This window comes from Eschrichtius robustus, chromosome 5 (genome assembly GCF_028021215.1).
Source record: "Eschrichtius robustus isolate mEscRob2 chromosome 5, mEscRob2.pri, whole genome shotgun sequence".
Lineage (NCBI taxonomy): Eukaryota > Metazoa > Chordata > Mammalia > Artiodactyla > Eschrichtiidae > Eschrichtius > Eschrichtius robustus.
Window position 1 is genome coordinate 127,200,560 of NC_090828.1, and position 1,153,433 is coordinate 128,353,992.

Here is a 1,153,433-nt window from a genome sequence, read left to right on the forward strand (position 1 = left end):
TCTAAGAAATATAAATATAAATACATAAAAATCTCTGGCTCACATGTTATTTTCTTGAATATCTTAAGTATGTAACTTTATTTTCCCCCCTAAGATAAAGTGTTGTTGTGGAAAAATCTAATGATAATATAATATTATTTACTTTTTAAGTGTTTTTTTGCCTAGATGCCCAAATAAATTTGTTTTTTCCTTTAAGATCCCTTAATTTTACTTGGTATTGACTGCGCTGTGTTAATAATCTCAGGCATACTATATGATTTTTGAATAAGTAGTTTAAATTGTTTTTTCAATATCCGGATCACTTTCTTAAATTATTGTTTTTAGTATTTCTTCCCCCCTACCCGCCCCTTGATTTGTTCTCCCACTCAGGAACTCCCATAATCTGTATGTTGGATCTTCCTTTCCATGTACAATATTTGTTGCTTTCTCTTGAACATCTTTCTTTTTGTCACTTCTCTTTGGTTTTTATCATTTTTTCCTTCCCACCTGATTTTCCTTAGAGTATCATTTGCTGTGCTTAGTTGCTCTTATATTACTCCTAGAGTAGTCTTTATTTCTAATGACTTTTAAACAATTTCTAATTCTTTCTTGAGTTCTTCCCTTTATTTCAGAGTTTTTAAAATTCTGATTGTTATTTTTCATATATTGTATGATTTTCTTAATCTCTTTTAGCTCATTTTGCAATGGTGTGTTATAGTTTTGAAAATTTTTTGAGCATGACTTTTTCGCCAAACTTTCTTTGTCAATAGCAGAAGTTGGTGAAATTCCTGTAAAGTGCTAGAAAGTAAATATTTTATGCTTTGTAGGTCATTTGTTCTCTGCTGCAATGCTTAACACTGTCATTGCAGCTTAAAAACAATCATAGGCTATGTATAAATGAATAAGCATGGCTATATTCCAATAAAACTTTATTTATAAAAATAGGAAGTGGGCTGGATTTGGTCAGAGGGCTATAGTTTGCCAATCCTTGATCTGTTGGGATATTATTCCCTTTCTTTCTTGTAGGAAGTTTGTTTTTAAGGCTAATCTTTAAATGGAATTTGACTGTGATAGTTTTTCATCTACTCATTTTTATATTTGAATTTAGTTTTCTTGAACTTTTAGATAGTTAAAAGTTCAGACAGGTTTTCTAACTTCAAATTAAATCTTTTTTGTTTTCAGGTAGTGCTAAAAAAATATATATGTATATAATGGCTTGTGCTCTTAGATTTCCTGGATCTGTTCACCTTTTGTCTGTATTTTCTCTTTCCTTCACCTGTATTATTTTTATTCTGCTCAATTTTGATTCCACTTCTAGTAATTTTTCCTTATCATGGGGTCCTGTATTGGAAAGAAGCCCTGGCAGGTCAACTTTAAAAGTTCAAAGGATCTAGGCTGCTCTAGCCACCTTAGACTTTGACCCTGGCTTGTTAAGAGCTATGAAGTGTCTGAGATTTTACAAGGCTTACAAGCTAACAAGTTAACCTACCAGTTTTATGCATATTTTCAAAAAATATGAGACTCTTGGGTCAGAGGCAAAGAATTTTACTACTTTAGTACAGCAAAGGGCATAAACATCATCATATTTGTGTGAGCTCTCTTTGTCCCCAAGTCCCATGGAGGTGAGTGATTGGACCCAGATGGATGTTGGCTCACACAGCGGGTTATAGAAGAGGAATCCTAAGCTTAAGAAAATCAAATCTCTTACAATGGGAAGAAAATATGCTTTCCCTTTGTTCCAGAGGGAGACACTGTTCCCTCTTTCCAGGATAATTGCTATACAAGTATTCTTTAAAAGAGACTCTAGAACAAAAGACCATTTCTTGCTAGTGAGACCTGCAGAAAGGGGAGAGATCGATGGGAAATCGACTCCCAGCAGAGCCCCTTTCACTCACTATCGGAATGCACAAAACCGCTCCTAGTTATTTTTATATTGACACACTGTGCTTTCTGGTGAATATCCACTGACTATTTTGGGGCTCTCTCCTTGAATATTTTGGGATTGTAGGTATGTCATTTGCCCTACTGCTTCCCTCTGCTTTCTCCCATATAGATACCAAGGGCACTCAGGCTGTGCGGTTTTGGGTATTTAGGGATTAGTAGAGGTGTTTTCTGATCTGGATTTGTTGTAAATGTTGTGCTTTTGGTTTTGATGTCTAGTTCTCATCCAGCCTAAACGCATGCGGGCATCACCACAGTCCATCTTCCTAAAGTAACCTTGTCTTTTAAAGAAAGTATGCCAAGCCAATTTTCCTTTTTTTTTTTTTTTTTTTGAATCCTCATTTTGACCATCAACTTTACTATGCTATAATATGGTTATACTCTATGATCCTACTGAGTTGCAGAGGGATGCTTGCTCCTTTTCTCCTCCCCCCACAACACTAAATGGTACTAAGTTGTTCTGTCATTTTAAGTGAAGGTCCAAATCTTTTCTTTTCTATTTATAAAGTTATATATTTTCCCTTCTTGCTATTATTTGTGTATCTCACTCTATGGTAATTCCTATTACCCTCTTTTTGAATATGTGGTCCAAAGACTATTAAATCAGACAAACAACCTTGTTTAAAATATGTGCAGAGGATGCAAAACAAAAATAAAAATGCTCTGAGATTGAGCATAATTCTAGAAGATTCTACCGACCTTGTGGTAGTTTTGGCATTATATGGAACAGGCTATAGAAATTCAAGCTATATTAAGATGACAAAACATTGTATTCAATGTCAACATTTCCTCATAATTTTACCCAGTATAGCTCCTCCTTCCTCAAATTCAGTATAAGATTTATATCCTAGGGGGAAGATAGAATACCTTAAGAGCGGCATTGCCAATATAATGCTTATCTCCAAATTCATTTTTCCCTGTGAGTTCTCGGCACTGGAGGCTCAGCACTGTAAAATACTATGTATTTTACAACACATAATATCCGCTCATAAGCAGTGGAAAATTCCAAGCTTATTTGGTTTTCACTTAATGTTTTGAAACACAGCAATATCTGGTGAGCCTTTACCCATATCCAGACTCAGCAGATCAGAGGATTATCAAGATTATATAATTCCTACATGTTAAATAGAAAAAGGTAAAATATTCTGAGACAACAGGGAGACAGAGAAAAGATATTTTCCCTGGGTGACACTGTTCAATAAATTAAATAAAAAATAGGTTCATAGGAGATTCTGAGAGGGCTTAATATTGAAGTGGTGAGGAGAAGAATTATTTTTTTCAAAGTATATTTCCTCCAAGACCTCTTTTACTTAAGCAACGAGACTGATGTAGACTCCTACCCACAATCCCTGCACACACAGAAACTGTACCTCTGCCCCCAACAGGATTTCTCCCCCCACCCCCGCAAATTACAGCGTAGTAGAAAGATAAAATGTCTCTTGTGACAATTAGAATGCTGAGCAAGCTGGTACAGAATAAAGGCATAAATTGTGCAGTGAGGTATACACTAGAAGAAGTGTTAACGAGGAGTGTCTCTGTGAAGTTGAGTTAGGAAAGGATGTGAGAGGAGCTGAGTCCTAATACATCAACTTCATTTGGGAAGATGGACAAGTGAGTGGATGGCTTCTCCATAAGGAGGGGTAGGAGACCACAAGAGAGACTGCCATCCATCCTGTGAGGCTATTTTGATGTCATCAAGTAGGATTAAACACTCATATGAACACTGCTGACTCAATAAACTAGCTAATTAAATGGTATTTCTCTAGTCATTGATTTGTATAAACTGTGATATTTGGTATAGATTCTCTCCACCTCCTCCACTGATGCGTGTAGTCAATTGTTAAGTGCAAAAATGATAAACATTACAAGAAAATAGGCTTGATATTGATTGAAAAATATCAAATATAAATCAACTAGAGAGGATAAGGAAATTAAAATTTGGACTATGCTTTCTAAAATTGTATGAATACATAAAATAAAACCAGTGGCAGGAGCTATACTTAAGACCTAACCAAAAGGAATTCAGGTATTTCACAATCCTTCTGAAAACATTTACAAAAATACAAAAGACTTAATATACCCAAATATCCCTAATAGCTTTAGAAATCATTCTTTTGTCTTTTTCCCCTCTTTTTCTCTTCCCACTTTTCGTTGATCTCTTCTTCCTCTTTCTCCTTTTTAGATTTGAATAAAAATACATGGAGTTAATAAATACTTAAATTGATAAGATAGATATTAAGTGACTCAATTATCTTCCCAAATATTGATAGATATAGGTGACAGATAAATAGATGAGTATAAGGATATATGAAGTGATCTACAAAAATAGCAGGCAACGCATCTAGGCTAATAGGTTAAACAGAGTTAAATAGTGGTTAGTAATGAGAGATGTATTTTATGTGCCTCATTTCCATAGAGGTCACACCCCAAGATATCCTGGAACTATATTTGTAAAATCTAAACAGATGACTCTGGGGTGAAAGGACTGGCTGGGTATCCAAGGACTTGGCCTCAATTTCCTTTGGAGATGATAGAAGAAGAATTTCTAGCGGTAGAAACTCTAGTGGTAGTAGTGGGAGAAGAATGCCAGGGGCCCTTAAATGTTAGTGGATCGTCTGGAGCCTTTTCACCTAAATCTTAAACTAGACTATCTTTTGTTTTCAGGAGGAAAATTCATAAGGGAGTTTGAATCTAGTGCTAAATTCTTAAAAATACATTGAGCATGGTGAAATTGGCACAAAAGATGGGAATTCTCTCTTCTCTCCAAAATTAGTCAAGATCTCACTGTAAAAGTTTTCTCTTTCAATTTACAAAATATTTCTCTGAATGGGAAATGTGCTTTGTGCTATTCTGGGAATTATATAAGGAAAGAAGTTAGGTAACCATTATGAAGTCTGAGTGTAGGAGAAGTCTCAGGAACAATGTACTTTCCAAGGACAAAAGATAAAGAGGTAATTTTGAATCATTAGAAAATCAAGCCTTGGTTAGAAAGTGAGAAATAACAGGTTCAGAGAAATTTATCTATCACAGACACATTATCTGAAAAGAACAAATGTTATGCCAATGCTTCTAAGTACTCTTCCACATCTGACAATCTTTCGGTCATTTGTGGACAACATCTGATTCAGGAAAGTTGATTTCATTTCTAAAGAAATAGGAAGATCAGGAAAAAAATTATCAACAAAAAGAAAGAGAAGGTATTTTTTTACAATGCTAACAACCAATTCATTAAATAATTACTCTTTAAAAAATCAAATAAATAAACACAGATCCCTTGTAAAGCATCTAGTAGGTAAAAATAATCATGATAACAGGTAAGTTCCCCACATTCTAGATGTTTTGGTGTTGTGACTCAGCTATACATTGGAGAGAAAATATTACATGGGAAAAGTCATGTTCATTGTTTTCCTGTCTTAATACCCTTATATATGATATGTCACAGAAGGGCTGTTGGGGGTAAAGGAAGATTCGAGGTGTGTTAATGTAACAACCAAGGGGACTGTACAGCGCTGGGTCTCAGTGCGAATGAGCAGTTTGTCAGTATCTTCCGGTCTCCAGTGAGCAACAAGAATGGCTCTCAGGATATTGCAACTCTGTCTGCTTCCACCAGAGATCATAATTGGGCTATGAATTTTTACAACAGGAAAGTTCCTATCATAGACAGAGACTGACAACAAGTTTAGTTAAATTAATGCCAAGAGCATCTTAGAACAGGATGAGCAGTGGGCATGGATATCACTCAAATATGTAGTGACGCTGCTTCTTTTTCTTTCTTTTTTATTAATATATTTTTGTGATAGTTTACTGGTTAAAGCTTCTAATATATATCTTATTTCTGAGGATTGCTCAGCATACTGGTTTTCTGCCCAATGACATGATACGCACTTTGGGGAATTCAAGAAGCCGACTGAGATGAGTAGAGATGATTTATAAATCGAAAGCAAATGATAGCGGAAGATGTGAACTCAAGCTATTTCTTGATCTCCGAAAAGCTAATTGGGCACGTTTCAGGCCAGGTCTCTGAAGGCACAGCTCATGAACTGTCTTTCTGATGCTGTGCTCATTATGGGCACTCAATAGAGGACCGGCTAATGCTAGAGAAATCCCCATCAAACTGGCCTTTATGTGACATTGCAGATTTACTTCAGGAAAGAGAGAGAAGGAGAAAGAAGGGAGAGATTTCAGGCAATCAGCCCTTACCGAGTCCTATTGGCCTTAAGTAATTGATCTGAAACCGAAGAGTTTGTCTGTGAAAGCTACCTGGCTTCATAAATTCTCAAGGGACTTTGTCTTCTTCTAACATATCAGGGTTTAGCCAGGCTTTATTTGTTACTGGTTGTTGGAGGACATGTGGGATTTTATGGTCCTGGGTCTACTCTTTGAAATGGAGGACTGAATACAGCACACGTGACCTAAGTATTCTGGAACAACCCATGTTTGCCACTGATGCTTAAGCGTTTTAGCGGTAATCTTCAATGAATTTAATTATTATCTAAATCTCATAACCTATCCTCAATTATTCATATTAATAATTCTAGGTAAAATGAAATGTACTGCATTGGCATCACACTTTTAAAGAATCAAATATCAAGGAAAGAAAGACATCACAAATGTTCACAATGCTGTATATGGAGAAAGTTTTTGAGCAACTTGGGAAATTTAAATCAATATGTTGAGGAAGCAACATAGTGGGTTATGTCTACATGGGAACCTGAAACTAGGATTTGAGGCAGTAAAAATTTTCAGAAGGGAATAGTGGAGTCTGAACCCTAGAAATCTTCCTGAATAATATGGCCGCATGTTGCAAGGTTTGGATATTTATAAAACAAAATAGAGGGGATTTTGCCGAGCAATCTCTTCAGGTTTTTGTAGTTATAAGAGTCTGATTCCATTCCACGAAATCTGCAGGAAAACCTCCTTTATCATTGCCTGAGTGTTATAAAATGAGTGGTTGTCCATGAGCTAGCTCATCAAAGATATAATATATGGAAAAACTACTCAAAAATTTATAAATCTGGGACTTCCCTGGAGGTCCAGTGGTTAAGACTCCGCCTTCCAATGAAGGGGGTGCGGATTCGATCCCTGGTCGGGGAGCCAAGATCCCACATGCTTTGTGGCCAAAAAACCAAAAACATTAAAACAGCAGCAATATTGTAACAAATTCAATAAAGACTTTAAAAGTGGTCCACATCAAAAATATTTTGTAAATCTCTATAAAACTCTCCTTTAACAGATCTTTACTTTTCAGAAATGATAATCTGTAAATAAATTACTTTTAATTTTCAGATTTCTAAAAATATTATCAAGACAAGAATTGTTACTATACACTTATGTGTAACTAGAGAGCAGGGGAAAGTTTGGCGGATATTAATGATCCTTTGTGAAGTAATTTACTTATCGACTGATTTTTTTTTTGGTATTTGTATAAGTACTTAATTGTCTCACTAAGTTTTAAACATATATAATTTATCATTCAGATGATAGTCTTTTGCTCCATAAAATTAATATATAGTCAAAGAAATTTAGAGAAAGAAGACATTTTAATGGTCACCTAGTCTAAAGTTTTGAATTTTATCATATAAGGAAGCAGAGGCAGGACATAAGTGACTTTACCCTGGCCCATACCTCTATGTGTGATGGGGCTAGGGTGCAACTGCCAATCTGATAACATCTAATCTGGTACAGGTCCTCTTCCCTACACTGCACTAGAATTATATCTCTCTGAGTAGTTTTAAAACTGTAGATGTTTGATTGTAAATTAGTGTTTTATTTTTTTAGATGATAATCTATAATCAGAAATCATACAAAACTCAGCAGGAGACATTCTCAGAATGTAAGGTATTTTTTTTTTTTCTTCTTGAACAGTAGACTTTTTTCTTCAATAAGAAATGAAGTAGAAAATCCTACATTGTAATTCAAGGGCATCACATTTCAAAAAATAGAGTATTTAAGTTGGGGACATCAGTTTATCTGTGATTAAGTTTTAATTAATGCCCTTAACTTAGATCCCAATAGCTACAAAATAATGTTCTTATCTTAGACAAAATAAGAACCTACCAAAAAGATACAGACTCAAATCAAAGAAGCTTTCCTTCAAAAAAAATGATACATGTACACAAATACACATTATACATGAAACATACAACTAATATCTTGAATTGTGACCCAAGTGAATTTTATCTGAATACTGAAAATGGATGCAAGTTGAACATCTTAATTCAATCAAATAAGTAATCTTAAATAGAACGAGGATAATTCCCTCTGGTCTATACTTGTCCCATGTGGACAGAAATCTTTGCAGGTAACTAAATTCCTGCAAGTCAAGTCAATTGTCCAAAATAGAAACACATTCAGAGGATGAATACCCTGAAATAATAAACAGAAGAGCAAAATATAAAGACAGAAATACTTTTAATGTAGCTCCCTTTCTCTCAAAATATTACGTGAGGGAAAATCTGGATTGTCAGATTTAATGGATGAATTGCCCAATAGCTATTTTACTATTGTTTCATTTGAAAATTTTGTTTTGTACTTTTACAACTAGCAGAGTTATTCCTATCACAAAGTTATTTCTATCAAAATGGACCAACACACTATTACAGGTCACTAGTAATATGCACTTCACTATCTGTTTTTGAAAAGCAAGCTCTCTTTGCATTCAAATACTACCTTTTTTGTAGAGAAAGTCATTTTATTTTTATTCTCTAATCTACTCAAATCTGGTGAACATTGCTTTCTTCAAGAAAAAAAAACATCTTAAAGGCTTAGGACAGTTCATGCTTAGGACAAGTGTGACAATGCATATTTCAGGAATTAACAGGGCAGGAGCTCAATTCCTTTTATCCTACAACATTCCCTCAGCTAGGAGGTGGCTAGTTCTTGGACTTAAGTGACTCGGACAAGGATGGGGTTGGTCCTTAGCCAATAAAACATGACTCAAGTTTACTCCGTTCCCCTCCCCACCACATATGCTAGGTCCCTTCTGCTGAAAACTCCTCACGACCCATGTTCTAAGTCCAGCCATACCGGATATTTAACTCCTCCCGCCTTGTCTCTGGTCAGCCTGTGCCTGAGACTCAGAGAATGCTTTCTGTCCATCTGCTTTGGGCGGGTCTTTTCTAGCAGCCCGGGAAAGCCACGTGCTAGCGCATATGGATGAAACTGATGGACATTGTCTATTACACCCACAGGAATTCAGCCTCCAAAGAGCTACATTGACTCATTGATTTGTATCCATGCTCCGGGGTCCTGGTACCCACACCATGACGTAAACTCCCTGCTGGCGGGGAATTTGGAGAGTGTGTTTGGCACAGGATAGGTGCTCAATAAACAAACTTTGAAAGGGAGAGAGTTGTGTTGAGCGAAGGGAAGGCTGCAAAGGAACTTAAAATTTGAAGGGTTTTCTACGCGTCCAAAGAAAGAGGAAAAAAAAAAGAAAAAAGTGTGAGTACAGAGTATCATCATTATTGTTTTTATTCAGCCTTTAGGAATTCCACTGGCATTATTCACCAGAGAGCTAGCAGGGGAATCCAGGCTGGAGGCTAAAGGACCCCTGTCCATTGACCCAAATCAGGAGGCGCAAAGCCTCGGGTCATAAGCTATGACACCCTCTTGGGTCCCGACAGGTGCTGGTGGCCCGGATGGGGCTCTGGACCCCCCAGTACCCCGCTGCCCCCTGCCTTCTCGGAGCGCTAGAGCATGCCCAGTGGCAGCGCTGGAGCCACCGAGGGCTTTGCACGCTGGCACTCCGCTTCTCCGGGTTTTAGCAGGAGCCTGCGGGGAGATGGGGGGGTGAGGGGACCCGTGGAGCCCGGCAGCCTTGGTCGCGCGCGTGGGGAGCTGGCGCGTGGCGCAGGGCTCTCTCCTGCGTTGCGGTTACTGGGGAGATGCTGGAGCGCGGCGCCCGGCTGCTCCACCTGGCGGGCTGAGGGCGGCGCGGGGAGCCCCGGGGGGCGGGCGGGGGGCGCGGACTGCGGTAGAATGCGAGCCGGGCTCCTCCGGGACTGCGAGACAAAGCTCGAGCGCGGTCAGGGGCCGCTCGCCCGCCGCTCGCCGCTCCACTAACTTGTCTCTTGGTGGTGTCCGGTCTCCAAGGTTCTCAACGCTTTGGGGTGGTCAGGGGCGGGGCGGGGCGGGGGGTGGGGGGGTGGGGAGTTAGAGGGTCTGCGGCAGTCGGAGGAGGGATCCTGCAAGGGGGGAGCCTGCCTGGTGCCGCTCTTCCTCCCTTCCCTGTCGCTCCCTTCCCCCCACTCCGTCGCCGCCGCTTTCCCTTCCGCCAATTCGGAGAGCGTCGGGCGCCTGTGACATGCGATCGCTGCCAAGTGACGGACCCCGAGTCTGAAGTGCCCGCGAGGAAGTGAGCGCCTACGCGGGCCGCCGGCGAGATGACAGCCATGAAGCCGCAGCAGCAGCCCACCCCGGGGGCCAGGGCGAGCCAGGCTCAGTCGGCGGACCAGGTGAGGGTTGGCAGCTGCGGCCAGGCCCGCCAGCGGAGGGAGGCTGCCAGCCGCGCTCCCCCCGCCCCTCCTCCCGGGCTCGGCTCCCACGCCTCCCTCTCCCCACCCTCCGCCCGCCCCAGTTCCAAGGCTCTCCTCAGCTCACGCATGGACTCCGCAGGAAGTTAGAGCCTCTGAGCGCGCTCCGGGGCCGGGCGAGAGGATGCGCAAGGTGGAGAGCCGCGGGGAAGGGGGGAGAGAGGTAAAGGCTGGGGTGGCCCAGGGAACCCCAGCGGGAGGGCCCCCGGGGGAGGGAGGGGGAGGTGGCCGGGGCCAAGGAATGGGGGCCTGTTGGCTCCTAGTAACGCACGTTGGAGGAATTGCTGCGCGCCTGGAGGCGTCCACTTGCTGGGTTCGAGCCCTGTCTTCACGTGGCTCGTGAGACGAGCGCTGGCCAAAGCTACGCCAGTAGGCAAATGACCTTTAGGCCGGCAGAGTTTTTCCTTTCCTTTTTTTTTTTTTTTTTTTTTTTCCTTTGAGGAGACGGGGACGGGGGCGCACAATGGGGGAAGAGGGTATACCACTCATCTGTGGTCTGCTTGGAACGGAGCTTGGAGCAAAAAGGCATTAATTAGGGAGAACTGGGAAGATCCTGGCTTTAGTGATTTGTTGGGTCCAGATGTGTTGTGTCTGCAGAGATGAGGTGCCCTGTGCTGGCTGAGAGTTATTTTAATCGCTTTTTCCGTCTTTCCGCTCCGGCCACCCCCTTTTTGTTTCGGTCTTTAGGGATCTGTAGCATAACCATATGGTGACTCTCCATCTCGTTTCTGCCCCTGGATTGGGGTGACTCGGGAGTTCGGTGTCGCTTTTTCCCAAAGTTGGAGGGTCGGGAGCGCCGAGGTGCCCTGGCAAAGAAGAGGGCGGCTGTGATAAGCCGGGTCGAGGTGCTGTCACGTTTACCTGAATTAGAGAGTCTGAACCTAGAGGGTTACACTGAGGTCAGCGGATAACTGCGGAGCTGGAGAACGGAGGCGCCGGGGTACAGAGATGGTCCCTTTGCCCCGAGTGCACTGTTGAAGGCCGCCCGACGCATTTCTGTCAGAGACACTCCTAGCTCATTGCTAGACATGGGTGAAGGGGGTGCAAACAGCGAGGCTCCAGTAGCGTCTCGGCTCTTCGCATATCCTAAGCATTGAGGAGCTAGGGAAGGGGAGCTGTCCAAATCGTCCTGAGTGTCGGGGAGGCAGAGGAGGCGACGCCAGGGCTGCTGTGATTAATATTCTAGTCCTGGTCATCGCTCCTGGCTAGTGGCCTCTCTCTTCTCCTTTTCCCTCCCCTTCTCATTTCCCTCACATATGTTTCACACAGGTGGTGAGGATTACTCAATGCCTTAAAGCTCCCCATCCCTTTACTGGGATGAATGTTGCAGTTTTTACAAAGCAGTTGTTTTCTTAAACATCCTCTTTGCTCCCTACCCTGAGATAAATATGAAAATATTAAAACATTTGTATTACATTATATGTCCCTTCCCCTCTCAATACCTCTTTTCCCTGCTCCCTCCTGCACACACCACAAAGTAACAACTGGCTAGCAGATTATAAAAATAATTTCAGGAGAGGAACATGGATTTAATCTCCTCTTTCAGACGGACAGCCCTTAAATTTCATTAACAAGCCACTGAGCCTCTCTACTGCTCTTGGAATGATGCTACCACTAAGAACGATTAGTCAGGCGAGAGTCCCCACGTGAAATCTTTGCTCACTAACCTGTGACACCAGCTGGTTACTTGAGGTGCCGCAAACAGTTCAGTGATGGTGGAGGTGGGGAAGAAGAAGCAAAGCAGAGCGCACAGAAGCTGAAAATGTATATGTAAATGGTGGGCAAGCAGTATATGAACAGCAAAGGCTTTTGTCAGAACGAATCTGGTACTTAAAATTCATATAAAGACAGAGATTCAAGTTTGAATCCGTTGTTTCTCTTGTTAGTGTGCATTTTTGTTTATGGTCACTTCGAATAGTCAGGGAGTGGCCATTTGCAGAACTCTTGTTTTAATTGAGGTTTTTAAAGTGCCTTTCTGATACTGACATGTTTTTAAAATGTCAATGGTTTGCATATTACGCTTGAGTTAAAGTGAAAGGGATTGATTTCTCAAGGGAAAAGAAAGACTGAAATATACATGGCAGCATCCCATTGGGGGTTTTCCAAGCACTCCCAGAAAATACCTATATGTAGTCTATTCTTTGTCTAAAGCTTGACATGTGAAACGATCACCAGATGATGTGGACAATTGCTGTTGAGTGCTTAAGCTATTTCTTCTAAGATTACTAAATTTTTATTAACAGTATTAGTCATTGTGATCTAATTCTGCGGTTGTCAGACCACTCTCATGTGGTCCTAGATATAATACCTCCATATAGACATGACTGATTGTTCAAGTTTCTGTGATATTTCTGCAAAGAAAAAGATTCACAAATTAATCTAAAACTGTAGCTTTATGAAGTTCTACTTAATGGTTAAATAGGGGGCGTGTTCCAGCTAGTCACTTAGTAGGTATTGATTTTCAGTGATTTAAGCTTTTGAATGTTGTCAGAAAGGTCCTTGACTTCCTGTGGTAGAGATGTTTATGAAACCTCAAAGATGCCTTGTCCTGATGCCATCAAACGCCCATTTCCACTTACAGCGCCGTGGAAGACCGTAGTCTTTCCTCTGGGTGAAATGGCTATGAACCACATAATTTGGTTGTTGTTATGGTCCTTTAGAGAGCCGGACATCCCTGTTTCATCTTATCGGCTCTGGTACAGGGTGCCATGACCAGAGGCAGCCCTTCCTCTGGGAGCAGCTGCAGCAAGAATAACAGGAACTGAGTATTTTTATTAATGTTCTGAATCATTGGAGATATTTTTATCATCTCAGTAGTCTTGCCTTTAAAGCGTCATTGATTAAATAAATGTTTATAACAGTTACTTCTGTTGTTTTTATAACACTCCATATTTACAAAATGTCTAAAAATAAATGCTTTGCTATTGGTAGAAACGGTCATTCCCACTTAGCGTATAATCAATATCCATTTTACATCAAGGGATACAAAATCTTGAGTGGCTAGTTGTAACTTATTATTAGGTTTGGAAATCACTTCCTGAATGCTTGCCAAGTGCCCAGTACTGTCCTCTGGGTTGATAAGGTAACATTCATTGAATGCATTTCTCTGTTTGATCCTCAAAGCAACTTTTTGAGTTAGGTCTTGTTGTTATTCCTGTTTTAGAGATGAGAACACAGAGGATTAAAGAAACTAAGCAACTTGATCAACCTTGACTTCCTAAGTGGTAGAGATGAGACATAGCCCTAGTCTATGGCATTTAAGAAAAATAAGCTCATTTAAGTCAAAGCTCCACCTTCTGGACTTCCCTGGTGGCAGAGTGGTTAAGAATCCACCTGCCAATGCAGGGGACATGGGTTCGAGCCCTGGCCCGGGAAGATCCCACATGCCACGGTGCAGCTAAGCCCATGCGCCACAACTACTGAGCCTGCGCTCTAGAGCCCATGAGCCACAACTGCTGAAGCCTGTGCACCTAGAGCCCATGCTCCTCAATAAGAGAAGCCACCGCAATGAGAAGCCCGCGCACCATAACAAAGAGTAGCCCCCGCTTGCTACAACTAGAGAAAGCCCACGAGCAGCAACAAAGACCCAATGCAGCCAAAGATAAAAAATATAAATTAAAAAAAAAAAAAAAAAAGCTACACCTTCTAATCTCTACACAGTTATAGTTCAACACACTCTGATTAGCATAATGCAGAAGAATTGCAAATATTATGTATGTGTGTGTACAAATTTACTGTGATTACAGTAAAGAATTTGTTTAAAGCTTTAACTATAAATGTAAATAATATCTCTTGAAATTTAAAAGTTAACTTAATGTCTCTTCTATTGATTAAAATAATATAAAAAGAACCAGATATACCCTGAGAAGTACATAGGAACTTAAAAAAAAATTTTGTATCATTTGCCCTTGGTAGTGATGAGACTTCCAAGGCTTCTTAACCAAGTACATTTTTATAGTTAGACCTGGTTTAGAATTTGCCCACGTTGCCACCAGGTGGCACCCTTTTGCTGAGTCCAATGGGGAAAAGTATTTCCTAAAATGTTTGACAGTCCTCAGCTCCAAAAAAACGAAATCAAACAAAAACAAAAACAAACAAACAAAAAAACAAACAAGGAAAAAACCCATAACCTCACTTTCTGAAGTATGACTAAAAAGTGTATTTTTATAAACAACTCTTTGGCTGTAGAGGCAGCATTAGTTATGCATAAAAAAATAAACAAACAACAACAACAATCAAACTCATTCTGGTAGAAATCCAGTCACTTACAGTTCAGCACATAGCAGCCTCTTGATGAAATAATTCATGGTCAAAATTGCGACTAAATATGTAATGTATAAAATGCCTTTTGTAAAATACCTATGGTACTTTTGACTTTTATGTACTATTAACCTAAAATGTTTTCCTAAAGAAATTAGGATTCACTATTTTTATTTCAACTTTGGTCTAGCAAACCTGATTAAAATTTTCAAATGTATGCTTAATGAACTCATAAAAAAGTTATTCTTCCTTTTTTCCCTTACTAATACATAAACATGTTATAATTTATAAAGTATTGTTTTTAATGCAGAACCTCAAAAATAGCTTTTAGAAACCATGTTGAAAAACTTTATTTAATAGAAGGTTTATGACTTCTAAGTGTTCAACATAAAATATATAGTATCTTATTGGTGGAAGAATTCTATATGATTTGGTTATGAAAGACATTTGATGCAGGTGCTATGTAGAAGTCTTTATAACTTAGGAGATATTATACGTTTCCTACCATCCCTCAATTTCTTGTTATATATATTTTACGTATATCTTATTGCATATATATGACATTGTATCTACTGAGTTTAGAACATACCACAAAACATTCCTTGCTTATAAGCTTCTAATCTCTCTGTTTATTTCAAAGACTGAGCAAAATGCACATTTAAGAAAGATTAAACTATATTAAAGACAAGTTAAAGAAAATTGTATTATTAAATATTAATGCTGCATTATCTTATGAAGTGCATTCCATTGGAAACAAAACACTGAAACCAAATTTCTCCCAGTTTGAGTAAAAATAAAGCTATTTCCCAGTTTTCGTTCCTTGAATCATTTATGATTACATAATGTTTTAAGCTTCTAGTGCTTATAGGCATATTTTAGATTTATTTACAGATTAGCAAAATACACAAAACTAGAATGTTGCAACTAAGACTGTGAGCTTTTGTGCCATCAACCCGGAGTATTTCTTTTTTTTTTAAATTTACTTATTTATTTATGGCTGTGTTGGGTCTTCGTTTCTGTGTGAGGGCTTTCTCTAGTTGTGGCAAGCGGGGGCCACTCCTCATCGCGGTGCGTGGGCCTCTCACTATCGCAGCCTCTCCCGTTGCGGAGCACAGGCTCCAGACGCCCAGGCTCAGTAATTGTGGCTCACGGGCTTGGTTGCCCCGCGGCATGTGGGAGCCTCCCAGACCAGGGCTCGAACCCACGTCCCCTGCATTGGCAGGCAGATTCTCAACCACTGCGCCACCAGGGAAGCCCAACCAGGAGTATTTCTTTACTACTGTCTATAGGTTATGCACTGGAAAGCACAGATTCAAGTTCGTATCTCAGCTTGGCCAGTCATTGCTGTGTTTTGGGGGGCAGGATAACTCATTTTCTGTATTTCATCTGTGACTGGAGGTGACTACAGATCCTTTACGTGCTTGTGGTAAGGATTGAATGAAATAATATGTAAAAGCTTTTGAATAATGTTTGTCTCATACCAATGCTCTCATTAAATGTATAGTCTAGGAACAGGAGCCTAGGGGAAAACAAAGCTTAGAGGATCACTGAATCACCTACAGCTGGTATATTACTTTAACATTTTACTGAGTATTGCATTGTTTAGTACACATATGTGTATGATTACATATGAGTTTGCACATGCATAAAAATATTTTAATAATGTAATATATATTATTGGGTTAGGCATCGAGCCTGATTTGGCAGAAATGCAGACTTCAAAATATTCTGTAACATCCTTATTTCCAGTCAATCAAAACTCACTTTTTACTGTCCTACTCTGTAAGGGACCAGGCTGAAAGTAAACGTTGGCTAATTCTCACTAACAGGGGAATTAGCTGCTGAATACGCATATTGTTTTCAATGTAATGCACTCATATTGGTAATTAGCATGGAGAAAGAGGAAGTTTGAAGAAAAGAGGGGTGTGACTTATAGAAATATCTCAGGAGGTGAGATTTCAGTCATTTCAGTCATTCAGGAGAATGTGCATCGTAGTGGAACCCCCTGCAAGGAGCCCAGTGTGGGTGCGCCTACAGTCACTGGGGGTGAGACTGAGTGACCCAATATTGGGCTTAGCATAATTCGAAAGATTTTTTTATACACATTTTTCTACAGTTATTCCTATGCAATATTTAAATACACAGAACATTTTTTTTTATTTTTTAAAATTAATTTATTTATATTTATTTTTGACTGTGTTGGGTCTTCGTTTCTGTGCGAGGGCTTTCTCCAGTTGTCGCAAGCGGGGGCCACTCTTCATCGCGGTGCACGGGCCTCTCACTGTCACGGCCTCTCTTGTTGCAGAGCACAGGCTTCAGACGCGCAGGCTCAGCAGCTGTGGCTCACGGGCTCAGTTGCTCCGCGGCATGTGGGATCTTCCCAGACCAAGGCTCGAACCCGTGTCCCCTGCATTGGCAGGCATGTTCTTAACCACTGCGCCACCAGGGAAGCCCCCACACAACATTTTTGATGTTGCGACTATTAAAATTATCTGCATATATCTTCATACTTGCTGAGTGACTTCGTGTGTTCTAATCAAGTCCACGTCTTACTGAAATGTTATAACGGGGGTATGTACTAAGACATACGTCAACTAGCAAAGGGTGGAGCTCTTCCCATCTGAAGACCTGTAAAGCCTCCAAAAAAGGGCAAATTAATAATGGAGGGGATATAAACTTCTTCATAAACACGTCTTCATGTAAAGTTAGAAATGTTTCCACCCTCGTGTATGCTTCCTTGCTTTGAGAAGTCCTACAGCTAGCTCAGTGTTGATTATTCCCAGCACACTCTTGTGTTAAAGTTTATGCTTGACCTGATCCACAAGCTTTTTGGCAATAACTAATCTCCTTTTACTTTTCTCCATCTAGACAACACCTGTTTTCCAAGGCTTTTAAATTGTGCACCTATCACCCCCCCTCCCCGACCTGGTAGACATCCTTATCATTTGTTACGTATTAACTAAAGGAAGGCTTGTCATTTCCAGGATGGTAGAGAAAGCTGGGAAGTCGGCTCAGTGGAAAGAATGGGACACTTAAGAGAGAGCTCCTCTACTGTAGATTCATTTTAGTTAAGCTGTCCTAAATCTCCAAGGTTTCAAACATACCCATATGTGATGGTAAATATAACACCCACTGCCAGGCCAAATACAGAAAACTGACTTGTATCCAAAGCTGATTAAAATAAACATTTTATTTTAAACTGTAATTGATGTTAACAGCACTCTTGGTAGTATCTTCTACAGAATAAAAAATGATTTTCATTTTCTTTTCAAGTTTGTCATCCCGTGATTTATTTGAAAATTGTTAAAGCACTAATAATTTTTAAACCAACTTTCAGATAACATGCTTATTCCATTAACCAGAACAGTATATTTTATTGTACAATATATTTTGGAATTGCCAAATGATTTTCAGATTTAATCATATTCTGGGGAAGAAGGCAACATGATGTAAGGTTGAAAACAGAGTCCAACAGATTGCAGGTTGAATCCTTCTTCTTCCCTTTATCTTGCAATGTAGGGCACATGCTTTAACCCCTCTAAAACCTTTTCCTCACCTTTAGAGGAAGCAGATGGGGAGAGTGCAGCAAGGGTGAGAGATAGTCTGTATGAAGGGTTTGTACAATATCTGGCCCAAGGCAGCACTTAGTATTTTTATTCTTATCGCTACTATGCTTCTCAATCATCTGAGAAGATTATTTCATTCTTTTGCAAGGGTAATTTTGCATTTACCTTGATGAAAATGCTGAATATATATGTATGTGTGTGTGTGTACATTACCATATGTACACACACCATGTACACGTACATACTTATGATCTAAATATACTGGGTGTTTTACAGTTGGTTTATTGTAAGGCATTAGGTAAAAATTTTTAACAACCTGACTGATTTCTACTGTTTTTAGCTGCTCACCTGTTTAGGATCTTCTTTGAAGTGCTCATGGTTTAATATTCTCTTTGCAAAAGTTTGGTTTCCAGAAACGATTGAATTTCCTTAGAAATTCTTTGCATATGGGAACCGATGATATGTTGAGTTGAAATTTAAGAAAAGTGCATAATCAAAACTGACTTCAGATCTGGAAGAGCCAAGTCAAGCTGCCTGTGTATTCTCTAGCCAAGGTGTATGTTATCTGACTTGAATATTCTTGTAATTTATCATACTTATCAATTTTTCACAGGTCAATGCAAAAACCTATGTATCAGGTTACAAGAGAGCAAATGAAGAAAAGTGAGGAAACAAGCCATGTTGATTACCTTTATCCCCAGCCCCCTTTTGAGATCTAAATGAAGATTTGATTTCTTCTTCCATTTGAAAGTCTCTGCTCTGAAAACATAAATATGACAAATCTGAATTATATCACTGAGAACCTGAATGGCAGGCCCTCCTGTGATTTATTTTCAAATAATGGACCAGAGAGACCACTCGAAGTTGCATTAATAATGCTTGTACAGGGTAGAAGCAGGCCTTTCCTGGTATTGGTACATGAGTTTACTTTTTGCAAGAGGAATGGAGTAAGTGAAAATTCTGATACTCATGCTTCCATTAATCACATCTCACCTTCAGGAAAGGTTTTAATATGAGTTAATTAATGCAAGACATGGACTTCCTTTTTTTTCATTTCACATACTTTGAAACAAGTGCTAGAAAGTCTTTGTTTTAAAATAAAGCAACCCTTTCAATCAATGTTTCATAAACTTGCATAATGATTCTTCTCACCTAGACACAGAATCCAGGATTAGGAATCAAGACACCTTTTGAATAGAGGTCAAAAATCTCTAGAAAAATCTGAAATTCATGTAGAATTTCTAAAATGTAGAAATAGGTCATTTGGTTTGCGAGGTTAGCATATAATTTACATTTCCTGGGATCTATGAACTTATGAATAGATTTTCCTATCTACTCCATTAGCTTTTAGTGATTTTTAAGGAAAAAGACCATGCATTTCACTGGTTTGTTTCTTTTTAGAATACTACAAAACGTGTTTTAAGATATAAAGAAAATATAGTTTGAAGGTATAGTCATCATCTTCATAGTTATTCTTTTTCTCTGATCCTATGAATTAAACGTATTCTGTTTCTTGACAGTCATGTTGGCAGTGATAGGTAGGTGTGAATTGAACCTGGAGTTGGAATGGAAGAGACTCACCCTTATTCACATCTGTGGAGGTTGTTTATAATTATTCTAAATGAGGTTTACCGAACATTAGTGCCACAGTGGCATTAGGGGTGTTTTCTTTTGCATCTGCCACTCCTTACAAATGTCTGTTTGCTGGCAGAATCAGTGCTTCTTATGTTACAGGGTTGTCATTTTGATTCCTTTGTCTCCCTTTGCATCTGTGTCATCTCCAAATCCAAATCCAGTTTTTTCTACCTTTCTATATTTCTGAGATCCAGTTTCTGTCCAAGACTGATTCCCTGATGTCTAAACTACTGTGATGTCCATAGTGGCCTTGCTCTTCCAAATTCTTCCTTCAAATAGCCATAAAGTCATAAATGGTGATAACATTTTGAGAAACTGTTCTGATTGCTGAATCTAATGCCTTTGTTTTCAAATCAGGAGACAGTCAGTGCAGAGGTGAGTGGCCTGTCTCAGATTACACAGTTGGTTAGAATCAGAAGCAATAATTGATTTTGGGTCTTTTCAGCGATGGCCATTTTTCATGTGTCATGCTGCCAGAGTCAGCTCTTGATACAGAGCCTTTGACAGTTTCTTGGTGGCACTTTCACCTTCCTTAGCATTTGATGTCAGAGTAAAATTTGTTTTTTAAATTAATGTTCTTAAAAGCTTTGAATCTGTAGGCAAAACTCACTTGACATTTCTTGGTTTCTCCAGTGTGATGTGTTGGTTCTAGGCCAGTGGTCCTTAGACTTTTGGCACTTGGCGGCAAAACTTCACAGAACCACATATGCATCTTCTCCAACTTGCCATGGCAAGAAGTCACCCCAATGTCCTAAAGCCATCCTGAGAGTAAACTGTGAGATGCAGTCTTCCAAGGAAATGACAGCATCTCTCACTGTACATGAAGACACAGGCATTCTTAAACCTCTTCTCTTCCCCTCAGCATGAAAGAGGATCCATTGATCCTCTTTCAGCAGCTGAAATTGCAATTCAGTGATGAATAGACGAGTGATTGGACGAATCCCTTTTTAAAGAAGGAGGGATGCACTTGGCACTCTAGAAAACACGAAGGTGAAATTTAGAGCTTTCTTGATAAGTTAATAGCAACAACAAGCCTCTGATTCGCTGGAGTTCTTGGAAGACAGGGCTGCTTCTAGAAGCTGTGGTAATTTTGTCAGACTCCCAAGTTCTAATACCAGACCAGAGAAACTTTTATCTGCTAAATAAATAAACAAGAAGTAGTTTTGAGTCACACAGAATTCTTTTTAGTGGAAAGAACTACGGCTTTCTATTAATTTAACCTCAGTTTAAACTCTATTTACTAGTTTGAGCAAGTCACCCAGCCTCTCTCTGAATTTAATACTCCATCTGGAAATGGGATGGTGCTTACCATGCAGAATTGTTCTGAGGACTGGCAATGAGATAGGTTTATTCAGCAGGGGATGCTGAAAATGGCTGTGCTTTTTGTTGTTGTTGTTATTGATGTGTATTGTGTTGCTCTGCCAGACAGAGGCAAAGGGATGGGCAATCAAGCTTCACTGGATTGGAGGTTCCAGCTTTCAAGCTTTTTTCTCTGTTACTTTGATTAAACTTCAGAGCAACTTTAATACTGAGCTCTTGTTTTATTTTGACATGGAGATTATATGGATTCATCCTGGCTCCAAAGCAAACATGGATTAGGAGTTGGTCAGTAAAATGTATGGCATCCGTTTATTTTTATATTCCTTATAAGTGCAGAAAAATCAACAAAGTTTGCATTCTGAAGCTGGAGAACTGAATGTGGATTTGCCTTTCCTGATTTCTTCCCTCCATTGCATGGTTAAAATCCTTCTCATGCTTCTGGTACATTCTACATTTGGAGTACTGTTTCATTCTTATTCAGAGCTAGTCCTTGAGCTGTAATGGTGAATCCAAAAAAACTAATATAGAATCACAGACGGTGCAAATATTTGAAAGTAGGTAAATACAATCTAGGATTAGCTGCTTGGGCTCAGAAATGTCAGCTTCGTATTGCTTATTCGTCACACAAGGCAATTTTAGTTAAGGGGAAATCCAGGACAAAAGCATCATGATATAAAATTGCTGGTTTGAAGCTATGCAGCCCATAATTGTTATATAAACTCCACAATGAGTCACTCTGTAACAAGAAAAGGTGTTTCAGAGAGGTCACAAAGTTCCAAGAGGCTATGTAGGTGACAAAAAAATTAAGTAAATATGATAACATGGAACTGCTATCGTTACCGTCTGCTGAATTATATTTAAAGCCAATTTTTGAGGAGAAAATATCCATTCTTATGAGTATGCTGCAGTTTCATATTAAATGACCTGAGCATGGGAACCAATAGATTGCCAGCATAAAATCCGTACATGGTAATTATTAGTAACAAGCGCTATGTGTCCCTGTTTCTGACTCTGAGCGTTTTAAGCAATATAATCTAATTTTCCTTTAGTTCTGCCCCTATAAGAGATGTGATTCTTTGAGAAGAATCTTAGAACTAACTATGGTGATTAAGTCACCTGGTCTACTGATAAGACAACTGAGAATGATAAAGGCTAACTTGTTCAAGGTCATACCCACTGATGAATTTAGAAACCGGAGTAGATTAGAAACCAGAGCTCCTCACTTCTAGGTTGGGAGTCGGTAGAAGGAGACTCACTCAATCATGGGATCATGGAAGTAAGTCATTTCTGGTTGTCTGTGTTCTTGTCAGAGAGGTAAAGGTGGATGAGAATTAACATGGGAAGGCTCCAGCTTGTTTAAAAGTTCTTCTTTTAATTTAAAAATTTTTTCTAGGCAGTAGGTTTAATAAGATTAGATCTATTATATATCAATCCTATCAGGAAGCATCAAAGAGCAGGTAGTCATGTGTGTAAAGATTGTGTGAAGCCTCGATTTTCTGCGGTTTCTCATTTCTCAGATGAAGTGGCAGAGAATGAGAAGAGATGCTGTAGATTATATACGACCTGTAAAGCAGCACTGATCCCTATCAAGTAAGAAATCCTGGATCTCATATAAATATACAGGGAACATTATGTCAAGGACTTAACTTATTAATAAAGGAACCATCAAGATGGTAAAGCTGGTTTACAAAGCATTTGAGGAAGAGAGATTTATATAGTCAGGAAAACAATAGCATACAAAGTTTGCAAAATTAGATAAAAAACTATTCCGTATTGGATATTAACCAAAACTGGTTAATATCCAATAGGGAATTTAAATGATAACCTTTGTGGTTATCTTTTATAGCAGACAGAAATTTTTTGTAACTTATCTATCTTCTACAATTAACATCTAACTTTACAGACTTTGGATCTATGTCAAAAGTAAATGGTAAGTCTAAGAAAGAGACATTCTCCTTAAATTGTATAATTCTTGTGTGGGCTGATTAGAAATTCCTCAGTCTTGACATTAGAAGGATGGACACGCAATCATAATTATGTTTCATTTCCAAGTTCTCAAAAATTTTCTTAACATCCTGACCTTACAAAAATGGTGCAGTCTGGGTCTACACTTGATGTTGCAACCAACTTCTTAAGCAATTTTATCACAGCTTTCTACAAGCCCTGTGGAGCTTCGAATGTCAGACCCGATTCACCAGCAACGAAGTTGCCAGTCAGCCAACATTGCTTGTCAGATTTGTCCCAACAAATTGGTCCAGGTGTTTTTGAAGGATGGAAGAGAACAGTTTGATAATTTCAAATAGCTCTCTGGGGAGAAGATGAAGTAGAATAATTGCACACAGGGAGGTGGAAAGCCATTCTCGACAATTTAGCAAAATAAAGTTCTGATCAAGTTGCATTGTGGTAGTGGTTCCTGGGAATGGCGGCTTTCAGAGCTGCCCTTTGTTTGTTTTTCTGTTTTTATGATGACTATGGTTATACTGCAGTGTATATTTGAAAGTTGAAAATTGCTGAAAATCTTAAAAGTTCTCATTACAAGAAAAAAATTTGTAGCTATATAAGGTGATGGATGTTAACTAAACTTGCTGTGGGAATCATTTTGCAATACATTTATCAAGTCATTATGTTGGACATACACCTTAAACTCGTGCAATGTTATGTTGATTATATCTCACTAAAGCTAGAAAAAATTAATTTAAAAATGATACATTCTGGGTTTAATTTCAAGTTTGAAAATTCCTAGCCATGTGAAGTCTATTCAAATATTTTATTCTGAGCCTTTGTTTGCTTATCTGCAAAACCTGAGGCTCTAACTAAAAACAAATAAGCAAGCAAACAGACACAACCGAGCTGCCCTTTGGAGGCGAGAGATACTGTAGCCCCCGACACAGTCTGATTTAAGATGTATCCTAAGTGTTCCTTCTCTTGTCACTCACTTTCCTGCCAGTCAAGAGAAAGCTCTTCTCATCTGTCTGAATATATCTGAATTCCACCATGACTCCCTTTGGTCTTTTAACTTTAAGGCTGAGCAGGGGGTGGTCATGATTTAGGTCTAACTGTATTTATTTGATATGCCATGGTGACTTGGTAGGCTGTGTCTTGAGAACTGATATTCAGGGCAAGAGGAAATGAGGGCTTTATGAATGTGAGGGGGTGGTGACAGGAGGAAATAAACATAGAAATAGGGCTGGGAATCTCTGGAGAGAATGATCACCTGCACGTGGGGCAAGCCACTTCCCTTAACTGACCCTCAGTTTTCTAATCTGAGTGAAAAAAAAACAAAAGGTAAGTTCAGATGAGTATTTCTGTGCTATGGATAAAGGCGTTTGGTGAAAAGTTAGGGGTTTAAACAATCTTATTGGATTACTAAGACTTATTTTCCCAAAATATCTTTTACTACCTACAGAAAAGTGTCCTACCAAGTATTAAGAAAGATGCTCTAGATCAGTATTGTCCAGTAGTACATTCTGGAATGGTAGAAAAGCTTGTATATGTGTGTTTTCCAATATCGTAGACACCAGCCACATGTGGTTATTGAACACTTGAATTGTGTCTAGTGTCACTGAGGAGCTGATTTTCAGTTTCATTTTAATTTTAATTAAACTGAAATAACCATATGTGACTAGGAGCTACTGTATTAGACAGTTATTTCTAGACCTTTGTTTTTTAAACATTAACATGCATATGAATCATTTGGAGATACTGTTATAAAGTCTAACCTGGTGAACCTGGAATGGGGTCCAAATTTTGCATTTATAACATGATTCTAGTCTTTGGACCACGCTCTATGTAAAACTTTATTTCCCAGCATCAGTGATTCTTGAATTCTAATTTATGGCTTTGCCCAGGCTGACATCTGTCATAGAAGATAAGTCTGATGGGCCTGTAGCAAAGTTACAAAGTAACTTTAGAATTATAAAAGGAAAATAATTTTAGTGATAAAATTATTGCATTTTTTTAATCACTGACAGTGGCTAAAGTTTTGAGTACTATTCATATATACCATGCGGTGGTCAAGTGCCTATATCTCATTTAATCCTCACCATAATTCTATGTAATATATATTACTTTTATTCCAGCTTTGCAAATGAGAAGCTGCGGTTTGGAGGGTTAAGAGAGTTCCAAGGTAGCACAGATAGTAATTAGAGAAGCTATCTGTGGTCACATACAATCATATATATTATAATAAGTATCAGTTGCTTTCCTTTATCAAAATGAGGCCGTGATTTGCTGTGTGTGGGCGATCAGTAAATCATATTTGATTCTTCTTCACAGATAATAGTAGTAGTAGTAGTAGCAGTAGTAGTAGTAGTTGTTTTACTCGTAGTTTCAGTAATAATCCCCTTTAGAACTCTGCAAGTTAGTACTGTCATTCTTATTTTAAAAATGAGGAAATTGCGAGACAGAGAGGTAAAGTAGTTTGACTAGGGCCACACACCATAATTCTAGGTAATAGATTACTTTTATTCCAGTTTTGCAAATGAGAAGCTGCAGTTTGGAGGGTTAAGAGGTTTCCAAGAACCAGAGCGGCAGAACCAGAGTCTGAACCTCTGGAGCCCATGCTCTTGCGTGCTCTACTAGACGGTTTCTCAGGTGTTTAGTGAGTACCTATTGTGTGTCAGGCAGTGTGCTAAGAGCATGGCTCCTGTCTTCTATATGTTCCATGACTTTGAAATTATTAACCTGGAATAATTTCATGTTTACTCAGAATGTTTTAAAACAGAAAAATGACTCTTCCATATCCAAAATGTATACTTCAATTTGTGTGGTATGGGAAGCCAACGCTAAAATTAGGCATAGCTAATTTTAGTGTCTTTTACATGGTAAGTATCTTATGTCTACTATTTTATTAGTGAAAAAATGATGAGAACTGTAGGATATGGGGTGTGTGTGTAAACTTCACAATTTAGAAAAACTTAAGATTGTCTCTCCTGTCTCTCACAGTAACCTTGAGCAACACATGGGCTTCATTATTTTAATGAATGAAAAGGTGAATGTTTTCACCCTGGTTATTCAGCAGCTGAAGTGTCAGATCTAAGCCTTATTTTGCAGAGTTCTCTTGTCATTTTGTTTAGTTCAATGACCAATGTTAACTGAGTCTAGTTTTGTATTTCCTGATTTTAAACAGGCCACACAATCCTCTTCATTAATTTCTGAATAACATATTCAGTTAGTTCAAACATCAAAATCAGTACATATACAGTGAGATGTCTCCCTCCTACAGTTGTTCCCCAGCTGCTCAATTTCTCATTCTATCATTTTCTTAATAGATCATCACTATTAATGTTTTCACTTTTTTCTTTTCTTTGCTCCAGAGACATTTGTGGTATATAAAAGCTATTCCAACTCTTTCGCCACCTCCCTTTTTACATAAATGCTGGCATACATGTTTGTTTTAAAATGCATGATATTTTTGTTATTTACGGGTATTATCAAAACAGATTCTTTAACAGTTGGCTTCTTTAACATATTTTCCTCTTTTATTCATGATGAATTAGAGCCCTTTGTGTCCCATAAACTGATAAGCAGTCTTGGTGCATGTGTGTGCCTGTGCACTTGTGTGCATATAGACGGCAAGAACCATGCTCTTGGAACTGCCTGAAATACAATACGTACTCACTAAACACCTGAGAAATTGTCTAGTGGAGCACATAAGAGCATGAACTCTAAAAGCAAATAGCCAACATGCTTTCCCAATCAACCACATGAAGTAAATTATTTAATATCATATCACTTAATATTGTTTAAATATTTAATAAATCATTTAACCTCAGTTTAATAAAGGTGAGCAGTTGATTGTTATTGTGATATGTATGATTGTATGTGACCAAAAAGACATTTTCTCTATTTACTAGCTGTGATACCTTGGGAATCTCTTAACCTCTCTGAATCTCTTAATCTCTTAACCTTAGCTCCTCATTTGCAAAATTGGAATTAAAGTATTTAATTTGTTGGCATTCACTTCGGTGCTGTACATCTATGTATATGTACATTTTTATCTCTATAACCTTGGTCTATATATGTTAACTAGATTCTTGTAACACATTGAAAAGAGAATAGTGTCCTCCCCACCTTCAAGTATTAGACTCAGGAATAAGTGCCAGCAGTTGCATGTTCTAAAAATTTGCAGATAATTGTTGAGCATTTCCCAGTGGATAGATAAAAGGAAAGGGACATTTATTGTCATATGATCACAGACAGATTTATATCCAGTGAGTTACTCATGTTAAGGAAATAAGACAATATTTAGAAATTTTAATATAGCATTTTTAAAGTACCCTGGGTTTTCTGTAACAATAAGGAAGATTTTCTATTACTAGATGAATGAATGGTACTGTAAAGCATAAAGTCTGCCAGTGGACAGGACCCAGTGCTGTGAAAATATTGTTTCCTGTAATTTTATTAAGTAATATGGAAACTTTCAATACGTGATGATGAATACATGTCATGCTTGCATTTTCTTGCATGCTGGGGGGTTAACCTAATTTGTAAAATGGGAGACATCTCTTTAAGGAGTGTACTATACTTCATTTTCATCTCTTATTTAGCCTAAAAACGCTATATGTTGCTGTCAGCCGCCGTTAACTTGTTCTCCTAGTGAAGAGGAAAGAGAATAATCATAGTTGAGGGAGAGATGGAAGACCTTAGCCTTTGCAGAATCCTTTTTTATTTTCAAGAAAAAATTACTTCAATAAATTATAAATTCATGACTTCTTATGTCCTTACAACCTCATATAATGAAGAAGCTGAGAACCATTTCAAACTCAGAAATTATCTATTCGGTCAAAATATTCCCCTGTGTTCCACCAAGTAGTATTGAAAATTATTAAGAAACACACCAGGAAGAAAAATGGCAGTGAGGAAATGTTTTATTGATCCATTTAGGATGACCAGGTCTTCCAAGGCTCCATCACTTTCACAGAGGGAAGTTTTAGTTAAACGATTTTTAACAATAGGGAAAACAAAGTTTTAAAATTTCTTTTAAGATTCCATAAAGATTACAGAGCTGTTTAAAATCAAATAACTCCTTTTCTCTGAAAAATTTTAAAGAAAAATCCATTCTTTACAATGCACTTCCTGAATTATGGCAGGTCATACTTGGTGGCAGGTAATCTTTAAACACTAGGAAAAAGCATTTCGTTTCTAGTGGTTTTGGAAAGTCAAGCTACTAAACGGGAGGCAGTTATTAGAGTTCAAAACAGGCACTAATTCTTGATGTCCTGCTTGGGATATTAGGAGAATGGGGGCACTGTTTAGGGGGTACATTGATAGAAATCAAGTAGAGCTTTCATAATTCATTTTTCTTGATCTCTAAATAACCTAGTCAGAAAAGGTATATGAAGCAATGTCAGAAGAATTCCTGATTTCATACCAAGTGAATGAATATGACTTAAAATAAATCTTAATGAGTTAATTATTACATATTCATACATGAAGACTGGGTAGTAGTACTGTTTGCTTTTATCACGAGGAATAAACCCTTCTGTGCATTTTAATCCAGCATCTTTTAAGGTAGATCTATTGCTTTTCCAAATTAACTTGGAAATCTTAGGTCAGATAATATGATAACAGTGAGACAGAGCAGTTTATCAGGAAGTCAGGGTTCTCCTGGTCCCCAGGATGTCACTGTGTTCGGTGGCACACCTAACCCTCTGTTTCCCTAGCTACCATGAGAATCTCATGACATAGCCAATGGATGAATTTTAAGTTTTGCCCCTGGCAAAATCTAACTTTATCATCTCGTCAATAGAAATACGTATGTATGTAGACATCCAGGATTATGCTCCAAAAAAAGCTCTTCTGAATGGGGGAATGTTTCTGCCCATTCACCTCAGTGTCTGTGGAGTTAAGTGTCTACTTTGGAAACTCTGAGGGTAACCCCAGGCACACTTTCTTACGCTAACCTACCTTCCTCCTTCCCTTTCTCCTTCCTTCTTTTCATCTTTTTTAAGTAAAGAGGAGGGAGTACAGAAGTAAATAAAAATGGTTCTCTTCTTGAACTTAACAGAAACTCCTCACCTTTGTTTTGATTTGTTAATATGGAACATTTCAACGCCATTTGCTAACATGAAACTGTTTTACATCAAGACCTTGCAAGGCACATCTGTTCTTTTTATCCTGGACCTTGAAAAATAATTTTCGGACAGACATTCTGCTACAAAAATATTTAAGTTAGCAAGTTTTATTTTTTTAAGTCACAAAGGAGAGTCTGGTGAATTATAGTGCTAACCTGGTGGTATTCAGAATGTATCATAGGTAGGTTCTGTTTTAATTGTCTATGATTTCATAACCCATCCCTCCATCACTTGGTGACTTAAAACAACGACTACTTTATTTCTCATGATTCTGCTGGTTAGGTATCCTGGCAGGGCTGGGTGGCAGCTCTCCTGTTCCCTGCGGTGTCACTAACTTGACTAGTAGCTAGGCTAGGCAGAAGGGCCAAGAAGGTGTCACTCATGTGCCTGGTACCTTGGGACTCGTTCACACGTCATTTTTCTCTCTCCACACAGATAGCTTGGCCTTCTTGCCAGTCAGTTGTCTTCCAAAAGGGAACATTTCAAGCAGTGAAGGCAGCAATTAAGATCTCATAATGATCGACCTTAGAAGTTATAGAGCATCTCTTCTGCCACATTTTATTGGTTAAAGCAAGACACAGGGTCCACCCAAATAACAAAGGGAGAAAAAATCCTTATCTCCATTAGAGGTGTGTAAAGAATTTGCAATCATCTCAAAACTACCACATAATAATAATGTTGGTAAAACATAAAAATAATGTTGGTAAAAACTATAGACATATATCTGAGTATAAATATTCACTATATGACCATGGGGAGAATTTAAAGGTGTTTAAATGATGAAAAATATTATAAGAATAAAAGCGATACCATGAGATACAGAGAACAAGCTGGTGGTTGCCAGAGAGGAGGGGGAAGATGAGTGAAATAGGTGAGTGAGATTAAGAGGTACAAACTTCCAGTAGCAAAATAAATGAGTCATGGGTATGAAAAGTAAAGTGTGGGGAAAATAGTCAAAAACCATGTACTGTCTTTGTATGGTGACAGATGGTAATTAGATTTATCATGGTGATCATTTTGTAATGCATGAAAATATCAAATCACTGTTATATACCTGAACCTAATATAATATAAGTTGATTATACTTCAGTTAAAAAATTCATAATACCTCTTAATTTTTAGGGGATGAGGATCAAACTAGGAATTTGAAGAGAAGCTTCAGTGTCAATCAAAGTAAAAAAATAGTGATGCCATGGTGTCAATGCTGTATTTGGCCATAGTCCATCAATGTATGCCCCTTTAGAATGTGAAGGCAAGTTATAATCAATAGAAAACAGTGCTTCAAATGCAATGATACTTAAAAGGATAAGAATTTATTACTTTCATTTTAAAATAGAAATAGATGTTAAACAATCACCTTTATCGAGGTATAGTTATGAAATATATTTATTGGGGAATAAACTTAGTGGACTGTTTGTTTGAAAATGTGGTATGTTCCAAATAAACTTTTAACTCCAGGGAAATTGTGACCATCTAGAGTAATTTGGTGCCATAAAGTAAAATATATATCTAGAGGTCTGAGAAGGTGCACATTATAGAGAGACAACATCGTGCACAGAAGTTGGTTATGATGGCTATAAAGGTACTTTAATTCTGAGATATCTAATAATTACTTTTAATGAATTCTGCCACCGTGAAATAGTTTATATTGCCACATTTCCTGCTGGAAGAAGCAGCTAAGCTGGGATTGGTGGGGTTCGAAAGATTTCACCTAAAGTGAGCTTTTTCAGATGCATAGGACATGATCCAGGAACAAAAGCTTTGGGGCTCTCAGGAATGCAATATCATCCTCTATGGAGTATTTAAAAAAACTGTTCCTGTCTCTCCTTAGACCTTAAATGTACATGGAAAACCCCCTCTTCTCAGTGGTGTAACTTCTAAAAATGTACTTCAGTGCAAGTGTAGATACGCCTGTCCATGGTGTATGTCCCTACTTATGATACATTTCTCCTTTATTTACCCATGGATCAAGCAAGAGTAACTTAATTAAGGGAGAAGGTGGGGAGGCCATCGCAGAAGACCCCTATTCAACCTGAGTGATGGAAAGTTCTTTCTCGTGCTCTCCACTCCTCCATACTACCTGTTCTGCTTTAAATACTGCTTTACATATCCACCTTCCTTCATTTTTCAGGGAGATGTGAATGTAGAAACCAAGATGACCTTAGTGGTAGACTGTACCACCCCAGAAGAGTAAGTAGTGTGGCTTATACCACATGGAAAAATTTACACACACACACACACACACACACACACACAGAGACTAGCGAAGGAAAAATAATAACTTACTTGAAGATTTCTCTTGGCAGCATAACCTAAGTCCTGCAGAACTTGCTCTGATCACAATGTAAGCCACTCACTCTTTCTCACTCAGAGCAGAAAAGAAATAGAGGAAATTATCCACTGCTATACTATAATGTTGTTCTACCCCCAAAATGCCATGTAAGAATTCCTTCATCTCTTAGAGATAGGTTCTTCCATTAGCACTCCAAACGCTGTGGGAAAAAAAAAACAACAAAACGTATTCTTTTAAATTGATGCTGACTTGCGGTTCTTGGGAATAAAGCTATATGTGGCATTTTAAGCATTCCTGTCTTGTTGGTTTCTGCTAAGTGGCCTCCAGTTATAATGCTGGAACCCTTTTCTCGACTCCATCATACTTTGAATTTACCTGTTTACTGGTCTCTCTCCAAATAGCTACCTCTCTTAAGGGCAAGAACTGGGCTAATTTCGAATCATCAATGAGGAAGTTTCAAAAAACCTTTGTGAATTTGCATTTGTGGTAGAAATGCTTTGAAGAGAACAGAGTCTGGCATTTAGAAGAGGGCCCGGGGTAATCTTTATTAAGATGATTAGTATCTATAATAGCTCCCAGTTTGTGGGTACTAGGCAAGGTGGGCTAATGAAGCCTAGGAGAACTCACTTTGACAGGTGGAATGAACATTCAGCCTTTTGTTATATAATCTCACAGGGAAAAGTCTAGAGTGAGACGATGCACAGCAGAAGGGCAAGAGCTCCAAAAGCTTGATCAAAAGAGTGTTAAAGAAACTTGGAAGAACAAGTCTGGAAGAAACAGAATCCAGAGGGTACCGGGCCGGGAGGGGGTTGTGCTGGAGACTTCCTGTGCAGCCAGGTGGCCTAGAGCATGAGCTAAACTGACAGGTGAGTGAATTACATTAGTTTGAACTTCAAATCCAATCAGTAGCTTTGGACTTGAGGTTCAGATAGGGGGAGAGAATAGGCAACTCAATGACTTTTCTGAATAAGCAAATGAAAGAAAGTCTATAAAACCTATTAAGAAGAATAGTGGCCCCAAGGGTAAGGCCTATCCTGAGGGACCTCAAGAGTCAAAATGGAAGCAGTACTTTAAACTCATGTCCAGTCATCAGAATGATGTAGTCTTTGGCCATTATTATTATTATTATTAGTTTTCACCATAATATCGTTTATCAGGAGGAATCCTTATGTTGCCTGATGAAGATTAACTGTGCAGCTGAGCTGACTAGGCTGCATTGCATTGAATAGGGCAGAAGAAGAGGAAATTTCAAAAAGGAGAAGGAGAGAAAAGTGTGAACATCTGTGGACGATGTGTGACGTCAGGTTTCTTCCGTTTCTTGGACTTTATAAAATGATGGCGGCAGCAACCAGGAACTTGATAAGAGTAACATCCTCTTTGGAGGCTGCCCTCCAGGGATGCTCCTTATCACAACTGTACAGAAGTCACATATGGGAGAGCTATAACAGGCAAAGCCAAGCCAGCTGTAATTAATGGCTCAGGCCAATATTGGTCTTTGAAGTACTTGGATATTAATAAATGTTAGATAAGAAAGGCAGCTATTTATCTCTTCACCCAGTACAGTTTCAAACATTTGTACAAGAGATAGATATCCTAATGTAAACATTTGCAGCTTCTCATATTTTCAGAATCTCTGAATTGCAACAGGCGACAGCAGGTTACCTGAAGTATTGCAATGAAACAGAATAATCTAGTAGAAGCTATTATCCTAAGTAATATATTTTCTGCAAAACGAAGTTAAGAAAAATGAATAACGGTTTTTAGTAATGCACGCTATGAAGTCAAAGAAGATATTGAAAACCTTAAAGGATGTTTTATTGCCAAGTTTCATCATTGCTTGAGAAAAATTAAATTTCATATAGTAGTCTTTTGCTGTATGTTAGTCAAATATTGAAATAAGTTATAGTAGGAAAATAAAATTGCTTGATATTTTTATTTTTAGAATTAGATCAGGATTATAAAATGAGGTACCTCACAGCTGGTTTATAACTTTTGAGTTCTGAACTCTTATAAACACTATAACATTGTTGTAAAAGTATCCCATGCTTAGAATTCACAGCAAGTTAACTGGCTTGTTCCAATGGCTTGCTTTTATATATAGGTTTTGTTGTTTGTTTGTTTGTTTTTTAACTTTTAGACTATAAGCATGCAGTGAATGACAGGAGCCTCTGACCTGCTTGAAAAACTTTGGAGCCTGAACTGCATTGTATTAATGGGAGAGAAGTTAAAGTCAAGAATTTAAATTTGCAACACTCATTAACATATGTGTAGAGCATTTCAACAAAGAAATAAATGAAATGACAAAAGTTTTAAAGTATTATGAGAGCCTGAACTAAAAAAGAACTCATTAAATATTAACTCACCATTTTATGAAATTCATTATGCAGAAAAATTATTGCTAGAGTCCTAAAAAATGATGGATATTTTCAAAAATAAAAAGTATGTAAAATTTAAGTTCTTAGCAAGAAATATTTTAAATTTATGTCAATTTATACTAAAGCTGCAAGTTTATAAATTTCTGAAGAAAATTGCATTAAGAATGCATGAAATATTTTAGAGTTATGATTAACAAACCAAGAGGAAAATAACATAAATATAGATATTTATTATTATCTAATTGGGCATAGATGGATGTGACTCTCAGTGTAGCAGGAACTCTAGGAAGCTAATTTTAACAAAAGGTTATAATCTGGATGATATTACATATGCAGGTCACCGTATTTAGAGGTAATTAATGTAATTATAAACCTATTAGTATAGATTGTAATGCAAGGGTGTTCTACTGGAGTTCTCCAGGAACTGTCTACTCTTCTCTGGTGAAAAATATTAGAATTACTTTCAAGAATAAAGCTGACTACAGTATAAGAGAGCAACTCCACAACACCTCTACCTCACAGATTTTAAATACACCCCACGATATTGTATTGGTTATGAATTTCACAAAATTCATTAATTGGTTGAATTTCTTAAAAGTCTATTGTATTAACTTAATTCTTTCTAACTCTTTTGCAAGTGAATAGAAAGTTTCTTTTATTTCTTCCCCTATTCTCTCTCTCTTACCACTCAGTAATTCCATTGTTTTTATTTTCTTCTTCATTCCTGGTCTTAGTTCTCCTTGCTTGGTTCTATTTCACTTGTGAACTCAGTTTTACATGAATATATTTCTACGTAGAGAAAATATAGTGTATTTTATATGCTTGGGGCAACAAATACACACAGATAGAACCTTATGCACCAGGAACTGTGCTAATTACTGGATTTACCGTTTTTACATGATAGAGCTCTCAGAGCCTGAAGTGAAAAAAAGGCAGAAACAGACCAGTGCAATAGTTTGGTGAATGTAACAAAGTGTGCAGTGAATGCTACAGGCCTCTTGTAAGAGTTTTGCTCAGCCCATCCTTTGGTGTGGTAGGTGGAAGGGAGTCAAGCAGAAAATATGCCCTTTGACTTGAGACTTGAAACAGGAGCAGAGAGAGGATAAGAAGGGGGGATGGTAATCATTTCAAGAAGAAGGCAGCGTGATGCACAAATTGTATAGGTCCCGATTGGTACCTATGGGGGAATTACAAGCAATTGTATGTGATTGTCATGTAAATTTCAAGGAAGTGGTATGTGAGAGGTTGGAGGATGGAGGAACCATGTCCTAGAAATAATTGTCTTTACAGGATGCTCACAGCAACTTGGGCTACTCTCTAGAAGATGCGGAGACTATTGGAGGGCTTTAAGCAGGTGACTCTCATGGTCTGTTTTAGATGTTTCATTTGGCAGCAGTATGTAGGATGGGCTTACACTAGTAATACCCTAAGGTGAAGAGTCTAGCCAGGGGCCACCAACAAAGTTTAGATGAGTTAACAAAGCACCTGGGCTAAAATCAGGGTTGTAAGGAACCAACAGAGTAAAGAGTTTGAAAATACACATAGTTTCAATTTATCAGGGCTTGGGAGTCAAGTAGGATGATACATCTTCAGGACTGGATATTTGAGTATGGAGCTATTTTGAGGGAGTAGCATGAGTCCAGAATGCCTCCCAGGTTTTTCACTTTATTGACTCAGGGACGTGGTAGGAAGACTCTTAGAATACACGAAGAGAAACAAGTGCATCTGAGAAGTTCGTTTTTGATATATGAAGTTTGAGGTACTTTTGGGCATTGCTGAGCTGAGACTAAGTCTTGAAAAAGACAGGAAAGAAGACATAAATTTGGGAACTACCAGTATAGATATATATATTTGTGAAAATTATGAAAGTAGATGGAGAATTTTAGGTTTAGTGGATATAGTGGGCAAGTTGTGGTTAGTGAAAGACCCATAGGGAAAAAAATCTAGTGGGCAGATAGAATTAAAGAAGTCCACAAGGGCCGACAACAGCAACTGGCCAGAGAAGTAGGAGGAGAATTAGGATACTGGCATCATGGAACCCAAGTAAACATGAGATTTCAATAACAAGGGAGGAATTTCCGTGTTAAAGGCAGCAGTGAGGTCTGGAATTAGAATCAATGCATTTATGTAGCCTTTTGGGAAGTAAGGGTGGAAATGCAATGGGTTGAAGCAGGTGGGAAGTAAAACTTCAAAAGAATTTTGCTGAGCAAGGAAGGAAAAATACTAATATGAGTGGCGGAGGCATGAAATTCAGCAGTTTTTCTTGTTTTTTAAATTTTGTTCTCTATTGTTTGTGTGAATTCTCATCTTATTTTTTAGGTTAGGGAGAATTAAAAATGTTTATAGGCTGCAGGCAAAGAGTCAGTTGAGACTAAGATTGGAGCTATGGGAGAAAAGGGATTATTAAGGAAGCAGGGTCTTGGGAGAATGTCAGGTAACTGGATCTTTCTGTGGCTGATATCTAGAGACTAATATCTCTAGAGACTACATTATGGCTGTTAAAATTTCATTGAATTTAACTAAAAAGAACCATGACTCAAGTAATTTTAAGCCTACAGAAATGTATTAAGGAAACAGGCAGCACTTTAGTATCTCTTCAGAAAATTCATGGACCAAATCATAAAACACAGGAAATCCAAGATAGGTCGATGACAAAAAATGGGTAGAAAACAGAAATGCGAAAGCTTCCTAACTGTACATAAAGATGCTCATATTTTCTCATAAAAAAGAAACAAAAATTTAAATTACACTGTGATACCAATTATCACCTTTCAGATTGGCAAAAATCCAAAAGTTTGGTAATACAAACTGTTGATGAGGCTTTGGGACTTGCTGGTGGAAATGCAAAATGGTATAGTTTTATATGGAGAAGAATTTGGCAGGATCTAGTAAAATTATGTGTACTTTTGCCTGTTGACTCAGCAATCACACTTTTGGAAATCTGTTTCAAAATACGTTGGCAAAATATAAAAAAACAAACAGTACACCCAAGGCTATTCACCATAAGTCTATTTATAATAGCAAAAGACTGGAAACAATCCAAATTTCCTTTAATAGTATTGTGATACATCTATACAGATGCAGTATTTTACAGTTATAAAGATGATTAAGAGGTATTTCTATTTAGTATCATCATTATATATATTATATATATATATACACGTTAGAGAAAAACATTACACACACACACACACACACAAAGTAGAGAGAAGTGTGTATTGTATACTACCATTTTTTCAAGAGGGGCAATATGTAACAGGAAGAGGGCAATGATGTGAAAGGTGACAGGAAAAGAAGTATATTTTTCTTTGAATATACGTTATCTTGTAGAAGTGATTTTGGAGCTCTATAAATAATTTACACAATTTACATAATGACAAACTAAATTAATCAAGGAATCCTAAATATTAAAAATAAAAGCTACTAACATATCTAAATATGTATCCAGTAGATCACATAGTCGCACAGGAAAGAGCTATTCCAAGTGACTTTAAAAAACAGTAATTTGAATATTATATGCCTAGTGGAATATCCTTGGGTTAAAAAAATTGTCAGAAAAATAATTCTTTGAGTTATCATATTTTTGGAGTATTGCTATTGTTATTCTGAGACTGTGTGCGTAATGTGAGCAAGATATTATGATTCCTGATGTGTGGATGACGAAACTGAGGTTTGGAGAAGTTTGTAAACTTGTCAAATGTTACACATTGGCTGAGCTGACCTTCAGAAGGAGGTCTGATTTCCGACTAGGACATTCTAGGCTCTTCCACGCTGCTCTTGTAAGAGCCTGAAGTGATTTTCAAGCCATTGCTACCTGCTCCCTTTACAGCAGGCTGTGAACACTTGCTGTAATCTGGATGGCAGGGGATCAGAACGGTCATTTATGTGTGACGTTGAATACACTTATCTAAGATGTTCAGTGCAATAGGAAATTCTCAGTGTTGCGTATTCTTGTCAGTCTCAGCAGATGCAGTATCCCAGGTCCCCTCAGGAAGGCAGCACTTCCTGAAGAGCTTTCACTGTGTTATGCACAGAAGGAGAATTGCGTTGGTCAGCTTCCTAGTGTTGTTTTCGCCTGTCTGATAAATCTAAATTGGGACAGTGTCTGATGTAGATTTGGGGGTATGTTTTGGGCATTCAACACATGTTAGTCACTATCACTGACTGGGCAGACTTACCTGAAGAAGCAACATGTAATTAGAAGATGAGGGGCGCTCTGTAATTCAAAAGCCTATTTCACACTCGTGAGACATAGTCGGGGATTCTAATTCTGACTCTTGGTGGCTTTCAAGAAAGATGTGTCTTTAAGATCATGTGATCATTGTCCTGCTCATATTTTATCATCGCTGTGTACTCTTAAAGATGTTAGGAGTAAATGTGTTTTTATGTTCTAATATGCTGAAAAAGACTCCCCCCTCCATACACACGTACCTGTAGACATGAATATTTTGTTGGGCTTGCAACTCCGGAAGGGAGAGGCTTATTTTGCATATTTTTCTCTTAAAACTGTGAATATATTTCTAGGTATTACTTTGAGCTTGTGCTTTAAAATCTACCTAGTTATTTACTTTTGCCCCCAAGGAGTCTGCACACGTTCACGCTCTCATGTCTGCTTGCGTTAATGTGTTTATGCCATTGTTCTGTCATCATAAATATTGCTTTGGCTACATGTACCCAGAAATTATTATTACATTTTTTTTGATACTGAAAGTTGGATAACAGTTCAAACTTGTGGGACCTCGCTTGTTCGTTTAGAAGTGGTAGAAGCTTTTAACGCTTTGTCAGAATTCTTAACAGCTGCTTCTCCCTTGGTTTTGCGGCACAGTAATCCTTCCTTTAATGGTCCTTGCGGGGTATTTTGTGGCATTCCATCCTTAATAAACAAGCAGCTCTTCAGTGGGCACTGTAATTTTCTCTCACTTCTCTTCCACATTTACTGGTGTACCAACATACAGTACATGACTTATTTTATTACTTCCAGTTTGGTGAAAAAGTGGGTTTGACATGACAACCAAGTATTGAATGGAACAGAAGTGTAGATAAAGAACACGTCTTAAAAGAAATACAAGAAGCAGTACTTCATGTCAATCTGAGGTGTTTTCAGCATTGAGGGGAAAAATATGTGCCATCGAAGTGCCATTTTTTCAGGGACCAGAGTTCATTATATTTATTAATTGTGAACAATCCATAAAGCACAGCAGTATTTTCCCAGAGATTTCCTCCTGTGGTTTTCTAATTTATTTGAAATGTAGAAAAGAAAAATTTCAGCTGGTGCAGAAGAATTAGAGTTCAACTTAAATGCATTTGATCATTGGAACATATTCTTCCCTCAGATGACAAATGTTTAACAGAATATATTAACATCTGCCTTGCTTGAATCTCGGATCTGTGTGCTTCTCCTACTGGGGTTTGTTATGTTGACAGTGACCTACTAGATCAGTTATTCTTCTCCTCTATTCTATGAAAGCATATTTAAAACTTATTACTATAAGATTATATTTATAGTAAACACTCTCCAGTTAATTGGGGTTTCAAAGTTTTCTGTTTCAAAATATATTTATAATTTTGTTTTAGTTGTGCTGGTCCACAATAGCTGAAACTGAAGCTACATTTAAAAAAAAATATATACTAATATTTCCCTTCCTTTTAGTGGGTAGCTATCCCCATGAAAGATGACTTTTTTTAAAAGATTGACTTTTACTTTTCTTATACTGTAAGTAGAATCATGGTCAAGACCTCTGACAATGTCTTCCTAGTAAAGATTCATGTATCTTTGCTGAGCTCTCTGCACCTCTCACTTTGCTAGAACATAAGAAGGTGTGAGTATGGTGTATGCAAAGTAACTGTCCTAAAGGAGCTTATCAGAGAACATGTAGAGGACAAAGCACAATAAAACTGAAGCATGAAGTTAAATATAATTACAAACTATGATGAAATATGTGGAGCTGAAAAGAGAAGGGCTTCCTATTGGGAGTTGCTTTATCGTAAACTTGGAACTTAAGTCACATCTTAAAATATGGATGGATAGACTTAGCCTGGTAGAAGTGAAATGATGGATAGTACTGGTAAATAAATACGATATGGGCAAAGGTTTAATCACAGAGTCTTGGGGAAACAGAGAGGAGACTGGGATAAATGGAGTTGGGAATATGGACTCATAAACTTACCTTCAGGAGTTGTCAAGATACCACTACTGGAAGCTGGGAAACTTCAACCATTTTCATCGCTGTAATTTAGCTCAGAATTCAAATTGTAGGGTAAGAGATCTTATTGGCTGTATCTTCAAATCTTTGGAGGCTAACGTCTTATTTTATCTACTGCATTTAAAGTACACCATAAACCCTAATAGATGACTTGATTCATAGCCAGGATTTGGGATGTTGGTAAATCTTGGCCATAACATTTGAGAGTTGGCTTATTTCACATACTGTTTGAATGAAGCAGCAGGACATTGGGGTCTTGAATTATGCTTAAGAAAATGAATATACTGTGGCATTTGTAGTTGGTGCGATTCAGAATTCAGCTGGGTAAACTGCATGTGTCTGTGTTCTTTAGGATCTCATTACCAACTTTTGTAGCACCCTTCAAAGGGTAATTTTAGTAATTTGTGATGTACCTATGGTCATGATAAATGTTATTACTTCCCCATGACATGTACTAGCTCATCTACTCAGTGCTTTTCACTGTGAAATATTTACTGAGATTTGCTCATTGATTTAGTGCATTTTCTCTAAAACTTTTTCTGCATTCCTCATTCACTGTAATATCTCATTACAATTTAGTGATTATATCAACCCTATTTTCTTGGAAATGATTCGTATAACTGCATCAAGACTAATTAAAATAGATATGTCTGTCCTAAATGATTGGGCTAAGACTTAAATGAGCACTCCTCAGCTTAAAATCTTCCAATTTTTCCTCATCTTGCTCAGAGTAAAAGCCAAAGTTCTTTTAATGGTTTACGAGAACCCAGGTAATTGAACACCCTGATACTTGTCGGAACTCATCTTCTCCAACTCTCTCTTATGGCATTCACCTTGATGTACTGCTCTGGATTGTGGTGAAGGTACCAAATGAAATTGTGTGTGTGTGTGTGTGTGTGTGTGTGTAACTGTGTACTCTCACAGATGGAGGTTCTATCCCTTAGTATAACTGCATGTTGCTCCACATGTATACCCTGGATTTTTTGCTGTCCCTCAGTCATGCCTTTCCCCATGCTGTTCCATTAGTCTGGAATTTTCTCTCATATGTCTTCATGGAATACTCCTTCCACTGCTCAAAGACTGATCAAATTACTTCCTAATGAGTCTTTCCCTAGAAAGGTTTATTAAAAATTGCACCACTTTTTCTTCCAAGCACTCTTTTCCCGCACAACGGTTGCCACTTTCTAATATACTATATTTTTACTTATTTATTCTCTTTGTGGTCGGTATCCCCTCCCCATCCACAGAACATAAGTTCAGAGAGGATAAGGCGTTTCTTTGCTCCTTTTCACTAGTGAATCTCCAGCACCTAATTCAGTCTTGCGTGGAGTAAGCATTTAATAAATACACATTAAATAAATGACTGGAAGCTTCATCTAAATACGAGTCTACCATTATTATCACCTCTCAAGAAGTAGATCTTGTGGTCGAAAAGGATGGAAAAGTTCTTCTTACTTTTTCTTCTAGTCAGAAGACTTTGTCATGCTTGAAACATTAAATGGAACTAAATTTCTAGATTTATTTCTATTTATATCTCCAGGTGACATTGGCAATCCATCTAAAAACATGCCAGAGACTAATTATGATGACATGGATAATAATGTTAGAGTAGTAGTAACAATAATTATAGCTAATGTTTAATAAGAATTTATTAAATCTCAAGCACTATTTTTGTTCAATTTTTCCTGCCAATTTTATTAGGATATTATTGACATAGAGCACTGTGTAAGTTTCAGGTATACAGCATAATGATTTGACTTGCATACATCATGAAGTGATGACCACAATAAGTTTATTTATTATTTATTTATTTATTGTTTTGGCTGTGCTGTGTGGCATGTGGGTCTTAGTTTCCCAACCAGGGGTTGAACCCACACCCCCTGCAGTGAAAGCATGGAGTCTTAACCACTGCAAGGAAGTCCCACACGATAAGTTTATTGAACTTCCATCATCTTGTATAGATATGAGATTAAAGAAATAGAAAAGAATTTTTACTTGTAATGGAACCCTTAGAATTTACCCTCTGAACAACTTTAATATACAACATACTGCAGTATCAATTATATTTATCACGTTATACGTTACATCCCTAGTGCTTATTTATCTCATAACTGGAAGTTTGTACCTTCTGATATCTTTTTCTATGAGTTTGTTTCTTTGTTTTTGAAGTCTAATTGACCTGCAACACTATGTTAATTTCTTTTAAACAACAGAGTGATTTAATATTTCTATATATTTCAAAATAATCACCATGATAAGTCTAGTTATCTGTCACCAAAGATGTTACAAAATTATTGACTATATTCCTCACACTGTACATTTTATACTCATGACTCACTTATTTTTCAACTGGAAGTTTGTACCCCTTAATTCCCCTTACCTATTTCCTCCCTCCACCCCCGCCCCTCTGGCAACCATTTGTTTCTTCTCTGTATCTATGACTCTGTTTCTGTGTTGTTATGTGTGTTCACTTGTTATGTTTTTTAGTTTCCACATGAAGTGAAATCTTACAGAATTTGTTTTTCTCTGTCTGACCTATTTCATTTAACATAATACCCTCTAGGTCCATATCCATGTTCTCCCAAATGGGAAGATGTCATTAATTTTTATGACTGAATAATATTTCATTGTATGTATATATACCACATCTTCTTTATCTGTTCATCTATTGATAGGCACTTAGGTTGCTTCCGTGTCTTGGCTGTCGTAAATAATGCTGCAATGAACATATGAGTGAATATATCTTTTTGAATGAGTGTTTTCATTTTCTTTGATAAATACCCAGGTGTGGAATTGCTGGATTATATGGTAGTTCTGTTTTTAATTTTTTAAGGAATCTCCACACTGTTTTCCATAGTGGCTGTACCAATATACATTCCCATCAATAGTGCATGAGGGTTTCCTTTTCTCCACATCCTTGCCAACACTTGTTATTTGTTGTCTTGTGAATAATAGCCATTCTCACAGGGGTGAGGTGATATCTTTTTTGTGGTTTTGAGTTGCATTTGCCCGATGATCAGTGATTTTGAGCATCTTTTCATGTGCCTCTTGGCCTTCTGTATGTCTTCTTTGGAAAAATGTCGATTCAGATCCTCTGCCCATTTTAAAATCAGGTTGTCTGTTTTTTTGATGTTGACTTGTATGAGTTCTTTGTATATTTTGGCTATTAACCCTTGTCAGACATATCGTTTGCTTTTCCCATTCAGTAGGTGACCTTTTCATTTTGCTGATCATTTCCTTTGCTGTGCAAAAAGATTTTAGTTTGATGTAGTCCCATTTGCTCATTTTTGCTTTTGTTTCCCTTACCTGAGGAGACATATCCAAAAAATATCACTAATACTGATGTCAAAGAGTGTACTTCCTATGTTTTCTCCTAGAAGTTTTATGGTTTCAGGTCTTACATTTAAGTCTTTAATCCATTTTGAATTTATTTTTGTGCATGGTATGAGAAAGTAGTCCAGTTTGACTTTTTTGGATGTAGCTGTCCAGTTTCCCCATTGTGTATTCTTGCCTCCTTTGTTGTAGGTTAATTGCCCATACAAGTGTGGGTTCATGTCTAGGTATTAAATTTTCATTACATTTTGTTATTTTATTAAATTTTATAGAGATTTTATTAAATTATTCAATAAAAGTCTTAAATTTTTAACAAACATTTTGATAAGCAGTGTAGGGCAATATTATGCCTGTTTTAAATATGATGGAAACCAACCATAGAAACTTAGAGTAACTTGCCCAGGGTTAGACCGCTGGTAAAGAATAGATTTCTCATACCAAACAAGGACCTGCCTCAGAGCCCATGCTTTTTTTTTTTTTTTTTTTTAAACATCTTTATTGAAGTATAATTGCCTTACAATAGTGTGTTAGCTTCTGCTTTATAACAAAGTGAATCAGTTATACATATACAATATGTTCCCATTTCTCTTCCCTCTTGCATCTCCCTCCCTCCCACCCTCCCCATCCCACCCCTCTAGGTGGTCACAAAGCACCGAGCTGATCTCCCTGTGCTATGCGGCTGCTTCCCACTAGCTATCTATTTTACATTTGGTAGTGTATATATGTCCATGACACTCTCTTACCCTGTCACATCTCACCCCACCCCCTCCCCATATCCTCAAGTCCATTCTCTAGTAGGTCTGTGTCTTTATTCCCGTCTTGCCACTAGGTTCTTCATGGCTTTTTTTTTTTTTTTTTTTCCTTAGATTCCGTATATATGTGTTAGCATACTGTATTTGTTTTTCTCTTTCTGACTTACTTCACTCTGTATGACAGACTCTAACTCCATCCACCTCATTACAAATACCTCCATTTCATTTCTTTTTATGGCTGAGTAATATTCCATTGTATATATGTGCCACATTTTCTTTATCCATTCATCTGTCGATGGACATTTAGGTTGCTTCCATGTCCTGGCTATTGTAAATAGAGCTGCAATGAACATTTTGGTACATGACTCTTTTTGACCTATGGTTTTCTCAGGGTATATGCCCAGTAGTGGGATTGCTGGGTCGTATGGTAGTTCTATTTGTAGTTTTTTCAGGAACCTCCATACTGTTCTCCATAGTGGCTGTATCAATTTACATTCCCACCAACAGTGCAAGAGTGTTCCCTTTCCTCCACACCCTCTCCAGCATTTATTGTTTCTAGATTTTTTGATGATGGCCATTCTGACCGGTGTGAGATGATATCTCATTGTAGTTTTGATTTGCATTTCTCTAATGATTAATGATGTTGAGCATTCTTTCATGTGTCTGTAGGCCATCTGTATATCTTCTTTGGAGAAATGTCTATTTAGGTCTTCTGCCCATTTTTGGATTGGGTTGTTGGTTTTTTTGTTATTGAGCTGCATGAGCTGCTTGTAAATCTTGGAGATTAATCCTTTGTCAGTTGCTTCATTTGCAAATATTTTCTCCCATTCTGATGGTTGTCTTTTGGTCTTGTTTATGGTTTCCTTTGCTGTGCAAAAGCTTTTAAGTTTCATTAGGTCCCATTTGTTTATTTGTGTTCTTATTTCCATTTCTCTGGGAGCTGGGTCAAAAAGAATCTTGCTGTGATGTATGTCATAGAGTGTTCTGCCTATGTTTTCCTCTAAGAGTTTGATAGTGTCTGCCCTTACACTTAGGTCTTTAATCCATTTTGAGTTTATTTTTGTGCATGGTGTAAGGGAGTGTTCTAATTTCATACTTTTACATGTACCTGTCCAATTTTCCCAGCACCACTTATTGAAGAGGCTGTCTTTTCTCCACTGTATATTCTTGCCTCCTTTATCAAAGATAAGGTGACCATATGTGTGTGGGTTTATCTCTGGGCTTTCTATCCTGTTCCATTGATCTATATTTCTGTTTTTGTGCCAGTACCAAACTGTCTTGATTACTGAAGCTTTGTAATATAGTCTGAAGTCAGGGAGCCTGATTCCCCCAGCTCCATTTTTCGTTCTCAAGATTGCTTTGGCTATTCGGGGTCTTTTGTGTTTCCATACAAACTGTGAAATTTTTTGTTCTAGTTCTGTGAAAAATGCCAGTGGTAGTTTGATAGGGATTGCATTGAATCTGTAGATTGCTTTGGGTAGTAGAGTCATTTTCACAATGTTGATTCTTCCAATCCAGGAACATGGTATATCTCTCCATCTATTTGTATCATCTTTAATTTCTTTCATCAGTGTCTTATAATTTTCTGCATACAGGTCTTTTGTCTCCCTAGGTAGGTTTATTCCTAGATATTTTATTCTTTTTGTTGCAATGGTAAATGGGAGTGTTTTCTTAATTTCACTTTCAGATTTTTCGTCATTAGTGTATAGAAATGCAAGAGATTTCTGTGCATTAATTTTGTATCCTGCTACTTTACCAAATTCATTGATTAGCTCTAGGAGTTTTCTGGTAGCATCTTTAGGATTCTCTATGTATAGTATCATGTCATCTGCAAATAGTGACAGCTTTACTTCTTCTTTTCCGATTTGGATTCCTTTTATTTCTTTGTCTTCTCTGATTGCTGTGGCTAACACTTCCAAAACTATGTTGAATAATAGTGGTGAGAGTGGGCAACCTTGTCTTGTTCCTGATCTTAGTGGAAATGGTTTCAGTTTTTCACCATTGAGGACGATGTTGGCTGTGGGTTTGTCATATATGGCCTTTATTATGTTGAGGAAAGTTCCCTCTATGCCTACTTTCTGCAGGGCTTTTATCGTAAATGGGTGTTGAATTTTGTCGAAAGCTTTCTCTGCATCTATTGAGATGATCATATGGTTTTTCTCCTTCAATTTGTTAATATGGTGTATCAAGTTGATTGATTTGCGTATATTGAAGAATCCTTGCATTCCTGGGATAAACCCCACTTGATCATGGTGTATGGTCCTTTTAATGTGCTGTTGGATTCTGTTTGCTAGTATTTTGTTGAGGATTTTTGCATCTATGTTCATCAGTGATATTGGCCTGTAGTTTTCTTTCTTTGTGACATCTTTGTCTGGTTTTGGTATCAGGGTGATGGTGGCCTCGTAGAATGAGTTTGGGAGTGTTTCTCCCTCTGCAATATTTTGGAAGAGTTTGAGAAGGATAGGTGTTAGCTCGTCTCTAAATGTTTGATAGAATTCACCTGTGAAGCCATCTGGTCCTGGGCTTTTGTTTGTTGGAAGGTTTTTAATCACAGTTTCAATTTCAGTGCTTGTGATTGGTCTGTTCATATTTTCTATTTCTTCCTGGTTCAGTCTCGGCAGTTTGTGCGTTTCTAAGAATCTGTCCATTTCTTCCAGGTTGTCCATTTTATTGGCATAGAGTTGCTTGTAGTAATCTCTCACGATCGTTTGTATTTCTGCAGTGTCAGTGGTTACTTCTCCTTTTTCATTTCTAATTCTATTGATCTGAGTCTTCTCCCTTTTTCTCTTGATGAGTCTGGCTAATGGTTTATCAATTTTGTTTATCTTCTCAAAGAACCAGCTTTTAGTTTCATTGATTTTTGCTATTGTTTCCTTCATTTCTTTTTCATTTATTTCTGACCTGATCTTTTAATTTCTTTCCTTCTGCTGGCTTTGGGGTTTTTTTGTTCTTCTTTCTCTAATTGCTTCAGGTGCAAGGTTAGGTTGTTTATTCGAGATGTTTCCTGTTTCTTGAGGTAGGCTTGTATTGCTATAAACTTCCCTCTTAGCACTGCTTTTGCTGCGTCCCATAGGTTTTGGGTCGTCGTATCTCCATTGTCATTTGTTTCTAGGTATTTTTTGATTTCCCCTTTGATTTCTTCAGTAATCACTTCGTTATTAAGTAGTGTATTGTGTAGCCTCCATGTGTTTGTATTTTTTACAGATCTTTTCCTGTAATTGATATCTAGTCTCATAGCGTTGTGGTCGGAAAAGATACTTGATACGATTTCAATTTTCTTAAATTTACCAAGGCTTGATTTATGACCCAAGATATGATCTATCCTGGAGAATGTTCCATGAGCACTTGAGAAAAATGTGTATTCTGTTGTTTTTGGGTGGAATGTCCTATAAATATCAATTAAGTCCATCTTGTTTAATGTATCATTTAAAGCTTGTGTTTCCTTATTTATTTTCATTTTGGATGATCTGTCCATTGGTGAAAGTGGGGTGTTAAAGTCCCCTACTATGATTGTGTTGCTGTCGATTTCCCCTTTTATGGCTGTTAGTATTTGCCTTATGTATTGAGGTGCTCCTATGTTGGGTGCATAAATATTTACAATTGTTATAGCTTCCTCTTGGATCGATCCCTTGATCATTAGATAGTGTCCTTCTTTGTCTCTTGTAATAGTCTTTATTTTAAAGTCTATTTTGTCTGATATGAGAATTGCTACTCCAGCTTTCTTTTGATTTCCATTTGCATGGAATATCTTTTTCCATCCCCTCACTTTCAGTCTGTATGTGTCTCTAGGTCTGAAGTGGGTCTCTTGTAGACAGCATACATATGGGTCTTGTTTTTGTATCCATTCAGCCAGCCTGTGTCTTTTGGTGGGAGCATTTAATCCATTTACATTCAAGGTAATTATCGATATGTATGTTCCTATTCCCATTTTCTTAAATGTTTTGGGTTTGTTATTGTAGGTGTTTTCCTTCTCTTGTGTTTCTTGCCTAGAGAAGTTCCTTTAGCATTTGTTGTAAAGCTGGTTTGGTGGTGCTGAACTCTCTCAGCTTTTGCTTGTCTGTAAAAGTTTTAATTTCTCCATCGAATCTGAATGAGATCCTTGCTGGGTAGAGTAATCTTGGTTGTAGGTTTTTCTCCTTCATCACTTTAAGTATATCCTGCCACTCCCTTCTGGCTTGCAGAGTTTCTGCTGAAAGATCAGATGTTAACCTTATGGGGATTCCCTTGTGTGTTATTTGTTTTTTTTCCCTTGCTGCCTTTAATATGTTTTCCTTGTATTTAATTTTTGACAGTTTGATTAATATGTGTCTTGGCGTGTTTCTCCTTGGGTTCATCCTGTATGGGACTCTCTGTGCTTCCAGGACTTGATTAACTATTTCCTTTCCCATATTAGGGAAGTTTTCAACTATAATCTCTTCAAATATTTTCTCAGTCCCTTTCTTTTTCTCTTCTTCTTCTGGGACCCCTATAATTCGAATGTTGGTGCGTTTAATGTTGTCCCAGAGGTCTCTGAGACTGTCCTCAGTTCTTTTCATTCTTTTTTCTTTATCCTGCTCTGCAGTAGTTATTTCCACCATTTTATCTTCCAGGTCACTTATCCTTTCTTCTGCCTCAGTTATTCTGCTATTGATCCCATCTAGAGTATTTTTAATTTCATTTATTGTGTTTTTCATCATTGCTTGGTTCCTCTTTAGTTCTTCTACGTCCTTGTTAAATGTTTCTTGCATTTTGTCTATTCTATTTCCAAGATTTTGGATCATCCTTACTATCATTATTCTGAATTCTTTTTCAGGTAGACTACCTATTTCCTCTTCATTTGTTAAATCTGGAGTGTTTTGACCCTGCTCCTTCATCTGCTGTGTGTTTTTCTGTCTTCTCATTTTGCTTATCTTACTGTGTTTGGGGTCTCCTTTTCACAGGCTGCAGGTTTGTAGTTCCCGTTGTTTTTGGTATCTGTCCCCAGTGGCTAAGGTTGGTTCAGTGGGTTGTGTAGGCTTCCTGGTGTAGGGAACTAGTGCCTGAGCTCTGGTGGATGAGGCTGGATCTTGTCTTTCTGGTGGGCACGTCCACGTCTGGTGGTGTATTTTGGGGTGTCTGTGGCCTTACTATGATTTTAGGCAGCCTCTCTGCTAATGGATGGGGCTGTGTTCCTCTCTTGCTAGTTGTTTGGCATAGGGTGTTCAGCACTGTAGCTTGCTGGTCATTGAGTGATGCTGGGTCTTGATGTTGAGATGGAGATCTCTGAGAGATTTTTACCGTTTGGTATTACGTGGAGCTGGGAGGTCTCTTGTGGACCAGTGTCCTGAAGTTGGCTCTCCCACCTCAGAGGCACGGCCCTGATGCCTGGCTGGAGCACCAAGAGCCTTTCGTCCACACGGCTCAGAGTAAAAGGGAGAAAAAATAGAAAGAAAGAAAGAAAGAAAGAAAGAGGCTATAATATAGTGAAGTAAAATAAAGCTATTGTAAAGCAAAGCTATACAGACAAAATCTCACCCAGAAGCATATACATATACACTCACAAAAAAAAAAAGGAACAGGGGAAAAATTAATATATCCTGCTCCCAAAGTCCACCTCCTGAATTTGGGATGATTCGTTGTCTATTCAGGTATTTAACAGATGCAGGCACGTCAAGTTGTTTGTGGAGTTTTAATCCGCTGCTTCTGAGGCTGCTGGGAGAGATTTCCCCTTCTCTTCCCTGTTCACACAGCTCCTGGGGTTCAGCTTTGGATTTGGACCCACCTCTGCGTGTAGGTCGCCTGAGGGCGTCTGTTCCCCGCCCAGACAGAACGGGGTTAAAGGAGCCGCTGCTTCGGGGGCGCTGGCTCACTCAGGCCGCGGGGAGGGAGGGGTACGGAGGAGGCGGGGCGAGCCTGCGGCGTCAGAGGCGTCGTGACGTTGCAGCAGCCTGAGGCGCGCAGTGCGTTCTCTCGGGGAATTTGTCCGGGGATCACGGGACCCTGGCAGTGGCGGGCTGCACCGGCTCCCGGGAGGGGCGGTGTGGAGAGTGACCTGTGCTCACACACAGGCTTTTTGGAGGCGGCAGCAGCAGCCCCAGCGTCTCACGCCTGTCTCTGGGGTCCGCGCTGATCGCCGCGGCTCGCGCCTTTCTCTGGAGTTCGTTTAGGCGGCGCTCTGAATCCCCTCTCCTTGCGCGCAGCGAAACAAAGAGGCAAGAAAAAGTCTCTTGCCTCTTCGGCAGCTGCAGACTTTTTCCCGGTCTCCCTCCCAGCCAGCTGTGGTGCGCCAACCCCTTCAGGCTGTGTTCACGCCGCCAGGCCCAGTCCTCTCCCTGCGATCCGACCGAAGCCCGAGCCTCAGCTCCCAGCCCCGCCTGCCCTGGCGGGGGAGCAGACAAGCCTCTCGGGCTGGTGAGCGCTGCTCGGCGCCGAGCCTCTGTGCGGGAGTCTCTCCGCTTTTTCCTCTGCGCCCCTGTTGCTGTGGGATCTGCGCTGTTAGCTGCGGCTCGCGCCCGTCTCTGAAGTTCGTTTAGGCGGCGCTCTGAATCCCCTCTCCTCGCGCACCAGGAAACAAAGAGGGAAGAAAAAGTCTCTTGCCTCTTCGGCAGCTGCAGACTTTTTCTCGGACTCCCTCCCGGCTAGCTGTGGTGCGCTAACCCCTTCAGGCTGTGTTCACGCCGCCAACCCCAGTCCTCTCCCTGCGATCCGACCGAAGCCCGAGCCTCAGCTCCCAGCCCCGCGCGCCCCGGCGGGGGAGCAGACAAGCCTCTCGGGCTGGTGAGTGCCGGTCGGCACCGCTCCTCCGTGCGGGAGCCTCTCCGCTTTGCCCTCCGCACCCCTGTGGCTGCGCTCTCCTCCGTGGCTCCGAAGCTTCCCCCCTCTGCCACCCACAGTCTCTGCCCGCGAAGGGGCTTCCTAGTGCGTGGAAATCTTTCCTCCTTCACAGCTCCCTCCCACTGGTGCAGGTGCCGTCCCTATTCTTTTGTCTCTGTTATTTCTTTTTTCTTTTGCCCTACCCAAGTACGGGGGGAGTTTCTTGCCTTTTTGGAGGTCGGACGTTTTCTGCCAGCGTTCAGTGGGTGTTCTGTAGGAGCAGTTCCACGTGTAGATGTATTTCTACTGTATCTGTGGGAAGGAAGGTGTTCTCCGCGTCTTACTCTTCCGCCATCTTCTCTCCTCCCCCAGAGCCCATGCTTTAACCAGTGTGCTACAGAACACTATTAACCACTACTCTGTTTCCTGGAGTCTAGCTGTGTGGGTATACAGGAGTCTTTAATCACTTTTCTATTTTAATTATTTGTTCATTTATGTATTTATTTATTAGTTGGTAATTCGTGTATATGTAGGTATATATTTTTTCTACTTGGGATTCATTGGATAGTTGTATGTGGGTTTTATGATAGCCATATCTAGTTTGGAGAATATCAGGGTCAGGTGAATTCTGTGTTTTTGTTCTTATTTTTTGAAATCCATTGGTTTTTAAGCACTAGGAATCAAAAACTAATATAAATAACTATTAAGTTGTTTTTATCTGACTCTTCTGTTTTGGCTTGTTATACTAAGGGAATCATCCTTTATTAGTCGTTTGAACTTTTAGATCTTAGGTTTGAATGTAACAAATACTCGAGAGAAACGTTTTGTCCACACAGAGCCATGTAACTCTATATTTTAATATCATACTAACTTCCCAAAAGTATTTGAGAGGAAATTTGTGATTCGTTTAGGTTTTGACATTTTTTTGGTTCTGGCGTTTGTTCTTTTCACCTTTTGTGTCCATACCCTCTTTTTATTCTTTATCTTTTGTTCATAGCACTGTGTACATTTAAATTTGTATTTAGACTGAAAGATGATTTAAAGAAGATAGTCTTTGTGTCATGATTTCCTTTCCATTCATTTTCTTCATGAGATGTTTTAAAATACCTGGATTTTACAAGACATAGTTTATAGGCTGTAGATCTGTATGAATATATGTCAAATAGCATACGAAACTCTCTGCTTGACACTTTTGAGATCAAACACTGTCCTAACACCCACAGTGGTTTAAAAGAAGGCAGGTGTCTGGCCTCCAGCATAGCTGACCTTTAATCAACAGGAAGTATATAAAATGTCTCTAGAGTGGAATGATGGTATTCCAAACTTAGATTATACAGAAATGACACCAACTCTGGGTCCCCTCACTATTTCACTATTTCTGTGCATCAGTTATTACATCCAAGAAGCAGAGTATTTTCTGTTTGCCTATAGTTCATCTAGTTTGAAGCAAGAAAATTTAAGAGTGCAGCAAAACAAACTGCCTTTTCCAGCTGAACTCTATCTTCTCTGACAGATGGTTTGGTTGGGCATCTTTTCCATCCAGAGAAGTGCTGTATTTGAAGAATGAAAGCATTGAGAGAGATCATTTGTTTTATAGAAGCAGAGTTTCAAATAACCATTACTACTGCCAATCTCGGCTGTTAATTCTTGGTTTTTCACATAGGTGCACAAGAAGCCCTGGGGTGAGATTAAACTTTCAGGAAATGTGTTTTTTTTTCCCAAAGTCATTAAGCACCTAGCATTTAATCTTTTCTATATGCAGATTAAAAATGAAGGTTGATTAACAACAAAGGAAGATTCATTCAGAAAAAAAACTGCAGCATATTTGTTGGTTTCTTTGGTGCCAGTGACTAATTTATTATGCAGAAGAATAATTAAGACTTTGTAAGAATATTATTTCCCCAAGCAGGTATAGCCCTTGTGAAGGTTATGGAGTATCTGTTTACTCTGCTAACCTAATTCTCTGCCCATTTCTCTTGTCAATGCTTTTTTCCATCCTGGCATAGAACAATCCACTTACGACTATCCTGCTGAATATGCTTCAGGCGCTAGACCCTTCCTAATCTTGTTCTCATGTATCATGACTTGATCATTCCTTATACTTGTCTACTTGAGTCATTCCACGTAATGGGAACTTGCCTTTTATAACAATTTAGACGAAGATGCTATTGACTGACTTGCCGAATATATTTGCATTTTCCGAATGACTACAAAGCTTTATCCCAAAGAAAAATAACCCAAATAGAGGGGAAGCAAACGTGCTTGTCATTCATTAAGAAGGGGAGAAGCAGAAAATTAATATTTGGAAACAAGAGAGGCTTGTTTGTTCCTCAGTTCATAGCACTTACCTAGTCCTATTTTAGGATATCCTATGAGTGCTTTTAAGAACGTAAATGGGAACTCAGCCCACTATATAATCTAAAAGATTAAAAAAGCCCACTTACTTTGAAACCATATCGAATTTATCTCCACCTGAACACACCTCACAGTTTTCAGAATACGGAGCCATTTTGGTGGCCACTTTGGAGAAAGTTCAGATTTTTCACATCACTTTTTTTTTTTTAAAATATGTTCAGTCTCATATATTGAATGAAAAAATTGAAACTGGTAATATAATATCATGTCTTACATATCAGATTGATCCAAATGAAAAATTTGGCAATATACGATGTTGTTAAGATATGGGGAAACATGAGTTATTAAGAGGTATACAAATTTATAGAAATTTTAGAAAGCAATTCAGCAGTATGTATCAAATTTAAAATAGGCATACTCTTTGAGACAACATTCACATTTAATACTATTCTACAAAAATTCTAGTACAAATGAACAAAAGAACAAAATATTTATTGTTTGTAATAATAAAATATTAAATATATTCATCCCACTAGTAATAATTAAATCATATATATTTGAATTATTAAAAAATAAGGGAACAAACAGGGTAAGATTCACATCACTTTTAAGCTAATTCAGTCTTACACAAGGATCTACTGGTTGTGTGTATGTGTAAACAGCAGAGGAGGTGAGTCCAAGAAAAGGAATCAAGAATGATTCCCTTGTAAGTAGACTATTTCTTTTGAAGAGCCCATGTTTTCCTTGAGGTGTATGGAGATCTTATTTTTTAATAGCTCCCCCTCTGCTCTGGACCCAGTTCCAGCCTTGCCTCCCCACCATGAAGCAGCAAGAGGAGAGTGATGCCTTGTTCAGGAGCAATATTTCTGTGTATTCAGAATTGCTACCCCATTAGGAAATCTTGAGGTTAAAAATCCTTATTTAAAGAGGCAAAATGTTGGGAAATTATAGACAGTGAATGTCTTTCACTTCCTCATGTTAGTGTCTTTTTTTAAAATGCAGTGCTCTTATGTCTTGGGATGTCCTGTCTTACGAAGGATTCTAAGTTTTATGTTAAATTAGTGCTTGTGCTTTCTCAAAATGCTAATCACCAAGATTATTTTACATTTGATCAAAACTCAGCTGCAGAGTCATAATTCATTTCCATTATTTAATTAATTACAAATTCAAGAAATAAGCGCTGCTGATTTGAAAGTCAAGAAGTTTGCTATGACCTAGCAACTTAAAGCACAACCTCCTCTGGTTTATCACTAAATGAAAAATACCTGTTAATTAAGAATGGGAAAATTGTGGTTTGGTGGAATTGAACTTATCTCAGTTTCCTGACTAAATGCCCTTGGAATTTTAAACTCATCTAATTCAGCTTCTTAAGGATGTTTTTTTAATTGCATAGCTTTGGTTTAAATACTTCCAGTGGACCTGTTTCCCTCTACTTATTTCCGGGAAAGTCTCTACATCTGAAAGTTGTGTTTATTTGAGAGATTATTTTAAGTCTAAATTGGATTCCTTATAATTTTACTTGCTTCTCAGAGCAATATTTTTTTTAATGTTAGAATAGCACTCTCTAATAGTGCTTTCTGTGATGATGAAATGTTCTATATATGTCCAATATGACTATGTGGCTATAGCCCTTGAAATGTGGCTAATATGATGGAAAAACTGAATTTTTAATCAAATTTTAACTAAATTAAATTAAAATACCCACCCATGGCTAGTGGCTGCAGTACTGGATATCTAGAAATATTGCTGTTATCGGGGCAGAGAGAAGAAAATAATCTCTTATATACTGCCTCACAGGTAATACACCACTCACACAATTTTCTTTCACAAACGTTTGAGAAAAGAACTTTTGGTGTTAATGCTATTTTTGCATAGAAATGAAGCCATAAGGAAAATGCAATATATGGTCAACTCAAGTTTAGAAAATAGCTCTACATGATAATCAATCAAGGGAGAGATGGGTAGGGAAGGCATAGAAGGGGGGATAGAAAGGGCAGTAGGACAACCAAACAGTGGCAATAATTCAACTGCATTGTCCAAGTTCATGTTTCCTGCAAGAATGGATGGGTCTTCAGTACAAGAAATAGGGTTAGCTTGCAGTCTATTGTTTTGTTTTGTTTTGTTTTTCCTAAGTAATATGGTTTACTGAATATTTCAAGCCCACTCTGGAGAACTACTGCTCAGAAAAAAAAGATTCTTTCAAAATATTACTGCTCATTGACAATGCACCTTGTTTCCCAACAGCTCTTATGGAGATGTATGAGTTTAAAGTTGTTTTTATGCCCTAACACAACACCCATTCTGCAACCCATGGATCAAGGAGTAATTTCAACTTTCAAGTCTTATTATTGAAGAAATACACTTTCATAAGGCTGTAGCTGCCATAGATGATGATTTCTCTGATGGATCTAGGCAAAGTCAATTGAAAGCCTTCTGGAAAGGATTAACCATTCTAGATGCCTTTAAGAACATTTGTAATTCATGGAAAGAGGTCCAAATATCAACACGAACAGCAGTTGGGGGGCAGTTGAGTCCAATGCTCACAGATGACTTTGAGGGTTTCAAGACTTCAGTTGAGGAAGTGGTGGAGCAGATGTGGTAGAAATAGAAAAAGAACTAGAATGAGAAGTGAAGTCCATTGCCAGGGTCTGGGGCGGTGGGGTAATCAGAAATTATTTTTTAATGGGCATAGATTTTCAGTGTTGCAAGATGAAGCATCTGTTGGAAATGGATAGTGGTGATAGTTTCACAGCAATATGAATGTGTTTAATACCAATGAATTCTACATTTAAAAATGGTTAAAGGTAATAAATTTTATGTTATGTATATTTTAGCACAATTAAAAAGTTGAAAAACAATAAATTCTAAATAAAAACATTAACAGATAAAAAAAAGAAGTGAAGTCTGAATATGTGACTGAATTGCCGTAATCTCATGGTAAAATTTTAACAGATGGGGAGTTGCTTCTTACGGATGAGCAAAGAAAGTAGTTTCTTGAGGTGGAATCCATTCCTGGTGAAGATTCTGTGAAGACAGTTGAAATGACAACAAAGGATTTAGAATATTACATAAACTTACTTGATAAAGCAGCATCGAGATTTGAGAGGATTGACTCCAGTCTTGAAAGAAGTTCTACCATGGGTAAAATGCTATCAAATAGCACTGCATTCGACAGAAAAATTGTTCAGGAAAGGAAGAGTCAATGACGTGGCAAACTCCATTGTTGTCTTATTTTAAGAAATTGCTGCAGCGACCCTACCTTCAGCAATCACCACCCTGATCAGTCAGCAGCCATCCACATCGAGGCAAGACCCTCCACCAGCACAAAGATTCCAACTTGCTGAAGCTCAAATGATGGTTAGCATTTTTTAGCAGTAAAGTATTTTTTAAATTGAGGTGTGTACATTTTTTTTGACATAGTGCTAGCACTCTTAATAGACTACAGTATAGTGTAAACATAACTTTCATATGCACTGGGAAACCAAAAAAATTGTGTGACTCACTTTACTGCAATATTCACTTTATTGTGGTGGTCTGGAGCCAAACCCACAATATCTCCAAGGTATTCCTGGGTTTTCATATAGCATATCTTCCTCCTACTAGTGTTCATGTGTCTTTGTTTCTTACCAAGATTGTTTCTTACCAAGATGCCGATGTCTGGTGGCCAGGAAAGGAAGTAGAAATAGATCCTGAAGGAGAGAACGCTAGGCGTTAATAGAAAGTGGTAGGCCACTTCTGCAGGCCCAGATGACTCAGGGGTATTGGGATTTCAAGGTTTTCTAGTGCACTGACCCAGATGTCCCATCTGAAGCCTTAGGACCCCACTCCTTCTCCACCAGCGTTCTGACCTTTGTGCAGAAGTCTTGCTAAGCCTGGGAATTCAACCATCCCTAGAGCACTGTATGCTACCCTTGTAGTTAAATACCGGGCTCAATCCGCACCTTTTCTACTCTCCAGCTTCAGGAGAGTCTTTTTAAATGCTACCGTGTACATGCTCTAACTTTTCACGCTTTGTTTTAAATTGATGATTAATCATCTCTGTCTTTCACTGCCCTTCTCAGCTTCTTAACTCCACTCAGCAACAGCCTTCCAATTTCATTGTCCTTTTAATTATCAGTTCCTCTGAACCTCTCAAGTGCCTGAGGATACTGAGCCCACCAGGGCATTTCCTTATATCCATATCCCATCTCAGTTCACCGCTAGTGAAAGCTTTAATATTTGTACTACTACTGCATGCCAGCGCTCCCCGGGCTCCATCAGTGACTAGCGATGGGTTCTCATTGCCAGTCAACCAATATGTGATCCAGCCCCCAAGTCCCATTTTAGAATCCGCCTCCTTAGACAAATCTTCACACCAATTCTCTTAGTTCACGTTCCCTGGAAAACAAACTCTCAGCGAAGGAGGTTTGCACACAGGAAATGCATGCTCTCAGGAACAGCACCTGTGAGAAAATAAGAATTAGACAGAGGGAGATGCTGAACTGTAGTACAGCACAACAGAGACCGCAAGCAATGCCAAGGGGTACTCTGAAGCTGGGATGGCCCTTCACAGGCCGTCTTCCAGTATGGGACAAGGTAGGCAGGCTGTTGTACTTCCACAAGGAGCAGTCATTCAATATGGGCTATTTCCAGGGAGGAGGCGTGAACAGTGCACAGACAGGAGCTCAGCTGTTAGGTTGTTAGCAGGCAACCTGGAAACTGGTGAAATGGGCGCCTCAGTTGTTTTTTGTTAAGCTTTTAATTTTTGGCTGTGTTGGGTCTTCATTGCTGTGCGTGGTCTTTCTCTAGTTGTGGCGAGCGGGGGCTACTTTTTGTTGTGGTGCGTGGGTTTCTCATTGGGATGGCTTGTCTTGTTGCAGAGCCACGGGCTCTAGGTGTGTGGGCTTCAGTAGTTGTGGCACGTGGGCTCAGTATCTGTGGCTTGCGGGCTCTAGAGTGCAGGCACAGTAATTGTGGCACACGGGCTTAGTTGCTCCGTAAAATGTGGGAACTTCCCAGACCAGGGCTCGAACCCGCGTCCCCTGTGCCACAAGGAGAGCACAATGCCAGTTGTTGTTGTTTTTAACAACTTTATTGGAGTATAATTGCGTTACAATGGTGTGTTAGTTTTTGCTTTATAACAAAGTGAATCAGCTCTACATATACATATATCCCTGTACCTCCTCCCTCTTTCATCTCCCTCCCATCCTCCCTATCCCACCCTTCTAGGTGGTCACAGAGCACAGAGCTGATCTCCCTGTGCTTTGAGGCTGCTTCCCACTAGCTATCTATTTTACACTTGGTTGTGTATGTATGTCCATGCCACTCTCTCACTTCGTCCTAGCTTACCCTTCCCCCCCTCTGTGTCCTCAAGTCTATTCTCTACATCTGCGTCTTATTCCTGTCCTGCCCCTAACTTCTTCAGAACCATTTTTTTTTTAGATTCCATATATATGTATTAGCATACGGTATTTGTTTTTCTCTTTCTGACTTACTTCACTCTGTATGACAGACTCTAGGTCCATGCACCTCACTACAAATAACTCAGTTTCATTTCATTATATGCCCGAGTAATATTCTGTTGTACATCTGTGCCACATCTTCTTTATCCATTCATCTGTAGGTGGACATTTAGGTTGCTTCCACATCCTGGCTATTGTAAATAGTGCTGCAATGAACATTGTGGTACATGATTCTTTTTGAATTATGGTTTTCTCAGGGTATATGCCCAGTAGTGGGATTGCTGGGTTGTATGGTAGTTCTATTTTTATTTTTTATTTTTATTTTTAATTAATTATTTATTTATTTATTTATTTATTTTTGGCTGTTTCGGGTCTTCGTTTCTGTGCAAGGGCTTTCTCCAGTTGCGGCAAGCGGGGGCCACTCTTCATCGTGGTGCGCGGGCCTCTCACTATCGTGGACTCTCTTGTTGCAGAGCACAGGCTCCATACGCGCAAGCTCAGTGGTTGTGGCTCACGGGTCTAGTTGCTCCGTGGCATGTGGGATCTTCCCAGGCCAGGACTCGAACCCGTGTCCCCTGCATCGGCAGGCAGATTCTCAACCACTGCGCCACCAGGGAAGCCCTATTTTTAGTTTTTTAAGGAGCCTCCATACTGTTCTCCATAGTGGCTATGTCAATTTACATTCCCACCAACAGTGCAAGAGGGTTCCCTTTTCTCCACACCCTCTCCAGCATTTATTGTTTGTAGATTTTTTGATGATGGCCATTCTGACGGGTGTGAGGTGATACCTCATTGTAGTTTTGATTTGCATTTCTCTAATGATTAGTGATGTTGAGCATCCTTTTATGTATTTGTTGGCAATCTGTATATCTTCTTTGCAGAAATGTCTATTTAGGTCTTCTGCCCATTTTTGGATTGGGTTGTTTGTTCTTTTGATACTGAGCTGCATGAACTGCTTGTAAATGTTGGAGATAATGCTTTGTCAGTTGCTTCATTTGCAAACATTTTCTCCCATTCTGAGGGTTGTCTTTTCATCTTGTTTATTGTTTCCTTTGCTAGGCAAAAGCATTTAAGTTTCATTAGGTTCCATTTGTTTATTTCCGGTTTTATTTCCGTTTCTCTAGGAGGTGGGTCAAAAAGGATCTTGCTGTGATTTATGTCATAGAGTGTCCCGCCTATGTTTTTCTCTAAGAGTTTTACAGTGTCTGGCCTTACATTTAGGTCTTTAATCCATTTTGAGTTTATTTCTGTGTATGGTGTTAGGGAGTGTTCTAATTTCATTCTTTTACAGGTAGCTGTTCAGTTTTCCCAACACCATTTATTGAAGAGGCTGCCTTTTCTCCAATGTATATTCTTGCCTCCTTTATGAAAGATAAGGTGATCATATGTGCGTGGGTTTATCTCTGGGCTTTCTAGCCTGTTCCATTGATCTATATTTCTGTTTGTGTGCCAGTACCATAGTGTCTTGAATACTGTAGCTTTGTAATATAGTCTGAAGTCCGGGAACCTGATTCCTCCACCTCCGTTTTTCTTTCTCAAGATTGCTTTGGCTATTCGGGGTCTTTTGTGTTTCCATACTAATTGTGAAATTTTTTGTTCTAGTTCTGTGAAAAATGTCATTGGTAATTTGATAGGGATTGCATTGAATCTGTAGATTGCTTTGGGTAATATAGTCATTTTCACAATGTTGATTCTTCCAATCGAAGAACATGGTATATATCTCTCCATCTGTTGGTATCATCTTTAATTTCTTTCATCAGTGTCTTATAGTTTTCTGCATACAAGTGTTTTGTCTCCTTAGGTAGGTTTATTCCTAGGTATTTCATTCTTTTTGTTGCAGTGGTAAATGGGAGTGTTTCCTTAATTTCTCTTTCAGATGTTTCATCATTTGTGTATATGAATGCAGGAGATTTCTGTGCATTAATTTTGTATCCTGCTGCTTTACCAAATTAATTGATTGGCTCTAGTAGTTTTCTGGTGGCATCTTTAGGATTCTCTATGTATAGTATCATGTCATCTGCAAACAGTGACAGCTTTACTTCTTCTTTTCTGATTTGGATTCCTTTTATTTCTTTTCCTTCTCCGATTGCTGTGGCTAAAACTTCCAAAACTATGTTAAATAATAGTGGTGAGAGAGGACAACCTTCTCTTGTTCCTGATCTTAGTGGAAATGGTTTCAGTTTTTCACCAATGAGAACGATGTTGGCTGTGGGTTTGGCATAAATGGCCTTTATTATGTTGAGGTACATAGTAAAGGCCATATATGCCTCTATGCCTTAAAGGCCATATATACCCAGAAAGGTCTACTTTCTGGGGAGTTTTTATCATAAGTAGGTGTTGAATTTTGTCGAAAGCTTTTTCTGCATCTATTGAGATGATCATATGGTTTTTCTCCTGCAGTTTGTTAATATGGTTTATCACATTGATTGATTTGCGTATGTTGAAGAATCCTTGCTTTCCTAGGATAAACCCCACTTGATCATGGTGTATGGTCCTTTTAATGTGCTGTTGGATTCTGTTTGCTAGGATTTTGTTGAGGATTTTTGCAACAATATTCATCAGTGATATTGGCCTGTAGTTTTCTTCTTTTGTGACATCTTTGTCTGGTTTTGGTATCAGGCTGATGGTGGCCTCATAGAATGAGTTTGGGAGTGTTTCTCCCTCTGCTATATTTTGGAAGAGTTTGAGAAGGATAGGTGTTAACTTTTCTCTAAATGTTTGGTAGAATTCGCCTGTGAAGCCATCTGGTCCTGGGCTTCTGTTTGTTGGAAGATTTTTAATCACAGTCTCAATTTCAGTGCTTGTGATTGGTCTGTTTATATTTTCTATTTCTTCCTGGTTCAGTCTCAGAAGGTTGTGCTTTTCTAAGAGTCTGTCCATTTCTTCCAGGTTGTCCATTTTATTGGCATACAGTTACTTGTAGTAGTCTCTCATGATCCTTTGTATTTTTGCAGTGTCAGTTGTCACGTCTCCTTTTTAATTTCTAATTCTATTGACCTGAGTCTTCTCCCTTTTCTTCTTGATGAGTCTGGCTAATGGTTTATCAATTTTGTTTATCTTCTCAAAGAACCATCTTTTAGTTTTATTGATCTTTGCTATTATTTCCTTCATTTGTTTTTCATTTCTTTCTGATCTGATCTTTCTGATTTCTTTCCTTCTGCTAACTTGAAGGTTTTTTTTTTCTTCTTTCTCTAATTGCTTTAGGTGTAAGGTTAGGTTGTTTATTTGAGATGTTTCTTGTTTCTTGAGGTAGGATTGTATTGCTGTAAACTTCCCTCTTAGAACTGCTTTTGCTGCATCTAATAGGTTTTGGGCTGTCGTGTTTTCATTGTCATTTGTTTCTAGGTAGTTTTTGATTTCCTCTTTGATTTCTTCAGTGATCTCTTGGTTATTTAGTAGTGTATTGTTTAGCCTCCATGTGTTTGTATTTTTTACAGATTTTTCCCTGTAATTGATATCTAGTCTCATAGCGTTGTGGTCGGAAAAGTTACTTGATACGATTTCAGTTTTCTTAAATTTACCACGGCTTGATTTGTGACCCAAGATATCATCTATCCTGGAGAATGTTCCATGAGCACTTGAGAAGAAAGTGTATTCTGTTGTTTTTGGATGGAATGCCCTATAAATATCGATTAAGTCCATATTGTTTAATGTATCATTTACAGCTTGTGTTTCCTTATTTATTTTCTTTTTGGATGATCTGTCCATTGTTGAAAGTGAGGTGTTAAAGTCCCCTACTATGATTGTGCTACTGTCGATTTCCCCTTTTATGGCTGTTAGCATTTGCCTTATGTATTGAGGTGCTCCTATGTTGGGTGCATAAATATTTACAATTGTTATATCTTCTTCTTGGATTGATCCCTTGATCATTATGTAGTGTCCTTCTTTGCCTCTTGTAATAGTCTTTACTTTAAAGTCTATTTTTTCTGATATGAACATTGCTACTCTAGCTTCCTTTTGATTTCCATTTGCATGGAATATCTTTTTCCATCCCCCCACTTTCAGTCTGTATGTGTCCCTAGGTCTGAAGTGGGTCTCTTGTAGACAGCAATATATGGGTCTTGTTTTTGTATACATTCAGCCAGTCTCTGTCTTTTGGTTGGAGCATTTAATCCATTTACATTTCAGGTAGTTATCGATAAGTATGTTTCTAATACCATTATCTTAATTTTTTTGGATTTGTTTTTGTAGGTCTTTTCTTTCTCTTGTGTTTCCTGCTTAGAGAAGTTCCTTTATCATTTGTTGTAAAGCTGGTTTGGTGGTGCTAAATTCTCTTAGCTTTTGCTTGTCTGCAAAGGTTTTAATTTCTCTGTGGAATCTGAATGAGATCCTTTCTGGGTAGAGTAATCTTGGTTGTAGGTTTTTCCCTTTCATCACTTTAAATATGTCTTGCCACTCCCTTCTGGCTTGCAGAGTTTCTGCTGAAAGATTAGCTGTTAATCTTATGGGGATTCCCTTGTATGTTATTGGGGTTTTTTTCCCTTGCTGCTTTTAATATTTTTTCTTTGTATTTAATTTTTGATAGTTTGATTAATATGTGTCTTGGCGTGTTTCTCCTTAGATTTATCCTCTGTGGGACTCTCTGTGCTTCCTAGACCTGATTGACTATTTCCTTTCCCATACTAAGGAAGTTTTCAACTATAATCTCTTCAAATATTTTCTCAGTCCCTTTCTTTTTCTCTTCTTCTGGGACTCCAATAATTCGAATGTTGACACGTTTAATGTTGTCCCAGAGGTCTCTGAGACGGTCCTCAATTTTTTTCATTCTTTTTTCTATATTCTGCTCTGCGGTAGTTATTTCCTCTATTTTATCTTCCAGGTCACTTATCCGTTCTTCTGCCTCAGTTATTCTGCTATTAATTCCTTCTAGAGAATTTTAATTTCATTCATTGTGTTGTTCATCATTTTTTGTTTGCTCTTTAGTTCTTCTAGTTTCTTGTTAAACTCTTCTTGTATTTTCTCCATTCTATTTCCAAGATTTTGGTTCATCTTTACTGCCATTACTCTGAATTCTTTTTCAGGTAGACTGCCTGTTTCCTCTTTATTTGTTTGGTCTGGTGGGTTTTTAACCTTGCTCCTTTATCTGCTGTGTGTTTCTCTGTCTTCTCATTTTGCTTAACTTACTGTGTTTGTGGCCTCCTTTTTTCAGGGTGTAGGTTTGTAGTTCCTGTTGTTTTTGGTGTCTGCCCCCAGTAGCTGAGGTTGGGTCAGTGGGTTATGTAGGTTTCCTGGTGGAGCAGATTGGTGCCTGTGTTCTGGTGGATGAGGCTGGATCTTGTCTTTCTGGTGGGCAGGACTGCATCCAGTGGTGTGTTTTGGGGTTTCTGTGACCGTGTTATGATTTTAGGCAGCCTCTCTGCTAATGGGTGGGGTTGTGTTCCTGTCTTGCTACTTTTTTGACATAGGGTGTCCAGCACTGTAGCCTGCTGGTCGTTAAGTGCAGCTGGGTCTTCGCATTGAGATGGAGATCTCTGGGAGAGCTTTTGCCTTTTGATATTACGTGCAGGTGGGAGGTCGCTGGTGACCAATGTCCTGAACTCTGCTCTCCCGCCTCACAGGCAGAGGCCTGTCACCCAGCTGGAGCATGAAGACCTTGTGAGCCACACGGCTCAGGAGCAAAGGGAGAAAAAAAGAAAGAAGGAAAGAAAAAACTATATAATAAAGTTATTAAAATAAAAAAGTTATTAAAAATAAAAAGAGATTAAAAAGTAATAAAAAAAAGGAAAAATAAGAAAGGAAAGAAAGAAGAGAACAACCAAACCAGAAAACAAATCCACCAGTGATAATAAGCGCTAAAAACTATACTAAAAACAAAGAAACAAACAAAGTAAAAAATGGACAGACAGAACCCTAGGACAAATGGTAAAAACAAAGCTATACAGAGGAAATCACGCAAAGAAGCATACACATACACACTCACAAAAAGGAAAAAAATATATATATCTATGTATTGGAAAAAAAGAGGAAGAGAACAACCAAATCAATAAACCAATCTACCAATGATAATAAACTGTAAATACTAAACTAAGATAAACATAAAACCAGAAACAAATTAGATGCCGAAAGCAAACCCCAAGTCTACGGTTGCTCCCAAAGTCCACCTCCTCAATTTGGGATGATTCGTTGTCTATTCAGGTATTCCACAGATGCAGGTACATCAAGTTGATTGTGGGGATTTAATCCGCTGCCCCTGAGGCTGCTGGGAGAGATTTCCCTTTCTCTTCTTTGTTCGCACAGCTCCTGGGGTGCAGCTTTGGGTTTGGCCCCATCTCTGCATTTAGGTCACCTGAGGGCGTCTGTTCTTCGCTCAGACAGGACGGGGTTAATGTAGCAGCTAATTAGGGGACTCTGGCTCACTCAGGCCGTGGGGAGGGAGGGGTACGGAATGCGGGGCGAGCCTGTGGCGGGAGAGGACTGCGTGACGTTGCACCAGCCTGAGGCGCCGTGCGTTCTCCCGGGGAAGTTGTCCCTGGATCACCGGACCCTGGCAGTGGCGGGCTGCACAGGCTCCCGGGAGCGGAGGTGTGGACAGTGACCTGTGCTCGCACACAGGCTTCTTGGTGGCGGCAGTAGCAGCCTTAGCACTTCATGCCCATCTCTGGGGTCCGCACTGATAGCTGCAGCTCGCACCCATCTCTGGAGCTCATTTAGGAGGTGCTCGGAATCCGCTCTCCTCACGCACCCCGAAACAATGGTCTCTTGCCTCTTAGGCAGGTCCAGACTTTTTCCCAGACTCCCTCCTGTCTAGCTGTGGTGCACTAGCCCCCTTCGGGCTGTGTTCACGCAGCCAGCCCCAGTCCTCTCTCTGGGATCTGACCTCCGAAGCCCGAGCCTCAGCTCCCAGCCCCCGCACACCCCGGCGGGTGAGCAGACAAGCCTCTCGGGCTGGTGAGTGCTGCTCGGCACCGATCCTCTGTGCGGGAATCTCTCCGCTTTGCCCTCCGCACCCCTGTGGCTGCGCTCTCCTCCATGGCTCCGAAGCTTCCCCCCTCCGCCACCCGCAGTCTCCGCCCACAAAGGTGCTTCCGAGTGTGTGGAAACCTTTCCTCCTTCACGGCTCCCTCCCACTGGTGCAGGTCCTGTCCCTATTCTTTGTCTCTGTTTTTTCTTTTTTCTTTTGCCCTACCCAGGTACGTGGGGGAGTTTCTTACCTTTTGGGAAGTCTGAGGTCTTCTGCCAGCGTTCAGTAGGTGTTCTGTAGGAGTTGTTCCACATGTAGATGTATTTCTGATGTATTTGTGGGGAGGAAGGTGATCTCCATGTTTTACTCCTCTGCCATCTTGAAGGTCTCCTCTAAATGCCTCAGTTTTGAAGGAGGGATCTGAGCAGACACTACAGCACCCCGGAGGACATCCAAACTCCTTGAAATGCTCCAGGCACAGAGTCATAGGTATAAGAACTTAATTCTCAAGAGCAAAGCTGCAAGCTGGGCAGGCCTGCCTCTGAGTTGGGATCCAGATACCAAATCTTGTTTACCCCAAGTTGTTGAAGTTTTTTCAATTTTATCACATTTCCTGTTGGTCTTGGAGGGTCTCCTAGAGAGGTGAGGGGGCGGGGGTGACTGTTGCAGTCTATTCTTAAGGGTTTTTTTCTATTTATCCTTATTTTTTTCCCAAAGTTGTTTTCCTTGTGTATAAATCTTTGGCATTTCTCAAATCTTTACTGAAGGGTCAACTCTGTTATTTAGGTGAAGAGACGGAGGGTCATGCACATATATGCTTGTCTTTTATGCTTTGTATGATTGTCCTCCATTCTTAATTCCAGGGTGAACAGATTAGAGAGGGTGGTGTTAAGTTGCATCACATTGGGCAGAGCTGAATTGATCAGAGCTAAGGGTGGTAGCCTTCCAAATTATTACAATATTTTACTTTCAGACTCATCCAACTAGTGTAGTCATTTTCCTGCTCTGGAAAAATAAAAAAAGACAAACACACACACATACGCATGCGTGCACACACACACACACACCACCACCACCATGCAGTTGGCACTTTATCTTTGTTGGCCTCTTATTTCTCTTTTTGAATGTCTCTGTGACTTACCTCAATCTCCCTGTCCAATCACAGTATTCTTTATATCATACAGTATATTTTCTTATGTTCATCTCTTGTTAAACTTTTCCCTCCTCCCTGTCCAACCAAAACTCTTTCCCTGCCTATGGAAGTTTACCTAATTATCATACTAAAGCAATTCATACTCAGTTGTGAAGCAGTTCTCTAGGCTAGGAGTAAATATAGAGAAAGTCTATTATTCAAATGAATCTAAGTGATGGAATCCTGCAGGGGTGGGGGACTGAGCAGAAAAGATTTCCCTTGCCTACTCTGAGTCGTCTTCAGTCATCCTGATCTGAGCTGATTTTAGGGTTTTTTGTAAAGAAAAAGAAAGCTAATTAGTGAAATTGTCTTCTGCAGTTAAAATTCCATTATGCCTTGTCTCCCTGTCTCTGCTATAAAGCTATGCATACACTGGTGGCCTCTGAAAACACTAAGTGACCGCTTCTCATTAGGCAAGGTATAAAAACACAAGTAGAGAAGAGAGTGATTTAACTCTCTCCAGGGGAGTCATTCTCTACACAAGCATCAGGAACTGGCCACGTGTCACACATTGGCCTCAGCATTTGTGGAATAAAAAGACAAAGCCTCTAGCCCCTTGCATCGGACAGGAGTGATAGGTACCGTGCAGACCGGGTAGATCCAGCGTGCAATTGTGATGAATTCTATGATAGTAACCGAGAAAAATCTCTTGAGCCTTTAGACGACGTCAGGACTTTACTAAGCAGTTTACTCACATAAACTCTAATCTGCCAACAACCCACAAAGCCAGCGTTACCACCTACATATTACAAATGAGAGTCCTGAGGCTCAGGGAAGTGGCCTCTGGATGAAACCTTGGGCCCCCGTCTGGGCTGCATCCATGCTCTCAGGGCAAACAGGTCATCAGAGAACGAGGAAGCAGCTCAGTTTCTTTTCCCAGCCTCCCCTCTCAGATAGAGACAGCTTCTTCTCTGGGGATCAGTGACTCAGTCAGTGACAGGAATCCAAAAAGGGAAGAAGCAGCTTCTTACTCCTGGAGGTTAGTGTACACGTTTTCTCACGGGAACATGAAGATGCGGAAATGTTTCCCTCTCACGGGTGACTGGCTGCTTTCTGCCTGTATTCGTGAGGTGAATATGGTTGTGTGAGGTAATGTAGTAGATGCCTTAGGAAACCAATTTCATTTTTTAAAGAATCTACAACACCTTAAATGAGCATTTTCTGGTATGCCTTCCACATCTGTTAATTACCATTCTCTGAACAAGAGTTTCATGAACAAAGAGGTAAATGTGGTCCATATTTATGGTTACATGTGGGAGAAACTTCCTACTAGATTCTTGATTTTGTTTAAAACATTCCTTCCCACATCTGACACTGGAACCATGTTGGGTTTTTTCCCTCTTCCAAAGTCAACCTACTAACATATTTCTGCAGAACACATTTGAAAAACGTTTCATTAAACTAAAGGAATAAATGATGTGGCAAATTCAGGCATACCAGTGGGACTATGGAAACATTTTTGGCAGGGGGTGGGTTGTGGACAACCATTTTGTTACCCTATTCAGCTAGGTTTACACCTCCGTTTGGCGGCATCTGGTACTAAGAGGGTATACTTAAGAGTTTTCCAGGGTAATAGAACCCATTGGTTTTGCTTGGATTCTGTAAATTCTAACCAATGTTAAATAATAATGCTAAGCCTGAGCATGTATATGCTCGATCCAGATGCAGGCTAGGCTCAAAGAATGATGTGACAGGGGGGTGCTATCTCTTAAACAGTCTTCAAAGATGTGATCATAAGATTTATAGAACTAGAAAGAGACCATGACTAAACAAATATTGGAGATTCTTTTCCAACTGCCACCAAGTGTTTTGTTGACTGTTCCAGACTTTTAAAAGTGCTGTAACTTCAATATTCGAACCTCCTTTTTGTGTGCATAATAAACATTTCTGCTCTGTGTAATTTTAACTAGACTGAATGATGCTTGCACTTTCCAGATACCAGCTGTTGAAGCAGCAACTTTCAAATGATTTTGCAGATTGGCAAACACATTATATCATTGTGTGTTTTGCAGCTGTCTCTTCAGTTAGCCTTGCTTTGCTTTTTGCAGAGTAACTCGTGTACAGTGACAGAAGAGTATTTGTTTCCCTCCAACCGTCTTAGCAATTAGTGCTTTCCTAGCTCCAGTTTTTCTTCAGTGCAACAGGTGCCCTGTACTGTGAACCATTTACAAACCAAGGTAATGACCTGTAGGATTTTTTAAGAGCAATTACCATACAAAAATAAAGGAGAAAAAGGGAATACGCTTTGTCCTGACTTGAGTCACTTTAAGATTGTTTACTCAACAAATATTTGTGTGCCCGTTGTGTTGAAGGCACTCTGCTAAGTATTTTACAGCCATTGAACAGGAAATAGTATAAATTAGTTGGGTAAAGAGCAGAGGGGAAATTTGTTCTAAGGAACACCAGAATTTTCGAAGTGATAGCATATCACTTTAGTGCAACAGAAGGAAACCCAGTGAGGCTAGAGCAAAGAGTCCAAAATCAGAATATCTTAAAGTAAAACTTGGAAAGCAGCATGTAGATTGTGGAAGGCCATGTTATAGAGCTTGGAATTGTGCCTGAGCTAATGGAAAGCCTTTGGAGGATTTTCAGTAGGGAGATACCAAGGTCGGATTTGTGTTTCTAGGCAAAGATGACTCAGTATCATATAGAGAATAAATTGGAAAGAGTCAGACTGGATGCAGGGAAACCCTAAGGATGTTATCACCTAGTTATTTAACAGTAGGATCAGCAAGAAGTGGGCAGTGGAAATGGAGGGTCCCAGTAGTTTTCTTATACATATCTGTTACCTGATGTATACAGTTATGAGCTAATGGATGATAGAATTTTATGTTTTTTTTTTTAATTGAAGTATAGTTGATTTACAATATTATATTAGTTTCAGGGGTACAGCATAGTAATTCAGTATTTTTGCAGATTATAATCCATTAAAAGTTATTAGAAGATAATGGCTATCATTCTCTGTGCTATAAAAATGTAGTCTTGCTGCTTACTTATTTTATGCATTGTAGGTTGTATCTCTTAATTCCACATCCCTAATTTCCCTCTCCCCTTTGGTAACCATAAGTTGGTTTTCTATATCTGTGAGTCTGTTTCTGTTTCGCACTGACATTTACTTGTATTATTTTTTAGATTCTACATAATAGTGATATCATACAGTATTTGTCTTTCTCTCTCTGACTTATTTCACTAAGAGGATGATAGAATTTTAGAGCTGAAAGAGCCACTAATCCAAGCCCTCGGTTTAAGATGTGGAGACCAAGTCTCAGGGCAATTAAATCACCTTGCTAAAACTTTTAAAGCTGGTTAGTAGCAAAGCTAGGATCAGAACCTATGTCTATCTCTAGGGAATCTTGCTTTATATCACCTCTCCATTCTGATTTTATTTTGTATTTTATTACCTTCATTTAGCCTTAACGGCATAGCACTGAGTAAAAGAGTAATTTCTTTTAATATTATAAATTGCTAAAATGAGGTCTTGTAGCAGAGGGGGACTGTTTAATGGCAGCTGCCTCTGCCTCTGCCTCTTGCTACTTGACTTGGAGCAATGCATTCATTTGGGTCCAATATCTACTTTATAATTTTTGACTCTACCGGTCTCACTTGTCTCCATCACTCAGTGAACAAGTATTGGTTGCCACCCATGCTCCAGGGACCACAATAGGTGCTGGGTGTACATTTTGAGTAAAGCTCTGTCCTTGAGGCTTTGCAGCATAGGGCAAATACACAGGGCAACAGGACATCCAGCCCTTTCTGAGGAGTTCAGAATGGCTTCCTGGGCGTGAAACTTATTTGAGGGCAGGGCCAACGTCAGAGTTTCAAATTGCCTGAAGTGTACATTTAAGAGCAAATCTACAGAGCTGAAAAAATACTCTGCATATTTTGTTTTTGTACCTGACTCTTGTGATTGGTTGTGACATGTTTTTTATTCTGAAACCCTTTCTGGAATTGGCCTTGTGGACAACAGATCAATTCTAAAACAAGAGTTGAGTCATTATAAACCGGTGCCATATTGAATTACTTGGGCCAGCCCTCACTCTAGTGGTAATGGAAACAATACTTACCTCAAAGGCATCCCTTTCCTAACTTAGACTACACCATCTTGATCCTGAGGAGATATCCTTGGTTTTGAACACTTTCCCCAACTTCAAGCTGTGACTGAGTTATAAAAGTTAAACATTTTCATCTTAAGGAAAATGTCACTGCCCTCATAAAACCCACATTCTTTCCAAAAGGCCAAATATGCCTCTGTATGGAACAGGAGCATCTTGAGAAAATGAAGCTGTTTACAAAGCTTGTATTCTGTACTCACTCACTCCTTAATTGTTTTTAGCAGATAGATTTGCTTAGCAAAATTTAAGATATGCACACTTGTTTTAATATACGTTGTACACACACACACACATTTGCAATAGTCTCTAGCTAGGTTTAGTCATGAAACGTTTCAGCATATGCAATTGCTATCATCTCATTCAGTTGCATTCTTGCTAAAGGAGACTTCTTTCTGTGGGTTTTGTTTCCCTAGTATTGCTTGTCTACCAGTGTCCAGTCTCACTTTCTTCTTTTATGCCTTGCTCTACTCATTTTGCTTTCGCTGATTGCTCATCTCCAGAGCAGGCAAAGAAACCTCTGGGAAATGTGGCCTTGCAGCTCAGAACAGCAAAGAAAAAATAACACAGTAACTATAAGGAAAGAACTGCGTTTCCTGAAGATGAATTTGTGCCAAAGCAGATGCAAGAAGCAACAGCTCTGGCAGAGACAGGGAAGAACTACAGATGTCTCAAGGTTGTAATTCCCAGATTTACTGCCACCGATAGTAATGCAGATAGAAAGCACTGCATTTCCACAATATAGTCATCATGGATGCTAAAGATACATAGAGGGAGATTGAATATAAATCCAAGCAGTACAAATAAGAAACACTCAAGGCATTTACATTTTAATGCAATTTGTTTATTTTGCAAACAGAAATCCACAACTGTTTGAGCAGTGGTATGAATCTGATTCCATTTTTGTATTGTACTGTAAAGATTAATATGTAACTTGTCTTGAATAGTGCTATTTATTAATTTTAGCATTATTTTGCTAAATTTATGGGTGCTTTTCGGAAGATGGGTTGCTTAGTTTTTTTTTTGTTAATCTTATTTGTATTTTACTGTCCTTTTGTTTTTGTTTTAGACTATAAATTTTCCTATGAAACTATATTTTTGAAATGATAATTTATCAGTGGGTCACAAAACGCCTCGATTTGCCAACATATTAAGAAAGTTTGACTAATAAAATCAATGCCCTTTTCTTATTTATTTGACCTGGAAAATTTGACATTATATTTGACTTTTCCTAAAGCAATCTTTTTATTACCTCCTTTTTTTTTTTAGAATTCATCATTCTTCTTTTTTACATTCGAGTAACCATATCTGCAGTTGAATAATCTAAACCAAACCACAGTCGAATAATTAGAGCCCATAAATTGTTTTCTTTAAGTGTTCTTATTTATTCTAAACTCTGGATGAATGTGATATGTCAGCCAGAAAGATTCAGTTTGAATAAGAAAAATAACTAAATATTTTTTATGGCTTTGTTCTGAAATTTGCTAGAACACAGAACCGCCTGGTGTGGTGAGTGAAAGGATGGGCTCTGAAATGTGCCAGCCAAGAGGCCTGCCTGCTCCTTGCTGTGTGACGTTAGATAAGTAAGGATAATAATCCTAGACAAGTTGGCCTCAGGCTTCTTATTTGTAAAATGGCACAAATACCAGTGCCCACGTGAGAAGACAGTTGTGAGACAACACAAGAAAATCATTTAGCAGAGCTAAGCCGTAGGAAGGACTGACTAAATTGCCCTGGGTTAATAGTATCATTACCATTTCTATAAATTCTACTGGTTCTGTTTATGAGATTAGTCATACATCATCCATCGTCAATGCAGACAAATTTTGGATTTAATAACGTTGGTTCATTTAGCCCATTGAATTATATTCAATATATATATATTAATTACATATATATTATATATATATAATATATTTTATATTTATAATTCAAAGAATTCCTCCTTATGTTTTTTTTTTTTTTCACCTTCAACTTAGATTATTGACTCTTGGGGGACTTTCACACTATGTTCTTTCATTTAATATGGCAGTAATATACCAACTATCAGTCAGTTATGTATATCATCAGAGGTAATAAAACCAATTATCACTTCAGTGCATTCTTATTTTGAAATATATTTTTCATATATTGCTTGGAATCTCTTCAAGAAACAAATGATATCAATAATCACGTTAAACAGAGTGGGAAATGAACTGTTAGGTATTTACTTTTTTTTTTTTTTTGGTGTGTGAGAGGCAGCAACTGCTTTATTTGAGACGTTGAAATGTTTTCCTATTCAATTTATTATCCTTTTCTTGATTAACGAGTGCTAGTTAAAGCTATTTGATGCTATGGTTGTTTAGCTTTCTACCAAAAACGGGTCAAAATCATTTGATCTGTTAAGTGTGCATGCGGCATTATGCAAGAGTAAAAACCCAGGATGCATGGCTTAGCTCTGACCTTCACCTGCAATTACTTCTCAATGAAGCTCTGCTGATGCCTTTGTCAAGTACTTGTACGTTATCCACAAATTAGCTAATTTTCAAGTTGCAAGGTTAATCTTTATCTATGTTACCTTTAAACTAAATACTTATTGTTTCCTTAAGCATGTTAGTACTTTAGAAAACAAGGAGTGAACCTTCTTGCCTGAATCTGTTAGGTCATGACCCTTCATTGTGGGCTTTTTTGAAGATGTGAGGAAGTTTTATATTAAGCCGAGATGATCAGAGCAGCCTGCTTTATCATTGGAAAGAATCGATCCAATATGCAATGACATGTACTAATGTTTACCCTCACCAAAGGGCATCCTCTAATTATTCAGATCAGAGACTACCTTTCATTGCTGTGGCCAAAATACTCCACTTTGATCTGCATCTACTCAGATTCAACATAAACTTCTGTGGCGCATACCTTTGAAAAGTCCTTGCTGGCACTCAGGGGGTCACTGCGTAGTGACCTTTTAACATATGAGACAAAACAGTATTTTTGTGTTTGGTGGAATGATAACCTGTGTAACAGTATTGTGAAAACCAGCTTTCATTAATTGCTACCTATCTGAAGCACACACACATATGCTAAACTGTCTTTTACCTTGATATATTCTTTTTTTTAATAAATTTATTTATTTATTTTTGGCTGCATTGGGCCTTCGTTGCTGTGTGTGGGCTTTCTCTAGTTACGGTGAGCAGGGGCTACTCTTCGTTGTGGTGTGAGGGCTTCTCATTGCGGTGGCTTCTCTTGTTGTAGGGCACGGGCTCTAGGCTCACGGGCTTCAGTAGTTGTGGCGCATGGGCTCCATAGTTGTGGCTCGCAGGCTGTAGAGCGCAGGCTCAGTAGTTGTGGCGCACAGCTTAGTTGCTCCGTGGCATGTGGCGTCTTCCCGGACCAGGGCTCGAACCAGCGTCCCCTGCATTGGCAGGTGGATTCCTAACCACTGTGCCACCAGGGAAGCCCCAATATAGTCAATGTGTAGATACATATTTGGATATATTTGCCCATAAATTCTTAAAGTGACATGTTTATACATGTTCTGTTTGAAATGAGTTCAATGAGTTCAGTATTTCAATTTGAGAAATGCATAAGTTATTCACATTGGGTTTATTATATATGGAATTGAAAGAGTCTATTTTACTTCTCTTTCAAAACCATGTAAGCAATTCATTTATCTAAGTACAAAACTGAGACATTTACATGACTAACCATGTCCGTTAATTGTTAGTATTCACCACTCTGTTATCCTTTAAATGAGTGCTTACATAGTTCTATTTAACTGTAGGCCTTGTAAAGCCTATAGAATATAGGTGAAGGGGCGATCAGCAGTTATAGTGAGGAGAATTTCCAAGAGGATATTGGGAAAGTCTTCACTAAGGACTCGTTTTAGATAGCTGGGGTATATATATACACTCCTGGACTTGGCAGGATGCAGTGCCTTTTTATTTCACATATTTTGTTTCAGAATCAGTAAGAGATACCTTGGAGTAGGAAGCTGTGTTCCTGACAAGCATTAATTTAGAAAAGACTGGGATTGTAAACTCAAATATACTAAAGACCCATTTTGCCAATCTCTTGCTTATAAGAAACTCTTCGTGCTTTTACCACGCTTCACTTACCCACAGTGTGAAGGGATAATAAGAGTAATCAATACTCATCCTTAAGGCTTCAGGGCTTGTTTTATATCAGGTCTCCATGGATGTATTTGTGTTTACTTTATCTATCTTCATCCTGACTGAGCATATACCACTTACCTTTCCTCTTTTCAGACTAAGAACTTATCATTTTTCTTATTTTCTTTACTTGTTACTCAAAGCAGTTCCTCTGACATTCTTGTTCTGATGTTGTTGGTTGATGATTTTTAGTAGGAAAGAGTAAGGTCTACGTTTTTTGTTTGTGAACTCTTCCTGATTATTCCTTGATTTTGTTTTTAGTTATATTGCTGCAATTAATATTTATTTGCTAACGTCCGTGTGTTTAATCTTAAATGAATAATAATGTGGTGCATCACAGTGTACAATATTTCAAGATGATTGGCATATACCTGTGTCCTAAGTACTGTAATAGTAAGTTTAGGTCTAAAGCACCTAGACTACTATTATTTCAGTACTTACTATAATCAGTAGATTTTTAGGCATATTTAAGAGCTTAATAAGCTTACTCAGGTCCCTAAAATACTGTTTGCTATACTGAGGTAAGGGCAGGATTTATAGATGGAAAAATATCAGCAAAAATTTTTTTAAAACAAAATAATTAGAGTAAAATGTATGTATCTTTAAAACAGCATTTAGCATTTGGAGAGAAATTCTGTGTTTGAGAAGCAAGCCTTCCATGAACAGGAGTTGGAAAGCAGACTTGAGACTGTAACATAATTTTCTGGCAAGTGTGGCCAGTGGGTTGGACAGTGCCATGCAAATTGAGAAAAGTTGTGGCTGTGGAATGAATGGAGGTTTGGTCTGGGTGCCAAGTCAATGTTAGGAGCGCAAGCTACATCCCATGAAGATGGTTTAGTGACAACCCTGGCTTTCAGCAAGTTGATGAAAAGCTTTATTATTCCAATTCTGCTTCACTTGCAGGCATCGTTTTGGGAGTTACGCTTACCCAAGAGTATTACCTCATATCCAAGTCTAAGCATCAGGTCCTGATAGATGGTATGAAATTGTTCAACCCTGTGGATTTTGAATGGCCTTTTGAAATCATCTGTATCAACAAAAGTGATGTTAAGATACACTGAGTTCATTTTTGATTAATTTCTACTTCAGCCTACTTTGAGAAGGAGCAGATAGGGAAATATTAATCAGTATTGCCGTGTGATGGGCATTTTCTATATGAAATAATTAATGTGTCACTGAACATGTGTTTGTCTGGAAGTCGTATGAGTGTCCCAATCCATCCTTCCTTCTGACTTCCCCCCCTCCTTTTTTTTTTTTTTTTTTTGACCATGCAGCCCGGCATGTGGAATCTTAGTTCCCCGACCAGGGGTTGAACCTGTGCCCCCTACAGTGGAAGCACGGAGTTCTAACCATTGGACCGCCAGGAAATTGCCCTGACTTCCCTCTTTATTCAGTAACACTCAGTGGACCTACATTGGCCATAATTTGAGCTTGTCTTCTGGCTCTGGAGAAATGTCAGAGGTTTGCCGGGTTTTCTGTATCAACTCATCACTGGCACTATTATCCATTCCCATACCTCCCTCCTGACCTCCTGACTGCGTTGTTGCTTGCCTCACGGAATTGTGACTCCTTGCTTCCCTGTACCCTCAGGTTTCCAATCCACTCAGTCTGACTGTTCCCATATCTGGCCCTCATTTGTTTTCCCCACTCTCATCTTGTCTTACTGAGATCGCTGTCCTATTGTTAGCTAAACTACTACCTGTGTTGTGGACATGACACAATTCGAAAGAGGCTGGGGCAAAAATTTTAACCCATTCCATTACCCAGTAGGTTTGGTTTTTAAAATCTGTTTTTATTCCAGACGAGACAATTTGTGTTATGATATACCTATATGGTAAGAATTTTGTGGATAATTTCAATGTCGATTATCCAGAATTGCCTCAAAACAAAGGTGTTGGTATAATTCTCTAGGTCGGTCAATATATTATGCTAGTATTAATGTGATGTCAAAGAGTGACTTGTTATACTATTGTACCAAATAAAGAAGCATCTTGTTTTGTGCTAATCTCAGCCTAGCGATAACCGATGTTGTGGTTGGGTTGACCCTTGTGGTTCTTGTGATTGCAAGGCACTCTTCAGCAGTAAGCATCAGGGAGCTATGAAAAAATAAAAGCCTATGACTTAAAGGACCTGGAAATTACACAGCACACCCAGGGCTACACAGTGAGGTTGTGGGTAAAGAAAGAGAGGATGTGTGCCTGCAGTTCTACTTTTATTGGTGTCGAAGGTGGGGACTTAGGATTTCCAGAGGCTCACTCTTTCTTGGTGAATTTAAAACACAAGAGTGGAAATTTACAGCCGGAAGAGAAAAAACAAGTGGCCCAAATGGTCACTTATCGAAATCAACCAAGATCTCTAAAGCAAAGGAGACTCAATGAGGGGAGGTAGTCTGACTCTTTACCCAGTGTAGCTGGCAGTGTGTTTTTCTGAGATAGCCCTCTTTGAACTGGATGCCTCAGCAATCCAAGTCAGGCACTTGCACTGAACAAAAGGAGAAAACCCGACTTTCAGGGCTTATACTATACATCTTTATTCTCATCTAACAAGAAATCGCGAGATTTCTTTTGATAGTAAAATTTTTAAATTATTTGACCAATGTGATGAACATTTTAAGTTGCAATTTTAACTCTGAAAAGAGAAGGCTTTATAAAAGATGCTATATGATTTTATAAATCTGCAAAGTTTAGGAAATAAAACCTTAAATTTTAAAGTAGGCCACATGTTGTTGTAGCTGATATATACAGGCAAAAATGTAAATCCTCCAAGGTCTATGGAGAGACCACGAAACTTTAAAAATTTCAGTGATTGATTTTATACATATACATGTGTCTGATTTAACATAATCAAAAACATGCATTAAAATATTTGAGTTTTACTGCAGTATACCTTTATACCTACCATCTGTTTGGATTTATTCCTTTATCTGTTCAATAAGCTTCTATTCATCCTCAAGTCCTAATTCACTTATTAATTTCCCATCTTCTCCCAGATGAACTGTTTTTACTTCGGGGTTCTACCAAGATACTTCATAATTAGGAGCAAGGAAGAAGCATCAAACAACTTAGTTTTGAATCCTAGATCTGCTCATTTGACCTTGGAAAAATTATTTAATGACTTTAAATCTTAATTTCTTCATCTGTAATATGATACAAGGGTAGCTATTTAATAATAGTAACTGGCCCTCTTTTGTGAATTATAAATGACATAATGACATGGTAAACACATGTAGAGTGCTTGTCACATAAGGCTCATTTAATGTTAGTTCTGTTTCTGTGAGTGATGGTTATTATTATTTATTTAGGACTTTGACTTTTTCGTTTAACTTTTTGCATGTCTGGCTACTTCCCCTATTATACTGGGACTTTTTCCAGACAGTAATAACTTGGTATGTATTGGGTTTTCCTCAGTAGCTCGTGTGTCCTAAACATAATAAGTATTTCATTAATTTAGGGTGAATAAAGAAAGAATACTTTACAAAATGCTGCCAGCGGAACTTCAGATACACCGTTGATCTTATTTTAATTCAGTGCCACCCATTACCCATCTTAAAGCATCTGATCTCCTACACATGAAAACCAAAGTCTTTTGAGAACTACTGAGGTTAGCTCTTGTCACTTTGCCCAACACTCTTTATCCTGAACTATTTTGTCTCCTAAAACACATGATTGATTCACAAATCTTTTTGCCTTTGCCTTTGGTTACTTATGACTAGAATTGTCCTTGCCTTATTTACTTGTCTAACCTACTTATTCCATGACGCAACTCAGGCATCAACTTCTCTCAAATCTCTACTAGGTTTAGGTGTACTCCCACACCGACCCTATGCTCTGCTTTGCGTACTTGTCATATGTCACTTAACCCTTATTTTTATTGTTTTTGTCTCTCACCCATGTGATTTTAGTCTTTTGTAAGGGCAGGCAAAGTTCCAGTGTCTTAATTAATTATGAATGTTTTGTCTGAGAGTTAGTTCTTAGTTTCTTAAAAGGACTCAGTAGACATGTGTTGAGCTGAACTGAATATGTTATATAGAGTTATACTTTGAGGATACAGCTTCTTGACTTGGATTCAAAAGGACACCCTTTCTATTTTTGCACTTGCTGGTGTAAAATGTTTTGAGGCCCTTGTATCTTAGCTGTCAAATATACATTAAAAAATTGAACTCAAGAGATAAGTAGCTTTGAGGTTTTGGGAAAGGAGAGAAAAAAGGATTTGCTTGTTCTTGAAGCGTGATGTCTAGCCTTACATATCTTTCCTGTGACTTTAATCAGTGTGTAGCAAGAAAGTTCTGCTGGATCCTTACATTTTCTTGAAAAACTTTATTCCCTTACATGTACTTATACCTAACTTCCTTAGAGCGTGACATTCGAATGAAATGTGTACCTTAGTAAAATGTATTTCTTTTACCCTGTATGGTTTCCAGCTATTGTACTGGCATAAAATTCAAAACAGTGGTCATGTCTAATTTTTGTTAAGAAAGAAAATATCCTATAATAAACCAGGAAATGCATTGATTTCTTAGAAGGTTTTCTGAAGCTCCTCCAAACAAAGAGCACAGAATAATGTAAGTAATTCTGATACTATAAAAATTCTGGTCTGCTTTTAATATTTTAATTGGAGACAGCAAGATCTTGTTCCCTTTCACTCCATTTGAACCGGACTGTATGTTCCATCTAAACTTTTTCTTTGAGAATGCTGTCAGTAAAATCTTTGGCTTACTTTCCATGCCAAGGAAATTCTCTACAGAGTAGTATCTACTGGAAATAATTATAATAAAATGTGCTTCCAATTTCCCATGTCTAACACTTGGGTCTCTAATGTTTATGAACTACATATCAGTTTTGTGATGATTGTTTTTCTGACCATAATTTAAAGAGAAAATACTACTGAATTAAATTGTGTTTTAATTAAGAGAAACACAATGTAGATTTAAATTTTTTTCTCTCTCTCTCTTTTTTCTTGATAGATCTTTATTGGAGTATAATTGCTTCACAATACCATGTTAGTTTCTGTCGCACAACAAAGCAGATCACCAATATGCATACACATGTCCCCATATTCCCTCCCTCTTGAGCCTCCCTCCCATCCTCTCTATCCCATCCCTCTAGGTCATCGCAAAGCACCAAGCCGATCTCTCTGCTGTGCTGCTGCTTCCCACCAGCCAACTACTTTACATGCGGTAGTGTATATATGTCGATGCTCCTCTCACTTCACCTCAGCTTCCCCCTCCCACCCCATGTCCTCACGTCCATTCTCTGTGTCTACCTCTTTATTCCTGCCCTGCAACTAGGTTCATTACTACCATTTTTTTTTTTTTTTTTAGATTCCATATATATTACATTTTTTTTTTTTTTTACTAAAGAAGGCCAATATTGTATGTTCAAATTGAAGTCAATTTACTTATTGGTCTTAGAAGCACATTACACATTCTGATATCCATGATCATTGCCCACCAAAACACATTGAGTGCTTACTATACACTAGGATCTGTGATTAGTGATAATATGCATTATCTTATTTATCAAACTAAGATAACTGTTATTATCCCCATTTTATGGATGATAAACAAGGGCACAGAGAGTTCAAAGTAACATAGCTTTAAAAAGTGGAAGCAGGCCTTAATTCTTTAGCTAAGACAATAAACATTCATAACATAGGCTTGCATTTACCCATTCTTTTTTTTTTTTTTTTTTTTTTATTTGGCTGCTGTGGATCTTCGTTGCTGTGCACGGGCTTTCTCTAGTTGTGGCGAGCAGGGGCTACTCTTTGTTGTGGTGCGCAGGCTTCTCATTGCGGTGGCTTCTCTTGTTGTGGAGCACGGGCTCTAGGCGCATGGGCTTCAGTAGTTGCAGCATGCGGGCTCAGTAGTTGTGGTGCACGGGCTCAGTTGCTCCGCGGCATGTGGGATCTTCCTGGACCAGGGATCGAACCCGTGTCCTCTGCATTGGCAGGCAGATTCTTAACCACTGCGCCACCAGGGAAGTCCTGCATTTACATGTTTGTACTGGTAAAAGTTTGGGTAATTTTGGTTTCTAGACTGTGAAGTGAAATCCTTGAAAATGAGCAACATTATATTGTATTTATTTCCCCACTATTTATTACATAATAGGGATGCAGTTAATTTTTGTATCCAAGTCTTGAATATATGTTCATATTTATATGGTTCAATATTTCCAGCTCTAGTTCTGAGTACTTTCCCATATTTAGTTTACTTCTGTTTCAGACCACAAATACCAATACATACTTCCATTCTTATTACAGATCTTTCTCTGTCCATGGTCCTGAAGCCAGTGAGCTATCCATAAAGAATAATAACAGGGAATTCCCTGGCAGTCCAGTGTTTAGGTTAGGACTTGGCACTCTCACTGCTGGGCCCCCGTGGTCGGGGGACTAAAATCTCATAAGTCCCACGGTGTGGCAAAAAAAAGAATAATAACCATAAAAAGTTGCTGTATTCATCAACCATCAGATGATTGATGTTTATCATATGTATTACTGAGACATAACACAGGGAAGTTTGTATTTCTTGAAATACTACCCTAAATTCTTAATTTAGTAGTCCTGAAAACTTAGTAATAGGAAAATAAAATGACCTTAAATGTCATTAGCCAAACTCTGAGGAACAGAAACTTAAAGAAACTGACCAGAGTCTCACACTTAGCTTGGAATTGAGCTTGGAAGAAAACATAACTATACTGTTTTGTTCTTATGCCCTTTAATGATGCTACCTTGCCTTGGCTCTTATGTCAATAAAGAGAAAATCTGTCATAGAAGAATGTGAATTGTTGGACTTTTTCTCAGAATTTATCATCTGCGATCAACAACTAGAAATGTGTGAGCCAGTGAGCCCACTTAACTGTGGTAGAGTGATGGCAGAGATTATAATAAATGCCACCAATGATTAGCATTTATTGAGTGTTTGCTGTGATCTTTATAAGCATCATCCAGTTTAATCTTCACTTCAACCCCGTAGGAATTAAAATTTCTATTCTGAAGATGGAGATCCTGATCCTCAGGGAGATTTAATTGCTCATTTCCCTTGGCATTTTTGCAGGGTAAATGTTTGAAGCCAGGTTTTCTAACATCAAAGTCTATATTCTTAATCACTATTTATATTGCCTACTTTGTTTCATATACCATTGTATCTACCGGTTGCTATCAACATTGCAGACATTACCACTGCCAAAGACTGTCTTTATGAACTTGTTTGTGACAGTAAGAAAAAAAATAGTATGTTTCCAGTTAGTTACCTTTGTGTAGACTTCCCATGTGATCTTATGAAGGACACCTTGGATTTAATATTATTCTAAGAAAGATGCATTCAGGAAGAATTGTGTTACAAAGTCATCTGTTGGCAGAAGATTATGTATAGTCTAGACATAACCAATCCTTGATAGGGGAGCAATATCTCACCAACATAAATGAACTTGAGAAATTATTAGACCTGCCCTAACTTGGAGTTCATTTAATTATTATTTCTGAAAACAAAACACACTGTGCCTCTGATGAATCTTGAGAAGTTCAAAAGGGAATATAACAATAGTTCACTACTACTATACCACACACTGTACTATGTATTTTACATAATTACTTCTAATTATCATATCTATTCTTCAAAATATTGATCTATTTAATTATCTATCTGTTTCTTGAAGAGGGATATGATAATTAGAAGTAAATGTGAAATACTACATAGTGCAGTACCTGATAGATAGGTAGATAGATAGATAGATAATGTGCCTAGATATATACATATAGATGTACATGGCAGTATCGCTTCCATCAAATCTCTAGTTATCAAGTATATCATCTGGCAGCATTGTAAGCTGTTATCAGAAAATGTCAGCAAAGCTTAAATTCAGTTTCACATACTCTTCAAGAAACAGAGCATATATGGTAAATATCTTGTCACTTAGAATGCTGCTGTCATTTGTCTGGTTTGCAGATTTTGTTGTTATGATGCATTGAGCAAATTCTGGTAGTGGGTGGGTTAGACTGTCTAAGTATTATTTTCTATCACAATATGTTTATCGTGCTCTTTTTTGGTGCATTCTTTATTAAGAAACTTAATTACTTAGAGCTCTAACTACATATGCCTTGAGTTGTACATATGTGTGAATGTGTGCCCAACTGTTTTGTTGAATCTGACACATTTCTACAAAGACACTGTGAGAAAAAGAAGTCAATAAGATCTTCTACTTCCATTTTGAGTTAGAAAAGTTTCCATTTAGTCATCATGTGGTTATATTCTGCATTTTCATGAAAATCATTTGAAACATAGTAAACCCGTAGTTTTGAATTTGATACTTATAAACATACTGTCAGTTATCCACATGGAAAAATTAAACTTAACAAGCATGAACAAAATCTTTTAACTGTCATGTATTATTGTGTTAGGTAATCTTATTAAGCTATGAAATACTTAATACTTTTGAAATGACACTTTACTGAACTCTTCTATCTATAACAAAGTTTATTAAAATGCTCATTTTGACTACTTAATAACTGTTGGATCTATTCAATATTTCCCATAGTAGTTAAAGAAAGCATAATTTAGTTAAATATCTGCAAGGAGGAAATTGAAATCAGAACAAAAGTCATTATTTCAAATTACTTATTTGGACTTCACGTTTTTCTTGTTAATGGAGTTTACCTTTGTATAACCAGTTGTAATAGGTTAAGCTTTCCGTTTGACATAATGTGTGTGTTCCTGTCTGAAGAACTACAAATTTCAAGTAAATCAAAACAAAACAAGAAATCACCAAACCACAGCACCAAAGCATTGACCGTAGACATCAAGGCACATTTCAAGTTTATACTAAACGCTGGAAACTCCATGTAAATTGCCATGTCCCTAGGACATTCTTACAGTCTCTGAATGCAGGCAGACACTACATCTTGCATTATTTTGACATCAAGACATTTGGATGGGATTGAGCTTCTCAAGATTTAATTTTAAGTTGTTGTCTAGAGTTTCTAAGTACCCATATGCTTCCCTCTTCTTAGGTTACATAAAATAAAATGTTCTGTTCTGAATAGTCTGAATTATGTGAATATGTCAGATTCTAGGGACTTAATGAAATATAGAAATAGTATTTTCATTTCAGTGCAGACTGCTATTTTTAGCAAGAAATTATTTGTCAGAGTGAGGTCAGTTTTCAGAGTACCAGAAATCATTTAGAGATATTTACCTTGCAGTACAGGAATATACTGAATCTTCCGGTTGGAATCATGCTGTTTTGTTCTCTTTTTCTTTTGTCAGTTTTTTTTTGAGGTGTAATTTGCATACAGTATAATTCACTCTTTTTTAGTGAACAGTTTGGAGTTTTGACAGCCGCGTAGAGTCATTTAACTATTAGCACAACTAAGATACAGAAGTGTTCCCCCAAACTCCCTCTTGCCCCTCTTTAGTCACCCATCCTTGACTGTCAGCCCTTGGTAGGCACTGATATGTTTTTGGTCCCTATAGTTTTGCATATTCCAGATTTTCATATAAATAAAATTATACAATCTGTAGTCTTTAGGGACTGACTTCTTTAACTTAATGCATTTGAGATTCATTCCTGCTATTGTGTGCCTCAGTACTCCATTTCTTTTTATTGCTGAAGACCATCCCATTGTATGGATCTACCACAGCGTGTTCAGCCCTTTTACGCTTTCTTTTTATTTTCTAGGTAGGGTTTCTGCCATGAACACTTAGCATCTATTAGCACTTTGACTAATTATCATTTTATGTACATTTGGGTACATTTATTTTCTTTTAGGATTTTTCAAATGAGCTCTCATGATTTTAGTCTTTGAAAACAGGGAGCTTTTTTAATGTATTATATTATTTGTAAACATTTACATTTAAATAAGTATTGCATTTAATAAAAAATGAATCATATGATAAAAGATTCTTTTAAGACCTCAAGATTTGATAATGATTTATTTTTGTACTTTTTTGGGGTGCTTTTTTGGTATCAAATTAATTGTGAAAAAAATTGAACTAAAGATACTTATAAAAGAATAAAAGCAGAAAAATCTATAGTATTCTAACATTGTTTATAGTTTGCTGGAAAAGAAATACAATCAATATTTTTTTTTTAATCTCTAATGTCTGTAACCTTAATCTCAAAAATTGAGAACTATTGATTTACATTCAAGTTGGAAGGTTTTGCAGTGAAACCAAAATTAGGTAATTTAGTTAACTTAGGGGCAGCAAGCTGAGTCTATGGAGTGTGGATGGGGGAAAATGCTTCAGTGTTAAAAACATGAAAAAAAAGAAGAGAAAGAAAACTGTAATTTATTGTTTGAACTAACCCATATTCTTCCAGGGAGTTCTCTACTTTTATGAGCCCACGTATTTGAAGTAGAGTCAAAGCTCAGTTATTTAAAGTTCTGTAGTAGAAAACTAGTAGTATTGATTTACAGACTGAAAAAAAAAATTGCTTGCACATAATTACCAATCTAAGGTTATGAAGTATGGAAGAATAAGTCTAACTTTAATGTATTGAGACAAGAATGTGCGTATTCCTTTACCTTTATCTCATTCTACGTGAAAATAGAATAACATGCATTCTGTTTATAAGCATGTATGCTTATCCTATGGTACATATATTTGTAATCTTTTTTTTTTGTTATTATAGTCCTCACATTTTCCCATGAAAAATTAAAAAAAATTTTTAATTGAGATATAGTTGATTTACAATATTGTGTTAATTACTGCTATACAGCAAAGTGACTCAGTTATACACACATATATATATACATTCTTTTTCATATTCTTTTCCATTATGGTTTATCACAGGATATTGAATATAGTTTCATGTGCTATACATTAAGATCTTGTTGTTTATCCATTCTATATATAATAGCTTGCATTTGCTAATCCCAAATTCCCAATCCATCCCTCTCCCACCCACCTCCCCCTTGGCAAACACCAGTCTATCCATGAAAAATTTTAAGTACCCACTTTACACTATGATTCATATTAATACTTAAGTTTTTTGTGTGTTATACCTAACATTTAGAGTTGGAAGGGACTTAAGTCGTCTTAGTCGAGGCACATCATTTTTCTAGAGAAGATACTCATCTCCTGAATGGTTAGTGAATAGAAAAGTTCCAAAAGAGATGAGAGCCCCAAGTGTCAATTCAGGAGAATCTCCCATATTTTTCATTTCATAGCTAATAGGAAGTGAATCCTACCAGAAATAATTTTTTAATTAATTTATTTTTATTTATTTATTTATTTTGGCTGTGTTGGGTCTTCGTTTCTGTGCGAGGGCTTTCTCTAGTTGCGGCGAGCAGGGGCCACTCTTCATCGCGGTGCGCGGGCCTCTCACTACCGCGGCCTCTCTTGTTGCGGAGCACAGGCTCCAGACGCGCAGGCTCAGTAGTTGTGGCTCACGGGCCCAGTTGCCCCGCGGCATGTGGGATCTTCCCAGACCAGGGCTCGAACCCGTGTCCCCTGCATTGGCAGGCAGATTCTCAACCACTGCGCCACCAGGGAAGCCCAGAAATAATTCTTTATACTTCTGTTTGGAACAAACTCCAGCCCCCAAATCTTTCATTCAAGAAGCAGAGACATAAAATCAGTCTAGTCTCGTAGGTCATTCTTTTTTGTGACTCCTCCCATGCTCCCTCCTCGTCCTCCTATGGCCTTGACTCCAGATCAGTCTCACATTACCTCTTGTCAGACCAACGTTTCTCAAACTTTGGTAGGTATGAAAATCATCTGGAGAGTTAACAGTGCACACAGCTGCCTAGGCTTGTTCAAACTGGGCCCTTAGATTTTTATCAAATTTTACATTTGACAATTGACATTGTCAGTTGACCTTGGTGCCCGCTAGAGTTTAGAATCACGGGTGTAGAGTCCTGCTTAGGTTTCCGCTGGAGCCCTCCCAGCCTTTCTCACTCTGCTGTAATCCAGAGAACAGACATTGGCTGGCACAAGTCTTCTTAATGCCTAGTCCATTTTTTTGTTCTAAGTCTATATCATTGGCATAAAAATATATTTTCTGCTCTCAGAGTCTTGAGTTAAACTCAGAGTTATTCCCCATAGAACTTTTCTGGGCCTCATCGTTTTTCTGGAAAATAAAAAACACAGAGCTTTTTTTATGAGCTTTGAATATAATGCCCATAAAACACTGTGCATAGGGAAGAAGGCATTGGCCTTGCTAATGGGACAGGCCACGTTCTCCCCTTCCTCCTTTAATTATTTTGCTACAGTGTTTCACCTGACCCTCTCTCTTAAACTTGCACATCAATATTCAGGTGTGATTTCACAGCCTCCCAGAAGCCTACTATGATTTTGCCAGGGTTTTGTGCTTTCTTCGTCCTCTGAACATGTGTACAATTGTCATGTAGCCACTGTTATGAAAGATATTCAGACGTATGAGTGTCAGCGTGCATTCTGATTATCTTCACACAAGACAAGGGAGCTAATTTGATTCCTTTTCATAATCACTGCACATGACAAGCTCCCTAAAATGTGTATTGAATGGAGTGAATACACTCAGTTTGAGCTCTTAATCTTATGGCATTAATATTTCCTAGTAATCATAATAACAGCTGCTGTTTATTCCGCAGTTAATACGTACCAGCCTTGCTAAGTGTTTTATGCATGTGATTATCATTAGCTGTCATTACCACAACCAAGCTGAGAGGTAGCTTTGTTAACTCCATTTCACATCTGGAGCAAGGTGAGGCTCAGGAAAATTAAGTAATATGTTGCAATAGCTAGTAGGGACCAGAGCTGCCTCAAACATATAAACTGTTAGCAACTTTATTGACAGTGTCCATAATCATCTAGTCCTGACTGTAAATTGTCTTTTTTTTTTTAAAAAAATGAATTTAAAGTGACAAAGCAAAATAGGTGACTATCTTGTATTTTAAAGGCTTACAGTGACAGCATTTATTCTGTTTTACAGAATCAAAGGTGATCTTTCAAACAACTTAAAGAAGGTTGTAATTGTGTTGGAAGCATAGGTGCATGTGTGTGTGTGTGTGTGTGTGTGTGTGTGTGATATTTGTTTTCATGCAGTTCAAATGAAGCTAGATGAGTGGTATTATGTTCTCTAGTAACTGCTCCCACTGTGCTTTCTGAAAGAAAACAGCCTGATTGCATATTTGAGGTACTTTTTGTTATTTAAAGATTTTCATCTATTTTTTTAAAAACGTGGTTCTGGAATGTAGTCTGAAGATACAGTCCCATGTGTGATTGTCCAACCTTGTCCCCAGTATAGACCAGACTTGATTCCATAGGCATCTTCTGGGTTGGAGAAGTCTATTGTTTCCCCACCCCTTCCTCTGCTCTCTAATTTTCCTCCTGGTGTTTCGCTTTATCAGGAACATTACAGTGTGAGTTCTTTCTGAGGATGCATTTGATAGTTCTTCTTAGAGACTTTGGTTTTCCTGGCATGGAGGCTCAGTTTCTGCAGAGAACAATCCACAGCAGAGCCTGTCACGGATGGGAACTCGTCTCCTGGTTTGCAGTCAACTTGTGGGTGTGCACAGGATGCTAATCCCCAGGTAACTTCTACAGCATCCTCTGACTCATACACCACTCACGTATCTTTGCCATATCAAATGCTAGGGGAGAGGCTCTGCTGCTCCCTCCCCCATCTCTGTTCTCCTGTCTCCCTCCTGACCTTTCTGTTGCCCCAACTGTATCAGGTCGCTTTAAAACAGAACATTCCAGATATGAGATATAAACTGGTCCTCACATCGGTAGGAAGATTAGTGAAGGGAGTGGGGGAAATGCTTTTCAGCACTTCAATCTTAAAGAAAAGGGGAGGATTCTCTCGAGTATTAGGATGAAGTTGAAGTTGTTTTCTCTCAGATTCAGTTGTCCCCCAGTTTTATTATGAGGATCAGTACTTATCATTTTTACCTCCAGCTCACAATAAGAAATACATTTTGCTCTCCCTCTCTCCCTCTCTCCCTCTCATACCTAAACACACACAGAAACACACACACCTGAAATATATTTTTAAATCCAATACTTATCTATGCTACATGCCCTGCACTATAATTTCCTCTATTCAGTCCTATCAGTTTTCAGGACACTTGTTACATGGCCCGCTAAACTGATTAGACAACCTTTGAATGGGTCAATCCCACAGTTTATAAAACACTGCTGTAGAAGGTAAAGACTAATAAACATGTTGGCCTTTCTCTCCCTGATACTTTGGACTCTCAGATCAATAGCTGGACTTTCCTAAAATTGGCCCTGAAATTTTAGAATCTTAATTCTCAACAGGAGTTTTCTCTGCTGTAATCCGTGCACTACTGGGGAACATTTGGAGGCAAGAAAAAAGTACTCAGTATGTCATGGCAACTGCTCGTTGCATACACTTTGACTAGAGGATAGCTGTGTGTGTGTGTGTGTGTATGAGCGTTTATATTTATTAGACCAATTTTACTGTTTTCCCTGAATATGACAATAATACATGTAATACATGCTTGTTGTTTAAAAGATATTTTGAAATATGTAAGTAAAAAATTACCTGTTCTTTCTCACTCCTGCGGAGTAACGATTACTCCAGATCTTTTTCAGGCCCTACACAGTACACATATACACTCATTCACACTTATATTTTAGTAGTCTTGCATTTCTGCCAGGGCTTTACTTGTTCTAAAAGTTGATCATCATAGACAATGTGACCTTGGCATGGGAGTCAGCTCTTGCTCTAAAGTTTAAACTGGCACCTCCCTGTTGCCTGGAAGGGTGAATTTATGATCTCCCTGGGATGAGGACATGATCTTTAGACTCTGTTAGCTTTTCTTCAGCTTGTCTCTCATTTCCCATGAAAATGCTTAGGTTTTTCTTTTTAACTTTTAGCTTTTATTGTACAATTGCTAAGTTTATTCTCAGTGTGACCTCTCAGATATCTACAGGGAAAGGCAAATTGCCCTAGAAAACCTCCATGCAAGGAAGTTCAGGAAATAGACTTCTCTTTGTAAGAATAATATGGGCTGGGAATGGTTTACTCGGGCACAGAAACTCTTCCACATACCAAGAGAGCAGGAGAGTAGAAATAAAGATCTGGATGGTAAAAACAATAATGAAGAATTTTCCTCAATTACTTTTTAAAGTATTTGTCGTCTAAGGTATTGACGTATTGGTCTCTGGTTTCGAATTTATGGAAAAAAAGAACTGTGGATAGAAGGATACAATTTGTGGTACAGACTCATTTAAAACAATATAATTCTATTTTAAAATCACGTTGCCTTGGACTTTCCTGGTGGTGCAGTGGTTAAGAATCTGCCTGCCAATACAGGGGACATGGGTTCGAGCCCTGGTCCGGGAAGATCCCACATGCCGCGGAGCAACTAAGCCTGTGCACCACAACTACTGAGCCTGCGCTCTAGAGCCCACAAGCCACAACTACTGAGCCCACATGCCACAACTACTGAAGCCTGTGTGCCTAGAGCCCGTGCTTCGCAGCAAGAGAAGCCACTGCAATGAGAAGCATGCGCACCACAAAGAAGAGTAGCCCCCGATCACCACAACTAAAGAAAGCCCGCGTGTAGCAAAGAAGACCCAATGCAGCCAAAAATAAATAAACAAATTTATTAAAAAAAAAAAATCACATTGCCTTACTTGGTTATTTCAAAGCTGAGCGTGTGATGCCATTTCCTGAAGTGCTCCAAATTATCCTAAAGTTGAAATTTGAGGCTGTGACCCTAAGAAGTGCATTTTGTGGTTATGGGCTTTGTGCTCGAGTCTGCAGCATGGGCAATTTCTCAGTGAAATGTTTATAAATTGTTCTCTAAGCCCCAACCCTAGTTCCTCATCTCATGAGGAAAATCAAAGCTTTTTTCTTGAAAAAGGAGTGCAGGAAACAAACCAGAACAAAGCTTATATACACTCCCACACACACACACTCAAAGTTCTGTTTCATTGTATGATTGTAACCATCTACAGAGTGCTTCTTGGGTGTGTGCCTGACACTCTCCTAAACATTGTTAAATCCTCAGAACAAAACTCTGAGGTAAATACTATCCCCTTTTGGTAAAATAAAAAAAGCTCAAGAACTTTCTTACTGATGTAACATCATGGTGGTAGAGCTTTTAACCCAAGTCCTTAAGAATATACTCTGGGGCTTCCCTGGTGGCGCAGCGGTTGGGAGTCTGCCTGCCAATGCAGGGGACGCGGGTTCGGGCCCTGGTCTGGGAAGATCCCACATGCCGCGGAGCGACTGGGCCCGTGGGCCACAATTACTGAGCCTGCGCGTCTGGAGCCTGTGCTCCGCAACGAGAGAGGCCGCGACGGTGAGAGGCCCGCGCACCGCGATGAGGAGGGGCCCCCGCTTGCCGCGGCTGGAGAGAGCCCTCGCACAGAAACGGAGACCCAACACAGCAGAAATAAATAAATTAATTAATTAATTTAAAAAAAAAAAAAAAAGCTAAGATGTGTGGTGTGATCACATGCCTCAGTTATTCATATTTAAAAAAAAAAAAAAAAAAAAAAAGAATATACTCTGGACATGGGTGTCAGTCAAATGTGCTTACGTAGAGTTGCCCTTTGTTATTTAATGATATAGGTACCCTAGGTACCCTTTCAGACATCTAGTGGGAATCCAGTAGCTGTCTTGTCTATTAATAGTGAAAATCAAGATGAAGAAATGTGTTCTCTTTGGTCCTCTTATTTCCAAGCAATATTTTTATGTTAGTAATAACTTCCCTAATCAAACACCAGGGATTCTCATTTGCTTTCTTTTTCTATGGCAGACATTATTAACTGATCAGAGCATTCTCTCTGGTGGAACAAAGTCTGTCAGCACAATCATTCGCAAACAGCATTCTAGCCAACCACCACCAATCAATTGTTGAGGGCATCAAAATTGACACCGTTGTGGCCTTCTTCCTTCCTATGACCCTCCTGTTCTGATGATTGGAAAGACAATTTTGAATTTTTAACTCAAATCCATAAGAGATAGGTTGATTTGTAAGAAGCACTTATTAGGTACTATGCAGGGTGAGCTAGACTCCCAGCATACTCTCTGTCATGGAGTTAACTTGGCTTTCCTTATTCACGAAAACAACTGTAACATCTTAGTGTTCCAGTGAGTTCAGAATTTTAAGGAAGGGCATTACATGTATACCCTAGATATTGGAATTTGACTTGAATAACATGAATTCAAGATAAGGATCTTAAAAATCCTTGTTTTTTCTGCAGCCCCTTAATGTATAACAGCAACAACAATCACCACAATAAAAATAAACTTTTTTGCTTTCCTACTGTGAAGCTAAGCTTTATACCAGGTGAACCTTCTATGTTAAAATGCAGTTTCTACAAAAAGTCTTGCAAACTAGTGCCATTTAAAAATTTTTTTAACTTTTAGATTTTTTTTCTCTCGTTTTCTTTTTTTTTTAAATTGAGGCATAGTAGATTTACAGTATTATATTTTTGTGTGTACAACATAGTGATTCACAATTTTTAAAGGTTAGACTCCATTTATAAATAGTTTTCTTTTAAATCAGGGAACATAAAACCTGAATCTGCCTTATAAAAACCTCATCTATATCAGAAGTTGAGTATTCTAAAATTCTGTGCTTTATGAAATGCTTGAATGGCATTTCATAATGCCATTCTGTTAGCTTCTCTAGTAGATTAAATATATAATTCTCATTAAAACAATTTGATTCACAAGCAACATTCTAGAAACACATCCATTGTATAATGTGATATGAGGTACTACCTCTCATTACTTTATTTTTATAATTTTTGTATATAATAATAGACAGTTTTTATTCTGTCTATACACCTTATTATCTATTTTATTTTTGTTAACATCTTTATTGGAGTATAATTGCTTTACAATGTTGTGTTAGTTTCAGCTATATAACAAAGTGAATCAGCTATATGCATACGTATATCCCTATATCCACTCCCTCTTGCGTCTCCCTCCCACCCTCCCTATCCCACCCCTCTAGGTGGTCACAAAGCACCAAGCCGATCTCCCTGTGCTATGCAGCTGCTTCCCACTAGCTATCTATTTTACATTTGGTAGTGTATATATGTCCTTGCTACTCTCTCACTTCGTCCCAGCTTACCCTTCCCACTCCCCACGTCCTCAAGTCCATTCTCTACATATGCGTCTTTATTCCTGTCTTGCCCCTAGGTTCATCAGAACCTTTTTTTTTTTTTTTTTTTTTTTAAGATTCCATATATATGTGTTAGCATGCGGTATTTGTTTTTCTCTTTCTGACTTACTTCACTCTGTGTGACAGACTCTAGGTCCATCCTCCTCATGACAACTCAATTTTGTTTCTTTTTATGGCTGAGTGATATTCCATTGTCTATATGTGCCACATTTTCTTTATCCTTTCATCTGTCGATGGACACTTAGGTTGCTTCCATGTCCTGGCTATTGTAAATAGTGCTGCAATGAACATTGTGGTACATGACTCTTTTTGAATTATGGTTTTCTCAGGGTACGTGCCCAGTAGTGGGATTGCTGTGTCATATGGTAATTCTATTTTTAGTTCTTTAAGGAACCTCCATACTGTTCTCCATAGTGGCTGTATCAATTGACATTCCCACAAACAGAGCAAGAGGGTACCCTTTTCTCCACACCCTCTCTAGCGTTTATTGTTTGTAGATTTTTGGATGATGGCCATTCTGACCCGTGTGAGGTTTTACCTCATTGTAGTTTTGGTTTGCACTTCTCTAATGATTAATGATGTTGAGCATTCTTTCATGTGTTTGGTGGCAATCTGTATATCTTCTTTGGAGAAATGTCTATTTAGGTCTTCTGCCCATTTTTGGATTGGGTTGTTTGTTTTTTTGATATTTAGCTGCATGAGCTGCTTGTAACTTTTGGAGATCAATCCTTTGTCAGTTGCTTCATTTGCAAATATTTTCTCCCATTCTGAGGGTTGTCTTTTCATCTTGTTTATGGTTTCCTTTGCTGTGCAAAGGCTTTTTTCATAAGTCCGATTTGTTTATTTTTGTTTTTATTTCCCTTTCTCTAGGAGATGGGTGAAAATGGCTCTTGCTGTGATTTATGTCATAGAGCATTCTGCCTAAGTTTTCTTCCAAGAGTTTTATAGTGTCTCGCCTTATATTTAGGTCTTTAATCCATTTTGAGTTTATTTTTGTGTATGGTGTTAGGGAGTGTTCTAATTTCATTCTTTTACATGTAGCTGTCCAGTTTTCCCAGCACCATTTATTGAAGAGGCTGCCTTTTCTCCAATGTATATTCTTGCCTCCTTTATCAAAGATAAGGTGACGATATGTGCGTGGGCTTATCTCTGGGCTTTCTATCCTGTTCCATTGATCTATATTTCTGTTTATGTGCCAGTACCATACTGCCTTGATTACTGTAGCTTTGTAGTATAGTCTGAAGTCCAGGAACCTGATTCCTCCACCTCCGTTTTTCTTTCTCAAGATTGCTTTGGCTATTTGGGGTCTTTTGTGTTTCCATACAAATTGTGAAATTTTTTGTTCTAGTTCTGTGAAAAATGCCATTGGTAGTTTGATAGGGATTGCATTGAATCTGTAGATTGCTTTGGGTAGTATAGTCATTTTCACAATGTTGACTCCTCCAATCAAAGAACATGGTATATCTCTTCATCTGTTTGTATCGTCTTTAATTTCTTTCATCAGTGTCTTATAGTTTTCTGCATATAGGTCTTTTGTCTCCTTAGGAAGGTTTATTCCTAGGTATTTTATTCTTTTTGCTGCAATGGTAAATGAGATTGTTTCCTTAATTTCTCTTTCAGATTTTTTTGTCGTTAGTGTATAGGAATGCAGGAGATTTCTGTGCATTAATTTTGTATCCTGTTACTTTACAAATTCATTGAAGAGCTCTAGTAGTTTTCTGGTAGCATCTTTAGGATTATCAATATATAGTATCATGTCATCTGCACATAGTGACAGTTTTACTTCTTCTTTTCCGATTTGCATTCCTTTTATTTCTTCTTCTTCTCTGATTGCTGAGGCTAAAACTTCCAAAACTATGTTGAATAATAGTGGTGAGAGTGGGCAACCTTGTCTTATTCCTGATCTTAATGGAAATGGTTTCAGTTTTTCACCATTGAGAATGATGTTGGCTGTGGGTTTGTCATATATGGTCTTTATTGTGTTGAGGTAAGTTCCCTCTATGCCCACTTTCTGGAGAGTTTTTATCATAAATGGGTGTTGAATTTTGTCGAAGCTTTTTCTGCATCTGTTGAGATTATCATATGAATTTTCTCCTTTAGTTTGTCAATGTGGTATATCACATTGATTGATTTGCATATATTGAAGAATCCTTACATTCCTGGGATAAATCCCCCTTTATCATGGTGTATGATCCTTTAAATGTGCTGTTGGATTCTGTTTGCTAGTATCTTGTTAGGATTTTTGCATCTATGTTCATCAGTGATATTGGTCTGTAGTTTTCTTTTTTTTGTGACATCTTTGCCTGGTTTTGGTATCAGGGTTATGGTGACCTTGTAGAATGAGTTTGGGAGTGTTCCTCCCTCTGCTTTATTTTGGAAGAGTTTGAGAAGGATAGGTGTTAACTCTTTTCTAAATGTTTGATAGAATTCACCTGTGAGGCCATCTGGTCTTGGGCTTTTGTTTGTTGGAAGATTTTTAATCACAGTCTCAATTTCAGTGCTTGTGATTGGTCTGTTCATATTTTCTATTTCTTCCCAGGTCAGTCTTGGAATGTTGTACTTTCCTAAGAATTCATCCATTTCTTCCAGGTTGTCCCTTTTATTGCCATAGAGTTGCTTGTAGTAGTTGCTCATGATCCTTTGTATTTCTGCAGTGTCAGTTGTTAACTTCTTTTCCATTTCTAATTCTGGGGATTTGAGTCTTCTCCTCTGTTTTCTTGATGAGTCTTGCTAATGGTTTATCAATTTTGTTTATCTTCTCAAAGAACCAGCTTTTAGTTTTATTGATCTTTGCTATTGTTTCATTCATTTCTTTTTCATTTATTTCTGATCTGATCTTTATGATTTCTTTCCCTCTGCTAACTTTGGGGTTTTTTTGTTCTTCTTTCTCTAATTGCTTTAAGTATAAGGTCAGGTTGTTTAATTGAGATTTTTCTTTTTTCTTGAGGTAGGATTGTGTTGCTATAAACTTCCCTCCTAGAACTGCTTTTGCTGCATCCCATAGGTTTTGGGCTGTCGTGTTTTCATTGTCATTTGTTTCTAGATATTTTTTGATTTCCTCTTTGATTTCTTCAGTGATCTCTTCGTTATTTGGTAGCATATTGTTCAGCCTCTATGTGTTTGTATTTTTTACACTGTTTTTTCCGGTAATTGATATCTAGTCTCATAGCGCTGTGGTCAGAAAAGATACTTGGTACGATTTCAGTTTCCTTAAGTTTACCAAGGCTTGATTTGTGACTCAAGATATGATCTATCCTGAAGAATGTTCCATGAGCACTGGAGAATAAAGTGTGCTCTGTTGTTTTTGGATGGAAAATACCAATTAAATATCAATTAAGTCCATCTTTTTTAATGTGTCATTTAAAGCTTGTGTTTGCTTATTTATTTTCATTTTAGATGAACTGTCCATTGGTGAAAGTGAGGTGTTAAAGTCCCCTACTATGATTGTGTTACTGTCGATTTCCCTTTTTATGGCTGTTAGGATTTGCCTTATGTATTTAGGTGCGCCTGTGTTGGGTGCGTAAATATTTACAATCATTATATCTTCTTCTTGGATTGATCCCTTGATCATTATGTAGTGTCCTTCTTTGTGTCTTGTAATAGTCTTTATTTTAAAGTCCATTTTTGTCTGATAATAAGAATTGCTACTCCAGCTTTCTTTTGATTTCCATTTGCATGGAATATCTTTTTCCATTACCTCACTTTCAGTCTGTATGTGTCCCCAGGTCTGAAGTGGATCTCTTGTAGACAGCATATATACGGGTCTTGTTTTTGTATCCATTCAGCCAGTCTGTGTCTTTTGGTTGGAGGATTTAATCCTTTTACATTTAAGGTAATTTTCGATATGTATGTTCCTATTACAATTTTCTTAATTGTTTTTTGTTTGTTATTGTAGGTCTTTTCTTTCTCTTGTGTTTTCTGCCTAGAGAAGTTCCTTTAGCATTTGTTGTAAAGCTGGTTTTGTGGTGCTGAGTTCTCTTAACTTTTGGTTATCGCTAAAGGTTTTAATTTCTCCATCAAATCTGAATGAGAATCTTGCTGGGTAGAGTAATCTTGGTTGTAAGTTTTTCCCTTTCATCACTTTAAATATGTCCTGTCACTCCCTTCTAGCTTGCAAAGTTTCTGCTGAAAGATCAGCTGTTAACCTTATGGGGTTTCCCTTGTATGTTATTTTTTGCTTTCCCCTGCTCTTTTAATAATTTTTCTTTGAATTTATTTTTTGAATGTTTGATTAATATGTGTCTTGGCATGTTTCTTCTTGGATTTATCCTGTATGGGGCTCTCTGCCCTTCCTGGACTTGATTGACTATTTCCTTTCCCATGTTAGGGAAGTTTTCAACTATAATCTCTTCAAATATTTTCTCAGACCCTTTCTTTTTCTCTTCTTCTTCTGGGACCCCTATAATTTGAATGTTGGTGCATTTAATGTTGTCTCAGAGGTTTCTGAGACTGTTCTCAATTCTTTTCATTCTTTTTTCTTTATTCTGCTCTGTGGTAGTTATTTCCACTATTTTATCTTCCAGCTCACTTACCTGATCTTCTGCCTCAGTCATTTTGCTATTGATTCCTTCTAGAGTATTTTTAATTTCATTTTTTGTGTTGTTCTTCATCGTTTCTTTGGTCTTTAGTTTTTCTAGGTCCATGTTCAACCTGTCTTGTATTTTCTCCATTCTATTACCACGATTTTGGATCATCTTACTATCATTACTCTAAATTCTTTTTCAGGTAGACTTCCTATTTCTTCTTCATTTATTTGGTCTGGTGGGTTTTTACCTTGCTCCTTCATCTGCTGCATATTTCTGTGTTTTCTCATTTTGTTTAACTTACTGCGTTTGGGGTCTCCTTTTCGCAGGCTGCAGGTTCGTAGTTCCCGTTGTTTTTGGTGTCTGCCCCCAGTGGGTGAGGTTGGTTCAGTGGGTTGTGTAGGCTTCCTGCTGGAGGGGACTGGTGCCTGTGTTCTGGTGGGTGGGGCTGTATCTTGTCCTTGTGTTAGGCAGGGCCGTGTCCGGTAGTGTGTTTTGGAATGTCTGTGAACTTAGTATGACTTTAGGCAGCCTCTCTGCTAATGGGTGGGGTTGTGTTCCTGTCTTGCTAGTTGTTTGGCATGGGGTGTCCAGCACTGGAACTTGCTGGTCGTTGGGTGGAGCTGGGTCTTAGTGTTGAGACAAAGATTTCCGGGAGAGCTCTCGCCGATTGATATTACGTGGGGCCACGAAGTTTCTGGTGGTCCAATGTCGTGAGCTTGGCCCTCCCACCTCAGAGGCTCAGGCCCGACACCCGGCTGGAGCACCGAGACCCTGCCAGCCACACGGCTCAGAGGAAAAGGAAGAAAGAAAACAAAACAAAGCAAAATGAAACAAAAAAATTAACAGAGAGAACCCTAGGACAAATAGTAAAAGCAAACCTATACAGACAAACTCACACAAAGAAGTATACACATACACACTCACAAAAAGAGAAAAAAAAATTTTTTTATATATATATAAAAAAAGGAAGAGAGCAACCAAACCAATATACAAGTCCACCAATGATAATAAACACTGAATACTAAACTAAGATAAACATAATCCCAGATACAAATTAGCTGCAGAAAGCAAACCCCAAGTCCACAGTTGCTCCCAAAGTCCACTGCCTCAATTTTGGGAACACTCATCGTCTATTTATGTATTCTTCAGATCCAGCGTTTATCAAGTTGATTGTGGGGATTTAATCTGCTGCTCCTGAGGCTGCACAGAGAAATTTCCCTTTCTCTTCTTTGTTCACACAGCTCCTGGGGTTCAGCTTTGGTTTTGGCCCCGCCTCTGTGTGTAGGCTGCCCTCAGGAGTCTGTTACCCGCCCAGACAGGAGGGGGTTAAAGCAGCAGCTGATTAGGGCTCTCTTGCTCACTCAGGCTGGGGGGAGGGAGGGGTACTGTAGTCATAACTGGAGTGTGGGGTGAGCATGCAGCGGCAGAGGCCAGTGTGACGTTGCAACAGCCTGAGGCACACCGTGTGTTCACCTGGGGAACTTGTCCCTGTATCACGGGACCCTGGCAGTGGCGGGCTGCACAGGCTCCCGGGAGGGGAGGTGTGGATAGTGACCTGTGCTTGCACACAGGCTTCTTGATGGCAGTGGTCGCAGCGTTAGCAGTTCATGCCCACCTCTTGGGTCCAAGCTGATAGCCACAGCTCGTGCCCGTCTCTGGAGATCGTTTAGGCAGTGCTATGCCTTCTGTGGGCACACTGGGAAGGAATCCCTTCTCCTCGCGCACCCCGAAAGAAAGGTCTCTTGCCCCACTGGCAGGTCCAGACTTTTTCCCGGACTCCCTCCCGGCTAGCTGTGGTGCACTAGCCCCCTTCAGGCTGTGTTCACGCCGCCAACCCCAGTCCTCTCCCTGGGGTCTGACCTCTGAAGCCCGAGCCTCAGCTCCCAGCCCCGCCCGCCCCGGTGGGTGAGCAGACAAGCCTCTTGGGCTGGTGAGTGCTGGTCGGCACCGGTCCTCTGTGCAGGAATCTCTCCGCTTTGCCCTCTGCACCGCTGTGGCTGCGCTCTCCTCCATGGCTCCGAAGCTTACCCCCCACCCCCCCATCTCCACCAGTGAAGGGACTTCCTAGTGTGTGGAAACTTCTCCTCCTTCACACCTCCCTCCCACTGGTGCAGGTCCCGTCCCTATTCTTTGTCTCCGTTTTTTCTTTTTTCGTTTGCCCTACCCAGGTACGTGGGGAGTTTCTTGCCTTTTGGGAAGTTTGAGGTCTTCTGCCAGCGTTCAGTAGGTGTTCTGTAGGAGTTGTTCCACATGTAGATGTATTTTTGATGTACTTGTGGGGAGGAAGGGGATCTCCACGTTTTACTCCTCTGCCATCTTGAAGGTCTCCCCTCCTTTTTTTAAAATAAAACAAAACCAAAAATAACTCTGATTCAGCCTTCAGTGACTTGCTCTTCAACAACACAGCCAATAACTGGAAAATCCACTGAATACCGGGTCTGCTTCTCTGTCTCTAAAGCTTGTTATCCAGCAATTGAATGATAGCAGTGACTCTTCATGGCAAATGTAAAAAATAAGTAATGTTTCTCTAAGACTAATTACAAACTTCATGTTTAGACATTTTGCTAAACTCAAATATTTTGATTGTCCTTGGTAGCTGTAAGTTTCCTATATTTTCTTTCTTTCTCCAAAATGACACAATCCATGCCATTTCCAACATCATCAGACTCTTGCCTGAGCACAGATTACTGATATAAACCAGTAATGGTATTATTCATAAAATACAATATATCCTTAGATATTTTGATTTAAAATGAATCAGTAATAGTACATTGGTCTCCCTCCCCTCTACACTGGCTTTAGTGATGTTTTGCTAGGAATTCTACAGCCATGGCATCATAATGAAAGAAACATACAAGCTAGACTAGTGCTGTCAGTCAAGCCACTTCCAGTTATCCTAGACTTTTCATTTAGCTTATTTTGGCTTTGTATAAGACAAGTGTGAAGAAACACCTCATACTTTGGAGTAGAACTATACTGACTTGGGTTTAGTCTTCATCTTTGTTAATTGTTTGACTTTGGTCAAATAAGCCAATCCTTCTGTACCTAAGAATTTTATGTTGAAAATGGGGATACATCTAAATCATAGTGTTGTCAAAAAGATTGTAATACACTCATGAGACAGTCCGTTGAAATTGTGAGTGCTCTTGGATGGTTATTACTGCCACAGGGGTTACTTTGAAGTAGATGACCCTTGGATGTATCATTTTTAAATAGTGGTTTAAAAAATAAGCCAAGATACAGTTCCATATTGTGAAAACAAGCTGAAAGGGAAAATATTTACTAGAAAAATGAATATTAATATTTATAATGTAAATTCTTAATGTTATTTGGTAACGTTTCTATTACCTCACATGAACTTTCCTTACTCCTCAAATAAATTCAAATCGTGGTTATATATAGGCATATATATGTACATATATGCGTATACATATGTGGGTGTGCATAATATTTCTTGTATTTTACTAAGTACTGGCCATATATTTTTGCCATCCAATTTATTGTAAGTAAGAGTTTTACCAAAAGTTTTATCTTGGCATAATATGGAAAATCATCTTGCTAGCCTCCAATACTAGTTTCTTGGTACCAGCTGCCTGACCGCTAGGCAATGACAACTATTCATATTTTAATCGTGGCAGCATCCCACTTTTGGTACCAGTTTTGGTACAGGGTCGATTATGGTAGGCACATTAACCCTAGTGACAACATCTCAGTGACTGAACACATAAGGCTGGAAGTACTCTTAATGTCCGAAAAGCAAACCATGCTTAGGTTAAGTAAACATATAAGCAAAAAATCTAATATTTATTTTTCTGTCTTTTCATTTCCTCACATTCTTATCAAATTATATATTATTTTGTAAGTATTAATTATAAAAGCTATAAAACTAGTTACTTGCTAAAGAGTTGTATTTTGATAACACAGAGCAGCAGAGCAGAACATCTCACCATGATCTTAGTTAATGTTAGGTATGGAAAACAATTTATATACATCAAAAGGCCATAAGTCAAGCAACCACCAAGTATTTTATCTATCCAAATCTGTATCATAATTTCCATTGGCTCAAGATGTTAACTCCTCTTCTTTTTCCCCTTCATACTGTTTTTCTTTTAACCATTTCTCTCCTCATAGCCACCAGAGAATGCTTATGGACAGTTAAGAGACATATTAGGTAGTGTTTTCAAACTATACCTATGCTTGTTTGAATGAGGGTTTATGCAAAAAGTGGTTAGACATATTGGGTAAAATGAATATTCTGCAGATCAAAATAATATTACAGTTCGGTAGATTACTTAGAGAATCTGTCTTATCATTATTTTGAAACCCAAAATTATTATTATTTTGTGTCATCTATCATCTTTTAGATCTAAGTCTTTTTGTGTGTTAGACATTTACTGATTAGAGAAAGTGGCAACTTAAAGTAAGAATCTAAATGCCCATAACAATAAGTAGATCAAAAAAATTTTTGACATTAAAAGGAAATTCTGTGACATTTATTTTTGTGTAAATTAATATCATAATTGACAATAAAGCCCTGACAGTCTATTAATATGTAAGTAACTTTTTTTATATATATACAGTAGGATTTATATATATATATGATAGTGACCTTTTAAAATTATACAATTGCTGTAATTAAGCCATAGTCTTAGCAGAATATTTCTCCAAGATGAAAGGAATATAAAAATGTTCTGGCATTATAAAAATTGCAATGGAGAAGTTAGAAATCAAAGCCAAAATAAATAGCTTACATAATTACAACAGTGCTTTGTGTGTGGTAAATTTTTTGGCCGGGTAATGTAAAATATCTCTTAATTCTTGAAAGTAATAATTGTGAACACTTCGGAAAATGATAGGGTGAGAGAGAATGCATTTTGTTTAAAAGCTGAAGAAATAAATAGAAACATATTGCATAGTAGAGTATCTTAAATTTTTATAACAATTCTGAATACATATTAGTGGTAATAAAATAAATTAAAAATAAAGAATTAGAATAAATTATATGTATGCTATTTTCTCTAGTCTGTATCCCAAGACTACTTCTATCTTTAACATTGCTTTCAGATTTATTTTGCAGAGTTGTAAACATTATGTGAAGCAATAGGAATAGCTGTTGTATTAAAACATGATAGGTTTTCTCTTCTAAAACCAATATCACAAAAGGAATGATTCTTATAAGTATCTTAGTGAGACCAACAATGAAGTCACAGTATCAATTAACTGAATCTTAGGTCTGAAACTATATGAATTATTTCAGATATAGTTTACAAGTTTTTTTTTAAATTGAATTTTGTAGTGATGTAAGTTTCTATTAAAAAAACATAGTCAATGAAATCTGAAAGTTATGCTCATGTGTTGTGAGAAAAATCTGGATATTGACAGAGAAAATTGAAATGAAAGATGCACACCAAAAGAAAACTACTTTTGGAATAAAGAGATCCAATTTGTTGAACATGTTATAACCCTCAAAACCCACATCTCACTACATATGTTTTTGAGGCGAATGGCTGTGTGGGTCACTATTCCCAGTTATCCAGAATTGGTAAGGTTTATTTCAATTCATTGCACAGTTATAAAGCTTTCACTATTGCATAGATATTATGCTGCATGTTAGCTATACACAGATAATACATTTCATTCACAGTATAGTTGGGGACACAGATAATTTGCTGAACAATCTGCCAGTGGAATTACCAACATGTTGTGGTAGCGGAGAGAAAGACTTCCTTATTCCTGGAGAGATCAATAGGGTTTTCCAGAAGAGGTGACTAACTCTTGGCTTAAGCCTTAGAAGAGTTGGTGGATCTTTCCAAGTATATATTTTGCTGAAAGCACTCTAGACTGAATGATTAAACAAATGCACGGGGAATAGGTAGCCTGGCAGAAAAAGGGGAAATGACCAGCAGCTAGAAGCTTATAGCAATAGTCCGGGTAAAGGATGAAAAGAAAGAGAACCAGAAGAGTGGCAAGGAGGACAAAAAGAGACAATAGAAGAGATTTAAGACCTGGGATAGAGCTAATTTGATGCAGGGCATACACACAGATATTGCTGAATTGATGGACATGTTGTTGGATCTGGATTTGAAGTCTTAATTTTTTGTAAGAGTATAATATATACTGTATATTGTACTTTAAATATATGTACTAAATACGTACTACATTTATAGTTATTTCATTTATTATTATGTAATACTGTATAATCTGTTAGTGAAATGAGTATAACCACATCTATCATGTTTGTATCAGGAAGACAGTTGAAGAGATCACATGACCTCCTAAGAGTTTCCTCTGAAACATGATGTAAACTAAGGCAGGTCGACTTTGCTCAGTGAGGGAGGCTGCACGTGTCCAGGTGTGCACGTGAATGAATGGGTGAGACAAGAGCATTAGAAAGCCTGCTACTGCCAAAGACCTAAGCCAGTGTGACCAAACAGTTTTATCAGGAATAAAACTAATATCTGAATTCAAAAATGATAAAATGAGGGAAAACGTACACAGTTGTCATTATTATTAAGAATGGGTGAGTAGAAGTAGGAAAAGGAGAGGGAGACATACAGACTTGCCCCAGTTCTTCATTTACATTGTTCGTTCATGGTAATGCTATGAACGAGATAAAAAAATGGAGGAAGAAAATGAAGAGAAGGAGGGGAGTGATTTCAGATAGTTTTCGCAGTTTGAGTGTGGAGTGTCTGCATGCCCTCACCATAGAGCTAACTTGTTTGGTTTGAAGTCACCATAGACACATAAACTAGGTCTATGATTTGGGGAATCATCAATGTACAGGAAACAATTACACTTATGGGAGGGGAAGTGATGTCCGAGACGGTGTGCTGACATATCATGTGTTAGAACTTTGAATACTGAAAGCAGAAGGCAAATAGGTGATGTTAGGTAAATTCACGAACAGTGTCTACCGAAGGGAACGATAAGACACTGAATGAGCTAAAAGAAGTTGATGGGCAAGTAAAGGGAACTATAGAAGAAAGGATGTGAAAAAAAATTTTAAAGGTGCAATAAGGTGAACGCCAGGTAGGAAATCAATAGGATGAGAACTGAAAAGAGGTGATTGATCTTGCTGCAAAAGAGCCAGTGGGGATTTGCTTTGAGTAGTGGAGTGGGAAGAGATGAAATCAGGTTGCAGGAGGTTAAAGAGTGCATGGAGGTAAGGGTAAAGAAACATAGTTTACTCTTTCAAGAAGGTTCTTGATGAAGGAAAGAAGGGAGATAGTGTTTGAGAAGAACACATAGTCCATGTAAGGTTTGCATGCAAAGACAACAAGCAAAAGTGTCTGAATTTTTCCTTGGGTCCTATTCCAACTAACTAATGGGGGCTCTGCAGTCTCCTTATATGACTCACTATTTAGTTCAAATTGTTCCCAAGAAGGGAATTACATGGGAAATCACTGTGGATACCACGGCTCCTTTGCCAGTTTTCTTTATTCCAGTTCAGGGGGTTGTAATGATGTTCCATGACATTGCCTGCAACAAAGGCACCAAAGATGTAAATGTGCCTTCCCCAGAGGTACTGATGCCTGCTGAATGGGTGATGCCATTTCCACAAGGAGACATTTCTGTAAAATCCCACTTCAGGCAGTATTTAGATTTGCCTTGTGCTTTCAGTCTCTGACATATTTCTGTAAAGCAGCTTCCCAGTTATTTTTGTTTTTTTTGTTTTTTTTAACATCTTTATTGGAGTATAATTGCTTTACAATGGTGTGTTAGTTTCTGCTTTGTAACAAAGTGAATCAGTTATACATATACATATGTTCCCATATCTCTTCCCTCTTGCATCTCCCTCCCTCCCACCCTCCCTATCCCACCCCTCTAGGTGGTCACAAAGCACCGAGCTGATCTCCCTGTGCTATGCGGCTGCTTCCCACTAGCTATCTATTTTACATTTGGTAGTGTATATATGTCCATGCCACTCTCTCACCCTGTCACATCTTACCCCTCCCCCTCCCCATATCCTCAAGTCCATTCTCTAGTAGGTCTGTGTCTTTATTCCCGTCTTGCCACTAGGTTCTTCATGACCTTTTTTTTTTTCCTTAGATTCCATATTTATGTGTTAGCATACTGTATTTGTTTTTCTCTTTCTGACTTACTTCACTCTGTATGACACACTCTAACTCCATCCACCTCACTACAAATACCTCCATTTCGTTTCTTTTTATGGCTGAGTAATATTCCATTGTATATATGTGCCACATCTTCTTTATCCATTCATCCGATGATGGACACTTAGGTTGCTTCCATGTCCTGGCTATTGTAAATAGAGCTGCAATGAACATTTTGGTACATGACTCTTTTTAAATTATGGTTTTCTCAGGGTATATGCCCAGTAGTGGGATTGCTGGGTCGTATGGTAGTTCTATTTGTAGTTTTTTAAGGAACCTCCTCACTGTTCTCCATAGTGGCTGTATCAATTTACATTCCCACCAACAGTGCAAGAGGGTTCCCTTTTCTCCACACCCTCTCCAGCATTTATTGTTTCTAGATTTTTTGATGATGGCCATTCTGACCTGTGTGAGATGATATCTCATTGTAGTTTTGACTTGCATTTCTCTAATGATTAATGATGTTGAGCATTCTTTCATGTGTCTGTTGGCAATCTGTATATCTTCTTTGGAGAAATGTCTATTTATATACTCTTTTATGCTTGAATGCAATCCCCTCTCTCTAGGACTCAGGTATGAGTCCCACAGGAGAAGTGCTGGCACATGCGTTAAATGCCAGACCATGAGGTATGGTCCATCATTCCTCTAGTCAGACCTGACTCATTGTTTTGAACTACACTTGTGTACGCTCCCCCTCTTCTCCCTTATGATTAGATTTTTTCAGTAGGGGCTTCTCTGACTCCACTTGCAGACTTCTCCTTTGTGGGTCAATTCCACTTGTCCATCATGACTATGCAGGCATGAATGAATTAGCATGTACACAGATTAGGCTGGCAACTGGGGTAAACTACTACATTAGTTATTACAGAGTGGATGGTGAAGTGGGTAAATTTGAGGTTGTTGTTACTCTCGTTTGACAGTGATTAAGAGTGGGAAGTAGAATAAGAAGGGAACAAAGCCTAATGATAATGAAAAGAAAGGGCAGTACTACTCTTATGTAGTTAAAGAGGAAAAGCATATACAGTTTTCTTTGTGCCGAAAGCAAATGGGTAGATAATATGACGACTATTAATACTATAAGGCACAAGAGTACAAATCATGCTTCTGTTCCTGAACCGTGATCTGAGAGGATGAAAAAAAATATCAGATATACGATTAAATTAGTTAGAAGACCCAGTAAAAATCATGATGGTGGTTTGGGTGAGATTTGGTGGGGGGGAACTTTAAAATATGTGCGTACGTTTTTTTTTGCTGCACATGAACATCATAAAAGACATAAATTTGAAAATGGAAATTCTTACAAATCATACTGAAGTTTCGATAATATATTTTACTGGGAATAGATCAATAATTTTTGATGCCTTTATATGCTGGGGATTAAACCTAGTTGTTCATAAGTTCATTTTTTTTCATGGAATAGATAGGTTTTCAACATTTAATATGTAAAATAAATGTCACTACAAATAGTACACAGATGAATCTGACCATGTGTCTTTCCTGTTTATCAAATGTCTGAATATAAAATACACTGTGAGAAACATGTAAGTATTATAAGAAGTAAATTATTAAGGGAGTTCAAACAGATTATGTCTATATGAAATGATTGGAAAATGTCTTGTAAAAGATAACATTTTAGCTGGACCTTAATAGTAAGTATCACTTAGAAATACAGGGGGAAATATGGTGCATTCCAAGTAAAGGAAACTGCACAGACAAAATGAGAGAAGGCAGTGAGCAGTGAGCCTAGGAAGTGGCTTATTTTTAAAAATTTTTATTTTATATTGGAGTATAGTTGGTTTACAATGTTGTGTTAGTTTCAGATATACAGCAAAGTGATTTAGTTATACATGTACATATATCCATTCTTTTTCAAATTCTTTTCCCATTTAGGTTATTACAGAATATTGAGTAGAGTTCCCTGTGCTATGTGGTAGGTCCTTGCTGGTTATCTATTTTAAATATAGTAGTGTGTATATGTCAATCCCAAACTTCCAATTTATCCCTCCTCCTAAACCTTTCCCCTTTGGTAACCGTAAGTTTGTTTTCTATGTCTGTGCGTTGGTTTCTGTTTTGTAAATAAGTTCATTTGTATCCTTTTTTTTTTAGATTCCACATATAAGCGATATCATATGATATTTGTCTTTCTCTGACTGACTTACTTCACTTAGTATGATAATCTAATGGGTCAAGTGGTTTATGAGAAATGAGATTGAAAGCGTAGTTAGAGGCCAAGTCATTGTGTACCATGTTGAGAAGTTTGAGTTTTATCTTAGGGTATTTGAAGCCCAGTTGTTACATGATCTGATTTGGAACTTTAGAAATAAGTTCCTGAAGATATCAAGACTTTTGAGTTATATATTTTTTTAAAACAACTTTTATAGAAGAAGGAGAATTCCAGTCCATGGACAAACCATCAAAGAGAAAGGAACTTTGCTTTTCTTCCTTGAAGAGCTAGTGGAAGTGAAAAAGGTCAACCTGGTTCCAAGAGAGGAACAATAAATCTCTGAGGTCAGGAAGGCTGCTGTGGTGAATGAATAGGTTCATAAAAAAGATCAAACAGTCCTTAGCGATGGTGGGATTATAGCTATTGTGTGTTACTATAATTATCTTGTTATTTATTGAATTTTTGCAATGAGTGAGTTACCAGACAGTAAAGAAATCTGTACAGTAGTAGATCAAACACTGAAAGGGCAACAGAAATGTGATGCTTTTGGCTTTTGAATTTACCATTTAAGTATTTCCAAAGGCACTAGGTTTTATTTTTTTGTTTGTTTGTTTTTCTTCTTCTTACTGTCTCCTCACTGCCTTTGAATGGGATAGTTGCTTATGTTAGAATATATCACATGACCCACATCTTTTTTTATATACCTTCTCAGAAAGGTCTGAGTCTACAAGCAATGTCCCTTGTTTTATTCTTTTGTAAAATAAGATATATAGTGAGTGACTGCAGGGTGACAGACCTCATACCCCAAATCAGTGAATCCACTGCATGGCAACTGAGGAGGCAGCCTCTCTACCGTGGATTCACCCAGACACAGATCGTGCCTTTTGTGGTAGAGGTTAAAATAGAAAGTGAGTAAGGAGAGAAAGTCATTGAAGGATACACTGGACTATGTACAAGGTATGAGCAGAAGAATCTAGAAGAAAGGGAGAGAATGGACCAGAGGTGGGTGGGTGGGACATGTAGGGAAGAGGGAATCGAAGAGTTTGAGCAGTGGGGGAAATTATGAGGCCATGGTATATGGTAGTGATAGCCTCAGCTCACAGGACGTCTATATTACACATTTGTCTTAGATTCCTGGAGAAGTTTCCCAGAAAAAAAATACTGTTGCTACGGAAGCCAACCAAATAACAGCTTATGTTCAAAATTGTGTTTGTATAGATAGTTATCAGAAGGTAAAAAAATCTTTACTTCTGAAAGACTACTATGTGGTATCGAGGTTTCCACACTGGCCTAGCAAAGTCTTCTCTTATAACTTACTTCTAGAATTATATTAATGAGTGGTGATAACTTACTATTTCAAAATGGTTTCTATGGGGAAATGTGTATTGAACTCCAGTGACATGCCAACATCCTATATGCCCAAATTGTGACAATCTTGTACGCTATTGGAAATGTTCCACAAGCTGGGGCTGCCTTCCATCAGCAGTGGAGAGGAGAAAGAAGGTGAGAGAGAGTCAGGCAGGGATCTGGTCTGAAAAAATGTTTCATGGCTTTTTCCCCCTGTGGCTTTGGAGGGATGTGCCACTGCAGTTATTGTGAGAAGTACAATTGGAAATAAGCAACAGCGGCAGCTACCCAGGGGCAGGTCCGTGTACTTCGGAAATTGAAGTACTTGTATCTGCTCCTTTATCTCGCTTGGAATCTACAACAACTTGAAATACTTTCCCCCCATTTCCAACAGCTTCACTAAGAAAGGCTCCACAGCTTTCTCTGCAAACAATTTTGAGAAGTAGCTGTGATTGGCCTAATTTTATTAATGATGGTTTTAAGGCATAGTGAGATTGAGGCTGTCTCTGCTAAACACAACACCTCTGTTCCCTAAACACAGTTCCTCGCACATACACACACGTCTCACTCTTCTGCTGCCTTTCTAGCTGCCTCCAATGTCTCTATCTATAAATTCAGTCACTAGGGAAGAGTGAGCCTAATGTAATATTCTTATTAGGAAGCTTTTACTTGAACCCCCAATCCCTGAAGTCTTAGCTCTAAGTCTCTTCAACAAATATCTACAGAGGCTAATTGAAGTGCAAAAGTATGAAAGAAAACAAAAACAAAAACAAACGAGAAATGACAGCAAAATGGCAGCATAGGTATTTCTAGTGCTTGCAACCACCGTCCTCCTCCAGACAAAAAAAAAATACCTTCGCAAGAGCTAAGGGTTGCAAGTGAGGGATTACGGCACCTGGGTGAAGCAGAGAAATAAGAAAAGATGCATTCAGGAGGGTAGGGAAGATAGATTTGCTTTGCCCCCATCACTCCTTCCCCAGGTGTGAGCAGCCCAGCATAGACAGAGACAGGTCCCTGGCTCACCTGGGTGCCAGCTAGTTCCTGTGGCCCCAGTCAGCTCCCAAGGCATCAGTAATCAGTGGACTCCTGTGAATGCAGGCTTCTGGCACATCCCAGTTGCAGCTGGCTGCCACAGCCCCAGGTGGCTCCTGTGGCCACAGGCTCCCAGTCAACCCCGAGGAGTTCAGGTTCCCCTCCATGCCAACTACCACAGACCTAGGCTTTCAACCCATCCCAGCACCAAGCCAGGTCCCATACACCCAGCACCTCGACCCAACCCAACAAGAGGCTAGCCCTCGTGATTCCTATAAATCAGACTGGATCCTACAGACTCACCCTTCTGGCCTACCGCATTGCCAGGCCAGTCTCCATGGCCCCAGCCTCATGTCTGGTTCCCATAGACTCAGGCTGTGAGCCTGACCCTGAGCTAGACTGGCCTCTGTAACCTACAGGCCAGGCTTCCAGGCCCCAGTTAACAGGCTTACTCCCATGACCTCAGGCTCTAGTCTCACCCTAGTGTCAGACAAGTCTTTGTTGCCCCAGTCTCCTGGCCAGCTCCCATGAAACCAGGCTCCCATCCCATCCTAGTACCAGGCTGGCCCCTGCAGACCCAGACATCAAGTCCACCCCAGTAGTCTCTCATGCATAGATGGCCTCTCCAGACCCAGGATCTACGTTTTCCCACATAGACATAGGTCCCAGACACATCACCATGTTTTCAAGTGTCTGGCCTGCCCCTGTAAACCCAGGCTCCAAGACACAGCTCCAAGCTGAAGGACTGTAAGGACTGGAAGAGGTGCTTACTTTCTCAAATGCACAGACGCCAACAAAAGGCCACAAGGATTATGAATGATTAAGGAAACATGACACAAGTAAAGGAAACTGATAAAACATTTTCTTAAAGAAATGCAGTGAACTACGAGAAGACACACAGCTGGACAACTAAATGAAATTAGGAAAACAACACATGAACAAAATGAGAAGTTTAATGAAGAAATAGCAACATTTTGAAGAAAAATCCTAGAGTTATGAATGCAGTGACTGAAGTGAAGAATTTAATAGAGATCTTCAACAGGCTCAGAATCAGAAGAAAGAATTAGTGAACTAAAAGATAGGTCATTTAAAATCATCTAATCAGAGGAGTAAAAAAAGGAAAAAGAATGAAATGTATAACAAACTAGTAAAGGCAAGCAGATAGTCAGATTCAGAATACTCTAATACTCTAACGTGGTGGGAATCAAAACATACCAGAAAAAATGAATAATGTGACATTAGTAAGTCTTTACCTGTTGATAATTACTTTAAATGTAAATGGATTAAATGATCAAGTCAAAAGACATAGAGTGGCTGAATGGATTAAAAGACACCCCAACTATATGCTGCCAACAAGAGACTCACTTCAGCTTTAAGGACAAGCATAGACTCAAAGTAAAGGGATGAAAAAAATATTTCATGCATGTGTAAACCAAATAGAATAGGGTAGCTATATTTAGACATAAGAGACTTTAAGTCAAAACTGTAACAAGACACAAAAAAGGTCCCCATATGATGATAAAAGGATCAATATATAAAGAGGATAACATAATTGTAAATAAATATGCACCCAACATCAGAGCATCTAGAAATACGAAACAAATAATAACAGATCCAAAGGGAAAAATAGACAGTAATACATTAATAGCAGGTGATTTCAATACACCACTTTCAACAATGTATAGATTATTCAGTCAGAAAAATCAATAAGGAAATAATGAGCTTGAATTATATTTTAGACCAAATGAACTTAATAGGCATACACAGAATATTCTACCAAACAGCAGCAGAATACACATTCTTCCAAAGCACACATAGAACATTTTCTAGGACAGTCGTATGTCAGGTCACAAAAACAAGCTGCAGCAAATTTAAGATTCAAATCATAGCAGGTATCTTTTCTGACCACAGTGATATGAAATTAGAAATCAATAACAGGAAGGAAACTGGAAAATTCATAAATGTGTGGAAATTAAATAACATACTCCTGAATGACTGATGGGTCAAATAAAAAATTAAAAGGGAAATAAAAATGTATCTCTAAATAAATGAAAATGGAAATTACAACATAACAAAATTATAGGATACAGCAAAAGTGGTGCTAAGAGAGAAGTTTATAGCCATAAACACCTACATTAAGAAAAAAGAAAGATCACAAATAAGCAATCAAACTTTATACCTTAAGGAAAAAGAAAAAGAAGAACAAAGTGTGAAGTTAGAAGATGAAAGACAAAAAACAAAGGTCAGAGCAGAAATAAATGAAATAGAGACCAGGGAACTTTAGAAAAGATGAACAAAACTAAGAGATGATTTTTTGAAAAGATAAGCAAATTTGACAACCATTAGTTAGACTAAGAAAAAAGAGAGAAGTCTCAAATAAATACAATCAGAAAGAGGGGATGTTGCAGCTGACACCACAGAAACACAAAGGATCATAAGAGACTACAAGGAACAATTATATACCAACAAACTGGATAACCTAGAAGTAATGGATAAATTCCTAGAAACATACAACCTACCAACACTGAATCATGAAGAAATAAAAAGTCTGAACAGACCAGTAATCAAAAACCTTACAACAATGAAAAGTCCAGGACCAGATGGTTTCACTAGTGAGTTCTACCAAACATTTAAAGAAAATTAACATCAATCCTTCTCAGACTCTCCCACAAAATTGAAGTGGAGGGAACACCACCAATCTCATTCTATGAGGGCAGGATTATGCTGCTACCAAAGCCAGATAAAGATACTAAAAGAAAAGAAAATTCCAGGCTCATATCCTTGATAAACACAAATGCAACAATTTTCAAGAAAATGTAAGTAAACCAAATTTAACAGCACAGTGAAAGGATCATACACCATGATAAAGTGGGATTTGTCCCTGGAGTGCAAGAGTGGTTCAACATATGAAAATCAATAAATATGATACACCCCATTCATAGAATAAAAGATTAAAATTACATGATCATCTCAATACATGCAGAAAAAGTATTTGATACAATTCAATATCACTTCATGATAAAAACTCTCAAAAAATTGGGTATGGTACCTAAACACAATAAAGGCCATATATGATAAGCCTACAGTTAACACTAAATGGTAAAAGTTTGAAAGCTTTTCCACTAAGTTCAGGAACAGGATAAGGTTGCCCACTCTTACCGCTCCTATTCAATATAGAACTGGAAGTACTTGTCAGAGCAATTGGGAAAAATAGAAGGCATCCAAAATGGAAAAGAAGAAGTAAAATTCTCTCTGTTTACAGATGATGATCTCATATATAGAAAGGCCTAAAGATTCCACCAAAAAACTGTTAGAACTAATATATGAATTGATTTAAGGGGCAGGATTCAAAATCTATACAGTCGTCCCTAGGTGTACATAGGAGATTGGTTCCGGGACCTACTGTGGATACCAAAATCTGCAGATGCTCAAGTCCCATAGCTGGCCCTCAGCAGTACCACGTCCATGGATTCAATTAAGTGTAGGTCATGTAGTGCTGTGCTATTTCTTGAAAAAAAATCCACTTGTAATTGGACCCATGCAGTTCAAACCCTTGTTGTTCAAGGGTCAACTGTATCCAAAATGTAACTGCATTTCTATATGCTAACAATGACCCATTGGAAACAAAAATTAAGAAAACAATCCCATTTACAATAGCATCAAAAATAATAAAATACTTGGAATAATTTTATGCAAGAAGGTGAAAGATCTGTACACTCAAAAGTTATAAGATATTGAAGAAATAGAAAATACAAGATATTCCATGTTCATCTATCAGAAGAATTAATATTGTTGAAATGTCCATACTACTCAAAGTCATTTATATATTCAATACAATTCCTATCAAAATTCCGATGATATTTTTCTCAAAAAAATAGAAAAAAATTCTAAAATTCATATGGAACCACAGAAGATGCTCAAATAGCCAAGTCAATCCTAAAGAAGAAAATTAAAGCTGCAGATATCACACATTTGTAATAATGATTTCAAACATTATTGCAAGTTTATAGTAATTAAAACAGTGTAGTCCTAGAATAAAACAGACATATGGATCAATGGAATATCATCAAGAGCCCAGAAATAAACCTGCATTTGTATAGTCAGCTAATATTTGACAAGGGAGCCAAGAATAGGGAAAGAATAGCCTGTTCAATACATGGGGTTGGGAAAACTAGACATTCATATGCAAAAGACTGAAATGGGACCTCTGTCTTAACTCCACTCACAAAATGTAACTTAAAATGAATTAAAGACCTTAATGTACAACCTGAAAGTGTAAAACTGCTAGAAGAAAACATGGGGGAAAAAGCTTCTGGACATTGTTCTTGACAGTGATTTTTTAGATATGACCCCAAAAGCCCAAGCAACAAAAGCAAAAATAAACAAGTGGGACTATATCAAACTGAAAAGCTTCTGCATAAAAATAGGAACATTGAGCAAAATGAAAAGACAAGGTATGGAATGAGAGAACATATTTGCAAATCATCTATATGAAGAGGGGTTAGTATCCAAAATACATAAGAAAACAAATAATTCAATTTTTTAAAAATAGGCAGAGGACTTGAATGGACATTTCCCCCCTCCAAAAAAAAAAAAGCATACAGATAGTGAACAGGTACATGAAGAAATGCCCAGCATCACTTCATCAGGGACATGAAAATCAAAACTGCAATGAGATACCACCTCCCACCTGGCTATTATTAAACAAAGAAGAGATAAGTAGTTTTGGGGAGGATGTGGAGAAAAGGGAACTCTTCTGCACTGTTGGTGGGAATGTAAATTGTACAGCCACTATGGAAAACAGCATGGAGGTTTTTCAGAAGTTAAATATAGAACTACCATATGATGCAACAATCCCACTTCTGAGTTTATATTTGAAAAAAAAAATGAAATCACTATCTTGCAGGATATCTTAATCTCCATGTTCATTGTAGCATTATTTATGATAGCCAAGACATAGAAATAACCAAAATGTCCATCTACAATTGAAAGGATAAAGAAAACGTGGAAAAGTGTGCATATACAATGTAATGTTATTCTGCCATGGGAAAGAAGGAAAAACTTTTGGACAACGTGGATTGACCTTGAGGGCTTCAATCTAAGTGAATGAATCTACACAGAAAGACAAGTACTTATGTTTGCACTTATATGTGCAATCGAAACATAGTAACTCATACAAGTAAAGAGCAGAATGGTAGTTACTAGGGGCTGGAGAGTAGAGGAAATGGGGAAATATTGGTCAAAGGGTACAAACTTCTAGCTATAAGATGAATAAATTCTGGGGATCTAATAAGTATAGCATAGTAACTATAAATTAACAATACTTTATTATATACCTGACATTTGTTAAGAGAGTAGATCTTAAATGTTATCACCACAAAAAGAAATAATAATTATGTGATATCACATAAGAGTTAATTAACTTATTGTGGTAATAATTTCATAGTTTACATGAGTACAAAGTCAATGTTGTATGCCTTAAACTTTTATATGCTGTGTGTCAATAATACCCCTGTAAAGATGGGTTAAAAAAGAAAGGAAAAAATATTTGAGGAATTAATGGATGAATACTTGCCAAGATGTTGAACAAAATAGAAATCCATGAGTTTGTACTGAGAGAAAGAAAGGAAGGAAGGAGGGAAAGAAGGAAGGAAGGAAGGGAGGGCGGGGAGGAAGGAAGGGAGAAAGAAAAAAAAGAAAAGGAAGGAAGGACAGAAAGAAAAAAAGGAAGGAAGGAAGAAAGAAGGAAAGAAAGAAAGAGAAAGAAAAGAAAGAAAAGAAAAAAGAAAAAAGCTTTTCTTTGCTGTGGAAGGCAAAATACTATAAGTAGAAGGAATGATGGTTTTCAAAAATCAAGGGCTCAGACTATTAGGAGAAAGCTTAATGAGGAACGGTTACTTAGATAATCTCAAAGTATCTCCTCACATGATACTTTTTTTTTTAACATCTTTATTGGAGTGTAATTGCTTTACAATGTTGTATTAGTTTCTGCTGTATAACAAAGTGAATCAGCTATACATATACATATATCCCCATATCCCCTCCCTCTTGCGTCTCCCTTCCACCCTCCCCATCCCACCCCTCTAGGTGGTCACAGAGCACGGAGCTGATCTCCCTGCTATGCGGTTGCTTCCCACTAGCTATCTATTTTACATTTGGTAGTGTATATATGTTCTTGCTACTATCTCACTTCGTCCCAGCTTACCCTTCCCGCTCCCCACGTCCTCAAGTCCATTCTCTACATTTGCATCTTTATTCCTGTCTTGCCACTAGGTTCATCAGAACCATTTTTTTTTTTTTTTTTAAGATTCCATATATATGTGTTAGCATATGGTATTTGTTTTTCTCTTTCTGACTTACTTCACTCTTTGTGACAGACCCTAGGTCCATCCTCCTCATGACAACTCAGTTTTGTTTCTTTTTATGGCTGAGTGATATTCCATTGTCTATATGTGCCGCATCTTCTCTATCAATTCATCTGTCGATGGACACCTAGGTTGTTTCCATGTCCTGGTTATTGTAAATAGTGCTGCAGTGAACATTGTGGTACATGACTCTTTTTGAATTATGGTTTTCTCAGGGTACAAAACATAATACTTTTTTAATTACAAAGGAAACAATGCCAACTTTACGGAGGAGAAATCTGTTGATAGGCATCACTTTAACCAAGTGATTCATGTTAACATCACCATAATTAGCATAAACTGATACAGTCTGCGTCCTGATATAATGTACCAAGAATGATATAGCATCATGCATGTGGCATTCCTACCAATTATATTTAACATGAATCTAAACATGAGAAAATATCACATCAATGTAGATTGAGAACATTTTACAAAATAGTTGACCTGTGCTCTTCAAAAATGTCAAGTTGAAGAAAGACAAAGAAAGGTTGTGGAACTGTTTCAGAATAAAAAAGACAAAGGAGATATGACAATTAAGTGCAATGTACAATATAGTATTGCATCTTGGCCTGAACAAAAGTGAAAATCATAAAGGATGTTATTGGAAAATTGAGGAAATCTGAATTTTTTACTGTGGATTAGGTGATAATGTTTTATCTTTGATATGTTTTCTGAATTTTACAATATCTTGTGGCTTTTACTTATACTTCAGAAATATGAAGTATTTAGAGATGAAAAATGAGGATGGTGGAAAATAATTAGTTACTAGGAAAAGGAATAGAATGTGAAAAATAATTATTTAATCTGTGAAGATTTACATACTTCTTGAAGTCCAGTTTTTTTCAGTATCATTATTTGTTGAATATAAACCCCATGCAGAACCCATGTGAGGTAGTGAGGGGTCATAAATATAATAGAAATGATTCTTACCTTCAAGATGGTTAAAAAGTGATGGACAAATATATATTTGTAAAATGTTCTAAGCTATTTATAAAGAGTTAGAATTGAGACTGTGGCAAAAGAACAGCCTTTGAAAAAAGTTTTTAGATATATTGTCTTTGGGCAGTCCCATCCTCCCAGTATCAGTAAAGAAACCTATATGGAAAATTGGTACAAGATGATACACTTTCTTAACCATATCTAAAAAAATGCCCATGCCTATGAACTTTGCATTGTATCACATATTAATATGATACCCTGAAGCAGACTCCAGTAGAATCCCTTCAGACACACCACATCACCTTATAAATGAAAGAATTAAATGTGTCTTAGGAAGGCAACTTTCTATTTGATCCAGAATTATTTTTTTCTAAAAATGTACTTAGACTAACAGATAGCTGTGGTCTGAACTTTGCCTCTAATATTAATTTGTTTGATAAAAGGTTGATTAAAACATATAAAGCGTTTGGACATAATAGGGAACAGTTACAGAAAACTCATTTTTGCTTCCTGCAAGGGTCACTCCTCTTAATTATCTAAATAATTCCAATGAATAACTTTTATTTATTTTTTGGGTAATTGCTTCTGTTCAAACTTGACCCTCCATGGGCTGTCGACCTGTAAGCCCTGAGGATTACAGCTGAAATAATTGTTGAGGTTATTGTTTAGTTTAACGCTAGTTTAACTCAGAGATACTCATGCCTCATTATGTTTGTTAACTGTATTCTGATCCTTCTCATCTGATTAATCATGATTTATTGGGAGCAGCCTTTTTCCTCTCTGTGTTTACTTCAGTCCACAGAGCGTAAAGGAGGGGGGCTCTGATGGATTTGATGCTTACTGTAATTGTTGGTCTCATACTTAATCAAGATTTTATTTTAAATTTGGTCCAAAGAATAAAGAGTTGTCAGATTTTTCTTTATGTACTCGAGTGAACTTTGCCTAAATTCTTCAAATCAGTAAAATCTCAGATTAACTGGTTTCTCAGATGGATGTAATGCTTCTCTTTCCCAGTTGCCTTCCTTGAAATGAAAATATGTTTTCTAACCTCCTAGCTGTAGGGAGTTTGCCAAAGTTGTTAACAAAGATTTTAATTTCTGACCTATGAGTCCAACTTTCCTTTCATCTTAATATAGTTAATATGAATGCAGTATGTCTCAATATGGCATTTTATATGTAAAGGGTGAAAAAAGTAGAAACCCTATTGTTTTCAAATAGGTGTTTTTTTCTAACTTAGATAAAATTACATAAAACTTTTTTTCTAAATTACATTAATCTATTCATATACACATGTTTGCTTTGATGATATAACCTGTGTCCTACTCAAGTTTAAAATTACTTAATAGGATGTTTTCAAGATAATAATGTCAATGGAATTGAATTTAAAGTTATAGAGAGTTCTAGAAGAGGTTTCTGTTCAGGGGAGTCAAAATGTGAAAAGAGAGAACCACATGGAATCTCAGCTGGAACTGAAAAACGTGTAGCCTGGCTTTTCTTTTTCTCTCTACTCTTCTTATTAATTCTAATCCTGTCAAAACAGGATTAGCTGTCATTAAAACTCAGACAGGAAACAGGTGTCATTAAAACTCAGCCCTATTTCTTTTTAAAAAGCAAATACGATTTATTGATGCTAGAAACGTCAATAAAACAAAAGTACATTTGACCCTTGGGCAACATGGGTTTGAACTGCATGGTTCCACTTATACGTGGATTTTTTTCAATAAATACATACTCCACGATCTGAGGTTGGTTGAATCTGCAGATGCAGACCCACTGGTACAGACTGTAAAGTTATACACAGACTTACAACTGTACTGGGGAGTTAGAGCCCCTACCCCCAGGTTGTTCAAGGGTCAAATGTACTTCTAAATTAATTTTGTTATTGTCATGGTACACTGAAATTGGATTTATTCTAGTTTATGTATCTGAAATTACTGTATTATACAAAAGGATTAGAAATGAAAGACTTAAGCAAGACGATGAAGATGCTGACGGTAGCTGATGTTATTTGAATACTCACTGGGTGCCAGCTACATGCATTTTTATCTCTTAATTTTCATGGCAACCCATTGATGGCAAAACTAGGGTTTAAATAACTGATTCAAAAACAAGAGAATAAAGACAAGACTCCAGGAATAACTCAAATTTGAAAAATGTCTAAATTAAACCTCAAAATTCAATTTGGCAAATTAAACCTCCATAATATTTAGTTAAATAAATTATAATTAGATTAAAGATGAAATTAAATTCAATATAGAATAATATTTAATAATAAATAAACACGTACTCAGCATTTTAAAGAAGAAACAGAGATTTCATACTGCGGATAGAATTAGTCTACTTTTAAACATGTATATCACCACTGAAGTTTGCTTTCAGCCGCATTTATCAGAACACCACAAATAGCAGTGGCTTAGGCAAAGTTGGTCCTTATTTCTCTCTTTTACAAAAGAAATCCTGAGATTGGCAGTCCGGGGCAGGTATGGGCAGCGGTCATCTATTTCCTGCACCCTGCTTATCTTATTTCCTGCACTTAATACTTACCTTCCAACTTGCTGCTGGAGTTCCAGTAACTGTGCCTGCGTTCCAGGTAGCAGAAGGGAGGAAAGACAGCAAAGGAAGTATGCTTCAGCTCCCTGTAACCTTTTAAAGAGTCTACTTGGAATCATCCTCAAAAAACTTTTGTTTACTGTTCATTGGCCAAGCACTTTATCACATGGCCACACTTAGTTACAAGAGATTCTAGGAAATACATAGTCTGTACCTGGACATATTTCTACCCTAAGTATAATTCTTTTTTCTTTTTCTCCTTTTTTACATTTTAAATATATGCAGTTTATTGACCGTCAAATATGTTTCAGTAAGTATGTTTAAAAGAAAATAAAAAAGGGGGAAATAATCAAGCAAATATTAACAAGAGCAATAATGAAAAGATCACTTTCGGCTATATTACATGAGACAAAACAGACTCTAAGGTAAAAATAGTCATTAGTATCACTAAGGTAAATGTGTAATGATGAAAGTTCAATACCTGTTAGACATTGTATGCCTAATAATATAAACTTGCAAATACATATTGTAAGATATAAAAATATGAAGTTATACACACAGATAGTCTCAGAATATCTTTTAGCTCAAATTCCAAGGGATATTGGCAAATTTCCCATTATAGTGGAATTTTTCAATATATCTCTCTCAATTATTGGCATGTTAAGTAGACATAAAATTAGTGAGGAATAGTGCAATTCATATGGTTGATTTAATGGATGTAAATAGACTTACCTGCTCTAAGTATAATTTTTGGGTGTCCAAATAGCAGTCTCGGTCCTGGCATTGAATGTACAATGATGTTAAAAATACACATACACATATACACAAAAATGTATGTATTGTAATACATATGTAATAACTGTATATGTATGTGCATATTTCTATAGTTAGAATTGTTTAATTTAGTTACACTTTCTTTAGTATATTCAGTAATGGTTATTTATCAGTGGAACATATGGTTTATTTTCTTTTTTTAGCGTATAATTTAAAAACATTTGATCTTATATAAGTATACATTTAAAAATAACAAGTAAGTTTTTTAAAATAATAATTTTGAAATTTATAATGTTTTTTTAAAATTAATTAATTAGTTTTTTTTTTTTTTTTTTGGCTGTGTTGGATCTTCGTTTCTGTGCGAGGGCTTTCTCTAGTTGCGGCGAGTGGGGGCCACTCTTCATTGCGGTGCGCGGGCCTCTCGCTGTCGCCACCTCTCTTGTTGCGGAGCACAGGCTCCAGACGCGCAGGCTCAGTAGTTGTGGCTCACGGGCCCAGTTGCTCCGCGGCATGTGGGATCTTCCCAGACCAGGGCCCGAACCCGTGTCCCCTGCATTGGCAGGCAGACTCTCAACCACTGCGCCACCAGGGAAGCCCTGAAATTTATAATGTTTATTCACTGTTTTTCCCTAGATTAACCCTTGCAGCATCAGTCACTATTTTTTGTAAACCATACATGTTAAACGTTAAGGTATTATTTTCAGGTCTTTTGTCAATATCAGAATATCTTTAATGGCACTAAGAAGCTGGAAATATGTTCAAATCATTCTGTCAGTGTTACTTGGACTGACTTTCTCTTTTATGGTATGATAAGAATTGTTTCTTTGTTTGTTTTTATTATTCCTGAACCAAGAAACTTGGAGATCATATGAATGTACTCGCTTTTCAGTTGAGAGTCAGATGTCCAACTTTAGGGATGAGATAAATCGATGTGTTCTAAAATGACCCCAAAACCCCAAGACACATGCCAGGAATAAGAGAGTAAATTTATGTTTCTCAAAATCTCAATAACAATCGCTGTTGTTTCTTTGAGTATAAGGTACTCTTGTTCATGTTTTGTAGTTTATAGAACTGTACCTCGAATGTCTATCCTAACTAGTAATAGTGAGTGGTTACTGAGTCGAAAGGGGTAGATACATAATTTTTAAAGCCCTTTTGTACAGCTGTTCTTTAGAATTTTAAATTTTCTTAGTGTGTTCTTCATAATATACCTTAATTGTAAATGTTCTTTTGAAAAATGAAACTAAAATTTGGGGAAGGGAAAGTGCTTTTAAAGTCAGAGCCTCTTCCCGAGTTCACTAGTTTATTAAATTAGAAATTAAAAGTAGAGGAAACGGACAAGGGAATTGGGTCATACTATGGAATTACTTTCAGAGCTAAACACAAAAGTAAAACTGTGTCAAAATCATAATTAGTGTTTGCCCTTGAATTGTCCTTGTTAATAGAAGTGGAACAGTACTGCATAGAAGCATTGGCTGGAAATAGTGCATTTCATAGCCTGTAAATCCCAACCACATTAGCAGAATATAATTAAGAGGAGGGTCTATAATCTCTGTGGTTTGAAAAAAAGAAAAGCACATCTTTTTCTGCATTTCTAAATTGCGTCTTGGAATCAACTGAACCTATGTCATCCAGGATTTCATTGCTAGTAGTTAAAAGCTGTATAGGAATTATTTTATTTTTTGAGTCTTCTAGATAGCCCAATTTTGTTGCGCATAAAAGGCAGTGGGTCATACTGTTACTTTGGTGGGTCATTTCCACTTTGGATATTTCTAGTGGGTACTTAGGAGCATTATAGGGAACCCTTGGTGAAGAAGTAGGGCTAAGTGGACCTAGAAGTTCAGAGATTTGCCTTGGAGTCATGGCAAATTCCTATTCAGCCTTGAGCATTTTTAAATATGATGGTTTTTCTGTCCCAACACTTTCTATAATCCAATTTATTTCTTGCCTTTTTTGTTGTTAAAAGAAAATAAATTTGCCACATATTTCTTTTTTTTTAAACATCTTTATTGGAGTATAATTGCTTTACAACGTTGTGTTAGTTTCTGCTGTATAACAAAGTGAATCAGCTATATGCATATGTATATCCACATATCCCCTCCCTCTTGTGTCTCCCTTCCACCCTCCCTATCTCACCCCTCTAGGTGGTCACAAAGCACCGAGCTGATCTCCCTGTGCTGTGCGGCTGCTTCCCACTAGCTATCTACTTTACATTTAGTAGTGTATATATGTCAGTGCCACTCTCTCACTTCATCCCAGCTTACCCTTCCTCCTCCCCGTATCCTCAAGCCCTTTCTCTACATCTGCGTCTTTATTCCTTGTCCTGCCCCTAGGCTCATGAGAACCATTTTTTTTTTTTAGATTCTATATATATGTGTTAGCATACGGTATTTGTTTTTCTCTTTCTGACTTACTTCACTCTGTATGGCAGACTCTAGTTCCATCCACCTCACTACAAATAACTCGATTTCATTTCTTTTTATGGCCAAGTAATATTCCATTTTATATATGCACCACATCTTCTTTATCCATTCATCTGTTGGTGGACAGTTAGGTTGCTTCCACGTCCTGGCTATTGTAAATAGAGCTGCAATGAACATTGTGGTACATGACTCTTTTTGAATTATGATTTTCTCAGGGTACATGCCCAGTAGTGGGATTGCTTGGTCATATGGTAGTTCTATTTTTAGTTTTTTAAGGAATGTCCGTACTGTTCTCCATAGTGGCTGTATCAGTTTACATTCCCACCAACAGTGCAAGAGGGTTCCCTTTTCTCCACACCCTCTCCAGCATTTATTGTTTGTAGATTTTTTGATGATGGCCATTCTGACTGGTGTGAGGTGCCACATATTTCTTGAATGCATGTCTTGGAAAGGACTGGGGGGAGAGTTTATCGGTATGGAAGCCAACATTTTGTGTCTGTTGTAAAACCAGCAGCAAGTGTTTAAAGGTTTGGAAGGTAGGTGATTCTCTTGTATTACAGCCAGTGATTATATAATGTTTGTCTCATTCTCTTTTTAACCTTTCCCATATTCTACTCATGATAAGGCAGAAGTATTTTACTTATCTCTGTATTGTCATACATTTTGCAACATTTAGTTATATTATTGTAACTCTTCTCAGAAGACCCAGGCATCCTCCCAAAACATGTTCTAATCGGGTTCTACTATATAGGTAGTGGCTGTCTTAACTTGACCCTGGATAAGCAGTGTATTGGAGTGTCTTATCAGTTTGGGATTTCAGCTATAGGCAATTGACAAAGGATTAGAGAGGACCTGGCAAGCAGCCTGCAGAACTAATGCTTGGGGAAATCTTTAGGAGAGCTTAAGTGATGAAGCTGAAATACAACTGTCTTATTGAAACATTGATCTGAACATGCTGAGCAGTAAGGTAGAAACCAGGTGTGAGACAAAGAAACCAAGACAGAACAAGTGGGTTTGGAATATAGATTTAGAAGCTGGAGCTAGGATGCCTTCCTTTTGGTGCCTAAATAACATGCATATATTTTCTCAGATGTAGAAAATAGACCTTAGGGTCACTGAGTTGATTTCAGTCATTTTTAGGGGAGATTGTAACCTCGGGAGTATAATTGCATTCTCCCATTTGACTTTGCTTGGAAACTAAATACCCAGAGCAAATCTAAATTTATGAACCACTGTAGTGAGGGAGTAGATCACACTGATCTTCAGTAGAGAGAACTCACAGAACTCCACTGAATTTAGAAAGAGTTCAAAGCCAGCAAGATATAAAGAGCTGATATTTTCCCCTTTATATTGGGAAAACGATGACCTATTTGGTCAGAGTTTCAGAGAAAATTGGTAATGCTGCATTCTTTTTTAATTTTAAATGAAACTCAGTTATAAGTACCTTTCAAACCCTTCATACCCCTTCCATCCCCTTATTGGAAAATGTTGAAATAATGAAATCAGCCAAACAGTACCCAGTAGAGTCATATTATCAGTTTTCTTTATTTTATAAAATTAAATTGTACTTAAGTAATTTTCTTTATCATTAAAACATGTATTTGGGAGTAAAAGTTCAGGCAAGAGAAGGAGTTGTGTCGGAGGTCTTTACCTTAGTCTTAAAGCAGATTGAAGGCAATAGTCTCCAAGTTTACTATGCGGTACTACATTTTGTTTAATAATTTGTCTAAACCGTTTTGGATATCTCATTGAACTAATGTGTGATGTTTTTATAGCAGAGCATTTGTGAATAGACAAGATTTATTTTACTGGTACTATGATACAAGAAAAAGTATTCCCTATCTTTATTTTCTTTCTTCCCCTCTGCCACCTAACTTTTTGAATTGACGGCTTACTTGCTAATTTTAAATTTTATCATTTCTAAAATATGCATTTAAGTAACTAAATTTACCTCTGAGTACCCCTTTAGCTGTGTTCTGAATGTTTGAAATGTGGTACTTTTGTTCTCCCTTAATTCTAAGTATTTCTAAATTTCCACTATTATTTCTTTCTTTGCCTACATATATTTCTAATGATTTTTAAAAAAATTCTGAATCAAGTTTTTTTTCTCCAGTTTTGTTTACTGGTTACTCACTTTAAGCAGCACAAGCAGAAATTGTTTTTTTGTTAATTATTTACATTTGATTAGAGTGAATATAAAATTAACCATATATTAGTTATTTTTATAAATTTTAAAGTCTATAATGTGTATATTTTAATAAATTTGGTGAAGATTATATGTATATATTGAATAAATAAGCTGTTTAAGGATGCTGCTCATATATTAAACATTTTTATTCTTTTATTTGAGCCCTTCACTCTTGCATTTTGAGTAAATAATTACCTTGCTTTCCTTTAGCTCACCACATACAGATATACCCCTAAAACTAATCACATTCATTTCCATATTTTTAACACCTTCACATATATATTCAGTCTTTGTAACTTGCTTTTCAACATTATGTTCCTCAGATTTATTCATGTTGGTATGCAGCTGTAGTTTAATTTTTCTTGCAATGGAGTATCCCATTGTATGAATGAATATACTACAATTTATTTTTCTATTGTCCTTTTTTTGGACATTTAGATTATTTCCAGGTAATGCCAAACTATTTCATGAAAAGAATAAGAATTCCAATTGCCCTAATTTTTTGTCGACATTTGATAATGTCATACTCCTTCCCCCTAATCAGAAAGATGTGTGCAATGTGTCTGGGATTTTGGTTCATATTTTTTTGTTGCTAATGAGGATGAATATATATATGTGTGTGTGTGTGTGTATATATATAGAATTGATTTTATTTTTATTTTAAATTCAATTATTTGCTTGTTGCTGATTTATAGAAATTGTTTTGTTTGTGGCTACAAACCCTGGAGCTGGTTAGAGATTCTCATAGATTCTAAAATTTCTGCTTCGTGTTTTTCTAAATATGAAGAATGTCATTTATGGATAGTGACAGTTTTGTTTTTTCCTTTCTAATCCCCTTACATTTTGTATGCATGTGTCTTATTATACAGAAGTGTCAATGGCTCTCATTCTTATGTATTTCCTGGTCTTAAAGGGAATTATTTAAGCATTTTCCAGTTAGGTGTGATGTTTGCTGTAGGTATGTGATAGAAACCATCTATCATATTAAAGTTCCATTCTATTTATATGTGTACATATACACACACACCTATATATATGTATGTATGTATATATATATATGTGTATATATATATATATATATATATATATAATTTTACCAAATGCTTTCATTTATTTCCTGGAATGATTATTTTAAGAAAACATAATTAACAGAATGGAGTATTTAATTGAATTTCTGATGTTAATCATGTTTACTTAGATTGAACACTACATTTATTTTACTAATATTTTGTTTAGGTTTTTGCATCTATGTTCATGTGTGAAATTGGCCTTTAATTTTTTTCTACTGTCATGAATTTTCGGGATCAAGGTTATACTATTTTCATCAAATGAGTTGCAGTTTTGTCTCATTTATTGACTGATTGATTGACTGATTGCATTTTCTGAAAGAGTAATATTGGAATTACCTATCCTATTCGTTGAAAGTTTTGTTGAATTTATCTGTAAAACTGCGTGGAGATTTTTAATTACTTACTTATTATTACTTATTTCGCTTATTTAATTGCTATAGGATTAGTCAGCTCTTGTGTTATTAAGTGAAGCCCCATCTGCATATCTAGAATTATTTATTGCCTATAGGTCTTTTTTGTCCCATAATAATATGTCTCCATCAACTTTGTTTGGGTTGTTTTCTTCATTTTGCTGTTTCTGTCGTTTTCTAAGATTTTACTTTTTTTTTTTTTTTAATTTTATTAATTTATTTATTTACTTATTTCTTTTTGGCTGTGTTGGGTCTTCATTTCTGTGCGAGGGCTTTCTCTAGTTGCAGCAAGCGGGGGGGCCACTCTTCATCGCGGTGCGCGGGCCTCTCACGATCGTGGCCTCTCTTGTTGCGGAGCACAGGCTCCAGACGCGCAGGCTCAGTAGTTGTTGCTCATGGCATGTGGGATCTTCCCAGACCAGGGCTCGAAGCCGTGTGCCCTGCATTAGCAGGCAGATTCTCAACCACTGCGCCACCAGGGAAGCCCTAAGATTTTACTTTTGATTGTTCTCTTTTTTGTTCTTATGTTTTAGGTATGCCTTTTGTAAACAATACTGGTAATAAAAGTAATATTAAAACCTCAGTTTCTAGCATATTTATGTAGTTTCCACACCCCACCTTAATCCCCTCCAAAAAAAATCTTTAACTCCTGTTAAGAGTTAAAGATTCTCATTTTGAAGTTCCATTTTCATTTCCAGAATATGTAAATTTTCTTTCTTTGTAACCCAATTAGTTATTTCTAAAATATCTGATAAAAGATGCAGCTCACATTTCTATGCTTTTTTGCAGGAAAAGGGCACATATTATTTCAGTGTGTCAATTTGCCACAAATTGAAAACCCTAAGCTATTATTTCTTTAAATCATTGGTCATGATAAATGGAATATTTATAAATCTAATGGAATATTTATAAATTGAATATTTTCTGCCATATGTGTAAACAAAGGATGTCACAGTCACCAATGATTGCAGCCCTCCAACGTGAGCTGGTGAGCCCTGAGGAAACTCAGGGCTGAAAAGAATACCTGCCATCTAGCAGCCATCAGACTGCAGCCACTCCCTGCAGTGAGCCCTGAGGAAACTCAGGGTGTGAAAATACAGACCCCAGATAGCTAAGGTGCATATCAAAGGAATGACTTCAGTGAGCCCAGACTTCTGCATCTTCCCATACATAGAGAAGCGCTAAATTCCTTAACTTGAGATATCTGGTTTTCTTTATTTAACAGTAATCTTTTGATGGTCCCAATTACCTGCTCTTTGTTGCAAAACTATTTATCTTGGCTCGTCCCATCGTCTCTTCAGGAGCAGTTTCTCAGAGTTACCTGAAACGCTGTCTCCCGGGCTGCAGTCCTCATTTTGCCCCCAATAAAACTTAACTCGCAACTCTCACGTTGTGCATTATTTTAAGTCAACAGTCATTGTAGATCTGTTTGGTTTAGCCCCTCATCTTTTGTCACCAGTCTCTCTCATTTTCTTCTAGTCTTCTTTCTCCAGATATCATTCATGTCACAACAGTTATTTTGTATTATCATTTTCCTTTACTCACCATTATTTTACTTTTGTTTTTTAAAAATGTTCTTGGAAACCTAAAAACGTCAGTGGATATAGCTCAATATTTATTCATTTTGAGTATATGTTCAGAAAGTAACATAGTTTAGTTCAACTATTGATTATGATATGTACATCTTATGTTCTAACATAACATTGAAAAAAAATACGTATGCTTCCTTCTGTCTCAAATATATGTCTTGGTCAGTAATTGATATATTGAAAAATTCAATTTAAAAATTGCACTTATTAAAAGTTCGATAAAGTAATCTTAAAATTGAAAGCACTGATGGTTCTTGGATAAATTGTGTGCAGAGAAATTCACTTTAATAGAAGTGCCATATGTCATTCATCTTCTTTTTTCTGTACTAGCATATCCATATTCATGGCTCTCATTAATTACGTTTTCCCCAGGCCCCTGTAAAGAAGATAAACTCATTATAATACATTGCACATTAATCCCCAAATTCCATGTATTTCCACAAGGGGGAAAATACAAGCCAAAATCATGGTGCATTTCTTTGGATGTAGCAGAATCATCCTACATTTATTCCTCATTCCCCTTTAAGTCACAGAGTGTGGCTTGTGCCTTCCACAGTAATGTTTAAATGGGTCAATAAAATATTAGCATTTGTTGTCCTGTCTCTGGAAATAATAGTTGTATCCTAGAGCAAATCATTTTATTTCCCTGGATGTAGTTTTTCATTCTACAAAATATTATATAGAGCTTACCTATAGCAGAAGTCACACACATCTCTTGTCTTACTAAAATGCCCATTTCAATAAGTAGCCCCGCCTTGGGCCCTGGGCCCAGAAGGATCTTTAAGGGTACATTTAGCCATGATATCTTTATTTAATGAATGCTTAGGGCTGCCTTTGTCCTGACTTTTTCACCCGAGCTTACGTAATCAAGAGTTGTCCTTTTTAAATACTTGATAGTTATTCGTGATGTTCTGTATTTTGAAGATCTTCCCAGGGACAGACTTGGAATCTTCTGGACTTGAGGACACAGGGTGGGGAGGGGGTGGTGGTAGGGAAAGGGTAAGGTGGGACGAAGTGAGAGAGTGTCATGGACATATATACACTACCAAATGTAAAACAGATAGCTAGTGGGAAGCAGCCGCATAGCACAGGGAGATCAGCTTGGTGCTTTGTGACCACCTAGAGGGGTGGGATAGGAAGGGTGGGAGTGAGACGCAAGAGGGAGGAGATATGGGGATATATGTATGCATATAGCTGATTCACTTTGTTATACAGCAGAAACTAACACAACATTGTAAAGCAATTATACTCCAATAAAGATGTTAAAAAAATAATTGGTTGTGCTACTTCAACAGCTTTATCCTCTTAACAACTGCAAATCCGTAAAAATCCTATTCTTGTTTAAAAAAGGACATTCCAAAGAATCATTAATAAAGAGTACAGTTATTCATTAATAAGTTAGGAATTGCTTCATTGGTTTAGTATTTACTGCCACATTCTTTTCTCATATAATTTTTATATAGGTTTTTGTCTCTGAGACGAGATTCAAAACTTTATCTTTCCTTTGAAAAATGGTAGTGCAAAAATTCTAAAGGTGTTCAACATACACCCATGTGTACATACACACACACATACACACAAGCCCATTATTAAATACATTAGCTGGAAGCCAATAAGTCTATATCTATTTCAATCTTTTACTGGTTGTTATATGTCCAAATTCAAGTAATTGTGAATTGCAACAGGTTTCATTTGAGATGACCAGGAGGGTGGGTTTTAATTCATAATGAGAATGGAAAGTAGTTAAAATGATCTCCATACTAAAGATTCAATGGGATTTTAAACAAAGAATAGTATATATACCAAGAAAATTATGCTGGAAAACTTAAACTATTGAGGTAATTCAAGAGTGCTAATGGATTTTTCTGATATATTTTTAGGAATTTATGTTATATTAAGGTATTCTGAATTATGAAATGTATTAATCAGGTTTAATTAAGATAATGCTGCAAAACAAGCTATCAAAAATCTCAATGACTAACAACAACAAAATTTGTTTTTCACTGAAATGACTGAATGTTGGCTGGTGTGGTTCTGCTTCTGTGGTTAGGTTCACGTCTCTTTCAAGTGTCTCATATTCTGGGATTGATGCTTACCTGAGGAGTAATATTTGTAAGGTTTAAGGCAGGATTACGTATACAAACCAAGCCATACATGCACATCTAAAGCCTGGTTGGGTATGATAAATTATATCAGCTCACGTGGCAATTGTTCAGGCAAGGCACGTGGTCAAGCTCCAAGTCAGTGAAGAGGACAGGTATACACACATTGTATATACACCACAATGAAGCCATTTCAAGATGGAGAAGGAAGAAAGAATTGTGAACAAACAATACTATTGCCACATGAAATATGCTTAGTAATATTCTGTAACATTTTGTACACTTCACATAAGTTCAAACTATACTTTGAGAAATATAGCAGTAAAGATCCCATGTATTTTGGAATGATACTATTTAGACAGATGATGCTATTTCAGTTCTGTCAGCTGTTTAATGTCTATTTATGTGTCATCTTTGTATCAAAATATAAAGATTTAATTTCATAGTGTATGTGAAAAGTAGATACCAAATTCTGGGCTGTGTAACAGAACAATAAAGGAAATGGTCGTAAGAAAATCATGAATCTAGAAAACCACTATTTATGGATTTTATTAAGGGTGCCAAATGTTCCACCTTACACATTGACGAGAAATGAGCTTTTCTTTTATATTGCTCAGTAGTACAACTTTCTGGTATTACAACCTGCTGTAGATGACCCTTGAGTTTTAGGATGATTCAGTGATGTCCTCATTGGAGCATGGTAGTCAAAGTGTCACATAGTCTTGTGCCAAATCTGAGACAACTACAGGCAGTACTGAAAATCAAATTTAACCATAGCAATTTCACATTCCCCATTTTTTTCATTCAGTATGTATTCATTGGTGCTCCCACTGTATCCATTCTGTCCCTTAGTTTTGGCTTCCCCTTGTGTGTATCTGATTTTCTCTTAATTTCATTCAGTCTCCTGTCCTAAGGATACAAATGCTCCCATTGTAAGCATTTATTTAATATAGAGTTCTTTATTAGACACTCTATATGTAAATAAGTAGGGGACATGGTCTTCTAGGACAGTGGTTTTCAAGCTTAAAAAAGAAAAATGCAGTACTGTAAGAAATATTCATTGCAACCCGCTAAACACATAAATCCACACACATACAAAAGACAAAAATTTTATAGATAATAGTTACCCTTACTACATGTGATATGTTCTGATCTATTCTATTTCATTGGGGGTAAGGTCTGGTAGCAACTCACTAAATAGGTGTCAGTCCCATTGATATGTCTCATTTCACTGTAAAATGCTACTTTAAAATTTTTAGGTCCAACTGATGGTCAGACTTAAGGACAGTGGAAGAGACATCTATACACATCACACATTCTCTGGTATTATTAACTGCTAAATAAATGGTGCAGATCATAAGTACTAAACAAGTTTGGAAAAGGAGGAAGCTAATCTTGATTATAGTAGTGATACCAGACCTCATTAACGATGAAGAGGTGACACTTGGATTTCATATAGGTGTTTCAAAAGGATTAACATGAAAAAGTATTTTACTTGTTACATTGCCATGGCCATCAGCAGTATGAATTAGATGAGACGGATTAGGTGTAGGGGTTCATTTTGAGAATCAATGTGAAATAAACATGAAATGAAAGATTGATTCCAAATTATGTCTAAATATGAATTCCAGGCCAAGGATCTTAAAATTTATCCTTTGGGCAATGGGAAGTTTCTTTGAGTTTCTGATTTGGAGGCTGGAATGATGTAAAAAGTGTTTAAGAAGGTGAATTTGATGGGTGACATATAGCATGGTCGCTTAACTGCTATTGTCTTTTTGCAGGTTTTTTTAGATTTTCTGATAAACTCTTCGGTGTTGAGGTTGTTAATTGCTGAACAAGGTTAATCTATCACACTTTTCTGGGACTTGTTGGCATTTTGACAGGAGTTAAATTGGGTAGTGCTTTAACACTGGTGAAGACTTACTATTGAGAAAGTGTCCATGGGGATCTAATGCATTCATCTCTCATATTATATATTGTATCCTGAGAATTTTACATGTTCTTAAAAGCATTATCTCAAGTATCTGATATATGCTGAATCTGCTCAGTACTATCCAGAATGGTTTTATCTTTATCTGTGGTCTTAATTTTTTTTAAGGACTGTGCAAAATAAGCTTCATATTTGAGAATGATAATAATTTGACCAACCTTTATGTTCTAAGAAATTAATTATCAAGAGTACTTAGAAAGACTAAATAGCATGAAATATTAGTGGAAAATAGTGAGACAGATGTTTCTATCCTCATAAGCTATTTTGCAGAGGGTACAAACAAAGCCCTTATGATTTTGTTTGTTTATTTGGAGGGGGAGAATTAGAGTTGTAATTATGTTTTAAGGTCCTGTTTTTTCTTTTATTATGGGCAGAAACGTGTTCCTCCTTCAAATTGCTGGTCACTGTCGATGCCAGAGGGCTGCTGAGTTTGACTGCATATCAACCCTATTGGGCTTTTCCTGGTTAAAAACATCTTAGCTGCCATATAAGTTAGTTTGAAAAACTTTGCTCTATAGTCTAAAAAGATGCCAATGTTTACACCATAGGAAAATCAAGGGATGTTTAGAGGAAGGATTCCTATATATTTTAGATGATCATGTTGGAAGCAAATCATGTTTTCAGTGAGATGTCCGTCAGTACCTGTATCAGAGACAGACTATAAGGCTATGCTCTCATGGGGCTGACTACGTAGGAGAATTTAGTTCAACTCATTTCTAACATGTAAACATATATGTAGTATATTAAATAATAATTGCAGAAAGGCATGCCTCTGTGCCTTGAGAGATAATTATTGAGGACATTTCTAATTTCACAAATAGGAATACTTTGCAATAGCAGAGAATTGTCTTTAGGGAGGAAATCTGATACACATTAGAGAGCACTATTATATCTAAAAGTGATTTCTCCAGACCTATAATGGATCAAATTCTTGAAAAGTTTGGGCACCTTCATTATCATGTAACTGAATTTCCACAGTGTTTTTCACCCATCTGTGATGTACGCCCAGGAAACTTTCTTTTCTTTGTCTCTGTGCTCTTTCCTCCCTTCCTCTTTCTCTCACCACCTCTGTCTGTCTTTTAATCTTGTCACAATTGCTCTTCCAGCACTTTCCATCCTCAGGACATTTGCTCATATAGTTTCCTCTGCCTTGCATACCTCTTTTCTTCCTATTGGTAAATATAATTCCTAGCCATTAAAATCTATCTCAAATCACAGAATCTTCAAGAAGTTTCCCAAAACTTTCATCATATTTAATCTTATGTCCCCATTTTCACTGTGGCTTGTTTTTTTAAAATTATAGCTAGCCTTCTTGTCCTTATTTAACAGTAATTTATGTTATGTCCACTTAATTCTTTTCATAATATTCTACTCTAGGTCAAGGGCTATGTCTTGTTCACACACATCATAGGCATTGACATAGAAATTTGCAGAGAGTTGGCAATCAATAGGTATTTAAACTGAATTTTGATTCTGAATCACCTTTCAATTATCTGTGTGGGTTTAACCATACTTTATTGATGTTTTCATTTAATCAGAAGTCTCTCAAAAATGGTGTAACTTGTGCTGGTATTATGTCTCACTCATCTTTGTACCCCCGTGTATCTAACTATAATTTATTGAGTTCTCATTTTGTCCCAGACTCACTACTAGGTTCTTTGCGCTTTGACTCATCTTATTTAGTCTTCAGAATTAATAACTGATATAGTTGGCACTGATATCTCCAATTTATAGGGGAAACAAATTATGGGTCAGGGGTTAATTTCTTAAGGTCTAGGTAACAGAACCAATAAGCCATAGAACGAAGATTAAAACTCAGAGAGTTCTGGTTGGAAAGCTTTATTGCCTTCTGCAAACCCTGAACAATGTAATGAATAAACAAACATGACTTCACAGTTATGATACATGTCCAGCAGGAGAGAGAAACCACCGTGTTGCTTCCTAAAATAGGATGCAGTAATTCTATCCAACAAGCATCTGAGGAAGTGCACCATGCTTAGTAGTTCTGTGAAGCATGATCTTGGGCTGTGTGAATTGTAGAGCCGCAGCCCCTGGAAAGAAAGACGCTGGTACTCTGTTCAGGAATCAATGAGAGACGAAGAAGTTGGTGGAAAAATGGAGTGTGAGAGAGGCAATGGGTCTGTTATTATATATTCAGGTGATTTAACATTATTTCTACGCTATAGATACTTAAAATTGTATTCTTCTGTTAATCTTTCAGTTTCCATGCTATTGTGACTTCATTCGTTATAATCATAAGGGCAAGACAGTTTATTCATCTTCATACCTGGTAGACTTGTACACATTGTCTTATATGACATGGATACTTACTAAATGTTATTTGGGAGAAAGCATTAGTTGGCTTAAAGCTCAGTATCTTAAACTCAAGGTTGTGATTTAAAGAGTAACAGAAGGTACCATTTATTGAGTTCCTATTAAGGAATTGTAGGATACCAGTAGTAAGAATACAGAGCACCTGTATTAGTTATTTATTGTTACATAACAAATTACCCCCAAATTTCTGGCTTAAAACAGCTAACGTTTATTATCTCACTATTTCTTTGATTAGAAATCCAGTGCCTCTGATTTAAGGTTTCTAGTGAGGTTGCAGTAAAGCTATCGGCAAGGGCTGCAGTCTCATCAGAAGACTAGGGGACAAGTACTTCCAAGTTCACTCTTCTGAGTCTCAGTTTCTTGCTGGCTATGGCCCAGAGCCCTCTCTCAGTTGTTTGGTTGTTTGCCCTATAGATTGCTCCACGGTGCTTTCTCATGACATGACGCGGTTTCCCCAGGCTGAGCAGTGAGAGAGAGAGAGAGAGAGAGAGAGAGAGAGAGAGAGAGACAGGAGAGACAGACAGACAGAGAGACAGACAGGGGGAGAGAGAGAGAGAGAGAGAGAGAGAGACACCAAGATGGAAGACCAGGTCTTTTTATAATCTAAATTGGAAGCGACATTCCATTATTTCTGCTATGTTCTATTGGTTTGAAGTAAGTCATAAAGTCCCGCCTACATTCAGGAAAGAAGGTTATAGACGGGCATAAATATAGGAGGGGGATTATGGGGTCCCATTTTACAGGCTATCTACCGCAGTACTTAGCCTGCCATCCTCTCTTCTCAAACCCAGTTCAACGTACTGAAAATGCCTAAGCCCTTTCCACTACATTATAGTGCTTTCATATCACTTTATTGCTGCTTAAAGGGGATTTGCATTTTGTTATGCGTAAAGTATCAACAAATTGGTGTTACAGGTACAGCCAAATTTTTTATTCCTTAGAGGAAACTGATTTGCACAACATTAAGAGAGATATTAACCATGTTCCATATTTGTGGACTGTTGCTGACAGTTTTAATACAGCAGGGTATTTTTTAGCTGATAAGGTTTTAGAATAAGGAAATCGTGACAGAAGTTTTGAGTAGTGTATTCTTTTTGCTTTCAAACTGTGAAAACTATGCATTTTCCTAAGCGTAGATTTTAAAGTCACACAGGGGATCAGGCTGGAAATTGACTTCTAGAGTCTTTGCTCTTCAGGTTGTTGCATTTTTTTCTTTACTACTGAACACTCCCTTTTTCATGCTGCTGCTGCTTTTTTTTTTTTAACTGCTTTTAGAAATGTAGTGACAAGCTCTAAATTTTCACAGAAAGAGTAGGCAGTAAAGATATTAGGTACCTTTGAACAGCCATGATGTCTTTTGAAAATATTTATCCAGGTGAACTAGAAACTTCAAAAGCTACCTGAAAGCTAAAATATAAGTTGTAAAACAAAAACAGGTTTAAATAAGTCATAGGTGAAAAACATTTGAGTAGGAAAATATGAAAAAAAAAATGGTAAAAACTTTGGATGATAATTTGATGGCTTCAGTAGAAAAATTAATAGTGTAGGTTCTTTTTATTAAAATTTGACAACTATTAACAAAAATCTAAAAATGAAAATTAAAGATTGGTATTTAATTGAGAAAGATGAAGTTGAAATAATTTTTTTAAATTTCCATGAGTTCCATTTGTGGTGAGAACAATATTTTTATTTTTATTTAATCAAATATATGTTCAAAATGTTATCTTGATCGTCCTTTTAGAGTTTTAATAAAAGATTCAATCAATGTAAGCATATATGTTCAACCAACTAGTTATGTTCATATGCTCTGGAAATAATCTGATAATAATGAAACATGAAAATACTAACATAATAAAATTGAACAGAAAATCTTCTCAAGTAAATTGATATTACTGTTGCACAGACATTTGGTATTGTTATAAATCATTCTTATTATATTATCTTGTTGTAAGTGTTTTCTGTGAAATGAATCAACTTCAGCATCTAGAACATATAGTAGAAGATTGATAACAGGTTGTTAGATGAAGAAGTGAACATCGGATTGCCATAGTAATTGGAATTGTTAGACTGACAGACATTTTAGTGCCTAAATGGGATATTCCAGTTTCTTCTTAGAAAAATAATCCTATTTGTAAGGCTTGTAGAAATATTACAAATGGACAGAAAAACTTTACTTTGATCTAGAATGCATGAGTTCATTAAAGAATAAGTGTGTCAAGTCTGTGCTAATTTCAACTGCCCTTTACCTTGAGCCACTGAAGGGTAAAGAGCTTAGAGTCAAGATTATTATGGATGTGAAACGCTTCATGATCCAAATATTTCTTATCTCAGATATGTACCCAAATGGTAATAGGAAATAAAAATAGCTGTCAGATTGGCACTGTGATATTGAAGTATCTGAAAGAGTGGGCTTGCTTTGCTCTAATTTATTGTTTCTACTTAGGTTTATTTGGTAAAAATGAAAAAACCTTTTATTTCAAAAAATTGTTTTCTTTTATATAAGATGGCATGTTTATAATAGATAGATAAATAGATATGGAGAGACAGAGAGAAAACTACCTTGTATGAAATTTAGCCTTTCCCTTGATTCTTTAGAAATGTTCTTCTTTCCCCCTTTCGTGTAAATTGTTTGGATATCCAAGAGTGGAGTATATTTGTTTTCTAAAAGCAAATTTTTTCCACTTTTACTTTTTTATTTATTCACCCTAAAGAGCCACTTGAATTTACTCTTAGTACTTTTCTGTCTGACCAAGATTATCTGTACTTTTTTTTCACATTTAGTTTGGACAGTCTGCTTTTAAAGAGGTCTCACAAACAACTGACGTTTATGACTGCCTTCTGATTTCCAATGAGATATTTCAGAACATATTACTAGAGATTTGAAATCATGTTTTTAAAAATCATTAAAGTTATTGGTGTTTTTTTCTGAAGCTCAGTAGCAAACCTTTATTTTAAAGATTGCATTTGGAACCTGAGGCCAATTTGGTAGTTTCCCAAAACTGCTTTGAGTAGAAAACTAGTGCAGTGTTCTTTTATTAGGATTTCGTGGCCAAATAAATTTGGAGATTACAAAGTTAAAGCCTTGTAGCTGTCCTGTGGAGGACTTCAGAGTCTTTACTAGGCTCAAGTATTTGCCAGTGTCTCGGAAAGGTAGCGTAATAAGGTGTGTCAGTTGATTGCATGGGCCAAGAACTCCTGCTTCCCTCTGTGTAACATCCCAAGGAACCTGTTTTCTTGCATATACACTTGGGATCCCCAGCTAGTTAAGATAGTTATTATCTTAGTCGGTCTTACCTTTGAATGATTACCTAATTTATTATACGTAACTGTATAACTCTACTTCAAAATACAGTCTGACTGCTTTATCTAACCGTTTTATTTTTAAAGGTGATTTTAAAACTTGACTGTTATGAACACTGCTACTTCATGTGGAAGTTTTTAAACACTAGAACCTGCAGAATTAAGCCAACTCTGATAGGAAAACTGTTACATGGCTGTCACTTCTTTCTTTTTTCCTAAGTCTTAGGTGAAATTTGAGATCGGGTTTGTTATTGCTCTAGTGGTATGGCCAGAGTACTTTTTATTTCTTTTTTTTCTTCTTTTCAGTTTTGTTTAATCTACAGAGAAGTTCTCAGACCCTCTGGAGCTCTGATGGGAAGAACTGTAGAGTGTATCCACTGCCAAAAGATCTAATAAAAAATTTACACACTGGAGGCCTTAGTTAAATGAATTATTCATTGACAGCTATCCATCAGGGCATTAGAAGTTTATGGCAATCTGAGCTGTGGAAAACAGAAAGAAAAGTTACCAATCACCAACTTTTTAAAATGGGAAAGTCAGAAATTCAGATAGAATCTGAATTTTAACCTATGCACATAGAAAGACACAATGCAAAATATTGAGAGAGCTTGCTAACTGTTAACCTCATTGTCTGATAAACTTATAATTGGCTACCAATGAACAATTGTAGAAAGTTTCTTCTTATCTTTCTGTCTCTTCATCAAGCATAATAATATGTGGAGAGAAAGCTTTTTCTGGTTTCTAGTGTTAACCTTCCCTCTAAGATTCCTCAGCACTTCAGGCAGGCAAAGCTGTATTCCCAAAATAGAATCCCATTTTATTTTCTTTTATATTAGAAACAGTCCATTGCATCTTGACAAGGTGTTTTGAATCAAAGAGGAAAGGTCAGTGATTTAAACAAGCTTCAGTAAAAGCGTAGATATAGAAAGTTGTTTCTTGGCTTTCTGAAATGAATTTTAACAGCCACCTGTAATTGAAAGCACTTCATGCAGGACCCTTCACAAAACAGACATGCAGAAATTGCAAGTTGACCCATGACTGCAGTAGAGTTGTTTTGTGCCTTTGAAAAGTTCTCTGGGATAAATCATGCACGGTCTATATTGAGTTCTCTGATTAATAATAATCCCTGTCTCTTTTATCCCTCTCTAGCTAGCCATCCATCTATATATGTATCTATATATACACACACACTCAAATGTATTTTACATAATTTATCTATTGATGTATATTAACAAGTAACTCTTATGTATCCGGAAGTTGTTTAGGGCATGTGACTTCATGTACACTTGCAAAAATTTATGAGGAAAATAGTGTTGTTAATATTTCATATCTTCCAAACCAAGGTTCAAAGAGTTTAAGGAATTTTTCCATGTTGACCTAGTAAGGGAAAAAATTACTGTATATGTCACTTTAATAACAAATGCCACCCTTTCTTTTTTTTTCTGGATATTATATGAAAATTATGTAGACAAGTTTCTTTATAAACCCTTACCATAAGAACAACTCCTTGATTTCTCTCATATTCTTGGGGACAGAAACACCTTTCTTAAATCTCACCCAGAAGTGAATTGTATGCTCATTCCTTTCTCTTCGTGGACATGTGGAGACAGCAATTACAGTTCACCTTTTCTCTTGGCTTTTAGCATAGTTACTGATAATGAGAAAATACTCAAATGGCAAGTTGCCAGTTGGAGAAGAGGGAATAAAGATACAGAGAACCTGGCCAATCCAAATTGGAGACAATCACCTTTTAAGAAATGGAGAGTTCGCTGAGGTTGGTAATGAGTGTTGTTACTTGTATCACTCAAGAGGATAATTTGTAAATGGCTGGTGGAGAATCACAGGCCAGAACATACTCTCTTCTCTGAAAAGCACCAAACACATTGTATTGAGCTAATTTTCCCTGCATTTTTGTCTAAGAAAAAGATGCTTTCATAATTTCACACATGATTTTTTTTTTCTTCTGAATATGGGCTACATCCAAGAATCTGAAGCCACTCATACTAGGAACAGAACAATCCTGAGCCGAGCGTCCATGGGGGGACTGTCACAGGAGTTGGCACATTAGTGAGAAAGAAGACATTACTTCAGAGGAACTTAATGGTGCCACTTATTTCCTGGTGTTCTGAGGCACGGCCCCCATTTAGAGGGATGACTCTGAGAATTCTGAAAGATACTCAGTGAGGTACAGTCACCTTTATTGGTGGCACTATAAAGCATGAGAGATTTTGGCAAGATCATCTTTCTTTCAGAGACATTTTTCTTTGTTTCTCTTTTATTAAGTCAGTGCTAATAATGTTTCTGATTCCCTGCTGTTATACCCCCAGGATTGCACTAAAGGATCATTTTCATAAAGCTTGTGACTTAGATGTCCTGCTTTTGACCTATGCCCCTCTATTTCTAGGGTGATCCAAGAGATATTTCAGCACAGAAGTACATGCCAACAGAAGTTTAAAGTTGACGTTTTTAAAAAGTCCTGTTTCTTTCTTGCTTTCCCAAAATAAATTCTAAAATGAATTTCTTGAAACATTTCCGTAAGATGACAAAAAATAAAACCAGTAATATTAAGAAATACAAATTCTACTTTGTATAATTTTCCTAATACTTATAACTTAGATATTTAAAAACTCAAGAAGTAAATTCCTAAAGAAATAATATTTTTCCTGTCTCAGAATTGGGATAACATAACCACCGTAAACTAAAATAGCTGATGCGTTCTCCATCCTCCACTAATAGGGAATCTTGGAGAATCTGACTGTCTGTTTCTTAGAGACCAGTGGAAGCTGTGAACGAGGCAGATAATCAAGTGCAATGTAATGAATAACCTTATAAAAGTTCTAGCCTTTAAGGGCAGTCAGTTTGGAATACTATGCTATCTTTTAGCGCAATGTACTTTTAGATGTTACCAGGGATCTGAGAGAATGAGAGTGATACTTAAGTCCTGCCAGGTTTTTGTTTTTTTTTTTTTTTTTTTTTCCTGTACTTAATAGCACTTTCCCTATACTCTATACATGACATTATCTTATAGGAGAAAATGTTTTATAGCAAAGTCATGTGGGCACTTCAGTCACTATGTACCCTTGGATACTTGTAAAGAATAACTAGTTTTGTGATAAAGACCATTCTAGTCACATATGTATACTTTGTTGGATTCCTCCAGTTTTTCTCTTTCAGCAGTTGAAAGTTAACGAAAATGTACCTTAAATTGAGAACAACTTCTGCAACAGTATTTCTTTTTAAATAAATTTAATTTTTTTATTATTCACCATACCACATAAACCAAATGCTACGTATTATGTTTGTGGCCATTTTGAAATACTGACTTTTAACTTTCATAAAGTGTGTGTAATTGACATTGTAAGTTGCTACAACTTCTTTTGTGAACATTGTCGTAAAAAATTAGGGTTGGCAGAGAAACAGGACAATATTGACTTTGCAGTCAGCCTCCGCTAGTGTTGTTGACCCGCATTTACAAACAGATGTTTTGTTGCTGTACAGTTGGATGAAGTGGTTAAGACCATAGCTTGGGAGACAGACATGGATTCGAATCCAGGTTCAAGCATCTCTATTTATGTACAACTTTGGGCATGCCACTCTTTCTTTCTGAGGCTCACTTCCTTACTCTGTCAACGTAGAAATAATTCTTTCCTCATATTGTAAGGTTGCTGTGAGAATTTAGTGCGATCATACATGTGCAAAATAAAGTATTCCGCATAACTAGATGTCATGATTGCTCCTTATGATAATGTCATTCAGAGCACAGGCTGCTTACTGCTTATGGTGTGAAGCTGTCCTTGTGTGCTGTGTCTAGAGGCCGAGCTCTTCATTTCTGGAACAATTATTGATTACACCACTTATGTGTCTATTAAATTCATTGTTACAGATGCCTTTTGAGTAAGGCTAATCAGAAGACATTCTTTTTTTCTTAAACAACTTTAAAGATAATTTGTATACCACATAGTTAACTAGTTTAAAGTATGTAATCCAGTGTGTTTTACAGTCATGCTGCCGTCACCATAATGAAACTATAAAACCCTTAGAAGAAAACACAAGAGTAAATCTTTGTTACCTTGGGTTATACAGTGGTTTAGATTTGACACCAAAAGCACCAGCAATGAAATTAAAAAAAAAAAAACAAGTAGGTGGGATTTCATCAAAATTAAGAACTTTGTGCTTCAGTGAACCCTACCAGATCAGAAGCCATTCTTACATGTGACCGATCCACAGATTTACTTGATTAGTCTGGAAATGGACATTTAACCCATGGTATGGTAGGTTGACACAGATCTTCTCATGTAAGACTTTGAGACAGACACAAGGAAATACCATGAAGGGAATCTCAATGAATCTATAACTTGTAAACTTTAGAAAACTTCATTTACCATATTTCGCTCACTATGTGGAAAGAGAAGCCAGAAAGTCAGTGAAGAAAGAGAAGAAGGAAGAAGAGGAAGAGGTGAGGTGAGTTTGGTCTAGAAGAATGCTGCTCAAAGCGTTGCCTGTGAATCAGTACCAGGCCATGAATTGCTTGTAACTGGTTTCTACGTGATAAAGAGCTTGCGCTGGAATGTAATAGTCCAGTAGGCATTTCCATTTGGTAGCAAGAATTGCCCAATTAAAAAAAATTCACTTGATTACATTTTATGTAGTCTTATCAGGGACCAGCTTTTTGTGTGACAATCAACATAAAGCTTTTTGAAAGTATTGCTTGTATCCTTCCTACAATTTTATGTCCTGTGGTAGCAGGTTGCTTGCCCTAATCATGTTCGATGGGTATTGATTGAATTAATAGTGGAAGAGTGAATACAGTCGCAAGATCTTGAATTTGAGATTACATAATGTTTGAGAGAAAATAAAAGTGACATGGTGAAAGATGATGTGTTTTTAGGATCGGCAAGCCTGTGTGGAAATGGACATTTTTATTAGTCTTAGAAATAGTGACTAGTAATGAAGTCTTCATTGCTATTTTACTAAGATACGGACAAAAACTTAAAATCTATGTCTTCTACTTTTACGCATTGGTAAAAAGGCAGAAAGACAATTTTATCTATTTAAAAATATATATATTCCGGAAGTCTTGAGTCTGAGGCTTAGGAATTCAGGCTCTTCCCAGGAAAACTGTGACTTCATGAAACATTTTATAAACAGGTCTCATGATTCATGTGTCACCTTTTAAGATTTTTCACATATGACCAACATTATGCTGATTAGACACTCATGAAACAATTGGGAAACGATTTCAATGTAAAGCAAGATGTCATATTTGTTATTATGTATTCCACGTGTTGAGAAATTATCTCTTGACGATTTCTTTAGTTAACCTTGGACAATTAATCTTTGTTTCTAATGATGTTGAGGTATGTTCTCTCTGTGCCCACTTTCTGGAGAGTTTTTATCATAAATGGATGCTGAATTTTATCAAAAGCTTTTTCTGCATCTATTGAGATGATCATATGGTTTTTATTCATCAATTTGTTAATGTGGTGTATCACACTGGTTGATTTGCAGATATTGAAAAATCCTTGCATCCCTGGGACAAATCCCACTTGATCATGGTGTATGATTCTTTTAATGTACTGCTGTATTCAGTTTGCTAGGATTTTGTTGAGGTTTTCTGCATCTATGTTCATCAGTGATATTGGCCAGTAATTTTCTGTTTTTGTGGTATCTTTTTCTGGTTTTGGTATCAGGGTGATGGTGGCTTCATAGAATGAGTTCAGAAGTGCTTCTTCCTCTGCAATTTTTTGGAATAGTTTCAGAAGGATAGGTGTTAACTCTTCTCTACATGTTTCATAGAATTCGCCTGTGAAGTCGTCTGGTCCTGGACTTGTGTTTGTTGGGAGTTTTTAAAACTTAGATTCAATTTCATTACTTGTAATTGGTCTGTTCATATTTCCTATTTCTTCCTGGTTCAGTCTTAGGAGATTGTACCTTTCTAAGACTTTGTCCATTTCTTCTAGGTTGGCCACTTTATTGGCATATGCCTACTTGTAGTATTCAAGGTTTGAAAAACTATTTCCTCCATTTAATGTGTTCTGTTACAGATATCCTGCCTCCCTCTTGGATTTGTGAGAGAGAATTGCTATTTTCCTCCTGCTTTTTTCTAGGAAAGGTCATATGAAGGAGTGCCTTGAATATCCTAAATCTATGGCTAACATTATATTTTTTTCTCATCTGATTTCTTTCATACTCATTTAAATATGAGAATTCTATTCTATCTCCCACAAAAGCTATCATTGAAATAGCTATGCCCATAAAAAGTGGAAAGGTTAATCATATGGAGATGAAACTGGAACTCAGCCCCTATAAACAGTATTATGCACACTTTTTCTGTTTGCATTTTTTTTTTTTTCTCAGCTAGACTATGAACAAGAGTTTTAAGTTTTTATCTGGTTGCTTCTAAACAGATTTTCATTACATCCCTTAAACTTCAGTTTTCTCTTACTGTTTTCACTCTTAGAATAAAGTGAAGTTCTTGCATTATTTCAATAGGAATGAGAAATAGATGCCTTAATGAGACAACTTCTGATTCCATTTCAGAACTGGGTAAAATTTTGGTTTTCCACTTCAGAAGCAAAGATAATCCCCTGTGCTTGCTGGTATGTGTTTCAGAGACTTTTTTTTTTTTTTCTGTTCCTACTAGTTAGAAATGAGACAGAATTCCCATAGAGTAATTGTTTCTGAGACACCACAAACATGAAAACTTCACAGAAAAGTATTCTTCTTCCTCAGTGGAGCTCATTCACTAATAGATGATATGCTACATGATTGATGCTGGTTTGAAACGGAATAGCCAGTGTATCTGTGCCTCTTGGTAAAATCACATGAGCCCACCAGAAAAAGAATATGCCTGAAGGAGAAAACAGAACTTCTTATTTTTAAAAAGTACCTATGATCTTACAACTTCTGTTGTTTTAATTGTTATTGAAACTAATGATATTTTGTCTCTATCAGTGCCTAGCAAGAGAAGATATTCAACAAATATTATTTAAATTAACAAATACTTTAGTCCACATAGTATAAACAATAATATATAAATATACGTCATCATTATTCCACAGCAAAAAACACTGGATATCTTAAAATATCAGAAAGTTAAATGTGGAAAATTTTTCCTGCACTTTATTATTATTTTTTTTTTTCCTGCACTTTATTATTATAAAAGTAGGGTCTGGGACTTCCCTGGTGGCTCAGTGGTTAAGAATCCGCCTGCCAATGCAGGGGACACGGGTTCGGGCCCTGGTCTGGGAAGATCCCACGTGCTGCGGAGCAACTAAGCCCGTGTGCCACAACTACTGAGCCTGCGCTCTAGGGCCCACGAGCCACAACTACTGAAGCCCGCGTGCCCAGAGCCCGTGCTCCGCAGCAAAGAGTAGCCCCCGCTCACCGCAACTGAAGAACGCTCGCACGCAGCAACAAAGACCCAATGCAGCCAAAAATAAATAAATAAATAAATAAATAAATAAATAAAAAGTAGGGTCTGTTCACAATAAAATATTCAAAAATACCAAAATATTTATAGGGTAAGATGACATTTTAGGAATTCTAGAATTCGAACCCAGGAATATCTTTAAGTTGATTGTTGATTTTATATATGTGTTTAAAATTTAATGTTGTTGTTATCATTATATTATAAAGTGATTATTTGCAGTATGTTCTTCACTTTCAGTTGGGGGTGGGGAGATTCTTTCAAGGAAGAAGAGAATCCATTTTTGTACTTTCCTGCTAAAAAGTTTGTATAAACAAGTGATAACCTGAATAACCTTAGTACTTGTTAAAAAAGAGATAGGAGCCCTGCCAACTTGTAACATATACTTTAATAAGTGAGTTTAAAAAGATAAACACACATCAAACAGAATTGCATGATACATTTGTGGTTAGCTTTATTGATGTATTTCTGTACAATAAAATTCACCCATTTAAATACACAATTTGATTAGTTTTGACAAACGTGTAGAATCATATAACCATGATAATATCATTTATAAAGCATTTCCACCATTCAAGGATTTCATGTTTTCTTCTAAAAGCTTTATCGTTTAGGTCTTTTATTTAAATCTATAATGCTTCCAAGTTAATATTTTTACATGGTATAAGGTCATGATGATGGATTATTGTTTTGCATATGGATAGCCAATTATTTCAGCATCATTTGTTGAAAAGATGATCCTTTTTTTTCCATTGAATTACTTTGGCACTTCTGTTGAAAATCAGTTTGCCATGTATGTGTGGATTTATTTTTGCATTACATTCTGTTCCATTCAGTAACGTATCTATCTTGACCCCAGTGCCATATTGTCTTGATTACTCTAGTTTTATAGCAAGTCTTGAAATCAGGTAGTGCAAATCCTCCAACTTTGTTCTCGATTTTTAACATTGGTTTGACTATTTAGGTCCTTTGCATTTAAATATCAATTTTAGAACCAGCTTGCCAGTTTCCATAAAAAAAGCCTTCTGGTAATTTAACAGAGATTGCATTGAATCTATTGATCAGTATGGGAAGAAATGATATGTTAGTAATACTGTCTTCCCAATTGATAAACATGGCATATATCTCATTATATATCTCATTTATTTTGACACTCATTAATTTCTCTCTGAAAGGTAGTTGTCAGCTAACAAGTCTTGCATAAATTTCATTAAATCTATCCCTAAGTACTTCATATTTTTGATGCTATTGTAAATGGCAATATTTTTTAAGCATTTATATGTTGTATATATACATACACATATACACACATTACACAAACATACACACAACTGATTTTTATATAGTAATTGAATATCCTTTGACTTTGCTAAACCTACTTACTAGTTCTAGGATTTTTCTCTATATTCACTGGAATTGTTTTTCTATGTAGAGAGTCATGTCATCTATAAATAAAGAGCTTTATATTTTCCTGTCTAATATCTGAATGGCTAGCATTAAAAATTGTTCCCTCAGTGGGTCATATTTGCTTTTGGTTTCTGAGAGTAGAATTAAAAACTCATGAAATCTTTTTTTCCCTGAATCCCACTCCAACTAATATTACAAAGCTATATTTATTATTTTATATTTATAGTGTCTTGCCTAAAAAAATTTTATAGGCTAGGGCCCAGTTCTTTCATTTGGCATTTAGAGCCATGAGGGTTTGCTTCTCAGAGGATCTAATCTAGGAGGTAACCCTCATAGGCATAGGTGTAGTATTTCACCAGCTAACTTTCCTTGAAATATACCAGAACCTAGTTAAATATCAAAGAAGAGGCTGGATATCCTCTGTTTGGAGATAGAAGATAACATCCACATTTAAGCTCTTTTTTTAAACCAACAGCACTTGTAGATTTTGAGATATTTTTTGGTTTAAGAAGTCTCTTCAGCAAAATACCATTCCTGTCTTGTGTCTTATTCCCCTCTTTGACAGCAGAGCCTTGACTCAATCTTTAACTATGGACAGACTTTTTGTCCCTCCTCATGTTGGGATAAGGATTATATCTATATGTGCATTTACAATATGATATTGGCATTTGAATATTTTCTAACTTCTAATGAACCCCATTCACGTGCCTTTCTTGGATTGGATCCTGTAATCTGGCCATGTTTCTTCTCTTAGTCCTGTTACTAGCTCACTTCTTAATTCTAATCTCACTTCTGGTCTTGGCTTCTTTTCTAAGTGCAAAGTTAGTATAGCTTTCTATATCGTAGATAATATAGCTTTCTACTATCGTAGTCTGCTCAGAGCTGATGCAGACTCAATTACAGTATTATAATAATCGTTTTGAAGCATGCAATAGTAATATCACCACCTTAATAACTTAAACTTTAATTTATAATCAGACTGAAATAAGTGAATGAAAAATTTACAGAGCATTACATTTTTGGATGGACAGTTTTATTGAAATTCTAGCAGCTAGGAAGCGATATCTGCTTAAGGTATATGTTCGCTGACTCTCCTCATGCTAACTCTTTTAACTGTGTTTATTATTTACTGTTTTATATTGGTCACTTTTTTTAAGTTTGAATAATAAGTAGTCACTCTTGGTAACTATTGCTTATTTATCTTACGTATGAAGTATATGATACAATTCTAGTAGAGGTTTTGTTGATTGATTAATCAATCTAATTAAATACTAATCTAAGTTCAGTGTTTAGTCTGAAGGTGACATTACTGGGTTGGGGAAGGTGCCATTACTGGGTTGGGACCAAATAACCAGCATTGACTTCTTCTTCTTCTTTTTTTTAACTTTTATTTTTATTTTGGAGTATAGCCAGTTAACAATGTTGTGACAGTTTCAGGTGCACAGGGAAGTGACTCAGCCATACATATACATGTATCCATTCTCCTCCAGACTCCCGTCCCATCCAGGCTGCCACGTAACATTGAGCAGAGTTCCCTGTAACCAGCATTGATTTCTGATCAGTCTGACCATCGCTAGAAATGTGGTTCCCTGAGTGTGTGTACACATGATATTGGATTGTGATTGTTTTTTAATTATAAGCAAAATAACTGTCAGTTTTCACCTCAATATCAAAGTCTTTAGCAATTCTAAGTAAAGAATTCACAGAAAGAAGGAGAATCTATATCAATGTGCTGAAAATTTTTGCGTAGCTTCTATGTAATCATGGCTGTTAACGACATACCCTATTCATTTTTGGTGACAAATGCAAATTACTTTCACAATAAGCCTGTTCTCTGTAACACCCTGATTTGTTTAACCTGGTCATGTTGTTATTAAAACAATTGAACAGAGAGGACCCATCAGCTTATACATAATGCATTATCTCTCAAAAGCCCTATTCATTTTTTGTTTATAACCTCTGAGTGGCCTCAGTAAGTCAAAACATGACCTCGTATTTTAACCTGTCAGACCTTTAGGCACCAAGTAATTTTTCCTGCACTTTTAATTAAGGGTACATGGTATTATCTGTGAAGGGACTATGTTAATCAGTTATGATAGAACAGCACAAAACTAGCTTTTGGCTCAGTGAGAAACAGAAAAGTAAATGTATTTTTGTTGCTGTTGTTGTTAGAATATAAACTATGTTACAATGTTGCTGTAGGAAAATAGATGCTTCTGAAATAGGTGTCAAGGAAAAGGAAACCTACAAGTTAAAATGTATGATTATAAACCTGTACATCTAAGGTGTGTTGACTGAAGAAAATCGTACAACCTAAAAGCTGAGAGTTCAGTTTTATTTGGGGATTATACTGAGAACTATATCTGGGAGATATCCTCTCAGATGGCTCTGAAGAGCTACTCTGAAGAGGTAACGGATGAGCCAGGATATATAGGAGTTTTTTGCTGGAAAAAAAAATGTAATTGGGCATCAAAAGATTACTGCTAATCACAAAGGACAGACATCTCAGGTTAATGATTTTAATACTTTTCTGTGTATGAGAAGATGCATGATTCTGGGCTCATTGAAATTATTCCTTAGATGTTCATCTCAACTCTCTAGAGCAAGTATCCAAAGCACAGAATACTTCTTGTTTTTCTCCACGCTGAATTGCCCGAGGAGGCACCTTTTGTGGGCAGCGCAGTGGCTGACGACTTGATCCTTGTAGAACGGGGATGGCAGGCAGCGTTCGTATTTACTGGAATGGCAGGCAACATTCCCTGTCCACAGGTACCACACAGAGGAAGAGGCTTCAATTAGGACCAATGGGATCAATGGATTTAAGTCGATATCAGATTAATTTCTACTTTATTCTTTACATCATTTCTCTTTATACTTATTTCTTTTAAAATGTAGCATTCACTAAAACTGCAACAATTGCTCATTTATATCAAATTCTCAGCTTCTCGGTGGTGTTTCCTATCCATTGTGTTTTAACATCTGAAGTGTGGGTTTGTAACTAATTATCATAATAGCTAGTTAGCATTAACTGTATGGCCATAACATGCTTGGCTCTGTGCTAGGGGCTTGAAACTCCTTATCTCATTTAAACCCCATAGCAACACTCTGAAGTTGGTCCTCTTATGAACCCTGTGAATGAGGAAGCCAAGCTTCAGGAATTTAGTCATAAGTTTAGGCAAATGGCAGAGCAGGTCCAGGGCATGTGTCTTTTCACAGTGCCACCAGGTTCTTAACTCCTGCTCTTTCACACATCACCTACTATATCTTTATTGTGTTGTTTTTAAAAAGGTAATTAACACCTACTATTTAATAAGCTGAAAGATACATTGTCTATAATATTAGAACTGTGATATCCAAATGCAGATATTAAAGAACATACAATAGGCAGTAAAAGTGAGGGTATAGTAGGAGGGATAATTATATATGTGTTGATTAATTTAAAAATTCTTTTAGTATATATTAACACTTTGGAATGTGTGCAAGTTACACTAGTGACCTTTCTACATAGAAATCCAATGAGGAAAGGCATGCCATTGTTAGATGAAACACTTTTCATTTCAAGCAGGTAAGCAGCACCACACTTGGTGGATTAAAGATCAGTTGATCTCAGCAAGCAAAGAACATTGTTAAATTGGTCAGTCCTCCTTTCTGGCTTTCTCTTTTTGCTAGGAATGGAAAAAGAGGGGGCCTTGCTCTGCACTGCTGTCTCAGAGTCTTGTACCTAGAGCTACAACTGCTGCAAATAAAACCCAAGAACAATTTGTGTTGTGGTTTCCACACATTATAGCTGCTTCTCTTTGCGCTATGGTCACATTTGCAATTTGTGATTAAAATATTAGTGGAAATAAAGTAATGACCCATTGTAGTTAATGAACATTTTCCTTATCTGTTGTTTCTTCATTGCCTTTATTTCTTTCTCACAGGTTAACATGCGTATGTTAATTTTTATGCATGCTCTATGCTGTACTTACGTTTCCATATATTATTTAGGGAAATTTTTACATTAGCTCTAATAAATGAACTGTTAAATTTTAAATCATTGTCTTTGCTCTACTTAATTTATTTGTGTTTGCTCTTTTTTCATTCCTCCAGGAGGAAACAGCTCCACTGTTTTATTTTTATAATAAAATACTCTGAGAAAGAGTTATTATGGGTTCTAACACTGGTCTGCAAACATCATTAAAGTTTACAAAGCAATGGCTTTTAATAACATTTGGAGAGATTTTTGGCTGATGCAGTTTTTGTGTTAATATTTTTGCCTCAATATAAGAGAAACTGGATTTAATTCTTCCTAGGATCCTGTGTAGATTTAGACACATTTAACTAAATTTCTTTTTATAGTATACATGTAGAGCCACATCATTTTCACTTTGCAATTTTTTTTCTTCTTCTGGCTTTTATTATTTATTTATTTATTTGGCTGTGTTGGGTCCTTGTTTCTGTGCGAGGGCTTTCTCTAGTTGTGGCGAGCGGAGGTCGCTCTTCATCGTGGTGCGCGGGCCTCTCACTGTCGTGGCCTCTCTTGTTGCGGAGCACAGGCTCCAGACGTGCAGGCTCAGTAGTTGTGGCTCATGGGCCTAGTTGCTCCGCGGCATGTGGGATCTTCCCAGACCAGGGCTCAAACCCGTGTCCCCTGCATTGGCAGGCAGATTCTCAACCACTGCGCCACCAGGGAAGCCCTGCAATTTTTAAATATGAGTTATTTTCCTGTGTTACATGGCCTGTAAGGTTTAAAGTGAAAAAATATATAAGTATTGAAAATTGAACTAGTATTGACGCATTCTTGACAATGGCAATTGGAATAGGATTTGAGGAAAGGAACAGAGCGTGTGTGTGGAGGCGAGAGGTAAGGCTGTGGACCAGGGGTGGTGAGAGTGAGGTGACAGAGGAGAAGAAAGTGAAGCTTATTGTTAAGCTCTATAGAAATGCTCATTATTTTGAATGGTCACTTTGTTGGTGTTTTTACTGTCCATTAAAAATGAATAAGATCACTGAGAAAGTAGCCAGTGTGGATGTGCTTCTGTTAGCGAAGAAATGATAACGCGCAAATCCTTTTGAGGAAATTTCCTTACGTCACATGACATTGATATATTACAAACCAGATGTGCAGTAGCAGCTTATCAAATTTACATTTCCTGCCTCTTCTGCGTGTGCAAGACCTCTATTTGAGAGTTTGCTAAAACCTTACTGAAATATTCGAGTACAAATTCAAGTGTGTATTTGTGAACTAGAAGAATTGATGAGATTTTAATAATTGGATTTCTTCACTCTGGAAAGGCAGAAAATGTAGGATTGTAAAGTCAGCATTCATGAAATGATTAAGGGTGTGTATACAGAGAGCAAGGATTAGCCAAGTCCCAGGGTAGCAGAAAATGGGAGTAAGGTTGTGATCCATGAAGGTTTCACTGAAATTTGAGAGAGACAGATATCAAGACAAATGGAAAATAATGATACCTGATTAATTTGAGATTTGTACATTTTACTCTATGTAAATTTTACCTAAAAAACGTTACATATGTAACAAAATAATAATTCTGGAATCTGGCTGCTGGGTAGATAGATGTTCACTGTGCATTTTCCCCCACTTTTCTGTATGTTTAAAATTTTTCATGATAAAATATTGGGTGAGAAAGTAAAACTGCTGAGACAATGGTGAGAAAATTCATAATGCCTGTTCAGGTAACGATAGTTGAAAAGTAAGTTATTTAAAAAAAAGCATTTTGTTAATCATGAATATTATAAACAATGCTCACCTCTGAAGTCCCCCGTGTTATTCTGACCTTGTTGGAATCCTGGACTAGATAACTGTGTGTTTGATCAAGAGTATCCTGTTTCAATATACTTTTTATACAAAAGGAATTGTAATTTGCAAATATTTGGCAGAGAATTTCCTGAAGTCACATGATCTACTGCGAATCAGTTGTGGAGTAGAAGTATTTAGTATTTAAGTTTCCTGCTTCTGGGCATACAGGACCTCTGTGTGAAGATTGGCTCAAATCTTACTAAACCATTCAAGATTACAGATTGATGCATGTATTTGGGACCTAACCTAAAGCAGAGATGAGAACAAAGTTGAAAATAGCCTGTAAGACCATTGTCTTAAACCAAAAGATATCACTTATACAGGATTAGTCAGCATATCTCTAAGGTGATACAGTATATGTTTGGGGAAAGACATTTTTTTTCCCCTAAATCATGACATATCAATGATTAGGCACATGCAATATGTTTGTCTCTGATTTCTTTAACACTCTCATATTACTTGTGGTGGAGACACTTCTTTCAGGCCAACAAAGAGAGCTCCTTTTTCCCCTTAAAGGAGATGAAGATAAGACAAATCATCATTTCAGTCTCTGAGGCAGGCTAATCACTGCTAATCTGCCCATCTTTCCACCTCTAATACACAAAGGAGAGACCAATGTTTGTTATCTAACCATAGATCTGGGTTTGCCCCTTTATCACGTATCACTTCTTCAATCTACCCCAGACTAAATATTCAAGGCTATTAATAAAATGGTATTAAATATAGATACATAAAAATTCTTGCCGTTAAGCTTTATTAACCAACATTGCATGTTGCATTTTACTCACCACAAATTTCCAATAGCCGGTAAATTAATGGTGTGTTTTGTTTTTCCTCTATAAATATTGGGTAAAGCACAGTCTAGCTCTATACTGCTATCATAATACTTATGTTCCAGAACAACTTATATGCCCACTGTATCAATATATTTTATTTATTCATATATTTTTTCCACTACTACCTTTATATGAACGACGGATGTATGGACTCTTAAACCCATTTATCAGTAAGAATGAAATTACTACTATTTGGACACTTTTGTGAGTTATATAAGCATGAAAATTTCAGAACTGATCTTTTATGAGGATGAAATGGTCACTGATCAGATCTTCATTGCAGGCTCATTACTTTTCAACACATTCAGCAATACCAAGACCTTCATATGACTGGACTTTATGATCTATAGCACTGTGTCACTGTACAGTCCCCCAAATCCATTACATAGTATAGACTTTTTCTCATTCTTAAAACTAGGGAAATTGATTGCCTTTCCTGTAAGTTTATATAACTGGAACAATCTAGAACTGGAAAGTGTTTTAAGTGGTCATTCAGGTCAAACATTGCTTCCTTATAGAATTTTTCTTTAACTATCCAAGACAGGCAGCATCAGGTCCTGTTGTAAAATATTTCTAGAGAGAATCTTTATTCCATTTAAATAATGCCATGTGTGTATCCCATTCTTCATTATGATCAGTTACTGGTCTAATTTCCCTTAGTGCTGTTTAAGCCTTTTTTTTAAACTTTTTATTTTATATTGGAGTATAGTTGACTAACAATGTTGTGATAGTTTCAGGTATACAGCAAAGTGATTCAGTTATACATATACATGTATCTATCCTTTTTCAAATTCTTTTCCCATTTAGGTTGTTACATAATATTGAGCAGAGTTCCCTGTGCTTGCAGCCTGTAGGACTTAGGTCAGTCTGGTCAAGCCTTTCTGTCCTTATTGGCAGGCATTTCAAGGAAACTAAATGAACATCTAGAAGTTGCTTGATGAACATGGAATCAAAGTAAGGAAAATAAGTTTTACAATTAAGATATTTAATAGTCTTAGCCCTATGTTTCCTTATACGTTCATTTCTTCAATAGGAATTTGTGTGTATTGGGAATCAGAGTTGTTACGAACCAAAAGGCCACTGCTGACATTTACCTCCTTCTGATTGCTGAACAGTTTTTCTGCATATAAGACTGTAGTCAGGATATAGTCAGTGACTTTCTCTGTAAATTGAGACCAGTTCTGTTTCTTACGATTCAACTCGGAGAAAGCGGTGTTTCCTTTTATTCCCCAAATTTACTGTGGTACCATCATGTAGTACGACAATCTTCTGGTAAAAAAAGAATAAAGGGTAATGTTGAATTGTTCAGAAACTGTGGGACTTAATAACACAGGCATCATTAGAGTAATGCATCTAGTAAATGGAGAGAGTTACAATGGAGATTCAGAGATGATCTTTTGAAACGAGAGAAAAAGAAGGAGAGAAGAAGGACAGTTATGTTGGATTCATATATCCTGGGTGATCTTCTGAAAGTTCATATTTGATCACTGAAATCTGAATCAACACAGACATCTGTAAATCTCTGTTTGTGTTGAAGGAGCAAACCAAGACTTTCAGGAAGCACTTTGTTTTGATATGCTTTGTCTTCCCCTAACAGCCAAATCAAAGGAAAGAGATAAGCAATTTTTTAACATGGAAAACCACAACAAAAGAAACGTATTTTTCCTTGGGAGAAAATATTGGCAAATCCTAAATTTGATTAGGAATTAATACCCAAATTATGTGAGAAACTCATACAACTCTATAGCAAGCAAAACAAAGAAAACAAAACAAAAATCTGATTGAAAAATGGACAGAGGCCCTGAATAGACATTTTTTCAAAGAAAACATACAAATAGCCAACAGGTACATTAAAAAGTGCTCAACAACCCTAGTCATTAGGGGAACACAAGTCAAAACCAGATTGAGATATTATCTCACACACGTCAGAATGGCTATCATCAAAAAGACAAAGAATAATGAGTGTTGACGACGTAGAGAAATGGGAACCCTTGCACACTGTCGGTGGGAATGTAAATCGGTATAGCCACTATGCAAAACAGTATGGAATTTCATCAAAAAGTGTAAAACAGAACTACTGCATGATGCAACAATCCCACTTCTGGGAATATATGAAGGGACATGAAATCAGGATCTCAAAGAGATGTTAATTGAAGCATTATTCACATTAGCCAAGATATGGAAACAACCGAAGTGTCCATCTGTGGATGAATGGATAAGGAAGATGAGGTATATTTACGTGTATACAATGGAATATTTTTCAGCCAGGAGAAAGAAGGAAATCCCGCCATTTGCGACAATGTGGATGGACCTTGAGGGCATTATGCTAAGTGAGGTAAGTCAGAAAGAGAAAGGCAAATACTGTATGATATCACTTATATGTGGAATCTAAACAAGCCAAACTCATAGAAACAGAGAGGTTGCCAGGGGCAAGGGGGTGAGGAAATGGGGAGATGACTGTCAAAGAGTACAAACTTCCAGTTACAAGATGAGTAAGTCGTAGTTAACAATACTGTATTGTATACTTGAAAGTTGCTAGGAGAGTAGATATTAAATGTTCTCACAAAAAATAAATGCTCCTTTTATGAGGTGATAGAGGTGTTAACTGATTCTACTGTGGTAATTATTTCACAGTACCTAAGTGTATCAAATTATTGCTTTGTATACCTAAATCTTACACAATATTATGTCAATTATATTTAAATAAAGTTAGAGGAAGAAAGAAATATATATTTCCTGAGAAGGAAGACCCTCAATCGCACTAGTAGTGTATATTCTAAGCCAGTCATCCCCCCTCATTCAATAAATATTTATTGATTAAAGTGATAGTCTAGTGGAAGAGACACAAAACTGGGCCATCAGATGCAGTTTAATAAGTGCTACCATGGGGGTAAGCCAAGGTGCCATGAACAGACTAGGAAAGGGGCCTCATGCAAACATGGGGGCATCAATGGATCATTCTAGAGAGGCCCACAAAGCCATCACATTGTACATTAACCAGGAGGTTGACCTATGAAAAAAATATACTTCTGGTTTTCGAGATTTACATATTTATTTACCAAATATACATTGAGATTCTACTGTGCATCAGGCTCTGGTAGTACTATGGATAGAGTGAAAAAAGAAACAAGATTCATGGAGTTTGTATGCTAGTAGGTAGATTTTGTTTAGTTTGGATTAGGTTTTGTAAATTTAAATCTGGGAGAATTATTGTTTAGTTTTGTTCTCTCTCTCTCTGCCCCTCCCCCCTTTGTTTGTTGCTTTTTTGAGGAAGGGAGCCTGCAGTATAGTATTTACAGTTTTTCTTCTTTGAAGAACTGTTCTTAAATTTATCTTCACAAATCTCTTCTAAAAGACTTAACAAAATGAAAAAGGACATGGGTCTCTATGGTAAGCTTATTACTTGTAACTATAAACGTGGGATCTTTACATCAATGTATTTTATGAGGAGAGAGCTTATGATTGGTTTGAGATAGCTATTAAACATACCCAAATTCTCAGAATGCTTTTATTATGCTAGTAAATATCACCAGAAACTGAGCTGTTGATATCTGTCATGTGGCCAAAGCAGTGATGATTTTCGGGAGGGACAGACAGGAAGTTGGTTATCTCTTCCTGGCAGGTGGTTTGTCACTCCCCGTCTCCTCCTCCTCCACGCAGACATAAAGTTGATTGAATTTTATTTGTCTCTTGGAGAATGAAAATATAAGACATGCAAAAATTTTTAAAAAATTAGATTTAAACTCTCTAATAATTCCAACAAAATGAACATTTAGAGCAAACCTCTTTTGAAAGATTGGGGGATGGTCAGTTTTTAACCAGCAGTTCTGAGGGGACAGTCTTCCGAGGGCTGCAGATACTGGCTACTGTATTCACAGACGGGAAAAAAAGACTCTCTCAGCAGATGAATAGAAACATTGACTGGCTTTGAGGCGAGTAATTGCCTTACTCATCCACACAAAAATTTCAGCCTGAGAAGTCCTCTTTTAAGCAGAGCACAAATGATGCATGATGCATACTTATGCAGGTGATGTGCAATTTACCTTGGGTTCATTTAATTATTCTTGGTCCATGGGGTTTCTGAAAAATAGCCAGGATACTATGTTACTGCAGATTTAAATAAAAGGTCCACATCTCTGTTAATTTCTTTTTTCTTCACTGCAGGGTGTGTATGTATAGCATATATGTGTTAGAATTGGTTATAACCATTACAGAGCAATAGAGAAGTTAACATATTCTTTACATCTCCAATTAAAAGGAGCACAGGAATATTGATTAGCACAGTGAAAATATAAATTATTTCTTTCCTTTTTAAATACCTGTATGATACTTATTAACATTTTTAATGGCAAAAGTGATAAAAATAATTAAAAGCCCATTTAGTTCCTGTTCTGCTCCATTTCATTGTCTGCTTTTTTTTTTTTTTGAAGAAAAAGTTGTAAAATTGATGTCCTGGCTATAGGTGCCCTTTTATGATATTAAATTTCTGCATGTGGAGGAGGAATTAGAAAGATTTTCTCCTACACACATGCTGTGTTTTAATTTGAAAAAAAGAAAAGTGGCATACCTCCATTCCTGCTATTTAAAGGGCATTGTTGAAAATTTTAACAAAGAAATGCTTAATTTTCAAAGTTTATTACATTTTTTCTGGGTTAAAAATAATAGATGCTCAATAAATAAATGTGTGAAAAAAATCAAGTTTTGAGCTATGTCAGATGTGTCTATTTCTATTTCAATATTAGTGTCTACTCCTGAGAACCCCAAAGGCTTTTCTACTGAAAGAGAATTCTTTCTAGCCACCGACTTTTCCTCTGGTGAGCGCAACTGAAAAATGGCACTTCTTCCTGAGGAGGAGAGGGATTTCCAGATCCGACCCAGTGCTGACTTACTGGGAAGGTTTTTGGCTTAGGAGTTGGTAGTAGTGATGTAGAAAATAAGGAGATCTGGAGAATTGCCAAATTTGTCCCCAGATGCTCAGTATCATCTAAAGGTCAGTTGTATTATGAAGAGCAAATTAATAATGCTGGCTTTGAACTTGGCTTATAGCTATAGCACCACTTGTTCCTTTCAACCAGTCCTGCTTTGCCAATGGCTCTACTATTTTCTTAACCTTTGTTTGGAATCTTATTTGACTCCTGGGCAATGGCAACCTTTAACTAACCACTAGAAAAGGAAGCAAATTAAACACACCTTGTTCAACTTGAGTTAACAAGGAATGGGGTTTCCCTCAGCCTGGGGTGAACTTCTTCTGTCTTTCACATATAAGCTCTTCCTGATCCAAGTCTTCTCTAACTAGGAAAGGGTCAATATAGATTTGGTCTTTAGCATAACTGAAATTTAACACCACCGGGGTTCTCTTCTCTTCTCTGGATTCCTATCACATTCAGCTTCTTACACTACAATGTTAACTTTTTAAGAATATTTTTTCTGTTTCTTTTTTCTTCTATTCTTTAATGATCTATTGATCTCTCCAACTAGACTGCTAGGATTGTCACTTATCTAATGGCAGTAAACTCATCTGGAGTCCTTCCCAATCTTTCCTTCCTTCCTTCCTCCTTCCACCCTTCCTCCTTCCATCCATCATCCAGTATAAGCTGACATCTATCTTTGCAACAGGCTGAGACTTCAAAAATGTATATGTTCATTAAGAGTTTACAAAAGTCTTATAAACCTGTCTGTTTCAAAGGAACTACTTTTCCTGACTCAATGACAGTTAATACTCATGAACAATTATATACATTTTTTTTATTCTTCAAATTTGAGAGAGATGGTTACAAAATTTAAATTAATACAGACTAAATAGTTTATGAACAGTTTTCACTTGCATTATTTCTTTCAAGGCTCACAGATATCATATGCAAATTGGTAATATCACTTCTATTGTGTACGTGAGCAAAGCAAAGCTGTTTTATCTAGGAGACAGAAAAGTGGGGGTGGGTTTTGTGACATGCTGACTGCATCAGACAAGGTCCGATGGCATTATTTGGGCATATGCTGCTATTTCTGTTTGATGCCTAAGAAAATGAAAGCCTTATCTTAAGACACACAGGGAATGTATGTAAACCAGGTTGCTTGTAAGCAACTCATGCTGGCTAATGAACCCCAGAAATTTAGGCCTGTTGATCCAGTTTGTAGATCACTGAGATACTTTTAGTGCTCTTTAAACAACAAACATACAGCTCCTGAGATGAGTCAACAACTACTCTCCTGGGATGTCTTTTCTCTTTAGATTTCAAAGGCAGAGAGCTAGTTCATCTCCTTGTCCTCAAATGGCTGAGATGTATCCCTCAAGATTAAAGACGCTATTCTTTACTCTTCAAGCATAAAGCTGAGCATAGTGTGTCAGTCCAGATATTTTGTGAACACTTACTATGTGCTATACTAGGTGTCGGGGATGCAAAGATGAGTGTGAAATGGTCTCACATGCAATTGAGGTGGAACTCAATTGAGATTAAAGCTTGATTTGGTAAATAGCAAATACAGAGGAAGAGAATAAAAGTGACCACTGTGTCTCAGGCACTATCAGTTGGATTCATAATTTTAAAATATTAGGTCAACTGTATATGTAATAGACCTAGTAAGTATGTAATTGGAATTTAAAATCCAGATGTACTGACTCCAAAGCTGCTAAGCCATAATGTGTTCACCAAATTTCACTGAAGCTGAATTGCATCATTTTAACAGTTCCAGAACTGTAGGAATTAATCTCTGCAATTGAGATTCTCAACTTTCAGTGTGCACAGGAATCATCTGGAAGCTTGTTAAAACAAAGACTGTTCAGGACCCAGAAACTCAGTAGGTCTGTGATGGTGCTGAATTATTTGCATTTATACTATCTCAGAGGTGACACTGACCATTCTTTGAGTAGCACTGACCTCGGGAAAGTTTGTGAAACTTTAGCATACAGCAGAATCATCTGGACAGCTTGTTAAAAGACACTGTTGGGCCTGGCCTGACCATGGAGATTCGGAAGGTCTGGAATGAGGCTAAATAATTTTTATCTCAAGCATGCTTTCAGAAGACATTCAACAGCATCTAAAGGTCAGCTTTAGACTCTGCTGGTTCATGGACTGCACTGAGATCTAAGGAACTGTCTAACTAGGTGGACGGAAACAACCTAATAAGAAACCCAATTGTGAGAAACGTAAAACCTTTGGTCAAAATACGTACTCTACTTAAGATGGAATTGTCATCCAAGAAGAGAAAAAAATATGGGAAACTGTGAATGGCATGCATCTGAGAAGCTATAAGTACTACAAGTAACAAGTGATGGTACATTAAAAAAAAGGTGTTACACATATAGAGGGAGAGGGTAGGCTGCTCGAAGGATATAGTGATACCTTTAGCTATCTGTTTACTTAGAGATCAGTTTGTTTTGATTTTTTAATATCTTGTCCATGCATTCATTTTAAACATTTAACATATAAAACTGATTAAAATGTTTTGAGTGATATAAAATGAGATTAAACGCTATCCCTAGAAATAGTGTTCCTGTAGAGAAAAAGGGTGGGCCCGAGCCAAGCCTGGGGGAACTCCGTAGTTTAGAGGTAAGCCTAAGAAGAAACCAGTAAAGAAAATGGAGAAGTGGTTAGCACTGCAGGATAAAAAACAGGAGAGTGTGGTGTCACAGGAAAGAGTTTCCTGGGAGGATGTATTGGTTAATGGATTAGAATGCTGCTGAGAATTCCTGTAAAATAATGGAAAAATTGGCTCTCTGATTTGGCACCATAGAGACGATGAAATCACCTCATTGGAGTGTTGTGTGAAACCCCAATTGGCTTTCTTACAGAAAGAAGGTATAATGAGAAGTTGGGATCAAAATATAAACAATTTGTCGATATATGTGTGCATGGCATTTTTTTGAAATATGGTTTTATTAATGTTTCCTTTCTTATTAATATTCCACAATTTTCTTTAGCACAGATTTATATTAAATTTTAGTATCTGGCATCCATCATTATTTTTCTTTTTTCAAAGTCATTCTATCTTCATATGATTATTTTTCCAGATGAATTTCAAGATAATTTTATCAGTTCAAGGAAAAAGATGTTCTGTTAGGATTTTTATTGGAATTACTTAAAATTTTTAGATTAATCTAGGAAAATGACCATTTTTTTTCCATATTGAATCGTGCTTAACAGGAATGCAGTGATTCCCTATTTCCTTCAAGTGGTCTTAGAAATCCTCTGGTAAAGCTTTGTGGTTTTCTTCCTTTGGACACTAAAACTTTCTAAAGTCACTTAATATATCTGTTCCTATGATGAATGTTGCTATTATTTACATTTTTAAAATTGTGGCAAAATATGCATAACATAAAACTTACCATTTTAATAATTTTTAAGTGTACTCTCAGTGGTGTTAAGTACAGTCATACTGCTGTGCAACTATCATCACCATCCATCTCCAGAACCTTTTTCATCTTCTCAAACTGAAACTCCACACTCATTAAACAGTAACTCCCCACAAAGAGATGGATACAAAAACTGGACTCTTTTTTTAGCTCCGTCCTTCCTACTTTATGTAAATGATGTTATAAATTACATCTTTATATTGTATACCCATTAACACAGACTTATAATTAATTTTTATGTTTTTGTTTCTTAAATTCTGTAGAAGAGTAAAATGTGGAGTTAGGAGCCAAAATTAAAGTAATGCTAATTTTTGTATTCGTCCTCATATTTATCCTTATGGAATACTTTGCATTTTCATATGACTTCATGTTATATCTAGCAATCTTTTCATTTCAACTTGAAGGACTCCCTTTAGCATTTCTTGTAGGGCAAGTCTAGGGGCAATGAGGTCTTTTATCTTTTATTTCTCTGGGGATGTCTTAATTTCTCCCTCGTTTTCAAAGAACATTTTTGCTGGACATAGATTTTTTTGGTTGACAGTTTTTTCTTTCAGTACCTTAAATATATTACCCCACTGCTTCTGGCCTGCAAAGTTTCTGCTGAGAAATCCATTGCTAATCTTATTGCAGATACTTGTAGGTGATGAGTCACTTTTCTTTCAAGATTCTCTTTTTGTCTTTGACTTTTAATATATTGATTAAAATATGTCTCAGTGTGGATCTCTTTGGGTTGATCTTACTTGGAGTTCATCTTACTTGGAGTTCACTGAGCTTTTGGTGCTTTCATATAACCATATCTTTCTTCAGATTTGAAGTTTCCATCATTATTTCTTCAAATAAACTCTCGGACCCTTTCTCTCTCTTTTTCTTCTCCTTCTGAGATTCTCATGATCTGTACATTGCTCTATTTGGTGCTACGCAATAAGTCCCATAGGTTCTGTTTACTTTTCTTTATTCTTTTTTTCCCTTTTGCTCCTCAAACTTGATAATTTTAAAGGACCTGTCTTCCAGTTCACTGATTCTTTTTTCTACTGTTTGAGTCTGCTGTTAGGTTTTTAAATTCAGTTATTGTATTTTCCCACTCCAGAAATTCTGTGTGTGTGTTTTTTTTTTAATAATTTCTGTATTTTGGTTGATCATCTTTTGTTCATATATCATTTTCCTGATTTTCTTTAGTTCTTTGTCCATTTTTCCTTTTGCTCTTAGAGCATATTTCTGATAGCTGTTTTAAAGTCTCTCTCTAGTAGTCCAGAACCTTTGTTACTTTACAGTTAGTTTCTAGAGATATATTTTGTTCTCTGACTGGACCGTGTTTCCCTGTTTCTTTGTAAGCATGTGATCTTTTGTTGAAAATAAGGCATTTGAAAAAATAGCCACTTCTTCCAGTTTTTGGAGACTGGCTCTGTTTACAGAAAGATGTTCTCTAATAAGTCCAGCAGGGAGCCTCAAGGTATTCTCAGGATTTTTGCATTTGTCATCCCTTGGCCTGTGTGTACATGTTCTCCCCTCCCTTACCCCCAGTTCCCCTGTATACATGGCTGTTTTAAAATGTCTTGATTTCTTTAAGAGTATCACCCTGATTTTTCTTAAGGTCTTAAGTGTTCCACTGTGTTTCTAAGCAGGTGATCTCTGTCCTCAAATTCTGCTTGTTTACAGTCCAGCAGTTTTCATGCACCGTAGAAGACTCCACTGCTTTCCATGCCTTCTAACCTGAGATCTGAACTATGCTGCTATTTCTGTCAGGCAAGACAGAAACCCGTCCCTCAGGTAGCCCACAGATAGGCCAAAACATGCAAACAAGTTCCACTCATTTCTTCCATCTGAAGGAAGGAACTGGGAATTGAGTCACTTCCTTCTGAGCATGCTAAACTGTGCCAGGGAGGGAATGAGGGCATTCAAACATGCCATGAAATCTCCTGCCTTTTTTTTTTTTTTAACATCTTTATTGGAGTATAATTGCTTTACAATGGTGTGTTAGTTTCTGCTTTATAACAAAGTGAATCAGTTATACATATACATATGTTCCCATATCTCTTCCCTCTTGCATCTCTCTCCCTCCCACCCTCCCTATCCCACCCCCCTAGGTGGTCACAAAGCACCGAGCTGATCTCCCTGTGCTATGCGGTTGCTTCCCACTAGCTATCTATTTTACGTTTGGTAGTGTATATATGGCCATGCCACTCTCTCACTTTGTCACATCTTACCCTTCCCCCTCCCCATATCCTCAAGTCCATTCTCTAGTAGGGCTGTGTCTTTATTCCCGTCTTGCCAATAGGTTCTTCATGACCTTTTTTTTTTTCCCTTTGATTCAATATATATGTGTTAGCATACTGTATTTGTTTTTCTCTTTCTGACTTACTTCACTCTGTATGACAGACTCTAATTCCATCCACCTCACTACAAATAACTCCATTTCGTTTCTTTTTATGGCTGAGTAATATTCCATTGTATATATGTGCCACATCTTCTTTATCCATTCATCCGATGATGGACATTTAGGTTGCTTCCATGTCCTGGCTATTGTAAATAGAGCTGCAATGAACATTTTGGTACATGACTCTTTTTGAATTATGGTTTTCTCAGGGTATATGCCCAGTAGTGGGATTGCTGGGTCATATGCTAGTTCTATTTGTAGTTTTTTAAGGAACCTCCATACTGTTCTCCATAGTGGCTGTATCAATTTACATTCCCACCAACAGTGCAAGAGGTTTCTCTTTTCTCCACACCCTCTCCACAATTTATTGTTTCTACATTTTTTGATGATGGCCATTCTGACCGGTGTGAGATGATATCTCATTGTAGTTTTGATTTGCATTTCTCTAATGATTAATGATGTTGAGCATTCTTTCATGTGTTTATTGGCCATCTGTATATCTTCTTTGGAGAAATGTCTATTTAGGTCTTCTGCCCATTTTTGGATTGGGTTGTTTGTTTTTTTGTTATTTAGCTGCGTGAGCTGCTTGTAAATCTTGGAGATTAATCCTTTGTCAGTTGTTTCGTTTGCAAATATTTTCTCCCATTCTGAGGGTTTCTTTTGGTCTTGTTTATGGTTTCCTTTGCTGTGCAAAAGCTTTTAAGTTTCATTAGGTCCCATTTGTTTATTTTAGTTTTTATTTCCATTTCTCTAGGAGCTGGGTCAAAAAGGATCTTGCTGTGATTTATGTCATAGAGTGTTCTGCCTATGTTTTCCTCTAAGAGTTTGATAGTGTCTGGCCTTACATTTAGGTCTTTAATCCATTTGGAGTTTATTTTTGTGTATGGTGTCAGGGAGTGTTCTAATTTCATACTTTTACATGTACCTGTCCAGTTTTCAAGCACCACTTATTGAAGAGGCTTTCTTTTCTCCACTGTATATGCTTGCCTCCTTTATCAAAGATAAGGTGACCATATATGCTTGGGTTTATCTCTGGGCTTTCTATCCTGTTCCATTGATCTATGTTTCTGTTTTTGTGCCAGTACCATACTGTCTTGATTACTGTAGCTTTGTAGTAGAGTCTGAAGTCAGGGAGGCTGATTCCTCCAGCTCCATTTTTTGTTCTCAAGATTGTTTTGGCTATTCGGGATCTTTTGTGTTTCCATATAAATTGTGAAATTTTTTGTTCTAGTTCTGTGAAAAATGCCAGTGGTAGTTTGATAGGGATTGCATTGAATCTGTAGATTGCTTTGGGTAGTAGAGCCATTTTCATAATGTTGATTCTTCCAATCCAAGAACATGGTATATCTCTCCATCTATTTGTATCATCCTTAATTTCTTTTATCAGTGTCTTATAATTTTCTGCATACAGGTCTTTTGTCTCCTTAGGTAGGTTTATTCCTAGATATTTTATTCTTTTTGTTGCAATGGTAAACGGGAGTGTTTTCTTAATTTCACTTTCAGATTTTTCATCACTAGTGTATAGGAATGCAAGAGATTTCTGTGCATTAATTTTGTATCCTGCTACTTTACCAAATTCATTGATTAGCTCTAGTAGTTTTCTGGTAGCAGCTTTAGGATTCTCTATGTGTAGTATCATGTCATCTGCAAACAGTGACAGCTTTACTTCTTCTTTTCTGATTTGGATTCCCTTTATTTCTTTTTCTCCTCTGATTGCTGTGGCTAAAACTTCCCAAACTATGTTGAGTAATAGTGGTGAGAGTGGGCAACCTTGTCTTGTTCCTGATCTTAGTGGAAATGGTTTCAGTTTTTCACCATTGAGGACGATGTTGGCTGTGGGTTTGTCATATATGGCCTTTATTATGTTGAGGAAAGTTTCCTCTATGCTACTTTCTGCAGAGCTTTTATCATAAATGGGTGTTGAATTTTGTCGAAAGCTTTCTCTGCATCTATTGGGATGATCATATGGTTTTTCTCCTTCAATTTGTTAATATGGTGTATCAAGTTGATTGATTTGCGTATATTGAAGAATCCTTGCATTCCTGGAATAAACCCCACTTGATCATCGTGTATGATCCTTTTAATGTGCTGTTGGATTCTGTTTGCTAGTATTTTGTTGAGGATTTTTGCATCTATGTTCATCAGTGATATTGGCCTGTAGTTTTCTTTCTTTGTGACATCTTTGTCTGGTTTTGGTACCAGGGTGATGGTGGCCTCGTAGAATGAGTTGGGGAGTGTTCCTCCCTCTGCAATATTTTGGAAGAGTTTGAGAAGGATAGGTGTTAGCTCTTCTCTAAATGTTTGATAGAATTCGCCTGTGAAGCCATCTGGTCCTGGGCTTTTGTTTGTTGGAAGATTTTTAATCACAGTTTCAATTTTAGTGCTTGTGATTGGTCTGTTCGTATTTTCTATTTCTTCCTGGTTCAGTCTCGGCAGGTTGTGCATTTCTAAGAATTTGTCCATTTCTTCCAGATTGTCTTTTTAATTGGCATAGAGTTGCTTATAGTAACCTCTCATGATTGTTTGTATTTCTGCAGTGCCAGTTGTTAATTCTCCTTTTTCATTTCTAATTCTATTGATTTGAGTCTTCTCCCTTTTTTTCTTGATGAGTCTGGCTAATGGTTTATCAATTTTGTTTATCTTCTCAAAGAATCAGCTTTTAGTTTTATTGATGTTTGCTATTGTTTCCTTCATTTCTTTTTCATTTATTTCTCATCTGATCTTTATGATTTCTTTCCTTCTGCTAACTTTGGGGTTTTTTTGTTCTTCTTTCTCTAATTGCTTTCGGTGCAAGGTTAGGTTGTTTATTCGAGATGTTTCCTGTTTCTTGAGGTAGGCTTGTAGTGCTATAAACTTCCCTCTTAGAACCGCTTTTGCTGCATCCTATAGGTTTTGGGTCGTCGTGTCTCCATTGTCATTTGTTTGTAGGTATTTTTTGATTTCTTCAGTGATCACTTCATTATTAAGTAGTGTATTGTTTAACCTCCACGTGTTCGTATTTTTTACAGATGTTTTCCTGTAATTCATATCTAGTCTCATAGCGTTGTGGTCGGAAAAGATACTTGATACGATTTCAATATTCTTAAATTTACCGAGGCTTGATTTGTGACCCAAGATATGATCTATCCTGGAGAATGTTCCATGAGCACTTGAGAAAAATGTGTATTCCGTTGTTTTTGGGTGGAATGTCCTATAAATATCAATTAAGTCCATCTTGTTTAATGTATCATTTAAAACTTGTGTTTCCTTATTTATTTTCATTTTGGATGATCTGTCCATTGATGAAAGTGGGGTGTTAAAGTCCCCTACTATGATTGTGTTACTGTCGATTTCCCCTTTTATGGCTGTTAGTATTTGCCTTATGTATTGAGGTGCTCCTATGTTGGGTGCATAAATATTTACAATTGTTATATCTTCTTCTTGAATCGATCCCTTGATCATTATATAGTGTCCTTCTTTGTCTCATGTAATAGTCTTTATTTTAAAGTCTATTTTGTCTGATATGAGAATTGCTACTCCAGCTTTCTTTTGATTTCCATTTGCATGGAATATCTTTTTCCATCCCCTCACTTTCAGTCTGTATGTGTCCCTAGGTCTGAAATGGGTCTCTTGTAGACAGCATATATACGGGTCTTGTTTTTGTATCCATTCAGCCAGTCTGTGTCTCTTGGTGGGAGCATTTAATCCATTTACATTTAAGGTAATTATTGATATGTATGTTCCTATTCCCATTTTCTTAAATGTTTTGGGTTGGTTATTGTAGGTGTTTTCCTTCTCTTGTGTTTCTTGCCTAGAGAAATTCCTTTAGTATTTGTTGTAAAGCTGGTTTGGTGGTGCTGAACTCTCTCAGCTTTTGCTTGTCTGTAAAGGTTTTAATTTCTCCATCAAATCTGAATGAGATCCTTGCTGGGTAGAGTAACCTTGGTTGTAGGTTTTTCTCCTTCATCACTTTAAGTATATCCTGCCCCTCCCTTCTGGCTTGCAGAGTTTCTGCTGAAAGATCAGCTGTGAACCTTATGGGGATTCCCTTGTGTGTTATTTGTTTTTTTTTCCCTTGCTGCCTTTAATATGTTTTCCTTATATTTAATTTTTGACAGTTTGATTAATATGTGTCTTGGCGTGTTTCTCCTTGGGTTTATCCTGTATGGGACTCTCTGTGCTTCCAGGACTTGGTTAACTATTTCCTTTCCCATATTAGGGAAGTTTTCAACTATAATCTCTTCAAATATTTTCTCAGTCCCTTTCTTTTTCTCTTCTTCTTCTGGGACCCCTATAATTCGAATGTTGGTGCGTTTAATGTTGTCCCAGAGGTCTCTGAGACTGTCCTCAGTTCTTTTCATTCTTTTTTCTTTATTCTGCTCTGCAGTAGTTATTTCCTCTATTTTATCTTCCAGGTCACTTATCCGTTCTTCTGCCTCAGTTATTCTGCTATTGATCCCTTCTAGAGTATTTTTAATTTCATTTATTGTGTTTTTCATCATTGCTTGTTCCTCTTTAGTTCCTCTAAGTCCTTGTTAAATGTGTCTTGCATTTTGTCTATTCTATTTCCAAGATTTTGGATCATCTTTACTATCATTGTTCTGAATTCTTTTTCAGGTAGACTGCCTATTTCCTCTTCATTTGTTAGGTCTGGTGGGTTTTTACCTTGCTCCTTCATCTGCTGTGTCTTTTTCTGTCTTCTCATTTTGCTTATCTTACTGTGTTTGGGGTCTCCTTTTCGCAGGCTGCAGGTTCGTAGTTCCTGTTGTTTTTGGTGTCTGCTCCCAGTGGCTAAGTTTGGTTCAGTGGGTTGTGTAGGCTTCCTGGTGGAGGGGACTAGTGACTGTGTTCTGGTGGATGAGGCTGGATCTTGTCTTTCTGGTGGGCAGGTCCACGTCTGGTGGTGTGTTTTGGGGTGTCTGTGGCCTTATTATGATTTTAGGCAGCCTCTCTGCTAATGGATGGGGCTGTGTTCCTGTTTTGCTAGTTGTTTGGCATAGGATGTCCAGCACTACAGCTTGCTGGTCGTTGAGTGAAGCTGGGTCTTGGTGTTGAGATGGAGATCTCTGGGAGATCTTCGTCGTTTGGTATTACGTGGAGCTGGGAGGTCTCTTGTGGACCAGTGTCCTGAATTTGGCTCTCCCACCTCAGAGGCACAGCCCTGATGCCTGGCTGTAGCACCAAGAGCCTTTCATCCACATGGCTCAGAATAAAAGGGAGAAAAAATAGAACGAAAAAAAGAAAGAGGATAAAATAAAATAAAGGAAGATAAAATAAAATAAAGTTATTAAAATAAAAAATAAAAAACAATTATTAAAAAAAAGAAAAATAATTTTTAAAGAAATAAAAAAAATGGACAGACAGAACCCTAGGACAAATGGTGAAAGCAAAGGTATACAGACAAAATCTCACACAGAAGCATACACATACACACTCACAAGAAAAGGAAAAGGGGAAAAAATAATATATCATTGCTCCCAAAGTCCACCTCCTCAATTTGGGATGATTCATTGTCTATTCAGGTATTCCACAGATGCAGGTACATCAAGGTGACTGTGGAGATTTAATCCGCTGCTTCTGAGGCTGCTGGGAGAGATTTCCCTTTATCTTCTTTGTTCGCACAGCTCCCGGGGTTCAGCTTTGGATTTGGACCCTCCTCTGTGTGTAGGTCGCCTGAGGGCGTCTGTTCTTCGATCAGACAGGACAGGGTTAAAGGAGCAGCTGCTTTGGGGGCTCTGGCTCACTCAGGCCGGGGGGAGGGAGCGGTACGGAGGAGGCGGGGCGAGCCTGTGGCGGCAGAGGCGTCGTGACGTTGCAGCAGCGCGAGGCGCGCCGTGCGTTCTCCCGGGGAAGTTGTCCCCGGATCACGGGAGCCTGGCAGTGGCGGGCTGCACCGGCTCCTGGGAGGGGCGGTGTGGATAGTGACCTGTGCTCGCACACAGGCTTCTTGGTGGCAGCAGCAGCCTTAGCGTCTCATGCCCGTCTCTGGGACCTGCGCTGATCGCCGTGGCTCGCGCCCGTCTCTGGAGTTCGTTTAGGCGGCGCTCTGAATCCCCTCTCCTCGCGCACCAGGAAACAAAGAGGCAAGAAAAAGTCTCTTGCCTCTTCGGCAGCTGCAGACTTTTTCCTGGACTCCCTCCCGGCTAGCCGTGGCGCACTAACCCCTTCAGGCTGTGATCACGCCGCCAACCCCAGTCCTCTCCCTGCAATCCGACCGAAGCCCGAGCCTCAGCTCCCAGCCCCCACCCGCCCCGGCGGGTGAGCAGACAAGCCTCTCGGGCTGGTGAGTGCTGTTCGGCGCCGAGCCTCTGTGCGGGAATCTCTCCGCTTTGCCCTCCGCACCCCTGTGGCTGCGCTCTCCTCTGTGGCTCCGAAGCTTCCCCCTCTGCCACCCGCAGTCTCCGCCCGTGAAGGGGCTCCTAGTGTGTGGAAACCTTTCCTCCTTCCCGGCTCCCTCCCACTGGTGCAGGTCCCGTCCCTATTCTTTGTCTCTGTTATTTCTTTTTTCTTTTGCCCTACCCAGGTACATGGGGAGTTTCTTGCCTTTTGGGAGGTCTGAGGTCTTCTGCCAGCGTTCAGTAGGTGTTCTATAGGAGCAGTTCCACGTGTAGATGTATTTCTGATGTATCTGTGGGAAGGAAGGTGATCTCCGCGTCTTACTCTTCCGCCATCTTCTCCTCTCATTCTCCTGCCTTTTTAAGTGTGACTTTTTCTTGATTGGCGTTTTCTTGGTGGCTGCATATCCTTCACTGGTTTTTGGAGCTCCCATACTGCTATTTTAATCACTCTATAGTTGTTTACTTGATGTTTTCATGAGGGAATGAGGGCCTGGAGCATCCTAGTCTGCCATCTTCCTGATATCAGATCTGTTCAGTTGCTTTTTTAATTGCTTCTTTTACAGTTTTAGTTGTGGGTTTTTTTTTGTTTTTTTTTTTTTTAGTAGCTTCCCATATGAAGAAGCTTTGCTTTTATTCAACTTTTTCTTAATTCAACTTTTCCTTTTATTCAGGTACCTCGACAGGAATTCTCTTTGACTAATGTTATGGTAATTGAGAACATTAAATTTTCAGCTCTACTAGAATGCCACCCAGTACCCTAACAAATACTTTATCATTCCTTCCTCTAGTCTGCAGCTTCTTAAGCAAGGGGAATTTTCTCAATCATTGTTCCATTAGTCAAAATGACTAGAACCATACACAATAAATTTTCTTATTCGATTGGCCAAGTTCTTTACAACGCATTGAAATTCTTTTAAAATATGAGAAAATGTGGTTTATATCTAGTCTGTAATTGTTTGTTAGTCTTTCAAAGATGTTTAGAAGCTAGGAAAAAGGAGCTATACAATTTTTTTTCCTACTTTCTTTCTTAAGAAAGATACTATATGATTTCAAATATTTAATTTTATAGATTATTTGATCTCAACGAATATATGAAACCAACTTTGAATTATGGATAAGAATTTTTAAATCCAATGAAAAATATTTTTTAAATTAAAATTTTTTCTCTAATTATGAAAATAAGATATGCTCATTATAAAAAGTCTAAATTGTACAGAAAATATAAAAGAAGCTAGAAAAATATGTCACTCAGAATGACAATACCTGGAGGCAATCACTGTTGACATATTTTTTTCTTTCTTTTTTTTTTCCCATGGGTTTTTAAAAGTAATTTATTTTTATAATGGGGTTTAGCTGCTTTTCACTGCTGTGTTTATGCCACTTTACACGCACTTGACACACTTACAGAGAGATATCAATACATAGGTTTGAAGATTCTTACTAGTCAGATATATTCTGTGCGGTGAATAGGGGGTGTTGAGTCCAGTTCACTGAGCAAGGAGTAGGTCTTGTCTATTACATATTGGGTTTATGGAACGGTATCTGAGCTAATTTGAAACCCTTGTTTTATGCATCACCCCACCTCACCTTTCCCGTTAAGCAGCCATAGTGTGTTTTCAAAATGTGTGACTCTGTTCTGTTTTGTAATTCAGTTCAAGTGTAACGGTTTTTACATTCCCTCTATAAGTGATATCTTATGATAAGTGTCTTTTTCTGTGTGACTTATTTCACTTAGAATCGTACCTAAATCCACTCATCATGCTGCTACTAGCCTTAGGACATTGATTTCATGGCTGAGTGATATTCCATTGTACATAAGGACCACAACTTCTTTATCCATTTTTCTCTTTCCTGGGATATTTAAGGTGGAATGAAGTGGAGGTTCTTGTCAACAAAGCAGCCCTAAACTTTGGGGCGCCTGTGTCTTGCTGATTTTTAGTTTTCCCAATTTATACACCCATGAGTGGAAGTGCCCTATGCTCTCTAAGCTGTGTTTTTTAGATGTTTCAGGACACACCGTACACTTCTCCAGAGTGGCAGTTGGCAATTTACATCCCGCCCATCAGCGTAGCAAGGCTCCCATTTCTCCATGGCCTGTCCTGCCTTTATGTTTTTTTTTTTTGTTTGTTTGTTTGTTTTGTTTTTGTTTTTTGTTTTTGTTTTTTCACACACACACACTGTATTTTATTTTTACAAGAGATAAATAGACTGACACCAAGCATTGTACATGGATGACCACAACAAAAGCAACAATGATTGCAATTACCAAACATGAAACACACTCATACTATGTCATAATATTGACATTCAGTCCAGTAATCCTCCACTGTAACAGCTCCTTTACTTTGCAGTGAAAATTGATTTGTATATTCTTTGCCTCTGAGTCCTTGTGGGATTTTTTTTTTTTTAAATTCAGACAGAAAGTCACAAAAATTATACTCATCCTCATCAGTTCACTCAGTCCCATGTAATTAATTTTTTTTTTATCTTGATCTTTTGTTAGCACTTTTATGAGTTCATCAGTTTTTCATTAGCGTTCTGAAAATGCTTATTCATTCAGTTCAGCAGTACAGTCAGTTACCAGAAACCTGTACTTGTCAGAGTCTTTTCCATGAATTTCTTGAAGATGAAACCCTTTTATAGGAACATATTTGCAAAAGCATCAGAGTACACCCAGAACTGTCTGTAAATGACAAAAGACTTAAAAATGACCACGGTTAAAGATTTGATGAGAGTTCATAATAATGCAGTTGACAAGAAAATTAGTTATTTCTGAGATATACATTTTAAAGTAATAACTAGGATTATTACTTATAACATTATACCACAACATATAAGATTTTTAGAAATTTCATGTAATGTCTGAAACATTTATATTAACATATTTCCATACAAATACAAATATAAGATTTTTAGAAATTTCATGTAATGTCTGAAACATTTATATTAACATATTTCCATACAAATACAAATATAAAATTTTTAGAAATTTCATGTAATGTCTGAAACATTTATATTAACATATTTCCATACAAATAACCCAATGAAAGTTTAGTATTAGTTGTTTTGTTTGTTTGTTTTTATATACTGCAGGTTCTTATTAGGCATCAGTTTTATACACATCAGTGTATACATGTCAATCCCAATCGCCCAATTCAGCACACCACCATCCCCACCCCACCGCAGTTTTCCCCCCTTGGTGTCCATATGTCCATTCTCTACATCTGTGTCTCAACTTCTGCCCTGCAAACCGGCTCATCTGTACCATTTTTCTAGGTTCCACATACATGCATTAATATACGATATTTGTTTTTCTCTTTCTGACTTACTTCACTCTGTATGACAGTCTCTAGATCCATCCACTTCTCAACAAATGACTCAATTTCGTTCCTTTTTATGGCTGAGTAATATTCCATTGTATATATGTACCACAACTTCTTTATCCATTCGTCTGCTGATGGGCATTTAGGTTGCTTCCATGACCTGGCTATTGTAAATAGTGCTGCAATGAACATTCGGGTGCATGTGTCTTTTGGAATTACGGTTTTCTCTGGGTATATGCCCAGTAGTGGGATTGCTGGGTCATATGGTAATTCTATTTTTAGTTTTTTAAGGAACCTCCATATTGTTCTCCATAGTGGCTGTATCAATTTACATTCCCACCAACAGTGCAAGAGGGTTCCCTTTTCTGCACACCCTCTCCAGCATTTGTTGTTTGTAGATTTTCTGATGATGCCCATTCTAACAGGAGTGAGGTGATACCTCATTGTAGTTTTGATTTGCATTTCTCTAATAATTAGTGATGTTGAGCATCTTTTCATGTGCTTCGTGGCCGTCTGTATGTCTTCTTTGGAGAAATGTCTATTTAGGTCTTCTGCCCATTTTTGGATTGGGGTGTTTGTTTCTTTGATATTGAGCTGAATGAGCTGTTTATATATTTTGGAGGTTAATCCTTTGTCCGTTGATTCATTTGCAAATATTTTCTCCCATTCTGAGGGTTGTCTTTTCGTCTTGTTTATGGTTTCCTTTGCTGTGCAAAAGCTTTGAAGTTTCATTAGGTCCCACTTGTTTATTTTTGTTTTTATTTCCATTACTCTAGGAGGTGGATCAAAAAAGATCTTGCTGTGATTTATGTCAAAGAGTGTTCTTCCTATGTTTTCCTCTAAGAGTTTTATAGTGTCCAGTCTTATATTTAGGTCTCTAATCCATTTTGAGTTTATTTTTGTGTATGGTGTTAGGGAGTATTCTAATTTCATTCTTTTACATGTAGCTGTCCAGTTTTCCCAGCACCACTTATTGAAGAGACTGTCTTTTCTCCATTGCATATCTTTGCCTCCTTTGTCATAGATTAGTTGACCATAGGTGCGTGGGTTAATCTCTGGGCTTTCTATCTTGTTCCATTGATCTATGTTTCTGTTTTTGTGCCAGTACCATATTGTCTTGATTACTGTAGCTTTGTAGTAGAGTCTGATGTCAGGGAGTCTGATTCCTCCAGCTCCATTTTTTTGCCTCAAGACTGCTTTGGCTATTTGGGGTCTTTTCTGTCTCCATACAAATTTTAAGATGATTTGTTCTAGCTCCGTAAAAAATGCCATTGGTAATTTGATAGGGATTGCATTGAATCTGTAGATTGCTTTGGGTAGTATACTCATTTTCACAATGTTGATTCTTCCAATCCAAGAACATGGTATATCTCTCCATCTGTTGGTATCATCTTTAATTTCTTTCATCAGTGTCTTATAGTTTTCTGCATACAGGTCTTTTGTCTCCCTAGGTAGGTTTATTCCTAGGTATTTTATTCTTTTTGTCGCAATGGTAAATGGGAGTGTTTCCATAATTTCTCTTTCAGATTTTTCATCATTAGTGTATAGGAATGCAAGAGATTTCTGTGCATTAATTTTGTATCCTGCAACTTTACCATATTCATTAATTAGCTCTAGCAGTTTTCTGGTGGCAGTTTTAGGATTCTCTATGTATAGTATCATGTCATCCGCAAACAGTGACAGTTTTACTTTTTCTTTTCCAATTTGTATTCCTTTTATTTCTTTTTCTTCTCTGATTGCCGTGGCTAGGACTTCCAGAACTATGTTGAATAATAGTGGTGAGAGTGGACATCCTTGTCTCGTTCCTGATCTTAGAGGAAATGCTTTCAGTTTTTCACCATTGAGAATGATGTTTGCTGTGGGTTTGTCATATATGGCCTTTATTATGTTGAGGTAGGTTCCCTCTATGCCCACTTTCTGGAGAGTTTTTATCAGAAATGGGTGTTGAATTTTGTCAAAAGCTTTTTCTGCATCTACTGAGATGATCATATGGTTTTTATTCTTCAATTTGTTAATATGGTGTATCACATTGATTGATTTGTGTATATTGAAGAATCCTTGCATCCCTGGGATAAATCCCACTTGATCGTGGTGTATGATCCTTTTAATGTGTTGTTGGATTCTGTTTGCTAGTATTTTGTTGAGGATTTTTGCATCTATATTCATCAGTGATATTGGTCTGTAATTTTCTTTTTTTGTAGTGTCTTTGTCTGGTTTTGGTATCAGGGTGATGGTGGCCTCATAGAATGAGTTTGGGAGTGTTCCTTCCTCTGCAATTTTTTGGAAGAGTTTGAGAAGGATGGGTGTTAGCTCTTCTCTAAATGTTTGATAGAATTCACCTGTGAAGCCATCTGGTCCTGGACTTTTGTTTGTTGGAAGATTTTTAATCACAGTTTCAATTTCATTACTTGTGATTGGTCTCTTCATATTTTCTGTTTCTTCCTAATTCAGTCTTGGAAGGTTATACCTTTCTAAGAATTTGTCCATTTCTTCCAGGTTGTCCATTTTATTGGCATAAAGTTGCTTGTAGTAGTCTCTTAGGATGCTTTGTATTTCTGCGGTGTCTGTTGTAACTTCTCCTTTTTCATTTCTGATTTTATTGATTTGAGTCCTCTCCCTCTTTTTCTTGATGAGTCTGGCTAATGGCTTATCAATTTTGTTTATCTTCTCAAAGAACCAACTTTTAGTTTTATTGATCTTTGCTATTGTTTTCTTTGTTTCTATTTCATTTATTTCTGCTCTGATCTTTATGATTTCTTTCCTTCTGCTAACTTTGGGTTTTGTTTGTTCTTCTTTCTCTAGTTTCTTTAGGTGTAAGGTTAGATTGTTTACTTGAGATTTTTCTTGTTTCTTTACGTAGGCTTGTATAGCTATAAACTTCCCTCTTAGAACTGCTTTTGCTGCATCCCATAGGTTTTGGGTCGTCGTGTTTTCAATGTCATTTGTCTCTAGGTATTTTTTTATTTCCTCTCTGATTTCTTCAGTGATCTCTTGGTTATTTAGTAACGTATTGTTTAGCCTCCATGTGTTTGTCTTTTTTACGTTTTTTTCCCTGTAATTCATTTCTAATCTCATAGCGTTGTGGTCAGAAAAGATGCTTGATATTATTTCAGTTTTCTCAAATTTACTGAGGCTTGATTTGTGACCCAAGATGTGATCTATCGTGGAGAATGTTCCATGCGCAATTGAGAAGAACGTGTAATCTGCTGTTTTTGGATGGAATGTCCTATATATATCAACTAAATCTATCTGGTCTATTGTGTCATTTAAAGCTTCTGTTTCCTTATTTATTTTCATTTTGGATGATCTGTCCATTGGTGTAAGTGAGGTGTTAAAGTCCCCCACTATTATTGTGTTACTGTCGATTTCCTCTTTTATAGGTGTTAGCAGTTGCCTTATGTATTGAGGTGCTCCTATGTTGGGTGCATATATATTTATAATTGTTATATCTTCTTCTTGGATTGATCCCTGGATCATTATGTAGTGCCCTTCCTTGTCTCTTGTAACATTCTTTATTTTAAAGTCTATTTTATCTGATATGAGTATAGCTACTCCAGCTTTCTTTTGATTTCCATTTGCATGGAATATCTTTTTCCATCCCCTCACTTTCAGTCTGTATGTTCCCTAGGTCTAAAGTGGGTCTCTTGTAGACAGCATATATATGGGTCTTGTTTTTGTATCCATTCAGCCAGTCTATGTCTTTTGGTTGGGGCATTTAATCCATTCACGTTTAAGGTAATTATCGATATGTATGTTCCTATGACCATTTTGTCAATTGTTTTGGGTTTGTTTTTGTAGGTCCTTTTCTTCTCTTGTGTTTCCCACTTAGAGAAGTTCCTTTAGCATTTGTTGTAGAGCTGGTTTGGTGGTGCTGAATTCTCTTAGCTTTTGCTTGTCTGTAAAGCTTTTGATTTCTCCATCAAATCTAAATGAGATCCTTGCCGGGTAGAGTAATCTTGGTTGTAGGTTCTTCCCTTTCATCACTTTAAGTATATCATGCCACTCCCTTCTGGCTTGCAGAGTTTCTGCTGAGAAATCAGCTGTTAACCTTATGGGAGTTCCCTTGTATGTTATTTGTCATTTTTCCCTTGCTGCTTTCAATAATTTTTCTTTGTCTTTAATTTTTGCCACTTTGATTACTATGTGTCTCGGTGTTTTTCTCCTTGGGTTTATTCTGTATGGGACTCTCTGCGCTTCCTGGACTTGGGTGGCTATTTCCTTTCCCATGTTAGGGAAGTTTTCGACTATAATCTCTTCAAATATTTTCTCTGGTCCTTTATCTCTCTCTTCTCCTTCTGGGACCCCTATAATGCGAATGTTGTTGCGTTTAATGTTGTCCCAGAGGTCTCTTAGGCTGTCTTCATTTCTTTTCATTCTTTTTTCTTTAGTCTGTTCCGCAGCAGTGAATTCCACCATTCTGTCTTCCAGGTCACTTATCCGTTCTTCTGCCTCAGTTATTCTGCTATTGATTCCTTCTAGTGTAGTTTTCATTTCAGTTATTGTATTGGTCATCTCTGTTTGTTTGTTCTTTAATTCTTCTAGGTCTTTGTTAATCATTTCTTGCATCTTCTCAATCTTTGCCTCCATTCTTATTCCGAGGTCCTGGATCATCTTCACTATCATTATTCTGAATTCTTTTTCTGGAAGGTTGCCTATCTCCACTTCATTTAGTTGTTTTTCTGGGGTTTTTTCTTGTTCCTTCATCTGGTACATAGCCCTCTGCCTTTTCATCTTGTCTATCTTTCTGTAACTGTGGTTTTTGGTCCACAGGCTGCAGGATTGTAGTTTTTCTTGCTTCTGCTGTCTGCCCTCTGGTGGTTGAGGCTATCTAAGAGGCTTGATGGGAGGCTCTGGTGGTGGGTAGAGCTGACTGTTGCTGTGGCGGTCAGAGCTCAGTAAAACCTTAATCCACTTGACTGTTGATGAGTGGGGCTGGGTTCCCTCCCTGTTGCTGTGGCGGTCAGAGCTCAGTAAAACCTTAATCTACTTGACTGTTGATGGGTGGGCCTGGGTTCCCTCCCTGTTGGTTGTTTTGCCTGAGGCAACCCAACACTGGAGCCTACCCATGCTCTTTGGTGGTGTTAATGGCAGACTCTGGGAGGGCTCACGCCAAGGAGAACTTCCCAGAACCTCTGCTGCCAGTGTCCTTATCCCCACGGTGAAACAGAGCCACCACTCGCCTCTGCAGGAGACCCCCCAACACCAGCAGGTAGGTCTGGTTCAGTCTCCCCAGGGTCACTGCTCCTTCCCTTGGGTCCCGATGCACACATTACTTTGTGTGTGCCCTCCAAGAGTGGGGTCTCTGTTTCCCCCAGTCCTGTCAAAGTCCTGCAATCAATTCCCACTAGGCTTCAAAGTCTGATTCTCTAGGAATTCTTCCTCCCATTGCCGGACCCCCAGGTTGGGAAGCCTGACGTGGGGTCAGAACCTTCACTCCAGTGGGTGGACTTCTGTGGTATAAGTGTTCGCCAGTCTGTGAGTCACCCACCCAGCAGTTATGGGATTTGATTTTACTCTGATTGCGCCCCTCCTACCCTCTCACTGTGGCTTCTCCTCTATCCTTGGACGTGGGGTATCCTCCTTGGTGAAGTCCAGGGTCTTCCTGTCAATGATTGTCCAGAAGCCAATTGTGATTCTGGTGCTCTCGCAAGAGGGAGTGAGAGCACGTCCTTCTACTCCGCCATCTTGGTTAATCCTCTTAGTTGTGGTTTTGAAGCCTAAACAGGTTCAGAATCATAGATGATCAGCCAAACCTCTAAATCATGATAATAGAAATGTGAAACTATTACTGAAAAATATATTGTTGATAGCTGTCATCTTTGTTTTGTTTCTAATTTAATGGTGATCCATCTAGCAGTGTGTCACAAACAAATAGAATTATCAGGGAGTTATAAATGACAAATTACAATTGAGATAATTGCTAGTTCTTTTATAAACAAATTAATGTTGACAGATAAAACCAAATCAGAATTTTTTTAAAAAAAGAATAGAGTAAATTGCAATAAAAGACTCTTGTCTTGCATTTCTTTTTTTATTTTTTTTATTTTTTTTTGTCTTGCATTTCTAATAAGCTCCCAGGTGATGTTGATGATGCTGTCTATAGTTCATACTATAAGTAGCACTTATTCAGCACTGCCTCATGTACACTGATAACACGAAACTATAATAGATGTAATTTTGAAAAAATGTATAACTTTCTGTATGAAATATGATCATTTACCAAAACTATGCACTTTATTTAGCATAGAGTCTTCTAATGATAAATGAGGAACTTGTGAGTGTCCACAAGTATGGGCAATTTTAAGAAGTGGTAGGTATTACAAGTATTAAACTGCAAATGAAATATGAAAAACAATCTCTATGATTATATTTTCTTTACTGATATCAGTAAATGTTGTAAGGAACTATGACTATATCTCCTAGTGGTGGAAATATCTCACAGTATTTAATTATTATTTATATTGAGCTCCTGCATTGAATTCATTAAAATTTTATTTAGTACTTTTGCATTTCTTTCTTTTTTTTAAATTGAGCTTAAATTTTTTTTTTATGTGCTTTCTTTTTTTTTTTTTTAATGTTTTTTTTTTTTTTAGCAATGGGTTTATAGCTAGTTTATTTATTTATTTATTTATTTTGGCTGTGTTGGGTCTTCGTTTCGTGCGAGGGCTTTCTCTAGTTGTGGCAAGCGGGGGCCACTCTTAATCGCGGTGCGGGGGGTCACTCTTCATCGCGGTGCGTGGGCCTTTCACTATCGCGGCCCCTCCCGTTGCGGGGCATAGGCTCCAGACACGCAGGCTCAGTAGTTGTGGCTCACGGGCCCAGTTGCTCCGCGGCATGTGGGATCTTCCCAGATCAGGGCTCGAACCCATGTGCCCTGCATTAGCAGGCAGATTCTCAACCACTGCGCCACCAGGGAAGCCCTACGTGCTTTCTATTTCAGACAATCAAGACAAGGTAAACATTAAAATTTTGGAATTTTCCTTCTTTCAGTATACTCTAAAATGTTTCAAATGGCACAGGAATTATTTGTGTCTTAGAGGCAAAATCTGTGACCTTGTAATTTTGTGGAGCTATATAAAAAATTGTCTCAATTTCTTTTATGTTTACTGGTCTATTCCAGGTTGTAAATATTGTCAATTATTATTTTTGCTAGAAAGAAAAAAATGCACACTTTGTTCCATTTTCCAGTACCTAAGTGTGTATTTTTATACACACTTTCCACCTATTTAAAAAAGAAAAAAATCCTCTGATTCCTTTTGTCTTTCCAGATTTTGTATATGTAATTCTATAATCCCACCACATCTAGCATCTTATTTCTTAGGAAATGCTGTATGAATGCTCAAAGAAAAAAAATTATATCAGTACAAGGAAGTTAATAACTTCTCCCCTCTTTCCCATAGAAAAATTCTGTGATTTGCTGGGTTACCTTTATTTATTCAACTTTGTACTATACTGGTGGTAAACAAAATCTTCATTAGTGTTTAAACTCACTGGGGACAGTTCTTATTTTAATTTGTATTCCCAGTTGCATGTAGTGTAATATTCTATATTCTAAAAGACTCTAGTGCATTTTGTTACATAGAATTATTTAAAGAGAATTGGCCAACTGCTGAATACCCATATCTCAAGGTCTTTCAAGTCAGTGCTGGCTAAACATTTCTAAGAATGATGTAAAAGGATTTTTTTAAATCAATTTTTTAATCATTATTTTACAGATGGCTTTAAAAGTCTTAACTTAATGCTATGCTTTTCTAATATCATGAGACAATATACAACATTTAAAAGTACCTTAAGTTCCTTTAAGATATTTTCCAATTATTAAGTGTAAATGCTTTGGACTGTTTCTTGACCTATTCACAGTTGAGACTATTCACATTTGTGAATTTGAACACCATGTGATGGAAAAAAATCTATTTTTATTAAAACACACCCTCATCCAGTCTACAGACATAATTTCAATATCTCGATGATTTTTCCTCCTTGTATCTTCCTGTAAATGTTATTACTTTTTGATACAATTTTAATATGGAGGGATCATATTTCTTTTCATGATGCATATGGCAGATGAACATGGAGTTTTTTAAGGGGAACTACAAGTGGAATATATATTTATATTTATTATATACATTTATATTCCTTTTCTTATTTTTAAGAAAATTGAATTTGTTGGTTCAGCTTTTTTCCTTATTTTGCCCAAGGAAATGATATAAATCTTGGATGTTTTCTGCTTATGATTTCTAGCATTTCTTTCCTTTGTATTTGAACAAATTAAAAATGCATTTGGATTTAGGTAAACTACGTGTGTCGTGAACATCCGTCTTATAAACTAAACTGTTTTCTAAAGGGTGATGAGTAATTTGATTGGCAGTAAACACAACATACATAACTAGGTTGCAGATTGAGTTTAGTTTGGCCTGCAGCACCAAAACGTCTCTAGACAATCACAACACTGAACATCAGCTGCAATTGGACACAAGTGTTTTAACCTATGCATCTATCCACTGGAGGACTGACTTTAAAAACAACTGGATATATGGATTCTTAAACATTTGTTCTTATACCTTCAAACCTCTCCAGGGAATTTAATATCCCAACATTGACTCTGTGCTGCCTCCAAAGCATTCAGATGATGACATTGCAAGGTCAGGCTGCTGCCCAGCACAAACCTGTCCTGTGGGCCTGGCGTGTATGTTTTCAGGTGTTGGCTAGGAGGAAGTCATGGAAAAGCAGAGCCAATTAGAACCACTTCCAGCAACAATAGAAATTATTGAGGTTGTCGAAGAAGAAGATAAACTGAAGAATGGCAACGGTATTTTGGGATCCAAGCATCAGATAAATGAAGCTAAAAATAATTGCAATCATATTTATCTATAGCAAGTAGTTCCTTTTTTTAAAATTACTATTAATGTGTATTTAACTAATGACACTGTAGCTCTATACCATTTCAGGTACCATTTATACCACTTAATTAACTGGGCAACTATTTTCTAAGCATCTATTAAAAGGACTAGAATTTGTTCAGTGGTCTGAGGAATATAAAGTTATCTAAGATGTGCTCCTTACTTTAAGGAGATAACTTTGATAGGGATATGATGGCTGTTTATACATGGCTTTAAGCATTACCATCACCACCATCATCATCACTATCATCAGAACTGCTATCATTCATTCATGCATTCATTTGTTTACTATCTATAGCATACCTAGTATGTGCCAAACACTGTTCAAAATGCTAGGGATCTAGCAGAGAACAGGATGATCTAGGTTACTGACATCACGAAGCTTCTATTCTGGAGAGCTGAGACTGATAAAATGAACATTTAAACAACTTAATTTATATTATTATAGATATATGATTTAATATGACATAATATACTCAAAAATGATAATGATATGAAGAAAAATAAAGCTAATTGAAGGAATAGGAGTGGATATAGAATGTTATTTTGTAGAAGGTGGCCAGGCAAGTCTTCTCAAAGGAAGGAACATTTGAGATTGAGACCTGAAATGATGAGAGAGAGAGAAAGAGTGACATGTGCAAGTGTACTGAGGAAGAACATTCCAAGCAGTTCACTTAGTGTGAACTGTCTTATTGTACATTTAAGTAAGAGCTTTGTTTGAATAATTTGTTTTAATCCTTGTTACATTTAAAAATAATTATTGTTATTATTCCAGTTGTTCAGCTAAAAAAAAAAAGCCTGAGGCTTAGGAAATTGCAGAGGCATGTTGTTTGCAATCTCATAGCTATTAAGTAGCAGAGTTGGTCTCAAACCTATTGGTACAATGCATTTTAGGCATTTTTTTTTCAGAAGGAAAATTATATCTGGCTTGCATAATTGGGGGAAATTTTCAAGAGAAGAGACATTTGAGCAGGATGTTGAATGATTGACAATGTCTGTAATTGGATGCATATGAAAGGAATTGGAGAAAAAACTGGGAGTGGAATGGTTAGGTGAAGTTTGAAGCATCTGAGGCGTATGTTGGAAATGGTAATCAGAGCAGTATAGGGTAGTGTTCTTTCTCAAAAAAAAAAAAAAAGATCAAGTTGGATGAGAAGACTGGAGCTTGGCTATAGACCATTGTTATTCTAGACTCACACATTTGCACTTAATTCTTTAGATAATGTAGAGACATTAAAGGACTTTGTGGAATAAAGTGATGTAAGTAAAACTGTGCTTTAGAAATATTATAATGGTGATGGAGTTTAAGATGGATGGAAAGGAGGGAATTATAGTAAGAGTTCATTAAGTCTGCAGTTCCTAAAACAGGGACTTGTAGATGCTTTTGGTATTGATGGGTCATTTTTAGAGGAGCCAGACATTCTCATGTGCATCACTTTATGAACAGAAAAGTATTTTGTACTCAAACGTGTTTTACCATTTTTTAAAATGGTGTATTTTTCCTAGTCTGCCATTCCTGGGAAAATATGAGTTTATTTGAAAGCATTACAGACTTCAGAAGAGCTTTTATAAAATTGTGAATTTTCTCAGATCAAAGGTATTAAAGTACAACTATTATTATGTAGGGGTTCAAATCATTCCTTGATTCATTGGCTTATTGATTGACTCAAGAAATAGCTCCTTTTAGAATAGCATATTATAGTGTGTGAGTGTGGTTTCTGAGGCTAGACTTTTATGGATTGGACCTTGAGACGTCCCACTTATTAGCAGTAAGTGGTTTGGTATTTATCTCTCTAAATCCCATGTTTCTCATCTGCAGATTTGTCAAAATAATAGTAATCTCACCTAATTCTCATGAGGATTTTGTGAGATTGTGAATATAAAGTACTCAGTACAATTCGAGACACATAATAAGATATCTGTTATTGCTGTTAGACAATGCTTGGTAGGCATTGCATAGTTACATCATATTCAAAAACTGAAAAACACACTCTGAACACATTTGTCTAATAATTTGCCTTGCGTTCCAGTGACAGTGAATCAAGATCAGAGTCAGTAGATTTAAAATTATCATTGCCCCTTGATTCCTTTACTGGACTGAGAAGTCAGTTATACTTGCTTACAGTTATTCTTTTTCCTTTTTCTTACGTCCCTTTGAGTTAATAAATATGGAAGGGTTTATGATTCTTGGTCCAGATGCTCACTTCCTATTGTTTGGTGCCCTTCTTTCATTATCTCTTAGCTCTTGAGATGGGTGTTTCACAACTTTTTGCCCAGCATAGGCATCTACGTATAGCATTGCCTCTCTAATCTACCATTCTGGCTTCCGAGTAGTCTTAAATAGAGCCTTAATATGGAGAATAACTGGTCATCACACCACACAGATTCTGACAAAGAAATTGCCCAAGAAACCTGCAGTCACGTTGCATTCCAGAAAAGGGTTTATGGTCTTAAGACAACTATTGCTTTTCTTGATGTTGTTACTTAAACGCTGATGATTTGCTAATCTACTGTTTCGATTTATGTGGAATAAGTTTATGAATGGAAATTCTAACCAAAATGCAGAAGAGATAGAGGTATTGGACAGTAAGCATTAATAAGCATGAAAATGAGGTATGAAGTGAGCCATTTTAGAAAAAAGATTGGAATTGATTTCTGCCGGATTTGGTTCATCAGAGTGAAAAACCTAAAGCTACTGATCTGAGAAGGGGAAAAACAAACAACAACAAAATACCTCCTATGCATGGTTTCTTCTTGCATTTATTTAGGACCTAGTTCTTTAAGTCCAAAGAGTTTATTGCAGAACCGAATGCCACTATCCCTATATGAAAATTGGCTTCAGTGCTTTAAACTGTGAGTCACAATAAGACATTTGTAGTTTATCAAATGTTTGCTATTTTACTTATCTTTGTTTAAAGGAAGACTGTGGCTTCTTGGGTGATTTGTGCAAATACAGTGAACTGGAAACCTTTACGTTTTGTTTCATTTGTCCCCAAATCATTTGACTATTTCTGAATAAAGAAGGCTCTATTAGGACTGGAGGAAAAGAGGCTGGGGATTGGGGTAGGAAGAAAGAAACAAGAAGCTTAGTGTTTTATAAACTTTATTACAAAGAAAATCTGGCATTTATTTCAAACTAGTGTGGTCTGTGCTTTACTTTGGTGAATGATGCTCATATATTTCTAGTCAGCAGAATAGAACACAGATCATCTGAAAAATGAAAAGCTTTACTATATGTATTGTAAGAGATGCTCAAGTTTGTCCTACCCCATCAATCTTACCTCCTTGCCAATATCATGCATGCTGCCCAGGGAGAGGATGTCGTAAACCATTGCTATAGAAGCACTCATTTAATTTAGTTACTACATCCTGTTGATATTTATGAGTGGTAGGGGAACTGTTTAAAAAAAGGACCTTTTGAGTTGACAAATGTGCACTGCTCTGCAGTGAGGGGGCATTTTGAATGATTTTCTCATCACTAATCTTTTTTCCCCTTACCGGTTGGAAAAGTAGTCTATAGTGCTTCAGGAATATTAATATTTAAATCTTTATTGTAGGTTCCAATGTAAATGGGCACACTTTATTTACATAATTATTTTGCAGAGTATTTTGGCTATCATCCTAGTGTTTATATTCAATGTATTTTAATGCCATCCACATTTTAGACAGCAGGCAGAAACCTTTGCTGCTTTATCTCTTGGAGAAATAAGATTGCCCCCCAAAAGATAGCCATTTATAATATATGCACCTTTGAATAATTAAATGAGCTACCGAAGAGGAAGAGGATTCTAGTCAGCCTTTAAACTGTGATTCTTCCATGCACTGAATCATTCCTTTATGAATACATTTCTCTTGGAGCATGTATAATTATGAAACTTGTTTTTTTTTTTCTATCTCGATAGGAACTGGGAAGTAACAGCCCTCCACAGAGAAACTGGAAGGGAATTGCTATTGCCCTGCTGGTGATTTTAGTTGTATGCTCACTCATCACTATGTCAGTCATCCTCTTAACCCCAGGTAATCTGTCTTTATTACTCTCTTATGATGGTATTGTGGATGATAATTTCACATTCAAATGCCTTAAGAGGGTAGTTATATGTGGTATCTTAGGACACATTAGCATTGGTTGGAATAAAAAAATGAATAACCAGACATTTCGCAAATGGCACAGTCATTTTGTGGTTTAAATACCATGCAAGATATTTGGGGGAAGCTGAAATGTAAAATATATATATTGAGAATGCCAAGGAAATCTTTGGTCTCCAATGCTGTTTAGAGACTTGTTATGTTTGTCAATTTAATAAATGCGGGACACATTTGACTTTTATTGTGGGTGGAGATGAGGGAGTGGAGTCTGGAAGTTTCCATATATAGGAGACAGCCCAACTATAATGACAGTGGTAAGGGAGGATTTGACAGACAAAAGGATTAGATCAAAAGAAAATGAGCTAAGCCTCTAAATGAGACACTTCCACTTTCTTTCTCTCGTCTTTCTCTGTAGTTTATACATTCCCAGTTTCTCTCTGTCCAAAGACCCTCTCCAGTTTGCCCTTGCACTATTCTTTAAATTGTGTTCTTTATGTTAAATAGTTGAAAACTACTATATAAATTATCAGTAAGTTTAATTGTTCTCTGGGGTTTATTTCAGTACTCAGAAGTTTTACTACTCTTTGGTAGGTGATAACACAGAAGGCAGAGAAAGGCTGCTCACATTTTAAACTCCCAAACTGCCTGCCAGGAACAAAAAAGTTTGTCATGCTACTACAACCCACCCAACTAGCTTGCTCAAAAACTGATCACCATGTATGGCGGTGAGAAAAATGGTCATTTCTATGATAGGATTGAGCCAGTCCCCAAATCAACTCGTATGCCTGTTGTTAAAGGCTATAAATTTATAACCAATTCCTGCCCCAGTTTTGTTATTTACAAGCCCCTTAAACACGTTGAATTTATTTCCTCATGTACAACATTTGATTAACAAAAGCTCTCTTTCAGAGTCATTTAGTCAACTAATTATGGTGGCTAATTATACAAATTGCAATATCAGGTGTTCCAATATGGTACTTTGTGACATATACCATCTTGGTAAAAACATTGGCTTTGAAATGTACAGATTTCCAAAGATATAGTTTGTAGTTGTTATTTAACATATGAAGAGATTGAGAAAGAAATTAAGGGAGTCGGGAGAGAGGAAACGGAAGAGAAAGAGACTTTAAAAAAAAAGAAAGGAAAAAATTTCTCTTCTAAGAGGTGGATCATCCATCATTCTCTCAGGAACCGTCTCTTAACAGCCTCATTTGTACACCTGCAGTACAGTGTAATTGAGCAATGTGATGGCTGTGAGTTGCTGCCAATTGCCAAGAATCTTTGTTAAAGGAAAATGAGCTTATGTTCAGCATAGTGTTTCACTTAAACATAGGAATTTTGACATAATTCTTAAAAAAATGAATGACGTGGCTTCATTGCTTCTATTGATGACTATCAACCAGATGGAAGAGATTAGTATCAGAGAATACCTATGTGTTTCTCTTGAACTTTCTTCCATCTGATTCTAGTATCCTTTTCCCAGTGATTCAGTTTCTCAAGTTTTCTTGTGAACTCTCTGAGGCCATAGTGATACCTTGGTGTCTTTGGGAGCTTGGTATAACAAAGATCTTGGTCACTCAGTAAATTAAACCTCCTCTACCCAACCCTTACCAAGTTGCCCCAGTAATAAAAACACAGGATAGTTGCATTCATTTTGTCATGCACTTATTCATTTATTAAAGCAAGGGTTTAAGCAAGATACACCTTGGTTTGAGTTATGGCTCTCACAGAACTAGTTTTGTGAAGTTGGCTAATAATTTAACCTTGCCTTCACTCATGTGTATTATGGATGCAACTCATAGTGCCAACTTTACAGTGTCGTTACCGACCCTCTTTAATCAATAGAAATTGATGAGGCCAGACAAGAAATTCAGGCAAGGCTTTATTGGGGCCCCTGCTGTAGCAGGGAGGGGCAAAAACAAGCAACAGGGTTGGGGGAGGACGAGCTGGATCCTTATATGGGGTGAGGGTATGGGCAGGTCCAGGGGTCAGGCTGGAGGGGGGCCTTAGGTGGTTTGCCCACCCCTTTGGTGGTGGTGTGTGCAAGAGGCATGCGCAGTGACCTCCTTTTGCTCCTGGCTCTTCAGAAGTGGCAGTTGGGATTTTTTTGGGCTTTTTGTATCTTGTTGTCCATAATTTGCCCCAACTGGGAATGCATGCAGTTATTTTTAGTCCTTTATAGTTTCTTTGTATTTTGTTGCTCAAGAAGACGTTTGTCCAGGTGCAAGCACTGCAGCAAAGTGTCCCAGGTCCCAGCCTGTCTCAGTGTTACTATGAGGGATAAATGAGATAATAAAATTGAGGTGTTTAGTACAGTCTGTAGAACTGCTGCTGGCATTCCTCCTATTATTTTTATTATTAAGTACTTATTGACCGCCAGACACGATGCCAAACACTGTGTTGCATGAGGGAGATTTCTAAGAAAAAGTATAAAGTCTTTCAGGAATATAGATCTTCTGTGATTTCAATTTTAAATTATGGCAGGTGGAAAAATACTAAATATTTAATCTGGCGTCAGTCTTTCAGTGGTCTGTTCATTCATTTATTCATACATCAATAGATAATTATGGAGTACAACTTTCTAGGTACTATCATAGTTGGCCTTACTATCTCCTGCTTTATATCTATCACTTCCAATCTCCTTCTTCCCCAGCTACACAAGCACACAACAACCACATATCCCGACCCAAAGAGTTAATTTCATATGAAAGTAATCACACAAATGGAAGTGCAATTATTATTTAGATTTATAATTTAGTGTTTGTTTTACATACCACATGTTCAGATGTCTTTAGATTTCACTGTTATTTTTGGCAGGGATGTTATGAGATGAAAAATAAAAGTCAGTATGCTGGAGTGGAAAAAGTATTGTTACAGAAAACAAACAACTTGTGTTCTACACTGTTTGTAAACTCAATGTCACCAGGGGTTGGAAGATGATATAAATTGATGAAGTGGACATAGGTAATGATGGTGGTTTAGGAATTTGCTTGAGTTATGAACGAGCAAATACCAGCCTGGCTACATGGCCTCCATGGTGGGCTCAAACCAAACAGCAGAGTAAAGTATAAGCTCAGAAGACTTACAGTTTGTGGCCTGAGTCCTAAGCCTAGAAGTACTCTTAGAAGTTATCTAGTCTTGCCTCCCTCGTTAGACAGGAAAAAAAAAAAAACAGAACTGAGTTTGTTTAACCTCTGGTTCTGAGGGCTAGAATGTGCATCGAGACCATTAGTGTGGCCTTTTGATTTAGCACATGTGTGCCTGTGCACGTCTGTGGTCAGACGCTAGTGCTCTGATTACACGGAGCCTTCCTCTCCTTACCCTCAGCAGTGCTAGGATAGACCCGCAAGGGAAAACCTCCAACTGAGGGAATAACATGCAACAACCCCCTCTAATCTTTCCTTTGTTCACAAGTATGTCCCCAAGTCCAGGCTTTCTAGGTAAAGCCAGTCAGACAGATGGAAACTTTCAACCAGGAAGGGGAATCCGTGACAGGAAGGGAAACTTCTGATTCTGAAATTACTCAGCAAGATACTTGACCTTTTAGGATAAAGAGCTGACTCTAGAACAATCCTTCCAGTAAGTGTTGTGGTCAGAAATTCGACACCTTTATAGCTACAGTAAGTCCCCTACATACGGACCTTCAAGTTGCAAACTTTCAAAGATTCGAATAGGCATGCATTCACCTGTCTGATCACGTAAGTTAGTTCACATGTCCGGCATACATTGCCACGTGCAGCTTGCCTTCCGTCTCCTATTGCTGACGATCGTTCAGCTCTACCATCTCCCACCTCCTCTCCCTCCTCCTGTCAGTAACTCTTCATGCCTGTTCACGCGATGCCAGCCCCTGGATGCCAGCTGTTGTACTGTACTACTGTACTTTTCAAGGTACTGTACTGTAAGATTGAAAATGTTTTCTTTATTTTTTGTGTCTGTTTTTTATGTATTATTAGTGTGAAAAGTATTATAAACCTATTACACTATAGTACTATATAGCCGATTTGTTTAGTTGGGTACCTGGGCTAACTTTGTGGGACTTACAAACAAATTGGACTTATGAATGCGCTCTTGGAACGAAACTCGTTTGTATGTAGGGGACTTACAGTATACGACCTTGGGCAAATCACTTACCTCCTTTGATCCCAAGTGTTTTCTTGAAGAAAAGGGCATCTTTGGTTTGCCAGAAACTGAAGTGATTTCTTGAAGTTCATTACAGCTCTAATATCTGTGATCTAATAAAACAACAACAACAATAATGGTGGCTTGCTTAGTAACAAGTATAGCAACAGACTAAATCTGGTGAGCTCTCTCACTAAGCCCCTTCTACCTTTAAAATATATTTAATTTTTTGGAGGGGGGGTGAGGGAGAAAGCATACAAGGAATTAGCTAGTCTAAGAAATGATTTAGAAACTGTTTTGCTCAAAATAGCATCACATTTTGCAGGTAAGTGCTAAGGAATACAAGCCTATAACCAGAGAAACACATGTTCATTGTAATTTTGGTTTGATTGCAAATTTTATTACAGAAGTAATTTGACACAGGTGTCTTAATTTCCAAGGTTGTCAGCAACTTCCATGCCTTGTGAAAAGAAGTCCTAATTATTTTTGAAGAGAAGGTTAACAATTCAAGTATTTCTTTAATAAGTATTTCTGAAAGAAAATTTTTTTTCGAATTAAAGGCCACTTATTCGGATGTATTGGTCCAGCCCACATATTTGTTGTTGTTGTTTGTATTTAAGTCATTTAAAGAAAAAAGAGTATCCACATTTATTTTCAGAATAGGTAACAATAAGATCAGTAATTATACTCCACAAATATATGGGTGTACATTCACGCTTAAAGTTCTGGAAGCCAGTTTTAGGTAGCTATGCATTTACTCTGCAGTCTCATATTTATATTTAATATGCAGAATGACGGTGATGGTTAGGAAACATTTCACACAGAATACAGTTACCCATTTTGACCTGTTTGGAAAATAGAGAAGCGTATTTTATGAGTTAGAATGTATTTGGTAGAAGATATTCATCAAGCTCTTAAGTCTGATTGCCATGTTGAAATAACCACCTATGGACTGCGTATATTCCACCAGTTCTTCAGCAGCAGTGGCCTGTTGCCCTTTGATTAATGTCTGTAATCAGTCAGTGTCAAAACAAAGTCATCAGGTTAATTTACTCTCATGGTTGACTAAAGACAACATTGTAAGGCACTGAAATTGTGTCTTCATCGTTAGCTCTAGCTCTTGCTTTTAGGCAATTTTTTATTCCTTTAGTGCCTTCTCTAGGTGAGCATTTGGGTTCATTGTCACAGTTCTATCAGAGTATAAAAGAAGTCAAGCACTCAGGTATAAGATACCAGAACTCTGCTTGATCTCAGTTAAACAATAATTTAATAAGGATTGTCCACTTCCACTATATAAATGTCTGTATTTTCCCTTAGAGATGTATCTCGAATAGTAAGACTTTTACAGTAGATTCAGATTCCATTTTGGAAAATAATTTACCGAGGTTGAGATTGCCACTGTGATGTTAATGATTAGTTAAATCTTTAATGTCAGATGAGGATTTGATCCATGAAATTAGGTTCACATAGTTCATTTGAGCCAAAATTTAGAACCAAGAAAGTAGAGAGAACCTGAGAAATTTGTGCAATCCTATCCTGAAAAATAAACAAAACAAAAACTGGAAGGTAACATTTAAGGATGTGTGCCTTCCTTTGAAGAAATACCAATTTACAGATATTTTCCAAAGGGAGTGAACAATCATCTCATTCATTCCTCATAACACACCAATTTAAAGAAAGTAGAGTAGTTTTCTAGATAATACGTCTAAGGCCAGCAGAATTGGGATGAGTTTAGGTACCTAGTTTGTGGACAGTATACAGAAGACAGAGTGATTAAATTGACCTTTGTATCAGACTGACTTGAATTCATCACTTTGCCTTGATATGTGCCTGCAAATATGACTTTGAGGCAAAGAATTCTCTCTTACTATTGTCTTAGACACCAGATTTATTATTTATTTAACATCTTTATTGGAGTATAATTGCTTTACAATGTTGTTAGTTTCTGCTGTATAACAAAGTGAATCAGCTATAGGCATACGTATATCATCCCCATATCCCCTCACTCTTGTGTCTCCCTCCCAGCCTCCTTATCCCACCCCTCTAGGTGGTAGCAAAGCACCAAGCTGATCTCCCTGTGCTATGCAGCTGCTTCCCACTAGCTATCTAGTTTACATTTGGTAGTGTATATATGTCAGTGTTACTCTCTCACTTCGTGCCAGCTTACCCTTCCCCCTCTCCATGTCCTCAAGACCATTCTCTACGTCTGTGTCTTTATTCCTGTCCTGCCCCTAGGTTCATCAGAACCTTTTTTTTTTTTTTTTGGATTCCATATATATGTGTTAGCATACGGTATTTGTTTTTCTCTTTCAGACTTACTTCACTCTGTATGACGGACTCTAGGTCCATCCACTTCACGACAAATAACTCAATTTCGTTTCTTTTTATGGCTGAGTAATATTCCACTGTATACATGTGACACATCTTCTTTATCCATCCATCTGTTGATGGATACTTAGGTTGCTTCCATGTCCTGGCTATTGTAAATAGTGCTGCCATGAACATTGTGGTACATGACTCATTGAATTATGGTTTTCTCAGGGGATATGCCCAGTAGTGGGATTGCTGAGTCATATGGTAGTTCTATTTTTAGTTTTTTAAGGAACCTCCATACTGTTCTCCATAGTGGCTGTATCAATTTACATTCCCACCAAAAGTGCAAGAGGGTTCCCTTTTCTCCACACCCTCCCCAACATTTATTGTTTGTAGATTTTTTCATGATGGCCATTCTGACCGGTGTGAGGTGATAACTCATTGTAGTTTTGGTTTGCATTTCTCTAACGATTAGTGATGTTGAGCATCCTTTCATGTGTTTGTTGGCAATCTGTATCTCTTCTTTGGAGAAATGTCCATTTAGGTCTTCTGCCCATTTTTGGAGTGGGTTGTTTGTGTTTTTGATATTGAGCTGCATGAGTTGCTTGTATATTTTGGAGATTAATCCTTTGTCAGTTGTTTCGTTTGCAAATATTTTCTCCCATTCTGAGGGTTATATACTCTTGCCTCCTTTATCAAAAATGAGGTGACCATATGTGTGTGGGTTTATCTCTGGGCTTTCTATCCTGCTCCATTGATCTGTTTTTGTGCCAGTACCATACTGTCTTGTTTACTGTAGCTTTGTAGTATAGTCTGAAGTCCAGGAGCCTGATTACTATAGCTCCGTTTCTCTTTCTCAAGATTGCTTTGGCTATTTGGGGTCTTTTGTGTTTCCATCTAAATTGTGAGATTTTTTGTTCTAGTTCTGTGAAAAATGCCAGTGGTAGTTTGATAGGGAGGGCATTGAATCTGTAGATTGCTTTGGGTAGTATAGTCATTTTCACAATGTTGATTCTTCCAATCCAAGAACATGGTATATCTCTCCATCTGTTGGTATCATCTTTAATTTCTTTCATCAGTGTCTTATAGTTTTCTGCATACAGGTCTTTTGTCTCCTTAGGTAGGTTTATTCCTCGGTATTTAATTCTTTTTGTTGCAATGGTAAATGGGAGTGTTTCCTTAATTTCTCTTTCAGATTTTTCATCATTAGTATATAGGAATGCAAGAGATTTCTGTGCATTAATTTTGCATCCTGCTACTCTACCAAATTCATTGATTAGCTCTAGTAGTTTTCTTGGAGCATCTTTAGGATTTTCTATGTATAGTATCATGTCATTTGTAAACAGTGACAGCTTTACTTCTTCTTTTCCGATTTGGATTCCTTTTATTTCTTTTTCTTCTCTGATTGCTATGGTTGAAACTTCCAAAACTATGTTGAATAATAGCAGTGAGAGTGGGAAACCTTGTCTTGTTCCTGATCTTAGTGGAAATGGTTTCACTTTTTCACCATTGAGAACGATGTTGGCTGTGAGTTTGTCATACATGGCCTTTATTATGTTGAGGTAAGTTCCCTCTATGCCTACATTCTGGAGAGTTTTTATCATAAATGGATGTTGAATTTTGTTGAAAGCTTTTTCTGCATCTATTGAGATGATCGTATGGTTTTTATACTTCAGTTTGTTAATATGGTGTATCACATTGATTGATTTGCATATATTGAAGAATCCTTACATTCCTTGGATAAACCCCACTTGAACATGGTATATGATCCTTTTAATGTGCTGTTGGATTCTGTTTACTAGTATTTTGTTGAGGATTTTTGCATCTATGTTCATCAGAGATATTAACCTGTATTTTCTTTTTCTGTGACATCTTTGTCTGCTTTTGGTATCAGGGTGATGGTGGCCTCGTAGAATGAGTTTGGGAGTGTTCCTTCCTCTGCTATATTTTGGAAGAGTTTGAGAAGGACAGGTGTTAGCTCTTCTCTAAATGTTTGATAGAATTCTTCTGTGAAGCCATCTGGTCCTGGGCTGTTGTTTGTTGGAAGATTTTAAATCACACTTTCAATTTCAATGCTTGTGATTGGTTTGTTTATATTTTCTATTTCTTCCTGGTTCATTCTTTGAAGGTTGTGCTTTTCTAAGAATTTGTCCATTTCTTCCAGGTTGTCCATTTTGTTGGCATATAGTTGCCTGTAGTAATCTCTATGATCCTTTCTTCTTCTGCAGTGTCAGTTGTTACTTCTCCTTTTTCATTTCTAATTCTATAGATTTGAGTCTTCTCTCTTTTTTTCTTGATGAGTCTGGCTAATGGTTATCAATTTTGTTTGTCTTCTCAAAGAGTCAGCTTTTAATTTTATTGATCCTTGCTATCATTTCGTTCATTTCTTTTTCATTTATTTCTGATCTGATCTCTATGTTTTCTTTCCTTCTGCGAACTTTGGGGTATTTTTGGTTCTTCTTTCTCTAATTGCTTTAGGTGTAATGTTGAGTTGTTTAGTTGAGATTTTTCTTGGTTCTTGATGTAGGATTGTATTGCTATAAACTCCCCTGTTAGAACTGCTTTTGCTGCATGCCATAGGTTTGTTTCTAGGTATTTTTTGGTTTCCTCTTTGATTTCTTCAGTGATCTCTTGGTTATTTAGTAGTGTATTGTTTAGCCTCCATGTGTTTGTAATTACAGAAATTTTTTTCCTGTAATTGATATCTAGTCTCATAGCATTGTGGTCGGAAAAGACACTTGATACAATTTCAGTTTTCTTAAATTAACCAAGTCTTGATTTGTGACCAAGGTATGGTCTATCCTGGGGAATGTTCTTTGAGTTCTTGAGAAGAAAGTGTATTCTGTAGTTTTGGGATGGAATGTCCTGTAAATATCAATTAAGTCCATCTTGTTTAATGCATCATTTAAAGTTTATGTTTGCTTATTTATTTTCATTTTGGATGATGTGTCCATTGGTGAAAGTGGGGTGTTAAAGTCCCCTACTATGATTGTGTTGCTGTCGCTTTCCCCTTTTATGGCTGTTAGTATTTGCCTTATGTATTGAGGTACTCCTATGTTGGGTGCATAAATATTTACAATTGTTATATCTTCTTCTTGGATTGATCCCTTAATCATTATGTAGTGTCCTTCTTTGTCTCTTGTAATAGTCTTTATTTTAAAGTCTAGTTTTCTGATATAAGCATTGCTACTCCAGCTTTCTTTTGATTTCCATTTGCATGGAATATCTTTTTCCATCCCCTCACTTTCAGTCTGTATGTGTCCCTAGGGTGAAATGGGTCTCTTGTAGACAGCATATGTATAGGTCCTGTTTTTGTGTTCATTCAGCCAGTCTATGTCTTTTGGTTGGAGCATTTAATCCATTTATATTTTTGGTAATTATCAATATGTATCAATATGTATGTTCCTATACCATTTTCTTAATTGTTTTGTTTTTTTTTGTTTGTCTTTTCCTTCTCTTGTGTTTCCTGCCTATAGAAGTTCCTTTAGCATTTGTTGTAAAGCTGGTTTCGTGGTGCTGAATTCTCTTAACTTTTGCTTATCTCTAAAGGTTTTAATTTCTCCATCAAATCTGAATGAGAATCTTGCTGGGTAGAGTAATCTTGGTTGTAGGTTTTTCCCTTTCATCACTTTAAATATGTCCTGTCACTCCCTTCTGGCTTGCAGAGTTTCTGCTGAAAAATGAGCTATTAACCTTATGCGGATTCCCTTGTATGTTATTTGTTGCTTTTCCCTTGCTGCTTTTAATATTTTTTCTTTGTATGTAAATTTTGATAGTTTGATTAATATGTGACTCGGCGTGTTTCTCTTTGGGTTTTTCTTGTATTAAACTCTCTGGGCTTCCTGGACTTGATTGACTATTTCCTTTCCCATGTTAGGGAAGTTTTCAACTATAATCTCTCCAAATATTTTTTTGGACCCTTTCTTTTTCTCTTCTTCTTCTGGGACCCTTATAATTCAAATGTTGGTGCTTTTATGTTGTCCCAGAGGTCTCTGAGACTCTCCTCAATTCTTTTCATTCTTTTTTGTTTATTCTGCTCCCTGGCAGTTATTTCTACCATTTTATATTCCACCTCACTTATCCGTTCTTCTGCCTCTGTTATTCTGCTATTGATTCCTTCTAGAGTATTTTTAATTTCAGTAATTGTGTTTTTCATCACTGTTTGTTTGCTCTTTAGTTCTTCTAGATCCCTGTTAACTGTTTCTTGTATTTTCTCCTTTTTGTTTCCGAGATTTTGGATCATCTTTACTGTCATTACTCTGAATTCTTTTTCAGGTAGGTTGCCTATTTCTTCTTCATTTATTTGGTCTTGTAGGTTTTTACCTTGCATCTTTACTATCATTACTCTGAATTCTTTTTCAGGTAGGTTGCCTATTTCTTCTTCATTTATTTGGTCTTGTAGGTTTTTACCTTGCTGTTTATTCTATAACATATCTTTTGTCATTTAATTTTTTAATTTTTGATGGGTGGTGCTTTATTCCTGTCTTCCCGGTTGTTTGGCCTGAGACATCCAGCACTGGAGTTCGCAGGCAGTTCGATAGAGCTGGGTCTTGGTGCTGAGATGAGGACCTCCAGGAGGCCGCACTGTGATTAATCTTGACTGGTGTCTCAGGTTCTCTGTTATTCCACCGGTTTGGACTCAGAGCTCCCATCACAGGAGCTTGGGCCCGACCTCTGGCCTGGGAACCAAGATGTTGTGAGCTTCATGGCACGGTTAAAAAAAAACAAAAAACAAAAAACAAAACGAAAGAAAGAAAAACAGCAGCAGTACAATATCAAAGAATAAAAAACAAAATGAAATTAGAAAGATAAAAATTATATTAGAAAAAATAAAACTATAATTGAAACAACCGGTCACTGGGGGTACCTGCCGTCCCGTTAGGTGTCCGTGGTCCCCCACCGTTGCCTGGTAGGTGCCCTAGTTTTGAGGAGACGCAAATTCCGCATCCTCCTAATACGCCATATTGACTCCCCCCCCCCCACATTTTTTAAAGGAATGTTTTGACCCTTTCAAATTAGGCTTTAAAAATATTAATCTGTCCCTATTTATAAAAAAGATAATTTTCTAGAAAACAGTTGATAAAATTAAGTGCTTTATTGGACAGGTGACATCTGATTTGTTATTGTCATGTAAAAACTCAAAATGAATTTATTCTGGTTACTATTATATTCTGAGAAAATAATAGCTCCTGGTTATAGTTAGTTAAAATGTCATGTTATATTATGTTTCAAGCAATCTCTTGGCAGCTCTAATTTAAAAGGTGTCATTTAAGCATCTGACCTGTTTTTTAAAATGTCAAAGCAACGATTAAAATATCCCATTATGCTTTTATGAGGGGGAAATAATGTTTTACATATTTTGAAATTTGCATTACTCACTTGTAAACATCAACATCCACCAACATGCAAATCGTTTATTTTATTTCGTTGAATTAAAAAGAGAGATATGTTGTATTGATAGGCATAAGCTAAATTGTCTCTGCTTGTTGTTCCAAGAACAGCACAGATGAACACATTTTAATGTGGTATTACCCAGGCATAATCAGGCTGCCAAAGAGAAAACAGTGACAGATTCTAACAGTTTCCCCCCAGATAACATGGACTGTGGTTGCTTTTCTAATAGATTTATCTCTTATGTTAAATGAAAAATAATTTTCTCTGTCACTAATAAAGTCAGAGTAGTTATATTTTTTGTCTTTGCTTTATAGTTGCATTTCTATTTTTAAGTCAGATTTGATTTCCTTATTTATTTTCATCTTTTTGTATTGTCCAATCAGATAAATAAGGGATTTAGTTTACATTATAATGTGTTCATTTTTATTAGAGTCAGAAGAGAATCTGTTTTAATAAGTAACATTTATTTATCATCTGCTTGTTACATTCCAGGTATTGTACTGAGTGCTTTAAATGTACTACTTTATTTATCATCGCACCCCTAACATGAAATAGATACTATTAATTTATTCATATTCTACATTATTTGGCTGAGTGTTACAAGTTACAGTAAATTGCCTGTCACACAGTTAGAATATGGGGAAGCTGGGTCCCTATCCCAGGCCATTTTGGTTCTAGCACCTGTCTTAACCTTTGAAATAAAAGTTAAGTTAAGCTCTATATTGTACCTATGCAAAGTATGGGCAAGAAACATTTGAGGAAAAAAAAAAAAGAGAGCAAAATGAACTGTGCTTTTATTCTGAGCCTCGATTGTTTTTTTAAATGAGTTAATTAATTCTGTATATTTCCAAAAGGGAATGCAAAGCAAAGAAGGAATTAAGCTGGGGTGGCCAAGGGGTAGTTAGGGAAGAAGTGACAGAAGTAGGTGACTGGAAAGTATACATGTAAATTCTTTCAGCTATCATATTTTTTTCTAAAACTTCAAACACTCATGATAAAATGTAAGTGAACCTTTTCTTTCATAAACCACAGTGTATCAAAACTATTTACATGTCACTGTACAACTTTAAATATGTTGTCATATTTTTTGTTTGCCTTCTTTTAAAAGAAATACTTGCTTTAGGAATATGATAGCCTGGGGAAAAATGGGGGATCAAAATAGCCTGGTCTTTGAGAAGGAAAGTTTTCTTAAGTGAGGGTGTTGTATCCAATTGCCCCTCCTCATGGAAAAAAAATTAGCATACATTAGCCCCCTGTATTTTTGAAAGGGGATATTTTAATATGCAATTATTTGCCAGGGACTTTTAATATCCAGTTCCTTGGCTTTGAAGTGGCTTTGAAGTGTAACTGAAGCCATCTCATTCCAGAATTCATTTATTAGGTATGAGAAGATACAATATCTGTAAAAAGAAATTACCCTTAAGTTAAACAGTATTTTAAACTAAATAATATCCCACTCTCTGCCTTTGCTCTGCAAAATGAAAATTTATCTTGGAACAATTTCAGTGTTCATTGTTTTGGGTTATTTTTTCACACTCTTTTCTCTTGGTCTAAGATTGTTCAATTGAATGTAAGTTCCAACTGAGAAAACTCTCTAGAAAAACTGGAATCAGTGAAGCTAGACTTGGGAAACATCCTTACTTAAATGGAAAATTGTGCCTTAAATCTGTGCATAATAATTTGACTTTTGCATGGGGTGTAGAAGACCTCTGATCCGAGACTCACAGCCTACCCTGTTTTTTTCTGGAGAAACACCAGCAATTATACAATATTAGGGAAACAAGACCAATGAACTTACTTTTTTATATGGGTTATACCATATGGGTAATGCCATGTACCATAAAATTATCCACTTTGAAGTGAACAGTTCAGTGGCATTTAGTATTTTCACAATGTGTGTAACCACCAACTCTATATATAGTTCCAAAATATGTTATCACTCCAAAAGGAAACCCTGTGCCCATTAAGAAGTTACTCCCCATTTTCCACTTGCCCCAGCTCCTGAGAGTCACCAGTCTAGCTCTGTCTCTACCAGTTTACCTATTCTGATTATTTCATACAAATGGGATCAAACAATATGTGACCTTTTTAGTTTGACTTCTTTCACTTAACATAATGTTTTAGAAGTTCATCCACGTTTTCACATATCAGCACTTCATTCCCTTTTATGGCTGAATAGTAGTCCATTGTATGTATGTATCACAATTTGTTTATCCATTCATTTATTCATCCATCCATCCATCCATCCATCCATCCATCTATCCATCCATCCAATCACTGATGGAAATTTGGAATGTTTTCACCTTTTGGCTATTGGGCATAGAGCTTCTATGTACATGTGTGTACATGCATTGGGTTTTTTTTGAGTTCTTGTTTTCAATTTTTTGGTGAGTAGATGTCCAGGAATGGAATTGCGGGGCTATGTGCTAATTCATGTTTAACTTTCTGAGAAACTACCAGACTATTTTCCACAGCAACTACACCATCTTACATTTCCAACAGCAATATATACATTTTCAAGTTTCTCCACATCCTCATCAACACTTACTATTTTCCATTTATTTTATGATTGTCATCCAAGAGGTTTGAAGTGACATCTCATTTGGTTTTAGTATGCATTTCCCGAATGATTAGTGTTGTTGAGCATCTCCTCATATGCTTATTGGCCGTTTGTGTATCTTTGTTTAAGAACGGTCTATTCAAGTCTTTTGCACATGTTTTAATTGGGTTGTTTGATTTATTGTTGTTGAGTTGTAGTTCTATATTCTGGATATTAATCTCTTGCTAGATATATGATTTGCAAATATTTTCTTCTGTTCTGTAGGTTGTCTTCACTTTTTTGACACTGTCCTTTGAAGCACAAAACTTCTTAATTTTTATGAAGCCCAGCTTATCTTTTTTGGTATTGTATCTAAGAATCCATTGCTAAATCCAGAGGCATGAAGATTTACCTGTATGTTTTATAAAGAGGTTTATGGTTTTAGCTCATAGCATTAGGACAGTGAATGATTTTGAGTTAATTTTTGTGTACGGTGTAAGGTGGGGAGTCCAACTTCATTTTTTGCATACGTTTCACCTAGAAACATTTGTTGAAGAGACTGTTCTTTACCCATTGAATTTTTTTTTTCCTCCCTTGTTGATTATCATTTATCATAGATAATATTGGCTTATTTGAGGACTTGCAATTGTAATCCATCAGTCTGTGTCTAACCTTATGCCAGTATCATGCCACTGTTTTGATTACTGTAGCTTTGTAGTAAATTTTGAAATTAGAAAATGTGAGTGCTCCAATTTTGTTTTCTATTTTAGTTTTTTATTTTTTCCTATTCAGGGCCTTTTACAATTCCATATGAATTTGAGGATTGTCTTTTCCATTTCTGCAAAAAAAAAAAAAAAGGCAGTTGGGATTTTGATATTGATTGTATTGAATCTGTGGATCACTTTGGGTAATATTGCCATCTTAGAAATATTCTTTCAATCATTAAACACTAGTTGTCTTTCCATTTATTTATGTCTTTAATTTCTTTCAGCAATGTTTTATAGTTTTAAATGTAAATTCTTTACCTCCTTGGTTAAATTTATTCCTAAGTATTTCATTCTTTCGAATGTGATTGTAGCCTGAATTAATTCCTTAATATCTTTTTTTGATTGCTTATTGCTGGCGTATAGAAATACAACTAATTTTTGAGTGTTGATAAACACTCGAAACCCTTTATTCTAAATTTACTTATTAGCTGTAGAAGATTGTTGTAGATTCTTTGGGTTTTCTCTATATAGAAGACAATGGCATGTGTAAATAAAGATAGTTTTACATCTTCATTTCCAAATTGGCTGTCTTTTATTTATTTTTCTTCCCTGGCTAGAATTCTGGTTAGAATTTCCAGTATAATTTTGTATAGCAATGGTGAAAGTGGACATCATTGTCTTGTTCTTGATCACAGAACAACATCTTTCAGTCTTTCATCACTGACTACCACCTTTGCTGTGGGTTTTTCATAAAGACCTTATTTCGTGTTGAGGAAGTTTCTTTTCATTCCTAGTTTTTAAAATGTTTCTAAAAGAAAGAGTGATGGATTTGTCAAATGCATTTTATCATGAATTGAGATGATCATGTGTTTTTCCTCTTTTTTTCTATGAATGTGGTGTATTACATTGGTTACCTCTTTTTGTTTTTTGTTTTTTTGGTCAGGTTACCCTTAAATTCCTGGAATAATCCTCTTTGTTAATAGTTCATAATCCTCTTGATATGCTGGAGAATTTGGTTGGCCAATTAAAAGAAGTCATTCTGCCATTTGCTACTTGTATTCCACTGAGGGTTTTTGCATATATATTCATAAGGAATGTTAACATTTTTTTCATGTGTTCTGTTTGGATTTGGATCAGAATAGTCTAACCTTATAAAATGAGTTATTAAGTATTCCTTCCTCTTCTAGCTTTTGGAAGAGTTTGAGAAGAATTGGAGCTAATTCTTCTTTAAATGTTTGGTAGAATTTACAAGTGAAGTCATCTGTTCCTGCATTTTTCATTGTTGTGAGGTTTTTGTTTATGGATTCAATCTTCTTACTAATAATTGGTCTGTTCAGATTTTTTATTTCTTCTTGAGTCAGTTTGGTAGTTTACGTGTTTCTAGAAATGTGTCCATTTTATCTAAGTTATCTAATATGTTAGCATACAATTGTTCAAAGTATTCTCTCATGATCCTTTTAATCTCTATAAAATTTTAGCAATGCTCCCAGTTTCATAACTGACTTATTATCTGCATCTTCTTTCTTTTTTATCTTAGTCAACTTAAGTAAAATTTGGTCAATTGTGTTGATCTTTTCAAAGAAAAAACTTTTGATTCTATTGATTCTTTCTACTGGTTTTCTATTCTCTAATTTCATTTATCATCACTCTAATATTTATTACTTTCTTCTACTAGATTTCAGTTAATTTCCTCTTCTTTTTTCTACTTATTTACATGTAAAGTTAGGTTATTGATTTGAGATCTTTCTTTTTTAAGGGAGGTATTTATCTCTGTGAGTAATGCCTTCACTGAATCCTATCCGTTTTGGTATGTTGTATTTTCATTTTCATTTGTCCCAAGGTATTTCCTAATTTCCTTTGTGATTTCTTCTCTGAAATACTGCTTGTTAAAAGTGTCTTGTTTAACATCCTCATACAGGTGAATTTTCCAGTTTTCTTTCTGTTATTGATTTTTACTTTCATTCCATCTCATTCAGAGAGCATATTTTGAATAATTTCAATATTTTTAAATTTATTGAAACTTGTTTGGTGGCCTAACATATGGTCTATCCTGGAGAATGTTCCATGTAGTTGAAAAGAAATGTATCCTGGTGTTGTTGGATGTAGTGATATATGGATAAATAGATAGATAGAGATATTGATATTGATATTGATGTATTGATTAGTTGATCAATATTGATATATCGATTTTGGAAAGTCAGTATCCTGTGTGATGTGTAGTCTCTGAAGTCTCTGTTCCTTTAGTTTATGTACAGCTCACGTTTTTACAAAGCTTTCCTTGAATGTTAGGATTCAAGAGGTGGGGAGGGGCAGGGAGGAAAAAAAAGCAGAATTTTTTAAAAAGAGGGGACCAGAAAACCCTCTCATTCTTTTCAAATTAGTTCTGTGCTGGGACACTTATTCACATCATCTGCAATTCTGTCTTAGCCTTCACTTCCTGCTTGTACTGTGTCTAAAGTTTAGCCAGAGGTGAAAACTTAGGGTCTTTTCAGACCTTTTTTGAACATGCATCCTGCTCTGGGCATGCATGTGGCTTTCCAAATATTCCAATATATGTAGGCATTTTGAATGCCTAATTTCCCAAAGAAACTCTTTTCCAGCTTTGCCTCCCAGCTTTGGGTTCCCTATATTATATCTTAACTGTGTCTTTTTCCCCATGTAGCTGTGGCTCATTCATTTGCTTTATGATGTTTTTGAGGAATACCCATTGCTTTTCTGCCCTGATTGTTCTGGATCAGGTGTAACAAAAATAAGTGCCTTGTGTCAGTTGAGACAGTTTAGAGCAGGCAAACACAACTCTTTGAGAATAAGATCTACTTTGCTCCCTCTAGAACCAGAACCATACTCCAAATGCAGGCTGCTGACTCAAAGATTGCCACCAAGACAGTGAGAGGATGGGGGTAATGGCAAATAAAAATTCCACAAGCCTTCCTATTATTTTTAAATTGCCTTTTTCTTGATTCAGTGTTTGCTTGTCTTTTGTAAACATTTGACTGTTTTCCAGAATTCTGACAGTTTATTCTGACAATTTTGCTTTTTTTTTTTTTTTTTTTGATGTTACTGTGGGAAAAGTCTCTTGGAGCAGTCTACTCCTTTATGTTCATTGATATCACTCTAATAACAGACTTTGCTGATCCAATTTATATGCAACTGGCTTCTGTCATTTGTGATTAACCTGAGTTCCTTGTTATATTTGAAACCATCAAGCATAGATTTTATATCTTTACCATTTACATTGTTTCCTCCATTCATTGTATGATGCATAATAGTTTACACTGTCAGTACAAACTGAGTTTTCACTAAATATTGACCAGTGACAAATTTATCTACTTATTCACTCTTGTATTAAAAATAAGAGAATGTCAGAGAAATATTTCATGAAGTTCTTGATGATGAACATAACAAATAATAACATAATGTAGTATGATCATTAAATCTGATGTTATTACCAAATTGAGAAGAGAGTCCACATCTGTAGAGTCTTAGAGTAATACTTACTATAACCTTAGCAGTTTGAAATGAGGGTAAAATAAACTTAATAAAATACACAATAAAGTATACACAGGAGAGCTTAGTGTGGGGACCTCTAACAAGTAATTGAGGACACAAAAGTGCTTTTGGGCATTTGAATTATACCTATAAATATTTTCTGGATTAGAAATTAAAAATTACTTTCTCGGACTTTTTATAAAATATCTGTTAATTCATTTAAAATGGCAAAATAAAACTATTACATGTAAATATACATAATATATAATGAAAAATAGTTACCTTTTCAAAAATTGGTGAGAAGAATGTCATTATTATATGTTTTTGCAAATATTTAGTGTCTGCTCAATAGAAGACTGCAGGATTCTCATATGTACTCCTGTGTCAATTCTTTTGGAATTAGTTGCTTTGGTTGAAGCATATGAAAGAATTCTGGCCTCATAAAGATATGTAGTTAGAAATGGAGAGAGTTTTCTAATAGCTTTTTCACATAATTGTAGATGCTCTTCCTTGATACTTCTTGAGAACTTGATAAATGGTAGATCCTCAATGGTTAGTTGCATTGTGAAACCTGAACCCATATCCATAAAATATCAGTACTCTGCTTTTAAAATCTATTGGTCCATCTAGCACTTTAAAAGGATCTTTTACCTATGCACGATTCTGTAACATTATGTATTGGTCATTTGGAAAATATTAGTTCACTGAGTTATACAGATCTTGCAAATGTTGGTAGAGTTTATTACACAATATTTAAGAAAACAGTTAATATCACTGATGGTATAACTAGAAAAATCTCACTAGAAGAGTACTGGGAAGTAGTCAAACTCAAGATAGAGAACACAAGTTTTGCAAAATTCAATTTTTGTTTGAAAGCTTGAATTTTATAGTTTGTAACAAACAGTTGTGTTTTTTAAATTTTTTATGTATTATTTTTTAACAGTTATGATTTTTAAGTGAGAGGCTCATTTTATTTATTTTGAAGAAAACATTTGCCAAATCCTTAAATCTAAATAATCATAGTTTGTTATTCATTTTTTCCACTAAAAATGGTGTTCCAGGAAAAAAGCTGTTAGTTCAGTACATAACTCAAGCAATTGCCCACATACATTTCTTTGGAACAAGTACCATGTCGATATGCAGGGGAAGTGATTTTTGGGCGGCAGAGGGGAGGAGGTATAACTCCCTTTTCACCACACAAATATTGAAAAGATCTCAAGGGTGGAGACTGAATACAATGAACAATTTTTAGAACTGTGTTGAGGAAATTCTTAACTGGAATAGGATTTTTCAAGCATTTTTTGAGCATTTATAAGACTAAAGAACAGAATGACTATCGTATAGTTTTATGCCACAGTATTGACTCTCAGTGAGGTGCCTGTAGTTGCATCCACCTTTGGTTTTGCTTCCAGGAGTGAGAATTTCAACCCAGTGTAAAAGGAAGATGTGCCTTAGTATTACTATGAATATTATTTTGACTTTTAGGACTGCTGTCCACAGTTGCCCACAGATTATGCTCCGCAATGCTCTCCTGTAGGGTAGTAGAGATATGGAACAAAAATTTGCTAACGGTAATGTGATTGAAATAAAAAGTATGCCTGAGGGAGGAACTCAAACTTGGTTATATAAGAGCTCATAGGCCCAAAGTAGAGCTATAACACATTAGGGTATAAAGAAGACATCATTCTAGCATGTGTGTGTGTGTGTGTGTGTGTGTGTGTGTGTGTGTGTGTGTGTAAGGTGTGTGTTATGTGTATATGTGTATCAGTCTGTAATTTGCCTTTTCTTCTCACAATGTGAAAGGCCTTTGTGCAAGTACATTTCTCACATTTAGGTTTTCTATTCAAATTCAGGAGATTTAATTTGGAAAAAGTCTCAGAAAGAAGATTGAGTATGATTAGCACTTTGAAAAATTGACTAATTTGACTAATTAAACCTATGAGTAAATCCTAAAGCTCTTGATTTATTTATTCAAGAGATGACAAGTTTGAGGTAAAATTTAATAAGTCCTTCAGAACCTGAAAGTACATTCCTTATTTTGATGAACACTTAAGAGTCTCTGCTGAAAATAAGGAGAACTAGTACAGAATATAACAGAAATTAGGGCATCTTACAGATGCAAGCTACTTTATGGGCCTTTGTGTGTGTTTGGGGAGGGGTACATCCAATAAAATTCTATATGAAGAAATCAAACATGTCAACAGCAGAGCTGTTCTGGTTGAAGAGTTTTAACCACATAATCCCCATCTACCCCTCCTTTCTCTGTCCTAAGAGAGCTTTAGAGTCTCTAGAACACAGCCAGCCACAGTGTAATTTAGTCCAACCCTTTCTCTTTACAAATGAGGAAACTTACTCCTGAATAGATGGAGTGAACTAGCCAAGTGCCTATGCACTAGTTAAGGGTTTAACTAGGATTAAAATATGAACTCCTAGCTCTGATTACTGTTATTTCAGCATTAATGCTTGTCCCTGTTCGAGTATAGGGAGTGGGAGTATAAGTTCATAACTGTCTGTGGGGAAACTTTGAGAAGATGAATGGATCGTAGAAGGCAAACTTCTTGTAATCTGCATTTCAGTATTTTGTATTCAGTGTACATTCCCTAGAAATTCTCCCCATGTATGGTGAAAAAAAAGGGCAGAGTTGAAAGAGGGAAGAAAGTGACAGTTAAATAAATATATAATACCTTATTTGCCAGCTGTCTTCATTCCATTCAGTACAGGCCCAGCTTTAGTTACAATTTAGTAACTTTCCACATAGCTGAATTTTTAAATGACTTTTTATAATTAAAATGTGGCTTTCTATATGAAAGCTACCTGCTGGAAAGATACTCGAGAAAGAAAGAACATTCATTGGAAGATAATCTGATTTAGGAAGTAAATTCAATTTGAAGGGTATATATAATTTAGACTTTATAAGATACAGGGTTAATCTGAGTCAAAAGTGGTTCTAGGTGATAGAATTGATGAAGATAAGGAATTGACTGGCCTTTTATTCAAGAAACTTAGCTGTTGCCACAACAAGATATTAGAGTAGGAAAAGGCAAAAGAAAGAGATAGAGGAAGGAAACTCCTGGCATACCAAGAGGAACAAAGGTAATTTTCTGGGACTATAAAACAGATGGTATACAGTGCACTAATTCCCTTTGTGCTTTTGCTTGAGTGGATGAACTGGTGTTCAGAATACTAAGTGACAAGCTGCTTTACTGACAAGACTGATTTATAATTTATATGTGTGATCCATATATTTGACCTTACAAATTTAAAATAGCCAAATACTCTTCTTTCAAAAAGAGACTTCTGAGTGAATTTTACATTTCACTAACTTTTTCTACTAAAACATGCAACTCAATACTGTACTTCTGGTAGGGTACATCCAAGAACATAATGGAAATATTTGGGCTGAAGGGAACTATGAAAGAAACAAAAACTCCAAAGGAAGGGAAAACATTTTGTTTTGTGACTTTGAAATTTTAAAATTCAAATTTGCTTTATATTGACCTATACATTTTAACATTTTAATAATAATAATGACAATGACAGACATTAAATAAGCTGAGTACTTTGCCTAATGATTTCCATATATGTCTTCATTTATAAATAAAAAAGAAGAGTGTAACTTGTACCAGGGCATACCTTGTAATTTTCTTCTGTTTCAATGATATGTATTTTTATTCCTCAATTTTACATTCCAAACTATGTATAGCTCCTTAACTGTAAATAGTAACCCTTTGTTCATTTTCTTGGTGCTAAATCAGGAAACATTAAAAAGAACTTGGTATATTATATCTGATCTCAAATGACATAAATTTTGACAATATTCAGTCTGCTGTACTGTATTTCAGCATCCTAGTGAAAGAAAAGAATGGGAAAATGATGGAAAAAAGAAAAGAATTAGTGCTTTAGCTGTTAAGTAGTAAAACAAAACTTTAAAGTCTGACTAGGAAATGTACAATCAGCAAATATTTTGAAAAGGTTTGGAATTTGGCTGTGACTGCTATGATTTGCATTCTGTATTTTCATATATACAGTTATATAAGACGGGGTGGTGGGGGTGTTACCCTTTCTATGAACTTTGAACAATCAATAATGTTTTAAAATGGAAATGCACTAGAAGACTAGCCTGTAGTGACACTAAATATGGGAAATGAGAATAACCTTTAAGAATAGAGATTTAAATGTAGCTGTGGGAAATAAAGGTGGTGGTACATTGGACATCCAGAGAAAAGAGAGAATCAAATGAGCAGAAAGAGGAAATAGCCTTGTTCTTCTTGTGGGAATTCTGAATAACTACCTGATTAGATTTTTCTTTTCATTACTGTTTTAACAGGAAATTATTTCAAATAAGATTTAAATTAAAAGAAATATTTCTGAACCTCTGATGTCAAGAGTAAACCAGGTAAAAAGTAACACAGTTTCAGTAAAGAGAAACCAAGTACTGAAAGTCACAGATTAGTTTTCCTTCAGTTCATTACTGAAGAACTTTCTTTTCTCTTCTAAGATTATGTGGCCAACTTATTTCAAAAGGCCATTTAAAAGCAAGATTGGATTTTTGGAAGAAAGCACAGAAATGCCAATAGAAGTCTATGATCTTAAATGATAGACTAGAACAGAGAAAAGAACATGGAGAGAATTATTTAATGTCAATTCTATTTCTACACTCCTGTTGCCAAAGCTGAATGTTTTAGCTAAGATTCTATATCTTGTACAATTAAAAAAATAATTACTCTGTTTCCAGTTCTTTAAATACTTCAGGTCATTGTTATACTGTGCATCTCATTGGATCCTTGTGCTGTTATTCATAATTATAACCATAATCATAGGATCCTATTTGGTTAACAAATATTTAGCCTTTTAATAGAAACTATCGATAAGCCTCTTAGATAGCCTCATCCACCAAAGGGCAGACAGCAGAAGCAAGAAGAACTACAATCCTCACAGAAAGATAGACAAGATGAAAAGGCAGAAGGCTATGTACTAGATGAAGGAACAAGATAAAACCCCAGAAAAACAACTAAATGAAGTGGAGATAGGAAACATTCCAGAAAAAGAATGATAGTGAAGATGATCCAGGACCTCGGAAAAAGAATGGAGGCAAAGATCGAGAAGATGCAAGAAATGTTTAACAAAGACCTAGAAATTTAAAAACAAACACCTAGAAAAATTAAAGAACAAACAAATAGAGATGAACAATACAATAACGGAAATGAAAAATACCTAGAATGAATCAATAGCAGAATAACTGAGGCAGAAGAACGGATAAGTGACCTGGAAGACAGAATGGTGGAATTCACTGCTGCGGAACAGAATAAAGAAAAAAGAATGAAAAGAAATGAAGACAGCCTAAGAGACCTCCGGGACAACATTAAACGCAACAACATTCACATTATAGGGGTCCCAGAAGGAGAAGAGAGAGAGAAAGGACCAGAGAAAATATCTGAAGAGATTATAGTCGAAAACTTCCCTAACATGGGAAAGGAAATAGCCACCCAAGTCCAGGAAGTGCAGAGAGTCCCAGGCAGGATAAACCCAAGGAGAAACACGCCAAGACACATAGTAATCAAACTGACAAAAATTAAAGACAAAGAAAAATTATTGAGAGCAACAATGGAAAAACGACAAATAATATACAAGGGAACTCCCAGGAGGTTAACAGCTTATTTCTCAGCAGAAACTCTACAAGCCAGAAGGGAGTGGCATGATATATTTAAAGTGATGAAAGGGAAGAACCTACAATCAAGATTACTCTACCTGGCAAGGATCTCATTCAGATTCATCAGAGAAATCAAAAGCTTTACAGACAAGCAAAAGCTAAGAGAATTCAGCACCACCAAACCAGCTCTACAACAAATGCTAAAGGAACTTCTCTAAGTGGGAAATGCAAGAGAAGAAAAGGACCTACAAAAGCAAACCCATAACAATTAAGAAAATGGTAATAGGAACATACATATCGATAATTACCTTAAACAGGAATGGATTAAATGCTCCAACCAAAAGACACAGGCTCGCTGAATGGATACAAAAACAAGACCCATCTGTATGCTGTCTACAAGAGACCCACTTCAGACCTAGGGACACATACAGACTGAAAGTGAGGGGATGGAAAAAGATATTCCATGCAAATGAAAATCAAAAGAAAGCTGGAGTAGCTATACTCATATCAGATAAGATAGACTTTAAAATAAAGAATGTTACAAGACACAAGGAAAGACACTACATAATGATCAAGGGATCAATCCAAGAAGAAGATATAATAATTATAAATATATATGCATCCAACATAGGAGCACTTCAATACATAAGGCAACTGCTAACAGCTCTAAAAGAGGAAATCGACAGTAACACAATAATAGTGGGGGACGTTAACACCTCACTTACACCAATGGACAGATCATCCAAACAGAAAATTAATAAGGAAACACAAGCTTTAAATGACACAATAGACCAGATAGATTTAATTGATATTTATAGGACATTCCATCCAAAAACAGCAGATTACACTTTCTTCTCAAGTTCACACAGAACATTCTCCAGGATAGATCACATCTTGGGTCACAAATCAAGCCTCAGTAAATTTAAGAAAATTGAAATCATATCAAGCATCTTTTCTGACCACAATGCTATGAGATTAGAAGTCAATTACAGGGAAAAAAACTTAAAAAACACAGACACATGGAGGCTAAACAACGCATTACTAAATAACCAAGAGATCACTGAAGAAATCAAAGAGGAAATCAAAAAGTACCTAGAGACAAATTACAATGAAAACATGGTGATTCAAAACCTATGGGATGCAGCAAAAGCAGTTCTGAGAGGGAAATTTATAGCAATACAAGCCTACCTCAAGAAATAATGAAAATCTCAAATAAACAATCTAACCTTCCACCTAAAAAACTAGAGAAAGAAGAACAAACAAAACCCAAAGTTAGTAGAAGGAAAGAAATCATAAAGATCAGAGCAGAAATAAATGAAATAGAAACAAAGAAAACAATAGCAAAGATCAATAAAACTAAAAGCTGGTTCTTTGAGAAGATAAACAAAATTGATAATCCATTAGCCAGGCTCATCAAGAAAAAGAGGGAGAGGACTCAAATCAATAAAATTAGAATTGAAAAAGGAGAAGTTACAACAGACACCGCAGAAATACAAAGCATCCTAAGAGACTACTACAAGCAACTCTATGCCAATAAAGTGGACAACCTGGAAGAAATGGACAAATTCTTAGAAAGGCGTAACCTTCCAAGACTGAACCAGGAAGAAATAAAAAATATGAACAGACCAATCACAAGTAGTTAAATTGAAACTGTGATTAAAAATCTTCCCACAAACAAAAGTCCAGGACCAGATGTCTTCACAGGTGAATTCTATCATACATTTAGAGAAAAGCTAACACCCATCCTTCCCAAACTCTTCCAAAAAATTGCAGAGGAAGGAACACTCCCAAACTAATTCTATGAGGCCACCATCACCCTGATACCAAAACCAGACAAAGATACTACAAAAAAAAAAAAATTACAGACCAATATCACTGATGAATATAGATGCAAAAATCCTCAACAAAATACTAGCAAACAGAATCGAACAACACATTAAAAGGATCATACACCATGATCAAGTGGGATTTATCCCAGGGATGCAAGGATTCTTCAATATATGCAAATGAATCAATGTGATACACCATATTAACAAATTGAAGAATGAAAACCATATGGTCATCTCAATAGATGCAGAAAAAGCTTTTGACAAAATTCAACACCCATTTACGATAAAAACTCTCCAGAAAGTGGGCATAGAGGGAACCTACCTCAATATAATAAAGGTCATATATGACAAACCCACAGCAAACATTAAAGAAAAAGAAATCGCAACTATCAACATATATTAGGTTTTCAGACTTTCACACATGTATCCACACTTATATATATATGTACGTATGCACACACATCAAAAAGTATCTCATATTTATTTACAAAATAACTAGAGATGATATGTTACCCAGTACCTTACTTGAGAAGGATAAAGTCTATGAGACGCAGTCCAGTGTTTGAGACTCAGTGCTTCCACTTCTGGGGGCACAGGTTGATCCCTGATCAGGGAACTAAGATCCCACAGGCCGTGAGGTGTGGCCAAAAAAAAAAAAAAAAAAAAAAAGTTAAGTAATATTTTGTTGATATTAGGAAATAGGTATTGATTGCAGAATTTCTTCCTCTGAAGATTCGTAAGAAAGGAGCTTTACATGAGGAATCATCTCTTAAAATTATTTACAATCTAATACCAATTTCCTTCTTAAGCTACCTTCTCAGTGTTCGATGTGAGTGATTGGGATGAAGAAATGGTGCCCAGGATTCTCTGTTTGCTAAGTGGGGCCGTAGAGTCAAAATAGAGAGAACATTATTAAAATGTATCAAATATAAGATTTCTTCAGATGGTTCTAACATAAATTAAGTTCCTGAGAAATCAGGTTGCAGCTGGGTTATAAATGTTTGCTGATGAGGTGTGATAGGTGATGCTACTAATGTTAATAGTAAATAGAGTGCAACAATGAGCAGAGGGTAAATTTGGAGTTTGAGGCTGACATTTTATAGACAATTTCTTGAAGAAAACAAACAAAAAGCTCCACTTTTTCATGAATGCTGTGACACTGCTCTATGTGAGAAAATAGAAAGACTGTGGCAATGGTACCTTCATGAGCAGGTTGGAGCAGAATGGGATGCTAATAAAGTCTGGAGAGGGTACAGGAGGAATTTCAATTAGGAGAAGGATTCTTGTGGCTAAAAGGAAATACGAATATTCTTAAAATATCACTTATAAAATTGTACATTTAAAAAAAAACTAATTAACACAATATTATAGAGAACGAGAAAAGACTTATTTTGAGAGACAGTAGAGCTTAATAAGTTAGAGAGATGTAGGTTCCAATTTCAGTCCTGCCTCTTACTAACCATGTGAACTTTGTCAAAATCTTTAAGTTTGCTGAGCCTTAGTTTCCCCTCCAAATGGATATCCCATTAGGGCTTGGGGAGGGGCATTTGGAAAAGGGATGATTGATTACAAAGGATGAACACTCCAAAAGACTATGATGAAATGTGGAGATAAAAGGAGCTAGGGGATAAACAACCAACCTCCAAGGCTATTGAAACAGAAGCTTAATTATTCATTATATGTAGAAGGAAGAAGTCTCTTTTCTAGGACTGAAAAATTCAAGAGACCTCAGGGATAGTGCCTAGCAGCTAAGAAAAATTTAAAGAAATGAACAAAGAAATAAGGAAAAAAGAAACAACCAGAAAAAGGAATGAAGTCATGAAGTATATACAGTTCATTCAGTAATGAATGAAGACAAATAAATTAAACCTTAAGTTTTATCTGATTATTGTTTAAATTTAAAATTTAATCACAATAGTTTGAATTACTTTGATGAGTTGATTTTATAATAAATTCTAGGGGCAATTGGAGTTAAAAAAAATCCTTACTATTAAAATTATTGAATTATTTCAGATTATAGAAAATAAATGGAGTTCAGAATATTTAATAAAATTATTAAAATGTTAACTGATCAGTATAATACAAAATGAAAAAAAAATGGACCATTAGTTTAATTCATTAAAAAATTAAACATTTAAATAAACATTTAACGTATTAATCTAGCAGTAGAAAAGTAATAATAGTTTGCCATGACCAGTTGGATTTTGTTATAGAAATAGAGGGTGGTTGGAAATAGGAAATTTCATTTATACAATTTTTATATCAACACATTAAAGGAGAAAATTATGTTTATATCAAAGGTTGGAAGCGTATCATGACAGTTATAATTTCAAATAAAAATTTGAAGTGACATAGGAATATAAACAAATTACTTAAGCATGATACAGATTCCTTTCCAAAAATCAAGAAAAAATATCTTATTAAGTAATGAAATATTAAAGATGCTGCCATAATAAAAGAAGACAGCAGGATTGTTATTTCATCATTATTATTCAACATTGTTTTGACACTCGAGCTAATGAAATAATTCACTAAAATGAAATAAATGCTTTTTAATGGTGCTGGAGCAATTGGTCATCCAATATGCAAAAAAACAAAAATAAAATATGAACCTCTAATTAATCCTCACATGATAGACAAAAAGTAACTCAAGATGATTCCGGGACTTATATGTAAAATATAAAACTATTACTCTTTTAGGAAAAAAGATAGGAGAAAATCTTCAGGATTAGTTGAAGCATTCTTAGTCTTGACAATAAAAGTGTGATTTATAAAAGGAAAAAATGATAAACTGGATCTCATCAAAATTAAAAAACTTTTCCTCTGCAGAAGTCCTTTTTAAAAGGATGAAAAGACAAGGTAGAGGGCTGGAGGAAATCTGAAGTTGACATATCAACAAATGATTTGCATTTAGAATAGAAGACTCTAAACTCAACAGTCACACAAACAAAACAATCCAATTAGAAAATGGGCAAATGACATGAACAGACATTTCGCTTAAGAGGATATAAACATCACAAATAAGCACATTAAATGATGTTCATTAGCTATTAGGGTAATGCAAATTAAAACCACAACGACATATCATTACACATATATCAGAATGGCTTATTTTTTTTTAAAAAACCACCAAATTCTTGCAAGAACACAGAAAAACTAGGTCATTTCTACATTGCTGGTGAGAATGTAAAATGGTACAACTACTCTAGAAAAGCATCCGATATTTTCTTACAAAACTAAATGTGCACCATGTGACCCAGCAATTGCATATTTTGGCATTTATCCCGAAGAAAGGAACATTTATGTTCACATAAAAACCTATAATTAATGTTCATAGCAGCTTTATTCATAATAACCCCAAGCTACAAATGATAACCCAGATTTCCTTCAACAGATGGATAGTTTAACAAACTGATACATTCATGCCCTGGAATAGTACCAAGCAACAAAAAGGAACGGAGTATTGATACACTCAACAACTAAGATGGATCTCTGCCAATCTCAAAATATTATATAATGCATGATTCCATTTACATAGCACTCTGGAAATTACAAAATCTTTAAGGTGGAAAATAGATTAGTGGTTGCCAAAGGTTGCAGAGGAAGGTTATGGCAATAAAAGGGCAACACAGGAGATTCTGGTGATGGAACTGTTCTCTGCCTTACTGGTGCTCATCATATTTGATACAATTGCATAGAACTAAAGACAGCCACATATACTCATATGTACACAACTGAATACATGCAGAACTGGTGAAGTCTGAATAGAGTTGGTGGAGGGTATCAATGTCAATTTCTTTTTGAGATATTGTTTATGCAAGATATCATATGTTATTGATGGAAACTGGAGGAAGTGTATAAAGGATTTGTCTTTCTGTATTATTTCTTACAACTGCATGTGAATCTGCAATACCTGAAAATTTTATATATATATTATGTGTGTGTGTATATACACATATAAATGTATATATACACACATATATACATATAAATGCATATATATACACACACAGATATACATATAAATATATATACATATAAATTTAAACTTTAGGAAAAGGAGAAAATGTATTTTCAGATGATAGAATTGAATATGTAGAAAAATAAAAGATTTAATTTCCATTGGCATTTTAAAGAAAATGTGATATGGTGAATAATATAATTATTAACTCTGTGTGTGTGTATAAACTCATTTAGAATAACAATGGGAAATATTCTGTTCACAATAACAAACCATATATACTTACTAGTAAATATAATAGGAAATGTGAAGGATCTATATGAAAAATAGAAGATGAAACACAATTAATGTACCTAAAGTTTAAAGTTTTCCAATTCGCTGTGTATATATAATGCTATTTTAATAAGATTCCCATTCTGGTGGATTTTAATATGATTTTTAAGCTCATATGAAAGAACAGACGTTTGAGAATTGCCAAAATAATATTTGAAAAAAGTATTTGAAAATAAGATTGTATGGTGTGCTGCATTTGCCTTACAAGGTGGTTTTTTGTTTGTTTGTTTTACATATGCTCAAAAGATACAGTAAACAAAATATGTGGAATTTACCTAGGAGCAAAAATATAGTTAATTTTTCAATTCAGTTGATAAGGATCATTTATTTAATAGATTGTGCTATCATAATCTACTTTCCCACTGAAAGTTAGACTCCTACCTCCTACCTTTACCTATATAAATTTCATTGAATCAACTAAATAAATGCATATCAAAGAGAGATGGTAAAATATAATCATCTAAGAATTAAAGGGATTGTATTGGACACATTAGGGTGCATTTATATAATCTGAGGAAACTTTAAATTGTGAAACATGTCTATACCAAAATCTGGTCTTATTGAGATATTTCACAGAATAAATATATTTCTGAAATCCTGATAAAGTTAGCTCATCTGATTAAAATCCTAAACTCCTATGACAGAAAATTAATTCTAGCATCAAAGCTTTTTTGCTGTGTCAAACAAAAAGCAGTCATTCTTTTTTCTAAAATGCTCTCAGCCCTTCACTTGTCCATGCCATTCCCTTTCTCTGTCTTTTGAAACCTGTAAGGCCCAGGTCATTTAACTTTTAAAAATAAAAATGAATAGATTTTACTTTCAAGAGAAATGTTATGTTCACAGAAAAATTGAACAGAAGGTACAGGGATTTTCCATTTACCCTTACCTTCACATGGGTAAAACCTCCCCCATTGTCAACATCCCACACATGATATGTTTACTACAACTGATGAACCTACGTTGACACATGATTATCACCCAAAGTCCATATTTTACTTTAGGGTTCACTCTTGCTGTTGTACATCCTATGGATTTCGACAACAGTATAATGACATGTATCTACCATTCTAACTACTAGTATCTTTAGAGTCTCCATAGTTTACATTTTTCAGCATGTTACATAGTTGGAATTATACAGTCTGGAGTCTTTTCAAACTGGCTTCTTTCAATTAATAATTTAAGGTTCCTCCATGTCTTTTCATGGTTGATAGCTCGTTTCTTTTTATCACTTCATAGTATCACAATGTCTGGACCACAGTTTATCCATTCACGTACTGAAGGACATCTTGGTTGCTTCCAAATTTTGGCAGTTATGGATAAAGCTACTATAAACATCCATGTGCAGATTTTTGTGTGGCTGTAAGTTTTCAGCTCATTTGGGTAAATACCAGGGAGCACAATTGTTAGATTATATGTTTAGTTTTTAAAGAAACCACTAACCTGTCTTCCAAGTATCTGTACCATTTTTCATTCCCACCAGCAATGGATGATAGTTGGCCATTATATTTTTCACTGAAGCCTTTTCTGATTGTTTTTGTAAGACATTTTCCTTCCTTTCTCTGAGCTCATACAGTACTCTGTATCCTCATTCTGACATCCATCATATTCTTTCTTGCTTTGTGTGAACCCCTCGGGGCAGGGCATAGATATGTCTCCTGCACCTAGAGCCCTACTATTCGTTGAATGAATAAGGTAAATTTAAATTTTGTTGTGTCAGACTGTCAAATGGGGCATTTTGTTTTGCAAATCTGTATATAATCACGTCTTATGCTAGGCTTGGGTCAAACAATTCTCACTAGTTCCACTTGTTATATTTTTTTCAGTTGTTTCTGAACAGTTATTTTGTGGGTTAACTACATGGTTGACTCATGTTGGAAGAAACTGCATTTGAAGTTATTGATTCTTTGCCCCAGCTTTTCAGCTGGAAGAAACAAAGCTCTTGCTGCAATAAGTACCGAACTTTTAAAAAAACAATATCTAATGAGGTTAGCATATATTGTTGACGTTTTATTTTCAGCCAGAGTTAAGGTCACAGCTGAGAGGTCACAAAGATGATTTTATACAGTAAATAAACAATGATATTATTTTGCAAAGAAAATGAAATATCACAAACTTATCTGTAGCCTCTTTTCGTCTAAAAGTATGCTTGCTATGCTTAATTTTGGTACTTAAACTGTGTTGTCCTTCCATTTCTTAGATTTTGGGATTTAAAAGGGAAGTGCACCTAGTTTATGTGTCAGGGACTAATATAAGCATGTGCTTTTCATTCATATTCTGGCATTATATTGAGTTTTTACATTTAACTCCTAAGTCCACTTAGTATTTGTTGGGTGGTAATTATTTGTGGAATTTTGGTATTTATTCTGTTTATTTGGTGAACTTCGTTTCAAGTTGGGAAGTTTTATTGACCATATTTGTTTGGAACCTTTACCTCTTCATCTTTGGTGTTTACAACAAAACTGTAAATTTATCACTAGAGAGAATATGTTGAAGTGATTTTGGAAAGTATTGGGCTGGATTATGGTTAAACAGTGAAAAATGTATGCTTTGGGGCACAATGCACAATAGAAATTATTAACTGCTTTCATATTATATATCACTACATAACAAGGGATTGATCTCTTAAATTTGTGGTTGCTCAAGACAATTTTAATATTGAAAAAAATTTAATGTATTGAAAAGTATCATGGAACAGACAAACTTCTAATGCCAAAAACCATTAAAATTTCCACTTTATATTGTCATCTAGTTAACATATTTTTAAAGCAAAGTAGTCCAAATAGTATAATTCATTAGTTTTTTTTTAAGACTTTTTAAAACTTTTTATTTTATGTTGGAGTATAGCCAATTAACAATGTTGATGATAGTTTCAGGTGCACACTAGAGGAACTCAGCCATACATATACATGTATCCATTCTCCCCCAAACTCTGCTCCCATCCAGGCTGCCACATAACATTGAGCAGAGTTCCCTGTGCTATACAGTAGGTCCTTCTTGGTTATCCATTTAAAATATAGCAGTGTGTACATGTCAATCCCAAACTCCCTAATTATCCCTTCCCCCCATCCTTCCCTCCTGGTAACCATAAGTTCATTCTCTAAGTCTGTGAGTCTGTTTCTGTTTTGTAAATAAATTCATTTGTATCATTTCTTTTTAGTTTCCACATATAAGGGATATCATACAATATTTCTCTTTCTCTGTCTGACTTACTTCACTCAGTATGACAATCTCTAGGTCCTTCCATATTGCTGCAAATGGCATTATTTCATTCTTTTTAATGGCTGAGTAATATTCCATTGTATATATGTACCACATCTCCTTTATCTGTTCCTCTGTCGATGGACACTTAGGTTGCTATTGTAAACAGTGCTGCAACGAACATTGGGCTGCATGTATTCTTTCAGACTATGTTTTTCTCCAGATATATGCCCAAGAGTGGGATTGCAGAGTCATATGGTAGCTCTATTTTTAGTTTTTTAAGGAACCTCCACACTGTTCTCCATAGTGGCTGTACCAATTTACATTCCCACCAACAGTGTAGCTGGGTTCCCTTCTCTTCACACAATCTCCAGCATTTATTGTTTGTGGATTTTTTGATGATAGCCATTTTGACTGGTGTGAGGTGATATCTCACTGTAGTTTTGATTTGTATTTCTCTAATAATTAGCGGTGTTGAACATCTTTTCATATGCCTCTTGGCCATCTGTATGTCTTCTTTGGAGAATGTGTCTAACCTAAAATTTACTTTATTTTAGATGAACTCACAAATTCATCAGAAACCAGATTGTCTTTAGAAGACCTCTTCAGGAAAGAATTTGTGCTCCATGATCCAGAAGCTCGATGGATCAATGGTATGTGTATACGTTCTTATACGTTATATTTATTTCAAGTTCTGTATAATTAAAATTAAATAGTGGTTTTGTTGACCACTGGTTGACCACCAGTGGTTATTTTAATTGACGTTATGCTTCAATGATTACAGATACCATTTAATCAGAAATTTATACCTTGGCTCATGTGAGAGAAAACTAATTCCTAAGGTAGGTCATCAATAAAATTATCCCCCAAACATTAGATTGACTGCTCTGTATCTGCTCTTCCCTCATGAATCATTAGTTATGTGACTGCAAACACGTGTTACATCTCTAGCATTTCTCTGGCTAATTCTCCTTGGTGTAGAAGTATAGATTTTGGGAGCGTACATATAAGTGATTCAGATTTGGCAATCAGATTAATTTTCTTCTCTCTCTTTGTGGCTTTTCTTTTTAAGTTTAAGTGCCACAAACTAGGGAGACTCTCCAGTCTGAGAGTCTACAAAGTTGATTCTACAAAGTTGAAATGACAGAAAGGGCATGGGAACACATTGCATTTTTGCTTTTTGTGGCTTGGCAAAGAAATCACCTCAGCTTTCCTTAGGTTATTTCTGATTTTGCTATTTTCAAAAAGTTTTAAAAAGAATTTAGATTACAAATACAATCAGTCAATCAATCAATCAATCAAAACCACTGAGTGGCTCCATGGACTTTGGCTTGTCTTTGTGGGAGGTGGTAGGGGGAGTTATTGGGTAATCCAGTTATAAGAAATGTGTTGGTGAAAAGGAAGTCAGGTTTTCATTTCTGGAATATTACAATTTGCCTGACCATACTAATCACCATGGTTAGATAGCTGTTAATCTTTGCCCTTCATTTTATTTAGACATAATATCTTTGCTTGTTTTCAAGGCCTAGAGTAGGTTACATGTATGACAGCTAAAAAGAGCTTTGCCTTTGTATCTAATGAATAACGTCTCACTTACAGTCCATCCTTTCTTCTCTAATATCCTAATTAAATACATTTATGCCTGCAAATTAAATGTTTATTTATGGAAGCTATAAAAAGAATGTAACTTAATTCATGAGGGCAGGAGCCAAATCATACTTGTTTGCCTAGCACTGATACAGTTTCTGGAGAGCAGCAAGCACTTAAGATTTTTTTTTTTTTGAATAAATGAATGAAATCATTTAACAGAAGTTCAGTTTTATTTTTCTGTAAACTTAGGTTTCAGTTGAAATTGGTTGCAAGGTAAGTATTATCATGCTGATGATGTTACAAATAGAGAAAACAAGATATCAGTATTATTCCTTTATTTGTATATTTTCATTTTGAATTGTTCATAAATTTGGGTCTTGCCTTATTGTTGCCTTTGCACTATGATTATTTCAGAGGTACACTATGATTTATTTCAGATGAGTACTATTACTAAATTTAAGAAAAGGTACGGAATTACCTAGCATTGCTCTAATACGTGGATCTCCCACAAATCATTCTCCTCATGTGCCATTGTAATTTTGTAAGTCATCTTTTTACTTGCTAGGCAAGTATTTTCTGTTGAAGGAGATGAGCAAAAAAATTTGAGTCATTAGATTTGAAATGCTGAATAATATTCTGTTTTATTCATCATGATTTTGACCAAACTATAGAAATTTGTGCAGTTTTTGACTTTGGGAAGCAAGAAAAAATTCACGGGTCGCGTCCCCCTTCTCAGGTTAGCTTGAACTATTTAAAGAGGCATTTACTCCCGTGTGTAACTGACACTTTGATATCGAAGTACCAAAGGTCTGGAGCGGTGTTTAAGCAGTGAACTGCATACTAAATTAAGTCACATTTCAATATCTAGGGCGCGCGTTCTACTCTAATGCTTCACAAGATATCAAAATAAAATTATTTGGAGTTAATTGTTTTAATCATTTTTTTTCATAATTTCTTTACCAATCATTGGTAAAGCTGAATTTGAAAATATATCCTGGGACAAAGCTGCAGTGTTATTATCATACTATAAATAAAACCTAAGATCAAACATATTTATAAAAGAACTTGACATAAAACAACCTTTTAAACAGAATTAAACAAAATCTAAGCTCTTAGAGCCATGTGGTCTTTATAAATACCACTGAAAGAATTGACTCACTGTCAGTAGATTGTGTGCACTGGGTTGCTTTTCGAGCAGGGGGATAGATTTGTGCTCATTTTTTCCTCTATCCAATCCAGATCTCCTTTCTGGCAATCACTAGGTACTTGGCCTATTTACGTATTCCTCACGAAGCCAGATAATACAGTGGGGACTATACATACAATGTGTAACCCTGGCTTCATTGTCACAGATTATATCTAAATGTAAAATGTGAGCTTCTTATTTATTCTCATGACATGTCTCACCAGCTTTCTATAGTATGTAAGTGGCTTGAAGGAGTCTAACTTAAGCTCATTTGGAAGCTTCATTTAGTTCTTGGAGGTCACTGTAGGAGCATTTAATGCATTACTGGTCAAGGAGAAGGAGGGCGTCTAGGTGGCCCTGACGTGTGTAGGCTGAAGTGTAGCAATGTCATTCATTATGCTGCTTCTCAAATAATATGTCTGTGAATGTCAGTGCAGCCTTGGATGGGTGCTCGTGTTCATGGTTAGCGTAACAACTGCCTTCCACCAAATCTGCTCAGATCCTTGAAATCTCCATTTTTATAGCATCTTCTTCGTAGTTATGTCACCTTGAAACTCAGAAATCCATCTTCTTTAACATTATTCATCTCCCCACGTACATTTGAGGACCTATCAATCATCAAAGAAAAATCTAATATTAATTGAGTGCCTTCTACGCTAGGCTGTGTGCTGGATGCTTTATAGACATATTTCATAGATAGCATGTAAGTTATAACGATGAACCCCAGAAAACTGAGGCTAAAGCAAAACACTTATCCAAAAACACAGCTGATAAGAGGTGGAGCCTGCTTTAATCACCATGTTGAAGTATAAAACCTACCTTCTCCCAGTGTTTCACTCTGAGATGCCATTCCACATCTTTAACACATGCATTAACTACCTCTTTGACAATCTCATGGGTACAGCTCTCACAGTGACTAATCCTTTCATGTTGAATATTGCAATCATGTCATCTCCCCCAAGGACATCCATATAATGGTAACTTATGCAGTCACTAAAAAAAAATATAAGCATATTTACATGTTTATGGTATAAAAAGTAAACAAAGGTGTCTTTAAACAGAGTTGATAGTATGTGATTCACACTGTCTCTACTGTATACCAGTGAGTGTTTCCAGATGGCTGGATTTTGACCTGATATATTTTTTTTTCTTTTTGCTTATTCATTTTTTCCTGAATTTTTTCTGATAAATATGTATGTTTATGTGATTTTATAACTATTTTTTCTTTTTTTAATTTAATTTTTATTTTATATTGGAGTATAGTTGATTTAAAATGTTGTGTTAGTTTCAGGTATACAGCAAAGTGATTTAGTTATACATATACATATATCCATTCTTTTTCAGATTCTTTTCCCATAGAGGTTATAACAGAATATTGGGTAGAGTTCCCTGTGCTATACAGTAGGTCCTTGTTGATTATCTGTTTTATATATAGCAGCATATATATGTTAATACCAAACTCCTTATTTAGTTTCATGGGTCTCCAATCCTCCAGCAGTCTCCTGCCAAATACAACTTTATAAGGCCCAGCTAAAAACTGTAAACACACTTCTCAACAACCATCAGAGGAACCCCTTTGCCAATTGAAAAAATCCCAAACTCCTCCCTTTGATTTCCAGACCTCTCAGCATCAAGCTTGGCCTCTATCCTACTATTCTACTTTACGTTATGTTTCAGGGGTATTGAACTGCTTGATATTCTTCATAAGCCTCAAAAGCTCTTTTGACTCTGTGCCTTTGCCAACACTACTTTCTCTACCGGGCACCCCCTCCCCAATCTGACAGCCCCAATTTTGTCCCACTGGAAACTTCATTCCCAGGTGCAAAGTTCTTTTTCCTGCCAGCAGTGAGGATCACCTTCTTCCTCTAAACCCCAGAGGTTGATTCTCTCATACAGAAATTTCTTCCTTGATTATAATTATAACATGTCTAATCTCCTCTAAGACAGTGCTTCTAAAACTATTGTGAAAGACCACTGTTTTAAAATTTAATACTTTGTATTTCCTATTTGGCATGAATCAATGTTTTTGAAAAATACAATAAAATCAATTATTAGAAAAATAAAATAAGTAAATATTACAAATACAGCCCCTAAATTTAGCTCATTATAATTGTTTTAAAATTACATTGCAAAAATATATAATAAGTACCAACATAACATTGGAATAAAAGAGGAATTTCATATATTACTTTGAGAGAGGATATACAGGCGACTAATAGGATTGCTATTATATTCATAACTTTTTGTTATTGCTAAAAGAGAATTAAACAGATATTGAGAGAAATAGTGATTATTCACATTAAATGCCAATTCTCAGGTTTTGAACAGGAACTGGCATATCAATATTCAGAGGTTTTAATGTAGGAAATGAACTTGCTTCCTTCTTGTTAACTAATCTAGGTTAGATTGACAATGGCACCACTCTTAGGGGATAACGTATGTGTAGACTGTCTCTATTTTTGTTTTAATAATATTATTGGAGAGAAGAAATCAGTCTCCAAAATAAGGATGATGGTAATGCAGGGAGATTTTAAAGCAATTTTAACAATCTCGGGATGTTCATTTTAAGCTTTTATACAAAATGAATAAAGTGATACTGTATTTTTAAACGTTATCTTCAACTCTTTACCACTGGCTAATTTCAAAATTTATTCTGTAGATTATAAATCATGTATCTTTTCATCAAAAAACATATTTTGGATTTTAAGTACATCTGGGGTATACTGGAAAGACTAAGGTTGAATCACAACATCATGTAATGAGGTTCTTCTGCGTATAGTGAGTCTGTTGCTGGCTCACCCATGGGTGCATCTGCTCAGTTAAATTAGGCCACTTACCATGCATTTGGATCTGGCGGCACTGTCAAATTGCTACGAAAGCATCTAAATGCTTACCCTCAGCTCAGCTTATCGCACTGTGGACCAGTGGCCATCACTTCCCAACTGGCTGTAGTCTCCCAACATGACTCTTAGAGCAGCTCGGTTCCAAGAGACAGTAAACCCTGAGGAATAGGACTTGTGTCATATTTATGTTTGAGTCACCCCAGCAATTAGCACACTGTCTGGATCCAATTAAAACTCAAAATCGTTCGGTTAGCATAATGAGATGAACTATTATATTTCTTTGATATATTAAGGAGGGCCCACTTGATCCACGATCAGTAGAGGTTTCATTTCAGTTCTTTTCCTCAGGGTGTGCACAGATTTTTCTCTGATCTATACAAACTTGTCCTTCCCAATGTCCATCACGCATGTGAGTTGTTGCACGGTTTTTTTTTTTTTGGAAAATGTCTAGCTGGGATGAATGATCACATGTGAGGCCCTGGATATAATTTTTTTTTTTTAACATCTTTATTGGAGTATATTTGCTTTACAATGGTGTGTTAGTTTCTGCTGTATCACAAAGTAAATCAGCTATACGTATACATATATCCCCATATCCCCTCCCTCTTGCATCTCCCTCCCACCCTCCCTATCTAGGTGGTCACAAAGCACTGAGCTGATCTCCCTGTGCTATGTGGCTGCTTCCCACTAGCTAGCTAGTTTACATTTGGTAGTGAATATATGCCCATGCCACTCTCTCACTTCATCCCAGCTTACCCTTCCCCCTCCCCGTGTCCTCAAGTCCATTCTCTATGTCTGCGTCTGTACTCCTGTCCTGCCCCTAGGTTCTTCAGAACCACTTCTTTAATTTATTATTTTTTTTAGATTCTATATATACGTGTTAGCATACGGTATTTGTTTTTCTCTTTCTGACTTACTTCACTCTGTATGACAGTCTCTAGGTCCACCCACCTCACTACAAATAACTCAATTTCGTTTCTTTGCATGGCTGAGTAATATTCCATTGTATACATGTGCCACTTCTTCTTTATCCATTCGTCTATCGATGGACATTTAGGTTGCTTCCATATCCTGGCTACTGTAAATAGTGTTGCAGTAAACATTGTGGTACATGACTCTTTTTGAATTATGGTTTTCTCAGGGTATATGCCCAGTAGTGGGATTGCTGGGTCATATGGTAGTTCTATTTTTAGTTTTTTAAGGAATCTCTGTACTATTCTCCATAGTGGCTGTATCAATTTACATTCCCACCAACAGTGCAAGAGTGTTCCCTTTTCGCCACACCCTCTCCAGCATTTATTGTTTGTAGACTTTTTGATGATGGCCATTCTGACCGGTGTGTGGGGATACCTCATTTTAGTTTTGATTTGTATTTCTCTAATGATTAGTGATGTTGAGCATCCTTTCATGTATTTGTTGGCAGTCTGTATATCTTCTTTGGAGAAATGTCTATCTAGGTCTTCTGCCCATTTTTGGATTGGGTTGTTTGTTTTTTTGATATTGAGCTGCATGAGCTGCTTGTAACTTTTGGAGATTAATCCTTTGTCAGTTGCTTCATTTGCAAATATTTTCTCTCATTCTGAGGGTTGTCTTTTGGTCTTGTTTATGGTTTGCTTTGCTGTGCAAAAGCTTTTAAGTTTCATTAGGTCCCATTTGTTTATTTTTGTTTTTATTTCCATTTCTCTAGGAGGTGGGTCCTAAAGGATCTTGCTGTGATTTATGTCATAGAGTGTTCTGCATATTTTTTTCTCTAAGTTTTATAATGTCTGGCCTTACATTTAGGTCTTTAATCCATTTTGAGTTTATTTTTGAGTATGGTGTTAGGGAGTGTTCTAATTTCATTCTTTTACATGTAGCTGTCCAGTTTTCCCAGCACCACTTATTGAAGAGGCTGTCTTTTCTCCATTGTATATTCTTGCCTCCTTTATCAAAGATAAGGTGACCATATGTGTGTGGGTTTATCTCTGGGGTTTCTGTCCTGTTCCACTGGTCTATATTTCTGTTTCTGTGCCAGTACCATACTGTCTTGATTACTATAGCTTTGTAGTATAGTCTGAAGTCAGGGAGCCTGATTCCCCCAGCTCCGTTTCTCTTTCTCAAGATTGCTTTGCCTATTCGGGGTCGTTTGTGTTTCCATACAAATTGTGAAATTTTTTGTTCTAGTTCTGTGAAAAATGCCATTGGTATTTTGATAGGGATTGCATTAAATCTGTAGATTGCTTTGGGTAGTAGAGTCATTTTCACAATGTTGATTCTTCCAATCCAAGAACATGGTATATCTCTCCATCTGTTTGTATCATCTTTCTTTCATCAGTGTCTTATAATTTTCTGCATACAGGTCTTTTGTCTCCTTAGGTAGGTTTATTCCTAGGTATTTTATTCTTTTTGTTTCAGTGGTGAATGGGAGTGCTTTCCTAATTTCACTTTCAGGTTTTCATCATTAGTGTATAGGAATGCAAGAGATTTCTGTGCATCAATTTTGTATCCTGCTACTTTACCAAATTCATTGATTAGCTCTAGTAGTTTTCTGGTAGCATCTTTAGGATTCTCTATGTATAGTATCATGTCATCTGCAAACAGTGACAGCTTTACTTCTTCTTTTCCGATTTGGATTCCTTTTATTTCTCCAACTGCTGTGGCTAAAACTTCGAAAATTATGTTGAATAATAGGGGTGAGAGTGGGCAACCTTGTCTTGTTCCTGATCTTAGTGGAAATGGTTTCAGTTTTTCACCATTGAGGACGATGTTGGCTGTGGGTTTGTCATATATGGCCTTTATTACATTGAGGTAAGTTCCCTCCATGCCTACTTTCTTGAGGGTCTTTATCGTAAATGGGTGTTGAATTTTGTCGAAAGCTTTCTCTGCATCTGTTGAGATGATCATATGGTTTTTATCCTTCAATTTGTGAATATGGTATATCACATTGATTGATTCACATATATTGAAGAATCCTTGCATTCCTGGGATAAATCCCACTTGATCATGTTGTATGATCCTTTTAATGTGCTGTTGGATTCTGTTTGCTAGTATTTTGTTGAGGATTTTTGCATCTATGTTCATCAGTGATGTTTGCCTGTAGTTTTCTGTCTTTGTGACAGTAGATGTATTTTTTTTTAAATTTTATTTATTTATTTATTTGTTTGTTTGTTTATTTATGGCTGTGTTTGGTCTTCGTTTCTGTGCGAGGGCTTTCTCTAGTTGTGGCAAGCGGGGGCCACTCTTCATCGCGGTGCGCGGGCCTCTCACTATCGCGGCCTCTCTTGTTGCGGGGCACAGGCTCCAGACGCGCAGGCTCAGTAATTGTGGCTCACGGGCCTAGCCGCTCTGTGGCATGTGGGATCTTCCCAGACCAGGGCTCGAACCCGTGTCCCCTGCATTAGCAGGCAGATACTCAACCCCTGCGCCACCAGGGAAGCCCAGTAGATGTATTTTTGATGTATTTATGGGGAGGAAGGTGATCTTCACTTCTTCCTCCTCTGCCATCTTGAAGGTTCTCCCCCTTGGATATAATCTTAATTTTTTCGGACAATGTTGGAGACAACTGAACTCATCTACCATATGATATTCAAAAATAGATATTTAAACCTGTTATCTTTCAAACAGTGTGTTACAGTATGACATATTGAAATAGGAAAAGTCCTTAAACAGAGACAAACCAGAGTCTTGCAGCAATTTTTTAAAGTCTTCTGAGGCTTGGTTTCTTCATCTAAAGTGGGGATAATCGTTCCTGTAGGCAAAAGCACAGTGAAAATTAAATAAGCAAAAATGTTCAAAAAGTAAAGGAAAAAGGTAAAGGCAAAAAATAAAAGTTAAGAAAACATAAATAAAAAGCAAAAATCTTGAGCTGAATAGATCTTAGAATGGTTATTAGAATGTTATTCTGACAACAGCTTTTAGAGATGCTCTGGGCACCTGATAATTCTATATAAATGCCCTGGGAGCCTCATCCTGATGAATTATATCCAGGATATTGAATAGAAAGTGAAAAGCCATTGTTGTAATCTTCATGAAAAATAAAACAAATTACTGAAATAATATCAATAATATTTACTCATAATTAGGGAAATGGGACAAATGAATCTAGTTTGTTATTTTTTGGTTTGGCACTGTTTTATCATGCAAAGGCTTCCGTCCATCAGTTCAGTTTGGTTGTGTTGCAGAAACTGTTGGATTTCTTTGTGTGCAGGGAGCTACACTTCTGACAGCATTATCACTCCCAGCTCTGGGTCAGAATTTTAACTCTTTTAACTTATTTTTAATTTTTCCCTAATTTTTTATAACCATCAACCAAGCTGATAGTTTAAAAAAGTTGAATTGAATTCATGACTATGAGGTATTGAGGGTAGTTTATATTTTAATTGAAACATAATTTATAAGGACAAAATATTGAGTAGAGAGTAAATGTGCAAAAGTAGGTATGTGGTTAGATAAATTATTTACATCCATTTAATGGAATATTATACAGCCATTGAAACTGATCTTTTGAAAAAAAATAATGACATTAGAACATGCTTGGAATAAAATATTAAGTGGAAAGGGTAGAATACAGAATAATATGCATAGTACATTCCCAATTGTATCACACACTTGTAGATGCAGCAAAAGTGATATCAGAATTAAATATACTAACATATTAAATAATTTTCTATGATTGATTTAATGTTTTAAATTTTTTATCTTTTTGTTTATGTTGTTATCTTTATAACATGTAAAGATCTACTAAATTCTCCTTAAAATAAAAATGTTCTCAGAGCAGTTCTGGACTATCTTAAGAGGCACAGATTCTTATAATAGCACTCTTACTCCTTGTTTGTTGAGACAGAATATTCCCTGTAGTTTACTGTTTTTTTCCCCCCCTCCGAGTAATGTAAACACATAGAAGGTTATTGAAATTATGACATCTGTATTTCCTGACTCACAGCTCAAAGAATTGAAAATTAGGTTAAAATATAATTAATTGTTATCATGGCTGATCTTCTTTTTTAAAGTAATGTATGTCAAAGTATCTTACTATCAAGAGTAGATCATTTCCTGCCGAAACTAGAGAAGTGCTTACAGAAGTATATCATTAAAGCATATTTACTTTTCTGCAGATTACCAAAAATGTTCTCTTTATTGCTAAATGATTTACATGCTCCATATATTTTAACCAAAGTTTAAATTAATCTATATTAAAAGCACTTGAAATCAGAAACAAAATAAAAATATTTAGTATAAAAAAATCAAACTATGGTAACCTTACATACCACTGCAAATATTCATACTTTTGTTTGAAATTTAAATCTAAATAGTTTTTTAAGAAAATATTTTTAAGATTCCAGCTTATGTTAAAATGACTATATTTATACTAAATGCAAAGAGGGAGTAGGGAAAAGGATTTACTCATAAAATCCAGTGTTAGTATTTCGGGGGAAAAATTTAGGAAAATAATATTTCTATTTTAGGAATACAATGATTACTTAAGAGTATTTAAAGGGAGTTGGAAATATAAACCAAATTTTAGATTACGAGAGCTAAACTTTTATGTTACAACCTACTTTTTTTTTTATAAATTTATTTGTTTTAATTTATTTATTTTTGGCTGCGTTGGGTCTTCATTGCTGCACACGGGCTTTCTCTAGTTGTGGCGAGCGGGGGCTACTTTTCGTTGTGGTGCGCGGGCTTATCATTGCGGTGGCTTCTCTTGTTGCGGCACACAGGCTTCAGTGGTTGTGGCACGTGGGCTCAGTAGTTGTGGCTCGTGGGCTCTAGAGTGCAGGCTCAGTAGTTGTGGTGCACAGGCTTAGTTGCTCTGTGGCATGTGGGATCGTCCCAGACCGGGGCTCGAACCCATGTCCCCTGCATTGGCAGGTGGATTCTTAACCACTGCGCCACCAGGGAAGCCCACAACCGACTTTTTAAAGTAGAAAACTATAGTTTGATTTTTAAAAGGAAAAAATGTCTGCGTGAGTGGTATGAAACAGTTATGCTTAGATTCGTCAGCAAGCATTATTGAATTCCAGTTACATGCCCTGCACAGAGTTTTGTATATTCCAGGTAGGATCCGTTGACATTTAAAAGGTTTGCAGTAAAACAGACTGTGTACTTACAGTGCATTCCACACAATCATGGTTGGTGTTGGCTTTGTTGGCCCAGGAACTGAAATAATCAGACAACAATTCAGTGATACACTCCTGGGTTATTACTGAAGAAAAGACAAAAAAAAAGACAGAGATCAGTTTGAGCTAAGAATAACTGGAGTCATCTTTATGGAAAAGATGGAGTTCAGTCTCAGTGTAGAGGTCAGATGAGCCCAGGAGAAGAAAGAGGACATCACTGGGAGAGCAAGGAAGTATTATGACAGAGTCACAGGAATTAGCATAGTATGTAAGAGTATCTGTAATATTCTGTGTGTGCCTGTGTGTGTGTGTTTAAAATTAATGGTGAAAAAAGTCAATCAAGTCAGATTAGTATATACTTAGAATATTAATACTATTACTTTACTGTACTTGTTATACTTTGATCTCCTTTAGCAGAGTCATATTATTAGATTATGATTTTAAAACAGAAGAATTTGAAGTTGCTCTGATGGTTAGCAGCTGTGTTATTTTCCTTAGAATGGGAGATGTCGGTAACAGGAATTTCACTTAATATGTTTATAATAATTCATGTTTACATTTACTTTTCTACTTTTCTAGGATGTTTCAACATATGTTACTTATTTGCATTTCTTTGAAAAACCTTGTTTTGCAGGTAGGGTGGACATTAATTTTGTGTCATAGATGAGTAAGTTGAGACACTAAGAGCTTTTCTGCACTTGTTCCCAATTCGACGTCAGTACTTAGCTCTGGCCAGAATCCAGGTTTTCCATGTTCAGTGTTGGGTAGGATACATCAGAGTAGAGAAAATATCTTCAGTGAGTTTTTTGTGTTGTCCTTAAACTAACATTTAATAATGTTTATAAACCAATAAAAGCACATCTATGGCTTAAGGAAAGACATATTATGGGGAAGATAGATAATAATAAGGGAAGATTTCCTTTGACTCATCTCCGACTATATGAATTTGACTAGAATTTTTAGGTGATGTTGAGAAAATGTAAACATTTTTGTGTCATTGATTGTAACTGTTTCAAAAAAAAGTCTTGCAGCAAACCATAATAATAAAGTCACATTTTACACTACACATTAAGCTTTTAATTCACCTTGCTTTGCTTGAGTCATGTTTTCTGCTTGTGTGTGTTTGTGTGTGTGTGTGTGTGTGTGTTGGGGGGTGGTGTGCATTTCTTTCTAAGGCTAATTTTACTTAATCATGTTGGTCATGAAGTCAGTTTGTATGGGCCATTGGGACCTTTAGATGACACACAATCAACTATTCCACTATTTTATATTGGGTAAACAAATATTAAGCACATAAGTACATTTCAGAAAGTCTTTAGTTAGAAGAATTGCTCAAGATAATTCTGTTTATCATTAAATGGCTAAGATTCTCTATAGTAAGTTATTTCATGCACAAGCATCTAGTTCCATCCTGTTCACAGTGGTCTGGTTTCATGTGTGCTCATAGAGGTATACACAATAGTATATCTAGCAGTTTAATTCTACTTCTTCTCTATATTTATCTTTTATTTTTGTTCTTGATAAAAATTAAATACTATTTTTATATAGTACTGCAGGGATGCAAAAAAAAGTTGTAATATCTGCTTTCATTAATTTATTATTAATGCCAATAATAAAAGTTATGTTCTTTGGAGGTTATCTAATAGTAGCTAGGAACTGTGCTTGCATTTTTAATTTATCATACAAATGTTTCTAGTTCTCTAATTTAAGTAGAGATATATTCATTTTATAAGTTAACCAACGGAGCTTTCAAGTACATAGGTGAATTGTTCAAGTCCACACAGCTAGAAGGAGGCAGATTCAGATGTTAAGTTCACATATTCTACTGTTAACCTCAGTCAACAATGAACATAGTAACTGTAAACAAATATAAGTTTAAGGAATACAATATCAAGAAAAGACACATAACACAGAGAAAATAGTTTTCAGATATAAGATTAAGCATAAGCTATATAATTAATGTAGGAAAAAGTGAAACTTCTCTAATCAATTTATACAAGAACTCTGAAATAAGATGCACACAGAACTTAATGTGGAATTTAAAATTTAATGTGGAATAGAAAACAGAGTTTACACTGGGATTCAGGAGCCCTGGCTCAGTAACTGAATATTCACCTTGGGAAAACCTCACCACCATCAGTCTGCTGGACCCCGGGTTCTTAATCAGTGGGTTTGACTGAATGACACATGAGGTCTCCCCAGTTTTCTTACTTGGAATTAACCAAATTTATGTGTGGTAGCACAACTGGCCCTAAAGCAATTGGCAATGTGGCTAGAATGCATACTTCTAAACTTCATATTACCTGGTTTAAGTGGAAGTTTTACTATTATTATTATTTGTAATAGTAGTAGTAGAATTTTAAAGTTCTCTGCTATCACTTTCAAAACTTGATTCTCCTTTTCAATTTCTAACAGACTTGCTAAATGACACGAGTTAAGCTGATAATCCAATTTATGCTGTCATGTAAGATGCCAACATTTTTATCATCAATAATGATAATGACTTAATGCCCTATGCATCTATTTATGAGTTAAAATATTAGTTGTGTCTTGTTTCAAGTGAGAATTGGGACTTTTGGGCAGTGTGGAAGGTCTGAGTAGAGGATATTCTGACTGTGCCATTTTTTATACATTAAGCCCCCTACATACAAACCTTCAAGTTGTGAACTTTCAAAGATGTGAATGTGCGTTTGCATGTCCAATCATGTAAGTTAGTTCACGTGTCTGGCATACATTGTCACGTGCATGCTACAAGTGGTTGTGGTTTTGTGTACTTTACTGTACAGTACTGTATAGAGTACAGTAGTACAGTATCTTTATTTCAAGCCCAGGATGTCCAGAAGCAAGTGTAAAAGCAATAGTGATGTAGCTGTTACTGTACTGTACTTTTCAAGGTGCTATACTGTAAGATTAAAAATGTTTTCTTTATTTTTGTGTTTGTTTTTATGTATCATTTGTGTGAAAAGTATTATAAACCTATTAAAGTACAGTACTATATAGCTGATTGTGTTAGTTGAGTGCCTAGGCTAACTCTGTTGGACCTAACGAACAAATTGGACTTACAAATGCGCTCTCGAACAGAACACGTTCATATGTAGGGGACTTACTGTACAACTTTCATAATTTAACTTTTTCCGTTATACATAAAAGTGAAAAGAATAGTATAATGAACCTCTAAGTAATTATGATCAATATGTGAATGATTACCAACATGTTATGGTAATTCTTCATCCAAGGATACAAATATGAGTGTGAAATACTAAAGGTTGGAAAAGTGAAAGGAATAAATCTAAATGAAGCAGAGAGAAAAAGGAGAGCAGTTGTTGGAGAGGTGCTGGAGGGGAGTATTCCATGCTGATCATAGCTGGTTTCTGGAATTGTGCTAATTCTGAATGATATAGCTTACCTTTAAGAGTAAATGCAAGGAGGTTAAAACCCAGAATTATGAGCTGGTATTCCTGAAATATGGTTGAAGAAAGTCAGACCTAGAGAAACAAGGAATTGGAGGTGTTATCCGAACCATCACTGGATATGAAAGGCCATCCTGTGAGTAAGGGGTTCGATTTTTCATGTAGACTTTAGAGTTACCTAAAATGAAAGTCCTCAGGGATGGATGTCTGCTCAACTGCAATATGTCACATGTAACAAGTGTAGTTTTCCATCTTTTGGCTAGGCTGGTTTAAGTAAAAAATAGTGATTTTTCCATTCCTTGCTAATAATATAGAGAGGTTGGGTGATCATGTGATAAGGATACCTTAGTGGGATTCATATAATTGATAGAAAATTGTAAAAGATGATCCCTGAGTGCGACTTTAGTTCTAAGATTTTGTCATTTTGTCTCCAAGTCAACAGAAAACCATGGTTTAACCCACTGTTTGAATAGTTCTTTGGTTTAGTTAGAAACCAGTTGGTACTCTGGTCTAAAACAGTTCCTAAGGAACGGTGTCAGCTTTCACAGAAATTCCTCTGCTTCTCCTTTCCACACAAGGAACCTCCAGTACATGACATAACACTCTTTTGTCTTTGTTTTGACTGGCCATATGGAGTTTCTGAAACATAATTTAAAAGCTGATCTCATTTTGCACTTTCAGTTGATAACACCTTGGCATAGTCCTTTGTGCTGTCAATACCTGTGCCAGTTTTAATGAGCTTGAACATTCATCACTGGGGCTATGTACCCAAGCCATTAGCCTGTCACTGCCATGTGCTTGCAAATAGCATCTTAAAGCAGGTAGCTTGCACCTACCTAGTCTCTGATGATATTCAATTTGTAAGTGAAAAAGATACACATATTAATTAGTTGTATGTGTTTCCCCCTCTTTCCTAGGAGTGTGAATGCTCACTTGATTTTCTGCCATGACCAGTTTTGCTAATTGTTTAATTTTCCTTTTGTCACCCCATGACAAAATATTTTTTATATTGCCCTCCTTAGGTTTTAATTTCACAAAGATGCTATTGTATTCAAAAATTATTAAAAAAATATAAAGTCTCGTAATTAGAAAAGTGAGTAAGGCCTTGTGTAGCATAAGTACTCCATAGTCTTTTCTGGCTGATGATTAATTGACTTTGCTGCTCTGTACTGTTCAGATGTGATGCTCTCTGAGGCCCTACCAACCATCAAGGTGGAGAAGCGTCCTGTCAGTATGTCAGACGGAGTGTCTGACAAGGGAGGGGTTAGGCCTTCAGAAATCAGAGCTTTAGTTCTGTCTCTGGTTGAGATGGTGGGCAAGTCACTTGACTTCTCTAAGTGGCCATGTCATTACCCATAAGACTGAGAGGGTAATTCCTCTTACGCCTTCTTCCTAAAGTCATTGTGAGCATCACAAGGGATATAAATGCTCTAAAAGTGTTAAACCACTTAAAAAGTTTTGTCTCTATTCTTATTGAAGGAGAATTGATACTCACTAGACTGTATGGCCTTGCCCAAGTCAACCAATATGTTTGGCATTACTTTTGTCAAAGCCCCCTAATGAGAATCACAATACCTAATTACTGATTGGGTGTTGAATGTTTGCCCATTGGGCTGTTTGCAATGTTCAACTTTATTTAATCTTCACAACAAATCTCTGAATTGTTTTTATGATCTCCACTTTACCACTGGAAAAACTAAACCCAGAGACCTTAGTAACTATCCCAGGCTCCCATAGCTAATAAGTAGCAGACCTGGAGGGAGATTCCTTAGGTTATTGGAGGAGGAGGGATTCAGGGTACAAAGATTCAGTTATGCAAGATGAATAAATTCTGAGGATCTAACATACAGCAATGTGACTATAGTTAACAATACTGTATTGTTATTCTTGAAATTTGCTAAGATGGTAGGCCAACCACACAAAAGAAAAAAAAGAAAATGGTAACTATGTGAGGTGATGGATATGTTAATTACTTTGATTGTGGTGCTTACTTCATAATGTATATGCGTATCTAAACATCAAGTTGGGGACTTCCCTGGTGGCACAGTGGTTGAGAATCCACCTGCCAATGCAGGGGACACAGGTTCGATCCCTGGTATGGGAAGATCCCACATGCCGCGGAGCAACTAAGCCCGTGCGCCACAACTACTGAGCCTGCGCTCTAGAGCCCGCGTGCCACAACTACTGAGCCCATGCACCACAACTACTGAAGCCCTCGAACCTAGAGCCCGTGCTCCATAACAAGAGAACCCACCGCAATGAGAAGCCCACACACCGCAACGAAGAGTAGCCCCTGCTCGCTCCAACTAGAGAAAGCCCGCACGCAGCAACGAAGGCCCAACGCAGCCAAAAATAAATAAATAAATGAATAAATAGACATCAAGTTGTATACCTTAAATATATACAGTTTATATTAGTCAATCATACCTTAATAAGGTTGCAAGAAAAAAGAAAACTTTTAAAAATTACTTAAAATTTAGTCCATAAAACTTTGCTTCGGTACAGGTTAGAAGAAAGTAAAAGGTAGAGAACAGAAAATCTGCTACTTTATTTTTGTGTTTTGCTTTGTTTTTGTTTTGGCCAAATTTGCCTAATAGCCTGCTTGCACAGTCCTTACCTGCTTTGAAATTCCAAATGCTGCTCTCACATTTGGGGACAATTTTGTCCGTTCTTATCGTTTAAAGATCCCGTAAACTCAGTGAATGAGCTGGATAGCGCTGGTTACACACGTCTGGCATTTTGCTCTCACCAAACTACCCCTTTCTACTCTCCAAGGTTTGTCAAACAAAAGAGTAGTGTTCAAACCATGGAAAAAGAACACACTGTTGCATGTACATAAGTTTATGTCCTCAAACCTAGTTTCCTTTCTATACCAAAAGCAGAAACCTCAGTTCTGCTTTAGATTCAACCATGACTTTCCTAGGTTAATCTATTTTTAAAAAATCTCCCTGGACTAATTTATGCTCAGCCATGTTTGAGACCCACACTGGTAAACTCGGTTTCCTCACAGCAGGAATGTTACATTTTGTCTATATTTTCAGATTCAAAAAAAATGTCCTGCATGTAGTTATTTCCGCAAATGAATTAGTACTTTGATGCCACAGACTCTCATTTTAATTTGAAAACAGACGTAATTGTGAGGGTAGACTTGATGTTTCCTTATAGTTTTAGATGAAATATATATAGTAGAGGACATTATTTCTTCTTTCAACAATTCAAAGAAAGAAAATCATTCAATTTGTTTAAAACTTACCAAAGGAACTAAATTATTATGTTCCTTTGTGGGGTGTTATTACTGATGGGCAAACTCCTATATCAAGTTACACGTATATAAGAAGACTAATATTTTTTCTCTACAATTGCTGAGACAAGTTGTAAGGAGTAGACTTATTTGTTTCTGTGGGATCCCTGAAATATTCATTTTCATCATGGAACTACACTTGAGTAAACTAAATCTCTGGAACTACAGAAACTATGCTAGAATTCAATACATTGTTGGAGTATTGCATGCCAGTGGGGCAACAGATTTTGCTGAAGCCCGTCATTATCTAATTCCAGTTATGCCATAAAAGACAAATATGAGCATGGAGACTTGTACCCTTAAAGAGAGTAGTTTTGGGTTACTGGGTAGGTTGGCTCCTTAGAGCCATCCTGGATACCAAGAGCTGGAAGAGTCTGCAGACATCAGATGGGGATGATTCAAGTAATCAGGCGAAAATAGGTGAATTATTCAAAACAGATATCTTCATAAGCATCTATAGAGTGTTCACGTTCAGAAATGTCTTTTTTTTTTATACTGGGTTTCTATGTATCAAGTTACCTTTTTCTCATTGACTTTTCAAATGTTTCAATACAATGGCAATTAATCCTAGATAGCCAAAACTGGAAGAGGTTTTAGAAGGTTGTTCCTCAGTTTACCATAAGATACTTGAGAGTGAGAGCAATGTCGAGTTTATTGTAATCCTGTGGTGCCCAGGTCAGTGCCTGACACCTTTTAGGTGTTTAATAATTTTTAGTTGAACTGAACTGGATTCATATACATTACCTGACACCATCCACAGTCATCATACCAAGCCCTGTTTTAGACTTCAGTGAAGTGAATCCTATGATGACTATGGGTTTTCTCAAGGTCATAAAGGACAGACAGTCGTATTTAAGATCAACCAAGTCATCTTTCTTTCTGCTATAAATCAGTATTAATATATGACTGCCTTTTCTGACCTCTGTAGTGAAAATTTCTGATTATAGATTTATTGATTTCATGCCATCTAAAGGTCAGTTTTAAAGGAAGAGGACACAGTGATTGGGAGTCAGTGCCTGCGGTTTTGCCGAGAAGTGACATTTTGATAATAGAATTATCTGGTTTCTGCCCAAAGAGACTTATCATGCTTAAGATGACTCTTTACTCTTAGTCTTTTTTACCTATTATCATACCTGTTATTACTTTCATCTCTTGACTAAGCTGCATATTCTAAGAGCTTCCCAAATTTACTTTCTACATTACTTTTTCTTCTTCTTTTAGGCTTCAGTACTACTCATGAATACTTCCAGTGCTGCTACTGAAATTTTGGCTCCTTAAAGACAATTATATTTCTCCTTAGTATCATTATATACTCTTTTAATTTCCATTTTATTCTTTACAGTTTTATTCTATGATTATATACAAAACACACTGTCATATTTCCTTTGAAGTTACTAAACAGATTTTTAAACTATTTTCATTTTCTTTTTAGAAAAATATCTAGGCTTCCACAAACAGGGATCAGTCATTATCTCTCCCTCTGAATCCTCAGGATGTTGTTCTGTAAGTTCGTATTCATATACATTGTTTTCCTGCTTATCTTTGGAGGAAGGACTGTCGGTTCCTATTGACTCTGCTGGGGCTTCCCTGATCCGCAGACATAGGACACATGGGGGCTGCATCCGCCTGGGTTTCTTCTCGGCATCTAAGCAGACTCCATCTTAGTGACATCCTATGGGAACTGATATTGTATCTTTTCCCGTCTCTTCAATTCTTGCCTCTCTGACACTTTAAACAGCGCTAATGAAAAAAAAATCACATTACATTCCCAAGAATACCCTAGGTTCTTCTTACCTATACTCAGGCCTACAACACTTTCAGATTACAAACTATATGGGCTCCATCACTATCTTCCCCAACACATCCTATATATCAAAGTATTGGTATAATATTTGCTAGAAGTTGACATTTCTAATGGATATTGTAAGAATGATACCGTAGGGAGAAGAGAGAAAGTAAAGCAAAGCATGTGAGATACTTCTAAGTTGCACCTAAGCAGCAGACAGATGGCTGGCCTAATTATCTGGTTAATACACTTACTTGAATTTTAGATCCAAGACAGACAATGGTAGCAAATGTAGACCCGTGTGTGTGTGTGTGTGTGTGTGTGTGTGTGTGTATGTGTGTTTTAACCTATTTTTTGACAACATAGTTTGGTGATCCAAATATTGTAGTTTTTAATCCAACTCCAGTGACATTATAGGTGATGGAAATTTTCCCAGTTTCTCAGAGGCGGGCAGTTCTACTTTTTAGTATACTATGATATTTACTAAATACAACTATATTTGTTACCATGCATAATTTGGTAGAAATTTGGGAGAGCATGTGGAAAGTACTGGTAACAAGGTACCATTTAATATTAATAAACTTTTGACATTTTTTACTTTTTAAGTTCTGAATGCCGTTTTTTCTGACTGATTTTAAAGTTGTTCGAATCACCAAAACACTTCTAATAATTAAAAGGGAATTTAGGATCAATAAATCACTGAAACTTTGATGAGGTGCAGTATCAAAGCAGCCTTTTTCACCAGAAAGGAATTACAATTACTAATTAATAAGCACTAATGAGCCTCTACATCTTTATATGAATATATGCTTCATATTTCTTTGTTTTGAAGTTATGATAAAATTGAAATTCTATACAATAGCTAATAAAACTAGATTTTGATATTTGATAGAAGTTTTAATAGAAAACTTGAAATTATTCCATGTCTTGGATTGGACTTTAAGATTTCTAGTTGACTCCAGTTTAGAAATTAAAGAAACCTTGCCCTAGCTCTGCCTCCATCTGATATGTAAATTTGGGAAATTTCTTAATCTCAGGGATCTCACTTAGTCAGAGGTCATCCATGAGTTCAACATACTGTTTTTTGGGCCTCACAGTATATTCAGGTCTGTGATCATTATTCAAGAAGTCCCTGAACTCCTTACAGCCTTGGTTTTCCATCTCTTTTTGTCATGAGACTTTGCTCTAACAAAAACATACATGAAAGGAGAGAGATAACTCCTCTGAATAAAGTTTAATTCTGGCAGGAGGTCTGGAATGTGCCAAATGTCTCCCCTTTCTTCCTGGCAGCCCCAGGAGGCCTTTGTGAAACCTTGAGGGCTTCAAGGAGCACAGGATGAACACCACAACACACAGTGTGGTTTTGAGATCAAAGGATATATTGAAACACTTGTAGTGATATGCAAAGCCTACATATATAATGTTGATTATTATTTTATTCTTCTAGTGATTCATTTCTTTATAAAGTATCCATCATTTTTTCCAATTCATTATTTCTTTTAAACATTTGAATCAGAATATGATATCATACTTATTCTTAATTTTCTCTCTTTTTTGCAATGTTTAAATTAAGCCACTAATTTGAATTGAATTTGATCAAGAAGGATGAGAAGAAACACTAATTTTTAAAAATGTAATTGTCACAAGGTGAAAGTTTGGCAATTCCAGTCTTTTTATGGTCAAGTGGATATGATTTAATGCTATATGGTGTTTTTACTGAAGGTCTGCATGTTATGCATTTGTGCAGATGTGTGATGGTGCAAAGGTTGTTTCTCTTTTTGACTTGAAGTAGTCAAAGTATTTTCTTTGAGTAAAATTAGAAACTATTATGGAAATTTACATGATTTTTACAAACTGCCTTTATATGGTAATATTACTGTATGGTTAGTTCATATCTCATTATTTCTGTGATTGCCAACTGGTCAAATAGATGCTTTTATTTGTTTTACTTGCTGATGAAAATGGACTGTTTTCACTAATTACAGAGGTTACTTTGAAAAAGCATAGGATCTGCATATATTTATTAACAGAGAGTTGTTTGAGTTTGAACTTTCATTGAAATGGTTTCCTAAGAGTTGATTGCATAGCAGAGGGCGATTTTTTTTCTGAAGTAGCTGGATATTCACATTTCAGTATATCTGTAACTAACAGAAAATGATCAGACTACTATCCAGACAGTGTAATTTATCTCTAGCCTTGTTAGACTACAAGTATAATCAGATAAGTCAAGGACAAAATTGATGAAAAGGAAATGTTCTCAAAAGTATTTCAAAAATCAAGATTATTTTATAAACTGATCTATATTATCACAATAAGGCAGAAAATTGAACTTTGGATTATTATGAACAACAAAAACAAAAATTTGCCTCTTGTATAATTTCACAGTTCTTTTTCTGTCTTTAAAAAATTTTACATGAATAATTGCCTTAATTTTCCTCTGCAGTTTTTTATTTTTTTCCCCTCTGCAGTTTTTTTTTTTTTTTTTACTCTGAGTTAACAGAATCATGTTCTTTTTTTGTTGTGGAGCATGGGCTCTAGAGCGCGGGCTCAGCAGTTGTGGCGCACGGGCCCAGTCGCTCCGCGGCATGTGGGATCCTCCCGGACCAGGGATCGAACCCATGTCCCCTGCACTGGCAGGCAGACTCCCAACCACTGCACCGCCAGGGAAGTCCCCCCTCTGCAGTTTTGATTAGTTAAATATACATTTATTGAGTGCCTGTCATGTGCCAGCCACATCTAAATATGGTGTTGGAAATACAAAGACGAATGAGGGATTATATCTTAATTCAAGGGTGAAGTAGAGATGTAGGCAAATAATTCCAGTAAAATGTTTGGGTATCATGTAGTGTTATAAATTTTATTCAAGATTAAAATTATAGCAGAAGAAAGACTGACTTTTTGTGGTACAGCCTTTACAAAAGAAATAGAGCTTGTGTAGGGTTTTCAAGAATAAATGGAAGTTGCTAAATGAACAAAAATGGGTTAGAGAGCATTACCGGTTGAGGAAACAGTGATGTCTTTAACATGTAGAGATGCAGCCCAAATGCTTTTCTACTCAATATGTGAGAAATTTCTTGTTTCTCTCTTTTATTGTCTAGTCTATTGGCTGATTAGTTTACCCAAGCCAAAAAAAAAAAAACTTTCTGTTAGTGGTAATCTTTGTAAATCTATCTGTAATACACACAAAGGTATCCAGAGAAGAAAATGTTTTAGATAAAAGTTTTCAGACTTGACAATGCAAAAACCTGGGTTCCAGAGACCTATCTCTGGAGCTATAGAAGGAGCAACTGCATGAAAAGCTTTTCTGATTCTCTGCTTTAACCAGAAGAGTCTTGCATTTTATCACCAAAAGTAAATGCAAAAGCAAGATACATTTAACTAAAATTGTAGACTTAGATGATTTTTTCTTGTTGAATCTGTTTTAGGTGACAGGATAATTGAGAGCTTGTTTATAGACTTGGAAATACTCATCCTTTGAAATCTATATTTACTTACTTGCAGGTCACTCATTTTTGCCCCTTGATAATTTTAGAAAATGTCAGGGAAAAAGACACAGAAATTGATCATATTAGGATGGAGTTAATCCATGAAAAATTGAAAGCTTGATCTTGAAAACTGTAACGTAGGACAGTTTTCAGGGAAAGAAAAATAAGCACAGAGCAAAAGCTGTATAGTGTCAAGAACTGTATGCTGGTCCCAGTTCTACCCTGTGTAAACAAAGTAAACAATGGAAAGTTAAGTTTTAATTCCTGGATCATGTGACTTGTAAAATGAGAAGGTATATTCAAACAAGAAGATAAATTTAAACAACCAGTATGTGTCCTGGAGCCCTTCATCTGTTTGTATCACATACTATAAACATATATGCTCAGGAAATACAAGATAAACCAAATATTAAGAGTGTGTCAGAATCATCTGGAGGCCTTGTTAGAACGCAAATTGCTGGTCCTCATCCTCAGAGTTTCTGATTCAGTGGGTCTGGGTTAGGCCTGAGAATCTGCATCTCTAACAAGTGCCCTGTGATGCTGCTAGTTCCAGCACTACACTTAGAGAACCTCTAAGATAAACAGATCATCTGAGCTGGAACTCCTGAAATTCTACCTTCTTCAAATAAGAAAACAAAATAACGACCATGTTTTTGCCTATAGAGTTGTGGAGGTCTTTTTATTAATCAAATTTAATTAATTTTGTTTTGGAAATTAAAAAGTTTGCCTAAATGACTATGACAATATCCATTACTCCTATTTTAACTCGATTTTTGGTTTCACTTTCTATTAATATTTTCCCCCAAATTTGAGCTATTTTAATCAAGACATAAGGTTAACTTATTCTATATTTTTTGCTTTCACAGTATACATATCATATGCATCTAAAATTTTACATTTAGATTTTCAGGATGAACTCAATTGAACTCTTTATGTCCCTCAAATATTTTTTCCTGTAATTTGAGTATCTTGCTACCAGATGGTGGAAGTGATCTCTTAAATAAACATATGAAAATATTTGCAAACTCATCTTTTTAAAAACAGCAAGCCAAGACTTTTCATTAAAAGACATGAACCTGAACTCTTTAAGAAATACCATTTAAAGATTATTGGTTTTCAAACAAAGTTTACCTTATCACATCTCTTTTCCTTTCCCTAAAGATTTCCACTGCTATAGGTTGTTTTACCCTTTTCAATATCATTATGTTTTTCTTGTGTTTTTTTTTACGAGTGTTCTTTTTCTGAGAATTATTATTTTGGCACAAACCCAAACTTACTCAGTTGTGTTATTTTTCTGAATATTATTATTTGAGCACAAACCCAAAATCACTAATAATTCTGTGATCTTCACAGTGGAAGAGAAATGTACTAAAGGGAGAATAATCTTGATACTCAGATATTTGAAGAAGTAACATTTGAAAAGGATATAGATTTTGATGTAGCCTAGTGTCAAAGAGGGGAAGTTATAGGAAAACATATTTTATCTTAATGTAAGAGAAAACATCTAAACAAACAGAGCGGTAGAGCAGTTACATAATGTGCTGATGCTTTCCATAAATGTCTTCAAATTATGAGTGTATGCTTATAAGAAATATTGTACAGGAGTTTCTCAAATAGTATGAGTGTTAGTATGAATGTTGTTCTGATTTCTTTATGCTCTAACAATGACCTTATTATAATTTAAGCTAGATTTTTTCCCCGTAATGCTTGTTTTCTGTGTTAGTTTACTAACTTTTTAAGTCTTTTTAATATTAGTGTAGGTAAGAGTATAAAATTCCTTGGGGTCTTGCATTCTAAAGATTTTTTTAATTAATAGATGCAATTTTGTTGATCATATTGTTTAAACCATGAGCTATAAGTTGAAGAAATGCTATTCTCAACATGAATTATGGGAGAAAGACAACTGAAAAAAAGATCTTAGAAAGAAAGAAGAAAAGAGTGCATGTAAGATCTTTTGGGTTTAAAAATATGAACGACTGATTTCTGGTGGTAGTTTTCGAAAACTGCAATTCTTGTTTGGTTATTTCTTTAGCTTCTAGGTATCAGTTAAGATGGTGAATGAAGAGATAATCATTACCCTTCAGAGGTAAAAAAAAACCTCTGCAGGTTTTATAGAACTAACTTGATTTCAATAAGCATTAAAAGGTTTTGTAATTTTTGCACTGTCCCACATTCAGTGTAAGGCCAAGATTGATTCTGCTCTGAGCTCAGCAGGATGAAACTCTTAGCAAGTATGAAACTCTCTTAATAGGCCCATATCCTTTCAGTAATACTATTACACAGCCAGAGGCCATTATTTGTGATAACCCGCTATTGACTTCGCAACTGGACCAGGGAAAAAGGTTGTTAATGAACGCTGATCAGAGACCAGATTAGTTGACCAGCCCTGGAGTTTATAATCCAGTATATGGAATAAACATATAACCATCATTGAAGTCAGAGTAATTTGAGTTACTCTGAGTGTAGAACTGGGGTCAGGCTTGTTTTGGAATCCTAGCCTAGAGTTTTTCTTTGACATTATGCTAATTATTTAGCTTATCCTGGGCACTAGAAATATAAACACAATCAAGACATAGTATCTGCCTGCCTTCAAGAAATTTATTACTAGCATAGTTGTTAGTGCAGTCAAGTTATTGACATTACAATATATAATATACACTATGTATAATTATAATGGAGTAAGACAATGCTATGATAAGAGTGCTACAGTCAGCCCTTGGAAGCCACAGAAGGGTGCCTGACTACTTAAGGAGATCAGGGCAAGTTTCCTGGAGGAAGGAACAACTTGGCTAAAACCAGTAGGAAAAGTCGAAGTAATAGTGCTTCAGAAAATATTCATTGTGTGTCTATTTGACTAAAGCTCTGCTTAACAGTGAAATATTCCTACCTGTACTTCATACCTCTTCTCCATTGAAAGCTAATTCAGATGGGAGAGGAGACCTAATAATACGAACTAAATACAGACACAGCATTGGAAAGAAACCATTAGAACCAATGAGGGCTCATTAGTGAAGCTCAGGTTTGGAATGCCAGTCTGGAAGAGCAGAGGTAAAGAAAAAAAAAAGTGATAGACTGCTTCCTTGATAATATTCTAAATGCCAGTCTCTCTAATCTTTGAAAGGAATTCTGTGAAATCACACCTTCTCCTAACACTGAGGACAAAACTCAAAATACTTAAAGATGTTCACACCTAGAATTCACACATTATATTTATAACGCAACTTACCCCCATTCCCGTCAGAATTCACAAAATTTAGAACAAAATGGTGTAACAGTAACAAGTGATTTCTTTTAAAAGTCTCTAGTCTGCACACAAGCATTTGTTTGTAAAAAAAAAAAAAAAAAAAAAATATATATATATATATATATATATACACAGACACACACACATATATATTTTATATCTGTTTTAAATGTTCATCACATGTCCATGGCTCCTTCTACAGTTCCACCAATAAGTTTCTAGCAAGGGTGGGCTTCACTCCCTTCATCTTCTCCCTGTCTCAGCATTCGCCCACCTATGCCTTTTCAGGCTTTCACCCTCAACAGTCTAATGAATTTCTTTAATCAAACACTATTAGTAAATTACAAACTGCTGAATCCATAATAATTTTGTTATCTTTCTAACTATACTCTTTTTTTTTTTTTTAATTTTATTTATTTATTTATGGCTGTGTTGGGTCTTCGTTTCTGTGCTAGGGCTTTCTCTAGTTGCGGCGAGCGGGGGCCACTCTTCATCGCGGTGCGCGGGCCTCTCACTGTCGCGGCCTCTCTCGTCGCGGAGCGCAGGTTCCAGACGCGCAGGCTCAGTAGTTGTGGCTCACGGGCTTAGTCGCTCCGCGGCATGTGGGATCTTCCCAGACCAGGGCTCGAACCCGTGTCCCCTGCATTAGCAGGCAGATTCCCAACCACTGCGCCACCAGGGAAGCCCCCTAACTATACTCTTTTGAAACATTCTTCCCATTTCTAGTTTCCCCAGTTATTTTTCTACAGGAGGGAGTTCCCCTGGTATAATGTTCAGATCTTTCACCCTCGTTCTACTATCAGTTAGCATTCTAATCAGTTTCCATAGCTTCCATATAATCTTTATAGAGAAGACTTGCAATTCTATTTGTCTAACACTGCACAATATTGCAAATGGATTGATAACATTAACTTCGTTTGGACTCCAAGCTCAGCTGCAACACGCTGTATGTAAACAATGATAATAATAAACTATAATCTCTCTACACATCTATGTTCTCATGTGGAGGAACAGGAATAAGATTTCACATATCACTGGGTTGTCCTACTAAACTAGTTAATTATTATGGATATTATGTGAGTGTCTGACTAATTTGCCATCTGGAAGAATTAAGGTCTACCATACAGGCAGGATTGAATATTAGGATTTATTAAATTTGTTTTTTTAATTTATTTTTAAATGTTTGTCATACTATAGAATAATTAGTGGTTAGACAAATGTATATACCTTATATTCATTACTTAAAATCTCCTAGGAAGTAAATTGTATTAGGCAAACTTTATAAAGGAGGCAAGGATCACTGAAATATTATTAATTAAAAGGATCAAATGAACATGATAAGCAGACTTCTTTGTTTCTTCTGCTCCAAGTAAAAGTAGAAAATTCTGTGTTACAGGATAAATTCCTTTTTAATATGTTTTTACCAATCAATAAATATTTATTGATTACATGTTAAGTTCTCAAAAAAAAAAATCTATGGGAAAATATTAAAACGTGAAGGGCACAGTATAGCCCCTTAAAAAGTTTTAAATTCAACTGTGGAGTATATATATACACTTTACATATCTACATATATATCTTTATTTTATTTTATTATTAAAAATTTCAAACATACGAAAAAGTAGACAGAAGAGTATACCGGAACTTCAGCAGTTCTGGGGTCTGTTGCTTTTACATGCATTCCACGCCTTTGCCTGCTCACCTCTGAGCTCTTTGCAGCAGCGGAAGGCAGACCCAGTGAGCTAGGGTTTTCAGCATTGTCCGCCCCTCTCTTGACTCTAGCAGTGGGAGACATAAGGAATGGGACCAGAGAACCCCCAGGAGGTTTCTTCCCCTCCTCTCACACTTACTAGCTTCAAAGAACACTAACATGTTGCCTTATTAGCTCCATCATTGGTTTTCTTAATTTAAAATAAACAAGAAACATCATGCTATTTTACCTGTAAATACCTCAATGTGCATCTGCAAAAATAAAGACATTGTCTTCATAAGCAAACCATCATTATCACATCTAACTATAATTAGCAATTCATAGTGCCATTTTTTCTTTAGTTTGTTAATAGTCTTAATTGTCCTTTATAATTGATTTGTTTGAAACATGCTCCAGTGAAGATCCCCATGTTTTAGTATATCTCATGCAATACTTGCGGCATATTTGTGCCAAAATAGTATTTTTCGTTTATCTGAATTTCAAATTTAACTAGATGTTCTGTGTTTTTATTTGGTAAATTTAGCAGTCATACTCACATTTCATTTGGTTATTATGTTTTTATAGGTCACACGTATTTGCCAAGCCCTGGTTCAGTTGCCAGTAGTAAATATGATGAGATAGTCAAGGTCTTACAGCACTTACATTATATAATTAAGAATGCTAATCAGGCAATAAACAATTGGAGGAACAAGATCTTGACAACCATCATGCAGAAAGAAAACAGAAAAGTGGTAGAATGTGATTGGAAGATGGGACTAATGCACACTCAGGGAAAATTTATCTGAGGGAATGACACTGACCTGACAGTGAAATTACAGAAAGCATCCACGCATGTGCAAATACTAAGAAATTGTGTTTTTAGAAAAGAGGATTGACGATGTAAACTTTCTGATGTGGGAAAAAAATGATTTTTTTCCTGAAGACTACAATAAGGTATTTGTTTCTGGAGTGTCTTGAATAAACTAAGAAGGTATTTTGAGATAAGTATCAAAGAAAAGGTGGAAAGGTGCCGCGTTATTTCAGAAGCTTTTGTGCCATGGGATAGCATTTTGGATTTTATGCTTAAGTATGATGGGGAGCTTTAAAGTAGGAGAGGAGAACAACAAGAAATTATTTCCTGTGGAAGGAGGTCATTCTGGCTGCGGAGAACTGTCAGAGGGCAAGGGTGGATCTTGTACTGGTTAGCAGGGGGTAAATGTGGTAGGTCAGTAGGAGGTGGAAGTGGTTCAGAGGAGATTTGTAGCCGTGGAGACAGAGAACAGAGGATGTATTCTGAAAACCGCTTGGACAAATATTTCATGGCCCTGCAGGATGATTCAACTAGCTCTGCTTACCTCTTTCCTTACATTTCTAACAGGCTCATGAGTAAAACACCGTCACTGCATCTAAAATGCTGTATTCTCCTCTCCCAGACTATACACCTCCTGAGGATAGAATAAATGGTCTTTTTAATAGCTTCTTGCTCATATTCAGTGCTCGAATCATATTGCGGAGAGGAAATTATTTAATGGGAATTTGCTTCATATTCCATAAATGCTTTTTAATGAATGTGGCTCCTGCAATTCAGTGAATTAAAAAACCCATATATATGATATAGACTATGGCTGTCATATAGGATAATTATTGTTATGTATGATATATGTTATACATAACATTTATATAAAATATATTGCTATATACATATATATGATATATAATTATAGCATTATAGAAACTTGAAAGCCTATTTCTTTTTTAACCCTTGAAAGCTAAACTTGGGAAAATGTGTTTGTAAGCCTGTGGTCACAGCAAAAGTAATCAGACACACAAGTTTTTAGTCTCTTGAGAAAAACCAGATGTAATTTCCTCAATTTTCCATGACCAAATTGTATGACTGATATCTGAACCCATCTTTTCTCCTTTGTTCCTTCTGCATTGAAGGCCACTCCCAGTTATCTTGGTTAAAAAATATAATCTGTGATACCTTCACTCCTGTCAACTTAATGAAATCAGTTTTCAAAATGTTGCCACAATGAACAAAATGCACCCAGCTGCAACATTCCCCCTGCCTGCAGCTAGGTGCCCTTACAATATCTCACACACACACATGCACACACACACATTCATTCTACTGCATTTCAACTACATGAAGTTTACTACATCTCAGTTATGGCAAAGAACATAACTTCTTGGCTCTTTTACAGTTATGATTAATAATTAATCATTTGCGTAATAACTTTAATTTTTATTTGCCTTTAACACTCTGGCAAGGAATCATTTCTATTTTGTTAAATTTTTTATCCACTTTGTCTCACATGAGCTTGAAGCTTGGAATTCAACGAGTTTATCATGAATGAGTAACTGACGGAAGGAACTAAATAATAGCCTTACTGAACCTAATGATATGAAGGCAAGTGTGGTTATCTCCCTAAGGATGTTGAGGAGGTAGGAGGGTAAGAAGAGTCCTGGTGAGGAAGTACCCATGAATTACAACACCCACTGCTAACAAAACAGCCCTCACCACGTTCCAGGGAAGCTCAACATAATGCATGAGGATTTTGGGAAATTCCTGACAACATTATTCAGAAACGAGTAGTATTCAATATATAATTATTTATCTTAGGGCCTCTGTGTGAATACTTATTTGGTAAACATGGGAAATTTATAGAATTACCCAAGAAGGCTTCTCTATAATTAATTAGTATTTCATTATTTAGCTCAACCCGTTTGTTGTAAAACAACCTCTAATCTATCCTGCAACTAAGTTCTTATCACATCAAAGCTAATTTATACCTTATTCCCCATGGGCAGAATCTTGAGGGCATTAGGGAGAACTTGAGAATTCCTTTGTTAGTAATGGATAAAGTCCTTCTACATTCAGCAAGATTCTTTTCTAAACCCAGTTTCTCATTTTGTTATATATTTTTGCCTTTCTAGTTCTTATTTCAGTGACTGGAAACTTATAGGTACCGAAGTACTATATGTCATATAAGTTGAATGAAGAGAACAGAACTTGAGTTGAAACTAGGACAAATGCAACTTTTAAGAGGTTGTGTTTATGTCCCCATGGATGCTTGTTGACTACACACAAACACCATGCTGAAGTATATTCATCCAAGGAAATAAAGCTAAGCGGGGACAATTCCCACAAAGACTATTTTTAGTACGTAATTATTATATGTTAACCACCTGGTACTTTCTGCCAAAGGGGAGATGACATTTCTGTTGATGATAAGTTGCATGTTCTACTGCTGCATCTTCATGGCACAACAGCCTTTCACTAAATTTCTCTGCAGTAGGGATTGACTATCAGATGATCTTGCTCTTTTTGTCACTGCTTTGTCTTTACGCTCTGCTTGATGTAAGTAGAGGTACTGGACATTTCTCAAATGATCTTTTTTCTGTCTTTGCTTCAGCACACCAATTGTTCCCTTTAACACTCAGATTTAATGTTGAGAGAGAAATGAACTGTCTCCACCCCACCCCTGCCAGTAAAAAAAAAAAAAAAGAGTTTTGATGGTTGTATTTAATGAGATTAACACCTTTTCCTTCTGAAGACTTTATATAATCCACATGCTAAAATTTCACACAGTGTATCATGTGTATAGAAACATATTAAACTGAATGCCAAAATTATCTAGACCTCAGTAAAAACTGGAATCTAAGTGCCTCCTTTTAGTAAAGAAATTTGAATTAGGAGAGATTAGATCATGTGTCTGAGGTCCAGAGCTGAGTCCCAGGATTACTGACTGCATCCCAGAGTTTTTCTCCTATCCTCATAGTTAATGTCATCTTATACTAGTTACCTTTCTTCTCACATATAACCCACACGTAAAGTATTACGCTTCCTATCATTGCTTGAAATCCCAGTATTGATTTCATGAGGACATTAGACAAAAACCCTTGTGTTGTTAGAAGGAAAAGCAGAGAAGGCTATGGAAAAGGGAGCGCTTCCCAGGAGGGCTGGTTATGTGAGTTTTAGGAACCACATGAGGGTATTAGATTCTTTTGGAACTCAGAGTGGAAGTCAACATTTACTTAACATGTGACTTATACCACTATTATTTTTGATTAGCGTGCAGTATTTGGAAATATTTTACTAATCCAGAGTCTTTCAAAGCATGAATATACAATCGTGGAATAATGATTATCTACAAGGACCTCTCCATGCTTATATCAAAGTTTGTTATGAATCCAACAAATATAAAGGTCTTGCCATTGGATATAGATCAGGTGACCAGTGTAACATCCTTACATGATCGTATTGATCATGGAGAGTGATTACATTCTGAAATAATTCTGCTTCATGACAGCTAAAATAGGGTGCATTCAAGGTGCTGTGAGAACATTCAGGGTGAATACTGGCATCCAGAAAGAAGGTATTTTTGAAATGGTATATGAAATGGCTAAGTTTTGATGTCGGACAGATCTACGTTTGAGACTTGAATCTTCATCTTAATAACTTTAGGAGCTTTATCAACTAACCTCTCTAAACTAGTTTCCAGATCTATACATCTGGGATACCAATACATAAACTATGATGATGCAATGAAATATGTGTAAAACAATGTGATTTCAGCACATATAAATAGTAAATAATCCTTTATCATAATTCTAAATATATATCTCTAAATAATCAGTCCAACATTTATTTTATTAAACTGAGGCCAAAAGGAAAATACTAAAAAAATTTTTTTCTCCTCCAAATGAATGGGAGAAAAGTACAAGGTGAATTGTGGAGGTGATATATGAGGAAATCAAAATGTCTTCACAGTTATACCAGTTCACTACTTCATTTCTCTTCTTTAATGTAAATGGATCTTACTGAATTAAAGAGCTACATAATAAGATTATCTCTTAGGAGAAACTTAAGTGTCACAACAGAAATGGTATTGACCTAGAACACTGGGGACCCTGAGTTCTCCCAGTACGTTCTCCCTATGTGACCCAGGACCACTCAGCTATTTGTGTGTCCATCTTCTCATCTGTATAATAGAGAGTGGGTCCTGGAGGTCATTAAGGTCACTTCTAGACATAAATTTCCACGGTCCTGTGAAAATCCATATTCTCTACTTGCATATAAAAAATGCCCCCTCCAATTTATTTATTCTTTTGTTGTCAAATGGGAAATAAACTCAAAGCCTCACAGTTTAATGCCATTTTGGATTATTTTTGTTTTCTTTCCCCTCAAGCCTAGAACTACTGGCAAGCTGTAGAAACACTGAAACATACTGAGTCTCTAATCTTCAGTGACCTTTTGTTTTATAAGCTGTGCTCGGTTTTATTGTCAGTAACTGGTTTCTTTTAAGGAGAGGGGGTCACTTTGATATCATGTTAGTAAAAAGGTGAAATAAGTGTTAGCCTTAAAGAAATATATATATAAATTGTTGAGCTGTGTTTTGTTATTTTTAGTTTCCCATTTTCAATTTTTATACTTCACATATAAAGCTGTGTGCTTTCAATGAAAAAATACACAATTGCCCTCATAACTTCAGAATATTCTATATATCATATGTATAATATGTATATAATTTACTTCAGGGTATGGGTGAAAAAATGCTATACTAGTGATTTTAATCATATGGGATATTATTTTCTGGACAGTCTATTAGATGAGCAAGATAGTTACAGATCAGCCTACATTTAATATCATTTGTTTTTAATTTTAGTGGTCATGATTTAAACTATAATGAATCCTAACATTACCATACAGATACATTGTTTTATAGAGGTTCATTCTTTATATTCGTAATCACCATTAAATGAGATTTTTGGTATAATGAAATCAACATTTATAACCCTTGAATTCCAGTTGCTGCTATAGAAGGCCCATCACAGGGTAAATTGGGGCATGTGGAAAAAGGATCACATTGAATTCATTAATGGTCAATTCAGTTTCTGGGCCTTTGTGCATCTTCAGTCAAAGAGAGAGACAGAGCTTTGGAACTTGTTATTTTTTTCAGGTCATGGGAGGCAGGCCTTTCTTTGGTCTGGCTTGGTTAAAGAACTTAATTTAGAGGCAGATCAACCTCCCAGACCTGATCTGTCTGGCATCGTTTTTGAAGACAGCAAAATCCAAGCTGTGAAGCATGAATTGGAATTGTCCAGGCCAACTAAGTGAAGATGATATATCAATAGTATGGCACTTAAGCCAATGAAATAGCGCATACCATATGTAGGGCCATAGATGAGCGTATACGGTGTATTCTAGGACCTGAAAGAAGTTTGTAGTTAATGGTATATAGACATAAAGTTTATTAGATGTAAGGGTTTGGGACTGACAGAGGGAAGTGGGATGAGGTTGGACCATTATACAGAGATTGACTCAGAATTTCATCAAACGTGTAAAGAAATTCGGAATTTATTCTAAAAGCCATGAGGAGACAACAAAGTGTTTTAAGTGAAAAGCGACATGATCAAATTCCCATTTTAAAAATTGGAATTTAAAATGATTAGAGTCTTCATATCTCAGAACTTCTGAAGCTAGAGGACAAAATATGGATTGCAGACATTTCAAGTAAGGATACAGTCCTTGCCTCAGAATCATAGAGCTCTTGAAATTAAGTGGAAGGACTGATGAAACCCACCCCACTGCTCTTGAAGATACTCTCTTGGGAATGTGGAAGATGTTAAAATTATTTTTTAATAAATAAAAAAATAACACTTTATTATAGGCTGCTGTGAGTAATTCATACTCATGAAAGAAAAAAAAAGCCCCATTAAATGTTACTTCTCCATAAAACTAATGAAATGGTTGAATAATTTATTTGTGAAGCATTTATTCTAGCATGATACAATTTTCTACTATGAGAGCAAGTTAAAGATTTAAAACAACTGTCAAAATCGTTCATATCAGGTGAAATTACTTTTCCTGAATTACAAGATTATTATAAGATATGGGTCTAATCAAAGGGGTCTCTGAAGGTTAACCCTTGTTACCAACCCAGGCTCTTGGACTCTTTAACCAATGAAATTGATAAGCAGCCAGAAGAGAATTTCAGACAAGGATTTTTTTTTAATTGAAGTATAGTTGATTTACAATGTTGTGTTAATTACTGCTATACAGCAAGGTGATTCAGATATATATATATATATTCTTTTTTCTAATATTCTTTTCCATTATGGTTTATCATAGGATATTGAATATAGTTCTCTATGCTATACAGTAGGACCTTTATCGGCGCTCCTGGTGCAGCATAGGGGAGTAAAAGCAAGAAACAAGTACCCTTGACTAGTCTCCCAGCAGAGCAGATTGGGGCCTTAAATGGAGTAAGGGTTGGTCAGGTCTGATGGGTTGCGCCAGAGGTGTGGCCTGGGCGGTCTGTTCCGCCCCTTCCCCTTCCAGGGTGCCCTGGGCAAGGGTCAGGGGTCTCACTTATAACACGGTGACCGAGCTCACTACCACCACGCCAGGAAGATGGAAGAGAGGTCAAAATTGCCCTTGTTGAGCATGCGCACTGCCGGGGTGTCCCTAGCCACAGTGGTGGTCTCGTCTTTCAGTTTCACCTGCCGGTCAGAAGCCTCCTGGTCTGCCTGTGGTGAGTCAGCTTCCTGTCTGTGAACAAACAGGAGGCATTCTCCAGATTCTACTGTTCTGGCAGGGTCCAGCCTCTCTGCTGTATTAGGTGCAGCAAAACTCTACCGGAGCAGGCAGCACGGTGAAGTGGGCTGTACCCTGAAGCACCGTTTTTGCTTTTACTTGATACCCCAAATTGAAGTCGACTAAGCACCAAATATTTCTACATTAACCTTACACCCCATTTTCTCTAAGAGCCTCACCCGGGAAAACCTTCTGGCCCATAACCGGGGCCAGCTCCTCTGCGGCCCCTGGTCACTGACCCACGGGGAAGGCCACGTGGAGAGCCTGGGTTTGGGGGACAGTCACCGACCAAGGGGTGAAAAGGCCTGGCTCCTTCCTTCCCTGGCGTGCGGCAGGCAAAGGACCACCTAACCCCATCGTCCAGGAGCTCGCCTCCTATTCCATCCACGGAGACCGCCTCTCGAGACCCTGTCCCGGGCGTGACCCTGCACCGCCTGCCCGCCATGCTCACCTTCAACCATGTGCGCCTCCGGGCCTCCGCCCGCCCCGCACCTGCAGACCAGCGGGCGGTGCCAAGGGACCCTCCCACGTTCCCTTCACCTCACAGCCCCAGCCCCTCCGCCTTCCGCCTACCTCGGTCTGGGGTCCAGCCCACCCTCCGGGAGGACACGCTCCGCACGCTCACCTTCTTGCCCTCCTGTGTTGCCAGGAGCGGCCCCCGCAGCATGGTCGGCCCTGGGAGCGCCGCGCCGCCCGCGGCAGCTACCTGCCCTCCCGCCTCCTCGTCCCGGGTTCCTGCGCCGCCCGCCTGGCCGCAGTCTCTGCTCGCGGCCGCTAGGGGCGCCCGCGTCTCTCAACCCGCACCCCGGACCCGCCTCCAGACCTGCCATCTTTAGGGCAGTCAACTTCCCAGCGTATCTCAACCTAATATATTTAACTTGACTGTGGGTCCGTACATAATAATGGTGTTAGAATTCCCTGCTAAGAGTAATGATCTCAGTGTTATCCAAAGATGAGAGTGTCTCAAGAGAGTTGAAGATCAAGAATGATTCTTTTGTCCAGGGAAAAATAATTTCATCCTTCGATCCAATTGCTTGCCTTCTATTTGTGTAGAAAAAAGTGCTCTCATGTTCTCAAAACTTCATGGAATAGACTCTTCACATCTGAATTAATTTGCTAGGGCTGCCATAATCAAATACTACAGACTGGGTGGCTTAAACGAGAGAAATTTATTTTCTCATAGTTCTGGAGGCTGAAAGTGTAAGATCAGAGTGCTAGCTGACTTGGTTCCTTGAGGCCTCTCTCCTAGGCTTATAGACGGCTGCCCTCTTCCCTCTTCCTGTCTCGTTGTGGGGTTGTCCCTCTATGCATATGCTCCCTAGGGTCTATTCTTGTGTGTCCACATTTCCCCTTCTTGTAAAAACACCAGTCAGACTAGGTTAAATCTTACTCTAACAGCCTCATTTTAACTTCCTCTTTAAAGACCCTATCCCCAAATATAGTCACATTCTGAAATACTGGGGGTTAACACCTCAATGCATGAATTATGGGGGGACATAATTCAGCCCATGACAACTACCAAAGGTTTCAGTGACACCTCATTACCAATTCAGAAATACCTCGGGTTTTCTACCTATTGCTTTATTTTACTAATTAAAGTGTGCCCATCCTTGACATGAGATTCTTTACCCAATAAAGGTCTATACCTTTAGTTTCCATTTCTCTAGATCCTACCTAGTACTGGCTTTTCAACTCAGCTCAGAATCTTCACAGATTCTTTTGTCGGTAAAAATCTTTGCTGTAGATAGAACTCATAGGTAGCTAATACACAATTTTCCTCTTAATTGTGCATTCCTTTACATTGGATTCTCATTGTTCCATACATTTCCATGTCTCCCTGTCTAGATTTTAGTTGATGAGGATGGAGATGACACTTTATATTCACTTTATATCTTAATAATGTCAAGTAGAGTGTTGTGTCCATATCATATTCTCAGATAATCCTATTTGATTGAATTTCTGGTTAGTGAAGTATACAGTTACTTGAATCTGTTTGTTTTCAATGTTACCTTAATAGTCTTTGTGAATTCCCAGCACTTTCATTCACCGTATTACTTTCTAATCATCTACAATGCTTGAGCGGGCTAACTGTTGAATGCTTTGGATAGCACTCTAGGCATACAGTGCACTCAGTGCACTGGAATACAGTGTGTCTCTCAATGCACATCTATTACCTCATAGATTGTCAAGCTTGATTTTATTGACATGGATGAATGGCTATCTAGATGTACTCATCATGTCTCACTTTTCTTTGTGTGTCCTTTCAAGAAAATGACCCTCCTTGATAGACAGCTATTTCTTTTTAACCAAGGTTATATAGGCATCTGTGGATTTTTGTGATAATCTTAAAAGTCATGGACCCATTTGAACTATGTTAGGTGAAAGATTCATATTGACCTCCATGAATTACCAGTGTTTGTTTTCAGAACACTTGTGGAATAATGTTTGGGAATAAGTTGATACCTGAACCAAGTATCCAGTAACTCAAGCCAGTTCCCCATGTGATTTCTTAAAATGGAAATTCTAGCTCCTTCAACTTGGATGGAATAATATACAAAACATCAATATGCATAAAGGGCTCTTGGAAATCATTGTTTATTTATTGTTTATTCTTTATTTTTGTATAGTCATTCACCTAAAGAGAGAGAAATAGTGTGCAATGTCAACAGCTCCCACTGTGTTAGTCTTTTTACTGTCCCAACATATGTCCTAATATTTAAAAAGCAATAAAAGTTTGCTGCTTCCGCAGTCATTAGCTTTGGCTATTGCAGTCAATCACCCATAGAAGTCAGAGCCATATTAGTTTTTTTTCTTCCTCATTGCACAATCTAGCCATTGTCCTCATTTATCGTTAAAGGAAAAATGAACTTAGGAAACTTCCCAGACGTTAAAGTGCATTTGCAATGTGAGAAAACTCTCATCAGTTTACTTGAGGAAAAGGACCTCCATCATATTGAATAAACAGTAAAAACATATGAGATTAACATTATTGACAGAAGTATTATCCCATCTTCTTTTAAGTGGATTGATAGTTTCTAGTTTTAAAATATGTGTTTATTCAAGAAAAAATGATATGAATATTTGACAGAAATACTTAGATAATTTTAGATGAAATTTACTCTTGTCTCAGTGACTTGATTACTTCTGCTTAGATCATAGTTAGGAATGCCAATAGGATTATTTCAACAGAACCTGATCTATCTATGAAATCAAGAAGTAAAATAAAAATATAAGTTGGTCATGTGTGAATGAATGTCCTTGGTGGGTTATGTAACCTTGAAACAATTTTGACTAGGTTAAGGACAGTAATTTAATTTTTTTCAATAAGCTCATTATGAAAAAATAAATTAGAAACATAGGCAATTTTACATTTACTTTTATCTTATTCTCTAAGTAAGATAAAAGTAAATATTATCTTTACTTCTGTTTCATTTGAACTCGAGCACATTCACTGATAATAAATTGTGATTATTCCAGAGGCATATAATTATAAGCAACTTGAGTTAAATTTCAACTCTTCTGACATTCAGTTCAAATTATTATAATTGGGTTAAATATATATAAATTACAAAATATGGGTTTGGAAGTGAGCATCCAAACATGATCATGAAAACAATATATTGTATACAAGTACTCTTACTAACTATAAGTTGAAGCACTGCATGATTCATTGGTGAGAAAGGGAGGTGATGTGTTACTCAAGTTCAGCTTCCTCTTTAGTTTCTGACCAGTGCTGTCCCAGAGTATTTTTCCTGTGCTTTTGGCCAGAACTTTTTGATTATTCAAATAACTGGTCTTCCTCCTTTGAGATATGATTTTCAGGGTTAGTGTTTGTTAGGTTTGTATTTCTCTCACAAGTTTATTTGTTTCTTAACCAATGGTCCTTGCTCTTATCCACATACCTCTGTTCAATCTCGGCTTTGTCACCTCAGCAAATTGCTTGGTTATTAGTGTGAGAGTTGATCTGGCAATACATAGAGCAAATGTTCATGGCTGTTTTGTAATCTGATAAAGTGATGAAATTTATGGATACTTCCCTCACAGAGATGTTCATCACGCAAACAATTGCATATAATTTCAAGACTCCTTTATGAACCTGATCTTAGAAGTCCTGGCTTAGAGGTCCCTCTGAATGCATTTCCTTGGATATTTTCATTATATGTGAATTTTTTTTCTTGTTCTTTTTTCCCTTGGTTATATTAAGCTGCTTATTAATAGTAAGGAAAGCAGTACTTAAGAAACAAGAATATCTTTTTCTGTATGAATATGTGGCAAAATTTATTGCAACTATATATGATTTATTAAACTGAGCCAACCCTGAAGCAAATGCATTACTAAGTAGTTAAAAAATTCATGACATGTCCTTAACACAGTGAGTTTGCCTTAGAGGAGCTCATTCATCCAATAAATATGTGTTTAACAAAATTGCTTGAAATGAATCTCTTTTATGGGCTTTTGTAATTATTGTTCTTATTTAAGACTTAGATATATATATATATAGCATAAATAACGGAATCTGTTTTTCACATAGGGTTGTGGTTTGTTTTTGAGTGCAAATAGCCACAGTCCTTTGTGAGTATGTAATAAAATGCTTTGTTGTATCATTAAAACTACTCAATAGGCCGTGGTGTGTGGTGTCCTAGAACATATTCTCTACATTGTATGTAGCCGCCTTTCTATTTTGAGATTTAAAGGAAGATTGCAATGGAAACCTTCTATGATTTCTTATTGTGGATGTTGGACTCTAAGCTCAATCATTTAGTTGCAGAATGAAGATCTTAAATTTTAACTTTTCTGAGTTTTCAGCCAATATGTTCAAAACTAAAGGGCTATGCAAAAATGTTGTCTCCTGTGTCATCTGAAATAGAGGTAGTTCTACTTATGTCACATTTTGAGGTATATCAAACAAGTGCAAGCCTCTTCAGTACCCCAGTGTAATTTCCCTATGGCTGCCATCACATAGAGAGTACAACTCTCTAAGAACTGCAGCTCTCCATTCTTTTAGCAATTATTTTATTTTATTTTTTTTAAAGGAATTCCTTTATTTTTATTTTATTTATTTATTTATTTATTTTTGGCTGTGTTGGGTCTTTGTTTCTGTGTGAGGGCTTTCTCTAGTTGCGGCAAGCGGGGGCCACTCTTCATCGCGGTGCGCGGGCCTCTCACTATCACGGCCTCTCTTGTTGCGGAGCACAGGCTCCAGACGCGCAGGCTCAGTAGTTGTGGCTCACGGGCCTAGTTGCTCCGTGGCATGTGGGATCCTCCCAGACCAGGGCTCGAACCCGTGTCCCCTGCATTGGCAGGCAGATTCTCAACCACTGCGCCACCAGGGAAGCCCCCTCTTTTAGCAATTATTTATGTTTAGATTTGTGTTATTGCTAAAGCACTACATACTTTGACTCTATATTCTGAGTCAGTGTTCATGACCTTTTTATTGGTACCACCCCTACCTCATTACTGCTATTACTACTAGTACCATCATCACTAAAAATGACAATTTACTGAGTACTTACACTGTGACTGACATCAAGAAAAACACTTTATTTAAACCATGTTGCAGATAAAGAAACAGGGATCCAGTGATTTTTAAATAACATGCACAAACGCACACACACAAAAATGTATTTGGAAGATAATTTTTTTTTTTTTTTTTTTTTTAGTAATCCACATATGTAAACCAAAGATACACAATGATAGTATTATAATCTACTACCCATGTAAGGTAACTATTCCCAAACTTGTGAAGTTAATGTGATTTTAAAAAAGAATGTAAATATTTAAATAATTCCTTACTCAGTGCTACAATAGAATAGCCCAATATCTATGTTCACTTTGGCTGATCTGGTAACTCTCAAGAGAAATTCACCATTATACATATACATGGATTTCTCAGGGTCCCTATTTTTGGCATTCTCTATATAAGAGATAATCAAAGATGAAAATTAAGGAAAAAAAACAAACTACTACCCAGACTCTTATTAATGGATGCTTATAATGCAATAGAACACATTATTTAGTTTTATAATTTATAACCTACCTAAACTGTTGGAATAATCTTAAAATTATTCTCTGCTTTCCAGCTACATTATTTGCCTCTGAAAGAATCTTGAAATTTTGCCTGAGAATCAATCCACATATTATTTGCTGCAGTTTTATGGATTTATTTATTTTTTATTTTAGAGTTTGTAGTATACTAATTTATATGCTTAAAGGACTGTTTATGTATAGTCTTATATTTGAGTAAAAATATAACTTGAAGACAGGAAAGAAAATATTTGTTTCATCACAATTTCATCCAACTCCTTTACAAAAATTCTCAGATAATTCTCTTGACTGACTGAATTTACCAGATCAACCATGAATGGAAAGAAGTGAATGAATCCCATCCAATAAAGGGATTTCAGATTAATTATTTTAAGAAATTAGAAGTAAATACTCTTATTTAAATTACAATGGACTTTTGGTTATGGCAGCATGAAGATGTTGTCAAATTCTCCCACCTCTCCCACCCCCCAAATAAGTATAATATTAGAAAAAAATTGTCAAAAACAGCATTTCAGGGTACTGGATACCAACCAAAAGTGGACAAAAGGTTAGTAAGAATTTACTCTTGTAATTAACTCAAGAGCTGTAAGTTAGAAGACAGAGTTATCTATGGCTTCTTTGCCTAGGTTACTTCCCTCTTTACTTCACACCCCAATAGGGTTAGCAAAAACTGTTGTTTTAACAGTTGACGTTGAAAACCAACAGCTCTGAGGCTATAGGGAGCTGATTTAGTTTGGAGTTGTCAGTGAAAACCTATGGTTTTGGCAGCTAAAGTGGGAAATTAGATGGGAACAAATGGAAAAAAAAAAAAAGCTCCCATCTTTGTTAGTCCAGGGTCATCATCCTGATTGTGTGAGCAATAAACCAGCCAGAAATTTAATTGAGAGATCCTAGAAATGAGAGCCATAGAATGTCTGAGATAAGCTCTTTGCATATCACTGGCAGATGGAAAAGTTTGCACATTTGTCAGGGAAACCTGAGAGGGCTTTGAGAAATATAAATGATGATGGAGACTTGAGAACTAGCTGCAATTTTAAATGTGTTTCCCAAACCACTCACTAATCAAATTGAAGAGGGTACGCACCTTATGGGAACAAGGATTTAGAGCACATCCTTTGTCCAAATAATTAGATAACCACTAAACTATAAAGACACAGGGGAGATTACTAGAAAACTAAGCATAAACATTATGAGAATAATAATAATAAGGAAAATAAGTAGAGAATCACAGGCTGCTCATCATGGGGGAGACAGATTCTACAATAAGATTAAGGAAGTTAACTTAAAAAATACAGAAACAACAACTCACAGAAATATAAAACATATTTCAGAGTTGATATGATATGTTCTCTAAAATGTTAAGTTTTCAGCTGAAAATTATGAGACATTCAAAGAAACATGAAAGTGTGACCAATACTCAAAAGAGTACTGAATCAATAAAAACTGACTCTACATAGGACCAGGTGTAAAATTTAACAGGAAAAAAAAATTCAAAGCAGCTATTATAAATATTTTCAAAGAATTAAAGAAAACTGTGTTCAAAAAATAAAGGAGATATAATGGCAATGAATCAACAAATAGGAAATCTATACAAAGAGAAATATAATTAAAGTTTTAAAATGAACATAAAAATTGTATATTTGAAAAGTGCAGTGACTGAAATGAATAATTCATCAGATGGATGCAATAGCAGATCTGAAGTTGCAGGATAAATATTCAGAAATTTGAAGATAAATAAATATAAAAATTTTAAATCTGAAGAACAAAGTGAGAAACAATTGAAGAAAAATAAAAAGAGACGCTGAAACAAGTGAGACAACATCAAATATCCCTAACGTAACATATAATGGAAGTGCCAGTGGGAAAGAGGAAAGAGAAAGGGGAAGAAACATTATTTGAAGAAATAATTCCTTAAAAGTTCCCAAATTAGATGAGGAAACAATAATCTGAAGGGCCAAAAACTCAATAATCACCAAGTATGATAAACACAGAAATCCACACCTGGAAGCATCATAATCAAGCTGCTGAAAGATAAAGAAAAAGAGGAAATGTTGAAAGCAATAAGAAAAATGCAATTTTTTTCACATCAGTGGTAGTCATTTCCTTAAGGAAGGACTGAAGAGCACTGTCAATGATAGCTATGTTGGTAAATATAAAAGACTCTGTGTGTGCGTGTATGTGTGTGTATGTTTATAAAATTCTTCTTTTATATCTTAAAAATAAGATCATTTAAAGCAAGGATTATGACACTTTATTTTCAGAGTCAGATATTTGACTCTCTCTTTCTCTCCATATGTATATATATATATTCATAACACAGGGCACTCTCAAAAATAGACCATCTAGGGAGTGACACAACTTTCAGTATTTTTAAAAGTGATGGAAATCATACAAAGTATGTTCTCTGGCCACAACAGAATTCAGTTAGGAATCCACAACAAAAGAATGTTTGGAAAACCTTAAAAGTTTGAAAATTAAATTGTAATTTCCAAACTCATTGATCAAAAGAGATCTCATGAGGGATATTAGAAAAAATATTGATATGAATGAAAATGAAAACAAAATAACAAAATTGATCGAATGCAGCTAAAGCAGTGCTTAGACAGGGATGGACTGCTTTAAACATATATATTAGAAAAGAAACAATATACAACATGATTATAAGCTTCCACCTTGAGAAACTAAAAGAAAACAAATCAAATACAAAGCAATTAGAGGTAAATAAACCATAAATGTCACAGTAGATATTAACAGAAATGAAAGTAGATAAATGGAGAAAATCAATAATCAAAAAAATTTTTTAAAGGAAGAAAAAAGATAAATATTTAATTAGACTGATTAAAAAATAAAGAGAGAAAATCAAACTACCATATTTGGGAATAAAAAAGAGAACTCAGTATAAACTCTTCAGAAATTAAAAAAAGCGCTATAAGAATATTATTCCAACAATTGTGAAAATGTAGGTGAAATGGATAAATTTGTGAAAGACTCAAACTACCAAAAGTAACTCCAAGGAAAAAAAAAAATCTGGAGATCTAAGTCAAGTCAAGAAATAGAATCATTAAGTAATACTCTTTCCACAAAGAAAACCTTTATGTACATATGGATAAATTCTATCAAACATCTACAGAAGAGTACATATTAATGCTTCACAAGCTATTTCAGAAAATAAAGGAGAAGGAACACTTCTCAACTTACATTTTGAGACCATTATTACCCTGACACCAAAACTTGACAAAGATATCAAGATTTCAAGAGAATAAAACTACAGGCAAATATCCTTCGGGTACATAGACAGCAAAATTCTTAACAACGAGCTGGTAAACTGAATTTCACAACACATAAAAAAGATTATACAACTTGACCAAATGGGGTTTATCCCAGGAATTCAAGATTAGTTTATCATCCAAAAATCAACTATTATAGTCTTGATAGAACAAATGACAATCATATAAATTTTTCTCAGTTGATGCAGAAAAAAAATTGATTAAATCTAACACTTATTCATGGTAAAAACTATCAACAAAGTGGGATAGAAGAGAATATCCTCAAATTAATAATGAGCATTTATGAGAAAGTTACACCTAGTATAAAAGGTGAAAGAATGAATAATTTCACCATATGATTGGAAACAATGTAAGGATAGCTACAGTCATCACTTCTACTCAACATTGTTAGGGAGTTGTAGCCAATGCAATAAAACAAGAAACAAATTAAATACATAAAGATTAGAAAGGAGAAAGTAAAACGGTCTTTATTTTTAGATGACATGACATTGTATGTAGAAAATTCTAAAGAATGTACAAAACAATCAGTAAGATATAATAAGTTAATTCAGAAAAGTTGCAGAATTCAAGGTCAGTATACAAAAATAAATTGTTTTTTTTACTAGCAATATCTGGCAATCTAAAACATGAAACAAAGAAAATTCCATCCACAGTTTTATAAAGAAGAAAATATTTATGAGTACATTTTGAGAAGTGTATGTTCTGTAGAATAAAAATTGCAAAGTGTTATTGAAGGAAATTAAAGAAGACCTAAATAAGTGAAGATATATGCCACGTTATTGAATTAGAAGACTCAATATGTTTCAGATGATGATTATCAACAAGTTAACTTGTAGATTAAATACAAATCTTGTCAAAATCCCAGGCATTTTGTTGTAGAAATTGATTTACATGATAATGCAAAGGACCTAGAATTAAACGGTTTTGAAAACAGGAGAACAAATTTAGAGGACTTACACAACTGATTTTAAAAAATATTATAAAGCTACATAATCAAGACATTGAGATACTGGCATAAGGATAGACATATAGGTCAATGAAAAATTAAATGGACAATCTAGAAAAAAACCTGGACATTTATGGTCAATTTAATTTTTTTAATTAATTAATTAATTAATTTATGGCTGTGTTGGGTCTTCGTTTCTGTGCGAGGGCTTTCTCCAGTTGTGGCAAGCGGGGGCCACTCTTCATCGCGGTGCGCGGGCCTCTCACTATCGCGGCCTCTCATTGCAGAGCACAGGCTCCAGACGCGCAGGCTCAGTAATTGTGGCTCACAGGCCCAGTTGCTCCACGGCATGTGGGATCTTCCCAGACCAGGGCTCGAACCCGTGTCCCCTGCATTGGCAGGCAGATTCTCAACCACTGCGCCACCAGGGAAGCCCCTCAATTTAATTTTGACAAAGTTGCCAAGGTAATTCGGTGGGGAAAGGATAGTGTTTTCAGCGTATGGTGCTGGAATAATTTTATGTCCTCACTTTGCAGAAAAATTAACTTGAAATGGATTATAGACCTAAATGTAAGAGCTAGAATTACAAAATTTCTTGAAAATGTCATAGAAGAAACTCTTTGTGATCTTGGGAAGAGTAAGTTTCTTTTTTTTAGAAATGTCATCAAAAGCACAATCAATAAATTATAAAAATGAAAAACTGGACTTCATAAAATTAAAAACATTTGCATTTTAAAATACATAAAGAATATGAAAAGGCAAGCAAGTTACTGGAAAAATATTTGCAAATCATATATCTAAAAAATCCTTTTATTTATAATACCTAAGGAATTTTTACAAATTAATGATTAGAAGCCAAAATGTTAAAAATGGACCAAACTTTTGAAGTCACTTCATTAAAGATGATATATGAAAAACAAACACATAGGCTTCCCTGGTGGCGCAGCGGTTGGGAGTCTGCCTGCTAATGCAGGGGACACGAGTTCGCGCCCTGGTCTGGGAGGATCCCACATGCCGCGGAGCAACTGGGCCCGTGAGCCACAATTACTGAGCCTGCGCATCTGGAGCCTGTGCTCCGCAGCGGGAGAGGCCGCGATAGTGAGAGGCCCGCGCACCGCGATGAAGAGTGGCCCCCGCTTGCCGCAACTAGAGAGAGCCCTCGCACAGAAACGAAGACCCAACATAGCCATCAATCCATCAATCAATCAATCAATAAAAAAATAAATCTTTAAAAAAAAAAAACAAAACAAACACATAAAATATGCTCAACTTTCTTAGTTATTAAACAAATAGAAGTTCTCATCCACATTAGATTTCACTTACCACTTAATGGAATGGTAATAAACAACCAGATTGACAATGTGAAGAGTTGGTGAAGATATGGAGAAACTGGAACCCTCACACATCTTTGGTGAGAATATAAAAACAAGGAAACCACTTAGGAAAACAGTGTAACAGTTTCTTAAAAAGTTAGGCATTTACTAACCACATGGCCCAGCATTTCCACTCCTAAGCATCTACCTAACAAAATAGAAACAAATGTCCATACAAAGACCAGTACACGAACGCTCATACAGTAATATTCATAATAGCCCCAAACTAGAAGCCAAATGTTCATCAATTGGTGAATGGTTAAACAAACCATTACATCATACAACGGAATACTAATCATTAATAAAAAGAAATTAGCTATTGCATTATGCAACACCATGGATGGACTAAAAAACATTACGTTAAGTGAAGGAAGCCAGATAAAAAAGCCTACGTATTGTATGATTTAATTTGTATTAAATTTATTTATAAGGGAAAGTTATAGAAACAAAAATCAGTGTTTTCCAGAGGCTGTCTGTAGGATTGACTGAAAATTGATGCAAGGTAATATTTTGTAGTAATGGAAGTGTTTTAAAACTGGGTTGGGATGATGGTGAGAAAACAATATAAATTTACTAAAACTCCTCAAACTGCACAATTAAAATTAGTCAATTTTATGTTTTATAATTTATACCTCAGAAAAGGTCTTAAAAAATTTCAACTCATTTTCTTAAGATTTGTGCATGGCATGTTTGTTATACCTTAATATATTCTGAGTGAAAAAGTAAATCATAGCTAGTCAGTTATTCATAAATAAAAATAAGTTTTTATATTTTGTTAACTTGTTTCGGTTGGGTGTCATTTTTCCATGAGAATAAAATGATAAATGTTGGCTAATTTTTCAAATAGCCTAACAGTTTTATTTTAGGTCATGATGCCTTTTACGCTGAGTTTCCTTGCTTCCTGTAGGTTATCGTTTTTACTAGTTTCTGCATTATCCTTCAAGTGTTTATTTTTGAAAAAAAAAAGCAATTGCAGAAATAGGATTACTTTTCAGACATTTGTTAAATCTCATCACACATTTACATGACAATCTACTAGGAACCATGTGTGGTGCTGTGCTTTAGAGATAAAACTGATTTAAGAAAAAAAACACAGCATTTTGTTCCATATAAAACCTCATTTTAAGATCCAAATTAGATTGCTAAAAGCACATGAACTGACTGAAAGAAGTTCTCAGGGACTGGTAAGGATCTGGGAGGAGAGAGAAGGTCCTTTCTACTATGTTCTCATTTAATTGACTATTTTAATTTTTTTTATTTTTAATTTTTTTTAACATCTTTATTGGAGTGTAATTGCTTTACAATGGTGTGTTAGTTTCTGCTTTATAACAAAGTGAGTCAGTTATTCATATACATATGTCCCCGTATCTCTTCCCTCTTGCATCTCCCTCCCTCCCACCCCTCTAGGTGGTCACAAAGCACCAAGCTGATCTCCCTGTGCTATGCGGCTGCTTCCCATTAGCTATCTATTTTACGTTTGGTAGTATATATATGTCCATGCCACTCTCTCACTTTGTCCCAGCTTACCCTTCCCCCTCCCCGTATCCTCAAGTCCATTCTCTAGTAGGTCTGCATCTTTATTCCCCTCTTGCCCCTAGGTTCTCTTCTGACCATTTTATTTTTCTTTCTTTCTTTTTTTTAGATTCCATATATATGTGTTAGCATACGGTATTGGTTTTTCTCTTTTTGACTTACTTCACTCTGTATGACAGTCTCTACGTCCATCCACCTCACTACAAATAACTCAGTTTTGTTCCTTTTCATGGCTGAGTAATATTCCATTGTATATATGTGCCACATCTTCTTTATATGTGCCATTCATCTGTCAATGGACACTTAGGTTGCTTCCATGTCCTGGCTATTGTAAATAGAGCTGCAGTGAACATTTTGGTAGATGACTCTTTTTGAATTATGGTTTTCTCAGGGTATATGCCCAGTAGTGGGATTGCTGGGTCATATGGTAGTTCTATTTTTAGTTTTTTAAGGAACCTCCATACTGTTCTCCATAGTGGCTGTATCAATTTACATTCCTACCAACAGTGCAAGAGGGTTCCCTTTTCTCCACAACTTCTCCAGCATTTATTGTTTGTAGACTTTTTGATGATGGCCATTCTGACCGGTGTGAGGGGATACCTCATTGTAGTTTTGATTTGCATTTCTCTAATTATTAGTGATGTTGAGCATTCTTTCATGTGTCTGTTGGCAATCTGTATGTCTTCTTTGGAGAAATGTCTATTTAGGTCTTCTGCCCATTTTTGGATTGGGTTGTTTGTTTTTTTGATATTGAGCTGCATGAGTTGTTTGTATGTTTTGGAGATTAATCCTTTGTCAGTTGCTTCATTTGCAAATATTTTCTCCCATTCTGAGGGTTGTCTTTTCGTCTTGTGTATGGTTTCCTTTGCTGTGCAAAAGCTTTGAAGTTTCATTAGGTCCCATTTGTTTTTTTTTTTGTTTTTATTTCCATTTCTGTAGAAGGTGGGTCCAAAAGGATCTTGCTGTGATTTATGTAATTGACTATTTTTAAACAGCTGCAGCCTGCTTGATCAAATGACTATCTGTAAAGATTTTATTATTACATTGGAAAAAAATAAAAAGGATCATGATATAATATTTGCATCACTTTAAATCACCCATGAATTAAAATATAAATTCTAGATTTATGGAGAATAGATCATCTTTAGACTATTTGACTGAAAAGAGTAGACTTTGAGGAACAACAGCAAAAACAAAACACCCTGTACATACAGGTGTGTACCTGGAGAGTCATTGAAATTTAAATTTCTTCTGAATTCTTCAAAATGAGTGTTGAATTAACATTTTCATCTGAATAATTAAAGCGTTAATGGTCTGTCCAGGGTTGACAGCAGTTGATTTTGTGATGATATGATGATCCTTTGTAGTGACTCTGGGTGACTGTATGAGTTTTCCTTGACACAAGACTAAGCTCTTCTGATCTATTCACTGAAGTTCAAATACCTGAAATTATTCATGCTTTCCTACCCAATGTGTTATTAGGTTTTTCCTCTCACTTTTTTTTTTTTAACATGTTGTTTGGGAGAAATAAAGATCTTTAACTTTTATTGAGAGGGGAGATGAATTTTCTAATACTAGTATATGACCACTTGATGCCAATAAAATGGGTGCTTTCACTGTATTATTTAGGGGGATTCAGAGGGTCCCTGTCCTACCAGGGCACAATAGAGTATTCATGATTATTGGATTTTTTTTTTTAATATGAATACCTTGAGTAATTGCCCATAGAGTACTAATGCCATCAGGCCTTCTGCCACATGTAATTTCTCTTTTCTGGCATGTGTCCCTGTGTATGCCACGACCACACCCCATTTTCTGAGGGGTGGTTCCCTACAAATGGGCCTCCGCCTGCTTTGTGCCATGGAGCTCTCGCATTTGAAACACCGCTAAATGGAACAGTGAAGGGCATCTGAGGAAGAGGCGGCTTTCAGTGGAGCAGCTAGGAGTTTGCAAAGCGGCCTGGTCCACAAGCTCTGTGCCACAACATTATTCTGCTGAATAGTAATTGGCAGTTATTCAGCTACTTTTTCTTTTGGCATCTGAATGTATAGCATACGGAAAACAGATGAAAGGAGAGACAGAAACAGGAAAAGTCAGTAAACAGAGACCATGAATCAGTAAAGTTCATAAATTAGAGTTACGTGATTGTCAGAAGCAGAAAATACTGGCAGAGCCGCCACGGTGGTGGGACACTAGACTAGGTTATCTCTTCATAGTGAGGTTTGAGTGCATTGGATCTCTTTCTTTAGATTTTCTCGGTTCTTTAGATAGCCTGCAGTAAAGGAGTGCTACTTTCATGATCACGGCAATATATGCAAATAGCATAAATGTACCTAAAGTTTTGAAAAGAATTACTAGCTTGATTTAACTAGATTTTCCTTTGTTTATCATCATGACTCTGCCAAAGCTACTGCATCTGTTGCTTTATGAATGGAATCCTGATTGGGTGAACTAAAATACAGTTTTTTAGATCTCATATTTAGGCTGCTGTAAAAAGCCTAGTGTCTGAGTAAAAGCCAGACATAGCTTTCTACCACGTGTTTTCAGCTCAGGGACAGTTGGTGGACGATGAGGGGTTTCAGCATGGTAGTGATCAAGTTTAATTCTCCAGCTGTCCCTTTAACCATCTGGCTTTGTCTGAGGAATGTAATTCTACACCTCTCAGTTATTTTTTTTCCACTTAGGTTTCTCTGTCATAATGGATGTCTTTGACATTGTGACTGGAGCCGAAGGGATTCCATATATGCTTCTGATTCAGTGGTCCAAGGTGTTAGAGATACACATTTTTTTCTGAGGAAGAGCTGTGAGCTTTTTTCTCTCATTAGTATAAACTAGGTTTATGCCAGGTTTATCCAAATGCTACCAGATGATTAACAAGAATGTATAATCACCATGCTCAAAAATCTGCCAATGTGGGATGAGATTTCAGAATCTTACTTCAAACCTGGACTTTAAAAATAATTTTATCCAACTCTATTATTATAGAGATGAGTAAATGTTGTTCAAGACAAGTAAAGCCACTTGCCAAGATTATAGGAAAGTCGTGACACAGCAGATTCCAGATCTATATTCTCCTCTTTCTAGCCAGATGCTAGTTCTGCCATGATGTAAGAGAGACACATCCCATTCGTCTTTTATCCCAACATTTAATGTAGTTCCTGACACATAGTGGGGGCTTAATTAATGTCATTTATATGCATCATTGAATACTGAGTACATTCTGTATCACATATCAGAGACATGTACAATTTTTCTTTGGAGAAGCTTTTATTTCCACAGTATACATTGTTATGGCAATTTTTGAGGCTGATACACGTTTAACATCAAATAGCATTCATTAATATACACAAAATTGTGCCTGGCACTCTGCCAGGATCTGTCCAAAGAAAATAATATAAAATTAACCTTGTCTTTCTAAATATTTAATCTCTCACACAGTCCAGAAAGAGAGAGAGAGAGAGACTTCAAGAAAGTGCTGAACGCTTGAATACCTCAGGCAAAGCACGTATCAAAGACCAAAATGCAGAGCCACTATTTCCCAAGTCAGTGTCGAGAAATAACGCTGTCTTCAGGAAGACTCTGGGAAGAAACGCACTGCTACTGACCCGAAATTTCCACTCACTGATAAGCCATGTTAGTTAAGATGGGGACAGATTTCTTTAAAGTGCTATTGCCAGTATCAACTTTGAGTCTTCCTGTGTCATCTGAAGGCTTCATCATTATCTAAGATGTTGGCTTTCTTGGTGCCCTTTGCTATTCTTGAACTCTCATTTGTGCCTGTGATCTATGATCCTGTTGTTGATTTATCTTTATTATTAGCCTGTTTTCCTAGTAAGAGAGATGTTTAATTCTGCTCAAATATCTCCTCTTGCATTCCTAACAGACCTTACACTATCTTTCTGTTTATCATTATTCTCTTGGCCTCTGTTTGTCTACCTGTACTTTGGCCAATTAAATATACAGGGGCACAGATGCCAAAGATAGATAAAGAAGCAGCTGTTAGTGTAAATGTCTGGTTTATGATGGGGTCATGGAATTGTCCAGTAAGGCTAGGTCTTGAACAATTCCATGACCCCATCATAAACCAGACATTTACATTAACAGCTGCTTCTGTAACTACCTTTGAAATCTGTGCCCCTGTACATTATTATTCTTTCAGCAGTTGTTTCTAAGGGGTTAACCTCTAAAGTCCATCCTTGTATATATGATCTCTGGTTAAAATGAAAATAGAAAGTAGTATGGTCTGTATTAATTAAAAGGTCCTTTAAGGGATCAATGCCAAAAGCTGGATAGATGAAAGCTTGCCAAATGCACAGGACCAGAAACTTAATTGCACCTTTCTATAGCAAGACTTCTATGGACTATCACACTCAAATGTATGACCTTCCCTTAATTTTGTGCTAATGCATAAAATGAGGGTCCTGTTTGTCTTTGTACTTACCATTTGCATGGTATATATGCATGTGCCATAAGTGGAGTTTGTGTATGTATATGTGAAAATAGGGCTCCTAACCTGATGTCATTGGGAAATAAATCAGATGGTGTAGATGAGGCTGTCTGTATACTTGATATGTTTATGTAAATATATATGCATTCAAATTTATTTTAATGACCAGAATATTTGAGAATTACAATGAGTTTTTAACATAGTAGTATTCTAATTCTAGGATTGTTGCTATTTCTTTGTACAGCTTCAAAAGGAACCATTACACCAATCTGAAAACAAAACAGTCAAGTTGAAGTCATTTGTGTTTACTCTATCTTCTGAGACTATCAAGCTAATTAGACTGCTAGGTATCCTTCCAAAATTGAAATTGTATTTTGCTGCTTGCAAATGCAGTGTACTACAAAATATGTGGCCATGGAATGACCATTCCAATGGCTACTGAACAGACATTTTTCTTTGCCAAGTCACAGAGAGAAATAACAAGGTGGATATAATGTTTATAAAGTGCAAAAGTCAATCAGTTTACAGTTCCTGGTTCCCTGGTATGCAGTGGAGTGCACACTGAGATTTTGAAAAAGAGCTAATTAGGGTTTCCTCCCTATCTTCTCATAATTTGCCAATATTGGTTTCATGACTATTTCAAGTAGAAAACAAATCAGCTTTAAACTGGTAGCTTTTTCAGTAAGTAGCTAATACAGGTAGATAGGCAAAATTGAAATCATGGCTTAATCTAGCCAAAAGAGGTACATGGAAAATTGATAGTACATTCTGGAAGATCTTGAGCCATACTACTCTGAAGGATTTTCTTGCACTTACCCTTCCTTGTATCAAGTACTTAACTACTAACTTAGGTGTACAATGAAGAAAAGGAGCTTAGGAAATCTCTCCCAGACATGCATAGACTCACAATGCCATTAATTGATTAATCAATTAATCAATTAAGTAAATCACAGTTTATTTGTGTGCCTTCCATGTGGCAAACATTTCAGTAGTTCTGGTTTTATAAGAGATAAACATGAGAAACCATTTATGTATGTCCACTGAGAGCTCAAAGGCTACTGTGAGAATGAGACCAATAAATGGACAATTATAAGGCTGTGTTCCAGTTTCATGAATAGCATTTTACACAAGGAGACTGAAATCTGTGAGAAGATTTATAGAATTTAGATCTAGAAAGGGTTGTTCAAAGCAAGGGACTGCACCGGGGTGGGGGGGGGGGTGCGTTACTTGCTGTGTAACTGCTGCCTGGTGACATCTTACTGGTCTTTTTAATCTAATAACCCTTCAGAGGCTTGTTCTGTACTTTATATATAGGGAGCAAATTCTGTCATTTCCACTCATGCTTGCTGTATAAGACTGATATAATCTTGTGTCACCCTTTTCTATGAAGAATAGATATTGGACAACAGGGTATGTGTGTGAGTTTAAGTGGTCTTCGGTACAAATGTTTCAGAGCTCCCCAACATAGATCCAAGTCTTTCAATAATAATTTCTTGGTAGCGTATATTGTAGGTTGTCCAGGGGCCACTAAATAAAAGATAAAATCAGTGGATTGAAACTCCCAAATAATGTGAAAATATCACCACTTCTGTCTCTCAGGTAGTGTTGTCAACTTCTTTCTAATGGATATGCTTATCATCGTGATGGGAGAGGAGACAGTTTGGAAGGGATTGGGAAAGGATTCACAGTTTGGAAAAGGGGTAACCTCGTGTAAATTTTGGTAATAGTTTACTTCAATATTAATAATAAATATCCTAACAATATACTTAGTATAGCAAACTCTTCTATATCTAACCAGTATTCCTAGTGCTTAATGTATATTAATTCTTTTGCTCATTTTAACAACACTGTGATGTACTTTTTATATCACTCCATTTTATATGTAAGAAAATAGAAGCAAAAGGAGGTCAAGGTTATCTAGGACCACAGCGTCAGAGTCTGGTTCTAGGTATCAACTCTTCAACATTATACTTACTGCCTCTGAATTTATGATGCCCTGCTCTTTCTCCCATTCTGTGCTTGGTGTTTGTTGTAGTTATGTTAATTTTTCAGTAGAATCATCTGTTTTCCAGGTGTTCAGTCATGCCACCAATGTATTTTTATACCATTAATTTTTATTTTTCGCTCTCTAATTTATTGTTTTTATCTAATTATGTTGGCCAGTACCTCCAGAATAATAGTTGTGATAGTAGGCATTTTGCCAAAGTGAAATGCTTCAATTGTTTCTCCCAGTATGTGTGATGTTGGCTTTGAGGTCTAGCCAGCCAGACTGTAGAAAATTAAGGTTCATATGGGAAAACAACTTCAGTAATCCAGGTGACAGTGTGAAGAGAAGTATTGAGAGTTTGACTCATTGTGAAGGTAGAGTTGATAGAACTTCCTGCTGAATTGGGTTTGGATTTGGTGTGCAAGAGAAAGAGAGGATTCAAGATTCAAGGATGACTCCTGTTTTGTTTTGTTTTGTTTTTTGTTTTGTCTGAACAACAGAAAAGAAAAAAATGTATACTACCTACCAAGATGTGCAAAGTGTGGGAGGAGCAGGTTTGGTGGAAAGAACAGGAACTTTTTCTTTAACATATGCAGTAGTCAGGGTTCTCCAGAGAAACAGAATCAATAGGAGATGATAGATAGATGATAGATAGATAGATAGATAGGTAGATAGATAGATAGATAGATAGATAGATGATAGATAGATATATGATAGATAGATACATAGATACATAGATAGATAGATACATAGATTTTAAGAAATTGGCTCAAGGAATTGTAGGGCTGGCAAATCTAAAATTTTCAGGGCAGGCCAGTAGGCTGGAAGTTTCGGCAAGAGTTGATATTGCAGTGTTGAGTCTGAAGGCAGTCTAGAGGCAGAATTCCTTCCTTTTTGGAGAACCTCAGTCTTTCCTTTAAGTCTTCAACTGACTGGATGAGGCCTATGCACTATATGAAGGATAATTTGCTTTCCTTAAAGTTTATTGATTTAAATACTAATCACTTCTAAAAAACATACCTTAACAACAACATCTAGACTGGTGTTTGACCAAACAAGTGGGCATTATAACCTAGCCAAGTTGACACGTATCTTTAACCATCACAACATATTAAGTTTTAGATGCCTATTAGACATCCAAGTAGAAATGTCAAATAGCCAGTGAATGTGACCATCTAGTTATCAAGAGAGAAATCTAAGCAGTAGACATAAATTCCCCATTCATTACAACGTAGAAATCAATAAAGCCTTGCCACTGGATAAGAAAATCTTGTCCCAGAGTTCAAGTGGAGAAAGTGTTAATGCAGCTGATGTGTCTAGTAAAAGTTTGAAAATTAAACTGTTGGTTACAGTGTTATACAGATCATCATTGTCCTTGATAAGAGCAGTTTCCATGGGGAAGTAAAGGTATAAGCTTGACTGAAGTGAAACCAAGGAAGAATGAGAGAAGACAAATTAGAAACAGCCCTTCCAAGCAATTTTGTTGTAAGGAAGAACATCCGGAAGAGACAGTAGCTATGGATGAAGGGAGACGTGGGATCAAATGATTTTTTTTAAATAAAATACATTGTAGCATGCTGTATATTGATGGGAATGATCTAGGAAAGAGGGAAAGATTGATGCAAGGAAAAGAAATGCAGTTAATAGAGATTTGCCCTGCAGCTGAAAAGGATAGAATTTAGGTCTCAAAAGGAGGTATGATCAGAGAGTAGAACAAGGTAGTTGATCCACAGTCACAGGGAAGACAGAGCACATAGGAACAGACAGGTACATAGACAGGGCTCTGGGAGAATGAGATAGCACTATTCTGATGGCTGATTTTCTCTGTGAAGGAATGCCATCTGGTGAAAGTAAAGACGAGGGAGGAGGTATTGCATATTTGAGGAAAGAGGAAAAAATATGAATTGTCTTAAGAGAGTGGTACATTTGTACAATCTAGAAACAGCTATTCCTTGAAAATGATGCTTTTCTGTCATCTGCCAGAAAATTGCTAAAATAAATAAACAAATCTACAATGACTCTGAATGTAAATGGCACCCTCTATAGTTGGGCAGTGCCCCACAAATACATGTTGATGCTAGTTTTAGGAAAATATAGTAGGAGATCCTAGTATTCTTTTGTTGAGTGAATGAATATAAAACATAATAATTGCCTTAAAAGGAAACTAATGAGATCTATTTAAGATGGATGATGAAGGTTGTATGTATATTTTGGTCTTTGAGATATACCAAAACTCGGAATAGAATTGAGATAAAGCCCACCATTAGCTTCGTGATATAATGCTTTGCCCCATTTATCACAGTATCCAAATTATTAAAGTAAGCTTTCAAACGTCTATTTTAAAATAGGCCATCCTTTTCTATTCTTTATGACTTAAATAAGGTGAGTCCATTTTCCCCCAAAATGTATGTGCAGCTTATAGAAAAGAAAGAACTAAAATACATTTTAAAAGTATCTAAAGCCATTAAAATGTCCCCTGGTGATATTTAAAATGAGAAATAGGGCACTACTTATTTAAGTAGTGTATTAATAATGTGGAAATGGGTTCAACCTTCTCTTGGGGTTCTGGAACTTTCCTCTCGCAATTGTATATATCCCTAGATGACATATATTGTTGTTAACTGAGAGCTAAAGAATGTCTTATGGAAGTACTTTTGAGTCAGGTTAACATATTTTATGTAAAATGCCAAGTGCAAGTTATCAGAGGGAACGGTGAGGTTTTGGTGGTTTTCCAGATGATTTTGGTCCAGTACTTAGTAAACCCAGATCCTGTCCTGCTAATCATGACTCCTCCCCATGTAGGATCCTGTACCCCAATCCTGTACATGGAGAATCTGTACATTTAGGTATGAAAGTATCACTCGTACAATAGCCTTGTACATGTTTTATCCAACAGTGCGTGTATCTGGACTAACAATGAGTTGGCACAACTGACCTAGACTCAAGGCTTGAGGATAACTTTCTATCTTATCTTTAATATGTGTATACACAAGCATGCTTGCAAGAAAGAGAATATGACTGAGTTAAAAAGAATCCACTCATATAGATGCCACAGAATAGAGTTGAAGTGGAAATGCAAGGGCAGGGAGGGAATGAATCATGGACAATTGATTATAAAGGCACTATTTTATCTCAATAAATGCCTTATATTCTCACCAATGAGATTTGCAACTCATCCTTCACAGAAAGATCTGGAATAGACTGTGTAAGAGCCAGGACTAGTTTGAGACGTATGCCAGAAGCCAAATGTAATGTCTTGAAGATCTTGGACCTCTTCACATTTTGACCTCAGTTGGTATTATTCGGAGAATGGCAATTACTTTGGAGGACATCTACTTTAACTCACTGATAGTATCAGTGAGGTAATGGAAATCCAGAGGGCTTAAATGTCTTGTCCAGAGTTTCAGAGAAATTTAATATAACCTGCACCAGAATTTGACTCTTCACTTGCGAATTTTTCTTATTGATACATTTCACATATGAAATCCCTGACTGCTTTCATAGGATTCAGAAATGTCTGGCCAATTGGTGGGAATATACCACTAAGAGTCTATTTCACAGGAAATACTGAAATGTGTCCTGGGGGATAACTATACCAAAGGTGAGTTCTTTTATGGTTTCATCCAATAACTAATACTGAGTTTGATAGAATCTTTTATAAAAGGGGGTGAGGTGAGGTCGAGAAGTGAATTATCCAAGCAGCTGAACATCTGTGATTCCCCTTTGTTGCTCTGACACAGCCCACATGTACTAGAGATCAAAGAACTAGAAATTACGTGTAAAAGAGTGAAAAAACTGTTTTCACGAAAGATAGTTTAAGACATAGGGCTCCAAAGCTGTATTACTGGGTCTCTGTCAAACAGTTTAATGAAAACAGTAGGATTCTTTTCTTTTTGGCAATGAGACACCATGTTGCTTGGCCATGTTGAGGGCTCCCCAAAATATAGTACAGTCATAACTTTGGCTTATCAAAGACAAGGGAATTAGAAGCTCTTGAAAGCAAGGCTGGGTGAACTCCTCTGAAATAGAAACCTCATCTGTGATCCAAAAGAAAGATGGTTCTCTCTCCTTTCCAGGCAACAGCGGTGATCAAGAGGAATCATCAGGGAACTCTGTGGCAGCGGGAGTCTTGTGGGCAGACACCAGTAGGAAGATCAGGCTAGAATACGGGGGAAAATATCAGATGACTAAGAAATGACTCAGAGAATACTAGGATATCAAAACAGTGTGTGGAAATATAAGTAATTAATTTTACTGTTAGTATGACCCAATTTGTCACCTTTCTCTCTGGGCTCATCTGAAATTGGAACTGGTGGCAAAAACACGGGTCTGTAGCTACCCCAACTCCAGGGGTCAGTATTCACACTTTTGTTCTATAATGCGGTGGCCATACTTAAATTTGTTACTTCTTTTCTCAATCTCTCTCTCTCAATTGCATTTAATTCACCAATTATTTATTCAATCCTTACCATGTTCTTATCATTAAGAACTTTTATATCTGTATATATTCATAGAATGTCAAACCTGAAAATAATCTTCAGCAACGTCAGCTTATTTATATTAATCTGATTTAATTAGACTTAGGCAAATAGTGAATAACATAGGAGGGAATTCCATGAGGGAGTAAATTAAATATACATTTACAAACTTTTTACACCTATTAAAATGTAAGGATATCAAGTTCAAGGGCTGCTTTCTATTTCAAAACTCCCTTCCATCTGTAAACAGGTTTATAGCACTCTCCCTCCAAAACCCTATATAGATTAGGTGATATAAATAGGTCCTTCAACTCACTAGGTTTTATTCCTGGAACAGTTGAGAAGTGACTGCTCTGTAGTGAGACTCTATTGGGAGATTCCTTATTAAACTCAAATGGATTCCAGGGAGAAAATTGTCGATGCAAAGCTATTTAATGAGTTGTGTTACTTTGACATGAGATCAGTCCTCCGAAGAATCATTCACTTTGAGAGGCAGAATGAAAATTTCCTTAATATTATAAATTGTTATATTGATATTTTATAGCACAGGCAACATAGAGTTCCCAAGTTTGAGGTTTTTTTTTTTTTTTTTTTGTCCTAATGAATGCATTTTGGTATTATTTACTTCAACGAGGGGTCTTTGAGAAAGCTATTTCATTTTAGGGAATTTTCTTAGCTTGACAGTCTAGGTTAAGAAGTCTGTATGACTGTGCCAGTGGCTTATTTCTTTGTGGTAAGAATGTGCATTATTCTGCTAAGCAAATGACAAAATTAGTTACTCTAGATAAGTCAAACTTGCTGGAAGATTGAAACTGCAGATGATGAAAGTTATACTAACCGTAGATCTTAAATTCCCATGACTTTCATTCTGTCCCTACATATTAGAGAGTGACTTGATATATTTTTAGTAAATAATCACAATTCATATTCCTAACCTTCATTTTTTTAAATGCTATGTTAACTTGGGTTGATAATAAGAATAAATCATTTCCAATGATGTCAGTTCTGATAGTGAGTTAGTTCAACTAAGGAGAATGAAATTAGAACTATAAAAATGTGTTTGTGTCCCTATGACTTTCTCAGTGTTGGGACCATTTGCTCAGATTCATTTACATATATGGAAAACTTTTTAATCATTTAGTGTTGAAAGGGACAATGAAATTCCTGGAAATGCCATTTCCCAGCCATGTGTGGCCACTGTTCTGAAAATGTCCTAGCTGAGTTCTCCCTAGAATCTTGCTATCCAATTGAACTATAACAAGAGCTACAAATACAAACAAGAAGTTTAAATTGTCTAGTAACACACTGGATTAAATAAAACAAAACAAACTAATTTTAATAAAAGATGCCACTCAATGCAATATAAATGTAAGCATTTACATCATGTAATCAGTATAAGAATTATTCATGATATATTTTACATTTCTTTAAAATTGGGTTGTAATTTTTACTTACAGAACATTTCAACTCAGGCTAGCCATATATGAAGCACTTGGTAGTGAAATATGGCTAGGATGACTACTCTATTTGGAAAGAGAAGCTCTAGGGTATGTTTTCTTACGGATATATAAAACTATTATTTTGAGGAAGCATCTTAAGATATATGATTTTTTAAAATGTTAATTAAAAGTTCAGCTGATACGTGCCATCTTTTGTATAATGTTATGTGAACAAAACAAAGTTATGTTTTTTATAGGGATATTTTGTTTGTATAGATAGCTGCCCCTGTCTGTGCAAAGTTTCTGCAGAAGAAAGAACTGAAATGTGAGGAAAAAGATGGCTTTGCCTAGGACAGTAGCAGAGAAAACTGTGGAAGGAAAAGGATGTCCCAATGCTAGCTAAAGCAAATTTTAGCTTAGACATTAGACATCATAACTTACATAAAGAACGTTTACTGATAGAAGTACTGTAATGTTACATTGTACAACAAAGTGGCAGTACCTTGTACAAATGCTGAGACTAATTGATAAACAGTATTTGAGAAGTATGATTGCTTTATTTTATGATAACTATATTCATGTGCTAGGACACTTTATATAGTGCCTGTTATATTTGCTTAGCCTTGTTTCATATTCAACTCATATGAATTAATCCTTAACAAATAAAGATGGAAGACTAGGAGGTCCCAAAGCTTGTCTCTGCCACAAAAACAACAAAAAATAAACAACTTAAAACTGATGATAATAACTCAGGGAAACTCTAGACTACAACAAAGTAGCAACAAGAACCCTGTGAACTCAAATACTGAAGATGATGGCATAGAAAAGTATAGGAAGCAGTTTATCTACACCACTCCATCCTCCAGTCCAGAGCAGCTTGATGCCAGGAGGGATACTTTTAGAGCAATTTCACCCCAAGGGGAAAAAGAAGAGCAGGAGAACACCAGCAAACCACTGTGGACGATTGCAGTCTTGGCTACTGAGGACTCCCACAAGCCCTGGGCTGGAGTTGTCTCTGCAGTGAGACCTTCCCCCAGGTACCCAAGTGCCAAGCTCTCTAGAGTTGCGATGCCATGGTGCCTTGCCATATATGGGACCAGAGCTACCACTGCTCTATGCCCCGTGCCAGGTTCCAGGTTCTGGCTTTGTCCTACCAATACTGGGGCAGCCACTGCTGCTCTGACCTCCCCTGCTTCCTGGCGTCCAGGTCACAGATTGTTGTGCTGACCCACCCTACTGATTTTCCAGTGTTCAGCAACAGGGCCCCTGGGTCCCAACACATGGCTTTACCAGGCAGCTGCAAGGGACATGCTACTGCTGTTCTTTAGCTGCCCTCTAGGGCAAGAGTTGGGACTTGGACTCACCATATCAGGCTGTGCTACTTTGCACCCTGTACCCTAGGCCCAAGCTGCTAATGTACCCTGTCATCCCAGAACTTCAGTCTGCACTGATGTTGACCTCAGCTGATGAAGATGCATGACTATTATGCTGTTGTGTGCTCCTGGGGAACAAAGACACTACACCCTTCCCAGCTGGCACCCTTCCAGCCACCTTCAGGTGAAAGTCTGTCCACACTGAAGCCAGTCTGAAAAGGCTGGAAGAGGTGACTCCTTCAGATGTACAGATATCCATGCAAAATCATCAGAAACATGAAAAAGCAAGGAAACATGACACCACAAAAGGAATGCAATCATTTCCTACTTACAAACCCCAAGGAAATGGTGATATGTGAGTTACCTAAAAAAAAAAAGAAAAAAAACCCTCAAAGTGATTATTTTAAGGAAGCTCAGTGAGATTCAAGGGAATGGGATAGACAACTCAATGAACTTGGAAAAACAATACATGAAAAAAACAAGTTCAGGAAAGAGAGATAAATCATAAAAAAAAAGAATGAAACAAATTCTGGAGCTGACTAATACAATGAATGAAATGAAAAAATACAATAGAGAGTTTCAACAACAAGCTTAAACAAGCAGAAGAGAATCTGTGAACTTGAAGACAGATACCTTGATATTATCCAGACAGAGGAGAAAAAAATATATTAGAATGAAAAACAGTGAGGAAAGCCTATGCAAATTATGGGACACCATTAGACAAAATAATATTCACATTATGGGAGTCCCAGAAGGAGAAGAGAGACAGAAAGGGACAAAAAACTTCTTTAAAGAAATAATAACTGAAAACTTACCAAATAAGGGAGAGACATGTCCCCAAAGAGAACTTAACCAAACTGATTCAACCAAAAAGAACTTAACATGTTATAATCAAGCTCTCAACCATCAAAGACAAAGAATTTTGAAAGCAGCAAGAAAGAAAAGACTCATCACATAGAAGGGAATTCTGTTAAGAGTATTTTATTGATTTCTCAGCAGAAACCTTTCGGTCCAGGAGAGAGTGGAATGACGTATTCAAAGAACCCAAAGGAAAACAAAAACAAAAAACCCAAACTGGAATACTTTACTCAGCAAAGTTAACTTTCAGAAATGAATAGATAAAGACTCTCCCAGACAAACAAAGCTGTTGGAATTGATCATAACTAGAGCTCCCTGACAAGAAATTCCAGAAGGATATATTCAATCTGAAATGAAAGGACAATAATTAGTACCATGAAAACATATGGAAGTATAAAAGTTACTTCTAAAAGGAAATATATAATCAAATTCAATATACTCAAATATTGCAACAATAATGTTTAAATCACTTTGAACTCTAGCATATAGATTAAAAGACAACAGTGTTAAAAGTAACTGTAGCTATAATATTTTGTTAATGGATGTAAAAAAGATGTAAATTGGGGCATTAACAATATAAATTGTTGGAAGAAATGTAAATATACAGAACTTTTTTATGCAATTGAGGTTAAGTTATTACAAGTTTAAAATAGATTACTATAACTATAAGATGTATTATGAAACTTCATGGTAAACACAAAGCTAAAATCTATAATAGAAACACAGATGATAAAAGGAAAAGAATCAAAGCATATCACTGTAAAAAATTATCAATTCATAAAGAAAGACAGCAAGAGAGGGGGAAAGGACAAAGTAACTACAAAATAATTGGAAAATAATGAACAAAATGGTGATTTAAATCCTTACTTATGAGTAATTAATCTAAATGTATATGATTTAAATTATCTAATTAAAAGACAGAATGGCTGAATGGATACAGAAATAATACCCAACTATTTGTTGCCTACAAGAGACTCACTTAAGCTTTAAGGACACTCTTAGTCTGAAAATCAAGGGATTGAAAAATATATTTCACACAAATGGAAATGAAAAGAAAACAGGGGACCTACATTATATCAGCAAAATAGACTTTAAGTCAAAAGCTGTCACGATAGGCAAAGAAGGTTATTCTATAAGGATAAAGGGGTCAATCCATCAAAGGAATAGAACAATTTATAAATATATACACACCCAATATTGGATCACCTAAATATATTAAACAACTTTTAACAGATCCAAAAGCAAAAATAGACAGCAGTGCAATAATAATAGGGCACTTCAGTAGTTACTTTCAACCATGGATAGATCATTCAGACAGGAAACAAATAAGGGAATAATAGACTGAACTATACTTTAGACTAAGTGACCTAACAGATGTATCCAAACGTTCCATCCAGCTTCAGCAAAATACACATTCTTCTCAAGTGTACATGGAACATTCTCCAGGATAGATCATATGATAGGACAGAAAATAAGTCTTATCAAATTTAAGTAGAGTGAAATCATATCAAGTATCTTTGTGACTACAATGGTATAAAACTAATAATGAAGGAGAAAAGCTTAAAAATTCACAAATATATGAAAATTAAATGGCACATTTTTGAACAATCAATGAGTCAAAAAATAAATAAAAAAGGAAGTAAAAATACCCTAAGATGAACAAAAATTGAAAAACAACATACCAAAATTATGGAATACAGCAAAAGTAGTTCTAAGAGGAAAAGTTATAGCAGTACACACCCTTATTAAGAAAAAAGAAAGGTTTGAAATAAACAACCTAACTTTATACCTTAAGGAACTAGAAAAGGAAGAAAAAACTAAGTCAAGTGTTAGCAAAAGGAAGGAAATAATAAAGATTAAAAAAGAAATGAATGAAATAGAGGCTAGAAAGACAATACAAAAGATAAACAAAATTAAGATTTGGTTTTTTTTTGAAAAATTAAACAAAATTGGCAGACCTTAGCTAGACTAAGAAAAAAAGAGAGATGGCTCAAATTAATAAAATTATAAATTAAAGAGGAGACATTACGACTGATACCGTAGAAATATGAAGGATCATAAGAACTACTATGAACAATTATATGCCATCAAAGTAGATAACTTAGAAGAAATGGCTAAATTCCTAGAAACATACAACTTACCAAGACAGAATCATGAAGTAACAGAAAATCTGAACAGACAAATAAGGAGCAAAGATATTGAATCAGTAATCAAAAATCTCCCAACAAATAAAACACAAGACCATATGGCTTCATAGGTGAATTCTACCAAACATTTAAAGAAGAATTGACATCTATCTTTCTCAAATTCTTCCAAAAAAAAGAAGAGGATACAACACTTCCAAACTCATTTTATGAGGCCATTTTATCACCCTGATACTGAAGCCAGACAAGGACATTACCAGACAAGAACATTACAAGCCAATATCCCTAATGAACATAGATGTAAAATTCTCAACAAGATACTAGAAAACCATCGAAGAGCACATTAAGAGGATCATACAGCATGATCAAATGAGATTCATCCCTAGGATGCAAGGATGTTTCAGTGTATAAAAATAAGTTAATGTGGACTTCCCTGGTGGTGCAGTGGTTAGGAGTCCGCCTGCCAATGCAGGGGACATGGGTTTGAGCCCTGGTCTGGGAAGATCCCACATGCCACGGAGCAACTAAGCCCGTTTGCCGCAACTACTGAGCCTGTGCTCTAGAGCCTGTGAGCCACAACTGCTGAGCCCATGTGCCACAACTACTGAAGGCTGCGTGCCTAGAGCCTGTGCTCCACAACAAGGGAAGCCACCGCAATAAGAAGCCTGTGCACCACGACAAAGAGTAGCCCCCGCTTGCCGCAACTAGAGAAAGCCCGCACACAGCAACAAAGACCCAACACAGCCAAAAATAAATTAATAAAATAAATAAATAAATAATAAAAATAAATTTCTAAAAAAAATATATATATATAAGTTAATGTGATATACTACATTAACCAAATAAAAGACAAATATAGATCGTTTCAATAGATGCAGGAAAAAGCAGTTGGTAAAATTCAACATCTTTTCATGATAAAAACTCTCAACAGATTTGGTATAGAAGGAATGTTCTTCAACATAATGAAGACCATATATGACAAGCCCACAGGTAACATAATACTCAGTGGTGAAAAATTAACAGCCTTCCCTCTAAAATCAGGAACAAGACAAGGATACCCACTCATGCAATTTCTATTCCACCAAGCACTGGAAGTCCTACCCATAGCAGTTAGGCAAGAAAAAGGAAAAAAATGCATCCAGATCAAAAAGAAAGGAGTAAAATTATTTCCATTTGCAGATGACATGATCTACTTAGAGACCCCTAAAGACTACACACACACACACACACACACACACACACGCACACCCACACACTCTTAGTAGATTCAATATATGAATTTAGTAAAGTTACAGAATACAAGATCAACATACAGAAATCAGTTGTATTTCTATACACTAACCACAAACTATCTGAAAGAGAAATTAAGAAAACAGTCCCATTTACAGTAACATCAAATAGGTGAAAGACCTGTATACTGAAACTGTAAGATACTGACAAAAGAAATTAAAGAAGACACAAATAAATGGAAAGATATTCTATGTTCTTGGATTGGAAGAATAAATATTGTTAAAGTGTTCATCCTACCCAAATCATTCTACAGATTCAGAATAATCCCTATCAATATTCAAATGACATTTTTTTACAGTAATAGAAAAAAAATCTATCCTAATATTTGTATGGAACACCAAAGACCTCAAATAGCCAAAACAATCTTGAGAAAGAACAAAGCTAGAGAATTCACATTTCCTGATTTCAAATTATAAGGTTATAGTAATCAAGACTGTATAGTATTGGCATAAAACCATACACATAGATCAATGGAACAGAATAAAGAGCCCAGCCATAAGCTCACACATATATAGTAAACATATTTGACAAGGGCACCAAGAACACACAATGGAAAAAAGTTAGCCTCTTTAATAAATGACATTGGGAAAGCTGGATATCCACATGCAAAATAATGACACTGGATCCCTATCTTGTACCCTTCACAAAAATTAACTTGAAATGGATCAGAGACTTAAATGTAAGGCCTGAAACCATAAAACTCCTAAAAGAAGACAAGGAAAAAGATGCATGACATTGGTCTTGGCATTGATTTCTTGAATAAGACGTCAAAAACAGAGGCAACAGAACTTTAAATAATAAGTGGGATTACATAAAACTAAAGAGCTTCTGCACAGCAAAGGAAATGATCAAAAAATTGAAAAGGCAGCCTACAGAATGTAAGAAAATATACCTAATAAGAGGTTAATATCTAAAATATGTAAAACACTCATACAACTCAATAGCAAAAAATAAATAATACAATTTAAAACTGGGCAAAGACTTGAATATTCATTTTCCAAAAAAGATATATAAATGTCTAATAGGTACATGAAAAGGTGCTTGACATCACTAATCATCAGGGAAATGCAAATCAAAACCAAGATGAAGTATCATCTCATACCTATTAGGATAGCAATTATTAAAAAGACAAGAGATAAAAAATATTGTTGAGAATGTGGAGAAAAAGGAACCTTTTAACACTGTTGGTGGAAATGTAAATTGGTACAGCCATTATGGAAAACAGTATGGTGGTTCCTCAAAAACATAAAAAATAGAACTACCTTATGATCTAGAAATTGCACTACTGGTTATATATTGGAAGAATTGAAATTAGTATCTTGAAGAGATTATCTGCACCTCCATGGCCATTGCAGCATTATTCACAATATCCAAGATATGGAAACAACCTAAATGTCTTTCAGTGGATGAATGGATAAAGAAAATGTGATACACATACACACACACACACACACACACACACACACACACACACAAAATGGAATATTATTCAGCCACAAAAAAGAAGGAAACCTGGCATGCATAAAACTGGAGGGCATTATGCTAAGTGAAATAAGCCAGACAGAGAAAGACACATATTTTATGGTATCACTTATATGTATTATCTTTTAAAAATAAAAGGCAATTTCAGAGAAGCAAAGGGTAGAATTGTGGTTGCCAGAGGCTGGGGTGAGGGGGAAAATGGGTGAAGTAGATCAAAGGGTGTAAATTTTCAGTTATAAGAAAAATAAGTTCTGAAGGTCTAATAGCATAGTGACTCTAGTTAATAACATGGTATCGTGTACTTAAAAGTTGCTGAGAGTAGATCTTAAGCATTCTCACACACAAAAGAAAAGAGTTAACTATGTGAGTTGATGGATGTTTTAATTATACTGTTCTTGGTAATCATTCCACAGTGTATATGTGTATCAAATCATCACATCATACAGTTTAAAAATGTACATTTATATTTGTCACTTAGTCCTCAAAAAGTTTAAAATAAGAAAAAATAACTATTGACATGTCTCCTAGAAGTCTGTTTCTTCAAATTATTCTTTTCTAGTCACTTTGTTACCTTTGCCTCAATATTATATATTCTTTTTTTCTAGTAGGATACGTTTTTAAAATGCAAATGAATAAACAATAAATATATATTAAAATTTAAAATAGCTCAAAAGAATATATATAATCTCCAATAATATATACATATATATGTTAGAGATTCAAAAAATGTATTTTAATGACAAAAGTGCGTGGGTGATAACTAATTTGTATAGTAATTAAGACCTTGTCCTTGTCATCAGTCTCAAAGAAAGGGACATTAAGTATTGCTAAGGTCAATTTAAGTGATTTGAAGTTTTGACTAACAGGTTATAATCAGTTATTTGTCGAAGGGGATTGTGTTGAGTCTGCACCAATGGGCTATTTACCAAGGGCACTCTACCTTGCCTAATGTGTCTGAAAGGCAAAATATGTGCATATTCACCTGACTGGAAAAGAGAAGTGGGTTAGATGGGAATGAATGGAGGAGGAAGTACTGTACTTTTCAAAATGCAGAGAACGCTTTGCAGGGAAGCAATTCCATGACTCAGTTCTAAGGAGAGCAGAGGCACAGCTGGAAGAAGGGCTCTAGAAGAAACTGCAGCTTGACAGGAGGTGCTGGCCCCTAAGAGTTTTATTCCAGTATCTATTTGACTGCTTTCAGAAGAGGAGTAATGAGTTCGCCAAATTGAATGAGATGACCAGTGACATATGGAAAGGGTTTTTAGATAAATATATGTTGGACAATTAGAGAAACTGATCCAGGTATTAAAAGTGACTTTGAATTCAAATTCTTAAGATAATAAATGCCTAACATGGTGACTGTCATTAAAGAACATCTTTCTTTCCCTGCTGAAACCTCTGTGGAAACTACATATTTGCTCAAGATTATTTACTCTTGCCTCTTAAAATATTGTTGCCTAAAACTGAACTAAAGATTCTCTGTCTTGCATCAGTGCTAGTTTTATTCTTCCTTAAGTGTTTGAGAGAGAGGAATGGTGATGAAGGAGAGGGGGAATCATTTCATCACCAGGGGCTTGCTGCAGGCCACATTTTTCCTGTGAGACTTTGACTAGGCTAAGCAATAAACATGGGAGGGACCTGAATATTTTCATCCATACAATGAGTTGTAGGAGAAGCTGAGGTGATACAAATTGTCTAGAAAGGGGAGCAGTGTAAGACTGATTTAGAATCCATAGTGGAGTGTGTATGATAAAAGATACTATTGTATACTCTTTGTGAAATTATAATTTTCACGTTTTTTTGGGGGGAGAGTGGATGATGTAATATTGCAGTTTCTAACAATTTTAACATGCAGGCTTTTAACTAGCAATACCACTTCTAGGAACTTTCAAAATCATATTTCTTACAACATTGTTTATAACAATGAAACAAAACTAAAGTTCTACAAATAAGGAAGTCGCTAAAAAATTTAAGTAGTTCCTTAGAATATTTTGCCACTTTTAAAAAAGTGAACTACGTGTATATAACAAGGTAAAAAGTAGTTCAGTCCATTTGTTTTTAAAAGATAGATGATTGATTGCTTGAAAGATAGGTAGAAGAACTAAAGGGAAAGGCAGAAAGGATTGATGAATGTATAGAAGGAAGAAAGGAAAGATGCATAAAAAAGAAATCGAAATGATATATGTTAAATTTTAACTGTGGTTATTTTTGTGAATAAAATTAGAGTGAATAAAGGAGGAATTTTCTTCTTTATACATTTAAGGTTTGTTTTCCTCTAAACTCCTCATATGACTTTTGAAGTATGTTAGATAAGAAAAGCATCTGAATATGCTTTTCTTATTTGGGGCCTACTATTGTATTTAAATGGAATTATATTTATTAATATACCCCTCACTTTATTTGAAAAAACAACTTAAGGTTTACAAGGATACATAAAATTCAACAAGCTAACATAAATATAGTGTTTGGGAAAAATAAATGATAAGATGGGGTATGATCATAAAATAGAGTAGTAATGAGGCCTAAAAATGTATATAGCATACTGTCTAAAATGTGGTTCCACGCTGGCATATAAGAAGAGCTCAGAAGAGGAGAGATTTACTTTATGTGCATAATAATAAAAGCCAAATGCACTTCCCAGACACAATATCTGTAGTGTCTCCAGGACTTTAAAAAACGTATGCATATTTTGCAAATAGAATCAGCATTAAGTAAGAGACTGACTTATATGCCCACTTCCCTAGCATCAGATCTTGCCTGGAACCTTCACTTGGTCTACTTTGTCTTAATACATATAGAAACATAACCTTTTCCTCAGAAAAACAAACAGGTTGAGAGCATTAACAGTGTAAGGAAGGTAATGGAACACACATTTATTAAGAGACATTTAGAATCTTGAATGACTCATGATTACCACACTCTACACTGTTGAAAAAGACATGCCCGTTAGTACTGGGTTCAGTTTTTGTTTTCATTTTTTGAATATGTATATGAACAACCTAGGCTGTGTTCAGAGGCGTGTGTGTGACCAGAAGGGTAAAAGCAGTATATCTGACAAAGAGTTGAAGGAAGTGTTCTGTTGCAGAGGTCTTAAAAAAAGAGGGGGGACACAAGGACTGTGTGATATCTATTTTCAAATGCTTAAAAGGAAAGTGCCAAGAGGAAAATGAATGAAATGGATGAATAAACCAGGACCTGCAGTTGGAGGTTAGAAGGCAGTAGATTTGGGTTTGATCTAAGAAAAGATTTTCTAAAGAGCAGATCTGCTCACTGGTGACATTAATTGCTTTAAAAAGCGATGTTTGCTATTTAGCTTTAACTGAATGGCTACAAGACCAGGTCTCAAATATTGGAAAAGTTCTGGAACTAGACAATTCTAAGATCTCTAAAATGTTGCCAGATCTATGGTCAGTTCTTTCTTTTTCTTATTTAGTAATTGAAGGATATGAAACTAATGTGAGACATTGTGAAACATTATGAAACAAACGCACCTAAGACACAGCATAATATTTTTATCACTTAATGTAGCACAGGGAAAATGAGATTATTTAACACTGAAAAAATGGATAACAGTAACATTGTGATTTCTCTTCATCTACATAGATTTTTAAAGTCTTTGTCAATCAGAATTTTCAAGTACTTGTGGAATTCAGCTATTTACCAGAAATAGGGTAGACTGAGTAATACAGCAATAACAACAAACAAAGAAAAATTAATACATTCTAGGAGAAACAAATTAGAAAATAGCGCTCCTTTTACAGCGTGTATGAAGAGAAAGCTAAATTGATAATCCCACGTTTTTGCTTTCTACTGAATTTTCTAACTGAAAAGCCTCAGGCGGTCCTTTTTCAAGAATGGGTTTTAATAAAGACAACACACTGCCAAGGTCCATGAAATGGTAGATAAGCAAATTGCTCTGTGTTTTACTGCTCACTCCACTGCTGCATTCCTAGTATTTGACAAGTAGGGCTTAAATGGGAGCACTTTTTCTTATCCTTTTTTTTTTTTTTTCCTTAGGGAGGGCAGTTACTCTGAAAACTTAAATGAAACATTGGAGTAAGGTGGCATAAATTTCCCTCCCCATTTATTAAGATCCAATCTGTTTGCAAACTCTGCCAGGCACATTATATTAGGTTGGTTAAACAGATATTATACTAGCTCTTTAAGAGAATGAAAATCAGACAATATCAAAGTAGAGACACAAAGCTACTATTCATGCCAATGCACTGTAATTCTTCATGAACTAATATCTTGCAAAAGAAAAGGAATCCAGGGATGCTGTAATCAATATTAGACAGTCTGTTCTGACCAGAGATCTAAGGGATCAAGCTAGGCATGATAGACTTTCAGGAGCTTAGAGTACAAATCCATGAATCTCACTAGGTCAATGAGAAACAGACAAATACTAGCCACCTAGGTGTGGGTTCAGGCAACAAGAATAAAGGATGGAGTGGAGGGACCCAGGGTCAGTGATTATAATAGAGTCAGTGACCCTATCACCACATCATGGAATCAGAGGACCAACAAAAAATTCCCTGTATTAGGAGGTCAGGATCTAGATTAGGTAACAGAATACAAGTGGACTGCAAAAATGAAGTTTGATTCTGAAGTTAGGTAGGGATGGTGCTACCAAAACCTTTCTGCCTGAGGCCATTGCTCCTTCAGTGGGAATCACAAAAAGCAAATGGCTCTTTACAGCTTTAGGACTGAGATTCTAAAATGATAGAGAAAAATCACAAGACATTCCTCACTCCTGCACGGGGCTTGGCCTCGCTGTTGGGCTAATCATATTCACTTCTGATCTCTAACACTTTGGTGGTCTAACCAGTTCACTTTCCTGTGTCTGTGACCCAACTTGTCTAAATGCACATACCTCCATTCTACACCCCAGCATTTTCTCTTCACTTCTTGGAGACCTGAGTATAAAAATAGGACAAGAGGGCACTTGTATCTGCCTAAAAATTCACGTGAACTACATTTTGAACACTAGCATCCAGAATCTCCATTACTGCAGGATGTCTATAAAGTTGGATTTGGAATTTGATTAGAGTAATGGCAGAATTATTGCTAATAAGGCAAATAAGCTGTTTTCAAAGCTGAGCAGGAAACCCATCTACTTTATTCTGAGAAAAATCATGTCAGTAAGCATACTAATCAAAGCTGTATAAATTACCCATACCCCAAACAGAAAAACAGACAAGACACCATTAATAAAAAAAGGGATTTCAGACAATATAGTCAACACTTATTCTCAGGTTTCTACCCTGAGATTCATTGTTATCTATCAGTTGCCTTTCCTCAGCCAACGTCAAGTCTATGGACAAGTACACTTAATTATGTTAGCTGGAATATTCAGCTCCATGGCAGCCCTCATCAGTCCCCTGCTCTTTTATTTAAGCTACTACAGACTTTGCTAAAATCTGAATGAAAGCAGAGGCAGTTTATTCTACGAAATAAGGTTTGATTTCCAACAAGAATGGTATACATAAGTAGAAAGGGTTAGTCTTGCTGGTTTTGCTACTGCCCATCTGAGGGGCTTTAGGCCAGCCTTCACCTCTAATATGGGTCTTAGCTTCCTCATCTGTGACATGAGAGGATTAGACTTGGTAATGTAGAGGACCATTCCTTTATGTTAGACTAGAGAATTACTGATGACTAAACAAAATGATTGGCTGACTGAAGTTCAATTTCGTATGTTGGTCATCATTTGAATTACTTTTGAGGGGTCCATGTTTAAAAGGCATATACAAGTGGGCGTGTGTGTGTGTGTGTGTGTGTGTGTGTGTGTGTCTGTGTATTTTTGTCAGTGTTTATCAACTGGGGGCAGTTTTGCCCCTCAGTGGACTTTGAACAATGTCTGGTGACAATTTCAGAGGCACAAGATGGGCGTATTACCGTCTTCCAGTTGGAGAAGCCACAAATGCTGCTAAGTATTTTAATGTGCACAGTACAACCCTCCCAAACCAAATGGTAATTCAGTTAAAAATATTAATAGCGTCAAGGTTGAAAAATCTTGCAACTAGTTATGGCCTCGGTTGACAGCATACCCCATATTTCTGGATATTGTGACCAGTCTGGTTGTGGCTTATCATCTAAATTAGACGTAGCAGGATCTTTCCCTGCCCTCACTGAGAAAGGATTTCTCGGTCTTGTCTCAAGTACTAAGGGTTGGAGGCTAAGTTTGTTCCTGTGGTTGAGATTCCACCTTATTATGAGGTTGACAGTCATAATTAGCGAATTCTATCTGTGTATTTCTTTTTATTATTAATTAATATATTCTTTGTGACCTTCCTAATGTGCAATTTTTTAAAGGTTTCAAGGTCTATGAAAGAAATGTGTTCTTCATTTTCACGTTATGGCGTTAAATGTATTAATACAATTGATATTATGGATTGCCATTTAGGTTTTCTATACTGTTATAGCCAACTGAAAACCAATAAAGAGATTTTCATTGATTTCTGTAATTTTAATGATTTTCTATATGTAGGCAGAATTGATCTGGCTATTTGTGTGTATGTTGAAAGTTATATATATGCAAAAAACACATCTATAAATAAAAAACCTAAATTTTCTATTTCTACATCATTAATTCCATTAGCAAGATACTGTTTATGTGTAACACACATTTCTTTTTTCCTAATTAAGATTGACATTTACTAAATGTTTTATATCCTCTTGATTTTACTTTAAAAATAGAACTTCAGGCTAACATATGGCTGTACTTCACACTAGATATACCTGCAGGGCCTCAGAAAATGAATACAGCCAGCATTTTGCTCCTGTTTCCTTTATTAACTCCATTTATTTCTTTATTCCCCTTAAACAAAAGAACTGGTATTTTCAAAGGTGAAAGTGAGCTTCTCACTTAACTTTAATAAAGATTTGTCCTTCATGTATCATTCATATATCATGACTAATGTGTTCCTACCCAAATTCAAATTTTTGCCTTATGCGATTTCATAGGTTTCTGGTGACACGAATTCCAGCCTGGCTCTAATAGTCATTTTACATATCTTTAGATAAACAGCATCTATATACTGTGGCCCACTTTCTTCTTTAATAACCTGGTCATAGTTTTCTGCTCAATTTGCCTCAGAAATGGTGGGTTAATAAATATTAAGGCACTTTGAAAAATATTAATGGCTATATACATGGGTAATGGTGGTAATATAATTTATACATTAGACAGCAGTAGCAAGAGCAACAAAAACATAAAATCGACTAGGAAAAATTTTAAAAAAAGCTATGATATACAAAAGTTCCTGGGTAGTTTTACATTTAGATCATGATTCGTCCGTAATTGGAAATTTGAATAATTACTTCCAAAATCTCTATCACCAAAACCTCTGAAATATAGGCTCACTTCAAGGCCACGTAAATTATGTCCTTTTTTTGTTAAACAAAGTTGAGGGAACACCTACGACATACCACATATTGAATTATGTCCTGGGAGATACCCGGCTTAATCAAATTGGTTCCTTGTCCTCAAGAAGCACCTTGACAGATGCAATAATAGAATCATATGTTGCGGGAGTGGAACACGAGGAAGCATGGATAAGCTCTTCCCGGTAGGAGGGCTCAAGACAAGCTTCACGGTGGAGGGAATGTTTGAACTGGTACTTTATGTGTTTGTACTTGTCTTGGAGAAGGTATGAATATTCGGGGGCAATTTTTACTTTGAAGCTCTGGCCTGTTTTAAAGCAACGGTCTTTGGTAAGCGCTGTAGAAACTATTCATGGAGCAGGACTGGTTTTGCTAGTGCTGACTCTGGAAGAGTGGCATCTGCCAATGCTTTGTGGGCTGCGTGTTTACCTGTATCATCATTATGATCATGCACAATTTGAATAGCTGTACAAAAAGTCTTTAAGAGTTTTCTTGGGATTAGAGATTATGCATATTTAAAACAATTTAAATATTCTCTTTATGTTCAATGGTAAATGAATTATTTTTGTTTCCTAAAGGACTATTTTATTCACCAAGAAAAGATGTTTTATTGTTATACACACACACACACACACACTTTAGTAAATGTATATTCTGTATTTCCCGAAAAGATGTAGGAAATTTCAACTATTGTTTCCTTTTCCTTTTTTTTTTTTAGAGATACATTATTTTTTTTATTTTTTTTTATTTTTATGGCTGTGTTGGGTCCTCGTTTCTGTGCGAGGGCTTTCTCTAGTTGTGGCAAGTTGGGGCCACTCTTCATCGCGGTGCGCGGGCCTCTCATTATCGCGGCCTCTCTTGTTGCGGAGCACAGGCTCCAGACGCGCAGGCTCAGTAATTGTGGCTCACGGGCCCAGTTGCTCCGCGGCATGTGGGATCTTCCCAGACCAGGGCTCGAACCCGCGTTCCCTGCATTGGCAGGCAGATTCTCAACCACTGCGCCACCAGGGAAGCCCCTCCTTTTCCTTTTAAGGTTATCAATAATATGAATAGAAATGTGACACATTTTGCCAATTTATGTTTTTTCCTTGTGTTTACTTCTGAACTGTTACACTGTTTGGAAATGTGTACCTTTTATAATTGCATGTTAAAATTCTTTTCCAAGTGCCTGAGTAAATCTGCTATCAACTTCAAAAGTGCAAAGTAATTCTTTTTACTTTATCATAAAAAAATAGAGTGCATAAAATGATATTTTTAGCAGATAAAAGCTCTTTGAAGATAATTTAAAATAAGGAAACATACTCTGCAAGTATAATATGAAATATCTGGGGCACTTTCTTGTTCAGAGTCAAGAATATTGATTGGATTTCAGATCGCAGTCTATCTCTATGGCAGTGCAGCAGAGTGTTTACGAGCTCAGATTCTGACAGTGGATGGACCTACGTTTGAATTCCTGCCATGTCTGTGATTAACTGTGTGCTGGCCTGGTGCTTAACTTGCTCATCTTTAGCAGGTCCCTCAATATTGTCAGACTAAAAATAATACCTTTTAAAAGGGTTGTTGAGACAATCCAACAAGATTGTGTGTGTGTGTGTGTGTGTGCGTGTGCACACTTAGCAGAGTGGCTGGTAAATAAGAAGCACTTGATTAGGATCAACTCTTATTATTGTATTATTGTTTCATTTTTATTATTATGGATTTGGGCTGAAATAATACATTGTAAAGGTTTCTCATTCTCTTCTCCAGATGTGTACAGATATCCCTTGTTGGAAATGAATATCCAGGATATTCCTGAAGGGAAGGATATAACAAGATAAAGATGAAATGATGTCCAAGAAGTGTGCAAGGAGGAAGGAGAGTAGTTGCTGCTATTTGAAAAAGCAGAGCCAAATCTTCGTTCACGTGGCTTTCTCTCCCTGAAATGGCCTGCTTCTCTTTATCTATTGCTAGGTGCTAATTCGTTTTTCATGACTCTTCTCAGGGCCTTTTTCTTGATCAAACCTCTTTTTAACCTTTCATGCTCCTGCACCCTTCCTTCTAGCCCCAGCCTTGTAGAGCTGACCAATCCTCCTCAACCCCACACACTCTGCTATCTCTCTAGTGCATGCCTGGCATGTGCTAGATGGTGACTCGTAACTGGGGGCTTTAGTATATGTATATATTCTCTTAATAGGCTGTAAATCCTTCAGATTTTATTTCTAGATCTCCAGAGCCTAGTAGTTTATAGGAGTTTCATACAATTTTGATGTGTGAATGAATATGATAGATTCTGTGTGTCATGAGAGACGGACAGAAGCTGTCTGATTGCTGTAGCATATCAAGTATCCTTGGGTTAGGAGAGTGGCCTCTATTGGCTGTACTACTGAGATATCTCTGCAATTGGAATCAACTATCAGAAAGTATGTCATGATCACCTGATATGAGCCCAGCGGTCTATTCTGTGGTCTTCAAAACCCAGTGGTATAAATTCATGTGAACGAACTAAAGTGAAACATTCTTCTGAAGGAAATAAATGGACCCTTCTGGGGATGCATCCCTGACTGTAATTTCAGGACCACAGACAGACAGCAATTCAGGGTCGCTTGCTCCATGGGCTTAGAGAGAGAATGGACATTTGTGTGCTATGTTCAGCTACAGACATTGTCACTGCAGCATTTACCTGGGCCCTATGGGAAAGGGATGTGAGTGGGGACAGGGAAAGTAATTTGCTCAGTGAAAGCCTTAGGAGTTCTCATGAATTTGAAACTTACAAATGGGTCAAGAAACCTAAGGATAGTTTCACAAAAGACAAATGTGTAGAGCAGGTTGATTGAGTCATGTTGAGCATCAATAATAGAAAGTTTGTTTTCGTCTTATTTCTCTTCTGTTCCTCTATTACCTCCCTGCCCGCAACAGTCTTCTATCATCACTCCCATCTATGTAGAAGTATGGTTCTTTCTTCTTTCTAAAGCTTACTCATATCTGTTATCAATTTTTTGTTCTTTAATTCCTCTAAATATCCATCCTCACTGTTATCAATAAGCTTTACTCTTCTTAATCCCCTCTCCTTACTCCTTCTACACACTTGGAATGTCCTGCTATTCTTTGACCCTTCTCTCAAGTTTTGCCGTTTTTCTATTTCTTTACTAAAACAGTACTTAGCGAGTTATTTTAGTATTTCAGTCCTATTGATTGTCAAAACTTGTGTACAAGCTATCCAGCCTATCCAAGTGATTTCCAAATCCCACTGATCATCGAAAGCATTTAATCCTACAAAGTTTTAGACTACATTCGTGGAGATTAGATTTTGATAGCTCTAAGTTTGTTTCCAAGAATGTCTAACTAGATAAAACACTAACTTGTGTACAAGCTATCCAGCCTATCCAAGTGATTTCCAAATCCCACTGATCATCAGAAGCATTTAATCCTACAAAGTTTTAGACTACATTCGTAGAGATTAGATTTTGATAGCTCTAAGTTTGTTTCCAAGAATGTCTAACTAGATAAAACACTCCCAGTAATTTTGATGGTCGGCTGGGTTGATGATTAGAAAATACATATATTATATATTTTCTAGTTAACCACTGGCCTCATATCTAATACAGTTTAATTATATTTTGGCTCAATTATTTATTTATTTATTATTTTTTTTAACATCTTTATTGGAGTATAATTGCTTTACAACGGTGTGTTAGTTTCTGCTTTATAACGAAGTGAATCAGTTATACATATACATATGTTCCATAAATCTCTTCCCTCTTGCGTCTCTCTCCCTCCCACCCTCCCTATCCCACCCCTCTAGGTGGTCACAAAGCACCGTGACTCAATTATTTAATGTTAATTGGTCATTCCTTCTAAGATCTATTAGAAATTCCTTGAGTATTAAGGCTGTGTATTACATTCTCTCTAACAATAGGTAATAATTAAAGCATTTTTAATTTAGCTAATTTTAAGGAAATAACTCTCAGGGTTTTATTGTTTTACTGTTTATATCTTTAGTGGAAGAAAAAGTGAAATTTCCTAGGGCGAGGCACCTGTTTAATGACAGGGGTTTTTGGATGGCGTGAATAAGAGGAAAGCAGCCTCACTGATGGTGTTTTGCATGAGTTAAGGAACATGAGGCTGGGGCAGAAAGTCTCTGAAGTTTTACTTCCAAAAATAATACTTGCTAAGTAATTATCGTAGTACAAAACACAAAAAAATGTTAGAATGCATACACACATACAAATACACGCACACAAACACTCATACAGAGTTAGACCTCTTTTTGCACAGTTCTGCTATGTATGAATTCACTTTCCATGGTTTAGCTAAATAGCATCAGTCCTCCAACACTACGGTTCAAGTTTCAATTACTATGGTGTATTAGCTGTGTGTAATTTGCAAAACATACATTTTACTATGAGCTCATTGGTCCACAAATCACTATGTAAATAAAAGATGTGAATCATGACCAGTTATGTCCCTTCTTAAAAGCTTGTTTGTGATTAGTCAATAAGCATCTCTTATTTAGTTCACAGACAGCAAAGCATATAGTTGCATTGCTCCTTGTCTCAAATTAAGTCCATGTGACATTTTACAAAAAGGAGTGACCAGAATAAGAAACTGCCAGCAAAGATAAAAGTGCATCCAACAAATGAAAAGTGATAATGCTGGAAGTGAAATTTGAGTAGAATGTAAATGAAATAGGAATTAACGTGGGAATGTTAATACTGCTGCCATTCAAGAGTCTACATAGGCAGCCAGAAGAACTTAGTGAAGGGGAAACCTATGAACATAAGTGAGGATAGTGCTTTTGACAAAATGGATGAAGATGTCACTCAGGAAGCGATGTGCCCTAAAAAGCTTCACATTAAAGGAACTCTCAGAGATATTTCACGACATTTAAGGCACAAAAGAGAAAATGTTAGAAGCAAATCTAAACATAAAAAGGAGTGTGACAATTCTCGAAGGCATAGAAAAGATGCTTTATATCATTAAGTTATATGATGAGAAAAAAAGACAGGCATAGTTTAAAACACTCAATAAATTTCTTACAAGAAACAAAATGTAAGCACTTTAAATTTCAATATTCCTAATGTTTTAGATTACATCATACTAAGTAAATATTAGTTTTACTACTTTTTTTCATTTCCCTATACATTTATAGCCAATGATAAGAGAGTTTTTTTTAACATTTTGAAAACATTTTTCAAGTGCCATGGAACAATCATAATTTTTCCCATTGATTAAGACCACTTTGCACAATCAATCAAAGCTTTCATGAACATTTTTGCAGTCCCACATACTGTATGAAGAAAGGATTGCCTGGATATTCTTTACATGAAGTGATAGAACTTGCCAGAAAGTAAAGGTAATCCTTTGGGCCAGCGAAAAACACATGTGCCAGACTATGTGTGTTAGTAATGATCCTAAACTTTGAGTTTTTATGGGGCAAGGGCATTCTAGACAAATGGACAAATATGAGAAAGGTATCACACCATTGTGGCTTGAGCAAAGGGATTGTTGGTGGTTAGAAAATAGAGGTAAAATTTTAAAAGGGATGAGATTCTAGGGCTCCTTTTATCTAGCAGATGAATCTAATTTTTCTTTAAGTAAAAGCATTTGGACAGATGTTATTGTGAGTGACAGTATCTTTTCGTGTTGTTTTTTGAAACAACTTCAGTAATAGATTAAGGCAGAAAGAATTTTTTCGGACCTATCAACAAAAAGTCTATTGCAGTGCAAAATAACATGAATATACTGGGTGTGGAATGGTGATAAAAATCTGGAATCTCAGTTAATAAGTGATCACCCTAAAATGACATGTTGAACATATTCTACCTGCCTACCTCTGTGTTCAATGCTGCATATAAACTAGGTGCAGTGGACAAAATTGATGGTATTTGGTTTAAATTCCTGTCTACAAATTTTGCTGTAAAAGCTTCAGGGTTTGATGTGATTAAATGTTCTTGATCTTGAGACAATATATTGTAAACTGATTATTTTAATTTATTGTTCCAAGATGTAATACAACTTACATAACTTACATAAGCATTGTTTCAGAATGCTTGGGTGATATAAAGATTAAAACATTGAGATAAGTGCTAGATTGTTGTTCTTATTTAGAAAACACCTGATGTCAGATAATTAATGGATTCTCCACACAGTCATCAGTGCTTGAATATTAAATGTAGTCTATCAACCGCTTTTAAACACCATTTATTGATGCCCATTTAGAGCCTTGGTGAGGTATTGATGTTTGGATACAGCAGAGGACAGATGAGTAGTAAAAAAAGACAATTATGACAAATGGAAAAGACATAAACTAAGACTTGGAAAGTTTTAAAAACATGGAAACCTAATTTGTCTGATTAGAAATTGTCTTGTTCTAGTTCTGAAACTTCATTCAGTTTGTGTGTACAACTATGTTTTGAAGTAAGGATTGAGGTTTTATTTCAAAATGACCCGTATTCAATTCAGTTAGTACTTTTGCTACCAAAATAATAATTAGTAATACATTCTATTAACAGTCAATGCAAAATTTAGGTTTAATGATCTGTAAACTACAGCAGTTTTATAAAGTACAAGATACAATATTTCTCTAAAGGAAGCATAGAGTCTCATTGGTGATTAATCACATGACTGCATGAAGGTAACTCAGAATATAATTTATTGATAATTATGTATCCTAAAATGCAGAATTTTTAGAATCATAAGAGACTTCTAATGTCATTTAATCCAGCCCCCTACATAATTTCATCTGATGAGTGATTTCCATGGAGAAGATGGTGTTTGAATTGACCCAAAATGATGTCAAGATATTCTCTAACATTGATTGAGATTCTTTGTGAATTCTTTTTATCTGTTGTGAAGACCAAGCAGCAAACTGAACTCTCTGATTCAGCTGTGTAGCTCCTTTACAAATATAAACCACCCTTTGATTTGACCACTTAGAGAGGTTTTCAGCTTTAAAGAAGAAATATGTTTTACCAATATCTACACTCTTTAGGGCAGATTGAAGCTGTGACCCAGTGCTCTACCCACCTATATTTCATGCCCACTTTCTTCTGGAGCTGCTACTTATTTGTGTTTTTTTTTCTTAATTAATTAATTAATTTTTGGCTGCATTGGGTCTTTGTTGTGCATGGGCTTTCTCTAGTTGCGGCGAGCGGGGGCTACTCTTCGTTGCGGTGCGCGGGCTTCTCATTGCGGTGGCTTCTCTTGTTGCAGAGCACGGGCTCTAGGCGCGTGGGCTTCAGTAGTTGTGGCTCGTGGGCTCTAGAGTGCAGGCTCAGTAGTTGTGGCACACTGGCTTAGTTGCTCCGCGGCATGTGTGATCTTCCCGGACCAGGGCTCGAACCCGTGTCCCCTGCATTGGCAGGTGGATTCTTAACCACTGCACCACCAGTGAAGTCCCTATTTGTAATACACTGTTTATTGGTCTAAGTAGCTGGAATCCATCTCAGTTCTTCCCTGGAGACTTCAATTCATAATATAGATTTTTAAAAAAAAGGTGTCTGTGGAGTCAAAGTGATTAAAAGAGGCACTTCCTCAGTCACATTAATTGTATAAGGGAAGTGTGTTAATAGATGATCCAGGTCGAATCTGAGAGAGCAGAGTGTCATTCCCCAAGTGTTCAGGTTGATAAGCGCAGCTTTAGCATTAAGTTACTGATGACTGCAGTAATCTCAGATAAATGTCTCCATGGTGCTTTTAAAAATGGAAAGTGATGCAGGATAGGAAAGCAGATGGCAACTTAAATATTCATAATTCAGTGTTCCTCTACCTTAATTATGTAGTAAGCAACGGCTTGCACCACAGTGTATGAAACATATTAAGAATATAACTAATATGTTTAAGTTCACTCAGTAGGAAATAGGTGTGAATTTTGAAGGTGATAAATGACTCTCTTGGTGGTATTGTAAAAGCTGTTACTAAAAGATGAACAAGAATGATAGAGCATTTTTGTTGTGTCTAAATTTTCATTCAAACACAATTTATTTTATAACATGTCTTTTATTTTATTAAATGTATTTTATGCAGTTCGTAGTGCCAAACAGGAGATATTCATGGACCTCAAGACTAAAAGCCATATTTGTTTTATAGTCTATATTAAAAATAATAAGTCCCTTTATATGACTAGGGGTTCAAATTGAAAAAAAGAAGAGATAGGCCACATTAACGGATGGGATTTCAAATTAAATAAGAACCATGATAAAAAATAGTGGGAATAAGCACATGAAAAGATGCTAAACAACACTAATCAATAGAGAAATGCAAACCAAAACCACAGTGAAATGTCACTTCTCACTCATAAGGATGGCTATTATAAAAAATAAACAAACAAAAAATGGAAAATAACAAATGTTGTCAAGGATGTGGAGAAATTGGAACCTTTATACATTGCTGGTGGGAATGTAAACTGGCATAGCCACTATGGTAGACAGTATGGTGGTTCCTCAAAATATTAAACATAGAATTACCGTATGATCCAGAAATTCCGCTTCTAGTATATACCCAAAAGAATAGAAAGCAGGGCCTTGAGATACTTGTATACCAATATTCATAGCGGCATTATTCACAGTAGCCAAAATATAGAAACAACTCAAATGTCCATCAGTAGATGAATGGATAAACAAAATGTGGTATACACATGCCATGGAATATTATTTAGCCTTAAAAAGGAATAAAATTCTGATACGTGTAACAAGATGAATAAAATTTGAAAATATTATGCTCACATTAAGCCAGACACAAAATGACACATATTGTATGATTTCACTTATAAGAGATATCTAAATCAGTCAAATTCAGAAAGTAGAATAGTAGTTACCAAGTCCTGGGGTATAGGGAGGAATGACGAACTATTGTTTAATGGGTACAGAGTTTCAGTTTGGGATGACGAAAAACTTCTAGAGATGGATAGTGGTCACGGTTGCCAACAGTGTGAAGGTACTTAGTGCCATTGGACTGTACACTTAAAAATGGTTAAAATGGGGAAATTGATGTTATGTATATTTTACCACAATAAAAATGATGAAAATATTTTTATTTTGGAAACTATACTCTTCGAAACACAGCTAACAAAAGAATTTGAGAAACTTTTACTACATATGAATAAATGTTTTATTTGGAGTTTAAGGAGTGGAATTCAATTTCTTTGACTCCAGATACCTTTGTCCTTCACCTAGGTGGCAGTTATCAGAAACAAATGAAATTTTTATTAAAATATTATCTGGCTTTCCATAGAGTCGGGAAGAATGATTTTACTAACTTTAAATAAAATATGAATCACAATGCATATATTGAACTGACATTGTTTTTCTCTTACACTGGTTTTCAGAAAGTTCAACAGTACAATATATTCAGCTATATGAGCTCTATAGAGCTTCATTTATCTGTTTTATTCCTTTCTTCCTTTATAAAAAGGTGTTCCTCTTTAATCTGTATTTTTCTTCTTTTTAATTTAGTGTTAGGAATATTTTATTATTTCACAGTACAATTTCTTATTTTAACTCCAGCAAGAATTTGAGGGAACTGGTAAACCCAAATCCAATAAAGTAAAATGATAAAGCTAGTCACAAGATAAAATTGGAAAGATAATGTAGTGTTAAGAGCCAAAAGTGTAGTTGAATAATTGTGCTGTATGAATCCAGAGACAGGAGCACACACTTCCGGCTGGGCTCTTCAGCATGCTGTGATTTATATGACTTAGATTTAGCTGCTTGATGTGGGACTTGAGAGTAGGTAAAGATTTTATTACATGAAGTTGTGAGGGATGAGTTGGAAAAGAATTTTGTATGTGACCAATATATGTCTATTTGCAATTTGAAGTCAGATGAACTATTATCTCCTTTAGGAAACTTTTCTACTTCTGCCTGTTCATGCTTAGGATAAATGAGTACTACGTTTTTTGAGGATGACCTATAGTTATGTTAGCAGGGTCACTTACCTATGTCATACTCCAGACCTGCAGCGTTCAATACAGTAGCCACTAGCCACATGTGGCTACTGAGCACTTGAAACATGGCTATTTCTTGGCTTTGAATTTCTGAAATCACACATAGTTAGTATAAATTTAGACTCGAAATTTGTTCAGGAACACAGACCTATTAATTTGATTTATCATGGGGCACTTGTGGATTTTTTTTTTTTTTTTAAATCCCTCTTAGACCCAGGTCAAGAAAAGCTTCTTAGTTTCTTCTTGCTCTGGTAAGTGGAGATTTTTTTTCCACTAAGCTTGCACTCCTGTGAAGTCATAGATTTAATGCAGTAGTCTCAGTTCTGCCCTGCATGGACATCAAAATCCAATTCCTTTATCGTAACTAAGCCCAAAGATCCTGCCCCTACTCATCAGGGCTGTCACCAGTCAGACTGGCTGCCAACTACTCTAGATTTCTTTTTTTTCTTTCAATCTTATATGCATAGCTGTACTATGGCTGTGACTCTGTGTGTGTGTATGAGTGTGTGTGTGTGTGTGTGTGTGTGTGTGTGTACATTTCATCCAGTATTTCTTGGTGTTATTGTGCAAGTGTTTCTGAGTTACCCTAATTCTTGATATTTTTAATAGTATTCAGTGTTCAGTGGAGCATTGCTTAAGATTTGTAAGAGAGAAAGGAGATCAAACTGGTGTTTTAGCAAGATTATTCTGGTTACTCACATGTGAGTATGTGAGTAGGTTATAAAAGACAGTAACTCAAGAAACCATTTATTTAATGCCTTTGATAATTACTGAGATATATCAGGTTTTAAATGGAACACAAATCTAAAAGAAACAAATTGATAAATGAAGTCTGTCTTTTTTGAATATATATAGAGTGGTTCCCCCTTGCGACTATATTAAAAACTATTATCACAGACATATTTTTCCTCAAGAGGGTTTCATAAGCGAAAGAAACGTAAGGTGAAAAGAATGAGCATTTTAACACTTGCCAGAATTATCAATGTTTTGTCCCTCATCTATAGAAGAACGGCTGTCTTTAACAGTTATTTAAACCGTGTGCCTTTAGTTTTATCTGAGAATGCATGGTTAGAAAGCTAGGGACAGGGACAGCCGTGTCTGGCGAAGAAGGAAGGGTTTAACAAAGATCAAGCCTATCCATCTGGATTGTAAACTATTTTATTTATTTATCTATTTTTTATTTGCCTTTTTTATTTTATATTCATGCTGATAAAAAGCCTTTTTAAAAAATTTAACATTATGTTCTAGTAAGTCCTTTCTTTGATTTGGGTCTAAGTTATGAGACACATGACTTTCATTAGTACCAATGCCTTGTATAATATTTTGTATAATATTGTATAATATTTTACATTCTTTAATATTTTGAATTCTTCAAGGCTTAAAACTCTTCGAGCAGTTTTGTCAGTACTTTCAACCTTCAAGGCAGAAAATAGGTGAGCAGTAGTAAATGCTCCCTCCCAGACTTTTATCTCTTAATGTTAAAAATCTATGCTTAACAAACATTTTGTTGTTGTTGCTCTATAAAGAAAATGGGGTTCAAACTCTTAGACTTTGAAATTTTATAGCAATAATCTAAACACTTAAATTCAAGACTTTTTTATTCACTGGAAATTTAAGTGCCTATTTCGTGAATAAGCAGTAATGAGCTGAACAGACACTGCCCTTGATCTAATTGAGCTTAAAATCTAGAAGCGAAGATGGATATTACATTTGTGATTAGAGATATGCTATATCTTATGGAAGGAGAAGTGTAAGATTTTATGAGTGGTAAGGTCAAAATGATTTAAGTCAAGATGGTGGTTCTCAGGATGCGGTTCCCAGACAAGCAGTATTAGCAACACCAAGTCATTTCTAAGAAATGTAAGTTCTACGGCCCCAACCAAGACCTACTGAGTCAGAAACATTAGGGATCAATCTAGCAATCTGTGTTTTTTTTTTTTTTTTTTTTTTAAAGCAAGCATCTGCCTTTTTTTTTTTTTTAAATTAATTTACTTATTTTTGGCTGTGTTGGGTCTTCGTTTCTGTGCGAGGGCTTTCTCTAGTTGCGGCGAGCGGGGGCCCCTCTTCATCGCGGTGCGCGGGCCTCTCACTATCGCGGCCTCTCTTGTTGCGGAGCACAGGCTCCAGACGCGCAGGCTCAGCAGTTGTGGCTCACGGGCCCAGTTGCTCCGCGGCATGTGGGATCTTCCCAGACCGGGGCTCGAACCCGTGTCCCCTGCATTGGCAGGCAGACTCCCAACCACTGCGCCACCAGGGAAGCCCCCTAGCAATCTGTGTTTTTAACAAGTCCTCCAGGTGGTTCTAATAGCTAAAGTTTGAGAACAACTGATCTAGGTCAGGATTTCTCAACGTGGGCGCGATTGGTATCTAGGACAGATAATCCTCTGTTGTGTGGGCCTACCTTGTGCACTGTAGTCTGTTTAGCAGCACTCCTGGCCTCTAACTGCTAGATGCCAGTAGCGTCTCCCAGTCCTGTCAACCAGAAATGTCACCAGATGTTGTCAAATGTCCCCAAGGGACAAATTCTTGTTGCCAGCTCCCTTCCCCGCATCTCTCCTTCCACACACACCAGATAAGGTTCAAATAACATGCTCAACCCTTTATCCTGTAATCGTATAGTGTGTGGTGAAATGCTCTGAAACAAGTAAAAGGGACTCTACCATGTTTATTCAACATAGGAGTCCTAAATTAATTTGACCTCAAGTCTAAACAGAGAATCTAAGTTCTAGTCACTTGGGTCTCTCAGTTTTTTCTTGCTTTCAGCTTCTTTCTTTTTCTTCACAGTTTTTCCCTCTTCTGCCATCTGTATTTTTCTTCTCCCTCTCTTTTTTAAAGTGGGGAGTTAATAAACACTCTTATAGATTAGTCCTGTTTTGACCTTAAATAGTAACTCTTTCTGTTTATGTTCTAAAGTTAGCAATATGATGAATCTCATGTAATTAAAATGGGGTTTATTTTCACATAAATTAGACTGAAGCACCTGCTCTTTCCTAAGGCTTTGAACATAAAAAAGCAAAGAAAGTGAAGCGTGCGATTTTCATTTTGTCCTGTATTAATAAAAAACTCAAAATATTCTCACTGATGAATTGTGTTATATAGAATCCTCTGCCAATCATAGATTACTTGGGAATTCATTTATTTTCAAGTCCCTTTTTTTTTTTTTGTCTTTACTCATCCATTGTATTTCAAAATTTTTCCTAAGCCCTGGTTATGGAATAGGAAGATGTTTCAGTTTCTTACGTCTTTGAAGCAAACTCCAAAGTGTTTTAGTTTTCTGGTTTTCAGATCATAGGAAGTCCTATTTGAGGACAGGTTGCTAGGAGCCAAATAGATAAAAGTAGTTGCAGTGAAAAAGCAGAGATGTCTGCCAGTATAGCAGTAATGCATTTTGATAGGTTCACAAACATGTGTACACTTTCTGAAATAGTTAACAGACCCAGACTGATGGCATGTTTCCACAGGTTAGTTATGCTAGGAGGCCCATAACAGGAGTTAATTCTCAGTAACGTTTGGCTGATACTAATTGATAAGGGTCAGAGAGGGTCAAGGATATTTTATCTCCACTAGTAACATTCTTGAGCAGGATGGTAGTAATAAGTTGTATACCAAAAGATGTTGGAAATAATGATGATGATGGTGATCATAAATAATATATAGTTGGAAGAAGTTCAGACAGGTGTGGATCAAACAGCATCATCTGGATTTTTTTTTCATTTTTAAGAGCTATTTGTTGATGGCAATGCAAAACCATGAAGGGAGGGCAGTGGCCGAGTACCAGCCAGCCCTAACCCCCTGGGGGTCAGGTATAAATTACAAAAATAGAATCACAAATAGAGATGGGGTGGGAGTTGGGAATTTAATAAATTGTGGTCGGCAGGGGTAGGCCCTGCTCACAGTCACACTAGCACCCTGAATTCTCAAAGATGCAGCTTGTAACCATCAGTGATCCCTCAGGCTTACACACAAAAAGAAAATCTCATGTCCCTAGCTAGTGAATCCAGAGTCAGAAGACAGCTGGAGGGTCAGGGACAGTCAGAAAGGAGACAGAAGGAAATGGTCAGATTAAAAATCGGCAGGGCTTCCCTGGTGGCGCAGTGGTTGAGAGTCTGCCTGCCGATGCAGGGGACACGGGTTCGAGCCCTGGTCCGGGAAGATCCCGCATGCCGCGGAGCAACTAAGCCCGTGCGTCACAACTACTGAGCCTGCGCGTCTGGAGCCTGTGCTCTGCAACGAGAGGCCGCGACAGTGAGAGGCCCGCGCAATGCGATGAGGAGTGGCCCCCGCTTGCCACAACTGGAGAAAGCCCTCGCACAGAAACGAAGAACCAACACAGCCAAAAATAAATAAATAAATAAAATTAAATTAAAAAAAAAAAATCGGCAGAGAAAAGACAGAGGGGGAGAGGCACTCGGGAAAGAGACAGCCAGAGATGGTTGGAAGCAATCAGGAAAAAGAGCTGGAGACAGTCAGATAGAGACAGTCAGAGAAAAGAGAGCCTGAGACAGGCGAACTGAAGTTTCCAGAAGCAGTGCTACCAATTCAACAGCATGCTTGGAGGGCCAGCGTAGCCCAGGCTGAGGTTGGAGAAGCTCTCACACACTCGCACACACCCACATGTAATATAGTTATTCATGCATAATGGATGCAAGTGCCTCTCCGGAACCAGGAAAGGGATCAATAACTGTAACAGGGGTCTGGGTTCAGGGGGGAGCCTTGGCACCGGGCAGGTAAAATGTTTTCCGTGCAGCAGGGGGGCAGGGTAGCCCCCCCGCCCCCATGTTAAAGACATCAATTTGCCTTGTAATAAAATTCTCAGGAGGTGAAACACAAGGAAAGGCGGGGTGGGGAAGCCAAAGCCCAGATTCGGGGCTGGGGGAGATGGAGGAGGAGAAGCTGGGATAGTGGAAGCCGAGCCCCTTCGAGTTTGCCAGTCCAAAAATATCAGGGGTTGGGGGTCAAAGCCTCAGCCCTTAAATCTTCTCCACAAGAACGTCAAGCCCCCAGTAACCTCTTCTTGCGCTATTTTTAGAAAGGATGTGGGAGTACCAATGGGAGGGAGAAATTGGCGTCCTGGGCTGGGGAATGGTGACAGACCTTAAAGAAAAAGGCCAGGGCTTGGGGCTGGGAGTCCTGAGGAGAGAGGTCATGCAGATAGATAATTGTCATCTCCTTCCTTGAGTCTGTCACTCCCTTGAGTCTAACTTACGTCGAGGGGAAGAAGGAGGCAGATGGTGGGGAGGCGAGACCAAGGAAAGGCTTTGGGAGGGATTCTGGAAGGATTCTGTCCCACTGGCCTCCACCCACAGCCTGACCAGCTCCTTTCACAGATATTGTGCCTTTGGTTCCAGACCAGCGCTATTGCAAATGTCACAATACAGTTCACCCCTTAATTCAAAAATACTTTATTGCTAAACAATGCTAACCATCATCTGAGATTTCAGCAAGTCTTAGTAGTAACAGCAAAGGTTAATGATCACATATCACCATAAAAAATACAGTAATAATGAACAATAATCTGAAATACTGGATTACCAAAATGTGACACGGGACACAACGTGAGAAAATGCTCTTGGAAAAATGGCACCGATAGACTTGATCGACACAGGCTTGACACAAAGCTTCAGTTTGTGAAAAACTCAGCATCTGGGAATCACAATAAGGCAATAAAAGAAGGACATCACAGCGCCCCCTGCTGCCTGGATGGGAGAGGCCCAACAAGGAAGGCCTGGAGGGGAGGCTGAAGGAGGGGCAGGAGTAACACTGAATCAGGAGGGAGGGCAGGGGCTGAATTTGGAGGGATCCTGAGGAGGTGAAACATTCAAATCGGGGCCGGTTTTGCTGGGAGGGAGCATCTGGACAGTCAGAGAAGTTCACATATCAGAATAAGCCTGGGTGGGGGGAATGAGATTATTTTAGGGGGCATCAACTGGCTTCCAAAGAGGGGCTCATTTCATAGGAGGATGTAACCACATGGAAATATTGGATAGATAAGCCAAGGTCAGGGCAGCAAGGAGAACTAGCCTAGTTGCCCACCTGAAGGGCGGCCGTGGCAGACTCGGTGGAGGGCTCTGGGGCATTTCCTCGTTGGGCTCTCCGGAGAGGACTCCAGCCCACCTTTTCCTCCAGCCCAAAGGTGGGCATCACCCCTACCCACCCATCCCCCAGAGGTTGGATTGAAGTGAGAGAGTCAACAGGCAGCTGGGGGCTCTCCATCTCTTCCCCACCTCCTGCCCCCAGTGTCCTCCCCGGGCCACAGAAACAGGAGACGGCACAGAACACGAGGAGGTCCTTCTGGGAGGGAGGCCACAAGCCCACCTTGTCTCTCCCCCTTTCTCCCTTCCTCTTCCTCCTCTTCTTCCAAATCTTTCTCCTCTGTGCTGTTGTTGTTTTGTGCCTAAAGAGTTTACAGAGCAAGGAGGGAGAGTGAGTTCTGGGAGTCTGAAGGCTGGTTGCTGCCGCAGCATTGGGCTCTGTGGAGCACAGAGACCTCCACCTCCAGGCAGGGGAGGACAGATGAAGGCAAGCAAGGCGTTATCAGCAAAGACGGAGTCCCCGAGGACTTGAAGTTGACTGTGTGTCAAGGGTGAAGCTGTCAGGTTGTGGGGAAGGCTGCGTCTTGGCTGGTCTGGAAGAGCAGCGGTGGTGGCAGGAGCAGTGGCAGCCATCTGAAGCCATCTTCCTTAGTGGATTCCGTCCCCCCCAAATCTCTCACTGTTCACTCCAGGTAACCCTTCGCTTCTCCTTCTCCTCCTGAGCAAGAGTCTCCTCTTGGGGTCTCCTAGGCGGGGCTTGGGCTGGGCAGGCAGGCCCAAGTCCACTGGTATGTTTCAAAGAGTTGTAAGATGCGGCTGGTAGTGGAAGAGGCATAACATCATCTAGACTTTGGGCAGAAGAGATAATTCATCCTGAGTGGGAACACCGCGAACAGGTCTGCCACATGGTCTGCCATCAAATAACTGGCTACTGGGAAGGCAGAGGGTGATGACCTGGAAAATGCACAGGACAAGGAGTGGCAGACTTGAAAGATTCCATTCTAGGGGAGAAGGAAGCACATGGAAAGTAAAGATGCCCCTTAGAGGCTTGGTGGGGTAAGGAAAGAAAAAAAATGACCTAAGAAGAATAGGCCCTCTTTGAATAAAATGCCATCAAAGAATAAGAAGATGTCAGATAAAAACAGGCCAGTGGCAACAACAACAAAACAATAACAGAGAAAGTGGACCTGTATTAAAGAAACTGTGCAGCTAAACTTCAGTGTAGCACAAAGTACACGCACCTTTGCACTAAGATGCCTAACGAGCCACCCCATCCTTCAAATATTATCTGCTGTTGTTAGAGCAAAGCTAATTCAAGACATAATCCTGATCATAAAGAAGCTAGAACCCAACATTCGTAAAACTTACTGTGTGAAGAAAAGTATCACCTACTATTTCAGGACAAGGAAAGTTCAAGATAAGAAATCCTCATCATTAAAAAGGAACCCAATATTCACAAAAATTACTACATGAAGAAAAGGCACTCAATGAATATTTCTTGAATGGATTCCTCAGTTTTTCTTTCAGTTCAGAAATGCTCGTGAAAATACATGGGTAAATTAAAAAATGCGAACTTCATTTCATTCAAGCTCTGCTGAACTGAGCCATCCACAGACATGCTTTCTCAGACAACACTTTCTCACATAATTCTCCCCCATTACCCTCTTCATGGCAAATATCACTACCTGAGGTTTTACTGTATAGTTTTCATTGGTTTATTTTCTGTCTCTGCCGCTAGAATGAAAACACCATGTGGTCAGCAAATTCATTTGCTTTAATTTATCTCTCATACCTAAAATAGTGCTGGCCGAACAGAAGGCACTCAGTAAATACCTGTTGAATGGTTAAATGAATGAGTGAATCCATTAAATATTTTTGAAGGGATTTGTATACAAAAGAAAAATGAAAGGGTGGAATTTTCAGCAAATTCAATCATATATTTGAGATGGGGCTAATTCCTTTGCTTTAAGTTTGACTTATAAAAATATTGTGAATTTGTTTTAATAGCATAATTATAACAGGAGAAAAATATTCCTAAATGAGTCAGCTAGTACATTTTGGAAAACAGTTGGTACAAGAAGTACTGGGAGAGAGCCATGAGATCAGGCCAATTGAACATTCATTTTACTGTTGGAAATTTTAATAAAACAGTAAGATTGTTGATGTTGCTTCGTATTAGGAAGAATTATCAGAGCAACATATGCCGAGGGGATAAACAAGGACGAGGAGTATAAAGTCTAGTTGATCTTAGTAATTGAGGTAGTTCTCTTAACATTAGGAAAAGAAAAACAGTGCTCTGGTTTTAGCACTCACTGTACTCTGATCATTGATGCTGAACCTGGCACTTCTTATATTTGACATGGAGTGAGAGTGGTTTATCTTCATTTTCTCTCTTGGCTAGGGCCAGTTGAACGTTCTTCCTGCATCTGACACATGAATGCATAACACAGTAAAGTGTTATTGACTTTATTACATTGGACATCAGATTTGAGGGGTCCTGTGATGAACACATGTCAGCTTCTGTCCTAAATGTTGAAATCAGAGTCATGTCTTTAATGGCCACTTGGCATTAAGCTCCACACCAATGGAGTCAAAATCATTCCCGAACTGCTGCAAAGGTGTAAGTCATAGACCCTCCATCAGATCCCCTGCACGCATGTAATACAGATTTGTGACAGTAAATCATGAGGCAGTCACAGAAGTTACATGAAAATTAATCTATATTATAGTCAAGAAATATGTATGGTAAAAATGATGATTAAATTCAGGGCACTTTAGGTCTGGAATTATCCTTTCATTATTCAGGAACAAATAAAATTAAAACCCAGAGGAGTGAATTTATTTTTCTGAAGCCCAAGGATTGTTCATTAGCAGAATAAAGGCATAAACTGGGGCCTCTCGAATTCCAATTCTTTGGTACTTTCTAATATATGGCATTTAACATGCAGAAAGTCGTCTGGAATCTGATTAAATAAAGCTTTCAGCTAAGATTTTTTTTAAAAACATAAAACTTTGATTTGAAAAAGCAATACAAAACAAAGAAACATTGAAATATAAGATACGAAGATATAAGCCAATACTTAAGATATAATAAAAAGAAAACTACCAATTAGACTCCAAGGCCAGGATATAGTCAACATTACTCTTCTCTCTCTCTAGCACCTTGTTACTGAGATAATCAAGACAGGCAAGAAGGAGATCAAATATGACATTCACTTGTTCTTCTTCATAGCTCAGAATATCTGCTTTTTGCTTAATGCATGTCTTTTAGCTGGGAGAGGCTGCTAAGCCATTTAGACTATGTGTTCAGGCAATTGTGCTGAGTTCTGATGACACAGTCCTTCCCAAGTCATCCACCTCTGTTTGTCTGTCTTTCTTAACTATATATCTGTGCACATTTTTTGATTTTATTTGTTGTAATTTTCAAAATGCAAGATAATAAAGATATAGAATTTTCTAGTATATAAAATGTTGTTTCTCACTTAGTATCAAATCCTGTGCAATAGGGACCAGTGTTCTATGGTTGTCTTACTCATGAAGAATCTGAGGCTCATAGATTGTGGTTTGACACAAATGACAAACCCACTAAATGACAAAGCACGTAACAGGGATTTCTGACTCAGAAACCAGTGGTTTTCCTAGTGGAGCCCTCATACATTGCTGGTGGGAAAATTAAACAGTGCAGCACAATTTGACAGTTTTTTTAAAAGTTAAATATGTGTTTATTAGATGACATAGTATGTGCCCAAGCAAAATGAGACATATATTCACACAAAAACCTGTGTGAAAATGTTCATGAGATCATTGTTTGTATGGGCAAACACTGTAACCAACCCAAAAGTTTATCAACTTGGTAAATGGATAAACAAAATATGTATATTTGTGCAGTAGAATACAAATCAACGATAAAACAGCCAAATTCTGATGTATGCTACAAAATGAATGAACCCCAAAAACATTATTGTATGAGTCCACTTATATGAAATGTCCAGAACAGACAAATTTATATATACAAACTGAAGATTATGTGGTGCTGAGGATGGGGTGAAATTACACCAAATGGGCTCCAGAAAATTTTTAGGGGATGATGGAAATGATCTAAAACTGAATTATGGTGATTATTGTCCAACTCTGCAAATTCATTACAAATCTTTGAATTTTGTACTTATAATAGGTATATTTTAAGAATATACATTATACCCCCCCAAAATAAGAGGGGGACAGAGAGAGAGGGAGGGAGGGAAAAAGGGAGGGAAAGAGAAACAGAGACATAGATAGACACTCAGAGGGTATCACCAACCCGAGGAACCATGGGAGCCATTTCTAGATGTAATCTAATCCTCTTCACTTTACTGTACTAAGGATGATGTTGATTGGTTCATTGGAAGAAAGTTTTAGGAACATGATTATTTTACTGGTGACAGAAACAAGGGAATTTTAAAGAATTGAAAAAACATTTAACCCGTGATTCCATTTATGTGTTAAATTCATAGATAATTGTTCAGAAACTCTTTTGCTTGAAACAATGCATCTCGACTGTCTTTTTTTAAAAAATAAATAAATTTATTTATTTATCTATCTATCTATCTATTTATTTATTTTTGGCTGTGTTGGGTCTTTGTTGCTGCGCGCGGGCTTTCTCCAGTTGTGGTGAGCGGGGGCTACTCTTCATTGCGGTGCGCGGGCTTCTCATTGCGGTGGCTTCTCTTGTTGCGAAGCACGGGCTGTAGGCACGCGGGCTTCAGTAGTTGTGGCTCGTAGGCTCTAGAGCGCAGGCTCAGTAGTTGTGACCCACAGGCTTAGTTGCTCCGCAGCATGTGGGATCTTCCTGGACCAGGGATCGAACCCGTGTCCCTTTCATTGGCAGGTGGATTCTTAACCACTGCACTACCAGGGAAGTCCTCGGTTGTCTTTTTGGACTGAAAAAAAAAATGTAGAAAGCTTCATATAGTTGAATATAACCTTCAACCACTTCTTATATGCCTATCTCAACACTTGAAATGAAGGAAAGTGAAAAGGAAAATATGATGAGAGAAGAGATTTCATTCAACTAATTATTTTCACCTGGTACATTTTGGGTTCAGTAAAAGTCAAGATTTGATCAATATTTTGTATGTATATACATATTTATATATATTATGTATAATATAATATACATATGGTCCTATATAATGATAATTAATATTCAACATGGTAATTTTGAAGTATCATAGGAAATATATCGATGCTTACTTTTACTCAAGTCAAAACTGCAGTCTAATATTTATTTTAGAGAAATGCTTACCTTATATGTTTGAAATAGATTATGAGTTAATCAGAAAACTCAATCAGTATCTAATGTCACTCCACTTTCCTCCCTAGTTAAATAGTTAAATTGGAAAATTTGGTATATTTGGTGATTTCTAGGGCAAAATAGTGCATTTTAACTTAATGACCAGTGGGGACCTACTGACTCACTGAGGAGTCCACATGTTTTTCTGAATTTTAGCCTTGCCATGGATGTCCTCACGGCAGTTGTGTTCATTCCAGCACTAAGACTACATTCCTATATTGATAATGTTGTTAAATATTTAACTTCTCTCTCATTAATTTCAACATCTAAATTTTAAAACTACCTAGGAAAATAAAATTTTACGACCTCAACACTATGATTTATTTAGGCTTGTTTTCTTTTGTCTTGGAGAGTGGAAACTGAGATGTCCTCAAAGAGACAAACCACAATCAAAGTGTATTGATTGAGCATCGTGGCTTCAGTGTGTGTGTGTGTGTGTGTGTGTGTGTGTGTGTGTGTAATCAAGCTCTAATGATTAATTACATGCCAGTTTTGAGCATTTCTAGAATGTTGAGACTTGTGGAATTATCAGTCATATTGAAATAAACTATGATATAGAGGACTAGTAAAAAGAAAAATAACTTTCTAAAATGAAAAGAGATGAGGTGTATTTGTACTATGCTTACTTTACATATATGTAGCCTGTCTACAAATCTATTACTTGTGTGCCTATTTTAATCGAATATATGAACCCTCTAATAATGTTAAACATAAAATATACATGCTAACAATGTATGCTTGGTTTATATTTTGCTGGGTTCTCCTCTAACCACAAGGAATTTTAACCTAATTGAGCCACAACCCTTTCCTTTTTGCCTTCATTCTGAAAGCAGAGACAGATAGAGACAACCTCTGTGACCCGTGTGTGCTATGGTAGAGGTAGAGGCTCACAATTGACAACTGCTGTTGCAAACAGTTAGCGTTGATGGGCACCTGTGTTAAATTCCTCTGAGGCCCCATTGGTGACTTGGGTGGGTATATGGCAGTCAGTTATCAAAGTTTGGGATAAGTCAGTTTTCATTTTGCAAGTTTGATTTTAAAGATTTCTAACCACATGAGAGGCAGTTTTCATGATTTCATCATCACTTTTATAATTGCTCTTTTTATTCCACACAGGCAGTGTTAACTTTATGAAATATAAAACGTGTACTAAACTTAATTATCCTGGAGTGTCCACCAGCTCTTCCATTAACCGACTACCCTCTAGGGATGAAAAAGGCAATTTGAGGAAAGGTGGGCCTCAAAGAACTCTGTAAAGAGATCAACAAAAATAAAAATTCTGAGGAACAAAAACTGAATACAATATGAATCCAAATCAGAGAGTATATTTCTATGTAAATGTTACCCAACTTACAACAATTGAATAAGTGGGATTATTTTTAACTTCTTAGATTTTAATTTTAGTCTCACAACTGGAGTTTAAAGAAAAAATTGGAAAGATATCCATATCATAAGTCCACCCTTAGGCATTATTACTTACAAGGCTTATATAAGGACATATATATACTGAACATCTTTGTTCAAATCGCTGTGCTAGATGATGTGGATATAAAACAGAATAGAATATGGAATTTGTCCTCAAGGATAGAAAATGACATTAAATTTTGTTCTTTCTTCTCAGCATATAGCAATAAATGCAGTAATTTCCCTTCTTAAAATTAGTAACCACGGTATTCATTTGAATATTCAATGGTGATTAAGAGTTTCAAATTTTAGCCTTATAAGGACTTCCTAGTGACTGATATAATAGGTTTCAGAGGCTCATTAACTCTACCTGGTGTCCACATAAGTAATCACACACTCTGTTGTGTGAATGGATTACATTTTTCATAACGACCTGAAAATATAAAACCTGTCTTTCTCTCCCTATTAGTTATTCTCTTTTGGCACATAAGTAGAAGAGACATAATGCAGTACCAGGAGTTTTATCTATTTGAGCTCAAGTAATATCTCCCAAGGTGACATTCCATAGCTAAAGAGGCAGTCTTCTTGGTTTTGTGTTTGAAAGCACACTTATTTAGATCGAGATTTAAGATGGTGCTTTTTTTTGCAGGAGTTTTAAAATGCTTAACATACATACATTTAATCATTTCTTTTTTACAAGTATATTCAGGCTTCTGAAGTTCTCTAACGAGCTCTTCTTTTTGGCCAGTTGCCTGTACATTTCTCTAGAAAATTTGCATCATCGTGACAAAGTGGTAGTTACCTAACTGTGTCCTTACTGTTAGATTCTGGGTCTCTCTCATGGCACCCTCTCAGAATCCTGGGAAGTGACAAAAGAAAGTCACTGCAAGGTTGCAGTGAACATAAATTTGACGTGGCCACTGCTAGGTTTTGTGAACGGGAAGAAAGAGTTGTGTACCGTGAGCAATTGCAGTGGTGTCACGTGGATTTGATCAGGAGATATTCCCTGGCCCAACCAAAGTCTGCTTATACATGGGATTAACCCCACATGACAGTGGGAACCTCTCACATAATGAGGTAGGGAAGTGACCATTTCAGATCAAATTTCAGAGCTATGGGGGATTAACTGTAGAGTACATTCTGACTACAGATCCAAAGGAAATATGAAATTAAATCCAATAGAGATGTACTCATGAATGCAAATTTCATTATTTAACCAATCTTTATTGATTAGCCCCTCTCTGCCTTCTGTATCAGGAGGATGAAAAGGTGAACAAAATGCATGTGTCCTTATGTCTTGTCATCTCAAAAGCCCCAAATACCCTGAAACATTGTAGTAATTATTTGTTTGTTTGTTTTGTTTTTCAGTAAAATTTACAACCCAGTGACTAAAAGGGAACTTCTTGGAGTAGTTGAGATGTCTCACTCCCTCCTTCCCTTTATCTCTCCCTCCCTCTTCCTTTCTTTCAACTACACAAGCAAAAAGCATTCTTTGGTAAAGAAATGCTCTTTCCTGTTGGCCTCTCATACCCCATGTTACTTCAAAGTTTCTTTTATTCATTTATATCTTTCAGGAATTGAATAGTATTTTGAGAATTTAACACCTTGCTTTACTTTACTGCTTTTCTACTAAAGAACTGAGATTTTAGTTATCCACAGAGACACCTCAATCTCAACATGTTCAAAGTTGATTCACTATTATTCCTCGCTAACTCTTTCTGCTGTTTTCCAAACTATAAGAATGATAGCATCACCTGTCAATCATGTAGAACTCCTCCTTGACTCCCTTTCCTGATCCCTTACATCCAGATGGCACCCAATTTCAATCAGCTCTACCTCCTTACCACTTCCTCATCTCGTTCCCTTGTAGTCATCCTCTTGTTTCCACCTTAATTCAGACTTCATTCATCTTTTGCCTAGCCTACTTCTTCTTCTATGTGTTCTCCTTAAAATCTTGTCTCTCTTCAACCCATATACCTTGCAGGAGTAAGTTGATCATGAACATATCAAATCAGTTGTATCAGTTCCTGATTTAATCTTCTTTTCCTGACTTCTCATTGCCTACTAGATTATAATCCAAATGCCTTGGTATGACATACAAGGTCCCCCATTATAGGGAGTCTGCCCACCACTTCAACAATTACAAAACCTTACCATATTTAATAGTTTGGTCCCTGATACAGACTGAATGTTTGTGTTCCTCCAGAATTCACCTATCCTAACCCTCCAATGTGATGGCATTAGGAGGTGGGACCTTTGGGAGTTAATTAAGTCATGAGGGTGGGGCCTCATGAATGGGATTAGTGCCCTTATAAAAAGAGACAAGAGAACTGCTCTCTCTATCTCTCTGCTCTTTGCCATGTAAGGAGAGACTAAGACAGTCATCTGCAAACCAGGAAGTGGGCTCTCACTTGATGCCAGTTGTGATGGTACCTTGATCTTGGACCTCCCAACCTCCAGCACTGTGAGAAATAAATGTTTGTTGTTTAAGCCACCCAGCCTATGGTAATTTGTTATAGCAGCTTGAACTGACTAAGATGATCTCTAAACTATGATAAGTTGTCTAACTCCTTTGTATTGTTGTTCAAGCTATTCCTCTACCTTGATTGGCCTTCAAGGTAGATTAGTTCCAGACAGGTGTAATAGCTCCACTATAAACCACATTTGGAAATTATTCATATTCCTCTGAGAGAGAATTGAATGCTTTCTTATGCCTCCAACAGCATCCCATTTCTATCTATCTTTTCTTGTAATTTCTTTGAGGACAACATCTGTAACTGATTCATCCTTGAGATTCTTATACCCAGCTTTGCATCTGACACATGGTAAACGCCAAGCCTTGGCAAGGTACTGATAGCTATTTGTATTTTATGTGATTCATTTAGGCTGAAAGAATTAGGATGCTTCGAGTGTTTCAATACCAAGCTTTCAAGATCAATGAAATCCAAAAGAGATACTTGAAGAATCAGTTTCTGAGTTTTTTAGAATGGAAAGAACAATTAAGGCCATCTTGTTTAATGTATCATTAAAACTTGTGTTTCCTTATTTATTTTCATTTCGGATGATCTGTCCATTGGTGCGAGTGGGGTGTTAAAGTCCCCTACTACGATTGTGTTACTGTCGATTTCCCCGTTTATGGCTGTTAGTATTTGCCTTATGTATTGAGGTGCTCCTATGTTGGGTGCATAAATATTTACAATTGTTATATCTTCTTCTTGGATTGATCCCTTGATCATTATGTAGTGTCCTTCTTTGTCTCTTGTAAGAGTCTTTGTTTTAAAGTCTATTTTGTCTGATATGAGAATTGCTATTCCAGCTTTCTTTTGATTTCCATTTGCATGGAACATCTTTTTCCATCCCCTCACTTTCAGTCAGTATGTGTCCCTAGGTCTGAAGTGGGTCTCTTGTTGACAGCATATATACGGGTCTTGTTTTTGTATCCATTCAGCCAGTCTGTGTCTTTTGGTGGGAGCATTTAATCCATTTACATTTAAGGTAATTATCGATATGTATGTTCCTATTACCATTTTCTTAATTGTTTTGGGCTTGTTATTGTAGGTCTTTTCCTTCTCTTGTGTTTCCTGCCTAGAGAAGTTCCTTTAGCATCTGTTGTAAAGCTGGTTTGGTTGTGCTGAATTCTCTTAGCTGTTGCTTGTCTGTAAAGGTTTTAATTTCTCTTTCAAATCTGAATGAGATCCTGGATAGAGTAATCTTCGTTGTAGGTTTTTCCCTTTCATCACTTTAAATATGTCCTGCCACTCACTTCTGGCTTGCAGAGTTTCTGATGAAAGATCTGCTGTTAACCTTATGGGGATTCCTTTGTATGTTATTTGTTGTTTTTCCCTTGCTGCTTTTAATATTTGTTCTTTGTGTTTAATTTTTGATAGTTTGACTAATATGTGTCTTGGTGTGTTTCTCCTTGGATTTTTCCTATATGGGACTCTCTGTGCTTCCTGGACTTAATTAGCTATTTCCTTACCCATATTAGGGAAGTTTTCAACTATAATCTCTTCAAATATTTTCTCAGTCCCTTTCTTTTTCTCTTCTTCTTCTGGAACCCCTATAATTTGAATGTTGGTGCATTTAATATTGTCCCAGAGGTCTCTGAGACTGTCCTCAATTCTCTTCATTCTTTTTTCTTTATTCTGCTCTGCAGTAGTTATTTCCACTGTTTTATCTTCCAGGTCACTTATCCGTTCTTCTGCCTCAGTTATTCTGCTATTGATCCCTTCTAGAGAATTTTTAATTTCATATATTGTGTTGTTCATGATTGCTTGTTTGCTCTTTAGTTCTTCTAGGTCCTTGTTAAACGTTTCCTGTATTTTCTCCATTCTATTTCCAAGATTTTGGATCATCTCTACTATCATTATCCTGAATTCTTTTTCAGGTAGACTGCCTATTTCCTCTTCATTTGTTAGGTCTGGTGGGTTTTTACCTTGCTCCTTCACCTGCTGTGTGTTTCTCTGTCTTCTCATTTTGCTTAACTTACTGTGTTTGGGGTCTCCTTTTCGCAGTCTGCAGGTTCATAGTTCCCATTGTTTTTGGTGTCTGCCCCCAGTGGCTAAGTTTGTTTCAGTGGGTTGTGTAGGCTTCCTGGTGGAGGGGGCTAGTGCCTGTGTTCTGGTGGATGAGGCTGGATCTTGTCTTTCTGGTGGGCAGGTCCATGTCTGGTGGTGTGTTTTCGGGTGTCTGTGACCTTATTATTATTTTAGGCAGCCTCTCTGCTAATGGGTGGGGTTTTGTTACTGTCTTGCTAGTTGTTTGGAATAGGGTGTCCAGCACTGTAGCTTGCTGGTCGTTGAGTGGAGCTGGATCTTGGCGTTGAGATGGAGATCTCTGGGAGAGCTTTCACTGTTTGATATTATGTGGTGCTGGGAGGTGTCTGGTGGACCAATGCCCTGAACTCAGCTCTCCCACCTTAGAGGCACAGCCCTGATGCCTGGCTGGAGCACCAAGAGCCTGTCATGCACACGGCTCAGAATAAAAGGGAGAAAAAAAGAAAGAAAGAAAGAAAAAGATAAAGTAAAATAAAATAAAATAAAATAAAAGTTATTAAAATAAAAAACAAAAAATAATCATTAAAAAAATTTTTTTAAGTAATTTAAAAAAAAAGAAAGAAGGGAACAACCAAACCAAAAAACAAATCCATCAGTGATAACAAGTGCTGAAAACTATACTAAAAAAAAACAAAAACGGACAGACAGAACCATAGGACAAATGGTACAAGCAAAGCTATACAGACAAAATCACACACAGAAGCATACACATACACACTCACAAAAGGAGAGAAAGGGGAAAAAAAATATATATCTTTGCTCCCAAAGTCCACCTCCTCAATTTGGGATGATTCGTTGTCTATTCAGGTATTCCACAGATGCAGGTACATCAAGTTGTTTGTGGAGCTTTAATCCGCTGCTCCTGAGGCTGCTGGGAGAGATTTCCCTTTCTCTTCTTTGTTCGCACAGCTCCTGGGGTTCAGCTTTGGATTTGGCCCCGCCTCTGCGTGTAGGTCGCCTGAGGGCGTCTGTTCCCCGCCCAGACAGGACAGGGTTAAAGGAGCAGCTGCTTCGGGGGCTCTGGCTCACTCAGGCGGGGGGAGGGAGCGGTACGGAGGAGGCGGGGCGAGCCTGCGGCGGCAGAGGCCGGCGTGACGTTGCAGCAGCCTGAGGCGCGCCGTGCGTTCTCCCGGGGAAGTTGTCCCCGGATCACGGGACCCTGGCAGTGGCGGGCTGCACAGGCTCCCGGGAGGGGCGGTGTGGATGTGACCTGGGCTCGCACACAGGCTTCTTGGTGGCGGCAGCAGCAGCCTTAGCGTCTCATGCCCGTCTCTGGGGTCCGCGCTGTTAGCCGCAGCTCGCGCCCGTCTCTGGAGCTCGTTTAGGCGGCGCTCTGAATCCCCTCTCCTCGCGCACCAGGAAACAAAGAGGTAAGAAAAAGTCTCTTGCCTCTTCGGCATCTGCAGACTTTTTTCCGGACTCCCTCCCGGCTAGCTGTGGCGCATTAACCCCTTCAGGCTGTGTTCACGCCGCCAACCCCAGTCCTCTCCCTGCGATCCGACCGAAGCCCGAGCCTCAGCTCCCAGCCCCGCCCGCCCCGGCGGCTGAGCAGACAAGCCTCTCGGGCTGGTGAGTGCTGCTCGGCGCCGAGCCTCCGTGCGGGAGTCTCTCCGCTTTGCCCTCCGCACCCCTGTGGCTGCGCTCTCCTCCGTGGCTCCGAAGCTCCCCCCTCCGCCACCTGCAGTCTCCACCCGCAAAGGGGCTCCTAGTGTGTGGACACCTTTCCTCCTTCACAGCTCCCTCCCACTGGGGCAGGTCCCGTCCCTATTCTTTGTCTCTGTTTTTTCTTTTTTCTTTTGCCCTACCCAGGTACGTGGGGAGTTTCTTGCCTTTTGGGAGGTCTGAGGTCTTCTGCCAGCGTTCATTAGGTGTTCTGTAGGAGGTGTTCCACATGTAGATGTATTTCTGGTGTATTTGTGGGGAGGAAGGTGATCTCTGCGTCTTACTCTTCCGCCATCTAGAAGCTCCTTCAGTGTAAGAGTGATTTCTAAACAAATATTTATCCATGAGCAGTGATATCACAAAATTGTTAATACTTCTCTTTAAATATACAGAGAAAACGTAATTTTTTTTTCCTTTAACTGATTTGGTCTTCCTCGTGAGTCATCACCTCTGTGTAGTGGGAAAACATACTTTATTTTGGTCTATTTGTGTCTAAACTACTGCATTAACCTATAATGCACTAGATTCAGCTTCCCTTTAGGTAATGCTGACTCCCATCGTCAAACATGCTCAGTCTCATAGCTAGCCCCCATCTGTTGAGTCTCACCATAAAATGGCATCTGGGGAAGAGTTGATTTCCTAACCTCATGCTGCTAAGATAATATTCACGCATTGTAATGCCCTCTGGCATCTCTGGACTCAGACGTTTTTATGCTATTTCCTTGTGGTTGCTGCTCTCTCTGTTGATCTTAATGGCTGAGTTCCTAAACTGGTAGAACCCAGATTGACCTCACTCAACTGCATTGAATAGAAACTTGTGGTGTTCTCTTTTTTCTGCTCAGCCTGCCCTTGACTAATGATGATTCTACAGAGTTCCTGAGTCATGACTTCAGCTTCCATCAGGTCCTCACTGTTAAACCTCCAGACCACTTTGCCTGTCCAGTTCTACTCACATTCCTCTCCAATGAGTCACGTGATACAATGTGGCTCTTCTCATTAACCAGAGTGCTGTGATCCTATTGCTGAATCCTGGCCTCTGTACACCAGCACTGAATTGAATCTTGGAGACAGAGTTTTGGGCGAAGCAGAAAAGGATAGCTTTATTACTTTGCCAGGCAGAGGGGGCCACAGTGGCCTAATGCCCTCAAGAATGTGTGTCCTGCCCTGGAGGGGGTAGTGAGGAGTATCATAGTAATGGTTCAAGGAGCAGGGCATGATCAGCTCGTGGACATTCTCCTGATTGGTTGGTGGTGAGGTAATTGGGAGACAGCATCATGAACCTTCAGCTTTCAACCAGTCTAGGGTCTATGTGCTTGTGGTCAGCAGTTTTCATCTGGTGGGGATCTACTTCCTATAAAAACAACTTAGGAATCTGTGTCAGGCCTTTATCTATACCTTTCAGGGAACTGTGAGTTTGGTGATTCTGCTATGTGGTGGATTTATAGTCTAAGTTGTTAGCAGTTCCCCAGCCCAACAGCTATTCTTTGTTTCTCCATCTTCACGTTTCCCTCATGAACTCTTGAGTCAGCCTTTTACTTCAAAAGACAAGGACACAGAGGCTTGTACATGGTTTCAATCAGAACAGGACCAGTCATAATGTCTTTGGGATCAGACTAAGAATAGAAAGAGAGATGCTGATGGACTGTTAAATAAAATACAGTCCAACCTGCTACCTGGGCAAAGATATCTCCCTAACCATCTGGAAAGTCAGGCTTGAATTGAGAATTTTCTGACTCTAGATTTCTGCACCAAATCTCCGTGGCACAGGAGAACCAGCACCTGGCATCTGGCCCTGTGTCCAACCTGTTTCCTTAGTGCCTTGAGGAACATCAAACAAATATTTGTGGATCCCCCTGCCTGTATGTGGAGAATGTTTACGTGCTCCTACAAACAGTTATCCCCTGCTATTTGTCAGTCCCAGAGATGTCCACACAGGTAGTTCAATCAATCCTAAGGAGGAAAGACCCAAGGAATGAACTCTCGCAGGCTCTGGAATAGGGATTAGGTAAAAATTTCTGGAGTCCTGAGCAAGTATAGAACTCCAGATGTGTATATTACCAATAGATAACTATGGCATCCCCTTGGCCATATGGATTCCTTGCCCCATGAGTGGGAGTGTGGCTTGAAGAGGGATAGAGAAGTCCTACAAAGTGCAGGGGTTAAAGTGGCCTTTGTCTAAAGGCAGTGTTGATCAGTGCAGAGGTGTTATTTTTCACAATCTCAAGGGGAAAAGGTATGTATGTGCTCCTACCCACCACCTTACTAAGCACTCTGTGGTCTTCTCTTGAACCATCCCGTGCTCTAGTTATCCTTTTATACTTCTCAAGAGGACAAGTCACCAATGCAGTACACCTGGGAACAATGTTTTTGGCCCCATCTTAGAGGAGAAAAGATCCAAGGAAAAAATATACATATAAATGTAATAGATATTGCTTAATATTTGCTGTACCTTTTCCCTGTCATGTATAAAAGAAATTGCACTTGACTCTTTCTAGGTTGCAGTAACATGCATTCATAAATTCAGCAGTTAACTCCTTTAGCTCTGCAAATAATGCTGTTGATTATTTCTTTAAAGAATATGGTTATCTTCTTGAGCAATGTGAACTTTGCAATAAAACTATATATTAAAATATGACTAAAAATGAGAACAGATAAAGGAAGTGGAAATGCCACATTTTAAAAGATCTAGTAAATTTTCCACACTGAGGGGAACAAAAGCTATTGAAATCAATTGTCCTGTGTCAAAATGTTACTATATAATGTAAGGGTTAATGACAATAGTTGAATATTCTTGCTCAACTATGGGAAATTATGTTTTAAGATTTGAGGAAATGCTAAATGTATTGAAATGGGAAGTGTGAAACAATGAGCAGAACATTTTGGTTATTTAGTTGATATATTCATAGGTTTTGAGTTTGCCATGAATCAAACACTATGGTTTCCCCAATTAGTTTATTTCATATTTAATTTGCTCCTTAAGAGACTTGATGCAAAATTCCATTATTGGTAACTATGGTTAACCTTATTTTAAAAAAATTCACCTTTACTAACTATTTAAATAACTTCTAATTTAAAAGTATGAAAAACATTGTTTGGGATGAATATCACCAAGATGTTCATCTGCAACTCCCAGATTGAATTATTTTCTTCCTCTAAAAAAATAATAGACCTATGCATTACAAGCTAATGTGGAAATAGCAATGCCATACAAGTCTTTGTCTATCAGGAAATTTTCAGTTTCTTTAAAATGCATTTTGAAATGTCTAAGATTGGAATTATCATGCAGTGATCCTGAACTTTTATGATCATGAAACCCATCATTTGGAGCACCAAGTTACATTTTGCAGAGCTAGTATTCTTCAGAACAGAGATTGATAAATATTTAATGGAAACATTTTTTTCTAAATAAAATATGTCTAGGAATATTAATATTTCCCAAATGATACTAAACATCCACTCTTATTTGATGTATCAATAATAAAGAAATTTAAGTTATTTCAGTTTTGAAGATTGTTGCCAAAGTTCCTTTCTATAATAGACTTTTTAATTTAGAATTTATTGTTATTATTTTTTAGGTGTGATTGTTTTCTTTTTATTTTTTTGGCTGCCCTGCGGCACGTGGGATCTTAGTTCCCTGACCAGGGATTGAACCCATGCCCCCTGTAATGAAAGCATGGAGTCTTAACTACTGGACCACCAGGGAAGTCCCTCCTGTAATAAACTTAAAGTAGTCCCATCTATAGTGCTAATAATTTTTAGAGTGAAATTAACATTTGAGATGATAGAATAATATAAATAGTATTATATTTGTGAAAAATTGAAAAGGGTATATACTAAAACCTTAGTTTTCTAAAATTTGGCTTTCTAACTATTTATATAATTACTAATTTATACAGAAGCTTGAAACATTATAATGCAACACTAAAGCATAGATATTCTTGTCAGAAATCTAGTTCAATGTTGGTTTCTTCATTAATTATCAGTATAACTAAGGGCAGGTTACTAGATCTCTGTAGGTTTGTTTCCTGATCAATAGAATGGTGATAATATTATCTTCCTAAGAAAGGTTGTGATGTTAAAGAGATGACCTATATATGGAAAGTACCTGGCCCATAGGGGGAATGTTGATTACAGTTTACTTCTCTTCACCATCCATTTTCTTAAATTTCAATTATTATCCTGAGGAGGTATCTACCTTTGTTATAAAAGGTTGAAATTTCCTCAGAAACTTGGAAAGCCTAGGGAAAATTTAAGTTGGCTAAAGAAGAAAAGTAGAAGTATAAGAGCATTGGTGGCAATGAAGATAAAGTATAAATACACACACGCTCAGGCACACATTCATAATATGCCCACAAAACGCAAACCTAATCACAGATGAAATAAATCATTAAAAAATCAGGAGAGACTAGACTCTTTTTATTTTATTTAATTTATCTATTTTTTAGATGGAAGCCACTGAATTTTTTAATCTTAGTCTCAGAAATAATATCACTTTTGCCATATTTTGCCATATTTTAGTGCCCTGTTCTTGAGTGTGAACTAGACCTAGAGACTCACAATCTCTAGGTCTAGTTCACACTCAAGAACAGGGTGTTACATGATGTCATGAACACCGGGAGGTGGGAATCATTGAGAGCATTTGTTGAAGTGCCTACCGCGCTGTGCTTTGTTGATTTTGACATCTGTTCTTCAACTGGCATTCAAATCTATATATTTTATAATTGGCCTAAGGATTTTTATTTTATTTTTGATTTGACATTTTTAAATTTAATTTTTATGCAGCAGGTTCTTATTAGTTATCTATTTTATACATATTAGTGTATATATGTCAATCCCAATCTCCCAATTCATCCCACCACCCACCCCCTGCTTTCCCCACTTGGTGTCCATATGTTTGTTCTCTACATCTGTGTGTCTATTTCTACCTTACAAAGCTGTTCATCTGTAGCATTTTTCTAGATTCCACATATATGTGTTAATGTACGGTATTTGTTTTTCTCTTTCTGACTTACTTCACTCTGTATGACAGTCTCTAGGTCCATCCATGTCTCTACAAATGACCCAATTTCGTTCCTTTTAATGACTGAGTAGTATTCCATTGTATATATGTACCACACCTTCTTTATCCATTTGTCTGTCGATGGGTATTTAGTTTGCTTCCATGACCTGCCTATTGTAAATAGTGCTGCAATGAACATGGGGGTGCATGTGTCTTTTTGGATTATGGTTTTCTCTGGGTATATGCCCAGTAGTGGGATTGCTGGGTCATATGGTAATTCTATTTTTAGTTTTTTAAGGAACCTCCATACTGTTCTCCATAGTGGCTGTATCAATTTACATTCCCACTGACAGTGCAAGAGGGTTCCATTTTCTCCACACCCTCTCCAGCATTTGTTGTTTGTAGATTTTCTGATGATGCCCGTTCTAACCGGGTGAGGTGATACCTCATCGTAGTTTTGATTTTCATTTCTCTAATAATTAGTGATGTTGAGCAGCCTTTCATGTGGCTCTTGGCCATCTGTATGTCTTCTTTGGAGAAATGTCTGTTTAGGTCTCCTGCCCATTTTTGGATGGGGTTGTTTGTTTTTTTAATATTGAGCTGAATGAGCTGTTTATATATTTTGGAGATTAATGCTTTGTCCGTTGATTCGTTTACAACTATTTTCTCCCATTCTGAGGGTTGTCTTTTCATCTTGTTTATAGTTTCCATTGCTGTGCAAAAGCTTTTAAGTTTCATTAGGTCCCATTTGTTTATTTTTGTTTTTATTTCCATTATTCTAGGAGGTGGGTCCAAAAATCTTGCTGTGATTTATGTCAAAGAGTGTTCTTCCTATGTTTTCCTCTAAGAGTTTTATAGTGTCCAGTCTTACATTTAGGTCTTTAATCCATTTTGAGTTTATTTTTGTGTATGGTGTTAGGAAGTGTTCTAATTTCATTCTTTTACATGTAGCTGTCCAGTTTTCCCAGCACCACTTATTGAAGAGACTGTCTTTTCTCCTTTGTATATCCTTGCCTCCTTTGTCGTAGATTAGTTGACCATATGTGCGTGGGTTTATCTCTGGCCTTTCTATCCTGTTCCATTGATCTGTATGTCTGTTTTTGTGCCAGTACCATATTGTCTTGATTACTGTAGCTTTGTAGTATAGTCTGAAGTCAGGGAGTCTGATTCCTCCAGCTCCGTTTTTTTCCCTCAAGATTGCTTTGGCTATTCGGGGTCTTTTGTGTCTCCACACAGATTTTAAGATTTTTTGTTCTAGTTCTGTAAAAAATGCCATTGGTAATTTGATAGGGCTTGCATTGAATCTGTAGATTGTTTTGGGTAATATAGTCATTTTCACAATATTGATTCTTCCAATCCAAGAACATGGTATATCTCTCCATCTGTTTTTTCATGTTTGATTTCTTTCATCAGTGTCTTATACTTTTCTGAGTATAGGTCTTTTACCTCCTTAGGTAGGTTTATTCCTAGGTATATTATTTTTGTTGCAGTGGTAAATGAGATTGTTTTCTTAATTTCCCCTCTGATCTTTCATTGTTAGTGTATAGGAATGCAAGAGATTTCTGTGCATTCATTTTGTATCCTGTAACTTTACCAAATTCATTGATTAGCTCTAGTAGTTTTCTGGTGGCATCTTTAGGATTCTCTATGTATAGTATCATGTCATCTGCAAACAGTGACAGTTGTAATTCTTCTTTTCCAATTTGTATTCCTTTTATTTCTCTTACTTCTCTGATTGCTGTGGTTAGGACTTCCAAAACTATGTTGCATAGTAGTGGTGAGATTGGACATCCTTCTCTTATTCCTGATATTAGAAGAAATGCTTTCAGTTTTTCACCATTGAAAATGATGTTTGCTGTGGGTTTGTCGTATATGGCCTTTAGTATATTGAGGTAGGTTCCCTCTATGCCCACTTTCTGGAGAGTTTTTATCATAAATCAGTGTTGAATTTTGTCAAAAGCTTTTTCTGCATCTGTTGAGATGATTATATGGTTTTTATTTTCCAGTTTGTTAATATGGTGTATCACATTGATGGATTTGCATATATTGAAGAATCCTTGCATCCCTCGGATAAATCCCACTTGATCGTGGTGTATGATCCTTTTAATGTGTTGTTGGATTCTGTTTGCTAGTATTTTATTGAGGATTTTTGTATCTATGTTCATCAGTAATATTGGTCTGTAATTTTCTCTTTTTTAGTATCTTTGTCTGGTTTTGGTATCAGGGTGATGGTGGCCTCATAGAATGAGTTTGGGAGTGTTCCTTCCTCTGCAATTTTTTGGAAGAGTTTGAGAAGGATGGGTGTCAGCTCTTCTCTAAATGTTTGACAGAAGTCACCTGTGAAGCTATCTGGTCCTGGACTTTTGTTTGTTTGAAGATTTTTATTCACAGTTTCATTACTTGTGATTGGTCAGTTCATATTTTCTATTTCTTCCTGGTTCAGTCTTGGAAGGTTACACCTTTCTAAGAATTTGTCCATTTCTTCCATGTTGTTCATTTTATTGGCATAGAGTTGCTTGTAGTATTCTCTTATGATGCTTTGTATTTGTGCAATGTCCGTAGTAACTTCTCCTTTATCATTTCCAATTTTATTGATTTGAGTCCTCTCCCTCTTTTCCTTGATGAGTCTGGCTAAAGGTTTATCAATTTTGTTTATCTTATTAAAGAATCAGCTTTTAGTTTTTTGGATCTTTGCTATTCTTTCTTTCTATTTCTTTTATTTCTGCTGTGATCTTTATGATTTCTTTCCTTCTACTAACTTTGGGTTTTGTTTGTTCTTCTTTCTCTAGTTCCTTTAAGTGTAAGGTTAGATTGCTTATTTGAGATTTTTCTTGTTTCTTAAGGTAGGATGGTATTGCTATAAACTTCCCTCTTAGAACTGCTTTTGCTGCCTCCCATAGGTTTTGGATCATCGTGTTTTTGTTGTCATTTGTCTCTAGGTATTTTTTGATTTCGTCTTTTATTTCTTCCGTGATCTCTTGGTTATTTTGTAACGCATTGTTTATCCACCATGTGTTTGTGTTTTTTACATTTTTTTCCCTGTAATTTATTTCTAATCTCATAGTGTTGTGGTCGGAAAAGATGCTTGATATGATTTCAATTTTCTTAAATTTACTGAGGCTTGATTTGTGACCCAAGGTGTTATCTATCCTGGAGAATGTTCCATGCACACTTGAGAAGAAGGTGTAATCTGCTGTTTCTGGATGGAATGTCCTATAAATATCAGTTAAATCTATCTGGTCTATTGTGTCATTTAAAGCTTGTGTTTCTTTATTAATTTTCTGTCATTTAAAGCTTCTGTCATTTAAAGCTTGTGTTTCTTTATTAATTTTCTGTCTGGATGATCTGTCCATTGGTGTAAGTGAGGTGTTAAAGTCCCCCACTATTATTGTGTTACTGTCAATTTCCTCTTTTATAGTTGTTAGCATTTGCCTTATGCATTGAAGTGCTCCAATGTTGGGTGGATGTATATTTATAATTGTTATATCTTCTTCTTGGATTGATCCCTTGATCATTACATAGTGTCCGTCCTTGTCTCTTGTAACATTCTTTATTTCAAAGTCTATTTTATCTGGTATGAGTATTGCTACTCCAGCTTTCTTTTGATTTCCATTTGCATGGAATATCTTTTTCCATCCCCTCACTTTCAGTCTGCATGTGTCCCTAGGTCTGAAGTGGGTCTCTTGTAGACAGCATAAATATGGGTCCTGTTTTTGTATCCGTTCAGCCAGCCTGTGTCTTTTGGTTGGAGCATTTAATCCATTCACATTTAAGGTAATTATCGATATGTATGTTCCTATTACCATTTTCTTAATTGTTTTGGGTTTGTTTTTGTAGGCCTTATTCTTCTCTTGTGTTTCCCACTTAGAGAAGTTCTTTTAGCATTTGTTGTAGAGCTGGTTTGGTGGTACTGAATTCTCTTAGCTTTCACTTCTTTGTAAAGCTTTTGATTTCTCTGTCGAATCTGAATGAGATCCTTGCCCGCTAGAGTAATATTGGTTGTAGTTTCTTCCCTTTCATCACTTTAAATATGTCATGCCACTCCCTTCTGGCTTGTAGAGATTCTGCTGAGAAATAAGCTGTTAACCTTATGGGACATCTCTTGTATGTTATTTGTCATTTTTCCCTTGTTGCTTTTAATAATTTTTCTTTGTCTTTAATTTTTGTCAATTTGATTACTATGTGTCTTGGCGTGTTTCTCCTTGGGTTTGTCCTGCCTGGGACTTTCTGTGCTTCCTGGACTTGGGTGGCTATTTCCTTTCCCATGTTAGAGAAGTTTTCAACTATAATCTGTTCAAATATTTTCTTGGGTCCTTTCTCTCTCTTCTCCTTCTGGGTCCCCTGTAATGTGAATGTGGGTGCATTTAATGTTGTCCCAGAGGTCTCTTAGGCTGTTTTCATTTCTTTTCATTCTTTTTTCTTTATTCTGTTCCACAGCAGTGATTTCCACCATTCTGTCTTCCAGGTCACTTATCCGTTCTTCTGCCTCAGTTATTCTGCTATTGATTCCATCTAGTGTATTTTTCATTGCAGTTATTGTACTGTTCATCTCTGTTTATTTGTTCTTTAAGTCTTCTAGGTCTTTGTTAAACATATCTTGCATCTTCTCGATCTTGGCCTCCATTCTTTTTCCGAGGTCCTGGATCACCTTCACTATCATTATTCTGAATTCTTTTTCTGGAATGTTGCCTATCTCCACTTCTTTTAGTTGTTTTTCTGGGGTTTTTATCTTGCTCTTTCACCTGGTACATATTCCTTTGACTTTTCATTTTGTCTCTCTTTCTGTGAATGTGGTTTTCGTTCCACAGGCTGCAGGATTGTAGTTCTTCTTTCTTCTGCTGCCTGCCCTCTGGTGGATGAGGCTATATAAGAGGCTTGTGCAAGCTTCCTGATGTGAGGGACTGGTGGTGGGTAGAGCTGGCTGTTGCTCTGGTGGGCAGAGCTCAGTAAAACTTTAATGTGTTTGTCTGCTGGGTGAGGCTGAGTTCCCTTCCTACTGGTTGTTTGGCATGAGTGTACAGGCTCTTTGCTGGGGCTAATGGTGGACTCAGGAGGGCTCATGCCAAGGAGTACTTCCCAGAACTTCTGCTGCCAGTGTCCTTGTCCCCACAGTGAGTCACATCTGCCCCCCACCTCTGCAGGAGACCCTTCAACACCAGCAGGTACATCTGGTTCAGTCTTCTAGGGGGTCACTGCTCCTTCCCTTGGGTCCTGATGTGCACACTACTTTGTGTGTGCCTTCCAAGCATGGAATCTCTGTTTCCCCCTCTCCTGTCAAAGTCCTGCAATCAAATCCCACTAGCCTTCAAAGTCTGATTCTCTGGTAACTCCTTCTCCCATTGCTGGACCCCCAGGTTGGGAAGCCTGACGTGGGGCTCAGAACCTTCACTCCAGTGGGTGGACTTCTGTGGTATACTTGTTCTTCAGTTTGTGAGTCACCCACCCAGCGGTTATGGGATTTGATTTTATTGTGACTGCGCCCCTCCTACCATCTCATTGTGGCTTCTCCTTTGTCTTTGGATGTGGGGTATCTTTTTTGGTGAGTTCCAGTGTCTTCCTGTCAGTGATTGTTCAGCAGTTAGTTGTGATTCTGCTGCTCTCGCAAGAGGGAGTGAGTGCACGTTCCTCTACCGAGACTAGATTCTGATACTCACTATTCTTCTGGGATTTATTGAACTGGACTGCCTGCATTTTAATGTGGCAAACTGAAGAACACAAGACATTTTTAATGCAATTTTAAAAATGATTATTGAATAATGGCACTTGAGTGTTTACTTTTGACTTCTGTAGTTGTCATTTTGTAGAACAATTTGTACCCAGGCAGAGCCTTGTGAAACAAAGATTGTAACCCTTAGCAATCAGGAGAGATTATAAACATACACTGAGACAGCAGAATCAGGGCCTTATCTGAATGCTGTGTTCCAGTTCTGCTCAGTGGATGTTGGAAGAATTTAAAGGAGGAGGAGAATCAAGAAAATTATCTAAAGAAAAAAGAAATATAAACTTATTTTGTTTTAAATTAGAAGGGCGTAAGGAAAGACTAAATCTATTTTCAAATTAAAATTATTCTAAAGTAAGTTTGTTTGTTTGTTTGTTTTTTAAAGAGCAATGTCCAGGAGTTTTTTTTATTGTTTGACTAACAGAAGAAAACCAGGCAGTGGAGTCCACAAGGAAATGATGGTCATGCTTCATTGCTGCTTGCCATTAGGTCCTTCATCTTCCTAGCACTTATTGTGTTTCCTTTGAAAGATTTTAGACATTTATTTCATCACAAATGCAATCCAAGTATGAATAAATAAATGTATTATCTTTTAGGAACCCCCACCCCCATGTTCCTTTAAATAGAAGAAGATGCTAAATGTCTCTTCATAGTCTGTTTGGCCATAGTTGTCCCACCTATGGTTTGAAAAACAGTCTGAAATCCTTTCCTCATTCCGTTAAAGAAATCCTGGGAAAGAAGTCCTATTGATATTGTCCATAGTCTCCAAAAGGTGAGGGTGGTAACTGGGCCGAAGGCCACTGCAAGGGGTCTTCAGCAAATGGAAGATAATTGGGAAATTGCGCAGAGGCAAATCTTGTCAAGGAGACACCAGCTCCTTCAATTAAAGCCCAGAGAATGCCACCCATCGCAGCTGACCCAACCATGGCCACTGGTCTGTTTCTTGCCAGTATGGCTCCTGTTAAGGCACCGCTCATGATGGAGTTCCAGGGATCTTCTTTCCCTCTGACTTGAACCATACTGCAGTCAGTCATGGAAAACAGACCTTCCCGAAACAGCGAAGCTACCTCTCAACTGCAGAGCCCTGGTTTTAATAGCTGTCAAACTCCTTCCTAGTCTGTGGTTTACTCCCACTGGAGAACTGCAAACACCTTTGATTACCATCACCTATGGTTCTCATCTTAAAGGCCCCACCGCAGTCATCCACAATTCGCACACATACTCTTGTACCTTGACTCCATGGTCAAAATAATTTTTCAAATTCAGTTTAATCTAAGGACATTGTTGATTAAATTTTAGATGACAATTTGGTATCTGACTAAGATGAAGAAACCACATGACAGATTTACTGGTTGCTGTTTTGTACTTTGTGATTTTAGCCCATAGTCAGTTTTAAAGGTCTGCTAGTTAGAAGGTGCTGCCTCTCTACTACTGTGACTAAAATCTTTTTGACTTTAATTTTATCTCTGTTCAGAGAATTAACATCCTTTCAAAAGTTCTACAATCGCATTGAAATTACTTTTAAAGAAAAGTTAGCTCTAGGTTTTACTTAAAAGACAGATGCTTAAACTTTTAGATATCAGTTAAGGTCTGTACATTTTATTGCATTTTATATGCATTGGATAAATTCAATTTTAAAATGTGACAAATCTTGTTTGAAGGGAAAGAACCCTCACTGAACAGAATTGTTGCACACTAATGTGTACTTTAATTTGGAATTTTCAGAATATGAATTTGTTTAGCATTGCAACAAACAAACAGAATCTTTGTCTATCCAAGTCCCCCATCCTAAAGAAGAACTTTGAATTTGGGTATCTATGCACAAACAAAAAGAGAGGATTTGCCTGTTAGTCCTTTGATATAATGTGGTTATTAGCTGCTTGATTTTATTTTATTAAGTTTTTAAATTTTTCGGCCGCACTGTGCAGTTAGCAGGATCTTAGTTCCCCAACCAGGGATTGAACCCGTGCCCTCAGTAGTGAAAGCCCAGAGTCTTAACCACTGGACTGCCAGAGAATTCCCTTAGCTGCTTGATTTTAAAACTTTATAGAAGAATGTGTTTTGGGGCAGACGTGTTGGTAAATCTGTTTCTGTTGCCAAGAATACAAGAGGACAACCCAACCTTTCATCGTGGTGAACCTCATTTATCATCCTGTCACTGCACCATCTTTTTCCAGTTTCATCCTGGACCAGGATTTCATGGCACAGAAAGAAACCTGGGCATCAAACCATAGCATATGAACAAGTGGATGGCCCAAATGTTTGAGAGCATAAACATGCCTCTCTCACTGGGCACCAGTTGAGAGGGTTGAAGCCCATTCATTGTAATTGAAGTTCAGAGTAGAAGAAGAAGCTGCGTCCAGATGAGAAACAATTCGTATGTTTGTGTGGATTTGGATTTTAATAGCTCTGTCACGTTCCATCACTGTTTGCTTGAGCATTTCCCCGATATGTTCTCCCAACACTGAGGCCATTTCTGCTTCCTTCTTGATATCACTCATTGTTTTCAAAATGTGGTTTTCCATGCTCTCTTCTCCAGTCTCAGTTAGGTTTGCAATTTAATAAATGGTCAGTAAAAATATAGCCCCCTAGGAGCTTAAGTCCTGAAATAATATTAGAGATGATTTAGTGTAATATTTACTTACTGTAACATTTTTCTTTCCTTTTTAGTTCTCACTCATCTGAAGATGCATCTCAGTCTTAGCTTAAGTTTTATTCTTTTCAAAATTAATATTGATAGTGTCATTAATTTCTAAACCTGAAGGACGCTAAGTACCATTTTTTTACATAAAGAAAACACATACGTGGAAGGAGTTTGTAATGTTGAGCCATGAACGACTGATAAATATAGTCTGTTAATGAGACTGTACAGGACGACAGTACTGTCATGAGAGACAGAGTGTGCCTTACGTAAGGGCAGAACTGCTGGTCTTCCAGTGACACATTCAACACTGTGATGGGGTGTGACAAAGAGGTGGACATAGCAAACTTTGAGACATATGCTAATAACACACTACCTAGAGATATTTAGGGTGGGTACCTACTGTGATATCATCAACTGGAAATGTGCACTTTGGTACTGTCGTAGAATGTTGGCATAGCCCTGTTGTTTGTATCTAGCTGTTTAAGACATTGAGGACGAAGCAGTGAATCTTACTAAGGGAGAAAACAAAGTGATGCAATCAAAATTAAAAGCTATTTCAGATACTATTGCTGGTTGCTAATTGTTATAGGTTATCCCATCACAAATTTAGTATATAGTATATATACATATGTTTGTTCATTTCACTTTTTGATAATGTTACCTTATTCAACATATTTAAAATTTAATCCACCATAATTCCTTCCAGAAGAGTCTCCTTTCTTATTATTTTAATGCCCTTATGATATATCATTGTAACTACAATAAAATTAATTAAACAAGGAGGCTGTTAGCCTGAGGTGGCTCTAATGCCTCGGCAGCCTACTAAGCAAACCAAAACCTAAGCCAGAATCAGTGCACCAGAATCCGGAAAAAAACCCAAAAGAACAACCGATCACAAGCAGCCCTCTTTTCCAAACAGGGCAACTGCTTAAGTATAGCCAATTGAATAACGTATTTGTTTTTCTTCTGCACCTTCTCTATGAAAACCTTTTCCCTAGCTTCTGTCATCAGGGAGCTCCTAACCATTTTTGGTTTGGTGCTGTCCAGTTTGCATCGGCTTGCGTAAATAAACCTTTGAAAAAACTTTATGTGCCTCAGTTTACCTTTTAACACTACCTATACCTCTAATACAAAAGGAACCTTTCCCTGACAGCTTTCAGCTTTTTCTCTTTCACCTGGGAGGTAGCTCTCTCTGACTCTGTTTTGTCCTTATAAGTTATAAAGAACCTATGAGTGCTGGTGTCTATCCATTACCGTAATAGAATCTGAGCATTAATATTTATTTTGGTGGGCATGCCCAATTTACAAAATCCAAAATTTATTTTCATAACCTAGCTTACAGCGGGTGTAGTAAATGAGTACAAGATTTAGAGGCTTGTTGGCTTAATAGGCTCAATTAGTAGAAAAGGATAGCTATCAAAAGCATCCTGCCTTAAGGGTTAGAATGGGGAAGTAATATGCCTTACTACTCAGAAATTCTTTTATTTATATCTTAGTAATCTCCTTCACGACATCACTTATTCCCATTTCATTTCTTCTCTTTGTGTATCTCCTTTGACTCTCCTAAAACAATATGGTTAATTTTATAGAGGGAATTCCTAATTTCATAAATTCTTTAAAATAGTATTGGGCAGTGTAGTTACCTGGCTTTTCTCACCTCTTCAGTCTCTCTTCCCACCATTGCTTCAAAGAAGTCTGCAGTCCTACACGTTGAAAACCACTTTCAGTTCCTGGAATGGACCTTGGTTCTTTCAAGTTTTTTGACTTTATTTATGTTGTCCCTATTCTTGGAAATACTCCTATCCTCCTATTACAATGGAATAGCTTTCTGACATTCTTTGAAGGTTTAGTGAAACCATTATTATTATTTTTTTCTTTTTGGAATTCTTCTTTGAGTTTACTTCTTCTGGCCTGAGATAGGTACTCTTTCTATGTGCCTACTTAATGCTTACATATTTAATAATAGTCACCTTTTAGATGTTTTGATTCACTTACTATCCCAACAACCCTATTGAGTAAACAACTATAATTGTTATCAGCCTCTTCTTATACATGAGGAAACTGAAGCAAAAAACAGGGAAACAAACTAGTACTTGCCTAAGGTCTTACAGCTAGTACGTGATAGAATGAGTTTTGAAGACAAAAGGTCTAGCATCAGTATACAAACCAGCGCTGTCCAATAGAAATCTGAGTTACAAATGTGACGTAAATTCATAAATTTTCTAAAGAATACATTGAAAGAGTAAAAAGAAACTGGTGAGATTAGTTGTGTTAATACATTTTGTTTAATACAATATATCCCAAATAACATTTCAAGTATAATCAGTACAGTATTAAAAATTAGTATTAAAAATGAGGTATTTTATATTTTTTATACGAAGTCTTCAAAATGCGGTGTGTATTTTATACTTACAGAATATCTCAATTTGGGCTAGTGTTTTAAAGTACATGTGGCTAATTTCTACCTTTAGTTGATAACACAAGTCTTTACTCTTAATCACAGTACTGTACTCTTTGTATGGAAATAGTTTTATTTGCCTGTATCCCCCATTGAACTCTGAACTCCTTAATGAGTGAGGATGTTTTGTATCTCTAGCACATAGAATAGGTATTTCCTGATATATAGTACAAACTTAATGAATATTTATTGAATTTTGTTGCTGAAGTACATTGTTAAGTTGAAATTTCAAGAGATTCAAAATAAACGACCATATGCATACATTTGCCACTCTTGAGCAGATCATGAGAGAAAATTGAGATGACATCCAGGAAGACAGTTGTATCTTTCAGGACAACAGGATATACATAAGTTTCCATTTTAAGAATGTATGTAAATGCTGAATTTCACTAAAATCGTATTATAAAATAATAAATGAAAACATGGTCTAAAAGTGTCACAATTTTTAAATTATTATAGAATACTGTGTTTTGTTACATTTGTTTAGTGAAAAAGGGGTGTCAGAATTAACATTGTATCATCATGTTTGGTAAAATCATGAGTGGAATCATGCCTCATGCATTGTAGATACCTAATAAATACTTTCTAATCTGATTTTTTTGAGCCAGGGGTAGTAACCTCAACTCCTACAGATATTTATTTATTTATTTGAAATCCGATCCAACTTGCCATCAGTTTGGACAAGCTGGGACAGTTTCTCAAAATGAACTCTACTATAGTCAAATCGTTCCATCTGTTCTCCCCAAATGAAAGAATCTTCCCTTGATGCTAGTCAAAGAGTGAGGGCTCCTTGACTCAGAACCAGATACAAGCTTAATACCAGCCTTCCATTTCAGCTCAATTACATTCTTGACAGCCTATGAGGCTCATGGGGTAAACTTTTTTTATAACAGTTATCAATATCAGCTAATTTTTCAGAATGGGCAAGAGTAAACTTCAATAGCTCCAGGATGAGTTTTCAGTCTTCCAAAGGTTGTCTCTGGCTAACTGCCATGGAGAATATTGTAGGAGCATAAAAAGTGCAGTTTTAGGCAACACTCTAGAAATCAGTTAACTTTATGTTTACTTAGATTGCGAAGATTTTATCAAGCTGAATTAACTATTTAATGCTGTTTCAGGGTACAGTTTCTTTTTGTGAGATATGGAAAATGGTCATTTTCCCCTGATACTTTATATACAGGACTGCAGCTGTGTGTGTGTGTGTGTGTCTGTGTGTCTGTGTGTCTGTGTATATGAATATTATCTAGCAATGTTTAGAGGTTGGCCTATCATTGACTCTGTCATGAAACTATCATGGGCAAAAGAGAGAGAGCATCCTACTGATGGGCTACAGGCTCAGTAAGAACCCGGGACTTTTGGATGTGTCTATAGGGGTTGAAATTTTTGTTAGGAGTAGAATTGATATTCAGGGTGATTTGAAATGATATTAAGTCCTTGAACCCAGGAATGGCTAAATCCTGTCATTATCCAGCATTCTTTATATTTTGTAACATCAGGTACATCATTATACAAGGAACTATTAATTACAAACACACACTACTCTATTATTCACTGAATGTCCATAACCACAAAAGTGAAATTCTTTCTTCAATTGTAATAGGGCATTTAGATTTCTTTCAAAGTTTAAGTGAAAACTTTCCTTTCCTTAAAAGTGTAAATTTTAACACCATGCTGCTCTAAAAACTAAAGCAAATATTTTATATAAAAGAGAAGAGGGTGAGAAGCCATAAGTATCCTCTTGCCTCTCAGCCAGGCTCTAATGTGTTCAACCCATGGAGGCAGGAATTAAAAAAAGGCACCAGAGACCACATGGATTTGGCTTCTTAGGAATTCAACCACAGAGATTCTGGAAGCATAAGAAACAGCAATACCTCAACCATGACCTTTGAACATAGTGACCCCTCACATTAGTAATTGTTTAATTTGGTTTATACAAATATAGTTATTAAATATGGAGTGTCTTCAAGGAGCTAACACACCTCTTTCAATAAATACAAATTATAGTTCACAATATGCCCCAAGAGTAGTGCACCATCATTTTTATAAAATGTTAGTATATCCCCCCATTACTAGAAAAAAAGAAAAAATATGGTGGAAATAATCACAATTGAGGTTTTGTGAAATATTTCATCATAGTAAAATATCTGAATATCACTACAGTAAATGTAAACAGTCAAATATGTTTAGCTTTGTTTAACAATCTCATAACTTTTTGCTGATGGATCAGTTTTAGTGAAATTTGTGTTAGAGTCTTTGAAGCATATTTTGAAATACAGCATATCTTTTAATCTTTCTGTGAATTGGTTTCATTTACTAACATTTGGAGGAGATCTCTTATTCTGAGGGAATCTGATGGGAATTCTGATGAGTGTTTGAAAAGTGGTAATTGTGGCACTTTGGGAAATGCTGGGAGAGGGCCAACCTGAGGGCCACAGGTGCTTTTCCCAGCCAGCAAGGAGGCTTAAGCAAGAAAGCTTTCTAGCACTGTGCCAGGAGTTGAGCTAGGGCCCTCAATAAAAGGGAATTGGATTTATCTGTAGATAAATATAACATTTCTTTGTTCTTTTCTATTTAAAAGATATACACGTTGTGATATATACCTCTAAAAAAACTCTATCAATCCTACAGAAAACGGGGTCCAGGGAACTCTTTCCACCTCCAGTTTATTAATACTGCATTAAAAATGTGTATTACTTTTAAGAAATTTAAACATGACGATTAAAATACAGACATTAAACTTATAAACAATCAAAAATTATGCAAAAGAAATACAAATACTATGAAATTCTATTTCTGAAAAATCTTGGGTAACAATCTGAAGGTGGAAATCTTGATGATATACAACATTTAATGAAGTTTCAGAATCTATTTCTGCTACTGCAAAGAAATGTCATCATCAACAGTACAGAAATAAAAATTTAATAATGCAATGCATGTTGCATAAAGGAATATTTTGCAGCCATTAAAAAAATGAAAAATAATATGAAAGAATCTAGCATAACCTTTTCTATCATTAGGGTTAAAACTGGTATACAAAAGTTTATCCAGTCTGATTTAAAATGCTTAATATAAAAAAAAAAAGCTAATTGTATTATCTTTGTCAGGGTTTTCTAGAGATACAAGACCAATTTTCTTCCTATCTATCTATCTATCTATCTATCTATCTATCTATCTCTCTCTCTCTCTCTCTCTCTCTAACATCTGTCTCTCTATCTATCTATGTATCTATCTAGAGGGAGAAGGAGAGAGAGGGAGGGAGGGAAGGAGGGGGAGGGAGAGAGAAAGAGAGAGAGGGAGGTTAATTTATTATAGAAATTGGCTCATACAGTGATGGAAGTCAAGAAGGCCCACAATCTTTCATCTGCAAGCTGGAGAACCAGGAAAACTAATGGGTTTCATTCAGTCTGAGTCCAAAGTGCCACAGGACCACTGATGTCTGAGGGTAGGAAAAGAATTGCCCCAACTCAAGCAAAAGGAGCAAATTCACTCTTCTCTTGCCTTTTTGTTCTATTCAGACCCCCATTTGAATGGATACTACCACCTACATTAGTGAGCTTCTTTACTCAGTCTTTCTCAAATGCTAATCTCTTCCGGAAACATCCTCACAGCCACACCAAGAAAAAATGTTCTACCACCTATTTGGGAATCCCTTTGCCCAGTCAAGGTGACACATAAAGCAAACGATCACAAGAACTCATAGAATTTTAATTTCCTTTTTAATATTTTCATTAATTTCTAAAGTAAGTTGTGTTACCATTTAAGTCATAAATACAGGGGAAGGATTCTTCAAAGATGGGTCTAGGTAGGAATTTATCTCCCTACCTAGACAACAATTGTACTGGCAGAATCTGTCTGATATAACTCTTTTGAAACTCTGGAGTCTGTTGAAGGTTTATAACTTCCAAGGGGAGGGTTTGGATAGCAAATTGCAGATAACAGTCAATTTCAACTCTTAGTACAGTACCAGTTACCCCTCCCTCACCCCTCAACCTGGGAAAGGAGGCAGTGCACATGTTCCAGGAGAAGCTTGCAGGAGCCAGAGTGGACAAAATGCACCCTATCTTCCTTTGGAGACCAGTGTTCTATTTGCTGATTGTTGCTTCTGATCACAGAGGTGCAGAGAAAGAGGTGGTGGTCATTGTTGTTATACCTAGCCCCACTGTTGTAAGGTCCTCTCCTTTTGGCTGAAGTGACTTCTAGTGATATTTAAAGGGCCAGCACCTTCCACCCCTGCCCTCTCCCTCTTTTTATTCTTTTTCTCCTTTCGGGAGCCAGACTTTGAAGACTGATACATTTAAAATCAACTGCATATATAGGGCAATTAGAAAGTCACTACACATGCCTAGGGAAAAGCACAGGATCAAAAAAGACCTGAAAACCCATAAGCTTATACCTCAGTGATCTTCAGCACAGAAACAGCCTACAGCAATCAAAAACAAAAAATAAAAAATAAAAAAACAGAAAACCCTGAGGAAGGAGGAGAATCTGGTTTCCAGAGTTACCACACTACTACATTTAAATGAACAATTTTCAACAAAAACTAAAAAGGCTTAAAAAGTATGGCCTATTCAAAGAGAACAAACGTAAATTTGTTAGGTCACAAATTAGGTCTCAGTGGATTTTAAAATGTAGATATCATACAAAGTATCTTCTCTGATCACAATGGGATAAAGTTAAAAATCAATAACAGAAGAAACACTGGAAAATTCACAAATTTGTGGAAATGAGACAACACACTGTTTAAAAATTAATGGATCAAGGCAGAAATCACAAGGGAAAGTAAAATACACTTAGATATAAATGAAAATGAGAACACAGCATGCCTCTAAATATATTGGATGCAGTGAAAGCAGTGCTAGGGGAGAAGTTTATAAATATCAGCAGTTACATTAAGAAAAAAGAAAGCTTTCAGATCAACAACCTAATTTTATAACTTAATGAACTAGAAAAAGAAGAAAAAACTAAACCCAAAGCTAGAAGAAGGAAGGAAATCATAAAAGAGCAGAGAAAAACAAAATAAATAATAGAAAAAAAGTAGAAAAAACCCCAGTGAAACCAAAAGTTTATTCTTCAAAAAGATCAACAAAATGGACAAAGTTTTAGGGATTTCCCTGGCGGTCCAGCAGTTAAGACTTCATGCTTCCACTGCAGGGGGCACGGGTTCGATCCCTGGTTGGGGAAACAAGATCCCTCATGCCACGAGGCACAGTCAGAATAAAAAAAAGGACAAACCTTTAAATAGATGGACTATTTAGAAAGAAATAGAGAGAAAGATAGAGAAAATATTCAAATCACTAAAATCAAAATGAAAGTGGGGACATTACTAGTGGTTCTACAGAAATAAAAAAGGATTTAAGAGAGTACTATGAACTAGTGTACATCAACAAATTCGATAACCTAGATGAAATGTATAAATTCCTAGAAACATAAAATCTACCATTAATAAATGATGAAGAAATTAAAAATCTGAATAGAGCTATAACTAGTAAGAAGATTGAACCAGTAATCAAAAATCTCCTAACAAAGAAAAGCCCTGGATCTAAATGCTTCAATGGTCAATTCTACCAAACTTTAAAGAAGAAATAGCATGAATCCTTAAAGAAAATATGAATAAATGGAAAGATGTACCATATTTATGGATTGGAAGACTTATTAAGATGTAAGTACTACTCAAAGTAATCTATAGATTCAATGAAATCCTTACTAAAATCCCAACAATGTTTTTTGCAGAAGAGAAAAAACCATCCTAAATTTCATACGGAATCAAAAGGGACCATGAATAGCCAAGAGAGTCCAGGACAAGGGAACAAATTTGGAAGACTCAAATTTCCTGATTTCAAAACTTACTACAAAGCTACAGTAATCAAAACAGTGTAGTACTGGCATAAAGACAGACATATATAACAATGGAATAGAATAGAGAATCCATAAATAAACCTTAACATGTATGATCAAATGATTTTTGGCAAGAGTGCAGAAATATTCATTGGAGAAAGGACAATTTTTTTGACAAATGATGCTGGGAAAACTGGATATCAACATGCAAAATATTGAAGTTGGACATTTACCTAACACCATATACAAAAATTGTATATGGTGTTAGGTAAATGTATATGTTGATGTACACTAGTTCATAACTCAGAATGGAACCATGACCTAAATTGAAAACTTAACACTATAAAAGTCTTAGAAGAAAACAGTACAAAATCTTCACAACATTGGATTTGGCAATGATTTTTTGTGTATGATACCAAAATCACAGATGAACAAAAGGAAAACTAGACAAATTGGGCTTCATGAAAAAAATTTTAAATGTACATCAAAAGACACTATCAACTGAGTAATAGGCAGCCCACAGAATTGGAGAAAATATTTGAAAATCGTATATCTGATAAGGGATATCCAGAATGTTTAAAGAACTCCTAAATCAAGCACAAAAACACCAAACAACCAGATTCAAAAATGGGCAAAGAACTTGAGTAGACACTTTTCTAAGGTATACAAATTGTCAATAAGCACATGAAAAGATGAACAAAATCACTAAACACTAAGGACGTGGACATGCAAGTCAAAACCACAATGGGATATCATCTCACATGCATTAGGATGGTTTCTGTACAAAACAAAACAAAACAAAACAAAACAAGCAAGCAAACAAACTCAAAATAATGAGAGTTGGCAAAGATGTGGAGAAATTGGAATCCTTGTGCACTAGTAGTGGGAATGTGAAATTGTACAGTCACTGTGGAAAACAGTATGGAGGTTCCTTAAAAAATTAAACATAGAATTACCGTATGATCCAGAAATTCCACTTCTGGGTATATCACCAAAAGAATTGCAAGCAGAGTCTTGAAAAGATATTTGTACATCTGTGTTCATAGCAGTATTATTAACAAATGCTAAAACATGGAAACATTTCAAGTTCCCACCGATGAATGCTATGTACATGCAATGAAGTATTATTTATCTAAAAAGGAAGGAGACTCTGGCATTAGCTAGAACTTGAATGAATCTTGAAGTCATTATGCTAAGTAAAATAAACCAGTCACAAAAAGACCAATACTGTATGATCCCCCTTATATGAGTAGTGGAAATCATAGAGACAGAAAGTAGAATGGTGATTGCCAGGGACTGAAGAAAGAGGGATTAGTGAGTTACTGCTTAATGGATATAGGATTTCAGTTTTGCAAGATGAAAACAGGGTTCTGGAGATGGATAGTGGTAATGATTGCACACTGATATGAATGTACTTAATACTTCTGACTGTACACTTATAAAGGTGGTAAATTTTATGAGTATTTTAACATAATAAAAAATTGAAAAAAGAACATAATTACTTTTTAAGTAAAAACACGCATGTATTAATCTTTGATATGATGACATGGGGTCTAGTGTAAGAGTAGGAGGACTCGGTTAAGCTTCCTCCATTATCATGGTCTCCTTTCGACCCTTTAGAGGTTACCACTCCATCCTTGCTGAGCTTCAGAGGTGGGTCTGCCTGCATCAGTCAAGCTGGGACTAGCTCCACTGTTAGCCAGACGCTCCCTTGGTTTCTGACCACATTCTGATAGCTGACACTGATAAAGCTGAGAGAAGCACCCTACAGAACAGACATGGAGGCATCTGCTCCTGATTTTGCCATGTTCAGATCTCAGTTACTTCCCATAATGGGACATCGCAAGGGCTTTCAGGAGTTACCCCTTCAACTCCTGCTTCTGTGTTCAGGACACCAGCCAGCACTGGGCAGGTTGTGTGCGGAAGGGGTTGGAGATCAGGTAGTAGCATCTTCTGGAGCAGGTATTTCAACTCTCATTGACAAATTGTACTTAAAATCTGTCCCCCATCAGAATTCTGACCCCACCATTCTCTTAATCATCTAATGTTAGGTCCCGTTAACTAAGTTCCCTGAGGCTCAATTTTCTCTAATGTAACAAGAGCCATTACTGTGAGAATTAAATAAGTATAAATGCCTAATAAAATTCCTTTCTTATTGTGGAAGTTAATAAGTGTTGTGTTTTAATATGCCACATAACTTTATTTTATTTTACTGACTAAATTTTAGTTGCCATTTTCTCCCCTTCATATTTCCAAGGAACATGGTAAACACTTAAGTAGTTGTTTGATTATTCTAACAATACATTGAAAAATTGTGTGTATTATTTTGTTAATTGTTTATCAGAATACTTGATAAGGACAAAAAATAGTGCGTGTTTTCTATATTATATCTCATCTGTAGACAAATTACATACTAGTTTGTCGTATTTTTTGCTTCCAGCTGTGCCCCAGAGCAAATGTTATGAGGGTGAAATGCAAGTGAAGTGGGGTAGGATTTACAGATGTGGCTCTTATCTGCTTAATGATGTCTATAATGTCATATTAGGAAGAGGGACAGGCAGTTTCATCTTTTTGAAGCAGAAACATAATTTTCAATGCAAGGTATATCATGTTTTCTAAAAGATCATGGGAGACAAAAAAGGTGAAATAAAATGCTTAAGGAGAGACATCTGTTCTCTCTGATTCTTTAACTCACTTTAAACTTGGAGAAACAAAGCAAAGTGACAGTTGACTCTTGTGTTTTGTCAGGCCTAGATCTTTAGCTCTTGTATAAAAGTAAGCAAGCAAGCTGCCATCTGTGCAAACAGGTGGCTTGAATGATGTGGAGTATTAAAAAAATCATATTTGGAGGAATGGCAAGGAATAGAGAATTTAAGAAAACTCAAGAGTTTCTTTAGTAAGATGAGAAATGTGACCCATTGATTGTGTCAGTGTTAGAAGACAAAATGTGGAAATATTTGTCCAAAAGGCTCTTCATGATCCACATATTCCCATAGTAATTCTATCATCAGTGCACTTACCCCAAGCAGCAGATGTAGCACTATTACCCTTGTGGCCCCCTCAACAGACTAACTGAGGCCATCTCGGAAACAGTAGTAGGGAAGATGCCTTATGCCACAGCATAACTAAGGTATTGCTCACCCTTGACTTATTTATGACTTAGTAGTCACTCTCCTAGCTTCATAAAGGAGGTTCTTGAAGCCTGGAGGCTGAGTGGAAAGAAAAGAATACACAGACTGGAGGGTCAACTTAAGGAACCAGTATAAGCATCAGTTATTAGTTAACAGCCAGCCAGTGTTGCAGAAATTGGACTGGATTTGGAATCCTCATCCAGGAATTTAATTGCTAATTTCTCAGTGTTTTCCCCTAACTTCCTGTGGCTTTATTTTTGAGAAAATGAAGGGATTAGACAAGATGACCTCCTTGGTTCCTTCCAGCTCTTCAAAATATTTTAGAGCCAATTTGATTGGCAACATTATTTTTAGGACTCCTTTTATAGAAACAATCTGTGAAAATTACTGATAAAGCAATTAGGTACTCATATATCTGTATGACTAATGTTAAGTATTCATAGTTTACTCACGATCTACTGTGTGTAGATCCCTGCATTAACAGAAGTGAGGTTGAGAAGGTTCAAAGTAAAGGAGAAGATGAATTATAGATAGCAACCATAACGCAGAAACAAACCATTTTTGTTTCAAAGACGCTGAAGAATTTAGCTTTATTTCAAATAGTGGGAACAAATACCAGGTAAAACATAGCACGCATATCTTTTTTTTCTATTCTACCAACAGTTTTGTTTTTAAAGCCAAAATAAATCTAAAAATGTATATTTTAAACTTTTGGCATCTCAGCCGTCCCTTCTTTGGTCTTTACATTTTTTCTGATCCATTTCTCTTTTAGTAACAGCTTTATTGAGATAAAGTTCATGTACCATAAAATGCACCCCTTTAAAGTATACAATTAGTGTTTTTTAATATATTCATAGAATTGTCCAACCATCGCCCCTATCTATTTACAAAATAGTTTCACTGCCCCCCATACTCATTAGCAGTCATTTCCCCTTTCCCTTTCCCCTTCTCCCCTGGCAACCACTAATCTACTTTCTATTTCTATGCGTTTTCCTACTTGGACATTTCCTATACATTGAATTATATAACATCTGGCTCTTTTAGATTTGCCTTTTTCAGTTCGATTGTTTCCAGGCTTCATGCCTCTTGTAGCGTGTATCATCAGCTCCTTTATTGACAAATAATGTTCTGCTGTATGAGTATATCACATTTTCTAATCTATTTATTAGTTTATGATATTAGTTGGTTTCCTTTATCATTGGCTTTAGATCTTAATATTATTTTATTTCTTATATTATTGAGTGAATAATTAACCCTTGGAACTTCCTTCTATTCTTCTTGCCTAGCTCTCCTCAAACGTATGTGGTGATTTTACAATGCACAAAATGGAAAGATTTAGAAATTAATTCAATGAGACACATAAACACCAACTGTATACTCAGTTCTATTCTAAGTAATGTGGTAAATAAGGAAATTTGAATATTTCCTTTTAGAAAGAGTATGTGCACTTTTTAATGATTAATGACAGTATCTGATAAGGATGGAATATAGGTCAAGTGAAGAATTATTTTTTAAAATGCTAGTTAAATCATCATAATCAGCTTTGCTACCTCCATCATCAACAAAGCCAGGATCACTCATTGGGCACATACGCTGTATAAGATATTGCATTTTTTTGCATACATTGGAGTGTTTTATATTCAGACAACTTAATTGGGACATGTTTTTTTTCTTATTTCAAATTAGAAGAGTAAATTACAGATAGCTAATGTAACCAGACCCAAAATTAAATGCTTAGGAATAAGAAGAGTCAGATTTTATCCTAAATCTCTAAAACATGCTCCATATATATGTGTCTGTGTGTGTATATATATATATATTACATAGTATTATACTATGTAATATATATTACACTATATATACTTATATATTGTACTATATAATATATATTACACTACGTATACTTATACACGTACATGTACTATAAATATACAATATATACGTGTATTTTATATATTTATATCAATTATATACTTGAAAAGGAATCATGGTGGAGGGACGGACTTTGAACTTACCCATGATGTTTAGTTTCAAGATTTGGTTGATCAGAGTTGGGGCTGAGATCAGTGGTTTGAGGAAAAGAATCACAGTAATAAAAAGCATCCTTTCCACCGCAATGCTGTGGTACCACTAAATGATTTTAAATCGTATGTTTAGAGTTTATTCTTATTGGCAAGACTCATTTGTAATTTCAGGCCATTCCTTGGCAAATCTGGTCTCTCTTAACAACTCAACAAGAGAGTTGAAACTTTGATGGAGATTTGTGATTCTTCCAGGACATACATGTGCATCTCCTCAGCAGTCTCAGATTGATCTGTTGCCAACATGTTTTCTCCCCTCTCAGGAGAATGAATCTCTGACTACACATCCTGGCAAACCCACGCATTCCTTCTGGCAGGCTTCCCCAGTGGGCCACAAAAAGTCTTATGCTTTCAGACAAAATCATTTTTCTCTAAGGGAAGTGTGACTTGGGAATACGGCAAGGCCCCAAATAACCTGGAAAGTTTCCTCAGAATTTTAACAATTACTAAAATATAGTTCCTTTTATGGACCCATTCTTCTGCTACAAAGTACCCATTAGACACACACACATACACACACACACATAATCAATTGTGCTGCACCTTCCTGCATGATAAAATGCCATTTTATGGTAAGTTTGGAGAGGCATTGTTTTTGTTGTAAATAACACCCTTCATAAATAAAATCAGTCTTCATTAATGCACATACACTGTATAATAGATCTGTTACCTATTTCACTTATCCAAACTTGACCTTTATCTGGCATCCACAGAATGATTTCTTTTTTTAAAATCAACACATACCCAACACTCAGCAGGCGTGGACATGAGATTTAATCCTGTGCCTGTTAGTACATCACATACCCCTAACACGCAGAGCAAGAATGTTTACCTGGCCCAATCAGGACCAGAGACAGCAGCGAATCTCTGATTGAGTATCCTAGGAAAAGAATCTTAATTTTTCCTGTTGGGCTTGAAAGTGAGAGGCCATGAGGTTTTAGTGATATTTGGATCATGAAGGGAAAGCCTGTCTGAATAGAGCCATCTGAAAGAAAACTATAAGATAGTACATTTGCCCTGATGACATTTGAGCCCTTGCATCAACTGGTACCTTGAAGCCAGACATACAATACAATACTTTTTAGACTTAATTCCATTTGGGTCAGTTCTTCCAATACTTGAAACAGAAATAATCCTTTACTTTTCTCCCAATTCCTACCCTTATATATAAAATAGTAACAACTTATCCATGTGTTCTTATTTGATCAATCTTCTCCTAAGAACATGAATTAGTATAATAGCTGTTTACAGTTAGGTAAATTTCATCTTAAGCATATGACAGAATATGATTAAGTCCATTATACAACTTGGACTCATCAGCATTTTTCTTTAATCAACTGAGTTTTTCTAATGAACTTTAACAGTGTTTAAAAAAGAAAAAAAAAAAAACAAAAAACTAAATATGCTTGAGAAGTGATTTAATCCAAACTCAAAAACCAAAATTATTGCCCAAAGTTATAGCCTCTGTCCACTAAACTTAGCCATAGAACTAACTAGAGTTTTCTTATATTGATAAATATCCTATAAGTGTTTTAATATATTTTATATTTCTGTTATAATCCCCAGAGTCTGATTGTCTTTCAGTATGTGAATTTTTAAGCAGTACTTTTGTCACTTATTTCAATATTTTTTCTGTTTAAATCAATGCAATACTTCCATTTTATTCAACTAAGTCAATTTCCTATTCAATTAAGTCTTACCTTATGGTTCAGTTATATACTACTTGGAGTGTAGTGATCAATTTTAATCTCTAGAGATTTAATTGAAAATGCAGAAATTGATAAAGGTATGCCATTATGCACTTGAAAAGTCACAGCATCTGTTGTTTAGATGTATGAATTAGTTGTACAACAAAAAAATTCCTCAGTGCTACTTTGTAAAAACTATGTTCAGGGCTAAAATATCTATATTTACTTTATTCTATTTTTAAATGTTGTCACTTTTTCTTTTCTTTATTTCCAACTATCAGGTTTTAATTTATTTTTCTTTATATAATGTCAGTTTGAGCTGAAAGTGTTAGGCATTTGAAATAGCCAATGGAGAATTTTTAATGATAAGGTATAATGCCTAATTTATAATTTTAAGAGAGGAAAAAGGGATACAAAACATGATGTAATTTGAGATCTCAACTGCATGTTTGTAAGGAAACACATTAAAATTTTCATAGTTATTTTTCCTTGTTATGTTGGCATTATACAAATTTTCTATGTTGCACGTATATTACTTTAAAATCAGAAAAGAAACAAAAGTTACTGCCTTTGATAACATATGTCTTTTTCTTTTGTTATCTTGAATGTTCTAATATTAAACATGACTAGAAAAACATTTTCATAGGATGAGACTCTGCCTAAGATAAGCTGGCACTAGATAGGGAAAGGTAACAGATTCATCTGTCCATTCAACTGGAAGACCAATTTCAAGACATTGCATCTTGATAAGAAGGAATAGCCTTATCAAATATATTGGAGAGTAAACATGTTTGTCAGTGGAACAATGTCAGTTGTTAATGGAAATTGACTGAAGTGTATGGACTGGCCAGAAAGGATCCAAGTAGCTAAATCTGCACAGATATAAGTATTATAGATAGATAATTTTATATATATATATATATGTATATATATATATATATATATATATATATATATATATATATATATAAAATATTCTTTATATATTATAGATAGATAACAGATAGATATCTAAATAGTGGATTTCAGAACTTTAAATAGTGGATTTCAGAACTTTAAACACTTAAACAAGCGTTGCAAGATTAAAGCACAAATTGGATGTGTAGAGTTAATGTTAATTTTGAGTCTCTAATTTACAAGTTTGGTGCAAGATTATTTGATTTATGATTAAGTTAATGAAATGTCACTATGCAATTTGAGACCGTATTATTAATGATGTAGAAATTAATATTAAAATTAAAACCTTGAGAGAAAAAGGGGAGGTGTTTAGAACTGAGGAAGGATAACTTGTAAATGAGTAACTGTGAATGATCTGAGATTTTACTCTCCTTGTCAACTAACATATATATATATATATATAAATAAAAACATGAAGCCTTTGGATCAGAGACAAAGAGAGTTTATTACTCATAGCAACAGACAATCATCACAGGGCAATGTGGTGAGGGCCAGATGGTACCTTCTCATATAGTGTGAGGTGCCTTACAGGAATGGAACTCCATAATAAGAAAACACTTACCTTGCATAGGATTGCTGGTGATCTGCCCATCCTCCAAATCTTCGTTTGGAAGCTGAGATCAGCCCAGATTAATCTTTCCAGAATAAGGAAACATGGAGACAAGTTAGTGGCTAAAACAAAAACAAAATTAGAGAAGAGAGGAGTGATTTAGATATTTTCCTAGGCTCTTATTTTTTCTTTATATTTTGCAGTTTACATGTTACCTTAAAATAAGATCTATTCGTTGTATGTGTCACTACCATGTAGACTTCTAGACTTTTAAGATCATAGAAACACAACCAACATTTATGTTCATTTCACATGAGCTGCTCAGTGAAGAGAAGGCATGAATCTGTTTGTCTTCTTTTTGCCTGCTGACTACAGTAGACTGGGCCACTCAAGCAGAGATAGTTGAGTATATGAGTCTGGAGTTAAGAAAGCTTTGGTAAAGCCCTAGTGATTTCTGATGCTTTTAACTGAAGAAAGTTAAGAACCAGTTACAAGTGGTATTTATGCTACTGCTGTGCAAACAAATCTTCTGGTGGTAGAGGTATTTGAAATTCTACAGAGTGGTGTTTAATTTTTCTCTTATGTGATTTTTTGCAAATAATCTAAAGAATGAAATGATCCTATGAAAACTGCTGGTATTCACATTTTAGCTACAGATCAAAAAAACATCATTTAGTTGAGTGGCCATCAAGTGGAAAGGGCTGTTTATTTATCACAGGAAGTTCCATTCATAGGATTGACATTTCCATATGAATTAATGATGATGACTTAGAATTATGACAACTTTTAAATGAAGATGGCCTTTATTCTGGTTATTTTTTAGAAAAATGCATTTATTTTGTACATCTATCTTTATCCTAAATATTTACCAGGAATGCAAATCATTTTAAGGTAAATATATCTCTCATGCCAGATTGGAAAGCAAAAATTCTTTCAAGTAAATAGATATTTTGGGGATCCAAAAGTAATTCTTCTAGTGACATTGCAGTGATTGGTGACTAAACTAACATTTCTAAATATGGTAAGTAAAAAATATGATCTTTGAATGAAGCAAACAACCAACACAGAAGTCAACAGATTTTTCTTTAAAGGATCAGAGAGTAAACGTTTTAGGTTTTATGAGCTATATACTCTGTGTTGCAGCTACTAAAATCTGCCATTGTAGTGCAAAAGCAGCTACAATATGTAAATGAATAAATGAATAAACATGACTGTGGGCCAAATTTGGTGCACCTAAACTTAGGTTTGTAAGTTTGGGTTAAAGAAAAATTATTTTGCCACATGTTAAAATAGTAAGGAAGACCTCATTCAAGACTATTACAATAGAGGGTAGACTATTGCAATAGAGGGAAGACAACTAAACTCAACTCTAAATACAGCAAAGATACCTGGGGATTTATAGCCAAGAAGCAGAGTGTGAGGCAGAGTAGATGCGAAATTTCTAAGAGGACAAATCAAGGGTAGTCACTAAGCTGACTTAGCAGGATTCTTGCTAGCAGTGAACAGTCAAGGTCTAGTGAAGAAGAGGGGTCAGAGGTGCCTGACTAAATTTTGGTCAAGAAGGGAGTCTTTGTCAATAGTGCTAAATGCATTTCTAAATAAAGTTATAAATGGAAAAATAAAATATAATTGATAAATGTAGTGAAAAGACTTAATCTTGTACCAGAGAAAAATATTTGTTAAGGTCTCTCAATGGGATAGGTGCCATATTGTGTACTATAGAAGTTATAAACTGCTGAATACTAGTTCCCCCAGATTACCACTGAGATAACCTGTTGAAACATGATGAAGCACAGCTGAATTTGTTGCTTACTTTTGTAAAGAAGATCACTTTCTTCACCAAGAGTAAGCAGCATATTACCCAAAGGGAATGGTGAAAGAGAGATGCTTATGAGGTTTGGGGGGGATCTGGTTTGACAGGTGTTTCAAGAAGTAGTATTGATTAGGATTGGTTGAAATTTGAGTTGTAAAAAGTTGAGGATTGGTGAATTTAGGGAGGGGAGGGTTCGGGAGAGACTCTTGAATATTAAACAGTCATTTGGTTGAGTTATGTATTGTTCTGAGAAAGAGATGTTTACTTCAGTGAGCATTAGTTGAGTAGCCTATTTTTCAAATAAATGGGTTTTCAGAAAGTTCCTGAAAAAAAAAAAAAAGGGATGAAGTTATTTGCAACCTCATCTTACCGGCAAGAATTTTCTGAAATATTAAAGCCGTATTAATGCAGACACTTGAATAGTAAATTCATGTTAATGTAGATTGTGGGATGTGTGGGTGTGGATAGTTTCAATTCTGAAAGGAACAAGAAATAGGGCCTTTCTAGAATTTCTAAAGTAACTGAAAACACAAAACAAACGCATGAAAACTAAATAAAAATAGACAGTAAAATTATTTGAAAGAAATTATACAATTAAATATTAAATGACTGGTAGAAGAGCTCAGAAAAGAGAGACACTGAGTGAGGACTTTAGAAGTGTCGGGAATCTAACAATGCTTTGGGAAAGATGGAAATTCTGGACAGGACCTGGCCATTGGTTACTGGGCATCATAAGCAAAATAGAGTGGGAGTGAAGTATGAGTTGTGTGGACAACTGTAAACAACAGATGATCAGAACTTTTTATAGGGTATCAGGAGATAATAAGTAGGGAAATACGTGTTGAAGCCATGGAGTGAGTAACCTGAGTGTTATGATTGTTTTCAGAGCAAATGAGAGCATTCAAAGTGTTGTTCAGGATGTGTTAGACTATGTGATGGGAATAAACTAGAGGCATAGAGAACACTGAAAAAACGAAAACAATCTTCCAAATGAGAGGCTTTATAGCCTCTATATAGGAGATCTATATATATGTATATATATATCTCCATCTATATAGGAGATGAGATAGGAAGATGTAGTGAACTTAAGCGTATATATATATAAAACTCTGAGGGAGAGTGTAGCCAAAAATATAATGAGTTTAATTTTAGTCTACTGAGTTTTATGTATCTGCAAGTCATTTATGTCATCTAGCATAGAACTGGAAATATAAAACCAGCATACGGGAGAGGTCAGGGCACAAAAGTTTAAGAATCAATATAGGTTCATTCTCTAAGTCTGTGAGTTTGTTCTGTTTTGCAAATAAGTTCATTTGTATCATTTTTTTAGATTCTGCAGATAAGCGATTATCATAGGATATTTGTCTTTGTCTGACTTACTTCACTTAATATGATCATCTCCGGGTCCATCCATATAGCTGCAAATGGCATTATTTCATTCTGTTTAATGGCTGAGTAATATTCCATTGTATACGTACCACATCTTCTTTATCCATTCATCTGTCCATGGACATTTAGAGAATGAACTCCTGGTTACCAGGGCGGGGGGAGGGTGGGGGAGGGATAGATAGGGAGTTTGGGATTGACGTGTACACACTGCTATATTTAAAATAGATAACCAACAATGACCTACTGTAAAAATAAATAAATAAATAATTGTTTTTAAAGTTAAAAAAAAAAAAGAATCAATATAGGTAGGTCTGAGTAGAAATGACTAGTTAGAGAATAGCAGTTGGAAAAAAAAATCTCAGAATTGAGCTTTGGAGGATGCCTTTGTTTAGATAGCAATTGGATGCGTAGAACGTATAGAAATTTTTGAAGAAAGGATTCCAGGACAAGGTAATGCTTCAAAAGCAAGAAAAGATTTCAGAATTCTTCTGCACATTGTAATTGTCACAGACTGCAAAGTTGAGTGTGGTGGGGATTAAGCATGTAGAAAGAGCACATTGGATTTGGTTATCACAGGTCAGTGTTGATGTTGGCAGTTTGCTATTTCAGGAGAGTGAGGACTACACCTGTGCTTCAGGGAGATATGGAGAATTACATGTATGGTGGACACACAGGATAAGGCTGAAACCCCTTGTACAAAAGGTTTCCTGAGGCTTATTGTGAAAGGACAAAAGCCTGGGACAGAGCAAAAGAGCTGAATGAGGGTGATTATTATTAGTTTTTTTTAATATAGAGAAGAAATATACAACATAAAAAGTACAAGTAAATGGCAAGAGGTAGATATTTAAGAAATATCAGAAATCAAAGATATTTAAAAGCACGGAACATACTGATTTGGTTACAAAACACCTTTTTTGCCTTTCAAGAGAGAAAGATCGCCTCTTTCCAGAAGGCTGGGGGAAAGGAAGAGTGTACATGGAATGAGATTTTGAGGTAGACAAAAAGGACAGCTAAGCCATTTCAGATGGCCTCAATTTTCTCGGGTAAATATATGGAGGCTGGGGTTCCTTAAAAAGTGAGGAAAATTTCTATATAGTTGTGAGCAGTGTTTTAGGAGAGATGGGTAAAGGCCTGCTGTGTTTCAACTATGATTAGCTCATAGTCTAGATTTGCCACTGATATCTTTAAATAATGATTAAATCTTAACTTGATATTTAACAAATCCTTCCTAAATATATTTGAACATTTTCAGTGATTATCATTTCATTATTTTGTTTTACTGTTTGTTCTAATATTTTCAGTTTGAGTGTGAATTTTAAAAAATGGATGCTATAGAATTTTTATTTTAGATATGTTAAAATAGATTTTTCAGGCAAAAATCATATTTGTATTAAAATGTTTCAAACAACCAATTTGCCAAGATTTTTCCCACTTTTTGAAAATTCTCTCCACAGATAGATGATAGAGGGATAGATTTAATTTTGAAACATTAAAAGCAAATGTCTAAATTATGCATCATTACATTATCAATAATAACATTAAAAAATAAGGTGACTTTATACTGATATTCATGGAAGGTGAATGTTGTCAGCTGTCAACACCCAGAATAACCTGTTACGCAAAGCTGAATTTATTACCTATTGCAGTCAGGGAGGACAACATTTTGATAGTCTTAGTATGTCCAGAAGGAGGGGTTGGTGGGGTGGCTTGGGGGTTGTGTATAGGGCTGGAAATCTAGATGTGAATTGTTAAGACAGGTGTTTCAGTGTGAGGGTCTGATCGAAGATGGGTGCATTTCATGAGGTAATGGCCTAGGAGGGGTGCACACAGAGAGGCAAGCATCTTGAGGTGACCCTTAAGTTAACAGTTGTTTGATAATTTACAAATTTGCTCAGTTGTAGGAGCTTATGGTTCAGATAAATTACTTTTCAGCAAGTTTATGAAAAACAAATTAAGTTTTGTACTGATTTATAGTCTCGTCTTCATGGGCAAGAACTAAAAGTAAAATCTTATGGATGTAGGTCCTGACAGTTGGGGTGGATGCAGAGGCCTCAGTTCTCAATTTCAACAGCAAACTGGAACGTGAAGTGCATTACTACCTGCTTTGAGTGGACTAGGTATAAAATAAAAGGTTGCCTTTACTGGAAAGAACTTAAACTAGGATATAGTACTGTTTTTCCTTTTGCTAGACAAATTATGGAAAAAAGAATTGGACAGAAATGTCAGGAGTTTGGATGGTGGGGGAGCAGACACTAAAAGTATCATTACATTCTTACAGCTCAGGATGGAGGGGCACGACAGTAATTCTACCTTGTCACATCTTTTCATTTAAAAAAAAAAAAACTGACTGAATATGTGTTCAGGATAATTGACTCTTAACGTTCAATGAGCTGAAAAGGAAGAAAGATTATTTAATCAAAGTACTGTATAGACATGCATAATACAGTGTTTTAAGAATGTTTCAAGTACACCTACCTTAATCTTCCTGTGTTAATGCACTTCACTCATTGATCTGATTCACTCATATTTCATTACCTAATATTAAACAAAATATGAGGTGACAGTTTTGAAATATATTTCCAGAAAGTAATTTATTAATGCAATATTAGGAGTTTCAAAACTGGGAGATTCCACTAGTGATTATAAATCAAACAGTAAAGTAGGATAAATATGACACACAGAAGACCAGATTTTAAAGACCATAAAAAATTAAAGAGAATTAATAAAGGCAGATATTAGATGCTTTTAAAATAATTCATGCAGAAATCTGTACTAAATATTAACCTGGAGAGTTACAGCTGAATTAAAACAAAAAAAAAGGTTTTTCCCACTAATGGAACATTGAAAGTCTAACAGTAAACTTTGCAGGAGTACAGATCCAAAGGGATTTATAAATCTCAAATCTCTATAGATGTTTTTCAAGTCTAAATAATTATCCAATGAAATTTACTTTAAAAATATTAAATGTAAAGAGTTGAAGGAAAAACCTACAACCAAGATTACTCTACCCAGCAAGGATCTTATTCAGATCTGATGGAGAAATTAAAACCTTTACAGAAAACCAAAACCTAAGAGAATTCAGCACCAGCAAACCAGATTTACAACAAATGCTAAAGGAACTTCTCTAGGCAGGAAACACAAGAGAAGGAAAAGACCTACAATAACAAACCCAAAATATTTAAGAAAATGGTAATAGGAACATACATATCGATAATTACCTTAAATGTAAATGGATAAAATGCTCCCACCAAAAGACATAGACTGGCTGAATGGATACAAAAACAAGACCCGTATATATGCTGTCTACAAGAGACCCACTTCAGAACTAGGGACACATACAGACTGAAAGTGAAGGGGTGGAAAAGGATATTCCATGCAAATGGAAATCAAAAGAAAGCTGGAGTAGCAATTCTCATATCAGACAAAATAGACTCTAAAATAAAGACTATTACAAGACACAAAGAAGGACAGTACAAAATGATAAAGGGACCAATCCAAGACGAAGATATAACAATTGTATATATTTATGCACCCAAAATAGGAGCACATCAATACATAAGGCAAATGCTAACAGCCATAAAAGGGGAAATTGACAGTAGCACAATCATTGTACGGGACTTTAACACCCCACTTTCACCAATGGACAGATCATCCAAAATGAAAATAAATAAGGAAACACAAGCTTTAAATGATACATTAAACAAGGTGGACTTAATTGATATTTATAGGACATTCCATCCAAAAACAACAGATTACACTTTCTTCTCAAGTGCTCATGGAACATTCTCCAGGATAGATCATATCTTGGGTCACAAATCAAGACTTGGTAAATTTTAAAAAATTGAAATTATGTCAAGTATCTTTTCAAACTACAATGCTATGAGACTAGATATCAATTACAGCAAAAATCTGTAAAAAATACAAACACATGGAGGGTAAACAATACACTACTAAATAACCAAGAGATCACTGAAGAAATCAAAGAGGAAATCAAAAAATACCTAGAAAGAAATGACAATGAAAACACAGCAACCCAAAACCTATGGGATGCAGCAAAAGCAGTTCTAAGAGGGCAGTTTATAGCAATACAATCCTACCTCAAGAAAAAAAAAAACTCAAATAAACAACCTAACCTTACACCTAAAGCAATTAGAAGAAGAAGAACAAAAGAACCCCAAAATTAGCAGAAGGAAAGAAATCATAAAGATCAGATCAGAAATAAATGAAAAAGAAATGTAGGGAACATTAGCAAAGATCAATAAAACTAAAAGCTGGTTCTTTGACAAGGTAAACAAAATGATGAACCATTAGCCAGACTCATCAAGAAAAAAAGTGAGAAGTCTCAAATCAACAGAATTAGAAATGAAAAAGGAGAAGTAACAACTACAAGGGATTATGAGAGATTACTACAAGCAACTATATGCCAATCAAATGGACAACCTGGAAGACATGGACAACTTCTTAGAAGAGCACAACCTTCCAACACTGAACCAGGAAGAAATAGAAAATATGAACCAACCAATCACAAGCACTGAAATTGAAACTGTGATTAAAAACCTTCCAACAAACAAAAGCTCAGGACCAGATGGCTTCACAGGTGAATTCTATCAAACATTTAGAGAAGAGCTAACACCTATCTTTCTCAAACTCTTCCAAAATATAGCAGAGGGACGAACACTCCCAAAGTCATTCTACGAGGCCACCATCACCCTGATACCAAAACCAGACAAAGATGTCACAAAGAAAGAAAACTACAGACCAATATCAGTGATGAACATAGATGCAAAAATCCTCAACAAAATATTAGCAAACAGAATCCAACAGCTCATTAATAGGATCAAACACCATGATCAAGTGGGGTTTATCCCAGGAATGCAAGGATTCTTCAATATACGCAAATCAAACAAATTTGATAAACCATATTAACAAATTGAAGGAGAAAAATCATATGATCATCTCAATAGATGCAGAAAAAGCTTTTGACAAAATTCAACATCCATTTATAATAAAAACCCTCCAGAAAGTAGGCATAGAGGGAACTTAACATGATAAAGGCCATATATGACAAACCCACAGCCAACATTGTTCTCAATGGTGAAAAACTGAAACCATTTCCTCTAAGATCATGAACAAGACACGGTTGCCCACTCTCACCACTATTATTCAACATAACTTTGGAAGTTTTAGCCACAGCAATCAGAGAAGAAAAAGAAATAAAAGGAATCCAAATCGGAGAAGAAAAAGTAAAGCTGCCATTGTTTGCAGATGACATGATACTATGCATAGAGAATCCTAAAGATGCTACCAGAATACTGCTAGAGCTAATCAATGAATTTGGTAAAGTAACAGAATACAAAATTAATGCACAGAAATCTCTTGCATTCGTATACATTAATGATGAAAAATATGAAAGAGAAATTAAGGAAACACTCCCATTTACCATTGCAACAAAAAGAATGAAATACCTAGGCATAAACCTGCCTAAGGAGACAAAAGACCTGTATGCAGAAAACTATAAGACACTGATGAAAGAAATTAAAGATGATACAAACAGATGGAGAGATATACAATGTTCTTGGAGTGGAAGAATCAATGTGTGAAAATGACTATACTACCCAAAGCAATCTACAGATTCAATACAATCCCTATCAAACTACCAATGGCATTTCTCACAGAACTAGAACAAAAAATTTCACAATTTGTATGGAAACGCAGAAGACCCCAAATAGCCAAAGCAATCTTGAGAAAGAAAAATGGAGCTGGAGGTATCAGGCTCCCTGACTTCAGACTATACTACAAAGCAACAGTAATCAAGACAGTATGGTACTGGCACAAAAACAGAAACATAGCTCAATGGAACAGAATAGAAAGCCCAGAGATAAACCCATGCACATATGGTCACCTTATTTTTGACAAAGGAGGCAAGAATATACAATGGAGAAAGGACAGCCTCTTCAATAAGTGGTGTTGGGAAAACTGGGCAGCTCCCTGTAAAAGAATGAAATTAGAACACTCCCTAACACCATACACAAAAATAAACTCAAAATGAATTAAAGTCCTAAATGTAAGGCCAGACACTATCAAACTCTTAGAGGAAAACATAGGCAGAACACTCTTTAATAAAAATCACAGCAAGATCCTTTTTGACCCACCTCCTAGAGAAATGGAAATAAAAACAAAAATAAACAAATGGGACCTAATGAAACATAAAACCTTTTGCACAGCAAAGGAAACCATAAACAAGACCAAAAGACAACCCTCAACATGGGAGAAAATATTTGCAAATGAAGCAACTGACAAAGGATTAATCTCCAAAATTTACAAGCAGCTCATGCAGCTCAATGTAAAAAAACCGAATAACCCCATCCAAAAATGGGCAGGAGACCTAAATAGACACTTCTCCAAAGAAGATATACAGTTTGCCAACAAACACATGAACGGATGCTCAACATCACTAATCATTAGAGAAATACAAATCAAAACTACAATGAGGTATCCCCTCACACCGGTCAGAATGGCCATCATCAAAAAATCTACAAACAATAAATGCTGGAGAGTGTGTGGAGAAAAGGGAACCCTCTTGCACTGTTGGTGAGAATGTAAATTGATACAGCCACTATGGAGAACAATATGGAGATTCCTTAAAAAACTAAAAGTGGAACTACCATATGACCCAGCAATCCCACTACTTGGCATATACCCTGAGAAAACCATAATTCAAAAAGAGTCATGTACCACAGTGTTCATTGCTGCTCTATTTACAATAGCCAGGAAATGGAAGCAACCTAAGTGTCCAGCGACAGATGAATGGATAAAGAAGGTGTGGCACATATATACAATGGAATATTACTCAGCCATAAAAAGAAACGAAACTGAGTTATTTGCAGTGAGGTGGACGGACCTAGAGTCTGTCATACACGGTGAAGTAAGTCAGAAAGAGAAAAACAAATACCATATGCTAACATATATGGAATCTAAAAAAAAAAAAAAAGTTCATGAAGAACCTATGGCCAGGATGGGAATAAAGACGCTGACCTACTAGAGAATGAACTTGACGACATGGGGAGGGGGAAGGGTAAGCTGGGACAAAGTGAGACAGTGGCATGTACATATATACACTATCAAATGTAAAACTGATAGCTAGTGGGAAGCAGTCACATAGCACAGGGAGATCAGCTCGGTGCTTTGTGACCACCTAGAGCAGTGAGATAGGGAGGGTGGGAGGGAGGGAGACACAAGAGGGAAGAGATATGGGGATATATGTATATGTATAGCTGATTCACTTTGTTATAAAGTAGAAACTAACACACCATTGTAAAGCAATTATACTCCTGTAAAGATGTTAAAAAAATAAAGAGTATTTTACTGGAACTATTTTCTATGTTAAAAAATATTCAACAACAAGTGAGTGATAAAGGAATTATGTCATGTTCATGAATAGAACACTGTGCAACTGTTAAAAGAATGAGGTAGACACGTGTACTGACATGAAACATTCTTTAAGATTATTAAATTTAAAAAGAAGTGCATCATCAAAAAACAGACATCAGTGGAACAGAATAGAGAGCCCAGAAATAAATCCACATACTTATGGTCAATTAATCTATGACAAAGGAGGCAAGAATATACAATGGAGAAAAGACAATCTCTTCAATAAGTGGTGCTGGGAAAACTGGACAGCTATATGTAAAACAGTGAATTTAGAACATTTTCCCTCACTATATACAAAAATAAACTCAAGTGGATTACAGACCTAAACATAAACATGACACCATAAAACTACTAGGAAAGTACATAGGAGAACACTCTTTGACGTAAATCACAGCAATATTTTTTGGATCTGTCTCCTAATGCAAAGAAAACAAAAGCAAAAATAAACAAATGGGACCTAATTAAACCTAGAAGCTTTAGCACAGCATAGGAAACCATTGACAAAACAAAATGACAACCTACTGAATGGGATAAAACTTTTGCAAATGATATGACTGATAAGGGGTTAATATCCAAAACATATAAAGAACTCATACAACTCAATATTAAAAAAACAAATGACCCAATTAAAAAATAGGCAGAAGACCTGAATAAACATTTTTCCAAAGAAGACATACAGATGGCCAACGGGCACATGAAAAAATGCTCAACATCATTAATCATCAGAGAAATGCAAATTAAAACCACAGTGATATATCACCTCACACCTGTCAGAATGGCTATCATCAAAAAATCAATAAATAACAAATGCTGGTGAGGACGTGGAGAAAAGGGAACCCTTGTACACTGTTGGTGCGTATGTAAATTGGTGCAGACATTGTGGAAAACAGTATGGAAGTTTCTCAAAAAAACTGAAAGTAGAACTGCCATATGATTCAGCAATTCCACTACTGGGTATATATCTGAATAAACCAAAAACATCAATTTGAAAAGATACATGTACCCCAATGTTCATAGGAACATTATTTACAATTGCCAAGATATGGAAGGAACCTATATGTCCATCAACAGATGAAGGGATAAAGAAGATGTGGTATATACATGGATATACAGTATGTGGATATACAATGGAATACTACTTAGCCATGAAAAAAGAATGAAATTTTGCCATTTGCTGCAACGTGGATGGACTTGGAGAGCATTGTGCTAAGTGAAATAAGTCAGACAGAGAAAGAAAAATACTGTATGATACCACTTATATGTGGAATCTAAAAAATACAACAAACTAGTGAATATAACAAAAAATAAACAGACTCACAAATATAGAGAACAAACCAGGGGTTACCAGTGAGGAGAGGGAAGGAAGGAGGGGCAAGATAGGGGTAGGGGATTAAGAGGTGCAAACTACTATCTATAAAATAAGCTACAAGAATATATTGTACAATACAGGGAATATAGCCAATATTTTATAGTAATTATGAAGAGAATATAACCTTTAAAACTGTGAATCACTATGTTGTATACCTGAAGCTTATATAATATTGTACATTATACCTCAATTTTAAAAAAACATTAAAAAAAGTGCATCATAAAAAAATTACGTGGCACACATATACCATGGAATATTACTCAGCCATAAAAAGAAATGAAATTGAGTTATTTGTATTGAGATGGATGGACCTAGAGTCTGTCATACAGAGTGAAGTAAGTCAGAAAGAGAAAAACAAATACCATATGCTAACACATATATATGGAATCTAAAAAAAAAAAAAAAAAGATTCTGAAGAACCTAGGGGCAGGACAGGAATAAAGACGCAGACATAGAGAATGGACTTGAGGACGTGGGGCGGGGAAAAGGTAAGCTGGGACGAAGTGAGAGAGTGGCATGGACATATACACACTACCAAATGTAAAATAGCTAGTGGGAAGCAGCCACACAGCACAGGGAGATCAGCTCGGTGCTTTGTGACCACCTAGAGGGGTGGGATAGGGAGGGTGGGAGGGAGAAGCAAGAGGGAGGGGATATGGGGATATATGTATATGTATAGCTGATTCACTTTGTTATAAAGCAGAAACTAACACACAATTGTAAAGCAATTATACTCCAATAAAGATGTTTAAAAAAAATTAAGTGTAGTCTTTATCTTCTCAAACAAACTCCACTTCCTTCTATTTTGATTCTAAGGGAAATAAAAATTAATTTTCCTTCATCTATCCCAATATAATCCATCATCGGCTGCGGGTTTCCTCTTACTATGGGAGACAGTAAGGCCATATGTTACTTTATCTCTTCTGTTGAAGAAGAATCACTGTTCATGCTCTCTGGGCTCCTCTTTCTCCCTAAGCCCTTAGATCCTCATCCCTATTTAGAATTCCGCAGTGTGCTGGTCCCCTGGGAGAAGAACCAGTCACTGATTGGCTTTTTGCTATATTTATTACCATGGTGCAGTAGAAGGGGAAAACCCTCCTTCTCTTAATTTATTGTGAAAATATGTTAAGGATGTTTGTTAAGACACGTTATTTATGCTAATCTGTGATGGCAGTGTCTAGCCACATCAAGAGGTGGTCCAGAATTGAGAAGATGAAGAAAAATAACAGAGGCGTCGGTTGAGCTTGGACTATAGATTAAAGCAAGCGTTGATGGAGAGCAGGAAGACAGGAGACCAGAGTCAGCTGGCAAGGCTGAACTGAGCAACACAGGGGACCAGTATTGCTGTTGAGCCTGTGATCATATATTTGGGATAGAAAGGGAAGGGAAGAGAGGTAAAGAATAGAAATCAAAATAAATATTTATTATGCGCGTAACCCTGTTACTTGTCTTACATCACTAGAAAGGTCAGCAGGTAAAGTTAATGATAAAAAGAACCTAACTTATCTATAGGTGATGAAAGAAATTCAGTAGGTGATACAAGGCCTTATTTTTAAGTTCACATAGGACCATCTTTCAGTACACCTAAGTACAACTCAGATAGTAACTCGAAATCTTTGTTTCTTTTTCTCCTTTCTTAAAACGCTTTTTGTCTTTTCTTGTGGCCCATGTCTTTCCAACATGTCACTGTCCCCATGTGACTAAGGTCAAAAAGAACCATTGCATTGGCCTTCTGTGCCATCCCTGACTCTAGTAGGGAGTCATATTGGACTCTCAGTCTTCTGAATGAAACATGGAAGAAAGACAAACTTCATTTTTGCTAGTATTGATTGCTTCTCATCATAACTTCTGGGTGTTACTATTTATAATATTGAAATAACTAGAGAACGAGTCAGAAAACCTTGCTCTGCCAAAACTGTCAGACATTTCCACATAGTTTTCACAACCCACCATGCAGTATTTGTTTACCACTATTATGCAGATGAAGACAGGTTCTGAGAATTGTAAATTATATAACTTCATTTACTGTGAATAGTAGGTCCAATCCCTCTCAATATTTCTTCCAAGAATGGGCAGGCGGTTAGGGGGGGTGCAATACCATGGAGAAGTTTAGAATTGGGTAAAACTGAAAAGGACATTATCAAAAAAAAAAAGAAAGAAAGAAAGCACTCAAGACTGCTTTTATTTGGGTGTCTTCCCTTTTATCTAATCACATAAATATATGTATAATATGTCTATTATTTATATAGCTTTTATGTAGATACAGATATCTTTCTTTTTTTAACTTCTGAATATCCTTTCTGGCAGTTTGGTCTCAGGTTGGTATTTTCATTCTATGGTATTCTTAATAAGAGTTAATTTCCTGATAAATGTGGCTGAATTTAACTCAAAAATATTTAAAATCAACAGCTGTCCAGACGAAATGCAATTATTTACACTGAAAACATCATTCTCTTTAAAGTTGAAAAAGTGGATACAATGGTACACATATAGTCTCAGAGATTTTGACCAGTGGTCACACAATCCAGACAAAATACCAGAGGCACAATTCCAAACCCAAGGGAGAAAGAGGTTGAGTGGCAATTGAGCGGTGGTAGGACTGGGTATGTGAAAAAGTCCGCATGAACGTGGTTCATATGATAGTCTCAGAATTGTGTCGAGTTATGTTTAACTGGCAGCCTCGTTGAAAGTTTACCTAGATCACTAATTAGCAACAGCTTCGGAAACGGGAGGCATTTCTCTTTGTCCCTTCTTTCTCATCTTAGCATGCGCAGCAGTTGCCCATGTTTTACTTACTTTTCATTTGTTCAACCAAGAATCTGAGTGACCCTCTCACTAACACTGTTTTCATTGCACAATAGACCATGTGCCGGGTGGGCTTCCTGAAGAGGATTAATGAGAGCCAAGTACAGAAATCTGCTCAGGTTATTAAAGGCTAACAGTGATTGTTCTAATGTGTCTGTTTATTATGCACATTATCTCCTCTACACTCATTATATTACCTAGTCAATGTGTTTGTCAATCGTTAATATCTTTCTGTTGCAGATACAGATGTGGTGTATAAAAGCGAGAATGGACATGTCATTAAACTGAATATAGAAACAAATACTACTACATTATTATTGGAAAACACAACTTTTGTAAGTAATGAATAATTAATTACTTTAATCATTTCAGTGTTGTTTAGAATGCTCTCTTGGTATACATAATGGTCATTTTCTTCAGCTTCAGCACTTGCAAAGCTTTTCAGGTGAAAAGTTAAGGCTGGGATATTATTAGAATCAGTAGATCTATTGATAGAAAATACCCATGTAACCATCCGCTCTGTTTTCTCCCCATTTATCCTTTTTAGTAAATGAATAAGTGTTTCTAAGAATAATATTTTTTTAGAGTGAATATTTATTCCAATATTTTCTATGTAAGTTTAGCCATACAAAGGCCAAAATTAAAAAAAAAAAAAGGTTAATTTAACCCAAGTCATCATAACTTTTTCTCCCCCTTTACTTTTCATTCTTCCTGACTTGTTTCTAATTGTGGTTTTCGAAGTCAAGTAGAAGGCAGGCTTTGTAAAACTGGCCTTTAGTTGGAGTTGATATGCTTTACTTTTATAATTAAGCATTCTATCAGTATCATTTCTCTTCTCCAGAATCATTGTTTGGCCTAACAATGATCCAAATAACTGAATGTATTTATTTTGCTCTCATAAATGTACATGAACTTTGGGGTAAATTCAGTCCTCTTAAGGTTAGATTTAGCTATGATTACCTATTGAGTAAGTGATAATGAATTAACTGCTTCAAATGTTCAAAATCTAGGATCAAACACCACTGAAAAATAGTTTAAAGTTATTCGCTCCTTGTCTTATACAAAGGTTCAATGTATTGCCTATTAGATGAGTTCTTATGTTATAACACATGAACTTAGGCCTCAGAAGACCTCCTATACAAATTAAAGGAATAAGCAAACCATCAGATACTTTTTGTACTTATTGCTACTTGTACATTTGGAATAAACATTTGGTCTTCATGTTTGTAAGAGGGTGGCCAGGTGGAAGAGATGAAGTGAAAACTTCTGTTGTTAGTGTTTTTATTTAATAAGAGAAAAGTGGTTATTGAAATCATGCAGTGATGATATATGTATACATTTGTTAGACTAAATTAAACCAACCAGCTGAGGTACTTTAGCAATTAGGTTATTAACTAACTAATAATGGCATTTCTATTTTTAAATGAATCAGTTAATTCACAGATATTAGAAGAGCAGATACTCTGAATGCAACGATTTATAGTACTTGTGGAATGCCAAGGAAATATAAGCCATATTGCTCACTTTCTTAGAATATGGATTTCCTTGGGGGAGATAATGCTTACCTTCCTGAAAAAGTTTAACAAACAGCATAGAGCAGTATCTATTATTTCTTAATTGATTGGTCCTCAGGGATACTAGAGAAGAGGCTAAGGAATCATCGAGAGATGCTGAAATCAATGGGAAAGAAGCTCTCCATATGAGATAGGACAGGAGGTAGAAAGCAGGAATCAGTAATTATGACAGCTAATGATTGGCTGATTAAAGTCAATGCGAATTAATTTCAATAAAACTAGTTTGGAGAACAAAATTAAATGAGTTTTTGTATTTGTTTCCTTTATTATAAAGTACCATTTTTGATGGGGGGTATAGACCTTTAGTGGTCAAGTATTTAAGTTAAGAATAGACACGTAGTATGTGAATATCTGGTTATGTGACTGTTCCACACTGATGATCCTCTTACACAGGTTAATGAGGTCTTCTACTGGTCACTAATTATCTTTTTTTTTTTTTTCCCAGCATTTATTCCTTGCTTTCTTAGTCTCTTTGGTACATCAGAAAAGGAACAGAACAAACCTTTTCGGTTATTATTTCATTCTATTGTTGGTACTTCATACTTTACACCAACCCCATCTCATTGTAGTTCTCTCCATGTGTTTATTAATGCCATTTTATCTTTATGCTTGTATGTTTAATCTTTTAAAAATCCTTTTGAGGTCTATTTCTGCTCTTTTCTATGTTGGCCATGACTCTTAATTACCACTGAGTCATATTTAACAAATATTCTAATTTACTGATCTTTTAAGATTCGTAGGCTCCCTGAAGACATTTATCTCACAACACAGATAATTAAGCAGTTTATAAGTCCTAGAGGCATCAGAATTCAGTGGAGGAGGGTGAGGATAAAGATTGGAATGCGACTTATGTTTCCAACTAGTTAACTCAGAACTGCAAACAAAAAATACAAATTAACACGAATCCAGATGAATTCAAAGGAACTTATTTAATCATTTTCTCCTTCTAACTCCAAAATAGCATTATTAAACACACTTGTGTTTTAAAGATCATGCTAAGCTAAAGTCTGGATATGCTTTCTCTCTCAGGCCATACTCTTGGGAAAAAAATCTCTTATCAGAGCATAAAATTTTTATTTATAGCGCAGTTTTTTTTCATTGAGCAATTAGCAGTACTTTAATGACAATTATAATTAATTGGATTAGATCACTATAAGAAGCTTTGTAGTAAAGTGTACCAAGGCAATTGAGAAAAAAAATTATTACTTAAAATGTGATAACAGAATAGCCTATTGTATAATAAGACATATTTTGCAAAAAAAGTGACTGCCAATTTATTTTAAAACTTAATATAACATCACATTGTCATTTCTCTGCTTACATACATTTTAAATGTGAATGGTGGGCACTTTTAGCTATGTAATCATGGTTAGCAGACACTATGAGTAATGATAATATTGGCTGTGACTGTCAAAAATAAAACAAAAGTAAATAATTTTCCTGAAATAATTGGCTTATGTCTTAAGGCATTCTTTTGGAGTGAAGATAGGTGGACTTCTAATGAAGGAGAAAATTAAAGCGTATATAACTTTTTGAAGAGGAGTTACATGAAAGGAGTGATTTAGCCCCAAAACTGCTCTTCATCATTTTTAAGTGTTTGGAAAAGTTATCTCATAAAGCCACAGCTATTTCAGACAAAAGCTCATTCACAGTGTCATAATGAGGAAACTGTTTCTAAGTATTAGCTGTATTCTTTCTACTGGAAATAATTTGAATATCACCAGTAGTCTTGGCAAAAAACACCAGCATTCATAAATAGTTCTATCAAATCTCTGAGATTACAAAGGAATTGGAAACATGATTCTAAGCTATATGCTTAGACATTACTAAGATTTAAAAAAAAAAAAAGCTCGTGTACTAATATGGAAAGGGAAACTAAATATCTGCAAGCTTTTAAAACTATGCTATAAAAATAGCCTAAAGCAGAGAAAGGAAATTCAAGGTAACATTCAAGGGAAATGTTACCTGCACATGTTTTGGTCCAACTCTTTATTTATAGGTCATTACAAAATAGTAGGTTTGACTAGAACCAAGGAATATTTATGGACTTATCATGCGTAGAGATATTATCAGTTGATTTGCATACCACTGCAGTATTTTTTTTTTTAACATCTTTATTGGAGTATAGTTGCTTTACAATATTGTGTTAGTTTTTGCTGTATAACAAAGTGAATCAGCTATATGTATACATATATCCCCATATCCCCTCCCTCTTGCATCTCCCTCCCACCCTCCCTATCCCACCCCTCTAGGTGGTCACAAAGCACGGAGCTGATCTCCCTGTGCTGTGCAGCTGCTTCCCACTAGCTATCTGTTTTACATTTGGTAGTGTATATATGTCAATGCCACTCTCTAACTTCATCCTAGCTTACCCTTCCCCCTCCATGTGTCCTCAAGTCCATTCTCTACATTTGCGTCTTTATTCCTGTCTTGCCCCTAGGTTCTTCAGGACTTTTTTTTTTTTTTTTACATTCCATATATATATGTTACCATACGGTATTTGTTTTTCTTTTTCTGACTTACTTCACTCTGTATGACAGACTCTGGGTCCATCCACCTCACTACAGATAACTGAATTTCATTTCTTTTTATGGCTGAGTAATATTCCATTGTATATATGTGCCACATCATCTTTATCCATTCATCTGTTGATGAACGCTTAGGTTGCTTCCATGTCCTGGCTATTATAAATAGTGCTGCAATGAACATTGTGGTACATGACTCTTTTTGAATTATGGTTTTCTCAGGGTATATGCCCAGTAGTGGGATTGCTGGGTCATATGGTAGTTCTATTTTTACTTTTTTAAGGAACCTCCGTACTGTTCTCCATAGTGGCTGTATCAATTAACATTCCCACCAACAGTGCAAGAGGGTTCCCTTTTCTCCACACCCTCTCCAGCATTTATTATTTGTAGATTTTTTGATGATGGCCATTCTGACTGGTGTCAGGTAATACCTAATTGTAGTTTTGATTTGCATTTCTGTAATGATTAGTGATTTTGAGCATCCTTTCATGTGTTTGTTGGCAATCTGTATATCTTCTTTGGAGAAATGACTATTTAGGTCTTCTGCACATTTTTGGATTAGGTTGTTTGTTGTTTTTATTATTGAGCTGCATGAGCTGCTTTAATATTTTGGAGATTAATCCTTTGTCAGTTGCTTCATTTGCAAATATTTTCTCCCATGTTGAGGGTTGTCTTTTCATCTTGTTTATGGTTTCTTTTGCTTTGCAAAACTTTTAAGTTTCATTAGGTCCCATTTGTTTATTTTTGTTTTAATTTCCATTTCTCTAGGAGTTGGGTCAAAAAGGATCTTGCTGTGATTTATGTCATAGAGTGTGCTGCCTATGTTTTCCTCTAGGAGTTTTATATGTCTGGCCTGACATTTAGGTCTTTAATCCATTTGGAGTTTATTTTTGTGTATGGTGTTAGGGACTGTTCTAATTTCATTCTTTTACATGTAGCTGTCCAGTTTTCCCAACACCACCTATTGAAGAGACTATCTTTTCTCCATTGTATATTCTGATCTCCTTTATCAAAGATAAGGTGACCATATGTGCGTGGGTTTATCTCTAGGCTTTCTATCCTGTTCCATTGATCTATGTTTCTGTTTTTGTGCCAGTACCATACTCTCTTGATTTCTGTAGCTTTGTAGTATAGTCTTAAGTCCAGGAGCCTGATTCCTCCAGCCTCGTTTTTCTTTCTCATGATTGCTTTGGCTATTTGGGGTCCTTTGTGTTTCCATACAAATTGTGAATTTTTTTGTTCTAGTTCTGTGAAAAATGCCATTGGTAGTTTGATAGGGATTGCAATGAATCTTTAGATTGCTTTGGGTAGTATGGTCATTTTCACAACGTTGAATCTTCCAATCTGAGAATATGGTATATCTCTCCATCTGTTTGTATCATCTTTAATTTCTTTCATCAGTGTCTTATAGTTTTCTGCATACAGGTCTTTTGTCTCCTCAGGTAGGTTTATTCCTAGGTATTTTATTCTTTTTGTTGCAATGGTAATTGGGAGTGTTTCCTTAATTTCTCTTTCAGAGTTTTCATCATTAATGTACAGGAATGCAAGAGATTTCTGTGCATTAATTTTGTATCCTGCCACTTTCCCAAATTAATTGATTAGCTCTAGTAGTTTTCTGGTAGCATCTTTAGGGTTCTCTATGTATAGTATCATGTCGTCTGCAAACAGTGACCGTTTAACTTCTTCTCCGATTTGGATTCCTTTTATTTCTTTTTCTTCTCTGATTGCTGTGGCTAAAACTTCCAAAAGTGTGTTGAATAATAGCGGTGAGAGCAGGCAACCTTGTCTTGTTCCTGATCTTAGTAGAAATGGTTTCAGTTTTTCACCATTGAGAACAATGTTGGCTGTGGGTTTCGCATATATGGCCTTCATTATGTTGAGGTAAGTTCCCTCTATGCTTACTTTCTGGAAGGTTTTTATCATAAATGGGTGTTGAATATTGTCAAAAGCTTTTTCTGCATCTATTGAAATTAACATATGTTTTTTCTCCTTCAGTTTGTTAATATGGTTTATCACATTGATTGATTTGCATATATTGAAGAATCCTTGCATTCCTGTGATAAACTCCACTTGATCATGGTGTATGGTCCTTTTAATGTGCTGTTGGATTCTGTTTGCTAGTATTTTGTTGAGGATTTTTGCATCTATGTTCATCAGTGATATTGGTCTGTAGTTTTCTTTCTTTGTGACATCTTTGTCTGGTTTTGGTACCAGGATGATGGTGGCCTCGTAGAATGAGTATGGGCATGTTCCTTCCTCTGCTTTATTTTGGAAGCGTTTGAGAAGGATAGTTGTTAGCTCTTCTCTAAATGTTTGATAGAATTCGCCTGTGAAGCCATCTGGTTCTGGGCTTTCGTTTGTTGGAAGATTTTTAATCACAGTTTCAATTTCAGTGCTTGTGATTGGTTGTTTCATATTTTCTATTTCTTCCTGGTTCAGTGTCAGAAGGTGGTGCTCTTCTAAGAATCTGTCCATTCCTTCCAGGTTGTCCATTTGATTGGCATATAGTTGCTTGTAGTAATCTCTCATGATCCTTTTGTATTTCTGCAGTGTCACTTGTTACTTCTCCTTTTTCATTTCTAATTCTGTTGATTTGAGTCTTCTCCCTTTTTATCTTGATGAGGCTGACTAATGGTTTATCAATTTTGTTTATCTTCTCAAAGAACCAGATTTTAGTTTTATTGTTCTTTGCTATCGTTTCCTTCATTTCTTTTTCATTTATTTCTTATCTGATCTTTACAATTTCTTTCCTTCTGCTCACTTTGGGGTTTTTTTTTGTTCTTCTTTCTCTAATTGCTTTAGGTGTAAGGTTAGGTTGTTTATTTGAGATGTTTCTTGTTTCTTGAAATAGGATGTATTGCTATAAACTTCCCTCTTAGAACTACTTTCGCTGCATCCCATAGGTTTTGGCTCGTCCTGTTTTCATTGTCATTTCTTCCTATGTATTTTTTGATTTCCTCTTTGATTTCTTCAGTGATCTTTTGGTTATTTAGTAGTGTATTGTTTAGGTTCCATGTGTTTGTATTTTTTACAGTGTTTTTCCTGTAATTGATATCTAGTCTCATAGCATTGTGGTTGGAAAAGATACTTGATACGATTTCAATTTTCTTAAATTTACCAAGGCTTGATTTGTGACCCACAATATCGTCTATCCTGGAGAATGTTCCTTGAGCTCTTAAGAAGAAAGTGTATTCTGTAGTTTTTGGATGGAATGTCCTATAAATATCAATTGAGTCCATCTTGTTTAATGTGTCATTTAAAGCTTATGTTTGCTTATTTATTTTCATTTTGGATGATCTGTCCGTTGGTGAAAGTGGAGTGTTAAAGTCCCCTAGTATGATTGTGTTACTGTCGATTTCCCCTTTTATGGCTGTTAGCATTTGCCTTATGTATTGAGGTGCTCCTCTGTTGGGTGCATAAATATTTACAAGTGTTGTATCTTCTTCTTGGATTGATCCCTTGATCATTATGTAGTGTCCTTCTTTTTCTCTTGTAAGTTTTTATTTTAAAATCTATTTTTTCTGATACGAGAATTGCTACTCCAGCTTTCTTTTGATTTCCATTTGCATGGAATATCTTTTTCCATCCCCTCACTTTCAGTTTGTATGTGTTCCTAGGTCTGAAGTGGGTCCCTTGTAGACAGCATATATATAGGTCTTTTTTTTTTTTTTTAAATATTATTCCTCCCCATATTTATTTATTTATTTATTTATTTATAAGCAGATATTCATTTTAATTATTTATTTATTTATTTTTGGCTGTGTTGGGTCTTCGTTTCTGTGTGAGGGCTTTCTCCAGTTGCGGCAAGCGGGGGCCACTCTTCATCACGGTGCGCGGGCCTCTCACTACCGCAGCCTCTCTTGTTGCGGAGAACAGGCTCCAGATGCGCAGGCTCAGTAGTTGTGGCTCACGGGCCTAGTTGCTCCGCGGCATGTGGGATCTTCCCAGACCAGGGCTCGAACCTGTGTCCCCTGCACTGGCAGGCAGATTCTCAACCACTGCACCACCAGGGAAACCCAGGTCTTGTTTTTTTAATCCATTCAGCCTTTCTATGTCTTTTAGTTGGAGCATTTAATCCATTTACATTTAAGGTAATTATCGATATCTGTGTTCCTATTACCATTTTCTTAATAGTTTTGGGTTTGTTACTGTAGGTCTTTTCCTTCTTTTGTGTTTCCTGCCTAGAGAAGTTCCCTTAGCATTTGTTGTAAACTTGTGGTGCTGAATTCTCTTAGCTTTTGGTTGTCTGTAAAGGTTTTAATTTCTCTGTCAAATCTGAATAAGATCCTTGCTGGGTTGAGTAATCTTGGTTGTAGGTTTTTCCCTTTCATCATTTTAAATAGGTCCTGCCACTCCCTCTGGCTTGCAGGGTTTCTGCTGCTAGATCAGCTGTTAACCTTATGGGGATTCCCTTTTATGTTATTTGTTGCTTTTCCCTTGCTGCTTTTAATATTTTTTCTTAGTATTTAATTTTTGATAGCTTGATTAATATGTGTCTTGGCATGTTTCTCCTTGGTTTTATCCTGTATGGGACTCTCTGTGCTTCCTGGACTTGATTGACCTATCCTTTCCCATATTAGGGAAGTTTTCAACTATAATCTCTTCCAATATTTTCTCAATCCCTTTCTTTTTCTCTTCTTCTTCTGGGACCCCTATATTTCGAATGTTGGTGTGTTTAATGTTGTTCCAGAGGTCTCTGAGCCTGTCCTCAATTCTTTTCATTCTTTTTTCTTTATTGTGCTCTGTGGTAATTATTTCTACTATTTTATCTTCCAGGTCACTTATCCATTCTTCTGCCTCAGTTATTCTGCTATTGATTCCTTCTAGAGAATTTTTAATTTCATTGTGTTGTTCATCATTATTTGTTTGCTCTTTAGTTCTTCTAGGTCATTGTTAAACGTGTCTTGTATTTTCTCCATTCTATTTCCACGATTTTGGATCATGTTTACCATCGTTACTCTGAATTGTTTTTCAGGTAGACTGCCTATTTCCTCTTCATTTGTTAGGTGTGGTGGGTTTTTACTTTGCTCCTTCATCTGCTGTGTATTTCTCTGTCTTCTCATTTTGCTGAACTTACTGTTTTTTTTTTTTAATTTTTTTTTAATAGCTACATTATTTATTTATGTATTTATTTATTTTATTTTTTTAGCTGTGTTGGGTCTTCGTTTCGTGCGAGGGCTTTCTCTAGTTGTGGCAAGTGGGGGTCACTCTTCATCGTGGTGCAGGGACCACTCTTCATCGCGGTGCACGGGCCTCTCACCATCGTGGCCCCCCCCCCCCCGTTGCGGGGCACAGGCTCCAGACGCGCAGGCTCAGCAGCTGTGGCTCACGGGCCCAGTTGCTCCGTGGCATGTGGGATCTTCCCAGACCAGGACTCGAACCCGTGTCCCCTGCATTAGCAGGCAGATTCTCAACCACTGCGCCACCAGGGAGGCCCGAACTTACTGTTTTTGTGGCCTCCTTTTCACAGGCTGCAGGTTCGTAGTTCCCGTTGTTTTTGGTGTCTGTCCCCAGTGGGTAAGGTTGGCTCAGTGCGTTGTGTAGACTTCCTGATGGAGGGGAGTGGTACCTGTGTTCTGGTGAATGAGACTGGATCTTGTCTTTCTGGTGGGCAGGTCCACGTCTGTTGGTGTGTTTTGGGGTGTCTGTGAACTTAGTATGATTTTAGGCAGCCTCTCTGCTAATGCCTGGGGTTGTGTTCCAGTCTTGCTAGTTGTTCAGCATGGGGTGTCCAGCACTGGAGCTTGCTTGTCGTTGAGTGGAGCTGGGCCTTAGCCTTGAGACGGAGATCTCTGGGAGGGCTCTCGCCAATTGATATTGGCCTCTGGTGGTCCAATGTCCAGAACTCGGCTCTCCCACCTCATAGTCTCAGCCCTGACTCCTGGCCAGAGCACCAAGACCCTGTCAACCACACGGCTCAATAGAGCTGAAATTTAGGGACTTCCCTGGTGGTCGAATGGTTAAGACTCCATGCTTCAACTGCAGGGGGCACAGGTTCGATCTCTGATTGGGGTGTTAAGATCCTCGGGCGTGTCGTGGGTTTTACTGTCTTTTTTAGTAAGAATGCACAGATAGGTAGAAAACTTGGGGCCAGTCGTGGCAGGCTGCCATTGCAGTATTTTTATTTGTTTAAATTTCACTTATTCTGCCACTGAATATTTGGGCTGGGGGATAGATAAAAATCTTTTTACCACCAAGATATCAAGGAGCTTATTTTCTCATTTATGTTTGAGGAAAGAGCTGCGTGTTGAAAAAAAAATAGAATGGCACAAGCAATTATTTTTTGGATAAAGACAACCAAAATTTCACCTCTTAAAATTTGAAATAAAGAAAGGTTATCAGGGTTTTCTGACCACCCAGGTGTTTCACATGCTGGCTATAATCATGGAGGATTTATATGTTAAAAATCTGGCCTCAGACAGGGCATACAACGATGGCAGAGTAGGAAGACCCTGAACTCACCTCCTCTCATGGGCATACCAAAATTACAACTATTTACAGAACAACTATTGATAAGAAAGATCGGAATCTACCAGAAAAGATCTTCCACAACTAAAGATATAATAAAGAACGAATCACAACAAGACAGCTGGGGATGTGGGCAGAGTTATGGTACATTCAAGACCCATACCTCTGGGAGAGTGATCCACAAATGAGAACATAATTACAACTGCAGAGGTTCTCCCCAAGGAGCAAGGGGTCTGAGTCCCATATTGGGCTCCCCAGCCGGGGTACCAGAGCAAGAAGTGGAGCCCCCAAAATGTATGGCTTTGAAGGCCAGAGGGGCTTACTTTCACGTGATCCAGAGGACTGTGGGAAATAGAGACTCCACTGTTAAAGGGTGCACACACAATCTCACACACTGTGGGACCCAGGGCAGAAGCAGTAGCTTGAAAGAACTCTGGGTCAGACCTACCTGCCGATCTTGGAGAAGCTCCTGGAGAGGCAGGAGGTAACTGGAGCTCGCCCTGAGGATATAAATACTGGCAGCAGCCATTTTGGGGAGCTCCTTCTCCCATGTGGAAACTGATGCTGTCAAGGAATATTTTGGAATCCTCCCTCCTGCTTATTAAAGTCAGGACCCAGCCCTGCCACCCACCCCCCCCCTTCCAGCCTGTAGGCACCAGTACTGGAATCAGGCCAAGCAACCAGCTGGGCAGGGACACAGCCCCACATACCAGCAGACAGGCTGCCTTAAGACCCCCTGAGCCCATACCTTCCCCTGGACATGGCCGTGTCCACCAGAGGGTCCAGGACCGAGACCCACACACCAGTACACAGGCACTAGACCCAGGACCTCCAGAGCCCTGCAGCAAGAGACCCTGGGAACCGCCTTCATCCACCAGTGGGCAGGAATGATCCCCAGAACCCCCTGGGCCCTGGCCACACCCACCAGCCAGCCAGCTCTAGCCTTGGGACCAGTCTCATCCACCAGCAGTCCAACACCAACTCTGGGATTCCTGGACCTAGGACCCAGCTCTGCCTGCCAGCAGGATGGCACTAGCCCCAGGACCTAACTTTACCCACTGGTGGGTGAGCACCTTGTACTCCTCTGCCTCGTTATATATCCCCACTCTCCAGTGAGCCAGCACCAGCTTTGGTATACCCTAGAACCTGCAGCCAGCCATGTAAGGCACCGGCCTAACCCACCAGCAGGCCAACACTAAATCCAAGAACCGAACCCCAAAACCATCCACCCCAGAACCTAGCTCTGCCCCAGAGTGTGCCAGCACTAGCGCTGGGGCCCCCAGGGGTTCCACAGCCAGCTGCCTTGTGACCTGGCCCCACCAACCAGTGGCTGGCAATCTCCGCACAAGGCAGGGCCTGACAACCAACCAAACCAGGAGCCAGCCACACTTACCAGACTCTGTCCACAGTAGTTAGCCCTCCACAGCAGAAGAACCCACACAGCCCACATAGGGGCATCCCTAGAGCGTATAGCTCTGGTGACCAGAGGGGAATATGGTGCTGAGATGCACGGGATGTCTCCTACAAAAGACCACTTCTCCAAGGTTGAGAAACCTAACCAACATACAAGAAACAGAAACAGCAAATTAAGCAAAGTAAGGTAACAGAGGAACATGTTCCAAACAAAGGAACAAGATAAAACCCCATAAGAACTAAATGAAGTGGATAGAGATAAGTGATCTAACAGATAGAGTTCAAGGTAATAACAATAAAGATAATCACTGAACTTGAGAGAAGAATTGATGAGCAGAGTGAGAAGTTATAAGTTTTTAACAAAGAGTTAGAAAATATAAAGAAGAACCAAATAGAGATGAAGAATGCAGTACTGAAACAAAACAAAAGAAACAAACAAACAAAAAAACACTAGAAAGAATAAACAGTAGCTTAAATGATGCAGAGGAATGGATCAGTGAGTTGGAAGACAGAGTAGTGGAAATCACGAATGATGAACAGAAAAAAGAAAAAAAGAATAAAGAGAAATAACGACAGCTTAAGAGGCCTCTGGGGCAATATCAAGCATAGTAATATTGATATCATAGAGGTTCTAGAAGGAGAAGAGATAGAGAAAGGGGTAAAGAACGTATTTGAGGACATAATAGCTTAAAACTTCCCTAACCTGGGAAGGGAAGCAGACACTCAGGTCCAGGAAGCAGAGAGAGTCTCAAACAGGATCAACCCAAAGAGAACCACACCAAGACACATTGAAATTAAAATGGCAGAAGTTAAAGACAGAGGAATATTAAAAGCAGCAAGGGAAAAGAGCAAGTTACCTACCAGACAACTCCCATTAGGCTATTAGCTAACTTTTCAACAGAAACTCTTCAGGCCAGATGGGTGGCACAGTATCTTTAAAGTAATGAAAGTGAAAAGCCTACAACCAAGGAAACTACCCAGCAACACTTTCACTCGGATTTGAAGGAGAGATCAAAATTTTACAGACAAGCAAAAGTTAAGAGTTCAGCACCACCAAACCAGCTTTACAAGAGGTGTTAATGGGACTACTCTAAGTGAAAAAGAAAAGGCCACAACCAGAAACTTGAATATTATGAAAGGAAAAAACTCATTGGTAAAGGCAAAGACACAGTAAATATATTTTGGATATTAACCCGTTATCAGTCATATAATTTGCAAATATTTTCTCCCATTCAGTAGGTTGCCTTTTCATTTTGTCAATGGTTTCATTTGCTGAGCAAAAGCTTTTAAGTTTAATTACGTCCCATTTGTTTACTTTTGCTTTTGTTTCTTTTGTCTGAGGAGACAGATCCCCCAAAAATATTGCTACAATTTCTATCAAAGAGTGTTCTGCCTGTGTTGTCTTCTAGGAAGTTTTAGGTCTTACATTTAGGTCTTTAATTCATTTTGAGTTAATTTTTGTATATGGTGTGAGAAAATGTTCTAATTTCATTCTTTCACATGTAACTGTTCAGTTTTCCCAGCACCACTTATTGAAGAGACTGTTTGTTCTCCATTGCATATTCTTAGCTCCTTTGTTGTAGATTAATTGACCATAAGTGTGTGGGTTTATTTCTGGTCTCTGTATTCTGTTTCATGGATGTGTGCATCTGCTTTTGTGCCAGTACCATGTTATTTTGATTACTGTAGTTTTGTAGTATAGTCTGAAATCAGGGCACCTGATTCCTCCAGCTTTGTTCTTTTTTCTTTTTTTTTCCCAAGAATTATTATTTTATTCATAAACTAAAAGTACATTGAACATATAAATTATTATTATTATTTTTTTAAAACATCTTTATTGAAGTATAATTGCCTTACAATGGTGTGTTAGCTTCTGCTTTATAACAAAGTGAATCAGTTATACACATACAATGTGTTCCCATATCTCTTCCCTCTTGCATCTCCCTCCCTCCCACCCTCCCCATCCCACCCCTCTAGGTGGTCACAAAGCACCGAGCTGATCTCCCTGTGCTATGCGGCTGCTTCCCACTAGCTATCTATTTTACATTTGGTAGTGTATATATGTCCATGACACTCTCTTACCCTGTCACATCTCACCCCACCCCCTCCTCAAGTCCATTCTCTAGTAGGTCTGTGTCTTTATTCCCGTCTTGCCACTAGGTTCTTCATGGCCTTTTTTTTTTTTTTTTTTTCCTTAGATTCCGTATATATGTGTTAGCATACTGTATTTGTTTTTCTCTTTCTGACTTACTTCACTCTGTATGACAGACTCTAACTCCATCCACCTCATTACAAATACCTCCATTTCATTTCTTTTTATGGCTGAGTAATATTCCATTGTATATATGTGCCACATCTTCTTTATCCATTCATCTGTCGATGGACATTTAGGTTGCTTCCATGTCCTGGCTATTGTAAATAGAGCTGCAATGAACATTTTGGTACATGACTCTTTTTGAACTATGGTTTTCTCAGGGTATACACCCAGTAGTGGGATTGCTGGGTCGTATGGTAGTTCTATTTGTAGTTTTTTAAGGAACCTCCATACTGTTCTCCATAGTGGCTGTATCAATTTACATTCCCACCAACAGTGCAAGAGTGTTCCCTTTCCTCCACACCCTCTCCAGCATTTATTGTTTCTAGATTTTTTGATGATGGCCATTCTGACTGGTGTGAGATGATATCTCATTGTAGTTTTGATTTGCATTTCTCTAATGATTAATGATGTTGAGCATTCTTTCATGTGTCTGTTGGCAATCTGTATATCTTCTTTGGAGAAATGTCTATTTAGGTCTTCTGCCCATTTTTGGATTGGGTTGTTGGTTTTTTTGTTATTGAGCTGCATGAGCTGCTTGTAAATCTTGGAGGTTACTCCTTTGTCAGTTGCTTCATTTGCAAATATTTTCTCCCACTCTGAGGGTTGTCTTTTGGTCTTGTTGATGGTTTCCTTTGCTGTGCAAAAGCTTTTAAGTTTCATTAGGTCCCATTTGTTTATTTGTGTTCTTATTTCCATTTCTCTGGGAGCTGGGTCAAAAAGAATCTTGCTGTGATGTATGTCATAGAGTGTTCTGCCTATGTTTTCCTCTAAGAGTTTGATAGTGTCTGGCCTTACACTTAGGGCTTTAATCCATTTTGAGTTTATTTTTGTGCATGGTGTCAGGGAGTGTTCTAATTTCATACTTTTACATGTATCTGTCCAATTTTCCCAGCAACACTTATTGAAGAGGCTGTCTTTTCTCCACTGTATGTGCTTGCCTCCTTTATCAAAGATAAGGTGACCATATGTGTGTGGGTTTATCTCTGGGCTTTCTATCCTGTTCCATTGATCTATATTTCTGTTTTTGTGCCAGTACCAAACTGTCTTGATTACTGTAGCTTTGTAATATAGTCTGAAGTCAGGGAGCCTGATTCCCCCAGCTCCATTTTTCGTTCTCAAGATTGCTTTGGCTATTCGGGGTCTTTTGTGTTTCCATACAAATTGTGTAATTTTTTGTTCTAGTTCTGTGGAAAATGCCAGTGGTAGTTTGATAGGGATTGCATTGAATCTGTAGATTGCTTTGGGTAGTAGAGTCATTTTCACAATGTTGATTCTTCCAATCCAGGAACATGGTATATCTCTCCATCTATTTGTATCATCTTTAATTTCTTTCATCAGTGTCTTATAGTTTTCTGCAGACAGGTCTTTTGTCTCCTTAGGTAGGTTTATTCCTAGATATTTTATTCTTTTTGTTGCAAATGGTAACAAATGGGAGTGTTTTCTTAATTTCACTTTCAGATTTTTCGTCATTAGTGTATAGAAATGCAAGAGATTTCTGTGCATTAATTTTGTATCCTGCTACTTTACCAAATTCATTGATTAGCTCTAGGAGTTTTCTGGTAGCATCTTTAGGATTCTCTATGTATAGTATCATGTCATCTGCAAATAGTGACAGCTTTACTTCTTCTTTTCCGATTTGGATTCCTTTTATTTCTTTGTCTTCTCTGATTGCTGTGGCTAACACTTCCAAAACCATGTTGAATAATAGTGGTGAGAGTGGGCAACCTTGTCTTGTTCGTGATCTTAGTGGAAATGGTTTCAGTTTTTCACCATTGAGGACAATGTTGGCTGTGGGTTTGTCATATATGGCCTTTATTATGTTGAGGAAAGTTCCCTCTATGCCTACTTTCTGCAGGGCTTTTATCGTAAATGGGTGTTGAATTTTGTCGAAAGCTTTCTCTGCATCTATTGAGATGATCATATGGTTTTTCTCCTTCAATTTGTTAATATGGTGTATCAAGTTGATTGATTTGCGTATATTGAAGAATCCTTGCATTCCTGGGATAAACCACACTTGATCATGGTGTATGATCCTTTTAATGTGCTGTTGGATTCTGTTTGCTAGTATTTTGTTGAGGATTTTTGCATCTATGTTCATCAGTGATATTGGCCTGTAGTTTTCTTTCTTTGTGACATCTTTGTCTGGTTTTGGTATCAGGGTGATGGTGGCCTCGTAGAATGAGTTGGGGAGTGTTCCTCCCTCTGCAATATTTTGGAAGAGTTTGAGAAGGATAGGTGTTAGCTCTTCTCTAAATGTTTGATAGAATTCACCTGTGAAGCCATCTGGTCCTGAGCTTTTGTTTGTTGGAAGGTTTTTAATCACAGTTTCAATTTCAGTGCTTGTGATTGGTCTGTTCATATTTTCTATTTCTTCCTGGTTCAGTCTCGGCAGTTTGTGCATTTCTAAGAATCTGTCCATTCCTTCCAGGTTGTCCATTTTATTGGCATAGAGTTGCTTGTAGTAATCTCTCATGATCTTTTGTATTTCTGCAGTGTCAGTGGTTACTTCTCCTTTTTCATTTCTAATTCTATTGATCTGAGTCTTCTCCCTTTTTCTCTTGATGAGTCTGGCTAATGGTTTATCAATTTTGTTTATCTTCTCAAAGAACCAGCTTTTAGTTTCATTGATTTTTGCTATTGTTTCCTTCATTTCTTTTTCATTTATTTCTGACCTGATCTTTATAATTTCTTTCCTTCTGCTGGCTTTGGGGTTTTTTTGTTCTTCTTTCTCTAATTGCTTTAGGTGCAAGGTTAGGTTGTTTATTCGAGATGTTTCCTGTTTCTTGAGGTAGGCTTGTAGTGCTATAAACTTCCCTCTTAGCACTGCTTTTGCTGCGTCCCATAGGTTTTGGGTCGTCGTATCTCCATTGTCATTTGTTTCTAGGTATTTTTTGATTTCCCCTTTGATTTCTTCAGTGATCACTTCGTTATTAAGTAGTGTATTGTGTAGCCTCCATGTGTTTGTATTTTTTACAGATCTTTTCCTGTAATTGACATCTAGTCTCATAGCGTTGTGGTCGGAAAAGATACTTGATACGATTTCAATTTTCTTAAATTTACCAAGGCTTGATTTGTGACCCAAGATATGATCTATCCTGGAGAATGTTCCATGAGCACTTGAGAAAAATGTGTATTCTGTTGTTTTTGGGTGGAATGTCCTATAAATATCAATTAAGTCCATCTTGTTTAATGTATCATTTAAAGCTTGTGTTTCCTTATTTATTTTCATTTTGGATGATCTGTGCATTGGTGAAAGTGGGGTGTTAAAGTCCTCTACTATGATTGTGTTGCTGTCGATTTCCCCTTTTATGGCTGTTAGTATTTGCCTTATGTATTGAGGTGCTCCTATGTTGGGTGCATAAATATTTACAATTGTTATACCTTCCTCTTGGATCGATCCCTTGATCATTATATAGTGTCCTTCTTTGTCTCTTGTAATAGTCTTTATTTTAAAGTCTATTTTGTCTGATATGAGAATTGCTACTCCAGCTTTCTTTTGATTTCCATTTGCATGGAATATCTTTTTCCATCCCCTCACTTTCAGTCTGTATGTGTCTCTAGGTCTGAAGTGGGTCTCTTGTAGACAGCATATATATGGGTCTTGTTTTTGTATCCATTCAGCCAGCCTGTGTCTTTTGGTGGGAGCATTTAATCCATTCACATTGAAGGTAATTATCGATATGTATGTTCCTATTCCCATTTTCTTAAATGTTTTGGGTTTGTTATTGTAGGTGTTTTCCTTCTCTTGTGTTTCTTGCCTAGAGAAGTTCCTTTAGCATTTGTTGTAAAGCTGGCTTGGTGGTGCTGAACTCTCTCAGCTTTTGCTTGTCTGTAAAGGTCTTAATTTCTCCATCACATCTGAATGAGATCCTTGCTGGGTAGAGTAATCTTGGTTGTAGGTTTTTCTCCTTCATCACTTTAAGTATATCCTGCCACTCCCTTCTGGCTTGCAGAGTTTCTGCTGAACGATCAGATGTTAACCTTATGGGGATTCCCTTGTGTGTTATTTGTTGTTTTTCCCTTGCTGCTTTTAATATGTTTTCCTTATATTTAATTTTTGACAGTTTGATTAATATGTGTCTTGGCGTGTTTCTCCTTGGGTTTATCCTGTATGGAACTCTCTGTGCTTCCAGGACTTGGTTAACTATTTCCTTTCCCATATTAGGGAAGTTTTCAACTATAATCTCTTCAAATATTTTCTCAGTCCCTTTCTTTTTCTCTTCTTCTTCTGGGACCCTTATAATTCGAATGTTGGTGCGTTTAATGTTGTCCCAGAGGTCTCTGAGACTGTCCTCAGTTCTTTTCATTCTTTTTTCTTTATCCTGCTCTGCAGTAGTTATTTCCACCATTTTATCTTCCAGGTCACTTATCCTTTCTTCTGCCTCAGTTATTCTGCTATTGATCCCATCTAGAGTATTTTTAATTTTATTTATTGTGTTTTTCATCATTGCTTGGTTCCTCTTTAGTTCTTCTACGTCCTTGTTAAATGTTTCTTGCATTTTGTCTATTCTATTTCCAAGATTTTGGATCATCCTTATTATCATTATTCTGAATTCTTTTTCAGGTAGACTACCTATTTCCTCTTCATTTGTTAAGTCTGGTGTGTTTTGACCCTGCTCCTTCATCTGCTGTGTGTTTTTCTGTCATCTCATTTTGCTTATCTTACTGTGTTTGGGGTCTCCTTTTCACAGGCTGCAGGTTCGTAGTTCCCGTTGTTTTTGGTATCTGTCCCCAGTGGCTAAGGTTGGTTCAGTGGGTTGTGTAGGCTTCCTGGTGGAGGGAACTAGTGCCTGAGTTCTGATGGGTGAGGCTGGATCTTGTCTTTCTGGTGGGCACGTCCACGTCTGTTGGTGTATTTTGGGGTGTCTGTGGCCTTATTATGATTTTAGGCAGCCTCTGTGCTAATGGATGGGGCTGTGTTCTTGTCTTGCTAGTTGTTTGGCATAGGGTGTCCAGCACTGTAGCTTGCTGGTCGTTGAGTGAAGCTGGGTCTTGATGTTGAGATGGAGATCTCTGAGAGATTTTCGTCGTTTGGTATTACGTGGAGCTGGGAGGTTTCTTGTGGACCAGTGTCCTGAAGTTGGCTCTCCCACCTCAGAGGCACGGCCCTGATGCCTGGCTGGAGCACCAAGAGCCTTTTGTCCACACGGCTCAGAGTAAAAGGGAGAAAACATAGAAAGAAAGAAAGAAAGAGGCTATAATATAGTGAAGTAAAATAAAGCTATTATAAAGCAGTGCTATACAGACAAAATCTCACCCAGAAGCACATACATATACACTCACCAAAAAAAGGAAAAGGGGAAAAATTAATATATCCTGCTCCGAAAGTCCACCTCCTGAATTTGGGATGATTCGTTGTCTATTCAGGTATTCAACAGATGCAGGCACATCAAATTGTTTGTGGAGTTTTAATCCGCTGCTTCTGAGGCTGCTGGGAGAGATTTCCCCTTCTCTTCTCTGTTCGCACAGCTCCTGGGGTTCAGCTTTGGATTTGGACCCGCCTCTGCGTGTAGGTCGCCTGAGGGCGTCGCCCAGACAGAACGGGGTTAAAGGAGCAGCCGCTTCGGGGGCTCTGGCTCACTCAGGCCGCGGGGCGGGAACGGTTCGGAGGAGGCGGGGCGAGCCTGCGGCGTCAGAGGCGTTGTGACTTTGCAGCAGCCTGAGGCGCGCAGTGCGTTCTCCCGGGGAAGTTGTCCCCGGATCACGGGACCCTGGCAGTGGCGGGCTGCACAGGCTCCCGGGAGGGGCGGTGTGGATGTGACCTGTGCTCGCACACAGGCTTTTTGGAGGCGGCAGCAGCAGCCCCAGCGTCTCACGCCCGTCTCTGGGGTCCGCGCTGATCGCCGCGGCTCGCGCCCCTCTCTGGAGCTCGTTTAGGCGGCGCTCTGAATCCCCTCTCGTCGCGCACCAGGAAACAAAGAGGGAAGAAAAAGTCTCTTGCCTCTTCGGCAGCTGCAGACTTTTTCCCGGACTCCCTCCCGGCTAGCTGTGGTGCACTAACCCCTTCAGGCTGTGTTCACGCCGCCAGCCCCAGTCCTCTCCCTGCGATCCGACCGAAGCTGAGCCTCAGCTCCCAGCCCCGCCCGCCCCGGCGGGGGAGCAGACAAGCCTCTCGGGCTGGTGAATGCTGGTCGGCGCCGAGCCTCCGTGCGGGAATCTCTCCGCTTTGCCCTCCGCACCCCTGTGGCTGCGCTCTCCTCCGTGGCTCCGAAGCTTCCCCCCTCTGCCACCCGCAGTCTCTGCCTGCGAAGGGGCTTCCTAGGGCGTGGAAATCTTTCCTCCTTCACGGCTCCCTCCCACTGGTGCAGGTTCCGTCCCTATTCTTTTGTCTCTGTTATTTCTTTTTTCTCTTTTGCCCTACCCAAGTACGGGGGGAGTTTCTTGCCTTTTTGGAGGTCGGACGTTTTCTGCCAGCGTTCAGTGGGTGTTCTGTAGGAGCAGTTCCACGTGTAGATGTATTTCTACTGTATCTGTGGGAAGGAAGGTGATCTCTGCGTCTTACTCTTCCGCCATCTTCTCTCTGAATCTGTTCTTTTTTCTTAAGATTGCTTTGGCAATTTGTTGTCTTTGTGGTTCCATATAAATTTTACAATTATATGTTTTGTTCTGTGAAAAATGTCATGGGTATTCCGATAGGGATTCCATTAAATCTGTAGATTGCTTTGGATAATATGGGAATTTTAATGATATTAATTCTTCTGATCCACGAACATTGGATATCTTTCCATTTCTTTGTATCAGCTTCAGTTTTCTTCATCAATGTTTTATTGTTTTCACAGTATAGGTCTTTCACCTCCTTGGCTAAGTTTATTCCTAGGTATTATATTCATTTTGATGTGATTTTAAATGGGATTGTTTTCTTGCTTTCTCTTTCTGATAGTTCATAAGTAGTGTATAGAAAAGCAACAGATTTCTGTATATTATTCTTATATCCTGCAACCTTACTGAATTCATTTATTAGCGCTAAACTTTTTTGGTGGATACTTTAGGGTTTTCTATATATAGGCTCATGTCATCTGCAAATAGTGAGTTTTATTCCTTCCTTTCCAGTTTGGATGCCTTTTATTGCTTTTTCTTGTCTGATTGTTGTGGCTAGGACTTTCAATACTATGTTAAATATAAATGGTGAGTGTGGGCATCCTTGTCTTGTTCCTGATTTCAGATGAAGAGCTTTCAGCTTTTCACTGTTGAGCATGATGTTGGCTGTGGGTTTGTCATAAATAGCCTTGTTTAATGTTGAGATATGTTCCATCTACACATTCTATTCTTTATAAAAGAAATAGTAATTAAAGATTCATTTCATAGAGATAATCTTACATCTTTATACTATGTATACACTTACATATTAAGTAAAAAAAAAAAACAAATTCACATTGTAAGTTCTCTTTATTTGGAACAAAGCATTTATGTTTATAATCTCTCCTTCAGTTTAATACTAGTTTTACAATTCTGTGGCTTTCTTCTTTCTTATCATTTGTTATGTCCCATGATTTTTATATGTCCCTTATATATTAACATTTGAGATTTTATAAAATACAGTATAATTACAAATAGAAATATTACTTTTTTTTTTTTAACTTTTGGGTTTATTTATTTATTTATTTATTTATGGCTGTGTTGGGTCTTTGTTTCTGTGCGAGAGCTTTCTCTAGTTGCGGCAAGAGGGGGCCACTCCTCATCGCGGTGCACGGGCCTCTCATTATCGCGGCCTCTCTTGCTGCGGAGCACAGGCTCCAGATACGCAGGCTCAGTAATTGTGGCTCACGGGCCTAGTTGCTCCGCGGCATGTGGGATCTTCCCAGACCAGGGCTCGAACCCATGTCCCCTGCATTGGCAGGCAGATTCTCAACCACTGCACCACCAGGGAAGCCCCAGAAATATTATTCTTAATCTCCCTCATTGACATGTTTAAGAACAATATAGTGAAAACATGGTTGGAAAAAATATGTATAGTATATTGAGCTATCCGATATGACAGTCACTAGCCACATATAGCTATTTAAATTTATTTTAAATTAATTAAAATCATGTAAAATTAAAAACTCCATCTTTTAGTGACAACAGCCACATTTTAAACATTCAATATCCAAGTGTAACCAGTGGCTGCCACACCAGATGATGTTCATACAAAGCCTTTCCATTACCATAGGAAGTTCTTTTGCACAGTGCTGATATACATGTATATATAATAAAAATGAAAGTTTTCCTCCATATCACTCTGTACTCCTTTTTGAGGGTAACCATGTACATATTTCTGCTCATCAAAAATGACTCCAGAAATATGTCTGTGGGTCTTCTTACATCTGTACATAAACGATATATTTCAAAATATATGCACTCATGTGTGTGTGGGTATTTAATTTCAACAGCATGGATGGTCTCCCCTTTTCATCTACTTAATAATATGACCTGAAGGTCTTTTTATATGAATGCTTTTGTTTTTCTCTAATATCATTTAATGAGTACATAGAATTCCCTTGCATAATGCACTACCATATATTCATTTCTATTATATTCCTGTAAATACACTTGGCAACCATTTTTGAAATATATTTGTAGGCTAAATTCATAGCAGTACTATTGCTGGGTCAAAAGAAATGTCAATTTGAAATTTAATAGTATCAAATTGCATTAATCAGATCCACCAATAGTATATGATATTGCCTGTTAACCTACTCTGGCCATCACTAGTATTGCCAACATATTAACTAATATCAATTTGGCTGATGAAAAAATAATGAAATAATTGTTATATTGATAATTATTGTTATATTATAATTTTTATATTGTTTTATATATATATATAACAATATATATTGTTATATATAATATATATTGTTATAATAATAATTGTTATATTGATTTGCAATTATTTAATTATGAAGAGATTGAGCATTATCTTGTCATATGTACCTTGACAATTGGTTCATTTTTTTCTATGAATTCCTTTGCATAAACTTTTATAATTGGGACTTTGGAAGTGAGACCCATGTGCAGCAGCATTTCATCTTTACATATTTCTACTTAGCTTGAATCTCACTGGAATCATTCATTCACCACCATCTGCAAAGTCCAGTGAAAGATTTTTTTTGTATTTCAAATGTCTTATTAGACCTGTATCTATTATAAACTGGTGGAAGAAGGAACGAATAATGAGCGTTAGTGAAGGAGGAACAATGGGAGGATTTGTGAGTAAATGTCTGTAATGAACTCATTTAGCTTTAAATACCTATTTAATATAAGAAGAACCATCTGCCCTATAAAGTGTTGGAAATGTACCCCTTAATTTTTCCCTCAGTTTTCGAAGTGAAATAAAATTAATACTGAAAAAAAAAAAGAAGCGGGCAAACTAAAAACATTCTTCATGTCTTGGGCTTAATCTGACCTTTATCTGCCCATTTGAAAATGTGCAGAAAAAGGATTGATCTTAGCCTTCTATATATTTCATTAAAAAATATTGAAATCTTAACATTTCTGAGAAAGGGACAATGCAAGAAACAACTTTTGGCTTTGGGACACTAAAATGTAAAGATTAGTAAATGACAACTCAACTGAAACTAATTTGCCCTGGAAATGATTTTTATATCTATCCTTACATTTTTGGTGAACGTCTAACAGAGCTCCTAAGTGCAGCTGAAGAGACCCAGAAGTGTTTTCAACTGTGACTGTTAGATAAGAATAGAAGAACTGTTTTCTTACTTTAGAGCTGGAGATTTGGGCTCAAGACATTGGATCTGGAGGCAGCCCCTGATTGTTCCTTATTGTCATCCATTGGATTTGACGTGATTTTACAGGGCCTCTTTCTTTCCCTAGTTAAGCAGAAAGTTCTGTGCCACCAGGGAAGTAAATCTGAAGTTACTATTTTCTTTTACTATTGCCCTTTGCTTTGGCAGATAAGGGTCAGTTATAATATATCTGCTTATTAAATGGATAATGACAAATGAGAAGGAAATGGAGAATCAACTTCTTTATGAGTCCTGAGCAGGAGGAATAATAGTCTACCTGTTAATATACTCAAGAAACATTGATGTTCAGAGCTGAAAACCTGAGTCTTGTTATTCTTTGGTTTGGTTCAGATTCTTCCTCTGAATTGTCACATCCTATAATTTTTTTGTTTGTATCTTGTATCTATTATAATCTCATGTTAAAATTAGAGTACACAGACAGATATTTTAGCATAGTAAAGAATGCCAAGTGGTAAATGATAAAGGCATGGTGAAAAGCATTAGTTAACTGAAAAATATTAGTGTGTAATTAATATAAAAAAACTCCAATTTTATTGAAAAATAAGCAGAAGATTTAAATACACTGTTCACAAAAGAAACACATCATTGATAAACAAATAAACAAATGCTTCACATAATTTACAAACAGAAAAATGATAGTCAACAAAGAGATAGTATTTTGCACCTATCCCACTGGCAAAGTTTAACTCTGACATTACCAAGAACTGGAAAGAATGTGGAGAACAGGACTTCTTACACATTGCTAGCAGGAATGAAATTTGTGTTTTTACTTTGGGTAACAGTTTGTCATTTTGTGTGAAGTAGAACATTCACACACCCTACAACCCACAAATTTCTCCCTAGATATATACACCTTATGAAAATGGTTGCACATGTGCATCAGGAAAGAAGAACACAAAAGTTTATTCAGTCATAGTTGCAAACAACTGCTGTTCTCCTCAACTGAGCTTAGGATCTATTAATAGACATTTCTGATAAAGTGAACAATAAAGAATGACCTTTAGCTTTGGACCATTAAAATGCAAGTTTAGTAAATGACAACTCAACATTTAAACTAATTTGCTCTGGAAATTATTTTTTTATATCCTTGGGTTTCTGGTGAATGTCTAACTCAGTTTGGTTAGGTATATGTTCGCCTAAATGACATATTTAGTTGGTTTGAACTTTTAATAGAGGAACTGGGTTGTCCATGATCTTCATATATGTCCTTTTATCACAGCATTCTGTTACTGATTCATGCATATTTACATTTAGTTGTAGCTCACTAATTTTTGTAGGATATTCCATACTTTTATGTTATTTTCACATTATTGTATGGTTTGTCATTATTTTCATAGATTACAGCATATTTGTTGTTTATCTGATATTCAAGTTTAACTGGGCATGTTATATTTTTATTGGCTAAATTTATTACAAATGACACTCTGTCAAGAGACAAAATTTATTATTAATCTAATTCTGTGCATCCAAGGTCCATTAAGATGAAAACAACAAATAAATATTATACTTTTTATATAAATAGTTTTATCAAAGATAAAAATAAGAGAGAAGAAAGTAGATATCTAACCTGATATTATTGAAGAATATACCAGAATTTATTAAATATCAACAAATAAGTTTCTTTTTAGTTACTAACCTATGTTCTCTCTTGTTCTTTGGGATTATCAATGGTAATGCTAAACTAATGATGTCATACCAACTTTAAATGGGTCTTTGATCCATAAGAAAAATCGATCACCTGTCAACCAAAATTTATTCTTTACAGCACTAGTATTTTCCTATTTTCCCCTCATTTTTAAAGAAGATTCAGCCAGGTTAAATTTTTTTATGAAGCAATATTGGTCATTATATTTTCTCTTCTTTTTAAAAATATGAAAATTTCAAAGTTCTTGGTAGCCGATTCCTGGCCTATGAGAGATATAAAATCACATTACTGACACAAATTCTTGAAATGTCCATATCATGTTTTAAAATAGTAACTCTATTAATTAGGTTTTCTCTCTAATATTTATCTGATGGAATATCATTGCAAAAATGTACTTAAGTAATTTGCTACTGGAAAAATCCAGTCAACCTATCTGATAAGCATTGTATTGACCAAATTATATTAGGCCATGATTAGGAAAACTACCCAGAAATTCTAATGTGATATTTTTTGGACTTTCATAACTTTTAATTTCTTTCTATATGCTGTATTTTTTAGCATATTACATTTAGTGCATTACATTCTTTACCTGAATGTAATAACACCATTTAAGATAAATTATGTTTGAAATATTGTGATTAGAAAACATTAAGACAATTTGAAGAATCAGAGTAGCGTAACTGAACTTCAAAGGAATAATTTGTGTAAGTATGCAGTTTACAATATTCCTTAACTTCCTTCTCCAGCCTAAGCTTTCCTAATTTGTTGTATTTTTGAGTGCAGAAATACTGACATTCTTCTCAAAGTCATCTTGTTGGCCCTTTTTTTAAAGTTATTAATAGAATTCAGAGACCATTAGTTTTACCTTCTATTAAAAATAAAAATTGTTTTTTAAATGTTTTAGTGTATGGACTATGATCCAAATCAATAAAATATTAATTTGACCATTCACATTTATTGAGCAATAAAGATATATGTGAGGCATTCTACATGAGTTAGTAAGTACTGATTTAATAGTCTTAAAAACTACCTACTTGCACCATGGCATTTTCTGCCTTGAGTTTTTTAATAAAATATTCTAGAATCAATAAAATACATGGTGCCAAGAAAAAAAAAATAGAGACGATCTATTATGTTTATACAACATGAATGTCCTAGGTATCACGAAGTAATATAATATAAACACTATACTAATTAATTGGGTAGCTACAAAAAGAGAACATTAAAAAAAATACAATAAAAGGTCTGATATTAAAAAAATCTTTGCATATAAACACAGTTATGGCTATAACAAACAAACATGGCTTTATTTAGAGCTGCAAGATAAAAATAAAACAATCTCAAACATGGCTTTATTTAGAGCTGCAAGATAAAAAAAAAACAGTCTCTCTGCCTCTTCCTTGTTTCTTTCATTTGAAGCCAGATAGAGAAAGAGAGTGCATCTTTGGTATTACTTAATAGACTGCAATTTGGTTTGCCTTCTTTTCTGCCTTCTTTCGACCTTCTTTTCCTTTTTTATCAATTGTGTAGTAACCATTTCCCTCCTGCCATCCACTTAAGGTCAACTGGCTTTTTAAAATCTTTCCTCATGCTTATTTCATGATTATTTATAGACTGCATTGTAAAAGAAGCTTATTGACAATATATACTTAATCACATACTTGAAAAAATAATATTTTATTTTTCTAGAATAATAGATGACTTTTCTAAACATTTTTTGTCAGTTATCAATAAGCTAAAAATTAGATTAGGTAATGAGGGAAATTATAGCCAAATAAATTAAACATAAGGTGTGTGTGTGTGTGTGTGTGTGTGTGTGTGTGTGTGTGTGTGTGTGTGTAGGATTTTGGTTGGGTGAGGTGGAGAGAGCAGGAAAAAAAGACCATAGTGTCCTCAAAGACCTACTTTCTTGTTTTCGTCATTCTATCTCTGTTGAAAATGTACCCACCTACACTTTAAGACTTAGCGGATTCTCCAACTCAAGTTCTTGGACCAGTAATTTTTTTTTTTTTTTGTAATAGAGGTGCCTATACATATTTTTATCACCAGCATGTTACAAGATCTAGAATAATACTCACCTGAATTGTACTGTTCTTATGCATCTGTCATTTCTCAATCTGAAGGCAACCAAGTCTTCCACCAGCTTTTGTTTATTTTAATCCAATCTCTTGTTCTTCTCCTCTTGCTCATTCTTTTTTCAGCCTTAAGTCATACAAATGCATATTTTATATGTTCTGGCACTTCTGAAATTTACGTTTGTGTTTAATGATTTCTTGCTATGATATTCAATATCAGACATCTTGGAATACCATCATTATCTAGTTTTACCTCTAGTTATAATATTTCTGAGAAGAATGAATCATTGCAATGGAGCCTCTTAATAGGGGCATTACTGTGGCAATAGATGTAAATTGAAGTTCCAAACAACCCAGAAGAGCAATAATGGAAGTGATCAGTGGTTAAATGAACTGCACGTATAATTGTATACATATGACTCAGACGAATCACTTGCACTGAAAAGGACAGAGAAGGCTTAAAGAGGGAGAATTAGAATGGTATTTGAGAGAAATACAGCTTGAATAAAGAGCAGGGAGAGGTGAAGTTATTATGGCAGGTGGAGCACGTTTACTTATAAAAGTAATCGTAAACATTACTCATAATAACTGCATTGTTACTGATCCACTCATAGTAGAACATGTTGTTTGAGAGGTTTGTTTTTTTTTAATTAATTTATTTAGTTATTTATTTTTGGCTGTGTTGGGTCTTCGTTTCTGTGCGAGGGCTTTCTCTAGTTGTGGCAAGTGGGGGCCACTCTTCATCGCGGTGCGCGGGCCTCTCACTATCGCGGCCTCTCTTGTTGCGGAGCACAGGCTCCAGACGCGCAGGCTCAGTAGTTGTGGCTCACGGGCCCAGTTGCTCCGCGGCATGTGGGATCTTCCTAGACCAGGGCTCGAACCCGTGTCCCCTGCATTGGCAGGCAGATTCTCAACCACTGCGCCACCAGGGAAGACCGGTTTGAGAGGTTTTGCTCCTTTTATCTGATGAGAATGAATTTACATTGAATGTAAACTTTCATCTAATACTCCATAAAATCCCAGATATCTCTCTTAAACTCCAGGCTTATGTACAAAAAGCTTGAATATCCCCTATTGGATATATCCCACTAGGATTAAAACCATAGCATATCTAAAATTGGTATGTCTAAAATTTTCCTCAAAATATGCCTGTTTTTTGCTTTTTCCCAAGTTTGGTTGCAGTAGCAACATTTACCCAGTGATAAAAACGTGAAAACCCAAAATTGTTTTGTACACTTTCTTCTTTCTCAGTCTTCAGATCTAATCAATAAATTCTTTTGTTTTTATCAGCAATCTCCCTTGCAGATGTACCCTCCTGCCTATGCCCTTGCATCTTTCTTAACTTCTTGACATTGCTTGTCTAGATTGTCATGAGAGCTTCTTACCAGATCTCATTGACCTCAGGATGTCATCAGATCCAACTCACCCAACTGCCAGAGGAATCATTCTAAATTCACATCTGATTCTGTTGCTTCCTTGGCTTTAAATTTCACCATTCATGAAAACAGTGATTAGCTCTGCCATATTCATGTTGGTAATAATACACCTATAATGTTAATGCTAAGCCATGGGGCTAGCCCCACCTCTCTGGGAATCTTTTAAAACTACATGTACATTTTTAAAGGTTGTTCTCATAATGCAGTCTATAATTTCATTTAATTGGAAAACGTGGGATCATGAAGTTTTCACATTACCACCAAGTATATGAAAAATATACCACCTGTTTTTTAAATCTCATAGCATTGTTTCCGCCCCCCCCCCAACCCTTAACCTTATGGCAATTTTTGCTTTACCAAAATTAAGCAAACTAGCAGCCCCTAGGCAGAATCTGGTACACATATATGTTTCAAAGTATCTGGCTATAATTTAAGAATCATGAGATTGTAAATTAACAGCTTGATTTCCAGCTTATCTTGAAAAAAATTGGAGAGTTAGAAATACTGTATATAATTTCCTATAAGATAATGATTATTTGAAGGTGAGGGGCTACTGCCCCCTTTTGACAGCCTGAGAAAGGCAGAGAAACACAGTGCCTGTCTTATCCTGCCGAATATGAGATGGGAAAGATTCTAGTGACTTTGTTTTTCGACTTCGTAGCACCTTCAGTGTTTACCATGGTGTTCATCTTATTTTGAATGTTCAATAAGTTAGTTTTGGTATAGTTGAATGATACATACAAATGAGGTGCTACAAAATCTTGCCAAGCTGCCTGAAAGCATGCATTTGTTTCTCAACTTGATCAAATGTCTTGTCTCCCTTGTTAATTTGTTTAGTTAACCACCTGCATGTTTGTTTCCTGTTTATCCCACCTTACTTGGCTTTAATCGAATGTTCCTACCTGGCAGAGTTCATGCATTTTAATGCCCTTTGTTCAAAAATGCATTAGTAAGCATCATTGCTGAATAATACCGATAAACACATGTAGAAAATATTTCTGCATCCTTTTATTACAATAGTAATTAAGTGATTAAATATGTAGGTAACATAATAGCATTATTGGCAATAATAGACTTCCCAAAACAATAATTTGAGGCCATATCAAGTTGAGACTCAACTGGAACTATATTAATGTCTGTAATTAGGGTCAATGTAGACCAAGGGGTCTCCGGTGGCTGCTAGGAAGGATTAATCACCCAGATGCAACAGATTAATGACTTAGGTTAAGAGGGATTTGCCTGAGACTTCCCACGCCCCTTGACTAAGCGGCAAGGATGTGTTTCTTATACGTGTATCATTAGCAAGTCTCTTTGCAGCACAACTCTAAGTTCGAAGTTTCAGCAGCTTGGGCCTCTGAAAAGGTATTTGGAAAGTTTCCCAGGTTGTATGCTGCAGAAGCTGAAGGCAGTATAGTGATAATGAATAAAGTGCCAGACTGGATAACTGTAGGAACTGTAAAAGATACTAAAAGGTCGTTACCAGAGGCTCAGATGCACCTGTGAACTTGTGAAGTTAATTTGCGTGAGCTACATTCCATGAGAGCGGATGGGGACAAGGAGGGTGAGATTTTCGTTAAATAATTCGGACTTCAGACAGGGTAGCTCTCTAAAAAAAGAGAGAGAGAGAGAAAGAGAGAAAGAGAGAGGAAAGAGGAAGGGAGGAAGGAAAGAAGGAGGGAAGGAAGGGAGGAAGGGAGGAAGAGAGGAAGGGAGAAAAGAATCTCCTGTTGGCATAGGGCTTATGAAAGGAGTTCCTCCTGCATTCTTTCATTATGTATACTTCTCTGTGACTTTGACAAAAGTTTAAGAACTGTATTATTAGAGTTTTCTTATTTCCATAGGACTGGAATGATGGCATTGCCCTTTTAACCAATTTTTAAATAACAATAAACCTCCTCTTGTGTAACAATATACCTCCTGATACTGCAATGTGCAATGCTGAGAGAGAGGACCTTGTGTTCTATATGTCACCCTAAATCCCACACAGGCTAATACCTATCAAGTTTCAATATACAATAAGTTAATGAGAAAAAAAGAAAGGATTAGAATGAAGATACCTCCCTCACAGCTTTGTCACGGGGCGGGAGGTGGGGGAATTATTGAGAACCACAGAATTCTAAGCAAGTTCAGAGCTTATGACAGATGATAGATCAATGGTAGCCCTACTGCTGTGATTGTTGTTTGTTGTTGTTATTTTCATTATTATTGAAGTGGCTTTTCGAAAAAATGAAAAACAAATTCCTTGAGGTGAATTATTGCCAGTGATTATTCTTATCGTCTTCTAAGTGGATGGTACAAGATGGATGTATGCAGGCAACACCTCTTCTAAATCAACGTTACCATGTACAAGTATTTTCTCCCAGAGTACTCCATTCTCTTGCATATCTGGCTCAGAAATGAACAGACTGTGCTATTTCAACAACAGTTCTCTGGGTGACTTAACAATTCAATTCATTCTGATACTAACTACTCAGAGTTTAGTGAAGACGCCACGGGTTAAGGACTCAGTGCCTGCCCTCATTTCAGATACCAGCTTCAAGTCCTGAGACCCCAGGCTACTTGCATTTTTATCGGACTTGGTTTACAGATTTGGTGGTTCTCACAATCTCCCTTCAGGTTTGATAATTTGCTAGAATGACACAGAAAGAACTATACTTACGATTACTGGTTTATTATAAAGAATACAGATGAAAAGCCAGATGAAGAGGTAAATAGGGTGAATGGAGAAGGGTGCTAAGTACAGTCTCTGTCTCGGTGGAGTTGGGATATGTCCCCTCCAGCTACACTGATATGTTTACTAACAAGGAAGTTTCTGCAAATCTCATGGTTCAGAGGTTTTCTACTGAGGTTTTGTTACCTAGGCCTGATTGATTAAATCATCGGCCACGAGCTTGAACTTCAGCTTCAGTCCCACCACCCTCCCTGACCTCCAGGTAGGGTTCAAAGTTCTTGCTCTCTAATCAGGTGGCTGGTTCTTCTCCAGAAGCTATCTTGCCACTCTCCCCCCACCCCCAATCCTGGAGTCATCTCATTAACATAAACTGTGTGTGGTCAAAGAGGGCTAGTTATTAATTAACAAAAGACCCTTCTATCTATCGCTCAGGAAATTCCAAGCATTTTAGAAGCTCTGTGCCAGGAACCAGGGAAAAAGACCAAATATATTTTTTATTATACCATGCAAACTTTGCCAGATATTGGTTCTTCTGAGTTTCCTATCCTTTCCATGGTCTTTGGGAATTTCTAAGTACTAAAACCTTGACTTCACCCTTTTCTGTTTTTCTTGGAGACCAGTGTTGTTGAAACTGCCCAGACATAAAATGTATACAATTATTTATACCTGTATTTCTCTGCAAAAACCATACAAATTAGTTTGCTTAAAATCCATGTACAGTTTATTTTATTTTTTTGTTTGCGTTTTGTAGGCTTTTGATGCAGCAACTCAATTTGCTTGCCTTCTCTTTAGATATGAAATTACATGTAATCTCTATCCCAAATAAACCCATTTTCCCACTCTCAATGTATTTATCCTTCACTTTATGTTCAAGTCTTTCTAACATTGGATTTATTCAGTGGTAAAATAAAAAGCTCAAAATTAAACATGTATAGTGCATTTGTTTAATTTCTATACCATATATATATATTGAGTATAATCAATTATGTATTTGTGTTTTAATCTGCCTCACTCTGGGAGTTTCCTTTAAGGAGATTTTGTCTTTAACATATGCCTTTTTAAAAATATAAATATACAACCTGTGAAAAAACAAAAGTGCAGAGACAGGAAATCATGACACCACAGAATGCCACTATTTCTTTTCCTTTTGATTAATCCAACATGCAAATATAAAAGCATTTTGGTTACTTAAGAAGTTCAATGATGTTTTGCTTTTTTATTCTTATAAATGAAAATATTAACTTAGTCTTTAAGTGATAACATGTAGGGGAGATACGTTAGCAAAATTTTTCTTAATGAAGTGTCTAATATAGCCTCTCCAAGTTTCTATATCCATCTGTAAGGTCATACATATGAACATGCCTGTGAATACTTATAATCCGAATGAGAAAGCCTATTTTACAATGTTATGAGGAGAATGGACATCTTTTTTTATACTTACATATCCAAATGCATGTTAATCTTTCTGTTATTAAGCTCTTTAAAATAATTGTTTCTTTTTATTTCTAGGTAACCTTCAAAGCATCAAGACATTCAGTTTCACCAGATTTAAAATATGTTCTTCTGGCATATGATGTCAAACAGGTAAAGGAGTGATCTTTGAAAAAAATTTTTTCGTTGTGTTGCATTCAAGTGACAGTTTATAGTTTTCCTTGGTCATCATCTACTCAACTAGAGAAAATTTGACATATCCAGTAGGTGCAGGTGAATACTGATAACCGATATTGCGCAAGAGAGTTTTGGCAACAATGTCCTTTCTTCCACACCCAGCTAGCAAATAACTGGAACAATCTGCTAGGTGCCTGTGCTGGTCCAAGTCCATCTCTTTTAGAGGAGAGTGTGGCAGAGCTTAGCAAATCCAAAAAATGGGGGCTTTTGACAATTCCAGGATAAGCCTTAATATCTGCTTGTGTTGTGTGTATATGTAGATTAAGGGGTTTCCTAATGGCTGTGCCTGAGCTGCAGTGTGTATTGTGGGAAGAGCTGGTGAAAACATTGATTCAGTTTATGGTCAATGGATTCTTTGTTGGTTTTTGAGCATAAGCCTTGTGGTTGTAGAAATTTCTAAAAGTGGGGCAAGGCAAAGAATCAATTCTGAACAAATAAAGTGTTCTAATTGCAATTAGTGTTTCATTATTCCATGTCAGCTCTATAGCACAGTTAGAGCAATATGTATGGTTGTGGAGTATTTTTACTCAGATATAATTTGCACTGTTAAAAAGCAAAGTAAATGTTGAAAAGGCAGTTCAGCAGATTAACTTCTGTAGAAAATAAATGATTTTGGAAATTATTCAAGAATGTTTTGTGTGCTTTAAGGCAGACAATAAAAATTTATAGACTTAAAGCAGGAAGCCTCATATAATGCGTTGAAACCCTTCGAGCACATGAAATTTTACTGTTCAAAGAACCTTCTACTTGATGGTTTTAGTCTTTTGAAATCTACATGTGTTATATTTTTAGACAGGTTTATATTTCTTATTTAAAATAATTAATTTACACTACAAAAGGCGGGGGAGACTGTAATCAAAGACATCTTTTTCCTGTTATAAATTTTGGCCCTTTTCCTTTACCTTTGTTCTGTGTTCTCTCTACTCATTGAGATTTTGAAAAACATGTAATAGTAGGAAAAGTGCTTGAGCTTTATAACCAAACTATTACGCATCCTCTAGTTTTTAAAACAATATTTATCTAAAGAGTTTTAACTTAAAATGACTGCTACATTAAAATGATAATAAACTTTTAAAAAAATCAGGTTTCAGTAGCTACAATTTGTTTTATTCTGTTTCATTGATCTATGTGTCTGTTCTTCTGCTAGTTCCACATAGTCTTCGCTTATTTTGGATATTTTACATAAGTGGAATCATCCAGTATATGACTGTTGTCTGGCTTCTTTCACTTAGTGTAATGCTTTTTAGATTTATCCACATTATAATATGTATCAGTACTTCGTTCCTTTTTTATGGTTGAATACTATTTCATTGTATGTATGTACTACATTTATTCATTTATCCATTGAAGGATACTTGGGTTTTTTCCACCTTTTGGCTGTTATGAATAGTGTTGTTGTAAACATTTGTGCACAAGCATTTTTTTGAGTACCTGTTTTCAACTTTGGAGATAAATATCGAGGTGTGGAATTGCTGGGTAATATGATAATTCTATGTTTATCTTTTTGAGAAACCACCAAACCACTTTCTAAAATGGCTGCACCATTTTACATTCCCACAGGCAATGTGCAAGTGTTTCAGTTTCTCTGTATCCTCACCAACAGTTGTTATTTTCCATTCTTCTTATTGTAGCTATCCTAATGTATATGAATTGATATCTCATTGTGGTTTTGGTGTATACCTCCCTAATTAGACTAATGATGTTAAGCATATTTTCATATGTTTGTTGGCCTTCTGTGTTTCTTCTTTGGAGAAATGTCTATTCAAGTCCATTGTGTTTGTTTTCTTTTTCTTTTTGTAGTTGAGTTTGAGAGCTGTTTAGATATTCTGGATAGAAGACCCTTATCAAATATATGATTTACAAATATTTTTTTCCACTCAGTAGATTGTCTTTTCACTTTTTTGATAATGTCCTTTGGTGCATAAATTTTTAAAATTCTGATGAAGTATGATTTATCTATTTTTGTCTCTTGTTACTCATGCTTTTGGTACCATATCTAAGAATACATTGCCAAATTCAAGGTCATGAAGTTGTACCCTTATGATTTCTTCTAAGAGTTTTATAGTTTCAGTTCTTATATTTAGGTTGTTGATATATTTTGAATTATTACTTTTTATTGTTTGAGATAGCCTTAAAAATGTTTTAAGGCTCCTGTTATATATTGAAAAACTGTTCCAAAATGGTTTTGTTGGTTTATACTGCCCTTAGGCAATGCATAGCCTGTTATATTGACATATATACACTACCATGTGTAAAATAGATAGCTAGTGGGAAGCAGCCGCATAGCACAGGGAGATCAGCTTGGCACTTTGTGACCACCTAGAGGGGTGGGATGGGGAGGGTGGGAGGGAGGCTCAAGAGGGAGGAGATATGGGGATATATGTATATGTATAGCTGATTCACTTTGTTGTACAGCAGAAACTAACACACCATTGTAAAGCAATTATAGTCCAATAAAGATAAAAAAACAGTAATTATTAAATTGTTAGATTATATATAGCCTAACTACTAATTGAATGCATACACAACCCCCCACACACACATCACACACATACACACAAGTATTAGTTTTATATTACTATGTAATAAATTACCCCAAACTTAGTGACTTAAAAAAAAAAAAATTACTGTTGTTCACAGTTTGTGTGTATCAGGAATTTGGGATTGGCTTAAGTGAGAGGTTCTGGCTTTAATGGTGTTGCAATCAGGTATCAGCTGGGGCTGCAGTCATCTGACAGCTTGACTGAGGCTGGAGGATAGACTTCCAAGGTAGATCTCTCACATGGATGGGTAATTGGTGCTTGCTGATGTCATGAGGCCTCAGGTTTCTCCACATGAAACTCTCTACAGTGCTACTTGAGTGTCCTCATAACATGGTACTTGGATTATCCCAGAGTGAGTAACGCAGAGGATAAAGATGGAGGTTTCAGTGCCTTGCCTGATCTCTCTTTGGAAGTAACCTGTTATTTTCACCATGTATGTATATATTTTTGTCACACAAGTCAGCTCTAATTCAGTGTTGGAGGGGGCTACCAGAGGGTGAGGATTTGGGGAGACCATCTTAGAGGCTGACTAACATAGTCCCCAAATGTTTCATATTCATCCTATGTGAAGTATACTCAAGGCCCCCCAAATTTTTATCCATTACAGTCCAGCATTTTAATCAAGCAGATCAATCTCCTAAGGCATGGTTTCTTGACTATAGTCCCTTAAGTATATTTATATATTCATATATAAAATTAAATATGCTCAATACATATCCATATGTTTGTATCCATATAAATACTATAAAGATACATATATATTTTAATATGCATTTAAATACCAATTTGTTATTCTCAGGGGTTTTTTTTTAGTTTGATTGTAACATTTATTTACTCCATTCATTTATCTTTTGTAGTCTTAGTATTTTTTTAAACATTTATGTGTATAATTCAGTCATTAGTTTTATTGTCCTTTCTTTAAACATATCACTAATTTTTTGGTTTTAATTATTTTTTGACTTGGAGAAATTTTGAATTTTGTGAATTTTTATCTTTCACTTTGTTGTGTTTATTTTTGTTTTAGGCTTAGAGAAATGCCCACCAATATGACAAATATAAACTTGTATTTTTTTTAATTTTTATATATTTTATGCATAAACATTCATTCTATTTTAGTTGCAATTGTTTATGGTGATAAGTGATCAAAACCTCTCTTTCTAATGATCGTCGTAATAAAAAGACCTATCTTTCATATGAGTGAATGTAATCATGCGCAGTCTTTGGAGGGGCAAGACTCCAAAGGGACATTTTTGATGTATTATTGGAAAACGACCCAACACAATAAACTGTTTCATGAATGCCATACCTGTCCTCAGTTTTCCCATGACTATAATGAAGAGGGAAGAAATATGAATGCTTCTCAAACTTACTCAGATTTACTGTCCTGAAAAATTTCCTGGTCATGTGATAATAATCCTGCCTCTGAGATCCTGTGCAAGAGCCACTATACAGGATCTAGCACTGTTATTTTGGAGTCAGAGGAGCTTGCTGGGGAGAGCTAATTTAGTTTTATTTCCCTACTGATGTTCTCAATTTGAATCAAATATCAATAATTTAGTGTAGGCCAAATTTAGAAAGTGTCTTTTAGGTCAACAACTGAGTTCTCCTGTGTGTAACCTGTGGGCTACCAATGTTGAATCACGGTAATCTGTGGGCTACCAATGTTGAATCACGCTAATCTGTGGGCTACCAATGTTGAATCACGCTAATCTGTGGGCTACCAATGTTGAATCACGCTAATCTGTGGGCTACCAATGTTGAATCACGCTAATCTGTGGGCTACCAATGTTGAATCACGCTAATCTGTGGGTTACCAATGTTGAAATGCTTTATTCAGAGCTTAAGTTGGCATCATCATCGTGTCTAAGCTATGAAGAGTATGATTCTGACTTTTTTCTTAGCTTTATTTTTATTTTTTTCTTAGCTTATACTATTTTTTTCTTAGCTTATACTATTTTAACAAACACTACAATGATCTGCAATTATAGTACAGTAAGTTCCCTACAGTAAGTTCCATTCCGAGAGTCCAATTTGTTCATAAGTCCAACAAATTTAGCCTAGGTACTCAACTAACACAATCGGCTATATGGTACTGTACTGTAATATGTTTATAATACTTTTCACACAAATAATACATAAAAAACAAACACAAAAAATAAAGAAAACATTTTTAATCTTACAGCACAGTACCTTGAAAAGTACAATAGTACAGTACAACAGCTGGCATCCAGGGGCTGGCATCGAGTGAACAGGCAAGAAGAGTTACTGACTGGAGGAGGGAGAGGAGGTGGGAGATGGTAGAGCTGAAGGATCATCAGCAATAGGAGATGGAGGGCAAGCTGCAATGTCACTCACGCCTGACGTGGATGGCACAGGTTCTGGTTCCTTGCTGGATTCAATTCTATCTACCCTCTTGAAAAAACAATCCAGTGATATCTGGGTAGTAGCTCTTTTTTTCTCGTCATAGATGACAGGGTAGCACTGGATTGTATTCTCAACAGCTGCTGCAACCTTCATGTACCGTTCTACATTTGGGTATGGCTCAAAAACTCACAGTGCTTCCTCAAATAAAGAAAATCCCCTTGCCATTTCCTGCGTCCTGAATCTCTTCGGTTCTTCAGTTACTTCTTCCTCTTGTCCCTCTTTGTCTTTTCTCTGGGCCTCCAATTCCTGCTGCTTCTTTGCAGTACCAGCTACATCACCACTGCTTTTATGCCTGCTTCCAGACATCCTGGGCTTCAAATAAAGATACTGTTCTACTGTACTCTATACAGTACTATAAGTACACAAAAGCACAACCACTTGTAGAGGATGCATGCACACGACAATGTACACCAGACACATGAACTAACTTAACGTGATTGGACATGGAAATGCATGTTAGCATCTTTGAAAGTTCACAGCTTGAAGGTTCTTATGTAGGGTACTAACTGTATCCATAGTCATAAAGCAATTATGATTACTAATATAGGGTTATGGACAGTTTTTGAAGATTCTGTATCAGGAGTTGCAAGGCAAGTAAATCATGGAAACTATAAGCCAATAATTTTTTAGTCCTCTGCAAAGAAGCCAAAAGAATATTCATTTTTGTATCCATGTCAATTTTATTGAACTTAGGCTGAATCTTTTCTGTTGAGATGTACAACTATTAATTAATTCTAATATGATTAATATGAAGACTATTTCCCCCATGCAAATTATTTGTGTTCTACAGCATCAAAAAGGTAATCTGAACAAAGTGAGAAGTTGCTTTTCTTTTTCTGTCCAGATTAATGTTTCTCATATTTTGAGCCTATAGCATGGTTCCTAGGTTGTTGGCTCCGCAGAATTTGAGAATGTTTTGTGCTTGTTGTCTGCAGGAATCTGTGGACAGATCAAGGTAAATGATATTCTCCTGTAAGACTCTTACAGTGTGGTAAAGGCTCTGGGATACATATTCCGCCAACTTATTACAAGGGAAAAAGAGGTAGATAAGTGGGGGAAAGAGGAAGAAAAGATCGTTTATGATTGGAAGGAAAGATGAGTCTTCCTGTAGGGAGGTAGAGACTGCTGCAGGGGCACTTTGGGGATGATCTTGTGATCCTTAAGACTGTAAGAGTGATATTTATTCTGTTTGCTGCAAAAGGAGAAGTCTGCTGGCAATGGTAGAGCTTAAGCCTGGCTGCCCCTGCTGAAGTGCTTTGCTTGCGGCTGGGAAGCTTCCTGATAGTTTGTTTTTTTATGCCCAGACTACTTGTCACAATTGCAGGAACTGTCAGACCCTTGTAGGCATATCACTTGGTGACCCTGTTTACACAGAAGCTGACACCAAAGCAAAGCAAACTTCAAAACCTCCAGGTGATGTCCCAGAAATGCTGGAGAAAGGAGCAGGAAATAAGAGAATCTTTACCATTTTTCTCTTTTTTTAAAAGAAGATATTAAACTTGCATAATCAAAGGGAAAATAAATAAACAAAACCAAAATAAATCTCACCTCATATATCCAGATTGTTGAGTTTATCCAACTATTTTTTAGGATGTAACAATATTTGAGAGAAGTATTTCTAAAATAAATGGCATATTTTCTGCATTATTAGACCAAGGAAAGAGAACTCACTAAATGCTTTTCTCCTTGGCTCATGGCTATCATTACGAACACTGATTACTCTGCAATAACTCAGCAGGCGTTTTCCTGCCTGGTTTCTTGCATCTATGTCCTTGTCCGAAGGATGGGGTACAGAAGAATGAAGAGCCTGGAGAGAAAGGCAAGTACTGTATGGTATCACATATATGTAGAATTTAAAAAATACAAACTTGTTAAAACAGAATAAAATGGTGGTTACCAGGGGATGGCGGGTAGGGGAACAGGACAGATGTTATTTTAGGGGACAAACTTACAAGGAGTAGTAAACAAGCGCTAGAAATTATAATGCACAGTACAGTGAATATAGACAACAGTACTGTATGATAATCATCAAACTTGCTGAGACTAAAAATTATTGCAGATACCTAAAAAGAAAGTGTAATTACGTAACGTGATAGAGATGCTAATTATTGCTAGAGTGGCAGTCATATTACAATATATAAATGAACATGTACACATTAAACTTATACAATGTTATAGATCAAAATATATTTCAATTTATAAAAATGGGGGAATAATGTGCTTGAGTCATCTCTTGTTGGAAGGAATGTCATAGCCCAGGTTCCCTTCAATCACTCCTCTTCCTTTTAATCAGTTTCCCACACTCAAGCTAAGCTGATCTTAAAAAAAAAAAATCTGATTGTCATCCTCTGTTTAAAATCTTCCTAAGGCTTCTTGGGATAAAGAAATCATAACAGCCTACAAGGCCCTGCCTGCCATTTTACCCTCACCTTCCACAAACCACCCCCCAATTGTTCTCAGCACTTCTGGGATTTCCTTCAGTTCTTCGAAACACCATGCCCCTCCCATCATCGGGCTTTCACTACTCTTTTGCCTGGAAAAAGTTCCTACCCCTTTTCTTCATATTGATAATTTTTAATTATTCTTTAGATGCCAACTCAAGCATACATGCCTTAAACATCAAGGCTGTTCCAGAGCTTCTCTGATTTGGTCAAATTTCCCTATTATAAGTTTCATGGTACTCTCTCTCCCCACCGTAGAATTTATCACAACTATAATTGTGTCTAACACAATGCCTGACACAGTGCTACTCAAAAAAAAAAAAAAAAGAATAAATAGAAACATAATTTATGAATTAATAAACAAGAACCTCCACCAAACTTTTCCTTAAAGTGCCAGGCAAGGGTCAGTTGCCCTTCTCTATGCCTTTATGGCATCTGGTACATACTTAACATCTCAATATTTCTGTCATTGCATTGAACACGACCATTTATGTGTACATCTCCTTGACTAAACTATAAGACCCTTAAAGTCAAGAACTTTGCTTCATTCATTTTAATGCCCACAGGGTTTTCTGCAGTGAATGGCGCATAGTAAACACTTAGTCAATGTTTGTGAAACTAAAACAGTGATTATCAATCTTGGCTGCACATCAGAATCACCTGGAGAGTTTTAAAAATTATTGATGGTTAAGTTCCACCCTGCAGAAATCCTGATTTAATTGTTTTGGGATATAGCCCAAACACTGGAGTTTTACAAATTCCTCAGGAGACTGTAATGTCAGCCAGGTTTACAGTTCAGTGAATTTAAGTGAACTGCTCTCTTCCACCTATTGAAGACTTTTCAGACTTCAGACAAAAGAAAGACAAGAAATAAAATACCTGCTTTTTAATACTGCACCTACTTGGTGCCAAAGACTGTACCTGTACATCTTCATTCCTTCCCATTTCTCTTCAGAGTAGTTGATGTTATTTTATTAATGAAAATATAGAGACAAAGGAGATTCCTTTGCATGATAAATTTGCATAATATGACTCAAGATTGAAACTTTTTTTTTTTCTGGAACAATAGTTCTCAATATATGGTCCCAGAATATCAGCACCAGGATCTCCTGAGAATTATTAGCAATGTAAATTCTTGGGCTCTGCCCAGACCCAATGAAACAGGAACTCTGGAGATGGGACCCAAGATCTGTGGGTAACAAGCCCTCCAAGGTGATTCTGATATAGCTCAAGATTGAGGGCCACCTATTCAGAGGAAATGATTCCTTCAAATTCAAGAGCTCTACTTGGGAAAAGACCTAAGTAGCCACAACTTAACCATGTATATGGCAGTGATTTAGAGAAAATATCATTTACAAAAGAGAGTCTACCATTTTCTCTTTAGTATTTCAAAATAATTTAATCCTGGATTTAATGTTCAGCTGTTCCTTTCTGACCTTGGCCATTGGTCTGGCCTCATTTACTCTTCAAGGTTGATGCTTAATCTGTCATATTATAATTAGATGTGACCTAGTGAGGAATGCATGGAATATGGAGAAAATAGGTGAGTTTATATTCAGATTATCATACTTAAATTTTTTGTTGAAGTGTAGCACGCATACAGGAGCACACACATACTGTGAGGATAGTCTGATGAAGTTTTACAGCTGAGCATATCTCTGTAACTATCACCCAGATCAAGAAGCAAAACATTACTGTGCTCCTTTCCAGTCACTACCCACCTCAAGGGAGACCGCTATTCAAGCTTTTAACAGCTTAGATTATTTTTTTCTATTTTTCTACATTCATACAGTATGTGCTGTTTTGTGTATGTCTTCTTTTACTCAACGATGTTTGTGAAATATATCCATATTGTTCAATAGTTGGATAGTACCTTGTTCATTTTCCCTACTATTATAGCATTCCACTGCAAATATCATTGTTTATCCATTTTACTGCCAATTGGACTATAAAAAATATATATCTGAACAATAGCTTTTTTGTGATGGATTATTTTCTCTGATCACTCCCTTTTCTATCTATTACCCTGCTGCTTTTTTGGCACCTGTTTCAAAAATGGATTTTAGTAGAGGGAACAAACTTTTGTTGAGTACTCAAATAGTGCCTCTTATATGGGAAGTCTGTCAATTTAAACGTGCCAAAATCCTTGCTCCTGAGTCACTGATAACATACTTTACAAAGGTGGGAAGCTTAGAGATGCTAACTTACTTACTTAGGGTCCCACTTCCCAGTTGCAGAGCTCGGACTCAATCCCATCTTTCTAGCTCCAAAGCCCCTGCCATTTTTTGAAAGTTATTACGTATCTCCATAGATTTATTCTGTAATCTGGCATAATTATTTTCCCATTCATTTGCAATTATATCAACTGTATTCTAATTAAGTAATTAGAAGACAAATGGAACTTGTATTGCATATAATTATTTGCAGTACTCAGGTAGCATTTATTATATTCATCCAGACTTACTGGTTATGCATTTTAATTTTCTGTTCGCTTCTTAGAAGTTGTTTCTCAAAAATAGCCAACTAAATAACTGTGGGTTGCAGTTTGATACCATTAATTTGAAAATATTCCTGAGGAAGAAAAAAGTATTCCAAAATATAATGCAGTCTAGATTTTATAAAATCTTGATTATCAGAATATTTGTGCTTAAGAATTGTCATCTAGTATTTGATATTTCCAATATCAAAGTTATTTTTTCCTTTATTCTGAGTTATGTTAAATCATAAATAGTTTTAACCATTTAAATCAAGTTTATTTTATATATTATTTCAATATGCTTAAAATTATTAGTCCATTTGAATTATTTAACAATTGCATTTTAAGCCATCTTTGAGAAGTCAATAGTGTAATATATGTATTAATATATACTTAAGACAAACGAAATAAGTAGACACAAGTATTTAAAAAAAACCTCTTTAAACTAATATTTATAGTTTCCTTACTGTTTGGGTTAACAATGCACATTAGATAGACTAATAAATAGCTAAATTAACTATTTACATTGCTGACATCCTTATTATGGCTTATGTTTGGGGTCAGAAACTTTAATTGCATTTACTGTTGCTTACGAATAATTAGAGCATAAATCTTCATGAGAATAAGCTCTTTCTAAAAAGAAAAGCAAAACCGAATGAATCTTTTAAACCGTGTCTAACAGAAGGAACAAATCAGTTATACATGTGCTACAGTTACTGTGTTGATGTCTGTCCTCCAAAGTTGATACTCCGCAGAAGAGTGGTCTTGTTATTCTCTAGAGTTACATGCATTCACTTCAGTTTACGTTTCTACTAGTCTGTAGCTCTGTAGACAAGACCTTCCTTATGATATTTTAACCAAGATGTAATTCACTGTACCATGAATCCTGCATGCACTACTGCCTAAAAAAGTAACTCTTCTCTAGTGAATTATCTAATTAAATTCTGAGCCTTAATACTTCAGTGCTTTACAATTACAGACAAATATTTAAGAAGTCTGTGGGAGTACATGATCTGGTCATGGGATTATCTAAGCTATTAAGATTCATGCACTTGGGGAGCACTAATATTTCAAATAATCCTATTAATAATAAACTCAGAAAATCACAGCCTAGGAAAGTGACTGTACTCAAATACATGGGACTTGGAGTTCACCTTGAGAGCCTCCTGCCTTCCAGTGCCCATAGAACACACCTTCTTGGTCCCATTGTAGCTGCTGCTGCTAAACGACCTTCCTAGTTAACCTCCTCCTTTCTAAAGAGAGATAATAAGGCATGAAAAAAATATTAACATCAATTTTGGATTTTTTTCCTTGGTTAAAGCAGAAGAATCCTAGGAGGAAAAAAAAGAAAGAAAGGAAGGAAGGAAGGGAGGGACCCTAAGTTTTGGCAGATAGAATTTACAACTTTTCCTTTTTGTAGTAGCTATTATTGTATTTATCAGTGTATCATTAATTCAACCACATAGCATTTGTTTTATTTTGATTTTGAAAATAATACGTTTAGTATAGAGAATTTGAAAACACTGAAAAACATGAAAGAGATGATTATAATGCTTGTATTTTTACCTCTTTTAGAGAACACCACTAGCAATACGTTGATTTATCTCATCCAAGTCTTGTCTTTGTCATAGATACATATATCTTGTTTCCATTTATAGACAAAATTATTAGAATACTTTGAGAAATAATGTATTAGCAAAATATTGTCATACTAGGCATTCCGATCTTGTTCAAGTAATCTAATGTTGTATAATTACTACAAACCTTTGTGGCATAAAACAGTAATTTATTATCATCGTGGATTTTGTGCGTTCTGAAAGGGCTCTGCTATGCCATTCCCACTTGCATTCTCGTTTGTGATTGCTGTCAGATGTTGTTTGGGGCTCCAGTCATCGGAAGACCTGATGGGATGGAAGATCTGCTTCCAAGGTGGCTCATTCACGTGGCTGGAAGTTAATACTAGCTGTTGACTGACAGCTCAGTATTTCTCCATGTGGACCTCTCCACGGGGTTACTTGATGTCCTCATGGCACGGTAGCTGGCCTCTCCCAGAATGGGTGATCCAAGGGAGCAAGGTGGAGTCTGCAATGCCTTTTTGGATCTAGTTTGGACCACATAAGCCTCCATTACCACTATATTCTATTGGCCACACAGGGTCAGCTGTGATTCCAAGTAGGAGGGGAGTATACTAGGGCATGAAAATAAGGAGATGAGAATAATTATGTGTCACAGATCCCGATAGGAAGAAATCAAATTGCATGAAGGTTTTGGACAGTTCATCATGAAATCACTGTAGCATTAGTGGAGATTACATGCTGAATGCTGGTGAAGTCAGGTGCCTTTGAAGCTGGCTAACTACCAAGAGAGTTATGATTAATTGATATTATATGTGAGCATCTCTATCAATGTATCACAGGCCTGTATTATTGTGATTGTTCTTTCCTATTCAATATGATTAAACCAGATTTAAATAGATAAAAAATGCTGATAAAAGTTTATAATGAGAGTTGATTTAGTGGACTACAAAATCAAGATTACGGATAATCTAGAGGCGGGAATGCTAGCCCATGTCAACACCGTTAAATTTATTAATGGTTAGAATGAATTTAAGCATGTGTTTTATTTTAAAATCTGGTTCTTAAAATATAGGATGAAGAATAGTAACCGGTATCCCAACTTAGGTACTTTTATTGATCGTAAACTCAGTATGGATTTAGACTCTCACATGAACTTTAAAAACATCAATATATTTTCCAAGATGAGTTAATAAAATTATAGTACCTAGAACTGTGCTGTCCAATACTGTAGCCACTGGCCACCCGGGCTGAATGAGCACTTGAAATGCAATTAGTCTAAGTTGAGGTGTGCTGTAAATGTAAAATACACACTCCAGATTATGAAGGCTTAGTAAAAAAAAAAAAAAAAAAAAAAAGTAAAACATTAATAATAGGTCATATTCAAGATAGGATAAAACAACATTTTTGTATATATTGGACTAAATACAATGTATTAGTAATTTTTAAACTTTTTTCTCTTTTTGTTATTAATAGGGCTATAAAAATTAAACTTACTTATGTAGTACTTGCATTATATTTCTCTTGCTCAGCGCTGCTCTAGAACACAGGAGGTAAATACCCCAATGTTTTAAGTGCCAGTTGGAAAGCACCTGGGATTCTGTACCCAACTGGAGACCATATGGAAGGAGACAATCATAATTCTCAAAGACCTAGAAACTGTAATGAAGGAATTAGATATGTAGCTATGAACACAGAAAACTTGGCAAAATACAGGGATAATAATAGATATCTTGAGTGCTGCAGGGCTGTCAAAGAGAATAGAAGTCAGATGTATTTCTTAGTGTAGAACCAAGGCCAATAAAAACAAATGGCAACAGGAAGGCATATTTGGCTCAGCATAAAGACGGCCTCTCTAACAGTTACTTGTTCAATGATACAGGGGCCTACTTTCTTTAGAAATTTACAAATGGTGGATGGATAGCTCTCCATTATAGGCACTGTGTAAAGGAAACTTGCACAGGTGAACTGTGTTGGAATAGTTAAATTTCAGTCTTTCATTAATCCAAGGAAGACAACAGTTTCCCCTCTAAAATACATCATAGCATAAACACAGGAAGAAAGAGTTGTGTGACTCTCCTACTAATATGTCAAGTTTGAAGTCTTGCAGAATATGTAGTCCTGAAATTTTCTTTCTATAAATGTCAACCAAAAGCAGTCTACTTTGCTTTATTTACTCATATCTAGTTTGAAAAAGATCAAACATAGGACAACTTTTCAGAAAAAAATAACAGTAATAATTCTTACTAGAAATAGCAAACTTCAAGTACAAAAAAAAATGTACACATGGAAAGAAATTCAGATGTAGTGTTGTTGATTATACCAAGAGACGACAATGTTATGATTCCTAATTGGAGTTTACACTAATTAACTTGTAATTGCTTTTATGTTGCCTATTTAAAAAAGAAAAAAATGGTAAAGATTGTGTGTTAGAAAATTAACCAGCTCAAAGATAGTGTGTGGTATAAGGAGCCTCTTAATTTAGCCAAATGATAAGGACCCAAACATTTCTGAATAGAGGGAGCAGAGAATGTAACTAGAGTAATGAGGCCATGCATTTTTAAAAGAACTCAGCCAGAAAATGACAAGAGTCACTGTCAAAAAATTGAGACTTCATTTTTAAGAGCACATTTTTTGTTTATATAGAAGATTTAATCTAGTGTACCTGAAACATAACTAAATGTTGCATAATCATACTTAATTTTACTTATCTGTACTTAATTATGTCCAATTTACATTTTTACACATTTTTCTCCTCTTGTGCCTTTGAGATCATTTAAGGCTCTAACAAGGCCTTAATTGATATGACACCCCCAACACCAAGTTCCATGCAACTGTGCACTATTGTCATTTGTTTCTTGAATAAGAGAATGACTCCACAAGGAGCGGGACAAAGATTCGCCACTCGGGGAGAGAGGACCTATTCCCTGCTTCTTCTGCTTAACAGCCTTTCAAGACCCTGTCTCAAAAAATAAGAGATACTTTACAGAGATGATGAAAAGCTAGTGGTATTGATATGAAATTTGATCTTCATAAAAGAGATAAATTCAATAATCAAAGCTTTTCACATTAATTTTTCACCTTAAACTAGTTTTTGTACCTATAATTTTGCACTCACATTCATGAATATTGGCTGATTGACAATGATTTAATCGCTTTTCTTTTCAAATAGAAAAATATTTCTGCCTATAATATCTCAAATGCAAAAACATTAACAGTTTTCAATATAGGGCATCACTTTGTCGTTATTTCTTTTCCCTCTAAATGGAATTGAGGAGCAGATTTTTATTTTTTGCAGTTGAATTTCACTTAATACGTATGCCTATCATGCATAATAACACATTCTGGGAGGAGGGCATTTTATTAATAACTTTATTTGCAAATTCAATATCATGAGACCAAAATAGTGATATGCATGCTCACTTACTCTTCCTTATAATTGACAAACAAAACTATTTGTGTATTTACTGGTGTAATGCAAAATACAGGTATATTTGATGCTCTAGCTAGTCATGATGTTAATAAAGAATAGACATTTAAAACTGACTATAATTAAGTTATTGCAGATTAGATTTGTACTTAATTATTCATTCATAAAAGAAAATGTCTTTGTTTTTAGAAAAATACTCCAAATTACTGGACAATTCACCAAAAACACAAAGCCCTTCTTCCTGTTGTTGGATATTTAGGTTATTTCAAATTTTCTCTCTATTTAAATAATGTTGTGATGATCATCCTTACACTTAAAACTGTGTTCACATTTCTAATAAATCACTGAGTTGAATATTAATTTTGTAAGGGTTATTGAAACATATTACTGTACTTATTTCCAAGAAGGTTATCTCAAATAGCACTTCTACCATCTCTGAATTATTGTGTGTTCTTTTAATTTAACCTTTTAAGCATTATTAATATTTTTGATGAGAAAACTGAATAAAAAGTTAAAGAGATTTGATGAAGACCTACTAGCTAGATAACAGCAGAGTTGGGATCAGAATCAAAGGTCATGATATTAATCACAATGTTAAGATGGTTTTCCTTAATGTAAAATAGTGTAGTCATCCAACATAAATTTATTCAATACCTATTCATGGAGCGCTTACTCTGTGCCTAGCATTGTTTTATGCGTCATGGATACAGCCCTGAACAAAAATGAGAATTTCTTGTCAACATGGAGTTTTCATACCAAGTGAAAGAGAATAATGAAATAAAAGAGTAATTTATACAGCATGTTAGATGGTGCTAAGTTCTAGGGGATTTTTTTAATTTTACTTTTTATTTTTACTTTTATTTACTTTTAAACATAGATTCACAAGAAGTTTCAGCACAGCATGGAGATGTGTCTGTACCCATCACCAAGCTTCCTCCCGTGGTGACATCTTTCATAACAGTTGTGCATTATTAAAACCAGGGAGAGTGTATTTATCAAAAATTGTACAATAAAATTAAGTAGACTATAGATCTTTCTCACATATTACCATGTTTTGCATACACTCATTTTTTGGCATGTCCTGTGTATATTTCTGTTGCATTTTCTTACATATAACCAACATCACCACCATAATTGAGATACACATCTGTTCTGTCACCACGAAGGAAATCTCTTATGCTTCTCCTTTGTAGTCACACCCTCCCTCCCCTTCTCTAATCTCTGGCAACAACTGTTCTCCATCTCTACAATTTTGTTATCTCCGGCATGGTATATAAATTGAATTATACAATATGTAACCTTTTGAGATTGACTTCTAGGTTTTTTATTTTTTCATTCAGTATAATGCTCTTAAGATCCATATAAATTGCCATGTGTATCAATAGTTTGTTCCCTTTTATTGCTGAGTAGTACAGAGAGATCTATAAAGCGGAAAAGAAAATGCCATTAATAAGGGTACAGTTGGCACAGCCTGCCGCCATCTTGAGTTGGGTGTCCTGTGAGGAGCTTCAGCGCACATCCCAAGCTGAGGTGTTGGCTCAGCCGTTTCACAAGGAACTCTGGTCTGAAGGGCCGGGGGCAAGGCCTCTGCTTGGGGCCAGTTATGAGCAAGTGAAACAGACTAAGCACACAGGGAAAAAAGGTGGATGGGCTAGGCCTGAAGTGAGATGGCCAGATTTATGTCCTTTCCAGATGAAATGTGGATCCTCTAGCAACAGGAGCCGTGTGGCTGACAGGGTCTTGGTGCTCCAGCCGGGTGTCAGGCCTCTGAGGTGGGAGAGCCAAGTTCAGGACATTGGACCACCAGAGACCTCCCAGACCCATGTAATATCAATCAGCAAGAGCTCTCACAGAGATCTCCGTCTCAATGCTAAGACCCAGCGCCACTCAATGACAGTGCTGGACACCCTATGCCAAACAACTAGCAAGACAGGAACACAACCCCACCCATTAGCAAAGAAGCTGCCTAAAATCATAATAAGTACACAGACACCCCAAAACACACTACCGGACATGGCCCTGCCCAACAGAAAGACAAGATCCAGCCTCATCCACCAGAACACAGGCACCAGTCCCCTCTACCAGGAAGCCTACACAACCCACTGAACCAACCTTAGCCACTGGGGGCAGACACCAAAAACAACAGGAACTATGAATCTGCAGCCTGCGAAAAGGAGACCCCAAACACAGTAAGTTCAGCAAAATGAGAAGACAGCGAAATACGCAGCAGATGAAGGAGCAAAGTAAAAACCCACCAGACCAAACAAATGAGGAGGAAATAGGCAGTATACCTGAAAATGAATTCAGAGTAATGATGGTAAAGATGATCCAAAATCTTGGAAATACAATGGAGAAAATACAAGAAACGTTTAACAAGGACCTAGAAGAACTAAAGAGCATACAAACACTGATGAACAACACAATAAATGAAATTAAAAATTCTCTAGAAGGAATCAATAGCAGAATAATGGAGGCAGAAGAACGGATAAGTGACCTGGAAGATAAAATAGTGGAAATAACTACTGCAGAGCAGAATAAAGAAAAAAGAATGAAAAGAATTGAGGACAGTCTCAGAGACCTCTGGGCCAACATTAAACACGTCAACATTCGAATTATAGGGGTCGCAGAAGAAGGGAAAAAGAAAGGGACTGAGAAAATATTTGAAGCGATGATAGTTGAAAACTTCCCTAATATGGGAAAGGAAATAATCAATCAAGTCCAGGAAGTGCAGAGAGTCCCATACAGGATAAATCCAAGGAGAAACAACATGTCAAGACACATATTAATCAAACTATCAAAAATTAAATACAAGGAAAAAATATTAAAAGCAGCAAGGGAAAAGCAACAAATAACATACGGGGGAATCCCCATAAGGTTAACAGCTGATCTTTCAGCAGAAACTCTGCAAGCCAGAAGGGAGTAGCAGGACATAGTTAAAGTGATGAAAGGGGAAAAAAAAAAAGTGATGAAAGGGAAAAACCTACAACCAAGGTTACTCTACCCAGCAAGGATCTCATTAGGATTCGATGGAGAAAGTAAAACCTTTACCGACAAGCAACAACTAAGAGAATTCAACACCAGCAAACCAACTTTACAACAAATGCTAAAGGAACTTCTCTAGGCAGGAAGCATAAGAGAAGTAAAAGACCTACAATAACAAACCCAAAACAATTAAGAAAATGGTAGCAGGAACATACATATCGATAATTAACTTAAATGTAAATGGATTAAATGCTCCAACCAAAAGACATAGACTGGCTGAATGGATACAAAAACAAGACCTGTGTACATGCTGTCTACAAGAGTCCCACTTCAGACCTAGGGACACATACAGACTGAAAGAGAGGGGATGGAAAAAGATATTCCATGCAAATGGAAATCAAAAGAAAGCTGGAGTAGCAATTCTCATATCAGACAAAATAGACTTTAAAATAAAGACTATTACAAGAGACAAAGAAGGACACTACGTAATGATCAAGGGATCAATCCAAGAAGAAGATATAACAATTGTAAATATTTATGCACCCAACAGAGGAGCACCTCAATACATAAGGCAAATGCTAACAGCCATAAAAGGGGAATTTTATGGCTTGATTGGAATTTTATCTTTAAGAGGATTAAGTGAACTTTATTTTATTTTATTTTATTTATTTTTTTATACAGCAGGTTCTTATTAGTCATCAATTTTATACACATCAGTGTATACATGTCAATCCCAATCACCCAATTCATCACACCACCACCCCCACCACCACCCCCCACCGCTTTCCCCCCTTCGTGTCCATATGTTTGTTCTCTACATCTGTGTCTCAATTTCTGCCCTGCAAACCGGTTCATCTGTACCATTTTTCTAGGTTCCACATATATGCGTTAATATACGATATTTGTTTTTCTCTTTTCTGACTTACTTCACTTTCTATGACAGTGTCTAGATCCATCCTCGTCTCAACAAATGACCCAATTTTGTTCCTTTTTATGGCTGAGTAATATTCCATTGTATATATGTACCACATCTTCTTTATTCATTCGTCTGTCGGTGGGCATTTATGTTGCTTCCATGACCTGGCTATTGTAAATAGTGCTGCAATGAGCATTGGGGTGCATGTGTCTTTTTGAATTATGGTTTTCTCTGGGTATATGCCCAGTAGTGGGATTGCTGGATCATATGGTAATTCTATTTTTAGTTTTTTAAGGAACCTCCATACTGTTCTCCATAGTGGCTGTATCAATTTACATTCCCACCAGCAGTGCAAGAGGGTTCCCTGTTCTCCACACCCTCTCCAGCATTTGTTGTTTGTAGATTTTCTGATGATGCCCATTCTAACTGGTGTGAGGTGATACCTCATTGTAGTTTTGATTTGCATTTCTCTAATAATTAGTGATGTTGAGCAGCTTTTCATGGGCTTCTTGGCCATCTGTATGTCTTCTTTGGAGAAATGTCTATTTAGGTCTTCTGCCCACTTTTGGATTGCGTTGTTTGTTTTTTTGATATGGAGCTGCATGAGCTGCTTGTAAATTTTGGAGATTAATCCTTTGTCAGTTGCTTCATTTGCAAATACTTTCTCACATTATGAGGGTTGTCTTTTCGTCTTGTTTATGGTTTCCTTTGCTGTGCAAAAGCTTTGAAGTTTCATTAGGTCCCATTTGTTTATTTTTGTTTTTATTTCCATTACTCTAGGAGATGGATCAAAAAAGATCTTGCTGTGATTTATGTCAAAGAATGTTCTTCCTATGTTTTCCTCTAAGAGTTTTATAGTGTCTGGACTTACATTTAGGTCTCTAATCCATTTTGAGTTTATTTTTGTGTATGGTGTTAGGGACTGTTCTAACTTCATTCTTTTACATGTAGCTGTCTAGTTTTCCCAGCACCACTTATTGAAGAGACTGTATTTTCTCCATTGTATATCTTGCCTCCTTTGTCATAGATTAGTTGACCATAGGTGCGTGGGTTTATCTCTGGGCTTTCTATCCTGTTCCATTGATCTATGTTTCTGTTTTTGTGCCAGTACCATATTGTCTTGATTACTGTAGACTTGTAGTATATCTGCAGTCAGGGAGTCTGATTCCTCCAGCTCTGTTTTTTTCCCTCAAGACTGCTTTGGCTATTCAGGGTCTTTTGTGTCTCCATACAAATTTTAAGATTTTTTGTTCTAGTTCCATAGAAAATGCCACTGGTAATTTGATACAGATTGCATTGAATCTGTAGATTGCTTTGGGTTGTATAGTCAGTTTCACAATATTGATTCTTTAAAAGGATTAAGTGAACTTTATATTCCCTTTATGAAATGTTTGTGCCAGTTTTATCAAATTGTTTAAGTGACTTTGGCATGAAGTGGTAGGCACACATATTCTATTCCTTTGCATTGTTCATGACCCACTGGTGCTTTTAGACCTCACTCAGAGGGCAGAAAAGTCTTAAGAATTTACTGGAAGAACAGAGATGACATCTCCTGTGACTCAAGGGGCATTGAATCAGAGTGTGGTCTTGATCCCAGCAAAATCTCATGGAAGGAGAAATGAAGGTGAAGTCTTACCAGACAGTATCTGTGGTTTTTGTGGTCATGTCAGGTAGCAAACACTAAGTGGACCCACCCGAAAATCCAGTCCATTTGAAAAATTATACGAGCTGAGCCAAATCTTAGCCTTTCACCCTGTCAAAGAATAAGGGGACCACTTTGTCCCTTTGACAGGTCTTAGAAGCAGCTCAGTAAATGAACAAAGCTCAGGAAGCCAAAGCTGTGGATATTCATGAAAATTCTGAATTGAACTGGTGTTGGGGAGAGCTGGCCATCATAATTTTGTTCACAAACATGCTGACAATAAACAATAAACTCTCAGGTAAAAACAGGCAGACACATAGAAGTTCACTCATTTCAGATAAGTACAACTTCTCTAGGAAAACTTTCTCTCCTGTCTTCTGGACTATGCAATTGGAAACTTACCCCCGCAGTATTAGACGCTGTATTTCCACCATCAAATATAAGCTCCCTGAAGACAGATACTATTTTTTTCTTTCATTTATTTTTCCTGCCATACTTAGAATGTAGTAGAAAGCAGTAGGCACTCTGTAAAAAGGATACATTTCTCTTACATCAAGGAACACAAGCTATGACTTGCAGGTGCACTTGGAAATGTGACTACTGCTGTAAACAGTTCTCGACATCCCTTCAGGGAGCATCAGTATCTGATTAATATCCTTTCTACTTAAAGAATTAAGAGATGAAACCTAACTGCCAAGAACCAGTAGGGGAAAGTAGTCACTGTGTTTATTTGAATGCCTGCTGTGCAAGTGACATATTAATATTAAATGGGTTTTTATTTAACAGTTGCATCGTCAAAGGGGAAAAAATTAATTATTTGAAAAAATCCAAAGCATTTACCCCCCACTGTGTAGGTAAAGAGAAACAAAAAAAAGTGAAGAAACAGTAACTCTCACATGCTTATTTTTTTCCTGAAAGTGTGAAATGGTGAAAACTGAGAAAGAAAGTATAATGTGCCTTTAAGTATTTATAATATTATGTCACAGAAACAATAATAAAAATAAAAATTCTTTTATGGGGTTCATTTACAGAATATTAAATAATCCTTAGGAAGTTATCAATATAGTCAGCTTTCTGGAATTACAGGTATTTGTTGTCATTGTTTTAATTTCTTATTTTTATATTTAAACTTCCTGGGCTACCTGACACACAGGTGTTGATGATGAAGAACAACTGATGAAGATAAGAAATTGCTTATCTTTATTGCTTAAGATTGTTGTTCATCTTCAACAAAAGATGAAGATAAACAATTGCTATTTCTATAGGTTCTTTAATGCTGACACCAAGTTTCCCATTTACTTCATATTAATTCCTAAGCACTCACATCTTTAAAATTTAGGTATGAGAGTGTAATCTCAAAAGAAGCAATAGGAAATACAAGACAACTTGGTCAAGCTTGTAAACCTCACATAGGGGATTATTTTGTACTTGTCCCAGAATTCATTCTAGTGCAAAATTTAACCATACATCCAAAAACTATTTATTAAGACCTTTTCTCAAATCAAGTGTAGAACTCTGCTTAGAAGTTTTCAGTCTGGATCAGTTTAGGTCTGGTTTATTTTCTGGATCAGAGCCAAATTAGGCCAAATGTATTCAGACCAGTTCCTACTTAAGGGCAATGTAATGTGTGATATCCAAGCATATGACACCTTAAAGTTGGGGTTCCACATTTAAAGAGGTACAAAATGTTCTTCACCTGCTGCCAGAGGTGAATTGAATGGCGAAAATGGGAAGAGTTATCAAGAAGTCACAGCGTTTTTATGTTACAAAGGACTTAGAACACCCTGATTTATTGCTGGGAAATTGAGGCCCAGACAGTCAAATGACATAAAGCTATGTAGTAGCAGAGTTTGACCTAGATATTAGGTCTCTGAATTCTCAAGGACTTTTTTACATTATTCTTTAAAATATTCCATATCATTAGGAGAGGAAAAAATTATATTCCCTCCAAAAAATTTAAAAAGGACACATGTATCTTAGGCCCTTTCAAATACTAGTTATATTGCATTTTTCCCATACATCTACTCATTCATTTTCAAATAATTGAATATCAAGAAATGTGCTAGGGATTAAGAATAAAAATAGTTGCACATAATTCCTGCTTTTCATTTGAAGTGTTCATACTCTAGAGGGGAAATTTGTATAATTAGAAGAATTATAATAAATGGAACAAGGATTGATCTTCAAGAGCCAAGATAGCTCAGAATTCCCAGAAAAGAACATCAAAACTGTACCTTGAAGGAATTTTCTAGGGTTTAAAAACTAAAGTGGGGAGATGCCTTAAGGCACATACAGAACGAGAGTCATGAAATTTCCCAGCATGTGTACAGAGCAGTGAGATACTTGGTGTGGCAAGAATGTTGGAAAGTGGAGTGTGGAAGAGGTTCAGAAGGACTTAATCTGCTTGCTGATTATTTTCAGTCTCTGAAGTTTGTTGTGTTGAAATAGAAGCATGAGTCCCCAAATCCTCAATCACTTGCAGGCTCACAAAGAGCACATGAGTTTTCGATATCAGGCAAAGCTGCCTATCTGTTACTGCAGAGTGTTTGCCTCTGTGTGGCACCTCTGGGACTAATGAGCTGGGCAAGATCACAGGAAACTACAGGGTCTCCTTTTCCCCCTCTAACCCAGGACTAGCCGTGAAAGTTGGTGTCTTGATCCCCTATCTTCCATGTTCTCATACTTGGTACTCAGGGCTTTTCCAATCCATCTTGACCTTGCTAATACCCTTTTTATTTGCGAATGGAAAAAGGGGCAAAAAGAAGCTCTGAGTAATCCCTAACTTTAGGAATGACCTCTTAGACCTGCACTGGGGCTTGGTTTCATGTTTTTTCTTTAGGTTTTTTGCCACTTCTGAGAGGCAGTGGCACTGATGGGTTCCATCCCCTCCCTTCCCAACTGATCGCTGAAACATATCAAAGGTAAAACAGCCAGTACCTATCTGACTGGCTGTTTCCAATCAGATGAACATTTCTTTAGTTAAAATTGAAATAAGTAAATTGATTATCAAGCTCTGTTCTAAACCAATATTAAGTATGCATATTTTGTGTATATGTGTATGTTTATATGTATTTTCATTCATGTAGGTAGAGCATCCTGAATTTGTATTTGTTAGGTGTCCTCAATCTGGATAAACTATTATAAAACCTTTAATGCATCCATGGTTCCCTTGCGATGGGATAGGAGATGTATTTCCTTCCCTCCCATTCATTTGGGGGTTATCCACATCATTATTTTTTTTTTTTCTTTTCTCTTCAGCATTCTTACTCCTCATTTATCTTGCATCCTGGCAGTGGTATAACTAAGAGGATTATCTACTCTCATTAAAATGAATGAAATAATCATGGTTCTGATAAAATATAGGTGGAGTGGTAGGATAAAAAGGAAGACACTGATAATTGAACCTCTTAAAGACTAGCAGAGTATCACTTGCATTCAACTCCTTTCTTTGCAGATAGTAAAGGGCTTGGAGAATGTTGTCTGAGGAACTAAAGGTCTAAATCTTTTGCAAGACCTGTCAAAGCGGGATGGTATAGCAGAGAGCATGAAAATTTCGGGGAAGACAGATGTTTTACCTGTTCCACTATTACAAGACTACAGGTCTTTCCCAGCTCTTCCTGTTCTGTTTGCAATGTTGCTGCTTCATCACATCTACATGCAATTTAATTTGAACATGAATGATTAGCTCTTACTAATATCTGCTAAGCCTTATGGGAAATGATTATAAAGTCCTTGGCAAGTTTGACCCTAGCCTTTGAGAACCTTGTAATTTGATATTCTTTCCTTGACTCATTTTTAGTTCTGCATTCTACCCTTTATCCCTGACACCAAATGTCACCTCATAGCCATTTCCATCCCAGTATTGCCTTACAGAAAAACTCTAAGGAAGACATGAATGATAACATTCCCAGTGAGGTCATTCTTCATCTTTCATTTTGTTAAATAATTGGAGAACTATTTTAAAAGCTGTCTGGCTGTAACATATAAAGCCATTTTGGAAGGATGCTTTTGCAGAGTTACAGCACTGAAATCATTTTTATTAGAACTTAAAGATCTTTGAAAAAGTCCCTTTGTACATGAGAATATTTAAGGCTTCCATGATATATTAGTAGCTTATATTGAAAAGAAAACACAATGCCTTATCTCATTTGTCGTTTCTAAATTTGTTTTGTAAGTCCACATCAGATATGCTTTTCTAAAAATGGCTTATAAATGATTTTATTAGGGAAAAATGTTAGGGGAGCAGGCATATTTTATATTTCTTTACATGTAAGAAAAGCACTCCCGTAATAGTCTTGAGTAGAAATGGCATCTTTACTTATTAGAATAAAATCTATTTCTTTTATGTTTCATTGTTCAAATGCATTTTACTTAATAACCCAATAAGTCTTGAAAACAGTACTTGAGTAAATAAGTCATTTTAACTTTTACACAATAAAATCTTGATTAGCTAGAACAAAACTAACAAGAAATATCAATTTACCAGAGTGAATAAATTATAAGGAAACTCAAAAGTACCTGGAATTTAGAAATCCATATTAGAAAATTTGGGGGGAAATGTGCTGAAGGTTATAATCATCTAATCTAATTCTTTTGCTCTTTATGGTTTTAAAATCACAATTTAGATATTTAGGTCTTCTTGGGTCCTTAAAGCAAGTTTTCTTCTGTACACTAGATTCTTCTTACAAACTAGGAAAGTGGAATAAAGTTATGATAATATAATCAACAAAGAATGAAAGAACAGCTTCCAATGATTCCTCAGGTAACTGGGGTCGACATAACTTCTTCTTTTGCTGGCATTGTGTTGAAAATACATACATGGAGGAGCTGAAAAAAGAGTTAGTCAAATAGACAAATTAGGACACAAAAGTACAGAGAGAAAGACAACATTCTGGGGATATTCTTCAAACCTCAGTGTCAAAAAGTCAGTGATGCCATGAGGAGCTTTAGCTACTTCCTCAACAAATCTCAAGACCTTTTTTATTACCAACATTAGTGACTCTAAAGAAGACACAATTCCTGTCCTCTAGGCATTTACCATCTAATGACGGAAAGTGGAGGGAGGTCAGTAATTAGACACATTTAAAATACTCACCATAAATGACATAACCATGGTGGATGTGTCCACAATATAAACACATGTGCACTTTAAAGTAACTATTATTCATTTAAAAACAGTGTTTGTTCCCATCTCAGTTACAATTAGTGTTGCTTGATTCTATGGAAACAAGGCAGTGACATCATATAACAAATTTATAATAGTTTTACAATTATCCTTTTCTTTTACCAGAATATTCTCTTAATTTTTCTGTTTCTGTTAACAGTATTATTACCCATCTAACTAACAAACCTTGAGGTTTCAGTTATATTTGTATTCCTATCACCATCACTCATCCAGTTGTTTTGATATCAGCAAATCAACCTAATGCTTCCTCTGCATTTCCACTGCAAAGACTTACTAAGGCCCTTTTAATCCTTTCCTTAGCTGGGACTCGAGAAATTATTTCCCTACTACAGCCAGTTACATACTATTAAAGCATAGCTTTGTTTGGATAAATTGATTTCCTGAAAACCTTAAATGGTCCAATGCCTTCTGTTGAATAATGTACAAACAAGTCAACCAGGCATCAAGGCCAACACAATAAACCCAGATCTGACTTTCCGACACTGTTTTCTATGTCTGCATTAAATGTTCCCTTTGTGCGTAATTACTCTTCGACCTGCCCCAAACTGTTAGTCTTTTCCTTTCTTACTAACTGTGCTCGCAGATGTTGCTTCTCTGATCTCCATCTCTTTTTATCAGACTTTTCTATCCTTCATTGTTTAGTTCAAAGATCTTATCTTCCATACATTCTTTCCTTATCCCTTCACTTCAAGATGACCTTTTCTGTTACTGAGATCTTACAAACTTATCCACCAGTCCTGTGATACGTTATAAATATTGACTTCTATGTGCCGCTGGACCACATCTATTAATTATATCCCTCCAATACCACACTCCTCAGAATCTCTATCATCTTTCACCTGTATTGCTACAGTAGGCTCCTGATTGGTCTTTCTGCTGCCAAGGCCTGCCAATTCCTCTCTTGTTCATTCTCCACACAGGAACTAAGATGATTTTTTTTAAAAACCATAAATATGACCATTCCAATCATTAAAATCAATCAATGACACCACATTAGGACAAAGTCCAATCTTTTTCAAGATTTACGGTGATTCAAAAGCTCTGTATTATGCCTCCATCTGTGGCTTTGTCTTTCTCCGATGTCTTTCTTCGCTATCTATGCCCCAGGGACATTTGATGAAATGTACCTTTGAGTACATCATACTCCTTCTTGCTGCAATCTTTACATATACTCGTCTCCCAACTGTAATGTTCTTTCCTACAACACACCATCCCTGAGCCAGGCACTGTGGTGATGTTCAGTATAACATCCTCTGCATGTCCTCTGTATGATGCACATAGAAATCAAGTCCATTCATGCAGCTTTGGTGGAATCAATCCCACTCAAATCATTTTAGTCATACAAAAAGTGGGAGAGAAAATTTTCTTGGGAAAGTCCAAATGCTATCAAGAAAATGAATGAAAGAGAATAGATGCTAGTTAGGCAACAGTGAAACTCCACTGCAGTAAGTAATGGCATGTGTATATAATAATACATAATTACAGAGGCTTTTTACACAGTTGTGAATTACAGTTCATTAAATAGTGAGCTATGTGTAAAAATTAAAGAAAACCCATCATTGTATATAGTATGCATATCAATCCAATGGCTAAAGTTAGCTGACTTTATCCTTTGGCCCAGTTAGAAGTTTTCATTCTCATCACATCAATTTCTTTAACATCATTATTGTCATTGCACCTCTGAAACATTTTTCAGATCTGACAGCTATAATGAAATATATGATACACACAAAACGTGCTTAAAACCGTGCTTAGCGGAATATGCATAGCGCATTACCGAAACAGATGAAGAGAGTCCCTACTGCACTTTACATCACAGAAATATCTGCTTCATTTTCTAACTGCTTTTCATGCAGAAACTGACCCCTATTTTTGCTTTTTATCCGTGAAGTTCTCACTAGCCGTCTGCTTAGCCTATGACCTATTTTATTTCTCAACTTTTCAGTTGAAATGAGAATCAACTCTAAAGCTTATTTAAAGGAATGTGAAAAAGCTAAATATGGGGTTGCAGCTGGTTCAGACTTTCTGTTGAACTTATTATGGCCTGGTATAATTTAAGATCTATTTATGTAGTTGTCTTGAACCAGGAAAAACGATCAAAGAAAGCTGCATGTTACATCACTTTGCCAAAGTGAGATATATCAAAAGTGACGTTGTCTTTGTCTTCTTGTTTAAAGAATTTAACTCCAAAATAGTAATCTGGCCCACCCACAGATGTGTTAGGTTGACCCTCATGGTGTCGGTTCAAATATTGGCTAAAAAATTCAAAAACAAATTAGTTGTCACCATTTAACATACAAGTGTTAAATGGTGACATACAAACCCAAATTTTACATACAAATCCATATATTTTTCTCTTGAAAACTTGGAAGATCTGTCAATATTGGCATATTGAGATGGCACTTCCTCAGGCAAACAATAACTGGCTTTCATAGATATGTTATTCTCTCTTCAGTTAACCTTGGTACTTGTCATTTTTAATATTTTTTTTATTCTTGCATACTTCACTTATTTATACTACCTGTCAAACTTTTGTAGACCTTTCAGAATGTAACGATTACTTATCACAGTGAGAACCTCTGAAAGGATTTGACCAAAATGAACAGTACAAGGAGCTCAAGATGCAATATCAAGATCAATTTCAAGCTTAAGGACAAATCACTCAAGTGATGAACAAATTACAAAGTGAATAAACTAGAAATGCTTGCAGCTGCAAGTGAAAGAAAATCCAAATACAGTTGGTTAAAAAAATTGAGTTATTAGTTTCACATAAGAAGAGGTCCTAAAGGTAGGCAGCTAATGTTATTTGTTCTACAATGGCTGGACTGGTATCTCTAAATGCTCTTAACTTTTTCCTTATGTTTGTACCTCTTTATCAATAAAGCAACATATTTCCATGAAATCCCACCTAGCTGACTTTAATTAAGGCAAAATCTCTGTTCAAGAGGAAAGAAATTATAATGATTCATTCAGAAAAATCATAATTTACCCCTTTAGGATAACATAGGGTTTGCTCTCCCTGAGATTGTTACCTCCTAGAATTTTCTTAGCACAGAATATGAAAATGAGGAGGAGACAGTTGTGTAGGCGTTGATCAAAATCTATCACACAAGACTTCGATGCCCCCAGTCAATTTCAAAGGACTTCACTATAAATTTTGCCTTGTACTTTAGGAAAGCTCCTTCCAAAATAACCATTGTCTCACACTAACAGAATTATTATCAAACCAATCAATATTTTCTGATAGATGAGGCCACTGAGTCTTTCATTCTGGAGGCTTCATACTTTTCATCTTTTATCTTGGGGCAAAAAATCGTTTTAAAAAGCTTTGTAGATTTAAAGAGCACCATGTAATAAGCATATTGAATAATCATTGATTTAAAAAATATTATTAGTTCACAAACTTCAAGATCATGTTTTCCAGTCCAGGAAGGTGTTAAAAGAATGGATTAACCAGAAAGACAAGGCAGGGAAGAAACCAAAATTTCTTTATGACTTCTATCTTTTTAAAACATTCTTTCTCCTTTGATTTTAGGCAAGATGAGGTTACACAGTTTATGCAAAAATTTACTTATACTTTAAATTCCTAGATTTGATGTTCTGAAATTTAAAACTAGGTCAACCCAGATAAAGAGAGTAGAAGACTCAGACCAAAACCTTCATAGAGTTGTTGTTGCCTGGCCTAAGGAATGAAAGGATTTAAAGGGCATTCACTATGGCAAAGGCAATTCAGATAAATTTAATGTGAACATTTCCACGTACACTCTTGCATTATTCATGTTATCAGATATTATCATTTTATATGTAAGTCTATAGTCATTTGACTTTCAAAGCATATCCTGTAGATATCATAGGCCTGATATACTTGGTATAAATTATGAGATTACAGGATAATATTACCATGAATCTTTATATTCAAAAGCAGATTATGTCTTTCTTCATAGCTATTCTTCTTGCTCATCTAAAAAATATGAAGCCAATATAAATTATATTTGTAAGTGGGAATTATCACTATTTTCATGATTAAAAAGTATATAAACATATATTAATAAATTATTTTCAAATCTGTAATTGTACACATTTATAGTTCTCCCTCAAAAAATGTATAACTTTTTCATTTTAACTTTGAATGGATAAATATGATGGCATATTAAATTACCGTAAAATATTTTGATTATTGAGTGTCATACATTTGCATGGGCTTCCTACAGGAAGAAATAAAACGATACTAATTGGATTGGGACATTGATTAAATACATTATTGAGTAAATTGAAGCTGGTATTTACTAAACAAATGGTGTATTTCACTTTGTACTATGATCTTTACAGCAAAATAATCTATTCTAATTCTTTTGTATAGACTACCCCATAAGCACGTGATTTAGATTCATACTGTGCTGGGAAGTTGCTCTTACACATGCTATTTTGGCTCAAAATATTATGCTGGGGTGTGCTTTTCCTTAGATGATTTTTATTATACCATTCAAGCAACTTCCTAAATAAGCCACTACAAACTGAATTGTTCAGTGTTTCAGGTGGAGTGAGTAGTAGAGAGATCCAGATCCAGGTTAGTTTCTCAGCTCTGACACCTCTTTCTTTTTCTCTTTCTCACACATACACACACACACACACACACACGTGTGCACACGGCAGAGGAACAGCTTTCTCCATCCACATCCATAAACATATTAACTGAAAAACTTTATTTTGGTTTAATGCCAGTGGTTATTTGTATTGTTCTCAAGCCTACTATGCTATCTACCTAGAATTTTGGCATGATATTTGCCAAAACTTGGGGAGTTAAAATTGATCATAATTGCTGAAATTTTATCACACGTGAGAAAATAGGATTTAAATCACAGATGTGCCCTCACATGAGTTTACTATAAAGAAAAGCAAATGGTGACAAGAGAATCAAGTTTCTGTTTTCAGTTGCATTATCGTTTTTCACCACTAAGCCAGTCATTTATCATTTTTGAAAAGGACAGCATCAGAGATGTTATTCCCTAGGTTTACAAGTAGAGAAAAGACTAATATTTGTTCTTGGGCAACAGCAATTTGAGTACCTACTGTGTGATGGGGAGATGAAATAAATACATCATATACATATGTTCCCAGCCCTCAATTACTACATGCATTTGTCAGAGTAGACTCCGTCTGTACTGATCTCAGGGGCTTAACATAATCTCATACCCCAGAGATAACAGTTGCTAATGGTTCCTCATGAGTCCTTTCAGAATCTTCTTTCTTCATAACAACATACATATTCAAGCACATACAGTCTTTTATACAAAGGAACTAGTATACTGCATGCTGTTTTGCAGGGGGCCTTATTTATATTTAACCATTTTTATAAAATATCTTTACATGAAAACCCACAAATACAGGCCTCTTCTTTTGCAGCAAATCATTTAAAAAGAATCATTTCCTTGGCTTGTATTATAATCTTTGCCTCTTGTGCAAATCCTGCCTATTTTTCTATATATATCACCCACTACCCATTGAATTGAACTCTTTGTTGATGTTCTTTCCAGAAACATTCCCCTCTAATACAGAGGCATCTCTGTATCTTCAGCTCCTGTTTGGTGCTGGGAGAAAATGTCTAATTCCTGTGCAAATACTCAGATTTTCACGCCTCTGAAACAGAGAGGAGAAGGCGACTGCGGCGGGACGTCAGTATCTCAATCCTGCTGCCCTTTCTTTGGTAACTGATGTTTGATATGGACATTGATGAGAGAATTTATTCCCCGTCTAAAAATCAGAGGCAGAAATAAGTCTTCTCAAAGGCATTGCTTCCTGTCTTATGTACTATTCCCTGGAAGTTGGGAACGCACGATTATGTTCCTTTTTCTTATCTAAAAACTATACCCCCTAACTCATCCTTGACCTTTTCCTACCTTCTTACATATTAGCACTTGAGGAAATAGTGAAAATGCTGAGGTTTGGAAGCCTGATATGTTGAAATGTGTACGTCCTTTTTGTTGTGAGTGTGTGTGTTTGCAGAGGGTGTGGGGAGAGGATGGGTTACCTGTGGGAGTTACCTCTGTAACTTCTAGTTTCTTCAAATATATTGCCAAAGTATATACTTCTTTCTGTATGTGTTCCCAAGTCATCATCAGTAGCATGTGCTAACTCTTGAATGGCCACTTGAGAACCTTCACAATCTTTTATATCTTTGAAATAGGAAGAATTTTTCTGAGTATTAAAAGCATAACCTAAGGTTAACTTCCAGGTTATTTCTTTAGTATAACTTTAACTCAGGTGTACAAAAGAGGAGCAAACTTTGATTAATAGACCGATACTCTTTATAACATTAATGTGATTCTGGGAAAAATAAGAAAAGAAAATTAGCTAGAAGGTGAGAAAAAAGTTGCCATTACATTTAAAAGTGTGCCTTGCTTACACATGACCCCAATATCAGAATACCAGTTGTTCATTAAATAAAAGTATGATCAGAATCTTTCTGCTCTTAAAAATGGGTTTAGTTAGTGCTCACTTTCAAGTATTCATTCTATACATTACACATTCTCATATTGTTGTTTTAACCAATAAAAAAGTGTAATGTATCCCATATCCATTTTTACAAGGACATTCTGGCTAAATTAGTTTAATCAAGGTGCTGAAATCTAATGTTTTCTCCTGCAAGGTAACAAAAGCATTTTAGAGCTACTTTCACTGCTTGGAATGGGTCAAAAATTGATACAACAGCTTTCTGTTTACCTATGATGAAGTTATAAAATGTAAAGCTTACACAGTCTTGTAATATAAACATTTTTATACCATTTTTATATTGTATTGTATTAAAAGTTAAATTTCACCACATTAAGAACGTGTGTGTGTGTGGGGGGGTGTGTATGTGTGTGTGTGCTTAATTGCTTGATGTAATAAAATGTTGTCAAAAGAGTTCTAGATGCATCACAGTTTTTTTCAGCATGTCAATCCTGAAGAGAAAAAAAATGAGAGGTTTCTGTATAGCAGCAGGAAAGAAGTTGAAGCACCTTTTACAACATGTTACCAAACCAGCTGCCATTTTGACTCTACATAAGACAATCATAGAATTATCCATCATTGAGGGTTTTGCCATCAAGCACTCTGCCCGTCACCTCTATAGAGATTGCAGATTGAAGGACTGCCTCTGTCAGAATCTTCCCTATTGCTCTAAACCTGACTTCTTGCAATTACCCTTCTAAGTTCCATAAGAACCTCCTTTTCTCAGAGTATAATTTTCTATAATCTGTTAAACTGGACTTAAGATTTGTGGACATACTGTAGAAATACTCAGAGATACCCAGAATATTTTTTCCAGATGTTTCAGAGGGCATAGATCCGTCATGGAGGCCTTTGGTGAAGAAAAATGGATCAAGGTCAGACAGAAAGCAGAATGTCCTGCTCCCATTTGTCACTGATTCTGAAATGCAGAGGCTTATGCTTAGGAAGGCATTTTTTCAGGGGCTGAGAGGACTCTTGTGATTTTATTTACTGTGAAGTTTTCAATTGTCAACTTAAATGCAGGATTAATGCTCAAAAAGAGGAAGTAACATTGTCTAGTGAAAAAAGCATGGACTTGGAGACTTAGAAGTCAGATGTTACTGGGCTTGTTCTTCATCTCCATCACTTAGTACCTGTGGGACATTGGACAAGTTGCGTAAATGAAGATGATGATATATGTACTTTATAAGACATTATATTGTATACATTGTAGATACACTATATTCTGTGTGTGCGTACGTGTGTGTGTGTTCCTCCGTGAAGCAGACCCAAGATGCAATTAGACATGCAAGAGATTTATTCAAGAAAAGCTTGAAAAAGATAGACATGAAAGAGCAGAAGTACAGACCTCAAATTTGACACTTATAGAAGTAAAGGGGCAATGAAGGAAGTTAGGAATTGTCTCAGACTACAGGGAGGACATAAGAAATTTTCAGGCAGGATTGTCTTAGGGACCCCCTATGCCAAAGTTGTCCTTCAGGAAATTCTGTCTCCTGCAGGAATGGGCTTGCCTTTGTACCCTCCTGAGAGCAGCCCTCAGGGAGCATGGCCTCAATGCAAACTTGATGGTGAATCCAGCGGGGCAGCAGATGGAAATACGAATCAACCCTGCTCCCTCAGCAGGGTCTCTTACGGGAGATCTTAGTGGATCATGGTGTGTGAACTAGAAGTTGCACAGATAACTTAGGACAGTGAGAGACAGTAGCTTTGTACATTATAAGAATTACTGTCTTTATTGAATAAATTGTAGGGGCAGATTTTAATGAGGATCATCAGTCAGAGGTTTTCAACTTTTAGGTTGTGTTAAGAGTACATTTCAGGGTTTAGCTAAAAACTGTGGTCCTCGTCTCAGAAATTATGATTCAATGGATAGGTATGAGGAAGAACAATGTGCATTTTGTGTGTGTGTGTGTGTGCGTGTTTGTTTTCTAACTTTATTTTATTTTGTATTTTTTCACAGCCTTTTTATTTTTTTTCAATATTATTGACTATATTCCCCATGCTGCATATTTCATTCCTATGACACATTTATTTTGTAACTGGAAGTTTCTACCACTTAATCTTCCTCCCCTATTTCACTCATCCCTCTATCCCCCTCCTAACTGGCAACCACCAGTTTGTTTTCTGTATATTTGAGTCTGTTATTGTTTGTTATGTTTGTTCATTTGTTTTGTTTTAGATTTCACATATAAGTGAAATCATATAGTATTTGTCTATCTCTGTCTGACTTATTTCACTTAGCATAATTAAGTCCATACATGTTGCTGCAAACTGCAAGATTTTATTCTTTCATATGACTGATATTCCATTACATATATACTATGTTATTATATATGTATATGTGTATATATATACATATAACACATCTTCATCATTCATCTATCAATAGACACTTAGGTTGTTTCCATATCTTGGCTACTGTAAACAATGCTGCAGTGGACATAAGGGTGCATATATCATTTCCAATTAATGTTTTGTTTTTTTTTTGGATAATTACCCAGAAGTAGAATTGCTAAAGCTTAGGTATTTCTTTTTAATGAAATATTTTGAGGAAATTTGGTACTGTTTTCCATATTGGCTGTAGCAATTTATGTTTCACCTGCAGTGTAAAAATGATCCCCTCCTCATGGACATTTGTTATTTGTTGTCTTTTTTTTTTTTTTTTTTTGATAATAACAATTCTGACAGGTGTGAGGTGGTATCGCATTGTGGTTTCAATTTGCATTTTCCTAATAATTAGATATGTTGAAGATTTTTTCATGTATCTATTGGCCATCTGTATATCTTACTTGGAAAAATGTCTGTTAAAGTCCTCTGTTCATTTTTTAATCTGATTTTTTTTTGATGTTGAGTTACACGAGTTCTTTGTATATTTTGTATTGTATATTAACCTCTTATCAGATATATTGTTTGTTAATATATTTTCTGATTCAGTAGGCTGCCTTTTCATTTTGTGATAGTTTTTCTTCCTGTGCAAAAGCTTTTTAATTAGATATAGTCCCATTTATTTACTTTTGCTTTTGTTTCCCTTGCCTGAAGAGAGATGTCTAAAGAAATATCGCTAAGACTGATGACAGAGAGTGTACTGCCTGGTTTTCTTCTAGAAGTTTTACAGTTTCAGATTTACATTTAAATTTTTAATCCATTTGAGTTTATTTTTGTATATGGTATGAAAAAGTAGTCCAATTTGATTTTTTGGTATGTAACTGTCCAGTTTTCCCAGCACCATCTATTAAAGAAGCTGTCTTTTCCCCATTCTATATTTGTGACTCTTTTGTTGTAGATTAATGGACAAATAAGTGGGGGTTTATTTCTGAGCTCTATTCTATTCCATTGATACCTATGTCAGTTTTTATGCCAGTACCATGTTGTTTTGATTACTGTAGCTTTGTAGTATAGTTTTAAATCTGGAAATGTGATACGTTCAGTTTTGTTTTTCTTTCTCAAAATTGTTTTGATTATTAGGGGTCTTTTGTGTTTCCATACTAATTTTAGAATATTTGTTCTAGTTCTGTGAAAAATGTCATTGTTATCTTGATAGGGATTGTGCTAAATATGTAGATTGGTGTGGGTAGTATGGTCATTTTAACAATTATACTTCTAAATCACAAGAACAGTATATCTTTCCATTTGTTTGTGTCATCTTCAATTTCTTTTTTCAGTATTTTATAGTTTCCAGAGTATAGGTCTTTTTCTTCTTTGGTTAGAATTATTCCTAGGTATTTTATTATTTTTGATGGATTTGTAAATGGGATTGTTTTCTTAATTTCTCTTTCTGGTAGTTCATTGTTAGTATATAGAAACACAACAGATTTCAGAGATTAATTTTATATTCTGTGACTTTACTGAGTTCATTTATTAGCTATAATAGTTTTTTGATGACATCTTTAGAATTTTCTGTATATAGTATCATGTCATCTGCAAACAGTGACAGTTTTACTTCTTCCTTTCTAATTTGGATTTCTTTTATTTCTTTTTATTATCTGATTGCTGTACCTAGAATTTCCAATACTATGTTACATAGACTTGTCATACATGGCCTTTATTATGTTGAAGTAGGGTCCCTCTATACCCACTTTGTTGAGAGTTTTTATCATAAATGAATGCTGAATTTTGTCAAAGGATTTTTCTGCTTCTATTTAAATCATCATATGATTTTTATTCTTCAGTTTGGTAATGTTGTATATCACACTGAATGATTTGCAGATAATGAAAAACCCTTGCATCCTTGAGATAAATCCCACTTGATCATGATGTATGATTCTCTTCATGTATTGTTAAATTCAGTTTGCTAGTATTTTGTTGAGGACTTTTGCACCTATGTTCATCAGTTATATTGGGCTGCAATTTCCTTTTTTTGTGGTGTCTTTGTCTAATTTGGGGCAGGGTGATGTTGGCTTCATAAAACGAGTTCAGAAATGTTCTAACAACCCTGAATTTTTACTCTCCCCTGACATTTAATGTTTTCGATATTATATTTTATACCTTTCTGTTTTGTGTATCCCTTAACTACTTATTGTGGATATATTACTTTTCCTACTTTTTTTTTTAAACTTTCCTACTAGCTTTATAAGTGGTTTATATACTGCCTTTGCTGTATACTTGCCCTTACCATTGTGATTTTTTTCTTTTATAATTTTTATATTTCTAGTTGTGGTCTTTTCTTTCCCACTTATAGAAGTCCCTTTAATATTTCTTGTAAAGCTGGTTTAGTGGTTCTGTACTCTTAGCTTTTGCTTATCTGTAAAACATTTATCTCTCCTTCAAATATGAATGGTACCCTTGCCTATTAGAGTATTCTTGGTTATAGTTTTTTTTTTTTCCTTTCAACAATTTAAATATATCTTGCCACTCCATTTTGGCATAGTTTCTTCTGAAAAGTCAGTTGTTTGTCTTATGGGAGTTCCCTTGTACTTAACTAGTTGCTTTTCCCTTGCTGCTTTTAAGATTCTATCTTCATCGTTAATTTTTGCTATTCTAATTACAGTGTGTCTTTGTGGTGACCTCTTTGGGTTGATCTTGTTTGGGACTTTTTGTGATTCCCAAATCTGGATGTCAATTTCCTTTCCCAAGTTAGGGAAGTTTTCAGCTACTAGTTCTTCAAATAAGTTTTCTGCCCCTTTCTCTCCCCTTTTGCCTTCCAGGAGCCTATAATGCAAATGTTAGTATGCTTGATGTTGTACCAGAGGTCTCTTAAACTATGCTAATTTTAATTTTTTTTTTCTTTTTTCTGTTCAGTTTGAGTGATTTCCATAACTCTGTCTTCAAGTTCACGGATCCATCCCTCTGTATCATCTAGTCTACTGTTGATTCCTTCTAGTATTCTTTATTTCTAGTATTCTTTATTTCAGTTATTATATTATTCAGCTTCTGTTTGGTTCCTCTTTATATTTTCTAATTTTTTGTTAAAATTCTCACTGTGTTCATCCATTCTTCCCTAGATTTGTTGAGTATCTTTATGATCATTACCATGAACTCTTTATTGGGTAAATTGCTTAACTTTACATCACTTAGTTCTTCTTGTGATTCATATTGTTCCTTCATTTGTTCCTTCACATATTCCTCTGATGCCTCATTTTGCCTGAACTCTCTGTTTTTATTTGTATGTATTAGGTTTGGTGCTTCCTGATCTTGGAGAAGTGGCCTTATGTAGGATATGTCCTATGGGTCCCAGCAGCACACTCGCATCTGGTCACCAGAGCTATATGCTCTAGGGGTGGCCCCTAAATGGGTTGTGTGGTCCCTTCTGTTGTGGCAGGGCCAACTAATGTAGGTGACCTGGTAGGCAGGGCTTGACCCTGGTCTGGTTGACTGCCAGGTCCTACTTCATACAGTGGCTGCTAGCCCACTGGAGGGTGGGACTAGGTCCCAGCACAGCTAGTCTCCTAGTCCAGAGAGTCCCAGCACTGTTGCTTGCCTACTGATGGGTGGCAATGTATCCTGTGACAGCTGGCTATGGAGCTCTGGGGTTTCTGGGGCTGGTTCTTACTGGTTGGTGGGCACATAAGCCCCCAGCACTAATAGGCTAGTGGGAGGACTACAAAATGGCCTTTGCCAGCACCAGTGTCCTTGTGTTAGAACAAGCTCCCAAAAATGGCTGCCAACAGCATCTATTTTTGCAGGGGTATGCCATTTACCTCTTTCCTCTCTGGGAGACTCTCCAAAAGCAGTGAGTGGGTGTGATCCAGGATCCTTTCAAGTTACTCTCTCTATGCTGGGTCTTGGAGAGTGTGAGGTTTTGCATTAGTTAAGGTTAGAGCCTCTGTTTCCTACAACCTTCTGGCTCTCCTGTGTGCAAACCCCTCTGACTTTCAAAGCCAGAAATTCTGGGGACTTGTATTCCTGGTGTAGGACTCCAGGTTGGAGAGCCTGATTTGGAGCTCAGACCCCTCACTCCTTAAGGAGCACCTCTGCAATTATGATTATCATCCTGTTTGTGGGTTGTCCACCCAGGGGTGTGGTTCTTGACTATACTGTGTCTCCACTCCTCTTACCTATCTCATTGTGGTTCCTTCTTTATATCTTTAGTTGTAAAAATTTTTTTCTACTATCTTTAGGTAATTCTCATCAAGAGTTGCTCTATAAAAAGTTGTAATTTTGGTACGTTCATGGGAAGGTGTGAATGCAGGGTCTTCTGACTCTGCCATCTTGGCCACTTCAATGATGTGTATTTTAAACAAACAACCAAGGGAGTCTGATGGTTGTATAGCACAGCCTGAAAAACACTGGCCTACCTAAGTCATATAGACTGTATAAACTACACTGATTATTGTATACCCTATTTAAAATTAGATACATTAGGTTTTTATATTTTAAAAATCTATGCTGGGGAATTGAGTTATTTTCATTTATTCAAAAAATTGTATTTGGTGTATGATATCATACAACTGAGGCATCAACAGATTAGTAATTTTTATGGAGTTCACAAAGGCAGTATAGACTGGCAGCCATTTGGAGGACTTCAGTTTCCTTTCTCAGCTGCTATCTCTCTGCTACTCCAAGTACCATTATCTACTTTAATCGTAATGAATCACTGCATTTGTGAGTGACAGGTACTTACTTATGCAAATGAATTGGCCATACTGAGCTACTTTAGTTGATCAAGCTTTCCGGGTCAAGTAGGGCATTTCCCTAGATAAGACTAAGAAACAAGATAAATCTCTTGGGAGATAAAGAGAAAATCATTAGAGCATATCATCTATTTGGAATTTCAAGTAGTATTTTTGTCCTTAAATTGTTCCCCAATTATTGGTCAGATTCACTATAGACACTGTTTCTTGGAATATTCATTACCTTATTGAACTCTATCATTTTTCTGTTGTTCAACCTCACAAAAATGTACTCAAATGGGATAAGTATTCCAGTGGAAATATGAACATTATATGAAAGGCAGGTTCAGTATAAATGCAAATTGCTTCATAAAAGTATTGGAAAATACTCTGAAAGGGAGTAATTTAATGTGAACAAAACATTTTAAAGTGACTTTTAATGTTAATGTCCCTATAATTTTTCAATATCCTGAAAATAGTAATTAGTGACAAAATTATAATTTTATGACAATACCCTGCCTAGTGTGAGATCATTGAATGAGGTCATTCTTATTTGTTTTACAGTTTCATTTCCAATTTACAAACTTGAATAAGACTGCCTTCTTGGTGCTTAAGTTAATCTAGAATAATATAAATGATGCTAAACTGATACAATGGTACATTAGACTTCACTTTATTTTCCATTAAAAATTAAAATTATTAGTTTGTGGCTGGTGTTTTTGTTTATATAACTGCATGAAAATAATTACACTTTTATTTTCCAAATAATGTACAACCTAGTAGAGGACCTCTGTCAACTTTATAACTGCAGTGCTCAGAGAGTACCTTGAAATTTATTTTACATATAACAAGATCAAATGAGCAGGATGGGCAGGCCATTTAACAAATGTTACAGTTTGTTAAAACATTTTAATTTCTTGTGCAAAACCTTATATCAGATTATTTCTAATATAATTATATGAGTTTGTGGTGATTCTCTGTTAGACATGGCATCTGCAAAGGGTGCATTGTTCCATGGTTTTAGAATACTGACTTTGATCTACCTATGAGCACATATTCATGAATCTAAAAAGAAAAGTTGTTTCTTCTGGATGAACTGGTCACAACTGTCCGCTTTGAATTTTCTCTCTTAGGCTTGAGGTCTCTGTTCAAAGAACTCATCGCTGCAAAAGGGTCCACAGTGTCTTCCTGCTTTTTAAAATAGTAAGGCAAGCTACCAATTGTCTTGTTGGAAATGTATTTACAGTCTTCAAGATTGTGTTGTTGTTGCCAATTACCTAACCAAAGAGCTCACAGAAATCTAGCCCCCCAGATAGTTCTGTTTAGAGTAATATATTACCTAACCTCATCCCAAATATGGAGGTGGTTCGACCTGCTGAGACCTAGGATTATACAGAAAAAGATCAACCAAAATGACACCTGAGCATTTAAAGGAAAAAACAAATAAGAAATGAATATTTTAATGTTCATTGTTAAATTTGTCCTGCCATGGCCATTATGACCGTTTACACTTCCATTCTAAAATGACTGGAATGTTTTTAAATGGATTACCAGGCCCTCTTTGAGTCAGTGATCTTGGTGTCTCATGATATGGACAACTCTGTTCATTTAGGTATCACCCCTACTCCACACCTCCCAGTGAAGTGAACAGAAGAAAGAGCAGACCATCAATGGAGGTAGTTCTTTCTACACAAAGAGTATACATGTTTCAGCATTTTGTTCCTTTATAACAGGAGCCTTAAGGAAACTAGCCCATTACCCACACTGAGCTGATAGAATTTGCCTGCTAAAATCTCAGTGGTGGAAGGACTGATCCACTGCCAAGTTAGCATGTCCAAAAACAGTGGGCATATTTACACATTGCTTTGAGGGAATTTAGGTCATTTTATAAAAAAGTCATTGTAACATGTATAAGAAGTATTTTTTTAACGTTTTTATTGGAGTATAATTGCTTTACAATGGTGTGTTAGTTTCTGCTTTATAACTAAGTGAATCAGTTATACATATACATATATCCCCATATCTCTTCCCCCTTGCATCTCCCTCCCTCCCACCATCCCTATCCCACCATTCTAGCTGGTCACAAAGCACCGAGCTGATCTCCCTGTGCTACGTGACTGCTTCCCACTAGCTATCTATTTTACATTTGGTAATGTATATATGTCCATATATACTCTACCACCCCCTCACTTTGTCCCAGCTTACCCTTCCCCCTCCCCATGTCCTCAAGTACATTTTCTAGTAGGTCTACATCTTTATTCCCGTCTTGCCCCTAGGTTCTTCATGACCTTTTTTTTTTTTTTTTTTTTTTAGATTCCATATATATGTGTTAGCATACGGTATTTGTTTTTCTCTTTCTGACTTACTTCACTCTGTATGACAGACCCTAGGTCCATCCATCTCACTACAAATAACTCAATTTTGTTCCTTTTTATGGCTGAGTAATATTCCATTGAATATATGTGCCACATCTTCTTTATCCATTCATCTGTCGATGGGCACTTAGGTTGCTTCCATGTCCTGGCTACTGTAAATAGAGCTGCAGTGAACATTGTGGTACATGACTCTTTTTGAATTATGGTTTTCTCAGGGTATATGCCCAGTAGTGGGATTGCTGGGTCATATGGTAGTTCTATTTTTAGTTTTTTAAGGAACCTCCATACTGTTCTCCATAGTGGCTGTATCAATTGACATTCCCACCAACAGTGTGTGAGGGTTCCCTTTTCTCCACACCCTCTCCAGGATTTATTGTTTGTAGATTTTTTGATGATTGCCATTCTGACCGGTGTGAGATGATATTGCATTGTAGTTTTGATTTGCATTTCTCTAATGATTAATGATGTTGAGCATTCTTTCATGTGTTTGTTGGCAATCTGTATATCTTCTTTGGAGAAATGTCTATTTAGGTCGTCTGCCCATTTTTGGATTGGGTTGTTTGTTTTTATGATATTGAGCTGCATGAGCTGCTTGTAAATTTTGGAGATTAATCCTTTGTCAGTTGCTTCATTTGCAAATATTTTCTCCCATTCTGAGGGTTGTCTTTTTTGTCTTGTTTATGGTTTCCTTTGCTGTGCAAAAGCTTTTAAGTTTCATTAGGTCCTATTTGTTTACTTTTGTTTTTATTTCCATTCCTCTAGGAGGTGGGTCAAAAAGGATCTTGCTGTGATTTATATCATAGAGTGTTCTGCCTATGTTTTCCTCTGAGTTTGATAGTGTCTGGCCTTACATTTAGGTCTTTAATCCATTTTGAGTTTATTTTTGTGCATGGTGTTAGGGAGTGTTCTAATTTCATTCTTTTACATGTAGCTGTCCAGTTTTCCCAGCACCACTTATTGAAGAGACTACCTTTTCTCCATTGTATATTCTTGCCTCCTTTATCAAAGATAAGGTGACCATATGTGCGTGGGTTTATCTCTGGGCTTTCTACCCTGTTCCATTGAACTATATTTGTGTGTTTGTGCCAGTACCATACTGTCTTGATTACTGTAGCTTTGTAGTAGAGTCTGAAGTCCGGGAGCCTGATTCCTCCAGCTCCGTTTTTCTTTCTCAGGATTGCTTTGGCTATTCGGGGTCTTTTGTGTTTCCATACAAATTGTGAATTTTTTTGTTCTAGTTCTGTGAAAAATGCCGGTGGTAGTTTGATGGGGATTGCATTGAATCTGTAGATTGCTTTGGGTAGTATAGTCATTTTCACAATGTTGATTCTTCCAATCCAAGAACATGGTATATTTCTCCATCTATTTGTATCATCTTTAATTTCTTTCATCAGTGTCTTATAATTTTCTGCATACAGGTTTTTTGTCTCCTTAGGTAGGTTTATTCCTAGGTATTTTATTCTTTTTGTTTCAATGGTAAATGGGAGTGTTTTCTGAATTTCACTTTCAGATTTTTCATCATTAGTGTATAGGAATGCAAGAGATTTCTGTGCATTAATTTTAGAAGTAAGTATTCAAATGGAGGAATAAATTAGACAAATAATTATTTTATGTAAAATAAAGCCTTTTTAGAAATAAAATAATTAAACTACTTTAGATAATAAAGAATAACTACTTAAAATTTGGGTATTAAATTTCCCTTATGGAAAGAGAATATATAAACACACACTATTGATCTCTTTCTCAATCTTTTGAAGTTTTGGAGGTAATAATTTAGAAAAAAATAAATGTTTATATGAGGATTTCTTACATTAGGGTATTTAAATATAGGTTCTGAATCAATATGGAACTCTCAATCTTCCCCAAAACAAAACAAAACAAAAACCACTTCTGTGGTGTCTTTTAGAGTTACCTTTCTCTGATCCCCAAAACTGTCCTATATCTTTAAGTGCTTCTCTGAATATATTATTCCTTCTCTTCCTTTCTAAAATCTGACAATTGTTTGTTGAAATCACAATCTCTAAAGCCTCTGCAGGGAACAACACATTTTTTTCTTCCATTCCTCCATGGGTTACAGAGCCAAGATATAGCGTAGATATTTTATCAGCTCCTCGTTACCACCTCAAAATGATTTCTCACCTTTCCTCTTTTGAGAACCCAGATTCTGTAAAAAACTCAAGTCACCTAACTACACAGATCTCTCCCTTTCTCACAGTCATTATCAATAACATATTTGCGTATCAGTGCCATTTATCCATGGCTTTAGATTCGGGTTCACTCTTTCTCTTCATCTCTGCTCTAATCTACTTGACCTCAACATCAGAATGCTTCTAAAACCTTGGGCTTTTAATCCCTTGATTTGCCTGCTTCCAGAACCTTTTACTCTACCCTAAATCAATTTATCAGTTCAAGGCTCAAACTACATTTTTTCATCACCATTAAGCAGCACCCCTCTGTCATCCATCACGATTCAAAAAATTCCACACTCTAACATTTTTACCCCACTAGATTATCCCCCATTGTTAATTATTTCTATCCCATTTCACTCTCCATCATCTCCTTCTGTTTTCACCTCTCTTTTTAAATTAGCATATATTCCAAAGTCCATAATAATATCCACTTCCTTGCCAACAACCTCAATTATTTTGTCTCTTGCTGAATCATAGTCATCTGTCAGATCTGGGTTCTACTGAATCATTTGCTTAATTTCACCTTAAAAAACATCTCCCCAAATACACACCAATCTCACACAGATCTAATTCAATTTCCCACTTTCTAAGATGATTTCATATCTTCTATTTTCTATAAAGTTCTAAATTGTCTTTCTTAGATCAGAACTTGTGATCTGAATAGTCAAATAAGTTTCATAGCTGTCAATTTCAACTCATTAGTACTCAATCACCATCAGGAAGCTGAGTGATCAGAAATAAGTTAATAAAATCATGCCAGTCATTAATGTATGAAGTCAATTGACTATCTCTTTTCCTTTATGACATATATTTATGCAAAAGGGCATGAAATATTCAACTACCTTTTCTTAAATATAATATGTGAGTATATATCAAGAGTAACATTTCTCCTCTAATAAACACTGTAAGCAAAACATGAAAACATAGAACAATCTTCTCTTAAACATATCAATCAGCTATCATACTCATTTGAACTTTGGCATTATGACTGTTTCTGGAGCAGGTACTATTTGTATTTCATCATTATGCCTCTCAACATTATTCCTAACAAAATAATATATCATATATGTCTTCTGATAGGAAAAAGCAAAATCCCTCTCAAACCCAAGACAGCAGCTACAATCAAATGAGAATGAGTAAAGGCAAATAAAAAGAGAAGAGACTCATTTAACCTTTAAGAACATTCATAAACTGAAAGTGAAGGGATGGAAAAGATATTTCTTGCAAATCTAAACCAAGAGAGAATGGGGCTAGCTATACTTATACCATACAAAATAGACTTTAAGTAAAAAGCTGTAATGAGAGATAAAATAGGTCATTATATAGTGATAAAAGTGTCAATTCATCAAGAGTATATAACAATTATAAATCTATATGCACCCAATATTGGAGGAGCTAAATACCTTAAATAATTATTAGCAGATATGTAAACAAAAATAGACAGCAAACAATGAAATAATCGTAGGAGACGTCAATATCCCACTTTCAATAATGAATAGATCATTCAGACGGAAAATCAATAAGGAAATAATGGACTTGAACTATACTTTAGACCAAGTAGACCTAACACACATATACAGAACATTCCGTCAAAAAACAATGGAATACACATTCTTCTCAAATGCACATGGAACATTCTCCAGTACAGTTGACATATTAGGCTACAAAACAAGTGTTAACAAATTTAAGCAGATTGAAATCATACCAGGTATCTCTTCTGACCACAATGGTATGACACTAGAAATTAATAGGAGGAAAGATGAAAACTTCCCAAATATGTGGAAATTAAGCAACAATATATGTGAACATCAAATTGGTTAAAAAAAAGATGTCAAAAGAGAAATAAAAAAACAATATTGTGAGACAAATGGAAATGGAAACACAACTTACCAAAACTTATGGGATGAAACAAACTTAGTTCTAAGAAAGAAGTCTATAGGATAAATGCCTACATTAAGAAAAAAGAAAGACTGCAAATAAACAAATTAACCTTATCCCTCAAGGGACTAGAAAAAGAACAAACTAAGCCCAAGGTTAGAAGAAGGAAAGAAATAACAAAAGATCAGAGCAGAAATAAACAAAATAAAGATTAAGAAAACAATAGAAAATATCAATGAAACTAAGAGCTGTTCTTATTTTTTAAAGATAAACAAAATAGGCAAACCTTTAGCTAGATTAACTAAAAAAAGAAGAGAGATGTCTCAATAAAATTATAAATTAAATAAATATTACAACTGATATCACAGAAACACAAAGGATCATAAGCGACTACTATGAACAACTATACACCAACAAATTTGATAATTTAGAAGAAATGGATAAATTGCTAGAAACAAACAACTAACCAAGACTGAATCATGAAGTAATAATAAAATATAAACAGACCAATAACAAGTAAGGAGATTAAATCAGTAGTCAAAAATCTCTCAACAAATAAAATCACAGGACCAGATAGCTTCACTGGTGAATTCTACCAAATATTTAAAGAAGAATTAATATCAGTCCTTCTCAACACTTCCAAAAAATTGAAGAGGAAAGGAACCCTTCCAAATTCATTTTACAAGACCATTATTATCCTGATACTGGATACTACAAGAAAATTGCAAGCCAGTATCCCTGATGAACATAGATGCAGATGTCCTCAACAAAATACTAGCAAACTGAATTTAAGAGAAAATTAAAAGGATCATTAACCATGATTAGTTGAGATTAATCCCTGTAATACAAGGATGTTTCAGCATATGCAAACTAATAGATGTGACACACCATATTAACAGAATGAAGGACAAATAGCATATGATCATTTTAATAGATGCAGAAAAATTATTTGACAAAATTTAATATTTTTCATGATAAAAACTCTCGGCAAATTAGGTATAAAAGAAATATGCCACACATAATAGAAGCCATATATGATAAGGCCACAGTTAACATTATATCCAATGGTGAAAAGTTAAAAAACTTTCTTCTAATAACAGGAACAAGGCAAGGATGCCCACTCACCATTTCTAGTCAACATAACACTGGAAGTTCTAGCCAGGGCAATTAGGCAAGAAAAAGAAATAAAAGACATCAAATAAGAAGGAAGAAGTAAAACTGTCTCTATTTGCAGATGGCAAGATATTATATATGGAAAACTGTAAAAATTTCAACAAAAAAACTTCAAATTAATAAATGAATTCAGTAAATTTGTAGGATACAAAATCAACATAAAAATATCAGTTGCGTTTTTTATACATTAGCAACAAACCATCTGAAAGAGAAATTAAGAAAGCAAATTCATTTACAATAACATCAAAAATAATAACAGACTTTGGAATACATTTGAACTGAACACCAAAAACTATAAGACATTGATGAAAGAAATTGGAGACACAAATAAATGTAGACTTCCTGTGTTCTTGGATTGGAAGGCAGAATATTGTGAAAATGTCCATACTATCTAAAGTGATCTACAAATTCAATGTAATCCCTTTCAAAATTCCAATGACATTTTTCATAGAAGTAGAAAAAACCTAAAATTTATATAGTACCACAAAAGACTGAATAGCCATAACAATCTTGAGAAAGAAGAGCAAAGCTGGAGGCATCATACTTTCTGGTTTCAAGCTAAATTATAAAGTTGTAGTAATCAAACAGTATGGTACTGGCATAAAAACAGGCACATAGACCAGTGGAAAAGAATGGAGAGCCCAGATATAAGCCCACACGTATATGGTAAACTAATTTTTTGACAAAGATGCCAAAAACAAACATTGGGGAAAGGATAGTTTCTTCAACAAATGTTTTTGGAAAAATTGGATATCCACACGCAAAAGGATAAATCAAGATCCCTGTCTTACACTACTCACAAAAATGAACTAGAAATGGATCAAAGAATTAAATATAAGACGTGAAACCATAAACTCCTAGAAGAAGACATTGGGAAAAAGACTTTGACAAAGGTCTTGGCAATAATTTCTTAGCTAAGACACCAAAAGCCCGGCAACAAGAAGCTAAAATAAACAATTGGGACAACAACACACTAAAGAACTTCTGCACAGCAATGAAAACAACAGTAAAATGAAAAGTCAAACTACCGAATAGGAGAAAATATTCACAAACCTTATACTTAATAAGGGGTTAATCTCCATATTATATAGAAACCTCATGCAATTCCATAGCAAAAAATCAAATTATTGTTTTTATGTAAAAATGGGCAAAGGACCTGAATGGACATTTTTCCAAAGAAGACATTCAGATGGCCAGTAGGCATTGATAAGTTGCTCAACATCATTAATCAACAGGGAAATGCTAATCAAAACCACAATGAGATGTCACCTCACACCTGTTATGATGGGTAATATCAAAAAGACAAGAGATGAGTGTTGGCAAGGATATGGAAAAAAGGGAACCCTTTTACACTGTTGGTGGGAATGTAAATTGATACAGACATTATGGCAAATTATATGTCGTTTCCTCAAAAAAAAAATAGATCTACCCTATGATCCAGCAATACCACTTCTGAGCATATAAGAATCCCCCACTTTTTGAAAGTTTACGCTACTTCGCTTTTACAAAAGACCAACATTAGTACTTGCTTTTGCTAACCTAAAGAAATCCAAAGAGGATTTTTCGCTTTTATGAAAGAAGGTGAAATTTAACTCCCAATTTAAATAACATTTTTGTTTTTTTGTTTTTGTTTTTACTGATAGAAAAATTGTCTTAGTTGTGTTAGAGTGGGAAGAGCTGGAGTTCTAGAGGCAGATTCTGGACTTAGACTGGGTCTGTGATGCTTGATTTTGAGAAACTACGTGTATTTCCCTGTCTTCATTCAGACAGAATGGGTGGTAATCTGAATTTCCTTACTTTGATACCAAATGACCTACTTATTTTCTATGATACTGTGAGGACAACCATGAAAATGCATTATAACAGAAGCAGAAAGCACAGAACTTTTTCCTACTCCCTGAAAAGCAGGAGGTAGCAAGCTCTGAACTTTGTGATTATGTGTGTGTGTGTGTGTGTGTGTGTGCTTGCCTGCCTGCATGCAGCTGACCCTGAAAATACTTTATTTTTTTATATTTGAAAGCTGTTGAATTTGAAATAATTTCATATTTTTTAAAAGTTACAAGATTATTTAAAGAAATATTGTAACCCCTTCACCCAGATTCTTTCTTTCACTATGTGTGTATGTACATATACACTTTACACACAAACAGAGGCATTTTTTTCTGAACCATTTGAGAGTGATAATGTTCCTAAATACTTTAATTTTTATTTCTACAAAAAATGACATTCTCTTAGAAAACCCTAACATGATGATCAAATCAGGAAATTCATATAGATACAATATTATCAAATTTACAGACCATATTCAAATTTTGCCAATTGTTCTACTAATGATTTTTAGGGTGGGGAAAAAAATCCTGGTCCAAAATCCCATCTGGGAATCACAGATTACTTTTACTTGTCTGTTTTGTCTTCTTTTATCTGGAATATTTCCTCAATCTTTTTGTCTCTTATGTACTTGACATTTTTAAGGAGTACAGGTCAGTTATTTTATAGATATTCCTTCATTTGGGTTTGTCTGATATTTTCTCATGATTAAGTTCAGGTGATGTATTTTGGGCAGTGGCAGTATGGAAGTGATTTTGTGTCCTTCACAGTGCAGCAAATCAGGAACTACATACTGTCTATTTGTCATTTTAATGGCAGTAGTTACTTTGATGATTGGGTTAAGATAATGTCACTTTGTAATTTATAAGTATCAATAATTTTCCATAAGAGAATACTATGACTCTGTATCAATGGCATATTCTCTGTCAAACTTTTCTAATGCTTTAGCGTCCATGGAGTTTTCTTGCCTGAAACAATTATTACTGTGATATTTCTAAACTTTTTTTTAGTGATTTTTTTCTTCCCTATATTTCTTCTACATTTATTAATTTGAATTCTACTGTAAGGAAACACTTTCCATTCATCCCCATTTGTCTATTTTATCCTATGGGTTATAACACTTTGCCATTATGATTTATTTTGGTGATCCAATTTTCCAGATTTTGCAATGCGATCCACTTCAAGCTGGCCCTTTGCAAAATTTGAATATGGTCAGTAGATTTAATGATAATATTGTATCTATATTAATTTCCTGTATTGGTTCAAAATATTTCCATCATTCTATAAACATTTCCTTACTTTTTGGTAGGGCATATTACTCTAGGCTCATCTTGAATGTTTCCTGCTCCAATTTAAGAATCAATCGTTTGTCCAGTTTATCTCTTTTTATTAAAGAATGATATTTAGGAACCAAGACCTGGGCTTTAGGTATGTTCATTATTACTGTAATGACAAATAAACACATGTATGTAATATGATTATAGACACTTTCCTATATCTATTTCTAGTTTTATATTAAAACTCATTAATTTATACTGATATTCCAATTCCAGTTAACATTGCAGGGTTCATTTTAGCCTTGCCTTTTTCTATGTTCTTATATTCTTACTTAGACAGAGAGAAATTAGGATTCCATAAGTCATGCCATTGTGGAATGCAAAACTACTCACTACAGCCTCTCTCTCTCTCTCTCTCTCTCACTCAACTCCAGATTTAAATAACATGTTTTTGGATTTTTTTTTTTTAATTTAAAAATTAAAAAAGTTGAGTCTTAGTTGCATTAGTGTGGGAAGAGCTGGAATTCTAGAGACAGATTCTGGACTTGTTCTATGAGGCTTGATTTTGAGAAATTATATTTCCCTGTCTTCATTCAGACTGATTATTATAAAAAATACTTTAATCTGAGGATATATGTCAAAATATCAATTTCAAATACTATTTGAATTATTTTTTTTCAGCATATCTATATTATTAATTTGAAATATGTCTTCCCCCACACTTGTAGAGTTTATGTATCTTTTTTGTATGTCCAACATTAAAATAATTGTGAAAGTTAAAATTGTACAAATATATATACTTAAGGTATTCTTACTGCCCTTGTTCCTTTCTATCATTTTCTAAACCACCAACCTGCCTACCAGTTCGCACTCACCCCTTATACATAACCAACGTCATTAGTTTGTGGATTATCTCTCCAGTGCTTCTTTTTTTAACAAATAAATGCACAGATACAAACAAATAAATGCCTTACCTCTTCTCTTTTACATGAAGCAGAGCATACCTTAGATAAACTTTTGTACTTTGCTTTTTTTTCACTTAACACTGTATCCTGGATATCACTCCATAGCACATCTCTTAAGATCATCTCATTTTTTTACAACTAAATAGTGTGGATGTATACAAGTTTACCCACCTTCTCTCACCTATTGATGTTTGGCTTGTTTTCAATTTTATGTATAGGCATTTGGCTTGATTCCAAATTTTAGCAGTTAAAAAGACTGCTTCAAGGAGAATTTCTAGATGCTGACTTTCCGGGACAAAGATAAATGCATATGCAGTTCCATTAATTAAATGTTGCCAAATTCTCCCCTACAAAGTCAGCACCAATTTGCATTCACAGTAGCAATGTTTGAGAGCGCCTGTTTCCCTTGAACTTTCTTCCCATTCTCACCCAGAGAATGTTAACAGTATTTTAATTTTTTCCAATATGATTGGTAAGAAATGGTATCTTAGTGTATTTGCATTTTCATTTCTCTAATTACACTTGAGGCTGAATACTTTCCTTATGTTTAAAGGCTATTTTGTATTTTTTTGTGAACTGATTTTGTCTTTTGCTCATTTTTCTACAATGTAGTTTATCATTATTCCAAACCCAATCAAGTGGTAAGAGTGTGTGTGTGTATATGTATATATGTATATGTAGAATACCATATGTATGCTATATATTTATAATATATATAAGTATATAATATGTATTAATATATATTAAATATATTATATGTTATATTATATGTCATAATATGTTATAAATATATTATTTATATTATATATTTTATATTGTACATTATATAATATAAAATATATATAATTATACTTAGTATATAATATATATGATAAATAAAATATATAATATATTTATATATTTATATTTTTATATGATATATACATATTAATAAATATATAATATAAATATTTATTATTTATATATGTTATACAATATATAATATACCTTTCATATATTTATATGTAATAATATATAATACATTATATATGATATATATGCATAACATATTATATATTATATAATATATAATAAATAAAATATAAGATATGATATATTTATATTATATATTTATGAATATTATAAATATTTATAATATTCATATATATATTATATTGGAATATATTATATGTTATATAATATATTATACATAATATATACTTGTATATAATATATTATATATTATATAAATATATTAAACATATTTAAAATATCATGTATATGATATGCACTCTTTATCTGTAACATAGTTTAAAAATATTTGCACTCAGTTTGTCAGTTGTCTTTTGAGTTTGTTTATGACACTTAATTTATTTTCAAATGTAGTCACACTTCCTAGTGTTTTATTGTATCTGAACTTTGAACTATTTTCTCAAAACCTTTCTGTACAAACAGTACAAATAGGTGATAGAAGAATTCACATGTTTTCTTGTAATATGGTTTCATATTTTACATTTAAACCTCTGATTCATTTGAAGTTTATCCTCGTGTATATTGTGAGATACGGATAAAATTTGATCCTTTTTGACAATTGGCCATTGTCAATTTATTTATTAAACTATTTATTAAAAAGTTCATCTTTGCTCGTATACCAAATTTGAGATGTCCCCCTTACCATATACCAATTTCCTATTTAGTATATATTTTGTTGCATGAAGGTTTTTTTATTTGTTTATTTGTTTTAATTCTCCTCCATTGTTGCCTTACTTTGCATGTTTTAGAGAAGTATAATGCCTGGTTAATTTCTTTGACCTTTTAAGTTATGGGATATAAAAAGCCACGAAGGCATCAAGGATATTTTCTTTGTCACAGATCAGTACATTTATACACATATGTCTTGCAGTTGCTCATTCTCAGGCAGTTTTTCCAGATATCCAGTGGCCCCTTCCAGTATGCAAATTCAGATCTACAGTTTTCTAAAACTTGAATTTCAGTTTTAAATATTAATAATGTTCCATATTATGTGTCTTTGCCTATGTTCAATTTCAGCCACTTTCTCTTGATCTTTTAAAATTTATTTCGTCATCTAATTTGCATTTTTCTTGGCTTTTCTTTGACTCCTTATTAGACTTTCATTTAAGTCTGTTACCCCTTGACATTTATTAAATTAAATCTTCAGGCTGGGATGATTTTTATCTTTTTTTTCTATTTTTTTTCAGGCAAATATGTTTAATTTTTTAAAATAACTATTGGCAAAGTAAAATATTTCCATCACATCATTTATTTTTGAGTTTAATCAACTATCTCTCTTTTTAAAAACTTCTTCCTACTCACTGATTTTTTCTGTTTTTTTTTTTACATTTTAATTTCTGAGTTAAGGTGTATTTTCATATCCTCAGATATTTACCTCATTTTGAGGTGTTTGAGGTGTTCAATTTTCTTTTGCTTTGTGGTTGATTTTTGTAGTTATAGATGAGGAAGTGGGATTTCTTCAGCCTGGGTGCCTTAGTTCTCATTTTCTATTTTAATTGTGTTGTGTAGTGTTATGTAGTTTTCATGTAATCATTTGAAATATTTTTGGTGTAGTAAAAGATTCAGTGCTTAACGGTATTCTCTTGTATTTATTTTTGTTTTTGTTTTTATTTTTTGGAGAGGGAGGGGGATTGAATGACCTCTAATTTGTTGCTTCTCTTTTTTACAGCAGGACCCTCAATTTCCCATTTGCTCATTTTTTTAAATCAACAATTTCTAAAAACACCTCATCCCTCCTCTTTATCTTCTTTCCCAGACATATTATTGCTTTTGGACTGCAACCTCAAATGGCATGTGCTTTCCTGTAGGAAGTATTCTCAACCAACAAGTCTCTTTTCTAGGCTTTGTACACTTAGAGTGAACTTTCTTTCTCCTTCTGGCAGCAATTTTAGCTCAGTTATATACCTACCACTGCCTTCCCTCTTCTCTCTTTCTCGCCATCTTTACTCCTGGCAAAGATTTTCTGTAAGAGCATAAGTGATAGCTCACCATGGTTGGTCCTTTTCTTCCTTTTCTTTTCTTCTTCTGCTTTTTCTTTATTTTTACCTAGAGGTAATTCGGGGTTTTTTCCCCCTATTTTTTAATCATGAGCAGTTTGGTGTATTTCTGTGGTTTCGCTTTTCTTGTTGTTATTTATTATTTTTGGAGAACATGTCATTATTGTCCACTATTTGAAAGTCTTAAAAAATACACACACACACACACACACACATACATATATTTAGCTGTCGTTTAATTTATTTTTCCTGGAACTCATGAAACCATGACTTTGCAAAACTGCTTAGAATAACATTTTTAACTGATATGCCTGGCTATAATCTCTTACTTTCTCCCTGTTCATTCTTACCAGAGGAAGCTTGGAGGCTCATTTTACTAATGTCACTTCCCTACTCAGACGTCCTCAGTGGTATCACTATTCATCTTCAAATCAACTTGAAATTCTACACGAGTTGTGTGGGATCCCAGGTTGCCTACTTTTCTTCTGTGTCTCTGCTTATTCCCATGAAGCTAACCTGGGTTTGTTCTCCACTTAAACTTCACCCAGACCAAGCTGTCCGTCAGTTCATTCCATTCTGCTACCTTTTGGCTATCACCATTTCCTTTTCACCTAGAAAACAGTTTTCAAGAATAACCTTGAGTGAGCATTACCAGAACAAACTGGCTCTGCACTGGCCACACTGGTTAATGAAAAGTCCCATTAATGCTTTGTGGCATTTTAATCCTTTCTCATGCTGTGTTTCTCTTTCCTTGGTATAAATATTTTAATATGGATACTTAGCAGTCTTCCTTAAGTCTTTCTACTGTCCATGCCATAAACAAAGGTCCTTCTTTTGGTAGATGTGCTCAAGAAATATCCTAAGTCCTTACGTACTATATCACTTATACTCTACAACAGCTATATGAGGTATGTACTTTCACTAACCTTAGTTTACAGATAAAAAAAAGAAATCAAGTTACAGAGAGATGAAGTAACTGAGTTAATATAACTAGCAATTTGTACAACCAGGTTTTGGACTCAGGTAGCCTGTTTTCAGAGCCTGAACTCAAAACCAGTAATCTGTATGTTGCATAGAATGAATGGATATCTTATTAATTTTGAAAATTTCAAGAAATATAATCCAGTATCCTAAGCTTTAAAATCAGAAAGTTTGCCTGACAATACAGTAGATAAATGAGGTATCTGATTTTGATGAAAAGAGCAATAGTATGCTGTAGTTCAGCTATTAGATAATTATAATTCTGTAATATCAGTGGTTTTGAAAATTAATTTATACTTAATGAGATATACCAAATATTAATTATACTTCAGGAAGGAGAGGGATTAATACAGAATTCATTAATAAGAGATTGCAATGATTTATTTTAAAATATACTTAGATTGTATCTACATAATTGAGGGATATTTTTGGTTTTTTTGGTGTAAGAGTTGTATGATTCAACAAGAAGTGATCAGTAGGAAAGTACGCCTGATGAATTTACTTAACAGAAGTAATTATATTTAGCACGGACTACTATTAAAATGTATTCAAAGCCACACCCTTGCACAGACTGCAGAGTACATGAACACCTACCCAGGCTGGGAACACTGCAAAGTCATCTGAGTCAGAAATCAGGGAGAACCTAAAAGATTCAGTTGACACTGGTGGGTCATGATCACAACTCTATTTATTATTAACTAATTTTATCACAAATATGAACTAAAATTAATTTAAAATAAAGTGGTAATATACTATGTATAAGTACAAATTATTCAAAATTGAATGACTTAAAAGTAAGATAATCAGAAAACACATTTTCATATCAGCCGTTTTTGTTTAAATGAAGTTCATTGCAATTGAAATTACCTTACAATGATCTGTGTGAAAAGAGACTGAGGTCTGTGGTCTGAGGAAAAAATTTTATGTAATGTATATCTTCTAGCATTGAAGTGTTGCTTTCTGAAGAGTCTTTATTTCTGCAGAGAAATCAAGACAATTGGAAAACTCATCTTTCATGCCTGCTGTTTTCTTATTTTATGGAAGGGACATTCGTCATAGGTTAGTTGATAGAAACTGAGCAGTAAATGACGTTCTGAGACCTCATCTGCAGAAGCAAAATAAGCAGCAGACCTTAAAATAATCCCATGTACTCAATATAGTCAAAACAGAATAAAGGAGGAAAATTCTAAATCCACATTTACCTAAAATGGCCCAACAGTTTCAATGACACACTTGTAAAAAGTCATTCTTTTCTGTGCTATATATTTTCCTTATATTTCATCAGGAGCAAAATACTTGATTGGAACGTCTAGTATTAAATGCTTTGGTATTTCAGATGGAGTCTGCACTTCAGATCACCCATAGAATCTATACCTACACTTCTCCCTCTATGCCCACATGTTTCACGAGAACTTAAGAATCCGTTGTCAGAATTTCCTTGTAAAGAAATCACTCCTCTATCTGCCATCTTCTTACTTTGTCATCTTCAAATGCATGCCAAATATTTGTTCTGAGTTAGTGCTATGGTATAATTATTTTAACTTGTGGACAGGAAAGTGCCAATTAAAGGAGATAAAGGCCTGGAAATAAAGTTCTTTTGTTAAAAACATAGCTTTAGAAATGCTTTTAAGTATATTTATTAATCAATCTTCTGAAATGGATACAGTAATTATGCATGACCAAAGACTATATAATTTGAGCAGTAATATTAGTGTAAGTGTAATAATATAATAAAAGACAAAATTGTCCCTCAGGCTATCCGTGTCTCACATACCGCCTTGTGTCATTCTTTTGCTCTTTGTTGACTCACTGACTCTCACCGGATGAGGGGAGCTGGTGGGTGTCGGCCACAGTGTGAATCAGGATTCGGGGATTCACTCCGTCACTTGCCCCAGGCACTCACACACCCACTTAACGTTCCAGGAAGCCAGGACTAATTCCCCTGTCACTACACTCTCAGCCTAGTTCCTTTTACTTGACTCACTAAAAAAGCCAAATAATTAGATCCTTTGAGACATAAAGTGTGAGTTTTTGCAATGAAATGCAAAAACTATCAAAGCATTCAGTTACTTATATCATCTTGAATGTTGGCAGTATCCTTAATCAAATATGCAATGTGTAGAAATATGTCAGGAAAGGCAGTGGACTGAAGATGGGCACTGATACCATGTCACTCCGCTCTCCCTTAATCACGAGGACCCTGCCTAAGGAGGTTTAGCCTTCTTTTGTTTCAAAACAACGTGTATAGTGGAAATCAAAAACCACTCATACCCAAAAAGAACCTCCTGAACAATTTTTGATATATTTTTTCTCCAAAATCTTTGTGTGCATCTGCCTGTGTGCACATGTGTGTATGTATGTATCTTTTATAGAGATAAATGTGCACTCCCAAATGGGATATAAAGTAAATCATTTTTACCTTTCCAAACTAAACTGTTAAGGGCCATCCTTTTACTGAAAAATCATGTCACTCAATTTAAATAGAAAGTATTTTACCCAACTATTGTCTAAACAAACCAAAGTTGTATAATTACAGTATTATATATTATATTCTTTAAAAAGCCTGATATACTTACAGATCAAAGCATGTAGTGCAACACCTGGGTTGCTATAGAGATATTTAATTTTATCAAGATTAAAAAAATTTAACAAATCCATTTGTTTTATAAGTATTCTAAAGGCTTACCATGAACACCCACAAACATTTCTTTCATCAGTTTTATAGGACAATACAGGAATAAGATATTATGTGCCTTTTAATTAGCTACATTTTCCAATCTCATGTCTTTTATTTTTCTAATACATCCTCTCTACTGATATATTTCCTCAGTTTAGAATGATCAGTGAAAAAGTTATATTCTTCAAACTTTTTAAACCTGGACTGCCAAACTGATAATGTGAGTATGTATTATACATATATGCATACATACATACATATATCATATCTCTTTTTTTTCTCTATATGTGAACATAGCACTAGCATGGAGGTTCTTCTTTTTTTTTTTGTTAGCATGAAGATTCTTAAAGTATTCGTGGGGCAGAATCAAGGTCATCTGATTACATAAGAGTCATCAGTCAGATTTATTTTTTTGAAATTGCCTGAGAGTTTAAGGAGGATATTTCTCTAGGGATTAGAACTTTAGCATTGCGGTTGTTGATTTAACAGGGTCTTTAAGAAATCATTCAGTTATTAATGAGACCAAAACTTACTATTATTATTCTGTTATTTTTGAACTATCTTTGAAATACTTTGGGGTAACGTTGGGTCTTATGGGAAGTAACTGACTTGTGTTAACCATGACTATTTCATGTTGCCACCTGAAGGAAAAAGAGTGAAGAGGAGACTGGATCTAGAATTCCATCTGTAAAAAGAGCACAGAGAAGGTATATTGACTGTTGCTTAAGCTATGTCTAAATGCTGTGTTAGAGTCCTGAAAAAAAGCTGTCATCATCCTTTGTAGGTACTCACAGCAGAATTTGTTAGCCAGATTCCCAAGAAAGCAGAAATGTTAGAATGCTGAGATGAAATTCAGGGTAGAGAGTGAGAAGACCTATTTGTAGCGAATAGGAAATAGACCAGTCGTCAGTGCATGGTAGAGTCATCTCAGTGGGCAGAGCTATAAAGTGAGGAGCTATAAATTCTTACAGCTGAAGTGCTAGCCCTGCCTGACATAGAGCCTGCATGAAACCCATGTCTCCTGGGATTTCTGAGCTCCTAAATTTCCAGTGTGATTTTTATTTTCTTACTGCTCTGTACATATCTTATAATAACCCCTCCCTTCACTTGAGCTAGCCTGTGTCTCTCTGTACACCTTGAACCATTGAAGCTTAACTAAAACTATGTCTTTACTAACCACAATTTATGCTAAGCATCATACTTTTCTTGAGTTATTGTAAGCTAATTCAGTCACCAGCCATCCATTCATCCACAAAATCCAAGAACCTGGTAGTCATACTTCACTTTCCTCTCCACTTCACCAATGCCCTCTCTTCCCCCATCTACACTCCACACCTTGTCCTGCCACCTAATTCCCAGGATTAATTAACCTTCTTCCTCCTTAATACTACTGTCTCACCAGAGTAATATCTCTTCCCTGAACTATTGTTGAGAGTGTGGTAACTATTTCCCTCCCATCAATTTTGCTTCCCTATCATCCTCCACATTTTACTTAGGAAAATCCATATGGGACATGATTAGAGCCTTAGCACAGGCTTCTTGCCCTCTTGTACTAAGTTTTCTAATGACTTGGTTCTCTCTACCTCACCAGACTTTACCCCCTCCAGCACTTCCTGCTCTGTTGCCTCTGATTCAAATGCCTGCCCCATCTCTGTTTGCTCATCATCTCCACTTGCCCTTCAACACTTAACTCAACCATCATTTTCTCCAGGAAGATTTTCTTAAACACAAAGATTAGACTCTCCGCTGAGCTTCCATAGCTGTGCTACCTCCAGCTGAGCACACAGCATTGTCCGCTGAGTAAATATCTTAGTTGTCTGTGTTTTCACAAAGCTGTAAGTTTATTGATGCTGAGGACTGCCGTTATTACACCCCAAACCTGCAATAGGGCCTGGAATATGCCAGTGGCCAATACACCTTTTTATGAATGTACTTACCCTTGGCCTTGCAATCGGTTGGATTTACATGACCTCCAGGGCCCTCTCCCAGCCCACGTGATCCCAGTTTTCTCTGCAGCATGATTGGCAATGGCAGCTTGTTTACCTGCTGTGCCAAACCCAGTCTGTGGCTGGCACTGGGGCTTACAGGGGCTTAGAAGGAAGCCCCTGTAGAATGATTAGAACTGCTTAATGGTTTCCCTGAGAGCTGGGTTTACTGAAATCATCTCCCCCACCCCAGTTTTATTTTAAAGTACCTTCAACTTTACCTTCCTCGATTAACCATACATCTAGAAGACACTCTCAGTTTCTTCTTGCTTTCTTTGCACTGCGATAAAAAGAAGAATCTTCCCTTTTAGAAAGATATGTTTCGATACTAACAGAAGGGGCTGTACAGCCAGGGCACAGTGCAGAGAAACAAGAGTCCCATCAGGCATCAGACTGCATAGTTGGCTTTGGGGTAAACATAAATAATAACAATAATAAACCCTTGCTCTTACTTCACCATATTTAGTTTTGATTTTTTTGGATAAAATATATCTTGTAACATGATCATAAGGAAATGAGAGTTTGGTACTGTTCTAGAGCTTCCACTTGGAAAAGATTTCAAGAGTGAGGAGTCCGTGTCCTCTGGAGACATTTCATGGGCACCATCATTAGTGTTAAGTGGGGCAGCCCTGTGGGCTTCTTTACGTTTATAGTCCTTGTTCCTAAAGGATCAAAAGTAGTTTTTCCTTGTACATACAGTAGCTAAGAGCTTGCCACTTCTTCAGAAAGTGCCAGCTCTGTGGCTGAATGCAATTCGTGTTCAGAATTGCCTAAAGCGGAATTTTAGACCCCAGTAGCAACACAGGATCTCATCCTTGTAATTACCCACAGTTGATGATTGTGGTGAGCAGAAAAATGGCCCCCCAAAATGTCCACATCCTAATCCCTGGGACTTGTGAATACATTGCATTATAAGGCAAAAGGGAATTAAGGTTGTGAATCAGTTGATCTCAAAGCAGGAAGATTATACTGGATTATGCAGGTGGGTCTAATGTAATCACACGAGCCCTTAAAAAAACAGAAGAAGAAGGAAGAAAAGTCACTCAAAGAAATGCCACAAAGATGGAGGGAGGGCATGAGCCAGAGAATTCAAGAAACCTAGAAGCCACTAGAAACTGGTAAATACCCTCAGCTGACAGCCAGCAACATGGACTATAGCCCTACAGCTGCAAAGAACTAAATTCTGCCAACAACGTGAATAAACAAGGAAAGGGATTCATCCCTAGAGCATCTAGAAACCTCCCTGCTCACACTTTGGTTCGATTCTACTAAACCTGTGTCAGACATTTGACCTACCAAACTATAAGATAATAAATCTGTGTTGTTTTAAGCTACTATGTTTGTGACAATTTGATATTACAACACAGAAAAGTAATACAGTGATCTATCAAACACTTACCCTTGGCAGGGACAAAATGCCTACAAGAAGATTGCAATTTAATTGTCAGGAAAGACATAAATACATGGAAATTTCAACAGTAATTGGTTTAGTGGCATAAAACAGTGCTTGATAAATTGCCACATGAGTTCTGCTGAGTTTTGAGTAGAGTCTTAATGAAGAGGTCAAAAGAAATGAGTCTCAGGTTCATGGTCGCAAGTATATATTAAGAGGCTGAGCACAGCGTTGATAGATGACCTCACAAACATTGCTTTATTTAATGTAAATTGGCATTATATAATTAAGTTGAACATTTTATGACACTGAATGTAGGAATTCACAGTATTTGAAATTTTCAGGAAAATACTGAGAAAGAGACTGAACGGGAATCAAGCATGAGTGTCTAAGTAGGATTCATTTGGAAAAGGAGGTGAGAGAGAGGCTTTCCAGAAGAGAACACATTGATCAGTGTTTCACAGTGGACGATGTCTGCATTACCTCATGGGACAATTGAGGACAATGCACATTTGCTGCAAAACACCCACAAAATCTGAGTGGAACCCCCCGCTCTAGGTACACAAACAATCACAAACACATACCTGCCTCACCTGAGAAGTTGGCAATACACAGTTTCTGAAAATGAGACAGAATAAAGAGTAATCTCTCAGGCATTCTCCATTAACCCAACAGAGACAGAGCCTCAGTTGTAAGAAAATTTAGATAAAGAAGCCACCAGTATTTTGGTTTCTAATCCCTTTCAAGTTGGGACTCAAAAAGTCATTGAAAGTCAGGAGACGGGACTTCCCTGGTGGCACAGTGGTTAAGACCCCACCTGCCAATGCAGGGGACACGGGGTTGAGCCCTGGTCTGGGAAGATCCCACACGCCATGGAGCAACTAAGCCTGTGAGCCATAGCTACTGAGCCTGCACTCTAGAGCCCGTGAGCCACAACTACTGAAGCCCGCGTGCTACAACTACTGAAGCCCGCGCACCTAGAGCCCATGATCCGCAACAAGAGAAGCCACCGCAATGAGAAGGCCGTGCACTGCAACAAAGAGTAGCCCCCGCTCGCCACAACTAGAGAAAGCCCGCTTGCAGCAATGAAGACCCAATGCAGCCAAAAATAAATAAATAAATTTATTTTTAAAAAAAGATAAGAAAAAGCAGGAGAAATCCTCAGTTAATGCCACCCTTTCAGCCAAAGGTGAAAGTACTAAAGGAACAGGGAGTTTATTTTTATGATGAGCACAGCTCTTGGGTAAGCCCCTAATGCTTCCTCTGTCCCAACAGGGTTGGTGACCAAGGCAGCGAGGGCCCCTAATTGTCAGAAATTGTCCCTGCAGTTGCCCCAGCTGCTCACTGACTTCCAGACCTAAAGGGGTCAGTCTAGAGGTAGACACTGCATCTACTGTCTCCTCCTATCCGGAGACACATAGAGCCAAGATCCTGGGGAGCATGTGACCCTGGAAGGCCAAGTAGAGAGTGTGATCCTTTTAGTAAGAAGACCTAGATGTAATTTGTGTCTTCCTTGCTAAGGAATAGTGGAACTTCATGCCAATCACCAAGCCTCTCTAGGCTTTAGTTTCTTCATTTGTAAAATGGCACTGATGATTGATGATATTAATGTGCCTCTCTCAGAGTAGGCATTCACATCCTTTTGTGTGTGTGTGTGTGTGTGTGTGTGTGTGAATTTTAATGAGATCATACAAATCTTTGGTAAAATATAAAGTGCTATGAAATGTTAGTACTGTTGTAGTTATTATTGTGTTAGTTCTCTAAGGCTGCCATGACAAAGTACCACATACTGGGGACTTAAACCACAGAAATTTATTTCCACACAGTTGTGAAGGCTGGACAGCCAAGATCAAAGTGTCGGCAGGGTTGGTTTCTTCTGAAACTTCTTTCCTTGGCTTGTAGATGGCCATCTTCTCCCTTCATCTTCACATGGTCTGCCCTCTGTGACTATATGTATCCAAATTTCCTCTCTGTTATAAGGACACCAGTCACTGGATTGGGATCTCCTCTAATGACCTCATTTACTTCTTCAAAGAATCTATTACCAAATACGGTCACATTCTGAGATACTGGGTGTTAGGACCTCAACATAGGGAATTTGGGGAAACACAATTCAGCCCATAATAATTATTATTTGATGATGATGGTGATGATGATGATGATGATGATTAATGCCAGTTTAGTGGTTAAAATAATATTTTTTTTGTACTATGTCAGTTATGAACTTCATCTATAAAAATAGTGAATACCTATGTTGGGTCCCTTTGAGGCCTTAAGGTCACAAAGTCACTGCTTCTCAGGGGCAACAGAAGCTGGCAGTGTGGCCCCAGTGCCTCCTCTGGGCTCAAATACAGCAAGTCCCCTACATACGAACCTTCAAGTTGCAAACTTTCGAAGTGCGAACGTGCTACTACTCAGACATCACTGGATCGTTTTTTCAAGAGGGTGGATAGAATTGGATCCAGCAAGGAACCAGAACCTGTGCCATCCACGTCAAGCATGAGTGAAATTGCAGCTTGCCCTCCGTCTCCTACTGCTGACGATCGTTCAGCTCTACCATCTCCCACCTCCTCTCCCTCCTCCAGTCAGTAACTCTTCTTGCCTGTTCATTCGATGCCAGCCCCTGGATGCCAGCTGTTGTACTGTACTATTGTACTTTTCAAGGTACTGTACTGTAAGATTGAAAATGTTTTCTTTATTTTTTGTGTTTGTTTTTTATGTATTATTTGTGTGAAAAGTATTATAAACCTATTGCAGTACAGTACTAGGTAGCTGATTGTGTTAGTTGGATACCTAGGCTAAATTTGTTGGACTTACGAACAAATTGGACTTACAAATGCACTCTCAGAATGGAACTCGTTAGTATGTAAGGGACTTACTGTAGACATGCCTTGAAGCCGGTGCCTAGGCCTCTGGGGGTTTTGTTACCTTTAACGGGACAAACTGTCCTCAAATTATAGTCTCATCTTTTGTGCTGCATAAAAGCATTCAGTTTAACTGTAGAAACTGACTTCAATAAATGTGGAAGCTAACTGCTTTTCTGCAGCAGCTCTAAATTCCCTTCTGGCAAAAAAAAATTGCTAAAATTATCATGCTTCATTGGCATTTCCTATTAGAGCATTTCTCCACCACGCACAGAGACTAGACTGGGTAATTTAGGGAGAAGGGCTGTATCCCAAAGTACTCCAAACTCCCAGGAGGCCCATTTATATCCATTCCTCAGACAAGCAAAGATATGGGCAGTGAGCAACATTTATCCTGGGGAAACTGATCAAGGAAGAGAAGCCACCTGGAAAAAACAAGTCAAGGAAACTGGCAGACTTAGAACCGTAATTTGAGATGCTAATCATTCCAGAAACATGTTTTATTGGTTCACTTAATTTGATTTGGGGAGAAATTTCCCACATGGATTAGGGGATTTTTTAGACCTAAGATACTGACATAAAAAGTAAAGTTTGATTTACTGTATTAGCTGCCCCGGTGGAATCAGCTCCTCACGCCTCCTAATAACTAAAGCAGTGGCTTTCAACCTTCAATGTTTCTAAGAATTATCTGCAGAGCATGTTAAAATGCTACAGGCTCAAGAGATTCTTATTCATCCAGTCATGAGTGGGACCCAGAAATTTGCATTGTATCAAGCCTTCCTTCCTGGAGGCAATTTTAATTTTTCTGACAAACACTTATATAATGTTTATTACATACCAGACACTGTTTTAAGCATTTTATAAATGTTAACTTCTTACAAGTCAAGCTACTACATTTTGTTATCTGTATTTTACAAGAGAGGAATGGGGGCAGAGTTGTTTGCCCAAGGACATAGTGCTAATAAGTGGCAGGCCTGGGATTTGAACGCAGGCGGTTTTGTTCTGGAGTCCATGCTCTTGGCTACTATGTTGTGCTACCATCTCATTTTAATGCAAATTTTCCAGCAGTCACGTTATAAGAAACACCACAGTAAAGACCATTCACACAGACATAAGAACTGATCCCATAAGGCAAATGATGTCCATCATTCATGTGTACCTGTTTGGGGAAAAGAAAAACATAAGCATTTAGGTAATACCTATTCTGTGCCAGAAGTTCTGAGAGCCATGCAAACATTACTAGAGAAATGATTTTAAAAATTCTAAATGGAAAAATTGTTCAACCGCACTGAGTTTCTCTGTGGTCCTAATGAATGATCAGGAAGCAACATAAAAGCCAGAGTTTGTTTCCAGATGCTCAAACTGCTGTTGGATGCAGGCTCTGGCTCCGTGCAACACATGACTTAGGAATTTGCCCCTGTTTTTTGTCTTTTTCTTTTAAAAACAAGTATTATTTGGAAACAATTTCAAATTTACAGAGATGTTACAAGAATAAGAATCCTACAAAAGATCATCCCTCATATATCCTTCACCCTGGATATCCCGTTATTAAAAAATTACCTCATTATTTCCTACATTTGTGCAGCCACTTCCTCCCTTCTTTCCCTCTTTCCCTTGGTGCATTCCTGTCTTCCAGCTCTGGAAAGTGTGCCTGAATCTGGAAGTCCTCAAGAAATATTTGTTAAACAAATATCCATTGGGCAGATAAGGAAAAGGAGGCCCAAAGAGGTTAAATCACTTGACCAAAGTCAAACTTCTGGAAGGTGACAAAGCAAAGATGTGTTGTGGAGCCCACATTCTTATATACTGTACATCTAATCATCTGAGAGAAATAAAAGGAGCAAGGCTGAGGCTCATATTTTCGAGTTTTCGGTGGTGGAGCTTCTATCTTCTTAGTGGAAGAGCTGAATATTCTCACATAAATGTCCCTCTCTTCCTGTGATCACTGTGCTCAGCTCAACTGCAGAAAATAATTTGACTCAAAAATAATAAGTACTCTTAGTAGTAGTGTTATAGAAGTGCTTTTCATTTGCAAATCTCTTCAGTATTTTCCTAGTGCTGTTATATGCATTATGCCATTTTACATCATAACGCGCCAATGAATCAGGGCTTATTATCAACTTTCTGTGAATGAAGAAGTTGAAACTCAAGGAGTTAATGATCTCCTCAAGGCCATATAGCAAAAATGTGATTGAGACCTGGGGCCCAGGTTCCCAGTTTCTGACCTGATCGTTTTAGTACCAAACTTGTTGCTCAGCCACATATGCTACTGAGCTCTGTTATACAAAACAACCCCGCTAAGCAGAACTCACAAACCACTGACCCATACAAAATTGTAGGTATGATAACAACAAGATTCTCAGTGGTACCTGCAAATGACCATATTATGTGGAATAAATGTTACTCAGAAGTGCTAAAAGGCTCTAGGAAGTTGTGCAAGGCCATCTGGTCATTTGACGATAGATATTTAGTGGTAAATTGGACCTGAATCTTATTGTGACCCCAGAAGCTGGCTTCCTAAATGACTAGGGGAGGTGGAATTCAAGGAACAAAACATCTTTTCTGTAGATACCACCGTTGTGATCACCACAGATCCCAAGGACTTGAGCCTGAAACATGGATCTAGAGGTTTTCAGTCCAGGGAAATAATAGACTCCTTGTCATCGTCAGCGACCATCACCAAAATTGCGTACTTCCTAGTCGTTTTTAACTTCATAAACTTTGTTAATAGCAATTGACATATTTGAATCTCAATATAAATGACCAACTTAGGTTATTAGACAATGTAACAATCTCCCTCACTGTCAAATTCCAACAGAATTTCTTAGAGATATTAATGATTCATCTAATATCTCACTGTTCACATTACACAGTCTCCTGTTGCTGAGTCTGTCCTCTTGTCACCAGTCTGCAAAGGGGAAGGAGAATAAGTGGTACAGGCCTGCCATATGCTACTCAGTCAACATTCCTTTTCTCTTTCTCATTCTCCCTGCTCTGTAAGTGAAGTATTTTATCATCTTGCATCTCTGTGAGATGATCAGGTATTGTTACCTCCATTTTTTATCAATGAGAAACTGAACCTCAGAAAGCTTTTGCAATTGTTCCTAAATAGAAGAGAGATTTAAGTCCAAAAAGCAAAGAATGGGGAAATAGTACACTGAATGTTTTCATTAGGTTTTATATGTCCCAGGTCACGTTCTAAACAAAGTGACCTCCCTCTTAGATTTCTCTGTTGTCAGGACTACGAAGAAGTTAGTTCCTTTGTAGCCTCTTTAGAATCATTTGTACCCAGAATTATTTCATTCTGTCCCAGTTATGTATCATTGTGTTGTGTAGTACCAGCTCCAAGGTTACTAGAATAAAATAACAGAATTGCATTATATGTTATGGTTTTATGGGTCAGGAATTTGAGTAAGGAGTTTATTCTCTTCCATTGGACATCAACAGGGATTACTTGATGGTATTCAGTTTACTTAATGGTATTCAGTTGTAAATGCGCTGGCATCAAAGGTCCAAGAAGGCTTCTCCTTGGTGTCTTAGAGGAGATGATCTCTTGGAGTGGAAGGTGCCTTGGAGGAGATGGCTGGGAGGCTGGGTGCAGCTGAAACTATTGACCAAAGGCCACATGGTCACATATTGACACATGGCTTCTACAACATGATGGTCTCAGAGTAGTTGGATTTCTTACCTGCTTGCTCAGGACTTCCATAAGGAGTGTTCCAAGAGGCAGAAATCTGACAGTGCCTTAGGGCCTGAGGGCAAATGTAGCAAATGTAGCATCAATTCTACTGTATTCTACTACTCAGAGCAGTCATAGGGCCTGTCCAGATTCAAGGGATAGGAGTATAGACACGATGCTTCAATAGAAAAAATGGTACAGACTTTGTGACCCTCTTTAATCTTTATATCTTGTATATTTCTACATCATGATGGTGAGCATGCTGGCATCTGAACTGGTCAGGCTGTGCAGCATAAGAAAGGGGGTAGGTGAAATGTGCAAAGTGAAAAGCATTAGAAGATGGTTCCTGCCTCTGAGGAGAAAGATTTCCCTAGGCAAAAACTGGAAAGGAGTTCAAGTTGGTCTTTGCGAGTCTCCTAACATTTTTGCTGTTAATCTTGTCGGTGGGGTGAATGTTTTGACAAGTATATTAAATACTGATTTTTTTTTTTTCCCATCAACCAATCCCTGCCAGAGCCATATCTATGTGGTTCCTAAGTCAATGGTTCCAAATTGCTGTAATTCTGTATCTTGCTGACCATTTTTTAAACCATATCAGACTTCTTGCAGTATTTTTTAACTTTAATTTAATCTATGAGACACACGCACACACACACGAACACACTGTTTACTATTACAGACATCTGACTTCGAGCCTGGAATTGGGCCAGAACATATATGAGTTGCAAGAATTACCTTTGTTCCTCTAGTATAAGACCAAGAACAGCATTCTCAAGTTGCAGCTTATGAAGAATTAGTATTCAGCAAGATGTTAATAAGTATTCTGGAAACAAACACAAAATGCAAAGTCTCCCAATATTTTGGGGAGTGCTTTGATTAACAACTCATTTCGAAAATTCACAATGTTCATATTACTATATAAAATATTATCATATAAAATTTTATAAATATTTATATAAATATTGTTATTTATATAAATATTTATATAAATATTGTTTATAAATATTTATAAATTTATAAATTGTTATGAATATTGTTTATAAATGTTTATAAATTTATTGTTTATAAATATAAATTTATAAATATTTATATAAATATTGTTATTTATATATTATAGAAATAATATAAAGTTAAAAAATACTGCAAGAAGTCTGATATGGTTTAAAAAATGGTCAGCAAGATACAGAATTACAGCAATTTGGAACCATTGACTTAGGAACCCCATAGATATGGCTCTGGCAGGGATTGGTTGATGGAAAAAAAATCAGCATTTAAAAAATCTGTATTTATATAAAATTATATAAATATTTTATATTAATATAGTATAAAATATTATATTAATATATAAAAGTCATTGAGAAAATCAATTTAACTCAGTGTTTCCCAGACTGTTTGACCATAGGAGCCTTTTACCACGGACTTCCCAAGTTTCATTCAACAAATATTTATTACATGCCTACCTTGTACCAAGTCTTGTGCTAGACTTTGGGACTAGAGCGGTGACCAAGCAAATGTCAGCCCTTCTCTTAAAGATTATACGGTATAGTGGGAGAGCCAAATATTACCCAGATGGCATACAACCAAAATAAATGTGCTAAGAATGAAAATCTTAAGAAGAAAATATACTGAGTATGATATATACATATGATATTTGGAGATCAAATTTAGTCAGGAGCAACCAACTAGATGAGAAACCACTTACTGGTGTAACCCACAGGCTATATGTAGTTTCAAAAACAAGATGGGAACATTATTTTGGAAAATGTTGGGCTTCTAATAGAACAGCTGCTAGCCATATGTGGCTAAATAAATGAATTAAAATTAAATAAATGTAAAAATTCAGTGCCTCCTTTGTACTCATCACATTTCAAGTGCTCAATAGCCACATGTCCCTGTGGCTACTGTAAAGGAGAGTGCAGAATAAAACCCTTCTATTTTCAGAGAAATTTCCATTAGACGGCCTTGATCTAGAGCAAGTGTCAGGAAATTATGGCCCACTGGCCAAATCAGGCTGTGGCCTGTTTTTGCATGACTCCTGAACTAGGAATATTGTTAACATTTGTAAAGGGTTTTAGAAATAAAGAGGGGGGAGGGAGAGAGAGAAAGAAGAAAAAGAGGGATAAAGAGAAGAAGGGGAAGGAGGAGGAGAGGAGGGAAGGAAGAGGGAGAAAGGGCAAGAAAGAGAGGAATGAGGAAAGAAACAGAACTTATATTGCCTGCAGAACCTAAAATATTTATTGCTACTATCTGGCCCCTTACAGAGAAAGTTTGCTACCCCGATCTAGAGCCCACAACTTCTAAATTTGTCCTTCTAATGCAGTATTATAAGCCTGTGTTTGCCACCTGCTTAAAAAGCTACATTTGACACTGCTTGGTGACCAGCAAAAAACCATGGCCCCATCCCATGGTGTCAAGTTGTAACTAACCAGCAGGTGTCCAGGCCATAGATTACAATTCTGAGCCTTGCCTCATACCCTGACCTCTAGTGAGGCTATTAGAATAATTCTCACTAATGGAAGATAAGCGAAACTGATGGATGTTCATTTTGGGTTCAAGATGCTTAAATACTGGTTGTGTGATCCTCCACAATCTTTTTCATCTCTTGCCTTTGTCTGCCAGTTGGAATATTCTATGTTTAAAGAAATAAGAGATTTTTCAGCCTATACTATGGGATCTGATCAACAGTTGTCAGCCTTATAGACTAAACATAGTCATTAATTTGTATTGTGTCCCCTTGGCCATAATTATACCAAAATATCCACACTGATAGAGACATAGTAGCAATAGCCTTGTTACAGAGTAACTATTATATGGGCTTCTATGCCATAGAAGTCAGCAGTTAAGAAAAAATACTGCTTTGAAGGCTACAGTGGCAACATATTGGTTATCAAATTCATTCAGGGAATATTTCCTAAATCCCTGAAGCAGGTGTGAGATGAAAAGTAAATTAATCAGTTAAGATTACTATTAAGTGAAATTCCAATGATTTTAATTTTAATAAATTTCAATGATTAACCCAGACATTAATTTCAGTTGCAGGCATAGGTAATCCAGATAAATGACATCCTGAAGAGTTATAACAGAAAATAACCCACACAGTACTGAAAAAATATATATGTATATATGAATATGTTTCATTACTTAGCCAATCCATCAAGATTCTTGTTTACTATTGCTAATTGCAGTGCCTTCCATGTGCAAAACAATGCAGTTTCTCATGTGTGATATCACTTGAGCCTCAAGGTAAACAAATCAAATTTTATCTAGTTTTCTCTCCCTCCTTTCCCTCTCCTTTTCTTCTTCCTCTCTCTCTCTCTTTCCTCCCTCCCTCCTTCCTTCCTCCCTCCCTCCCTCTCTTTCTTTCTTTCTTTGTTCAAAGCAACAAAGATGCATAGTGTAAAGCAGTTTGCCCACAGTCAAGTGAGAAATCCTAGCTTCCACTGCTGTCTTCCCCATCCTTTTCCTTCTCTCCTCCAATTGGTTAACCATTTAATTCATTTTTGCTTTATATATCTAGTTTAGTTTGTTTTTAGTGTAAGCAAATATATGTGTGTAATCCGCCCATCTATCCATGTCCTCACTTCTTTACACGAAAGGTAGCACCCTAAACATGGTTCTGCATTTCGGTTTTGCTTGTTTCTTTAATACTTAACTATATATCCTCCAGATCACTGCATAGCAATATACAAAAAAATTAAAAATAGAACTATCATATGATCCAGAAATCCCACTTTGGGGTATATATCCAAAGGAAACAAAATCAGTGTCTTGAAGCGATACCTGGGCTCCCATATTCATTGCAGCATTATCCACAGTAGCCAAGATATGGAAACAACATATCCAACGCCTGTCAACAAATGAATGGATAAAGAAAATGTGGTACACATATACAATGGAATATGATTCACCTGCCATCTGCAACAACATGGATGGACCCAGAAGACATTATGTCAAGTGAAATAAGAAAGACAAATACTGTGTTATCACACTTGTATGGGGAGTCTAAAAACACTGAACTCATAGAACTAGAGAGTTGAATGGTGATTACTAGGGGACGAGGGTGGAGGATATTGGGAGATGTTCACCGATACAAACTCAGTTATAAGATGAATAAGTTTTACGGATTTAACATACAGCATGGTGATTATAGCTAATAATACTACATGGTATATTTGGACTTTTCTAAAGGAGTAGATCTTAATTGTTCTCACCACACACACACACACACACACAAATGGTAACTGTGTGAAGTGATAGATTTGTTAATTAACTTGATTGTGGTAATTAGTTTATGATATATTAAATCATCACATTGTAAACCTTAAAAATTATGTTGTACAACATAAATATATACAATTTGTATTTGTTAATCATATCTCAGTGAAGCCTGGAGGAATATTTTTTGAATACACTGTCTTGACTACTACTGCTTTACGGTAAATATTGGAACCAGTAGTGGTTACTCTTCAAACTCTGCTTTTTTAAAGATCACTTTAGCTATTCTTGATAATTTACATTTTCATAAAATTTTTGAATCACTTCTCAAAAACTAAAAAAAAAATCTATTTGAATTTTTATTTTGTTTGCATTAAACTTAAAGATCAATTTGAAGGAATTGACATCCTGAGTATTGAGTTTTCCATCCTGTGAACATGATATATCTCTTTATTTCGTTTATGTTTAATCTTTCAGCAATTTTCTGTAGATTTCAGTGTACAGATCTTGCACATCTTTTGTTTAATTTATTCATATATATTATTTTTGATGCTCTTGTAAACAATGATTTTTTTAATTTTATTTTTTATACTACTAGTATATAAAACTAGATTTTTTACTTTAACCTTATATCCACTGACTTTGCTAAGTTTACTGTCAAAGTTGTTTTGCAGATTCCTGAGGATTTTCTATGTAAATAATCATGTCATCTGAAAAAGGAAATTTACTTCTTTCTTTGTTATGACTTTTTCCCCTTGCTTCATTGCAATGGCTAGAATTTTTAATATAATAATGAACAGCAATTGCAAGAATAGACATCCATGCCTTGTTTCTGATCTGAGGAGAAAAGTCTTTAACATTTTATTATTAAATATGATTTTAGCAATAGAGATATTCTTTTATAGATGCTATTTATCAGCTTGAAGATGTTTTCTATTATTTATAGTTTGCTGAAAGTTTTCATCATGATGTTAAATGTTTTCAAATGTTTCTTCTACATCTTTTGAAAGATCACATGGATATTCTCCTTTGTTTTATAAACATGATGGATTATAATGATTAATTTTTAGATATTAAATCAATCTTGCATTCTTGAGAAAATTTTCCAGGAATGATTTTTTAATAATCTGTTAAGAATATTTATGTACATGTTAATGTGCACTATTAGCTTGTGTTTGTGTGTGCTATTGCTTTTTGTTTGTTGTTATGTCTCTGTTTTTGGTAACTAGATAATGTCAAAGTCACAAAATGAGTTAAGAAGTGTTCTCTATTTTATGCCAGAGTTTGTGTATAATTGATTTTTTTCTTTCTTAAATGTTTGGCAGAATTTACCCAGAAAGCCATCTGAATGTGTAATTTTTCTTTTAAGAAGGCGTTTAACTAATAAAAAGTTCAACTGATATAATTAATACAGGACTATCCAGGTTATCTATGTTTCCTTGAGTGGGCTTTCACAGTGCTTATCTTTAAAGAAATTTTTCATTACATCTAAAATGTCGTTTTCGGCAGAAAGCTGTTTGTAATATAACCTCATTATTTTTTTTTAATATCTGAAGGACCTTTCATTTCTGATACTGGTGATTTATAGCTTCTCTATTATTTGTTGAATATTTTGACCTTAATTTTTTTCAATGAACAAGCTTTGGCATTAATTATTTTCTATAGTGTTTGCATCTTTTCTATTTTGTTAATTTTTCTTTTAGCATTAATATGTCCTTTCTCTATTTACTTTGTGTTTACATTGATCTTTTTCTATACCCTTTAGATGGCATTTAAAACTAGAAATTACCCCCAAGTTCCCTCAGGCTCAGTCCATTTATTTTCATCTTTTTTTTTTCCCTCTCATATTTTGACTTAATGAAATCTATTGGTAGGTCTTCAAGTGCACTGGCCCTTTTCACTGTCATCTTCTTCTACTGTTAAGCTCATCTAGTGACTTTATTTCGGATGTTTATTTCAATTCTAACATTTCCTTTTATTTCTTTTTGTGTTGTCTAATCTTTGTGGAGGTTTACTATTTTCATTCATTATGAAGGCATATTCATTTACCTTACACAATATAATAGCTGTTTAACATCCCCATCTGATAATTCTAACCTCTGAGCCATCTGGTTGTCATCTGTTGATGATCTTTTACCTTAGAATTGAGTCACATTCTTGACCTTCATATACCTAGTCATTTTGGATTGTATCCTGGACATCGTGAGTGTTATGCTGTATAGACTCTGGATTCCATTTTATTTTTTCCCAAAGATTGTCTATATTTTTTTATTTTAGCAGGCAATTTACTTGTTAAGACCCAAATTGCAGACCATCACACCTGCAGTGCGTAATGACTCACATTTTCCTTGTTTGGTAATTCTTATTTGTAAGTTGCTTTAATTCTGCTCACCACCTCCGCTCCCCAGGAGTGATTCAGTGATCAACCAGAAACTTGGGCCGAGTTTGTGTATGAATTAATGTTTCCCCTCTCCAGCTTGCTCCTTTTTGCCCCTTACTCTTTGGCAGCCCTTGTTACCCCGGAGTTTCTTCTCCTCGTTTCTCTGACCAGAAATCATTTTAGCTTATCTCCACTGAAACTGCATCTACTCTAAGGGTAAAGCACCAATAAAATGGGGATCTACTATATGCTGGTCACTTTCTCCAAGTTTTAACTTCTGTCTTAGAAACTCCCTGTTTTGTTCAGCTTCCAAAGCTCTCAGCTAGTTGCTTTTTGTATTTTATCCAGAATTTAAAGCTCTTATTTATGTGAGAGAAGGTTTGTTAGGAGCTTACTTCTCCAACTCAAAAGTATAAACTTCATATTCAATAAATTTTAATAACTAAAAGAATAATGAAATTAAATTTCCCTCAAATGAAAGATACAGATTTTAATACATTTTGTCAGATTCATTAACATATATTTTGAAAAAGAACAATAACAATGGTGATTTTCTTAAATTTGTATTTATATATCAATCCTATTAAATGCGTTAGTTGATTTCAATATATGTATTGAAATGCACAGGACTAAAGTGTTCAGGTTATCTATTCTTGCACATCATTGGTGAAATGATTTCTGCTTGATTGCCTCTAAAGCATGGTTCATTCACATTTAATTAGCATAAGAATAGGCCACTTATAACATTAATCCACAAAGCTGAATTTATAATTGTAAGAGGTGGCAACTTTGAAATTGGCATTTCTTTTATATCAGTGAGATTGCAGCTGCAGATGAAGTGCAAATGGCATATTATGCAAAATAAAAGTTTATTTATGAGAGAAAACTTCAGTTGAATATTCCTGTTTGATTAATAATCTATAAGCAGATACCATCTAATTTAAATTTACACAAAAGCATAACTGCTGTTGAAAAACTGCTACAATTTAACAGTGACATCAATCCGAGTCTCTTTCCCCCATTTTTTTTGTGTATAGGCAAAGCTAGTAGTCACTTGGATGTAAACTGGCCATTTTAGAATTAATGTCTAGGGAATACAAAAACAATAAAGTTTTATTTTAAGCAGTTCTATTTCATGCTCATTCACTTATTTATCTTGTAAATGTCCTTTTTTGGTGCTTATGAGACTGGAATATTTTTCAATTTGTCCCAGTTGCCTACTCTTAAAAGAGAAAAAACATTCATTCATTTAAACTCTTTGAGCTGATATTCATGGGAATTGTTGTAGTTTGCCAGAGACCCTCTAAACCTGCTGACTAGAATTGAACACAGAACTTATTCACATAAAATATGATATATTTCACTTCCATCATTATCTGGACTTCAAAATGATATTAACTTATTGTAAGATTTAATTAGTTTTTGGTTTGTTTTTGTTTTTGTTTTATTTTAGCAGCCTTGCTCTTGTAACAGCAGAAATACAAACTACAAACACCAACTACCCAAGTATAAATTGATGACTAAAGGCTAAAGCTTTTCCACATTAAATGCTATTAAGTCTGATATTTGTAATACAAATACCTGAAATCTGTAATGCAGATAAATAACTTAAGTGTATTCCTATTAAAATTGATTTTACATATATATATATATATATATATATATATATATATATATTTACCTTTTGGTAGTTCTATCTCATTAAATAGGAATCTATCCAGGCAAAAGAAAGAACTATTACTTGGGTTAATGAGCATTACACAGGGAGATAGAAAGTCTTATTCTTTACTAGTTGAACAACACTAATTGTATAACTTTGAAACCAGTCTGCCTAAAACTGAGTTCCTTTGCAGAATTTATGATGAATCTCTATATCCAAAATTTTATTCCCTTTCTTGTCCCACCCCTATTGTCCTCAGGATTGAGGAGTATCCAAGAAAAGGAGGGGGGGGGGCAAGAAGTAAGACCTTGTCAGGCCCTCCAAGGTAAAAAAGCTCCTCTGTGTCTCCTGTTTCCTGTTTGTAGAAAAAAAGGTTTTAGTCTCCTAGGCCTTCTCCGAGCTCCAAAGAGCAGATTCAAGCAGCTAATGTTTAACTAAAGAGTAACAGGACTCCTAGTTCCTCTTGAAGGTTATAAATAACAATCTGGTGCATGTATCTGAGTTGTTCTGCAGAAACTAAGACCCCCAGCCAGTGGAGGATGCTAACTACATGATGACCACAAGCATGTAAACTCAGACTGGTTGGAACCAGAAGGTTGATGATTGAGATTCCCAAAACATCACCCTGTCATCTCACCACCAATCAATCGGAAGAAGGTCCATGAGCTGAACAGGCATCCTGCGACCCTCTCTCCTAACACTGTTGTTAAACACCCTTGCCTTATAAGCCATCGAAGAGCTTGGGTCTTTTGAGCATGAGCTGCCCATTCTCCTTGCTTGGTGCCCTGCAAGTAAAGACTGTACTTTCCTTCACCACAACCCAATGTCAGTAGATTGGCTTTGCTGCAAGCTGGGTGAGCAGACCCAGGCTTAGTTTGGTAACAACTTTAGGCAAATCATTTGACCTCCCAAGATCTCTGTTTCTTTAACTATGAAATTAGATATATTTTGTATTAAATCATCTTTTAGTTTTGTTTTTCCCCCAAATTAACATTTCTATGAATAACAACCCTGAATGCACAAGGAATTTAACAGTCTTTAGGTAAAAGTCTGTCTGTCAAAAGGATGGAAGGCTCAAAGCAATGTTGCTTCTCATAATCTTACTCACTTGTGTACTTTTTGAGGACTCAAAGGTCTATTAGACATGGTCTCTGTCTGAAGGAGCTGCCTATTTTATGGAGCGACAGGGTTATACATAAGAAAACATAACGAATGTTTCAAAAAGTGCTACAGAAATGTATGTTTCCAAAGTCAATGTGTGTTTTTAACACAGAATCTTATAAAGACCTTTTAATCAGACTTACATGAGATTGAATAGTTAATTTCAACCCCTTATTTTCTGTTTATCTTTACTTCTGTGTCTAGTGAAAGAGATTATCTCATTCAATATTTAAAAGCATCTCTTCAAAAATACTTTCTGTATTTTGAGCCATATAAATTTTGCTTTTATTTTTTTTTTTTCTACTTTTTCATGTGACATTGCAGATCTTATGAGACTGAGATTTTTATGAAAGAAAAGGGAGGTCTTCCTTGCAGGCAAATGATCTATGTGAGAAGAAAAGCATGTGTTTGCAAGGTGACAGCTCTTTGAGGGGGTCACTCACTGAGCAGCCAGGGTCCACAGAGATCATATAACAATGGCTGTGGGGAAGTCAGAGCTTTGCAAATTGCTTTAATTGTATTTGCCAGGGATTCATTCAGTGCTCTGAAAAAGCCACTTAGTCACTGGCTATTTTAAATAATAGTGCAATGAATACACCTATACATAAATTCTTATGTCTCTTCTTATTTCCTTGAAGTAATTTCTGTGAAGTATAATTATTAATAAAAGCTTAAATGTAAGTAATTTAAGAGAAATGATTACTATTAAGATTCTTGATATACATTGATATATTATCCCCCAGAAAGTTGGTACATTGTCTATTTTACCTGGCGTGTTTTTTGTTTTTTTGTTTTGTTTTGTTTTCTTTTTATTGAAATATAGTTGACTTACAATGTTTTTTTTTTTGTTTTTTTTTTAATTAATTTATTTATTTTTGGCTGTGTTGGGTCTTAGTTTCTGTGCGAGGGCTTCCTCCAGTTGTGGCAAGCAGGGGCCACTCTTCATCGCGGTGCGCGGGCCTCTCACCATCGCGCCCTCTCTCGTTGGGAGCACAGGGTCCAGACGCGCAGGCTCAGTAATTGTGGCTCACGGGCCCAGCTGCTCCGCGGCATATGGGATCTTCCCAGACCAGGGCTCGAACCCGTGTCCCCTGCATTGGCAGGCAGACTATCAACCACTGCGCCACCAGGGAAGCCCGATTTACAATGTTTTGATTACCTGGAATGTTTGAGTCATATCTGCTTTCATCCCTTTCAACATTCTAGATATTATCCCTTAAGAAGTAAAATAATTCATATATAAATTTTCCCAGACTTCCCTGGTGGCGCAGTGATTAAGAATATGCCTGCCAATGCAGGGAACATGGGTTCGAGCCCTGGTCAGGGAAGGTCCCACATGCCGTGGAGCAACTAAGCCCATGCGCCACAACTACTGAGCCTGCGCTCTAAAGCCTGCGAGCCACAACTACTGAGCCCATGTGCCACAACTACTGAAGCCCACATGCCTAGAGCCCATGCTCTGCAACAAGAGAAGCCACCGCAATGAGAAGCCTGCATACTGCAACAAAGAGTAGCCCCCACTCGCCGCAACTAGAGAAAGCCCACGTGCAGCAACGAAGACCCAATGCAGCCAAAAATAAATAAATAAATAAATAAATTAATTAATTAAAAAAATTTTCCCATATGATAATTGAATATATTCTATGGGAAAATAAAAGGCTAGATTTGCATCAAAATTTCCTGGTCAAAATACAGCCTGTCATTTTCTTATACTTTCTTCGGTTGGTGACAAGGGTACCATATTGTCCGTGAATTGTGATTTGGAAAAGGCACAAAAAGGAGTCCAGTCTCAACTCCGAGAGTGGCAGTGACCAGGAAAACAGAACAGATCTATTTTCTCAGCTTTCTCTGCTCTCCCCAGTGTTTGAAGAAGCAGGTAAGCTAGGGTGTAGGCTCATGCTCCTGTGTAACATTTGGGCATAACGAAGCTCAGCTGGAAGAACTTGACCTCCCTTCAGCTCTGTTTTTCTTTGGTTTCCTGACAACTATTACCATGTCAGCCAAGCAGCAGAGAAAAGGAGAAAGAGCCATCAGTCCTGCTATGTGCAGTGCTGGAATATTTTTAAAGTTGCACTTTGTGCAGAATAAATCTCAACCATTTCAGAGCAGTGATATTTCTTCATCAGAATTTGGATCTATGAACCAATTCTATCCACTGTCCAAGAGGTGCGATAAACACAAGGTTGATTTTTTTCTGAAAGATAAAGTATTTATGAAGTGATTTTTTTTTTTAATCAGGAGGCACTTATTAAGCAACACTCTTTTCAGACTATGCTTGGTGCAGACTGTCTATGCAAACTTAAACTAAGGTAAACACCTAGGAGTTTACTTCTTAAGAAAGACGTAAGGTGCGATAACAACTGAATGCTGAATAAGAACATGCATTTATAAAGACTTGGTTTACAAAAGCAAAGAGGGAAATGTATCTTAGGTTGATGGAGGAAACATCAAGAGAGAGACAGCCACAATTTGAAAAAACCTTCCTTCAAGCTATTTTATTTGACAATAGCAGCTTTAGAAATAGTGCAAACTTTCAAGATATAGAGATGCCCTTTCAAACACATTGATATTGTGTGACAAGACTGCTTCTTTTTGTAAAACGGGCTGAGGACAGCTGATTCTCAAGATTGTCCTCCTGAGAGGTTAGCCTGGGACCCTATTTTCAGATTTGTCAACTTTCTAGTCTTCCCTGTATATATCTCAGAAACTTCAGTCTCCTGGCATCCATCTTAAAACCATATATCTTATATAAGGAGTTATCTAACTTCTGATTTAAAATCAGCCCACCTAAGTGTAATCCTCATACCTGTCATTTTTTTCTAACCCCAGAGGAACTCTCTCAACCTAGACCACTCACCCACTCATTGCAACATAACAACACTCTCTGAGCCTGAACTGGTCACCCACAGTTGTTCTGTTCTGTCAAGGTAATTGCTATCATGATTCACAACCACTGTCTCTTTCCCTCAAGGAAATGCCACTCAGATTTATCCTACCTCCTTCACCTTGAATACCATCACCTAAATCCAAGCCTTTTTCATATCATGACCCTACATCTGCAAGAATCTCTTAACTATTATCTCACTTTCTTCCAATGTGCCAATAGCAATATTATTGCCCATTATACTTTTTCATTAGGTCATTTATTTTTTGAAAACATTAAGTAACTGTTGCAGGAAGGGGGACCCCTTCCAGGGCCCGAGAGTGGACTCTTGTCTAATACTCGGAAATGAATTGTCCTAGGAGACACATGTGCTGACAAAGCAAAAGACTTTATTGGGAAGGGGCACCCAGGCAGAGAGCAGCAGGGTAAGGGAACACAGGAGAACTGCTCTGCCACGTGGCTCGCAGTCTTGGGTTTTATGGTAATGGGGTTGGTTTCTGGGTTGTCTCTGGCCAATCACTCTGACTCAGGGTCCTTCCTGGTGGTGTGTGCATCACTCAGCCAAGATGGATTCCAGCGAGAAGGATTCTGGGAGGTTGGTGAGACATATGGACTGGCGTCTCCTCTCTCTTTTTGACCTTTCCCGAATTCTTCTGGTTCCGCGTTACTTACCAGGACCTCCTGTTGTAACATAACTCATGCAAGTGGTTACTATGGTGCCTGGCCAGGGCAGGTGGTTTCGGTCAGTGGTTCCCTTAGCATAACCACATTGTCAAAACCCCTTTATGAGACTGTTAAGGTCATTCATATCTGAAAGTTTCCAATTTCATCTCTCATTCTTTTTTTTATATATATCTTTATTGGAGTATAATTGCTTTACAATGTTGTGTTAGTTTCTGCTGTATAACAAAGTGAATCAGCTATACGTATACATATAGCTCCATATCCCCTCCCTCATCTCTCATTCTTATCACAAAAATTTGGGCAAACATTTATTACGCAGTGAATTATGCTATTTTTTCTTGCATTTTATTCTAATCTTTCAAATGCTTATTGTAATTTAATAAATGACTTCATAACCCACTACTAGTTTTTTTATTGCTTAAAGATGAATTCTCTAAAGGTTTCCATGATCTTACAACAGAGTATGAGGATGAGTAGATGATAATGTGACAGAGAAAATTAATCACCAGTATTCACCTGCTTTACAGGACTGGGTCGTGGCTGTACTTTTGGAAACTAAAGGAATTTTGAGATTGTATTCTTGGGCAGATGATAATTAACAGGCATTTATTAGGTGTAATCTGTGTCTGGGACACCACATATGTTATGTCATTAAATCTGATAAGAAACATACTAGTTACATTGTTTGCCCAATTTTGAAGTTGGGAAGACTATGAGTTAGAGACTATGTACTGTCAACTAAAAATATTCATCACCTAAAAGTGGAGAGTTATGTTTTATTCGGTGGACATACTGAGGACTTCAAGCCCGGGAGGCAGCGTCTCAAGTAACACTGAGAAAACTGCTCTGAGGAGGTGAGGGAGGAGCTAGGATATATAGGAGTTTTGCAGCAAAGGGCAAGTAGTAGGAACGAAAGATTACTGTTAATAAAAGAAAACTATATATCTCAAGTTAAGGAATTTAGTGCTTTTCTATGTACAGGGAGATGCCAGAGTCTGGGCTGACTGAAATCGTTCCTTTGATATGCCCCTCAGCTATCTGGGGCCAGTATCCTGTGTTTTCACATCCTGAGTTCCCTCAGAGCTCACCAGCTCACTGTCTGTGGTGGCTGCAATCACTGTTGACTGTGGCATCCTTTGTTTACTGATATGGCAGGCAATATTTTATTTCTCGGTATCATAATTTTTCTAAGATGACACAATTTGTGAGCTAGGGGGTCAAAAATTTAAACTTTTCTATCACCCTATGCTATCTCCCTAAATGTTGAAGATAAATATTTTAAATACTGCCCTTGCTTCTCTAATAAACTCAATTTCTACTTCCTAATCTGTCCAAATTCTCATTAACTCCCAATTCCTAGGATCTAAGACATTTCTACTTTTGTCTCAATATAGCATTTAACTGTATAGTATATATTTCAGTATTTACAAACTTATTAAGACATGGGAAATAGAATCTATTAGCACCTGGATAATTTTCTGTTGAACTTCTACTGTAATGTTTCCAAACCAGAAAGGGTCAGTTCTTTCTTGCATTTAAATTTTGTAATCTGAGAGAAAAAACAAAGATGGAGGAAGAATTAGGAGGGGGAAAAACAAGAGGAAGAAAGGAGGGAAGAAAGAGAAAAGAAGGCAGTGGGGAAGAAAAGAAGAAAGAAACATGTTTTAATGTCATCACACAAGTAAAATCTTGGACTCTCCAATATTAACATTATTCCACTCTCAAATAGCCAGAGGTAAGCATGCTGAGTCCTGACAAGTTGTGTAGGGTATTGGTGAAAGTAGACAAAACAAACCAGTAAACAACAACAAAACTGCACACAGTGTTAGCGACTCCAAGCTCACTCTGCTCGTTGCACGACAGGCCAATAAATCAGTGATGAGGTGGTGAGGCAAGGAATACGACTTTATTTGGAAAGCTGGACATCTGAGAAGATGGCGGACTAGCATCCTAGAGTACTGTTTTATCAGGGTCAGGATGCTAGTTTCTTTTATAGGACAGAGAGAGGGAGGAGGTGAGGAAGTAAAGTAAAAAGGCCATAAGTCTTACAAAATATCTCCTGGTTTTGGCCAGCCTCAGGGAGGGAATGTGTTTATTTCTTCTTTTCTGCAGCCATTCACAGGTGGGCAGGGTCAGGGTGTTTCCCTGTGAGCTGAACAAAGGCACTTTAGTTTAACATTAAGGCAGAGGGGCAGGGTTCCCCAAGGCAGGGCATTATGTATGCCTATAGCTATAGACTGAACAAAAGCAATGGAAAACAAAGGTTAAAGTAAAAGAAACAGATCTAACATGGAGTCAGATTTTGTTCTTCCCTGTTACAATAGCATCCTCTCTCACATGCTCCATACTCTCAGAAAAAAGTCCCACATTTCATTTATTTTCTAAATATCTAAATAGAAACTGAAGTTGGCAGATATGTAGTTGAAAATTATGGAAAAATACCTAATTTGGGATTTATCATTTTCTAAACATTTTTTCTTGCCAAGAATCTTCTTAAATGTTATAGAATTTATAATAGATTTGTGTCTCTCGCCTGTGTCTGGGTCTTTCTCTTAATATTCTTTGCTTGTAGAAAATAGGTTGTATGTTACTTGATTTTGGTAATTGTGTCTATGAAGTCCTACAAAATCCAATGACTTAATCACACCACATAGTAATGGAATAACCTTCCAAATTGTTAGTTAAGCTTTTTGTTTTAACCAAGAGCTTCAAACTCCAGTTTTCTTAGTTTCCTTTTATTTAATTTTTAGGTAAGTGTTTTCTCAATTTTGCATGATTTCTATCTTTTTTCATATCATGATTCTGTTCATACTAAGGATAAATGTATTTTCCTTTCAAATTTAAGTGATGTACTTGGCATTTTCCTTAGTTTTCATTTTCCTCAGTATAGAGTAAATTGCAGATGAGAGAAATGTTGAGTGAAGAGGGAGAGAAAGCCAACAGATGAGCAAAGTTTTTACCAACTGTCAAATAATGACATTGTCCAGCCAAGAATATTCCCATCTTGTGATCAAAGGAACTAAAATTCACCCAAGTAAATCATTTCAAAAACAGAAACATTTGCCTTGCATTTTTTTAAAAATTAATTAATTAATTAATTTATTTATTTTTGGCTGTTTTGGGTCTTCGTTTCTGTGCGAGGGCTTTCTCCAGTTGTGGCGAGCGGGGGCCACTCTTCATCGCCATGGGCGGGTCTCTCACGGTCGCGGCCTCTCCCGTTGCAGAGCACAGGCTCCAGATGCGCAGGCTCAGTACTTGTGGCACACGGGCTTAGTTGCTCCGTGGCATGTGGGATCTTCCCAGACCAGGGCTCGAACCCATGTTCCCTGCATTGGCAGGCAGATTCTTAACCACTGCGCCACCAGGGAAGCCCTGCCTTGCATTTTAAACTCAAATTAAATCAACATTTATGGAGTACCTACTATGTGATACGACCATCTTCTCTTTCATCCTCCCAACTATTCTCTCTATGGCAGTTAGTATGTTTACTATGCAGAATTAGCAACTAAGCTCTGAAGGTTAAGTATCTGATTAAAAGTCACACAGCGATTCAAACCCAGATCTCATGATTTAAAAGTTCAATGCCTTTGTTTTTTTAATATATATATCTTTAGATGATATTGCACCTGTCAAATTCATGGCATATAGAGTTGGCAATATGAAGATCTCTAGCTAAAATTTAAATTGACATACAAGTTAATACACATGATTCTTAATGCAGAATTTTATTAGGCATTTTAATTAACATATATCTATTGATATTAGCTCACAAAATTAAATTTTTATTGTCTAAGAAATAATTGTTCAATAAGGGTATTTCTTTTTGTTTGTTTTGTTTTGTTTGTTTTTTTATACTGCAGGTTCTTATTAGGCATCAATTTTATACACATCACTGTATACATGTCAATCCCAATCGCCCAATTCAGCACACCACCATCCCCACCTCACCGCAGTTTTCCCCCCTTGGTGTCCATATGTCCATTCTCTACATCTGTGTCTCAACTTCTGCCCTGCAAACTGGCTCATCTGTACCATTTTTCTAGGTTCCACATACATGCATTAATATACGATATTTGTTTTTCTCTTTCTGACTTACTTCACTCTGTATGACAGTCTCTAGATCCATCCACGTCTCAACAAATGACTCAATTTCGTTCCTTTTTATGGCTGAGTAATATTCCATTGTATATATGTACCACAACTTCTTTATCCATTCCTCTGCTGATGGGCATTTAGGTTGCTTCCATGACCTGGCTATTGTAAATAGTGCTGCAATGAACATTCGGGTGCATGTGTCTTTTGGAATTACGGTTTTCTCTGGGTATATGCCCAGTAGTGGGATTGCTGGGTCATATGGTAATTCTATTTTTAGTTTTTTAAGGAACCTCCATATTGTTCTCCATAGTGGCTGTATCAATTTACATTCCCACCAACAGTGCAAGAGGGTTCCCTTTTCTCCACACCCTCTCCAGCATTTGTTGTTTGTAGATTTTCTGATGATGCCCATTCTACCAGGAGTGAGGTGATACCTCATTGTAGTTTTGATTTGCATTTCTCTAATAATTAGTGATGTTGAGCATCTTTTCATGTGCTTCGTGGCCGTCTGTATGTCTTCTTTGGAGAAATGTCTATTTAGGTCTTCTGCCCATTTTTGGATTGGGGTGTTTGTTTCTTTGATATTGAGCTGAATGAGCTGTTTATATATTTTGGAGATTAATCCTTTGTCCGTTGATTCATTTGCAAATATTTTCTCCCATTCTGAGGGTTGTCTTTTCGTCTTGTTTATGGTTTCCTTTGCTGTGCAAAAGCTTTGAAGTTTCATTAGGTCCCACTTGTTTATTTTTGTTTTTATTTCCATTACTCGAGGAGGTGGATCAAAAAAGATCTTGCTGTGATTTATGTCAAAGAGTGTTCTTCCTATGTTTTCCTCTAAGAGTTTTATAGTGTCCAGTCTTATATTTAGGTCTCTAATCCATTTTGAGTTTATTTTTGTGTATGGTGTTAGGGAGTATTCTAATTTCATTCTTTTACATGTAGCTGTCCAGTTTTCCCAGCACCACTTATTGAAGAGACTGTCTTTTCTCCATTGTATATCTTTGCCTCCTTTGTCATAGATTAGTTGACCATAGGTGCGTGGGTTAATCTCTGGGCTTTCTATCTTGTTCCATTGATCTATGTTTCTGTTTTTGTGCCAGTACCATATTGTCTTGATTACTGTAGCTTTGTAGTAGAGTCTGATGTCAGGGAGTCTGATTCCTCCAGCTCCATTTTTTTGCCTCAAGACTGCTTTGGCTATTCGGGGTCTTTTGTGTCTCCATACAAATTTTAAGATGATTTGTTCTAGCTCCGTAAAAAATGCCATTGGTAATTTGATAGGGATTGCATTGAATCTGTAGATTGCTTTGGGTAGTATACTCATTTTCATAATGTTGATTCTTCCAATCCAAGAACATGGTATATCTCTCCATCTGTTGGTATCATCTTTAATTTCTTTCATCAGTGTCTTATAGTTTTTTGCATACAGGTCTTTTGTCTCCCTAGGTAGGTTTATTCCTAGGTATTTTATTCTTTTTGTTGCAATGGTAAATGGGAGTGTTTCCATAATTTCTCTTTCAGATTTTTCATCATTAGTGTATAGGAATGCAAGAGATTTCTGTGCATTAATTTTGTATCCTGCAACTTTACCATATTCATTAATTAGCTCTAGCAGTTTTCTGGTGGCAGTTTTAGGATTCTCTATGTATAGTATCATGTCATCTGCAAACAGTGACAGTTTTACTTCTTCTTTTCCAATTTGTATTCCTTTTATTTCTTTTTCTTCTCTGATTGCCGTGGCTAGGACTTCCAGAACTATGTTGAATAATAGTGGTGAGAGTGGACATCCTTGTCTCGTTCCTGATCTTAGAGGAAATGCTTTCAGTTTTTCACCATTGAGAATGATGTTTGCTGTGGGTTTGTCATATATGGCCTTTATTATGTTGAGGTAGGTTCCCTCTATGCCCACTTTCTGGAGAGTTTTTATCAGAAATGGGTGTTGAATTTTGTCAAAAGCTTTTTCTGCATCTATTGAGATGATCATATGGTTTTTATTCTTCAATTTGTTAATATGGTGTATCACATTGATTGATTTGCGTATATTGAAGAATCCTTGCATCCCTGGGATAAATCCCACTTGATCGTGGTGTATGATCCTTTTAATGTGTTGTTGGATTCTGTTTGCTAGTATTTTGTTGAGGATTTTTGCATCTATATTCATCAGTGATATTGGTCTGTAATTTTCTTTTTTTGTAGTGTCTTTGTCTGGTTTTGGTATCAGGGTGATGGTGGCCTCATAGAATGAGTTTGGGAGTGTTCCTTCCTCTGCAATTTTTTGGAAGAGTTTGAGAAGGATGGGTGTTAGCTCTTCTCTAAATGTTTGATAGAATTCACCTGTGAAGCCATCTGGTCCTGGACTTTTGTTTGTTGGAAGATTTTTAATCACAGTTTCAATTTCATTACTTGTGATTGGTCTGTTCATATTTTCTATTTCTTCCTGATTCAGTCTTGGAAGGTTATACCTTTCTAAGAATTTGTCCATTTCTTCCAGGTTGTCCATTTTGTTGGCATAAAGTTGCTTGTAGTAGTCTCTTAGGATGCTTTGTATTTCTGCGGTGTCTGTTGTAACTTCTCCTTTTTCATTTCTGATTTTATTGATTTGAGTCCTCTCCCTCTTTTTCTTGATGAGTCTGGCTAATGGCTTATCAATTTTGTTTATCTTCTCAAAGAACCAGCTTTTAGTTTTATTGATCTTTGCTATTGTTTTCTTTGTTTCTATTTCATTTATTTCTGCTCTGATCTTTATGATTTCTTTCCTTCTGCTAACTTTGGGTTTTGTTTGTTCTTCTTTCTCTAGTTTCTTTAGGTGTAAGGTTAGATTGTTTACTTGAGATTTTTCTTGTTTCTTTAGGTAGGCTTGTATAGCTATAAACTTCCCTCTTAGAACCGCTTTTGCTGCATCCCATAGGTTTTGGGTCGTCGTGTTTTCATTGTCATTTGTCTCTAGGTATTTTTTTATTTCCTCTCTGATTTCTTCAGTCATCTCTTGGTTATTTAGTAACGTATTGTTTAGCCTCCATGTGTTTGTCTTTTTTACGTTTTTTTCCCTGTAATTCATTTCTAATCTCATAGCGTTGTGGTCAGAAAAGATGCTTGATATGATTTCAGTTTTCTTAAATTTACTGAGGCTTGATTTGTGACCCAAGATGTGATCTATCCTGGAGAATGTTCCGTGCGCACTTGAGAAGAACGTGTAATCTGCTGTTTTTGGATGGAATGTCCTATATATATCAATTAAATCTATCTGGTCTATTGTGTCATTTAAAGCTTCTGTTTCCTTATTTATTTTCATTTTGGATGATCTGCCCATTGGTGTAAGTGAGGTGCTAAAGTCCCCCACTATGATTGTGTTACTGTCGATTTCCTCTTTTATAGCTGTTAGCAGTTGCCTTATGTATTGAGGTGCTCCTATGTTGGGTGCATATATATTTATAATTGTTATATCTTCTTCTTGGATTGATCCCTGGATCATTATGTAGTGTCCTTCCTTGTCTCTTGTAACATTCTTTATTTTAAAGTCTATTTTATCTGATATGAGTATAGCTACTCCAGCTTTCTTTTGATTTCCATTTGCATGGAATATCTTTTTCCATCCCCTCACCTTCAGTCTGTATGTGTCCCTAGGTCTAAAGTGGGTCTCTTGTAGACAGCATATATATGGGTCTTGTTTTTGTATCCATTCAGCCAGTCTATGTCTTTTGGTTGGGGCATTTAATCCATTCACGTTTAAGGTAATTATCGATATGTATGTTCCTATGACCATTTTCTTAATTGTTTTGGGTTTGTTTTTGTAGGTCCTTTTCTTCTCTTGTGTTTCCCACTTAGAGAAGTTCCTTTAGCATTTGTTGTAGAGCTGGTTTGGTGGTGCTGAATTCTCGTAGCTTTTGCTTGTCTGTAAAGCTTTTGATTTCTCCATCAAATCTAAATGAGATCCTTGCCGGGTAGAGTAATCTTGGTTGTAGGTTCTTCCCTTTCATCACTTTAAGTATATCATGCCACTCCCTTCTGGCTTGCAGAGTTTCTGCTGAGAAATCAGCTGTTAACCTTATGGGAGTTCCCTTGTATGTTATTTGTCGTTTTTCCCTTGCTGCTTTCAATAATTTTTCTTTGTCTGTAATTTTTGCCACTTTGATTACTATGTGTCTCGGCGTGTTTCTCCTTGGGTTTATTCTGTATGGGACTCTCTGCGCTTCCTGGACTTGGGTGGCTATTTCCTTTCCCATGTTAGGGAAGTTTTCGACTATAATCTCTTCAAATATTTTCTCTGGTCCTTTCTCTCTCTCTTCTCCTTCTGGGACCCCTATAATGCGAATGTTGTTGCGTTTAATGTTGTCCCAGAGGTCTCTTAGGCTGTCTTCATTTCTTTTCATTCTTTTTTCTTTAGTCTGTTCCGCAGCAGTGAATTCCACCATTCTGTCTTCCAGGTCACTTATCCGTTCTTCTGCCTCAGTTATTCTGCTATTGATTCCTTCTAGTGTAGTTTTCATTTCAGTTATTGTATTGGTCATCTCTGTTTGTTTGTTCTTTAATTCTTCTAGGTCTTTGTTAATCATTTCTTGCATCTTCTCAATCTTTGCCTCCATTCTTATTCCGAGGTCCTGGATCATCTTCACTATCATTATTCTGAATTCTTTTTCTGGAAGGTTGCCTATCTCCACTTCATTTAGTTGTTTTTCTGGGGTTTTTTCTTGTTCCTTCATCTGGTACATAGCCCTCTGCCTTTTCATCTTCTCTATCTTTCTGTAACTGTGGTTTTTGGTCCACAGCTTGCAGGATTGTAGTTTTTCTTGCTTCTGTTGTCTGCCCTCTGGTGGTTGAGGCTATCTAAGAGGCTTGATGGGAGGCTCTGGTGGTGGGTAGAGCTGACTGTTGCTGTGGCGGTCAGAGCTCAGTAAAACCTTAATCCACTTGACTGTTGATGGGTGGGGCTGGGTTCCCTCCCTGTTGCTGTGGCGGTCAGAGCTCAGTAAAACCTTAATCCACTTGACTGTTGATGGGTGGGGCTGGGTTCCCTCCCTGTTGGTTGTTTTGCCTGAGGCAACCCAACACTGGAGCCTACCTGGGCTCTTTGGTGGGGTTAATGGCAGACTCTGGGAGGGCTCACGCCAAGGAGAACTTCTCAGAACCTCTGCTGCCAGTGTCCTTATCCCCACGGTGAAACAGAGCCACCACTCGCCTCTGCAGGAGACCCCCCAACACCAGCAGGTAGGTCTGGTTCAGTCTCCCCCAGGGTCACTGCTCCTTCCCCTGGGTCCCGATGCACACATTACTTTGTGTGTGCCCTCCAAGAGTGGGGTCTCTGTTTCCCCCAGTCCTGTCAAATTCTTGCAAGCAATTCCCACTAGGCTTCAAGGTCTGATTCTCTAGGAATTCGTCCTCCCGTAGCCGGACCCCCAGGTTGGGAAGCCTGACGTGGGGCTCAGAACCTTCACTCCAGTGGGTGGACTTCTGTGGTATAAGTGTTCGCCAGTCTGTGAGCCACCCACCCAGCAGTTACGGGATTTGATTTTACTCTGATTGCGCCCCTCCTACCGTCTCACTGTGGCTTCTCCTCTGTCCTTGGACGTGGGGTATCCTCCTTGGTGAAGTCCAGGGTCTTCCTGTCAATGATTGTCCAGCAGCCAGTTGTGATTCTGGTGCTCTCGCAAGAGGGAGTGAGAGCACGTCCTTCTACTCCGCCATCTTGGTTAATCCTGAATAAGGGTATTTTTAAGCATTAGTAACAATTTGAGATGCAATCTTAATTCCTGAAAGAAAAAATACTTTTTAATATTCTACAGGGGAAACTCAAACATTAGACATTTATTTCTCAATGTGTACTTTCACACATTTTTTTAAATTTTTGATAACTGCAAAGAAAATAATATAATTAAAAGAAGTTTTATCAACCATTTTATTTTAGCTAAAGGAATAGATTCAAACTGAAAGTGTAAGTCTAGAAGACAAAACCAAGCTAAACCAAGTAGCACTACTTAAAAATATAAGTAAGTCAAATGTGTTCTTATCTTTTCTCGTCTACTTCATCCTGTGTAACCTGTCACTGGGTACTGATTAATTTCCTTTGAATTGTTTCTCTCACTTTCCTCTTGAGAGCTGGATTGTTGGATCTGGCAGCAGATCACAGCTACTCAAACACTTGGCTGACGGACTCTCAACCTGATAGTGGAGACTTTGAGTTCAAATGAGCCTAGGATTTCTGAAGGAATATCCTCAAGCAGTGAGGGAAGAAGGTTCATCTCTGTTCATTAGACTCAATCCTGCTGTAAAGATATCACAAAAGGTCAAAGTTAAAAACACAGGATGTGAATGCCAGTGTTGATTTCCTGGGCTGGGCCTCAAGGAGGTTTCTGCTTGCCCAGTAAGAGGCTGATATAAGTGTTCCTGCAATAAAAATAGGGCCTGTGTACCTATTTTTTTTAAGTTCATAAAAACGCATGTCCTCTACCACTTTGAGAGATAAGTGATGAATAGCATATCAGGCAAAAAGAAGAGAAAGAATGAAAGCTTATAATTTTCCGTTTCTGCCTCAATTAGAACTGTTCAAATGCAGTCCAGCCCTTGACCAGCTCAGGTTGGGATGGCTCTTGAGTAGTCTGTGACTCCTCTGTCTAAAAGTGAGGGAGAAAGGAGTTCTAAGAAGGAAAACCAAAGGTTCACAGAAAATTAAAAAACAACAACAACAAAGCTAAAGTCTAAAGTTGATTAATGCAGTTATATTAGCCCAGATGGGTACTCATGGCTTTGCCCACCATCATGTCAATGACTTGAATACTAATGTCAGAGAAGGTATAATGTATGCAGGTGTGGTAGACTTGGCCATTATACTTGAAGAGAAAAATGATACAAATTAATTCAAATATATTTCAATAGTGTAAGAAATTAGATGTTTCTTCACAACAGGAAATTTAACATTAATGGGTACAAAAACTCACATTTAGTAAAAACAAATGAAAGCAAACATATTTACACAAATATACAGGGAGAGATTCTATTTAATGACTGTTTATATGAAAAAAATATACATGAGAATTTTAGTTGATTACCTTTAGCACAACATGAGTCAGTAGCATGTTGTGGCTGTTAAAAACATTCTCAAATCATTTTCAGTAGCATGTTTAGAAGCAACGTGCAAAAATAAAAGCAGATAATCCTTCCATTGCATTGTCCCTTTCCTTTGTCCTTTAGTATTTGTTATAACCTAATATTATCAATTCAGTTTTTTACATGTTTAATGTGTATCTTTTTCACTAGATTGTTAGCTCCACATCACACCTGTTTATAGCACATGGCCCAACGCATATATTCAGTGTCTCACATATGGTAAATGAGGACACTTCAGTGGGTGGAATATAGAAAAGTTGGGTCCTGGGTAGATATATCTTATATTGCAACCCAGGAATCAGGCTCAGACTCAAAATGTAGAAATCATGGAGAGATTAATTTAAATTCAAAATCGATATATTTTATTTTAGCTATTCTAAAACTTAGAGATATTCCAAAATGGAGTAGTCTAGACTTCTAATTAAAGATGGTAGAATAAAAACACAGTTGTGTATCTGGCCTTGGAGATGCCAAGTCAGCTGAAGGAACAAGTGCTTATTAAACAGCAGAAAGTGATACTTAGTCTATATCCTGAATGATGACACATCTCCCACTCCTCTCCCCAGCTGAAGCTCTGGGGAGAGGCAAAAACTCTGCCTGCTAACTGTACTGTCTCATAAAACAATTTGGAAGACTCTCATCTGAAAGTGGAGAAGTCTAAGAGAAAAGATGCACAATATTGCCACATAGTTTGTCGCAAATAAAATGACTCTGTCTGGTCACTCTACAGTAAGAATCACCATTCCTCAAACTGTGTCTGTGATAAGAATTTCCAATCATCCTTTAGTGTCTTTTTATTAAATGTGAATGATTCTGTGGTGACCAGATAATGTGAGTAAGCTTCTACCACGAAAGAAACAATAGTAAGCAAACTAGATATATAAAACGTGAAAGTAATGGAGACATTGTGGGAAGCAGAAAAAATGAACAACTATCAATATCTGAAGAGAAATTTTCTAAAATTTTTTGTTATTGGGAAGATGCAGTGTTAAAGAACATTTGGAAAAGGAAAAACAAGTGTTGGAAATTTAAAAGAAATATGGATACAGTATTTTAAAAAATAATACAAATTTTATTAAAGTTAAAGATGTTGAAAAATAATGTATATTATAATATATATAATATAAAAGGGAAAATTAAAACACATAGAAGACCAATCCATAAAGGTCAATATGAATTCCAGAAAGACAGAAGAGAGAAAATGAAAAAGAAACTATTTTCAAAATAATTTTTAAAATTTTCTACATTTTAAAGATATGTATTTCTAGCCTGAGTACCAATAACAATGGATGGGGTTAAAAAGATTCAGACAAAGGCACATAATTATGAAATTATGGAATGTGGAAGAAAAAGAGAAGACCCTAAAGTTTTACAGAGGAGAAAATAGATTTGGCAATACAGAGGATGAAATATCAGACAGATTCTTCTCAGTGGCAAAATTACATGTTAGAAGACATTGGGAAGTACTGAATACCTTCAAAATACTGAGGGAAAATTATTCCCAAGCTGGAACTTCATACCTATTCAGTAGAGCATGATGTTAGAACGAAGGCACTTTCAGATCTACAAATCTCAAAAAACAATGACTTTCTCAGGAAACTACTAGACAATATGTTTCAGAAAAAAAAAATATGAAAATCACAAAGAAAGAAGGCATGAGATTGGTTTTCAGGAGTCATAGGATCTCTCATGGGAGACATGAAAAGTGAATTATCTGGGTGGTAGTGAAAAGGTACCCCAGGATGCCATTTTAAAATCAAGAGAATGGTAAGCTCTCACATGATGAGTCCAAGTTGAAAATAAGTAAAAATAAATAAAAGCAAACACTCTGGTAGAATACTAGAGCCTATTGTGTGGAACATTTACTATCTATTTGGAGAGTTTGGGGATAATTTAGTTTTTGTTACACAGAATACTTTAAAGAATGTTTTAAAGAATGAATTATTTACTTTAGTGAAACCAAAATTGTTTTGAGTAAAAAAAAAATGTAGTTAATGGCTCAGCTCTGGAGAATATTGATGCGGTCATTAATAGTGAAACTACTGAATATTTACTTATTATAATGATAGTATACCTATATTGGATGGAGAGATGGATGGATGGGGAATAATAAGTGGTTCATAGTGAGGTTGAGGGTGAATATATGAGAGCTACATCCTCGTCTTTTTTAGTGGGAAGTCAATAGAGAATATTTACTTTTTTTTTAATCAAGAAAATGCTGTGTATTAGCCATCAATTGCTGCAAAGCCCATTATCCACCAATTTAGTAGCTTAAACATTAAAGAGTTACTATCTCACCTAGTTTCTGTGGATCAGGAATATGGGGGTAGCTTAACTGTGTGGGTCTCTAATAAGGTTAGAGTTAAGATGTTAGCCAGGGCTGCAGTCATAAGGCTTAACTGGTGCTCAAGGCTCTGCTTCCAAAATGACTCACTCCCATGGACGTCAGGTAGACCACTGGTGGGAGGTTTTCCTACATGGGCCTCTCTCATAGGGCTGTTTAAGGCTCAGGAATGGCAGCTGCCTTTCCCCAGAGTGAGTGCTTCAAGATAGAGCCTGCAGTAGAGGAAATGTCTTCTATGACTAGTCTCTTCAGTCACAAATTATTTCCACAATATGCTATTAGTTACTGAGATCAACTCCAAATTCATGGTTGGAGAGGACCTGATGTAAGAATACCAGGGGAGAAGCTCTTGGGGGCCGTCTTGGAGGCCAGCTACCACAAGCAGTATAAGTGTGTGTGTGTGTTCAAGATGAGGTAAATTGTAGAACCAATCCCAACACAACTAACTAAGAGCTGCATGGGTAGAGACCCCAGTATTTGAAAAATAACAAGTTTTTTAATTACCCATGTAAATAAAACAACACACCTTGAATCTTCTCTTCTTAAAATGCTTGTAAATGTTCAGCAGCTTAATTATTGAAAGAGCTCTTCAGTTACCTGAGGATAAGCTATACGCATCTTTTAAATTCTATCTGCTCCCCTGCACCACTACCCTGGTGTAAGCAGGATATGTGTATTTGGAATTGGCTGATTTGTATTGTCTTTAAGAGAACTGAAAAACTGCAAGTACTTTGTATGATGGTAGAAAAAAGCTAAAAAAAGAAAAAAAGAAAAAGAGAGAGAGAAAGAAAAAAAAAAGGGAACCAATATTGGCCAAAATAAATATCTTTAGAAAGCATACTTCTTAATAGAACATTGACATTCCTAGGCATGTCAGTAAATTAATCCACCCACTTGATAATGGTTGCAAATTAGTATCTTAAGACATAAGTCTTTTCCCCTACATATCTATATTATATCAGGTCAATGTAGCTTGCATTCTCACAGCAAAAAGGAAATAGAATTTTAATAAAAGCTGGATTGTGTGACTAATATTCTTGAATTTTAGTGCATAAAAAACCTTCATGCAGGAAATGAAAGAGAAAAAAAAAAATAACCAAGATCCTAACTTTTCAGTAGGGGAGTGAAATGTAAAATGATTATATAAAATAGATCATTTTCAAATTAGTGTAGAATACCAATTTGCTAACATTAATATGCTCGAGAAAAGAGCCTAGTTTTCTCCTGCATAAATTATGTGAGAACACATTTCAAAAACCCAATCTTAATCTAAGCAATGAACATTTCAAAAAGTAAACTAATATCTTCCAGGAAATGAAATATAGGATGTTAGGGAGGCGACTCCAGTGCCACAGAAATTACGGTTTTCCCAACATTTCTGTGAGAAGCCTGATTCTGAAACTTTATTTTTCCTACTCTCCCGGCCTTGTTGATGACAGAATTTAGTGTTGATCCCAGGCTCTGAATACAAAGCTGACCTATTTTTTTCTTCTTCAAGTGAAACTCCTTTATAGCAATATGACTTTCTAACTTCTTCCAAAAAAAAATGTGTGGTTTCAGATTTCTCTCATTTCATCTATTGTAGCTTACAGATATGAGAATATCTCTTCATATCATAAAATGATTGAATTTTAGAGCTTTGGGATCATGTTGCTGAAGCCATATCATAAAGGCAAAGGAAACAGCCCATAAAATGTTTTTAAAAAGCACTAATCTTGGAGTCAGCAGCCCTAACCCCTGTGTTAGCTTAGCTTTTTTTTAGTAGGGTTACCTTCAGTCAGTCACTTCATTTTCAGGAGTTTCTGGGTTTTGTTTTGTTTTTTTTTTTTATATCTGTAAGATGAGAGCACTGAACTTGATGGCCTCTAAGATCTCTCTGGGCTCTAATACTACTCAAGGTTGAATAGAGAATGAAGGTTTGAACCAAATGTAGAATACAAGTATCTTGACTCTCAGTTTGGTATCTTCACAGATAATAGATTTATGACTTTTTTTTCTTTTTTTTCCTTTATTTGTTTCACTTGATTATTTTTATTTTAATATGGGAAGAACACTTACCGTGAGATCTACCCTCTTAAATGTTTAAGGGTACAATACGTTATTGTTGACTATAAGTAAAATGTTATACAGCAAATTCCTAAAACTTATTCATCTTTCTCATGCTTGTTGACGAGTAACTCCCCATTTCCCCCTCCCCCTATGAATCTGACTACGTTAGATGCTACACATAAGTGAAATCATACAGTATTTGTCTTTCTGTGACAGGGCTTTTTCACTTGGCATACTGTCCTCAAGGTTCATTTATGCTGTCACATACTGCAGAGTTTCCTTCCTTTTTTAAGGCTGAAAAATATTCCACTGTATGTATACTACATTTTCTTTTTTTTTATTTGCCCATCAGTGGACATTTAGGTTTTCCACACCTTGGCTCTTGTGAACAATGAACGTGGGAGTGCAGATAGCTCTTTGGGATCCCGATTTCAATTATTTTAGACAAATATTCAGAAGTGGGATTGCTGGATCATATGGTAGGGAAAATGTAACTATTCAGAATACATTTCTAGGTATATGAGATATATTACAATATGGAAGGAAAACGATGCCCACTTGTGACACTTTTATGGCCCTAATCAGACAACTGTAGAAAAGTAGTGAAACATGCATCTGACCAAAATTTGTATTTTTATATCCCCATCAGCTTCTCCCTATGTCCTTGACTTCTTTTTAATATGATCAAATTAACATCTTTGTGAAACATAAAATATCCCAAACAGAATCTAATTTACAAAAACAAGACCCAGTATTAAAAACATTTGGTGATATTTGCCATGATTTTTTCCGCTGGACCAAAGATGGAAAGCCATTCTGGAAACCAAGAACATTTGATTAGAATATACCAGTGCTTCAGCTTAGTGTGATGATTATTCTTATGAGTTTCTAGTTGGGAGTATTTGCAGGGTTATTTTACAAATATAGATTGACTAAATGACTTCAAGTCTCAAGTTATATATTTCTGTGAAATCCACTAGAAAATGCATTATAATTTCATAACTATAATTTCAGTTACTCATATCTTCCATATGTATAGTGAAGTAGAATGTATCTCTCTAGTTCCCACCAGTAAGCTTCTCATATGCTGATATCTTCTGCCCAAATGTAGCAAGTGGGAAGTATGTTTTGCAGGCAGAAAGACCTGGGTTGTAATCTCATGCTGCAATACATAGTTATAGTGATCCTGGGAAAGTTACTTAATGTCTCTGAGCCTCAATTTTCTCCTTTGCAAAATGGGATTAATAGCACTTCTCTTATAAGGCTATGTATTGATATAATGATACATTCTAACTATATATACAAAATTATATGAAATTATAAAACAGAGATATTGATACACCTAACACAGTTAGATGCATTAAAAATGCTGAACACGTATTTTTTTTACCCCTTTTATAACTTTCCGTTTAATCACAATAACAGTATCACAACTGGTAATATTAGGAGGAATCTTAACCACTAGGCAGGGTTGATAAATCAACTGTATAGAATGGGACATAAAACAAAGAATGTGTTTCTTTGTTTAATGATTGTAACTATGGCTGCTAGATGACTTTCATACTTTGCTGCTGGGAGGATGCATATTTATACAAGACCTCAAGCAATTACATTCTCAGAGTATTTAGTGGTTTGTTTCTGCGACTTGATGCTGAAGAGATTTCTAGGAGAGCCAGATATTTGGATGCTATTTTATATAGATTGGAAGTGAATCTTTCCTTTTTTGGGGAAGTTCTTGGCATGGTACTCTCTCTTTTGGTAGTTGGCCAGATAAGAGTCTCATTCATGAGTGAAGTTCAAGAAATCCCAATGCTTAGTCCAGTGTTCAATAAGCACTTAGAAAGTATGTGAAGGGTAACATTGCAATAATGTGTCTGTGGTTTCTCATTTATATATGCTGATAGAATATCTTTTGGTCCTTGTGTATAGAAACTCTTGTGTTATTCTATCATCAGAGCAGTTCTGTGTCTCAATGTCCATGAGTTCTTTATGGCTAAGTGCTTCTACTTGCTTATCTAATGTAGCTACTGCCCCTCCGTGGTGTAAAATCTGCACTGTGATTCAAAGTCATAGTCTGCATAGAGATGACTCAATATTTCATTGTTCTCCTCTCCTTTTTCCACTTCAGATCCCTAACATAAGCCTCCATTTTCAGCGAATCCATTCCTGACAGTTTGAACAAATACTGCTAAGACACATCCCTTCTCTGAGCCTCTTTAATACGTACAGCTAATACATAATTGTCTCAGTTTGGACTCCCACAAAAGCAGACATAGGCATGGATTTCAGTAGAAGTAGATTACTGGGAGGTGATCTTAAGAAATCCCAGTGAGAAAGTAGGACTGGGAAGGAAAGGTACCAATAAAGGATATACAGTCAAGCATCTTAGACTCCGGGCACATGGAGTTTAATCCTCTGAGGAGCTCTGGGAAATGATATTAGAACAACACACTTCAGAGACATCACCATGCCTGCCCACAGGAGGGAGAAGTGTGGATTCAATCCTTGATTTAAAGGCTATCCCAGAGACATTCATTACCAACCACTTCTGTGGACTGCTGAAGGGGAGGCCCAAAAGATACCTGGAGCAGAGTAACAAAGGTATTATCAGATGGAATTCAGGGCATGTACTGAAATGGTCAGGGCCAAAGGGGATGAGCAGAAAACTGAAAAGTCTACCATCATCACTGTAAAAACTTATCCCTTATGCAATTTTAGAATTGAATATAACTTTAGAGATCAGTTCTCAGCTTACGTCTCTTAAAAAAGTTGCCGAGAGAGTTTAGATGGGATAGTTCTTCATTGGGTGGAGCTGTGTATGCACATGGTCGGACCCGCTGTCTAGTGTCATTCAGGCACCCAGTTACTCAGACTGTGTAAATCAATCCTGCACATTTCCAGGTACCTCCTGACAGTAGCCTGACTGTTGATTGAAAATTTCTCTGAACTCCACAATTCTATAGGGAAAGGAATTCTCTCTTGGAGAGGTTAAGTGACTTGCTTTAAAGGCACTAGGCAACCAGAGTGCAAGTCTCACGTGGTGAGGACAGAGATCATCTTTTGAGGGAGATATCAGGTAGGAGATTATTTTGGTACCTGGGTAGCAGTTATATAAGTATAAAATAATATTTGAGTGGATAATAAATATTAAATTATTATGTGGACTAGTCAGATAGCTTTACAATTCCCTATATAAAATTTTCTACCCCCTTTATTTATTTATTTTTAATTTTTATTTATTTATTTATTTATTTATGGCTGTGTTGTGTCTTCGTTTCTGTGCGAGGGCTTCCTCTAGTTGCGGCAAGCGGGGGCCACTCTTCATCGCGGTGCGTGGGCCTCTCACTATCGCGGCCTCTTGTTGCGGAGCACAGGCTCCAGATGCGCAGGCTCAGTAATTGTGGCTCACGGGCCCAGTTGCTTCGTGGCATGTGGGATCTTCCCAGACCAGGGCTCGAACCCGTGTCCCCTGCACCGGCAGGCAGATTCTCAACCACTGCGCCACCAGGGAAGCCCCTCTACCCCCTTTCTTAAGTATAAATATTATATATGCACAAAGGCAAAGGCAGAGTAAAGAGATAATCTATTGAAAATTATTGCAATTCAGAACAAATATATGCACATTAAAAACAGATATTTTGCTGGATTGTGACCAGTGAAGCTTACATGATACCTGCTGTAATTCCAGGATGTCATCACAAATAAGATGGTTGTTCACCTGAGTTGCTTCATCTCTAGCCAAACACTCTCCAAGTGCTCAGTGTTGCCCAGCTAATGAGCGGGTAATCTTTTTGTCCACAGATTCTTAAGCAAATGGAATCTAGTTGAGAAGAAAAAAGTGAGATAATGAGAATGTTTCCCTCCTCCTGGGGGCTTGTATTATCTATCTCTATTAGAGAAGTGCTTTCCGACTCATCAGTGGTTCTGAGAAGAAGTGATAAACTATTGGGTGTGTACATTTTTTTTCTTTTTTTTCTTTTAATTGAAGTACAGTTGTTATACAGTGTTGTGCTAGTTTCTTGTGTACCGCAAAGTGATTCAGTTATACATATATATATATATATATATATATATATATATATATATATATGTATACATATTCTTTTTCATATTCTTTTCCATTATGGTTTATTACAGGATATTGAATATAGTTCCATGTGTTATACAGTAGGACCTTGCTGCTTATCTGTTTTATATATAGTAGTTTGTTTCTGCTGATCCCAAACTCCTAATTTATCCCTCCCCTACCCCACTTCCCCTTGTAAAAATTTTAAAAAATGGCTAAGAGCCATCAGGGTGGAGAATAACCCCAAAAATGGCTGGGGAAAATCAGGAATAAATAAAATTTTAAAGGAGGAATTAAGAACATGTCAGGATCAGAAAATTTTAAAGTAAAATTAAATAACTCTGATGTTAAGCAAATGAGGAAAAATGAGAGCAAAAATTTCCAATTTTTTCTTTCCTCTGTGAAAAGGAACAAACCAAATTTGAAAAAAAGTTAACAGATACTGAAATTTATAAAAACTACCAAGAAAGCAATACGAAAGTAAACAAATATTTAGTAGTAAGATTATAGTTATAGAACTGGTTATATTTGTATTACATCTGAAAATTTGCTGGCCAATTACTATATTAATTCAGTCCATTTTAAACATGTACATGTACATACACACATACATATGAATGCACATTTCTTTTTTCATTTCAGACTGTTTTACTTCTATAAAATAAAAGCACATATTTTGGGAAAAAAACATTATTTATCTTATCTGATTGACTGATTATAAATTCTAGAATGGCATGGAGTTATAAGTTGAATCACATGTGACTCCATAGACTAGGCGAATACAAATTCCACTTATGTGATCACAGCATTACAAAGTAAATGTATTCTCAAATTGTTGTACTTATTTATGAAAATATAAACTCAAGCAGAAGAGTAATTGTTAAAGGAAAGGGCGGAGCAACATATATAACATTAAACAAAAATCTGGAAACCACTGCTTCTCCTTGGGAAAGCATATCTCTCTAAGGTTACTGCAATTATTTACGGGGATTAAGAAAATTAATGCCAAACCTAATGATCTGGAAAAATGGAGTCAATTATTTAACATGGAATTAGAAATTTCATCCTGAATTTCTATTCCTTTCTCTTTCCAGAGAGAATCTAAATGGAGATTATACTAGAGAATTGTTTGTACAATTAGAAGAAAGTAGCAAGTGTTAATTAAATAGAGGTGAGAGATATATGGAATTAATATTCTTGTTTGGGGGTGTACTTTTTCCTACAGTTCTATTTCTCACAGTTTTCTACCACTACGTTTATGCTATATCATAAAATTTCATGTTTCTGTTCCTCTAATATTCTTCCTTCTCTCTGTAATGACTTTTTTTGTCTGATTAGCTCCTGTTCATTCTTTGAACTTTAGCTCATATATCACCTACATTAGGTAGCCTTCCCAAGACTAGATTAAATACCTGTACCGCAGCCCTGCTCACTTGTCTTTCAATCACTCCTACCATTTATCATTCTAAAATTCAGGTCTGGACATATTAGCTCCCTGCTTAGAATACTTCATGTGCCCCCATTCTCTATAATAAAAAGTCTAATGTTCTTAGCATGGCATTGCCTGTACTTCATATCTTCCTACAGTGCTCTCATCCTTTTCATAAAAGGTCGATACGCAGGTACAGAGCACTGCTAGTTTTCTGAACAGGTCCAGCAGTTTCTAACACTCTTGCTGTTACCCCTGCTGACTCCTCTGTGATCCTCTGCTATTCTAGTCGCCTGCTCTCCTCTGGAGTCTCAGTCAAGTGTCACACTGTGAGCCTTTTGTTAACCCAGGCATAGAACCGACTTTCTCAGTGCCCCTGTGTTACTGACCTTCCCGAGTCTGTCCCCAAAAAGGGTCCTTGTGCCCTGTGTCGCTCGTACCAATAGAAGGAGACCAGATTCGGTTCATAAGCAAAGGAAAGCTTTATCCTTCGATCAAAGAAAGGAGAGGTGCGAGCTCGCTCTCCGGAGTTCATGCGTTCTCCCCGAGGGACTGTGGGTGGGGCTGCTTTGTGATGTTCTATCAGTGGGGAGGGGCCGGGGCAGAGTTCTCGCGTGATGGGCACGTGCGTGTTCTCGCGCTCCAGATCGCAGCATCTCTGCGCACGGCCTGCCCCCGCCATCTTGAATGGCAGTGTCGTGTGTAGCGCTTCCGCGCACGGTCCGGGAGCTGAGGTGTCGTTTCGTACCCGGAACTCTGCTGAGTGTGAGGCGTCTGCACGTGACACCTTATGAGCAAGTGAAACTAGACTAAGCACAAGGGGAAAAAAGGTTAGACTTTATTTTATCACCCAGATTCTATTTTTATTCCCCAGGAATTGTGAATGGGCTTTGCTAGTGACACCTGCTTTATTCTGTGTGAATGTCTATCAAAACACCTGTTGTCATTTGAGTTGAGTCATTTCCGTTTCCGTTTTCTTCAATAAACTCACTGAAGATAGGACTTTGTTCTAACTTTGTTTTCCAACGACAGAGAGAATGGATACCTGAGAGTTGGTTACTATTTGATGGAGTAGATAAATGCGTAAATTGTAAAATTTGTAAAAGATATTGAAATGGGCTCCAGAGTTGAAAGTATATTCTTAATAAACATAAATTAAGAAAGGTTTATTCCATCTGTTCAGTTTTGCCCTCCAAGTGAAGGAGCTTTGCATTTCATAAAGAGCATATTGGAATGTTATGCCACTGCTGCTTTACTGATGGGCGTTCTCATCTCCTGAAATCTTTGCTCACTGCCACTGATTTACATCAGCTGTCCTCCAGGAGAATGGCAGTACTACCTGAAAATCAAGTCCTTGCTTCCCAAACAGAGCACAGGGCCAGGTTCGAACTTGGAATCTCGTCACCCATCATGTGCTGAACTAGCCTCCTTTCCACTTTATCTCTTTGCTTTCTGCGTGCAAACCCACACATATTTTATATTCAAAAGAACAATGTTATGTTTAAGTCTTAGCATACATAACGATGTTTTAAAGAGGTATGACGGTCCATCAGAAGCTTGGAGCTACCAGCTTTTAGTTCCCCTACTGGAAGTGTGGAGTAGGATTTATAGAACATTAGCCTGTAACTCTTTTCAGATTAAAATATCTTACATGGTCACCCAGAAGAATAAAATAAACCAAAGGTAAAATGTTATGGTTAGAAAACAAACCTGCAAAACACTGTCAACTAGACAGAAAGTTTGTCATTTTATGGAGAAACCATAATTTTTACCTGTCTGTTTTAGCAATTCTGGTTGAGTTGATACTTTTGGACTGCTGAGAGAGTCATAATTTTCTATCCATTTGCTTAAGAGTATGCATTTTTAATTTTTTTATTTCTTCATATACAGTAATGATCAATAATGTCTTCTTTTCCAGAAACTTATAGTGTAATCAGAGCTCTGCCCAGTTATTTAGATAATTTCTATGGAAAATATGGTATTAGGGTAGAGTGGCCATATAATTTATTGTCCAAGTCAAGTCACTTTTTCAGAATAAGGAAAGTTCTATTAATAATTGCACCAGTAGAGCAGGCAAAAATTGGAAAGTATGGTCAACTGATTCTATAAGGGTCATTACTTTTTTTTTTAATTAATTAATTTATTTTATTTATCTTTGGCTTCGTTGGGTCTTCGTTGCTGCGTGCGGGCTTTCTCTAGTTGCGGCGAGCAGGGGCTACTCTTCATTGCAGTGCGCAGGCTTCACATTGTGGTGGCTTCTCATTGCAGAGCACGGGCTCTAGGCGCACGGGCTTCGGTAGGTGTGCCACGCAGGCTCAGTAGTTGTGGCTCGCAGGCTGTAGAGCGCAGGCTCAGTAGTTGTGGTGCACGGGCTTAGTTGCTCCGCGGCATGTGGGATCTTCCCGGACCAGGGCTTGAACCCATGTCCCCTGCATTGGCAGGCGGGTTCTTAGCCACTGCGCCACCAGGGAAGCCCGTCATTTCTTATAAGAGGAAATTTTTCCAAATAATACAAATCATAAACACCTCCAGAGATATAAAGCCCATTCTGAAAACATAATTTGCCCTTTATATTTCAAAATGACATGGTTAGCATTTAGTGTAAAGAGATGGCAACAACACTGATATATGACATGAAATCCTTTCTTGTATTTAATCCCAATCTTTGAGTCCAAACACCAAATGCAGGGAAAAAAAAAAAAAAAAAAAGAGATGCACAGAACTATAGTGCTCAAGCATCTCTTTTTGGACTATAGAGTAACAATTAACTTTTACACTATTTTAGATACAATTTCCAACACTTTTTCAAAAAAATTTGGGCCTTTTTTTAAAACTTAAATGTCAGTGTTCAAAAGAAATGGAAATAAGCATAAATACTGCAACTAGCCTTCTATTATAAAATATTACATTTTTAATAATAGTAATTATTTCTAGCTATAAATCTTCAAATGCATGATGTTTTACTTGTCTTTGATAATAAATAGGCAATGCTTATTGATATACAGTTGACATGGGACATTTTTAAGTAGGAAAAAAGGGAAGATGAGCCCCATTCATTTTAGAGATACATTATTTTTTCATTGACTTGCCTTTCTATTTCTGAAGGTTGTAAGCTTCATGGATGGTAAAACAGGGATTTTAAACGTGTAAGGAACATTTCTATAATGGAATTCTATAATATACAATCTAAAATGTAAATGGCAGGATGGAAAAAATAATTCTGAGGGTATATTCCCAATCTCAACATGATTCCTTAAGTGAACTTAGCACCATATGGAGTGCCATCTACTTGTAGTGGCTTGGTAAACACTAGAGATCAACTGACTCATATTTTTTCCCTGAATTGGCTCTTGAGCACGCATAGATATTTTTTTTTTTTTTTTTTTTTAAAGAAATTCACGTTCTTTTATTTATTTATTTATTTATTTATGACTGTGTTGAGTCTTCGTTTCTGTGCGAGGGCTTTCTCTAGTTGCGGCAAGCGGTGACCACTCTTCATCGCGGTGCGCGGGCCTCTCACCATCGCGGCCTCTCTTGTTGCGGAGCACAGGCTCCAGACGCGCAGGCTCAGTAGTTGTGGCTCACGGGCCCAGTTGCTCCGTGGCATGTGGGATCTTCCCAGACCAGGGCTCGAACCCGTGTCCCCTGCATTGGCAGGCAGACTCTCAACCACTGCGCCACCAGGGAAGCCCCGATATTTTTTTCCTCATATTCCTTTACACCCCTAGTATTTATGGCATTGGCCTTCTTTAGAAGAAAAGAGAATATATTCTATTTGTTTTGAGATATTTTCCTTTATACTCTATAAAGCTTATTCTAAAGAAACAAAGATCATTGCCAAAGATAATGAATACCTCTAAGACAGAGTGGCTTCTTTTACTGTCAGAATTTTTTTGTTTGTTATTTTGTTCCGTTTTGGCACTAAGAAGACTTTCATTACATTTCTTACCTCTGTTAAGGGCAAATTAATTTTAACTTTCTTGGATGACGAATAAATGATTTTGCGTTCCTCACCTTTGAGTTAAAGCAGTGCTTTCAAAGTATAATACAAAAATAACTGACTCTCAAGGATTCCAAGGACAATCACGTTTAGGAAATGTTAAATGTGTTTTCATAATACCTATTAACGTTGCCTGGAACTGGTGTAACACAGAACACTTTTTGAGAAATACTGATTTAAAGGGACTGGGATCATTTTCAAAAATATCTCACAAAGGAAACCCTAATAAAGGAACCAAACAATTACTCCTACCATTAAATGAGTGCATGGGGCTTTTAAAAAGCGGGTTATAGTCAAATGTCATTGTGTTGTAGGAACATGAATTCATTCCTCTCCTGAATCCTTTGTCTGAGTCATTCCAGACTAGCTGCCTGCAAATATATCCCGTTGATCATCAAGTCAACTGAAGAAAAATCCATTTCCACTGCAGGAAAAAAAATTTCCCAGTAGGTGTTGAATATAAGAGCTTCTTCTTTATATGTGGAGTATAGCATGACCTATTATCATTCAGTCAGTGTGTAGTGATTACTTTTCATGCATTTAGTCTTTATGTTGTAATTGGCATCAGAAAAGGGTAAGATGAATTCCCTAAACTGCAAGCACGTTGTATTTTTAATCTTGATGTTGAAGGAGTTACAGTAGTTCGGTAAAATGATTCTTAATACTGCGGGTCGCCATAGGCCACTTTGGGAATCTGGTCAAACCATGGACCCAGCAAAATGCAAATAAGCACATAAACACAGATATTTGCATATAATTTCAGGGCTAACAACCCCTGTAGCTTATCCTGGGGTCCATGGTTTCCAGATTAAAACCCTTGCTACTATGAGGCTTGAGTCTCTTCTTCCAAGAATTCTTACTTGAATAATGCTTTTTAATACACTTGTTTTAATAATATAAGTGGGCAGATTGTTCAGGAAATGTTTATGAAACACCAACCAAATGCCAAGCATCATTCTAGCAATGTGATTACAAAGATTATAGAACACCTGCCTTTAGCAGCTCACAATCTAGATACAATTATAATCTAAATGTGACTGAATATTTCCCTATAATTGGATTTCCCAGCCACATTCAGATGAGTCTATAATTACCCTTAAGTTTATTTATTTTATTTATATATGTGTAAACACATACATCTCACTTAAGCTAAAAGATACAAAGACAAATGAACAAAGGCACATCTATGCAAAATAGTCACAGCAATCATTATGCTGGGTATTTATACGGCACTTTTTTTTAGAGTTCACACAGATCTTTCGCATGTATTTTGTGAGTTGGGTAGAAACATTTTTTATCATTCCATTTCATTTTGCTGACTGAGGCTCAGATGGCACCAGCCACATGTCAAAGGTCAGGATCCTAGACGTTTTAAACTGCATTAGAATCTTTCTAGTTTTAAACGCTCTGCACCTTTTACTTCCCTGGTTTCAATGTACGTTTATTAAGAACAAAAGTTTTGAAAGGTACAGTGCCAAGTCCTGGAGACTGCCTCAATGAACCAATCAATCAGAGTCTTTCATGCTTAGAATCTAGAGGCCAATCCAGAAAATCACAAGAAAGACCCAAACAAGGAAGTATACAATGACCAAACAAGGAAGTATACAATGAGAATGAGGGGAAATGGCTAATTGAGGTTAACAGTTAAACCAATTGCTTCATTGTCAAAGGTCAGGAGTGTCACCGACCAGGGTTCTTGGCCTTCCCCAATCAATAGAAATTGACTAGAGGCCAGACAAGAAATTCAGGCAAGGCTTTACTGGGGCCCCTGCTGCAGCAGGGGAGAGTGAGAACAAACAACAGATTCCCTTGCTTGCTTGCTCCCTGAGTGGGGGGCAAGCTTGTTCCCTATACGGGGTAGGGGTGTGTCCAGGGGTCCGGACGGAGTGGCGGCTTAGGTGTTTTGCCCACCCCTTATGTGGTGTTGTGTGCAGGGGGCATGCTCAGTACCCTGCTTTTGCTCCAGGCTCTTCAAAAGTGGCAGTTGGGTTTTTTTGGTCGCTTTTTTTTTTTTTTTTTTGTCCAGAATTTGTCTCAACTGCGCATGCAGGCGGTTATTGTTAGTCCCATACAGTTTCTTTGTATTTTGTTGCTCAAGGAGAGGTGTGTCCAGGTGCAAGCAGCACTGCAGCAAAGGGTCCCAGGTCCCAGCTTGTCTCAGGGGGGTGTATTTTATTTGCATCCAGATAGTTTCCTGAATTCATGCTTGTGGTTTGCCTGAAAAGTAGACCAAAAGCTTTTCATTGACTTTCATGTTCATGCAAGTATGCATTCTCATTAAATACATGGGTATTTTACTGAAATACTGAAACATCATGCATAACCCAGATTTTGGCAAATTGAATTATTTCTCTTGTAGAAGGAAGCATTATGAATCAATTAGAAAAGGGGTTGGAAATACTCTGCCACTTTTTAAAAAGTGTGTTTTTAACAGCTTTATTTAGGTATGATTTACATGCCATAAAGTTGACTCATTTAAAATATACAATTCAATAGGTTTTAGTCTATTTACAGTCCTGGGTGTCCATCTCCATAATCTAATTTTAGAACATTTTCATCATCCCCCGAAAAGAAACCTTGAATACATGAGTAATCATCCCCCATTCCTTCCACTGTCCACTGCCTCAGCCAGGCCCCGTCCATAGACAACTACTCACCTACTTTATGTCTCCATATAGTTGACTATTCTGCATATTTCATATAAATGGCATTTTATAATATGTGGTCATTTGTGTCTTCTTCTTTCACTTGGTATAATGTTTTTGAGGTCCATATGTGTTGTAGCATGTATAAAGACTTCATTCCTTCTTATCGCCTAATAATATTCCATTGCATGGGTATACCACATTTTATTTATTCATTCATCTGTTCATGGAAATTTGAGTTGTTTTCACTTTTGACCATTAATGCTGCTATTTATGCACACATTTTTGTTTGTTTATTTTGGATCTACATTTTCATTTCTCTTTTTAGAATTCTACCTAAGAGTGTAATTGCTGAGTCATATGTTAACTCTCTGTTTCACCTTTTGAGAAACTGTCAGACTGTTTTCCAAAGTGGCTGTACCATTCTACATTCCCACCAGCAATGTCTGAGGGTTCCAATTTCTCCATATCCCTGCCAAGACTTGTCCAACTTTTTGGTTTTTTTTTTTAACATCTTTATTGGAGTATAATTGCTTTACAATGGTGTGTTAGTTTCTGCTTTATAACAAGGTGAATCAGTTATACATATACATATGTTCCCATTGTCCAACTTTTTCTTAATGTATTTTTAATGTATTTTAGTGTTTGGTTCTCAAAAGTTAGGAATATCTTTTATGCCTTTTTTTTCTTTCTAATGTTTTCCTACCTTGGACAATTCATGGCTGTATAAAAGTCTCAAAAATACTTTCATAATCTCTTTGAGAGATTTTGTCAAATCTCTCAGAAACAACCCCCCAAAAGGCATTTTAGTGGGTGACTAGTGATATTGAGTATCTCTGCCTGTTTGGATAAATAAAAATTTCTTGGAACACAGCCTCACCCATTCATTTATTCTTACTTCCTATGGCTGTTTCTGCAGTATAATGGCAAAGTTGAGTAGTTGCAGCAGAATATATAATCTGCAAGGTTTAAAACATTTACTCTCTGGACCTTTACAGAAGAAGTTTGCCAACCCCTACTTTATCAAATAAAAAATTCACATCCTTAACTATGTTTCATTTACAAGTGAATTTCCATACATCAGGGTGCTTAATGCCATATAGAGATACAAGTGTATCTAATTGTATATGGAGAGGAAGATTGAAATGACTTTGGATATACTTGTGAACTTGTGGTTGATGTTAAGTTTCTATGTATTCATTCACATATATTCATTAAAATATTCATTTATTTCATATACTTATTAAAGTTTTACTATATGCCTGTAGCTGTGTTAGATTCTGGAGATATTGCAGGAAGGATGGACAATACCTCTGCCCTAACGGAGCTCGCAATTTATGTAAAGACTGCCTTTTACAGGGTGGAAGTGATGAGGTACAGTGGTGACAAGGGTGTGAGGGAAGATGGGAAATGAAAGTGGAAAAGGATTAGTGGAAGGAACTGTTAGAACAGTGTTCTCCAAAGTGTGAAAATATTTCTCAGTGTTGTGAGAGGAAAAAAAAAATCTCTGGTGCAATATCTTTGTGTCTGAAGAACAGATTTCTTTTTCTATATAATATCTCAGAAACTTTAATATGTAAATTGCAGATCTCTAGCAGGATTTCTCAATTTCCCAAGATCACCTTTGAGTTTGACAGAGCATTTTACAGGAGGTATGGCTCCCTGAAACATTTTCTCAGAAAAAAAGATTAGAACTTTGCTGTTCAGGAATTGAGTTGAAGATGGAAAAGATTCATACAAGCTCCAGGAAGCGAAATGAGATCACACACTCAACTTTGGTTTCCTAGTACGAGGTGACCTTTTTAGATCCCGAAACTTTCCCTTGTGTAGATACTAGGCCTGTAAATTAGTTATGGTAATGCCTCCTTCAAAGGGTCTTTGAAGTTAAGTTTTTCCTTTATTAAATACCTGTCTTTCATATGGGTTTTTCTAAAACACCTTGAAATCATAGAGAAGAAAGTTCAAGGAAAGATAATATAATAGACTATTCTTCCTTGAGCCCTAACACTTTTAAAAGAGTTATTTCTTACCTTTTCATTAAATTGACTTAGATAAATTTTTCAAAGTAAAGTGTTTGGTTCTCAAAAGCTAAGAATATCTTTTCATCCCTTTTTATTCTTTCTAATATTTTCCTTCTTTGACCAATTCATGGCTGGATAAGTCTCAAAAATACTGTCAAAATTCCCTTGCCAATTTTTTTGTCAAATCCTTTAGAAACAAGCTTCCAGAAAGCAAAAGCAAGCACTGTCAAGAAGCCTCAGTTGATCAGGATTAGAAGTGCAGATAGCAAGTAACCTATGAGAGCACCTAAACTTCTGCTGTGTGCAGCCAATTATAATTCTGGACTGTGTGGAACTCAAGCTCAATTACTCACACTGCCATTTAGCACCTGTGTGCTTGGAACAAATAACTGCCTTCCTTTGTAACTCAGTTTCCTCTTTTGTATAATCAGGAGAGTTAATGATACTTATCTCAGTTTATTGTGAGATACCAAGTAGATAGTTGGCATGCAGTATATATAACTACCAATACAAAAATTGGTCTAACAAATGAAGAAACATCCGTTAGAACAACTTTTTTTTAATTTGGTGAAAACATTATTAGTGCCTTGAAGCAAAATTCATCTGCCGTATTGTGTCAGAGTTTGTGTAAAAGTTGTGTCACGTTGTCACTACCTTAGGCTGGAGGGGATTGATAGTATGTTGGATAACCGAATGATGACCATATCATATTGACAGAGGTATGATGCATCTAATTTATTAGATAATATTAAAAATTAATAAATGGGAAAAAGACCTTTATTTGGATCAAACCTACAATGTTACAAAAAGTCTATGAAATGGAAAGGGTGAGGGTAGAAAATACTTAGGGGTTTAAAACGACTGTAAAATTATGTGATCAATATAATTATAATTACCTCAAATAGATTAAAAAGTATCTGTAACAATGGAGATGGTTACCCTACTCAAATTTGGACTTGATTCTTAGAGTGTTAGATTCAGTTGTAGTCACTCCACACTGAGGGATAAAGATAAATGCTAATATATTCAAGAAAAGTTAAGTGGTTGGTGGCAGCTGTTGATAAAAGGATTAAGATATTAGGGGCAGTCATGTAGGCTGGAGAATCTAATACAGAATTATATAACTGAAAATAACTAACAAAACCACTTCACTCCAACAACCGCAAGTCTGTGAATTTACCATGAAGACAGTCTTCCACATGTGAAAGCAATGTATGTTCAAGATTCTGAATCTGAGCATTAGTTGTAACTTCAAAAGACTGGAAACAACCTAAGGTGCTGGTTGAATAATTTATGTACAACCACTCAATGGAATAATATTTTTCCATAAAAAAGAATGAAGTCGTTTTCTATGAACTGATGTGATTTCTAGGGTATATAGTATAAAGAATGATTATAAGTTTCATTAGGTCCCGTTTGTTTATTTTTGGTTTTATTTCCATTTCTCTAGGAGGTAGGTCCAAAAGGATCTTGCTGTGATTTATGTCATAGAGTGTTCTGCCTATGTTTTCCTCTAAGGGTTTTATAGTGTCTGGCCTTACATTTAGGTCTTTAATCCATTTTGAGTTTATTTTTGTGTATGATGTTAAGGAGTGTTCTAATTTCATTCTTTTACATGTAGCTGTCCAGTTTTCCCAGCACCACTTATTGAAGAGGCTGTCTTTTCTCCATTGTATACTCTTGCCTCCATTATCAAAGATAAGGTGACCATATGTGTGTGGGTTTATCTCTGGGCTTTCTACCCTGTTCCATTGATCTATATTTCTGTTTTTGTTCCAGTACCATACTCTCTTGATTACCGTAGCATTGTAGTATAGTCTGAAATCAGGGAGGCAGATTCCTCCAGCTCTGCTTTTCTTTCTCAAGACTGCTTTGGCTATTTAGGGTCTTTTGTGTTTCTATACAAATTGTGAAATATTTTGTTCTAGTTCTGTGAAAAATGCCATTGGTAGTTTGATAAGGATTGCATTGAATCTGTAGATTGCTTTGGGTAGTAGACTCATTTTCAGTGTTGATTCTTCCAATCCAAGAACATGGTATATCTCTCCGTCTGTTTGTATCATCTTTAATTTCTTTCATCAGTGTCTTATAATTTTCTGCATACAGGTCTTTTGTCTCCTTAGGCAGGTTTATTCCTAGGTATTTTATTCTTTTTGTTGCAGTAGTAAATGGGAGTGTTTCCTTACTTTCTCTTTCAGATTTTTCATCATTAGTGTACAGGAATGCAAGAGATTTCTGTGCATTAATTTTGTATCCTGCTACTTTACCAAATTCATTGATTAGCTCTAATAGTTTTCTGGTAGCATCTTTAGGATTCTCTATGTATAGTACCATGTCATCTGCAAACAGTGACAGTTTTACTTCTTCTTTTCCAATTTGGATTCCTTCTATTTCTTTTTCTTCTCTAATTGCTGTGGCTGAACCTTCCAAACCTATGTTGAATAATAGTGGTGAGAGTGGGGGACCTTGTCTTGTTCCTGATATTATTAGTGGAAATGGTTTCAGTTTTTCACCATTGAGAATGATGTTGGCTGTGGGTTTGTCACATATGGCCTTTATTATGTTGAGGTAAGTTCCCTCTATGCCTACCTCTGGAGGGTTTTTATCATAAATGGGTGTTGAATTTTGTCAGAAGCTTCTTCTGCATCTATTGAGATTATCATATGGTTTTTCTCCTTCAGTTTGTTAATATGGTGTATCACATTGATTGATTTCCGTATATTGAAGAATCCTTGCATTCCCGGGATAAACCCCACTTGGTCATGTTGTATGATCCTTTTAATGTGCTGTTGGATTCTGTTTGCTAGTATTTTGTTGAGGATTTTTGCATCTATGTTCATCACTGATATTGGCCTGTAGTTTTCTTTCTTTGTGACATCTTTGCCTGGTTTTGATATCAGGGTGATGGTGGCCTTGTAGAATGAGTTTGGGAGTGTTCCTCCCTCTGCTATATTTTGGAAGAGTTTGAGAGAGATAGGTGTTAGCTCTTCTCTAAATGTTTGATAGAATTCGCCTGTGAAGCCATCTGGTCCTGGGCTTTTGTTTGTTGGAAGATTTTTAATCACAGTTTCAATTTCAGTGCTTGTGATTGGTCTGTTTATATTTTCTATTTCTTCCTGGTTCAGTCTCGGAAGGTTGTGCTCTTCTAAGAATTTGTCCGTTTCTTCCAGGTTGTCCATTTTATTGGCATATAGTTGCTTGTAGTAATCTTTCATGATCCTTTGTATTTCTGCAGTGTCAGTTGTTACTTCTCCTTTTTCATTTCTAATTCTATTGATTTGAGTCTTCTCCCTTTGCACAGCAAAGGAAACCATAAACAAGATGAAAAGACAGCCCTCAGAATGGGAGAAAATATTTGAAAATGAAGCAACTGACAAAGGATTAATCTCCAAAATATACAAGCAGCTCATGAAGCTCAATATCAAAAAAACAAGCAACCCAATCCAGAAATGGGCAGAAGATCTAAATAGACATTTCTCCAAAGAAGATATACAGATTGCCTACAAACACATGGAAAGATGCTCAACATCACTAATCATTAGAGAAATGCAAATCAAAACTATAATGAGGTATCCCCTCACACCGGTCAGAATGGCCATCATCAAAAAAATCTACAAACAATAAATGCTGGAGAGGGTGTGGAGAAAAGTAAAACCTCTTGCACTGTTGGTGGGAATGTAAATTGATACAGCCACTATGGAGAACAGTATGGAGGTTCCTTAAAAAACTAAAAATAGAACTACCATACAACCCAGCAATCCCACTACTGGGCATGTACCCTGAGAACACCATAATTCAAAAAGAGTCATGTACCACAATGTTCATTGCAGCAGTATTTACAATAGCCAGGATATGGAAGCAACCTAAGTGTCCATCAACAGATGAATGGATAAAGAAGATGTGGCACATATATACAATGTAATATTACTCAGCCATAAAAAGAAATGAAATGGAGATATTTGTAGTGAGGTGGATGGAGTTAGAGTCTGTCATACAGAGTGAAGTAAGTCAGAAAGAGAAAAACAAATACAGTATGCTAACACATATATATGGAATCTAAGGGAAAATAAAGGTCATGAAGAACCTAGCGGCAAGACGGGAATAAAGACACAGACCTACTAGAGAGTGGACTTGAGGATATGGGGAGGGGGAGGGCTAAGATGTGACAGGGTGAGAGAGTGGCATAGACATATATACACTACCAAATGTAAAATAGATAGCTAGTGGGAAGCAGCCGCATAGTACAGGGAGATCAGCTCGGTGCTTTGTGACCACCTAGAGGGGTGGGATAGGGAGGGTGGGAGGGAAGGAGATGCAAGAGGGAAGAGATAGGGGAACATATGTATATGTATAACTGATTCACTTTGTTATAAAGCAGAAACTAACACACCATTGTAAAGCAATTATACTCCAATAAAGATGTTTAAAAAAAAAAATGATGTGGCACATATATACAATAGAATATTACTCAGCCATAAAAAGAAACGATACTGAGTTATTTGTAGAGAGGTGGATGGACCTAGAGACTGTCATACAGAGTGAAGTAAGTCAGAAAGAGAAAAACAAATACCTTATGCTAACACATATATATATGGAATCTAAAAAAAAATGGTTCTGAAGAACCTAGGGGCCAGACAGGAATAAAGACTCAGATGTAGAGAATGGACTTGAGGACACAGGGAGCGGGAAGGGTAAGCTGGGACGAAGTGAGAGAGTGGCATGGACATATATGCACTACCAAATGTAAAATAGATAGCTAGTGGGAAGCAGCCACATGGCACAGGGAGATCAGCTCGGTGCTTTGTGACCACCTAGAAGGGTGGGATAGGGAGGGAGGGAGGGAGACACAAGAGGGAGGAGAAATGGGGATATATGTATGTGTATAGCTGGTTCATTTTGTTATAAAGCAGTAACTAACACACCATTGTAAAGTAATTATACTCTAATAAGTATGTTTAAAAAAAGAATGATTATAGAATATTAACTTTTATATAACAAATAAGGGGAAGTAAGAACAATTGATTCTCTCTTTCTTGAGATATCTATCTGTTTATACTTTTTTGACAAAAAGAAGCAAAGGAACACTAAATAGAAACTAATGAAAATAGTTATCTATAAGGAGTAGATGAAAATGAGAGAGAGGAAATAGGAATGGCAGTGTGACTGCTCTGCAGTTCCCTCTTAATAGAGTTTGATGTTTGAATTATAAACATATTTTGTATATTCAAAAAATGAAATTAAATATAAAATAATGAAAAAATTAATTTAACCAAATAGAAATAAATGAGCCTAACTGACTATCCAATTAATAACTACCACACTAAGAAAATAATTAATTAAATTAACTTTTTCTTAAATATTTAATTAATTTACTAATGAATATAGTAACTACTTAAAATATTTATTTGTCATAATGTTATTCATAAAACACATGCTTAGAAAGATGTATTATGAAGTCCAAAACCATTGCACAAGTATGAACTTTTTTGGTAAGTTTGTTGTTGGTATTTGCCTTGGTGTGGTCATTCTGAAACTATACTGTGTCTGTAATGTAGGAAAAAAACAAATGGGTAAATATATAGATATTGTTGGGAGATAGGAGGTATAAACATGGAACAGGATAGTGTAGAAAAACACTGTAGTATTGCGTTTTATTAAGAAGTCTTGGTTATAACCACATTACACACACACACACACGCACACACACATACCCCACACACATATACTTGATATGTCCTTCAAGCACAAGCACATATTCATCCATCTTGAATCAATCTAACTGTTCTATGTTCTAATAATATATTCTTCTCTTGGTTAAAGGACATGATGATATCTTTTTGTACATCTAATGCCCAGATCATAATTTCTAAATACTGTTCACCACATGCATATTAAAAACTGGGAAACTTAAACAAATGGCTGGTTTCAGGTCTGAACAGGAAAGAACAAGGTGAGTCTGATGCTCAAAGATTAATAGGGTAAGAGAGGGTACAGATATTGTGTATAGGGAATTTATTGACCTAGTTAGTAATATATAGCATCAATAAGAAAAATATAGAATAGCATGTAAAAAAAAAAACCCATGCATGTGCCCATAGTGATACAAGAGACACAGAAGAAAGAATAAAGGTGGGGGAGGGCTCTTTTTCAATAGAGTAATGTGTTTTGCAGGACAACTGGTTTGGACTTTCCAAAGGATTCAGTATGAGAAGAATAGGGGAAATCAGATCAGTCATTCTAAATTAGAGAAGACTAAAATGGCATAACAGTCTAATATAATATATGAACTTGTATCATGTATTAAATTATATATATATACATATATAATGTTTATATGACTACTGGTGAAATTTAAATATAGGTTCTGTGTTGGATAATGTTAAGCTTGATTTTTCTTGGGCATGGTATGGTGTTGTGGTCATATGTTCTTGACAGAGACATGCTGAAATATCATGATGTATGCAATCTACTTTACATCGCTTGACAAAACAGCTGTGTGTGTGTGTGTGTGTGTGTGTGTGTGTGTAGAAATAGAGATGAAGCAGATATAGCAACATCTTGTGAGTTTGTGAATCTGAGTTAGTAGTATTCAGGTCTTTATTATAGTGTTCTTTCAATTTTCCTTCAAGGTTGAAAAATCTGAAAATAAAAAATCATAATTAACTTACATTATACCTAAATGTGAAAGACAGATCGATCATTATCAAGAAATAACATAAGGAGGGAGACAGATTTCTATTTCCATGTCATATATATCATAAAAAAACTGCAAAATTCAAAAGAAAATGGGATCTTACAGGATTCCGGAGGAATGAAAGACTACAGTAGATGGGTAATTAATTAAACAGACCTCTCACCAACAACCAAGAGAAACCCCAAAATAGTGGAATAATATTTTCAGTGAGCTTACAGTTCTATACCCAGTAATACATCTTTCACGAGTATGGGTGAAAAAAAGATATTTTTAAGCATACAAGCTGAGATAAGCCAAAAGAAAAGTCTCTTTAATAAAAGAGAAGTCTCTTTAATAAAAGAACTTCTAAAGGTATAATTTAGTCAGACGGAAAATTGTACAATATGGAAAGGTAGAGATGCAAGAAGAAATTATGAGCAATTATGTTGGTAAATATGTGGTTAAAGCTAAACAAATGATGACTGTATAAGACAATAATAATTTGAAATCATGTGAAGAGAAAAAAATCTTCTTAGAACATAAAAAAAAAAAAAAAACTGATGACAAAATCGCCTACAGGAACATGAGTAAAGTATATGATAGTCCTTGCATGGTGTGGAAAGTGGGTAAGTTAATTACCCTTTTTAAGTTAAATTAGGATAACTACTGCAAGGATAAACATAAGGTACAAACACTCAAAACTAGAGGAGAAAAACAGAATAAAACCTCGAGAAACATGAAAAATGCAATGCAAGTGACAGAGGAAGACTGGGCAACAATGACATCATAAACATTGGGGAGTTTAGAAAACCAATGCAGTATATTACTGGGAGAGGATTTCTAACAGGTGAAGAAACTCAGCAGCTCCAAATATGAATAAATGTTACTTTGTGAGAACTAAGACTGAAAATATTGAGTATACTAGACCAGAAATAGAACATGTTTTGTAGGCCTAAGACTGATTAAATTTCCCTTTCTCAAGGGAGGGGTGTTACTTACCTAAGCCAGGTCTAGACATAGCTCTCACCAGTTGACAGGAATGGTGATGATGCCAGTCAAACCAAACTTGTGTGAAGTCCAGTTAAGCCTGAATAGAGTGTGTGATCTCTAGTATAATTCGTATGACCACTGCATATATGGCATTCAACTGGTATAATTCAAAAATGTAATTTAAGAGTGGAGGCTTCAAATTGTGTAAAGTAAGAGGATGGCGTGTAGAATAATATCCAGAAATCTGATTCCATGTTATATTTAAGTGTAAGATACAGAAGTGAATCTGAAAGTTAATAAAATCTTTGGAATTCAAAGATGACTCTTCCACTGAATAAGCCTTGTGAAAATCTCTGATATATGCAGTTTCATATGCATCTGTGGTTCTGCCTAATTTTAATGGGTGCTGCTTTGCGATTCTTTGGAAAGAAAAGTATCATGAGACTGAAGTCTATCAGTTGATTGCACATTTCTTGTTCAGTCAAAACTTACTCAGAATTCTAAGTGTACATTTCCTAAGACTGTGCTTGAAGGGTTGGTAATGGGTGATTTAATTCTGGTGATGTTATATGTGATTGTAGTCTGGAAGGCTGAACTCTTTCGGTGATGGCCAACCATGCAGAAAGAAGGTTAACACGTCAGCCTTGGCATTTATCTCTAAGGGCAGATACAAGTGCATGTAAAGCAGAAGTCCAGGAGAGAGAATTCGGCTTTTCCTCTTTTAATTCTTGAATTCTAGGCCAAAGTGTCAGGTAAAAGTTCTGTGACTAAAATATCAATATTGATTTCTAGGAATACAATAGGAATGACTGAAGGATTCTATGTATTTTTCCCTGTAGGTCACTCAAAATGACCTGGTATGCTACTTTGAAAAATATGTTAGGTTTCAGTTGTCCTGTGGAGTTTTCCTTTGATGTCCCCCCTCTGGACTGTAAAACGTGAAGGGTCTGGACTTAGTGTTGAGCTGGTTTAGTGTGTGTGTTCATCTGATTTCCGTCAACAAATCAGTGCTGCTTAAATCATTGTGCGCATAGGGGTTTATTGTAAGAATTACACTCCACATAAACGTGGGAGCAGCGGATGAGGTGGAAGTCTTTCATGGGGAATAAGAGGATTACAAAGAGAATCGCTAACAGATTTGTCTATAGCACTGGCCCAGGTACATAGGTAAGAGCTTGCAGACAAATGGAAGAAACCAAACATGTCTACCACCAAAGTGGAACTCTAAAGAGGGCACTTAAGGCAAAATCTATACGAAAATGTTTCTTTGGGGCGCTACCACCTCTGTGGGTCCACAGCCATGTGCTCAGTGATAGGTCTGAGGCTGCCATTGGTCAGCAGGACCAGCACCTGGAAAGAGGCTCTGGCTTCAAAGAGGAGAATGAGAATAAGCTGGGATATGCCATGTACCCCTATGTCTATCCATCAATGTGTCTTTCCTAAGGTGACCTTCTGAAAGTGGTGGCTTCTGTTTCTCTTCTACCTGCCATATCTAACAAATGTTTCTCTTCCGTCATCTCTTACTGGAGCCATAAGGAAAAGGGTATTTTACAGACGCAGTACCCAGTATTAACGTGATAAAACAACTCTAGTGAGAAGCTGATGATGCCCATGTAATTTAGGATGATTAGGAGTCTAAAACAGTAGGCAAACTATCAAGAAAGAGACCAATAATAGTTACAGGGAAATAAGTCAGGTGCTATATACAAAGAATCTGTCACCCAAAAGAGAGCAGACAGGAAAGAAAAGCGTCCAGACAGACAACTTCTGTCCTTATGCTTTATGTCATGCTTGCATGTAAAAGGTCAAGGATGAGATGATTTGTGCTAGGAGCCAAAGGAGAGTGAGACTTACCTCTGAGCTGATAAGAGGTCATAGATGAATGAAGGTCACATTTGCTGCAGTTTTCTTTTTTTTCTCCAAATATAATTAGCAGGAAATTAATTTCAGAAATTTTGTGGTATTTGTTAAAAATGTAGATTTCTAGAACTTCCTGATAGACCTAGGAATCAGAATTCTCTGGGGTTTGGATTCAAGAATTTGTCTTTTTAGCAAGATTCTTAGATGGTTCTTCTGGGCAGTGTAGTTTGGAAACTTACAGTTGCAGAGTGGCTAATTCATCCCAGACATGTGCCAGGTCCTTTAGAGGCACTGCTGTATTTCTTCTTTGAGACCAGTGACTTAAATAGAGACATAGAAAAATATATTAAATTTTTAAAAAGCTAACTAATAAAAGAGATACTGCTGTTTTTTAGGGAAGAGAAAAATTGAGGCAAGAGATGGCAAATAAATTATTTGTGTCACATATCTAGTAAGTGATCGAGTCCATATTCTAATTTAGATCTATTTGGCTCCAAAGAGTATCCTTGAGCTGTTAAATGTGGTAAAAAGGTCAGGCTGGCTGAATTATGTACCTTCTTGCTAAACAAACATGAGTGAGACCCCTCCAGGAAGAACGAGTGATATTGTTCTCCAATTAAGCTAAGTCTATGTGGATTTCTAAGAAAAGTCCTAGAGGCTCAGATGCCTCAACCGCTCCCAAAACAAGCAAACAAGTAATAGACAAACGAAGGGTCTGAAAAAAGGCCTCCCAAGGAAAGAACCTCACACTTGCCCTGTTTCCTGTTCCATCTTCTCCTCCCTGTCTGTGAACCCACCACATACAATGAAAAAGTCCTGCGTATGACTTATGCCCTATCTGTGTGTCCTTAGCACATGGAGCATTCACATTTCTTCTTCTAAAAAAATTCTGGCTTGTTTAAATGATATTAATTGTACAGTTAATATACAAAACCTAACTTTCTTTACCTATCTTTTTGAGAGCAGTACTGTGGCCTCACTTTGGCTGAATTATTTGTATTGATATTTTTGAAGGAATAGGTGAGTGTGAGCGAGAAACCTGTGGAATCAGATTGCAGCCTTAGAGGTGAGCCTGGCTGTGGCAGCTGAAATGTGACCTGGAATCCCTGTATTCTAATTTAGACTCTGCTGCGAAGCTTTACAAGAACTACTAGTTTGCTGGGTAGCTTTCTAACAATCAGAGCTCGTCCGATTGTTTGAGTTGCCTTGGGAATTAGATAATTCTTCTACGTGAAAGATGCTTTTGCAGGGGTTTGTCTTTACATGGAGATGTTATATACTGTTAATTTATAAACTACAAAGTTCAAGTCCCTCAACCTTAATTTTGTTCCATTACTATCCATTCACCAAATGATGGTAAAACTATCTTTCTTCTGCATCTTGCAGAATTCCTGCTAAGAATAACAAGATAAAAAATGTAGAATATCTTTGAAAATACGTAAAGTCATATATATTTTATGATGTACATACAGCATATAGGAAAGCACGCTTACATCAGCAACGATTTCATTGGTTCCAAATCTGGATGCTTTTTACTAGCTCTACTAGCCCAAGCATCATGGCTCATCGGCTCACTAATAGTATCCTAAATGATCTCCTTTTGTCCTGTCTGCTTCCTCAAGACTCCATTATCTATTCAGAGTAATTTAGAACCTGTCATCCCCTTGCAATGACAATGTATCAGTACAAGTTTTGCCATGGCTTCAAGGCCATACGTGATTTGTCCTCACCTGTTTTTCCAGGTCACATCTCCTACCAGTGTCCCTTTAGTTCTCTACATTCCAGCATCACGAACTTGCTTTCCTAACGTCAAATGTGCCCAGCTCATTCCTACCTTCATCTTTGCTCTTCCCATTTTGTTAAAGTATTACCTTTTCAGAGAAACCTTAAGCCACCCTAAATCAATTAGCCTAAACTCCTTCTGTCTCCCATTGTCCTCTTTTATTTTCTTCATAGTACTTACCACTATCTAAATTTATTTGCTTACTAGTTTATAGGCTCATTATTAGTTTCCTGCTACTAAAGTGTAAGCTCAATAATGCTGATGCCTTTGTCATGTATCCCTAATTCCTAGAAGAGTGTCTGTCATATAAATGTGTCCATCATTATAAAAAAATGAATAAACAAATGGGAGGGACTCACTTATATGTGATAGCTCAGTAACTGGCCAGATTCAGGGAAATTATGGGATATAAGTGGCTCCAATGAAAACCTTTTTTTTATGCCATTCTATATATCATAGTCTCATGAAACATTATGCATTTCAGCCACAGGGTCTGAAATAATGAAATAGAGCATACTAGTTGTCCTTGGAACCAACTTCTCCCTTAGGCACCTGGAGTAATGAGCAGAAAGCCCATGCAGAATTTAAGCTGATCACTTAAAAATAATCCTCTGCAGCACACAGAGAAAGGATGAATAGGGCATTAGTTTCCAAGTCATTGGCTTTTTGGTTGTTAGATAAAATAATTATAAATATGGTATTTGCATGTTATATTATTATAACTCTAATCAAAATATAGTTTTTGTTCTCAAGATGGGCACAAATTTAAATAGAAATGAGGCAATGCCTCATAAATACAATTTGATGATGTTTAACAGATAAGACACTGTGATGTTTAATTTTACAGGTTAACTTGGCTGGGCCATTGTGCCCAGATATTTGGTCAAACATTATTCCGGATGTTTTTCTGAAGGTGATTTTTTGGATGAGATTAATCAGTGGACTTTGAAAAGGTAGAGTGCTTGCCATGATGTAGGTGGGCCTCAAAGGCCTGATAGAACCAAGACTGACCTCCTCTGAGCAGGAAGAAATTCTGCCAGCTGACTGCCTTTGGACTCCAACGGCATCTCTTCTTTGAGTCCCCAGACGGCCAGCCTACCCCATCAGATTTTGGACTTGGCAAGCTTCTACAATCATGTGAGCCAATTCCTTAAAATAAATATGTCATCAACAGGATGTTGATAAAACCAACGTGTTTTTTATCAACATCTGGCTGGTTCTGTTTTTCTGGAGAACACTGGCTAATACAGACATATTTCTGTTATGGGTTTAAAATATACTGTTGAGAAAAGTTTACATAACCTGTCCAAATATTTATTTGGTTATTCATTCAGTTATTGTATTGGCTGTATCTGTCACTTCAGAAAGCCTATTCATAGGTTGCTATTAAGAATCAAAAGATGGTATGTAATATCCCGTGAAATATGAAGTCATTTAAATTATTTAACATACATTAAGGAAAAAGTGAACGAATAAACTCAACTTACTTCATTTCCTCTGACTTAGCAGTTAATGTCAGTCTTGGCCCTAGCATCAAAATTATCTGAAAAAAAGGTAGGAAGAGCAAGTGTGCCATTGGTATGCAGTGAAATTGACGGCCATAGTGGGCTAGTCTCACATAAGCTGTTACAATACGTACAACTCGTCACTGTAGTTCAAAGTTACGGTCAGCGTAATTTTTCTTCTTAATTGCTCAAGACACTCCACTGTGACACTGGCTACTTTGGCTGCATAGAGAATTTAAAGAATCAATTCATTGTATTTTATAGTTAACATGATTGCTAATAAAGAACAGTAGTAGCATGAACATTTGCAGAGAGACAGTAAAATGGAAGCCTCAAAGGGTCTACCTGTGCAGATTGTAAAATACATATTTTGCCCAAAGATTTAAAAAGGGGAATAAAGATGAAACCATGATATCGTAGCTTAATACAAAAGGTAAGGTGTCTGACTTAGAATATAGGACAGTATTAGGTGCATAGGGCACGTATGAAATTATATCAATAGAATTATTCTCCAAGGTCCTTTTAATTTTTATTTATTTATTTATTTATTTATATTTTTGGCTGCGTTGTGTCTTCATTGCTGCATGTGGGCTTTCTCTGGTTGTGGCGAGCAGGGGCTACTCTTCGCTGTGGTGTGCGGGCTTCTCACTTCAGTGGCTTCTATTGTTGCAGTGCACAGGCTCTAGGCATGTGGGCTTCAGTAGCTGTGGCACATGGACTCAGTAGTTGTGGCTCGTGGGTTCTAGAGCACAGGCCCAGTAGTTGTGGCTCACGGGCTTAGTTGCTCTGAGGCACGTGGAATCTTCCCGGACCAGGGCTTGAACCTGTGTCCCCTACATTGGCAGGCGGGTTCTTAACCACTGCGCCACCAGGGAAGTCTCCTTTCTTCTTTTTAAGTTACAAGAATTACTTGTACTCTTCATAGCATATCTATATTCAGTACACTTTTAGAAATACTTATGAGTTCCTACTATGTACCAGACACTGATGGGCTTTCGGACTTGGTCATAGTTAGCTTTGGACAAGGCGGATCATCTTCTGAACACTCCAGTTTGGAATATTTGGTGAAAAAATGCATTAGAAGTCTATTTAAAGCTTCTTCACATAGTTCTTGTGCTCTTCTTTGCTGATGTTCTCCTGTCCGTGTCATAGTCGCAAATCATCAGCACCTAACTGGCCAACCAGGTCAGTTGATTCTGGTGCTCTGCAATACACTCAACATTTCTAAATCCAGTTCCACACTGTAAACCAACTGTGGTTAACCATCACATAAATTACAAAAACTTTACTGTGTCTAACCTACAGGAAAGAAACATATTCTTGGTTTAGCTATTTATTGACTAGGAGTGGTTATGTGGGGTTGAGTTTGGCAGCAAGTATAAGTCCTCATAATTTAATGCAGTTTGTGTAAATAATACTCAGCAAAGGTGTAATTATTTATGTTGAAACACAAACATATCCAACAACATAATTGGGTTCTACGTTTCTTTACAATGGTGAACAAGTCAGGCTCCAAAGGCAAACTGCACACGAACTTGCCTTTTGGGCTTACAGCATTGCCCCTGTTACTTTAGGTGTTCACCCTGGTGATGCTGTGAAAATATCCTGTAATGGAGTCAGATAGGAAGCCGAGACACAGGTTATTTGAGCTAAAAGGGTCCTGAAGATTGATAGTGCTTTGAAGTATTAAACTCTTCTGAAGGGCCAAGTCCAATCCCCAGATGTGTTTTGCCGACTAATTAGTTACCAAATAAAATGAAAATGGTGAGTTTTGACACAAAGATGGTAATTTTCAATTTATTTGGAAAATTTAGTAGATCTGATGCACATTCTTCATGATCTTAATCAGGTGGAGCTGAGAAGTTACTTCCCCTTTCAGGTGCATCCTTGATCCCCAGGGTTTCACAATCCCTCTCACCACTTTCTTTTTACATCATCTGTCTGGACTCTGTAATCATATGGGTTTACAATCCTTTGTTTAGTCTAAACTCTTCATTTTCATCATGTAAAAATTTGAGTTATGAAGGAGAAACAATTTACCTGAAATTGTGGAAAATGAAACTCACCTATACATAAAACATGTCATATGCCCTTATTCCTTACTATGAAAAACTTCATATAGTTCAGAGTGGCTATATGTCTAATTTTAAAAATAAAATAAAATAAAATCTTTTAAGTTTCCAGTCTCCCTTGCAAAAGGGTTCACCATATGACAGACTATGTTCCTACATTATATAAGCAGAAATCTATTGGGGATTTCTAGGAAAGATTTGCCAACTCTTTCTACCTCCTTTTTTCTTTTTCCTACATAAAATATTAAGGTAAAACTGGAGCATCCATGTCATGATCATGAGGCAATAATTACTGGGACAAAAGGCACAGTATAGCTTTCAGAGTCAGGAAAGATAGAAGAACCTGACTATGTTAAGCCACAATGGCTGGCTTTTGTTAAATGGACCAAATATATAACCTATAACCCTGCCTAATAACTGAGAAGCATATATATTTCCTTTCCCACCACACACACAAACACACACACACACACACACACACACACACACACACACACACACACTCTGCTCTCTTTCCGTCTTCCTATTTATGATTTTATTTAGTACTTATTATAAGTCAGTTACTATACTGGTCCTGCTTCTGTCTGAAAGTAATGGAGACCAGACTGTGGCACACTGCTCCCTGGTCTAAAATGCTCGTGAAAACCAAGAAAGTCAGACAAAATAGCACAGTCTATTTAGATCCTTAAACATCATTAAAATGGGGCTATTAGCACTGTGAATGGGAACACAGCCTACTCTTGGTAAGAAAAGGATTGAGGACTTAACCAATGGGAGATTTATAATACATCAGTAAAATTAACAGATAAAGGAACGAAAATCTACAAACAAAAAATAAAATTGATTCTCAGGAGATCTGTGATAATTCAGTGAATTCCATCTGCAATGTTACTTGTGCTGAAACACGAGTGTCCTATGCATGGGATGTAAGATGCAGTACCACTAAGACACAGGGTGAGAATGTGTCTGCGTGTGGTTTTTATGTGTGCGTGTATTTAACATACATTTAGATATTTCCTTTGCCCACCTCAGCTAATATCGTGGTAAGAGAATATCATGTAGGTGGCTATAATGAAAGATTTTGTTTGACATCACTTTAAAATATTCTTAGGTCTTCTGAGTGAATCTTATTATCAAAATATTTCACTTTGGCAATTTAGAAATTGTTTTCAAGCAAGTTTTGAGAAAGCTGAAACACTTTAACCTCAATTTCCTCCTCTCTGAATTGAAGATGTTGAATTGTACCATTACTAAGTTCCTTTCAGATCTAGCGTTTTCAGAATTCTGTAAAATCTCTTCCTAATGCAGTTTTTTTTCTGCCACTGTGTGCACACTGCTTGCTCCTGGATCAGTCTCAACGGATGAGGGAGATCACTGTGTATAAACTAATCAAAAGCGGTAGGTCATGAATAGGAAGTAAGATACATTCCTTTTATAGTAGCCATGAAAAGTTATTCCCATCAAATTGAGATAAAGGAAAACCATTCACTTCACTCTGGAGACTAGAGATGTATTTATATATTTACAGTCTCTATGGGCTTCAGAAGTATGGACAGAAAGAAGAAAGAAGGCAACACAGAATTTGAAGGCACATCAGGACCTTTTCTTTCTTTGGTGTGGAGCAGTCAGAGGAGGAAGACCGCCCCTCTCATGGGTAGAACTGATTTGACATGCATTACTCATAGAAATGCACTTCTAATTCTAGAATTTAAGGTGCGGAAGTAACCAGTTGAGGATGAAATACTGGCACATGGGGGCAAGTTTTCTAAACCACTCTGAGCAGCTGTACAATTATTACACTCATTCATTAGTTCTTATAACAGATAATAATTTAGGGGCCAGGTACTGTGGTAGGGACTTCAGATATAGTATTATACAAAGCAAGATCTTTGCTAGAGGGAGTGCAAATAATTAAAATGTAACAGGATAAATGCTGTGTTAGAAATAATACATGATAAAAATTTAATAAACACAGGACTGTGATAATTTGGATGAGGACGTGCCTAAATATACCCAGTGAAAACTCTCATCACTTCTGTCCTATGCTAAGAAGGAAGAACTTACTTTATGCTGTTACTTTGTATGGCCAGAGTGATAGCAAGGGACCTCCCTCCCCCAGTCTAGCTTACCAAGATAAACAAAAGCAATATCCCACTAAGGGATCGTAAGAAGGATCCAGCAGAGCGGGAAGTATGGTGAGCATTTATGATTCCTTTATTTAAAAGTAATCCAGTAGAACTTGGTGAAGCCTAGGATGTCCTAACTAATTTACATCAGTTTTACCAAGGGAGGGGAGAACCTCTATGAGAACTTATAAAAGCAAAGGTAGAGTGAGGTGAGAGTTCACAGATTAATGGAGTAGAGATTCCAACCCACTTGGAAAGCAAAGAATAATTGAAATCACACGGATAGTCCTTACTATTCATCTTTGTTTTCTTAGTGCCTAGCAAAGGTAGAATGAGCCAAATTTAATAGATTAATGGGGTAGACACACCAACCCAGCTGGATAGCAAAGCAGGAATTAAGACCAGGCAGAGGTACTGGCATAGGTGAGCCCATGTTATTATGATTATTCTCCTAAAAATGTATCTTTCCAACATTAGTGGGAAGAAAACAGTAAAACCTAGAGAGAATTCAACAGCATGGGGAGAAAGAGAGGAAGCAGTGCAACAGTAAGAATAAGAATATTAATGTATCTTTCCTTGGAAGACTTAGTGAATTAATGCTTATAAATGGCCAGAGTGTTTGGGTCAAACGTTCAGTATAAGTGAGAGGAGCTCTTCTTATGTTACTTTTTCAGAGTTCATTAACAATCAAAGGGATTATAATGGACTTTGACAGAATTAAGTGACGATCAACAAAGTAAGGGAGCTTATTATTGAGAATATTATATTTCCTGCATAATATTAATTTCACAAAAGGCATTTTAGAAACTACAGCTTAAAATTTGCTATATTCATATTTTTGTATTTAAATCTTTATTCCTCCTTCAAAATACTCCTTATATAGGAACATGATTTTTTTGGGAAGTCATTGATCAGTATCTTCTTAATTTTCTCATTTTTTTATATTACCTTGTAAAATAAGATGTTGCTTTTAGACTGCTTTAAAATAAACTTTGGTGTCAACAGTGTTCTGCTTTCAATGGTAAAAGAGGAGAGAACTCAATTAAACTTTACATTCTCTCACCATATGGATTTTTAATTACCATGTGCTATGTTTTATGCCCTATACTATTTAATTTGAATGGAAATGTGCCTCAAATTTTCAGAGTACATATTCTTTAGTCATGCATATTAGTTCAAATAGTGAGAACATAAATATACTTCCATTCTTTTTCCTACACATTGGCTTCTAACCAGCCAGAGACTTTGTTTCCACCTTTAATACCTGACAAAAAATGCTGGCTGCTGCTAATGTCATCTGTCAAATATCACATTTCCTCCATTATGGGAGAACTAAAACATATCTTTGTTTATAGCATGTCAAATATATAAATTCAACGAACTTCTGATTTGTTGGCAGAAAGCAAAGACTAAAAAGCAGTGTATGATATTTTCATGTGGCATGTACTCATTTGTTGGCACAAATAATTTCTATATTATAAATGATACTCAACTTCCTCTTTGATGGCCTCACTTTAAGAGTAGATTTTGAACCAAAGATTTTAACCAGTTAGAATTTCTGTCACTGGGCTGTTTTATTCAGAAGTATTTGATACTCGAAAGTGCCTTTTATTCACTTCAGCTTGAATCCATGTGCTGCCAAAAGCTTTCCTATTAATGTGATTATTTCAGGGAACATCTTAAAGTTTTCCCTGAGTAACTTTTTTTGACATGACAACTTTTATCTCCTCGATCTTGAAAGATATGTGTCATGACAAAGGTGCATGCTGGTGAAGGGTGGTGAGGGAGTAAGGCATTTGGCATTCAATAAGGATAATGGTATTTTTACTGATTTTTTAAATAATCGAAGTGTTTATTTATCAACCTGATTATGACTATAGTTTCTCTTTTTAATCCATTCTACATATTGCTGCCAAAGCGATTGCTCTGTCTCATATGTGTATATATATTTTAACATCTTTATTGGAGTAAAATTGTTCTACAATGCTGTGATAGTTTCTGCTTTATAACAAAGTGAATCAGCTATACATATACATATATCCCCATATCTCCTCCCTCTTGCTGTCTCATATATTTTGGCTTATGACCCATCTGCTGAAAAAATATAGGGTATCTTTGTATTGTTTTCAGAATTATTTTTTTCTTAGACTAGCACACTGATCCTTTGCATCATTGCCCCTACTTGGCCCCCAGCCTCATCTCTCTCTTCTTCTGATGGTGACTCCTGCTCTAGCAATGCTGATCTAGAGTCATCCTCACACACTCCCTGCTCCCCTGGGTGTCCTGCTTTTGACCATGGACTTCTACTTCTAGCAGCGCTTAAAAAAGAAGAAGAAAAAGAAGAAGGAAAGAAAGAACTCCTACTCATTTTATGAGACTCACCTCAAGTATCCCCTCCTCCTCAAACCTTCCCAGAGCCCCCTGACAGTGAGCCCTATTCCACCATCCATTGTACTGTGTCACCACCGAGCAAATTCATCCAGTTTTGTAAAGTATTTTCATGGTTTTCTTTTTCTTTTTATCTTACAGATGATGCAAAAGTTGAGAGAAGGGTCTGAGTCTTGTCTATCTCTGTGTCCCTCCATCACCTAGTAGTAAACAGGGATAAAACTGTTTTATTTGAAAGAAGGAATGAATGGAAACCACAAGTTTATATAAAAAAGAGAACAAAACAAACAAGCCAACAAAACAGTACTGGTTCACTCATCCCTATTTGTATAATAAAGTTGACATCTAAATGAGTCTTTCTAGTTGGTAAATTGGGAGAAAATTAACCATCCTGAAAATGAAAGGTAGGGTGTCCCATTATAAGCTTTCCTAGAATATAACTGGGAACTTTCATTCCTTCTGTTGGCCTCTTTTCCCTTTCCGCTCTGAATTATCTTCTAAATGGTTCACCCAAATAAAAAGTTAATTAATTTTTATTAAGCAATTAGAGGAAGAAAAGTAATTTTCATTTTCTAGTCGAAGAATTGGAAAGAGAGAGAGAAACTGACCGATTTTTTTAGCAATGGCTATCCTAGAGACCAAAATGTTGCCCACATATAGCAAGATACGAAGGACGAATATGACGGGGATGATCCATGGGTAATGTAATACCGTCTTCCAGTGTGGAGAGAGATATATCCCTACATCAACTTTGATCACACTGTGTAGGGATTAGTAAAAGAGAGAGATGGCATATTCCTTGAAACATATTCTCTAGCCTCCATTTATACTGAAAATTTTGCTGTAAAGAGGATGAACAGATAACTTCCATGGTTGAACAGCTTTTTCAAATTTCACAAATTTTCAAACTTTCTATCAACAAATAGTGGCATACTCAATTCTTCAAGCTAACAGTGTTAAACTGAATCAGAGTTTAGGGTTTCTCTAGCTATAAAAGGTAATGATCCTTTCTCAAAGCCTCTCTGGAGTGCATCACTTCCGTGACATCTATAGGTTAAGAGCATGGCCTAACTCTCAGACACGTGAATGCAAATCTAGACCCTGTAACTGACTTTGTGATGTTGGACAATTTAATTTTCATCTTTGAAGGCTGATTTTCTCAGCTATAATATAAAGGGGGAGTATTGTGAGGATATAATGAATAACAAAAATAGCTAATATTAATTGAGTAGGCAGTATATGCCAGTCACTCTTGCAGGTGCTTTATACAAATTAATGCTTTTAAACAATCCCAGTAAATTTATTATTTATGTACAATTATTGTACCCCTTTTACAGAAGAAGAAACTGAGAACCAAGTAAATTATCAATTATTTGGTAAATGAAATATATAGCAGAGGGCCTGACATACAGTAAGCAAGCAATAGCTAGAAACAGATATTGCTTTTTTCTGTTATTCATGTGTTAGTCATATTCATACATGTGAATATATGTATGTGTATATCATATAAATATATGAGAGAGAGGAGAGATAGAGAGAGAGAAAAAGAGATTCATTATAAGGAAATTGTATGGACACTGAGAAGTCCAACAACTGCAGTCTCCAAGCTCAAGATCCAAGGGAGCCTATGGGATAGTTCTAGTCCGAGTCCAAAGGTCTGAGCACTGGGAAAGCCAGTGGTTTAAGTTCTAGTCCTAGCCTGAATCAAAAGGCAGGAGAAGAGCAATGTCCCTGTTTGAGAGCAGTCAGGCAGAGATATCAAATTCTTTCTTATTCTGCCTTTTGTTCTATTCAGGCCTTCGATGGATTGGATGAGGTTCACCCACGTTGAGGTGGGCAATCTGCTTTACTCAGTCTGTTGATTCAAACGCGAATCTCTTCTGGAAACACCCTCACAGACACAGTCAAACTAATGTTTAACAAAAGGTCTGAGCACCCATGGCCCAGTCAAGTTGATACACAAAATTGACCATCACAGTAAATTTCAAGGGAGGCAGATGTTTGTAGAATCACTTAAAAATGAATTCTCAAAATGAAGGTTATAATTATGTTTTACAAATGGAAGCACGAATGAGAATGGAGGCTGGTCCATACTTCACACACAGTAAATGCTTATTCAGTGATTAATTAAAATCATCCCTTGGAGGGGGGTATGCTAAATTTGGAGCATTGTAACAGGTAATTAAAAGGACAAAGTACAAAAGGAGGTCCAAAGAGAAGACAATTTAGGAAGAGCAGAGCAAGTGAAATGATGGCAAAGGGTATATCCACATATCTCAAATAATTGAGATATCTATATATCTATATCTATATATAGATATATATATATGGGTTTTAGGAATCAGACAGTTGGACAAAAACATGAAGTAGAATTTGTCTAATTCAAGTTGAAAAAATAATTTAAAAATATTCTTGGATTAACAAATGATGACTACACAGAAGAAATATCATACTGTAGCTTCTCTGGTTGTACCCTATTTCAATCTGTCCTCATTAGTGCCAGTAGTTTGCTTTTAAAACTATGAATCTAATTGCCATCCACATGCTTAAAAATGTCTTAGGGAATCCCCACTGTCTAAATGGAATTCAAACTCCTTTGTATACCATAGATTTTCCTAACATTTGCCTTACTTTTCATTTCCAGACTCGTTTCTTACCACTGTTCCCTCTGTATACATTGAATTCTGTCCATAATTAGCTACTTATATCCTTCTCTTGCCTAAATGACTCTATCTTCCCTTTTTCAACTGATGAGCCCTATTCCTTGAAAAGAGAGTTTATGATGGTAATGACAATAATGGGAATGACAATATAATGGGGAAGAAGAGGAAGGTGGTGGTGATTATAGGTCTCTTTTACTGATTATTTCTGGCCAAGCCCTTTAAAGAATGTCTTAACTACCTTATTTCATTTAATGCTTACAACAAACCTTGGTTCTGTTATTCAGTTTGTTGTGGAAATTATAGCTTAAAGACATTGAGTGACTTGCTCAAGGTCACCCACTTAATAAGAACAATTTTAATTTTGTCTGAATACCAAATCCACTCAGCAAAATATCAAAATGGCTTTTCTAAAAATCCTTTTATTAATAATAAAATTTTAAAACTCATTAAGCTCTCCAGTATGTTGCTTTTATATTGTATCTAATTATATAAGAATTATTTACATATCAGACTACTCAATTGATTTGATTTCCTTAAGTCTAAGAATGAGTTCCGTCAGTCTGCTTGCCCCATACCCTGCACAGTGTTAGGTTCATCATAAGCAGTTTATAATCTTTTATTAATAAAAGCAAATATAAAAAATAAATTCTAAATATACCCAAATGAAGACCTACAACCCCAATAGTAAAAATAAAAAATCAAAGCAAATTGCCTTTGCTGCTTTAAATGTGAGGGGAGATAGAAACCTTATTAAAATTCCCCTCTACTAGAATGTCAATAGATAAACACACTGGGTGAAAATAAGCACAAAGCTTAATTCTTTTTCTTAATTATTATCTGGGGAAAGTCTTTGAAAAGAGAAGTATCAAAGGATACAAAAACAGGAAGAACAAGAAATGTACCAAATTGGCACTGATTTCCTAAGCAAACGGAATAGTCTATAAAATTATTGTTTGGGGCTAGGGGTTGTTGCTTCAGTCACAAAAAGCATGAAAATTAAATTATTTGCTTTAAATAATCTTGTCATAAGGAAACTCAATATGCTTCTTCCTACATTAAATAAAAATTAATCCCTTCTGTGGTTGCCCATTATGAAGCAGGATAATGACTTTATTGTTGATAGACCAATCAATATCTTTCAATCCCAATGTGCAACCTGTCACCATCAGTACAGCAGAAGGCAAAAGAGGTGCAATAAATGTTAGCATAGACAAGATGACTTAGCAGATAGACTCATTAGAGTAATTATCAGGGATAGAGAATTCTGTCTCCCGACATTAATGCCCACAACTTTAACCTTTTGATTGGATTTCTTCATAGAATTCAGCCTGACTTTTATAATTTTTAAAAAATCTACATTTATTCTCTAGTTTCTCTCGTGCTTTTCAGGATTTCTTTGTAAATATTCTCTATGAGTAAATATTTGGAGGGCAATTAATGTTTTTGTACAACTGTGTGGTGGTTTTGTAAATGCATTCAACTGGAGATAAATGCCCTCAATTTGAAATTTGGATCTCATTATCCCTTTTACTAAATTATATATTGCCGTTTTGTAATAGTTACAGTGTCCCAAATACATAACTTCTGTAGGCATCTTTAATTAGAAGTATTTGGCCAAATAAGCACAGTTGAAAGTTCTCACTGAGGTTCTGGGACTCAAGTTTGCAGCAACACCAACTCAGTACACCCATAACATGTACTCTTTGTGTGCTACATGTTAAAAAGCACTTGCAAATAGTGTATGTGTATCAGAATAAAACATTTTTTGTTTTAATCAGACTATACCAAGTCCTTTAGAAAACGTTTTCCAACAAATGATGTAAACATTAAATCATACTATATAAATTTTGAATCTGTGAAAGTCACAATTTGTGCTTGCTCATCCACGATATTTATTTATCTTGTCTACTCCATCGTGTGTTTCCTTCTAGATGCCTCTATTGAGTGAGTGGTTCAGGTACATAGCAAGTCATATGGATCCTTGTTTTCTTCTTCCTTTGGTTATTTTCTTTCAAATCCTAATCCCTTACTTAAATCAATAACAGAATAAATAAATGTACAAACTATTAAGAGGTTGGTCATGTAATTGCTCAACACTTTCCTACTGAGTTGATTCTAGTTTTCAGATAATTAGTTCTTTATTCAAGACAAGTTTCTAGGGGAAGACTGGGAGAGAAGACTGAAAGATGAAGAGTTGGTGATGGGTATTAACTGCTATGGGAGAGTCAGTAAGACTGTGATGCATTGCAAGATACTGTTCATATTTGTATTGCTTTTTATTAAGTCTTAAGTTTAAAATTTGGAGCTTACTCTTTTTAAAAAAAAAAAAATTCTGGGGGAGTAATAAACCGGAAGCTGCAGCTGCTTTGAAATACTACTAATATTAGACATATGGCTCTGAAGATATGAAAGAACTTTGTTTCCCTTTTTCTTGTATCTTTGCATAAAAAAGAAGAAAGATAAATCTGTGGGTATGAGAGAGGAAAATTATAAATTCTAGTTAGGGATTTATTCTTCAGTAAGTTTTCATCTCAATATTGCAAAAAATTACTTTTTACAGTTAGAGGTGTTCATATTTAAAGTTCAGATAATATAGAATATGATAAAGAAGAAATTAAAAATTAACTGAAATGCCATGAGTTGAAGAAAATCACCATTATATTTGGCATATATTCCTCAAGAACATACATAAAATATATAAAAACACAGCTAAAATGTTTACATGCTTATTTATTTATCTTATAGAAATGTAATCATTCTATAAAAAAATTTATGAAATTTTTTTCACATAATTTATCATGACCATATTTCCATGATAATAATGGCAGAACCATGTTAAATTATAAATTTGCCTATCCTAAAATTAAATTAACATTATTTGCTCCTATTGGCTTCCTATTATGTATCAGAAATAAATTTAAGGTAAACCTCTTTTGTTTATTAAAAAAGATTGTATAAACCTAAAAGTAGATAAAGAGGGAATAATGGCAGCAATAGATTTTCCCAAAAGGCTTACATGCAAACCTGATTAATAGATGGTGACAATAATGGTGAAACAAACTTCTCATGACTTTAAAACCAACCATTTCAAAATCATACATCAAATTCAGTGTGTGTTGTAGTATGTGAATCTCAACAAGGGTATATTTCTTTTAATTTATGAAATGTTAAATATGGTTATTTTCTGTAGCTTTTTTCAAGACATTATTTAATCTGTATCTTTGCTTTTATTGAGTTTTTTTCTCCTTTCAGTCTTCATTACTCTCTCCTTTCTCTCAATCTGGTCCATTTGCTCTGCTTTTTTTCTCCATTATTTTCTGCCTTGAATTCTCAACCACCATTTCTAAAAGGCTTCTTTTGAACTTCAATTAATGATGTAGGTGTACATTAATTATTACTTTTAGAAGTTCTTGTGTTTTTAAAAATGTTTTTGAGCAACCTAAATGCATGGAAGTTATATGATCACAAGATTTTTAAAAAGATAGGAATGTTTTCATTTACATTAGGTGCTTTATGTTCTTCCCACATTAATGGTTACTAGAAATAAATAGTATTAAATTCTCCTGGAGACTTTAAATATTTACGTCTAGTGTGTTTGAAGAGAACTCTCTTCAGTAGATCTCAACAGAGCATATGTTCAGGCTGCTCTTTTCTCTTTCAATATTTAAGGCATTATGTGTGGTATCTAAATTGTATTATACCAAGACAATAAAACTAATGACTCTTTTTTTCCAGCAACTTAAAACAACACACATTTATTATCTCACAGTTTACATGCATCAGGGATCTAGGCATGGCTTAGCTGGGTCATCTGCTCAGGGTCTCACCAGGGTGCAATCAAGGTGTCAGCCAGAGCTGCAGTCTCATTTGACACTTGGGGTCATCTTCCAAGTTTGTTGGTTATTGGCAGAATTGAGTTTCTTGAGGCTGTAGAACTGCAGCCCTCAGCCCCAGTCAGCCTGCTTTTTAGAGTCTGCCTGCCGTTCCCTCTCACATGACTCTCTACATAACATGACATTTTGCTTCTTCAAGGTCAATGGGAGAACTGAGTATCTGCTGCTCCCACTCCTGTCTCTGAATTCCAGTCCCAGTTTTATTTAAAGGGCTCACCTGATTAAGTCAAGCCCACCCAGGGAAGCCTCCCTTTTAATTAACTTAAAGGCAACTTAATAGGGACTTAATAACATCTGCAAAATCCCTTCCCCTTTGCCATGTACGTAGCGTACTCTTGTACTCATGTGAGTGAAATCCCGTTATATGGGTGAATACGTTGTTATATTGGGTTGGCCAAAATGTTCGTTCGGTTTTTTCTGTAAGCTGGCTCTAGTAGCACTTAGCTGTCTTTAACTGCATTTGAAACAATTGCGTTAGAGTGTACGTGACAGCTGTCATATTAGAGTGCATTTAAAAAAAAAAGACATCAAAATCGGTGAATTTTTATGTAGCCATTTTAATATTGAGATGGAAGAAAAAAACATTTTCAGCTTTGTATTTCAAGAAAGGTAAAAACGCAACTGAAACGCAAAAAAAGATTTGTGCAGTGTATGGAGAAGATGGCTGTGACTGATCGAACACGTCAAAAGTGGTTTGCAAAGTTTCGTGCTGGAGATTTCTCGCTGGACAATGCTCCACGGTCCGGTAGAGCAGTTGAAGTTGACAGCGATCAAATCGAGAACAGTCAACGATATACCACGCAGGAGATAGCCGACATATTCAGAATATCCAAATCAAACGTTGAAAACCATTTGCACCAGCTTGGTTATGTTCATCGCTTTGATGTTTGGGTTCCACGTAAGTTAAGCAAAAAAAAACCTCCTTGACCATATTTCCACATGTGATTCTCTACTGAAACGTAATGAAAACGTTCCGTTTTTATAACAAATTGTGATGGCTGATGAAAAGTGGATACTGTACAATAATGTGGAACGGAAGAGATCGTGGGGCAAGTGAAATGAACCACCACCAACCACACCAAGGGCCTGTCTTCATCCAAAGAAGGTGATGTCGCATATATGGTGGGATTGGAAGGCTATTTTGAGCTCCTTCTGGAAAACCAAACTATTCATTCCAACAAGTGCTGCTCCCGATTAGACCAACTGAAAGCAGCACTCGACGAAAAGCATCCAGAATTAGTCAACAGAAAATGCATAATCTGCCATCAGGGTAACGCCAGACCGCACGTTTCTTTGATGACCAGGCAAAACCTGTTACAGCTTGGCTGGGAAGTTCTGATTCATCCGCTGTATTCACCAGACATTGCACCTTCAGATTTCCATTTATTTCTGTCTTTACAAAATTTTCTTAATGGAAAAAATTTCAGCTCCCTGGAAGACTGTAAAAGGCATCTGGAACAGTTCTTTGCTCAAAAAGATAAAAAGTTTTGGGAAGATGGAATTATGAAGCTGCCTGAAAAATGGTAGAAGGTAGTGGAACAAAAGGGTGAATGTGTTGTTCAATAAAGTTCTTGGTGAAAAGGAAAAATGTGTCTTTTAGTTTTACCTAAAAACCGAAGGCACTTTTTGGCCAGCCCAATATTTGCAAGTCCCGACCACACTCAAGGTGAAAGGATTCTACAGGGTTTATAGGGCATAATTGATGCTGATTGAATCAAATAAATGTGATGTTTGCAAAGTTATGACCTTGTCAGTTAACTTGGATGCAACACATCTTTTAGATCTGTAGGAACTGAATCTAAAAGATAACTGAAGAAGGTAAATTTCCATTTATCAAAAAAAAAGGCTTTTGTCTTTGAATACTCCTTTATTTATAACATGGGATAGTCGAAAAGCTCTGCAAAAACAAACAGACAAAACAAACAAAAAAAATTACTAATCTCCCTCATGTGGAGTCACAGAGTAAATGAAAGTTGCTGGGAATATTAAACGTGAAAGTAAGCTTGCCCAACCTCCCATTTTATAAATAAACTACGTAAGCGTTAAGAACCAGGTAGGAGGAATTGTCCTAGGTCATATAGTGAGCCTTTAGCAAACTTGGGACCAGAACTCTGTTTTCCTCACTGACTCCACATTTCATCTCTCACAAAGTGCTTTTTCTTTTTTTCTACACTGAAAGTGATTTACAAAACATAATTTAGGATTAAATCTATTTCCAATTAGCTTCAAAATGCAAACAGAGTCCACTTTAATATGTATCTCTAAAAAGCTGCAGTTCAGCCAGGGCCCTAAGGCTGCGTTATGAGAGGAAATAAAATTAGCATTAGTTTTGTTGATTTAGTCACAAGTTGGTGGTTTGTTTTAACCACTTTTTTTTTTTCCAAAATGCCTATGAACTTGATATTGAGACGGTATTTCCATAGCATGCACATAAGTTCAAGGCTATGGCCTTAATAATAATATAATACTTATAATAGTAATAAGATAAATTGTTTATGCGTACTACACAGAGAAATATCCAAGGATATTGAGTCTGTCTGCTTGACATAAGAAATTCAGTCAGTAACTGTTGCAAGAAAGAATTCATCAGTGTTCATTTCATTTGTCAGTTGTACCAGCCCCAGGCAAATTTCTTTCCGTTTTGGCTCTTTATTAATTAACCATATCCTAAGTGCTAAAAGCAATGAGTCATTTCAAGAATTTATTTATTTTTTGTATGTCTTCATTTCTAGTTCTGCCACTTTGTACTCACAAACAAGTCACAGATGGATTAGTCATTATATCATCTAAGGTTATAAATCCATGGCATGGAGGTTAATTTAAGAAAGAGGTTGTCCTAGCATTTTACAATAGCCTTCGTTTATTGAAGCCCTGCTAGGGGACAGTCCTTGGGCTGGGCTTTGTCTGTATATCACTGCCAATTTGTAACTGGCAACTACTTAAGGATTGTCTCTTTGAAATCTTTCCCTTTACACAATTGGGGCTCAACAAATTTGAGCATATTGCCAAAGGTTAAATGATTGGTGAATGAAAGAACAATCATTAGTTCTTGGCCTCTGAGTTCCGAATCTTATATTTTCACCTCTTCACCAGTCTGATTTTGTAGATCTGAGAATTCAGAGAGAGTGATTTTGGCTTTTGAAGTCATCAACCGCTGGACCAAAGTAATTGGACATATGAAAAATCATTTCAGTAGATATTGTGATCATTCCTGAATATCAGGTTTCTTTATTGTTGCAAGTATTTTGACATCAAAGCTGATTTCCTCTTCCCGTGGTTTGAAATGGAACTTAATTAAATAAATGACTGAAGAAAATACAATGAGATAAATACACCAGAGTAAATAATGCCAACAAAATCTAACTCTCAGGGTGGTAGTCAGACCAGCTACATAAATTGTGAGGCCCAGGGCAGGATGAAAAGGTGAGAGCCATCATTTAAGAAGCAGGAAGAAAGTACTATTAAAGATACCAAAACTTTTTTTTTCTTTACTCCATGGTCTCTTTCTCTCAACTTGTCAAGGTGTTGGGGGTTTTATTATTATTGTTTGCAATTTAATGTCATTCTAAATAAAGAAAAATTAAAATTTAATTATCAGCATGGATTTTAGCATTTGTCCTTATATTGTGCAATGCCGATTGTAAATGAAAATATTAGTTCTTATCTTATATGTAGGACAGAAGCTACACAATTCATATTTCTTAGCTTGTATATGCAAAAGCATTTCTTTCTTACTTGACAGTGGAAACAAACTGAACAAACTGAATTTAGCTGTTTTTATTTCACTTTCTGACAAGCATATATTCTGCTAGCAATCTCCACCTTTGGCTTAAAGATGTGTAAGACAGAACATCAAAGGGAAAGGAATTATGGCTTTTCCTCCTGCTTCCTTCAGTGATATCATTTTCAGCTTAAGCAGTTGACTGACGTGGGGAAGTAACACACGTAAAAATAATACCATATGGTTCCTTGGTCATTTCATGTTTCTTTATTCAGCTAAGCTCTGGTTCAAACAGAGAGCGTGGCCTCTTGGGGCTCTTAGCATCCCTGCCTACTCAGTTGTAGACATGACACACACTCAATTTGAGTCTCGCCGAACTACCACACGTTGTGAGTTTACCAGAATTTTGTGCCTATGGGACGTCATAGATACTGTATACGAATGCGATGGCAAGCAATGGCAGGCATTTCTATTGTGCATGTCTCCTTTGCTCACATGCATGCTCTGCTGTCCCAAAGTACTTCCATTATAAAACACAAATTCAAAGATCTAACTGCTAAAATTTCAAGATGTTGAAAACCAAGCACAGGGCCTTTGTGTGTATGGGGTCCAGGCCACAGACTCTACCTGCAGAGGTAAGAATATGCTGTGTTGAAAGAACACTCATTATGTAAAGGGGAATTAAAGAAGGATTTTTTTTATTCAGAAGTGTTTTTAGTTTTTTAAACATAGTATTGGAAGTCTTAGCCACAGCGATCAGACAGAAGTTTGTTTGTTTGTTTCTTCCCTGCAAGAATGCCCCTTTGAAGTTGGAGAAATTTCAAGAAGTCAGGAAAACCGTTAAGAGAATACTTGGGAAACAAGACAATGTGCAAATTTTAACATCATTTTGTTGGGTGGCTCCGATGCTTCTAAGCTAGATCGAAATTTATGCTGTATTGGTCTTAGGAAAAAACACAAGGATTTTAGAATCAGAACACTTATGCTTCTACTCACTAGATAGATCAACATAAGTAAATCATATAACCTGACCTGTAAAATGGGAATGATTGTGCTCATCTCTTGGAGTTTTGTGAGAACCAACTCTGATAATACAGAGAGGCTTCTCATAAAAGTTCCAAGATGAATATGGAATTTGACATAATAGACATTTTATAGATTATAGTTATTTTTTAAAAAATTTTGGAGATATCATATGACACTTAAGGAAAAATCTCCTTATTAATATGCTCTGAGGGTCAAAAAATAATTTTGGAAGATAAATCAAAACTGGAACAGTATATATTGGAATTTTTGAAAGTACCACCAAAGATAAAAACAGAAAGTGAGAAAAAAAATAAAACAAAACTGAAATTTCATGATGAGTTGTTCAAAACTGCAAGGAAAGAATCAGACCAAAGAGAAAGCTACCCCAGAAAGAGAAAACTGTTCAAGGAGAAATGAGGAGTTTATTTTAGCAGTCTATTTGGAGGATGGTCCTGGGGCAGTAGTTCTGTGAGGCCCTCTCTGCTTTCTGTAGCCTATATTAATCTTGTTTTTCTCAGAATCAGCACCTTTCACTATATCACTTAATTCTGTGTTTCTTACATCATTCTATACTCCAGATGTCTGCTTCTCATGTTCGTTACTACGTTACAGATTTCTTGGTCATGAAAACCAGCTGTAGTAATTGTATATTTTTTTCTCTTTCACCTCCTCAGTGTATAGCACCATCAAGGTGAATTGTTTTTCAAGTGCTTGCCTTATTTTTCACATTTCTGTGACCATTTCTGTAGTCATTACAGAATAATAATAATTCAAATATTTGGATATAAAATGAGTTGCTTAGACTAAATAAATTATAAAGTCCTTTCTGGGTCCAAAATTTTATTATACAAACGCCTCTGGAAAATGGGGACTTCTTTAGTGATAATAGAGTATTTGAGGCCTAACAATTCAGATTGCTTGTTTATATAACCTAATTTCCTTGGAAAGCAACTCTTCAATCTATTTAAAGTCCAAGAGCCAAATTACCATCTTACGCCAGGTCCTACTATAATTCTTGTTCTTATGTCTTCGTTTCATTTTCTTCATTTTCTCTGTCTGCTTGTTTGTATCTTGTTTCCATATTTTATTTTTATGGTTGCATTGCGTGGAGGTGTATGTTTTGTTCTGTTCTGCTTTGCTTTGTTTTAACTATGAGAGTCTTTATATCTATTTGGAATTAATAAAATGTACCCTATAAATAATAATATTATTTTTGTACCACATTTATAGACCAATTTCTTGACTAATTATTGGGCCAACAAGAGTTCTGAGACAGTTATTTAAAAACATGAGTTTTCTGTGTCATCGTATGAAAGTCAAGAATAATCATAACAAGAAATGTGTGCAATCAGTTGATGATTCATTTGCTATAGACTCTAATTTTGTTTTATTTTTTTACATGAAACGTTGTATTTCTAATTGGCTTTGTACTAGGTAACATAATTCAGTTGGTTTTCCAACATCTTTTGATCAGCCTTTCTTTAGTTACCATATTTCTGTGTTCTCAACATGGAAATCTCCTAGAGTCAGGATCTAGGCATGTAACCTAGACTGCCAACCAACTGAACTTTAATTTGGAATTGATCAGTATGAGGAAGAAGGCTCTCTTTGGTGTTTCTAAGTTTTGCAAGGTTGGTGGTCACAGAAGTGTTTGGCTTTCATTTGTGTCAGTTGTTACAAGTCACGTTCCTAGCACTGAAGTGGCTTTTGTGGGGTGAAGAGGTGGAAGTTTTCCCTAGGCTCCATGCAACATCAGTGTTTCTTTCTTTATCACTAGTCAGTTTCTTTTTTTTTTTATGGTTAAAATGCCAAATTTTATTTATTTATTTTTCAATTTTATTTTATTTTTTTATACAGCAGGTTCTTAATAGTTATCTATTTTATACATATTAGTGTATACATGTCAATCCCAATCTCCCAATTCATCCCACCACCACCCCCAGTCAGTTTCATTGTGTAGTTTCACCTAACATTCCTAGAAACTTAGCCTCCACCCTGTTTTTTTTAAGTCCTCCCAACTATTCTGTGAGATCCGTAATACATTTCTACTATATGCATTTTCCTTTACTTAGCTAAAATGCAATTCTGTTACTTGTAATCAAGAATTCTGGTAAAGCCTTCCTTAAGCCTTTATTCAGACAATGGAGACCTAAAGATATGTGACATAGCGTGATACCTGGAACATGCCTAGGAACACGTCAGGACTACTGCATCTTTGTGTTTAACAATGTGCTCTCTCTCCAGGTAGACAAGTTGTGAAAAGTTGTCCCTTCTGAGCACTTGCATCCATGAGCACACTGTTTGGCTAGGGCTGAGCAAGTTGTGTGGTGAAAAAGGTGCCTTTTCCTCTGGTAGCACACAGCTCTGACCAAGAAGATAACCAGAATTTAGGTTGGGTTTCAGTCCCCTCTTGTCTCTTCAGCTGGGTTGTTTTGTGTTGAGAACAAGCTACATAATCATATGAAATAGCCCTGATATATCTCATATAACACTTCCATGTACGCGTTTATATACATGCACACATTATGCTGGTGATGGTGTGTACATAAGACGTTTCAGTTAAGCTTGGTAAGTCCTTACGTTTTACTGGGATTCAAATTAATATCTACTTCTTACATTTTAAACATGTGAAGACACTTTGGAAATAATCTGAATTTACCGATTATTTTATACTGGAAAACATTTTTATTTGTAAAACTTGTATAGCACAGTATATAATATATAAAAGCACCAAAATATACTGGAAAATGACAAAGTAGAATAATCAAAAGTGATATAAAATATTGTTGAATACTGATGACAAATTTTTGTTTTATCAGCAAGAAAGACTTTAACCTATGTTTAATCTTAGTATGGATCTGGGTTATCATCGCAAATCTTATTCTCATCATTAGTTATTATGTATTTAAGAAATATAACTAATGATAAAGCTTAATCTGTATCTCACAATTTTATTTATACCAGCACATTGAGAAAAAATAAATAAATAAAATCGACGTTAGTAGAGATTTCTCTGCTAGGAAAGTAAATGCTTAATTTCACGAAAAATCAGGAAGCTTGTAAGATGTGAGAAAGGAGAAGTGGTCGGTATTCTTACTGCTGGGCTGTCTCCTGTGCTTATCACCTTCTTAATTGTTTCTCTCTTATCCCAACTAGGTTGATGAGGTAGGAGGCCATGGAGACCAAAGCAGCACTTTTACTTTCAGAGCTGTGTAGCAGGGCCACCAACTGCTTGGTCCGTCTATCCTAATCTAAAAAATGCTCCAACCCAATGGCTAAGCCTGCACTGTGCACTACAAGGCTACTAGTTACATGTGGACATTTAAATTTAAATTAACGTTATAAAGTTACATGTTTAATTCCTCAGTTGCACTAGCCACATTTCGAGTACTCTATATTCACATGTGGTTTGTGGCCTGTGCAGACTGAACACGTCCATCATTTCAGAAGGTTCTATTGACCATGCTGACCTAAGCACTTACTTACAAATTAGTTTTCATGTTTAACTTACAATTCCTTGGAATCTTGCTTTAAATACTCCAGTGTTATACTAAGTGTCTCAATCTCATACTGATTGTGTTCTTCCATTTAGCAGTTGCCGTGAAGTAATTAGTAGTGTCTTGTGGGATGAAGGTCAGCAAAGCATAGCAGTCACGGCATTTTAGCCTTTAACCCTTTTGACAAAGATATACTTCCCTTAACAAAACTTGTTTGCTAAAGGAGAATAATTACTGAATTTCATTGAATCTGAGATATCAACAATTGAAAGATGTAGCATTATTTTGTGTTCCAGCAAGCTATTCAATTATGATGTTCCCTTTATATCAGAGTCATCTTAATTTCAAGGATGTTAAAATGTGAAAAAAATGCACATCTTGGATTTGTTGAAATATGGTAAAATAAAAAGCCAAATCTTCCTTCCTTTACAAAATCATATCTTGCAACGTAGAAAGAATAAGACAATTTAATCACAGAAAATTATACTTGATAGTGTATTAATGGATTGAGAGCTTTCTTAAAATACCCTTTTCTTTTATTCATCTTGTGTATCTGGCTTTATCTCTAATGACAAATAGCTCACTATACATTAAAATACAAGAAAATTCAATCTTTTTACTGTTCAGATCTGCAAGTTTTAACAACTGCCTATAGTCATGGAACCACCACCACAATCAAGATACAGAGTAGTGCCATCACACTAAAAATTATCCCACATCACTCTGTATTCAATCCTTCTCTTTAATTCCAGCCCATGGCAACTATTGATTTGTTTTTTTATCTCCATAGTTTTACATTTTCTAGAATGTCATATAAATGGATTCATACAGTATGTAGCCTTTTAAATCTGGTTACTTTTAATTTGCATTATGCATTTGCGCTTCATGCATGCTGCTGTGTGTGTCAGGAGTTTGTTCCTTTTTTTATTGCTAAATAGTATTTGACTATATTGATATACCACAATTTATTCATTCCACAGTTGAAGGACATTTGTGTGGTTTCAAGTTGTTGATAATTATCTCAGAAAGGAGTATAAACATCGAGACTCAAGTTTTTGTGTGAACATAGGTTTAAATTTCACTTTGATAAATACTTAAGAGTAGGAATTGCTGACGTATGGTAAACATACATCTACCTTTATAAGAGACTGTGAAACTATTTTCTGAACTACCACTTGACAGTCCCATCGGAAATGTTTGAAACTTCCAGTGGCTTCATATAATCACCAATTTGTACCTTCAGTACTGTTATTATATTGCCATTCTAATTAAGTGTGTAGTGGTATTTGAATTTCCCTAATGACTTATCGTCTTGAAAATTTTTTCATGTCCTTAATTGCTATCCATACATCTTCTTTAGATATATACTTGTTGAGATCTTTCCTCATTATTGGTGGGGGAGGGGATTGTTATTGTTTAATTTTAAGTTCTTTATTTCTTTTGGATGCAGGTCTTTTTTTTTTTCAGGAATTCCTTTTATTTTTATTTATTTTTATTTATTTATTTATTTTTGGCTGTGTTGGTTCTTCGTTTCTGTGCGAGGGCTTTCTCTAGTTGCGGCAAGCGGGGGGCCACTCTTCATCGCGGTGCGCGGGCCTCTCACTATCGCGGCCTCTCTTATTGCGGAGCGCAGGCTCCAGGCGCGCAGGCTCAGTAGTTGTGGCTCACGGGCCTAGTTGCTCCGCGGCATGTGAGATCTTCCCAGACCAGGGCTCGAACCCGTGTCCCCTGCATTGGCAGGCAGATTCTCAACCACTGCGCCACCAGGGAAGCCCCTGGATGCAGGTCCTTTATCATAAGTGATTTGCAAATATTTTCTTCAAGTCTGTGGTTAACCATTTCATTTTGATATAAGTGATTTTTTTGAAAATCATTCTTAATTTTTATGAAATCCAATTTAGCTTTTTTTCATTTATGCTTGGTGCTTTTGGTTTTGTCTGTAGGAAATTTTGCCTAACCAAAACTCACAATGATTTTTCTTCAGTGTTATTTCCTTCTGGAAATTCTAGGTTATACATTGATGTCTATGATTCATTTCTGGTCAATTCTAATATATAATGCAAAATATGGATAAAGGTTTATTGTTTTGCATATGGATATTCAATTATTTCAGCACCGTTTGTTAAAAGTTTGATTTTCCTTTCTGTGTTGAATGGAGAGAAGGCTTGGTTAGAAAAGCAATGAATATATATGTATATTTATATCTATGTCTATTTCTGAACTTTATCTTATTTTGTGAGTTATATGTCTATCCTTTATTTAACATCACATTGTTTTGATTACTGTAGCTTTATAAGAAAATAATTGTGAGTCCTCCAATTTTGTTCTTTTTAAAAATTGTTTTGGATTTCCTCTTTTGTCTTGTTTCGTTAGCCCTTCTGTGTACATTTTAGAATCAGTCTGTCAGTATATTTTTTGCTGGAATTTGAAGTGGAATAGTGTTAGATGCAGAAATCAGTTTGGGGAGACTTGACATCTTAAGTGTACAGAGTGTTCCAATCCATGAATACCATGTACGGCCATATACTTAGGTCTTCTTCTCTTTTCTCTTCAGTGTTTGGTAGTTTTGATCCTGCACGTATTTTAAAAATATTTATATTTAAGTATTTAATCATTTTTGACACTATTACAAACGGCACTCCTTTTTGGAATTTAATTCCTATTTGTTCATTGCTAGTGTATTACTTTTGGACTCATTTTTCTATGCTGACATTGTATTCTTTGGCATTACTATACTCATTTATCAATTCTAAAAATTACTGTAGATTTCTTGGATTTTCTACACACACAATTATGTCAGTTGAGGATAGAAACAGTTTTTTTCCTTTCCAATACATATGTATTTTATTTCATTTTCCTGCACTGAGTAGGAATTCCAGTAGGATGTTCAATAAGAGTGGTGAGAATGGAAATCCTTGCCTTGTTTCCAAGGGTTGTGTGTTTAACCTTTTACCATAAAGTGTGACATTAGCTGTATGTTTTTGTTAATGCTATTTATCCCATTGAGGTTGTTTCCTTCTAGTTATGCTTGCTCAGAGTTTTTAATCATGACTGGATATTAAATGTCAAAAGATTTTTCTGCATCTATTAATATATAATGCAATTCTTACTTGGTCATTGGTAATGTGAAGTACTATAATAATTTATTTTCAAATATTGACTCAGTCTGGCATCTAGAATAAATTCCAATTGGTCATAATATATTCTCCTTTTATCTGGTATTGGATTTCCTAGAAATTTTTGAGGAGTTTTGCATCTGTGTTCACAAGTAATATTGATCAATTATATATATATATATAAATATATATTAATATATATAATATATATATTAATATATATATATTAATACATATACTAATGATTTCATCTGGTTTTGATATTAGGATAATACTGGCCTTATAAAATGAGTAAGGAAGTATTCTTTCTTCTGCTATAGTCTGGTAAAGTGTGTGTTGATTTAATATTCATCCTTCACTACATGCTTAATAAAGTACCAATGAAGCCATCTGGACCTATAGTTTTCTTTGCTTCAAATGTTGATTGGCTATTAATTTAATTTCTTTAACACATGAGGGACTATTTCAGTTACCTATTTAATATTTAGCAAAAGTCTGCGGTGTTGTATCTTTCAAGGAATTATTTCTAATATTTCTAATTTTGTCATTTTTTTATTTTTTGATCTGATTATAGCTTTATTGACGTTATTGATCATAGTTCATTGGTGTTTTAAGTGATTATTGATAGGTATCTACTTATTGCCATTTTGTTACTTATTTTTTGTTTTTGTTTGTTTTTTGTAATTCTTCTCTGTTCTGTTTTTCTTCTTTTAGTGTCTTTCCATGTGGTTTAGTGACTTTGTAGTGGTATGCTTCTGTTCCTTTATCTTTGTTTTGGTATATCTGTTGCAGGTTTTAGATTTGTGGTTACCATGGGGTTTATATATGTTAACCTATAACTATATCTACTTGTTTTAAACTGTTAGTCATTTAAGTTCAGGCACAGTCTAAAAGATCAAGATTTTTTACTTCCTTCCCCCGCATTATGTGTTTTTGATGTCATACTTTACATCTTCATGTTTATCCCAATACTATTTATTATAGTTTTATTGATTTTACAATTTTTTTGTTTTTAAATTTTCAATTAAAAAATTAAATTAAAAAAATTTTAATACTAGCTTATTTAAGTGGTTGATCCTCAACCTTTACTATGCATTTGCCTTTGCTAGAGGGATTTTCCTTTACTTTAGATACTTACTTCTTGTTGCCTTTTCCGTTCCACTTAGAGAAGACCCTTTAACATTTATTTTAGGGTGGGTTTAGTATTGATGAACTCTTTTAGTTTTTGCTTGTCTAAGAAGTTATTTATCTCTCCTTCAATTCTAAATGAAAATCTTGCTGGGTAAAGTACCTAGGTTGCAGGGTTCTCCCTTTCATTGTTTTAAATATATCATGTCACTCTCTTCAAAGTTTCTGCAGAAAAATCAGCTGCTAGCCTTAATGCGGGTCCCCCTGTATGTGACTCTTTTTTTCTCTTGCTGCCTTTAGAATTCTCTCTTTAACTTTTTTCATTTTAATTATGACGTGTCTTGGTGTGGGTCTGTTTGGGTTCATTTTGTTTGTTAACCTCTATGCTTCGTGTACCTTGATATCTGTTTCCTTCTTCACGTTCAGGAAGTTTTCAGCCATAATTTCATCAACCCCTTTCTCTCTTCTCCTTGTGGGACCCTTATAATGCAAATGTTGGTACATTTGATGTTATTTGATGTTTATAACTGTTTATAAACAGTTATAAACTATTCTCATTTCTTTTTTAATTTGTTTTTCTTTTTGTTGTTTTGATTGGGTGATTTCCATTATTACATCTTCCAGATTATTTATGTTTTCTTCTGTATCACCAAGTCTGCTATTAATTCCTTCTAGTGTGTTTTTCCTTTTAGTTATTGTATTCTTCAGTTCCAATTGGTTCTTTATATATTTTCTAGTTCCTTGTTAAAATTCTCACTGTGTCCATCTATTATTTTCCCTGATTTAGTTCGCATTTTTATTACTAATGCTTTGAACTATTTATCTGATAAATTATTTATTTCTGTTTCACAGTTGTTTTTTCTGGGGTTTTCTCTTTTTCTTTCTATTGAAACAAATCCCTCTGTCATCTCATTTTGTTTAACTTTCTCTGTCTCTATTAAATTTGGTGAAAGAGTTAGCTTTTGCGATCTTGAAGGGGTGTCCATGCATGGGAGCCTTCTCATACAGTCTGTGTGTGCCTGGTGACTTTGGTGGGAGAGAGAGATATAACCTGAGCACAAGTTATGTTTTAACCCCAGGTGTGCTATCACCTTGGTAGGAGGTGGGGCCTGAGATGGAGGAGCTAGATCCAGAGCCAGGTGTGAGTTGGGGCCTCCCCTATGCTCCATGGCCATCACTGCTCTATCAGGGGCAGGGTTGGGTCCCAGGTTGCTGGAGCAGAAGCCCTGAGGGGCAGGTCAATCTGGTTCTGTTCCCTCTAAGTGTGTGCTCTCCCCTCTTCCAGCACTGACACATTTGCCCCGGAGGGGATTAGTGCTGTACCAAGAGGGCCTGGAGCAGACCCTTGGCATGGGTGTGGGCATGGGCTGTAGCAGTCCTGCTCCTAGTCAAAGTTCCCTGCTGCTTCTGATGTGCTGCTTCAGTAAGTGCTAGTAATGGCTGCCCACACCCTATTCAGATGCTGTTCTGTTTCTGAGCTGGCTCTGTCCCTCACAACTGAGCAGTCCCCTTACCCTTGCAGCCCTCACCCTAGTGTGGAGCTGCATTGTGAAGCAACCAGGACCAGAGTGGTACTTTACTCAGGCTGGGGTGTGCACCAGGGTAGTTGCAGGAAGCCTGCCAGTGTCCTGTACTATTTCAATCTGCTTTCTCTCCCCTGTTTTGGGAGTAAGCAAGTGTGCACTTGCTCTTCACGAGTGAAGTCTAGATTTTTTACAGCCCTCCTGCTCGTGTAATCCCCCTCCTCTTCTGTGTCCCCTTGCAGGAGCACAGGTCCCACCCTGATTGCTCCTCTTCCCTTCCTCCCAGACTGTGTGTGGATCTTTCTTACAACCTTGGTGTATAGGAGTCTTTCTGCCAGTCTCCAGTTAGTTTTCATTGAGAATGGTCCCATAGGTAGATGTATATTTGATGCGTTCGTGGTGGGAGGTGAGCTCCACATCGTCCCACTCCATCATTCTGATCTCTTCCAACTACCATAATATTGTAAGAGTTTAAGGAGTCAAAATGTGTCTAAGACTATCTAGAAAATTGACTTACCTGAAAACTGTATAATTAAAAAACAATGTATGGACTCCTGGTGCAGTGTTTAAGAATCTACCTGCCAATGCAGGGGACATAGGTTTGAGCCCTGGTCCGGGAAGATCCCACATGCCGCAGAACAGCTAAGTCCGTGTGCCACAACTACTGCGCCTGCACTCTAGAGCCCGTGAGCCGCAACTACTGAAGCCTGCACACCTAGAGCCCGTGCTCCACAACAAGAGAAGCCACTGCAATGAGAAGCCCACACACCACAATGAAGAGCAGCCCCCGCTCTCCACAACTAGAGAGAGCCCACGCACAGCAGCGAAGACCCAATGCAGCCAAAAATAAATAAGTAAATAAAAATAAATTTATAAAAAAAAAATGTAGTTTACAATGACTAAGTTAATTGGCAATGTGTAATAAAGGCTCTAAATAATTAATCATATAATTATTTCAAGCATGATATCCTAATAATAACAACAACAGCAACAGCAACAACAATAATAATAATGGTTATTGAATACTTAAGATATACTAAGGACTTCACAACCATTATCTCAGTTAATCTACACAACAAGCCTACGAGGTAGGTCACATTATCGTTCTTATTTTCCAGATATGGGACCTAAAACTCCCCCTGTCCAAAATGCAGCTCACTGGAATTTAAATGTAGTAGGCTACTGAGCATAAATTCCAATAGCACATCAGTTCCCTTAACCACGTCATTGAGAAAATTATATTTCTTTTGTCCAATTTTTTGTCATCTACTTGTCCAATATCTTCTGATACTTTCTTGAATTCCCCGTGCTATATTCTCATAATGCTAGTCAAAACTGTGATTGTTTTCTCACATGTGGGCTCTTATGTCTAATTCAGAAGTGCAAAGCCTCAATTAGGAATAATTCTTAAGTTAAGGAAAATACAGCACCTTCCTCAATGTTACTTAAAGGGGTCATTTTCCTTACACAGCTCAGTGTGTAATACCTGCTGTCAAGTATTTATTACCCTGAGCCTGGCTTCTTCTCTCTTTGAACCAGGAATGGTATTTAATACCTGTGTACTTCTATCAATAGATTCTGCTCACGATACAGCATTGGGAGGTGATTTTAATACTTTCTACATTTGCTTATAAGAATAACTTCTTTAATGTAGTCTAAAGTGAACAGGATGATTAATTTCACATTAGGGAAGAACATTGACTCTGAAGCCCTTTTGTCATATTTTATAATGAAACTTCTACAGCCTCTAGTTTTTCTATTCAGTCACCTTGGCTGTAAACAGTGGGAATTTTCATAGAGCAGAACAGCATTTCCCAAACCTTCCTGACAAAAAGGATGACTGGAGGCACACGGTAAAATGCAGATTTCAAGGTTTCTCCTAGGTGATTTCCTGGAATTCATAATTTTATAAAATTCTTCTAATGATTTTTATGATTCAGACAATTTAAAGAACATCAGAATACTTTTTTTTTTTAAAGGGGAGGAAAGAAGGATAATTTGGATTATTAAGATACTAATTAGTCAAAGTGCAACACCGGGCTTCTGGAATCAAGCAAAAGTGCGCACAGAAGTGAAGAAAACAGACCCACATAGTTCATTTTTTTACAATTTGCCCTGATCTTCTGATTTTTGGTATAAATCATATGTACTATCTCCCCTTTGCAAGTATTACATACTTACAGCATGTAGCTTTCTAAGAGGGAGAAAAGGTCTGTTCTTGAACCTTAGGCTCCAGTACGTACTCTACCTGATGGTTTCTGGATGATCTGTGTGGCATTTTCAAGGCTCAGTTGGTTTGGTTGACCTTCAGGGCTAAAGATTTGGCCCCTTCAGGAAGAAAGTTCTGCTTTTAGTAGTAATCAGATTGGCATGGGCCACTTGCCAGTCCAGATGAATACACATGAAGTGATTGAGATTGAAAGTCAATTCTTTATATATTTGATTGTCATGATATCAGAAATCTTACAAATGGAGGGGTCAGAGGGATTTTATGTTGAAAGTCAGTGGAGCATTACCTTTGCTATGTGGGATGACAACTTTCCTCAGATATTATTGTCACCATTAGAGTAATTGTTCTGTAAAGTTTTGTCTCAATTTCTGTTTCCTTTGAAAAATAAATATTTCCTATCAGCTTAGAGTTCAGGTCATTTTTCATAAGCAGCATATAAAAGCACATTAATTTTTTATGGATGTCTGCCTATATTTTTATCCCAGGGTTAGTTATTCTCAAATATTTTCAACCTACAACCTTTACCCTTAATAAGAGTTCTTCTCCATTAACACCTTCAGTAACTTCCCATCCTTTATTTTTTTAAAAATTTTATTGGAGTATAGTTGATTTACAGTGTTTTGCTAGTTTCAGGTGTACAGCAAAGTGATTCAGTTATAGATAGACATATATTCATTCTTTTTCAGATTCTTTACCCATATAGGTTATTACAGAATATTGAGTAGAGTTCCCTGTGCTATACAGTCGGTCCTTGTTGGTTATCTTTTTATCTGTAGTAGTATATATACGTTAATCCCCAGCTCCTAATTTATCTCTCCCTGCCATGTTTCCTCTTTGGTAACCATAAATTTGTTTTTGAAATCTGTGAGTCTGTTTCTGTTTTGTAAATAAGTTAATTTGTATCATTTTTCAAAATCAGATTCCACATATGAGTGATATCATGTGATATTTGTCTTTCTTTATCTATCTGACTTACTTCACTTAGTATGATAATCTCTAGGTCCATCCATGTTGCTGCAGATGGCATCATTTCATTCTTTATTTATGGCTGAGTAGTATTCCATTGTAGAAATGTACCACATCTTCTTTATCCATTCCTCTGTCAATGGACATTAAGTTGCTTCTGTGTCTTGGCTATTGTAAATAGTGCTGCAATGAACACTGGGGTGCATGTATCTTTTTGGATGGTGGTTTTCTCTGGATATATGCCCAGGAGTGGGATTGCTGGATCATATGGTAGTTCTGTTTTTAGTTTTTTAAGGAACCTCCATACTGTTCTCCATAGTGGTTGTATCAATTTACATTCCCACCAACAGTATAGGAGGGTTCCCTTTTCTCCACACCCTCTCCAGCATTTATTGTTTGTAGACTTTTAATGATGGCCATTCTGACTGGTGTGAGGTGATACCTTGGGGTTTTGATTTGCATTTTTCTGATAATTAGTGATGTTGAACATCTTTTCATGTGTTTTTTGGCCATCTGTATGTCTTCTTTGGAGAAATGTCTATTTATTTAGATCTTCCACCTATTTTTTTGATTGGATTGTTTCTTTGACATTGATCTGCATGAGCTGTTTGTATATTTTGGAGATTAAACCTTTGTCGGTCACTTTGTTGGCAAATATTTCCTCCCATTCTGTGGGTTGTCTTTTTGTGTTGTTTATGGTTTCCTTTACTGTGCAAAAGCTTTTAAGTTTAATTAGGTCCCATTTGTTTATTTTTGTTTTTATTTTCATTACTCTAGGAGAAAGATCCAAAAAGATATTGCTGCGATTTATGTCAAAGAGTGTTCTGCTTATATTTTCCTCTAAGAGTTTTATAGTGTCCGGCCTTACATTTAGGTCTTTGATTCATTTTGAGTTTATTTTTGTGTATGGTGTTAGAGAATGTTGTAATTTCATTCTTTTACATGTAGCTGTCCAGTTTTCCCAGCACCACTTATTGAAGAGACTGTCTTTTCTCCATTGTATATTCTTGCCTCTTTTGTCATAGATTAAATGACCATTGGTGCATGGGTTTATTTCTGGGCTTTCTTTCCTATAACTTCCCATCCTTTGAAAGAAAATCATTGATTTTTCTTGAAGATGTTTCCGTCATTAGGAAACAGGCAAAGTTATGTCACTTACTCAAGTTTGCACAGTAAATGTTGAGCCAAACAAACAATTCACAGAGACACTTTAACACCCAACCCGCAGTCTTCACTATTTCACTACTCTGCATGCTTATGATGATAGAAGACATTAAATGAAAACATTAACAAGTAAATTATGTTCATGACCAATAAAAATATCTTTTAAGAAATGGACTCAAGAGTTTTTTTAAACTAATAAACAGTAAAATATTTTTTGACAATAATTAATTCTCCTCTTGGTTTAACTAGAATTTAATCAAAAGACTAAACCTGCACTTAAATAGGCAGGATTTAGAGTGTGTATATGTCATAAAAGAGATGAAAGGAGCTAACCTTCTTGGATGTTAAAATGTACTTTAAAGTTGTATTACAGTGATTGTAGTCAGAAAAAAAGATCAAAGCTATATAAGGAATTTAGGAGGTACATTAAATAAAAAGATAAATTACAAATCAATTATATTGGAGAACTACCTGGTTATTTGGGGAAGAAAAAAACAAAACTGAATTTATACTTCACCCCTTAAACAAAAAATAATTTTAGGTGGATTGAAGAGATCATAGACTTGAGAAGTACTAGAAAGAATATTGTTTAAAGTTTAAAATGTTGAGTTAGTGAAGCTTCTCTTGGCACCCTTCTAGGGTCTGAAATAGTAAATAGCTTTTAGAAATAATCACATAAAGATCTAAAATTTCTCTGTAGAAAACACACACAGGGAAAGGAAAGGCAAACTTTAGTTGGGTAAAATAATTATTGCATTCATGCAAATACATTTGCATTTTGTAATATAAAAAGAGCTTTTAGCTATCAACAAGGAAAAGACAAACAATGCCATAGAAAAGACATTGATAGATAAGTAACAAATGAAGAAGTACAGAGCATTAAGAGCTTATGACAAAATATTCAGGCTTAATCATAATTAGACTGCAAGTCTAAATAATGATGTTTGTTTTCGTTTATGCCACTCAAACAATCCAAATCAGCACAATGGGTAACATTATTTTATTGTGGCATTAAAGAAAAAATAAGATACTTGTGTAGCACATAGCACTATGAATTGTTTATAATCTTTCTAGAAAATGATTCGGTAATATGAAGCAAAATGTAAAATGTGCATATCTTCTGATCTACAAATTTTACTTCTGGGAATGTATCCTAAGGATATGTGTAAATATGCAATGAAAATAATCTCAGTATTTTGCATATGTGAAAAATCTCAACCTAAGTAGCTATTAATATGTAAATAATTACATAAATTATCATATATTCTTGAAAATTATATTTTTATAATTTTTGAAAAGAAAACTTGAAAATTTGAAAAAAGAAATTTGAAAATTTGAAAAGAATATTTTCTCTAATATTTTTAAATTATTCAACACAAATGATTCTTAATTACTTATGGGGGATAGTGTTGCAAAAAGTAACTAATAAAACTGCATACAATTAATTTTATGGTTGTTTTCCTTTCCTGCTTGATAGTAAGACTTTTATTAAAGAAATTTTAAATTTTCAATTACAATAGATTTGAGTTTTCCTGGTTTTGATTTGAGTTTCGGCTTAGCCTCATGTGATAACTGAGTAATTTCCTTATGGTTTGTCTTATAATCTTTATTAGGAAACAGTTGGATATGTCTTGCTTTCTCCATTTTCCTGATGAGTAAAGTAAAATTTTTAAGTAACCTGCTCAAGAAAACAGAAGCTAGGACTTGATCCCATTGAAATAAAGAAGGAACCTTTTCATCAAAGTTGTTGGGGAATGAAATGACGACTTTCCTGAGTTACATACTTGGTTCAATCAACAAGGGCCTGCAAATACCTTCAAGTATTGTTGAATCAATAATTTTAATCCTTGTCTTTCAAGTTCTAGTACTCAGTAGAAGCAGTTTGAGATTTTTGTCTCTCACACTGTCCTATTGGAATAATATATTTATTTCTTCATTGACATGCTATAGCGAAATCTACTGTATGGGTAGTTAGATGATATTTAAATTTATTGCAGTGCAAATTGAAAACCTACTTGCACTACTGTCAGCAGTTGACCCTTAAGTGCTATTCACGTTATCAAACCAGATATTTTTAATATTGGGACATAGGAAATAGTTTAATGCCAGTTGGTGTGAAAGTAGCTTATTTGCATTAATTAATACAGAATGGTCTGGTATGGGAAAATATTTTATTACAAAGGATGGCACTGTCAATGAGGTTGGTACTTTAGTCAGCAGTATATTATGGTGAAAATTACATGTTAAATATGGGTAATTGAAAAACTGATGCCAGGGAGCTTCTTTGGAATGAAATTTTGTATTATAGACAACATCTCGTGAACTAAATTCTGAGAGCAATTCCAGGAGGTTTTTCTATGATGATCAGTTAATGTATTTAACAGGAAATATATCAGAAAATGATTTAGTCCTCTCACTCAAAGATCTCTTGTATAATAAAGTATATTCTTCTCATGCTGGCTGCTTTTACTTTGCAAGTCATTGGGTTATATCCTGGACACAATAATCCTACACAAAATTGAAAAATGATGCCCAGGTAATTTTTGTCATCTGCTTTTAAGACTTGAGTCATTAGCCATCCATTTTCTTAAATAAAATAAATGTTTTAAATGAAACCATGTTTACCTTATATAATTTCTTATTAGGTTGTTCACTTTCATAGTATGCTGACAGTATCGTATTTCAACTCAGAGTGAATACACTATGAATACTAAAAACAAACAAAACAATATCCTATCTTTTCCAAATGGGAAGCCTGCTAGACTCAAATAAAGTAAGAAAAAGTCAAAATATTACTGTATATCCTGTGTGATGATGGCATCATGATGCCTATAGGCTAACAGAATGCCAAAATTGGGTTTGTGGCAGATAGTCTGTTTTTTTTTTTTTAATTAGCAAATTTATTTTTATTTGTTTTATATAGATTTTGCCAAAATTAGAGCTGAATTAAACAACATCTAAACTTTATCTTCCCTAGCATCATTTATATTTAGTCTCACCATCTTGAGTATTTTACTATGTCTGCCACTTACCATAATGGTGATACAATGAAAGAATCTTACATGGTTCTTCCATGTGGTAACACATTAAAACAATGCTTGCATGTTTGGAATGTGTAAGATCTTGGTTCCAATCATGGTTTTACCAATTGTGTATCCTGCATGGATAGTGTTTTTTTTTTTTTTTTTTTTTGTAGACAGGGTCCTTTATTTAACTTCTTCTTTTTTTTTTTTTTTTTTTTTACACACACACACACACACACACACACACACTGTATTTTATTTTTACAAGAGGTAAATAGACTGACACCAAGCATTGTACTATTTAACTTCTTAAAGAAGAAAACATAGAAAACATTTTTATCCACTTTCAAATTGAGGATCAAGGGGAATGACATCAGTGAAAATGTCAGAGTAGGAAACTCTGGGGTGTGTCCATCCCCAGAAACACTGACATAGATGGTAAAACCTGTCAGTAATGATCTTATCAACATATGTAAGTTTTTAAAATTAATTTTTATTGGAGTATCGTTGATTTACAATGTTGTGTCAGTTTCTGCTGTACAGCAAAGTAAATCAGTTATACATATATCCACTGTTTTTTAGATTCTTTTCCCATATAGGTCACTACAGAATATTGAGTAGAGTTCCCTGTGCTATACGGTAGGTTCTTATTTGTTATCTATATTATATATATAGTAGTGTGTATATGTCAATCTTAAAAGATTAAAGAAAGTAGAGTAAAATATTGACAAATATTACTTATACCTTAAATTCCCTCTCATATTTATTTTCCCTTTCTACCAATACTTGTTGTTCACAATGTTCACAAAACCTTTTTTAATACAATGTCTTAGAAGGATTTTTGTAGAGCTGCATCTTGTAATTTTTTGAACCGTATTTACTACATTAGAGTATCCTACCTGATGGTCTAGTTTTTCACTGCATAATAAAGATAAAAACTTCCAACAACAGAACCACTACTTACTCATCGTGAAAGGTATTCCATTATCCTAGAACAAACTTGGCATCATTATACCACTTACTTCCAAGAGAAACACCCTTTTGTCTACATTATCTTTTCTCTCACTGCCATTTTTTCATAAATACTATTTATTCAGAGACCTGCTTCCTCATAGTTTAGTTTTCCTAACTGTTTGAGTCAATGGCAAATCCATAATCCTATTTTAAATATTCTCAAGGCCATGAAAAAGTATGCTATTTATTCCAATTCGGCAATTTAACTGCAGTGCAGAAAAGTTCGGCACCCAGAGATTTAAGCCTCTGTTTTAAGCATAAATTACTAAAGCACCCTGTTCTTTTTTCTTGTAAGTGTAACTCTCTTTGACATGAATCCCCATAGATGTCTTAGGCAATAAATGATATTCCAAGAAAATAATGTGAAAAAGCTAAAGGAGAAGGGGATTTACATTTTTAATTTGATATATTAGATCATCTTTCAATGAAATCTCTTAACTGTGATAATCACAATTAATTCATGCCTACTCGTGTCCATAAATCTTTGGGTGGTACCTTAAAAGGTCTTCCAGAAATAAATCTTTTGCAAAGCTGGAGTCATGCTTCCTGTCCCAGCTCCCTGACAGAGAGAGTACAGAGAGATTAAGTCATAATATGGGTTGTAATCAGACAGACGTAGGCTCAGATTGTGGCTCTGTCTCCTACTTAAACTTTCACTGCTTCCAGAGCCTATCACATGAATTATGAATTACAGTTTCTACTTCCTGAGGTCGATTTAAACATCAGTGATATATGTTGAGCACTCAGCAGAGTCCAGTATATAGTAAATACTCAATTCAATAATTATATTAGTTCCTTCAATGCCAAAGTCAACTGTTATCTTCCCTATGATTGCAGGCTTGAAACAGATTACTAATTGCTTCTTGGAAAGCTTATGGTTTATAATCTGCAAGTTCTAATTTAACCAAGACCTGCAACTGGAGCCCTTTATACTAATAAAATATTTCCTAACTTTGTCACCCCAAATGGATCAAGAGCTCTTCGGGGGCAGGGGTCATGTTTATTACAGTCTTTGCATTTGGCAAGGTACTTAACTTACAAGCTTGCATATAATTAGTATTCAACACATGTTTATAAACTGACAGATAGACAACATACAGGAGTAAATAAAAATTATCAATTGATACTCTTTTGTATTTTACTCTATTTTAGAAATGAGTTTTATCCCCATAATAATTTTTTTTTGGAATGGTACCTAGTGTAGTGCCTGTGTCAAAAAGATTGCTTAACAGACATTTGATAACTGAATGGATGTAGCTAGTTTTCATTTGCAGAACATGAGCACCACCACTATGGGTAACTGCTATATGTTTCTCGTGTTTAAGTTCTGGCAGGCCTTTCTTAAATATGCCTGTTTTTTTTTTTTTCTTTCTTCCAGTAATATCTCATGCTGTCTATGTTATGTGTACAGGTAGTCTTCATTTTTTAAGGATTCTGGAATTGCAAACATGCCTATTTTTTAAATTGTATTTGTAACTTCAAGATCCATACTTGCTGCATGTTCTCAGTCATTCACAAACATGTTCAGAACAGCAGAACATCTGCGTTGCCTGATGCACACTTTCCCAGCTGAGATCAAAGAAGGTGATGCAAGGCCTTCTTGTTCCAGCTTTCATACTGTAAATTAGTGTCCTTTTCATGGTCTTTTAGTGCTATTTTTTCAAAAATGTTTGTGCTTTTTGCTGATGATTTTGCTGTTTAAAATGTTCCCAAGCATAGTGCTGAAGTGCTGTCCAGTGTTATTAGGTGCAGGAAGGCTGTGATGTGCTTTACAGAGAAAGAACATGTGTTAGGTAAGCTTCATTCAGGCATGAGTTACAGTACTGTTGGCCATGAGCTCAATGCTAATGAATCAACAATATTTAGTGTTAGATACAGTGTCTTCGCATAAAAAAACACGTGAAAAGATGGTATGTATTGATTGGTCGATGAAAATGTAACCAGAGACCCACAGGAACCTAACCCTATATTTCTCCCAGGAGCAATCATTCAGTATTTGCTAATTCAGTGTTTAAGATGACTTATAGAGCATAACTATAGCAAATAACGATAATCAGTTATACCACTCATGGTGATTAGCATTTAGTAATCAGGCTCTTATTAGGGTCCTAAAGTAAGGTAGAGGTGGTGGGGATCAGATTGGTTTGCAGGATCTTATGATGCTTTCTGTACCTCCCAATACATTTTGGCATCATGAGACTGAATGTCATCTCAAGTCCAGCTTCCAGGAGTAAGCACTGATCAAGTTTTTACATAGTATATCTCAATTTTGCCCCACACCCACTACCTTTGCCATAACTATTCACGCTCTGTAACAAGCAGTGGAACATCATTTGCAGAGATGGGATGAATATGTAACTTTTGACTGTGAAATGTCTTTGTGCCCAAGGATCTCATCAGATGTTCAGTTCATTATGCAACAGCCAATCATTATAGGAAAAAGACTGTTTCTAACATTAGGGACTCTAATTTTATCCTCTCATCGTAAAACAAGACCTACCTAGCCAATGTAGAAGAGGAACATAGGATAAAAGGAAATGAGGAGTGTTAAAAAAGAATAGAAATGCTATTCAAGGAAGGAAAGAGAGAGAGATGCAGATTAACACAGACTGAATTTAGCCCAATGTGCCTCAATACAGATGTTCAGTAAAGCTAAGTCTAATTCTCCTTGAAAACTCCCCCTTTCAAAATCTCTGCAACACTTTGCAAACAAACATAAAGAACTGTCTACCTCTAACCCTGTTGAAAATCTCTCCTACCTTATACTCTTTACATTCTGTGGTGGACATACAATGGAATTTTAATTATGGAAAATTACAAAGTATTTGAGATCTTCTGGGAGTACACACACTCACACACACACACACACACACACACACACACACACACACGCGCCAAGGGACAGTGGATTTAGTGGAAAGAGTTCTAAGCTAAGAAAAAAGGGCTAGGTTCTAATTACCTGTAAATGGCAAGCTGCTGGCTTTGTAGGGAACCTATAGTTGAGGCTAAATCTCTGCAACTTGTTTGCTATGTGTTTGCAGGTTAGGCAGGATTAACTTTTTTTTAAATTAAAGTATAGTTGACTTGCAATATTATATTAGTTTCAGGTATACAACATAGTGATTCAATATTTTTATAGTTTATGCACATACAGTATTATTAACTATATTCTCTGTGCTGTACATTACGTCCCTGTGACTTATTTTATAACTGGTAGTTTATACCTCTTAATCCCTTTCACCTGTTTTGTTCATCTCTGACCCTCCTCCCTCTGGCAACCACTAGTTTGTTCTCTGTATCTGTGAGGTTAAATTCTTTATTGTGATCTTCCATCTCAGCATACCAGCTGAGAGAAACAAATGCTGTATTAGGCTAAGAACTACAAAGCAGAAAGTGGATTTATATATCCCTCTCTCTAAATCCCATCATTGGGAGACCGTCTAAGTTCTTTGGATTCATACATTGAGAAGAGCCAGCAACCTCTATAATTCTATATTATATAAATATGATAGAGACCAAAATTCAATGGTTATATCCATCCAGTTTTGTCTCAGTGGTTATTTTGGCTTGCTTTGACTAAAACAGTAGTGCACAGGAACTCTCTCTCAAGATGGATGTGAGCCTAGAATTCAGGTACAGTGTGTTAGGTGATTAACAGATGGGATGAATAGTTTCTTTTTACCCATAACATCATTGACACGTTTGTCTGCTTTGAAGACCAAGTGCTCACTTGGCAGTTTGCTTTGGCAGCAGAACTTTCTGAGTTGAAAAAAAATGTTTATAGAGGTGGTCACATTTCTCACCTCTTTGTCAGCTATAGTAGTAAATTCAAGATTTAAAATTTGTAGTCAAATATGGAATTTTATAGAACACAATATGAAAGCCAAAATAGACACCAGGAAAAATTATTTTCACTTCTTTGACTCTATAGTGAAGGCAATCTCAGATTTAATAGTTATTCCAAAAGAAATGTGGGAATAAAGCTTCATTGTAAAACACAATATTATAACAAATGGGGGAAGGATTGTAATTTCAATGCAAAGAGAGAACACTAGTATTGCTTTACAGAATATGTGGCCAATCATGTTTAATTGAAGCTATTGCAGTGAGAAGTAACAATTTGACTTCTAGGGAGTTTCAATTGACAGTATTATATTTGTGCAACGTACATCCACTACAGGAATAAAAGAAACTTTTATAATTGCATGCTGAAAAATGGAAGTATCAACATAAGTTCTGTAAATCTTGCAAATAATAACTGAACATAGCTAGATGGAAAACATTTTCTTCACTAGATCCACATAGCTTAGAGAAAAATAATTTCATTGAAATGTCACATACTTATCATCTCTTTCCCTAACCCGTCTTTTGCAATTTTCCTCATTCCTCTGTATTCTACTATTCCACCATCTTTAATTAGTAAGAACCAAAATATAGGGATATCTTTGCATCATCCACTATGTTCCTTAATGTCACTCCATCATGGACGCGGTGATCCTAGGGAAGATGCCTTTTAAAAAGAAACAAGTCTCTTTATAAGATGGCACTGAAGTCTCTTGAAGATACATACTTGCAACCAACTATTTAACATATAATTTTCAACTATTTCTATGAAGTGATTGGGGTGTTACCCCATTTTGTCTCCACAAACACTTTAAGCTGCAAGAGTTTTTCCCCATCAGAATCATTACTCAACAAATATTGATTGCATGTTGCATGCAAACGTGACGCCATATAAGGTAATGTGGAGGATGCAAAGGTAATACCCACCTGGGCCTGACAACATTTTAGTGGGAAAAAGAAACAAGTACTTAAAATATTTATCTAACTTACGTTACAGGGTGAGAACTGTCCTAAGAGTCGAAAGTAAACTGTGAGAGAGACAGATTTCTATTGAAGGCTATGCAGAGGCTATAATGGAAGGAGGGGAAATTTTCACCTGAGTGAGGGTAGGATGTCCTAAAAAAAAGAAAAAAAGAGAGAGAGAGAGAGATGCTCAGGATACTCAGGATATACAGAAGGAATTTGTCTAATGTAATTGAAGTGTAGACTAGGTGAAAGGAAGTAGTGGGTGATAAGGGTGGGAAAACGTGTAGGACCCAAAATACCAAAACCCTTGAATATCATTGAAGTGGTTTGAACTTTATTTTATAGGCAGTGAGGAATCACTGAATATTTTAAACAAGTTAGCAAAATATTCAGAATCATACTAAATATAGAGTGGATTGAATAAGGAATGGGATTGATGGTAGAAAGAAGGATTAGGAGGTTATTACAGTAAGGCTCAGAAAGGGTAATAAACTCCAGAACTAGAATATTTCACATTCTGAATTCTCTCTAAAACCAATTTTAGATTTCCTGGATTTTATCAAAAACGTATATACCCATTAAGATGGAGCTTTTATTCCAAACTGGGGTCTATAACGTTTCTTTTTTTTTTTCAGATTTTTCATTATTCGTATACTGCTTCATATGTGATTTACAATATACACACTAGGTAAGTTCTTTGATTTTCTGGTTTCCATGAGCAACTCTCCAACTCAATTGTTGGTGTAGGTGTCAATTTGTTCATGTAAAAATATTTACCTTTTTTCAAGGGAAGTTTGGGAGTTAAATCCTCCAGAAGTAGAGGACTCCATCTTGCAGTACGCGGCCTGGGGCGTCCAAGGGCAGCAGCTGGTAAGCACAGGCATTGGTATGCACTGAGTACTGTCAGCCAGGGCCCTATGGGAAATGCTTACAGAAGCCGCTCTCCTAAAAATTGTCCTATTATACTGGATGATTTTCATTTACCTTAATATCTTTTATCTAGTATTTTAATTTAAGAATATATCAAATAGTACCAGTATAATGTTATCAATTAATTAAAAAGAAAAAAGTTTATAATGTGTGATTAAACTGCTAGTTAATAATGAAACCCAGAAGAGATCCAAGAATACTAAGGCCTAGTTCTGTAAAATTTCTGTTACATAATGTTTTATTTATTCTTAAAGCACTGTTCATGGCAAAAATTTAAGACGGAAGTCGACACTTGACAATGTTCTCTTAAGACTTTTTTCTCATATATTTTGGAATTATCACAAACTCAAAAAGGGAATGATTGATGTATAAAAGCAGTTTGAGCTTCACGATATTCTTGTGTCTCATGGGTGCCTGGATATAGACTTTAAGGGAAAATTGCTCAGGAAGTGGTATTGCTTGCTTGTATGGCTTGAGCGTGCTCAAAAGTACTACACATGGCCAAACTGATTTCTAAATTGTTTGTGTGTTTATATGCCTACTAACAACAATGTGAGAATCCCCTTTGTTCCGTATCCTCACGAACACCTAGTTTTTCCAGACTATTATTTGTTAATAATGACATTATTGCTTCTTCTATTCCAATTTTTATGCTTTCTAATTTATTAAATTCTTCTTGCACTAGCTACCCTATGAATGTGCCTTTTTATGGTGAGGTAGTTTCTTTTCTTGTGGGAAGATTTTTAAAAATGTATTCTATTATGATTGTAACAGTAAGGTTTAGATTTATTTTTGAATACGTTTTGGTCATTTATGCATTTCTCAAAGTTCATTTCACCTAAATTTTCAAATTTTTAGCATAATATTTTTATAACTTCTTAGTGTTCTTTTAATCTTAGCATTTGTTGCTGTATTTTTTCTTGTTTCCTAATATTATTTATAAGTATTTTATTTTCATGATCAACTTTGGTTGATATTTATAAATTTCACATTTGTCTTCACAAAAAGCCAAATTTTAAATTTATTTGATCCTTTCTAGTATAATGTTAGTGTTCTCTTTTTCTTTTCCAATAAAACATGGAAGACTATAGAATTTTCTCTAAATGTTGCTTAATCTTGATCCAACAATTTGATAGTAATATTTTTAATAGTATTTAGTTAGAATATTTTTTTAAATTTATTGCATATTCTTATTTCAGGTGGGTTATTTTGATGTTTGTTTTTAAATTTACAAAAATGTGAAATTGGTTTTGAAACTAATTTATAAAGTTCAAAAGCAGATCTTTGTAATAGTCACTTAGAAAATGATAAGACTTGATTAATGGCTTAATGTAAACTTTTATAAATGTTTTCCCTGTGATAGGTACAGTGTTTTATATGTGCCTATTAGGTCTATCTTAATACATAATTATGTTTTACATAATACATAAGTTAAAGTTAAATAAGTTAAAGTACATAAGACATTAACTCCTTAGTAGTGATGGTGGATATATGGTCTTTTTAGTGTTCTGTAGGTTTTACATTATATAATTTGAACTATGCTTTTAAGAATGAAGGGGGTTAAATGTTAAATACGTCTTTTAGTAAATTGAAATTCTTCATATTCTTATCAATATGTTCATCTTATTTGCCTTTAATAATTCTGATCAACCAACCCTAACCCTAACCTTTAACAGAAGTTAGAATCCTCTAGTTTTGTTTGTTTGCTTATATTTACTTAGAATTGCTGCTTCAGTAACAGCTGAGTGGGTTGAGGTATGTTTTTTAGTTTCCCATGACCATCATCTCATTACGATAATTTAGGAAATATAAATATTTTCCTTAACAAAGTGCATATTATTAGTTTTATTCCATTTTATAAATCTAAGAAATACTTTCTTAAACTAATTGGTGAAACAGATATTTCACATCACAATAAGGCTGTGGAATAATGTACTATAACTAAACAGTGCATCTTTTCATTAAAAAACTTCTGGACCCCGAAATATTCTGGACGTGAATATACCTGAGATGGAGTCTCGGCCAGTGGTTGGTTATGTGACTTTGGCCAAATCATTTTTCCTCTCGGCACCTCATTTTCATCAGTAGTAAAATGAAAGCATTCGACTGTGCTTTCTGACCTCCTTTATATTACATTCTATATAACTCTAAATATTATATTCTATATTTAACTGGGATTATTTAAACCTTAAAGGTTTACCAATAACATTGAGAGAAACATATACAAAGTTGCCAGACATTAGACCTGAAGCTTCTTGAGCATTTTATGGTTACATTTTATAAAGAAATCCTATATAACACAGTGTATTCACTGCCTTAACCACACTAAATGGTTGAAGAATTGATTAAATTATTATGAAGAAAACAAGCCAGTAATTTAAAATGAAAAAATATTGCAATGGTTCAAATCCCATAGATTATAGACAGTATGTTTGCATTTATCCTGTGTCTATTTTAGACATTTAAAACAATGTGTTTAATATACCTATGTAGGGCTGTCTCTAGATCCATTCCATTATGATATTCCTGAAGAGTGGCAGCAGAAGCTGCATAAGATATGCTAGATATGAAGATGCAGGTCTGATTCAGAGAAGTCAAGGATCAGTGTATTGATGGACAGTGCTGGGTGGGCACCAGGAAGTGGGCAGGCGCTGTAGTCCTACTGCTTCACTCTGCTGCTGTCAACAAGAGAGCTGGTCCATTAGGCCAGAGGCAAATTCTAAACACACAAAATGTTAGAACACAGAAACCCAAAATAACTTCATGTTCGTGTCACTGGAGTCCTTAGGAAAAATCTATAAAACTTTGATTAGTTTTAAATGGCTCTTTTTCTCCAAGCCTGAGAGCAACCTACACCTGTGCCAAAATAAGTTTTATACCCTAAAGGAAGTAGTATTAGTTGTATGCATTTTCTTTAATGATTCCTATTTGTTATTGATTCCTTATTCTTTAATATATTTGAGAAAATCATAAAAATACTAAAAATTTACAAAAATCATAGATCCTCTCATGGGGGTCATTTTGCAGGTGATTGAATCCTCATCTATTACTTACTAGCTGTTGATTTTGAGACTATTACTTAATCTCTACATGCCTTAGTTTCCTTATCTTTGAAATGGTGACAATAGCAGTGCTTTACTAATAATGCTATTCTGGTATTTAATGTATAAATACAAAGCACTTTGAAAAGTGTCTAGCATATAGTATTTTAGAGGTGTTAATTTTTATTGTTTTAAAAAGATTAAAAAAAAATGTGTCATTTGAATTTTAACTTCTTCAGGAATTTTGGTGTTACTAGTTTTTTTTGAGAAATAAGCCTAAGTTCTTTGTAATGGCATTTTCCCAGGTCATTTGGGAAAATTTTGGGATAAGTTCCATTCTTGTTGAGGTTATTTTTTGTGCAAGTAGACATAAACTCAATATAATTAAAGGGCATATCTCTGCAAATGGCTAACGGTCCATTTCATGTGAATATGACAGGCTTTGTCACTATTTGAAGCCATCAGCAAAAGTCAGCAATATGATTATACCAGAGATGAGCCACTGCAGTACTTTAGTTTTGCATTAAATTAATGAGTCCTGTAGTGTTTATAAACTAAGGACAATTGATTTTTTCATCCTTAATTCTCACTCCCTAATTTTATTTGCTGTAAAATAAATCCCTGTCTATAGAGAAGAAAGGTAAGAGATTGGGCATAGTTTATAAAGAGGGTCTGAGTTAGAATTCAAAGGATGGAGAATTTTTTAGTAACACTAGGTGTAGGGGAAAACAGTTTGGTTGTGGCCAACTTTGTGGGAAAAAAACCTGACACAATACAGCATGTATTATTTAGAGAAGGCAGTGAGTAGACCACTTCAGCTGTACCAAATGTTTTATAAAAAGAAATGGTGGATACTGAAGCAGGAAGAAATATGTTAGTCATTCAATTGAAAAGAATTCTGGTTTAAGAGGGCATAGCCTTTTTCTTTCCAAAATAACTTCATCTTACAAAAGTTAAAATCACTCAATGTAGAACATTTGAAAAGTCATATAATTATATGAATTCATGTAAATTCATATATAAAAATTAAATATACCTTATCTATAATTTTACCATAAGAATTGAAAGCTTCTGAAAATCAGATGAAGTCTGAGCATAAGAAGGAAGAAACATTTCACTGATTAAAATACACTCTCTAGAATCAGAAAAAACTCGATTCAGGCTCAGATTCTGTTTTTTGTTTTGTGACTTATGGAAGGTTGAAAGCTTTAAGCTTAAACTTGCTCATTTTAAAAATGAAAGAAATAACTACTCCCAGTTTTGCTTGAGGTTTAAATGAGATAGGTAATGTGCACAAGTCAAGATTTTCCAGTAAACAGTATTAATAGTGTATATAGCTATATATGTATATGTGTATTCAGAGAGAGAGAGATTGAGAACCTGCCTCAAACAATTATGGGGGCAGTCCGGCTGTCTGGAAACTCTGATAAGATTTAATATCACAATCTTGAGCTGCAGTCCTGAGGCCTTCAACTCATTGGGTAAAGACCAACCACATTATTCCTTACTTAAAATGAACTGATTGTAAATGTTAATCATATTTGCAAACTGCTTTCACAGCCAGACTAGTATTTGACCAAACAGTCAGGCACCATAACTCAGCCAAATTTACACAAAAAATTAGCCATCACAGCATAGTAAGCACTCAATAAATGATAGCTATTAATTTGATTCCCACTTGTCCTTTCATGTAATAACATAATTAATTCAGAATTTCATCATCGTTCCCCAAATAATTTTTGCAGCTTATTTTCTAATGTCCCTTCTTCAATTGCTAGCCATTCTAATTCACACCTGCAGAGGTATGGTTAACAATGCAGATCCTTAGCAACTCCCACAAGGTTATGAAATGTCACTGAGATGACACACAATGTCATTGATGTGACACACAAGATGTGACTAAGGTGTCACATCATCTGACTCCTCACACTTCATCACAGAACACAGCACAGGTTTTTTTCTACCTGAACCTAACTCTGTAATTTTCAGAGGGTGACACAGGGCTGCTTTGTGCTCCGAGTGATTCCCCTTCTATACCCATTGTTTTCTTTTCGTCAGAACTCTTTGTCAAATGCTTTCCCTCCTCTTCTCTGGTAATTTTTCCCCAACATTTCTACATCTAAGTGAATTGCTTACTTCTCAAGAGTCTAATATTGGTCTATTTTATTTCAAATTTTTACAGTATTTTATATTATTTATTTACATTGCTATCTTCCACCACTGACCTATAGTCCTTTCCAGAGCAGACAGAACAAAGAATATGGTAAATGGCCCTCTCCTCTCTCTCTCTTTCTCTCTGTCTCCTTTTATCTCTCTCTCTCTCCCTGCCTCTGTCTTCCCCTCATCTTCCTCCCCCCTTCCTTCTTCATAAAATTCATCTTAGCACAAGGCAAAATGTAGATTTAATAAGAAATTAATGAAAGGCTAACTGTTGTTTGCATGGATAATGGAATGCCAAAGAAGGTTTTGAGGATGGCATAATATGAAAAGAAATCATTCCTGAAAATACAGGTCTGGCAGGAAAGTTTAAAGTAGAGTGTAGGTAACTGAGTCTAAAGGCAGAGAGCTAGGTTTAGAGGCCATTAGATAATCTAGAACTGATTTGATAAATAACAATATATTTGAGATGAACACATCAAGTTTTAAACTGAGATCTAAAATTTGTTTGCAGCCCAACAATAAAAATTGTCTTATAAATACTTATTCAAGTAAATTAAATTATGCATATATTATATGTATATTTTTACATATTTTTGCAAATAATCTCATTTTTGACTCTGAATTTATTTAAACCACTTTATTGAGTCCAAATAAAAGATTGACACATACAAAAGGCTGTACTTTGCATTGAATACATACAAAAGACTGTACCTATTTAATGTATAAAACTTGAGATGAAAATAAGTATACACCCATGAAACCATCAGCACCTTCAATGGCATAAACACATCCATCAGCTCCAAAAGATGTTTACTGCCCTCTTTAATTTTTTGTGTGATAAGAACACTTAACATAAATAGACTCCTTCTTTGATATTGCTAGTATTTTTTCAGTCTATTCAGGATAAAATAAAATCACCATACCCATTCTTCCAATGGCATAAAGCTTTAAAAATATCCAGTGTGCTACTTAATTTATCACAATTTAGGTGTTTAGAGAAATCACTTTTCTACATTCTATTATCTATATTTTTGAAGAGCGTAATGTTTAGGTAATTCTCCAAATACAAATAAAAATTATCAAACTTTCCTATCATCACCTACATTTTTACTTACTAGAGATTTACCTTAAAATTGTATTAAAATCTTAAGTGATTAGCAACGGTTCATTGCCTCTAGGAGAGTTTCAGTTTCTTTGGTGTAACTGCTTAAGTTTTCATTAAGATTTAATGAAAATTTAATTAATTAATTAATTTCATTAATTAAGGTAAGCACTTTGAACAATTTTATTGACTTTTCCAGGGTGACTTTAATCCTCCTTCGTTTAAAAGCAGATGTTTAAGGTAGCATTTTTCAAACATGTTGTTGAAATCTCATGTCCCCTACTAAAAGTCAATATGATTTTGCTTCATATGCCATTAAGTATGTTTTTCTCCAGTATAAAAGTAATCATTTTAATCGTCATTAAGATGTATTCAAGAAATACGTGATAAGCATTTGCAAATATAAGATATACATGTGCATACTCATACACACACTACACACACACATAGTCACACACACACACATTCACTCCCTGCTGCTGGTGTCATGCACGTTTGGAACGAAAGTCTGGGGTTTAGAGTCCTAGCATACCAACATACCAGAGGTGACATAGAAGTAAATAAAGAAAAGCAGCCATTGAGAGTCAAGGTCTATTTCCAGTCAGTTCTTCACTGTGGTGTGTGTGGTGTGGTACTCATTCCTAGGTAGTACATTGGTGCAGGAAAACTGCCAGAAAATTTATAGCTTAACATCCTCAAGTGTTTGTCATGATGACCTTTTCTCGTATAAATGAATTTGCACCTTTTTTAAAACTCCATTTATTTTCATTCGTGGTGATAAATGCAAACAAGGTTACTTTTTCATTTTACCCAGGACAAAATCTAATGATTGTATTTTTAGTTCCAGGAAATAATAAAAGCAATCCTTCTTACTATATTCTAGTATTAGACGCACCTAAGGTCTAATGGGTCTCACTTCAAGTTTGGAATCAGGAAAATCAATATCAAGAAGTTAATATGTCTTCTGTAATCAATATTTTGACTGGAGATAACTGATGAACCATAATAGGATAACTATGTTTGGGTTTAACAAAAATACCCTTAAAATATCTCAACCATTTTGACTGATACATTTGCATTGTATTCAGGTGTATATTTACATTAGTATATCATGTAGGCAAATGTGACAGGAAATACATTCTCATATAAGTAAAATGTGGTAACAGTATAAGTGTACATGTGTAAAGAAAAAATGTGCAATTACAATGTACAATTTCAAAGAAAATTAATTTGCCTTGCTGTGCAATATAAATCTCTTAGTGTCTTGTAATGATTTAAACAGCATATTTATGACTTTTCTACCAAATTCAGATTTCCAGAAGAAATGGAAAATGAAATTACTATCCTTTATAAGCACACATTTCAGATTATTTCCCTCCAATTAAGTGTTGCTTATTTAAATGTAAGAAGAAAACTGAGCAACTTGCATACTGTTAGCTATACTCGTATTGCTTTTAAAGGCTTTGCACAGGCCTTATCAGAAGTCACTTGATAAGTATGTGTTGACTTGACTTTGATGACTGCCTTGGACTGTAGACAAACTCTCTGAAGGCAGGAGCTCAAATTCTGTAATTCTGATAGCATGTATAACTGCATATTGAACTATGGAGTTAGCAGGCGTGGGTTTCCATTGAAAATTACAAAAGAGAAGCTGCTTAGAGAAGATGTTGTAACCTGTGCCAGCATATGCAAATGGAAGATACTTAGATGCTGACAGTTTCTAAGTGAGGCCAGCCCTGACCTAGATTTAGATCTAGACGAGTGATTAGAAATATTGCCAAGCTTTTATCCAGTAATAATAATAATATTAATAATTAAAAAGCAAGAGAAGAAAATCATCAATTCACTGTATGCTATTTGAGAATGCCTGTTCCCTAATGCTATGTTTGTAATGTTTTATTCAACAGTTAGAAAAATCAGATGGAAACCAATACTGTCATATAAAGTACCAGTTTCAATGCTGGAATGTCAGAAGTGTACTTATCTCTTCTGGGGGGAGGTGGTAGTCTTTATCCTGATTTAAAGTGCTTCATTTGGTTTAATCCAGCATGAAATATAAAATTTTATAGAGCCTCTAACTAGGTCTTATGAACTTGTTACTTGTTACGGGTATAAAAGGCACAATGTCTATTCCAGGAGTTCACAGAAAATAGACTTACAGGTGAGAATACTCACCTTTGGGAACACCTACCACATGGACCTCACCTTGCAGGGGGAATCCTCTCTGAGGTGATGGAACAGTTTCCTAGAGGGAGTAACCAGCAAGTTGAGTTTTGGAGTTACATACTGGTGCAAGGTTTGGACCTTTATTTAAAGGCATCCCTCTGAGTATAAGGAAGCTCTCAATATGAAAAGAAATAGAGTAGACTTGTATGCAATCACTTGCTTTAATTCTTTTGTTTATACTTTTAATAACGGAAAACTATAACTTACTATAATTTCCAAATGTGAAAAGATAATAAACAAGCTAGAAATGTAAAATGTGTTAGCAGACTTGTACTAGAAAGAATAACCATAAGAACTCACTGTAATAAAACTCCCTATATTTCCCTTAACTTATATTGAAGCAATTTTGAGTTATTTAGTAATAATGAGGTAAATGCAACAGCCATATCTTTTTCCCTATTTTTTGTTTTCCAACATAAATAGCAATTTCTGCAGCTCTTCTTGTCTCATGCTGTTCCTAACATTGAATTAAATACTATACTGTGGCGTAAGAGCCAGAGAGATTCTAGGATTGCACATTTTTAAACTATAAATCTGGAACATACATAATCCAATGTACTGAATACTTTGGACAGTTCCTGCTAAGCAAACCATTTGAATGGAGTAACAGCATAGGTGATGATCAGTGAAGGTTTCTAAATATTAGACTCTTTCTGTTTCATTGCAGCTAAGCTTTTGCGTATCTGTTATTCTTACTTTTAACCAAACAGGGTTATCCTACAGTGCTGTCAAGTCATAGTCCTTCAACGGTCTAAAGAAAAACTTTAAAAATAAGGTTATAATAGTGCTTATTGTAAGATGTGAACCATGCTACACAACCCCTGAGTTATAAAGATTCCAATTAGGAAAAGATTAGTATTCTAGTGATTTACTGTTTTTTAGTAAACGGCATGAAGAGAACTCTCTGAGAGAAACTGTGCTCTGCATTAATGTCAAGATTCCTCATGTCAGAAATAACTCCAGGCCTCCTTTACATGGTGTGGTAGAGGAGCTCTCCCTGTGCTCTCCGTCTTAAGAACAACAAAGAAACTGAACATGTGAAAAGAAACTCTATATTTTATGATATTTTGAATCGACCACAGCCTAAACTGTAGTCTCTAAGAAACATGAAGTAATAATTCTCCAGAGCCAGGAAAAGATTGAACGCAAATATATACTTTAGTAGATTTCAGAAACTCAGAGAAATAGACAAATTGACAATTTTAGCTGGTAATTTCAACACTTGTCTTCCAGTTAAAGAGAGAACAACTATACAGAAAATCAGTGAGGATATAAAAGATTTGATCGACACAATCAATCAACATGACATAATTGACATTTACAGAACATTATACCCAAAAATTACAGAATACAGGGCATTTTTAAGTGCTCACACTGGGTCATAAAACAAGCCTCAATACGTATAGAAGAATGGGCATCAAACAGAATATGTTCTTGGACCACAAAGGTATTAAATTAGAAATCAAAAATAAACATAAACTACACACACACATTCTTACTGGGCTACAAATATATCCAATAAGAAATATAGTACTATATAGCTAGCAATTCTAAATATAGAATTTATCCTGTGGATATATTGCACATAGATCCAAAGACATAAAAAGAAAATTCACTTGAATGTTATTTACAATTTAAAAAGCAGAATAAAAGAATAGAAACAACTTAAGTCATCATTATGAGACTAATAAAATATATTAGGGTGCATAAAATAATAAAATATTAAAAAGCCATTAAAATTAGTATGATTCTTCTACATGTGCAGATATGCAATGCCATCCACTAATAAAAGTCAGTATAATTAATCAGTATGCTCTCATTGTTGTAATAAGCAAAACAACAACTATATATATGTGTGTGTGTGTGTGTATATATATATATATATATATATATATATATATATATATAAAATAATATTTACAGAATTCACAAGACATTAAGAGTAGTTGTCCTCTGGGAGAGAACTGGGTTTTGAGAGAGATTTTTCATATTATTTGATTTAATATTTTTTCTTGAGCATGTCTTATATTTTAAATAAAATAAATTTTAAAAATTATTATGAATAACAAAACAAAGTTTAAAGAACAAACGTGATTGCTTTTAACACAGCATATAGAAAGTAAAGCACATCAGAAACTTCCAAAGTAGAGAAAAAAATGACAAAATACACACACACACACACACACACACACACACACGTATATATGAACTGTATATCAGCAATGGTCATATAAAATGAGATTTCACCTGTGCTACAATATGAAACCTCATCAGGGACAAAGGTATCAAGGAGATATACTAAAGTAAAAAATAACTCCTTGTTTAGAGTAGCAGTATAATAGGTAATTTCATCTTTAAAAAAAATTTGATGTTATTATATTGTTTTAATGGTTAGAAGAGAAATAAATGTTTGAGAAGGAATGAAGGACGTAAAAGAATTACATATTTATAGCCAAGTAAAAAACAACCACGGCATGAATCTTCAATTATACTTGTTAGAAAAAAGTTGCTGATATTGAAGATGAATGTTAAAAGATTTTGGTCACTGCAAGCTTCCCCTACTATCCGAAAGTAGAGTGTTCTTATGAAACTCCTATTTAGGATCCGAATTGGCATAAATGAAGAAGCAGTTACCAGAGGACACATCTTTGTAATGGATTCACAAAATAAACCGAGATAAAGCACAGATGCTCACAGACCGTTCAGAGCTATGGTGGCTTGATTCTCACATGCTAGGTGTAGTTCCCGGGGAAGGAGCTTGGTGGTGCTACTCTCACTGATCACAGCATGCACTGCCTTTGTAATGCCCTTGCTGCAAAGCAAAGGCTGAATGCTATTTGAGCTTTTGGCTGTGTTTTGTTAAAACAAAAGTCCTCTTTGGATTTCCTTCGGTTAGCAAAAATAGGAACTAATGTAATAGGTCTTTGGTAAAAGTGAAGTGGCATAAAGCGAACTTTCTCAAAGTGTAGATATCTGCATCTAATGTACTATAGTATGAAAAGTAGAATGAAGGTAATTATGTTAAAAATTGGTCCTCAAACCTTTATCCATTCAAAATTATCCTAATAATTACACTTTATGTCCCAGAACTAAACAAGAACATGGGGGTGAACATAGCCAAGTTTGGCTCCTCATTTAAGAGTGAAAAAGATTGTTTACTAATTTCTTCTACTTCTCTTTATGTTATCCAAATTGAATATTTTCCAAAATAACTTTTCCTTCGAAAACTTAGACTATCTTCTAACTAGTTTTAAGTCTCTTAAAAAAAAAAAGCTTATCTTGTCCCTGGAAGCATAATGACATGTATCTATTAATATATCAGATCTTTAAATGAATTCTTAGAACTAGGGTTGTCCTCAAATTTAAACCACTATCGCTTTTTGAAATTATGTTATTTACCTGATATCAAGAAATTCAATTTGAAAAGGAAAAAAAATATTATACCAGCAATATGATAAATCTTATAGTGGAAAATCACCTTCCATGTCCATGTCCAGAGCATTCTCCAATTAAAAGAACTTTGGCTAAAGTTGAATAAATAGTTTCTCAAATCTGATATGGAAGATTGAGAATTTGCTTCATGCAAATTCAACTATAAACTCTGGACAAAACATTTTAAAAAATGAAACAAAACTATCCGAGGATTCTGTAGCCTGAACACAAGCAGGCAAATTTTGCAAGGGAGTAAACATTAATTGTAAAGTGACCCTCAAGGTGTAAACCCTTCATTTTGTGTGTTTTGTTTAGGGTTCTATCCTAAGGGCAGTGATATTTGAGGCAGAGGTGGATGTGTAGGGGGCTGAATCTCTGAAAGTAAATCCCACTGTCTTTTAGACAGGAACAGGAGGAAAAGCCCCTGGGTGACCATGACTGCCAGAGAGTAAGGGGGAAACCCTGAGAGAGTCAGAGAAGAGGTATGACCAGTTGTGAGAATAAACTCAGCTAAGTCTCTGACTGAACCTGAACTACAGATGCAAGAATTTTCAAGCAGGGTCCTTAAAGTTGCTTTCTGTGTTCTGTGAGAGTCACAAAAATAAATGCATAAAGGAATGAAAAGATAGGATATATCAGCATAGAAATACATATATAAATATGTATATATATATATATATAATATGTAAAACCTGTGTATCTCCATTTTTCTATTTATTTAGCTATCATATATATTATATATATAATATTTTATACACATATGTACAAAAATCTTTAAAAGACTAAATGGGGGGCTTCCCTGGTGGCGCAGTGGTTGAGAATCTGCCTGCCAATGCAGGGGACACGGGTTCGAGCCCTGGTCTGGGAAGATCCCACATGCTGTGGAGCAACTGGGCCCGTGAGCCACAATCACTGAGCCTGCGCGTCTGGAGCCTGTGCTCCGCAACAAGAGAGGCTGCGATAGTGAGAGGCCCGCGCACCGCGATGAAGAGTGGCCCCCGCTCGCCGCCACTAGAGAAAGCCCTCGCACAGAAACGAAGACCCAACACAACCAAAAATAAATAAATAAATTAAAAAAAAAAAAAAAAGACTAAATGGACATTTTTAGAATTGCTAAACAACATCTAAAATAAAAAGTAACTGAATGAGATTTAAAGCAGAATGAAAATGACACAGTAGTGATACAGAGATCAATACATGTCATTTAATCTGAAAAAATAGTGAGAAGATTAAAAGAAGAAAAAAAATAGAGCCTATTAACCAGCAGGAAAACTCAAAAAGTCAAATATGATGGTAACTGGAATTTTAAAAGGAGAAGAGAGAATGGGGCAGGAAAAATATTTGAAGAAACGATAACCAGAAATTCTAAAATTTAATTAAAAATGTACATTTATATATTCAAGAAATACTGAATTAAACAGTATTAGTTTCTTCCTTCCTCTCTCCTTCCTTTCTTCTTTCCTCGGAAGAGAGGGAAGCAGTGAATAAACTACTGCAAACACCAAACATGAATTACTAAAAATCAGAAATGACTCTTTCAAACATCCTTTTACATTCTTTCATCCACAAAATAAAAAGTTATTAGGGTATATTGTGTTACAGTTACACATACATCAGAGATAGGGTTTAGTTATACCCCATTGTAGCAGACAGATAACTGAAGCACAAGGAATAATCATTTCTGTAGACTCTCACATGGGGAAAAAGAAGAAAGAGACAATAAGGAAGTATTTCAAGTGCTTTTTGTCCTTCATTCCAAGTTCTGCTTGAATTTAAATGACTCTCATCCTCAGTTGATCATTATCTCAATTAAATTTAACTTTATAAGAACATTAACTAGAATAAACAAAGTAATTCTCGACATAAGACATTTCATTACTAAGTTGGATTTTTATGATTATTTTACTGATATCCAGTATTTGGGGAGGATACAGTAAAAATGTTTGGACATTCTTGTATTGAAAAAAACAGCCTGTATTTTTCATTCGTGCCCAGGGATGCCTTGAAATTGCCTGAAGTGGAATAAAGAGTCTAGAGCTGTGGGTAAAATGTGCATGGGAGATAGCCAAGGCTGGTTCCACCTTCTGCATTTTTCAATTTGTTTTCTTATCAACATGCCCATAAACTGAAAAGCATTAGGCACAGACACATTGATAAGCATATGAGAATTACTTCCAGTCTCCCTCAATCCTCAGTCATGGAATCTCTTTTTAAAATTTTGGAGTCTCCATTTGAAATACAAGGAGTTACAATACAAATGTAAAATCAAATTGTTTTAACATCAGAGAATAAAGTGCATATGCACCATGCTTTTTGCTAATCCTGGGATGGATGAAAGCTGGAAAGAAACAGGGGTTAATTTAGCTTGCTCCCAACATAATTGACAGTGAAGGGCTTTCTTACCCATGAGGCTTTGAAGGTTAAGCTGCCGTGTGTCACCTGGTAATTAGGGTTCCTAGAAGTAAGCGAGAGACATGGATTCACGTTCATTTCAACCGAAAATGAATTCATTAAATAGATTTCTGAAAGCTCTCAGAACCAATGAGAAAGTTGGAATTCCAGGACTGGAAAATGAACAGGAGCCATGAGGGGTCAGACATTGTTGAACATAGGATTTGTTTCGGAAAATTTGATTACAATGCCACAGGAATCTGTGATTAGGATAATGCAACTGGCAGCTACATCAGTCTCACAAAGAGCACTGCCAGGATTAGATCCCATGTCTCTTTGATAGAAATCCCATTTTCTACACTTTTGCTTTTATTTTTGTTTTCCATTTCAAGTTCTACTGCTAATGACACATATTAGGCAGTAACATGTCCCGCTAAATTAATGTCTTCATACATTGGTTTTGTTTTTCTTTGCTGGCCACATCTACATTAATTTGTGTGTGCTTGTATTGGAATGCAGCATTAGATTGTAAGATGTCGTGCTTATATCCCCAAAACTTAGCACAGCGTCTAGCATGTAAACAGTTCCAGATACCTATTTGGCTAATGATAAAGGACTAGAGAAAAGGGTAATAAGACAAGAGATGGAGTGGTGAAGGAACAATGAAAAAGAAGAAAGTGGAGTAGAGGAAGAAATGGATACACAATGACTAGACAATACCATCCTGTAGCATTCTGACACATATAAATCAGCACATTAAGGTTTTTTTTTAAATAATATAATAATGTTGTTGATTGTCTTCAGTGTGTTGCAGTTTATTTTTTGGGGCTCATAAGTATTTTTAATTGATTTTTCAATTATCAAAATGATCAATTTATCATAAAGTCTTCTCTTACCCTAAATGAGTTTTAGGAAATGACACAGCCAAGAGATAGTCTGTTGTTACATTTCATTGATTGGAGTTGGTTTTCAATTACCTGTTTGCTTGCTTTTATCTGGTATCCATTTTTCTCCTAAAAAAAAAAAAAAAAATGGATAAAAGGGCTTTGGAATTGGGGAGTGACTTACATAATTACGAATTTAAGACAAAAGGATATATTTCACTTCTTTGAGAATGCATAATGTTCTGTAAAGGTTTTAAGAAATAAGAACTCTTTGAAAGGGCTTCCTGATATGAATAATTGCAAATGTCAAGGGATGAGAGTTCTCTGATAGTGATTCTATCACTAGAATGTCAGGTACTAGTGCAAAGGTGACATGAATGATTTGAGTGCGTTATTCTATCCCAGAGATGGTTCTGCAGAGAAATGAAAGCAGTATTCTATAACCCACAGACAGATTTATTCAAAGCTAAAATGTCAGAGGTAATCAAACTATTTAACTTGTGCTCATAGCTTTACTTTGCATTACATAAATGGGCTCTCAGAATTTATTACATACTGGCAAATTAAAGAAACAGAATTTTTATAAAGTTGAATGATATACTGTGACTTTCAGTAAAATATTGATAATCTTTAAGGTAGCATTTTCAATGAATTATGATTACTAATAAAATTCTGCATAATTTTTTCCTTTTTCTTTAAGTTAACATAATGCAGCAACTATGCAGAGCTGATTCTTGTGAACAATCCCATTTTCACAGTGACCAGAGTAGAAACAGAGCATCATTCATACACCAGAAGACCCCTGCTTTGCTTTTTACTAGTGCTACCAAACCAAACTTGGGTCTGCTCACCCACCACACAGCAGAGCTAATCTACTGACACTGGGTTGTGGTGAAGGCAAGTACACATTTATTTGCAGGGTGCCAAGCAAGGAGAATGGGTAGTTCATGCTCAAAAGACCCAAACTCCCTGATGGCTTTCAGGGAAGGGCTTTTAAAGGCAACATTTGGAGTGAGGGTTGCAGCTCATGGACTTTCTTCTGATTGGTTGGTGGTGAGGTGACAGGGTGATCTTTCAGGAACCTTAATCATCAACCTTCTGGTTCCAACCAGTCTTGGTTCTATGTGCTTGTGGTCAGCATACAGTTACCATCTCCCACCTGGGTGGGGATCTTAGTTTTTGCATAACAACTTAAAGATATGTGTCCATTTGTTATGTATATTCCTTAAGAAGGAGCTAGGACTCTGTTTTATCCCTAAACTATTGTTTCTTGACTGCTTTTCCTTTGTTTCTTCATTCCCTCACCTCCCTAATTATTAACTGCTTGAGTCTGTTCTTTGTAACTCAGGGAAATCCTAGGAGACTAAAGCCTTTTTTCTACAAACAAGAAACTGGGGACACAGAAGGGCTTTTATACCCAGTAGGACCCCACAGTGTCCTGCTCAGTTTCACTAGCACTATTACCCACCAAGGGTAATTATTATCATAACTTGCAACACCATTGTTGACTATTACAAATAGCGCTTCTATGAGCATTCTCGTATATGTTCCTTGATATATTGGGTTCCCATATATGTCCTTATATTGGGTGTATGTCCATATACATTTTTGTAATGGATATATATCCATATACATTTCCTTGGATGTAGTTGCTGAGTTTTACAGTTATATACATGTTCTGTTTTGGTAAAAACTGTTACAGATATTTACAAAGTGATTGTACCAATTCACTCTCCCACCAGAAGAGATGAAAGTTCCAGTTGCTTTACATCCTTGGCAACATTATTATTGGCTCTCATTTTCACTTTAGCCATTCTAATTGTAAAATCAAAATACTCTGATTTTTTTTGTCTGCTTATATTCTTTCATGTTACCAAAAGAATCTGTTATATAAATCAAAATAAGGACCTTTTATTTATAAGTTTACACTTAAAGTCTTTAAAGAATAATTCCTCCAAGTGTTTCCTAGACTGAAATGTAGCATATTGCTTAAAAGGGAAAATTTTACTTCAAATCCAATGGAATCATATCTATTAATGGAATAGGGCTTAAATATTTCAAACATTTTTATTTATTTAAAAAATATTTAAATGTCTTATGTATGTGATGGAGTTCAAGTTGGCTTATTGATAAAAAAGTATTATGTACATAATTATATGCTTTAATACTGTCCATATGACAAAATTGTCTTATTTATTGAAAAATGATAACATCTGAATCTAATAATGACTCTAAATCGCTGCAAAATCTTTTTTGTGTCATTTATTTCCAAAGTAATACTACATGAAATTCACTTTATTAACATATATTTAGTTCAATATAAATTATTTAAGAAATTGATAAGCTGGAATAATTAAAAATTAAAATCTGTTCCTGGTAAAGCAAAAGACAAAGATTCCATACAAATTTGGAGCCACTATTGGATCAGGAAGTATGACGAAGTTGGAGTATGGTTAGTGGTCCAGGAGCCAAAAGAAGCAAGGATATGGTTGTCTGAATGTTCACATCTATTAGGGCAGGTTGAAAGATAAGAACTGCATAGATTTGAAGGGTATGAAACTATATATGTGTGTGTGTGTATATATATATATATATATATATATATATATATATATATATATATATATATATATATATATATATATATATATATATATATATACTTATATACTGCTACTTAGTCACTATTGTTGAAGCTGGCATGCAAAAGCCACTGTCAAAGGTAAATGTCTTCCAGTTCCTAACTAGCAGCTTTCTCATATTTGCAGAAAGTAACTAGAACCCATCAAGCAAAGAAGCTGAGAAGACTAGTTTGCAAGGGAATCTTAGAATTGTAGATTTCAGGTTTCTGATGACACAGTAATAGAAGACTATGGGGTGCAGGGGGCAGGTGTGGGGCTGAGTACCAAAAGACAACATTCAATGTATATCTGTTGGTGAGATCCCTGCTAGTGTAAGTTTGTATTAGTATTGTCATTGTCTGGTGCACAAAAATGGATTCATGTTGAAATCATTTTCTTGTTTTGTGCCTTTTGTCACTTGCCAATATCTCAGTGAAACACCTCCAGGTCAACTCATGTAGCACTAATTTATTCTCCTCAAAGCCGAGTGTTACTGCCTCATGTGGATGAATCATAATCCATCCAGGCAAGCGCTTTGATGGGTTTTCACCGTGACTCTTCTTTTTGGCCATCATAAACACTGCAGAAATAAATATCACTCTTCATCATTCTGTACATATTGGTGGTTTTCTGTTTTTGTTTTGTGTTTCTTACAAGTCCCAGATTTGGGATTGCTGATGAGATGGAGTATGTTTTGTTTTTAGTTGCCATATTGCTTTTCAATATGCTTATCACATTTTGTATTTTCACAATCAACATAGGAAAGGACCCCTTTCACCACATCCCTGCCAGTAATATATGTTATCTGGGATAGTTTCTTAATTACAACTTTTTCCCAGAAAGCAAGCCACAGTAGAAGGCAACCCAAATACTATCCCAACTTGGCTGTGACTTTGTAGATTCTCTTACACCATTTCAACACCTGGGGATTTTTGAATGATTTGTAGTTTTCTAATTTAAAATTATCATAAAAATCACTCAAATCAGTGAAGGTGGAATAGCTTTTCAGTAATATTTCAGCTAAACTAGATCTAACATTCAACTATATTTCTGTTTTATTCTGATGTTCTTTTTCAATTAAACTGGCTGGAAGTTCATAAGAGTCTGCTCTTATAAGTTTGTATTAGGCATTGTCTCTGGTTAAATCAGTCACAGTAGGGTAATTTACATTGTAATTGCTCTCAAACCTATAATCCTAATGACTTTTAACCTCAAATGTTCATTTATTGCCATATGTCCATCACAAGTTGGCTGGGGCTGGGGAAGGAGTTTGTTCCATACCTCTTCACCCAGCAATCCTGGCTGCTGGGGCATCCGTCATCTGAAGCATTACTGGAGCTGCAGCAGGGGAAGAGAAGGCAGAAAGTTGAAAATCGGCTGTTACAGCCTCCTGCACAGCGATGACACATGTTGTGTTTAATCATTGGTAATGAGTAATATCAATTAACACGTTGATAGAATAATTTCCTGGGTCACTTACTACAAATTTCTCAGTTTGTCACAGCACATAGTATTTCAGCTGTCTTCCTGTTGCCTTTGTTGTGACTTTACCAATTGTGAGTTATTTTGTAAGTGTACTAAGACCATGGATTTTGAAAAAGTGGGTAGTCAGCTTGCTCTATTAGCTGAAAAATTAAATGGTCAAATAGCTATCCATTTCTATTTGCTATACTGTGTAGGTGGCTCATTGAAGGAATTGATTGATGGCATCAAAAATATTATGACAGTTTAATCAGTAACATTAGGATAAATGGCTTTAGTGTTTGCCGTATTTTCAGTGTGATTTAAATCTAGTCGTAGCCCTTGATCATTGCCATTTGGATCCAGCTTAATTTCATCAATGTGCCAAGAGAGTACCTGGGAATATTTGCAGCTCCTATATTGCTAAAGTAGTGGTGAGAGTTTGTGACTATTATGTGAAGTTAATATAATTCAAGGAAAAACTTTGTTAATTTAAAAGGGTTTAGAAGATTATAAATGTATATTTTCATAAAGGCAGCCACTAATTTTTGGTCCACAGAAAAAAGATCTTGTGGGTATCCCCTGATATTGCAGCTTTCAGCAAATGGCATTAAAATTCTGATTCCATATTGCTTGTTCTTTTACATTGAAACAGATGTCAGTTTCATGTGGATTTTGAACATCATCCAATCTGTTCTTCAAATACAAATGTAATTACTGGTCAATGGTTTTGGTATCCAAAACCATTTATACATCTGCTGAAATCGTGGAGGTTTTATTAATTGTTTTGACTTAGAGTTTGTTCCCCTCAAAAAGCTGAGGATTTGGAACAGTATTACATTGGGTTAAGTCACCCTTTTTATTTTTTTTTAAAGATTTATTATTTATTTATTTTTGGCTGCATCGGGTCTTCGTTGCGGCATGGGGGATCTTCACTGAGGCACGCGGGATCTTTCATTGCGGTGCGCGGGCTTCTCTCTAGTTGTGGTGTGTGGTTTTCTCTTGTTGTGGCATGCAGGCTCCAGGGTGGGTGAGCTCTGTAGTTGCAGCACGCAGTCTCTCTAGTTGAGGCACGCAAGCTCAGTAGTTGTGGCACGTGGGCTTAGTTGCTCTGTGGCATGTGGGATCTTAATTCCCTGACCAGGGATCGAACCCGGGTGCCCTGCATTGGAAGGCGGATTCTTTACCACTGGACCACCAGGGAAGTCTCAAGTCACCCTTACTTTGGATAATAGTCCCACGTGCTTATGTAGCATGAGTGTGGATGATCTGAATTTCTATTCACTTACAAGTCCTAATAGAAGATTATGGTACAAAAAGAGGATTCCCTCCAAGTAAAGCCGATTTTGTGTGCCTATTTCATATACTGTTTGTGAAAGGCAAAAGGAGGTAGTATACAAAACACACAAAGTTTAAGCTTTAAATGGCTACAATAAAGTTAATATTATTTCTCAGTTATGAGGGGTTGTGAAAGTCATTAAAAAAAAACACTTGCATCCAGTTTTAAGATACCTGAGATATAGTTCTCAAACTTTTGCCTAAGTGGGGCCCGCATACTTTCAATATAAGTTTATTTCCTATATTCTTATCACTGGAAAACTTTCTAAATGAAGTGAAAGCAATGAATATCATTTGTTAATACCACCCCCTCTCCTCCTAATAGTACTACCCCTACTGCTATTACTATTCTACTAACTATTCCTAATATATAGTCGACATAATATAATCAACCTAATAGTCAATAGTTTGGGATAATTTACACATTGGCTGAAGCTGTAGAGGTTTTGTTTTGATTTAGATTCTGTAGCGCCTGCAAAAAGTTTAAGATTTTTGAACTAGATTATCTTGCGTGAAGTCAGCCCTGCTCCTAGCAATAGCCACATGTGTTACATGTTCTACATTCATCATCTCATTTATTCTTCACATCAGATCTCTAAAGTAGGTGTGAGACATCCACATCTTATAAAAGAGAGGATTGAGATATAGAAAGGCTAAACAAATTATCCAAGTTATTTGGATTTTAAATTTAGGCTGCCTGATTATAAACACATGTTTAAACACCTATTATATCTTTCTTACTCGCCACCCCCAACAATTCGTATTCTTATTGTCATCCTCACCTGTAATATAAACAACAGGTAGTAGTAGAATGGTTAACTAGATACACTCACTGTTAAGTGCTTGCCAAATCACCAGAATCAAAGTAGAATATCAATCAAATGTTCTGGATATTAAGATTGCCTTCATCATTGCACACATCAAGGTTTAAAATCTAGGACCTCATGATTAATCAGACAATTATTTCAGAAGTTCTTGTGTTTGCTCTATCTGCTTTTGTGCAATGATCGTATAGCATGCTGGAACACATGGGCACTAGGCCATCTTTCACCTTCTTAGTAGAATGTCAATCTAAATAGCAATTTGGCTTTCATTGAACAATATTCTACTCCCCGCAACAAGTGGATGAAACATGGCTCTGTGACAGTTATATCACACAGACCAACAGTTTGAAATGTTTGGCATTAAAAATATTTTAAAGTGAATTATAAATAATTTTATCCTGAATTATCTCTATTAAAGATAGTTCATTTTTTTGTGGACAGACACTGTTTAATTTCTACTGCTGTTCCTGTATTGGGACTATTGTTGTTGCTGATGTTGATGTTGATATTATTTTGTAAGAGTCTGTAATGTATTCATATTAAAACTCTTCCTTGAATCCTCAAGCACAAGGTTATTATTACTGCTATGCTATTTAGGAAAGAATTACCAGGGAAGATTGAGGCATAGGAAGGTGTGTTCCACTTATCAATCTGAAGGAATTTTGCCAGTGTTTCCTTTCATTAGTGGATCTGTGAGTTGAGCCGGAGAGAATCAGAGACATTCTCCAAAGATTATTTTATTGATCGCCAATGCATTTTTTGGTAAAAGACCCCAAATTGAGGTTTTTCGAGTTGTTTGCTGTTACTAAAATGGCATCTAGTACAGTTGTCAGTCTCTTAAGCCTGCAGAATGCTATCTCAAACCCAAACCAATCTTGTGGTATGAGAAAAAGATAATTAAGTAGATGAAACATTGTTGTTGAAAATATGGATTTAAAAGCTTCAATAGCTAGTACCATGTAATTTCTAAATGATAACTGGATATAATATGATAGAGAAAGAAACAGCCATTAATAATTGAAAGCAATAAAAAATATGCATTAAATAAAAACAAATTGAAAGCAGGCAAATAATAAAACACTTAGCTCTTCAGTTATTATTCTATAATATGAAAGTTTAAAAAAAGGCTTCCTAATATTTTTGGTTTTTTGGTTTGTTTGTTTTACATGTTTCCTGATCCAGATTTATATTTTTGAAAATAATATCTACTATCAACCTGATATAAAGAGTAGTTCATTGCGACTGACATCTTCTGGAAAAGAAGGAATTATTTTTAATGGAATTGCTGACTGGTTATATGAAGGTGAGTGAATAGATTTAGTTTCAAAAGAATACAAATGATATATTTTTACACAAAATCTATAAGAAAAATCTGTTCAATTATAACAATACTTAAAGCACTATTTCTTCCTCTCATTTCCTCTCAAAATTGCCTTCATGCTTTCATATCTTTGCATCTGCTCATGTTTTGACTGGCTATGATTTACATCTACTTATATAATTCCATATTTGAGATATATATATATATATATATATATATATATATATATGTATCACATATACACATACACACATTTTGTTCAGGCTAAATAGATCTTATTTTTGGTGATGCTTAACTAATGAAAGTGAATAATCATCTTACATCACTCTGGAATTAGATGCTGAATTTTTCTGAGTCTGGGAAGGAATAAACAAAATCCTTTACTATTCAAAAAGTGCATGAAAGCCACTTAATTGTTAGTCATTTCCATTAAGAACATTCTGTCACATTTTAAAACCACTGTATAGGGACCAAAATATTCAATAAAACCTACCTAAAAAGTTATTTATAATAACTCTTGAATCAAGTTTTCATAATAGCTGAGAATATAAGAAGGAATCAGGTGATGAAAACCTCTATCCAATTTTATCATGTACCAATTATCAGCTAGTTATAGGTACAGATTGCCTAGGAAAAACTCAAAGTGTGAGTTTAAAACCTACATTTCAGACTCTACAACTGATCTTGGCAAAATACCTCAAAATTTAAACTAAGTTAGTCTATTAAATTAGAAATTATAAAGTAAGAATCTTCCAGAGAATAAATTTTACTCTTGAGCAGTACTGGCAAATGCAGTCTTTCTAGCTCAGAGTTGCTACTTTTAATTATGTAAGAAAGTAAATCATTTAGCTTATTCATTCATTCATTTCATTCATTCATGCTCTCATTTGACAGATATTATTGAAGACCTACTATGTTCCAAGTACTTGTCTAAGTGCCTAGATACATCAGGAAACAAAACAAAGTTCTGCTCTCAGGACTTTACATTAAAAGGAAAATGTTGCTGGGTGGAACTATATTATTAAGGAAGAGACATTGTAGCCCTCAAGATTTACACATATATGTGTACATGTGTATTAATATCTATAATATATTTTGTGTATAAGCTAGCATCAAATAGTAAAAGCCACAGTTTATTCTGAGGAGTAGGGGAACCTACTGTGGAAATATCAGTGGTAATTATACTATGAAATTTTACAAAATGAAATGCACAAACAGATTAGTAGGGTTCTTTGGTTGAGAGTGTCAAAAACTGACTCTGGCTTTCTTATTTCAAAATGATGGATTATTAGAGGGGCCTGAGACGCCCCAATGAATTGAAAAAACAGGTGAGGAACAAACTTGAAACCTTGGTAGTTCTGAGGATCTAGGTAGTAAGAATTAACCACCTCTTACCTAGAGGAGCTAGGAAAGACACACCTTTTATGTTCAAAATATTTTGGTACTGTAGGAGACCCTGAAAGATGAAGAAACCATGCCAGTGCAGTGTACTAAGTACTAAATGACAGTAAACACAGGATTCTATGAAAAAACAAAGGAGTCAGACTTAGCCCATTTTAGGGATTTGTAAATATTTTCTTAATGGAGAAACCCTCTGAGCTGAGCCTCAAAGAATAAGAAGTTTAACACAGAAGAAGAAACCAGGAAGGAAAAATCCAAGCAAGAGTTAAAAGCTTGAAGAAGCATAGAAGGGTTAAATAGCATAGTGTGTGCCCAGGGAACTAAAATCAGCTTGGTATTATTGAGGCATAAAATTTGAGAAAAGGAAGGCAACAAGAACCAAGAGGCAGTAACCCTGAAAATTATCTGGGATTTCAATTATTTTTCCACTATTAAATGGGGAAACTAATACAGCTTTTCAGGAAAGGAAGTGTCAAGATTAGATCTTCCGCATAAATAGATCATTTTGGCTAGAGTGTAAAGCTGGAATTGAATAGTGAAAAGAACCAATGAGCAGCTATAAGGCTTTTTCTATGTTCTATCAAGAGATAATGAGCAAGAGGACTAGGGTTAAAGCAGGAAGAAGGAGGGAAGATTCTAAGATTGATGAGGCAGTAAAATAGGTAGATCTTAGTGTTCAGATGGACGAGATGGATTGAAGAAGTCAAGAATGATTCTTTGGCTTCTGGTTTGGATCACTAGTAAATAGTGGTGGCAGACACAGTGAGTAGACATCAGAAGGAACAGTAGACTCAAGGAGGAGAGGAATAATTTAGCGGGAACATTGGTGCTTCCCAGTGTGCTAGTATGCTACATTGGGTGACAAAATGTGATCCTTAACATTCAAGAAATTTTGAATCAACTAGAGGTAAACCCAATGTAGAATGTACTGACTTGACACTGATCAAGATTTGGGCCTCTGTCCTTTAGGGAAGGCTTCATATAGTGTATGGAATTACATATTTGAGGAAATTATAAGGAGAGAAATTAAAGACCACTATTTGGGAAATAAGGTTATCTTCTTAATTAGAGAATAAAAACCTATATATTGGGGCTGAAACTGAACAGTGTGTTGAGGGATAAGCAGGACAAATGGGTAACAAAAACTTTTGTTTTGGGGATGACCCTGTAAGTCTGACACTTTCCAAAAAGGGGGAAATGGAAAAATTATGGTTTTTGCCATTCAAATTAAATTCAATCCTTTGGGCTCATATGTTCTAGGTATACTAGGAAATTCCAGATATGCTATGTGAGTTAATTCTTATGATGCTAGTATATCTAATCACTTACTGAAGAAACCATGATTCAGGGAGGATAGGTGACTTGGACATGACCTCAGCGTTCACGAGGGTAGGGCTGACACTTGAATGTGCGTCTTCAAAGTCAGTGCTTCGTCCTGGGCTACTCCACCTGTCACAGTGCAGAGCCTTTCGCTCTTCCCTAAGGGATGGCGTGCATTATGGACCTAAGGTGTTAGATTTCCCTGGTCTGTTTCATCAGCCAAAGACTCTGAACCCTAGTGTCCATGGACTTACCTCAATTCTTGCTTCATTTCCAAGAGAAGGGACGGACCTTACGAAGGGAATAAGTGCTAAGGTTTGGCAGAGGGATTTAGGCAATTCATACATCATTGATTTTCCCTCAGCATTTTGCTTGGCATCCCCAACCTATGGTTCAAAAGCCCCACACGGGCCTTAATCACTTACTATCACTTTGCGTGTCCAACGTGTCAACACCTCCCAGAATCCAGACCTTCTCTTTTCCTTCAATATACTCATGAAAAGGCAGTACTACCTACTAGAAATGCATATGATCTTCAACAGTATGTATGTGATACTCTAGTGTAGAGATTTCCTTTTTATTACTTTGCAGAAATCAGTTACAATATGAATTAGCATGTGTGGGAAACCCAAGAAGGAACATGTAACATTTCCACTTACTTTTTCTAAATTGAAATTTACCTTCTATAATTATCGTAGGAAAAGATTAGAAGAGTCACATAAAAGATAATAAAATGTTTTTATGGCAAATTTTAAGTGCGTTAGGGCCGGGCCAACCTGTGAGCGTGCCTGTTGCTCCCAACCGCAGCCACTGACGTGGAGTCTTTAAAGTCTTTTAAAAGTGTAATTGTTTCTATTTCTAGTATTACTCAATTCCTAAGGAAAGTAAAAGCAAATAAAATATACTGTGTTTTAAAGAGTTGGTGAAGTTCATGGGGAATTCCCTGGTGGTCCAATGGTTAGGACTCCACGCTGGCACTGCCAAGGGCCTGGGTTCAATCCCTGGTCTGGGAACTAAGATCCCACAAGTCACGCAGAGCGCCCCCCCCCCCCCAAAAAAAAGAGTTGGTGAAGTTCAGAAGAAAAATAAAACATCGTGCACAAAATGAAACATTTAAAATATAATTTACACAAAGCACCTCAAATCTTATTCATATAAATTGGCATATTTAACGTGGTAACTTAACTAAACAAAGTATCAGATCAATATTTTGTTTAAAAAAGGTAAAGTTCACAGCTGCCAAGTTTACGACTTTGAAAATCTCCACGAAGTATTGCATCTATTAAATAGAAACAAAAAATGACTGTCACTTTCAATTATTTGAATAATGGAACTGACATGCCTAAAAGATTTATAAATATATTTTAGAATCTCGTATTTTAAAGGAGTCCTTCTTTGAAATTCAATCTAACCGTTATTGAGCACATATATTTGTCAGACATTATCTGAGAGCAATACAATGAGGAATATGGGTTTCTATGCTTTGGGTATTTCCAACTTAATGGAGTGAAAAACTGTAAACAACTATTATATAATGAACCATTTGGAGCATGGTAAATAGAAATATAAATAGAACCACATGTCATCATATTAAATATATGTATAAATAGAATTAATTCTGATGCATTGGGGGAATATAGGGTGGTTTATAGAAGAAATGGTTTTTGCATTGAGCTTTAAGAATGACAAGAAGAAAGAGGTGAGAGAAAAAAATTACAAGATAAACAATATGCTTATCAACAAATTGGGATTGTTGCTTTTCTGTTATTTGGTGAGAATAATGCAAATTGCCTGTATTCACTTTGTGCCTTCTCATAGACACAGGAAGTCACATTCATCCATTCATTGATTCAACAAATATTTACTGAGTACTTACTAAATCCCAGTAAAACTGAACTGTGACATATAAAAGAAAGAAAGATTAGAGATGCAGCCATGGAAGGCAGAGGAAGATAGGGTGATAACAATGCTAAGTCTCAGGAGGTCAAACAAGCTGAGGATCCCAAAGTTACTGTTTGCTTTGCTACCAGAATTTGACAGGAACAAAATCAGTCAATTGGTGGTGCCAGAAGCAAGCCTGCAGTGGATGGAGCTGTAAGTGGGAAGTGAGAAGGTTACGAACATAGACAATTCTTTCAAGAAAGTTGACAGTAAGATACAGGAAATAAGGGGGAAAAAATCAACCAAAACCCACAGGGCTGACAGTAGATCCTCAGGAAATCCTATCTAAGTTGATAAACTACAAACGGATAAAATCAGGTTACTTTTCGGAATTGCTTGTTAATCTGAACACAATGGTCGTATATGAGTTAGTTTTCTGTGAGTGCTTTGTGTTGAGGCTATATTTTTAAGTGTCTGTGACATAAAACCACATGTGTTGAGAACTCCATCTGCTCTGCAGTGAGATTTTCTAAATCAGTGTAATAAAGACAATGAAGAGCCAAGCCTACATTGAAATGGAATGGAATGCAATTTGTAAAACTACATTGTTTGTAAATAATGTAATTACAGGAAGTTTCAATCCATGAGTAAAAGTCCCTATTAGTTGCAATTAAAGAATGTTTGCCTCGTTCAAGAGGACTTTTAAGCAAATGCATATTAAAGATTCTTTTATTTATCTACTTTCTATTCGGGTAGCTTTTTTTATATACCCGAAGGAAGTCACATAACTCTTTGTATATACTACTTTGCTATTTTATCATTTTTGTGAGGAACAACTTTAGGCATAAATCACTCTAAAATAAATAAAAGTAGATGATGTCCAGTTTCTATTGAATGGTGCCCTCAAATTGGGGCCATTCTTATTCTTGGGAAGTACTTGTGTACGCATACTTCAGCACCCAGGATAGAACCTGCTTCTTAGAAACCCTGAGTGTTGATTTTGGGCAACACAATCTGATCTCTCTGTACCTACAGGTCTTATAAGACTTAGAGTTTACGTGCACTCAATTAGCAGCATGTTTTTTCTTCAGTGTTGCGTGGCTCACTCATGTCTCCTCACCTGAATTTTAAGTTACTTGAATAAATCAGCGTCAGGATCACTACTGGAAAAAAATGGCACATTCAAAATAGTATTCAGCTTTATCTATGAAGGGGCCACTTGTAAAAGACAAGGAATATACAACCTGTGGCTAGTAATGGTTTAGCCATTAATACCTGAAGAGGGAAGGGGGGCAGCTGTTACTAGGGCCTAGAAGGAGGGAGCCCTGGAGTTTTCACAGTAATAGAAGCAGTGAGTTTTGGCTGAAGAAGACAGCGAAACCCACATGATTTCCATGGGTGGAAACCAACAAAATAAATACCATGCACTAACTTTTTTCTCTTTATTTGATTTGCCTGGTTTCATATTGGCCACACTTAAAAAAAACTCAGACACCATGGGAATGTTCTTATTATTCAAATGAAAAGTTTGTGGCCCCAGAAGAGGAGCACACAAAGTCTCATCTGCCACCATTTCACTGTAGAGGGACATTAGTCCAGTTATATACCTGTCTGAAATTTACAGCCAATATTTGTGTTTTTCATATAAGGTTTGGGGGAAAATGGCCCCATTAAGAAAAGAAGTAACACATCATATGGCCTTAATTGGTAATCATAGCTCCTTTCCTGAACTATACATTCCTGTTTCCATTTACCTTCAGTCAGCATTTTGACTAGATAGGTTATTTACCTGGTGCATCACACCAAAACTTTATTTCTGCCAAATCTTATTCCTTTGCTTCCTCTTCTTAATTAGGTTGCTACCATTTTAGTTTTCCATTGAAATGGAAATTGGCATGTAGAAATGTGGAATTGGAAAATGAGATGGAATTAGACAAAAGGGTATTTGTGAATCTGCTAAATTCCAAATATCTTCTTCCTTTTCCTTCTTTATATAGTAAAGGCACATTTTCTTCCTGGCAGATGATATTAATCATTGACCCAGCACAGTGACGATGTTTTCTGTCGGTTTATTTTTCCAATCACACTGAGCCCAAAATGGTCAGGGAAAGATTTCAGCTTCTAATTCAGAGGAACAGAATTGTGACTATTTTCCTTGTTGGAGGCAATCCTCCCTTAGGTAGTAGGACTTCTACACCCACCAAGCCCATTATCATGAGGATAAGAAACAATGTTGGGTCCAGTGGATTACTGATGTGATAGTGAAAGAGAACACTACACTTCCACCCCTAAGCTCGTAGATCTGTGCTTCCTGGTTATGCAGGAGGACACAGAGCCTCCTCTGCTATGGATGTACTCTGGTGGACATTAAGGAGGACACTCATATCTGGAGGATAACATCCCAACTTCAAGGATGTTGTCAAAAAAATAGTGCCTAAGTCGAGGTAGAGCAGACTATTTTACTCTTCTATCAAGCCTGGCTAGTGGGGAGCATGATGAAATCAGTGAATGCCATTCTGAGTCCATTGCCTTCCTCTTGCTAGAAAATATTTGCTGTTTGGAGGTGACATAGTGTGGGTTATTGCGGTAATGGATAAGTTATTCTGTAAGTCCATGAACAGCAGTGCTGAGAGGGCTACAGGCAGCAAAGACATATCCATATCTAGAATATGTATCGATTTCTGTTATGGCAAAATTCTACCCTTTCTTGATGGAAGAGTTACCATGTAATCCACCTGTCACCAGGTAGTCCGCTGGGCCTGCTGGGAAATAATGCCATGTCAAGGGTTTAGTAATGATCACTATCATTGGCAGCCAGAGACAAACTGGCATGCGCTCGGCGGTCATACTGTCCATCAGGTCATTGAGAGCCTCCCCTGCTATGGATGTGCTCTGGTGGCCCTTAAGCAGGACACTAATATCTTCAAACGTTTTACATTTTTACCCCTCCTGACAAGTCCATGCACTTATTTTCCCTAGACTTCCTGCCACTAATTCTGTAATTTTACTTTTCCGTATCCCTGATCAGGTGGCCATTTATTAGTTACTTATGCATGAGTCTGGATGGACCTATGCTTCAAGCCAAGTCTCCTTCCGCAAAAAGTAGAGAACTAAATATCTTGTTTAAAAGTCTTCCAACTGGGAGGATTTATGTTTATTATAGTCTTTTTATGCCACTCCTGGGTAAGAAGATTATAGTGCAGAGCCTGCCCAGTTCCAGTGTGTTCAAGTACATCATGCAAACCTGCCCATAATCCAGGCCTACATTTACTCCTCCTCTGCCAGCTTATGTCAGGGTGTCAGAGGCATAGGCATCCTGAGGCATAGATGTGAAATGAAGAACAAAGGATAAAGCAGAGGATGCAATACGATGGGCAGCTCACTTATACGTTCTAGTCCGGTTCCATATAAACCACTTCTATCTTACAGTGGGATATAGCTGTATGTGTTTAGTTTTATGGTCAGTGAATCAGATAAGAGTCAGTTCATGATGGGTGGTTTGGGTTGCATAGTCACTTGGTATCCCATGGTCAGGCTAATTATTTCTACCATAGCTCAGTAGAGAGCTGCTTTTGAATTGGGGAATATTTATCGGCACAGGAGAAAATGGCCTTTCCCTAAAGCTTGTAATGCCTGTGCTCTGATTGTCATATGGTGATTGCCAGAAGCTTCACACAACATCTCTGTTTGGGAAGGACACTTGGATTACGTAACATCGTATCTGCTGGGTCACAGGGTGAAGATGGTAGGAAAGATTGGACCATGGCCTTGATCTGCTGCACAGCCCTCTCCTGCTCAGGTTCTTCTCAGAACTGGCAGTTTTACAGGTTACCTGGGAATAAAACAGGTCAGCACATGTGAATGTAGTTTACGGTGTTCTTCAAAATCCAGAGTATAGGCCCTCTTTACTTTCAAATAAATATAATCCCAACAAATTTTCTCACTTTTTAATAGATATTCCAGTGTATCCCAGGCTACTACATCTCTAACCTTTTCCCTAGGGATGCAGACTCTTAAAATTTACAGGAATTAATCTTTCACTCTGCCTTTATGCAGAGAAGGTCTAGCTCCCTTGTATAGAGGTTGCCTCAGTCAGCAAGAAGACTTGTGGAAATTTTGAGGTTCAAAGTCTTCAGCCGACATTCCACTATAAAACGTGTTATTTATGAGACTGGTCCAGAAAGCAGCAAGTGTACTCCACGCATCTACCCAAGCATCCTGAGCCTGTTTGTCAGGCTTCCAATACTTCTCTACCAATATTGCTCTCTTAGCTTTAAAACACAAGTGAAGTTGAGACCCTCATTTGTGTTGCTCCTCTGCAACACTGTCTATGTTCTCTCGGACCTCAGCCACATCTGCCCTTCAACTACAGAAGAGAGGGACTCCAAAGTTGCCATGGTGACCTTTTGTGTTTTCCTAATTTAGTTGTCATGATGTCAGTTTCTGTTTATTCCTATGTAATCCCTCTGAGGTCTCATAAGAACTTCACTTATAATCTTTATCGTTGCCATTTTCGTAGCAACTGAGTGTCACAATCACTTGTCCTCCAAACACTTTTCCTCTCTAGCTGCATTTTATTCTACGTCATCACCAGTGACAATTGATTATTCATGATTCCATCCCTTGCTATGGATTATCTATACTCCCAATTCCCCCCAGAAAGGTTATTACTACATCAAAGATCTCCAACCTAATCTCAAAATCTAATTTTGAAATCTAATTTTATTTACAAAAAGATAATTTACAGAGGTGAAGGTGCAGGGGATCCATAAATGACAGAACTATAATCTAGACTAGTAGCAACCAGACAATGTGCACCCCTATGATGATAGAAGTGAGCCATTATCAGATACAAAAAGAGAACATTGTGTAGATGAGGCTGCATTGATAGGAGGAGTGAAATCATTTAAAGCACACAACAAGCCTCAGGTGACATTTCAGGACAGAGCCAAGGGAATACATACTCTGACTTTACTCTCCTTCTAATCTCTTGCCAAGGTACCCTAGTGGCCATGCTCTAGAGAGCATGGGAGCCCTTTTGATATAGTTCATACAGGTTAATGTCCTGAGCCAGAAATCAGGTGTAGAAAAGTGGATAGTGGATCTGGGGTCACATGAAAGATATCCAGTATATTTTTTAAATTTTATTTCCTTAGAACTTAGAATAGTTTAACGAATCTAGTAGGTATTCCACTTGTTTGATGATGAGAGGATGGAAATATGATTGAATGAAGATATGAATGAAGAGCGACACGAATATGGTTTTATGCCATGTTTCAGTCTTCAATTACTGTTCTCATTCTTTTTACTCTGATAGTGCTTTCATCTCCTCTGTTCACATTGTTGACAATCCATGAAATCCTGACTTCACTGCTTTATTCTTTCCTTCCTTTGCATCTTCTTTTCTTGGGATTAAAAGGGTAGCTCAGAAATAAAGAATTCTTCACGAAGTTGATAAAATCCACCACACTGTATAGAAAATATTTATGTACAATAATGATTTCAAGGACAGATGTTTGTGGGTCACTGAACCCACATCTACAGTTGTTTTCAAATAACACTCGTTTATTCTAGAGGAACTTCTGCATTCTCACATCGCCCACTGGTGGTCACCAGATGGAGAAAGGCTTGCCTTCCTGATGATAAATGATTCCTTGGTGCCTAACATGGTTATCCCCCGGTTTACTGGAGCTTTGTATCCCAAAGGAAAGAAGTATCCATATCCTAAGGTAAGTAATGTGGAAGTGCTGTTTGTCCCCCTTCTCTGTGTGCCAGTGACTTGATTGATAGTATTCTCGGTTCATGAACAAGTTGTCTTTGGAGAATAAAATAAGCCCCCTTACCAGTCGACAGAGTCATCATTTTAAGAGCTTGCAGTGGTCTGTGCGCAGTGCTTGTGTATGAACAGCTAAAGATGATTCAAGGGTGCAGGAACTTTTGCTGTATTTCTTTCACTTTGATGCTCTCATTCTTTATCCCTCACCTTCCTAGTTGAAAAGAGGGTGAGAAAACATGAGAAGCAGCATTGATCCCAGGGCAAAAGTTTCTCCAAGGTATATTCTGTGAGCCGTTAATAGCTATTATACAGGAGCAAAAAGTGCCACAGTCAAATAAGTTGGGAATTCTCAGTTTAAAAAAAAAAATCTAGCTTTTTTTCAGATGATTTCTTAGAGCACTTAATATACTGCTTGTTAATGTGTGTTATAAATCTCCTATAAAAAGTAGACAGCATAAAGAATCTCTAGTAAGGAATAGACTAAGCATAAAGAATCTCAATAAAAAATAGACTAAACATAAAGAATCACCAATAAAGAATAGACTAAGCAGAGAGAATTTATTAGTATTAATATTAGCACCAGTATTATTTTGGCAGAGCATACTCTGGAACATACTTTATTAAATGCTGGGGTAGAACCATAGCCAGGCATAGCTGGAATAGATGGAATAGTTTTATTGAGTGAAGCGAATATGGAAACCCTGCCCAGATAGCAAAACTATTTTTAAGTGTTGGGTGAGGCCTCTGAAAGCAGGCTGTGGAAACATCTGGAGTGTATTGGTTTTTCTCTTATATGTCACCGTTAATTATTCAAGGTCTCTTGCTTTAAAGTTTATTTTCCCCATGTTTACAAAACAAAAAAAAGTGAGTCCCCCCCCAAGTATTAATCATGTAAGGATGCCTTATAGAAAACTTTTAAAATTCAAGTTTATACATTTTAGCTCTTAATGAGAATGAGATAAGAGAAGGCTGCTGATTCCATTTAGAAGTCTTTATTAAGCCATTTCTTTAGTGAGTTGTAACTTGTGTTTCCAAAGTACAATAGGTTTTATACCTTTAAGTTTGTGCAGGACCTTAACTGGGCAGAATACTGGAAAAATTACCCATCACGTGTATTATTCTACTCCTGCAATGAAGGCGTGGTCGGGGGGGATGACTTTCCTCATTTTCCGATCATCCACAAGACTCAAGTTATCCAAGGTGGGGACAGGAGGAAGGAAAGTAGTGAATACGGAGAGTCAGGGCTGCGAAGCCTGTTTCCTCAGGGAGATTCTGTGCTGTCTTTCTCCCCATCCTATCTTCCTTCCAATAGGTTGTAGTAACAGAGTGACTGATTGACAGCTGGAAAACAGCAGGTTTGAGAAGAATCAAATTCCATGATTTTGAAATATTATTTTTATGGTCTTCTCTGGACATAGATCTGAAAGCACATGTACTCAGTGCTCTTCAGGAAAAAATGGCAATTTGACCTAACAACAAAATAATTATATTTCCCAAGACATTTGTATGGTACTCCAAGAAAAGTACTTATGTCTTCTCCAATTGTAGATTTAGCCATGTTTTATGTATGACAGTTTGTGCGGGTACAGCATACCTGTACCTGTTTTTTTTTTCCAGAGAAAAAATTAAAAGATTTTTGAAATATATTCTCACCCCATTTGATTTACTTATAATAATGAAAGTTCACCTGACAATGTAAATACAAAATGAAGAATGGGTCCCTACTGTGAAAAGCACATGTCAATAAGCAAGACAGTCACTCAGAGCTGTTCAGTGTGTACATTGCACAAAGGGAATAAAATCAACCCCAGGGAGGGGACCACTTTCTGTAATTCATTTTCCAAGAAGAGTGGGGATTTTAGGATTCACACAGAAGAGCCATATGTAATAGCTGCATCTTCGAGTTGCCTTCTCAGTTACAGACTCTTGGTGCTTGAACTTGTACACTCCTAGGCCTTATAATTTTATCAAGACTGAGGCAAGCAAATGGACATTCAGAAACATCTGAGAAAATCTAAATAAGTCAGCAGTAAGTCAGAAGATACTGGGTTGACAAACCTAGACAATTTGTTTTTATTTAGTAAGTTATTATTTAATTAATTAATATTTCTTAATAGTAAAGCTAGGCATAAAATAATATTAATGTTTGTTTATTAAATGGGTAAATCATGTGTGCTAATAATATGCTATATATTTTCAGGGAGACTTCTCACTTTTTTTCTACATTCGGCCGTCTTCACAAGTGCCTCTGTTTTACAATTGGGCCAACTAAGCTTCTAAAAGGCTAAGTCCTTTTATAAAAGTCATAGTTATTTAGAGAACAGAGAAATAACTCAAATTTATCGATTCTGTCTCTCTCTCTCTCTTTCTCTCTAAAACTACCAGAGGTTAACTTGTAACTCAGAAGATGTAGCTGGAATCAAAATATCTCGTCAAGTTAACGAATAGATGTGGAGCTCTCTTTGCTCCATTAACTACAAATGACTCAGCTCTGTATGAGTAACATTCTTAGCCTGTATATTTAATAAATGATGTATCTAATGCATGATGTACGTAATACATAATGAAGGTCCTGAGTGTGTATTAATGACTACCATTGAGAAGTATTAAAAATAAAGACAAATATTATAGTGGCCAAAGAGAAAGAATCCCAAGTCCTCAGGTGGCTGTCAGTAGAAATATCTGCCCAGGTTCTTAAGACAACAGGACTCAAAGAAACTAGGTCTGGGTTTTCATCCTTGTTCTCAGAATAAATTTCAGAATAATTTTGGGTCTAGTACTTGAATTTTCAAAGTCTCATTATTTTCTACCCTGGTTTAAAAAAAATGTTTGTTAGTTTTTCCACTAACTAGTGTGTTATTTTGATTTGTTCTTACTTATGCGATAAACTTTCAGAAAGTGGTGCTTTAGACATCGAAGTAATGCATAGAGTTTACACTAAACTGTGCTTCAAATTAAACTAGATTAAAACGAGTGCAGCGAATACCCAACGTGGTCAGGTTTACTAATGAAATACTTACAGTAAACAAATATATTTGTATTTTGCCTAATTCAGCATAATTCAGAATTCATAAAATACCCTATCATTAGCAATTCAGCACAAAAAAGATGCACAGTCCTATCTCAGCAACTCAGGTTAATCTTCGTAGTTAAAACATTATCTTGTTTAACGACAGTTTGGTTGCCAGCAAAATAAGGTTAAGTATTACTGAGGCTTGTGTTTCAGAATCATAGAGGAAGGATTCTATAGGTTTGCAGTCTTTGTAGCAAATTAGACTGTTAGAAATCGAATAGATTAACTCCTCTAATTTGCAACTATTGAAACAATTCAAATATTAAAGGGTACAAATGAACTTGCAATGTGCACTTAATTTCAAAACTCCAAGGAAAGAAATCAAATTGAGATTATAGAATGCTAGACAGCTGAATTTTGGAAACAGCTTAATGTTTGGTTTTTGTCTAAAACTGACCATAGGTGTACACAACTTTTTTTTTTAGATGTTTTCATTTCTTTACTTTCTTTCAGTTCCAATAATTTCATACAGATTCAGAGGGAGATAACAAACTTGCATTGCCTTTGAACCAAACGGATGTTAAGTGGTTATGTTTTCATTTATCAGTGATCCTCTTGTTTAATGATGGCTCCAAACCTTTCTTTTATTTGAATCTGAAGGTATTTTAAATTCATATAATAAATTAGTTGGCATTTTTCATAAATGCTTTGTTATAGTAATGGCTTTCTAACTTTATCTTGTACTTGAATCATGGACTTTTAGACTCATGGTGTGTACACAACTTTTAATTTGTTTTCATGTGAAAGCTAATTGGGATACCAGTGATCCTGTACAGTCCAATAGACCTGAAAAAAACTGCCTTAATATGTGGTAATAACTGTGTATATCTTTGACAAAGTATGTCATAAAATTAGGCATCACTGATAAGAATTCATAAAAATTGATTAAATTTAATTTAATTTCTCTTTTTCTTTAATCAGTTTTTTGAAAGATAAAAAATATGAACACAGTTTTTCACTCACTAGAAAAATCAGTCTAACCATTATTTTTAATTCATGAGTTAATTATGTAATTAAGTATATACTATTTTTTGGCACTTTTGAAAATCATCTTTTTTGTTAGTCCATATAACAAAAGTATGAGATGGGTTTTTCCACTGAACGGAAAACTACTTTGGCTCAAAACTTCTGACTGTGACATAATTCTCAGAGAAATGTCTCATTTTTGAGAATCAAATAAAATAATACTTGAGGATCTTTAACATCCTGTCCATGGTCCATATCCAATAAATAACAGTCAAAATTGAACCCAGATTTCTCTGATTCATAGATTAAACTGAACCAGTTCTCAAAATGTTGCCCTTTTACCAGCAATATCAGCCTCATCTGGGAAGTTACTAGAAATGCGAATTCTCATGTCCCATCTAGACATTAAAAATGCTGGAGGTAGGCCTCAGTGGTCAGTGGTTTAATCAGCTTTCCAGGCCCTCTGGATGATTTTCATGCAAGTTCACCTTTAATAACTGCTGAGCAGTAGTATATATCTATATATAGATATATGCACATATATCAGTGTTTTAGCAACATTTGCATACTAATTATAATCATCTGGAAATCCTGTTACAACACAGATTTTTAGGTCCACACCCAAAGATTGTGATTCGGGGTCTGAATATAGGTCCGTCCGTTTGGGGCCCATGAATTTGTGTTTCTGTGGTTCTAATTGATGCTGCTGGTTTAAAAGAAGCACTTTGAATGACACTACTAAATACCCTGCCCCAGCTCTAAATTTTAACATACCTGATCAAGCTAGAGAAATGGTTAGACTCAAAAAATACAGAGAAAGACCAATACCTTCAGGGAGAAACATGGCAATTGAATTAAAACAAAAGTGATGTGAAAGGGACCTCCTAAATGAGGCAGAAGGTTGAATTGCCCAAGGCAGATGAACCCAAGCACTGGAGGGTTTTAGAGCAATAAAAAGCTTTACAGGGCTTCCCTGGTGGCGCAGTGGTTGAGAATCTGCCTGCCAGTGCAGGGGACACGGGTTCGAGCCCTGGTCTGGGAGGATCCCACATGCCACGGAGCAACCGGGCCCGTGAGCCACAGTACTGAGCCTGCGCGTCAGGAGCCTGCGCTCCGCAACAAGAGAGGCCGCGGTAGTGAGAGGCCCGCGCACCGCGATGAAGAGTGGTTCCCGCTCGCCGCAACTAGAGAAAGCCCTCGCACAGAAACGAAGACCCAACACAGCCATAAATAAATAAATAAATTAATTAATTAATTAAAAAAAAAAAAAATCTTTACAAAATTTGACACCTGAACCTTCTCTGTGAGGCAGGCCTCATAGCTTATCTTCCAGGAAGCCCTTTATCATGTGAACCATTTTCATAATCTCTCTTTATAGTCACTGCATTTCTAAAATGAAAGCCTTTCTGGACTCCTTTCTTTGGATCAAACTTCTGATGTGTGTGATACGCTCCCACAGATGTGCTAGTCATTGTTTTAATGAAGACTTTATTTTTTAAGGGCAGGTTAAGATTCATAGCAGACTTGAGGGGAAGGAAGGTATTTGTGCCATATACCCCCAGCTCCCACTTAGCGTCCCCCATCGGAGTTGTGTGTTTGATGTAATTGATGGAGCTCCGTTGACGCATCATAATCACCCAAAGTACAGAGTTTACATTCCAGTTCAATCTTGTTGTTGTGCGTTATGGTTTTGGACATATGTGTAATGAAACACACAGAGTATTTGTCACTGCTCTACAAATCCTGTTACTTCGTCTATTCATCCCTCCTCCCTCCCCTCCATGTCCGTTATTTTTAATAACTTAACAAAACATTCTTGAGGAGCGATTACTGATTATTGGTGGGATGCATTACGTTGCTTCCGCTCCTGATTTAACTCTGGGTTTTGTCAGTACCAGTTCCTTGAACATGAATCTTTCTTTGGTATCTTTAAATCAGTGTTATCATTCCCTTTAGATTTGTGTCAGGTCTTTTAATTCAACTCGCTTTTAATTTCCTTGTCCTTCTCTGTATATCTCACATGGTCTTCTCTTCACAAAGCAGCTACACCACAATGATACTGGTGTATTGTTTAGAAACACAATGAGCCACAAGTAGCCAATTGATTCTGTTATTTATTCCGTTTATGTGAATGTTTATTCACATAAACATTCATTCATTCATCCTACCTGCTTGAGCTATATTGGCGTAAGTTCCCATTTCTGCTCCCTAAGAGTTCACAGTGTATTTAGAAAAACTTTGAAGGCCATTGCCTAGGAATGAACGGAAGCAAATCTAGAGCAGTTAAGAGCATCCTGGGGTTAAACACTAGCTCCCTCAGTTGCTCGATGTTTCACCGTGCACAATTTGCTAAGCTTCTCCATTTTCATCTGGAAAATGGTTATAAATAGGTCTTAGGACTGTAGTAGGAACATATAATAAGATAATTCATGTGATGCTTTAACACATAGTAGGAGCCAGAAGCATACAAACTGCTATACAGCCTAGTTATTATTTCATAAATTTTGATTTAATAAACTCAAATTACATTTTCTTACCACTGTCTTTCTAGTCTTCATGCCAGGTACACAGTGAGGGCATTCTGCTCCATGGCCCACATCCCAAGGGACATTTATACCTCATTTAGTATTCATTATAATTTAAAAGAAAACCTATGATGATTAATGCATGGAAGAAATTAGGTATTCTGGAATTTTAAACATGTGGCAGTGGGATTGGGTAGGTTTTCTTTTTCTTTCTTGTTCTTCTTTTTTTTTTTTTTTTTTTTATATTAGCCAAGCTTTCTTTCCTTTGCTTTTCGTATCCTATAGTGTGAGCAGCTGCTTTATCTACTAGTTGTTTTGTAAAGCCAGCCCTTCTGGTGTCATTCTAGGGGAAGAACACACAGCATTGCCTAATGAGTAAAGTCATCATGATTTTCTGTCACCTTTAATTGTCTGACTAAAATGCTAGAGAAGCAGCAATCTACAAAAACAATTGAAAGCAATCAAGTTGTTGAATTTAAAATCATTTCTACTTCAGAGAAATTAAACTTTTTTCCCCATTCTAACACAAAATTGTAAAAGAATCAAAATGCATTTTCTTTTCTCTTTCTGACTTACTCATATATATAGAATGTAAAAAAAAAAAAAAATTGGTACTGATGAACCAGTGGCAGGGCAGGAATAAAGACGTAGACAGAGAATGGACTTGAGGACACGGTGTCGGGGGTGGGGGAGGGAAGCTGGGACAAAGTGAGAGTGGCATGGACATATATACACTACCAAAGGTAAAATAGATAGCTAGTGGGAAGCAGCAGCATAGCACAGTGAGATTAGCTCGGTGCTTTGCCATGACCTAGAGGGGTGGGATAGGAGGGGGTGCAAGAGGGAGGGGACGGGGGATATATGTATGCATATGGCTGATTCACTTTGTTGTACAACAGAAACTAACACAGTATTGTGAAGCAATTATTCTCCAATAAAGATCTATTAAAAAATGCATTTTCTTTCTTTCTCAATATATTCTAATAATGTATTTGCATTGCAACTTTCATTTTCTCAAAGGCAGGTCAAGTGAACCCAACAATCAAATTATATGTTGTAAACCTATATGGACCAACTCATACTTTGGAACTCATGCCACCTGATAACTTTAAATCTAGGTATGTAATTTCCATTTCACTTTTACCGGAAGATAGATCTTTCAACTCCAATTATCATTTTGTTGCAATTTAGAGAGAGATATGATCAGCTCAACAAATTCACTTGAAAATAAAACTGAGGTTGTGTCCATTAGTGCAGGAATGAACTCATTCTGGATCTCTTGTTGTTCCCAGGAAGCATTTAGAGTTTTGAGGTCATTACCAGCACCACAAAATGACTAAATATACTAATACCAAGAATTAGCTCTTTGGCAGGAGATGTGACAGAGAGATGGGGACAAAGGATAATTTTCCACTGAATTTTCTTCCTGAAAATAGTCACTCAATGTTTTTAAATGGTCCTCTTTCAAAGAGTATAATCTTCCTAAAATGTGTGTAATTTTCCAACTTTTACCCTGTAACTTGCCAATCAATGATTCCCTAGCTTTGTTTTCCACGCAGAGAAATTGAATGAGATTTTGTTTTGAAATATCCTGCATAAGAATCCTGCTTATTTAAGTCTGAGTGGGGAGAAAAGAAACACATTTTATGGGTCAGAAACATAATTTTAATATTAGCAAAATTTCCAATATTTGAACAACTAATCAAATGACCATGTGGATTGTGAAATCCAGAGTGGTCTCAGACTTCAAAGGTGATTCTTTCAAATATTTTAATCCTGTGAAAATTTACAGCAGTCCTGGAGATGGAATAGGCAGCTGATTTAGGAAAATAGTTTTATACTATATGGAATGGTATAAGGCTAAGCTTAGAGTTTGTTTTGATGACATCAAAAGTAATCACAGGGTGACTGATTCAAGTAGAAATTCCATTCAGTGTTCCATTGACATATTTGGGAAAATTTCATCATATTTGGGATTTTTCACAGATAGTGTGCAACCTTTAGCATGTAGAAATTTTTCCTACTTGAAAAGTTATTAAAAATATATGGAATGCTTACACTGGAAAGGCCCCCATTAATGATCTAATATAAACTGTTCCTATTATTGATGGAAAAGATGGGGCCCAAAGAAAAAGTATGCTTAAGATTAGTTGGTAGCAGAGGTAGAAAGTGAAGTAAAGCCTGTTTCAAGTTATAGAGCATTTCATCTAGGTTGTGATGAAAGATCTTACAGGGTCATTAAAATTGACATATAGAATACAGTACAGTTGACTAAATCAGTTGAAACTTCTGCTTCTGAGCTTGGTTTACCAGTCATGAAACATTTGGACACAAATGAAGCAATTATGAAAATTATTAATATTTTATGTGATCCTTAAGGCTTATCTTTTTCTCCGGTTTGTTCAGTGCTCTGAATTAACAATAAAGAGCACTAACCTGGAGTGTTTGAGTCACATCTCTATTACCACTTTATTGTGTGACCTTGGATAAGTCACTATACCTCTCTCTAAGCCTGAATACCCTAATCTTAAAATAATGATTTCTCATTTTTATCAGGTTTTTAAATCTTTGAAATGGAAGTCAATTTTATAATATCCAGGTTTCTTTCTAATAGAAGGTAGTGATTCCTGACCTTGATGCTGTTACCTAAGAGTCTTTCTAATGAGTTCACCAGGTAGGACATAGCAGTGTCATCAAATACAACGATTCATAAAGACAGAATCAATTGTCGTTATCAGAGTATTAGTTAAGCATATATCTGTTTAATATTTGAGGTACAATGTGATCAAATTAGTCACCCATTGCGAAAAGATATCACATATCTTTAGATGTTGGAAATCCAGTACATAGAATGGTATACTAGATCCCTCTAAGAATGAGGAAGAATCCTGTGAAGAAAAAGTTCTTAACTGTAATTCAGGTATGCTGGTTTAGCAATGAACTTGGTCTACATTTGGGAGAGTCATGTAATACCTTATCTGCACAATGTATGTAGCATGTTTCCTTTTTCTGCCTCGTAGTTACGTAAGTGCCGGTTGTGGCATGTGAAACCACAATTGGCACTTCTGGCGCTTTTGGTGCACCAAAGTGTATGATTTACTCTTTTTGTTGGAAAACTCAAGACCAAAATTTACTTCAGAATGTTTTCTTCAATATTCCCCAGGAATATTCAGTTTTTATGTTTCCTTGCTCATTTGTTCCTGGTGAAAGCTTTAGTCCAATTTCCTATCATCTGCATTTAACCTCTCTGAGCACCGGTATTACCTTGTTGGGCCTACAAACACACAAACGTGAACAAAATAGAGCTATCCATGGTGCAAATCAAACAGTGCTGCATTTATCTGCAGATCAAATGGAAACTAAACTCATACTTTTCCTTGATTTTGTTTTAGGATTATCAATATCTATAATATTTAACACTTAGTACTTTAGCCATATGGAAATTTGCTAGAAAACTATTGTGCCCTCCCTAGTTAGATAGACATTTGAGATCTACAAGAGCATAACATTTTCCATAATTTATTGGTCAGGGTCCTGGAAATTAAAAACACTCAAGAGGGGTAATTGAAGTGCAGTTAATTAAAGGACTACTAACAAAGATATGCATGGGATTAAAAGGAAACTCACAAGGGATGGGAAAGCAACACAGAGTCTGCGATAGCAGAAAGCTTTTACTGCCCCAGGACTGAAGGAGCAAGGGCAGGCTCACTTAGGAAACCTGAAGAGGCTTGTAACTGAAGAACAGAATGGACCAACAGGACCTGTCCACAGGTAGAACAATTAAGTCATTGCCAAACCGGGCCCTAATAGGGAGTGGGTCCTGGCAATAAACACTCTGAACTGTCTCCTCTAAAGCTTTGAGTTCCTCCAGAAGTCTCTCGTGGGCTAGGGAGCCTCGTTGTAGAGGCCAGCCTCTGGAGACCGTGGGGGTGAGTGGTAAGGGGCAAATTCGAGAATAGATCTGGCAAATGGGGAATATTCAACAGACATGATTTAAGGATAATATTTGCCTGAAAATTTATCATTCTTATTACTTTAGGGATGTGTTGGAGATGTCCAGAAGAACACACAATAATTTCTCTGAAGCCATGTGAAAAGTGTTCTGTCTCTGTTTCTAGTTCTGTTTCTGTCCCTGTCTCTTTCTCTCTGCCTTTGTGTGTGTGTGGTGTGTGTCTTTCAATCTCTCTGTCTCTCTGTCTTTCTCCACACATGCACACGCATCTATGGTTTACCTAAGCAATACTTGTACTTTTCCTGAAAACCTGCGATATTTTTCTCAGGTGCATTGTAGATTGTGTAACGAATCATGTTTCAACTGTTTGCATCAGTGTATTTTGGACATGGAGTTTACCCTTGGTGACACCTGGGTATCCCCTGTAACTTATTTTCCTTTATCTGTCTTCCTAATTTTATTTACCACAGTATTCTTAAATCATTCTGAGCTAACACAGATTCTTTTTCTTTTTTGAAAATGTTAGCTATATAAATATACAAATTAATAGTTTGTTGGTACCAGTATTAACAGCAATTTTCCCATATTTATTAGTGACAGTATTCCCATAGGTATTGCAAACCTATGTACCTTTATTGGAGAATTTAAGTATGAACTTAAAAATACATAGTTAACTTTTAGAGGAAATATTTTTATAATAATGAATCATGCAGATTTAGGGACTTGTCACATTGTTTTGGAGAAGTGGTTATCTCCTGTGTTCATTCATCTCCAGGCTGAAGAATAAAGACAGTGGTTTGTCTTTAGGTTCTCCTCACTCTCTGCCTTTGACATTTTACCTACCAGAAATCTTTCTTTAGTCATCCACCCTTTGTGACACATTGTTCTCATCCTGTTTCATTGATATGATACTGTCATATTGCCCCTGTCATTCTGGGCTTGAACTGCCATGGTTTTTCTTCCTATTTAATTGAAGTATGTCTAGTCTGCGTCTCTTATTCTGCCAGTGAATGTCTATACCTTCCAATAAAATCTAATTAATAAATTTATTTGTGTTGATGGAAGTGACCCTTCTTACATGTAAAGCATGGATATTAACAGAGGTCTTTGGAGGACACGAGCTATGAGTTGGTCATGAATGTCATCACAATACACTTGTGGGCAGAGATCTTGGGTTATCTGGAAGAGAGTGAGCTCAGAGTAACCATATGTGCACAAAGACTGTTGTGAACAAAGAGCAGTGATTGGACAGGAAGCCAGTGAAAACACAGGTGTGACTGCTAATCTACCTGTCTGCTGGAGATGCTGTTGCCTCCATTCCACATACCCTTGTGAACAATTAGATCTCTTGTGCCAGACCACCCAGCTAATAGAAAGTCTTTCTTGACTTGAGTGCAGTCCCTCGAACCCGCTTGTCTCTGTCTCTGTGGCTCCAGAGGACCAGATCCTCGAGGACTTCCTGGGTAATCCAGAGCCATGGAAACTAGGAACAAGCAGGAAAGCCAGTTATAAGGAAGGGACACTTTCGCTGGCCACTGGTCATGGGACACCAGATCTAATGTGTTCATGAGATGGAGTTCCAGGAGGAGAGCCACATCTGCAGCAGGCAGGCCAAGGAGTGTGGCATTTTCAGGTAAGGGCACTTCCTTATTTCCTCATTCAGAGGAACCCTGAATACTTATAAGCAAACTGAACAAGTCTTTATAAATCATAAGGAGATGTGCACCTAGGACCTTGGAACAAAGAAAGAATACAGGATGTAATTTAGTTAGTAAATATCTTTTCTCCCTTCTTACGTGCCAAGTTCTACTTATCTTTCATTTTGGATATTTCCAACACTTTATTATGGAAACCTCAATGGTTGGAAATTACCCCAGTGGACTTTACAAGTTCTATTTTGGGGAGATCTCTCATCCTTATGAATATATGTACTAAGATATCTCACATAAGACTAAATTTTGCTTATGAACATAAGATACTTTATGTACAAACACACAAAATCATATTATTTAATCAAAGGGAAATGTAAGTGGTATGACTATAAATAATTTTTGTTTGTTTTTCTTTTTTTTTTGAAATTTTGAACTTTATTTTATTTATTTTTTTATACAGCAGGTTCTTATTAGTCATCCATTTTATACACATCATTGTATACATGTCTATCCCAATCGCCCAATTCATCACACCACCACCCCCACCCCCCTGCTGCTTTCCCCCCTTGGTGTCCATACGTTTGTTCTCTACATCTGTGTCTCACTTTCTGCCCTGCGAACCGATTCATCTGTACCATTTTTCTAGGTTCCACATATATGTGTTAATAAACGATATTTGTTTTTCTCTTTCTGACTTACTTCACTTTGTATGACAGTCTCTAGATACATCCACGTCTCTACAAATGACCCAATTTCATTCCTTTTTATGGCTGAGTAATATTCCATTGTATATATGTACCACTTCTTCTTTATCCATTCGTCTGTCGATGGGCATTTAGGTTGCTTCCATGACCTGGCTATTGTAAGTAGTGCTGCAATGAATATTGGGGTGCATGTGTCTTTTTGAATTACGTTTTTCTCTGGGTATATGCCCAGTACTGGGATTGCTGGGTCGTATGGTAATTCTATTTTTAGTTTTTTAAGGACCCTCCATACTGTTCTCCATAGTGGCTGTATCAATCTACATTCCCACCAACAGTGCAAGAGTGTTCCCTGTTCTCCACACCCTCTCCAGCATTTGTTGTTTGTAGACTTTTCTGATGATGCCCATTCTAACTGGTGTGAGGTGATACCTCAGTGTGCTTTTGATTTGCATTTCTCTAATAATTAGTGACGTTGAGCAGCTTTTCATGTGCTTCTTGGCCATCTGTATGTCTTCTTTGGAGAAATGTCTATTTAGGTCTTCTGCCCATTTTTGGATTGGGTTGTTTGTTTTTTTTAATATTGAGCTGCATGAGCTGTTTATATATATTTTGGAGATTAATCCTTTGTCCATTGATATGTTTGCAAATATTTTCTCCCATTCTGAGGGTTGTCTTTTCGTCTTGTTTATGGTTTCCTTTGCTGTGCAAAAGCTTTTAAGTTTCATTAGGTCCCATTTGTTTATTTTTGTTTTTATTTCCATTACTCTAGGAGGTGGATCAAAAAAGATCTTGCTGTGATTTATGTCAAAGAGTGTTCTTCCTATGTTTTCCTCTAAGAGTTTTATAGTGTCCGGTCTTACATTTAGGTCTCTAATCCATTTCGAATTTATTTTTGTTTATGGTGTTAGGGAGTGTTCTAATTTCATTCTTTTACATGTAGCTGTCCAGTTTTCCCAGCCCCACTTATTGAAGAGACTGTCTTTTCTCCATTGTATATCCTTACCTCCTTTATCATAGATTAGTTGACCATAGGTGCGTGGGTTTATCTCTGGGCTTTCTATCTTGTTGCATTGATCTATATTTCTGTTTTTGTGCCAGTACCATATTGTCTTGATTACTGTAGCTTTGTAGTACAGTCTGAAGTCAGGGAGTCTGATTCCTCCAGCTCCGTTTTTTTCCCTCAAGACTGCTTTGGCTATTCGGGGTCTTTTGTGTCTCCATACAAATTTTAAGATTTTCTGTTCTAGTTCTGTCAAAAATGCCATCGGTAATTTGATAGGGATTGCATTGAAACTGTAGATTGCTTTGGGTAGTATAGTCATTTCCACAATATTGATTCTCCCAATCCAAGAACATGGTATATCTCTCCATCTGTTGGTATCATCTTTAATTTCTTTCATCAGTGTCTTATAGTTTTCTGCCTACAAGTCTTTTGTCTCCCTAGGTAGGTTTATTCCTAGGTATTTTATTCTTTTTGTTGCAGTGGTAAATGGGAGTGTTTCCTTAATTTCTCTTTCAGATTTTTCATCATTAGTGTATAGGAATGCAAGAGATTTCTGGGCATTAATTTTGTATCCAGCAACTTTAACAAATTCACTGATTAACTCTAGTAGTTTTCTGGTGGCATCTATAGGATTCTCCATGTATAGTATCATGTCATCTGCAAACAGTGACAGTTTTACTTCTTCTTTTCCAATTTGTACTCCTTTTATTTCTTTTTCTTCTCTGATTGCCGTGGCTAGTACTTCCAAAGCTGTTTAATAATAGTGGTGAGAGTGGACATCCTTATCTTGTTCCTGATCTTAGCGGAAGTGCTTTCAGTTTTTCACCATTGAGAATGATGTTTGCTGTGCGTTTGTCGTATATGGCCTTTATTAAGTTGAGGTAGGTTCCCTCTAAGACCACTTTCTGAAGAGTTTTTATCATAAATCGGTGTTGAATTTTGTCAGAAGCTTTTTCTGCAACTATTGAGGTGATCATATGGTTTTTATTCTTCAATTCCTTAATATGGTGTATCACATTGATTGATTTGCATATATTGGAGAATCCTTGCATCCCTGGGATACATCCCACTTGATCATGGTGTATGATCCTTTTAATGTGTTGTTGGATTCTGTTTGCTAGTATTTTGTTGAGGATTTTTGCATCTATATTCATCAGTGATATTGGTCTGTAATTGTCTCTTTTTGTAGTATCGTTGTCTGGTTTTGGTATCAGGGTGATGGTGGCCTCATAGAATGAGTTGGGGAGTGTTCCTCCCTCTGCAATTTTTTGGAAGAGTTTGAGAAGGATAGGTGTTAGCTCTTCTCTAAATGTTTGATAGAATTCACCTGTGAAGCCATCTGGTCCTGGGCTTTGTTTGTGGGAAGATTTTTAATCACAGTTTCAATTTCATTACTTGTGATTGGTCTGTTCAAATTTTCTATTTCTTCCTGGTTCAGTCTTGGAAGGTTATACCTTTCTAAGAATTTGTCCATTTCTTCCAGGTTGTCCATTTTATTGGCATAGAGTTGCTTGTAGTAGTCTCTTAGGATGCTTTGCATTTCTGCGGTGTGTGTTGTAACTTCTCCTGTTTCATTTCTAATTTTACTGATTTGAGTCCTCTCCCTCTTTTTCTTGATGAGTCTGGCTAATGGTTTATCAGTTTTGTTTATCTTCTCAAAGAACCAGCTTTTAGTTTTATTGATCTTTGCTATTGTTTTCTTTGTTTCTATTTCATTTATTTCTGCTCTGATCTCTATGATTTCCTTCCTTCTGCTAACTTTGGGTTTTGTTTGTTCTTCTTTCTCTAGTTCCTTTAGGTGTAACGTTAGATTGTTTATTTGAGATTTTTCTTGTTTCTTGAGGTAGGATTGCATTGCTATACACTTCCCTATTAGAACTGCTTTTGCTGCATCCCATAGGTTTTGGATCATCATGTTTTCTTTGTCATTTGTCTCTAGGTATTTTTTGATTTCCTCTTTGATTTCTTCAGTGATCTCTTGGTTATTTAGTAACGTAGTGTTTAGCCTCCATATGTTTGTGTTTTTTACGTTTTTTCCCTGTAATTGATTTCTAATCTCATGACGTTGTGGTTAGAAAAGATGCTTGATATGATTTCTATTTTCTTAAATTTACTGAGGCTTCATTTGTGATCCAAGATGTGATCTATCCTGGAGAATGTTCCATGCACACTTGAGAAGAAGGTGTAATCTGCAGTTTTTGGATGGAATGTCCTATAAATATCAATTAAATCTATCTGGTCTATGGTGTCATTTAAAGCTTGTGTTTCCTTATTAATTTTCTGTCTGGATGATCTGTCCATTGGTGTAAGTGAGGTGTTAACGTCCCCAACTATTATTGTGTTACTGTTGATTTCTTCTTTTAGAGCTGTTAGCAGTTGCCTTATGTATTGAGGTGCTCCTATGTTGGGTGCATATATATTTATAATTGTTATATCGTCTTCTTGGATTGATCCCTTGATCGTTATGTAGTATCCTTCCTTGTCTCTTGTAACATTCTTTATTTTAAAGTCTATCTTATCTGATATGAGTATTGCTACCCCAGCTTTCTTTTGATTTCCATTTGCATGGAATATCTTTTTCCATCCCCTCACTTTCAGTCTGTATGTGTCCCTAGGTCTGAAGTGGGTCTCTTATAGACAGCATATAGATGGGTCTTGTTTTTGTATCCATTCAGCAAGCCTGTGTCTTTTGGTTGGGGCATTTAATCCATTCACGTTTAAGGTAATTATCAATATGTATGCTCCTATTACCATTTTCATAATTGTTTTGGTTTTGTTTTTGTAGGTCCCTTTCTTCTCTTGTGTTTCCCACTTAGAGGAGTTCCTTTAGCATTTGTTGTATAGCTGGTTTGGTGGAGCTGAATTCTCTTAGCTTTTGCTTGTCTCTAAAGGTTTTAATTTCTCCATCAAATTTGAATGAGATCTTTGCTGGGTAGAGTAATCTTGGTTGTAGGTCTTTCCCTTCCATCACTTTAAATATTTCCTGCCACTCCCTTCTGGCTTGCAGAGTTTCTGCTGAAAGATCAGCTGTTAACCTTTTGGTGATTCCCTTGTATGTTTTTTGTTGCTTTTCCCTTGCTTCTTTTAATATTTTGTCTTTAATTTTTGATAGTTTGATTATTATGTGTCTTGACTGTAAATAGTTTTTAACTTAATTTTATACCTAACTTAGTGTTCTCTTTAAAAACCATTTATTCGCTAGATTTGCACCAGTTGAATTTTAATGTTTTTTAAGTATGAATTTTCTTTTAAATCAAGATTTTTCATCTTATGTAGTTAATATAATGTGTCAATGTCTGGGAAGACATTACAAAGATGTTCTTAAAACATTTCACCTGAGGGCTACTTTGAAAGGAAAACACTCAAAATGAATATTTAAATTTTGTTTGTTGTTCCTCTTGTTATATATTTTAAAAACCATTCATATTCTTCTCATTTGGCACAAAATATAATATTAGTCACTTTAGCTAAATGAGACAAATTTCTGATCAGGTTTGAAATTCTTTTATAGGCAGTTCTCTCCAGATTTTTCAATAAATATTACCGCCTTGATTTTGCAGTCTTTGGTCAGTTGTTTACAACAATCAAATTATTTTTTACTTCAATTTTGCACAACATTTATGCCAGTTACTCAGAAATATATATTATCACAATTCAGCACTTTTTTCCTGATTGATTATAGTATCCACTATCATTTTTCTCCATGCTAAACCTTCTAGGTAAATTTCTTAGAAGTTAATGCCTATATTTTTCCATTTTTAATATTCACACTGCCCAATGTGGTAACGCATGCAAAATATGTCAGTTTAAACAAAGCGCAGTGAAAGTGAACAAGACATAGATCTTTAAAGAATCACAAGGCCCACTGATTTGGCCAAAGATTAATCCTAAACCAGTAGCATATTTGATTCAAAGTTGCCTTGTAACTTTATTTTATGATTTCACTGAGTTTCTAGGCAGTTTTCAAGTGGGACTCAGCTAGTTGTAAAAGGTGCTGGATAGCTTGAAGAGATTATTGTAGAAGATATGGCAGGTTTCACTGTATGACAAGTTATGCTTGTCCTTCTGACATCTTTACTTTGATGGGCTAACCGGTTTTCGAGAGGAAGCACTAACTACTCAATAATGTTAGAAATGTGAGATTCAGGTAGCTGAATGTCTAACTCAGTGTGTCTAAGGAGAGGTGATTTGTATTTCAAGGTTTTACTTTCATAGGTGATTTTTTTCAAAGTCACTTAAAAACCTGATGCATTCATTTTAAGACAATATTCGTGGATGGCATTTTTCAAACCATTTCTAAATCATCTCATCTATTTTGAAACTGGGCAATTTTGTTGGAATTTTTTTTTTCTTTTTATCATAAATTGAATCAGTATTAATGATTGCATTTTATTATGTGTGGGTTGGGGGGTTTTGTGATATATTATGTAAATTTCCAGACATAGACTCTATAAAGGAAAAATATAAGCTTTCCCAATCTACAACTATCGTGAGGACATTATAGTCTCCACTAATTAGCATCCTCACTTTACCAAAAATTCAGTAACCCTTCATATTCTTCAATTTGATTCCTTCTTTGTTTTAAACTTTTTCAAATAAATAAGATTAAAAAAGTAATATTGTAAAAAATATTATGAATAAGATTATATTTCCATTGTCCCATAATGGAAAAAGACCAAAGCAGACCATTCATGGCTCTGTGGCTCAAGTCCTGTGGATAAGATGAGATAACATGGAAGTCATACATAAGAAATAACTATTAAATCAATAATAAGATTTGCCTTTTAATTGATTATTGAATGAATTTTTGAAAAAGTAAAATAGAATATAGCTTAGAAATTTTTTTCTTATTTTGCACATACGTTAGCACTGTACTGATCGATAGAAAATAGCAAATTATTTATAAATATCTAGTATCTTGATTATTTTTATTTTTTCCAAAAATTTTCCTTCTGTGAAATCATTCACTTTCAAATTTATTCTCAGATTTTCTGTATATTTATGTATATATGTATATGTGCATGTGTTTACATACATACGCGCACACATATATTTGTATTTATATATGTCAATATTTGAAGAAGCAGATGTGTATATATATATAAATGGAGATTAACATGATGTAACATCCTTATAGTGTTTCATTTATTCTGCATGTAAAATAACAAGTGTATATTTTTGGTGCTGTACACGTTCTCTGGCTCTAAATGTAAATTTTAATTTTGTTTCTGAACTAGAGAATACTATATCACTATGGTTAAATGGGTAAGCAATACCAAGACGGTGGTCAGATGGTTAAATCGACCTCAGAACATCTCCATCCTCACAGTCTGTGAGACCACTACTGGTGCTTGTAGTAGAGTGAGTATAATTTACTTTCCTTTATGCTTAAAATATAATAGTTTATGCTACCTTTCAAAGGAAAATTAAACAATTCTTTGTGCAAATACTTCAATATTTAACTTCCAAAGCTATTAGGAGTGTGTACTTTAATTCATAAATCTTCCATACTTTGAAGTAAGAAATATAGATGATAAACAGAAGAGAACAAATTAAGCTTTAAAACAGTGAATTCTTATATAGTATAAAGGGTAGTCCAAGCCATGTTAGTTTCATTCTCAAATGTAGGCTTTCTCTCTACTTTTTGACAGTGATTAACTTGAGAATATGTGATATTTCTTTCCTGTCATCTTTAAACAATTCCAAAAATTCATCTTTTTTTCTGTAGTTCAGATTAGTCTTCTAAAATAAGTGTCTCTGTCTTTAAATTATCTAAAAACAGTAATAAAAAAAAAATGATTCTTCAGCAACTATGTTTTGAAAGTAGGTTGTATTTCAATTTCTATAATCATATTTTATAAACTCTGCAATAGATTCTATATGTGTAATTTTAAGGTTCTTAGTAAAAGGAATACTTTAATAGGTTTAAATTGTTATATTACATATTTGGTACTTGGTAAAGGGTTCTCAATTATTTAACAACAGAATTTTCAAACTTACGCTTCTGGACAAGATGGAGTAAATGTTACCAGCCTTGCATCTCTATAGTAATCAACTATAACACTTTACAAAATATATTAAACAACTATATTCAGACATTGGACCAATAAGGCAGTCAAAACACAAATGGTCAAATGAAGCTATGGCTTCCTACTGGTGACACATTTGAGGCCACAGTGCAAGGAGATGGCATCCAAGAAAAGCACAAGTGTATCACTAATCCAAAAAGGCAGGGAGAATCAGAGTTTGAGGCTATTGTGGTGGCTGAATTTTGCAGGACAAGTACCACAGGATAGGAGCTATATATAAAAGAACTTCAGCAGTATATGTAAAGGTCTCTTAAGTCTTTATCTCAGTGCTTAGCTGTGCAGGTAAAGGGCCTGCCTCAGAGAGGGAAGCAAATAGAGAATCTGCAAGTTGCACAATACTTGGAGACTTTGGAGTAATGAACAGCAAAAATAGAGATCTCTCACTGAAAACCCTAAGCATTCAACTCAGAGCCCAGAAAGAAAATGTATTAGGAATAGAACTATTCTAGACTCCTTCTAATAAATCTTTAAATCAAACCTTGAAAGAATTGAGTTCATCTGCCTGTAAACTAGCTGCCTGCCAGAACAAAGTTTACTCTTTAAAATAATTAAAAATTAATTCTCAAAAATGTGGCATTCACAATATCAATCACACAATTAAAACATGCTACATATGTAGAGACATAGAAAATATAACTCACCCACCTCCCCCAAAATAAGAAGCAGACTTACAAAGGATATAGATACTGGAATTAACAAACAGACTGAAAAAAACAAAAACAAAAACTTTTAGCTATTTTTGTTATTTAACAAATTAAAGGATTGCCATAATTAGTAAACACATGAGAAGTTTCAGTAGCTAAATATAAACTATAAAAACAGAACAATGATATTTCAGAAACTGAAAAATACAGTGTCTGAAATGAAAAATTGCCTGGATGAGCTTAACAACAAATTGGACACTGTTGTAGTCAAGGAAATATAAATAATTCAAACAGAAATCTTGAGGGGAAAAAGGCTGGGGGAAAAAAAAAAAAGAGCAAAGCCTTAACTACCTGTAGAACAATATAAACTGGTATATATGTAAAATTTTATATACAGAAGGCAAAATTTGAGATACCAGGGCAGAAAAAAATGTAAGAATGTAAAATGTAAAAATGTTACAATGATTTAAATAATCAAATTTGATGAAAAACCATTAATCCATATATCCAAGAAGTTAGCAAATCTCAAACAGAATAAAGACAAAGAAAAAAGTACGTCACCACATAGTACATAAATTAATGCAAACAAAAGATTAAGAGGGGAAATTTAAAGTAGCCTGAGAGAAAAACACGTTACATATTGGGAAATATAATGATGAGAATTATGGCCTGTGTCTCACCAGAAACAATGCAAACCAGAAAGCAATGGAAGGAAGTCATTATTAAAGGACTACATCCTATGAAAATATCTTTAAAAAATGAAGAACAAGGAAGATATTTTCAGATAAATTGGAACTGAGATAATTCATCAAAAGTAGATCTGCATAAGTAACAGGAAATGAAGTTATTCAGGCTAAAATAAATGACATCAGATAAAAACTCAGATCAAAAGGAAGGAAATGAAGGTGCCAAATAAGGTAAATATGTGAATAAAATTAAATAATTTCTAGTACTTAAGTTTTCAAAAAGGTAATTAAGGAAATTAAAGTAGTATACAATAGAGATATTAATAGAATAATTTCATAATGATACAGTGTGAATTGATTAGGAACATATAACAATTCTAAGTACCTACGCTTCTAATAATAAAGTTTCTAAATATTTAAGCAAAAGCTGACAAAACTAAAGAAGAAATAGAAATATACTGAGACTTAAATATTATTTTCAATGTATTTGATGAAATAAGTAATCAAAAATCTGTAATGATAACAAAAGATCTGGACAGTACTATCAACAACTTAAACAAATTGATATTTAGGAAAAATTTCACTCAACAACTATATAATAAACAATCTTTTCAAGTGCAAGGGGAATACTCAAAAATCTCAAAGTGCGAAAAGTGAAATCAAGCAGAGTATATTGTTTGACCACAAGAGAATTAAATTAGAAATTAGTAACTAAAAGATATTTGGGAAATCGACAAATATTTGGAAAATTAAAAAAACATACTCCTAAATAATTCATAAGTTAAAGGACAAATCACAAAAGAAATTAAAAACAATTTTAAATTCAAACATAATGAAAACATAGCAGGTCCAAATACATGGGTGAAGCAAAATGATGTTTAAAATGAAGTTTATATCTTTAAATGCATATATTAGAAAAGGAAAAAGGTATTGAATCAATGGTAAATCTCCAAGTTATGAAGCTAGAGAAAGAAGTACAAAATTAGCTCAAAGTAATTAGAAGGATTGAAATATAAAAAGAAAAGCACAAATTAATAAAACACAAGACAATCTATAGAGAAAATCGGTGAAAGCAAAAATTATTTTAAAAGATGAATAAAATTGATAAATCCTTATTTGTACTGATGAAGAAAAAACACCCCACAAACTACCAATTTCAAGAATGAAAGGGTCCCTATCAATATACTGATGGCATTTTTTACAGAACTAGAACAAATAATTTTAAAATTTGTGTGGAAACGCAAAAGACTCTGAATAGCCAAAATAATTTTGAGAAAGAACAGAGCTGGAGGGACCACACTCCCTGCCTTCAGACTGTACTACAAAACTACAATAATCAAACAAGTACAATATAGGCACAAAAACAGACGTAGATCAATGGAACACAATAGATATCCTGGAAATAAACACACACACTTATTGTAAATTAATCAATGACAAAGAAGGCAAGAATATACAATGGAGAAAAGACGGTCTTATCAATAAGTGGTGCTGGGAAAACTGGGCAGCTACATATAAAAAAATGAGATTAGAACATTTCCTCACACCATATATTGGGGTTGGCCAAAAATTTCCTTTCGGTTTTTCCCTAAGATGTTATGGAAAAACCTAAATAAACTTTTTGGCCAGCCCAATACAAAAATAAATTCAAGATGGATTAAAGACCTAAATGCAAGACCTGAAACCATAAAACTCCTAGAAGGAAACATAGGCAGAACACTCTTTGACATAAATTGTAGCAATACTTTTTTTGAATCTGTCTCCTAAGGCAAAAGAAATAAAACCAAAAATTAAAAATGAGAGCTAATCAAACTTAAAAGCTTTTGCACAACAAAGGAAACTATTGACAAAATGAAAAAATCTACTAAATGGACAACAGCACGCTTCCACTGCTCCACTCTGCTAAGCACAGGATAATCTACTAAATGGGAGAAAATATTTGCAAATGATATGACCCATAAGGGATTAATATACAAAATATATAAAGAGCTCATACAACTCAATAAAAAGAAAGCCCAATTAAAAAATGGGCAGAAGACCTGAATAGATATTTTCCCAAAGAAGACCTTCAGATGGCAAACAGGCACATGAAAAGGTGCTCAACATCGCTAATCATCAGAGAAATGCAAATCAAAACCACAATGAGACATCACCTCACACCTGTCAGAATGGCTATTATCAAAAAGATAACAAATAACAAGTGTTCAGGAGAATGTGGAGAAAAGCCAACCCTGTACACTGTAGGTAAAAATGTAAATTGTTGCAGCCACTTGGAAAACAGTATGGAGGTTCCTCAAAAAACTAAAAATAGAACTACCTTATGATTCAGCAATTCTACTTCTGGGCATACATCCAAAAAAATACCCCAAAAACACTAATTTGAAAAGATACATGCATTACAATATTCATTGTGGCATTATTTACAATAGCCAACATATGAAAGCAACCTAAGTGTCCATCAACAAATGAATGGATAAAGAAGAAGTGGTATACACACACACACACACACACATATATAAAATGGAATATTGATCAGCCATAAAAAAGAATGAAATTTTGCTATTTGCAATAATATGGATCGACCCAGCACGTGTTATGCTTAGTAAAGACAGACAGAAAAAGGCAAATACTGTATATTATCACTTATATGTGGACTCTAAAACATAAAATGAATGAATATAACAAAACAGAAACAGACTCACAGATATGGAGAACAAACTAGTGGTTACCAGTGAGGATAGGGGATTAAGAGGTACAAACTACTATATATAAAATAAATAAGCTATAAGGATATATTTTACAGCACAGGGAATATAGTCAATATTTTATAATAAGTTTAAATGGAGTATAATCTATAAAGATTTTGAATCACTATGTTGTACACTTGAAAATAATATAATATTGTAAATCACCTATACCTCAACCAAAATAAGAATGAGAGGGGACATCACTATAGAGTCTATAAATATTTAAATGGTAATAAAGGAGTTGTATGCCAATAAATTCTCAAGTATATGATATGAAAAAAAATTATTTGAGAGGTAAAAATGACCAAAAGTAGTGTATGAAGAGTAAAAACACTGGAATAGTTCTATACCAATTAGAGAAATTGAATTAATGATTACAAATCTTCCCACAACAAAAACTCCAGGACCCAGTGGCTTCAGTGATGGATTCCTTTAATGACTTAAGGAATAAAAGAGGTCACATGAGTCATCAAGGTGGCAAAAAATAAGGGGTTAATATCCAAAATATATAAAGAACCCATTTACCCAAAGTAAATACTAACAAAACTAAAAAGAGAAATAGACATCAATACGATAATAGTTGGAGAATTCAATACCCCACTCTCAGCAATGGGTATATCATCCAGAGAGAGAATCAAGGAAATAGTTGATTTTAACAACACTGTAGAGCAAATGGAGCTAATAGACATGTATAGAATACTCCCATACAACAGCAGCAGAATACACATTCTTCTCAAGCTCACCTGGAACTCTTTGTAGGATAGATTATATGTTAGGCCACAAATCAAGTCTCAGCAAATTGAAGATTGAAATCATACCAAGTTTTTTTTTCTGATAGCAATGGTATGAAACTAGAAATCAATAACAGGAGGAAAATTGGAGAATTCAGAAATTCATGGGAAGTAAACAACACACTCTTGAACAACCAGTGAATCAAATAAAAAATAAAAGGGGAAATAGAAAAGTATCTTGAGACAAACAATAATGGAAACACAGTATACCAAAAGATATGGGAATTATTTGAAGAAGGTCTAAGAGGAAAGTATATAGCTATTAATATATACATCAAGAAAATAGAAAGATGTCAGAAAACAACCTAATTCTATGTCTCAAGGAACTAGAAATAGAAGAACAAATTAAGCCCAAAATTAGCAGAAGGAAGGAAATAATAAAGATTAGAGGAGAAACAAATGAAACAGAGAGTTGGAAAACAATAGAAGCAATTCATAAAACTAAGAGCTGGTTCTTTGAAAATATAAACAAAATTGGCAGACCTTAAGTAGATTGACCAAGAAAAAAAGAGACAGGACTAAAAGTTTTTAAACATTATAAATGAAAGAGAGAACATAGCAACTGACATAGATATTGCAGAAATACAAAGTTTCTTAGAAGACAACTATGAACAATTATATGCCAACTAATTGGACAACTGAGAAGAAATGGATAAATTCCTAAGAACGTCGAACCTACCAAGAATGAATCATGAAGAAATAGAAAATCTGAACAGACCAGTTACTACTAAAGAGGTTGAATCAGTAATCAAAATCCTCCCAACAAAGAAAAGCCCAGGACCAGATGGCTTCACTGGTGAAAATTACCAAGTATTTAAAGAATTAACACCAATCCTTTCCAAACACTTCCCAAATGTCAAAGAGGAGGGGACACTCTCAAACTCATTTTATGTGGCAAGCATTACTCTTGATATTGCAGCCAGACAAGGATGCTACAAGAAAAGAAAATTAAGACCCATATCACTGGTGAATATAAATGTAAAAATTCTCAACAAAATACAAGCAAACTGAATTCAGAAGCATATTAGAAGGATCATATACGATGATCAAGTGGGATTCATCCCTCAGATGTAAAGGTGATTCAACGTATGCAAGTCAATAAATGTGATACACCACATTAATAGAATGAAAGATAAAAATCATCTCAATAGATGCAGAAAAAAGCATTTGACAAAATTCAACATCCATTTATGAAAAAAACTCTCAACAAAGTGGCTATAAAGGGAACATACTGCAACACAATAAAGTCGATATATGACAAACTCATAGCTAACTTCATACTCAATGGTGAAAAGCTAAAAGCTTTTCCTCTAAGGTCAGGAACAAGACAAGGATGCCCACTCTCACCACTCTTATTCAACATAGTACTGAAAGTTTTTCAGATAAGAGAAAGAAATAAAATCCATCAGAATTAGAAAGGAAGAAGTAAAATTGCCTCTATTTGCAGACAATATGATTTTATACATAGAAAATACTGAAGACTCCACCAAAAACCATTAGATCTAATCAATGAATTCAGTAAAGTTGCAGGATGCAAAATCAACATACATTATTCAGTACTGTTTATATATAATAACAAATTATCTGAAAAAGAATAAAAGAAAATGATCCCATTTACAATAGAATCCAAAACAATAAAATATTTAGGAATGGATTTATCTTAGGAGGTGAAAGATATCTGTACTGAAAACTATAGGACACTGACAAAAAAAATTGAGAAAGACAGAAAAAAAAGAAAAGATGTCTTGTGTTCATGGATTGGAAAAATTAATGTTGTTAACATGTTCGTCTGTAGATTTAATGCAATACAAATCAGATTGCAGTGGCATTTTTTTACAGAAATAAATAAAATATTCTAAAATTTGTATGGAGCAACAAAATACCCTGAATAGCAAAAGCAATCATGTGAAAGAAAATCAAAACTGGAGGCATCATACTCCCAGATTTCAAACTATGCTAAAAAGCTATGTTAATTAAAACAGTATAATACTGGAATAAAAATAGACACATAGACCCATGGATCATAATAGAGAGCCCAGGAATAAACTGCCACATATATATCCAACTGCTATTTGATAAGGGAGCCAAGAACATGCAATGGGAAAAGGACAGTCTCTTCAAGAAATGGTACTGGGAAAACTATATAACCACATACAGAAAAATGAAATTGGACCCCTATTTATACCATTCACAGAAATTAAACCTAAATGGATTAAAGACAAATAAAAGACATGAATCCATAAAAAATCCTTGAAGAAAACAAAGGGGAAAACATTCTTGATTTTGGTCTTGGATTGAGTTTTGGATATAACATCTAAAGCACAAGCAACAAAATAAAACGTAAACTATGTCAAATTAAAAAGCCTCTGCACAGCAAAAAAACAGTCAACAAAATGAAAAACCAACCTACAGAATGGGAGAAAATAGCTGCAAATCATATGTCTGATAAGGGGTTAATATCCAAAATATATAAAGAACCCATATACCTCAATAGCAAAAAAGTAATAATCCAATTAAAAAAATGGGCAAATGACCTAAGGTAGACATTTTTCAAAGAAGATATTCAAATAACCAATGGTATATGAAAAGTGCCCAACATCTCTAATCGTTAGGGAAATGCAAATCAAAACCATAATGAGATATCACCTCATACATGTTGGAATGGCTGTTATCAAAAAGACAGAAAATAACAAGTGTTGGTGAGGAGGTGGAGAAAAATGAATCCTTGTGTTTTGTGGTGGGAATGTATATGGTATATCCACTATGGGAAACAGTAAGGCAGATACTCAAAAAATTAAAAACAGAACTACTATATGATTCAACAATTCAACTTCTGGGTATATATCTGAAGGAAATAAAATCACTATCTTGAAGAGATATTTGCAACCCCAATGTCATTGCAACATTATTTATAATAACCAAGACATGGGAAAAAACCTAAGTATTCATCAGTGGATGAATGGATAAATGAAATATGTCATATATATGCAATGTAATACTATTCAGCCATTAAAAAGGAAATTTTGCCATTTGTGACAACATAGATGGAACCTGAGGGCATGTATGCTAAGTGAAATAAGTCAGACAGCAAAAGACAAGTACTGTATGATCTCACTTATACATGAAATATAAAAAAGCAAACTTATAGAAACAAAGATTAGATTTGTGCTTTTTAGAGTCAGGAGTGGGGGTGGGAGAATTGGGTAAAGGTGTTTAAAAGGTACAATTTCAGTTAAAAGGTAATAAGTTCTGGGGAAGTAATGTACAACATGATGACTATAGTTAAATACTGTATTATATATTTAAAAATGGCTGAAAGAGTAAATCTTGAAAGTTCTCATGACAAGGAGAAAACTCGTTAGCTATATGAGATGATGGCTATTAAGTAAACTTATTGTGGTGATCATTTCATAATATATACATGTATCACATCATTATGTTGTACACCTTATACTGTGTTGTATGTCAATTATATCTCAATAAAACTGGGGAATAATGGAATAGTTTCTACCATTCCTACATTCTCTAGAAAGCGGAAAATGAAGAGAACTTCTCAACTTATTTTTATAAGGGTAACATTATCATGCTACCAAAACTAGACAAGGACGTTACAAGAGAGACCATTTTAGACTGATATTTGTTATGAACATTGCATTCAAAAATTTTTTTATCATATTAATATATCATTCTGGACAACATTGAGAATAGTGCATCTTGACTAAATGGGGTTTTACCCTGGAATTTAAGATTAGTTTATATTGAAAATCAATGTAATTCACTGTTTCAACAGAAAAAAAATAGAAAAATAAATAAGCAATTATCTTAATAGATGAAGAAAAAGCAACTGACAAAAATCAACATTCATTCATGATGACTTTCAACGTAAATGAATAGAAAGTAACATCCCCAATGTGATGAAGGATACCCACAAAGTAACCAATAAATATTATACTCAATAGTGAAACATTATCATTGTTCACCTAAAGATCAACAATACGGTAGGGATACACATTCTAACTCTGTTAAGCAAACTTATTAGAGACTCTAATCAGAGTAACTTTCAAAGAATAACTATCATGATGATTGGTAAGGAAGAAGTAAAATTATCTTTATTTGTAGATGATATTATTGTATAAATAAAATGTAAGAAATCTACCAAAAATACTAGAATAGATGACAATTCATAAGTCAAGGCACCAACTTCAATTGTTTTTTCCCTTTCCTGATTTGTATCATTTTACTGTAAAAAATATGTAAATATATAGGATACTACAATTTTCTTAAGAAATGCTCACTGAATTATTTAGGGGCAAATGGATACAATACTTCAGAATTGCTGTCAAATTGCTTAGAAAAAAAGTAAATTTCTAATTTTTAATTGATTTTGAAAAAAGAGACTTCTACCAGCCTCTCAAATAGTTTAGAAGCAGCGGAGAGAGATATATAATAATAAAGCAAATGAAGCACAATATAAATACATGAGGAATATGTCTAAAGGATATGCAGATGTTTCTTGAACTGATCTTTTAACTTCTCTGTAAGTTTGCACTTGTTTCAAAATAAAGATTTAAGAAGCAACAAAATATATTTCTAAGATTGGTAATATTATGATGGAAAATAAAAATACTATTAAAATCTTTAAAACATTAGGTACATAGGAATAAATTTAACAAAGAGTGGCAAAATCCTAATACTGAAAACTAAAACATTGCTGAAAGGCATTAAAGAAGACCTAAAGAAGAAGCTAAGCCACATTCCTGAATTGAAAGGCTTCATGTTGTAGATGTCAGTTCTACTCAAATTGTACTATAGTTTCAAAACAATATGAATTAAAATCTCAGCAGACTGTTTTTTTTTTTTTTTGGTAGAAACAGACAAGATAGTTTTAAAATGCATATGGAACTACAAAAGAGCTGACCAGCTAAATCAATACAGTAAAAAAAAAAAAAAAAGATAATAATTGGAGGAGTTGCACTACATGATTTCAGGAATAGCCACAGAAACTTAGAGATTGTAGTGGAGGCAAAAGAACACACAAGTAGATCAATTGAACTGAATAGTGTTTCCAGAAATAGATCTATATTTATATGATCAATTGATTTTCAACATAGGTGCCAAAGCAGTTCAGTAGGGGGAAATGGCACTGGAACAATCAATAACCGGATGGAAAATACAATGATGGTTGACATTTCTTATACTATATTCTAAAATTAATCTGAGACACACTACAGCCTTAAATCTAAGAGCTAGTACTCTCAATCTTCTAGATGAAAAGATGGAATATAACTTCACTATATTGAATAGACAAAGTAGTCATTTATCATAAAAGAAAAAAATAAATTAGACATCATCAAAATTAGAAACTTCTCATCAAAGACCCTATTAGGAAATCGAACAGCTAACCACAGACTGGGAGAAAATATTTTTCAAAATGTGCATCTGACGAAGAAATATATTCGTTTCAATAATAAAAGACAACCCAATGAAAAAGTCAAAATGTGTGAACAGAAACCTGTAAGGAAGTAACAAATTCATGAAAAAGTACTCAAAATTGTTAGACATTAGGAAAATATAGATTAAATCATAATGAGGTAACACTACATACCATTAAAATGAATAAAATTAAGACAACAACAAAAAGGGTGACAGTTTTAACTGCTGATGAGGATGTGGAGAGTTGCAAATCTCATTCTTTGTGGGTAGAAGTGTGACTTTACTTTAAAAGAATGATTTGTAGTCTCAAAGAAAGTTAAACACAAATATATAAATATATATGTGTGTGCATATATATCTCAGGAACTCCATTCCTAGATATTTGCATGAGAAATAAAAACCTGTTTCCACCAAAGGATTTGTTTTAAAAAAGTGTTTTTTAGAGAAGCTTTATTCACAATAGCTAAAAACTGGAAACTATCCAACTGTCCATTAACAAGAAATGAATAAACAAAATGAGGCATATCAATACAGTGACATTCCACTCTGCAATTTAAAAAGAAACAGAATACTGATACACTGAACAATATGAATGAATCTCAAAAACGTGGTGTGGAAGAAGCCCCACACAAAAGAGTACATAATACATGATTCCCATTATCTGAATTTCTAAAACAGGCAAAACTAATCTATGGAAAAAGGTATGGAAGAGTAGTTGCCTTTTTGGAAACTGTGAAGGGGCACGAGGACATGTGTTTGGAAATGTAAAGGTCATATGTCTTGATGGGATGTAAATACATTTATCAAAACTCATCACATAAACTTACGATCTGTACATTTCACTATATGCAAATTACACTTCAATATATATATATTTTTTAAAGTTTAATTTTTATTCATTTATTTATTTATGGCTGTGTTGGGTCTTCGTTTCTGCGCGAAGGCTTTCTCTAGTTGCGGCAAGTGGGGGCCACTCTTCATCGCGGTGCGCGGGCCTCTCAGTATCGCGGCCTCTCTTGTTGCGGAGCACAGGCTCCAGACGCGCAGGCTCAGTACTTGTGGCTCACGGGCCCAGTTGCTCCGCGGCATGTGGGATCTTCCCGGACCAGGGCTCGAACCCGTGTCCCCTGCATTGGCAGGCAGATTCTCAACCACTGCGCCACCAGGGAAGCCCCACTTCAATATTTTTAAACATAATTTTTAAATGGTCTGTAAAAGATAGCAATAAAGAGGAAAAAATTTCTCTGTGATTGGAATGATGAGCATAGATATGAAAACAAAGTTGATGCATCAGCCATTTACTTATTGGTTTCGCTGACACTCTTTACATTTAGCTTGCACATATTAGAAAATTTATTTCAATTATCCTTTTTCATCTGGCTGGCTTATAGATTGACCAGGATTTCATCATTTATTTGTTAAAGTGTTCTGGATGCTTTCTTACTGAGACAATTACAAAGCCATTTAAAAATTGTTCATGCATATACGTATTCTAGTTAGAGAAAGCCTGCCATCTCTATATAGGGAAAATCTATATAGGTAAAGTGCTTCAATAGAAAAGATATAAGAACCCTATCATATTCTTGAATTGATACCTTATTGATATTCTATTATATTTCTATTCCATTTATGGAGTTTAAAAGTTTTACTTTCTACAGTAATAGAAATAATAAGACAGATAATTGCACGTGAAGTTTTGGACCCTCGTGGATTCTAACAGAACTTAGTGACACTAATGAGCAGTGGCACTGACATATTTTTGTGTGTGTCTGTGTTTTACAGATATCAAGGGTGATTATTGCTGAAGTGTGACTAGAAAATCAAGGAATGATTTAGTTAGATGTTTTTCTGTTGTCTGTATATAGAGAAAATCTATTGGAAGAAAAAAGCCCTGAAAATGGAAAATGGTTAATTATAATGTAATAATAATATGGCTTTAAAAGAGGAAATTGGTAAAGAAAAAAAACCCCCTATAAATAAATAATAATCATTATTTACAATTTGAAATGCGTACTTTTGCAGAGGTAAAATCTCTAACATATTATGATTTAGTTTTCTTCATTTTAATACTTTTATTATAGAGTCATTTTTTCCAGAGAACCACAAGATATTTCATAAGTTACTACATGTAAACAGCATTACTAAAATTTATTTTATCTACACATATTCAACTTGAGATGAAATTTGTCTAATTTTGCTTTTTGAAATATAATTTTGGTTCTGATCCTATGCAAGATTATTTTAAAGATACATAAAATTTTGCCATTTCAAATGTTTAATTGTTTTCCCTAAGGGGAAAAAATGACTATGGTAAGAGTGGATCGAATGTTGACAAAATGTCCACTTTCAAATTTTATTCCTGGCTGTTTGCCCAGTTTTTTGGAAGGACTTAGTATTTGTTTCCTGATGATGCCTAGATGTGAAAAGAGACAGTGTCTAGTGGTTCAAAACAGTTTGAATGAAGTAATCAAACGGAGCTGGAAAATGATCTTCTGTCTCTGGTTAAATACAACTGAGAATTCTGAAGGAGTTCACCAAAGAAAAGACTATAATTAAAATATCATTTCATCCCAATTCTCTACTTATTCATTCAGGTTAAATCAATAATGACAATGTGATCTCTCGTGGTATTTCACCAGCTGCAGGAAGGAAAAAAGTGCCTATAGGATAACAGTGTAAAAAAGCTTAAATTGATGCGTGCTCATTTTGGTCTTTAGATGCTTCATGGAGTTAATTGTTTTGTTTCAGAAATATGAGATGACATCAGATACATGGCTATCTAAACAGGTATGGTATAGGTGGTCTCTTTATGTCACATTTTGTCCATCATGCCCATCCTGTTCACTCATTTGTTATGTATAACTTTTTCTCAAAAGTTATTTCAGTAGTATGAATTTAAGGCTCTGTTATGTTTGAATAAATGAGTCTTTTTCATTAAAATATTTATAACTTGGGCTCTATGACATCATTTGTGGAAAGATTACTTCTGTTTTTTGTAGGACATAAATTGTAGAATAACTACCAGGATCCATTTTCAGGACCATTCATATAAGTAAATGTTTGTATAGAAGAAAGAGAAAAAGATGTGACCCATTAAAACTACAAACCATCAGCATTGCTCAGATCACCCAGAAAATTGACGAAACCTCCACATAAATTGGTTATGTGGAGATTATTCAGGTGAACATTTCTTTCCTTAGATATATCCTAGCTCATAATGCTAGCTTGTGATATAAATGAAGCTGGAATCCAGATGATCACAGAAGAATAAACAAACATCTCCACAACATGCTTTCATACTGGACATTTCAGAAGGAAACACAAATAGATTATTCAAATATAGCTGAGCCCATTTTACTACTAATTTCATCACTACTTTTTGCAAAGGGAAGTCTTTTGTTTGGCTTGTTTGGTTTTGATTTGTTTTGTTCTTTACAGTGCTCTCTTATTTTATATTCTCTCCCTGGGTGTCATATACATCTGTGGTTTCAGTTACCACCACCAAGTGTATAGCCCCAGGCAACTCACTTCTGAGTTCTGAAATTTCCAAATTCGTGCTTGGCATCTCCTCCTGAATCTATAAAAGTAACTGCACACTCCACAGGTTCAAACTGAACTCCTCTCTCTTCCAGTCAATCTGTCTTCTTATCATAGGAGTCAAGGACATATTTATCCATCCAGCTATCAATATCATAAACCTAGTGGGGATTTTTAAACACTGTCTTATCCTTATCTGCATATGTTATTCATCACCAAGTTATTTTGATTTTACTCTCAAAGACCTCAAGTCAATTTACTTTTCTCCAATTCACAAACACCATACAGGATCAAACTACAGGCACTGCATTTCCTCCTTGACTGGTGAACTCTCAACCCCTTAGGGTTGAGAGTTCCCCTTAGGAACCTGACAATCTGTTCTCCACACCGCAGACTGGCTGAGTGATCTTTTCAAAATATGTATTTGATTGTCACTACCCACAACGCTCATATTCTCTCACGACTAAAACAATTTTTATCTCCCCTTTGTTCTACAGATAAAGACCAACATCCTTAAAGGGTCTACAAAGGATTAAGTTGAAAGCCTTTCCAGCTCTGTGTCATACCATCTTTTCTCCCATTTTCTCCATTAGCCCTCATATTCCCAGGACCTTTATGTGAACTCTTCCTTCTGAACAGATTTCTCTCAACTACTTTCTTCTGTGAAGGTTGCTCATTTGTCAAACCTCAGCCTAAATCACCTGCTTAAGAAGTCACCTCCTCCAACTACCCTAAACAAATCACATTCCCCAATAAAAGTTAAAGTCAAGTGTAATCTTTATGTAACACTCATACAGTTAGTTCTGTGAGTTTTTTTTACTACATTCACAAGAGCAGGAAGGTTATTCATTTTTTGTTACCCACTGTAATACAAATGCTTAATATGGAGTCTGGTTATAAGAAGAGATCCATATATACTTGTTGAACAAATAAAGAAAAAGAATAAGAAGGATTGTGAATAGGCTAAACCTTTGCTTGTTCGAAGTATAGGCATGTCTATCTATCTATCTATCTATATCTATCTATCGTATCTATCTATCATCCATCTATCATCTATCCATAGGTAACAATATGAACTATTTCATCTTAGTCAATGTACAAAATGAAATTGGGAAAAAAAACCTTGTTTTTTTAGCCAATAATGGGCTCTTACAAAATTAAATTAGATACTTAAAATAAAAATCATTGAAAACAATAACATAATGTGGATATGGATTTATTCTAAATTGCCTGCGTTATTAAACCTATTTTGCTACCATTTTAATTGCTAGTGACATTCATAATAGTCTAACATACAACAACACAACGCATGCTCTTTTGGGATTATGTTATCTACATTTTAAGTCCCAAATTTGTGACTATTTAATAGAAACTTTTTAAAATACAGAAACCAGTTATCAATTATTCAATAAGAAAATGCAGGGAGTAGTTTGTCATGGTTAACTTTGTCTCCAAAAGCTCTAAGGGAATTTCAGGAAATACTTAGAATTCAATGACATTTAAAGGATGAGAATGTATAATGAGATGAAGCAAGTTTCCAAGAAAATTAGAAATTTAATGTAATACTCATATGCTTGTTTTCTGGATAGTGAGAAGAGCAGAGAGAAGTGGGCATGTTTGCCCTAGCTTTCAAGAGACTTATAGTTGGAATAACCAGTGTAAAAAATATTCGGCCAAGAGGTGGACTTTGTTATCCTCAGCTCATTATCCTGTGTGCCATAAATACTGCCTTGCTTAAGGTCATAAATGTAGACAGTTAGACTGGCTCTACTTTATTTGATTGCAGGAAAGGCTCTGCGTAGAGCTGTATGTTTATAACTAGTTACAGTTCAATGGTGAAAGTTTTTAAACCTAGCAATGTATCGGAGATTATAATTCCCATCTACTCTTTAAAATGAACTATTTCTAAGGTACCAGAATTGGAGGAACAGGGACTAACATAGAAAGGGCATTGCTCAGATATTCCCATACCTAATTTATTCTTGGAGCAAAGCACAGGAGGAGAATGTTGAATAAGGGAGAAGCCAATAGTTTGGAGTAAACGTGGTGGATAAAGTGATATATGTAACAAATATTTTTGCCCATTGTACACATGCATTCATCTGTTCAACTATAAGAAGGTCACCTACTGTGTCCTAAGCAATAGAGCTAAAAAAGATAAAATTACAAACTTAGTTTAATTATTACTTGCCTAGTGAAGGAAGCCAACTATATAATAGAGTGTACTGAAAGCCATGCTAGAGATGAATACAGAGTACTATTCAGGATCTCTGAGGAGAGATTTCCTAACTAGAAGAGACTCTCTAACTAAGGAAATCTGGAAATGGTTTCTGTTCTGAGTTTAAGTAAAAAATGAGCAAGATTTAGCACAAAGAGGACGACTGAAAGGTTAGGCCAGACAGAAGAAACCCCATGTGCAAAGGCAAAGAGAGAAATATTCCACAGGGGCAAGAGGTGGAACATAGTTGAACAATGTGATTCACTCAGTCAAGTGTCTTGTCAGTATTTATTATATGTCTTGTAATGCAATTTTCCCATCCTTGAATTGTATTACCTCAGAGTTTTAAATTTATTACACATATCATCTTATATTTTCATGAGTGTCCATGAAGTAGACAAGGAAAATAATATTTTTATGTTTCTATCATGGGATGTTATTACTGATAAAGCTAGAATCAGACTCGAGATTATTAAAATAGTTGTTAATGTACATATTCATTCAGTAAATGATTATTAAGTACAATTTATGTGACAGTCACTGTCCTGGGTGCTGGAGACAAAGCAGTGAAGAATGGAGCTTACATTCTAGAGGAACACCTCCTACCTCTCTATCTGCCTACCTACCTATATGCACATATACACGTATCCATTCATGTACGAACAAATGTATACGTACATAAAATATGCATGGTGTTAGGTGGTACGGAAAATAGTAGGCAGTAGGCAAAAGTGGGATGAGGGATTCAGACACAGTTGGATGACCTGGCTTTCCTGATCACACTTTATATGGGGTAATCAGGAAACACCTCACTGATGACAGATACAAGAAAGAGATGAGATCAAAAAAGATCCTTTTGCAGCAACATGGATGCACCTAGAGATTGTCATACTGAGTGAAGTCAGAAAAAGACAAATATCACATAATATCGCTTATATGTGGAATCTAAAAAAAGGATACAAATAAACTTATTTCCAAAACAGAAATAGAGTCACAGATGTAGAAAACAAACTTATGGTCTCCAGGGGGGAAAGGGAGAGGGATAAAGTGGGAGATCAGAATTGACATATACACATTACTAGATATAAATAAATAACTAGTAAGGATCTACTGTACAGCACAGGGAACTCCACTCAATACTCTGTAATGGCCTATATGGGAAAAGAATCTAAAAAAGTGCATATATGTATATGTATAACTGATTCAGTTTGCTGTACAGCAGAAAGTAACACAACATTGTAAATCAACTATACTCCAGTAAAAATTTTTTAAAAAAGAAATAGGTTCCACCAAGAAAGGAAGGAAGGAAGAGAGGGAGGGAGGAAGGAAAAGAGAGAGAGATGAGAAAGAGCCAGACAAAGGGTAAAAAAAAAGTGCAAAGGCACTGGAGCAGGAAAATGCAGGAAGCAGGAGAAGGAAAGAAGAGGAGAGCAGGAAGAGAGTGGAGGGTCAGATCATCTAAAAATAGTTGTGAGGCATTCTGAAGACCTACTGAGGAAACCATACCAAAGCCTTTCTTTATACCATATGTATAATCACTCTCACTAATCCAAAAGAAAGAACTCGATGTTTTGTTACATAGACCGATTTTCTTAATGTTTCCCCTGGAGCACAAGAAAGCAATCTCTATGTATATCATCCATCATTTAATTTTAAAAAACAATTGTATTGATTTAACATGCTACTAGAGTTTAATTAAAAAATCATCAAATGGGCATCTGTTTTTGTGTGTTTGTGAAGGGGTGAGCAGTGAGGATGGGAAATTTGAATTAAATTATTTTCAATGGATTCCTTCCAATTTTGCAGCCTTTTCATTTTTGTATTTACAGTAAATTCATGTGTACATCATCAGAAATGTATCTTCAATAACGAGTTGTTGAGTAAAAGATTTCAGAAAAATGTATTAAACATTATATGTTAGAAAATTTTCTAAATTAAAAAAATGATTTTGATAAACTGGTGCAGATGTTAACATTTTCTTTATTTTTGAAAGATAAATTTCTAAACACAATCATATCATATGTGAAGATATGAAAGTTCTTTTCTGAACCAATTTAAAAAGTGTCTTCAGTCTAATTGTAAATCATTTCTATCCAGTATGCAAGAAACTTTCCCATCCATCTCATCACTCAAACACACACATATGCCCAATGCATCATTGCGTTCACTTTAAAACATACTATGATACTTTTATTTTTTAAAAAATTCGACAATTTGCCAAACTAACCTTAAATCAATTATTGGTCTATTCCATGCATGTATTAGCAATAGTTGGAAGTACAATTTTCAAATGCCCTTTTGAGATTGTTGCATGTGCTTCTGTGTTTTAGAACGAGGAGCCCGTGTTTTCTAGAGATGGCAGCAAATTCTTTATGACAGTTCCTGTTAAGCAAGGGGGCCGTGGAGAATATAACCACATAGCTATGTTCCTCGTCCAGGTGAGTGCTGGCTTCTTTCTGTGGTTTGGTTTCATTCCATCATGTTCATGAAAGTCCTTTTCGTGTGGTATTCTGCACCTACAGTTAATACCTGTGAAGTCCAGCCATATATCCAACTCGGATGTTTTAGGAAAAGGATCTCCATGCTTAGCCATAAATTCAAGCTATACACAAAACATTTTCAACACTCAATAAAATTTAGTGAACTACACATGTGTGCTATGAGTTGAGGGCCTTGGGATATAGAATTTAATAAATGGAAGGTACCCAACCCCTACTTTCCAAGACCTGAGGAAAATCGAGAGATGATTTTTCATTCAACAAATACATATCATCTATTTGGTACAAGTAATATTTTCAGTGTGTTATAAAAGTTTTAAATACCTGAAGCAATCTAAATGTCCATCAAAAATTGAATGGTTAGTAAGTTGTAGTATACCCACACAAGGAAATGCAGGGCAGATTTTAAAAACCAGGATAAAATAGATTTCTTATGTGTTGTCAAAGATAAAATCTGTGTTATATTTTTATGGACCGTTTGATAAAAAGAGGATAAAAGTTTATTTTTCCTCTACATTTCAAATGAATGTTAACCAGTTTATACAGTTTTACCCAATTATAAAAAGAATCAGTGAATTCACAATAAGTAATTTAAATATGGCAAGGTTAATGAGTCAATTTGAATCTAATTGACAATAAAAAATTCACGAGAAATAAAGTTTCCTTCAAAATCAAATAAACAGTCTAGTTTCACAGGTTAATGTTAGTTTATAAAGATAAAACATTGTGGATAAATTGGAATCTTTCTTGAGAGTGTTATAAACGAACTAGCCAAGAATCAATTTCATACTTACTAAGTATAGAATAAATGTGAATGTGGCAAAAGATCCCTAAGCAACCTGACTACTTGTATGTTCTGAGAACCTTCAAGTCTTGTGCATATTCTCCAATTTTTACCATTATCCATATATGTATTTACACTGGGCAGCTCAGTACCTTGAATTTTTAAAATCTGTGTCAGTAGCTTAAGAGGAAACCCTTGTCCAAGATCTGTACTATTAAAGTAATTGTCATGATTTTAACTTTAATTTTAATCAAAGCTGAAATAAATAATTTGACCATACATAATCTCCACAATAGCAATGCAGATTAATTTTCATAGTATATTGGAAAAATAAGTTATAGACTAATATGTAATGTGATCTCATTTATGTTTTAAATAAATGAAAGCATTTATATATGAATAAAAATTTGTGGTGATTCTGTATTCACCTATTAAATGATTGTATCAGACAGGTGATATTAAGGGAACATATTTTGGTTTTTACGTGAAGTGGAGGAAGTTTCACCAGCAAATTTCTTTACCTGATTAACTTTCGCTAGCTAATCATAAACTTCGTTATCATAAATACTGGGGAAATATTTCCGCCAAAAGAATAAATAACACTTTCCAAATCTTACAGTTGACTGTGGTGACATCTTATTGCATTTTTAAATATCAGTATTTATATTCAAGAAGCTGTATAAAAACCCAGGTAGTCAAAATTACATACAAATTGTGACTATTTATAAGATATAGTGAAAGGCAGAGAAAGATGTATAATACATCTATCTATATATATGTACTTCTGAGATTATCTGTTCAACAAAAAAATAACAGAAATGTTGTCTTTTAAAAAGTGTGGGGTTGGCAGAGCAGAGGTAGGAGATGAAGATGTTGGCATGTAGAAATTGAGATATTTATGCACATAACAAAAGTTCCTTTACAAACCTTGGGCAGAAATACCTTCTGTCTCCCAATCAAACCAGTCTGAAATGCAGTCTAATTCATTATTTCTGAAACGTTCAGAAGAACAACTTCATAGAGCAGATGTGTTTACTTTGTTCCTCTTCCATATGGAGATTATAACAAAGCTTCCATTGAAGTAGAAAACGTTTTGATCTATTCTGGCTACGGTTCAGAGAATTTGTGGTTTGCCTCACTGAGAAATAAACATGACTGCATGATTATTTACAGATATTTTGGCAATGTGGCTAAAATTAACTTACTTTGCTAATGAATCAGAGGTTAGTGCTTAGGTAAATACAATTTATTCTTAAGTTTATACACACACACAATTTTAGTAAATAGTTTGAATCTCTTTGCCTCAATTTTTAAATAGCTAACAAAAAAAGCTCTTTTATGAATTTTTTATGATTACCGGATTGATATATATATATATATGTGTATGTATATATATATATATACACACACACTATAAAAATTTGTAAAATTCTAAACTGAGTAAACTAAACAAAAGATTATATAAAATCAGGGACTTCCCTGGTGGTCGTAGCCAAAAAGTAAGAAAAAGAAAAAAGAGTATATAAAATCAAACACAATCTCATCACCCCAGACTTGCACACTGCAAATCAATTGTTGTATATATTTCCAATTTCTTTTTACATTAAAAATATATCACTTTTTCTTAAAGTGTGCAATCAAAGCATGCATATTGATTTGTAACATTTAAAGAGTAATTTATGAGCATTTTCTCACATCATTTAATTGCATTCTTAATATTTAATATTATTTGTAAATGTGATTTTAATAGCTATTCAACATTCTGTCTAGTAAACATATTACACTGTATTTAAATGAATTAATTTTCATCATCATATTTATTTCTAGTTTTTATACCAAAAATGGTTCAGAGATAAATGTTCTTACCACAAATATATATTTCTAGATGTCAAAAGTTACCTAGGCAAAGCATATGTGTACATATATGTATTTGTTTAGGTTTTGATATGGAATGTGAAACTGGCCCTCCAAAAACGGTGTACTAATTTACCATCTGAACAGTAGTGCGTAGCGCCAGTGATGATTTTTTACCTCCTCTTCCTTCCCTTGATACACCAGAGGACTCCACCTAAATTGATGTGCCCAGGGAGTGAGAAATGACAGGAACAGAGAGCTTGGCAGCCGTCAGGAAGACCACCTTTGCAGTACTTGATGCTTAGCTATATTAGAGAGCTTCCGCATCGACTGCAAATATATTCATCTGTTTGAAGTATCTTACCAAATGAAATTAGTAAATTTTTGCAAACATTTTTCTCTCTTACACAATCAGTAGGTAAACAAAAAACATTAATTAGAGACCAGGCTACAAAATTAGTGTTTCAGGATATTTTCAATACATAGATTGATGGTTGGCCTTACAAATATTTTAGTGGTTTTTTCCCCCTCATTTACAAGACTTATGCTTGTTAAAATAATTCCAAAAAATAAAAAATAGAAAAAAATTGTGTTTTCCTCCAGTCTACTTTTAAACATGATTATAATTTTATGTAAAGTACAGTATTTTATCCTATTTGAATTTAAATTTTAAAGCATAATTTTCCCATAGTGCTAAACAATTTCGAAATGCAATTCTTTTGAATATTAATATTTAGTTGACTGGGTGTACCTAGTTAACCATTGTTGTTCATTGTTTAATTTAGTGGCAGTTTACTGCAGCTATAGATGTCACTATACATAAAGATTATTTTTATTATGAATTATTTCTTTAGTTGTGGTTAACAGAACTGGAATTCCTGAATCAAAAGTAAAATATTTCTAAGCCCATATATATATATATTTCCAGATACTTTCTATATGAATATGTGAAAGCAAAATTTATAAGTAGGGTTTATCTACTTTTATATATTCCATTAAAGATAATAATAAAAATTAAAACTGGCTCTTCCAAAACTCTTTATAGCTAAAATAAATTTCCTTCTGAGTAGAGTGTGGAGTATGCAGTATTGATACCAGTTTACGCAGTTTCTGAATCAAACAATGATGCAAACCTCTTTTTACAGCAGACCACTTCAGATCATTTCAGTTATTTCCCTCTCCCCTCTTCCCCCGTAGAATTCTTTATGTAGACTTCTAACTCCTGAATTCCCATATTTGGAACCATAATATCCTATATCTTACAACGTAAGATGCAGTCAAGAGAAAGTTTTCTGTCAAATACATGGCCGCCTTTTTCCCTTCTAATATGGGATAAGCAGAGTTTCAGTCATGTTAAGTGGTTCAGATTTATAAGCATAAGCAATTGCCCTGTTATCTTCCAAAACTGTGTTAAATGAAAAATTATATATATTGATGAATTCATTCACTTTTTCTATTCAGCAATACAAAGTTTTGCTCATGAGAGCTGATGATTTCACCTGGAACAATTTTAAATGCCATTATTCATTACAAATACTGTAGAAAATAGCATGCCCCCAATCCACAATTCTATCACCCAATCAACCCAATACAATTTTTTCATTACATTTCACTGCTGTATCTGATTAGGACATTGTCTGAAAACAATTAGTTCACCTCACATGATGAATAGACAATAAATTAAAGCATGCTATTTTTAAGCACTGCAATATTTCCGTTATTTAGAAGCTGTAAAAGTTAAACAGAATTTACTATAAGAAATTTGAATGAACGGTGTATAATCAGGTGAAAAGCACATGCATCATTAAACTTTTACTGATACCAATATGTTTCCAACTTATAAATAGATACATAAAATTCATATTGAACTTGCTAAGTAAGATAAAATCTCTGCCAATCCAAGGAGAGGTGCCTGAGGTCTAATGTCCCAAATAAAAACACTTTATTTCCTAGATTTTCAGCTCTTTTGAAAATGAATGAAATCACTAGTTTTATTGCTGCCCTTCTAAAATTAAAAGTGAAATATGAGTTCAAGTTAAAGTATATTGCCATGTTGCCCTTGTCGATATTCCACAATGGTTTCATATTCATAATCAGTGTTTCTCTTCTACTAAGTGAATATAATAGAGATCATGGTGGCACAGAAAGAAAGAATTATTTCTGTGAAGTAAAATGATTATTCTTTCCTGCTTTGTTAAATTACCTTTCCTGTGATTATATTTCTGCTGAAGGTGGATGGAAAATTAATTGAGGTACAGACTAGTCAAGTCCCTGGATATTTATTTTGAATTTACTGTATTGTCATCTACCATATTGTGATTGGTATTGGGACAATTTACCTAGAGTCCAGATCAAACTTAATATGCTATTATTAGAAAATAGCTTACAAGTCTTATAACAACTATATAACTATAAAAGATAGTCTATGCTATTACATGTAAAATGGAGTGAAACTTATTCCCCAGCCCAGAGTTGCCCTGGTAGATATAAAGCAAGCAGAGAAATTACAGATGTTTGAAGTAAAGTCCAAAGGTTGTGAGGTTGTTATCATGGCTTCCAACAAGAGATCTTTTACTTCTACACTTAGAAACATATTTTGATCCGAGATGCATCATTGAATGTGTAATTTGTATTCTCTGTACACTGTGTTCAAACATTTTTCAAAGCATTGGATTTTTGCTCATGATCACTTTTAATGTGGCCACTCTTCTGTCCTTAAAACACACACACACACACACACACACCCCAAAATTCTCTGAAAAACAGAGAAAGTATAAGCAATCTAGAAATCTGTGAACAAAATGCATCTCCAGATATGTACAAATATTGATCAAAGTTTCTTTACTTTTTAATGTTTTGAGATTTTGTTCATCTTGAAATTGGGCACTAAAGATGCACTAAAACCTGAGATCTTAGTCCTGTCCTTGGTCCATTCAAAACAGGATCTGAAAATGAGTAAGTAGGACTATCTACTGGGTTGTTGTCCTGTGGGAATTTGGCAATAAAATATATGACTTCAGAACTCCATGCCAGCCTTCAGGCTGTGCCTGTCTCAAATCTCAGAAATTTGGTTTCATCTTTGCATTTATACTTTTATTCAGCAAATACTTGTAAAGTGCCAGAATGCATCAGACAGCATATGAAAAAGTTAAAATAAAGAAGTCACATGCTTGTTGTTGACCTTGAACAGCTAGAAGTCTAGAGAGCTCCCTTTAAGAATAAGGAATAGATGATTTAGGAAGATGCTGTAATACAGATGTGTACCAATAAGTCACTTATTGTTTTTTTGAAGGAAGATTCTAATACTACATATACATTATGGAATGACCTTTTAGTTTCTGCTTCCAGTAGTATAAGTAGATATTTAATAAAACTCTCCCACATCAAAAATCCTAGATTCTAGATATATTTATACCAAAAATGCATTTGAAGTATTATTTAGCAGATAGATTACACTCTCTGAAAACAATGCAATTGAATTAGAAGTGAATAACAACAATTATAACTTTTAAAAAGCCATATGTTTGAAAATAAAATATAATTTTTACATTTTTCACGGGTTAAATTATATATATATCTATTATTTATTATTTTATAATATAATTATACTATATTCATACATATATGTTCAAATGTAGAAGAAGGACATGAGAAACTCAGTAGTAGAATTTAATGAAATAGAAAGTAAAGATAAAATAAAGGGGTTTGGCCAAATAAACAGTTGGTTCTTTGAAAAAAAATAATTCACACTAGAATGTATAACAAACCTAATTTAAAAAGAGGACAAGCCCCTAAAGTATAAATAATAGAAAGAAGGCATAACTGCAAATTTTAAAATGTTTTTTAAAATGCTATGAATAACCTATGTCAACAAATTTGAAAGCTTGAGTGAAATGGATAAATTCTAGAAAAAAGAAATACCAGGTCTGATTTAAGAAACAGACAACCTGAATTGTCCCATAATATTGAGGAAATGGAATCAGTGTCTTAAAATGTATTCAAATCAGGCACAGGTAGTTTTTTAAAGGTGGGTTCTACCAAATATTCAGAAGCCTTAGAAATTTAAAAATAAAGGGAACTCCTTTAAGCTGACAAAGGCATTAATCAAAAGCTTAGATAATATAACATAATCTATAGTGGAAAATTAGTACATTTCTTTTAAAAATCAGCATTGAGAAAATGAATCAGAATGAAGTAACTTGAATATGCACAAAACCAAAGATGACAGTTTTTTAAAATTACCACCTAAGAAAGTAAAACAAGAAAAAAAACTTGATAGAGAGAGGCATCTCTTAGAATATTGTTGGTAAAGGAAAAGGTGAAAACTAGTGGTAGAAATTAAGAACTCTACAGAAAAAACATATTATCCACTCCAAATGGTGTCTCATTAGGATGCTTCTCAGGATATTAGTTCTTAGGGAGCGGTTAATAGCACTCCTTAGAAACACTGCTCCTTTAGAATTCAAGGGAGTCACCTAATCCTTCACCATTCTTAAGCACCTATATACTGGAAAATCCAAGATGCTTATAAAGAACAAAATATGGTTGGCAATAGATTTACAAAATTACTATATGAGGAAAACAGAAAGTAGAATAAAATTTTTCCAATACATAAAGACACTTTTCCTGAAGAAAAACAATGATGAGGCAGAAGAATTCTATAAAACAATACTCCAAAAAGAATGACTATTATTATCAAAAAGAATGAATTATTATCATTAAATAAGCATATGTAGACATAAAATTATCAGGTGAGAAATTCAAAACCTAGAAAAGGCCTCATAAAGTAGAAAGTAAAGTTGTAAACCAAAAAGTGACAGATTTCAGGAAGGAAATGGAAAAGATAATACAAAATAATAACAGAAATAATTAATTGAAAGATGACCACTGGTAAATAGATATTTCTGAAAATATACTAATGGATAGCAAGAAGACACATAAAAACAGCCAATAGAAAGAAATAAAGTAGAAAGGATCTGAGTTAAGTTAGGTAAGACAAGGAAATAAGATCCACCTGATATTTAATTGGCATTTTTATAGAAGATAAGCAAAACATTGGAAGAGAGGTAACATTTAAAACCATAATCCAATGACAAACCAGAACAACAGCAAAATGTTCTAGAAACACAAAGTATCTTTGGAGGGGGGTGGTGGTGGAAAAATATTATTAAAGGTATTAATATAAAGATGACATGTAAAGTTAAAATAAAACCTAACACTGGATTTCAAAACACTAAACAGACTACAGAAAGACTGCCTACAAAAAACTCATTAAACATAATATTCAAAATAAACATATAAAATATGATAGAGTTTTTAGAAGGGTATCAGTCATACCAATAAATGTAAATTGGCCTAACTTATGTCCTAAAATTTTAAAAATATTTTTTAGATTGGCTCATGAAACAGAATCCAGTTCAATCTTTTATGCAAAAATATATCTTAAACAAAATGATTCAGAAAGGCTAAAATCCTGATATCAAACAAGAAGAGCTGCTTTCATGTTACAAGGCATTAAGACCACCAAAAGAAGATGCTTTATAATGTTCAAGGCCACAAATCACAAGGAAGATATAATAGTCAATTGTCTGTATCTATGCCCCAGATAGATGGCTACCTTTGTAAAACAGAAATGCCAGAAACTACTTAATATGTGGAAACCTTATTGTACCATTCATTCTCAGTTCAAACTGAGTCAAGTGGACAAAAAATTAAGTAAGGTTATAGACATAGCATATATAATGTGTGTATTTATGTATTTATGTTTGAACACATCTAAACAAGAGATATTATATATCTGTTTCAAATGTATGTGGAACTTTGTCAAAAGTTGAACATTCATCAGGTCATCCATCTAAAAAGATCAGTAAGTTCTACAAATTAGAAATTAAATAAAAGCATGCTATAATCACAAAGTAATGCGCCTAGGAATCAATAATATATTTTAACAGGTTTTCCAACTAAATCATTTTTAAAGTAAATCTAACTAAACAATTTACTGGAGAATTCAAGTCAAAATTCCAAAATTTAAAAAATAATAAGAAGAAAAAGAATGGCAACACTTTATATCAGAATAAGTTGTCAGGAAAAAAATCGTAACTTAGCAAACTTATAAAAATGAAAATGGAAAAATGAAATAAGTTGAATTTCCAACTCAAATAGAAAATTATCAGCAAAATGCAGCATACATTAGAAAAGGGGGAATGATTAAATTTGAAGCAGAAATGAAGTAGTTTATAAATAGAAAAAGGTAGAACTAATAAGTGAAAAAATAATGTTTACCCTTTGAAAACACGTGCACGCACACACACACAGGAGACAAGACACATGCTCATCCAATCAAAGAAAAAAAGGGAGAAAGCAAACTGGTATAAAATTAGAAATGGCTAATGGGAAGTAAACAAAGGGCATTTGAATAAATCGTAAGAGATAATTTTGCAGAACTCTATGTCAGTTCATTTGAAAATTTAGATGAAATGAAACATTTCATGAAGAAATCCACTTAGAACTGTCCCCAGGAGAGATGCAGAGCTTAAACTGATTAATGACGTAGAAGAAGCAGAATGTTGTCAAAGAACTACACCACAAGTGAGCACCAGGCCCACATGATTTCATAAAAGAATCTTATTAGACTTTCAAAGGCAATGCCAGTAAAATTTAAATTGTCTGTAGAATAGGTTTTCTTTATAGTTGCTGTAAAAGCCTTGTACAAAATTTAATACCCATTTCTGGTTAAAAAAAAAAAATATATATATATATATAGGAATTGGGGATAATTTCTTAAAGTGATAAAACATGTATACCTCAGCCCAAAAGCCAATCTGGTGTCATTCCCATCAAGGTCAGGAGCAAGGGAAGATGCACACTGTCTCCACTATTATGTAATATGACTTTGGAGGTATTAGTTAATGAGACAAGAATAAACAACCAGCTGTAAGATTTGGAAAAGCATTTAGTGAGACAGCAGGATAGATATTTAGCATACAGAAATCAATAGCTTTCATATATGCAAACAATAACCAATTAGAAGGTATAGTGGAAGAGAGAGGCCCTTAGACAATAGCAGCAAAATATAAAATACTTAGTAATAAATATGAAAATGAAATTATATGAAATGTACAAAACCCACATGAGGACAACATTAAAGCATTCTGGAAAGACATAAAGTAGACTTGAACAAATGGAAAAATATCTATGTTCTTCTAAAAAATAACTGAAGATCATAAGATCAGTATTAATTATAAAATTAATAGTATCCCAATAAGATATTCCAGTAAGTTTTTATTTGCTTGCACTAGATATGCTTATTTTTAAGCTTCTTTGGGAAAATAAAAATGTAGTATTATCTAGGGAAATCCTAAAAAAAAGAACAATGAGTGGGTGTGAGTCCTAAATAATATGGATGTTAAAAAAATCTATAAAATGTGTGGTATTGGGGCGTGACTTAACAGAGATAAATGTAGTAGTATAGACAGTACAGAAATAGACTCAGGTACATATGGAAATTTAATATATAATAAAGGTGGCATTTCAAACCACTGAAAAAATTAAGTTTTCATAAAATCATTTTAGGAAAACGGAATATCCCTTAGGAAAAGGTAAAAGTAGTTCCAGACTACCACCATAACTCTAAAATGACAAAGCTCTAACTTTAAAACTTAAATCTTACCTGTACTAGGAGAAAACATGAGTAAATTCTTTGTAACCTTAGTTCGAAGAAAGCCTTTAAACTACGCATCATCACTTAGAAGTAATATAAGAAGACGTTGGTAAACTTGATTTTATAAGGAACAGAAAAAAAAAGTTGGGGGAAAAATGCTATCATAACCAATGTCAACACAAAATGACAAACCAGGAGAATATGTTTGCAGCATATACCTCACATAAATGGATATAAAGACACAAAGAGCTCTTAAAAAATAAATAAGACCAGAATACAAAGAAATCTGATCGAATAGATAACAGAGACAAACATTAGCAGAGAGTCAGATAAAACAATTATGCAAATGGCTTATTATATATTATATGTATATATATATAAGCATTTGTACATATATAGATATAGATGCTCAACTTTTCTTCCAAGCGAAATGCAAGATGAAAATACACTAATATACCTGTCACAAGTTGAGTGTCACAGGAAGCCAACTGTGAAATAAAGATTAGCCTGCAGGCCAGTTATTACAGAGATCAATAACTCTGGAAAGGAGGAAAAGAAAGCGACATGGGGCAGAAGAATTTGAGTGGCAGAGCCATCTGAATGAAGGTTTCAGCTAACCCCACAGAGAGTTCTGCACTGGGATAGCCCTTCAGAGAAGTCCCAAGTTAGAGCAAGAGGGCCGGGCTTCTGTATCCCAATATTGATCAGGTTGTCCTTTCAAGGGCTGTTGAAAAGAGGTATGATCTTGGGTGAGGCCGTTTTCTTCAGTTCAGGCCGTCCCCGGACTGACAGCTGAGGGCCTTCTTCCAGCAGGACTTCTAGCCACTGGAGAGGTAGGTCCTTCCTTCTAGAAGGGAGTTCTGGTTGGCGTATCATAGCGTCTACCACAGCAACATTTCTCACTTGTCAGATTAGCAAAAATTCAAACAGTGAACAATGTGTTCTGTAACATGTTCATGGGAAGACTGTACTTTCAGGGATCATTTCTGTAGGTCGTTATATGTCCATCGGAAAACAGGCACCTTATACATTACTGGTAGATGTGCAGAATGGTACTTTCCCTATGCAGGAATATATCCCGAAGATATTTCCCTACACATTAAACCACAAACAAACATATATACGGGGTTAATCACTAAAGCATTATTTGAGATAATAATCACTATAGATTATTTGCATTATTGGAGGCTAGTTGAATGAAGTATGGTACATCCACACAAGGCAGAACTATTTAAGAATTAAAAAGAAGATGATATATAACAATTGATATAGAGCACGTCCCACAATCTCTCTAATTTGTACATATATATGTAATTAGATTAGCATTTATATTTATAGTAATAAAATATTAATTTTTTAATTATAAAAATCTACCCCCAGAAAAGAAGGATAAATAAGAACCAAATGAAGAAAAGTTTTTTCTATGTGATGAGAATGGGGTGAGATCAAGACTTCTGTCAATGTATATATACACATATTTATACTTTATTTTTGACCATGTACATACTTTAAAATAAAAAGAATGAGGACATCAAAGCTTAAATTGAAATACTAAGAGAAGATAATGCAGCTAAAGGTAAATCAAACTGATATGAATTTTAACTGAGGTGTGACTAAGAACACACACATACACCTACACACAGAGAACATATGGACATCTGTCTGGCTGCCTATCTATCTCCTCTGCCTATCTATCTCCTCTGAAAAGGTCCAGAGCTAATAACATTAGAGTAGTAATGAGCACACCTAAGCCCAGATTTTATATCATAATCCAGTAGAAAATATTCATTGGAAAAATTATTGATTATGGATATGGGAGATAAGAAGTGATCTTAGAACATCTTACTGTGCAGAAAACAAGGAAGTGCTCTAAAACTAACATAATCATTTCCAAAGAATAGAGGGGTTAGCTTGAAGGGGTCCCACTTACCAAATTTTGTCAATTTCAGCATCATAAAGAATGACAACAACAACAAAATAACAGTAATGGAATGTAACACATCAGATTAAAAATGTTCATAGAAGTATGAGGAAGAGGGAGATAAAGAGAATGGACGCATGTGAGGGGAAAAAGTAGGGAAAGTTCTTTTTTTACAGAAGAATACCACCTAATAAATATAGAATGGATGTTAGAGTTAGAAAATCACTTCCAAATGATAATTTGCTCAGGGAAAGGTCATGAATGGATGCCAGAACTACTGAGTGGAAAGTCATGGAGGAAAAGCTATTCATGTAATGTGCAAGCATCATCCCACTTTTAACTACAGGGCAAAATGTACTTTACAATGGATATATATCAGTTACCTTGTAAACAGCATTGTTAAGAGTGGGAAGAAGTGTAATGGTGTGTTTCCTAATATGAAGCATAAGAGGTATCCAATATCACCTATATTATATTCTTGCCAAAAATGTGAGCCTAAATTATATCATTAAAAAAAATCAGATAAATCCAAAATGCTCTACATATCAGACCACTGGACCAAGAGTCTTAAAAATGGTCAATGTGGACTTCCCTGGTGGTCCAGTGGTTAAGACTCCACCCTTCCAATGAAGGGAGCACGGGTTCAATCCCTGGTCAGGGAAGTTCCGCACGCCACATGCCGCAGCAATTCCCGCCCCCAAAATGGTCAATGTTGTAGAACTCAAGAAAAGATAGGATAACTTTTACTTTAAAAGAGACTAAAGAGGTGACAACCCAAAGCAATTAGGTAGATAGATAGATATGTAGATAGATAGAAAGATAGATATAGATATATAGATATGGAGATATTTGGCTTACATAGGGCAGTGTGGAAATTAGAATACAGACTATATATTTAGATGATATTAATGTTGTTATTCATAGGTGTGATATGCAATTTGCTTATATGAGAAAATACTGTTAATTTCGAGAGATGTATACTGAAGTATTTAGAGCTGAAATAGTCTGATGCTTTCAACTTCCTTTCATATGATTTAGCATATGAAGAAAGGGGGAGGGCAAATATTCAAAATGTTGATGTTTGGTGAATCTAGGTAACGGTTTTATGGGTATTCATGTACTATGCATTAACCTTTCTGTAGATTTGAATATTTCCTTAAAAATAAAGGAAGTGAATGAGATACAATTTCACACTCATTAGTTTGACAAAAAATTAAATAGTCTGATGTAATTAACTGTTGGTGAGGAAGTGGAGAAAATGTGGAGCAACAGAAACTCACATTGCTAGTAGATTCTAAATCAGCACAACTTCGGAAAATAATGTCACTATTGAGTTAGGTAGGAGACATTTATCTTTTGACCAAGCAATCCCATTTATCAGTGTTCATCTCAAGAAAATCCTGCCACGTGCACCAGGAGACATTAATAAAACTGTTCATAGACAACTTGTTTTTAAGAGCAAAAATTTGGAAAAACTAAAATGTCAAAAAATAAATTTTACTGTGTTCATACATACAATAAAATGCCATATAACAATGAAAATAAACTATGTCTACAAGGGTCAATGTGATCTCAGAAATAAACTATTGATGATCTCATCATCAATAATGATGATATTTAATGATCTCAGAAATAAATTATTGAGTGAAAATAGCAAATCATATAGCAATGCACATCTGTAAAGGTTAAAACAATATAACAGAATCTATTTGGAATGAAGTTTGTTTGAAATATTTTATTTAAAGCTTTCCAAACTGCATAGCTGTCGATCATTTAGATGAGAGTTAACAAGGTCCTGTGTCTGTACCAAATGCCCCGATGACTTCCTATGTCAAGATGATGACGCACACGTTATCCTCACCTGGAGATGTTTTCTGAATGGTTTTCCTACAGCATAGGAATAAAGGCACCATCTTACCTGCATCTGTGTTTATGCACATGCGGATATATTCTTGAGGTTGAAAATGAGAGACTCAACATTAGCTGAGAACTAAAGAATTACAAGTGATACAGGCGGTTAGTACTTTTGTGCTGACCAGAGAGTTGCTGTTTAAATAAGAAGAAAATCAATATATTCTATTTCTTTGCAGAGTAAAAGTGAGCAAATTACCGTGCGGCATCTGACATCAGGAAACTGGGAAGTGATAAAGATCCTGGCGTACGATGAAATGACGCAAAAAATGTGAGTGTTTTTGGTTCTCTAGTCGGGTTGGAAGTCACTGTTGTCAAATGCAATCTTTTCTGCTAGATTTATGTTTTGCTTACCATGGTCCTAATCCAAGTAGCCTGGCCATGTAAAGAACAACCTTTTCTTTAAGATTCTCCCTATACTTCACGCAGAGAGATACTTAGCTGCACAGACACATGCACACACACACGCACACACGCACACTCAGAGAGATTGAGAGAGATCATGGGAAACTGTTGACAATATTTTAAGAAAAAAATATGCGTTTCCCAAATGGATCTAGTCCTGCCGTTAAATAATAGAAGAGCTCTTGCCTGTTCTTTGACAGTGTGAAAATTCAGGTGAAAACTCGGTGTGGCAAAAATTGATTGATGCCTGATGTTTGTGTTGTTTTCTTTCATGGGCAGTTACTTTCTGAGCACCGAGTCGTCTCCCAGAGGGAGGCAGCTATACAGGTAAGCAATGTGAGAGGATCTTCCTGCGCAGGTTGATTCCTCAGGGGCCATCTACCCAGCATAATGATGGGATGGAGAAATCTGAAGTTTCATTTTTGGTATGGCTAGGAGAGAACCAACTCAGAATGACAAAACCTCACACTCTTGGCCCAGTCCCTCAGCTCTGGACCACTGTGAGCCTGAAGAGTTGGAACTGAAGTGGAGACCATCTTATTCCTCCTTTATTTTTTCCCTCATTTGTTTTTACAGTCTCAAAATATCTTTTTTTTTTTTTTTTTTTTTGAGGCTTGCTTTTCTCAACTACCCACATCACAGACATTTACATATTTTCCCCAGTGGCTTTTCTTCTGCTACGCCTCATTTTAAATTTTCGGGGGATTAATATTGTACACATGTGATGTATTCCCAAACAAAATAAAAGCATTGTGAACATTTAGTAGAGTGGATCAAGTGGCAGTTTCTCTCCCCCCCCCCCGCCCCCATAATGTGTATAATCCATTGATTGTTATTTAACCAGGAATGGTCCTTGCTTACTAAAATAAAGCAGTGGATTTTCATCTGTCCAACTTTCCCGGATGAAAAGTTATATTCATAAAAGGGGTTAAGGTCATACCTATTTAGTATTAAAAATGTCTCCTCACTCAGAAAGCTTTCACCAGGACCTCCCAGGAATGACTTTTATTTTTGTTTGGCAAGCAACTTACAATTATAGACTCATATACACTTTCTAATTTCACAGATCCATTTTTAAAGTGTCAAAACTGCCATGGCCTATTCTCAGTGGAAATTCATCATGTTTGAAGAAGTGTCACCAATGATTCTTACCAAGTAGCCTAGACTTTCCTTTGAGAGTAAAAATGCATGTTTCAAGTACCTTAACTCTCTCTAATTCATCCACACACTCTTACTTATGCATAAATTGTTTTCATCTGAAGCGAGCCTCTCCTTTTTATCACATATCCCAATATGTCATCTTCACACTCTTTGTTTTTTTCTCTTAGAGTCTGGAACACATGTTCTCAATTCTAATGGCTTCCAAAAGAAGAACAGCTGTTTATTTAAAGAGAATGATTCTAATTTTGGTTTAGAGGTCTTGGTTAAAGTACTGGTTGCTTTCTCTTTGTGGTTACCTGAAGCTTATCTTTCTTGAAACTTATACTGTGGTTAATATTGGCAGTCAAGAACAAGCCTTTAGAGATGTGGAAATACTGGACCGATGTTTTATTTTTCTCATTTTGTAAAACTCTTAACGAAAAATGACAGTGTCAGAAAATTAGACTTGGCTTCAGCTAGTAGAGCTGCCTCATCCTCTCTCTCCTCCCTTTATTAGCCTAAAATGTGATTTGAATCACAGTGAGCTCTTAGATTTGTGTGCTTGTCTTATGTCCCCAGTGACTGAGGCAGAGCAGTACAAAAGTCAATATATCTATGACCTGTACTAGTGCAGAGGGCTGTGTTATAAAGAAAATATAATACCAATAAATCTCCCTTTAAATGGCTCATCAAGTGCCAGTTTGCTTGACTGTAAGATAATATTAGTGTTTGACCCAGAAAACTCAATCATTGTCTTGTCCAGGCCATAAAAATAATAATTGGTTGATTTAATTTATGGGATTAGATGCTTCTGCAGAATCAGAACTGCTAGCATATTCGGTGTCATTATTTTGTCTCAAGATGTGCTTTTCTCTATTTTAGTAATTTCATAATCTAAATAATGAGAAAGTACCAACAGAATTTTTAGGAAACTTGGATCTGAAAATTTATATGGAAGAGTAGAGAGAGAAAAGGTTTTAAATTCTAGTTATGTCACTAAATAGCTGTGACTAATAGTGACTGGCACATATTCATAGTTTCTGTGGTGATAGTTGTGCAACATTGTGACTATAATTAATGACATTGAACCATATACTTGAAAAATGGTTAAAATGTTGAATGTTGTTTTACGTATATACCACAACTTAAAAGAAAAAAAATGGGTATGATTTGTCATAATGGTGAAACTAGCTAATGTGTTTAAGTGCCTAGTATATTAATCACCTTGACTAGAAAAGGAAAATTTTGGATTATAATGAGCCCAAAATGTTTCAAATGTGAAACTGTGACTTTGTGAACTATACTATACTATGTGTTTTGTTCCAAAATGAAATTGAGAATATTTTGTCCAGCCAAGTTTTAAAAAATGTATCATCAAGAGTGTTTTCATTTAGCAGCATAGATAATTTACAATTAATCTCTATTTACAAAGTAAATGAATCTATACATGAAATTTAACTTTGGGTTAATATTTCAACCCCTCTGACCTTAAGCACCATTGTTTGTAAAATAAAGAGATGAGTGCTTTTCTCTTTATCTATCTCCTTGATGTCTCAAAGTATGTATGAGCATTAACATTATATATATTATCATACAAAAATAGCTTTTCTTTTCCAAAAATTCAGTGCAAGTATTTAGTGGGAAAAATCTGGTACTAATATCAAAATCTAATGTTGAATTTAGGAAATCATGAGCTTTTTATATGTGTGTGACTTGTGAAAACATTAGTTCTTCCAACTAATATTATTGCTGGTGACTTTATGCTTGTCTCTGTGGGTAATTTCTTTTAAGACTTTACAAAGAAATGTCTATAAAAATATAAATAAGAATAAGTTATATTGTGTCCTGTGAAAATCAGTTTCTTTGTAAGCATATATACGTATTACATATATATAGGTGTACATAATTTTAATTTTATTACAGAGAAGAAAAATGCGTATGTCTTAACATTAGTAATGGGAATTGACTTTGTTTGCATTTCTATGGTAAGTCATAATTTACAAGGAACCTCAGCCAAGTAATGCTGTAGCTTCTTTGTTTATGTTAATATTTAAATATAGATACCACACATTCAAGGACCTGGAATAGTAGCATTTCTAACTTTCTTTTTCTTTCCCCAGTGCTTCTACTGAAGGATTATTGAATCGTCAATGCATTTCATGTAACTTTATGAAAGAACAATGTACATATTTTGGTGCCAGTTTTAGTCCCATGAATCAACATTTCTTATTACTCTGTAAAGGTAATAGATGATTTCTGATAAAATTTATTTTATTCATTTTATTTGATCAGTATCTATTACTATCATTAGTAATGATTACTCTAGCTGTATGATTTGATATTCTTAGTTTATGTAAGGTTTTGTTAAAAAGTTATAAATTAGGGGTTTATTGAGATGTAAATTGTATCCATTACTTTATTTAAAAGATAGAAATCGGGAGTAAGTCAATATGTGCACATACACATGATCAATAAGTGCTGTTTGACATGGACCTTTTAAAAAAGTGAATAAACATATTTACATCAGCAAAGTCAAGCTAGAATAATAAACTAATTTACCTAGACATTAGGAAAAACAATAGTTTCCTTATTAAAATAATGGCTTGGTTGTTAAGAAATTTAGGATCTACAGAGCTTTAATTCCCAGGGTCTAGTCCCCTTCAATTTTGAGAAATTATGTTCACCCCAATTATTTCTTCTATCTGGTAACAGTATGCTATAGCGTTACACAGTAGTATGGTATCTCTAGGTTATACTGATAGGAATCATTGTCCCTTTAATAGGATACTGTATTTCCCAGAGATGAAATGGGAGATGTCCTCTTATAATGTGATGGATTGAGTGCTACTGCTTCAGCTGGTACCTTACACATTCGTGTTTTAAGACACCATGAGGAAGAGACCAATACTTTTTCTTTTTCGTTATTTTTCTCTTGACATCTGAAATAAAGTAATCAAAGAAGAGAAGTACTTGTTGGATGACACCAGAGAAAAACCATTAGACCCCTAGACAGAGTTCCTTAGAGAAGTGAAGTTTTAAGATAACATCTTATGGTTACACTTGAATTATCCAGTATATTTGAAATAATTAACAATTCCAGTTAATGTATTTTTAAAATTAATATATAATTAGTTCCAATTTTTAATTTATCTTGTGGGTGAAATATTTCTCTTTTTTTTGCTTTTATTTTTATTTTTTTGAATTTTTGAATTTTATTTATTTTTTTATACAGCAGGTTCTTATTAGTTATCTGTTTTATGCATATTAATGTATACATGTCAATCCCAATCTCCCAATTCATCCCACCACCGCCACCGCCCCCGCCACTTTCCCCCCTTGGTGTCCATACGTTTGTTCTCTACATCTGTGTCTCTATTTCTGCCCTGCAAACCGGGCTCTAGAGCGCAGCCTCAGTAGTTGTGGTGCACGGGCTTGGTTACTCCGCAGCATGTGGGATCTTCCCGGACCAGGGCTCGAACCCGTGTCCCCTGCATTGGCAGGTGGATTCTTAACCACTGTGCCAAAATATTTCTAATATACATGCATTCTTTCTTTCTTGGCTAAGTGGTAAATAGAATTTAATCTTGGATGAGTGGATGAGGGTTCACAGGGCTGTGAATCAACTTTCTGAACATCAGTGACGAGTCTATAAAAGACTAGATAAAGAGAGAGTAAAGTGCACAAGATTGGCTAAAACCATAGAACTATAGAAGTATAGGACATTTTGGAGAAGGGAGAATTGTAACAATAATCCTGCAAATAGTTTCTTTCCCCGTATATTCTTACTTCTCTGAATAAAATATCCATAGAAAGGAATGAAATCTAATAATTGGGTTTCTGTTTCATTCTGTTTTAACTATGAAATGCTTATATTTGGAAAAAAGAACTCTATCATGTAATCTTCCAGTAGTTATTACTTAGATGTCTTTAAAATGTTTATACATACATTTCTAAAATCTAGGTCCAGGGGTTCCAGTGGTCAGCCTACATGGCACGGACAACCCAGCAAGTAAGTACATGAAGACAACATCATGGTTGGCATTGGTCCTTAATATTATATTATTTATTCTGACTGTTGTACTCTATAGAGCCTTCTTCAAAGGAGGCCCCAGCCTGGGGAAAGTAGCATAGGCACCATCAACTTGACCTTGTGTGTGTAAGAGAAACATTAAAGCAAATGGTTTGAGCCATGTTACAATTGGAGTTGGTTCTTATATGCCTGAAATAGGCTATCTACTGTATCTTAACTGAATGAGGAGTGATTGATGAGACTCATTTAGATATATTTCAGCCTACTGGCCCCTTATACTCTGGTTCATTCTTTCTTGAGCCTCATATAGATTATTCCTCCAGAGCAACACATTTACTTTTGGGAAAAATTATTCAATTGTCCATCATCTGTTGAGCGAGGACTTACTTTATCAGGCAATATGACAGAGGCTGGGTGTTCATTGCTAGTAAGATGTGGTCAATGTGTTTAAGAACTTTAATAGTAGAGTGTATAAATACAAACATGGCTGAGCTGATCTTAAAAATGAATAGCCAGGTTGCTTCCTGCCTCCCTGTTTCCTTCCTTCATCTATCCTTCTTTTCCTTCTTTCATTTAAAAACTTTATTTAATCAACACTCTCATGCTCTAATGATTTACCATAATCTAGTAAATGAGGCTTATATTTATTAACACAATTTACTCCTCAGAATACCCCCTGATGTTGTTAATTTTATTATCCTTTTTTACAGATGAGGGAACTGAGACACAAAGAGGTTAAAAAACTTGGCTAGAGTCACTCTAATATAATAGGTGGCAGCACCAGGAATCAAATAAGATCGTCTGACTCCAGAATAGGGTTTATTATCACTACCATACAATGGCAGCTCATTCTACTGTGTTTTTGTCTGTCTCATCACGTACTTAGGTTTAAGTAGTAGTCTTACTTAAATGCTTTGACTTAAAGGAGAGGCAGGCATAAAAGTGAAATGTTGAATGACAAATATCATTTTTAGAGGACAGAGAAAGACCTTTTATACTCTTCAAATACCACCATATGGAGACTTCCTGCCTATTCTAGAGAAAGACAAAACTTCTAAATAGTTAATGGAGTTCTGTGTGGTTGGAAATCAGTTAGCACATCTTTTAGTTTCTACTTAGTGTAAATCCTAAAGCGGTTATGGTAAGCAAATTAAATCTGTTGAATATTAACACTAACGGCAACAATAATGATAATAAAGACAGTTTATTTGATAAAATAGAAAGAAGGCTGAATTTCACAGATAGAAAAATTAGTGTATAAAGTGAGTCCACCACATACCTTTTGTGGGTATAATCTCATAGAATCAATTTCCTTGTAAAAATATTAGCAAATGAATTTTCTGTGAGGATGAGATACATTTGCAACATAGGAGACACTCAATAAACAGCAACTATTTGTGTTACATTGCATATTCTGCCAAAATGATATATTTTTTTAAATCCCCAACCTGACTTTATAATTTTATTCTACTGTTAAAAGGCAGTGTTGTTTTCTAATAACTTTTGTTGCAAATCATGACACACTTTCCTCTGAGGGAAACCTTTCTGATTTTCTCATTTATAAGTGAATTCTGAGTGAATTATCACTTAGTGATAGTCTCAGGATCAAGAAAAACAAAAAGGGACTGTGAACAGTGATCAGGTGCTTAATTTTCTTTTCAAAAGACAATTATTTATTGAGATAAAATTTGCATTTGATTGCAAGTAAATCTTTGGGTTAATGGATCTTCAGGTTAATCTTCATTAAACTAATGAATCAGTCATAACTCATTTTGGGGCCACACGAAGTAAAGCATGAAAAGTATATTGAAAAAAGAAAAATGAAAATATTTAACAAACATGGAAAACCTTTAAACCACCAGTTATCAAAGAAATGCAAAGTAAAGCACTGCCCAGTAATTTTTCCTAACAAATTAATAACATCAAAAAATTTACATTGCTAATGAGGATATAACGAGGCTCTCATAAATTGCTGGTAGAAATATAAATTACAGCAAATCTTTTGGAAAAAAATAACTCAACCATGAGCATTAAATCTTTTATATCTATTTACCCTATATTTTTCCTTTTAATGGCTTATACTGAAGAGATAATTCTGAAGAGAGAAAATTATAACCATGCTACTGATAGTAGTGAAAAAACATAATAAAAATAATAAAAGGGGGGATTTGTAAGTAAACTTTAATAGAATACTGATTTGTGCCCCGAATATCTTCCATTTGTCTTTTCAGAGCCACTCTTAATTGTTTTGCTCTCCCATGGTCTCTACCCCAGCAGGAGTTTGTACTGATGACTTAAGTTCTGCTGCCATTTGGCTGCCAATTGGATCCAGCTAAAGTGAATCCTATAGGTGACTGAAGAGAGGCAGAAAAGTGGCTTTGGAGTCTGTATTTCTCCAGTGCTATCCCTGTGGAGTCACCCAAGTTGCTCTGACTCTTGGGTGAAGGTCACTGTGGATCTTTCATGCAACCAACTCCAAGTAACTGCTCTCTCCCCTTGACCTGCAGGCCTAGCCCTTGTCATAAGCCCTGGGTTATGGTACTACCCCTTATGACCTCCCTGCCCTTTGTCCTATATTTGTAAATAGTCCTTTATTAAAATTTCATCAAATTGTTCTAGATTTGTCACTAGTTCCCCACTAGGATTAAAAATAAAAATATGTTTTTAAAAGTCTATTCCTCAGAACTGTTTAAGCTATATTTCTTAGTGATTAAGGAGTTCAAATATTTATGCCACTTAAACAAAAGTATCTGAAAATGCATATTAAATTTCCAGAAGACAATATTTGCAAACAGTAAAAGTCTTGTATTTGCCTAGCAACTTTTCAGATGATTTTTTGTTCTTTTTTCTTAAGTATTTTCCTAGTGTTCTACAGTGAACATATATTACCTTTATAATGAAAAAGAAACCCTTCATTAAAATGTTCAGTGACGAGATTGGTTCAAGATGGCGGAGTAGAAGGACATGCTCTCACTCCCTCTTTCGAGACCACCGGAATCACAACTAACTGCTGAACAATCATCGACAGGAAGACACTGGAACTCACCAAAAAAGATACCCCACATGCAAAGACAAAGGAGAAGCCTCAGTGAGATGGTAGGAGGGGCGCAATCACAGTAAAATCAAATCCCATAACTGCTGGGTGGGTGACTCACAAACTGGAGAACACTTATAGCACAGAAATCCACCCATTGGAGTGAAGGTTCTGAGCCCCACGTCAGGCTGCCCAACCTGGAGGTCCGGCAACGGGAGGAGGAATTCCTAGAGAATCAGACTTTGAAGGCAAGCGGGATTTGATGCAGGACTTTGACAGGACTGGGGGAAACAGAGACTCCACTCTTGGAGGGCACACACAAAGTAGTGTGTGCATTGGGACCCAGGGGAAGGAGCAGTGACCCCATAGGAGACTGAACCACACCAACCTGCTAGTGTTGGAGGGTCTCCTGCAGAGGCAGGGGGTGGCTGTGCCTCACTGTGAGGACAAGGACACTGGCAGCAGCAGTTCTGGGAAGTACTCCTTGGCATGAGCCCTCCCAGAGCCCACCATTAGCTCCACCAAACAGCCCTGCAAGGCTCCAGTGTTGAGTCGCCTCAGGCCAAACAACGAACAGGGAGGGAACCCAGCCCCACCCATCAGCAGACAAGCAGATTAAAGTTTTACTGAGCTCTGCCCCTCAGAGCAACAGCCAGCTCTACCCACCACCAGTCCCTCCCATCAGGAAACTTGCACAAGCCTCATAGATGGCCTCATCCACCAGAGGGCAGACAGCAGAATCAAGAAGAACTAAAATACTGCAGCCTGTGGAACAAAAACCACATCGCAGAAAGATAGACAAGATGAAAAGGCAGAGGGCTATGTACCAGATGAAGGAACAAGATAAAACCCCAGAAAAACAACTAAATGAAATGGAGATAGGCAATCTTCCAGAAAGAGAATTCAGAATAATGGTAGTGAAGATGATCCAGGACTTTGGAAAAAGAATGGAGGCAAAGATTGAGAAGATGCAAGAAATGTTTAACAAAGACCTAGAAGAATTAAAGAACAAACAAACAGAGATGAACAATACATTAACTGAAATAAAAAATACACTAGAAGGAATCAATAGCAGAATAATTGAGGCAGAAGAACGGATAAGTGGCCTGGAAGACAGAATGGTGGAATTCACTGCTGTGGAACAGAATAAAGAAAAAAGAATGAAAAGAAATGAAGACAGCCTAAGAGACCCCTGGGACAACATTAAACGCAACAACGTTCGTGTTATAGGGGTCCCAGAAGGAGAAGAGAGAGAGAAAGGACCCGAGAAAATGTTTGAAGAGATTATAGTGGAAAAGTTCCCTAATATGGGAAAGGAAATAGCCACCCAAGTCCAGGAAGCGCAGGGAGTCCCATACAGGATAAACCCAAGGAGAAACACACCGAGACACGTGGTAATCAAATTGGCAACAATTAAAGACAAAGAAAAATTATTGAAAGCAGCAAGGGAAAAACGACAAATAACATACAAGGGAACTCCCATAAGGTTAACATCTGATTTCTCAGCAGAAACTCTACAAGCCAGAAGGGAGTGGCATGATTTACTTAAAGTGAGGAAAGGGAAGAACCTACAACCAAGATTACTCTACCCAGCAAGGACCTCATTCAGATTCGATGGAGAAATCAAAAGCTTTACAGACAAGCAAAAGCTAAGAGAATTCAGCACCACCAAACCAGCTCTACAACAAATGCTAAAGGAAATTCTCTAAGTGGGAAACACAAGAGAAGAAAAGGACCTACAAAAACAAACCCAAAACAATTAAGAGAATGGTAATAGGAACATATGTATCGATAATTACCTTAAACGTGAAAGGATTAAATGATCCAACCAAAAGACACAGACTGGCTGAATGGATACAAAAACAAGACCCATATATATACTGTCTACAAGTGACCCACTTCAGACCTAGAGACACATACAGACTGAAAGTGAGGGGATGGAAAAAGATATTCCATGCAAATGGAAATCAAAAGAAAGCTGGAGTAGCAATTCTCATATCAGACAAAATAGACTTTAAAATAAAGACAATTACAAGAGACAAAGAAGGACACTATATAATGATCAAGGGATCGATCCAAGAGGAAGGTATAACAATTGTAAATATTTATGCACCCAACATAGGAGCACCTCAATACATAAGGCAAATACTAAGAGCCATAAAAGGGGAAATCGACAGCAACACAATCATAGTAGGGGACTTTAACACCCCACTTTCACCAATGGACAGATCATCCAAACAGAAAATTAATAAGGAAACACAAGCTTTAAATGACACAATAGACCAGATAGATTTAATTGATATTTATAGGACATTCCATCCAAAAACAGCAGATTATACTTTCTTCTCAAGTGTGCACGGAACATTCTCCAGGATAGATCATATCCTGGGTCACAAATCAAGCCTCAGTAAATTTAAGAAAATTGAAATCATATCAAGCATCTTTTCTGACCACAACACTATGAGATTAGAAATGAATTACAGGGAAAACACCATAAAAAAACAAACACATGGAGGCTAAACAATACGTTACTAAATAACCAAGAGATCACTGAAGAAATCAAAGAGGAAATCAAAAAATACCTAGAGACAACTGACAATGAAAACACGAAGATCCAAAACCTATGGGATGCAGCAAAAGCTGTTCTAAGAGGGAAGTTTATAGCTATACAAGCCTACCTCAAGAAACAAGAAAAATCTCAAATAAACAATCTAATGTTACACCTAAAGGAACTAGAGAAAGAAGAACAAACAAAACCCAAAGTTAGCAGAAGGAAAGAAATCATAAAGATCAGAGCAGAAATAAATGAAATAGAAACAAAGAAAACAATAGCAAAGATCAATAAAACTAAAAGCTGGTTCTTTGAGAAGATAAACAAAATTGATAAACCATTAGCCAGACTCATCAAGAAAAAGAGGGAGAGGACTCAAATCAATAAAATTAGAAATGAAAAAGGAGAAGTTACAACAGACACTGCAGAAATACAGAGCATCCTAAGAGACTACTACAAGCAAATTTATGCCAATAAAATGGACAACCTGGAAGAAATGGACGAATTCTTAGAAAAGTACAACCTTCTAAGGCTGAACCAAGAAGAAATAGAAAATATGAAGAGACCAATCACAAGTAATGAAATTGAAACTGTGATTAAAAATCTTCCAACAAACAAAAGCCCAGGACCAGATGGCTTCACAGGTGAATTCTATCAAACATTTAGAGAAGAGCTAACACCCATCCTTCTCAAACCCTTCCAAAAAATTGCAGAGGAAGGAACACTCACAATCTCATTCTGTGTGGCCACCATCACCCTGATACCAAAACCAAACAAAGACACTACAAAAAAAGAAAATTACAGACCAATATCACTGATGAATATAGATGCAAAAATCCTCAACAAAATACTAGCAAACAGAATCCAACAGCACATTAAAAGGATCATACACCATGTTCAAGTGGGATTTATCCCAGGGATGCACGGATTCTTCAATATATGCAAATCACTCAATGTGATGCACCAAATTAATAAAAGGAATAAAAACCATATGATCATCTCAATAGATGCAGAAAAAGCTTTTGACAAAATTCAACACTGATTTATGATAAAAACTCTCCAGAAAGTGGGCATAGAGGGAACCTACCTCAACATAATAAAGGCCATATATGACGAACCCACAGCAAACATCATTCTCAATGGTGAAAAACTGAAAGCATTTCCTCTAAGATCAGGAAGAAGACAAGGATGTCCACTCTCACCACTATTATTCAACATAGTTTTGGAAGTCCTAGCCACAGCAATCAGAGAAGAAAAAGAAATTAAAGGAATACAAATTGGAAAAGAAGAAGTAAAATTGTCACTGTTTGCAGATGGCATGATACTGTACATGGAGAATCCTAAAGATGCCACCAGAAGACTTCTAGAGGTAATTAATGAATTTGGCAAAGTAGCAGGATACAAAATTAATGCACAGAAATCTCTTGCATTCCTATACACTAATGATGAAAAATCTGAAAGAGAAATTAAGGAAACACTCCCATTTACCATTGCAACAAAAAGAATAAAATACCTAGGAATAAACCTACCTAGGGAGACAAAAGACCTGCAAGCAGAAAACTATAAGACACTGATGAAAGAAATTAAAGATGATACCAACAGATGGAGAGATAGACCACGTTCTTGGATTGGGAGAATCAATATTGTGGAAATGATTATACTACGCAAAGCAATCTACAGGTTCAGTGCAATCCCTATCAAATTATCAATGGCATATTTTACAGAACAAAAACAGAAAATCTTAAAATTTGTATGGAGACACAAAAGACCCCAAATAGCCAAAGCAGTCTTGAGGGAAAAAAACGGAGCTGGAGGAATCAGACTCCCTGACTTCAGACTGTACTACAAAGCTACAGTAATCAAGACAATATGGTACTGGCGCAAAAACAGAAATACAGATCAATGGAACAGGAGAGAAAGCCCAGAGGTAAACCCACACACTTATGGTCAACTAATCTATGACAAAGGAGGCAACGACATACAGTGGAGAAAAGACAGTCTCTTCAATAAGTGGGGCTGGGAAAACTGGACAGCTACATGTAAAAGAATGAAATTAGAATACTCCCTAACACCATACACAAAAATAAACTCAAAATGGATTAGAGACCTAAATATAAGACTGGACACTATAAAACTCTTAGAGGAAAACATAGGAAGAACACTCATTGACATAAATCACAGCAAGATCTTTTTTTTTTTTTTTTAATTTATTTATTTATGGCTGTGTTGGGTCTTCGTTTCTGTGCGAGGGCCCTCTCTAGTTGCGGCAAGTGGGGGCCACTCTTCATCATGGTGCGCGGGCCTCTCACCATCATGGCCTCTCTTGTTGCAGAGCACAGGCTCCAGACGCACAGGCTCAGTAACTGTGGCTCACGGGCCTAGCTGCTCCGCGGCATGTGGGATCTTCCCAGACCAGGGTTCGAACCCATGTCCCCTGCATTGGCAGGCAGACTCTCAACCACTGCGCAACCAGGGAAGGCCCAAGATCTTTTTTGATCCATCTCCTAGAGTAATGGAAATAAAAACAAAAATAAATAAGTGGGACCTAATGAAACTTAAAAGCTTTTGTACAGCAAAGGGAACCATAAACAAGATGGAAAGACAACCCTCAGAATGGGAAAAAATATTTGCAAACAAATCAATGGGGAAAGGATTAATCTCCAAAATATATAAACATCACATGCAGCTCAGTATTAAAGAAACAATCAACCCAGCCCAAAAATGGGCAGAAGATCTAAGTAGACATTTCTCCAAAGAAGACATACAGATGGCCAACAGACACATGAAAAGCTGCTCAACATCACTAATTGTTAGAGAAACGCAAATCAAAACTACAATGAAGTATCACCTCACACCGGTTAGAATGGGTGTCATCAGAAAATCTACAAACAACAAATGATGGAGAGGGTGTGGAGAAAAGGGAATCCTCTTGCACTGTTGGTGGGAATGTAAATTGATACAGCCACTATGGAGAACAGTATGGAGGTTCCTTGAAAAACTAAAAATAGAATTACCATATGATCCAGCAATCCCACTACTGGGCATATACCCAGAGAAAACCGTAATTCAAAAAGACACATGCACCTTAATGTTCATTGCAGCACTATTTACAATAGCCAGGTCATGGAAGCCACCTAAATGCCCATCGACAGTCGAATAGATAAAGAAGAAGTGGTACATATATACAATGGAATATTACTCAGCCATAAAAAGGAACGAAATTGGGTCATTATTAGAGACGTGGATGCATCTAGAGACTGTCATACAGAGTGAAGTAAGTCAGAAAGAGAAAAACAAATACCGTATATTAACACATATATGTGGACCCTAGAAAATTATACAGATGAACTGGTTTGCAGAGCAGAAATTGAGACACAGAAGTAGAGAAAAAAATGTATGGACACCAAGGGGGGAAAGCGGCGGGGGGTTGGGGGTGGTGGTGTGATGAATTGGGAAATTGAGACTGACATGTATATACTGATGTGTATAAAATATATGACTAATAAGAACCTGCTGTATAAAAAAAGAAATAAAAAAAAAATGTTCAGTGACTAGGAGTTGATACATATATGTAAAACTTTACTTAGTATTTCAGAAGTCCTTTGTCTCATATTGCTATCTTTCCTTTTCCTCTTTTTATATATTCATTTTTTTCTTTCTCCTTAATTGTGTATATATGATTTCCTTTACTTTAATTCATTTTTAGTCTCTTCCCTTTCTTCCTTTCTCTCCATTGCATCTCCTTCTCATCCCTCCTTATACTTCCTTTCTAATATTTTCTCATCTCTCCCTTTCTTCCTTCTTCCTAATTTTCTGTTTTCATTTTAATCCTCTTTTCTTCCTCAATCCCACAATTAAAATCATGTCTTAATACTACCTTGTCTTCATAATGTTTCACAAAAAACTATGATTGAAACATATTTTCCGAATTTATCATGAAAAAAATTCTGTATGCTTTTGAAAATGGCTTTATTTTCTTCTGTATTTTTTTTCCTTAAATATAATTTTATTTCTCTGTGACCATGGGTTGATTTTTTTTTTTACCATGAGCAAATGAATACCTTTGATTTAGAAGTAAAAAAATTTCAAGTACCTCTTATCTCATGTAATTTATTTTTTCCCATTCATTTTTGATAATAAAGAGAAGCCATGAGAAATTATTAGTATATTACTCTCATATTGGTGCCTCCAGCTCTATTTATTCATTCATTTATTTAGTTAACTAGTCACTGTAATACAATAAACTATTGTTCACTTTTAAAAATATTTATCCAACAAGATGCTCTCTAGTAAGGTATAAAGGTAAAAAATTAATGGGCTTTAGTCTCTAAAAATTGCTGCCTATGTAATTAACAAATATCAGGTGATATTGGTTTCTAAATACAAAAAGAATGCTTTTATCCACAATTAAGTGCATTTTTATGACAAGTCTTACATTATAAATGCTGAATCCTTAATGAAAGTGTATAAAGTTGAAGTATTCACATTTTAAATTTTATAATTGAATATTTGGGATAGATTCTTTGAAAATATGCTATTATTTAAATAATCTGAAATTTCTTGTATCAGGGAGATAGAAGAAATCTCTGAGAACATCTAATTTCCCAAATTTGTATTATAGAGGACGACACTTATTTATAAGAGAGGTGGTTTGGTGTGCCTGAAATCACACAGAATTCACAGTCCAAAGCAAGAATCAGAAAATTTAATGGTTATAATTGAATATGATAATTTCTCTGGTAGAAGTAGACACAGTTCAAAAAAAGAGGAAGTCAGTGGAAAGCATTTCTGGAAGAAAGAATGTGAATACACAATCATGAGGCATGAAACTATTTACACCTGCAAGATAAAAGTTGTTCAATGTGGCTGGAACAAAACATTTAAGATAAAAGCAAAGGTACAGGCTATAGGGCAGGCTGGAGCCAGATCATAAAAGCCTTTTGTTTCATCCTAAGGAGTTTGTAATTAACAATAAAGTATCAATGATAAACCATTGACAATTAAAATAATATTCTTATTCTGGCCATGGAGTACCTGAAAGTAGACATGGCCTCTTGGCAAAAAGAAAGAAAAGAAAAGTGAAACAGAAAATAAAAGAATTTGTTTTCAAAAATAACTGGATAAAACACATGAAACAACACTTTTCAAGCATGGGACAAGAGTCACGATAGGCCTCTGATCCCTGAAAGAAGGGAAACAAGTCAGGTGAATGTTGTAATTGTCCTGGCTCTCTGGCTGGAATTATTTTTTGGATTCTAGGGTAAAGAGGAACAATTAAATAAGTGTATAAGGGTATCTCAGAGTCACAGTTGAGACAGAAATTGGTGTTCAGAAGGGTTGAAGATTCTGGAATGTTGGGAAGCTGGACAACACTGGAGCACAAGAAGAGACAGAGAGAAAGGATACCAGGGATCTGCATAGGGCTACAAGGGATCATCTTGCATCTGTTGCTGAAAATACCTAGCTGAGCATACGTAGGAAGATACTCTGAGCCTGGGAAAAGCCAGAGCTCACACAGTGCTGGGATATATTAAAGTTCCAAACAGTCAGAACACCGGAATGTTTAGGAGAGATCCCAGAAGAGTCATGCCTTAGTGTTAGAGCGTAACAAGTCATAGAGCAAAGGTCATTCAAACTCACACTAAATAAAATATTTTTTAAAGCTTTCAAATAATTAAGCTGACCTGCAAATAGCTTAAACATCTGCTATAACAAAGTCCAACAATTAATAAAAGGACAGAACGATGTCCAGAACTCAACAATGTAAACATCACAGTGGTTAGAATCCAGTAAAACATTCCTGGCTACATATAGAAGCTAGAAAATATGACTCATAACTAGGAAAAGAAAGCCAGTGAATTGAGACAGATTCAGATATGAATCTGCAATTTATAAAAGGGTAATATATTATGACTATGTGGGGTTTACCTGAGGAATCCATGATTGCTATCATACTCAATAATTAATCAATGCAACTTACTATGTTATACTGTAAACTTAACAACTCAAAGGATTTAGAAAAAATATTTGATTAAAAATGAAAAACAACAATCATAAAGTAGTAATAATAACTGGGCAAGAAGAAAAAAAAATGATTTAACTTGATGAATGGTATGTACAAAAATACTACAACTGACATCATACTTAATGTTGAAGACAATGCATTTCCCCCAAAACTGGGAAAAAGTAAAAATGTCTGCTCTCACCACCTCTTTGCAACATTGTATTAGAGGACTTAGTGAAATGAGGCAAGAAAAAGAAATATAGGTAAAAAAAATTGCCTTTATTTGCAGAAGATATAAACAAAACAGAACCAAATAAACAAACAAAAAAAATGGAATCCACACACACTCATAATACTATTAGAAATAATGAGTGAATTTATCAGGGTTATTACAAGTATAGGTTAATATACAAAAATCAACTATTTTATATACTATAAGGCAATGCAAAATTTAAAAATAGTTAAAAATAACTACTTAAAGTAACATCTGAAACTATGTACTATATACTGTAGTATACTATATACTATCCAATAATACATCTAATAGAAATGTGTCAGTCTCCTAAAATGAAAGCAAACATTTCTGGAAGAAATTAAAGACTCAAATGGATATATACATGCATACATATTTATGGACTAGAAAGTTCACTATTTTTAGTATATAAAAATCCCCAATAAATCTATATATTTAATATATCAATCAAAATTCCAGCAGTTCCTGATGTTTCTTTCCCTTCATGTTTTATCAGTTTTCTCTTTTTTTTTTTTTTTGGTTTTTATTAAAAAAACCATTTTAATATTTTCTATTGCTATATTGTTGAATTCATTAATCTTTTCTTCTGCAGTATCTAATATGTTGTAAATCCTATCCAGTATATTTTCATCTTAGATTTTATAGTTTTCATGTATCTCAAATTTTTCAGTTCTTATTTTTAGAATTTTAACTTATTTGTTTTTAAAATGTCTTTCATATTTCTCCTTAATATCCTCAGGCTTTTTTTAAACTTAATGAACACATGGAATGTAATTATAATCTCTCTTTTAATGTCATTGTCTATCTATTATATGCATCTGTGTCATTTCTGGGTTCTTTCTATTGAATAAAATTTGTACTCATCATGGGTGATATTTTCCTGATTTTTTGTATGCTTGGTAACTTTGTATTAGAATTCAGGCATTGTGAATTTTAAATCACTGGGTGCTAGATAATTTTGTATTATTTAAAACATATTCTTAAGCATAACATTAACATGATCAGATTTACATTTTGAAAACGTAAATGCTAATTCCAAGTATAAGGGGCAACTGGAGACAATTTCACTGGAATAAAGAAGCTCAGTTAGAAAACTGTTGTAATAATCCAGAAGAGAATTTATGAGAGAGTAATCGGTGACTAAGCACAGTGCCTGTCAGATGGTAATGATGGATAATTATTTGTGTTACACTGTTTCTTAATCAACACATAGAGATTATTTACACCATCCTTTTTGACTTATAGAATATTTTATATTGGAAAGCAATTCTATGCTGAAGGAAGCTATCCTGAAGAAGAAGATAGTAAAGTCAGAAATTAAAACGCTTCATATTGATGACTATGGTAAAGTTTTGTGCATGCTATGTTATTCAAAAAAAAAAAACTTTCTCTGCACCTTATAGTTTTACATATAAATGACTCTCCATCTTTAATATTTTGCTCTTTCTTTAAAAGAACTTCCTTTACAGTTGTCCTTTCCCAAAGATTTTACGGACCGAAACCAGTATGCTCTTCTGTTAATAATGTAAGTATTTTATTTGTTTTTGAAATAAAGGAACCTAAAGACTTTAGAATTTTTCTTATGTCTCACATGGCAGTATTCAGATTAAAAAACAACAGAAGAAATCCTGTATGTGTAGATAACTGGGACAGCTGTCAGTTGTATGAGCTCCTCAAGGACACCACCACTAAATAATATGGAGGGTGTGTAATTGATTGTGCTTCTTGCATCCCAAATTGCACTCAATGTTACTCCTGGGAATAATGACACATATAGTTTGGTTTATGGATGTCTGCTTAGCAATTACTCAAGCTTTATGCTCCCTTTGTTTTCTTTCTTTCTTTCTTTGTGATATATTTGTCATATCAAAGTTATACTAGATTTGTAAAAGCCATTTTTTAAAATTGTGGTGAGAGCACTTAACATGAGATCTACCCTCTGGACAAAATTTTAGGTATCCAATACAGTGTTGTTAACTACAGGCGCAGTGCTGTATAGCAGATCTCTAGACCTTATTCATCTTGCATGACTGAAACTTCATACCCATTGAAAAGCAACTCCCCATCCCTCCTCCCTCCAGCCCCTGGCAACCACCATTCTCCTCTCTGCTTCTGTGAATCTGACTATTTTAGATGCCTCATGTAAGTGGAATCATGCAGTGTTTGCCCTTCTGTGACTGGTTTTTTCACTTAGCATGATGTTTTTAAAGTACATCCATGTTTTCACAGGTAAGCCTTATGTTTTCTATTAGTTCTTGATGCAGCATTGAGGGAACATTTATTTCCATTGTTGAAACAGTTCGTTATATTTATATTACTCTTACCAGTTTTCCTTCCTGGATTTAAGATCAGCCGGAGGCCACTCCTGTCCTCACAAAAACCTGACTCTGAGGTTTTTCCAACTTGGAATTGACTTTGGAATTGAATTCATTCATACTTTCTGTGAGATTGTATTGTGACTATATACTACTGGGCACAGAGGCCTCTAACATCTGTTGGTTGACTAACTTGATATTGATGTAGAATTGTATTCCTGAGAGTTATTAGTTATTTTCCTTATTAAGAACCCAGCCAACATATTGCTATGACAGTGCTTAAAATTGTCTACAATTGTTCAGAGCCTTTTTGGAAGAGTAGAACAGAAAATAACATTACTTGTTTTGACTATTGAATGTGGACAGTAAGTATTCAGTCTGCGGAATCCAGCTGCCTGGCTTCAAATTCCAGTTTTGTCATTTACTAACAGTGTGTCCTTGAACAAGTTACTTAACCTCTTGTAAGGTTCAGCTTTTCCAAATATAAAATGAGCATTATAATCCAGCCTATGTTTTAAGGCTGCTTTTTAGATTAAATGAAATAACATATAAAATGCCTAGCACATGTGAGTCTTATAATTATTGTGATTATAATTCATTCTTTTTAATATAGATTGCATTGATTTAGATCTTTTGATAAATAGAAACAATATGTCATTTCATTTTAATAAGCCAAATAATACAGAAAATACAATACTTAATATTTTCACTCACTCCAATGTTTATTCCTAACTCTAATACCTTGAGCTATCTTTGTTTCTCATGCCAGGACCTTTCTCCTTTGTCCCTAATAGCCAGAGGCCCTGAAATTTCTTGGTATCTTCCTGAGGAAGTTCTTATTTGCTCTTTTCTTATCTTAACTCCTTCTCCTGTATCTTCTCTTTCACTTAGTTGTCTTTAGTGCTTTTATTTTAATTGAAGTATAATAAATTTTAATTGATTTACAGTGTTTCAGGTGTATAGCAAAGTGATTCAGTTAATCTATTTTATATATATATATATATTTTATACATAGTGTATATATGTTTATCCCAAACTCCTAATTTATCCGTCCTCCCCCATTTCCCCTTTGGTAACCGTAAGTTTGTTTTCTATGTCTGTGAGTCTATTTCTGTTTTGTAAATAAGTTCATTTTTATCATTTTTTAAGATTCCATGTATAAGTGATAGGGTATGATATTTGTCTTTCTCTGTCTGACTTACTTCATTTAGTATGATCATCTTTAGGTCCATCCATGTTGTTGCACATGGCATTATTTCACTCATTTTTGTGGGTGAGTATTCAATTCCTATTTGAACTGTATGTGTGATTTACTGGGGAAATAGGCACTAAAATGAGAAAAAACTGAAAAAAAATTCTCAACCTCATGTTCTGTCTCAGTCATATCTCCTTTTGGGAAAATGGATTGTTCTTTTTATTCACTGAGAAATGAGGCTTCTCATGGAAAGGAACCCTACTAGGCATCCTTCCTTGAAGCATGACTTACATAGGCAGTTGGATTTGTAGACGGTTCTTCCCATTCACATATCCACTGGCTCCAGAGTGTGTCAGACTTCGGGGGAAAAAGTAGACAAGAGTTCAAATTCTCTCTGTAGCCTTGAGTCAGAGAAGCCAACTGGCTTGTCCTGCCATCAGATTTGTGCTTTGGTCTGGGTGATTTTTAGTTCATAAGAGGAATATAAGGAATTGCACAAGACTCAACTCTCTTATTGGAAAGGAATAGTCAAGTGTTTTTTAGAGGCAGGAGAGTAGAGTAAAGGTACTGGCTTAGGAGTCAGGTAGGCCTGGGTTCAAATCTCAGCTCAAAGATTTACCAGTACATTGCTTAATTTTTCTAAGCTTCAGTTTCCTTATAAATAAATTGAAGACAATAACATGGAATAATATATATATAAATATGTCACCATAGTGTCTGGAAGAGCATAAATATTTGCAGTTGGTGTTTAATAAATTGTAACCATAAACATAGTTATTATTAGAAGTAGTAGTCATTTTAATATGTAAAAGTATCAATATAAACAGTTAATAATATATTTTAGCATCCATAAAATTATTTAATAGACATTACTAAAGCAGATAAAATAATATAGTTAGGCCTATAGAGTTTAATTTGCCACTTTTTTTGTTGAAAAGAATAAAAGTGAGTACTAATTCATTAGTTTTCATTTGTTTTTATATGCTGATTATACTAAATATTAATTTAATTTATCCAAACTCCTTGATTTTTAGAGGTAAATTCTCAGAAGTTTCACAGAATATGACTTACAAAGCCAAACTGAGGTGTTTTTTCTTTTTTGATTTTATATTCATAAAATGATTGATTGCTTTAAGCTACATGATCATTCCTAAAATATTTATGCTTGGAGACCCATATAGGTCAGAATGGCTTAAGTGTAAAGTGTCTTTTAACGGTTTTTTAGAAGGTTTATAATTTAAGGGCATTTTTTTTCTTAAGATTAGGTACTGTGTTCAGTTATAAGTGAACTCCACACTCGAAAAAAGAAAATAATAATAATTGTCTTTTTTTCCCTAAATGGACAATTTGACAGTGAAGAATAGTAAATAAAGTAACTAATATTTAAATGAGGCTAAGAGATGATTTAGTGATTTTGGTGTCATTACTTTATTGCTATTCTGTGCAGTGCATCTAGTACCTGACAGGCTGTGAGTCACTTCTTCATCTATAGAGATGGGTTTGCGTCCAGGAAATTCTATAGTGAATGCGTAAGTTGGAGACTGGCTGCAGCAATCTGAGGAGATGAAGGAAGATTGGCCTTGAAGAAAGTAGCCTATGGCTATTAGGAATCATCTTTCTGCTAAATTTTCATTATGGAACCTCAGAAGAAATGGTCCTTTGAGGACCTCTCTGTGGCCATACTTTCTGAAACTCAAACCTAATTTCATGATATTGAAAGTACAAGTGAATCAATGGCAACCAAATATTTTACTGTAATAGAAAATCTAAGAAGCATTGCCACTACAAATGTTTCTCAGTGGCCTCAACTTACATTAGCCTCTGTGGGGTCATGACCCCTTTTTATTTTTTTTACTCCTATTGTCCTTCTAGATGCCTAATTGTCTTTCTCCAGTCTTTCTCCTTAATGTTATATTGAGTACTTAAGAACCCAGTAGTCTATATTCACATTCATACCTATTCTATATGCATCTAGTCTATAGTATATATATATACTATATCCATCTATACCCATTTCAGCATGTATCTCCTTGAATTATTGTTTCTTATGTTATTCTTATTTTCTACTCCTATATATGTAACTTAGTACAATACAAATTTACCATGTTGCTTTTATGTGCAAGAAGCTGTGCTAATGGCTGAAATGGCATCTTGAAATCTGTAATCATGTTTTTAGATTTGTGTTATCTCCACAATACCTAGCACACATAGAGGAACCTTATGAAACTTACTAACTAATCTGTAATTCTTTTAATAGTGCAAGACTGAAGATTACTTGAGAGAGAGCCTACAGTTATAGATGTTTATTTGATAAATTAATATAAATCTGAAGGCCTAGAGCCTGATAGGAAACAATCTAAACAGATATACTGTTATTAGAGATGAAAGATTTTTTCTCTGTTCACTGTGTTCCTGAAAACAAGCATATCAAGCTGAGGAGTTTCATTCAGTACCAAGGAATCATCATGTCTTCCCATTTTATACTCTTTCATGTTCAACTCATCCATGCCACCCTTGGCAAAGGTCTAACGCAGAGAGGCAGTGACTGTTCAACACATTACATTAATTTCCAGAATGCAGCATCCTTTATCATGCCCTTATGACTTAGTCCCATCTCGCTGAATTCATCTTCCTTGAAATCCTAATGAATTCTTGATCATCCATCAAGTCTTATCTTCCTGAAGCTTTCTTTCACCCTCTTCATCAGCCCATCTATATCCTATAACAATCTCAAATCTATGCCTCCTCCTACAGTGACAGCCTTCTGTTCAAAGTCTTTCCATATATCTTGAATCATGTTGATCATATTGTTACTTTTCCCACATTACCCTAATTTGGTGAGGATGTTTTTATATACTATTTAGGGAATTTCTGACTCCCACTAGATTTTGCACCAATGTTTCTGAAGGAAAAATCCACGGTCTAGAAGTGAGTATTTAGAGAAACAATTTATAGAATGGCTTATGAATATTTCAGCATCTTGAGAAAATAGAAATGTTAAAAATCTTTATTTTAATATAGTAATATATTCCATGTATTAAACAATGCCTTATTTATTTATGTCTTCCTCACAGCAACTAGTTTTTGCAGAGTTGCTCCACAAATTTGTGTTGAGTGAAGAGATTGACAGTGGCCAGAAATCAGATGAATATGGTTATTACTACAGTTTCCCACTAAGCCATTTTAACTGGAGAGCATTATTCATTTTTATCTAGATATTTTCATCATTTAGTCAATGTTATTCATATCAGAGTCCTAGGACTTGGTCATCTTAATGGAAGTAAGCTGTTTGCCAGCTCTTTTTTTTTTTTAATTGAGGCAGAAAGTTTTAATTATTATTTATTTATTTTTTAGTTTTGGCTGTGTTGGGTCTTCGTTTCTGTGAGGGCTTTCTCTAGTTGCGGCAAGTGGGGGCCACTCTTCATCGTGGTGCGCGGGCCTCTCACTATCGTGGCCTCTCTTGTTGCGGAGCACAGGCTCCAGACACGCAGGCTCAGTAGTTGTGGCTCACGGGCCTAGCTGCTCCGTGGCATGTGGGATCTTCCCAGACCAGGGCTCGAACCCGTGTCCCCTGCATTAGCAGGCAGATTCTCAACCACTGCGCCACCAGGGAAGCCCTGCCAGCTCTTTTTGTATAGTTATTCTGTTAAAAAGCAGGGTATAATTGGTACATTCATAGCGAAATTATCCAGCTACTCATCTCCAGCAGTCAAGTTAACATCACTACTTTTTTCATACACACATTTTCCTTTCAAAAAACAATATGGATATTATTTAAAATGTTGAATAACATTAGGTTCTTGGGACCATAGTGTCTTGTCTTGACCTTTGAACCAATGGGGTCCTCCAAGAGCCCACACTCTTCTTCAAGTCCCACACCAGGCATAGAGCATAACTGGACGAGTCAATTCTAATCTGTCACCCTGCTCTCTACCTACACTTCCTTTTCTGTAATGTATTGCTATATCCTCTCTCCTTCAGTTTCTTTTCCACTCTGTTGCTAGAGTGAACTTTGTGAGATCCATATCTGAAAATGTGGCTCTCCTGGGGAAAATCCTCTCATTATTATTCTCCAATTGATTAAAAGTTCACATTTCCTAACACAGCATACAAAAGTCTTCATCTGTTTCCCATATATCTCTCCATCTTCATCTGGCTCCACCCACCCTCTAAAGAGACATTTAGTGCTCTAGATATTTTTTAGAACTGTTTTAAAAATGAAATACCAGCTTCTCAATCATTTCTCTGTGTCTTTTTCCACAGTCTCCCAGTACCTTTAGTTTCTATTAAGACTTCGAGATGTACTTTTACATAATTCTATACACACCTCTGTTATAACATGAAACCACACCAGATTACATACAATATTTGCTTTGCTGTCTCTTCTTTTAAACTATAAACTCATTGCTGATAACAACCCTTTTTGTATTGTTTTACCTTAACACAGTGCTTGGAGCATTGTTTATGTTCATAAAATATTCATAGAATGAATGAATAAATGAATGTATGAATGAGTGAATATATGAATGAAGGACTACATGAATGAATAAACAAAGAAATCAATCAACCCTGAGTTAGTCATCAGGAATGAGTTAAATCAAAGTAGAGAAAAAGAGAAGTAAATTATTTGAGAGTTTATAATGTGTTAAATCAGCCTTTAGGATCAGTCAATTTTTCTGCAGTTTAGTTTTCTTCTCAGAAAAACATGAGGTGAGTTTCTCATTTCTCTTACAATCTTTCTGGATAAAGCTAAATAATGATTGGTTTTCTTGCTATCTTTTTACTGTTTCTCTTTTGCATTTGATTATTGAGATTATCTTCTTAAAATAATAGGATTTAATAATAGCTACCGTTTATTGAGTGTTTATTGTACAAGGGGCATCATGCTAAGGATGTATAAATGCCATCTTTAATTCTTACAGCGACCAAGTGAGGTAAATATCACTGTCCTCAGTTTAACACAAGGAAACTATGACTAAAATATGGCATGTATATTAACTCCAAGATCATGGGCAGGACAAAATTAGTGTTTGAACTCAAAGGTTTTTTCAATTTATTTTTCAGATCAAAAAGCTCTGCTCTTTCTATTACACAGTACTCTACTTACATATCCCATTGCATGATAATTATTATTGGAAGATTATCAAAAATGCTGTCCAGAATCAATAGGGACTTCTCTAAAACCAAATTCGTATAACCTTTCGTTCTTCCCACTTAACAGTTTGTGATAATCTCTAGAATGTAACATTTTCCACCTGTACCGTGTTAATGCTTTGGTGTAAAATAAAGATTATAAAGGACGAATTGTAGCACTGGGATTGACATATATACACTACTATGTATAAAATAGGTAACTAATGAGAGCCTACTGTATAGCACAGGGAATTCTACTCAATGCTCTGTGGTGACTTAAATGGGAAGGAAATCCAAAAGAGAGGGGTTATATGCATACGTATAGCTGATTCACTTTGCTGTACAGCTATTTCATAAAATTCCAAATTCTAATCAGAGGGTTCACTTTATGGGAAGTCTTTACTCTCTTCACTTACTATGTGGATTCATAGACTTTTGAGCAGATCACATTGTTAGAAGTAAGTTTGTTTTGTTTCCCAAGAGTAAAGACACACATATTCCAAAATTTCTATAACATTATTTGATTATCCACTTGTTCATGCCAAATACATACCCATTTCACTCTCAGTTTTTTACAAAGATAACACATTTGCTAGATGTAAATGGACAAGAGAGATAGCTAGTACTTGTCTCAATGAGTCATTACTGCTTTGCCATGTAAGGAGGGTCAAACTTTAAATTTTAAGTTTCTGACTTTTCTCATTCTTGTTCATGTTGCTCATTTAAGTGAATGTAAAATGTACTCACACTGTAATACCCAGGAAATGATTAAGAAGAGAAAAGACAGTGGCATTTAATCTTGGTAATGGAAGGGGAGAAGGTGATCATTGCTTTTTATATTATTCTTGAACAGATTAGAGCTTGTTCTTTCACAATCTATAGATAATGCCTCTTAATGTCAGTATTAATTTCTTAGTACTGTTTAAAACTGTACACACTCAAAGTTGATGTATTAAGAAAATGTCACAGGGAAAAAAATTCTAAATTTACAAAAATGTGTATGTAATGTGTAAGACAGAATAATCTCTTGACTATTCTTTTAAATTGATAGATTTATGTACACATACTAGCATAAAAATATATAAAGTCACTTCTATGACTTACATATTTATACCATTTTAGCTCTTTTCCTCTCTTAATACAAGTCTCAGATATTAATGGTTTCCTACGAATGACATGAATGATGTGATATGGTTTCATATGAATAATGTCAATTGATTACCTATTTGAAACATACAAGTATATTCTATATTTAAAGATATGCTTCTGAGTGCTTTTCATAAGAAATGCTTCCTAATTTATTCTGGTTTTTTGGGGTTTTTTTTTGTTTTTTGTTTGGATGGTCACATATTAAGTCATAAATGTAAGGGTATAACTATATTAGATCATTCTTTCCTTCTCTTTTAATTATTTATTTTTTTCTGAAACCTATGATAGAAGAAAACATTAACTATGTTACTAATTTGACATGTCTTTGAAAGGTTAAACTATGGATACTAAACATGGTGTTTTCTCCTTTGGTTGTTGGATTCAACAAAGCCCCAAGTTGAAGGAGTGCATCAGTGACATTATGTTACTTATTCATAGTTAGCACTATAGTTATTATTATTTCTGTTTAACTGACACAATAATGTAAGCTAAGATTAAAATTACCTGTGTTTATATAGCCACATTTTTCAGTTGATAAATTGACATTTGGAATCTAGCTAAAGGATTCTAGTTAGGAAAAATGTATTGTATAACCACCATGTATTATTGAAGGTGAATGATGCCCTGTCTATGATAAAATGAAGGTTCAAAGTTTGTATATAATTAGTATCCATCCCTATATTATAAATCCATTGCAATCCATGATATACATCCTATGTATTGTATGCCTCAATATTACACTCACAACATTCTCATGCTGAATTGTATTCTTCTTTCGAAAATGAAGGGAGTTCTCTGGGGGTCTAGTGGTTAGAACTCGGCACTTTCACTGCCTTGGCCCCGGGATTCAACCCATGGTTGGGGCACTAAGATCCCACAAGCCGTGCAGTGCACACACACAAAAAAAATGGAAAATGAAGAAATATGAGATTGTTGTGAAGATTGCCATCAGCTTCTTATTTTAATATACACATACTTAGTTCTATTTCTTTTGGAATATACCCATACTCCTTAAGCCAGCATGTAGAATATTTTCCATTATAATATCTAAAGCAGACCTTTTGCATAAAAGATTTACATAACAATTATATTCACATAAAGAATGAGGTAGAGTCTCCTGTTCTCGATTTGTTTATACAATGTGCTAAACTATCTTTTGACTGTGAGTGATTTAGGTGTCAATGTCTCAAAGGCCAGGGGGTGGATAAAGTGCTTTCTAGCTCAGTGATTACACAGCCATCCCCAGCAACTGAAAGTAAAGATCAACAAACCCCTTTCTCTTTCGACCTCCTCAACCACTCTGTTAGCAATTATCCCAAATGGAAATTGGCCAACAAATAAGAATTCATGTAGTAAGACTTCGACGGTAGGGATGATTAGGAGATTGGAACTTCCATTTTATTGCACAATTTCTGTCTACAAGACATCCCTGAGGCCCTTTTCTGTTGGTTCTCTTCTGATAATTTTATGTGCTAAGATGTTTATCCCGAGGTTAATTTTGTGTGGATAATACTAACAGTCCATTTTGGGGTTTTGTAGTTTGCTCGTTAATATCCATGCTGTTTAACATTTCAACCTGTGTTCTGATAAGCTCTTCATTCTTTGGCTTCCTATATCAATATAAATAACTTGATTTAAAGAACTGAATTCTGTTTTTTTTCATTGCTCTAGTGATAGTTGTATGCAGTTTTTATATCATGCTAAGGAACAACCTCTAGCTTCTATTTAAGAGAAATCAAAGAGCAGAATAGAATTGAATTTCCTTCCAGAAAAGGAAGAATTCCTTTAGCAGACAGAAATTGACCCTGATATGTGGAAGGCTATTCTACTAAAAATCAAAGGAGGAAAAGAAGAGAAGTGAGAAGAGCAGTAGGGTAAAGATGAAAAAAGATGCAGTTTTATTAACACAAAATACCCTCCTCCCAAATTTAAGATCAAATTTTGATCAAGAAAAAACATTAAATTTATTGTCTGAGCAGCTTCTTGAATATAAAGAAAACTTATTGAAAAAAAAATAACGCCTCAAAAAAAACGACCTAATATCTATGTCATAAGTTCTATAAATCAGAAAGGTATACGAGGGTAACATTCTCTTGTTTTAGTGGTTCCAGAAGAAGTATATATCTGTGGAAGCAAAAGAAAGAATTTACACATACAGAGACACACAAATTACACTCAGATGCATAATCACATGTGACTATGTGTAGAAAGAAATCAATTACACAGAAAAAAACAAATACATACATATTCATTCATTCTAAGTTAACTGAAAGACCCACCCACTGTGAAAAGTAGAACACTTTTACTGCAACTGAATTTTTCGTCCTTTGGACTGAGCCAAATAAGAAAAACTTAATTTTTATAATATAAAAGCTCAGGACTTATCACTGCAGAGTTGCCTAGGGATGGCCAGGTTTGGGAGCTCAGCTTCCTTGAGAGGAATGGAAGATGAAATAGTCAAGTCCCATAGCATTGACCAGAACATTGGGTTAATAATATTTAACAAACTACAAACTGGACACTTTGCTAAGCAATTTATATATATATTATTTTATTTAATATTTACCATAACTCTACTAGGTAGACACTATTATTATCATCTTCCACACCAAAGCAAACTTAGGCACAGGGAAGGGAAGGCACTTGTCTAAAGCCACTGGGCCTGGGCTCAACTCATTTTGGTTTTACCAACGTATCATCTGTACCCTTTTCATGATAACACTCTCACATCACTATTAGGTTCAGGTCATTAATATAGGCAATATTTTCTAAAAAGTTCAACATGGGAAAGATCTATGAATGCAAGTATATGAACACAGGTGATGGAGAATAACACAACTTGAGAATTTGTTTGATAAGCCTAATTTTCTATGTATTATCAGGTAGACCACGGGGTCTGGTTAGAGGCATAAATAAACTTGTCTATATCAAACGCTTCCCTAGTTGTAACTCCGTGGAAATTAATTCAGCCAAAAATTATATGTAAACAAACCAGGGATCAGAAATTTGCAGGTTATATTATAATATTCCTAATGGAAGAAGATGGGGATGTGAACAAGAAACTGTTCTCTGACAGAAAAAAAAGAATGTTATTTCTTATATGATGTAGTATATATATGAGAAAACTTATTCCACCAATCTGCATGTAGGACAATCCTTCCATGAGAGGGAAGTCTATGGATAATAAAATGAGAAATAGAAGGAATTGGCCAAGAAGCCCTTGACCAATGTATGTATCTGCATGTATTGATATATATTGCTTGAAACAGGATAAATTTCATTAGCTTTTAGATGTACTTATGTTATAACTAAGTCATCGCTGACTATACATTTTTATAAATTTCAGATTAAGACAAGACAAATATTGTTTCACTCTACTCATGTCAAACTCATGTTCTATTGTGAAATGAGTTCTCTCCTAAAGAACAAAATCAAAAGCGCTGACGATTTATTTTCCTTAAGAACGTACTGGGATGCAGCTCTCTGCAACATAAGTTTCTTTTTCCTTATCTGGCCTTTCATTCTGTTTGCCACCCTTCTTTTCACACTCTTTTTTAGTTTACTATATCTAAAATAAAATTGTAGCACAGCTCTCCCTGAGTCTAGCTCTTATCTAGCACTTATGCAGCTGAAGTTGATCTATTCTAAGCCTAAAAAGAGCAAAGAACCAAGATGACAACAAGCAATTTTCTCTGTCCCCTCCTTCCACAACCCAATAGACACAGATACCCAGCTGTAGTATAGCAGTTTTGAAATTCTGTCGTGTAGGAAAAAAAACATTCTGCCATTCAATAGATCACTCATGGAAAGTTCTCTCACTGGTAAATATTTTCCTTCTGTTTATCTAGCCAAAGGTTTTGTGGTAAGGAAAAGGCTTTTAAAAATGTACTCTACGTGATCTTAACTATTTACAACACATTATTCTATAATGAAAACAATAAATGAAGATAAAAAGAGCATATACTTGCCAGGGTAACTCAGCATATTGGTAACAGAGTCAAAACCTATCTCTTCTGAACGTAAATCCAGCTCTTTTCATGAATTTAAATAGCATTTTGTGAACCTGACCAAACATGTACTCTGAACAGATCTCTTCACTTTAATTCAGTTTTTGACATAGAGGATGTTTTGTTATGTCATAAAGAAGTGGCTTGTTTTGTCATTTTAAAGGTCTATTGAATTTTGTGTGTTTTGCTCAGCCTTTTTTCTTTATTTCATTATTTGCTTATATCGTGTTCTCTTCATCCACACAGAGACATTGAGTGTTCAAGGTATTAAAACAGATGTGAACTCTACCCTCAAAGACCTTAACTTCTAAGAAAAGTTTAGTCTTAATTTGATTTTGCTGCCTGTGTTAGGAAGTGGACACATTTCATATTGCTGTGGCCTTTTCACTGCTTAAAACACATGGAATTGTTCTTTTCATACAACTTTCAACAAAATTGTGTGTCCCTATTCTCAACCTTGAAACACTGTTCTTTATATGTCCCCAGAGATTTCTGAGACAGAGAGAGTAAAGCAAAACCATGTCAAAAAAAGGATGAGGCAGACACTCAGAGAAAAACAAAGAGGAAGGAAATGAATGGGAGCTCACCAATTCTGCATGGCCAATACATACATGAGTTGTGATACCCATTTATTATATGATGGATGATTTGGTTTACAGTACATTCCTTGTGGTCATCCCTGCAGCCATATATCTTTTCCTGCTTCATCAAATAAGTAATATTTTCTTGCCTTTATTTGTTGAAAAAATCTAGTAATTTCTGGCGAACACTTTGTGAAAAATCTCCCCGTTGCTTCTGCAAGTCTCTGGCTTGTTCCTTATACAGGCAATGCTTACCATCATAATCCATGTTCTTTTATAATTGATATTGAAATAGACATGCCTGTATTCTGCACCAAAAAAGAAAGAACAACACACCCAACTAGACAGAGAAATGTGTTAAAATTATTGGCTGATAATAGATTATAACATTTTGTGTTCTGACATTGAAAGCAGGTGAAGCAGAGCAAATGAATGAAATTGTATTTTTTTCCTGGGTATTGCAAGCATGAGTAAGGAATTGAGTTTGCTGTGAAAAATCTACAATCACTTATTAATCATAAGTTTGAAAAATGTGCCTTATTTTAAACTATATTTTTTCTGTCTTTTCCTTTTTTTTAATTGAAGTATAATTGATTTACAATATTGTGTTAGTTTCAGGTATATGGCATAGCAACTCAAGTTTTTTGCCAATTATGTATCATTATAAGTTATTGTAAGATATTGGGTATAATTCCCTGTGCTATACAGTAATTCCAGGTTGCTCATCTATTTTATGTATGGTAGTTTCTATCTGTTAATCCCATACTTCTAATTTGTCCCTCCCTCTCTCTCCCCTTTAGTAATCATAAGTTTGTTTTCTATGTCTGTGAGTCTGTTTCTGTTTCATATATAGATTGATTTGTATTTTTTTTTAGATTCCAAATATAAATGATATAACATAGGGTTTGTCTTTGTCTAACTTACTTCGCTAAGCATAATATTTTCTAGGTCCATCCACGTTGCTGCAAATGGCAATATTTCATTCTTTTTTATGGCTGAGTAATATTGCATCATATATACAAACCACACCGTCTTAAGCCAATCAACTGCTGATGGGCACTTGGGTGGCTTCCATGCCTTGGCTATTGTAAATAGTGCTGTTATGAAAATTGGGGTGTGTGTATCTTTTGGAATTATGGTTTTCGTTGGATATATGCCCAGGAGTGGGATTGCTGGATGATATGGTAGTTCTATTTTTAGTTTTTTAAGGAACCTGTATACTATTTTCCATAGTGGCTGCACCAATTTACATTCCCACCAACAGTGTACAAGGGTTCTCTTTTCTTCACACCCTCTCCAGCATTTATTGTTTGTAGATTTTTTTTTTTTTAATTTTATTTATTTATTTATTTATTTATTTATGGCTGTGTTGGGTCTTCGTTTCTGTGCGAGGGCTTTCTCCAGTTGTGGCAAGCGGGGGCCACTCTCCATCGTGGCGCGCGGGCCTCTCACCATCGCGGCCTCTCTTGTTGCGGAGCACAGGCTCCAGACGCGCAGGCTCAGCAACTGTGGCTCACGGGCCCAGTTGCTCAGCGGCATGTGGGATCTTCCCAGACCAGGGCTCGAACCCGTGTCCCCTGCATTGGCAGGCAGATTCTCAACCACTGCGCCACCAGGGAAGCCCTGTTTGTAGATTTTTTGATGATGGCCATTCTGATTGGTGTGTGGTGATACCTCATTGTGGTTTTGATTTGAATTTCTCTAATAATTAGTGATGTTGAGCATGTTTTCATGTGGCCTGTTAGCCATCTGTATGTCTTCTTTGGAAAAATGTCTAGTTAGGTCTTTTGCCCATTTTTTGATTGGGTTGTTTAGTTTTGGTTTTTGTTTTGATGTTGAGTTGTATGAGCTGTTTGTAGATTAACCCCTTGTCGGTCGCATTGTTTGCAAATATTTTCTCTCATTCAGTAGGTTGTCCTTTCATTTTGTTAAAGGTTGCCTTTGCTGTGGAGAAGCTTTTAAGCTTGATTAAGTCCCATTTGTTTGTTTTTGCTTTTATTTCTTTTGCCTTGAGAGACTGATCTAAGAAAATATTGGTATGATTTATGTCAAAGCGTGTTTCGCTTATGTTCTCTTCCAGGAGTTTTATGGTGTCATGTCTTACATTTAGATCTTTAAACAATTTCAGGTTTATTTTTGTATATGGTATGAGGGAATATTCTAATTTCATTGTTTTACATGTAGCTGTCCAGCTTTCCCAACACCACATGTCGAAAAGACTGTCCTTTGTCAACTGTATATTCTTGCCTACTTTGTTGAAGATTAATTGACTGTAGGTGCATGGGTTTATTTCTAGGCTCTCTTGCCTTAGTAACTAACAACACTCTGATAATTGCTCCAAAGGATCTGTTGATTGCACTTTTTAATTTTCTTATGAACCTTTGGTATCTTTGACCATCTAGAAAACGGAAGTCCCCTTGATATAACAGCTCCAACTACATGGTATAATATCTTGATCCATAGATATCGTGCAATTTAATTTCTGCACAACTGGGCAAAATCTTTTATATAGTTTTCCATTTTGAACTATAAGGAAATATGCTCGGTATAAGTAAAAGTGACTTCAAACAAAAGAGTAATACCTACAGTCTCTATTGTTCATCTAATAATAATCTTATATTGCTTACTATATTTCACAAAGTATTTTCAAATACATTATGCCATTTAATGCTTACAAAACACTTTGAGGAAAACAAGACAGTGTTTTACCATTATTAAAGATAAGGAAACTGAGTCTTAGTGTTTTAGTATCTTCCCTATCTATGTTCAGAGTGAAATTGGGACTTAAACTGTCATATTTTTACTCAGCTTAAATGTTGAAGTTAATCCTTGTATCTTGTCCTTTGTGGACCATATTCTGTTTTCTAATATTTGCAATATATCCCCAAGCTTCAAAATACAGGATTTATTAAGCTTTTTAAGGTCCTTCCATTTTAAACTTCACCTGAGTCTACTTTCCCTGAAACTGTCTAGTTCAACAAGCATTCTCTATGTTCTCCATGCACCAGAAAGTGTGCCATGCATGGTGATTCATGCTATTTCTCAAATGGTACACAAGTTACATCAGTATCATCTGGGAATGTGGAAAAAATAGCAATTTCAGACTTCATTCTGAACTAGGCAATTGGAATTCTAGGCAAAAGCACATGGAAATGTGTAGTAACAATTCCTAATAATCTGATCAAGAGGTAAATGTGCAAAAACTAAAATAAATTAAAAATTAAATTTAAAAAAAGAGATAAAGATGGCAAACACAAAGGACAAAACAGTTCTAGATTTGGAATCACAGGATCACCATTAAATGTGTGATTTAGGAAGGAATGGAGTAGGTCATTATTAAAACCCTTCCGTGGCACAATTTCTTTATTTACAATGTAGGAATAATAATACATGCAATAAGCCATGCGACAGACAACTTCCTCCCCAGAAAGGTTAAATAACTTCTGGTGGTGTATAGTAAATAAGATAAAGGATCTTAAGTGCTTAGATCATAGAAGGCCTTTGTATCAGTTTATTAGGGCTGACATAGAAAGATAACACAGACTAGGTATTTTAAACAACAGAAATTTATTTTCTCACAGTTCTAGAGGCTCAACATCCAAGAGCTAGATGTCAGCAGGCTTTATTTCTTCTGAGACCTCTCCTTGGCTTGCAGATCGTTGCCCTCTTGCTGCCTCTTCCCATGTTCTTTTATCTGTGCATACACACCCCTAGGGTCTCTCTGTTGTCCGAATTTCCTCTTGCAAGGACACAGGTTGGATTGGATTAAGGTTCACTCTAATAGCCTCATTTCAACTTAATCACTACTGTAAAGGCATTATCTCCAAATACAGTCAGATTCTGAGATAGTGGACATTGGAGATTCAACGTATGGATTTTGAGAGACACAATTCGTTCCATAACAGCATTCAATAAATTTTAGTTGTCTGACATTTTGCCCTATTCCCTACCTCCTCCTTTACCCAACTCATTGGTCCCACACAACCTCTGTATCTGCTCAGTTCTATTTGCTGCCCAGAAGTTATTTCCTTTACCAAATCTGATAACCTAAAAGCTTGTTAATGATAATTAGTTTGTGTATTGGTATATTTTAGTGCTTCAAAGCAACACATCTGCATAAACTTGAAGGCAAGTTTGGTGTCTTCACAGGAGAGTGAGTAGGGTGAAGATTTCTAGTATGCAGCCCAACTAAAAATGGAGATCTTTTCAGAGAGTTCGATGATTTGATACTCTTAAAATCTATCACATGGACCACTGTGTTTTTGAACTGTACCTGGGTTTGGACCTAGATAATCTGTGTGATTTTATGAGAGTCTGCTTTTTTACCTGTTCTATACTCTGGAAAACAAATTATAAATACCATTGCAGTGTGACATTTTAAAATTGTATCACCTTTTCCCTCTGGAAAGAATGTTCATGATTTATAATTTGTGTTTCCATCTTTACTTTTAGCTTTCAAATTTTTCAAACATATGCATGTCTGCTTCCTTTTCTTGCTGTCAACTTTAGTGATAAAAAAGAATTTTTCCTCACTGTTTGCTTAAATTCTTCTCAGTGAGAATTACGTCACAAAAAACAATTCAGGAAATGTTAATGCAGTATTTCTTTTTGAATCTGATGTGCTTTAGGATCGTACATTTCTTGTTAGATTATTATTATTAAGCTTCCATGACTGATTCCTCTCTCTGTCAGACCCTTTAGCCCTTGTATACCATCTGCAAAACATTTCGGAAACACACCGTCTGTAAGAAATCCAATAAAGTAGGGCCTGTATGTCAACTTGATGATCATTCTTTAGAAATGCCTATGGAAAGTGTGTGCTTTTTTCTTTATTTTTCTCTTTTTAAAATGGGTTAAATAATTTCTCATGAACAGTTTTAAATTCTGTTTCATATTTTAATTTCATTCAAAGAGCTTTTCATTTGAAAATTTACAAAGGAAAATGGCATTTATATTTTCAGGTTTAATATCAAGAATTAAGAGAAATTTTAATAGCCAACCTGGGTCTTTTCCATAATTTTTAACCAATAAGTGGGAACACTAAAATTTCGACCACATTGTCAGTTGTTCTTGTTTTGGTCAAATGTGTTGGTACTTGCAGGGATGAAGAACCAGGAGGCCAGCTAGTTACAGATAAGTTCCATTTTGACTGGGATTCAGTACTTGTTGACACGGGTAACGTCATCACAGCACGTTTTGATGGCAGAGGAAGTGGATTCCAGGGCCTGAAAATTTTGCAGGAGATTCATCGAAGGTTAGGCTCAGTGGAAATAAAGGACCAAATAGCAGCAGTGAAGTAAGTGAATGTACATTTTCTTACCGTTTTTCCTGTAATGAGAAACTAGGTATGTGATATATAATACTTAGCCTTGGTAAATGCTAAGAGATTTATATTTTAATGATTAAACAATTTTCTAAGTTAATCATAAAGACTATTGTATTTTTTCAAGTATCTTTCACTCTCAGTGACATAATAAAAGAATTATCATACTTCCCCCTCTGAAATTAGAATCAACTTTGGACTTATGAAAATGGGAGAGACCTTAATTAAACTACTATATTATTTATTTACAATAATCCACAATGTCTATTATTGTCCCAGTTAATTACAGTTCTTGAACTTTCACAGATACCTTTCCCACACTGGCATGAAAAAGTGACCTGAGAAAACTAGTAGGTTCTTTAAAACAGTATACAGACATTAGCTAAGATATTGTTAAAATACAGATGTTGATTCAGTAGGCTGGTAATGGGCCCAAGACTCTGCATTTGTAACAAGTTAACAGGTGTTATACCCAAGCTACTGCACCACTGCTCTGAGTAGCAAGATTTTGGTATACAGGACCCTTCTACATGAATAGAGCTGCAACCACTTAAGCAGTCTCATTTGACCTCTGTATTCTGTTTTGTTTTGTTTCTTGTTGCTAAGAATGAATTTCTATGGTTCATTTAACTCAAGAAGATATAGCTATAATTTTTTCTTTTTTCATTTCAGATTTTTACTGAAACAGCCATACATTGACTCCAAAAGATTAAGCATTTTTGGAAAGGTAAATAGTAGAAATATGTGTGTGTACATTATGTGTTTGTGTATGTACTTACATAACTACTTTCCTCATTTTACTAAAATTTCTCTGTATTAGCCTTTAAAATATAATATTGTAATTAATATTATGTACATTCAGTTATTTATTAATTCAGCAACTCCTTACTGAGTATCTTTAATTGATGCATGGTGTTAGAAATAGAGCAACAATAGGACAAAAAAAAGGAATCGTTTTCATGAAGATTATCTTCTAAAGAGGAGAAAGAGGAAGTAAATGGATAAATGAAAAACACAGTTTCATCTGGTATTAAATCTTATAAGGAAAGCAAACCAAGAAAACCTTGATGGATAAAAGATAACTACAGGAAGGGCCAATGTTATTAAATTGAGTGGTCAAGTAAGGCCCCTCTGATTTAAGTGATATTTAGGCTGATACCTAAATAACAAGAGGGAGTCAGTCATAGTCAACTTGCTATTGAGGGAGCAAGTTCTGCAAAGAAGGAACAAGCACCACAGCCTTGGGGAAGACAACATGGCTTAGAAACTAAAAGGTGACCAGTATGCATAATTATGTCTTCTGTGCTTACTGCATGATATTTACTTCCTTTTAAATTTTTTTTATTAAAGTATAGTTGATTTACAATGTGGTGTTAGTTTCTGGTGTAGAGCAAAGTGATTCAGTTATTCATATATATGTATGTATATATGTGTATTCTTTTTCATATTCTTTTCCATTATGGTTATTTAGAAGATATTGAGTATCGTTCCCTGAGGAGATTTACTTCTTATAGCAATAATTTTTATGTCAAGTTCACTATCATCTTCACAGTAAGAAATTAGACCCCATATAGATATTTATTGAGCACCTAGTTTATACATATCACTGGGCTAGACATTATAGAGATACTAAGATGACAGGAAAGAGATTTTGTACTATTTTAGTTTAGAGACAAAGCAAATTCTTGGCCTTCATTGATTTAAACAAAATATGTTCTACTATTCATAATGAACCCAAAGACTCATGACAGCAAGTAACTGGTAGTTTTACTGGCGCATAAACTTTAGTAGTGTACACTGACAAGTAAGTCCATGAAAATCTACTTAACACATAGTAAAATATAAAACAACATGCATCACTACCATTCTCCCCCCACTTCAGTCTGCAGTGCACCATGTTTTTTGCTATATTTAATTCTTGGTGTCAGTAATATTTAAGAGTTCAATAAAAATATTTTGTGAATAATGCTCCTCCCACATAAGTACAAACAAATAAATAAATAAAAGCCCATCACTAGCAGTAAAGATATTAGTGAAAAAATGAAAATATCTAAGAAAGTGATCATTCCAAAGAAATGAAAACGCTATAGATGCATCAGCAAGTGCATATAGTAAAGTCTTATCAGACGCTGCAGCATGGATGAAACTTGAAGACATGTGCTTGGTGAAGTGAACCAGTTACAGAGGGACAAATACTGTTTTATTCAACTTACATAAAATATCTAGAGTAGTCAAGTTCATGGTGGTTGCCAAGGCTGGAGGGAGGAAAAAGGAAAGTTGTTTTTTAATGGGTGTAGCATTTCAGATTAATGTGAATACACTTGACACGACTGAGCACTTAAAAGTGGTTAAGATGGTAAATTTTACATTATGTGTTTCTTACCACAGCAAAAGATGCATATAGTAGAGAACATTTTACTCTTTAGTGGTCCTAATATACGTAATAATTTACAAAGGACTTAGACCTTATGTATTTCAGGGCTCTACTTGTATACACATTAATAAGTATAAAAGACCAAATGAGCTATACTAACATTTATGAATATGGAAATTTAACAAAGATTCGGAAAGTTGTAAAATGCCTTATGAAGACAGTGAAACATGAACAGGATGTTGAAAATCATTCAGCAAGTAGAGGGCAAGGAGAAGAGTTTCGTGTAAATGCACAGTGTCAGTGAGGAGAGCCTGTTTGGAGAACATGAAATAAAGTAATTGACTAAAATTAAGGCTCGCATAAGGAGGTGATAGTTGACAGCACTGAGAGGAAGCCTGGGCACAGATCTTAGTGAGTCCTCCATATAAACTAGAAAATTTAGATGTTCGTCTAGAAACATGGGGAAATAAAACCGGAGCCTTCAGATTTAGAATTTCAAAAATCTTATGTTTATCATTGTATTAGGGGCTGTAGCATTGTATTAGGGGACTGCTGAGTCTCAGGCAATTTACTCTGGCAATCTAAATATAGGGTAGACTGACACAGGATATAAACAAACAAAAACATAACTAGATTTATTTTAAATGGAAAAATATTCCATTTCGATTTTTTAAAAAATCTGCATATCTGTGACTGAGTTATAATTCAGAAGGTGGCTTTCTTAGCATATAAAGGAATGTTGTTAGCTTTAAGACTTAGTAGGTCTTGTGATTTTTTTTAATGTACTTGTTTTATTTCAGTATCAAATTATGTTAAACTCACAAAATTTGCTGAGGAATTATGTTCTTTTTTTTATTGTCAGGAAAATCTTGCTTAGAATTGGAGTTAGATTGTAAAGTATCTGGGGCTATTGCTTTCTTTGTTAGAAAAAATTTAATTAATGTTTAAATGTATTTAATCAATACAAGATTATTACAATTTTTCCATTTCTTCTGGAGTCAGTTTTAGTACTTTTTGTTTTTCTTCCAGTTTTATTGAGATAAAATTGACATACAGCACTGTATAAGTTTAAGATGTACAGCATAATGATTTGACTTTCATACATCATGAAATGATTATCACAATAAGTTTAGTGAACAGCCATTATCTCATATAGATATAACATTAAAGAAATAGAAAAAAAATTGTTTTCCTTGTGATGAGGACTCACGATTTACTCTTTTAACAATGTTCATATATAACATACAGCAGTATTATTTATATTTATTATGTTGTACATTACACCCCTAGTACTTATTTATCCTGTAACTAGAAGTTTCTACCTTTTGACTGCCTTCATCCACTTCCCCCACTCCCCACCTCTACAGCACTACATTAGTTCCTGTTACACAGCATAGTGATTTGATATTTCTATACATTTCAAAATGATCACCAAGCTAAGTCAGGTTACGATATGTCACCATACAAAGATATTGTGTAATTACTGACTATATTCCCCACACTGTACATTTTATACCTGTGACTCATTTATTTTGTAACTGGATGTTTGTATCTCTTAATTTGTGTTTTGTACTTTTAAAAGGATTCTTTCCATTTCATATATTGTTCAAGAGCATTCTCAAAGTGTAACATATCCTCTTATTACATGTTTAATCCTTTTACTAGTGGTGGCAGTGTCCCATTTGGACTCCTGGGTGGGCTTATTAGTGCCCCTTTGCTCTTGCTGAAGCACCTCTTCTGCTCTGGGCTGCCTGCACTCACTCTTGCACTTGCTCTTGTCCCCCCTGTCTTCTCCCTTTCATCTCTCCCTCTTTTTCCATGAACCATATTTTGGGCTTAATTTTTCTTCTCTATTTATCTTTGTTTTCTATTTCACTAACTTCTACTCCTCGTGTTATTACATTTTCTTCTATTTTTTATCCCATATTGTTTTTAAATTACTATGTTGAATGTCTAGCTTATTAGTTTTTAGCATTCTTCCTTTCAAATATAAGCCCTTGAGTTATGAAGTCCCTTTGCAATACTCCCTTAGGTACTTCCCACTGGTACTAATGTAGTACTTTTAAAATTTAATGTAAGTATTTCTCAATTTCCAGGGTAAGTATGCCCTCTGAATTGTTTTTATTATTTTTATTCCAATATTTTTATAGGAGTTTTGGTAACTTTCTATAATTGGCTTTGATTATAACTGAATTGTAATCATAGAATTGACTAGAATAACAGAAATCCTTTGAAACCTCAGTTTCAAACCTTGATTCATGACTTAGGAATGATTTATAAAGCTTTCACCTCTGCTTAAAAGATTTAGTGTTACATATACGCCCGTTTAATCAAACTTGCCCATCATGATGTTCAAATCGTAAACTTACTTTATGATTTATTTTGTCTCTAATTTCCAAGAAAGCTGTATTAAAATGTCACATTATAATGGTGAATTATTCAGTTTCTCCTTAGTAGGTTAATTTAGTCTTCATATTTTAAGACTATTTTTATTCATTCCCTCCAAGTTCAGATTATTATATCTTCTCAGAGAACTGAATCTTTTGTTGTTTTTCACCAATCCAGTTTATTTCTATTAATTTTTTGCTTTATGGATTTTTAAAAAATATTAAAATTACAACACCAGCATTCTTTTGACTAGTACACATTGTTTTTGCTTTTCTATCTTATCATTTTCAAGCTTCATCCTCACAATTTAGGTATTTGAAGATTGCATTTATTTATATAAATTGTAATTGCCGATACATTTAAATGTTATAATTTTCATTATTTCTGCCTGCTATCTTATTTGTTCTATTTTTTTTCCTTTCTTCCATTCATCTTGATTAAGTTGTTTTTTTCTTTTTTCTCTTTTTTTCCTTTTTCTAAATATATTTTTTGTTTTGTTGTCTGCTTTTGCAAGGAATTGCCAAACATTTTCCAAAGTAGTTATATCATTTTATTTTACCAACTGCTGTATATGAGAGTTCCAGGTGCTCTACATCCTTACCAACAGAGTATCATAAGTCTTTTTCATTTAAAAGTTCTCTGATGATTAATAATATTGATCATTTTTTCATGTGTTTATTGACATATATATATATATTTTTAACACAACTGATTTATTAACCCTTTATGTTGTGCAACAGACACTTTTGTTTTAAGGTTTACTAAATCAGAGGGAGAGTATTATAGTCACAAACCTGTCCCTCCCTTTTTTCGACTTTTAAATTGAGATACAATTGACATACTAAAAATCATCATTATACAATAATATTGTATCTAGAAATGAGATAGTAGAAGTTCTTTCATCTTGTTCTTTTTCAGCGTTCTTTTATCTCATCTAGGTATTGTATTTCTTTATAAATTTTAGAATCATCTTTTGTAATTTTACAAAATAGACCATGGGGATTTTCATGGGAATTGTATTGAATCTGTAGATAACCTAGGGAGGACTGACATCTAAGAAATATTGACACTTTCATATTTTTTAAGATGTTTTTCTTTGGTGTTTTATATTTTCTCCAATATGTGTATAGTTATGAATATTTTTTTATTAATCATATTTGGGTTTTGATGGGTTCTCTGAATCTGTGCTTTGTCTTCCATCAGTTCCATCAAAATTGGAATTTTACATATGGAACTCTTTAGAGCTTATGTTGCATTTGTATTTTTGTATTTGTTTTTGTTTTTCTTTTAATTACACTTATATGGTAAATTTGGTCTGCAAACACCAGTGTGGACTTATGGCTCAAATTTTTAGTTAAGGTTAATTTTGTTTTCATTGATTCAGTACAAGTTCATGATAAGAATTAAAAACAAAATCATTTTCATCAATCCTTTTGTGCAGCATAATTATCTCTTGTCATCTTTAGACAACCCTTTAGGGGTCTAGCTTTGTGCAGTCTCCCTTTAGATCAGGGGTCCTGAACCCCTGGGCCATGGACAGGTACCAGTCCATGGCCTGTTAGGAACTGGGCTGTACAGCAGGAGGTGAGTGGTGGACGAGTGAGCAAAGCTTCATCTGTATTTACAGCTGCTCCCCATCGGTCACATTGCTGCCTGAGCTCCGCCTCCTGTCAGATCAGCAGTGACATTAGATTCTCATCGGAGCGTGAACCCTACTGTGAACTGTGCATGCGAGGGATCTAGGTTGCATGCTCCTTATGAGAATCTAATGCCTGATGATCTGAGGAGGAGCTGAGGCGGTGATGCTAGCGCTGGGAAGTGACTGCAAATACTGATTATGATTAGCAGAGAGGTTTGACTGCACAGAGACCATAATAAACCAATTGCTTGCAGACTCATATCAAAACCCTATCAGTGAGCGGCAAGTGAAAACAAGCTCAGGGCTCCCACTGATTCTGCATTATGGTGAGTTGTATAATTATTTCGTTATATAATTACAATGTAATAATAATAGAAATAAAGTGCACAATAAATTTAATGCACTTGAATCATCACAAAACCATCCTCCCCACAACCCCTGGTCTCTGGAAAAATTGTCTTCCACGAAACCAGTCCCTGGTGCCAAAAAGGTTGGAGACCACTGCTTTAGACCTATTGTATGGAATCTATGCATTTTGTCTACCTCATGCACTGAGTCATCAGAGCAGAAGGTTAAAATCACTTGCATTTGCAAAACAAACAAAGAAACAAACAAAATTGGCTTTATGCTTGTTTACCTCTCAGTTTTCCAGTTTTCAGTTAATATCTGGCCTCTGTGGATTCATAACCTTTGTGCCAGTTCAATGTTGTATTCAGAATTACTTTTAGTTGTTTAGTTCTCTTTCTCTTTTTTTTAACTACCACTTTGTATTTACTTTTTTGTTTTTGTTTAGTTTTGGTTTTGTTTTTAGTTGAGTCGATTGAGATACCAGTTTCACCAAATACTAGAAATGGAATTGCCACACTTATGTTTTTACCGTCAAAGAGGCTAGAGCAGTGTTCCCTTCTAAGATTACAGGCTGAGTTAGAATTTAGTGTGAAAAGTGTTATGATTCATTTGAGATATTCCCTCTGAAAAAAGAAAGATGAATGGCAGCAGTAGGGCCAGTAATTTACCATCTTTAGTCAACTTATTTCCTTTACATTTATCACTATGATTGAATTTCTAGGTCTTGCTTTTTCTCCCTTTGGTCTAAAATTCATCCTGTTTTTTATGGTCTATATATCTATATCTATATCTATATCTATATCTATATCTGTATCTGTATCTGTATCTATATCTACATCTACCTAGCTAGATAACTGATTTCATCCATTATAATTGACTTTGTCAGCAGAAATTAAATTTACTTCAAAGTTTTGAGGTACATTGCACCGTTGGTCTCCATAAAGCTGAAATAGTGAACTCCAAGAAACTGGTTGATATTTTTTATTTTGTGTGTGTTCATTCCAGTTTAATCTTTCAAAATTTGGAAAGCAATTCTAATCTATTCTTTCTAACCATGTAAGCTGATTAAGGAATATAGAATTTTTAGTATTTCTAAGAATGTGTTTTGTGTCAAATAATATATATTTTTAGACAATATCCCTACCTATTTTCTATTTATGGAAATATTAAGCCTATAAACGCCAGGAAAGCATTGATTAAATAAATGCATTCTCTTCTAAAACTATCACTAGTTTTAGATACTAAAGAAACTACTAGAAATGGATATTAGAGAAAAACTTCAGCCAGCATAGAAGATAATGTTTGGCTTTTTATATCCAATTTCATTTCAATATTTCACATGTATTTTATGGGTAAACAAAATTATACTAAAAAGTTGTAACTATTACCTAAAATGGATCTTAAGGATATTCCAATAGTTATTTATTGTTCCAAATGAGTTTTCTTCAATATAGTTAAGCTGAAATTCTTATTGGTTATAAGTATTCCTTCCACCTTTCTACTTCAGTATTTTTGTTCATGCCTTTTAATTTATTTCTAATAACAGCCTCAAGCCTGCACATTGCTTTCATAATTCTATCTCTTACTAAGCCTCATTCAGAGGTCCTTTTCTCCATAAATTATTCACTAAATCTCTCCCACTTGAAATCATCATTCCCTCCTGTGTACTCAAAGGATACTTTGTCAGTAGCTTCTCATATTCATTATACCATCATGCAATGTATTATATTTATTTTTGTATTCTTATTCATTTCTTATGTTAGACTATAAGCCTTTTCAGGGTATTTATGTTTTATTTGATTTTTTGTTGCAAAGGCATTTGAACTGAACTCATGTCATGCTCTTTCCTTCATCTGGAATTCTCTCTTCTCTTTCCCACCAGATAGCCAAACCTTATCATTTTGGAAGGGGGTACACTGAGTTTCTTGGCTTTCTAGCTTTAGTGTTTTCATCAAATTTGGAAAATGTTCAGTTATTACTTCAATTTTTTTTTTTTTTTTGCTGCCCCCTTTCTCCAGGGATTGCAAATAGGTGTGTAATTAGGCCAGTTGAATTTTTCCCTAAACGCACCAAAACTATATTAATTTTTAAAAAATATATTTCTCTCTGTGTTTCATTTTTGGGTATATTGTGCTGCTGTGCCTTAACTATACTCTTCTGGCAGGAAGCTGTAGCAATCCCAGGGTTGACTTGTTCTCTGTCTTTCAGTGATCACTGTTCTTTGTTGCCCAATGTCCAATGTCTTAATTATTTCTATTTCATATATTTTGCCCATATTTTTAGTTGTTTCACATGGAAGGGTAAATCTCAATTCTGTTATTCCATTGTTTTGGAGTTAGAAATGCCTACATAAAATTAATTTTTATGTTTATTAATCATTTTACAATGTTATTTTTGAATTGTCAATTTATATACATATATACACTTAGTTATATTGGTCTCATATATGTGAATATATGTATTTGTTTTCTTATTGCAATTTTGAGATTTTGATGCATTAAAGATAGCAGTCTTTTCACATCTGTTTGAAATATTTCTTCAACGTGTTGATTGACTTTCAGTTTTGTTTACGATAATTCAAAACACTGAAGTGTTAAAGCGTTTTTCTTATCGTTTGGCCAAACCTTTCAAATCCTTTCTCTGGTGATTTCTTCCAATGATTTTATTTTTTAGAGATCTCATTCCTATCAAAATAAGTATTTATTAGATTTTCTCTCTGGTGATTTCTTCCAGTGATTTTATTTTTTAAAGGTCTCGTTCCTATCAAAATAAGTATTTATTAGATTTTCTCTTTATGTATCTGTTTGAGTGGGGCAGAGAGAGGTACATAACACTTGCATGCTGAGGATTTATATATTTGGTTTCAAATAGCTAGTCAGTTTCACCAGCTCCATTGATTGACTAAATCGTCCTTAACACTTTGATTATGATGCCACCTAAACAATAAGTTTTCAGATATTCTTGGATTTATTTCTGGTGTAACCTGCCTATCTGTTCTTAGACTAATCTCATAGTCTTTTAATTATAATATTATGCTTAATAATCATACATTTTAATATTTTAAAATATTTTCCACTCTTTGCCCTTTTCTTTCGTAATACCTTTCGCTTACCTCTCCTATTTTCTCCACTTTTATAAATTCTCCCAAAATATTCAGCTATAATTTTTTAACTAAAATTTTATTAAAACAATCTTTATATTTATTTGAGAAGAATTAAAATTTTCAAAAGATGTAGCTTTGATCTGAATCACATAGTACATCTCTTTTATTTAATTCTTATTTTATATTTCTCAGTAGAATTTTATAGTTTTCTTTATGTATGTCAAATATCTTCCCTGCCATATTTATTTCTAGGTATTGCTTATTAGTAGTGCATTTTTCATTTTTAAGTAGTATGTTTTTGTCTGTATTATTTTCTAACTTGTCTGTTGGATAAATGGAAAGCTTATACTATTAGCATATTTAGCTAATATGCTAATAGTATAATAACTGGCCATCTGTTACTCAATAATCATTCATATGACTTCATTAAAGACTTTGAACCATTTTAGTTTGAATAATTATCCTTAGGACCTAATCTAATTTCATATAATATAATGTAATAATATTAATGTTCACTGTACCAAGTAATTATATCTAAGTGTTAAAGGTAAGAAAACTGCTGAAAGAAATTTTTTCTGACATATTTTTTAAAAATTGATGACACAAATTAAAAGTAGGTAGCAAAATTTAAAACATTATAAACATCATACCGAGAACAGATATTGCTATGATTACCAGGCCAGTATTGATGGGAATAAAATTAATTCATTTAAAAAACATTTACTGAGTGTATACTATGTGCCTTGCACTTTTCAAGTTGCTGGACCTACAGAAGTCACCGAAACAAACCAAAAAAAAAAAAAAAACAACCCTCTTTTATATAATTGTTAATGCAGTGAGGAGAGATAAATGAAAAACAAATAAATGAAAAATAATTAGTAAAGTATATAAAATGTCAGATAATGATATTACAATTCAGAAAAATGAAGCAAAGAGGCAGAGAGGGGATCAAGAATAAAGATGAGATAGCAATTTTCAATTATTAGAGAGGAACAATTTCACTAGGAGATCATGATTGGTCTAAAACAGGGAAATTTGAGGAGACAAGAGACATGGATATCTGGAGAAGGTAAAACAACTTTAAAAGTGCAATGAATATGGAAGCTTATTAAAACTTAACCTATGGGGATAATTACTCATTATTTATAGTCTTAAGAATCTCAACTGGGATAGCCTCATCCACCAGAGGGCAGACAGCAGAAGCAAGAACTACAATCCTGCAGCCTGTGGAACGAAAACCACATTCACAGAAACAGACAAAATGAAAAGGCAGAGGACTATGTACCAGATGAAGGAACAAGATAAAACCCCAGAAAAACAAATATATGAAGTGGAGATAGGCAACCTTCCAGAAAAAGAATTCAGAAGAATGATAGTGAAGATGATCCAGGACCTCGGAAAAAGAATGGAGGCAAAGATCGAGAAGATGCAAGAAATGTTTAACAAACACCTAGAAGAATTAAAGAACAAACAAATAGAGATGAATAATACAATAACTGAAATGAAAAATACACTAGAAGGAATCAATAGCAGAAAAACTGAGGCAGAAGAAAGGATAAGTAACCTGGAAGACAGAATGGTGGAATTCACTGCCACAGAACAGAATAAAGAAAAAAGAATGAAAAGAAAGGAAGAAAGCCTCAGAGACCTCTGGGGCCACATTAAACACACCAACATTCGCATTTTAGGGGTCCCAGAAGGAGAAGAGAGAGAGAAAGGACCTGAGAAAATATTTGAAGAGATTATAGTCGAAAACTTCCCTAACATGGGAAAGGAAATAGCCACCCAAGTCCAGGAAGTGCAGAGAGTCTCAGAGCAGGATAAACCCAAGGAGAAACAGGCTGCGACACATAGTAATCAAACTGACAAAAATAAAAGGCAAAGAAAAATTATTAAAAGCAACAAGGGAAAAACGACAAATAACATACAAGGGAACTCTGATAAGGTTAACAGCTGATTTCTCAGCAGAAACTCAACAAGCCAGAAGGCAGGGGCATGATATATGTACAGTGATGAAAGGGAAGAACCTACAACCAAGATTACTCTACCCAGCAAGGATTCGATGGAAAAATTAAAACCTTTACAGATAAGCAAAAGCTAAGAGAAAACAACACCACCAAACCAGCTCTACAACAAATGCTAAAGGAACTTCTCTAAGTGGGAAACACAAGAGAAAAAAAGGACCTAAAAAAACAAACCCAAAACAATTAAGAAAATTATAATAGGAACATACATATCAATAATCACCTTATATGTGAATGGATTAAATGCTCCAACCAGACACAGGCTCACTGAATGGATACAAAAACAAGACCCATATATATGCTGCCTACAAGAGACCCACTTCAGACCTAGGGACACATAAAGACTGAAAGTGAGGGGATAGAAAAAGATATTCCATGCAAATGGAAATCAAAAGAAAGCTGGAATAGCAATACTCATATCAGATAAAATAGACGTTAAAATAAAGAATGTTACAAGAGACAAGGAAGGACACTACATAATGATGAAGGGATCAATCCAAGAAGACGATATAACAATTATAAATATATACGCACCCAAAATAGGAGCACCTCAATTCATAAGGCAACTGCTAACAGCTGTAAAAGAGGAAATCAACAGTAACACAATAATAGTGGGGGACTTTAACACCTCACTTACACCAATGGACAGATCATCCAGACAGAAAATTAATAAGGAAACACAAGCTTTAAATGACACAATAGACCAGATATATTTAATTGATATAGGACGTTCCATCCGAAAACAGCAGATTACACTTTCTTCTCAAGTGAACATTCTCCAAGATAGATCACATCTTGGGTCACAAATCAAGCCTTGGTAAATTTAAGAAAATTGAAATCATATCAAACATCTTTTCTGACCACAATGCTATGAGATTAGAAATCAATTACAGGAAAAAAACATAGAAAAACGCAAACAGATGGAGGCTAAACAGTACGTTACTAAATAACCAAGAGATCACTGAAGAAATCAGAGGAAATAAAAAAATACCTAGAGACAAATGACAACAAAAACACGGTGATCCAAAACCTATTGGATACAGAAAAAGCAGTTCTAAGAGGGAAGTTTATAGCAATACAAACCTACCTCAAGAAACAAGAAAAACCTCAAATAAGCAATCTAACGTTACACCTAAAGGAACTAGAGAAAGAAGAACAAACAAAACCCAAAGTTAGTAGAAGGAAATAAATCATAAAGATCAGAGCAGAAATAAATGAAATAGAAACAAAGAAAACAATAGCAAAGATCAATAAAACTAAAAGCTGGTTCTTTGAGAAGATAAACAAAACTTCTAAACCTTTAGCCAGACTCATCAAGAAAAAGAGGGAGAGGACTCAAATCAATAAAATTAGAAATGAAAAAGGAGAACTTACAATGGACACTGCAGAAATACAAAGCATCACAAGAGACTACTACAAGCAACTCTATGCCAATAAAATGGACAACCTGGAGGAAATGGACAAATGTTTAGAAAGGTATAACCTTCCAAGACTGAACCAGGAAGAAATAGAGAACATGAACAGACCAATCACAAGTAATGAAATTGAAACTGTGATTAAAAATCTTCCAACAAACAAAAGTCCAGAACCAGATGGTTTCACAGGTGAATTCTATCAAACATTTAGAGAAGAGCTAACACCCATCCTTCTCAAACTCTTCCAAAAAATTGCAGAGGAAGGAACACTCCCAAACTCATTCTATGAGGCCACCATCACCCTGATACCAAAACCAGACAAAGATAGTACAAAAAAAGAAAATTACAGGCCAATATCACTGATGAATATAGATGCAAAAATCCTGAACAAAATACTAGCAAACAGAACCCAACAACACATTAAAAGGATCATACACCATGATCAAGTGGGACTTATCCCAGGTTTGCAAGGATTCTTCAATATACTCAAATCATCAGTGTGATACACCATATTAACATTTTGAAGAATAGAAATCATATGATCATCTCAATAAATGCAGGAAAAGCTTTTGACAAAATTCAACACTGCTTTATGATAAAAACTCTCCAGAAAGTGGGCATAGAGGGAACCTAACTCAATATAATAAAGGCCATATATGACAAACCCACAGCAAACATCATTCTCAGTGATGAAAAACTGAAAGCATTTCCTCTAAGATCAGGAACAAGACAAGGATGTCCCCTCTCACCACTATTATTCAACATAGTTTTGGAAGTCCTAGCCATGGCAATCAGAGAAGAAAAAGAAATAAAAGGAATACAAATTGGAAATGAAGAAGTAAAACTGTCACTGTTTGCAGATGACATGATACTATACATAGATTATCCTAAAGATGCCACCAGAAAACTACTAGAGCTAATCAATGAATTTGGTAAAGTTGCAGGATACAAAATTAATGCACAGAAATCTCTTGCATTACTATACACTGACAATGGAAGATCAGAAAGAGAAATAAATGCAACAATAAATTTTGTTATTCATAACATATTTACAGTATTTTTACTTCAAATTAATTCACTGTGTATTACAACTGATATGGTTCAGAAAGAATCATAGAAGTCAAAGGCTGTAGGAGAAACTTTTTTTTTTTCAGTTCTGTCAGTATATCTTTTCGACTGCAATCATGAACTCTTGAAAACTATCTCAAAAAGTCACTTAATTATCTCAAAACCTGGGGCCCATGAAAACGTTAAGTCCTTAGTAAAATGGTATCACAGATTTCACCCCCTGTTTTTATAGTCCTTCTATCTATTGGATTCAGTTTCTTACACCACAGGTAAAATTTATTTTTTTAAAGAAATAAAATTATCTATATTTTAGGTCCATGGAATAAACTTTTAAAAATCTAGATAAATTTGTTAAAATTTTATAAGTAATGCTAAAATGCTTTGCAAATGGACATGACATAACAATTGTAATGAATGGAACAGTCTGATCACTGAGAAACCAATAAAATGACAACACAACTGAAACATAGCAACCTATACCAACTATTGACTATTATTGACATATATCAAATTAAAAACGTCCTCTCATTGACAAGAGTCAGTGTGATGACCCCAGTTTTTGGTATCTTCCTGATAGATATGAGTTGCTTTGGAAGTTAAAATCACCATTCTATGTCTACTAGAATTTATATCTGATTTCTTATATCTGATTCCAATATCCTTGTGGAATATTATTTTTCCAAGAACTTTTTCATTATCCTTCTTGCATTCAGTGAATAAATATGAAATGATAAAGAGGAAGGAAAGCAATTAAAATTTATTTTAATTCCTGCCAGTGTTGATTTTCTTTTAAAAATAGAATTTATTACCTGAAATAAATCAGTTTAAAGCAGTATTTTGAATAAGATTTTTAAATGCTATAGAGAGAATTTTATTCAAAATTTTTTACTATCATTTAAAGAGTATTTACCTTCATTAATCCCAAATCCTGGATTTTTTTTTTTTAAACAGTAAAATACAATGTCTTATGCAACAGCAATTTACAACCCTTCTTTCACTTAGAATCACATGGAGAGCTCCACGGCCCATTCTCCACATATTGATTCAATTGTTTTTGAGGGCATTGATACATAATTTTTTAAGTTCCACTGGTCAAGGGAATGCTGGCTAAAGCTAGGAAGATATTATGTTGGGAATCTTTACTACATTATTACACAATAAGAACTTTCTATTCAAAATATGGACCAGCAGTATAAACGTCTCCTGGGAGTTGGTTAAAAAATGCAAAATCTTGGGCCCTATCCCAGATCTACTGGATTAGAATAGGCATTTTTAACAAGATTCCTAAATAATTTAAAAGAACTTTCAAGTATTGTTCTGGAATCTGCCCCTCCTTTGGAAGACACCATTCTCCTTAGTTCCTGGAGATAATGACTCTGAGAATCATGTGAAACTAAGGTAAAAAAACATTATACCAATTTATTAATTTATATTATTTAAATATGATATACAGTTATTCTCAGGATAGTAATCTTTAGCTAGTCTCTCAAAGTAGTTATGTAAATAACAGAATTGTTATCAGTTAAAAGATTGTTTGGTTGTTGTGGAATTAGAACCAGAAAAGTTATCAACTAAGATACATTTTTCACTATGAGAATACTGTTGCCCCTTGGGAAATATTTGAAACCTCTTGGCTACAACTCTCCATGATAGAGAGTTGGGTTGAGAGGCTCTCAGTCTCCATGATAGAGAACTAGAAACGATGTACTGGAAAGGCTCCTTGTAGGGACAGAATTTTCAAAGTCTCTCTACAGTTTTGCTCTATAATAGCTGTTTATTTACTTGCTTTGCATGACTCATCCCACACCTTCACACTTCTGAAGGGAAGCAGAACATGCCATCCCAGAATATGCCTCTTTGGCATAAGGATTATTTTGAGCTGATTATTTTAAGAAACAGTATAAACAGGAGACACAGCATAAACAGGAGAAGCTTTAAAAACAGAGCAGAAGTTACCCTTTTGCAACGGACATTTACATTTATAAAGAAAACCTCTATTTGTGTCTCCCTCTCTTTACCAGGAAGGGAAGAATGACTCTAAATCATAAGAAACTTTTATCACTGGAGAAGGCACTGACTTAAATCTACATAACAAACCTTACCCTTGTTTACAGTTCTTTTCCTGGTAACTTCCCATAACTGACTTTCCCCCAACATCTTTCTTCTGTCTTTAGTTGAACATGGTATTTAAGGTGGTGATTTGGGCCATCTAGGGAGTTACTTAGTTTCCCTGCTAATCTCCATGCATAGGTGAGGTGTACACGTAAATAAACTATTTGTTTTTCTCTTGTTAATCTGTCTTTTATTGGAAGACATCTCAGCCAATAACTCAGAAAGGTAAAAGGAAATTATGTTTCCTCCCTTCCACTTCTTTCTTTAGATATGTTAAGACATTTAAGCCTATTACATTTTCTTGTATTAATTTTGCTGACTTAAGGCTATTTTCATCCCTCTCAAAGAGACTAAGCAAAGGTACTCTGGGAGCTTACTTCTATAAGGGATTATTTTATTTCTCTCAGTTTCTAATTGTTGCAGAAGCTTTGCATAAATGTCTGGGTACTAGCTAAATATTGTACAAAATTGACATATATAGGGGAGGAAAAATAATTTCCCTCTACCCTTCTGAGTTCTTGGCTGAGATTCTCTTATAATAAAAGACAGATTAACAAGAGAAAAATGAACAGAAGTTTGTTGACATGTACACCTCATGTATACATGGGAGATACTCCGGGGAAAATGAGTAACTCTGTGAGGTGGCTTAGAAATCAGGCTTAAATACCATCTTAATAGTGATGCTGAAAACTTGGCCTCTGTGCACCCATGCTGAATCCAATCTCAGAGACAGAGTTTTGGGTGAAGTAGAAAAGAATATCTTCATTGCTTTGTCAGGCAAAGGGGGATGCAGCAGACCATTGCCCCTCAAAACTGTGTGTCTCTGGGGTTTCCCTGGTGGCGCAGTGGTTGAGAATCTGCCTGCCAATGCAGGGGACATGGGTTCGAGCCCTGGTCTGGGAGGATCCCACATGCCGCGGAGCAACTGGGCCCGTGAGCCACAATTACTGAGCCTGCGCGTCTGGAGCCTGTGCTCCGCAGCAAGAGAGGCCGCGATGGTGAGAGGCCTGCGCACCGCGATGAAGAGTGGCCCCCGCTTGCCGCAACTAGAGAAAGCCCTCACACAGAAATGAAGACCCAACACAGCCATAAAAATAAATAAAAAATAAATAAATTAAAAAAAAAACAAAATTTGCTTCCTTTAAAAAAAAACAAAAAAAAACAAACAAAAAAAAACTGTGTGTCTCAACCCAGAAGGATTTCATGAGGAGTTTTATAGCAATGGTTCAAGGGCAGGGTTGCTGATAAGGATTAGAGTGTGTGCAGGGCCTGCATTCCTTTAATCTGGCCTCAGGTGGTCTGTTGAGTTTCTGTGGTTACTTTAATCTGGCCTTAGGTGGTCTTTTGAAGAGCTTCTCTGGTTCCTTTAATCTGGAATGAAGAATGCTGACATCTTCCATTTGTTGGGGATTTTAGTACTGTAAAGAGCTCAAAGATATTGTTATGTGTATCCTTTGAGGCAGAACCAGGACCCTGCCCCAAGGCTGCGCTATTGTTTCTCGCCTGCTCCTCCCTTGTCTCTGCATCCCCTCCCTTACCTGATTAGCAACTGTTCGAATCTGCCCTTTGGGACTCAGGGAAGTTCATAGATGCTGGAGTCTGTCTCCCACAAACAAGAAACGGGGAGCAGAAAAGCTTCTGTGCCCAGGAGCCCCACAGAGTTCTGCTCGCTTTCAACAGGGAAAGGGAAGAGGGGATACAGGCATTTTAAGAGAGAGTAAATTATTGTTAGGAAAGACAAATGGGGCTTTAGAAGAATAGATGGGAGGTATAGTTTGTGATATAGTCTCTCTGGCTGTGGTGTCAACTTCTAGTCTCCTTTCCTGTGGCAAGAGGCAATCTTCCCTGGCTGATGAAACTTCCAGGGAGGGGATCTAGAACAATTGATTTCTTTTTGGAGGACCTGCCTTTAGGAAGATAGGGGGAGTTCAGAGAAAGCTTCTCTCTGCGTTTGCTGTTTTTTCTGGTGCCTATACCTCAAAATAATCAATATGCCAAGTGGCATACTTTGGGGTGGTGTATTCTGCTACCCTTCACATATGTTCTGTCAGCCACTTCAGTAACATCTGATTGCATTTTGGACTTTCTAGTACCAATTTTTAAACGATGCTCCAAATAAGCATAAATGAAATTCTTTACTACTCATCTCAAGAGTTTAGAGAAAATAACAGGTTCCTATAGCACCGGACCACACTAGAATCATCTGGAAATCTTTCAAAAGTAGAGCCAATTGCATCAGAATTTCTGTGCTAAGGCCTGGGTATTAATATTTTTTTAATACCTACCAGGATACTCCATTGTCTGGCAAAGTGAAAAACAATGCCAAGAACACAGCAAGAATTAACGTCTAAAATGAACAGACAACTCAGTAGGTCATTCCCTTAGCCTAGCATTACTGTAGTTATTAAAATCTTTGGAAATTTTCTAGTCAGATCGTGGTCTACAAAAGAAAACTGGACACCTTGATTTATTTTTTTAAGAAGTTATAACTAAGTTTGTTCAAAAGCATTTCAAGAGGATATTTAAAAATTAAATTTAAAAATAATCCAACTCATTGGATTAAAAATAATCCAATTAAATTTAAAAATAATCCAACTAGCAAAAGTATTTATCTTATACCATTTCTTTCAAGTTTTTAGTAGTGTGGAATTGAAAGCAGAATCTATACTTGTGAAGATATATTTTAAATATTTAATTCCTCTTTCTTAATTCTTAATAATCATTATTATTAAATGTTTTATTAAATGAATATACTGTTTTATTAAATATATAGTGCCTAAAATGATATGATTTAATCAGTTCTGTATTTCCCTAATTTCAAATTGTTTGGAGCTATTCCCAGATACCAAATCAAAGAGCAAATATTTGACACTTGATGATATATAATTAATTTTATATTTTACCTAAAGTTATTAAAATAGCTTATTATATAAAAATTTAAATAACTCTTTTCAAAATTTTCATCTGTACATAGTGATGTTAGTATATTCTTTGCTCCAGTCTGGGACATTATGAGACATTCTGATATGTATATTACCAAACAGTAACCAAAAGCTAAAAAAAATCTCTAGGAATATATATATATATATATATATATATGAAAACTTTCTTTTTTTTTTTTTGTCAGGGGTATGGTGGCTATATTGCATCAATGATATTAAAATCAGATGAAAACCTTTTTAAATGTGGATCAGTGATTGCACCCATTATAGACTTGAAGTTGTACGGTGAGTACTTCCTACAGACTGACCTAATATAATGTATTGATTCGTAGACAAGAAAGTCCCCATGTAGAGAAGCTCAACTGAGTTCATTTATCATGTGTTATCAGAGATGTTTTCAGCTCTTTATCGCCTCTCTGATTCAATCAGTTTTAGTGGAGCATGACAATTAAATGTGAAATGTAGAAACTAAATAATGAAATACGCTAGTCAAATGATTTTTAGTTTACCCTTAAATTTCTGTTTTCTTGGGTCACAGCCTCAGCTTTCTCTGAAAGATATCTTGGTATGCCATCTAAAGAAGAAAGCACATACCAGGTAACTAATTTAAAACCAATGAAGAAAGAAGAGTATTTTTGTTCTAAAAACCCAGTCAAAATGCAAATATAGGTAAATCTTTATATACAGATTTTTGTGTTTTTGTTTTTATAGGCTTCCAGTATGCTACATAATATTCATGGCTTAAAAGAAGAAAATATATTAATAATTCATGGGACTGCTGACAGTAAGTATTATACTTGCTGCTACTGATTGATGTGGTCTGACCTTGAACAAAGGGGTACATCCAAGGACTTGCTTACAGGAGGCCCTGTAACCCTTCTGGGGAGGAGAGCAGAGGAGAGGGGCACAAAGGATCTGATACCTGGTAGGAAGTGGGAAGAAGGACGTCAGGACTAAGAGGACAGGAGGCAATGAACCTCAGTGGCTGCACTGCCCAGTAAAACCCTCTGGGATGATGGAAATGTCATCTCTGTGCTGTTGAACACAGTAGCCACTGGCCACGTGTGGCTCTCAAGCACTTGACATGTTTAGTATGACTGAGGAACTGAATTTTTACATTTTATTTAATTGTAATTAATTTAAATGTAAACAACCACATGTGGTTATTAGTCACTACTAGGACAGTGTTATTCAGCATACCTCAGATGGAAACTAACCTGAAAACAGCAGCATAGCAAATGGGTGCCAGCACTGAGATGATACTCTGATGAGGTTTACCACTTAAAACAAAAACCAAAAAAGCGCTTTCATATCACCTCTCATTTTTTATTATTTTAAACATTGGCGATGAATGTGATTGATAATACTAGTAATAAATAATATTTTATATTCACATGAAGTGTTTGGTACTCAAAGAATTTTTTTTATTATTTTATGTGAAATCTTAAAACAGAGGGCTGAGTATTTATAGCCCCATTCACAGATGAGAAAAATCAATTTCAAGGAGGAAACTGATTTATCCAAGGCTACCTGGCAAGTGAGCAAAGAGAAGCAAAGCCTTGAAGCAATATTTCCTAAATCTTAAACTTGTTTTTGTCAGTCCACTCTGCCCTGCCTCAGTATTTTTATCCCATTTTACATAGAATATCACTAGATATTATATCAAAGATAATACCAGCTGTCACTCAAACTTAACTTTGAGGCATGTCAGGTCACAGTTAAATTAGAGCTTAGATCAATATTGATATATACATATATATACATATATACATATGTATATACATATATACATATGATATATACATATATATATACTTATATATACATATATACTTATATACTTATACTTATATATATATTTATACTTATATATACATATATATGATATATACATATATATACTTATATATACATATATACATATATACTTATATATATACTTATACTTATATATACATATATATGTATATATACATATATATATACACATATGATATATACATATATATATACACACACATACATATAGTATATATTTGAATAAATAGGTAAATGAGGGAGAAGAGACAAATCTCCCTTAGGTAGACTTCCAAACCATTTATGTAGGTGCCCCAACTCAAGGAGGCAAAGCTTAATTCTCCTCCCTTCCCCCTTCACAGTGTGTTGCACTTAGTGATTTGCTTCAAAAGAGTACAGTATGGAATGGGGGGGAAAGAGTAACTTTCATGGCAGAGAAACTTGACAAACTTCACCTCAGCCAGGTGATCAAGGTCAGCATTAACAGTGACAAGTCATGTAGATAGTATGTAACCTTGATGTGGCTTCATGAGAACGGCATTCTATCTCTATACGGTCTTGTCCCAAATATGCATAACTCCAGACAAACCCAAATGAGGAACATCTTACCAAATTCCTGACCAGTACTCCTCAGAACTGCCAAAGTCATCAAAAGCAAAGAAAGTTTGAGAAATCATCATAGACCAGAAGGGGTTAAGGAAACACTATGTCTAAATGTTTCTAAATGTACCATAATAATGTAAGACGTTAACAGTAGGGAAAGCTGTGTAAGGGATATACAGGAGCTCTCTGTACTATCTTTGCAACTTTTCTGAAAATCTAAAACTATTATAAATTTTTTAAAAAACACTTAGATGATACCATACCTGTTGTAGATGAAACATGATGTAAGAGAACATAAACATTTTGAAGGACATTAGAATTTTGTTCTAAGGTATTAAGAACTTACATATACATTGATAGTAATAACAAATAGTGATTATTAAGTAATGACTGTATGTTAGGAAATGTGCTAAAAGCTTTTAATATCATAGTATCTGTTTTTCACAAAAATGCTGTGCAGTAGGTATTACTTCTCTTGTTATTTGACAAATTGGGAAAATGAATATTATGGAATTTATGTATCTTGCCGAAAATCACACAGCTATTGATTCGCTAGAAAGGTGATTTGAAATAGGCATTGAGGCTCTTATTCACTTGGCTCTAAAGCTTCAATTATGGGAATAAATTATATTCAAGGTTAAATTATTTTACATCTAGCCATCACACTGTAATATATTAACATTATTCAGTTGTTTCTGTTAATATGTTGTAATTATTAAGGTAAATTATGTTGTTCCCTGACTCATCCAGTCATGGGCCTGGGACTTCACCTACCTGATAAAATGTAAGCAGACCTTCAGCACTCGTCACTTCAAAGAAAATACACCTGTGTGTTTGCACACACACATATACACACACACACAAATGTACTCACATACACCACACACACCTCCCACATGGGACTGGTAGATTATAGGTTCTCAGTCAATAATACTATAATACTACCATTATTATTATCTCCCAAAATTATCAGCAAATCGGATAACTCAACCAATTAGACTTTTAATGTCCCCATTTAGTTTTAGGAAGGGGACAAATGGCAAATGTCAACAGGCTTTGCACTAGAAACTGAACAGAAAAAAAAAAAAAATAACTGGAAAATCCATTTATGCATTTATCTTTTCAGCTGTATCCATGCAGCTGAATGATGGAGTCCTTTTCAATTTGTTTTCTGCAATAAACAAATGAGGTATATAAAGGATCATTTTATCTCAGTCATTGCCCTATTTATTAACATTTCTAGTAGCTTACATTTACAGAGCAATTTGCACAGCTATTTAGAAATGGCATGGTAATTTTCCCATTAAGTACAATAAGAGAATGTTGGAAAAGATTATAGGTAGACTTTTAAAAAGATATAAATGATTATTTGGAGTCTTTTATTGTCTGCTCTGTAGCAGGATTAATCAGTACCGTAGCATTAGAGCAATGACGAAGCTTAAAATATTGATAAGGCTACCCTAGTTTTACACAGACAGTCAAAAAATGTGAGCTTAAAAGTTATTTACAGAAATTTGAAGATACACAGTATAGGAATGTATTGCCAAGGCAGCATATGAGCTAAGTGCTACACAAAAAACTTTAAGTGATTTGTCCAAGTCTCCATAGCTAGTTAGGGACAGTGCTACTACCCACACCCGGGCTGCTGTGCTGCTTATTTCAGAGTTTTGGAACTGAGGTTCAGGGAGAAGGAAGCTAGAAGGGAAGAGGAGAAACCAGTATGGTCCACGTGAAATATTTAGCCCTTGAGTAATGAGATGTGTATGCTATTTTCTCAACATGAGGTATTCTTTTCTAATTTAATATAAGGCAGAATGCCAGTGTCTGAGAGTGGCCCTAGTAATCCTCAGAAAGGAATAGAAGGCTGGTTTGCTATTACTATCCAGACAGGCGTTCACTGTGTTAAAATTGTTATAATGGTATAAAATACGTGAATAATTACAAATAATAAATGATATGCAATAAAATAAATCTAATCACCATTCTGTAGAGACTTAGTAGTAACTGCTGTTTTAATTTATTTTTTTATAATGTGAAGCTCAAAGATTTATTACCATTATATCTACTGGCTTCCCAGGTAAAGCTAGGTATCAGTCTTTTAAATGTGCAGTGGATGTAAAGTAAAAATCCATAAATGGATTTTCCAGTTATTATTCTTTTTTCTGTTTAGTTTCTAGTGCAAAGCCTGTTGACATTTGCCATTTGTCCCCTTCCTAAAACTAAATGGGGGCATTAAAAGTCTAATTGGTTGAGTTATCCGATTTGCTGATAATTTTGGAAGATAAATACATAATCTCTCTGGAAAAAATGATATAAAAATGTTCTGATCCTGAAAAATGTACTTCCTTCAAATATCATAATTTAATTTCTTGCAGCAAAAGTTCATTTCCAGCATTCAGCAGAATTAATCAAACACCTAATAAAAGCTGGAGTGAATTATACTATGCAGGTAAGCTACTTTTTCAGAAAAATATGTTTTTCTACCTTGGTTTTTTAGTTGTAAGATACAGAACACAGCTTCTATATGACTCCGTCTCCCACCCTTTAATTTTTACTGTTTTTTTTTCAGCTACCAAATTGTGTTATTTCCTAATTACAATGAGAATGTGGATCACCTTATGTTTTATATGTGAATTGCATGAACTCTTTCAAAAATGGTTTTTTCTTCTCTGACTTTTATTCCTATCACTGATAATGAATTATTTTAAAATAATAATTTTTATTTTCCTTCTAGTTCCTTTGTCTTTTTGTCAGTTTCCATCACTCATCATAAAAGGTGGGGGAAAATAGTTTTGAGTAAATAACATGAGAAAAAAAGGAGAGGGCAAAACATCATTACGTCATTTACATCTCTGCATTCAACCATATTTAGTAAATATTTATCAAGGATTTACTTTACAGGGGTCTCTATGCTAAATGGGTCAACAGGACATAACTTTACACATCAAGGAACTTTCAGTCTGAAGGAGGAGTCATGGAAGGGAAAAAAGTTGTTTTAATTCCTCAGCATTTGGAAGAACTAAGAGTGGTTCAGTATATTTAAAACACAGGAACCAGGGTTAGAATGATGAGAGATGAAGATGTAGAGATAAACAGATGTAGGGTCATGGCACTGACAGTGTAAAGGATTGTGAGGCTTTACTCAGAGGGAAATATGAGGCACCATCTAAAAACTTTACACTCAGGAATTGACATGACAGTATTTTCATTTATATTTTAGAAAACTCACTAATGTCATTTATATTGGAAGGACATTGTCAAAGTAAAAATTGCATTGCACAAGATTAAACAGACAAGGAAAACTTTATCCAAGACTACTGCAATAGCGGAGAAAGATTAAACTCAACTTTGTTAAAACAAGGGGCTGGAGCATTTTTAAGAGCCCCAGTGGAGGGACTCATTGCCTTCTGTGTTTGGTGATCAGCCTTAAGAAACATTTCTTTTATCTTTATGACAGGAAGTAGTTTTACAACTTGGAGACTGGGAGATAGGGGTCCTGTCTCTCTTTCAATGTTTACATTTCAAAGAGGTGGTTTCCGAGTCCTTGAGAAAGAAATTTCCTGGGTTGTAAAACTGGCAAGAGTCTGAAAGAAGATTTACATACATTTCAAAGGGGCAGAGAAAGAACTTACAAAACTATCTAAAATTTAGTTAAGGTGATGTCAATGCCACCTTGTTCAACGTGAACATAGAAAGCTCTAACTTTCTGGCCAACAAGTCCTAATATAAATGCATAAGATTGTATTTTGTCTCAAATGTTGATTTTGATATGATTATAATAAAAAAGGAAAGTTTAGCATGAACAACTCAGAGTTGAATTACATGAGATTTCAGTCATATATTATTTTCCGAAGTTCTGTTGCCATGGGGCTAATGAGTTCTGAGGAAGAAGACTTGCTTTGATAACTTTAAATCTCCTATCCCTTCAATATCTTAGGTCTACCCAGATGAAGGCCATGACGTATCTGAGAAGAGCAAATATCATCTCTACAGCACAGTCCTCAGATTCTTCAGTGATTGTTTAAAGGAAGAAATACCCATATTACCACAGGAACCAGAAGAAGATGAATAAAGGACCCTATTTATATAGAACTGAAGGGGATATTAAGGCTCAATGAAACCTAACCAAGAGACTGTAATATTGTAGATGCTCCAGAATTTCAAGGGCAGCTTAAGGAGATGACACTGGAACAGCACACTCAGAGACAATGAACTAGAATCTGAATACAGAAGTCCATGTCTACTGTGTTACCAAGGGTGCAGACCTGTTTCTTTGTGTAAGAAAGGTCAAAGGGTTGGTTTCCTGGGAGAAATTAGTTTTGCATTAAAGTAGGAGTAGTGCATGTTTTCTTCTGTTATCCCCCTATAGGTTCTGTAATTAGTTGCTCTCATTTTAATTTCAGTGGCCACCGTCATCTTTGCATATAATGCACAACTTATCAGTACTACAGTCCCTGATCTTTGATGTCTGAGCTGCAATCTAACACTTTACTGTACCTTTAAAATAAGTGCAATTCCTTCATTGTCTATTATTATGCTTAAGAAAAGATTCAGTTAATAAAAACCAGAGTATTTTATGTAATTTCTGTTTATAAAAAGACATTTTTAAATGGGTCACAGGTCATGTAGAAATATGGGTTTCAGCACCTTCCAAAGTTCAACCAGTTATCAGTAGATACGATATCTTTAAATCAACACATGAGGTATGTCTCACAATATGTATACACACGTGTGCATATGAAGTCTATCTATCTTTACATGTATTCATGCTACAAAGGATAAACTTTTGAGGAATTAGAAGAAACGCTCTTTTACAGTCTGTAATGGATGCTTTGTTTAATGAGCCAAATATGATGAAACTCTTTTTTCCAATTCAAATTCTAGCTATTGTTTTCCTATAAATGTTTGGGTTGTGTTTGGTATTGCTTTTAGTGGTTAATAGTTTTCTAGTTGCAATTTAATTTTTTGAATATGATACCTTGTCACATGTAAATTAGGTACTTAAATATTAAATTATAGTTTCTGATAAAGAAATTTTGTTAACACTGCAATGCCACTGAGTGCTATTTTGCTCTTTTGGTGGAGAAAGCTTTTTTAAAACACTGAGTCCTTTTACTTCTCTCAATGAAGAATCAATTCTCATTTTCATGGTAAAAGCAAAGAGCTGGATTATATCATTTGCTAGTTCCTATTTAGTATCCCGTGCCTGTCCAATTCATCTGTTACTATTTAATTTAAATCCTTCTGGTGGGATTTAGAAATGAAATACTTTTTATTTATTGGCCAAAAAGTTCACGAACAGCAGTGTTTACTATTTAAGGCACAAAATGCCTTAATTTCTGTGCTGTGTTGACTTGCAGTAGCGAGTAACTGAGAGTGTAGAATAAACTTGACTGTATGAAGTCAATTTAGGTCATGAGAATATTAACTTTGGTGACTAAAGTCAAAGAGTATCTTCTCACTTCACTTGAGGTATCTTCCAGAAGAGATGTCCAAAAGTCAAGCTCGGAAGTTCAGATAAAGCTTGGGCAGCGGACTGTGTTTTTGTGGTTTTAAAAATTCCTTAGGACAGGCTGGATTGTCATGACATCAGAACACCAGGAGGAAACTTTAAAATGTCGTGGAATTGCTCAGTAACCCTCTTGTTTTGTGAAAGCATCAACCCCAAAATCAGGGTTTTTGGAAACACATAAATCGTTTTTTGGGTATTCTGCTTTTCTTCCAGATTCTTTGGAATTGCATCTTCACTGCTCTGTTGGATTCAATTTAAAGTGGGAAAAGCTCTTTTCTGGAAAAAAAAAAAGCTCATTTCAGGTCTTTTTCAAGAATAGTAAACACGTTTTTTTAAAAAAAATAAGTGTCACGTTTAAAAGGAAAGTTTTGCCTATTTTATTAAGATGGAAATTTCTTTTTAGGCTGAAGTCCAATTGAAGCTTTTTAATCAATATTTTAAATTTCAACAACTAGAGTTTTTTATGATGCAAATAATTATTATGTTGTCTGAAAGGTGTGGTTTTATTGATTGTCTATTTGAGTAACATTTAAAAAGTATCTACCTTTTACTGTTCATCATTTCTCTTGTTTTATTATTATTATCAATGTTTATTTTTCAGTTAATTTAATACAGCTTCTAACGTGAAAGACATTTGTCTGGAACCCACTTTCACCTTTAAGGCTAAATAGATATTAAATGAAAACTACTGATTAGTAGGAAGGTGGAAAATTTTTATCTCTGTGATTATCTGAGTTTTAATAATTGGGCTATTTTGGATAAGGGGGGTGCTCACCAAAACACAGACACCAATTACTAAAGGAATCATGTAGCTGGATTTTGTCCTTAATACATTTGCATTTGGTCATAACCTCACAATTTCATAATTTCATGTGTTTATACATTCTAAGAGTTTCCTAGAACTTTGCAAGTGTTATTTCCAGGAGGAAGCTTTCCAAGTGTTATTTCCCCCCTTAAAGTTAAAAAAAAAAGACTCAAGATAAACTAAAAATTCCATAATAAAAAAAGGTAAGCAGTATTAAATCATCCACAGAGATAACCACATAATGTTTTGAAACTATTTTAAAAGGGGAAAGCAGTTTTTCACTTTAATTGCCTCCACTGAGGTCTCTAAGTCAACACTTGGGACTAAGGAGACTGTATTGTTTGAGTTTCCTGACAGAACTTAGGGCAGAGGACTCACTTCAAAACATGAATCTCAGCTCACCGGGAAAATGTGTCCTTTTTGATTGGATATTTAGCATAGAAATCACCATTGAGGGTCTTGTAGATACCAGTTGTAGACCTACTAGAACAAGGTGAGAAACTTTGGTCTTTACTATAAAGAGAATTACTTAAGCCATTGTCCTCAAAGGGTGCGCTTTGAAACAGAGGTACCTGGGACTGAATTACTTTCAAATCTCAAGGGTCACTGAGGACACATGGCTGCTATAAAGAACCACGTGTGAAATACCGTTTGTGTCCTTCCTCACGTGGTTTGATCACCTGCACATCCTACAGCAACCAGCACTGCGTAAATAAACTGTGACACCTCAGCTGGGCTCTCTCTCACTTTCTCTTCTGGGAATTCTCTGCTGCTAATGTTGTCTCTCTACTTAGAACCAACAGTCTCACCACTTATATACTACAGACCTATATGACAATGTTAATGCCCCCATTGAAACCCAATTAATGGAAATCAGGAGCAAGTGACTATATGTTTCCCTTTTTCTCCCCTCAGACATTCTATTATACGTGGTTCTTGGAAGGCCCCATGAAACTCAGCTGTCACATCTGCGTGTCCTTCTGTGTCCCTCTTCCTCGTTTCAGGCTTCTCAGTCCTATTTCCTAGAATCACTTCCCAAAATAAGTTACCCGTGTACCAACTGTCATCTCACGTTTTACTTTCTGAGGAAACCCTTTCTTCCCACAAGAGCTTATCACTGTGAGTATTATAGGATGAAGAAATAAAATGAGAATAAAGAAGTGGTTTCCTTTCAGGTTTGAAGCTGTTTCTACTAAAAAGTTATTGTATCTTTACTAAGTGCCAAGCATGTAGTAAGTGCTTTATATTGATTATCAAATTGAATCTTTTCAACATCCCCTGAAATAGCTATTACGATTCCCATTTTACAGATAAAGAAATGGAGTCTCAGATAAGTATGTAACTTGTCAGGTTTACGTAATTAATGAGTAAATAGCCCAAAACCCAGCTCCAGCCAACTTAGAAACCCATTCCGCTCTACAGTACTCCTGAAATGAGGAAAGTTTTAACCCACATTCACCTCAACTGAGAATGGATTCTGAATTTTTAAACATACAGTTCCAGATATTTTTGAGAATAATTTGATAGCAAAAATACTAAAAGATAAATGATAGTCCAGTGCACAACCGTTGCCATGTTTGAAGTCACATGGATTCCCTAATGTCAAGAGGATGTATGTAATATTAAAACATGTTTCCTTTTTCTGTTGGAGATATGTAAGGTTGTTCCTATCCGTGGAGACCCTTGCTCAGAAGATCATAACTATATACCTGAGAAGTTGTAAGTAAATTCCCTTGCTCTGGAATTAGGCCTAGGACATTCCAAAATCACTCCAGGAGGTATTCAAAGCATTATGTTGATCAAAGCACCCAGGCTTATAAACATGGACACATGAAGACCTCATCTGGTCATGAAACACCGCAAATCCAGAAAGCACTTTGCAACATTTAGAGTCATAGCTGGTGTCCACCATCCCATTTGCAATCTGACTTAAGAAAAATGCATTATCTTCCACCTTCCTCTCACTACAGGCAATAGATTTTGCTTACCACTGATCAGATCTGCTAACAATATTTTCATTTCATTTGACAATATTCCAGCAATTCTGGGGCAGAGAGTTTGTGAATTTAAAAATTTTCTCTTTCATCAAAGACAGTGCAGACAGGTTTTAAAGAAGAAACAAGTCATATAAAAGTACAATTTTGATTACTTTTTATATTTTTTAAAATTCCAGTTAAGTTTAACATAGCCTGATACAGGAGTCACAGGATTTTGATACAGCAGCTTGGTTACAAGGAAAGTCTCTGTGCTGATTGCCACAATCTGTATATTTCTATCAGACTTAGCACCAATTTAACTAAGCAATCTTTGGCATGTGTGAAGCTTGACAATACAGAATTCCATACCACCAATAACATCATAGAAAACTCACATCTGTTCAAGACCTAGGCTTTTCATTACATAATCTCAACTAATCTTCAAGCCAAACATGTGAGACAGATGGCATTGTTCTCTGAAGAAACCAAGATTCACAGAGGTTACATAATTTTCCAATAGGGTCACACAGTGTGTAAATGACAGAACCAGGATTTAAATACAGACCATGATGACCTCAAAACTCTCACATGCCATAATCCTATCTATGCATTTTTTAGCTGATGAATCCCTAAGGTTTGTCATGCATATCTTTAGATTGGATTCAACTTTCAAGTCCCTCTCTATTCAGTGTTGCCATTTAGTATGCATGTGGCTTCAAGTAACTGAATACAAGCTTAAAAGTTGCCTAAATACTGGTGACTCAATATATAAGCAGCTTGGACATCACCTGAGTGTCTGTTAGAAATACAGACTCTCAGGCACCACCCCGGCCTTCCTGAATCAGAATCCAAATGTTAACAATATCCCCAAGTGATTTGCACACTCTGTAAAGTTTGAGAAGCACTGGCTTAAATGACAAGAAACCTTACTGACCACATCACAAGAGAGCTAAAGTTGGGTGCTTCTAAGAGCCATTTAACAGATCAAGAAGGAAATCAAATTCCAGTCTCCCTGTACCCTTTCCCTTCTCCAGCTTCAGTGTGCTGCTTGTCTGCTCTATTGGTTGCAGCTGCCTCAGGCAATACATTCTTTCACAGCAATGTCCAAGGATAGATAGGCAAAGAGTGACTATTGTTTTTAATAAGGAAAGATAATTCCCTCAAGTCCCATTGTCCAGCCTTTGGTTGCAAGTCCCCATCCTAGATATAAGAGAGGCTGGGAAGTTCTATATCTGAAATTGCAGTCTCCTTCATGAGGGTGCAACAAGTAAGAACAGTAGGAGAACAGATGAAAGATAGGTGCCCAATGTATGGCCCAGAAGAGGTAAGAACACCCTACTAATGGCAACAGGATCCTTAGTCCTGGCATTTCAGCTAGAGGCATAGCTAAGGCATTGAACAGTGAGGCTGGGTGTTTACACAGACCCTTCACTTGAAGGTGTCTCACAAAGACCCTGAAGATCTGCTCCACCTTCTAAGAGTTAGTACACCTTCCCTAGCCAACATTTTCTCTTTTCTTCTCCTCGTCAGCGACACATTGTCTCCTGCAGGCAGGCAGTTTTGAAATTTGATTGCTGTGCTAACAAACCCATTTTTCAGGCTTTATTTATTCTAACAGGATTTATGAGGGCTTGATTATCTCCGTATGGCCGGAATAGCTAGTCACACCATTGATTCTCCTGATTGATGGATTACATAAGGCATATTCCTATGGGAAAATAAAAGTCCTGATGAGCAAACACAGGTAACCGGGTTTCCCCATTCATAGGCACTTTTTTTTCTTTTAGATTAAAAAAGAATTTTTAGAAAATTTTTTGTACCATTTAAAAGTTACTTTTTATTTACAGTTATTACAAAATATTGGCTACATTCCCTGTATTGGACAATATGTCCTGGAGCCTGTGTTACACCCAATAGATGTGCCCCCCACTCTCCCACCCCTATATTGCCCCTCCCCCTTCCCTGGTAATGACTAGTTTGTTTTCTATATTTGTGAGTCTGCTTCTTTTTTGTTATACTCACTAGTTTGTTATATTTTTTATATTCCCTATATAAGTGATATCATATAGTATTTGTCTTTCTCTGTCTGACATGCGCACTTTTAATGGTTGTCATTCTTAGTACTCTCCACCTCTCTATTCCTTTAGCACAGCAAGTGTGACTTTTAAAAATCTGTATGGTGTAATTGAATTTTGAGTCTTTGGGAAGAGCAAAATTATTTTGCCCAGATACATGGAAAATTCCAACTTCAAAGTTGGCTTCAAATCACAAAATATCTCAAAGATTTTGTGCCTACTATGTTTCAGATACTGTGCTGTTTGATACAGCATTAGGATCCTATTTTACCATTTAATCTAATGAACATGTCTAATGTGTAAATGGATATCTTAGTTCAAATGTTTTATAGCTAACTGAGTCATCATTTACTAAAAACATCAGCATATTCAGTCACGATTTGATTTTCTCTGAGTCTTCTGTAATGTTCCCCATATTGCATATGGTATTCCCTTGGAACCGTCCCCTTTGAATAAATATCCCATAATGAATCTACTTGTTTTCTCCAAGTCAAAAGAGCTCCATAGCCCACTGTCATACTAAAGAGCAGTTGTTCTGTGTACAGCTTTCTGTCCCACTCCCAATTTTAGGGAAATTTGTAGTAAAGCCCTGCTATTTTCTGACAATTATTTCTCAATCCAAAACACTCATGGCAGAAGGACATAGATTTTAAGAAGAAAAAAAAATTAGTTTAGTTTTGTTTTAATTTGTGGTGTATTAGCATTTTTTTTAACTGAAGGAAATAATTCACATCCTATGGAAAGATAAATATTTCTGGAGTATAAAAAATAGTAAATAAAATAACCTACTGCCCCTAGCACACTACCTGCTTTGGATTTCAGCTGAGTCTCTGTTCATCTTGGACCCAGAACCAATCTTTTTCTCTGTGCTTTATTAATCTTCCAGTATGTTTTCCTCATTCCTCAGCCCAGGAAACCATATTATTTGCATGCTTTTCTTTTGTCCCCAAGTAGATCAGTACTAGTGAAGGGAGTTCAAAGTTTTGGCATATGAAAGTAATTTTTTAACTTCATCTGGACTCTGTATGATATTGGAAATTTTCTTTAGTTTATCCTTATTCACCTTTCTATCAAATTATAATTTATCTCTCTCAATTATTTTCAATTCACCTCAAACCCCAAATCCTCCCCTATTATTTTATCTTACTGAATATAACGCCCATTCATATATACTTTTTAACGTGTGCAATTTATATTATACCCTTACCTGTAATTAGCTAAGGAAATAAAAAGATAATAATCACAATCATAATAGTAGTAGTAATAATCATAAAAATAAAAATAGCTAACACTAACTCGTTCCTTAATTTTTTCCAGGTCCTAGGATAAGCTCATTAATAGACTTATTTATTTAACCTTAAAACAGCTGCATGAATGAAGTACAATCACTATCCCAATTTTTATGTGAGGTAGCTGTAAGCTTAACAATTAATTGTGTTACTAAAAGTCACTGGATTATTCACAGTAAGACATATTAGTGCCGTGAAATTTTTAGAAAATTAATTTCAGTATGTTAAGTAAATAAACCTTTAATTCTCACTCACATGATGTCATACATGGGCAAGTGAGAGCTATTTTACTCTCACCTGTCATCTGGAACACTTGCCTCCATGCTCTTATGTCAAGGGAAGAGAAGATTGAAGGAGACGCATAATACCAGCTTACAATTGCCATCTCTCTGAAGTGATACCCATCACATCTGCTTGTGGTCCATTTTTCAGGTAGGCTCTCAGCATCCCAACCTAACAGAAAATAGATTGGAAAGTGCAGGGGAAAGAATGGAGAATTTAGGGAGCACTGACTGTCACGGGCACTGTCCACCATTCTGGACATCAAGAATTTCACTTGCTCCTTTGATTCCTCTCTACAGGGTGCAATCAACCCCACCCCAAGGGACACAACCTCAGCCCCTTCCAGCTCACAGCCCAGGATTGCTGAGTGACATATATTAGTCCATATAAGACTCCTTTTGGTCTGAAGATATTTGAACTTTAAAATGATCAGTTTTCTTTCCTCCAGGCTCCTAACATACAACAGTGGCACAGGAATGGGGATAACCAAAATAAATGGTCCCCTTTGGAATGGGAAAGAATAAGTCTGCTTCGGGGGGTAACACAACTTTCCTATTGCCAACAAATCTTTTCCTATCGTATATGTAGGAAAGGCAGGACAAATTGCCTCAGTTTTTCCCTTTATTTAAAAATTTTCAAAAAATGATGAATTGATTCCCTATTATTCTCCAAATTTACTGAGGAAGATTTTTATTTTCAAAATTGTTATGAACTTATGAATTTAAACAAATTTTATACATATTAGTTACTATCCTAACTGGCGTGCAATGCATGCCTTTGTTATACGGTTTCCGCATCTTTAAGTTGGTTCTTGAGTCCTTTTGGCATGATCTGTGTAGTCTGTGGAAGCTTCTAGGATTTTTCAGTGGACAGAGCTAGAAAATACATTTTAAAAATAACATATGTTATGAGTTCAGTTCTCACTTTACCTCTTAATGAAACTAAATATTTATTTATTTTAACCCATAATTAAATTTTACAGTCTCAGGGAAAATGTGCCAACCTTACTGCCAAATAAATGATTACTATATCATATTATTAGATGAAGATTTCTTTTTTCCAGTCCTTGGACTATGGAGACAAATTACTGTATTTAGAAATCACTTGGAGAAAAAAAAATATTTTCAGTATGATAATACTTTATAGTCCATATAAGGTTGAAATTATTGGTTTTATTTTTCCTTAAATGTTTAAGATCTGTTTATTACACTCTGTTGTATAGTAATCTAAAATATTGATACTTACATGATTCCAAAATTAAATCTATAAAAAGGAATATAAACTAGATTGGATTTCTCTTCTCTCTACTCATTTTCTCCCCATACATATAGCACTTAAAAATATGGTTTATGTGTTCATTTGAAACTGTGATTTGACAAAACATGCGTATATTTGTACTTACCTCTAACTTCTCAGATAAACAGTGCCATATTGAGACACATCTCTCCACCTAAATTTTTCACTTAAAAATAAATCCCTAACTCCATAGGATTTTATTCAGAAGTGTTTCAAAATTTATCTCATATGGATTTACACTTCTCATTTTAACCTAGATATTTTCATTTTTGTTCTTTTTTGTTGTTGTAGTAATTAGGTTATTCTGTTTTTCTCTTTGTATACATGAAGGCTAATGATTTTTGTATGTTGTTTTCTGAGCCAGCAACTTTTTAAAATTCAATGAGTTTTCAGAATAGGCTTTCCTTGATTCCTTCAAGAAATTATCATATACACATATATATAATATATTATATACAAATAGAGGCACTTTTAACTTTTTCCCTCTAATTCTTATGCCTTTAATTGCTTTTCCTAGTCTGTTTTCATTGGCTGAAGATAAGATTTTTCCCTGACTTGTTCTTAATTTTAATGGTAAAGAACAAGTGTTTCCTCATAAGAAAGAGGCTAAATATTGGGTTAAGATATTTATTTTATCAAGTGCTGTTTAGCATGTGTGAGGGTTGAATTTTGTCAAATAACCCCATGGCATCTACGGAGAGGATCGAGTTTTTTTTTCTTTTGTAGATATTTTAATATGATGAACTACATGACTAGATTTTCTAATGTTGAACACTCTTGAAACATTGGAATAACACTGTGCCATTTTCAGATGTAATATCAAATTCTTCTTACTAATATTTTTGTATTGATATTTAAAAGTGAGATTAGTATATAGTTTTCTTTCCTGGGTGTGATTTTTCTGGTTTTTAAATCAATGGTATGCTTGTTTCATAAAGACATTGTAGATATTTTTCTTTATGTTTCTATGTTCTGGAATAGTTTACTCTGACAACACTGATCTTTAAAAGTTTTTTAGGAATTCCTTGAGCAAACATCTGAGACATACACTTTATTTTGGCTTTTTATTGGTGGGGGAGGAGAGGGTTTCTTTATTCTATTTATTGTCATTGTTCTCTAGTTTTTCTGTCTCTAATTGAAGTCAAATTTTTATAACCCATGTTTTTAAAATTTTTCTATTTTATCTAGGACTTAAAATTTAGTTGAATAGATTTGATCACAGTAGCTTTTTATATTTCTGTTGTTTTGTTTTTACTTTCCATAATTTTGAACAATAGTTTTATCCTTTCTGATTTTGTTTGTTATTTTTCTGTTGTAATTTTAAATTATATTATCTATATGTTTTATCTCCCCTCTTCAAGAAGGGATATTTGTATTATTTATTTCTTCTATTGTTTTTCTGTTTTCTACCTCAATAATGTATCCCTTTATTTTATTATTTCTTATATTTTATTTCTGTGAACTTTATTATTTTTCTCTGACTCTTGAATTGAGCATTTGTCATTCATTTTTATTTGGTTTTAACGCTGAGAATTTTCCTCTAAGCATTTTGCTCAATCTCATTGCTTCAATGTCATGTTGAGGATTTAAAAAAAAAATTTTTTTCCATTATAACAGACACCTTTATTTGTAAAAATCCACATATAAAATGTATTCTTTCAGTCTTTCCAAATTTTCCTGTTTTACAAAACTAAAAGGGCACTTAAAAACCTTCCCCGATGTCGTTCCGACAGACTGATGTTTCTCGGGCAGCCCTCGCCCCTCCCCCATCATCTTTTTTTTTTTTTAATTGAAGTATAGTAGCTGTATGATATTACATAAGTTACAAGGGTACAATAATAGTGATTCACCATTTTTAAAGGTTATACTCCATTTATAGTTATTATAAAATATTGACTATATTCCCTGTGTTGTACAATATATGCTTATAGCTTATTTTATACGTAATAGTTTGTACCTCTTAATTAATACCAATAAACTTCAAAATTTTAGCCTACTCTTAACTGGAATCCTTACCAATAATGTAAATAGTAGATTAACACATATTTTGCATGTTACATACATTATATACTGTAGTCTTACAATGAACTAGAAGAGAGAAAATGTTATTAAGAAAATCATAAGGAAGATTAACTATATTTACAGTACTGTACTATATTTATCCATACTGTAAGTTTGTGTGGTCTATCTACAAGATGAGGTCTATCAGTACCTACAGCAGTATTATATGATATGAAACACTATAGATATTATACACAGTACTAACACTAGACATCAAAAATGAAAACATAATGTGAAAAAAATTCATGTATAATGATACATGCATTGATAGTGAAGCAGGAGCAATATAATTTCTTTATGATAGCCTAGTGTAATTGATACAATTACTTCATAGTAGCCCAGCCTATACACAAACGAATAAATCATTATAAAATTTCATGGCATACAGTATTACAGTAATATTTATAATACAGTGTTGGGAACATTGTTATGATTAAAAAAACAAACACTTGACCCATGATGATAAGCTGATGTGGAGCTTCTCCAATTATGAGAGAAAGAGGCATACTCTACGGTAATGTAATTCTTTGAAAGCAAAGTTATTAAACATAAGAAAATGAACACATTATTAATTTTTGTTGAATATCACTCCCCTATGCCTATGCGAAGATAGGCTATCCACTTCAATACACACATTGTTCTACACAAGGAATACCTAGGTGGTGATGATGATGATGACAAAAAAATGTCTCATACAGTTCTTGCTATACAGTTATAAGATTTTTACAGGAATACACTCACACACACAGCACATAAGTTTATTAACTGTACGGCAGGAGGATTATTTCCTACTCATTAAATAGAAGTGGATCATCATAAAGGTCTTCATCCTCGTTGTCTTCACACTGAGTAGGCTGAGGAGGGGGAGGAAGAGGAGGGGTTGGTCTTGCTGCCTCAGGGACCACAGAGGCCAAAGGTGTGGAGAAGGTGGGAAGGGAGGCAGGAAAGGCAGGCACACTCTGTAACTCTGTGAAAATACATCATAATTTCTAGCTGATGTCTTCTTATCTCTCTAAAAATGTTTCTATGTGGTACAAATCCTTCTTCCACTGTTTGCCTTAGTTTCAGAGCCTGTATCATAGTAAGGTCCATATAAAAGAAGTCAAAAGAAGTCTTGAATAATCAAAACCCTTCTGCCAGATTGTCTAATGTCAATTTGTTTGCTGGCACTGCTTCTTCTACATCTTCTTCCTCATCGTCTGGCACAGTTTCAGAAGCATGCATCTCCATCAAGCCCACTTCGGTGAATTTTTTTGGTGTGGCATTTATTAGCTCCTGAACTTCTCCAAGACCCATATCTTGGAAAAATTTATCTCTCACCCTTTTTGCCATATCCACAATCTCTTTTATGATTTCTTTGATTGGCTCTGTCGTAAATCATGTGAAGTCATGCATAACATCTAGACACAGTTTTCTCTAGCAGAAATTTGTTTCGAGCTTGATGGCTTTCTTGGCTTTTTCTCTAACAGTGATATCATCTTCAATGGTGTAATCCTTCCAGACTTTCATGAGGTTCTCTCTATCAGGATTTTCTTCCATAGCACTGACAATCAGTTTAACTGATGCTCTGAGATAACTTAAAACTAGATCTGGAGATATATACAGTACACTTTAAAGAAAAACTGAAGTCTAAAGATGATGGGATTTCATGGTCAAGATCACACCCTGATAGTCAAAGGTTAGGCATCCAGGAATTTGCATAGGATCACCTGGGGAGAATTGAAAGTGCCTGAGGAGTTGGAGAATCCCAACACTCCCAAACTATACCAATCAGCTCTTAATTTATCCCTACAAGTAGAGCAAATGCAGTCAGAATGCCCTGCAGACTTGGGAACAAGGCCAAGAATCACACTTTCAAAGGAAGAAATGGATTATGAGGAATTTTATAGTACATGTTATAGTCAGGAAAAAATTCAGTAAATATGAATTTTAAATCCTTCTGATGAAAAAACTCATCAAATAGGTAAATGTTACACTGAGATGATAAACTGCTTACTTGTTGGCGAAGAAGCATGGTGACCATTTCCTTGTTTATACTATGTGCCATCATTCCTTGCCTCCACCACTAAACACACACACACACACACACACACACATTTGACCTTCTTGACTGTTATAAAAGGGAAAAAGGACTACGGATTCAGGCATGTTTTTCTGTAAGTTTATTTTTACCGTTGTGATTGAAAGTTGGCTTTTCTAACATTTCAACCTCCCAAATTTCTGACATTCCTCTGTTCCCTTTTCTTTCAAAGCCAATACAGTGGGCTCTCCTTATCTGGGGGCTCCATATCTGTGGATACGCAGGACCAACTGTACTGTGCCATTTTATATAATGGACCTGAGCCTCCATGGATATTGGTATCTATGGGGGGTTCTGGAACCAATCCCCCACTGAATACCAATGGACAACTGTAGCCTTTCCCTAAGCTCGACTCTTTCCTGCAGTGCCTTCCTGAAGCAACTGAAAATAAGCAAAGCCCACCACTAACATTCTTTGGCACGTTTTTTTTTTTCCAGAGCTAAAAGTTCATTAATACAAGGCTTGCCTTACAAGTTCCCACAAATATTACCTAATATTTTGCCATTTTACTACCTGGATCACTACCTTTTCAGACTTCTATATTATTTTTCTCATTTTTGCTGTCATCTATGAAGCTTAACTGTTGAACTAAAACCTTACATTCTAAGCTTTTGCTTGTTTCTGCAAATTTTTTCCTTTTTTAAAAAAATTAACCAGGTTAGGAAACGTTATGCTGTGATAACAAATAGCCCCCAAATATATCAGAGTATATCAGAAGCTTTACAAACAAACTGATACATGACATTTACGGTTGGTAAGGGAAACTTTTTCTTGCTTATGCTATGCTCCATCATTTTTTGCCTCCACCATTAAAACACAAACACACACACACAAACAAAAAAGATTTGACCTCCTTTGCTGTCATAAAAGGGAAAACGAGACTGCAGAACCATGCATGTTTGTGTTCAAGTTTATTTTTACTGACTCAGCCCCACACTTTGCTTTTGTTCACAGCCCAATGGCCAGGCCTCATTACTCTGCAGAGAGGTTGAAAATTTAGGGGTGCAGATGGAATATTTGGTAGGCATTACATTCTCTCCCTCAGTGGACTCACCTGTGAAGAGCCTGAAGGCTTGTGGTCCCAATCATGTCGGTATCTTACTTCGAATCCCTTTTAGTAACTAGACATATTATAGTAGATAAACTATACCCGTAGCTCATCAGTTAGAACTGGCTTGCTATAAAAGATAATTAAGAAAGTAAATCCTCCCACTTGGAATATTTTAGTACATGACCACCACAAAAAGATCATAGCACTTTGGACAGAGAACAGTTCAAGGTGAAAAGGAAGACATTTATAGGGGATCATTCAGCTAAAAGGAAGCCTTGTAAAATAGCTTTGCCCCAAAAGACCCTCAGTATTCTATTGTGACAAGTTAGCCCAAACTTATTCTCTCTTGGGAGTTTTGAGTATGAATTGAAAAGAGAGAGCCTATCACCAGGAGAAGTAGAAGGATAGATAGATGATAGATAGATAGATAGATAAAAAAGGTGACTCGATGAGCCAATTGTCAAAACCCTAGAGCAAGGGACAAATATTTTCATGTTCAGTACTTTAAAAAACAAGGTCCCTAGAGCCTTGTATCCTGAGGTGTATCTTATAATAAATCTCCATTTACTGAGGTAAAGTGTCTCTGTTCCTTGTGACTTGAAAGATCCTGACACATGCAAAGAGTGAATATGTGCATATTATAAACTAAATGGTGTCCCTCCAAAATTCATATGTTGAAGTCTTAATCCCAAATGTGACTGTATTTGGCAATAGAGCCAATAAGGAGGTAATTAAATAAATTAATAAGGTTGGGGCCCTAATCCAATAAGATAGGTGTCTTTATAAGAGGAGGGGGAGACATCAGGTCTCTCTTTTTCTGCACATCCACACGCACACACACACACACATGCACACAAAAGAAAAGCCACATGAGGACACAGTGAGAAGTCAAGAAGTTGGCTATCTACAAGCCAGGAAGAGAGGCCTCAGACAAAACCAGCCCTGACTGCACGTCCAGACTGAGAAAGTAAGTTTCTCTGATTTAAACCATCCAGTCTGTGGTATCTTTTAAATGACAGCCTGAGCAGACTAGTAATAATGCATATTTATAATAACTAATGTATCGTTGTATCAGCACACTATGCCTACTATTTTTTTCCCTTTGTGTTAAGAACCTCTTTCCCCCAATTTTTTTGTTTTATGAAAGTATCACTGCTTTATTTCTTTTTACATTGACTTCACAGCTTATGGTAGTATAATGGTTAGAAGACAACACATGGGCTTTACAAATTAAAACACTAAACAAATGTGAATATTATTAGTATTTTAATAATCCTCATGGTTGCTGATATGGAAAATTGAAGTAATTATATGGACCAATGACCCCTGATATTTACAATATATATAATTTTTTTTAGCTTTTGTCTAAAACAAACTATGTTTTTTTAAATAATAAAACTTTTTCCTATTTTAATAATAGTTACTAAATCTGTACAACAAAGTTTGAGCCCTTATCATGTATCTCATGGAGCTTGGCATGAGGAGCCAGGCAATAAATATTATAAATATGCTAAATATCTAGTATGCTACATGGTGATGTCCACTATCACATTGGAAAGGGGATTTAAGTGGGAGGAACTCCAATTTAACCAAGCACGACATTTGAGTAGAAAACCTGAAGGAGATATAAGACAGTCATGCACGTATCTGAGGGGAAGGTCATTTCAGGCAGAGGAACAACAAATGCAAAGACCTGAACTGAGAGCATGCCAGTCAAGTAACAAGGAGGTCATGGTAGCTGGAGGAGTGTGATGAGGGGGAAGCAATAGAAGATGAGATCAGAAAGGCAGTCATGTGGGTCCTTGTCTATTGAAGGAGTTGCCTTTTGTCTTCAGTGAGATGCAAGCAGCTGAAGAGTTGAGCGAAGCAGTGACATGGCCTGACTCATATTTTAACAGATTCACTCTGGATGCCATTCTATGAAAATAGAAAGATGGAAAGAAGGCAAGGGAATAGACATGAGACCGGTGAGGAGGCTACCTCAGTAACCAAGGAGAGGAATGATGGTGGCTTGGATCAGAAGCATGGAGATGGAGGTATTGAGAAGTTGTTTGATTCTGAATATATTCTAAATATTGAGTTATTAGGATGTGTTGACATACTGGATATAACGGATGACAGCAAGAGAAGAGTTAAGGGTAACTCCAAGGGTTTTGTTTGTTTGAGAACAAAAGTAAAGAGGACTGGTCATTTACTGAGAGGAACTAGGTATGAGACAACACACACCTTGGAGGCAATTAGGATAATTAGCAGTTCCCTTTTGACAATGTAAAGTTTCAGATACCTAGTATGTATCTATGTTTAGATGTTAGGTAGGGAGGTAGATATCTAATTCCAGGATTGAGAGGATGGGACATAAACATTTGAGAGTGGTCAGTAAAGAGATGATAGTTAAACCTAGCACACAAGATGGTATCACAAAGGGAGGGTGAGTAATGTAAAATAAAATCAAAGGAAAATAAAATAAATAAAAGGAAAAACTGGAGATTCTGATAAGATGCAACAACTTTTATGAAACTTATCAGTTATCATTCTCTTATCAATTCTTTATTCCAATGCTTTACTGATTTTATGAACTTTCTGAAGTGTACTTGTTTTGTCCTTTTTCAGCCTTATTATTCCAGATTATTAAGTCTATTTTGTTATTTCTGAATATCATCGTGTGATAATCCATGATGACAGCAGTTTTCCAAACAAAACATAAGAGAAGGGGGTCCACATTCTAAGTCTTTGAAGCAAGAGTGTCTATCTTTGTATATACACTGTGTATCTTTGTATAATTACAAAACCAGCAGCAAGAAGACTGCTTGTTCATAATAGGCACAGAAATATCCTCATTAAAAGAGTAAAGAAAGACAGAAAGGAAGAGAGACCCCATGAATAAAGAAATGGACAGAGCTGGTAAGAAGTTGTTCCTATCTAATTAGAATTAATTGGAAAAGAAGAGACTGAATTAGTCAAGACCTAATTTTAGTTGGTGTTCAAAGAAAAACCCTTTCTATTATAATTATATGAAAGAGCTTGCAATAGGGTAACATTACAAGTGCTTCTATTCAGGAGAATACGTACAGGGCCCTATATTTTCTTAATTATGTCTGTAGACGTGTAGGGAGAAAATGTGAATGAGCCTTCTGTGCAGGCTTTAGTCCAGTGTTTATTTGGTAACAAAGTCTAGCCAGCGTCAAACTTAATGTTACACACATCATCTTAACAAATAATTGGAAATATTACTAAAATGCCATGGATTCATTAATTAATTTATCCATCACATTTTTTTTATTGAATGTCTTCTGTGTGCTCAACGATAGTTTAGATGGTAAGGACTTAGCAGTGAATAAGACATACAAAGTCCCTGTCCTTAAGAAGCTTGCATCTTAGTTAGCAATAAACAAAGAAATACATGAATAAATAATTTTAGATATGTTGTGTTTTAAAAAGAAAATACAGAAAGGTTAGAAAGAGTGACAGCAGTGGGTGATAGAGATCCGGAAAGTCCTCTCTAAGAAGATATTTGTACAATAGCTAATGATGAAAAAGATCTAGTGTACACACACACACACACATAACATGAAAGATTATTACAGAAAAAGGGAACTGTTGCAATAAACGTATAAGTGTTCCTTGATTCATTTAGGAAACATGTACATAATAACTGCTAGATGACATAATTCAAATAGTATAGTCCCAATTATTGAAGATCTTCTTGTGTCTTGGTCTAATGAGCATTCTTATCAAGCTTTAATATTACCAACAGTACCGGGAGCTGTACGTTGAGTTTGGAGCAGCAGTTTTTCTTCATTAAGAGCAAGTCTCAAGCTCATTAGGAATAGCTGGGTCATTGTCTCAATCCTACTCTTGTTTTTATCCGTGCATTTCTGCTGCTTGTCCTTATTATACAAGAACTTATATGATCTTTGTGACATCCTTTCAGTGTCCAGTCGCCTCACTGATAGGGCACTGATGTTCTTTGCATTCATTTTATCCCCTTTGTACCTCCCGTACACTTTGAACCACACATGCAGTTTTTGCATTTTCAATTCTCTTTCTTGTATACTTTCAGTTTCCTGCAGAATGTAACTCACTAACTTGTCTTTTCCTCAATGTCTTCATCTGTTTCTATGTCATGACCTATTTTTAAACAACCTTTTAATTTTAGAATAGTTTTAGATTGACAAAAAGTTGTGAAGGTAGTAGAGAGAGTACTTATATACCCCACAACCAATTTCCCCTATAATAGACATATTGCATTAGTGTGGTACATTGGCAACAATTAATGAACTTATATTTATACATTGTTGCTAACTAAAGTCCACACTTTATTTACATTCCCTTAATTTTTACCTGATACATATCCTTGTTCTCTTCCAGAATCCCACCCAGTATATCACATTACTTTTAGTTGTCATGTCTCCTTAGGATTCTCTTGGCTGTGAGAATTTCTCAAACTTCCCTTGTTTTAATGACCTTGACAATTTTGAGACGTACTGGTCAGACTTTCTGTATGATGTTCCTCAATTTGAGTCTGTCTGATATTTTCCTCATGATTAGATCGGGTAGAGATTTTGAGAGGAAGATCACAGAGGTAAGATGCCATTCTCATTATATCAAGGGTACATACTGTTGAGGTGACTTACCATTGCTGATGTTGACCTTGAGAACCTGGCTGAGCTAGTGTTTGTCAGGTTTCTCTACTGTAAAGTTACTCCTCCCCTCCCCTTTATATACTGTGCTCTGTGTATAAAGTTATCATGCATAGCCCATGCTTAATGAGTGGGGAGTTGTGATCTGCCTACTTAAAGGCAAAGTTTGGAAAGTGAGAATAAAGAGTACTTTCTAAATTATTAGGAATTTCTACCTAAAGTCTACTTAAGTTATTAGGAATTTCTGCCTAAAGTCTACTTAAATTATTAGGAATTTCTCTAGACAGACTTGTCTCTATCTACCCACCTGTCATCTATCTATTATCTATCAATCAATCAATATATCTATTTATCTGTCTATATCTTTTCAATTGTTTATTTATGTTAATATGGGCTAGTGGATATTTATTTATTTTGCTGCTCAAACTATTTATTTTGTTTTATCATCTTGTCCCACTTCAAAAGCAAGGGAAAACTGCCTGCCTTTTTTCCTTTTTTTAATTTGCCTTTTGTTTGTCAGAGGAAGCCGGCACACTGTTTTGAGGGCTCACTTTGCACTTTGGGGCACAGGGGCTGTTTTGAGCCATTTGTTCATTTTATGAGGGAGAAAGCCCTGCCAGTATTTTCTTTGGGGACCCCAAAAGAGCCCAAGTTGAGTGTTTTGTTTTTTTTTTTTAACACACTGATGGCAGTACTTTTCATCATCTCACTGGTGAAGGAGAAGTAAATAACTGAATTAAGAGACAGAAGGAAAGCAAGCAGCACTGAGGTCCCAAGCCTGATAATTCCTTATTATCCAGCCTCATGGGTGGGCCAGCGTTTCAATCCTGCAACTGTTTTGTCCCCCATCACATATTTAGAAAGTATTTTATTCTCATTTTCCAAATTTTTCATAATCTACTTACCCTGTAACCTCTTGAAATCTCGCATCCATTCCATCACTGCTCTAGAACAGATTCTAAAAGTTTAATGTTTCTTCCTGCCATATTGCCAAAAATCCAACATTTTAGCAACATACTTCATACAAATGATCCAAGTCCTTGGTAGGTTTTCTTTTTACTGGGAAACCACTGTTTTCTTCACCAGAAATACTGGTTAGAGATGTATAAGGGGATCCTCTGTGAATCTCTTGGGCTCAAGAAAACTATACTTGCGTATCAGAACAAACTGTCCTCTTGGTAATCAAGATTAATATCCTGGTCAGTATAGTGACTGCCTTTCTCTAAATTTTGGTCCAGTCGCATAAGGATTCCAGGCCAGGGGCTTTCTCAGCTTCATATTTAATGGAAATTTTCCTTAGTAATGCAGCACTATTCCAAAGCCTGCACTGTTTCAAATTTGCCAGTGAAATAAACTTTAAATCTTTAACCCCCAGAACATTTTAATCTGAATCATTTTCACAATTGTTCATGTGTTACCTTGTATCTTAGACATCTGAGCATGTACCTTCTTTCCTTTAATAGTTGAGAAATTATTTAAAGCAGATTCTGTATTTTAAGTAACAGCGTGCTTTTCATGATATGAGGATCAATATACACTACTTTAATAGATCATGGAAATAAGTTATTTCCAGTTATGACATTTATTAATAGTTTTAAGAAAATCTCCTTCCTTCCTTTCTTCTTCCCTTTATTTTCAGGCAGAAAGTCATTAGGTAATTTATATAGATAGTCCACCTTCAAGAAGGTGGCTTATCACACCCCACTGCTTAAGTGTGGCCTGCACAGAGTAAATTCTTTCCAAAGAGTACAGTATGGAAAGATGTGTGTGTGGAGGTGGGGTGGAGGGAATAGTTTTACAGCAGAGAAACCTGGAAAACATTATTTCCTCTGGGTGACTAAGGTTAACATCTATGGCAATGTCATGTTGATGGTATCTTCCCTTTGATATGATGTGCTAATAATGGTACTTTATTTCTGCGATCTTCCTCCTAAACACCATGACTCCAGAATAAGCATGAGGAAAACATCAGATATCCTCCAGTTGAGGATCATTCAAAAAAATACCTGACCGATACTCCTGAAAACTACCAACTTCATCAAAAACAAGGGAAATCTGAGAAACTATTACAGCCAAGAAAAATCTAAGGAGACGTGATTGATGACTAAATGTAAACTGATACCCTAGATGAGATTCTAGTACAGCAATAACAACAACAATGGCAACAAAAGGACACTAAGTAAAAACTAAGGAGAAAGTTTGAACTTTAGTTAATGATAATACATCAATATTAGTTCATTAATTGTTACAAAGGTACCATACTAACGTAAGCTATTAGTAACAGAGAAACTGAGTGTAAGGTATATGGGAACTCTTTACTATCTTCAAAAATTTATTTTAGGTAAATCTAAATCTATTCTAAAATGAAAACAAGTTTATTTTAGAAGTTTTTAAAAAGCCATTAGACAACTGGAACCGGGTACTCAATGGTGGCCCAAGCAGGGACAATGTCAGAAAAAAAAAGCTGTGGCAGCTGGGATCTGCACCAGGGGGACTTCAGAGCAGAGAAAGAAGGCATTCTAGAGATCGACCACAGTGAAGGGGATTGATTAAACAATTAGACACAAATAGACAACAGGAACCAGGCTTCTCCTTTGTTGAAGAAGTGAGGTGCAAAGATGGAGGTGGGAAACAGAATGAAGACTATGGTGTTGGATTGGAATTGAAGGTGTTGGACAAGCTTACTTTGAGGGACATTCCATGAAATTACTGGTCTTTGATTTTTGAGAATGTGAAGAATTATTTCACGGAAATCAAGAAAAAGACTTGAGAAACTCTTCCAGAGTAAAGGAGATCAGAAGGAAGTAGAGAAGGAGATCCAGATGTGGCATGAGATTCTTTTGCTCTAAAGAACATGACAATCAGCAATTCTTTGTTCTATTCTTGGTATGTCTTCAAAAGAAAAAGAAAAAAAAAAAAAGGAAATTAAAAAAGATTAAGTTCCACCTTTCAAAAATTATATTTTATACACATACACACGTGCACTTCTTTTTTCATAATAGAATAGAGAGAAATATTAGCTCAGACTACATAAGAAATACTAAAAATTACAAATTAGTAGGTTTGATATCATATGTTACGGGGACATCTGACCTTTTTCCCCAGTTGTTCTGACTGAATGCATCTTTTCTTTAGTAATTCTTTATTTCTTCCTCACACTCTTTCTGCCTTAGTTAAATATTCTTTTTTTCTTGCTGCCAAAGAAGTTGTTTACTTAAATTCAAACTCTTACCAGATTTAAACTGGACAAGGTAACTTGCATTTCAATGAAAACTGATCTTGGTCTGTACTTAGGTTCAACATTTTCATAAATTCTGTTCTTACAAAAATTATGTATTTTTCTTACAAGAACCACACTAATAAAAGTAGTATTGAGGTAACCCTATGTCATATGAAGTGTAAAAATTCTTTTTACTTTCTATTTTTTCTCTCTCTATTCTTTATATACCTTTTCCTCTTCCTTTCTTTTCTTTCTTTCTTTCTTTCTCTATTTCTTTGTTTGTTTGTTTGTTTCTTTCTTTCAGAAGAGAACAGTCATATAATTTCTGTACTTCTTTCATATGAAGGTAGTGGCATTTACAATAACAATATAAAAGAAAATTACTTAAGCAAGAAACTTCAAATTATTTCCTTTGGACTTAGTCATAGGGTTAAATGCAATGCTCAGGAAAATCTCCAAGGAAATACTCCATCCAAGATCTTTTGGGGTAGAGAAAGTAGAAGTGATTTATGTTCCTTGTCCAGGAAGACTGACATCTTTGAAAATCAAGCAGTACATTTTATGATAAACTGATCAGCCAGAAGAAAATAAAGGATAATTTTTTGGGGATTCATTTCTAGCTGGGGTGTATTTTAGAATATTGAGCTTTTAAGCAAAAATGGTTTTATGATGTCTTTTGCAGAACACAGCTTAAGAGATTGAACCCTGCCCAATTTGGGTACTCTCTCAATGGTTGAGTGCACCTACAATTATAGAGACTCAGATTTATTCTATCTCTGCAGTCTAGAAGAAGCAGCTGGGAACTGGAGAGCAGGAGAACTGACCTTACGCCTTCACCTTACACTTGACATTGCAGGCAGACACTTCTATTTTTCTTCCAAAGCTACCACCGTCAACCACACCCTGGAGTTTATTTCTGACTTCCCCTTCCCTCCCATTCTGATAACCCTTAGTCTATAAGTACAATTTTTCCTCCTTTGAATAAATTCTGTTTTCCCTTTCTCAATCTCTTTTTACTCACTCTGGGATCATCGTTGGAGCAGTCTACCCTCATTTCTGGAATATTGCAAAAGCTTTTTATTTCTACACTTACCTCCCTTTAAAACTTACTGAAAATTACTGTTTAGAGTAATTTTCCTAAGATACTGCTTTTATTACAACTCAAAACTCACTAATGTCTACTGAAAAATTTTCAAATTTCTATGTGGCATATCTAGTCAGTTATCAAACTGCCATCATTTCCTTTCCAGGTTTATTTTCTATTGCTCCCATATATGGACCTTTAATTCTAGTTAAAAAGTCTGTTTATGTCCCTCTACCTACCGTCCTATTTATCATGTCCACATCTGTGTCCACATTAGCTTCCTACCCATTACAAGTGCAACTAACACTTCTTTCCCACCTTACTCCCATCTCCTTATCAACACTGGGTCAAATATTAATTTTCAATTTAAAATCACTTTTATGTTTGTCCTTCTTATATTGACCCAACCCAGAGAAACCTTCCATTCCTCAACACTTGTAAGAATTATAATCTGTGCTGTTCATTTCATTCGTTAGTTTACGTGGTTCTTATTCCTCCATATATATTTTGGAAAGCTAAGGTCTTGTAGTTTTGTATACATCTGACCTTGCTGAACAGAAATTACATTTCCTAGAGCTACCTTTCTTTATTGTCCCACTTTTCCTAGTTCTGGGCAGGCACAAGTGTAGTTCGATAATGAATGGTCATCAGGTGGAGACGGATGCAGGTTTCAACTTGCCTTCATGGTTTTCAGTTTATCTTTATGGATTCTATTTTTTCACATCTCCTCCACTTCACACCTAGCTCTCTTTTCTGTATGCTAATCCTGCTGACGCCTGTAGTCTTTAGGCCAAAAATGCAGAGGTAACAGTCTTGCATTGATGTCATCACTAGAAACCAAGATTGCAAACTCCAGGACCATGAGTAAAAAAAAAAAAAGAAAAAAAAAGTATAATTGAAATGGTAAGAGAATAGAAAATGGAATAATATTAAATATTCAATTAAAACTTTAGAAAGCAGGTAAAGAAGGGAAAACAAGAAAAAAAAAGAAACATTACAATGAATAAAATACACCATTTAAAAGATGAGATTGTCAAGAGAGGATAAAAAACAAGACACACCTACAGATAATTACAAAAAAAAAAATGCTTTAAATATAAGAACTCATCTAGGTGAAAAGTAAAGATATGGAGAAAGATATACCGTACTAAGACAAATCAAAAGAAAGATGGAATAATTGCATTTATTTCAAAGCCAGCTATAGAGCAGGGAAATTATCAGAGATAAAGAGGGGAAATATATAATGATAAAGGGGTCAATTCTCCAAGAAGATGAACAACTCTTAGTGTGTATATGCCTAATACCAGAACATCAAAGAATGTGGGACAAAAACTAATAAAGCAGCAAAAGGAAATGGACATATCCAGCACGTAAAAGCTAGTAAGGGCATAGTTCAACTCAATAGCACCAGTAATCAGCTGGATCTAATTGGCATTTATAGGATACTTTACCAAACAATAGCAGAACATTCTTCTCAAGTTCCCATAAAGCATTTATACAGATAGACCACATTCTGGGTCATAGAACATACATTAACACATATAAAAGAATAGAATTTAAAACAATGCATTCTCACAGACCTCAATGGAATTAAGCTAGAAATCAATAAAAGGAAAATAGCTGAAATTTTACAAAAATACTTGGAGATTAAAAAACACACTTCTCAATAACACATGGGTCAAAGAAAAAAAAATTTAAATTTGAGCTAAATTACAATGAAAATACATCTTACCAAAATTTGTGAGATGCAAAGAAAGTACTGCTTTTTAAATTTTTACTTTTTTTAACTGTAAAAACTTCCTAATCAAGGTTTTAACATGGAACATATTTCTTGAATAAAATGGAAAGTTGAAATGTAAGTATAAATAACACTGAAATATAGATCACCATACATACAACACCTGGTAGGAAAAAACAAAATAGCAAGATTACACAATCCATGTAACATCCAAGGTCTTTTTATCAGACACCTCCTCCACCTTCCGAGTGTGTTCTGCTGGATACAAAGCTTACCGCAGCTACTGGAATCACATTCGGCCAAGGTTGCAGCCCAAAGAACAATCGTCTGGCTGGGCCTTGGCGGTGTTGGTTCTGCTCACAAGCAAAGCAGTCACCAGCACATTCAAACAATGCCAGCACATTCAAAACCAGCACATTCAAAACAATTGACATCCTTTAAGTTCGAAAGTTGGGAACAAGAAGGCAACATAATGATGTTATCAGAAAGATGTTAGCAAATAAGCACAGTTGTATGAAACTTGAGGCTGAAGAGTAGCTTGCCAGATCATTTCTGTGGCTTCTTGGGCAGTGCTTACTGAATACCAAAATATGAAGAAAATTACAGCATTGAATACATATAATAGAAAGGAACAGAAGTCCAAAATCAATAATCTAAACTTCCACCTTAGAAAATTAAACTAAAATAGCAATTTGACCTAAGAGAATCAGAATAAAATCAATAAAAATAAGAGTAAACGATCAATAAAATGAAAACAGGAAAATAGTTGATAAAGTCAACAAAATCAAAATCTTGCTCTTTGAAGAGATCGATAAATTTGACAAAGCCAGGAAAACAAAAGAAAATACAAAATTGTAGGCCTAATAATGAGGGGAACCAGAGATGTAAGTTCCAGTCCAAAAGCTGGCAGAAACCCAGTTTGGGTCCAAAGGCAGGAAAAGTCTGATGTCCCAACTCAAAGCAGTCAGGCAGCAGTTATTTCTTACTCAGGCTTTTTATTCTATTTGGGTTTCCAGTTGATTGAGTGAGGCCCATCCACATTAGGGAAAGCAATCTATAAAGATGTAAGTTTTGACAACAACAACATAAATAAGGTGTGGGAGTAGTTGTACTGGAGCAGAATTATTGAAATTAAGTTGGTATCAATTCAAACTAGATTGTTATAAATTCAGGATGTTAAATGCAATCTCCATGGTAATAAAAAAAATCTAAAAATATATACAAAATAAATGAGAAAGGGATCAAAATATATAGTTCTCTACAAAAAGTCCTCTAAACACAAAAGAAAGCAATGAAGAAAATTAAAATTTAAAAACAAAAGATATAAGGCATACCAAAAACAAATAACAAAATGGCAGAAGTAATTTCTTCCTAATTAGCAATTACTTTAAGTGTAGTTTACATTAAAAAAGAAGAAATATCCCAAATCAATAACCTAACTTTACATCTTGAGAAACTAGAAAAAATAAGAGCAAACTAACTCAAAGCTAGCAAAAGGGAAGAAATAATAAGTATTACAGAAAAAGATGAATAAAATAGAGAACAGAAAAATATAGCAAAAATCAACAAAACCAAAAGTTGATTCTTTGAAAAGATTAATAAAACTGACAAATATTTAGCTAGAGTGACAAAGAAAAAAAGAGAGAAGACACTAATAACTAAAATCAGAAGTTGAAGTGAGAATTTTATTACTGACCTTAACACTAATTAAAATAATTATAAGACAATACTATGAACAATTCCACACCAACAAATTATGTAACCTAGATGAAATGGAAACATTTCTAGACAAACAAATTACTTTAACCGCAGAAGAAATTTAAAAATCTCAACAGACCTATAAGAAGTAAAGATATTGAATAAGTATCAAAATCATCTTGACAAAAAAAAGTCCAAGATAGGTAACTTCACTGATGAAATTTACCAAATATTTAAAAAGAAACTAACACCAATCCTTCTCAAAATCCTCAAAAAAATGCAAGAGGAGGGAACACTTCCTAACTCATTCTATTAGCCTAGCATTACCTTGATATCAAAGCCAAATAAAGGTGTCACATAAAAAGGAAAATTACAAAGGAATATTCTTTATTAACATACATGCAAAATTCCTCAACAAAATACCAGCACACTGAATCCAAGAGTATATTAAAGGATTATACATCATGCCCTAATGGGATTTATCCCGGAATGCAAGGGTCATTTAACATAAGAAAAACAGTGTAATACAGTACATTAACAGAACAACAACAACAAAAACACTATGATCATCTCATTTGATGTAGAATAGGCGTTTGCCAAAATCCAACACCCTTCTCTAATAAAAATCCTCAGAAAACTGGGAATAGAAGGAAACTTCCTCAGCATGTTTCTTCTGTCTTTCTATTCCTGGAAACTGGAGCTTTCTCTTTCTTTTGAGTTCAGCTATGTGTTTAATTATTTACTGCTTTTGAGTTAAACTTCAAAATACATGGTGACTTTTGTTTAGTATAGTACCAACCATTGAATAAATTCATAAACCGGGGAGAGGGGACAAATCTCCCATGCAGAAGTGTTACAAATTATGTAGACTCTCCCCCTAACAGTGGAGAAGCATAGCTCTCCACCCCTTCTACGTGAGCTGTGCAAAGTGACTTTCTCCCAAAGAGTACAGTATGGAAAGGAAGAAAAAAAATAACTTTACAGTAGAGAAATCTGACAAATGTTCCTTTAGCCAGGTGATCAAGGTCAATATCAACAGTTATAAATCATGATCATATCATCCTTGATACGATGGGATGTAAATGGCACTTTGCCTCTGTTTTCTTCCTCCCCAAACCCAATACCTTTGTTTCACCATGAGGAAAAACATCAGACAAATTCTAATAAAGGGACATCTTATAATATCCCTGACTAGTACTCTGTACTATTCAAAACTGTCAAGGCCATGAAAACAAAACAAACAAACAAAAAGTCTGAGAAACTGTCACACCCAGAGGGACCTAAGGAAAGATGATGACTAAATATAATGTCATCATGGAGTCGATGAAGAATTAATCAGTCGACCTAAGAAAGGAATGGAGAATTTTATTCAAGCCAAATTCAGGATTATAACCTAGAACAGCCTCTCAGAAAGCTCTGAGAACTGTTCTGCCTGTTAGAGGTCAAAACACAGCTATATAAGTTTTTTTGAGACAGAGGGCTGTACATTAAATGACATGTTATTGGCAGTTTACACAATTCAGATCTGTAAGTACAAAGTGATGGGTCATCATGACACCTTACAAGACCAAGAAGGAATGTTATCTTTCAAAGAGTTATCTGGCTAATACTAGGAGAATGTTGCTCTTTATGGTTGAGCAGGTATTTCTGCTGATGGGGGAAGTTTGGTCAATGTATAATGGCAGATACACATTGCACAATAGCGGGGAGAGAGGGGCCAAAGGCAGAGAAAATTTTTTATGTTTAGATTTTTCTTGTCTTGCCATAGAATACTAATTTTTTTTCACACTGGAATAGAAAAAAGACATTAGGTAAAATCTAAGGAAATCTGAATAAACTATAGACTTTAATTAATTACAATATATCGATATCAGTTAATTGCTATAAATGTACCCTACTAATATACAATGTTAATAATAGGGTAAACTATATGTGAGGGATATATTGGAACTCTGCACTATCTGCTCAATTTTTCTCTAAATCTAAATCTAAATCTAAAGCTTAAAAAAAAGTCTATAAATAAAACACACACACACAAGAATTGAGTCCTGCTTTTTTAGAGTTCAAGGTAAAAGAGCAGTTGCTTCAGGTAAAGAGGAGAGTTAATCTGACACTAGTAGTGGAAATACTGCCCCTTAGTCATCGGTAGTTCTTGGAAAGTTGGATGGTACTCCTTAAGTCAGCTCCTTCCCAAAGAAGAGCTAAGAACACACCCTGAGGGCAGAAGTAAAAGAAGGAGGAAAAAGGAGACAAATGCAAGGGTTAAGTCAGTCCATCTTCTTACTTTTTCTCCTTTCCTTCTGTGTTCTCAATGCATTGACTTTGAACATGCCATCTTCTTCACCATCTGCCCCTGGCTGTGATGTTTCCTCTGTTGGTCATAGCTTTCCATACTGGGGATATTTGGCCTGGATAGTTGAGAGAGTCCAGTGCCTCAAGAGAACAGCAAGGACAGAGATTTTTGCAGGCCTTTGAACTCAAGCTACCCACTGGAGTGCAAATTTGAATTAGGTCTTCAAATAAGGTCTATGAAACTGTGTGTTCCCTTGTAATTTTCTTTAAATATGTTGATTACTTTCCAACAGGACAGGCAATGCACTCTGAGGCATTATATTAATCGAGATTACATCTTTCCAGGCTTAGATGTGTGTTTTCTGTTACTCCCTGAAGATTTATTTTACACTTCTCTGAACTTTTGCCACATTATATTAGTGCATAGTAAGCAGAAACAACATAGTGGGTAATGAAAGATTTTTTATAAACAAAGAACACTATTGCATTTGATTTCTTTCCAGTGTTGCTTAAGCCTAATGTTTTGCTTGCCATTTTAACTTCAGGATCATATTGGATTGAGACCCAAATGGTGGCTCTCATGTCTCACTCTTGAATTTAGGTAATTGCTTAGAGCCATAGTTTTATAAGCAGTTTTACATGACTTATTCTCATTTGCCTTGACTTTGATCTGTAGCTACCATTCTTCTTCCCTAAGAAATTCAATTAACCAGTATTTATTGAGCAACCCACTCAGCACCAGACAATATTATTCTATAAAATGCTAGATCAGTAACAAGACTGACGAATTACCTGTTTTCAATGGACTTTACACTCTAGTGAGGTAGCGGACAAACAGTCACACATGTAAATATATAATACAATGTCAGAAACTACTATTAAGAAAGAAAAATCAGTTTTAGAAGATCAACTCAGAGCAACCGTTTATGCAGTTTTGTACAGAGTCTCTAAGGAGACAACAATTGATCAAGGACCTGCATGAGAAATTTTAGTGAGCTACACAAATACCTCAATACATCCCAGGCAGAAAGAAATTCAGAGAGACTCTAGTTAAGATCTTTCTCACACCTATGGCCACCTAATCTATGACAAAGGAGGCAACGGTATACAATGGAGAAAAGACAGCCTCTTCAATAAGTGGTGCTGGGAAAACTGCACAGCTACATGTAAAAGAATGAAATTAGAACACTCCCTAACACCATACACAAAAATAAACTCAAAATGGATTAAAGACCTCAATATAAAGTCAGACACCATAAAACTCTTAGAGGAAAACATAGGCAGAACACTCCTTGACATAAATTGCAGCAAGATCTTTTTTGACCCATCTCCTAGAGTAATGAAAATAAAAACAAAAATAAACAAATGGGACCTAATGAAACTTAAAAGCTTTGGCATAGCAAAGGAAACCATAAACAAGACGAAAAGACAGCCCTCAGAATGGCAGAAAATATTTGCAAACGAAGCAGCTGACAAAGGATTAATCTCCAAAATATACAAATAGTTCATGCAGCTCAGTATCAAAAAGACAAACAACCCAACCAAAAAATGGGCAGAAGACCTAAATAGACATTTCTCCAAAGAAGACATACAGATGGCCAAGAGGCACACGAAAAGATGCTCAACATCACTAATTATTAGAGAAATGCACATCAAAGCTGCAATGAGGAATCACCTCACACCAGTCAGAATGGTCATCATTAAAAAAATCTACAAACAACAAAAGCTGGAGAGGGTGTGGAGAAAAGGGAACCCTCTTGCACTGTTGGTGGGAATGTAAATTGGTACAGCCACTATGGAGAACAGTTTTGGAGGTTCCTTAAAAAACTAAAAATAGAACTACCATATGACCCAGCAATCCCACTACTGGACATATACCCAGAGAAAGCCATAAGTCAAAAAGATATATGCACCCCAATGTTCATTGCAACACTATTTACAATAGCCAGGACATGGAAGCAACCTAAATGTCCATCAACAGAGGAATGGATAAAGAAGATGTGGTACATACACACAACGGAATATTACTCAGCCATAAAAAGGAACAAAATTGGGTCATTTGTAGAGATGTGGATGGACCTAGAGACTGTCATACAGAGTGAAGTTAGAAAGAGAAGAACAAATATTGCATATTAACGCATATATGTGGAATCTAGAAAAACGGTATCGATGATCTTATTTGCAAAGCAGAAATAGAGACACAGACAGAGAGAACAGACGTATGGATACCAAGGGGGTGGGATGAATTGGGAGACTGGGATTGACATATACACACACTATTGATACTATGTATAAAATATTGATAGATAACTAATGAGAACCTACTGTATAGCTCAGGGAACTCTACTCACTGCTCTGTGGTGACCTAAATGGGACAGAAATCCGAAAAAGAGGGGGTATATGTATACGTATAGCTGATTCACTTTGCTGCACAGTAGAAACTAACACAACATTGTAAAGCAACTATACTCCAGTAAAAATTAATTAAAAAAAAAAAAGGTCTTTGCTGATTCTTTTTTAAACAAAAGTATTTTGGAGCAAATAAAGTTGCAGATGAGGTAGCCATTGACTAGACCACAGAAGGACATGAACCACAATTGCATGCTCTCCAGTATTTAGATATCTTGTTCAATAATTGTGGGACCTTGGACTATCTCTTTGAGTCTCATGTTTATTACATGTGAAATTAACTAAGTTTATGTATTCATTGTTACAAGTCAAGGATAAGAATGTGAAGTGGGTCTGGGTGCTGGTTATATTTTGTTCTTTGATTTAGGTGATGGCTACACTTTGTGTACACTTATGATTTACGCACATTACTGCATATATGTTAAAGTTCAACAGAAAGTTTAAAAATACATAGCTATTTAGCTATGCTCTGGGAAAATATAACCAAGATAAGTGTGTTTATAAAGTGTTAAGCAAAGTACTTGGTATCTAATGGTACATATCTCTTATCCTCTTTTTTTTCCTAGCCCAGCAAACCTAGAGATTTCAAACTCCTTCTTCTAGTTCACCTTTGACTCAAAAGAGCTGAATATAAAGTAAATAAAACATATTTTAGAAAAACAAAAGCAAAAATGACAATTGCTCAATGATAAAGAAAAAAATGAACTGAAATTTTACCTCTAGCCACTAACCTACTCCCACTCTTACCAAAACATTTCAACCTTCCTCTCCCTTTCCTACAAGACATTTCTTTTCTGTGAATAGTTCCATTTCATTTCTCAGTAACATTTATCTAGCTTTCCCACCTTCCTCTAATTATCTTTCCTATACATTCTTGGTCAGTTATTAAAAAAAAAATTAAAAAGGCAAAGGTAGCAATGAGAACACATGAAGAATCCTTCAAAGCAATGAAGGTTGGAAAAAGACTTGGGCATATTTAGAAGTTTTAATGTCCCTTTTGAATTTTTTTTAGCACTTTCTATATTCAATTCCTCAATGTTTCTGAACATCTACTTTAATTTTTTCCTAGCTATTGTAATATTGATCTGCATTTGCTTTGATCTTTAGACTTCTATTGTTTCAATGGAATTTAGAAAAGGAAAAATAAGCATGTGTAATTATGTGACATACCAAAGGGGAAGCACCATTTTTCTAATACATATTTTTAATATATATTCAGAAAAAGTTTTCCTATTAGTACATTATAACACTTTATTTTTCAGCTTTTGGGGTCAGAGTTACATTAACTTTTGAAAAATAGAGGTTTTTTTTAATCACTGTAATCATTCATCAACGTAAGGACTATATACTCTCCCAATATGAAAGAGTTCTCTTAAGACAACATCTGGGCTGGCCATTTCATAAATTTCTAACTTTATTGCACAAATTTAGGTCAATTTATTTTTCTCATTTACCTCTTTTGAAATAAATATCAGTAATTTATATCTTCCTAGAAATCATCTGGGACAAATTATTATCTTACATTTTTTAAATCTCTCCATTCTAATTTCTCCCTCCTTCCTTCCTTTCTTCTTTCTTTTTCTCCTTTCTCTCTTTTTTTTTTTTTTTCCCCCAGTTTTTGTAACGGTTTTACGTTTGGCTACCTTTTGATGTGACCTGTTTGGGATGTTTGTTTTGAATATAAAAGCAAACACCCTCACTAGTAATGCAGGACTGAAGAGGTATGATTGTAAGTTATGCAATCACAGCTACAGAATGGCTTTGACTTGCCTGAGGTGTCTTCTTCCAGAACTTCTCCTCACTTACAAACACCTTCATCTTAAGAACCAACCAATTCCTGAAGACTCTCCTTCTTATGTTATGTTACTTCAAGAAATTTTGAGTCCAACCCATAAGCAAGAAAAACTGTACACTGACTTCTCCTAAAATTATACCAATTTAGACTTGTCTGTGTGGCGTTATTCCTGCTACATGAAGTCAATGAACCTCTGTGTCATTGTAACATGACAGGATACTTTTACAATTTGGAGGAGTCATTGAGGGTCAGAAATGCACCTTAATGGCATGGGCTAGGACCTTTATCCAGACAACTTCTAGGAATATCTCTTGAGGTTGTTTTGTTTCTTCTGCTTGACAATCCTGATCTAAGCTGAATCTGAGTCCTGGTTTTATTAAACTTGTCAAACCATGAGTTTTATTCTGTCCCAGGAAAATTAGAATTCACCTGTCAGAGTATCTGTTATTTTTATCAGAATTGTCGGCTTAAAAATTCTCGGTGGCATTATGGACTTAACCTCATAGGAAGTGTCTTACCTGCATCACCCCATTCCCCAGTCCAGAGCATCTTAGTGCCAAGAGGGATCTCCTCAGAGGAATTTCAGCACACAGGGGAAAGGAAAGCAGTAGGATCCAGATACCCTCATCACTGTTGTGGACATCTGTGGCGTTTGCTACTGAAGATCCCTGCAATCTTCACTGACACTGAACACAGCTGTTGGAGCCTAGAGCCTCTGTCTCTGTGTCCTCTTCTCAGAGCTGGTGTGGTTGCTGGGCTGAGACCTGCCCCATGGACCCAAGTCACTGCTGTAGTCTGCTCTCTGGGATCAAGACAGCAGGCATCTCACCACCCCTGGGAGGAGAGCTGCTCTCCCCTCCCCCAACCCAGGGCGTGAGTCCAGGCTTTGACCTGCCGTCCCCAGGGCTGCACCGCCTCTGTGCCCAACCCCTGGGGCCCAGGCACCGCTGCGACCTGTCAGCCCTGCCTGTGCTGCTGCTTCTCTGGGCCCAAAGTATCACAGTGAGATCCAGAGTCCCCAACCCTGGCTCCTCCGTGGACTCTGTACCCAATATCTGAGCCCGTTCCTCACACATTGGCGCCACCACCGCAGCCAGCGCACCTGTGCGGGCAGCCCAGGTGCAAGTGCCCCTGAACAGTTCTTCTCATTGGACAAGAAAGACTGAAAACGGTACCACAACCCTATCAGTTTCGGAATTACAACTGCAGAATGTTTTGTGACTCAAGTAATGCTTGCTTTTTCACCCAGAACGTCTCTTCTCTTGTAACGATTCTTATCTTAAGAAATTAAGCCATCCAAAGTCACACCCTGCTTCTATAATTCGGCCTCAGGAACTTCGGAGCCCAAATCACAAGCGAAAACAAACTAATAAAAATATGCTCCTTTCCTTAAAAAAGAAACCTTTTCAGATTTGTCCATGTGGTACCCCCCTATTGTTGTATTAATTGATTACACTTTGCTTATATCACGGGTGTTTTAATTTGAAAGGGGGATTTTACTTTCACACACACACAAGTAGTCTTGGGTTCAGCCATCAGTTCTCCTACCTTCCCACCCCACCCCAACGCAGTTAAATATGATTTTAACATTATTAATTCATTCTGCATTTTCTAAGGTTTTTGTTGTTGTTATTTTCAAATGTTTTAGTTTCGTGCATAATCTGTTCATAGATTGTGTTTAGATAACATGGTCTATGGTATCTCTATTTTTTGCAATGTGTTTATATGCATTATAGTATAATATATAGTCTATTCTGTAAATGTTTGACGGGTGCTTCAAAGTAAATATGTACTATCTTTCAAAAAGATCAATTTATATCTGCCCATCATCCATTCATATATATGTATTATCTATCTATCCAATCCATCTTAACAAAGTATGGTAAAAATCTGCAAAACACTGCATTTTAATAATTTCTTTTATAAATTTTCAGAATTTTTCATAAAGATTCATATAGTTATGAAATCAGAGGACAGGAGTCTATTTTGACCAGGCTTATTTTTTACTGAATTTGATTTTGCGATAGTTCTACTTTCTTTTACTGCATTTAACTACCGTATCTTTGCATAGCCACTATTTCCAGCTTTACAGGCATATCTCATATATTGCAAGTTCAGTTCCAGACCACCAAAGTGAGTCACATAATTTTTTTGGTTTCCCAGTATGTATAAAAGGTTTGTTTACACTATAACATAATCCATTAAGTGTGAAATAGCATTATGTCTAAAAAACAATGTACATACTTTAATTAAAAATAATTTATTGCTAAAATACACTAACCTTCCTGTGAGCCTTCAAAGAGCAGTAATCTTTTTGCTGGTGGAGGGTTTGAAATATTGTGAGAATTACCAAAATGTGAAACAGAGACACAAAGTGAGCAAATACTGTCAGAAAAATGGTACCAATAGACTTGCTTGACACACGGTTGTCACAATCTTTAATTTGTAAAAAGAAAAAAAACCCCAAAACACACAAAAAAACCCAAAACCCAATATTTGTGAAGGGTAATAAAGTGAAGAGCAATAAAACAAGATATGTCTGTATTAATGACAAGTTCATCTCATTGTTAGGTTTATTTAATTTATTCAGTTAAAAATGTTTCTGTAGGGGCTTCCCTGGTGGCTCAGTGGTTGAGAATCTGCCTGCCAATGCAGGGGACACGGGTTCGAGCCCTGGTCTGGGAAGATCCCACATGCCGCGGAGCAGCTGGGCCCGTGAGCCACAACTACTGAGCCTGCGCGTCTGGAGCCTGTGCTCCGCAACAAGAGAGGCCGCGATAGTGAGAGGCCCGCGCACCGCGATGAAGAGTGGCCCCCACTTGCCGTAACTAGAGAGAAAGCTCTCGCACAGAAACGAAGACCCAACACAGCCATAAATAAATAAATAAATAAATAAATAAATAAATAGATCATCACATTTAAAAAAAATAAAAAAAGTTTCTGTAGACATACCTGGTAGATAGCAAACCAACAAATATCCCATCTTTCTTCCTTGCTAAATAATCTAGATACTGTCAGGAATCAGGAAGTTGGTGTCCATTCCAGGGGATGCATTATAATTGATCTAAATCAATTGTGGTAATCTCATTCTCCTTTGCCAGTGCGCTTTAGGGACTGTTATGTGAACCAGTTTTCCAAATGAGATGAAAAGGGAAATCTGCTTGTTAAATTCCAGGAAAGTTTTTTCTCCTTGATTCAATTAAATAGACCTTTGATAAGCCCCTTCCTGGAATGCCGTCAACTAACATCATGGCCTTTTTCTTATTGAGTAATAACCTAATTCTTAGAGCTGTAGGAGCCGTATTGTTGCCATATGAGGAAAATCCAAGAAAATTGCAGAGAAGTTGAGCAACTGCCAAGATACCATTTTATTGCTGAATTAACCAACTCTTGACTATCTACCTATGGACTTTTTATAGTTTGGAGATTTTGGTCCATGGTCTTATAATATAGACTTCTTGACCTCAGTTTTCTCATCTGAAATATGGATAATAAACGTATCTACCTTCAAGAGGTACTGTGAGGGTGAGTAAAATAAAACAGGGAAAATGCTTAGAAAAATGCTTATTATATACAAAGTGCTCAAAAAAGCCAGCTGTTGTTATATTACTGTTGTCATAGTTAAATTTCTTTTATTAGTTGTTGTGATATTTGCAGCCAGAGGCACACTACCTGTCACAACCACTGTGTCCTTCACACGTGTAGCAGGGTTACCTGCTGGCAGGTATAAATACAGTCCCTTGGTATCAGCAGGGGATTGGTATCAGGATCCCCGCTGATGGCAAAATCCTCAGATGCTCAAGTCCCTTCTATAAAATGGCATAGTATTTGCATATAACCTATGCACATCTTCCCTTATACTTCAAGTCATATCTGGATTACTTACAATACCTAATACAGTGCAAATGCTATGTAAATAGTTGCTGGCATGCAGCAATTTCAAATGTTGCTTTTTGGGACTTTCTGGAACTTTTTTTTAATATAAATTTTCAATACGAGTTTGGTTGAATCCACAGATGCAGGTCCCATGGATACAGAGGGCCTGACTGTGGTTAACAGCTTCACAGCATATACTTGTAATGGGAGCTTAGATTTAGATAGTTTTTCCTTCAATAACAATCAAGGTGATTTTCCATTTAGTCTCATGCATTTACATAACATAGTTTTCCTTATTCTTTCCTTATTCAAAAGCACTGAGAAACTAAGCGTACCCCTATCACCCCTCTGGAAAAAAAAAAAAGCCAAGTAGAGCTAAGAAGAGACTTGACCTTGACCTCTCCCGGTCATTAATTTCTAATATTATACTGAAATTTCTGATATCGTTGCCAAGGTTTTAATCCCCATTCAAGAACATATGTTCATCTGATTTTTTTTTCTTTTGTCATCCAATTTAATTTGTTTTTATTATTAAAAGTATTTTTTGTAAATAAGCTCATTTGTGTCATATTTTAGATTCTACAAATAAGTGATATCATATGGTATTTGTCTTTCTCTTTCTGAAGTATTGCTCAGTATGATAATCTCTAGATGCATCCATGTTGCTGCAAATGACATTATTTCGTTCTTTTTTATGGCTGAGTAGTATTCCAACAAGGTCCTATTGTATAGCACAGGGAACTATATTCAGTATCCTATGATAAACCATAACGTAAAAGAATATTTAAAAAAGAATGTATATATATGTGTATAAGAGAATCACTTTGCTGTACAGCAGACATTAACACAATGTTGTAAATCAACTATATTTCAATTAAAAAAATAGGAAAAAAAAGTATTTTTGAAATAAAATAGCACCAAAGTATAAGGAGATTCAAGATGCTATCTGTGTCACTGTGATATCCCATGCCTGTGTACAAATCACCAGTAGTCTCTCTCTTCCATTAGATCGTCTGGACTTGTCTGATTCATGCAGAGGCAATATAATCAGAACTAGCGAATGGAGGCGTGACTGTTACTTTGTTGTCAGCAAACACCCATTTTACTTTCCAAACTTCTTTTATTTTTTTATTTTTTAAACATCTTTATTGGAGTATAATTGCTTTACAATGGTGTGTTAGTTTCTGCTTTATAACAAAGTGAATCAGTTATACATATACATATGTTCCCATATCTCTTCCCTCTTGCATCTCCCTCCCTCCCACCCTCCCTATCCCACCCCTCTAGGTGGTCACAAAGCACCGAGCTGATCTCCCTGTGCCATGCGGCTGCTTCCCACTAGCTATCTATTTTACATTTGGTAGTGTATATATGTCCATGACACTCTCTCACCCTGTCACATCTCACCCCTCCCCCTCCCCATATCCTCAAGTCCATTCTCTAGTAGGTCTGTGTCTTTATTCCCGTCTTGCCACTAGGTTCTTCATGACCTTTTTTTTTTTTTTCCTTAGATGCCATATATATGTGTTAGCATACTGTATTTGTTTTTCTCTTTCTGACTTACTTCACTCTGTATGACAGACTCTAACTCCATCCACCTCATTACAAATACCTCCATTTCATTTCTTTTTATGGCTGAGTAATATTCCATTGTATATATGTGCCACATCTTCTTTATCCATTCATCTGATGATGGACACTTAGGTTGCTTCCATGTCCTGGCTATTGTAAATAGAGCTGCAATGAACATTTTGGTACATGACTCTTTTTGAATTATGGTTTTCTCAGGGTATATGCCCAGTAGTGGGATTGCTGGGTCATATGCTAGTTCTATTTGTAGTTTTTTAAGGAACCTCCATACTGTTCTCCATAGTGGCTGTATCAATTGACATTCCCACCAACAGTGCAAGAGTGTTCCCTTTTCTCCACACCCTCTCCAGCATTTATTGTTTGTACATTTTTTGATGATGGCCATTCTGACCGGTGTGAGATGATACCTCATTGTAGTTTTGATTTGCATTTCTCTAATGATTAATGATGTTGAGCATTCTTTCATGTGTCTGTTGGCCATCTGTATATCTTCTTTGGAGAAATGTCTATTTAGGTCTTCTGCCCATTTTTGGATTGGGTCGTTTGTTTTTTTGTTATTGAGCTGCATGAGCTGCTTGTAAATCTTGGAGATTAATCCTTTGTCAGTTGCTTCATTTGCAAATATTTTCTCCCATTCTGAGGGTTGTCTTTTGGTCTTGTTTATGGTTTCCTTTGCTGTGCAAAAGCTTTTAAGTTTCATTAGGTCCCATTTGTTTATTTGTGTTTTGATTTCCATTTCTCTAGGGGCTGGGTCAAAAAGGATCTTGCTGTGATTTATGTCATAGAGTGTTCTGCCTGTGTTTTCCTCTAAGAGTTTGACAGTGTCTGGCCTTACACTTAGGTCTTTAATCCATTTTGAGTTTATTTTTGTGTATGGTGTCAGGGAGTGTTCTAATTTCATACTTTTACATGTACCTGTCCAATTTTCCCAGCACCACTTATTGAAGAGGCTGTCTTTTCTCCACTGTATATGCTTGCCTCCTTTATCGAAGATAAGGTGACCATATGTGCGTGGGTTTATCTCTGGGCTTTCTATCCTGTTCCATTGATCTATATTTCTGTTTTTGTGCCAGTACCAAACTGCCTTGATTACTGTAGCTTTGTAATATAGTCAAGTCAGGGAGCCTGATTCCTCCAGCTCCATTTTTCGTTCTCAAGATTGCTTTGGCTATTCGGGGTCTTTTGTGTTTCCATACAAATTATGAAATTTTTTGTTCTAGTTCTGTGAAAAATGCCAGTGGTAGTTTGATAGGGATTGCTTTGAATCTGTAGATTGCTTTGGGTAGTAGAGTCATTTTCACAATGTTGATTCTTCCAATCCAGGAACATGGTATATCTCTCCATCTATTTGTATCATCTTTAATTTCTTTCATCACTGTCTTATAATTTTCTGCATACAGGTCTTTTGTCTCCTTAGGTAGGTTTATTCCTAGATATTTTATTCTTTTTGTTGCAATGGTAAACGGGAGTGTTTTCTTAATTTCACTTTCAGATTTTTCATCATTAGTATATAGGAATGCAAGAGATTTCTGTGCATTAATTTTGTATCCTGCTACTTTACCAAATGCATTGATTAGCTCTAGTAGTTTTCTGGTAGCATCTTTAGGATTCTTTATGTATAGTATCATGTCATCTGCAAACAGTGACAGCTTTACTTCTTCTTTTCCAATTTGGATTCCTTTTATTTCTTTGTCTTCTCTGATTGCTGTGGCTAACACTTCCAAAACTATGTTGAATAATAGTGGTGAGAGTGGGCAACCTTGTCTTGTTCCTGATCTTAGTGGAAATGGTTTCAGTTTTTCACCATTGAGGACAATGTTGGCTGTGGGTTTGTCATATATGGCCTTTATGTTGAGGAAAGTTCACTCTATGCCTACTTTCTGCAGGGCTTTTATCATAAATGGGTGTTGAATTTTGTCGAAAGCTTTCTCTGCATCTATTGAGATGATCATATGGTTTTTCTCCTTCAATTTGTTAATATGATGTATCACGTTGATTGATTTGTGTATATTGAAGAATCCTTGCATTCCTGGAATAAACCCCACTTGATCATGGTGTATAATCCTTTTAATGTGCTGTTGGATTCTGTTTGCTAGTATTTTGTTGAGGATTTTTGCATCTATGTTCATCAGTGATATTGGCCTGTAGTTTTCTTTATTTGTGACATCTTTGTCTGGTTTTGGTATCAGGGTGATGGTGGCCTCGTAGAATGAGTTGGGGAGTGTTCCTCCCTCTGCAATATTTTGGAAGAGTTTGAGAAGGATAGGTGTTAGCTCTTCTCTAAATGTTTGATAGAATTCGCCTGTGAAGCCATCTGGTCCTGGGCTTTTGTTTGTTGGAAGATTTTGAATCACAGTTTCAATTTCAGTGCTTGTGATTGGTCTGTTCATATTTTCTATTTCTTCCTGGTTCAGTCTCGGCAGGTTGTGCATTTCTAAGAATCTGTCCATTTCTTCCAGGTTGTCCGTTTTATTGGCATAGAGTTGCTTGTAGTAATCTCTCATGATCGTTTGTATTTCTGCAGTGTCAGTGGTTACTTCTCCTTTTTCACTTCTAATTCTATTGATTTGAGTCTTCTCCCTTTTTCTCTTGATGAGTCTGGCTAATGGTTTATCAATTTTGTTTATCTTCTCGAAGAACCAGCTTTTAGTTTCATTGATTTTTGCTATTGTTTCCTTCATTTCTTTTTCATTTATTTCTGATCTGATCTTTATGATTTCTTTCCTTCTGCTAGCTTTGGGGTTTTTTTGCTCATCTTTCTCTAATTGCTTTAGGTGCAAGGTTAGGTTGTTTATTCGAGATGTTTCCTGTTTCTTGAGGTAGGCTTGTATTGCTATAAACTTCCCTCTTAGAACTGCTTTTGCTGCGTCCCATAGGTTTTGGGTCGTCGTGTCTCCATTGTCATTTGTTTCTAGGTATTTTTTGATTTCCCCTTTGATTTCTTCAGTGATCACTTCGTTATTAAGTAGTGTATTGTGTAGCCTCCATGTGTTTGTATTTTTTACAGATCTTTTCCTGTAATTGATATCTAGTCTCATAGCGTTGTGGTCGGAAAAGATACTTGATACGATTTCAATTTTCTTAAATTTACCAAGGCTTGATTTGTGACCCAAGATATGATCTATCCTGGAGAATGTTCCATGAGCACTTGAGAAAAATGTGTATTCTGTTGTTTTTGGGTGGAATGTCCTATAAATATCAATTAAGTCCATCTTGTTTTATGTATCATTTAAAGCTTGTGTTTCCTTATTTATTTTCATTTTGGATGATCTGTGCATTGGTGAAAGTGGGCTGTTAAAGTCCCCTACTATGATTGTGTTACTGTCGATTTCCCCTTTTATGGCTGTTAGTATTTGCCTTATGTATTGAGGTGCTCCTATGTTGGGTGCATAAATATTTACAATTGTTATACCTTCCTCTTGGATCGATCCCTTGATCATTATATAGTGTCCTTCTTTGTCTCTTGTAATAGTCTTTATTTTAAAGTCTATTTTGTCTGATATGAGAATTGCTACTCCAGCTTTCTTTTGATTTCCATTTGCATGGAATATCTTTTTCCATCCCCTCACTTTCAGTCTGTATGTGTCTCTAGGTCTGAAGTGGGTCTCTTGTAGACAGCATATATATGGGTCTTGTTTTTGTATCCATTCAGCCAGTCTGTGTCTTTTGGTGGGAGCTTTTAATCCATTTACATTTAAGGTAATTATCGATATGTATGTTCCTATTCCCATTTTCTTAAATATTTTGGGTTTGTTATTGTAGGTGTTTTCCTTCTCTTGTGTTTCTTGCCTAGAGAAGTTCCTTTAGCATTTGTTGTAAAGCTGGTTTGGTGGTGCTGAACTCTCTCAGCTTTTGCTTGTCTGTAAAGGTTCTCCATCACATCTGAATTTCTCCATCACATCTGAATGAGATCCTTGCTGGGTAGAGTAACCTTGGTTGTAGGTTTTTCTCCTTCATCACTTTAAGTATATCCTGCCACTCCCTTCTGGCTTGCAGAGTTTCTGCTGAAAGATTAGCTGTTAACCTTATGGGGATTCCCTTGTGTGTTATTTGTTGTTTTTCCCTTGCTGCTTTTAATATGTTTTCTTTATATTTAATTTTTGGTAGTTTGATTAATATGTGTCTTGACATGTTTCTCCTTGGATTCATCCTGTATGGGACTCTCTGTGCTTCCAGGACTTGATTAACTATTTCCTTTCCCATATTAGGGAAGTTTTCAACTATAATCTCTTCAAATATTTTCTCATTCCCTTTCTTTTTCTCTTCTTCTTCTGGGACCCCTATAATTCGAATGTTGGTGCGTTTAATATTGTCCCAGAGGTCTCTGAGACTGTCCTCAGTTCTTTTCATTCTTTTTTCTTTATTCTGCTCTGCAGTAGTTATTTCCACTATTTTATCTTCCAGGTCACTTATCCGTTCTTCTGCCTCAGTTATTCTGCTATTGATCCCATGTAGAGTATTTTTAATTTCATTTATTGTGTTTTTCATCGTTGCTTGGTTCCTCTTTTGTTCTTCTACGTCCTTGTTAAATGTTTCTTGCATTTTGTCTATTCTATTTCCAAGGTTTTGGATCATCTTTACTATCATTATTCTGAATTCTTTTTCAGGTAGACTGCCTATTTCCTCTTCATTTGTTAAGTCTGGTGTGTTTTGACCCTGCTCCTTCATCTGCTGTGTGTTTTTTTGTCTTCTCATTTTGCTTATCTTACTGTGTTTGGGGTCTCCTTTTCACAGGCTGCAAGTTCGTAGTTCCCGTTGTTTTTGGTATCTGTCCCCAGTGGTTAAGTTTCGTTCAGTGGGTTGTGTAGGCTTCCTAGTGGAGGGGAGTAGTGCCTGTGTTCTGGTGGATGAGGTTGGATCTTGTCTTTCTGGTGGGCCCGTCCATGTCTGGTGGTGTGTTTTGGGGTGTCTGTGGCCTTATTATGATTTTAGGCAGCCTCTCTGCTAATGGATGGGGCTGTGTTCCTGTCTTGCTAGTTGTTTGGCATAGGGTGTCCAGCACTGTATCTTGCTCGTCGTTGAATGAAGCTGGGCCTTGATGTTGATATGGACATCTCTGAGAGATTTTCACCGTTTGGTATTACATGGAGCTGGGAGGTCTCTTGTGGACCAGTGTCCTGAAGTTGGCTCTCCCACCTCAGAGGCACAGCCCTGATGCCTGGCTGGAGCACCAAGAGCCTTTCATCCACACGGCTCAGAATAAAAGGGAGAAAAAAATAGAAAGAAAGAAAGAAAGAGGATAAAATAAAATAAAATAAAGCTATTATAATAAAAAATAAGAAAAACAATTATTAAGAATCAATTTATTACGAAAAAATTTTTTTTAATTTTTAAAAATAGATTTATTAATTTTTTATAATAAAAAATAAGAAAAAAATTTTTAATTTTTTAAAATAAAAAATACGAAAAAACTTATTAAACAAATTTTTTTAATTTCTAGAAATAGAAAATAAGGAAAAAATTATTAAGAAAACATTTATTAGGAAAAAAAATTTTTTTTAAGTAAAAAAAAAAAAAAAAAAGGACGAACCTAACCCTAGGACTAATGGTGAAAGCAAAGCTATACAGACAAAATCTCACCCAGAAGCATACACATATACACTCACAGAAAAAGGAAAAGGGGAAAAATTAATATATTCTGCTCCCAAAGTCCACTCCTGAATTTGGGATGATTCGTTGTCTATTCAGGTATTCCACAGGTGCAGGTACATCAAGTTGACTGTGGAGATTTAATCCGCTGCACCTGAGCCTGCTGGGGGAGATTTCCCTTTCTCTTCTTTGTTCGTACAGCTCCCGGGGTTCAGCTTTGGATTTGAACCCGCCTCTGCGTGTAGGTTGCCTGAGGGCGTCTGTTCTTCGCTCAGACAGGACGGGGTTAAAGGAGCAGCTGCTTCGGGGGCTCTGGCTTACTCAGGCGGGGGGAGGGAGCGGTACAGAGGAGGCGGGGCGAGCCTGCGCGGCAGAGGCCTGCGTGACGTTGCACCAGCCTGAGGCACCGTGCGTTCTCCCGGGGAAGTTGTCCCCGGATCACGGGAGCCTGGCAGTGGTGGGCTGCACAGGCTCCCGGGAGGGGCGGTGTGGAGAGTGACCTGTGCTCGCACACAGGCTTCTTGGTGGCGGCAGCAGCAGCCTTAGCATCTCATGCCCGTCTCTGGGGTCCGCGCTGATGGCCGCGGCTCGCGCCCGTCTCTGGAGCTCGTTTAGGCGGCGCTCTGAATCCCCTCTCCTCGCGCACCAGGAAACAAAAAGGTAAGAAAAAGTCTCTTGCCTCTTCGGCAGCTGCAGACTTTTTCCTGGACTCCCTCCCGGCTAGCCGTGGCGCACTAGCCCCTTCAGGCTGTGTTCACGCCGCCAACCCCAGTCCTCTCCCTGCGATCCAACCGAAGCCCGAACCTCAGCTCCCAGCCCCGCCCGCCCCGGCGGGGGAGCAGACAAGCCTCTTGGGCCGGTGAGTGCTGGTCGGCACTGATCCTCTGTGTGGGAATCTCTCCGCTTTGCCCTCCGCACCCCTGTGGCTGCGCTCTCCTCCGTGGCTCCGAAGCTCCCCCCTCCGCCACCCACAGTCTCCGCCCGTGAAGGGGCTCCTAGTGTGTGGACACCTTTCCTCCTTCACAGCTCCCTCCCACTGGTGCAGGTCCCGTCCCTATTCTTTTGTCTCTGTTATTTCTTTTTTCTTTTGCCCTACCCAATATGTGGGAAGTTTCTTGCCTTTTGGGAAGTCTGACGTCTTCTGCCAGCGTTCAGTGGGTGTTCTGTAGGAGCAGTTCCACGTGTAGATATATTTCTACTGTATCTGTGGGAAGGAAGGTGATCTCCGCATCTTACTCTTCCGCCATCTTGCCTCTTCCTCCAAACTTCTTTTAAAAAGGCAAACCACTTCCTTTCTCCTTCCCCACCTCCCACTCCACCACCATCCCATTCCCAATCTCTACTTAGTATGATTTTTACCTAACTTATGAAGGGAATAAAAGCATTCTTTTCAAGAATCACCCACTGAAGTCATGAAAAAGATCTGGAATTCAAGATGTAGTCAGAATATTTCAAGGCCATTACAGTGTACTACATGCCTCCTTCAGTCTTTCGGGCAGTAAAACTGTACCACGTTAAGTGTAGAAATAGAAACACTGTGGTGAAAATGTGTTACAATCTGCACAGTGTTATGATTTTTCATTGTTATCTTTCATTTAGCTTATAAAAATGAATAATTGCCTTAATAGGTTTTTTTTCTTCTGAAGTCAGGCTATTCTTGGCATTACCCTATATCTCTTCTCATTTCATATAAAAGTTTAATATTTTATAAGCAAATGGCTGTGATGAGGCAAACAAAAGGAGATCAAGCAATCAAGTCAAGTTATTATATTCCTTATACTACACAGCCTTTCAAAGAAAACTTGATTGCTTTGAGTGGTTTGTACATGTTCTTGCCAAAAATGCCAAGTGCCAAGAACCCACAAAATTTCTTTAGAGCATTAATTTCATATTTAATTTGATGGACAGTATAAAGCTCCATATCTACCATAGAAATGGCTGAAAAAGCAAGAGATTAAATCAAATTTTTATAAAAATGATTGTAACAAGAATAAGATATGAACCATTAATTTGATCTTGTTCAAAATAGAAGGCCAAAATGAGAAATTAATGGGGTGCAAGTATCATGGAAAATCCGAAGACACATTAGAACCCATACTTGAGAGTAGAGGTAGTGAAGGTTCAGTTATCACACCCACACTAGGCTTCATCTTGGTGTTATTCCACCACATTCCCCTTTTCACAGAATTCAGTGTATAGCAAGCCGCATGAAATTTTGGATACTGGCAAATGCACGTGATTTTGCCCCCAGTTTTCTTTGTCCTTTTCCACCCCTGAAGCCTATCTTAATCTATGGTTTATACCTGCTGTGGATTAAATGATTGTCCTCCCCACATGTCTATGTTGAAGCCCTCATCACCAATGTGATGATGTTTGGAGGTAAGGTTTTGGGGAGGTAAGTGAGTTTAGATGAGTTCCTGAGGGCTGAGCCCTCGTGAAGGGGGTAGTGCTCTTATAAAAGAAGAAAGACATATAAGAGCTATCTGCATGCTCGATCCAAGAAAAGAAAAATTTTGGCCCTGTGGGGACAAAATCAGAAAGAGAGCCCTAACCAAGAACCCTATCATGCTGGCACCCTGACCTTGGATTTTAGTCTCCAGACCATGAGAGATATCAGTCTATGGTATGTCATTATAGCAGCATGAACTAAGACGATGCCTAATATGACTTTTCTGATCCTCAGGGTCAGGGTTCCCAAGGGCCCCATGCACTTGAATGGGCTTAGAGCATTCTAAATAATTAGCGTTTCATAAATAAATTTTTCTTAGCTGAAGGCCATTTGAAATTCATTATTTTTGTATAAAAGATAATATTTCTGGGTGTTATAAGCAATGTAAATAAATCTGACATCACAGCCTCTTGTACCACAAAAACTATTAATAATTTAGCTTATCAGATTCCTTAGTTGTCACATGAAAATCTAGTTTTTCATGATGGAATGTGGGAGGGGGAGAAAGATTTTATGCTGAGTGGAGGCATGACCACGTAAATATCACTTAAGAATTAAAGCATTGTGGGTCCTCAGCACACTATGGAAATGAACATTGTCTCAGTATATTAATGATAAAACAGACTTCTCCCTCCTGATTTTGCAATGATCAGAAATTTATGTGAGAAGAGTGAAAAAATTTTATAACAATGTACTGATTTTTTTCTTTTTACTCTTTCTTCTCTTAAATCTTGTCACCAGCTATAAGTTGGTGCTACATATGGCCTCTATTTGGCAAAGAAAATTTCTCTAAAGCTGGGATGTCCCAAAGACAAAGACCAATAGTCACACGTGGCTCCCTAAATTAAATTAATTAAACAAATAAAATTAAAACTTTGCTTCCTGGGTTGCACTCACCACGTTTCAAGAGCTTCATTGACACAGCAGACAGTACAGAATAGAACATTACCACCATCATGGAAAGTTTTATCAGAGAACTGTGCTAAAGGTGGTTTTTAAGATATGGCTATAGCTGAGAAATATTTCTACATTATTTTAACTAATTTTAACCAAACTAGTCAGGTAAATTATGCCTTATTTATACAAATTCAAAAGCATCTATCCCTTCTGTGATCAGGATGTAATAATTTAGCGGTATACAAATCTACAACTATCTTCCTTGAAGATAAAATGTTCAAAGTATTCCCTTTGAGAAAAGGAACAATATAAAGTGGCCTACAATTATGACTGAGAACATTTTCTAGTTAACATTTTTGACTCACTAACAGAATAAGGTAAGAAAAACAAATAAAGGTAATGGGATTAGAAAGAGAAAAAAAACTAGTCATTATTCACATATAATAGGATATATATGAAAGAATATCTAAAGGATTCTATAGTTAAATACTATTTTTAGTAAGTTTTTGAAGAGTATTAAATCAATATATTAAAAAAAATCTACTTGCTTCTGTATAAAAGGAAAAAAAAAGAAACTAAAATATCTGATTTCCAGTAGCATCAAAATAAAAATACTTAGCACTAAATCTAAACAAAGATATAAAAAATTTTACCAAAACAAAATATTAAAATATTGAGGATCATTAAAGGTTGAAATAAATGAAGGAGTATACAATGTTTCTGGGCTGGAAGACTCAGTAGTATAAAGATAGTTTTCCTCATGTTGGTATCTAGATATAAAGCAAAAACTCCAAAAATTGGTGTGTGCAAGCATGTGTGTGTGTGTGTTTGTGTGTGTTTATGTATTTAAACTTGCCATCTGAATTCCAACATTTCTTACAGAAGTGGAAAGGATCACTACTATCGAGATATATTTGAAGAAGAAAAAAATAGGAGAATTAACTAGTTGAAAAACATACTAAAACTTAAACAATTAAGATAAAATGGAATTATGAAGAAATATAAATTGAAAAATGTAACTGAACTGGACCTAGAAGCTGACCGACACAAAAATGGCACCTGGTAAGTCTATCACAGTCTTCGCTCTAGTCATCAAATATTTGACATACTGTCTCTCCCAGTGATAAAATATACTCACCTTAAATGTTCAGTCATATTAACAAACTCAAGCACCATTTTCCCTGAGTGAGCTATAGCATGAATTACAGATATGAGTGCTACTGAACTAAAAGCACAAGTTATGTACACTCCATACACCTAATATATAATTGTGGTTTAGAAAAAGTCTAGTCACAACAAACAACACTATTTAGGAAAGAGAAAAATAAGGACCATACACAATTCATTAGTCTGTAGCAATTCTAAAATTGCGTCGAGCAGACATTCCAAAGGACGCTTATTCTGAGATTACTGGGTAGCAATAAGCTTTTAAGGTCTGAATCTCACTCCATTTATTCCTCATTATATGATGTGTGTTGTATGTTGCCTTGACATATCCTCTATGGTCTTCTCTGTCAAAAACTGTGAAGGGTCTGAGATGCTACCATACTTACGACTAAACAAGTAGCCTGGTATAGTTTCATAGATGTTGATAGAAAATTGTGACTCCTGGAATAGAGGCAAAGAATTTTCTTATTCACAGCAACAGCACTAGCAAGAAAATCAGCATTTTCTTCTGCCTGTCCCCAGAGCCCCAAATTCCCACAGTGTGACACTCAGAGGGCCAGATGATCATTGAATATACAGTGGGTTGCATTATAAAAGAAAAAAAAAGAATTTAAAGGAACAAATGTCTTTAATAAGGGGCAGAAAGAATACCTGATTCAGAGGGAGACATTATCTTTATTATACTGGACAGTAAACATTCCAGATTTTTGCCTGAAGAAACATTATTTCTATTTTCCAAAGCTGTTCACCATGCAAACATCATTGCAAATAGAGTCCAGAACTATATATTCTCAACCCTTGCATTTTTATCCTTCTCCTTGGCCACTTCTGAAGTAGGCCTTGGAGAATAAGTCCTCCAGGGAAGGTAGGACAGTGGGTAAGGAAGACTTTTTAGCTTGTTTCTTGTTTGTAAATGATTTGGGTTCCAAAGGATTTTTGTAAATCTCACGCAGTCAGAAACATTTTTAGTTCAGGATTATCGTGTCTTTGGCAGACAAAATCTTCAAATCTTAGTTTCAAAAATGTTGCTTGTTACCTGTTTGATTGTATACAGCTCCATGTGTCATTAGCCTTATGCATAGACTAGACATTTCTCTTTATCTGGTTTTATTGTGGATATTCTGAGCCTATCAGTTTGATGAGAGAGCAATACCCTTACCCTGAAAAAAAAAAAAATTACCGTTACGATTACATGGTTATCTCAACCCATTCAGGCATTTTAACCATTGGTGTCTGGATTTACCCTGAATTTACTAGTTGCCATTATGCTGAGCTCTCATTGGCCTTGGTTGCTCATAGCAATTTCTCAATTTTGTCTTTTACTGTAAATCTCGAAGTCCCTAAATTCCTGAACTCTTTCTATTCCCTTTAACACCTTCTTCCAAATAGGAGATTTGGTTTTTTCTTAGAGTAACCATATCAAATGCAATCAAATGGAAGCCAATAGACAAACACTATTAACATTCTGTTTTCAACCTGTATTCCTAAAAGCATAATATGTGTGAGGTATATTGTCTGCCTTTCAAATCACAGACGATAATATGACCTAGTATTTTGCCTCTTCATTTCATGGATTGCCATGTTTCCAACTCTCAAAAATAGTTTTCTTTCTGCCTGCAGCCAGTCATATAGTTTAGGCTTTTTTTTTTTATTATTATGATAGTACCCTAATTCTAGGTACAAGTTTCTATAACACGTTCTGTAACAGTTTCTATAACAAGCAATCCTCAAAGTCTCAGTTGTTTAAAGAAAGATTCCTTTCTTACACATCACATATGTCTTTTGAGTGTAGGTAGGGATTCGCTGCTTCTAATAGTCTCTTAGCAACCTAAGCAGACAAATCAGCCTCCATTCTGAATGTTTCTGGACACTGAGCCAGAGGAAGAAAAAAGTAGTAGGGGGAGAGGGTCTTGCAGCAGCAATTAAATGTTCTAACCCGGGGAGACACAATTATTTTTCTCACAACTCATAATCTTGACTAGTTATATACCTCATTCAACCACAAAAGGCACGTATAATTGGTGCATTCAGCACGTATAATTGCATTCAGCACATATAATTGGTGCATGTGTTTAGATGGTAAATATTCTGAAATATCTGGTCAGCAAAATTCATAATAACTACCCTACCCTGCTGCAGTGGCTCTAAACTCAGAGCAATTTTGCCTCTCAGGGGCCATTTAGTGATGTGTAAAGATATTTTTGGTTCGCACAGTGAAAGAGGGCTATGCCTCTGGCATCTAATGGGGTGGAGGCCAGGGATATTGCCAAACATCCTACAGTGCCCAGAGCAATTCCCACCCCCAACAAAAAGTGATCCAATCCCAAATAGTAGTGCTGAGGATGAGAAATCCTGCCCTAGAGAAACTCACCTACAGGCACACCTCACTTTAGTGTGCTTCATTTTATTCTGTTTCAATATATTGTTTTTCACAAATTGAAGGTTTGCGGCAACTTTGCATCAAGCAAGTGTGTCAGCACCATTTTCCAAGAGCATTTGCTCACTTTGTGTGTCTGTGTTATGTTGTGGTAATTTTTGCAATATTTCAGTCTTTTTCATAATTATTATATTTGTTATGGCCATCTGTGATCAGTGACCTTTGATGTTACTATTATAATTCTACACCACAAACCACGCCCATATAAGATGAAAATCTTGATAAATGTAGTGTGTGTTCTGACTGCTCCACTGACTGGCTGCCCTCCCCCTCCATCTCTCTCCCACTCCTCAGGCCTTCATATGCCCTGAGACACAACAGTACTGAGATTAGGGCAATCGATAACCCTACAAGGGCCTCTAAGTGTTCAAGTGAAAGGAAGAGTCACACATCTCTCCTTTAAATCGAAAGCTAGAAATGACGAAGCTTAGTGAGGAAGGCATGTCAAAGCTGAGATAGGCTGAAACTAGGCCTCTTTCACCAAAAAGTTAGCGAATGCAAAGGATAAGTTCTTGAAGGAAATTAAAAGTGCTACTGCAGTGAAAACATGAATGATAAGAAAGTGAAACAGCCTTATTGTTGATATGGAGAAAGTTTAGCGGTCTGGATAGATCAAACCAGCTACAACATCCCCTTAAGACACAACCTAATCCAACACAAGGCCTTAACTCTCTTCAATTCTATGAAAACTGAGAGAGATGAGGCAGCTGCAGAAAAAAAGTTTGAAGCTAGCAGAGGTTGGTACATGAGGTTTAAGAAAAGAAGCCACCTCCATAATATAAAAGTGCAAGATGAAACAGTAAGCACTGATGTAGAAGCTGCACCAACTTATCCAGGATACCTAGTTAAGATAATTAATGAAGAGCTGTACTAAACAACAAATTTTTAATGCAGACGAAATAGCCTAGTGTTGGAAGGAGATGTCATCTAGGATTTTCATAGCTAGAGAGGAGAAATCAAACCCTTGCTTCAAAGCTTCAAAGACAGGCTGACTATCTTGTTAGGGGCTAGTGCAATCGGTGAGTTTAAGTTGAAGCCAATACTCTTTACCATTCTGAAAATCCTAGAACCCTTTAGAATTATGCTAAAGCTACTCTGCCTGGACTCTATAGATGGAACCACAAAACCTGAATGAGAACACATCTGTTTACAACAAGGTTGACTAAATATTTTAAGCCCACTGTGGAGATCTACTGCTTAAAAAAGAAGAAAAAGATTCTTTTCAAAAGATTACTGCTCATTGACAATGCACCTGGTCACCCAGGTGCTATGATGGAGATATAAAATGAGATTAATGTTGTTTTCATGCCTGCTAACACAACATCTATTCTGAAGACATGGTTCAAGGAGTAATCTCAACTTTCAAGTCTTATTATTTAAAAAATACATTTTGTAAGGCTATAGCTGCCATAGAGAGTGATTCCTCTGATGGATCTGTGCAAAGTCAACTGAAAACCTTCTGGAAAGAATTTATCATTCTAGATGCCATTAAGAACATTTAGGATTCGTGAGAGAGGTAAATAGATCAACATTGACAGGAGTTTGGAAGAAGTTGATTCCAACCCTCATGGATGACCTTGAGGGGCTCAGGACTTCAGTGGAGGGAGTAACTGCATATATGATGGAAATAGCAAGAGAAATAGAATCAGAAATGGAGCCTGAAGCTGTGACTGAATTGCTGCAATCTCATGGTAAAACTTTAATAAATGAAGAGTTGCTTCTTATAGATGAGTGAAGAAAGTGTTTTCTTTTTTTTTTTTTAATTATTATTATTTTTTAATTTTTGGCTGTGTTGGGTCTTCGTTTCTGTGTGAGGGCTTTCTCCAGTTGCGGCGAGTGGGGGCCACTCTTCATCGCGGTGCGCGGGCCTCTCACTATCGCGGCCTCTCTTGTTGCGGAGCAGAGGCTCCAGACGCTCAGGCTCAGTAGTTGTGGCTCACGGGCCTAGTTGCTCCGCGGCATGTGGGATCTTCCCAGACCAGGGCTCGAACCCATGTCCCCTGCATTGGCAGGCAGATTCTCAACCACTGCGCCACCAGGGAAGCCCAAGAAAGTGTTTTCTTAAGATGGAATCTACTCCTGGTGAAGATACTGTGTAGATTGTTGAAATGACATCAAAGTATTTAGAATATTATATAAACTTAGTTGATAAAGCAGTGACAGGGTTTGAGAGGACTGACTCCAATTTTAGAAGAAGTTCTACTGTGAAGTTCTAAAGGCTCTTAAATAGCCTTGCATGCCATAGAGAAATTGTTTGTGAAAGTAAGAGTCGATTAATGCAGCAAAATTTATTATTGTCTTATTTTAAGAAATTGCCACCTTAACCCTCAGAAACCACAGCCCTGATCAGTCAGCAGCCATCAACATCAAGGTAAGACCCTCCACCAGCAAAAACATTACAGCTCACTGAAGGCTTAAATGATGGTTAGCATTTTTTAGAAATAAAATACTTTTAAAAATTAAGGTAGGTACCTTGTTTTTTAAGACATAATGTGATTCCTCACTTAATAGACTACCAGCTTAGTGTAATCATAACTTTTATATGCACTGGGAAAACAAAAATTCTGTGTGACTCACTTTACTGCCCAAATCATTTTATTGCAGTTGTCTGGAACCAAACCCTCAATATCTCTGAGGTACGCCTGTACATATGGTATGTTCCATTTATACGTAGTTTAAAAGCAAGCAAAAGTAAAATATTAATTTTAAGGATTCACTTACAAGTGGAAAATGAGAACTAAATGATAGAAAATAATTATGATAAAAGTTGCAATGTTTCCAGTGGGTGGGGAAGAAAAAGCATATGATGTAGAAACAGTATATGGTAGGGGCTACTTCCAAAGTTCCAGGGAGTTCTGTGTCTTCATCTGGTAAATGGTTACATGGGTAGTCACTTAATAATAAAGGAGGGATAGACAAAGGAGGTTAGATCCAGTAAGTCCAGTGACCTATCCCTTTCAGAATGCACATGGGGCCTGATGACATGCACGTAACCGGTGGGTATGCTCTGCCACCTATCAGACTGAATGATTAGCTGAATCCTGCCGCTAGAATATTGCTGCTTCTGCCACAGATGCTGAAGGGACTGTCGAGGCCTGAGTGGATACTTAAACAGAAAAGGAATAATAGGGAAGTTTGGGAATGGAGAGAGATAAGCTGAGGTGTCAGGAGTTGAGGATAATAGGGGGCTTAGGAGTTGACTTGAGATAAGGCATTCCGTGCCCCTTCCATATGGTTCCCTAAACCATTAGGGGCAGGGGACAAGTGTGGCTGCCACACACTCTTCCCTTTACTCGTGCAGCATGTTTAGTCTACACAACAGAATTGGACACTTGACAACATCTCACAGAGAAAAATGAATTTATTTGGGGCTTGATAAACCTGTACTGGAATATCAGTTCTACTCTTTACTATATATGTGAACTTAGAAAACAATTTAACGATATCTAAGTATTTTCTCTGTAAAGACTAGTGATGCTAATATTCAATTACTAGGGCTTTATGAGTTAATGATTAAGAAGCACCTGGTATGAAAACAATGAAGATACCACTATATACTTATTTAGAATAGCCATAATGTAGGACACCGACAACACCAAACATTGGTAGGCACTTTTATTCATTGCTGGTGGGAATGGTAAATGGTAGAGCCACTTTGGAAGACAGTTTGGCAGTTTCTTACAAAACTAAACAATTTTTGCCGTACACCCAGCAATCACACTTCCTGGTATTTACCCAAATGGGTTGAAAACGTCTGTCCACACGAACACCTTCTCACAGATGTTTACAGCAGCTTTATTCATAACTAGCAAACCTTGGAAGCAGCCAAGATTCCCTTCAGTTGGTAAATGATGAGCAAACCGTGGTGCATCCAGACAATGGAATATTATTCAGGAGTAAAAATCGATGAGCTATTTAGCCATAAAAAGACATGGAGGAACCTTAAATGCATACTATTAGGTGAAAGAAGCCACTCCAAAAAGGCTACATACTGTAGCCACTCTAAAAATACGACATATTTCAAGTACATGGAATCCTGAAAAGGGCAAAACTTCAGAGATTGGTAAAAGGATCAGTGGTCTCCAGAAGTTGGAGCTGGGAGTGAGGGTGAAGGAAGTGTTGGATAAGCAGAGCACAGATGATTTTGATGGTAAAACATGCTGTATGATACTATAATGGTAGATAAGCCTCTTTACACATTTGTATAAACCCATTGAATGTAAAACACCAAGCATGAACCATAATGTAAACCAAAGACTTTGAGAGATAATGATGTGTCAGTGTAGGCTTATGGCTGTACCCAGCGTGCACTGTCATGGGGCAGGAAGTTCACAGCAAGTGAGGGTTTGTCGAAGCAAGGGTACATGGCAACTCTCTGTACTTTCTGCTCAATTTTGCTGTGAATCTAAAACCGCTCTAAAAAAGAAAGTTGATTAATTTGAAAAAAAAAAAAAAGGAGTACTTCTGTTAAGCTGAATTGAATTTGAAAAAATATATTAAAAAGTCTAGGTTACAAAAGAGTATTTGCTACCTTGATTAGTTGGAACTCTTTATTGATTCTCATGGCATGATATATAGGATAAACTGTTCCAGTGAAGAATCATACAATTAATCACAGGCAAATGAGGCAAACAGAAAGTTAATCTAACATTAAATTCTTTGAAATGTTCCCTGTTCCATCAAAGCAGGCTGAGGAATGCTGACATACACTCCATCTTTCTTCATTCATCTTGCTTCTTTAGAGAGAGATGTGCATAATTAAATTCAAGTTGTCAGTATTTCCAGAAATATGTAGCTAACTAAGACGTTCATGTCACTTTGATTTTCTGATAACTTCCTGGAAAGTTATTCAATTAAATAGGCGAACAGCCCGCTACAATGGGAAACATCTCTATGTAAGCTGCTATAAAGCAGAGGGACTAAATCAAGCTGCTGTGTTCCCTCTGAGCCAAGTTTTGACAGGATTTCTGACTTCTCTTTTCTTTTTCCCCATGGAATTTTGGCTTGTTCAAAATGTGACAATGAAACAGAAAAGGCTGTAGCTAATTCTGTTCCATCAAAGGAAAACATCTGGAAGTGGGAAAATAGACCACGGTGCATGTCTGATCTACCTGATACGTGCTGTGCCAGGTAGAATTCATTGCCAGACCTCCCCTTCTTTGTCCTACTTAGCGATACAGTCATCCCTCAATATTAGCAGGGGATTCGTCCCAGGACTCCTGTGAATAATCTGCAGATGCTCAAGTCCCTTATAGAAAATGGCAGAGTGTTTGCCTATAACCTATGGCCATCTTCCCATATACTTTACCTCTAGATTACTTATAACACCTAAGACAATGCAAATACTACATAAATAGTTGTAAATACAATACAAATGTTTCCAGTGAGTAGCAAGTTCAAGTTTTGCTTTTTGGAACTTTCTGAAATTTTTTTCAAATATTTTTGATAGGAGGTTGGTTGAGTCCGGGGATGCAGAACCCACAGATTTGGAGCCTGACGGTACTGAAGCCTGTAGACTTTTCGCTTTTGCAGCTGTCTCAATGTTAGCTTTGTCACTAGAAAGAGCTGAAGGGGCCCTACAGGAAGGGCTTTCCTGCTTCTGATGTGCTGCTTTTGAGGGCATGAGAGCCAGCAAATCAGCTTACAGGAGGTCTAACAGTACTGGCTTTAGGGTAGGCTAGCCATGGCTCTCAGCATCCAGAAAGTTTTCAGCCCCTGGCAGGCCACTGTTGCATATGAGCCTTGGGTTGCTCCCTCCGGCAAGTTTCTTCAGCCCTGGAAGACTGGTGTCCTAGTGGCAGCCGCACCCTCTCCAAAGAGATCTGAATTTAAGTCGTGGGTAGAAAAATATATTAAGTCTGTCCACTTCTTGTTCACATTTCCTGGGGTTCTCAGGAGAGCAGTAGCTGTGTTACGCATTTGCAACTTCTGTACACCTTATAGTTTTCTTTTAACCTTTAACCACCTAGCTAACAATTCTGTATGTAAAATTTTCTTCTTCAAATTCCTGATAGGTTTTATGTCTTCTAACTAGACTCTGATTGATACACACGTATTAAATATAGCTATTGTCAGAGAAAAAATGTTGCCTGCCATATCAGTAAACAAAGGATGTTGCAGCCATCAAGCCATCACATTACAGCTGCCCCAATGATAAGCAGAACTCAGGATAGAAATAGGATGCCTGCCATCAAGGCATCAGCCCCTACGGCCACCCCCCCACTCCAAAGATGCACCCTGAGGAGACTCAGGATGAGAAAGCACAGGATACTGGCCCCAGATAGCTGAGGTGTCCATCAAAGGAAAGATTTCAGTGAGCCCAGACTCTTACATCTTCCCATACACGGAAAAGTGCCAAGTTCATTGACATGAGATGTCAGGTTTTCTTTAATTAACAGTAATCTTTTGATGTTCCGACTACCTGGTCTTTGTTGCAAAAACTCCTCTATATCCTGGCTCCTCCCTGACCTCTTTGGAACAATTTCTCTGAGAGGCTACATCCCAGCCTTTAAGTTCTCAGTTTTATCTGCCAAATAAAACATATTTCTCAACTTTTAAGCTATGCTTTTTTTTTTAGTTGACACTACCTAAATGCTTAGCAATAGGAAGTCCAAACATAGTGGTATGAGTCAAATTATTTGTATGAGTGGAGGCTAGGGCAAAAAGTTTATTCTCCCATAATGTTGCTTTGTGACAGTGAAACTATTTAAGTGGAGTATTGAAGCCATCAAAGAGAACTAATATAAAATTAGTATCTACTAGGAGATTTATTCCAACTGTTAATGAAAGGTGTGTGTGTGTGTGTGTGTGTGGATTTGTAATACAGGATCTCTGAAAACAAATGCACTACCTTTTTATAAAGATTTTATTTTATTTTTTGTAGTGTTACATGTGTTGTTAGATTTATTTATTTAATTCCCACTAACTTCTAATTTCTTGGAAAAATAATATATTCTGCTGTGCTTACTTGCATAATTCTACTTCCCTTATTAGTAACATGTATAAAAGGAGATTATCTGGCCACTACTACATACATACATTGTTTTATAATTGTCCACTTAATAGTCTCATTTTTTACTGGAATGAGCATTGCAATGTACTTCACATATAGAAGTTGAGCAATTTTGGAAAAGAAATGCATATCCTGTCTGGTGGACAAGATAGATTGTAGAATTCTCAATACTTTTGCTGCTGCTTGTTCTACGTATATATTTTCCAAGGTAAAACCACTGATTATTTGTTAGAAGGACTTGATTCTAGTGTAGTGTAGTGTATGGGTATAAGTTTTCTGAAAGAAGAGAATTTCCCCAATAATTCTGCTTTATTTACCGCAGTGAAGGGTATCAAGTACCTGCCTGCTAAATGGTTTATCCTACTTAACTTAGCACTGTAAAAGGGGTATCTCAGTGATAGAAATACTTCAAAATTCAAATATCCTGAATTTGCTCTTATTATCTGTTACATATTACTCCATTCTTTTGACCTTCTTTAATTCTAACCCATTCTTTCATTTTACTCTACTTTAAATCACACATTACCTACCTTTTGAATTAACGTCCTTGTTATTGCCCTCACCCCACTGTATTCAATGCCTTAAAAATTTTTCAGAGGACCATAATATATAATGGAAAAAAATCACTCTTCTATCTTTGTGTTCTGATATAGGTTTATAACATCATGACTGACTCTTCTTTAACATATCATCTTGATCAGGTTACTTAAATGCTCTGAGCCTTTCTTTAGTTAATGATAATAATATGGTCTATGTGCTGTTTAATTATGTAATTATATTAGTCAGTGTTCTGCCAAGATAATGCTGTGTAACAAAGAGTTCCATAGTCTCAACAAGCATTTACTTATTGGTCAAATCTCTGAAGGTCTTCTGGGATAGTTCTACTTAGGATATGGTTCAGGTTCAAGTTAGTTTCATGTCTTTCATTCTGGGACCTGCAGCTACCCAGGCACAACCTTATCATGATAGATGCTAAAACCCAGGAGACCATGCTAAACCAAATTTTAAATAAAATATTTAAAAGCTTTGTTTATATTACCTCCACTAATGTTTCTTGATTAAACCTCTATTTTGCTTCTTGTGAATAGGTCCCACTCCACTGTTCCCAACAACTCTTTGCTCTGCCCTATGAGACCATGTTTGTTACATAATGTGGTCTTCTACTGTATATTCATTACCTCAAGTTGCTCACTTCTACATCCAACCTTGCAAAAGAGCTTTCCTTGATAGCAGCTAGTGTAGAACGCTAGCTACAAAAGAAATTGTGTGTCTGCGTGTGCTTGTATGCATTGCAATAAGCCTGTGAAAATATTTACTTTCTCATAAATCCCCAGGAAAATACAAACAAACAAAAACATAAGAAATGTGATAACACTCTCACCTATCCATTTGTCAAAAATAGTTTATATTTGGTGTTGGAGAATTTGCAGGGAAACTGTCACTCACACAATTGTAAAATGATGAGAGTGTAAATTGTTAAATCTTTAAGAGAGTAATTTGTCAGTATCCATAGTAAAAAGTATACATTCTTTGAATACTTCATAGGAATTTATCTACTGGATACACTGACAAAAAATGTCAAGTTATTTATCTGAAGTGTTTATTGCAGCATATTTACAATGCCAAAAAAATTAAATAATCTAAATTTCCATTAATATATCATTGCTTAAATATGGTATGTTAACATACAACAGAAACTTCAGCAATTATTGAAAGAAATTAAAAAGATCAGTGTTTACAGACATGAGAACAAGTCTGAGTTACATTCTTAAGTGGAAAAGAAAAAAGTGAAGGACAATATATAGTGGGTAATTTTTTATGTATTAAAAAAAATGTTCAAGCACTGATTTTGTTGACTGATACACATGCTGTAATAGGGAAGAACAAATCTGACTCCATATTGGATCTGTTCCTGTTACTTTAGCATTTGTAGTCTACTGCTTTTGCTACAAGTTAATCACTAAAGGGCTGTTGCCTATAGCTTAAAGTATACATAACGGACCATCTACAGGAACCCTGCCTCCCATGCCTGAGAGTTCAGCTTTACCTTTGTTTATCTCACAGGATACATCCAGACCAGGCCCACCTGGGAATGGCTGCAGGAAAGGAGAGATTAACACATCCCCACCTTCCCACCCCCAGTCTGGCAGGAACCAGGAAATATTTGCAGCAACTTATCACCTTTTAAAATTTACCTCCTCACTTCCCCTTCTTTGTTCTATAAAAGAAACTAGCATCCAAACCCAGGCAAGATGGTTCTTAGGGACACTAGTCCACCATCTCCTCGGTCTATTGGCTTTCCAAATAAAGTCACTGTCCCTTGCCCCAACAACTCGTCTCTCGATTTATTGGCCTGTTGTGCCACGAGCAGCATGAGCTTGGACTCGGTAACAATGTCACACAAACACACACATCCATGCTTTCATTCCACTAGAAGGAAACAAAAGGAAAAGTTAACAAGCTTTGGTTTTGGGGAGAACGCCTACTATTTTTTTTTATGACTTTCAGATTCTTTGAAACTTTTACAATGAGCAATTTTACTTAAAAATGAAAAAAGAAGCTAGAAAAGAAAGTTACTCTACCTATGAAGAGTTACTTAGTGATTAATGAAATATTTGCTATGTGCCAAGTGAATATATAGTTACTAAGACTTCCTAGGATAGGGTAGTGGATGTGAAATAGAACATCATGGAGAAGGCAGGCTCTAGGCTGAATACTACATGTTAAAGAGAATGATGTATCAGATGAAGAGATGGTGGTGACCATTCTATCCAGGGGCTTTCTACAAACTAAGCAGTTTGGCATAGTGATTGGATGGAATACTTATGAAGTCAGTTAGTATGAGCTCAATTCTCAGCTCTAATATTTACTAGCTCTGTGACCTTGGGCATGATTTTTATTGTTTCTGTGACTCAATTTTCTCATCAATAAAATGCAGTTGATGATAGTAATACCTACCTCATAGAGGATTTATGAGAATTGAAATATACTACACAAAAGCCTTTTGGATAACCCTTGGCAAATAGTAAGCCATAAATAAAGGTTAGGTGATATTATTGTAATTAGCAAGATTGAAAGAAACATTAATGTGGCTAAAGCAGGTTGTCTTTTTTTTTTCTTTCTTTTTTTAAGTAATTAATTTATTTATTTTTGGCTGTGTTGGGTCTTCATTTCTGTGCGAGGGCTTTCTCTAGCTGTGGCAAGTGGGGGCCACTCTTCATCGCGGTGCGCGGGCCTCTCACTATCGTGGCCTCTCTTGTTACGGAGCACAGGCTCCAGACGCCCAGGCTCAGTAGTTGTGGCTCACGGGCCTAGTTGCTCCGCAGCATGTGGGATCTTCCCAGACCAGGGCTCGAACCCGTGTCCCCTGCATTAGCAGGCAGATTCTCAACCACTGCGCCACCAGGGAAGCCAAGCAGGTTGCCTTTTTAAGCATATCATTGACATGATAGGGTGATTGCATGAGGCTCAGTAGAATTCTATTGCATTTCTGATGGTTCTTTAAACATACATTTGCAGCTCTTTCTTACCCATAAAGAGCCTTTCTTATTAGAATATCAAGAAGATAGAAACTGATCACCTCTGGCTGATAGGTCAAACTTTTTTTCCTGTCTTTCTAATGGAGATTCAATAAAAGTACATAATTCCTTTGTTAATACAACTGAAGAAAAATGTTAAGAATTTGGCTAACTACATCCAAGGAAAGTTTTTCTCCCTGAATCTTGACAGTTTGTTTTTGCTAGATAAGTGGATGAAATTACTGGTAAGAATTAGCATGTGAAAGCCCTTCTCACATCAATCTTAATACTAATTTAGAAAAATAATCCAATTTTTCATGTATGTTGATGGTGCATTATCATGGTTCCTAGCACGTAAAGCCAAGCAAAGACAGGCTCAGTCACATTCAGGTTTACATTGCCTTTGTAATCCCTGTCTTTTCCTTATTCTTCCAAGTATATGCTTCAGCAGAATTGTAAGCCACACTTTTTGCTTCTACAATCATTGATATTTTGGGGGTCAGTCACCCTGTAGCACCCTGCCGCATGCTGTACAGAAACTTTCTTATTCTCACATAAAAATAAAAGCTTAAACATAAGTAATAAATACACGTAGATCAGCAACGTCTTCACACATGCTCTGTTAAAAAAAAAAAAAAATCCAGTCTTGGTTAGGAGAGACTTTATACTAAGGGAGGGAGGGAGCAATGCAGTAGGGTTAGATTTAGGGTTAGGGTTCTGACTATCAGAAAACGCAAATGTCTCAAAGATTCTGCAAAAAGTTTTTCCCTTATAGAGAGGAGTGAACAAGGCTACAAAGAACTGGGTGTGGGGAAGTGGAATGAAAAGGTATGATGTAATTGGACAGTAGATCCGATACTGCTTTACTCTGAGGCCGGTCTATTCTCAGGAGGGCCCTTTAATAAGAGGGGTTGGATGCTGTCTCAGGCTGAGGGTGGACCAAAGTCTAGAGTCCTGGGGAAAAGAAGTTTGGTTAACAAGCTGTGGAAGTAAACAAAGACCAATTAAATCAGATAAGCAAAGTTTATTTATTCAGAGCTTGCTATGGCAAGGGAGTCAGCCACCATCACTTGGGTTTTGCCGAGAATCAAAAGCGGGTAGAGACGTGGGAAAGTTTTATAGTGGAAAAAGGCTTCAGGTGTGCCCTGATTGGAGGCTGTTGGCAAGCAGAAGCCACAGGGCAGGCTGACTAGAAGTGGGGTTTCCTATGTGATTGGTTAAGGGTGCATATCTGGCTTTTCTCTGCTTGGTCCTAAGTCGAAAACAGGAATAAAAATTAGGTATGTTATCATCTATTAACCAAGTCCTGGCCATTTGGGGGCTGATTTTTACAGAAGTTATTGTTTAGTTTCAGAGACTGTCACTAGAGGCAGCAATCAGACTTAGAGTAGGCTGGCTTCCTGGGTTGGTTGTCGTAGACAGAGGGTTGGTTTCCTGAGCACGTTGCTGCAGGTTGTGAGTCAAAGTTCTACATTTATATATGGTCTGGTCACTGTTCATTTGTATATTCCTCCTCTCAAGGCATTTTGTTCTTATGAATCAGTAAGGACAAAACAATTCAACTAATCATTTATTAGGTTAAGAATGGGAATTTGGAGGGCCTCTGTTTGGGCTTGTCATAGGTAAACAAGGGAGATATCAGGGAATCTTATTTAAGTCATTTGGGAGAAGTGTGGTGGTTCTTTGCAATAAGCCATTTCCAGGAACATAAAACGGTGTGTGTGTGTGTGTGTGGTTCTTAATATTTATTGTTTTCCAGCATCCCAAGGCTCAGGTAAAATCCGACATTCTCACCTCTGACCATTATTTATACAGCCATATCCATGATATGTGGATATATATGTGTAATGATGGACACAGACACCTCAAGGAAGTTAATCTGAACATCTCTATTGTATATATATGTTTAATTTTTCCATCTCAAGAGGCAAAATATTTCATTTTGAGTCTTTCGTTTGTGTATCTGTTTTCTTGAAAAAGAGATGAAATAGTCAGGAGTATGCCTAGGGCTGTTCATTGTTCCTCCCAATGATACATTAATGAGGTATTTGAAGAAATTTAGAAAATTTTACTTACCTAATGAGATATGTGGCATTCTAAGATTGAGAATGTGTCTCAGGCCATCATGAATATAAAGACTCCTTCCATATTACCCAAATTAATAGGTATCTTATCCCACGTTGGCCGTAGATGTGCTTCCTCAGGCTTTGAGCCTCTTCCTCTTAGTGTGAAGGGCACTGACATCTTTTTATTCAACCCTGAGTTAAATGATCACCATGACAGTCTTGTGAAACTTCAGGGAACAGTACTTGAAACAGATATAACAGATATTATACTTTAGGATCTACCAAGATTGCATTATGATTCAGAGCTAAAAAGAAATGCAGAAAAAGTTCATTCATAGAATTCTTTATTATCACTCCCATCAACTTCCTGCAATTTAACTCTATGTAGCCATAATGACTCATTAGAAGAGCCTCAGGAGATCTGAAAGGGTTGTTCAAAACAGAGTGATCACACTGGGCCTTGAGCACACCTGGCCCCACTGTGACCGCGCCCTGCCCGATTTCAGATACTCAGACTCCACCATTACTTTCACTTACATTGGCGGCCCCAAAAGATGGGCATGTCTAAAATATCTTGAGGAGGACCTTCAACATGGCAGAGGAGTAAAATGTGGAGATCACCATCCTCCCTACAAATACATCAAAAATACATATACATGTGGAACAACTCCTACAGAACACCTACTGAATGCTGGCAGAAGACCTCAGACTTACAAAAAGCAATGGGCTGACAGGGTGTTGGTGTTCCAGCCCGGTAGCAGGCCTGAGCCTCTGAGGTGAGAGAGCCGAGTTCTGGACATTGGACCACCAGAGACCTCCTGCTCCCATGTAATATCAATTGGCAAGACCTCTCCCAGAGATCTCCGTCTCAATGTTAAGACCCAGCTCCACTCAATGACCAGCAAGCTGGACACCCCATGTCAAACAACTAGCAAGAGAGGAGGACAACCCCACCCATTGACAGAGAGGCTGCCTAAAATCATAATAAGTTAAAAGACACCACAAAACACATCACTGGATGTGGTCCTGCCCACCAGAAAGACAAGATCTAGCCCCATCCACCAGAACACAGGCACCAGTCCCCTCCACCAGGAAGCCTACACAACCCACTGAACCAACCTTAGCCACTGGGGGCAGACACCAAAAACAACGGGAACTACCAATGGGCAGCCTGCACAAAGGAGACCCCAAACACAGTAAGTTAAGCAAAATAAGAAGACAGAGAAATGGTCAGCAGATGAAGGAGCAAGGTAAAAACCCACCAAACCAAACCAATGAAGAGAAAATAGGCAGTCTACCAGAAAAAGAATTCAGAGTAAGGATAGTAAAAATGATCCAAAATCGTGGAAATAGAATGGAGAAAATACAAGAAACGTTTAACAAGGACCTAGAAGAACTAAAGAGCACACAAACAATGATGAACAACACAATAAATGAAATTAAAATTCTCTAGAAGGAATCAATAGCAGAATAACTGAGGCAGAAGAACAGATATGTGACCTGGAAGATAAAATACTGGAAATAAGTACTGCAGAGCAGAATAAAGAAAAAGAATGAAAAGAATTGAGGACAGTCTCAGAGACAACTGGGACAACATTAAACAAACCAACATGTGAATTATAGGGGTCCCAGAAGAAGAAAAGAAAAAGCAAGGGACTGAGAAAATATTTGAAGAGATTATAGTTGAAAATTTCCCTAACATGGGAAAGGAAAGAGTCAATCAAGTCCAGGAAGCACAGAGAGTCCCATAAAGGATAAATCCAAGGAGAAACACACCAAGAGACATATTATTCAAACTATCAGAAATTGAAAACAAAAAAAAATATTAAAAGTAGCAAGGGAAAAACAACAAATAACGTGCAAGGGAATCCCCATAAGGTTAACAGCTGGTCTTTCAGCAGAAACTCGGCAAGCCAGAAGGGAGTGGCAGAACATATTTAAAGTGATGAAAGGGAAAAACCTACAACCAAGGTTACTCTACCCAGCAAGGATCTCATTCAGATTCGATGGAGAAATTAAAACCTTTACAGACAAGCAACAGCTAAGAGAATTCAGCACCACCAAACCAGCTTTACAACAAATGCTAAAGGAACTTCTCTAGGCAGGAAACACAAGAGAAGGAAAAGACCTACAATAACAAACCCAAAACAATTAAGGAATGGTAATAGGAACATACATATTGATAATTACCTTAAATGTAAATGGATTAAAAGCTCCAACCAAAAGACACAGACTGGCTGAATGGATACAAAAACAAGACCCGTATATATGCTGTCTACAAGTGACCCACTTCAGACCTAGGGACACATACAGACTGAAAGTGAGGGGATGGAAAAAGATATTCCATGCAAATGGAAATCAAAATAAAGCTGGAGTAGCAATTCTCAAATCAGACAAAATAGACTTTAAAACAAAGACTATTACAAGAGACAAAGACGGACACTACATAATGATCAAGGGATCGATCCAAGAAGAAGATATAACAATTGTAAATATTTATGCACCCAACATAGGAGCACCTCAATACATAAGGCAAATGCTAACACCCATAAAAGGGGAAATCGACAGTAACACAGTAATAATAGGGGACTTTAACACCCCACTTTCACCAATGGACAGATCATCCAAAATGAAAATAAATAAGGAAACACAAGCTTTAAATGATACATTAAACAAGACGGACTTAATTGATATTTATAGGACATTCCATCCCAAAACAACAGAATACACTTTCTTCTCAAGTGCCCATGGAACGTTCTCCAGGATAGAGCATATCTTGGGTCACAAATCAAGCCTTGGTAAGTTTAAGAAAATGAAATTGTATCAAGTATCTTTTCTGATCACAATGCTCTGAGACTAGACATCCATTACAGGAAAAAATCTGTAAAAAGTGCAAACACATGGAGTCTAAACAGTACAGTACTAAATAACCAAGAGATCACTGAAGAAATCAAAGAGGAGATCAAAAAATACCTAGAAACAAATGACAATGAAAATACAACAGCCCAAAACCTATGGGATGCAGTAAAAGCAGTTCTAAGAGGGAAGTTTATAGCAATACAATCCTACCTCAAGAAACAAGAAACGTCTCAAATAAACAACCTAAACTTACACCTAAAGCAATTAGAGAAAGAAGAACAAAAAATCCCAAAGTTAGCAGAAGGAAAGAAATCATAAAGATCAGATCAGAAATAAATGAAAAAGAAATGAAGGAAACGATAGCAAAGATCAATAAAACTAAAAGCTGGTTCTTTGAGAAGATTAACAAAATTGTTAAACCATTAGCCAGACTCGTCAAGAAAAAAAGGGAAAAGACTCAAATCAACAGACTTAGAATGAAAAAGGAGAAGTAACAACCGACACTGCAGAAATACAAAGGATCATGAGCAATTACTACAAGTAACTGTATGCCAATAAAATGGACAACCTGGAAGAAATGGACAAATTCTTAGAAAAGCACAACTTTCTGAGACTGAACCAGGAAGAAATAGAAAATATAAACAGACCAATCACAAGCACTGAAATTGAAACTGTAATTAAAAATCTTCCAACAAACAAAAGCCCAGGACCAGATGGCTTCACAGGCAAATTCTATCAAACATTTAGAGAAGAGCTAACACCTATCCTTCTCAAACTCTTCCAAAATATACCAGAGGGGGGAGCACTTGCAAACGCATTCTACGAGGCCACCATCACCCTGATACCAAAACCAGACAACGATGTCACAAAGAAAGAAAACTACAGGCCAATATCACTGATGAACATAGATGCAAAAATCCTCAACAAAATACTAGCAAACAGAATCCAACAGCACATTAAAAGGATCATACGCCATGATCAAGTGGGGTTTATCCCAGGAATGCAAGGATTCTTCAATATACGCACATCAATCAATGTGATACACCATATTAACAAACTGAAGGATAAAAACGATATGATAATCTCCATAGATGCAGAAAAAACTTTTGACAAATTTCCACACCAATTTATGCTAAAAATCTTCCAGAAAGTAGGCACTGAGGGAACTTACCTTAACATAATAAAGGCCATATGTGACAAACCCACAGCCAACGTTGTTCTCAATGGTGAAAAACTGAAACCATTTCCACTGAGATCAGGAACAAGACAAGGTTGCCCACTCCCACCACTATTATTCAACATAGCTTTGGAAGTTTTAGCCACAGCAATCAGAGAAGAAGAAGAAATAAAATGAATCCAAATCAGAAAAGAAGAAGTAAAACTGTCACTGTTTGCAGATGACATGATACTATACATAGAGTATCCTAAAGATGTTACGAGAAAACTACTAGAGCTAATCAATGAATTTGGTAAAGTAGCAGGATACAAAATTAATGCACAGAAATCTCTTGCATTGCTATACACTAATGATGAAAAATCTGAAAGAAAAATTAAGGAAACACTCCCATTTACCACTGCAACATAAAGAATAAAACACCTAGGAATATGAGAAAACCATAATTCAAAAAGAGTCAGGCACCACAATGTTCATTGCAGCTCTATGTCATACAGAGTGAAGTAAGTTAGAAAGAGAAAAACAAATACCGTATGCTAACACATATATATGGAATCTGAAAAAAAAAATGGTTCTGAAGAACGTAGGGGCAGGGCAGGAATAAAGACACAGATGTAGAGAATGCGCTTGAGGACATGGGGAGGGGGAAGGGTAAGCTGGGACAAAGTAAGAGAATGGCATGGACATATATACACTACCAAATGTAAAATAGATAGCAAGTGGGAAGCAACCGCATAGCACAGGGAGATCAGCTTGGTGCTTTGTGACCACCTAGCAGGGTGGGATAGGGAGGGTGGGAGGGAGATGCAAGAAGGAGGGGATATGGGGATATATGTATACGTATAGCTGTTTCACTTTGTTATAAAGTAAAAACTAACACAACAATATTAAGCAATTATACTCCAATAAAGATGTTAAAAAACAAAACAAAACAAAAAAACAGAGTGATTGCCTTGTTTGTGAGGACATCTCTTTGATCACCTAAAAGTGAAATAAATTAGAACGTGCCATTTCCACTGTTGCTGACTCATTGCTTAACCTATATTAGAGCTGTATACACATATCAATCTTAACATGATGTGAGGCTTTCAAAATCGAGCCATAAGTCATTTTGAAAAAAGGAATCCAATAAAAGGAAACAAAGATTTTTATATAGGAGGCAGCATTCTAAAATTTAATTTTGAAAGAATCTCATTTAGAAATGTGAGATGTAAAATGTGTGACATGAAAGAGCTAGTGGACAACACAAGGTCATGTGAAGGCAAGTATGAGAGAAGTGGATTAAAGAAGTACATCCTGGTATCCCCATGTGAAAGAGACCACTTACACCATGGCTAGAGAAGCTCCCAGTCTCCCCAAGAAATGTGACTAAGCCTGATTAAATGTTAAAGTGTTCCATGTATATATTTGAATCCTCAATTATAAATGGGAAAAATAACCGAGTGAGCAACTGTGCATCATTAATCTTTGCATATGAAGAGTTTTTGCTTGTTTATTTTAGATCAGTAGGGATCCATAAAATGAGAAATATTTAGAGGAAGAAAATTTTATAAAAACATTGTAATGAATAGTCAAGGTCCAAATACCCAAATATGGGCATCTTTAGGATGAGATATAAGAGGGGGAAAAGCAGCAGAATGGGTAAATGAGAGACACCAGATAAGTTTCACAAAATATAGCTCTGGCTGTAAATATTCAGAGGATTTTGCTATTAGTTTTGAATCAGATTCTAAAAGAAACCAAGGTTAATTGATTAGATTACTAGGAAGTTGAGAACTTTGAGAGCAAAGTCCAGTTTTAAAACATAAACAAACTTCAGCCATATGTTTCCTGTGTGTGTAGACAAGAAAGGGGAAGCAGAGATGAGACAAGTGGGATTGTAGCTAAATCTGTTCCAAATTTTCCATTTATTCAGTTTGCCTCTACAAATAAATGCATAGCAACTAGAATAACCTAGTGTATTCTTTACAAAGGCTCTGAGTTTGTTTTATTTTTTGTTTTGTGTTTAGTTTTAGTCATTTTTTTTTTAATACCAAACATTCAGTTGTTCAATTGCAAAACAAAACTGTCACAGATGTTGTATGCGCCCCATCTTTATCCCCTTATCATTACCAATTTGATGTAAAATCACCTGACTTCCAACTGCTAGAATCTGTATTCTTTTACTGAGATCTTTGTCTGGCTAGTGAGCAAGATTCACACCCTAAGCACGAGACCATCTGTGCTGAGGAATTGGGAGCAGTGCTTAACCAATATCTAAAGGGAGGTGATGAAAAAATACACCCATCTCCTTGGTCTTTGGAGGCATGACCTTCGCACTGGTCCTGGGGTTTCCGCAGCAGAATTAAACTTCAGTGATTCACAGTGGTAGCTGGCTTGATAATGTGCCTTCCCTCCGTTTTCTCATTATCCACCCCCTACAAACAGTTTCCTTCACCTTTCACATAAACTAGTTGTTAGAGACCCTGGCCTCAAGATATACCTGGGGAACTCAAACTAAGGCAAAAATCAACAAAGCAAGTCATTTTATATAATGTAAATACTATATGTCAGTTAAATCTTCACACTACAAGAATGTTAGGACAAAAATAACCTGTTTGATGATTAATTGGATCTCTGAAATCTCTGGATCGAGAGAGAGCGAGCCTGAGCCCTTGGGTATTTTAGTGGATATGAGAAATAATACTCATTCTGGTGCAGCCATTTTCAAGAAGCAAGGGACGCTGTGGGCAGCAACTCATGGTTGAAGTTGTGATATTGGCACATGTACTGAGCCATCACTCTGGCCTCCTCTCCATATGCACTGCACAGCTGGCCAGGCTGCTGGAGGAGCCTTCTGTAGCAGGACAGCCTGCTGGGCTTGAGATAAAACACACCTGCTCCTCACTGTTTCCTTCTGGGACCTTCTATGCTAAATGGGATGATCTCTTTTTCAATAAACACTGGGCTCAGTTATGGGCATCCAGCAGGCAGTGTGCGCCAGGACTGAAAAAAATGGCAGGATCTGCAGACGGAAATTGATAGGACATTGTTCTAGGTAAAAAGAGAGTTGCATCTGCCAATTTATATTGGTCTCATACCCACTAGCATTACTGAGACCTCCACAATCCTTAAAAGACTTACGGGAGAAAAATAAGCTCCATTCTCAAAGGACCAGAGATTTTCATTTGGTTCCAGTGGTCCACTACCAGTTACATGGCTTGATATTGGGATCCTTCAAGCAAAAATGTAAGGAAGACCTACTGGAAAATTTAATTGCTCTGTAAGTTGATCACCAGTGTCCTTAAAATTCAGAGTATACTTAAGCAGTATTTTTACCTATGAAAAATTAAAATAATCCAGCCAACAGTACTCTGTGGTTCAAACTATCTCAGATTTTTTTTTCTTGTGCATTTTCTGTTTATAGACTCAAGGATCAAAAATTACTACACAAGAAAGCTAGATGGCTCTTGAATAAATATGTAAGTTTTGCCTGATATAAACGTTTCTAATAAATGCATTGTTTCATGGTATCTCAGAAGCTGTTACTGAGAGTCCCAGACTCTTATAAACCAGAACAATCTGAAATTTAGGAGAAAGGACAGAGACCACATCCCTAAAATAGTTTTGGGCTGGAGAGACCGTCCCCCTATTTCAGTTTGTCTGCTAGAGCCTCATTCCAAAGGCTAACTCACTGCCCCTATACTAGTAGAGACAACAGAACTCTTGCACGATCATTCTGATATGTGCACTGCAGGATTTGGGATATACAGAAACACTGAACTTGAGTTTTTTCGATCTCCTTTAGCTAGTTATTCTTTACTCCCTGGTATCCTGATTTTCATTTGACTCACAAGCCTGGTTTACAAGAAGGCCATGTTTGGATAGAACAGAGCTGCAGTTCCCACACGTTAGAAAACCAAATACAGGGAGGAGAGAGGCTTTCACAGTTTTCTTTAGGATCCTATGTTAGTCTTCAAGAAGTCATGACATGACAATGTTTCCTCCCCCTCATATTGAAAAGTGAAGAGCAATTTGCTAAATTCAGACCAAGGGAGAAGTGAAAAATTGTGTGACAATTAATAATAAGGTTAAGGAGCTCTAACCATTAGGTAATTATAGAGCTTTTGGTAAATTTTGCCAACTTTGTGTTTGCCAGTACTTTACTATAGCTCCTTCTGTTGATAACTTCAATCAGGGGTTGTTTTTAAATGTCTGTGTGCATCCTTTTGAGATAAAGAAACTCATGAAAGGATAGCTCAATTTCTCTCAGCAATATTCAGTAGAAATATAATGCAAGGCACACATGTGATTTCAGATGTTCTAGTTGCCACTTTAAATTTTTTAAAAAAGTAAAGTTAATTTGAATGATATATTTACCCCAATGCATCCACAATTGTTTTTCAAGATTTAATCAATATAAAAATTATTGAGATACTTTATTTTTTGTATTCAACTTCTGAAATCTGGTGTGTAACTTACAATTACAGCACATCCCAGCTTGGACTGGCCACATTTCAAGGGCTCAATAGTCACATGGGACTAGTGGCTATCATGTTGGAGAGCAGGTCTACCTGGTATCTAGATACAAAATCCAAGAATGAAAAGTGCTGCTACTTTCAAGCCCAGTAAGACACTCAATTGCTCTGATGGCATTTTTGGGAAAGAAGGAAACTTATATAATACAGTGATGAAAACTCAACAGCAGATAATGCCTTTTTCCAAAATAAATAGCTCACATTTAAGAATTAGGTCTACTGCTCAGCACTGTATATCTTGGAATCATCTCAACTTATTCCTTGGCATCTGCAGAAGGATACAGTGACTTTTATTGCTTCTAGGACATGATTTGTTTGGCATTTGAAAAGTAAACAATGACAAAAAATATAGAAGGTAAAAATATCAAGGGATTTTTTCATTGTACATCTGGGAGTTTTTTGAATAAGAACAGAGTAAGTTCTTTTTTTTCCCCTCCATACCAGAATCAGTTTGTTACGATAGCATCATGACTACAAAGAATGCTACAAAATTATTTAACAGGGCATCTTCTCCCCTAACAAATCGCCTTTATAATCAGTGGAAAAAGAAAGTAGACGTCATTTGAATGGCACCATTTTTGTTGGTGTTGTTTTTCTACTCACTGCCCACCACAAAGAATGAAGAAGTGCGTTGGCTTCAATTTGGGTGCCCTGGGCATGAAACTGTCCTGCTTTGTATCCTGGAAAGAGAGCATTCCTAGTAAATCTGGTATAGCCATGAAGCACCAACAAAACATTTGAAACTAGAATGCTAGTTTCCATAATGCTTATAGAGATATAAAACATTTTGTCAGGATATTAATACCATTTATATATTTCTGACTATTTGCAGCAAAGATGTGAAGCTAATATAAGTTATTATGATTTTTTTCCATTTTCTTATTGGAGTAATCTAGTGTTTCTTTCTAAACCCTTGACTTCCTTCTTCATATTCCTTAAGGGTTTTGCTCAACAAAACAAAGTGTATTATCCTCTCCAGGAATGTTCCCACCACCTTTGTTTCAATGGAAACTATAATTGGGGCTTTCAATTTGTGAATATTTACTTCTTAGCTCAGCAGCTAATTTACTACTTAGCTCAATTTGTGAATATTTACTTCTTAGCTCATTTGAGATGTTCAAAGACCAGGGAAAGAGGCATGTACCAAAGGGTAGAGCAAACCAACAAGAGGCACCTGAAATGAGGTAGTAACTTAATGCCCAGACAATGTCTGGCTGGTATGAATTTTACATGCATAAAGTAATACTGAAATGTCACTGTAGGGTTTAATTTATTTGCTCAGGTTTTATTTTCTTATTGTTTTGTAGCAGCTGTTAAAAATTCTTACAGAATCTCTGTATTCCATTGACACTAAACCTTGGCTACTTATTTGAATGACCTGAAGAGCCTTAAAATGTACTGATGACTGGGTCCCTTCCCTAAGATTCCAGTTTAACTCTCCTGGGTGTAGTCTGGGCATCTGGAGTTTTGGAAACTCCTCCGCAGATTCCACTAGCGTCAGTGGAGAGCTCCTGCATATGTAAAACTGACCACAGCTGTGCTGCTCACGGGGGAGGGGAGTAGAACTGTGGCCACTGCTTATCTCCTCCCAAATCCAATCTAGCTTGTGAAGCAGAGTCCCCGGGGGATGTTTAAAAATACAGAAGCCTGGTCCCACTCCAAATCTATTGATTATGAATCTGAGTGTTGAAGGTAGAGCAGAGCATGAATGATTCTGATACACAAATCCTGTTTAAAATCCTCTGCCATACCTCCCCTTAAACCATACTTATTTTTTTAATTTAGAAAACATCTATTTAAAACTTTTATTTAAAAGGACACTTTACATCACATTCTTAAATGGAAATCAAAATCACTTGTCATACACGATAAAAAATAATGTAAATAAAACAATGTTATTGAATTATACTGGAAACCGTTGCCTGTGAAAACTTTGAGCCCTGCACTTGTTTTTTGTTTTTTTTTAATTGAAGTGTAGTTGATTTACAACGTTGTGTTTGTTTCAGGTATAGAACAAAGTGATTCAGATATATATCTATAGATATATAGATATATATGGTTTTTTTCAGATTCTTTTCCATTACATGTCATTGCCAGATATTGAATATAGTTCCCTGTGCTATACAGTAGATTCTTGTTGTTTATTTTATATAACAAATAACAAATGTGTATCTGTTAATCTCAAACTCCTAATTTATCCCTCGCCCCTTCTCCTTTGGTAACCATAAGTTTGTTTTCTATATCTGTGAGTCTGTTTCTGTTTTAAAACATACTTTTTAAACCACTGCCACAAATAAAGATTTTGACTTCTGCTGAGTTTCCAAGCTTCTTCTGAAAGATAATACTTTCACCTGCTTAGTTCTGATGATTCAGTGCTATTTGTTTCTAGCTCTATATTAGATAATAACTCTAATTACCATTAATGAAGAGTTATGTGGCAAGATATTGCTAGTCCCTGAAGATACCAAAAGAGTCAAGCCTTGGTCCTTATCCTGAATGATCCACCACCTAGTGGAGGAAAAACAAGTAAATATTTATGACATAGTGTGTAAAGGCTCTAAAAAACCTGGGAGGAGCATGGAGGATGGGTATAGGTAAGGAGAAGGTCACCAACACTGCCCGAGGAGTCCAGGTGGAAAAGCTTCCTTGATGGGACACATCAGGAGGAAACTCCGGGTGGCTAGAGATAGAAAAGTAGTGTGTTAGAGAGGTAGGAAAAGAGGCCAATAAGCTAGGAAGTAGAAGACACTTTAACTCATGCAAATTTCAATATTTAATCAAGACATAAACTGCTGTCTCTGGGGGCTTCGTCATGTCTCTCAGCTTCCTCTTCTCCTTTGGAGTTCTGACTAATGGAATATATGCATAGAACTCTATTAGTTTGGCACAGGACACATAAAAGGATTCAAGAAGCAAGTCAGTGCCTTTTAGGACCAGCATCTCTGCTTCCTCGTAGAAGAGGACCTAATTAATTTTAATCTCTGGTCAAACATGATGGTTATTCCTCCCTCTTTGGGAAATGGATTGAAAGTGGGTGACGGGGCCCAGGAGAGGGGGCAGAGCAGAGATTTCTCTCCCAGTCCTCCTGTGACAAAGACCATGAGCTGCTTATTAATATTCATTCTCTCTTTCTTCCTTAGTAGCATAACCAACCCATATTTTGTTCAGACTGACAATGTGTCCAGTTTAGAAGCAACACTTACCAGTCCTACTTGAGGCATTGATATCTATGGGACAGACTTCTGTCTTGTGTGGTGTTACTGGAGGTTGCTGGGTAGAGCTTGTGGAAATTTTCCTTGCAAGAGTGGCATACTCTAAGGATGTACTAACTTTTATAGTTGGCCTTGTTGCTTCCACGAACCTGGAACTCAGATGTGATGGCTGCAGGCACAGAACCATCATATAAGAACAAATATGAAGGTTAGTAGCCTGAGTCATCCATAGCAACATGCAGTATGATGCCAGTATTGAATAGCCTATCTTGAGACTTACCCTTACTAGAGGGAAATATAAATTCCCTAATTTGTTTGAGCCACTTTTTGGGGGGAAGGAGTGGTGGTGTCTCTGTTACTTGTAGGAGAATTATAATTCCTAACTGATACTCTTTTCCACAGGAGAAGAAATGACAAAACTAAGTCCCCTTCTCCATCCATAAGGCAAGATTGAAAAGTTTGGTATGAAGGTACAAATGCTTTTCTTTCTACTTAAGGATAGCATGTAAAATTTATTGCCTTATAAATTTGTGTGCTACACCAAACTCCAGACCAAACAATAGCTGGAAAAAGCGCTCTTTTTTTTTGGCCTTGCCCTGCAGCATGCGTGATCTTAGTTCCCCAACCAGGGATCGAACCCGTGCCCCCTGCAGTGGAAGCATGGAGTCTTAACCACCAGACCTTCAGGGAAGTCCCTGGAAAAAGCACTCTTTATAACCTAAAGGAAGAAATGACATTACAAGATCCTCAAAAATCTGAATTAATTCTCGAAACAAGAGAAAAATGTCATTCTTAAATAATGCTGATAAGACTAGCTTACCATTTCATGTTAAGTCAACTCCTAAATTATTTTGGAGAAAACTTCTTCCAGGTTTTCTCAATTATTATGTGAACAGTTTGCAAAAGGTTGCCTCAGGCAGTGTTCATGAGAAGATGTGTCAGTCCCTTAAATGGAAGTGACAGCTGCTGGATAATGCTGGAGTTCTGGCTTTTGCCTTCCGTCCACTCACTGTGACAAAGTCGTGACGAGTCACCTTATTCTATGAGCATAGATGCATCCCTTATGAGGAAGAATGAGAAAATTACCAACACTACTTCTCTTTTAAAATTGACTGAGCAATTGTAAGAAATCTGCACAATTACCCTCACAAGTTTTTTAAGGAGCTGTTCATCATTGTGGACATCTCAGGCTTTCTACGGTTCTGGTTTAAAGTGAATGACGATCCTCAAGCTCTAATGATCAACTTTACAATAATGTTTTGCACAGTGATTTAGGGATGCAACAATAGGCACTGAGCTGGCATTACCCAATGGTAACAATATCCCACCATAGAGACCGAATGCTCAAGGAAAACATCAACAAAAAGCAATTTTTATTAATGAGGAATAGAAATGAAAAAGAAGTGCTGGGGGGCGGGAGGTGGTGGTGGGACGAATTGGGAGATTGGGATTGACATGTATACACCAATATGTATAAAATAGATAACCAATAAGCACCTGCTGTATAAAAAAAATAAAAATAAAATTCAAATATAAAAAAAAGTGTTGTTTTCCCCATTGCTTCTTTTAATAAAGAATTCTATTTTATAATGTCTCCGATGTTCTGGTATAGCTCTCAGTCCCAAGAATACCTGGAGCTTGTGGACACAAGGGTTTAGAGTTCTTAAGTCAAAATAGTGGGTGCATATAGTGGGTTTGTAGTTCAGCTGTGAGATCCCAACCTCAGACTTGACAATTTTCAAAAATGCTTTTGCTAGAAGCAGTTGTGTAAACTTGGGGCGGCAGCCAAAACCGAATTTTTTTTTTAATTTAGTGAAAAGTCAGTTTGCATCTCTCTCTCTATACTTAAGGGATGACATTTTGCAGATTATTTTTGTCTTTAAAGACGATAGCAATTAGAATATACTACTGAGCCCATATCCTTACTAAGTCTCCTGAGAAGTAAATTGAAGAATTTCACAACCACCTCCATGATATTTTGGATGAAGGTAGAAGTAGACTTAATATTTCTGGTGTTTTAACTGGGAAAACCATTGGATACATTTTATTACTCATAAACTCAGCATGGCTGGGGACAGGAGAATGACTAGGGGTGCCAAGACTGGTTTTCCACACTCTACTCATTTGATAGGGTTGTGTGGCCTTAGTTTCACACATCGGAACTATTAGGAGTATCAACAAAGCAGAAAATTCCAATCTTGTTCTGCCAGCCCTATTTACTCAAATATCAATTCTCCTCCATCAACAGGCACATTTGTGTTTCTATTTTTACCAAAGCTGAGTACAACGAAAACCCTTCTCTCCTATTGCCACTCCCTTTATATCCATCTCTTTCCGTCTTATTATGACCGACTTTAGCTGGAGACTGTGCAATGCAGAGCCAGCACCAGGGATCAGGAAAATGCCAGTGTGTCAGAGATAGGTGGCTTGCACTAAACCCATTTCCCAGACTCCTTTGCAGTTACACGTGTCATACACACCCTTCCCTTTCCACCAACTTGATGCAGGTGGGTTTGGTAACCTTGGGGGTCATGTTTTAAAAGATGATGAAGACCTGAGACAGAAGAAAACTGAGTGTCTAAGTTATCAACTGGAGGGAACCTGCCTGCCAATCAATGTATCCAAGAAATGAACTGTCATGTTTGAGCCTTGATATTTTGGGGGATTTGATTGTGACACCAGCTAAAATTACTTTAACTAAGTAAGCAGAAAAAGAATCATTAGTATTCTGCTATCTCAGTGATATCCTCTTCATTTTGAGGGTCTCTTTAGGGAACCTGTCTCTTCCTTTCTTAGTTATTTATATGAAATCTGCCCCCACCCTTGTCTGCCTATGATCAAGATTTACACACCTCTTCCAATAACCCCAAACTATTTCCTCTCTCAAAACTGACCTATTCCTACCTCACGTCTTCATGGACTTTTTTTTTTTTTTTTTGGAAAAATAACTAACCCGCTCAAGTGTGTAAATACCTAAATACGATTGAAAACATTGGCCCTCAAGTGCTAACACCTTTACATTTTTAAAGCTTCAACCCACTAATTTAAATTCATGACTAATATTAGAAACATAAATCAAGTGACCAACTTTTGGAAGCCATCCTCGTTTAGGAAGATTTTTGGTCCTTTCAATCCACATCTTATAATGTGTTACCTATATAGTAATGTGCAAGGTGAGCCCTCAGCCTGGCAATCAGTTGGTCGCACCAGGTTAGGGATTATATCCTCACTAGATCAATCATATCCTCACCACTGCCATCCTCCCATTTACTCACCACACCCCCTGACCAGCCATGACATCTATATTTTCTAGAGATTTTGAAATTGCTATTCTTCCAGTACAACCATGAACTACCAACTTGTTTCCTCCTTCCTCAGATACCCTGATCACCCATGAAGCAGGAAGCCAGGGTGATTTCATTGAGGGCTATGGATGGCTCTTCTGTCAATTTCCCAACTTACGAATCAGTTAGAAAACACTAAAGCCTACATTAGAATAAACTAAAGTATGCGACTTCATGGAGATTTACCAAATAATGCCCTGCCCTTAAACTTGTCTTGCTAAAGTGTACTTGATTTATTAGAGAGATATTCAGTTGAGAAAGTCAGGTCCATTAACACAGTAGGTCAAAAGCATTCATGTGCTCTTCTGAAAGTCTGCCCACACAGCTGCATACAGAGTGGCTATCATGTTCCACATAGACGGCTGTCTGGATAGTGCAGTCTGAACAAAACAGAATCTATAACCCCAGAAATGCCCAATGGCCTGTATTATTCTGTCTGAATGCCTACATGGGTCTAAAAACCTGGCAATGTATTGGGTTGTTAAATGGATAACAGCTCAGGCTTCACTCTGTCCTTCTTAGAAAATACTTGGTCTGTTTCCCAGCAAGCTTGTGAAAGTACAGGGACGGAGAATGCTTGCCAAAAGGCCTCGTCTTATCAGGACCCCCAATATCTAATTCATTTGTATATGGCCCCCCCGTGCATTAGAGCAAATTGCTAAAAATGCCATAAAAAGAGTTATTGTAGGGCTATTGAAGTTCTGATAGGTGATTGATGCCTTAATTAGGCCTGTTAATAGGCTCCATAGTGGTATGTTGTAATAACTAAACAGTCATGTTGGGATTTAGGGTCACTATATTAGTTTGTTGACTGCCACTAAATGAGTTTTCGTTTTCATAACCTAATTATAATTTTATAGCTAACTCATAAACTTAACTCCGCTCAAATACTATTTAAAAGGCTCAGAGAGGTGCTTATTTACCAAGCTTTGAGCCACTAAGCTCTAAGCCGTAAAAATTAAGCTGCAGCTATTACAATTCTCAGTCTTGGTAATAACTCCCCTCTAAATAATGCTCTACATTTCATAAAAAAAGAAAAGGTAAATTACATAACACTAAAGAGAAAGTTGTAAGTATGCACATAGTAATATAAAATTACATTCATTATTTCTATCAATTAAAAGAGAAAAATTGATAAGTGCTTTCAGTTCTCAATGTTACTGTGAGGTTAAGCCTAATTCCAGTAAGTAGTGAGAGATACCAAAAATATATTTGGTTTCAAAGGCTGTATAAGAAAAACAAAACCCTTAATAATTGAAATTTAATATGGGAGAAACTCCTTCACTCTTTTTTTAACCTATACTTATTTTATTATCTTATTTAATTCTGTATTTGACCTACATAGGCTTCAACATTTATCACATTATTAACAAAAGAAACATTTTCTGCATATAAAAGAAAAGGAGCCTGCTAAAATTCTGATCCCTGAATATTATACTTAAATATTCTGATTTTATTTTATCTTACTCCTAAAAGATGCTTTCTATGTGACCTTCCATATGTTACATCACTTGTACCAAACAGTACCAGTGGGCAGGTAGGGATGAGAGACAAAGAAATCCATGCTTATTTGTGTCAAAGGGCAAATCACTTGTAGACCCAGATGCCTTGATTCTGGGCATTAAACTTTTTTGAGATGAATCCTCATAGTATATTGATGAAGTGAGTGAACTAAATAGGAAGATGTAATTAAAAATGAAGTTTTACAAATATGGTCCCTCTGCTATAACAATGGAAGTAAGATGAAAATCAGGCTCCACCCAGGGGCCCCTGAGACCTAAGGTCAGTTTGGTGGTGGAATTCCTGGTACTTGTGGAGAACATGGATGCAGCTGGAAGACAGCATTCAATGGTGTGATACAGAGGCCGTGCTAACTTAAAATGGAGATGCTGAATCCAAACCAAAGAGCTTAGTGGTCCAGAAAAAACGTGGAGATAGGGAGGTGGGTAAGGTAGGTTAGAAATGAAGCAAAACAAAAACCAAGAGAAAGAAGTTTCAGAGTAAGTGAATGATGGATGAGAAGGCTCATGAAATAGTACTCCTAAGTTTACAGTAGAGTTTTACATGCCCCCAACACATGCCTGCAACCAGATGGTACAAGAAGATGGAATCCTCAGCGAGAGTATAGACCAGGCTGGTGGTTTCAGGATTGATGATTAGGATACCTCACAACCAGGATGTGCATAAGAAAGTCCCAAGTTGGCAATTAGAGAGGATAGTCACTTGGTCTGATAATCTGACAAAATATACGCTCAGTCTCTGTGTGTAGTACACTATTGTTTGCATACATTATGCTCATTTTTAACAGTGGTTAATTTAAATCTTTCTGTGTTTAGATATTACAAAAATCTTGTGAACAACCTTGTTTTGGAGAATGACTGTTTAAGAGTTATTCATTTTCAAAATATGATGATTAATTAATGTGTTCCTTCATTCGTCAACAAAGATTTCTGAACACTGTGTGCCAAGCCTGGTAAAACACACGTGATATAGCATAATAGAGATGCTGCAATCAAATCCTGAATCCAACACTTACTTGATGAATGACCTCAGACAATTCTGAACCATTTGGTACCTTAGTTTCCTTATCTTTAAGATAGGAACAATATTAACTTCACAGGGTTGAATTGAGAATTTGTTAAAAGAAAAAGAAAACGAGCTGACTGGAACACAGCCTGGTACAGTGTGAATAATTTGGGGATCATTATTATTATGAAAGAAAATAAGCCATATTTCTTGCCCTCAAAGAAAATATAGTTTAACGTGAAACAAAATAAGTTATAAAATAGAGGCACAAAAACATTTTGGGAGGTGTGATGTACATAAGTGGTAGTATATGACATACTAGCTGGTTCAAATGAGTATGAATTCTAACAAATCATTCTCCCTCTCAAGTCAGCCATTGTGATGACAGGCAATGGCCTTGACTTCTATCCCAGCCCAAAGACCTGTGCCAGTGAAAGCATCAAGAATAACACATTAGAGAGGCAGTGAAGTTTAACTTCTAAACCTGGATCCTGATTCAGGAAGCAGATGGTATAGTGGAATGGACATGAACTCAGATATAGATTTCAGTTCTGGTTCTAAAATTATTGCCTGGTCAACCCAGAAGAATTTGATAGACTTTCGATACCTTCTTGCTCAACTTTTGCTGGATATTAGTTATTCCCCACAAGATTTATTAACCTATTATAGATGGTCAGAAAATGGTAGCTGGTATATCTCATCATTATTTAATATAAAAATATACATGACTAATATGAAATTTAAACATTTCATTTCTTTGTTTATAGCCTTCAATATGTTTTCAAGGCCTTTAAGACAAAATCTCAATCCCTAAGCATAGTCTTTAAAACCCCTTCTAGACCTCATCCCTCCTCATCTCCAGACTACTTTTATCACTCCCTCCCCACCCCAGAGCCCCTGCCCCATATTCTGCCATTTTGTCACCAAACTTGAAAATCGATACTGGAAAGAGGCAAATGCTGGTAGAAAGGAAAGTTGCTTTTAATCAGAATGCCAGCTATCTGGGGAGATGGTGAACTTAGTGTCCCCAAAAACTGCTTCTGAAGATTCTGCTTGGCCGTGAAAGATTTTAAAGGGAAAAAGGGAAGTAATCTCAGTTAATCATTGAGATGGGGGTCAGAGTCCGCATCATCTCCCACTGTGTGCAGGCTTGTCAACTCCTTGTGATCTTTCTTTCATGTTGTCTTGTTCACACAGTTTGTTCGTGAGATTACTGAAGGGGAAGCTAGGGAAGAGATCTGGTCATCTATTAATTACTTATTCTTCTCTTCTACTTCTTTGATCTATGGAAAGAACCAACAGCTTAGACAAGGTACTGCGTGATCAAAAGACTTGAAAGGTGTGCTAGGGCCGGAGATGTGTAGAGCATGGGGGTGTGTGGTTTAAGCTTAGTGACAAGACAAAAGAGGCCCCCTGCAGAGAGCTCTTTCCTGCAAAGAGCTCTTTCCTGACAAAAGCTGCTTACAATTTCTCTGTGACTTTGCTTACATGCTGTTTTGTCTGATAGGAAGGTCCTCTTGCCCCAAAAGACTCATTCATGATTTATCTCTCTCAAGAAACCTTCACTCTCCCATCTCCACACAAAATGAAGTGAGTTCCCTTCTTCTTCACTTCAAAGTATTCATGAGCACATATGTCTTGGTGTTTTATTGCAGTTGTTTCTCTACTTTTCTCTTTCCTTGACTTGAATTCCTTAAGATAAAAGACTGCCTTTCATACCTGCCTCTTAAGAAACCTAGCACCAAACTGGCCACATAGAAGTTGTTCAATAAATGTTTGTGGAATGAATGAATCAGTGTCTTTGGAAAATGTAAAATATAAGAGTAGGCGAAATCAGATTATGAACTTAAAAGTCCCCTTAAGGTGCTCAAGGAATTTGACAAGAAGGCCCTCCCCTCCTGAGGAGGCTCTTATCGTTTTGGAAGTTTTTGCATTCAGAAATATCTGGCTAAAAATCCCAGTTAAAGTAAATGCATCTTTGGCTCTGGGGAACAGAGAGGGCTCTGAGGTAGGAGGTGTGTGTCTATCACCACCAATTAATTTTTACTTTGGTACTCTGAGCATTGGGCTTAATAAATTCTTACTTTTTGCAGACTCTTTTATTGTCAGGGAGATTTTAGCTTAACCCCAGTGAGATCTTTTTTAAATACAAATCTACTTCATAATACATCTAAGGACTTCTGATTCCAGATGTTTTTTTGAACTGGCATCCTCTGGGAAAATTAAATTTAATACGTAGGCAGTAGCCTGATTAATTAAACTTAGGAAAAAAACATAGTTTCTCTCTCTTCCTCTCTTTTCTTCTGGCCAAAATAATTCAGTGCTTTTAGTTGGAATTTCCCACACAATTGCTTCTCCTCCATTTTATCTGATGGAGGAAGCCTGACCACTGGCAGTTATTACCCGACCCATTTTCTTCATGGTCAGTGATCTTTTGGTTGAGAACAAGAATTCACTCAAATTAGCTCTAGCAAAAAAGGAGGAATTGCTTATAAGAAAGAAAGGGCAATAAGTATACTCAGACTCTCAAAAGACTCGATTTGGGACCTGGAAAACGAGAAACAAAGCTGTTTCTCTTTTCGTCTTTTAAGAATGTATCATCATGTATTTCTGTCTTTATCTGGGAATTTATTAGTTCTTTTCGCAGCCAAATGCTTTTTTCCTGCTTTTCCATATAAGTAGTAGAATGTGGTTGCTTCACAACTTGTCAGTTTATGAATCTTCTCAGTTTGAGTATCAAAAGAAACTAAGTACGTATCATCTTTCAATCCTAGTTTCAAATGCTTGGGAGAAAGAAACTAATTAGCCCAAATGGGTCAGTGGTCTACCTCAATCTGCTGTAATGACAGGATGGCCATGGTCATGGGGGATCCTACACATGGCAGGGTTAATCCTAGTCGAGTCTGGAGGCACAATACTCACATTTCTCAGGGTAGATCCAGGTGGAGCAACTGCCTACCACAAAGGACAGTATTTCTACCCGACATAAATTGGTAGTTTGTATTCTGTAATTACCCTGTATCGGTATATGTTCACCGCAGTGAATCAAATGCAGGGAACGAGAATCACAGACTGTCTGTATGACTTAGCCCTGAAAATTAGAGATAAGAAAGATTCTCTTCCTTTTCTTGGCCAGTGCTTTAGACTAACCCACTATGTCCTAATAAATGACAGCTTTCTAACCAACAATCAAATAGCTACAAAACAAGACATAGTCTCAGTACTCCTTGAATTTTCCATTTGAACAAACATTCTAGAACTCTCAAGACAGTCTCTGTCTTTTATTTTCCTTAAAGTAACTTTTATTTATCTCTAGCAATAGGCGTTTTACTTGTAATCTATGCATTTAATTTTCATAAAAATCTGGGTTATGTATAATTTTATTTCATACCATGTTATATATAAGAAAACAAAAGCACAAAAAGGTTAAGTAAGTTATGCAAATCATACAGTTAGTAAAGGACAAGGAGGGTGGTGAGGGGCTAAAATTAAAAATTGAGGCTGGCGTCGGAGCCCAAACTAGCACTACTGGGTATCTTCATCTGCCTTTATTATTCATCTTCAACTTCCAGCTAATTCAATAAGTAAAGTGTCTATGATAGAATTCTCTCTAATTGATTTCTTTTAACCAGTTCACTAAGTCAAATGTGCTTTTCATGTCTTAACAAAACAGAGTGACTAATGTATCTGTGTTTTTCTTCCTACTATTTGATGCATTCCTCTTTATGTCTGTTTGAACTCACAATTATGTAATTTCATTAACTAGGGTATAGACTGATTAAATAAGGTAATTAAAATAGTTATTTCTATAAAGAAGAAAAATATTTTGTGAGAACTTAAGAAAGATGAACTCTCATAATAATAGTATTTTAAAATAGGCTTAGAAAAGATAATATAAAAATTAGGAAAAATGTTAATTCCACAGAATAACATGGTTAAGAGTAATTAACAAAAATCTTTAAATTCTTGCTACATTTTAAATATTTTATAACTGAGAAATGTATATGGTGTATTATTGATATAACTATGTAAAAAAGCTGTTAATTTCAAATACATATGCAAAGAAAACATTTGAAGGAAGCATATGTCTTTTTCAATTCTATCTTTTTAGTTATTTTTTCTTGGAAAACCATTTATTGAGCACTAACGATTTGCCTCATGTACATTATATATTTTATAGTTTAAATGTATTTTTTAAAGTGTACAATTCACTGGATGTCAATTGTCAGTACTCACCACTAAGTCTAAAATATTTTTAACACCCCAAAATGAAGTCCTGTACTCATTCACAGTCACTTGTCTTTTCTACCTCACCTACTCCCCAGCAACCACTAATCTAGTTTTTTTTGTCTCTATAGATTTGTCTATTCTGGACATATAAATGAAATTATACAATATATAGCCTTTGGTGTCTGACTTCATTAGGTTATAATATTTGCAAGGTTCATCCATGTTGTTCCATGTGTCAGTATTTTACTGATTTATATGGTCATTATATGGTTATACCACATTTATTTATCCATTCACCAGTTGTTGGACATTGAATATGCTTCCACTTTTTTTTTCTTTTGCTGTTATGAATGAGGCTGCTATGAACATTTATGTACAAGATTGTGTGTGAATATACGTTCCACTTATGTTGAGTGTGTGCATGGGAGAGAAACTGCTGGGTCATGTGGAATGATGGTTAGTTTCATATGTCTAATTGACTAGACTATAATATCCAATTATTCAATCAAATATTAATACAGGTATTACTGTGGAGGCATTTTGTAGATCTGGTTAGTATCTATAATCAAATGGCTTAAGGTAAACGAGATTATCCATGATAATGTGAGTAGGTCTCACTCAATCAAGCCATAGGAGAAAAATTGAGGTTTCTATAAAAAGAAGAAATTCTGCTTCAAAACAAAAATATCAGCCACTCTCTGAGAGTTTACAGCCTGCCAGATTGGCCCATTAGTTTTGGATTTGGCACCCTCCACAATCATGAAGCCAACTTCTTGAAGTAAATAAACCAAACATATATCAAAATGTTTGTGTTTCTCTGGAGAGTACTGACTTATTCAGACTTTGGTACTGAGAGTTGTTTTGAGGAACAAAATCTTTTTTTTTTTTTTTTTTAATTGAAGCATAGTTGATTTACAATGTTGTGTTAATTTCTGCTGTACAGCAAAGTGACTCAGTTATACATATATATATTCTTGTTCATATTCTTTTCCATTATGGTTTATCCCAAGATACTGGATACAGTTCTCTGTGCTATACAGGAGGACTTTGTTGTTTTTCCATTCTATATATAATAGTTTACATCTGCTAATCCTAAACTCCCAATCCTTCCCTCCCCTACCTGCCCTCGCCTTTGGCAACCGCAGGTCTGTTCTCTGTTAGTCTGTTTTGAGGAACAGAATATTAAGGATACGTTTTCTGCGTTGGTTCTGTTTTTTTGGAGTTGATTGTCTAATCTGATTAAATTTCAAGGCACTGATGACTATTTCCAGTGATAAAGAGAGCGCTAGCAGTCCACGTGGCAGTGGAGATGTGCAAAACGATACCATTTCCTACTTCTAATCAAACACTTAAAAAAGATAAGTTTCTGGGTGACCATGTATTTTATACTTCAGGGCATTTCTGTAAAACGAATGAGTATAATGATATTGGCTGGTTGCTCCTAACTTCTGGAGAAAGTAGGAGATATAAAGACGTTTAGGACTTCACATTCCCAGCTTAAGCTTTGCATAAATGACCTGAAATTTTCTGTCTACCCTGAAAGAATCCATTAAGTCCCACAGCTATAGGCCTGATATTTCTGAAAATCAAACCCAGACTCATTGTATAATTGGTTGAATCACAACACAAATTGAACTCCTAACCTCTCAAGGAGATTTCTGTTAAAGTGAAGGCATTAGTTGGGAAAAAGATGGGATCTTGAAAATTAGAATAAGGACATGTGGTCATATCCCATTGAAACTGGGGACATCAAACCTCTGAATTCCACTGTCTTTTTTGGCTGTAGTCTGGCACACCTTTCTGAGGAGTTCAGCCTCTTCCTGAGGAGTTTAAACCAGCTTTGCCTGAAGAAACCATAATGACCCCTCTTTTTTTCAAGACCTAAAGCTGGATTCATGTCCCAACAAACCCAGAAGGGTAAGGTCAGTGGTGAACTACAGAGAGATGATCTATACATCCAAAGAGCCATACAATCAATTTTTCCAAAGTATATGAACAGAAATCTGGGAAATATGTGTAGAAATTAATGTTAAGGGTGCAGAATAATAGCGGTGGAGAAAAAAATAAAGTTGGATTAGACCAAGTTAATTCATATTGGACCACTAAGCAGAGAATCTGGATTCAATGTTGCAACCCAAGAGGTTAGAAAGTGCTCTAACATGGGTGAAACATGCACCAAGATATGGTCTACATTAAAAGAAGCTGAAATGCCAAAACAGTCTTGGTGTACCATAGAAAAGGGGTCCAAAGGCTTAGGGAGATTAAAATGGTAGAATGGATTTATCATGTAAGACCTGGTCACTAACGCTGGTAGGGTCCAGAAGACACACCTTTCACTATGACTCTGAAAAATAAATCCGTAAAGGGTGTCCCAGGTTTCTTGAACATCTTTGTGGTTGTTCTTTTCTGTAGACCAGAAACTAAAGTGGAAACTGTTACCACTGAACTGGGATTGTTAAATGCAGTAGGGGAATAAATATATACCAGGATGGCAGGAGCCAGTGACCACACTTAATTGCAGAAGACAAGGCAGGCATGGTTGCCTTAATAGACAGAAGGTCAAAGCAGTTAAAACAATGTGACTCACAGAGACCTAAGACACTGGCCACTTGATCATGGTGTTCCTAGAAGAGAATTAAATGTACAGTCTACTAAATTCTTACTTGATCTTTATAAGCAGAAGACTTCTAGGTCAAGTGAACAGAAGTTCAACTTGAATCACCAAAATAAAGAGTCATGAACTCTCAATGATTTCCTAGATTGGATCCAGTTTACAGACCTAGACCCCTTGAGTAAAGGAAAGGCTGGACCTGCTTACAGAAGGATCTTATTTCCTTAAAATTGATAACTGATAATTTATTATACTGATTGTACTATTAATCTTCCTCTGGGCATTTTCCAAAAGGACCTACAGCCTTTTACTAGGATTACTATTCAGGGGCAAAAATAAATTGTCAGACTTGGGATTGCTAGACACTAGCTTTGAACTAACACTTATTCCAAGAGACTTTCAGTGCAAAGGTTCGTGGAGGTCAGGTGATCAATGGAGTTTTAGCTCATGTTTGCCTTATGGTGGGTCCACTGGGTCCCTGAACTCATTCTCTAGTTATTTTCACAGTCACAGTATGGATACTTTACATAGATGTACTCAGCAACTGGCAGAATCCACTTACATTTGAAATAATAAGAAGAACTTAATAATAAGTAAGAACTTACTATTGCCATTTTGTTAATTGATTTTTGACTGTTTTGTAATTCCTTTGCTCCCTTCTTTCTCTTTTACTGTTTTCCTTTGTGGATTGATGACTTTTGGAGTAGTATGCTTTGATTCCTTTCTCTTTATCTTTTGTGTATCTACTATAGATTTTTGCTTTGTGGTTATAAGGCTTATAGAAAATATCTTATAGTTATAACAGTATATTTTAAGCTGATAACAACTTAGCTTCAATTGCATACAAAAACTTTTTCTTTCCCACCCAACATTTTATGTTTTTGATATCACAACTTATATTTTTATATTGTGTAACCATTAATAAAATATTATATTTATAGTTTTTTAAAATCCTTTTGTCTTTTAGCCTTTATACTAGAGTTGAAAGTGATTTCCACACCACCATTACATACATTAGATAATTCTGAATTTGACTATATATGTACCTTTACCAATGAATATTATACTTTCATATATTTACATGTTACTAATTAGCATGCAATTGTAAGCTTTTTGTAGGCATTCTTTTTCATTTTTAGGACTTTTTCTCTTCAATTCCTTTTTCTGAGAATTTTTATCATAAATTGATGTTGGAGTTTTAAAGCGTTTTCCTCTGTTAATTAACATAATTATAAGATTTTTCTTCTTTAGCTATTTGATATGGTGGATTTATTGTTTGTTTTTCAAATGTTCAACTAGCCTTGAAAACCTGAAATAATTTCACTTGGTCATGGTATTTAATTTTTTTGAATATTTTGGATTTTGCTTGCTAATATATTGTTGAGATATTTTGCATCTAGATTCATGGTAGTTATTGGTCTGTAGTCTATTTGTTGGGGGGCTGACTTCACTTACATTTGGTATCAGGATAATACTAGTTTTATAAAATGAATTGGACAATGTTCCTTTACCTTCTTTTCTGTAAAAGATTATGTAAAATTTGGTTAATTCTTCTTTACATATTTGGTATAATTTTCAAGTGAAATCATATGTGATTGGAAATTTATGTTTTGGGAGATTTTAAATTATGAATTTAATTTATTTTATGGTTATAGAGCCCTTCAGGTTGTCCATTTAATTTTGTTTGAGTTTTGGTATTTGTGGTTTTTGAGGGATAGATCCATTTCTTCTAAGTTGTCAAATTTATGAGTGCTAAGATGTCTCAAGCTATCTTTAAAGGCTGCAGGATCTCTAGTGATATCCTCTATTTCATTTCTGATAATGGCAATTTTTGTCTCTTCTCCTTTTATATTGTCAGTCTTGATGGAGATATGTCTTCTTTCCCGGCTTTCAAGACTGCTATTTTAGGACGGTGCTTGGAAATGTTCACGGGATTAGCACAATATTCTTGTTTCCTCATTTTTCCCATAAATGTTTTGTGTCCTTAGAGCACAAGCAGATAAATTGCATAGCATCGTGGAGCAAAGAATGGAAACAGGGGCTGAGTGATGGAAGCATTCAAGGATGCTAATGAGACTGTAGTTAAGAATTTAACAGTATTTGTCCAGACTACATAGAAAGGTGGGTAACTCTAAAAACAAAAGAAAAAAAAAAGGAAAGAGAAAGAGAAAGAGTTAATGTGTCTGCCACATCAAATATCATTTTGGGTGTAGTTCACTGGACTATCTCAGATAGGAATCAGATTGCTAGAGGTCCAGGTGGACATAGGTTGCAAAGAAGTACAGGCAGCAGATTCCCACAAGTTGGTCCAAAAGTTAGAAATGAGAACAAGAAGAGAATAATAGAGTAGGGGAGCTACTTATAAGAAAGTGAGTGAATTTTTTTTCAGTATAGTAAAATGTGTGCATATATTCAGAAAATTAAAGGGGATGACAAATTTCCAATGAGAGATAATTAAGAGCACTACATATATTTTTGCTTAAAAAGTGGTTTCAGACATCTGTTTATACACCCTTTACTTTAATTCAGCTGGTTTTAAATGCTAACATCAAATAAGTGAAAACAAAATCAAGGTGTTTATTTTATCAACCTTTTGAAAATTTTACATGTACAGCTTTGGCAAATGTAACTCCAAACATCCCAACAAGAGCATCATGCTAATGCGGGGACCATTTCCAAACACTGTCCTACAATAGCAGGCTGGAAAACTGGGAAAAAAGATTCTGTAGTCCCAATGAGGATAATGTTGTTGTCAAAGAGAATAAAAACAAATGATGTACAGGTGGCTTTCGGTCAGACAACCATGTGCTTGCATCTGGGAAGTATTCCAAAGGACAGGTCCTAAAAAGAAACATAGCATTGGCAACGGACAGGGTAGATAATCAGGCAAGCTCTGTGATTCTAGACCACTTACAATTTAAAGCAACTCAAGTGAGAAACTCCAACAAAGAAACTACTGCAATAATAAAGCCATAATTATTAGCATTTAAAAAGAAAACATTAAAATTAAACTCAATGTACTGTATCCATTCTCTTTAAAAATGGGACACACTGTTTTTATTATACTCAGAGTAAAAAGTCATCCCCAGTATAATAAAAACAAAGTTATACTGGAAATCTGGAGGTCAGTTGAGGTGTGGTAAAGTCATCTTACTTCAATGTTTTGATATATTTAAAAAGCACGGCTATTTGTTGCCTAAAAATGTACTCAGAGCATTTGGAGAAAGTAATCATATCTAGATTTCTTGGGATGCATTCTTTCTGTGTTAGTCAGCTCAGGCTGCCATAAGAAAATACCACTGACTAGATGGCTTACACAACAGATATTTATTCTCACAGTTCTGGAGGCTGGAAGTCAAAGAACAAGGTGCTGGCCAAGTAGGTTCCTGGTGAGAGCTCTCTTCCTGGCTTGCAGACGGCCTCCTTCTCACTGTGTCCTCACATGGCAGAGAGAGAGAGAGAAAGAGATTTTTCTTAGAAGGTCACCAATCCTATCGTATTAAGGTCCCACCCTTGTGATTTTATTTAACCTTAATTACTTCCTAAAACCCCTATCTCCAACTATAGTCATATTGGGTGTTAGATCATTGATATACAAATTTGGGGGCGGGGGACACAATTCAGTCTGCTGTACATTCTAATGGTTTATTGGAGTAAAAGTCTTTAGCGTGGCCTGGGGCCTGGGGCTTGGGCTATGTCTCTAATATTTCTGTTTACTCTGTTTAAGCATCCTAAGTTCTTGATGTTTCTCAAAATGCTAAATATATTTTTCTCTCTGCCTGCTCACACACTACTTTCTGTGCTTAGCTCATACCCTTCAATCAGATCTCTGCTCAAACATTGCCGCCTTATTTATTTTTTTTGGTACTTATTGTTTACTTTTATCACTGAACATTGTTTTGTTCACTGTTTATTGTACAGTAAGTACTAAATAAATGCTTGTTGAATGAATAAATAAATCTTGAATCAGATCCAGAAGAAAGGCGTTTGGGAAACAACTCTATTTTGCTTGCATGCCAAGGAAGACCTGAATGTCTAGCCTTCTTCTTGGTTGTTCATATGTAAAAGTCTTACGGACTGAGAGCAGCCTCGTGAGAGAAAGTAAGCCACCTCTCTCTCTCTCTGGCCCTCCCAGTCCAGTACCCATTCATAAATATACATATCTAACTCTCCTTTGATATCCAATGTAATCAATAATTCATGAGAGTACAATTCTTCCTCATTCATATCTCCAGTTTGGGACATGCTTTCCCAAAAGTATTAAGGGATGTCATTACAGAGGAGTCTTTCAAAGGGAGCATCAACAATTACAGTCTCATCTCAGGAAATACAAAGTTCATTTACAAAACAGCTAAAAAAAGAAACATTCGATGATCTTGGCTGGAAAAAGCGAAGTTGACTGTTGTTAGTTTAAGTAAGGAATAATTTTCTGGAAACCTGTTAGTGAAAGTGAATCCACTGATGACCCATCCTAACCCCTTTGGAATGTGTCAACTTTCTTGGTGACAGCAAGGAGCAGTAAGAACAATCAAGGTAGCAGGTTGACATATTTATAGAAACCCCAGGCAATTACACAAATCACTGCCCTAGAGGGATGGCTCCATCTTCACCTAGCTCTAGCATTCTTTCCTGTGCTGCAGTCATCAGGTATAACACGAGGTCATAGAAATAGTTGACACTACCCTATTTATGTTATCAGAATGCAATAACTATTCTTTTTTTTTTTTTTTGTGGCCATGTCGCGTGGCATGCAGGATCTTAATTCCTTCACCAGGGATCGAAACCATGGCCCCTGCAGTGGAAGCGCAGAGTCTTAACAATTGCACCTCCAGAGAAGTCCTGCAATAACCATTGTTAATTATCAAACTCAGCATACTTTCTTTGATTTATAATCAGACACTCATTCTCCTGTCATTTCTTGCTTATCCATTTCTCAAAAAAACCTTTCACAATTCTCTAGACTTCCCTTGGACGTGTATGGGCAACCCAACCCAAACATGCTGGTTATTTCAGTTGCATGTGGCATATCTTCTAACAATATATTTGGCATGGAGAGGCAGTTATAAAAATGCACACTTAGAGCATCCTTTTCTAATTTGGCCAAGTTTGAACCCCATTTGAACACAAATGAGCCACCTTGTTTATCTCACATCTGTCAGTCAACTATATAAACTCATTTCTTTTCTTACTAGCCAAAGTAATTTCAACACAGTATTTAAAATCACCCAAAAACTTATGTACATATGACCATCTTGTGTAATGTTGCTAACTTTCAAATAAGTGACATTAACTTTTTAACTTATAAGATGACATTTATGTTTCACTAAGAATTACCATCAATTTTTACATAATACAGTTTTTTTTTACATAATACTATCCTCTCTTTAATGACAGGGGGACTAAGCACAGAGAGATTAAGTACCTTGCCCAGGGTCTCAAAGCTGGTTGGGGGTAGAATCAGTATTTCCACCAGATCATACAACCCCAGAAATTCTCCTTTCATCACTATGCCTTTCTGCCTTTCAGTGAAGGCACTGATTGATTGAACAATTTGTCCAATACGTTTTCTTATGCACTTTATTTGATCTTATGAAGGACTTTACAGAATGCGTGGCAGACAGAAAAAACAGACTTGGGAATAACAGGAGCCTAAAATATCCCAGAAGTTTATAAAATTAAGGAAAGTCATAGCCAGGAAGTCACCACTTTGGTGACTTCAATGTTAATCCCAATATATTGTAACTTTTTTTCATTCTCAAAAGTGTCCTAGTTTGAATGTTAAATTATATTATCAATCTTGTAATGAGACATCATGCTTTTGAACTATTCATTAACTGGGCAAGTTTTACAAGATGAAAGATCTATACATGGGTAAGGAGTGCAGGTAACAACAGTGAGATCATTCATAATATCTAACTGACCTGTTAACCCAAGTGTGAGCATAACTTAAGAATCTGCTCATTCTTTCTTCTGTTTTTCCCTTTGGGGAGAAATAGATGGGAGAAACCCTTGGAAATTGAAGTTGAAATTTTACCCGAGACTCCCTGCGGAGAAATTTAGACCCAGTACATCTCCTAGAGTATTAGTGATAAAATGTGTTAACAGAGAAAGGTTTAAATCCATTTCAAATGAAGTAGAAAATTTAATGCAGGGAATCACATGAAGCCTGAAAATGCCCCAGGAAATTGAATAAATAAGAAGAGATTTACAAATGGCCTTTGCAGTGGTCAAACACCTGATCTAAAGAAATTGTTTTCTCATCTATATATACGCATGTAAAATTATTTCTATAGATGAAGTGGTCCCCAATATTAGACCAAGCCAAGGAAGTATTTTCTGTGATGCTCCCACACAAATACAAGGAGAGGTAACAGAAGGCCAACTGGCTGCAGCTTCCCTTTCTGAGCTTAGGTTCAGAATGAAAGAGCTGCTTCCTCAAATCTGTGCCAGGAAATTTCTGTTATTATTTTTAGTTTCACTATTGTTGTCGTCATTCCAAAAAGAGTGGTAATTTGAGTTCTGTAGATCTGTGATAATAAAATACCCATATGAATTGTCTGGGTTCACTGTGAAGAACTCTTTAGCCAGAAGTGAGGTAAAACTAAAGCAAATTAGTTTGATAACAGAAAAATATGTATAATGGAAAAGATAATTATTTCTCTTTTTCTCTTGCTAGTATTCAGTAATTTAGGATTGTTATCTTTGGTGTGAAATTTGTGGTTTCGCCACCAAGGCAAGAGATTGTTCTGCATATAAAATAGAAAAAAAAAAAAAAATGGCCAGAGTCGTAGCTTTTTTAATGTTTTGAATATTCAGGTTTCACTTTACTAAATTAAATACGAGCCATTTTTCTAACAATTTATCTGAAATGCTGTGAGATTGCCTCGATACTGGAAGATAAAAATTATTGTGTACCTAGATATATAATATGTATACTTACTGAAGTGTGAAATAATACGGCTATGTGAATTATGGCAGCTTAGTATGTGAAAGGTCTTTTTTAAGGATGTTATTCCATAATCTTGTGATTTTGGGGGGGATTGGGGGTGTATGAAAATATTATAACATAAATGCAGCAAACATCTCAAAACAATCTTGCCAGGAGACAAGGAGGGGAAGGGAGAGACAGAGACAGGGAGAAAGAAAAAGAGATAGAGACTGAGGCAAACAGAGACAGAGAGAGGAAAAAAGGCAAACAAATTCAACATTGAAGTCAAGGATTTTGAAAAGTAAATAATAGTAAAAGTGCAGGGAGAGAGGAAGGATGGAATTAATAAAGGACAAAATAGAGAACACATTGGAAACAAATGTAGTACTAATATGTACACCCAAATGTGATTCATTTCAAAAACAATAAAATCTAGCCGGATCAGGAAAAGATAAGGAAGGAAGTCTTAGACACAAAAGATTAGAGAGGAAATGGAAAAGAACCAAAGAGACAAAAGAAATTAAATGAATTAAATAATTCATCACTTTCTTCAAATCAATTTGAAAGCTGAATATAATAAATGAGGTTCTCGAAAATGCAAATTGCTAAAATGAACTCACGAACTGGCAGGAAACATTAGCAAACCAATTGCATGAGTGAAACTAAACATGTTCAAGAAGAAAACAGCATCCTCACCATTGCATCTCTAATCTCCTGTAAAAGGCCAAGAACCAGAGGTTATTACAGGTGAGTTTTATCAATATTTCAAGGAATTGATCATGCTGATGCTATTTAAGCTTGTCCACAGCACTGAGAGCAAAGGAAAAGTTCAAAACTATTTTAAAAAATCAAACATATCCTTAATATCAAAACCAGACAAGTCGGTACAAAGAAAGCAAACTCATTTAAAAATATTGACTTAAAAGTCTCAAATAAAATAGACTCCAGCAAAAAAAATAAATTGGGAAATATAGAAAACTGGAGTTTGTTTCGAGAATAAAGACTCATTTAATACTAAAAAATATTTGCTTATAACATAGTATGAAACATATACTAGCATTAAAACATATACAACATAGTATACAATTACTATAAAATATAAGTATACAAAAACATATATAACTACTATCAAAACATATGTGAAAGCTAGATTGATGGCCAGAAGATATATGTTAAAATGTAAAATAGATTTTTGATTAAAATCACCTAACTTTCAATAAAATTGTGATTGCTGGATAACTTTAGTGTAACGTTTAATAGTGGAACATGGAAAAAATTATCATTACATTCAGAAAACATGAAAGATGTGTATTGCTGTCATGACTATTAACATTATACCAGAAATACTAGCCAGAGTAAATATACAAGAGAAACCTATATGTGCATAAAACATCTTTGTTAAGGAAGAAGCAAATTTATCCTTATTTAAAAATGATGAGAACATATAGCTGGTTATTCCACATATTTAAATTGAAAATCTATTAAAAACTCTAAATAAATTCATCAGGGGGAGAGGACCTTCAAGATGGCAGAGGAGCAGGACGTGGAGATCACCTTCCTCCCCACAAATACATGAAAAATACATCTACGTGTGGAACAACTCCTACAGAACATGTACTGAACACTGGCAGAAGACCTCAGACTTCCCAAAAGGCAAGAAAATCCCCAGGAACTTCGCCGTGTGGCTGACAGGGTCTTGGTGTTCTGGCCGGGTGTCAGGACTGAGTCTCAGAGGTGGAAGAGCTGAGCTCAGGACATTGGAACACCAGAGACCTCCCGGCCCCATGTAATATCAATTGGCAAGAGCTCTCCCACAGACCTCTATCTCAACGTTAAGACCCAGCTCCACTCAATGACCAGCAAGCTCCAGTGCTGGACACCCCATGTCAAACAACTAGCAAGAGAGGAAGACAACCCCACCCATTGGCAGAGACGCTGCCTAAAATCATAATAAGTTCACAGAAACCCAAAAACACACCACCGGAGGTGGTCCTGCCCACCAGAAAGACAAGATCCAGCCTCATCCACCAGAACACAGGCACCGGTCCCCTTCACCAGGAAGCCTACACAACCCGCTGAACCAACCTTAGCCACTGGGGGCAGACACCAAAAACAACGGGAACTACCAATGGGCAGCCTGCAAAAAGGAGACCCCAAACACAGTAAGTTAAACAAAATGAGAAGACAGAGAAATACGCAGCAGATGAAGGAGCAAAGTAAAAACCCATGAGACCAAACAAGTGAAGAGGAAATAGGCAGTCTACCTGAAAAAGAATTCAGAGTAAGGATAGTAAAAATGATCCAAAATCTTGGAAATAGAATGGAGAAAATACAAGAAACGTTTAACAAGGACCTAGAAGAACTAAAGAGCAAACAAACAATGATGCACAACACAATACGTGGAATTAAAAATTCTCTAGAAGGAATCCATAGCAGAATAACAGGCCGAAGAACAGATACGTGACCTGGAAGATAAAATAGTGTACATACGAATAAATATGTTTCTTCTTAATTTGTCCTTCGTAAGTTTAATTTATAGGTTCCAGGTACAGAATATAGGAGAGTAGAGGAAAAGGTTTTTTCCTCCCTGATACACTCAAGACACATGGCCAGCCTGGGTTCAAGAGTTTGGAAAAATAGATTCCACCTCTTGATGGGAGAAGCTACAAAGAATTTGTGACCACTTTTAATTTACCATATTTACGAAGGGAGATAAAATAAGATACTTAAATAACCTTGTTCTTAGTCAATAAGAATAAATGTTATGAACATTTAAATTCCTTCAAAATTAATCTGTAATTTAATGGGAGTAATAAAATACTGGCAGATTATTTCATTTCTTTGACACTTACTGTTAAACCTCATATATAAAAATATGTAAAGTAGGCATAAATAGTAATGATAAAAATAATGATGATAATGATAAATCATGATAAAATCAATAATAAACTTAATAATAAAATTTCTACAGATATTAAAACATATTGCAAAAACACAGAGATAGAAACTTTTGATGTTGCCATAGAAGTGAGCAGATAGATAAATGAAATGGGTTGAAGATTTCATAAAATATATTAAACATAGAATAAAGCTATCATTTAAAAACAATGAGAAATCCATGAATTAGCCATTAAAGAGTAATTGAAAAACTGATAATCCAAGTAAAAATAAAACAAATCTAGATCACTACTTTTAAAAAAAAAATTATTTACTTATTTATATTTGGCTGCGTTGGGTCTTCGTTGTTACACGTGGGCTCTCTCTAGTTACGGAGAGCAGGGGCTACTCTTTGTTGTGGTGCGCAGGCTTCTCATTGTGGTGGCTTCTCTTGCTGTGGAGCACAGGCTCCAGGCATGTGGGCTTCAGTAGTTGTGGCATGTGGGCTCAGTAGTTGTGGCTCACAGGGCTCTAGAGCACAGGCTCAGTAGTTGTGGTGCACGGGCTCCATTGCTTCGCAGCATGTGGGATCTTCCTGACCAGGGCTCGAACCCATGTCCCCTGCGTTGGCAGGCAGATTCTTAACCACTGCACCACCAGGGAAGTCCCAAGATTGCTACATTTTTTATACCACACTTCCCTCCAAACAAAGTTAGAAGCCAATTTAGAGTTGTTTTTTTTTTTTAAACAACCTTGGAGAAGAAACATTTTGCTAAATAAAAAAGAAGAATCCAGAATTCACAAAATATATTTTATAAATTTGATTGTATAAAATTAAAAATGTATGCATGAGAAAGGAATATCAGAAATCAAAATACTAAAGATAAACTGAGAAATACATAATAAGCAATTAAGAATCAATAAAAAAGATATGATAAACCCGATAGGAAATAAAATAGACAAAGGATATGAATAGGGGATATAATGGTTAATTTTATCTGTCAACTTGATTGGCCTAAGGAATGCCCAGATAACTGGTAAAATATTATTTCTGGATTTGTCTGTGTGGGTGTTTCTGGAAGAGATTAGCCTTTGATTAAATAGACCAAAGAAATCGATCTGTCTTCATCAGTGTGGGCATCATCCAATCCATTGGGGGCGAAATGGAGCAAAAAAGGCAAAGGAAGGGCGAATTCTCTCCTTAAGCTGGGAGATTCATCTTCTTCTGCCCATGGACATCAGAGCTTCTGGTTCTCCAGCCTTTCAACTCAGGGACTTACCTAGTGGCCCTCTGGTTCTCAGGTCTTTGGAATAAGATTGAATCATAACACTGGCTTTCCTGGTTCTCTAACTTGCAGACAGCAGACTGTGGGACTTCTCAGCCTCCATGATCACTTGAGCCAATTCCAGTAATAAATATCTTCGCCTTCTCTCTCTCTCTCTCTCTCTCTCTCTCTCTACCTTATTGGTTCTGTTTCTCTGGAGAATGCTGACTAATATAGGGTGTTATAAAAACTAAAGGTCAAATGTGGCATAAAAATATGAAACTATTCACTCATAATTAGAAAAAACTGACTCTTAAATAAAGCAAATTATGAACTCATATCACATTATATTAGCAAAAGTAAACTAAAAATAACGATATGTGATATTGCTGAGCTTACGAAGGAAAAAACTAAGTTTTATTAACTGTTAGTAGGAGGACAGATTAGTGAAAGCAATTTGGAGAACAATTTTGCAACATCTAACATAAAATGTAAATAACCATGCACTTTGATCCAGTTTAGTTCAAAGTTTTTGACTTCCAACTTAAACAGAATTTAGCAAAAAGAGGGAACTATTAGCTCTGGTTCCGAAAAACGTCTTGGAGATAGAGTAGTTTGATATGGGGCCCAATTAGCTCTGCTTTTCTTTTTTGGTCTCTCAGACAGACTTTTGCCACGAGAGAATGTTCATTGCAGCATTGTGTTGTAACAGCAAAATCTAGTCCAGTGTGTGTGTGTGTCTGTGTGTTTGTGTGTGTGTGTGTGTGTGTGTGCGTGTGTGTGTGTATCTCCATTAATAAGAGCTAGGCTAAACAAGATATGGTAAATGCATATAATAGAATAATTTAAAAAGGTAAAGAAAAGAAATGAAGTTGATACACTGTGCCAAAATGGAAAGTTTCACCAAGGTGGTTGTTTAAAAAAAAAATTTAGTACCATGTCTACAATTGGCTTCCATTTGTTATTATTTTTAAAAAGTAAATAGATATATTTATACAAAGAAAATTTTTGGCAAGATAGGCAACTCCTAAGAGTACAATTTCTTAAGAGTTAAAGGTATGGTTTTTGCTGTGTGGTAGTTTATACGTGATGGTAAGATCTTCTGTGTTTGAAATATTTTACCTTGAACATATATTCTTTGAAAAAAAATATAACAATAGGTTTTACTGACCCTATTCGCAAATACTTCATAGTTTACTATGGGAGGGGTCAGATAGAAAAATGTCCTTATAGAGAAACAGAGATGTTTTTAATAAAATGCAGCATTTGAGCTCTGGCTTAAGGGATATATAGAAGTTTTAGCTTAGATAAGTAGAGGGAAGTGGCATCAAACTCATGGCACTAAAATGGATTATTCAATCTGGAATTGGCATAACATGTTTCTATTGTATATTCAGACAAATTTAGAGAATTTGCAGAAAAAAATTACAGAAAAACATTCTTCTTTATATAATTCCAAAGGACATAATTTCTACATGATTGTAATCAGCCAGGACTTTTTTTAGACATCTAACTTAAACAGAATTAAGCGAAAAGAGGGATCTATTTAGCTCATGTTCTGAAAATGTCCTAGAACTAGACTAACTAAACCCAGGGCCCCCAAACGATACAATTAGGATAAAAGTGCCCTTCATTTCTTAGCTCTGCTTTTCTTTTTTTGTCTTATTCTCAGATGGACTTTCTCCACCAGGTAGAATCCAACAATTCCAAGTTTATTATCCCAATGATATTTTAGGCTTCTCTGAGACAATTGCTAAAATTAATTGAATCCTTTTGTTTTACTGCAAAGGAGACTTATAACTTGAATTCACCACAGCATAAGTTCTGGGAAAAGCCTTCCCATCTTAATGCAAAGAGAAGCAACTTTGCAGGGAGGAAAGACCAGCACTGTGTTTGCAGCTGGGTTCTGTCCTGTAGTATTACTCTGCGACTGAAGACAAGTCTGATCTTTCTTTTGAGTTGAGTTCCTTCTGTTTGTATAAAATAGAGGTAAGGACGTGTATCTCAAGGGCATTGTGAGAGTCGAATGAAGTTTAAATACAAAGGACTCATCATCTTTCTGGAATCACAGCTTTTGCTTAATATCTGTGTTAATTCCTTTCCCCCTCCCCTTGCAGATGCCTCGTCCTGTACTCTTTACTACCACTGCTAGTCTGACCTTTTTCTCAGCTTGAGTCCTTGCTGACATGCTCAGTTTCCATTTTATAACCCAGCAGTTGTCTTTATTTGAGGAATTTCTAAATTCTTTTTTTCCAGAATGAAAGTTCATGCCACACCAGGCAGCTTCACTGTGGGTGCCCTCTGCACTCTGTACAAAGGATCCTTAACAGAGAACCCTGGAGGCCAGGCCTGAGGGAGGGAGTCCTTGCTGCGCATAGCAGGAATGTTGGATCGGAATGGACTATCAGCCATGCTGAATGTGCCAGCTGTCTTTGGGATTTAATACTGTACTTTGTAAATAACCTAGAACAACCATGATCCTGAAAGCCACGGGACAAACCTAGTGAATATCCTTCTAGTAGGTGGAGGCAAAAGATCCTTACATCAGGGGTTATTGAAACCCAGCAGGACCCTGTGGGGCTCCTGGACACAAAACCCTTTCTATGTCCTCCATTTCCTGATTACAGGAAATAGGCTTCATTCAGCCTCCATGACCTTCCCTGAGTTCCAAGGAACAGGTTCAAACAGTTGCTAATTAGGGAAGGGAAGGGATGTGGAGACATAGGAGGAACAGTCAAGGAACAATAGTGCAGCCTTGGGGCAGGGTCCTGGTGCCCCTTTAAGGGATACACATATATCAATATCTTTGAGCTGTTTTGCAGATACCAGGTGGAAGAAGTTAACTATATGCTGCCCGCAAGCAGGCGGACCCAGACCGGTTGGAACAAGAAGGTCGATGATGTTGACTCCCACTTACCTCACCACCAACCAATCAGAAGAATGCCCACGAGCTGATCACGCCCTCTCTGAACCATGACTATAAAACTCCTCACTACCCCCTCCAGGTGGGGACACACAGTTTTGAGGGCATTAGCCCCTGTGGTCCCCTTTGCCTGGCAAAGCAATAAAGTGGTTCTTTTCTACTTTACCCAAAACTCTGTGAGATTTAATTTAGTGTTGGGGTACAGAGGCTGGATTTGGCTTCATTATGTAGTTAGAGAACTCCCAGGGTCAGAGTAGAGAGGAGCTGGTCAAATAAGGGGGCACTAATGGGGCAAGGAGCCGGGGTTCACCACACACTTCACAATATGATTGCAAATGATTGCAACAGAACAAGTAAACTTGATTTTAATTAAATGCTGAGACCTGAAACCACTGTATTTTTCATTCTTGTGCTAAACCATTCTGGGACGGCAAGTATTGTCCTGCTTTTGTGCTAAATAACACTGGATCAGGCAAAAATAACTTAGCTGCTTGCTCCAGGAAATATATGATCTTGTGAACCACCTAAACAATTTATCAAAATTAACAATTTTCTCATCAAAACTCACTCTCCCTGCCTCATCTCAGCCAGGTCCCCACTTTCAAGACACCTTAAAATGACCCAGACCTGGCTACAAACCTGATGAAGACTAGATCCCAATTTTTGCCTTTTTGAGACACTGTTAAGAATTGGTCAAGATGGTATTCTCCCTTACTGCTCAGCTTTGCTTGAAAAACAGATTTTACTGGAGGTCTTTTGGTGAGTTGAGATTTGAGTACATTAATGGAGACATTTGGGGAGATAGGTTAGAATGCACCAGATGTTAAAATCAAGTGTTCTTAGGTTGGTAGTTAACCTTCTGGTGGCTGCTACATACCTCATCCCCATTAACTAAACGATAATACTTGTTAGAGCTACAGTCTTTCAGTGTGCTCTTTCCTATATAGGAATGAGGAAACTGACACCTAAGGATGTTAAATAAATAGTTGACTTTGATACATGGAATTAAAGATTACAGTCAGGGCTAGAGACACAATTTACCAGCTTTCAAAATTAATTATTCCATTCCATTAAATAATGCCTATCTCTGAGGAAATCAATATATATTTTTTAGAAAGTATAAGCCTTGACCTTTTTCCTTAAAATTCAAAATGTTGACTGAAGCACTTTTAAAACGGTACTATAGGTAAGAATATTTCCAACATGCAGTTCATTTATTTTAGGGATATGTGTAGAATTCTGGAGCAGAGTTTCTTAAACTTATCTGGCCATGAGAATTACTTAGAATTCTTGTTAATATTATATAGGCTTGGCCCCTCTTTGGTCTACTGAACGTTTTTACAGGAGGTACCTGAGAATTTGCTTCCTTATCAAGTTTTCACATCTTTCTTGGCCTAAGGTAAGTGTGGAAAATGGTGTATTCTAGACCACTGGTTTACAATTCTGTCTGTACTTTTGAGTCACCTGGGAAACATTTTTTTTTAACCACTCATGTTTGCCTATACCCTAGATCAATTAAATTAAAATTGTTTAGGAAGAGACCCAGTTGTGTGTGTTTTTATATTTCCCTGATCTCAGAGAGACAGCAGTGAGTGGTGGCTTGAAGTGAAATCTTAGCTCCCTGCCCAGGAATTGAACCTGAGTAGCCTGAGTGAAAACCAGGAATCCTAAACACTAGTTTACCAGGGGCTAGAGGCAAAGTTGCCTTGGCTCTTGCCCTGTTTGAAAAATGAATTTCTCAAGGAGGCAAAAACTGCAAAAACAGGTAACATGTGGGAGAGCACACAGAGAAACTGTTTATTTAAGACAGAAGCAAGGCAGTAATACACACCAGGAGAGGAAGAATGTGGGCATCCTCGTTAATGAAGACGACTGCCATAAAGAGGCAGCTAAATCATTTATGTAGTGGCAGTTCTTTAGGGTTTTTGTTTACCTTTGGCCAATTATCTTGTTTCTTTTCCACACCTGACCTGTCCTAGGGCCCTGCTCAATATGTGTGTGCATCTTTTTGCCAAGATAGATTCCAGCACAGAGGCCTGTGGGAGGCTTGACATCACCTATTATGGGGTGGCATTCCCTCCCTTTCGACCCCCCCAAGGAGCTTTTCTGTGCCTGTGGCGTTGGGGAGGTCTCCTTGACCTCAGGAGTGGTCACCTTGTCTCTTTACTCCAGCAGAGCTCAACTCCTGCCACTAACTTGGTGTTTGGAATGTCTGGGAAAACAGAGCTCCAATTTACTCTACTTGGCCAACTCCAGCTGTCCAGCCAAGGGGCGCTTCTACCTCCTACCACATCCCTAAGTTATGCTAATATGCACCTAGCACTGAGACCTAGTGTAACAAACCAGAGCTCCTCATTTATATGCAGACAGGTCTTAGAAAAATGCAAATTATGATTCAACATATCTGGGGGTGGAGTATGAAGCACTGCATTTCTAAGAAGCTCCCAAAGTAGGTTGTAGCTGCAGCTCACAGGCCACACAATGAGTGGCAAGAAATTAGAACAGCAGTGCTCTGATTCCCAGACCAGTGGTACCAGCTTTACCTGGGAAAAACTGTAGACATGAAAATGCTTGGCCCCAGCCTAGACCTACTCAATCAGGAACGTTGGGCTAGAGCTTTGCCTTTACAATGCCCCACCATGTCCTCACAACAATAGCAGATTCACTGTCATTTATTCTACAAACTGAGCCTCCACTCATGGTTTAGCTCAGGAGTTCTGAAAGCAGCAATGAATAGATAAAGATTGGTACGTAGGTAGATAAGAAAACCTCACATTTTCCAGAAAAATTCTAGATTTGAAATCAGAAAAGCAAATAAGACATTGCAGCTCAATTTTCTCTTTGTTGTGTGAGCTTGGGTGAATAATGTAACCCTGGGCCTCAGATTTCTTAACTGAAAAAAATGCTAAAATGAATGCAAATACCTTCCTTATCTGCTTTACATATTAGCTGTGAGGAACCAAGTTATTTTTATAGGTAATGGAAATATATACTTTGTAATGACAGATAGAGTGGGTAAAGAAATATAAAATTTAACTTGGTTGCAACTGCATAGACTTTCAATCAATTTAGAAACAAGAGTCAAATAATAAACAAGAAAAGCAAAGAGAAGCAAGAAGTTGCTGGAAGGAACAAAGGAAAGGATAGTAACATTTACCGAAGACCCATTGGGTGCTTTAATTATGACATTTCATCTTTTCAACTTACTAATAAATTACAAGTGAGGAAATTGGGATTGCAAATAAATTAAATGAATTGCCTTTGGGGCTAATTAACAGACTTTTGTATCAGAAGACCTAAATTTGAGTAACAAAGTTGTCAGTATGTGACAATCGATTAAAATTCTCTGCTTCACTATGTCTCTATAAAATGGAGATAATATCTGCCTTACCAAGTACTTAGTATCCATAAATTTAAAAAAGACGTGTGATTGCTATAAAAATTTTAAGGATTTTTAACAATGGAATTAAATTAGTTAAATAAGTGATTGTTATGCAAAAATAGCATGTAAGAAGTCTTATGATAAAGACTTCAATAATATTAATATTTTGCTAAATTTATTTCAGTTTCTCTGACACATACACAAAGCAGAGGCAATACTGAGTTGTAGAGTATACAAATCAACTTTCATTTCCACACTTTTTGATTTCATACTTTTTTTAATGTATATTATTTTTTCATTAATCATTTCAAGGTCTCTGAATATAATCATGTTGAAGTTTTTTTTTTGTCTCATTGCTGTGTCATTTCTTTTTGTCTGGAGGGAATTCATCTACTAACGCTGATTTTACCGATAACTTCTATAGTTCAATTGTGCTTTAAATATTCAGAGTTTTGTTTTGCTGCTCTTCGGGGGAAGGTCCCTCTCTCTCTCTCCATAAGATGCTCACTTTCTTGTGGTTTTGTAATTACTTCCAGCCGAGAGCTAGGCCTCCTGGATATGGCTCAGTTCCTACTCCATGGTGACTACAGATATTGCTGAATAATAACCGAGCCAGCAGGTGTGTCTCTATCCTTTTGCTTCTGAAGAAAGCAGAGCTATGTGAGCCGTGTTGCCAGCAGTCGTTGGCAGAAACATTGTTTTAGCATTTTTGCTTTTATAAGCGAAGGTTCTTCATCATGCCCTGCTTTTAACACAGTGGAAAATGTTTATTCCTTGTAATCCCACGTGCATCAGCTGCTTCTGGATCTGGAGCCTGGAGTGCTCCTGGCTTCAGCTCTGCTCTGTTTTCTGGTTTTCAGAGGCTTTTTTTTTTTTTTTTGCCACACCATGCGGCTTATGGGATCTCAGTTTCCCTACCTACCAGGGATTGAACCAGGACCCTTAGCAGTGAGAGTGTGGAGTCCTAATCACTAGACCGCCAGGGAATTCCCAGTGGCACTTATTTATTAAATGTTACAGCTGGGCTTTATCTTTTAAAAATTGTCTTTTATCTATTATTATTATTATTATTATTGTATCTTCCAAGACAAGGAAGGTCCTCAGAGTCTTAACTTTGAATGTCAGCTTAACCAGAAATATGATGTCAATTTTATGCTCTGAGTGTTAGAGCTATCAGGGTCAGAAAAGTGAAGAAAGCATCACAAAAAAAGGGCCTGATAGAATCCATGGGGCAAAATGAGATTATTTCGTTAATTTCTGCATGTTTGCTCCGCAGGGACTGACGTGCCCACCCAGCTTCAGCAATGTGGAAGCTGGGTCAATCTTTTTTCTTCTCCTGTTTGCCAGTTCGTTGCTTTTCCTCCTCTGTTGGTCCCCGGGGAAGTGAGCTTGTTTGGTCTTTACAGCGCCTTTAAATTGGCCATTTTTCAGTTGAATTTCTCCCCAGCTTGCTGTGACTAAATCAGGTCAGCCTTCTGCAGCTTGATGGATTGTTCTATCCTGCATCCTAAGGAAGGCTAAAAAAAAAAAAAAAGAGTGATAGGAAAGTTGTCAATTTGTAGGCTTTTCCTAAGGGCATGTTTACTTGCCCCATTCCCTACTTGTAAAACTCACCTGTCCAGCACTAAGTTATAAAATACTTGAAAAGTGATCAATTAAGAACCCTAAGTAGAATTTTTGTCACCTTTTCAATTGAATGGGTTATGTAAACTCTTGTATCATCATTGGGTAAAATTATGTTGTCATATTACCTTCTGGCTTTGTCTCAGTGGAGACACAGACCCCCTCGTCCCTGGGGAGCTTATCCTGAATAGTATCCCAAGATGACTCTAACATGAAAAAATTGCATTAAAAAATGTAAGCGGTTCATTCCCAGCATTACTACTGAGCTTCTGGATTTATCTTCATGAGAATGGGGAATGTGAGTAGGTCTAGAGATTTTTCCTCATTCAAAATGATCTGGAAGCATTTAGAAATCATGGCAATATAGTTTATCTAAATATAGATAGAATATTTACAGAAAATAAATATAAATAATTATAACATGCTTTTTCATTAGGGTGTACTTTTCTCTTTAACTGGCAATGTGGGAAAACAACTATCAACTATGTAACTAGTGAATTAATCAGTGCATAGATTAATGGTGTTTAAAATTAGTAATAGTGTGTTGATGTTGAAAAAAAAGAAGAGAATATTAAATTCAACTTTTTTTTCTTAAGTTAGCAGTATTAGCAGAGGTCTAACCATTAATGAAGGAGAGGGCAACAGATTGTTAAGCAAGTTTTCCAACCCTTATTTTATTCTGCTCCTGGGTAGAGCCCAACAATGAGAAATTCTTTGGAGAGTACAATCCATATGCAGTGTGTTTTCAGGGAGGATGGGAGTGAACTGGTTCAATTCTAGCCAGTTGAATTCAGGCTTAAATGTATGAATGCAGAAACCTATACTTGGTTCACTCCTGAAATAGCCCCTGATTGCAGAACAGAAGAAATGGATCAAAGTGGAACGAAGCTGTTCTATCAAGAAAGGAGTTAACATCTTGTTCCTCAAGGTTTAGGCATTGATCTTTTGAAAGGATCTCATCTTGGAAGGGTCCACACTGGAGAGGATTAAGTGCAAGTGTGAGGGGTCCTCCAATAGAATTCCCTGAGTCTGTGGCTTATGGGCTGTTAGAAGCAGTCACCCAATTTACCCATCACTCATGACAGACAACTACAGGTAATAATGACCTAGTAATATGGGAAGGGGGGGTATTTGAAAAATTCACAGAAATTTCTATGGGAGAAAACATTTGAGGAACTTGGTATTCTAAACGCACTGATTCTACATTACAACTCTAGCAATGAAATTATTTCTGAACTTCTCACCCCTCACTCCAATTCTGGAGAAGCCAAATGTAGTATAGTAAGGAGACTGCACATAGATAGGAAGTGATGGAAGGACTGAAAGATACCTAATATTCATGAGGCACCTGGATATTAAATATTCATTATACTCTAAATATGCATGATACTTAGTAGACACTACATATACAAGAGAGCCTCATTCAGAATACTCGAAATGAGGTCTTAATATGGCCACCTATTGGTCCCATCAATTTTGGTCCCATATATCCTCTGCCCAAGCACAAAAATAAAGCCCATGGCTGTTTATCAAGTTGACTGACAAGCTACAGTTCATGTGCCCAAGCATACTTGTCACCGTGTCTCTGATAGAACAAGAGAGCCATTGGTTCTGGCTGTCTTCTGTCTATGGACTCCTTTGCTTGAATCTCAACTCTGGTTCTCATAAAAATGTCATTAGTAAGAAAGGTGATGTGGGTGAGTGACAGACAGAACATAGAAATTAGTGGATACACAAGATTCAGGTAGGGTGGGTAGTGCAGCCCTCCCAGCCCACGTGTATTCTGTATATATTAATTTACCCTATCTCTTTCCCACTGCTCATTCCCATGTACTCTAAATACATTTTAATATACCATGTGATTCAAGCATTTTAATTTAGTTTGGGTGCAAATCTGTTCTTTGACCTCTTGGATTGCTTGCATAGTAATGTACTTGTAGACCGTTGCCTCAAGGTAATAGCCCATGTGATGGCTCCTCGTGCTATAGTCTAGCTTTCATTCAAGGTTTGTAACAAAATATCTGTTTGCTTATTTCTTGATATATTTTAAATACCATGAAGCCATGAAATATTTCTTCAGTGCCTCCTAGAATGCCCAGGATATACCAGGCATTCAATAAATATTTGTTGACTACATAGATGAATATTAGAAGGCAAGTAGGGGCTTTCTAAAAAAAAATTTCGAATATTTTAGACTTAATGAAGAGTTGAGGAAATAGTAAGGAGTCCCAAATACCCTTCACCCAGCTTCCCTTAATGTTAAGATATAGTATTAACTAAACTACAGACTTTATTCATATTTCACCAGATTTCCACTAATGTTCTTTATCCATTTCAGCATCCAACCCAGGAAGCCAAATTGCATTAATTGTTGTGTCTCTTAGTTTACTAAGGACCAGTGACAGTTTCTGAGTATTCCCTTGTCTTAAATAATCTTGGTACTTTGAAGAATACTTTTCAAGTATTTTGTAGACTATTCCTTGATTTGTGTGTGCCTGATGCTTTCTTTTTATTGGATTGAGGTTATACATTTTTGGTTGTGTGCCATTTCTAATATGTCATATCAGATGATACAGAGCATCAAAGTCTTATTACTATTTATTACTCTTTAGCATAATGATCAGAGTTACTTTAAATCACTTATTAGCTAGTTTCTATATCTGTGTCATATATGAATCTAGCGCTGATGATTCTTTGTCTCTCAGGAGTGTATTGTTTTCTCTTGCCTTTTTTTAATGCTTATTCTTTTTTCCTGAAAGCCAGTTACACTGTGTAGCAGAGTTGAGACTGGGATAAATAGATTTTTCAACCTAGAAATGGGCACACTTTTCCTTTTACTGGGTCTTTAGGGCAGGGGTTTGGGCTAATCTAATTAGAAATGGGACTGGATTTGTTTGACCTTTGTTATCCTTGCGGTTACTCTGTGTGCCACAGATGTTAAATTATCTAGGGGATACTTTGTGTTTTGTGTGGGAGCTGGTTTGCCAGATATTTTTTTCCAGTGCCTTTTTGTTCTCAGATTAGGGCTTTCCTTTCTGCTCCATCTCAGCAAGCCTCTGTCTTTTGCAAGTTACATATTATGAGATATTTGTTAGCATGGGGGTGGGGTGTTCAATGTGGAGGCTTTTTCTGTTGTTCTGACCAAAATCTCAGCCTCAGACACACCCCCCTGTTGTGTCGCTGGGCCTCAAGGATGTAGTCTTTTCATTGCTCCCCTCACTCCCCATAATTCTAATTCTAGAAGCTATTCTTAATCCTCTCTCAGATTCAGAAGGATTTTTTAGATGCAATGGGTTCTCACTGGTACCTCCAGCTCTACCGTGTTTATTGCTTTCCTTGCACAGGTTAAGGCTTTCATTCCATACAGGAAATAGAAGTTCAGAGTCTCATCTTAGTTTCCTGGCTTTCCTGAAGCAGATGCTGTTTCCAGTTCTAGCTCTGAAATATGAGAGACGCTCTGATGATTCTCCTAATCTTTTCAGGGAATGTCTTATGGGGTTTGTGAAAAAAGGAAACCAAAAATAACAAAAAAGAGCCTTCCAGAGGGCCTGGATTCCACGTCTGTTCCCAGTTCCCAGGGACTTCACCATCTTGCCATTGCTCATCAGCCAGCCTCCCCCAAGTCACCAGTGACCTACATGGACTCTGTGTGTACAGCTGCATCTTGCGCAGGTATGTCAGTGCTGCTATCTCCTCTGCTGCCAAAGTTACCTGTCTTCCTGCGTTGGATTTGTTGATTGCCCTGCAACCCCAGTACACTCAGGGATTCAGGAAAAGTCATGAACTTGCTGTCTGCTGGACCATTTCTGTAAGTGTGAAAGCAGTACTCTTTCCAGCCCTCTGTATCTCCAAAGGAAACCCAAAGTCTAAGACTCTCCCTGCCCCTCCAGACCTGTTTTTATGATGCTTTGCAACATGAGAGCTGGTAAGGAGCAAAGACCGAAAAGGTGTAAAATTAAACCTTAAATTTTGTGATGTAGTAATAAAACCCCCAAAACTGAAGACTGAAGTTCAAGTTTCTTCCACACCACTTTCTCTTTTGGAACCTTGGGCAAGTTAGGCTCAGTGCCCTCATCTGTAAAATAGTTACAAGTATATAGACCTCACACTGTATCTTTCCACTAGTCATTATCAATTCAGGATACTGTACCGCAAGCAAGTAACTAACAAGTAACTAACATGAGAGTGGAAGCTGCCCCTCCCACCTTCAATTAAAGGGCCTCTGGCTTGTTTGACTTTGTGGATAAGATGTACCAGTGAGCTTTAATTTGAAGAGAAGATGACTAAGAAAACGAAAACCAGGGATGTATGGGTGTAAAACATAAAGTGCAAAATAATGTTTCTTGTTTTGGGTTTCAATTCAAGAAAATTAAGTACCATGAGGTCATAACAGTGAAAGGCAAACCTAGGAGTTTTGATAATGGAAATCTCAATAAAACTACAAGGCTCTCAAAAGAATGGAAAGAGATAAGACTGAAAGCAAAGTCAAGGAGATGATAAAAGTAGATGTAGGGAGGTAGTGTGATATTTCTAAAGAGGGTAGAATTTGGAGTTTAGGAGAAGGCTCAGCTACTTATGTACTGAGTGACTTTTGGCAAATTATTTCATCCCTCTGTGCTCGGAGTACCCATTTGGGAGCAACCATTATAATCAGGTCCTTCTCCTTCAACTACTCCTTCAGATTCCGTGCTGCATTCATACTTCACTGTTTGCTGTTTCCTTGGACACAGAAGGCTCATCTGTGTTTCCTGCCTCTGTGCTCACAGTTTCGTTTTCCCGACGTGTTCCCAAGGGGGCTCAGAGTTCCAGGAGAGCAAGGACTGGATCTTCCTTCTTTATATCTCCAGAATTTCTCATAGCCACACATAGAATATCACTGGCTCTCAAGAGTGTCTTTAATTCATAAAAGAGGAAAGAAAGCAAGCAAGAAGGAATGAATGAAAAAAAAATATGGTTTAGTATGGAGTCATTCACACCTAGTGGCCCGTTCAACTCTATAATTAGGGTCACACATGTAAAAGACAAATTCCACAAGAAACATGCAGTCTGTGAATAAGAAGCAGAGCGAGATGTAGGGGGTGTGGGAAGGCAATAATGAAATAAAGTGAGGACATGCTTCTCATTAACACAGACTTTCAAATCAGTGAGCTGATGAGCTTTCAGCCCGAGATGGAAGGAGAGGGAGAGGAAGGAGGGGAGCAAAGGAGAGAGAAGAAGCATGAATATAGGTTAGGAGAACGTGATTGTGATTTTGAGGTTGGGAACCCAAGCCGTGCTCTCCAAAATCGGCAATATTCACTACCAATCATTCTATAGTGACTTTTCACGTAACATCCATGGTGATAAAAGATGGAAAAAAGATGGGCAGGCTAAACACCAGTACAACCCAGGCATCAGGTAAGGCAATGCTTTTTCTATTTGCTGACGTAACATTCAGCCAGGCAGTTACTGTTGAGACTCTTTGGCATGCTGTATGGGTAACAAATTCCCCCCCAGCCGCTAACTCAGAGTCCAGTCAAAGTGCTGGAGATACTCCAAGAGATATTCCCTTTCACCACCACTTATCAGAGCTAAGATACTGCAACTAGACAAAAATATCCATGTGATTTGACTCTGATTAAAGACCATTGTCCATCTCAAATTTCACCATTCCTCTAACTTCTCTTCCATTAAGCTGCTCCTAATTGTCATAAGTCATACACACTCTCCCATATACACTCTTTAGCTGTTACTTAAATCAGTGACATTTAGACTCTCTGTTTGCAAAGGAACTATTGGTTGGTGTTGTAGTTCTTAATGCAGAATGTAGTATGGAACTTCAATGTGACCGAAGAGCTCTGGGAGAATGAGTTGAGAGGGAGCAGATTTGGGCCCTATTTTGATGCTGTTTTTATGCTAGTTCTGCCATAGCCGCCCATTGGGGAAAGAAAAAAAAAAAAAACAAGGAAAGTGATCAGAAAATAAGTTTCTATTGTTAGCATCAAAAAGCCGTGTGAGCTTCATAAACTCAGCTCACCTACCTCACATCATTTAATATAAAAAAACAAGGGGATGGAAGAAGAATATTTCTCAGGTCCTTTCCAGTCACAAAATTATCTAGAGTGAAATTAATCTATTATATTGGTGATTTCAATCCTGATACATCCAAAAATGGTTTTAGGCATCGAAGATTTAGGGGAAAATGTCAACAAAAATATATTTTGAGGAGCATGGGTTCATGTGCCTTAATATTGTACAAAGAGGCTGTTCTTCATTTAGAGCATTGATTACTCATTAACGATGGAAGAGGAGAAATATCTATAATAAATGAAGAAATAGCTGTGAAATCCACATTCTTCAGTAAAGTGTTCATCCAGATTCCCATGTGTGTATGTTATTTCTCTCCTTTATTTAACACCATTTGAACCAAATATTTCATTGTTATGCCCCAGACTACTCTGCTGGCTCAAATAAATATTGGGTTCCCAAGATATAAAAAGATTTTTCACCTTTCAGAGGGACTTGGTAAGGTTCCAGTGACCTGCTCCTTAGGCAAACAAAATGCCTTTTTCTGCACATAATTCTGAGTTGAGAGAAGGTAAATTGAAATGACATTTTAAAATTTTAAATTAGTTTTAGTAAATCCAATATTGACAGTTTACTCTGTGGGGACACCTGACACTTGAAAGATGAGAGATGTCTTCAGAGAAATCCTGCATTTCTGCCTCAAGAGGACTATTCATTTATTTCTTTTGGAGACTTTGAATGTGAAACTGGGCATCAGAAATAGCAAGCTGACAAAAATAGTATTATGCTTGTTTTTTTTTTTTTAACTTTTTCAAGTACTTCCATATGACTGCATTTGTCATAATTTTTGTAAACTTTTAAAGTGAAATATAATATAAAGTTAACTGCACAAATGAATTTGTTCAAATGTATACACATTTATAACGATCACCTAGGTAAAAGTAAAGAACAAGATTAGCACATCAGAAACTTCCCTTGTTTCTTCTCCCAGTTAATTCCCATCCTGTAGATGTAACTTATTCTGTGACTTTTAACCATAAATTGGTATTGTCTGTTTTTGAATTTCACATAAGTAATTATATAGTATCCAACACTTTTCCAATGGGGTTCCTTAACTCAACATCATTTCCATCAGATTTATCCATGTTGCTGTGTGTATCAGAATTTCTTTATTTTTATTGCTGTATTATAGTCCGTTAATAAACATGCCACAATTTATTTATTCCAACATTGATAAACAATTGGATCATTGCTAGTTTGGGGCTATTATGAATAACACTGCTATCAACACTCATGTAAATATATTTTGGAAAATTTTAGAATAAAATTGTGTGTGTATAGCTTTAGTAGTTACTTCCAAAAGTATTCCTGAGCAGTGGTTGCAGTAGTAACTTACATGCTCACCACCAGTACCAACACTAATTTCTTTTATCATATTATCAGTGTTTTTTAAATTAATAGTTTCCATTTGAATAGGTGTGAAGTGATAGCACATTTTGTTCTTAATTTTAATTTCTCTAATGTTAGTTATGTGAATATCTTTTTATATTCTTGTTCTATCAGACTTATCTCTTGAATTCTTAAATTTTGTTAATTTAGTTTCAGTTCTAGAATTTCCAGAATTCTTTTCAGTTTCCTGCTGGAATTCTTTGTCTTTTTCTGTATTTTCTAAACACATCAGACATAATTACTGTAAGGTTCTTTTCTGATATCTCTAATATCTGGATCACTCAGGTATTTTTCTATTATTTATTTTTAGTCTTGATTTTTTTGGTTATTTGATTCTGTTTCTTGGCATGCCTATTAAGTTTTCACCAAATATTGGATCTTCTATGCTTTGGACAAAGCTACCTTTTTCCAGAGAGTGTTTAATTTTACTCTGGCAGGTGGATAGAGTATAGATAAATCACTTTATTCCAGTGGAGTCTTTGTTTCCAGTTTTAATAGGGATGTCTGATTTTAGTTTGCTCTTACTCCTAGGGTGTAGCCCCACTCATAAAGTATAGCCCTTTTATGTATCACCTGAAAATCTTCCTCCCTTCCTTCCTCCCTCCCTCCCTCCCTCCCTTTCTCTCTTTTTCACTTTCATGACCAGTCCTGAATTTTAACTTCTTTGTAGCTAGACAGCCAAATTATTTTCTAAGCTTTTTAGCTCTTCAGATACTGGTCTTCACTTACTTTTTAGGAGTCTCAGCTTGAACACACACAGTGTAGGAATTGCACAATGCCCAAAATAGGACATTACCTGCAGTTCTAGGCTCATTTCTTTTTGGTTTCCTGCCTCTGGTGCTTTTGCCCCTTAAGTTTTTGCCATTCTAGGAACCCCAAACTCCAGACTGTCTCCCTTCCCCAGTTTGAGTGCCCATATCTCTAGGCTACCATGGCTTTCATTTCCCTAAAATGTGATTGGCAAATTTTCTAATACAAAAACAGAAGTGAATGGGGACTTACCTTGCTGTGCTTTCTTGCTCCTGCCTGCCCTGATTGCTCTCTGTAACATCAGATGGTTGTTTACATATTTTATCCATCCTTTATAGTTTCTCTCAGAGGTAGGATGAATCACTTATATGTCCCATTATCATGGTTGAAAGTGAGAGACTATATATACATATATAGTGATAAGCATTATAGTTCTGATTTGAAAGATGGAAGAAATAAAAAGCGAAGAGGAAGTAAGCATTTCCTATGATCACATAGAAAGGCTTTTGTGGACCAGGAATTTTAATTTTAGTCTCAGAAACTTGTGATCCAAGCTTTATATTTCACACCCTTCAGATTTCAGATAAACTGAACTTCCATATTTCAATTTTTCTCAGATTATATTGAAGAGGAACATTAACAAGCCAATGATCTCAGCTTCTAACAGAATACAATCTGGTATTCTGGTAGTCAATATTCTTATGAATGCTGACTTAATTAAATATTACGTTAAAGGAACGGGAAGAATTTTTCTTGAATTAGCAGCTACTGATGAAATCCACAATTAGAAGATAGCGTATAGACTACTGTAGAAATAAAAATGACTCCTGACTTCCCTCTACATGAATTCTATCACCATTACCTTGACCGTTAAGTCATACAACAAATATGTTGATGTATTAAAATGTATTCATAATATCCAAACCAGTGGCTGACAAGTGGACTTTTAAATGGAAAGTTACAATTATTTTATGACACCTTATAATGCTTATAGTGATTTGCATTTACTATCTCATAAGTATTTTACAGTGATGCTATTTGGTAGTTCCATGTTACAGAGAAGAAAAAAAATGGATGCACAGATATGGTCACAGGCATTCACCAGGGCAATGAGGAATTTGTGACCAAATCAGATATGAGACAGGGATTTTGTCTCAACCTCAGCCTCAGTCCCCTTTTGCTGTATTGGAAAACCTGAGTATTTTATGGAAACATCCCAAGAACTTTTATTTTACCCTACACTTCTGGATCTACTCTCAGGCCTTTGAAAATGAAATGAACTCCAGGAAGAAAGGTTTCAGAAGTGTAGGATGAAAACATTGTTGGAAGCACCTGCTGTTTAAAATGTAATTGGCATCTTTCTCCCTTTTGATTTCCATGTGCTCTCACAGGAACTCCAACCCTCTGAGTAGATCCTCTCTTGCCTCAGGAATTTAGAGAGTTCTCAATGGGAATTTCACCTGAGCACCAGGGACACCATTTACATAGATCTCACCATGAATGATACCCCCTGAGTTAGTGGTATTAGCCTTGGGGTCAGAGATTCTTCCATGATTCCCTTCCAGGTTCTAACAATAAAATTTCCAGCAATTTCCCTCCTTATAGTTGTCACTGCTTTTCCAGACATGACAAATCCTGAAAATGTTCTGCAACTATTCATGAGATTTTCTTTCATGTAAAATACTTATGAGCTGTTTGATGCCTCAAACAATTAGAATTTTACAATTTTATAAAAATCTGAATGGGAGCGTATGAATCTCTTCCTTGTGTGTTACACTCCACCAGAGAAATCCCAAAGCAGTGATATTTAATCTTGTATGTGAGACAAAGTTTAATGAAAAGATCCTGCCCACCCAGCGGATATGAATTTTGTGACACTTACCTTAGGAAATAAATACTATTGGCAAAAACAATGATGTGGTTTACCTTTTCACTCTCTCTCTGATGGATAAGCCATCATTAGGTATAAAACTCTTTGCTCAGAAGAGGTCCTCTTTCAACTGACTTTGTATTGTCATTTCAAGAAATTATCATCAGAGTAGCTCAACAATCTCTAAGACAGTTCCAAAATATCTGAATTTCTCAATGTACAGTTGGAACATTCCACTACAGAAATCATAATTGATTTCATCTATAAATTGAAGAGACTGGCTAGAAAACAACTGTAAAAAATAAATAAAATAAAATGCTTATGTCAAATCCATATTATTGATCATCAGTAATGATAGAAACAGGCATTTATGGATGGCATAGCCCTTCACCATATTATTAGACTATAATGATCCTCATTTTTCAATAACTGATTTATTTAGAGATAGCATTGCATTTTAGAGATTTGAGTCATTGATTTTTGAATTGAATAGTAATTTCTAATTTTTACTGAACTTAATTACACGCTACATAGAATTTGGTAAAAATTGAGCTCTCTCTTTTACTAAAATCTTTCTTTCTGAATCTTAGTGTGGAAAAATGGATTAAATTGTATTAGGAGGAACTTTTACAAGAGTAGGCTAAGAAAAAACTATTAAACAATTTACTTGAAACATATGAGTGTTCAGAGATTACCATTTCATAGATTTGCTAATTTTCCAAAAAAGAATGATTCAGATAATTGCTATGATTTCTTTCCTTAGGTGTTATCACTTGTAGTTTGCTATTATTCCGTCACAGAATAAAAGGTGAAAAAAAAAAACCTTTGGTAATTTCCTGAAATGAGCCTTCTTATTTTGCTTAAGAATTCAGAAAAGGGACTTCCCAGGCGGCGCAGTGGTTAAGAGTCTGCCTGCCAATGCAGGGAACATGGGCTCGGGCCCTGGTCCGGGAAGATCCCACATGCCGCGGAGCAAGTAATCCCATGCGCCACAACTACTGAGCCTGCGTTCTAGAACTCGCAAGCCACAACTAGAGAAAGCCTGCGCGTAGCAACGAAGACCCAACGCAGCCAAAAATAAAAAAATAAAATAAATAAGTTAAAAAAAAAAGAATTCAGAAAAGATCAGAATTTAATTAAATGCATTTTGTTCAGAAATGAAAATACTTGAGAATGGCGGAAAGGGAGAGAGTCAATTGGAGTTAAGTTTTTTACCAGCAAATGCTCACTTTGGGTTGAATAAATGTAGTTACCGATGAGCAACAGATGCTCAAGTGAGTTTGTGTTTCAATGCCAACTGCTTTAAATTGCTATATAACTTTTGAGATCTAAATCTCTGGATTTTCTTTTGTTTTTAGGCCAAGATAAATACTGCTAATTGAAAAACCTGTGAATCTGTGGCTTAGTGAACTCAAAATAGCAAATCAAATCATCTTGGTTACCATATTCAATGATGAAAGCTGATCAGAAAGAGATTATTCCATACGTATAACAGGAAATAATTCAATGTTTAGTGAGATAAACATTACCTATCACTGCCTTTTAAACAAAACCAATCCATCTAACCCTGTATCCTGACAGGTCATCATTGCTCTTGAATGTGCAACATATTTGAGAAGAAAATGATAGAATTAATCAAGGCAATAATTAGTTTATTGTTGAGGTTGCTTTGATAAATACTGGCACGTTTTCAAGTAGGCAAGTATTTCTTAAAGTGTAGAAAGTGTTTCTTTAAATATTTGAGAGCAAAGCTTCAGCAAAAGTTAATTTGATACTAACTTCAGATACAGCTCAGCTTAATAACACCCAGATAGCCATCATCTGATGAATGGTCATTTTTGGGTACATGACAACTTTTCTCCATGTTTTGTATACAGTCTGATGGCTGCTGTTGTGAGTAAACAAACTTTTTTGCTTTATGTGAAAAACTGCAGTGCCTGTCAATGGCCATTAGAGTACAGTAACAACCATGACCTCTGTGTTTGTGTTTCTAAGTACAGTCTAACCCTTCAGGGTTTCTTTATCAGTTTAGCTCCCATAGCTCAATTTCTTCTCTGTTAACATCCTCTCAATATTTTTACATTTGATTTCAATCATGATGATGTATTTTTGTGTATGAGTATTCTAGCTGGAGGGTACTTAGGCCTTCATACTGTCAGTGAGTCACATGGAGGGGAATTACTTCCTCATAGTTTACCAAGGTAGACATAGTTTACCAAGGTAGAGTAGTTCAAGGCTGGAAGTAAAGTCTTAATTTTTGTTCTTTATATCAAGTTGAACGCTTATTTAAAATCTTTTTTAAAGACAATATGTATTATCACCTCAACTAGATTGTAAACTAGTTTCAGTGTCTTCTATGATTTCCACATTTCTCCTTGGTACCCAGTGAGAGAATTATGTATTTTTATTTAACATTACAATCAACCAACATAAGAATAATCAATGGAGAGATTATAAAATGTTATTAGTCTTTCTGATTCTTTAGCTAATACTTCTTTCATAGTAAACAATTTCTCTGTATATTTATTCCATATATTCAGGTTTTATAGTATTGATTTAAAATCATTGTCAGATTATCTCATGTTAGAATTTCCTCTGCTATTTGAAGTTCTGAACTTTCTGTAATGCGTGGGCTTATCAAAATCATCTTAATTCAGATGTTGTGGCCAGATGTTGGTGATCTGAGTTGTTCAGTTGTGTAAATGTCAGAAGTAGGATATTCTCTTATCTTTGAACTGCCTAATACCTACAATAAGGTATTCATTCATTTCCCCTTTTTGTATCCATTTTTCTCTTTGCCTCCTTATCTTCATTCCAGCAATTATTTCTCAAAGGCCTATTATGCACTGGGAGGCAGAACATCCAAAGATGTTCTAACATAAACAAGGCTCAGACTTTCCAGAAGCTCAGAAGTTGGGGGGGTAGGGGGAACCAGCCCCTAAATCAAATCTGTAATGCAATGAAATTATCTCTCTGGTGTAGTGGTTTAGTGAAGGCTGTGTTACTTAATTCACTAGGAAATTGGAGAGGATTCTATTTAAAAGATGACACTTATAACAGGTCTTGAAAGATGAATAAGTTTACCTAGACTGGAGAAAGTATGGAATGTCTTCTAGGTAGGGACACAGCAATTACAAAGCCACAGAGACATGAAAGAACACAGGGCGTTTAGGAACAGTAAGCCTCCATGGATTCATCTGCAGCTGTGATCCCCTTGTTCCCTTATCACAGTTAGGGAGTGGTGGGGGGATGACCCAAAAGAGGTGCCTGCCTGGGACAAATTAATAAAAGGTTACTCCTGCAATTGTGCTCTGAAATTGATTGGTTGAAAAATTTTTTCCTACCAATTGTACTGGGTACATTAAAAAAAAAAAAATCAGATTACCAAGCAAATAATTTTGAGAACAAGAATAACACAACCAGAAAACATAACTTCCAGGAGTGACATGCCATTGTTCATGTTAAAAGCAATCCTTTAAAATAAGTTAGAATATAGATTCATGTGGCCCTTTGAGGAAAGATGGCTCTGTGCTCCATATACCCATCGGACAGGATTAGTTAATCAAATATATGTTGCCCTGGTGAACATTCCTTTTCTTTTTTAATTGGTATCCTTTCTCTTAATATGTGTTCCGTTATTGTCAGTCACTGTTCCTAGTTAATATAAAATGTTTGTCCTTGGCAGTCTGATTCCCTTAGAATACTGAAGAACCCATGGACTTCACTGACCCATTAGGATTAACATCTAAAGTATCATGAATGGGTTGCATGTACAGATGTACTATTTTCTTCTACTTTTAGCAGTAGAGTCTAATTAGAGAGCATCCTTTGAGCTCTAAGAAGAGCTCCAATGATGGTACTCATTGAGATAAAAGCCTTATGGTACTACGAATTCTTGTTGCTAGAGTGAATAAAATGTAATTTGAAGTGTCATAGTGAGTATATGCATGTATGCTTCTCCAACTTCAGGAATATTTAGATCTGTGTCTCTTACATTTAAGTAGTACACTTTACCTACATCTCTAAAAAGATAAATATCTCTGTGTGTATGTGCATAAGTGCATGTACCTATGTTTACAAAATGAGCACCTGGGAATAAAGGTGTCAAACCTAGCTTTAGAAACACTCCAGTAAAAGGTAAATGTTAACTACTGTTTCTGGCCACCATAGATAACAGACACTGGATTTACTATCCTCCAAAAACTAAAAACTAGATAACACATATAAAACAATGGTTTTTCTGGCACTGAACCTTGGGCTGTGCAGGACAATGATACGTGAGACATAGGAGATAAATGAGGTGAGCCCAAGATTGTTCCAGTTTACTATCCAGGGAGTTTTCAAGTTAAAACATAGGTACTAGGAAACTAGGTAGATGCCAGACGTATCCCTGATTTAAAGAGATAGAGTTGAGAGTGGGTCGCGGGGAGGAGGCAAGGCAGGGGGAGTTCGCTATAGTACAAGAGAAGAGAGATCTGCAGAGGATTACCCTTAGTCTTAAACTGAGTAATGATCAGAGCATGCATGTAAAGAAATTTACAAAGTTGGGGGGGGTAGAGCCACTCCAAGAACTTTAGAGGGAATAATTCTTTATTATTATTATCATTATCATTATTACTATTGAGTTGAAATTTACATATCATGAAATTAACAATTTTAGTATGAAAATTCAGTGCCATTTAGTACATTGACAATGTTGCACAATCACTACCTCTGTCTAGTTCCAAAATATTTTCATTGTCACAAAAAGAAACCCTATACACACAATAAGCAGTTGCTCCATATTCCCCCCACCCCCCCAAAACCAACAGTATGTTAATTGTTTAAGTACCTATTTTCAACTCTTTGGGGTATATACTTAGGCTTGGAATTTCTAGGTCATATGGTAATTCTGTGGAACTTTTTGAGGGTCTGTCAAACTGTTACCTACATATGTTAAACTACTTAACATTCCTACTAGCAATGTACCAGAATTTCGCTTTCTCTACACCCTTTTCAGCACTCATTATTTTCCATTAAAAAATAGACATCATAATTGGTGTGAAAGAGTACCTCTTGATTTTGAGCTATAAGACTTTACACAGTTGGCCCTCTGTATCTGTGGGTTCCACATCCCTGGATTCAACTGACTGTGAATCAAAAATATCCAGAAAAAGACTCCAGAAATTTCCAAATAGCAAAACTTGAATGTGCCGCATGCTGACAACTATTTACATAGCATTTATATTCTGTTAGGTATTATATGTAGTCTAGAGATGATTTAAAGTAAATGGGGGGATGTACATAGGTTATATGCAAATACCACACCATTTTATATAAGGGACTTAAGATCCATGGATTTGGTATCCACAGGGGGTCCAGGAACCAATCTACCCTGGATACCAAGGGACCACTATACATTCTGGCTTTTAGACCCTTATCAGATGTATGATTTCCAAAATTTTCTCCCATTTTGTAGGGAGAAAACTTTTCACTTTCTTGATAAAGTCCTTTGATGTACAAAAGTTTTAATTTTGATGAAGTGCAATTAATCTAATTTTCTTTTCGTTGCTCATGCTCTTAGTGTAATATCTAAAGATCCATTGCCAAATCCAGGGTCATAAAGATTTACCTCTGTTTTCTTCTAAGAGTTTTATGGTTTTAGCTCTTATATTTACATCTTTGATCCATTTTGAGTTCATTTTTTTTTAAATTTTTCCACTAGATGAGTCTTACTTTTTTAAAAAAAATTTATTTATTATTTATTTTTGGTTGTGTTGGGTCTTTGTTTCTGTGCGAGGGCTTTCTCTAGTTGCGGCAAGCGGGGGCCACTCTTCATCGCGATGCGCAGGCCTCTCTTGTTGCGGAGCACAGGCTCCAGATGCGCAGGCTCAGTAGTTGTGGCTCACGGGCCTAGTTGCTCCGGGGCATGTGGAATCTTCCCAGACCAGGGCTCGAACCCGTGTCCCCTGCATTGGCAGGCAGATTCTCAACCACTGCACCACCAGGGAAGCCCAAGTTAATTTTTTAGAGGGAATAATTCTTAAAGCTCACATAGAGTAAGAAGTAATCTGTGTTTCCAATGACCAGAGTAGAAAACTTCATAATTCATGGGGTATGAAATACATTCCTTGGAATTATATTCAGTTGGGACAAAATTAGCCATAGACTTCTTTTTTTTTTTAAGGTTATTTTGATGTGAACCATTTTTAAAGTCTTTATTGAATTTGTTACAATGCTGCTTCTGTTTTTTTTTTTATGTTTTGGTTTTTTGGCCACGAGGCATGTGGGATCTTAGCTCCCCGACCAGGGATCGAACCCGCACCCCCTGCATTGGAAGGCGAAGTCCCAACCACTGGACCGCCAGGGAAGTCCCTAGACTTCTTTTAACAGAAGTTAAAAGAGAAGACTTGAAAGAATTAAACTGTTTCCAGCTGTATTTTTAGGAAATCAAAAATCCAACAAAGCAAATTTCCCAAGGTCTAGCATGCAAAGAAGCAGGAAAATTAAACCCATAATGAAGAGGAAAATCAAAGAGAGATTATGGAATTCCTGGGTAAATGCATTAAAATAATTTTTGTAAGTATATTTCTTATATTTACAAGTAGAAGAAAAATAGAAGATGAGAGATACATGACAGTTATTTTTAAAAGACTAAATTCAAACTTTGGGATTGAAAAACTTCAATATCTGAGATGAAAAAGACACTAGATAGAATTGACACTAGATTTGACCAAGCAGAAAAAACAATTAGTGAATTTGAAGATACGGCATTTATGTAGATATTTAAATTTCTTTTCATCAGTGTTTTGAAGCTTCACTATAAAGATCTTGCACAGATTTTCTAAGATTTATACCTAAGTATTTTGTGGCTTTGGTACAATAATAACTGGATTTTTTTAAAATTACAACTTCCAGTTTTTTATTGCTAGTGTATAGAAATACAATTATTTGTGTATACTGACCGTGTATCCTGTGACCTTGCAAAAACCACTTATTAATTCCTGTTATTTTGGTAAATTAGTTGGAATTTTCTAGGTTGATGACCATGTGGTTTGCAAATAAAAACAATTTTACTTCTTCTTTTCCAAACTAAACAACTTTTATTTCTTTTTCTTGCTTGATTGTCCTGGCTAGATCTTTTAACAAAATATTGCATGGGAATTATGAAAGAAAATACCCTTGCCCTGTTACCCGTCAGTGGGGAAAATCTTACAGTTTTTTATCTTTAAATATGATGTTAGTTGTCGCTTGTTTATTTGTAAATGCCTTTTATCAGGTTGAGGAATTTCTTTTCTATTGTCAATTTTTGAAAGCTTTTATCATGAATAAATGTTGAATTTTTGTAAAGGGCCTTTTCCTTAATCTTTTGAGATCACAAAGTTTTTCTTTAGGTTGTTAATATCATGAGTTGCAATGACTGGTTTTCTACTGTTGACCCAATTTTGCATTCCTGGGATAAACTCCATATTATTAGCGTTAGATTATCCTGAAAAGATTTTTTAAAAACTTACATAACTGCTGGACTGTAAAAACCACATCTAATCAGCTCTAATTTAGAAACAGTATTTTAGGTAGTATACTTTTCACTTATATAACTTTCACTGGTGTTAAATTCATTAACTAATTGAGAAGTATTACTTTTAGCTTTCAAATAAGACTTAAGGAGATTTTTATTTCAGGCATGACTGGAAATTTAATATAATACAGATCAATAAATATTCAAAAAGGTGGAATTAAGGATTAAGTGCAGTGGTAACAATGGCAACAATGTAAGTGTATTAGAATTTGAAGTTAAAAGGTTATCATTGATGAAAAAAAAAAAATGAAATAAAAAAAGGTTATCATTGATGAATATGATTGATGACTGGAATCTACATGACTGAAAAAGCCCAGGAGAATGTATATTTATATGGTGGAGAAGTGAAGTAGGACTTTTTGACAATAGGAGATACAATAATCAGAAGATGTCTATGTTTTGAACATAGCTATAATATACTAAATCTAATATACTACATAATATACTAAATATGGCTAAAATATACTAAATGTTATTATATGTTAAATAGTTGAGTTAATAGTTAATTTTTTTTGCATCTGTTGGTATTAATATATTTAAAGTTTAAGTAATTTTCTGGATCACACAGCTAGTGAGTATTATGGCTAGAAATCAAACTCAATATTTTCTACCTTTATAGTCCATGATACTAAAACTTGACACTAGAAGTTGAGCACCGAGATATAAGGTAGGTCAGATTGGTTGAGATCATATTGGAAAAACTCTTGCAACCTAAGCAATGGCTAACTATTTATAAGGGTTTGAGCTTGATGATCATAATGTATGAAACAATCAGAGAGAAAAAAGAAAAAAACAACTGTGGAGTTTATAGGAATGTCATAGAAACTCACATAAAACAAATGTTCCAAAAGGAAGAAAAACATTCAAATGAGGCATCTTATTAGGATATTTAGTCCCAAGTTAATTTCTACTCACCTACTCTCAAAGATGTAGTATATTAGCCTGGGTGGTTCCTAAAATAAAATTGGAAAATGGCCTTATGTTACAGTAGATTTACATGAACATTATATAAAGAACAACTTCCTCATGGTGATCATTTGGTAATGTATAGAAATATTGAATCACTATGTTGTGCTTCAGGAACTAACCTAGTGTTGTAGGTCACTTAGAATTTATAAACAAACAAAACAAACTCATAGAAAAAGAAATCAGACTTGTGGTTACCAAAGGTGGAAGTGGGGGGGGGGGGTTGAGGAGAGGGGGAATTGGATGGAAAAAAAATAAAAGGAATAAGGGTTGGAGATAGATGGGCCCCAGGCTGAGCAGCTGGAGACTGTCCCCTATAGACAGATACTCCGATAATGACAGGAGCAAGGAGGAGCTGAGTCCTGCTTGGATAGAAGATAAAGAGACCACATATTTCTTATTCTCAGGTCAAGGAGACCTCCCTGACTACACATGCACAGAAAAGCTCCTCAGGGGTCAAAAAGGGACAGTGCACCACCCCATAATAGGTGGTGTCAACCTCCCCATAGGTCTCTGCTCTGGAATCCATCTTGGCAACAAATAGATGCGCACGCAAGTTGGGGAGGACCCTAGGACAGGTCAGGTGTGGAAAAGAAATGAAATCACTGGCCAAAAGTAAACAAAGACCTGGAAGAATTGTCCTATAACATGACTTGAATCACCTCTCTGGGGTGCTTCTCCTCATTAGGGAGGACGCCTACACCCTTTCTCTCTGGGTGTGTATCTCTGCCTTGCTTCTGTCTTAAATAAACAAACTGTTTCTCTGTGTGCTCTCCCTCTTTTTGTGCTGTGTTTCTAATAATAAACTTTTTACCTGTTTTTACAGTTTTTGCCTCCTTGAGAAATTTATTTTTCAATGGGGGCAAGAGCCGGGGAAACTTTGCCTCTAGCCTCTAGCTCCTGGTAGACTGGTGGCTAGGATTTCTGGTTTTCATTCAGTGGCTTTTGCTTCAAGCCACCGCTTACTGTTGTCTCCTCCAGATCAGAATGACTTTCTCAAATCGATTGGTAAGAATAAACTTGTTTGCCTAGATCAGTGGTCCTCAAGTTCGAGTGCTTTAGAATCCCCTAGAGGTTTATTAAAATGGCTCTCTGGGCCCCATTCCCAGAGTTTTCAATTCAGTAGGTCTGCAGTGTGGTCTAAAATTCTGCATTTCTAACAAGGTTCCAGATGATATTATGTTGCTGGTCCTGATATCACCCTTGATGACCACTAACATACCCTAGGTCATCTCAGTTGCAATCTTCTCTCCAGGGCTGGGAGTCAGGACACCTAATTCCTGGTTAGTTCTCTAACTACCTGTATGACCATGGGAGAGATGCTGACCTCCCTAGATCTCATTTTCTTCATATCTAAAATATGGGTATGGATTAGTGACTTTTAAAATTTCTTCCAGCTTTATAATTGTTTTTTATTTTATATAATTCTTTTCATTTTTTATAGTTGTTCATTTTATTTCATTTATCATTTTTTATAATGACTTTTTTCATTTTATCTCAGAAGTCTGAATCTTTCCTGTAGCTCCTTACTACTACCTGATTTGAGAACAATTCATGTATTCATTAATTTATAAAATACTTATATCTACTTCATGCCAGGCATCAGGTTGTAAAATGAAGAAATTATTCCTGCTTTTCAGGAACTATATCTAATGTTACAGATCTCCAACTTTACCATACATCAGAATCACTTTGTTAGAATTAAAAACAACTCGGCCTTTCCCTGGGAGATTCTTATTCATTAAGTCTAGGCAGAGCCTTTGTATCTGAAATTAGCCTGATAAATGATTACTCTAAGCAGCCAGTATTAGGAATTAGTGGTTTAGTGGAGGAGATAGGTACAGGAAAGAGGTGATCATAGTGTCAGTGATTGGCACCAAAAAAAAAAAAAAAAAAAAGCTTGCATAAGGTGAGGAAGTCAAGTGAAACAGCTCAGTTAGTTCCCTTTTTATTTTCTTTCTTTCCCCTTCTTCCCTTCCTTCCTTTCTTCCTGCCTTCTCCTTCTTTCCTTCTTACCTCTTAGCAGGTTAATCACCCTTTGCTAAGTGTGGAATCTTGTAGAAACTTGTGTAATCAGTCTGATGTTAGTGATACTGCCAACACACTGAAAGCAGTGCAAACTAGAAATGAAGGACTTGGTTTGGGGCCACTACTCTGCCATTATTCTTCCTAGATCCTGGGCAAATTGTTCCACCTCTTGAAGCTCAGTTCTCCCATCTGTGAAATGAGGGCTTTGGGATTGACACAATCTGAGAGGCCTTTCATCTCTGCGTGGAGCTTTAGGAGCTAGGACTAAGCCTTGTAGACAAGTTAGATGGTTTCTAATGGCCAGCTTTTGAGATGTTTCTGAAGTGGAGTTGTTTTCGACAGTTTTCTTATTTCTCCTGCAAGTGAATTCAGAGGAGGAAGAAGGGAGGCAATCCAGTGGCTTCCACTTCTGTTCTGTAGAATCCACTCATCAGTGCTTTTATTACTGGAAGAGAATACTGTGTATGTCTCTTCTTTGTGGTGCAATACCATGTCCTTTCATGATGTAGAATTTTCTTTGTAGCAGTCTAAAATAATCAAATAACCACTTTCAAATCTATGCTTTCAAAGTATCATCCTGACTGGTAAGTACACTTAAAAACAAGAGAAACCGTTTAAGGAGTCGCCATCTTGTGAGAGGCATGCTGAGAACCTTAAAAACTCAAAAAGATAACGTCAATTGAAATGCAAATGTTTTGGCTTAAGAAGGCAAAAAACTGCTCCCTATTTTGGTCTAGAAAAATGAAATTTAGTTTACTCTAGCAGAGCTCTCTGAGATATGCATTTCTCAGAGTGATTAATATCACTGACAGACCATTCTGCAGGCAATATGCAAGGAGAGTAATGCAATTCTGTTAGGCACGATTTTTCTCTTATAAAATATAAGTGAATGTTATGCCATTTTGTTAACTCTTTGCATGTTTTAATGCAAAGAGTTATATTTTAGTTTTACCCTTGTCTTTAAAAAACAGGCACAGATGTCTAGCTTGTAAAACACTAAGGACAATGATTTCAAGTACGGGTGGGGACTGGCATTTTTTACAAAAAATAGGAAAATGATGAGCTAAAAAGCATATTTATGATATGGTTAGAATTTCCAGTGGAATTTTGTTTCAATATATTAGAGAAACATAGGGAACTTCCCTGGTGGCACAGTGGTTAAGAATCCACCTGCCAATGCAGGGGACATGGGTTCAATCCCTGGTCCAGGAAGATCCCACATGCCGTGGAGCAACTGAGCCCGTGGGCCACAACTACTGAGCCCATGCATCACAACTACTGAAGCCTGAGCTCCTAGAGCCCGTGCTCCGCAAGAGAGGCCACCGCTATGAGAGGCCTGCGCATGGCAATGAAGAGTAGCCCCTGCTCGCCTCAACTAGAGAAAGCCTACGCACAGCAACGAAGACCCAACACAGCCAAAAATAAATAAATAAAATAAATTAAAAAAATTTTTTTATATTAGAGAAACATAGGTGAATTCCTATATGGTTTAAAAACAATTAATATTTATTATTGTTAATAGTATCATCACATTGCAAATGATGCCATAGAAGTGTATATGACTTTCCAGACCACTATAATCTGTTTATGCTATTTAACTTAACCACCCTAACAAACAAGGGAAATATAAATTATTGCACTTATTTTAAAGATAAAGAGAATGAAGCAAAGATAATTTAAGTTCTTCATTTAAGGTCATGAAGGTTATAAGTAGGCTTCAAGTTTAATTCTCCTATGCAACCACTTCAGCCTATATTCTTTTCTGCCCATTTCCTGGAAAGCCCCTGCCCAGCAACAGATCTGGGAACAGTTTTACGTAGGCAGACCAGAGGTGCATCTTGCAGGGCTGGATGGTAAATAAACTACAACTGCAGCTTACGTGCTACAAAAAGAACATGAATGCTCCTGATCACACACTGAAGCCAGTGTTCACCAGGGCTGTGAGACACACCTGCCATTAGAGAAGAACTAGCTTGGGCACTGTTGACAGATGGAAAAAGGCTACTGGTGGCTTTTCTAAGCCCCGCATGAGAGTCTGGTAGATTAAGAGTTATATGAAGAGCAAGCCCACACCCAGAACCCCATAAAGGCAATTAATTGTCTGAAGTTGTAAATGTAAAATATGTTCCAATGTATTGTCAAAGTTGATGATCATCTTCCTAGTTAAATGTTTTCAGATGATCTTTCCTGTTAATAAGCATCACCTGTACCACCTACAAACAGAGAAATTATGAAAACTGGAAGCAGCTCAGAACAGGCCTTCTGGTATTTCTGATGCCCTCTTGCACGTGGAATATGTGCAGACCCCTCAGACTGGGGTAGAACTTCCTTTGCACGCTGGCTGTCCTTTCTTTTATGTCTTGCTTCACTTCTACTTTCATGCTCTCAAACTAAGCTACCACTTACGAGCTATGTTAATATGTGGGAGAGCCTGCTGATTTCTATGAGCATAAATATTAAAAGCAACACATCCACTATGGCATTTCTATTTGTAGCAGGCTAATATAGAATTCTTTCTAGTAGCACCACAGTTGCTGCTTACGTGATCTCCTTGCTTGCTCATTGCTGGGCTCCATCTCCATTGCTGGGCTCAATCTCCCTTACTGTTCTATTCAACATGATTCTTCATTCTATTCTTGTGTGTTCCTGGAGAGCCTAAAAGGATGACATTAACACAACACTATGACATGCTGATAGAGGTAATATTTGGGAGGCACCTGGTTGCCTTTTAGAGTTCTTCAAATGATAAAATAGGTCATGTCATGCCAACCTTCCTTTCAAAGGCTCCCAGAATGTCCCCATCCCCCAGTAAAAACCATCATCCTATCATTAGCCTCTAAGCCCCGTCTGAATCCTGCTAGCTTTCTGACCTTGAACTCCTTCTCCTCTCCCCCTGCTCGCTTTTCTTTTAGCATATTGAGGCAGGAAAGACAGGGCTGGGCCAAAGGACTGCCTCCGCCTGCATAGGCATTAGGCAGAGGGCAAAGCCATCTCCTTGTTTAGTACTTAATGAGGCCAGGACACATGAAGGAATGGGATATAAAACAGAAGCTCTGTCCATGAAAACGGTGGAGCATGTGCAATAAAAATGCACAGTTTGCTGATGACTGTGTATGACCTTCCAAACGGCTCTGAGAGCAGGAGTACAGCGGCTTCAGGAGACAAATGCGCAGGACTTGGAGCTGATGCAACCTGGTGCAATCCAGGCCACATCTCAACCCTCCCCTCAATGAATATTCCATCCCTAATCAAAAAGGCCCCACCTATTCAAAGAGCTAAAATTGAGATAAAAAGGGGGAGAAAAACCCCTGCTCCATGCCCTTCACTTGCGAGGATGCCCACCTGCCCTGCACTCTTCTCCTCTGAGTGTGTGACTTTTGCTTCTGCCCTAAATAAACTGCTTCTTTGTTCTCTTTGCTCTCAGCCTCAGTGTTATTTTTTTATTTTTTATTTTTTTTCCTTTGTGTTTTGTGTTCCTCCTCCAAATTCTTTTGGAGGAGTTGAACAACAGCCTGGACTTTTGATAAAGCTTTTTTGGTATCAATATTGCCTTTTTTGGGCTCTTTGCACATACTCTTCTCTATGTCTGGAATGTTTCCCCCTGTACATCTACATGGGCTGATTCCCTTTCCTTCTTTTAAGTCTTTGCTTACATGACATTTGCACAGTGAGAAATTGCTTAAAAACCCTATTTAAACTGCAACACACACACAGACACTTCACATTCCTTTACCCCAGTAACTACTATATTTTTTTTAGTGTGTCACTTAATTCATTTTGTTCTTTCTGTCTCCTCTTACTCAAATATGGCTCCTCTGAAGATTATATATGTAATATATATACTCTGTGTTAATGTTTTTGCTTTCTAATGAGTTCCCAGGGTCTTGACCAAATGACTGGCACATGATCTTTCAATAAATATGTGTTATATAAATGGTCATGTCTAAGTAGTTCCATATATAGGTTGGACCCAGCCATTTTTCCTTGTCAGGAATAAAGGGGAACCAGATGAAACATAGGATTCTCCAATGATCTGGGTTAGGAAACCAGTTTTCACTGCAAGGTTTCTTTGGATTGCACATGATAGAACGTTTTATTAATTGAGAAAGTGAATAACAACAAGCTGTTTTTAATTTAGCAACGTAAATCAATCTTCACTTTAATAATCACAAAAGACATGACACATAAACAAATTCTGTTTGCAGTATAATGTGTTAATACATTCTGAGGCCACATGAGAAGTTTAAAAAACTTTCCTCCTTGAATTTTGGAATTGATTTTAGTACTTAGAAAAATAAATGTATTTTAATGTATGGAATAAGTATACCTTTATCATAATAGCAAGTTTACTACTGCTTTTCATATTTTACTAGAGCCTACTCGGTTTTACAAATATGCAATGTATCATGAGAAAAATGCATATGTTGGAACTCCTGAAGTATAGTGAATTATAAAAATGGTAACAGAGACCACTTTTGCAAAGTTACAGATTTAAATTTTAATGTTATTAATGTTCTTCTACTTAAAACATGCTTGACTTTGGAAAATTATTTTTATTATATTTACTTAGCTACCTTTAATTCTTATAACATTTTAAATTTTAATATTTTATATATAAAATAGCAGTACTCAGTGAGAGGTTTCTCACTCTATATTTAGATAATAGATGGATGGATTTCTTCACATGAAACCTCCCTTGCATTTCTGGAATACATCTACATTCATTTTGTAGTATATTGTTATTTTTATACTTTATTGGAATGCGTTTGCTATTTACTTAGATTTTTTTGTATCCATATTCTTAAGTGTTCTGAACACCTGCAATTTACCTGCTGGAAAAGAGTATGCAATAAAGAGTATGCAATGGCTGAGTACACGACACTAGGCACTAGACAGATGAGATAGTAACAGTTTATTCGTCAAATATACTCACACCCTGGAGGAAGGGGACACACAGGACGTTCAGGGCCACACTGGCTTTGCACTCGGGAGCAAAGTGACCCAATAGGGACCAAGGGAGGCATGCTTCATAGTATCCAGAGGGTAGAATAACACCTGGTCCCATCAGGACTGTGTGATTGGCTTCTTTGAAAAGTTTCATGGGTTGGCAAGGAGGTGAAATCCAATCGGTTGAGGACAGGTAAAGGTTGATCAGGGTACTGGCTGGCATGTGGGATGGGGGGAGCATTTCCCACTGGGTGGGGTGCGTATCTGGCAAAAGCAACTCACAATTAGGGTTTTATGGGGCCCTGTGGAGGCTCAAAAATGTCAAGGCAGCACTTGAAATCTTAGGTTTTACAATACAATAAGTGAGATTTATCTGGTGCGCAGTTGCAGCGCTCGGGCTTCTCTCTAGTTGTGGTGCGTGGGCTCCAGGGCGCATGGGCTCTGTAGTTTGTGACACGCTGGCTCTCTTGTTGAGGCGCATAAGCTCAGTTGTTGTGGTGTGTGCGGGCTTAGTTGCCCTGTGGCATGTGGGATCTTAGTTCCCAGACCAGGGATCGAACCCACATCCCCTGCATTGGAAGGCAGATTCTTTACAACTGGACCACCAGGGAAGTCCCTCTAGAACATTATTTCTAATATTAGAACATTATTTATAGAATATGAAATTTCTAGAATACTTAAAATATAATGGACTCAGCAATTCTTTAACAGAAATCAGTTGTAATGCCAGCTGATTCTGATAATTTTGAATCACGTTTGCAATCCCTTTTATGTCAAAATATTCTAATTATTCTTAGGTTATTAAAAATGTTTTAATTTTACTTATAAATAATTTACTCTAGGTTTTGATATTTTTGTTATATATTTGCTCATGGTATCTTCTTATTTTTATTTCTCTTATATTTATGTATAACCACACAGGTATAAGAGAAATATGAAATGTTTCTTTTTTTATTCCTAATCTTGTTTTTTATTCTTTTTTAGTTAATCAAGTTCATAAAGGCTATTCTATTAATCTTTTCTAAAGATAAGTTTAGATTTATCTTTAAATATTTATTTCTTATTATTTCATTAATTTCAGTATTTATTTTTAGTGCTAATATCCTGTATCATTGTGATTATATCATTTGTTTTCTAATGTCTTTAACAAATATAAAATGATTTATTTCTAGGAAAGTTTCAATTACTTAAATGCTGAAACTGAGATGTTAATTCCTGTGAAAGTGACTTATTAAGGGAGCAGGCTATAGGGGAAGACTTTAATACATCACTATTAAGTATAACATTAATTATAGGGTTTGCTAGATCTCCTCTATCAGATTAAGAAAGGTCTCTTCTATCCCTATGTCTGCATTTATTGAAGTAATCACATGTTTTATCTTTCTCTGTTCAAGTGGTGAATTACGATTGATTTTTGAATGTTCAACCAACTTTTGAAATCTGATATAAAGCCCACTTACTCATGGTATATTAATTTTTTCCTATTGTGGGATTTACATTGTAATTTTCTCCTCTAATCAAAAGCAGAACCTGATACTTTTAAGTAGGGGTAGTTGTTCCTCTTGTTACAGATGTCATTGTGCTTGTTACTGGAGGCTCCACCTGCCAGATTTTAAGCCTCAATTTATTTGGTATCCTTTCATATCTTACTGTTGGAGAGAAAGAAGTACAATTAACATTGGCTGTTTGGCTAACCATTTTTGTATGCTTGTGTGAGTGTGAGTGTGTCTGTGTGTGTATGTGTGTGTGTGTGTGTGTGTGTGTGTAGCCAGAGCTAAAGGGAGAGGGAAATGAGGAATTATTGTTTAATGGGCATACAATTTCAGTTATGCAAGATATATACATTTTAATTTAACCTTTTCAAGTTACTATGAAAAGTTTTGTGCTTATTGAATACTTTTTCTTCTTATCCCAAAGCTTTCTATACTTTCAGCAAATAAAGTTGGCAACTTCAAATGTCTTAAATAAAGAAGATAAGGGCTTCCCTGGTGGCGCAGTGGTTGAGACTCTGCCTGCCAGTGCAGGGCACACGGGTTCGAGCCCTGGTCTGGGAAGATCCCACATGCCGCGGAGCAACTGGGCCCGTGAGCCACGATTGCTGAGCCTGCGTGTCTGGAGCCTGTGCTCCACAACAAAAGAGGCCACGATGGTGAGAGGCCTGCGCACCGCAATGAAGAGTGGCCCCCGCTTGCCACAACTAGAGAAAGCCCTCGCACAGAAACGAAGACCCAACACAGCCAAAAATAAGTAAATAAATAAATTTAAAAAAACCCCAAAAAAACAAAAAAAATGATGCAACTCATTTGAGCAGCTAAAACAATTATTTCTTATAAAAAAAAAAAAGAAGATAAAAGTCAGAAGAATGATGATGTCTGGTATGTAAGGTTAGAGACAATGATTTTTAGGAATATTCTGTGTTTCATCTGCGTTAATTAGCAGCAACATATATTTATCATAGAAAGGCAAATATTTCTGCTTATTTCTTAAGGGTATTAACAAGTCCTAGGAAATTTGCTTACAGCCTTTTCTATGTCAGATCATCGTTTTCATTTACAGAAACATACAGTTTAAGGAGAGTTTATATTAAAGAGACAAATTGGTAAAACGTAGAGACAAAAATTGCCAATCAAACTACCAAATTTCTGTCTTGCCTAAATGGGGTTATTATACACTATTTTATATATTTTATTCAATTCTTAATAAGTATTCCATAAAGGTATATAAACTATATTGATAATATTTTATTAAAGGATATCATACCTTTGGCTACATAGAACAAAGATTAGAGATCACCGGTATCTTTTGGCTTATAATATATGTCTTCCTGCTGTCTGAGGAAGGATGTGTTTCTTTTACTCCATGGACTCAATATTTCAATGATCTTATTTTTTTTTTTATTGTGACAGTACTCGGGTACTCAGCGCTCATTATGACAATCTTTTATTATAAGTGCTAAAGGGTTTTTATTAAATAAAACTTATTTCTTGGGTATATCATAAAACTGCCCAATATCTGCTTAATGTAATGTTTAATTTAGTAATTGAAAATAGCTGCCACAAAAAACCATTTATAAATGAATGATGACTGTATCCTTTTCCATGACATTTACACCTGAAAAGAGGTATATATCTCCTGAAATTGCATCATAGATCAGACGAACGTGAGATTTATATTTTCAATTCCCGTATAATACACAATCTGATGATGAATGATACAAAGAGGTTGGTTGCCACATGAAGTAACTTTATGTATTTTGACAAGTTTTTCTGTTCGTTTATATTTGTGGTCACAGCAGACTTGGGCAAACACCTTTTTTAGGTGGAATCTACCTGAGAATATGGTGAATTGGCATGAGAGTATCGGCTTTTGCCTTCCAAGACCCTTAGCTGGTAAATGAACAATATCTCAGAATCAGCTGAAAGGGAGCCAATTAGTTCAAAACCTTTGGAGCAGTTCTGTCCCTGAGTATAGCAGAAAAAGGACAAGTTTCACGAAATTATTAAGACCCAGTGAAAACTCCTCTGTTATGTATTTTTAAAAGAATCTAAACATAGTAAGGGAGGATGTTAGCCTCATATTCTCTTATTGCTCTGTGGTGCTAACAAATACAATTGACTGACAATGATTATAAGTCCTCCTCATTGTTCCTGTTTATCTCATGTCTGTTCTGGCCCTAAGAACTACAATTTGAATTAGTCTCCCTACCACTTTTCAGGAAAGTCCATTTAACACTATTGTAGTTTTCTTGGAACAAGACCAAAATAGAAGAAATGATTCTTTCAGAGAACGGATGGATGAGAACACGGAGTGAGAGCTCCCGAGGACAGACTGTAGTCAGCTAAGCCAATGAAAAAAGCCAATGAATGCTAAGCGATCTGGCCATAAAAAAGGGAAAAGGAGCTTATTTGCTGGATAAATAATTACAGAGTTTATTTATGAAAAATGAGTATTTTTGAAGACTCTTAAAAAGAGTGACTTAGAATTCCCATTTGGGTAGGTTATTTAGTTGGATGACTAGAAAATAGATTTTAAATTTGGGTGGTAAAAGTTAAAAAATGACAATGAAAAGGAAAGGGTGTTAATATACAAATGTAAGATATACTTCTAACAGTATGTATTTGACAGTTATTTGCACTTAAAAATGTATTGCTTCACAGCTCCCAATTCACTCTTTATTACCTGCTCTATGATAATGGAGTGGGGCCCTGTAAACAATGCTCTTTTACAGCTGGCATAGCATTAAGCATTATCAGTAGAGCACACAGGAAGGAAACTGAAAAAGGAAGGTATTTCTCTTCGTGGGTTGGGTGTGCTTCTTTTGGCCTTTTCTATCTCGTGTCATACAGCTGCACACCCAGGGAATGTGGTCCCTTGGTAAGTGTGCAGCCCCAGTTCTGACCTGGATACCAGCTCACCACAGTCTTCCCAATAGGGACATTGTGCTACCCAGGCCTTATTCTATCCATTCAGTGAGCAGGATACTAAGGCCTTGACACTGGCTATGCACACACCTCTGAACCTTGGTCAAATTGAATCTCATATGTATGTCAAGAAACACCTAACACAGACACCACATATCTCAGGCCTCACAGCACTAGCCACTTAGCAGCTCCTAAAGCCCTGACCCATTTTTGTGGACTTTCCCATCAGGCATGGTCGCCTGCAGCCCAGAGGGGTTTTTCCTGCTTGAAAATCCCATCCACAATTTTTATCCACCTGTATTCTGCACAAGTGTTTCCTGTTTGCCTGAAAGCTGTAAAATAGCTCTGACTCAGTTCAACCCCGAGAATTTTTCCACAAACTGGTGATCTGCCACCACATCTATTTCAACAGGGTCTGAAACCCTGTTTTGAAGAAGTGAATTAAGCCAGACAGAAAGACAAATATAATATGATATCACTTACATGTGGAATTAAAAAAAAATGATACAAATAAACTTATATACAAAACAGAAATAGACCCTTTCACAAATTTATGGTTACCAAAGAGGAAATGGAGGAAGGGATAAATTAGGAGTTTAGGATTAACATATACACACAACTATATATAAAATAGATAACCAACAAGGATCTACTGTATATAGCACAGGGAATTATACTCAACGTTTTGTAATAACCTATAAGGGAAAATAATCTGAAAAAAATAGATACATATGTATGTATAAGTGAATCATTTTGCTGTACTCCTGAAACCAACACAACACTGTAAGTTAACTATACTTCAATTAAAAAAAAATTTAATCCAAAAAATAAAAAGAAACTCCTCTGCTTCCAAGTTTGTTTTTTACTTTTGACACTCTCCTTCAGCAGTAGGGTATTTTTTAGAGTTGTCCTTAGCTTTTATTCCCCTGATATAGTCTTTATATTAAGTTTTCTCATTTCAAATTATTGTGTGGGTTCTGTCTCCTGATTGGATTTTAATTGACAAAGAACATGGTTGAATTAATTGTGAGCATGAAGAAGAGAGTGGGCAAGGGTGATTCTCAGATATGAACTGATTAATGGTGGCACTTTTGACTGATATATGAAGTCGTCACAAGTAGGGGAAGAAAATCAATTCCATTTTGAATCTGGACAATGTGAAGTACTTGTTGGGCATTCAGAGGTAATTGGCTCTCAGGCAATAAGATAGAATAACTGAAGTTTGGTGGAGAGAGGACAGATAGAAGAAATGGATTCATGAGTTATCAGCATTCAGGAGGAAGTTGAAATTATGAGCATGGAAGTGATCACCTAAACTACCAAAGTATGATGAATGATAAAAAGCAGAGACTCAAGGACAGAAATCTATGGAAAATTAATATGTAATAATTCCCAAGAACAGCTTAGAAGTAGCCATGAGGGGAAAGTAGACATTTTCTCAAGTAAGGAGTGATTAGAGATGCTAAATATAATAGGAAATATTAATATAAGTTCGGGAAATTTTTCATTAAATTTGGCAACTCAATTCTATTAAGAAAAGTTTCAGTTCTTTTGTGAGATTAGGAACTAAATTATCATGAGTTGAGAAATAAATTTTTAGTGAGATGACAGAGGGTAGTTTTTTCTTTGTAAAGTTTAAGTGAAAAAAGTAAAAGATTAAACAGTGTCTTGCAGGACACATAGCATAGAAGGCAAAGGATAATTTAGTTTTTAGGGTGAGAGAGTTTTTTTTTTTTTAATTAATAGCAACTTTATGTATGTATTTATTTATTTTTTTAGCTGTGTCGGGTCTTTGTTTCGTGTGAGGGCTTTCTCTAGTTGCGGCAAGCGGGGGCCACTCTTCATTGTGGTGCGGGGGCCACTCTTCATCGCGGTGCGCGGGCCTCTCACTATCGCGGCCCCTCCCGTTGCAGGGCACAGGCTCCAGACGCGCAGGCTCAGCAGTTGTGGCTCACGGACCCAGTTGCTCCGCGGCATGTGGGATCCTCCCAGACCAGGGCTCGAACCCGTGTCCCCTGCATTAGCAGGCAGATTCTCAACCACTGCGCCACCAGGGAAGCCCTGAGAGAGTTTTAAGAATGATTAACAAAGGAAAAAAATTGTCAGAGGGAGAAATTAAAGGTAAAAAAGCTGCAGTAATAATCAATAGAACTCCATCTCTGGGACACAAAGTGTTGGACTTCAGAACACATGGAGGGGTTGGCTTTGAAATGAAGGTGGTATTTGTGACTTCAGGATGTTTTTGGTTGTGGAAAGTATGTAATATGGGGCAGGAGAAATCAAAGAAATTCATGCTTAATGACAAGTCTTCTCAGTGAAGTGATCTAATGAGATTGATGAAGTGGGAGAAAATGTAAAGCTCCTTGGAGAAATTAGATGTAGAATATGTTGAGGAGGTTAGGTCAGAAATTTGTGATCCATTGATATACAATAGTAACAATCAGTGGTAGAGTATTTGCGTTTGTTTGTGTGTATATATGTATCCAAAAGTGATTATTTGCTCATGTACGTAAGTAATATCTTTTTGCTCTTGCCAAAAATTTCCATAAATATTTACACCAATTGGCTTTTCAACTAGCAGGATATGAAAGAGACTATCTCACTGTGTAAGTAAACTTTAGATAGAAGTCCATACAGTACTCAAAATCAATTTCAAATCTCTATTTTGGACAATTTTAGACCTAACATGGAATAGTGGAAAGAGCATAGACTTGGTCTGAGAAAGTCCTGGATTCCACTACAGACTCTCCACTTTTCAAGCTGTAGGATATTGTTTCTTTCTGATCTTGGTACATCCAGATACATAATAAATACTACTGTAATTCTTAAGTTTATATGTTCTTACATTTCTAGGACGGTTCTCTAAAAGTTTATTTTCTTTCTGAGTCTGAGTTTTCTCATGTCTAAAATCAGGATAATCCTTACTCTGTAAAGTTGTTGTGAAGATCAGATGAACTAATTAATGTATATGAAGTCCATGGCTCATGGCATCTACAGAGATTTAAGTTAGTGATTGAAACAACAGAAAATGTAGATTTTCCTATTTACCCACACTGTCGTCCTTTCTTTAATCCAAATGTCTAAAGCAATTCACATACACATTAACTGTATTAACCACTTAATCTCTCTGGTATTGACTTTTATTCTTCAAAACCAATATTAACTATTATTTAGGACATACACTTTTACTTAACAATTAATTGGTCGTAGTGGCAAGAATCACCTAAAAACAAACAGAAATAATTGAGGAGACATTCACTGAGAAATGAGTAGAGAATTTCCAAATTTGCAAATATAGATGAAGACTATATTTTTAGGATTATAGAAAATTAAATATTCCTCTTGGTACAAAAATAACTTGAAATCCCAGATAAAATGCAATAAATATCCTCATGAATGAACACCTGAGAGAGCAGGACCATATAGAGACCAAAAATGACAGAGGAGCTGAAACCAGCAAAGTAAACAAAACACGAGATAAAAGCTTTCTTACATGTATTTGCTTATACCATAAATTTGGTGCCTTGGGTTTTAAGTTCTCTTCAGGAGACAGAAAAAAGCCATGGAGTTTGCACCAGGAGAAACCTTAAACAAGACCTTTTCAAAAAGTTAGGGACCTCATCTCCATGAAAGGTTGTGATAAAAAAAAAAAAAATTGCCTTCACACAGTGTTTGAGGTTTGATTTTCAATGACCTTCATGGTCTGGGAAAACTCAAATAGAGAATTTTTTAGTGTGTTTTTAGGCTAATATTACCCTAGATCCCTGATACTCAACGTGTGATCCACAAACACCCAGCAGCATCTGGATCACCTGGAAATTTCCTAGAAATACAGAAACTCTCACTCTTTCCCAGGCCTACCATCAGATGCTTTTGTGTTATTAAGAAGATCCCAAGGTGATTTGCATGCACATTGCCTTGGTTTCCTAGTGCTGCTGTGGAACAGCAAACTTAGTGGAACAAGCAAACTGATGTAACCACAAATTTAGTGGAAATCAACCCAAATTTATTATCTTCCTGGAGATCAGAAGTTCTAATATCAAGGTATTAGAAGTCCACATTCCTTCTGGAAGTTCTAGGGAAGAATCCATCCCCTTGCCTTTCTAGGTTCCTAGACGCTGCTTGCATTTCTCTGCTTGTAGCCTTTTTTTCATCTTCAGAGCCACCAGTATAACATTTTAAATCTCTTTCTTTCTCCCTTTCTGCCTTTCTACTCTACTTCTAGCATCACATCTCATTCCCTCACTATGACCCTCCTGCCTTACTCTTATAAGACTCCTTGTGATTACATTGGGCACACTTGCATAATCCAGTAACTCCATCTGCAAAGCCCCTTTGGCATAGAAGGTAACACATACTCAAGGTCTGGGAATTAAGAAATGAGCATTTTTGAAGGGCTTTTATTCTGTCTACCACACACACAGTAAAGACCGAGAGGCACTGCCTTAGAGACTCTGAAAGAAGTAAGTGGAAATACTCTCTAAAGAAACTCAAGCTCAACCTAGATACTGTGGGATTTCTATCAAATACAATTGGCTGAATGGGAGTTCACAAACAAATTAAAAATCAATTGAAACAATACGGCATGTGAGAGTCCACAGAAAGAACAAACAACAGAGAGAACAAAATGTAGTATTAGGACTGCAGATGCTTACAATATTTATTTAAAGAAGTAATGTTCTGTATAAAAAACATGAACACAACTTTCAAAAACAAGTTGGCATGTTTGAAAAACAACCAATATATTACAAAGCAAATTAAAAACAAAGTAAAAAAAGAGAATGAGTGCACTAGCAAATATATATGGATAAATGATGCAGAATGCAACACAGAGAAAAAACAGAAGCTGTGAAAGAAGGTTTATACACATTGAGGATATGATAAAAAGATCCAATATACATCTAATTGGAATCCCAGAGGAATACAATAGTGAAAAGGGGTAAGAAACATATTTGAAAAAAATGTTGTGACACACAGTAATATTCAGGAAGCATAATTCATTCCAAGAAGGATAAATAGCAAGAAATATATATTTAGGTATATCAGAATGAAATTAAACAACACCAAGTCAACCAGGAGGAAAAAGACAGATTATGTACAAAGGATGATAGCTAACTACTCAATCACAATATTAGAAGGTAGACACAGTAGAATATCTTTGTAGGACTGCAAGAAATAATTTAAAATATAGAATTGTATAATTAGCTAAGAGCTAGAGTTAAGTAAATTCTTTTTCAATATAATACCACATATTTCACAAGGATATATATATATATAAATGTAATAAAAGTATTTGAAATGTAGATAGACCCAACCAACTGGGATAAGCAGTCACATGCCAAAAGGAATTTTGAAAAGAGTAGACAGACAAATGACAGTTTTCCCCACCCTTTCATTCCAATACGAACATCTGAGTTTATATTAATCTAAAAATACCATATTTTATAAATGTGAGTTGCCTTTATTGCTCTACACCAAATCTCATGTGAGATTCTCTATCGTTCATAAAAATGAAGTCAAAGTTAGAAGAGCTCTGAAAGCTCATGTAGCACTTCAAGTGTGGTCTGCAGATTGGTGCTAGTCAATGAACTGTTAGAGTCATGACAATATGATACAAAAATTGAAGATGTTTTGAAAATGTTTATAGTAATTTAATGTTGCTGCACTATTCAAAGCACATGATCCAAGACTTGTCTCCCTGAACAGGAAACAGATCCATTTTGCTGCTGATGATCTTTTGTAATAAATTATATCATGTATGAATGAAGTATTACTCATGACATTTTAAGTTTAATCTGTTAAATGAAACCCAAAAGTACGAAAAATATGAAAAAGCTTAAGCATTTAGTTACTGCATTACTTGTTTTTTATAAACATCTTTTCTTATCAAGGCTTTTAAAAATATATAGTTTTATAATATTATTTAAATCGGGAAAGCATAATTTCTGTTATTTATTTTTTCACCCTAATTTTAATATGTTGAAACAAGTGTGTTACATTTTGACAAGAATTATTATGAATTCTTTTGTTTGAAGCAGTAGTTGTAAGCCTAATGACAACTACGCAAGTGATTCTAAACAAAACCAAAATAGCTGATACTAATTTTACTCAAATGTATGATTGTACAAATATTGAGTTTACTTTTATAGGCAAGATTCATAATGAGGTGCTAGAATAACAGTAGGCTATTTATGAGGGATGTACTAACTAATGAAACAATGATTCTATCACAATTTAAGTATCATTTATATGCAGAATAAAAGGAACACATTCAACCATAATTACATTTTAAAAGAAAATATACTGAATTAAAAACTCAAAAGAAGCTGATGTTCAATAATCCAAATATAAATGTCAGTTCATATAAGAGGGCTTCTTATAAAGTAACACATCAGGTTGAAGACTAAAGGACCACATGCAATTGCTGAGACATTAGTGAAAGACTGTATCAAAGAGGGGCAATTAGTGAAAGACGGTATCAAAGAGGGGCACAGATAAACGTTGGATAAATTGGTGGCAATGAAGGTAAGTCAAGTATCAGTTAACTGTTAAAATATTGACATTTTTAGGAGATGGTTAATGATACAGAACACCAAAACTTAGAACAACATAAAGCTATCAAAGTATTTTTTATTTCAACTTACAGAATGCCTAGGTATTGTTAAAACAGCAGTTCTTTGAATGTGATGAAGATAAAAAGGAATGATTCCTTTGTTTAGCTTCACCGCTATAAAACAGCCAGCTCTGAAGGGCATAACATTGTAGTTGTACATTGTGTGAGACTTCAGTTCCGATGACCCAGCTACAAAGATAGGAAAACCTTATAGTTTAGTTGCGCAGTGTATCAGTTATCTGTTGCTCATAACAAATCACCCAGAACTTAATGGCTTAAAAAATCAAACATTTATTTGCTCACCATTTCCATGGGTCAGGAATGTGAGACGTCTGCGTAGGTCATCTAGCTTAGGTTACTTCATGAGGTTCTAGTCAAGCTGTTGACCAGAGCTGCAACCATCTGAAGACTCAGATGGAGCTGAAAGATCAGCTTCCAGAAACTCATATGGTTGTTGTCAGGCCTCAGTTGTCACTAGCTTTGACCATTTGATTGCCCTGGTGGCCTCTTCATAGAATTGCTTCTCCCAGGGTAAGTGACCCAAAAGAGAATGAGAAAAAGTGAGTACTCTCAAGACAGAAGCTGCAGTCTTAAATAATTTTACTTGAATATAATTACATACCATCATATCACCACATGCTGTTGGACACACAGATCAACCCTGACACAAAGGGAACTACCCAAGAGGTGTGGTTCGTTGGGGGCCATCTTGGAGGCTGGCTACCACATCCAGATTAAAAATGTTATGTAAATGTAAATCATATGCTGCTTCCTTTGTTGAGGAAGTATTGTTTCAAAACCCAAAACAAAACAACAAACAAAAAACAGAACCTCAGCTTCACTAAATAGTATTGTCAGTGTTTTATGAAGTACTGTGAGTTACCTAAAGAATGAGTGTTATATTTAGGATTACTCTCTTTTTTACATGATGATATCAAAACATCATAAATTTATTGCCTGCCGAGGTACAGCAGCTAATAAGGAGAAGAAGCATTTCAATGATGCCTGAATTATGGACAAACACATTTTTGTGTTACTGCAAGGCAGGAGATCAGTTTAGTCTTGATATAAACATATACTTTGGACAGCCACTTATTGTTTATCATTATTATTTTTTAAAATGATTTTAGCATTTCCATGCAAAGAAGGAATGGATGTTTTTTAATAGCATGTGGGATAAAAGAGCCAAAACAAAGTTTAGAAACCGACAAGAACAGAGGTTTAAAAACTGTCATGATAGTCCACAATTTGAGGATAATTACCAATTAATTAGGATCTTGATATTGTACATCTGTGAAAAGTTATCACCGAACACCTTAAAAATTTGGTAGAACATTATGAATTACATGTCTGTCAAGAGAGATCCATGCATAGGAGGTTTATGATCAAAACTGATTTCTTTAGTCAAAAGACAACTTAAATCTAAATTTATAAGATAAATTATTGGAACTAGCTATTGATGACACATTGAAAATGAATTTTAAAAATAGAGATTACTTGCTACCTTTTGGACAAAAGCTTAAATCAATAATCTGAACTCACTGAAGTTGCTTTAAAATCTCTTCTATTCCCATTAACACATCACTGTGACACTGGTTCGCTACAATGAATGTTATCAAAACAAGGTATTGAAGCAGTTTAGCTACATAGTATTTCCTCTTAGTAACACTATTGTTAATGCAACCTACATTAGTTAAGTTAATAAGTGAGAAGCAAGCTCATTTATCACATTAATATTTGATTGTTAATATAGGTGGTATTTAAGTATGCTTACAGGTATTTAATACAGAGAATCATTATATCCCTCATACATTTCCATTTAGTTATAAATCTAGAATGACAGAAAAGTGTGTAATATTTTATATTAATTGATTACTCACATTTGCAATGAATAATTCATATATTTAATTATTTCCTTATGTTATGTTTGTTCCAATTGGATATTAAAATTTAATATGCCTGTTGGCTCTAATGGCTGACAAACTTTGGGCTTGTATATGATACCTCTTTATTTATTTAGCATTTCATTTGAATTCTTTTAAGTGTTGGACTGTGATGTATTGGATCTTTAAAATTTTTTTTGTCAAAGATAGTTTGAGAAACGCTGACCTAGTGGATTTTAGTAAGTTAATTACAAGTTTATTATAAATACTTTGGTTTGGCCTCCGCAGAAAAGCAGTAAGGGATTCAAAGTTCACAACAGGTTTCCCCCACTATCTGAAAGCAGAATGTTCCTATGAAACCTTTAGTAAGCCGAAACGGCGTAAAGTGAAGAAGCGGCCACCTCAGGACACATGTTGCTAACAAACGCACAAAATAAATCGAGATGAAGTGCAGGTGCTCTCAGACGCAGCTTAGAGCTATGGCGCTTGTTGATTCTGAGATGTGAATGAATTCCTTAGGGAAGGAGCCTGGCCAGGTTGGGGGCCTGGCCACCCCCTGCTCAGGTGCTCGTGGCCTCCATAGCAGCTTGCTGCTACAAAACAAACACTGAACCCAACTTCTGCTTTTCGCCTTTTTTCATAGAATGAAAATCCTCTTTGGATTTCTTTCGGTTGGCAAAACAGGTACTAATGTAGGTCTTTCATAAAAGCGAAGTGGTGTAAATTGAACTTTCGAAAAGCGGAGGTTACCTGAATAGAAAGAGTTGTCTTGGGGGGAAGGGAGGGATAAATTAGGAGATTGGAATTAACATATACACACTACTATATATAAAATAGATAACTAATAAGGGCCTACTGTATAGCACAGGGAACTCTACTCAATACTTTGTAATGGCCTATATGGGAAAAGAACCTAAGAAAGAGTGGATATATGTATATGTATAACTGATTCACTTTGCTGTACACCCGAAACTAACACAACATTGCAAATCAACTCTACTCCAATAAAAATTTAAAAAGAAAAATAAAAAAAAGAAAGAGTTGTATGGTTGTGTCTCAGGGAGGAAAGGTAAAACAAAAAATTATAAAACAAACAAGCAAAAAAACCCCACAGCATTTAGGCTATGGAACTGAAGTATGGAGAACCTTAATTATTTTTCTTTGACAACCTAAAGAAAAAAGAGAAAAGGAGTAGATTTTAAAACAACACTTCAATTTTCTTTCACTTTTGCATAAGGGCTTTGCCGATAACATTGGTAAATAATTTTGGTTCTTTAGAACAAGTGATATAGATTTTATCTGATTGCCTTGAAATGTTTTTCCTTTCCACTGAAATTATTCAGTGAGGATGTATAAATGTTGATTCTTCCATGTTATTTAGAGATCGGTATTTCTGTAGTACTAATGAAAACAATAACACTGATATACTTTTGAATCTGGCTGAAAAGATTTAAAAAATTCTCAAATTATTTATGAGAATGCTCATCGAGTTTTTCTTTTGATGCTAATTTTATATATTTTCATATATGAAAAATTACAATGAATCAGAAATCATTAGCCATGTAAATAACTATTATAATATTTTGAGAGCTTTTTGTATGTTACGTATTTTACATTTGTTAAACTATTGCATGTGTTAGATGTTTTGTATGTATTTTCTCTAGTTTACACAAGAATTCTGCAGAATAAGTAGTGTGCCATCATTTATCAGATAGAAAAATTGAGGCACAGGAAAGTTAAATAATATGCCCAAATCCATTAAAGTAAATGATGTTAGTGATGAAATTTAAACCCAGCTCGTTCTGATTCCCTTCCTACTCTATTATTTCATCACAATATTTATTCCCTGACATTATTTCACAAGTAACTTTATATTAAAGCAAAAAAATACATAAATTGAAAACAACTATTAGGTAAAAATTACTAAATGAAGAAAAATCTCCATTTCAACTTGATTATTTGGAATTGTGTGTGTGTGTGTGTGTGTGTGTTTCATTGAAGCTGTTATGAGACTTTTTTCTTAATGAAATTTGCAACATAAAACCAGATCAATATACACTATGATTTGGACAAGTTGTATTTCAGTCTGCAATCATGAAACAAAATGGCAGTTACAAAACTCTACAAGGGGACATGTTTTCCAAAGTAGTAATTTATATGAATGAATGATCTTTGTGTAAAGGTTATTTAGCTATGTGACTGTTCTGTGACTAAATAATTAAAAAATCAATTCTCAAACTACTCGTGAAATGATTCTATTTTCCATGTATGTAATTTTCCTACCCATAAGGTGAGGTAGCTGCTTTTGGAGTATTTAATATATTTTGCCTTGTATCAAGAACCAAGTGGTATTTTTCAACTGATGTTCCTTTTCTTGCCCCATAATATGTATTATATGTCAACAGATAAGAAAGTGTGTTGATTCTTCCTTCCCACTCACCATGACCTCCAACAAGTCATTAAGACCCACCAATGTCACCTAGCTACTGCTTATCTGCTGGGACTGTAATCTTGCCCTTGAGGTATTAGAGCGAGCTTTTAGTTTTGATTGTCCAGTATAAGTATCCCCTAGCCACACGTGATTAGTGAGTACTTGGAATCTGGCAGGTTCATACAGAGACTAGCTGAAAGCATAAAGTACACACTGGAGTTGAAGATAGTATTTAAAAAGAGAATGTAGGGAATTCCCTGGTGGTCCAGTGGTTAGGATTGCACGTCTTCACTGCTGACAGCTTGGGTTTCATCCCTGGTTGGGGAACTAAGATCCCACAAGCTACAAGCTGTGTGGCCAAAAAAAAAAAAAAAAAAAGGAATGTAGACTATTTCATGTATAATTTTATAATGATTTTATATTAAATGACAATCTTTTGAATCTATTGTGTTAGATAAAATGTATTCCTAAAATTAATTTTACCTCTTTCATTTTACTTTTCTAATGTGGCTACTAGAAGAACTGGCTATGACCTAGGTGGATCTTATTATGTTTCTATTTTATTGTACTGTTCTAGTTGATCTCTGGGACTTCTGACTCAAATTCATTCCTACTGAGCTACCAAAGGGGCCTGTCTAAAACACAATTCTAACCACTAAACAGACACTTCCAGATGGTGTACAGAACAGCTTGATGCAGAAATTGTAACTGGGGTAGAATAATAAGACTTGCTTAGAGACAGTTATGTTAATGACACAGTAGCTCTTAAAAAGAGTTAAATATAGATCATTACCAATGGGTCCATTGTACAGTAAGCTGATGCTTTGAAATCACCATTGCATAACATGAGCTGAGAAAGTAAAACACCCTTTTACAAAGCATCAACTTCTCTCTTTATCAACATATACTCACATATATGCCCTAAAAGCTCTCCAACGTTAACAAGTAAGAATTTTAGTTGCCATTAAAAGTAAAATCAATTAAGACCAATATTAAAAAACAAACTAGCTATTTCTGGGCATATTAATATGTTTCCCTACTTCTTTATAATTTGTCTTCTCCACAGCATAAAATCATTTACTTCCCAAATCACAAATTTAAATGTAGTAATATATAACATCAATATTTTTAATAGTACAGGGACAATATTACCTCGCAGCTGCCTTTTTTTTTTTTTCCTAATGAAATTTCAGGGGAAATGAAATATATCATTTGACTCACGGTTTGTTTTTCTTTTTTGACTCATGTTTATGTTATTAGTGGAATATGTCCGTTCAAGGAGATTCAGGTTTAACAACTTTTCCCTTATGTAAAGCAAATCACCATAATGCTATTTTTAAGGGAATTTTTTCCTCAGAGATGAAAAATGCAATCTGACAATTGTTTGGAAAGCAGGTGGTGAGGGATACTGTTGTGGACTGTGGATACAGTATTGAACTAAGTTTAGCAGGTCAATTCAAGGATTGAGTGGTAATCAGATTTCAATATCAGCCCAGTGATTCAAGTTCCTCAGCTAAATGGCCTCAAACAAAATGGAAATAATTAGAGAATGACTTCCAAGGTAGTGGAAGTGAGAAAACATCCTGGGACGTTTCATTCTTATGTGATGTTTGAATTTCACTAATGTGATTATGGTAAAAAGTTCAGTCATTTATTTTTATTTTTCAAATATGTCACAGTTTCAATAGTTCACATGAAATCAGTGACATAAGGTATGTAACATAAAGGAAGGTCCAAAAGGCTAGAAATGAAACCAACTAATTCTAATGAATTTTAGTAAATGTATTACAAAGGCTAAAATTCTACAAAGCATGTGTCATAGGGAACAGTACTTCTGTGTGTAGTAAAATCAAAAAAAAAAATATGATAATGACTTCCAGAGAATTCAAATTTTTTCTTCCTTTGAGAACACAAAGAAAACAAGACGTAAGTAGTATTTGCAACATCATGTTCAACATTTTCTTCTTTTACAAAATATAATTGCAGATAAAATTAATAAAGAACTTGGAGTATTTCAAAATAAAGAGGCAAAGGCTATCTGACTGCATTAAGAATTTGTTGCTATTTAAACATACATGGGGTAACTTTCATGAAAATTGATTTATCTATGTATTACATAGATGTATATTTTTTATTGCTAATGTAACTATATCATGATATGCCATTAAATTTAGCTGAACAGCTGTTAAAATATATCTTCAGATAATCTATATGAAACTTTATTTAGTTACACTGGTTTTACAGACATTATCTGTAATTTATACAAGAATATAGTTGAGTAGATATAATACTATCAATTTACCGATGAGAAAACCGAGGCACAGAAAAGTTAATTATTTACCAAAAATCACACAGATTGACTCTGATGGGGCTGAAAATTGCATCCAACTCTCTTGATTCCAAAGCCCCTTATCTTTATGCTGTATTATTCTTATCTCACACATGAATGGAACTTTTGCGTAAGAAGTAGATTTTCATGGAAGTAAAATGTGCATAAATTGGAAAAACTGCATTATGTAAAAATTTGGAAAGTTGAGGAAAGTCTTTATGTCAGCTCTCAGTCATTTGGCATCTTGCTTATCTGTTGCATTGCCATTGTTATAGGATCAAACTGATCTTTAGGAGATTTCAAATGTAAAACAAAATTGGATCAGTATGCCCTATTAATTTGGTGATTGGTAGTTCTGTCTGCTATACAAAGTGGTAGCTAATGAAGCTTCCTATGGGGACATCCTTTCAGAAGGTTGTAACTTATCTGAATAAAGTATGATCTCTGGGTAGAGGTTATAGAGATAGGCAGCTGTTCTGAATTACATAACCATTTCCAAAACTTCTAGGAAAGTGATTCAGCTTCCCATATATGTTTTATCTATGTGGGTGAGTTATTTATTTAGTTGTCTAAATAAATTTATAAATGGCTTTAAAATATACTTTAAAAATGTTAAATATATTTGTTTTGTGGAATGTGTAGTATATTTTTATTTACTTCAGGAGATACATAATATTCCTCTGATTCTCCACTTCTTATTCAATAATATTTGTTCTAATATTCTAATATCAACCTTTGAAAGTGATCTATCTGAACACAACTAGACCTAGAGTATTTATAGTTTCTGTAATTATTATTCTTCAGTGGTCACTCTATCACCTAAATGATAAAATCAAAGTTCTTAATTTGTCTCACTAGGCCTTTCATAATATGATGATTATTAGTTTTCTGACCTGATTTCTCACCATCCCTCCCTTGCCTTTTATGTTCCAACAGCACTAAGTTCTTAGGCAGTGTGTTTCTGGCCTTTGGCCATTTGCTTAGGTTATTCATTTTCATTCCTTCATTAAAGACATTTATTGAACACCTCCTCTGAGAAAGACACTGGCGTGGTGTTTGGAAATTCAAAAAAAGAAAAATTTTTTTCTGCTCTAAAAAGAGCTCATCATTTAGTAAAGGAAAATCCTTTCAAAGAGCAACAACCAAAAAAAAAAAAAAATCCACTGTAATACAACACAGCAGGTTCTTAACATCCAAGAAAACTATTATACTGCTTCAATACCTTGACTCTTCCTTGTCCTCCACTTGCTTTTTATTCATCTCCAACTCAAGAAATCAGGTCACCATCCATTTTTAAGCATCCACCATGGCATGAACCCCACTAGGAGCTAATGGAAATATAGAATATACAGAAGATGCGGTGGTTCCTCTCAAAAAGTATGCATGGTATTATGAAGAGGCTTAAGTGAACTAACTAGAGATTGATTTAATTAGGGATCAATATACTTTTTCCATAAAAGGTTAGGTAGTAAATATTTGGGGCTTTGTGGGACATACAGGCTTCGATTTAATTACTGAACTCTATCCTTGTATCACAAAAGCAGCCACAGATACATGAATGGGCATGGCTGTGCTTCATAAAATTTTATTTATAAAAATAGGTGGCAGGCTGGATGTAGCCCTGCCAGAACTGCAGGCTGGAGACCCAGGTGAGTCAATGGTTTAGTTCTAGTCTGAGTTCTAAGGCCTGAAAACAAAGAGAAACAATGATGTGGTTCAACGCAAAGGTTAGCAAGCTTAAGACCCAGAAAAAACTGATGTTTCAGTTTGAGTTTGAAGACAGGAATAAAAGCAGTTTTCCAGTTCAAAGGAAATCAGGCAGGAGGAATTCTTTTTTTATTTTAGGGAGGGTCAGCTTTTTGTTCTATTTAGGCCTTCAGCTGATTGGACGAGGCCCACCCATATTTGGAGGACAATTTGTTTTACTCAGTCTATCAATTTAAATAATAAACTCATCTAAAAATATCCTAACAAAAACATTCAGAATAATATTTAACATCTGGGCACCCCATGGTCCAATCAGGTTGACATATAAAATTAACATCGAGTAGGCTGATTTTTTTGAAGTCAATTTGCATAATAAGAGTCATGAAAGTCTAATTGCCTTTTACAAAGAACCACCTCCCCTTGCTCCATCACCACACATATATACCTCTTCCCCAGTCTACCTAATGATGCCATAAGAAAACATACTTATCATTAAAAGTCATTTAATACCACTCTTTTTAAAAAGGTTCCATGGTAGTCAATTATAGTAATTAGCTTTTATGGTTTCACTACATTTTCTCTTCTCTATTCACACACACGCAAATAATCTACTTGCAAAATAACAATTCCATGTAATGATACAGTACACCATCTCTTTTCTATAGTACAGAGTGCACATTGCCTTGTTGCCTCTGGCTTTGGGTAAAACAATGTGTGAGAGATGACATATGGCATTTCAACTTTTGTATTTTAGCATTTTATTAATTCAGTATGCTACTAGACCTCACCATAGAAGGTAGTAGGTATATTCTTAATGAATTTTTCCTTACTCAAATTTAGTGAGTAACATACCATTATCAAAATCTATTTTCTTTTAATTTTTAAAAAATTTTATTTATACCATTTACTCAAATAACAAGCATCAACATTCCATTGCTTAAGTAAAGATTAAAGCTGATTAGGAATTACTATCTGACACTGTCAAACATTGCTTTCTTTTACATCTCTTTATCTCTGTCCTGTGTTCCAGCTGTCACTATCCAGTTGCACTAAAGAAGCAAACATTGCATATTAGCATAAGGAACCAGGATGGAACTATCACGTTGTTATGGGATCCTTTTAGATTGGCACAAATTTCTGAAACTGAATTTCTCTTGGCATAAATCTTGAGTTGATTTAATTCTCAATGGATTGGAAATTCCTTTGAGTCTTAGATTTGTAGCTTCATTTATATAAAAGTGACTGGCATCTATCTTCTGCAATCCTCTTTCCAACAAACAATATATAGTTGGGGATTTGAAAAACAGCATTCCTTTACAGGATTTCTGATGAAACTAAAACTTTATAGATTGAAGTATATCTGAAGTCATCAATTTCTGGTCCAGTTATAAATATGTCAAATGGCATTCTTCCAAGTAAATAGCGAATATTATTTCTCTCTCCTTTTCCCTCTCTTTCTTTGAAACCTCTGAAGCTGTCCTCAGAGCAAAGTAAGGTTTAAAGGAAAAAATACGGTTTGTAATTGAGATTTTCTGTTAACCTTCAGTCTGTAGGGGTTGTGTTCAATGCTTTTATTTTTCTTCTGGAAATAGTAGTAAATTAGTATGTTGGTGACATTTCAGAAATCCCAACTTGGAGTATGACTTATACTCTATATTACATTACAAATACTGACTTGCTTCAAACCCCTTGTCTATCTCTTATGTAGAAACCAACTAGACAGTGAAGTCATTATTCAGTTTAATTTGCAACATTTATAACCCTTGCTGGATATGCATGTGTTAGTTATATTCACAACAAATGTCCTCTGGATTTTGAGGTATACATTATGCTCTTAAAAAATTACTTACATTTCATGCATTGTATTTTTTTTCCTTTCTTCTCTGTGCTTAATTTTGTATGATAGAGAAAAATATATATGTAATTGGGAATTAAGGTACTACATTTGATTTTAGAATATGATTCTGTCTGAATAGGAATCTTGTACATTGCTGTTCTGGATTTATCTATCCTATAAATTTAGGTAAAAAAAGAATTTTTTACTGTAAATTTATTATTAATCATGTCTTAAATTTCCCATCCCATCCTTTTGATTTTCAAACCCTACTTATGTATTTTTCAAACCTTCCTTTGTTATTTGTATCTGTCTCTTCTTTTTGTCAATATTTATTCCTTACAGTGTTGGTAATAACACAGCTTTTGTCCTTTCCAATAATTAATGCGGTGCTCTGTTAAGGCCTCTAAGTTTATTGTTTAGGGTAAAACGAAGAGATGAATATAAAATTTCTACTTTTCCAAGGCATAACTTGAACAGCAAGTATTTCTGTGAGCAAAGCAAGCCATTGGAGGTGTAACTGTTGGTTGGGCTCCACTGCAACAGTATAGTCTATCCTGGGGCAAAGTTTTTCTCCATCTGTGGACCTGTGAACCTAGAATACAAGTTATCTACTTCTTCCAAAATACAATTGTAGGACAGGCATAGAATAGACATTCCTATTCCAAAGGGAAAAATAGGAAAGAGAAAGGGGTGATTCAGATCCTAGCAAGTTCAAAACCCATCAGAGAAAATTTCATTAGGGTCCAAGGCCTGAGAATAATCCTCTGTGGCTTGAAGCTTTGTCCTCTGAGCTGTTGGTATGCCCCCTCCCCCAGTCCCCTCCCCTCCCCCCGGGTTTGTGCTGCTCTCAGAGTCATTCTTCCTTTTTCTTGTATAGCAGTATGTGTTTGCAACCAAGTAGCTCTATGATTCCATTCTTGCCTGTAGAATTTTAGAAGTCCCCCAGTCTTTTGTCATTGTGTCCTGTTTCTGTCCCTTTCAATCTAAGATAGTAGTGTTTCTGCTGATTCTCGAAAACCATGTTGGTCTCCTGTGTATAACTCATTAGACAACAGTCCTCCACAAATCTTTTCTGTGTGATCTCATCTCTATTCCTGGTTTCTGCTGAGATACGTAACTGGATCCATGAGCCACTTCCCTGGTCCCTTCAGCAAAATGTTGTTCAGCCACACCTTTGGCTTTCTCTTCAGAGCATGCTTTATGAACAGAAACTCTCCCAATGTGTTCCGACACTAATTTCTCTGACACCAACTAGGTGTCCTACAATTCAATTCTGACACTAACTATCCAGAATTTGTGTAGATGCCACAAGTTAAGGGCAAAGTCCTTCAATTCTAACTAACTCCTTAGGGTTAGTGTCAGATCTCACATGTTAAAGGGCAAGGTCCTTAACAAGACTGCTTTTGCTAGATGCCAGGCACAGGAGAGATCCCTGAACTACCTGCACTTCTGTCGGAGTTTGGTCACAAACATGGGGATTTCCACAATCCCCCTTCAAGTTCCTGGGCTTGTAGCTGCATATCTTCCATCTCTGACTCCATTTCCACATGGTCTTCTCCTCTATGTCTCTGTGTTTCTCCTGTTCTATAAGAATGTCTGTCATTGTATTTAGGGCCCACCCCAAATCCAGGAAAATCTCAAGATTTTTAATGTAATTATATGCCCAAAGACCTTTTTCCAAATAAGATCACATTCACGGGCTCCAGGTTGATATATCTTTTGGAGGGTTACAATTCAATTCACTATACCCTCCCATCTTTCTCCACTCTCTGTCTCATTCTCTCTCACTCTCACTCTTGCTTTCTCTTTTATAAATGATATCTTTTTGAAACCAGTGGCTATTAATGCCAAATTTTACTTATAACTAGTAGAGCCAGGCTAATATTTTCAAGGTTCATTTACTCCCTCCCCTATAGTTCAGACATTGATCATTTAAATTTTGTCCCTTAGGTCACCTCCTTAAGACATTAAAACATTTGCTTCTCTGACTGCTGCATTTATTAATATCCAATTTAAACTGATCATCTTTTTATTATACCTTATTTCCACTGTACCTTAAATTAACCTTGTTCATAATACTTTAACCTGTGTGTTCATATGGTAAAAATAGCTTCCATTATATAATACCATTAAATTTCAATGGCAATCAAATTCAATTTGTTTATAGAACTCCTAATGTGTGCAGGGCCAAGTTGCACTGCTTGTCAAACTATTACCCAGAGATCAGCTGATTTTAAAAGTCACTGAAAGAACTTGTTATACCAGCAGTTTACAGGTATAATCTCAGACATATGCTGTAGCTCTGAGCAAATACTCAAATATTAAATGATTAAAACATAGGGACTTTCTACTCTATATTTCTAATGCATTGTGTATACATGTATTATCATACTAATAAGCAATACAATACAATGTATTATATATAGCTTAAAAGAGTGTTAGTGACAAGGACTGTGCCATATTCATCTCTATGGCACATAGCATATAGCTGCAGCTATCTCATTCATCTTTGAAGATTCTGTGGTATATGAGTCAAGAGCTAAAAGTAGGATTAATTTTTGTAAAGGGGTAAGTATCAAGAGTTGTATGATGGTAAGCATAGTTGTCAAGATATTCTGGGTGGGGCTTCCCTGGTGGCGCAGTGGTTAGGAATCTGCCTGCCAATGTAGGGGACACGGGTTCGAGCCCTGGCCTGGGAAGATCCCACATGCTGCGGAGCAACTAGGCCCGTGAGCCACAACTACTGAGCCTGCGCGTCCGGAGCCTGTGCTCCGCAACAAGAGAGGCTGCGATAGTGAGAGGCCTGCGCACCGCCATGAAGAGTGGCCCCCGCTTGCCACAACTTGAGAAAGCCTTCGCACAGAAACGAAGACCCAACACCGCCAAAAATAAATAAATAAACAAATGTGGGGTTTAAAAAAAAAAAAAAAAAAGAAGCTATTCTGGAGGCCCAGTTCCATCATATACTTTATATTGAATTGAACAACTACGTCCTCATTAATAAAGAAAATTTAAGGATCTTTCTCTGAAAAATTATTATGAGGAGTACATATATTAACTAACTAAAACAGATTTCTTTATTAAATTTTGAATGAGTCAGTAAATGATATATACAGCTGTTCACAAAGAATTATGCAACATGGTTGCATCATAGACTTACTATTTCTGCCTTTTTCTATATCATGAATCTCATGAAGGTGACATTTCTCAATAATGATAAAAATGATAACAACAGCAACACCAGTGGTTACTATTTATTATCCACTAACTAAGTATCAGGAACTATACCAGGTTCTGTACCCATTATTTTTAATCCTCCCAGTATCTCCATGAAGAGCAGGTTGAAAATCATAAAATTACTCAAGGTCACAGGTAATTAAGTGGTGGAGGCAGGATTTGGACAGAACTGCATTTCTTTAAAGCCAATGTCTCTCTCTAGCTTGCCCCAAATTCTTTAGTGTCCATATAGAAGTAGTGTCAATTCTCTACCTGGCAACATCATGCCTGACTTGCATATGAGACATTTTCTATAGTATCAGATGAGTTAAGTTGACAAGAGTTTTCCAGGTAGAGAGCTTGTGGATGTAACAGGCAGAAATGTAGAAAATGTTATTGCAATAAAAACAACATGCTTCTCGGATTCTAAAGAAAAACTCTCCCTCTTCCCATCCAGGAAGAAGATAAGGACTCTAAATCTGTATTTTTAAAAAAACAATTTTTATTGGAGTATAGTTGATTTACAATGTTGTGTTAGTTTCAGGTGTACAACAAAGTGAATCAGTTATACGTATACACATATACACTCTTTTTAGATTCTCTTCCCATATAGGTCACTACAGAGTATTGAGTTCCCTGTGCTGTACAGTAGGTTCTTATTAATTATCTATTTTATACATAATAGTGTGTATATATCAATCCCAATTGCCCAGTTTATCCTTACCCCCCCGTCCCCCTGGTAACCATAAATTTGTTTTCTACATCTGTGACTCTATTTCTGTTTTGTAAATAAGTTCATTTCTACCATTTTTTAAGATTCCACATGTAAGTGATATCATATGGTATTTGACTTTTTCTGTCTGACTTACTTCACTCAGTATGACAATGTCTAGGTCCAAATGCCTGAAATTGTTGACGGTGGACACAATATATGGTCTTCTAAATAATCCCATGGAACGAGTTTTTTTTTTGGCTGTGCTGTGTGGCTTAGGTCCCCGACCAGGGATCGAACCCAGGCCCTTGGCAGTGAAAATGCCAAGTCCTAACCACTGGACCACCAAGGAAGTCCCCATGGAGTGAGTTTGATGGGTTTATTATGGCTAGTTTATAAATGAAGAAAGTGAGGCTTCGGAGGGATATATATTTTCCTAAGCTACTGACAAGACCCTCTCCTTAACTAAACTTTAGTCAGGTGCCTCTAAGCCCTCTAGGCCTTGACCTTCAGTGTCTGTCCCTGTTTGGCCTGTATCACCCAAGTTTAGCAAGAATCATGTGAATTCAGTTTAGAAAGAACCACCCATCTTTGATATCTGATCAAATTCCTCATCCTCTACAATCTCCCTAGTCACCTGATTATCCTGGCCCGCCTTCAGCAAGAATCCTGTTAAGTCCATTTACCCAGAAATCCCCCTTTACCTCTGACATTTCCTCTTAGTAATTTTCTGTCCACTCATCCCCACCCTACTCCTTGGCTATAAATCTCTACTTATCCATGCAGTATTTGGAATTGAGCCCAGTTCTATACTGAGGTCTCTATTCCCCTAATGTAATAGTCTCTGAGTAAATCTATTGGAGGGGAAAAAGTGAAAGCTGTCTGGATGGTAAACCCACAAACAACAGAGACAGATTATTTATGGAGAATGACATAAAGGAAGGATGACACCACATTTTTTGCCTACTTAAGGCAAGATTGGTGGTAACATTCACTGGTGCCATGGTAATAGGAGCAGATTTCAGGTGAAGATCAGAAAATTAATTTAGCTATATTGAATGAAAGTATTAATTTTAAAAATCCAATTTAAGGTGTCTAGTTGCAAGTTAGACATTTGAGTTTAACTCAGAGCTCAATTTTATTTTGTTCTTATCTCTTTTTGGAACGAATAGTGGATGATCCTGTCCTTCTAACACTTGATGGCATTTTTCCTTATGATAAAGTAGAAGAGAGAGCCATGTTTGTGAGAAACAATGTGTTATGACTTTTTTTTCAATCCATAATGCCCTGGATGTTTATTACTGTGAATAACCAAAAACCCCACACTTACTTTAAAAAATAGAGAGAGAATTTGTTGCCTTTATGGGTTAGTGGAAATGAAAAAGTTTGTGGGTAGGGCAGCCTCCAAGTGTAAATTGCTCAGTGCTCCCGCCCCATTCTCCTGAGATTTTCTTAACTCTTTTGTTCTAATCCTTCAGAGTGAGACTGGTATTGTTCATGGAAGAAAAAGGCTGCAGCAGTTTCAAACTTAACATCTGCAAGCTATGTTATCCAAAATAAGAGGATGCCCTCTCTATTATAAAATTTATAAGAAGAGTCCTGGGATTAACTGTCTTAGAAAACATGAGCTGCTCCAGAAACTAAGGATGGAATCAGCTTGCCTAAACCACAGGGATTTTTGTTATACTTTGGGAGTTACAAAGAAGGGTGAATGGATATTAGAGAAGAAACTGACAGCTACTCACAATAATCTATTTGACTGATGAATATCCACGCCATCTCTGTGCTCATTTCCAATATACTCTTATCAACCTGGACTTTACTCATTTTCTTTACAAAAGTAGATAACAAAAGTCTCATTCAGTTATACCATCTAGCTCTGATTTTTAGGTTCACTGGATGACGTTCAGTACTCTTAATCAGGCACAGATATAGCTTCTCACAGTCCAGTACCTATTGTTAAATAAAAAATTATCCACTCTGATATATAAACTCTAATAAAAATTACCATGCAGAATATTCTTTGACATTAGTCTTAACAATATATTTATAGATATGTCTCTTCAGGCAAGGGAAACAGAAGCAAAAATAAACAAATGGGACTACATCAAACTACAAAGCTTCTGCACAGTAAAGGGGACAATCAATAAAACTAAAAGACAACCTACCGAATAGAAGAGATATTTGAAAAGGATATAACCGATAAGGTGTTAATATCTCCCTAATATACAGAAGTCATATGACTCAACAACAACGACAACAAAACCCCAAAAAAATCCAATTAAAAAATGGGCAGAGGAGCTGAATAGACATTTTTCCAAAGAAGACATACAGATGGCCAATACACACATGAAAAGATGTTAAATATCGCTAATTATTAGGGAAATGTAAGTCAAAACCACAATGAGATATCACCTCACACCTGCCAGAATGGCTATTATAAAAAAGACAACAAATAAGTGTTGGTGAGAATGTTGAAAAAAAGGGAAACTCATATAGTATTTGCGGGAATGTAAATTGGTGCAGCCACTGTGGAGAACAGTATGGTGATTCCTCAAAAAATTAAGAATAGAACTACCACATGATCCAGCTATCCCACTTCTGGCTATTCATCCAAAGAATATGGAAACAATAATTCGAAAAGATATATGAACCCCTATGTTCATCGCGGCATTACTTACAATAAACATGATATAGAAACAACTTAAGTGCCCATCAACAGGTGAATAGATAAAGATGAGGTGTGGTGTATATACACAATGGAATACTACTCAGCCATAAAAAAGATGAAATCTTGCCATTTGCCACAACATGGATGGACTTTGAGGGTATTATGCTAAGTAAAATAAGTCAAAAGAAGAAAGACAAATACCATATTATTTCACTCATATGTGAAATATTTAAAAAACTAATAAACAAACAAACAAACAAAATAAATGATCAAACAAAACCAAACAAAAACACACACATATATATAGAGAACAGAGTAGTGGTTACCAGATAAGGAGGGTGGGCTGGGGGAGGGTGAAATGGGTAAAGGGGATCAAATGTATGGTGACAGGTGGAAACAATTTTGGTGGAAGCATGCTATAGAAATATAATGTTGTACACATGAAAATTATATAATGTTATAAATGAATGTTATCTCAATAAATATAAGCAAATAAATAAATAAAATATCTCAAAGGAAAAAAAAATAGCACTTGCAGAAGGAATATCTAGAAACGAGAAACAGTGGTCACTTGTCCACAGCACAGAGAATATCCTCTGGACAACAGTAACAAAATCTACCTGCCTTGTTGGAGAAGTGAGGTCTCAGTCCACCAGCTGAACCCAGGTTTTGCTCTTCAGAGTAAATGGTTCACGCCCATTTATCTCTTCTCCAGGATTGTATGTAACCTCCTTTTGGGGAAGTTGTTCTTCAAAGTAGGAAATATTAAAAACCAGCCCGTTTCCATGTGGTGTAAACTCAGGGGCCTGGACCTTGTCCCACATTATAAGCCACTGGGAATCAGACTTGAGGTTTACTGGCAATACATCTTCTAAATTCTCAGTAGGCTTTAGGTCTGTTTTGGTCACACTTACAAAGGCTGGGAAGTCTCCCACCAAAAATTTGGGTTAGATGTTGAGACTGATGATGACGCATGCACACCCAGAAGGTATGGAAAGGTTTATCACTTACATAATAATGGGGCTTTTCTGGGGATAGGTGGGCAGACTTCCCAAGCTGATCTGAAAATGGCTCGAGGAAGCAAAACAAAACAAAACAAAAAAAGAGTACTGGCTGACGAACAGATGAAGAAGATGTGGTACATATATACAATGGAATATTACTCAGCCATAAAAAGGAACGAAATTGGGTCATTTGTTGAGACGTGGATGGATCTAGAGACTGACTGTCATACAGAGTGAAGTAAATCAGAAAGAGAAAAACAAATATCGTATATTAACGCATCTATGTGGAACCTAGAAAAATGGTACAGATGAACTGGTTTGCAGGGCAGACATTGAGACACAGATGTAGTGAACAAACGTATGGACACCAAGGAGGGAAAGCAGCAGGGGGTGGGGGTGGTGGTGGGATGAATTGGGAGATTGGGATTGACATGTATACACTGACGTGTATAAAATGGATGATTAATAAGAACCTGCTATATAAAAAAATGAAATAAAATTCAAAAATTCAAAAAAAAATAAAAGAGTACTGGCTTCGGGTGTTTATTGTGGTTAGAGATTGCACCTGTGGTGAGTATTCCCACACGTGGGTGAGGGTTTGTGTGGTTTGAATATCCAATGACCCCAGTGGAGGGAACACCCAGATTTATCAGATTCCCCAGATGTCTGGCAGAATGTGACGAAGGAGGAATAAAGCTTAAAAGATGTTTGCAGTCCCATATAAAAAATGGAGTCAGAACCTTTATTTTCAAAATCTATATTTTCTAATAATTTCATGTTCCAGACGTCATGGAATCTTCTCTAACCAATGTTTGTGGCCAGTAATGAGCGTGAACATTTCTGTCCACTCTTAACAAGTATTTCTATCTTTTTAACCCTCAGTTTAAAATTCTCCTTGGATAAATTGACCAAAGTAGACGGGGGAGACAAGGTAAAGGTAAACTGTCCTTTTATCCCAGGCTGCATCCCAGCTCTACATTGAAGTGACTGTCCCCTTTTACAAACAAAAATTGCACTACTGGAATTGTTTGGGGAGGCTTTGGGGATCAGGCTTTTCCTGGGTCCCAGTCTTAAAATCTGCCAAGGTTTTAACTTTACTACCTTTGTCAGAACTAGTGTTAGAATTCGAGATAGAAAATCTAACTTTCCAATTGTGAAATTATTCAATATTGAAGTCTTATCAACATGGATTGAAGTCCTTGAGCAGACAAGACCTCTCATAGCAAAACTGTAGATCTTCCTCTTCTTTCAGAGGACAGGACGGTTTCAAAGTAGCTTATTCCTATGATGAATAAACTTACTGAAGCTACAAGAAATAGCAATCAAATAACACCATCCTGATGTATTAGCCATGCCTCTAATGCTGTAGCATTGTTAGGCAAAGGATCCATGTCTAAACGTTAGACAGGCTACAAGTTAACAGCTATTTCACTAGTCTACAAAAATCATCTTCTATTTCTCACATGGGGTAGAGGAAAATGTGAAGGTGACCAATAGCTATCTACTGTAGCAGGTACTCAGTAAAAATATGTGTTCAGTAAGAAGAGGGTACGTTTCCAGAATTTAAACATTTAATTGATTAGCATGTTAAGTGCCATGGGACATTACTCATCTCTCACTTTGTTCCTAGAGTTTAATTACCCAGGATCAACCTTTGTTAAGCACGTCTACCATCGTGGTCCTGAGGTGGCTTCCAGGGGGCCCTGAGATTTTCCTTTATGCTTGTTGGTAAAAACATCCCATCTGCCTGAGGATAAGCAGGACTGTATTAGGAAATTGAGTGGATGACCTTACGGTCTTCCCTGTCCATTTAGGGGCACGGATATCACCATCCATGTTATACACTAATGTCTGAAAAACTTGTCTTCTGTGCTTTCCCATGACAAATTTTCATATTGAGTCATAATATTTTAATTCAAGCTGCTTTTCTTTTATCAAACAGATTCTTCTAAGGAATTATACAAAGCTTTCAATTTTATAAGGTTGTGCATTTTTAAAAGATTTTTAAATAAAAATAGGAATGGAAGCCTTTGAAAGTTTATGCTAAATTTATGTCGTTCTGAAATGGAGTCTTTCTTCTCTTTAATGGTTCTCTCAGTGCTGAAATTAGAATAATTGCTCTGGTTAACTTTTGCACTTCTATGTTAAAGCCAACTGGATAAAATATCTTTTTTCTTTTTTCAAAAGCAAAGCTTGTTCTCACGTAGCTTTTTTCCTGCTCCCTCATTTTGAAGTAATTTATTTTCTACCATAACCAAGAAAATTAGTGACTTCATTTTTGCTACTTAATCCTCTCAGCTAAAAGTCACAATCAGCTGGATCCCTCTTAGGGATGTACCATAACAAGCATTCTATTTCTCCATTTCAAAAATATTTCTTTCCTATGTTATTTTCCTTCTGTCTCTGCTATCTGATAAGAATTATCTGAAGCACTGACTCAAGCAAAGGTATTAGGTTGAATCCTGCTCAAGGGAGCCACCAAGAAGGCCACTGGAAGGGGCTTCTTTTCCTCATTAGCAGAAAGGGGACATCTGCTCACCAAGCCGTGCATCAGTAGATTTGCATCTGTCCAGAATGGAAAGCCTTTTTCAGTTTGCAGAAATATCCCTTTTCCTAGAGTTTCAGGTCTAGTTGTGCAGTTTATTAGCGCTCCATATCAGTCAGGGATTTTTATAGCAAGCAATAGAAATTTACCCTGGTTAACTTATGAAACAGAAATGGAATTTGTTTGTAAAGATACTGCAGTAGCTTATAGAATTATGGAGTACTAAGGCTTTCAGAAGGACAGACACCCGTGCACCCCTGCAGCGTCAGCAGCAGGAAAAATCGGACAACAGAATTAGCCAAGAGCTAATGTTTCCCTTCTGTTTTCATAACTCGAGTTTCGAATTCTCTTGGGAGAATATGGTTGACCTTGTTACCAAAAGAATTAGGAAGGAATGATGAGTAAATTAGAATACTAAATAGCCACTTGTGACAGACATGAAGATATGCAGACTGCTTCTCCTTCACGTAAGGACTTCATTGCCCAGCTGAGGAGTGTGTTTGGCAACCAGCACCCAGCTATGAATTATCACCTCCAGGTCTACCTCAGCTTATGAGCTGTCGTCACTCAGAAGTGGCCGTGATGTGAGGTGGCAAGCAAAAATCTTTCCAGTGGGAAGAGTTTTGGGTGTTACATCTGAGCACCGACTTTATGTGGAAGAAGGGGCCCAGGATTAGAATATATACAGACTCAGGGAAAGTTACAATGTTCAGTCTGGCTGAACAGGGACCTAGAATAAAAAGATTGGAAGATCAGAGACAAAAAGGTCTTGAGTGGAGACATATGAATGGCCTTATGGGAGGAGGCACAAATTGTGAAGATCTTTATTTTACCTATCAGTACCTAGGAAAAAGCATCGACCAAAGAGACGCTACCAACTACGTACACAACATGCCTTATTATTATGATGGGCCATCAGGTAGCTGCTTCTGATTGGTCCCACCTCATAGCAAAGGAGGAGCAGGAGTGGGTCCATGACCTTGGGATTCATTGGTTGTTTCATATACACCAATCAGAAGCAACATAATAATTGAAGAAACAACTGAAGTACCAATTGGGAGGCAATACTCTGGGAGTGTGAAGTTCTGTCTTCCAGGAATCATAGGCCTCTCTATGGCATTGTGTCTCCAACAGGAAGAATACACAGTCATAGGAATCAACGGACAGAAGCAGAAGTGGCCTCAATTAGTATCATCTCCAATTCCTTGACACAGTAAGAGACTTTGTGCTTCTCATTCTCTCAACTCTTGGCTCTACAGGATTGGAGTTCCTGGTTCACAAAGAGGGTACACTCTTGCCATAGAAACAACAAGCTAAAAGCTATGACTACCACCTCATACTTTGGACTCCTGTGTCCAGGGACAAGCAGTCAGCCTGCTAAGTCACCATCTTAGCAGACCACTGAACCTGATCCGCAGAAGAAAGTAGAACAGCTGTTATCCAACTGGGGCAGTAGGTAAGGAATATGTATGAAATATGAGTTATCCAGCTGGGTGACTCTTGGTACTTTCATGCCTAAATACAACTGTGAATGAATAAGTCCAGGACATTAACCTGAAAAAAATATGCTTGCCAGTAACTCAGATCCCTCAAGAATGAGGATTTGGGACACACCATGAAGTAAGCCACCCACTGAAATCAGCAAAGGTGATAGCTGAGGGGAACGAGGATTTGAAAGGGTGGAGGAGGAAAGAGATGGATGAGTACCAGTTGCAGCCCTGGGATGGGAACAGGGAAGGGGGATGCAATTCCAGTCACTACTGTATTTTTCTAAACTTCTCTGCACAAGTAGCTGCTCTCCAAATGCACGTGGAGAAGTGAATCGACAGGGAACAAGGGCTGGAATGTGGCAGAAACAGAGAACTGGAACTCTCAAATCCCCCTTCAAGGAAAGACTTGTTGCCCAACTGAGAGGAGTGTGGTTTGCTGGCAACATCTTGCTGTTAATTTCTTCAGGTGTGCCTCAGCATTTGAGTCGAGGTCATGCTCTCTTTGGCTGGCCTCAGCCAATGACTGGGTGACCCTGTGATTCAAGGGTTCAGCAATTTCTGCTCACTACAAGATTAGTTTAATATTTGCTCCGTGGCCCCAGTTGGGTTCACAGAGATTTTGTTATATTAGCATCACAGTCTCTTGAAGCCCATGCCCCACTCTGTTCCTCCCTTGTGCTTTCATATATGTTACTTTTGTATAAACGTGTTGCTGTACTAATTGTATCGAAATGTCAGCTTCTGTAGGACCCAACTAACGTACCACTAGAATTCTTTTTTTCTTCTTTTTAAAGAAAATTTCCACAAGCAGTGTATGAGTCAGAATAAGATAATGCTGTCTCCCAAGAAACTGCAATTCTTGTCAGAGTGCCACACATTGTGATCTTGTGCCTTGGTTTAGCTGGCAAACAATTTCACATTACTGCAAAATACGCCCTACAACTTTTAGGATTTAGCATAGTAGCATTATGTTCATTTCAAGTGTCCAGTGTATGTTTACAAACTCTACACACCCAATAAAAATATGAAAGGATCACATTTGTCAACCCACATTGCAGCATTGCCAATGTTCAAATGTGTGCCGATGTTTTCTTTTTCTCTGATCTTTTGAAAGTACTTTTTGAGAACATTTAAAATAAATTATTGCTTCCAAGCATGACTTAAGGCTGATTCTGAGTTATCTCACATCCTACAATACCCTTTGTTATAGTGGAAAGAACTCAAGATTTTAGTCAAAGTCACCTAGGTTGAACTCTGGATTTGTCTCCTATCCAGCATGTGATGTCAGGAAAGTTACTTAATCTGTTTTTTTTCTTAACTTTCTCATGTGTACAATGGAACAATTATAATACCTTCCTTAAGTTTTTCCTTTGAGGATGAATAACGCATATAATGTAATCAGGGTATCTGGAACTCAATCAAGAAATAGTCTTTTCCAGAAGTTATAGTAGGTAAGTAAGGTGCAGAATCTGGAAAAGGGAATAAACTGTAATTTGTTTAGAACCTGACATGTGTCATGTCCTTTGTTATTTGTATTACGGCTATAATTTCACTTCTTTAATCCACATACAAGCTTGTGAATTAACCTTATATATTCTTATTTTATAGCTAGGAAAATATAGGACTCTGAAAGGTGAAACAACTAGCCCAGCACGATATGGTTCATAAGTAGCAAGGATGAAGAAGTTATAGCATTTCCAACAGAGCCATTAATAAGAATTAAATGCCCAACGTGAATGATAACACTAGTGCTAGGTTAGTATGCTTTCTTTTTCTTTTTCTTTTTTTAACATCTCTATTGGAGTATAATTGCTTTACAATGGTGTGTTCATTTCTGCTCTATAACAAAGTGAAACAGCTATACGTATACATATAACCCCATATCTCTTTCCTCTTGTGTCTCCCTCCCACCCTCCTCATCCCACCCCTCTAGGGGGACACAAAGCACCGAGCTGATCTCCCTGTGCTATGCGGCTGCTTCCCACTAGCTATCTATTTTACATTTGGTAGTATATATATGTCCATGCCACTCTCTCACTTCGTCCCAGCTTACCCTTCCTCCTCCCTGTGTCCTCAAGTCCATTCTCTACATCTGCGTTTTTTTCCTGTCCTGCCCCTAGGTTCATAAGACCCATTTTTTTTTTTAGATTCCATATATATGTGTTAGCATATGGTGTTTATTTTTCTCTTTCTGACTTACTTCACTCTGTATGACAGTCTCTATGTCCATTCACCTCACTACAAATAACTCAATTTTGTTTCTTTTTATGGCTGAGTAATATTCCATTGTATATAGGTGCCACATCTTCTTTATCCATTCATCTGTCGATGGACAGTTAGGTTGCTTCCATGTCCTGGCTATTGTAAATAGAGCTGCAATGAACATTGTGGTACATGACTCTTTTTGAATTATGGTTTTCTCAGGGTATATGCCCAGTAGAGGGATTGCTGGGTTGTACAGTAGTTCTTATCTCTTCTCTACCCTGCTGTTATGGTGAACCAATGCTTTCACAGTGTGTTTTCTTTGAGAAGTAGACTGAGCTTTTAACAGTAAACTAGCTTGTGGCTCTAAAGGTAATCGATTTGAGTGATTTATTACAAAATGTGATTGCTTTTAAATATATACAAAGGATCAAAATAACATGAAAAGATGAATACATTGGAGATTTTACTGGGTCTACTTTCATGGTCAGATCCAACTTTTTGTTTTTAGCAAATAGCCTGTTATAAGTGGCTGATGGGGGGGTGCTTCCTTCTGCACTGAAGTACTCACAGTTCCCAGAACATGCCAAGCTCAGCCAGACCTTTCCTTCTGTATGTGGCTCACATCTGTGACTTCTCATTGGAAAGACCTTTTCTCACTTATTTTCTCAGACAGGACTCATTCCTACTTCAACACCAGCATCTGCACCTCTTAGAAATGTCCACTGGAACACTAACTACCCTGCCCTGACTTCCCAAACCATCACTCAATCACAGTAATTGGGGCCAGTGTCTTTCTTGCAGCATTTTGATGATGGCATTTATTAAATTATGTACAATTTGATGGATGGTGCTGTTGGAGGACAGGGGAAGTCAGAGCTCAGTAGATGCTTATTAAAATGTATTGGGGAGGATGGGAGAATGGCCAATTACTACCAAAATTAGCTAAGACTGGCTGGACTACCAAAGCCAATGATCTTGAACTACATTCTGTCGTGGACACTGTCAGTGTTCCACTCAGATCTCTGCAGATCTGTTTTCCATTTCTGTGTGTCCCTCTCTTTATTTACTATTTTGTGTTTCTAAAGTCTTGCACCTGCCCCTCTTCAGATGGTTGTTCCAGGGCTACTTTACCTGTATTACCAGTGACACAAAAACACAGGAATGCTGTGACCCTCTCATCTTCCTGCAGCATAGCTCTTAGCAGAGATAGACTGGACCCACTGGAAGGGGAAAGCCCAGCTCCCTTGTCTTTAGTCAGCACAAGATCTTAGAGGACCAGCCGGTGGCTGAGACTTTCCCCTTAAATCACCCCATTTGGCTCTTTTCCTTCCTTGTCTAGCTCAGATGACTCTGTTATTGGTTTCTTCTGGGAACACTTCAGTTACAAAGCATTTGCCCATGAAATATGTCTCAAGGTCTGCTTCTGGGAAATCCATCTTGAAGACATTAAATGGCCACTTACATTTACTGTTTATTTTATCAAAACAGTTTTCACATAAAGACCACCACAACAGAAGAGGCTCATATTGTAAAGCAGCATGACCACGCCTTCCTTCCCCATTCCCTCCTCCTGGCTATCATTTTGGATTAGGCTTGATTTTATGGTATTTTCTTTCATATCACTAAATAATTACTGCTCTTATTTTATACATCAGATTTAGTTATGATTCTCTTCCTGGAAATTAGAAAAAAGATTAGGAAGTAGCTCACACGCTCATATGTGACCTCCCCATATGGGACCTTCATCCCCATCCTGCCAAGAGAGTTCTTTGTTCATTTTGTTTTTAATTCACGGTTCTATTTTGGTCAACTTCAAGCAAGGAAATTAAGCTGCCATCTCTCCATCTCTTAAAAATTTTCAAGATCTCCATTCATAGAACCCCCTTTCCTTCAAGAGAAATCCCTCCCAGACTCTCTTTCTTATGTTCTAATTTAGACTTTCAGGACTGCTACACAGCTGTCATCAGAGGACTTACTTTTCTTGCCCTCTTGAGTCTACAGCTTCCTTTTAATTAATTAGATCAATCTCTTCTCTTACTAGAATATATCCTTGAGTAATTTCCTAAGTGTGAATAAAGATAATTCTTTGAGTCTTTTCATGATGAAAATGGCTTTATCCTGTCTTCTCACTTTATTGTAGCTTGCCAAAATATTCTATTCTAGGTTGAAAATCTTTTTCTTTCATAATTCTGAAGGTATTTTTTTCATTGTCTTCCTACATTCATTGCTGCTAAGAAAAAGGCTGAGGTCACTCTACATTTCATAGCTTTTTAACTGACCTATTTTTTTTCCTGTTTTGACATTTTTAGAACCTTAACTTTATCCTGCAATTTAAAATCGATACATCTCGATTTCTGATTTTATTTTCATATGTCTTGCACTCATTACATACTTTTCATTCAAGTGACCATGTATTCTTTCAAATGTGAAAGTTTTTCTTGAATTGTTTCTTTATTAATTTTCTCCCCCATTATTTTGTTCTATTCTCTTTTTCTGGAACTTCCATATGTTCCTCACCTGGTCCTCTTTCTTTTTCATCTCTTCCTTTCTTTTCTATATAATTTTTGTTCTACTCTCTGGGACATTTCTTCACTTTAGTCTTCTTTCTCATTTACTGTTTGTTTTATTCTGACAACAATAATTTTAATATCTAGTTCTGTGATTTCTCTCTTTCCTAAGATCCTGTTCTTGTCTAAACATAAAATGTGTACATTTCCCTGAAGCTATTTTCTTTGGCTCTTTTTCTTTCATTCTGTTTAATTATCAGCCTATTTCATCTTACAGGATTTCTTGGAAATTCTACAGATCCTTCATCTTGCATTTATATGTATGTGCACAGCAATAGAAAGACCAGGTCGCTCACTGTTTATAAATAGGCTGTTAACAGGCAGACTCAGGGGTGAAGCCGGCTGCTGTGCTGGGAGAACTCTTAACATCAGGATAAGGAGAGCTCTCCTTGGGGGGCCTTTGCTCTCCCCAGACACTAAGTGCATGTCTGTGCAGAAGAACATTCTTGTGTAGACATAGATATCAGACTTCAGGGTTTGTTCTGTGCGCTCACATGGAATGAATAATTTCCACCAAAGTGTGTTCTATTAGACGTGTGATTTAAGCCTGAGCCCTCATTCTGGTCCACACTGTACCCTGATTTCTAAATGTAAAGTGTCTCTGAAGCTCTGCCAACAGGCGAGTACCCTCTTTGAGTCTTTTCAGGTTGAAAGTGTCTTTATCCTGTATTCTCACTTTATTGTAGCTTGCCAAAGTGTTCTATTCCCCTGTGTTTATGGCCAAGGTTGAAGCTGCATTCCTCAATGCTCCTTCTCGCCCTTTCCATCTTCCAATAATTGTTGGAATTTCCTGTCCATGGGTCACTCTTTTCCCATTCTCTTTGCTATAGGTTTATGCCCTGTTATGAATTTCTTTATTATCATTTTATGGAATAGGAGACAGAGCGAGAGAGAGGGAGTGAGAGAAAGAGAGATTATGTGATGTTGCTTTCCTCTGCCCTCTTTTACTTCTAGAAATGTACAACTACTCCCATTTCTATTATTCCTAGTATTGATTCTAGTTTAGGTTCTACTATTAGCATGTAATTGGATCTAATACTTGTTTACAGTACCTTGTGACAGGAACACCTTGTTATGAGATTTATGTATTTCATCATTTCACTTAATTATCACCTTATCTTTACAGGTATTACTATCTCCATTAAACATAAAGGAAATGGAGGTTCAAAAAATATCTTTCAGAACTTGAATTTGCAATTTGGTCTATCTGACCACAAAGGTCATAGTCATCCTATTATGTTAGGCTACAGCTACTCTCTGCCTTCCAACAGGCGGTGTTTATATATTTGCTTATTTGTTTGCAATTTGTGGCATACTAAATGACATCATTTGCACAAAATGAAGGACATTTGTTGATCCAGTTTTTTCCAGATGTTATTATAGTTTTCTATGTAGTGACCTTGTCCTTTTATATTTTACTTGGACTACATTTATATTAAATACCAACAAACTGGAATTATATTCTCTGTGGGAATATTTCACACCTGAAATGTAATATAAAATTCAAGGTGGAACTATATTTAACTAGCCTGAGTGTTCCAATTACTAATAAACAGAACTCTGTAAGGTGTCAGACACAAAGTTCTAAGGCAATTTTATGTTTTTTCCCCAGGCTGTAAATCTTACCAAAGCACTCAACAATAAGTATTTTGGCAAGATATATTTTGAGAGTATTTTATGTATTTTTCTAAAAACATTGGCTTATCTACTATCTAAATAGCAGATTCTTGCAATTTACTTGTTTTAGTTGTGTTTTCTTATACTGGCCCATCTTGGAGTCTTGTAATAAATGTGTAGTTATTCTTATGAATAAATGTTGAGCTGCAAAGCAAGAAGACAATTTCCATCCTTCTTTTGATGGTCTAGATTCATGAGAAAGAAAAGTAAAAGAAAAGCCTGAGGGACTATGCAAAATAATTTATCGTGAAACTTAAATTTAAATATTCTTCCTAACTTTTTTTTTTCAAATCCTTAGCTGTGACCTTGTGAACTTTTTAATCTCTATGCATTTTCATACTTCTCATTTTTAAAATGAGAAAATTGGAATAGATTAATAGTTACAAAAATATTTTTTCAAAAACCTTTAGTTAAAAACATTATAATATAAAACAGATAATCAACAAGGACCTACTGTATTGCACAGGGAGCTCTACTTAATACTCTGTAATTACCTATATAGGAAAAGAATCCAAAAAAGGATAGACATTTGTATATGTGTAACTAAATCACTTTGCTGCACACCTGAAAATAACACAATATTGTAAATCAGATATACTCCAAAATATAAATAAATAAATAAATAAATAAATAATTTAAAAAAAACTTAAAAAAAAACCCTATATTATACAAAAGCCCAGTATATTTTAAAAATCAGATAAAAGCTGAGCATCTCTGGTAGAAACCCTGTGAGATAGAACCTGGAGAAGACTGGAGCCCTGCTCTTCAGCCTTCACCTCGCTTCAAATGGCAGCTTCAGGGTACGTCTCCTGAACCTTTGGATGCTCAGGAAAACTGCTGACACACATGGCATCTAAAGATGCTTCAGTCTCAAAATTTACATAACACTATGACACAGAGTGATGAATTTGGGGGAAAAGAGAGGACTTACCTTTAATGGAAATAGAAAAGTATGAAAGTGATTGCTCATGCCTCATTTTCACTATTTTTTTTTTTTTTGGAGCTTTCTGTAGTTAAATCTACCTGTATTTCTCATTACTGTATATAGCCATTTGTATAAGATGTTCTAGGACTAAGGAATTTATTGCATTTTTTCATAATGACATAAATAACAATTTTTATAGTTTTATATGCCATTTCAGAGAAATAAGCTCAAAGATCAGAAGCTCAAAGATGGAGTGCTTGGTCCCCCAAGAAGTCTATATTTTTGATTCTGAAATCATAGACAAGATGAAGTTCAGTACCAGACCTATTTAGCAATAGATTTTCCATTCCACAGAAATCCTCTCACTCCTGATTTCCTTTTGCAGTTTTAATTGAGTCACTCAGGGGAACCTTAAATAGACCTTTCCTTATAAGGCAAGGTGCTTCTCGAAACTTTTTTTTTTTTTTTGAAACTTTTTGATGTCAGGTATCATACCTCTTTCTTTTTGAATTCTATGCAGTGTTTAGAGTAATACCTCATGCATCAAATTAGCTCAACCAGTATCTGTCTTTGTTGGAAGAAGAGGTGAGAGGGTATCATGGTTGACAGAACTGTTTCTGTATGGGATTTCTAAACTTTTGGTTTATACTTAGATTTATTTTGAACTCAGCAATATGATCTGGATCATGAAAAAAATATCAGGTGAATGATGAATGGCAGAAAGTACAGTGATGAAGAATAAATTATAACAATTAATAGTTAAACTCATCTACTTTTCTAGTAGTGTTGTCCGAGCTATGATTATAGATTAAGACAGAAATGGTGAAATTGTAAGCACAGGAAAAAATATGAAACAATGAAGTTTTTTGAAATGTAGAAATGATTTTTAAAGTTCTCTGGTATGAAAATCTTCTTTTAAGTTCACATGAGACATTTTGTAAAACAGTGTTCAGTGCTTAAAAGTTGCATTTCATTGAGCATGAAAATACACATGTTTCAGTTTGAAATGGTAGTGTGCTGGGTTGAGTCTTTGGGGATCAAAGATCAAAGGAGGCAAAAATTTATTAAATGAAAAATGCAATAAAGCCTCAGTATAAATATGAATATACCTTGATACACTTAATAAGTTCTGAGTCTTTTGGGGTTGTAAGAGTTTTTCCAGTCTCTCAAAAATTCATGTTGCAGAAAGCAACTTTATCCAAATCATAAATCCTTACATCAACGTTTTAGAGTTCCCAATTATCCAAATAATAATGTACAGTTGGTAAATGTTCAAAAGAATCCTATTTTAAAAGTTGCTTCTTAGAGGTGACAAAATAGTGGATAGAACATCTAATATCAATCATATCTCGATGCCAAAACAATGACTTTCAGAGCATTAAGCACACTCAAGGATGAGCATCTCAATTCATACACCATAAAATGTATCATTAAGGTTTGTATTTTCATGGGAATGTCAGCCATCCTCCAGGTCTATATTGTCATAATAAGCTTGTCAGGGAGCTGCAAACTGAAACAGAAAATCCAGGGAAAGAAATAAGATTTTCTACGATTGTATTTTGTTATAAATTGAGCACTAAAAGTGAGAGGTAAAAAAAAAAAAAAAAAGTGAGAGGTTATTTTTTTTCTTAGTCCCCAGGATGTTTTCCGAAAACGCAAATAAAACGTCAAGCCTTCCCCTCGCACCTTGTATGTTACACGATAATTCTCCACTCCTAGAAGAAATGGATCCCTTCCACCAACCACAAAGCTCACTCCTACTGTTTTCTCTTCTTTGTAAGATATTAGATGATCATAAGGAACCCAAGCTGGGTTTCCCCTAAAAGCAACACAAGAGGAATGTCCATCTATCCTTCTGTCAACACCCATGACCCTGACTTGGCCGGGGGCCGGGGGGAGGGGGGAGCTCTACCATTGGGATGTTCTCTCCATTTCACTGTGGGTCTCAAGAATTCCTGGAGAAACAAAAGCGCTTCCTGGAAAAATACTAAGGAGCCTGCCCTCATTCCTAGGAATCATGAAAAACACTGTGTTGACAATTTGTTGCCTTAGGGCATTTATATCAATTCAGTCTATTGTTATCGGTTATCTATTAGTACTGCAATTTTTGTTCTACGTCTTTTTGCTGGAGTCGCTATTTTGTTCTGACACTAACTTGAATCGACTTCTCTCTCCATCTTTCTTTATTAAGTATTGTGAGCATTCTGAAGAGGAAAAGGTTGCTTCGAGAGGGAAAACATTTCATCTTTTCCAAAGAAGGTACCAAATCTACTGTACGCTAGGCAGTAAGGGTACAAGTAAAAACAAAACACCACTTTTCCTTCACAAGTGTTTAGTTGGAATCAAGGAAGATTTAAGTATGAGAGAGCATCTGAGCTGAACCTAGATGGTATGTTTCCTAGGGCTGCTGTAACAAAGTATCACAAACAGGAAGAATAAAAGTAACAGAAATTTATTCTCTCACAGTTCAGGCTGTCAGTTCAAAATTAGGTGACCAGTTTAAAATAAAGGTATTGGCAGGGTTGGTTCCCTCTTGGGGGCTGAGAGGCAGAATCTGTCCCGTGCCTCTCTCCTAGCCTCTAGTGACTGCTGGCATTCCTTGGCCTTTGGCAGCATAACTCCAAATTCTGTCTCCACCTGCAGCTATCTTTTTCCAGAATTGGAGAGGAAACTGTGAGCTCTATCTAAGTGGGCAGGACATATCACTAGCAAGGTTCATTCTTGTTTTGGTGAATGGTAAGCAATTAGGCATGAAAGTCTAACCTCCCAATACTTACATAAAGAAGGCCACGCTCTGAGTTTCCCGAACCCAACCCATGGCTTCTGGTATCTCTGAGTAACTAAGTCTATTTCTTTAGATAGTAAGTTTTCCAGAATTGTTCTACAACAGAATACCACTGTTTCTTGTCACTCTATATTTTTAGAGCATTATTGGGTGGGGGAAGTTAGGAGGGATTAACTGTCAAAGGTTTCACTAAACAACGTATTTCTCTCATTACTGTATGTCAACTTTGAACTCAGAAACTTTGAGGCTCAGTTGGGCGGGAAGGTTGGACCTGTCCCACTGGATCTGCGGGATTTTCAGTGTATTTTTTTTTAGTTGTCGTTTTCTCTCCTGAGAATCCGAATATGATTGCATATGATTTCTATGTTTAGAAGTTTGTTAATATTATTAATCTGCTGCTGCTTCCCGATGTTCCCAAGCTCCTGTTCTAAACACTGTTGTTATTATTGTTCTTTCTATACTAACACTTTAATACACTTTTTTGGGGAAATTGAAGTGTTCTGCCACCTTGAACTAGAAGCCTGTGTGTATTTTATGAATGCCTCAACTTGTCACCAATTTGAAAAATTTTCATGTGCAACTTTTGTTGCAACCATCTGACAAGGAACTTTAGGAAAGCTTCTATATATTCTTGTCAAACAGTCTTGCTTTAAGATTTTAAAACAGCTTCCTGTGGTGTTTATATGCTGAACATTGCAGATGGTAACTTCCAAATGAACTTTAATAATACTTTTCCAACCACTATCAGAAATGGGTGTTGACAATGCAGAATGCTAGGCAGTCTGGTGAACATTAAGGAGATCAGGACTTAGAAGTAGCAGTCGTACGTGTTGTAGTCTTTGCCCTCTCAATTACTGACTATTCAACCTTGGGTCCTAAGTTTTCTTATCTATAAATGAAATTGGACCAGAAGACTTCAGCCTTTTTTTCAGATCTGATGTTTCATTGTCTCATGGTTTTAAGATACTAGTAAATTCCAGTCAGTGCTATTCCCATAAGAAAGCAATTATACTCCAATAAAGATGTAAAAAAAAAAAAAAAAAAAAGAAGAGATTCCAATACAGCTAGACACCCAGACTGGCTTACATTTTCAACGGATTTTTAACGTTGCAACAAAATCCTAGCGCTGTCACAGAAGGAGAGTGTTAGCACTTTCTGTCTTCATACTAGTTTTTCTCTGTTATAACTCTTTTAAAATAGAAATCCTTTGCACATTCTGTTACATAAGTTTCAAAGACTGTGTAGATGTAGAATGAAGTATGCAGAAGTCGCTAAAGTGGGTCACACAAGTTAAGTCTAGTCTTAAATTTTGTACCCTGTCTCATTATTTATAACAAATTTCAAATGCCTTAACATTAGGTACAGAATTCTTTCTGATCACTTACAACCATATAAGTCCCTATTGATTTCCTCCCCGATCATCTTATCCCATCCATGCTGAAGCCACACTGAAATGCGTGAAATGTTCCAAACTTGCCCTACTCTCAAATGTGTGCCTTAGCACATAACGTTCACTGTGAGGGATGAACTTTCCCACTTTCATAATCAGATGATTCCTTGTTAAGTTTTCCACACATTTCCTTTAGGAAATTCTTCTGCTCCCAAGTCAACTCTACCATTAGCTGGAAGGGTATCCTTCCTTTGTGTTCTTTGGTATACTGCGCTGTATGTATAAAAGAGCTTCAGAAGAGCATGACTTGTGTCTGTACACCTTGGGTCCTCAGTATTTAGTACAAAGCCTGGCCTGTTATTTGATTATTAATATGCTTGTTGCATGGATGAAAGTTAGGATTTCTAGCTACCCTCCCTACTCCTTCACCATCTTCCTCAAAGAGTATGAAACAATGTGCAAAATAAGCACATACCCAATAAAAGATAAACAGCTTTAGTCTTCCTCTTTTCTCCCCCATTTCCAGGTTCCCATACTACTACTACTAATACTACTACTACCACTCTTACTACTACTACTACTGACCTCTTAATTGAATCTCTATACTTATTGGAATTGATCCTTGTGCTACATTGGCACCTTCTGGCGCCTTTATCTTATTCATAGCAAACTGGTTGAGACACTTTGCATTTCCCCTTCAAGGTGCAGTGCCTCATGTCTTCTATGAGAATATATACTTTACTTTTTAACAGCATGATTTAGGTATAACTGAAACAGAATAATTTGCACATATTTAAGGTTTACAGTTTGATAAGTTTTGGTGTATTTATGTGAAACCATGAGCACAATCAATATAATGAACATATCTGTCACCCCCCCAAAAGTTAAAGAAAATATATGTGTATATGGAATATACTAGTGATGGACATTATTTCCATAATAAAATATTATTAAGGAGAATCAGGTTAGGCCCTCCTGTCAGGCATTAACCATGGAAGCTCTGATGACAGACTGCTTAGTGACACTCACTAACAGTGTGACATAAGCAAGTGACTTAATCTCCGGGAATTTGTTTCTGCAAATGTAAAATTGATATAATAATAGTACTTATCTAGAGTTTATAATGAGGATTAAATAAGACGTTTCATGTAAAGTCCTCACCATCATGGAAAACACTATACACCATGCAAGGCACTTAATGATTACCCCCAAACATGCTGAATAATAGAAAAAAGGAAAAAAATGAAGTGGACCATTTGGCAGAGAACAAAGATCACTCTGGAACAAATAGCTACTTCCTAAAATCCTATCTGATCCCATTCAGGTATTCTGGTGAAGTGGTTCCTTTTTAACAGAGTTTCTTTTCGTTAACCACCAGATAAAATCTTAATGGTGACACTACTGTACTTTCTTGTACTATATTTATTCTGATCACTGCCGGCGTATATTGAACCTACCTCACCTAAACTTAAAACCTGTACTGCTCCCAACACTGTCTCTAATGTCCTTATTGAAAAAATTACAAGTAATAGAGATTTTAAAAACTGTTTGCTTCAGAATTAAGTCCTTGAGTGAAATTTTGGTGTCACTAATATAATATAATAGAGTGTGTTATTAGCACTGAATTGTATGTGGAAGACTTCCTCTCTTTACTTCGATGTCCATTATCTCTAAAGGGCTGTCTACAATCTTGATGTTTATATACCAAACAGCCAAGTGGTTTCCCAAAGTTGTTTGTACCATTTTATTCCTGGAGCTGTTTTGTGGGCAGTTTTCAATGCATGGAATTTAATGGTACATAAAGCTCTGGGAGAGGAGAAAGGAGGAGAGGAAAGCAGTTTGACAAATAGAAAGAAATTGATGTTGTCCTTCTTCAACCCTACTATTTACTCTCTTTCAACGTAGCTGTGGTAGAGAGAATTGCAAAATGACCTAAAAGACATTCTGATTTGTGATGACAGGTGAGAGCAGATGTGATGAGAAGGAAAAGAGAGAATATTTGAAGAAGTCCAAGTAGGGCCTTTGGAGGATAAGCAGATCCAGGGAGGGCTATGAGTTGAATGTTGCCTGCCGTGATTTTGTGTATTAAATATAATAGATGAATAGATGCCAAATTACTAAACAAAAATATATTTAGGTGATGAAATTATGGGAGATGTTTTTCTTCCTTGGAAATTTTTATATTCTTAAATTTTTCTAAAATAAGTATGTATTACTTGTGAAATCAGAAAAAAATTAAAAATCATAGCTACCCTTCTTGCTTAAAAAAAAGCTTAGAACCAATTTCACACCCAGTTTAACTTTAAAGTAAAACTATTCTTAATTCCACAGTAAAAAAATATAATTTAAATCACATAGAGTTCAGAAAGAGGCCCTTCTCTACTTTGTTAACTACAAGGACTTATTAGAATACATTATTGTGTAATTTCTAGTCTAGAAACGACATTGAGAGGTCATCTACTTCATTTCCTTATCATCACATAAGATGCCTCTTAAATTATCCGAGGAAGATTAGAATTCATCTTATTTTAGACCTTTTGAGAAGTTACCATGTCTTCCTCTGCTGGTGCTTTTTAGGACTTAATATTTTCCTCACAGAATCATTAAATTCTATATTTAATGGTGACCTAATGCAAAGTTATGAAAGAATGACTGCTTTGGAAAACCAGAGAGGACTCTTAGCAGTGACACATGATTCACAATTGTTTTTATCCTTCTCTAAAATCAAATGAAATTACTAAAAACACTAAATCATTTCTGGCTCCTTGAAAACAGTCTTTCTTCCATGACTGAAGTTTTCTCTCATTGAGGCGCCCTTGTTTCTATGGGATTAACATCCTTATTGGGATACATGGGAGACCCACGTGGCTAGAGCATCTACACTGCACCAAACACGCCAGGCTCACGCCAGTATTAGGGTCTTTCAGTCTGATCTTATTTAGTTCTCAAATAAGTCCCTGAGATGTATGGTTGTAATCCCATTCTACAAACTACTCAGAAAAGTTCCAATGAGGTCATAAGCTTCTTTTCTATGAAATGCTTTCATACTTCCTTATGGTCAACAGGAAATAAAAAGGTGTAATCTCATCAGCCTGACACGGGAGGTCCTTCCGCAGACTTGTCTCAGAGTCTCAGTTCTCACATGTCAGAATTTTCCCAATTGCTACTTCTGTCCACAGTCATTTTCCTTATCTGAAACTGTCAGAAGTTATGCATCTTTCAACACTTGGTGAAACACCACCTCTTCTGTGGAGCCATCACTGAAAACGCCTCATCACCCTGAAAAATTTTTATTTGTGAAACTGAGCAGGACCCTGTGGGGCTCCTGGGCACAAAAGCCTTTCTGTGTCTCCCATTTCTTGATTATAGGAGATAGGCTTCATTGAGCCTCCATGACCTTCCTTGAGGTCCAACGAGCAGGTTCAAATAGTTGCTAATTAGGGAAGGGAGGGAATGCAGAGACAGGGGAGGAACAGTCAAGAGAAACAATAGTGCAGCCTTGAGGCAGGGTCCTAGTTCCCCCTCAAGAGACATACATAACAATATCTTTGAGCTGTTTTGCAGACACTGAAACCTCCACCAGGTGGGAAAAGTTAACTGCTTGCTGCCAACAAGCACGCAGACCTCAGACTGGTCGGAACCAGAAGGTTGATGGTGTTGACTCCCACTTACCTACCTCACTACCAACCAATCAGAAGAATGTCCACGAGCTGATCACTCCCTCCTCTTTGAAAAATTATTATAAAACTTCTCACTACCCCCTCCAGGTCTGGACACACAGTTTTGAGGGACACGAACCCACTGTGGCCCCCTTTGTCTGGCAAAGCAATAAAGATATTTTTTCCTACTTCACCCAAAACTCTGTCTCCGAGATTTAATTCGGTTTTGGGGTACAGAGGCCAGATTCAGCTTCATTTGGGCCACCTCCTCAGCATACAGTTCTAATTTATAGATTGAAACATTAAACTTCAATTCCTTTTTGAGGGCTGGGGCTTTCAAATGTATACTTATAACTTTAGGGGCATATATATATTAGATGCTTAATAGATGTCGGTTGAATAAATGATGTGAAAAAGAGAAAAGTAGCTCCTGAGAGCTTGGGGCAGCCTCGCACTCACATCTAAGCCTTGCTGTTCTTCTACAGACATAATTGCACAGAACACCAGCACCAGACAGGGCCACTCAGTAATTCTGATGAATCAAGACAAAAATATGACATTGTCCAAACTACAAAAATGGCCCATTATCCCTATGTCCCTGCTAATACGAGTCACTGACATTTCTTTTCCAATCATAGCTTTAGCCTCTCTTTGTTCTTCTTGCTTTCTAGATAAAAATTAAGATATTACAGAATAACATAGAAGTGCCCCATTTCTTGACAGCATTCCATACAGAGCCAGGCCCTGCTTCTTCAACTCTTTCTCAAAATCACCTAACATAAACCCAATTCCTATTCTAAGCCCTCTCTAACACTCTTTTATGAGACACCCATAATTCCCATTGTTCAGTACGTGTGTGTTCCTACAGGTCTTTGGTTAAGGGCTTGAAAAGAATGAATGAAGGAAGGAATGAATGAATAACAACTATAAGTTTTGTGTATTCAGAGGTGGCATCTTTTCCTTCCATCTCAAATGTCTAGATTTAAATAGTCACAAAATGAATGTGGAATGCATGCCATCATCTTGACTCTCTTGCTGCCTTTGTCACCCTCCTCTCTGCTGGGATCCCTTTGTGGAAGCTGCAGCCTCTGCCATTGCCACTGTTGATTCCCCCAAACCAGCACTGAGAATCCAGAACTGCAATGGTTATTTTCAATGATTGCAATGCCCTCTCAAGTCTAAGTTACAAACCTTTAAGGTAATTTAATTTTGTTTTTAGTTGGCCAGTATCCAAGAAAGTCCTTTGGGCTCAGGGAGTTTGCAGGGCAAGGTACATACACCTGTTTAAGTGTTGTTTTAATAACCTCAGTTTTTATCTTTATGGCCGGTCAGGTAAAGATCCCCTCTTTACCAGCTTCCTCACTCAGGTACTACATGTTCCTCACAATATTGAAAAATCCTGAAAATATAAGTAGAGTAAGCACCCGATTTCCTACTTATTTAGGGAAGGTAGTGTCTAAGTCCTTTACAGAGGAATTCTTGGGAATTCCTAGTGAAACCGAGTTCCCATAAAACTGAGTTCCTCTAAAACTGAGTTCCTTGGCCAAGTTTATGATTGACCTCCCTAACACCTGTTCCCCTCAAGATTGGGGAGAATCAAAGAAAAGTGGGGATTGAAACCAAGCAGCACTCTGTGTGGTCCTCCCAAGTACAAAGGCCTTTCTGTGCCCCCCATTTCTTGCTTGTAAGAAAAGGTTTTCAGTCTCTTAGACCTTCCCTGAGTTCCAAAGGGCTGATTCAAACCGTTAGTAATCAGAGGAGTGAGGGGATGCAGAAAGAAACAATAGTGCAGCCTGGGGCCTGGTCCTGGTTCTTCCAGGGTGATGTGCAGGGGAGGATGTAACTTCAGGCTGAGCACAGCACTTGGACTCCAGACTGGTTGGAACCAGAAAGCTGATGATTGGGATTCCTGGAACACCAACCCGTTACCTTATCACCAACCAATCAGAGGTGTATTACACACCCTGCAGCTCTCCCCCCCCAAATTTTGCCTATAAAAACTTCTTCTCTGAAACCCATCAGGGAGTTCAGGCTTTTAGAGAATGAGCTACCCTGGACTCCTTGTCTGGCGCCTTACAATAAATGCTGTTCTTTCCTTCACCACAACCTGGTGTCAGTAGATTGGTTTTACAGCAAGGGAGTGAGCAGACCCAAGTTTGGTTTATTAACACTAGTTGAGAGAAGTATTTATTTCAAGCATACATGATGTTCTCAGTGGCTCCCTATTACCAATATATTATCAGGACAAAAAAGGCCCTTTGTGAATTAGCCCCTCCTATTAGGAATAGAATTATGAGGGATACAGTTAACAAATGAAGGAGAATGGTTAAGTTTAATTACTGTTTCTGGCAAGAAAAAGATAGATTTAAATTACCAAAAAAAAAGCTTAAAAGAAAAGGAAAAAAAATTATCTCAGAGTACAAGTATGATGCCGCATATGCCCATTTAGCAACTACTGATGTTTATTAACTCAGATCTGTTTTTTGTTATTTTTGTTTATTTTGCTTTATTTTTGATACCTTGGATCTCAGCAGCCTGATGTGCTTTGCATATACTTTGGAAAAAAACCAAAAACAACTAGGATATCAAACCACTCCCAATATCAGTGATGGCTGGGAAATACCAAGAAGTGGATATATGGTCTTAAGAATATGAAATTGTGACTATTTAACTTTTTGTGGCCTACACAATTGATCTACCAAGTTCATATGATTCAACCTAACATAAGCCTAATTTGGTATATGTGTAGGCAGGACGTCAGCTTTCAGGGAGGCACTGGGAAAGAACTTGTGCAGTGTTAAAGATGATGAAAGAAAAGATACACTTTTAATTTTGTATGGTGTTGTGAGTCCCTGTATTTGTGTTTGACAACAAGTCAAGTTGTAATGCAAATCCCTGTTCTTCCCAGTGACCAGAAGGCAAGCCAGAGTGAATAAATCACTGGCAGTGATGCCTCAAGTCCTCTACCTACTAGTGAGAACAAACAATTTATCATTCAACCTGGGGAACTTGTGAGAGCAAAGGGAGTGCTGTTGGTGATTACACCTTGAAAATGTCCAAAATCTGGACTGTCTGAAACACGTTATGTAGGGTGACCCTACTTTCCCGGCACCACTGCAATGACTGATTATGAGACTTGCACTTGAGAGCCTGGAATCTACTTCTTGGTCAGTCTTAATGAGTTTAATTGGGATGGGCAGAGCATGAGAGCATGTTACTAACTTTATAATTCTTGACCTTATCAGATACAAAAAAACCCTTTACGATAAATGTTTTAATACTCCTTTATGATCCTGATATTCATTAAAAACTATAACCAACCTATACAAGTTCTTTTGAAAATCAATGTAATGCTCTTACTGAATTATGGGAGAAAAATAAAAGAAAGTAATTGATAATAAAATAAAACATTATGCCATAAGTAAATGTTTGAAATATCTTCACTACAAAGTAAAGTGAAGGAGCCAAATGTTTGTAACTACATAGAAGAAATAAGTTTGGATTTAAGAAATGTAAGATAATATTCAACTGGATATTGTTATCATTTTTTGTTTTGACATTTTAAAATAAAGGCCAAGTAAATGCATTTTTTTCTACACATAGAATCACATAAATGCTATAGCTACAAATGCATACTATCATAGATTCATTGTTTGGCAAATCAAATGTCATGAGTAATGTTACAATTAGTGACACGATTTTCCAAATTGATGAACAAAACCTTGATAATATTCCTAAAAATGATGAACAACCTTACCTTAATATTCATGACTGTAGTAGTCCTGAAAATTTTCATGTATATTAAATCAATGAAAAATATTTTATGTTTATTTGTACAATAGAGTCAGGTTCTAGGCTCTGATATTTATAAATAAATTTTTCTTCTATAGGAATGCCTGGTAGGGCATTCACATGTGTGCAGACTGTAGCATGGAGTCTTTATACAGACAAATCCTGCATGTTGCTGAGAATCTAGAATGTCTGGCACTTGCCCATTGGATGCCTATGTGCCCCCAGTTTTGATGACAATTAAAACTGACCCTGCATATTTCCAAAATACTCCCCATGAACCTCACAATTTATAAAATATCTTAAATCTATGGACTCTCATTATTCCTTCTGGTCACCAAGGAAGAGTGAGATCAATAATAGGATATGATGAGAAGGGCACACATCCTCTGTGGTCTTCTTCCCCAAACCCTATAACCCCAGGCTGATTATTAAAAAAAAAAATCAGACAAATCCCAATTGAGAGATAGACTACAAAATACTAACTGTAGTCCTCAGAACTGTCAAGGTCATGAAGACCATGCAGACACTGAAAAGTTGACGCAGATTGGAGGGGAATAAAGGCTACATGATAACTAAAAGGAATATAGTTCCCTGGATTGGACTCTGGAACAGGAAAAGAACATTACTGGAAAAACTGGTGAAACCCAAATTAAACCTATGGTTTGACTAAAAAAGTCAAAAGTGTTGCACCAATTTCTACTCCTAGTTTTAAGAACACTGATGTTAATTTAGATCTAAATGTGTATGAAATATGTCAAGCCAATCTAGCTTATTTACATTCATTTTACTTATTATTTAAAACATTGAAATATGTTTAATGCATATCTACTAATTTCAATTTATGTTTTAATTCAGTATAGTAAATTTTCTTTTAATCCACTTAAAGTGACAAATTGGATATCTTATGTTCAACAAATTTAAAAAATGCTCATAACTTCTTTTTTTGGAAGTATAAATTTCTACTGCCTCACATTCTTTAGTTTTGCTAAACTCACTTTCCCTTTCCTTGAACACTATCATTCTCTAATGATCTGAAATGATATTCCCTATTGGTAATCATCTCTAATTTCAGATCATATAGCCTGGTCCTTGTTTAATGTATTGATAGTGATACATGATTGCTCTCTTCTATGATTTATTTATAAAGTAATATCATCTCCTTGGGGCAAATTTTCAAATAGATCTTTGGTTTCCTTGGTGAGATTATCTCTGACAATCTCAGTTGGTTTTCATGTGAAATTAAGGGTTGTGATATCTACAAAACTCAATTTTATCAGCTAGCATTAGAAAACTACAAGGAGCACAACACACTGGGAAACCAGAGATGCTTGAGGGACATGAACAATTTTAAATGGCTACTTCCATGGAGATATGGAGATACTATGAAGAAATATCCCACAGGAAATTGATTTGATTCCTTGTTTGCACACATATTTATAATGTATCGATGGCTTACAGAGGTCTTTCACATCAATTTTTAAATTTCATCTTCATAACCCTAAGAGATGCCAGTTCTTCTGTAGTTATACTATGGACAAATTTATTGTATGTGTTCTCTTAGAGAGAAGCAAACGATTTATGGAAATGTCACAATGGGACTATTAAAGAACCCCTTAAAGACTCAGTGGATAGCTGCTTTCCTAAAATAACAAAACACCATCTGTCAGACAGAATTTGTGTGGGAAGAGAAGAATAATTTTTCATTTACTACATACACCAGGAGAACTGATAAATCTTTGACAGGTCATGGATGCTTTTTGGAATAGTTTCAATTTAAATTTTGTTTTGAAGATGGCCGTCAGGAGGCATGGCGGAGGCAGTCAGTGGTGTGTCTTCATGATGCCAGCTGTTCACAGCACACCATGGAAAGAAAGAAAGCTGACCATGTGAGACAGGGAACCTGGGCCAGAAGGCAAGGCCAGGACTAGGGTTTGAGCCAATTTTCTTAAGGACCAAATTTTAGGGCTATTTTAGGAAAACAAACATAAGGGAAAGAAATTGAGTGATGTCTAAATTAGGTTATATTTATCTTACTCTTTGCGTTCTCTTCTGAACTCACAGTACTAACAACATGGACGAGTACAAATTGTTGATTATTTGTCCTCCGAGAGCTCAGTTCAACAGCAAAAATACTGAACATATATTATGAGCAAGGCAAAGGATTAGGTAATGGTGAGACTCGGATGAGTATGGTATGCTGTGTATCCTTGAGGTACTCACAGCGTCATGGGGGGAGCCAGGCAACACAAACAGGCAATTCCAAGGGAACTTATGATGTATATTCATAGAATCATATGTTCTGTGGGAGCATTGTAACCAGGAACTTTGAAGGACGTTTTCTAGAAGAGATGATACCTGAACTGAATATGAAGAGCAAACATGATTAGAAGTGCGTTTTAGTCAGAGTTTTCCAGACAAAAAGGACCAGTAGGTTATATATACATATATAAGGAGATTTATTATAAGAATTGGCTCATGCAATTATGGAGGCCAAGAGATCATATCATCTGCTGTCTGCAAGCTGGAGAACTAATTCAGGCTAGATCTGATGGCCTAAGAATCAGAGGGACTTGAATCTGAAGTCCCCAGAACCAGTAGTGCTGATGTTTGAGGGAAGGAGAAGATGGACGTCTCAGCTGGAGCAGAGAAAGCAAATTTGCCCTTCTTCCATCCTTGTGTGTGGATATGTGTATGAATCATGTTTTGGTTCTTGTTATTTTTTAGCATGTCCATTGCAAAATTTAGGCAGTTAATCCAAATCACCACAATAGAACTTATTTGTATAATCTCAGTTTTTACTTTTAATTTTATTTTAAAACTTTACTCTTCATCTTGTTTTTGTCTGTACTTCTTGTTAAGCTTTATTTCCAATTTCCGAATGTATTTAATATTAGAAAATTCCCATAAAATTCCATGTATATAAATCAAATATCTGGCTTAAGCCGTAACATAGGCAAAGATATTAGTGTTAGGCTGCACATTTGTGTTTCATTTATATCAGTATTTTCACATTAAGAATTAATAATAGATTGTAAAATAAATTTAGTAGATTTCTAATAGAAGTTTCAAAAAACAGAATATAGAACAAAAGTAATAGAAAACAGAGTGTATCACACACAGTAAGGGTGAATATCGTTTCAGGAAACTTTTAAGTGTATGTGTGTGTGTATGTGTGTGTGTGTGTGTATGCATACACTGAATAGCAATATAAAATATATTTCTTCCTACGGATCATTATATCTGCCTGTATCGAGTCAGGAAACAGAAAACATACCCGTTACTTTAAAAGACAGAATTTTTAATAAAAGAATTGTTCACTGGACATTCAGGAAGTGAACAGGCAAAAGCAAAGACTTATTGTTCAGCTGGAGCTCCTGTTGCTGAGCTGGAAGGAGGGGCCCCATGGAGCTACCTCCAGACTCAGAGGAGGAACACCAGCTAATGGCACTGGTGTCTCAAGAGGGTGCCATGATGTTGAATCCGCAAGCGTTGGAAAGACTGCTCGCTGGGCTCAGCTGTGGCTACTTAAGGAAACTGCTTGGGTGACACTTGACAGGAACAGGAAGGCAACAACGAGAAAGAGGAAGAAAATAGAAAAGACCTTTCCAGTCACCCTCTCATACCTCATTTTTGAAGACTCTTAAGGGGGATCAGATGGCAAAGGAGAAATGTAATTTTCAGGGTCTCGGCCCTAGCGTCACAAAGCAGCCTGTAGAATGGTGGAATCAAAGCTAAGCAACTATAGCTTAAGAATGGACACAGTAGTTTCAAAAGGCCCTCTCTGGATATTTTTAAAATTTCTCTTCCCTTCCACAAATTATGAGGCCAATTCTATATGCTATACCAATGCAAATAAGTGGAACAATCTTCAGTTTTGTAGTAACTGCTTCAATTACACCTATCTACTAAAAATATAATTGACCACAAATAATTTACCTGATTGTCATGTTTTCTCATAGCCATAGGTGTCCTCAAATCATTGCTTTCTAATTAAGTCATGCTCTCCAACCAGAAATGCTTTTGTCTGAATGAGAAAACAGAGGCAAAACTGGAGTCTAACTATTCAAAACAAACAATAATAACAAAACAACAACAAAAATAAAACTTTGTGGAATCTTCAGTTTGAAAAGGAAGTGGTCAGTTGACAGGCATTATGCTGAAAGTAGGCAGAATGGAGAGACCAAGTTTAGGGCCAAATATAAAGTCTGGTGATTAGACTATACTTAGGTTGCAGCATCTGTGAATAAGAGTATTAAAAAGTAGTTAAATAAGTATAGCAATCAAGGAGTCAGTGGAAGAGGTACTGTAGAAATTTTCTGGGATTTGGTCTAGGATCTAATTTATGCAGATGACAATTTTCCCATTAAATCCTTCCTCTGAATAATTCCTTTTGGCATCAGGTGAGTGAACTATGTAGCTGGTTTGTGAAGCAGTATTCTTTTTGATTAATTATTCTCTTATTTTTTTTATTCTATTATATTAGATAATAATTTCAAGTTTCATACTAGATGAAAGATCTCCAAGTACAGTTTTGAGGCAGCCAATACTTCTTTTTCTAGGTCCATTTCATAAATGAATATTCCTCCCACTTACACGGTCACCTTTATAGATAACAGTGAATAGATCCATGCAAATGTTATATGGTTTCTTAATAAAGTGACTGATTGAAATGGCAGATAAAGTCAAAGAAAGTCTGGAGCACTTCTTTGGAATATCACCGATTAGAGATCCCTTGAGCTTGTCCAGCTTGTGAGTTCTCTAAGTCCAGCCTGGTGGTATAGAATTTAGAAAGTTAGTTATAAACGATAAGAATAATGGTTGGTATTGACATGGGAAGTAAAAAGCATAGGAGGAAAAGACATGTTTTGGGTGAGCATGCAGATGGAGTTAAGTTCAATTAAATGGCAGGTGGAAGGGTACTTCCATTTTCCACTGAATTACACGTTGTACTCTAGAAACTGGTGATTCATTCTCTCTCATTGACTGGATTAGGTACCCAGAAGAAAAATGGGTTGTTTGTGAAAATATACCAGTGTCATTTTGAGACCTAGTAGAAAGCCTGGGGAACATTGGTAAGTTCAATAAGTTAGGTAACAATAGTTATTTTTAGTACCATGGTGAGGTCCCTTTTGCTAAATAAAAAAATCTGGCTTTGAAGAGGGTATTTGCTGCCACCAAGATAATATATGCTTTTAGGCCTAGAGAAGTCCTTTTTTGAAAATTAAGTAGATAGCTTAGGAGTAAATACTAAGGCTGTCAGTATTCTCTGTGTGCCTTCTAATTTCCATGGACAGTTCTTTGCACAAGAGTAGACTATATATGCCTAGTTAATGAACTTTTCCATACTGTGGTAGGACTGTCAGACATTAATTAAAGTGGTGAAAATAGATTTTACTCAATAACTACTGAGAATAGGGGAAAGATCTGAGCTCTATTCTGATTTACACAGAGGTGACTGGGCATTTTAAAGGAGAATAAGGGAATCGGGAAGGGGAGCCAGTACGGGCTCAAGTAGAGTCAGGAAAGTGAAAAATTAAAAGTGTTGGTCAGTGTAAATCAATTAGGCCAACTGGGTCTGCTTAGGTGGCAATATTGAAGTTCGGATTCTATCAGCTCACAGAGACTGAGAGGAGGCAGAAGCTCTATCCTTCCTGATGATTACATTTTAAATGGATGACTTTCAGGTCCTTGAGAGAGATACTCCTGATTTGTAGGAGGTACATCTCAAAATGACAGAGGAAGGATTCACAGTTGTGAGCCCATTTTAGTAAATGATCTAAGAAAGAGTGGTAGGAGGACAATTGTCAGGTGTTGGGTGGAACAAACGGTAAATTCTTTTGATAGTCCTGAGCTTTTCCAGATGGAAACTCACAACGGGGTTGTGGGGGGAGTCATCTCAAGGACGTGGCTTTGTGTTGCTGGAAATCATGTTACAGGCTGGTCAAGTCTCTTAGTAAAGAAATATGGATGAAGTCTTTAAGTACCAGGAGTTCTTGCAGTTATCATTCCAGGGTCATTTACACTTAGCAAATCAAGGAAAAGTGTTTTTTGGGGGCTCTAGGATCTGTCTCATAGAGCTTCATTCCAAAACTGGCCACTACAAACAAGTATGTTTATGTGAGTAGGCTATATTGAAGATTTGAATTAAAGAAACTTCTGGGTGTGGGCACAGAGAACAGCACATGGTAAGATATTAGACCTGAAATTCATTTTTCTCCAAATGTAAAGTTAAGGTTCTCATTCTTAGTAGGAGTCACTGTTCTTGCCTGGCTGGATGTTTTATGAAATTATAGCCTTTGGAGAGAGAGAAGTTTACTTTACTACTACTAAAAAATTATGGAATCTTGGAAATATATGTCCAGTTACAGAGAATGCCCATGAGATGAGAGTGATGATTATACAGGGCCAAGGAGATGGGTTTATTGTCAGAGACTATCCATGTATTGTACCTAGAGTCCCTGGACTTGCACTAGAGTAAACTTGCTTCTTATCTTTGGATCAGGGATGATATTTAATATTTCTGGAGATACCAAAATACCAAGATTCATTCAACATCTTGAACAACTTTTTTTTTTTTAAACCTCTTTATTGGAGTATAATTGCTTTACAATGGTGTGTTCGTTTCTGCTTTATAACAAAGTGAGAACAACTCTTTTCTCAATAGTGACTCACAAGATTTGTTTTTGACATGATAGTGGAATTTAAAAAAGGACATCTTGGTCAAGACACTCAATATTTCCATTACAATGAAACCAATTCATCATTTTCCTCTTTTATTATTTCTGGTCCTGGAATTAAGGAATTTCCTTTAAAAGTTTCTAGAAAATTGATACATCTATCTAAAGTATAGTGAATGAAGTTGGGCTGGAACCACATTGGGCTGGTATTAAACATCTTTTTAGGTGACTATCTTGGTTGAGTAAAAGAAATGGATTGTCTACCACTTCTCCATATTTAACCCTGTGTTATCCATTTTTGGTTGGACTACTTCTGAGGGTTGTCTTGCATGAACCTAGGTTCCATCATGCCAAAGTGAAAAGGTGATCTCATAATTGTGAACTGAATCTTAGCCCATGTGAGGCAGAGGTCTCTGTTGTTTGGACATCTCTTCTTTCATAGTCTTCCAAATAGCTCATAGGAATTCCTGCAGGGAATCTTTATAATGCCCTTTCACTGATTCCTTTCCTTTGCCAAGACCATGGTCCCATCATGTACATCTCATAGGACAAATAGTAAAGAGTATCACCTTATGAATACTGACAAATTTCTTTTCTTATCTTTTTTGAAGTACAACTGAAATTGGGCCCTGCACTAACCTATCAACTTACTCCTGATAGTTTAGGGAAACCACCCAGGGGTTAATGTGTGTATGTGGAGGGGAGAGTCTTAAGGAAGGGTTAAGAAATGTAAGAAGGAAAGAGCTACTGTGGAAGTCTTTCATGTTCAAAGCCCTAAGTTTCTACTGTAAGGTGTCAACATGAGGTTTCAAGGAAGAATTTTGGTAAGTTAGCACCTGTATTGAGTGGGTAGCATTCTTAATAAAAGGTAATGTTGTCAGTCAAAAGGTTGTAAAAATTCTCCCCAAATCATGCATTTCTCCTGAATAAAGTTTGGACAGGAAAAGGCACAGTATATATCTATATGTTAAAGCTAACAAGTTTTATTTTGTCCAACAGGGCTGGGGATCAAAGCATTCTGAGATATTCTAGAGAGTAAGTTACAACCCTACCATGGAAGCCAGAGTTAAATGAGGTCTAGCAGATTCTGTTTCTGGTACAACTCTTTTAGGTTTGGCCACATTACCATGACTTGCACCTTTGTCCTTCTATTACCATGACTTGCACCTTTGTCCTTCTATTGTCTCAAGCAATTACCATGACTTGCACCTTTGTCCTTCTATTGTCTCAAGCAATGATGCTTGATAACTTTTTTAAACCCTGTGTGGACCCTGAGACCACCTATGTTCCCCTTCATGTAGTCTTCTCTAGCTGTCCAGACTTTCTGTTGCTGTTACAATTCATTCCCAAATGATCCTTTCATGTGTTGATTTTGATTAAATGTGACAATGTACACAAACAGGCTTCTGGTCCTGTACAACTCAAGATCATTTTTATTAATAGAATATATACAATCAACTAACTCTTCAGCAAATTGTAAGCCTGTACTTCTCAAGGTCCATTCCTTGAAAACTTCCCCAAAAGATGTTCATAGGGAACAACTCTAAAAATTAGATAGACTTTTTAAATACAGGATATCTCAGGTTCTTTAATATGCTACTGTGCATTCTGAATATACCATATGGGAGGTGATAGATAGATAGATAGATAGATAGATAAATATCTAAGAGTCTAATTCATAAATTTCATGGCCACAAGATGCTTTTTTTAGGAGTGATTTTTTTTCCCTTGGAGCACATTTTGATATATGTTGGGGTCTCTTTCTTGGTATTGAACACATTTGCTATCATTTCACTCATTGCACCTAGATACCCAATTAAGTTCCAAGTGATTATGGAACTAGAGGGACTGAGATAACATTTATTGAGTCTTAAATATGTACAATGTTTTCAGCTAAACACTTTATATATATATAGACCTAGTAAATCTGTACCACCTTCCTATATTATCTTTAGTATTTATGCCATTATATGGTTGAAGAAACTAAATTCAAGGGGTAATTTGCCCAAGGTTGTGCATATGAGAGTTGTCAACATTTGGATGTAATCACAATTTATGAAATGTTCAGTAAACCTCTGCTTACTTTATCCCTATTATTATTTATGTCCCATAAACAGCCAGGTAGAACTTTAGTGGTTGTTGATTTTTCAGGTTTTGTATATATTTTATGAGTAGCATGAGAAAGGTTAGGTAATTAACCCATTTAAGCGACTTAACATGGACAAAACTCTATAGGAATTTTGTAATTGCTATTATAACTATCAATTTTGCAATTAAAAGGACTCATATCACTGCCTTATTTCCCATTTCGATATTTAGAGGCAATAAGAAGCACAAAAGATTTCCTGGGGATAAATGACCATCTGAAGTTAACTGTCCTCTACTCTGCCTTAGGCCCTCAACTCCTCCTTATTAGTAGTAGTTAATTCCTTAAAAATACAACATATTTGAATTGTTATTTCTTGAACAATAGCACTTTGACTCTGTTGGGTGATCACAGTACAGGAGGTCATTATTGAATCTTTTCATTTTTTCGTCTCCTCATTTGCATTACAATTAAAAGATGCCAAATCATGAGCTGACTTAGTCTTAATGACTAGATATTTGAGAAACATATTATTATTGATGTTTAGGACATTATATCATCCTAAGCATTTCCCCTAAAACTTTGTACTGCAGAAAAAAATATTCTGTTGATCTATTAATGGTCAGGTGATATGAATTTCCCCATCATAAGCCACAGAACAGTTCTCCAATATAGATAGTACAGAGGGTATACTTATCCTCCAAATAATAGCGTCTGGGAGTATTTGTTTCAGTAAACATTAGTATAAATTTATGTTCACAAGTGCAAAATCTTTTCTAGCAGAAGACAAATGCCCTTTGTGACCTAGCTGGCTTCCTATGGCAAGCTATATCTGATTTGTGGTTTTTATCTTTTGGTAAATTGTCTGAATGTGTCAGCGAGGGTTTTCAGTACTCTATAAACTCAGGCAGATAAGGCAGCAAGGAAAATATCAAGTCAGTTCATTCCTGGAAGCTGTTGACTGAGAGCTGAATATACCAATCTGGTAAAAATGATAGCTTAATGAACACTTTCTTGCTTATCATTGAGAAAATCACTAAATAAAGAGGTGTGAGTAATGCCTTATTTGACCTAGACAGTTTATCTTTCTGATCTAGTTTATCCAGATTACCTTTTTTCATTCTAAACTGTTGACTTACCTTTTTTTATCACTACATATATCGCAAGGCATAAAAAGTTTATGATGACTTCCCTGTAGTTTCCCATGGATGAGATGCGTTTTTATTGAAAAAAAAAAATTAATGTTAAAATAACCCAGTTCATTGATGTCTGCTGAAAACCACCTAACTGATAATATCTTGCTTTTGCTTTCCATTTCATTGTTTACATAACCTTTAGCATTTAATATGAGAAGGCTGGTGCCTCACAGAAGGGAAAGAAAAGACATCTATTCCATTCTGTCTTTAATCCATTTTGAAATCTCCCATTTACGGCCCCCTTTGTTATTATTCTTTCTTATGTAAAATATATTCTATTACTTATCTAAACAATACGACTGTCACTCTTAATGCAACCTGCCTTCTTGCTTGCTTTGCAATTTGTGGTGAACAAAAAGGGTGATTTTGAGGTATTTAATTAGTTTGAATGGCAACTTCAATGTACAGACAAGGAAATTTTTTTTTTAAATCCTGGAAAAAAAAAAACAGTTAAAGGGGAATACTTACTCACAATGTGCTGTTTGGTTGATATATTTGAAACTAACAAACATGATATTATTTGAGAATTTTTCTTTGTCTGCAATGCCTTATACACTATGAAGGGTATGACAAGCAGCTTGTTAGGTAGAATGTCTTACTATCAAGGATTTCCAATCCTTTGGTCAGATGAAGGCCATAAAGATTTCAGGCAAAAATCGTCATGGTTCCTAGAAACCAAGGAATGTGAACAAGACACAACCATACTCAGCTGGTTTGGAATAATAAACATATTCTGGGGATAGAAAATTGCCATGAGTTCATGGGAGACAAAATTCACTGTCATTTAGGTCATAGGCTCACCTTGCCAAAAAAGTAGAAGTGATATGTTGGGAAGCTGAGGTCAGATCTTAATGACTGGAATCTCACAGCCCGCAAAGGGGCAAAGGGATAGTTTTGTGTGATTACCCCAGATAGCATGAATAAATCTACTAATTAGTGAGGCAGAGGTCTGGGAAACTTTCTCTTCTTATTAGGCTTACCTAACTAGGAACCACTAATGATCTTTGTGTGCTTATTCAAATGAGAGATCTACTACTTTTAGTTGTGTAATTATGGACAAGTTTATTTAACATCTCTGTGCCTCCATTTTTCTTTCTTTTTTTTTTTTTTTTAATCTGCAAACTGGGAATAATAGTGGTATTTACATCATAAGTTTACTGTGAAACTAAATTGGGTTATATACGTAAAAACCCTTAAAATGATGCCTGAAAGATGGTAAATCTGTTGTATTTGCTAATTTTATTACATTATTTTTCTATGTAGAGCTGACTTTTGCTAGAAGAAGGAGAAGATGGCAAGGCAAGGACATTTCATTGAATAATTTGGACAATGAAAAGAGACAAGAATTAATTAATGAATGATTTTTCTGGGTGCTAAACAAGATTTTTAAAGTTTTCCTGAAGTCAAAAATTAGTAGATTCATTACCGAATTGAGTCATCACTTAATTTCCTTCATTCTCTTTCATACTCAGGCTTCTCCTACCCTACCTGCTCCCATATTCTATAAACCAATTCAGAGCCTCTGAATGGTGGTCCTCCTCTTGACTCCAAGGTCTTTCATAATCTGGGGTGATTTCATTTTGAAGCATCTTGGAGCATGACTTATTTTACATTCCTCACCTCCTTAGCTCCAATGACCTACATCTAACTCTACTTGAACATCCACTCCAATAGCCACAGCTTTGTCCTTGCCATCATGGACTCCTCCAAAACTGAAATCTTATACGAAAATACCTTAGTCTATGACTGCAACCTCATTCTCCCAATCCTCCTCTGCCTTTCCCAATTCACCTTTGCTTTGACTTCCTTGAGACCTGCCACTTCTGACTCCACTTCTTTTGTCTCATGATACTTCTGTCACATCTACCTGGGACATTCCAACATGAGATAGTTCTCACATTCTACCTTCTCCCCTTTCTTACAGGAGCTCCTAAGCAAGACCAAGGAAAATCTTCTGACTACTCAGCTTTGTGCCTTACAGATTCCTACTAACAAATCCCTCTGGGCACTCAATACTGTCCAGTAATTTTCTATAGTGGTGATTTCAGATCGTCTCTTTCCCATATTCTGCTTCTATCCCATTACCCTGCTATATATAAACAACAGAATTCTGAAGAGAGAATCTTATTTACCTCCTGCAGAAAATGAGTTTATATACAATACATTTATAATATATATATTTATATAATACTCAGAACCATGGAGGATACACCATAAGTGCCATGTAAATATTTAATTTTTTGTTTTGTTTTTTGTTTGTTTTTTTGGCTGTACCGGGTGGCTTGTGGGGTCTTAGTTCCCCAACCAGGGATTGAACCCAGGCCCTTGGCAGTGAAAGCGTCGAGTTCTACCTACTGGACCACCAGCGAATTCCCAATATTTAATGTTTTTATTATCACTGTACTCATCAGTAGGTGAAAGTTCCTCAATATTTTATCCCTCTACCTCCATCTACACAATCCTCCTTGTCTCTCTCCACTGTCAAAAAGGAAAATATACAACAAACTCCTGTCTAAAGTGACATCTTTTCTTGTATTATGGACTCATGTAGATCTCCAATGATCAATTTTTCACTCTATTCTCAACTTTCCTTCTCTAACGATCTTTCCCATCGTTTAACATATTTTGACCTCCTCTATTCCTCTCTCCAACCGTAAGCCCTTGATCCTATGATTTCTTTTCTTTCCTTTAAAGGGCTATAAAAAGGGAAGAAAAAAATTATAGAAAATGAGCTTTATTAAAACTCTTTTGACCTTTTGAGTTTCTACCTTCTCTTTTTCCATAAATTTCTCAACCCATGGCAAACTAGTTTTTGCTAGATCAACACTTAACAAAACCACCGTGGCAAAGAGCATCCTTACTCAGTTTCTTACAAAATTGTATGGATGCCTTTCATTTTTATAATTTTTGACAATTGTATTCTTCTGAAAACTCCTTTTTTGGGAGTAGTTGGTATTGAGTCCAACTCCCTGGTAGCAGCACATTTATAATCTCATTTATTGTTTCCTCTTATTTCTTTGTTCCAAATGTTGGTGTTCCCCCCTGATTCTCATCCCCATATGTGTGATTTCATTCACATTTGTAGTTGCAAGAACTGTGTGCATCATTTTTTAATCACTATTTATTCCCCTGAATTAGTTCTAGACTGATAGAGCCAACTACTTACTGCATATGTATCAAACTCAAAATATGAATACAGAAATCATCATGTCTTACTGGCCCACCCAAAATGTATTACTTTTTGTAATCACTATGCTAGTTAGTAGCAATCAACTATTAATTAAAGAAGCAAAAAATTTGCTAGTTCATGTTGAATCTGCCTTTTACCCTTGCTTCCAAATCTAATCAATCCACTCAATGATTTTAAAAATTATACTTCCAAAATCTCTATCAAGTTTATCTTATTCTTCACTACTAGTACCAATACACTTTTTAAGGCCCCAGTTCTAGTTAGTCCAAACCATTCTCCACACAAACTCCACGATGATTGTTTTGAAATACAGTCATGACAGCAGCATAAACTTATGTCAAGTCTCTGCTTGAGGTACTAGTAGGTAGTAAGCATTCAGGCAAGTTATTTGAATGGCACTTACTTATACTAAGTTCTTTTCCTACTTCCCTTTTGAATCTTTAACTTTGTTGGTGAAAACAAAATAGCCACACATACAAAGTAATTGAATTGTCAGAAACCCACCATCTCTCATCAAAATTATAACATTTTTGAACTTGAATTGACTCACAATGGCAGGTATTCCCAGAAGCAAAAAGTAAATTATTTCATTTATTAAACACAGATCTTTGTACTAATAGATGTAATGTTGTATTTAAAATGTAAAATTGATGAGTTTATACTGTGGAAAGGGAGATTTTATTTACCAAATTTAGCAATTCCTTTATTACTTTTAATATTTATGAATTAAAACTATCACTGTGATTTGTAGAGCCAGAACACCAAAATTGGCAATTTGATTATACTTTTTGTAAGTTAACTGAAAAAGGTGGGCTAGCCTCTTTAATATAAATGAGACATCTCTTGTTAGAGCAGTATTTTTATTGTTTAGGTGGAATTCTAGCTAACCAATATATACTACTTAATAAATGATAGTTGTATGAATGTCTAGTTTCAAAAGATTTTCTCTAGGCTGCACAGAAAAAAGTTCTTTTCAGGATGGTTGTTTGTTTAAATCTGCCTGAGTTATTTCTTGCCTACTACTACCGCACTTTTATTTATGATCATTCCTTGTCCTTAATCCATGCTTGCAATTTAATATTCATTTGTTGATATTGCACTAAAAAGTTTCCTTGAGATAGACTGCAACATTTCAACATTATGTTCTAATCAATGCCCTCACACAAACATCAGTGTTTATGAGACATAAATTAGAAAACAATGTTTTGTTTAGCACTATTTTAGTTTGTTTGTTTTTGCCTTTTCCAGTGATAAAATATGCTGCCTAAGAATTTGATTTCGGGACTATCAAAGACCATTTCTGAACACATCAGTACCATTTTAAGTGAATTCAGGTTTCTTTAGTATAATTATAAAGACTAATTTACATAAAGCTGACTAGTATAAATTAAATCTTGAGATAGTTAAATTTTTACAGCCTAGTATTGGCAACCCAGTACTTTGTAAAGAGAGCTCAAATTTATTTAACTTTAATTATTTCCTCATTGAAAAAATTGCTTAATATTTATAACCAGTAGAAGGGCTAAGTTATGACTATTATGAAACTAGGCATTTTTGCCTTCATGGGCCCCTTTTTCTATAAAAAATATTAAAAATTGTATTTTACAATTGTATTGATATAACAATGAATATAATCCAGGCTCAAATTACTATTATATCTTCATTATTATTATTATACTATTTATCTTTTCTTCTGATTTTAAAAGAAATTAAAATTGAGTCATTTCTGTGGGTCCCTACAATTATCATGGGCACTGTGCCTTCAGTCCCTAATGGATAAGCCAGTGGGTCAAATTAACGACCTCTTGTTTTGAATTTTGTTGTTTCTACTCCTCACCCTCCTGCTCAGCTGGTTGGTTGAACACTGAATTTTGAATAACAAGTAGAAACAATTCATCTTTGTTTATTGGTTACTTACTCCTTTTAAGTGATCATTTAAAAATTTTTTTCAGTTCATTAAGTTAGCGAGGGCAGAGAGAAAGTAACACTAATTCTGTGTTTGGAATTTAAATAATAGACAAATGGGGCTGCCCTGGTGGTAGAGTGGTTAAGAATCTGCCTGCCAATGCAGGGGACACGGGTTCAAGCCCTGTTCTGGGAAGATCCCACATGCCGCGGAGCAACTAAGCTTGTGCGCCACAACTACTGAAGCCCGCGTACTACAACTACTGAAGCCAGCACACCTAGACCCTGTGCTCTGCAACAAGAGAAGCCACTGCAATGAGAAGCCCGTGCACCGCAATGGAGAGTAGCCTCCACTCGCCACAACTAGAGAAAGCCTGCACACAGCAATGAAGACCCAACACAGCCAAAAATAAATAAAATAAATAAATTTAAAAAATAAAATTAAAAAAAAAATAGGCAAATGGTATAGCAAAACACATGTCTCAGTTAAGATTTTGGGTGAAAAACTAACAGAAACTTCCTTTGTGAAGGTGTGAAGGAGTTATATTTTATTAAAAAATACTCTGGTTTATTCTGTATAATCAAAATCTGTAATAAAAACATTGAGGTCTACTAATTGATTTGGTATTATGATAATGATAAGAACAATCATAACGTGTTGTTGAAATTCTGATGGAAAGGAATTAAAGAAGATAGCCCTATTAGATTGAACAAACTATGAAAATTAATGGCCTGTTAGTTCTTTCCTAATTTATTTGCTGACACTGGCAAACTTTGGATAACACAGAAAAATATAAAATATATTGATCTTCCTCTACTTCAGATGCTTCCTGTCTGATAGTTTACAACTGAACAGTAAAATGATTGTCAATTCATCATTTTTTCATTAATATAAAATGACAATTTTTATTTTTAATTTTTTAAATTAATTTTTATTGGCACATAGTTGATTTACAATGTTGTGTTAGTTTCTGCTGTACAGCAAAGTGAATCAGTTATACATATACATATATATATCCACTCTGTTTTAGATTCTTTTCCCATATAGGTCATTACAGAGTATTGAGTAGAGTTCTCTCTGATATACAGTAGGTCCTTATTAGTTATCTGTTTTATATGTAGTAGTGTGTATATGTCAGTCCCATAAAACAACAGTTTTTAAAAGTATGAAGTAAAGCTTGATTGAAATTTTCAATGCATATAGATACATGAGCATGTTTATGTAAATATTAAGAAACCACAAGAATAGTTTATGCTTTCCTTAGTAAAAAAATCATTTTTCAGGAAATTTGCATTGATATAATTGCAAATGTACTATTGAATTCCAAAGTGAGACTTAGCAACTGACTGATTCAGTCAGCCATGCATTTGCAAGAGCTTTGAGATGAAAATTAGATGAATTTTAACAGTAAATTGTGAAGTCTAAAGTGTTTATAGAAGTCCTACAGCCATGTATCATCATATTTCAACTGATTTCATTTGTAATACTCTCTGAACCTGAGCCACATAAAAAAGCTTAGTTCTTTCAGAAGACATTGCTATTCATAGTTGGTTTATGTCATTGTTCCTCTGCTGAAAAATTGTACTTACTTAATATTCAAGCACTCCTGAAATTCTACTGACTAGAATTTTATATTTGAAAGGAGAAGGAAAGAGGATGGGCCTTGAGTTTAGACAACCCTGCTCTTGCAGGCTAGCTCAGCTAGTATTCAGCTGCAAGTAAGCTGTTTTCAGAATCTGTACTCTCAACCATTATTCTTGGCTACGTCTTGAAAACTGAGTCAAACTCTCCCCCATCCCTATCAACAAAAGCAAGTAGGGGTGGAACTTTTAGTGCATTTTGAGTTGTGGATGGAATTTGGTAATGTGTTGAGGTTTCTCTATTTGGTTAAAAAAGTCACAGGGCACACAGTAAATATTTATTACTTATTCACACACACATACACACACACACACAAGTAAACAAAAATGGCTACTCATGCAGCAATATGGATGGACCTAGAGATTATCATACTAAGTGAAGTAAGTCACACAGAGAAAGACAAATATCATATGATATCACTTATATGTGAAATCTAAAATATGACACAAATGAATTTATCTGGGAAACAGAAAGAAACTCACAGACATAGAGAACAGACTTGTAGTTACCAAGGGGGAGGTCAGGTGGGGAGGAATCGATTGGAAGCTTGGGATTAGCAGAAGCAAACTATTATATATAGGATTGATAAACAACAGGGTCCTACTGTATAGCACAGAGAACTTTATTCAATATCCTATGATAAGACATAATAGAAAAGAATATGAAAAAGAATGTATATATACGTATAACTGAGCCATTTTGCTGTACAGTAGAAGTTAACACAACATTGTAAATCAACTCTACTTCACTAAAATAAATTTTACAAAAAGCTTTCCTATTTTTGGCAGAAGCACTTCCATTCACACTACTCAAGAATATATTAGTCTACAGTGAATCATTAGCTGCTGTAACAAACAATCCCCAAATCTCAGCTGCTTGACGCAATAAATGTTTATTGCTCGCTTACTTAAAAAACATTCACAAGGAAGATATTTTTTCTTGGTTTTCCTTCAACCTTTAAAAGAATGTCAGGTCATTCTATCTTTAACCTCTTATTGCTCAAGGCATTGCAAGCTGTATTTTGCCTACATCCAAAGCAAGGCATCTGAAATATATAGGGCACTTCAGCTCTCCCATTCCAAAGAATGTTAGAATAAATTTATCTGCATACAGGGCTAAGATCTAATGTTGATCAGAGAGAAATTCTAGGCACTCATAGACCAAGAAACATACAAAGGTGGTAGGTGGGGGGAATTGTCAGTAGGAGTTGTCAGCCCAGCAAGAAGGAGTACTGTATCACTGATACTGCCAGTGTATGGTGATAATAAAATCAGACTGACTTTTAGTTAGTTTTGTTATTCATTTGATATTCTCTACAGACAATAAATCTTTTTATCATCTGTACTCAGAGCAGACATTTCCCTGATCCTGCTCTTGATATGCCACTGGAGATCCTCTAAACAAAATATTTTTCATTCTTAACAATTAAACCTTCATTTGAAGGACTGAGTTCAGATTCAGGCTCCCTACTCAGTACTCAAGTTTGCCATTACACTTGACGTTCACACTTAACCCTAGCTTTCTGTCCTGGGGTGGGGCTGAAATACCCTAAATACTGCTTGCCATTTTGCATTCCAACTTGATTTCCAGTAGGTATTTAACAAAAGGTTTTTAAAAACCAAACCAAACCAAAACCATACCCCCCAAATCTGTAGGTTATATCAACCTTTCTGCTTTTGACCTCTGCATTTATCCACATTCATAACACAAACCTAGATAATTTTCTTATTTAAATTAGAATATGCTCAGCTCTGGAACATTGTGGACTGCTTTTTGTCTACAAGATTAGTGTTCTTTCTTCCACCATCAGTACCCTCTGCTGAACTGAACCATAACAAAATGTGACCTACTTTTAAGCATGAGCCCTGCACACATGGTTTTCCCCTTGAGTTTTGACTTTCTGTAGTTGAATCAGTTTCTCCAGGCTCTTCTAGCCAACCTCATGTCTAGCTCTTGTCGGTATTGAGTAGAATACAGTTATTTCTAATCAAGACAGAAATATAAAGACAAACATTCTTTTCTTGCCAAATATAAAACTATGAAGAAAAATAACTAAGTAAAATCTGTATTTGAAAACTATATATTGTAAGTACTCTAAAGGCATTTTTCTTTAGCTTTTTAAAAATATTTTTCAAGGAACAAATCAAGATAATGAAAAGTTTTAAGGATTTTATCATGATCATTTCTAACGTGCCAGAAAAAATATATATTGATATTATGTATTACTTACTTTATATTTGCCATTTTGAAAAGCTTATTTTAGAGTATAGGAGGGAAATGATTATCTGTATTGGTGAGGAACCTGGCTTTTGTAGAAAAATGAAATTTTCAGATAATCCCCAAATTGGATTTTCTCCAGTATTTTAAATGTTAGCTTCTATCAAACATTTCATTTAAGCTTTTGGATTTTCTGTTTATCTCTTGTGGAAACATAGAAATAGAAAATTTCAAAAGCCTGACAAGCACAAGAAAACAGAAGAAGCAAGAGGACTGCTTTGAATCATCCAAAGATAAAATAAATCCTGGTGTAACTGATCAACTGTACTTCATTCAGTAACGATTCAAGCCTTTTAGAAGAGAGAACTGGAAGGATAGATACTCTGGTAGTGTGCAGATGACAATAAAATTGCTGATCAATGAAGGGAAGAAAGTTAGACAGTATTCAGTAAATATTTTTACTAAAAAAATAAAACAAACAAATGTATACAACAAAACAGAAATAGACTCACAGATGTAGAGAAAAAAACCTAGTGGCTACCATTGAGGAAAGGGAAGGGGGAGGGGCAAGACAGGGGTATGGGATTAAGAAATATAAACTTTATTTTATTTTTTATTTTATTTCTTACTTATTTTATTTATGAAAAAGTTCCTTGGAAAACAAGTAATTGATTGCTTAAAAATTTAAAATAGAGAGATAAGACAAAATAGTTAATTTCATCTCAAATTTCTTATTCATCATTTCCTGATTGGGTTTAAAAAGAAAGAATAATTTGGAATATATCATCTGATCTGTTTTGTATGTTTCTTCTGAGTTTCTCTATCTTGACATCAGCATGAATATAGTACTCTCAATTTATTATTCAAAATTTTGACATTTTCCCTCCCTGAAAAATAAATTGGTAAACTCTTTACACTATATTAGTATTAGTTAGGGCTCTTCAGTAAAACAGAACCAATTGGATGTACATATAAAGAGAGACAAAGAAATTTATCATAAGGAATTAACTCATGTGACTGTGGAGGCTGGAAAGTCTTGAGATCTATGGGGTAAGTCAACAAGCTGGAGACCCAATAGAGAGCACAGTGTGTAGTTCCAGTCTGAAAACTAGCAGGCTTGAGACCCATGAAGAGCTGAGCTGATATTTCAGATTGAATCTGAAGGCAGGAAAAAGTCTGTCCTAGATGGAAGACCACCAGAGAAGAATTCTCTCTTATTCAGAAGGTCAATCTTTTTATTCTATTTAGGCCTACAATTGATTGGACAAGCCCCACCCACATTATGGAGGACAGTCTACTTTATTCCATCTATTAATTTATATGTTAATCTCATCCAAAAACACCCTCATAGAAACACCAGAATAATGTTTGACCAAGTATCTGGGCACCCCATGGCCCAGTCAAGTTGACATAAAATTAACTATCATAAACACCAAGGGGAAGTGACTGATCAAAGAAGTATGTATTTTTCACTTAAGGGATATTTTACATTTAAAGGGCACTATTTGAATGCCCCTCACAAATGAAAACACCTCTTATCGAGAAAGTATATATAGCAAATTAAGTTGGTCAAGCACATAGTTCTAGTTGGGCCCCCTTCAAGTCTCTAACTCTGGGCAGTTATATGAAGTAGTCTACAGTAGATATACTGCCTTGTTATTTAAGTTATAGTTGCAAGGCAATATACATGGTAGCGTTATAGTACAAAGAAACAGAAGAGGAGACAGTTATAAAAACTGAAATTTAGATATTATATGTATGCATTTGTATAATATTAAATCCTAGAGTCACAGCATAATAGATACCAGCCAATAAGGAGACATGAGTGTTATTAAAGATGTTTATCTGAGATCCCTTTGTAGGAAAAAATGCCTCAACCACAAATCACTGCCAAGACAGCAGTAATTTTATAGTCTGATTCACAGTGGGAGTAGTGAATATCATTTCTTAGTGCACAGATATCTGTCTCTTGTTGGGTAGTTTCCTTACATTTCATCTCTTTGTTCTTGACAAGTTGGAATTAGGGTTCTCAGTTTCAAAGTGATTGGTGTGAAGTGGTGTTATGATAAAAGCTGCTGTGATACCAAGAAAACCAAAACCAGAGCAAAACATAAGATATCCCTTAACAACACAAACTGTCAATAGAGAAATATTTTTGAAACACACACACACAGAGACACATTCAGAAAATACATTTCTTGTCATTTGCACTACACAAGATAGTAATTTGTTTTTCAGTAACTTCTGAATATTTTCCAAAACTTATGTTTCTTTTGAATTTGTGTTATCAAGTTTGTTTTCATCCCCATATGTGAAGGCTTATGGACTGTATTGGAGACCTCAATCTTCCTTCTACAAGTCAGAGGCTATTCATTATAGGAACCCCATAATTGAAGGGAATGTCTCACTGTGAATAGGAGTCAGGTTTGCCTTGCACTTTTCTGATACCACCTGGATGGATGCCTTCATTTTCTCATCTTCCACCAAGTATCACCTATACAATGCTCCATCTTACTCCAATACAAATAAAACCCATAGACAGATGAGTTTAGAGAGACTCCATATTGGGAAGGAAACTCAATGGAATCAATTCACATAGCTCAAGAGGAAGTAATGAGGAAAAGCAGTTCAAGTGAATGGCTTGTTGCCAGAAATGGGAATAGATATTTCACATTCAACATCTAATCAGGTCAAATGTACTGCACAGCCTTGTAATGTTAAATTAACATAAATGAATGCATTCTGAAAGTCACTGGAAGATTCTGATAGGTCATTTTTCCTTAAGAATTATGATAGATACTTTCTATCATTTTGGGGGTAAGGGGAGAGCAGCCAAGATGATGGAGTAGAAATACACTGAGTTCTCCTCCTCTCACAAGTACACCAAAACCACAACTATCTGCAGAACAACCATTGATGAAAAAAACTGGAACCTACCAGAAAAGATCTTCTATAACTAAAGACATAGAGAAGAAACCACAATGAGATGGATAGGAGGGGTGGACTCATGATATAATCAAATCCCATACCTCATGGGTGGGCAACCCACAAACTGGAAAATAATAATATTATAGACATTCTCCCACAGAAGTGAGAGTTCTGAGCCCCAAGTCAGGCTCCCCAGCCTGGGGTACAGCCCCAGGAAGATAAGCCCCCAAAGCATTTGGCTTTGAAGGTCAGCAGGTCTAAATTGCAGGAGCACCACAGAACTGGGGGAAATAGAGACTTCACTCTTAAAGGGTGTACACAAAATCTCACATGTACTGGGTCCCAGAGCAAAAGCAGTAATTTGATAGTATCCTAGGCCAGACCTACCTACTGGTCTTGGAGAGTCTCTGGGGGAGACGGGGGACAGCTTTGGCTAACCCTGGGGACATGGACACTGGTGACAGATGTATTTGGGAGCATTCAACCATGTGAGCACAGCTGTTGATGGCTGATATCTTGGCTCCTTAGTGTCAAGATCTGGCCCCATGCAACAGCCTTCAGGTGCCACTGCTGGGACGTCTCAGGTCAAACAACTAACTGGGTGGGTTCACAGCCCCACCCATAAGCAGACAGGCTGCCTAAAGACTAAAGAGCTCACAGTCACCTCTGAACACACCCCTAGACCCCGCCCTGCCTACCAGAGGACTAAGACCCAGTTCCACCCACCAGAGGGCAGGCATCAGCCCCTCCTGCCAGGAAGCCTGCACAAACCTCTAAACCAGCCTCATCCACCAGGGGGCAGACACCAGAAGCATGAAAACCATGATCCCATAGCCTGTGGACCGAGTCCAGCAACAGTAGGCCAAACCCTATCCTGGGACCAGCTGGGCCCTGGCTCTGCCCACTTGTCAGTGCAATCTGCAGGACACCCTGGACCCCATACCCAACTGTGTCAGGAACCGCTCCTCCCCCACCAATGATCTGAAAGAGCTCTGGGATCCCTGGCCCTGCAGTCTGACTCCAGGAACCAGCTCTGCCTGACAGTAGTCTGGCACCAACCCCAGCATCTGGCTTCACCTGCCAGTCAGTGGGCAAAAGCCCCAGAGTCTTTGGGACCCTGACTCTGCCCACCAGTGAGCCAACACTAACCCTGTGGGGCTCCTTAGGGTTCCACAACCAGCTGCCTTATGACCAGGTCCCACTAAAGAGCAAGCAGCAGCATGAGTACAAGGCAGGGTCTGGCAACCAACCAGACAAGGGCCCAACCAAGCCTACCAGACCACACACATAGTCAGCCCACCACAACAGAAGGACCCACGCAGCCCTCTCAGGGCGAACCCCTGGAGAAAATAGCTTGGTGTAAGATATTTTGTTAGGACAAAGCTCTATGAGATAAAAATTAAAACTAGTAAGAACTAATACAAATACACACATATACGTTGATAATGAATTATATATATAATCTTTATATATATACATACATACATATATCATATATATTAAATCTAATTTCTAGATTAGACTGTGCTTTTATATGTAACATATAAAAAGAAAATCTTAAGATTAGATAAGTGGTATCCTCCTTTCATGAAATTTAATCTATAAACCAGATGTTAGTACATTTATGTTTCCTCTTATCCTTTTATTTTAAAATTATTTAAAGACATACATCAAAAAGGGGACAAAATTTTTTAATGAAATAATGAATTTCAACATAACACCATCATGTTGGAGTACATTCTAACATGACTGTAATTTTTTTCAGATCATAATGATAGTTTTGATGCCTCCCTTTCTCCTCAGAGGAAAACACTACAAATAATTTATGCTTTATACCACATGTATATTTTCTATTTTCCATTATGTGCACATGTGCATACACATTTATAATTGTATATTTATGCTGATTTGTTTGTATTATGTTTGAAATATATATATATATACATATACATATGTATGTGTACGTATACATATATGTATATATATGTTTCAAACATAATGCAAACAAATATATATATATATATGTAGAGAGAGAGAGAGAGGAAGAGAGAGTCTGGTTCATTCACTGAATTAGTGTTCCATAAATTAAAATTAATTTTAATTTTTAAAATTAATATTTAATTTTAACATTTTATCTTTGAAATTCATTTATGTTGTTTCCAATTTCTTGAACTGTGTAACAATAAATATTCCTATAATTACGTACTTGTGAATATAGGCTAGTTTTTAGAATATATCTGAGTGGAATTTCTGATATATTGCCAAATGTTTCTCCAGATTAGATTTACCAATTTATATACTCACCAATAGTTTGTAATTATTCTTATATTTTACATTCTTGGCAACATTTTGTATTCACAGACTTTTCAACTTTCGTGTAAATAGTCTGCATACTCCAGCTTTTAGGTGGCTCCAAGCATCTGGGTATGCTGAAAAGGGCAGCTTAGCCATCTCGACCTCAGTGAAAAACACCTTCCGTGTCCTTTCTAGTTGCTTTTGTTGCTACACCTGGTCAAAGCAAATTAAGAGAGCCATCTAACCTGCAATATATGTTTCTCATTCATTTGCTTATCTCTTTTTTCTAATGTTTTTAATATTTTTCTTTTGATTTGTAGTTTTGTTCAGCTCACCTGAATACTAATTCTCTCTGTTATGTATATTGAAATTATTTTAAATATTTGTTTTACCTTCTTACTTTATGTGAAAATAATAATTTCAATGTAGATAATATCCTAAATATTTAATTTATATTTTACACTTTTTGAGTGTTCAAAAAATCATTCCCTACCCCAAATATCCATATTAAAGGCTTCAAGATACGCTTTTCGGTTTTGTGTCATTAATCTAATTCAGAATCAGTTTACATGTGTGGTATACTATAGGGTACTATCATCTATCTATCATATTTATTTTCACATGCTTAATGAATCATGCTTTATGTTTTAATTTTAACATAGCTTACAAGAAGCCATGTTATTTGTTAGAGTCGAGTCCCACCTTGCTCTTCCTTAGGGGTTGTGTTAGTCTGCTCTGGGGCTGCCATAACAAAATACCACAGACTGATATTTTGAGTTGGTTTCTGGTGAGGCTTCACATTTTGGATTGTAGATGCCTGCTATCGTGCTGTGTCCTCCCTTGGCCTGTCCTTTGTGTGCAAGCAGGGCGGGGCATGGCGGGGAGATAGAGAGAGAGAGAGGCATACCGCTAGTGTCTCTTCCACTTCTTAATAGAACATTAGTTCTATTGGATTAGAGCCCCACCCTTATGACCTTATTTAAATTTAATTACCTCTTTAAAGACCCTATTGCTGTGAACAGTCACATCAGGCACATTGGGGTTTAGGGCTTCAACATATGAATTTGGGGAGACACAAGTCCACAACACAAGTTATTACTTGTGAATTTGAGAATCAACTAGCCAAGTATCTCAAAAACCTTTCTTGGGGTATTGATTATAATTATAATTAATGTATAAGTTAATTTTGGGAAAAGTAAATGTTTTATGATATTAAGCCTTCCAATACGAAAGCAGTGTATAATTTAACTCATGTGTTTTGGTTTCCTTCATTAGTATTTTATTTATTTATTTTTATTTTTATTTTTTATTCTTTTGGCTGTGCCCTGTGGCATGTGGGAAATTTAGTTCCCTGACCAGGGATCGAACTCACCCCCTGCATTGGAAGTGTGGAGTCTTAACTACTGGACCTCCAGGGAAGTCCCCATTAGTATTTTATAACTTTCTCTTTAAAGGATCTAACTATATTTATATAGTTTCTTTCTGGGTAACATTTTTCGTTGGTTCTGTGGATAGAATAACTTTTTTCTGTTTTCTTTTTAGTGGGTTATCGATATTGAAGAACAAAAATATTGATTTACTCATGTTCATTTTAATTTAAGCAATTTAATATCTTATTGGTTCTAATTATTTGTTTGCATATATTCTGTACAATCACACCAATATAGAAAGTGAAAATAAAACTAAACAAATATATAAATATGCAGGAAAATAAAATAATTAAAAATAGTTCATTTCATTTTAATGTGCTATCACAAGAAATAGTTGAAAACTTAAAATGTGGATAAAACTATACCTCTGTCTGGTTGTATTTTGGTCCACTGAACATCAATGTTCAACAAGTTGACCAATTCATTACAAAATTCAGTCAGAATGGGTAAAGAGTTGAAAACATGTTTTATGAAAGCAATCTTATGGGCTGCGATTTAATAAATTATAAGATTGTGGGATGCACAATGTTTACATTTTAAGAAAATGAGGGAAATTTTGACATGCCAAAGTAAAAAGTTGCAGAAATAAAGAATTAAAATATTGGCTACATGAAGAAAGAAAGCCTGCAGAGTGGGACTGCTGTTGGTAGATGAAAGAGTAGAATGATACTTTGTCTAGTAATAAAACAGGAGAGGAAGGTTTCGTTTGCTGCTTTGATGATGTTATTATTTAGGACCACAAGAATGTAATAAAAGAATGTAGGTTGTAAAGAGGCTGGTGTGAATTTTCATAGAAAGAGGTGTCAGAGCAAAAACTGGAGTCAAACGCTAGAGAAGTGTTTCTCAAGGTGAGGTTCCTCACCAGAAGCACCGGAATCTGGCAACCTGTAGGAAATAAAATTCTCTGGCTCCACCCAGGTTCTACCAACCCAGAAACTCTGAAGAGGGCCCTGGCAATGCGTGTTTTAACAAATCCTCCAGGTGACTGTTATGCAGCTAAAGCTCGAGAACAACCAGCAGAGGAAATATGGTGAGTGCCTCTTACATGTATTAACTTAGGTGCTTTACTCAGCCCACCAAAGTTCCACCCTTGACCACCACTGCTCTCCAGGGAAAGTCTGAGACTCTAGAATTTATTTCTAAAATTTCCTGCTGCTTTTTGATTTCTACCCAACCACTTAAATAACAGATGGTCAACATCATTAGTCATTAATCTATATTTAGATCAAAGCCATGGTGAGTTATTACTACTAATCCATTAGAATGGCTAACATCAAAAATACTGACACAGCCAAGTGTTGGTGTGATGACTAATTTTACGTGTCAACTTGGCTGAGCTAAGACATTAGCTTAAGACAATAGCTGGTGAGACATTTTTTCTGGATGTGTCTGTAAGGCTATTTCTGGGAGAAATTAGCATTTAAATCATTAGACTGTAAAGAAGATCACCCTCACCAGCGTAGCTTTGCATCATCTAATCCATTGAGGGCCTGATAGAACAAAAAGGCAGAGGCAGGATAAATTTGCTCCCTGCTTTTGCTGGGACATCCGTCTTGTCCAGTCCTTAGGTATTGGCACTCCTGGTTCTCAGGCCTTTGATCTTGGACAGGAACTCACACCATTGATACCCCATTCTTTGGCCTTTAGACTCAGACCAGGACTTATACTATTGCCTCAGTGGTTCTCAGGCCTTTGGGTATAGACTGGAACTATACCACTGGCTTTCCTGAGCCTCTAGCTTGCAGATAGCAGATCACAGGACTTCTCATTCTCCATAATCATGTGAGCCAATCCCTCATAATAAATCTCTTTCTAATACCTATGTATGTCCTATTGGTCCTTTTTCTCTGGAGAACCTTAACACCACGGGCAAATTTGTGGAACAACTGGAATATCCAAACAGTACTGGTAGAAATGTAAAATTACCTATCACTTTGAAAAATTGTTTGGCAGTTTCTTATAAGATTAAATATTTGCTTGTGAAACCAAGCAATATGACTCCTAGGTATTTACCTTAAAAAAAATTAAAAGCATATGCCATAATGTAAGAATGTTTCTAGCAACTTTATTTATAAGAGCATCAAACTAGATAAAGTCCAAATGTCCATCCATAGGAGACTGGATAAGCAAGTCTTGGTATATTTGTCCAAAAGAATACTAATCTGCAATAAAAATAAATGAACTAATGACAAATTAAATAACATGGATGGATCTCAGAAACAGTATACTGAATGAAAGGAGCCTGAAATAAGAGTACACACTGTGTAATTTCATTTATGTGAAATTCTAGAAAAGACAAACAATCTACAGTGAAAGAAAGCTGATTCATGATTACCTGAGCATGGGGAAAGGGTTGACTTCAAAAGAGCACAAAGGAACTTTTAGAGGTTATACAGATACACATATTTGCCTAAACTTACAGATATCTATGCTTAGATTTATTGATTTATTATCCAGCAGTCCTATTAAATCCTTGTATTAATGTTTATTATGTATTTGTAATTTCTTTTGGAACTTTTACATACACAGTCATATAAACCACGTATACAATGCCAATTTTCCTTCTCTAGAAACTCCTTAAACATTTTTCTTGTTCTTGCCTTACTCTACAAGATAGCATTGCCAGTAAACTGAATGAAAAGGGTTGGATATTATTGATTGCTTTCCAATTAAAAAGAAAAAGCTTTCTTTTTCCTTTTAAAGAAATATACATATACATATGTAGATGTACATACTTTCACACACATACATTTGTGTGTGTTTATAATTTTATATTATATATAAATGGTTAAAATGCTGGCATGTTTACATATATATGATATCATTCATACATGATTAAAATGTCTGTGCATATATACATATATGTACATACATAGACACATTTAATCAGATTAAGAAAATATTCCTTCATGTCTAGTTTTCTAAGAGTTTATATCATGATGATGATTTTATATCTCTGAGATCATCATATAAATTACCTTTTATATTTACTAATATGGTGAATAACATTGATTAATCTGTAACTGTTAAAACAACTTTGCATTCCTGGGAAAATCTACCTTGTTCATAATGTATTACATTTTCATGTATTGTTAAAAACTTTTGCTAACATTTACATCTCTGTTTAAGAGTAAGATTAACCTATAATTAATCTTATTTTCACTGTCCTTATCATGTTTTGATCTAGAGGTTCTGTCATCCTCATGAAATGAGTTGGGGAGTGGTTTCTTTTTTCTACTGTCTGGGAAAGCTTTTGGTCTAAAAAAATATCGTCTTTCTTCAATCTTCAGTAGAGCTCATTAATGAAGCCATCTGCACCTGATGTTTACTTTGTGAGAAGATCTTTGACTACTGACTGATTTTCTTTAAAGATATTACACAATTCAAATTTTCTGCTTCCAATATCCATAAGACATTTTTCTAAGAATTAACTACACTGTCTTAAGTATATTGGTATAATTTTCATATGTACTATTTTCATATGTAATATTTTCTTCATATGTACATTTTTCTAAGAATTAACCACACTGTCTAAATTTTTAAGTATATTGGTATAATTTTCATATGTACTATTTTCTTATCAGAAGCATCTGTAATGTTGTGCCCAGTTAAATTCCTGGTTCTGGGTATCTTTTTCTTCTTTCTTTCTTCTTTAATACTGTTACCAATGGTTGGTCAATTTTATTCTTTGAAAGAACCAGATTTGTATGGAGTTTTTTAAGTCAGTTATAATATTGACTCCAAATTCCTACAAGTTCAGTATGAGAATGAGAAATTATGTGCAATCTCATTAGTGACACAGATGTGAAAATTCAAAAAAATATATTAACAAACAAAATTGAACAAGGGGTAGAAGAGATAATCTATTTGGAACAAGTTGAGTTTATTCCAGAGACAAGGGTTCGTTTCAACATTAGAAAACTCTACTCATATACCATATTACCAGATTCAAGAGGAAATCTCCCTGCTCATCAAAGTGGCTGCAGAAATGCCATTTAATAAAATATATATTGATTTATGATAAAATTCATGCACAAATATGTATTTCATGTAGAAATAGAAATTGATATGCTATTACCCTCATAAAGGGCATACGTCTAAAATTAATATCAAATTAAATGTTGAAATACTAAAGCATTTCCTTTAAATAAAAAACAAGGATACCTGCTATTGCACATTGCATATAAATTATAGACAGCCACCTCTATGAAATTTCAAAAAGTACAAACTGTTTTCTAATATTGTCTGAATTACCACAGTCAGATGGAGCCTCCTTAAGAAATTGGTGACAATATTAACATATCCATCTCTGTCTCGTATGATGTAGTAGGTAAAAATATTGTGAATGTCAAGATCATTAATAATCATTTTTGGGTTATTGGAAGGCAGGAACAATTACACAATTCAGCTTTGCCAAGATAGACTATATGAAAAATAAAAAGACAAAATCGATAGAAAAGGATACCCTATCAGATATTATTGCTACCAACAAAATAATATTCAGTAAGACTTGAAAATATTAAGTGATGATAGATTCAGATAAATGTCATTAAAATGGTCAACTTCTATTATCTGTCAGTGGAAGGAATCATGGTACAAGTAAAAATTTTTATAACAGCTTTAAAAATGTTTATTTCATATTTAGCCACCTAAGATTCATTGTGAAGGGATATAAGAAAGAAAACGGTCAGCATAGTTTGTAATGCTGCACAATGCCATTTACTTAGCCTGCGTTCGACTAAGTTAATGAACCAAAAACATATTGATATTCTGTTAAAAACTAGCTTTTTATTTGAAATTTGCTGATTTTTATGGGATATTGGTAGTGATAGAGAAAAAAATGTATTTCAAGTATATGTTACATATTTAAAAGTTAATTTATTTATCTTATGTCTTACCTTGTTCCACATTGGATTCAAGGCAACAAGCAAAACAATGTGTAATGATTAGTAAAAATGAAATAGGAATAATTCAATTGTAATGATAAACTATACATAAAATAATAAAAATTAATCATGGTAATGTTGATAATAATGACTATGATTTACAGCCTTCCTTGTACTAAGCAACATTTAAGTAGTGTGCATATATATTATCTCATTTAATTTTTATCCAACCATGTCTGTTGTGTGAGTTATCTTCATTTTGCAGATGAGAAGATGGAGGCCTAGTGAGGATAAGAACATGTTCCAAGTTGAGCAGCTTGGGAAAGGCTAATGCTGAAATCAAGCTGAAGATTTTTTTTCTCCATTACTCAATATGCAGTGTCCAATGGATACACTTATTTAATCGTTAAGATGAATATCATTGTGATAGCTAATTTCAAATTGACTCAATTTCTAACCTCTTAAAGGCTGTATACACTATTATCAAAATATTAATTGCAAAGTAATAATTTAGAAAAAGGAAAAGCATCACAGAAGAATTCAAAAAATTTTGAAAAATATGTTACTGGCATAGGTAAATTTTAATATATATTTGGTATTTTCTAGATCCTGATAATTTAACAACTCTGGGATTTTGTACCAATATAATGTATAATTCTTATTTTAAGTATAAATATGAACAACTTTTAAAGGAGGAAGGTTTAGTTAATTTGGTAAATTAGCTGGCTAATTAATGCTTAAAAATGTGTTTGCAAGTTTAATGGGTGACAAAGTTAAATAAAAAACTTATAAAATAGGCTCAAATTCTGATACCCTCAATTAAAATGAATAACTAGTTCTTTGGAGCATATTATCTTTTTAGTTTATTCAGTTAAAAAATAGCATACTTTGCCAAAATTTTGTATATATACAAAAAATTATCAGGTGAATAATTTCATTTATATTTATGACATTATTTACTGTTTCCAAAGAACCTCTTTAATTAGATGCAAACTCAATTCTAAATTTTTATAAAGATGACTTTCATGTTGGAATGATTAATGGCACACACACTGAATAGAAAACTGAAGATTTTTCTTCCAAGCTTTTTTTGCCGTTGATTAATTTTCTTACTTTGCTTCATAAGATAGTGTGGATATTTATTGAGTTAGGCAATAAATTATAAGCTTATGAATGAACAGGGGTTTCTATACTGGGTCTAAATTGTAAAATTCTATACATACATACATACATATATACACATATTTATATGTATCTATACAAATATGCATATGAACATGTATATATATATTTTAATTTTAAATTTCTTGTTCACTTAGTTAAAATGCTCAGTGCTTAACATAAAACCTTAATTTCTGTTTTAAATTTGTTCATGTCATTAATATGTTGGCTTTCTTTGTCTGGAAACTTGGTAATTAGAGGACCCCACAAAGTGAGAATATGTGTAATTCCTTTTTGGCCCATGGAGTAACTGATGAGATTCCCTATTGTGCTGGCTACAAATGTGGTAAATTGAGAATAGTATTAAAGTTGGAATACATGGTAGGACTCCGCTTCCATTATTTATGTTATGTCTTAAAGCTTGTTATTGAATCTTTGCGACACAGTTTTCTCCTCTTCTTTGTGTAGATATACAACCTGTATTTCAAGGTTAATATATAGATTAAATGTGCTATTGTTTTTAAAGCATGGTGCTTTGCACAAAATGATATGTCTCTGAGATTTTAATAGAAGTAGTAGTTGTAGTTGATTTAAATAACAGTTGGCAATGGGATTAGACCAAGACAAATCCAGAAGCCAGACTTCAGGTTTTGGGGGTGAGGGGGTGAGGATTACATCAATCTCTAATTATTTCACTTAGTTTAAAGGGGAAAAGACTCGGTTCAGAAAAGTTAACTTATAGCAGGAAGGAGTAGGCAGGTATTAGAAGTCCAGATAAGTAGAAACTGGAGTAGAAAACGTCAGTGACACTAATGAACAGGGAATAGTGAGGTTGGCCCAAAGTCTTGGAAAGGGAACATTTTCTCTGAGTTCTGTTTATACACTCTTCTTGCCATGAGCTCTCTCTGACACACAGGTATTCAGTATAACCAAAAAGATGTCAGAAAACTGGAAGGCAACTGTTAAACAATTGCAGGCAGACAAATGGGTCACTAGCAAATTTTTCTAACTCCGCTGAAAAGATAAAGTATTCTAGCAATAAATGGGAAGTAAAAAAGAGAAAATTAAATGTTTTGGGGTCTGCTGAATTACAATAAAAAATGCACAATCAAACCAGTTGTAAAGCAATAAAGAGAACTGAAGAATTGGCACATATGGAAATATTCTCATTTAGTAAAACAAAAGCAAAACAAATGAACACAGACAGGTTACAATGCACACCACAACAATTCAAGCCCCTTTGGAATCTATTGAATGAGTAGCTGAATTCTACTTGAGGATTGTCTTCTTCAGAATTGAATCAGTTTCTGTTTAATATTCAAAGCCATGAATGCTTAAAGGAAACCTTTTAAGAAGGGTCTAAGTAGCAAAGATTTCCAAATACTTCCTTTCTCACATTGACTTTTCCATAGCTGTCTTCATTGAGGACCAATTCTGACGACTCACTTCTCATTAGCATTGCCAATACCACCAAGTCTTCAATCCATAAATTATAAAGTTTTCAGTGATGATTGCTCATATCTCTCTCTTCATGTCTTTAAATATTCACTATATCGAGACACCTGGCTTAGCTTCCCCCATTAACATGCTTGTTTGGTAAGTCATAATATCTTCACTGGAAAATCTGTTTTTATATATTAATGCTTTATGTAAACAAGGAAGCTGCTACCTATGAATAGCTTAGGTCTCCACAGGCTATTAGTCTATTTGTTTGAAACCCCCAAGTCCAAATGTATTACTGATCATCATGCCATCTCATGGTAGCAAGCCAAGAAGGTAAACATTGTTCAAATCTATGACCAGTTATGAGCTACTATGAAGTGAATTCCATAGATATATGTTTCAGTTCAATGATCTGCCTGAATATGTGTGAATTTCATTATTTTTGCTTTAAAATATATTTTATTATGTGGTAGGAAGAGTCAGCCATCTACTTTTATTTTTTATCTATAAGCTTTGCTTACTTTTTCAAATGAGGTTTTGAATAATTTATATCAGCCCCTAGAAAAGAATCTTATTGGGGTTTTATAGGAATTATAATACATCTATACACAATCAATTACAACTATCTAAATTTTTAAATTTTGAAACCTTTTCTAAATTGTACTTTTTCAATTTTAAATTCTGTAAGAGATCAATATATTTTCTTGAAGATGGTAGAAATGTAATATATGTTTGACCAATTTGGCATTTCAATTTTAAATTTCTCTTGTAAAGCTTTTCGATACTAGCCATATGTCCATGTATCTAAGCAAAACACTCTTTATTGGGGCTCAAAATCAATAATCCTAAACTTTTGTCAAGTTCTGTAATAATACATCCACCTGGCTATCTTCCTTTTCTTAATTCCACACTAATTATTGTCACCTAACAAAACAATGTTTAGCTCTTCTAGGAAATAGGCTCTGAGCTTTCCTTTGCCTTCATTTACTTAATTACATGAGCAGACGTTATGCTCTTTTTCAGTTTTTGGAACACAGACTCTAATAAAATAATAGGAAGGAAAGTTTCATTTTCCTTTGCTGTTTTGACTGTCTGATACTCAGTACTATTTGTTTTTGTCTCCTTTCCACCCAACCCCAATTGAGCATAGCTATGCAAATCACATTTGCCCACCAAACTCCCACATATATACACAACCAATAGGGCCTCTATGGCACCTAGAACGCAAATGTCACTGGCCTTTTCCTTTTAAAACACCAAGAGTTGGAAAGTGTTTTCTTTTAAAATTTGCACTATAATACATTTTCCATAGGAATATCATATTATTACTGAGAGAATTGTCTTTGGGATATTTTGGAATTCATCTTTGTTTTGGGAGTGAAACATTAAAAAATTATTAGAAATCTTTTACAGAAAATCAATCTTTTCTTTCTTTCTTTCTTTCTTTCTTTCTTTCTTTCTTTCTTTCTTTCTTTCTTTCTTTCTTCCTTCCTTCCTTCCTTCCTTCCTTCCTTCCTTCATTCCTTCCTTCCTTTCTTTCTTTTCCTTTCTTTATGCCAAATGTACTCTGTCTTTCCTAGATAATGGAGCACAGGAAAATATATTTTCCCCAATATTCTTCTTTAATTTACCTCTGAGAATTTTTAGTAAAGAAGACTTGTAAACAAAGAGAAAACAATAGGCATGGAATAAAATTATTCAGAGACTCCACAACTGGGAGGAATGCAAATGTTCTTTTTGACACTTGGTAGCAAAGTACGTTGTGTTCCCTCCTGTAATTATTTCACGATTCTTTACAATTTTTAAAGGTCATATTTATATTTGAATCTACTCATTGACTAACCCTTGGTCAAATTTTAAGCTGAACAATAATTTTTCTTACATAACAGATTGTTTCTTTCAACCTGGATTTTTAAATTTTCTAAGGATGCATTTGGTTAAGTTGTGGAGTATGCAGAGATGATTATAGACTTCATTTTTCAGAGAAGAAACTTAGATGGAAATATTTATTCAATGCTATGGAGACAGTTGGTAGCATAGCCAAGGACAAATCACTGATTCTTATAGTTGGAATGTTCTATGAGCTTTCTTTTTATTTATTTATTTATTTATTTATTTATTTATTTATTTATTTATTTATTTATTTATTTGGTGAAGGAAAGTACATCATTTATTGCAGGCACCAAGCGAGTATGTGTGACTCATGCTCAAAAGACCCAAACTCCAAGCTTTATTTTATTAAGATTTAAAACCTGAAAACAAGCATAATCAGTTTTTCTACTTCCTTTCCTGTAACAAATACTTTTAAAATACTTGATATATTCTGGACACTCTTTTAAGCAAGAGAAATAAAAGATAACTTCTTCCCATTCCGAATATATGATGTGATTGAAAATTTTAATATGCAAGAGCAGTTAACTAATAATAACCAGCAATAACTGATTGGTATCACTGCCACAGGAGTTCAAATGTACAACTAGAATATTTGGTTCTGATTTTATCAAGAAAGCTTCATGGAAGAGATCAAAGTAAAATTATGTATACAATGATGGTCAGAATCTGGTTAGGCAGAGCAGGGACTGTATTCCAGAAAAATGACAAGGTATATTATAATTACATGTGTTTGGAGAAATAAAATAAACTTGCTCCAGGGATATTACTGAGAGACCAATATTGTAGAGTTAGACTGTGGTCAAATTATGGAGAAGATGAAATGTCTGACTAGAGGTTTTGTAGAATTGGGAGTTTCTGCAAGCACTGGGAGTCATGTAAGTGTATGAACAAAGTTGTGACACAAAATCTGTGGTTATATTTATGCTTTTTATAATGAAAACTGCAACAAGGAGAGACAGCAGGTGTTACAATTTGAACACCTGGGCTTAAATACTTTTAACGTGTATTTTGTTGTTATTTGATTTTTGGTTGGGGGTGGGGTATGGAAGGACAATGCTCTGAAATAGTCAGTTAGAAAAAAGAAACAACTACACGACTTCAGCACCACTGATATGAAGGATGTGAATATAAAAATAATCTTCACTTGAGAGGATCACAGTGGAAGAGTATCCTCAAGGTAGAAACAGCTTTCAGATAGGGCAAGAAGAGGAAGAGAACTTTCAAAGAAGGTAAGAAAATTTTCCATTGTGGTGAAAATGAATAAGACTTTTTCTACAGTGGGACCATGTATTCCAGAGGTATGGGGGAAGGTTAGGAAAGATAGAAAGAGTTGGAAAATGGATCATATTAGAAGATATAGAATGCCATATTGTCAAAGAATAGCAAAAGATGCTACACTTTTTGAATTGTTTGTGAGGCCAGCATAACCAACACCAAAACATGTTACAAGAAAAACAGATATGTTTCAAGAAAAAAAATTGAAAATGATTATCTTTCAAATGATTAAGATGCAAAGTATTATCAAATCAAATATATTAAAATATTTAAAAAATATTATAAAACATGACAAGGTGGTTGTTTCACATTCAAAAAATCAACACAATCATCACATTAACAGAATAAAGAAGAAAAATATATGATTATCTTAGCAGATGCAGAGAAAATCATTTGACCAAAATTCATGACCTATTTTTGACAAAAATCTCAGCAACCTAGAAATAGAAATAAAAACCCTTATTCTTATGAAGAATGATTGCACAAAAGGCATAGCTAACATATGAAATGAAAAATATAAGTTAGGAATAAGGACATTTCTTTCTATTACTTCCATTTAAGATTTTACTAAAGGTAAGTGCAATAAGGAAGACTGTCATGGAATAAAAAATGGAAACGTGTTAATTCACAGATAATATGATTGGGTAAGTATGAAATCCAAAATAATATACAAAGGAATATTAGCACAAATAAGAAAATTTAGCAAGTTTGTGGCAAACTGAATCAATATCTCAAAAGTTATTATATTACTATAAAGTCACAAGGAACCATTGGAAATGAAATCTAAACACTATACCATTTATAATAACATTTAAAAAAATCAGATACCTTTCCATAAGCTTAATGAAAAAGTTGCTGAAGGAAATTAAAGAAGACAAATAAATGGAGAAATATAAGATTTGGAAGACAATATTGTTAGGATGGAAATTTTCTACAAACTTTTCAATTTTTTTGGTGGAAATTGACAAGCTGAATTCAAAATTTTATGTGAAAATTCAAAGGAACCAGAAAAGCCAAAATAATCTTAAAGAGGAAAGGAAATTTAGAAGAGTAATAGTAGCATATTTTATAACTTATTATAAAATTATAGTAATAAAACAAACTAGTGGTATAAGGATAGGCAAATAGATCCATGGGACAGACTAGAGAGTTCAGAAAAATATCTACACATATGAAGCAACTAGATTGATGCCAGATGTTCTGTGAAATTCTGTGGGGAATGAACTGTCTTTTGATAAATGGTGCTAGAACATCATACTGCAGAATCACTTTATTAGACCTAAGAAAGAAAAGTAAAACACTAAAAATTAGAAAAATATTTTCATAACCTTGTAGTAGGCAACTATTTCTTGGATAAGATGTAAAGACAATAGTCCTAAAGAAAATGATTAAATTAATTTTATTAAATTTGAAAACCTCTATTCATTAGAATATTTTATTAAAATAATTAAAAAGTGAGCCACAGATGAGAAGACAATGCAAATATTTGCAAAATACTTGCTCCCCCAATATAAAAGAGACTTCACAAGTCAATAAAAATTATGAACAACCATATTTTAAAGAATATAAAATTCTTGAGTATTTCATAAATAAAATGATTAATAAGCACATAAATAGATGCTCAGCTCTGTCAATCACCAGATGCAAGTTACAACCATAGTGAGGAGTTCCATGTCGTGCAAGACAGCAAGAGGAGGTCTACAGATCCACTCCCCAGTGAAGATTATTTTAAGAATTATTTTTAAAAGACCTAAGTTATCTCCTCTCCCCAAAATGCACACAATGTTTACATTCTTTTAAAGATATATGATTGAATTGGAGGAGTGGGTGTAGAGAAGAAAAGAGGGATATGCATTGTATTATCTGCCTTTGCTATTTGAAAGCAGTGGGAAATTGAATGTAGTAGTATGTATATTCTTCAGTTGTCTTAATTGCCATTTTATTATCTGTAGTTTTTCTCATTTCTCCTTTGATATTTGTATCTTACATTCCCATGTATATTTGAAGATGCTTCTTATAAACTGAAAAAGAAAAGTCTTATTTTTGAAAAATTTATTTTCCCTTTAAACTCCCCTCACTGTATTTTTGATGGTCGGTTTAGTGGTAAGAGGAATATATTTATTCTTTACTGCAAATTACTCCAAAACTTTCCAGTTTAAAACAACATGCATTTTTTTATCTCAATTTTTCTCTTGGTCAGAAGTCCAGTTATGGCTTAGCTGGGTCCTCTGCTTGAGAGTTTCTCACAAGGCTGTACTCAAGATGTACAGGGTTGCTGTACATCTTGGGTACATCTAGGGTTGCTGACATCTCAGGGTTCAACTAAAGAAGTGTCTGTTTCAGGCTCATTTGTGGTTTTTGGTAGGAGTCAATTTTTCATGGACTACTAGACTGAGGGCATCGGTTATGTCCGTACTAGCTGTTGGCCAGAGGTTATCCTTGGTACCTTGACATGTGGTCTTCTCCAATGTGGAAGCTTAATAAAAGTCAGAAAAAAGGGAAAAAGAATCTGTTAGCAAGATGGAAGTCTTCCGTAACCAAATCTCAAAATTGGGATATTGCACTGGTTTGGGTTATCCATCCTGACAATGACAGAGAAATTCCATTGCCAATACACAATGGGAGCAGGGAGCAGCAAGTCTGGAGTGTAAAACGTCCCCTGGGAAACCTCTTAGTTATTACTGAGGTTGGAGTTGATGAGAAATGGATACCAGTTCTGGTAAGTATTGAGATTCCAATTTGTTTTTGTCTTCACTGCCCTGTTTTATTTCCATCTTTTCTTGCTGGTTGCTAGCCATATTGACCTATGCTGATTCAAGTTCACCATCACTAACCTTCCATGAATGTCTCCACCAGCTTCCACAATTATGCTGTTTTTAATTCCCATAATAAATCCCTTGCCCATGACACTTAGTCCAGTTTTGTTTCCTTGATCAGACACTGGATAGAAGAAAGAAAGGAAAGAAAGAGGGAGGGAGGTTGGGAGAGAAGAAGAAAAGAAGGAGGAGAGGAAAAAGAAAAATTACAATTGCTAAGTATTAAAAATGATTAGTAGTAGTAAAACTTGTAACACATTTGTTGAACATCTGTTACATGCTAGACAGTGTGATTTAAAGTTTTCTGGACTATCTAATTTAATCATCAGATATTTATTTTGTACTCACTATAACGTGAACTGACACATGTTTTAGGTGTGTACTGCTGTCAGCTCTATTTTACAGATAAGCAAACTGTAGAACCGAGCAGCTATGTAAATTTCCCTGGGTCACAGAACAATTAACTAAAAGGTTTCAAATTCAAACCCTAACAGTCTGGTTCTAGAGCTCACACATTTACACTTGATCTTGGCCAAAAGCCTGAGAAGCAGGAGAGAGCTCATGCTTGTTTCTCCATGTCTACCATCAACATCACAACATTGCAAATGACATAATCAAGGCTCAAAATTAAAGTAACTCTCTAAAGAACAAAGTGGAAGTAAAGGATGAGCTGGGATTCAACCTGGGTCTGTCTGACACTAAAACGTGTATTCTTGACCAATATTAAGTTGGAAATGATATGACAATTAGATTACTCTCTTTAAATGTATGTGGCTAAAGCTACATTCATAGTTTCATCATAATTCAATGTTGTCATTCAAGAATGTATGAAAATTAATGGAGTATTCAACACTATTTAGAAAAAGAACTCTAAACCTGAGGAAAGTTTGGAGAAATTTACACATAAAATATTTTAAAACAGTTAATTAAAACACAGAAGAGCCATAGATTTAATAAACACACTCCAAAATTATTGTTTTGAAAAGGCTAAAATAATGGGTCAGCATTTGTAAGCTAATCAAGAAAAAAAACCTAATACATAATATTAAAAATGATAGAGGAGATATAAAGAAGACTTTCAAAAATCTTTAGGACATACACAACATTCTGTTAATAAACTAGCAATTCTCAATGAAACGATGATTTAAAGGAAAATGTAAGAATTGTAAAAGAGAGCAGTAGAAATAAATAGGATAAAATGTGTCATCTGGGTGTCAGACAATCTAGGGAATATTCAGACGTTGCTACATTTGATATCATGCTACGCAAGAAAGGGCTTAATGTTTTTATCCTAAATATTGTCTCTCAAACCTTAAGCTCTAGTTGTGAAAGGAAGTACAGAACATTAGAATCGGCATGGACTAGACAACAAAGAATCTGCATTCTTGTCTCCACGACTTCCAACAATTATTTATCTCAACTGACTTCTGTTCTTCATCTATGAAATAAAGAGATTGGACCCCAAGATACTTAAGACCCCTTCTGGCTATATAATTATGTAGAACGTCAGCTTTCTTTTTTTGTAGGATGATAATTTAAATTTTACTGCTAACAAGACATGTTCCTTTGAGGTATGGTATCACTTCATTATTACCCTTTACATGGAGAGGAGGTTTATTTTTCACAGAAAATGCTTCCTTTACTTGCAATTCAATCTTTTAAAAGCATGAAGGAACTAGAGGAAAAAAATTGTGGTAATATTTCAAAACGAATATTTAAATATTCAGATCACCACTGTCTCTCCAAATTACTGTTTTCTCTCTGGTACAAAGGTATAATTTGATGGATTGCCAGAAACAATTGTAGTGTACACTAGTTATCCGGAATCACTCTCCCTTGTGCCTAAGACCATGTGAAGAGTCAGGGCTACTGAAGCATAGTAAGGAGGCAAATGCTTCCGTCTTTGTTCATCCAAAGCTCTTAAATTTGAGTTACCTTTTCCAGTGAAATAATTCCTAGAAATGAATCTATTCGAGCAGACCACATAATCTCATAGAATCATATTACTGAATAGTACCTTAGCAGTAATTTACCTTGTTTTGGCAGGGATGGAAGGTACACAGAGAGGAAGATGTGTATTGGGGGTCACCATGTTAGAGCCAGGATTTGACCCAAGGGTTGGGTTTTCTGAGCTCTTGAACTCACTTGGATTTAAGGCTGGTTAATCCTCAACAACCTCCACCATATTTTATGCCACTTGTTACAGTTATTTTTCTTTATTAAACATTGTTAAAATTTTTAAAATTATAGTAGGACAGGAATCAATAAATGTAGAAGAAATGATGGAGTTGGAAAGTCAACATTTTGCAGCAATTATGGTAACAAAGAATCATCAACAGCTGTTAAAACTAGTAGATAAACCTTTAATGGGGATCCAAAATATCTCCCCATGAAGAGAACGTGTGCGTGTTTGTGTGTGCATGTGTATACACAGAGACAGCATGCAGTGTGTTAATATATTAACAACTGATGAGTCATGGTAAATAAGGGTGATCTGTGCTGTTCTTGCAAATTTACTACAAGTTTAAATTATTTCAGTAAAGACAAAAATTAACAAAACCTCTCAAATTTAAATAGTAATATGCTCTTTCTATAAGAAATTATATCTTCCCAAAATGTGTAAATAAAATTATTAACTTCTCTTTTACTGTCCTCCTCTATTCTTTTTCTACTGACCTAATAAATGTCAGCAGAAAATTTGTATCACTCCATCCCTTACTACATGCCCAACCAAATATATACTTGGTTGTTTACATAAATACACACGCGTAAGTTTTTTTGTTTGTTTTCACAAATAATTTATTGTTTGCATTCTGTAACTTGGATCAATACATCAAGAATATCTGTCCAGTTTAATACATATAGAAATAGCTCCATGTATATGTTTCACTAGTTGTTCAATATACTGTAGTATGGAACATTCCACTCTTTGTTCAACCATTTCTCTAGTTGTTTGAAATTCAAGTTGTTATTCTTTTCCACAATTAGATATCATTGTGGATATATATATATATACATATCACACTGAATCTCAGGCTTTGGTTTCCAGCAGTATAAACACAGAGGTATATGTTGTTGTTGTTGTTTGTTGTTTCTTTTTAATCACACAGATAGGACCTAGTTCATAACTCTTGAAACAAAAGCTTTAGGGGTAAGACTGGGTCATAGTAAATGGGGCCTTTATCATCTTAGGCTAAGTTTTCTACAGTAAGGTTTCTCAAGCTCTTTGTGAAGAAGTTAGATTTTGGTTTTGATCTTAGTTTTTAAGTTTCCAATTCATCAGGAACCAATACATTCTGTTCATGCTACATGAGATTCAGCACATAAGTTCAACCATACCCGAACAGATCTAGAACTGGTGTATAAGGAGATTCATTTGGACATTGCCACATTGTACTTCTAAGGGCTTATTCTCAGTTTTTCTATTTTCTCGTTGTTGACACAGCAATTTGTGGACCAGCACTGGGGCCGCATACCACACTGGGAGTCAAGACTAAGAAGGATGATTAAATTGACACAGTTTGTTAACTTAAATCCCTCTCTTTGCTTACTCTTAAATCTTTGCTTTCTGCCCTGCTTTTTGTCATCACCTACTGCATATTTTCCTATCCTTATTTTATCTCTTCTCACGTAATGCAGAACTTAGCAATTATATTTAAAATGGAAAAATGATAAAATAATACAGAAAATCAGAGTAGAAAACAACAGCAACTTCCAAACCCTGGAAATCATACCCCATACCAATGCCCCTCTACTGATGACAATAAATAACGTGAAGTGTTGGATATTCTCTGGTTAGACATATGAATGAAACACCATTCAAAAGCTGAATGTATCCAACAATTAATGCATATAATTGATTTGTCAGGACTATAGGGACCAGGTATAACTGAAAGGGATGCATATCTGCAAGATTTTTCATCGAGTTTTTAGAATTACATTTTTTTAATAGAAACTGATTCTCTTGGTAAGACACTTGTATGACAAAGACACGCAAGGGGAAAATGTAGAATATAGGAGCATTATGGGACATTAGCCTTGCTCCACTATAGTTGTAAAATTTAGCTGTGCAAAAAATAGCTGGCTTAAACTGTGAAGTTCTCGGTATATGTATATACTATTTTTTTTCCTCCTTTATTTTAAAATCTCATATAAACATTTATATAGTTCCTAGTTTGCAGTGGATTCCTGGTGTCTGTAGGGCTGACTGAATATTTGTATAAGAGCACAAATACTAAATTCTGTAGCAGATACCCATGGTTACCTATGGAACATTCTCCCCAACCTCTCGTTACCTAAACCCTAATTGTGTTGAGATATTTACCCTCAGAGAAGTGTAAGCCAATCATGGAAATTCCTTGAAAAAGCTTATTTTATGACTGGGCATGTGACCTAGTTACAGCCTATTATTACATGTGACAAAAAGAGGAAAATGTATTTTAGGGGGTTTCTAAGAAAGATTTACTAATTTGTAAAAAAGGACATCTGGGAAGAAGCAGATTATTTTTCCACTTGATATTAACACATCTGCAAGTGACACCTATAAATAAAATAGGCCTTTTTACCCATGAAGAAATCCAACATGCTTAGCATGGCAGAACAAAAAGGTGGGGGAAACCTGGATTTTTAACAACCTTACTTAGCCAATGAGCTAACCAACTCTAGAGCTGCTTTATTCCTGGACTTTGGCTAAGGAAGTTAACTTTTCATATTGTTTTGGTCATTTTTATTTATGTTGTAACTAAATGACTTTGGCTAAGGAAATTAACTTTTCATATTGTTTTGGTCATTTTTATTTATGTTGTAACTAGACGACTTTGGCTAAGGAAATTAACTTTTCATATTGTTTTGGTCATTTTTATTTATGTTGTAACTAAACTCATTTACATTCTTCACTGTGTTAGTCACTAATTATAAATATTTGAACTAGATATTACCTGGCTCTTCTGCAACTTGAATTCTTGTGCTGTTTCTCAGCACTTTCAGAATTAGGAAGGATCCATACTTCTTGATGTTAATCTTAAATTAAAAATTAAGATCTATAGATTAATAGTAAGGTAGGTTATATGAAAAGAGTTTATATTTTCAAACTATAATTTGGGGTTTGTTCACTCTTCCACAGGTCTGTAGTTTGGTCTAAATCTTTGTGGACTTTATGGACTGAGATGTCTTCCTTTACAGTTTCATCAAGCAGTTTGTTGCCCAAAGAGAGGAAACCAAGAATAGGTTTCAGCTCTTGTTCCTGATGAATGCTGGCTATGTGAATTGATAATAATTTGCATCTATATACAACTCTCTTAAGATCGTAATGGAGCTGGAGATAGTCATAAGTAAACAAATTCTAACTTACCGTTGAAAGTGCTTTGGAAATGCCCAGTAATGCTAGGGTTAAGCTACATTTTGACAGAAATTTGCTTATAATACCCTATAAGTGCATAAATTAAAATAAAGATGTATATAAATATTGAATCACTGTGTTTTACACCTGAAACTAATATAACATTACATGTCAATTATATTTCAATGAAAAATAAGTAAATAAATAAATATGACAAAAAAGAAATAAAATAAATAGAATGGACCTAATGTGCAATTAACATTAATCAAATGTAACATATTACAAAAGACATAATCCATTCTATGCATTGAAGAATGAGTTGAGAATTCTAAATCTCCAAAAACATGCTTGGAAAGACAAGTTAAAAAAAAAGTGTAGTGGTTTTAATATTGTTCTTTTTATTTAGACATATTGAAAGACAGTTGTCCAATCCTGAGTGATATCTGAAAGTAGATCTGTTATGTTGTTACAAATATTTTACATCATTGATTAGGAAGTTTACTGGTACTTACAAAGTATAAACCATCAGGGTAGGTAAGAAAGTTGACATTGTATTTTTCTTAAAAAGAGCATAACGTTTTAAAAAATATGAAACACTAACAACATTAAACAGATGTGGTGTGAAATAAAAGTTTTAATGAGATTCCTCCCAGGTAATTAGAATTATGGAATACTGTCTGGTGATATAGCTTCCCTGGTCTCAAAACTCTTAGAAAAATCTGATATTCCAGATAAGCTCCCCAAGCAAAATTATATCACAGTGTTTAATTAGCAAGAAATATGCTTTTATATCCATATAGTTTCAAACTGAAAGAGACAATTTGGAATGCACGTTCATTGTGTACTTTTGTTAAATATAGGTGGTAAGCAATATTTGGCAATACGTGAACATTAGTTTCTCCTCCATAACCTCTTTCACAGATTATAATGAAAGCAAGTTTCAGTCAAACTCTACTGCACATACACTTTTTAACAAAGCAGGAAAAAACCAATCACACAATCCCTTGCGTAAGCTCAGTGATCTGTGGTCTCCATTTTTTGGAGCTCCAAAACACTCTGCATGTCAGTTTGACCTGACAAAATGATGGTGTTCTAGTAGCAGTACTAGGGAGTCCAATAGTCAAACTGAGATATACAAAAGATGTTCCAAATGAGTGGCTCAACAAAAGGTCATTTATGGATCAACTAGTCAATATTGAAGAGGCTGTAGGAGTCTCATACACTATTCATTTAAAGTCAGAGTGTCTATAAACTCTTTTAAACACTCATCATATCTTGATTGTTACTGATTTCACCAAATGAGAGTCAAATTCTGAGTTTTAAGCTATTTAAGGAGTCATACACTTCTTCAATTTAAATTTTTTTTCTAATATTCATTGCATTCATTAGAAAGTCTTCTGGTATTGATATGAGTATAAAAGAAATGGTGTCCCAAACATAGTTTGGAAACTTCTTGGGGCCATGACTCACAACTTTCTTCTGAAAAGAAATTAGCATTTCTGATAAAATAAGTAAGTTTTGAAGAACTTCAGTGGGAATAGATTTGTTCTGAAAATTATGGAGAAACTCTTTATATTCCCACTTAGCTGGCTGTCACAAAACTATAGTGACTTTAACCAGGTTTTCTTTTCTTTCTCTTTCTGTCTAATAATGATTATTTCTCCTATAAAAATGTCCTAACAAGAATGAATCATTTTTTGAAGAATGAATTTGAAAAAGAACAGATACATGTATATGTATAACTGAATCACTTTGCTCTACACCTGAAACTAACACAATGTTGTTAATCGCCTATACTCCAATATAAAATAAAAGGTTAAAAAATATCTTCCTGCAATGTCTTGCACTAGGTTGGTGTTCAATAAATATTGGTTTGGATAATGAAATTAAAAAGAAAAGAATGAATCTTTTAGGTAGCCTACAAGGGCCCTTTTCTCCTTCTATGGAATATTATAATAAAAATTTAACACATGATCATAAATAAATAGCCTGAGAAGTTTTCTTTGCCAGATATAATGATGGCTGAAGCCTTTGTAGCAGTTGCCCCTTAGAATGAGGTCTTTCCATTAAAACACCACCTTTGGAGTAAATGTTACTGATTAGAGCAACTGATTATCCTGAGCATGTTGCTTAATCTAGCTAATAAGTACAGACTCTTACAGTGTCTATGTTAAAACAGTTAATTATAAATGATATAGACTTCTGCTTCCAGAAAAATGGAAGAGATATATTTTTCTCCATACCTTCAGATAAGCACAATTAAAAACCCAGGGCATAAGAAAACTCTAAGAGATGGAGAGGAAAAAAAAAAAAAAAAAGACTACTTAGTGGTCCTAGAATGGAAACAACAATGGTGGTGAGTTTGCTGAGTTTTCTCTTTGCCTTATATGACTCAGATTTGGTGCTAAAGAAGATAACAACCTGGAAACACCAGTAGATACAGACCAAAAATGTGTGAACAAAAATCTGCTCTCTTGTCAAAGGACCAGGAAAAGTACAGCCTAAAAGAACTGAAAACATTTATAAAATAATGGTTTTAATCCATCCAAACACCACACACACACACACACACACAAAATGAAAAATAACAAAACAGTGGTTCCACCACCAAATTGGTTCACCAGCAAAGGCCAATTGGAGAGCTTAAATTTCCACCCTCATAAGACTAGAGCAAGGCACCCATCCTGTGGTATAAGTGGAGACCATGTGGGGAGCCTGGATTTCCACCTCCACCAGGCAGTAGAAAGGTGTCTGCTCCCTTTCCACTGGAGTGATGGGAGAGTCAGGACATTCAACACCACCCACCCAGGGATGAAGTCATCTACTTTCTCGTGGTGTTAGTGAAAGTTACACGAGAACAGTAACAAAGCACCCTCCTACTCCCCAGCCAGAGGGCATCAGAAGAGACCTGGTTGGAAATGGAATTCCTATATCCATCCACCATTAAAGATGAACCACAACCTGGGTAACAATAGGGGTCAATTGGGGAACCTTGGCTTATACCCTCATTTGGCAGTTATGAGATGGCATACTCCTTTCCTCTGTCAAAATGATGATGGAGAAAGCCAGCTAAGACAGAAGAGTTACATCTCTGTAACAGAAGATCCAGAGTTCCATATTACACAAAATGTTCAGGTTTCAAACAAAGATTATTTGTCATGTTAAGAACCAGAAAGATCTCAAAATGAGTTTAAAAAGATAATCAAAACATGTCAACATTGAGATGATAGAGATATTAGAATTATCTGACAAAGAATTTATTGTAGCCACCATAAGGAAAACACTCAAAAACACTATAGATACATCAAAGTAGAATGATAAAATAAAATTTCAGGTAACCCACAGGAAGGAACCTATGCCATGCTGCATGAAAATTCATTCTTGGAAATAGCATACAGAAATCCGCAGTATTTTAGATGATAATCCAATTTGCCGGGAATCATCATTTGGACATCTTAATTAGATAATTATGCTAAAGTTTAATTTCCAAAGAAAATAAAGCAGTGTGTATTCATGTACAAGAAAAAAACATGGCTGCACCTGGGTCAGTGAGGATTATGGGCATATTTACCTGGGGACTAAATTCCTGGACAGCAGGGATTTCTGAATTTTTTCACAAAGAGACAAAAGGTACATTATCAGGGGAGAAATATAGAGGATATATGCACATTTATTATGTGAGATATGCAAGTTGCTTAATGTCTTTGTGCCTTGATTTTCTTTTCTAAATTTTGGGGAATATTTGTGAGGATTAAAAGAGTTAATCACTCAGTCTTATCCATGATGATGTTTTATTAACATAATTTGCCTGTGTAGAGCATTTTAAAGTATTAGAAAATATTCAGTTTTAATTTTTTTCCATTTAAAAATTGCAACAAATTGGAAATTAAGAAACTCACAGGATGAAGGGAAATGGATAAGAAGAGATAGAAGAGTTTGTTTTTAATTTTACCTTCCTTGGTTTTATTCTGTCCTTTTATCCTTTTACGTACCCACCCATCTATACATCCATTCATCCTTACATAGCTATTTAGGGACAAATTCTGAATGCCATGTTTATGATGAGAAGGGTGTTAAGAATACCATGTAGTACATAGAATGTTTTTAATAAAATGTAACATAATAGATTGTTTTAAAACTCAGGCTTGACTGATGGTTGGATAGAGAGATAGATGGATAGAATATGTGATAAAGCAAATATAATAAAAACTTTTATGGTACAATTAGTTGTTGGGGTCCATAATCCTCTTCCCTGACCCAAGTGTAGCCATGTGTCATTATTCTTATTATTCTTATTATTCCTTGTGAAAACACAGTGCTTTATTTTCCTTCGAAATTAAAGTGTGGTAGTATTAGTAAATTAAGATGTCCAAATGATGATTCCGTACAAATTGTATTATCACCAAAAAATGCTGTTGATTTTGCATACTCTAGACATTCAAGCACGGATCTTCATACAGAATGACAATGGCTCCTTGCTTGGCTTATTTAACCCTAAACTTTACCTATAGCCCAAAACTCATTGCAGGGTAGCTTTCTTCCAAGAAAAAAAATAGTAAAAGAAAAGTGGAAGAAGTAGAGCTCCTGTTGGGAATAAGAAATTACGATGTACTGGGTAAACAAGTTTTTATCTTTCTACCTGAATCAAAGAACAGATTTATCATATTTCCCTAAGGAAATTAACCTTAAATTTTGCACCTTTCACTTACTGGAATATTAATGGAGGTGCCTTGTAATAAAGAACTCATTCCTTAAACTCAGTAGTTTTTAGTTTTACCCTTATTATTTCCTGCCTTCAAATACTTAGGGTTAAGATGAAGAGAATAAAAGATAAAGTTTTGTAAATAGTTAGTATATGTATCAAAATGGAATTATTTTGAAAAATTCCGGTTAACCACAGGAAGTCAAAGAGTGAGAAAGAGAGAGAGAGAGAAAGAGAGAGAGAGAGAGAGAGAAAGAGAGAGAGAGAGAGAGACTTTCCAAAATAGAATGGCAGACTTAAGCCGTATATAGGGAAAGTAGGCTAAAATATATGATCCAAATTTATGTTGTCTGAATCTCTCTTCAAATATTGTAAGTAGACAGACTAAAGGATAGAAAAGATATGTCATGCCAACATTAATCAAAGGAAAGGAAGAGTGACTATATTTATACCAGATAAAAAAAGAACACAGAACAGCAACAACAAAAAATTATCAGAGAGAAGGTGGGACATTTCATAATGATAAAATAATCAATCTACCAAGAGCACATAGCAATCCTAAAACTATGCAACAAAAAGCAGAGTTGCAAATATGTGGAGCAGAACTTGATGAAACTGAAAAGAAAGTAGACAAATCCACCATGGTTTTTGGAGAATTCAACATACTCTCTCAACAACTGGTAGGCCTATTTGGCAGAAAACCAGTCAAGATATTAAAAAAAAAAGGTAACAACACCACCAATTGAAGGGATCTGATGAACATCTATAGAATATTCATCATTTTTGGTGACTATATATGCTTTTTTGGTTTTTTTTTGGCTGTGCCACACGGCAACATGTGTGATCTTGGTTCCCCAACCAGGGATGGAACCTGTGTCCCCTGCAGTGGAAGAGCAGAGTCTTAACCACTGGACGACCAGAGAAGTCCTTATTTATTTATTTATTTTTGGCTATATGCTTTATTTTCAATTCCCGCAAAACATATACAAACACAGACCATATCATGGGCTGCAAAACAAATTTCAACAAATTAAAAGGAATTTAAATTCTATAGAGTGCAGTCTCTGACTACAAAGGACTCACACTAGAAACTAATAACAGAAAGATAGAAAAATCTCCAAAATATTGGAAACTAAACAACACACTCCAAAATAATCCATGGGCCAAAGAGGGAGACACTAAATAAATTAAAATATACACTGAACTGAATGAACATAAAGATATATCAAAATTTGTGGAAAACAGTTAAAACAGTGCTGCTGAGAGGGACATTTATAGCACTAAATTCATGCGTTAGATAAGATGAAAAGACTCAAATCAACAATCTAAGCAATCACCTCAAGAGCCTAGAAAAAGAAATGAAAACAAACAAACAAAACTCTCAAAATAGGAAAAGAAAAAGAAGGAAAGAAAGATAAGAGGAGAAATGAATGAAACTGAAAACAAGAGAGAAACAAAATAAATGAAATAGAGCTATTTATGCAAAAAAAGATCAATAAAATTGAACCAGAAATAGATCCACACAAATATGTCTAATGGATTTTTGACAAAGGTGCAAAAAAATTCAATGTAGGAAAGATAGCCTCTTCCACAAATGAAGAAAAAATAAAGAACCATAAAATGTTTTGAAAGAAAAAGTTGGGGAAATCTTCAGAACTAGGATTAGGCAAAGAGTTAGACTTGTTACCAAAAGCATGATTCTTAAAAGGAAAACTTGTTAAACTGACTTCATTAAATTAAATATTTTTCTCTTCCTGGGACACTGTTAAGAGGATGAAAAGACAAGCTACAGATTATGATTATGATGTAATTCAGATGTCTGACAAGAGCTAATGCCAAGAACTTGTAATGCACTCTAAATCTCTATAGTAAAGAAACAATCCAATTATAACATGACCAAAACACATGAAGAGATGTTTCAGAGAAGATATGCAGATAGCAAATAAGCCCATGAAGAATGTGTTCAACATCATTAGCTATTAGGGAAATGCCATCCAATTAGTATGATATTAGCTCTGGATTTTTTGTAGATGTACTTTACCATGTTGAAGAATTTTCTAGAATATTCCTATTTTACTGAGAGTTTTTTATCACAAAAGGGTGTTGGATTTTGTCAAATGCTCTTTCTGCATCTATTGATATAGTCATGTCATTTATGATTTTTTTTGCCTTTTTTTTTTAAAGAAGAAAGTTATCTGTGAATAGTTTAGCACCAAGTTCCCCTAAGAAGTGCATTTAGCCTGTTGATGTGTTAGATTACATTAATTGATTTTCAAATGTTGAACCAGTCTTGTATACCTGGGATAAATTCCACTTGGTTGTGGTGTATAATATTTTTATGCATGGTCTAATTCCACTTGCTAATATTTTGTTAGTACTTTTGAATTTTTGATCATGAGAGATATTGGTCTGTAGTTTTCTTTTCTTGTAATGTCTTTGATTTTGGTATTAGGATAATGCTGGCTTCAAAGAATGAGTAAGGAAGTACTCCCTTTGCTTCTATTCTCTGAAGGACATTGTAGAGAATTAGTATAATTTCTCTCTTAAATATTTGGTAAAATTCATGAGTAAATCCATCTGTGAATGGTACTCTGCATTTTGGAAGGTTATTAATTATAGATTCAACTTACCAAATAGATACAGGCTTATTCGGATTGTCTATTTCCTCTTGTGTGAGTTTTGGCAGATTATGTCTTCCAAGGAATTGGTGCATTTCAACTAGGTTATCAGTTTTGTGGGCCTAGGGTTGTTTATGGAATTCTTTTATTATCCTTTAATTGACATGGGATATGTAGTGATGCCTCATCTTTCATTTCTGATATGTCCTCTCTTTTTTTGTTAGTTAGTTTGCCAAGAAGCTGATCAATTAATTGCTATTTCTGAAGAACAAGCTTTTGGTTTCATTGATTTTCTCTATTGGTTTCTTATTTTTAATTTCATTGATTTCTGTTCTAATTCTTCTTATTATTTTCTTCTGCTTTATTTGGATTTAATTTGCTCTTCTTTGTCTAGTTTCTTACAGTAGATACTTAGATTATTTATTTTAAATTTTTCTTTACTTCTGATATATGCTATTAAAACTATAAATTTCCCTCCAAGTACTGCTTTTATTGTTTCTCATAAATTATATACACTGTGTTTTCATCATCAATTAGTTCAAAACATTTTAAAATTTCTCTTGAGATTTATTCTTAGACTCCTGTGTTATTTAGAAGTGTTGTTTAATTTCCACATTGTTTTCAATTATCTTCCTGTTATTGATTTCTAGTTTAATTTCATTGTGGTATGAAAGCAGACATTGTATGATTTCCTTTTGGTTAACTTTGTTAAGGTGTGTTTTCTGGCTCAGAATGTGGTCTAACTTGGTGAATGTTCCATATGAGCTTGAGTAAAATGTGTATTCTGCTATTGTTGGATGATGTATTCCGTGGGGTCAATTCTCCAAGGAGACAGTTCTTGTACGCATACAACCAAAAAACAGAGCACCAACCTACATCATGCGAAAAATGATAGAACACCAAGGAGAATAAATGAATCACTATCATAGTTGGGGACTTCAACACATCTCTTTCAAAAATAGACAGATCCAGGCAGAAAAGTAGTTAGGACATAGTTGAATTCAACAACACCATTGAGGAACTAACTGACATATATAGAATATGTCATCCAACACTTTCTCAGAAAAATAAAAATTAAGCAAATTAGTTGCCAGTAGACCTGCCTTGTAACAAATGTTAAAAGAAATTCTTTAGAGAGTGAAAAAATAATATAATTCAGATACTTGAACAGAAGAGCATCAAGGAAGGAACAAGCAGAGATAAAATTGAAAGTTTCATTTTTCTTATTCTTAAATGAGCTAACAGATGACAGTTTGTACAAAATAATAATAGCAACAATGTAATTGATTATATATGCTTAGCACATGTATCTTATGTATATATATACATATATATACACTTATGTATGCTTATATATAAATGAAATGAATGAGAGCAAAAATACAGAAAACAAAAGGGAAGAATTAGAATTATTTTGTTGTTAGATGGTACTCACACTATCTGTGAAGTACCATAGTGTTATTTAAAAGTGGACTTGGATTAGTTATAAATGTATATTGCAAAGTCTAGGGAAACCTTTAAAAAGAGAGCTATAACTGATAAGCTACAAAAGGAGAGAAAATAAAATCATTAAAAAATGTTCAATTAAACCACAAAAGACGGAAAAAGAGCAGACAACAAAAATAAGAACAAAGAGGACTTCCCTGGTGGTGCAGTGGTTGGGAATCCGCCTGCCAATGCAGGGGACACGGGTTCAATCCCTGGTCTGGAAGGATCCCGCATGCTGCAGAGCAACTAAGCCCGTGTGCCACAACTACTGAGCCTGCGCTCTAGAGCCCAGGAGCCACAACTACTGAGCCCTTGTGCCACAACTACTGAAGCCCACACGCCTAGAGCCCATGCTCCACACAAGAGAAGCCACTGCAGTGAGAAACCCATGCACCACAACGAAGAGTAGCCTCTGCTCACTGCAACTAGAGAAAGCCCCTGCGTGGCAACGAAGACCCAATGCAGCCAAAAATAAATAAATTTATTAATTAAAAAAATAGGAACAAAGAACAAGGTCAACAAATAGCAAACAGTAACAAATATAGTAGATATTAATCTAAATATACCAATAATCACTTTGAAAGTCAATGGTCTAAACTCACCAATTAAAGGACAGAGATTTCAGATTTGATCAAACCATACCACTCAATTACATGTTGTCTACAAAGAAACCCACTTTAATTATAAAGACACATATATGTTATAAGTAAATGGACAGAGAAAAATATATCAGGTTAACATTAATCATAAAAAAGCTACATTAATTTCACACAGAGCATACTTCAAAGTAAGGAAAGTTAGATTAAGAACAAGAGAAATAAAAGATGTTCTCTGGGTTTCCTGAATATGTAATTTGGTATCTGACATTAATCTGGGGGAAATTCTCAGTCATTACTGTTTCAAATATTTTTTTCTGTTTCTTTCTCTCTTCTTTTGGTATTCTCATTATGTGTATATTGCACATTTTGTAGTTGTTCCACAGTCCTTGGGTACTCTGTTCTGTACTGGGTAAAAGCAACTGCTGTAAATAGGCCTTTAGTAATGTGGTGGTGAGCTATGCATATGGGATGCTGTGGGAAGCATTCTATAGCCTATGATTAGGTCTCCATATTTTAATAAGCCTACACTTCTGGCCTGTGAACTTCCCAAGTGTTTCTCAGGGTTTTTTTTGTTAAAATGGAGTGGCAACTTTCAACCTCACTGCATGATGGACCTGAAACCAGAATACTCCTTACTTATTCTTACTCAGAAAACAGATGAGCTTGTCTCAGAAGGCAGCTATAGGGGTATGAACACCAAAGCTAATCCTTCCCAATATTTCCAACTTACCTGAAGGAAGAGACAAAGGTATTGTCATTCGCTCAAGAGTTCAAAGTTTATAGTTCCATTGTCCCAGATATGAAAGCTAAATATCTATTTATTTGAGTAGGGTCTACATAGTTACCTGAATATTCACAAAGCAGAAATATTTCATTACATATTTATTTCCTATTAGAAGTATCATCAGAAAAACATTGAAATGCTTGCCACCTTTATGTGTTACTGCATAGCAACTTAGTTTTTGAGCCTGAAAACCTAGTGACTTAGCTCAACAATATATTATCTCCTTTCACAGTTCTGGAGGCTGACAGTGTTAGCTGGCTAGGATTGTTTGTTGAATGAATAAATGACCTTGAGTCAAACCAATACATTCCATATTGATTATTTCTTCCATTGTTTTTAGTGAAGTTATTTGGTAAGTATTTGCTGAATAAATAGATACATAAATGTACCTGCAGATAAATGGTTGTTGAAGTAGAAAAATCTTTCTACTGTCGATTATTTCTGTAGTAATCATAGTTTACAAGTAAACTAGTGATATAAATCTCAAAGTTGCCTGCTCATTTAAAGAAAAGTCCATGAGCCTTGCTAACAACAGATATTTCTGTGCTATAATTAGATTGAATTGTCTGATTGAATTTTCAAAGGAAAAGCATAAACTTAATTATATTAGTTTTGTTTATAAATATTAGTCATTACTTACTTAGGGCTTACTATATTAAAGTTAACATGCAACATTTGGGGAGGTAAAAAAAAAAGTACTTAAAAATACTTAGAAAAGTATCTGTCATCATAAAACTTATGCCAAATATATTCTTCCTGAGTGAGGTTAGCAAGAAGAGAATTAGTCAAAGAAATGAGATTACTTCTCTAAATTTAATGTAATAATTGTCTTTAACAAAATAGTATAAATGATTGCCAGATATTCTTTGTTACGTATCTTGCTGTAGACCAGTGGTTACATCTTTTCACCTTCAACATCACATCTAGTGAATAATTACAACAAAAATCACAAAATTCTGGTAATGCTATACCAAACAAAACCGTAAAAGATCCATCATCAAATAACAGTAGAAATGTTGTCTGAGTTTCGAGTGCACAGGCAGAAATTCTCCAATTACTTTTATCTTCAGAAGACACATTTTGTTAACTTAAAATTAGGATTTAAACATGAAGGACATTGTTTCCTCCAGGCTTTCTAAACCAAATTAATATGGGCAACTTAAACCTTCCTTCACCTTCTAATCTTTGAAAATATAACCAGGAAAATGTTTTTGTCTCAATATTATATTATCACATCAGAGATATCTTATTGCCAGTTTTCCTGCTATTCTAAGTTCAGTGACTTTTCTATTAAACTTAAGCAAAATGTTACTTACATGAGAACTTTTACTTTATAGTATCCCTAAATGACACTTGAAGTTGGTTTTGTAAAATGAAATAAATTATTTGGTATCATTTCCTGAAATAGCCTTCAAGTATATTAATTGTAACCTGATTCATTAATAAAATGTTTAATGTATACTAGCCCTTCCCTGATTTCAGAATTCTCCTGAGAAATCCCTTGCTACTTCAGCATACTACATTATCTTGGAAAGATATGTATTAAAGTTAGGAAATGAAAATGAATGATTCACAAGGACCATCCTTTTATTTGCAGAAAGTGAGGTCGTGAGAAATGATTTCAAAATATAATATTGTAAATACTAATTTATAGAAGATGTATGTTTTAGTAGGTACCACATAGTTTATGGAAATTTTCTATGTGTATTTAAAAACTTAACAAATGTTATCTACATTTCTGTGCTTTTAATTTAAATAATCCTATATGATAAATGAGGACAGTATAAATGTAAGAATGTACAAATTCATGAAGGGTTGTAAGAAATGTAGAAAGATTTTGATAAATAAACAAAATAATAATGACATTTGAAATATCAGTAAAGTTTAATTTCCCATTGATGGATATAATTTTTTGTTATTGTTGTTCAACATTATGGGACCTAATAACAATTGAAGTTCATGTATTCTGGACTTTGGGAGAAATAAAACACATGTAATGCTGATTTAGTCTCCTTTGTGGTTTTATGCTATCAAAGATTTTTAACACATAACACCTATTCATATGTATATCGATATCCTGCATATCGTGGGGAGCTGGTATCTCAGAAAGCTGACTTAAATTTTAGTGGTCTACAATATATTGCTTTCTAAATTTACTATAAAGATGTCTTCATGGAATGAATGAACTAGATGTCCAAAAGTACCTTATCTTGTGTTTCTCTTTGCAAGAGAATTTATTACACAATTTAATTTATTCCTATGGTCTTTTGATGACCCCATATAATCCACAAATATGTCTTTATCACATTTATTCTTCTCATTGGGCTAATTTATTTCTATGTTTCTTTGACCTTCATTTGAGTATCTTCCAGCAATGCGTCCCCATTTATTCCTCTGCCATAGGACAGGATTCCCATGCTGGCATCCATATTCTCCCTAAAATAATGCAGAGTCTGCCACTTTCCTCATATTATCATAGGGGAGAGTGTTCCCAAAGTGCAGCGCTGTTAAGGACCACTGCTATAGGTGATAAAAGACTACAGTGCAGTCTGGATGAAGATAGACGTATCATTTCCTATTGCTGCCATAACAAATTACCACAAACTTGGGGGTTACAAACAGCACAAATTTAATATCTTACAGTTCTAAATGTTAGAAATCTGACATGGCTCACATTGGGCAAATATCCAGGTGTTGGTAGGGCTGTGTTTGTTTCTGGAAGCTCTAGGGGAGAATCTCTTTCCCTGTCCTTTCCAGCCTTTAGAGGCCACCCACGTCCCTTGGCTCGTGGCCCCTTCCTCAATCTTTAAAACCAGCAAAGTTGCATCTTTCTGACTCTTCTTGCATAGTTACAATCTCCCTCTCAGACCAGCCTGAAAAGGTCACTGCTTTTAAGGACTCATGTGATTAAATGTGGCCCACTGGATAATCCAGTATAATCTCGCCTTCTCAAACTCCAGACACTCAGTCTCATTTCCAAAGCCCCTTTTAGCAGGAAAGATAGCATATTATTTCACAGCTTCTGGGGATTATGGCACGAGTATTTGGGGGGGACTTGTATTCTGCTTACCATGAGCATCACACATTTTCACACAGTAAATTAGGAATGAAAGCTATACTTTGAGATCTGAATTTATTTTCTCCTCATATTTCACTGATACTGCCCGCTCCCCCATGTTTAAGTGAAATCTCATTCAATTCTCACTTCTATCCTGGTTTCTTCAATTCCAACCACCTTAAACCCATCCCTATTTCCACAAATGGCCTCCACTTATCATTAATTTCTTGTATTCCTTTTCTTCCTCTAAGAACTATTTTAAAAGAATATTCCCAGGTGTGTGGCCTTCAATCCTGCCTCATTCAGCTAGAGAACGCATAACAGTGCCCTCAGTAAACTGTATGGTGATAGGTTTTCACCCTTCAAGATGCGTTGGAGATTAAAAAAAAAAGGTATAGATACTTCCTCATTTTTAACCTGGATCAGTGCTGAAATACATCATGTGCTACATTTAGCGATTTAAACTTCTTCCCCTAAGTATTTCTATGTAATCTTTTTCAGTTTTGGTGTCTAGTTTAGACTCAGTTACCCTATTAGTAAGTTGATCTGACATGTAGGGTGATGTGGTTCAATAGTCCATTGATTTGTACATTAAAAAGACTCATTACCAACTGTTTGAACATGGGCTATTTATTTAAACTGACTTACTCCCAGTTTCTTATTATAAAATAGAGTTGAAAATACCTGATACATTAAAGTACCTGATACATTACTTTAAAAGTTGATTTTGAAGAGCAGGTAAGAGCATAGAATATTTAAAATTGCATTTTTAGAAACTGTGATTACATTGTATAAAATAAGTTCTGAAAAATAATTCTAATTCCAGCTACAGTTTGATTTATATTTAAGATAAAAATGAGGCAAAAAGATATATTTTATAACTTAACTTTACACTTTCTCTTTTTTCTTTTTCCTTGTACACCATATATTTATAGACATGCTGCATGCTGTAAACTGTGATTCCTATCATTAAGAAGGTTTTTTAAAAATTTACTTTATTCTTATTGTTAAAGAGAAATAAACCCTTTCCTCATCCAGTTTATCATCTCAGTAGAAAGGCAAGCCATTTACACATGGAACTCACCCAAAGAAAGTATAAATATAAATTGAAAGAAAATGTGATAAGAACAGTCAGTGTCTAGGCACAGAGGCTGACTTACCCAGAAATATGAAGAGATTACAAAGTCCAATATTTCTCATAATAGTGACACTTATTAGGTGCCCTATATGATAGGTGACTTACATATTAAGCAATATATAAAAGTTTCAATGTTAAGACTCACAGCAAGCCTGTGATTAAAATATTTCTGACTCTATTTTCCGGATGAGAAACCTGGGACTCAGTAAAATTAAGTAAGATCCTTGAAGTTACACAGATATTATAAATGGTGTGCCAAGATGTAAATCCAGGTCAGGTTGATTTTGAAGCCTGAGCCCTTATCGACTGTGCTTCATGAAGAGGTCTGTGATGCAATGACGAGATTTGAAGGAATAGAGACTGGCAGACACTGAGACCCTTCAATGCTAGACCAGAATTAGACACACTGCTCAATGTGTTCTTCTTAGCAAATCTGACATCTTTATATAGCAAGAAGAAATGATTAAATACTTGTAATCATGTGCTAAAAGCTATGGCTATAGCAAGAAACCTCCTTTGTTTAATTTTGCTGTGATTCTGTTTAAAAATAGGTACTTTTATTGTTTCTCAAAAATGAACCGAAACACTCTCTTAACTAGCTCTCAAATGAAAGACAATAATCATAAGACTAGACTCACATTACAGGGGAAAATACAAAACTCTTCAATTTCTAGTGCTCACTCCACAAAGGGTTGAAGTAGCTACTGCTTAATTAATGTATGATTTTCTGTTTCATATTCATTTAGCTGACACTAATATAAATTGTCACCAAGTATATGGCAAACTTGACAATTATTAAAATTCTAGAGGAGAGATTCTAAATTTGAATTCTAACTGTGACCCACAAATATCAGAGATTCACATTTCAGAAGCCTGTGTGCATGGCCTGATGTCTTCGATTTATTTTACATTAAATAAAATTACACATAAAGTGAAATTAATGCATTAACCATCATAGCATTTGGCACCAAAAGGTATTTTTAACTTTGGAATATAATGGTTAAATTTCAAAATTATACCTTGAGCATTCCTTGCTTATAACATAATATAATGGAATTTCTTTCTTCAAATACTTTGAAAGATTTCCAAACTCTTAGAGTAAAACACAAAATTCTTATTATGATTCAAAAGACCCTCTAGGATATGACCCTAGATTACCTCTGCAGCCTGATGTTCTTGGTGTCTCTTGTCCAGCTATAAACATTTTCATTTAATTACATGAACTTTCTAAGTACTTCCTTGCCTCAAAATCTTTGTACACATAATTTCTCTAATCAGAATATTCTTCACTATATATGTGACTATCTAACTCTTACTTAGCCCAAATTCTCAACCAACCTCAGCATAATTTACTCTCACATAAAACTCAATTATTGAATGTTTCCTCATTCACATCACAATTCTGTACATATTGAGTGCTGATATGAGCCCGATGTTATCAACAAGGTTGAGACAAACAGTGAACATGATTGTTCACAATCCCTTATCCATATACTTAGTTATAATTACTGTACATCATTCAGAACAGCAAGCTCTGGTGATTATGAAACAGTAGGTTTATTTTATTTTCATAGATATTTTGATGGAATTCCTCCAAGAATTTTGTATACTAAAGATCTTAGCCAACATATAAGAACTTTACTCAGTGTAATCTGCTTAGAGAAAGCAATTTATGGAATTTATTGTATTATTAATTGTCCTCCAAATCAAAGAACATTTCATCTTGGAAGACTGCTTTGAACAATTTTACAATTACTGAGATCTGGAGAAAATGTTGCGATCTGTCGAATTCCAACCCCACTCTTTGTTCTCTCAGTTATATCTTCATATCTGCACAATTCAGGTTTCCAAACACTCGCTGTATAAATTTTCATTTTGTGAACTTCCTTTTGCTATTGTACTTAATATTTAAAATAACCTTACAATTATTCCTATCATCCCTATTTTTATGACTGCACTTATAAATTACTGTTAATAATCACTGTTACAATATTGTTTTATAGCACCACGGAAGAGTCATTACTTTTTACAACCTTTTATTAAAGCTACTCGCATGTCACCCCTGTGAAACTCTTAGAATAATTAGTTCTGTAAACTCATTGACAATTTTATCTGTCCTAAAAGTGTTACTTTATGCTTCTGACATGTATGTAAGGGTCAATGGAGATTGGTGGGAGCAGAGATTAGATTATTTCAATGTCCTGAGATTTGAGTAACAAGTTGAGGTTCACATTCACTTTATCTATTTCACGAAAATATAGCTTTCATGCTGATCCTATTTAAATTTTTATAATTACAGGAAGTCCCCTACATATGAATCTTCAAGTTGTGAACTTTCAAAGATGTGAACGTGCATGTCCAATCACGTAAGTTAGTTCACGTGTCTGGTGTACTTTTAAAGGTACTGTACTGTAAGATTAAAAATGTTCTCTTTATTTTTTGTGTTTGTTTTTTATGTATTATTTGTGTGAAAAGTATTATAAACCTATTACAGTGCAGTACTATATGGCTGATTGTGTCAGTTGGGTACCTAGGCTAACTTTGTTGGACTTACAAACAAATTGGACTTAACGAACACACTCTCAGAACTGAACTCTTTAATATGTAGGGGACTTACTATATTAGTCTAGGGTAATAACATTTTTAGTCTAAATGCATGTAAATTCTACTCCATCATTTTTCTCACGTATATCTTTATTCAGGTGTGTCAACTACCTGCTAATTCAATCCCAAGTGCAAAATAATTAATTAACCCATTCATTTATTCAACAAATATTAATGGAATATTGACTCTGTACTTGTCCCTAGGGATTCAAATTCATAGACCACACCTTTGAAGAGTTTGTACTTAATAGAATAACCAGAAAAGTAAATAAACAAATGAAACGTAAAAATGCCACAATACATGAAAATCCAGTGTGTTATGAAAGTATAGAGATATGACAAAATGAAACTTTTCCCAGGAGTATTAGAAAAAGTTTCCTTTAACAGGCAATATTTGAGTTGAGTTTTGAAGAGTGAATAAGAGTTAATCACATGAAGATATGAGGAAATGTTTCAGGCAGAAGGAAGGGCATGCTCAAGAAGATGTGTCCACATGGTTCACCCAACATAAAATCTATATTGTAAATGGAGTAGAGAAATGTGTAATTGATTAATTAATGAGAGGCTGAATAGGAAGGATGAGTAAAAAATTATAGACTTGTCAAACTACCATAGGAATTTGGACTTACAGATTCTGTAACAAAATTCCTCAGATGTATACCTTTTTTTAAATTGAAGTATAGTTGATTTACAATGTTGTGTTAGTTTCAGGTGTACAGCAAAGTGATTCAGCCATATATATATATTCTTTTTCAGATTCTTTTCCCTTATAGATTATTACAAAATACTGAGTATATTTCCCTGTGCTACACAGTAGGTCCTTGTTGATTATCTATTTTATGTATAGTAGTGTGTATGTGTTAATCCCAAACTCCTAATTTATCCCGCCCCCCTCCCAACTTTCTCCCCTTTGGTAACCATAAGTTTGTTTTCTATGTCTGTAGGTCTATTTCTTTTTTTATATATAAGTTGATATTTATCATCTTTTTTATGTATACCTTAATTCTGGAGTTTAATTCTTATTCTCTGTAAAACCAGGACTGATACTCAGGAACACTAACAGTTTCCTGCCACCAAAAAACAACAAATAACTGTTTCCAATGCCATCGTGTGCTGTTTTATTTTTAACAATCCTAGCCCCTGCCCAAATCTTATTGTGTTCTGACTTACATTCTTCCTAACTCCTCAGTGATTTTTTCTCCGAATTATTCCTTGCTCCTATATCTCTAACCCTTCCCATCTACTGGATCATCTCCAGCTCATCAAATTCACTTATTAAGATAAATTAACAAACAAACCAGTGTTAGAGAGCAATTACTCTTGACAAGAAGTCTGGGAAAGAAATGTGGATAGACTTATTGAAACGTGTGCAAGTGAAAATATTTATGTGATCCCCTTCTCTCCTTGTTGGCATAATGAAGATTAAAAAATTCTTAACAAACTTGGAAAGACAGAAATTATACAATACAAATGAAACTATAAAAATTGTAACAAATATTAATGTCAAAGTAAGATAGTTACAAAAACTTATCCTAGCTGAAATGGGTGAAAAATCTGATTTCTCTTTCTTAGATCACCTGAAAAAATTTCAGCACTACATAGCAAGCTATAGGGTGGTGCCTAAAACTTTACTTGGAGTAAAAATAAAAGCTGTAAAATATTCAATAGGAAAGAATTTGGTATTCAACTCACTGTTTGAAAATTAAGGAAAAGAGGAAAGGTAAGTTAACTAAAGATGAAGTAGGATGCTAATGAATTAGAAAGCAACAATAAATAAAAGATAAAATTGCTTTAAAGTGCAAAAAAATTAAGGACATATAGGGAAAGAAAAAGGTTTCCTCACTCCTCTTAGAGTCCCTGGCTGGGTCTGAAAATTAAACTGACAAAGGTAGATTAAGAGGAGAAAAGCATAAAAGTTTTATTAAATTTTTACATATACATAGAACATTTAACAAGAGCATGAGGACCAAAGAAGAGACCAGAGCAGGACTCTTTTATACTTTTCAGACAAAGAAACAACAGATTTGTGAAAAATTGACAAAGTGGTTGGGGATAGGAGTAATAAGTGGTGCAGTAGTAACTAGGAAGATGAAGGTTAGTTTAACAAAGTTTGTACAGATTTATCATCCCCAAATTTCCTATCTCTGGTGATAAGAATGTCGTCCCTCCTGGAACAGGGAGGATGCCTTTCACATGGGAGTTTTACGACCTATTACAGGGAAGAAGGTGAAGGGGGTGAGGTCAGAGTTATCTCCTTGTTTCTGGCCTTTTCTCAAAGTCCTCCATCTTAAGATAGTCAGTATATCAAGGTGCCATAGTTTGGGGTAGCATGTTGTAAACCTCATCAGAAACAGCTAATCGAAATAAATGGGAGAGTATATGTATGTGTGTGATATGAATAAACAAACAGACAAAAACCAAATACATTAATAAAATGTTATTTGGAATTTGAAAGGGCACAAAGTCAAAATATTAAAATAAATGTATAATAGAAGACAATGTTGGGGCAAATCTTTGTTAATATATATGAAATAAAATTCCCTTGTATGCTTCTGGGATGATATATATTACCAAACCCAATGAAGAAGCAGTATACATTTAAATATACCAATACCCATGAAATAAGCTTCTAAATTTTTCAAAAAACTATATCCAGAAACAGCCACGGGCCCAGATGGTTTCTAAGAAGGCTATTTGCAAAAATTCTCTTTGTGATTTTTCCGAACTTACAGTTGTGATAAAAAGGCAAAGCTGGTTTGAGCTCACGTGTAAAGAAACTTTTCGGAGCAGATGGATTTCCTCCTGTAAGAATTGTAACCAAAGTCCAATATTGAAATTTTAAGTATTCAATATGTTTCACAGGCTAGGAAAACTTCATAATAGTCAAAAGGCCCAGTTCACAAGAATATTTTGGTATCTGACTTGTTTTTCTTATTATTAAGAATTTAACCATATACATGAATTTTTATTCGATTTTTATTGTGTTCCTTATGTGTGTCTCCATATCTGTTTTTATGCCACTACTATACTGTTTTGCTTACTGTAGTTTTGTAATATGTTTTGAAATCTGAACATATGAGACCTCCAGCCTTGTTCTTCTTTCATAAGGTTGTTTTGGCTATTCCAGGTCTTCTTTAGGTTCACCCTAGTTGGAGTCCTTAGAGCTTCTTGAATTTAGATGTCCATTTTCTTCCTCAGATTTAAATGTTTTGGGCCATTATTTCTTCATATAAGCTCTCTGTTCCTTTCCTTCTGTTTTCGCTTTCTGGGACTCCCATAATGCATATATTGGTCCACTTTATGGTACTGCATAAGTCCCTAAGGTTTTTTCACTTTCCTTCATTCTTTTTTCTTTTTATTCCTCTGACTCAAAAAAGTCAAATGACCTGTCTCTGAGTTCTGATTGTTTTTCTTCTGTTTGATTATGTATTCTGTTAAACCCATCTCGTGAAGTATTCAATTTAGTTATTTTATTCTTCAGATCCAGAATTTCGGTTTGTCTCTTTTTTATGGTTTCTATCTCTGTTGACATTCTCATTTTGTTTGTGCATCCTTTTCTTGATTTTGTTTAGTTGTCTATCTGCATTTTTTTTTTTTTTGGTAGATCATTGAACTTCTTTAAGACAATTATTTTGAATTATATATATATATATATTTTTAGGTAATTCATAGATCTCTGTTTTGGGCAGTTGATTTCAAAAGATTTATTTTATTCCTTTTATTTGGCCATGTGTCCTGTTTCTTTATATGTCTTTTGATTTTTTCTGAGTTGTATGAATTTGAAAAAAATAGCCACCATTCTCAGTCTTTGTAAGCTGCCTTTGTATAGGGCAATACTCCTCTCAGCCTAGCTAGAGATTCAGGGAGCATCTGAAACATCTTTGGCAGACTGATAATTCTCTGAGTTTGTAAGTGTAATTTCCCAATTGGAGAGGTTTCCTGGTTTCTTTTTCAGGAGTTCATAATCTCTTGCTCCCTCTGGTGTCTGTCTGTGATACAGCAGGTTCTGTTGTGCTATGGCAGCAAGCCTCTCTGCTCTCTCTTTTTCTCACTGGCCCAGGCATCCAAAGTATGCCAGCTCCCTATTAGCACCCTGAGTCAGGTGAGACAAAATAGCACCCTGAGTCAGCTGAGAGAAAAGTAAGTCCCTTGGGCAGCCCTCTGAAAAACCAGAATCCCAGATGCATGCTCTACTCTTTTCCTTTCTTCCCCAAGGAGAAGTCATGAGTTGAGATCCTTCTCCCAATCATACTGAACCACACCCATCCTCTATCGGTGGCACTGCAGGCCCTCTGGTATCACAGCAAGCTGCCCCCACTCTCCCTTGCTTTCAGTGACCCCCCAGGCATCCAAACTATGCTGGTTTCATCAGTGCTCTGAGTCAGGCAGACAAAAATCAGTCCCTCAGACAGCTCTTCCAAAAGCTGGAGGATTGCCCATGTTTCCACCCTTCTCTTGCTCTCCCAAGGGAGAGGCTAGGAGCAGTCTTCTCTCCCAATGGCCTTGAGCTGTGTCAGCTTGTGGCTGGAGTGATTGAGGGTAAAGTGAAATGGCTTCTCTGACATTCTTGGCTTTGCACACACACGGAGTACTGTAACTTCTTACATGATTTCTGCAATTCTCATAAAGACATTTTGGTCCCTATATTGTTGTAGGTTGTCTCTGTGAGGAAATGGTACCTGAGACTTCCTATTCCATCATATTTCTGACTAGTATATACTTCTTTAGCAATATTTATACTGACAAATAAATGATTTAATGTTTTTGTGTTTAATTTAGGAAAACTAAGTATTTATATATATGAAGATAGTTAATCCTAAATTTGAACATTGCCAGTCTGTAAACTTGATTCTGCCAAGATGTCAAAGGTATATTTTAGCTTAGCAAAGCAAAGGTCATTATCAGTGGAGTTTATTCTTCCTAAGGGTTCCTGCACATCTGTTTCTATGTTTAGAAATATCAATGTAAAAATAACCAAAAGATACAAATTTTGTTTTTGCCCATAAGAAATGATGATAAAGTTTTGTGAGATTCCTTGGCATGCCTTTATAATATCAAGAGATCTGGGAATCCACGTTAAGTGCTAAAATTGCCTTTTTATGTTTGTGAGCATGGCTATTCAGCTGAATTTTTAGTTTCATATTTTTTATAATTTTAATGAAAATATATGCTAAAACAGTCATGAAAAATTAGACACCCATTGCTACAATGGAAGGAACAGGGATTTGCAAGTCACATTGGCCTGGTTTTAGATTCTTTATATGTTTTTCCTTCACTGTGGAGCTTTAGTGAGTTACTTCAACTCTTTTAACCTCAGTTTTTACATGTGCAAAACATGAATAATGTTGTTTATCTCATATTATTATGAGAATTTAAATCAGATACCTTTACCTCGTATTGTTATGAGAATTGAAATCAGATAAAATGCCTTTACTCTACTTTCGATAAATCTTAAGCATTATCATGACAAAAATTATTTCCTTGAACTCATGGTTCAAAACTAATTCTTTTCATGAACTGTTTTTCGGAGGCTACGGGATGTGGCACAAAATAATGATAAGCATTCAATATAATACATTAAATGAAACTGAGTCTTAGAAAAATAAATCCAAACGTTTTGTGAATGTTGTTTAAAAGGTATCTCAGAGTTTTCTCATATTTTTTTAAATTTATGAAGATGCTATTAAGAGCATAATACTATTTGAAATGATCAAGTATTAAAAGAACTCTTATTACAAATCATCATATTACTTTAGTTATTTAAAGAATTCTATGTTTATATTAGATTTTGTCAGAATCTTTATGGCTAGCAGAAGTGTTTTCTAGTATCCATAAAACTTCCATATTTTTAATTGTATGCTGTTATGTTATACTAAAATAGAATATTAATGAAAGCACAGTGTAATTATTAGGCTATCAACTATACAGTTATCAACTATATTGATAATTACTGTCAGGAAATTTTAGTATCAATATGTATGCTTATATTTCAGAGTTTGTTGATGCATAAAGGTGTTACTTCATTACAGACTAATGAAAACAACTTCTCTGGCGGTCCAGCGGTTAAGACTGCACTTCTTCTACAAGGGGTACGGGTTCGATCCCTGGTCAGGCAACTAAGATTCTCCATGCTCTGTGGTGTGGCCAAAAAAAAAAGAAAACACACGGAGGCAGACTTACTGTAAAACAATCCACTTAAACTAATTGAAGGACAAATAATCTGTGAACACTATAAATGAAGAAACTGTAGATCAAACAGAAGAAAATGGTGCGATTATAATCTGGTGCCTAACACTTGTACTAAAATGTCAGAGTAGAACCTGAATATCATCAGTCAGAACTCTGTTTGTGTCCATGCATATGTTCATAAAATATTATTTAGCCCCTAATGGCAGCAGTTTGATTTCAGCAAAATAACAGCATGTGTTACATTGAATTATTTTTTGCAATTTAAATTTAAGAGTTTATAGTTATATTTGTAGGTTTCTCTAGTTGTATAATAGTTATAAAGATGGTAACGTGGAGTTTACATTTATATAGTCAATAATATGAAGATAAAAAAGATTTAAGGCAATAATTTTTTTTTCTATCTTGAAAATGCTCCAAGCATCCACAGTCTGACAAACACCGATGGAGCGCACAGTGCTACCAAGGGCATGGTCCATTTCTGATGAACCCATAGGCTTCTTACTTCCAAAGACACAGACTACACTTCAGCTCTTTCTAGGTAACACATGAGTAAGGGCTGATTGAGAAGGTGAGGTTGATGACTTATTGTAAGGCAGATATTATTATCACTTTATTCACCATAATAAAAGCTGAGGGAGATTCATTATAAGGGGCTTTTCACAGACAATAAGCAGGTGGGTAATTTAAACCATTGAGAATTTAAACCACTGTTTGTCTGATTGTAAAGTATCTCTAATAATACATACTCAAAACTGAAAATAAATAGTAAAATATTATCCCATCATAACTGAAGTTTCTTGTTAGAGATTTTTATTTGTTAAACAGAAGAATTTGCTTTTCGAGGAGCAAAACAGTTTAATGTGCATTAACATGAAGATACAACATTATTATCAAAAGAGGCATTTAAAATTCTGCAAGGAATGATGTGGAAAATGTCAGTTCGTACTCTCAATGCTACCAAAGCATTTTTACTAGTGAATTTTTACTTGTACATTGAAATCATTGACTCTTTCAAAGAGAATAAGGGACTAGAATGCATGATCATACGTCTTACAGCTTTATGATTCCATTACGTTCTTGAGGCAACAATCTAGAGAAATGAACAATTTCAATATTCGGAATGTATTCTGCTTTTTCCTGTAGTAAAATTTCCTATGTACCAAGATAGCCAGTTTCTTAGCATGGCATAAGATTTGCTTCATTATCTGGCTCCCAACTCCCTTCCCAAGGGCTGTCTCCTAACACTTCCCTGGGTGCCATATGGACTGGCCACGCCCTTCTCATTATTATTTCCTGAAGACAGCAGGCACTTTTATGTTCCCACTTCACTGCATGTGCTGTTCCCTTTGCCCGGAACCTAGTCTGTTCCCACTTTGTTCTTGATGAATCCTTCCTCTTCCTCCAAGTCTCTGCTCAATTTTAAACTCTTCTGAAAGGTGATTAGACTCATCCCATGCCTTGTGTACTCACTAGACTAGCTTACAACTTTGCCTGAGTCTTCAAATCACATCAGATGTTATGTTCTATGAGCAGTTACTCCCACGTACCTTTTAAAATCATGACTTCTATTCTAAGCACTTATCTATGGCAAAAAAAAAGCATGTCTTTCTTACCTTTATGTCTCTAGCACCCAGCTGGATCATTACATTATAGGTCATAAATAAGTCAGTATGAATGGATTGATGTGGTTTATGTGAAATAACTATAATCAAGTCATCAATACAGGAGACAAATTACAACTTCCTTGTTTTCAAGAGAAGAAACAAAGTTTGATTTTAAAATATCAATTCATGGTTGGGGCACTTGCCAAAGGAATGGAATTGTATCTTAAAAATAATGAAAGCAGAAGCTGATATGCAAGACAAGGAGTTTGAATGTGAATTTTGTGTGCGGTGCTAAATAATTGATATGGATGTTTATATTTAATGCATTTGGTTTTAAAAATGTTGTTATAAAATGACATACTGTACATTTAGAAAGCATGCAAAATACAGATAATTATTAAGAGTGTAGCACAATTTTTATAATCACACTGCATTGAATGCCTAATTTTGCTGTGAATTTCTTTCAACATTCACAGACATTTTAGGATGTCATTAAAAAAAATACATTATTTAAGCATTTATTACAGCTTAATATAGCCCACGCTAGGCCTTGAGAGATTCAGTGGTGAACAACATTAGAATCTTTGTCTTTGTTAAAGTAAATTAATCAAGATATTAATCAAAAAATTTTAAAAATGTATAATTAAAAATAACATAGTGTGTTATAAAAGAAAGATATATAGCATCATGACAGCAAGTGCCATGGCTTCATGACCCAGAATGGGGTTAAGGAATATTTTTACTGAGGCAACAACACATAACTTGAGATTTGAGTGTTGAAATCTGATGATTTTCATAATATGTAGAAATGCTGAAAATGCAATGTCAAGTAAAATAAATATCTGATCATATCACTTTCCCTGGATAAATAAAATCCTTCAATAAATAACGAGTTTATCACAATGGAAATGGGAAACCATTGGAGGGGTTTTCACATAGAGGAATTCAGCAGGTATGGTCTATGATGTTTGGTTTTTGTTAAAAAATTAGCCACAAAACCTCATTTGCAAAGCAACTTACACTTCAGTTTTATGAATAGGGGCAAAAAAAGACAATGCCTCAGAGGCTAAAAGTATAATATTGGGGAGTGGGGGAAAGGCTCCTGTTCTCATGTAGTTCTGTAGCCCCCCAAATAATTGTCACTCCTTCCAAAGAATGTTTAATTTACAGCCGCCCAAACATAAGTGTGCGCTATTTTTATAAAAGTCTCTTCAAACATAAATCCAATCATAAAAATAATTGGTAAATCTGTTTATGGAAGAACTTACCATAGACTTTCTTTATATGGAAATTTTGTGTCATGTATGTCATATGAGGTTTATAGATTTGTATTTACATTCAATTTATTTTTCAGAAATACAATTTCTGGAAAAACATACACTTTTTACCTTGGATCTAGCAGGTTTGAAATACAGCTTAGCCTTCTCTGATTCTTGATGGAATAACTAGGAGGGAACAGAAACTATAAAAATCTCTGCAATCTCTATCCTACATTCCATTGGTGTAGCGATATATTATAGTGTTCTATTTCGGTATGGAAACAAAGAAAAGAGAATGATTCATGAGAACAGGGAGTGCTTTTGTGAGATATAAAATATATCTATAAATATAAAAGAATATATATATATTTCTTTATCCTTGTCTCAAGCACATTTTGGCAGTGAGTTTTATTTGTCTCCAACCCAGTGCAGAGGGAGATCACTTGACAGTGCCCAATGAGATGACACAGACAAGTTTAGGACCTTGTGGGCTTCAAACTATAAACACTAATGAATGCTCTGGAGTCTGAAATCCTCATTAGATGCACTTCTGTGTGTTAAGCTCAACATTTTAAGAGCAGACAGACACAGTTTTGCATGCTGTTTCTGCTACTTATTCACTGTGTGCTTTCAGACAATTATGCAACCTCTCTGATCTGCAAAATGAGAATAACAACATGTACCTGACAGGACTGTGGTTGGGAGAAGATAAGATGCAGCAGAGAAAATGCTTGGCATAAAGAGGCTTGGGAGGACTGTGTCTCAGGAGATGGGTGGTAAATTAAAGGATAAGACACAAGTTTACCAAAACTTTATGTGTCTATATATATATATATATATGTTTTTAACTTTTAATTGAAGTATAGTTGATAGCATTTTATATATTTATATAGATAATTTGTGCATACACATAGACACACACACACACACACACATATATATAAGAACAGTGCTAGATTGCCTTAGTAATGGCACTATGAAATGACAGATTTACCTTGAAGAACTATTGTGTCAAGAGGCATTTAGGCATTAATATCAGAGATGTTTTATCAGATGGACAATAGTACCTGAAAAGCATGTATCGCACAAAAATTGTGAAATGGTGTAGGGAAATAAATCCTGATGGTCTGACAGGAAAGTATAGATGAAATACAAAATGTTTGTGTTTCTATTTTTTAGTTTAGAAAATGTATGCCTTTTCCAATTGTTTATTTCTTTTCATTCTTTCACCTTCCTTCCTCCCATTCATTCAGATTCTTACTGTCATCTATTTTTATCTGAATTCTTTACTACAGTTAACATTATTTTCCTTCATCCATTGGATGACTGACTTTTGCCCTGCTCAAGTGAATCAACCTCACTACAGAAACCTACCTTTATTATATATTGAATGGATAAACAACAAGGTCCTACTGTATAGCACAGAGAACCATATTCAATATCCTGTGATAAACCATAAAGGAAAAGAATATGAAAATGAACATAAATATATGTATAAGTGAATCACATTGCTGTACAGCAGAAATTAACACAACATTGTAAATCAGCTATACCTCAATAAAATACATTTTTAAAAAAGCCTACCTTTATATTCTTCAGTAAGTGTCTGAAGATCTGTGAATCCATGTCCACCAATACAAATCAGAGGCGAGTGCAAGCAGGAACTGTTCTCAGGGAGAATTCATTTTCTCTTCACACACACACACGTACACTTAGAAATATAATAACATTTACCTTTGAGATTTGAAATGAAAGATTTTTTGCTCTTCTAGGTTTCTGACAAAGAACATGACTAAGATATTTTAAATAATCTATTTTTATTGGTATGAACTATGGGACCATATTTTAGTGTGGACACTCGTAAGGGTAGGAATGCAGTAAATCTAGTCAGAAAGTGTGGTGAATACAAACAATGTTGAGAGTGAGAAAGATATTTATGGATGAAACACCACGAATGCAGGTGTGTAAGAATATTTTTTGCATAATAAAAATGTGCATCTTTCCGTTCTCTCTTATTACTGTGAAATATGCTCACCTTAAAGTTTATAACTAAAAACAACAAATGGTGAAGGGAAAGATAAAAGGAATAGGTTATTCAAGTGACCGAGTATCCTCTCAAAATTCCAGTAAAAAGATGCATTCCTGCATTATTTTACAAGATACACCTCAGAATAAAATACATAAAGCAAACACTTTCCTATTGATTCAAAAATATTTTACGCCATTTGTATCAATCTGAATTATCTCTGCTTTCTATCATTCATTGCTAGTTTTGTAAGAATGTAATTTAGGATGCTGATTTTACTAGTAATTAAGAGTATAACAATTAAATTTTTTACCGTTATTATGTATTATATACTTTATATTTATCTAAATAATTTCTACCCTTATATTATTTATACTTAGAAAACTATTAATACTAATACGATAAACTGAATCCCATTATGAATATCAACAAAAAAAGCTTCATCATATAAACAAAAAGAGAAGAATTTTTTTGCATGAGTCTCCTGAAAGTGGTTCAGAAAACAGTTTTTATATTGATTTTACCAAGAGAAATGAAATTTAGATATGTTTTCTGATTATAACAATAGCTTGACTTCAAAATACTTTTAAAATACGGGATATCTTTTCCTATCTCTCAGGTTTTAGTATATTTATATCTACTGCAATGGATAATTATTTAGAGCAAAAAAAAAAAAAAAAAAAAGAATCTCAGTTTAGAATCAAAAAAGAAAAAAGAAAATGTCTTTCCTCACAATTTAATTACCAGGAAAGTTAAATCTTTTTCCTATGATAACAAAAGTCTTTGTGATACAGGGGTAGTGAGTTCTCTCTCTCTTTTCCTTTTCTTTTTTCTTTCTTTTTTCATTTTTTTAGTTTTGTGTTGCTCCTTAGAACCTGCAATAACAATTATGACTCCTGAAGTGACTGTAATTTCACGGATAACAAAGGATTCTCTGACTGAAGTTAACATTTTCATATAATAAAATATTGAGCACCCAAACAACTTATATTTGATCATATTGATGTTAGTGGGGAATTATATAATCAATAATTTTCTTTTTAACATTTTACCTCACTATAAATTTTATCAAAAACCAAACTCTTATAAATACAAAGTAAAATACTGGCAAAAAAACCTCCAGTGAAATTTGGTTGCAAAATATTTCTATATAATATAGAGAAGCTAGATTTGTGCCCTTCAGAATAATTCTTTTATCTTATCCCCATACATAATTCGTAAGGGGTTCAAAGTCTCCTGACTTTTGAATAAATATATAGACTTGAGGGAAATTGAAATAGAAGAAAAGACACCCTACCTGGGTAGAAATATAATACCTGGTTGTGTGTTGAAAATTTCAAAGATAAGGCCTTTATCATCAGGAAAAAAAAAAATAGACAACCTTGGAAGTTTGAAAAAATTCCATTTTTTTAAATGAAATTCAATCAGAGCCATTGACATATAAACAAAACAGAATCAGAAATGATCCTTTGTTCAATACTGGTGACAAGAAAGAACAATATATTTGGCAATCACAGTTTAGAAGTTAGTGAAGTGAAGTGTCTTTAAAAACTTCTCTTCTACCCCCTATTCGACATTCACACGCTGTTTAATTTGGGAATGCTGTAATAAAATGTATAGCGCTCTCTGTTGGGAATCACGGAATCTCCCAGCCTTGCCATAAAAGTGAATTATTTAACTTCTTTGAGCCCCAGTATTTTTTACTTGAAAGTTAGAATTATAAATAACTTAAAATATCCTGTAAAATGAAGACTGAGACAAATTCATAGATATGCAAACTTACCAAAAAAAGTAAAACATCTCTTCTATCAGGAAAGTTTGGAATGAAGGTAATGAACTATTTTACAATAATACACATATCACACAATAAGAATTGGACAGATTTGTGGAAATGGAAAAATACAAGTCAGTGAGGCTTATTTTATCAGCATCCATCCTGTTTTTGCAGGAGTTATAGAATCTGTAGCCATCTGGTTTTGAGTATTATGGTTCTACACATCTTCAACAAGAGCTCAAGAACTCTTTTATAATCAAGTTGACTTCTTTAGTTCTTTCTTGATAATTTTCAAATGTAGCATGGTTATGAGCACAGACTTAAAACCAGATTGGCTGGATTCAAATCTAAATTATGCTACTTATGAGCTATATGACTATGGGAAAGTAATATAGCATCTCTGTGTCTGCTATTTCTCATCTGTAAGTGAATTGTTATAAAGATAAAAGTGGCTATTATTTGCAAAGTGGTTGAATAGTCTCTGACACATAGTAAGCATGCTATAAATGTTTGAAAGAAATAATAATGATTGGGCTTCCAATTTAGAAGTTCCAATTTATAACTTTTTCCTGAGAGAGAGATCACTTTTTTAGGGAAAAAAAATACTAGATTCTTGAATCTTCAAGTCCAAGGATCAGACTCAGGACTGTGATACATTCCCCAAAGTAATTGATGCCGACAAAGGAAGGTACTTGGTATAGAGCTAATTAAGCAGTTATGGTGATACCTGACTTGCTTTCTGGAAATGAAACTTCAGTGTTAGGAATGCTTTAGAGACTTGGAAAATACAAATTAAAGATCACACTTTGAAAGAGCTGGGATGAAAAAGCTGAGATTCAACAATAGTTCTCTGACTCCATAGCTTGCGTTATGTCAGTCTAGTCTTTTTAACATTTTATTACGGATTATGAACTTCAAACATATACAATAAAAAACATTACCGTGTAATGAACCCCCATAAACCCATCAACCACTTCAACAGTTATCAGTTAAAGGCCAACTTTTTTTTTCATTTTCATTCTCATTACTTCCCCTTGTCCTATATTATTTTGAAGCAAATTCCTACATTTTATTTTATTCATGAGTATGAGAACTCTTTTAAACATTCACAATTAAAGTAACAGACTAAATAATTGACAATAGTGTATTAATCAAATCAATTATCCAGTCTGTGTTCAAATTTCTAAGTTTCTTATAAATGTCGTAATAAAAATTTTAATTTTCTCTACTTGAAATTACTGATACGACTTTTAAAATCTTTAATTTAGTGGTTCCTACAACTCTTTTTTCCCTGTCCTGTAGAGTTTCCTGTACTTTGGATTTTGGTAGTTGCCTCACAGCACACTACAGTGTAGTTTGACATGTTACTCTCTCCTCTGATTTCCTAAAAATTGATAATCAGGTCCACATATAGTGTTTTTTTTTTTTCAGAACTTCTTTATAGATAGTTGATTTAAAAAACTTGTTTATTCCATCAAGAAGCAATAATGTTCAGTTGAATCTCTTTTTTTTGATTAGCAGTTATTAATGGCATTGTTTAGATCAATTCAAAAAGAGTTGCAAAATGTTCATGTATTAATTACACTATTTCTTCATTTTTATTGAACTACTTCTTTAATGATAAACTTCCATTCATCTACTATTTGGCTCTCCAGGGGTTCAGTTTGCATAGAAAACAAAGGATAAATGTTTGTTTTTCCCTTTATTTACTAGTTTTCAAATAAGGAGCTGCTTCCCAAGTCTCTTCCAAAGCAGACCAATTAGTTTTATTATTTTTGCTTCCACACGAATTAATAAAATTAAACATTTTTGCTTTTTAACACACTTTAATATTTTAAATATTTTTAACATTTTTTGATAAAACTGTATAACCTAAAGAAAAGTTGAAAAATGGTGTAGTGTACACTCTATAATCACCAAGCAATTTTACAATTAACTTTTTACTATATTGCTTTATGACATATAATGTATTCATTTATCATATATTATATATATCCATCTATTCATGTCTCTATCCATCAATCAAGCCCGAGTTTTTAACTACTCTACTATGCTTCCTTTTATTTATCATTAAAAACCATCTATGAAATACACAAGGTTCTTAGTATTCTTTTCCTCATAAATATGTCATTTGATTTGATCCCTAAATAGTGGTAATGGAGGAATGAATGGATGGATGGATGGATAGATACGTGAAGGGATAAAGGGACAGAATGAAGCCGAGAGGGGAGAAATTAAAACAAAGCTTTTCTATCTCTTCTTCTCCATGTCCCTTAATTCTATGGATTTCTTACCATTCCAATTTTTTGCAAATCTAAAATGGAAAAAAAAAAAGGCTGTGTATTTTCCAATACTTCAAAATGCTATACATAGGCAAACTGTGATGACAAAATATTATCATAATTATCATCATTGTTGAGATTTAGCCATCAACTCATTTAATCCTCACAAATATCCCCCAATTGTAGAGAAGGAAATCAAGGCACAACAACATTAAGAAATTTATGTCTCATAAAAATGTGCATATATTCCTCTTCTGATAACTTAATTTTAGTCTCTTTGTGAAAACATCAGTAATCCCTGCTGTTCAGGAATTACAGTGGTCAGGTGGTTATACCCGTATTCTTTTCACTGACCAAGCATTGCCATGTTTTTTTTTTTTTTTTTCTTACTTGTGAAGGCACATTCATTTATTTTCCTTGGAATTACACTTTAGTGGTATTAGTGAGTTAAGATGTCCAAACGATGATTCCTTGCATATTGGATCATCATCTGAAAATACTACTGACTTCAGCATGCTCTGTACTTTCAAGCACAAATCTTCACACAACATGGCAATAGCTCCTAAACTTTACCTATAGCCCAAAACTCATTGTAGTGCAGGGTAGGTTTCTTCCAAGAAAATAAATGAAGAAAAGAAGTAGAGAGTATTTTGGGAATAAGAAATTATGATGTACTGAGTGAATAAGTTGTTCCCTTTTTGCTTGAATCAAAGAAAAGGTTTGTCATGTTTCCCTGAGGAAATTAATCTTAAATTTCGTACCTTTCAGTTGCCAAAATAGTAATGGAGCTGAATTGTAATAAAAGACTCAATTCCTTGAACTTATTAGTTCTTACTCTTACTCTTTTCTCATTATCTTATTTAAGGATGAGATGAGAAAAAAAAAAGTTAGAGTTTATGTGAATTAGCAAGTAGTGAGAAAATCCTAATATATGAATTAAATAGAAAGTAAAGGCTCACTGTGTGAGTTTCGTTAAGGCTTTACTCTTTTCAGACCAATTTGGCCAATTTTATTGATGGTTTCCATATCTGAATCAGTAAAGAGAATCCATTATTAATTAAACTAAACAGCTTGGAAATCTAGATTCATTTCATATCTAACAAAAAGAAGAAAACAAAAAGCATAAAGTGAGTTTGAAGTGTTATGAGGTCAAATTGCATACATTCATGTTATTTTTCCAACTCAGTGTATACATATTGTAACGGGAAAGTCATATTACATACTTCCTCTCTGACTTCTTGGGCAAGATTGACATGAAATCATCTCTGTTCCTCTTTATGCTTTTCTTTCTTCAGCCTCTTCCACTTTCAGTCCTCCTGAATACTCCTTTCATATCTATTCCTCTTTTGCCCTTATGACTTAGCTAAGAATCTTTCTTCCCCTCTGGAATGCCCTTATTACTCATGTCAATAGCACCTGCATATCAAGCATAATTCAGCTAAAAGCCTTACCTCCTCTTGTCAGGGGGTCCTAAAAATTCCACTTCTATAGCTTTCATTAGGTTTCCTGCTTTGGAGATTCTTCTCTGTATTCCTACTCCATACTTCTCTGTCATCCCCCTTGGTGATTGGCATGGTCAAACTTCTGAATCGTTGCCACTCTAGTTGGTGTAAAATGGTGCACCTTTATGGTCTTGTTGGTATTTTTTTTTAAATTTTTTCTCTTTTGAAAAGTGTATGTATTTTCTACCATGATAATCATTATGTTAACACTAATTGCTTAGTAATTTGACAGTTACTTTCTTGTTTTGTTTTTTTTTCCAAAATTGACTGGATACACCCTAAAGATCCAACCTCATTCATTCTTATCTCTTTGTCGTGAATATCTGGCACAGAGGTACTCCTTTTCAAGGCATTCTATCAACTGTCAAAAGATAATCACTAGCTGTCACATTGCAGCCTTATATATTTAGAATGATTGAATATTAATGAAATCTAAGTATTTAAAATAATTTGAGACATTTATTTCCCACATTTATATGCAATTTATTTTAGTCTATAAACATTATTGTTTATTTTTCTTTCATATTGGCATGTTATAAATATATGTAGAGGTTGGCCAGTTACTCTATCACACCACCAGCCTGTTAAGCAAAATGCTTTGGATTTCTTAATTTTTGGGGGGACAGATGTCTAAATGTGGGGGTTTTGTTTGTTTATATTCTTGTATTCCTTTCAGTGAAACTGTCCTTATAAACCAGAATCACTGTGTTCTCACCAACTGAAATTACAGAGAACATATCTCAGTTCTTGCCAGACTTAAAAAAAACAACAAAAAAATAGAGCTCTCTTTAAATAGGTCATAGAAATAAAAGTTTAAAAAAATAAAGTTGAGTAAGAAAATAAACTAGTCAATATCCTCCTAATACTCAACCCCTGTTCCAAAAGAGTGTATTTTCACAATCTGGTTATCTTAACTCATAATGGATATGGCTATTTAAAGATATAATGTAAAAATTTGCTTCTCTACCTCCCCCCTTACTCCACTGAGACTGAGAGTTGAGCTCCAGTTTTTGGTTGCTTCACTTATTCCTGTGGGGGAAGATGATAAGGTTTAAGTTGAAGTCCAAAATCACTTGAAGAAGTAGATATTCAGAGGCCCTAGGCCCTACTGAGTCTCAGCCCTAGCCCAACCTCACTCTACTCAGTTCCACTGATTTGAGGTGGTGATAAGTTTGAGATTTCCTAATGCTTGTCCTCAAAGAGTATCATGTTAGAAGAGGGGAGATTTTCCTTTACTGATTTCTTACCCATAAGAAACATTTGGAGGAATTAATTCCAATTGTCTTAACTATTTTATTTTAATTAGGGAGACAAGATTTCTTAAAATAAGAATAAAAACATTTTACAGACCAGATCATGCCAGCCAACACAAAGTTATCTCTGTGTATTATTTATTGTATTATATTACCAAAACCTGTAGAGCATATGAACCTCGAAGATAAATCTGCACTTCTATTTTTCAAGAGGAGAAAAGGCACACAAACAGAGGAAATTTCTAAATGTACAAATTGACCCCTTTTTTCTTTTTTAGCCCAGAAAATGTTAGAAATCCTAAACTAAAATTTGTGAAATGTACCCTAAACTTCGGTGGATAAAGTGTTACTTTAATCATGTTGCAACAAACATATTTAGAAAGAAAATTCATCCCTCCATTTCTAAGTAATTGGTATTTATAAAATAAGTTTTGAGTGTTTATTCAAATTGATCACACATTTGGTGAAATGTAAAAAAAAATAGGCAGGGATAATGTACAATGCCTGGTTGGTGCTATGATTGAGAGTGATGGAAAACATTAGAACAAGAGTATCTTCCAGAACATTGCTGGACGTATCATCAGAGACATTCAAACTACAAAAGATGCTTCAACACTGACATCTAGAAATCTTCTCAATTGGCTACCCTCAGAACTCAAACACTGGTTTATAATTTGCTCCAATTATTAACCATTGTTTTTGTTTGTTTGTCTTTTTGTCTCCATAGAAATTCCTCTTATTAAATACCTGGTTGCTTGCACCATAGGCCTGACTTTGAGAGCCCACCTGCATCACCATCTCCTGAAATGAGTTTAATTGAACTGACCTATTGTCTAGACTAAGAGTCTCTGGGTCAAAGAGATGGAACAACCTACCAGCTTCCAGGGAATTTTCAGAGGAGGAAACTGTTAAGGCCCAGGGTAAGCTGCCCCCAAATATGCCACAATGGATATTGATTATTTTGAAATAAAGCTACTTAAGAAACAGCCAATACAAGAGGAACACTTTCACTCTTCTCTCTGTCTCCCCAAAAGCAAGAAGTAAATCTCTCATGTGAAAGATGACCTCACTGTACCAAGAGATAGAAAGACATCCTTATCACCAGAGATAGGGAATTCAGGGCCAAGAAGCCTGTATCATTAAACCTTGTTTCTTCTTTACTAATGTACTACCCTAAGCTGAAACTTTGCTTAAATTCCTTACTATCAAGCACCCAAATCTAAAATTTATTGTCCTGTCAATTCCTCTCAAATGTATTGTTTGCCTAAAAAATATAAAAGCTGCCTGCTTTAGCCACTTCTTAGGTTTTATTCCTGTGTGCACAAATTAAATTTGTTTCTTTTTCTCCTTTTACTCTGTCTTGTGTCAATTTTATTATTAGTCCAGCCACAAGGACTCAGGAAGGGTGGAGGGGAAAGTTCTCCCTCTCTGACAGCTGCAACTCATTTGGACATTAAGGATGAAATAGGTAAAAACAAATGGAAATAAAGGAAGATAATTACACATGAATAGCTCCTTTGTGGTGGGCTTATCTTGGTATTTTCAGGAAAAAAAAAAAGAATAGAAGGATTGTTTGACAAAGGTGACTACAGAGAATATCCACATTTACAATATTTAATGTCTTTATACCTTCTTTAGTTAATTTTAACTGCATATTTTAAAATTTAAGTGACATTTAACAATACTATTTAGCATTCATCCATGACTATCATTCTTTTTTTATATTTGCTGAATCTATATTCTTATTCTTTGCTTTAAAAAGTAGAAGGTACCAAAAGATTGGCATATAATATTCTCTAAAAATATGGAGGCTAGGCCCACATGTTCCATATTTATAGTTCCAGCTAGACTTGATTATATTGCATTCAGTTTCTTGGAAGAGAGCAAGGTAATTGATTACATTATTGTTTATATTAAATGCCAGTAAAATAATATTTTAAAAACCAGTTTGAACTGCCCCAACAATGCTGTACATAAAAAGACAATCCAAGAAGAAATCAATATAATTGAGTAAAAAGACAAATCTCAGTTGCCAGCAACCATATAAATAACACCCACTGCAGGCTGCTTGCCATTATTAACTACAGTCTTATATGCCTCACTGTAGCCAAATATAGAAGCAGGTGTGCATAGATATATCTAACTAATGGGGAAATTGATTTTCTCTATTTCCTAAGGTAATATGACTTACATGTTTCTCTCTATCAGAGTTGCAAGTCTTAAGGCAAATGAGTGTTGAACTAAACATTGAAAGAGATGCTCACCTTAAGAAGAGGAAGGTGAAATATATCGTGGAGAGAGTGACATGAGCAATAGCGTGGAATTATAGTGAGTAAGAATTTAGGGATAAATTAAGGATGTTGAATAGGGCAAAGAGGATCCACTACATTGGCACTCAACAAAAAGTACAATTATATAGGTGTTTGGTTTAGGAGGAAGAAGAGGAGAAATAGAATAGGACTACTTTAAAGAGATTTTCGACTGACAGTAGGATAGATTCATAGAGAGAGGTACCATCCTACTATATATAAATGGAATGTTGCGCTGATGATCATGAGCTAAAACTTGACAGTCACTGAGCTTGTGCTCAAAGTCTCTAAAAAGCTTGCTTTAAAATTGAGCATGTTTAAAACTTTAAAATATTAAGCTATGAATGACTGAGGTATTGTCTCTTATTTAAGCCATAGAGATCTAAGGCACTCTGTTGAAATGGTATAGCATCCAGTTACACTTATACTGATTTTATGGTATCAGGACAAAACTACAAAATATTCACATGTTTCTCAATGGGTTAAGAACAATAACCACAGCCATTTGGAAGATAATAAGAAAAGTATGTTGGTTACAAAAGCTATAATAATCACATTCCTTCAGTAGAATTGGTTTAAAAATAAATCAGACTATGTGTACATTGGAAAGAAAAATAATGTAACTGAATATAAAGTTTACTGAATATGTTATAGATTATTTTAAAGTTTAACTTGTAAAGTGTCTTGTATTTTTAAATCACAATTATTAGAGTCTAGGGAATAAAGTTTTTCTGCAACTAAATTGATCTAAGATAATACCCACACATAAATGCTATGACATTACGAGTCAAATATCTCAGTGGAATCAGAAAAATTAAGTTAGATTTATATATATTGCCTTTGGGATGTCAAGTATGTGGACAGTATATTTGAAAAATTTCATTTTATTTTCAGACTGTTGTGGTGACAGATAAATAGTTATAAATGGGGGAATAATTACAACCAAAAGGTTCCTAAGGAAATACTTTTTTAAAAATCACTCTTTATTCCAGCTATTAATCCTATTTTGTACTGTATCTAAAATATCTGGTACTGTATGTTTTGGAACAAATTAATAACTCCAGGAACTAAGTGAATTATTTTACTAATTTTTCATTCAATCATTCATGAAATTATATATGCACAAATAAACTTTGGGTGTGAGATAAGTTTTTTCCCCCTTTTCATATTAATAAAAATGCATATAATGAGAGGAAAATGTTGCATGTGTATCACGTGTGTATGTGCTGTGATATTTGGGAACTGAGAATAAGGTGAATAAAATAGCCATTACTACATCTAAGGACCACAGAAAAATATTAATATTCCCCATCCATATGACCTATCCAATCAAGATTATAGACTGATAATAGAGTGATACTGATGTATGTCATTTACCCAAGAAGAATATATTCTAATCATATTTGTTCTACTTGTCAGGGAGGAAAAAATTTTCCTCTACCCATGTAGGTTCTTCTGGCTGGTCTAAGGATTAAATTGACATGAGCCATTAACAGAGGAAAAACAAACAAAAGTTTAACAACATGGGAGAGATCCAGGAGAACTGAGTAACTCAACAAAATGGCTGAAACACTCACCTTAAATACAATCTTCAGTGAAAGACAAAAGAGGATATTGGGGGTAGTGTTACCGAACCAAACTTGGGTCCACTTGCCCACACACAGAAAAGCCAGTCTACTGACACTGGGTCGTGGTGAAGGAAATTACTGCATTTATTGCAGGGCACCAAGCAAGGAGAATGGGCAGCTTATGCTCAAAAGACCTGCACTCCCCAGTGGCTTTCAGGGAAGAGTTTTTAAAGGCAGTCAGTGTGAGGGAGGGGTCTTCAGGGTGTGTGATCAGCTCATGCACAATTCTTGGATTGGTTGGCATCAAGGTGAAGTTTCAAGCATCATCAGCTGCCTGGTTTCAACCAGTCTAGGGTCTATGTGCTTGTGGTCAACAGTTCTCATCTGGTGAGGCTCTACTTCCTGTAAAAACAACTTGGGAATGTGAGTCTGGACTTTATCTGTACCTTTCAGGGAACTGAGAGTTCAGTGATTCTGCTATGTGGCCGATTTATAGTCTAAATCATTACCAGTTTCCTAGCCCAACAGCTATTCTTTGTCTCTACATCTTCACATTCCTAATTATTAACTCCTGAGTCAGCCTTTTGAGACTCAGGAGAGGCCTGAGAGACTAAAGCAGAAGGCTTTTACTTCACAGAACAGGGACACAGGGGCTTGTATTTGGTTTAAATCCTCCCTTTTCTCTGATACTCCTCAATCTTGAGGGGCACAGGTTCAGGAAAAGAAAGGGAGTAAAGTTCTGGATAGAGAGGTTAATCATAAACTCAGCAGAGGAACTCAGTTTTAGGGGACTTGGTGGTTTCAGTAGTGGATGGGACTTCCAAGGGGAGGGAGGAAGTTGACATGGAGGTGGAAAAGCAAATGTTTGGTGAAAAATATTTGCTGGGCCAGGCAGAGACAATGGGACACAGATAGAAATTTTTAGACTTTGCTAGGTTCCTCTCTCTACTCACTGAGTTCATACTATAGTTACCTATAGTGACAGCTTCCTTCCTGGGACAAATCCTCTGTCTACATTCTTTAGGCAGTTAGGGGAAAGGTCAAAGTTTTTTCCTGAGTCTTTTGGGCCTTGATTGTTTTCAGCTAGAAATAATCTGCATGTCAAAGAGACATTTTAGGGTGGCAAATTTTGCTCACCTACGTACTCTCTTCTTAATTCATGCAGTTTTATAGAAATGGTGATGTATTAATAATATGAGATAATATCTACTTTGTTTGGAGGATTTATTTGATATTCTCTTTAGGGTGAGAAGAAACCCTGAGGAGTACATTTACTCCATTTTTACTCACTATATTGCTTTCTAATAATTGGTTTCTGGAGTGCTGAATGTGACATGCACGATGTGAGAGAGATCTGAGTAGTTATGGTCAAGATAGGGAATATTAGACGTAGTGGGGATAGGTGATGGCTTTTCCATTTCTTTAAATGGGGAGACTGACTGATGTCGAGGGATTTTGGTCCAAATAAAAAATGAATTAAACACCTAAATTTAAGATAAATTTGGGCAAATGGTTTGTACATATCCTGTGTCCACCCAAGAAATCTTCAGTAAGTTTTTATATCGCTTCCTAGTGCATTGTGGAGTTGTTTTATTTGATCTATAATCTACCAAATTCTGTCCCTTGATTTTACTTAATCTTTAAAATGCAATGAGGTGAAATTTCAGAATTTGATATGGCGTAGGTGGAACTAAAGTTATTCATAGGAGGCCACCAAATTGGGGTGAGATGATTTTAGTTTTATATACTTCATAATGTTTGTTTTATACTTTTAATTACTAACTCTATTCTGTCATTCCCTCTATAGCATGCTTGATAGGTGCCCATGTATAATTTATTATTTAATTTCACATGTTTAATTATTGCATTGTAGTCATTGTGTACTCTGTAATCTGTGGACTTTATCTTCTCAGATAGATTCTGACATTTTTATGAGCAAGAAGAGTGTTTACCTCCCTTCATTTTCTTTACTCATTATAGATGATTGATTTATTTTATATTCTTTATAGACTATCAGTTTACTGTTTCATTTTTAAAACTTTTGTTTACTGCATTCTGTGTGTTAGGGGCTATATTAGACACCAAAGTTACAAACACAAAACAAATTATAATCTCCATTTTTTATAACATGGAATGATAACTATAGCATATTGGTATTAGTCATGCCCTTTTTATTGCATATGAGCAAGATTTAAATCACATTGATGTTTAAGGATCCACTAAATAATACAAGCACTAATATAATATGTTAATTGGGGTTAAGGAAAAACGAAATTAAAAAAACAGAAGTGACTTGCGAATTCCAGACAGAAAGGGTTTAATATAGGAGTCATGGACACATGTGAGTGTTGGAAGAGCTGAAGGGGTTGGAGTGACAGATGTTGCCATTAAAGATCATGGAATGTGTCAGTTGGGGTTTCATCAGAGAAACTGAATCACCAGCAGTGATATAGAATGAGAACTTTTATCATAAGGTTTGACCTTACACTATGTGGGAGCTGGCTGACCCGTTTATGTCCAGCTATTGCTTCTGTGTCAGGTTCAAGGCTGGCGTCAATAGGGCAGGCAGTCAAGAAGAAAGGATGAATGTAGAGGTGGAAGAGAGCAAGGACAATTTGGAATGCATAGGGGCAAACTGTAAGCCATGAGGGTGAGCAGGAACCCATGTGGACCTCTCATGGCTTCTAACCTTCACTTCTGTGATACGAGCAATCTGAACTAGACACTGGTGACCTGCATCCCAGAGCTAAAAGTGCATCTGTTTGTGGAGTCAGAGAAGCTGAAGAAGGAGATACTGAAGAAGTTGTAAGCTATCGAATGGGCTGCTGCTTCCTTCCCATAAAAAAGAAACAGTGAACCCATCAGAGCACAGGCTGATAAAGAGCCCGAGCCACCACTGACTTGTAAAGAATGTTCTTGAATGCTGCTTCACTTTCACCTTGCAAATCTCAGTGAACTTACCTGAAGGCCAACTTCATCCCAGAACTCAACAGAGGAGAGGATTCTGCAAAATAGAATTCCCAATTAGCTGATACCAAACCAAGCCATTATATGGAGACTGCATAAGGCTCACTGAAGATCAACCCTAAAGCACGAAAGCAGGACACCTCCAAAGTTTACTACAAAGCTGCTGTAATTCTCAGGAATCTCTAAGAAACTCTCACCAACAGTTTGAAGCAGCAAAGTGTGTGGTTCTTAGTAGTCACTGAATCTCCTGTCTGCCCCACACCTCTGACTACAATTGTACTAAGAGAATAATGGCTCTGTTGTCTTTCCTACCTTCCCAATTTCCAAAGCGTTTCTCTTATTGAAAAACCTCAAATCCAGAGTCATGAAGAGAAAGAGATTCTGAGAAATGCTGTTCCTGACTTCTCCCTTGCAATGCAGTAGAGCCCTTATGAGTGGAAGTCCTGGGGATGCTGAAATAGCCAAAAATAATACAGAAAATACAAGTATTGAGTGAGTGATTTTATGCAGAGAAGGATCCTATAATGTATCCTGAGAGGATCAGGAAATGGCTATCAGAGGAGATGGTATATGAGCTGACTCTTAAGGAAAAATACAAATGTTCAGGCAGCGACTATAAAAGGAGAAAGTTGGGAAAGGAGGGCAGAGAAGACAGCTTAAGCAAAGGCACAGGTAGGTGGGAGCACACAGGCTACCCCAAGAACTGTGATAATTGAGCATAACAACAGTGCAGGGCCCATGAGGAATGGAAGGGGAGGATTCTGGAAAGGCAGGCATAAGGGGTTTAAGGTTCCCTTGTGAGGGAACAAGATGATTAAGTACGCTTTGTAAACAACCAATAATAGTCAGGCAACAGGAAGGGAGAAGAGCTGAGAGCGTGATTGGACACAGAGAGTACAAACAGGTACTTATTTCAGAGAGTTTATATGAGAAATGATGGAAAATGACTGAAATATTGATAGTTGGACTAAAAATATAAAATAGAATTGAAAGATAATAAGATGACCAAATTAAAGAGTTTAGTGAGTTGGAGAGGTCTCCTGCGATCCTAGCTTCGGTGGCTGGTCTTCTGTCCATTGCTCTAGAGAAGACAGGAGAACTAGAAGAATCCAGAGCGAAATGGTAAGTTTGGTTAAAAGCCTATTGGTGTTGGTATTCTGTGAAATATTAACATTGTTTAGTGTGCAGTTGTAAATATGAGCACTGAACCCATGGAAGAAACTCATGGTGGAAACATGTATTTGTTTAGAATAACACTAAAACATGGTTGAGATACAGGCGTGAATGAATGTTTGTTGAATAAACAAACAAAGTCATGGATAAGAAACCTCTGATTAAGTAGCTAATAAGGAGTCAGTACTATGTTTCAATTGTGTATTAAAAAAAAAGTGATTAATAAATTGTTCTTGCCCACAAACCAACAACTAATCTATTTATATGTATGTGTTTGGTTCAGATTTTAAACTTAAGGGGGTATAAGTAATGTACTCATAAGCAGCTGAACATAAATAGTAAAAATAGTGCATATTTTACAATTATATTTTTTGTTGTACTCTCAGTGACAAATCTCACTATTTCTGTGATTTTAGCTTCAGTTTCTTCATCTGTGTAAAGTTGGGAGAAAATGAAATTAGAAAAGCATAAGTAATAAATTTTTGACATAGCATTGAAATTCTATAGGTGCTTTCCAAGAAGAGCTGTGACTATATACATCAAAGTTAAAAGTCCAAAAGAAACATTTAGATATCCAGCCATCTAAATGTTTATAAATGTCCTGCAGTGGGAGAGACCAGACATCCAGATAATTAACTCTATGTTGCAATTTTCATGCAGATTTCAGTTTAATGTGGAGACAGTACCTAACCACACTAAATAAAAATATATTCTGTCCATGCTTACTTTGTCCAATATTTCTGGTAGTAGAATGTTTATTATTTGCTGGGAAAAATAGCAGTTGAGGTTTCATACTGTGATGATAACAAATGAAAACAGAAGTACTACTTTTCATAATCTCTGTCTTAAGGCACTGCTTGATTGTAGGCACTTCAGCTTTTCTCCAAGGTCTGAACCACTGGTAATAAATTTTAGGGGAAGTATAAACACATGATATAGACATATAGTCAGATATAGCCATCCCTCTAACTTCTTAAAAGGTCTCTGAGTGCCATTCTTTCCTCCTTAGTTTTCTGCATTCAATCATTCAAGAGAGGAGCTTAGACATGAATCATGGACAAAATGTTGTTCTCATGTACATATACTTATATCACTATACTAGAGTGGAAGAGGTCGGCTTTTGCTACAAGATAGGTTGGGATGAAAGTTTTATTTCTTTCTGGTTCTTCCTGTTTTTCCTCCCTCTCATGTGGCTAGATCATATCTGGAGGGTTAAATAGCACTACTGTGGAGCCCACTTGAAATGAAACATAAGTCAAAACTGCCTTAGGACTTGTCATTTAATTGCAAAAGTGCACAGATCAGCTCTGTCCTCATCTACAAATGTGCCAATGCTGGAAGATAGAGGGTGTGTGGTAATGGATAACTAGGTCCTCTCATTTTTTTTTTTTTTGTCTCATAGTTTAAGTCGGGGTTGACAAACTTCTCTGTAAAGGGTCAGATAGTAAATGTTTCAGTCTTTTTAAGTTATGAGGTCGCTGTTGCAACTGTTCAACTCTGCTATTACGGTACAAAAACAGCCATGACAATCTGTAAAGGAATGAAGAGGCAGTATTAAAGGACATTACAGTAAGGAATGCCGAGTGATATATTTCTGAGAAAAAAATTTAAAAGTTAAAAGACAAAAATTCTTGTCCTTGATAATATCCTTAAGTCGGTTGATTAGCCAAACACAGTGCCATCCTGCCTCTGATTTTTGTTGAGTAAGGCAATGAGTTTCTTCTTCTGTAAGCCATTTGCAGCTTGTTGTTGTTTCACTTGCAGCCTAATTTATCCTAAATGAATTAATTCCCTTCAGCCAAGTAAGTAATAAGATATTCAACCTTAGCAATTCATGCTTCAATAGATATGTCACTTATGGAAATTGATTTTGATATTAACTGAGTGGTTAGTGCTAACTGAGCTAGGTTATAGGTTTGATCCTCGTGAGGTCATATACAATCATTCTACTTTATTATTATGATCTCCCACTTTCTGGACATTTTCCACAGTTCAGTAAGTTGAAAAAGCATAGCGAGTATCATTTTATTCATTTATTCAATAATACTTATTGGTCAGCTTCCACGTGCAGGGACTGAACTTGCTACTGGGGATTTAATGGTAAGTAAAGCAGGTATGAACTTTGTATATATGCAGCATGCATTCTTGTTGGTGACAAAGACACTCATCGGATAAGTACAGCACTATGTCTTGAAAAACTGTGATATGTGCTATAAATGACAAGTACAGAGAAGCATGAGAGTCATAATAGCGAGATATGATCTAATCTGAGGATTAAAAAAGATTTTCATGAGGAAACAATCCTTGAGTTGAGAGCTGAAGGATGTTTAGGAAAGAGAGAGGAGAGCTTAAGGCAAGGGGGACATTCACAGCAAGGCCCAAATCACAATGATTTGCTAACCCAGGTTTCGAACACAGCAAAATGTATGAACAATTGTGAAAGACTCATATACAGTTTGTAGTGAGAGTCTTGCAATGATACAGGTATAAATTAAGGAACTTCTACTCATTACTAGTTTTTTAGGTATTAGTTTAAAAATTATTTTTTCCATATAGAACTGAGAAGATTCATTAAATCTACTTACCTTCAATTTCTCATTGCAAACCATTTTCCTTAATAGATTGTTTCTATCCTTATGTTTTATGAATCATACCACCAGTTGCAAGATTTCAGATGTATAGTACTCTGCTTTATAGAAAATTCCACTAAATAGGCATATCAAATTCCGTATGTACCAAACAGAATACACTCTCTCTACCCTTATCCTACTTCTAGCAGCCTTACCTCAAACTGGTTTCTCTCCTTGTATTTCCTGCCTTGGTTGATGATGGCAAATTCTATCCTGCTCCCCAAGCCAGAACCATAAGGAGAACAGGTGACACACTCTCTCTTCCTCATCTCTCATATCCTATCCCTGTAGTCTCTGCCTCAAATACTCTTCTGTTTCCCCATCAGTTGATTTAAACTAGACTTCCTTTATTTTTTGTCTGGATGAGGGAGTAACCCTATGATTTTCTCCAAATATGGAATAGGTGTACTCTCCCTATGGCTACAGAGCTAGCTTGGTTGTCTACCTACCACAGAAGCTTAATCTCCAATAGAGATTAAGTAAATCTCAATCTAGTAAATCTTTGTGATGGCCCTGAACCCAATCAGATCTGGGTCCAATCAGGTCTGCGCCAGATGACCCTCTCCTCTTCTTGGAATGATTTCAATGTCTTAAGCAATTATCTATTAATAGAATCTGGGATAAATGCTGAAATGCCCAGAAATTCCTTAGACTTTCTCAGTTAGGGGCCTAACCCAATGTTTACATCTGGTGCTACACTCCACATATCCAACTACGTATGCCCATTTATTCCAATGTTTCAATTCTAATTGGTAGAATGGTTTGCACAATTTCTACTCATTTTGAGGTACATTAATAGAAAACTATGCGTTATTTTCATTGACTTCTATTTCCTTGCATCTTAAACTCAGGAACTTTGTGGTTATGTTGATAGTGTATTATTGGTGCAGTACAACTATACAATGCGCGTCGAGTCCAAAATCCTACTTGGCAGTCCTCCAAAGTTAAAAACAAAACAAAACAAAGTAGGTGAACTTTAAGCCATTTACCAGTTTAATATTGCAACAAAGAGAAACACAAATCAAACTCAAAAACTAAAATTTGAAGATATATAAATTATTCAAAGTCACTTTAAAAACTTATATGAAAAAGGCTTATAGCAGAATATGCTGAAAGATTTCCTTAATTTTTTTCATAAGTGTGTCTCCTAAAAGTCTTCTTAAAAATCTTTATCTTCATATAATTGTTCATAGAATCTTCCCTCTTGGACCCTAAATCCTGCTTTCCTCCACTCTTCTGCTGTTTATCATAAGCAGCCAACATCTATTCCTCCCACATCTATTCTCGCATGGAACAATTTGATTGATTCTCATTCTTGCCTTTCTACAGTCGTCTCATCAGTAAGAAGGCTGGAGAGGTTGCTTGATGATAAAAGAATTCTTCCCTTTTAGAAGATGGAGGGAAAGAGACAACCAATAAATATGTATAATCTAACTATTTTGTTTTTAGTTTAACTCAGTCAGAAACAGTTTATATATATGGTATATGATTATATGTTTAAGCTTATTGAACTATGTATACTTCAAGTGAGAGTAATAAAACTTTTATTGGTAGAGAAAGATGCCCAACACTTTTCTTTCTTTCCTTCTTTTTCACATCTTTATTGGAGTATAATTGCTTTACTATGTTGTGTTAGTTTCTGCTGTATAACAAACTGAATCTGCTATACGTATACATATATCCCCATACCCCCTCCCTCTTGCATCTCCCTCCCACCCTCCCTATCCCACCCCTCTAGCTGGTCACAAAGCACCGAGCTGATCTCCCTGTGCTATGCAGCTGCTTCCCACTAGCTATCTATTTTACATTTGGTAGTGTATATATGTCCATGCCATTCTCTCAGTTTGTCCCAGCTTAACCTTCCCCCACCCCGTGTCCTCAAGTCCATTCCCTAGGTCTGCATCTTTATTTCTACCCTGCCCCTAGGTTCTTCAGAACCACTTTTTTTTTTTTTTTTTTAGATTCCATGTACATGTGTTAGCATATGGTGTTTGTTTTTCTCTCTCTGACTTACTTCAATCTGTATGACAGACTCTAGGTCCATTCACCTCACTACAAATAACTCAATTTCATTTCTTTTTGGGGCTGAGTAATATTCCACTGTATATATGTGCCACATCTTCTTTGTCCATTCATCTGTCGATGGACAGATGCTTCCATGTCCTGGCTATTGTAAATAGTGCTGCAGTGAACACTGGGGTACATGAATCTTTTTGAATTATGGTTATCTCAGGGTATATGCCCAGTAGTGGGTTTGCTGGGTCGTATGGTAGCTCTATTTTTAGTTTTTTAAGGAACCTCCATACTGTTATCCATAGTGGCTGTATCAGTTTACATTCCCACCAACAGTGCAAGAGGGTTCCCTTTTCTCCACACCCTCTCCAGCATTTATTGTTTGTAGATTTTTTGATGATGGCCATTCTGACTGGTGTGAGGTGATACCTCATTGTAGTTTTGATTTGCATTTCTCTAATGATTAGTGATGTTGAGCATCTTTTCATGTGTTTGTTGGCAATCTGTATTTCTTCTCTGGAGAAATGTCTGTCTAGGTCTTCTGCCCATTTTTGGATTGGGTTGCTTGCTTTTTTGTTATTGAGCTGCACGAGCTGCATGAGCTGCTTGTATATTTTGGAGATTAATCCTTTGTCAGTTGCTTCGTTTGCAAATATTTTTTGTTCTAGTTCTGTGAAAAATACCATTGATAGTTTGATAGGGATTGCATTGAATCTGTAGATTGCTTTGGACAGTATAATCATTTTCACAGTGTTTGTTTCTTCCAGTCCAAGAACACGGTATATCTCTCCATCTGTTTGTGTTGTCTTTAATTTCTTTCATCAGTGTCTTACAGTTTTCTGCATGGAGGTCTTTTGTCTCCTTAGGAAGGTTTATTCCTAGGTATTTTATTCTTTTTGTTGCAATGGTAAATGGGAGTGTTTCCTTAATTTCTCTTTCAGATTTTTCATCATTAGTGTATAAGAATGCAAGGGATTTCTGTGCATTAATTTTGTATCTTGCTCCTTTACCAAATTCGTTCATTAGCTCTAGTAGCTTTCTGGTAGCATCTTTAGGATTCTCTATGTATAGTATCATGTCTTCTGCACACAGTGACAGCTTTACTTCTTTTTCCAATTTTGATTCCTTTTATTTCTTTTTCTTCTCCGATTGCCATGGCTAAAACTTCCAAAACTATGTTGAATAATAGTGGTGAGAGTGAACATCCTTGTCTTGTTCCTGATCTTAGAGGAAATGGTTTCAGTTTTTCACCATTGAGAACGATGTTGGCTGTGGGTTTGTCATATATGGCCTTTATTATGTTGAGGTAAGTTCCCTCTATGCCTATTTTCTGGAAGGTTTTTATCATAAATGGGTGTTGAGTATTGTCAAAAGCTTTTTCTGCATCTATTGAGGTTATCATATACTATTTATCCTTCAGTTTGTTAATATGGTTTATTACATTGATTGATTTGTGTATATTGAAGAATCCTTGCATTTCTGGGGTAAACCCCACTTGATAATGGTGTATGATCCTTTTAATGTGCTGTTGGATTCTGTTTGCTAGTATTTAGTTGAGAATTTTTGCATCTATGTTCACCAGAGATAATGGCCTGTATTTTTCTTTTTTTGTGACATCTTTGTCTGGTTTTGGTATCAGGGTGATGGTGGCCTCGCAGAATGAGTTTGGGAGTGTTCCTTCCTCTGCTATATTTTGGAAGAGTTTGAGAAGGATAGGTGTTAGCTCTTCTGTAAATGTTCGATAGAATTCACCTGTGAAGCCATCTGGTCCTGGGTTTTTGTCTGTTGGAAGATTTTTAATCACAGTCTCAATTTCAGTGCTTGTGATTGGTCTGCTTATATTTTCTATTTCTTCCTGGTTCAGTTTCAGAAGGTTGTGCTTTTCTAAGAATTTGTCCATTTCTTCCAGGTTGTCCATTTTATTGGCATATATTTTGTTTGTAGTAATCTGTCATGATCTCTGTATTTCTGCAGTGTCAGTTGTTACTTCGCCTTTTTCACTTCTAATTCTGTTGATTTGAGTCTTCTCCCTTTTATTGTTGAGGAGTCTTGCTGGTGGTTTATCAATTTCTTTATCTTCTCAAAGAACCAGCTTTTAGTTTTATTGATCTTTGCTATTCTTTCCTTCATTTATTTTCATTTATTTCTGCTCTGATCTTTATGATTTCTTTCCTTCTGCTTACTTTGGGTTCTTTTTGTTCTTCTTTCTCTAATTGTTTTAGGTGTAAGGTTAGATTGTTTATTTGAGATTTTTCTTTTTTCTTGAGGTAGGATCATATTGCTATAAACTTCCATCTTAGAACTGCTTTTGCTGCATCCCATAGGTTTTGGGTTGTCATGATTTCATTGTCATTAGCTTCTAGGTAGTTTTTGATTTCCTCTTTGATTTCTTTAGGGATCTCTTGGTTATTTAGTAGTGTATTGTTTAGCCTCCTTGTGTTTGTATTTTTTACAGTTCTTTTTCCTTTAATTGATATGTAGTCTCATAGCATTGTCAGAAAAGATACTTGATAAGATTTCAATTTTCTTAAATTTACCAATGCTTGATTTGTGACCCGAGATATGATCTATCCTGGAGAATGTTCCATGAGCACTTGGGAAGAAAGTGTATTCTGTTGTTTTTGGATGGAATGTCTTATAAATATCAATTACGTCCATCTTGCTTAATGTGTCATTTAAAGCTTGTGTTTCCTTATTTATTTTCACTTTGGATGATCTGTCCATTGGTGAAAGTGAGGTGTTAAAGTCCCCTACTATTATTGTGTTACTGTCAATTTCCCCTTTTATGGCTGTTAGCATTTGCCTTATGTATTGAGGTGCTCCTATGTTGTGTGCATAAATATTTACAATTGATATATGTTCTTGGATTGATCCCTTGATGATTATGTAGTGTCATTCTTCGTCTCTTGTAAATGTCTTTATTTTAAAGTCTATTTTGTCTGATATGAGAATTGCTACTCCAGCTTTATCTTGATTTCCATTTGCATGGAATATCTTTTTCCATCCCCTCCCTTTCTGTCTGTATGTGTCCCTAGGTCTGAAGTGGGTCTCTTGTAGACAGCATATATACAGGTCTTGTTTTTGTATCCATTCAGCCAGTCTATGTCTTTTGGTTGGAGCATTTAATCCATTTACATTTAAGGTAATTATTGATATATATGTTCCTATTACCATTTTCTTAATTGTTTTGGGTTTGTTTTGTAGGTCTTTTCCTTCTCTTGTGTTTCCTGCCTAGAGAAGTTTCTTTAGCCTTTGTTGTAAAGTTGGTTTGGTGGTGCTGAATTCCCTTAACCTTTGCTTGTCTGTAAAGGTTTTAATTTCTCTGTGGCATCTGAATGAGATCCTTGCTGGGTAGAGTGTTCTTGGTTGTAGGTCTTTCCCTTTCATCACTTTAAATATGTCCTGCCACACCCTTCTGGCTTGCAGAGTTTCTGCTGAAAGATCAACTGTTAACCTTATGGGGATTCCCTTTTATGTTATTTGTTGCTTTTCCCTTGCTGCCTTTAATTTTTTTTTTGTATTTAATTTTTGATGGTTTGATTAATTTGTGTCTTGGCGTGTTTCTCCTTGGATTTATCCTGTATGGAACTCTCTGTGCTTCCTGGACTTGACAGACTATTTCTTTTCCATGTTAGGGAAGTTTTACAGTATAATCTCTTCAAATATTTTCTCAGACCCTTTCTGTTTCTCTTCTTTTGGGACCCTCTATAGTTCAAATGTTGGTACATTTAATATTGTCCCAGAGGTCTCTGAGACAGTCCTCAATTCTTTTCATTGTTTTTTGTTTATTCTGCTTTGCAGTAGTTATTTCCACTATTTTATCTTACAGGTCACATATCTGTTCTTCTTCCTCAGTTATTCTGCTATTGATTCCTTGTAGAGAATTTTTAATTTCATTTATTGTTTTCTTCATCATTGTTTGTTTGCTCTTTAGTTTTTCTAGGCCCTTGTTAACCATTTCTTATATTTTCTCTTCTATTTCCAAGATTTTGGATCATCTTTACTATCATTACTCTGAATTCTTCTTTTGTAGACTGCCTATTTCCTCTTCATTTGTTTGGTCTGGTGGGCTTTTACCTTGCTCCTTCATCTGCTGCGTATTTCTTTGTCTTCTCATTTTGTTTAACTTACTGTGTTTGGGGTCTCCTTTTTTGCAGGCTGCAGGTTCGTAGTTCCCGTTGCTTTTGGTGTCTGCCCCCAGTGGGTGAGGTTGGTTCAGTGGCTTCTGTAAGCTTCCTGGTGGAGGGGACTAATGCCTGTGTTCTGGTAGGTGGAGCTGGATGTTATGTTTCTGGTGGGCAGGGCCACGTCTGGTGGTGTGTTTTTGGGTGTCTGTGAACTTAGTATGATTTTAGGCAGCCTCTCTGTTAATGGGTGGGGTTGTGTTTCTGTCTTGCTAGTTGATTGGCATGGGGTGTCCAGCACTAGAACTTGCTGGCTGTTCACTGGAGTTGGGTCTTATCGTTGAGACAGAGATCTCTGGGAGAGCTCTCACCAATTGATATTATGTGGGGCTGGGAGGTCTCTGGTGGTCCAATGTCCTGAACTTGGCTCTCCCACCTCAGAGTCTCAGGCCTGACACCTGGCCAGAGCACCAAGACCCTGTCAGCCCCATGGCTCAGAAGAAAAGGGAGAAAAAAAGAAAGGAAAAAAAAATACTAATAAATAAGAAAAAATTATTAAAATAAAATATTTAAAAAATAATAATAAAAAAGAGCAATAATCAAAGCAATAATCAAATCCACCAATGATAACAAGTGCTGAAAACTATACTAAGATAAACATAAAAATCAGAAACAAATCAGTCACTGACAGCAAACCCCAAATTTACAGTTGCTCGCAAAGTCTACTGCTTCAATTTGGGATGATTCATTGTGTATTCAGGTATTCCACAGATGCAGGGTACGTCACGTTGACTGTAGGGATTTAATCCGCCTCTCCTGAGGCTGCACAGAGAAATTTCCCTTTCTCTTCTTTGTTCACACAGCTCCTGGGGTTCAGCTTTTGTTTTGTCCCTGCCTCTGCATGTAGGTTGCCCTCAGGCATCTGGTCCTGCCAATACAGGATGGGGTTAAAGCAGCGGCTGATCACTCATGCAGGGGGGGAGGGAGAGGTGCCATAGTTATAATTGGAAAGCAGAGCAAGCTTGTGGCAGCAGAGGCCGTCGTGACGTTGCAACAGCCTGAGGTGCACTGTGTGCTCTCCTGGGGAACTTGTCCCTGGATCACAGGACCCTGGCAGTGGCGTGTTGCACAGGCTCCTGGGGCATGTGGAGAGTGACCTGTGCTCACACACAGGCTTCTTGGTGGCGGCAGCAGCAGCCTTAGCATCTCATGCCCATCTCTGGGGTCCGCGCTGATCACTGCGGCTCGCGCCCGTCTGTGGAGCTCGTTTAGGCGGCGCTCTGAATCCCCTCTCCTCGCGCACCAGGAAACAAAGAGGCAAGAAAAAGTCTCTTGTCTCTTCGGCAGCTGCAGACTTTTTCCCGGACTCCCTCCCGGCCAGCTGAGGCGCACTAGCCCCCTTCAGGCTGTGTTCACGCCGCCACCCCCAGTCCTCTCCCTGCGATCCGACCGAAGCCCGAGCCTCAGCTCCCAGCCCCTCCCGCCCCGGCGGCTGAGCAGACAAGCCTCTCGGGCTGGTGAGTGCTGCTCGGCGCCGATCCTCCGTGCGGGAATCTCTCCGCTTTGCCCTCCGTACCCCTGTGGCTGTGCTCTCCTCCGTGGCTCCGAAGCTCCCCCCTCCGCCACCCGCAGTCTCCGCCCGCGAAGGGGCTCCTAGTGTGTGGACACCTTTCCTCCTTCACAGCTCCCTCCCACTGGTGCAGGTCCCGTCCCTATTCTTTGTCTCTGTTTTTTCTTTTTTCTTTTACCCTACCCAGGTACGTGGGGATTTTCTTGCCTTTTGGGAAGTCTGAGTTATTCTGCCAGCGTTCAGTGGGTGTTCTGTAGGAGTTGTTCCACATTTAGATGTATTTTTGATGTATTTGTGGGGAGTAAGGTGATCTCCACATCTTACTCCCCTGCCATCTTGAAGGTTCTCCTCTCCCAACACTTTTCAATGCAACTGGAAATCAGAATCCTCAATAATAAATAGAAAATTATCCTATAGAGACTCTTTCTGTTTTGGCCTACCACTCTAAAGACAAAGTCCAAATTTTGCGTCGAAGGAAAACGGAAAAATCATTTTTCACAGTGACATTTCAAAAGTGGAGACTTTTGACAGTCGAATGATTTGTAATTAGTTAAATGAATGCCTGGGACTCCCTCTTTTCCCAATTCCACAGTCTTTTATTCAGATAGAAGCACAGCTGTGTGTATTTGACCTATTCTTTGTTTCAATTTTTGGAAACAAGATAAAGCACATATATAAATCTACCTTGTAAAGTCTACAAAGGCCTGCAATGTATTTTCTTAGGTAAAGTTTATGGTTTTAGTATGGTCTTGTGTTTAGTAAATACTGACAAGCATAATTAGAACTCTCTTTTTGTGAATGCTAAGAAAGAAGAAGGACATGTTCCAACCTGGGAGTGAATTGCTTTGTCAATTTCATAATTGCTTTTTTAACTGCATAATATAAATACTTGATCTCAGAAGAGATATCATAGTGTAGAGGAAAAAGAAAGGGAATTCAGCTCACTGCTCTTCGTATCCAAGACAAGTTATCAACTATGTGGTCTTGAGTTAGTTACTTAAAATCTTTGCACCTCAGTTCTCTATGTGTAAATGGAGACAATGATAATATTTTTCAAATTTATTATATTATTGATATTACTGATAGTGTATGAAAGTTCATGAAATATCTATGTAATTTAGACAATAATCTACCTAAGACAACATTTTTAAAAATGGGGACCGTCTGCCTTGTAGATGAATAAAATGGGAAATTTATCAAAGTAAGTGGAGAGATGGGCTATATATGCTATTATTTTCAACAAGAGAAGGGAAGAAGTTGCTAATAAATCACTAAATGATTTCCAAAATTCAATCAATAATTTGAGATATTTTCTACTACTAAACTTGAAGGTGTTTCATTCACAAAGTGGGCTAACATTTCGCCATTTCAGTCTGCTGTTTCAGCATGGTGGGGCTGCAGCCCTTGCATTAACTTCAAATGAACAACATCAACAGCAAGCCTACAAAATGTTACAATTCTACAGGAGCTGGTCTGTTTATTAACAAGATAATCAAATGTTCACACTCTCTAACAGCATCTGCCTTTTATTTATTGTCATCTCATGCAGCCACTGGAAACTGAAAAGGATACAAAATTGCTCACAGAAACAATTTTTCCTTAAGGGTATCTCTCCCTACTTCTGCAGTGTTTCAGGAACAGTCTGATATCGATCAGAGTAGATATAGATTTGCCATTACCCTTCCAAATGTGAAATGGATGGAAAAGGCCTGAAGGTCAAAGGGTCAATGAGCACTTATTTCTACCTGGAGAGAGGCCATTCAAATGGTTTACTCTGGTATGTCACTATCATTCCATCAGTTCAATTCAAGAAAATGAAATTGAGTAATTACTAGGTGCCCAGCAATGTGCAATGTACAAGGGATATAAAAATCAGCTATATGCCAGCCCTGCTCTTAAGAACATCTCAGTTTAATAGGAAAAATGAGATTGTAAAAAATTATCTTTATTATGATAGGTGCTTTGTTAGAGAGACAGATCAAGACAAAGTAGTAGCACAGAGACAGGAGAAATAGTTAACTTGTGGACACTCTTTGGGTTCATAACTAAGTGAAACATTGCTTCACAGTGAAATTATTAGACCCAGTAGTAATCAAACCTATTAAGTAGGGCTAAAGCCTGACTCTCTGTGTGTTGAATTTTCCTTAGTATAAACCATATTGCATTGGGACCCAATCTATTTTGAGTCAGAGACAATAAAAAGGTGATAAATAAAAATTGTTATCACTTGAAGTAAGTAGTTGACAAAATTGACAAATTCAAGAAATGAGCAAGATATTCTCTGCTAATTTTGCCACTAAACTGAAACAAAACCATAGATTTTAATTTAAGCAAATTGGATACCATTGTACATGGACACAATTCAAATTTTACTGACCATGTTTGTACTATTAAACTGTCAGCATGATGATAAAATTCTAAGCACATCAAGATTTAATTTGGGCAAAGATTCAGGGCTATGGCATATTAATTGCTTTTTGCTGACATGCTGAAGTTGATGGGTTGTTAAGTTGTTTATGTATATAATTTAGAGTCCTATAGATCTGTCTTTGTTATTTTTTTTGATACTATATCTTCTTTCATTTGAAGCAAAGCCCTGTTGTGTTGGCAAGAGATATAATTGAACACTTTATATTTTTGATTTTAGTATGATAAGGTAATCTCCTGAACCCACAGAACCAGATCTTATTTCTGGGAGCAGCCCTCCTTCACTTTCTAGCTCTTAAAAAAATATACAAAAAAGCAAAAAACAAAAAACAAAAAAATCCCCGTTCTTATAATAAAGGCAGTCTCTAGGGAGCAATACAATCCTGGATGTCACAAATGGTAGAACTACATTCATTTGCAGGATTCCGAGATGCTATCCCAGGCCCAATTTTATTTTGATCACGTGTGCTTTTCCCAAAACCCCATTTGAATATGAACATTTCAATTTCACCCTTTCTTGTATCTTGCTTCTGGTTTGGAGGTATGGATATGATCACATGTCTCTCTGTTATCTCCTGGATCTCTCTAATTTCTGAGTGTTAATCAGATCTTTTTAACACAGGATATATTTAACATATTTGTATATATTTGTATGTTCTCCTAATCTAGTTTTGTTATCTGAGCACCAATTCTAAGCAACTTATTCCGATTCCAGAGTCTTTCTCTTTCATTTTTTAAAAATTTAATGCACAGAATTTATTCCCCTAACATGCATCACCTCAAGTGATACAAAAAAAAAATTTTTTTTACCTTCGCAATGAGAACTCTCAGAAATTACTCTTAACAACTTTCATATATATCATACAGCACTGATAACTATAGTCAGCATGTTGTACATTACATTTAGTACTTACTTATCTTATAACAAAGTTTGTATACTTTGACTACCTTAATCCAATTCCCCCTCCACCTACCTCCCACCTCTGGTAACCACAAATCTGATCTTTTTTTCTATGAGTTTGGTTTTATGTTTTTGTTTTTTGTTTTGTTTCTGTTTTTTTTTAGATTTCACGTATAAATGAGATCATATAGTATTTGTCTTTCTCTGACTGATTTATTTCACTTAACATAATACCCTCAAGGTCCATCCATGTTGTTGCAAACTACAGGATTCCCTTATATTTTATGGTTGAATACTATTCCATTACAAATTATATTATATATATATTATATTTATATTACATATATATATATTCTTTATCCATGTATTTGTTGATGAACACTTAGGTTGTTCCCATGTTTTGGCTAATGTAAAAACAAATGCTGCAATAAACATAAGGGTGTAGATATCTCTTCCATGCAGTGTTTTTTTTCCTTGGGATATATTCCCAGAAGTGGAATTGGTGGATCATATGGTGTCTCTATTTTTAATTTTTTGAGGAACCTCCAGACTGTTTTCCATGGTGGCTATATCACTTCTTCTCTCATTTGACCTGGATTTTGGATCATTGACCTCACTTTCAAATTTGGGATTAATATAAAGAGTACCATTAGCCCTTTTAAACCAGATCTATTTTGTTCTCTTAATTCCTGAGGTTATTTCCAGTGAGATTGTTATATCTGGGGGCACCTGATCAGAAGAGAATAAATGAATAACCACAGTGGAAAGAGGAAAATGCTTTCACTTATTTCTTTGTCTTGCTTACCAGGAGATGATACTGTGCCTTAAGGCTCTGTGCTAGACATGAACAAAAAAATAACCATTATAAGTACTATTCAATACTAAAATTCAAACAAAAATTATATAACTCTAGAAAAAATGAAAATAAATTCAGGAAATTTCTACATTTAAAAAGTCTTAGAAACTACAGCCTAATTATTTCTCAAGGGTGGGAGCATTTCACATCTGCTTTAGTGAAAGACTTCAGAGTTTCTATAGGTAAATAGGAAAATTCCTGTACAATTTGCTTTATTAAAATGCAGATGTATTTTCTTTCATTCTGTTTAATATCCCCTGGTCCATAACCTAAGTTTATGACAATATACAAACATATATTTTCCTGGATTTGGTTTAAAATTTGTAGATGCCTAGTATGTGTTCAGAGCTTTTATGTATTGTAAAAAATGTAATTCTTGTGTTCTGAAGGAAATTGGGAAATTTATTTAAGGCCATGAAGCAATTACCAATTATATTTATTGATTCTTATTTTACATAAATATACACATGTGTTTCTCTGCGGTTAAATGTTTCTACCTGTGTTACACAATGTGGTAGAAGCAGGTCCTGCCCAACGAATATTCCATGTCTTGCCTCCGTTTCCATTGCAGTCAGCTGGGGTTCTGTGGCCAATACTGACCCATGGGCTATGAGTCAGTGTGCCCTTTGGCCTTGCTTTCCTTGTCCTGTTCACCCTGGGGACAAATGTTCAGATGGAGTAATTAAAAGATGAAGAATGGTCACGTGCCCTGCATTAGACGTTACATAATGACAAGTAAACCTTTATTGTGTTTAGTCACTCAGACTTCTAGGTTTCACTCTTACAGCAAACAGAATTAATTTTCTCAACGAATACTACACTTGTATAATATTTAGGTCATTTAATATGTGGACTTCTCTAAACAATTGCTCTGTATATGATGGGGAAAGAATACCGTAAGGGTCCTCACCTATTATTTCAGAGCTGAGCTGGATTTTAATTTGTTTCCTATTTCTACACAGCTCTTAGATCTGGAGCCAAGTTATAGATCATCTTGTAAAATAGGAAAAAACATCTGACTTCCAAGATTACTGTGAAGAAAAAAAATGTTATAATGCAGCTAAAGTATATACTACAGAGATTGGCACATATTAGATGTTAAATAAGTAGAGCACTAGATGTTGGGTTAATCTCCATTTCATTTTCAATTAGCCATATTCTCAACATTTTCTAAGTGAGAAAAATTCACCGATTTTTTATACTTTTACTTGTATTTGGCATATTCATTTAGAGTTTTCATGAAAGTTTGAAGTATAAGAAAAGCTCTTTGATAGTGTTCGTGATGACGAGGAAGACACCAAGGTAAATTTACACAGTATTTTCAGGATAAAGTATCACATTGTTACATCAGAGATAGAAGTGGGAGGCAAGTTTCAGTCTTATACATGTAATTAGACCACACTCAGCTGGGTCACTGTGAGTTGGAATGTGTGATACGTTTTTATTATTGTTTCCATTTTTCATTGCCTTCCCTTTAAAAGGATTAAACACTCCTGCCCCATTGCCATCAGTCTAGGCCATGCGACTTGCTCACAGACTTAAATGTGAGTAGATATGAAGTATGCTACTTCTGCATAGAAGCTTTAAGAGCCAGGTGTGGTTCCCATACTTCCCTTTCCCTTTTGTGTAAGAAGAGCTATGCTCTAGTTAGGAATGTTACTTCAGCCTGGAACAGAGTCATAGATAATCTGCAATTTACATTTATCATGAGTGAGAAATAAGCCTTTGTTGTGGTAAGCCTTGAGAATTTTGGGGTTGTTTGTTATTGTGGCATAATCTATTGGGTTGGCTTAAAAATGCCTGTGGTTTTTAAGTAAAAATAAGACACATTTTTCATTTTCACCAAGAATTTATTGAACAACACATTCACCCTTTTGTTCCACTACCTTCTGCCATTTTTCAGGCAACTTCATAATTCCTATCTTCCCAAAACTTTTTACCTTTTTGAGCAAAGAACTGTTCCAGGTGCCTTTTACAGTCTTCCAGGGAATTGAAATTTTTTCCATTAAGAGAATTTTGTAAAGACCGAAATAAATGGAAAGCCAAAGGTGCAATGTCTGGTGAATACGGCTGATGAATCAGAACTTTGCAGCCAAGCTGTAAGAGGTTTTGCCTGGTCATCAAAGAAACATGTGGTCTTGCATTATCCTGATGGAAGGTTATGTGTTTTCTGTTAACTAATTCTGGATGCTTTCCATCGAGTGCTGCTTTCAGTTGGTCTAATTGGGAGCACAGTACTTGTTGGAATTAATCTGTTGGTTTTCCGGAAGGAGTTCTTAGTAGAGGACTCTCTTTCAATCCCACTGTATACACAACATCACCTTCTTTGGATGAAGACAGGCCTTTGGTGTGGTTGGTGGTGGTTCATTTCACTTGCCCCATGATCTCTTCCCTTCCACCTTATCCTACAGTACCCACTTTTCTTTGCCCATCACAATTTGTTTTCAAAACAGAATGTTTTCATTACATTTCAGTAGAGAATCGCATGCAGAAACACAGTTGAGAAGGTTTTTTTTGCTTAACTTATGTGGAACCCAAACATCAAAGTGAATAACATAACCAAGCTGGTGCAAATGATTTTCAACGCTTGATTTGGATATTATGTCATCTATCTCCCGCGTGGTATAACGTTGATTGTTCTCAATTAATGTCTCGATTTGATTGCTATCAACTTCAACTGGTCTACCCGACTGTGGAGCAATGTCCAGAGAGAAATCTCCAGCATGAAACTTTGCAAACCGCTTTTGACAAGTTCATTCAGTCTCAGCACCTTCTCCATACACTGCACAAGTCTTTTTTTGCGTTTCGGTTGCATTTTTACCTTTCTTGAAATAATAAAGCATAATATGCCAAAAATATTGCTTTTTTCTTCCATTTTCAATATTAAAATGGCTACACAAAAATTCACCAATTGTAAGTCTTTTTTTAAATGCACGCTGATATGACAGCTGTCGCATTGTTCTAATAAAATTGTTTCGAATGAAGTTAAAGACAGCTAAGTGCTACTAGAGCCATGTTACGGAAGAAACTGAACGACCCTTTCGGCAACCCAATAGTAAAAGTTGAATAAATCAATACCCAAATAGGACTTTTAGCTGTATGTCTTTTTCTACTCTGTCAGGAAGAATTGATAAGCCAACTAATTCACCTCTTTCCTGGTTCCATATGGCTTAGATTAATAAGTATACTCAGAACTTTTCTTAGCACCTCCATCTATAGCCACAGCAATACATTATTATTATTTTTAATAGTTGCTTTTATTTTGAAGTACTTTAAATAATAAAAAAATACATTTATATTTATCCTTGTAGTTACCAATTCCAGTGCTCTGCCTCCCATTTTATAGATCCATATTTCTATTCTATTTCCTTTTCCTTTTGTCTCACAGACTTCCTTTTATATCTTTTAGTTTAGATCTGTTGGTGATGAGTTCTTTCAGTCTTGTATGTCTCAAAGCATCTTTATTTCATCTTCATTTTAGGAAAATATTTTTGCTGGGTATAGAATTTTAAGTGATATTTGGTTTCCTTTTTTACTTTAAAGATGTTACTGTATTATTTTATGCCTTGAATTATGTCCAAAGTGAAAGCAACTATCCTTTTTATCTTTATGTCTCAGTACTTAATTTGCATTTTTTTCATCTGCTTTAAAGATTTGTCTCTTTAAGACTGGATTATGATGTGCCAAGGTGTAATTTCCTTCATCTTTCTTGTGCTTTGGGCAATTGGGAGTTTGCATTTGTGGGTTTCATCAAATTGGAAAAAAATAGGACTATTACTTTTTTAGTATTTTTCTGCCCCCCTTTCCTCCATGGACTTTAATTACATATTTAAAATCTGCTAGAAGTTGTTCTTTGGCTCTCTGAAGTTGTGTTCACTTTTTTCATTCTTTTTTCTGTGTTTTAATTTGGGTATTCGCTAATGTTATGTCTTTAAAGTCACTAAACTTTTTCCCTGCAATATCTAATGTACTGTTAATCTCAGGTTCTATATTTTTCATTTCAATCACTTTAGTTTTTAACTCAAGAATTTTATTTGTATCTTTTCTATATATTCCATGTCTCCATCATCCTTAACCTTTCATTTAACTATTTGAACACACAGAGTGTAGTTATAATTACTGATTTGATGTCCTTGTCAGCTAGTTCTATCATCTGTGTCATTCTGGGTCTGTTTTGATTGATTTATCTCTCATATGGTTTGTATTTTCTTGCTTCTTTTCATACCTGGTAGTTTTTTATTGAATGCCAGACATTCAGTTTATGAATTTTATCTTATTGAGTTCTGGATGTTTTTGATTTCCCGTAAGTATTTTTGAGCCATGTTTTATGATATAGTTAATTACTGGGAAGCTGTTTGATCTCTTTGCCTTGCTAATAAACTTTGTAAGGTAGAGCCAGATCCACATGTTGCCTAAGGCGAATTTTTCCCCATTACTGAGGCAAAATCATTCTAATTACTCTACTCAATACCTCATCAATTATGAGATTTTCTATTATGGCTGATGAGAACAGGAACTATTCACAGCCCCATATCAGCTTGAGATAACCCTTTCAGGTGGCTCTTTCCCCTCCTATGGTTAGTTTCTTAACATGCTCACAATGGTAAATATTCAGCTTAACACTGGAAGGGAGGCCCTATGCAGATCTCCAGAGTGTTATCCATGTGTAGTCTCTCCTCTCTGTTACTCTTCTCTGCTTACTCTTGTCACCTTGGTCTTCCTGGGCTCTCAGCACCATCCCATCAACTCAAGTTACTGCCAGGCTCCAGCTAGGTTCTCCATCCCTGTGCCATTGTCTAAGAACTATCTCAGGTTGACAAGTTGGAGAATCAAAGGCTCATTTCATTTGTTTCCCCCCTTACAGGGATCATTATAGTTCATATAATGATGTCCAATATCTTAAAAAATGTCTTGTATATTTTGCATAATTTTTACTTCTTTCATACAAGAGGGTATAGTCCATCTCTGTTCGTCCATGAGGTTAAAGAAAAAAATCCCCATTACAATAGATTTTATTGAAAAAATGGCCATTTGTCTAAGGTATTTCTTATATACATTACTTTTTTTCCTAACAAATGTGTATAAATTAGTTTTTTTTTTTTTTCTTATAGTGATTGTTGCTTTTGCTGTTTGTTCATTTTAATTTTGGAAGACTGACATAATTTCTACCATTCCTTAAAGTCTCTATATATGGAATTTAAATAATATCTCATCATCTCCATTTCTTTTGTCCTTTCTACCTGTCTCCTTTTAAACACCACGTATGACACAAGAATTTCTCTCAAAGACACCAAACAAATATTCAAGTCATCCTTTGTCATAACACATTTATTTTCAGTGAAGTTGTCTTTTCTACACTGGGGAAGATTCAATAAAGATGACTCTTGCTATTGTAAATTGGAATGTGTTACCCAGTGACATTCAGACAGTGGTTTTAGCTTTTCCCTTTAGAGTTACAAAAAAATAGCTCTTATTTCTTCTAGGTGACATCTGCTCTACAATGTGAAGACAGTTACATGCATCCCTCACACTCTCTCATTTGCTTTAATGATTCTTTATGAAAAATCTTTTCTGAAAGACTCATCATCTTGGTTATTTTTCACTGTCTTCAAGCTTTTCAGTAGCCCCTTATAATGTGGTTTTCAGGAGTGAACAAGGTAAAAGAAGTGCAGTCAGAACAGTACAGAATACAGAAAAACTCTTGTTTTCTGTGATTTATACCCTAAAAGTCCATTAATAGTATATAAAAAGTCTGTTTGGTTTTGAAACTATTGCATCAGTTTATAGAGAGAAACTCACATTTGACCTCTGCAAAACTGAAATTACCAGATAATTTTCATGTAATTATTAAAAATACATATATTTATTTTGCTATATCTTCAACAATCAACTTCTAGAAATTTTATTTTAAGATTTCAAACCCTGCCAAATTTACATAAAAAATACACTTTTTTCAAGTTGCATTGACACACTAAAAAAAAGTGTTTCAACAAAACTCCCTGAGTAGGAGATTATCTGTAACAATTATCACCTAATATACTTTTAGATTTTTATACTTAAAACATTTACTTAATGTGAGCATTATTAACTTTAAGTCAATAATTATCCTCAAACATCTGAGAAGTTGTCACAAGACTGTAACCTTCTCTAGGGTAGGAAGCTAATCTTATTTTTTTGGTTGTTTATCCCTGACTATCTCATCCTACACTTGTCACAAAACAAGCATCTAATTCCTAGGTGCTAAAAGAACAGATAGGCTTTAGCTTTCCCAGAGAAAATGTGGGCATATTACAGGGTAGCAGACATTGATCCTGTATAACAAAAGATTTCATAAATTTGAAACTACACCAAAGAGCTCTGCTTTGAAAAGCTACTCTATTCACCTGAACTATTCAAGCAAATAGTTGGTGACAAGTTGTCAATGTTGTATTGTATAGTAATGTACTGGAGTGAACTCTTGGATTCAGCAGAAATTTTACCTAGATAAGCTTTAGAATTTCTCCAAATCCTATGACTTGATGGTACTAATTTTCTGAGACATATGTACAATATAGGGGCCTTAGTTGTCTTATATAATCATATTAGACAAAAAAATATAAAAAATGAATAAAAGGATATCCTTTGACAATAGCATTCTCAGCTTAGCTCTGTTTATAAACACATTTTTCAATATAGGTCTAAGCTGAACTTTGTAGGATGAATGGATGATGGTTAGTCAAAGGAGGGCAAGAAGGAAGCTGTCTATGCCATGGTAGAAGCATGAGTAGAACATGAAAAAGCAAGAGGAACCAAAAGTCAGTTTGTATTTATCAGATGATGAAGTAGAGAGTGATTCTATGGCTAGCAAAATACTCCTACTACAGTATTTTCAGCTTCTTGGTTCTGAACAATGGTATTTTTACTTTTTTCAAAATAAAGTATGCAGAAAAGTCCACACTGAGATATCCTTAAAAGGCTGGGAAACACTACTTTCAAACCAGAGAAATATTCTCTAGAAATGGAAGAGGAAAAAAAAGGTAAAATGTGAAAAAAATCTGGCCAAAGAAAAGACAGCAGAACTTTATCATGTAAACATAATGAAGAGAATATTAAGTTATCCTGATAAATTTGATTCACCTGTACTTTTAATTTTTTTCGATCAAGTTAGAATGAACCTAAGTGAATGAAGATTTGCAGAGAATTTATTCCCCTGAGAAATGTCCGTGTATTCTAGAAATCAAGGGGACCACAGTCAAAAACCAAAGTATTCATCATAGTGACCTCAATGTGCTTTCATCTTCAAATTTCTGCAATGCAGGGTTTTTTTTTTGTCTCTTTGGATATTAAAACAGGACCCCTTCTTTCTCAGTTTAGCTGAGACTCCAAGGAAAAAGAGAAATAGACTAGGTACTTAAAACCTTCACATCCTAAAGCAAGCCGCCAGACAACATAGGTAGCAGAAGCTGAGGCCATGAAAACTGCTTCTGCCAGTGTTAGGGATCACTCAGCTCACCTGTGGAAGAGTGAGGGTCAAGAGTCACACAGAGAAATCAGTTCAGATAGTGTTATTGGAAGTCTATGTATGTCCCAAGCTCCCCAACTGCTTACACTCTCCATAGGAGAAGGGGGAGGGATATTTCGCTCCCATTTAAGATAACAGGAGACGTGACCACCTCCTAAAGTTCTGATGATCAGTGTTTGACTCTCACCAAGGGCTTCCAGATGAAAATCTGTCTGGAGTTGCCTCTACAGGACACTATCAAGAAAGAAGGCTGCACTGAGAGCAAATTGCCCTCAGGTGGAGGTGAGGAAAGAGTGGAGTACTCCCAAAGTCAGCATTATCACTGAGAGAGAGTCAGCCTGGGCTTTCTAGAACATTCTGCCAAAAATGGTCAGTAAAAAAAATAGATATAGACTGAGAGAGGATAGTAGGGGTGGGTCCGGGGTGGTAATTGCTGGAAGCCTAGAGGCTGACTGAGGGAGGGGGTCTTAAATGCCTTGCCAGAGAAGAGAAGATGAAGCAACAGGATGATCTCTGAAAACACACAAACAAATAAAAACAGAAAACAACATAAAAGCTCAGGAGAGAAAGAGCAGCAATTGTGTGCTTCCACCTCGCGCAGGGGAACCACTGTCACCTTATAATGTCACCACACCTGACAGTGTGCTCTCTGGTAAAAGCAAACCACACCCATCCCAAACCTTAGCATTCCAAGACTGAACAGGTCTAAGCTGGGGGTGATAACAAATGTTAAAAATTAATTAAACCTGGGGCTTCCCTTGTGGCCCAGTGGTTGAGAATCTGCCTGCCAATGCAGGGGACACGGGTTCGAGCCCTGGTCTGGGAAGATCCCACATGCCGCAGAGCAACTGGCCCGGGAGCCACAACTACTGAGCCTCCGCGTCTGGAGCCTGTGCTCCGCAACGAGAGAGGCCACGATAGTGAGAGGCCCGCGCACCGCAATGAAGAGTGGCCTCCGCTTGCTGCAGCTAGAGAAAGCCCTCGCACAGAAACGAAGACCAAACACAGCAAAAAATAAAAATAAATAAATTTAAAAACTTAATTAAACCTAAGAGAATTGATTATTGCAATGGGCAGACCAATTAATCTCTGAAATAAAGAAGTACTTGGGACAGCAAGGGACAGAGAAGCTATGAGACATGCCTGAAATTTATTTCATAGTCAGAAAAAGACCATATCCACGGAGGATCTTTGAAGGGACCTTAGCAAAAATAACATTACTTTGTAGAGATAAAATAGCTAGGGATAAACCTAACTAGAAATATATAACGTCTATATAAAGAAAACTTTAAAATAATTTTAAAGGACACAAAGACTTTGCCCAAATGTTCTTGGAGAGGAAGGCTGAATAACACAAAGATGTCAACTCTTTAATTTGTTTTAAATTTAACATGATCCAAATAACAATGCCAATAGTTTTTCTCGCATCCTTTGATGTTAGGACAGGACTAGATAAAGTGCTTTGTTGGTTCACTTGGAAAAACATACAAACAGATACAGATATCTAATAAATTCCAGAAAAAGAAAAGCAATAACCAAAAGCAATAATATCAATAGATATTAAACATTAAAGCCCAATAATATAACTGTGCTTTATTGGCATATAATGCAATAAAATTGTATTTAGCTAGACAGATCAATAAGTAGAACAGGAAGTCCAAAACTAAACCCAGATGTATATGGGAATTTAGTATACAGTTGACCCTTGTACAACATGGGTTGGAACTATGTGGACCCACTTTTAAGTAGACTCTTTCAATAGTAAATATTACAGTACTACACAATCTGAGGTTAGTTGAATCTCTGGATGCAGAACTGTGGATGCAAACCACATTTAGGGAGGGCCAACTGTAAGTTATACATATATTTTCAATTATGTGGAGGGTCAGCCCCTCTAACCTCTGCATTGTCCAAGAGTCAACTGTATTTTATAGGTATGTGTCACCTCAAGTCACTGGATAATTAGATGGATCACTCAATCAGTGGTATTGGGAACACTGGGGGCCATTTGGAATAATCGGAAGGTGGATCTATTGTCCTTCATTCTGAATGTTACAATGATTTCTAATTGCATCACCATTCAAATGAAAAATAAAATAAATCCATAAAAATACAGGAGGAAAGACAATAGAAAAATTATTTTATAACCTCTTAGGTGCTGACACCTTTTAAACTATGATTCAAAATGCAGAAGCTATGAAATTTTTTTAAAGGATAAATTCGACAACATAAAAATATAATATCATATATATAGCAAAATACCACAACCTAAATCCAAAACCAAGCGACAAACTGAGAAAAACTTATTTGCAATTTATGTTACAAAGGGTTAAGGATTTCCAGAAACAAGTAGGAAGAGGATTAATGAATCAATAGAAAAATAAACAATGAATATGAATAGAGAATTCAAAGAAATAGAAATAGAAATACTTTAAAAATATTACATGTTCAACCTCCTTTTAATAAGGAAATAAAAGTAAAGACTCTAATGAATATCATTTTTTTAATCCACATGACCAAAACACATAAATCTGATAACACTGTGTGCTTGAGGCCATGGGAAAAACTACTGACATTTGGAATATAAATTTATAAAGTCCCCCTAAAGGAAATTTGAATACATTTCTTGAATTTATAAACTCAAAGTGCCTTTTGACCCAGCAACTCAAATTCCTGGATTTTATCCTACACACGTCTTCAAGTATGTGAAATGATATACGTAAGCCTGCCCAACTGGGAACAGCATGTGGAAGAGCTGTATTATAAATCCATGTTTTTTAATCTATGGGAGAGAAACAACCTTTGCTTTATTTCACCATGAGAAGTATATCTTCAAAAACCAGGTGTCCAAGAGAGCAGTGGTTCCAGTCGCCCAAAACCTTGAAACATCTCTGGCTTCTAGGATAATCAGCAATTTGTGTGCAAACCATGTCTCATTTCATCCCTCAGCATTTGACAGAGAGCCTTTGGGGAACAGGCGTCTAACGATTTTTGAATGCATAATAGATGGAAATACAAAGTGCATTAGCAATACTGCTATATTTATCATTCTTTATCACTGCTACTACATTTAGACTGAAAATTGGGTACTGTTGGGAATTGTCTATTCCCAGTGGAATGTAAGTTCTACGAGGGCAGGAATCTTTATAGGTTTATTATCAATGTATTTCAAGTACCTAGAATATTGCCTTATACATAGTAAGCAATAAATTGTAATGACAAAAATGAAGCAAATGTCATTCATGGTATCTTTGACACTGTCATATCTTTTACTTGAAGTACTTGTCCCCTTAATTTCTGTTTGCCTGCTGGTTACTAACTGTCCATATGCACTTTTTTTTTTTTTAATTTTTATTTATTTATTTATGGCTGTGTTGGGTCTTCGTTTCTGTGCGAGGGCTTCCTCTAGTTGTGGCAAGTGGGGGCCACTCTTCATCGCGGTGCGCGGGCCTCTCACTGTTGCGGCCTCTCTTGTTGCGGAGCACAGGCTCCAGACGCACAGGCTCAGCAGTTGTGGCTCACGGGCCTAGCTGCTCTGCGGCATGTGGGATCTTCCCTGACCAGGGCTCGAACCCGTGTCCCCTGCATTGGCAGGCAGATTCTCAACCACTGCGCCACCAGGGAAGCCCCATATGCACTTCTGATAGCCACTTTCTAATACCTGAGTCTTCCAATTTGGGCCAGTTTTACATGGGTTCTTTTATTTAGAATATTACATTATTATTTAAAAAAATTCTCCTTCAACTGAACTTCCAAAAGTTTTTGCCATAAATAAGATAATACATCTCATTATTTTTGTCTTTAAATTAATTTATGGACATTTCTTAAGACTCAAATGTGTTTAGAACAGTTTTTGTGACTGCACAGGATCTGCAAAGGCATAGCTTCTCTATTAGTGGTAGTGAAGGCACAAAGATAAAAATCTTAATTTTGCAAATTAGGACAATATTCAGGAAATGAAAATTTCCGGTGTTCTAACTAAACCATAAACAAAAATACGTTCTCTAGAACAATAATAACTCTCTCTTTCCATGCCCCTGTGCTCTATATTTTAAATGTCTTTCTCCTGGTGCACTCATTTATGGCTTCTGAGTTCCTTGATCTCTTAGCAAATTATTTAAAGACCCTACCGAGTAGAACATGGGTTCTGTTAATAATAAAGATTTAGAGGCAGATGGGATCAATACAAGATTAAGCGTTTTCTACTGGAGTTACACTGGTCTCATATCTAGATAGTGTTATTGTCTTGAAGCCACTTTAGTAATGATTTGCTGGCTTCCTGGAGACCTTGTTTGTTAGGAGAGCTCTATTTTAAGGGCTACATTAAATTTGATTTCCCATTATTTAAGGATCTGTCACATTTTATCTCTCAAAAAATGACGGCTCTCAGTGATTAAAGATTAGTCCAACTCCATCCTTTTAAGTCTTTTAGTGAAGGATGGATACTAAATAGGTAATAATTAATAGAATAAACTCAATGATGAAAGTGCCTTTGAACATGCCCTTCTTCATTCACTGTCCAACTATAATTTGTCAGCTCCTATTTAGCAAATGTCTCTGCCTTGTTCTGATCCAGCCCCTTCCTTCTGGGTTAGAAGCCACTCTTCCTTACTTCCATACTGCAATAAGAATAACTTTACCCTAGCAGACAGATTATACTGTATTATAATAATTGTTTAACTTCTCCATACCATTCTACACTAAAAGCTCCTTAAAGACAATGGCTATGTCTACGTTTCTATATTTTGTGCCTAGCAGAGAATGTGGCAAATAACAGAGACTCAGAAAGGAATTGCTGAATAAATGGATAAATAAATGAATAAGACTCTTAATTAGCTCTGAATTTTGAAAGAAAATATATACAAATCACTGAATGCCAGAAGGAAGAATGATAATTAAAGATGCCTATTTCTGCTAAAATTGAATTTAATGCTAAGATTGGTTTTAATCTTAGGAAATATACTGATAGTTAAATATCAGTTTCTTTATTTACCAAATAGTTGTAGCTAAAACTGTTCTTTTATGTTATTTATATATTTTGAAGAAATTAACTCTTCTAGGTGTATGCCATGAAATTCCTTTAGCAGCCTGAAGTCCCTTATGTATGGGTGTATGCTGTCAGTTACTGGATGATGATCTGTCCACACTATATCCCTGCCCCAGGTACAATGGCTGCAATATTACCAATGAAGGAAATCTAAGTTCTACTGAGAAACTGCCATATTTCTCACAAGAGGTAGACTATCCCTTATTAAATACACTTTATTAGCATTTTTAGCTTGCAGGAACTCACCTTGATATGATAAAACAGAAAAAGAGAGAAATTTTCATTTACATTGAAGTATGACATACAAACAGAGTAGTGTACAAACCACACATTATAAATATCTACACATCTTCCAATATGTAAACTTGTCAATGGGTAGAAAATTACTAGCATCCCAGAAGCTCTCCTTGTGACCAGTCCCAATTTCTCCCCCTTTCTCCTCCTAAAAGACACTATCCTGCTGTCTGACATCTTGGATTAATTTTTCCTGCAAAGTATACCTGCAAAGTATAGACATGGTGTTACACTTATGTAGCATTTTTTGTCTTTCCCTACTAGCAAATTATAGGCATGGAATTATACATTATATATACTTTTGGTCTTCTTTTATGAGATTCACCCATGTTGTTGTATATTGTATATGGCAATACTTTGGTCATTATCTTTTTGTAGCCTATACTACTGTCTGAATATTCCACAATGTATTTATTCATGATATTGTTTATATGGGCATTTGAGTTGTTTCCAGTTTGGGTTTGTTATAAATAGTACTGCTATATACACTCTTGTCTATAATTTTGACACATATACATGTATATCTTTTGGCTATATACCAAGGAGTGTGTGTGTGTATAATTGTATTTATTTCGTTCCTGAAAATGAATTGAAGTTCACAGGTAAATGAAGTAATAGAGCATGAAGTAGGCTTTCATAATGGTAGAAGCTGAGGAACAAATGTGTAGAAGATTCTAAAGCTTTCCACTTATTGACAAATAACTAAAAGTCTGGCTAGATGAGTGGGTGGTCATCTATCATTGCCATCCTGGATGAAGAAATAAAGAAATATTAATTTTAGAAGTGTAGAGGAGCATCTGTAGAAGACTCTGTTTTACTGATTCAGGGCTTAATTTATAACTGATTCTAAAACAAGGTATATCTCTACTGTACTCATGATGAAATTTAAGCCAGCTGTCCACATTCATTTCTTAACCTACCAGAAAAGATGTTGTCCAGATTTTATAAATAAGAAAATTAAATCTCAGTGAACTTAGGTAAGTTACCCAAACTTACCCAAAGAGTTGAAAAACCAACTATTAATTAGAGGATTAAAGATTTAATTTATGCATACAGTATATATTACATACACACGCATATACATGTATATGAATATTTTATTCAGAATATGACTGAATAAATGACAAAAGCATTTCATAGACAATATGAAATACCTGAGTTGGGAGAGAGAAAAAAATCACTATTGCCTTATACAATTAAGGGATATTATACAGATTTGTGTGTCTAGAACTGGTCTTTATGGCAAAGTTGACATTTTCCTAAGGTCAGAGGTGAGTGGGAAAAGGAATGGGGCATTCCTTTCTTGTGGAGATACACCATACTAAGCCACTCTCAGTAAATACAGATATGTTAGTAAATAAACCTTCCCCTAGTCAATGGCTTTGCTTATGTCCTCTTCCGTTTTCCACTCCCATAAGCTACAAGACTCTCACATTAGATTTTCAGTTCTTTAAATACTTTTAGGTGTTAGGAGAAATTGAAACTGCTTAGGAATTTGAGTTCTATGAATAACTCTCCACAAAGTTTGAAAATAAAAGAGAAAAAGGGAAGCTTTGTAAAACATTAAAAAATAATTGAAGATCTTATTTCTGATCAAAAGATCAGAAAAACTGGGAAGCACAAAAGTTAAAAAGTAAATGAAAAAAGATATAAAAATTATGGATACTTGAAGGACTCTTGGAAGTCATTGCTTCCTCATCTTAGAGATCATTGTTGTAGAAAATGTGCTCTAAAATATCCTTTTTATAATTCTAATTTATGCAGTGAATCCTAGAGGGTTTTAACTATAAGTGGCTCCCCAGATACAGTGGTCCTGGGACCAGCTGAACTGGTAAGATAATTGATTAGATAGAAGGGATTAGAGAAAAACAGTAAACGAGAATTATGATGAAGGTATATGCCAAGGCTTTTAGGAATGAGACTTTTGAGTTCAAATGGTGAAGTGAGACTAGAATCCAAGGGAAAAATGAATAACATGGCAGAGTAAAGTGTTATGTTCTTACCACCAAAACAAAAAACAAGAAAAGCAAAAAACAAAGGGACCATAAGGACATCTTGAGAGGTAACAGAAATATCTGTTACCTTGATTGTGGTGATGTTATCACTAGTGTTTGCATAGGTCCAAACCCATCAAATTTCCACATTAAATATGTGCAGTTCTTTTTATGTCAACTATACCTCAATAAAACTGTTTTTTTTAAAGTATTAGATCAAAAAGAAAGTCTAAATTTAAACCGATCAATAGCGAGAAGCTTGAATTTTCTTTAATTATGTGATTCCAATATTGTGAAAATAGGAGTAAAGGCTCAACGGACCCTACAGTTATAAATTTATGATGAGGCAAAAATTCTGTATACACGAAATTGGACATCAGTAGCTTCAGATGGGCTTTAAGAGTCTGAGTTAACTGATACATATTAATCACTTTAAGTATGACTGGCGCTGTCTCTGTTGATTGTATTGGGCCATCTCAGACCCTGAATAATGTACCTTGATTCTCTCTTATACCTTAGCTATCTAGTTCTCAAACCAGAGAAGTTTAGAAAGATAAAATTAGGATGAATAGGGAAAACACCAGAATAGCAAAAAGTGATAACTGACAGACAGATTGCAAAAGGGGCTATAAAAAATAAGACATGGTGTTCAAAATAGCATATGATCACCTGGGGATTTACATAAGGATGTGAATGAAAGGGTCTAAGTTATCAAGCTAAGTGGATAAGATTTACAAAAATAATGAAGCTTAAAACAGTAACCCCCAAATATGAGGCATAGTCCCTTTTTGTGGACCATCTCCTTCTTCAACAGTGTGAGATAACTGAGCTATAGCTGAAATGAGTCAGCTCTATGTTCCTTCATTAATATATAATGTTGGGCACATTTCTTAACCTCTTTGAGACTCAATTTCAGTACCCGAAAAATGGTACTATTATGCACATCACTGGTTTAACAAAATTATTAATAAAATACCATGTATAATATATCATCTATATATCTATATCTAAAATATGTAACATAGGATTGGTGTCCAATTGACAGAAGTTAAGTCAGTTTCAATCATAAGACCATAAGATTAAAAAATAAGATTACATTTTTGGCCAGGTCTGATTTCAGATGCCATCTCCTGGGCCTTTCACCTTTCCCATTACTGTTTAAGTGGTGGATCTTCAGATTTGATTGCTATGTACTGGACAACATTTAAAATGGTATTTTTGAATTATAATGAGGAAAAGAGCTCCCCATATGCTCAAGGTGACATTCCCACACATATCATCACACTGTAAGATGTACGCAGTTTATAACGATAAATGTGGGTGGCAATACCAGTGACAATTTTTTTTTTCCCTGAAGAAAATTAAGCTCAGAGGAAAAAAGTCTCACACATTCAATCCCATCACAGCCAGCAAGCTGACAACATCTGAGGCTAATTACATGCTTGTTTAACATAGTTTTCTTTAACCAATATCTCATTACTAGGATCTCAATTCCATTCCCTAAAGTCATGAGGCACTCTCTTGAGTTTCTCTTTTCTCCTTCCACACAGTGTAGGAATGAGAATAACATGTGCAAGGATGTCTATCTAATGTCAATACTTTCATTTCAATAAGAGGCTTCTTGTTTCCCCATTTTTACTTGACAGGTGTGACTGTATTCCTGGAATTGAAATTAACCTTCTTTATTTTTCTATTTTACTAATGAAGATATTTATTGGAACAGAGAATAAAGGGTTTTATACAAAATGAAAACAAGGCATCACATCAATTAAATACTTGGACAAAACAATCATTTGTTACACAAATTAAAATTCAATGCAGAAGGCACATTAATTCTATTTATTGGGAGCTTACTCTGTGCCAACGAGGAAGAAATCAGCTTCCACAATAAATAGAAGTTTGTCTTGTTGAAAGGTTAAAATCTCAACTAACAAAGAGGTACTTAATATTTTACTACCCAGAACAAACATTGCAACCCCACTGTATATCTTCAGTGTTTTACTCTGCTGGACAAATCAATTCTGAGACTCCTCCACGGATCCTAAGTCTCTCACAGTAATATGTTTCCTTTCAAATGCATGGTATCAATATTTCTTTTAAATAGTCTTCGTTTTCTTCTTTTGTCTACAAGATACACCTTTCTCTCACTTGTTAAGTATCACATGGTCTCCCCTCTTATCTCAATGTCTCAAGGTCCCTCTTCTCCTGTTCACTATAAGACAATTCTTTGAAAGGATCCTAGGTTTTGGTCATGTATGAACTATAAACTTGCGGTGTTAAGGAATATGGATGCTGTGGTCATCCATTACGGGCGGATATGCATTCCCCAACTTTTTTCCTGAATTATTATTCTTATGAAGAAAAAATTCTCAGTCTGTGGTCTTATTTCACACATAAAACATATTGCCAGTGCTTTCTAAATATCATTATTAAATCCTACAGCAAACATAATAAGGTATGTCTAATACTATCAATTTTTAAAATGAGGAAACTAAGATTTACTCAAGGTAAATCATTTACAAAATATTATACAAATAAATGATAAAGCCAGAACTTTAAAGAAGCTCTGATTGTTAGAACACTTGTTCTAATATCATGGTTTTCCTTCTTTATCAAAATACTCACTGTATATTTGTAACACATGGAGAAAATGTTATCTCCCAAGCAACTGGCCCAAAAGTTTCTTGGTGGGGAAAATGATTTTGATAACTCTGTTGACACACAGAGAAGTGCAAGCATTTTACAGCAGAAGGAGAAAGCCATCTAGCTCAATAAAGAAAAGAAGGAGAAAGATGGATATCTGAGCAATGCCTGGGGATCTGGGTGTGGAGAGGGAAATCTCTGGTTCATAGAAGGATTGAATAGGGGCTTTGAGAAACGTATGAAGGACTCCTGGAGTCTACGGCAGTGTGGATATACATTCTGGATATCATCTTCAGTAAACCTTCAGTCAATATTAGACTGTACTCTGATGACTTTTGGAGGAACAAAATGTGTTTGTTTTAGTAAAGCATGTGGAGAAATGCCAAGTTCTGCTGCAAGGACGGACAACTACAACAGATGCTGCCGAAGGGGGCAGGCAACGTGTGGGTAGGGCATTCATCGCTGAAACATGTTCAGGAGAAACCAGAGGAGAAAAAGCCTAACTCCTGCCACTGAGGACTTAAAATCTAGTTGAAAGTTGAAATAAAGTTTAGAATAAACATTTAATGTTTTGACAAGCTGAGTTGGTATTACATGAGTGAGGAGATGGATCTGCCAGAACTCTTGAAGAGACTTAAAGCCATTTTTGTGATATGTAAATAGCATGATTTTTAATTTTTTGAAAATTTTTATTGAAGATGATTTACAATTTTATGTTAATTTCTGCTGTACAGCAGTGACTCAGTTATACAGATATATATATATATATATATATATACATTCTTTTTTATATTCTTTCCCATTGTGGTGTATCTCAGGATATTTAATATAGTTCCCTGTGCTATACAGTAGGACCTTGTTGTTTATCCATCCTATATGTAATACTAACCCCAAACTCCCAGTCCATCCCTCCCCCACACCCCCTTAGCAACCACGAGTCTAAATAACCTGATTTTTAAAAATTTAAATAATTTGAATTATTATAGTAAGAACAAAGATGTACACTTATCTATTTAGAAAATATTACAAAAATAGTTCCCATATCGTTTTTATTTTACCAGAAACTGAGATGCATGCGTATCCCATTTTGATTTGGGGAAATAAGAATTATTTTCCTAAGATAATATCATCAGCTAGGATTGTTACATAATGCCAAAATGGCTAAGCTTTTACCACATGAATGTAACAGAAATCTCAAGTGAGGCCCTATTCTAATTCTTTGTTACTTAAATAAATTTACTCTATTCTCAGATTCAGTGTTAACAAATGTCTGAACCCCTGCATGCTCTGTTAGATACCACAAGGAACAAAGAAAATAAATGGCAAAAGCTCTTGCTTCTACACGTTGCCATGAAAGGAGCAGGGCTGCTTAAATTGCTTTCTGCAGTCATCTAAACGCAGAGTATCTTCTATCTGAGCCACCCCCCACAAAAACCATTCACAGAATAGGTGTGATGTGGGACAGACCAGCTGCCTGTCTAGATCTAAAGAATCTAAAGAAAAATAAAGCAGAAATAGAAAGAAAAACTAAAAACACAGTGTAATTGTGACAGTGAGCTGACTTCTTTTTTAAAAAATCATTACACTCTACCATTTATCAAGGTAATAGGACTATTTTTGTATTATTGTGTGCTCTTTTATATTCTGTCATATGAACAATTTTTCAGGGAATTATATCTGAAAACATTATTGTTGTACTTTTTTTATCACTCTAATGGCCGATTTTATGCCAAGAACAGAACATTTTCCTAAAAAATAGTAATAGATAATAATTTCCTTTGACAAGGACTATAATGAGCGCATACAATGGAGGGGGAGAAAGTATATATTTATTCTTGTGACAAATATTTCAATGCACAGAAAATGGTGCACCATTAATCTATTTGTATGACAGGCTTTGGTTGGACTATCATGGTACTCAGAGGATGTCACATCCTATATCGGTTTCTCTCTCCAGGGGGAAAATTATTCAGCTCGTGGAATATGGAAGAATACAGACTGAAAGTAAAAAATGTACCCTGCCCAACTACACATAGGAGTGGGGTTCTCTCAGCAATTCTGTAAACTCCCATTTTCAAGCGCCATATGACACAATTACCATAATTAATCAGCTTCATGAGGCCGAGCTCAGCAGTCACTTGCTTTCAGAAGAAAATTAAAGTAACTGTTTCTGATAAGTTTAAGAATCATTATCAGTGTGGCTGAAATGATAAAACCGTAGAGTTCTTATCACAGAACATTTTTCCACAGAAAAGGAAAGAAATAAACATTTCCAAGAGTCACTAAACTTTCTATGAAAAAAAAAAGAGTAGTTAACGTTAAATAAACTGTGTAAATATGTATAAATCCATGGAGTAACCAAAGATCAAACAAGGGTCATAATGTATTTGAAGTCAGGACTTCCCTCAATCTTTGTGTTTATGTATTTTCTACATTTATCAGATTAATAGTAGAGCTCTTTTCTGGGTCAGTGGAAATAATATTGGCTATATATCTAGATGAGGCCTGGGATCTGATCCTACATTATGAGTGTTGGTTATCAGGCAAAATGTCTAAAAGAGAAATCTAGAACAATGAAAACAGATCAGATCTCATTTTTAGTACTCTGCATTTTTCTAAAGAAATTTAAACTTTGAAAAGTACCTTCTAAAAATAAACCTGCCTGAATGTATATGTTTTGATATAAGGCAGAATCTTGGAAGAAACTAGCGTGTCTCAGGCTTGAGTTCAACCATAGATAAACTGGGACTTTTGCTGGTAGGAGTGGAAAATACTGCACACTGCTTGAGCCCAGGAGAGGTAAACACTAGCTAGGCAAAACCAGGGCTAAAAAACCAGAAATTGGTGTGGAAAGAGCTTGCTTTACACTCTGTCACGTGCCCCTTCTTGAGCTTACCATACGTAGTAGTTTTCATGGTAGCCCCTAAAAAGTAAGCCTAAGTCCAAATCCCTGGAAACTATGAATGTTAACTTATGTGGAAAGGGGTCTTTGCAGATGGAATTAAATTAAAAATCTAGATATGTGATCGTCTTGCATTACTAGGCGGACCCTATATAATGGCAAATGTCCTTACCATTAGAGAAAAGGAGAAGACGCAGAAGAGGAGGTGGCGTTGTGATGAGAGAAGCAGAGACTGAAGTGATGCAGCTACGAACTAAGGGGTGATGAGAATTGCCAGCAGCCACCAGAAGACAAGCCTGGAATAGATTCTCCCCAGGGGGAGAATCTTGGGAGGGAGCGCAGCCCTGCTGACACCTTGATTTCAAACTTCTGGCCTCCAGAACCGTGAGAGAATCCGTTTATGTTTGCTTTAAGCCACCCAGTTTCTGGTAATTTGTTACGACAGCCCTAGGCAACTAACATACCCTGCCATGCCCAAAGTGAAATGGTAAATAAAAATATGCAAAGGGAAAAAAGGAAAGATGGATATCCCCATTTCTTTAACCATCCAAAACCAATGGGAAGTCTTAGGTGTAAAATATGCTGACATCTAAGAAACATGGCCAAGACAAGCCTGGATCCGGCAAGATGAGGGACAAGCTCCAGATGGGAAGGGCCCAGGGTGAAATGGCATCTTCTGTATACCTACTACAAGCAACCTCTAATGAGAAAGACAAAATCTGCTCTGGTTCATACAAATATTACAGTTAAAGAAAACCAATCTTGTGAGAAGGCACGGCAGTGGGAGGCTGGACAGACTTGAGTGAAGGAAGTCTGTTGGCAGAAAATCTGGCAGATTCCTGGGGAAGACCAGAGAAAAGGGAAAGAGGCAGATGCTCGCCCATCTCATGTTCTGGTTGTAGCCAACACTGCTGAACCCTTGACTATCAAATTAGTCCCCATGCCTACTGTTCCCCACTAAGATGACGTGGGGTTATCCGACTATATAAGTGGGTTGAGATGACCTGATGGAATGTAGAAACTCTACCATGTTCTGGTCCTATTTTTTTTCCCAAAGTTTATGCAATTAAAAAATTTTTTAAATTTTATATTAGAGTATAGTTGATTCACAATGTTGTGTTAGTTTCAGGTGTACAGAAAAGTGATTCAGCTATACATATACATGTATCTATTCTTTTTCAGATTCTTTTCCCATTTAGGTTATTACAGAATATTGAGTAGAGTTCCCTGTAATATATGTTCTGTTTCTTAATAGAGCCTCTTCAGAATGCCTAATGAACTCTTTAGAACTGTTTTGGGTTTTTTTCATTTGTTTCTTGTTTTCAGAAGAATGTGAAAGTCCATAAGAAGGCACAAGGCTTTCAATTTTCTTAAATACGTTTGTGTTTATTTCAACTGTTCAGCTGACAGGGGTAAAAAGTAAGAGAGAGGGTTTTAAATTGTTTCCACAGTGTTCAGCACAGTTTAACAGTCGACTGCCTCTCTGATATATCAGGAATATTATGCTGTGTGAAATATTCTTTCATTTGATAATGACAATTTCATTTCTATTTTACGGTGCAGGTGCCATGGGGCAATTTGTGGTGATGAATTAGCATCATTTAGAGCTTCCTAATATGATAATTTGCCAGTAATCCTAAAACCTCTGCCCTGTTCATATCAAGTTTTAGCTACAGGCCTCTGAGTACCCCTCTGGCTACAGTTTTCAACCTGTTAGTCAGCAGGAAGCATAAAAAGGGGAGCAAGCACTCTGTGAAATGCAGTGAGTAAAATAAAAGATTTTGACATAGTGACAGGTTTAAAGTCAGTTTTACCATGTACTTGTTGTGTAATAGAAGTTTCTTCCCTTCAGAGTTTCAGTTTCTGTATCAATCAGGAACTATAATCTGCTCCCACAATTAATTTATCCATTTATCTGGAAACAAGAATTTTGGTAGCTTCCAATTCTGGAATACTATGAACAGCATTGCAATACATTTATATGTATTATTTTTGGTGAACATATGTACTCATTTCTATTGAGTATATACTTAGGAGTAGAATTACCGGGGTGTATTTTATGTGCATATTTGTTTTTTGGAAGGTGCTGCTCAACTGTTTTCCTAAGTGGATATAATAAATTTTATTTTCTACCTCTGTTATGTAAGACTTCTAGTCGGTCCACATCCTCACTGACACATGATATTGAACATAATCCCATCTTAGCTACTTATTTTCTCTCTGAAGTTTCTTCTACAAGACTGTTTCTTTTACAGTCTTGCACATTGTAGTAGGTGACAGCTGCATTCCACACCTATGTGTCTGCACTGATTTCTCTCTCCATTTCGCTCCCTAAATCCAATGAAGCACAAGCCCTGATAATTCTATTTCAAAACATCTTTCTAATGTGTCAGCTTTCCTCTCTCTCCATTGCCAACTTCCGAGTCTAAATAAAAACACTTTCTCACTTGGTCAACCTCAAGAGCTCCCTAACTAGTCTCTCCACTTCTCTATCTCCCTCCAATTCATTCCTCATATAGCAGCCAATGGGATGTTTTCAAAAGTAAACTGGATTCTTCCTCATCTCTGTTTAAAAACTCCTCATGTAAAGTGTTCTGTAATTATATTACAATGTCTTGAAGGTTCATTGTTCAGAATGTCATTCCTTTTTACACCTGGATAATATTCTATTGTCTAGTCATACTACATTTTGTTTATCCATTCATCTGTTGATGGACATTTAGGTTGTTTACACCTTTTGGATATTGTGAATAGAGGTGCTATGAACATTTGTGTACATTATGCTAAATGAAAAAATTCAGGCACAAAAGGCCGCATATTATATGATTCCATTTATAAGAAATTATTCGGAATAGGTAAATCCATAGAGACAGAAAGTGGGTTAGTAGATTCCCGGGGATTGGAGGACAAGGAATGGAGAGTGACTGCTCAATGGGTATGAGGTTTCCACTCAAGGTGATGAAAAAGTTCTGGAACTAGGTTGTGGTGATAGCTTTTTTTTAAAAAAACTTAAAAAAAAAAAACCCTTCATATAATTTCCATTTTACTTCTACTAAATTCCAAATTTCTCATCTTGGATAATCTGAGTTCTTTTGATCTGACTTTGTGATTTGGAGCCATTCTCTGCAAATTAAGTAAACTCCAGCCATTTGGATCCCCTTTTAGTTCCTATAATGCACTGACGTAGGCCCTTGGGACTTGCTTGAAGCATCATTCCTCCTATTCTCCCCCATGGTTGAATATTCCTCATCCTGTTCTACCTCCTGTAAATTTTACTTTAAATGTTATCTCCTTAGACAGACCTCCCCTCATCCTGTACAAGTAGCCCTCAGGTTCACCTCCTGCCCTTGTGGTCATTCAATTTGTTCGATCACGACTCTTAGTTATCACTTTTCTACTTCATTCCAAGTTTGTAATAATTGACTTACTTGTTTACCTGTTTAACATCTATTGCTCCCCCACTAGCGTTGGGAACAAGTCTGTTTCATTCAGCAACAGTATCTGGCACATAATCAGTGCTTAACAAATATTTCTTGGACAAAATATTAAATTATTAACACATACCTTTCAATGGTCTACACTGGAAGTTCACATTTCTACAAATGTTCCAAATGAAAACACTGCAGACACTTACGTGGAGCATTCGTATTCTGTACTCTGCCTAATCCATATAGAACCCCAACAAATGTTATTTTAAATAAATAAGGGAGTGAATAAAGTAACAATGGAAATGTCAACAGATTCTCTTAGAATCTTAAATGTAAAGAATTTCTTATCTCAAGAGTAACATACTTTTCAATTTATTTTAGTTTTCTTAATTTTAAAAGTTTTATTCTTTACATATATAAAATATAAATATAATCACTCTACTTATATATATTATGTATGATATGTAATATCACTCTGTTTTCAGTCTAAATCAGGTCCCACATAGCCAAGCTTTGTGACTACTTAAATTATAGACACAAAGTAAATTTTATTTTTTGATCTTTCTACAATTAAACTAATTATAAAAATAGTTAAATATAAAGATAGATGAGTTATAATCATCCTCAGCCACTTTTGTGGTACGTGGCAAATTTCTTAGTCTTTCGGTGACTCACTGTTTTCTACTTTTAAGTAAAAAAATTGGGCTAAATGAATGTTATAGCATCATGAGTTCCATGGATCCAAGTGGAATGTGCAGAAATCCCTTCTACATGTCTGCCATTCACTCTATTCAGTTCTGCCACTTCCCTAAAAATAAATTTAAAAATAAGCTACCAGACCAGATTTTAATTCCAATGGGAGTTATACTTCTTTTGTTTGTGCAATTCCTTATTTATTTCTAAATTATTTTTTAAAAAGTCTCATACCAAATCAGAATCATATCTTAATAAATCTGGTTGTCTAGCAGCCTTTGACATTGCATTTTTTTTTTAACATCTTTATTGGAATATAACTGCTTTACAATGATGTGTTATTTTCTGCTTTATAACAAAGTGAATCAGCTATACATATACGTATATCCCCATATCTCCTCCCTCTTGCGTCTCCCTCCCACCTTCCCTATCCCACCCCTCTAGGTGGTCACAAAGCACCGAGCTGATCTCCCTGTGCTATATGGCTGCTTCCCACTAGCTATCTATTTTACATTTGGTAGTTTATATATGTCCATGCCACTCTCTCACTTCGTCCCAGCTTACCCTTCCCCCTCTGCATGTCCTCAAGTCCATTCTCTACGTCTGCGTCTTTATTCCTGTCCTGCCCCTAGGTTCTTCAGAACCTTTCTTTTGTTTTTTTTTTTTTAGATTCCATATATATGTGTTAGCATACAGTATTTGTTTTTCTCTTTCTGAGTTACTTCACTCTGTATGACAGTCTCTAGGTCCATCCACCTCACTACAAATAACTCAATTTCATTTCTTTTTATGGCTGAGTAATATTCCATTGTATATGTCACATCTTCTTTATCCATTCATCTGTTGATGGACACTTAGGTTGCCTCCATGTCCTGGCTATTGTAAATAGAGCTGCAATGAACATTGTGGTACATGACTTTTTTTGAATTATGGTTTTCTCAGGGTATATGCCCAGTGGTGAGATTGCTGGGTCATATGGTAGTTCTACTTTTAGTTTTTTAAGAATACAACAGCACATTAAAATGTTCATACACCATGATCAATTGGGGTTTATCCCAGGAATGCAAGGATTCTTCAATATATGCAAATCAACCAATGTGATATACTATATTAAAAAACTGAAGGAGAAAAACCATATGATCATATCAATAGATGCAGAAATAGCTTTCAACAAAATTCAACACCCATTTATGATACAAACCCTCCAGAAAGTAGGCATAGAGGGAACTTACCTCAACATAATAAAGGCCATATATGACAAGCCCACAGCCAACATTGTTCTCAATGGTGAAAAACTGAAACCATTTCCACTGAGATCAGGAACAAGACAAGGTTGTCCACTCTCACCACTATTTTTCAACATAGTTTTGGAAGTTTTAGCCACAGCAATCAGAGAAGAAAAAGAAATAAAAGGAATCCAAATCAGAAAGGAAAAAGTAAAGCTATCACTGTTTGCAGATGACATGATACTACTATACACAGAGAATCCTAAACATGCTACCAGAAAACTACTAGAGCTAATCAATGAATTTGGTAAAGTAGCAGGATACAAAATTAATGCACAGAAATCTCTTGCATTCCTATACACTAATGATGAAAAATCTGAAAAAGAAATTAAGGAAACACTTCCATTTACCATTGCAACAAAAAGAATAAAATTCCATTGAATTGTGCAAGAGATACATTTCAAATCGACCCTGGGAATTTAAACACGGTTGTAATTAGTTGAGCCCTGTAAATTGCAGACTTTATATCCCTGTAACGTATCTCAGAGATTTTGTGTCAAGACATGAAATGATATAGTATGTCAAGATTTGGGAAAATATATGCCGAAGTGTGATGGTTTAGTTGAAAACACAGCTGGCTGGGAGAAAAAGCTGGGAAATGGTAGGATGCAAGAAGCATGGTTAGTGCATTTGGAATGGCTGTAAAAATATCCGTTTACTATGCAGTTTCTTCTTACTGTTAAGATGAAGTACTCCAGGAGTATTTGGTAGTATTGTCCCCCTTACTTTAAGAAAACTATACTCAATATTTTGTAATAACCTATAAGGAAAAAGAATCTGAAAAAGAGTATATATATATGTATATATATGTACATATATATATAGAACTGAATCACTGTGCTGTACATCTGAAACTAACACAACATTGTAAATCAACTATACTTCTATTAAAAAATTAAGTTTTTAAATAGAAAATATAAATAATACAAAATAAAAAAGAGAGAACTAACTAGTGACCGAATAAAGAAAGAATATGAGAAGTCGTTGGAAGTCATGAAAAGAAGGTGGATAAATTATCCTGAATAGATAGGAAAACGTTGATTGAAAATATTGGAAAAATTTACATAGATGTTGTGCCTCAGATGTGCACTGCCTTTTGTTTTCCTTTCTAAGAATTAACATTTCTAGCGATCCTTCCTTTCAAGAAGCCAGTCAACAGAGATCATGTCTTTACTCCAAACAGCAGCAGTGCTTGTGTAAAGCATGTGAAGCCGAGTACAACTTTGTTGTGTAATTATTTCATGTTTGTGAGATACTTCCCTCATGTGACTATAAGATTTCTATGGGCAGAGATAGCGTTACGGTTTCTTCATGTGCCCATAGAACAGTGGTAGGCAACTACCACTGTTCTATGGGCACATGAAGAAACTGGAAGTAAGTCAGAAAGAGAAAAACAAATACCGTATGCTAACACATATATATGGAATCTAAAAAAAAAAAGGTTCTGAAGAACCTAAGGGTAGGACAGGAATAAAGATGCAGACATAGAAAATGGACTTGAGGACACGGGGCAGAATAAGGGTAACCTGGGACAAAGTGAGAGAGTGGCATGGACATATATACACTACCAAATATAAAATAGATAGCTAGTGGGAAGCAGCTGCATAGCGCAGGGAGATCAGCTTGGTGCTTTGTGACCACCTAGAGGGGTGGGATCGGGAGGTTGGGAGGGAGAAGCAAGAGGGAGGAGATATGGGGATATATGTATATGTATAGCTGATTCACTTTGTTATACAGCAGAAACTAACACAACAATATAAATCAATTATACTCCAATAAAGATATTAAAAAAAAAAAAAGAACAGTGGTAACTGCCTAGTGCAAAGATGAATACTTACTGTCTAAAGTCTGGTTAATTCATTCAATTCCACAAATATATATTGACCACTTATTCTATGTCCCAATATAAGTTGATGCAAAAATTAAGCAGAACCACAGATGTTTCCTATCCCAAAGGGGCACCTCAATCCTCTGTCACATAGATAACACTTGCCCAATTTCAAGTCTTGTCATATAAATCTGAAGCACTGGGTTTTGAAGGTATGTGAAGCAGTTCTGAAATGCTTTTGTGAGAGGCAACCTGGTCCTGTTGAATATTTTTGGAAGGGCATTTGAATTGATTTATTGATTGATTCGGGGTGGTATGGAGGGAAGGGCTTTAACAAATGAAAACTTATCCCTGAGCCCCAGGGAAAACTGAAAAATCAGTGGAAAACTTTAGTATCTTCATTAATGAAGACACAGTTTTTAATGTAGTGCTTTAAAAACCATATTAGCACAAACAGTATTCCTAAATCCATTTATGATGAAAGCTAAGCAAAGCTGAGAGATCTTTATGCTATGTAGGTAGAACAGAAAACGTAAATCACTGCTATGTTCTGGATTCCATGTTAAGCACATCACATAAACATTTACATTTTACTCTTGTAACACACTTCTTTTTTAAAAAATGTTTATTTATTTATTTTACTTATTTATTTGGTTGCACCGGGTCTTAGTTGCAGCATGCAGGAGCTTTAGTTGTGACATGGGAACTCTTAGTTGCGGCATGCATGCAGGATCTAGTTCCCTGACCTGGGATCAAACCCCGGCCCCCTGCATTGGGAGCGTGGAGTCTTGGCCATTGGACCACCAGGGAAGTCCCTCTTGTAACACATTTCTAGGTAAACTTTATTCTCTAATTTTGCATAAGGTATAACTCAGGCTCAAGGAAGTAAAGTGTCTTTCTCAATTTCATGGAACTAAAAGGAAGCCGAGCCCTCGATAAAGGATGTTCTATGGGATTTACTCTCCCAGCTCTCTTGCTAATGTGTAGAATAGTACAGAACAAAGTGGTGTGCATTAATATCCCTGCAACAGATTTTATGTATAACTTAGATAAATGTATATGATTTCACATTTTTAGCAAGTGTGGTTATTAAAAATTTAACAGTTGCTACATATAAATAGCAGATGTCATTATGTTTTCCTCCAGCAGAAAAGCATTAAGGAAAAACTATACAATTGAATTTTACATTCGAAGTAAAGGCTAATCACAGTAGACTATAAAGTTATTCTCTGGAAGTTGTTCTGTAAAACAAATGTTACTGATTTTAATTAGAGGTACATGTATGCACAATTTCACATTTAATGCTGAAACGAGAAATTAAAGAATTCAGCCTCAGTAGCCTTAAGTCAATTCAGAAGAAAAAATGTCTCACTTCAGAGCTTAAGCAGTAAACACAGCTTTAAAGTTCTATCTTTGAATTTCAGGTTAGTCATTTTTTAATTTTCTTATCATTTAGAAGGTTCAATTTTTAACCAAATTACCTCCTATATATATGTCTCTTCCTTCTGCCCAGGAAAAAATATACCATTATGAAAATATAAAATTTTCAGAGGGTCAAACACAAAGACAATAAGAAACTCTTCAGAGGTTATCTTTGAAAAGATGGTTTTGGGTAATTTTGATTTCTCAATAACTCTATCTCTTCATTTGTAATGCATATGGCATTTTACTCTAATCCCTTTTTTCTCTGATAATAATCACTGCAGAAACCACTCCTGCTTCGCTTTAATCAACAATGGATTGGGTTACCTAGGAGACCTGCTTGTATTCAAATGACCTAAAATAAAATATAATGGTCATGTCTTTTCCTATTTGCTATATGTTGAATAAACTGCTCCATTAAGAAATGGAAGGAAAACATAGCACGTCCTTGCAGAGAAGCATGTAATTATTCTATATTGCTTGGAAGAGAAAGTGCACACTTCTCCCAAAATGCTATTTAGAGTCTTCCATTTCTCAAATTTAATTTGCTTCTCCATGGGTTTTGCACCCCCAGTGCTGACAGCCTAAACGTAGAGATTGGGCAAGAGGTGATTGAGAGTGTTAATGGTGGAGCACAGTTTCAAGGGTTTGTTTATTCTTGTTGAGTTATTTGTTTGTTTTTCAGAACAGAGGTTCAGCACAGGACAAAGAAGTTTTCAGAGCAATCTTCCTCAGAACGCTGTGGTGTGGAAACACCAGGATGAGTGGGTGAATGAATGAAGATATTCCTAAGCTTGGGAATAAAACTGAGGTTGGAAAACATTTGTCAAGTAGTTGAACGCTCTATCAAATGGAAAGATCTAAAACAAGAATTAAACAGTTTTTGCATTCCCGTAATTCTGTGATTTGCCTTTCTTGTTCATGAAAGACATTGTTCACTGATCATGCAAATATTCTCCAGAGAGATCAGATGTTGCAACACCCCTCTCTGCTATGATCACCAACAGAGTAGATTTACCGAGAGCTGAAACTGAGCTGGTAGAGTTAGAAGGTGTAAGGTAAATAAAACAAAGAAATTAAAATTGGAGGCTCTCAGCCTAAGTATTGAAAACCCATGCATTTTCTCTTCGCTTGAGAAGGCAGTATTCCTTGTGGTTAAGAAATCGGACTCTGGAGGCTTGTCTGGCTTTGCATCCTACCTCTGCCACTAATGACTTGTGTAAGTTTGCCGTAATTACATCTCTGTGCCTAAAATAAGACAAAACTAATAAACATTACTTTATGATGTTGTTGTGAAAATTGAATGAACTTACAACAATGAAAAAGGCACTATCAATGATGGAGATTTAATTATGTCAGATTTGATGGCTTTCCTCTAGCCGTAGCCAAAATGAACTCTTAAAATGAAAATAAGATAAGATTGTTGCCAGCTTCATTATCCTCATTTCTTTTCCAAACTTCTGCTCTTGTCAGTTGGTTTTTCCATAGGCTTCTTAACATGTCTCTAAGTATTTTCTCAGGTGGTGTGATAGTGTTTTTCATTTGTTTTTGTTTTACTTTTTATTGAATATTTGACATGTAGCATTGTGTAATTTTACGCTGTACAGCCTGTCACTTTGATACATTTGTATGTTGTAATATGATTGAGGTTGTAGTGATATTTATCACATTACATAATTATAGTACAATATTACTGTTTGTATTCATTACACCATGAATTAGTATAATTCCAATAATTAATAATTCATTGACTTATTTACTACTTGTTACAAGTTTGTACCCCTAAACACCATCAATCTTATCCCCAACCCTGCTGATGGTTAGTTTTGTGTGTCAACTTGACTAGGCTATAGTACCCAGTTATTTAATCAAGCATTAAGCTAGGTCTCTCTGTGAAGGTATATTGTAGGTGTGGTTAAGGTCTACAGTCAGTTGACTGGGGGAGAAAAAATGGCCCTACATGATATACAAGCACCATTCATCTTGTGATGAATTCATGTAGTTTTCTTAGTTCATTTTTTTCTACTAGTTTGAAAATGTGACATCTCATTAATAATTTTCAAATGGTTGCACTTGACATTTTAACATGTGTATTTAAGCTTTTATCCTTCTATGCAGTGCCTTATGTTAATACTTTTCTTTATGTTTTTATCATATAAATCAAGAATCTTAGCATTTATTTTTCTCTTCCCCCCACCTCCTGCCATCTTTTACATCAGTGATGTAAAAAGCCTATTCTACATTGAGATCCTCAATAAATTAAATTTACTTTAAAATTTAAGTTGTCATTTTCCCTTTATAAACTACTCTTATTTAAGCCAAAGTATAAATTATACTTGTTTCATAGTTCTTCACTATTTCTTGTATCATCTCTCCCTTAGAGTTATTGTTCCTTTTATCAAAGTGTGCCTTCTAGTAATTCTCTCAGATAGGGGTGTTGGGTAAGAAATGTACTTTGGGCATACTTTAAAAGTTTTTATTTTAGCTCTCATAGTTGACTGTTAGTTTGGTTGAATATAAAGTTCTAGTTACTTCAGAAATATGAAGCTATTCCTCAGAATCTTGTACCTATGGTTACTAATGAGAATTCACTTGTCTACCTGCTGATTATTCATTTAACTGTTGTTTCCAACTTCAAATTATCCCATGGAACTTCCAATGAAAGAACTCCTTTGATTCTAAAATGTTATTGTGATATGACAAGTTATGGGTTATTTTTAATTTATTTTTTCTTATCTTGGGTTGACAAAGAACACCTAAGGACTTATGTTTTCTCTTTAGGTCTATAGAATTAAAAATTTTTTTTCTTTGTATGTCTTCTTACCTACTCTCCCTGCTCTGCTGTCCCATTTGTATGTAACAAGTATTGATAGGTTATCAAATTTTATTTATTTTCTCTGTGTGTTAAATTTTATTTTATTCTCTCTTTTTCTCTCTGTATTCACACACACACACACACACACACACACACACACTTGTCTGATGTATTCTGTGGGATTCTCTGTCAAATCTCCCAGATCAGCAATTGACTTTTTAGCAGGGTTCTTTTTAGCTCATCCTCTGCTATATCTGCCCCCATTTTGATTTTTTTTTAATGACTTTCATATTTTTCACTTCAAAAATGTCTACCCAGATCTTTCAGTGCTAATACCTACATCAACCTTTTCATAACACTTTTACCATAGTCTGACTTTATATTTTGGTCTGAGCAATATGAAGTTGATTGTATGCAATTTGCTTTTATTCTCTATTTCACACACACACACACACACACACACATATATATATATCCCATTTGTTCAGTCAGATTATAAGTCATTCAAAGACACTTCATTCACTTTTTTTTTTTGCCCTTTCTGAGCTCTTTTTACCTTGATGGGTACAAAATATACATACGATTCATTGCTTCAGAAGCAAGAGCCTACTCTATTTGCTTCCTTGGGTCTTCCATTTGTACTCCTGAACATGAACCTTCCCTCCCAGTCCTAGAAGTATATGATCTCTTATTTTTTGCTTCTCCCCTGAGCTCATGAATCTCTGAAGCTCTGTCTTACCTATTTTGGTCCGTTTTTCAGCATCATTCAAGTAATTTGGCTACAGGAAGTATTCACTGATTGATTACAAACGATACTGCAGTGCAAGAAGCAGTGTTCAGTAAACTCAAAGTCTTACTTGTTCAAATTAGATTTAATTTTCACTCACAGTCACACATTGGCTATAATAATACTTTCCAGGAATTACTTAAGGTTACAACAGAAGTCAGAAAGAATTGTTATCTTGAGAAAAATTACAGAATTTATGGTCCCTGAGAAAAATATTTAGTCATGCAATTATTTTATTTACATTTAAAAATCTGCCTTCTCTAGATAGCATACAACTTAATAATAGAAATTGCTATAAAAATAATAATGAGTGTAGAAATTTATATCATGAAAACACCAAAGTGAACAAGCAGAACACATGATGAGCAACAATTTTGAATGGAGACAACATAGAATCAACCCTTCATTTTAGTAGCCACAGTTCCAGAATGTCAAAGAGACTACCAGATGCAAAATGATAATTAAAGTACCTGCATTCACCCATTTCTGTTGTGCTTATTAGGCATTTATATGCAAGGAGAATTTAGAGCTCTCACAGTCAGAGATATTTGATATTGCAATAATTATTATTATCAAATGGGCAGACACAATCCCAACAGTCACTTTAAATCTAATGGTTGAACTAATCAGTCCAAGTGAAGGTACGAAAAAGTGTGAAAAGTTAAAAAGAGATTACAACAGAAAGAACAACAAATTACCCAGAACAGCCATTATAGAAATGTTTGCAATTTCCCCTTTAGGAAATAATAGTACAAGTTTTTTTTTTTTTAATATTTCTTATAAAATAATAAAAAAAAGAGTTAAATCACCATGATAAGTTGATCCCCACGATAAGTCTAGTTATGATATGTCACCAAAAAGATATTATCAATACTTAGTTATTGACTATGTTCCCCACACTGTACATTTTATACCGGTAATTCATTTATTTTGCAACTGGAAGTTTGTATTTATTACATTCTTAATGTGATTGGTCTTGTATTTTGTTTCCTCCTCAGTTTTCCTTTACGCACTTCTGAAATGCTTATGTGTTGAGGGACAGAGAAATTATGACATAAAAAAGAAGGTAGAATTTTAAACATCTCATATCAAGTTTTTAATTTAGTATCATACCAATACAATTTTATGTATTCTGAACTAGCTAAGGAAATCATTGTTTCCCCTCAAGATCCTGATGACCTGTCTGAAAATGTTCATATTTCCTTAACATGGAAAATATTTTACCCCCAAACACATTTTATTTTCCACATATATTATCTCTCTGAAAAAAAAAATACTGTATTTACAATATCCAGAAAAGTATAAGTAAACATCAAAAGATAAACCGAACACTTGGATCCACCACCTAGGTTAGAAATACAGCATTACCAATATAGTCGAAACCGGTCTTGGGCATTTCTGTCCTATCACATTTATTGCTTTCTTCTTCTCCAGACAAAACTCTATCCTGCATTTGATGATTATTAGTCCCATGGATTAATATGTACTTTTATGTTGTGTGTATCTATTAAAATTATTGTCCAAAATGTTCTAATAAATGTATCTTCTCATCCCAGTGTCTAAGAATATTGTGCACTGAAATCAAGCAGGACCCTGTGGGGCTCCTTGGCACAGAAGGCTTTCTGTGTCCCCTGTTTCTTGTAGGAAGCAGACTCCAGCCTCCATGACCTTCCCCGGGTTTCAAAGGGCAGATTCGAACAGCTGCTAGTCTGAGAAGGGAAGGGATGCAGAGACAAGGGAAGAGCAGCCAAGAAACCACCTGAGGCAAGATTAAAGGAACCAGAGACACTCATCAAGATTAGGAGACCACCTGAGGCAAGATTAAAGAAGTGCAGGCTGTGCATACCCCCAGCCTTGAACTATGGCTATAAAAACTCCTCACGAATTCCTCCCACGGTTGGGACACACTGTTTTTCAGGGGCATGAGCCTGCTGTGTCCCTCTTTGCCCGGCAAAGCAACAAAGCTATTCTTTTTGATTTCACCCAAAACTTTGTCTCTGAATATGCTTCTGCACTGGTGCACAGAGGCCGAGCTTTTGCCAATATCACCACAACCTCATCTGGACCTGATATGAACAGATACTTTGTCAATCTGAATGATCTAAAACAGGATCTAGTTATGACTTTAACTCTCATTATTTAATAGTGGGGTCCTGCATATTTTTATATGTTTGTTAGCCACACATGTTTCTCTCCATCTCAATTGTTAATTTATACTTTTGGCATTTTCTCATGTAAATTTTAAGCTATCTTTGTAGAAATCTAAAAGAAATATATTTGTAATACTAATCGTTATTGTATATACTGCAGATCCTTCTGCAAGGCTATGACTTTTCATTTCTTCATGATGGTTTTAGATAAACAAGTTTTTTGTTGTTGTTTGTTAATTAGATTATACCTTTTTTCTTTCAACTTTAATAAAATTAAATATATCAATCGGTTCTTGTGTTCTTTTGTATCTGTTTTAAAAGTTCATTCTATACCCAAAGGTAATGATTATATCCTTAAATATTTTCTTCTAAAGAGTTTTAAGTGTTGCTTTTCATATTTGAGGCTTTGATGAACACAAAGTTGATTGGTATAATAGTGTGAAGGGGAAGACTAAATAAAACTATTTAGGGAATTCCTGGTGGTCCAGTAGTTAGGATTCCGCACTTTCACTGCTGAGGGCATGGGCTCAATCCCTAGCCAAGGAACTAAGATCCCACAAGCCGCAAGGCATGGCCAAAAATACATAAATAAAAATTAAAAAAGAAAATAAATAAATATAACTTTTTCTTCCCCATGTAAATATCCAATGACCCCAGCATCATTTGTTGTAGAGACCATCACTTTAGAGTAATTGCAATACCACCTCTGTCATATATCAAGTTCCTTCTTATGTGTAGGTCTGTTTCAGTGCCTTTCATTCTTTTCTATTGGCTGTATTCTTTTCACATATTTTAATTTTCCTATCAAGTGATATCTGTTCAGGTATATTTTCTTCCTAATTTTATCCATATGCAATTTTATTCTCCTTTATAAATATTTCATATCATTTTTGTATGGTGAGTCTACATAGTAATCTCCATTTTTATTTTATGATCCTGTTTTCTGACTGTTAGATTTTGCATTTTAATTTTAATTTTTACTCACATTTTATGAGATCATTGACTTTTTGATTGCTACTTTTATGGTGACAAATCCAGACTGTTTATGATTTAGATTACAAATGTTCCTCCTGATAGCCTGGAGCCTGGTATCAATTCCAATTATTTAAATTAATTTAATTAAAAATAAAATTAAAACCCTTTTCTATCAAAAATAATTAGCATACTCCAAAGACTATACTCTCGATTATTCTCAATATTTTAGGAGGTTGGAAATTAATGGCAATTAGACATGCTGTAAAGTTTAAACATTTATAATAAATTAGATAACATCTTTGCAGCAAAAGGCAGTCTAACTGAGATAAAGTGTTAATTATCTCCAGAGAATTAGAATAGCATTTTTATGATAACCATTTGCATCTAAAGAAAATAATTGAATTTTTATCAACCATCTTCTGAATTAAAGAGAAAACTATCATATAAAAATTATCATGGCACTACTAGTAATTCTGATAACCTTCTTATCCCCTGAGATATTTTTAAAAACACAGAAAAATAAAATAATTTTTTCAGATATGTTTCTCTGGTGCCATCGAAACTGATTATAAAAGAAAAAATAGGTTTATAAATGTTCAGTTTGTGTACATGGTATTATGGGAGAAATGTGAAGAAAAAAAATACCTTCGCCATGTCTCCAGTACTCACGAAGCTTATAATCTGAGTGGGGAATCAAAACTACGAAATATTAAAAAATGAGTAACCAGAGGAGAGGTTATGTGGAGTATTGAGGTATTTGAGGTGTGGGAAAGAAATATATGCCATGCAAGACCAAGTCATGAGGCAATAAGTAACTGAAAAGATCAGCCTTGTGGTTCACCAAGTGAATCTGGATGAGAACACTGGGAATCTGCACAGAATGGAAATGGAAAAAATATTTATTGAACATCTAGCATAGGTTTAGCATTGTGCTCAGAGTTTGCTACCTTATTTAATCCTCACAATGCTGTGGGGTCAATGTTTTTGTTTCTCACAATTTTTAAATGAGAAAATTGTTACTGATAAAGCTTAAATAACTTGCCCAAGATGGTGGAGTCAGGATTTGTATTCATATTGCAGCGATTCCAAAGACAACTCTTAAAATAAAACATGGGAAACAAAGTCCTAAAGACCTTAATAAACCATTCTATTAATTTTTCCAAACAATCTATCTAACCATCTAAATAATCTCTCTTTCTGATTTTCCCAGTTGGAAGGGAGCATGTTAGCTGGGGCCTGCAATCGATTTTATCCCTAACCAATCTGGGTAAGGAAGAATAAGATTACCTCACCAATCCCCTTGTAAATTGCAAGTAACAAGCGTCCTTACAAACATACCGATGGACTTTACTAGCGAGAGTCCTTATCTATGAAATGCTTTTAGCGTGATGTACCAGGTCCATCCTGATGGTTAAATTCAATAAATGAAACCAAAATGCATGGCTTTATAGAGCATAAACATATGACATAAGCTATGCAAGTGTTTGAGTATACATTAAGGATGTTTTATAATCAAAATAGCCCTTTTGCTATGATGTTCCACTTAGATGTTGAATCAGGCTCAGGATACATTCTAATGTAGTGAGAAAGGACTTGGGGAGAAAGTGGTTGCTCCATGCCTCTCATGTATCGTGTGATTAGCTGTACCTTTCGTTTTCTTCTTTGTAGGATGTGCTGGTGGGGAAAAAAAAAAAATAAGAAAAAGTGCATACAGGGGCACAAGGGCAAAGGCAAAAAGAGCAGGCAGAAGAAAAGCTGGGGCTCTCTGCCCTCCAAACCTATTGGTGACCTGAGCTGGGTTTAGTGTCTTGGGAGACTCTCATCCTCAAACCTCCCCAGGGGCCACTGTCCCAGGCAGCCCAAAGGTATCTATGCCCAACAGACCTCGTCTTCGGGAATCCCTTGTCAAACAAAGAAAACACAATTTGTCATTAGGAGGGAGGTGCCTTTCACCAAGAAGAGAAAGGGGGGCGGGTCCTGGAGGCAGAAGACAAGGCAAAGTGGCAGGAGGCCAGCCTTATTCAGTTTGATACCAAGCACACTGCGCTGAACATAACTATTCAATAAATATTTGTGGAAGAATAAAATACTGTTTTCTTTGTATCTTATATTGCTCTGAACAACCCGGGGGTTACTATTTAGTTAAAATTAATAAAATAATAGATTTTTTAAAATATCATTTAAATAGATGACCGCTGTGAAAAAATATGGTTTCCTCAATATTTGAAAAATCGATTCCAACTTTCCTGTCCATTCCTTGTTTTTTCCTTCCTAAGAAGTTTGCCTTAGAAAAATAGAATCAAAAAAGGCTACTAGAGTATAGTTAATAATACTATAATGCATATTTGAAAGTTGCGAAGAGAGTAGATGTTAAATGTCCTAACCACAAGAAAAAAAAATTGTAACTATGCATGGAGACAGATGTTAACTTAGTGTGGCTATCATTTTGCAGTATATTCAAATATTGAATCATTATGTTATACCCCTAACAATAATATAATGCTATATGTAAATTATAGCTCAGTTCAAAAAACAGAACCTGTAATGATACATTAAATATTATATTAATACCACCACCAGAAAAATAAAAAGGGCCACCAGAAGTGAAGTTAAATTTAATAATTTCCTCTTATTTAACTCTAATTTTTTGTTGTTGTTGGTAATGATTAAATCTATCGTACCCCTTCCAAATTTGATTAAATGACTTCCCGACAAATTTCCCTTCTTCCCTCTGTCATCCACATGCAGAGCACCCAACTTCTGTATGTGGATAATACAGAGCCAGTGCTGCCCTCCTTTGTCACCATGTACTGGATACTCTGCAATAATTTCTCAGGATTTCTGGATTCTAGATAAGCCAGAAAAGATGAATCTCCTCTTTGATCCACATCGAAGAGATTTATTCATTCACTTGTACTAAACTCCACAATAGTCGTGGAGTCTATATCTTGATTAACATTTTAAGAACAAAACAAAAATAACAAGAAATTGTCATCTTTCCATCCTTCTGTGTTTTATAATTGGAGTTCTTTTTTCTTATAACACTACAGTTCAGCAGAAACAGCCAATTTTCTCAAGTAATTAGGTTGTCTATTTTGGGTAAATATGCTACAGTGTGAGAGTGTGTAAAAGTGTCTGTGTGACTTGATATAAATTGTGTTAATTAAACACACCATTGTTGTAAGCAATATCTTTTAAAAACAACCACCAGGGATTTAGTCTTGCCCGTAGTAATCAAATTCTGGTGCTTAGAAGACTTAAGCCTAATGAGCCCTGGGAACTAACACTAAGTGAAGATTTTATGTTCTCAGTGACCTGGATCCACTGTGGGGCAGAGATGGGGTGAGTGTGTCAATTGAAGTCATCAGTGTCACTCTGCAAGGCAGTCATCAATAGGGCTAACACTGAAGACAGAGCTGAGAGCAGAAAAGCACATGTTTACCGAGTACAGAATGTAACCCCCAAACAAGGCCATGGGCTAGATGATATCCATGCATTTCTTTTATAAGCTGCTATAAGCTGTTCTTTTCACAAACATATGGGGATATATTTTCTCTAAAGAGGGCTAACTTGAACCCAAAGTAAGTAACTTAGAGGTCACTAGCTAAAGAGAGGTTACACAACCAAGAAGAAACTTTACAGAAAGCAAGGGAGCTGGGAACATCCCGTGTATCTGATGGAAGCTTATGCAATTGGAGGAAAGCTCCTTACAGAAAAAAATATAAAATTGTGAATAGAAAATTAAACATGGGGCCTTGGGAATTCACACATGAAAACAAGTAGCTCCAAAGATGCCTGTTTCTGTTACGCATTATAACATAATAAAACACCTCCAAAATGTAATAGCTTAAATCAATAAATTACTATTATCCTTCACATTTCTGGGGGTTGATAGAACTGACTAGGAAGTGTAATAGGGAAGAAACTTTGGATTCTACTACAGGTTAATCACTAAAGGAATGCTGTGTATAAGCTTAAACTAGGCATAATGGCCCATCTCTGGGAACCCTGCCTCTCAGGTAATGAGCATTAAGCTAAAATACCTTTGCTTAGATCATAGGAAACATCTTGACCTGGCCCACCTGTGAAAGCCTGCAAGAAGGAAGAAATGAACATATCCCCTCTGGAGGCTGACCAGAACCAGGAAATCTTCGACTTTACTCCTTCCCTTTTTAGTATAAAAGAAGCCTGAATTCTAACTCAGGCAACATGGTTCTTTGGGACACAAGTCCACCATCTTCTCAGTCTGCCAACTTGCCCCAGCAACTCATCTCTCCATGTACTGGCCTGTCATGTGGTAAGCAGTACGAGCTTGGACACAGTAACAGTGTCCTTCATGTAGCTGGAATTAGATACCAACTGAAGCTAGAGTCAGCTGAGCATTTGATGAGCTGGACAACCAAGATGACTCATTCACATGGCTGGCATTTCCTGCTGGTGGTCAACTGAATGCTTAGCCAGGGTTGTTGACCATGATCTTATCTGGGGCTCTCATTATGGCTTCTGCGTGTGGCTTGTGCTTCTCAGAGCATGGCAGGGTTCTGAGAGGTGGTATCACAAGACGCAGCTTTCCGAAAAGGGTGTAACAGATTTTACAAGTCCTTTTAAAGAGTTACCAGAAATTGCATACCATTACTTCTACTGTATTCTACTGGTTAGGCGGTCATTGGGCTAGTCTAGACCTAAGAGAAAGGGAAATAAACTCCATGCCCAATGTGGGGAGCATGACAGAATTTGTAGCCATATTTAATCTACCTCTGCAAAGCAGATAAAATCTTACTGAAGAGATTAACAGAGTACTGTGGAATTTCAACTGGTAAACTTGAACAGACAAATAAGCTGGTGATAAACACTGGAGTTTAAAAATGACCAAAACAAATAGGAAATCCTGTTACTTTTCTGCCTTTCTTTTAACCTGATGCTGATGAAAGAAATAGAGAAAATGGTAAGGGCAGAAATTTAAGAGGTTAATCTATAAATGGCACCAAGGAAGAATGAGAGAATATTTTCAGCTGGGAGAATCAAGATTACCAATCACACTTACATTACATATAAGAAAACTGACTAGGGTAAAGTAAGTGAATTGCTCAAAATGACAAGCAAGTAAGGGACAGGATAAGTTTAATTCTGGGTTTTATAATCTTATAAATTTACGAGTTACAAAAAATAAAATTAAATTAAAAAAGAGTTAAATTTTTTAAAATCTCTTTTTCATTTACTTTACATAAGTAAATGACAATTTACTTATGTAAATTTACACCAATTTAAATTTAGCCACAGGTAAAAAAGTTTGCGGAGTGAGAATCCAGGTTTTTAGTTTGAACATTCATTCTTGCACTCATCATAATGTATGCTTCCCAAAGGAAGATAATGTGTCTCCTTTACTCAACTTTGCATTTCTGGGATTGAGCACAATGCCTGGCACATGACACAAAGACATTAGGTAAATATTTTAAATAAATAAATAGCTTTTATTCTTTTGACTTTCTCAAATGTCTTAAAAGGTAAGTGGAATTTGTTTGTCCAGTTGATATCTCAAATTATCAGTAAGGTAATATACTATGTATATTGTTTCTTGGTCTCCACCTTCTTCCCTGGAAGCCCACACTGAGGCCTGTTAGAATGATAATATGTAATTCTGTACTGATGTATGTCCCTGAGGTTTCTGGTGCTTTAGCATATAGCAATAGCTGACCAAAAAAAAAAAAGTATTCTTGTTTGTTTTTGGTTATTGTTGGCTTTTCTTTTGTTTCTTAAATTATTGTTTTGAAAAAATAAACAAAAAGAAACCCAGAAGGTTACCACTAGTTTTTGTCACTAAGAAAACATTAATAGTATCATTCCATGCACCAAAATATAGAAATCTGAGGACGTGGAATCATTCAAGGAGTAGGGACAATTCTTAAAGCTAGACAGAAAAAAGCTAGTGACAAATGTCTTCTACATTACAATTTAACTTGAGTTTAATCATTAGAAAATATTGAAAAGAATTTTCTAGAATAATACAAACAATAAACTCGTTTAGTCTCCAGTTTGTTGTACTTGCCCCAGTTTTAAATCCCATTTAATTAAATGATAATAAGAATCATTAAGCTAAACGCGTAACTAGTCTCAGCAGATTTCTATGTATGAAAATGTTCATATCCAAAGGTTTTCAAAAGGTTTCTGTTGAAGTAAAACTTAGCAGTGATATAAGGGAATACACGTTCACCTAATCATATGACTATCAGGCTACTGAAGATAATTGAGGACTTGAAGCGTTTTTAGGTAAGAACAAAAATCTTAGTTCCAGGTTTCTTTCTCCAGGGAGACATAGCATCAATGGTTCTGCAGAACTGAGATAAGCATAGCTATACCAATCCCCCAAATTCTCAAATATAAAATTATGTCTCATGGCCTTATCAAATTTTCTCCTGTTCTGGGTTGTATACCAGTGAAAGGGAAATACACTGGTGTACAATGCTTTAGATACTTCTGATTAACAGAGAAAACAGAAATTATAAGGCCATGTAACTGGATGGATGTTGATGGGAACAATGAATACTGTAGATACAATTAACAAAGCAGGTCTCCCACCCCAAAGTCAAGACTCTGATTGGGAAGGAAAGAAACTCTAAGATTTGAATTTAGTGATATCTGGGGTGATGCATTTAAAAATCTTGAGTTCCCATGGCATTTACTATTTTCCCCCTCCTCCCTATTGAAGGCCAGTGCTATCCCCATACTGGAAGATGATTAGAAACCTCTATTAATCTGCTGTCAATTACTTTTTGGCCATTACATCATTAAAACAACATAATAGAGTCAAATAAGTGCTGGACCTTGAAAGGAAGAAGAAGACTGTACACTAAATGACCTGCAGAGCTAGCCATTAAGTACAAGCAAGAATTGGGAGTGTATTTATATGAATGGATTCCAAGACTTCTAGATCAAGGGGCTTAAACATGAAATTGGATAAAGGTGAGATTGTTCATGGGGGATCTGTCTTCCATTTTATAGGATTTTACACTCCAGAAAAGACCCTTGGAAATAGAACCAACAAGTGGAAACCAGAAATGCCCTAACCGCTGTGACAGATAGTGGACACAGGGATTAAAAGGCTCAGAGAATTAGATATGCTAGAGAGGAGATCCTATGAACACTTTATATTAGGGACTCAACGTGAAAAACTGTAAAGAATAAATATAACCTTCTAAACAGTACTCCGGGATCAATTTAATTCAAGGAATAGTAAAGAAATATTTATTAAACTCTCCCAAGGGCATATAAACAGAAGAAATTGCAAGGTAAAGAAAATTAAGTAAAAATTTTCATAGAAGAGCAAATTCAAGACAATAATTTATGACTATAATGTTTAGAGAATGGGAGAAGGAAAAGAAAAAGGCTTTTCAAGGTGTTAATGGATGTGCATTGAACTTTTCCAATCCCATATTAGAGTGAAAATGTGAGGAGTAGGGAAGGAAAGACATATAGCACAGACTGGCATTTTCCCAATTGTAACATGTCTTTACAGGTTTAAGTTTCCCCAGGGAACAAATGACAATATTTTCAATGACCGAGGGGATGACCTCTGCTTCTGTGTGTGTATTGCAGCTAAGCAGTTTCAGCAGTCGGGGGCATCTTCTAGCCTGCCTTGTGGCTCCGCTGAGTACATTTAAAGGGAATGGGAGTATAAATATCTCTTAGAGACACGGATACTGTATTGGTTGACAATACTATACAAATAAAGATAATGTGAAGTAAGGTAAGTGTTCAAAGAGATGTAGTTTATTTATGGCAGTGCAACTCTAAGTTCTATTCATCAGAACTATTGTATCTGACATGTGAGCCTTATGTAAGGATTTAGATAAAATCAAACATAATACCCTTAACAAGCTATTAAAACTTGGATTATATTCGCTAAAATCCTTCAAATTATGACTATGTCAAGAACAATAATAGTCATTTGCAATATGCCTGATGCTTTCCTGCCCATAATTCCTGCACCTCTGCCCAAATTTTACATATATGATTAAATTTATTACATAAAATTATATATGACTATATATATATTACATATAACTGTATGTGATATAGTTACGTGTATATGTATATGCTTATACATATAATTTATTTTTAGGTTTGAAGGTGAATTCCTTGGAATGTTTTCCTGAATTCAGTTTAAATTGATATGCATAAGAAAAGTATTTCAAAGGCAATCAGCTTATTGTGTTACAGTGTTCTGAGGAGCATAAAATTACTTTGGCCTTAGGTGACAATAAAGTTTCCTTGATAAATGGGATAAGCTTTCTAATTTTTTTCTTTTTTCACTTGGAGGTTGAAGGGACAATGATGAAATGTTGAGAACGAATTGTTCTATAACTGTCCATGGAGTTGCTGTCATAGCCTAGAACCTCTTGCTATGGTGTCTTAAACTATTCTTTTTTTCTTTTTTATTCTTTTTTTTTTTAAACATCATTATATTCGTAATTATGTTTCCTTATAGAAGGATCAGCATGAAAATAATCAGCCTTGTATTCAAGATCCATTATGGCTTGAAAGTAGCCAGAATTCTATTTATTGCCACTCGCCCATAAGTCACAGTAGAAACAACAACAACAACAAAACAACAACAACAAAAAACGTTATCTGGACACATAAGACCATATTCTTACCTTTAGTCAGCAAATTTCCCCATTTTTCACCCATTTAAAAGTTATTGTTGAACACTCCAAGTGGAAGATACTGTGCTAGACTTAAATCAGTCCACTTATATCCTAAACTTTCTTCAGGACCCATCTTAGTAGACCTCAAAAACAAAGTTCCGGATTCATCCTGACTTAGATCGATCTAACACCCTTGGTTTTATTCCCACACAACTTAGGTGTACCTAAGTATGTTCTGAATTATTCCAAGATGTTCTAGAACATGTTCCCTTGAAGTTGTACTCAAGCCATTTAAATATACCTTGATAGCTATTGCTGCCTCAAATAAAGTTTCGTCCTTAAGAACAAGGAACCATTTCTCTTTGTCTTTCCCATTTTTCTTAATAGAGTGTAGTACAATACTACAGTACTTGGCAATGTATTCCATATTTGAATACATCTTATTTTATAAGTATGCTCTATAAGTCAAATTTTATTTTGTGCTCTCCTCTATTGGTTTATGTTACAATTATGGCAGCTATCTTCTTATTGATCACCCAACTTCAGTTGGCAGTACCACCACTCTAATTCCTTTCTCTCTCTTACCTATCTGTTTGCAGCCATAAAGGCTGTTAGTTAGCTAGTTAGTTACTTTAAACAGTGCTGGCAGGGGCTAGGGAAGCTGGCTACCTAAGAAACTCTGCAAAGACTGCATCAGCATTATTTATTTACTTAAAAATGTAATTATCAACAGAAATTCCCAATGTTACCAAACTACCCTTTTTCCAGACATATCCAAATTATCTTTGGGACCTGTCATTTGATACCCTGGGTTATTTTTTAATATTTATTTATTTTATTTTTGGCCCCATCAGGTCCTAGTTGTGACATGTGGGGCTTCTGTAGTTGTGGTGCGTGGGCTCCAGAGCACACAGGCTTAGTTGCCTGGCGGCATGTGGGATCTTAGTCCCCTGACCAGGGAATCGAACCTGCATCCCCTGCACTGGAAGGCAGATTCTTAACCACTGGACCACCAGGGAAGTCCCAATACCCTGGGTTTTCATAACCTAGTAATGTCCATAGTTGCATGGGTAATTCCCTTCTGGTATCATGCTGTGTTCTCTCACTCTCTATCTCCCTATCTCTCTCCCTTTCCATCTTTGTTCTGCAGCTGTTTGATACTTAGGAAACCTCCTAGAAGCAGAAACAGCATGACATTATTTATTACACAATTGGATGATGAGAAATTCCCCTCTCTAGTATGGAAACAAGACGGAAAAGAAGACAGTACTGCCAGCTTCTTTATATACTTGAAGTTAAAGGAATTATACAGTTGCATAAAATGAGCAGTTAGTGAGATATAAAAATATAAACTGTCTTCTATTGTGCCACTTCATCAGAATTCTATTACATCAAATCATAACAACCCTGTGAAGGTATAATAGTCATTGTAGCAGCCGGCGTTTATCTAATTGGAAAATAACTGATTAACTACTCTATGACCTTAGGACGTATATCTGTAGGAAGCTCTCTATATGTTAATTCAGTGCCTACAGAAAATGTGATTGGTAGGACAATCAACTTTTTGTTTGTTTGTTTAAATGAGGCCTGCAGAACCAAGAAAGTTCCCCAAGTTATACAGCTAGAGTGACTTTTTATGGATAAAATACAAGTTCTTGTCATCCCAAACCTAGGCCTTTTCTCCAAAGGTCTATTTGTGAAATAGGAGAAATTGTTTTAACTCTTCCCTCTTAAACCCTCTCTGTCCATCTGGACTTTCATAGTATTCAATAATACCATTGGTTCTCAAGACACCTACATCTCTCCTCTCTCTTATAACCTCCCCAAAAGCTGTGTTTTTAATAATAAAATATTTAAAAGATCTAATTCACACTGTAATGAGAATGTTAAGAATAGCTTAATGTGCTACTTTTTCAGATGTTACTTTTTTTTCCAAATTACCTTCTTTTTTGATGTTTATACTCATAAATTTCATCTTTCACATTTTGCTTATCCTCAACCTAAAAATGTAAACTCAATTACAACAGGTCCATTGCCTGTCTTACTCAATACGTCATTACCAGTGTAATGGTATGGAGTGAGAGTATGTGATAAATACTAATTAATGAATTGTTTGATATTGGTTATTTGTTTGAATGAATCCAATATTTTTTAAAGATTTTTTTGATGTGGACAATTTTTAAAGTCTTTACTGAATTTGTTACAACACTGCTTCTGTTTTATGTTTTGTTTTTTTGGCCACAAGGCACGTGGGATCTTAGCTCCCCACCCAGGAATCGAACCCACACCCCCTGCATTGGAAGGCAGTCTTAACCACTGGACAGCCAGGGAAGTCCCTAATATTTTTCTTTCTTTCTTTCTTTTTTTGGCTGTCCATCTAATTTTAATTATTCTGCTTAAAAGGTGGAATGAATTCCATAGCACGACTCTATTCCTAAGACCTGTCAGTATTATAAATAAAAGTCAACAAAATTTAACAACTGATTATCAATTTATTAAAAATGTTGATTTAAGGATCTGCAATGGTGACTTCAACCTCGATTCCTGGCTCAATACTGATGGAAGTGATCTGCTTGACAATCTCAGAAGGATGTGCAGGTCAATGAGTCGCTTGTGGATCCTCATCTGAAAACGATCCCAAGTCTTAGAACCTTCACCACAAGGAGTTTTCCTTGTAGTTATTCTCAGAGTTTTGGTAGGCATCCGAACCCGTCCTTTCACTTTGAGATTCTTTTCCTTTGCACCAATGATCAGATCAGCACATACCCTCTCCAGCGACTTCATGTTGCAGCTGGTGAGGGTGATTCGAATCTGGTGAATCACCACCTGTGTCTCCACGGGATTCTTTCTGCTCTCTTTATATTTTTATTTTATTTTATTTTTTTAATAGATCTTTATTGGAGTATAATTGCTTCCCTCTTGAGCCTCCCTCCCACCCTCCCTATCCCACCCCTCTAGGTTGTTGAAAAGCACTGAACTGATCTCCCTGTGCTATGCAGCTGCTTCCCACTAGCTATCTATTTTACATTTGGTAGTGTATATATGTCAATGCTACTCTCTCACTTCGCCCCAGCTTACTCTTCCTCCTCCCCGCGTCCTCAAGTCCATTCTCTATGTCTGCGTCTTTACTCCTGTCCTGCCACTAGGTTCATCAGTACCATTCTTTTTTTTTTTTTTTTTTAGATTCCATATATATGCATTAGCATACGGTATTTGTTTTTCTCTTTCTGACTTACTTCAGTCTGTATGACAGACTCTAGGTCCAGCCACCTCACTACAAATAACTCAATTTTATTTCTTTTCATGGCTGAGTAATATTCCATTGTATATAGGTGCCACATCTTCTTTATCCATTCCTCTGTCGATGGACATTTAGGTTGCTTCCATGTCCTGACTATTGTAAATAGAGCTGCAATGAAACTGATTTAAAAATGAGCAGAAGGCCTAAATAGGCATCTCTGCAAGGAGGACATGCAGATGGCCAAGAGGCACATGAAAAGATGCTCAACATCACTAATCATTAGAGAACTGCAAATCAAAACTACAATGAGGTATCACCTCACACCAGTCAGAATGGCCATCATCAAAAAATCTACAAACACTAAATGCTGGAGAGGGTGTGGAGGAAAGGGAACCCTCTAGCACTGTTGGTGGGAATGTAAATTGATACAGCCACTATGGAGAACAGTATGGAGGTTCCTTAAAAAACTAAAAATAGAACTACCATACGACCCAGCAATCCCACTACTGGGCACATACCCTGAGAAAACCATAATTCAAAAAGAGACTTGTTCCGCTCTCCTTAAAAGCCATGGCTGTAGCATGTCTTCCTGACTGACTTGTTCTCAGCAAAAGTGAAGAGCGGTGAGTCAGGAGCAGTAGCGTGTGACCCAAGGCTCCTCTGCAGCGGCGACGGCATCTTCCTCAAAGAGCTTCTTTCATTTTTAATTATATTTTTTATCTGATATTTCCATGGCCCTTCCATTATTTGCTTTTAGCTAATCACTAATCCTAAAGTGAGAGACTCTATCAAACTTCTGAGAGCAGTAAAGTAAAACATCACCTGTGTCCACATTACCGAGGTGACAAATTCACCTGTAATTCATAACACAAGTGATTTATCTCCACAGCTTAGTTTCTTTTTTTTTCCTATTTTTCCCATTTTATTTCTTATGTTCAACTCTTTTATACATCTAACATTATTTTTATGTGCAATGTAAGATAAAGATCTTTGTTTTTTTTAAATATTAGCTCATAATTTTTGTAAAATAATTTACTGAGGAAAACACTGGGGTTTGAAGAGGCTAGTCTAGGCTTGATATAGAGATTTGAACGTTGTGAGCATAGAGATATATTTTTTAAAGCTGACAGATTGGATGTGATCTCCAGGAAAAGTGTTCTGAGTATGAAAGCATATACCCTTTACATTTTTTTCTACTCAAATTTATTTATTCTTGGATGAATTTAAATAACTTTTTCTGAATTTTCTATTTCATTCCATTTATTTGTATATTTATTCTTATGCATACATAAGAGTGTGCAAGATTATGCAGTGTTTCAATTTCCAAATATATTTCTTGCTATCTTCTATTATATATTTATCCTTAAAAACTCAAAAATCAAGTGCTCATGATATCTACTTTGCCTCACAAAACGTCTTAGTAGCCCCTACCTATCAGCCTGTTCTTCATACTAAGCCAGGGTTTATAATGAAGGATCAATGAATTTAAACTGTATTACTTCTTAAGAGAGCTAACATCTGAGAAATGTGGAGAGAGTTCCATAGACATGATCGAGTGTTCTCTATCTCTGGGGAAGCTGCTGAACTAATTGTTGATTTTTTATATGTTCCATATAAGGAAGTCAGACTTGGACAGAGAGAAACCTCTGAAAGCACTTGCTTTAAAATTAAAATCAGTTGAATCATGAATTTGAAGATAAATCTAAGTGAAGTAGTTCCTACGGACCCTGTATTAGTTTGCTAGGGCTGCTAGAAGAAAGTACCACAGACAGAATGGTTTAAATAACAGAAATTTATTTTCTCACAATTCTGGGGCTGGAAGTTCAAGATCAAGGTGCCCGTAGGATTGATTTCTACTGAAGCTTCTCTCCTTGGCTTACAGACAACCACCTTCTTGCTGTGTCTTCACGTGGCCTTTTTTCTGTGTCCATACATCCCTGGTGTATTTTCCTCTTTTTATAAGAACACAAGTCTTATCAGATTAGGGTCCCACTCATATGACCTCATTTAATCTTAATTAACCCCTTAAAGGCCCCATCTCCAAATATAATCACATTTGGGGTGAAAGCTTCAGCATATGAATATCAAGGGGATACAGTTCAGTCAATAATAGATCCTATGGACTTGCCATGCTTTCTTTACCCCGCTAGAATTAGGGGTTTTGGTGGGACTATGCAATAAGTATTTCTATATTAACACAAAATGTTGTTTGCTTCCTCTGGAAATGGAATAAGTTCTTGATGTCATTTTCAGTCGGTTCCTTTACACGCTAAATTTTGTTTTAAATAAATTACTTGTAGTTTTTTTTTTTTTTCCTGAATAGTGACAACCTTCTATATTTTCTAATGTTTTTGTAAGAATAATTTTGCTTTAAAAAACTTATCAACAGTATGCAGATACTACAATCACCTATGCAAAAATCAATCATTTAATTCAATTAATCTTTGTAGTTTAGGAAGCATTTTCATAGACATAGTTTTACTTGTTCTTCCAAACCCACTTGTAAGATAAGTTGGGTGTGGGTGGATATGAGGCTATTCAGAGCAGATTTGACAGGAGGTAACATGTAGGAGAACTACTGAAGAATTATCCTGAGATAAGCCTTCGACAAAAGACATCAATGTTAGTTCCTTTTCCTCCCTACTAGGAAAAAAAAAAAAAAGAAGGTAAGAGTAGCAATCTCTAATCTTTTTGATGCTTAGAAGGATTAAGTTCTAAGAGAAAAACTAAAATGAAAGAAGAATTTAAGGCAAGAATTTTATGTGAAGGGGCCACCCCTTGACTGGTAGCAAGATAATGGCTACAAAGCCCAAAGAAATTCCCAGGCATACAGAGAAAAGGGTGTACTCTGTTTATTCAGAGCACTGCAACAAGGTTGGCAAGAGAGATGTGTGGTAATCTCCTTGGGTAATACACTGCTACAAAGGGTAAAAAAAAGTGTATGTTCTATGTAAAAGAAAAAGCAAGGAAAATTCCTTTTCCGGCAATACCTATAACCCCACGACCTCTCACCTCTTCATAACCTTGGCTTTGAGTTGAGGAATGATATATTATATACTAAATTTTACCTCATTTTGTATGAAAACAAACATAAAAATTACTCTTTCTCTGTGATGACTTTTTTTTTTTAATTATTTTATTTATTTATTTATCTATTTTTGGCTGTGTTGGGTCTTTGTTTCTGTGCAAGGGCTTTCTCCAGTTGCGGCGAGCGGGGGCCACTCTTCATCGCGGTGCGCGGGCCCCTCACTATCGCGGCCTCTCCCGTTGCGGAGCACAGGCTCCAGACGCGCAGGCTCAGTAGTTGTGGCTCACGGGCCTAGTTGCTCCACAGCATGTGGGATCTTCCCAGACCAGGGCTCGAACCCGTGTCCCCTGCATTGGCAGGCAGATTCTCAACCACTGCGCCACCAGGGAAGCCCCTCTGTGATGACTTCTTATACAACCCAGAAATGCCCTTCTTGTTTCCAAGCCTCTCTTCACAGATCTACTTCTTTAGGCAGATTTTTTTAGAAGAATAGCTGCATTAGTGCATGCTCAGATGTATCGTTTAAAAACAAGATAGCAATATTCTGAATATTTCTGAGAATAAATGTTTTCTTGTTTTTATTTTAGGTTTGTGGAGTCAGTGATACAAGTACAAAACAGGAGATGCCAAGAAGTCAAGAGAAATAAGTGAGTTACCCACAATGGGCATGAAACTGTTAAAGAACAAAGCCTTCTCCAGGTGCAGGAAGCTTAGCCCTATGATCAAACAGGTTCTTGGTAGTGCAGGTATGTGTAGCAATCACCATGAAGTAAGCATAAAGGCAACATTTTTAAAATGGTGGTGATGTAATGCTGAGGCTAGAAGATATTTTCTTCTTCACTTTCTTATGAAGACAGCCTGTTTCCAGGAAAAGGAGATATTCAAATATCTGATCCCACTTGAAGGGAAATGTACAGGACAGCTATAACTTGTTACTCAGTAAAATATTTATTAATCTATTAGGTATATATTAAGTGGAACACTATTCTAGGCACCAGAGGTATAGAAATGAGCAGATTTGTGCAATAGAGTTTTGGACACAGATAAAAATGCGCAGACATGAAAACAGAAACAAAAATAGAAATAAACAGCTCCAAGCATAGAAGGTACAATGTCTATAGTAAAAGGAGTAAGCTTGGATTAATTAAACACTGTAGAAAAAGAAATTGATAGTAATAGTGCCTGATGTAACTGAGAGGACTGAGAAAAGCATGAACCTGGTTTCCTCCAGACTTTACTTCTTCACATTTTCCCTTTGTTAATTTTGCTTTGTATCCTTTTGCTGTAATAAATCATAGTCATGAGTAAGACTGTACTGATTCCTGTGAGTCCTCCCCTGACATAGTTGGTGTTAGAAGTGGGATGTGCTAGCATGACCTTGACCCACTGAAATATGGCAAAAACTTTGTTTGGGAAAAGGCAAGTTCAAAGGGTGGAGAAGGATAAGCCTCCACTTGTTGGGAGTCTATAAGTTAGCCATGGTATGAAAGAGAAGCTGAATTGCTGTCTATCGTGAAAGATAAAAGTTACATATGGAATTTTAAAATGATTTATCTACTCCAGGAGAATCAGCTTGCTATTCTCTAGCTATTTTTGGTAATCCAACTACAGTGAGGAGAAAAGAATGCAGTCCGGTAATGTCTTTGGTTGTTGTCTCTCTTCCCAGTGGAAGGAGAAACAAAGAGACCAAACGTTCCCAAATGTGAGCTTTAGATAGCCCAGAAATGTTAAAAGTTTATATTTTCTCTCCTCCAAGTGGGAGAAAAAGATTAAATCAGTTACCAGAATTGGATCAAAGCTTTAGATAAACCAGACAGGGGATAAAAGGAAAAATACTCTTGCCATTTCTTCATCCTAACTGCTTCTTCAGCTGCTGCAGACCTCCTGCCCCCGCTGTGCATTGCAGCTGGAGCTCCCCCAGAAACTGTGAACTTAAACCTGTAAATGTGGAATTTACTGATAGAAGTTATAATAAATTTACAATAGCATAAAAAGAGATTTTTAATTGGCTTTGTACTTTGTGATTATTGCATCTGCATATATAATAAAATTTTTGTAAATGTTTGTAATTTCACAAATCCTAGAGGGAACATCACAGTCAGGGAAAGCTGCAAAGAAATGTGCTCTTAGGATACAGATTCCTTGCTTTTTATCATGAGTGGGTTGGTTGGAATTGAGATTCTTGAAGTATTTTAAAAATATGCCTTTGTAACTGATGTTTCTGATTCTGATTTTTGCCTATTATTAGAGCCCCTGAATAAAGGGATATACATGAACAGCGAGTCAATCTCCAGATGGAGATACAATTTTGATGCTGTAAAAACAGTTTTTAATTGCTTATGAGCTCTTATAAAATAATATATCAGACCCTTAGAGGCAGATACTTTTCTAGCCTAATGTGCATATTTTTGAGTGGATCAGTTTGGACACTCAGACTTACAAGACAAAAAAAGCTCAGGAAATCTTTGCTTGACACTTGGAGTTGGAATACAGCTGTCTGGTCCTATTGAATTTTGGCTTTGCTGCTGTTAATGAAAAGCCACTGACTTTTTTAGAATCTGAATTCAGATACTCATTACCTGGATCTAACTCCAAGCTAAAACCTAATATTGCCTGGTATGGGCTGTTTTGGCCTCAGCATGTGCTGTATTAAAATGAGGCAGGCATAGTTCTCTAATAAACAGAACTCAGGTTCCAAGATTGCTGCAGGTTTAGGATCTCCCTCTGTGGGATCATAAACTATGAAAATATCCTTGATGCTGACTGAACCATCTGTGTCACATACAAATGCCCACAGAAAAGGGCTTATTCTCTGATGGAACTATCTGAGCTCTGGACCAATTTTATATTTCTGAGCCTGATTGCATTCCTAACTTGTGATCTCTGCCAAAGGCTGAAAGTTGGGGAGAGGACACATCATGGGGTTGGTGAACCCTCCACCCATGTCCAACAGATGAGACTCTTGACCCACTGGGGAATGTTCACTGCTGTTGACCTGTGTTTGGCTTTCCTGAATTGTTATAGCTTGCAGTCATAAACGGATAGCTTGAGCCTACTTCCCTCAACTTTCTCCTGGTGCCGCAACTCAGCAAGCACTTTTATTCCTAAATGCAGCTATTTCCAGAAAAAGGAATTTTGTTTGGTAGGTTGCTCACTAGATGAATGATGAGAACGAAAGGGAAGGAGGGTGTACAAACTCATTTCAAGAATTTTTGAAAACTCAGGATTTTGTTCTAATTTCTAAACATGAGGTGTCTTTCTGATTAAGTTGTATACAAGACTTGTTTTTTGTTTGTTTGTTTTTGTTTTATTTTGTCTTTTTTTAACTGGAGAGAAAGCTTGGACTCTCTTGCATACAACTCTTCTATATGAATGATTTGGGTGACAGTAGGGATAATTGAAAAAGTATAAAGTTATGATTACTGAATGAGATACACTTACTTTTTACTAACAGAGTAAAAACAAAACCCCGGTACCTGGGCAGACATGGGGAATGAAGAGGGGATTAATGATCTTTATTTTTCAAACTGTTCCTGGAAGCTTTTTCCGCCTACCAAAGCAAAGAGAAAAATCCCCAGTGTTGACTTTCCAAGCTGCTGTGAGCATTTTGAATCAATCTTACTGCTGGGCCTATGATCACACCTGTCTCTGAGACAGCAGGGGGTGGCCTCAGCACTTTCCACGCAGAACACCTCCAGATGCCATTCACATTTGCCATGAGGATGAACTGGTGTCAGGGACAAGCAAAACTATTTGGAATTGACTGTCTCAGGCTGTTCATTTGAAACCAAGAACTGAACTGAGTTAAGTGGACGGGACTTAGAATCCTAGGGCAACAGGCCCCAGGGTAGGAGACCACATCAAGGGCTCTATTAACTTATACTACCTAATTAATGTAGATCCTGTTTGCGGGTCCCTAACAATGATAAATTCTTTATTATATTATAATGTCCTGCATGTGCCTTCTGGGATTATACTTTTTAATGTGTGCACCCTGTCAAGACACTGCCTTACCCCTGGAAGGCATTCAGGTCCACTTGAACTTACCGACCAGAATTCTGCTGTGCCTAAATTGATGCCGTGGGCCAGGGAAAAAAGGGTAAGGAGGAAGGCACTTGTTTTTTAAGATAAACTTTTATGGTAAATGGGATTTGTTTTAACTGAATAAATTCATGACCCCTAAAGGTTATCACTGAGATAACACTGCAATTTGGTGAGTTCTCCTGATACTAATTTTGTTGTACATATGCCTTGACCAGAGGGCAAGAGGTGGACCGTGCAGAAAAAAGTTGAAATAACAGGGCTGAAACTGCTATCTTAGTAAAGCCTGCTTGCAAGGCTGGCCCTGGGCTGGGGTCTGTTAACTTAGGTTTCAAGGGGGTTCCAGTCATCCCCAGAACTGGTAAGAGTGGTTCACTGTGCCTAAATTGTTTGTACAACAATATGTTTTATGCTGAACACCTGCTTTCCTTCTTGGAGTCTGTAATTTTGATATGTGATAGCCAGAGGGTGCATGCATAACAAACTCCCAATAAAACCCTTGGCCACTGAGTCTTTAATGAGACTAGTGACAGCGTTTTACACATGTTGTCATAACTCACTGCTAGAGAAATTATGTGTCTACTGGGAGAGGACTTTTGGAAGCCTATGCCTGATTTCCTTGATACTTTACTACATGTGGCTTTTCCCTTTGCTGATTTTCTTGATATCTGTATTTGTTTACCAGAGCTGTGTAACAAAATACCACAGACAGGGTGGCTTAAACAACAGAAATTTACTTTCTCAAAGTTCTGGATTCTAGAAGTTCTGGATTGACATGTTGATAGGGTTGGTTCCTCCTGGGGCCTCTCTCCCTGGGTTGCAGATGGCCACCCATTTTCTGCCTCTTCACATGGTTATTTCTCTGTTCAGGTGCCCCTGGCGTCTCTCTGTGTGCCCAAATCTCCACTTATAAAGACACCAGTCATATTGGATTAAGACCCATTCGAATGGCCTCATTTTAACTTAATCACCTTTTAAAGGCTCTGTCTCCAAATACAGTCCCATACTGAGGTACTGGGGGTTAGGACTTCCATATATGAATTTGGGAAAGGGTGGGAGAGGCATGATTTTAAGCCCAGAACTGTATCTATTGCTGTAATAAATCATAGCCATGAGTACAACCATATACTAAGTTCTGTGAGTCCTTGTAAATTATCAGACCTGGAGGTGGTGTTGGGGGCTTCCAACAAAATCAGTATACAGTCATTTTTTTGTAAATGTTCTGTGTGTGCTTGGTATGAAAAAAGATTATTTACCAATTTTGGGGTATGTCATTCTATATGTGTAAATTTTGTCAACTTTGTCAATCATGTTGTCTTCATGGTAATTTTTTTTTTCTGGAATGATTTTTGGTGCCTTTGTTATTTTATTTTATTTATTTAATTTTATTTTTCTGCTGGTTTTCTCTCCTTTCTGTGTACCTTATTTTTGCATTGTGAATCAGGCATTTAGTTGAAAAACTGTTTGTAGCAATTCTTTTGTAGAAAAGAGGATTTACTTTTCCTCTTGCAAGGTGCCTGGAGACAACGGCAATCTAAATCAATTCATTCAACTCCGGGTTTTGAAATGATTTGAAATTGCTTTACAGCCACTAAGTCTGAACTACTTCCAATTAAATCATAATTTGGGGATGTAGCTTTTAAGAACCCAATGTACATTTTTTCATCCAAGCCCTACAAGGCTGTTGATACCTCTGATACACTTCTCAGGCATTTACTTTCCTTTACTCAGTTAAAAAAATCCCCTAGAAAAAATGCCTCTCAGTTTTATTTCTCTGAATTTCCATTTCCTCTTGGATCTTATTCTAAGAATGTTTCACAATCTTGTAAGCTCTCAGGATATTTTTTACATTTTATCAAGCATTTCTGATCATCCTCAGTAGGTAGATAATTCCAAACTAACTAGTATAAAAGTAGAGGTCCTCTTAGCCTTCATTTCTCATTTATCAAATGTTATTATACCTCTACTTACTTTGAAGGTTTATGATGATGGTCAAACTAGATGTTTGAGTCAGCCCTTTGAGAAATTTCTTGGCTGCGGTCTACATATACAAACTCCTTCTTTTCTTCATTTGATTAGCCAGATCAAAGAAATAAATCTTTTGGGATAAGCCCTTTTTTAATGTCTTTTTTTAGTAAATGATACATTCATCTATCACATGAACACTGTGCTGTTAGAAAAGCCATTTTAACCTTATTTACTAAAAGAAAACTTCTCATTTGATCTGAGATCTATGTTTTTTTCGAAGATTAATTCAAGCTCTTTGTCCTTCTGGGAGACAACTTAATCTACTTTTCTCTTAATAAATATCACTCTAAACCTTCTAATATACTTTATATTAAATATTGCTTGTAAATGTACTTAAATCCTACAATCATCTAATGAAAAACCATAGCATTTATAGATAGAAAACTTCAGAAGCTGCTCTGGGAATAGATACGTTCGTACAGTCAACTTTTTTTTCTTTTGGCCACACCACAGGGCATGTGGATCTTAGTTCCCAGACCAGGGATAGAACCTGCGGCTCCTGCAGTGGAAACATGGAGTCTTAACCACTGGACCACCAGGGAAGTCCCCATACAGTCAACTTTTGTATCCAATTATTTCAAAATATTCTCAGGTGTCTTATAAGTAAAAAAAAAAAAAAAAAAAAAAAATTAAAAAATATACTCAGCAAAACTAGAAAAGTATTTTGAAGGAAGTGTAGAGGAAACAAGCTACACAATTTTGAAATAATGTGTTTCCAAAAGAACTTCTATTACCAGTAGTAAGCACTAGGGAGAAGAGAGCTCTAGACCTCTCCTTAGCAAGCATAAGTTTCTTTTATGCTTTATCAACTCTTCTAGAAGAGCAGAGTCTGATTGGCAACTTAAATTTCCACTGAATTGTATTTTAAAAGGTAACATAATACTATTGAAAATAAAAGAGATGCTGAAGGTTCCAAGCACAGTAGAGTTATACATTCTTTTCTACAGAACTGATGGACCACTAGAGCATGTTTGTGAAGTTATATTTATTAATAGAATTATATCTGTAATGCAATTCAGTGGATTTTTCATTAAAGGAATTGTGCAATAGTTTGTTAATGGATGTAGCTGTTGTCTGATGATATTTAAGCTTGAACTTTTAAATACTGGGTTTTTTTTTCTAGTAAAATTTTTAAATTATAATATGAATCTCCAACAGCTTGAAATAAAAATTTCCATGGTCTTCAATTGAACTGTATGCCGCTTTCTTCTAGAATGTCCCGTTTTTCATTAAAATAATTTCTAAACCGCTCTATATGTTCAACCTTCTGTTTAACACTCAGATATGGGTTTTTGGAAAGGCCACAGGTCATCAACTCCATGAAGTGGCGAATTGGTCCTTGTTTTGGAAAATCCTCCAGGTATTTATCCAGAAATATATGTTCATGAAATTCTGAACCGTCATCATCAAAACCTGCTTCGTTGTTAGTTGGGAACTCCCACAATTTCCCCTCTTTTTGTCAACTGGATCACCTCTTCAAAACCATTCTGAAAGTGTTGTTCATTGACTGCCGCTAACTGCTTAGAAAATTCTACATCCCAAAGGGAAGGTGCTGCCTCTGTTTCAGGTGCCTCTTCAGTAACTGCCTTAAGCTCAAAAATATTAAGCCTCTTCCCCCTGAATATATTTTTCCTAAAACTTTTTCTCAGATCGGCAGCCTTCTCTTGGCCAACAAAATCATCAGTCCCTTCAACAAACTGAATCTGATGCACTGGTCTTGGGCTAACTCTCGCTGTGGCAGATCTGGCAACTTTCATATCTGATATGATGTTAGTGAAACTAATTTTAGATCTCTCTCCATCCTTCTGTGCCCTCGAGTCTTCCTCGCGCTGCTGGAGCTGCTTGAGCAGCTCTGACTTGGTCATCTGCTTGTCAAAAGGGAGAGAGTCTGCAACCGCGGATGCAGCCGCCACCAACTCCGGGCTCCGGGACTCACTTCTCTTTTGGGGGGCATCTTCTGGAGCTTTCTGAAGTCTGCCATTTGAAGCCTCCAAACTTTTAAGTTGTCTTCTGTTGGGTGGCTTTGTTGTTTGTACATTTACTGTGCTTAATTCAACTTTCATTCCCTTAAGAATATTTACCAAGTCTTTTTAAGTATTCTCCTTTACACTGTGTTGGCTCTTTGTCTCCTTGGAAATCTCACGGGTTGGAACAGACTGCCCATCTTTCTTGCTATAGATCACGCTGTTAGTGCCAAAATATCTTTGGATATTATTTTGCACGATGGCGGCTGCCGATACCTCTGGGCCTCCGGAGCACAAAGGGAGGCGAGAACCTCGGAAACATTGCGGAGAAACAAACAGAACTGGGCACACAGGGGCGACGACGCGTCCTCTAAATATTGGATATTTTTAAAGCAGTATTGCTCATAGTAATATCGGGATGAATATAAGGAAATGGAATTTTGATTTGATATCTATTGCTTTTGACTGTTCATCATCTATCTCCTCTTCATTGGCAATGAAATGAAGGAAAACTACCCTTTGGAAAACTACCCTTTGTTTCTCATGCTCTCTTGCTTCTACCCTTTTCTAATTAAAAGGAATGTGACTCACTAGGCCAATCAGACGCTTCCTGTTGGGAATTTGAATCTTGAGCAGCATGATGAGAATAACAAAATGTTTGGAGCTCATTTATGCCAATAATAGTGGCCTGAAAAGTCCAATCAGTTCGGCTGCCTTGGTCCCAGAAGATGCCTTGTGTCCTGTCCTCTGTATTGCTGATTACACTGCTTTCCTTTATTTGTGCCCTACCAAATTCTTCCAGTAACTTTGCCCTCCTTTTCTAAGTTAATCAGAATTGTTTTCTGCACACAAGTACCTAACCAACTGGTGATTTTTAGATGGAAAGCACATGGAATAATAGGTAAATCTTTTTTTTTTTTCTAATTTCAATTTTTTAATTGTTTTTTTATAGAAATACATTTTATATTGGAGTATAGTTGCTTTACAATATTGTGTTAGTTCATAGTGTACAGCCAAGTGAATCAGCTATACGTATACATATATCCACTCTTTTTTTCATTTCTTTCTCATTTAGGTCACCACAGAGCATTGAGTAGAGTTCCCTGTGCTACACAGTAGGTTCTCATTAGTTATCTATTTTATACGTAGTATCAATAGTGTATATATGTCAATCCCAATCTCTCCCAATCCATCCCATCCCAACACTTTCCCCCTTGGTATACATACATTTGTTCTCTACGTCTGTGTCTCTATTTCTGCTTTGTAAATAAGATAATCTATACCAATTTTTTCAGATTCCACATATATATCTTAATGTATGATATTTGTTTTTCTCTTTCTGACTTACCTCACTCTGTATGACAGTCTCTAGGTCCATCCATGTCTCTACAAATGACCCAATTTCATTCCTTTTTATGGCTGAGTAATATCCCATTGTGTATATGTACCACATCTTCTTTATCTATTCCTCTGTTGATGGACATTTAGGTTGCTTCCATGTCCTGGCTATCATAAATAGTGCTGCAATGAACACTGGGGTGCATGTGTCTTTTTGAATTATGGTTTTCTCTGGGTATACGCCCAGTAGTGGGATCGCTGGGTCATATGGTAGTTTTATTTTTAGTTTTTTAAGGAATCTCCATACTGTTCTCCACAGTATCAATTTACATTCCCACCAACAATGCATGAGGGTTCCCTTTTCTTCACACCCTCTGCAGCATTTACTGTTTGTAGATTTTTTGATGATGGCCATTCTGACCTGTATGAGGTGATACCTCATTGTAGTTTTGATTTGCATTTCTCTGATACTTAGTGATGTTGAGCATCTTTCATGTGTAATGAAATTTCTGCTTGTGCTAAATTTATCTACCCCCTTTGGAATATGATTGATTCCATGTTTTGTGGTTCCAAAAACTGGCTTCAAATTAAAGTCAATGACCTTTAAAACCATGTTAATTGCCAATTAATTCAGACTCTTGGTCATGAAGACCAAGCAAAAATGTGTTTTGTTTGTTTATTTTATTGTTGTTGTTGTCAGTGCTTTTTATTTTAGCTTATTTTTTAAAATGTTTTATTCTCTTATTTCAAAGAAAATATCTTTTATTGTGAGTTCTAAAAAAAATTCCATATTCCCCTCCCTTTTCCTAAGGTCATACAGTCTTAAAGTATGGTTTACCTCAATTTTTATAATATCTTTTATCTTGGGTCAGGAGTAGTTTTATTTGTTTTATTTTTATAGAAAGATTTGTAAACAGTATAAAATACCAAATAATTTTTCAAGATTTATATTGAAAAATGTAGACCCCTGACTCTTTCATTTCCTACTCCTATTTTCCCTTCTCTGTCTTTGAACTAAGCTTTTCCTTCTGGTATTTATTTCATATTATTAAGTAAATAGTCATTTTTCCTAATTTTTCAATTTTACATAATAAGTATTGTAATTTATATTAGTCGGTGTTTTTCAGAGAACCAGTACCAATGGGATATATATTATTATTGTATAAGTATTATATATTATCTTACTATATATGTTCCTATTGTAGGATATATATCAATTTATTTATTTATTATATATTTATCATTTATTTGTATACATATTATAAGGAATTGGAGCATGTGATTATGGAGGCTGAGAAGTCCCAAGATCTGCAGTTGGCAAGCTGGAGACCCAGAAGAGCTGATGGTATAGGTTCTAGTCTGAGTTTGAAGACAGAAGACCAATACATTATCCTGCAATCAGTCAGCCAGAGAAAGCAAATTCTTTCTTACTCAGCCGTTTTATTCTAGTCAGGCTTTCAACGGTTTGGAAGAGGCCCACCTACATTGAGGAGGGCAATTTGTTTTACTTAGTCTACTAATTTGAATGTTAATCACATCTAATTATGCTAAGAAGAGAGCAAATAATGTGTGATCTCTCATCTACCTATCTATCTATCTATCTATCTATCTATCTATCTATCTCTCTATCTTTGGAGTTGGAGCCCCCTCCCTTATTCAATGCTGTCACTACTATTGGGTTCATGTCACCCTAATTCAGTTATATTACCCTAACGTTGCCCCTGTCTCCTTCACAGAGGCAAGGTTCTGTAAGCAAATGTTTAGCTTTCTTTTGGTTATGATTAATGATTCTTGGCTTTGGAGTATATTTACCCAGTAAGCAAGACAAAGCCAGATAAAGAAGAATCTCAGTCTCAAAATCTGTGTCATGGAAAATATTAGTGGTTAATAAAATTCCATCTGACAACAACTTAGATATGCAATATGTTAAATTGGAAATAACAATGAAAATAAATAAAAAGAATATCTTTTCTCATGTTCTCAGTGACAGAAGTCCAATAAAAATTCAGCAAACTTTCTTAACACCAGCACACATTTCCCGATTATTTTGTTTTTTGATGTGTTCTTTCATAAAAAATAGCTACGCCCTTTGGAACATGATTGATTCCATGTTTTGGGGCAGGAAAAACTTAATTTGGACTTTGAATATACTATTATCGCCAGAAGGAAGGATTCTTTCAAGGATGCCTGGTGAGAGATGGCTAATATTAAAAAGACAAAAGGAACCATATTAAAGGGGCTTATAATGGCTGACTGTGACGATTTTAAATTAATGATGACAGGAAAAAACTCTCAGAATTAATGGAAACAAATTCAGTTCTTGAAAGGCCATGATTTCATAGTAACATATGAAACCGAGAGGACTTCCCTGGTGGCACAGTGGTTGAGAATCCGTCTATACCAATGCAGGGGACATGGGTTTGAGCCCTGCTCAGAGAAGATCCTACATGCCGTGGAGAAACTAAGCCCATGCACCACAACTACTGAGCCTGCACTCTAAAGTCTGCGAGCCACAACTACTGAGCCCACACTCCTAAGAGCCCGTGCTCTGCAACAAGAGAAGCCATCGCAATGAGAACCCCGCGCACTGCACCAAAGAGTAGCTCCTGCTCGCCGCAACTAAAAAAAAGAAAGCCCACTCACAGCAATGAAGACCCAATGCAGCCATAAATAAATAAGTAAATTAATTAATTAATTAATTAAAAAAAGAAAGTGAGAAATTAACGTAACGTGTATTAATTGCAGTACAAAAGTAGGAGAGTATTACTGTATATGCATTAACTGTTTTTTCTATTAAGTATATGTTTTTTATAAACAGCAAAAATGTGCATGTCCTTATTTCTCTCAGAGTAATAGAGAATAATAAATTCTGAGGTGGGGGGAAGGAGTGTTACTTATGCAAATAATTCTAGAGAGGTTAGTGGCTGTACCATGAATAAGAAAAATAAAGTAGTCCCAATGCCGTGTAAAATAGACAGGTAGATGAGCGTCCTGCAATGTGTTTCAGTTTGGTGTATTGGCTAAATTGTTCCACAGAGGAGAATTTAACATGTAGATGTGATCCTTCATCTAGCATGAAAGACATCTTTTGAAGGACCTACTAAATGGAATTACATACAGTAAAATATCCTTATGTTTGCTTGTTTGTTTCTGTTTTCTCCCAATATTTTTATCCTAGTAAAATACGCATAACATAAAATTTACCACTGTAACCATTTTTAAGTGGACAGTTCAGTAGCATTAAAATACATTCATGATGATGTCCTACCATCACCACCATCCATCTCCACAACTTTTCATCTTCTATAACTACAACTCTATACACAGTAAACAAGAACTCCCCATTTGCTCATTTTACCCCACCCTCTGGCAACCATCATTACATTTAGTCTCTATGATTTTGACTACTCTAAATACCTTATATAAGTAGAGTCATACTGTATGTGTCTTTTATATGACCGACATATCATTTAGCATCATGACCTCAAGGTTCATCCATGTCATAGCATATGTCAGAATTTTCTTACTTTTTAAGTCTGGATAATATTCCATTATATGTATATACCACACTTTCCTTATCCATTCATCCATCAATGGATACTTGGGTTGTTTCCACATTTTAGCTATTGTGAATAACGCTGCTATGAACATGGGTGTATAGACATCCATATAATTTTAATAATATCTAAGAACAAACAAAACATTAGATTATATAATACTTACCAAAAATAAGAGTGTGCATAATTTGTCTCAAAAACTAGGTTAAAAGAAGTCTTACAGGCATACCTCAGAGGCATTGTGAGTTTGATTCCAAGCCACCACAATGAAGCAAATATCACGGTAAAGCAAGTCATACAAATTTTTTGTCTTCCCAGTGGGTATAAAACCTGTGTTTTGTGTTTACATTATTCTGTAGTCTACTAGGTGTGCAGTAGTAGCATTATATCTAAAAAATAAGGTACATATTTCAATTAAAAATTCTTTATTGCTAAAAAATGAAAACCATCATCTGAGCCTTCAGTAGGTCATAATCTTTTTGCTGGTGGAGGGTCTTGCCTTCATGTAGATGACTGCTGGCTGAAAAGAATGGTGGTTGCTGAAGGCTGGGGAAGCTGTGGGAATTTCTTAAGACAAGAATGAAGTTCGCCCCATTAATTGCCTCTTCCTTTCACAAACGATTTCTCTGTAGCAGGCAATGCTGTTTGATGGCATTTTTCTCACAGTAGAACTTCTTTCAAAATTGAAGTCCGTCCTGTCAAACCTGGCTGCTACTTTGTCAACTAAGTTTGTATAATATTCTAAATTTTTGTTGTCATTTTCATAGTATTTTCATAGTATTCTGTTACATGTTACAATTGTCATGTTACAATTTTCATAGTATTTTCACCAGGAGTAGATTCCATCTCAAGAAATCACTTTCTTTGCTCATCCATAAGAAGCAAATCCACATACATTAAAGTTTTATTATGGGGTTGCAGCAATTCAGTCACATCTTCAGGCTCCACTTCTTTTTTTTTTTTTTTTAACATCTTTATTGGAGTATAATTGCTTTACAATGGTGTGTTAGTTTCTGCTTTATAACAAAGTGAATCAGCTATATGTATACATATATCCCCATATCTCCTCCCTTTGAGTCTCCCTTCCACCCTCCCTATCCCACCCATCTAGGTGGACACAAAGCACCGAGCTGATCTCCCTGTGCTATGTGGCTGCTTCCCACTAGCTATCTATTTTACACTTGGTAGTACATATAAGTCCATGTCACTCTCTCACTTTGTCCCAGCTTACCCTTCCCCTTCCACTTCTAATTCTAGTTTCTTGCTATCTCCACCACTTGTTACTCCACTGAAGTTTTGAAGCCTTCAAAGTCATTCGCCAGAGTTTGAATCAACTTCTTCCAAACTCCTGTTAATATTGATATTTTGACCTCTTTCCATGAATCAAAAATATGTTTAGTGGCATCTAGATTGGTGAATCCTTACCAGAAGGTTTTCAATTGGCTTTGCCCAGATCCATCACAGGAATCACTATCTTTGGAAACTATCGCCTTAGGAAATGTACTTCTTAAATAATGAGATTTGAAAGTCAAAATTACTCCTTGATCTATGGGCTACTGAATGGATGTTGTCTTAGCAGACATGGAAACAACATTAATCTAATTGTACATCTCCAACAGGGTTCTTGGATGACCAGGTATGTTACATTGTCAATAAGCAGTAATATTTTGAAAGAAATCTTTTTTTTTTTTCTTTCTGAATAGTAGGTCTCAACAATGGGCTTAAAATATTCAGTAAACCATGTTGTAAACAGATGATCTGTCATCCAAACTTTGTTGTTTCATTTATAGAGCACTGGCAAGTAATACTGCTGTCTGGATTTTAAACAGTCTTTACATCTTTATGTTGTCTCCTGACTTCTGTCTTTCAATGTTTGTGCCCAGTTATCCACTGAAAACTGAAGCTCTCCTATTTTAGTCAAAACCATACAAAAACTTTAGAAATTATCAAGTCACTAACAACAAAATATCAGAAAGAGAAATTAAGGAAACAATCCCACTTACCATCACATGAAAGAAACTGAAGATGACACAAATAGATGGAAAGATATACTGTGTTCTTGAATTGGAAAAATCAGTATTGTCAAAATGACCATACTACTCAAGGCAATCTGCAGATTCAATGCAATCCCTATCAAATTACCAATGGTATTTTTCACAGAACTAGAACAAAAAATTTAAAAAATTTCGTATGGAAACACAAAAGATGCTTAATAACGAAAATAATCTTAAGAAAGCAGAATGGAGCTAGAGGAATCAGGGTCCCTGACTTCAGACTATATTACAAAGCTACAGTAATCAAAACGGTATGGTACTGGCACAAAAACAGACATTGAAGTATGTACATTGTTTTTTAGACATAATGCTATTGCATGCAATAGATTATAGTATAGTGTAAACATAACTTTTATATGCTCTGGCAAACCAAAAAAAATTGTGATTTGCTTTATTGCAATATTCACTTTATTGCAATGGTCTGGAACCAAACCCACAATATCTCTTAGGTATGCTTGTATGTCAATGAAGAAATTGGGTTAGGACCAGCAAGGAAGTGATTTACTGAGACTTGCCAGAGGTGGAAGTCATACCCACATTTTACTGATCCCACATCAAGAGCTTCTGATACCACTTGGTAATTTTGTCTTTTTGTTTGCTTAGCCTGTGGTACATGCTTGAGTTTTCCAGCTATCTGTTGCCCAAATTTGTGCCCTCCTGTCTGTCTTACTGTCACACATGCATTGATGACAGACATCTCAATAGCTTCAATGAAAGGGACCCATTTATTGAAATAGCACAATTAGGAAAAATTTATTTTGCTGTGGAGATTTCAGGGTTCCCTATTATTCTCTCAGTTCTTTCTTGAACTGAGACACCCAGATTTAACAGTAAATACAATACTTTTAAACACCCAGGAATCGTGGCTATAGATGTTAAAAATCTAAATGTCTAACATTTTCTTCATGTCACTAGTGCAGGAAGCCTTGTAGGCCATTTAGATTTCATTATTTGATTTTTCAGGAAGTTGAAGAGGGAAATGTCACTTTTAGAAATGGTTACTATTTGCCTCCACACAAAACAGCCAGGTTTTTTTTTTTTTTTTTAATGTTTCAGTTTTCTCTTTAAGGGAATTCTCTATGATGAATTTCACCTAAGTGAAAATGTTGGCGTTATGGAAGAAGCAGGTCATCCTCAAACCATCAATAGAAGTAAAGATCACTCCTCCATGCCCTGTTCCCACTCTGTTCCAGGTGCTTATTCTGAGAATCCCTTGTTTTATAGTTTAATTTCCAAGCATGTGTCTCTACCTTCACTTGTGCCCCCTGAAACCGCCCTCCACGAAGTGGCCAGAGTAACCTACCTCAAATGTTCAGTAAATACCCCAATTCTCTGCTGAAAACTCTGCACAAATATTTTATCATCCATGGAGAAAAAGTTAAATTTCTTAACTCAAAAGATGAGATCCTGTTCCCTGTCTATCTCTAGCTTCACGTTCGTAGCACTGTATGCCTCACACTTAACCTTTTACCAAATACTGAGCTGCTTTTATTTCTCACACATAATACAGAGGGAAATTGTTTCTGCTTCTCAGGATTGTTTTAAAATGATGTATCTAAAGAACTTAACATTTGCCTCAAGGAAAGCCCTCAATAAAGTTACCTTTTGAAAATTAATAGTATAGTGTTAATTCCATATATGACTTCCTTCATTCTGTTTCCTCCCTGTGGGACCCCATCAACTCCCCTGTCCCCTTCCTCTTTCTTGATCTTGTTAACTCCGACTTCCTTCCCTCCCCCACCCCCCGCCCCCAACACATCTCACAGCTCATGTCCTTCAAGAATAGATACCTACCCGCTGTTTGCTGCCCCAGGTTCCTTTTATCATTAAGATATAAAGATATCCTTCTGAAATTTTATATTTCCCACCTGTCTCTCCCACTGCTCTGGATTTGTCTCGAGAACAATAATGAAGACTTACTCATTTTTGCATTCTCAGTATTCAGGATAATAAATGGCACCCGATAGGAACTCAGTATTTTTTAACATAAGACATAGCACTATTAAAGAAGTGATACTTGAAACACCCAATGTACACAAAAAAAACTAAAAATTATTGCACAAATATTAACTTATTTCATACATGTTGATCGTTGTTGAGTTATGGCAGTCACTGTTTTGTTTTGCTTTAACAGCTGTCTATTCTGAAGCAGTGCACAACTAAATATGACATGCAAATGTGGTAGTAGTTCTTACACAGGCATACTTCAAGTTTGAGTCTTCTGACATATTTCTTTCTGTCAATTAAATCAGAATATCTGGAAGAAATAAATTCAAAATCCCACAGAAAATGTTTTGCTGCTTGAAACTGGGAATTAAGTCAAAGAAATACAGACTAAATTAAAAATAAATCATACACAGAAATAATACATAAAGGAATGTAAACTGTTTGTTGTTGTTTTTTTGAAATTTCAAGTAATTAATCTCTGGTTTAATCTCTGAAATGTATTTGAAACCCATAAATAGGAAACTATTGCATATTTTTGACCCAGTCTCATCTGATTGCCTGACTTGTTACTCTAGTAAATTGGATATTGGTTAATTGCATACCTTATCAATCTGCAAGCTGCACCAGACGCTCTTTAAAATGTAATCATTCTAGATAAATACCGCTGTGGTTTTCATTTCAATTTTTGAGCACATCACAGTAATACAATATTTTCTCATTACATTTCACTATAGATCATGTCCTGACATTTTTTTTTCTAACCTGCTTACTAAATGTTTCTTTTTGCAGTATTACATTTTGTTAAAGTGGGAGTGCTGAGTGCTTTAGAGTGGGTGGCAGCCTTCCTAATCAGCAGCTATTGTTAGTCATCAAAATTAACTTAAGTCAATGGAATAAAAAATAATGCAGAATAGCATTCTATTAGATTGACCTTTGAAATGTTTTCATTTGTATAAGTAAATTTAGTAACCAAGGTCTTTAAATACCCACTATTTTTTTTCCTCCTTTAAGGGTAATACAGATGGGTTTTGGCAGCCACATAAGAAAATAGGGTATCTCTTGGAAAATATAGGGTGTCATCTTGTAAATAGAGGTAACCATATGAAAAATGTAAATGCTATTGTGTTTAAAGAAATAGCAATGAGATGAGTAATATATACATGAGCTTGAAATGCTGTTTCAACTAAATTCCATTTTTTGTCATTATAAAAAACTGAATAATACTGATATTAAGAAAGAAATATATATTTTTAAAAAGTAAAAAATTCACCAAGACTAACTTTCATTCACTTCTTTTTGTGTACATATATATTTTTACATATCAGGTTTTTTCTCTTTATTAATCATAAGCCATTAGTAAGTATTATGCCACAAATCATAACAATCCATTTCATTCTCAATAGTATCAAAAATAAATTATAAATAGCATACACAAAATTAACAGCTTCAAGAAACATGTGTTTTCTTTTTGAAAAAAACATAAATCAGAAATTACAAAGGATAAAGGTGATAAGTTAAAAGCTGATATATATACGCTACTATGTATAAAATAGATAACTAATGAGAACCTGCTGTATAGCACAGGGAACTCCACTTCGCTGTACAGTAGAAACTAACACAGCATTGTAAAACAACTATACCCCAATAAAAAAATAAAGAAAGAAAAATAAATAAAAGCTGATATAAAAACTTGCAAAGGCAGTGTTAATATATGTATCTCTAGTCAAAAGATGTAAATATTTGCTCTCTGTTCACTTGGCTTCCATTGTCTCATTCTCGCTTTTCCATGGTATCTTAGTTTTTTCAAGGATATGCCCGTTCCCCACACAGCTCATTTGCTTTAAGGGAATTTGATCTTAACTTTCAATCTACAAGTGCTTCCTGATTTAGTTAGTCCACTCAATACTTCTAATTATTAAGCCACCACAGTTAGGTAGGAGTGACCTAAGCCAGTCCAAATAAAAGTCACGTCTTTTGTTTAGAATGCTGGGACAAAGATGCTCTCCCTTTCTGTGCGCAGGATGGAGTCTGATGGGGTGCCTAGAACTCCTGAAACCATTTCGCTATCGTGAGATAAGCTGGCCAGAACAAAAAGTTGACCCATAAAGGAGAGAACACCTGAGAGAATTAAGACAGAGAGCTGATAAAACCGTAGCTGAAACCCAGACTTCTTGTTGTTTGAACCAGTAAACTTCCAGTATTTATTTGCTAGGGCTGCTGTAACAAAGGACCACAAACTGGGTGGTTTAAATGACAGAAATTTAATGTCTCACAGTTTGGAGGCTAGAAGTCTGAATCAAATAAGCTCATGATCTGAGAATCCAGGCACTTTGGATTTTGGGGGGATAATATCAACCCACTACATTCTGCCCTCTGGCCAACTAAAATCCACATACTTCCCATGTGCAAAATACATTCACCCTAACATCCCCAAACTTTTAACCCAATCCAGTGGCAATTCTAAATCAAAAAAATAATCTAAATATCATTAACTCACAAGGTTCCTCATCTTACCATCTAAATCATCTGTATCAGGTATGGGTGAGACTCTGGAAATGTACCATCCTGGGTCAAGATTTCTCTCCATCTATGGACCTGTGAAACTAGAAAAGATGCCATCAACTTCCAAAATACAATGGCGAGACAGGCATAGGATAGACATTCCTATCAGGAAGAGTTAGAACGAATAAAGAGGCCAGAGGTCCCTAGTAAGCCCAAAACTTGGCAGGAAAAGTCCCAGTAGGAAAATCTCGGGGAATAATTTTCTGTGGCTCGTGTTTTGTTCTCCGGGTCCACAGCGGCAATAGACCTGCCCCCTCTGCCCTCTGCTTCTGCCAATATTTTCTCAGAGTCATTCTTCCTTTTTCTTAAAGTTAGCACATATTCATGACCTAGTAGGTCCATTAGCCTGTTTCCTGCCTGTAGAACCCCAGAGGTCTGACAGCCTTCTTACATTTTAGTCTTTTTGTCTCTGTCGTTCCTAGCTGGAAGTGTTTCTGCTGGTATACTATTCTCAACATCCATGCCTGTCTTCTATGCATGACAAGGGCATCCACATCATTAAACAACTAATGCTCCATAGTTCCTTGCTGGATAACCCCTTCTCTACTCTGGGCTTCTGCTGAGATGGTTGACGGGAGTCATGAATCACAGCCTAATCTTCTTAGCAGACGGTTGTTCAGCCATACCCTTGTCTTTCCCTCTAGAACATGCTTTCTCAATAGTAAATTTCCTATTAAAGTTAGCACATATTCGTGGCCAAGTAGGCTGCATCTACTGTGCAGCCTCAAAAGTTGAAAAGTCCATTATTTTCCCTTTTGATAATCACAGACTGTTTCAGAAGCAAATAAGCTCTAAGAGTTAGAAGGAAGGAAATCGCAATCTCAGACTTCCAAACTTCAGTTGACTGAGATGTAAAGGCAAGAGGAAATAGAAGCAAATCATGAGTTTAATTGCTGTGAGAAAATATCACAGTATGGAATATGGTTATCAAATATCTACCCTTTCCCTCATATTTATTTCCGGGAGTGAAGCAAACTAATTTTTCTGATGCACTGGCTGTATTTACTTAGCAGAGCAGAATGAGTAAGATATGTACGCAATTACAAACACTTAAAACAATGACAGTGTTATTGATTAATTACTTAACCAATAAGAGTAATTGAGACAGTGCACCATCGTAATTTTTATTCTACTCTTTTCATTTATAATTTTACCTTGAGCATTTTCCAATATCATTTGCCTTGTCAAAATATTTTTAATTGCTGCATACTATTTCTTTAACCATTATTTACTTAACAAGCTTAGTTTATGAATGTTTCCAATTTTTACAAATCCAAAAAGAGCCAAATCTTTTTCTGGGCTTTGAAATACTTCCAAAAGTTTTATTTCAAGAAATGTAAGGTTATTAGTATTTGAAAATTCTTGATACATAATCCCAAATTGCTTAAAAAATGATACCAGATTATACTATACTAAATATAAAATTATATAGTAACAATATTAACCATAATTATTTGACTTTTTTTAGCTTTTGATTTGCATTCTCACAACTTAATAGTGTTCTTTATATAATTTTTAAAATTTTTAAATTAACATCACTTAAAGATTGTATGCTACATTGGTTTGTGAGGGCTTCCGTAACAAAATACCCCAGATCCTTTGCTTAAACTACAGAAATTTTCTTAAGTTTTGGAGGCTAGAAGTCCAAGATCAAAATGTCAGCAGGTTTAGTTTCCATATTTAAACCATAATTTTTTAATATAAAATCTCAAGTCGCCCTTGATTATTATATAACATTTGAAAAATATGGTAAATTATAAAGAAAACCACTCATATAATCCAAAACTCTACTGCCCAGAAATGCGTCATGAAAATGTTGTTCCTTTCCTTTCAGAAATTTTGTGTACTTATATCCAACTGAACTTAATTAGGGCCATACTAAATGTAGTGGTTTTTTGTTTAAATCCTGCTTTTTCTGTTTAACATTACATTGGGTACAATTTTCATGAAAGAAAATATACTTTAAAAACATACTTTATAAATATTCTACATTTTACTTATATTTCATAATTTACTTATATTTCAAAATTTATTTTATCTTTTCTCCTTTTTATTAAAGATAGGAAATTTTAGTTTTTCACACTTTCGAGTAACACTGTACTGAACAAATTCCTATACAAAATTCTTATGTATCGATGATAATTTCTAGGTTATACATTCCCAGATGTGGAACAGCTGCCTAGAATTTGAATCTCGCTACCAAGTTTAAACAAATCTAATAACAATCCTTGTCATATAATTCCAAAATCTGATTCATCTCAGTGTTCGCATTAGTTCATTGACTTTTCGTATTCAAGTTGCGATTTTCACTGCTTTCGGGTATGGAGAGTGATTTTTTTTTAAAGTGTCCCGGGCATTTTCGCTATTATGTTGGAAAACGGTGAGTCCTATTTAAACCTTTTATTTTAGCAGACAGTCACCTGAACAGGTAGAAGCAGCTTATCCACGCTAGGTCGGTGGGTGCTTCTAGATGGGGGGAAGGAAGTATCCATCCTGCAGGGACAAAGTGCCAGGCCTTGTGACAAGGTCTTACCTGCTGTGCTGCCCAGGTGTGTGGAGTCTCTACGTAGGGCTGGTAGGGACAGAAAGTACTTCCTGGACGGACGCTTGTTAGAGCAAGATTCCTTTCACCCGTGCTGCCAGGCCACTCAGAGTCTCAGGGCCTACAGGAAAGGAGAGAGCGTCCCTCGGTTTGCAATTGACCCTCCTCGTTGGGGCCGCCAGCAGGATTCCTTTGGATCAAGAGGAGGAATAATCCTCCCTGGGCCACCTTCCATTGCTAGGTTGGTAGTCAGAAAACTGTGGGCCATGGTTACTTTTTCTGTTCGGTGGCAATTGTAAGTCATTCTGTTGCCTATGTTGTTACCCCAATCCTGGGTCACTGTCCAGTCTGCTTTTCACTTTCCATCTTTAAGCGCTCTTGGTTGCCTCCTCGTGAATATTTTTCTAGGGTTTATAGCTGTATTTAGTGAGAAAGAACAGGAGAAATGAGTCTACATCACCTTGTAACAGACCGGAAATCTCTCCATGATATCTTTTAACTAACTATTCCTGAGTTTATGTGTATGCTATATTTTTTCTTGTGTCCCTCTTGAATAGCACATTATCACACACATACACATTATCACACGCATACACAGTATATGTCATATCAGCAGTGGCTTCATTACAGATGCAGTCAACTTCACAGGCATAAAAATCACGTTTCTTTGAAATCATCTTTAGGAAGAAAAAAGGGTGAAATTACCTTTAAGAAATATAGACATAAACAAAGGTTTTTGCTCCAGGACACAGCATAGTACTCTGAAGATTTAAGCAATCTGACTTAGCAGTACTTTGACACTCTTCTTCAGAGAGGACATTTTCTATCAAAAGGCATTAGGTTTTATTGCCTCTAAATGGAATAAAATCCTTTCTGCTTTTTTCAGTTTATCTTGCCTCCTGTGGCTATTGCAGCTGTCTCAGGTTTCAAATTTGACATATGTCTGTAGCATGAGTAAAAGAATACAGTGTTCTGAACTTGGCTCTTCCATGCTCCTTCTCTGGTTTTCTGCTGAAGCCTCCAGCAAACTCCACTCCTTCTTTGAACTTTCCTTGACCAGAGTCAGTGAGCGACCAGCTGGGCATAATTTGAAGATTCTGGAAACAGCATTTATGATCTCTATGCCCAAGGTTGGAGGTGTCCAGCACATTCTATTTAGAAGGAGAATGGTATAATGGAAAGAACATGAATTTTGCAGGTAAAGAAAACCTGGTTTTCGAAGCTCTACTTCTTACTAGCTATGTGACATTTTGCAAGAATCTTGAGGCTGAATTTCCCCTTCTGTAAAATGGGGAATAATCCCCCCATATTTTGGAGGAAGATTAGGATTAATGTAAGAAAAAGACGATATACACAGTACAGATTTAATAAACACAGCTATTAAGGTTATGTGCAAAACCACAAGAAAGATAGACACTCAGAACAGCCTCCCAGAGTTGCCAATATGCCTTTCCAACTCGTTTCTGCCTAGACCTGCTGCTCAGCACATTAGAGCATGAACAAGAAGGCTGCCCTTACCCAGTCAATGGTCCGTGAACTAGTACTTGTTTATTTATGTCAACCACATTTTTTCTCCTCCTCGGTATGTCATATGAAATTCCCAGAGAGAACTGTAGATGTCTGACATTTTCTGCTCTGTATTTCTAAAACCTACATATGTCTCATTACCCTTCTTCCTACCCAACTTATTCACACAGTCCCCTTTATGCATAGTTTTTGTGTCTCAGTTGACCTTGAAGCAGGAAGGACATATCTTGCTCTGTATTTGGTCTCTGAACTGAGCCTCACTCTTTTTTTTAACCAGTCTTCATTCTCCATGCTATTATTAACTCTAAAAAATTTTCCTTTCCTTTCCCTACTTGGTTGTCTCCTTTTTGATATCCAGCATGATGCGCATTCAATAAGTAATGGTGATCCTGGGGGCAGGCACTGACGACAGCAGGGCCAGTAAATGGCTCCACCAGCAGCTTTGCAGTAGCCATGGGAGTAGCCTTTAAAGACAGGAGAAACATCTCAAAACAAACTTCACTTTCTTTATAAGTTTGCCTCAGGATGGTCTCATCATCATGAGAGTTTGGAGACAAATGACTTTTACATAATTTCAGAGCAAAATAAATATGAACAATTGATGCATTTTTAAAGTGATGACGTGACTAAGATGGGTCTCATTTGTCCACTCTCCACTTCTGGGTTCGAGACAGCCAAAAGATACATTTGCATGAATTTTGGAAAGTAGGAGTGAAGTGGCAGACATTACTCTCTGCAGGTTAAGTTCAGTGAGAGATTGCAAAAGTGCTGGGGAGTTCCAGCTTGCCCTGGCTCACCCCACTTCATGGCCAGCTCTTCTTCCTGGCTTCTGGCTCTGTTGACCAACAATAATCCCAAGAGCACCACTGGAGGAAGAGGCAACAGTCTTCTACGGGCCTCTCCATAAGCTCTCCTCCATGCCCACACCCTGGCAGGTGGGCACCCCTGGCTTACCAGACTTCCCTGCAAGCTCTGACTTTTCTACCTGCATCAGTGTTTAGGAGGGCTGGTTAAGGACTTTTCTCTAATCCTCCAGATCCCTTTGCGGCCTTAGTTCCCAAACTCCTCTCTCAACTGTGTTATGTCTAGTTCCTATCATAGGTGCTTATTCTATCGTAGTCATAAGAGTTCAATTTCCCTGATCTAATCCTGACTGACACAGAAATGTTCTATTTTTAATTTTCTATTTATAATTATAGCTATTAGCAGTTATTTGTTTTATTTCTGATTCCAAGGACTATAGATTTAAGTAGTAGTTTATGGACACATATAAAGGACATTTTAGTGCTATTAATGAATGGAATGTTCAGCATCAGGTTTTTATCAAGAGTATCCTAAATATTTCGTATTAAAACAGTAAGTTGAGTAGAGGGGTCAAGAGTATGATTTGGGGATCAGTAGACCTGAATTCCATCTTCCTGGAATGGTTTGAATTCCATGGTTTGAATTCAAATGGTTTGAATTCCATCTTCCTCATTTACTGTTTGGGTGATTTTTTTATAGTCATTTAACATCTCAAAAAGTCAGTTTCTTCACATGTAAAACTGAGATAATATTTATTTCGTGGTGTTACTCGAATTATTTAGTTCATTTAATGAAATCTCTGGCACATAATAGGTAATATTATTATGAGGTGACTACCATTTATTAACTCTCTGTAGTAAGCATGCACTGTGCTTCACCTTTAGTTAACAGCACTCAGTGTGATAGTTCTTATAGTTGTTATTTTCTGGACAGGAAGATTGAAGTTCAGGCCCTCCTCCTTATAGACGGAATGTCTGTACTAACTTATAAATATGTGTCATAAAAAAAGCTTTATTTAACCTTATGGAATAATAATCAGGAAACATAGTAATTTTGATTCACCAGACTAACTGAAGAGTGAAGAGATATGAATAAGCCGAAGAGGTTGGTCACCCAAGATTATAGTTACCTCATGTTTCACCAGGAATCACATGCATTTCTCCACGAAATGTGTTTCCTAAATTAAAACAGTGAACTTATTTTGCACCTTTTCAGTTAATATGACAGTGCAAAAAAACGGAGTTAGTTCTGAAGGGTAATTGAAAAACAGAAGCAAATTGACCTCATATTCAAAACTTTTCACTGACGATTCTCCACACACATAGTTCACTAAAGCCAGCTAAAAATTAATAGACTTTTAAATCTTAGAGGAGCACATCGGCTTCTGTGGAACTATTACAGCACCAGTGGCTGTTAGGAGTTTTGTAATCAAAATTTTTGTAATCATTTCCTTCCAGCTCTGACACCTAATATCTGTGCATCTTTGAACATATTTTTAAGTCACCCTGAGATTCAGTTCTGTCATCTGTAATAGGAGAATAACATACTACTATGGGAATAGTGTGAACATTAAAATGAAATTATATAAAAAGACAGTTTGATGATATACGGACAAAAGACTTGAAAAGACATTTCACCAAAAAAGATAGCTAGATGGCAAATAGGCCATGAACATATGCTTAACATCATTATTCATTAAGGAAATCGAAATTAAAATTACAACAAGCCATCACTACACACCTATTACAATGGCCAAAAAACAAAATGAAACAAAACAAACAATCAAATCTAACAATAGCAAGGGCTGGAGAGCATGCAGAACACCTAGAACTCCCATGCATGGATAATTGGAATGAAATATTATGCAGCCACTTTGGAAAAGAGTTTGTATTAAGTAAAATATACACTTGCCCTATGACCTAGTAATTCCACTCTCAAGTATTTACCCAAGAGAAATTAGAAATTATACTCACACAATACATTTTATATCTAGGTTTATAGTAGATTTATTCATAATCACCAAAAGGAGAAAGATCCAAATGTTCTTCAACTGGTAAATGTGTAAACAAACTGTCATAACTCCATACAGGGAATGCTCCCCAGCAGTAAAGGGAGTAGACTACTGATGTGACAGCATGGACGATCTCAGCGGTGTCAGGCTAAGTGACAGAAGATAGACTCAATACAAATCTATGGGGATGACGGAATTGTTCTAGATCTTGATTTTTGTTATAGTTACATTAAAGTATAATGGTGTCAACACTCAAAGAACTGCACACTGGAAAGAGTGGGTTTATTCCATGTAAATTACACCCCAATAAAAAGACAACCTTGCATCTGTTCAGCTTTTTGTAATTTACAGTGCACATTTCGTACATCTTCGATTCTCTCTTCAGACAATTTAGGAGGTTGATATGATTCTTGTCTTCATTTCACAGTAAAGAATGAAATACTGAATACAAACAAAACAGGATCAATTCCAGGTTTCCTAACCAGATTTTCTCTCTGGCAGACATTAAGATGCTGAGGTGTGTTTCTCTGAACCTAAGTTGTTTGATATTTTTAAAAACACCCTATGGTATTTTTCCTATTTAATAGCTTTGTGACGAAAAATATCCCAAGGTATCACACTTTTGAAGCTATTTTTTCTCATTCTAAGAAAAGAGTGCAAACTTTCCTGGGATAATGGACTATCCATTGAAGTTTCATATTTTGAATCTTTATTCTATTGCTATTCTTTTCCTAAAAAAAAAAAAAAAAGTTAAATCATACATCAACACACCTTCTGCAAAACTACCCCAAGGGAGCTGCTGGTGGAGAACCTAAGAACAGGTTAGTTTTGTTTCTTCCTGTCAACTTTCTCTCCAGGGATGGTAAATGAGACAAGCTAGCTGGTCAGCTTTGAAGACACTCAAAGCAAACATGTGGCACCATGCAGATTACTTTTCTTTAGTGAGGCAGACATTTATCCTGCTTCTTTTCTCCTGTAGAGAAAGGCAGCCACACAAAGACATTTAAACCTGATGCGACAAGCAGCATAAACACTCACCCTGACATAAAAGTACTCCCTGAGGGAGAACAGCAGACCTCTTCACCCCCAGTATTTAACCATCAGATGAACTGAGAGGCCAAACCAGGGCACTAACACTTTTCTAGCTATTCAGACTGGTGACCACCAACCCCTCAGTGTAATTAGGGAAGAATCTTAATCTACCTTGCTAAAGAAATTTAGGCTGATTTTAAGTGGGAACCACATGGCTACCCTCATAGGAACTGAGACAGAATTTACTTTGGTTACTTGTAACTTATGAGCCACATTCACTAAAGGGGAAGGATTAGTGGAGAACCATTAAAAGACCCATAGCACATGTGGTTATTTGGCATCAAATTGAGATATGTGGGAAGGGTCAATAAGGGGGAAAAACACTGAATTTAGAGTCACTTCCATGTCTGCTACTTATTTATTATTGGTAACTTTAGCAAGGCCAGGGGCTTTTGTTTGGTGGTTAGTCAGGACTCTTTGATCATGAGACAGAAAGTCAACTGAAATAACTGAGAGAAATGGTGGTTTTGGTATAATAACACCAGATGTCTTTTGGAGCCTAAAACAGAACAAAAGCTGGGTTGGCAGAAGAGCTGAAATAAGAGCTGGGGTTCCAACAAAACACTCTGCTCCCAGGTGAATTTCTTTATCAAATTTGTGTCAGATGCCTCCTTCTAGACCAAAAAAATGTAATCAGAGGGATGAACAACTAGACTGACAGTATTGAACGGTAGTAACCTCTGGGCAAGTAAACTGTGTGGGGTTGGGAATAATTTCTACTATATCTTCTCTGTCTGCCACTCTGTAGGCAGGGGTAGGGGAAATTTCTAGTCAAGCATTCTAGTGATGCATTCTGGTTATTCTCTAGTCTCCTGTTTCTGCAAGTGTGGTGCCCACATACTTTGCAATGGAGTTGGCAGAGATGCAGCTTTGTACAATGTGGATTCCTGGGCGCTACCAAAGATTCCTCAGGCTGGAATGCAGGAATTGGCATTGTCATAATATTCCCTAGAACATTCTTAGGCACATTAAGAATTGGGACCCAGTGCTCCATGCCTTTCATTTGTAATTGAAAATAATGAGTTTGATGCTTGCTAAAGTTCTTTTAATTCTAGAAATGGACTCTTCTTACCAAGTGTAAGGTTTAGAAACTATAATCTGCTATATGGAACTTTTTGAGTACAGCCCAAATGTGGAATTTGCAGGGATACAATCTGTCAAATTTGTTCACTAATATATCACTGGCACTTAGAGCAGTGACCGGAACATAGTAGGCACTCAATAAATATTAGCTGCCTTTGTTAAACCATTTAATGCTCTTATGCGTATTATTATTTGGTAGCAAAATAATGCAAAAGTAAATAGTAAAAGAGAAGAACAATTACTTTGTTGTCTAAGAATAGATTCACAGTGATGCTAGATTATAAGCTGGAGTAGTACATTGTTAATCTATATTCATCTCTTTATGTACTCTTTATATTCTCTTCTTAACCTTCATCACTTATAGTGAGCCAAACCACCAGCTTCCACCCCAAATTCATGTTCTTTTCAATGCAAGACATTATTTCCTCATGGGCTTTTTTTTTTTTCTAGTTTGTAAGTATCAGCAATTTGAATAAATTTGCTCAGTGAAGTGCAATCCATCTGAGTTTACCTTTTCTAGTCAAGTGAAGTATAATAGCAAATCTCTGTAGGTATGAGACAGAACTTTGGAAAGACAGCTACTATCTTGATGACATATGTGAAGTACTGATGATCTTGTTTATCTTAACCAATCCCCTCCAATGTTTTCTTTTTTTAATGTTAAATATATGTTTAAATATTTTGCTGTACATGATCAGCAAACCCAGTGAAATGATCAGTAAAACCAGTGAAATCATACAGAAAAGTACCATTAATCCCACCTATCACTTCTTTATCTCCTAAAAAGAAAAGAAAGAAAAGCTTACAGCCTGACATATAATATGTATTCACACATAGAAGTTTTTGTTGTTGTGTTTTTAAAAGGAAGGTATTCTCAATCTCAAGATTGCTTTGGCTATTCGGGCTCTTTTGTGTTTCCATACAAAGTGTAAAATTTTTTGTTCTAGTTCTGTGAAAAATGCCATTGGTAATTTGATAGGGATTGCATTGAATCTGTAGATTGCTTTGGGTAATATAGTCATTTTCACAATGTTGATTCTTCCAATCCAAGAACATGGTATATCTTTCCATCTGTTTGTATCGTCTTTGATTTCTTTCATCAGTGTCTTATAGTTTTCTGAATACAGGTCTTTTGCCTCCTTAGGTAGGTTTATTCCTAGGTATTTTATTCTTTTTGTTGCAATGGTAAATGGGAATGTTTCCTTGATTTTGCTTTCTGATTTTTCATTGATAGTGTCTAGGAATGCAAGAGATTTCTGTGCATTAATTTTGTATCCTGATACTTTACCAATTCATGGATTAGCTCTAGTAGTTTTCTGGTGGCATCTTTAGGATTTTCTATGTATAGTATCATGTCATCTGCAAACAGTGACAGTTTTACTTCTTTTCTGATTTGGATTCCTTTTATTTCTTTTTCTTCTCTGATTGCTGTGGCTAACTTCCAAAACTATGTTGAATAATAGTGGTGAGAGAGGGCATTCTTGTCTTGTTCCTTATCTTAGTGGAAATGGTTTCAGTTTTTCACCATTGAGCACGATGTTGGCTGCGGGTTTGTCATATATGGCCTTTATTATGTTGAGGTAGGTTCCCTCTATGCCCACTTTCTGAAAAGTTTTTATCATAAATGTGTGTTGAATTTTGTCAGAAGCTTTTTCTGCATCTATTGAGATTATCATATGGTTTTTATCCTTCCATTTGTTAATATGGTGTATCACATTGTCATAGAGAGTGAAGTAAGTCAGAAAGAGAACAACAAATACCATATGCTAACGCATATATATGGAATCTAAAAAATGGTACTGATGAACCTAGTGGCAGGGTAGGAATAAAGACACAGATATAGAGAATGGACTTGAGGACACAGGGTGGGAAGGGGAAGATGAGACGAAGTGAGAGAGTAGCACTTACATGTATATACTACCAAATGTAAAATAGATAGCTAGTGGGAAGCAGCCGCATAGCACAGGGAGATCAGCTTGGTGCTTTGTGACCACCTAGAGGGGTGGGATAGGGAGGGTGGCAGGGAGGCTCAAGAGGGAGGGGATATGGGGATATATGTATACTTACAGTTGATTCACTTTGTTGTACAACAGAAACTAACACAACATTGTAAAACAGTTATACTCCAATAAAGATATTAAAAAAAATAAAGGGAAGGTATAATACACATTTTGTTGCCACTTACTCTTCTCAATTAATAGCACCTATGGATATCCCTCCAGTTATCAGATTATCTAAATCAGTTTTAGGATTTAACGCAATGTTTTTTACTCTTTACTATAAATAGATATTCAGATTGGCTTCAATGCTTTGCCAATATAAACCATACTACAGTGAAATTTTTTTCACATATATATTTAAAGGCATGTTTAATTTTCTACAGATTAATTTTTCAAAAGTGTGGGTCAAAGGGCATACAAGTTTTCAACTTAAATGGGCTCTCCCAAATTAGTTTTTATAATAAAAGTTAATATTTTCTCTAGCAATGTGTCCATCTCATAATACCTTCACCAATATTAGATGTTGCTCTATTATTTTCCCTTAATTTTATAAGACAACTTTGTGTCTCACTATAGCTTTACCTTTTATTTTCCTAAACTATTGAGGAGGCTGGGCGACTTTTTATACGTTCGTGAGTCATTTTGCTGCAATTAAATTTCAAAGAACTTGGAACAATTATTTAAGTTACCCCTTCAGGAACCTCCTTAGAAACATTCCCTTTAACTTGAAAAATGAAAATAGGTTACTTGGTGTCAAGTATATGGATACTAACATTGTGAGAGAGTGGGACACTGGATGGGAATGGGCCTCAGTCTTGATCAGGGAAAAGTGTGAGGAAAGCCACGTGGGGGAGCTTGAGCTACTGGCAAAAGCTGGGGACATTTAGCACCAAAGGGAGACTAGACCCAGTGTCCTTCTGGAAGGACTCTGGGTATGTGCAGAAGCAGAGCTGTGCCGTTACGTCTGGATAGAACAGAACTTAATTAAGGAGGAAGAATAGACGTAGAGAAGCTTTGTTTTCTCAACCACATGCCAGGCCAGACTCGAAGAAGAAACAAATCTGCCAGCAGATCACAAGTGAAACGTGCTAAGTCGTGACCAAGGGCCAAGTTTTCACATGTAAATCAAATGTAGAAACACTAGCCAATGGGTCCTGTAGTTTTGTGTAAATTCTGGCCCTACTTAGAAGGCTATGTTTTCTTCTGAGAAAAACAGAATAATCAGCTAAAGCTTCTGAGTGGCAACCAGATGACCAGGGGTATGGGTGACCACAAAGCCCTGGTGATTTACTGCGGGAACACCTTCATTACCCCCTTGCCATCACCATCCTGTGGAATGTCAGGCCCTTGCATGTTTACAACAAAGGAAATGTAGACCTAACTGGATGAAATGACCTCTGGAAGCCTCTCCCATTCCTTGAAGCCATTTCTCACTCCAGACCCTAGACACCCACCTATTCCTTGGTAAGCCTGATGCATTTGGAATTCTCAAATCTGTTGATGTGGTCATTGCCGTGCACCTCAACTTGAGGAGTAATCTCTTTCTAAGCCTCTGAGCAAGCAGTCACCTTTTACTCTCCAGGGCCCCTCTCCACAGAGCTATCATTATTCTGGCAGCCTGGGGACAGCAGCCTTACAAATTCACTTCCCTCTGCCTGGAGACAGGTCAGCTTGAACATGCCCGGGGTCTTTCTGAACGACCTGATTCAAGGCAGGCTAACCTTTCAACAGAGAGAGTCACAGAGAATTGCTGGTTGTCTGTGGGAAAATCACACAAAAAGAATGATTCTGCTGCCCTTTGGAGAAATTAAAGTCTGCCTGAGATACCCGTTGTTTTTTCTATTCCAAAGAAGATGCATTGACAGAGTGGGCACCGATCAACTAAGCTAATTCGACGATCTTAATTCAAGGAGGGTAAGCAAAGCAAAAAGGACTATTGGAATACAATGTCACTTCTGATTTTCCCCCCTTCAAAATGGATGGTCAGTCCTCTAGATGAGTCACTTTTTCAGTGACTCATTTTAATGGAATAGACCAATGCCTCTAATTCAGAAAATCTGTCTCCTCTTTAAAAACAATTGTGACATAATCCCATTTACAAGATAAGTAAGTGGCTGCCAGTTCCCAAAGTGTTTATCCCTGAGTATAATACGATACAGTAAAATGGCACAAGATGCAGGTCAAGAGAGTTGCCAGAAATCAAGAGGGAGGGTCATATTTGAAGATGTTGCCAGTGGGGCAAGTTCTTGCTAAAACACGTTGTTGGAAGCAAATTATATATTATAGCAGCCTCACTGATAGAGCTGCAGCTTCTGAAATAATTAAGATGCAATATTACATGGTATTAATCCTTTGGTACCTCCATCTGATTCTCTTTAATGACATTTCATGCTTAATAATGCCATAATGATATTTTGTATTGACTGTTCCATAAACAGAATGCCATGTGAGCATATGTCATGTGCACACATGCATAGCAAATGGGAAAAGAGAAGACTTAATTGTATGTGTGAAAGATGATGTCAAAATACTTTTACAAGATAGGTTACATTTTATTACACATGTGGTAGGAGATGATGTTCTGTATCAAGTTGATAACTTCAGGTCAAGTTTGGCAGATCCACATTACATTAATAGTGTTTTATATGAGATGAAATTCAAGTAATCACTTTGGAAAATTTAAAGAATGAGATGATTCGTATATTTAACTCTTACTAATTTTCCATTTTGGAAATTAACTGACAAGTACAGTACCAATTATTCAATTTGACCACCAGCTATTGGACTGTTATATACATCTGTTAGGTTTTGACTATCTCCTGACCCCCAAAGTTCACATCTGTCTCTGCCACAGAAGACTGTCATCTTATCCCAAGGTCCCCAAAAGTGTCAACACATTAAGCATCAACTATAAATCCAAAATCTCATTTATATCTTAGAAGTTCCAAATATTATATAAATTATTTGTGAGACTCTAAGAATAATTTATTCTGGGGCACAATTCGCCTCCATCTGTGGACCTAAAAATACTTAAGAAACAAGTTATTGGATCCCAAAATACGTTGAGACCAGCATAGAAAAATATTTATAGCATTCTGGCTCCAAAATTGGGAGAGTAAAAGGGAAAAAAGGAGTCACCCTTACCAAGTGGTTTGGAAATCCAGCCAGGTGAACTCCATTTGCTTTCAAGTCCTGGAAATAATCCTCTTTGACTCATGGCTCCAACCTCTGGGCTTACAGCTCTGTCCCCTGGATTTGCAACTCTGCCCTCTGTTCAGGCCAGGAGAATTCTGGAGGCCTTTGATATTGTACTCTTTCTGCCCCTTTCAGTGCAAGCTGGCAGAAGTTCTGCTATATAACATTCTCAAGAACCACATGGATTTCTTACGTATGTTAGTGGGGATTCTCTCCATTAAGCAAGAGGCTCATCTATAGGCCTTTCCTAGATAATCCCTTCTCTATTTTTGTTTGTTACCAATATGGCTGAGGGCACATACCCTCATGTTTCTGAGATGTTTTCTGCTATCATTGGTCAGATCTGTGGGTTGTACCCTTAATCTCTTCAAAGAGTCTTTGTGTGACTGAATGTTCTGATCTTTTCATCTTTCTAAGATGTGAGCAAAAAGTTGCACAGCCATATCCTCAGTCTTTATTCTAGAGTATGCTTTTCTGACAGGATAGCTCTTAATTTTAGCAGTTTTGCCATCTGGATAGGCTGAAAATTCCCAAAACTATCTAATCCTACTTCCTTTTGGTTTAACAGTTTTTCCCTTAAATCATTTACCTCTATCCTCTCTCATTTTACTATAAGCAGTAAAAAATAAACCAGACCACATCTCTAACACTTTACTTGAAAATCACCTCAGATAAAGGTCCAATTTCATCATGTACAAGTTCTGCTTTCCATGTAACTTCAGGACCCAATTGCACTAGGCATACTGCCACTATGTAACAAGAATTTCCTTTCTTTCACTTTCCAATAACATTTTCCTCATTTCCTTCTGAGGTCTCAACAGCGGGGACTCAAAGGCTCATATTTCTAAAGTACATGCACAGACTCTAGACAATGCTATACTCTTTTTTTTTTTTAATTTTTGTTTATTTATTTTTATATTTGGCTGTGTTGGGTCTTCGTTTCTGTGCGAGGGCTTTCTCCAGTTGCGGCGAGCGGGGGCCACTCTTCATCGCGGTGCGCGGGCCTCTCGCTGTCGCGGCCTCTCTTGTTGCGGGGCACAGGCTCCAGACGCGCAGGCTCAGTAGTTGTGGCTCACGGGCCCAGCTGCTCCACGGCATGTGGGATTTTCCGAGACCAGGGCTCGAACCCGTGTCCCCTGCATGGACAGGCAGATTCTCAACCACTGCGTCACCAGGGAAGCCCAAAGGCTCATATTTCTGTTAACAGTCTGGACACAATAATTTGGGAATCCTCTGAGATGACTTGTATTTTTTCTGCCATGCTTCTTACTTCCTCTGAGCCCTCACTAGCAGAATCTTTAACATCCATATTTCTGTTGACAGTCTGTTCAAGGCAATCTAGACATGTTCTGTCATGCTTCTCAAAATTCTTCCAGCCTGCCCAATGCCCAATTCCCAAGCCGCTTCTTCATTTTTAGGTATTTATTACAGAAGCACTCGACTTTCAGGTACCAAACTATTCAGAAATTTTGTATTGATGCTGTAACACATTTTCACAATGGTAGTGTTTTAGAATAATACAATAAGTCAGATATCTAGCATAGGTCTCACCAGGATAAAAATCAAGGTGTCAAGAGGCCTGCGTTCCTTTCTGGAGGCTCTAGGAGAGAAGCCATTTCCTTGCCTTTTCAGTTTCTAGATGCCACTGACATTCCCTGGCTCATGGCCCCCTTTCCCCACCATCTTCAAAGCCAGCAACACTGCAATCTCTTTAATCCTTTTGCAGTCCTCATATCCTTGACTCACTATGGCTGGTAAAATTTCTCTACTTTTAAGAATTCATATAATTAGGTTGGTCTCACCTGGATAATTCATAATAATTTCCCCATCCCAGTGTCCTTAATCTTAATCACATCTGCGAAGTCCTTTTTGCCAGAAGGTAACATATTTATGGGTTCTAGGGATTAGGACATGGATAACTTTTTCTTTTTTAGGGGTGTGAATGGGGACGGATGCATTATTCTGATGACCACACTATAGAACTCATTGTCCCACAATAAAATTAATCAGATAGGTGGAGAAAAATTCAGTTCATGATGAGTCAGGTAAAAAAAAAAAGCTTGAGGATAAAGTATTTCCTTATTTAGTGGGTTAAAAAATAAGACAAGGACTTCCCAGATGGCGCAGTAGTTAAGAATCTGCCTGCCAATGCAGGGGACACGGGTTCGAGTCCTGGTCTGGGAAGATCCCACATGCCACGGAGCAACTAAGCCCGTGAGCCACAATTACTGAGCCTGCGCGTCTGGAGCCTGTGCTCCGCAACAAGAGAGGCCGCGACAGTGAGAGGCCCGCGCACCGCGATGAAGAGGGGCCCCCGCTTGCCGCAACTGGAGAAAGCCCTCGCACAGAAACGAAGACCCAACACAGCCATAAATAAATAAAATTAAAAAAAAAAAAAAAATAAGACAAATCTAAAAAGATCTCAGTTTAAGGAGTGATTAACTCATTTATAATAAACAGATATGCACAAATTCTCTACTGTGGTGTTTCCTGGCTAGTTAACAATTTCACATACCATAAAAGATTGAATAAAGCTTTAAGGCCAACTTTGAAAGCTATTTCCAAAGGAAGAATAAATTGGAAACTCATCTTCTGTCCAGTCTATCCTCCATGTGTAGATGTGCCCCAAGCAAGTGTTAGAATTGAGGTCGATACCAAAAGAGACAGTGTATCTTTATATAAACTCAAGCTAACAAGATTAATAATTTAGGAAATTGGCAGAAGAAAATGAGATTTGTTCAAAAGTTGTAAGGAAAGTATGGACAGTAAAAATCAAATTTATTTCACCAAAGTCTCTGGACACTTGAATGAGTCCTTAGTATTGGAAGAAACAATTTTAATATAAACAAAACCAAGTCATACTCCAAGCAGCTACTGTGATTGGCTTCCCAAAATCCATTTCCAACCATTCATTCCCCTGCTGCCTTTAACTACAGAAGTTTGAAATTGAAAACTGTCTTTCCTAATCTACCTACTATAGCTCTGCATAGCCGGGACATGCAATTTAGGTGTGTAAGAAAATGTTTAGGTCATCTGTAAGATTCAAATGGATAAAACATTGCTTTCTTAACTACAGCTGCACCATTTCCCCCTTCTTCCTGCCTTAGATGGGAAAAGGATGCTTAGAACTGAGGAAGTGATATTGTTACCATAATGTCAGGGTAAGGAGAATTGCAGAGGTTCTGGCCCTGACAGCATGAATCCCACAGAAACTGCCTATCTTTTAAGCCACTGTAAATCAAATCTTCTTTGAGTGTAATCTTAACATGTTGCTAAGTAATAAAATCAGTGAAAGATTTATAGTAATTTTAGTTTTTATAAAAATATTTAGGGAAATGAATGAATGCTAAAGATCTGAATTGGGGATGGGGAAGGGCAACTGATTCGTAATACATTGGATCATTGAATATTATTCTTATACTGATGCAGGACCTTGTCAGATACAGAGAGCTAGGCTGAGCAAGGGATAAGGGCGAAGGCCTAACTCATGCTATTGGGAGAAGATATAATTACCAAAATCACTGTGAATAGAAAAAAAAAGAAAATAAGAAAAAAAAAAATGTAATCAGAGAGTAGAAGCCATAGTCTTTGGGAATAGTGATCTTAGAGAGAAATAATGATTTTTCTCTGTTTCATCAAGCATGCTTGAATTGTATTCTGTCGATTTTACAGATTTATTTTTACAAAACTTTCATGTCTTTTACAACTGTCCTTTCATTGAGGATGTCAGATTCATGGGAAGAATTTTGAAAGCCACCTTATTTTCACGGGAACCTGGCCTGTACTCTGAAAGTGTCAGCAGCCTGCCTGAGTTTAACAGGGTCTTATTCATGTCAAGTAGACTACAAGAGAAATAGCAGAGACACGGACAAATGCCACGTTGAACATTCTTTATTTGGGAAAGGCCTGAACAATAAAACTGTATATTCCACAAAATAAGTTGCTTCCCACTTGTGGCATCTGATAAGTCTTAAAATATCTCTCGGATGATTCAGATTTTACACTCAGAGGTCCTCCAACTACTTTGCATGCAACTGAGGGAATAATTGACACTATTCTAGTTTATAGGGAAGGAATAAGTTCTGGTTCTATTGGACCATTAAGTTGTTAAATGGTTGTGAACCGCTTCCGCCCCTCCTTAAGGACCATCACCACTAAAACTCCACTGCCTTCATTTGGGTGTTTGATTTGGGCAATTCCACATGCTCCATAAGAAATAATTTAGTATGTCTGTGAGATAGACGACAGAGTTTGGATCTTTTCTCCTGGGAGATTTAACCTGGAAATTCTTTTTAATGCTAATGGCAGTTATTCATGTCAAGGCTGGCATATTGATGGAGGAATGCACTCCTAAATCTGTTTTTACAGTTTGTGCATACTTTGAAGGATTTTACCACCATATGGTCCTCAAAGATTTGTTGTCAGTCGACCCACAGTGGTTACAAAGTAACATGTATATCGTTCTTACAGGTACTCTCCACCTCTATCCTGGGAAAGAAGTCTACAATTAAAATGTTAACTGCTAGAGGAAAGGGAAGAGATGTAACCTATACGATGAAATAGAATCTCACTTATACCACAGCAACCTGGAGAGACATAGATGGTCATTGGATGAGCGATGTATACATTTTTCCTTATTATGTGTCTACAAAGGGGTGAAAGAAATAAAGGAAGGGTAATGCCAGAAACTGTTGCTCTCTGGGATGAAAAATCTGACTAGGAAATGGCATACAGCTTACTAGTTCAGGGACAGGACTGACCAGGTTCGAATTCTGGCCATGCCTCTTTCTCCCTGCATCATCTTAGCAAAGTGATTTAGTATCTCTTTGCTTCAGGTTCTTCATATGTAAAGTTGGTAAATAATAATATACCAACTTTGAATTAAAATCAGCTCATCTTTCACATGTTTTAAGAAGACAGTTGTTCTTGCCTAACCTACATCGCCATTTTGGTGGGTTGTGGGAGAAGAAACTTAACAATATATGTGACCGGGTTTTGAAAATAAATAAGTGTAAGTGAAGATTACTATCCATGTAGGCCCTCATCTATGCAGTAACATATTTAAAGTCAAAGACACCATAACTGAAAGAGCTCACTCATTTCTTCTGTTAAGCCCAACTGCTGCATATACCAAAAAAAATAAAAACAAAAGCAACAGTGTTTGATTTTGAATCATATAAATATTGCCCATTCTGTAAATCATGATTATTTGTTCAGTTTTCCTCCAGAAATCTGGTGTGTTATCAAATATATCCCCACAGAGTCCATCTCAATTTTCTTCTATTAGAGCTACTAAAAGTACTCTTATCATTTTTTCCTTCAAAATTTACTTATCAATGTTTCAAACAACAACAATAATAATAAATTACAAAGTGTCTAATAAATTATCATGGAGGAAGGCTTCAAAGTATCTGCAAAATTTGGATTGGACTTTGTAATTGTTGGTGTGGTAGACAGAATGATGTCTCCACAAAAATGTCACATGCTAATCCCCCAAGTCTTGTGAGTACTTTATATAGCAAAGTGGACTTTGAAGATGCAATTAAGATTATAGACCTGAGATGAGGAGATTATCATGGATTTTCCAGGTGGGCTCAATGTAATCACACAAGTTCTTAAAATCAGAGACCATTTCCCAGTTTTGGTGAGAGAGACATGACAGTGGAAGGAAAGTCAGGAGAGATTCAAGTGAGAGAGGGATTCAATCCACCATTGCTGGCTTTACATTGGATGGAAGGTCATGAACCAAGGAATGGGGGCAGTTTCTAGAAACCGGGAATGTCCCTTAGCTGACAGCCAGCAAGGAATAGGAGACTTCATGCGTACAACAACAAGGAAGTAAACTCTGTCAATAATGAGAATGAGTAAGGAAATGGATTCTCTCCTAAACCTTCCAGAAGGGAGTACAGTCTTACTGACCCACGTTGGACATCTGACCACCAGAACTATAATATAATAAATTAATATTTTTTAGGCCTCTAAATATGTGGTAGTTTATTATAACAACAGTAGGAAATACAGTTGACATACAGTATGCCCTATGTGTTTGTTATTTTTATTATTTTGCTAATATATTATTACTAATTAATTTAGTAGAGTCGTGTGATTATCTAGGACAATTCTTGGTCCTCAATTTACATAGATAACCCATTCCTGTGGATCGATATCTGAGCTCTGCTTTATATGCTTGTTTTTGGATATTCACAGAAGCAGTGATGGGCTTAAAGGTGTAATTCTTTAAGATAAGCAGAAGGAGATGGGAATTAACCTTTGAACAAGTGAGTATTCTGCAGATGGGGATAACTTCAGTACCTAGCCAAAGACAACCGTGAGCTAACTTAGAGAAGGCCATCAAGACAGTTTCTTTTAGAAAACTCTAGAGGGTTCTCGAAAATTGGATTTCTTGAGAAATCTTGTGCCTTGAAAAAGTTAACCAATTCCAAAGTTGGAGTTAGAGAGCTCAACAAGAACAGTCATTCCCAACTGCTTTTTGGTCCACGACAGCATTTAAGTTGGTTCCTGAAATACCACTTCACTAATGTTTGTTGGCTTCATGTTGAGAACTTGGGGATGTGACATGCCCAGGAAACTAGGAAATGGCATGTGTGAGGCACGAATGAGAACTTCTGTGGTCACCCTATCTAAATTGCAACCTTGTCAAAACTCCTGATTCCCTAACTCACTACATTTTTCTCCTAAGCACATCTACAATATAATATAAATGTAATGAGGAGTCTGACCCCATTTTTTGATGTTTGACTGCTGACAGCTTTAAAACCTCACCGCCTCTCTTTTTCTCTTGTGCCCCACATCTGGGCAATGATAAGAAAGCCTGGGTGATCCCTGTTAGTACCGGCAGGTGATTCAAAGTATGCAAGCCCCTGACCACATATGAAAACTCTCCACCAGCACAGACCCTTAACCACAATAAAAGCCCGAGCCACCTCCTTTCTATGCTCTCTCAAGCCACTACAGACCTGCTTGAGAGTTCTGCTCTGCTCTCCTTAGAGACCCCAATCATGTAATAAATATTTTTACAGCCTCTTTATGAGTATAGTCAACTATATTCTAAGAACTAGAGTGCAATGCCAAATAAGAGAAACTTGGTATCTATTATATATCTTTATCCACTTAGGAAATATTTATCAAGCATCCTGTGATGAATAAGACAGATAAATGCCTTGATCTCACAGAGCTGACAGCTATCTTTCTAATCTACTTCACTGTTTGGAAATGTGAAAGTATTAGAGTCTGAACTCTACCAACCTAAGGACCCATGTTTAAATGTTAAAAATTAATACCCTTCTTCAAAAATATTACTTGTTTTTTATTCAATCATCCAATATCTTGTTGATTAGTGAGGCAGAGACAAGTTTACCCCAACTTTCCTTCTTCTTGAGTATGTAGGAAGACTACATTCCCAGCACCTAGATGGAGAGACATATGACTGAATTCAGGCCAATAATAGGCAGAAGAAGTAAACTGTAAGCTAATTCCACTTCCAGCCTCAGAAATTATCCATGAAATACTCTTCCCTTTCCATCATGATTCTGGAAGCCATGAGTTTCAGATGATTTCATGATAAAGTACAAACTGTCTGGACCAGCAGATCACCCTTTGGAGAAGAACCATTGAGTATAGTTCCCTCATGAATGACTGTCACATGAGCAAGAAATAAAAATTGGTTGTGTTAAGGCTTTGAGATGTTGGGGTTGATTGTTATTGCAGCAGAGCCTGGACTAACCTGACATGTGAGGTAAATGAGATATTTATTTTCCTGAGTATTCTGATGCCTAATACAATTGTTGGTCATATTATCTCCAATGATAATATCTCTTGATGTCAGCAAACATACTTACCACTTACCATTTTAAAGACTATCATTAAGAACAACTAGTGCAGATATAAATGGAATTGTTCTATCTTTGCTCATTTTTAGACTGTGATATTAACACATCCATTCACTATCGACTGTATTAGCTGTTCAATTTGAGTGGATCAAATGCTGGATATTTCAAAGAAGAACAAAAATCTGTCACTTGATATTTCATCGCTGTGACAGAGAGGTAAAAATAAAGACACTGCCTTAGGGGCTTCCCTGGTGGCGCAGTGGTTGAGAGTCTGCCTGCCAATGCAGGGGACACGGGTTCGAGCCCTGGTCTGGGAGGATCCCACATGCCGTGGAGCAACTAGGCCCGTGAGCCACAACTACTGAGCCTGTGCATATGGAGCTTGTGCTCCGCAACAAGAGAGGCCGGGATAGTGAGAGGCCTGCGCACCGTGATGAAGAGTGGCCCCCACTTGCCGCAACTAGAGAAAGCCCTCGCACAGAAACAAAGACCCAACACGCCAAAAATAAATAAATAAATTTTAAAAATAAATAAATAAATAAAGACACTGCCTTAAATATTTCTATTGCTCAGTTGGCTCCCTTCTCATTTTTCATTAGCTGAAGGGAATTGCCCTCTAAATGATTAATTAAGACTGGTGTCCTGAGGTACCAAGCACTCCTAAGTGATAATTACTTGAGATTAAAAGCCAAAGACCAACAGGCTTTAAAGTGTTTAATGGGGCAAAGTAACAAGGCTGATGTATGTGCTTCCCTGGGTTTGTCACAGAGATGGTCTAGAAAACAGATGATTCTAGCTTACTAGGAAGAGTATCACTTTCAACACATGCTGCTCAAATATCATGAAGCTCATGGAGCCAGTAAATCAACATTTCTATTACAGAAGCAGCACTTGAACAAAAGTCAGAAGCTCCTGAAGTGGCAGCTGTTAAAAAATGTGTCAGTGGAAATTCTTCCCATTAATTTTTACTTTAAATCCATAACATTTCCATGAGTTCATGGGGTTATCTTCATAGGTACATATTTTGTATTACTATTATACAACTTTGGAATAAGACCTGTCAGTTGTGTTGAGGATCCAATCCCTTCATCTCCTATGACAGGCTGATTGGACCCTTTGACTTTTGGAAGACAATTTGTCTCAAATATTAGGAACTGGGATTCAGAGAACCTACTGGGTCTGTCTTCATCATTTGAGCTGAGATTTAGGCAACTTTTGGTGGGCATCTTCTACCTTGTGTCTGGAAAAGAAAGACCACAGATTTATAGGGAGAGAACATTGAAGAGCCATCAGGGGACCAGTGGAAATGATGGACTACACAATCCCAAAGAAAGGGACACTAAAGTGTAGTTATTTTGGTCTTGGTTTCTAATAATAGCTACCTCTTTCTGAACCTGAACGTGGTGCAGTGTCCATATGCTTTTATAATATGGTATATTTGTTTGTCTAAGTGTTGAAGTAGGCTTTTGTTACCACCACCGCCATTAATAACAACAAAACACTAAGAAATGAGTGAATTTTAAGTTAACTTAAACACAATATTTAAGATTGCCTCTTATCATCTTTCTGATATTAAAATGACCATTTAGTTTCACTTACCGTCTGCCATAGAGAAAGTAGGTACTGAGTATAAAATGAATGATTGATACTTGATCCTAGACACCAAAGGAACACCTAGTCGGTCGTAAATCCATGGAAAAATCATAATTATTCATGATAGATTCAACTGGGTACTTGTGTGATTTGGATGGATTAATTACCAGAGACTGGAAACTAAGAGATGCATGATAGTTTTTAATTTTTTTTCCCCAATTCTTACTCTCCTGTTTAGTTCTTTGCAGTGAGTTCCTCTGCCAAAGGGAAAAGGAGCAATGAATGTTACGATTTGGGAAGATGCTTTCTAATTTCAGTGTTCAGCAACCACAGCACTAGCTGCGATATATTTGCAGCAAGGAAATTGTTTGGGGAGCATAAATTTTACAGGATGTAACAGCACTATATGCTTTTCACAGTTTCCACTCATAACATTTGTGATATTTCAGGGAGAACTGCAAACTTTTATAAAGCTACAAAACAGGCCTCTAAGGGGACCCATTTTAGCTCAGTTAATAAAAGTTCTCAGAGTATTTCAAGTTTTAAAAAAAAGGCAAAGCATGGAGACCAAGACATCAGGACAGTCCTTCTTTCAAAATAAATTACCCTGGATCCCAGAAGAGGGGAGAGTTGAAAACTAGCATCAATATATGAGGAACTTGTCTGGGCGTTGTGGCATATTTTCTCTAAACTTCTTTCTATTTAATTTTGTATTGGAGTGATATAGAGAAAAGTGAAAGGATTTTTTCAGACTTATTGTTCCTTAAGTTTAGGTTGGAGTGATATGTATAAAATAAAAACTGAAAGAAGGAAAGCAAAAGAAAAAGAGACATTGTGGGAACAGGTATTAGAAATTCCACTTAAGCATTTCTCAGAATAATGGTGTTACAATGAAAAGTCATAAAAGGAAAATAAAGTGCTATGTGGGGCATTATAGTTCATAAATGTAATTTTTTAGTTGATTAAGAAGGACATAAACTGGAGATCAGATAAGTAGCTGTGAAAAAATTTGGCAAGTTAAACAACATTCCTGTGCTTTAGTACACTTGTCAAATGGAAAACAGGAAATTCAAACTAACACTTTTACCTGAATTTGATCTTAATTATACTCAAAAAAATTTTGCATGCCTTATTTACTGTGGTAGGTGCTTCAAATAGTTTATACAAACTTCAAAAAATATTCTAGCCTTAGTAATACCAACTTTAGAGTATTTTTGAAGATTGAGTATTTGGAAGCATGCAATATAGTCATGGTTAGAAACAGAATTCCAAAATATTGGATCTATTTTAAATATGACTCAAGTGAAGAGTTAATTTAAGTTGTACTATTTCCTTCTAACATAAAATTGAAAGTGAATAGTCTTAAAATATATCCTTGAAACAGAGAAGTTTATAGGCATGTTCAAGGTTTCATAGAGGGAGAGTGAAAATTCAAACCTAAGGTATGAAACTGTAACTTCAGTACTCCCTCACTTTACCAATTTCCTCATAATATATGGAATAATGTATGTTAAAATGTTTTCTGAAGTGAAAAATAGTACAAAATGTGTGTATATTCATGCAAGAATGATTCACTAATTCATCCTTTTGACCCATTACTATTCTACATATACTCACGTGACAAGCACTGTGGTAGGATTTGGAATACAAATTCAAAAGACAAAATGCCTTCCATTTTCCAGCATAACACATGAGCAAGTAAACAGAAAAAATAAATCCGGAATAATATGATATGAGCTGGAATGGAGGCATATTCTAAGTTCTATAGGAATAAAGAGGCATAGAACTGCCTAGGTCTTTTGGTGGAAATAAAGGTGGAAGAGGATGTATTGAAAGCTTCCCAAAGATGGCGGTTATTCCCCCCTACTTTATTGAAGTATAACTGACAAATAAAATGGTATGTATTTAATGTATACAATGTGATGATTTGATATATGTATACTTTGTGAAATGATTACCACAATCAACAATTAACACATCCATTGCTTCATATAATTACCGTGTGTGTGTGTAGACGTGTGTGTGTGGTGAGATCTACTCTCTCAACAAATTTCAAGTGTATAATACATAATAGTAACTATAGTCACCATGCTGTCCATCAGATCCTCATAATTTACCTATCTTATAACTGAAAGTCTGTACCAATTTGTTACTAGTGGGAGCCAGAACCAAACTCAGGTTTGGCTGCTCTTTGCTCAAAAGTCAATGTTCAAGAGACAATGGCTGATGGAAAATGAAAGACGCGTTATTCAGGAAGCCAGCAACTTGGAGACACGGCAGACAAGCATCCCCCAAACCATCTTGCAGTTGCCGACCAGGCAGCAAGAGCTTTTAAAGGAAAGTTTCAAGGGTGTGCAGATGGGAACTACGTGCAGAACAGCATAGCTAGCTCCAACAAGTATCTTGAAACTGGTCATGTGGTTTTCTGGTCAGTGTCATCTTGATTGTTTTAAGCACAGTTCATCTTCAACTCCAGGGTCAGTTTATTCCTACTTCCTTGAGGCCAGTTCTCGGAATTATGCAAGTCATAGACTCAAGATGGAGCAGCTTATGTTATGGCTACAGTCTGGTCATCATGCAGTCAGCTTTTTCCCTCTGGTGGTTGTTTTAGTATCTGCAAAACAACTCAAGAACATGTATCGGATACTGTTATCTATGTCCTTCAGGGAGGAACTAAAGATTCTGTGACTCTATTGTTCTAATCATTAACTGCTTGAACCTGCTCTTTTGTGACTCAGGGGAGGCCTGGGAGACTACAGATCTTCTACAAACAAGAGACAGGGGACACAGAAGGGCTTTTGTACCTGCGAGGGCCCTGCAGGGTCCTGCTGGGTTTCACTTTGACCAATATCTCCCCATTTTCCCCACCTCCCACCCCCTAGCAACCTGAATTATGCTAAATGGAATAAGCCAGACAGAGAAAGACAAGCACTGTATGACTATCATGCAAAAGATCATGTAAATGGCCAGAGAGTAAGGTCAAGTTCCAGGTGTGGAGAATTCCCTTCTATCTCTTGTTTTCTCTTAGCTAAGCACACCCGGACATACCCAGGCTTATTACTGCTCCCATAATTCTTTTTCTTTTTTTTTTTTTTTAAACTGTTCTTAAATTTATTTATTTATTTATTTATTTTTGGCTGTGTTGGGTCTTCGTTTCTGTGCGAGGGCCTTCCCCGGCTGTGGCGAGCGGGGGCCACTCTTCATCGCGGTGCGCGGGCCTCTCACTGTCGCGGCCTCTCTTGTCGCGGAGCACAGGCTCCAGACGCGCAGGCTCAGCAGTTGTGGCTCACGGGCCCAGCTGCTCCGCGGCATGTGGGATCCTCCCAGACCAGGGCTCGAACCCGTGTCCCCTGCATTGGCAGGCAGACCCCCCCAACCACTGCGCCACCAGGCAAGCCCTACTGCTCCCATAATTCTTGACCCACTGGCAAGGAGACTAAGTCACTCATCCCCTAGTACTAGAGTCTAAGTGTTGTTTTGTTCTGTTTCACGTGTTCACTTTCCTCTGGGTGGATAATTCAAACCAGAGATATCAACATAGATCCACACATCTTAGATTAAGGGCAGAAGAAGTCAGATGTAAGAGGCTACCCCAGATCTTGTAGACTAAGCTGCTTTGTATAATCCATTTGTTACAAGAGTTCTACATTTGGTGTAGACACTTACCTATCTATTATTAAAGTTACACTTTGTTTCTTAGATCAATTAAGGTAGCACTCAACTGCAAATATATTGTAAATACAGCAAACAGTGGATCAAGCAGGATTTCTTGGTTGGTGGTATTATTTTTAAATTTTATTCTTTTCTTACATAACAAGAAGACTAGTATTAGAGGTAGACAGCCCAAGGCTGATGAAGATGATAAACAATCATACAAAGAGTACATGTGATAGCTAATTAGTGATGCAGCAGTCCAAAGAAAGAGTTAACTTTAGCGGTTATAACATGGATTATATTTTAGAAATTTCAGCAGTAGTAAACATTTATGCTTTTTAACAGAAAGTTCCTGAATGCTTTACATACAATAAATCTATTAATCTTAACAACAACAACAACAAAACTCTAAGAAAAAGAGCATTATTATGGTCCTTGTTTATAAGTGAGGAAATATTCCTATGCAGAAGCTTTGAAGCCTGGAGTAGATATTAGTATATCAGACAGATGTGAGACAAGTAGCACAGTGTCAGGTGTAATCTATTGTAGAGTCAGGACACATAAACAATGTATAATCAGAGTCCCAAGCAGAAATCACAGAAAATTTGCAGTCAAGCCAAACTGACAAAGCAGAGTCACTACATAGTAACTGCTAATAAACGAATAAGGGCATTAGCCTCTAGTTTGCTCTGACAAGCTGTCCTTAACTGATACCTAGGAAGAGTCTTGAAGTAGGATTCAATCAGCAGGATTTTCCTCCCACAGTGTAAACTGTGCTGGGTAGGATGTGGGGGAGGTGATGACAATGGCCCATTTCCCCTGGGGTATGGCCTGGAGTGACGGCTAAAATTAAGGGGATGTACCCACACTCCTTGGTGGATATTGCAGGACAATAGTCATCCTGAAATGAAACTGGTTATCCAAATTATTAGGACAAATTAAAAGTAATTTGATTTCTGCCTCAAAGGATACAGTCAACAGAATGAAAAGGCAACCCACAGAATAGGAGAAAATGTTTGCAAATCATGTATCTGATAAAGAGTTAATAGCCAGAATATATAAGGAACTCTCACAATCCAACAAAAAATCAAATTGAAAAAAAATGGACAAAGGAATTGACTAGACATTTCTCCAAAGAAGATACACAAATGGCCAACAAGCACATAAAAAGTGTTCAAAATAAATAAAATCAAATGCAAATCACAATGAGATATTATGTCATACTCATTTGGATGGCTACCAGAAAAATAAGTAAATAAATAAATAAAATAAAAAGTGTTTGTGAGGATATGGAGAAAATGGAACTCTTGTGCATTATTGGTGGGAATGTAAAATGGTGCAGCCATTGTAGAAAACAATGTATGGCTGATCGTGAAAAAATTAAAAATATAATTACTGTATGATTCAGCAATTCCACTTCTAAGTATTAGTGGGGAGGAAAAACTTTTCCTCTACCCTCTTAGCTTTACGGTCTAGGGACTGGCAAGTTAAATTAAAAGAAGACAGATTAACAGGAGAAAAGGCATACAATTTTTATTAATATTTTACATGCGTGGACTTTCACAGAAAAGAAGTGAAGGTCAAAAAACTAATGGAAGACATGAGGTTTTTTAGTAAGGTTTATTTAAGCAGACTCATTTTGGTGCTCACTCTGTCTCTGTCCTTTTGCTGGTATTGGAAAGGGGAGCACCTTCATAAGGGAAATTTATACCTCATTCACAAAGGGAAACTTGTACTACTTTAGGCAAATAAAGGAAGGACAGAGAACTCTTCTGCATCTGCTGGTTTTCAGTTGTCTTAATCTCAAAATAATCCTTATGTCAAAGTGATATATCCTGATCCCGTTCAGCATATACCCCAAATAATTTAAGGTAAGGGTTTCCAACAGATATTTGTATTGATGTTCATAGGAGCATTATTCACAGTAACCAAAAAGTAGAAGCGGCCTAAGTGTCTATTGACAAATAAATGGATAAACAAAATGTGATATATACATTCACTGGAATATTAAGCCTTAAAAAGGAAGGAAACTCTGACAACATGGATGGACCTTGAGGACATTATGCTAAATTGAAATAAGCCAGTCATGAAAAGACAATTAATGTATGATTCCATTTATATGAGGTCCCTAGAGGAGTCAAATTAATAGAGATAAAAAGTGGAATGGTGATTGCCAGGGGCTGGAGAGAGGGGGAAATGAAGAGCTATTTTTTAATGGGCATAGAGTTTTAGTTTTGCAAAATGAAAAAAATTCTGAACATTTGTTGCACAACTTTGTGAATGCACTTAACACCACTTGAAATGTATACTTAAAAATGGTTAATATGATTAAAAATATGAACATGGAAAAAAAAATATGAACATGGTCTGCAATGTCAAGAAAATTGGACTTCTTTCTGTAGGCAGTGGGCAGCTGGCCACTGAAAGTGTGTAAAGAGAGAAATGACATAAACAGATTTGTAGTTTGGAATTATAGTCTAACCGACATGAAGAAGATGCATAGGGATTGGGAGGGGTAAGGAGACTGAAAATAACTAAGACTCTATCCAACACACATGAATTTTGAAATATTATGCTTTGTGAAAGAAGTCAGTCACAAAAAAACACATATTATATGAGTCCATCTATGTGAAATGTCCAGATCAAATCTAGATTGATAGAAATTTTATTAGTGTTTGCCTAGGGCAAGGTGGATGGAGGGGCTGAGAGGAGACAGAGTATGGGGTTTCTTTTTCGAGTGATGAAAATGGTCTAATATTGATTCTGGTGATACGTTGCATAACTCCATAAATACAGAAAAAATTATTGAATTAGACACCTCAAATGGGTGAATTTTACCTTAATAAATAAATATATATATTGTATTTAATTTTCTCTCTCTCTTTCTCTCTTTTATCTATCTATCTATCTATCATCTATCTATCTATCTATAATTCTTAAAATTCTTTCACAGTATCTAATGTATTTAATATCATAGATTTCTGATGAGAACGGGCTTATTGCAAAGCTCTCATCAGTGGGTCTTCCTGGGCCCCATGAACCTATAATCAAGGCAGTAAGAGGCTGAGTTGCTATTTTCATTTTCATCCTACTGATCATAAACTGAGATGTCTCACATTTGCAAACTCTCACTAGTGGGCCTTTCTCAGGTAGGACAGGGTTCAACCAACCACAAGATGGTTTGAAGACTGGGTTCTGTAGAAACGTTACTACAGGCAGGACACAATAGAAGTGGTAATATTTGCTCCTGGAAAGTCATGTTACTACTGAGAATGAAGGTGAAAACTGTGGGATAGAGAGATTACCTGACTCTCCCCCCTTACTTACAACTTCCCACCTTGTGAGGGCGTGGCACTGGAGAACACAGAAGAAAAGAGGAGACAATGAAGAAGGAAAAAGAAGAGTGTAGAGCATTATTGCGATTGCATTCAATCAAAGTTTATGGAGAAGAATAAACTTTAATAGAAGAAGGTATCAGTGCTTCCTCCTACTGCAGGAGCCAAGGAAGATAGACCATTATTGATCCTGTAGAACCAGCCTAGGGAAAACTTCAACATTACCTGGGTGGGATTGTGATTAGAATCTCCCTTTCATATAAGAACGGTATTTCAGGGAAACACCTGAGAGAGATCAGGATTTAGAAGTTGGAAGCTACCTTGATGCTTTAACCTGTCATTTGCATCATGACCTCATAGCTTGTCACATATTCTCTTGTAAAAATGTGCATCTTCTAAGTGCCTGATACTTTGTGAAGCTAGTAAAAAGAATAGTTAAACACTGACATTATTAAGTCGATCCAGACAAAAAAAGGCATGGCTGACAGGCCTGTAGAATGTTGCTTTCTACAAATTAATGAAGAAACAAATACTGTGGCTCTCTCTAAGGTAGTAATTCAGTTGGCAAGAGCAAGCCTGAAGGAGTTGGCAGTAGAATTTCCTTCTCAACATTCATTACCATCACTTCAAATCTACATTGAGGTCCCAAGGGAAGAGTGGTGAGAAGAATATGAAGTGTTTAGGGTTTTGTTGGCATTGGCTTTGGCAAGAAAAAAATATTACTATTACAGAGAGAAAATTTTTTCTCTATCACAACAAAACTGTGGTTTAAAAACAGATGCTTCTAGAAAGTCCTCCATTCCTCTCTTCACTCATGTAAATTCTTTGTGAAAAAATCGAGCTCAAGGTGTTATTTCTCATGGAGCCTATCAACCCTATCTGATCTTCACCTTCTCCCAACAACTTAATGTTTGCACTGAATTACCCAGCATTTGGTATATATCCTTTTCTAATGATGACTTTTCCATGAGTCTCTTTCTGTTTTTCCACTGTAAGAGAATTTCTCTTTGGTTTTTAAGTCTAGCTCACCAATGTGCAAGTCAGAGAACTAGAATCCTACGAGAGGAAAATGTGTGCATCCATTAATGTGTAGAAAAAGAAAGTATGATGTTATATTGTTCATTATTTCTGTTGCATTTCACCCCCATCTCAATGTCTTTATTAACCAACTTTTGACCTTTTAGCTTAATCACATGTTCTAGGTTCTGGGAATCAACTCTTAGACTCAACAACATATTTGGCTTTTCAGTTTTATTTTTACCCTGACCACTTCCATGAAGTTTTCCTTTGAAGTCTTTATTCTGATTTTTCTTGGCTACTGTCTAACTTATGGGGCCCTGGTCTCTAGGCCAGTGTCAAGATTGGGTTAATTGACTAGTCTTTCTGCCCAAAACACCTTGATCTGTGGCAGGAGACTTTTATTACATGTATAATCTTCATGCTGCCAGTCATAATTTTGAGCATATAACGGCAATTTAAAACATTTTCATTTAGTTAGGTGATTAAAATTCAGTGAAGCAAACCAGGAAACCAAATAAACAGTTTTGTTTACTAGGCTTCAAAAGTAATTTTAATGGATTCTCATTCTTCTGATGAGTTGATTGAATTGATTGGTGGCCCTGGTTGTGTGTAGACACAACCTAAATGAACCTGGGTACTTAGTGGATCATTGGTATGGAAAATCCTTTGTTGTCTCTTGATTATACACAAAGAACAAGCAGAGAACAATAGAACAATTGCGTACAATATTGCATCTACTACAGTAATTACATGCTGTCATGACTGATGCTGGTTTTCCAAGCCTCTGAGAGACTAGTTAAAAAGAATAAGCATTTCTTCAAACTTAATATATGGCAAGAAGCAAGGTCTCTCTTCTCTGGAGAGCAGCTATTTCTTCTTTCTGTCACTTTCCAGCAAGCATTTTGTATTTCTTTGAGGTAGCAATTGTCATTGTTTGTTTTACACTTACTGACTTGATATAAAACAAGTGCTCAGCCAGGTATCCTAGCAATGCAGTGCCTTTTTTATTTCTCTCTGGTGCTTAGTTATTAGATCTCTGGAGCCTTTTCTCAAGCTATTAAGGGACACATATGGCTCATCTAGGGCAACACACTTCATCTTGATCTAACTTATTGGAAATCAAGATTCATTACCATGGATTATTCACCTCAAAAAGGGACACTCTTGGCCCTGAATGATCTCAGGAGGCTGGGGATAACTCCAAAAGGCTGTTAACGTAGACACCTTGAGGAAAGCAAGGCTGCAGATTAGAAAGGGATGATGTCTCCTTTTCCCACAGGGCTCTGCCTCTCATCACCTTGGCAGCAGGCTGCACTCCCAGGCTGAAGGATGTAGGAGTCAGCCAAGTTAAATGTGGTCCAGCTCTGTCACTAATAAGTCTTGTGATTTTCAACAGGTGACTTAAGTTCAGGCTTATTCATGATTTAATCCAAGAGAAGGGGGTGTCAGTCATCTGAAGAGACTGAGTGGACTGCCTGGCAATCTGTGTATCCTCTGGGGTGTTGACCAAAATCCCAAGACAAAAGCAGTCAATGGCAGAGGACACTATCCACAGGACAAATGAATGTGTGAATCGAAAATGAAAATGTGATGATGATAGCAACAGTTGGGGAAATGGGCTTGGGAAAGGAGCTTCTAGAAAGGCAGAGATCTCAGACTCCAGACAGAATGGTTCTTTCCTCAGTACCAGAGAAAAGCAGAAGTAGTCCTAGTCTTTGGAAGGGGGTGGAAGTGGGGTTGCTACTACTGGTGTGTGAGAGTCACTTGTGAAGTGTTCAGAAATTTTGCTAGCTTGTTTTTAAATCTGCCACTGTTAAAATTAAATTACATAAACTTACAATAAAAAATACATTAGAACACAACACCAAATGCTGATGAGGATGTGGAACAACAAAAACTCTTTCATTGCTGGTGGGAATGCAAAATAGTGCAGCCAAATTGGAAGACAATTTGGTGGTTTCTTAGAAAACCAAACATACTCTTACCATAAAATCTAACAGTCACACTCTTTGCTATTTAACCAATGGAGTTGAAAACTTATGGTCACACTCAAATCTGCACATGGATGTTTATAGCAGCTTTATTCATAATTGCCAAAATTTGGAAGCAATTAAGATGTCCTTCAGTAGATAAATAAATAAATAAACTGTGGTGCATCTGGTGTTCAACAGAAATGAGCTATCAAGCCATGAGAAGCCATGGAGGAATCTTAAATGCATATTACTAAATGAATGAAGCCAATCTGAAAAGGCTACATACTGTATGATTCCAACTATATGATGTTCTGGAAAAACAAAACTATGGAGACAATAAAAAGATCAGTGGTTTCCAGGGGTAAGAGGGGAGAGAGATAAATAAGCAGAGCACAGAGGAGTCTTAGGGCAGTGAAAATACTCTATATGACATCATAATGATGAATACATGTCATTATACATTTGTCCAGACCTATAGAATATACAACACCAAGAGTGAACCCAAAGATACTGTGGACTTTGTGTGATTATGATGTGTCAATGTAGGTTAATCCTTCAAAACAATTGTACCACACTGGTGCAGGTGTTGATAATAGTAGAGGTTGTTCCTATGTGTGAGGGCAGGGAGAAGATGGGAAACTTCAGTACTTTCCTTTCAATTTTGTTGTAAGCCTAAAACAGCTCTAAAAAAATACATTTAAACAAAAGTAACAAATACTCAAACTCCTCAGTCCCTTATTATTTTATTATATTTCAATAATATCTATGTATTGGTATTATTTACACTAGGAATTAGCAAATACTATAAATTAGAGCTTCGGGAGGAGAAAGCTGTATTGACTTTCAGAGCACTTTTCATATATCCTGTGAGGCAGTCAGTGTGATGACCATCATCATCTTATCACTGATGTAGATATTAAACATTTAAGTGACTTATTTGAATCATATCTTAAATGGCTGCATAGAGATGGAATCCTAAGTCTCCTGATTCCTAGTCCCCAAATATAACTTTTCCTTCTCACACTCCATTTATTTTTCTTTTCTTAAGAGGCCAGATAGTAGTTCTTTGGTGATTTCATGTCACACTTTAAGCTTGCTTAGCAGATCATTGTGTTATGTCTGAGACACACCTAATTCCCTGTTACTCTCTGGGCCATATATTTCACTTTCCTCAAGGGTAATCATACCTCCCCTGTCTACCTTCCAGGTTTATTGTGAGAAAGAAGTGACAAATGGACAGGAAAGTACTTTGAAATAAATATAGTGCGTTAAAATTTTACGGAGTATTTTTTATTAGATGCTCTTAATTTGTATTATCATCTCCCAGTTATAATAATTACATTGCTAGTAAAAAGACACATATGGGGTTTACTGCTAGGAGTTAAAAAGAGAAGTAATAAAGATGTTAAAAAAAAAAGAGAGAAGTAAATTGGACACATGAAATTTCTGCCACATTTTCTCTTCACTCAACTGATTAGATTCATTTTACAGGTATAGTGAGTTTGTAGCTCAAGTTGAAGGAAGTGGTAAATGTAAAGAGAAAAAGTGGATGATTTGCAAGTTTTTACTAAATTTAAATAAGTAACTTAACTGAAGGTTATAACAGTAAGAGACAGAAGAAATGAAAAGGAAGTTAAGCTGCGACCGATATGAAGGCAAATGTTTCTTAGCAATATAAATTGTTCTTTGGTGGGACGTTGTGTGGAGGAGTCCTGAAGAATTAAGGTGTGTGGTTAAGTTGTCTAGGGCTTGTGAAACTCAAAATTGACTTCCGTTAATCTGGAATTCTGTAAGAGGAAGGAGTCAACTGTACCTAGAAGACAAAGTTACACTAGGTGACTGGATTATCAGATAAGGCTATTACAGTTACAGGAGAGGAAAAATTTTCCTTGACCCTCTGAGCAATCCTGGCTGGATCTGAAAATCAAAGTGACAAAGACAGATTAACAGGAGAAAAACATACAAATTTATGCTTTACATGACACAGGAGCTTTCAGAATAAAAGACCCAAAGATACAATTAGAACTGAGTATTTTTTGCTAGGTTTGATGAAGAGTGGATAGCTGTGGAGGAATATAATAGCAAAAGACAATGAGGTAAGTGCAGTAAACTGGGGGAAATTTACCAAAGCCTGTTTGCATTCTTCTTGGCACCCCTTTGTTTTTGGAGATAAGGAAGCTCCTTTCCTCTGAGTATAGGGAGGGCACCTCTCAAATAAGTGTTTTATGACCTGTTTCAGGGGATAAGGGTAGGGAGGAAGTTCAGAGTGACCTCCTGCTTCTGCTGTTTTCTCAGACTCTTTCAGTTTAAATTCAGTATGCCAAGGTGCCATATTTTAGGGTCCTCTGTCCTGAGCCCCCTCACAGGCAAAAGTTGAAAAATGTAAATTTAGACAGAAATAACAATAAGCCTTAGTTCTGATATCCATCACAAAATTATGGATTTAGAATTAAGGAGGGAGAAATCTCATTGATTTTTTCAGCATCAAAGGAGAATTTTTACATTTCCTTATTGAGTTTTAATTTTTCTTGCTCCCCCTACTTTTATGTACATTACATGTGTATTTTTATTAATATCTGTAGCTTCATGTAACATTAGATACTAACAACATTTTGGAACTCATGAATTAATTTTTAACCTCACATATAGGCAGTAGACATAGTTGAAGATATAATGGCCAAAATTTTTCCAGAATACTAGAAGTCAACAAAATATATGTCCAAGAAGCTCAGAGAGTGCATCAGGATGAACATAAAAACAGACTCAAATATACACACACATATCTATAAATGTCATAGCCAAGGGGCAAAAAACCAAAGATGAAGAGAAAATCTTCACTGTAGCCATGGGTGGGGAAAAAAGAAGCAACATTGCATATAGAACAAAATTAAGAATTGCAGAAAACTTTCTGTCAGAAGGAAATAGAGGGAGCTATTTTTTTTATTCTGAAAGAAGGAAATAAAAACCTATCAACTAGGCATTCTAAACTGAGAAAAAAATATCTTTCAGAAATGAAAATGAAATAATAACTTTCAGGCAAACAAAAGCTGAGAGAATTCAGTCTTAGCAGAACATTCTTCATGCAGAATGAATGTGATACTAGTTGGAAATTTGCCTATACACAAAGAAATGAAGAGCACCAGTATGATAAAAAATAAGGGTTAATACACAAATTTTTATTTTTCTATTGTTCTGTGTAATGACTTTAAAGACTTTACAAAGCCAATTTAGTAATAATATATTGAGGATTTTTAATGTATTTAGAAGTAAAATGTATGCAAAAGTAGCATAGGTAAAGGAAGAAGTTAAATTATATATTTATATATATATAAAAGCATAGAGAAACCACTAAAAATAATTACAAAGCAAGTAAAATTCATAAGCCAATAGTGGAGATAAAATGAAGTTAATAATAAATTCTCAGTACAGGAGATGGCCAGGAAATAGAGGAAAACTGAAACGGAACAGATGAGACAAATAGAAATAGCTATCATGATGATAGATTTGAATCTAAGTATATCAATAATTACAAGAGGTATAAATGATCTAAATATTACAAACAAAATCAGAGATTGTTACACTTGACAAAGAAAGTGAGACCCTATTATATCCTCAAAATTTTTAAGAATATAAAGGGATTGTGAGACAAAAAAAACCTCTTTGAGACCAGCTAATTTATTCTAATATACATATATTAATTAGGTTGGGAAGGAAATGCAGATTCTGTAATTTTAATATATTGGATTTCTGTAATTTTAATATACTGTCTATAACAAAGTAAAATGAAAGACTATAATTCCAAGATCTACAGTAAATCTTGGGATTGAGAAGGGGAAAATATTAATGGTGCATGATATTAAGTGCCTGTCATCCAACCATATTAGAAGAGCACATGTTCAGCTTTTAATAATCTAGCCAAAGGGAAGGTAAAGCCACTTCTTTTATACATATAGACTCACGTGTATTTTTGGACAACGTACTGATGAATATTTTTCTAACAGAGAATACACAGACACCCAAGTTAGCACATGGGCACTGACATAAAAATAGCTAGAGGAATCCTTTTAATTATGATTATATAGTGATAACTGGACTGGAGAGGACTTCAAATCAAATGTCCTTGCCAAGAGAAAATTCAATCAGGCAAACTGTTTCCACTATAGAATTTCTATGTTAAGTTTTGTTTGACCAGAGTGTCCTGTTTTATACAAATATTCTCCATGAATAAGCAGAATGGGAAAAGGCACAAACCTAAGACTGTATATGGAGCACAGAGTAGAATTAAGAGGGTTCAAGCTGGAAAGTAGGAGAAAATAAAGTTGGATGGGCAGAGTGAACCAAATTGGAACAGATACCCTTAAAATTCACTTCAAATATCAGGTGATAAAGAAAAGTGAGGAAGAGTGACCATGACAGATAAAACTAGGGGAACTCTTCTACAGATAAGGATACTATGAGAGGAAAATGTTTGGTTCTTTTTTTTTATTAATTAATTCACTGAGTCTAGGGAATGGGCTAGATACTCCTCTAAATTCCAGAAATACACAATTAACACAACACAGATCTTTTCCTTGAGATTTAGGAATGAGACTACGATGCTTGGCTATTCATCAGAATTGATTAAAATGAAATATATCATTGAATCTAAAGTGATTAAACTTTAAGTAAGATTGTCCACCAAAGGGTATTTTCATCAAGAGTATAGCTTGATGTCATTCATTTTTTTCCTATGAATTCTGTATTAGATTTAGTTTTTGACGTCTGACTCTTTCTTTCCCCAGCAGAGCATGGAAGAAATCTCTTTGGCATCAAATAAGACTAATAGAAGTGGCATGCAGAATAATTTTTGCCTCAAGGTCGATTGTATCACAAAGATGAAAAACAGTGACCCTATCCTAGTTCTCTATTAGTAAGAGCAGTCCTGATATGCCCACTGCCCCCCTCCCCATCCCACCATGAGAGTCAGTACAAAATATCTGGTTAGAAGTTAAATTATATTTTATTGATGTACTGCAAAATGTAAAACATTTCCCCATAAGTATGGTAATAAAAATCTACCTTTTTTATACAAATGGGAAAAGGCTCTTTCCCAATTGGATTGAGTTATCTGCCAGAAAATTCCAATTAAAAAGTCGTGTTCAATATTTAAGATGAAAAATGAGGACTAGCATTAGGAAACTAATGTCAGGAAATGGAGACCGTGTAAAACATGTTTTGGTTTCCATTGTGGGATAATCAAATCCTCACAAACTAGGGTTTTCCAACTACTGAATTTCATTCTAATCCTGATTAAACATTTCCCTCAAGCCTTCATGTGAAGCAGGCTAACGAAGCTTTCAAACTATTTTAAAAATTATTTAAACACACACACACACACCTGGGGAAGAACCTGAAAATAAACCTGGCAGATAGATTGCCAAGACAAGTTATTACCAAGGAAAGCTCTTATATAAATGAAGACTCTCACTTACACACAAGGAGGAGAAGCTCACTAAATTTATGGAGAAGTTTGAATTCAGTCCTAGTCTATTTTTGTCGATAATCTCATATATTCTTCACTCAGTTCATGCTACTCCAAGTTTCCCCGTTCTAGTATGATATGCAGATGATCAATAGCTTCTTAAATGATTCCTTCATAAACATGCTTCACACTAAAAAATGACAGGTTTGCCCCCTCTCTCTAGGGGGACTGTCCCATAACATAGCGAAACACATTCCATCTGGTAAAAAAGATGAGAGGTGGAGTCAATGGGCTAATCTCTGTAATTGCCTGACATTTCATACTGTGTCTGCCCAATATTTAAAAGGGAGATCTTAAATCCAAAGCAGTCAGTTTATTTTTATTGAGGTGAAATTCATATGTCGCAAAATTATCTATGTTAACATTGTTAAAGGCATGCTATCAAAGGCAGAGACATTTAGTGCCTTCACAGTGTTGTGTAACGACCACTTCTATCTAGTTCCAAACATATTCTTCACCAAGAAAGGAAACTCCATTGAGCACTTGGAATTTTCCCCTAATCCCAGCCCCTGGCAACTACCAATTTGCATTCTGTCTCTATGGATTTACCTATTCAGAAAATTTTCTCTAAATGGAACCATATGATATGTCATCCGTGTCTGACTTCACTCACTTAGCATAATGTTTTTGAGGTTCATCCATGTTGTAGCATGGGTCAACACTTCATTCATTTTTATGACTGAATAATATTCATCATTTGTATATACCACTATTTATTTATCCATTCATCCTTTGATGGACCTATGTGCTGTTTGTACCTTGTAGCCCTTGTGAATACTGCTTCTATGAACATGAGTGTACATGTATTCTTTTGAGCACCAGTTTTCAATTCTTTAGGGTATGTACAAAAGAGTATAGTTGCTAGGTCACATAGTAAATTTATATTTAAATTTTGAGGAACTGTCAAGCTGTTTTCCACAGCGACTAAACCATTTTACATTCCCATCAATAATATACCAGGGTTCTAATCAATTTCTCCATATCTTTGCCAAACACTTATTATTTTTCTTTTTTTTATTATAGCCATCTCACTGGTTAAGTTCTATCTCATAGTGGTTTTAATTTCCTTCCCTAATGATTAATGATGTTGAGAATCTTTTCGCGTGTTTGTCATTATATTAATAAATAATTTTTAGAGAAATGTTTACTCAAATCCTTTGCCCATTTTTTACTTGAGAGCAATCAATTTTTAATAGCAGGAGTTCAATGAGACACTTAGAGACAAAGCAGAAGAAAGGAAGCAAGGAATAGAATTCCAGCTGCCTTGCTTCGCCTAAAACCTCCACATGAAGCTATTTTTTTCCCCCTTACATCCCAGGTAGTAGCTTGAAAGAGATGGGGCTTATGTCAAACTTGATACACAGTAATACTTCTAATCCTTTGAGATAATTACCATCAACCCATTTCTCATAAACAAACAAAAACCAAATTTGAACCTCAAAGTTGGTCATGGGAAAGTATGCTAGTGCCTTTGCAGTGTTTCCTTGTTGTGAGAATGGTTACACTGCAATCAGTCTGCCCAGATCCTACACTTTCAGGCTCTTGTGATTTGAAGGAAGTCGTCATAGTTTCCCGTCTCTACAATAGAGACACTTTAAATATGTGCTTTATAAAAATATTGTGAATAGAAGAAAGAGGCCAAATAAAGTGTCCAAGATAGTACATTCACATAAAAGCACTTTATCCATGTTATTTCTCCTAGTTTTTGGCTCCCCTCCTCCACCACATCTCCTACTCCTACTCTCTTATGATAGCATCTCCCCTACTGTCATACAACAAGCTCCCAGATACTCTCCTCATTAATTGAATGGAGTGGTACTGGGTTCACATATCCCTCTCAATTTTAAGCCCAGCTGGTGTTTAATGCTGTGTTTCTTTCCCATCTCTCTTTATCTTTTCTTAACCAAATATTTTTTAAATTAACAAAATTTAAATACTGTCCATTATCATTGTATACATACCCTCAACTGACATTTCACACTTTAAAATACACCAATATAGGATTTTTCTCCACCCAGATTGCTCCTTTTCCGAGGATGATATATATATAATATTTCAACTATCATCTGACTCCACCATCCTCAGCACATTCAACATCATTGTCTACACTCTTTCTGCAATAGTTCCTTTACTTGCTACTGTTAAGAAGCACTCTCCTGGTTTTCTGTCCTCTTTAACGAGTGCTCCTTTTCAGTTTACTTTGGACACTGATGCCTTCTACTTCACACTAAATTTTGGCATAACTTAAATCTATCAGTTCACTCTATTCTCTCTTTCTAGCCAATAATACTTTTTTACTGGATGGATTAATGTATGAATGAGCATGTAAATGCCAGTTAGTTCCAAATTTTCCAGGGAATGAACCAATGTAATTTTTCTTGGGAGCTCTCTTTCTCTTTACAAAATTTATAATATATATTATTTAACCCAATGTACCCAAAATACTATTTTTTAAGCATTTATTTTATTGAAGTATAGTTGATTTATAATATTGTGTTAGTTTCTAGTGTACAGCAAAGTGATTCAGTTTTATATATATCTATATATCTAAATATATCTTATTTTTCACATTCTTTTCCATTATGGTTTATCACATGATATTGAATGTAGCTCCCTGTGCTATACAGTAGGAACTTGTAAATTTACTATGTAGGCTGAAGGGTAGTCAGTTTCACAGGAAACGTCTACTTAGCCTTCTCTACTATAATTGTACTCATTCACTCTTACTACAACTTACAACAGTCAGGATTCAAAAGAAACAGGACTAAGAGATTTTATACACACACACACAAGGTATATATATTCCATATCACTCTGAAGATTCTAAATTTCTGAGTCTCAAAATACATTTTCATTTCCATGTTACCTAGATTACAGGAGGAAAATTGAATGGTTTTAAATAAATGTGTATTTTTAATACCAAGTTATATCATGTTTGCATATTGACTAATTTAATTTCGGTATTTTTCATTTGATCTCCAGGCATTTAAAACACCCACTGTTATTTAAAACCTGGCATTTAAAACACCCACTATTATTTACAATAAGAGGTAATTGTACCACTGGACTTTGGAATGCTCAGAATTCAGTGATCTTTTAAATTATTTAAGACCTTTTCTTTGAAAGGAGCACTAAAAAGTTAGAGTTAAAATGAGGATGTGGGCAAGAATGGTGAAACATCAAATATTATAATTAGAGGAAAGCAATAGGGGCTCTTTAGCCTGAAAATATTACATGTTATTGGGCAAGGGAGGACATGAAGGAAAGATAGGTTGACATCTTTAAAGAGTTCTTTCGTGTGTTTCTGAGAGAGTAAAACTAAGCTCAAGGGAAAGATGTAGACAGAAAGCCTGAAGTTTAGTAGGGGAAAACTATCCTAAGAAATAGCCTAAAATAGAATAGCTGACTCAAATCTAATTTTCTCATTCATCTGTATTGATTGAATACTTTGTACTAAGCCTTTGCTAGAAAGATAGGATACAAAAATGAATCAGGTTTGGCTGATCTCTACTTTTAAGGACTTCATAGTCTTTAGGAGTGAAACATGTAGACAAATGATTCCAATTGAGTGCTGTACTTTTAATGATAAGAAATATTGGAATCCAGAATTGGGCAAGGCCCATGATACATGGGCTGGGCATGTGAAGTAAGAGTGATTTGCCCACTAAGGAAAAGTTTCAGGGGTAGAATGTTTGCAATTAAAGGCAAAATGATCACCCTTCAGCAGGGTTACTAAATCAAAGTTGGAAGTAGCCTCTCAAGCCCACTAATTTTTTTTCATTTTCTTCCTAGACCTGATAACTAAATGAAATGACCTCATCCATCCATTTGTTAATATACTTCTGCCATTCCCTCACTCTGCTGGGAGGCAGGTTCAGTGAGGGCTGGGAAGCTCTCTGGTTCACAGTTCACTCCCCAATGCTTAGATCACTATCTGGCACAGTATTGGCACTCAATAAATGTCTGTTGAATTAAATAATTAAAATTGTTTCAGATTTCCCTATGACTCTAATAGCTTATAATTCTATGGTCCTTTGAATAAGATGTGTCTCTTAATTTTCTTATACTCCACGTAGCAGCAGCCAAGAACGCAAACATAAAAATTCCATTCTGAAGAGCAGTCACATCAGGGTGTTGTTTTCCATTAAAATGTGTCGTGTGTTTTAATTCAATGGCAATTAGACTTAAAGCTTGGCTACATTGATTAAAGAGCAACAAACTGCAGCTCTACAGTCATATTTATTAAGCATCCAAGCCAAGTAGTTGTGATTAATTGGGAAACAGCATATGGGCCTATGTGTCCCCAAGCTCAGCTACACAGACAGGAATGCAGCTTTTCATAGGGAGGCAAGTTTGTCTCATCTTTTTAACTCTCAATGCCTAACTTCTTTTATTTTCATACCAAGAAGATATGCCACCAAATTAGGTTTTTTCAAAGTCACAAATAACAGATCTTTCAGCCTAAACCACCTCCCACAGAGGTATTAAACAAACTATGCAAGTCAACCAATAAGCAACTTGTGGATTTGGAAAAACTGGTGAATGGCATAAAAACTGAGTACCATCTCTGCCTCCCTGAATTCTCTGGCAGGAGCCAGAAGCAGTCCTGAAAGATGGTTCATTCACTTTCCTTTTAAAAAATTGTATTTATTTACTTTTAAGTGATTGGGGGTTGGGGAGGTGGGAGGTCCTGATATTCTTAGGTTCTGTGTCCGCCATATGTCTTAATTTACAATTGTTCAACTACAGGACTGTAGAAATCAGTATGTCCAAGCATACAACACAGCCCAAATGACCTCCTCTGGCTTGGTTCCATGTTGCTAGTTATTTGGCTCCCAGAAATAACATGCAACAGCCCCAAAATGAGACTGATGCCAGAGGAGGGGGCATTTGAAGATGGTACCCACACAGCCGGAGCCACCATCTAATTGTTATTCTCCCACTGATCTGGGAAGGAAAAAAATACCTGCCACTTATTAAAACTTGAAGATTTTCTTCTTTCTAAAAGAGTACATGCTCAGGACCAGAAGTGTCTCTGACACAGTAGCTGATTCAGTGAAGCAGCAGACACATTTCTCAGGTCTATGATTTCTGTGTTGGTCCTGTCCTCTGCAACTCAGAGTGAGTTATGCACTTTCCTCTTCTACTTCTATTATTCTTTGTGGTCATTCTCTTTTTCAAGGAGACAAAATACTTCTGGATACCTCTTCTCTGTCTACTCATGTACTGCTTGATTCAGTCTTTCAATGGTTTTCTACTTGAGGCAGTAATTCAGGTCATTTATCTCTTTGATGCATTTCCAGATGAGTATGTTAGATCTACATAGTCTACAGGATAGAGGCCTAGGCAAGAGAATTATAATTATTATCTGCATATTTTTAGTATATGTTTTTGGCAGCAGCATATTTTAGTCAAAATATCATGGGCTTTAGTGTCCAAAATGATTTGAGTTTAAGTTCTAGTTCTGTCTTTTACTAACAGCACAATGTTGGTGATTTATTTAACCACTTGAGATTCATTTAATTTTTCACATAAATTACTATATTCCATGGAAAGCACTAGATATACAAACATGAATCAGTTATGGTCCTTGTTTTCAACATTCCATGATGCAGTGAAAATGAAAGACATACAAATAGATTATTTTAATATAATAAAATTCTAAGATATGTGTAGGTATTAGGGTATCTTAGCGGCACAGAGTATGGGAAGAATTTTCTCTTAAGTAAGACACTTTTATATAAGTGTAGTCCTTAATTCACAGAATAATGATATTCTCTACATATATTTTCTTTCAACAATATCTGGCATTTGACTCTTCAAGATTACAATATAAGTGTGTTTCATCCTTCAGAACGCAGATACAGTTCAATGTTCACCATGAAATCTATGTGGTTTTTTCTTTCTGTATTTCTAACTCCTTTCTTCCAAAGCCGTTAACACCACACCAGCAGTAGCTCATGTGAATTTTATCTCTTATCCCTATGCTTCATTTGAACTTATGTTCACTGCTTCATCTGTCTTTTCTCTACAATGAGATTAAAAGTTTCTAGAAAGCATAAGCACACATGGAATTCATTTCATCTCCTTCCACTGTACAACATATAATGGGCCCAGGAAATGTTCATAATAATCAGACAGAAGATTGATAAGAAAATAGAAAACTCAAAAAACACTATACACCAACTAGATCTAACAGACTATTTATACTGAACTCTCTACCAAACAACAGCAGAATACATTTTCTATTCAATAAACATAGACTATCCTCCAGGATAAACCTTATATTAGGGCACAAAACAAGTCTCAATAAATTTAAAACAATTGAAATGATACAAAGTGACCTTTCAGATGACCATTAAATGAAGCTAGAAATCAATAACAAGTAAAATTGGAACATTTACAAATATATGGAAATTAGCCAACACATTTTAAAACTATCCTACCAATGGGTCAAACAAGAAATCACAAGAAAAATTAGAAAATACTTAGAGAAGAATAAAAATGAAAACCCAATATACCCAAAGTTATGGGATGCAGTGACATCAGTGCTGAGGTAATTTATAGCTGTAAAACCTAAATTAATAAAGGATATCTCAGATCAATAATCTAATTGTACACCTAAAGGAATAAAAAAGAAGAGCAAACTAGATCCAAAATGATTAGAAGAAAGAAAATAATAAAAATTAGGGCAGAAGTAAAAAAAAAAAGACATTATAAAAGCAATAGAAAGAACTTAAAAGTAAAAATCTTGTTCTTTGAAAAACTCATCAGAATTGACATTTAGCTAGACTGACTAAGAAAAATGAAAGAACATGACAAATAACTTATCAGATGGGGGCATTATTACCAACCTTACAGAAATAAAAAAGATTATAAGAGAATACTGTGAAAATTATATACCAACAAATTAGATAAACTAGATCAAATAAATAAAGTCTTATAAATCCATACTTACCAAAACTGATTCAAGAACAAATAGGATATCGGTAGAGGCCTATAACAAGTAAAGAGATTGAACCTGTGATAAATGACCTCTCAACAAAAAAATTCCAGGGCCAGTTGGCTTTGCTGGTGAATTCTACCAAACTTTTAAGGAAGAATTAACACTAATCCTTTTCAAACCCATAAAAAAAAAAAAAAAAAGGAAAAGAAGAGAACACTTCCTAACCCATTCTGTGAGGCCAATATCACCCTGATACAAAAGCAGAGAATGAAAACACAAGAAAACTACTGATTAATATTACTATTAAATATAGATGCAAAAATCCTCAATAAAATATTAGCAAACTGAATCCAGCAACATAGTAAAGCATTATACACCATGACTGAATTAGACTTATACCAGGAAAATGGTGTTTCGGTGTAAAAAAATCAATCCATGAAATGAAGTGGATGGGGGGGAGCACATGATCCATTTAGTTGATGCGTAAAAAGCATTTAACAAACTATAACACCATTTCGTGGTAAAATACACACACACACACACACACACACACACACAGACAATGAAAACTAGAAATAGAATGAAACTTCCTCAACATTATAGAGAACATTTATGAAGAACTCATATCTAAAATCATACTCAATGGTGAAAGACAGTGCTTTCTCTCTAAGATCAGAGAGAAGAAAAAGATGGCTGCCTTCATCACTGCTATTAGCATCACTATTTAACATTGCATGGAAATGGTGGTAGAAATGGAGATTTTGCATGGGCTCACATAGCCACTGTTGAGTGCTCAATCTGACACCAACAGAAACCAATGCTGATATGACACCATCCCTGGGGTGATCAGTCAGGTACCTGGTGGCAGATTGATTACCCTGAACCACTTTCATTGTGGAAGGAACAGCATTTTGTTCTTATTGGGATAGACACTTACTCTGGTTATGGACTTGCCTTCCTAGCATTCCATGCTTTCACCAAAACTACCACCCACAGACTTAAGTATGTCTTATGTACCACCATGATATTCCTTACAGCACTGCTTTGACTCAACGAACATACTTCACAGCAAAGGAAGTGCAGCAATGAGCCAATGGTCCCATGTTCATGGAATTCACTGATTTTATCATGTGCCCCACCATCCTGGAATAGTGGGCTTGTTAGAATGATGCAATGACATTCTGAAGACTTAGCTAAAATGTCAGATAGGTGGTAGTATCTTGCAGGGATGGTGCAAGGTTCTCCAGAAAGCTGTATATGCTCTGAATCACCACAATTACAATAGAACTCAGTTACAGAAGTGAGGACTGTAATTGTCCTGAGGATTTTCTCTTTATTTTATTGTAACTGTATGTGTGTGTGTGTATACATATATATCACACGTCTATTGTATATATATATATATCAATTTTATATCAGAGCATTTAAGTTATGGGCTATCAAGAATAGTAAACATCACCCAAGGACTTTACTTCCTCTTCTAGGGAATGGGTTAGTGCATTTTTGGTTGAATGCAGGATAGTTGTATCCTATTAGGCAGGATTATGACCTTGTTATTGTCTTTATTTGGAGGTTTAGTATGGTTTAAGGAGATGCATATGGGTGTCAAGTTGACAAGGGGTGGACTTGTAATTATTAATCGTATGTATCAACTTGACTGGCCACAGTGTACCAGATTAAACATCATTTCTGGGTGTGTCTGTGAAGGTGTTTCCATATGAGATTAGCATTTGAATCAATGGACTCAGTAAAGTAGATGGTCTTCCTCAATGTGGATGAACGTAGTAGAACAAAAGAAGGAGGACTTTGCCCCCTTTTGTTTTTTGAGCTGAGACATCTCATCTCATCTTCTCCTGCCCTTGGGTTTCTACTAAATTATACCATCTGCTTTCCTGGGTCTCTAGCTTACAGACAATTAAGCTGTGGAACTTCTCAGCCTCCATAAATGTGTGAAACAATTTCTCCTAATCTCTCTCTCTCTCTCTATACACATACATACATACATCTTATTGTTTCTGCTTCTTTGGAGAACACTAATACTTGTAATCATTTTGTCTGAAATAATTATCACAATCTCTCCAATCTAACGCAGACAATATTTAAATTATGTGATGATGGTTTACAATTATACAACTTATTGGGAGACATTTGAACAAAGATATAGGTCCTCAGATTACAAATATAATTGATGTTCTCTCTAAAGTGCTGTTATCTGTAGATATTTTAAGCCTAAAGATGTCAAATACACACACACGCAAACCTTTAGAAAGCCAATAAAATTATGGTAGACAGCAGTGGTATTTCCTATAATTGCAGAAAAAAATAAAATTTAACTTACAGAAGACATTCTAGTATAAAGAACTGTGAAGGGAGTTATCTTCTAATGATATGAGGAAAAAATATTTTCACATTCAGCTGAGGAGCTGAAGGGCAAATAACTCCATTTGTGGAATTTGATGAGCCCTAAAATGTGAGTAATTTCTCTTTATCTATAAAGAGAGCCGTGAAAGTCTCAACATAAGTCTAGTTTCCATTTGGTCCTCCTGTCAATATGATTAACTGAAGTCTTTAGGTGGTTATTATGGGTTCTAATGAGTCTGTGAGTGAATTTTTAGTCTTTTAGAGCAACACTTCTGCTTACTGAACTCTGAAGCAAACATTTCAAGGCAACAGACACAAGACTGCTAGTGAAAGTACAGTTTTCCAAAATATCACAATCCACTCCTTAGACATAGAGTGTGTTATTGAGAGAAGACTATGATGGCTTTCATATGTGGGAGTTCTCTCCTAGGTCAGGAGATACACATGAGCAGTTGAAATCTCAAGGCCTCCTACATCCACTTGGACAATCATGATTTTCCAAGTACATGGTGCCTTAAAAAACTAATTCCCAAAGCTCGCATTGTATCTTGCTGAGTCTTCATACACCACACATTACTGAAAATAATTGAAAAATAGCAAGCAACTAATGAAAAATCCAAACTTTAATTTGGCCAGCCACTGGAAGCTGTGTATCTCACTTTCTAAATCGAAATTCCTTATTTTAAAATAATTAAGTATCAATTTACTCTCTTTAAGTTTTTCAAACTACTTTAGCTAAAACCAATGGTTCAGTTGTTTGTTTCAAAAAGAAATATGAGTATGTATATTCTTATAAATTATAAAATTCGATTTTTATCATCTTCTATTCTTGCATTAATCTTTTTTATCAAATGATGAGTTTAAGTAGATAAAATACCACCATTAAAAATATATTTACCCAGATATACACATACATACACGTGCACACACACCCACTACAGATCAACCCAAGAACAGCCCTCATGTTGATTTTCAGCTTAACTCCACTCTTAGGTTTGTACTTGAAGCAACTGATTAACAAAAGGTGCAATATATTGCAATTAAACTTTGAAATATTTTTAGGAAAGTGATGGCATCAAAAGAAAAGGGTAAAACCAAGATTTGCATATCATACCCTTTTAGCTTTCTCTTTTCTATATTCTTATGTAAAAAATGCTTTTTTTTCTCCTGACGTTTCTTTTTAAACATCTTTTTATTATCCTTTTCAGTGGGTAAACTGATTTATTGTCCTGCTGCCTAAGCACTGCTACTGGAGAACGGACCTTATCTCTGGCCTAATATTGAATTTTTTGTTGTTGTTTTTGCTTTTTGTTTTTTTACTCCATTTTGATTTTGGACACCTGGATCTCCTTGTATCTATTAATGGGAAATTTGAGTGACTGGAAAATATCTAATACAGTATTTAGTACTTGTGTATCTTTAGAACACATCCAAAGATATAGTGAAAAAAAGTGAAATTTTTTTTGAAGGAAGGCTTATGATTTTTTTTTTTTTTCCTGTTCAATACAGAGTAAAGGGAGTTTTGACCAATATTTAGCTCATCTGATACCATCGTCTCACCTGATTTCATTATGTCATGTATTTCCAGTTGCACACATTAATCTGCAGCATCCTGTGATTTCCCAAAGTAGGAGTCATATTATGAAATAAAAAGGCTTTTATCAAGGTATTATGTCTGCTTATCAATGAACATGCTGAAATAAAATCATTGCTTTCTAAGTGAGGTCAAATCTCACGATGGCAGGCAAATCACCCTGCTAAATCAGCACCACATCACACAGATTTCTCAGACTATGCCACAGTGCAGAGATGGCATTGGGTCTGATCTGCTGTGGTAATGTATTAACCCAACCCATGAGTGTACTTATACTACACACCAGTCTGAGAGATCGTGTATTATAAATGATAAAAAAATGAATTGAGTTAAGAAAATTCAGTTATGATCTCCAAGCGTCATTCAATACCTGCATTATATGATTCTAAGACTCTTACCTAGAAAACATCTGATTTAATTGACCAAATATGTTTGTCTATTCAAATTAACAGATACTGCAGATGTGAATCCTGGACTGGAGAATTGATAAAGTTAATTGTGTGTATGTTTTCTTTCCAGGCAGACAATCAAGAGAGTCAATCATTAAAAGCTTTTTGAAAATGGAGGTTACCGGATAATACAGTCTAATTATTCTACGTAAATCACAGTATTCTTGAATATTATTAATATTAGCCTTTTTTCCACTTACCCTCTCATATGATTTTATTAGCCCAAACTTGATGTGGATAGACTCCTTCTAGGGTTTTCAATTGTGATAAGTTTTAAAAGGAACATCAATTGTATATAAATAAAGCTCCATATACATCCAATATTTAAGGGTAAAACAACATTAATAATATCTATTTTATATCTAATACCTCTCATTAATTTTGCCTGATGTTTTCAATGTCTTTTAAAATATCTTTTAATCCTTAAATTCCGCTTTCATCCTCCTTCTTCCAAGCAATTTATTTGTAGAAGAAACCAGGTAATTTATCCTATATAGTTTCATACAATCTGGAGATATTAATTTTTACTAAGAATTCAACCAAAATGCTATTAATACAATGCTAACCATTTAGCATCATATTTCACTTGTTATTTTTCCAAGGTTCTTTTACAGGATCTGATTTGATCCATTTGGTCCTTGCATCACAAGTAAAATTCTTAATGAGAATGGCGCCTCTAGGGAACTGTAATGAGATACGAGGTTAAAGAAGCCAGGTCAATGCATGGGTTTGGATTTATGGCAAGCCCGTCCCCCCGGGCCTCTCACAGTGTCCATGTCAGAGCAAACTGGCCCCGAACCATTGCCTAGCCTCTGTCTGTAGGCCACAGGCACTGAAGTGGTTTGCACAGTGGAAAAGAAAAGGGGAAAAAAAAAAAAAAAGAAACCAGGTCAGACTGGTCATATTGCTTAGTTGCTTAGTTGCTTGAGGTCGGGTGCTAAAAGCTGAGTTGCCCTTAGTTGCTTGAGGTCGGGTGCTAAAAGCTGAGTTGCCCTTAGTTGCTTGAGGTCGGGTGCTAAAAGCTGAGTTGCCATCAAGGTGAGATCCCAGGAATGCTTATCAAACTTCAGTGGCAATAAGCAAGGCAAAATTATTTTAAAGGAAAATTAATACTGAATTTTAAAGCTACGGAAGAAGCAAAGACAACAGGATGCAAATCAAGGGAAGATTTGAACAAGCAATTTGAGGGAGGCAAAGCCATAGCCAGTACAAGTATGTGGAAACTTAATTTTAAGGAATATTTCTTCTAAGGCCAAGTTTGAAGTTTTATATAAATCTTAACAGACTGGGCACATATTAGGTTATATTGGAAATCCAAATATTACTTTCCTAATTTTATGGGGAAAGTATTAAGCTCAGATTGATTTCTTATTTGAATAATTCTTTAATTTCAGCATACTGCTTTCAAATGATCTTAGTGTTTTTAATTCTAACATTCTATGTTGCCTAGACCAAGAAAAATATTAGTTTCAAAAACATATTTAGCATTCCCCAATAAACAATCTGATACCTACATAATCAACAGAAAGGTTTTTTTTTTTTTTTCTGAGTTTGTTAATCAACCAAGTTTGGAATCCACTGCTTAGATCACACCAAACCTCACAGTTCTACCTCTTTTTATTTTATTGTTTGTTTGTTGACATATTTAAATGATAGAGACCAGAAGTAACAAGATATACAGAAAATTTTTCTCATTTTGGAGTCAACCTTGTTTTTCAAACTTGGGCAACTTAGCTTCTAAGAGCCTCCCTTCCCTCTCCTTTAAAATAGAAATTAAAAGACACACTTTAACCATGAGTATAAAATCAAATAATTTAAGAGACTGGATGGTAGTAAGTACTCAATAAATGCTAGCTCTTAATCTTCTTTTAATCAATAATGCATTGACTTAAAAAAAACAGGTGCACTAATGGCTATATTTAATACAGGCATAATTTTGCCATAAATTATTTGTAAAAATAACAGAAGCAATGAGTAGGTTTATTTTAATTCATTTTTAAACATATAGGTCTTGCTGTTGAGTTTATTAATTCATGCGTTTATGTTCAGGGTAAATAAATGTCCTCTAGAGAATCAAGGGATATTTCTTTTCTTCAATAACAAATCATTTCTAAAAGAGAAACTTAAAAAGCATCTGCAAGCTTTGAAGATTATAACATTTGCTGGTGTAAACATGGGAGAATACATGTAATATATATTACTAGTGGCCTGTTGGTCAAAGAAGTCAGAAAGGCTCCCAGAGGTAAAATAACTGTGAGAAGCACATTTAACAACAAATAAGGTAGGAAAGAATTTTCCATGACCTTCTTGTTCTTGTCTCTTCCAGTCTCAACTAGTACATTAATCACTCAGACAACGAGACACACTAAACAGCTGGCCTGAACATCCTGTGAAGTCCTGGAGTTTTCATAATTGGTGTTGGCTAGAAGTGCTAGCCCAGGAATATTCAGGATGGCTACACTGAATGTGGAGATGCAAAAGATTTCTTCATTTGTCTGCTCCTCCAGGGAATCATTTGTTTGGAACCTGGAACCAACTGAGATTTTCTGTTATCCAAGTAGCATTTAAGTTATCCAACCGCACTCAGCATGGGTTTGGCTTGCCAAGGAAAACCTCCCTGCTTCAAATTCTAAGATTTTCCTTTATACTTAAATTTCACATCTGGTAGCAGATTGCAAGCTTTTCAACCCCTACACAATTTCTACTTTTTCTGGGAAAGGGGATTACTAACCACGTAATTCAAACTAATATTATCTCTTTTTACAGAATTAATGAGAAGCTATAGTTACCAACACTGTTTACCTGCTACTCTGGGAGTATATTTCCAAGGCACATGAATTAGCCATCGTCAGCTTTATAATTAGCGTGTGACAACTTTAATTCCAAAGGCATGTTTAATCAACAGCAACAGATGGAAATGCGCCTAGTGGTAAGTCATCCCCTTCACAGCTCCTGATAGCGAGTTTGTTCCACTGGCTCTGAATTATAAGCTATTTAGCATAGTAAGTGCTAAATTACTGGTAATATTCTCCATCTTTCTTTGGGCTCTCGGAGTTACAATACATGAAAGTAATTATAATCACTGACATGTATGAGTACTCACTACATACTAAACATTATTATTGTTTTGACTTGATGAAGACTCCAAATAACCCCTTATATTAGGTAATTCTAATATGCCCATTTTACAGGTGAGGGAATTGAGCCTAAGAAAATCAAAGTGACTTGCCAAGAGTTCCACAGCTCTTAGCAGTAGGGTCAAATTTGGATTCACTATGATCGTGTTGTAATAAAATACCTTTGTTATTCTCAGTCGTATGGGGCTGTTTACTGTAGTGGTTTTGGATTCTGCTAAAAAAAATTGTGTTATTTTGTGGGTCTTACGATTATAGGATCCAATTTTTCTAACCTTTCTGCTCACAAGGATCAGTCATATACCTAGAGGACAGCAGCTGTCTGCTTGGTCCTTTTATTAATTCTACAAACATGTATTAACTCAGAGTCAGCCATTGTGCAGAGTTTGGACTCACCATTATCTATCTTGAATAGCAGCTGCAGAAACTTTTGGGGAACCCTCTCAGAGATGTTTTTTCTACCTCCCAGAGATTGACTGAAGTTACCTTCACCACGCCTACCATACATACAGCACCTTGTGACTCTACCTCCAGCCCCCATAAGCCAGCCCCTCCTAGGGTTTCAGCACTGCATGAAAAAGCTGATCCAGCAGGCTCGGATCTCCATTTCTAAAGTTCCTGGACTTAAGATATCAAATCAGATGCAGGGAAGGGATGCCAAAGTTTGGGAGTTTGGAGCACTTTGACCTCTCCCTATCAAAACACAATTTCTCCTTCCCCACTCTACCTCAGGGGACAGTATAGACTAAACATATCTAGACCTGGTACCAGTGATTTTTAAACCTATCCTAAACATTGAGATTATTTGAGGAATTTAAACAAAAACCTCAGCAAGTGTGCCCGAATCCACACCGGTTATTCAAAACCTCTGGGGGTGTGGCCTGCACATCTGTCCCTGTGAAAACTTCCTCATGTAAATGTCATGTCTAGCTGGGGTTGGGATGTAGAGCTTTAGACATTCAAGCACAGAGGGTTCTTTAATGTTTTTCTGAAGAAAAAAGTTGTTGTGTGTTTACATGAAATCCCAAAAGTCATGGGTAAATTGCCTGTAACAGTCATTTCTTAGGCACAGAAAGTGGAATCTGAAAAGGTTCTGGCCCCTACGATGATTCTGAGGGGTTTTGTCCCCTCTAATTTAGAATGTGTTGTTGTTAGAGAAATGACAACTGCCATGTGATCACACAGATACCACTTTCGTTTCTTTGTAATTAACCCCTGGATGACCTTTATTCATTCTGGAAATGTAGAAATATCTAGCTACCAAACATGGTTTAATAGCCTTAGAATTAAAAAAGAATAGATTAGATTTTTTTCCTTTTTTGGTCCTCAACGATCATTGGCTTTTCGCCTCTTCGCTTGGTTAATGAATAGTAACTCTAAGACGTTCAGATCCACTGCCTGATCTTTCCACCCTTGGTGAAATTCTTTAAAACATAGGCACACGTGCCCACGCACGCACACACACACACACACACACATCATATCATGTTAGTAATAAAGGGCCTTTAGAGATCTTTGATTTACAAATGGGGAAACATGCATTATCTTTCACATAGTTTGATTCACTTACAGCCACATACGTAATGTGAATTTTACAGCTTAGACTTCATTGAACTGATTCACTGAGAGTCAGGTATATGTTAGTAATACAACCCAAATGTAATTTTTAATGTACCAGGCAATCTCCCTGAATATGAATAATGAAACTATCCTTTATATTACTAGGTGGCCTATGGACAAAATTAGACTATTAGCTAAGATTATAAAATAATTAATTCATCTAAAAAAAGTAAAATGTATCATGAAATCACTATCTTGCGTTGTGCACTCAATAATTAAGTAAAAACAATAAAACGTACCAACTAATTCTACTTGGTCATGTGGGATAATGCACAGGAATGCATTTCCTTGCCACGAGACACTAAAACTTTTATAAACCTAAAGGGGGAAATAATCACTTAATATAACAATGATACAAATAATATTATTTCTACAGTGTGTTGTCAGTTTTTTTTAAAGGATGAAAGGATGCCTTGAAGTAGATCCTTTGACATTGTCCCCTTCTCTCCAAGGCCACCTTTATGTGTGTATGTGCATAGGGTCCTGCACACAGAAGGGTCCATTCTTCGTTCAATACTCTTCTGTCACCATCTTGAGTTCTTAACATAAATAAGGACTTTGTATTGTTACTTTGCATAGTCCCTACAAATTATGTAGCCATCCCCCTCCACCCCCGCTCTTTACTCTTGTAACTAACAAGTTTATGCCCCTGATGTCTCCGATATTTCTTGGCTTAAGCTCAAAGCTTGATGGCGGAACTTGACCCTTGACTCTCTCAGGCAAGATCAACACTTATTTCCTCTTGCTGTGTGCTCCTGACCACTCCTGATGTTCTCAGCACCTCATCAACCTCAGGAAACCTGAGGACACAATCCAGTGTCAGGGCTCTAACCTATGATGCCTGCTGGGTTTTCTCACACTCCCCTTATCACCCACCCAAGCAACTGATAAGAATCAAGCCATTAATTAACAATTGGAAATTGTTCCTTACAAAATGCAGTACACAAAGTGATATATACATATTTTCCATGCTTTTCTTTTATAACATTGCACCTCACATTTAATCTTTACAGTTAGTATTCTTGTTTCTCTGACAACACACTAAGAAGCCATCTCAGAATTACCCATTCTGCTCCCTTTAATCTTGGTTCTATTAGCTTCAGTGTCAGAAAATGACATGTTCTTCTTTTTCCTCAAATTCTAGTCAGATACTCCATTTCCAATCTTACTATATACAGATGGCACACAAATGCAGAGTCATTCTAATGGTTAAAATGCTTTTTCTTTCCATGAAAAGAGGCATAGGCATATTTTCTCTTGTTAAAAAAGTAATTTCTTAAAAGGCAACCAGCTCATTGGATTGGGGTGATTGAAGTATCTTCGCCCTAACAAAATGACTTAATCAACACACACACACACACACACACACACACACACACTCCCCAACTGGGAAATTAATAGAGCCTATATTCAAGATGTTTAGTATTTTCAGACATGCTGGCAAATTGGACTATCAAAGACAGAGCTGCAAACAAGAAAATCATCTCACAACCATTTTATTAATATAAAGGAACACTTCAATATGTGAAGAGTCCCAGATTCAGAAACAATATGTGAATATTTTCTCAAGGAAATCATTTGAATCCCATGAAAGTATGTGTAAGAAATAAGAGCAAATGGGAGAGGATACAGAGGTTCTGTGAATATTATCCAGGCTGCAATTATGTTTCTATGTCATTGATCCTACATTCAAAATAAAATTCACTATCCCCAAAATGATTGGCATTTATTTTTTCTTGGATTATACACACTCTTATTTTTTCCTTGGACTATACTCAGTCTTATTTTTTCCTCATCAAGCGGCTAATATCATAAGATATTATTTAAAACATCCTTTCTTGTTTTATTACACTTTTGAAAAGCTAATCTGCATGCAAATAACTGTGTGTGTCTCAGATTGTAAAACTGTTTTCTGCAGAGTCAGTTTCTGTGATCTAAAACTCTGAAATTCTATTCATTTGTGTGTGTGTGTGTGTGTGTGTGTATTTCCTAAGTGCTCATCTATGCTAACACTCTGCTATATTATGAAAGTATTTATTGCTAAGATGGTCTTATTACATGGTTTAAACAAGTCAAAGTCAATTTAAAGACAGCCCTGAGCACTTCACATTGGTGTGGTCAGGAACATAGGACAGTTCTTTAGGAAAAGACACTCACTTATCCCCATGTTATAGTCATTGCCTGTGTCTCTCAAGTTCAGAGTTGCTGGCCAGACTCTGATTATAGGGTCAGCAAATAACAACTCCAAGTACTGTTTGAATGACAAGCTTTGGCTAATTTTTAATTGATACGTGGGCACGCGATCAAAGATGTGGCCAATGTGATTAACTTGCTTAGCTGCCGTTTAGCAAATTCGTCAAAAGCTATGTTTGAATACCAAAACTTCAGAAGTGGGATAGTTTAATAAGCCATGTAAGGTGAAGTGTGGAAGAGAGTACCAGAAATGACAGTAACAAATATTTATTTTTTTACAGGCCTTATGTTGAAAGGTAAATATGTGTTTGTTTATATTTTAAGACCTCTGAGAACAAGGTCAACTTAAGTGTGCGACTGACATTTCCTCTAAATGAACGTGAGAAAGCAAAACAATAGCTGTTAAGCAAGAATAAAATAGAATCACCAGGTGCAACTCACTTAGCAACTGCTTTATCAGTCTACCTTTATTTTATAAAAATGTCATCTGACCAATAATACCATTTTTGCCCACTCAGGATTATTTTCATTCATGGAGATAAATAGGGTTACTATTAAGACTAAGCAAGTTTCTAATGTCATTATCTGCGACATTATTACACCCTCTTTTTAAGAATAACACCACCATCACCAGCAGTCCACTAATAAAGCATAACTTTTGGTAGCCTGAAGACTCAGGAATTTCAAAAAGTAATTCATTAAAATTAAATTTCCCAGAGAAAAGGGTTGTAATTCTGCTACCTTACTTAGTATGTGACATATTCTTTATGTTATCCTCAGTGGTAGCACATTGTCATTCACTGGAGAGAATTTGCGTTAGGGGGATAGTTTGAATTTGCATAAAAGTGTGATGAATCTGAAAATGATCAAGCAATGAAATTCCATTCTCATCTTTAAAATATATACACTTACATAGCATGTACTGTGCATTTATTTTCATTTAAGTTACTAACTTCCGTAAGTTTGAAACACACACACACACACACACACACACACACACACGGTATCAGAATGCATTAGGCAGGCTCTACTTATTCTGTATGCTCACCTGCTACATGCATTCACAAAAAAGATGGGAAGAATTACCCTGGAGTAATTTCTGGGCTCATTGTTTACCATACACTTGCTCGATTTTATTGTTATCCTTGTAACATGTAATAAAATAAGCCAACATGTGTCACACAATGTTAGTGAATAATTATAAGGCAGCATGACAACTCTACAATTTCTTGGGAATAAAGAATAAAAACAATGAAAACAGTAGGAAAACAGAGCAGAAAGGAATTTGAAAATATTCTCTTTCTAATAAAACATGAGACCTTCACAATTTTGTACACATTTAAATTCATATATTGTTTTCCTATCAGTTCCGGGAACTGTTGGATATTCAGAGTTGAATATACTTGATGAACTTACAATCAATTAAATAGTATTAAAAATTTAAAATTGGTTAAAAAGTTAGCATTATAAGTACAGTGTATTTTTTAAAAGTAATTTTATTAGTGAATAGTTGCTTTACAATGTTGTGTTAGTTTCTAAGTACAGTGTAAACCACCAGGCTATGAGGACTTTGGAATAGGGCCAGGGAAAATTCTTTGGATGGAGGTGATATTTTATTTTCTCCTGCAGGGCAAGTGAGATAGAATAGCTTAACGATACATGGATGTCAGTAAATCACAATGCAATTATTTAATATTGGGCTTCTCAGCTAGACTCTAAGATCTCTGAGCTCAAGACAGCAAGAATATCTCTTCTATCCCCTCCTATTTTCTTAATGCCTGGCAAAGAGTAGATGTTTAATAGCATCTGTTGAACAGATAAATGAAATGCAACAGCTGCATTTTTGTGTAAGAAAGGGAGACATTCAGTAAAGGGTTATTCTGGGAATATAAAATTTGACCAAAGTCCTGTTATTTGTGGAATAGAAAGTTTAGAGCCTTTGGTTTCTGGAGATTAAGTATAAGGCTAAGATGGGGGGCTGGTGCTACCATTAGTATAAACAGGGAGTCAGGAGAAAAGTTTGTTTGAGTTCATACGAGAAAAACTTAAATTAAGGACATGTTGTATTTAGAGCTGCAGAATATTTTATACAGCAAACCGTCAGGTCAGTATTTCAAAATTTGAGCACTGGATGCCTGAAGAGAGATCTAAGCCTTAACATACAGATTTTCGGAACTCCACTTACATACACCCATGATAGATAGATGGAGAGCTAGATAGATAGGGATAGAGCTGTAGATATTGTACATTCAGATTTTAGGTTGGTATAGTTGTAAATATAGATTTATATATATTTAGGTATATATATATATACACTTTAAATATTTAAACATTTTAAAATTATGATAAGAGGTAATAATTAGAACTGATGGAATGAATAAAATTTCTAAATAATAGAAATTGTTTAGAATACAATTTATCCTAAATTAGAATAAATTAATATTAGAATAACATGTATAATTAATTATGCATTAAATTTAATAATAAATATTTTAATATGTATAAATCAAAAATTGTATAAAGAACATATAAATATGTTATAATCTTATAGAATTAAGCACATTTTGGCTATTTTTGAAGTAATTTCTTTTTTTTTTTTTTTTTTTTTTGCTCAAGTCTAGACCAAAAATTTAATATGAGGGAAAAAAGCAGGAACTCATTTTCTGCTAACAGTAAGCATTGATATTTTAAATCACCAGTCTTTGATTTATTGATTCAGCTTCATTCAAATTGTTTTGGGCCTGTCATATTGGCAAAATATGTGATGTTTTAATTTCTTTTTTTCTCTTTACTTAGGAAGTATCCTTATCGAATGATCTCTTGCCTAAGGACAACTCCAGCAAGTTAGTTTTTATTACTGTTTTCCATAATAAATTATACTATAAAATGTCACCTCAGGACATAAAAGAGGACTTTAAAAAATAGTAAACCTGCCCCTCTTCTGGATTAGAATATTTACTATCTAAAGTTGTTATGCCCACACCAATTAATCTGTGAATGAAATTCAACTGAAACCAAATTTCCAAAAGTGTTTTCCTACTGTTGTAAGTAGTCAAAATAGTCCTAAAGGTTGGTAGAATAAAAATATTAACACCCAAAGTTGAAATATAAAGGAGAGAGGGCCTTGCCCTGTCTTACATAGAACATGTACCCACTAAATTGTTGCTGAATGAATAAATGAATTAAGTAATGAATGAAAAGAAAAGCTGGGAGAGTTGCAAGAGGATTGATAAGACTCTTTTGATACAGAGTGTGAAGGGAAGGCCTAAAAATCATGGTGGAGCCGACACTGAGAAAAATCTGGCAATACAACTCCCACACCAAACACGAGGTATCATTAGATAAATGTCAAGCTGGTGGACCTGGGAGGGCAACCATAGCAACACTGAATCTCAAACCCAACCCAATTCCTAAATAACTTAAACCGACCCCCTGGGCTTCCCTGGTGGCACAGTGGTTAAGAATCCGCCTGCCATTGCAGGGGACACGGGTTCGAGCCCTGGTCCGGGAAGATCCCACATGCCATGGAGCAACTAAGCCCGTGCGTCACAACTACTGAGCCTGCGCTCTAGAGCCCGTGAGCCACAACTACTGAGCCCATGTGCCGCATCTACTGAAGCCCGTGTGCTCCTAGAGCCCGTGCTCTGCAACAAGAGAAGCCACCACAGTGAGAAGCCCGTGCACCACAATGAAGAGTAGCCCCCACTCGCTGCAACTAGAGAAAGCCCACGCACAGCAACGAAGACCCAACACAGCCAAAACTAACTAACTAACTAAATAAAAATAAATAAGTTTATAAAAAAAAAAAAAACCAAGCCCCTATAACAAAGGCAAAGCAGATAGAAAGGCACACCACCTATTATCAGGTATAAAATCTATTTACTTTAGTCACTACTGTCCCACACAAGAGGTCTTGATTTAAAGAACAAAGATTATAAGGCACATGGAAAGACAAAGCAAAAAACCAAACAAACTGAAAAAACTAATAACATACTTCCAAGAGACAAAGTAATCAACTAAACAAAACCCACATATTACGCAAATGCTAAGACTATCTGAAAAGAAATTTAAAATTAAAGATTTAAGGACATTTAAGGACACAAATGGAAAGGTACATGAGAAAAGATCTGATGGGAATTTTCAGCAGAGATATCAAAACTACATGAAAATATTGAAGGAAATGAGATGAAAGGAAAGCACAGTAATGGAGATACAGAATGCCTTCAATGGGCTTATCAGTGGACTCAATTCAGACGAGAAAAGAATACGTCAGCTTGTAGAGACATCGACAGAAACTAACCAAACAGAAACACAAAGAAAATAATAGATAAGAGAGCATCCAAGAACTATGCGACAACCTCAAATAGTCTAATTTGTTCATAACTGGAATACCAGAAATGAGAAGACAGGTGAATTGAAAGAGGAAATATTTAAAACGATGAAGAGGAAGAATTTTCTAAAAAATATAGCCAGACAGATCCAAGAACCTTTAAGATCAGCAAGCAAACAAACAAGTTATATGACTTTTGTAAGTTTTATTACTTTGACAGAAGATACGCAGTTATAAACCTTTTTTTTTTTTTTTTTCTGCCTCTCATACAAATTCCTTGCCCCTTAATGTTGTGGTTAAGAGTATGCAGATTTCACTTCCCAGTGTCCCTTGACAGCTGGCTTCTTGTTAGTTTCCACCAATACGAGGCATTAATGGGAGATCAGATGGCAAGAGCATGAGAGAAGCCACTTTCTTCCTCTCTATTTTGTCCGGCAGCATTGCTAGATGTGTGCATCTGCTAAGAATTTCTAGCTTCAACCACAAGACTCAAATTTCTTTGTTCTCCCAAAATGGTAGCTGCACCCCTGTAACTCCAGTACTGGCCACGTGCCCCCTCCTCCGACTTTGAAGGCTCTAACTCCTCCTCACTGTAACTCATCCAGCTGGGTTGTACGGGCCAGGGGCTGTTGTTTATCACAGATACTAACATCTGAGTTAATTTGCTACTCCCTTCTCTCTCTCTGAACATCCACTACATGCAAATAATTTTCTTTATACTTGTTTCAGTTTTCCTGAAAGAATACTGACGAATAAAGAAAAAAGATCCACAAGGATACAAAGTAGCTCCCTGCTCTTACTTGTTCAATTATACGTTATTAAAACCAAACTCAAATATATATAATTTCTGAGCAAAAGGCAAATACTAAAATTAATCATAAATTGAATATGAACATGTGCTTCTGTTACAAGGGAAATATGAATCAAGATACTTAGCATGCTACTAAAAACACATATTATCATTGTGTGTTTACAAAAAAGCATGTAGGTATCCACATCCCTGTTGGAGAAGAACTCCCAAGCTGACCAGTGGGAAGTGCCCTGTGATAAACCTCTAGATACTCCCAGTAGGGGAAATGTAAGAAAACTAATTCTGACTGAGTCCTTTATTTTTGCTCGAGTTTCATGCATATTTGATTTGATTTAATTCCACCACTCCACACATTTATAAAGAAAGGTATTCTAATCTTCTTTTGTAGAGACTTTTATATAGATTAAGTGGCTTTCTTCAATGTAAACCAGGTTCTGTATGACTTCAAATTTCATGTTGCTTCCATTATAACATTGATTTTGGATTAGTTTCCCGTAACTCTTCTGCCTTTGGATGAACCATTTTGCTGACAAGTAATGTCAAAGATAGTATACGGCACACATAATAAGATATGAGGCCTGTAACTGTTCTTTAAACGTGGTAAACACTAGCCCCATGTAGCTATTTAGATTTAAAGTTAGTTAGATTTAGGTGAAATCTAAAATTTAGTTCCTATTAGCATTACCCACATTTCAAATGCTCAATAGCCACATGTGACTCGTGACTACCATACTGACTAACAGCATAGTTATACAATTTTTTCTATCATCAGAAAATGCTACTGAACAATATTGATTAAGAATATAAGGCCTTCACAAAGGGAAAGTAAACTCACACTGTGTGCTCTCTTATGAACTCTATGTCATTCCCAATGTTGTTCTTTAATACATTTCAAGGGCATGTCACAGAATTTCTAAAGTTAGTTTTCAAGTGATAAAGCAAAAAGAATAAACTCTTCAGGCCAGATGCCCACAAAACTTAAAATCCAATATGACATGAAGATTTCTTGAGCATATCGACAAATAAACAGATGGAGTACTCAGGATTCAGGTACTATTTCTCACATTGGAAACAATGAATAAAATTCAGAAAAAGATGAACACATACAAGAAATTATTGTCTAGAATCTGTAAAATATGAAGTAGCAATCATTGCCTTAAAGAAATAGGAATAAATCATCCAAATCACTTTGATGAAGAAAGAGTAGGAAAACTGTTTTTAAGAATGTTAAAACTCACCTTCTAAAACAGTACGTTGACATCATGCCTAAGAAGGAAAATCACATTGAATGATGCTTTAAAAAGATCAACTCTTAACATGAAAAACAACCAAAAAGAGCTGCCACATTTCTCTAGCAATAAGTGTCAATATGTGGATTGACAGCAATATGAGAGATGGGGATTTTATTAGTCACACCCAAGTTAATGATGGCAGCACTGGGAATTCCCTGGCAGTCCAGTGGTTAGGACTCCACCCTTCCATTGCAGGAGACACGGGTTCGATCCCTGGTCGGGGAACTACTATCCCACAAATGGCACGGCCAAAAAAAAAAAGTAATAATAATGGCAGCACCAAGGGCTGCAGCATGACCATTGCCACTCACACATTGTGAAGCAAGTGACACTTGTTCCCACCTCTAGGGGAGGAGTTCCACCTTGTGCAGTCCCTGGATGTCGACCCCACCACTTGGCTTGCAGGTTCAGAGGCTGCCAAAAAAGACCCGAGTCACATAAGCACGGGATGGAACAGCGCTTTACTCAGAGAAAAGACAGAGCAAGGTCAGCGTCTATAGTGAGCGTTGGTCCTTTATGGCCAGAGGGTTCCACCCTACCGCCAAGGCAGGGAGATGGTCTCAACACACTCTGCTTGTGCTCTAGGCAGAGGACCACCGTCAGCAGCAGATACAGCAGTGGGGTGAGCTACATGCCACCACAACACAGGCAGAACAAAGATGTACACTTCAAATCTGGCACAGGAAAAGGTAGTCCTAAACAAGGCAATATGCCCAGCACAGGCTCTGAGGACTCTTTATGTCCACATAAGGAAATGTTCCAGAACCACAGCAGCACACTCTTATGCAAGTGTGCAGGGGTGCCAGGCTCTGCATGACTGCCTTTCCCACACAGTCTCAAGTTGACTGCTCTTCTTCTCTTCCTTAGTTTCTCTGTATGTGTTATAGGCAGGTAATACTCCATGCACATATATATATATATCAGTGTCAGAGTGCCATTGGGAGAACAAATGAAATAAATACTGGCTACAAGAAAACTTGAATTTTTCAAACCAGGTGAGGCCATTTTAATACAAGCTGTTGTTATATGAGTCCAAAATTTGAATTTGTCAATTTCTTGTTAAGAACATAAATGTATCAAAAGTATGGTGGCAGGATTGGACCTAGTCATCCTTGACTAATATGTTTGCTTTCCTGATTCTTGTCAGCCCACCAGGGACTTGCTTCTTAGACTAATCTCTCAAGATTGATATTACTATCTCCATCATATAGTAAGGAATCCTTGGCTTTATAATACTTAAGTGATTTTTTTGGAGTCACATCATAAGTAAATAGTAGACTATAAGACGCCTTACATATCTCACTCTTAATTTCAAGCTCTTTCCAAAAAAAGTACTGAAGGGAATTAAATAAATAGGATAGATTTGACTACTCATAACTATCTCTTCAAATTTTACCACATTGGACCCTGATTATAATTCCCTACTGGAAAAAATGTGAAGAGAAATTTAATTAGTAGGTGTATCTGAGAGAAGCCAAAATCAAACCCAAAATAAACCACGATGAAAAAAAAAGTATTCCAACAAACAGATTACTGAAATCAGTAGGAGACAGAAGAGAAAGAAAAACACAACAAATCTAGACCAATAAAGAGCTCTATTTGATAGGAGAAGAAAACTTTTAAATGAAATAAAAGCTTACTTTTGCAATCAAAACTATTTGTAAAATGTAATGTATGCACTGGTAAGTCAGTGCATAAATAACTGGGCAAGAGTACTATTTGGAATGATAATAAAAGTGTTCACTTGCAACTTGTATTTTGAGAATCTATAAAATGAAATTGAAAAGGGAGTTTCAAGATACAAACAACACCATCTTACTTTTATAATGTCCATTGCAATTTATTCTGGAGGGAAAACAATCCAGATTCTCTCACCTGACAAAGTTGGAGTTATAGTCAGTACCTAGTGGTTCCGGGGGAAGAGTATAAAAGTACATTGCCTTTCCTGGTTACAGGGTGAGATGCCTTCCTGTTAAATCTTATAGCATTTCAACATAAATTACCTCTTTATGACTTGTTACCAAGGAAAGCCACAGGAGTTCAGTCTCATACATTAAATGATGAAATTGATTTAGAGAAAAAATTAAACCCTCAGTAATTTTGGCAGGAAAATATAGGTTTATCCACTAAGAAAAGTGAGTGTTACTTTGTATCTTGAAAAATTAAAACAAAGTGATTATTCCTTGGAACAAACTCAAAATGAAATCCAACATTTTGTAATCTGGCGACTCAGTTTCAACTTTAGAAACCACCTTAACAAGCCCTGTAACTTTGGGCAAATAACCTCTTTAACTCTTTACAGCCTATGCTCTAATAGTAATACTTCAGTGGACTTTTGAGAAGATTGCATGATACAAGGTTAAAAGAAAACAACAACAAACAAAATCTTTGCAAATTGTAAATCATGTTGAATATACACCATGGTTATTATTATTGTCAATTGAGGAACCGGTAATTAAGGATTACCTCAACTGAACTCTGAAGAACTGGTAAAATTCACCAGCCAAAGACAAAAGGAACACATCTGGAGTCAGTAAAAGGTAAGTTTCTTCAGCTTGCTGCAACAAAGGATAGAGGAAGCATGTGGAGAGCACACACCGGGGAACTTTGGGGCATTTTGATAAGAGAGAGTTAGGAAAGACTGATTTTTTTTTTTTTTAAATAACAGTTTGAGATATAATTCATATACCACAAAATTCACCCTTTGAAAGCATATAATTCAGTGGTTTTTAGTATATTCAACAAGTTGTGCAACCTTCACCACTCTGTAATTTCAGGTCATCTTCATTACTCCAAAATGTAACTCAAAAACCATTAGCCATCAGTCCCCACTGCCCACTACACCTAGCGCCTGGCATCCACAAATTTGTTTCTGTCTTTATGGATCTGCCTATGCTGTTCATTTCATATAAATGGAATCAAACAATATGTGAATTTTTTGTAACCAGTTTCTTTCATTTAATGACAGTTTCAAGGTTCATACATGTTGCGGCTTACTTCATTCCATTTTACTGTGAATAATACTCTATTGAGTGGATAAATGGCATTTTGTTTATCCACTTATCAGTGGATGAAAATTTGGGTTGTTTCCACTTCTAAGTTTTTACAAATAATGTTGCTATGAACATTCATGTACAGATTTTTGTGTGGACATGTTTTCAATTTTCTTGAATAAATACCTAGGAGTAGAATTGCTAGGTCATATAACAACTCTATGTTTAACATTTTGAGAATTTGCCAAACAGTGAATCACCAGGTTCAGTAAAACACAATCCATAAATAAGTGAACACTGAGAGAAATTGTCTTCCAGATTCAATTAATTGAGTGGTTTTTGCTTATCATGTATATTATATTTCTATTTCCAAAGAAGAGCTAGAGAGAGAACCATTTCATAGATTCTTTTTGAAAAGTGGCCATATTTTCTGAGCTAAGAAAATTTCTCCCTCTCTCTCTCTCTCCCGCAGTAATTTAAGAAAATACGATTTATTAATTTATGCAAATATTTTTACTTACAAAATAAATTAACTTCCTGAAATGAATAACTAAAATACCTGAAATTGAGAAGGGCCCTTGAACAACATGTGACATATACTCTTTCAAATTAATGAACAATCAAAACATTCCTGAAATTTATCCCCTTGATAAGCAATATGACTCAACAATCCACCCTGATATTAGGATAAGGCTTGTCCCAAAGAATTTCAGAAGTTCACTGGGACTTTTAACCAGTGAAAAGTACTAAAATGTGGAGTGCTTTTCAGCAGTTATCATAGTGAGGCAAGTTTTATTTTCTCAGAAGGAAGCAATGTGTGATCTGAAACATTTATAAATTTGGGAAGACTGAAATGACTAGAGTGGACATTTAGCAACTCACCCAATGCAACCTAAATCATCACTTCTGTTTGGAAGTTAGCAACTTATCTTTCCAAATGCCCAGGTTAACATCCAGCCGTGTTCCCATTAAGAAGAATTGAGAGGTTGGCATGACAACTGAATGAAATGTATAAGAAGCAAAATTGACTCAGCAGAACACAGATCGGAGGTTATTCTGACCAGCAAAGGTTATTGAAAATTGTTTTCCATGGCAATTTCTTTCCAAACCAAACTATTTCTTAAACGTGTAGGTCAGTGTGTCTCAGTATATCTATAGCGAGTCTGTAGCATAATTAAGCCACCAATTAAGCCTTACCAACTCCCATTTTTATATTCTGTAAATATGTGGCAACAACAAAGAAGCCATTTGCTAAAACAAGATCTATTATACTCTTTTTCCCCCACAAATGGCCAGCATTACTAACATCATTCTCTACTCTTTGTTGCCATTCCTTTTGTTACAATTTAATTTGATTCAAGTATATCCTACTTATACCTCAAGGTCAAACTGAGGTTCATTCTGGCTTATTAGGAATTCTATTAGGCATTCCAGTTCTCTCAAGCACTCTCTGTCTTTTGAGCATCTGTATATGTTTCATAATGTCTCTCATTTGCTACTTACCAGACATTGCCAGACGGCACTCCTTGAACTGTTGTCTGACAGTTAAATTTTGTTTAACTGAGTTTATAAATTGGCCTTGGCTTCACAATAAACTTATAAGATGCAAGGAGTTAGAGTCTGTGTTTATTTCTTCTTTGTGGTCGCATGCTAAATATGAGAAAATTAAGGATATGAAAATTAAGGAAATGAAATTACTCTGGTTGTAACATGGAGATTGGATTGAAAAGGAGCAAAAATGGATGTAAGGAAGACCAAACAGAGTTTAATTTACCCAGTTGTCAGTATATTTTATATCAACAGGTGATATAGCTAACACAGATCAATATAAATTCTGGACTAATTGCGGAATTAAATGCAGATGAAACCATAAGGAACACATGTAAAACTGTACTCAAGCTAGGTAAGTCTTGCTCAGTATAAATGCACAGGGATACAACATAAAGAAAGTTTCTGGAAAATCTGAGCACCATTTTAAAAAAAAAAAAAAAACAAACCTAAAAAAATGCTTTAAATATTACCATAAAAACTTAAGTAGGATCAATTTTTGACATATTCAAGATAAAAATGTTAATATCCCTGATTCACAGAAAGCCTTAAAAATCTACGATAAAAACCACCATGCATCATCAGAGAAAAATTGTCAAAGAATATGAACAAAATGTATAATAAAAATATAAATGGCTAATTAACATATGAAAACATTGTCTCACATATATTTAAAAAATCACATTAATATGCCAATATCTTACGGATGGGAATAAATTAGTACTAATTCCATGGAAGTTGATTTGGCAGAACTATCAAAAGCCTTCAAAATATTTATACTTTTCCGTCCAGTATAGCTACATCTATGAATTCCTTCTGAGGAAGCAATCAGAGGTGTGCGCAAAGATTTTAGGACAGTAATCAGTATTCTTAATCATATACAAAATATGAAATTTCACTGGTACAAGATCCAAAGAACAAATCAGTATGTCCATGTGATGGAATGTTATGTATCATTATAATTATGGTTTTGAGAGAAATGTTTAATGATATGGAAAAATAGAATAATATAAATTTGAGTGAAAAATATTGATGTACAAAACTATAGAGAATATTATCCGAACTGAGTATATATATTTATATCATGTATATCATACAGCATTTGTCTTTTTCCATCTGACTTCTTTCACTTAGCATAATGCTCTCCAAGTCTATCCATGTTGGTCTTAAGAGATGAATTCTTTCATCCTCCCTTCACTTCCAAATTTCTAGACTCCATAAAGACCACTCTGGTTTGAATGAATTCTTCATTTAGGCAATAATACAATTTATTTTGTCACAAGTTTCTTTAGCTACATGTCATGTACCTACTTACCTGAATTAGAATTTATATTTACTGTATTCTCATCACTAATTCATTTGCAAGCCATTTCTTAAGTTGAGTTACTTTCCTGGGTGGTTATAACTCCATATGTTGTTGAATTTTTTCTAGATTGTCGCTAAGAAAACAATTTTGCATCAAATATTAGGAGCAGTTTACTAATTAGATACCAACCCCAACTCCTCTTCCTAACCCACTAACTTATCTTCCATCTCGAACAAGGATAAGTCTGAGACCCAAGAAAGACTGAGTTTCCTGGATATTGTCCAATGGATTAAGTCATACGAAAAAGATCCTTTATGATACTGAAACTGAGCCTCCCTTGCGAAAGGCAATATATATTAGACAAAATGTAAGGGCTTCAAGTTAAATATTTCCTTTACCTGTCACTTAGTAGCTATATAAACTTAAATAACTCAATTAAACTTTGAGTCTCAGATGACTCATCCATGAAGTAGGGATAATAATACCTCCCTCAACAGATTGTAATGAAGGTTAAATCATATAAAAGATATAAGATATCTAACACAGATATCTGCTGCAATGCACCTTCATCATTCTGAATTCTTAAATTAGTTATACCTGTATAATTAGATTAAAATGGCCAAAACTGGTGTGAATAGCTAACTAAAAATTTCTTTGGGGCATATTTGAGAACTTGATATTTAGGTGAATATCAATACCACTTTACGCTATATACTGTGTAGAAATTCCCTTGGTTATAAAAAGCCTCGTCATTTGTCTTCCTGGAGGAAAAAACCAACATTGAAAAATGTGTGCTGAAAGAAGCCAGACATTAGATAAACAGGTCTCTAGAGCAACTTTTACAAAGCGGTGTCACATTCTGACAGGGAAAAACATGCTTCCCTGTAGTCTCAATGTGTATGTCAGACAAGCTTAGCTGCTGCACTGGTATATTTTCAGATCTCTCCATGCCATTTTTAATCATGTGAAATCTGCTACAATATTGAGTTATATTTTAGACCACAAAGTACAAAATAGAACATATAAAATACGACAACCCAGAAAAAAAAAAAGAACCAAAGTCTTACATAGTGAGATTTGTCTTTTTTATAGGTTTCTAGAAAGCATGCTATAAATTTTCCCAGTAGCTAGCCACTGGAGTCATATTTCCAAGCAACATCTACAGAGTAAAAGGTAATGCATGGCAGTTTGAGTACACATGAAGGATAACCATTCTATCTCCACACAATACAGTGTTTGCACTATGAGGGTAATCAAAGTGCAACAACATTTGGGGGAAATGGTGAGTAGGAGCATTCGAACATTAGACAGATGATCAGTGACACCATAATATGTTCTACAGTGGACGAAATGTGATAACATCATAGGGGAAGATAGCTAATTTGCCAAGGCAATGGGGGCTGTCAGTCAATGAGGGGAGGAGGGGAAGGAGGATGATTTAGGGTCAAATCAACAAAGGTTGTATTGTACTCCTGTGTGATTTGTTCATCCCAAAGAAACGTTGTCCCTCTCAAATTCCTGATGCAAAAGTTACATTTCAGAGCCAGACACAAAAGAAAAATCTGACCTGAATACAATTTTAACTTTTCAGGAAAATGCCAAAGTTCATCTTAAAAAATAGGGGAAGTTAGAAGACATTTCACATTTCTAAATATAGGTAGTTCACAGATCTACCCCACTCCCCCCAAAAAAATAGTATCTGTGGGCTCACTGATCTAGTATTAAGTAATTGAAGTGTTGTGTTGTAATTAGGACCACATCAATGAGGCCATTTGATGAAGTAATTTAATTCTTACAGTGGACTCTCTGGCATGTCTTCTGCCTACAAAGACAGTAATCTAACTTATTTGTATCCCTTTACCTTTTTCCTACACTGCTCTACTGACTGGCAAATGCTAATCATTCTTTAAGACTCAGCCCATGTACCATCTTCTTCATGAAGACCTCCTTTTATACCTTCAGGATGAATGAATCACCTCCCTTGTGCATCTACAACACCCACCCACACAATTCTCTGTCTATATTTCCCATGATGCTGTAACTCTTCAAGGACAAAAAGGACCACCTGTATCAATGCCAGCCCAATGCCTTCATGCTATTTGACAAACAGTGTGCTAATAATTAAAAGCTATTTGGTAATAAGAATTGTTATATCTTTCAACTGGTCTATCAAATAATTAAGTGGGTGAAATTTCATAAAGTTCTGTCAGAATGATAGAGTTTCTCCAAGATCTGGGCATCACTCTTACCTCCACATTTTCTGCCTATCCACCCAGGGAGGGAGCTCTGATTCCAGGCTTTCTGCAGTCCCAAATCATCTGAGGAAGCAGAAAGCAGAAAGGAAGGGATGGCCTGGAAAAGAGAAACAAGACAAATGGATAGGGAGGAGGAAGATGACAAGGAGGACAGACTTTTGAATGATAAATAAGTCCAAGAGAGTTGGTGATACTAGCTCCTGTAAATTTAAATCAAACACAGTCAATCCTACTAAAATGCTAGAATATATGTAGGAGACAAGCAAAGGCAATAGGAATAAATAATTGCTATTTTCTAAATAGGATTATATAGTGTATATCAACTCTTCCTTGTTTATTAGGAAAAGCCTCCTGGCCTCAAATGTAGTACAAATGTAATGAATGATGACTTACATGCTTTCTTCTCATGTGGAAGAACCAGTGAGTGGTGCAAGGTTTGTGAGATTTGGAGTGGAATGAGAATTTGATTTCTAGCTCTCATAGCAAAATGACTTTAGGAAATTTACCTATATTTTCTCATCCTCATTTGAAAATTTTTCAAATTGAGAAATCAGTAATATCTAGCTCCAGGAGCTGTGTGAGGAGTCAGTGAGATGTTATGTGAAAGAAGCTCAGGACATTCTGGTGTGTGTCCCAGACTTAACATTTTCTGCCTTCCTTATTCCTCCTTTCTTCCTCATCCCTCCTTCTTTTTCTTTTCTTCTCTCTTCGTTTCACCTATTGAAATGTGCATTTGTTTGTTTGCTTATTTTACTGACTTGATATCTGAACATGGTTCAGAAAAATGAATGATTAAATTTGTTGCTACTTAAATAGATGTGCTAGATCTTAAAGCGTTCTAAAAAACCTCGTTTGTATTACACTATAAAAAAAATTTGGTGACTCAAGAAGTGAAGTTGGACCTACAGAAAGATTTCAGTAAATATGCCTGACTGGTTTGTTGATATGGCTTGGTTTAAACAAAACATCAGACATTTGAGGCATGTAGAATATGTGATTGTTATTATTCGTATAACTTCTATGTTGTTGACTCTTGAAGTAGTCCTTTAATAGACACTTTGTTATTTCATATGTCTTTCAAACATTTCACTTGGAAGCATCAAGTTTGAAGAAAGTCCTTTAAACATCTCCAAGACTAAACCTATAATTTCCAAGACTAAACCAAGAGAGTGTCATTTCCAAGTTATCTACCAAAGCATTACAAATGGTTTCATTCCCCCATGTTTGACATTGTGACATCATTTTATCTCTTTTCCCTCATTTTCCCAGTTCTAATTTAATTTCTGTCTTTAATCACTTTCTTTAATTCACCTTTTCTTTTGAAATCAATGATCACTATTATCCTCAGTCCTCAACATTCTTTTTTAAACATTTTCAAACATTTCTTCATCACACCACTTGCCAAATATTGATTTATTGTTTATTATATGCCAGATACTCTTCTGATTGTTGAGGAAACAACAAAGAATAACATAGACATAATTCCTACAGTCATGAAATTGACTAGAATGTAAGATTGTAGTGGGAGAAGAAGGATAAAAAATAATGCCAAATGCTGATACATGCCATAAAAAATAGGCTAGACAGTACTTGAGGAGAGGGAGGTGGTGGAGCTATGTTATAGAGACAGGCAAGGAAAATCTTTGAGGAGATGGGTTTTGAGCTGAGACTTGAAGAAAATGGGCCAGGAGGAAATTATTAGGCTGGATGAGATTGGACTGAAGGAACTGATCCTCTGGTTCTCTCTAATTGATGTAACCTCAGGCTGGCTGGAGCACCCTACCTCCCTTTATCTCCTCATGGCTAATGACGACATCTCTGCTGCTGCTGTTATGTCCAGATTCTTGCACTGTCTCTTGTGGTTTCCCACTCCTCACCTATACGTTTGTAATTAGTCACTTTGTAAATAAAATCTCCTCAAATTATCCTTATTTGAGCATACCATCTGTTTCCTGCTGGTTCCCTGACTGAGATAGTAATTTGTATAGAAATGGCCTCATGAAAGAGGCCTTCAGAATTGGATGCTGGTGTTGTGCTAGTCATATATTTGAGTAATGTAGGATGACAGTCTTGCTGGGTGAGGGAGAAGGTAAATGGGACATAGGTGGGACACAGGTGATCTACGGTACGTTCTGGCTTTGCGATTACTGAAATTATCACTGCTGGTGGCATGAGATGAAGCACAGGTAGAGGGTAAAGCCTGGAGAAATCAAAGCTCTGAGTCACTTCGTTGCTACCACATATAGTGATTATTGAACCACCTGGATTCTCTTATAATACCTTACGAATGCACATAAGAACAAAAGAGTATAAGAGCTACGAATACAAATTAAGAACACAAGTGGAGAAACACAAGGCCACCACAGCAGTTTCAAATCATTTTTTATACTTATAGGCTAAGGACCTGGATTAATGTTCTCAACTCTGTGAAATCTTTCTCTTCCTACCTTCTCAAATGTGATCCTAGGATTTTTGTCTATAAACAAAACATTTCTGGGCCAGAAATACTTTCTCTCTTTATAACAAGGCTTCACATTATATTGAGTGCTGCAAGTTCCATCATTTTTAAAGGACAGAGACATAAATGATAAAAAGTGGTATATAAATTATTACAATCAAAAATATTGTTTATGGAGTTTGGAGCTTGGAGATTCAAGTATTGATTTCAGGGCCAGGCTCTGGATCTGTTTGGAACATGTGCAGAGTTGCAGGGCTATTTCAATACTCAACCACACCACATTTCTCAAGTGAGAAGACAAGTCAGTAAGGGAGGAGACACTGACCCATCGAATAAAACCATTTAGGTATATATGAACAGGTTGAAACCGTAAATCTCAAAGTATCCTCTTCCTGTGGATGTAGTCCTCTTCTGCCTAAAAGCCTTTAAATGACACACAAATTATTACTGACCCTCCTTAGGACTTAGCACCACTCACTGCCTCCAAACCAGTAAAAAACTTGGACAGAAATAAGCCTACTTGGGAGGAAATAGTTTATAATTCAAAGAAGTTTTAAAAAAATCTTGCTAATTAGTATTGGCAAGAACCTGGGGAATAAATGGACTCTATAGGTGTTATACCAAGAGAGAAAAATAGAAAACAAAGGTGCCAAGTCCATTCATATTGATATGGGTATCTTTGTCCAATACTTGAGCAGCAATGGGTTGGCTTAAGGGCCTGAGAATGACACTATGTTGGTATTATGGACTGAATGTTTGTGTGCCCTCCAAAATGCATGTTGAAACCTTACTTCTCACTGTGATGGTATTAGGAGATGGAACCTTCAGGAGATAGTTAGAATTGGGTGACCAAGTGTGAAGGTGGAGGCCTCATAAATGGGATTAGTGCCCTTATAAAAGAGATTCCAAAGAGATCCCTATCTGACAATGCTGGTGCCCTGATTTGACTTCCAAATCTCCAGAAGTGTGAGAAATAAATATTTGTTGTTTAAGCCATCCAGTTTATGATATTTTTGTTATAGCAGCCTGAAAGGACTAAAACAGTTGAATAGTAGGAGTCTGGGCTCAATGATGACTTACAGTTAATAGAGTCAACATGCTGGAACTTAACTGCCATACTATATAGGATGGATTTCAAAGTTTCAGTAAGTGGGGATGTTTGGACTGGATCTATCATGTGAAAGGCTCAGAAAAACAGTCCTTTCACCAAGACAGTAAGGCATGAAGAAATCACTGGTAAGGGGGCTATCATTGTCCTTGAAGATGGTGGTGATGGGCTGCAAATATGCAGTTAGGTTTCCTTATTTCAATGTGAATTATGGGATTCCAGAGGAGTATGGTTTACAGCTGTTAGAGACAAGGTCGACAATAACTACAATAAACCAGAGGAATGGAATGGTATAGAAAATACAGTAAGTCCCCCACATACGAAAGAGTTCCATTCCAAGAGCATGTCCAATTTGTTCATAAGTCCAACAAAGTTATCCTAGGTACCCAACTAACACAGTCAGCTATATAGTACTGTACTGTAATAAGTTTACAATACTTTCCCCACAAATAATACATAAAAAACAAACACAAAAAATAAAGAAGACATTTTTAATCTTACAGTACAGTTCCTTGAAAAGTACAGTAGTACAGTACAACAGCTGGCATCCAGGGGCTGGCATCCAGTGAACAGGCAAGAAGAGTTACTGACTGGAGGAGGGAGAGGAGGTGGGAGATGGTAGAGCTTAAGGGTCATCAGCAATAGGAGATGGAGGGCAGGCTGCAATTTCACTCACGCCTGACATGGATGGCACAGGTTCAGGTTCCTTGCTGGGTTCAATTCTATCTACCCTCTTGAAAAAATGATCCAGTGATGTCTGGGTAGTAGCTCTTTTTTTCTCATAATAGATGACAGGGTAGCACTGGATTGTATTCTGCAACCTTCATGTACCATTCTACGTTTGGGTCCTGTGCCTCAAAAACTAACAGTGCCCCCTCAAATAAAGAAAACCCCCTTGCCATTTACTGTGTCGTGAATCTCTTCGGTTCTTCAGTTACTTCTTCTTCCTCCTGTCTCTCTTCATCCTTTCTCTGGGCCTCCAATTCCATTAGGTCTTCATTAGTAAGCTCCTCGTGTTGCACCACAAGGATATTAATGAAGTGGTCCTCTTGAAGATCTAGCTGCAGCTTCTCACTAAGGGTCACTAAGTTGCTGAAGACCTCTTTGGACTCCTCATCCACCTTCTCAAATCCATGAAAATCGTGAACAAACTGCAGGCAAAGTTTCCTCCAAACCCCATTCATGGTGATGGCCATAACCTCATGCCAAGCAAAGTCAATATTTTTTATGGTCCTGTAGATGTTATAGTCGTTCCAAAATTGTCACAATGTTGTTCCTGATTCATCACTTGCCTTTATTGCCTGACGAAAAGTGTGACGTAAATAATATTTCTTGAAAGTCGCTATAACTCCCTGGTCCATAGATTGGATGAGTGACATAGTATTTGGTGGCAGATGCACTACAGTACTTTGAAGTTGGGATGAAAGTCATCCATGAATGCTGGGTGGCCTGGAACACTGCCAAGCAGCAAAAGACTGTTGAATGAGATGTCTTCCAAGCAATATTTCTCTACCTCCAGGATAAAGTGGTGGAAAAACCAGTCCTGGAAAACGGCCTGTGTAACCCAGGCTTTGGGGTTACTCTTCCACACAACAGGAAGAGAGCCCTTGGCTATGTTTTTAAGGGCTCTTGGGTTCTCTGAATGATAAACTAAGAGAGGCTTCAGCTTCAGATCACCGGAACCATTGCCACCAAACAACAGTTAACCAATCCTTTGCTGCTTTATAGTTTGGCATCAACTTTTCCTCCTTATTGATGTAACTTCAGTCTGGCATCCTCTTCCAGTACAGTCCTGCTCATCCACATTTAAAACCTACTCAGGTAAACTTGCCTTCCTCAGTAATTTCTCGAAGCATTTCAGGAAATTCCTGGGCAGCTACCATATCCACACTCACTGCCTTGCCACTTACTTTTACCTTGTGAAGGTTGGCTCTAGCCTTGAACTGATGAAACCAACCATGGCTGGCATTAAAAGATGTGCCCTCTAATTCTTCGCCACGTTTCATCTTTAAGTCTTCATAAAGGCTTTTAGCTTTCACTTGAATCAGCATTAACCTGAGCAGGACTCGACGCTGATGTTGATCCTGCATCCACACACTGAGAAGTTTCTCCATCTCCCCCATCACTTTTCCACGCTTCTTCGATATTATTGTCGACATCATCGGCACAGCAGACTTCACACGTTCCATGATCGTGTCCTTGTTCTTTAGAATCGTGCCGATGGTTGAACAATTCATGTTATAAGAATGAGCGACATCTAACAGCTTTTCGCCTGGCTCCACTCTCTCAATTATTTTCACTTTTGTTTCCACTGTTATCACTTGGCACTGGCCTTTCTCAGCAGTACCTGCTACATCACCGCTGCTTTTATGCCTGCTTCTAGACATCCTGTGCTGGAAATAAAGATACTGTACTACTGTACTCTATACAGTACTGTACAGTAAAGTGCACAAAAGCACAGACACTTGTAGAGGATGCACGCTCGTGACAATGTACGCCAGACACGTGAACTAACTTACGTGATTGGACACGCAAAATCATGTTCGCATCTTTGAAAGTTCTCCACTTGAAGGTTCGTATGTAGGGAACTTACTCATAAAGATTTGTTGTGATGACATTTATTGTGAGGTCCCTAGAAATGAAACAGATGGCCAACCTTATAAGGTATTGCTTGTATTATATGGAGGACGACTGGGAAAAAAAAATCAACATCTGAGGAAGTGTGTAACTTGAATTTCCCAAGCAAAGATTTATGGCCTTTTACCTATTCTCAAATCTAAGCTAGTTCTCTGTTCTGAAGTACCTTTACTAAGGAGATGATCAGAGGGCCCTGAGGAAGAGCCATGTAATGTTGTCAAAGGATGTATTGTGAACTTCCCCCAAACTATTACTGTCTTGCCCCAGGGCCTTGGCATCTCTTTTTTCATCTTGTCATAATATAGGAAGAGGAATCTTGATCATTTAGGTATCCCATAGAACATCACATGGGTCCATTACACTAATCATATTATACCAACTGAACCTGGTACACGAGATGTAGAAAGCACTTTTGATCCCTTAGTAAGACATCACATGCTAGAATGCTGGAAGTAAACCCTATGAAAGCTCAGGGAAATATCACATCAGTGAAATGTCTGGGAATTCAGACACTTAAAATATCCAAAAATATCCAATCTAAAGAGAGGTATATGTCACTGTACCTTGTGCTACCTTTTCCAAACAAGAGACACAAAGCTCAGTGAACTTCTTTGTACGTGGAAGTTTTGAGTGGAACATAGGTCCATGACTCAGCAGCCCAATGATACTGGACGTGACTGTTGCCAAGGAAAATGTTGTATAGAACCTATGCTAGGCCCCAATAGGAAAATCATGGCACTGATCCCACATATTTTGGTCCCTGAAACAACTATTTGAAATGAAGCTCCTGGCTTACTACTGGTCCTGTTAGAAACTGAATGGCACACCATAGGTGACCAAGTGACTATACTACTCAAATTTAACATCATAACATGGGTAATATCAAAGCTACCAAATCTTATATGTGTA

The 1,153,433-nt window shown here is 36.0% G+C and overlaps 2 protein-coding genes, 1 non-coding gene and 3 pseudogenes across 4 annotated transcripts; 2 read left to right on the forward strand and 4 right to left on the reverse strand.

Annotated features, from left to right (window-relative positions):
* Nucleotides 1–10,304: 10,304 nt before the first annotated feature.
* DPP10 (dipeptidyl peptidase like 10) lies at nucleotides 10,305–717,805 on the forward strand. Of its 2 annotated transcripts, XM_068544007.1 has the most exons (29): nucleotides 10,305–10,376; nucleotides 187,171–187,285; nucleotides 221,444–221,539; nucleotides 371,202–371,296; nucleotides 404,341–404,423; nucleotides 524,063–524,115; nucleotides 534,194–534,204; nucleotides 536,293–536,295; nucleotides 568,461–568,513; nucleotides 568,614–568,695; nucleotides 591,418–591,538; nucleotides 601,733–601,887; nucleotides 609,519–609,616; nucleotides 621,047–621,170; nucleotides 634,948–634,986; nucleotides 640,285–640,392; nucleotides 654,762–654,853; nucleotides 655,267–655,314; nucleotides 658,248–658,369; nucleotides 660,089–660,136; nucleotides 673,245–673,343; nucleotides 673,455–673,524; nucleotides 691,481–691,675; nucleotides 692,375–692,429; nucleotides 711,301–711,400; nucleotides 711,654–711,712; nucleotides 711,827–711,899; nucleotides 715,891–715,964; nucleotides 717,453–717,805. In XM_068544007.1, exons 1-29 carry the CDS (start codon nucleotides 10,305–10,307, stop codon nucleotides 717,585–717,587), a joined length of 2,478 nt encoding a protein of 825 aa, XP_068400108.1. In that variant the 3' UTR covers nucleotides 717,588–717,805. The 2 variants fall into 2 exon arrangements, with proteins under 2 accessions (XP_068400108.1, XP_068400109.1); XM_068544008.1 differs by lacking the exons at nucleotides 524,063–524,115; nucleotides 534,194–534,204; nucleotides 536,293–536,295 and having other exon boundaries at nucleotides 404,341–404,415.
* LOC137765499 (mitochondrial import inner membrane translocase subunit Tim17-A pseudogene) lies at nucleotides 337,554–339,335 on the reverse strand (annotated as a pseudogene).
* Nucleotides 717,806–1,051,038: 333,233 nt separating the features above from the next.
* On the reverse strand, nucleotides 1,051,039–1,051,391 carry LOC137764648 (small ribosomal subunit protein uS10-like; annotated as a pseudogene).
* Nucleotides 1,051,392–1,062,050: 10,659 nt separating this feature from the next.
* Nucleotides 1,062,051–1,078,813, reverse strand: LOC137764650 (small ribosomal subunit protein mS31 pseudogene; annotated as a pseudogene).
* Nucleotides 1,078,814–1,125,560: 46,747 nt separating this feature from the next.
* Nucleotides 1,125,561–1,125,691, forward strand: LOC137765532 (small nucleolar RNA SNORA42/SNORA80 family). The gene has a single exon (XR_011074184.1). It is a non-coding gene; the product is annotated as a small nucleolar RNA SNORA42/SNORA80 family (small nucleolar RNA).
* A 26,013-nt stretch (nucleotides 1,125,692–1,151,704) lies between these two features.
* LOC137764651 (tigger transposable element-derived protein 1-like) lies at nucleotides 1,151,705–1,152,274 on the reverse strand. Its single transcript, XM_068543690.1, has one exon. The coding sequence runs from the start codon at nucleotides 1,152,272–1,152,274 to the stop codon at nucleotides 1,151,705–1,151,707; it is 570 nt and encodes a 189-aa protein (XP_068399791.1).
* Between the last annotated feature and the right edge of the window lie 1,159 nt (nucleotides 1,152,275–1,153,433).

What these genes read in the sequence shown, in the direction of transcription:
- LOC137764651 (XM_068543690.1), bottom strand. Translation starts at nt 1,152,274, where the DNA reads ATGTCTAGAAGCAGGCATAAAAGCAGCGGTGATGTAGCAGGTACTGCT.
- DPP10 (XM_068544007.1), top strand. Translation starts at nt 10,305, where the DNA reads ATGACAGCCATGAAGCCGCAGCAGCAGCCCACCCCGGGGGCCAGGGCG. An exon ending in AGAAGCTCGATGGATCAATG is followed by an intron (nt 221,540 to 371,201) that starts GTATGTGTATAC and finishes TTTCTGTTGCAG; the next exon opens with ATACAGATGTGGTGTATAAA. An exon ending in TGCTGACTGGTTATATGAAG is followed by an intron (nt 591,539 to 601,732) that starts GTGAGTGAATAG and finishes CGTTTATTCTAG; the next exon opens with AGGAACTTCTGCATTCTCAC.